The following is a 1117618-nucleotide window of genomic DNA, read 5'->3' on the forward strand; positions in this document are numbered from 1 at the left end:
AAATGTTAAACCATTTATGACATTTATTACTCATGATGTTATACATATTTTTTATTATTATTTATGAGATTGCGTGTAGTATCTATATATTTGCTTTTCTATTTTTCGAGACGCTTATCAACCCAAAACTATTTTAACGAATTTTATTTTTTGATATGGAGGCGTATTTTGATTATTGACCGATTGTTATTCTCTGCAGGTTGCGTTTCTCAACCTATTCTCGTGAAAATGTGTGAATCAATTCGGTAGTAAAATAGTTTCTTTTGTTTTTTTTTGTTTTTGGAAAAAAATCATAATGGCGGAAATTGGCATAAAGGACTTAAGCACCAGTCTATGGAACATTAGACTATTGTGAGTTCGCTGTGATAATGACTCAACGAAGTGAGTATTTTTAATTTTTTAAGCTTAACGCGAGTTCTCCATTTCACAGAGCCACTAGTAATAACAGGTTACTAATTTGATCTGGAACTCCACAAAATTATCTTTAATTGTACATCTCTACAAAGTTGCGCTGACACAGTGTACTATTCGTGTAGTCAAGGTACTGACAATTATATTCAACGTCGGCGAGAGTGAAAGGAAGAAATGACTCGTCGTCCCTGTCTCGCGCTTTCGTCCCGCCATCGCGACGCCGCGCGAGAGCGAGTTAGTTTTCAGTGACTTCGCGGCAGCGGCGCTCTCTGCCGGCGACCTCCGGTACCCGGAACAGTGACATTTCCTTAGTGTTAGTGTTGTGCTGACTCAGCGCCTTCTGGACCGCGCTGACGTCACGTGGATTTGCGCTCAGGTGAATAAGCCCAAAAGAACTCGGTGCTAGAACGTCGCGTGACCCACGGCCGCCATCGACAGCCAGTCATCCTTGTCCTCGATTATGCACTTTATAGTTCTTGAATTAAACATTTTTCCAGGTACAAATTATTATGACGATAAAACGTGCGATTTGTTGCGGTAACGACAGTTTGCTATGAGCAACGCGTTGAACTCTTATACTCGTATATGGTAATTTTAATAGGATTTTATTTAAAATCAAGCTTTATTTTTTGCTGATAGGTACTTCGATACTTCGCGGTTATTATTTTAATGACTAGAAGTATGTTCAATAAATAGTTATATAACATAAGAAAACAAATAAGCAACTGATTTTATACTATTTAATTATCACGATTTTACAATTATCTCATGTAAAAATTTACTTAAAGTTTATTGAAAATTAACATTTGGCCCGTTAAGTTCGCGGGAAGTTTGTTAGAAATATCAGTAATTTCATCGAGTTAAGAAACTTTGTTCCGTGACTAATCAATTGATAATTATATTAAACAGTGCCCACCTGGCAGTGTCACAAGAGCCTTGTGACAAGACAATCAAATCTATTATGATCAACCAAATCCACTGCAATCGGGCTGAAAACGATTTAACAAAACTTTTGCAATCGAAATTATTGCAAATCGATAAACACCGCAAAGTATTTGGTAAGATTAGATAGGCTGGGTGGTATCTCATTCTCTCGTAACTGCCTCTCAAAAAGTACTCTATCTCTCGACTACTGTTACCTACTACATAACACAATAAGTATGTTATGTATGTTGAACAACGCACCAAGTAGACACTGTGTGTTTAACGTCATATGTATCGCTATAGTTCTTTCTATTTCATAAAAAATGCTAGAAGGCGCGGTTATCGCACTCATGCGAATTCCGCATGCGGCGCCACTATAACGTAATTTTTCTTTACAAGTTTCTTGACTTACAAGGTTATAAAGGTTACAATAAAAACATTAAGTGTATAACATATTAGTTTATATTGTCAATGTCAAATAGGTAGATATGATTGCGTACGTGTACATACAATGTACAACAAACGTTATGTAGCTCGGTCGTCGGTTAATATTGATTTTAGAATAAAATCAAAGCACTGACATGTCTGTGACGAATCGGTTGTCATTGTATTCTCAGAAAATCACGCACGTTTAATAAATTGCCTAGGTATGTTAATGTGAAGTGCCCAACATAGGTATATTTAAATAGCGTATCTGATATCCGATTTCAATTTAATACTAAGTTACTAGGTATATAGGTACCTAAACGATCTTATTTAAGGATGACTCACGTTAGAACGGCTCGGGTCCTGGCCGAGGCAACCGACACTTCATTTTCTAATGTCAAGTCACTGGTAATCACGTGATGTTCTCTATAGAAAATGAAATTTGTTATTCTCAGGTTACAAGTAATATTTTTCAAGCATTAACGACACTTATTAAAACTATAAATATAGAACTCATTGAGTGCCTGTTACATATATTTAACCGCATATCTTAAAGACAGAATTACTTAACCACCCTCAGGCACCACGCCACCAGCCTATACGGGCGATCACGTGAATTTGAATGATCGGTATCACGCTAGATAACTGGTTCGGGCTAACGCAAGATTAAAGACACTACCGACACGGTGCTGAGTGCATAGCCAACATTCCTATCGTTTATGCTCCATGGCCAACGAAACTCAACTGGCACTGTCGCACTAATATGGAAGAGTGAGAGACACAAAGCATTTCGTTGCCGTAGCGCAAGCGATTATCACCTTGGCTAGGCACCCTGGTCCGTTTCAAATAAATCCATAATTCTTATTGTTAAATAATAACCCGATTGCTATACTTGATACGACGCAGCGCGCGTAATCAGTCATCTGCATTAAAACATGTCATATTGGACTCAATTAATCTTGCCTCTTATCTAAACTTGCTTTCGTTTCGATTTCAACTTAACAAGAACTGTATAAAGCATATTTTTGTATATCAATCCTTAACAGAATTTGACCTTCTCAAGTAATGCAGAGCCTACCTGCCAACATTTATAAACTGGTATATTGCTAGTAGGCACAAAAATCGAAGCTGCATTGCCTATCTTAGAATATTTAAATTAAATGTCATGGTTATGCAAGCACTTACCATTCGGCATTTGTTTCTCGGATTACAATATTGACAGCCTAAGCATCTTTAGTAAGTAGCTTTTCTTTGATTGCTATAAAGTTGGCATTTAAACAGAGCTAAATGCCATTGTTTTCTTTATCACAATTACTCAAATGTATGTAAGTAAATAAATATTACTTATTGTGCACCATATAGTTAAAAATACACTGGAAATGAAATACAGTTGAAAGCTAGGTAACAACAGGCGGTCGTAACGCTAATGTTTGTGTATCATGGTGTTATAGTAAATATTTTTGAAGGTTACCGTTGATTGAAAAAAATGAGTAATAGCCTAAAAAAATCATTAAAAATATAACTGTTGCTCATTATTTTACACGGAACATGCACTTGAATTTTTTTTGTCACTGTTTACAAACCAAACATTTTCAAATTTTAAAGTAGTATTACATACCTATTTTTAAATTACGAAGTGACTTTACTTCAACACTTTTTTAGGGTCCCGTGCCCAAAGGATAAAACGGGACCCTATTACTAGGATTCCGCTGTCCGTCCGTCCGTCTGTCACCAGGCTGTATCTCATGAACCGTGATAGTGAGACAGTTGAAATTTTCACAGATGATGTATTTCTGTTGCCGCTATAACAACAAATACTAAAATACACAATAAAATAAATATTTAAGGGACCTCTCATACAACAAACGTATTTTTTTGCCGTTTTTATAGATGGTACGGAACCCTTCGTGCGCGAGTCCGACTCGCACTTGGCCGGTTTCTTTTTCATAAATATTTATGTATTTGTTTATTCAATAATTTATTCTAATCCATTTACATAAAAAATGCAGTTTTATGTAAATACATGAAACAGTAGTAGTGTCAAACAAAGTATCCATTCCTATTTTCTTATGTCGTTATCTGGGGGCTAGCCAAGATGACAATCGTACGTCGATAAACACCAACATAAAAGAGCAAATGTTTCGGGATGAGAAATCCTACGAAATGTCACGTGATTATTTATTATTATAGATCGTGTTATTCACGACGACGCGTACACCATGGTAGTAAAGGTTAGATTTGACAAATCTGCGCGTTATCGTGGATGACACGAACTATAATTAAGTTTCTATTGGCGTACTCTGTCGACGATTATCTTCTTGACTAGGCCCCTGATCAGTCAGAAGTGAACAACAATAAAAACATAAATTACGTAGGTACCCAAAGAAGCATATTACAGATGTAGTGCATAATCATTTCCCATAGTATTTTCACGGAAACGTACGAAGTGTCTTGCTATTTCAGTCAGTCTCGGTACACAAAGTACTGACGTTGGTTTGTATGACAAATACGAACGTTTCCGAGAAAATTTTTAAGAAAAAAAAACCGACTTCATTGAGGGAGACCGGTGAAAGAACGATTATTGTTGATTTGAGATTTCATACAATGAAATTAAAAAGACAGCGTCCTACGCCTAATTATGTAGAAAAGGAGGTAACATGTATTTTTTTTGCCACTGCACTCACCTTGACACATTTCAGATTTGCCCTATGGTTGACTGGTAAGATACCTACCCGCAATAGGGTATTCGACTGTATTTAAGATAAATTATTTCAAACTATGCACCAAATAATTATTTAAAAAAACTAAATAAGATAGAAATATAAAAATGTGCCTTGAAAACCTAACTGCTTGGCAAAGAGAACAAATTGCCAAACGTGAACTATGCATCATTGAAGAGTTCCGTTCTGTTCATCATCAGCAATTCCACTTCATCAAATGTCACTTCTACAAATGTTAATACTTGATTTGTTAATGAAAATACTAATCACTATATATATGCCTTTAACATTTGAGAAGTTCCCTCGAGTCCTCATGGACCCCGTCGTCAGAACTCGAACTTGACAAAAATTTGTCTTGAAAATCTAATTTGCTTAACAAACACAGCGAAGAGGACAAATCGCCAAACATGTACCATGAGTCGTTGAAGAGTACCATTCTGATCATCATCAGCAGTTCCACTTCATCAAATGTCACTTTTTAAAATGTAAATGCTTGATTTGTTAAAGAAAATACAAAAATCACTATATGCATGCCTTTCATATTTGAAGAGTTCACTCGATTCCTCATGGACCCCATCGTCAGGACTCGAACCTGACAAAATTTGTCTTAAAAATCTTATTTACTTAACAAACACAGCGAAGAGGAAAAATCGCCAAACGTGTACTATGCGTCGTTGAAGAGTTCCATTCTGATCATCATCAGCAGTTCCACTTCATCAAATGTCACTTTTTTAAATGTAAATGCTTGATTTGTCAAAGAAAATACAAAAATCACTATATGTATGCCTTTCATATTTGAAGAGTTCCCTCGATTCCTCATGGACCCCATCGTCAGAACTCAAACCAGACAAAAAATTGTTTTGAAAATTTAATTTACTTAACAAACACAGCGAAGAGGAGAAATTGCCAAACGTGTACTATGCGTCGTTGAAGAGTTCCATTCTGATCATCATCAGCAGTTCCACTTCATCAAATGTCACTTTTTTAAATGTAAATGCTTGATTTGTTACAGAAAATACAAAAATCACTATATGTATGCCTTTCACATTTGAAGAGTTCCCTCGATTCCTCATGGATCCCATCATCAGAACTGAGTTTTGACAAAAACGGGACCAATCTGTATATATATACATTCAAACAAAAATATAATTTTCAAAATCGGTTCAGAAATGACGGAGTTATGGAGTAACAAACATTAAAAAAAAAACATACAACCGAATTGATAACCTCCTCTTTTGAAATCTTAGAAGAGCATTCAATGACATGATATATCATGTTAAACGATTTATACCTATTACAATGTAGTAAACTCGGCCAGCTGATCGCTGATCTCTTGGTAGCCGTTTTATATAAGACACAGATCATCCAATGGTTATAAAATAAATTAAAATTGCTAAGTAGTACACTACGGTTGTTTACATTGTTTGAGTGGTCGTTAGTCGCGAATATGAATTATTTCCGCGACAGGCCAGACTTGTCGCCTGGCTTGCAACACGGCTGCAGGTGCGGCGATCTTGACATTTCGATAGTCTCCAACCTGACATCCTTATCTGTGATCTTAATAGCGGCGGTAATGCTTGAAGCCGAGTAAAACACTAGTTACAAACACAACCAGTGCCGGATTAACCATTAAGCAAAATAAGCACTTGCTTAGGGCACCACGTCTAGGGGGGCACCAAAATCGTTGGCATAAAAAAACGCGTGGTTTATACATGAACTTTTGTGCGTCGTGTACAGGGCACGTAAGCGCGTCTCCAACGCAGGCCTTTGCCCCTACGAGGAGGCCCATTCCATCAGGCTTGCAATAGGGTAAAGGCACCAGTAGTCAGCCTTATAACGCATTTTTAAAGTTTGTACTCTCGACGTTTCTACAGGATAAGTCGGATAAATAAACGCATAACATGGTTAGATCAATTGTTTATTATAGTTTTAAAACAAAGTATGTCAAAAAATAACAATCCTCTTTATAATATCTATAATTAAGATTAAACAAAAAATGGCACTTTTCTCCAGTAGTCAGCCTGTAAAATCCAGTAAGCAGCCTTTGTGTACCCAGTACTCAGCCTTTATAAACTATTAATAACAATGAAATAAAAAACACTATTATTTGTATTAAAGTTAATGATATTATAATATTTATCATTCCTAGGTAGGAAGCTAGAGTATAGGTAGGTACATATACTCTTATAAGTACAATTCTCATGCCACGAAATTTGTAGGCCATAGGTGCTTAAAATTATTCTTGCAAACGAATAAACACTGTATTTATCTTCTTGTTTTTTATTAATGAATCTGTTTATTTAATAGAATTCATTATTTTTAAAATCGGTTTAAATGCTGGTGAAACCCGTGCAGGGGCCCGTTAGATATTGGAATATTTCTCAACAAAAGTATGTATACACTTTTGAACCTTATTTAAATGAGAATAAAGTTCATAATATTTGGCAGCGACGTACCAAGGAAGATAATGGCTGAGTACTGGATCCGTGAAACCCAGTGATCAGCCGCATTAAAACGTTGTTTCAAATGCGGCTGACTACTGGGTTTTACTTTAAATTGACTGAGACATGCCTAACTAAATTTGAAAATGTAAATGTAACGGTCCTAACGGTCGTATTGGATCGAAAATAAAAGAAATAACTAATAACCCAAAGGTCAGCCGCGGGAGGCTGGGCACTGGATTTTTTGTAAAAAAGTGGTATCCAGTGGTCAACCTCCTCAATTTATAAGTTAAATATTGATATTTCTATTTAAATATAACGCAATTTAATAGATAAACTAACCAATAAACCCATCATTAACAAAAAACAGTAACTTTTTATATTAAAACATTTTTTCTCACGCGTTAAAAGAACACCACGTGCAGTAAAAAATATGGCGGACATGACATTCTAGCTCTCGTCAACAAACATCACCTTTATGAACGAGTATATTTCTTCTCCCCGATACCTCACCGCACCTGCCGCGTTACGTATTAACGAATAAGGAATCAGAGCTCCTATTTGACTACTCGCGATTTGTTTAATCGAATATACCAGATATTTATGACCAATAAACGACTTAAAAGGCTGACTACTGGTCCCTGGCTGGCCACTGGTGCTGTTACCCTATATGCTGATTTTTTCCTCATACTTTACCCATTGGTTAGTGGCTGATTTTTGATCTCCAGCATTCTGCAAGTCTGTCAGCCTTTGGGCCAAAGGGCCTTACACCCAACGTAGAGCTCAGTTTTAGAAAGCTATTTGTCTTCAACCTTACGTGGAGCTTGTTCTTCGGCCTTCTCGGGGTGTCGAATTTAAAAGTAGATCTGCACTTTTGCCTTATTTTATAATTATGTCGTGTCCTAATTTCGCTCTCTTACACCTCGGCCTTCGGTTTCGCACCAAAGTCTTAACAGGTTTTCAAGGATCGGAATTTGTCACTCATGCTGCCCGAGCTCTTGGACACCAGATTGGTTTGCGACGTATTGCACACGGCCAAGCTGCAGAGCCGCGATCGTGCGAACTTATTGTCAAAGTATTATCATAAAAAAACTGATGACGGAATCACAGGCTAAAGTGCAGGTTCGGGGCCCCACGAAGGTCGAAAACCAAAAGCATACGGTTTTTTTTAAATCAAAGGTTTCCTTTAGCAAAATTAATCTTTGTTTTCTTAAGATGTAATTAAGAAGTGATGCCACCCAGATTTTTGATTCAGGTTTATTTCAGCTTCGGCGAAGTCGGTCAGTCGGAGGTCAATAACTGTTTAAGTTTAGGTTCTAAGTTACGTTTGGTATCATTTTCGACAAAATCTAAAATGTAGATCATACCAAATTTCATTCAAAGATGCAGCGGTTATTGATTCCCCACATAAACTTCCACCCTCCTTTACACATCCTTAGCGATGATTTTTTAGATGAAAACTATCCTGTGTCCTTTCTCGGGACTAAACTAATTATCTCTTTACCGAATTTCAACTAAATTGGTTCAGCGGTTGAAGCGTGAAGGAGTATTAAAAAAAAAAAGAATATTTTACATGTTTCCACTTCGGAATGGTGTCAATGTGATACCATACTCGTAAATGAGTTCGGCATTCCCGATTTATACGAAAACGATACCAAACATAGCCTACTAGCTTAACTGATGTAGATATCAAGATAAAGTTGAGAGCCCACCCCCCTCCTCTAAAAATGTACACTACAAAACTTGGTGGCTCCACTTCTTAACTATATAAATCAACCCTTGGGTCCTAACTCCTAGGGGCCAATCCTGCCAAAGGAACTCTTCGGTTCGAAACGCCTATTTCATCGGCTGCAACTAACTCTAATCAAGTGCCCTTTTGAGCGAGGCCAAATGCCGAGCAGCAGGAGAGCCATGATCACATTGGTTCGATTTCGTTAGGTCTTATTCATACTCGGCTTTTTACTTTATGCAAAAGTTGGCCTTAAGCCTCACATAAACTTGGCCATCTGTCCAAATCCAGGCTTTCATCTCTCGCGGCTGGGCATTATGCCTTGTTTACAATTCGCCATTGGTTTTTTTTATAGCGCGCCGCCATCAGACTCTCCGGGCGTCTAACCTTATGAGGACCTCAGCCTTCGGCCTCTTTCACACAATTTGTCAATTTCAAGTTCTGCTTTCTTGCAGCGTGGCCTTTGGCCTCATACGTAAAAGCGCCGATCGGACCGCGCTTTCAGCCTTATGAAGAGCTCAGCTTTCGACTTACTTTTTAAAACACTTGGCCTCAGCTCTGGCAAGAATCTATCTTGCCAGAGCTTGGCCCTGCTAAAGCTCGACCTTTGGCCTCACATGAATGCGCTTCTCAGAAAAGCTCTCTTTTCAACCTTGTGTGGAGCTCGGCCTTAGTCCTCGCTTACACTGGGTATTTTTTTCAGTCAGTTACAAAACCCAGCTCTCTCTCACTCAACTCCGCCTTTAGGTCTTGCTCGAAAGCGCCAAGTGGGCACTCCGGATCTTCAACCTTATGAAGAGCATGGCCGTTGGATTCGTTTTTTGACTATTGCCACCATTGGTTCAATTCCAAACACTGCTATCCTGCAGTTCGGCCTTCGGCCTCGCACGACAGTCCGCCACGGTAGAAACAACTGAGGGTCCACCGCGAACCACGTTCGACGTGTTGTCTCCCTGTCGCACGTACGAATTTACAATTGCCTCTGGGCCTCAGTCCTTATGTAACTTTCGGGTAACGCAAACGCGTACGTCACGTTTCGAAATTGAATTTATTTACACTAGGGGTACTGATTACCTGATGCTATGAGATTACCGCTGCCCATGGACATCAGCCAGCCAGAGGGGTTGTAAGTGCGATTCCGGCATTTAAGATGGAAGTACGCTCTTTTCTTGAAAGTTTGAAGGTCGTATCGGTCCTAAAATATCGCAGGTGACAGTTCAATGCAATTTTAGATGAATTATTTTGATACAACTAAATTTTGAATGAAAATAGCGGACGCCGCGCCGGTTGTACATTTTAATTATCCATTTTTTTCTGCTTACGACATTCATCGTGGAAATGATAAATCCATTCAACAACCAAATAATGAAAAAAGTTGAAGTAAAATATTGTATTATATAACATTTTATTTATATAATAACAAGTGAATGTTTACTTCATAATATATTATGCAATAATATTTTTGTAGGGAATAAATATCTAATTTCGAAATAAAAATATAAAGTTTTTTAACATCCAAACTTTTTCGTGTGAACGTATGCATTACGTTCAGTAATAAAAAAAAGTTTGAAAAAACAACTATTTCGAACGCTAAACAGCTACGTAAAGTAGAACTTTTTGAGCGGCTGTTTTAAAGTAGTACCTATATTACGATATAAATGTGAAAAGTAGTGTTTTAAATCGTCACGAGTTCCGAATTACCTATTCGCACGTGTATCGTACAACGTTTTACAGTACATATGGACTTGAAATGTTCAACATAGGCACGTAAAGTGCTAATTACCGCACTAATGACATAAAGTAACACTGTATGTACTGCCTAAAATATCTTCAGTTATTTAGTCTAATAGTCGCGTTTCTACACTACCTACATATAAAGGCTTCCTCTGAACCAAAGGTTTCCTTTGGCAGACTTAATCTTTTGTTCCTAAGATGTATATAAGAATTGGAGGTTCACTCAGGTTTTTAATCAAGGTGGGAGGATGGGGGGTGTCTGCATTCAGCTTCTGTGACGCTTGAGGGTAATAACTATTTTAGTTTTAGGTCCTAAGTCAAGTTTGGTATCGTTTCATCAAATTAGGTTTAGTGGTTATTGATTCCCTCCCACACCCTTAAGGGATGAATTTTGAGAAAAAGGAACTATCATATGTCCTTTCCCGGGACTTAAACTATCTCTATACAAAATTTGAACTTAATCGGTTCAGCGGTTTAAGCGTGAAGAGGATATGAAAAAAAAAACATATTTTTATTTATATTTTACGTTTTTAATCCGGAATGGTATCAATGAATTCGGCATCCCCGATTTATACGAATACGATATCAAACTTGGCCTAGTATCCGATTTAGTTATCAAAATAAAGTCCCTATATCAATTTCCAGACATCTAGCATCTAAATTTGCGGAAGTCTCAAACTTGAGTTGAGCGGTAAATATTCCAAGTATTCGTATTACAATTTTTTCATTGTTTGCGTACTAATACTAGCTTACATATCTCAGCTTTCCAGGACTTTAGTAAGTCCCCTAAGAATTTTGATGATCATCAGTGAGTCAGTGCCGAAATCGGGGTTTTTTAGATATTAATAAAATCTAAAGTATAAGAGATATGCAATCGAAACTTTATATGTTTGATAAGTGTACTATTAACATCACATCCCGAGAATTTTATTTATCTGGTATATTCCAAACCCAAGTGAGGGATCAAAAAACGACGAAGCGCTTCACTAAGCTTGTCTTGGCGGGAACAATACCGTTCCCCCAGACATTAGTCTTTCAATATGGTCAGAAAACTCAGAAATACACTGTTAGAATCTTTCGGGTTCGTCATGAGCACGTTGTATATACCTAAATGTGTACCTACAGATACCTATTTACAGGCTCAACAAACAAACGACGATACTCAGTGGTTTATATTTATAATCTATAATGCAATGAGATCTTCGCAACAAATGCTACTTCAAGTGTATCTTCATAAATACGCTACGCTCCTCCCGTACCTTGAGCTGAACGGTGGTGAATGTTATTAAATTTTCAAATGTTGATTTTCTTTGTTCTAGCATTGTGTTTAGGCGTGAGTAGTTCGCTAATTCTATTATGCCAAAGACTCCCACAGCATGGGTTCCTTCATAAATACAATGAATTGTATGTGTTACACTTTCTCACGTACAGCTTAGTGAAACCACTATAACAACGTGCAAGCCTTCAACGATAATGGACTTTATGTGAATGTCATTTAGCCGAAAAATGCAGCGTATTCGTGAGATTTAGGTTGACCCAACTTCTGAGGGGATCATGTGAGGGGGATTAACATACTATGGCGTAAATCCTATTGTTGTTAACCACCGATGTGACACGTGACGTCACTAATTTTGTCAGTTTTAGATACGTGATCTCATAGTGGCTCCAAAATTCCATTATATGCATGTCACACAGCGTCGCTTGGTACCTATCAAACATATCTTTTGTTGCAATACAATAACTAATCATACTCTTTCGTCATTTGCCTGATGTATATATGACAAAGGGTCATGAAATTTTATCTATTATTTATACAGATACTTGAAGGTATATTGACGCGATACATGAATAGCGCGTGACATTTTCTTGTTGGCTATGTTAGATTTCGTTTTGTGAGCACAATTCATTTACTCAACACAACAACACAGACACACAGACAGACGGTTACAGTTTACGGTTCAAATTTTAACGGTTTTTTTTTTCAATATTTTCAATTCTAATTAACGTTCGGCCAACACTGCTTTTAAAGTACTTACCTACATAAAAACTAATTTTCCAAACCATGAAATTTAATTACCTAGAAAACAGTAATTACTATTTAAAATTTGAAAGAAGAAAGAACACATACGGAGTAATCAATAAAAAGTTGAAGCGATAAACTATGTACAACTTAATATGGACCTATGAATCAAATTTACTTTCTAGATAGATACTCATACAAGCATTCATAATCAGATATAATTCGATTTAAGTCCTGATTGAATCGTTGTTGCCAAATGCAGGCAATGCCCACAGAACACTCATAATAAACAGACAAAATGTATCAGTTGAGGGTAACGTAGTGGTCAGCGAAGAATTTCGGGCAAGGCCAGCCGTGCCCGGTGTTTGCGCTTGCGCAAATTGCGCGCCTACTGCACTGACATCTGTGACCGCCGGACTGTTTGCATTTTTCCGATCCTAGTATTTACTCTTTTAAACTATGCTAAAACCACCGTCCTTCTGCCAGCCTAATACCTTGGCTATATGGTGTCGAAATAACCACGAGGCACTTATTCAAATAATCTGTTAATATTTAAACAAACATAAGATGAATATAAGTTGTCCAAAGAAGGTTCTACGTATCTTTATGTAAGTGTTGGTAAAGGTTTTTCCTTCAATGTGCAATCGTCTGTTATTAACATGACTATTATTATATGTTTTACATGATTAGTGAATACTAAACTTTGGTGTTAAGAACATGCTAATGATTGCCTAGAATTATTAACCATGTTTAAATGTTATTGAGATTATTTTTATCGTTGATTTTAACGAAGCCAAACTCGAGGAGATTGCGTTATTATAATAGCTATTACAATAATATGAACAACTGTGTAGCGTGTATGTCATAAAGGTGCCCGAGATCTCCAGTTGATATACATATAATCGTAATTATTATTTTTGAATCGTGACAAAGGCCATAACGCACAGCCGTGATCGCAGATCCATTAGACTAATGAGTAATTATTGATGCCTTGAATCAAGTGCCCGCTCTAATGCCTGCGCTGGGCACAACCAACAACAGACAGATGAGTCAAAAAATTATATTCCTACTACCTACCAAAACTAGTTTAATAATTTTCTGTAGGAGCATTGGAGCTTGGAAAAACGTATCTGGAGCCCAATTCTGATTTGATTTTCTTGTTGTGAACTTATGTCACTGTTACCAGCTGACAGATTAAAGCCAAAACAGTTACAGAACAACAAATTAAAACCAGAATATTTTTAAAAGCTGTCAGGCACTGGAAAGACCACTTATTTAGGCAATCCCTTACTTTACAGTCCGCCACAATAATGCACCATTAATGCTACTTGCTACGAACAAGGTTTTTGCTTTTATTTTTTTATAACATTGGAATTTCAATCGGGACGAGGGTTTGGGCATCTCATCCACATGGAATCCAGTCATTAGTATATGTAAGCGAGAACGAATATCGACAGTCGAAAAATCGAATATCGTTAGTGTTGTGTGTCGACAGAGTAACATCCCTAGTGAGCAGAATGTTCAAGTCAATAAACAAGATCAAGTGCGGGTAGTTCGAAAAACTCGCGCGGCTAGAAGATGTTGATGTCAACTTTAGCCAGTCTTCTCCGAGACCACGGGGACAACGCCGTCCTCGAAACGTCGGAGGTAAATTTAAAAATTAATACGCGATTAAGTCCCGTTTGTGTTAGTTAATAATGTGTAAAAATCGTGAAAGTTTAAATACTTAAGTAGTTTATTTCTTAAAACTTTGTAACAGTACTCAAAAAGGTAACACCGTTCGCGTAAAGGCGCAGACCCACAATAGCATGCAGGAGCAATCACCCTCAGCACGAACCAAACCACCGGCTGCCACACTTCGTAAAAAGTTTCCGTGCAACTCTTATATAGTACGCAGAAAACTTCGAACTTATCAAAGAAATATGTAAAAACAAAACTTAGAACTTAACTCTTCTATGGAAGACAACGCTTGCGCGTTCTATCTCGAGGCCACCGCCATCTAGCGAACGTTTTGCATATTAATACATGCCATGAAACTGTGAAAGACTAACGCTTGTGCGATCTAACTCGACGCTAGCGCCATCTAGCCATCAGATAGGTAAACTTTCCGTAAGGGAAGTGGTGTTATGTTACATGACTTTATTGTTAGACATTAGATATGGTCCAAATATTTTTTAGGGTTCCGTAGCCAAATGGCATAAAACGGAACCCTTATAGTTTCGCCATGTCCGTCTGTCTGGCTGTCCGAGGCTTTGCTCCATGGTCGTTAGTGCTAGAAAGCTGAAATTTGGCATGGATATATAAATCAATAAAGCCGACAAAGTCGTACAATAAAATCTAAAAATTTTTTTTTTTTAGGGTACCTCCCCTACACGTAAAGTGGGGGTGAAAATTTTTTATCGCTTCAACCCTAGAGTGTGGGGTATCGTTGGAAAGGTCTTTCAGAACTAATACGGGTTTTCAAGAAACATTTTTTGATAAAGTGAATATATTCGGAGATAATCGCTCCGAAAGAAAAAAAAAATGTGTCCCCCCCCCTCTAACTTTTGAACCATAGGTCCAAAAAATATGAAAAAAATCGTGGAAGTAGAGCTTAAGAAAGACATTAAATGAAAACTATAGCAGACATGATCAGTTTAGCTGTTTTTGAGTTATCGCAAAAAGTTTTCCCTTCATAGTAAAAAGACTTACTTTAATTAGGTACTGATTATGCAAATTTGCCTATTTGTTTAACTCGGGTGAAAGGTACCGTTTCATCCCTTGGTTAACAATTTACTATACTTTAAGCTCCAGTTTAGCTTATTGTGACGGAAGAGTAACTACGGATCCCTACACTGAGCGTGGCCCGACATGCTCTTGGCCGGTTTTTTTTATTTTAAGTAGGTATGACTCTTAAATGGATGCACAAAAATATGTTTCAATATTTTTCTTTTGTTTCTTTTTGGTTCTATAATATTTTACTCTTTACCGAAATATATTACATCTGCAGAAGTAGCGGGGTTGTATGAAAGTAAAATTACTGTTTTCTAAGGATTCTTGGGAATACGTCAAATATTAGCAATTATATATTAAAACTATAGTGATGACTATCTTGAAAAAACGAATATCTTATCTGTACACAAAAATACAAAGTAAATAATATACATAGTAAACCAAAAACAAATTTATTTAGGCTTCGTATCGTCTATGAAAAATCTGCAATTTATATTCTGTTGACACGCGACGCTCCCAGCCGGGGATGAAGGTCGCCTGGTGCAATTGAATTAGGTATCGACTACCATTTAATGGCTTAGTCATTAATGATTTAAAGCCAAATTAATAGACGAAGATAGATGGTATTTAATTGAAAACAGTAAATGAAACTAAAACAATAACTAGATATACTTCTTTCAATATTACGGCGTTTCTCGCGACCATCAACTCCGCTTTCTGGCAATGCATTTGTCTATCCCTCTTCACCGAACCGGGTCCTTGGAAGGGACTTCATTTATCATCGAAAATGCGCCAAATACTCGCTTTCAAAAAATCTTTACGCTGCTTTCTTTGCTATAGGAGAATGAAAGATGCTTAGTTCATTTAAAAGCTTCATATCTTTCGTCTTTATTTATTTATATATACTTATATATAATATATGTGTATAGTATATTTGTATATACTTATATGCGTTATTATACGTATTTTTATTAGATTTGCTTTTGCTGTTATAATTGTAGTACCGCCCACAATCCCTCTGCTTAGCCTTAAGGTTGACTGTTAGAGAAAGCCTTATGTCATTAAGTCCGCTTTACATATCAGATACATGAAACATTTGCTAAAGATACGATATGGATTAGATACGTCAGTGTCAAAGGTAAGTCTCGTCGTCGTCGTTCGTCTGCGTGGAATGATGATTATTTAGACCAATAGTGGGACCGGATTTTTGCCCTATAAGTTTCGATAATTATAAAGAGTGAAAAGTGATGTGTATCTGGTATGGGACATATTTTTAAGCATATTTGTAATATATGAAGAAAATTTAGAACGAGCGTTAGATATAAATAAGGTATTTATGTATTTTTATTGATGAATTTTGAATATTGAATTAAAGTACAAAATTTAAGCATCGTCTTTTATAATATGTATGAGGCTTTATGCTATAAAATTTTTAGAAAAAAAATCAACGTGCTACTTTGTCAAACTCAAATTAGCATATTATTTTGTCAATATTGAATTAAAGTTTGAAAAATCCACAATATCATATCTAAATTCTTAAGTTAATAGGCAAGGCAAAAAATTAGAAGAATAGGATATGTGCTTTACAATTAATATGCGTTTTTTGTCCTGTGAGATCTAATATTGAATTAAAGTCCGTAGAGATAAGTCTATTACTATAAAATAATATATGCAGCCATTTTATGGAAAGGTAGAAATATCTGTGTGTAGCTTGCATTGTAATAGTAAAATCAACTTAAAAAGGCGCGAAATTCATAACCACGCCGCGCTGGTCCGTCAACATGTCGGCTCGGCGCGCGGGAGCCTATCGTAGCCGACCTAGTGAGCGACAGATACCTCGCCCCGCCCGCGCCCCCCGCTCAGCTTCGCAAGCGCTGTTTGTCTTTTCTTTCAAATCATTCATTTGTTTGTTTATCGTGCACATAAATTAGATGCGGACATTACATGAATTTAATTGTTAGAATAAAAGTTATTATGACTTCAAAATGAGTGAAAAATGTTTGATATGTGTACTGTACTGACTTAGTAACAGAGAAAAAACGAGGAATTGAGCAGCTAATAACTGCGAGCAAATAATCTTTCTTGGTGATGGGAAAGTTAAATATTTCTACGGGAAGGAGGAACTACGTTTCCATAAAAAGTGTAGATTATACATTGAGTCGAAGGCTATACCGGCGTACAAAAGACTAATGGAGGTGGCATCAGAGGGCTTACCGCGAACCACGTTCGACGTGTTGCCTCCCTGTCATACTTACGTACGAATTTACAAGTGCGACAGAGAGGTAACACGTCGAACGTGGTTCGCGATAGGCCCTCAAATGTACAGCCAAGTGACGATGATGAAAATTACATTTTCAAAACTACTTTTGTCTTTTGTTACCATTGTGTCAGCCGCCTATACTTACTTTCAACATATATTAGTAGTTTATGTTACTGCTACATAATAAAAGGCATTAAAATACACGAGTGTGGGCTTAGGAAACGAACGAAGTGAGTTTCTTAAAAAGATCACACGAGTGTTTTAATGCCTAATTATCTTATACCTTTAAACGAGCAATTCTTGTATATATATATTTCCGGGATCTCGGAAACGGCTCTAACGATTTTGCTGAAATTTGGTATATGGGGGTTTTTGGGGGTAAACAATCGATCTAGATTAGTCTTATGTTTGGGAAAACGCGTGTTTTCGAGTTTTCATGCGTTTTTCTTTCGTCGCAGAATATGGTCGCTAATTTCGTGTTGCCGGCCACTGTCCGTCTGGTCCAGCGGGTTAAGACGCGGACTGCTAAACGAGTGTTACGGGTTCGAATCTCGCCTGGTGACTAACTTTTGTTTTTTTATATGTTCAATTTTATATATAATTTTTTAATTTTTATTGTTTTAAACAAGTTTAATTTAGTAAAAAAAATGACCTATGTAATAAGAGAAATCGACAATAGATGGCGTTACTCTGCGACAAGTGCTGTAAGGTTAAAATCGATTGTAAATAATAATAATTGTCAGTTCACATTTTACTTTTTAAGTTTATGTAGATTATCACCACCATATTACAATAAATAGTTATAACCGAGCAAAGCTCGGTCGCCCAGGTACTATATTACTAACTGTACTAGGTTGCCTTTTTAACAAGTTGGTCCAGTCCATGGTTGCCTACATTTTATATAAAAATCGGTTAATCTAGGCGACCATTAACTGGACCAACTTTTTTAATACGGCAACTTTCAAATAAGCTTTCATTTGATATATCATACGATGAAATAACAAACAAAAAAACTATCCGTACGCAATCTTACAAGGCAACCTACTTGAAATGTATCACTGTGAATTTTGTCTTACATTTATTTCTTATCAGAAATAAATAACATGAGGGTGCATATACCTTATAACGTATCTCTATATAACTATCGGTTATCAATATTAGCATTAGCGGTTAAAAACAACATTCCCCTTAAAACAAATAACTATCGCGAGGAAAATTACCAAGTCCAAACATCTGAAAAAAATCGGGAAAGAAAAGCTGCAACTGGCTTTTAAAATGGTACAAGGAAGGGTGGTCATCTGTATGAGAATGTGTTTTTTTGTCTCTATTTGACCCAATGGTTGACTGGTAGAGAATGCCTTTTGGCATTAAGTCCGCCATTTGTGTTTTTTTTTTGTTTGTGCAATAAAGTTTAAATAAATAAATAATATTCATGTAACGCGATAACGAATTCTACGTGAACGAAACCGCGGGCAATACCTATTATACTAACAACAAAATAACAATTTTCTATTGCTATTAATTTAAAACACGCTTTAGGAATTTTTTTGATGGACCGTAGACGCAGTCAAGGGCACCCCGCTCCCCACTACCGTTGTTCGCTGCCTCCTGCCACAGCGCGCGGCGCGCGCAAACTTGCCGCGCGTTTGAAACGTAACGTATTTATATAAGCAAGGAATGCATACATATCAGTAATGAGTGTCGCCGTGATTTTATATTTCTAAATTTTTGTTTAGTAACTGAGATCATTGTTGATGATCGATTATTATTAACTCTACAAACTTTAATTCAATATCAGCTATACTGCTTAACCTGAAATCAATATCTAGACAAGCACATTGTCTACATGTCTAACTTTTTACTAGAATACTAAGTTGATCGATAATATCGTAATTTTGCAATATCAGCAACTCTAATTCTATATTTACAAAATAACTCGTGTTTATACGTTTACCAGAAAGCAGCTGTTCCAGATTTCTAAAAACTGAAAATTGTACATAAATTGAAGTGTTATTCGATATGCTAAAGTTTTCTGTAACTTTAATTCTATATTTACTTAGTTATTAGCAAAAATTAAAATATTTAAATATAACCGAAAGCTCAACCTTAAAATTTCTAACTTTTTACCAAAGTATTATTTAACATACTCCCAATGACATATCAAAAAAGAAAAAACTTTAATATTATCGAAACCCATTTTTGTTCAACCGCTGGTCTATATTGATAAAAACTACCACATTTCTTTCCTCGGGCCACAAACTATTTACATACCAAATTTCATCTAAATCGTTTTAAGCGTGAAGAGGTAATAGAGTTACTTTCACATTTATAATAACATAATATTATTAGTAAGTAAAACTTGAGCAGTTCCTTGTGTTTCCATCAATAGGTAACTGATTCAATTAAACTTCCAAGACCTTTACATTTGTGTCACGCCGCTTAATGAGCGGTTGCAAAAGTTGCCAGTGCCGAGTTGACGTCATTAAATCAGCGGCACTGAGTTAATTTCTCACGATCCACTCTCAAGACAGCAGACCCGTGTCACGTTGTAAAAACTACCTATCTAGGCATGATGGCGACGGGACGGTATCGACACAGTATCGACATGCAAGCAATAGGCGGTTGTATTATAGCGACATCCAGCTCGCACATCGGGGCGACGTGCGAATCGCATCGAGTGTGATAACCACCATACATATTGAGGCCGTAAATTCCTCAATGTTTGTGGTACATCTTCGAGTCATTTGGCAAACTCAGCGAATAGATGAAAAATAAAATTGCTCATTGCAGTGTATACTTTATTTCAAGCATTGTGGTGTCATAATTTAAGATGTATTTCAAATGTTTATACCCAAGCATTTTGACTATAAACATCAAAAACGATATCAAGATCAGAGAAGAAGATAAAATAATGGATATACCTAGTCAAGTATTTTTTTATAAGACGGTTGGAACCAGAACCTCAGGTTTTTGGGCAGAGTTTTTATCTAATCCTTAGAGGATGTATAATGCCTAACTGAAAGTCAACAATGAACGAAGAGATTGGGTAGGTATATTTTATTAGTGCTATTATTTAGTTTGTGCCTCAAAACCCCAATAGCCTCAAAATTGTTTCTATTATATCAGAAATTGATGCATTATACCTATACAAGCATTGACATTTTAAGTGCATTGTGAAATGGTCATGTAGTAGTTTACATAGCTTTGCAATCGCCAACGATAAGTTCCTACTTATAAAGTACCGTCGTGAATGTCACATCGTGATCCAGAATAGATGAAAAGTGCTTTATGTGAATTATGAGAATGACTTTAAAGTAATAAATATGGATTAGAAGGTTATTGTGTAATATAGCCTTTGTCGGAGCAATAGGTACACCTACTTTAAGCTAAAGTGTTAACTTCATACGTTTACTTCCTATAATTATAACTACTAATAACTAGTAGCTCTGTGAGCTGTAGACCTCGCGAGCATAGCTCCTCTACACGATGGCCCAGCGTAGGCAAGTCCTAGGGGCGCATTTATGCGTTAGAGCAGCGGTTCCTAACATGGGGGTGATTACCCCCGTAGTGGTAAATCTGGTATTTTACGGAGGTAATAAGCTCAATTAAATTTAACAGAAATTAGACCTGTAAGAAAGAATATTGATTCCCTAGTTAGTCATAGGGGTGGCAGAACTGACAAGGTTAGGAACCACTGCGTTAGAGGGAGCAAGTGATATTGCTATCTCATTTCACCGCATAGCTGCGTCCCTTAGATTGGCCTACGCTGGGCCATCGTGTAGAGGAGCCCTTAAAACTGAATAAATGTACCTATGGCTCCGCTGTTTAGAAGAATTTATAAAAACTAAATTGACAAAAAACATAATTATCGAATAGGATGGTCCAACTATGTATGTAGAAAAAAGTTGAAAGGATTTTATCTTCACATGGCTCCCTTTATAGAACAGTAATCTATGTGCCTTTGAACTCATTTGCGAATGATTAGGTGGTCGCTATGATTTTGTGATTTGCAATATCCTCATACAAATAAAAAAATGCCAAGTTACCTAAAACAAAAAAAATAACGATCGCCATCTTTTTAAGCATACTTATAAATAATAAATAAAATGAATAAAGAGCCCTTAAAGACATTTCCAAAGCAGATTTATTGATGGGTCAATTTATTTTCAGCGACCTCTAAATAATGTTAATTGCTTTTAATTTTTTATAGATACTTTTTCGTATATCAGAATTTAAAAAGCCCGCAGGGAAAAGGAATTTTCATTAATTATTAAATAAGAAAACTTTGTAGACACTTAAATTTACTGCCATCTTTGGACACATGATTAAAACTTTTGGAACGTTATGGTGCCATCGCTCGAAACGATGCTGTCAATTATTTGGCCTTTTATCTATTAGATGGCGCCACTTTTAGGTCTTTAACAATTTTAACATATATTAGTAAACGAATAAGGATCAAAAAGATCATCAAGGAAAGGAAAGTCAAATGGCGTTCTACAAGTTTTTATCATGTGTCGAAAGATATAGCAGCAATTTTACTGTAGTAACAAAATTTTGTTTGACAATCCACCTCCATTTCAAATTCTCTTTGCCAACGCCTACAAAATGGGAAGGAAAGAGAAAATACTCCCTTTCCCGTTTCCAAACGCCCACAGTTAGTCGGTCATCCCCTGAATGGTAAAAGTAGAACGACCTCCATCTTCGTCGGCAGAAGAAGGGCCATCAGAGCTTCACTCTGTAGTGTTTTATCTCTATAGGATTTGGCAATTTAATCCGCTAAAACATCATTTTGCTACATCGAATACCTTGACTAAAATATCAACAGAAGATATGTAATAAATCTTCGGAACATTGTGTTCCTGCAAATTTGTGGTCTGAATTTTTGTAGACAAGATTATAGCAAGCATCGCTGGCTCTTAGTAATCTATATGCACCAAAATTTTCTAAAAGAATGCCACGAACCGTACCGAAACTTTCTGCGGCGACTGCACGCAGAAAATATGTTAGAAAACCGTTTCCCTCTTTTAGCTATGATATATATTTTTTATTTATTAAAGCAATATAACATACATTTACGTTTAAACTTCTATTCCTAATATAATATCAATATTCCAATCTACAACTACGTCTCTATAGCAAAGCCAAAGTTGATAAATTAATCTAAATGCAAAAACTGCTCAGATTTTTTTAAACATGAACCCGTTTTCGCCTGCGCAACTGTCCGTATCCTTGAACTTTAACAGCTGTAAAAAAGTTCAGACACTAAAACTGAAACGAATACGCTTTGCTCGCGCTTCGTTCTCGCTTGATCAACATTACGAAATTTAAATACAAAAAAAATACAAAATGTTACTATTCAGGGAATAGATCCAGGGTCCTCTTCTCTCTCCCTGTTACAAAGTTTAGTCAATAAAAAAGCGGCCAAGTGCGAGTCGGACTCGCCCATGAAGGGTTCCGTACCATTTATGACGTATTAAAAAAACTACTTACTAGATCTGGTTCAAACCAATTTTCGTTGGAAGTTTGCATGGTAATGTATATCATATATTTTTTTTAGATTTTTCATTCCGTTATTTTAGAAGTTACAGGGGGGGGGGGACACACTTTTTTTCACTTTGGAAGTGTCTCTCGCGCAAACTATTCAGTTTAGAAAAAAATGATATTAGAAACCTAAATATCATTTTTGAAGACCTATCCTTAGATACCCCACACGTATGGGTTTGATGAAAAAAAATTTTTTTTTTAATTTTTATGACGTATTAAAAAAAAACTACTTACTAGATCTCGTTCGAACCAATTTTCGGTGGAAGTTTGCATGGCAATGTATATCATATATTTTTTTTAGATTTTTCATTCTGTTATTTTAGAAGTTACGGGGGGGGGGGGGACACACTTTTTACCACTTTGGAAGTGTCTCTCGCGCAAACTATTCAGTTTAGAAAAAAATGATATTAGAAACCTCAATATCATTTTTAAAGACCTATCCATAGATACCTCACACGTATGGGTTTGATGAAAAAAGATTTTTTGAGTTTCAGTTCTAAGTATGGGGAACCCCCAAAATTTATTGTTTTTTTTCTATTTTTGTGTAAACATCATAATGCGGTTCATAGAATACATCTACTTACCAAGTTTGAACAGTATAGCTTTTATAGTTTCGGAAAAAAATGGCTGTGACAGAATCGGACAGACAGACGGACATGACGAATCTATAAGGGTTCCGTTTTTGCCATTTGGCTACGGAACCCTAAAAATAGGAAATTAAAGTGCAAAAAAAACAAAAAAGATTACATTGTTTGGGATTTGAGCCCGGAACCTCATGATTGTAAAGCTAGTGTATTCCAATTGAGCCACGAATGGATATATGTGACACGGTGAAATTAGGCTACTTATTCTCGAGTAAAACCTAAATATCTAAATACCCCCTAAACCAGCGTTCTAAAATATCTGAATTTTTCGCAAATCAGTCTGTAACCATGTCTCACAAGGAGGAAACTCTTATGATATCGATACGGCTATTTGTTTAGGCGTGACGTACCATGACTCCGCCATTTTGAAAAAAATCCAAAAACTGGATCGACAAAAAAATTCTACTTGGTCATAGAATATGGTCGCAAAATTTCAATCAATCAATCAATCAAAATATTCTTTATTCAAATAGGCCTAGCAACAAGCACTTTTAAATCGTCAAATTTTACAAATATCATCTTAATCTAAATATCAGAGCAATTTATTGATGCAGTTATTATTGTTCTAAAAAAAACATTGAACTATTATAGATATGGTAAACTTAATAATAAGAATTTCATAAAAAGATCGTCATACATCAAAATTGTATAAAAATACTAGTCTAGAACCTTTCTAGAATAAAATCTAAATGTCAAAAAATACGGTATATATATACATTGAATTATCAATTTCATCATTAATAACATAACAATAAATAATTCATTCTTTACAATCACACTTAATCCCACGGTGTTTCATCATTCATGTAGTCTTGTGTGCTATAATAGGCTTTAGAGATAAGCTTACGTTTTACGTAATTTTTAAATTTACTAACAGACAATTCAGTTATAATATTAGGAAGTTTATTGTAAAATCTTACACAATTACCCATGAATGATTTCTTAATTTTATGGAGCCTAGTGAAGGGCACTGCGAGCTTATGCTTATTTCTAGTATTAATATTATGTATTTCACAGTTTTTCTTAAAACTGGCAATGTTTTTATGTACATACAGAATATTCTCATAAATATATTGACAGTGTACTGTCATTATGTTAATGTCCTTAAACTTATCTCTAAGTGTGTCTCTATGGTACATTTTATATATTGCACGAATAGCCCTCTTCTGCAGAACAAAAATGGTATTTATCTCTGAAGCACTACCCCATAGTAAAATACCATATGACATAATGCTATGAAAGTAACTAAAGTAAACTAATCGAGCTGTTTTCACGTCTGTTAACTGACGGATCTTGCTCACTGCAAAAGCTGCAGAACTCAGTCTATTCGAGAGATTAGCAATATGGGGACCCCATTGTAGTTTAGAATCTAAAGTTATACCAAGAAAAACTGTGCTATCTACTAGTTCCAATTCCTCATCCTTGACAATGACACCTGTTTGCTCATTCCTTATGTGACTTGTAACAAACTTAATACACTTAGTCTTTTTCTCATTTAACAATAAATTATTAACATTAAACCAATTTACTACTTTAGAAATAGCATTGTTTACATCACTGCAAGCTTGTTGCTGTCGTTTGACTTTGAAAATAAGTGAAGTATCGTCTGCAAACAATACTATGTCATGGTGGGTCTTTACTAGGTAAGGCAGGTCATTAATGTAGATAAGGAACAGGAACGGCCCCAATATTGATCCCTGCGGTACACCCATAGAGACCAATGACCCCGGTGATCGCTGTCCACTCACATCAACCCTTTGTATTCTACCGTGTAAGTAAGACTTTATTAAATTCAGTGCCGAGCCTCTTACTCCATAATAGTGCAGTTTCCTGATCAATGTTTCATGACAGACGCAATCGAAGGCCTTAGATAAGTCACAGAAGATACCTAAAGCATCCTGTGACTCCTCCCAGGCATCGAAGATCTGTTTAATTAGCTCAACACCAGCGTCGGTTGTTGAGCGACCCCGTGTAAAACCAAATTGTTTGTTGTGCATTAGATTATTAATGTTAAAATGTTTCAATAACTGACTCAAAACTATTTTTTCAAAAATTTTGCTGAATGTTGGTAACACTGATATCGGTCTAAAGTTAGTGGGGTCGGATGTGCTACCTGATTTAAATAAAGGAGTGACTTTACTATGTTTCATTAGATCAGGAAACTCACCGCAGTCAACACTGTTATTAAATATAACTACCAGGTCAGGCGCTACAACTTCTATTAAGGATTTGACAGTATGAACGGAGACTCCCCAAAGGTCACTAGTTTTTTTTACATTAATTGATTTAAACGCCTTTAATATATCTGAGGCACTCACATGTTCAAAATTAAGGTTTCTAGTACATTCTGGGACATTCTCTTCTAACAGTGTAACGGCAGACGAGGGTGATGAATTTAAGTTCTTAGTTGTGGAAGCTGGTACCTCGGTGAAGAATTTTTCAAATTCTGTTGCTACATCTAAACTGGAATCTACGATTTTGTTGTGTTTCACGCGAATCGGTTGAGAATTGCGACCTGTAGAGGAGAACATCCGGACATACGAAAGCAGATTGCGCGAGTCAAAACGTAGACCTACGCTACGCTTCGGTCAATTATACATCATTTCAATAATGTGAATAATTTTCAATGTAAAAACAAATTTCCATTACAAATGTTTTTTGATTTAATACTATTCTACGGTCAAGGCAGAACATGCTTTTTTTATAATTTATATGTACAAATAATGTACTGCGAGATTAGAGAGCCCACCTTCAACATCAAAAATCGATAATCGTTATCTGCCTCTATATCGCTCTTGCATATTAGTGACAGAGAGGCAAGTAACATTTTTAGATTTTTCGATGTTGGTGGCACAACGCTTTGGTTCTCGTACCAAACCAAAAAAAAAACCAGACCAAAAAATGTTGGTGGTCGTGTAACCGGAACTGTATTCAGTAAGCGCTCGGTAATCCGACGCTCGTCAATCCGGCAGTTAGCGTCTTCGATGGCTGGCTCTATAATCCGGCAAATAATACAACCGAACGCCGGATTACAGGGCGGTTGCATTGTAGTAGGTAGTGACACGTATATTTTCGTGCTTTAACTTTTCATACTAATCTGCCACTAATCGGGCAGTTCCAATAATTCGGCTAAGGGGAGCAAAGTGGTACCGGATTACCAAGCGCCTACTGTATTATAAAAATAGTTTTGACATTTATTAGTAATAAAATATATTCAATTTAATTCGATGTAACTATTTGATCAAAAACATATTATTATATTATTAAAACTTAAAATTTACACAAACAAACCGCTCCCCACCGTCCCGGGTGCAAAGGCGCCCATGATACTCGCAGCATTTCCACGCTGAATTACCATGGACAGCCTTTGCACTAGGTACGACTCGGAGCGGGGACCCTCCCCCTTTTGCCTGAGACGACGGCCTAGTTCGCGTGTAAAACGTTTTGCGTCCGCTCCCCAGCAACCCGCCGTTTCTACAGCGAAAGGAACGAATATGTACCCTGGGCAAATAGGGGCATATTTTTGCCTTTTTAAAGACGCTTGCATTTCGGCTGCCGCTCCGGCCGTGCGCGAGGTACGGCTGATGTGGGAGGCGGCGAAGGTGCTGACACACGTAGCGTCCCACACCAAGCAACGCCCCCGTTCCCATGGTATTAGGGTCAGGCCATCGGGTCGTTTGCCATCGGTGCGGCTAAGACCAGGGGGCTCAAGCACCGATGGGACACCAGCCGACCTAAGGGCCCTCTGGACAGTATCGTTGAGGGCATGGTGACGCGGGTGCCTACCTGCGCAACGACGACAACTCAGTGCGTGGTGGCCGTCAGCACCCACCATGGAACCGCAGATGCAAATGTTTATTAGTTATGCTTGTCTGTATGTAACATGTCACTGCAAAACTGGAAAAACTGGAAAATGATGTAATAAAATTTGACATTTTGAATGTAATACAAGCTTAAGTATACATAGTACTACTCTAATCTTGAAAACTCAACACTTTCTTTCTTAATAATCTTATTATGCAGACCGAATGTCAAACGGTTGAAGTCATGCCTTTTGGATTAATTGTCTCTCACTAACCATAAGTAAGTATTGTTTTGTATTGTATTTATTTATTACCTACCTACCTACCTATTACACCTACCTACTTATTACATAAATCTCGTCAGTCGTCAGTAACCAAAGGCCATTATTTACGGCTCCCTTGTAGGTTCATTTGTTAAAAACGACTCCATCTTATGTTACTTACGTGAAGATCTTTTATTTGATTCGAGATGTATAAAAATTATTGGTCGAACATTACAAGGTTAAGTAACCACGGAGGGCATTATAATCACTAATGGCACGGTCTTGAGTTGCTCAGGCTTTTATATTACCGCAAGAGGTTCATAGTGTGGAGAACAACAAATTTCATTGTTGTTGTTCAAGTTCATCCTATCGTAGATTAAAGATAAAGCCACTGAGAATACAATGATAAAAGCACAAAGATAAAATTATTATGCTTTACACAGTGCGCAAGAATCGAGCCCTGTCTAGAGGCCCTAATACCTTTATAACTACTTTACTCTTTGGGCCCTGCCGCGAACACCGAAGTTCGCAAATTGCGGGCATATTTTTCTGTCAATTTAATTACGCCTTAATTAGACCCTATTTACTTAGCACGCAAACATTTGAAACATTCAACCAGTCAGAAACAATATTAACATTTCGAATTTGCTGTTGTTTTTTGTAGTGACCTTCAAGTTTGTTTGTTTATAAGATTTTGCACATTAACAGCAACATGAGAACATGCTACTACGAATATTCTCATATTAATTAATACTAGTTAAATTTGAATAATGCCTTGAGCTTGACGCTTACGCTAGAGGAAATGAATACTACCAATATAGTGCGAATTATATAAGTATCGAATATTCTATTATAAATTAGTGTTCTTTTTAGTTTTTGAAGTAGCTTCCTAATAAATAAATAAATAAATAAATAAATTGTCTAGTCACACCAAAATAAGTTAGCAGCGATTTTGATAGCCCAGACGGTGCAAGTGTCAAGTAAACGTCATTATTTCATAGAAATTTGACGTTTAAAATAACCCTGAATAAATCTGGGCTATCAAAATCGCTACCTACTTATCTTGGTTTGACTCTAGTCAACTATTTAAGTAATGTGTTTTTTTTTTGTTACAGATGAAACTGCAAGCATCGTCATGAGCCCAGCATCTCGCGTGTATCTTTTAAAAATAGTGTCATAAGTGATTCAAGTGAAATGAACAGTGAAACACGAGACTCTGTTTAACACGTGGAAATGAAAAGAGAAAAGTATAAGTTCTCCGTCTCGGAACTTGGGTAAGCAAATTTTATACACATACCTATTTTAGTTATGAGATTCATTAGGGGTGAAATGGTTGCGTCTCTGTCTAATGAATTTGAAATACGACGTCATATTACGACGTCACGTACGTGTCATCTGCTTGAGTTACTTTTATTGAGACCAGTAGTCCTTTAGGGTTTAAAAACATTTATACCTAGTACCTCATTTTTTATACCTGAAAGTCAGGTTAATGACAGAATTGAGGTTTCGTTAACCTCAATTACAAACTCTATAAAACTTCCATTTATAATTCAGAAACAAATTACACTTCTTCATATTTACCTATCTTGATTTCTAGATTCCTATGATTAATTTGAACCATCAGAGTTGCTGATGAATTGATAAAATCACCGCTTATCTTACGTTTTTTGAGTAGGTAGAATATTGTTTTATTTATATAAGCAGTTATACATTGAGCGCTTTTCTTTAGGAAGTACTCATTGCTAGTTTTACTACTATTTTCTTCTTAAGGGGGTCCCCAACGCCAATGACCTTCGATCAGTCCCTGAGTTTTCTAATGTTTTTGTTGCTTATCATATTAACAGCAACGGCTGTAAGCAGTATAATGCCACATATTTACTTCAAAGTTCACTGTCTTTGAGATATTTGGCATCAAAGTTGAACAATTTTAGGCCAAAAAACTGGTTTACTGGCCATAACTTTTGTGTTACTTAGTTTAAAATTAAAATCTCTGACCCGTTTTTAGAGACGTCGAAGACGAACCTAAATGTGTAGATTTCGTACATGTAAAATCCTTAACACCAATCGAGTAACGATAAAAGTGTTTTTTTAGATAATGTTTTAAAAAAATATAAAAATATAAGTGTTCATTTCTTTCGAAATCGGGCAGACCAGAATGGAGATAAAAAATGAAAGAACCGATAGCCGTTTGTTTTATAATTCTCTCTATAGTGCAAATGTAGGAGTAACAACTCAAAACTAGTCAAAAATCGAGCCCCTTAAGTAAATGTTCTTAAGTAAGTTATTAATTGAAGTGGCGTGACGACTTAGACACCTTCATCTCAGTAACTAGCCAGAAATAACACAACAACGGGAGCTGTGAGATCACGGGGAGAGGCTTTCGCCCAGCAGTGGACTAAAAAGCTATCTAAAAAAATGTATGATCTATACAAAAGAGGCACTATCTGAATAGATCTCCAGTCAGAAGTAATGTTTCTATCAACATAAAATTAATTCCATAGAACAAAATAAAAAGAATCCGCAAGATGAATATAAATCTATCAGTGACTTATAAATCAATATTGGACGATTCTATTTATATATTTTTTCTCAGAACCTCATTAATTCAAATTTGGTTCCGATGATTTTTCTATGGATATCGAAATAATTACCCTGTTAACATTGAGAAACCCATTAATGATTATTAATTCACGAAACAAAACGTCAAAGCGTAGCAGTTTTCTTTTAACTCAGACAGTACGTCTTCCATCAACGGACTGTATTACCATCACTTAACTAGCCAAAGACTCTTACAAAAGTTACAAACCAGTGTGCGTGTGAGCTAAAGACTGCTTAAACTGCCGTAGGGACTGAGAGCGGAGTTTAAAAAAATATCGTACCGCTTTTTAGATTACAATACGGTTTCCAAAATTATCACTAGCAATCTTGAGGATTTTCTCTAGAGACTTCAGCGATTCGAAATCTGATTTTTTGACTTTTGCTCATAAAAAAAATCAACAACATAGGTCTAAAACGCACTTTAAAAATGTGTAGCAATTTATACACATAAGCAAAAATATGAAAAATGCTTCTAAAAATGCCCATTTTATAGGGTTCCGTAGTCAACTAGGAACCCTTATAGTTTCGCCATGTCCGTCTGTCTGTCTGTCCGAGGCTTTGTGCTAGAAAGCTGAAATTTGGCATGGATATATAAATTAATAAAGCCGACAAAGTCGTACACTAAAATCTAAAAATTTTTTTTTTTAGGGTACCTCCCCTGCACGTAAAGTGGGGGTGAACATTTTTTTTTTTTGCTTCAACCCTACAGTGTGGGATATCGTTGGAAAGGTGTTTTAAAACTAATAGGGGGGGGGGGGAAAGAAAAAAAAATGTGTCCCCCCCCCTCTAACTTTTGAACCATAGGTCCAAAAAATATGAAAATAATCTTGAAGTAGAGCTTAAGAAAGATATTAAATGAAAACTATAGCGGATATGATCAGTTTAGCTGTTTTTGAGTTATCGCAAAAAGTTTCCCTTTCATAGTAAAAAGACGTACACCCACAGTCCATCCCTTGGTTAACAATCTACCGTGCTTTAAGCTCCAGTTTAGATTATTGTGACGGAAGAGTAACTACGGAACCCTACTCTGAGCATGGCCCGACATGATATCCGCGATCCGTTCATCTCGCTCACGCATACGCTCAGTGAGAGTGAGAGAAGAACACGAACCTACGGGCGTATTAAGGCGTACAATGTCCTGAAAAGTTTTTTTAGACCAATGAAATCTGCAAAGCAAAAATGTCTCTCTAGTGATAATTTAGTAAAATATTAAGAGGCAAGACCCGTGGTCACTTCTCCATATTAACGTACTCACTGTTTCCTCCGTGGTTGTTGCCCAAGAACAATTATTTTATCGACACAATTTTATCAACATCTGTGTCGAAGGGTTTTCCTTTTTTTATATTCTTGTTATTTTAAGCGCTAGAGCACTTGAAATATCGCAAAACGGCCAAAAGAAAAGCATGGTATTCAAAACTGATACGAGTACCAGAATAACTGAACGCTGATAATTGTTACCTGAGCCCAATAAGCAACAGTCCGACACAGATAATTTCATTACTATAAAATTTAGATGTCAAAATTTAGTTATTAATTGGTTAAGTTTTGAAGGAGGAAACAGTAGTGTACGAAACTTCGATTTTTGAGATTTTTACGCAGGATTTTTCGCCTAAACTGCACTTCTTGAGCTGCTCAACTCTAAGAAGAGGCTCAGCTGGCCTTTCTACTTAAATAATATGCATTAAAAAAAACTTAGACCATTACCGTGTTAAACTTTGTGAAACCTCTGGGAGAAATATTTGTAAGTAAATTTAATTTTTTTGGCTTTTTTTATTTTATGTAAACAAATTTCACAAAAAATACTGATTTAACCAAATAAGTTCATTGGCATACCAATGTTTAAGTGGTCAGAGTTCACACGAACGCGTTCGACCACAAAGGAACGCTCGTCTGCTTTCGGAAAGCGATTGCAATAACGAGCCAGCTGATTTCGTGATGATATAATTGCGCTGGCGGCTGACGTAAATTCTGGTAAGGCTCGCGGTGAAAGTGTCAACAGACAAGCTCAGAGCCCTGACACCGCCATGGCTCACGCTGCTAAGCTAGGTTAACATTAACTCGAATGTAGCCTCTAAAGCAAGTACGTAAGGTCTTAATCTGTAAATACCCTGTATGTAGTGTGTATCACAGGGTTAAACAGCACCAGGACTGCTGCAATGCTCTGTTGATATATTCAAGTATACAAAATCTCCTTTAAAATCGGCAAATTGCGAGCGTGAGAAAACGTATAAATATATACGAATTTGACTTTTAACTAAACCAATACCTAGTGAATCTGGAAAGCGGAAAGAGCAATCAGAATATTGCTACAGATGGATCAAATACACTGTAGGTATTAGGTATACACCGACTGTTTAAAATTGCTAATATTGAAAGCTATCTTACGTCATATAGCCGTGGCTTTGACTATGTAACTAACCGCAATCTCCTGGCATAATCATTAAGTTCAGCAAAAAGCATTTTCCCTTATTAGACGCAGGTTTATAATGTATGAAGTTTATGTTGGAGTCGCGCTACCGCCACAAGTTCCCCATCTGGCACTTTTAGAAAGTCAAAATCACAAGTCATATCTCTGACTCTGACCCTCAAATTAGTACCGAATAAAGTCCTTTACCCGGTTATTTTGCATGCTGAAGAAAGCCGGCTTTCTACCTCGAGTTGCACAACTGCGGGCGCACCAAGGTCGCCGTTGTTGACACGCTTTGTTTTATTTTTACGGCAATTTTAAGCGCGATGGGCTCAGCGCCGGGGTCACAAGTGTCACAACTGAAAAACTTAAGACGGAAGAATAGTTTTGCGATCCTAACTAAATAACGATACTTTTTCTATGAAATTCCCATTTCAGGAGAAAACGGTTTTTAACTAAATCTTAACAAATAACTTTGATTTTGATGTCGATCGTTTTAGCATAATGTGAACTCTTAATCTGTGACTACCATGTGTATAGGGTATACGTATTATATTCTAGGTTTCAATTTAAAAAAAAATTGAAAAAGGAAAACTTATAAACCTAGTTTTTCATTGTGTCAATAGCATACAAAAAATTATGGAGAATGGAAAATATTTAGAAGGGGGAAAACATGTTCTCTTATTGTATGGACGAGTACGTGGTATACTTCCCTCTTAACGATGGACTTTCAAGACGCTCAAGTCTCACATTTTCCAACCCTTACTTTGACTGCATCTGAAAGTTACCAAAATTTTGAGAGCAAAGCTAAAGTATACGTTACATTACTGAGACCAGAAAACTTGTAAACCGTACAACGGAGAAAACATAGTAAATTGAGGCAGAGTTGTGGTTTAACCCTTCGTACTAAAATTGATATCCAAGCAAGCCAAAGATTAAACCACGAACGTAGCGAATGATTCAAAAGTGGACTCTTGAGCGTTGCGAGGCTTTCAAGGCACGAGGGTTAAAATATTCTTTGCTCCCGAGTGTAACAAAAGTAATTACCACATCAATGCGACCTTAGAGGTTAAAATCAAACATGCAAGTACATTCTGCATATTTAATCTATGTTTAATGTTAGATTGTCGATTCGCATCAGTCATGACCGTTTTAAGCGTGCTGCGGAACACGACGCAATCTCTCAATGCCGTTTTGGCAAATCTACGTTTTTATTATTACGGATCCTCTTCTTAGCATCCCAATTATTTGCAACAGCAATCAGTGAACTTGAACTAAATTTGTTTTAAAGAAAAAACGATCAGTTTCATTCACAACTTTCAATAGGCTTTATTATTCGTATTATGTAAAATTGCCCCTTGATGCCCGCATCTCACTTGACTATGGCTGTTGTATTTGCGCAAATACTTATAGCTGCATCACTTATGGAAAGAGATGCAACACGAATATTTGAGGAACTACAGCCATGTGTGTATTACTCAATAATAATAAGCTTATCAGGATATAAGCCGTACCTAAATTGTTTATTTGGCGTATGCCGTAGTTTATTTACCTATACCTACTGTTTTTTACCTTCGTAGGAAGGTAACAAAGTACGGTTCTATTACAGATCTGAAGACCAGGGTAGGCGAATATATAGAGTAAAATCTAAGAAGAACAAAAATACATACTTACAGGGTGTTTATTGAGTCACCTGCAATATTTTATGGAATGAATATGTATATAGGTCATGTCATACTAAGCAACTTTTACTATGGGACCAACTTCGAAATCCCGAAAAAAAATGGAGGTTTCATACATTCAAGCTGTTTGACCTTGACATTTTCTATGAGAGAGTAACATTTTTTTTCGCGATTTCTGGATTGGTCCCTTAATAAAAGTTACTCAATATAACCTATATATTCAGCCCGTAAATGATTGCGGGTGACTAACACAACACACACACACACTGTACAAGGTGACAAACACAAGCACTAGAAGGATATTGATTATGTTGGACAAATAGTTATGAATAAAGTATCAATTATTAAGGACAGGTCATGCACGGGCGCTGCCGGCCTTGAGTCGCTCACCTCGATGAGCACTGAGCAGCCAACAACCACATCTCGCGCAGGAAACAATCACGGATAATAATCGGACCTCTTCCTTGCACTTAGAAGCACGAGCACGGACGGAAGCGCAATAAATATATACAATTATTATAACTGATCAGACCTCATGGACGGGATGGGATGATATTTGATTTTACGATTAGATAGTTACAATATTTGTCCTCAAAACATTATTATATTAGGAATATTTGCCATAATCATAATACCTTATTGCGACCATGGTAATATAGATGTTACACAATATTATAAACAGTTTCAAATGGACCCTGTTAGGGCAAAGCAAGGATGTATGTAGGTACCTACATACATATTCACACTAGCATATTATAAAATTACACAAAAATATTTTTTTTTATATAATTCGTTTCAAATCGTAAAAATTGTACCTATACTCATTTGAAACAAAAACATCCGTAAAATTCATCAATTAAAAATTAAAATTCAACTAATCAATTTCATAATTAATTTTTATATAATCTACAAATAACAAAACTAGAAGAATTTCCAGAATCTACATAAGTAATTTTATATATTATTACCGATTGTGCAGTTTTTAAAGTTACATTATATAATTTTTAATAATCAGAATATCCGGTGGAATGTTGTTTGATATTTCATTAAGTAATCGATTGGTTTGGATTGTTACCTTGATGAAATTATCTTGGAACATAGGTAACTTTGACTTATTTATTCAAAAACCTTGACTAATGATATAAGTATCGTGATATATTACGTATTAATGAAAATAATATATTATATCATCACATCATTACATTTGAGTCAATAACTTAAGTCGTTTTAGTCTGATAATAAAATTTCGTAGGTAATATTATTTCAAAGGTGTTAGACGCCTTGCCTGCCAAGATTTGGCTAGAACCGTGATTATAATCGGAATATACATTTCTTATACCAATTTACCAATCGCGAATAAGTTAACAGCCACTAAGTAGGTACCTGCTCTGTTTATAAAAACGATCACGTCAATTGAAATTCAAACAACAGTATCTTTCACAACGCTTACAGAGTACGCTCCTTCAAAGAATGCAGAGTAATATCTAATATTTGATACCGCATAGTTGTTATCGATCGGGAGGTCAAGTTATAAAAGTGACAAAAATGCAGTACAGACAAAGGTTTTTGTGAATGAAGTAAGCGCACGACACACGGTATTTCCCATAGTGACACGAACACGAAGCCTGGGTGGTATAAGTAAGCATCATTATGTAAGAAGGCAATGAGGTCACTTGCGAAGAAAGCGCCCCTGTGCCAGCACCAGCAACCAGCATGTCCCCGCTACACTGTAGCTAGGAACTGCATAACAAACGCCATTTTCGTAATTTGAAGAAATAATGACGCAATCATACAAAAATGATTGAATACAAATAAGATTGAATAACGTAAAAAGTGACGGAAAATAAGAGAGGCAGCATTACCTCGAATGTAAAGTCCCACGCAGCTTAAGCTTACTGTCAGCCCCGAAATTCACCCAAAAATAATTATAATAATAAATGACTATATTAAGTATTATTACACTGACTACATACTACACCGACGACATCAATAGAGGTTATGATAGTTAAATAGCTGCTCAGCAGTGGAAATATTAAAAAGTTATTTTTATTATACATTAAAGATATAAAAGTAATATCGCTCTATCCCTAATTGGTAACAATCTAATGATGCACGGATTAGCAGGTATTCAATAGCGCATTATGTAACGGTTTGATAGGTACTTATGAGATATATTAAATATTGAATAACATGCTTTTTATATAAATTTATTCTCTTTGATATGCAATGTTAGCTCAAAAATAATAATAAAAAATAAAAATAATATTAGGACCAACCTCGAGGCGGGGTTGTGCTGAGGGTGTAGGGGAGTGGAAGGTACCTTTCTTCAGATTTTTGCTCATATCTTTAGGTAAAGGGGAGCCAAAAAAAAACATCCTGTATCTATAGACGAGTACAAGGATGATATTACACTTGACTATTTCGTAGAAAGGTCAGACGGAAGTCGTTCTCGATAGCTTATTCATAATCGGTTATGCAGATATTATTGACTTGCATTAAGTTTGACTTATTAACAAGAGTATGATTGAATAGCAATGTTAACTCCAAATAAATAGGTAAGTAATTTTCGCTTTCTCCGTCCAACAAAAAAAAACAATATACTATATCCCAGAAACCAACTTTAGAAACATGTTGAGCAACGTCTTTTCGTATTTCTTATGTCCTAATTCGTTAAATCCTCCTCATTGCATTGAGGAAGTGAATAGGACAATCGTTTCTATTAGTATGCTATATTCAATAATAAAATTGAAAGTTTAGTATTTTATTACACATAGTTTAGCAGCAATTTGGTTGCGTTTCGTCTTCAATAGTCGTAACGGGAGAAACTACATGTCAACTTGCGTTGCACAATACCCGTTTCGCACACGTCATTGGTAAGTGCACTTTGTTCCGTGACTTGCTAAATAAAACATTTAGCACCCGTACACTTCCTAATAAAACTAATATTATATCTATGTATGTACCTATTTATTTTTATACTTAGCCAGGACCGATAGAAAGTTTATAATAGCTCTGGGGATAGTGAGCATCCCCCTATCCACTAAAGTAAAGATGCTAAGCACGAAGAATTTCGTACATCGATCCGCCTGTTCCTATCTCTATCGCACGTGCATAATTATATTGCTGTCCCACTCAAAGGTATGACTATTGTCAATAGTCACTATTGACCGCCGACGCATAAGATAGAGATACAACAGGAACATGCGCACGGGCAGGCGGTTCAATGTACGAATACGATTCCTTCGGGCAGATCGTCCTGGCTATACCTGGGGACGCGTTCCTTAGAGAATTAGACCAGCCCGCGAATGCTTCCCAATTTATCTATATCCATGACTAAGAAAATATACATTAATAGTTATTTACGATACAAGTGCGAAAATTTGGAAATTCGTAACGAGTGGCGATAAATTAAAACACGACCGAGGGGAGTGTTTTAAATTGACACGAGATGCGAATTACCTATTCGCACATGTATCGTACAACGTTTTACAGTACATATAATAATAAATAATAATAAATAAATATTATAAGACATTATTACACAAATTGGCTAAGTCCCACAGTAAGCTCAATAAGGCTTGTGATGAGGGTACTTAGACAACGATATATATAATATATAAATATTTATAAATACTTAAATACATAGAAAACATCCATGACTCAGGAACAAATATCCATGCTCATCACACGAATAAATGCCCTTACCAGGATTTGAACCCGGGACCATCAGCTTCGTAGGCAGGGTCACTACCCACTAGGCCAAACCGGTCGTCAATACATATGACCCTTTAAATTTTCGACATAGTTACATAATGTGCTAATTTACGCACTAGTGCGGAAAAGTAGCATCATATGTACTGTAAAAATACATATAAGACTGTTTCAAATAATTATAATATAAATTTGTTACATTTTCAGGTACTAAAATATTTATATTTCCCTTTCATATAGCAATTACCTATGAATACAATACTTAAAATAATGAACCATGTTTCGTGTCCTCAGCTCGAACCTTCTAACGGAAATGTTTGCAAATTATATTGTTATTAACATATTTCAATTATGGTCACGTTCCTCCACCAACACTAATATCCGGTCATCCAAGTTAGTCAGTCATTACGGTGAGTGACCGTGCCTGGGGTTTTGCTCGCAGTTGGTACGTTTAACCCTTTATTCGCAATCACACTTGGCCTTAATTACGGTTATTAGCGCTTTGACTTTTGAACGAGGTGTCACTTTTCCCACTCTTATGAAAATCAGCTTTTTACCTGTACATACTACTGCAACGGCGAATATCAGCACCTTTTTGTGCTAATAATATGGTCGTTTGTTAACCAAGGAATGAAAAGTACCCATTTCTGTCGAGGTAATTTAATAGTCCTAGACTGAAATGGTGCCTTTTACCTGAGTTAAATACTCTACTTTTCATTTCGAATATTACGAGGATTTTTTTTATCGGGTGTAGGTTATTTTCAAAATTTTATTGTCAGTATCATTATTTAATTGTTGTTGGAGTTTATTACGGTTTCGGATACAACGCAGGATCGCGGGAGTGATCCAGGGCTTAATTAAACGATTTTTGCTAGGTATAGAAGTAGTAATAGAGTTTTTTTCTACTGTTTCATTTAATATGTGTATTAATCGATTGTTTAAATCGTCCGAGTTCCTTAACAATGGCGATGACCATGAGCAAATTACATACCTACCTACATTATTCGATTGAATAAAAACTATAAACAATTTACTCATACATAAGAGATAATCTTTAATCATACTGTAAGCTATGGCCACCTGTAAGTGGCTAAGCATCTGTCCATATTCTGTATTTACGTTCACTTTACATCCTAATGTAATAGTGTATATGTATTATCCGTTTGTAATCCTTAAATAAATTAAATAAATAGTATATATCAGCCAAATAAATATTCGTATTCATTTCTATATAATAATATTCAAATACCACGAACTTAATTTTCTTGACATATTTTTTATTTGTTTTTAATAAGCTATGATACAACCATTACACATTACATGTTTATGTACTTAAGGGATAATATATAGATTTGCTGACATAACCCAGTCACTGTTGACCACCAAATGTCAATATCATGCATACGTTAATAAATGGTTCTGTTTTGTATTGCTTAATACACCATGAGCATTCGATGATAAACTGTTGATATTAGGAAATCGTTTATAGACATCAATGTCGCATGCGCTCTATCATTTACTCAACTAAAAACTTAAACCTATTGAACACACGCCTACACTTATCTACAACATGATGTTATTTTGCAACAGATAGAATTTCGCAAGTATTATATTGCTAATTGTTATAACGATGAATGTTGATTGAAGACGACACAAATGAATAGCGATGCCAACTGTTTAATCAAGCTGTTTTGTCAATTTTCCAATCTACTGACCAAGATGACAGTCGTACATCGACGAACGTCAAACGAGATAAATGTACCGGGATGACAGATGTTACAAAAAGTCACGTGACTTATTTATGTTTCGATTGGCGTTATCTATCAACAATTGTCATCTTGGCTAAGCTCTCTGTTAATAAGCTGTAAATCTTCTCCCTTGGTAGATCTTCACCGTCTTCTAAGGCCACAAAAATGCTTTAACAAGACAAAAGTAATCTACTTTTACGGTAGTCTAGTAAGGTACGGTACGGTAGGGTAGTAAGTAGGAAGAAACTCAAAAATCATCTCAATTCAAACCGATGTTAATTTTGAATCACGTTCATGATTCCCTGTATGATGAAATTGATGAAACAAAACGTAAATGATATAAAAAAGAATTGACATTACTCAAGGTTTACCTTATAAAGGTAGCAAAGTCACCATGAACCGTGAGTCATAGGAAAAGCGAAACTTTACCTGAGCTTTGCGTCAGAACTCTCAAATTTGAAATCGATATACTTAAATATCTTCAATACAAAATCGACTGTAATATCAAGCTATATTAGTTAATAGACACAGATGACACTTTGGTACCTTGGTACCTATTTCGTGCTAGTAACATTCCATTGGTTGAAAACGTAAACTGTGTCAATTCTACAAAATGGCAATGTGATAAAAAATCACCGACTTTTTACGTTCGTCGTCCATTTGGTCTTGATATGTAGGTAAATAGCAAATTCCCATGCAGCAAGCCCAAAGTCAACGGTCACATCCTACAATATGTAATGTAATATACGGTGGTTCAACGTAAGTGCGGAAGTGAGCGCTTTCCTTGTCCGCACATTGTGATCCGATAAGGTCAACCAGAGGTCGGCTCAAGGTGAACTATCGTTACTAATGCTCGACCCATTCTTTACCTATTATCTTAATTGGTTACAAACACCCGGACGACGAGGAATCGCCATGAATACAGATTTATCCAACAAGTACCTAGAATGTGGAGAGGCGCGATTACATGTTGTTTTTGTACATGTGGTTTTTGGCAAAAAAATACTTCATGTTGATATTGAGGCGCTACCGCCATTAAAACTTTAATTCACAATTGTAAATCGATAACATAGTACGTACTGTTTACTCAAAAACTTTGAAATTTTTCACAATTTTGCAAAATGTGTTCATATCGGGTAGGGACTCTACATAAAAACAAGTCCATTATGAAATTAAATTAAAATATATAGAAATAAAAATTGCAAATATATAAGTACGTACGTTTATAAGGGGTCGCATATAAGAATGTGTGTATCTACCCATCTGATATTCCCTAAATTTTGACGGTTCGCTGGTGAAATAAGAACTTTAATGGCGGCTATTTTATGAGAAGTAGGTTCCTATAAAATAAAATTGTACTTACCTCTACAATATAAAACTATAACTATAAGATCCAATATAAGGCCTACCCTCTATGCAACATTCACAACACACAAGGTTCACATCTTATATGTATAGCAGTCTTCTTATAATGACGATACAAGAGAGAAAAACAAATTAATGTAGATAGATAGATAGTAACAATATACAAGAAAAATAAACAATTGATTAAATTTAGAGGCAGACAACAAGCGGTCTTATCGCTAAAAAGCGATCTCTTCCAGACAACCTTACGTACGTGTATGTAATGTACGTGTTCAATACAAGTTAAATGTTAAGAAGGTACTTCTAAAACGTTAAGTCATTTTTCATTGTAACCAAATGAACGTTATTACTCACTTGAGCATTATTGGGTTTTCCAAAAGGTTTCTTTGACACAAAAAGTCCGGCACGATTAATTTTTGGGTCATTCAGTAGCTACACATACTACATACCTACGTAGGTATGTGTAGGTACTAAATTGCATATATAACAACTGAAAGATTAAGTTGGAGGGTGAAATTTTCTGAATTTTAAACAATTTTTTTAAATAAGTATCTACTTTAACTATCATATATTCAGAAACACAATATAATATTAAATTAAAATATTTTTTTAAGTTTAAATGTCTATGATTATGTTCTAGTATAGCTTTATAAGTTTTCTCATAACATATTTGCTAGACAGATATCCTCATGATGTCACAGTGCAATATTTGCATTAGGAATGTCGAAATTTGTTTTGGTTATTGCGTGTTGTGTCACTATCGCTTCTTTCCTAGATACCATAGCAAATGTGCATGTAACTGTGTGTAAGTAAAACAAATGAAGTCGATAAGATATCAATTTCATTTAATTGGCAGAGTTGCATTTTTTATGACACCCATAAAATGAATGATAAGTTTTCCTAGTTTCGTTTAAAACTTTATTATGTCTAAACCAAGTCACATTGTGGTAGCGTATAGATAAGAAAGTCGTCCATTTTATCACATTACGTACAATTTTAAACAACCGATCTTTTTAATGGCATAATATTGCGTGAATAAACATTAGATACCTACTTACTACTACTTAGGTAATTTGGTTCAGCCAAATAACTGCAGTAGGTACGCGATAAATTATATCGTTACCCAATAATTAGTACATTTTTTGCAGTTACCGTGTAAACAGAAGCAACATAATTTCGAAATGATTAAGAGTCCTTATTCCTACAGACGAGCGTATTTTGTAAAATGCTTCCTTTTTCATTCAAGATTACGACGTAACTATTAGTATTTATTCAAAAACTGATAACGTACTTAAATAATCGTTTCCTAAACTAAGGGCTCCAACAGTTCAAATTTTCATTTTCTCTTTTAAACCTCTTTTTTAATGAGGTTTTTTGGGAGTCTTTTCCAAATTTTGCAGTGAGATGTGGCGTTTCGGTTCTCAATTTTGCTATAAACAAGAATCATTTGGTACATGAATGACTACAATTTGATTCAACATATCTCGTACGAGGGGCTAGAATGATTAACAATCGAAGATTCATTTGAAAAAACTGATAAAATACCTTCCGAGTTTTCTTCATTTTTTTGGCGAAAACAGGGTTTTATTATATTTTATTTCCGCAAATTGTACGCATATTTTGCTTTAAAAATAATATTATAGCAAACTGTAACTTTATGTTAACCTATAAAAAAAAAATCGTAACTATGGGACCTACATTGCCGTAAATTTATATTTTTTTAAAACACGTATAAATCACGCAGCAGCGACGCCCCGCTCTCAGTCCGCGCGGAGCGCGCTTAGAGGACGGACCTGTGCTCGATTGTCAGGCATTCGTTGCGATCGTAATCAGCTACGGAGTTCCGAGAAGTGCTATATGCTGCGATTAGAAAATCTTAATAAAAGTTCATTTTTTACAGTATGCCTAACAGACTCGCTTATTGATGGATTTTCAGTGTTACTTTTTTTTTAATACTAAGTCGGTGGCAAACAAGCATACGGCCCGCATATGTACGCCTGCAACTCCAGAGGAGTTACATGCGCGTTGCCGACCCTAACCCCCTCCCACCCCTCGTTGAGCTCTGGCAACCTTACTCACCGGCAGGAACACCAACACTATGAGTAAGGTCTAGTGTTATTTGGCTGCGATTTTCTGAAAAACGCATTTTCACTTGAAATTACGTTAGGGTTTGCATTATTATTTTTGACCCGGATGAAGTCCAAGTTCTCATGATGGAGTCAGGAGTTGGTCATCAGAATCTACTAATTATAATCCCATCGTGTTTGGGCTCAAAAGATTTGCCCTGACGAACACCATCGATCTAGATGAGGTTCAGGGTCTCATGATGGAGTCAGGAGTTGGTCACTAGAACTCCTAATCTACTCATTATAATTCCATCGTGTTTGGGCTCAACAGAGTTGCCCTGATGAGCACCTTCAATCTAGATGAGGTCCAGGGTCTCATGATGGAGTCAGGAGCTGGTCACCAGAACTCCTAATCTACTCATCATAACTCCATCGTGTTTGGGTTCAATAGAGTTGCCCTGACGAGCACCATCAGTCTAGATGAGGTCCAGGGTCTCATGATGGAGTCAGGAGCTGGTCACCAGAACTCCTAATCTACTCATCATAACTCCATCGTGTTTGGGCTCAATAGATTTGCCCTGATGAACACCATCGATCTAGATGAGGCCCAGGGTCTCATGATGGAGTCAGGAGTTGGTCACCAGAACTCCTAAACTACTCATCATAACCTCATCGTGTTCGGGCTCAAAAGATTTGCCCTGATGAGCACCATCGATCTAGATGAGGTCCAGGGTCTCATGATGGAGTCAGGAGTTGGTCACCAGAACTCCTACTCTACTCATCATAACTCCATCGTGTTTGGGCTCAATAGAGTTGCCCTGACGAGCACCTTCAATCTAGATGAGGTCCAGGGTCTCATGATGGAGTCAGGAGCTGGTCACCAGAACTCCTAATCTACTCATCATAACTCCATCGTGTTTGGGTTCAATAGAGTTGCCCTGATGAACACCATCGATCTAGATGAGGCCCAGGGTCTCATGATGGAGTCAGGAGTTGGTCACCAGAACTCCTAATCTACTCATCATAACCTCATCGTGTTCGGGCTCAATAGATTTGCCCTGACGAGCACCATCAATCTAGATAATGTTCAGGGTCTCATGATGGAGTCAGGAGTTGGTCACTAGAACTCCTAATCTACTCATTATAATTCAAACGTGTTTGGGCTAAAAAAAATTGCCCTGATGAGCACCATCAATCTAGATGATGTTCAGGGTCTCATGATGGAGTCAGGAGTTGATCACCAGAACTCCTAGTCTATTCATCATAACTCCATCGTGTTTGGGCTCAAAAGATTTGCCCTGACGAGTACCATCGATCTAGATTAAGTCTGAGAATATTGACAGGTATCATTACTGGTCACAATACTCTCAACAGACATCTCAAGGTAATAAAAATAAATAGAGACTCCTCCTGTCCACACTGTGGTAAGGAGGAAACTAGCTTCCACCTACTAGCAGAATGTATCATGTACGCGGCACTGCGATATAATACATTCGGTAGAGACTCACTAATAGAAAACGAACTAAAGGACGTCGAACTTAAAGATGTCCTTCTGTTCTGCAGGAAAACAAGAAGATTTGAGGAGATTGGTATGGGAATGCCGCCGGGACAGTAACCTGCAGCTCCAACTTCAGGGAATTGGGCTGAATGAACGCAACACGCGATCGACAGCCCGCCTGCTTCCGGCCGGGCGTCCCTACACTACATCTACATCTACAGATTAAGTCGAGGGTCTCATGATGGACTCAGTAGTTGGTCACCAGAACTCCTAATCTATTGATCATAATGGTAATTTGATGGTGCTTGTCGGAGTAAATATATTGAGCCCAAACACGATGGAGTTATGATAAATAGATTACGAGTTCTGGTGACCAACTCCTGACTCCATCATGAGACCCTGGACTTCATCTAGATCGATGGTACTCGTCAGTATCAATTAGGAGTTCTAGTGACCAACTCCTGACTCCATCATGAGACCCTGAACATCATCTAGATTGATGGTGCTCGTGAGGGCAAATCTATTGAGCCCAAACACGATGGAGTTATGATGAGTAGATTAGGAATTATGGTGACCAACTCCTGACTCCATCATGAGACCCTGGACTTCATCTAGATCGATGGTACTCGTCAGGGCAAATCTTTTGAGCCCAAACACGATGGAATTATATTGAGTAGATTAGGAGTTCTGGTGACCAACTCCTGACTCCATCATGAGACCCTGGACTTCATCTAGATCGATGGTACTCGTCAGGGCAAATCTTTTGAGCCCAAACACGATGGAATTATAATGAGTAGATTAGGAGTTCTAGTGACCAACTCCTGACTCCATCATGAGACCCTGAACATTATCTAGATTGATGGTGCTCGTGAGGGCAAATCTATTGAGCCCAAACACGATGGAGTTATGATGAGTAGATTAGGAATTATGGTGACCAACTCCTGACTCCATCATGAGACCCTGGACTTCATCTAGATCGATGGTACTCGTCAGGGCAAATCTTTTGAGCCCAAACACGATGGAATTATATTGAGTAGATTAGGAGTTCTGGTGACCAACTCCTGACTCCATCATGAGACCCTGGACTTCATCTAGATCGATGGTACTCGTCAGGGCAAATCTTTTGAGCCCAAACACGATGGAATTATAATGAGTAGATTAGGAGTTCTAGTGACCAACTCCTGACTCCATCATGAGACCCTGAACATTATCTAGATTGATGGTGCTCGTGAGGGCAAATCTATTGAGCCCAAACACGATGGAGTTATGATGAGTAGATTAGGAATTATGGCGACCAACTCCTGACTCCATCATGAGACCCTGGACTTCATCTAGATCGATGGTACTCGTCAGGGCAAATCTTTTGAGCCCAAACACGATGGAATTATAATGAGTAGATTAGGAGTTCTGGTGACCAACTCCTGACTCCATCATGAGACCCTGGACTTCATTTAGATCGATGGTACTCGTCAGGGCAAATCTATTGAGCTCGAATACGATGGAATTATAATGAGTAGATTAGGAGTTCTAGTGACCTACTCCTGACTCCATCATGAGACCCTGGACTTCATCTAGATTGATGGTGCTCATCAGGGTAAATCTATTGAGCCCAAACTCGATGGAGTTATGATGAGTAGATAAGGAGTTCTGGGGAGTTCTGGTGACCAACTCCTGACTCCGTCATGAGACCCTGGACCTCATCTAGATCGATGGTGTTCGTCATGGCAAATCTTTTGAGCCCAAGCACGATGGAATTATAATGAGTAGATTAGGAGTTCTGGTGACCAACTCCTGACTCCATCATAAGAACCTGGATGGACTTCATTCGGGTCAAAAATAATAATACAAACCCTAACGTGATTTCAAATAACACTGAAACTCTATAGCACTAATGTGCGCAAACGATTGGCATCTTGACTACGCAGCATGGGTGCGTAGCCACCATGCCAATCGATACGACAACGAAACACTATCTGTCTCTCTCTCGTACTAATATGCACAAACGATTGGCATCTTGGCTGGGCAGCATGGGTGCGTAGCCAACATGCCAAACGTTTACGATACGACAAGGAAACACTATCTGTCTCTCTATCGCACTAATATGCGCAATCGATTGGCTTCTTGGCTAGGTATCATGGGTGCGTAGCCAACATGCCAATCGTTTACGATACGACAACGAAACACTACTCTCTCTCTATCGCACTAATATACGCAAACGATTGGTATTTTGGCTAGGCACTAAGCAAGTGTGTGGCCAACATGCCAATCGTTTACGATACGACAACGAAACACTATCTGTCTCTCTATCGCACTAATATACTTTATTTATACCTGCAGTCATTTAGTAACTTCTTCATTTTCCATTGGTGTGAAAGAGACAGAATAAAGAGCAAGGGTTATAGTACACTCTGTAGTCTGTACACTTAGTAGTAGTGTACATAAAAAAAAAAAACTACTGTGCATATACAATAAAATAAAGAGTGCCCATATGATATCATATGACACTAAAATTAATGTTGCTTGAAATTATATTGAAAACTATCAAGATTATTCTAGTCTGCATTGAAACGCGCGTCGCGTTGCCGGCGCTCGCGTACCGAGCGCCAACGCCAACTATCGAGCGTTATTTCGTGAAATCGGAGAACGCTCCAAGGATTAAGGGCTCTTAAGGAGAGAGAACAGTTGCATTACACACTAACAATATCAGTATAGTATTTCAAAAGTACGAATCTTAATTTTAAGAACCTTACAAGAGTTTTGGGACAAAGGTTTAGTTACATTGTCGGATATTTAAATGTATATTTCACAAGCCCAACCTCGGCCGGCGAGGGAGCGAGGCGTGACTCAGTTAGAGTCGGATAACATGCTGGATTAACTTTATACTGTTGTAAAGCTAACGTTAAAATAACAAATCCTTTGGCTTTACTTTACTTGCAACGGTGAAAGGAAGCAACAGGATGTTTATTGAACTCTTAAGAGCAATTCCTAGCTGAGCAACTTTTCAAATCTCGAATTTTTGAAGCTATGTTTCTGTCGCGCTGCGGTGGGCGGGAGCCGGAGCTATCTAAGTGTGAGTGCGCGCACACAGACGCGAGACTCGTGCGCTCGCTCATTGCGCGCCGTTCCGTCGACATCGCCCGCGAGCCAGACGGAATTTATTCTGCGCTGCCCGACGCAAGTTGTTTTTGTTGTTACCACGTAATATTGTTTACAGTACATATGGGGCTACTTTATAGCACTAGTGCGAGAAGTAGCATATTACGTTACTGTGTCGAACATTTAAAGGGCCATATGTACTGTAAAACGTTGTACGATACATGTGCGAATAGGTAATTCGCAACTCGTGTCGATTTAAAACACTCCCTTCGGTCGTGTTTTAATTTATCGCCACTCGTTTCGAATTTCCTATTTTTCGCACTTGTATCGTAATGTACTATTTTCATTTTTATATTATACTGTATCTATTACACCCTAATACCAAACACCCTATCACCTGTACTAAATGTATTTTATACCTATGATGACGAAATAATAAATGATTGATTGATTGATTGATATTAATTACCATATAGGTAAAAACTGCAAAAAAGAATGATGTCTCAGCTTCGGTTGTCGTCGTACAGTCAAGTGCAAAAATATGTATCGAAAGAATCGTCTCATAAATATGGTACTACGCTCTTATTACACTGGAATAAGATGCTATGGGACATATTTTTGAGTAAGATGTGTACACCCATATTTTTACACTTGACTGTACCTATCCGTATCAGTAAGTTGGGAGTGATCATGGTGTGTTGTGAAATTTTGTAAGTAGGTATAAATATACCTATGGTTAAACTACAATCTATTTAACTTGTAGTACGATGGGGCTAAACTTGGGCCGCCTTATTGAAGAACGTATCGCAATGAAAATCTGGGTAAAGTATGTTGGGATAATGCCGGACAATTTTGGGACCAATTGAGAGAACTCGTGAAAAAATGTTTTTTCGAGATCTCAACACGTGACAGATTCTTGAAGTACGTAGCGAATCGTTAAATAATAACCATAGATTCGGCCTGAATTTTGGTAATCTTCAATATAGAACGGTTTTAGTTTTGTACCTGTGTAAAGATGAGACATACTTTTTTTTAGGGTAACGAGTGTTTTGTCATCAAGGGAGAACATTGGGTGGTGAAAAAAAGTTGCTTCTAATGGAAAGAGAATAAGGTATCACAAAGAAATAGGTCCGGTGTCTACCCTTTTGTATCCGATCTTAACCCTGGTACAAAAATTGGTAAAATTGTGGCTCTCAAACTTTGATACCTATGTCATAAGGCAATTTGATAAGTAAACAATGTGCTAAGAAACCTCTTATTGTAAGGTTTACCCGAAGTAATAAAAAAAAACCACTAAAATAATAGATACTTTGCGAAGTTTTGACAATTTAAGATTTCGTGAACTGTACAGGTTTAGGGAAAGTGTAAATGTATTGTTTATTGAATGGAATGTACTGAAAGATATTAAGTACTTAAGTAGGAGGGACAAAAATCAAAATAAAAAATAATCGTGACCAGTCATTTTTAATGAAGGTCGCCAAAAAAATAAGAATCAAACTTAGAAATCAAAAAGACTAAGTAGTTCTTTAAAAAAGTCAAGGTCACTGAGAGCCCATCTTGAAGTATGGAAAATAATTAAAATTGCGATTTTGTTGGTTTAATTTTGCAATTTATATGTATATATATATATATATATATATAGTTGATATACAATCTTTTTTTTAATATATAAGAAAAGAGAGCAGCATTCTAAGGAAACATCTTGAAGCATTTTAAGGAAACTAATTTCGAAGCCCTATCTCTATTTTGTATCCGAAACTAGCAATGTATGTATGCGTGCACATCTACATATGCATCCGTATGTGTAGGTACTTTATTGCAAAAAATTGCTCATTTGCTATCTATCAGGGATCGGAAACCGGTATTTTTTGTATGGGAACGAAAACGGTATTTTTTCGTTCTTTATTAATTACTTCATTTCTAATTAGGCAATCTAATAATACGAACTCGTTATCTGAAAACACAACTGAGTCCTACATTTAGAGTATAAAATAAACCGAAATATATGGTTATTTCGATGTTTTTGCAAAGTTAGGGGGAAATGAATGTCCTACGTTCTTCACCCGCATCCGGTATTTACCCAACATACCTTAATCGTTGAACCGCCGCATTTCAAAATGGCCCTTATTTTGATATCGGCTAGCCGTAATGTAATACGGCGGATTTATACAATACGACTGCGATACTTATATATAAATCCCCTCGTCAATGTAATTCCATTAAATTTGCTATCTAGTGGCAAACATCAAAGTAGTTATCTTTTACTTGTGACGCACAAGTGTGAGCAATGTAAAATACTATATTTCTAAAAAAATTGCCTACTACGTAATAAAAGAAAATGTGTTTATTAAATTATAATACGAAAGGTGGTCAAATCGCAAAATGCTGTCGTTTTATTTAAAATAATGAAATAATTAGACCAGTTCCGAAAGTACCGGGAAATCCCGGTTCTTTAAAACAGTACCGGTTCTGCAATCCCTAATAAGGATGTTATGCCCATCACTATTCCTTCTGTGTACGTATATTTAGAAACTGTCTCCGCCTCCAATTCGTGCGATAAGGACAACTGCAGCTCGGACCGAAATTCACTCGCATAAAACTCAAAAATCGAGGTTTCGCTCTCGACTGTTTCCTCCTCCAAAACGCAACTAATCATTATGAAATTTTGGAAATTGCAAGAGGTAGAAATAATCTATGCCGCTATGTTTTGATTTTTTGGATATTTTTTGTCATATTTGTATACTGTGCCTTTTTTTACAGCCAATTCAATTTAGCCGTTTTTGCGATTTTCGAGGCGCTGTATCTTTCTTCAAAACAAAATAATCCAAAAAAGCAAAACATAGCGGCACAGATATTGATGATATTGATCTTATTTGAAAAAATCACTGCTCTAGGTTAAAAATCCAGGGAGGAATCAGTCGAGAGCGTTTGTATGGAAAAATCGCAACTAGGAATTCCTCTTAATAGAGGTTACATTAAGAGATAGTAAATCTTAGTTAAAGCACATAACATTTTAGATACCTTGGAATGGAGTTACTTTGATAAAAACTTCATGATTAAATTTATTCGTTGGTCAACGCATCATTTATTTATTTTTACGATTGGCTGTATCGAACGTCCATGTCAGTGTGAGGCGGTAGTGGGTTTAAGTACGTCGATCAATAGGAAAACTTTGAAAATATGTAAGTAGGGTCATTGCGCTAGTTTTCGTCCACTCTAGTTTTCGTTCACTTGACGGAGTAGCACGTTAGCAAATAATATATATATTTTATTTTTGCAAAATACCATTTTTAAGTAGATAGATCTATTGTTTAGACTTTAAAGAGTGCAATAAGTCCAAATTTGTGCGCCTAGGGAGGTAGGCTTACATTCAAAATCCGTCAAGGGGACGAAAACTAGAGCTGGAACGAAACTAGCGCAATGACCCTATTAATCTTATAAACTTTAAATACCTAAGTTGTTTAACTTCTCAGGTACAATTTACTGTATAATAAATACATAGGTATATTTTATATTATAGTATTTACTAAATCATGCATGTATCGACCTATAAAATCAATTCTTGTTGCAAATCTTAATCTTGGCGGATGTTTGTTTATTAGGGTATTTGTAGCATGGAAAGTCTTTGACCCGAAAGGGTTTACTTTGATCAAAATTCAAAGTTAAATATTATTTAGGCAAGTAAAATTAATGTTAACTTTCATTGAAAGTAAAAAAGCTAACCTCAGTTTTTTTTTTAATATTCGTGTCGTTCTTTGTATAACCCCAAAGATGTATAACCCTTTTTTTCTCTTTATTATTGTTTTTTTTTTAATAAAGGATTATGTAGCCCCATAAAAACAGACTTAATTAACAAAGTTAAAAGAATGTAAACAACTAAATCTAGTTAAAGTATATCACACATTTCTGTTCCATAAACCATTATAATCCTAAACGTGCAACGGATTTTTTAATCATAAGTATTGGCAGTTTATTCTTACAAGGAAACATATCCATACGATTCCATGCATTTTGTATTATAATGATGTTGAGGGTAATAATCGGTAGAGAATCATTGATAACACTGTTCTTGAAAACAAGAACAACACGTATTCACCGAATATCTCTTATAAGCTTCTACCTATGATATAATAATTATTATGATGACCTTAGTTAGGTACTCAACTCATTAACATTGCGTGCATGAATAGATATGTTTATTTCTGGTTGTATAAATATGGAATCCATTATTTATGGTAATTTACGCTCCACAATATATTAGGTTTTGAAATATATGTGTGACCTTCTTTATTATGAACTCAACTGTTAAACAGCAATACAAATTTGCTTTATGGAATAGTTACGTGGGATTAATAATAAATAGACAATAATACTACATCTAGTTCAATTAATGAATTCTAATATCATGTTATGTATCAGTTTTATGTTGTGCTTTAGGCAGTAATAATGTTAATGATAAGGGCCAAAGTTAAATATATTTAATAAAAATATAGTATTTGGATTTATTGAGATTACGTTTATTTTCCGATGCGTTTATTTTTATATTTCTGCTAATTCACTTGAGATGAACATATTTAAAACCAAAACTTACAGCTCATGCTTAACTTTTCGGTAAATATAGAAATTATTCTTGTAGTTAGAAATTATTTGTGTGAACCTAACAGTATCACCTCATTGGCTTTTAACGCGTGATATAGAGGCTAAAGAATTTGAATGCAATAGCCACTGACTTATGGTTAGATCACAGATAATAACCACAAAGTTAAAAATATGTGTGTGATAGCAGTAGTATAGCTGGGCTGTTTGTTCACATACTTTGGAATTAAGCCCCGCCCGAATGACATTTCAAAGATAAAGAGCCCGCCTGCTGCGAGCGAAACCAGGACACCAAACTGAATTCGCCACGCTTTGCCAACGTCTCGAAAGCCGATATGTCACCGAGAACGTGTCCGACACGTACTTATCAATACAAAAGAGAAACGTAAAATATTATCTCGGATAGCAAAGATACAATATTCCCTCCTCTTCTTTATCTGGAAGTCTGTCTAACAAAGGACTTTATCATGAACTGTAATAAGTAAATATTTAACAGTGATTTTTTTTCTATATATTCCCGCTATAACAAGTAATATAAGAAAAAATTACACGATCTTGTCGGGCGAAAATTTGCGGAAATAGACGGCTGTATAATTTTATAAAAGATGTGTATATGATTATTATATTGCAACTTCCACGAGAAAAAATCAAAATAAAATAGAATCGAAAAGGTGGGCCCCATACACTAAACGTGTTTTATTTATTTATTGTAAGTATATATTTCCGAGGTTAAACACATCAACCTCAATTCGGTGTATAAAATATAGTGCAATATACTAAAACATTACTCGGCTTCAGCATATCTAATCATAGAACTTTTCCAAATATATTTACAGTCTAATTTAACATACAGAACCATCAGAATGAAGAAATTGAAGCGTTGTTTGATCTACTACTTTTGATGCTGACAGTATAACCGATTAAATCCTTTGTGGTTACCCGTATCACGTCATTTGGTGCGCCTAACTATTAGGCTATTACTATTAACCACCTTTTTGCTTAAATTAAAGGGTGGCGTAAGCGTAGTAATTACGCACGATAAAAAATAAACAACTTACCTACTAATATAAAATTAGTTTTTTTGTTAAACACAGGAAGCAATTATCTTAATACAATATAACGTAGCTTTACCAACGTAATATATTTGTGTATAAATACAGATACCATCAGCTCGCATATAGTTGGTCAAGCAAATCTTGTCAGTAGAAAAACGCGGCAAATTTGAAAAATCGCGGGCTAGCAACACTGTGTTCGAATAATTCCAAAATCGCGTGTAATCTGTGTTTTATCTGTAGAATGTGGATCGTCCATCTTGTTTGTTTACATTCCGAGTCGGTGCTAATTCAAGAGAAATTTCTGCTCCCAGCATTAAAATAAATACCAATATATTAAATAATATTGTGCATGACCATAAGCAAAGTCAAGATGCCTACAATGTAAGTAAAATCATGCTCGTTGATCTTAACCATTAGAAAATTTTGAGGTTATGATAATTACTGCAAGATCCCGGAGAATTTTTAAGATAATGAGCAGTTTTTTCTGTTTCAGGGTTAAAAGGCTTAAATAAAGATAAAACGTATGCCTAAATATATCCAATAAGACCACGAATTGTGCCCTCGAAACCGCAACTGATTCGATTGTTCCCAATATCAACAGACGAATTCCTCAAATATTTTCAAAGGTAACTTTTTTAAACAATCTTAAGACGTTTAAGAACCTTGATTATACCTAATTTCTTTCGCAACATCTACCTAATACTTCCATATGTTTGTTGCAGGATTAAAACTCGCCCAATATAAGGCGTTCGTAAAAGTTTCTCTTCATACAAAACTTACCTACGGCGCTTTACGTACATACGTGTACAACGCAAACAAGACGAAAAATAAACTTGTTAATTAAAAAAACTAAAAAAATTGGGACAATAGTTTAGATTACATATTATTGTAAAAGTTGTCCGTTTGTTAATCATCACGAAAATATATTATTTAGGCTGATTTGTTTCATGCACTCAGCTATTGCACATGTATACCTATGGAAAATCCTAGTTTATACTTTGTGAAGTCGGTATGTACCTATTAAAGAGAAGTTTTAAGTCGCTTTACTCAGTGTGCATTACATTTATTCAGTGTGCATAATTTTAGAAAAATATTTTAACATTAAAATCATACCTTCTTTTATCCAGAAACAATATAACTCCATATTACTCACATGAGTGGAAGTTGTTAAGTTTCCATTGTCAAGGTATCTTTTATTAATATTTTGAGTACCTGAAATTGTGTCAGTTCCTGACAAGTCTTGAATAGACTAATGTGAAAGTTAATAAAATTTCTTAACAGCATTCTCCTGATATCTAAATGACTTTTTTAAATATCTACATATAAAATATGATCTAGCCGATACATGTAAATATCTAACATTTTTAGCCTGTATAAAAACAGTAGTGAGCAAAACCTTACCTGAGTGGTCTCAGAGATATTGGAATATCTCTGTACTATAAATTAGGCAAATTGCTTTAGACTAAGTTTTATGTGTAACTACTACTATAAGAATAAATTTTGAAACTTGGAGTGGAAACTTTAAACTTGAAATTACAAATTTTCAAACAGATCTGTTTTATGCTTAAGATGCAATAAGTGACTAGGTACAAAGTATTCTGATGCTTGGTTGGAGTGGACCAGTAACATTGGTAACTTAATGATATTTTTTCAATGAATGGCCTGAATTAAGTGTAAATAAGCTAAAGTGACCTGTATCTTAATTGCCTTGAAATTAAATGAACACCAAAATATCTGCAGTTGTGTTTTATTAATTTTTAATCTGTATATTTATATAAGTATATTGTAAAACCATTTCAAAATTACACTGGTATGTGAATGTGACATTGTTCAAGAGAAATACACTAATTTACAATTAACAAGTGGCATAATTATTTTCTTTGGGCTTCTTCAGTTTCTGAACTGATGTTAAAAACAGCTTTCTACCGTGGTGCTCATGTTCTCTTTGCTCCCTATTTGTCTTCTAAGTTTGCTAAAACAGAATAAAACCATATCAAAATGATGTAAATAGTCCAGATATTTGATATTTAATAAGCCCTGCAATTGTGACAAGAATAGTTACAGTGATACCCTACCAGGGCTACCGCTGCCAGTGATGGCTCAGGGGTTACTTACCTAGGTTTTAATATTTACCTAAATAAAACAATGGATTGTTTTATTCTAGTTAAATTCAGTAGTATAGGTACCTACTAACAGCTCGTTTGTTAAAAAGTACTCAAGTGCAAATGCCTTAACCTTTACATTTATTTAGCTATGACATCTTCATGTTTAAGTTGAATATATATGTAGCAGATCTGCTCCTAAGCATACCAAAGGTTAGGAATGCGAGCGCTCGCCTTTTGCGTCCACCTTTTACTAAGCATACAAACCTTTATTTTAATTCAATCTATTGATATATTTTTCGATTGTACCTACCTAAATATGTCTAATTAGCTTTTGAAGGTTGCATAAAGGAGCATTTGTATTGCATTTTATCGTGATATATCTTTAATATTGAATTCCAACCGAGAAATCTGATAATATATTAAAATCCAGCTACCTGCGGAAGCAATGATTTGATTCAAACATTATTTTCTCCAGCATAGTCCGTTTGCAAATAGGTATTTTTTGATCTCGTTTATCATATTGATTGACATCGTTTTTACTCCAGTTTAAATTGTCCCTCTCATAATAATAACAATTTCCAAATGCTTCAATAAACCGCGAGCGGCAATTTTAGTTGACGTACGAAGAGCGCGCTCAGCGGAAAAAATATGTTTCGGTTCGATGTACATTGCTGCTTTTCTTAGCGCAATACTGCTCTGTGAGTGTTGCCATACTTCAGTTTGCTTTACATTGCTACTGACAGACTTTGCTTGACAGACTATATATATTTTTTTATCTTTTTTTTATTGGGAAAAGTTAAGCATTTGACCACAATCTCACCTGATGGTAAGTGCCGATGCAGCCTAGGATGGACATGCTTACCTAAAAGATGTCTATTCATTCTCGATTTAAAAAGATCCAAGTTATAACAAATAGTATCTCTCTAAAAATGGCGTTTACTCAAAAAACATAGTAGTAGGCATTAGCTTTTCAGTAATCTAAAATTAATATTAATTAAAACAATCAAATTGTGATTAAATTACAGGATGGTCCATAAATAAATCAATATTTGAATCGGCCGTTAATATCTGTTCCAGTGGGAATAGAAACACGCACGGTATGTCAAAAGAAAGAATAGGCAACGGGGACTTTGTGACATGATTAGTGATAGGCAGCTTGTAAGTTTCCAAAGTGACACTTACACTTAAATTTCATGTAAGTTTCAAATGGAAAATTTCGCTTATATTTCTTTTAATTTTTCTTAGTTTTTGAGTTTTTAGCGAACAGACAGATACCGTGAAATACGCCAACTTTGCCCACTTTTTTGGGAATAACTAAAAAAATTCTAGTTTTTTGTATGAAACCTCGGAAATATTTATGTATCTGTGGTAACACCGAGATCATGCGCATTTAAATTTAACTGCAAATTTAACTTTAGTCAACGTTTTCTCCATCATATGACCGATTTTGAGGTCGGGTAAAGTTATCTGGACTTTTAGCCAACATTGCCCACCGTGATTTTTAGCGCAACTATAGACCTTATTTGGTTGCCATAAAAACCAATGAAAGTATTTTGGCAATGAAGGCGATCGGTTCAAAAATTTACTCGACATAATAATACATGCTCGAAATACTTTCCTATTAAAATGAGTGGGCAATGTTAGCCTGTACATTTTTTCTTCTTCATACAAACGGCGTGTAGCGATTTAAAAGTGCTAGGGTTGTCAAAATTGAGAAGATAATAAAAACTGAACATTAATTTGCACAAAGTTGGTAGGGTAGGTAAGAAACAAAAAATATTAATAAGGCGCAAAGTTGTTTATTTCAATAACGTTATATAAAAATCTAATAGCAGAATCTAATAGCTTTTTTTCGCTGACTGTGCTTTTTGTTGACTGTACTTGTATTGTCAACTGAGATCTATATATGTACCAACCAAATTTCAATTGGTTACCTTAAGTTTTCTGAAGTGGCCATTACTATTTTTTTTTTTTAATAGACACATAATGGAGTTCAGAACTCTAGCTACTTTTTTAATTACTTGTGGTTTTGTAAAAATATTTTTTTGAATATTTATTTTGACATAACACACGTTTGAACGCATTTATAGCTTAGATGCCTTAGTCTGTCGTAAAAAAGTAAAAATGTCGAGTTGACAGCTGCCAGTTGCCAAATGTCACACACTGACACACACAGCTGAACCGCGTACAAACAAAGTCGTAGTTGTAACCAATGAGGAAGCAATATTTGACAACTGGCAGCTGTCAACTCTACGTTTTTCACTTTTTTGCGGAAGACTAAGGCATCTAAGCTATAAATGCGTTCAAACGTGTGGTATGTCAAAATAGTTATTCAATTTTTTTTCTGAAAAACGGCCAGTAATCAAAAATGAAACTATAGTTTTCGACTCCATTATATATTAACCATAGAAAAAAAAAAAGAATTCCTCATGCGGAGACGATCCCGGTTGAACCAGAATGTCACTACCAGATTGTATTGTCACTGGTAGTAGAAGTAGAAGTAGTATGCTATAATCTCAGCTCAATCGGATACCAAAAAGTGGTCGAAAAATGGCTTGCAAGATTTGATCCGAACATATGTACGTACATACAAATATTGCAAGATTTGCACATTATAAAAAAAAAAGTTTGTAAAAAAAAGTGTCAACCCTAAGCATTTTTTTACTACGGGCAATGTTGACACTCATACGACGGTACATTACTGGGTAATTTTGCCCATCAGCATAACTTTTGTAATATACTAGTTACAGTAAAGAACCTAGCATCAAAATACTCAGCTCATGGTTTTACATTACATACAATCGATTCAACATACCTGTGTATTCGCCATGATGTACAATTCCCTTCCAAAATTTCTCAGTAATTGGCCCGCAAAAATACACTCCGTACTCGACAAGTCCCGACTGGTTACTGAATGAAGTCAGGAGTGCACGCGCTATTCTGTGTTGCCACAGGTATAGTTTACTTTCTACCAATGTCATCAATGTTGCCATAATTTTGTAACTTTTTTAGATATTAGTAGATTGCCTTAGAAATTGTGTTTTGGGCAATGTTCCCCCTGGTGGCAAAGTTGGCGTATTTAACGGTATGTAATTTTCAACAGTTGAAACATGTCACCGTTAAGGAAATATGTGAAATGTTTCAGAAATTGACCATCGCTAGACATGATCTCATGTCCCGGAGAATAATTAGCATATTGTGCACACGAATATTACATAAACCATGATTTTTTAGCCCAGGCAGGAATACAATTTTGTAACGTTTAAAATATACGCAAAGACGCATAATGTACCTGGCCTGATAATAATAATTTAATTAATTTTTATTAGTTTTTATTTATTTTATTTTAAATTTAACTTGTATGTTTTGTGAATATGGATAGTTGTGTCTGAAATAAACATATTGAATTGAATTGAACAATTTACGGAGTGACGTAATAAAATTGGCTGTTTCATACATTTCGGCTGTCTGACCTTGACATTTTCTACGGGAGATTAAATTTTTTTCGCGATTACGTGGTTGATCCCATAGTAAAAGTTGCTCAGTATATATTCAACCCGTAAATTATTGCAGGTGACTAAATAAACATCCTATATAATTCGAATCAAGGTTTTTGAATGAAATCCTACATACATTTGTTTTTTGGATATCTACACTAGGAAACTTAATTTTCAGTACCAACTGAATGTGGGTTTTTAATGTGAAAGTAATTAACTTTAATATCTATGAAACAGGTTGCCAAAAACATGCTCCAAAAGCGATCGAGATGATCGTCTTGAACCTTGAACTCCCGCTGCCGACAATGCAGTCCGAGCTTCGTATTAAAATTAAGCAGTTAACGATACAACCATACAGAGGAACTAATTATGTTAGACTTCGAAATAACCTTGTGCGAGCAGGAAATGAATACTTATTGTATATATTTACGTCTCAACTATTCAGCATGGCCAAGTTAAGTCAAATAACTTCCGACATGCTCATTGCTCACTCGACTGAATTTTATCTGATATAATGTCAATATGATAATGATCTGAGGGATCTATAGAAACATTTATTACATTTATTTGAGTTGTTTAATTTAATAAGGCTGGGCTAGGGACTAAGATTAACTATTTAAACTTTACTATTTTTAAATTATTGCATTAAATAACTAAGAGAAATTATCAATGTCGGTATCCTGACCTCTGCTAAACAAGTAGTAGGTACAGTGTCAAGCTAGTCAACGTGGCAGGCAAGCTGTCGGCACCCCGACATCGTGATATCACCGCGCGATCCGAATTCGTAGCATGCGCAGGCGCAGCTACGCACGTGGAAACAATCACGCGCTCAGACACGCCTCGCCTGAGGGCCTACCGCAAAAATCACAATATGATTTCGAGTAATGGAGAGGCACATACCGAAATATATTTCATAGCAATTAGTAATTCTTAAATATCGGCCCAATTCGAAAAATGATTACGACACGTTTAAAAAAGATCTTTAAAAGATCGATAACTAAACGACATGTCAAAATTGACGTTTATTTCGATTCCGCTGTGATCCCAATAAGATCTATCTACGATATTTCTAACGTCAAAGTGACATTGGTTGCCCAAATCGAGCTGTTTCTGTTAATTATTACACCTATGTTAGTGACATTAATGGTACTAAAAGCTGGCTGGATCACTGTGTAGTATCAGGGGGCCTACCGCGAAAACCGAAATTCGCAAATTGCGGGGATCTTTCTCTTTTACTCTCATTAAAACGTAATTAGAGTGACAGAGAAAAATGCCCGCAATTGACGAATTTTGATTTTCCCGGTAGCCGCCCTGAAGTGGCACGGAGACTTATACGGAGTATAAAAATACATTATGACGTGTACTGGTCGGACCATCATCCGTTAGAATTAGTTTGTAATTCAAATTTAATCAGAAATAATAATATGACAAGTAATATAGTATGTAATTATACGACATACAAACGATATCTAAATAAGAACCTATTTAAAACAGAACTTATCTTTGCTCGAAAGAGTGAAGCGTATAGCTAACTCGGCACCCTTTTGTTGTTGCTGCAATGCACACATTGTAACTATACTATTCCACTATTCCTGTTATGTTTATATACTATAAACATTATAAGATTCTGTATTTTGTTTTAATTGATTGTGTATTTTGTTAATTGGGTATTCCTCTGTTTGCCTATGTGTTTCTAAAGTGTGTGTATTTGCAGCAAACAAATAAACGCTTTATCTATCTATCTTATCGTTATCGTATTTCATTCTTCGAATCGGGCCGTGGCTTCAGAAGCGAATATTTTGTCGTCTTCTTTCCGTCTGTTTTCCGTAAGTGGTTCGCATTCGCATCCCGTTAAGTATGAGTTGCCCTGTAATTTCTTTTCTTTTAGGAATTTGTCAACCTGATAATTTTCAATTAAGCTTGACTGTATTAGCACATTTACATAAACAAGTAATTATCTCTATCAAATACCATCTTCTACTATCAAATATCATATTCTACTATATACAGGATGTAAATATAGACATCTGCAATAATTTATGGCGTAAATATATAGGTCGAATATGAGCAGCTTTTATTAAGGAACCAACCCCGAAATCGCGAAAAAAAAATTGATTCCCCCATAGAAAATGTCAACGTCAGACCATCCAAAATGTAGGAAAAAGACCTTTTTTTTCATGTTTTTCGGGGTCAGTACCATAGGAAAAGTTGTTCAGTATGACCTATATATTCACATCACACATTATTGCAGGTGACTTAATTTACAGCCTGTATATATAAATCTAAAAGTCCTGACCAGGGCCCGTACATTTCATGCCGTTGACGGAAAAATGACGTCACGCTACATAGATTGATTCCATGATTCCAATTAGTATTTTCGTAATAATTAATCATTTGTCAACCTTTAATAGATTATTAAACAATACATATTTTTGATGTTTAACAGTTTTACGTAAGTATTTTTTTACGCGTCAAGTTATCTAAATTTGTAGTGTTGTAAGAAAACTCCCTGTATGTTAAACTACGTCATTTTTGCGTCATCGGCATGAAATGTAGGGGCCCTGGTCATGATCATGACTGACTAACGACTTAATTCAACGGCCAGGACAAAACCGTTTGACCTTGAAAGATGTTTTTTGTCTAGTTACATGAAAGTTCGTAAAAAGTCATTTAATTTAAATACAAGAAGAATATTTCCAGTCTTTGAAATTTCATCCTCTAAGAGAGTGATTAACAAGGGGTTGAAATGTTGTATCTTTTGTTTTATAAGGGATTTGAAGCTTCGTAGAAAGACAATATTAGAAAACAAAAAAAAACATATCAGATTAAATTTAAAAAAACGTTTTTCGACAAAAATTTGGAAAATAATCTAAGAGAAAGGAGATTGAATTGTATCAGGAATGATTGATTTAGTGAGGAACTTCAAACTTCTTAAAATTGTATTTTATTAAAATACAAGAAAACATATTTCAGCGATTTTGAAAATATATCGTCTAAGGTGGTGAAAAAGGGGTTAAAAGTTTATAACCGGGCCCGAATATTTTATTTTGGGGATTTGGACTTTCGTCGTTTGTTCGAAAATTACTACCTACCAAATTGTGTATAAAAGTGTATAAAAGTAACTGGCCGAAATATTTCCGGCTGATTATGTTGTATGAAAGACAGGGACAGCTAAGGTTCTGCGGTACGGGTGCGTATCCAATATGCCAATCATTAACGCTCCTTAGCGACCGAAACGCTACTGTCGCTGTCGCAATAATATGGAAGAGTGATAGAGGGAGATGACTACGCTATGCTACGGAGCGTTAACGATTGGCATGTTGGCTAAAGCGCCTGGATTCGAAGCGACTCATATACGTTTCGATAAGGTAACCGTACTGGCGTAGGAACAACTCATAAATCAGGCTTTTTAAATTAGTCGTCATTAGAACGTAACCGTGACTGTGGTTGGTCAGTGCCTCCGGGGCTGGAAAACTGTTTTGTGTACGTTGTCAGTGGTCAGTGTGGCTTATGTACTGTGTCGGTGACAAGCCTATACTCGACATAGTGAGTGTTGTAGGCAACCCCGTATTTGATACTACTTAATGGCGAAAACGAGGGTAGTTTCTCGCCTCCCCTGCTGCCGCCGTCGCCCGCCCCGAGAAATCGGTCGCCCGCAGTCGGCATCGGTCAAAAACGCGTGCTCCTGTCGAAGCTCCTCGTTATGGAGCGAAATATGTCGAACAATTTACGACTTAAAATACGTGAATAATTATTATTAAAGTCTCTTACGAAAGTATTGTTATTTAAGTTTTAGAAAATTAGAATAATAGGTTAGCAAAGGGGTTGAAATTAAAAGTTTAATATTGAGTTGGGTAAAAATATTTGTTTGAGTTAGTTTGAAACTCTTAGAAAGACATAGGTAATATTACTCGTAGAAAAAAAGAAAAGCGATATCTACTTTTTTGAAAATTTATCCCCTAAGGGAGCTAAAATGGAGCTGAATATATTGATTCACATTACCTGCGTAAATAATATGCATGATATTGAAAGTTCTTCCTCTAAGGGATGAAAGGATGATGAAGGTTTGTATCGTGAACAGATATTTCTTGGAGTGAGGGAGTTGAAATTTCGTGAAAAGATATTGTGCCAGACAAATGTCACGTGTGGTCAAATTGTTAATTCAACTGCTGTTTTTGCTACAATATAGACTTACAACATCTAACAAAAGAAGCCACGCGTACGGAGTCGCGGGTAACAGGTAGTATTTTATAATTCTCACGTTAATGTCCTGTCTGATTGAACTCTAAGTAAATTAAGAACACATTGCATAGCCCTGTTATCTTCTATCTGAGTTTTATACAATTTTTTTAAAAATTGACCTAAAGTGTAAAGATTTTAGGCACGACAAACTTCGTCTACTTACTCAGCAGGCTGTCATCTTTTACGCAAACTGAGTAAATGAAATGAATCGATGAATGTGTGTCTGGGTCATGCCTTCAGACAACACAAAATCTACTCAATTATATATCTACAAACAATATCTACGCCACACATATGTACAGCAGTTCCTAGTATCTATGGCCTATATCTGTGACACATGTACGAGTACCATATTTGTACCATCTGCAAAGAGAGTTTAACTTTCAAACCTTATGAAGAGTAGCAATCACGACAAAATAGTCATAACGTGATTTCCTAGGCGCACACGTAATGAGATGAGATGAACGCGAACGGTTGACTCGTGAACGACAAAGCCGCTGCGAGATAAGCCTCGGTACGTGAGCCTCCGCGGCCGCCGGAACCTTGAATACAACCGCGCTCCTTACCGCGATATAATAATAAACCGCTCAGTCTGGCCTGAGCCTTTACCGACACAACACGACCGACTGTTCTCATTTTCTGACCCGAATCCTTGTGATACGCGACACACGGGTATACCGAAATGTGCCCGTGCGCACCCCCGGAGTGACTGTGACGTGAGCCCCAGTGTTCCGATATGCAGTGACACAACACTTGTATACAGATAGTGTATATTGTGATGTTTTGTGCCAAAACTCCTTGTGCCATATCCGTAGGAGATACGTTTATTAATTTTTATTATACGCCAGGTGGGTACTTATCACAATCAATTAAAATTAATTGCTATCAGTTAAATACAGAGATGTTATAAACTTATACTATTATGAATAATTATTATTAGCTGACACATAAACTTTACCTATTAATAATAGTGTACAACCTACAAGTTGGTAAATTGCGTAAGATAAGTACCGGTATATAGATTTTAAACATGTTCGCGAGTAATAGGCATGCATAATCAATTGAATTCGACTTAGCCATCTCGACAAAAAGCGATACAATACAATGTAAGTAATTTAGAAAATAACAAAGACATTTTGTCTAAGTAATCGTAATACATAAGGCCGGTCGCCGTTGTGTATAAAAAAAACTGGCAATCTAACAATTGAGTGTATCTAGTGCAGGGAAAACACGGCCCGTCCATCTATCAACACCCGCTCAATGCAAACAGGATGTGCCGGCGACCTTTCGAACAGTGTTCGCAGCCGACAAAAAAGAGGAATTGTTTTATTTTTATGAATATAGGCAGCAGTTGCACATGATGTTAATTATAGTGATATTGAGCCAGGGTCATAATGATCAAAAGCAAAATCCCCGAATTTATAATTCTAATCTGGATATTTACTTATGTGCATCTGTCTTCGGGACAGTTACGAGTGAGTCAATACGTTTGAATCATTTGCAATATTTGTTATCTTTCCGTAATAAATTACATTATGTTACGTAATTCTGTCTTTCTATAATCATAAACTGTACCTCTATCTTCCGTTCCTATATTATGAATTTACGAGTTGTACTGTAACCTATATACGTATATAATTAATTAACAATGACATTTATTTATTATGCAACCAAAAGAATCAGATAACGTTTTACAGTAAATAAACGTTAGTCCCATCACGGAACCATGATGGTGTTTCGAACCTTTGGGAGGCGTGCGCGGAACTGAAGCCAACACCTAGAGGCCCGTTTGACACAAATCTAAGGGGTACACCGAGCGGATGCTGCCCATGCCCGTACCATGGGACGCACGTAAAAGCAGCACCCGCCAGAGCGTAAGGACTAATAAGACTTGATAGAATCTAAAACGATCTAGGTTTTTGAGTGAAAGCGATTAACTAGGTACTGAGCTATGGTATAAAAAACCAGACGCCTGCCTAATAAAACAGTATGCAATTTTATATCCGACAGACGGTGACTCGCCCTCACAATATGGGCCTCACAAAAAGCGACATCTAGGATGGCTCAAGAGTAACACCGGTGTAGGTACTGAGCTATGGGATAAAAAACCAGACGCCTGCCTAATAAAACGGTATGCAATTTAATATCCGGCAGTCAGTGACTCGCCCTCACAATATGGGCATCAAAAAAAGCGACATCTAGGATGGCTCAAGAGTAACACCGGTGTAAGCGGCTCAGGGGTGTCGAGAGGTGTGCGCCGCTTCCTACCCAGTGGCTGTTAACAGCCACTTTGCCAACACGCGTCATATGCATCTTTCACTTCCACCGCTGGAGCTTATAGCTCTAACGACTTCACTCTGGCCGGTCGGCCAAGGCAAGCCAGAGGCAGAGAATCCTGTCCCACCCATCCACTTTCGGGTGACAGAACTCCCCAGGAAGTCAGGAACACTCGAGTACACTTCAGCCCTATAAAAAAAAACTCTTACTATTTTATAAAAAGAAATGTCCTTATATAAACCTATAATTTAGGTAGTATACAGGTGAATTTTCTTTGAATCCACATGTCATAGTTTCAAAATTTGCATATTTAACTAGTTAACACACTTTTCAATCGTTTATCACTTTATCAGATGAACTTATCACTTCAAACGTACTGTAAAATGTGCCTACTTTGCTCCGCACTGGATAATTCTACTCCAACCGTTTTTGTATATTAAAACTATTTCACAACCTTATTTAAATGTTAAAACATGGTAGTAATGATGATCCACTTTAACCCCCTCATTCATAAAACTTTACAAGTCTTAATTAAATAACATATGTTTTATCGCTTTTTACCAATACATAAGCCATAATGACAGACAAAGATAACAAAATTTGGTGCAAAGTACATTTTACGGTAACTAATCAATTTTAAATCGGCTCCAACTAAGTTGTGCTGGGCGCGCCGGCTAGAACAGCAGATTTAGTCAGCAGAGCAGCTGCAGTGACTTAATTCCCATAGCTTTCTAAATATAGGCCTCATAATTTAGTAGCTCTTGCCAAATGGAGAATTCAAAAATCTCAATCGTATCTAATTTAATACACAAGGAAAGAAAGTAAGAAACTGAACTTGTCTAATAGTCGGAGTAACATAATAATTGAATTTAGACAGATATTAATTGACCCTTATGTATAATTGTATATGAAGCTGAGGCCGAGCGTTCATCTGATAGCCTTTGCTTCATATAAATAAGGGTCAATTCATAACTATCAAAAATCAATTATAGTTAGCTTATTCCGATTATACTGTAAATACACGGTGTAACATGAGGAAACCGAAAGATATTAACCACGCACTTCTGAGGCCAAAAGAAGGAAAAAATGTTATATGACTAAGTAAATTTCGCCAAAAAAAAACACATTTTGTCATATTTTTTAATTAAAGAGGTAATTTTATGGTAAAACTGGCATTAATTTTTTTTTTTTGTAAAACCTAGTTTTAGCAAAGGTTACTTGTCACTTTTAGACATCTGTCAATAAGGATATTTAGACTACGCCCTATAATGGCATAATCTCCATCAAAAAGGCGTTTTGCACTAAGTTACAATAAGTTTTTTTTTATTGGTTTTAGTTGGCTCTGAAACTAGGCGAAGTCCAGAAAAGTTTATATGACATTTTAGTCTCTAAATGTGATGAGGAATACACTGTTAAAATCTTTCGGTTTCCTCATGTTACACCGTGTATATTCCACATAAAACAAAATCCGAAAGCTCATCGTGTACTTATGTGCTAGCAATGCTTATCTTGTATGTATCATCTCGAGATCCTTAAACACAATATAAAGTTACCACACCATCGCATTTTCTAGCTCTTCATAAGCAAAATACGGCTCTGAGTATCTTTTGTTTTTAGGGTTCCGTACCCAAAGGGTAAAATGGAACCCTATTACTAAGACTCCGCTGTCCGTCCGTCTGTCCGTCTGTCACCAGGCTGTATCTCATGAACCGTGATAGTGATGTGTTGTGAGTTGTGATAGTGAAATTTTAATAGATGATGTATTTCTGTTGCCGCTATAACAACAAATACTAAAAAGTACGGAACCCTCGGTGGGCGAGTCCGACTCGCACTTGTCCGTTTTTTTCTACGATATTAAAAAGATCCTACTTACACAAATATTTGTGCCAATACGGCAAAGTAAAATGCCGATAGAAATAGCAGCATAGGCACAATCCGCCGCTAGATAATTACGATTGTTAGCCATTCCGCACGACAGCCCAATCACCATGCAAGGCTTTTGTCTAAAACATACATCAGTTATATAAATGCCACTCCACAGTAATCTGTTGTGTCATACAACACATAATAAATATTAGTATCTCTAACGGCTGATATTTATCTGTTTACTATTACCTCATACTATCAATTTATCAATTAACTTATCCGGCTACAAAAACTCGGGTCGAATATTACATTCAACAGTGATGTTGAACATGGACGTAGTATTTTAGAAATTATTTATTTCGTAATTACATAAAACCGCAAATGTTGTCTTTTGTCCCACAGTAATTGAGCGGACAACAGACGCAGACCTATGAAATATCGTATACAAAAAACTAATAAAGAAAAACAATTCCATATATTACATATGAAATATTTGAAACCCTTATTTATGGTAATCTAACTGTATATAGGTATAGTGATTCTACCACATACATACAATTCCTTCTACTATATTTCATAAGGTATCTAAATACCACCTATGTAAGTACTTTCTTTCATAAACACCTATTCATGATTTTTAGGGTTCCGTAGCCAAATGGCATAAAACGGAACCCTTATAGTTTCGCCATGTCCGTCTGTCTGTCTGTCTGTCTGTCTGTCTGTCTGTCTGTCTGTCTGTCTGTCTGTCCGAGGCTTGGCTCCGTGGTCGTTAGTGCTAGAAAGCTGAAATTTGGCATGGATATATAAATCAATAAAGCCGACAAAGTCGTACAATAAAATCTAAAAATTTAATTTTTTTTAGGGTACCTCCCCTACACGTAAAGTGGGGGTGAATTTTTTTTTTCGCTTCAACCCTAGAGTGTGGGGTATCGTTGGAAAGGTCTTTCAAAACTAATAGGGGTTTTCAAGAAACATTTTTTGATAAAGTGAATATATTCGGAGATAATCTCTCCGAAAGAAAAAAAAAATGTGTCCCCCCCCCTCTAACTTTTGAACCATAGGTCCAAAAAATATGAAAAAAATCGTGGAAGTAGAGCTTAAGAAATACATTAAATGAAAACTATAGCGGACATGATCAGTTTAGCTGTTTTTGAGTTATCGCAAAAAGTTGTCCCTTCATAGTAAAAAGACTTACTTTAATTAGGTACTGATTATGCAAATTTGCCTATTTGTTTAACTCGGGTGAAAGGTACCATTTACTACACTTTAAGCTCCAGTTTAGCTTATTGTGACGGAAGAGTAACTACGGAACCCTACACTGAGCGTGGCCCGACATGCTCTTGGCCGGTTATTAAAAGTTCCTATTGAACGTTCTCAGCCACCGCTCGATGCTTCTTCGCTCGGCTTGCTATTACCCATTCCCAACCATTGTTTAGCGTTGCGTCAACTCTTCCTATTGTACCATTGCTAGATATCCCTTCGGTTTACTCCATCTCAGCTGTTTCTCTTTACCCGCACGACCGTTTGCATAAGACTGCCAAATTACTTAAAAATAAATTATATTGCATACAATCGTGAGTATAAAGACTATATTAAATAATGTAAAATTAAATTATGCCATGATTGAAATAAAAATCAGTGAACCATTACATTAGTTAGTTGCATTTCTGACAGGCGGATGCTTCGCTGACAGATGACGCAAATATATCACTCCGATTGTAGGTCTAGTAGCAACACGGTTTATATTGTTCGCGAAGACTGCCAGTCGTTAGCTGATGGTACGCAATGAGCCGAGCTATTCACTAATCATGCTGCTCCTATTGTGAGTTCATCACGAATACAACTTCAAGATCCGTACCGACTGCGTAATTAGTGATCACACATTAAACTGGTTTTCAGAGGCGATGCGTTCGGTAAACGTTTTGAATAAATGCACAACACATGATAAATATACGTTTTTCCCTTAGTGAATATAAAGGTCTTTGTACTACCGGGATTTTACACTACATAATGATTATCTTACACAATGTAATCGTAAGATTAAATTTATAAGGCCCGCAACAGGGCATTTGAATGAATCATGTCTTAATACACGATTAGTGATTTCACTCAATGTTTTTTACCTCCCTTACGTACTAAATTTTAACTCATACGCCGGTACTTGGAAACCTTCCGGACTAGACGTGTTAACCACGATTCAGGCTGCTATTTTTTTCTATAGTACGTCTGTGGCCAACATGTATACGGCCCGCCTGATGGTAAGCAGTCTCCATAGCCTATGTACGCCTGCAACTCCAGAGGAGTTACAAGCGCGTTGCCGACCCTAACACTCCGCACCCTCGTTGAGCTCTGGCAACCATACTCACTGGCAGGACACAACACTATGAGCAGTGTTTAAAGTATTATTCGTCTTAACGTCGGAGATGTTATAAATCAAAATAATCATGTAATTCAAAGCGCCTACGCCAGAGACGGATGGTACACATGTACGATAACATTGATCCTTGTCACGTAACACATCAATTAAAGCAAATAGGAATGCTACTTAACCAGTAATTTACGAGTAAGTGAATACAGGAGAGTGGTTGCGCTTGTCGTGAACGAGCTGTGGCCTTTAAGCGACCTCGCGCGTGCGTCACGGCACAGCATCTAATACACAAACAACCAGAAGCTAAGGAAATATAAAAGGAAGTCGAGTAACTCTCGATGTTTACACAGGGAATAACAATGTACTAACTAGATCCGCCTTTGGTGGTTGCTGTTTGTTCAATGTGGGTGTAAAATGACGAAACGTGCTTCGGCTAAAAGCGGCTGTGTTAGCGCTTGATAAGCGCTGGTGGCCTACCGGTAAGAGCGTGCGACTTGCAATCCGGAGGTCGCGGCTTCAAACACCGGCTCTTACCAATGAGTTTTTCGGAACTTATGTACGAAATTCCATTTGATATTTACCAGTCGCTTTTCGGTGAAGGAAAACATCGTGAGGAAACCGGACTAATCCCACCAAGGCCTAGTTTACTCTCTGGGTTGGAAGGTTAGATGGCAGTTGCTTTTGTAAAATCTAGTGCCTACGCCAACCAAATCTTGGGATTACTTGTCAAGTGCACCCCAGGCTCCTATGAGCCGTGGCAAAATGCCGGGACAACGCGAGGAAGGAGAAGCTAAAAGCGGCTGTGTTGAAATTGCTCCTCCTCCTCTTTTCAACTCTCAATAATTCAATCTGGTGGACAAAATCAAACATATTTCGCACATAAGTTTGAGAATAGTTTAGTTTCTTAATTAATTTAAATAAGATATTTCTAGTTATTAACTGTCTCGAGCATGAAAGGAGATGTGCCCAGCAACAAGGGCGGATCCACCGTTGTGGGCACGATGGGCATGCCCACAACCCTAATAGGGTGCCCTAATGATTCTTCGAGTAAAATTAAAATTTAATTTAAATTTTGTTTCCCAGATGCTATGGCAGAGGAATCTTTGTAAAAATTTCATTACACAGAGTAGTTAGTTGGTTGGCATAACATTGATACGCGGATTTACTTTTCGTAAATTGATAGTTTGATAACTGTCACGCTTACCCAAGTTGAAAACAGATCATCGGTTAGAAATTCTCGCCACCACGAGTCCTAATTATTTGTAAAAAATAAAGAAAGATTATTTACTAACAAGGGCAATTACTTTTAGCTTATATAGTCTTAGAAATCTTCAACATTCACAAATATTAGTACAATATTTAAAAATATTGCCAGCTTTTAATTTACAGCTGTAGGAGTTTTTTAGCGTAGTTAGCGTAGCGTATGTATAAAAAGTGCTCCATAGACTGCAATAAATCGTTTTCGATATATTGCCGACCCGAATGTTGTAAGTACCTACCGCAATTGCTAAATTACTAATTTAACTGTCAGTTAAAGTTTAATTAAATTGTCACTTTATTCGAAAATAACTTTAGTCTAGTCAGCAAGTTGAAAAATTTAGATATTGCTCCTAAAAATACATGTGGTACCTCATTAGATTCGGAATAAGTAATGTATAGAAAAATGTATTCGAAGCGTATATTTAAATAGCATTAGCACATAAACAATTGCAAAAGTTAAAAATAAATATTCATGAAAAAATATGGTATTTAGTTTTTAGCCGAATCTCATAAACTATAATACATTTAAGAAATGAAAATAAAATATTCCTAAAGAAGTGGAAATTTCCAATAAAAAAATCCCAAGTACTATAACTCTATTCATTGAAGTTTTCATTTACCGCTGAAAATAGCCCTAAGTTAAGGAATTATTATTTGTTATGTTTAGTTCTTACGTCATTATCGTAAATGTAAACAAAAAAAATGTTCAAATAATTGGCGTAAAATTATTTCGGTTATCGGTGCTCTTCTTATATACATACTAAGCAATATCACGCTATAAAAAAAAGCAATACTTTGGTTATAATATTGTTTTATATTTAACAATTTTACCCTGATTTTTAATTTTTTTGTCATTTTTCACTACTATTCTGAAATTTTACACAAAATATTAATTTTATTAATTTTTTTGTGACGCGATCTTGGTGTATAAATAAGATGGGCTCCACGAAGCGAAATATTTTTACGCCAAAAAACTTAAATTTACAATGAAGACGAAAGTTCGAAAAAAAAGTGTTAATTAATAATTGCCTATCTTGTTGAAAAATCTTCCTGTAAAATAATATATAATGTTACGTACTTACTCGCGTTTTCACGCCGCGCGCGCATCCCAAAAATGAGGCGCGAAGGGCTATTATAACGTTAAATTAAAACTATAACGAATAGAGTTTAGAGTACCTAGAGTTGGATTTTTTATTGGAAAATTTTCTCTTCTTTATAGTATTTTTCAAACGGAAAGGGTACGCTGATAGATATCATCTCCATACAATTTATATCCTAAACGCTTCACATCTCGCAAAATTGTATTGAGATGACATACTTACAATTTTGAGAAAATGAGAATCTATCAGCATACCCTTCCTGTTTGAAAAATACTATGGGAATCTTTTGTTTTCATTTGTTAAATGTTAATAGTTTATGAGATATTGACAAAAAACAAAATACCATATTTTTTATAACTTTTGCTATTTTTTGTGCTAATAAACGATTCGAATTCGAATACCTTTTTCTAGACATTGTTTCAATTTCAATGAGGTATTTTTCAAGTATTTTTATTCCTATTTTTGACCATTTTGAACTTGTCGACTAGACTACTCAAATAAATATTTAAATAATGTATAAAATATTTAAAAAAAAAAGTTACTCTACTAATAGTTCCTTAAACGAAAAGACTACTCTACCAAACGAAATTCATACAATAATTGTTCTGCCAGTGTTCTGTTAATTAACACAAAAGAAAAGCGAATTGAACGGTATGTGAACCAAGACTAGCAAATGTCGACTAAAAGTTAGATCTACCAATAAATCCCTCTATGAAACGTTGACCTGCGAAACGTTGTCTGAAAATCGGGTATCTGCGAAAAATTGATAAGATAGCCCCCTAATAACCTTGTGACGTCACACTTTCAGTCTATTGAAATCGGTAGAGAGTCATGATTGTTCATGAACGAGTTCGGACTCCGACTCGCACTTGGCCGATTTTCGGGTGGCTGTGCTGTGACCACAACCTTTTTTGAGGGCTGGATCCGCGCCTGCCCAGCAATGGAAAGTATATAGGCTGAATTGAACTCACGGCCTCTGGATCGATACTTCAGCGCTCTGCCATCATCATCATATATTATATATATCCAAAAATTTTATAAAAATAGCCTTGATCATATGTTTTAGGCAACTCTATTGAAATATGCTCAGGAACATATTTTATTTCATAAAATATAAGTTTTATCTGGTATGCAGATCGGTGAATGTCAGCCTTACGTAGAATCTTAAACTCGTCAACATAATTGACGAACTCTACACCATGCAATTAACTAACAGACAATAAAGAATTACCTACTCACACTGATATCTCTCGTATCAATGACCACCTTGAATTATGTAAAGACATTCTCACGATAAATTCATAAAATTTCGTAATGTATTGTTATAGATAAGACTTATGTTCCCTCAAAATAATCATATTTTGAAAGACACTGGTCCACCCGTTGGAATGTTGGAGTATTAAGAAACGTTTGTACATCACTAGAGTAATGAGCACGACATCTATAAACAAGGAACTTGACATAAATAAGCATGCATTATTGCATAAAGTAGAACCAATCATAAAATATATTTACTCGTAATAGATAAACTCCGTCGAAACTTATAACTGTCTGAATATAAATAAAAGATTGTTAGCCCACACACAGCCCACACCGCATTTTACCTTAGTAATGAGGGAGGAATAATTACTGCAGTACATAGATATTATTTATAAAAACGATATTCTCTTAATTCTGCTAATGCAGCTATCTAACTCATATATCTCATTACAGGACCTTGGCTCGGATACAGGCTGCCTGTTGTTTTATACCGGCTGTCATTTGAGAAGGTTGTTTTTACCGGAGCATTCAATGCGAACATGTTACAAAAGCAGAGTTGAAGGCACGCGACCGGCGCCAGCTAAGTGAGAAATGATCACTGAAGATCCATTTCTGACAGCCGGAATGATTTATTAAATCTGTCCAAATAAATGATCTCTCATACAGTTTTTATCATTGAAATTATACTTAATCGTATATTTGGTCTTATGAACCAAAGTCGCAAAATATTTTCTAATAGCACGTAAATGTTTACGTAAAATAAACTTAACCACCATGTCTAAACTAGTAATATGGTAGTGTTTTTTACGTGTGTGGTACCTAAATACCAAAACTCACACGCAAAAGTTACGCGATTACGAATAGTGACATAAGTATATCAAACACATAATAATAATATTTTCAACCTATTAAACTTTGCCACTCAGTCTGACTGAGTCAGTACTTAGGAATAGATTACAAAATTACAAGGAAGAAATATGATAATCTTCATAAACCAATAGCATAGCATCGCTTATTCAAGCTGGTATTTAAGGAAAACGGATGCGGACAATATCTAATGAGTTACCTACGTGCCGCCTACAGTCTACTGTTTGATATTCATAATGGCCGCAAAACCTTATGCAGAAGATCCTATATTATTACGTGTTTGTTGACCCTGAATTAGGGATCGGCATTCAACCGTAGGTCGTCATTAGGGTCTGCGTGATCATTGATAGTCACGATCGCCAGAAACATTAAAGAAAATATCACGGATTGATCATAGTAAATACGTTACACAAAATAACTACTTTTTGAATAAATTCTAAAAAAACATCCAAAGCCGAATCTCATCTAATAAAAGTTAGAGATTATAGGGAAGCATACCTCTGCTGCTCGGGAAGCAACAAAAAATATGATTTGATATTAAATGATTTCTAAATCGATTTTGGAAATTACCTCTAAACATCACTATTAAGAAAGAACTTTCTGTTTCTGTTCATCGCTTTTCTCTACTCGTCGAATTTAATGGTTGAATTAAGACTTCGTATAATATCAAACTGCAATCGCATAGCTGCATCTTTATCGAATCGCACCAAAATCATGATATGCCTCTAAATTTGGCTTGGCACCGACTTCAAACATATCAGTCGGTAACGCATATATTTAAAAAAGGATAATATTTAATTTTATCCTTTTTGAAGTCGGTTTACTTTTTTTGTAAAAAGTTTTTATTTTTCGATTTTTAGTTTTAAGGCTTTTTTAAGAGCTTATGAGTGACGCGTGACGTAAGAATGAAAAACACAATCATGTTTAACACTAAATTCGTTAACTATAATAAATAATCAGGATTTTCCTCGAGTCCGCCAGGGAAATCATTCCTGCCACTACTCTAAATCTAGCCTCCGCCCCGCCACTGACCCAATCTCTCAACCCTCCGATCACTCAATCTCACAGAACATCAACCCCTGATCACTGAAACCCTTGACCCTGAACCACCAAACCTTCAACCGCCTTCCCCTACCCCTCAACCCCAGACCATTTCCCTCAACTCCTAATCCTAACCCCCAATACCTCAACTTCCAACCCCCGACCACTCATCTCCTACCCCCCGACCCGTCAACTCCCCGCCCCTTCAACCCCCTAACCTCTCAAACCCCGACTCATCAAATCCCTACCCTTCAACCCTCAACCTCAAATCCCCATCTACCTTCACCACCACCGTCTACCTCACACACCTACCCCTCACCTCTTATTTCCAACACCAACTACATCAAAAATACACCCAATTATACGAGGTAAGTTCCACATATCGCCCGTGGTCCACATAACACTGACATATTGGCTAGCGTAACTTACTTTCTATCCATCTCGCTCGTACTGGCATCCTATGAGTGCGAGCGAGAAGTATAGAAAGTAAGTCACGAACACGTCAGCGTAGAGTCAAACTCATGGTAAGACTACAGTTGCACTACATCAAATTGGTAGTTCGAGAGGAAATGCTTGAGTTTCTTAAGAATACAGTCAAATCACCATACATCTGCCTTTAAAAATTGAGGAGTTCCCTCAGTTCCTCATGGATTCCATCATTAGATCAGAACCAAAAATATTATGGAACCACCTTGGAGGTAACTCCTTTCAACCAAAACAAAGAATTACTCAAATCGGACCACGGGTGTCGGAGTAATTGGTAAAGATACTACATTTAAAAAAAGCGGCCAAGTGCGAGTCGGACTCGCCCATGAAGGGTTCCGTACCATTTATGTATTTATGTATTAAAAAAAAACTACTTACTAGATCTCGTTTAAACCAATTTTCGGTGGAAGTAGTTAATGTATATAGGTATGTATGTAGGTGGTGGATTTTTTTTAGATTTTTCATCCTGTTATTTTAGGAGTGACAGGGGGGGGACACATGTTTTCACTTTGGAAATGTCTCTCGCGCAAACTATTCAGTTTAGAAAAAAATTATATTAGGAACCTAAATATCATTTTTAAAGACCTATCCAAAGATACCCCACACGTATGGGTTTGATGAAAAAAGATTTTTTGAGTTTCAGTTCTAAGTATGGGGAACCCACAAAATTTATTGTTTTTTTTTCTATTTTTGTGTAAAAATCTTAATGCGGTTCATATACATCTACTTACCAAGTTTGAACAGTATAGCTCTTATAGTTTCGGAAAAAAGTGGCTGTAACATAATCGGACAGACAGACGGACATGACGAATCTATAAGGGTTCCGTTTTTTGCCATTTGGCTACGGAACCCTAAAAACCATCATCATCATCAAATCCACTTCATCAAATTGATGGTTTATTTAGAGAAAATGCTCGAATTGCTTAATAAAACACCCAAATCACCATACACGTGTCTTTAAAAAATGAGGAGTTCCCTCAATTCCTCATGGATCCCATCATCGGATCCAAATTAAAATGGGACCCACTTGGAGATAACTCCTTTCAAACAAAAAAAGAATTACTCAAATCTGACCACGGGTGTCGGAGTAATCGGTGAACGTACGCCTACATAAAAAATAGACAACCAAATACAGAACCTCCTCCTTCTATGAAATTGAAGTCGGTTAAAAATATTTTACTTCCTAATTATTTGGTAAATACAGTCATTAACACGGCTCCCATAAGTTGGCATTCGATATTTACGTTAGCGATTGCGCTGAATTTATTACCTAAATAGTGCTTTTATGTACGAGTGTACATAAAGATAGAGGTTAAGTATACGATCAGTCACAGAGTATGGACAGAGGTGTCAAGTTCGCGCAAGCGCGTTGTCGGCCACTGCAGGTTGCAAGCTGATCCGATTTAACATGTTTGCATTATTTCTAGCGAATGTTTACAGAATAAACCTTAGTATTTTGTAATTTTTAATTTATTGAGCGTCGTGTTATAGGTATTAGTTTTAATAACATAATAATAAACGTTAACTTTGGTTATGTAGATCATATTGCATAAAAGGAAAATTTAATGAGGCCACGATGCCTTGTTACTCTTATGAACTCGTTGTACGAAATATCAAATTAAATGACGGTGTAATTAAAACATTACAAACTGTTAAGTCAAATGCTGTACTGTAACATTAATTGTATAATGTAACTTTGTCTAAAATAAGTTCCAGGTATAAGCTGCTAAAAATTAGTTTCCTATATTTTTACATCCGCGTGTTAAACATCTTGTTTGTTATATGCACATGATAATAATTGTGAGATGAAATTATAATTTATTTGGTTCGGTAAATGGAACTGGAAAAATATATGAAAAGTTGTCTTAATTTCTACGAGTATTTAATGTAAAGAAAAATCTCTTTAAATATCAGTTGCTAATTTGTTAGCACCTTATACATATGACATAAATATATATTTGTAGGTAAATAAAGCCAAAAACTTTGCAGATTCATATTTTCAACTGATTTTACGACCGGATAAAACTGGTTTAGAATCGAATATCTATAGCTAATAGGTAAGTAGGTACTTAAAAAACTTTTTTGATAACTTTTATGTTTCAACTATACGTTATCAATTTCCATATGAACATCGAACACACTGTGTACTTAATTAAGCGAGATGACTGATGCAAAAACAGACTAATAAAATGTGTTAATTTCACGCGGCTAACGAACTCCATAGGCGGATGTCGACACAAAAGCGCTTACAGCATATTGAACTTAATAATGTTTTTTTTTGTCTTAGTCGGGTGATCTATCTAGTCAATCCATCACGGTCTCTCGGTCCAGCCCCGATCGTATCAGTAAAGTCGTAAACTTTAGTATGTAACGTTGAGTCATGCACCTACCTATAGGAGGCAAGGTGCCCCGGACGTCCTCTGGTACATTAACCTCTACACTTAATGACCATGAAAATCCATATAACCCATGAAAAAAGATACCAGTTGTTAAAGATTAATCTAAATGCTTAATCTGGATCGATTTGAAATACGTATATGTATGTACGGTAAGCTGCATATAACTGCCCCCCTTCGCCCTTTTTCAAACATGTTTTCTTACTGTACATAATAAACTAAATAACTTATTATTATTTGACATTTATTACACATTTCATAATATATTAGAACATGATGATAATTAGGAGTTACTCGTACTTAGTTATTCACGCACTTTGTTTTGACATGAATGATAAAATTGTTGACATAAGATTGACTATTTTTAAGACATTTTTTGAATTGTGTCCATTAATTTATTAAATAATATTACGTAAATATTAATGACATTCATAATATGAATTCATGTAGATTAATTTAGCATAATTGTTGGTGTAATAATAATAGAAGCTTGCAATGCTATAACAAGACGACAAGTGAAACACGAAAATATACTAATACTGTTAACAGATTTTTTTTTTTGAAAATTAACTATGCCATTTAATTTTCTTAAACGTAAGTTACCCACACCCCGGAGTTAACGGAATTCAATAAAAACACGGTGTATATATACTCAACGGCAGTCTCACCTCCCAGTAAATAAATCACGTCTAGTCATAAAATAGCGTCATAAAAACATTCAATGATCTTAATCAACACGTAACGAATACAAGGATATCTTTTTGCTCAGATATATTTAAGTAGTTACTCATTAAATATCGTAAAAAAACAAAAATGGCGGTCAGCTCCTCTTTATAAAATTTTGCTAAACTCGTTTTACTCGAAACCTAAAATTGGTTGCTACATGGTATGATCACGAATACGTGAATTTAAATATTTTAATTAATATACAAGTCGGTAACATAATCTATGCTACCTAATCAATTTTTTTTTAATACGACCTTCAAACCTTCGAGAGCGCATTCCCATTCGTCTGCTCGTTTGCCTCCTATATCATAAAAGAAAGTTATTTTATCTGTAGAACCTATGTACATATTATTAATAATTTGCATTTAGAATTATAGTTAATTCTAAATTCTATAAGAAAGCTATAAGCATTCGATTTAGGGAATAAAAACGTGAGAAAAAAACATGTTATTAATTATGTTTTCAAAGTGATTGATGCGGAGTTGGTAGGTTACCTAAACCGCTCGCAAACTCCGAGGAATCAGAGCAGAATGTGTTTTTTTTTTTATTTACTCTCATACAGCGTCTAGGGGTTTGTGCAAATATCACGCGAGGTTTTTTCGGCTACTTTTTGACCCTATCGAAAAACATCATGAAGCCATTAAAAAGCGGTAAAGGTAAAAACATTGTACCTACCTGTCGCAGGTCATAGGGGAATATAAACCCTTGCCCTTGTGTGATGGCCATAGGCGAGTGTGCAAGGTCGCTAACGCTCGAGTCTCGACCTCCAGGGCTCAATGACCGCGCCTTCCGGGTACCGGCTACGATTCTAGTGTATATAATGAACCTTGTATCGATAACAGTAAGGAACTATACTTTATTTTTGTACATACCACCATTTAATGACTACATCATTAACATTTAAATTTATGAAATAATTGTTTATTTCTGAAACTGTTATCGAAACCCTGCTGCGAAATAAATGAGCAACACTCCTTATTTGTAACGGAATCATAAGATGCTACATTTAATGACGTGGATTTAATTAAAATAAATGTTGAGTCAATGTATCGGTATTCAGAGCACTATGTCAGTAGTAATAGCAATTAATCGATCACAAAGATAGTAACTGCACGACCTAATCCATATCCATGTGCATAGACACTGTGACTAGATATAGAAAGTACACTACGAGTACGTATTGTATTTACCTATAATTTCCACGAGTATATGTATGCTACGTGATGTATCAGTTCGACATCACATTATGTCAACGCGCGAACTGATAGGTTCCATTCAATACACATAAGATCCAAAAGAAAAATATACAGGAGCACTTAAATCTGTGGAAATAACCAATTGATAAGCATTACTTACACATAGGTACATACCGTAAGGTATTATTATAGTCCAAGTTCGCAATGGCGTAATACTTAGTAGAGGGCTAACGGCAAATTTTAGTTTTTGTATTGAATTGTAAGACGTTTTTACAAAAGGCAAATGGGAGGAAAAAATCGCAAGGAAAGTAGATTATATTTTCAAGGGCAGACTACAACCTTAAGCAAAATCTTACTATGTTATAAAGTTGACTTGATAGAAAAAAAATCCAACACGTCTTTTCATTTATTTTCTATTCTATACCCTACATACCACAAAAGTATAATTTTAATATAAAATAGTTAGTGATATAGCCGAGGAACATGACGAGCAAAATTTTAAACCAAAGTATATTTGGAGATATTGAAGTAAAAGGTTAGAAACCGCACGGTGGCGATATCTACCATCGCAAGATATCGTACATACATACATACTCACATACATACACACATAACCTCACATAAACACTTTCACTTACATACAACTTACTGAGACCTTTTTAACTGTCTTTGTACTTAGTTTGATAGTTAGTCATACAATAAAAAAATCTTATATTTAATTTAGCTTTAACAATAATGTATTCTGTTAAAATAAGACCCGCACCATTTCGATACTTCTCTGAGATTCCCACGTTACAGGCTGAGCCTAGTGTGAGGATCAATTTACTGCTACTCTTGTAATGTCAAATTCTTGAAATAAATATATTATTCTCTTTATTCATTCAATATCTTAGGTTAGGATTTTTTATTATATGGATATAAAAGTAAAATATAAAAACACTTACAAAACAATACAAAAGATATAAACACATTATAAAAAACCTAACCTATATTATTCTTATTCTTAAGATTCGCGCGGCGCGCCGCATGTTTTGTTTCTTTCTAATTATTTGGCTTTACGCCCCCCCTTTATTACACGAGTTGTAATGTAAAGGTTAGATTTAAAACAGGAAGTTAATTTAAAGTTACGCTTTTTTGTAAGCACTCTTGATCTTTAAAAATATCATGCTTAATGCCAATGTTACAATCGTAGTAATTAAGTAAATGCCAACATGATGAATATGTATTGTTATTACTGGGTCTTATTAAATTCGCGGAATAATCATAATTACCTACATATAATTATTATAATCAAGCTTGTTTAGTTGTTTCCCAGCGGACTCCTCAAGTTCTCAGAGGATTCATCACATATTTTCAATTGCTACGATCCTGTTATTTTTGCTAACATTAAAACTCAATTTAACAAGCTATCAACAACCCTTATTTAAACCATAAACATAATAATAATAATAATAAAATACTTTATTGTGCACTACAAAGAAACATACATGTTACAAACAAAAAAAAAAGGACATAAGTAAGTAGGTAACAACAGGCGGACTTATCGCTAAAAAGCGATCTCTTCCAGACAACCTTCAGATCGCGATTCAGTGGCTAGAAATAAAGTTATTGGGCAGTGCAAAACCACATAAGTGTAAAGTTTATAAAATAAGTAAATAGAAACTACAAACAATGAGAAATAAACTACATAAACTACATATATTATATAGGCAACAATAATACACTACATATACCTACACAAAATACATAAATACATAATGAGTAATCAAGCAAGAGAAAAATAACGACCAGGCAAGAAAAAGATATGAGTGTAAGGAGCATGACTAAGAGAGAGATAAATAGCTATGTACGATAAATAAGCTTTTAAAAAAGCTCTTGTATGTCCTCCCAATAAATGTAGTCAAATACCTACGCCTGCTCTGCATTGAAAAAATTATCTCAATCACGACATCATCAAGTCAGCAACCTCTTTCATAAACTTATCGAGCAATAATAGGTTTTTGTGTATACGCATGTAAGAACTTTGCCATTATTAAAAATAATTGTAGGTACTATTGATATTCGTGAGATGTTAATTAGTTGATGTCAGCTAAAAGACTAGTTAAAAAAGACAATAGAAAAACTATTAATTAGATGTGTTAGAGTACGCCTACATATCCACCAAATGATTGATTAAGTTTTAAACTAATTACCTAAATATATTAAATTAAGCATACTAAAAACTAAGGTAATATTTACATAAAGTTTGAAACGATTTAATAGTACCTAAATGCATACATAATTTATAAAAACATGTCATAATATAGGTATTTTAGTGCCTTATTTAGCCTTACGGCCCGATTCCAAGAATGATTAAAACACGTTTAAGATCTTAGAAAGATCGATAACTAAACGACATGTCAAAATTGGCGTTTATTTCGATTCCGCTGTGATCCCAATAAGATCTATCTACGATATTTCTAACGTCAAAGTGACATTGGTTGCCCAAATCAAGCTGCTTCTGTCAATTATACAACATACAAACGATATCTAAATGAGAACTTATCTAAACCAGAACTTATCGTTATCGTAACTCATTCTTCGAATCGGGCCGTTAGCCTACTAGGCGTCTTTAGGTACACATAAACTAAATTTATATTTAAGGGTTCCGTACCAAAAAGGTACAAAAATAACCCTTATGGTGCGACTCTGTCCGTCCGTCCGTCCGTCTGTCTGTCTGTCTGACACATCACTAAATATCACGAGAACCACTTAAGCTTTCGATTTGAAATTTGGAATAGTTATGAACAACGCTAACCCAGACACATTGTAACAATTTTTTTATTAACTATGGAAAATGCCCAATATGAAGAGTGGGCAAAATTTCGAAGTCTAAAGGATAAGAAAAAATGGATGAATGGATGGATGGATGTATTGATTTCCGCAAAGTAACGCCTGATTCTATCGTTATTTCTAAATGATAAGGTCAAGTGAGATATCATTTGAAAGAGCTCAAAATGTACATTCCAAAATAATTTAATCTCGCTTTGTGTGGTAGGGCACAGCACAGCGGATGTCATTCCAGATCTAGAGCAGAGCCCAACTGGGGAAGTACCTCCACCTTACAGAAAACCAAAGCCAGCCAAATAACACTAGACCCTACTCAGTGTTGTGTTCCTGCCGGTGAGTAAGGTTACCAGAGCTCAACGAGGGGCGGGAGGGGGTTAGGGTCGGCAACGCGCATGTAACTCCTCTGGAGTTGCAGGCGTACATAGGCTACGGATACTGCTTACCAAAGTAGTATAGTATAGAAGTATTAAAAAAAAAATTTTTTTTTGAAGTAAAAATATCCAATTTCTATTATTTTTAGCTATTTTTAGCTTATATTAACAATGTGTATGAACTGGATCTAAATGGCCACATCACTCTTTACGCAGATGACACTTGTCTATTCTACTTTGGTTCATCTATAGATGATATCATTGCTAGAGCTCAACACGATCTAGATATTCTTTACGAATGGTTGAAATGTAATTTGTTGACTATTAATGTTTCCAAAACTAGCTACGTAATCTTTAAAGCCAAAAACAAACTCATTCCTGCACACGCGCCTCTAACAATAAAGGATATCTCCTTAAAACAAAAAACTCATGAAAAACATCTCGGCCTTTACATGGATACACACCTAACCTGGAACATTCATATGGATCACATAAAAAAGAAACTGGTAACCCTGCGAGGTTCTCTTCATAACACTATTAAGTATATACCCAAAAACCAAAAAGTTACTATTTACAATGCTCTTGTAAAACCACACCTGCTATACCTTATTGAAATTCGGGGCAGTGCTGCAAAAACAAGATTAGCTGAACTGCAAATTTTACAGAACAAAATAATTAAAATGATATCACTACCTAGCACCTACAAAAAATTTTTTCGCTGAAACAGAATTAATGAGTATCAAACAACTATATATCTACAACAGTTGCATTTTTATACGTAAAACTTTAAATAAAAAATACACACAATCTTGTCGTTTAAAAATAGAAAAAATGTTCCGAACCCCTGTACTCAAAATTAATGTAAACAAAATTAATGAGTATTAAACAACTATATATCTACAACATTTGCATTTTATACGTAAAACTTTAAATAAAAAAATACACACAAACTTGTCGTTTAAAAATAGGAAAAATTTTCCGAACGCCTGTACTCGACAGCCGCCGCGCTAGTTTTCTTATCATACCGAAGATTCGTACTAACTACGGCAAATCAATTACTTTTGAGGGTGCGCGCATATAAAACAACCTACCCGCACATATTTAACATCTCGACGCGTTTAACTCGTTTAAAAAGCACCTTGCTAAACACTTCATTTCAGAAATACCTATAATATAACAATGCAAAACGAGTTGAACGTGTATGTATATAATTGATTTAATTAATTCGTTTTTATTTTTTATTTTTCTAATGTTGCGAGGACAAAAATAGATGTAAATATGTCTTTAAACCTTAATTTCATTCCATTAATTCCAAAAAAAATGATTTATGAAGGAAAATGTCTATACAAACACATTTTTACGTAGAATGTCAAACAGTCAAAACTTTTTAAGGTTAACTATAACCTGTAGTGCACAATTATGCTTAAGTACGTACAATTGTTCTTACAATACCTTCAATTTACAAATGTATTCACATTCTTAAGCATTACCGTTCTACGCACAGCAAAGGGCCTTACCTTAAACGCAACCAGTTTACCTCTGAGAAGGTTAATCGTTGCACTTAATACCCGTTCTTCATACCAATGTGATATAAGCAACCTCGGTTATATATAAGTTTATTCTTCCGGTAACTGATAGTCGATTGGCAATGCACTTCCGACACGGCTCTTGATAGATCTATGTCAATGACTGTGCCGCGCCACTTGAATGTAAAGGTCAATATATCGTTTTATCGGGCCTCAAGTTTAACATCAAAATGTTTTTCTGCCACTGCAAACTGCCATCTTAGCGAGGCTACTGTGGCAATGACAACTTTAATGATAGAAATGAAAACTTCACTTACACATAAAGTTGAATTTCGCATATCGACTTGTGTTTTGGGGTGCATTACATTTTATATAATTACTTTTTATATAGTTAAGTTTGACATACTGTTATTTTGTAATTTGGAATAATGTCATAAATGGCATATTTTTATATTAACTAATCAACGACATACATAATGTTATTCTTGATATAATGGTCATAGGATAGATAAGTATATTATATTTCCATTTCGTCTAATACACACTGCTATAATAATTACATACTACTTACTTTGCTCATAAGTTCTGTCACAAAGGTTTTGACTGATAAAATGTAATACCTACAAACCTTTTAATAAAAAAAGTTTGCCATGAATTGAAAGCTTGTTTTATACTGATCAAAACTTAATATAATTAGTTGAAAATATAGATCGCGTCTTAATATACTACTTGTTTACTTTGGGATTGACGTTAGACGCCAATACGCAGCTGGATTGTGAAAAATTATACTTGACCAAAGGAAGTAAAAATCAGTGTCACATTAATAAAATAGGTACAATTGATTATTTGTATAAACCTCTTTTATTAGAACGTTATTTTATTACCTGTAATTAGTTTTCTGATAAGTCTGTACTTCAAACTTAGGGCATTTTTCAGTGATACGCATATTTTTAACTGCCATCCTACGAGTATGTTTGGTAAAACACGTACATTTGCAGGTTGGCAATACCAATACACATGAATTATATATTTTAAGGAAGATAAAAGATCCAGCTTTTATTTTATGTAAGGTTCGACCATGTAATCAAGAAAAATAAATAACTAGGGATCAAAATCACCTTGAACAGGTCGCGTATTTTTTGCATGATTTAAAAAAAAAACTGAATATTACACAAAACTGTGCAAAACTGAGACAGCAAAGTAAGTTTAATTATAATGTTAGTAATTCAGCATTAAATAAATAAATATTATAGGACATTATTACACAAATTGACTTAGTCCCACGCACTAAGTTACTTAGACAACGATATATATAATATATCAATATTTATAAATACTTAAATACATAGAAAACACCCATGACTCAGGAACAAATATTCATGCTCATCACACGAATAAATGCCCTTACTGGGATTTGAACCCGGGACCATCAGATTCGTAGGCAGGGTCACTACCCACTAGGCCAAACCGGTCGTCAAAAGTCGTAAGCTTTCAACACATGTATATGAATAATAAGGGATCTAATCCTATAGCTTTTTATCAGTCAAAACCTTTTTGACAGAACTTATGACCTGACTAAGTATAAAACAAATTTGTTACAACTAGTGATATGATAGAATTATACATATATATATGCACATTTAACCAAGTTGCCAATCGAACTGATGTATTTTATTGTTCTGAGAATGATTTTGCAAAAGTTACATGGTTTGTGTTGTGTTATTCTTAGTTATAGTTATAGCATAGGTATACCTAGTTATAGTAGTAGTATAAGTTATAGTATTTTTATGTAAAGTACCTGCCTACGATATCGCATCAGGAAACTATAAAGATAACTGTAAGATTTATTATATACACAAATGTGTCTAGTCCCCCAGAAACGTAGGTTAGGTTAGGTTGAAACTGCGACCCCCGCAGAATCTAATATTTCACAAAAAGTAGGCTAGGTTATGTTAAAACTGTGACTACGCAGAATCGAATATCTAACAAACATTAGGTTAGGTAGGTTAGATTAAAACTGCGACCTCCACTGAATTGAATAGGTATCTAACAAAAAGTAGGTTAGGTTAGGTTAAAACTACGACCCCGCAGAATCGAATATCTAACAAAAAGTAGGGTAGGGTAGGTTAGAATTGCGACCCTCGTAAAATTATTAATTTGGTTTTGAAAAGGGTTTGCTTTCGTAAATGGAGTCATTCATTTTGCAATTTTTTAAACCCAGAGTCCAAAATTTAACTGATACTCATTAAATAATTTGGGGTACCGCGGTTCACTTCGAAGGGTCCTAACTCTTAACTAGAGAGGGTTTGTTTATCATAGGCACTATTAGTTCTTAAGGGCCCTTTGTAACTCCTTACAGTACAACTTATTTTAGGTATTTACTCGTAACTTGTGTTTGACACTGCAAATGCTGCAGTAAGTACTCAACCATAAAGATGTATTTTGACCGTGAAATATTTAAGTTGTTGTATTCAATATACAACGTTAAGTGTTTGTTATATATTTACATTACTTGTTTACTTCAAAAATATTTTTATCTTTTATTTTATGACTTGTTTTATATTTTTAAGTCCAGTGCGAGTTATTGCGCTAATAAATAATGCTTGTCGTTACAAACAAATGGTGTTATTAAATAAAAATGCTGTAATTATAGTGGCCACGTGCGCTAAAGGCGTAGGTAACGAGCCACATCCGTTTCCCGAAGACAGTGTTGCAACTGCACATTGCATTCCATTGCAGGGTGGGGAGTTCACCTCATTCTCACATTGATCACTTGATCTCAATCGATGGGAAAGCGAATTTTAGTAGTATTAAATCCACAATCACGTGTCGTTTGTGATAAAATTTAGCTAGTTAGCTTTTTGCAATAAATACTAAAATATTATAGGACATTATTACAAAAATTAAATAAGTTCCACAGTAAGCTCAATAAGGCTCGTATTGTGGGTACTTAAACAAAAATATATATAATATATAAATACTTAAATACATAGAAAACACCCATGACTCAGAAACAAATATTCGTGATCACACAAATAAATGCCCTTACCAGTATTTGAACCTACTATTACCCACTAGGCCAGACAGGTCGTTGTTTTGTAGGTACTCTGCTTTGCTTACCGAACTCAATTGATATAGGTCAATACTTTTAAAGAAAAGATACTTACAGTATTGACATTAATGGTTTAACATCTTTTATCTAAAAGAATATAATAAATCTCAGAATTTTCCGGTTTCAATTACAAACATGTTGTACTAGGTCCAGGCTAAGCTAATGTTAGAGGTTAACCTATTATATAATATTTAATGTTGATAGCTATAGTAAACATTATATCGCCGATGCAACCAACATTTGGACGGAAAATATAAACGCAATAGATATTCTATCGACTATCAGTCCCGATTGAAACTATCAAGATTATGCACATTTATTTAAAAAAATAATAATGTTAACCCAAAAATCATACTCGGGCTAAGCACTTACTAATATTTTATTCTATTAAACGACCAATATTGTATGAGTTGTAAACTGTATACGTACCTATTTGCACATATAATAACACAGTTAAACTATTCAATGTAAAAACGCGATCATACAATTCTGCGGTCGGTCGTAAACCAGACAATAGTATGAAGATGCAATCCAGGTCAAGTCCATGTGTGACATATAAGTAATTAACATTTGTTTTTAAGATAACAGATAATAGGTACGATAGAAAATGATCTTGCTTACTCTTGCTCTACTAAATAAGCCATTAGATCTTAGATAAAACTCGACACTGTACAGACTTACGCAAATAAGGCCTTCTAGACAGGCCTCAGGGTTGCTAATACCTAGTGTAATAATGAAGCAATCCAGTAACTGCACTAGTTTATTATGTCTCACGATGACGTGTCGCTTGTACCTTGTAAACAGTTATTATAAACAAATTTAAGTCCTTATTCTTATACATATTTTACACTAAACACAGCAATTTTATAAGCTTTCATTTATTTTCAACTTTCTCTAACGCTCGTACAAACATACCTAACTTCGATGATATGGAATGTTATGCGTTATGATATCATCAAACTCAGAATTCTCATATTCATCCCGTATTTTCAGCTGTAATATACATTATTATAAATACTCGTAATCACTACGAACCTTAATGAAACCTTAAAATGACTTTTGATAGATGAACCTAAAGTGGAGTTCAATTACAATTGCGATAATATAAACACACCAATTTACCTTCATTACTTCGCTACCTCACATTTTGATAGGACAACATGTTATCATCAACAGTTAATACAATTAAATATTTTTTTATATACATTATTAGTTATAGGAGTAATATGTATGTTAATTATTAATATTTCAGTGAAAATAATATTTGTAAATATGTTACATTATATGAGAAATCATGTCATCATATGTTATCAACATCATCTTCCTCCCGTTATATCGACATTTTTGCCACGGCTCATGGGAGCCTGGGGTCGGCTTGGTAACTAATCCCAAGAATTGGCGTAGGCACTAGTTTTTACGAAAACGACTGCCATCTGACCCTCCAAGCCTGAGGGTAAACTAGGCCTTATTCAATCAATCAATCATATTCTTTATTTCAGACCAGGTCCATAATTATTCATTTAAAACATAACATTCATAACATTTAACTTTAACATTAATACATTACATTATTGTTATATTATTATTGGAATTAGTCCGGTTTCCTTACGATGTTTTCCTTCACCGAAAAGCGACTGGTGAAAATCAAATGATATTTCGTGCATAAGTTCCGAAAAACTCATTGGTACGAGCCGATAATAAAATCTGTAATATTTGTTTACATTTAACTCCACTATAGGTACCTGAACTACGATTGGAAATTACATAAGACGTTCACTGCAGCATGGGGTCGAAAACCCCCTGTATTAGCAACACTAATTTGCCGCACTGAAGATGTTAATTCAAGAAATTCTTGCATATTTGTATCTGCTGCATATATTCCACTGTTATTTTGTACTTGTCAGTGGCCGTAAGACCAGTCATCTTTCACTCCTTTCATGAACTAATCCGGCTCAAAGTATTTTTCTATTATTTGCAGGCTGGGTGAGCGATGAAGGGGTGGTTTGACGCGTTCCGCGAGGAAGGCGGGCCGACCCTGTACGCGTACCACAACCGGACGGCGGTGGCGGCTGATGTGCCAGCGCTGGCGCTGGTCATCGCTGCACTCACGCTCTACATCGCTTTCCTCGCTGTTTTTCCCGGCATCAGGAAAGAGGTAACTTTTTAAACATGGAGCTGTTTCATTGTCGTTTAAGAATAGAATTGCAGACCAACGCTGCCTAGCATAACTGACGGATCGCGTAGAGGGTACGTGATGGCAGCTGACACACTTAAATCACGCAATTTTTGAATTGATAATAATCCGGCTATATAGTATAGACGGGCGAATCAACTTTTTTTGTGTTGTTATGCTGTCCCGTTATCCTAGGGACAATACTGGCACAGTTGACCCAGTGGATGGCCTGTTATAGAAATGGCATAAAACTACCACAAAAATGCAAGTTTAATACATTAAAATACTAAAACATCAGGATTATAAGTGGTTGTCTAAGGGATAAAAAAAAATGTAACCATGGCAATGAGAGACTAAAAATTGATCCACCCAGACAATGGTAAAGTAACACTATAAATACCACATATGATAATGACACGGCTGAGAATGACAAGTAATTATTTTACTAAAAGAGTAGACCGAGACGGATTAAATTTAAATCAGAAATACACACCACTCACTCTGCTCACTCTTCAATTGAATGATTCCGGACCCAGATAATTTGAAAAAACCTGGTCTACACAGATTTGTCTTCTTGATTTCGTCTTCTTGTTTTCCACTTTCATTTTTCACTTTTCACTCTTTAAACTCTCATTGACACACTTTAAATATTATTATAAATTAGAAAAAACCAAAATTACACATCCCGTTTCAAGAAATATTTTTTTGACACTGACGAGCCAGATGTATGACAGAAACTATATAATATCACATTCAGCCAGGTGTAAAGCTGCAATTAGACTATCATAGAAATTAGCATCTAAATGGGATCCTATTTTAAAGCGTTCCTACAATTATTTTATATGTATAATTTGTTTAAATAGGGAGTAGGTATTATTGCAATGTTCTGCCGCCAGAGTGCAGCACTAACAAAAAATTCAAAATACAAAAAAATATTCTGTAAGTAGGTCTCAAGGGCTCTTTTACAAGTCAATACAACATTTATAGTAACATCCTTGGACTAAAAATACTGCGGACGGAGTATCGGTAAAACACAACTAGGATTCCATCATCCACCAATTTTCTAGTACTTACGCGTGACACACAGACATTGACAGTTTATCTCTATGCCCTCATCCACCAATTTGCCGTCAGTCGGATCGACATGTCATTTGAGTAAATTGGTGGAAAAACTATGCCGACATGCGTGGTCAAGTGTTATAAGAATTATACAGATCAGACGAAAAAAAGAGATGGGATAACTTTTCATAGGTCAGTTTATCAATTATTATGTTATCGTACGTAAAATCACGATATTTTAATTTCAATTTCTGGGGAACAGGAGTATGACCAGTATGTTGAATAGGGTAATTTCCCGAAAGTAGGGTAATTGATGCCCTTCTTATTAAATCGTTATGTACTTATAAGAGATTATTTAGGTAATTTATCCCCCAGATTTACGAAATTCAGCCAGTCATAAAAAAATTAATGCATTGTTCCTTAGGACTTTAGGTAAATGGATAAATTATTGATTGCGTATTTCAAAATAAGTCCGTATGGTAATTTCCCGAAAATAATGAGATTAAAGACACTTTTATGACTAATATTTGATAGTAAACCTTTGTTTGTTGTGTATATTATATTTTTGTTCAAAATCAAATATCTCTAATGTCTTTTAACAATTGGATCCATCTAATGTTAAATATTATGATTTTATAAGTGTTTGCACGCGGTGTATGTAATTTGAGTCCGTAGATATGGTGCCCATGTGTTAAGACTTATAAAAGCATATACCTACGTAGATATTTGTAATTTAGTGTATATTTGATAAAAAAAATATTTCAGGATTATTTACACTTTTATAAATTTATAAATAATCGATATTTATAAATTTTCGATCACAATTTATCATACATTAGTATAAACATATATTAGTTTAAAAGTTATGGTTTGAAGATATGTTTCAAGTATATATTAAAATTAACTGATATCATCCCGATGCTAAATATTATTATGTTTGCACAAAGTAACATTACGCATTTTCAAGACCTATTAAATCAGGTACATATTTATTGTCAAACATAAAACAGTGCATTTTTTTTATTTGAAAAATAATTATTACATCAGGGAGAATATGTTTTACATGGTATCACTCGTCTACACGCACACTACGGAAGGTGGAGATAAGGAACGAAATCTCCATGTACCAAAAAGTGTCATTAAAAAACTTTATATAGGTGGCGCTACAATACCTAGAGTACTTGAACAAAAAAATCAAATCATAGACAGCGCAATATTTCACTCCGTCAATAACGCCTAGGCTCTTAGCTACTCTAGCGCTACTCTGGAGAGATTTGGAACTATTATTTATAGCTGACAGCTGGACACTTTTGCAACATTTCTATCATAAGAGATGCCACTCCTCTTAATTCCACACTCCATAACGCACACTTTAAAACCATCCGCCATTCCAGTGTCACAGTTTGTCATAAGTCAAATTACCTCTGATAATATCTTTACTCTATGGTAACATCATATAGTGACATGAAAAATACATAACAACATTTATAAATACAACAGCCAATACCTGGGTTAACATTACATTATAATAATCTTAAAATAAATAATTACTACAATACAATAGAGATGTATAGTCTCTATGGTTAAAAATACATTAAATCTGGAGATGTAAAAGGTCCCCAATGTCAGAGTACTGATACTAAAGTGATTTGGAGGTGTAAAGTCTCTCCAAGATTCGAAATAAAATAAAAGCACCTTTTTTTAAAATTTATTTGGAGCATTGGCAACACGGCCATCAGCTCAAACATAAATACATGAATACAAACATTTCCTTAACTACTTACAAATACATAAACAAGTTAAAACTATGCATAACACAAATCAAAAGAGTCAGTCATCTATAAGAGGCCGAAAGTATGTTTAACAAAATCAAAAATTAAAAGCACCTTTCGTAAACCATAGAGTAACTTATACATACTGTGCATTAAACTGTTTTTGGCAGGTTTTCATAGATAATAAAATATGACATTGATGCATCAAGGTGGTTTGTTTACAAAGGGCCTACCGGAAAACGCAAAAATCGAAATTTTGTTATCTGCCTCTTCATCGCTAGAGTATGTAATCTCTTCGTCCTCTTTGAATACGCAAGAGTGATAGAGAGGTTAGATAACGAAATTTATGCCTTATGGTTTCGTCTTGGCAACATTTTACATGAAAATGTTTTTGTTGGGATCATTATTGTTGTCTATATTAGCATTAATTTCTTTTTCTATTCAATTTTTAAATCATTTGAAATCTATTTATTTATTTACAATATAATGTCATTTCGCGAATAAATTTTATGCTGTTAAATCATCTTCAGTTTGTGTTATTATACACTAAAAGCTAGGTATCTAAGACCCTCTTATTTAATAAGTAATACTACTAACCCCCCGTAAAAATGTGATATGTTGTATTCTGTACGATCCATATTTTTGCAAGCTTTATCTAATGATCCGTAGTAGGTAGACGTATAAAATCGGTGAGATATCAAAAGCGACTCACCTGAGCAAAAAAAGCATAGTAAAATACCTACGAAACATTTGTGGCATGAGTCCGACTCGCACTTGGACAAATTATCTTTTACTTCAGGTCATTTTATTCACTTTTTTTTCGAATTGATAATCTTAGAATTCACTTTTTTGTTTCAGAGATTTTCCACGTTCACCATCGTCACCCTTAGTCTCTTCGTTGGAACTGTTATACTAGGTGAGTCCAAAGTTTATACTAGATTGTTCTATGGCAGAATATAGGAATGCGATTTTGTCCTACTAAACTAGTTGGGTGTGCCATTGCGGAATATAAAGTCTGCACAGAGGCAAACATTTACCCCGATCAAGTTTATAATAAGAGTCTTATAATAATTATTACTTTGTGAATGGTTTTTCATAATACCCTTTTTATAAAAAGCGGCCAAGTGCGAGTCGGACTCGCCCATGAAGGGTTCCGTACCATTTATGACGTATTTAAAAAAGCGGCCAAGTGCGAGTCGGACTCGCCCATGAAGGGTTTCGTACCATTTATGACGTATTAAAAAAAACTACTTACTAGATCTCATTCAAACCAATTTTCGGTTGAAGTTTGTATGGTAATGTATATCATATATTTTTTTTAGTTTTATCATTCTGTTATTTTACAAGTTACAGGGGGGGGGGGTCACACATTTTACCACTTAAGGAGTGTCTCTCGCGCAAACTGTTCAGTTTAGAAAAAAATGATATTAGAAACCTCAATATCATTTTTGAAGACCTATCCATAGATACCCCACACGTATGGGTTTGATGAAAAAAGATTTTTTGAGTTTCAGTTCTAAGTATGGGGAACCCTCAAAATTTATTATTTCATTTCTATTTTGTGTGAAAATCTTAATGCGGTTCATAGAATACATCTACTTGCCAAGTTTGAACAGTATAGTTCTTTTTGTTTCGGAGAAAAGTGGCTATGACATACGGACGGACAGACAGACAGACATGACGAATCCATAAGGATTCCGTTTTTTGCCATTTGGCTACGGAACCCTAAAAATGTACCTAAATTAATTGTTTGTCACCTTTTACCTGACTACAGCAAAGAACGCTTAACCCTTGCGGGTTATGGATATAAGCTGTCAATCGATTCAATTTTATGATCAATGTAAATAAACTATTATTTAAAATAATTTAGTTTTTAAACTTTTTACTCGTTAATAACAATCATAACTTTCAAACTAAATGCTTGAACGCCAAATGCCTTAGAGGGTTTAATAACTCCAAACCGAATGCCCAGAAAGTTTAAGTGCCAGTTGCACCAATCTCAGTTAACAGACTGTTCAACGTCACGCAGATCTATTAAACTTCCCATACAATAAAATTTAGCGAACGTTTTAACTGTGCCATCAGTTTGGTGCAACCGACCCTTAGAACATTAAATAAGGTTCGAATAAATTAAAAACCTCCTCTCTCCTTTTTTGAGTCGTTAAAAACATTGTTTTCAATTTCAAGTAATTTTATAAACCGGTTGTCGATTGGTACCAATACGTACCTTCTAAGCGGCCCTCGTGGAAGTAATCATACCAGTCCCCAAACACAGTCATTACGTAAAAGGATTTGTAAATATGAATCACGTGCTGAGAGGCGAGGCGGATATACCTTGAATATTGGCATTTCGGAACTATAAATAGCTTGGCAGTAGGTACATGCCAGCTCTTAGACCATTTCTAATCTATATTAAGTAAGTAAGTAACCATTATTTAAAGATTACGGACGTGGACAATGTCCGTATTTTAGATATAATTTATATTTAAAACGTCTTAAGAATAATCTCATGCCACGCCAGACGATCGGTCTGGCCTAGTGGGTAAATAAGCCGATGGTCCCGGGATTGAATCCCGGTAAGAGCATTTATTAGTGTAATGAACACAGATATTTGATCGTGAATCATGGGTGTTTTCTATGTATATAAGTATGTATTTATCTATATATATACCAATAGTACAAGGTACAAGCTTTGCTTAGTTTAGGGCTAGGTCAATGTGTGTAAGGTTGTCCCCAAATATTAAAACCGGCTAAGTGCAAGTCAGACTCGCCCATAAAGGGTTCCGTATCATTTATGACGTAATAACTAGACGTACTTACTAGATCGCGTTCAAACCAATTTTCGGTCGAAGTTTGGATGATAATGTACATCATATATTTTTTTAGTTTTATCATTGTGTTATTTTAGAAGTTACAGGAGGGGGGAGGGGCACACATTTTACCACTTTGGAAGTATCTCTACTCATAGATACCCCACAAGTATGGGTTTGATGAAAAAAAAATTTTTTTTTTAATTTTATAACGTATAAAAAAAAACTACTTACTAGATCTCGTTCCAACCAATTTTCGGTGGAAGTTTGCATGGTAAAAACGAGTATGGAGAGTAACTATATATAATTGAAAATTAACATTAGACATGTTTACGTGATCTTATAAAATTTCAGTTATACTTTTAAAATAATGGTAATTATAAATAATTACAAAAATACGTTTTTTAGTGTTTTTTACTTTTTTTTGTTTGAAAGTACTTTAATTTATCCGAAAATGATATATCACATGCTTTAATATGTATAGTTTTACAGAAATGAGGCTTCAATTAAAGCGCGGCAGCGTCGAACTTTCCTCCCCTCCGCGTCACTAAATGCGCGGTGGCTCTCGATGGCTCCCGGTCTGAATCTACACAACTTGTACTTGCACTTTGTGACAGCGCATGGTCACAAACAACGGCGTGCACTATCAAACAACAAATACTGAATCATATTAAAGTTAAAACAATAGACTATAAAATATATCTTAGCCTTAATTAAATAGCAATTCATCACACTTACATCCATCTGACACTGCGCAAAAACAACCGGCTTATAATTGAGTCCTTGGATAAGGACCCCGATAATTAAGGATACTACTAGGTACTTTACTAGGATTCTAATTGTGACTTATTATTATAATATAGTTTGACCAAGAGGACAACGCAAATTAAAATGAGCACGGATGTGTTGTAAACGGATATCCTGTGTCTGGAGGTTAAAGTAAACTTTAACAGCACATGCAGATACGAGTATTGCTGCTTAAAATTGGGGTTGATTTTTTGCTGATAAAATTATGAAATACCTACTTAATTATTTTCCAGTGTGCAAACACGGGTCGTCGTGGCACGTGGGGGGCGCCCGGGTGGCGCGCGCTGCGTACCGCGCCTACTCCGCTGAACGCCTGGACTGCTGGCTAGCTGGCCATGTAGGGCTCGGACACGTCAACGTCACGCTTACTGGCGAGTAATTCTGGCATATATTTTACTATTACAACCAGACGTCTCGGCACTTGGAGCAGCCGGGAAAGCGCGACAACTTCGTCATTCGCAGTCAGTGGACTGCTGGATGACTGGCCATTTAGAGCTCGGACACGTCAACATCATTCGTACTGGCAAGTAATTTTGGTGTATATGTTACTGGCAGCAAAAATATGTCACGCGCTCTTATTGCGCTACAAATAAGATCATGTCAGATATTTTTGCGGCCTTCGTCTAGGAATAGTCTTTATTGAAGACTGTACAAACAGCTGTCTTGAATTCATATCGGACAGCTCGATCACTCCACCAAACACCTGAGCTGCTGGATAGCTGGATGGCATATATATACTATCCAGCATAGTTATTATCTACATATACAGTATATAGTTATAGTAAAGATACGATATATCTTACTATACCAATAGCCCTCTTTGCGCCTGGAGAGTGCAACATATATTTACTACATTGCTAACCGCTGAGACCGCTGGCGGGGGCTGGCCTACGACAATATCACTACACACAGAAGCATTGGTAGCTCAGCGGTAAGAGAGTGCGACTATCAATCCGGAGGTCGTGAGTTTAAATCCCCGGCTCGTATCAATGAGTTTTTTTGGAACGTGTGTACGATATACCATTTGTTATTTAACAGTCGCTTTTCGGTGAAGGAAAACATCGTGAGGAAACCGGACTAATCCAAATAAGGCCCGATTTCCCCTATGGGTTCGAAAGTTTGATGACGATCCTTTCGGAAAACTAGTGCTTACGCCAATTAATTCGTGGAAAAAAGCCGGGAAACGCTAGAAAAAAAACTCGAATGTGGTAAAACTTATCTCCTTAAGTTTAATAAATAGAATAGAACATAACTAGATATATTGATGAACAGTAATTTCAGCAAATATAGCCATCTTGTACTACTTTACTTGCAACTCCTTATAATTATTTTAATCACCAATGAGCGTATATAAAATGCGAAATTTGTAATATACCTATCAGTTCAGTTTACATCATCCCTTATTTTAACTATTCCTATCTCATAAAAGGCTACATTATTCCTATCTCATATAAGGTTACATTACAGCGCTATCCTGGGGTAACACCTCCGTTGGAGACCCTGGAGTGGATTACAATGAGCAGTTCCGATGGGAGGACACGGGCGGCGTTCAGGAGTGGTACAGAGAGGGCCTGGAGCGGGGTTTGCCGTACCCTGTGCTGAGTGTGGCTGAACATTTCGCGGTGCAACACGAGGGCTTTGAATGGGGAGCCAAGTACCGCGCAGCGGGCTATACCACCTCGACCTTGCTATGGTATGTATAATGAAGGGTTAATTTGGTTAAGATTCAATTGATCTTCTACATTATGTACGCATCATAAGCATGATGCATTTAAATTCATCAATGTATTAATTCCTGCCCCTGATTAAAAAATATCCAAAGTTCTTTACGTAGCATTTACTGTCCTTTAATCCCCGCGCTCTTGCGCTTTTATCGCTACAAAGTTGCCAAAGCTACCACCGCATGTGTAGATATCTAGTTATTTTTAAATATACGAACTTCTAAAATATGCCTGAAGATCCCCAAGTCCTTGTGTAAAACGACATAACATGGCGCAGTCGGTAGGATATGAACCTACGCTCCCAAATGAAATTTGATAACACATATATTGTTAATTTCAGGGCAGCACTAGCACTATGGCTACTAATGAACCTGCTGCTCGTGGTGGTACCTCGCTACGGCGCATACGCAATGGCAACGCTGGGTGTGACGTTGTGTGCGGCGGCCGGCGGCTACTGGGCGTCGCTGCCTCATGTACCTTTAGTGGTGCGACTAGACGGAGCCACGTTGCTGTTCTCGCTGGGGTGGTGCTTCTGGCTGGTGCTCATCTCAGGTAAACAGACTTCAATTGGTAGCGAACTAAAGTAACATCATGGCACGATACCGAACAGCTATTTCTTACAGACAAGGATTTGAAATTTTCGCTGAACTGAGTCGTCGACCTACGGATTTCCTTTATTGACCGCTTCTGTTTCATACTTTAGCGCCATAATCTTCTTACAAGGCAATAAAGTGGGCGAGTACTCGCACAGTTAATGATGATACCCGCAGACACGAAAAAAAGCCTTTCTTTCTTGTAACGCCAGAATCTTTTATGTGTCTAATAGTATCACATCATGTCTCCATCAAATAATTATTCGTCGTCTGATTTGTACTTTAATTTGAAAAATATTTATGCTATCTTATTTCAGGGTGCATCTGCCTCGTGGTGGGCTTACTAATCGCAGCAGTGGACCTGGTGTGGCCGCATCGGTTCTCCACAGTATTAGAAGTAGACTACGACACGCCGTATGACAGACACGTGCTCATCGTCGATAGCCGACAGCGAGCTCGGCCTCAAACACAGCAATCCTTGCCGTCTAGAATACTAAGGTACGTTAGGCTTTCTATAGATTTTAATAGCCAAATACAAAAACATTTACTATTTCAGAATTTTCAAATGTCTCATGCATTTTTCGTACTAGCCCTTTCCATTACCAGCATTTCTGGGCCTCTTTTTAGGGTTCCGGATTTCTATTAGGACTGACATAGTAATATAAATAATATAGGGAAAATTTCAGGACCTAAAAAGTTTGGAGTAGGTTTTAGATTTAGAACAGCTGGAAGAATTAAGAAGTTTAACATTTTTTTTCTAATAATAACAATAAATCATTTTGCCTTTTCTCTAAATTTACAGGAGATTATCATCGAAAACTAGAGAAACAGAGGTTCAAGTCTCTATGGCGGTTGTGAACGAGAATGGTCGGGACAACCCCGCCTTTCAGCACGAGCATCGCAAACCAAATTCGCCCTGGAGGTATCCTCTGTTTAGGAGGCAGATCGACAGGTGAATATTGATTGTCAAAAATAAAAATATGTAAATCACATCCATCCAATACATAAAACGATCTAAGAAACAAAAGACACCTCGAATTTTTCCTTGTAGTTCTTGTAAACTCCGTTTTATCGGCCGTGATATACAGAATTTCAATTTCAATTCTTTATTCGTTCATCACAGGTACATAAATAGGTGGTAACTGCATGTAAGTAATATTATTTTCTGCGTGATTTCAGAGCGGACAGTGCATCTAGTATAGGATCCAGTATTAATGGCCACAGCACGGCAATCAAAATGTCTCCACTAGCGGGGAGTCCTCCAAATCCACCTTTAGCTATCCCAGCACACAGGTAAGGATTATACACAATTTCAAATTACTCAGAAAGTTTGAGCAACATAATGGTTGACACTTTTATTAACAGTATTAGTCTATTACATCAGCGGTAATCGGCGGTAATCGCTTACCATCAGGTGATCCGTCTGCTCGTTTGCCTCCTCTATTATAAAAAAAAACGGGATGGTTCATGCATGACTGTGTATACAAAGTGAGCTTAATATGTAGGTTTATAACTAGTTTAAGAATTACAACACGGGGACTCCAAAGTCCAAATCAGCCTTTATATATGAATAATTAGCTACACGTTACTTTTGCTTCTAAGCATATTTTAATTTTTACAGGTTCCGACCTCAAATACCTGCTACGGAACGAGTTAAAGATATGTGGTGAAATGGTGCAGTGACCTGAAACTGTGGCATTTGTTAGTGAATATTATAATGAACTATGTAAGAAATTGACCAAGTAGTGTGAATTCAAGTTACCGATCTCCAAAATGGACGACAGTAATCATAAATAAGGAGACTGTTTATCGAAATATTTAATGGCATTGCCTCATAACATAAGCGAGGCAGTCTCCTGCGTGTAAATATGTACATTATACTAATTATCTAAATTATTTTTAAGCACCTGTCCAGTGTCATAAATTGTAATAATGTAAAAATAGGTATTCTAAGTTAAATGATTTTGTTTACCTCGTTTATAAATTATGGTTGTATAGCAGAGGTGCTCAGGTGTATTAATCATCGGCACAAGTGAATACTGTGTGCCATGTACTCACTCCACGATACAAATCAGTTCACTAACTCGCACCCTAATAAAGCATCATAATTTTGCTTTATTTATACATTTCATTGTTGTCCATAAGGAGTAATGTAAAACTAGTCTAGTTAGCTAAAGTTGAATCGAGCCAAGTTTAAATACGCCAAACACTAAGTCATATTTCTACATTTTGACTACAGTGGGTACCTTATTACTCAAAGCAGTATTTTTAGCCCGTTATTTAGGGCCCGGTGCCGTTTGCAAGGGAAAGGGTCCCTGTAGTCTATTATGTTGTGTAATGGCACTGTTCGTTTCACTCTGATGAGATCAACTTTATTAGCGAGATTTAATTTAAAATGGAAAAAAATTGGCATAAAAAATATGTACCTGACTAAAATGTTTAATTTTAAACTGACGTATTTGAATCGTATACCGTAATTTCCTAATTTATCAAGATAATCCAACAGTTGGCAAGTTAAACACACGCCTGTTCATAACATCACTAGGAAAGTCATTAAGATTTACTGTAAGTTATTTATTTCATATGATAGTGGCATTGATAGTACGCGTGATATAAAATTCCAAACAAAAAGTAAGTATCTCCTTATAGGTATTCATTTTCTAATAATATTGATTCTAAATGTTGACAGTATATGTAATATTATTATTTAAAACGCTGATCATTTTCAATGTTGTGAAAATATGTTTGCAACAGTGAATATGTATAAGTATGTGACATTGCGTAGGTAAATGTTAACAGTATAAAAGTGAGAATGTAGATAACTATAGATAATAGGAAGAATGGCTTAGAAGATTGTATTTATTCTCTACGAAAAAATAAATGAATTCAAATCGAAACTAGAACCTGTATTTTTAATTAGAAACCCGTTTAGATACAAGTATCTATACATAATTCAAATAACATGATTAAATTAATGAATCCCCCAAAAAGGTTGTTTCCAAACCAGGGCTGGATTTCATAATAAAATACAAGCTAATATTGTACTGGTAACCATGGGAACTCCAGGTTTACCCGGTTAACCCCGGGTTAGTGGGATGGTGCAAGGAGCGCTTAGTGATTTTACATACAAAATCACTTATAGTATTAGCTTGTATCATATTATGCAATAGGCCCCAGTTCGGCACTATGACTTTGTGTCACGAATTTACAATACAATTAATGATTTGTTACAAATGAACAATTTTTAAAGTGCGCATCTCTTCGCATACCACAGCACACATCTTAATTATTCTTACAGACGCAATACAGCCAAACATTGTGCGTTTATAATGTGCGCGTAGGTGGTAATTTTAATTATTAAATGTTTTCAACGCACTTGCTCAAAACGACGTTATTCCAACGATTCTTTACTCATAATCCTAAATATTAAACACGCGTGCTTTTTCAGTATATTATAAAACTCGTGCTTTTTCATTATATTTTCCGACTGAGTTACGAAGGTAACTGATTGCTAATAATATGCATGGAAACGGAGCCTTCTTAATTTGATCGAGTAATGCATTTTTTTTAACCAACTATCTGGTTTCAAATGTTAGTTCAAAGAGGTTTTATCACAGCAAACATAAAATTTATAGATTCAATTATCTCGTAAATTACATAAATGAAAAAACATTTCATTATATCGATTAGATCTCCATCCGTCGAATAGAAAAACGAAAATATTAGCTTTTTTAAAATTTTTAAATTGGCTGTTTGTTGATTTCGATCGCGCCTTTGCTTTGCGCGCGCATTGGAATCGTGCGTTAAAAAAAATAACGCGCCAGCCCTTTTCCGTATTTGTCATAAAATTGGAATAGTTTTGCTTGTTTTTAGTTTATATATTGACCAAAATGTCATTTGAAGCATTGAAAATGAAGAACACATAAAATTGACGCTGTCAGTAATATTAGGTAATTACCTATGTAATTGGCGTTTTGTATGGAGAACTTTAACGAAATTCAATTTTTCATACAATGAATTTTGCGGATTATTTTGTGATCGCATTTTCAAACCAAACAAATTTTTGCCAGTAATCGTAGACATTTTTAAGGCACATTTTCTATCTCATATTTTTTTTTAATCTGTCCCGTCAGAAAAATATAAGTGATTTAAATACTCGAGCCAGCAGCACATGAAAAAAGCTGTTTTCAAAAAAAATTCTTATTTTTCGCACTTGTATCATAATGTACTATTATATAACAGCGTGGCGTTTGGCAATTTTCAAGTAATCGTTTATGAACACTCGGGGTGTGTGCAGCACTCGTAGTGGATGCAGTGCGGTATAACACGAAACATTTTAAGGCTGAGGATCTCTAACAAGATGCTCGAGATTCAGTTGGCAGAGGAAGGCGCTCCAGTTAACGTAGCCCTCCTTAATCATGGTGTCCACGTCTGCCCACTGTTTGCACTGCAAATAAAAGATAATACTTGGATATTTGAAAAATATCTGACATATAAAATTCGAAAATCGTTTTCAAAGACCGGTATTTCTTAGCCGTCTTAAATCAATTTAATTTTGGACGGTTATTTCCGAAAATATCATGGCAGCCGTAGATATGGACCACTTTAGATCTTCTTGAAACGGAGGTATAAAAAAATCTCAAACATACCTCTGTAAATTTAACAGGGGGCGCATGTCGCACAACTTTCTGGTAGTCTCCCTCCGCGAGGTTGTAGACAGGGCGAGTTTGGAAGTCCAAAAACGACATCAGGTCGTCGTAGCGAATATTGCAGTCGTCATCTTTGTCCAATCTGCGCACAACACATTACACATATTGCATTGCTTTATTAATTAAGAGGTGATTAAGAGCAAGACCTTACATTCGAACTATAGCTGCTTTCAAGGGAACACACCACGTTACAATGACTATAAATTAATATCATATGTAACATACACTCCTAGCATGCAGTCCATGAGGTCAGTGTTGATGGGCAGGCGATGCGCACGCAATAATTGCCGTAAGCGTGGAACGGACAATGCTCCCAATTTGGCCTCGTCGGCGTGTAACAGGCCTTCCTGCAGTCGCGCACGATCGTCCCATAGGCCTCGCGTCAGTTCCGAGAACACCAAAGACCTTCAATCAGATAATCCCTTATAACAATCCTATAACAGTATAACAATAGCATGATTAGTTATACTGTTTAAGGTAGGTGGACTAGATCCGAGAAACCTATAATTAAAGAATTATTCGTAAGTAATAGAATTCGTAGAATATGATGGACTTATCTTACCTGATCATTTCCCTTCTGGGGCTCGGCTCTTGTCCGGGATCACCACGGAAATATCGGATCAATGTTATAAACTCATGTTCTGTCATTTTTTCACACATTATTTCTTTCAGTGCTTGTCTGAAAATTGAGACATAAAAGTAGTTACCGACGTAATATGGAGTCATTCGTCGTATAATAAATTATAACCACCAAATTTACTAAAACCTGTGTAGATACTTAACACGTTCACTGCGTTACGGGGACTTACGAACCCCGTACGATGTCATCACTCAGAGCGGGGTATAAAAATCGCGTTTACTCGCCGGGTATCTTTGTTATTTTTATACGTACGATAAATAAATGTGTATTTAAAACGTGCATTTCATCAATTTCAGTGATTGTACACTTTTGTTTGTGTTTGTCATTCATTCACCGCTACTTCTGTTTTACTCATTTCCTCAAAGGTTAACTGGAAGAGATCCCATACAGGGATAAGTTCGCCTTTGTTGTATTTAATTTACTCTGTAACTGTGTTTTTCGTGTTTTTATTTCTATGTAAGTACAATAAAGTATATATATACATACATACATACATACATACATATACATTTGTATTTCTCATTAGAAGTATTATCATGTGTTATTTTAAACATATACGGGGTCCCAAGAACCGCGTACCGAACAGGGAACAAAAATTGCTCTCTAGTGCGATACGGAATCCTGTGAACCCGTGTGGGTTATGACCACAGTATCGCTAGTGCAGTCACCTTTGCTGGACTTGTTATCGGTAATTTCAAAATGAAGCGCTCGCCAAGAGCAAAAACAAGGATGAAGCTACCCCTTCAATGTCAAGATCACCGAGGGGACAGTCGACACCCTCATCTTTGTTTCGCAAGATTTTTCAGCGACAATCGGCTAATAATGTAAGACATGTAACATGTTTTAATAATAAAAATGAAATCTCAACCTCAAAATAGACTAATAGGCGAGCAGTAATACGTGTCTTAAAAATGTAATGTCGGTGGTGGTTTATATTCTTTACCATTTTTGTTACTTAATGATATCAACGGGATTTGTAAAACTCGACAATTTAAAGTGTTACATTTTTGTTACTTGTTTATTTATTTTTTTCAAATTAATAAAGTACGTACTAAAATATCGTCTGTTTTATTTCCCATCACTATTCATTTATCGACATGAGTAAGGTAAGTGCATTACGGGGTTGACTGAGCTCCGTAGTTTTTCAATTTTAGTGCGATACGGGGATAAGAAAACCCCGTCCTTTCTTTTCTATATAATTTCATGAGCTTTTATCGTGTCTAGGTGCGAAGGGAATAAGACGTAGGAAATGTCGTACTCTTTACAATTGTCACAAAAAAATATAGAAGATGTAATATTTCAGGACTTTATAGCAGTTTTAACAGACTTCGTTTTACGGGGCACTTTTATACCCGTAACGCACCACGGTGTAAACCAACACGGGGCGGATTAGGCCTCGTAACGCACTACATTTTAGGTACAGGTTTTGGCTTGCCGCAGTGAACGTGTTAAGTAGATAGATAGGAACTGCATCCTTACTTGAAACAACGCGTCGTCATTAAATCTTTATTATTTGGCATGACAGCGTCCATGTACTTTGCAACAAAGTTCTTGTAGCCGTTTTCCTTAGCTGCCAAAGTACGTCGAATCTTGTCCATAATCAGTGGTACGTTAGCCATTGGATACTACAAGCATGATTTATATTTAGGCTGGAGGTTTGTTCCAAAACTTCAAATTGAAAAACAATATAATTTCATAGTCACCACGCTCAATGTACCTACACCCAGACGTTAATTTGCAAAGCGCTGTAGATGAGCACGAGGACGTCTGCATTCAATGTGTTTGACAACATAAGTATGACAAATTGGATAAGAAACGCAATGTCGAATTCCCCTCGTAGGTCCAAACGCTTGACAAGGCAGCGACATCTACATCAAGCTTTCATCGGCTTCCTTCTCGACCTTTACCACCCCAGACATCAACGCAAAGCCTCAATTGGTATTACTCACAGGGGTAACGGATTACGGTTCGATCTCGCGGAGAAGGATCCGCTCGTCGCGGCGGTGTGCAACATAGCTATAAAATGTTCATAGCGCTGTCTCGCTCACACAGCAGATCCGCGTCCATGTGGCTAAAGCAAGATACCATACTAAAGCTTGTAATTTCTGACCTCTTTAGTGTGTAGCTCCATATACCGCAAGGCGTACTCATCGGCGGCAACGAGTCTAAAGCGATGCTTGCGGATCACAAGTTCATTGCCGATCCACATATCCTGGTCGGTGTACGAGGGTGGCTCTTTCGGCACAAAGAAGTCCACGTCCGGATGATACATCTTGTCGCGTCGGAAGAATTTACCACCCTAGGAAGAAAAACGAGGAGTAGATACTTAATGGCACTATACACCTCTTATTAAAAAGCATATGGTTCTAAGTAATAAACACATTATTTCACAAAACCAGCAGGTAGGTACTTATTAAGTTACCTTATTCGGTACAAAGCAGAGATACATTAAACAGATATGGGATGAGACTTTCTTTACTGAAAGGGTTTTTTTTGTACCGTCAGTTAAGGTAAGAGGAATACAGGGACAACACTTTGCACTTGTACAAAATGTTCAGATTCTTCTTCTTTTCCGTAAATATTATAATGTTCTTCCTAACCCGCCTAATCTCAGATGAATAAAATCCTTCCGACATTATGCGAAAAATTATAACTTACTGACCTTAAATCCGGAATTCCTTTCGCCTAGTTCGAATATGCCTATGGTGTCATCACTTAAGAAGTATTTGACAATGAAATATCGCTCTCCGTCTTCAGGATTGTCAGTAATAAGCCGTGCAGCGAAGCGAAGAACATGCGAATCGAAGCCAACCCTAAAATTAGGTAAGTCTTACTTTATTAGATTAGATCAGTGGAAGGTTTCATCCGGCCCGCTGCCGGTCCTTCGAAATAATTAGTATATGGCTGGTTTCAAATCAAAATACATTTATTCTGCAGTTCTGGCCCTCCTCGGATTTTTTTTTAAGTTTCTGGTCCCCCTTGAAAAAAAATTGCCCACCACTGATTTCGATGGACATGTCGCTTGCAAATGTATAAAATACCCACAGAGCATGGCACACTGCACACGAGATGTCGCTATAAAACGGGCATAGCTTTATCTCGCTCTAACTTTGGAGCAACGTGCGAATCGGATGCAGTGTGCCATGCGCCTAAGTACTCTTCGGCACCTAATACATACTTTAAGACACGCATTAATTGGAATTAAACAACTTACTTATCCTTGTGAAGAAACTTCATGAAATCCCCATGCACAGGCTTAGGTTCGACAGTACGACAATTCTCAGCAGAGTCGTCATACGAGCCGTAGCCATTCCATGGTGGGAGTTCACGATCCGCCACACTGGTGCTCACACAGTGCGATTCCGCGCCCGGTGTCGCCAGCGGCACAAATGTATCTGGACAATCAACATATCGTTATAACGTTCACCGCTCACCGTCTGCCTCCCTCAGACATAGAAAGTACATGATCGTTTCAATAAATGTCCTAAAGGAACAACTCATATCGAGTGTGGATTCGAGTGAGTATCAGCGCAGCTCCCTACTAAGTTTTCAAGCGGGACTACATATAGGTATGAGGTGTCAAAAATTAAAGGGCGTGTAACGCTGTATAGTATTATTATTTTAATGAGCACCCATATATGATTTAGCGGGATATGTACCTATAAAATTATTGCAGAGTCGTATAACTATTATTACCTATAAATACATATACATATTACAAACATATTATGGGACAATCTTACACAAATCGATCTAGCCCCAAAGTAAACTCAATAAGGCTTGTGCTGTGGATACTACACGACGATATGTATAAAAGTTAAATACATAGGAAACATCCATAACTGAGGAACAGATATTTGTGATGACAAACAAATAAACCCCAGGATTTGAACCCGGGACCTCCTGCTACATAGGTAGGGTAACTACCGACTTGGCTAGGAGGCCGCATATTTATGTAAAACCATAAGCAAAATCACACGTACCGAATCCATATGTAACACGATAGTATTCCTTAGTAAAAGGATCACAATCCGTTAATACGACATTCCGTCCAAACACATTCATGACTGCTCCGATGCTTAAATCTGCTGGGCTGTACGATGACGGCAGTGGACCACCCGTCATTTCCACGTGATCTGGCAGTTTCTGATAACATGAAATTAAAAGGTTCACATCTTTCGTGCCTCGTAGTACTCTACTAAATACGTAAGGTAGAATAATATGGTTAATATGCTCGAGTAACATTCAGTATTGTCACTCTTGAAGTTCCAGACAATTCGAACTTACAAATTGATGTTTTGTAATGGCGGTGCATCTCGCTCATATTTATTTATTGGTGCGGGAGAGATGCGCTACGAATAATAACATAATAACAGCTTTAAAGTCCAAATGCTAAACAATAAAATGGTCAGTGTAACTTCCCCTACCTACACCCCGATCTACCCCATCTATTAAACCCCAAACCTAATAAAATACTGAACCTAATCATTAACAATCCCACCTTTAAAATTACCCCTAAAATTTACCCCAACAATAATTTTACCTTAACGATTATTTGGCCAAGTGATCGTCTAGTTAAAGGTTAGGACCCCTCGAAGTGAACCGCGGTACCCTAGATTCTTTAATGAGTAACAACTAAATCTTGGACTCTGATTCTACCTGATTATGGATTACCTAGATGTTAAGACTCGGAAATTTACTGTTCTGAATAATTTATTATGTTGATAGCAAATAATTTATAGGATATTATGTTAAGATTCAACCTCCAGCAAAATACCATAAGACTAAGTTATTCCAAACCCTTTTCTATATTAAATATGACACCTTATAAGTAGAATGAAAATATATAACAATCGACAAGGTATGAGCAGTGTCATGGTAAGGATATAGGCTCCGCCCACATGCACAAGGTCGTAGACGACGGGTGTAGCCTTAAGTTACAGAAGCTCAATGATTTTTGATGTAATGTAAGATACATTTTTATTAATTTATTAGAAAGATATTTAGTTATTGCGGCATATATGATTATATAAATATAAAAATATTTTTGGTAAAATCCTGCTACTCCTATTAAGTCTTCGGGGTAACATTGAAGCAGCACTCCTGGGTTAAGCCCATTTACACACTTATATTAAGATTAAATATTATTACCTATCAATCCTATCATCTTCTAAACGAGGTGTGAATGGATCACACGTGCTGCCTCTAATGCTAGATTCAGGTCTGAAGACTCTTACTCCGATTAGCAATATCAATCGGGCCACCTACTCCTATCTTATTAGCCAGACGGGCTATGACCAACGCTTCGCAACCCTATGCAAACCTAGGGGCTGACGAAGAGAAGCGATAAGTATTCGTCAGACACCATTTACTTATCTTTTTATATCCAAAAGCTAAGGCTACTAAGCCATTATCCCAGTCCCCATAGCTAAAAGTAGGCTGAATTCCTAGGCCTTTTAAATGTATAAACGAAGTACAAGTTTAACTCATCAGTACTTTATGAGATCGAACTATCAAGGTGAGTATTATTCCACTCAAAGATTCCAATGGACTGCGCTCGCCTGCCAAAGGGTCTCTAAAACAAACCATTATTTAATCCCAGAATAGTCTGTGTTCCTAAACCCAACTTGATATTTAAGGATTGGATATATAAATACCTTAGGACCTGATCGTAATACTCAGTACTTCGTCTCTACACCAAAAACCTAGAAATGAAAATAAATAGATATAAGATGTTACAGATAACCCTCAACTTTCCACTCAGAGTAACAGTCTGGAAGATTTAGGTAATTAAAACCCATTACCAGTATTTCACTAATATTATCATTAGTACACGTTATAAAACCATAGCTTCACGTCATTAGAACCTTTTGAAAGATATATATATACACCAACCAATCGAATTTCTAGATCAAACCTAAGAGAGACCCTATAACAGTGTGTGTGACTCTACCCTATTCCTACCCTTAGACCCTAATCTAGTATGTCCAGAACACAGATCGTACTTACCATTGATCTAGTGATTTGGAACATACACAAGTGTATCCCTAAGTCTAAGCTGTAAGCATTCGGCCGACAAAACCGAGGTATAGCAAACCCTAGTGTCTGTGTGATTGGCCCCCTCCTCATCGCCACGCGGGCACGGTGGATGAGAATAGACCGCCCTAGCATGTCTATAGGTAATCAGCGCACTAGCACACACACCCGTACCAGTCACATGGGATACCCTGCCATGACTAAAACTTTATCTGTGATTGTTACCAATCATGTCAGAAGCTCTCCCGTGACCAGCACTAGCATGAGCCAGAGCACCGAAATATATAAATATATTTAATACGAGACCTAGCCTCAATTACTGCAGACTTCAGTGAGCAGAGATTACTCTCAATGGCACGCACGTGATGCCCTCACATTCATCTAACAGCTGGACCTTGAGACTAAGGAGAGTATGCTCGCCTCTTATGTTGGTAAAGAAGAGACGCCAAGTCCTCTCAACTTGGAGCAAAAGACTTCTAAACAGCTGCAATTTTCCACCGTTAGGGAGAAGCTGCTTAGATGGACAAACTGTTAGTCCAAACAGTGATCTGGCTTTATAAAATAACAAACTAACCTCATAGAAAGGTAGTAAAATAACAAAGTTAGATTTTACTAACAAAAAACTCACAATATAGTAACACAGATAAGGAAGTAAAGAATCTCCACCATAGCCCAAGCTTAGCATTACGACAACATTGTCCCCGCAATGCCAAACATAGACACAATTTACAAGTTTAAATTTACCAGGATAATTCCCAGCAAACACAAACAAATAGAAGGAATAGTAGAGAAACTTTACTTACCCAAAGCCAGAGATACCGCCAGTCCGATGGTCAAAGAATGAATAAACTCCTCCGCACTTTACGACCCTTTTATATACTTTAGTAGCGACATAACGGCGAAATCAAAATACATTTATTCTGCAGTTCTGGCTACTAGCGACATAATAGCGACATAACAGCGACATATTGGCGACTAGCGACATAACGGCGACATAATAGCGACACAACGGCGACATAATAGCGACACAACGGCGACATAGTAGCGACACAACGGCGACATAGTAGCGACACAACGGCGACATAGTAGCGACACAACGGCGACATAGTAGCGACACAACGGCGACATAGTAGCGACACAACGGCGACATAGTAGCGACACAACGGCGACATAGTAGCGACACAACGGCGACATAGTAGCGACATATTGACGACATAATAGCGACACAATGTTTTTTACGCACACAACGACAGGATTCGCTTGGTAGTCAGTTTAAGTAGACCAAAAAAATGATAAAATGAAACGTTTCAAAACCTATCAAGCATGAATATGCTAACATTATTATTTAACTTCAGGTATTAGTTTTGTTTTCTGAAAATAACGTCCGTATTGTAATATTTTACGTTTATTATTAAGTTAGTAAGTCAATGTTCTTTATTACACCAATAATTATGCATTTATTCTAGGTTAACTTCAATTGATTATTATCATTCTTCGCAGCATTTTAAGATAAATAAATAAATGAAAATTCACTGAGTGTTATGTATTTAATCGAAATCACAAGTGGTAAAATACGGAAACGTGTCCTTCAAGTTGTAATTGTTAGAATACGGAGTGAAATCATGACTGAAAGATGCAAACGAAGAGTACTGTAGTTTTTCATTATTTTCTATGTGTTTTAATATAAAACCAAGGCCAATATTACGAAATAGGCATATGGCTAGTCACATCAGGTACACAATCAGCTCGCTCGATAAAATGTAGACCTCGTCTTAGGCTCTGTTTCGCTGCGTTGCGAGGGATGTGTTTTGTTAAAAACGAATAGATTCACTTCATTTTTTTTCCTCGCTCAACGTGCAGTGATTCTATTGGTTCTTAAAAACACATCCCTCGCTTCGCATCCTCACTAATTGTATAAATAAATAAAACATCTCCTGCAACTAAATTTTTGGGGCTGGAGCTGTTTACCCTAAAGTACAGGTTATACCTATTTAGGAAGCAGAGTTTCTAATTTAAGGAAATCTATGTAATTTGATGTTTACGAAATAAATTCAAATTCATTCATTCATTCACTAATCCCTGGTGGAAACTCAGCCTTACACTTCTTGGTATTTTATTTATTAGAAAGGCATATAAGCAAAAATAATTGTAAATTCTGCTTGATTTTCTTATTTTACTTGCAATTCATTTTATTTGTGTTGGTAAATGAATATATTTTCACCACACCAACTGGTAAAGGCCCTCTTAATAGTTAAAAAACTAATGAGAAAGTAGCATTTTATCCACGTGGGGCAAAGTAATTAGATGCAAATTTTGAGTTGTTTCTGTATGTTAGCCAGTAGAATTCACTTTTAAGTGATGATTTGTATTACGTTAATTTGGATTTGATTTAATTTGATTTTATTGGTATTCTATAGTTAGTAGTTTTTTCGCGTTGGTGTGGTGAAAATGTTTGTGTTTCACTCGGAGACAGTGTTTGTTTAACCCTCGTGCCTTGAAACCCTCGCAATGCTCATGATTCCCCTACTCGAATTTTGCAGTCTTCCGCTTGCTCAGGTATCAATATTAGCACGAGCGGTTAAACAACAACTTTGCCCCCTTGTAAAAAAAAACTATTTTTATTTATAAGCAGTTGGTACTTTTGACACGTACTCTGGGCAGTCGCATTCTCTTCAGGAACATTGGTCCTGCTTCAGTTCCAGAGTTTGGTGGAAGAGTTTCTTTAATCTCGATAGTGTCGTCACCCAAGAAGTAATGTATCTCGAGTGTATGAATGGTACCAAATTCTGACCCGCGGTCGTCCCAATAACCGTAAAATCTGCAAAAAAAATATAATTTCAATTTTCACAAATCAACCCAGTCCCACAGCAAGCTCATATTGGCTTGCGCTGTGGGTAATTGAAGAGTGTATCACCTACTAGCCATTTTAATCAATAAAAAAAGTGGCAATATAAAAAAAATGTAGGCACGAATGGTTATAGTCCCATAGAAAATTTGAATTTCACGCCTTTTTCTTCTGAAAAACTTGTTTGACCGGCTATATCATATATCTTTAATGTAGTCTAAACCTCTTTAATAAATGATTCTGCTACCTGCTTAAATATAAATCTATACTAAGCAAATTGAAAGAAACTAAAAATAGCTTGCACTGAGTCATACCTTAACACTTGTCTGTCAAAATCCAGGAATTGGCGAAACGGTCTATGTTTGGGCGGTTTTTCTTTTGGTAGAGTTCTCTAAAATGTGGTTACGAAAATAAAATTATGATTAGACATAGATTATAATTTCAGCCGCCTGACACAAACACTAAAACCTGCAAAAAAGTAACACTACAGAAACCTTAACTAAGAATTCATGGAACTTACTTCAACAGCATCTGGCCAGTTTAATGGATCTGGTACATTGATTCCAAGGCGATTTAAGAACACTCTAGTGAAATTGTCGCAATTCACAATCTAAAAATAAGATTTTCTTGTTAGAAAAACAATGAGACTCATTGCCACCAGCTATCGAGTATGATGATGGCTGAAACACCATCGACATAAGAAAGCCAAGAAGCATTATTCAATCTTTCGTTGGAAGTAACCCGCTCAAGATTAATCCACTTTAAATATTACTATACGGCATGAGAAATTCAATTGGGGAAGATACAGAAGTAAGTCTAAGGAGGAGAGACTTTGCCTCCTTGTGTGTTCTACCGCTTGTGCAATGGGCTGTGCTCTGAGGAATTGTTTGGCATGATGGCAACGTCCACTTGCTATCACAACACCGCTCGCCGTCGGCAGGTTGTTCATTCCCACACCCTAGAACCTAACTGGTCACGCAATGTGCGGTTTAAGGAGAATTTCCTCCCGAGGACGCTCGGGCTGTGAAATGAGCTCCCTGCCGAAGTTTTCCCTAGCGACTACCTACAGTATGGGGTTCTCAAAAAAGGTGTGTACAAGTGTTTAAAGGGTCGGCAACGCGCAAGTAACAACCCTGTAGTTGCAGGCGTCCATAGGCTACGGTAGCTGCTTACCATCAGGCGGGCCGTATGCTTGTTTGCCACCGAGGTGATATAAACAGTACCTACCCTTCCATTTTAACGAGAATAGGCGGTAAGTCACTTACTTTAAAAACTTTTCCGTGAAAAGTGACCTCTCTTCCAATATTCAAATCGAGTACATCGTAATACATATCGTAGCTGTGCGGAAGTCTGATTCGTTGTCTACATATCATTGTTCCTAAAATGTAAGAAAACGCATAGGTACGACAATTAATCCTACGAAAATTCTGAGATTCAGCACGGGGGAAAAAAAGTGCCAAGAATCGTATTCGCTTTAAATACCAGCATAATCGTCAAGGCAATCCGTGCGTGAGTTTATATAGGATGGGCAAATAACAGTGATACACTTTTTAATTTTCATTATATTAAGTGCAAAATTTATTTAAAAAAAATCATAAATATATTATTCAGGGTTGGCATTGTATAATGTATACTGAAGATAATTTCTACCAAAGTTCAACCTCTAGCAGCAAGCAATTTTTTCTCAATGTTTGTGTTGTTTAAAATACGTTGTTTGCTCGATTATTTTCGAGAAACAGTGACAGTGATTGCCACCTTAATTCCCCATTTTTTTCATTTTCTGACTTATTTATGTGGGGCTATCTAAAATTACTTGTATATACTAACAAGTAGATGAATTTTAACCGTTAAAATAAACTATCCGACACAAATTTACTAATATAACGTCGAAAATGTGTAAAAATATGCTAAAAACTGCGATGAGTAAGGGCTCACATTTTCCTGCTGTGGTGGACATACCTATGTCAGATATTATGTTCCGCATGTACTTGCCAACCGTGAATAATACATTTTTAAAACAATACTTAATAATCTTTGAACTTAATATAGTTAAAATTTAAAAACTTTATGTATAATTCTTATTTGCCCACCCTGTATAAAAATCGTACATAATAATCCAACAATAGCTCTTTAAAAGTTTAGGAGTTCGGTCGATGCTCTTAGTTATCAGTTAAGAATACAGAAATAGGACTCTCTCAGAAAGTAAATAGAACCATTTTATTCAACAAGTACTCCCTTCCTTAAGTGTTCCTCGGTAGTAAAACCATAGTACTAACCTTGCGACATACCGCTGTTATCCGTCCGTGGTTCCATAACCTTGATCGTACCATCTTCAAGGAAGAAGAATATATTCACTTTGCGAAGCAAGCTGGACGCAGATCGCAACTCATGCAGCGTTTGTTGGAAATACGCTTCGAATCGTAGTATCTGATAAAAATAAAAAGTCCCAAATCAAAAAAAGGAAAAGGTAAAATGTTCAACAAATATTTAAGGTAGGTATAGTAAATATGGACATACGTTCTTATCGTACATGAGCCAGGTAGGTAACTCAGGAGCTTGCTTTCGAGAGTACAGCGAGGGCACGATGTTTTCTTCAGTTGCTTTGTCGACTAACATGTTAACTTTGTCGATCGATGTGAAAACTGGACGAACTCCAAATTTGGTTCTCCCAATCTGTAATAAATGACTTAATAAAATTGGAGAAGGAGGTACCCCATATACTCACGAACGACATCACGAGACCATCGTTCGCAATGTAGTATAGTATGTTGTGCGGCTTGTGTATTGGGCACTAAAGATTCGACACACGACCATAGTACGGCATAGTATGTTTCTGTATAACCACATAAACATACGCAGGTAAACCGTGTGCCGCAGTGGCCCCAGGATTACTCACTAGAATTCTACAATAATTATTTACAATACAAGTGCGGAAAGTAGGAATTACCTATTCGCACGGGTATCGAACAACGTTTTACAGTACATATGGCCCTTTCAATTTTCGACACGGAAAGTGCTCATTCCCGCACTAGTGCAGGAAAGTAGCACCATCAAGCCAACATTTTACAGAAGCATAAGGAAAGATATATGACAGTGTCAGAATACAACCGAAAACGGGGAGGAGCAGTAGGTACCTAAGTATACCTAATGAATATGTTGGTAACTTGTCTACACAAATTAAATAGATTTCAGTACTAGCTTATTAAACCAGATAATATGGATGGAGTCTGAATTTAGTAGGTTTTAGCATTTTAGTGTAATCTTCTGATGAAACTGAAAGTAAAATAAGTAAATAATATTCTTTAAGTTTCAAAAGTACTCGCCAAGGGGTTGGCGCCGTAACCGGGTAACATCGGTAGTCTTGGATTTCTCATGGCCATGATTTATTATTTAGTTAAAATTGGTAAATATTCAATAAGAATTGTTATAAAAATATTGTACGGCGTTACAAACTTCATAAAATCAACAATCTTGCAAATTCGTTACCATGGTAACATTTAAGGGGCATTATACACTTGTCTACACTCCATTCGAACTGAACTTTGAACTGAACCATAACTGAACTATCCAGTTGCAACATACCACAACATACCTACTTACACCTACTAAGCAAAATATGGGTATAATATGGGTACATCACTTTCGTTTCACATAAAAGAAAAGGATACAACACAAATATATTTAATGGTAAATACAAGTTTAGTGTATTAGGCAGTGGACGTTCAATCGTCTTTTCTTTTAAGTGAAACTTCTTTAGGAAAAAAAATAGTCTAACCAATTTGTCAGTAAATAAGAACAACAAAACTATCATCCCATTCTTTTGGGTTCTAGTACCAGCATAAGACAAAGACAGTATGACTCTCTTTATTTGTGTTTGAAATGAGACAGCCCCTGATTAAACTATAAAATACATAAAATATTCGATTAAATTAAATAATCCATATATCATAAAGCATCAGTTCTTTTTTTAGAACTTATAATTTATACAATGTTATCGTCTCTGAATATACGTCAAGTCTCGTTCACAACTGCCAAATTCCTGTCAACTTGACAATTACAGTTGTTATGTTATTTCAACTCAATACTACCTTGTGTTTGTGTGGTGTAGTTGTATGCCAAACCAAATACAATATTATTTATTTTTAATAAAATTGTCATTTTACATGATTTCACGTAGTTACCAAGTGCAACGTGCATATTCGTTTTCAGTTTTATAGTGAAGTGGCAGTATTCAGCGCGAGCAGAGAGAAAACTACCAAAATGATAGATGTGAAAACGAAAATTCACTCCTTCTTCATATTTAATTCGAGCTTCGGGCCTAAGGAAGGAGAAGTACGTTCACTAATTTATTATTCAATGAATGATGACCAGTTTTAATAGAAACTATAGCTGTTTTATTGTAATTTGGACAGGAACTGAAAAGAGTGTTGTTCTTCCATCCCAGTCAGGTGAGTGGAGATGGGCGCAAGCTGCAGGTCGGACTATGTGAAGCAGTTGTCCAATTTATGTCGTGAGTATCTTATTACTGACTATAGCTCGTGTCATCCACGATGACGCGCAGATTTGTCAAATCTAACCTTTAATAACCTGACATTACGAGTCAAGGCACGCGTCTTCGTCAATGACTCGATCTATACTTACAACAAAAACTTTTCTGAATCTTAAAGTAGGAGAGATGGGGACAGCGCAAGATGTGCATTTATCAAAGAATTATATTCATTCCATATAAAGTAATGTTGTTTGAGGGAAGAGATAAGGAGATTACTTGAGTAACAAAAACTCTCTTACATTTAAAGTGCTTTACTTTTTTAAATGTCCATAAACAATGTTTTTGTTCCAGTACATTTTCTTCTGAACCTTGTGAAGCACTACAAACACAGACCAAAAGACACATTTTCTATCAACCAGAAAAAGGCTACTGGATGGTTCTGGTAAGATATAATACTTAATTGACTTAATCATACTACTCATAAGAGTTCTCTACTTTAACCTTCCAGATCCCAGTTTTATTTTTAAATTTTGAACCATGTCTTGTTTAGCGAAAGTTAAAAATAATGTTTGGAATTTGTGTTTTGTAAAGGCCTCTGGGACTCAGAGGAGGCTATACTAAACCTATATTTCAATGTTTTTATGAAATTGAATAAAGCAGTAGATGTGTGCCAGCCTGACATCCTCAAATCTTACTTAATTACAGGTTGTTCGAATACCTTACACAACAAAAGCACTTTCTGCTATTGGAGAAAGTAGAGGAGATGTGGTAAGTTAAATTTATATCAATCTCTTAAAATAATGTGCAATTAATCTATTCCAATATCAACCTTACTTGTCATGCAAAAATATTCAAATAGAGATATATTTTAATAATTTAGAGTACAGCTCCATTTATGTAAATTTGTAGTGACTAATGTTTTTGTTCCAGATTGAGCCATCTGTTATGTTTGATCTGTTGAAAGCAGCCTACAAAATGTTCAAAATGTTTGTAGGGCCTTTCCAAAATATTCCACCGGATGAAATTTATACCACTTGTGAAAAGTTCTTTGGACCGGTAAATTGTTTGCCTTAACTACCTTGAACCTCTAACAGTACTTAATTCATTTGTACATAAACTCAATAAAATTGTTGGTTTTAAATACATACATGTGTATACAAATAAAGTGAATCCAGTCAACATCCAATTCAATTATAGGGTAAAGATAGCCACCACCAAATTTATTTAGATATATTTCGAACTCACTCAGTAATAAAACCATTTCACACTCTTATCCCGTATAACTAAATGGTAATATACTCAAATACAAATGCTTTTGTTGCAGTATATAACATCTAAAAATCTCACAAATGATATCAGTGATATAATTCAAGGAATAAGTTATCTGCCGCTGGACAAAAACTCCTTCTTCAAAGTTTTGTGCTTTATTGATCTGGTTGAAGTCACATATCCTGACTTTAAATGCATCTCATTTCTTTACAATGAGCAGTTGATTTGGTGAGTAAGATAAATACAAACAGGATAATTCCAAGAGAGGGTGACATTTGCGTCAGTAATAAATAAACACAATTAAATCGTGGCATTAATTATTCACCTTACTTTTTCGTGGAATTACCCAGTAAAGTAAATATGTGCAATTTTCATGGAAAGTAAGCCTTAAATACTTTGCTTTTTCCCTCAGCAGATTTGTACAGTTAACGTCAAAGATATGATCACACTTATGCACCTTGCTCTATGGAAATAAGTCGAAAACTGTAAGGCTAGGTTCAACTGAGTTAATTTTTCCCGTATAATAGTGACAGCCGAATTTGTACGGCAACTTACAAAATCGTTCACACGGCGTCTATGCGTCCGTCCGTCTAGCCATGTGAACGATTTTATAAATTTTGCTCTCACTACGGTATTCGATAAAATCCCGTATACCTACGAACCTAGCCTAAACATGTCTTTGACGTTTACTATAAACTATAGGTACAGTTAAGTATTTCTTTAATACAACGTCGGTGGCAAATAATCATATGGTCCGCCTGATAAGAAGATTACATGCTCGTTGAGCTCTGGCAACCTTACTCACACATAACACTATAAGTAAGGTCAAGTGTTATTTGGCTGCGGTTTTCTGTAAGGTTGTAAGATTAAAAATATAAGTGCACACCACAGAACTATAGTGCACGCATCTTCCTCATAAATATGTCTCATAGTCATAGCTGTTACGTTACGTCCACGAATTAAAGGCTTTAGTGCTCGACTGTACTAGTTATAAGCAAGACACCGCACGACTCGGTGAAAATATCAACTCTCGTGGGACGACCACACCTCGGGCGGCACCATAGTCCACAGGCATGCCCATTGCACAAAGCGTATAATAACAATTAAAAAATCTTCCAGGAACGCACTTTCAACAGACGACATGCTTACACTTTACCAGTACTTAGTACAAAAGCTCCTACCTGAGCAAATTGAAAAGGAACTCCAAGGCGGGGCCGTGGCCGCGGCACAAAGGCACGGCCGCTTCATCATGCCACGGGACGGCATCAGAACACGGGAGGACTTACAGCGGCTGACTAAAGTTCATTTCATGCTTGAAGATGAGCCGGAAGAAAAGGAATATTATCTCATTATTTATAGGACATTGAGCGCCACAGTTTGTTTTACAGTTGATGGTTAGTATTAAAGACAAGTATATAATTAAGACTCTACATATACAAAGTTGGTTACAAAGGTATATTACATATACCTACAAAGATTCCTCCTAAATAAAGTTTCACAAGATGACCCCACTTTCCCCTTTTTGGCGATAGGGTAAAGCTGAAGCCCGATTTAGATGACGTATGTTTTCACTACATTGCAGTTTAGGTACAGACCTAGAATTAATTCAACCAATCGATCAATGTACTCGAAGTCACATGCAATCCCTCGCATTAAAATAGGAAATTTCAACCATGCCGAGAGTTTTGAGGTCTTAACGACAAAACCAAATAAAACATAACGGAAATTATCGAGCTTAAGTAGACAAGACAAGACAAAGCATTTATTGCAATCATATTAGTGGGATATTATTTCGATATAAACATTAATGTCAACATGTTTTCAGTATCTGATTATGTGATCAGAAGATAGATAGTAGGACTACTAAGCTCCTCGAGATGGGGCTTATATGATTAATTTAACGATTCCAGTCCTTGTGTTTTAAATAAATAAAATTCTTCGGAATAAATCATACCGTATTGTACAACCAGACATGTTAAATTCTGTCTGTAATATAAAATTGTAAAGGCTATCATTTCTGTTATTTCAGTCAACACCAACCTCAAGCTAGATACATTCAAGTCCCTGGACGCATTCATCGGGCCCCAGCTATCATCCATTGCTTCGGCCATCAGCGAACAGAGCGCCCTTCAGGCACTCCAAACTGCCCAGATATCAAGCAATGATAACAAGTTTGTTTATTTCAACAGACTTAATCTTGCTTTTAAAACATCTGTAAGTACCTACTTTCATCGCAGTATTAATAATAGTTCTTACTTGTACCAACAACAACATTGACCACAATTATCATTTTAATTCTTATTGTAATGACAAGGTCTAATTATAATTATCAGTTAAGTGTAAAGCTTTATTACCTAAGTTTTCTTAACATTCAAAAATAAGTCACAGCAAATATGTAACAATTATATAGCACATATGGTCATTTACATTATTTTGGTTTCATAAGTGATACTCATAGTTACTATTTTTTTAAGCGTTTTTCAATAAAAAGTCAATGATCGTGTAGTCTTTTCTAATGCTAAAAAAACGAGGTATAGTGAATAAGTAATATTTCTGTAAGAATTGTATCTTGGATCTAACAAGTGAATTATTAAGACTGCTAATGTCCATACTGAAACAAATTGGGTCACAAAATGCAGTAATTTTACTTGCTCTTTTAATACGGTGATGAAGTGGGATATTATTTCAATATAAACATTAATGTCAACATGTTTTCAGCCTCCAGTTAACAAGTTGGTACCTTCAACCACTATCAAACCAGAAGTTTTAAGTATAATAGCTAGCATACATGCAGACAAGCAAAGGTAAAGGTTTTTAATTACATACATATTTTCTATCTAATTCCAAAGTTATTGATTGTAGAGGTGTAGTCTTAGAAAAAAATCGTTTTCTAATTAGACAGCTGACATAGATGGCGCTGTAAGGCTCCATACATTATGCAGTAACTGATGAATGGCGCCATACAGCCCCATCTACTAATTGCTATCAAACAAGGGAGCCACTTCCACCACAAATAACTCTTCTGAGCTATTACACTTATTTTAGTAATTTAGCATTTGTTCAAAAATGGACTTTAATAGCTTTGCAATAAGAAAGAGACTGATGGCGTTATTCATTAACGCGTTACTGGCATGATTAGCTATGAATAATTTGTCTTTATCTGTCATTTTGACTTATGTATTTGTAAGAAAGGGATAAAACATAATTTAACTAAATGAGGCCCGTAAAATTTTATGAATAAAGGGATGACTATAAATTGTTGTGGCATATAAAAAATATGCTCCTTTTGAGTTATTTAACGTATTGTGTTTTATTGTTTCAGTTTGGGCAACTATGGCGAAGTAATTATCAAGACACCAGATGAATATTGGATTACTGCCAAGTCATCAAATGAGAGAGAATTTTATGTTATAATTCAAGAAAAGAATGCAAATCTCAAAGAAATTGCAGGTAAAACGGATTAAATGATTACTCTGGTCATTTTTAGTGGACAATAATTTGTTTTTATCATAGTGGGCAAAGTGATCTTCACTTTCACCACAATATATATTATAATATAGTCAGATATTAACCCATTCAGGGCCAGCGACTCAGCTTATGGGTCATGCTCAAACAGTTCCGCAGGGCCAGTGACTCACATGTGAGTCATGAATAAATACATACACGAAACGTAATTTGACTTAATAACGTACGTATCCCCTAAATTAACAACCATTTCTAAAAGATATATTACGATAAAATGTATAAACGCCTTTTATTTAATGAAAATAGAGCCTAGAATATTCAATTTTGGTTTACTATCAGTACAATAAAGTAAATATACTGAAATTGTAGATACATACGCATTGCAAGCAAACAGATAAATCCATATTTCAAAGATACCAAAAATATGTATATTTTAGAAGTCATTGAGGTGGCGTGGGTGGACAGGGTATGGGTCACCGTGGCCTGGCGCTACTTGTAAAAACTACAAATGTTTCCGTAGCAGGCTAAAATAAACTTTATTGACTGGTTTTAAAGCTTCTTTGATATTGTACCATTTTACACCCGATTACTATTAGGATGATGGCAAGCAACATTTACCAAACCGTAGTATAATAATATTTTGTTTTGCGTGAGGGGTAAGGCAACGAGGATTTTCTCCCACTGTACTTTTATGTCATAATATTTGGTGATCGTTGTATTGTATCTTAGACAATTATCTACTAACAATGATGTCAATATTCATTCTTTATTTTTCGTTTCAATATTAACAAGGCAGTTGAAACAGTCACCACTAACTAATATTGTACTCGTATTATCATAATAGTGTGTGACAAATATTTACAAGCTTTATAAAATATTTTGTTTTGTGTGAGGGGTAAGGCAAGGGAAATGGGTCAAATTCAACTTCCGAGATTTGACCCATAAAACAACAACAAGCACAGCCAGTTTAATATGTAAAAAATAAAAATGTTCATTCCTACAAACTGCATATTTTTTCTTAATAGGCACAGAAAAAAGGTGGTTAGTAAAAACGAGATTTGACCCATAAAACAACAACAAGCACAGCAAGTTAAATATGTAAAAAATAAAAATGTTCATTCCTACAAACTGCATATTTTTTCTTGATAGGCACAGAAAAAAGGTGGTTAGTAAAAATGTTGCATAACGTTGTTCAACTGGCCGGCTTCATAAGCGGCGATTTATTTACCGTGCTCGCCAGGCCAGAGACCCACAAGCTGAGTCAAACGTTTTAGCTAAAAACGGTTTGTAAGGTGGCCCGGCGTATTGTGTACGCTCGACGGGTCTTGGCCATGAATGGGTTAAATGCATCAGTATATACCTAACCTACTATGTACTATTCTTTTTTTACAGATGAGGTAAAACGAATATGCGAAGTTCAAATGAAAGGTATATTTTTCTACCCTATATAAATATTAACATTCGTGAACTAAGAAAAATACAAATATCATGGAATATAATTGTTATTTACGTAATATAAATGTTAAATATATTTTAAATATATACTGATATTTATTCAATCATAAACTAACTTTTATTTTACAACCTTTTTATGCAACATTCAAATTAAACCAAGTTTTAATGTGAATAAAACATGTCTTTATTTGATAAATACAATAAAACTCTAGTCTGTTACATTCTAAATGAACTTAACATTCTTATGCTAGTCAACTGATATTTTCTCTTTAGTCTCCTCTGCCTGAAAGACTTTTTTGTACATTTTAATAACAAGCTGTCTATTTTCATAAACCCAGGCCAGCAGGACTAGGGCAAAACACACTGCACCAATAACTATGTGCAGTATGATAGACACATGTATCAACTTGTTTTCTGAGATTTTGCAAATACACCCTGCTATAAACAACACCAATAGGAAGACTTTTCCAACATTCAGTCCATCTAAAGGCTTATAACCAGTATTTTTATATTTGTTACTTATAAAATGAATACTATGCATGATTCTGGCAAACATATTGATACAATTAGAAATTATAAAACCTACTGGTCCAAATGTATAAGTCAAAATGTAGGATAAAAACAAAAAACTTATGGAAAAGAATACCATTAAATAATTATAGCTGTTCAATTGTGCACTTGTCATTGTAGCAAATGTGTAGCATTCAGTGACACCATTGATAGCTAGCAGGACTATTGCCAGACAGTGGCTACGGAGTAATTGCACTGGCAAACCACTTGCAACAAATGCTTCTCCTCCGTACATCCACAATAATGTGTGAGCATAGCTCTGACCAAACACTAACACTATTAACCCAATGGAACTGACAGTCTTGCAGACTTGAGACAACACAACACAGGATTCCTGTATCTTGTGCTGGTCTTGCTTGTGAAGTGGCAAATCTCTGCTCACCATTTGAGTAAAATAGAAGTAGCTACTGTCTTCAATGGGTCTAAATATGAACCTGGCTGCCAGACTGCCTAAATTGTTAACCACATCATAAGTTGCCTGCTCTGAAAAGCTCATAACAGGGCTTACAGACATCACATACTTCTCACCTTCTGTCAACAACTGTTTGACAACACCCTGTTTAGCAAAACTTACAGTCAAAGAACTTAATTTCTTATTAAATGATGAATTCACAGATCCCAACCATTTAGGTAAGAAATCTCTAAGAGATGTAAAATGAAAGTCATCCACATTCTCATATAATTTTTGCAAAATATTATCTGGCACATAACTGCTCTTAAGAGCGCCTTTGGCATATAATGGTTTGTTTTTAATGTACCAATAGAAAAACAAATAATAGAATATAGCAACAGCTGCAATGCTGCCCACTTGTGCTAATGAAAATGCAATCAAGGCTAAAGACCTATCATAGATAATTATGGATAAAAATAAGACTGTTCTTGTGAAAATATGCAAAGTATCTAATGCTACTCTTAATTTAACAAAACAGAACAGTTGTGCAAGTAATGCCATGTTGGCTGAACACAACTCTATGACACAAGAAAGTGCAACACTCCAGCAGCCAAATGCATACTGAAAAGCATATTCTGGATTGCCTAGAGGTAATATGTGTAGCCAGATGTAAACAAACACTAATGACAGAACACAGCTAAGAGGAACAGAAAGCCACATTTGGTTAATTATTTGATGCCAGCTGAATTCTTCTTTTTGTCCAAGGCATGCCCGGTTGAATGGCTCCCTGCTGAGGAACAAGATTGTGCTCTCTAGCAGCAGAAGGCGCACATTCATGATGCCTAATACCTCATGACCAACATTCCTAATTACCCATGCATTGATAATGAATGTTACACAACGGAATATTATTTGGAAGATTATATTAAATGATGCATTTTCAAGACTACTCATCAGTAAGTTTCGTCCCATAGTGACTTAGTTTCGAATTGGTCAAACAACAACTGAATTAGGTTCACTTGCAGGAAGAGATATGTTCCTTTTGACCACATATATCTTCTTATTGGACATGCAAATTAAGAACCAGTGGTCGTCGTACGTTATGGATATTTTCTTGAACTGTTCACTGGGAGAAAAAGCCACAGGATCAACCCTGAAACATGATAATAATATTGCATGAGTCATAGTGCTATCATAATGCTCACTCAGTACGAGGAGGCTGACATGTTTGCCGGAAAATTTGCCCAATTATGTTGTATTGCCAAACAGTTCCTAAATAATTTGAATGAATCATGATTTGTTTTATTAGTATTTTTTTTTTTTTTTATCTTTATTTAGTATTATTATTATTATTTTTTGTGAATGTATTTAGTATTGGTATTATTTCTCTCACTGACATATTTTCTCTTTATGTATAATTAATAATTTAGCGTGTAAGTGCTTTGGTGTAATGACATACTGTAAACTTGCATTGTATTTAAGTGAATAAATATAAAAATAGTAAATTACTGGGCCCCTTTGGTTTGGATACCAATAGAGAGTTGTTTTAAGGGATGATAAATAATTTTACGAACTTGTTTGATAAGCTGATAAGGTCCGTTACTATCGTGGCTACTCGCTCGTCATTCTCCAGCTCCCCTCCAGACTCGAGGACAGCCCCGTCCTCTGTAAGCACCAGGTAACCGATTTGGTCTGGAATTTTGTCCATTATAGCTGGAACATTACACAAATTACTTATTCGATCACATTAATTGATGTGGTAGGACGCCGTTTTTGGAAATTACGATTTAATTTTAAAACTCACTTTTTACAAATTTTTGACAGTGGATTGGACAGGAAGACACTTTTTTTCCTTTAGGGAACGTTCCAATTCTACAATAATACTTTAAAGTCATTTAACCATACCAAAAAAACCTACATAAAAAATACTTTGAAACTTATGTATGACAAATAGTAGTTAAATTTATGACCCTGTATGTTGTGTTTTCAGTGGAATGTAATCGTTATAACATGTTTATAAACTGCTTGGTTACTTCCATAGATGGTAGGATCGTACATAATATTGTACCTCTATGTCTCATTATCTCAACTTGTCTACTATATTTGTTTTGGAACGTAACGTTAGTCTATTCGAGATGTATAATTTACTGCTCCTATACACAAACATTTACAATAAATAAGTGCACTAGGAAACTCTCCTTTGTCCATTGCTAGAGATTTAAAAACAAAACTTTGACATTTTTCATAGTATGACGTTATTCAATTTCGATTCAATACGCGATACTTACGCGAAATTATAGAGAAATTTTCTGGAAATAGGAAATAGTGTTTTTATTTATTGCCTTGGACATATTAAGAAAATTACCATTTATTAATACAGGTGAGGATAAATATATATTTCATTCTAACACTCCGTCTATCGCTTATTTTATTTGTTTCACTTTTATTATGATGCGTGCGCTTAATTGATAATCAGCAGAAAACTAAAGTTACATTTGTTTGTTCTATTTCAAGGATTTAAATTACCATTAGTTAGTAGCATAAATGAAGACATATGTCTCGTAACTAATAGACCTTCAAACGTTCCTTAGGTAGGTTTCATAATATAAACATATTGTGCCATTGGTAATATCGACGTTATTGCACAACAACAGCAGGTTTATCATATGATAACATTTTACATTGTCATGATAAAAGCATTTGTTTTTGATTTGTTTGAAAATAGCTGATTCTTAATCATTTCTATTTTCTGTATATGTGTAGTATTAATGTTACTCTGTTACCAAATTGTTAAGTACCTATGTATTCTCTGAATTCAGCACTAATTACCTGTATCTGTGTTAGTTCATGTTTTAAGTAGTGTAAAAATGAAGATATATTTTAATTTTGAAACATTGTCATATAATACTTAGTGGACTTCCTAGCGGTTAGGCAGTAAAAATGTTAAATACTTTAAATTAATAGTTACCATGGACAAATGATAGACTTTGTAACAGAAAGTCTGATTAGATATGGTAGTTCTTCAGTCATCAGCAGAGGCTGGATTTTTTGTGCCATTTTTTAACTATCAGAGTGAGTTCTCATTTTCCAACTTCAGATACACATGTATTGTTACAATATAGAACAAATAAAAGTTTAGGTAAATAGATCGAGAAGGTAAAAAATAGAGAGGTAAAGTATAAGAAAAACACATGCCCCTTAATTTGATATCCAAAACAGATGGAGCTGTTTTGCGGTCATTGAATTGTACACTTACAACAAAAGTCAACTTTTGACAGTCAGAGTTACCGCAAAATGTATGGAGCTGTACAGCGCCACCTTGTTTACCTGTCAAATTCGAAGCACGAAATTGTCTTAGATTTTACACATCTTACTCAATCAATGTATCTTTGGTAATACACAAGTAATGAAATAGGTGTACGTAGAAAAATACTGAGAAGTATTCATGTCAAATCGAAAATTGAAATTGTTCTACACATATATCCGGCTTATACAGATTCAGATGTTTTATAGATAAAAGGCAAATTTTACAAGTCAATAAATAAATGATATATAGAACACAACTTATTAAATAAGATTAAAAGTAGCAGGTGGCCTTATCACTATCTATTCCAGGTAACTTTAGAAAAATTTAAAGTGTGAAATAGGATGTGCAATGAAAGCAATAAAAAATTAATAGTTAACAATATCACATTCAATCACTTCAGTTTTTTTCAGTCATATATCCATTTGTATGTGGAAAAAAACACTATGTTGGCATATATATATATATATATATATATATATATATATAATTTAGGTGGATTTGATCAATAACACCACATATATTCTGTTTTATCAGTCTATTATAAATAAATAAATATTTATTTGGTGTCTCCTTTTTATCACAAAATATTGTGCAGGTTCAAAATGTTGAGGTTTCGGCCAAAGTTGGGAAGTGAGCGCAACAGTGAGTGGCGCTGCTGTTTCTGCCTCCATGTCCGCACAGGAACCATTCTTCTTGGAACATGGCACTTGGTAAGTTTTAATATATAGATGGTACACTATAAACAACAATGGGAGGATGGTTAATATAATTAATATACAGGGGGTTGATTATTATAATTAATATACAGGAAAATATTACATATTATAATAATATGCACATAAAGCAATTAATAATTCCTAAATCCCACTATGAAACCTTTTTTTCTTATTGTCGCAATCTATCTGTGTCTGCAATGTGATTAATTGATGGGTCTAATTGGGGTTTTCAGATTGTACAAGTAAATTGGGTCTTTAAAGGACTCTTGAAAGCTATTTTGGCTTGTTTTCCACTCCTTTTCACCATCACCATCCCAGTATTCTCATAGCTTGCTATAGAGAAACCTGTAGCCCACTCGGCAACGTGATCCCAAAAATTGTACCACAACAAAGTTTTTACAAAATAACTGCCGTCTTACCTTCCCACCCTAGAGGCTACTAGGCCTTCATGTGAGGCAAATTACCTCACAACTTTGTTTACTTAAATTCCACCATAACAGTGTTGTGGTTCCCACACACCACCCTGAAATGCGAGCGATTTTGTTCAGATGCTGCACCTAGTCGCGCTTGGTTTCTTGGCGGCCGTGGTGCGCGACCCGCGGCTGCTGGACGAGCTGGAGAGTGACTCCAACCCTATGCCCACGCCGCTGTCCAATGTCGACAACCGCCCTGGCACCTACATGCAGTCCCGGGATCACAATCACAGCATTATTTACCGTGAGTGTGGTTTTTAACATTTCATGTAATATATGACCAGGACAGATATGCCACTCTAAAAAAGATAAAAAAAATTTGACTCGTGAGCAAGGATGCTCTTATCTTAGCGTTTATACCGGCTGCATGTTTATATTGCTACTGCTTGAGCCCAGGCCAAAAATTAGAAAGTGGTTTACGACTTTTTCTCCTCCACTTATTTGTACCACTATTTTATTTGTAATAATTTCTGGATTACTCATTTTCTGTTTATTTATCATTGCCACTATTGTATATTTTGTTAGAACAGCTGAATGTGTTCTTGCGTCTCTTATATTGAATCGTCATTCAATTATTATATTCAATAATATCAGCTAGCACTGTTTATACTCAACAAACCAGGTGAAATGTTTTGCGTAAAAACGACTGAACTATTAATGCAAAATGAAAAAATATACCTTGTATTTTAAGTTTTGTATGCATGCTTTTACTAAACAATAATTTGAACTGAATTATTTAGTCAGCTCTCCTAATTATATGCATAACTTAACACTATGGTAAGCTCATTGGATTGGGCAAATTAAAGGGGTAGCAACTAGCCCATATTGAGGGATTAATTAAGCAATGTGAAATGTGCCTACTACACTAACCTTTAGTTTTAAGTTTGTTTGTGTTATTTTCACATAATACTAACAACTATGAAGCCTGATCTTCGAAATAAAGATATTTTATTATTTATTTATTATTTATAATTAATTTTTTTGATAATTTTGTTCCAACGTATTCTAAATAAATTATCTTGAAGGACACAGTTTAATCGTTATTTTTTTATATGTTTTTTTTTAATACTACGTCGGTGGCAAACAAGCATACGGCCTGCCTGATGGTAAGCAGTCTCCGTAGCCTATGTACACCTGCAACTCCAGAGGAGTTACATGCGCGTTGCCGACCCTAACGGGTTTTTTTTTTTCTTCACAGACGAAAAAAGAACTACACATATTCTAAAGATGTAATATAAATATAATGGAGCATGTCTATATCATTAAACTGTGTCATGTCTAGTTGTTTTTGTAGTAGCCATTAGATAATAAGATAAGATTGTAATTTGACCAAAATACAATATATTATCGTCTGTATATCATGGTCAAAACGTAATGTATTTATACAACGTGGCTTTTTGTTGAAAGGGGCATAATAGGATACAGTGCGAAAAATAGGAAATCCGAAACGAGTGGCGATAAATTAAAACACGACCGAAGGGAGTGTTTTAAATCGACACGAGTTGCGAATTACCTATTCGCACATGTATCGTACAACGTTTTACAGTACATATGGCCCTTTAAATGTTCGACACAGTAACGTAATATGCTAATTTTCGCACTAGTGCTATAAAGTAGCACCATATGTACTGTAAAATATCATTTGTTGTGCTTTCGTTGCGCGGCTCTGGTTTAACTAGTAATTGTGCACTAGAATTCACTGGAGGATATAGATATCGGTGAACTGGTTACAATGGACATGGTTATCGTTTAACCAGTTACGTACTTGTGCACTACGTACTACGTAATGTGAACATCGGTGCATGACACTTTATTATCAAATTGATTTCATGTTACAGAAAATTTAACTTTAAATTTTGGTTTGCCTAAACTTTTCATACATTTGATGTAGAAAGCATACCAGAACTTTATATGAATGAAATTAATAAATAATGTACGTAAACATAACACAACTGGTTAAGTTCGTTGTTTAACCAGTGACTTGTTCAATAGATGATCTGGATGTCGGTGCACTGGTTACAGTGTGCACGCTCGCCATTACGCTCATGCTGATCTACGGAGCGTCGCGCGGCAAGCCGGCCCACCTACTGCCTTTCTTCTGCCTGCAGATATTCGACTTCGCCATCACTGTGTAAGTCCCTTGGTCACTAAATGTGGATGTCGGGCACTTGTTGTATTGTGAGCTTGCTCCATCTTAGCTATCAATGAGTATATCATGTTTTCATGTTGAAATAGTGGCAGATGAGAATCATCTGATAGTAAGCAGTTATCGGTCAGCATAGTCTATGCGTTTTCAGAGGTATGATATGCGCATTCCGAAGGCATTTACATGTAATGATCTTTTCACTTCACTTGCTCGTAAAATTGACATTTAAGTCGCCTGTAAGCGACATAAAGTTGCTTATTATGCTGTAGAGCATAAAGTAAAATCATCCCTTATTAGCCGCGTTCACACTGAGCGAGCATACGCGGTATTTTACGTGAGGAAATTTATTTCAATAGCAGATTTATTTAAAACATGTTTAAAAAAGAACTGATATGAAGAATTTTTTGTTTAATAGTACATTACGATACAAGTGCGAAAAATAGGAAATTCGAAACGAGTGGCGATAAATTAAAACACGACCGAAGGGAGTGTTTTAAATCGACACGAGTTGCGAATTACCTATTCGCACATGTATCGTACAACGTTTTACAGTACATATGGCCCTTTAAATGTTCGACACAGTAACATAATATGCTACTTCTCGCACTAGTGCTATAAAGTAGCCCCATATGTACTGTAAAATATTATTCGATATTTACCTGTCATGGCAAGCAGGAAAATTGTGTTTATTAACTAAGCGCATAGAATTATATTTAAATTTGGAATTATAGCTAAATTACGACTCGAAGTCAATCATTGTCGAATCAATTAGGAATTATGAAGTCACATAATGTAGACGCATTATTAGCTTGGTTGTTAATTACCTACTTAAAGACATACAAATGATCGATTGAAATGACGTTGGCGTATTATAATCCCTGTATAAATATGCAAGTATATATATATATATATATACACACACACATAATATATATATATTATGTGTAATTTATTTTTTTCACTTCAATGGCCCACGCCGAAAAGTTCACCGAGTGTTAGCTCTACTATAAATCAAATCAAATCAAAATACCTTTATTGCCAAAACATGATGATACAAAGAAAAGCAATACAAACAATACATAAAGTCTAGGTTAGGTATGTACTAACTTATTGTCTAATCTAATTGGTAATCAAAATTAACAAGACATGTTGGCTGTGGGTACCAAGCTCAGCATATGCTAGACTGGCGTCCAGCGCTAATTACCTAGATACCTAACTATTTTTACAAATAGGCATTTTCATTTATTAACTAGCAACTTGTAGGTACCATATAGTTGAAGTAGTACGTAATATTAGGACTACATGTACTAGGTAACTAGGTGGTCTAATATTTTTGAGCATCAAGAATAGTAACGATTTGATGACGATTGTATCTCTTCGAGAACATATTCAGTCTTCATTTTGCTCCTTCGTCTAAATATAAATGACCTTGGTGGTCCGATTGTTTACCCTTAATTGCTGCTATTGCGTTGAGTAATTACTGACACGGGAACGAATATATCATCGTTAAACCCGTACTTTGTACGTACCAATATACTTGCTGATAAATTTAAGTTAACTGGTGCAGTCAAAATCATAAACGTGTATAGTTCTGGCAGCTGTCCGACCAACAACGATAAAGCGGGAAACGATAGACTATTTTATCGTGCAAGAAACGTAGATAAGTGTTGATGAATATTCTGCGTGAAAAATAAAGATCCACATCTTGCCTAATCCTTTGTTGCCGACTGTTTACACTTGCGTACTTTTACTAGGAGAAAACAATCGCCCGCGAAGAAAAAAATACGATCATCCCCATTCAATTCCCGCTGATCGCCGCCGATCGAGCATCTATCAATAGTACCTACTCATGTAAACTCGCAAAATCCTACAAGATCATAGCATGTCTTTCGACTACGACTATATTCCATAAAAACAATCCTTTAACAACGTTTAACCATGAACATCGCATAAGGCATTGACTCCACACTTGTATGACTTCTTTATGCGTTTGCGTGGTAGGTATTTAATCTGCGATAAATATTTTCCCACTGCAACAACCTTCACCTTGCAATAAAAAGGAAACAGCTTATTAGGTAAACTACTTAATGACATGAAGCATGATGACCTCTCAAAAGATGCCGCATTGTGAAGCGTGCGTACCTATATGGCGACAACGACCTATGGTCTCCGCTCACCACTATACATAATGTTACGTATACAAACTAAGTTCGTTAAGTATGTTTATTTTTAATAGGAATCTCAACCACAAACCAGACAAGAAATTGTTAAAAGCTATCCTACCACCTATTTCATTTTTACCAGGTATCACCTTAACGCTCAAGATACGATTCATAAATTTCTTAACGAACCCTGAGACCACTACGCCCTACGCAAACCCGATTTTGAAGGAACAAAAATGAGCTCATGTACATTTTTTGCGGTTAGTGAATTGCTTTGACCTAAATGCTGATAATTCAAAAGCGCACCTGCGAGCATTGAGTGCGAGTTATTTTATAAATAAAATCTATTATTTATTTTATTTAAAAATTTGATTCAAGCAACAAGGCCCATATTACAAATACCTTATAGACTAACATACATACTTACCTATACATTTTATAAAATTACAACTAAAAACTATTTAGGCCTAAATAAAATATATGCCTGCACCTCATCTTTTAGGAGGTAATCTATGTGAGAAACGTACGTATAGTGGCAAGGTCACCACGACATGCTAGAACGTTTTTTTTTTTCGTCGAATTCACTAGAACATCGCGTGAGCCATTATGAAAACAATATAACGTGCATTTTGGATTTCACGCTTTTTCTATTAATTCGTGATACTTACCCGAACATTTTCTCCGCCGCTTGAGAAATCTTACAGAATCGATTAAGCTTTTATAATATTAACCAAGTTTCTCAAATCAAATACAGTTTTATGTTTCAAAGTTAATAAGCTGATTCCTAATTTGTGATAGTTTTCCAGCAATCATGAAATCATCAAATTTACAGTATAAGTAGGTAGGAAAAGGGGCCGAGCTAAATGCGAACACAGGTAAAAAGGAGGCGTCATAGTTCTACACAATCCTGTATCGAAAAAACGAATCGGAGTTGCAATCGCTCACTGGCCAAGTGGCCACAGTAACACTAATATCTAAGGCAGATTGTACACTTGTTTACCACGTGTACAACCTGCCTCCGACGTTGTTTTACAGTACAAATATATTTACATTGAAGTCGGTTATTATGCATTTATTATATAATAGTTATGCCAGTTATAGTCAATTGGGTGAGTATGGTCGTAGTAATTGCGGAATATCATTAGGCAAACTCAATACAGCGAGTATACCGTCATGTAAAACAAGTAGGAGGATAATATTTTTTTTTTTTTTATAAATATTATAGGACATTATTACACAAATTGACTAAGTCCCACAGTAAGCTCAATAAGGCTTGCGTTGAGGGTACTTACAAGGAAGGGAACCCAACTGTCCGACTCCGATTTGATTCATTTTGATATATGTTATAGAGTAGTCTATAATAACGGACACGTATTTTTTTTTAGCTGCCCAAACTCAACCTATTGGGAGAAATTGTCCTCCAAAGTACTAAAAAGTTACTAAATCTTCTAACTCCTATAGAAAGTGATGCTCAAGCAACTTGCTAGTTAATGGCTTGTTTGAGTATATGTTTGAGAGCAGGAAAAAATAATGTACACGTGTTTTGTTATATCTGCTTAAACTCAAGTTTTCCTTAATGTCGATTTTTTTAGGAAAAAATGAGTTTTAGCCGATATAACAAAACACGTGCTCATTATTATTTGCTGCTTTCAAACATATGAAATGAAATGAAATCGTTTATTTCGGACATAATTATCCATAGTTTTGCTTAAATATAATGAATAATTTATAATCTAATAATTTACTTAATATAAATAAAATCTACATTAAAATAATTAATTAAATAACTTAAATTAAATCAAATTAAATTAAATTAAATTAAATTAAAGTAAATCAAATCAAATTAAATCAAATTAAATTAAATTAAATTAAATTAAATTAAAATTATTATTTGGTCTCACATGCATGGACATCCAGTGGGTGATCATAGGACTGTCCATCTTCTCGGCGACCACCTTTAATAGAGTGTTAGGGCTGCCCTGCACGCGCGCCCACAGGGACGCCACGCGCATGCGCAGCACGGCGTGGAAGCCGTCCGTGCCGCTGTCGGCGAACATGCCCGACGCGCTGCAGCGCCAGGGCAGCCCCAGCAGTCCTCGAAAGGCATTGTTGTATTGGACCCGCAGAGCACTAAACGTCCTATTGGTGTAATCACTCCATAGGCTACACGTGTACAGCGTCTGACAGTAAGATTTAAACAAAGTTACCTTAACTTCGCGTGTACAGCGTGCAAACCTGCGTGAGAGCATATTACCCCTGACCGATAGTGCTCTGCGTTCCCTTTCTAGGTCGACGTCGTCTTTTAGGGTATCCGTGACCCAGTGACCCAAATATTTAAAACTTGTAACTTGTTTAAGAGGAAAACCGCCGAGAGTTATAGGCGGAATGGGGTAAGTTTTTGTACCGGATTTGAAAATCAATATTTCACTCTTTTTTACGTTATATTTGAGTCCATGAGTCACGGCGAACCTTTCACAGATGGACAACATTGTCTGGAGTGCATCGATTGAGGGGCTCAGCAGTACCATGTCGTCGGCATAGCTGATACTATTGACGCAACAGCCGTCCACCGAGCAACCCACACCGGCACTGCTGAGCTCCTCAATCAGCCCATTTACATAAGCATTGAATAGCGTGGGTGATGTGAGCCCCCCCTGCCTCACTCCACACTTCATCTTGTAAACCTGCGAATAGTCCCCTGCCCATCGCACCACGTTAGTTTGGTTATCGTACCAATATTTAAAGGTCTCTATTATTTCAGCCGGCAGACTTGTGTCGTTGCTCAGCTTCTTCCAGAGCACATTGTATGACACCAGGTCAAATGCCTTCGACAAGTCCAAAAAGACCGCGTACACTGGCGTATTCCTGTCGGTATAGTACCGCACGGTGTGCTTAAGGCATAGTATTGCTGTTTCAGTTGACAGCCCAGGTCGAAAACCGAACTGTGCGTCATGCAAAAGTATGTGTTTGCTTAAGTACGTATTAAGCACACCATCCAGCACCTTCGCCAGTATAGTAGCCAGAGAGATTGGCCTGTAGTTGGACTTGTCGGAAGCATCGCCGGTTTTATTTTTAATAATGGGTACAACTATCGTTTTCATGAGATCGTGCGGTAGGCAGTTGTGACGAATACAAAAAGTGAACAGCATTGCAAGAACCCTGGGGAGATGAACACCCGCGTGTTGCAGATGCTCGATGCTAAGGCCGTCGTGTCCGGGTGATTTTCCTCTTTTCATATTACGAATTACCTTTGAAACTTCTGCTGGTGTTATTTTGACTGGATCACCACGCACACGACACCCAGCTCCGAACACCGGCTCACTCCCATCTGCCGCCAGAGGGTCCACTTTAAAGTGGTTCATGAAGAGGTTGGCAATATCACTGGGTTGACTAACCCCCTCCACACTCGCCGGTAAACTCACCCTTGGACTGATCTTATTAGTCGCCTTCCAGAACTGGGCGAAGTTTTTAGATTTGTGATGAGAGGCAATCATGTCCATCCTTAATTGGTCTTTATTGTTTTGACAGTATTTAAGTTTGAGTTTGAATTCTTTCTTAGAGTGGTACATTTCATCATACAATCGACCTGATCTGGGTTTACCATACCGGCACCATTCTAGAAAACAAGATCTTGCCCTCCGGTGAGCCTCCCTCACATGTTTGTTCCAGCCAGTTACATTGCCAATCCTTCTGGGCTGTTTTCTTTCACAACTAGCAATAGAAGCATCCCGAAGTACTGTAATAACAGAATAATACAGGTTTTCAATAGTTTTCCTGTGATCAGAATTACTACATAAATTATCACAACATAATACTAAATCACTCGGAAAATCAATATCCTTTAATTTACAATTACAAATATCTAAATATTCTTTTATTTGGGATTGCTCACGCTCACCCCATATTATGCCTTTTAGCAAGTTCTCATTTAAATTGTTACTGTTAAGAGTTATATTTTTAGGTACACTTTTACTTACGTTACATATAATTTCTATAGGAAAGTGATCAGACCAGTATACGTCATAATGTATTTTAGCACCAACAATAGTTTGTCTAGCCGCTGTTGTGGTCACACAGTGGTCAAGCCATACATATACTCAAACCAGCCATTAACTAGCAAGTTGCTTGAGCATCACTTTCTATAGGAGTTAGAAGATTTAGTAACTTTTTAGTACTTTGGAGGACAATTTCTCCCAATAGGTTGAGTTTGGGCAGCTAAAAAAATACTTGTCCGTTATTTTAGACTACTCTATAACATATATCAAAATGAATCAAATCGGAGTCGGACAGTTGGGTACCCTTCCTTGTTAGACAACGATATATATAATATATAAATATTTATAAATACTTAAATACATAGAAAACACCCATGACTCAGGAACAAATATCCATGCTCATCACATGAATAAATGCCCTTACCAGGATTTGAACCCGGGACCATCGGCTTCGTAGGCAGGGTCACTACCCACTTAGCCAGACCGGTCGTCAAAATATAGGGTTATTGAACGGTAGTGGTAGTTAAAGCGACTGATTCAGATTCAGCCTGATTTATGGGGAAAACGAGAGACAAGTCAAGAAATATTTTAAATAAATAATTGAGTACTTGACACATGTTGAATATTGTAACAAAATTTAGCTAAAATGAGCCATCTATTATAAAATATCGAGATTATCTAATAATACAAGGCTCCAAAGTCTCAACAATTTATTTTAGGTTTTAAAAAGAAAATGGTAACATTTGATTCCTTACATTTTATTAAAAAATAAATTGTTTGACAACTATATACATACCTAGACGCAATATTTCCGGGTCAAAGTATCAATTTCTTAATCTTCCATACATTTAGGACTGACCAATGTAATGTGATGTCACATTACAATATCATTTTGTTAGAGGCGTTTCAATCGTCAAGTGCGAGCTTCAAACTATAACTCTCATTGCTGACCTTTGTGTTGCTTAAATGCCATGAGTCCTACATAGGCATTTGATCCTCAGGAAATTCAAGATCGATTGACATTATTCACAAAAAACTGTCAAATCAATTGCAGCCAAACCTAGTTAATGTAATGATCGTTCATGTTAAACAAACACTAATATCATAGATAATTCCAAATCGTCTCATTATCAGAAGATCAGAAGTCAGGTATACGATACTTCTAAAGAGCCTGCTGCATTATAAATTTTATCATGCGTTTTAAATGGACCTACACCACATCTCTTGCGTGAAATTTCACATGCCCAAAGACGCTGGAAAACAACACAACAACGTGGAGCGAGTCGAAAACGCTCGACATGTTTCACTCCGTACCGATGAGTGTCGTCAGGAGCTTGCATTGACGGACCAGCGCAGATTGCGGGCCTCCTCGGTACGGAGTGAAACATGTCGAGCGTTTTCGACTTAAAATACTTGAGTGACCCGTTTTAACATATTTATTATGTCTGTGTCTCACGGAAGTTTTGTTATTAGAGCGTGGAGCGATTTGATAGATACCTATAGCTGTTGCAAACGTCTTCCGGTTGACATAATGATAATTATATTAAATATATATTTTTTGATGATCTGATGGTATGCTTGGCGTGTGTTACTGTACACAGGTTGACGGCGACCGGGTACCTGTACTACCTGCGCTCGATCCACCGGCTGGTCGCGGAGACGAAGCGCGTGCCGTGGCGCGAGCAGCTCCTCGCGCTGCCGGCGCCCGCGCTCGCGCTGGTGGTGCTGTCCGTGTTCCTGCTGGCCGTGCTGCTGAAGGTATATTAAAATAAAAAATCTTTATTGACACACAACAAAATTTACAATTTATGTGAAAATAGCTAAAAAAATACAAAATAACTTAAACTAATTAACTTAAATTAACACAATAATTATAACTTAAATCTATAATGTGGCAAAGGGTCCCAATCTCAGCATGTGCAGTGCTAGAGGGCTATGCGCTGATTTTCAGACTGGTCCCGGCAGAGATTGGGGTCGGTCACTACTAGCATAATGTAACTTTTATAGGTACAGCTCTATATTGAAATCTTTATGTGTATTTGTGTGTGCCTGTACTATAGTTTATTAATGTGCGTATATGGGTATGTGGGGCTGGTATGTAGAAGTAGTGTAGGTAAGAATGTACTTTGTATTGTGTGTATTATGTTTTGTCCTTACATACAGATAAAAGAAAAAAAGAAGAATACATTAAATAAATATAAAAATAATAAAATGAAAATAATTTATCAAAGCCAAAAAAAATTAATTATATATATAAATATAATATTTGGAGCTACAACTTATTTTGCATATTTAATAGATGTGTACGGACTAAACGCTTATATTTTAAGAACGTCAAAGGTTCTCGCAAGGGGGGAGGTAGGTCATTCCAGACTTTACTAGCGGCAAATTTGAAACTCCCCCTGAAGGACGCAGTTTTATGCGGTGGGATTATCAGTTTCGTGCATTTTCTCAGCGTCCTTGAGCGCGTATCCTTTACCCATTTTATTTTATCAAACAGATAGCGGGGTTTTTCAAAATCTAACACCTTCCGAACAGCGCAAGCCAAATGCAGTCGTCTTCGATTTTCCATATATACCATAGTCACCACCACTACCACATAACCCACCATCACACAGCTATCACCGTTTGAAAGCCTTATTGTAACGCGATAAATAGTGTAGGAAATAAAGGTAGTGGACCCCGCAGTAACTCCTCTGCCAGAAAAAACTTTACAGTATGATAAAGTATCAATAAATAAAAAGTATTGTCTTAATTTCCAAAGAATAAAAATAATAGGATTTAAGTAAATACCTAAAGTATTAAATCGTTAATATCTTTTTACGGAAAAATGCTCCGTTCAAACTTTCTTCACCAGACATATTCATGTAACGTATTACAACAATATATGAAATATCCAAAAAAATATCCCAGCAGAAATACCAATATTAATAAAATATAATTTTTGGACGTGTCTTGGACCGGAAAATTACTCCGTCTAATTTTTTCACTGGAATGCCATTTTATTGCCGTTTTATAGCTACAAAATGAAGATCTAAAAAAAATCCATGTAACTATACTATTTTCAGAAATTGCCTTTTTACTCGCTGTGAAAAATTTCTCTATCCATTTTATTTATTGAATTAAGATCACAGTTTTATTTCCATCCAACTATAAAAACATCCAAAAAATAACGAGCGTATTAAAAACTTAACATATCGGGAGCAGTGTGTAGGGAGCGGGGTGTACAAGCGGGGTGCGGGAGCGGTACCGGCCGCCGCCAGCGCGCGCGCCGCGCCTGCCCGACGGTGGCAGCTTGCTACTTCTCTATTCATTCGCGTATCGCCTAGGTGCATAGGTTACTGTTTTAAAAATATTTCTACTTGTTTCTTTTTTGACCTGCCTAATGCCTGCCTGTCTGTGTAGTACCTACCGTAAGTATAGTCTCTATCGTACCTACAAATGATGTAGGTAGGTTATGCGATGTGTCTAATTTAAATATTTATATTCTTAAATTCAATTTATTCAATTCGAGTCGTACGTATTAGGCCACCAAACGAAGGAAAAAACGGGGAAATAATTCGTGTATAAGCGAATTTTGGCATAGTTGTAGATAAAGGTACCTTACATAACATACTGAAAGTACTGATAGATGGGGGTGGCGCTACTGTGTACGGGGGAGGGAGGGTTTAAATGTCCCTTTTTTAGTTTATCTTAAATAACTCGTGAACGGTGGCCCATTTAAAAAAATGATCTATCACGCAAATCATCTATATAACATTTCCTACAAGAAAAATTCAGTACACTTTTTACTAGGATCAATATTTAAAAAGATATTAAAGCGGGAAAATTGATTAAAATCTATTTTCTGGTCCATTTCTCTATATTTTCGCAAACGGTGGCAATAAGCAAAAAACGCTGTAAAATGTAAATAATCTACACAAACCTTCTACAAAAAAGATTCAGTACACTTTGTGAAAGGATCAATATTTAAAAAGATATTAAAAAGGGAAAGTTAATAAAACCAATTCTAAGGTTCATTTTCTTTAGTTTTCGTAAATAATTTGTAAAGTATGACCCATAGCAAAAAAAGTCTTATACATAAATAAGTAACATAAAATTTTCTATAAGAAATATCTAGCACACTTTTCGCTAGGATGAATATTTAAAAAGATACTAAAGCGGGAATGTTAATAATAATCAATTTTAAAAACCCTTTTAGTTTTCGTAAGTAACTCGTAAACGGTAGCCCGTAGCAAAACACGTTCTTACACATAAAGAATGCACATAATATTTCCTACAAAAAATAATCCGATCACTTTTCTCTAGGATCAATATCTAAGAAGATATTATAGGGGGTAGGGTAAATCAATTCATATGTACTTTTTTTAGTTGTTCGTAAATAACTCTTAAACGGTGCTCCAGTGCAATAAGAATGTTAAACATAAATACTTAACATAACATTTTCTGGAAAAAAGATTTCTTAAACTTTTTCTTTAGGATCAATATTATTGAGATATTAAACGGCGAAAGTTAATTTTAATCAATTCTGCACATTATTTGTGTTTCTCGCTTTAAAAGCTTAATAAATATTGATCTTAGGGAAAAGTGTTCCGCATGTCTTTTGTAAAAAAAATTATTATAATTGTTTATATACACATATATATTTTTTGCTATAGGTCATACTTTACAAATTATTTACGTAAAACTAAAAAAAAAAGACCTGAGGATTCATTGTAAGTAACTTTGCTCCTCTTTGACTAAAAAACCGGACAAGTGCGAGTCGGAGTCGCCCACCGAGGGTTCCGTACTTTTTAGTATTTGTTGTTATAGCGGCAACAGAAATACATATAAATATTTCTGTCATAGCATGCCAAACTATAATTCTAAACGTAACCAGCGACAATGATATCGCTTGGAGCGCACGTGAGACAATTGCATCGACGCGGCTGCTAGCTTTAAATGGCCCTTTTTTAGTTTATCTTAAATAACTCGTAAACGGTGGCCCATATCAAAAAATGTTCTTTCACGCAAATCATCTAAATAAAATTTCGTACAAGAAAAAATCAGTCCACTTTTTCACTAGGATCAATATTTAAAAATATATTAAAGCGGGAAAGTTAATTAAAATCAATTTTATGGTCCATTTTTCTATATTTTCGTAAACGGTGGCAATTAGCAAAAAACGCTGTAAAATATAAATGATCTACACAAAACTTTCTACAAAAAAGATTCAGTACCCTTTGTGAAAGGATCAATATTTAAAAAGATATTAAAGAGGGAAAGTTAATAAAACCAATTCTAAGGTTCCTTTTCTTTAGTTTTCGTAAATAATTTCTAAAGTATGACCCATAGCAAAAAAATGTCTCATACATAAATAAGTAACATAAAATTTTCTATAAGAAATATGTAGCACTCTTTTCGCTAGGATGAATATTTAAAAAGATACTAAAGCGGGAATGTTAATAATAATCAATTTTAAAAACCCTTTTTAGTTTTCGTAAGTAACTCGTAAACGGTAGCCCGTAGCAAAACACGTTCAAACTACTTCAAACATTATTTATGTTTTACATAAAATTTTCTAGAAAAAAGATTTCTATTCTTTTTCTTTAGGATCAATATTATTGAAATATTAAACCGCGAAAGTTAATTTTAATCAATTCTGCACATTATTTGTGTTTCTCGCTTTAAAACCTTAATAAATATTGATCTTAGGGAAAAATGCTCCGCATGTCTTTTGTAGAAATTTTTATTATAATTGTTTATATATATATATATATTTTGCTATAGGTCATAATACTTTACAAATTATTTACGAAAAACTAAAAAAGAGACCTGAGGATTCATTGTAAGTAACTTTGCCCCTCTGACTAAAAAAAAACCAACAAGTGCGAGTCGGACTCGCCCACCGAGGGTTCCGTACTTTGTAGTATTTGTTGTTATAGCGGCAACAGAAATACATCATCTGTGAAAATTTCAACTGTATATCACGGTTCATGAGATACAGCCTGGTGACAGACGGACGGACGGACAGCGGAGTTTTACCCTTTGGGTACGGAACCCTAAAAAGGACCTGGAAACTGATTATAATTAATTTTAATATCTCATTAAATATTGATCCTAGCGAAAAAATTTACGGAACTTTTGTTGTACAAAATTACATTTCTATTATTACTGTATAAAGAACTTTTTGCATTGGGCCACTGTTTACGAGTTATTTACGAAAAACAAAAAAATTAGGGACTTGTAAATTGTTTGTGATTTACTTTCCCCCTTTAATATTGTTTTAAATATTGATCCTGGAGAAAAGTGTTCTGTATGTTTTTTGTAGGAAATATTATGTTAATTATTTATGTATAAGAACCTGTTTTGTTATGAGCTGCCGTTTAAGAGTTATTTACGAAAAACTAAGAAGTGACTTTAAAATTGATTAGTATTAATATTCCCGCTTTGGTATCTTTTTAAATGTTAATCCTAGCGAAAAGTTTCATATATCTTTCTTGTAAAAAAATTATGGTTAATATTTATGTATGAGAGATTTTTTGCTATGGATCATACTTTACAAATTATTTACGAAAAACGAAAGAAAAGGAACCTTAGAATTGATTTTAATTGACTTTCCCCCTTTAATATCTTTTTAAATATTGATCCTTTCAAAAAGTTTACTGAATCTTTTTTGTAAAAAAAATGTGTAAATTATTTACGTTTAACAAGGTTTTTGCTATTTACGGGTTATTCACGAAAATATAGTAAAATGGACCATAAAATTGATTTATTAATTAACTTTCCCGCTTTAATATTTTTTAAATGTTGATCCTAGCGAAAAAGTGCACTGAATCTTTCGATTAGGCAATTTTATATATATTATTTACGTTAAAGAACATTTTTTGCTATGGGCCACCGTTTATGAGATATTTAAGATAAACTGAAAAAGGGGACCTTTAAATAAATGTCAGTCTATGTGGGCGTCTAAAGAAGGTAGCTGGCAGGGACTGGATGCAGAAAACGGGAAAACGTGCTTTGTGGCGCATCTGGGGGAGGCCTATGTCCAGCAGTGGACTGCAACAGGCTGACGATAATGATGAGTACAAGTTTCATCAAAACTGGTTCAGTAGTTTTAAAGATCTCGACGGTTAAGTTTTAAGATATCGCAATTTATTAACGATAAGCATACAATAAGTAGGTAATCTTTATTACGTGGCAAATATTCTAGAACCTAGTTGTTTTTGACGTCGGTTGTTATTAACGTCTTTAGCGTGATATTATTCTAATCAATGTTATATAAAACTGCGTAAGTATATATTATTCGGTACAAAGAAAACGCAAAAATCACTAAATGTAGTGTAAAGACTCACACATCAGTGACAACGACAACTCCCTTCTTAAGTGTGGACTGCGGGTCACGCGGTCGGGTCGTACTAGTAGCACAAGGACACTAATCTGCACTTAACTGCTAAAGGAAGACGGTACATTATTGCGTAACCGCGGGATGGATTTATCTTCGCTTCAAAAATTTCGGTGTTCTGGATGATATTTCTTTTGGATATTTTCAATTTAAGTGTATACGTGACTACTTAGTATATATTTAAAAAGAATACAGGCTGAGAAATTTTCCACTCTCAGTTTTTAATAGTTGTAAAATACATAAATTTGGGTATGTATTTTTTTTGGATATTCTTACCCACTACGCCAAATTATATTCTAAGATCATATAAGAAGAAAAAAATGACAGAGCAATTTTCCGATGAAAATGAGCGTCAAAAAAAGGAATTATCATTAAAAAAAAATCACATGTTTGACAAAATTTTTAGATTTTTTTCTAGTATTACATACTGATACAAATAACTTATTTGGTAAAATAATTTTGGACAGGGGAATTACTCGGTTAAAAATATAAACAGATTTATGTTTTTACGTATAAATACCTAACTTAGAAGTGTTTTTTTTTTTGGATATTTATATGTTAGTTTCGACTCATACTATACAATAACCAAGCAAAATTTCATCGACTGAGAAATTAATGCATGGGTCTCCATACAACAACTTGCTTCATTTCCTACACTAAAAGTCTGGCGTGGTTAATTGTGTTGCTTTTAGTACTACTTATTAGCCATTAATTTTGTATTATCTGTATTTAACAAAATATAAACTATTAACCAAAACAAATATTAAAAGCGCTGGTGGCCTAGCGGTAAGAGCGTGCGACTTGCAATCCGGAGGTCGCGGGTTCAAACTCCGACTCCTTACCAATGAGTTAATCGGAACTTACCTATGTACGAAATATCATTTGATATTTACCAGTCGCTTTTCGGTGAAGGAAAACATCGTGAGGAAACCGGACTGATCCCAATAAAGCCTAGTTTACTCTCTGGGTTGGAAGGTCAGATGGCAGTCGCTTTCATAAAAACTAGTGCCTACACCAATTTTTGGGATTACTTGTCATGCGGACCCCAGGCTTCCATGAGCCGTGGCAAAATGCCGGGACAGCGCGAGGAAGATGATGATAACCAGCTTAACCATAGACGATGCTCAGTAATACGAATTTGTAAACCTTTTTCCAACATAGGAAGGAGACAATCTTGCGTGTTCATGTTTGTACTAATATAAATGTTTTTTTTTCGGCAGGGTTACTGCATCAGCATGGTGTGGCGTTGCTACAAGTACCTCACGATGCGCGCTCACGCGCTCCACAGCCTCACCCCCTTCGTGATCTCAGGGGAAACCCTCGCAGCCCCGCCGTACACCGCGCCCCCGCCGCAGCCTGACTACTCCAGCCTGCTGCCCGATTACGAGGAGGCGGTGAAACAGACCCCGCCGCCTTCATACCGCGCCGCTACGCTTATGGCCCACGCTGATCCCGCTGTAACCACGGTTAGTTCATGTTACTGTCTCACTACGTGATCTTAGGCGACACTAGCCGCTCCTCCATACACCGCGCCTTTCCAGCAGCCTGACTACTTTAGCCTGCTGCTTAACTACGAGGAGGCGGTGTAACAGACCCCGCCGCCTTCATACCGCGCCGCTACGCTCATAGCCCACGCTGATCCCGCTGTAACCACGGTTGGTTCATGTTCACTGCGTGATCTTAGGAGAGAGTAGCCGCTCCTCCATACACCGCGCCCCCGCCGCAGCCTGACTACTCCAGCCTGCTGCCTGACTACGAGGAGACGGTGAAACAGACTCCGCTGCCTTTATACCGCGCCGCTACGCTCATGGCCCACGCTGACCCCGCTTTAACTACGGTTAGTTCATGTCGCGTGATCTCCGGCGATTCTCGCCGCTCCACCGTACGGTCATCTGCCTGATTATGAAGAGACTGTTAAACAAACCCCAACTCCCACGCTGACCTCTTTGTAATTACTGCCTCACTCTCTTCGTGATCTTAGAGGAAAATGTCGCCACCCTGCTATACTCCGCGCCCCATCTCAAGCGTTACTATTCTAGCTTACTGGTGCATCGATACCTCAAATATATTAATTGTGGCGTCTACAACTATAAAACACATTTACTTCGATTTTTAACAGTATGGATTAATAATAGTTATCTTTTAAAATGAGAGATCTTGGTATTGTTACCATCCCAAGAGACACATATCACAACCTCATATTAATTATTACAATATTCATGAAACTATTAAAACTTGTCAGCCTCTTACAATCCTCGGTTAAATTTTGTCTCTTTCTAACAAACAGAAATCTCAAAATGACGGTTAGAAACAAACGATTATAAAGGGTTTATTAGATTTGAAAATCATTTATAAATAACGCCATTATGTTCAGTCTTTTCTTATCGAACTAAACAGCAGTTATCCCCGCAGCCGCCGCCGCCGCCGCCGCCGGGGGGCTCGGGGGGCTCGGGGGGCTCGGGGGGCGCGGGGGGCGCGGCCGACTCGGTGGTGATGCTGCCGCAGCAGGGCGCACAGGCCCGCGTTTGAATCTCACCGTCGCCGCTCTTGAGACTCGAGGCTCCTATATACTTTTAGTACATGCTCGTTTTCCAGGTACCTTTTTTCTGTAGCCCTAAATTAACGTTTTTAGTTTTTGTTTATTCGAATATGTCGTATCTCAAACATGTATTTATCCTAAGGCATCGTTTTAAAAATGCTCTTCAAACATATGCTTAAATCAATATTAATTCGGAATTGTATGAGATTAAAGTCAGTCTAAGCTAACTGCACCGACGTGAACAGACTAAGCGAGGCAGTAAACGTTATTTTTCATATGAATTGATATTAATGATGACATTTTGACACGTTTTCATTGACCTGGGTCAAAATTCTTTATGTTGTCTTGTTTCGGACCACTCTATCACGTTTGTATTGGTGGCTTCTTAGGTCGAGTGCTATTGCATATCTTTATAGCTGAAGATTATATTTTACTTGAGATAAATTAAAAACTAAAAATCACCTATATTAAAAGCTACACTCCGTCACATTATTTGGTGACAAAAAACAAGACAACGAAAATAATTTTGACCCACCTATGCCATATGCCATGCAGAGTCCGGTAGCTGTGGCAACTTTAGAGGTTTTCTGCAGAATATTAATTTACGATATTAATATATATATATATATAAAGCTGAACCAGTAATATATGATCATGCGCCATATTGCGGAATTTCCTTGGAACTAAATTTTTCATCCTAAACTGAACTGTCAGACTGTCACCCTATACATGAGAATAACAGCGCCCTCAATGATCATATATTTCTGGTTGGGCTTTAATTAACTATTAAACAACTGTAATTAACAATTTATACTATCTATTTACCAATAAAAAAATATCAGGGGACATTGGAATAGAACAAGTAAAAACTACCAAAGTGAAGTCTCAAGAGCTGATTCAATACAGTATACTATAAAGTATTTACCCAATCGGGCTACAAGGGAAAACAAGTGCTTGTTTTATTTATGTGACTATTGTATACCTTATGACGGGCACATAAGGTGCAGTATTGTGTGTACAATTTAATTAATAACTGTCTATTTTCCCTTCATGCTTATATGAGCCATCGCACACGATTCCTTTTTGACGCGGTACAGCTGCGATACCATAGCGCTACAACCAAAACCAATATCTTCTACTCTCTCTCTCTCTCTCTCTCTCTCTCTCTCTCTCTCTCTCTCTCTCTCTCTCTCGCTCACGCACGATGCTGTATCGGTACAAAGAATGACGTATACAATGGCTCTAAATTATGTTTTATTTCATAAGCTGACTTCATCGATGGTACGCGATAACTGCACTTAAAATATCACTAATGTGATAATATAAAATTACTAAAAAGCACCTTGGTGCGTAGCCAACATACCAATCGATCCGTAGCGAACGAAACGCAACTGTCAGTGTCGCACTAATATGGAAGTGTGATAGAGAGAGATGGCTACGCTACGGAGCGTTAACGATTGGCATGTTGGCTAAGCACCCTGGTCACAGGCGCTAACTCGCCATAAAATAATCCTAACGAAATGTTAAATAAAAATGGTTTTTCAATTAATTCAAAACGCTAAAGGACAAAATTGTACTAAAACAGACTTATTAAAAAAATATGATTGGTCGTCACTAAATACACGATGAATTTTAATCGGTGATCAGGAATCAGTTTTTTTAATTAACTATCGAAAAAAAAATTTACTCTCAGAATATATCAACATCGGACCAGCCGAAATATATGAGACAACCAATTGTTTTGTGATTTCGGAGTTGGTATCATAGTTAAATAGGATCGCCATCGATATCGATGACCGAATTAGAAAAATTGGTTCCTGATCGCCGGTTAAATTTCATGATGTATATTTCTTAATGGACAGGTAGGAATAGCTACTAAACTTTTTTTCGATGTTCTCAGTTTATAAGTCTGCTTTTCCTTCTTAACTTATATTTTAAACTAATATAAACTATTATGATATAAATAAAATATCTAGAATCTGGGGTTGAAAGTTTTATTTTTATTGTGGATTTACAAAATGCTTAATTTATCTTATTATCAAATATTTGGTTGCTCCACGGAAAGCATTGTGATTCTCGTGTCTATGTGTATAAAGGCTTCATTTCTTTGCAACGAATAGTCATAAAATCTATAAATATATAGGTTGGGCAAATAAGAAGTATACATTTTGTTTTTAAATTTTAACTATATTAAGTTAAAAGATTATTAAGTATTGCTTTAAAAATATATTATTCAGGGTTGGCAAATACATGCGTAACATAAATGTCTGACATATGTTCACCCACCAACAGCAGGCCCTTTTTATCGCAATTCAGCGTTATTTTGGTAAATTTGTGTCAGGTAGTCGGTTTTAACTGTTAAAATTTATTAGCTTGTTAGCATAGTCTCATAATTTTAAATAGCCTTACAGAAATAAGTCAGGAGCTGCAAAATTTGGGAAATTCGGGTGCCAATCACAGTCACTTTCTCTAAATTAATCGAGCAAACAACGTTTTTTAAACAACACAAACATTGAGAAAAAAATGCTTGCTGCTAGAGGTAGACATTTGGCAGAAATTATCTTCAGTACTTATACAATTGCCAACTCTGAACAATATATGAATGAAAAAATATGTTATAAATTTTGCATTTAATATAATTAAAATTTAAAAACAAAGAGTATCACTGTTATAGTCCACCCTGTATATAATGATATGCTTACCTAACTGCGCGAAAGTTCTTTATTATATTCTCTCTTAACTTGGCATAATAAATCCTAATAAAATAATACAAATACTTTTTGGCATTTGTCGAAATTGCACTGTCGAGAAATATATATTTCAAATTAAACTAGTGCCATTCCATTGTGTTTTAAAATTTTATTTTTGTATTGAACCTCATTTTAGATGTATATTCACTTAGATGTCATGTCTAAATAATATAATAATAAAAACGTAGTTTAAGCTAAAAAACTAAAAAAATGACTTACAATATTGTTATAATGGCTAGAATTTCTGAGTCAGTGCAAGAAAGCCACGATAGCTCTCCGAACGCATTTCCTCTCTCACATTCCTCTATTGTCATATGTATTGGCGTTAAAGGACAGGTAATTGTTGTCAATTACTACCTACGGCCATCGATATATAATAAGCTCGAGAATGTGGCTAATATTGAAACAGTACATTAAGTACTTTATTATCTGATGCCGAGAAAGCAGACCTAGTAGTACTAACTGAATGACTATGCAGCGCCAGAATTAGACGATTGTAAATGTTATGTCCAGTAAATTCCAATCCCATACTTAAGTAGTTGCCGAAACATAAGGCAATTTGGACAATATTTTTGGAGTTGCACTTCTTGACTTATTATACATTTATGCCAACGGCAAAACACCGTCCATATTCATTATCACTGTTGCAATGGGCTCCAACTATAACAGCCAAATATAAATGTAATTTAAATGTATAGATGTGCTATGTCGATGTTCCTAAGTAGGTTCATAGACTCGGTAGCGCTCATGTAGTTGTGGTAAAATTAATAGTAATAAACTGTAAGGGTTATTCCCAGTTGCCACTGCCATATTCGTACGTCAAATTTTTACTGACCTACTCAACCTACTGGATAGCATTTCTGGATAAGTTTCACTTTTGTGTTCGTAGTTAAGTTTTGTCTCTGACCGGGGCCCGTTGCACTAAAGCGTGTAACTTAAAAAAAGCGAAATTATAATTTTAATTGTATTCGTTAGAAAGGGATTCCCGCTTGTTTTACAAGTCACAAGCTTGTGTGAAACGGGACCCTTGTTATTAAAGATAATTAAATATTAATGCGTGAGGTTTAAAACTGGCAGAGGGTGGTAACTACTGAGAATAACCCAACTGTCTTAGTCATTACCTAACTATTTACCAAGTCCCAGTGTCGTGCCTTATGTCGTTGTTACAAATAGCTTGGCACCGACCTATTGTGTTATCATTTGTAGGTAAAATGAGTTCTATGGAGAAGGTGCCGCACACGGGGCAGAGCTTCTGGCCTATCATGCAGGTAAAGGTAAGTAAAACTACCCCGTAAATAAGTCAAGGGTAATGGTAAAGGCATTTGGACCATGGTTAAGCTTTTCTTAGCAGACTAGGTGAGAAAGTGTACCAGGCGCCGAACCTGCCCCGTGGGGGGCACTTGCCCCGGCCGACCATACTATTACTATCCTTGCTGTAATTGTCATATAAGGAGTAGATACTGGGCAATTTTGATTGCTTTGAAACACTGGTTTGCTGATTTACGTAGACTACCTATGGTAAGGTATCGTAAGTAGTTTCGCAATGGCCTAAAGTGTACAAAAGAACGAAATCCTATTAAGTATTATTCTTTGCCGTGTGTACTTATTTTTATATTTTCCTAGGACCATCAACTATTTAAAAATATTACTAACCCTAATAAGATATGAATTTCAAATGTGTCGCAAGGAATTTATTTTTTTGTAGGTCTAAAAATTAAAAAAAAAACCTTATGGCTTGTAAATTATTTAGTTTGTGATGAAGTATGTATAACATAAAGACTATGTACCTATCTTAAAACTTCTAAAATGTGTAAAGTTACTAAGTAAATTGGTGTGCGATGCTATGTACTAAATTATTCATGGTATGTAACTGTAAAATATGTAAGTCTTAAATAAATACACGTAAAATGCCATTTTTGTTTTTTTATTTAATTAAAATACTTTGGTACTCCCTAACCAATTGGTATCTCGTATTGTACAATATCACTTTCAGTTGTTTAATTTTACACAACGGTCAAAAGCCATAATTTAATTTTCAGCACACCAAGTGGTAATTGCCCTCTTGATTGTTCAAAAACTAATGAGAAAGTTGCATTTTATCCACATGTGGGGCAAATGCTTTTATGTTCGCTAGTAGGATTGACTTTTAAATGATGATTTTGAATGAAAAATGTTTAATAATAATGACGTTCATTTAGATTTGATTTGATTTTTTATGATTTTTACAGGATTTTCCTGTCGTTGGTGTGGTGAAAATGTTTGTGTTTCACTCGGTGGCAAAATTTGTTTAACCCTCGTGCCTTGAAACCCTCACAGAGTTCAAGATTGCACGTTTCGAACCACTCGCTACGCTCGTGGTTCAATTATAGAATATTTCGCTTACTCTGGTATCAATATTAGCACAAGGGGTTAAATAACAACTTTGCCTCCTTGTAAAACAAATAACTACTATGCCATAATGGCCATTATATACGATAGAAAGCAAACATATATTTATAGAAAATAATCTTAGGTTCAACAGGATCCCCACTTAGCATGATGAGATGCCGCAATAGGCCATAATGCTAGTTTTCATTAGGACGTAACGGACGTAACTATAAATAATTGTCATATGCTGCAATTTTAAATGCAATAATGCAACTTAAGTACCATAACTTTCAATAGCCTGAACAAATCCTTATTTTTATTCCCATAAAATATTACATACCACAAAGATGTGTTGAGATATAACATAAGTATTTGGTTTGGCCACTTAAGCCTTCACTATTTATTTCATGCTGACAAGACTAAATCATAATTAGATTTTTCTATAATTGCTAGAGTCCTAAGGTGACTTATTAGGTTTAATCACCACTTAGGTTCAACCGCTATTTTTGCCTGGGTAAGTTCGTTAGACAAATAGGTAGACACTTTATGTCTCTTAAAGTGGAAAATTGCTTCATCGACATCTTAGACTATTAAAAAATATGCTTAGGTTTCTGATTTAATGGAGTTAAAAAACAGTACTAAAATAAGTGTATCTGTTACATTTAATTTATAAGTAGTCATCTATCAGTATCATAAAAAAAATTTTAATAGATATTAAATGCGCGCGGGTCACAGTGATATGTATCATATGTAGTGACATGCCCTTTAACAGAAAATAACCCATTTATGATTATGACCTAATTGACCTACTTAAACTTAATCGCATGTGAGGTGTCTATTTAATTCGTCCCGGCGCGGTAAAGGTTAAACTGACACCTTTATATTGTAAACTTATCATCGTTGAAAGGTCGAGATAATGAACATTTACAAACATTGTTCGCACATGCGCGTGGCGACACCGCGGAGGGTCTAGATTCGCCCGTGCATCGTCCAGAGTGCACCGCGGCTCGGCCAGGCGGGGACGCGGCACCGCGTACCGTCTCTATTTATATATTGACGCGCCCCGCGCCCCCCGCGCACGCGCAATGCGCACCTGAAGACGTCGAAAGTGAAAATTGCACATTATGGTACCGCACGGTGCACTGCATCGCTCACAGGACTAGACAAAACTACACACGAGAAACTCGCGGAGAACCCGGCACCGGCGGCTTCTAGCGGGCCGCTAGGATGGCCGATGAGCGCACGCCGACACCCGGCACTGCGGCAGTTCTGCGTCACACATCAGCTGTACCGGCGCGCTCGTGACGTCTCGTGTTCAAGCCGGCGCGATGGCGTCCACGATGCAGCTGGAGTTCACCCAGGCGATGACGGATTTTAAGACGATGTTCCCGGACATGGACGACGACGTGATCGAGGCGGTGCTGCGCGCGAACCAGGGCGCCGTGGATGCCACCATCGATCAGCTGCTGGCGATGAGTACCGACAACCAAAACGAGAGGTTGCGACTGGAGATGGAGCGGGTGGAAGGCGCGAGCCCGCGCAAGCCGCGCCGCACACCGCGCCAGCAGCGCAACGGCGAAGACAACGACACCACGGCACTCGTGTAAGTTACAACAACAAACCCTCGCCATAAGTACAGTCAACTGCAATATCAAATTCAATAAGCAATATTTCTCAAAACAGTTTTGAATGATTCACAGTTAGTTCCATTAGACTAGACACATGTAACTGCGTCGAAATATCGAGAGCTCGAAAACAATAAAAAAGGTAATCCTTATCCCGGTCGATATAAGTCTTAATATTCCTGTTACCCAAAAAATACTTAAGTAATATATAATATTGAGGATGGGTAAATGCGCACTGGTAAGATCAAACTAAGCTTTTTCATTTTCGCTAGCATTTTTCTGTTCGTTAGGTATACTCGTACCTAATTAAAAAAAGGTAATGATGACTATCGTACACTTGTACAGTAGGTGGGCAGTTAGTTAGTTAGTATTCGATTAACTAGAGACAGAAACCATATTGCACAGTTAAAATTTAATATACAGTTACATAAGACGTAGATACTTAATGCCATAATGCATTCTCTATCAGTCAACATGTTTAATAATACATGTACCTACCCTGTCTACCTACAAGTAAGCTAGTAGAAGCTACCTACGTATAAGAGACGTCGGTCAAAATAATCTTGTTATTTGCCTTCAAAAAATGTGAGAGTGGAGCTTTTTGTATAGGTTGAAATTTAATTTTAATTTTTCTTAATAGAATAATAATCTACAGTTAGAAGACATGCAATAGCAACCAACTTTTATTTATTTATTTGATTAAAGACAAAAACAGAAGCGTGTCAGAGTGGTCAGAAACAAGACAACGAAAAGAATTTTGACCCACTTATCTATTAGATTTTTGCGAAGAGTTTAAATCTCCGTAATAGCAGTCAAATATTGAGAAATAGTCTTGTTAGTAGTAGTGCAACAGGTTAGCATGACAAGCGGAATCTTTCATTCAAAGAGTTCAAAGTTCATATTCTTATTTACGTTAGAATCTTTAGGTACACGTAGCCGGGACTGACTCGATAGGGCGGTTAGCGCGTGGTTAGCACATAGCGATTCGCTTAAGTTTCTATGAGCTCTATGCTAAAATAATTAAGAAGATATGTTACGCAGTGCTAATTTACACAAAATTAGCACTGCGCTTTTAAGTTCATAGTATACAATATATTCGTGTATTAGGCCTCATTTTCTTTTAATAATGATTTTAGTTTGAAATGCACCACCTACCTACAATATTTTCTGCTTTGTCCTAAGGTTGATTAGTAGAAAAGGCCTCATGGCATTAATTTCGCATTTTATAGATTACGTTTTTCTTTTGTGCAATAAAAGAATAGCTTTTTTTTACAATTCATAACTCCCGGGGGAACAATACATGCCTTTATCCTTCAGTATACCTGCATGAAATAAGATCTTTTTCGAGCAAGTGTGATGAAAACAACTACCTAATCTAAATTTTAATTAAGATATTGTTCTCGATATTTCTTGCTCAACACAATGTACCCTACGTAGCTGCGAAACTTTCAGACGTTAAATACCAAAATAGTACCTAAATTAGAATTGCAATTTATACAGCACCTAAATCAAGTACCTAATCGCCAATCGCACTAAACTGATCGCAAAACAAAACACTAAATCATTAACTCGTTACCGACTTACAGAAAGTTATCGCCCGACATCAAGACAATGTTTCAGATATCTAACAATCACTTGTAGGATATAAACAGAAACTAGAAACATAACAAAGCGCTATGCGAATTGTTGGCAAGCCGAACTGGGGAGTCATACTCTGAGTCAGTCCGACATGATGTAGTACACACCCACAGTGGATTGTGTACTAAGGACTTTTAATTAAACAATCGTATCTCGAATTGCGTTCTTTATCGTTTCATTACCATATTTATTCGACGTGCGGACTGCCTGCGCTTACTGGTAGACTTGACCTCTCTACTCTCTTTAGCTATATTTATAACGACTACCTATTAATAGGTAGGTAGATATACTGTAAGTGTAGATTACCTATCACTCAAATTTGGTGGTATCTCTAACGCGAGACGTGACCATAGAATGCGATTCTTACTGGCCTTTTCGTTTGGTGCATTTAAGCTCCATGCATATAGGTACTACCGGTCTCCAAAAAAAAAACTATTTAGGTAAGTACCTAAAGCATTGAAAACAGATTCGGATTCTCAACGAATACTTAAGGTTCGTTTGCGTTAGGCCATCGCCATAGTACCTATAGTCCTATGAACAATGAACACCCCAGGTCCAATATACCTGGATATGATACAAAATCCTAACGGAAAACATCGGTATTGGTTTTTCTGTCGACGGAACATTTAATTTTTGAACAAATTGACGTAGGTGTATTAACTCTATAATACAAGTAGATCGGACAGTTTGAAATTAAATAATAATCTGGATCAACAATAGTGTTATAGAATCTACTCTCGATTATAAAACATTAGTCTTAGGTTCTTCTAGCGTGTCACACATCTCAGCTTAAGAAATTTCTACAATTTGGCTTCATCTCCAAATTCAATTTCAGAGACATCGACGACGACTCAGTACCGCTAGCCGTACGAAGGAAATGGGTACCGCGAATGCTTGGACCTTTACCGCCCATGTTTCTGCGCATACCACCTGGCACTGACGCGCGAATAGACCTGAGTTTAGACATGGACGACGACCGAATCGCCACGTTTCTGCAGAATGAGGAGTTCATGGCGGAACTTCGCTGGAACCAGGAGTTCATGGCGGCGTTGGATAGTGAGCAGGGGAAGACGAAGGGTGATGACGAAGCAGATTTTAAGGAGCGGCTTAAAAATATGGGGAAATGTGAGTGTGCTTAATTATCTTAGTGCCGATTTTACTTTCGGGATAAATATTGGCATCTCTATCAAAATATGTAGCTGGTTGAATTGAAACAAAAATATTGCAGAGAACACAATTATTTAGAGGTTTGTCTGGATAACATATATTACACATATTAATATTATGCATAGAGTAGCCATGTACCTAATCGCACAAAGGCAGATTATATATTATGCATGGCGAAGCGCAATAAAATACTTCTTTTAGGTACCTATAGCGGTATCCAATTAGATACCTACGAGTAAGAATTTGTATACTCTTCATCGTGCATAGTATTAGTGTACCTATCTTAAAAGACAACACAATTATAAATATTTAACATTTGTGGATCAACCAATAAATGATAGTTTATAGTCATCTCAATTTTCACAGTATCGCGCAAGAAGTTCGCACAACTATCGCGCATGTTCTCACGCGGCGCGGGTGCGTCGCGGCGCTCAGGCGGTGCGCGCGCGCCTCCGCGTGGTCCGCCCGACAGTCTGCTGCTGCAGGAGGAACACAGCGACGATGAAGACCATCATCGGCCACACAAGGTTTAACTGCACAATACGAAAACTACTTATACAACTATAACGGGTAGAGTTTTAGGGCCTATTTAGTTGCCTATCCGGTCAGCTTTGATAACATATGTATTTAATGGAAGCTGCTGCTGCGTCTACGCAGCAATCGACAGATACCCTGAGAAACGCGCGCTGAACCTCATGTATTTCCTTACTATTTTGTGAAACGAATAGTTAATAATATGGGACGGGTGTTCGTGGATGGCACTAAATTGAAATAGTCATCGTTCGTTCGCTTGATGTGTAATCAGCAGCAGTTCGACCTTTAGGAATGTAACTAAAACGGTCTTAAAACGTTATGGGTGTTCATGAATCTGGTATAAATGATGTCCCTGTCTGTTTGAGGCTTTGGGAACGACTGGACTTGAAAGGCGTATTTAATTTTTTTTTTTGAATAGGGAATCTTACGCGAATCTGCTTAGGGGGCGCCACTACCACAATCCATCACAATCTGAGAGTCTACCGCGAAACCTGAAAATCTAAATTTCGTTATATAACCTCCCTATCACTCTTGCATATTCGAGCGATAAAGAGGTAGATAACTAAATATTGATTTTCGCGTTTCCCGGTAAGGCCCTTTGTAAACAAACCGCCTTGATGCATCAATGTCATGATAGGTGCTAGTGCTGCAATCTGGCGACAGAACATTGCAGTAATACTCCGTATTACTTTTATTCTACTATACCTTCAATTTACTGTAAATATGTACTACTAAAGTAGAAACGCTTTCCGTATAGATTTTCGTACATTGAACCGCCTGTTGCTATATAGCTGACACACACAGTGACATTGACAACCAGCATTACACTCGGGACAGCAATATAATTATGCGCGTGCAATAGAGATACCAACAGGTGCGTCAGTGTACGAAAATCTATATGGAAAACGTCTCTGCTTTATAGTTAGGTACTGTAAACGTCAGTTATTCGTAACTGCTACAGGAACCTTTCTAGCAGTAAAAACTGTCACAGATGAAAAAGGTATGTAGATATAAACTGCTACTACTTAACTGCACAGCAGAATTCACGCATTGTAGATATATGTATTGTTTTTATAACATAATCCTCCAGGAATTGTAAACGCTCATCAAGCTCTAGTCTAGCAGATAGTAGCGCTACGTATTGCTAGGGGTAAATACAAGACTACTCTGTTATATAGAGGTGGATACGATTGTTATATGTAAACGGTAAATGACACTAAAGACGATACGGGGAATGACTGTAAAGGGGTCAAAATTTATTTCGTTGTCTTGTTTTTTGTCCCCAAAAAATATGCCGGAGTGGAGCTTTTTTTATGGGAAGCAGTTTTTCATTTTTCATATGTTAATTTAGGCCAGGCAAATTAGTTTTTTTCCAGGAATTAATTCCCAGCAAGCTGGCAATCGGCTTAATACATTCATTTGGTTCTAAATTACTGTAATCCGAGTTTGCTCCATTGCCAAATTGTTGCTCTTTTTTTTTCAGTTTTTGGCTTGTAACTCGAAAACGGTACGTCCGATTGAAATGTCATTCATTTAAATATTAAGAGGATTGAATTCTGCGTCGAATGAGTATCTCAAACTTCAAATTAGGTTCAGTGGTAGAGCCGTAATCAAAAGTTAGAAACTGGGAAAATTGGCATGACATGATAAAATGAGAACAAAAACATAAACCAAAATAATATTTTAGTAATAGTGGTGTTAAAAAATTTAATATGTTCTAAAAAAATATGTTATAGAAATCAAAGTCTTCACAAATTTTTTTAGATGTCGATGGTCTCACCTCTCTTCGTCGAGATCATCTTCCTAGGGACTGTACTGATCTGTCTACGGCGATCGGCAGTAGACCCGCAGAATATGTTGGGCGGCGGCTGCATTTGTTGAGGGCAGTGAGCCAGATTGAAAGTTGGCTTTATGAGAGATTTTGAAAATGTCTCGTGGCGGATTTTGTCCAAGGAAGTCTCATTACATAATGGGAAACCTTGACTGCCTCTGTAAAGCCGTGTTCTCAAGGAGCTTGATAAACTTCAACTTCCCTTGGCGATAGAATGCAGAGATTGCAGAGTTGGTATCACACCCACTGATTGCATGTAGGAACAGAAGGTTCTGTTTGACAGCAGAAGAGAAGTTAAAGTCCCAGGGAGAGTAAAACGGGTTTTGTGAAGTCCCCTTTCCAGGTACCATGATGTAAATGTTTGAGGAATCTGGTACTTTGGCAGTTAATAAGATAAATAGATCGGTGTCCTCTGCGATTATTATGACCGTCTCAAAATCTTCTGCCACTTGAATGGCGGTGTTGACGATGAAGGTGTCAGCATCCTCAACATCAGCTTGCCTCATTTCAAACCCTATAGAACTTTTTCCCGCAGCATGGAGATAAGCCGTTCATTGTTGCTGTCATTGGACATAAATTGTTTTTTCGGGATAGTTGCAGGCATCGTTTCAGTTAACACCACGTTTGCAGAAGAGTACTTGCTCTAACAGTAAAGACGGTCAGCTTCTTTAGTACATACTCTTTAGTGATGCATCATTAGGATAACCAAGATTGATCAATAACGAAGATTGTACTGGCAGGGTCATAGTATTGCTTAACGTAGTCGACATATTTGGAGAAAATTGTTGGAAATTACTTATTTACCGGATTTATAGCATACAACCGGTGTCATGTTTTGGCGACCGGTCTGGCCTAGGGGGTAGTGACGTACCCTTCATAGGCATGAAGCCGATGGTCCTGGGCTCGAATCCCGGTAAGAGCATTTATTTGTGTGATGAGCACTGATATTTGTTCCTGAGTCGTGGATGTTTTCTATGTATCTCAGTATTTGTATATTATATATATCGTTGTCTGAGTACCCACAACACAAGTCTTCCTGAGCTTACCGTTGGACTTAGTCAATTTGTGTAAGAATTTCATCCTCTTTAATATTGAAATGTATGACATTGCAATCGGATTTACCGTTTTCGAGCTACAAGCAAAAAACTGGAAAAAGAGCGAAAATCCACAACTCCTGGGATGGTGCAAACTCGGAATACACTAATTTAGCACCAAATGAAAGTATTAAGACGATTTCCAGCTTGCTGGGAATTATTTCCTGGAAACGGTTTTATTTGATCTTATTTGACTGGCCTAATTATAATCTACAGCTAGAAAAATATGCAATAGCACTAGACTTTTTGTTATTTATTTGATTAAAGACAAAAATACAAGCGTGACAGAGTGGTCAGAAACAAGACAACGAAAAGAACTTTGACCCAAAGCACTCTCCAAAGAAAGGCTGATAAGGAAAATTTTGTATAAAATTTATTCACATTATAGTTAGATAATGTAAATAACTGTTGTAATAGTCGACTCGATAAGTAGATTGCTCTATCTTTACGTCTTCAAATTTCGATGCCGTTAGCGGATTCTTGTTAGGATCAATTTCTAGTTGCCTATCTTGGTGATCACCCGGTTAGCCTAAGGCACAGTACATACGGAGGGTTATGGTACCGCACTTCGCAGCGTTGAATCAAATAAATAAACTGCTAACTTTTTGTACCCGCGTGTAAAATTCCATAACCAGGTAGTGGAATTATAAAATTTTGGAAATATGAATGACGTCTGATTTGCAATCCCTTTGCTTTTGATTGGTTTAAAACACCATGGGCACGTAACACGCAGAGCTCTCAGACTAGCTACTTAGCAGAAAATAAATCTATGTATCTAGGTTTTATTTTCGTCATAAAATTCGCGCTCCACCTCGCAGCAAGCACGGCACCCACACCAAACCACTTCGTGCATTCTGCGCCTAAGTAACTACAAATTGCAACGTCGAAATATGCATCGACTATTATCCCTGCTTGGGCTCGTTCGGGTCGCCGCAAGAGTATAGGGTTTCCTTCCTAATCCACTAATGACTTCTTCCAGAATATTAGTTATTCCATACGAGTAGCAGCGTAGAAAATAACGAGTCCGCAAATGAATATGTGGCTCCTGATCTTGATTCAAATCGAAATCACTTTAGTACGGTAGTATTTTGAACACTTGTTTTTATAAAGTAGTTGTGTATTTCTAGTCTCCGTTCCAAAGTTAGATTTATGTTTTTAGATTTTAAGTTATGTGACTAAGCATACTACTGTCAGTAGTAACTAAGTAGAAACGTTATCCTTTCACAGCAATAACATTTACGGCAGTTGACCAACGGTAAAAGCGTCCCAGAAAGCCGCAATAACTACATTGTATAGTTACTAAAATTTTATAAGAAGCTTCTTCATAGCCTGTCCTGCTTCAGGAAATTATGCTATAAGCGTGTGACGGAAGAGCAGCCATCCGTGGCTTTTTCGCTTACCACATACTTGCCTTGGCGAACCAGCACACCGGATACCCAAGACGAGATCTGTAATAATAACAACAACTATGTAGGGTACTGGTGACTACAATTATACTGGTTTGACTAAGGCGATTACTCGGTAAGCCATAAGAACAGAAGCCGAGGCCTTTGGCCCTGGCCGACACTGAGCTAGGGAAGTTAAAATGTTACGCAATTGAAATAAAAAGTTATTTCTATAATTAATTGTTATTATTTATTTGTGCCACGCCTTCCACGCCCATTCAATTTTGTTTATATATAAACTTTATTTATACTAAACGGGACTTAGCATGTAGAGGAAAGTGGGGGAATTGGGAACACCTAACTTCAAACGCTCCAATAAGATATAAAACTATCACAAACCGAATAAATTTTTACGCTAACCGTTAGTTTGGCTATCTGCCTAATTTTAATAAAGTAATAATTTCAAATAAATGTTATCATACAAAATTTGGACGAAATCAAAACCATTGCCATTTCTTTTTACCCGAAACCGTACGGGGTACTTAATTGGAAAGTCCGCGGGAGAAATGGAAATACTAAAGATTTTATATCTAGTATCACTTTTTTTTACCGCAAGGGACTTTCAATCAGTATGTAGTAGGAATTAAGCAAGTTCGGTTCTCCATGCATACGTAAGTTACGCTCTCATTTTAAAACGACCAGCTAGATTGCGCTAAAACTTTGTACTTACAATAGGATAGGATATCTTTTATCCTGTAAGGCTGTAATTAGTTCAAGTAGCCCAGATACGATAGTTAATAAAAAAAACATACAGCGATTTTAAGATTTTCATACAAAACTTATTTTTGTTCTACTTCGTTTGTTTTATAAAGTCGAGCAATATAAACTAATTACAGGCCTAGATATAGGCTCATGTCATTGTATGTGCAAAGTGTCATTACAACCAAATACGTAGTTTTAAAATGAGACCGAAACTCCGTTTGTGTGGGAACGCTCATTTAAAGCTCCCTCTAGACTATGCGCGTGAATCGTGGCGCGACTTCACGGAGCGAACATACCCCGACGTTGACGTAGACTCCACACTCGCACAACTTCACGGCGATTTCGCAGTTTGGTTCGCGGCAAGATGGCGCCAAAGCGTCAGCTGATCGGATTTAGTTTGCGGCAAGGCACTGATTCAAACTGGGAACGATCAAATTGATTTTTGGTTGATCAAGTTCGCACCCAATATAACCAAGTAGCCGCCATAGAAGGACAGATTAACCGACTCGTGAGCGAATCGCGGCGTGAAGCGGTTGCAAGTGTGGAGTCTTGCAAGTTCGCGCTTCGCGTCTCCTTTGACGCGGGCCAAATACCGACAAAAAACGGAGAAAAAGACGCGAAGGCGTGAACAATCTGCGAAATCGACGCGAGGACCATCCACACTCGCGGCTCGATTCGCGCACGAGTAGACTAATAAAACCAGAATAACTTATATTATATCTACCTAGCAATAGTCCAATACCTACATCAAAATGGCGTACCTTGCATTGTTTATAAACAGAAAATTAATTTTCCAATATAAAACGATTACACAGTTGAGTGAATGAGGTTACACATGAGAGTAATAGCGAACGAAGAGAGCTCGTCAATGGGCGCGACGGTGCGGAACGGGAAAGTCGAATGCGATGTGAGCGATATGAAGATATGAAGCTACATATATCAAGTACAAGACAACATGATTAACACCTCGCCGGGTATTATATGCAATGGTAACGCACTTGTTCCCATGATATTTTGATGCGATTCATAAATTTCATAATCGTATAAGAGTGGAGATATACCGGAGCTCGTAGATTTCATAAGAGTTCACGTGTAAAATCCCAATCCAGAAAATACAAAGCGCTCGATGTTTGAGACCCAAAATCTTAAATTCATAAATATAGTCGTCGACTATAAGTAATCCTGCCCAAAAACACTATTACCTACTTATTTAAACAAAGGTTACATAAAGTACGTAAATGGGAGCAGTACAACTACTTTTTTTTTTTTTTTTTTTTTTTAATTCCAGTTAAAATCAGACTCAACTGTAAAATTAACATAAGGAAGGAATTAACTTGTAGTTCGGAATTAAAGATGCACAAAGTAACAAGTCTATTGGATAATTGCTACCTCGATAAAATTAGATTGAAGATAGTTAAGACTGTTTGGTTATTGATGGATTACAACTCGTTTATGTTAATTAATTTAGCCAGCGTGTCTACGACTATATTCCTTCTAAGTATGTCCCTTAATAGCTGGAGAAGAGAGGAAATCAAAAAATATAAGGTACGTTTCAGCAAAACTTCATCACCGCCAATGACAAGATTGGCGATGTCTTAACATGACAAGAAAAAATCGAATAGCGCTCTTGTGGATACCTACTCCCTTATTCATAAACGTGTACTAAAGTTACGATGCTGCTAATAATCGTTTGTCCCTTTCCGAAGTATTGGTACGATGGAAAGGGACAAACGATTATTAGCGGCATCGTAACTTTAGTACAAGTTTATGAATAAGGGGGCTAATGCACAATGTGACCACATGACTTTGGTCATGCATATTCTCAAATTTAAAAACGTTTTTTTGGGTTCCGTAGTTAGAAAGAACCCTTATAGTTTCGCCATGTCCGTCTGTCTATCCATCCGCGGCTTTGCTCCATCATCGTTGGAGCTAGAAAGCTGCAATTTGGCATGGATACATATATCAATCATGGCGACAAAGTGGTAAAATAAAAACTATGTTTTTTGTGCACCTCTCCTACAAAGTAAAGTGGGGATGAAATTGATTTTTTGCTTTAACACTATGGTGTGGGGTGTCGTTGGATAGGTATATCAAAACGAAAAGGGGTCTCCAACATCCTTTTTAGGGTTCCGTAGCCAAATGGCATAAAACGGAACCCTTATAGTTTCGCCATGTCCGTCTGTCTGTCTGTCTGTCTGTCTGTCTGTCCGAGGCTTTGCTCCGTGGTCGTTAGTGCTATAAAGCTGAAATTTGGCATGGATATATAAATCAATAAAGCCGACAAAGTCGTACAATAAAATCTAAAAATTTAATTTTTTTTAGGGTACCTCCCCTACACGTAAAGTGGGGGTGAAATTTTTTTTTCGCTTCAACCCTAGAGTGTGGGGTATCGTTGGAAAGGTCTTTCAAAACTAATAGGGGTTTTTAAGAAACATTTTTTGATAAAATGATTATATTCGGAGATAATCGCTCCGAAAGAAAAAAAAATGTGTCCCCCCCTCTAACTTTTGAACCATAGGTCCAAAAAATATGAAAAAAAATCGTGGAAGTAGAGCTTAAGAAAGACATTAAATGAAAACTATAGCGAACATGATCAGTTTAGCTGTTTTTGAGTTATCGCAAAAAGTTTTCCCTTCATAGTAAAAAGACTTACTTTAATTAGGTACTGATTATGCAAATTTGCCTATTTGTTTAACTCGGGTGAAAGATACCGTTTCATCCCTTGGTTAACAATTTACTATACTTTAAGCTCCAGTTTAGCTTATTGTGACGGAAGAGTAACATCGGAACCCTACACTGAGCGTGGCCCGACATGCTCTTGGCCGGTTTTTTGGATATAATCGCTTCAAAGGAAAAAAAATGTGTGCCACCCACCTCGAACTTTTGAATCATGGGGGTCCAAAAATATGAAGAAAAAAAAGTAAATAAAAGGAAAACTTTAATAAACACTTTCAATGAAAACTATAGCGAACATGATCGGATAAGCCGTTTTTGAGTTATCGCAAAAAGTCTTCCCTTCTTAGTAAATAAAAAGACGAAGATAAGCGATATACTTGATACTTACTAATAGCCCCTTTTCAAGGCAGCCTATTTTCAAATCAAATATCAAACGTTTATTCAGCAAATAGGCAACAGGGGCACTTTTCCTTGTCAAATTTTTACAAACAATATTTTGAGAAAATGGTAGGTAACTTAGGAACCCTACACCGAGCTCTACACTGCCCTCTTGGCTGGTTTTTTTAGAACTTTGCATAGGTGCCTATTTATTACGTTATTTTACATGAACATCGTCACAAACTTCGTTAAGTACTTTCAATATTTTTCTGAATTATTCGTTGTCTTGGAAAAGAAAACTTAGGTGTAAGTTGCACAAAAGCGTTCCAGTCATGGAATTTAGTTGATTGTATCAATGGAATGTAATAAGAATAATTAAATAGGTAATGTATTCCCATCACTAAGTCGTGACAGCTCGTGGTTGTATCACCATGTCGTGGCAGATATTTCAATTAAGAAGACTGATAATAACTACTAACTATCGTAATCAGCCCTATTTAGTAACAAAAGTGTTAATATGATTATGACATTAGATCCCATTATTATAGCAAATCACATTGACATAACTATTATAATAAGCAAATAAATTAATAGTTTAAAAAACACTAGAAAAACACGCTTTTATAAATGCACGTACGTGCATTTATAATAGCGTGTTTATCAGGATATATTTGAAATAACTGAAAAACTTCCAAGTCAATATATAATAGGTTTGTTATAACCTTGAAACCTGATCGTGTTCAAAGTCCATAACGTGACCTTTCTCACAAGTGCAAACACGACTATGATACGATATTCCATCATGGAATGCCAGTGCCTATCTTCCGGCTTCATCATCAGACCTTGAAACCTAATCGTGGTCAAAGTTCATTACTAGACTTTTCTAACAAATCCAAACACAGCTATGATACGATGTTCTATCATGAAGTTCCAGTTCATATCTGCCGGCTCCATCATCAGATCAATTCGACAGTACCATATTATTGTATTATCATTAGAACTACATACAGCTGCCAATTTCCATAACGCTACGATCCTTGGAAGATGGTTAAATTAGTTACCTTAGATTCCATTACATAGTTAATAGTTACATACAGGTCGACATAATAAAAGCGTGTTAAAAAGGAACACTTATGGGATTATTTGGTTTGCCTCTCGTCAGTTCTTTTACGTTACAGGCGTCGTTCGATAAAAAAAAGTGTAACCCTCCCTCAGCCAACTGCGAGGTAATATATAGGAACTGTGATAAAACTGTACGACTAAAACAAACTTCTACATTCACAGTTCATGTAACAACAATATTATTAACAACTTGACAGTTTATAAGTTCCTATTGTGGCAATTTTTATTCAACAGCCTCTTAAAATATCTCCAAAATATAACATAAAGATATCTATCTAAAGTGTTTTATGGAGAAATTTTCGGAAAGTCCTCTATATGGGCACCGCGCCACGATAAAAATGAATATCTAATGAGTTTCTGTTAAACATTATCATGCGTTCGTTCCAGTAGGTACAGCTAGCGTATAAAACATACTCGCGAAAGTGAACTTTAAATATGGGTGTCAACGGTGATGAATCAGGAACTTGAGTTGTTTACCGTACACATTGGCGGTGAAGGCTGGAACGGGTGGGGGACTTCCTATGCATTCATCCATTTGCATACACCGCCGCACCGCACGAAAGATGCGATCACGTATCAGTTTCATATAACAAGAACCGGTCAAGAGCGCGAACACTATTGTTAAGATCCGTATCTTGCAGTAGGTATTTAACTCACTTTCGCAAATTCGCATTAAAAAAACTATGAATTGTTTACACGTGACTGAAATTCTGCTAAAAGCGATTCTAGTAATAACATTCTATATTTAACTTACCTACGTAAGCAAGATGAAAATCCAGATTTTTTTTACAACTAAGACCAGTTTTACAACAAACGTGAACGATAACATTTTAATTAATTAAGTACCAATTTAAAATCCGACGCATATTGTATAATCTCGTGTGAAATATAATATTGTACATAATTAGGAGAGACTGGTTTATCCGGCTCGAAGGACCATTCCTGTTTAGTAAATATGCAATGTAAACAGATAAATAAATTATTTTTAATGCAAATAGTCGTATCATAAATATTTTACATTACATGCTTAAAGGTTAGCTGGAAGAGATCCCTTAAAGGGATAAGTTCGCCTTTGTACACATTTATTGTATTCTCTATTTGTTATGTACTTGTTTTGTGCAATAAAGTGTTTTACTACAACTACATAACTTTTGACCAGTATAGTCATAATCATAAGTCAAAACTCCCTTAAATTTATGACCATATGAAATTAGAATTCCAGGTCGAAATAAAAACTGAGCAAAAAATGTTTGCAATGTAAATGATACTTACAACTGTTTCTTTAGGTCCATTAAATAAACGAGTTAAATATTTACATTATAACATTTATTTTATAACTGCATTTTACATTACTCTTAAATTAGATGCAAACCATCATTTATTCGTTATTTCATGACTTTCAAATGTAGCGGTTTAAAAAATCTAGGCTACGTAGGTAGGTGACTAGGTGTTTCCTTCTTTGAAAGCCTATATCTTAGATCTTGTGAATTAAACCTCAATAATGATGCAACGCTACAGCTAATCTGTAACAAATCTACGCCAGAAGAGTAGAGTGGGTGCGCGGTACGGCGACGACGACGCCGCCGTCGTAGGCGCAGCTTGCAGTACGCGCCGGTATAGCGCACGTGCGCGAGCGTCACACATCACGGACACCCAGAAATTCGCTTAGTTAGTTCCCAGACTCCGTGCCACTCGCACGCATGGAGCTCTAGCATTTCCCGCGCACGGTAGTGATAACTGACAACCGGTGATGCCCGCAAATCGGATCTAGTGCTTATCAAACTCCTTCGACTACCACAAGTGCCAACCTTTATATATGTAAGTTTTTTTTTTCATTATCAGGACCCGCGCATCCCTTCTCCGGGCTAAATAAGTTAAACGATCGACGCTGAACCTGTTGTTCACCTTGGACGATGAACTTTTTTGCCAAGAGGACCTTTTTACAAATTTGTAAACCTATCTACACGTAAGTATAGCGTAGTTAAGCTCTAATTTGCTCAAAAGGCGCTACAAATCAAGTCTAACAAATTTTGATTGAATTATCAAAACAAATCGTTCCAGACCGCATACTTTAAACTTACCTACAAATCTCAATTTGACGTGATGGTTCCTAATGAGTAAGTAAGCACGATCTTTTATTAAACTATACAACTCCCGCTTCTCTTTAAATAAGTATAGTTGGCGATTTAGCCATTAATGCTCAACCATTTATGGATGCAATGGGCACTATCCAGGACCGGTAGCCAGCTTGTCCAAGCACGGAGCTAGTGGCTGAACAACTTTACTTTCATTTACATAATGCGCCCGTATTTTATATTGCTCGTTTAGTGTCTTCAGGGAATAAGTATCGAAGTAATGAAGACTCGCATCACATTATTATTTATTTATTTAAACTCTGCACAAAAGAAAATCTTAATATACAAAAGGCGAACTTAATGTCGGACCGAACCAGACAAGTGCGAGTCGGCCTCGCCCACCGAGGGTTCCGTAATTTTTAGTATTTGTTGTTATAGCGGCAACAGAAATACATCATCTGTGAAAATTTCAACTGTCTAGCTATCACGGTTCATTCTAGATACAGCCAGGTGACAGACGAACAGACAGCGGAGTCTTAGTAATAGGGTCCCGTTTTACCCTTTGGGTACGGAACCCTAACAAACAGTAAAATTAAAACTACCTTAATATACTTACATCACAGGACCATAATCATCTATTAGTCAAAAAACAATAGGTAACTATTTGCCATCGGCTGATGCAATATAATGATTGTAATGCAATTCATAATTGAATTTATTCTCAACCTCATTCGAATAAAAAATATCTACCAAAAAACATTATATGTAAAAATATGTATAGTTGCCATTAGACATATTAGAGCGGCCAAGGTAGGTCACAAATATCTGTACACGGCTCTAGGCGTATTGTCAAGTTAAAATGCACCTTGGCAGCTCCAATATATGAAATATATCTGATGGCGACTGTACCTACTTAAGGATTTTGTTCCCGGAATCGCCGAATTATAATAATACATTTGTAAAATTCTTCGTCCGGAACGTGAATGAGTGATGTTAAATAAAAACACATATGTATATCATCAGCATTAGTACTTCAAGGTATTCCGACAAATACCTGCTGAATATAACAAAACGCGCAGTACATCTACACCTTCAGCAAATCAACTGGAACATACTGAAGAGGTCTGTCTCTGAGTAAGCTGAGATAAACATGAATTTTCAGATTCAGAAGTAGGAGTACCTACTTCTAAGGTATAATTACGTATGAATTAATTCATTCATTATTTCGCAGCAAGCAGATAATTTAGCATCTCATCTGAAAACCTGTAAATATCTCATCGAGTTCTGAGTTCGAAGCAAACCCCATAGCCGATGGTGCCTAGTGCCTACTTAACCCTTTAACCAAGCAACGGATAAAAAAATACACGATTCAAGCCTCTTACACCTCTTTAAAGCACCAAAAATTCTGCTTAAGAAAAATCCAAAAAGATGATGTTATAAACTGGTCATTTTTGCCGTACAATATTTACTCGTATCTAAGGGTTAAACCAGTATGATATGAGAAACGAATATAGGTACCTAACCTTACTTCTTATATCTATGTACCTAACCAAAATTTTAACTACGTCTGTACATTACATTTTAACAATGCTATTGCATAAGTGCATACAAGTGTTTTAATCAATCCTACATTTCTTCGTCATTTATTCGATCGAGATATTTTTAAAAGCGTTAATAACCTCAATACTTTTCAGATTTTTGCCCTAAATAGCCTTATACATATTGCAAAATTAAACCAACAAAATCGCAATTTTAATTATTTTCCATACTTCAAGATGGGCTCTCAGTGACCTTGACCTTTTTAAAGAACTACTTAGTCTTTTTGATTTCTAAGTTTGATTCTTATTTTTTGGCGACCTTCATTAAAAATGACTGGGCACGATTATTTTTTATTTTGATTTTTGTCCCTCCTACTTAAGTACTTAATATCTTCCAGTACATTCCATTCAATAAACAATACATTTACACTTTCCCTAAACCTGTACAGTTCACGAAATCTTAAATTGTCAAAACTGCGCAACGTATCTATTATTTTAGTGGTTTTTTCTATTACTTCGGGTAAACCTTACAATAAGTAGTTTCTTAGCACATTGTTTACTTATCAAATTGCCTTATGACATAGGTATCAAAGTTTGAGAGCCACAATTTTACCAATTTTTGTATCAGGGTTAAGATCGGATACAAAAGGGTAGACACCGGACCTATTTCTTTGTGATACCTTATTCTCTTTCCATTAGAAGCATCCGGTCCGGCCGGATCCGGCCAAATCAGGGCCAAAATCCGGCCGGATCCGGCCGGATTGAAAATCGATCCGGTTTGCAATCCCTACTTTCGATACATATTTTTGCACTTGACTGTACAACGACAACCGAAGCTGAGACATCATTATTTTTTGCAGTTTTTACCTATATGGTAATTAATATCAATCAATCAATCAATCATTTATTATTTCGTCATCATAGGTGTAAAATACATTTAGTACAGGTGATAGGGTGTTTGGTATTAGGGTGTAATAGATACAGTATAATATAAAAATGAAAAACAATATTACGTGGTAACAACAAAAACAACTTGCGTCGGGCAGCGCAGAATAAATTCCGTCTGGCTCGCGGGCGATGTCGACGGAACGGCGCGCAATGAGCGAGCGCACGAGTCTCGCGTCTGTGTGCGCGCACTCACACTTAGATAGCTCCGGCTCCCGCCCACCGCAGCGCGACAGAAACATAGCTTCAAAAATTTGAGATTTGAAAAGTTGCTCAGCTAGGAATTGCTCCTTTGCCATGAGGCATTATCTATCAGTCAACCTTCATAAACATTTCATAAAAGCAAATACCTACAGAGTTAATGTTTAAATTTTCATCAATGCTCTGCACGCTAACATTAAAAACCGCTAAGAGTACCACTTGATTTTTTACTAAGAAATTTAAAAATCTGTAAAAATAACTAATGGTCAAAAATAAAAAAAACAGTTGAACCGATAAAATTGCCTAAAAGTCTCGCCTTTTAATATGTACGTTGTACACTTTATCGAAAACCACCCTGTATAGGTTTTGGCGAACAGTGAGTTCTCAGTTCGGGGCGAACTACTAGTAGTGAGTGATACAGTTGAGTCTGTATTTCTGTGTTTTGTGCGCTAAAATTTAAACAAGCTCGATACTCTCGATAGCTAATAATTTGCCAGCTAACATACGCAGTTAAATTTAAGTGAACAAGTAAGGTAAAAAATGTGTTATGACTATTCAAACATAAAGTAGAGTTAAGATATACCATTTCATTCCTTTTATTAACATTCAGACTTCTGTTCGACGGGACTCACAAGTCGTAAACCCTTTAATTTACCGTAAGGTTGCGGGCTCCAGGCTAATATAGTTTTGAAATATGCCCACGATCAAAGGAAAAATAACCTGTCTTAAGATAGATTTAGGACCCCTGCATTTCGCAATGAGTAGCTATTACTTTAAAGCTTTATTAGTTTTGCGAGAGCTCCGCGTAGGAGGTACAGTCAGCATCCAATACAGTACAGTGACCAAAAATATATGCTTTCCTATGGTAATATAATCAGGTGCGTTGCAATATACACCTTAAGCACTACCGATGTATGTTCATTAAAAATTAAAGGATAAATCGGACCTTCGGTTGACCCATACACCCATACTGAATACGAAACCCTGTATATACAATCTTTTTTTTTGATAAAATGTAAGGATCGTATGTAAAGAGTAAAGTAAATAATTAAATATATAGGAAAAGAGAGCCCTCTTGAAGCATTTTAAGGAAACTAATTTCGAAGCCCTATCTCTATTTTGTATCCGAAACTAGCAATGTATGTATGCGTGCACATCTACATATGCATTCGTATGTGTAGGTACTTTATTGCGAAAAATTGCTCATTTGCTATCTATTTTACTCGATTTTGTTATAAATTTCAACATGTATCATCATCCCTATACAATATAAATACTCTTTATTGCACACCTCAATAAAAGAAAACAATACAAAAGAAAACATACACATAAGCACAGGTAAACAACATGCGGTCTTATCGCTAAAAGGCAACCTTTGGGTTGCGGAAATTAAAAAAATTACATTGTCAGTAACCGTCGCGCTGGTAGTGGTACTGGATAAAAATAATGGTACGAAAGTGTGATCAAGAAAACAATAAATGTGATAATTAAGGTCAGTAGGTAAATTGAAGAAAATTTAAAGTTTGATAATCACTTGCTGTTTTTTAAATAGGTAAAGATCTGATTGTTTCTGGTCCGATCTTTACTGGAATGGTCAAGATCGGATATCAGTCTACAGCAGTGCTAGGTCTGTTAACACAATTACAAAAACAAACACAGTTTCATCACAATACGCAAAATAAATTACAGAGCGAAGATCGGATAGAAGGAAGAATTCGCGAAATTTACCTTGCTCTCTGTGATTGCACATAGCACAAGCCCGACTCCCTGAGCGACGCGGGGACACTGACAGTCGAGGCGCAATAAAATGGCGTCTTACACAATGTTGTCAACATTAAAAAATAAAGCCAAATTAGTGGGAAATGAATGTCCTACGTTCTTCACCCGCATCCGGTATTTACCCAACATACCTTAATCGTTGAACCGCCGCATTTCAAAATGTCCCTTATTTTGATATCGGCTAGCCGTAATGTAATACGGCGGATTATACAATACGACTGCGATACTTATATATAAATCCCCTCGTCAATGTAATTTCATTAAATTTGCTATCTAGTGGCAAACATCAAAGTAGTTATCTTTTACTTGTGACGCACAAGTGTGAGCAATGTAAAATACTATATTTCTAAAAAAAAATGCCTACTACGTAATAGAAGAAAATGTGATTATTAAATTATAATACGAAAGGTGGTCAAATCGCAAAATGCTGTCGTTTTATTTAAAATAATGAAATAATTAGACCAGTTCCGAAAGTACCGGGAAATCCCGGTTCTTTAAAACAGTACCGGTTCTGCAATCCCTAATAAGGATGTTATGCCCATCACTATTCCTTCTGTGTACGTATATTTAGAAACTGTCTCCGCCTCCAATTCGTGCGATAAGGACAACTGCAGCTCGGACCGAAATTCACTCGCAAAAAACTCAAAAATCGAGGTTTCGCTCTCGACTGTTTCCTCCTTCAAAACGCAACTAATCATTATGAAATTTTGGAAATTGCAAGAGGAAGAAATAATCTATGCCGCTATGTTTTGATTTTTTGTCATATTTGTATACTGTGCCTTTTTTTACAGCCAATTCAATTTAGCCGTTTTTGCGATTTTCGAGGCGCTGTATCTTTCTTCAAAATAAAATAATCCAAAAAAGCAAAACATAGCGGCACAGATATTGATGATATTGATCTTATTTGAAAAAATCACTGCTCTAGGTTAAAAATCCAGGGAGGAATCAGTCGAGAGCGTTTGTATGGAAAAATCGCAACTAGGAATTCCTCTTAAGATTTTCTCTTGCGCAATAAAGTTAAAATAAATAAATAAAATTTTAAATATTTACTTTATTTGTTTTGGCAAGTTTTGATTCCTGGGGCCCATTTCTCGAAGGTATTAGTCTAATATAATTAGTGTGTTGCCATGGTAACCTATAAAACTTGACAGTTCGTGGACTAATAATGTTGGACTAATACCGTTCGAGAAATGGGCCCCAGGAATCAAAACTTGCCAAAACAAATAAAGTAAATAGAGATTTAAAATATGTACAATGGAATGTAAGGCCTTATTTTTATAGGCCTCTGTGCGACTAGAAGTTAATATTAAATTTAAATCGGAAAATAATTACTAATTACTTATATATATTTTCTCTTGCGTGTTTGGATGGTTAAAGTTATATTAATTCACGCAACAATGCATTTATAACGAAAGCTTTATCTAGAAATATTGAATACGTCTAATTTTTGCGCTTGACTCGTTTTTATAAATGTGGACAAATCATAGGAGAATGATAAAATCTAGTCAATTAAAATAAATGAATTTCTGCAAAATATCATTAGTTTTTGTAATATGAGAAAATAGCTTTTGAAATACAACGATAATAATAAACCGATTTCTCGTTCCTTTTCTTATTTTTTTATAATATTTGAATACACACAACTGGCTAGGGGCACGTCTCAGCATTTCGATGTTTTTAAACTGAACTATCAGAGGGTAGTTTGTTACGCAATAACTTACGTAAATTTGTTCAAATGAAATTAGGTAAACGTGTAGTTGAGGGCAGTTTACCTACTTTATTCATTAAATTATGAGCAGGCTCGATAAAGGGGTTATAGAGCTAGAAGAGCCTTGAAGGCCCAAAAGCTATTCGTGAGGGGTCTTGCTATACTGGTCATCTCCATTGCAAGAAAGTATAAGTGGCCATAGTGTAGGGTAGGTGGTCTTTTGTCTGGTCAATTGGGGCGGGTACGCGGGAAACTGGGTGTTTTAGGAGACATATATGAGAGCGTTTAAGGAAGTAAGTGTTCATCTCTATATTGTTTGTATCTAACAATGTAACCTATTATCCTGTCGCATACTTCTGTTGTTTCTCCAATAAAAAGAAAAAAAAAAAATATAAATTGTGTAGTAGATATCACTGGTCTGATTGAGTTGGAAATCGAGACCCGAGGGTGTGGGGGTGTGCGCAAGGACTTTTAATACAAAACGGGGGTCAATAATGGACAAAGTTCGCCGCTTTGTTTTGTCGTAGAGGTATAGTACTATAGAGATTAAAAGTAAGTAAGTAGAGCCGGGAGATAACCGAACGAGACGCACTTATGGAACTTACAGTAGAAGTAGCAAAGAAAACGCTATTATTGTTTGTCCTTGTCACAGTCCTTTTTACGTAGTTTAGTACTTACGTTTGTCCTTGTTACGTAGGTTGTGGTATATTGTCAAGAAAGTTAAAACGTGTTTTTAATTTTGTCGATTTTTTTTTATTAATTTTTTTTTATCCCTCACGGGCGCACGCGTATAGCTTAATCTATAGAATCCTACCAGCTATGGATTTTGTCTTTTTTTTTTAATTCATTGGTCTGATTATGTAAAAAATTATAACTGATGATCTGATGATCTGAAAGGTTGAATATGAATCTGTAGCCAAAATTAGAACAAACGACCGACATCTTGAATTTCTAAATTTTTGCTCTAATCATTGAACATTGATATCTGAATATTCGAAAGGCTCTTTAACAGGAAACTGAAATCAAAATTGTAAAAAACAGCCGCCATCTTGAATTGCTTAATTTTTGATCTAATCATGATGAAAATTGATATCTGAGGATTCGAAACTTTCGAAAGGCGAATAGGAATTTGAAGTCAAAATTGTAAAAAACGGCCGCCATATTGAATTTCCCTATTTTTGCTCTTATCATTATGAAAATTGATATGAGGATTCGAAAGGATACGAATCAGAATAAAAATTGTAAAAAACGACCGCCAACTTGAATGTGATTTCACCGATTATAATAAAAATCGATGTATGAATTGAAAAAAAATCTTATTGTAGATATTTTCTTCAGTTTGGTTTTTAATTGTTATCGATATTCATCCCCTATCCATGGTTTTTACACTGCACTTTTTTATTTTTTGTTTAACCCCCGACACAAAAAGAGAGGGCTGTTATAAGTTTAACGTATCTGTGTATCTATCTGTGGTATCGTAGCTCCCAAACGGATAAACCGATTTTCGTTTAGTTTTTTTTGTGTAATTAGAATCTAATTGCACAAAAAATCTAATTATTAGATCAAAAGTTATACCGCTAAGAGTACCACTTAATTTTTTACTAGGAAATTTAAAAATCTGTAAAAAATAACTAATGGTCAAAAATAAAAAACAGTTGAACCGATAAAATTGCCTAAAAGTCTCCCCTTTTAATATGGACATTCTACACTTTATCGAAAACCTCCCTGTATAGGTTTTGGCGACCATCAGTGGCCCCTGGGGCCTATTTCTAGGACGATATTAGACTAATACTATTAGGAGTGTTGGCCAAAACGATAATGCAATTGACCATTAACTATTACAAATTGAACCGTAAACTGTAACCGTCCGTTATGGTTTACGGTTTAATTTGTAATGGTTAATTGCAATTAACGTTCGGCCAACACTGATTATTAGTGTGTTGCCATGGTAACCCATACGATTTCACAGTTCGTGGACTAATAATATTAGTCTAATACCGTTCGAGAAATGAGCCCCTGGTCGGAGTGGTCTGTTATTATATATATTGGGAAAAAATTGGCCGACTACTGGGTGGATTATTCGTCAGCTATAGGTCCATGGTTAGATTAGTAGGACAGGTTTGGTATAATCAAAACTTCAACGTAACATGACATCAAAACGTAACAGACGGACAGCCGGAGGACACCGGAGTCTTAGTAATAGAGTCCCATTTTACCCTTTGGGTACGGAACCCTAAAAACCAGACAAGTGCGAGTCAGACTGCGTACAAATTTAACTTATAGTTATTGATTTTTTTATAGTTTTCTGATTTCTTCTGTACTTACTTTTAGTATAAGAAGACCATATTACTTGCCAAATTTCATAGTCCTAGGTCAACGGAAATTACCCTAAAATTTTGATTCCCTTGAGAGTGTCCCTTGAGAATATAAGTTTTTTGCGACATGAACGGTCGTATCTTTTTTTTACGTTAACTGAGAAGTTTGATTTTTTCACAGCTCCGAGGAATTGTGTAGACAGGTCAGTATGTACAAAGAGAATTTGTAATAGAGGTAGATTGTCAAAGAAAACTTCGTAGCCACAGTAAATTTACTGCCATCTTTCGACTCATGATTAAAACTTTTCGAACGCCATTTGACTTTGATCCTTATTCTTTCACTGATCTGTGTTTTTGTTAAATATCAAAAAATGGCGCCATCTAATAGATCAAAGACCAAAGATATGGCGTGGCGGCATCTTTTTAAGCGATGGCGCCACAACCTTTAGCCAATTCCCGGGGGGATGGCGTCACTTTTTGATATTTAACACACATATAGCCTTGTTCTTGACTATTCCAAATTTATAGAAATAGCTTAAGTAAATAATTTTCGAGATATTTAGCGATTTGACAGACGGACACGGACAGAGTCGAGGCTCTCAAGGGTTCCTTTTTATTTTTGGTACAGAACCCTAAAAATTGACAGAAAAATTTGAATCAATTATAAAATAAAAATAGCATTTGTTTTATTTAAAATTTAACGAAATAAAACAAAGGCAACTCTTTTTATTTTAATAATGATGTAATTTTAATTATGTATTTAAATTTAATTGAAGGGAACCAATTCGGACTAGTATTATGACCGTGGGAGGCTAGAGGCTACAGATGGAGTCTGGTAGAGCTGCCTACATAAAAAATTACGTAAATATAATAAGGATTCCTTTTTATTGCTTTTGGTACGTAACCCTAAAAACAGTCAAATTAGAATCAATGATATTAAAGATAAGAATTGCATTTGTTATGTTATAAAATCGAACAAAAGCAAATCCCTTCCATTAATTTAAAGGTAATAAAGGACCGTGGTAGAGCTGCCTACATTAAAATTACGAATTAACATAAATTACTAAAACACTAAGCTTTCTATTTGCCCTTTGGATACAGAATATTGATTGACACTAAAACCTGTTTCCATATTTATAACCACTCGCTACTCCGGGGGTTCAACCTTAGAATCTTTCGCATACTCAGGTCTGGTTTCAATATAAACACGAGAGGTAAAAAAAAACTTTCCTCACAAAAAATTGTTGTTAAAACTTTTCAGGCCAAAAATATGAAATATTGTCAAATGGAAAAATAACTACTTATTAGTTAATTGCGGTCATGATTCATACTAACTGCATAACTTCACGTAACAAGGAATTAACACTGACTGCTCAATAATTACTAGCAAGTATTTCAAGTCAATGCCAAATTGCCGGTAGGTAACTAGCTAATCAAGATGTGCAAATAACGCCCACTTGAGCCGTATTCGACTTCGTTTTTAGGGTTCCGTAGCCAAATGGCAAAAACAGAACCCTTATAGATTCGTCATGTCCGTCTGTCTGTCCGTTTATGTCACAGCCACTTTTTTCCGAAACTATAAGAGCTATACTGTTCAAACTTGGTAAGTACATGTATTCTATGAACCGCATTAAGATTTTCCCACCAAAAAAAAAAATTTGGGGGTTCCCCATACTTAGAACTGAAACTCAAAAAATCTTTTTTCATCAAACCCATACGTGTGGGGTATCTATGGATAGGTCTTCAAAAATGATATTGAGGTTTATAATATCATCTTTTTCTAAACTGAATAGTTTGCGCGAGAGTCACTTCCAAAGTGGTAAAATGTGTCCCCCCCCCCCCCCCCTGTAACTTCTAAAATAAGAGAATGATAAACCTAAAAAAATATATGATGTACATTACCATGCAAACTTCCACCGAAAATTGGTTTGAACGAGATCTAGTAAGTAGTTTTTTTTAATACGTCATAAAATTAAAAAAATAAATTCAAACCCATACGTGTGGGGTATCTATAAAAAGTGTAGAAATAGATTATAATTGTAATTGTAGGGTATTCACTTGCGTTATTAAAGACAAAAAAAAATTTTTTCTTTTCAGTGCGTTGTTGGTCGATTCGTTTCATGTTAGTGCCGGTTTTTTTATTGCCTTTTAGTTTTTATCGGCGGTTATTTTTTTTTCTTAAAAAGTTTTTATTTTATAAATTTCTGTCGCTATAATTTACACAAATTATTGCATGCTTAATTTTTTATTACTTTTTAAATAGCTACCTACCTTGCTTTAGCTATTAACCTTACAATCGATGAGTGAAAAATCAAACATCCCCTATTTTCCTACCCTTAAGGTTGCATTTTTTTCCAAATTTATATGGGACCAACTTCGGGGTATACCCTTTCCAATAAAAAATAATTATCAAAATCGAACTACCCTGTGAAAAGTTATGCGTGGTCATACATAAAAAATATATATATATACGCGTCGACTTGAGAACCTCCTCCGTTTTTTTCGTCGGTTAAAAACACACATTATGGCTACGATGCACTTCGCAACCTCGCTGTCAGGGAGCCGGCCGCAGAACCGCCGGAACTTGACACCATTCGGCTAAAACTCCTCCTATATGCTATAATATATGATTGGGTCACCAAACATGTGCAAAGTGCTCCCGTAGTTCCCGTACTAATTCAATATGGACGCCGACAGTTTGTTTATGACGAAATCATGTTAATTAATAATAGAAAAAGTTTCAAAACTATTTTTTTATATACTAAGCCGGTGGCAAACAAGCATACGGCCTGTCTGATGGTAAGCAGTATTTACATGCGGGTTGGCTTCAAAGGAGTTACAATGTTGGAATAGTTCTCGAAAATTTGAGAGGTTTCCGAAAAGTTTCATGTGTAAATTTCGCAATTCCGACGACACATCAATGTTTGTTTGAGTATATCCTAAATATAAGCTACCATAGTACAAAATAGTGTAAGATTCAACTCAGTACTTCTCGCGGCATAGCCTTTTACAAGTGAAATGACACCTGTATGTGACAACCTCATAAATTTAGAAATAATTGTATACGTGTAACGTGTTGTCTGTGGGTCACTAAAATTTTAAAGTTCGGCTATTTTCACAAGTGTCCAAATACGCCATGTCACGAGTAGTTATTAAAATAAGTCGAAAACGTGGCTTGTACATTTTTTACTTACCATATATGGCAAAAGTGATATATGTAGCAAGTGTTAAACGATTGTTTTTACGCAAGCAGCCAGTTAACTACCTGCCAAATAATCTCACTGTACACATACAAAACGTGAACAATGAGATACAGTATACTCTCATTGTGTAATTATGATTGCTCTAAATAGGTGCATGTTACATCATATATCGGTCATCTAGAACATTTTAGCTGGAGCTACTTGAATGCGTAGGTATTTGTCACGTCGTTTATTAGGGTTCCGTAGCCAAATGGCAAAAAACAGAACCCTTATAGATTCGTCATGTCCGTCTGTCTGTCCGTTTATGTCACAGCCACTTTTTTCCGAAAGTATAAGAGCTATACTGTTCAAACTTGGTAAGTAGATGTATTCTATAAACCGCATTAAGATTTTCACACAAAAATGGAAAAAAAACTATAAATTTTGGGGGTTCCCCATACTTAGAACTTAAACTCTAAAAATCTTTTTTCATCAAACCCATACATGTGGGATATCTATGGATAGGTCTTCATAAATGATATTGAGGTTTCTAATGTAATTTTTTTCTAAACTGAATAGTTTGCGCGAGAGACACTTCCAAAGTGGTAAAATGTGTCCCCCCCCCCCCTGTAACTTCTAAAATAACAGAATGATAAAACTAAAAAAAATATATGATATACATTACCATGCAAACTTCCACCGAAAATTGGTTTAAACGAGATCTCGTAAGTAGTTTTTTTTTTATACGTCATAAATGGTACGGAACCCTTCATGGGCGAGTCCGACTCGCACTTGGCCGCTTTTTAGGGTTCCGTAGCCAAATGGCATAAAACGGAACCCTTATAGTTTCGCCATGTCCGTCTGTCTGTCTGTCTGTCTGTCTGTCTGTCTGTCCGAGGCTTTGCTCCGTGGTCGTTAGTGCTAGAAAGCTGAAATTTAGCATGGATATATAAATCAATAAAGCCGACAAAGTCGTACAATAAAATCTAAAAATTTAATTTTTTTTAGGGTACCTCCCCTACACGTAAAGTGGGGGTGAATTATTTTTTTCGCTTCAACCCTAGAGTGTGGGGTATCGTTGGAAAGGTCTTTCAAAACTAATAGGGGTTTTCAAGAAACATTTTTTGATAAGGTGAATATATTCGGAGATAATCGCTCCGAAAGAATAAAAAAATGTGTCCCCCCCCTCTAACTTTTGAACCATAGGTCCAAAAAATATGAAAAAAATCGTGGAAGTAGAGCTTAAGAAAGACATTAAATGAAAACTATAGCGGACATGATCAGTTTAGCTGTTTTTGAGTTATCGCAAAAAGTTTTCCCTTCATAGTAAAAAGACTTACTTTAATTAGGTACTGATTATGCAAATTTGCCTATTTGTTTAACTCGGGTGAAAGGTACCGTTTCATCCCTTGGTTAACAATTTACTATACTTTAAGCTCCAGTTTAGCTTAATGTGACGGAAGAGTAACTACGGAACCCTACACTGAGCGTGGCCCGACATGCTCTTGGCCGGTTATTGTTATTATTTACAAATAAGTCTAAATTAAATGAACTAAAAATAGGCTGAAGCTTCCTACGTTACTAAGAAAACTATTACATATGTAGTTTAGTTATGTACTACAAAGTAAAGTAACAAAACATACTAAACTATGAAAAATATGACTGGAACCAATTGATCAGTATCTAGAAAACAAAATTTGCCGAACTTTTTTCTTGAACACGGACAAACTAGGAACAAAAATATCTATATCTTTAAAAGATCATTCAAATTACAAGTATGCCTAAAGAAATAATTTTAGGCATACTGTGTGCCACAGGAGGAAATAGAAAATGTAGGTTGAGAACGTGAGTGGAACCGAGAAATTTTGGCTAACGCTATCTAACAATAGGTTAGAATCTATGTGATTTCTAATAATTTTAAATAAAAATAAAACATCTAGACATGCTCTTCTTTTCTCCAACGGAAGGAGACTGTTTAGCTGCTGAGGAAAAATAAGCGGCCGGTTCTATAATCAAGGGCTTTACAAAAAAAATCTGAATCCTTTCAAGTCGAGACTTATGAATGCCAAAATAGGGGCTCCAAACAACACTGCTAAACTCCAAAATACTACTGACGAAAGAGTAATACAACATTTTTAACGTGAATGTACTTTTAAATGGTTTAGATACTTAAACGTAAAATCATTCCTATTTTTAGGGTTCCGTAGTCAACTAGGAACCCTTATAGTTTCGCCATGTCCGTCTGTCTGTCTGTCTGTCCGAGGCTTTGCTCCGTGGTCGTTAGTGCTATGAAGCTGAAATTCGGCATGGATATATAAATCAATAAAGCCGACTAAGTTGTACAATAAAATCTAAAAATTAAATTTTTTTGAGGGTACCTCCCCTACACGTAAAGTGGGGGTGAATTTTTTTTTTTGCTTCAACCCTACAGTGTGGGGTATCGTTGGGAAGGTCTTTCAAAACGAATAGGGGTCTTCAACAAACATTTTTTGATAAAGTGAATATATTCGGAGACAATCGCACCGAAAGAAAAAAAATTGTGTCCCCCCCCCCCCCTCTAACTTTTGAACCATAGGTCCTAAAATTATGAAAAAAATCGTGGAAGTAGAGCTTAAGAAAGACATTAAATGAAAACTATAGCGGACATGATCAGTTTAGCTGTTTTTGAGTTATCACAAAAAGTTCCCCCTTCATAGTAAAAAGACTTACTTTACCTAATTAGGTACTGATTATGCAAATTTGCCTATTTGTTTAACTCGCGTGAAAGGTACCGTTTCATCCCTTGGTTAACAATTTACTATACTTTAAGCTCCAGTTTAGCTTATTGTGACGGAAGAGTAACTACGGAACCCTTCACTGAGCGTGGCCCGACATGCTCTTGGCCGGTTTTATTGTTAGTGAGTTATACCAAAGACAATTTCGTGCTCCGAATTTGACAGGTAAACGAGATGCCGCTGTAACTCTACAGTTGACGTTTGACAATTCAGTGACCGCAAATGTGGATGTCAAACTAAGGGGCACGTTTTTAGGACTCTGTACCTCAAAAGAAAAAAACGGAACTCTTATAGGATCACTCTGTTGTCTGTCGGTCCCTCCGTCTGACCGTCTGTCTGTCTGTCAAGAGTGTCAAGACCTTTTATCTCGGGAACGCGACGAGAAATCGAGTTAAAATTAAAACCATATATACTGAGGTCTATACCAGGGGTGGCCAACAGGTCGATCGCGATCGAGGTCGATCGCGACTGTTAGTCCAGTCGATCGTGGCAATATATTTTTTATATAAATACGTAGACCAGTTTCATTTAAGGTTTCAAGAAGTATGTAGATCGCACAGGGTTTCGTTAGTAAACAAGGAGGTCTTGAGTCTAATCAAGTTGGCCACCCCTGGTCTATACAGTCCCTTGAAACTGAAACAATCAAACTTCTAAGTAACCGTTATAAGACTTATAAAAATACAGCCTATGGAAGGTAGAGGCAAGGAACAGAAACTCCTTAGGCAGAATGTTGCAAAAGTGTCCAGCTGTCAGCTATAAATAATAGTTCCAAATCTCTCCAGAGTCGCGCTAGGGTAGCTAAGAACTTAGGCGTTATTGATTGAGTGAAGTGCCCTGTCTATGATTAGATTTTTTACTCATGTATTCTAGGTATTGTAGCGCCATCTATTTTCGTTTTATTTTTATGTCGGACAGTTTTTGGTATATGGAGATTTTGTTCCTAGCCTCTACCTTCCATAATACAACCGTTTACAGTGTGTTTGACGTTGCTTGTGACGGTTTAATATGTAGGGTAGAGGTAAGGAGAACAATCTCTTATGCCATGAACTTAGACGTTATTGACGGAGTGAAGTACGCTGTCAGTGATTTGATTTTTTTTATGAAAGTAAAAAAAAATTTCGCAGTGTATTGTGGCATCACCTATTTAAGGTTTTTTGATGAACAGATTTCATACACATAGATTGTTCTCCTTACTTCTACCCTCCATAGCTTTAAACATAACGAAATTCGCTATATATTGCGTCTTAGAATACTCGTACCTACCTATAAAGTGTACCTAATAAGTAGCTGGACAAATGTTGGTCAGTTTGAGGAGTACAGCCTACAAATCAATTTATTGCTCCTGTTACAGGCCACACCTGGTATATTTTAGTTCCTTAGGCTCTCCGTGCCAGTCTACATTTAAATGGTGTATATTAAAACAGGCCAGCAGCTCAAGAGGCTTTCCTAGTTGGTTGTAAAATTTTATGTCATTACTTTATAAAAAGGAAGTCATTATCGTAATCGCTATTTTGATATTGATTATCGCCTTAATCGAATAAGTGAGGTTTTGTTACACATCTACAGGATGTTTCCATCATGTTCATGTTTTTGTTGTATTTCATGTTTCCGACAAAATTATGAGCACTAGCTGTAGGCACTAGAGAGATATTTACTCCAGGCCGGTATAAACGATTTAAAGCCATCTTCAACGTCTTCTATCAATATAAATAGATCTTATCGATGTCGGTAAGCACGCTGATCAGGTGCTCAGGCTATATTTATGTTTAGTCAGATCACGATTTAGTATGCCTATAACAATGGATGCTGTTCAAATGAGTTGATAGAACATCAACCTGATCTCTAAATAAATGCTCGCAGATAAATTTTAACCATCGTCATTTAAATGCCCGTCCTAAATTTTTCCTACTCTCGTAAGATCGTAAGAGTTAATCAATGAGGTAGAAAGTAGCTTTAGCTAAACCCCCAATCGGTAGCAAAACCTAGCAGCCTAGGCTCAACGAAATCGCATTTTATTATAGATCTTAGACTCTTAGCTAATATTACATTATGATACAAGTGTGCTAAGTTGGTCACCATTACACATGAGGCGATATTGTGCGCGCGAGCTGTAAGCGAGCGCGCAATAAGAAAGCCGATGTGGGTAATGACCAATGCACACGCGTTTCATACAACGTTTTTCAACACACTTGCGAGGAATAAACAAAACTTATAAATTAGTTTTTTTTGTCAAAACAGTAAAAGTACAATTTTCAAAATGGTGGCTTACAGTTTTAACATCGAATAATTCCAGCAAAGCATGCTGAGCTTGTAGGCACTTATTCGCCAGTTTATTAAAGTAAGTTACCAACACGTTCTCCAAGAAAGACTCGGCGTTTTTGCTGATTTTCCATTTTCATATGCCTCCAATAATTTTTCACCCGATTTTGATGGTAAAAGGCTATCGTTCTCGGCTATTGCCTCTATTAGTATTACTACTGGCAGCGTCAATTTTATGTGTTCTTCAATGCTTGAAAACTTGTACGAGTAACTTGAAAATGACTTTTTCGTCAATATATAAACTAAAAACATGCAAAACTATTCCAATTTTATGACAAATACGGAAAATGGCGCGTTATTTTTTTTACGTACGATTCCAATGCGCGCGCAAGGCAAAGGCGCGAACGAAATCGACAAACAGCCAATTTAAAAAATGAAAAAAAGATAATATTTTCGTATTTCTATTCGACGGATGGAGATCAAATCGATAAAAGTTATGCTTATTCATTATAGTACATTGTGCAACGAGGAGGTAAGTGAAATTTTGGATACGAGGGTGGTAATTCCCGACAGCTGCAGGCTGGAAGGAAATTAAAGACCCGAGTTTGCAATATTCTTTACCCCGGAGTTACACACAATGTTTTTCATCACAATTGTGAAGAAAAAACTAAATATTAAGCGAAATAATTCTTAAATACGGTGACATATCAAACATTCGTCCGCCATTTTGTATTTTCTTGATAGGTTAGGTATCGAAGGCACCGACGTATTCGGCATTCAGCCACGATTGAAAATTATGTAAAATATTTTAAACGGCTGTTAACATAATCAAATTAAATAATTTTAAACATAAACAAAAACATTAAATTATAAACGTCATTAATTTAAAAGTATACTTACATCGTTCGTATGAATTAGTGACAGAATTAAAAGAAAAAGCTGTTACTCCATAGGGAGTAATAGCTTTTTTTTCACAATCCAAGCCTTTGTCCTTTTGTACACCTGCATGAAATAAGATCTTTTTCGAGCAAGTGTGATGAAAATGTAATTTACGAGATAATTTAATCCATAAATTATGTTTGGTGTGATAAAAACTCTTTGTAAAAATAGTTGGTTAAAAAAAATGTATTACTCGACCAAATTAAGAAGGCTCCGTTTTCATGCATATTATTAGCAATCAATTACCTTCTTAACTCAGTCGGATAATATAAAGAAAAAGCACGAGTGTTATAATATACTGAAAAAGCACGCGTGTTTAATATCTAGGATTGTGAGCCAAAAATCAGTGGAATAAAAACGTCGTTTTGAGCAAGTGTGTTGAAATTATTTACAACTTTATTTATTTACAACATTACGATACAAGTGCGAAAAATAGGAAATTCAAAACGAGGGACGAGCTCCACGACCGAAGGGAGTGTTTTAAATCGACACGAGTTGCGTTGCGAATTACCTATTCGCACATGTATTGTACAACGTCTTACATAACATATGGCCCTTTAAATGTTCGACACAGGAACGTAATATGCTAATTTTCGCACTAGTGCAGGAAGGTAGCACCATATGTACTGTAAAACAAATAAATATTTGGGGACAATCTTACACACATCGACCTAGCCCCAAACTAATTAAGCAAAGCTTGTAGTACTATAGGTAACTACTAGGTGACGCTATACATACTTATATAGGTACAAAAATTCATACACAAAGACAAAATACATAACTTAGGGACAAACATTCGTGATAAACACAAAAATAAATGCCCGTACCGAGATTCGGCTTAGATTCGATTCATTGTATTGTATTGTATTGTATTGTCAATATTATATTTAATATTTTCTAATGTAACTCTTCTGTACTGTAATGACTGTTTGTGCCAAAATAAAGAAAAAAAATCCCTCCTGCTTCGTAGGCAGATCACTACACCGACTATGCTAGAAGGCCGTTAAACCTACCTAATTACTTCACATTTCTACCAATTCTACACACAAGTGCATAATACTTGTGAACGCGTAGTTATGCCAAATCCCAGATATTAGCCTGAATGACTGATGCAAGTGAAGTTCTATTGAATAATTGTCCGCAACGTAAGAATGTGACGTGGTATCAACTCGCACTGGGCAGAACACTCTCAGCGCAATCAGTTCAGCCGAGTTTCACCCGGAGTATTCGTGCTGTTACTTTTACAACGCGCGGGCGAACACGAACAACGCTCTGTTTCCCTAAGTCTCATTGTCTCTGTATCATGCCGAGGAAAACTTTGACTTTCCACTCATAGATGACACCTTAGCGCGCGTAAACTATGCATTTAACTCAAGAAAGTTGGCGCGTCATGGGGCGTAGAGTTTATGCATACGTAGCGATTCGAATATAGATCAAGTGCCGATATTGTGCCGGCCTACTTTTCGTGAAGTAGATGTGAAATTATTCATTGTATACAAGGTGTAACAAATATAGTGGGGATCCGTTTAAGGGCATATTTATTTAGAAACAATTATCACTTTTAAAATCTGATCATATTTAGTATTTTATTACCACTTCATCCACAGTTTTACATCACACTCACCACGTGATCTGGGTTTCGACAGAATACCAGTGCTTTGCTCGAATGAGTGAAGCCCTATAGCTGAGTCGGCACCCTTTTGTTGTTGGTGCAATGCACACAGACTACTACTATTCCATTATTCCTGTTATGTTCTGACGACTGGTCTGGCCCAGTGGGTAGTAACCCTGCCTATGAAGCCGATGGTCCCGGGTTCAAATCCTGGTAAGGGCATTTTATCGTGTGATGAGCATGCATATTTGTTCCTCAGTTATGGGTGTTTTCTATGTATTTAAGTTTTTATACATATTTATATATTATATATATCGTTGTCTAAGTACCCTCAACACAAGCCTTATTGGGCTTACTGTGGGACTTAGTCAATTTGTGTAATAATGTCCTATAATATTTATTTATTTATGTTTATAATATTTATAAGATTTTGTATTTTGTTTTAAATGATTGTGTACTTTGTTAATTGTGTATTCCTCTGTTTGCCTATGTGTTTCTAAATTGTGTGTATTTGCAGCAAACAAATAAACCCTTTATCTATCTATCTATCTATCATATTCAGTGTCGTGTTCTGCATGACCAGGAAGTAGAAGAAAAAAATTATTAATGCAAAAAAAAAAAAAAACTATGGGGCAGGTCGCCCAAGTCGGATAACCCTCCATAAAAAGACCAAAAATTTTTATCGTCAAAAAATGTTTACTTCTATTTTTTCCTAATCAGAACACGATACCGAAAATGGCTTTAAACAGAACCCCACAATTTTTTTACATCCTGTACAGTTTACGTTAAAAAAAAGAAAAACACTCGAAAGTAAGTCTGCGTCAAAAGTGCTGCACTACACATGTCACTATTTTTTCAATTTTGCGTAACAATACGATGGACGGCAGAATGCATTCAGCAGCGAATTATTTAAAGTGCCAAAGTAGAGGTACTAAAATAAAACTGCCAGACGCTTTAAAGGCTTACCATATTTACATACATCAGGTTTAGTGTTCTTCGAACATATCCAAGAGGACGTTAACTTTACTTTGTTTTCTTATTTACAACAGCCTGAAATCTTGCAGGTGTATGTACTTACCTATACATATGTAACACAGGTACTCTTAATATACTATGTAGTTCAACGCAGCAACACGTCAGAAACAACATTAAATTTGTTTTGGCATATCTAGGACATCAGACAAAACAAAACAAATTTGCAACAGACTGTAAAACAGTCGCTGCACGCGAAGATTTGGAAGTGATTTAAGATAACATTACGCTGTACCGTTGCGAGATCGTTTGCCTGTGCGATGCCGGCTCCTCACCGTTACTTTAGCGCCAAATCAGCCCACAATGCGATCTGTATACTTTGATTCGGATAATAAGTTTAGAGTCACGATCCGGTTCCGTGAACCTGTCTACGTAATCTCTCGCCTGGATTAGAGGCTTCCTTATACGGGACGAGATGCATATTATTTTGCATCAGACGTATCGTTAAGACAGAGTGTGGATATGAATTATACGTATTAAAGCTTCCAAGTTCGCGGCTAATATACTCCTGTATTCTATAGATTTTAGAAACGGTTCCCAGTATGTAAACATCTATCTATAGACGGGTTAGGATAATAAACTGCCAACTTCCTTATGGCTTCTCTCATTTAAGACAAGAATACAATGCAGTGACCGCTCATAAATTAGCTGGATATATGGTCAATAAATTGAGGTAATTTTACTATTATGCTGCTATTACCATCAATGTCAGGATAGGGATGGGTTATCTATCGCGAGAGGTGAGGGTTGATTTTTATATACGCTAGGTACTCCTTCAATCCTATTTTACCTAACATAAAATGAGGTAGTTCTGTTTTTTATTGTTTTTTTATATGTTGGTAGTAATGAAATGGTAATTACAAATCCAAATTTTCCACATCGAAAGCCTTTCGGATCATTGTAACGTACTTCTTCTTCCTCGCGTTGTCCCGACATTTTGCACGGCTCATGGAAGCCTTGGCAACTAATCCCGAGAATTGGCGTTGCAAGTTTTTACGAAAGCGACTGCCATCTGACCTTCCAACCGAGAGGGTAAACTAGGCCTTATTGGGATTAGTCCGGTTTCCTCACGATGTTTTCCTTCACCGAAAAGCGACTGGTAAATATCAGATGACTCGACCTCTGGATTGCAAGTCGCACGTTCTTACCGCTAGGCCACCAGCTTGGTCCATCGAAGGTATACGAGTTATAACAATTTCCTTCGCTGGACCGTATATTATATATACAATGTTCCGAAGGGCTTTCGAGGTGAAAAACTTGGATTCGATATATCTATTTCATCACTACAAATATATATGTATATATAAAAAACAAAAAAAAAACAGAATTACCTCATTCGATGTAAGGCAACACCTCGTTTTTGGTAAGATTTCCATGTATTAGTAGGTACTTAATGTGGCAGTATAATGTGAAAAAAATACCATAAAGGGTGAAAGCGCCCAACACCCAATTCTCCTTCTATTTTATAGAATTATCACGATTAACAGGTGCAATTGACCACTTTCAACATTTGGTTAACAATCTACTATTGTATATGAATAGGACAGGACATTTGAGTCAATATCTGTCAGTTTTTCTTAAAGTAGAGTAAAGATATTGGAAGGCAAATAGAGTCTGACCACGCTAAGTTTCATGCCAAGTGCTACGTCAAGTATGGAGCTTATTGCATTCTTACTGCCAAATTTGTGCAAAGTTACCTTGGTCAGTCTATGTCAACTCGCCCATGATTGTCTGTCTAGCTTTTATAGGTTCTCATACAACTATTCACTCCTCAGAGTGTAAGTTGCAGTCGTTTGCTTTGAACATTACAGTTTAATATAACTTTATATACTCGTATGTATCGTAAAAGGGTGTGTAATGCTTAATATATTTAAAAAAAACTTCCATACATTTGTTATAATGCCACTTGATATAATACTATATGTTATAATGTGATTTTTATTACACGTTTCTTTTGTCATATTGTGATTTCATCTAAACTGTCATTGATATAATGCCTATTGTAATATAATTTTTAAGTAGTATATAGACATCTTTTATAAATTATAATTACTTTTGTTATATTATATTTTTGGACAATGTTATGTTTTATAGAAATATATTTATTTGCCATTAAATGTGGCATACAAAGGTGTTATATTATTTGTTTTAGAGCCATACACATTTAGACTTTAAAAAGCCATGCAAATTGTTTTATACAAAATTCAAGATTAATTGACATAATTATTTTAAACAATACATGCATAATTAACTTGCTATAAAGCCGTTAACTCATAAACGTGGACTGTTACTGATACAAACAAATTATAAAATTTACAGTCTATTATCGAAAAATTCCTTCAAACTGTAGTAACACTTGTCAACAAGAAAAGAGTAAGTACAGTTTGTTTTTAAATTTATTGAGTGGTAATTGTTTAAGCTCATCAGGCAGTCTGTTAAATATTTTAACGCACATTGCGTAACCCCTTTTGTTTTTCAAAAATTCAAAATTATTTATATTTAACAAATGTTTTACAGTCATAGGTGCCGAATCCTCCTTTTAAGTTAAAAACTTGTGTTAGGAGGTATTCGCTCTTTCATACAAAGTTATAATCAGCGCTAAAAATAAAAAAAAACCTGTAATATAATGTTAGTATGCTATTCTTCTATTCTTAACTAATTATATGTAAGCAACTAGCTAATTTACAATGTTAATTAGTTATTAAACTTTCTTATTTTTAAATATATATATATAAGTTATTTTTACTACATAAGTAATTATGGCAAGTTACTTATTTTACAAAGTTTTTCATGACTGTATACATTTTAGGGAGTACTAGCTTGTCAGGATATCTAGTATTAAAATTGGTTATATCTTTTTTCAAGACGAACATATCGGGGTGTAATTTAACAAATACACAGACTTCGTATATATAAATCGAGTGAACCGTTAACAATTTCACTTTAATAAAAGAACTTACACAAGATGTCTTCTAGGCATGTGGCATATTGCTCTAACTAATGCATTGTTTTTGTGCTACAAGGGCATGATTTTCATATGATGAATTTCCCCAGATCAATATACCGTACCTTAAATTGGATAGAACAAAAGCATGATACGCCATTATAGTGGTTTTCATATCAGTTATGCGTGTCAATCGCCATAATCCATAAAACATATACAAATCTTATCAAGTATATAGCATTTTATCAAGTATAAATACATATAATGTATAACATATTTTGTCATATTTAATTTAATGATAACGTAAGGTTTTACATAATTTTTTATGACAAGTAGCGCATGGCGTATAACTAAGTACAGATTATCATCCCACCTAACCCAACCTAACCTATTTTTTCAAGGTTTTTGATTATGCGGGGGTCGCAGTACAAACCTAACCTAAACCACATTTTTTTGCTTGGTATTTTATTCTACGGGGGGTCGAAGTTCTAACCTAACCTAACCCTGCTTTTGCTAGGTAGTTGGGTTTATTTCGTTGTCTTGTTTCTGACCACTCTGTCACGCTTGTATCTATGTCTTCTATCAAATAAATAAAAAAGTTGAGTCCTATTGTATGTCTTTCTATCTATAGATTATATTTTACATGAAAAATTATAAAAATTAAATTTCATCTCATACAAAAAGCTCCAATCCATCACCTTTTTTGGGTACAAAAAACAAGACAACGAAAAGAATTTTGACCCAGTTATTCGTTTGTGCGGAGTCGCAGTTCCAACCTAACCTAACCCATTTATGGCATTCATTACTGATTATGCCACACAAATAATCATGTAATACCACTTGTTAGAAATAATATGCTTTAGATAGAGTATGTACTAACTATGGCAATGTATATTAGACGAAGTGTAAATTCCCCTTATGACCATTATACCAATAATAACATTATGTTTGCCGTTAATTAGGTATTACGGTAGTGTGCCATTTATTACGTTATTCAAAATAACGATATATCAAACTATAATAAATGAAACGTAATTATAAAAAATGTAGTGCACCAATCGTAAAAACTTATATTGCTATTTCGTTTTTTGTGGGGAGGTCCTGCGTAGTTGGTTCGGCTGGGACTAGGATTCCCAACCGTACTATATTATATAGTATTGTACTATATTTTGGCTCTCTGTACTATATACTGTTGAAAAAATATATAGTACGCTAAAATACTATATGTCCGACATCCTTCTAATTTGTTCAAGATCGATTATCAATTTAATTCTAATCAAATAAAATTATTTCAAGTATGAAGACAAAATGGAGTAAGGAATGCAACAGGGCTGACATAAATTTAATAAAAAGTGAGCTATTAAATTGTCATAAATATTCAGTATGAATGTAGGTACTGAATCGTTGTCTCATTTTATTAGAAATTAGACATTACTAAAAACTGCACAAAGCTCAATAAAAAATATAAATTTAAAGTTTAAATAAATATTGTTATTAAAAAGTTTTTTTTTACTCTTTATTATTACTGGGCGTATGAGATGACGAGTGAGTAGTTTTACATATATGACTAACTGATGGCATGATAGCTGGAGTCTAGGATTGGGATGATTTTGACAACAGAGACTGGTCTACACAAAAGGAATAGTTAAGAGGCCGTTATCGATTTTAGTCGCAACAATGTCATATTCATAGATTTAGTCTATGAAATTGTACAACTTCTGTTAACTATTAGAAATAACAAGTACTGGTTTCTATTAGCGCGTCTTATTATCTTACATTTTTTTTTAAATAGACTCATTGAATTGGTAATGATTGTTTTTCTGATGGACGTTTACGTAAACGCGCGTAAATCCCTTCTCGTCACATATTACCGGGGACGCACGCTTGCGACCTCATTATTAAAAGGCAAGATGAGAAGACGTGCTAATAGAAACCAATACTTGTTATTTAGATATTACGTAACAAAAGGAGTACAATTTCAACGACTAAATCTATCAATTTTACATTTTTACTCTAAAATCGTTACCATAACTAATCTTAACAGAGTGCTAGTAAGTATGATTAAACGTATATTACACTTATGTTAAGCATTTTATCTAAAAGTACTATATTTTTTGAAATGTACTATATTTTTAATGTCTTATTCTGGAAAATACTATATTCCACCAAAAAATAGCTGGCAACCCTAGCTGGGACACAACCATTAGCTGTACTCAGTATAATTCCGCAATAAGTAGATAAGTAACTAACAAGAATACCTACTTAATACCTTTTGTGAATGTCTAAAACCAAATGTCACTTAACGCCTGAATAATTACTCGAGACCGAGAGCGAGGCTCTAACGTCGATTAATTTTAATCCTAGGACCTACAGGCAGGCGGAAATTTCATACTCGTGTTTCATAGGAGTGATGGCGAGTGTCAATCACATGTCGAGGATAAAGCGGCGCTAGCACGGGGCAGGTAGGCACGTAAGTATCGGCTTGTGCCTTGGGGATGCGAATTAATACGTTCGTTGCCCCGTCGGACGTCGCGCCGAGCCCTGACCGGATTCCCATAGCTATGTTCGACTAATGAAAACTAGTATTACTGTGACATTAACATTCGTAACAACTAAGCGTAAAGGTGGCATTCACTTATACTGGTTTACCTCAAACAAACGCTCGCCTGCGGTTGGTAGCTGGGAAGAACAAACCTGCGCCACGCTGTGTTTATATCCTGAGTATCCACACACGTATTCAATTGCACACCTATTATAATGTCTAATCTTATGACCGTCTCGTTAGATGCCCGTAAAGATGATTACACCATTTTGCTTATACTAAGTAATTTATAATGGTAATTATAGCAAGCTGACAAGAGTTATTTAAATGCAAACTAGCTTATATAAATAAAGTTAGAGGGATTGTAACAAGGGTACCTACCCAATAGCAACGAGTAGCAAATTTGCGTAGGTAGCATTTTGAAAGTCCTAATTCAGACTATGCATGAGACCTTGAATACATTGTATTCAATTTGACCTCTTAACTAAATGCTAATATGTTGACAAGTAGGTAGGTGGCTTATAGCTTGCAATTTCATTTCAACACTTGCAACAACTTTCTGTGGCATTTAACACGACCACCTACTAATTACAATAACGACTTAAATATGTAGTATGCTGTTGCACTCTCATAAATTAATCATCAGTTCAAGACATATAAAATTATCCCTATCTTCCTGTCTGACCTTTAGCGACAAAGGACATTCAGTGAATACGTGACTCCGACTGCAGGCACGCCTCAGCTATGCCGTCCTTTGTTATGTAAAATAAAAATAACAAAGAATACGAAATCGGCAATGTTAGGATCCCTAGGAGGTGTGCCTGGCGACCGGCGAACCGGTTTGACCGGGAGATTCTTTGTTTGGTTATCGCGGAGTCGAGACGTCGCGACTCGACCTGACATCGCACCGAGGCGTGACTAACGCGCACGTTTATCGTTTTCAGAGGGAGCCACGCCGATGTGTTCGCTGGGAGAGTCGGGCCGCTGAGGCCCGCGCGGGCTGATGGCGGCCCCGGGTGTGCTCGCGCTGCTGGCGGCCGCCGCGCTGGCCGCACTGGCCGCGCTGGCCCAGCCGGCGCTCGCCGCGCGCTTCGGGGACCGACTCGCGCCGCGCGTGCCCACCTACACGCCGCGCCACGCGCTCCACGACCGTCACGTCTCAAGTGCCGACTATGAGGAGTACGACCAGGAGTATGAAGAACAAGCCTCCTTTGAAGATCGTGAGGCTACTTCGGAAACGGAGCCTCCACCTCGACGACCAGCCCGTACCGAGGCTCACCGTCTTGAAATGAGCACTGAATACTTTGTAGTACCCCAAAGAACTTCATCAACGCCGCCGCCTCCCACTCCTTCGCGACCTTTCGTATCTACAACCACACACCGTCCATTAAATACGACAGTGCTTGTACAAACGGCGCGTATATCGATGGGAGCTCTACGGCAGGAATCTTGGGCGGTCCCAATTTTGGCTCTGGCCTGCGTGTGTATGGCAATGATTGCTGGTTTCGAAGCATTTGTCGTGTGGGGCGCGAGCCGCACGGCGCCCAGCCGCCGTCACCTACTCCTGGGTCAAACGCTGCTATTCGGTTTGTTCACCTGCGCCGCTTCAGCCGCACTGTACGTCGCCACTCCCACTGTGTTCACTTGCGGTGCCGTGCGTTTCGGAACTGGAGTCGCATACGTAATCGTATTCGCGTCTTTACTGGTGAAGTGTGTATTTTTGCTCAGCTTGAACGGTGGTGTGTATCTGCCGGCCGCTTACCAAGGACTTTTGTTATTTTTCGCGGTAATGATTCAAGTGGCCATCGGCGCCCAGTGGCTAGGCGGATCGCCACCGCGAGTGATGACCGGCGCGGGCAGATGTGACACGCAGTTATCGGACTTGTTGATGTCGTTGTGCTACGCGGCGTTCCTGATCGCCGTGGTGTGCGGCGTGGCGTTACGGTCGCGCGGCATCCGCGACAACTACCGCGAGGCGACGCACATCGCGGCCGCAGGCGGCGCGACAGCCGCGGTGTGGGTGTGCTGGGTGGCGGCGGCGCTGGGCGCGCCCGAGCGGCACCGCGACGCGTGCGTGGCGGCGGGGCTGCTGGCGACGTGCGCGGTGGTGTTCGCGCTGATGTTCGCGCCGAAGGGTCGTCGGCTAGCGGCACTGGGCCGAGAGGGCCGCTGGGACGCGGACCGCGACGAGGGCCTAAGCTCGCTGGGCGCCGGCGGCTCGGGGTACTCGCCTTCCTTCTTCCACTTTAAGCCCGTGAAGTACGGCATGGTGTCGGCCGCGGCGCCGCTGCCCGTGCCGCCGCCCGTGCTAGATCGCAAGGAGCCGCCCGCTCAGCCAGCCGGTTAGTTAAGTATCTAAAATGCGCTAATAGTAAGGACTAGCGCTTCCACGCACCGATATGTGATCGCAATATGCCGCATTCTGTTCGCAGATCTGTACGGAGCGATGTTCGCGAACTCGCCGCACATGCATGCGCGCCCTCTGTGCCCCCCACCGCACTACCCCCTGCACCCTCTAATGCACTACCACTACCCGCCTTATCACTACATGTTGCCACCAGGTAGGTATAACTCCACTGCCCTACTACATATTTGCATTTGATTTGTAAAGTATCTTTTACACTTTGTTGGTATACTTAAATTATGTTCCCACTTAAGTACCACTCCTCACGCTAAGAATTTACTGTTATCATCCTATACCTACCTACAGTTATAATCACATACTTAATCCTAATGCACAATTTGCACTGTGTAAATACATAACAACTAGAACAGTAGTTATTGCAGTTTAGTTAACGAAACTAAATGGATTGGGATCCAAACACCCTTGTGCAAAGCTAGATTTAAATAGCTTGACGGGTTTAACGTACCTATTACCTACTTATGATGTGTTATTTGTTCGTCTTAGTTGTGGGACTGGCATTAAGCCGACCCGTCTCAATAAACCGCGACTCATTACTTTTTCAAAGCTCAATTTCGGATCTTCTTATGACGCAAGAAATAGCGAAAACAAAATGGCAAACAAATTTATGTATGTTCCTAACAATTATGAATAATTTAAATCAAATAAAGTCAAACGAAGGGGCATAGCTATACGTATGGTTCATAGTGTTATTTTTTTATTTCGGGGATCTCGGAAACGGCTCTAACGATTTCGCTCAAATTTACTATATGGGGTTTTCGGGGGCGAAAAATCGATCTAGCTAGGTCTTATCTCGGGGAAAACGCGCATTTTTGAGTTTTTAAATGTTTTCGAGCAAATATCGGTCTCCCAAGTACTATTGGGTAAATACTGTGTAAAAAATCTATATTAATATCCAGAGAGCACTTGGGGACTACGTTTGCATGGAGATGCGGTCGTCCACTTCCCTCTTAAAACTGACTCACGCTTCATTACACCTTTTGTGGTTTATATACAAGTATTTAATGGTTATTGATAGCAAACAGAACTTGAAATAGAGGTGGATTGTCAAAGAAAATTTTGTAGTAGGTAAATTTACTGCCAACTTTTGACATATGATTTAAACTTTTAGAATGCCATTTGACTTTCATCCTTATTATTTCACTGATGACTGTGTAAAAATGGCTAAATATCAAAAAGTGGCGTCACCTAACCGGGCATCGGCTAACGATTGTGGCGCCATCGTGCGAAACGATGCCGCCTTACCTTTGGCCTTCGATATATTCGATGGCGCCACGTTTTGATATTTAACAAATTTAACACATATCAGTGAAATAATAAGGATCAAACTCAATTGGCGTTCTAAAATTTTTAATCATGTCAATTTACTGTGGCTAAAAAATTGTCTTTGACAATCCACCTGTATTTTAAATTATCTTTGTAGATAGTAGTTAGATAAAGACTATATGGCGTTATTCTTAAACGTATGTCAAATATAATACATCGTTTGTCCCTATCCGTCATTTTGACATTTCTGCTTGTCGAAAGTGACAAAATTAACAGAAGATGAGATGTAAGATAATTGTTACAAAGAAATCAAATTTCGTGTAATGGGAATGCCCCCTTTAATCTGTTTACCTTTTGCCTAGGCACTGTTTACTTCTATGAGATACAGCCTGCTAACAGGCAGGAGGCAGGTCTAAAAAACACCAATAAATTACGTTTGCCTACTTAAATAGGTACATGCACTGAAAGTGCTTATGGATGGGGTGTTTCATTAGTGTAGATAATACCGGTTCACGCCGCTGATACGAGTACATAACATAAGGGACCTCTCTAGAGTTTTAAAGTTTACTAGCCGCGCTGTTTTTTTACCCGACTGCCAAAGGGAGGAGGGTAATGTTTTGCGAGTGTATGTATGTATGTATGTAGGTCTGTTTCTTTGTGGCCTCCTGTAGCCTAAACGGCTTGATGGATTTTGCTGTATGAGGTATCGTTAGATTCGTCTTGATCACGGGAGTGTCATAGGATGTTTTTGGGGGGTAACTAAAAAGTTATAAATAAATTATTATAAAATAAAATAAAATTATATAAAAAAAAACCCGTCTGCACACTAAAACGAGGAAAACAAGTCCCACAAGAATATTGTTGTTGATGGTAAGTATCGCAGGCGGTATGCAACAACCAAAATGACTATAAGTAAACCTCTGTTGGTCCCCGCCTGCGATACTTACCATCACAATTTATTGTATCACAAAACTTTACATACGATACTCGTACATATCTTTTCCGGAAAACGTACAAATTTGTAGCTGTCAATTATTTTGTGCTACATTAAATTGTAGTAATATTTATACATATATGTAGAATTGTACCTACAAGTTAACAATTCTCTAAACGTGTGTTTAGAGAATTGCTACTACGATCACGTGTCGTTTGATTCGCGCCGTATGTGTACAAATAGTGGACAAATTACTGAGAAGTGAAGTAAGATGGCCAACAAATGGAAACTTAATTTCTCAAGATTTTATTGCAGCATCACATGTACATTTTTAGGGTCAGCAACGCGCATGTAATTTCTCTGGCGTTGCAGGCGTACATAGGCTACGGAGACTGCTTATCATCAGGCGGGCCGTATGCTTGTTTGCCATCGACGTAGTATAAAAAAAAACCCGGGTCGCAGGTATTATAGATGGATCATTATTAATACCGATAGATGCTCCAAATAAAAATGAAGCTGGTTTTGTTGATCGACACGGAGATCATTCTATAAATGTTATGGTAGTTTGTGGACCGAATCTAGATTTTTTTATGTGAATGCATGATGGCCTGGCTCCGTACATGATTCGCGGGTTTTAAGGTGCTCATCGTTATCTCAGCAATGGGATGACGGATGGAGACTTTTCCCCAATGTCGTAGGTAATGTTGGGAGACAGTGGATAATAAATAAATAAATAATAAATCAATATTATAGGACATTATTACACAAATTGACTAAGTCCCACAGTAAGCTCAATAAGGCTTGTGTTGAGGGTACTTAGACAACGATATATATAATATATAAATAATTATAAATACTTAAATACATAGAAAACACCCATGACTCAGTAACAAATATCAATGCTCATCACACGAATAAATGCCCTTACCAGGATTTGAACCCGGGACCAACAGCTTCGTAGGCAGGGTCACTACCCACTAAGCCAAACAATAATTCCAAATATACTGTATACGTTACTAGTTTGCACTGTTTTGTTTACAATTTAACACTTGTGGAATTGTACACTTGTAAAGTTTTGTGGGATAGGCCACTGGCCGCATAGCCAACGTTACAATCGTTAACGTTCCGTAGCTTATCGTAGTCATCTCTCTCTATCACTCTTCTTTATTAGTGCGACTGTGACTGGCGCGTTGGCTACGCGGGCTGAGATCTAAAGTGACGGCGAGGCGCGCGACTTTAATACAGATACATAGATTTTTAAGTAGCAGCTCCCTTATCCCGTGCTGTTTTTTTCCTAAAGACCCGATTTGGCGTAGCATCACGGGATCAGGTAATTGCCCTCACCTCAGTGTCCCATTTATAAATTCCATTCGGTATAGATATAAACAGTCTTTATTTCTTAATTGTCTCCGTCAAGACATAGATGATGATAGTGGAGTATTCTGCAGGCATGATGGTGCGCGAGGAGGGCAACGTGTACACGACCGTGGAGCCCACCTTCAGCAGCAACCCCAACGTATTCTTCCAGCGCACGGAGCCGTTGCATGCCGGCATGATGTACTGAGCATCTGACAAACCAACGTTCCGCCGCGAACATGGATTTGACAGCACCGCCTAGCGACCAGCCTCGTTTTACTACCACGTCTATTTAAGGACAAGATATTATGTTTTGAGATTAATCTGCCCGAAGTGTGTTAAGATAGCGAATAGTAGACTGTTACTCGTTGTATTTCTCCGAAATAAGAGTTTCATGAGATCTTAATTAGGTATAAGCGAGGTCTCAGTAATGTAACGCCATCTGGTGAAACTCTTATAAAGGTTGCAAATCTTACGAGCAACGTGGAAGTTATGTATGGCGCCGAACTGGAACCACTATAACCTATTTAAAATGGGGACTGAATCTTACCAAGAAATTGTATGTCTTGTAATTTTGTCCAAAATATGCCTGTGGAGCAATTCTACATAAACTGAATTTTTATAATGATAAAATATCCGAAAAACGATGCTGGAAGACTGCTGTTACTGTATAAAGTTGGATAAAAAATCCCTAATTTTTAAATAGCTAGGAATCATAAGCAGGCAGGACATTTAACTTTACTTGCGACCAATTAATGAAATCAAGACTATATACGTCACGTTGTCAAGTGTTTGAGGATTGATGTTTTTATCAAAACATTTAATTTGAACTTTCATTCTTTCGGTGTAAATGCGTTTTTTGTTTTGCCCTTTCGGCGATGTTCCTGCTAAAGAATTAACGTTAAGATGAAGTGTCCACAAGAGTTAACATGATGTTGAGGGTGTGAAGGCTTATGTAATCGTCGTAATTCTTTACATACATATATACCTACTTTATGCAGTAGTAAGCAGTATAACTAATATCCGAATTTTATAAATATAAGTCGAATTTGAAAAGATAGTGAAAACGAGGTTTGTGATTTTACGTGTACTTAACCCACCCTGGAAAACTGAATCAGCTGATTTCTGAATAGGTTAAATATTATAAGATACTATTAGGTTTACTAATGTAAGCTCTCTTTTATAGTAATGTGTAAATAAAACTTCTGAAGACTGTTTAGATTGTTTTATTATTAAATTATGAACAACTTGTCTTAAATATTAATTCTAAAGTGAGTACACTCCCGGTGTCGAGATAGCGCTCAGCTTTCATCACAAACACACAACACTTAGTGTTCAATTCACTTGGTTCCCGTGGAGAGGAGGGCCAGGAGTCCAGATGCCGATGTCAGGGATACAATGTAATTGCTGTAAATTTATGTATTAAGGAAAAAACTTGCTGCCATCAAGATAAAATAAACAATCAAATTATGCTAATATAGAAAGCTAACTAGAGTATTCATTGATATAGACCTAAAATGCACAATGATCTACTTATATACTTAAAATACACTAAACTAAATACTTAATAAACCAAGAAAAAGACTTACATCATTTGTTTATTTCATTTGGTATTGGACTTAAATCCATATATACTTAGTCTCTTCAAATGTCAAGTTTTCACACCAAGCACATATGATTTATAATGGAATCTTAACTCTTTACAGACAAAGTCACAGGCAGAAAGTAATTTTTTTTTACACTATGTTGGTGGAAAACAAGCATACAGCCCGCATGATGTTAAGCGGTCACTGTAGCCTATGGATGCCTGCAACTCCACAGTAGTGTTATTTGGCTATGGTTGAATGTATAAAAAGGATACACAGTGGGTGTGAAGGAGCGCAGCAGGTAGAAGCTGCTCAGGATCACGATGGCCAGAAACAGGGCATTGTTGTAGAAGATGGAGAAGGTGGTGGCCTCATAGTCAGCTACCTCATTCTTCTTCCACAGAATCCTGAAATTAACAACAAATCCTCTTTATTGCAAAACCTCAGAATAAATGTGCAAAGGAACACAAATACAGAGGTAAACAAAAGCTTGCCTTATGTCTAAAAGGTAATCTCTTCTAAACAACCTTTAGGTAGTGGAAAAAAACCAGCCAAGTGCGAGGCGGACTCACACAGGAAGAGTTCCGTACCATTATCTATAAAAACAGTCACCCATCCAAGTACTGACCCTGCCTGACGTTGCTTAACTTCGGTGATTGGATGAGAACCTCGAGATTGGAAAGAAATATTTATTTTATTCTGTTTTTAGTATAGCAGCAACAGAAATACATAATCTGTAGAAATTTCAACTGGCTAACTATCACAGTTCATGAGATACAGCCTGGTGACAGACAGACAGCGGAGTCTCAGTAATAGGGTCCCGTTTGACCCTTTGGGTATGGAACCATAAACAATGAAACTCCTAATTAGTAGGTGCAGAAAACTAAAATGAATACTAAATAGCAGTTAAGAAAGTAACTTTAAAAATTATATGATTAAGAGGAAAATTATTAAATAAAACCTAAGTAGAAAAAGAGAAAGTCTATAGTATCTCTATCATTAGCTAACTATCAATTAAATTTTATTTACCTATAATCCACTAATGAGAACTCAATTTATGTGACTTAATGAAGTAAGTATGTAATGCAAAGCATTACTGTGTACTTTTATTATGTACCTATGTTTAAACTTTTTGAATAAACATGTTTATTATTATTATTAATGAAATAGAAATAAATATAGTCAAAATATAGAATTGTAATCAGCTTTATATTTAATATAAACTTATGAAAATATTTATTTATTTAAACTTTATTGCACAATACATGAAGAGTACAAATGGCGGACTTAATGCCAGAAGGCATTCTCTACCAGTCAACCATGAAATCTAAGCAAGCCTAAGAAAAATATCTAAGCAAGCCTTTCAAATAATAATAATGTTAGATCTAGGTATTTATTTCATTATGAATTATGTAATAATAGGGAAACTGTAGGACAAATATCAACCTTACATTTTATTATTGTGATTTGTGTGAAAGACTTTCACCAAATAGCTTATGTAGAAACAAGTTTTGAATCTCCACTGAATCAAAAATGAAAAATTATGCACACCACATGGATAATTATCAAATTAAGTTTTATAATGAAAACTCAACAAGAAACAAAAAATATTTACAAAAAATTGTATAACTATACAAGGATTCTTATTAGGTTAATTGGGTCCAAATTCTTTTCGTTCTCTTATTTTGGACCATTCTGTCACACTTGTATTTCTGTATTTTATCAAATAAATAAAAGAAGACAAGTGCTATTGCGTTAGCTGTAGATTAAATTTCCCATGAAAAAATCAAATTTAAATTTCATCTCATACAAAAAGCTGTTAAATTTTTTGGGTACAAATAGAAAACACAATGAAAAGAATTTTGACCCAATTAGAACTTTTGAATTGCCAACATATGGAAAGCAAAATAAATAAGTATGATTTATTAGCCACCTTTCGTCCTTCTCCTTCCTGCTCATTTTCTTGTCGTCAGCGAGCTTGCGCGACATCTCGCGCGCCACGGCGTCCTCGCGCTTCACTGCCACACGGTGCTTCAACTGGAACTTGGTGTTGCGGTACGCCAGCGCCAGGAACCAGGTGCAAGCCGCCGTCACCACGCCGAACCACGCCAGGGAGGAGCTCACTTCAAGAGCGTGCACCCTCCAGAATAACCCTACACGAAAACACCCGGTCACTTTCACATAACTAACGGTACATAAGTTTTATCAATGAAAAGATCGTCAATTACGCTTTGTTACGCTTGGGAAAGACATATTAATAGGAAATAAACACTTACATATAGGAATAGCAGATACGATAAAGGCATTCCCGTAGAATAGAGCCGACGACTTTGTAGAGACATTTCGACTGAAATCCTGCAGCAGCAGCTCTTCCTCTTTCGTGAAAGCCTTGTTCGTCTTTCCGGACATCTTGTTATGAATGAACTGTAATTTTTAATAAATAATTGTTATCACACACCCTTATGTTTCTTATAAGAATTAGCACAAGCTTTACAAAATAAGCAATGAACCGTACTTCGTGGCTGGCGATTGTTGAAAAAAGACGAAACGTCGGCTGACATGTCGGCGACGTGTCAAATATGTTGCCCTACGGGAATATGTGGTAAGGGATTATAGTAAATAACTTATTTGTTATTAGTATCTTATTCATATATTGCATACAATAAAAGTCTGGGGCTATAACAACATTATTTTAATATACATTGTTGAGTTTATTTTCCGGTTATAATTTTTATGTTGATTTTTATTTACTTAATGGCAACACTAACAAGTTTTTTTTTTTATGAGCAATTTATGTATGGGATTAAACTGATTTTGGTTTAATTTAAGCCCATTTTTTTTTTAGTTATTCGGATTTATAAAATAAATGAAAAATTAATTTATCATAAAATACATTTAAACGGAAAAAATGACCTTCTCTTCATTTTACATATTTTATTTCTGAGTGAAAGTTCTAAACGAAAACGTCAAATGTTTAAATTTCGAATAAATTCCGTTTGAACTTTGTTGTTTACATCGCGGCACAGAATTAGTAATAGTACTTTCGCGGTTAGTTGTTATAGTTCTTTTTATTTAGCATTAGAAAGAAGGTAAGCGATCTTGACGTGTCTTGTTTTTGAAAAACAAGTCATAGCAAATATCTAACATTTATATTTTATATAGTAGATTGTTATCCAATGGATGAAATGATGCCTTTCACCCGAGTTAAACACTCTCTTTTCATTTCGAATACGAGGAAAGTAAAATACATGTGTTTTTTTGCCTACGTATAAGTTTTTACAGCATTTCTTGAAGGTACTTTCAATTAAACATTTAGGTAAAAGTATCGGTACCTATTTATGGAATGGGGAGTTTTATCAGAATGGAAATTATATAACAAAACCATTTAAACCCAAATTTCAATTGCTTATCGTAATTTTTTTTTTTAAATCATTGTGTAAAATGCTCTAGTGCAGAAACATACCTATCACTTTCTGCACACTTTTTAGAACAACTATGACTGTCTATCAAAAGAAAAATCATATACCTACGAATATTTATATTCTTTTGCTTTCGTAAATAATATAAACTAACATTAAAACGCGTTTTTCAAACATTTTCAATAAAAAGACTTGTCAAGATTGTTTACCTTTTTTCTAATGCAAAAAATTAACTATTCTAGAAAGTGTACAGTGGATTTTAATTGTAAATATTATAATATTAAACTTCATAGTGAAATACAATAAGTTCTTAAATACATTCTATCTTAATAAAGTGAGTAGGAAACTTTAGATCGAGCTTACTCTTAAGAGTTAAACACTAGCAGTTGTCTTCAAAATGAGCCACTTTGAATTTGCAATACCTGTGCAAAAGGATGAGTTGTTGGAGTCTCATGTTGGACAATATCATGTTGAAGATGTGGTGCAGATAAGAGTGCTTTTGTCCAAACTGCAAGGTATGTTCTTATATGCTTATCATGTTTTCAGTATTGAGTAATCCGTATTTGTATAACATAGGCACTACATTATAATTGTCTTACAGATGCGGCAAGAGCATATAATTCTGAAGGTGTTGAATACATACTGGAGCATTTTGATACATATTTTTCTATTATTGTCCATGGTAACAAGCTTGAATGGAACATCATCAATAAAGGTATATATCGAATAAATCTGACTTTCCCTTACCTGTATAAAAGTTTGTATGCAAGAATACTCAGACTCAGATCTTATTTTACAGATCTTATGAGGTCTTATCTATTATGTGTTTTCTTTTTTAAGGATTTGACCACCTTGTGAGAACTGCTAAGGCCTTGTGCAGTCATATTGAACTGATTATGCAGGATCAAGAGTTAGATGCAGATCTTAGAGTGAAGAACCTAAATATAGTGAAAATGGTCATGTACTTGTATACACAAATAATGAAAACTAAAGATGTTAAGTTAGCAGCCGATGTAAGTGTTTTTGCCATAACTATATTTTGTAATGTAGTTTTACAACAGCTTTTCAAAATTGTGGCATTCTGTCATGGTGGCTGTACACACTCATCGAGAGACCCCGAGACAGGCCAAGAATGAGTGTGTACATACTGTTCTCTTCTCGTCTTGCTCCTACTCATCTCATGTACAGCCGGTATCAGAAAAAACTACTTTATTCGCCATATTCTCCTTATTCATTTTTTTCCACACCTTATCCCTATGTCTAATAATATGTTTTTATTTTTAAATGAAATAGTTCTCTGTGCCTAGCCTGGGATATTAAACCTCTTATCCCTCCAATATTTTCCCCCAAACCCTTCCAACATTCTGAGACCCCCCAACTTCTCTGCTACCCTTGTCATTCATATTAAATATTCATATTTAGAGTTGAGAGTCTTTGTCTTTACATATCTCTGGGCTCTTGGGTGCCACATAAGATGAGAATATGGTGCGTCTAGTCCATTCTCTATGTTTATACAAGTTAGGATGATTGTAATAAATACCATACCTTCCATTTTTCCATGTTCTAGAACTCCACCAAACTGACTTTGGGTAAAAAGGGGAAGAAGGCAACAGAAGATGAAGAGTTTTGTGGCTGGACGGAATCTGATAAACAAGCTGCTCTTGTGACTTTGCATTTATTGCTTCAACAACCTTTGAATCGCCTGTGGGACCCTCCACTGGCTGAAGACAACTTTGTAACGTAAGATTTACTACATATTCAAAACTAGAGAAGGGCCGAATATGTATATTCCGAATAAGCTAAATTATATGGTTCATCTACTTAGATAATTTATAAATGTGCTTGCCTGAAATAAAATCAATTTATTTTATTTATTTATTTTATTTTATAAACTATTCGAAAACACTTTAATAACAACTTGGTGTAAAAGCAAGGGACTCACCAAATAAATAAATAACACACAAGACTCAGGAAGCCCTTACTGAACCTAGGAGCATCGGCTTCATTGGCAGGGTCGCTACCGACTAGGCCAGACGGTCGTTAAGTAATGAAAACTATTCAACATGTGTCACTATATGTTTAAATGACAATGGGAAGACGTAAGGGGTGCTAAGCAGATTGTTGAGTTTCCACAGTGCCTATATATAGTGAAATGCATTGACGTATAATATACTACATCAATGGTGAAATGTATAAGATTTTTTTTTACTTTTAGGATGGTTTCTGAGCCTTGCTACAAAGCGTTAGAAGAACAAATAATAAAAAACAAAGCAGTGAGAGAGACTGTTTTCCAAGTACTTGGAGTACTAATTAAAAAATATAACCATGGGACTTCCTGCCTCATCAAGCTTGTGCAGGTGAGGATAGATTTCTTTCCGCTAGTCCAGTCAACTATAAAGCATAAGTACCTCAGAAGAGCTTTGTGGTAAATGCAACATCAATTGCAAAAGATCCTTAGAGGCTGGTACAACTAAATCCTGTGCATGTAGAAATATTTTACTGTTTTATGTGCCATTGTAGTTTGTTAAGTTTATATGCATGCACGTTATTCATCCTCAGGTTCTTCAAATGGCGGAACACTCCGTGTCTCCAATTTGTGCTGGAGTTGTGCAGCTTACTAAGGATTTCGAAATAGGAACATTTGGACCTCAGATGGTAACTTCAAATATTGGTTAAGGAGTACTATACCTACTGTGCTAAACTTAAAGGGTTGTTTATATAATTGTTCATACAGATGTGAATTCCTTTAAATTAAATTAAATTAAATAAACATTTATTTCAGAATTAGCTTCCATATTATATTATATTGGTAAGCCCGAAAACAAATTTTTGGCATTACAAAGTATTTGTTGTTGTATTTGTATAATCATATGACGCCTTAAAAAAGCCGTGGGTTCCTCATTGAAGACTAAATGATCAACTACAAAACTTTTTCGTTTGTATAGGTTCGTGAAATAGCAGAAGCCCTAGCGACGAGTGAGGAGGACAACGCGGGTGTGGCCACGGAACAGGGCGCGGCCAGAAACTGCGGCGCCTTCCTACTCGAACTCACCAAGGAACTACCTAAGGAAATGACCTCTGCTATTACCACATTGCAGTCATATCTGGAAAGTGATGAGGTAACCAGAAGCTACCTAGTTAAGGCCCCGTAGATTCGTGTCCTTCTCACACTCACTGAGCGTAAGCGAGATGGATGTGCGTGCTCGGGACCGCGAATATCATATTTTAATCACATGCAAAAAAATGGTTATGGATGCTCTGACATCGAACATACAGGAGGAAGCACCCTGGTGTATGCTGTTTGCTGACGACATTGTTCTTGTCGGAGAAAATGCACTTGAGGTCCAGAGCAGACTGGGAAAATGGCAAGAAAAGCTGGAAAGTGTGGGACTGAAAATAAGCAGAACTAAAACGGAGCATATGTTCTGCGATTTCGGTGGTCTATCCAGTTTTTCCCATATTGCCTTAGACGGTGTATCCCTACCAGTCTGCTCCGATTTCCGGTACCTTGGGTCATTGATTCAAAGTGACGGCAACATCGACCGTGACGTGAAAAATATAATAAATGCGGGATGGATGAAATGGCGACACGTCTCTGGAACAACTTGCGATCCACGAATGCCCCTTAAACTTAAGGGGAAAATCTACAGGACGATCGTGAGACCTGTTGTAATGTATGGATCAGAATGCTGGGCGACGAAAGTGACGGATGAAAGAAGAGTGCACGCAGCGGAAATGAGAATGTTGAGATGGATGTGTGGAGTGACGAGAAAGGATCGAATTAAGAATGAGTATATAAGGGGAAGTTTGAAAGTAGCACCGGTAGCGGAGAAGATAAGGAGTGGTAGGTTAGCGTGGTATGGGCATTTAATGAGGAGGGATGAATGCCATATAGGAAAAAGAATGTTAGGAATGAATGTTGATGGACGGAGAGCGGATGGTAGACCCAAAAAACGATGGATGGATTGTGTGAAAGAGGATATGAGAAAGAAAGGAGTGAGTGCTGAGGTTACGAAAGATAGAGGAGAATGGAAGAGAAGAACATGTTGTGCCGACCCCACATAACGTGGGATAAGGGCAGGAGGAAGAAGAAGAGACATGCAAAAAAAAAAATTCTTTAGGTATTAAAGTGTTATGACCGTATTCTATTTATATTGATAAGATTAATGCACAAATGTCTGATGTTGCAGTCATACACACTGCGTATCAGCGTGCTCGGCATGATGTGCGAGGCGCTCAGCGTAGAGCTGCGCGGCGAGGGCCTGTCCGACGAGCAGCGCGCCCAGCGCGACGACTTCCTCGACGACCTGTACGAGCACATGCACGACCTGTCCGCCTACGTGCGCCACAAGGTACGTGTGAGCGCTCAGCGCGGAGCTGCGCGGCGAGGGCCTGTCCGACGAGCAGCGCGACGACTTCCTCTATGACATGTACGAGGACATGCACGACCTGTCCGCCTACGTGCGCCACAAGGTACGTGTGAGCGCTCAGCGCGGAGCTGCGCGGCGCGGGTCTGTCCGACGAGCAGCGCGACGACTTCCTCGATGACATGTACGAGGACATGCACGATCTGTCCGCCTACGTGCGCCACAAGGTACAGACGTGTGAGCGCCGAATGTGCTAAAGTGCAGGATAAATATCAGCCCAGTTACGACTACTAACTAAATAATGCTGGCCAGCTACACACACGTGCGCTATGACATTATCTAGAAGCGCGCTCGGTAAAGTTTTAGACGATGTACCTATTACAATAAGCATCAGTTCTGCGTCACCCTTAAGTTAATTACAATTTTCTATTAATAACGATACGCGAAGAAAACTAAAAAAACAGGGTTATTAACGCCCGAGGGTATTTATGAATTTCCATGATACCTTTCGGTTTTAGGAATGCGCCCGACACCGAATTAAGCGTTCTAAGTTCTGCTCTCGAGTAAACTTAAGTATGCAAGTTTGTTCTGTAATGTGAGTATTATCCTAAAGCTTTCGAAATGTTTACGAAAATAAATTGTACAGAATCCTTCCTTAAAACGATTTTTAAAAGTACTGATGGTGTTGTTGGTTAAAAGGTACTACATTACATACATTACAATACATCTCTGTGATGCAATATAAGTAGTCAATGTTAGGTACTCCATAATTGTTGTATATATCAGTATTTATTACGTTTTAAAATGTTTTAGTGTAAGTTATAATATATATGATATGGATGTCCTTTAATAATAAATAAATCTCTGTTGTCACACAGGTGTTGCAGTTCTGGTGCCGCCTGCAGCGCGACAACAGCGTGCCAGTGACCAGGCAGAGAGTTGTGCTGGAGCGCGCCATTGGCCGCTTGAGGGACAAGGCTGCCATTGTTAGGAAGGCAGCTATACAGTTACTGAAGGTACACTGAACCCATTATGTCCTGTGACTTAAGCTCAAGATCTTTTATACATGTTATGCCAGTATTTATTTTCCAGTTGTCAAAGCTAAATAAATTTTAAAAGGGTCTCATGCAGTCCAAGATACAAGCTCACCAAGTTTGGAAACCTATTCTGTACAAATGCAATTTAGCCTCAATATATCTTTTTAAAACGCTTGTTTGTTTGGTCTCAAACCACCTTAATGCAGTATCTTCTAGTAATGGTTAGTACTATTTATTCTATTTATTGTAGGTATTCCTGGAATGCAACCCCTTTTCCGCCCAACTGAAGCTAGAAATATTAGAAGAACAACTAGAAACCGAGCAGAAGATATTAGACGATCTGCAGAAAAAATTGAATCCAGGGCCAGATCCAAAGTTAGTAGATAAGTGGGATAAAATTAAAGATGATGTTGTAGCCGCTATTCACGAAGGAATGAACACTTTGACGCAAGACGAACCTGACCTATCACAGGCTTCTCTAGATAACTTGTATGATTCAATTAGAAAGCATTTGCGAGAGAAGAACTACTTCAAGGCATATTTGATTGTAAAACATACAGAGAGGCAATATCCTGAAGCGAGGTATTTGAGGTGCAGCATGGAAAAAAGTGACCAAGTAAGTAAAACATTAACACATTAACAGTAACCTGCAGCTCCAACTACAGGGAACTGGGCTGAATTAACGCAACACGCGATCGACAGCCCGCCTGCTTCCGGCCGGGCGTCCCTACACTACATCTACATCTCTACAAGTAAAACATTAATATGTCGCCTAGTCTCCCATAATCGTAATTATAGTTTGTAAAACTGTAACGTTCACAAGACAGTTCACCTTTGTTTTTTTTATATAAACTTTTTTAGAGGTTTGCTATATTATTCTCTCCCTGGCAAAGGTAAACGTAAATAGCGAAATGCATAGTTACAGATAATGAAGTTATTATACATTTTTAATATTTTAAAAATGATTTTTGTTTCAGGTGGAATATTTTGTGGCTCTCCTTAAGAACATTTTTGTGATACCAGACAGACGTCAATCTATAACACTGAGCCAGCAATGTGAAAACGAATTGGCCCTATACAAAAAGTTGGAAGAAAAGGAAGCCATAGTTGCTTTCTTGCAAGAGTCGGTGCATTTCAGCAGAATGGTTTCCGAGGCGGTGCCGTTGATTAATACTTTGCTGATGTCGAAGCAAGCAGGCGATGTTAATGAGGCTATAGAGTTCTTCACCGCAGCACACCACTTTAATATTGAATCTGCCAAGACTGGTGTAGCTAACATGCTGTTGCTTGTATGGTCGCCTGATCAGGTCAGTACACTCTCATTACTCTCATACACTCATACAGTGAACGGAATTATGTAATAGTATTTCAGGTGCACCAGTTTTACTTCATTTGTTTCATGTCATACTGGTACTAAGATTAAGATGATAATGAACACCGTGCCGTACCGTGCGCTAATTCTAAGAAAAAATATTCTGCTGCCACAAAATACATTTCAATAGTTGGGATTGCTATGCACAATGATGGTGCCAATGTCACCGAAGCAATAGTTAAAATTCGTTCTTTGACTTTAAATGCCTATTGCTTCAGTCGTCCAACTAATAACACATTTGTATCCGTGTACAGGAGAAACGGCAAGCCGTAGAGCGCGCCTACCGCGACATGTACTTAGAATGCGATAGCAAGCCGGAGCGCGCGCGTGCGGTCAATATCGCACGCAAACTGGTCTCTCTAGTGGCCACCATTGACCGCAGCAGCGCGCTCGCGCTCGACCACCTCGTCGACCAGTGGGTCGACAAGGGGGACATCACTCCATCCATTATCCAGGTAAGCTATAGTTTGATTATCGGTAGGAGATATTTCTATTGTGTCTCACGTGTTGCGGTGTCCCTCTTGGCAGTTACTAAATACAGGTGAAGGCGTGTGTTTGTAGTTTAGCATAGCACTGCTGATACTAAAGGGTTACCACCAAGTTGTTACCAGTGGTAACTACTGGGAATTTTTTCCCACCTTTTACCACTGGTAACTACTGGGAAAAAAATCCCACTAGTTACCACCAACTTAGTTTGGGGGTAACTACTGGGATTTTTTTTCCCAGTAGTTACCACCAAAATTAGGTTAGCGTTCAATACTAATAAAAATAGTATAAATATAGAGTGCTTTAATCAATAATTCGTTATTCGTTTAATTATAAATCGATTACTGTTTCAGTAAACTGCCTTAAGTGATTAAAAAATCGGTCTTTGACTGATTGATTTGTTTGTTCGTTCGTATAATTGTGACGTTATTTATTGAAAGGGACTTTATTGTCGATGGCACTTACGCCATTATCAACGATGCTCCTAGTGATTATGTGCTCTTTGGATGCTCCTATAAAGCGTATTTGGATGCTCCGTAAGCGCCCTTGACAAAAGATCCAGTTTTCATAGATAACGTCACAATTAATAGAATTTACAATTAATTTTTTCGTTTGTACTGGTTTTAATATTTTTGATTACTTTTAAGGCAGTATACTGAAACACTAATCGACTTATAAATATTTATTGAAGCACTCTATATTTATACTGTACTACTTCTATTGTTTTATTAGTATTGAACTCTAACAACATTTTGGTGGTCACTACTGGGAAAAAAATCCCAGTAGTTACCACCAAACCAAGTTAGTTGTAAAAGGTGGGAAAAAATCCCAGTAGTTGCCACTGGTAAGAACTTGGTGGTAACTAGTGGGAATAACCCATACTAAACAATAGTCAGATAAAATCGTGCTGCCATTTTCTTACTCTAGTCTAGTTGCTAGTATTATTACACAAAAATTAAATATAATATGGAATAAGTATAGTTGTTTCATTCTATTGTTACTGCCGCATTTGGAGACCCAGACTATATTTATTAGTGTTATTACATTGTGGAAAAAAAACATCATGTAACTTTATTGTTTCTGATGAAAATAATTAAAGCAAAATTGTTGATCCTACCGGCTGCGCCAATAAATAATTTACTGTTTCAGTCTTGAAAAGTGTATACGTAAACGTGTAACAAACGTTTTACTCTTGTTTAGGTGTTCTGGGAGATGTTTATGAAGAAAATTGACGGTACGACAGACATGGACAGCTACGCAGCGCTAGCGCTCCTCGTAATGGTTTCCAAAGCAAAACCCTCCGTAGCACTCGCTAACCTTGAAGTCATACAAACCCACGGCTTGACCGGCGACTACAATTCCAGGAACTTGAGCGCTCAACTATTATTATCATTGAGCAAAAAGAATAAAAGATATCCGGCTGATCACCAGATATTTACTTCCATCTACGATAGCTTGTTAGAAACGTTTTCGAAACTTAACAAGTTCACATCGTTCGCGGCGTATTCCATAGATACGATTTACGCAATCTGCGATACGCCTGAGATTGTCTGCGCTAAGATATTAGCGGAAATGCATAAAAGGGTACAGCAGGCGATGGTGAAACAGAGCGATAATGAAGAAGAGGTTTCTCTGCCGGTTGAACTGCTCACTCGCTTCGTGTTCACGCTGGGACATGTGGCCTTCCAGCAGCTCATCTACCTGGATGTGTCAGTGTACAGTGAGCTGAGGAGAAGAAATCAGGTTAGCCAAGCTTTTATGCCCCTTTCTGTAAAATAGCTGTAGCTTTAGATGTAAATTTATCTTGAATGAAATAAACACAATAGGAACTTGTTGAAGCGACTTTGTAAAGAAATTAAAAATGGGACTTTATCGCGTATAATTAAGTTCCTAAATTACCTGCGACATTTTGAAGACGCCATTGCACAGAAGTCACGGTAGAAGAATAAATTGATGATCTACTTTGACTGTCTTTTTTAGCAAGGAGGGCACTTTATACTAGGTAGTTTTAGAAAACAAAAGATTTAGCATGCGTCTGAACAAAAATCTTTGCTAATAGCTGTCAAAGTTATCATACCGCATGGCACTCGAACGCGTTATCGAAAAGCGGAACATTTACTGGTTGCTTAAAATTTGATTATTTACATGTTTTGTTTAGTGTTAGCCATAATTATTTAAATAGAGGTTCACAATAGTACATTGTGCAACGAGGGGGGTAAGTCAAATTTTGGATAACTCGAGTTTGCAATATTCTTCCCCGGAGCAGTGTTGGGCATTCAAGAATAAAATCATGCTTGGAATAAGAATTTGTAAGAATAAAATCACAATTTCGATTTGAAAGATATTTCGAAGCTTTTAGTTTAGAAACCCTTCGAGTCCCGTGATGATTCATACGTCATTTTGTATCCTAAAGTGTGCTTTATCGTGTACAAGTGATACTTCTACCGAAGATTGCTGAAGGTCTTGGTGGTAGCCTTTTTATGTCATTGAAGTTCTAGGACCAAAATATGTAATGATCTTTTTCTTTGTTTAGGGCAAGAAATCAATTGCTCATTTTCACGTAAGCTTGTATTTGATCTTTGGCTTGAATCAGCTAAAGCTTCGAATGCTAAAAAAATCAGATACGTCTTTCAGCAACTGTCTAAGTCTTTCTTAGATGATGAGGGTATTAACACCGAAAATTTAGAGAGAAAAACTCACTATTTGTGTACATTTGCTATTTTTCAAAAAGGAACTTTGACTACACTGGTTCAAACCCAGTGTAGTCAAAAATTGGGTCTTATTGTTGACAAATTCCTCGAATAACGGCAACACTACGAGAAAATTTTCTTCTGAGTATCCTGAAATATCCACGGAAATCACGGGGCTAGACAACTTGATACTCAGATGCTCTGTTATTTTAAAAACCTTAACTTCAGGCTACAGTATTCACATAAAGAAGTACGAAGAACGTAACGCTTTAGAAACAGCAAAACTGCTTGTCATATCCTTGGTATTACCTTCTTGCCTCTGTGCATAAGGTACTGATTCACGGTTCTGAGTTCATAGAATATTCTGTTTTGCCTGTAGGTGAGAATGGTGAGATTGCTCAATAGACTTTTGATGACATCCGATCCCTACATCACTGGTTTGCGAGATTTACCTTGAAAAAAGAATGGTTGATTACCCAAAGACTGTATTTTACTAAGGTCTGTTTGTTACATTTTTAGTGCGACTTTTAAATTTCGACCGCTGTTCAATGAACGTGTGACCACTGTGCATTGCCCCCGTGGTCTCAGAGAAGATTGGCCAGAGTTGACATTAACATTTTCTAGCTGTGCGATTTTTCGAACTACCCACACTTGGTCTTAAGGGATGTCACTCGGTAACCTCACAACACTCACGATGTTTGTTTTTTTAACCGGAGATATTCGTTTTCCATGTGTATAAGATCCTAAAGCCATCGTCCCGAATGAAATTGCTATGAGTTTTTATTTATTTCAATAGCTTTCAACTTTGGCAACTTTTCTACTATATAACCGACGATCCGTAGAAGTCCGTTTGGTCCTGATTCGAGTAATAATAATGTGTGAAAATTTAGAAAGTTTGAATCAATGTTTATTAAAATAATCTATTTCAAGCCTTTTTAGGGTTCCGTAGTCAACTAGGAACCCTTATAGTTTCGCCATGTCCGTCTGTCTGTCTGTCCGAGGCTTTGCTCCGTGGTCGTTAATGCTAGAAAGCTGAAATTTGGCATGGATAAATAAATCAATAAAGCCGACAAACTCGTACAATAAAATCTAAAAATTTTTTTTTTAGGGTTACCTCCCCTACACGTAAAGTGGGGGTGAACATTTTTTTTTGCTTCAACCCTACAGTGTGGGATATCGTTGGAAAGGTCTTACAAAACTAATAGGGGTCTTCAACAAACACTTCTTGATAAAGTGAATATATTCGGAGATAATTGCTCCGAAAGAAAAAAAAAATGTGTCCCCCTCCCCTCTAACTTTTGAACCATAGGTCCAAAAAATATGAAAAAAATCTTATGAAAACTATAGCGGATATGATCAGTTTAGCTGTTTTTGAGTTATCGCAAAAAGTTTCCCCGTCATAGTAAAAAGACGTACACCCACAGTTCATTCCTTGGTTAACAATCTACCATACTTTAAGCTCCAGTTTAGCTTATTGTGACGGAAGAGTAACTACGGAACCCTATTCTGAGCATGGCCCGACATGCTCTTGGCCGGTTTTCTATTAATCTGTTATCGATCGCCTACTAATTTTATTTTAGAGGTTATTGTATTTAACATTTTTAACAACAATTCCCGTTTTAGGTCCGCGAAGACCGCAAATTAGAGGAAAAGCGGAAGAAGAAAGCCGGTGCCTTCGCCACTCCAGCTCGGAAGGGGCGAGTGGACGACCTGCGCCGCCAGACGCTCATGAACGCGTCCGGAGCGAGCGCGTCGAGTCGCGGCCAGCGCTCCGCCAGCGTCACCAAGGGGCCATCTGTGAGTAAACACCTACTTATTGTAACATTCATTGGTTACTGTTGTTACCTGTAGATGTGGCTACAAAAACTGCCTCTTTTCAAAAGGTCGAGTCAAGTTTGGGCTTGTTTTACAGATTTTTATAAATATTTTTTTTTTTGCCCAGACAAACACTACAATGACGGAAGACGAAACAGGGCTAGAAGGCGCGGTGGCGGACGACGCGGACGCAGAGTATGTGCGTGGTGTGTGCGAGCGAGAGGTTTGTGCTCTTTATTGTATGTAGTTATTTCTATAGTTTTGTAAGGAGATTCCTTCCAGTGGGGTGGACAGAGAGAATCATACTGTATTTTTCAGTGAGTATTACAACCCCAAGGGATGATTATAGTTTTATTTATTCTAGTATTTGAATACTCTGCGATCAGTGCGATCTTAACATCAAATCTGATTATTGAATCATTTCCAGATTGTGGGCGAGGGCACGGCGCTGGCTCGCTACGTGCCTCTCCTGCGTCACATCCTCGCGAACCCGGCGCGTGCGCCGCCCGCGCTGCAGGCCGCCGTGGCTCTAACCTTCACTAGGTAACACTACTGCCCACATTAAGACTCCATAGTTCGATCCGTCACATAACAACCCTTCTTCTTCTTCACGTGCCATCTCCGTACAGGAGGTTGGCGACCATATGTCTATATGTCTCTCTATGTTCAGTCATGCGAATTAGTCCATCTATGCTCTTCACTTTTAACCAGTCTCTTATATTTTTAGTCCATGATGTGCGCCTTCTACCATGACCAACCCACTCACTTGCTTTTGGTAACTCTATTTACCAGATGTGACTCTTAATTTAGCTAGTCAAAAGAGTTCAATGCAAACAATCAAGTGAGTGAATATATCGATTCATAACCATCACTTCATGTAAATCCAGCTGCAAAAGTGCATGGCCACTTTAAGAATTAATTACATTCATAATGTGTCCATGTAATGTTGTAGTGCTTTTTTCAATACATCACTATATCACTACACCAGAACATTGAGCTACCTTTGTTTACCTAGTTACTCGGTAACAATTTTGAATGATTCACAGTTAGTTTCACTAGACTTAAATCAACCGGGATATGGACCGTGATTACCATTGATATTGTTTCTGAGCTCCCGATATTTCGACGCAGTTAGATGCATCTTGTTCACGGGTAACTGGAGATAGCGGGTGGGTGTCAAATGTGTGGAATCTTGTGATTTGTTTGTGTAAAAACCATTGATATCCGAATCAAACATGCGTAGTGACACTGTGAATGTGCTTGGATAGGCCAACAAGTGTGGACGCGACCAGTGGACGCGCACGAATGAGGGTAGGCCGAGCGCGGTCTACACAACTTTGACTATCTCCAGTTACCCGTGAACAAGATGCATGAAACTGCGTCGAAATAGTGGGAGCTAAAAACAGTATCAAAGGTAATCACGGTCCATATCCCGGTCGATTGAAGTCTAGTCACTCAGTATTTAAGAACCCTACACGAACCTTAACGAACATACATTACATATGATGAACTGTGTTGATTTGATTAATACAGTTGATTTTTGCAGATTCATGCTGGTATCGAGCACGGTTTGCGACGAGGGTCTGCAGCTGATGGTGACGGTGCTGACGCGCTCCCGAAATGTGGCACTTCGGACCAATCTCACCATCGCATTCGCTGATCTTACGCTGCGTTTCCCTAATCTCACTCAACCTTGGACCCGTCATATATACCAGATGTAAGTATTTATGTTAATAATGACGGTGCTGACGCGCCCCCGAAATGTGGCATTGTGGATCAATCCCACCATCGCGTTTGCAGATCTCACGTTGCGTTTCCCTAATCTCAATCAACCTTGGAGCCGCCATGTATACCAGATTTAAGTGCTGACGCGCTCCTGAAATGTGGCATTGTGGATCAATCCCACCATCGCATTCGCAGATCTCACGTTGCATTTCCCTAATCTCACTCAACCTTGGACCCGCCATATATACCAGATGTAAGTGTTTATGTTAATAATGACGGTGCTCACGCGCTCCCGAAATGTGGCATTGTGGATCAATCCCACCATCGCGTTTGCAGATCTCACGTTGCGTTTCCCTAATCTGACTAATCAACCTTGGAGCCGCCATGTATACCAGATTTAAGTGCTGACGCGCTCCTAAAATGTGGCATTGTGGATCAATCCCACCACAGCGTTCGCAGATCTCACGTTGCATTTCCCTAATCTCACTCAACCTTGGAGCCGCCATGTATACCAGATGTAAGTGCTGACGCGCTCCCGAAATGTACCACTTCGGACCAATCTCACCATCGCATTCGCTGATCTCACGCTGCATTTCCCTAATCTCAGTCAACCTTGGACCCGGGATATATACCAAATGTAAGTGTTTATGCTGATGGTGACGTTACTGACATGCTCCCGGAATGTGATATACTGCCGACCAATCTCACTATCGCGTTTACGTATCTTACGCTGCGTTTCCCTAATCTCACTCAACTTTTTTGTACTTATTTTCCTGTATATTAACTCGGCCGCAATGCTTACATACGTGCAATATACTAATCCGTGTCCTGTTTGTAGCTTAAGTGACGAGGAGTTAGAAGTGCGTCAGTGTGCAGTGAAAATGCTCTCGTTCCTCGTGCTGCATGAGATGGTGCGAGTGAAGGTACCGTGTGTTTACTTGTTTAAGACTTCTGTAGACGATTTTTTTCCTTTTTACAAGCTTTTATTTAACTTGCCCTATTTATCAGTATGTATGTTAGTGTGTGGCTCAAATTTTGGCAGCTAAATTTGACCCACTTCCCGATTTTCGTTTGAGCTGAGATTTTGCATAGGTACATATGTAAATCGGATAACAATGCAATATGATGATCCTACTTATTTTTGGTCGTTTATGAAGTCAAAATTCCCTAGTAACTGCGTACCCGACCAAATGTCTTACCTTGGTGAATTTTCTAAAGATGGTAACACAATTAGTAATTTTTTTAATAGATATTTTAACTCTGTGTTTGTTACTGATTCTTCTGTCTTACCAGATTATTTGTATGTAGCTAATAACTCCCTGATTGATCTTAATTCCGTTGAAATCTCCGAGGATTGCGTCTTTAAGTTTTTAGAAAGAGTAGACATTAAGAAGGGTAGTGGTGCTGATTTGATTCACTCCCTTTTCATTAAAATGTGCGCCCGTGAATTGGCAGTGCCTTTAGCTCAAATTTTTATTAAGTCCTTAGCTCATGGTCACTTTCCCTCCTCTTGGAAAAAAGCCTTGATAACACCAATTTACAAAAGTGGCGATGCGCACCTGGTAACTAATTACAGGCCCATTAGTAAATTAAAACATATTTGCGAAAATCTTTGAAAAAATCGTTTACAACAAAATTACTTCTGCCTTCTCTCAGCACATTGCGCCTAACCAACATGGTTTTTGTCAAGGTCGTAGCGTTGATACAAATCTCCTGACCTTTACCGATTTTATTATCAATGGGATATCTTCTGGCTGTCAGGTGGACGTCGTGTATACTGACTTTTCGAAATGTTTTGACAAAATTAACCACAATAACTTAATAAAGAAACTCTTTGAGCTCGGTATACACGGCGACCTTCTTAGATGGATAAAGTCTTACCTGTCCAATCGCAGTCAGGCGGTTGCCTTGAAGGGTTATACTTCTTGCTTTCTTCCTATACCTTCCGGAGTACCCCAAGGATCACATCTTGGTCCTTTACTGTTTATTTTATATGTCAATGACATGGCAAACTGTTTTAGGAACTCTGAGCACCTCGTCTATGCAGATGACACAAAAATATACAAAGCTGTGTCCTCAGAAGCAGATTGCCATGCATTACAGCATGATTTAGATAACTTTTTCCTCTACTGTTCAGATAATCATCTTTTGTTAAATACTGATAAATGTCTCGTAATCAGCTTTAATCGTAAAAATGATCCGTTAGTTTTCAATTACACCTTAGCTGGAAAAAATATAGCCCGGGTATCGTCCGTTAGAGACTTAGGTGTTACTTTAGACTCAGAATTAAATTTTAATTTACATATTGATAATATATGTAAGCGAGCTTATAAGAAGTTAGGGATGATTCTCAGGATCGGACAGCCCTTCAGGCGCCCCAATACTTATAAACTATTATTCTATTCCTTTGTTAGGAGTATACTTGAATTTGGTTCTGTTGTTTGGACGCCTCAATACCAAGTCCATATTGATCGTCTGGAAAGGATCCAAAATATTTTTTTAAAATCACTCTGTTACAGAACGGGTAATTATTTTGAACGTACTTCGTTAGCAGCGAAGCATTTTTGTGTTCCTTCCCTTGATAACCGAAGACTCTATTTAGATATAATGTTCTTGTTTAAAATTCTTAAAGGAGCGATTAAATGTCCGAATCTTTTAGAATTAGTCACTTTCAGTTGTCCGCACCACTACGTCCTAGATCTCTATTTTATATCAGCTTTGCCCGCAAGAATTACTCTCGGCACACTTTTTTCAGACGAGTCCCTAGTTATTATAATAAGTACCTACTTGATATTGATCCTTTTCACACTTCATTGTCTAGTCTCAAAATGATACTTCGACGTAAATTGTTTTAGTTCAAGTACATATTTCATATAATTAAATATAATACAATGTACACAATGTATAAATGTAACTTTCCGGTTGTCCCAATACCTACCAAATATTAGTAAAAAAAAAAAAAAAAAAATACAACATATCCGATAATTAATGAAACAGACAGTAATGTCAAACCTGTTTATTGTATTTTTTTCTCCTCTGAAGACTAGTAAATAGAATTTAAGTATGGCTCATGATTTCATGATTTCATTTTCTTTAGGCTGTTGGTATGTATGTTAACATTATGTACTTAATAATGAACCTCCAGGTCTATGATTCTTAAGTATGTTAAGTACTCTACATTGTACTTCAAATCCATTTGTATATGTGACTGTTTGTGTTCTAAATAAATGAAAAAAAAAAAAAAAATGATGACATGGAGCTAATCTGATGATGGAGACAGGAGGTGGCCATGGAAACTCTGTGATAAAACAACTTAAAGTAATTGTGTTTGGGGTTGTTAGAATTGTCTCAATGAATATTAGTTGCCTGTGTAAAGTACAGTCAGCGATAAAAGCTTGTACCAAAAAAAGTAATTTTTGACAAAAACTTATTACTATTGACGTTTATATTATTATACAATACCTAAAACCCTAAAAAAATGTTTAGTCGTTAATGTTCGCCTACAAAGAATATAATACTGTAATTTACTTTCTAGGGCCAGATCGCAGATATGGCGTTATGCTGCGCCGACAAAGACGCAAAGATCGCGTCGATGACGCGTCTGTTCTTCAAGCAGCTCTCGCAGAAAGGCAACGCGCTGTACAACGTCATGCCGGACATCATCTCGCGGCTCAGCGACCCGGAGCTCAACGTGCCGGAGGAACAATATAGAGTTATTATGAAGTAAGTAAAAGACAGAGAGGGCGTTAAGCGTCGCTACCTTCTGATTCCGCTCAATATGAAACACGAAACCTTCGGCACTAGAAGAAGAATTAAAAGACTAGTCAAACTTTCTTGCTCCATGAGGGGACCCCGTTTTTCCGCAGTGGGTCGAATATGTACTGGTTATAAGAATTAAGGAAATGACTTTTTCACGGCACTGTTTGGAAATGTGGCAATAGGGACCGTGCGCGTTGGAGGGTCTGCCATCTTCTGACGGCTCCTGTGCTGCCTCCTACAGTCCATGCACGCTCCCTATAGATGGTCTAAAACCAAACTGGAAAGTAGACAATAGCTGTAGCACCTGAACCACCACTACTACAATGTTTCAATGTTATCATCATCTGTCATTGGTGATCATTGCTATCATCCTCTGTCATTGGTGATGGTAAAAGGACTTTTTTTGTCGCAACTTTTTCCTTCAAAAATAAAGTTATGTTATTTATAGGACCAATTACTTGTTTAAAAAAAAAACGTCAAACTATTCAGTTCACACTTAAGGCGTTTTTACTTTTGTAGCTGTTTGTGCTTTTTTAGCAAAAACGCTTCTAAATTTAGAGTCAGTTTGAAGCAAACATCAGAAAAAACGCCTCTTAAAGTGATATAAAAAGTAAAAAATCGGGCGGGATCGGAAAATACTTACTGAATTGGATAGTGTAAATTGTATTTGACTAAAAAATATAAGAAACACGTATCTACGCTTTAAAAATGAATTCTTCTAGTGAAGAAAATATAAATGTTCCTGGCAAAAATACATCGCTTTCTTTCAACAATTGTCCTCGCGCCAATACAAATATTATTTTCTATTAAAGTACTTATAGTTATGCAAATGTTTTCTTATTTCCTCGCAGTAGTCGTGAAAAGCACTATGTAAAGGCTTGGCCGGAAACGCTAAATATGGACTCGTATTATTTTTGAGCTCTCCACTCACACATGGACGACCATCTTTAAGCGGTTTTCCGGCCTCTCCTACAATGTACTATCGTCTAGTTATTATTTATTTATTTTACTAATCTTAATCTTGTCACACGCTTCAAGCGCACCTTTCGATTTTATAATTTTATGTTTTCTGTGATTCGACTCCGTCACAGTATGTCAGTTGATACATAAACGGTTCATTTAACGAACGCTGTCCTTTTTTCAGATATATCACATCGCTTATACAAAAGGACCGCCAGACTGAGGCTCTGGTAGAGAAACTGTGCCAACGATTCAAAATGTCGACAGAAGAACGGCAGTGGCGCGACCTCGCCTTCTGTCTGTCCTTGTTCAACTACAACGAACGGACGCTCAAGAAGCTGATCGAGAACCTGGACTGTTACAAGGACAAACTGCACTGCAATGGCGTCATGCAATCATTCCATACTATCATGGCTAATGCATCGAAAATGGCTAAGAATGAAGTAAAGGTGGGTAATGTACAACAATCGTTGCCCTTATGAGATCCTAAGTCTGTCATGGGAAAGTCAAAAGTTAAGTTATAGATAGCAAAGGCCATGCCTGGATAAGCTAAGTGAACCTGCCCCCAGCGAGTTTTGGCACGTAATTTTTTTTTGATGATGTGGCTGTATATTAGAAGCAAGTATGCAAAATATGAGCCCCCAAATGTTATATATAGACTTTGGTAAAAACAAATAAAAAATGATCTTCAATATTTTTTTTCTAGCGAGCCGATTTTGACGTGCGTCACATATATTTTGCATATAGTAAAGGCAATTATAGGACATAAGGACACATTGCGATACGAAATAATAAAATAAAATAAATAAATAAAAAGAAAATGTACAGTGATGTATTCAATAATTCATTTTGTAGCTTATTAAAGAGGCTAGCTTTGGTGAAAAACTTGGAGGTGTCGCTGACGTAAAAATAATTTAAAAAATAAAAAGAGTTTTAATTTTTTTTTACATCACACTTGCTCGAAAAAGATCTTATTTCATGCAAGTGATCTGAAGGACAAAGGCCTATTTTGTTCCCGCGAGAGTTATGGATTGTGAAAAATAAGCTATGACTCCCTAGAAAGTTATAGCTTTTTTCTTTAATTATGTCACTTATTCATACAAATCAAGTAGCATAAATGAGTTTTACTTTTAAAATACTGACGTTTATAATTTAATATTTTTGTTTCTGTTTAAAATGATTTAATTTGATTAATTTAACAGCCGTTTAAAATATTTTTACATACTTTTCAATCGTGGCTGAATGCCGAATAGGTCTGTGCCTTCGATGCCTCACCTGCCATATAATTACAAAATGGCGGACGAATGTTTGATATGTCACCGCATTTAAGTATTATTTCGCTTAAAATTTCGTTTTTTCTTCGCAAGTGTGATGAAAAACATTGTATGTAACAACTGTTACATAATAAAAGGCATTAAATTACACGAGTTCATGTGAGTTTCTTACCCCTTTCATGGCCAAGACCCGTCGAGCGTACACAATACGCAGGGCCACCATACAAACCGTTTTTAGCTAAAACGTATGACTCAGCTTATGGGTCTCTGGCCTGGCGCGCACGGTAAATAAATCGACGCTTATGAAGCCGGCCAGTTGAACAACATTATGTAACTTTTTACTAACCAACTTTTTTCTGTGCCTATCAAAAAAAAGATGTAGGAATGAACATTTTTATTTTTTACATATTTAACTTGCTGTGTTTGTTGTTGTTTTATGGGTCAAACCTCGGAAGTTCAATTTGACCCATTTCCCTTGCCTTACCCCTCACACAACAAATTATTTTTTTTAAACTTGTAAATATTTGTCACACACTTATGATAATACAATATTAGTTAGTGGTGACTGTTTCAACTGCCTTGTTATTATTGAAACGAAAAAAAAAAAGAATGAATATTAACATCATTGTTAGTAGATAATTGCCTAAGATATAATACAACGGTCACCAAAATATTATGACATAAAAGTACAGTGGGAGAAATTCCTCATTCCCTTACCCCTCACACAAAACAAAATATTATTATACTACGGGTTGGTAAATGTTGCAAGCCATCATCCAAACAGTAATCGGTTGTAAAATTGTACAATATCAAACAGCTTCAACACGAAATAAGCTTTAAAACCAGCCAATAAAGTTTATTTTAGCTTGCTACGGAAACATTTCTAGTTTTTACTAGTAGCGCCAAGCCACGATGACCCATACCCTGAGTCATGTCAATAACCTTTAAAATATACATATTTTTGGTATCTTTGAAATATGGATTTTTCTGTTTGCTTGCAGCGCGTATTTATCTAGAATTTCAGTATATTTACTATATTTCATTCATAGTAAACTAAAATTGAATATTCTAGGCTCTAATTTCATTAAAAAAAACGCATTTATAATATTTTATCGCAATATATCTAAAATTAGAAATGGTTGTTAACTTAGTGGATACGTACCTACTTTATTGCGTCAAATTACGTTTCGTTTATGTTTAAATCAGAATTCATTCATGACTCACATGTGAGTCACTGGCCCTGCGGAAGTGTTTGAGCATGACCCATATGCTGAGTCGCTGGCCCTGAATGGGTTAATAGGATCACACGAGTGTTTTAATGCCTAATTATGTACAGTTACATACACTATTTTATCTACACACATATTATAAACTTTCTATGTTTTATTCACTAACCAAAATTACAGGGCATCGTTGCTCTCTTGGCAGAACTCGCCGATATGTGGTGGCGTCACCGAAATATTTTTATCGCTCATTTTACACGAAATATTTGCTATAGTTACTTTAAAAACAATAAAACATTCATTTTATACTTAAAACTAATTAAAAGATAAACTGTAGGTCAAATGGCGGCAAATGAAATCTTTTTTCACGCATGTCACGCATTCGTAGTTTTTTTTTTAATTCAGATACAAATTAGAGTCGGGGGCCTATTTCCGTATCATTCTATACAAACTAATGTGTGTAATGTCAAAATTGTATGCAATTGACATTTCATTTCGAACAAAAAGGCATCTCGACTAATATTAGAATAGAGGTCAAATGGAATTGCTTTTTTTTCAGAGGTGTTCCAAATTTGAAGTCATAACCAAATCGATTTTGATGTAGTTATAAAGCAATAGCAACATCATCAAAGATAAGAAATTTGTTGTAACAAAACAGTTTATCGTAATATTAGCCATTATTTACGGATTTTGAAGGCATCACTTCGTTCGTTTCTTAAACCCACACATGTGTATTTTAATGCGTTTTATTATGTAGCAGTCCCATAAACTAGTATTGTGTGACAGGCACTAGTAACGGAGCTAGCAGACAAGATAGAGGAATGTTTCGCGGTGCGCGACGCCGAGGACCGGGCGGACGGCGAGGCGCGCGCGCCGGCCACGCCCGCCGCCGCGGCGCCGCGCCGCAAGCCCGCGCGCCGCCAGCGCCGCCGCTCCTCCTCCAGCCCGGACGAGGTGACCTATTTTGAATTTGACACTAAATAAGACATCAAGGTGAGACAAAGTTTAACGCTGAGGCCGAGACCGCAACGGCTCCAATGGGGGCCATCGACGTTTCTTAGTCACATAATCCAGTTGCGCACCTGACAAATTTCAATTTCAATTTCAAAGCCTTTTATTATCGAACATACAGTTAGTAATATTTAATACAATACTTATTTATTTATGTGTTTGCAACAACAGTCAGTTCGACGTGTCCTTTTGAAACAAAGGCTTCCTCCAATACCTTCCACGCCTCTCTGTCTCTGGCTAGTCTAGGGATTGCAAACCGGATTGGTTTTTAATCCGGCCGGATTTTGGACATAACCCGGCCGGATCCGGCCGAACCGGACGCGGTTTGGTATAGGGATATTAAAGTTAATTAAATGACATATTTTTCTAGTTTTTTTACGTAATTAGTATTCTTAAATCTATGATTTGAAGTAAATATATAACTTCTTAACAATAAAATAGAACGTAGTAGTAAAAAGTATGACACTGTCAAAATCACTTTAAAAACAAAATATGAAATCGGTCATTTATTATATTTAACCATTCACAAGTGCTCAAATATTCGTTTACAATTATAAATTTGATTAGTTCCAAAGCCCGGTAATGGCATGTGAGGTGGGAATTGAAACTCCTTGAAATAACCAGTTTTCGTGACTGTTCTTTGATTGAATTCTTTGTAACGTTGACATCCATTCTAATAATAAAATAAGATATTTTACTATTAACCAAAATGATATAAAATTTGCCCTCATTTTTTGCCCCAGAAAGTAGTAGACTGTATGTTTAAAAAATTTGAACTTAATATTGGACGAAATTGTAAATACAAAAGATACTCTCTTAAATTTAAATAGAAAATAATCAATATTTTTTCATATATATATATAAACGGAATAAACTAAAGATTATCAATGTTATCATGTATTCATTCACACATATAACACATATTGAATAGCCCAACTCTAGTTTGTTGAGTACCGCCGACTTAATCCTGCTCATTTGTTTACTTTTAATCTCCTATCACAACATTATGACACAACATTAACCTTCTCTTTAGCATACATTACAAATGCCTTCCATGGCTTCTCCATCCTTTAATTTTTCCTTCTATTACAGTTTTCATGTAATCGTCAACATGAAAGGCAACTTCTGTTCCCAGTCATCGTCATAATAAATATATTTTTGTTTAACTAAATTTAAACTTTTTCATTCGTTTTATGCTCTGTTCAACTTCATACCTCTCATGCGTCGCCTTTTCCTCATCTAAAACGCACAGTGCGTGCTGTATTTAGGCGTTTTTTTTATTTTAGCTCCTGAAAAGTGCCGGATCCAGCCGGATTACCGGATCCGCCGGACCGGATTGCAATCCCTAGGCTAGTCGTATCCATAGTGGACCAGCAGTTTTCTTTAAGTCATCTGACCATCTTTTGTATTGTCTGCCTCTTTTTCTTTTTGTGTTGTAGCGTGGGGTCCACTCAGTCAGTATGTTTGACCACTTCTGCTTTTCCCTGAGCATGTGGCCCGCCCACTTCCATTTTAGAGTTTTTGATATTTAGAGTGACATCTTCTAATTTTGTGACCTCTCTTATTTCCGTCGCCCGTTTTCTGTATCTTTTTGTGTACCCTAAAATGCTTCTCTCCATTCCCCTCTGGCACGTTATTAGTTTCTGTGACATTTTTTCTGTTGCGGCCCAGGTTTGGCATCCATATGCCAAACCTACACAAATAGGCAATATACCGTTTGTTAGTCGTATACCTCGAAATCAAAAAATCCTTGTAGCTTTTCACCTATTCGCGTTTCACCATGATAGCGTATTTTGCTGTAGCGTGTAATATCGATGGTATATTTTGTTACTCGCATATATTTTTAATAGATTATTACAACAGTAGCAAATTTTAATGTAGAATGTATTTTCAATAGCCTATTTAGTTAGCCGCATATATTTTCAATAGATGTTTACAACAGTAGCTAATTTTAATGTAGCATGTATAATCAATAGCCTGTTTAGTTAGCCGCAATAATTTTTAGTTGCATTTTAGTTGGGTCGCATATTGCTGTAGTGTATTGTATTAATCGTAACAAAAATTGGCTATATCACTGGGATATAATAAAAAAAACGGTCGCTAATTGACCTCATTGTTACAGCTATACATTAACTAGCTTTGGAGAATTTGCATATATCACACTCAAAACCAGGAGATAAACTACAAGTGCGAAATGCATTTACAAAACAAAACTAGAGGTATAGTGCTTAAAGGAAATGTCGCGATATGTAATAACGCATTATAAACAAATATCTATCGAGTTGGAAAGCGACTACAGTGAAGAAAGGCAGGGAAGTAAATATACTATGAATTTTATACACCATTGTAATTGGCGATCAGAAATCATACTACTACGCGATACTACGCGAATAGGTGAAAAGCTACAAGGAAGTTTTTGATTTCGAGGTATATGACTAACAAACGCAATATACACATATTGAAAACTTTTCTTTTTATTGAGATGCGGTAATCTTTATTTTTCATAATAGTTTTTAGAGACCAGAACCTGTTCCATGCATTTGTGACTCTTCTGTTCATTTCTTGTTGCATTTGATCAGATATAGAGATGAGTTGGCCTAAGTAAATGTATGATTAGTACCTGACAAAATTAGTACCTACTAAATCTAGGTCGCAAATCAGTCATGAGTTTGTACTTGATTATTTGTAATATATTATTTGTGCCTGTCTGTTCAAGTCATAGAAACATATTTTTTAAATAAAATTATATAGTTCGCCTCATTCACGATAACGCGCAGAATTGTCAAATTTAATCTTTAATAATATGACAATACGAGTCAAGGCACACGTCTTCGTGAATGACACGATCTATACATGTGTAGTAAAATGTATATTATTTTCAGAATGATCCGCCCACTAACACTGAAGGTACACCTCAGTCAGTCAGAAAATCTAGCAGAAAAGCCAGACCGAGAGTCATCAAGGCGATTACGAATGATTCGGACGAGTCAGGTATTCAAACTACTTGTATATATTGTATTTTAAACAGTTTGACTACATAATATTTACACAGTTTTATTTTATTATTTCATCTAATCCCTCTTTGCTAAGGTCATCTGGCCAAGCCAAAAATAATGTACTTACTCTTAGTTGTAGTAATATGAAATAAAACTATGTTTATAGATGATGAGGAGCAACAAAAAGAAGATGATGAACTATTTAAGAAGCCCACTGCTAGAAAACCAACACGAAGAAGGAAGAATTGAACTGTTACTGTAAAAGACATGTATATTTAAGTTGATTTAAGTAATAAACAGCTGAATGCATAAGTCTGATTTCACTATGATTTTAACCATGAAGTAAACATTAACCCTTAGAAAATAGAGGTATGTAAACTACTAGTTATTTTTATTAGTCTGCTGTTACCTTTATATACTTCAATCATGGTTTATTCTATCTAAAGTACATTGACCCGGCGCGATCAATTCATACTTTCTTCAGCCACTAAGTTAAGTCTTAAAATATACATAAGACTACACCAGCTCGTAAAGACTATCTTCATTCTTCAAAAAGGGATGAGGATGAGGAAGTTGCACCTTTTTTTTGGTACCACGTCGGTGGCAAACAAGCATACGGCCCGCCTGACGGTGAGCAGCCACCGTAGCCTATGGACGCCTGCCACTCCAGAGGTGTTACATGCGCGTTGCCGACCCTATTCCTTGCGTTGGTGTGGTGAACATTTTTGTGTTTCACTCGGTAGCAAAGTTTGTTTAACCATCGCCCGCTCAAGATTCCACTTTTCGAACTATTTGCTGTGCTGTTGGTTCAATTTTAGTGTTTCGCTTGCTCGGATATCAATATGTATGTGGAGGTAAACAGCTTTGCCCCCTTGTAAAACAAAAAACTATTCGCGAAAAACGAAAATCGAAATTTCTTAATCTGTCTCTCTATAGCTCGAATATGCAAAAGCGATAGCGAGGCAATTAACGAAATTTTGATTTTCGTTTTTAGGAGTAGGACCTCTGTTTATTGTTGCTTGCACACGGTGCACACATCTTACCTAAGCAGTCTGCTCATGTTTTAGCTTTATACTGGTGCATCAGTTGTTCAAACCTTATTAACGGCACAAATTTCTCTTTCCATCTTTGTTTTTATTTTTGTTAGGATGTACTAGCATTATTTGTAACTTCGATTTGGCAACTTAGAATTTCAGGTTTAGTTTAGTAATTATACGTATTTAGGTTATATGGTTTTCATACTATATTTAAGGAAACTGTAGGTCTATAAGTCTATTACCCTATATTGTAACAATTTATCAATATAAGAGACTGTTTGTTTCTAAATAAAGAAAAAAAAAATATATTCGTGGTTGTGTACCTATGCCGGTGAGTAAGATGCGGAGTGTTAGGGTCGGCAAAGCGCATGTAACACTTCTGGAGTTGCAGGCGTTCATAGACTACGGAGACTGTTTACCATCAGGCGGGCCATATGCTTGTTTGCCACCGGCGTATTATAAAAAAAATGCATATAACCAACGTAAGATACTCATCAAGATGCGTGTGTAAGCAAATAAAGAAACAATCGATAATATTCACACTGGGCCCTTGGCTCAGTAGAAACTGTATTCGTGTAAACAATGGTTTAATGGTTTGACCGCCACTGTCGGCTGTGGGGTGCAGTGCGAAATAAACCGTAATATAATCTGATAAGTTTTGCTTGTCATATAAGTCCCGGTGGTCAATAAGTAGTAGTGTGTGTGCCTGTGGGGATCCAGTAACTAGAACACCAACGCAAGTCCAATCCATTTGATCATTGCGGTTACTGGAGCAAGTCTAGATTAGATGCTATTGATGAACTATTGACTTGGAGGATTTAACTATTGGAATTGCCTTTAAGAGCTTTCGAAAATCTCGGCCAATGGTCATATGTACTGTATGGACTATGTTTTTCTGACATGGCTATTTGAACGTTACGTACAAATAGCCACACATTTGACGTGCCCCTCCTCCGCAAAAATCGGCAGACTGTTTTGTACACAAAATTACAGAATGACTATTGATGCGGGCCAATACAAAGAGCGAGCTTATGCTGATGTAGCATACAAACTTGATACAAACACACGCGAGGAACCAGTGCAAGTATCTCTAGCATATAGCCGCGCCTCAACTTGCCCGGGTTACATGCGCCATGTGCAAGAGTTAGTTTTTTAAAACTTATTGGGTGGCCAGGGCCGGATTGCATAATAAAATACAAGCTAAATAATACTATTAGTGATTTTGTATGTAAAATCACTAAAAGTATAAGCTTGTATTTAATAAGCACCCAGCTTAGGTGGCAGCAGCTAAAAATACTAGCATTCAAAGCATTCAGATCTCACGCGTCAATGTCATTGTCTCATGTCTCATTGTCATCACTCATCAGTCATGACAGTCAAATCATCGTCAGCTGCTATTGTATTATGGTTGTATTATTTGAAGTTGTTTTATTATTATTTTAACTGTGACTAATAACGTGAGCGTCGGTAAAGTGTCATAAAGTATTACCTGAGTATCACGTAAACCAATCTGCATTCATGAATATAATTTTAGTTGGCCTTCTTTTGATGATTCGACCGGCGCTCAGTATGATGATAACACACTTTAAATGCCGCGGCGGAGTTTACCCGCGGTCGTCTGTTGAAAGGTTCCCGGTACCTGATGACAAAGTGAGCTGGGCCGTTGACTACAAAGAATATAGACCACGCAATCATACCGCACAATCTATTCATGGGAAACCTTGGGCTGATCCAGAGATAGGTAAAGATTTGACTCATTATAGAGCCATAACACTCATTAACAGACTTAACGGATATTTGTATCGTAAGGCGAATACTTAATATAGCATTCAAAATAATGATAATTCATTTAATTTACTGGAAAACTTACACTTAGAAATTTTTACAGGTGATCTTGAATTCAACCCAAAATGGAATAATTTAGACAATAATGTTGATAGACAGAGTTACACAGGTCAATACAAAATAGTAGATAGCTATCCTCTTAATCCTATTGGGAGAACAGGCATCAGTGGTAGAGGAGTGCTAGGCCGCTGGGGACCCAATCACGCTGCCGATCCAGTGGTCACAAGATGGAGAAGACTGCAGTCGGGAGAAGTGGAGATAGACAAGAATAGCAATAAGTATGCTTAGTGAATCATATATATTTTTTAATTTAAGGACATAGCATTCAATATTTTTTTTGTACCTTATTTTATTACAAAGTTATTATAATTTGACTAAGTGATCTCAGTCAATGATGAAATTATAAAATAAAAAAAGTGCCTCCACATGCCAGGAAACAATATAAATCAAATCAAATAGTGGCCAAAGTTTTGCTGAAAGTGCAATGTTGGGAGTTATCTTTTAACTAATAAGTTAGAGAGGAGACAGCTGCCCACGTCATTCTTGAATGCCCAGGGTTGGCAGAGTAGCGGGCACAATACCTCGGTTCACTGGGGTCTCTCCCAGAAGTCGTTGGCAAAATCAAGGGTCTACTAGACTTCTTGGTAGAGTTGGGTTGGCAAGAGTAGTGCCGAAAACTCACCACGCAAAATAGGCGTGATAATATGACGTCGAGTTGCGGAAACCAAGCCCGCGAATACCTATAACCTAACTAATAAGTTAAATTACTTTGGCAAAAAATATCTTTGGTGCATTTTATTTATAATTTTTTTAAATAATGTATGTTGTGGCCCATTATCCCCTAGTTCTATCAATGATTTACCTTCTTGTACCATGTATTTGTTATTTCTAGACCAATACTTCAGTTTGTAGCCATAAAACGAGGAGACACTGGTGAATGGGCCTTGCCAGGCGGTATGGTAGATCCTGGTGAGAAGGTGACAACAACAGCTGTCAGAGAGTTCCGTGAAGAAGCCATTAACTCCCTTGTTATGTCACAAGGTAAGGTTAATATTTAATAAGTAGTAAGTACTGTACTGGCCGAACAAAAAGCCCGTATATTTAACCAATGTATCCTGCCAGTTCTCACTTATGGAGCTGAAACCTGGGTCTTCACCAAGGACATACTACATAAGTTAAGCGTTGTCCAACGGGCGCTAGAGAGAAAACTAGTTGGGATCACATTGAGAGACCGTAAAACGGATGAGTGGCTGAGACAGAAGAGCAAGGTCACCGATGTTGTAAAACGCGTAGCCAGACTGAAGTGGGAATGGGCTGGTCACGAAAAACCGATTCGTGGAGCAAACGTCTACTGGAGTGGCGACCATGGTCCATGGGGGAGGAACGTCCTCAAAGTAGACCCCCAGATGCGTTGGGACGACGACATCAAAAGGACTGCGGGGAAGAAGTGGCTCCAGGTCGCACAGAACCGTGACGAGTGGCATAAAATGAAGGAGGCCTACACCCGGAGGGTAGAGAAGGGCTAAAGAAGAAGAAGAAGAAGTACTGTTCAGCTTTTGCCCAAAAATAGAAACTATCGTTTCAAACAGGAAAAAGTCTCCGAAAAAATTTACACATACATTTTGTATGGACCATCACAAGACTGTCACTCAATATTTGTATGAAAAACTTGGCACAATTTTTGTCTCTGTTTTAATTTAAGTGATTCTGAGTCGAAAAAACTAAAAAGTTGTTAGTTTTTACGAAAAAAGTAAATAGCCGGGTCCACACAGAGCGAGCATACGCGCAAGGCAATTTTCTCACGCACAAACCGGCCAGTGTAGACTGGCCTCGGCCGAGGCGGCGCATGCGTTTTCCTCGCCCGAGTGCGCCGCCTCGGCCGAGGCACGTCTACACTGGCCGGTTTGTGCGTGAGGATATTGCATCACGCGTATGCTCGCTCTGTGTGGACCCGGCTAATGGTACACCTTTTTTTTTAAACTCCCATCCTATTATATAATAAGTGTTAAATGTATGTAATATTTTGTGAGAAATAAAGGTTTTATTAAAAGTATTATTCAAACCCTATTTACAAGCGCTGATACTCGTATTGATCTTGCAGTTTAGAGTAGTTGATATTTTTCCTTTTTTTGTGTCCCAGAGACCCTTATATAGTACGAATTTCAACAATTATTTTTAACTTTTATTAAACAAGACAAGATGTAAATTCTAAAACAAAACAAAAATATCTGGGATCCAAGAGGCTATCTCTGGGTACCAGTCTGGGTACTGAGAGCTACATACAATAGGAACTAATATTGGTCTGATAGGATAGACAGATAAACCATTTATTATGATGAATCATTGATGAATCTTATGTTTTAGATATAATATCAAACCAAGGAAAACTTGCGTTATACCTTCTTTCATGAAATTATCTTTCTGTTTTAGGTGAACTAAAAGCCTGGGAAGCCAAATTTGAATCCTTCTTCAGCGACGGCGAAGAAGTCTACAAAGGCTATGTAGACGACCCCCGCAACACCGACAACGCCTGGATGGAAACAGCCGCGTACAACTTCCACGACGACAGCGGGCACGTGGTCGGCGCGCTGACCCTGCACGCCGGCGACGACGCCGTCGGCGTTACGTGGGTCGACGCGACCCCAGACCTGAAGCTCTATGCTAGCCATAGTAGTATTGTCAATGAAGTGCAAAAGCGAAGGCTTAATGCTTTTTCTTAAGTGGAAGTGTGACAACGAGGTAGTAATCTCTCAGCTGCTTTGTTGTTAACATGGATTGCCATCCTTAGTACATGATATTATCTTATTTAAGTAAACTTTCTCACATTTTTACAAACAAGTTACAAAATAATTGAATATTGAATTACCTATTACAAAGTCGCATTATTACTTAAAGCCTATGTTAAATTTGACACTCGTAAATAAAGTCATAACAAAAAAGTGTAGGTATAGTCGGCGCCATGTGCCAAACTCTCGTCTGTGTATGGTAACTTGAATCATCCTGACTGAATTTTTGCATTTTTTTCGAAAACGAAAGAGTAGACCCTTTAGTTAACCTCGTACACCTTTTCGTAAGTAGACGCAACCACTGATCTAAAACTCTATGTCAGCCATAGTATAGGTGCAAGTAAGCGACTCCCACATTAAAGTCCTTTTTTCTTGGGTCTACTTTAACACATTTAAGCTTTAATCTAGCAAAAGAAAAATCAAAATTATTATACTCACACTTACTTTATTATTTGTATAACTATAATAGAACCTTACGTCTAATAACATTAAAAATAATTCAAATTTTGTAAACCCTTCGTCACCTTGATTAAAAGTTGTCACATAAATCAAATCGTATTATTTTGCTAGTATAATATTGCACCCACAGAATAGGAAAAATGCACTAACAAAATGCAAACATTGAAATGAAAGTGTCATCCTAAAAAAACGATTTCATGTACATATATAACAAAGTAAATATTGTGTTTTTGTTTACCTATCGTTATTTTTTTTTAAATGGTCACATATGCAATATGCAGAAATATGCCTACTACAAAGGTGCACGAAAGTCGTTTTCGTATCTTTTTGCAAAGTGCACTGTTCACTTTTCTCGTGAAAGAAAGAAGGAAGGAAACAATATGTATAACGGTACAGTCATACGCAAATAACAAATCAAGCACCTGGTCCTAATATCCCAAATTTTTCGTTTAGAACCAAAATGAGCAAACACCTAAAAAAATTTGCGAAACAATAGACACATGTAGAGGATCAATTTCCAAGAGTTGACTAGGAATCCCATTTATCATTTTTCGTAAGCGTCAGTATGGCGGGTGGACCTCAGCAAACTTGAACGAAATATTTATAAACATATTGTACAGTCAGCGTCAAATACTTCGTAGCAGTCAAAGTGGCCAAATAGGTGGTGACCATACTAAATATATGGTGTACCGAACTATTTGGCTACTTTGGTTGCTACAAAGTATTTGACGCTGACTGTACCTTCAGTGTACAGTCAGCATCAATAGTAGCGGATGAAACAACGCGCCAAAAGTATCTGACATCCCAGATAACTTTTCCAAATATAGATACATTTCTAAAATTCACATTCAAAAGTTTATATTTTTCAGTCTTAATTGCTTTATATTAAAGACATAACTTTTTATTAAGCTGTTACATAATGGTAGATATACTTATGAAACGTTATTTGATCCCCTACTTTTGATGCTGACTGTACCTCAGTGTACCTTTAATACAATCCAGTGTACCTCTCCCTGAAACGAAATATTTAACAAAAAAGGTCCACCCGCCATTCTGACGTCAGGATGGCGGGTGGACCTATGAAATCTTGCATTATACTGCACTGTATGCAGTTATATTGTACTTTCAGTGTACCTCTGTAAACCTTTAATAGAAATCAGTTTACTTATCCCTAAAACGAGCTATGATCAAACTAAGGTCCACCCGCCAATCTGACGTCAGGTTGGCGGGTGGACCTATGAAATCAGGATGCCAGGTTGTCATTTTAGGGTTATTTAGGAATCTAGGTTTGGCCTATTTGGCCTTTTCTGTTCCTGAATATGAAGGCCTTAAACATTTTGCGATTTCGGGGTTAATATAACCAAGCGGTAGGAGAGAGTGAGGCAAGATGGAGTACCTATTACTATTTTTAATGATTACTATTTTTTCGTAAGTGTAAGAGTGATCGGTGATGGTAAGTAAGTAGTAATTGTTTGATATTGACAACCCTTTACAACCCAAACCGCCATAATTTACTATTGGCGCTAACTACTCACTTTCGCACATGCAATCATAGTTACAGGTGAGATGAAAACTGGAACGAAAGTGAGTAGTTAGCGCCAATAGTAAATTATGGCGGTTTGGGTTGTAAAGGGTTGTCAATATCAAACAATTACTACTTACTTACCATCACCGATCACTCTTACACTTACGAAAAAATAGTAATCATTAAAAATAGTAATAGGTACTCCATCTTGCCTCACTCTCTCCCACCGCTTGGTTATATTAACCCCGAAATCGCAAAATGTTTAAGGCCTTCATATTCAGGAACAGAAAAGGCCAAATAGAACCTAGGTTTCTACATAACCCAAAAATTATTAACCTAGCGTCAGGATCTTGCTTTATTTCAAGTAAAATGTATGTGGTTATACTGTACCTCCAGTGTACTCCGTTGTACTTTTAATAAACATAGCGGTACATCTCCTAAAACTAAGTTACGTCTAATAATAAGTCCGTCTTGGTGGACCATATTTTTTTAAATATCTCGTTTTAGGGAGAGGTACACAGCATTATTTTGAAGGTACACCGAGGTACACTGAAGGTACAATATAATTACATATATTTTGCTTGAATTAATGCAAGATTTAATAGGTCCACCCGCCATCCTGACTTCAGGTTGGCGGGTGGATCTTTTTTGTTAAATATCTTGTTTCAAGGATAGGTACACTGATTTATATTCATAGTTTACAGAGGTACACTGAAGGTACAATACAAATACATCCATTTTGCGTGAAATAATGCTACATTTCATAGGTCCACCCGCCATCCTGACGTCAGGTTGGCGGGTGGACCTTAGTTTGATCATAGCTCGTTTTAGGGATAAGTAAACTGATTTCTATTAATGGTTTACAGAGGTACACTGAAGTTACAATATAACTGCATATTTTTAGTGCAGTATAATGCAAGATTTCATAGGTCCACCCGCCAACCTGACGTCAGAATGGCGGTTGGACCTTTTTTGTTAAATATTTCGTTTTAGGGAGAGGTACACTAGATTGTATTAAAGGTACACTGAGGTACACCGAAGGTACAATATGTTTATAAATATTTCGTTCAATTTTGCTGAGGTCCACCCGCCATCCTGACGCTCACTAATTTTTCTCGTTTTTGTTGTTGGTATTCGCAGCCAGCTCTTGTGAATAAACCTTTACTTTATCTGACGTAACCTTAATAGGACATCACATTAGTATTGAGTAGTTCCATAAATAACATATTTCTTAAATGATCAGCGCGAGCATAATGCTCATTTCTTTTCACCCATTTTATACAAGCCCTCTTTAAATATATATCATAAACATACATACGTATTAACAAATGATAGATTACCAACCTGTACAAATATCACACTTAAAAAAATGACAGTCCAATAAGTACAGCCAACCCTTATACGTTTATTTATTTTATTTATTAGTTCACCAAGGAACCATTTATTACTTTTTTTTTTATGACAGATCCAAATGTTTTATCTTTTTAAATGCCATAGAATTGTAATGTAAATAAGGAACTTTTAAAACCTGTACAAAAGAGGGATCATAATTATTTTTACAATTATTTCTAACAATTACGGAGCCAAATTATAAAGATCATTAAAATAAACAAAGTCTAAACCTTTATGACTAGTAACTATAAAATGATACCAAAAAATCATAAATTTTTTATAGTTTTTATACTCGGATAGGATTCATGGTATTAAGTTTATTATAAAATATTTTACATATAGGAAACTATAGGTCTATATCATAAGAAATTCTAGCTGTAGCTTATTTACTTATATGTTTTATAAGACTGTTTGTTTCTAAATAATAATAAAAAAAAATTACACATAAATGCAATATGAATTTTACTGTCGGGGTTTGCCGAAATATGCATTACGCAACCGCAGACTGCATTCACATCAGACAAGCATGCATGAGACTTGTGACTTAAATTACTTTATTATTGGCAGTACTAGAAGCTATTAACTACCCTGTTGTTTCATATAAAATATTTGCTGATAACGTTGGCACTTTCTCATAGGAAATTCCGACGGTTATCAGACTAATATTTTATATGAAACAACCCAGACAGACGATTTATTTATTTTGTACAAACGCAAAAAACATTATATGGGTACCCAATTCCTGCCTTAATGCAACCATGTTGGGGGCGGAGACTGACACATTCATGCAGTGACTAGTGGTTTAGTTTAAACACGCGACTGATTTAGCCCTTTGGCCGCCAAAGCCGTCAACTGACGCGCGCGGCTTCAGCCCAATATCAACCTTCGTGCATTCTGACAAGGTTCAGGATGACGCACCACACACGATAGCCGTGTCGTTCAAATGGTAAAATGACGTCCGTTTTTATTCAAAAAAAATCTTCCGCTATAGCGGCAATAGCGTTCATGACAAAGTGAAATTCAATATTCAACTTTTCCGAACTTTACAATATTCCGATTTCTTTTAAATACTTTTTGGCTATACCCCTGACCGATTCTCGCCCAGTTCCGCCAGATCGTCATCGGTCGTGGACCTATTGCATAATATAATACAAGCTAATTTTATTGGTGAATTTGTATGTAAAATCACTTTGCATGTAATAGCTTGTATTTTCTTATGCAATAGGCCCCAGGTAAGGTCAGCTAGGACAGCATGTTGCGTCGTACGCGACTCGCAGATGTTTGGAAAGTTTTCTAGGCAATACCCCTGTCCGGACTGTCCGGCGCCACGGCAACCGTGACACACAGTAGCTGAATGTTTTCGACGATTTTCTGCAGATCGGTGACGTCGGGCGCGCGCTAGGACAGCATAGCACTGGGCGCGCCGGACAACGCGTTGTACGCGCGGTAGCAGTTGACGTCGTTCATCAGCCGTTGGATGTTTTGGGTGAACGTTGGTAGGTCCTGAAGGTAGAGTGATAATAATTAGTTTTGGTTCGAAAAGGTATTGGAAACTAAGCGCGGTAACAACGTCTACAAGTAAGGTATTTAATTTAGAAAAATATACGCTATTATTTAATTTTAGCTTGAACGTAAGTAAGCATAAGGAGTGCTAGCCTACTAAAGCTATGCGAAAGACAACTGAAGGCGAAGCAAGCGGCAACCGTGGCCGTGAGCGTCTTGGGTGACTCGGTTACATCATCAGGAACACTGACCGTGTCCGGCGGGAACTGCGCGAGCTGCGCCTGGTGGTCGGGCGCCAGGCCGGGCAGCGCGCGCAGGAAGTGCGGCAGGAAGGCCAGGCGGAAGGCGTTGAAGTCGACGCAGGCCATGGCGTGCGCGGCCGCGAGCGCCTCGTCGCGGAGCAGCGCGCGCGCGCCGCCCTCGCCCAGCCCGGCCAGCAGCACGGACAGGAACTCGCCGAGGAACTCCGAACGGAAGATCGGCTGTAAAGACAACGCCGTCATATCATAACACTTCTATTACTATTGACCCTAGCGTCTATAGCAGACGATTTTTGGTATAATACTAATACGAAAGCAACATGTTCTACAGCATAGATTTAAGAAGTAAGGAGATTTATAACCGGGCATAATTTCAATGAGTCTCGCTGTGTCCAAATTTCCCCCACCACTTTACTGAGGCTATGGCCAGACGCGCTGTGATTGGCCAAACCGCGCGGCGTCGCGACGCTAGATAGAGGACAAGTCGAAAAAGTTACAGCTATCGATATTTTGTGTACTGAATACTCTGAGTAAATACAAAAACTACTGCATTGAGTAGTACAGTCAAGATCAAATATAGGGCGTCTGGTAATTAATGGATAACCTACTAACCACCGACAGCACCTTAGGCTGATTTAGAAAATGAACTTATAGGTCTAGTAAAAGTATTGTGGTGTTCGAGATAATAGAACTTTCCTTTGTCTTTTTAACCGGCACCATACTTCACTTTAATGAGCATCTAAGCCATATCTAAAGATGTAAAAGCATGTGTTATTATGTGTGTATATGTAATGTTCGTGTATTCGATAAACTATTTTTTAGAAAGTTCATCAAACTGGTCTCCATACATTTTTTATTCACCGTAGGCGACAAAGAACCAGCCAAGAGCATGTCGGGCCATGCTGTGTAGGGAATACCTCCCTGATATTTTTTTTTTATTCTACGACTATGTTCTTATTGATCCATCTCGGACAGACAGACAGAAATGGCGAAACTATAACGGTTCCTAGTTGACTACGGCACCCTAAATAAAAAAAAACTACATTTACTTGGCTCTTTTTTTCACTTTGATGACCGACTATGGGCCACTTTTTTGCTCAATATTAATTATATGGTCGTGTATGAGCTTCATGGTGGCCTTCATGGTGGCCAGACTGTTTCAATTGAGAAACCTGAAAGTGACCCCGTTGCTAAGTATTTCCTTGTGAAAAAAATGTGCACTAAAGATATGCACATTTATTTAGCGGGAAAATTGGGGGACTCTACCAGTGGCGGGGCGTCACAAATATTCGTAGGGAACCCGGCGCTAATTTTGCTTTCCTTTTCTCCATGAACTGATCGTGAAAGTACTCAACGGGCTGATATTAGACAAGCCGGTGGGAATCGAGTTCTTTGAACGATCCGCCACTGGACTCTACTTCTCCGTATTCTACAATTACCCGCTGGTGCAAGTAGTTTAACATAAGGAGAACATCAACTAAATACGAACACCACGAAAACCGCCGATCTATCGTCCTTACTGAAGAAAACGTCAAAAAAATCATGATCTCGTGTTAGCAGATAGAAGGATATCAGGCATCTAGTTGAGCTCACGAGGACCTCGTGAGTCCAAAAAGTATTCAAAAAATCTTAACACATGAAGTACACATGAAAAATGTCTGGTCATTGGTGTATGGTCAAATTTCACATACAATGTATGCCCCTCTGCGGCGTCTGCCCCCCCTAGCTATTGAAGTGTGCAAGGCTGATATCCTTAATATGATCAGAAATAAATAGCATTTAAAACGACATGAACAGGGAACGTACTTTTGACGTGTTTTTTTACGGCATTTTTCCGATTGCTATAAGGAATTCTGGAAACCAGAACAACCATATTTATTAGGTTGTATCGTAAGCTTATCACTTATAAATAAGCTTTACAACTGTATACATTAATAATTAAAAATCGCTATCTATTTCCTTTAAATCCGTGAATAACACGGGTAACGGAACTACAAATAAAAAAAATACGGCGTAGATGGTGATTTGTGCTATTAAAACACTTGGATTTTTCAGGAAACTGAAAGATTGCAATGATTTTTTTAAGGAAAATGTTTTTGCAAACTTGAATGTATTTGATTATATTGCAGTTTAGTTAGTTATTGCTAAGGTGAGAACCTGATTAAAATGCACTTTTAAGTATAAACTATAATGTAATAAATAAAACTTAAAACAGATTTTTCATTAGGCCTCTTTAAAAGAACAGTATATTCTTTTCTAAAATAACGGTTAAAAATTACAGCATCCTGATAATAGGTACCTGTGATTTAAGTATTTTCTCAGTTCTCTCTATATAAATATATTTTATAAACATTTACGCTTTTGTTATGTACGCTATAAGTTTACACTATTATTATTTTTTCAATTGTACATCGAAATTTAAAATTAGGAAACTATAGGTCTATAATGAAATCAATGCATAGCTATTAGCTAAGTTGCACATATGTTTATATTAAGACTGTTTGTTTCTCAATAAATTAAAAAAAAAAAAAACACCAATTATGCGCGGGCGACGTATTAAGAAACCTTCTATGATCTAAGTTCTACAACAAGTGAGGCGAGAGATGGTACTGAATTAACTTGACGTCGTCTTTGTCAAATATGAGCTAGTGTTACGATGTAAATCTGATGGCAAAACTTACGACCCTTCGCTACGCGTTTGCATTTGTAAAAAGCTCAGCACCGACAGTCTCTCCTCCTCCCGGCTCACGCATTATGTGGGGAAGAAATAGCACCAGCGATGAATAAGCAAACTGAAATTCAAGTTCATGACACATCTATTTTCGACTCACTTTGTGGTATAGCTTCCATTTGGTATTAAGTGTCTCCAGCGCATTAATGTTAATCCTGAGCAGCTCTATGTCGGGTTGCAGTAGAGCGCGGCCCAGCGCCGACAGCGCGCCCCGGAACTGTTGCAGTCTCTCCTCCTCCTCGCCCACGCACTTTGTGGGGAAGAAGTAGCGCCAGCGGTGAATGAGCAAACTGAAAAAAAAGGTCATAATAAGTATGGTGTTTGTCCAAGTCAACCGACGATATGGTTCAGTTTTGGAGATGCTAAAAGCCACGCACACTATAGGGATAGGGTTAGTTTTCCAAAGCTACTTATACTATAAAATTATTAAGGGGGAATCATCTATTATTAAAATAACTCAAAACATAAGTAGACAACGGATTAGCGATAGCACAAAACATGACCAATAAAAGAATACCGCCTGTTTACAATATTGTTGTGATTTATGTCATTTCAAAGCAAAATCCGTGTTTATTAACTACAAGACTTTCTTAACAGTAACACAATTGTCATTAATATTTCTTCTTGTAAGTCAAGTATTGTATTATTTACACTTCATAGTCTGTATGAGGCCGAACACTGCCGTCTGAAATTAAAGAATTGAGTTTATATTCTGACAGCTCAAGTATGTTTAGTCCATTGGGTGTGCAGTGGTAGTGCATACTACAGTCCACTAGACGCTAGTACACTGTACCTGGCCAGCAGGCGGTGCGCGGTTGGCGCGTGGTGCGTGGCGCGCGGCAGCGCGTGCTGGTGCAGCAGCGCCAGCACGGCGGGCTCGCGTACGCCGCCGCCGCACCCGCCGCCGCCCGCCTCCACTAGACGCTAGTACACCGTACCTGGCCAGCAGGCGGTGCGCGGCGCGCGCGAGGCCGGGCGCGTGGTGCGTGGCGCGCGGCAGCGCGTGCTGGTGCAGCAGCGCCAGCACGGCGGGCTCGCGCACGCCGCCGCCGCACCCGCCGCCGCCCGCCTCCACTAGACGCTAGTACACCGTACCTGGCCAGCAGGCGGTGCGCGGCGCGCGCGAGGCCGGGCGCGTGGTGCGTGGCGCGCGGCAGCGCGTGCTGGTGCAGCAGCGCCAGCACGGCGGGCTCGCGCACGCCGCCGCCGCACCCGCCGCCGCCCGCCTCCACTAGACGCTAGTACACCGTACCTGGCCAGCAGGCGGTGCGCGGCGCGCGCGAGGCCGGGCGCGTGGTGCGTGGCGCGCGGCAGCGCGTGCTGGTGCAGCAGCGCCAGCACGGCGGGCTCGCGCACGCCGCCGCCGCACCCGCCGCCGCCCGCCTCCACTAGACGCTAGTACACCGTACCTGGCCAGCAGGCGGTGCGCGGCGCGCGCGAGGCCGGGCGCGTGGTGCGTGGCGCGCGGCAGCGCGTGCTGGTGCAGCAGCGCCAGCACGGCGGGCTCGCGCACGCCGCCGCCGCACCCGCCGCCGCCCGCCTCCACTAGACGCTAGTACACCGTACCTGGCCAGCAGGCGGTGCGCGGCGCGCGCGAGGCCGGGCGCGTGGTGCGTGGCGCGCGGCAGCGCGTGCTGGTGCAGCAGCGCCAGCACGGCGGGCTCGCGCACGCCGCCGCCGCACCCGCCGCCGCCCGCCTCCACTAGACGCTAGTACACCGTACCTGGCCAGCAGGCGGTGCGCGGCGCGCGCGAGGCCGGGCGCGTGGTGCGTGGCGCGCGGCAGCGCGTGCTGGTGCAGCAGCGCCAGCACGGCGGGCTCGCGCACGCCGCCGCCGCACCCGCCGCCGCCCGCCTCCACTAGACGCTAGTACACCGTACCTGGCCAGCAGGCGGTGCGCGGCGCGCGCGAGGCCGGGCGCGTGGTGCGTGGCGCGCGGCAGCGCGTGCTGGTGCAGCAGCGCCAGCACGGCGGGCTCGCGCACGCCGCCGCCGCACCCGCCGCCGCCCGCCTCCACTAGACGCTAGTACACCGTACCTGGCCAGCAGGCGGTGCGCGGCGCGCGCGAGGCCGGGCGCGTGGTGCGTGGCGCGCGGCAGCGCGTGCTGGTGCAGCAGCGCCAGCACGGCGGACTCGCGCACGCCGCCGCCGCACCCGCCGCCGCCGCCCGCCTCCACGCCCAGCCGCACGCACTCCACTAACCGCTCCAGCCCGCTCTCGCCGCCGCCCCTGCGAACAAAAACTCGCGTTTATATTACAGAATTTTAACTTCATGCCACTATCTTTGCCCCGGTTAGTTTTTTACGAGTCTAGCTAGAGTAATTACTTGAGTGAGCGAGTCGTATGTGTTGGCATATTATTGTATCGATTAACGTATTAAGATTACTAATAAGTTTTGGTTTCTTTGTTCAGTATATAATATAATAAGTATTATTATTTAAAAATATTAGTGGTAACACGTTGTAAAAAAAAAAAAAAATCTAGTGCTAACCACCAATTATCTGTTAACCTGTTGCTACCGTTGGGAACCTATAATTGGCTCTTTGTTATCTATATATATAACTATTGTACAATCTATAGCTGTTGGTTCTCCGAACAATAAATAATAATAATAAATAATTTCTTTTGTACTGTTTTTTGCGGAATTATCTTGACTGTAATGCGACACTTCGCTTAAGGATACGCGACCGCAAAAATGTACATATTGTACAAAACTATTAGCCGTCGAACAATGGTCGAATGACAGAAAAAAAGGGAAAATGATAACAAGAAGTAAAACGCGTTCACAAGCGTCTACCACAACCAACGCACGCCCACCACCCTCGCCCGCCTCGTCCGTCTCCTTGCCATCGTCGTCGGGCGATGAATTCGCCACCGCGCCCGACACCAGCGAGTTGAGCGACGAGCGCGGGTCGCCGCCGCCGCCGCCACGACCACCTGCGCGACGGGGACGGCCACCGCAGCCGGCACGCTTGGGGCCTGCGGGACATCCTGCCCCGCCCATGGCTCCCGCTGCCGGTGGTGTAGTGCGTCGCATGCGATGGTCTCAATCCATGAATGAGAACGTCATGCGCGCCTACTATGGGGCTACAGAGGGGGGAACTAAACTATCCGCGTATCGTGTCCGAATTCTGCCTCTGTTTCAGGCTCTTGAACCGACCATCGAAGTGACTGCGCAACGACTATCGGATCAGGTGCGAGTCATCCAGCGGCTAAAGCGGTTGGATGACTCGACACTTGAACGGCTCCGCCTGGAGGCTCTTTCTGCTCGCTCAACCTCCACCTTGGCGCGGGACCCGCCCGCCACGTCGCCGGATCCGGTGCCGGCACCCGACCAGGCACCGGGGGCGCCGCGGATGGATCTCAGTGCCGACGAGGAGGAGGAGTTCGCGCAGAGTGTGAGTAGTACAGCCAATGAGCAACTGAGGAGGACTCTGGAACAGGTGATTATGCAGTATCGGTCCACACCCAACACTAGGCCACGATTACCACGTTTGCCTATGAATAGACGCAATCTAGCGCTAATGGCAGCCCTAAACGCTTTACTAGAGCCATATCTGCGGGCTAGTAAAGATTTAGATGATACGCACGCGATCATGTATTGCGGAGCCATCGCGGCGTGCCGTGTTGCACGAGTCAAGTTCCCGGACGCTGAACGTGCACCTAGGACCGCCGGAGGTGCCCCCGCATGGCAAATACGGATCGAGCGACGTATCAACTCGTTTAGGACTCTCATTGCAAAGCTGATCTGCTTCAGGGGGGGCAACCACCGCCCCCGAGTAATGCGCTTTGTGAATCAGGCGTTCGCGGGGACGGGTATTGAGCCCCGCGACTATATTGCCAATCTCACGGAGCGCATCGACTTTCTTAAGCAGAAAGTGTATGCATGGGCAAACCGTATTCGCCGCTACAGAAAGCGTGTGGATCGATTCCAGCAGAATCGTCTTTTTCAGAGTGATCAAAGGAAGGTATACCGAAAGTGGGAGGAAACCAACCTTCGTGCGTCCGACACGCGATCGCCAGAAGCTACTGCCATGACTGATTTCTGGCGTAGCATCTGGTCAGTGCCTGTCGAACACACCGAGGAGGATTGGATGAGTGTTGTCGAGCGTGAGTGCGAGTCCATCGAACCTATGGGGGCAATCACCATCAGCCCCGATGACGTAAGTTGTGCCATTCGCACGGCCCAGAACTGGAAAAGCCCTGGGCCGGATGGATTGCACAACTTCTGGCTAAAATGGTTCCGATGCTCGCACTCACGTTTGGCAGCACAATTTCAACAAGCCCTCGAGCTTGGTTCTCTCCCACCTTCCTTAACAACTGGTGTCACCTTCCTGCTCTATAAGTCCGGTAGTACCACGGAAGCGAAGAACTACAGACCCATCACGTGCTTGCCTACACTCTACAAGCTCCTTACATCCATTTTGAGATCGAAAATAAACGCGCACATTGTCGCTAACAACATTTTGGCCTCCGCTCAAAATGGATGTAGGGTTGGGTCCCGTGGTACTAAAGAGCTCCTCCTCATAGACATGACCATTTGCCAACAAATCCGGCGGACTAAGGGGGCCCTCTCTGCCGCTTGGATTGACTACAAGAAGGCCTATGATTCGGTGCCTCACTCATGGCTGGGGAGGGTCTTAGAGCTGTATAAAGTTGATACAGCTTTAAGAGCCTTCTTAAGCGCGTGTATGAGGCAGTGGACCACAGTCCTTCGTCAACCAGGTGGCGGGGATGACCGCCCTGGCCCGCAGGATTTTATAAGAATTGAGCGAGGAATATTCCAGGGTGATAGTCTGAGTCCCCTGTGGTTCTGCCTAGCTCTGAATCCCCTCAGCACTCTGCTGAAGGATACGGGACTAGGTTGCCGGCTTCGGAGAGAGGGTGAAGTCATTTCTCACCTTCTGTACATGGATGACCTCAAATTATTTGCACCAAATAGCCAAGACTTGTTGGAGCTACTGAAAACCACCGAAGTCTTCAGTAGTGCCATCAACATGGAATTTGGTGTCGATAAATGTGCGGTTATGCATGTACAGCGGGGGAAGGTTGTAAATTCAACAAATTTACAACTATCTGAGACAATGTCTTTCAGATCTATCTCTGAATCAGAAACCTACAAATACCTTGGTATGACACAGTCGTTGGGTATTGAGGACGAGGGTATTAGACAGTCGGTGAAGGAGCGCTTTTTCAGTCGGCTCACAAAAGTCCTTAACAGTCTTTTGTCAGGAGGCAACAAAGTGCGCGCCTTCAACGCCTCGGTAATGCCCCTACTCACATACTCCTTTGGCATACTAAGGTGGACTCAGACCGAGCTGGACGCCCTGGATCGGAGGGTCCGACTACTGCTCACCACACACCGTATGCTACACCCACGCTCGTCAGTTATGAGATTGTACATCTCACGGAAGTGTGGAGGTCGCGGCTTCCTAAACGCCAAAGATCTCCACAACCGCGAGGTGTGCAATCTCAGGAATTATTTCCTTAACAACGAGTGTGGGATGCATCGTGATGTGGTGGCAGTAGACAGGAACCTCACGCCGCTCTCCTTGGCAAACGAGAACTGGCGCAAACCTGTGGTACTAAGTACTGCGGATCGCAAGGCGGCATGGGAGAGTAAGGTGCTACACGGGCGGTTCTACAAGGCCCTCACGGGACCCGACGTGGACCTGCTCGCGTCGGTGAACTGGTTACGATTCGGGGACCTCTTCGGAGAAACCGAGGGTTTTGCCTGTGCAATTGCGGACGAAGTTATGATGACGAACAACTATCGGAAATATATCCTGAAGGACGGTACGGTCGACATTTGTCGGGCATGCCGCCGTCCCGGAGAGTCACTCAGGCATATAATTTCCGGTTGTTCTCATCTTGCTAACGGCGAGTACTTGCACAGACATAATCTCGTAGCCAGGATTATTCACCAGCAACTTGCTCTTCTATACGGCCTTGTGGGCCGCGAAGTACCGTACTACAAGTACTCACCTGCGCCAGTTCTCGAAAATGGTCGTGCCACGCTCTATTGGGATCGATCTATTATCACTGACAGGACTATTGTAGCCAATAAGCCTGACATCGTGATAATAGATCGATTGCAACGCCGGGCCGTGCTCGTCGACATCACCATCCCCCATGATGAGAATCTCATGAAAGCCGAGAAGGACAAGTCCAGTAAGTACCTAGACTTGGCTCACGAGATAACCGCCATGTGGGATGTTGATTCGACGATCATTGTCCCGATAGTCGTTTCAGCGAATGGTCTCATAGCGAAGAGTCTCGACCAACACCTTGAGAGACTCTCGCTAGGTGGTTGGATCAAGGGTCAGATGCAGAAGGCGGTGATCTTGGACACGGCGCGGATAGTCCGCCGGTTCCTCTCTCTGCGGCCCTGACCACCGGCAGCTTGGGCCCTGCCCCGCTGCTGGCGGCACCCTAGGTTAGGTTTTTTATAATGTGTTTATATATATTTTGTATTGTTTTGTAAGTGTTTTTATATTTTACTTTTATATTCATATTATAAATAACCTAGCCTAAGACCAAAAATAAATAAAGGAAATAAATAATAATAATAATTATTGATTGTATGGAATTTGTACTTCAAGAAGCCGGAATCGGCAGGCTTACGAGCCGTAGTTTGGAGACCGCTGCACTGACTTACGAAAGTAGCGCGGTGAACAGCGTGAGGAGCACGTTGTCTCGCTCGTACATAATGTCTGTCTCACCTCTGCGCCACGTCGAGGAACACGTCGATGGCGGTGTAGGCGAAGGCGCCGAGCTGCGGCAGGAGCGCGGTGAACAGCGCGAGGAAGAACTCCGTGATCTCGGGCTCGGCGCTCGCGCACGATGGCTCGCATAGCATGCGCAGCGCAGTCTCCGCCGCGCCGCCCATGCCCTCTGCTATCACCTGTTCAAGAACAAAGTTCGGCAAATTTTGTTTTCTAGAAATTGATCAATTTGGTTCCAGTCATATTTTTCATACTTTTGTATGTTTTCTTAACTTACTTGCATGTAGCACACAACTAAACCGGTAATTTATAATTGCGTAATTTACATTTCCATGTAATAGTTTTCTTAGTAATGTAGGAAACTTTAGGCCTATTTTTAGTTCATTTACTTTAGACATATTTGTAAAAGGCTGTTTGTTTTCTAAATAAATTTAAAAAAAAAAAAAAAAACCTTGACTGTACCAACCTGCGAGCTTATGTCTTTCTGAGATGAGTCGTTCTTTCAACTGAGCTACCGTAGCGTGTCTTTCATTTACGCGGTTATCACGCATCCAATGTGAAGATGTGTATGTTATTTTAAATAGGAGATTTTCAATCACCTTCTTGGCCTGCGTGTTGGCGTGCGCGTTGGCGTGCAGCAGCGCGGTGAGCGGCGGCAGCGCGGCGGCGGGGCCGGCGTGCGGCAGCGGCGCCGTCCACGCCGCCAGCAGCGCGCGCGCCGCCTCCGCGCCCGCGCCCGGCCCGCCCGGCCCCAGCCGCGACAGGCACAGCCACAGCAGCGCCTCGCGGACTACGCCTGCAGTCTACAATACGACTATTACTTTTACCTTTGATAAATACACACAAGACACGCGCAATAAAAATACACGCACGCGCAGTACGCGCACTAATCCATATTTTAGTAGAAATATGTATTAGTACATTACGATACAAGTGCAAGAAATAGGAAATTCGAAACGAGTGTTTTAAATCGACACGAGTTGCGAATTACCTATTCGCACATGTATCGTACAACGTTTTACAGTACATATGGCCCTTTAAATGTTCGACACAGTAATATGCAAATTTTCGCACTAGTGCGGTAAAATAGCACCATATGTACCTACTGTAAAATTGTATAGTAATACAATAAATATCTAGAGTCAGACCAAGATACGTAGGTAGTGATTTTGATAGCCCAGAAGGTGCAAGTGTTAAGTAAACATGATAATTTCACAGAAGTATGAGGTTTAATATAACACGTGCACCGTCTGGGCTATCAAAATCGCTGCCAACTTAACTTGGTCTAACTTAAACATTGTGACCTTGTGTAATGCCTGCCCTGCCATAGGCAACGAATTGACGCTGGAGATACAGGGAAACCTAGCGTAAAGGATAATATATTTACATATACTTATTATTATTATTTTTGAGAAACAAACAGTCTTAAAATATAGGATACGCACCTATCTTATTCTAACGCCACGATGAAGACTTACCTTTGGTTCGAGATAATGCAGCGAGCGCTGCGCGTGCTGGAAGAGATCGCCGGCCTGCGCCACCGGGTCGCCCGTGAACTTCACGTTCTTGGACAGGCTCAGCAGCAAGTGCGCTGCCGCGTGACAGAGCAGCGGCGGCTCCTAAAACAGTAACACAGTCTTTGTCCCGTCGTCAATTACCTCTCATTTCAACAAATCTTGTGTCTTATCGTAAACGTCACCTTGATCACGTCACTATTCGACAAAACGAGGCGAATGCTCTAGACTCCGTCTTTATTGCACCGATTTGAGTCTACGCAGCATTGTAAACTATATATATTTGTATGTCTATAACTACTTTGCCGGCAACCCTTTTTGTCCCGACCGCTGTAGTAATTAAATATTGAACTCACGGGCAGTTCGTGAGGCAACAGGAAAGGCACGGCGGCGGCCAGCAACCCTTCCACGGTGTGCTGCGGCACGCCACATGCCGCGGCGTGGACGCACCACGCGCCCATGCAGGCGAACATCTCCGCGTGTCTATAACATAATTAATAAAATTAATTATATACATTTTTAAGGGGGCACTAGCGACAGCGACATGATTCCATGCTGCCACGCCAAAAGGGCATTAAGAGACTTTTAATTAAGTAAGAAAAAATGATGATTGATTCTGTCTTTAAAAAATAAGATAGATAGATTGATATCTTGATGCAATAAAACTCTAGTCAACTTGCGAAATTTCTGCGCCGACTTTGACATGACATAGTGAGAAATGATCTAATAATAAGTTTAAAAAAATTGCAGACTGCCTCAAGAACATTTATTTGTGCAAAGAAGGAGTGAGTCAAAAATGAAGAACTTAACTACCTAAATACCATCTCTCCTACTACTAAGTTTATATCTACTCACACTTGTACGTGGGCGTGTGCGTGCGCATGCGCGGCGCGGTGCGGGCGCGTGAGCGCGGCGCCGCCCAGCGCGGCCGCCACGCGCTCCACCAGCGCCGCGCCCGCCGCCGCCCGCGCCGCCGCGCCGTCCGCGCCGTGCGCCGTGCGGCACGGCTCCGCATCTGCGAATCGCACACTATTTATGCATTTTTAAATAAATACTAGTTAATGTGTCACTAGCATTTTGGGTGGATAAAATATGCGAGTTTCCGAGCCTGTGATTTTAGTGCGCCTCAAGAATCTTTTAGTTCCACCCGCCGCAAGCCTGATCGCGATATTTATTTATTAATTATTCGGAGAACCAACAGCTATCAATTACACAATAGTATGTAAATAACAGAGAGCTAACAGCAGAGATACTGTGTACACGGTGACCCCGCCATGTCAACGTACCTGCGAGCAGCGCGGGCGTCAGGCGGCCGGCGACGCGCGTGAGCGTGGCCAGGTCCAGCAGCGCGCACAGCAGGCGCTCGCCGTCGGCGCCACCCGCGCCCGCCCGCCAGACCCCGCCATATCAACGTACCTGCGAGCAGCGCGGGCGCCAGGCGGCCGGCGACGCGCGTGAGCGTGGCCAGGTCCAGCAGCGCGCACAGCAGGCGCTCGCCGTCGGCGCCGCCCGCGCCCGCCCGCCAGACCCCGCCATATCAACGTACCTGCGAGCAGCGCGGGCGCCAGGCGGCCGGCGACGCGCGTGAGCGTGGCCAGGTCCAGCAGCGCGCACAGCAGGCGCTCGCCGTCGGCGCCACCCGCGCCCGCCCGCCAGACCCCGCCATATCAACGTACCTGCGAGCAGCGCGGGCGCAGGCGGCCTGCGACGCGCGTGAGCGTGGCCAGGTCCAGCAGCGCGCACAGCAGGCGCTCGCCGTCGGCGCCGCCCGCGCCCGCCCGCCAGACCCCGCCATATCAACGTACCTGCGAGCAGCGCGGGCGCCAGGCGGCCGGCGACGCGCGTGAGCGTGGCCAGGTCCAGCAGCGCGCACAGCAGGCGCTCGCCGTCGGCGCCGCCCGCGCCCGCCCGCCAGACCCCGCCATATCAACGTACCTGCGAGCAGCGCGGGCGCCAGGCGGCCGGCGACGCGCGTGAGCGTGGCCAGGTCCAGCAGCGCGCACAGCAGGCGCTCGCCGTCGGCGCCACCCGCGCCCGCCCGCCAGACCCCGCCATATCAACGTACCTGCGAGCAGCGCGGGCGCAGGCGGCCTGCGACGCGCGTGAGCGTGGCCAGGTCCAGCAGCGCGCACAGCAGGCGCTCGCCGTCGGCGCCGCCCGCGCCCGCCCGCCAGACCCCGCCATATCAACGTACCTGCGAGCAGCGCGGGCGCCAGGCGGCCGGCGACGCGCGTGAGCGTGGCCAGGTCCAGCAGCGCGCACAGCAGGCGCTCGCCGTCGGCGCCGCCCGCGCCCGCCCGCCAGACCCCGTCATATCAACGTACCTGCAAGCAGCGCGGGCGCCAGGCGGCCTGCGACGCGCGTGAGCGTGGCCAGGTCCAGCAGCGCGCACAGCAGGCGCTCGCCGTCGGCGCCGCCCGCGCCCGCCCGCCAGACCCCGCCATATCAACGTACCTGCGAGCAGCGCGGGCGCCAGGCGGCCGGCGACGCGCGTGAGCGTGGCCAGGTCCAGCAGCGCGCACAGCAGGCGCTCGCCGTCGGCGCCGCCCGCGCCCGCCCGCCAGACCCCGCCATATCAACGTACCTGCGAGCAGCGCGGGCGCCAGGCGGCCGGCGACGCGCGTGAGCGTGGCCAGGTCCAGCAGCGCGCACAGCAGGCGCTCGCCGTCGGCGCCGCCCGCGCCCGCCCGCCAGACCCCGCCATATCAACGTACCTGCGAGCAGCGCGGGCGCCAGGCGGCCGGCGACGCGCGTGAGCGTGGCCAGGTCCAGCAGCGCGCACAGCAGGCGCTCGCCGTCGGCGCCGCCCGCGCCCGCCCGCCAGACCCCGCCATATCAACGTACCTGCGAGCAGCGCGGGCGCCAGGCGGCCGGCGACGCGCGTGAGCGTGGCCAGGTCCAGCAGCGCGCACAGCAGGCGCTCGCCGTCGGCGCCGCCCGCGCCCGCCGCGGCTCCCGCGCCGCCGCCGCGCCCCGCCGCGCGCGCGTGCACGCCCGCCAGGCCCTGCCAGCGCTCCAGCTGCAAAAATTTTTTTTTTTAATATATTTAGAACACAAACACATATACAAATGGATGGAGTACAATGTAGAGAACTTAACATACTTAAGAATCATAGACCTGGAGGTTCATTATTAAGTACATAATGTTAACATACATACTAACAGCATAAAGAAAATGAAATCATGAGCCATACCTAACTTCGATTTACTAGTCTTCAGAGGAAAAAAAATACAATAAGTAGTAATAGGTTGTATTTTTTTTTATTACTAATATCTGGTAGGTATTAGAACAACCGGAAAGTTACATTTATACATTGTATTATATTTAATTATTTGAAATAGGTACTTGAACTAAAACAATTTACGTTTAAGTATCATTTTGAGACTAGACAATGAAGTGTGAAAAGTATCAATATCAAGTAGGTACTTATTATAATAACTAGGGACTCGTCTGAAAAAAGTGTGCCGAGAGTAATTCTTGCGGGAAAAGCTGATATAAAACAGAGATCTAGGACGTAGGGGGTGGTGCGGACAACTGAAAGTGACTAATTCTAAAAGATTCGGACATTTTATCGCTCCTTTAAGATTTTTTTTTTTTTGGAGATCCAACAGCTGTGACATTAACATAGAAAAATATAGTAGATACAGGAAGCCAATTATAGGAACTCACAGGTAGTGACATAATACTAAACTAAGATAACGCACTATTGCAACCACATATGTGAACAAAGCGAATACAAATGATACTTAATAAGGATAATGTGGGAGTTAAAAATACTAATTAACTTAGTAACATAATGAGGTCTAAGGTAAAAGTATAAATAGTAAATACGTAATTATAGGTATTCAAGAAGGCGAGAATATTATATCTAAATAGTGTCTTCGGTTATCAAGGGAAGGAACACAAAAATTCTGTAACAGAGTGATTTTAGAAAAATATTTTGGATCCTTTCCAGACGATCAATATGGACTTGGTACTGAGGCGTCCAAACAACAGAAACAAATTCAAGTATACTCCTAACAAAGGAATAGAATAATAAGGGCTGTCCGATCCTGAGAATCATCCCCACCTTCTTATAAGCTCGCTTACATATATTATCAATATGTAAATTAAAATTTAATTCTGAGTCTAAAGTAACACCCAAGTCTCTAATGGAAGATACTCGGGCTATATTTTTTCCAGCTAAGGTGTAATTGAAAACTAACGGATCATTTTTACGATTAAAGCTGATTACGAGACATTTATCAGTATTTGACAAAAGATTATTATCTGAACAGTAGAGGAAAAAGTTATCTAAATCAATCTGCTTCTGAGGACACAGCTTTGTATATTTTTGTGTTATCTGCATAGACGAGGTGCTCAGAGTTCCGAAAACAGTTTGCCAAACATGCCATCATATGTAACAGGAGACACCTAGAACCCCTTCTTGGTGTCTCTATTCTCAATTCTTCCCAAGTTCTCGGAGACGGCTGAACAGATTTGGAATTCTGTTTTGTTTTAAAGAGTATAAACTTATTGGATTCTGGAGAAAACAAGGGAACTTCGAATATTTATAAGCCTACAGGTTGTGATTTGAGTATGTTTAAATATAGTAACTGCTTTCTTTGTTCTCGGAAGGCACCATACAAAGTATATAACTGTACATAACTGCTGATGAAGACCATGAAAGGATGGCATGGTCGAAAGAAAGTTATATTACTTAATTTTGCCACTCTTTTCGCTATCGTTCATTCATTTACTCAAGTTTATCCTACCCCTCTCTCTCTCTGTCTCTCTTTTAACCCGTAAAACTCACCACACAAGTAAAAACGTCGAGGGGCGCCAACTCCGCCACTCGAGCGATGCATTCGATACAATGTTTCAGGAATGTCTGCCATTCAGTCTCACCCTGCATTGAAATAATGTACGTTATGAATATTGTGTGTTGGTCAACCCTAACGAAACTGAATATGCCAGGGTCAAAATTGTCAAGCCCAAATTCGGTTAGCTTAAAAACCTTCGCAGCTAGCTTTCCCCGGTCGTTCGTTTTGCCCTCTTTAGAATCGTGAAAGCAAATAAATAATGAGAACGCAATGAAGTCCAGTTGTGTTTTATAGCACATTGTGCAACGAAGGGGGTAAGTGAAATTTCGGAAGCGAGTTACACACAATGTTTTTAATCACACTTGCGAAGAAAAAACTAAATTTTAATCGAAATATTTCTTAAATACGGTGACATTTCAAACATTCGTCCGCCATATTGTCATTCTTTGACAGCCACGATTGAAAATTATGTAAAAATATTTTTAACTGCTATACAATTAACCAAATTAAATATTTTTAAACATAAACAAACGTATTAAATTATTAACGGCAGTATTTTTAAAGTATAACTCATTTACACTAAGTGGTTTCTATGAATTCGTGACATAAAAAAAAAGTTATATCTCCCTAATAGCGTTTTTTTCAATCCATAACTCCCGCGGGAATAATATAGGCCTTTGTCCTTCAGTACACCTGCTTGAAATAAGATCTTTTTCAAGCAAGTGTAATGAAAAGTATATTAAAAATAAATATGATATGATTAAACCGCCGCTACTGGAAACCATCGTGAGCAAGGATTCTGGCCGATGTGTGTGATATCGGCGGTTCCGAGGGAATCTGCCGAATCCTACACCAGAATAAGTGGCACAGCAAAAGACTTGTGTCGCTAATTATTTTTAGTTTTTAAGAATTACGAGAACGGCTTTCAACCAAATCCGAGGTGCGATAAGAACTTAAAGTTGTCTTTCAGTACTTACGTCGTCGTCATAAACTTCATTATCTAAGTGTTGAAGCTGAGCTTTGTTGTGTTGGAATTGAATTTTATTAAGTATACCCTCCACTAGGCCGCGGAGCGCTTCCCAATATCTAGAAGAATTAGAATACACAAAATTAATTTAAACCGACGGGATTTTGTGAACGTGCCAGAGAGTGATAAATAATGTTATGACTTATAAAAACACGAGTTCCACTAGTTATTTTTTGCATGTAAGTAATAAACGAATTAACGAACTCGTGAGGAAACAACACCCTTTTTTTAGAGAACTGATTTTTGATCCCAGCACCTCCACCATGTTACAGCTATTTTAACCAATCTTCAAGGATCTCCAGACAATGCAATTTAATTTGACCTTAAATCGGAATGCTAAAGTTGAAATTGTAATGGCGCGTATGAGGTCGATAAATCGTACTATGCCTGGAAAAGAGTTAAAAATAAATACTAAATTTAATAAACTTTAGTTGTAAACCATTTGAAAATTTATGTAACTAGGCATAAAGCAAGTTAGAAGATGAAAAATACTTACTTAACTGTATCCTCAGGCTTCAAAATATCAATAAATTGGATCCATATATCTAGACAATTTACAAATATTGTGCATACAGGCACCTGCAAAGAGAAACATTTTATTCATTTTTTACCCCTTTATTCATAAACGTCTACTAAAGTTGACAAGCCGCTAATAATCGATTGTCCCTTTCCATCATACCAATACGTCGGAAAGGGACAAACAATTATTAGCGGCTTGTCAACTTTAGTAGACGTTTACGAATAAAGGGGTAAGTCGTTATAGGTAATGGGACTTCATGACAGGCGCTTGCTTCAATACAAATGCGAGAGTTTAAAAATAAAAGGTAGGTAAAATTGTCTAGCACATTACTGTCACTTTTTCCGTACCAACGCATGTATTACATTAGCTAAAACGGTACCAATTATATTTCAAATAATTGTTAAATAAGTACCTGGAATGTGAACTGGAACAGATACGACAAGAATTGTATTGCATCGAATTCGGGCTCGGCTTCTAGTCTCTTGAAATGTAGCGATATAAACAACTTCAAAAACTCCGCCAGCTTGTTAAGGTAACTGTAAAAAGAATAAGAAAAAATCTTTAGTTTACTTTTACCAAATCAGTTCTGAACATAAACTAATCGGACCATGACCGTATAAAACCAAAAGGTCGTCATGTCTATCATCGCGAAATATATAAATCCGATATCAAAAATGAGTAAAATGTAATGTAATGCAACTTGCGCTCCAGATCATATAATCTATAAACGGCAGTTTGATTTCCCCAATAGCCAAACTATACTGCCATCTTTTGAACAAAATTGGTACAAAACATAAGGATTGAGTAGTAATTTGGGATGTTTTGGGATTACTATTTGGGATGTAAAAACAACTTAGTGATACTGTTGTCTTTAATGCGGTGATGCTACTATTGCTACTACTCTGTAGTATACGAGCCCCGCTATAGTTCGTTTTTTTAGCATTACAAAAAGGGTAAAAAATCTTGAGTAGTCTTTTTATTGAATAAAGCTTTAAAAAAATCAAAATAATATAAATGATCATATATGATTTAAAATGGTTTACATATTTGCCGTGACTTAGTATTCAAAAGAGTTTTTCAATAAAATAGTACATTACGATACAAGTGCGAAAAATAGGAAATTCGAAACGAGTGGCGATAAATTAAAACACGACCGAAGGGAGTGTTTTAAATCGACACGAGTTGCGAATTACCTATTCGCACATGTATCGTACAACGTTTTACAGTACATATGGCCCTTTAAATGTTCGACACAGTAACGTAATATGCTACTTCTCGCACTAGTGCTATAAAGTAGCCCCATATGTACTGTAAAGATACGTTAAAATGCCTAACTTGTTTGAAATGCTATACATATACATAGTACTGACTCGTGCGGCGTGAGCACGGGCGGGTGCGTGAGGTGGCGCAGCAGGCGCAGCGCGCAGTGGTGCAGGCGCAGCGCCGTGGCGCCCGCGGACGGCGGCGCGTAGCGGCGGTACAGCAGCTCGCACACGCCGCCCAGGCCCGCCAGCGCCGCCTCCTTGCTCTACACAACACCAGATTGTACTTTGGTAACTATTTCTGTCCCTAAAAAAGTTGCAATATTCTATTCTACAGATGAACAAACGGGTCCACGCAGAAAGAATTGCTTCGCCAAGAAATTGCCGCGTTAATTATAACATGTAATGTTTTGAAAAGATGTGTCCCGCCGAGTTTCTTGCCGGTCCATATTGAGATACCCTCCTCCGATTGAGGGGGGATTTAAATCTTCTCGGGTCAGAGGTGTAAGGTTAGAGCCGGTGTAGCTTTATTTGACAGTCATAAGCGCATTGCAATATTTTATTTATTTATTTATTTTCTTTATTTAGAAACAAACAGTCTCTTATATTGATAAATTTTTACAATATAGGGTAATAGACTTATAGACCTACAGTTTCCTTAAATATAGTATGAAAACCATATAACCTAAATATATATAATTACTAAACTAAACCTGAAATTCTAAGTTGCCAAATTGAAGTTACAAATAATGCTCGTACATCCTAACAAAAATAAAAGCAAAGATGAAGTACATTGCAATAACACTAATAACAAACAATAATTGTAATTAAAGTTAACTATCTAATTTAAGTCCATTAATACATTTCAATGTAAGTTGTTTGAAACTACCGAACTTTTCACTGAAAATATCTACATTTTGAAACTTATCATCATACATCCTGCATGCTGATAATAATAAACTATCTTTAGCGAATGTTTACATACCTGTGTCTGAGTAGCAATGCTACCCCAGTAGAACACGGTTGTGACTAGAGTCGGGGGCACGTGTGACGACAGCGGCAACCACGAGAACAAGTGCTGGAGCGTCGTCAGACATTTTACAATTATCTCCATGTCCAGAGCCCTGAAATAACAAAAGGTTTATAAAGACAATTCAAGTTGAACTTATTTTAATGTATTGCTTGTTGAGTATGTCACTTTATTACACGTTGTACAATGCAAGCATCGCACATTTCTCGCGTCAGCGTTAAAATTAAATGTAATGACTTTATAATAATTGCTGTATTTGCGATTACGCCATACATCGATTTATGAATTAGTTTACGTTTATACGTGCTCCTAGCTAGTACTCATGTACCTTGGTTATCAATAAATACATATACCAAAATCAGTGTTTCCATCAAGGCTACAATCAACCATCAAGAATCATATCAGCTCAGATGTACGACCCGTACACACGTCTATAGATAAGTTTACACACAAAAAAAAAACTGTAAACACAGAACCTGAGAATAACCTAATGGGTCGTACAATTTTTATTGTTGTTTGAAAGTCAGTACTTGAGACTAAAATAAGAAAGCATATTTGTTCCCGGGTCATTAACTTTAATGCTAATATCAATAAAAAAGGCCTTGAACTGAAATACATGTCAAAGAAAATTTCTAATAAATAATAATAGACCCCAATAGTCTTACTTATCAGCGGTATGAACATCGTGTGCGTTGACTAGTAGGTCTGGCAGCGCCGACGTCTGAGGAATGCCGCTGGTGGGCGACGGCGGCGGGTTCGAGTGGCCCTCGTTTTGAGCATTGTTCTCTAATATCGCTGTAATCATAAAAATAATATACAGAAATATAAAAAATACATATCAAATAAATACATATAAAATGTCACAAAGAAAATTAAAAACACTAATACGTCTAACAGAACAATTCATAAACTCCGTACAAAGCATCTGTACGGTCCGTACAAAGATTAACATTTCTCTCATCAGCACTTTCCGTCAGTCAGCATTTATTTTACCTATATGAGACATTACATGTCCGACCGCCGCGGAGTGTATTCAATAATTGTATCATTTTTATCATGTCATCAATAAATCTTTATATCGGTGGAAACTGCAGTTTTATCAATTATCATTATCAACTATATCATCTTAAGACTGTGCGGGAAGCAGCCCGTACATCTTTATGGTCCTTCGAACCCATCAGTGACTATGACAGTGATTTCATCCCATCGGCCTCCCACAAGCGGGTCCCACCGTGCGGATTGAACAGGCGCAGTGAGTCATCCAGAGCCTGACTATATTCATTGTCATAGGGAACAGCATCAGTTCATCATCGAAGATATCAAGATTATCAAGAGACGTCTACATATCAAGATTATCAAGAGACGTCTACTATCAAGCCAAGTTAGAGGAATCTCGAACTTGAAAGATCATCATTGCTACAGCAAATATCAGGGACTCATATCATTATCAAATATCAAATATCAGTGACCTATGGATCGCGCCACGTGTCGACGCAACGTGACCAGGAGCTGTGACACCATAGCCGTGTGAATATTAAATCCAATCGTGTCAGTATCAAAGTTAAATATCAGGATCAATCAAGATTATCAAGATCAAGTTTTTAGCAAGTTTGTGTTGTAGTGGACTTTGTGTGATAGCGAATCGGTTCGGCGGCTTCCCACAAGCGGGTCTCACCGTCTGATTGAGAAGGCGCAGATACTCACGAAGGACACTTAAACACAATTTTGCGACTATCATCATTATCATCAGTTACTATCATATCAACTAATTGGCAAAACGACCACGATGGAGAGTTTACTAAATAAACAAGGTCAACTTGCCATGGCAATTGAGAAACTTCTTATCAATTTTAAAAAGGACGGCGCTGAACGTAAGACTACTCAAAATATTCAAAACCGTTCAGAAACTCTAGAGAAATATTGGAAAGAGTTTCAAACAAATCATATTGCACTTTGCGAGTTTGAAAATCAAGACTACATTTACTTTACGGAAAATCATCACGATCGAGTATTAAACATTTATCATGAAACTCGCAACCTTTTGCAACTGTCTCTAGCTAAAGAGGCAAAGTCTATTATCAGGCCTGCTACTCCCCAGTTTAACTTGAAAATGGACTGGAATCAGCCACCGGAAGAGCAGGCCGGCGCCTCAATTTCGCAACCTTCGGTACCGCAATCAAAGGCTGAATTTTTAGAAGCCAAATTTACGGCACTCGAATCATCTCGCCGAAAACAAGAACAAACAAAACCAGCCCAACATACTAATAACTACGAGAAAAGGTTTAGCGGCAAACCTTCGTCTTATCAAAATTATCAAGGCTCTCGCTCCGAAGGATATGTCAAGGAAAACCGAAATTATCATTATTCATCAAACAAGAACTATCAAGGAAATCAAGCAAACAATTATCAAGCATTATCAAGCAACAATTTCAAGTGTCCTTGTTGCACTTATAATCATGAGTTATTTCGCTACTCGAAGTTTCTAGGCATGATACCTGAGACGAAACTTGCAACAATAACTACAAAGGAAATATGTCCAAACTGCTTATACAAACATTGCGGCAACCCATGTTTGTCGGAAAAACGTTGCAAGCAATGCAACGGCAGACGTAATACGATACTACACGAGGCATTTATCAGCAAGAAAAAAGGGGCCACAAATGAACAAAGTACGTCAAAAAATGTGTTACACGTGTTTCAAGATGAAGATATTGACACGTTTTTATCAACTGCCCAAATCAAGGTTCAGACAACGGATGGCTCTTATATCAAGATTAGAGCATTAATCGACCCAGGAAACCAATTAAATCTCATATCAGAAAACGCTGCCCAGTTGCTAGGCTTGCCACGTCAAAATTACAGTGGTACTGTCTTTAGAATCGGAAAAAAGGAAAGCAACTGCAAGGGATACACAATTATCCAAGCTCAGTCAGTTCATACGGATTATACACTTATCACAAAAGCCTACATAATGAACCATTTTACTATAGACCTACCAAACGAATCATTTTTGCCTTTATGGCCGCATATTGAAGGTTTACAGCTGGCAGATCCCAAGTTCAATATCAGCCATCCGATTGTCATTTTATTGGGCGCAGGCATTTTTGCAAGGATCATTTTGGGGTCTATCATTAGAGTAGATGACGTTACTCCTATAGCACTGGACTCTCATCTTGGGTGGCTTCTCTGCGGAGACATGAAGTCATATCATTGCAACATGGTAATAAACAACATTGAAGATATCAGCAGATTTTGGGCAATAGAAGACATTGCCGAATCATCGGACACTTTATCATCAGAAGATCAGTACTGTATCAATCAATATAAGTCGGAAACCACGCGCCAAAGCGACGGACGCTATGTGGTACGACTACCCCTGAAACCCGACATAGAAGAAAAATTAGGGGAATCAAGAAACAAGGCTGTGGCACAATTTTATCAACTTGAGAGAAAACTCATAAAAAACGAAAAGTTATCAGAAGATTACAACAACATTACACTACTTTCCAAATTATCAAAAAAAATCATGGAAAGTTTATCAAAAAACAATATCAAGCTATTTTGTTGGACGGATTCGACCGCCGTTTTAGGGTGGTTACAAGGTGATATCAACCGTTGGCAGCCGTTTGTATCAAACAGAGTACGAGCTATCAAAGAAATTACACCTTCAGATGGCTGGCGTTACGTCAAATCAGCCGAAAATTCGGCAGACTGCGCAAGCCGCGGGATCAGCGCTACGCAGCTAAATAAACACCCCTTGTGGTGGCAGGGACCCTCCTGGTTATCAACATTTGAAGAAAAAGAACAAGAAATAAAATACACAACCGATGAAAATATCAAAGTATCAAAACAAACAAACGTCACGAGTGTCACGACACTACAAGGCAACAACGTCGTAAGTGACTTAATTATCAAGCACAGCAATATCAATCGTATAACGCGAGTATTAGCGTGGGTACTACGCGCCGTATCAAAATGCAAACCTACAGTGCCATACCTCACGGTGGCGGAACTACGAAAAGCAAGAAACATGATTATCAAACAAGTGCAACAAGAATCATTTGGAGAAGATATCAACAACTTGTCTGGACATGGGCAAGTAAAATCAAGCAGTAACATTTTATCACTACACCCCTTTTTGGACGGCAATGGCCTGCTCAGAGTACGAGGAAGAATAGGAAAAGCTAATATTGACCCAAACATGAAGTATCCCCTTATCATCCCTCACAGAGGCCACATCACCAATCTTCTCATGGAAAATGCGCACAAGTTGACCCTTCACGGTGGAGCTCGAGTGACCTTAAGGCAACTGCGATATCAATTTTGGATCATAGGAGGGAATCGAGCAGTAAAAAATTATATCAATAAGTGCGTCACTTGTATACGTCATAGAGCTATGAGGCAAGAACAAATCATGGGAGACTTACCGGCGGCGCGGTGTAACCCGACGCGCCCGTTCTATCACACAGGTGTTGATTATACCGGCTTTATTGATGTCAAATCAAATAAGGGCCGGGGCATAAAGACAACAAAGGGCTATGTAGCAGTATTTGTGTGTATGGTGACGAAGGCTATACACCTCGAACTTGTATCAGACCTCAGCAGCTCAGCATTTTTATCAGCTCTTCGTCGAATGGCAGCACGGCGAGGAACTCCACGTCACATTTATAGTGACCAGGGGACTCGACAAGGCTACGTCACCCATCGTAGGAGGACGATTCGCCGCGAGTGAATGATTTTATGTTGTGTTTACTTTTTTAATTTTATCAATGTATATCTTATATTTTTATAAGTCTTATCTTTTTTCATCTCGCGCCCGGGAGCATGTACGGTCCGTACAAGGATTAACATTTCGCTCATCAGCACTTTCCGTCAGTCAGCATTTATTTTACCTATATGAGACAGTACATGTCCGACCGCCGCGGAGTGTATTCAATAATTGTATCATTTTTATCATGTCATCAATAAATCATTATATCGGTGGAAACTGCAGTTTTATCAATTATCATTATCAACTATATCATCTTAAGACTGTGCGGGAAGCAGCCCGTACAGCATCGTCTTAGTCTAAGTTACCCTAAGGTTAAGCTGCTGTCTTAATCTGGTGAAGCTGCTCGCATACATTGCGTAGTATAATTTGCTCTGCCTTTAGAACAAAAGTGATTCGTGAATCTCTGATCTTTATCACGTGTTAAACTCACGAGCCGCGCCGAGTCCCTCATTGGTCACCTAACGCAATCTAGATGATAATATACTGACCACTCAGCGGCACCAGCATCTGCAGCACGCCCTTAAGCATGAGCGGCTCGAGCTGGTAGCGGCGCGCCGAAAGCAGCAGCACGCCGGTGTAGCGCTGGACCAGCCCCAGCAGCGTAAATAATAAGATACTGACCGCTCAACGCTGCCAGCATCTGCGGCACGCCCTTTAGCATGAGCCGCTCGAGCTGGCAACGCCGCGCCGAGGGCAACAGCACGCCGGTATCGCGCGCCGCGCCGAGCTCTTCGCTGGCTGCTTGCGCCAGTACCAGCCCCAGCAGACAGCGCCGCCCCGAACAGCGTAGAAGCTGTCATGAAATAATATTGATATAGTTTGAAGAATTATTTATACAATAACATTAAAATATTATTAAAATGTATAATGAGGAAAGTCTCAGAACAGGAAAGAATCGCGTTTTATGTCTTACATTTACAATACTAATAGATATTATATCACATTTATTGTAATTATTATTTTATTTATTTAGAAACAAACAGTATTACAATATAGGGTAATCAGACTTATACCACGTGTCACTACTCTCTGGACATTGACCGAGATCCCGAGTAGAGTTTCTTAGGATTTTTTTAATATGGTAAATTATTTGATTAGATAAATAGAAAAGTTAAATTAATACAAATAAATCATCATTAAACAGGAGGATATTCGCAATGAAGATAAGATTAAAGTGGCACTAGTGATGACTAGTGACATGACATGCTCTTTAATTACCGCGTATCTACATACAGGCTGTTCCGATGTATTAAATCGTAAATCAGTAATTTCTCCATTAATACTGAGTCTCTTTACATAGGTTAGAAATACAAAATAATAATGGACATTTTAATATTATGCCAATTGTATATTATATACAACAAGTGATTATACCCTTTGAAATTATATCAAATGTTGTTATATCGAAAGAAAATACAATATTTATTTTTATACCAATCATTACACACCCCTTTTCTACACACTACTCATCTCAAAAAATAGATTTAAGAGTTAATCTCTAACTTACTGAGCTTGTTGTTTATTATACATACCTCAACAATGTTACTAAAGAAGTCTGGGTACAGATGAGGCCAGTCATAGCGCGCTATGGATACCATGAGTGCTGCAAGTTTGTTCCTGATGAAGTACTGCATAACCTCATGCTTGGCCATCAGCTCATTCCAGAGTGTCAGTCTTATTTCAGTCTTCTCTTCATCTAACATCAAACTAACCCATTGTCTGTTTATTATGTTCTGGAATTTAATGCAGAGTGTAAATTAATACTGGAAAAAAATTCTGATATTAACCTTGTAAAACCCAGGGCAATTTTAGTGCTTTTGAATGTGGAATTTGCTTTTATTTCTATTAAGCCCCATCTAGACAGTTCAAGAACTTGTATGTGATTTTCAATTTTCATTACATTGCGTTGTGCAGCATTGTATTGAGTATTGCATACAAATTCTTGAACGTTTAAATGGGGCTTAACAGTTCGAAACTTGAATTGAATGTGTATTTGTACAATTATGTGGGGACTTACAAGATTAAATGGACATTTGTTTTTCAGGGCTATCAAATTAGCATATCATATTCTTAAACTAGCATATTTCCATCTTGTTTTGAATGAAAAAGCTGTCATATCAGTCAAAGCTCTACATTATTTACAAAAGATTAGCAACAATTTGACAAGACGTTACACTTTTTTAAATATTAAGGTAGACTTTTACATAGTCATATAACATGAACACAACCAAAGTGTTAAAAATATTTATTAGGTATAGTACATTTCGTGATTGAGAATAAAGTTTCAATAAATTACTAATTCTATTCAATTTCTCGAACCTCCAGTGTTGTCAGTGTGAACATCAAGACATATTGATTTTGTGATTTTTGTAGAAACAGTAAACAGTGCCTCCAGGAATCTCTGTGTTTGGAGAAGTTCTCCAACATGGTCTCAATCTCGCGCTTCCTCAAATTGTTTGTTGTTGGTGCAAAAAATTCTGACATCAAGGCCTCAAGAGAGACCAGAGCCTCATTGACCTCCATGTCACTCTGTGAAAGCAAAATTTTTAGGTAAAAGTTAGATTCTTCTTAGTAGCCAATTAATGTTAGGTTGCATCTTAACACTTTCACAACCCCAGAAACCGACAGTACTCGCTAGTCAAGCAACGAAAATGCAAGGCTTGCCCGCCTGTCGGGTACTTTGGCGTCGCGTGTAGGTTTATAGCTCGTGCCCGACTACGGGGTACGTCGGCATCTGAGTAAAGTTTACGAGTGCTCGAGTGTCGGGTACGCGGTGTCGAAAGTGTTAAAAGTGGTACATATCACATAATCTGACCAGCCCTTCACATAGCTACAAAAATGCAATTTGTCTTGTGACATAATGGCCAAACTATATTAAAATGTTTATAAGCATACATTATATCCATTACATATTTAGCTTAGTTAATATAATCAATATTCTTGGAAATGAACCAATTAGCCAGTATACCTTTGATTTCGATATTTTTTTAATTTAAATAAGCTACTACTGTATACTGAATTTTATTAAAGCACGTATGTAATTTAAAAAAATGTAATAAAGCTCAGGGCTCACCATTTTTAAAGTAATTCAGTTATAGCCTAGGACTTCTTGTGCAGCTAAATCATAATCTTAACGAGTCCCGATAGTTGGGATACGTTACTAAAAATGGAAAAGAACAGTAATCTCGAAGTATATAAATATGTGTCCTGAAAAAACATACAAATAAAAGCTAAAAGTGTTATTTATGCCATATTTATAATTTTCTAATGATTTTTACATCCTGCCGTTCGCATTGCACTACACGATTCTTTGACATGACATTGACATTATTGACAGACCAGAATGATTTTTTCTTTTTTTATGCAAGTATTTTTAGCTATACCTCAAATAGTGTAAAAATGAATGAAAGGTTTCAGATTTCCAGTATGTGTGATTATCTATCTGTACTGTAGGCAAGCGTGCTTGTGGGGAATGTAGAAATGCGCGCGTTTTCACGATTGTCAGTGTCAAGTCAAGATAATCCTATCGTTTTAATTTCTAGCTTTGGATTTGTAAATAAATATGCAATCAATACAAAATTAACTATCTTTAACCTACTTTTCAATCTATTATTGTACTATAGTCGCTGTGTTATCTCTTAAACCACAGGTAACAAAGTAAAATCAGTGGTACATAAATGAGTCGCGCCTTGTTTGTTTTTCTAACAATAATTTTGTTTGCAGTGAATTTGTGTAAACTTAATACCGGTCTTCCCTTAAGAAAAAAGCATCATTCAAAAATGAGTAACTCCGCAATAGATAATACTTGGACTAAAGATTTAAGAGAAATCCTCAATGGTAAGCTACAGTGTCCTTACAAACGTTAATATTATCACTGTTATTATTTAATAAAGTTGCTCTTTCTCTTTTATAATCAGACAAACGCAAAGCGACGAAAGGAAGAATAAAGTCACAGTCGGACAGCAGCAGAGAAAATTCAAACAGTAGGAAAAGGGCAAAACCCAATGAGAAAGCAGGCACTGAAACAAGAGCACGGCAAGTACTTTCATTTTCTTTAAATTTGAAAGCTGCTTATGTTATCTAATATACAAAATTTTTACATTTTGCTAAAATGTGTAAATTATTATTTCAGTAAACCAAAGAAGCCTGTTGAACTAGAGACTGACCCATTAATGTTGCAAAGAAGACAGAAACAAATTGACTATGGGAAAAACACAACTGGCTACCATAACTATTTGCAGCATGTACCTATGTAAGTTCTTTCTTCAGTTTTCTTCTAAAAAGTAAAGTTGTAGGTAAAGTTAATATTTGTTGCATGTTTTGTTTATTTATTGTGAAATCCATGTTCAAGAAACAAAGGATTTTGCATATTTTTGCCCAACCAATAAAGGAAATTGAATAAATTTTTATTCTTTTTCTAGAAATATCTAGAGAATTTGTATACATAAGAAAATATCTAATTTTATGTATCATTTCAGAGACAAGCGCACTAAGGATGACCCAAAGACCCCAGATAAATATTCAAAATACAGTCGCAGGTCATGGGACACATTGATCAAGATGTGGAGGTTAAAGTTACATGAGTATGACACTGATGGAGCCAAGTCAAACACCGGATCTAACTCTGGCTCTGTTGCTGGTTCCACTACTTATTCTGATGAGGATGAGGGTGATAATGTTGAGCAATAGATATTTTAGTTGTAATTAGGCATAGGAGTTCTTACAATACCGTACAATATCTTTAAGACATGCTGTTGATGTTAAGAGTGTATTCCCATTTGTCCCTGCTGAACACAGATGGGAATAGGTGTATTCATATGAACCACTCCCATCTGTCCCTGGCTCATGTATGGCAGTGATCATGTGGTGTGGTGACAAATATGAATACTCCAAAGTCAGGTGCATCCAGATCTGGCTCTTGCACTGCACATAGCATGTGGTACTGCTACATGCATAAGGGCAGTTTGTGAATTTTGCACTAGTAGCATTTCACCAGATCTGGTTGCACCTTCAAGATTAAAAATGCATCTAAATGTCTCAAAGCCATTATTGTCATATCTAAGGATCAGACACAGGTAGTAAGTTTAGGATTTAGCATAAAAATAGATGTGACAATTTACTTTTTGTGTTTAATTTATACATGAAATATGAATGCATTTATAGTTGTCAGCCGGGACCACACAGAGCGAGCATATGCACGAGGCAATTTCCTCACGCACAATACGGCTTGTGTAGACGTGCCTCGGCCGAGGCGGCGTGCGCGTTTTCCTCGCCCGAGCTCACCGCCTCGTCCGAGGCACGTTTACACTGGCCGGTTTGTGCGTGAGGAAATTGCCTCGCGCGTAAGTGCTCGCTTGCTCGCTCTGTGTGGACCCGCCTATCGAAGTTGCAATTTTTTTTTTATATAATTCCATATATTTTCTATTCTAGATAAAATATCTATTGAAAGATAAATAACCGTTCAGGTCAATTTACACAAAAATTTTACTTTTTCAAAATAACAATTTTTTACATTACCTTTTGACCTTGTATTTGAGGTTTTATTATAAGTTATTTAGCAGCATTGGTATTGTTTATTTCTTAACAACATAGGCTAAAGTGACATAAATTGCTACCTGTCGCTGATCACTGGTTATATCATATCATTGTTTGATCGCTTTTCTTTTCATCCTGTTACCCCCTGCTGGAGTGTAGGGCTTGAACCATTTTCCGCCGGGCATCTTCCAGGTCAGGACCTCTTTGGATAGGTGAGTCAGGCTTCTCTGGTTATTCTTCTGGTGCTTCTGGGTGCTTGTCTGGTTATTCTGCATAAATGTTTGTGATCCAGTTTGATTGCTATAGGTATTCATAACTTTGTTATGTTTAGTCATAACTATCTAGAGGTTATTATGCAAAGACAAACATAAAACACTGCCCTGTGACCTGTTTCTACACACAATATCGTACTGATTATATGTGACTTTCCACAGAGAAGGATCCTTATGCTTCATCTGGAAATTCTGCATAAGAATGTTTCTATGAGAATGTATGTTCGAGTTTCAGATGGAAACCTCCTTTATGTACATGAAGCATAAGGAAAAGCCACTTATTACTAGATAAACAAGACTTTATTGTTGGTATGTGCTGTTACCATAAATTAACTGTACACCTCTTACAAAAGCAAGCAAGAGTGAACGGAACATGACTTTACTATTACATTTTAACCTTTCATGTCGAACGTGGATCGTGGATGCAGTAATTATTAAATTCGACTTTTTTTTATTCAGCCACTAGTAAACTATTTGGAAGAACCTATTTAGTTAATAGGTTTTCCAAATATATTTTTAAAATAATGGGCTCTTATTGTCGTCTCCTTTATTATTTACGTTATCAATATTATTGACCAATTTTTTGTAACAATTAGGTGCATTTAGACAACTTCATATCTTGCGAATGTTGCACAGAAACATGATAACTCAATCCTTTAGATATGGGGGTAGGGCAAATTACTTGGTTATAGGCCCTAAGACCAAAATATAGTTTCTTCTAGCGTCCGACCGAAACCAGATTGTTGCCGAAAAATAAGGGTTCGGATTGCTCTTTTTTTGAAACCAAAACTGAGGTTGGACATTAGTTTTTCTACCATGTTTGACAGATTTTCACAAATATACCAATCATTATAAGTGCCTACAAATGGCTATAATGTTAGCCCTAGTAGTAAGCAATATGTATTTGATATGACTGATATGTATGTTTCATAAGATTTAGTTATTAAATAAAAAAAATGTAAATAATATTGATTAATAAAAATGCTTGTCATATTGTCAATGTATAGAAAATTGTGTTTTACTTTACTTGGTGGCACAACTTGTTTGCTTCTCATGCCTTGAAGCCCTCGCAGCATGGTTCGATTCTGGAATATTTTGCTTGCTAGTCTCAATTTAAGCATGAGGAGTAAACAACCATTTTGCTTCCTTCCATAATGATAAACTTTACCATGGATATGTGGTAACAAATTGGAAGAACCACTTGAATAATGACCATGTTGATATATATATATATATATATATATATATGTATATGCTAACTGTGCTACAAAATGATGATTTTTGTATTGTCATATTTGGGTATAATCATGCCCAGAATAATGCACATATTAAAATTGGTATATACTGATGTTAAACTATATTGTAATAAAACAAATTACGCACTTAATTTCATTTTAATAAAATACTGATAATGAAGATACTAATGTATGGGTAGTTCCACTTTATTAAGAATATCTCTGGCTTGCTTTACGGCCGCCTGGTTTTTGGTCTCCCTGGCCAGGGTGTGTAGCTTATCCATGTACTCCTCAATGTTATTTTCGGTTGCACCCGTTGGGCCACCTGAAAAAGAATTTGTAAAAATTGTAAGTTCAAAGAGTTAAATATTGTAAAACCACCCAACAATGGGGCATAGCACACTGTCCGATTCGCAATTCGTTTCGTCGTACGAGCGAGATTTCGCTATAATACGCGCATAGCATTGTCTCGCTCAAACTTCGGAGCGACGTGCGAATTGGATGCAGTGTGCCATGCCCCTTAGTAACATAACGAACATAACTACAAAGCGCTGCGAAGGTGCTCCCTTTTGCTTGTAATATACATAATACTTACTAATATCCCCTGTTCAGCCTACAGTGATAGAATGGTAATTACGGGACCCTACACCTACACTGAGCATGGCATGCTCTTGGCCGGTTTTTATTTTCTATAGCAGGTTCAAGTTGAACCACATATTCCATTGCATGCCTTAACAGGCGCGTATTTTAACCGATATGTTTATTTTCCAAAACATCGAATCTTGACAATCGCAGCGTTTAAGCTGAAGTAGATCGACATCTACCTTAGCTGTCAAATTCGGGGCACGAATTTCTTTGTTCTAGAATAAATAGGTCTCTGCGCAAAGCGGGCCGTCGCTGCGCTCACGTCCGCGTGCCTTTGTAGGATGATTGAACTATGTGACGTCACCTGGTATGGCGACGGCGTGCAGCGCGTGCACCAGGGCAGCGACGAGCGCGCGCCGGTGCGCGAGCAGCGCGGCGGTGCGCTCACGTCCGCGTGCCTTTGTAGGATGATTGAACTATGTGACGTCACCTGGTATGGCGACGGCGTGCAGTGCGTGCACCAGGGCAGCGACGAGCGCGCGCCGGTGCGCTCACGTCCGCGTGCCTTTGTAGGATGATTGAACTATGTGACGTCACCTGGTATGGCGACGGCGTGCAGTGCGTGCACCAGGGCAGCGACGAGCGCGCGCCGGTGCGCTCACGTCCGCGTGCCTTTGTAGGATGATTGAACTATGTGACGTCACCTGGTATGGCGACGGCGTGCAGCGCGTGCACCAGGGCAACGACGAGCGCGCGCCGGTGCGCTCACGTCCGCGTGCCTTTGTAGGATGATTGAACTATGTGACGTCACCTGGTATGGCGACGGCGTGCAGTGCGTGCACCCGGGCAGCGACGAGCGCGCGCCGGTGCGCTCACGTCCGCGTGCCTTTGTAGGATGATTGAACTATGTGACGTCACCTGGTATGGCGACGGCGTGCAGTGCGTGCACCAGGGCAGCGACGAGCGCGCGCCGGTGCGCTCACGTCCGCGTGCCTTTGTAGGATGATTGAACTATGTGACGTCACCTGGTATGGCGACGGCGTGCAGCGCGTGCACCAGGGCAGCGACGAGCGCGCGCCGGTGCGCGAGCAGCGCGGCGGTGCGCTCACGTCCGCGTGCCTTTGTAGGATGATTGAACTATGTGACGTCACCTGGTATGGCCACGGCGTCCAGCGCGTGCACCAGGGCAGCGACGAGCGCGCGCCGGTGCGCGAGCAGCGCGGCGGTGCGCTCACGTCCGCGTGCCTTTGTAGGATGATTGAACTATGTGACGTCACCTGGTATGGCCACGGCGTGCAGCGCGTGCACCAGGGCAGCGACGAGCGCGCGCCGGTGCGCGAGCAGCGCGGCGGTGCGCTCACGTCCGCGTGCCTTTGTAGGATGATTGAACTAAGTGACGTCACCTGGTATGGCGACGGCGTGCAGCGCGTGCACCAGGGCAGCGACGAGCGCGCGCCGGTGCGCGAGCAGCGCTGCGGTGCGCTCGGCGGCCGCGGCCGTCTCGGCGCGCAGCCGGGCTGTCGCTGCGCTCACCTCCTCCGCATGTCTTTGCAGGATAGCGTTCTAAACGTACACAAACATTGGTCACACCTTCGGTCGGCAGTAGCCTGCGATAATCGCCATAATCGTTTGTTCTTAGGCTTAGAACATTTAACAACCGGAGTCACCTTTAAGAGGTTACACCTCTGTCTAAAACCTCGCCCAATGGTCATACTTATTATATGGACTGACGTTTATCTGAAATACATATTTATGACGTGCCCCTCCCCCGCAGAAATCAGCAGACTGATTTGTACAGAAAATTACAGCAAGGCATCTCTAGTTGTTAAATGCTCTAAGTCCTTAAATATGTGTATTTTGACATTTGTGTTTGTCACAAATGGTTACAAAGGGATAACATTTATCAAAAGTTTGCTAAGAATCAAAGATAAGGAAGAGATAATTCTTTACGAAATAGGGTTCAATTTGGAGCTGAATGAGAAGTGACGTCCCCTGGGTCCCATACCCCTGAGAGTCGGTCAGGCCCCTCTCTCCGGCTTGCCTTCATTGGCCGGCTAGAGTGAACACTGAGCAGGGGCCGCAGGACTCTTACCTCTGGCTTGCCTTTACCGGCCGTCCAGAGTGGGGTGTCAGAGCTCGCAAGGTGGAAGTGAAATATGCATAAGACGCGAGTTGGTACAGTGACTGTAAAGCTTACAGCTTTCTACCCAGTGGGTAGAAAGCGGCGCACACCTCTCCACGCCCTGAGCCGCTCACATAATGTTGTCCCCTTGTCGCTCCGTGCGAGCGGCCGTTTTCGGGGATCCATATTGTCACAATATCACAGTGAGGCCCCACCCTGCCCACTTTTTTCATGTTTTTTAACATATGATTAGGGTAGGTGCAATAGCCTTCTTCGTAGTCCCGGTTACCTGTCCACTAGTATTTAAACCCAATAGCCCTGTCCTTATAGCTATAGCAATAGCTTTTGTCCTTTTTTAGGGTTCCGTAGTCAACTAGGAACCCTTATAGTTTCGCCATGTCCGTCTGTCTGTCTGTCTGTCCGAGGCTTTGCTCCGTGGGCGTTAGTGCTAGAAAGCTGAAATTTGGCATGGATATATAAATCAATAAAGCCGACAAAGTCGTACAATAAAATCAAAAAATTAAATTTTTTTTAGGGTACCTCCCCTACACGTAAAGTGGGGGTGAACATTTTTTTTGCTTCAACCCTACAGTGTGGGATATAGTAGGAAAGGTCTTTCAAAACGAATAGGGGTCTTCAACAAACATTTCTTGATAAAGTGAATATATTCGGAGATAATTGCTCCGAAAGAAAAAAAAGTGTGTGTGTCCCCCCTCTAACTTTTGAACCATAGGTCCAAAACATATGAAAAAAATCTTGGAAGTAGAGCTTAAGAAAGACATTAAATGAAAACTATAGCGGATATGATCAGTTTCGCTGTTTTTGAGTTATCGCAAAATGTTTCCCCTTCATAGTAAAAAGACGTACACCCACAGTTCATCCCTTGGTTAACAATCTACCATACTTTAAGCTCCAGTTTAGCTTATTGTGACGGAAGAGTAACTACGGAACCCTACTCTGAGCATGGCCCGACATGCTCTTGGCCGGTTTTTATTTACAATAGTCCTACACTAACCGGAGCTTGTCCTTGGGTGCACTACTATTAGTGTAGGAAATGAAGCAAGTTGTTGTATGGAGACCCATGCATTAATTTCTCAGTCGATGAAATTTTGCTTGGTTATTGCATAGTATGAGTCGTAACTAACATATAAATATCCAAAAAAAAAAACACTTCTAAGTTAGGTATTTATACGTAAAAATATAAATCTGTTTATATTTTTAACCGAGTAATTCCTCTGTACAAAATTATTTTACCAAATAAGTTATTTGTATCAGTATGTAATACTAGAAAAAAATCTAAAATTTTTGTCAAACATGTGATTTTTTTTAATGATAATTCCTTTTTTTGACGCTCATTTTCATCGGAAAATTGCTCTGTCATTTTTTTCTTCTTATATGATCTTAGAATATAATTTGGCTTAGTGGGTAAGAATATCCAAAAAAAATACATACCCAAATGTATGTATTTTACACATTTTAAAAACTGAGAGTGGAAAATTTCTCAGCCTGTATTCTTTTTAAATATATACTAAGTAGTCACGTATACACTTAAATTCAAAATATCCAAAAGAAATATCATCCAGAACACCGAAATTTTTGAAGCGAAGATGAATCCATCCCGCGGTTACGCAATAATGTACCGTCTTCCTTTAGCAGTTAAGTGCAGATTAGTGTCCTTGTGCTACTAGTACGACCCGACCGCGTGACCCGCAGTCCACACTTAAGAAGGGAGTTGTCGTTGCCACTGATGTGCGAGTCTTTACACTACATTTAGTGATTTTTGCGTTTTCTTTGTACCGAATAATATATACTTACGCAGTTTTATATAACATTGATTAGAATAATATCAAGGGGTTTAAAGGTCCCTTTTTTCAGTTTTTCTTAAATAACTCGTAAACGGTGGCCCATAGCATAAAATGTTCTTTTTTACAAAAAAGATTCAGTAAACTTTTTGAAAGTATCAATATTTAAAAAGATATTAAAGGGGGAAAGTCAATTAAAATGAATTCTAAGGTTCCTTTTCTTTCGTTTTTCGTAAATAATTTGTAAAGTATGATCCATAGCAAAAAATCTCTCATACATAAATATTAACCATAATTTTTACTACAAGAAAGATATATGAAACTTTTCCCTAGTATCATCATTTAAAAAGATACTAAAGCGGGAATATTAATACTAATCAATTTTAAAGTCACTTCTTAGTTTTTCGTAAATAACTCTTAAACGGCAGCTCATAACAAAACAGGTTCTTATACATAAATAATTAACATAATATTTCCTACAAAAAACATACGGAACACTTTTCTCCAGGATCAATATTTAAAACAATATTAAAGGGGGAAAGTAAATCACAAACAATTTACAAGTCCCTAATTTTTTTGTTTTTCGTAAATAACTCGTAAGCAGTGGCCCAATGAAAAAAGTTCTTTATACATTAATAATAGAAATGTAATTTTGACAACAAAATTTCCGTAATTTTTTTCGCTAGGATCAATATTTAATGAGATATTAAAATTCATTATAATCAGTTTCCAGGTCCTTTTTAGGGTTCCGTACCCAAAGGGTAAAACGGGACCCTATTAATAAGACTCCGCTGTCCGTCCGTCCGTCTGTCACCAGGCTGTATCTCATGAACCGTGATATATAGTTGAAATTTTCACAGATGATGTATTTCTGTTGCCGCTATAACAACAAATACTAACAAGTACGGAACCCTCGGTGGGCGAGACCGACTAGCACTTGTTGGGTTTTTTTTAGTCAGAGGGGCAAAGTTACTTACAATGAATCCTCAGGTCTCTTTTTTAGTTTTTTGTAAATAATTTGTAAAGTATTATGACCTATAGCAAAATATACATATATAAACAATTATAATAAAATTTTCTACAAAAGACATGCGGAACATTTTTCCCTAAGATCAATATTTATTAAGGTTTAAAAGCGAGAAACACAAATAATGTGCAGAATTGATTAAAATTAACTTTCGCGGTTTAATATCTCAATAATATTGATCCTAAAGAAAAAGAATAGAAATCTTTTTTCTAGAAAATTTTATGTTAAGTATTTATGTTTGAACGTGTTTTGCTACGGGCTACCGTTTACGATTTACTTACGAAAACTAAAAAGGGTTTTTAAAATTGATTATTATTAACATTCCCGCTTTAGTATCTTTTTAAATATTCATCCTAGCGAAAAGTGTGCTACATATTTCTTATAGAAAATTTTACGTTACTTATTTATGTATGAGACATTTTTTTGCTATGGGTCATACTTTAGAAATTATTTACGAAAACTAAAGAAAAGGAACCTTAGAATTGGTTTTATTAACTTTCCCTCTTTAATATCTTTTTAAATATTGATCCTTTCACAAAGGGTACTGAATCTTTTTTGTAGAAAGTTTTGTGTAGATCATTTACATTTTACAGCGTTTTTTTGCTAATTGCCACCGTTTACGAAAATATAGAAAAATGGACCATAAAATTGATTTTAATTAACTTTCCCGCTTTAATATATTTTTAAATATTGATCCTAGTGGAAAAGTGGACTGAATTTTTCTTGTACGAAATTTTATTTACATGATTTGCGTGAAAGAACATTTTTTGATATGGGCCACCGTTTACGAGTTATTTAAGATAAACTAAAAAAGGGCCATTTAAAGCTAGCAGCCGCGTCGATGCAATTGTCTCACGTGCGCTCCGAGCGATATCATTGTCGCTGGTTACGTTTAGAATTATAGTTTGGCATGCTATGACAGAAATATTTATATTTATATGTATTTCTGTTGCCGCTATAACAAGAAATACTAAAAAGTACGGAACCCTCGGTGTGCGAGTCCGACTCGCACTTGTTCGGTTTTTTAGTCAAAGAGGAGCAAAGTTACTTACAATGAATCCTCAGGTCTCTTTTTTTAGTTTTTCGTAAATAATTTGTAAAGTATGACCTATAGCAAAAAATATATATGTGTATATAAACAATTATAATAAAATTTTCTACAAGACATGCGGAACACTTTTCCCTAAGATCAATATTTATTAAGCTTTTAAAGCGAGAAACACAAATAATGTGCAGAATTGATTAAAATTAACTTTCGCCGTTTAATATCTCAATAATTTTGATCCTAAAGAAAAAGTGTAAGAAATCTTTTTTCCAGAAATTTTTATCTTAAGTATTTATGTTTAACATTCTTATTGCACTGGAGCACCGTTTAAGAGTTATTTACGAACAACTAAAAAAAGTACCTATGAATTGATTAACCCCTATAAATATTGATCCTAGAGAAAAGTGATCGAATTATTTTTTGTAGGAAATATTATGTGCATTCTTTATGTATAAGAACGTGTTTTTCTACGGGCTACAGTTTACGAGTTACTTATGAAAACTAAAAAGGGTTTTTAAAATTGATTATTATTAACATTCCCGCTTTAGTATCTTTTTAAATATTCATCCTAGCGAAAAGTGTCTAGATACAGCGATTGATAATAAACATAGATGTCGAACTAGCTCTGCAAAATGACCCCACACACATTGTGCCGAAGCGGGCGGGGCGTCAATTTTGTGCCGCGGAGCTATTTAGTTCGCAAATGTCGGCCCGTTGTGACAGTCATAGTAAGAAGTATTCAAATTATATCTTTAACGAAAGAATTATGCCTTATTGTGCGGATAAATGATGTGCTAGTCGTTCCAACAAACACTGGAAAAAATATGGGATTACTTTTCACGTATAGTTTAGCTAGGATCATATTAATTTGATTTCTCTTGATCACAACAGGCTTTATATGGGGATGATGTTATGCATTTTAAACAACCATTGATATTAAGAAACTTTCATTTTTAATTTGTTCAGGTTGTTATTTTAATAATTTAAATTTGTGATAGTAAATACGAGTCGCCGTTGTAGGTGGAGGTTTTTTATGTGTACTTACTAAGCCCCGGTATCTGGCTGCTATTTACAACTTTTCGTTAAGTTGGCGGACGGCTGGACCGATTTGGCTAATTTTGGTATTGGAATATTTCTAGGTCCAGGGAAGGTTTGAACGGTGAAAAATTATGGAAAGAATGCGAGGAAAATAGTAAAAACAATAATGCTATTTTTCTCAAACTTTTAATGAAATGTTGACATGACTTACTTCAAATTAGGCCCGGAAATACTACATATCAGGTGCGATGAGTGAAGATGATATGTAAAGGAATTTCATATTGCCTTACACACCTAGGCCTGTAAGGCAACCTTCTTTTGTTTTTGAACGTCAAATTATGGCACGTCTTGGCATTCAACCAAACTTCAACCAAAAATAAAACCTATAAGCAAAATTCTGCCATTATGTTTTTTTTTTTCTTTTTTGTGTTTTTTTTCTTTTTTGTGTTTGTTAAACATTATTTTGAGGTTTCAATGGGGAACAGAAATTTCATTATTTTTGCGCTACGACGTACGGTTTAGGAGATACAGCCCCATAAAGTTTTTTTTTTCAGTCATGCAGAAATCTTTATAGGGCTGTATCTCCTAAGCCGTGCGTCGTAGCGTAAAAATAATCAAATTTTCGTTCCCCTTTTAATAACCCGAAAGTAATAATAACAATCATCATCATCGATCATCATCATCATCCTATTTTTTTAATTATTTCATTGCAAGTTTGAGAAAAGCACTATACAAATCTCGGCGAGAAACGGGGGGGTTGCGGGCCGCGTATCCCTATCAGACCTCGCTACGCTCGGCCGTCTATATCTACTTGGCCTGCAACCCTTCGTTTCCCGTTCTCTATAGTAATGTACTATTCCCATACAAACTTCCTAAGACGACGTGTTCAATACGAATTTCTGCATGTTTGCTCTGATCAAGATGAAAATCGATATCTGAGGATCCTGGAGGACCTTTATAATGAATATGAGGTCAAAATTAAACAAACGCCCGCCAACTTGGATTTCGCGGCATTTTTTATTTTTAATTTTGATCTCAAATTTGTAAATAAAAGGCCTCTCGGATCCTCAGATATCGGTTTTCATCTTGATCAGAGTAAAATCCAAAATTCCAAATGCCAGCTGTATTTTTCCAATTTTGACCTACCAAATTTACATTCATTTACATCTGACATTTCTGTGCCACCTAACTAAACGTCGCAGGTGCCCTATAAGATGAACGACACAATGTAATAATTGGTTCGAAGGCTTAATTGCCTTTAAACACGTGCAATAAACGAACAAATATTAAGCCTTTAAAATAAAATAATAAATTATCATACAAAAATATTGCATTTAAAACTAGTCTATATTGCATGAAACTGTCTACCTAGAGCTGCGCTACAGCCAATCACAGCGCCTCATTTTATAATAGACCAATCGTAGTTCGGGTGTTTTAAATTGGCCAATCATGGTCAAATGAAGTTTCGTCGAAGAAAACGAGACCTGAACTTTGACGAGTTGCAATTGGTCCGTTATTAGTATTGCGTGTTTTAATAGTGGGGCCACTTTTACGCTGATATTTTGTTTGACGTTAGTCTTCTATGTTTTTTTCGTTCGCTGGCTAGATATTTTTTATAGAAAATTTTATGTTACTTATTTATGTATAAGACATTTTTTTTTGCTATGGGTCATACTTTACAAATTATTTACGAAAACTAAAGAAAATGAACCTTAGAATTGGTTTTATTAACTTTCCCTTTTTAATATCTTTTTAAATATTGATCCTCTCACAAAGTGTACTGAATCTTTTTTGTAGAAGTTTTGTGTAGATTATTTACATTTTACAGCGTTTTTTGCTAATTGCCACCGTTTACGAAAATATAGAAAAATGAACCAGAAAATTGATTTTAATTAATTTTCCCGCTTTAATATCGTTTTAAATATTGATCCTAGTAAAAAGTGTACTGAATTTTTCTTGTAGGAAATGTTATATAGATGATTTGCGTGATAGATCATTTTTTGATATGGGCCACCGTTCACGAGTTATTTAAGATAAACTAAAAAAGGGACATTTAAACCCTCCCTCCCCCGTACACAATAGCGCCACCCCCATCTATCAGTACTTTCAGTATGTTATGTAAGGTACCTTTATCTACAACTATGCCAAAATTCGCTTATACACGAATTATTTCCCCGTTTTTTCCTTCGTTTGGTGGCCTAATACGTACGACTCGAATTGAATAAATTGAATTTAAGAATATAAATATTTAAATTAGACACATCGCATAACCTACCTATACTTCATTTGTAGGTACGGTAGAGACTATACTTACGGTAGGTTAGGTACTACACAGACAGGCAGGCATACGGCAGGTCAAAAAAGAAACGAGTCGAAATATTTTTTAAAACAGTAACCTGCACCTAGGCGATACGCGAATGAATAGAGAAGTAGCAAACTGCCACCGCCGGGCAGGCGCGGCGCGCGCGCTGGTGGCGGCCGGTACCGCTCCCGCACCCCGCTTGTACACCCCGCTCCCTACACACTGCTCCCGATATGTTAAGTTTTTAATACGCTCGTTATTTTTTTGGATGTTTTTATAGTTGGATGGAAATAAAACTGTGATCTTAATTCAATAAATAAAATGGATAGAGAAATTTTTCACAGCGAGTAAAAAGGCAATTTCTGAAAATAGTATAGTTACATGGATTTTTTTTTAGATTTTCATTTTGTAGCTATAAATCGGCAATAAAATGGCATTCCAGTGAAAAAATTAGATGGAGTAGTTTTCCGGTCCAAGACACGTCCAAAAATTATATTTTATTAATATTGGTATTTCTGCTGGGATATTTTTTTGGATATTTCATATATTGTTGTAATACGTTACATGAATATGTCTGGTGAAGAAAGTTTGAACGGAGCATTTTTCCGTAAAAAGATATTAACGATTTCATACTTTAGGTATTTACTTAAATCCTATTATTATTATTCTTTGGAAATTAAGACAATACTTTTTATTTATTGATACTTTATCATACTGTAAAGTTTTTTCTGGCAGAGGAGTTACTGCGGGGTCCACTACCTTTATTTCCTACACTATATAGTGTAAACTGGGATAATCGTTGGTTGGTTTCACATTATGACATTACATTTAGAGTAAATTGTCTTATTACAAGGGGCCTCTACGTGTTGGCTTCGGCCACACGCACGCCTTCCAAATGCCCGGGACCCTATGGTCCCGAGAATTTGTAAGAGACACAAATAATAATAAATATTATAGGACATTATTACAAAAATTAAACATAAACATAATTTATTTCAAAACAAGTATTCCATGGTTAGTTTCATATAAAACACAGCCTTAAAACTAATTATTGTTTACATGTGCCTGAACTAGGATTTCCTGTGTTTGACTAAGTCCCACGGTAAGCTCATTAAGGCTTGTATTGAGGGTACTTAGAAAACGATATATATAATATATAACTATTTATAAATACTTAAATACATAGGAAACACCCATAACTCAGGAACAAATATACTCAAAGCTCAATTTTATTTCACATATAGATCTTATTACTGCAAAAGCTTATAAGCAGTTGGGTTTGATACTTCGGCTCTCTAAACCCTTTAAAGACCCTAATACTCTAAAGATATTATATTCCTCTTACGTCCGTAGTGTTTTAGAATTCGGTTGCATCGTTTGGACTCCCCAATATACAGTTCATAAAACGCGAATTGAAAGAATTCAAAATAAATTATTAAAGTCACTTAACTTCCGCCATGGTTTGAATCTGTCTGAAAGTACCAGCATACGGCACGGTCTCACGCCATTAGTCGGACGCCGCGTATATATAGACCAAATGTTCTTATATAAGCTTTTAAATAACTATATTGACTCTCCTGATCTTCTTGAAAAAAATATTTTTAAATTGCCTCGTCGTATTCCCACTCGCCACCCCCAAACATTCCATATTAGCTTTTGTGGCTCTAATTTTGCCAAGCATATTTTTTTTAGACGAGCATGTCATGATTACAATGATAAATTTTCAAATTTAGATATTTTTTCATTATCATTTTGTAAATACAGTAGCATTCTGCGAAGTTCAATCTTTTCTTTATAAATATTGTATGTTTTCTTTTAAGTACCTATAGTAACTATTTATTATTTGCACGCATAACAACTATAGCGGTACATATATTTTAAATTACTTTGTTTACCATTTTAAATTCTGTACTATGTCATGCATTTATTAATTACCTACCGATGTTTTGAAGTCCCTGTACGCGTGACAGACAAGAAGATACCTAACACCTTCCCTGTTTCGATCTGTAATTTACTATATATTATTTTATTTTCAATGGAACTAAAGGTCTGGTTGTTATCACTTAAGCTTATATATATATTAATATGTGACTGTTTGTTTCCTAAATAAAATAAAATAAAAAAACCGTGCTCATCACACGAATAAATGCCCTTACCAGGATTTGAACCCGGGACCATCTGCTTCATAGGCAGGGTCACTACCCACTAGGCCAGACCGGTCGGTATTTATTTATTTAATCTTTATTGCACAAAAGAAAAAAAATCTTACAGTACAAAAGGCGGACTTAATGCCACGAGACATTCTCTACCAGTCAACCTTAAGGCTAAGCACAAACAGAGAGATTGTGAGTGGTGCTACAATTACAACAGCAAAAGCAACTCAAACAAAACTAACTAACGAGAGGATAACAATGCATAAGTATCTATACAGCTATAGGTAAGTATAGTAAAAAGACGGAAATAGAACACAGACAACTTAAAATAGTACAATACGATACAAGTGCGGAAAGTAGAAACAAAAACGAACCAAAGGGAGTTTTTTAAATAGACACGAGTTGTAATTACCTATTCGCACGTGTATGAGACGTTTTACAGTACATATAGCCCTTTGAATTTTCGACATAGGCACGTAAAGTGCTAATTACCTTACTAGTGCGGTAAAGTAACACCTAATGTACTGCTACTGTATTAGTACAGCATGATACAAAAGCGAAAAATAGGAAATCCGCAACAAGTGAGGATAAATTACAACACAACCAAAGGGATTGTTTTAAATCGACACGAGTTTCGAATTGCCTATTCACACATGTACCTCATTTTACGTAGGTACATAATGGCCCTTTAAATTTTCGACATGGTTACGTAATGTGCTAATTATCGGACTAGTGTGGTAAAGCAGCACCATAATTAATATAATTATGTACTGTAAAATAATATTATGCCTAAGCCATTGATAATTATGAAGTAAAATTACTTTAAAAGTTTAAAATCCAAATTACATTATATGTACTTTTTATTATATAAATCACATTCCAATTTTTATAAGGAGTGAGAATTTTTAATTTGAATCATTAAATTAATTTACAAACTACTACTATTGACTGAGTTTTAATCGCAATAAACGTATAATATATAAAATCTGTCATTCTAAATACGCCTTAGAATTGTGATCAGGGCCGGCAAAACGTCCCGCTTTGTCGGTAGACATAAGGACGAAATTTGCTTGTATCTTTAAATGAATAACCTGTGAAGTCGTTCTCATGGCAACTATGGCAAGCAACAAAGTGGGACGAATTGCCAGCCGCGGTCAGAATTAGTCGAAAATAAATATGCCCGAAATTCCCGTCCAGGAGTCAAGGCGACACGATGCACATTCTCTTGTTCCTGCGGACCATTAATGTCAAAAAAGGATACCTAATACTTAGGTTAGGGTGGTATGTATTGCAACCTTATGACTCTTGTGAGGTACAGAACATTATGATCCCAAGAATATGGAATTTCATGGATTCAGGCATTAGTAATGATTTAATGAACTTTAAAAGGCTGCCACAATCGATCACTGCTTGCTTGTGGCACTCAAAGGCCGATTAAAACTACAATAATAAATAATAATAAGCTGTCCGAGATTGCGAACTTCGAGTGTTTGTGGTAGTTGATGAAAAAGTTTTCGTTTTCATGTGAAGGTTTACCTGCTGCTCATAATCAGAGTTAGCCTTCCTTAGCTGCCTCAGCTCTGACTCCCTCAGTTTGTTGTGCTGCAGGAACTGGTCAGTGAATATGGGAATGTCTGTGTCCCCACCACCAAAGTCTTCACCCTATGAATAAATAAGTAACAAATTAGGACAAGTCAGAGGATATGTGAAAGACAGTGCTGAGGTGATGAAAGATAGATGAGAATGGACCTGACCCCACATAACGTGGGATAAGAGCAGGAAGAAGAGGAGGAGAAATTAAGACAAGTCAAAGACTGAAATCATCAATGATGATTAGAACTGTAATAGCTTGATGTAGTTAAAGAGGTAGTGAGAATAGATTTAAAAAAGTTTTGAAAAACTGTTATTTCTTACCAAGTAAGTAATGCCAATTTAAGATTCAGAAACTATGTGATGAGTAGAACTAGGATAAAGTATAAAACCATAATTTTACAGTTATTACATACTTCAATAGAAATCTTTCTATAAAGATTATAGTCATATGGTAGGGACAAATCTTGCAGAGTGCTTGTATGTGTTTAGAGATGATAGTGTTAATTACTTACAGATGCTGGAGTAATGCAGGGTCTGGGCCTAGGTGGTGTTTGTTGCCGTGGCACTGCAGCTACACTGGGTCCATTAGCTGTAACAGTGTTTGGTTCTGTGCTAGTTTGAGGGGCTGCTGCAAAAAATAAGGCAAAGAAAGTCAGTGATGCTTGTATAATTAACACATTCACTGCCAGGAACCCACCTGGTGGGCGCTCGTGAACTTTGTTCAAATGCCGGACAACCCGCTGGGCGGGTTGTTTTTTTTGTACGCTGCTATAAACCACCGGTTTCTGGGGTAGTGCGCCGTTTTTTGTCTGGCAGTGAATGTGTTAAAACAAATTAATTTGTCATCATAATTATTATTATTTAGGGTCGGCCATGCGCATGTATCTCCTCTGGAGTTGCTACGGTGACTACTTACAAGTGGGCGGGTATGCTTGTTTGCCACCAATGTAATATAAATTTTTTTTATATATTTCATACTGATAGATAGCAGACAAGTCGTCCATTAGTCAATGTGTGTAGATTAAGACTTCGCCTGACTCTAACTTTTGAGAACCTTTCTAGGTAACAGTTTTAAATTATTTACATAGTATTTCTTGACTATCATTTTCATCTCGGAACCAAGTTTAAGGTAATAAAGGTACTCACTAATTTATGTGTTTAATGTAAATCCTTTTATGCTTACCAGTACTGGCACCCTCACTGGCTTGGTTGTGATTGTGCTTCATCTTCTTAGCTGCACCACCAGAATGTTTTTGCTCCATTTGTTGTCTTCTAAATTCCTTATAAGCATCAGTTTTCTTATATTCATCCCACTCTTTATTGTACCTTTGTAAAAATAGCAAATCATAATGTTAAAACCAAGCAAGAAAATAAAGATGTAGCAGAAACTGCTATTGTACATAAATTAATATGTGTAGCCCTAAGCCACATAATATAATTTCATTTTGCTTACTCTAATAAATTTGTGTAGAAAAAAGGAATATACATATAACTGACCACAATTTAAATATGATCACAAGATGACCAGAGGATAATACATAATCTGGAGTGCCCAAATGAATTAGTTACTTACTTTTCTTTGTCCTGATCAGCCGCATCCAAATATTGTTGTTTTTCTTCCACTGGCAACTTGCTCCACTCGCTGGCGAGCTGGCGCGTCAACTCCGCAAACCCAAGCTCGGGGTGCTCGGCGCGTAGTTGGTCGCGTCGCTCATTCAAATACCGCACATATCCTAGATAACAAGTAAATATAATAATACAACTAATGCCCTAAATGATCCACTATAGACTAGTCGAGTGATCTGAGATAAGTGGGGCTTGAAGTCGATTTATATAATTTTCCAATTTATTAGTCTTATAACAAACAAATAGTCTTTGCAAACTATTTTACCCGTTAGTGGCTGGCGTGGCGCAGTGACGTCCCGGGGGACTTTAGGCTTCCGTTTTTTGGGCTTCTTCGGTGATGGTTTTTGAGGATCCTTTGAAGTATCAGAAGCTACGATACCATTAGTTGAGGGTGGCACATTACTTTCCAGCTCTGTACTCGAGGACATAATTTCCTCATTTGCATTTTCTGCAGAAGGTTGTTGACGAGTTTTCGATGAACCATCCATTCTTATATTTTTTAGAACAATATTTATTCCTATAAAAGTGTAATATAGCGCTAATAATGCCAAAAACGATAAACAATCGCCTACAAACACAACATCTACCCATTGACTAATGAGTTTTTTTTTTATCGATCACATTCGTATTATTCGAGGCACTAGTAAAGACGACAAAAAAGTTAACGTCCAAAAACCGCAATTACATTGGTTGTTGCAATCAGGGGTGCGCATATTCGCTCTAAATTGGTTGCACACGGTAAGTAATAGGCAAGTAGCTTGCGCGTGTTGGCACTTGCGCAGAATCGCAGATTAAAGTGACTATTACATCCACACTTATTCGATTTAACGGCCAACACTCAACGTCGAAAATCCAACAACACGCGATGAAAAAGCGATACCGCCATCGTCTGAACACATACATAGTTAATTGGTTATCCATTTGCGTAATTCAAACGCTTTTTAGGGATCCGTAGCCAAATGGCAAAAAACGGAACCCTTATGGTTTCGTCATGTCCGTCATTTGTCCGTTTATGTCACAGCCACTTTTTTCCGAAACTATACTGTTGAAACTTGGTAAGTAGATGTATTCTGTGAACCGCATTAAGATTTTCACATAAAAATAGAAAAAAAAACAATAGATTTTGGGGGTTTCCCATATTTAGAACTAAAACTAAAAAAAAAATTTTCATCAAACCCATGTGTGTGGTATTTATGGATAGGTCTTCAAAAATGACATTAAGGTTTCTAATATCATTTTTTTTCTAAACTGAATAGTTTGCGCGAGAGACACTTCCAAATTGGTAAAATGTGTCCCCCCCCCCCCCTGTAACTTCTAAAATAACAGAATGATAAAACTAAAAAAAAAATATGATGTACATTACCATGCAAACTTCTACCGAAAATTGGTTAGAACTGAAACTTTAATACGTCATAAATGGTACGGAACCCTTCATGGGCAAGTCCGACTCGCACTTGGCCGCTTTTTAACGCTGACAAAGCGCTCGTGCGAATGCAGCCTAAGGGTTGAATAATTCATGCACCGAGGTTTATGCGTTCAGGGGGCCTACCGCGAAAACCGAAATTCGCAAATTGCGGGGATCTTTCTCTTTTACTCTCACTAAAACGTAACGAATTTCGATTTTCCCGGTAGCCGCCCTGAGATACTTACTTTACTCTTTAGTTCCGAGATGCAAACTTACACCAAAACTATGGAGTGTAATTCAAAACTTAAAATGAAAAAAATATGTTCTTAAAATAGCCCATCCTGCCAAAATATTTACAATAGACAAATCAGGAATAAAATAAAGAAACACCAAGTTATTTCCAGTTGTTTTTAATGAATTGTATTATCTGATGTAAGCCTTCTTTCCCACTGGTACCATCAAGAAATTCGGTTTCAAGGAATATGTGGCTGTCTTTAATGAAAAGTTTTAAAAATGCATGTACTAACTGTTGTTCTTCTAAGTCTGCTCCAGGGTTTTCTAGGAATTGTGGTGGTTTGACATCATCACAAGAATCAAGATTACTTGAACAAGCACTTTCAGGCACAGTAGGTTTTTTTTCTAAATTATTGTTCTCCAGAACAGATGTCTCTGCCTCTTGTGAAAACTCTTGTTTTATTTTTTTTGCGTCATTTGCTTCTTTTCTTTCAAGCATTCTCCTTTTTCGTCTTTGATTACTCCATGTATTTTCAGTAGCAGTTATCTGCAGAAATATACAATTTCCTTTTTTATTAAGGACTTTATTTGATATTTTTAAGCCCACCAAGAGGGATTTAAGTTTATTGAAAGCAAGATCAACATTACTTATACTCTCTGATAATTCCGGTAACTGATGTACTGTGTTAGCAATCTTCTTCCGGGGCTTATCCCTTGGTGGAGCTGAAAACAGAAGCAGAAATGTGTGGCTAACTATTCCCATTATTAATAAATGATGGGTGGCAGATGAACACATATTATCTTATAATAATAGCAGTTTGACCTTGCTGTAAGGTAATTTGCATTCTTCATCCACCTATAATACAAGCAGCAAACTCAAATGAATATTCCACATTCTATGCCAATTTAGGTTAAAATAAATGAATACCTAATTTGTAAACATCATAGTCTTGATATGTCCATGCTAAACCCCATCTTGTCACTCGGCCTTGGCAGAATTCTGTGCTAGTATATTTAATACCATCTGCTTTCAAATCTTCAGATAATTCATTTAAAGTAAATTTATGTCCTATCATTGTAGTGAATAATCTGAAAAAAAAAAAACTAACTGAGCTAAGATTTTTAAAATTGGGTGATTTGGGTGTAAATGGATAAAACAATTGATACTTACATGACTTTATTTTTGTGGTTCTTGCTTTCTTGTATCATTTTTCTACAAAATTCTAATTCTCCTCCCTCTGTTATCAACTCATGTGGGGATCCAGTAAATCCATTCTTAGGGGGTGGCCTTAAACAGACAGGAATAAATGTACATACATTTATAAAGGTTTTGTCAAATTTATCAACAGATATACATATTTAACAAACCTGGCCGTACTGCGAGATTCCAGAAGTTCTTGAATGTTGCTGTAGAAAGGAGGGTTGCACATACTGAAGTCAAACTCTGATCCACTTTCTTGAGTAAATAGGTAGTCTAATATTGATGAAGTCTTATTTAGTTTTACTAAAAAAATAAAGGTTTACTTTGAAGTATACTGTAACTCATTTGGACCACTATCAATATCGGTTTGAATGGGTTATAGTATAATGCTATGCACACTTACATTGAATAAAATCCTGCAAATTATTTCTTTGAATGTTCTCTAAAGCCTTAGTAAGGCTTTCCTCATCATTTTCTGTTCCTAACATGCTCCATTTATTCTTCGCCGTTGCCAAAAGTGGATAAATAGCACAGGCTCCAGTACCTAAATAAAAAATAAAAAAAGTAATTGAGTATATGGTCAATATTAAAAAGAAAAAAAAAAACATAGATTAACCTTACCTATGTCCAAGCCTTTCACATGTTCAGTCCTTTTGATAGCCTTCATTAGATCCTCTATCCACAACAGATAATTGAGTCGTAAGGGCAATGTGGGCACTAATCTGTCTTCAGGTATTTTAACATCTAGTTTGAAATCAGATTTCAGTAGACACCTTGTCAATACTCTTAAGGAATGTGGATCTTTAAAATCGATTGTTACTTTTCCTGATACATCCTAAAAAGCAAAGGGAATCACTTAATGACCTAATACAAATAATATGTATAGAGCAAGAACTTAATTTATATACCTTTTTACAAATGTTGGAAAATTCTGAGAAATCTTTTGACAGCTTAGCGAAATCCGGAGGGTTTTTATAAATATTTCGTGGATGCATGTATTTATTCATAGCCATTATTATATTGCATAAAACAACTTTTAGTTGAGAAATTCTCCGTTGCTTTTATAATATAAAACCAAAACAAAAATTTTTTTTTTTTTTTTTTTTTTTTTTTTTTTTTTTTTTGTTCTGGCTTTTGTTACATTAGCCAATGTCAAGTTGTAATGGGATTAAAAGTTAGGGAAACTAGGAATTAGGAAGTACGGATATGACGAAAATTTGGAAAGGGAAGGATTGGATTTACTGTAATATATATAATTATAATTATTATATGCTATATTTTAATATCATTCTTTTCTAAAAATACAGATAAGATTTTATAAATATCATACGAGTTACTAAATAACAAGCAAATTATGGATGTAGGAAATGGGATGCGTAATGATTCAAGGCTGGAAAGAAAATCAGACCGATCATGAAGAGAGCATGCAAAAAAAATATGGTTCAGGTCCCCATAGTCACCACAAGAACAAAGAGGATCCGGCTTTTTATTTATTATGTGTAAATGCGCCGGAGAACAAACATGCCCCAGACGCATTCTACACAGAATAGAAGTTACAGTTTTCGAAAAAAATATTTTGCTAAACCATGGTTTCCGTGGAATTGACGGCTGAATATGCCTATAATGTACACCTTTTGCGGTTTCCTTATTCCAAATCTCATTCCAATCCACATACAAATACACTTTTGACAAATTTATTAAGTCATGACAATAATTATGGTATGGCACAATGTCTCCCACGTGAATAGCCTCATTTGCCAATTGGTCCGCTCTTTCATTCCCAGGAATGCCCACATGGCTTGGTATCCAAGCCAGCACGACAGCACAACTCTTCTGTGAACATTTATATAAAAGATTCCTAATATTAAAGACAACTGGAGATTGTTTATGAGTCTTAAATGGGAACCTCGTTATGGCTTCTAAAGCACTGCGAGAGTCTGAAAAAATTATGGTTTTAGGTATCTTCAGCATAAGTATATATTCTATAGCTTTAAGTAGACCATAACATTCACCAGTGTAGACGGAAGTTTCAGGTGGCAGTTTGATAAGTTGTAATCCTTTGTATTGTGAATGGAAAATTCCAACACCAACACAACTCCTATCGCCATGTTTGGAGGCATCTGTGTATAAACAGTGCCAATTAGCCCATTCAATGTTAAGAAGGTTAATAAATTCTATTTTTGGATTAATATCGCTTTTAGATAAGCCTATGTTAAATCTAATATCTGGATCTATAATGAGACTGTTGTAGTCGTGTTGATATAAAGGAAGTGTCGCGCTTCTGTAAGTGGGTGCTTCTAAACTTTGATATTTTTTATAGCTCTTAACAAGACAAGGAGAATCCTTAAGGGCCCAATAATTACAGGTTCCAACCAGTTCTGCTAATTGTTTTACTTTTGAAAGTAGTGGATGAGAATCTAATTGCAGAGTACGAAAAAAGAATTTATCACAGAGGAACTGTCTTCTAAACGCAAGGGGTGGATCACAGCATTCTACTTGTAAGCAACTTATTGGACTTGATTTCATTGCACCTGTGACCAATCTTAAAGCCTTAGACTGAATAGAATCAATTTTTTTGATTGCTTTAACATTTCCAGGGTGTAGAAGGAAAGTGCCATAATCTAAAACACTTCTAATCAAAGCGTTATACAGCAATCTCATAGTAAAAGGATGAGCCCCCCACCAGACTCCGGTCAGACATCTTAAAATGTTCAGATTCCGTTCACATCTTAATACAATATTTTCAAAATGAGGAAGTCCAGTAAGTTTACAGTCTAATATAACTCCCAAAAATTTTACACTATCTTTAATTACCAATGGAATACCATTATAATGCACGTTAATAGGTGGAATATTTTTCATTCGTGAAAAAACTACAACAGAACTTTTAGACGGCGAAAGATCTAATCCATTATTATTCAACCAATTATTTAAGGCACTCAAAGATGATGATAATATATTACTAATGTTTTCTAAAGATCGCCCAGAAACATATAATAGCAAATCATCGGCGTATTGAAGAACATTAACCTGCCCTTCAACAGAAAGTTCCAAATCATAAGTATAAATGTTGTATAGTAAAGGACTCAAGACAGATCCTTGTGGCAGACCCTTCCAAACTGTTCTTTTAATGACTTCATTTCCAGACTGGTCTAATGGATACTTTATATACCTTTCATGTAACATATTTATTATAAAATTAATCAAAAAGTTAGGAACATCTAGTTGAATTAATTTATTTTTTAAAACTGAAATATTGACGTTGTCGTACGCAGCATTTATATCTAAAAAAGCAGCAACTAAAGAGTCATTTTTAGAGAAACTTATTCTGATATCTGTGGTAAAAATGCTTAAACTGTCAAGAGTACATTTACCTTTCCTGAAACCAAATTGATTACATGATAAAAGTTTATTATGTTCTATAAACCATTCCAATCGAATTTTTACTAAGTGTTCGGCAACTTTGGCTAGTACAGTTGATAAAGCTATGGGCCTATACGATGTGGGATCTGAATTGGGTTTATTTGGCTTCTGTATTAAAATCAATGTTTGAGTCCTCCACTCTTTAGGAACAAAACCTGTTATCATAACATTATTAATTAAAGAAAGAAAGTAGCAAAGACTGTTATCATCAAGTTTTGACAAGAAAGAGTAAGGAATCCCGTCTTCACCGGGTGCAGAATCTTTAGTTGATGAAAGTACTCCTTTCAGTTCAAAAAGTGAAAAGGGGGAATTTAAAACATCTTCAGCATTATTATTACCTAGCAAAAGTGGCCTTAGAATCATAGGGTGTTCTGGGACATAAGGAGGACCCAAACGATCCATGACTTGTTCTGCTAAAAGTGGAGATATTTTACTCACTGTGACTTTAAATGCCGATCTAAACCTTCTAATGTTTTGCCAAACTATTGATGGTGAAACATTAGGACTTAATGATTTGCAAAACCTATGCCATCCTTCAAACTTTTTGGTTCTAAGTAACTCTTTAGTGGATTTAGCAACTTCTAAGTAATTATCAAAGTTATTATCAGTCATTTCATGACAATACTTCCTCTCTGCCTCCTTTCTTTGCTTAATTGCAAGAGTGCAATCTGAATCCCACCAAGGTGGGGATGGTATGGATTCTGGACCGCTGCTTTTTAATGGAAAGGTTTCATTAGCAGCTTCAATCAAAGCTGTGGCAAATGCTTGTGAACTGTCTAATATATTTAAATTGCTTATTTCAGATAAATTATTAATTTTTTGCTCAACAACCTCTCTATACTGATTCCATCTATCATCATTCAGCTTATGTTTTATACGGGGATGTCTGACATGTCTTTGAGGTTTCTTGAAAAAAGGAAAGGTAATGAGAATAGGAAAATGGTCACTACCATACGTGGAAACTGCAGTTGACCAAGATAGAGATGAAGCAAGATCGGGAGTACAAATGGACAGATCAATTGCACTAGGATTTCGTGCAAGCCTAGTTGGAGATCCAGTGTTTAATATGAATAAATTACGTGAGCTAATTAGTTCCAGCAATTTTTCTCCATAGTATAAAGTTTGAGCAGAGCCCCAGAACTCATGGTGAGCATTAAAATCTCCTAAGCATACAAATGGTTTAGGCAGGAACTTAAAAAGTTGTTCAATTTCTTTAAAAATATTGTTATTAGGTTTTTTATAATACAATGATACAAAACAAATGCTATTTACAACTACTGCTATAACAGATAGTTCATCACTATGTACAGGTAGTGTGATATAATCATATGTTAATGAGTTTTTGACAAGTATGGCCACACCACCATACCCATCAGGCCTGTCCTCTCTTAGACAGACATATCCTGGTATTTTAAACAATGAATCCCTTTTCAACCATGTCTCTTGAAGACAAAGTAGAAAGGGATCATATTTATTAATAACATGTATTAAATCTTGTTTCCTATTGATTAGGCTGCGAACGTTCCACTGAACCACTAGAGCTCTCTGATCCATTATTATTGTTTCTGAGTTGGTATAAAGCATTAATAACTGCTGCAACGTTGGACGGTGATACTGTGTTAGATTGGGACATTAAATTCATAAGAGCTTTTACTATATCATCAATACTAGGCTTCTCTTCTTTGTTACTATTAAACACAGGTTTTTCCCTATGGATAACTGGTTGTCTTATTATTTCTGAATGTGCATTTCTATCATACCCTTTGCCTAACTTTACAGGAGCTCTGGGTTTAAGATAAACAGTTTTTTTATAAGATTGGTTATTTAACATTGGTATTATATCCTGGTTACTCTGCAAATCATGTTGTGTTTGTGAGGAAGATGACAATGGTGTTGCAAGCAAGGCCTCAGCATATGACACCTTAGACACAGGTGGGTGAATTTTGGAAGCTTCCATGTAAGAGATGCAACTTTTGCTCATAGTTTCTTTAATAGCTCTTTGTCTGTTAAATTCTAAACATTTTTTACTAGTGGCTTGATGTGAACCTTTACACAAGCAACACTGATAGTCATCCTCATCTACATGACAAGATTCACCGGAGTGACCTTGTCCACACTTGAAGCACCTTGGATTTGAACGGCACTGATTTTTAACATGTCCAAACCGACAACAAAGGAAGCACTGAACCGTAGGATATATATAGAGTTCTACTGGCAAGGCCATGTAGCACATGTACACCCGGGTAGGTAATACTTGCCCATCAAAAGTAAGTATAACTGTACCTGTATTCACAAATTGAGTAATGTTATTGACAACAATTTTCCTTTTTATTCTTCTTATTTTAATAATTGGCCCACAGCCAATTGGCAGGTTAATAGAAGTCTGTACTTCATCATCAGTCAAGTCAAGTGGTACACCTTTAATCACTCCCATGCGTGTGACATTGAATGTTGGGATGAAAGCATTGTATTTGTTTTTTCCTAAGTTTTCATTACATAGAAAATTGTTAGCATCAGTGAATGTAGCAAATGCAATGCTGACACGATTTCTCCCTATTCGTTTAAGACTGCCGTTCACAACGCCTTGCACGTTATTTTGTCGCATAAAGCGACCAAAAGTTATTGGATGTAAAGTTGTGCCATCAGTGTTGGCTTCTTTTTGAACATGTACAACGTAAGGTGCAACATCGGACTGTTGGTAGCGGTCACGACCAATGGGCACATGAGTAGGTGTGGAGTTATTAAGTGTATTTGTATTTTCAGAATTCGAATTTACAATGGGATTCAGCTTTTCAGTTTGTTGTGGATGGCTGGCATTATCTTTCAATTTTGATTGGTTTACACAAACACAATCTGTATCTTTTATCTTGTTTGAACCAGATTTGCGTTTTCTTTTATTACAATTGGTACACATTCGTGAAAGTATTTTCCTTTTTAAAGTTACGTCCGTAGTATTTGATACATCAGTATCCATCGATGACTCTATCGCAGAAATTAAAATATCCATTGGTGTTTTTGACCCTGAGGGAATCGTTCCCCCAGGGTCAGGGGGCTGGCCATCCCCCATAAGAAATTACATATAATTATCACTTACCGATTACTATATACACCTAACTACTAAAAATAATTAATAAGTGAATCTAAATCTACAAATATATACACTAAATACAGACTCCAATCCTTTAAAATACAATTTCAAAAACTAGTTACGAAAAACCGCGTCCACCGCGCCTGAAGTTTCCCGCCCTTTTAAAACAAAAAATTTGGTGTCAATGTCATTGCCAAATTTAGGTTGTGCTATTTGAGTACTGGTTTTAAACGCAGAAAAGGTGAATATAACAGGAACCTTCTACCTCTTCTAACCATAGACAATGAAGATTACGCGAATATTACAATGTTGCCAGGTTTCTATCAAATTGATGACGTTTCATTCTTTTCATTCATTCATATCCTTTTAATTAGGAATTTCATTCATTCTTACTTCCTCTCATTTGGCGTCGAGTTGAGTGACTAGTCGAAGACGCGGTTAATATTTTGACTAAGAATTATTGCAATTTTTATTTCGTTAAAACTATTATTGAATCTTTCACGAAATATTAAAAATGGTGGACAGGATTGATATGGCTTTGGACGATATCATAAAAGCAAGTAAAGGAGGAAGTAGAAGAGGCGGCGGTGGCGCAGGCCGAAAGTTTGATACTAACAAAAGACCTGGCCGTGGAGGCGGCGGAGCTGGTGGTGGATTCCGCAATGGTCGCTCCGGTGGCGTATTGCGTGGAAGAAATCGTGGCGGTGTTTCCAAACCAACAAATTATACAAGGGTAAATCGAATAACCTAAGATTGTTAAATTTCAAAATGGCCGATCGTCATGACGCATTTTGATGACGGTGAATGAAGTGAAATTGTAGAACTGCAAAATGTAGCTATGCCATATTGATACCAAATGTTTCCTTGTTCGAGGATAAGTGATATTACTAATGTTTTCCAATAATTATAATCCTATTATTGTCCATATAGTTCTTGGGATCATCCTAGGAACATGGAAAGTAATTGTCGTTTATTGCCACCTTTTGTTGTTCATCGATGGTTGAGCCGTATGGTCCAACTGTTAAGGACTGAAGGATTTGGTTGATGCTGTCCCTGTACTACATTCATGTAATTTTACTTGAACGATTTCGCAATTCTCTGGAGATGCAAGGAATGGTCGCAAAATAAGGAGGTGTGGAGATGTTGCTGTGTTATTTGCATTCTCCGTGGCACAACCTGTGGGCGCTGGATATGGAAGAAGGCAATTAATATCGAGTGAAAACTCGATTTAATTCTACTTATCTGCAATGTGAAGTTGCCTCAGACTCCCCATGGACATTATGAAGCAGACAAGTGCTGTGTATCAGTGATTAAAACATCTTTCAGAGACTTTATTCTCAAAATTGATGTATACTTTCACTGTTTATATCAGTCATTAAATTACATGTATTTTTGAATTGTAAAAATCATCATTTAAATTTAATTTTGATAGTCCATTATGCCATCAACTGTAAATGTTTTTTTGGTTGCCATGTATTTTGAGTGTGCACATACTCAAAGACGCATTGAGTGGCCTGTTGGCATGCTCTATAAGGACGACATTTCAGGGTGATGTTAACAGCACATGGAAACACGATATGTTTTCGGACTTTGGCGAGAGGAAGATGCAAAGAAGCGGACCCATCACTATGGGCCCTACCAAGCTCATGGTGTCCAATTTGGACTTTGGAGTTTCTGATTCAGATATTCAAGAGTTATTTTCTGAATTTGGCATTTTGAAAAGTGCCGCTGTACATTATGACAGATCAGGAAGGTCCTTAGGTAAGGATAATTCATTTTAAAATTACATTTATAATATTGTTATGTGTGTTTAACCCTTTTTAGAAATATGAAGTCTCCATTTATACCCCCATCATGTGAAATTTTAGATGTTTATTTGTATAAAGAAACAAGGTTTATTTTACATTTATCTTTGTAAAGCTATTGTTTTTTACTAATAAAAGACCTGTTTGTTTTAGGGACTGCTGATGTTGTGTTTGAAAGGAGAGCTGATGCTTTAAAAGCTATGAAACAATATAATGGGGTACCTCTAGATGGCCGCGCAATGAATATCCAGTTAGCAACTTCAGAAATAAGCACCTTTAGAACTGAAGAAAGAGGGGGAAGTCGCCTTGGTGGTGGTGGTGGTGGCGGTGGTGGAGGACCCATCAGAAGAAATTCTAACAGAGGTATACTTTGATTATGCAACACTATCATGACTGGGCATCGGAGTTTTTATCACATGGGAAGACTAATAGCGAGCTATGGAGTCGAATTAGCAATAAAATTCAACTCATACTCATCATTCATCTATTTAATTAAAAATAAAATAAAACAGTCTTTATTTACAGAACAAAGAACAGTAGCACATTATCTCTCTATTATCTCCCATCTTTTGTATTCTTTGTCTGCTTGCCCTTTGGCAAAGGCCTCCTTGAACCTTGTCCACTCTCTCCGATCTATTGCCACTCTGCTCCAGGTATGGCCAGCTACCTGCGCGATGTCATCATCCCACCTCATTAGAGATCTCTTTGCTCCTCTCTCTCCCTCTCTTGGGTACCATTGGGTGACTCACTTGCTCCATTTATCTGTGCTTCGGATGATATGGCCAGCCCATATCCATTTAAGTCTTCTAATTTTTGTGGCAGTGCACCCTCAGTGAATTCTTTTAAAAACAGACTCGACAAACATTTTATAAATGGACAAAACACAAGTGCAGGACATTGATGTGCACATATCAGCTATAAGCTGCCTGTGCATTCATAAATAATAATAATGTCTTGGACTTTCGTCCTATCCTTAATTAGGGTGTTTCGTAGCCGGTCAGTCTTCGGTACACCTATCATGCTCCTTTCCATGGTGCGCTGGCAGCATGCTAGATGGGATGTAGTAGCTATTGTCAGGGCCCAGGTCTGGCTACCATACATTAGGACGGGAAGAACACATGTTTTAAATAGTTTACCCTTTGTCTTAGAGTGGAGTTGTTTATCTTTGAAGACTTTTTTCAGGGACCAGTACCTTTTCCACCTGTGCACTATTCTTCTCTCTATTTCTTTCTCTATTGTTTCATCAGGTGATATAATCTGACCGAGGTAAATGTATTCGTCCACATATTCCACTGTCATTTCTCTTATTTTAATGATGTTCTTCTCGCCATTTGTCATCACATTTGTTTTTTCCAGATTCATCTATTTAATTACTGATTTTAATTTTATAATCATGGACAAGAATGTTGACGAGTTTGTAAAGGATTCTTTAATTTTATCTTTGAATATATAAATATGACAAATAAGAATAATGATCATTTTTGTATTACATTAAGAAATTTCATAAAAAAACTAATTTGTATATTAAAAGAGGCAAAAATAATATAAATATAAATTAATCAATACAAAAAAATGGTCATTATTCTTATTTGTTAAATCTGTGTCCTGAAAGACAAAATTAAAGGATCGTTTACAAACTTGTTAACTCTCTTGTCCTTGACTATAGTCTATTTTTTTATCCCGTAGACTAAAATGACATTTCATGTGTTGCTGGTTTTTACGTCTTATAAATAGTGATGTGCTACAACCGGTACTAACCGAAAATAAACTATAGGGAGTTACTTATATAGGCATGTAACACCATTTTGAGGCATTTAAGGTCTGTTTTTTTATTCCGTAGACTAAAATGACGTTTCATATGTAAGACATGACATTTCTTAGTACCACATGAAATGTCATTTTAGTCTACGGAATAAAAAAACAGAATATAGAAAGTTTGTATCCAGGTCTAAACACAATATTTCTAATATTTAAAAGCGATTTTATTGTAAGATTAACAGTCACCTCGAAGCTCATAATGCAATTTTTAAATGTTTGAGTGGATTAGTAGTGATAGTGAGTAGATTTTATTTATTGTTTACTTCCTATCATGTAGTAGTGAGTAGATTTCATTAATTGTTTATGTTGAATCTAAAATTATTTTAATATTTATCTGTTATTCACAAATCGAAATCAAAGATCAGCACTATTTGTTTTTTAAGCTGGTCACATTATTTCTACGTTTGACATTTGTGGTTGTCATTTTAGTCTACGGAATAAAAGAACAGGCTATACAAAACTAAAATCAGTAATTAAATAGATGAATGAGCATGAATATGAGTTGAATTTTATTGCTAATGTCGACTCCATAGCTCTCTATTAGTCTTACCATGCGATAAAATCTCCGATGCCTAATTATGAGCAATATACTTCGTGCCATGAAGTATATGTATTAAGACGAAGCATTCGTAAAAATATTGTAATGTATAAGAATTTGAATATGGAGTACATTACGTATCTTATATCTTCCAATGAGAAAGTCTTGTATATATATATATATATATTTTCGGGTTTCTCGGAAAAGGCTCCATGGATTTTTCGATGAAAGGGTCTAGCCGCAATCCTATAGTGAAACTGCCCCTGGCTGAAATGTATACCTTTCTTAGAAGCCTTAATTGGTCTTATTATATTATAATAATTATAAGATATCATTTTACAATATTTCAAGCCTGGAATCCCCTTGGTTTGGATAAAAAAAAAAAAAATATTTATATATATATAAAATCTTTTTTAATTTTTCTAAGCTAAACTAATGGTTAGATTTCTTTGAATTTCGGATTATACATGGCACTAATAGCAATACATTTTCAAAAAAAATCAAGGTTCTAACTTATTTACAAAGGCCTAAAAAATATTTTTTTTTTGTTTATAATTTTTTTTTTATTATTTCCAAGAGGGCGACAGCCTCAATTTTTAGGTATTTAATGCACAATACAATATTGTATGAAATTTTTTCATAAACATCCATCTGTGGGAACAAGGTAAAAATGTCTTACTAATGCAGGCCATTCGACTTAGGCGTCTGTAGGTTACACATTGGGCCAACGTACTTGGCTCATTGTGTACTTCCGCCTTTACAACCATTTAGTAGGTATTAACGAGCAGCAGCTAGTCGAGCAGAAAAATTGTTTACACTAAGTATATATTTTTTAATGCAGTATTGCGTATTTCATAATAGGAATGTTTACGTAGTAGTTGTTTACGTACAGCAATGGTAGATTACATACCGAGGCCAATAAAATAAGAAATGTCTCAGAACACATGTAATTATCGGCCGAAGCGAAGCAGAGGTCTATTATGACATACGCAATACTGCCTTAAAAAAATATTACGTGTCAAAAGAAACTAAAAAAGTAAAGCACATTTTATTAAAATCCTACAATTTACACCTTAACATAACACATAATTACTCATCCTCGTCACTGTCTGTATTAATATTAACATTTATACCTTCGGTCTTGAACAGTGCACAGAGTTTATGGCTAGGCCGCGGAATTCTGGATAAAAATCTGCCATACGACAAGTAATATATAATTGCCGCTACATGTGAACAACAACCTACTGTTCTTAACCCATTCGCACATTCACAACAATATTGATCGATTGCTTCTACTCCCCTCTTTTCGCCATCATACTTTATGAAGCATCTATATACCTTCTTACAAGGAAGGGTACCCACCTGTCCGACTCCGATTTGATTCATTTTGATATATGTTATAGAGTAGTCTAAAATAACGGACACGTATTTTTTTTTAGCTGCCCAAACTCAACCTGTTAGGAGAAAATGGCCTTCAAAGTACTAAAAAGTTACTAAATCTAACTCCTATAGAAAGTGATGCTCAAGCATTTTGCTAGTTAATGGCTGGTTTGAGTATATGTTAGAAAACAGCAAAAAATAATGAGCACGTGTTTTGTTATATCTGCTTAAACTCAAGTTTTCCTAAAAAAATACCCGTCTTTATGTGTAACTTTAGCGATAAGATATTATAAAACTTCGAATGTCGATTTTTTTAGGAATAAATGAGTTTGAGCTGTAGAATATATATTCATACACTGACATGTATCAAACTTGACAACATCTAAAAAAACTTAGTAAAGATACCAAGAGCTCAGACTAATCGTTCATTATTTTGTTTCAAGTGGGAGGTGCTGGCAGAAATCAGGGTGGCGGCGGAGGCGCGCCCCGAGGCGCTGCCCGACGTGGCCGTGGTGCCGGCGCTGGCCGGGGCCGCCGCCCTGTCCCCACGGCAGAACAACTTGACGCCGAATTAGATGCCTATGTCAAAGAAATTAAGTAAATTACGATTAGCATAATAGTGCAGTGAAATGGACACTTTTGTACATTAAGGAAGATTAGCACTGACAGTGTTGAATTTATTGATGAAATGAGATGAAAAAAATGTTTAGGTTATAATATTACTAAACTAGTTAGTGTAGAGTATAATATTTTTGATGACATCAGTTGAAATTGTGGTTTAGGCTTTGAGACAGTTTTCCAGCAAAAATAAATTTTCAATAAAAGAATTTTGATAATTGGTTGCCTAGTATTCTTCAATCATGTTTCTGATTAAACCTAGTAATTTTCTTTTTGACACCTAACTACTGTGTAGACCTCTACCACTCTTTGCTGCGTTTCAACCAAAGCTGTGCGAGGTAGTCGAGTGGTGAGAGGATGTGGAACGATGTGGATGTTTCCACCAGAGAAGTGCGAGGACGCGTAGTGTGTAGCGGGCTCTTTTCAAATTAGTAAGCGGGTGCAGTGAGGCGAGAGCGGAGTTTTTTAATGTGACGTTCGGATTCTGACTGCAGCTCCACTATTGCGGCGCGACATTACTGCCGACTACATTACTGCCGAAAATGTCTAAAAATCCTGTTTCTCGCTCGCGTCCGTTTTTCGCAAAACATTCCTCGCAACGATACGACCTTGAAGAAAAGAGCGTACTCCCATCTTAAATCTCGGCAACGCACTTAAAACCCCTCTTGTGTTGCGGGTGTCCATGGGCGGCGGTAATCGCTTACAATCAGGTGATCCGTCTGCTCGTTTGCCGCCTATATATAAATCATCCCTCGCAACAAATCCTCGCTCACACATCCTTCACTTATTTTGAATGTACAAAAACCTGGCACCGCAGAGTTGTTTTCCTTCCACTAGAGCTGCGCTGAGCGAGGATAGGCAAATGAAGGGTTGCTATTGGTTCATGTCAAACACATCCTCTCACAGCTTTGGTGGAAACCCACCCTGACCCTTTTCCAGACCGCACCAGTTCTACAAGGTTTTCACAAAAAATCCAAATATATTAGATAAATCCAGCTTTGATTAATTTGAAGAAGAGTCACATTTCCCGAAAGTGCAATGTAATTAGAACCTGAATATTTACATTGAAATTCTATTGGTGCGTATGCGGTCGTTGGTGGTGCAATGTATGTAGACCGCGAGCCAGGAACAGATTTCCATGACCAATCGCCTCCCGGGCGAAAACTCTTATAGTGGTTAACGGCTATGTATGATGAACCCTCGTGGATGTCAGCTGTCGCTCCGTTGGTAGGTTGAAGAATGGCAACCACTGAAACACGTAAAAAAATTTAGTCTTCGCCTTATGGAATTTAAAAAAAATCGTCAGGCGGTTGTATAGCGGTGGTAAGAACGTCAGCTGCTGCTGGTCGCATGAACATGTAAAAAATAAGCGCTTTACCTTTTTATAATAGTAATAACATAATCATGAAACTTTGCATGAAAAATTACATCAGGCGTTTCAAATTAACAGATTTCGCATACTTTGCGGACATAAATTGGTAAGGCGCGTATTTTGTAAGTGTTCATGTTAAACTTTTGAACGCCACGCCTATCGTACGCGGCGCGTAATCGTGAACCTTGTCAGTACGCATGAAGGTTGATATTGGGCTGTAGCCGCGCGCGTTATATGACGTCTTTGGCGGTCAAAAGGTCAGCTAACGGTTATGGAGTGCGTATTTGAAACGAGTGAATTCTCTTATGGTAGAACTGTTGCAAAAGTGTCCAGCTGTCAGCTATAAATAATAATTCTAATTCTCTCCAGAGTAGTGCTAGAGTATCTAAGAACCTAGGCTATCTGACGGTCTTTCCACCGCCATACAACCGGCTGACTTGTTTTTTTATTTTATTTAAAAGAGCATCTAAACTATCATCTGGGCGGCTACCGGGAAAATCGAAATTCGTCAATTGCGGGCACTTTTCTCTGTCACTCTTATTACGTTTTAATGAGAGTTAAAGAGAGAGATCCCCGCAATTTGCGAATTTCGGTTTTCGCGGTAGGCCCCCTGACGCTATAGCCCCCTCCAGACTATGCGCGTGAATCGCGGCGCGACTTCGCGGAGTCAACATACCGCGACGTTGACGTAGACTCCACACTCGCACAACTTCACAGCAATTTCGCAGTTTGGTTTGCGGCAAGATGGCGCCGAAGCGTCAGCTGATCGGATTTAGTTTGCGGTAAGGCACTGATTCAAACTGGGAACTGTCAAATTGATTTTTTGGTGATCAAGTTCGCACCCAATATAGTAGTAAGTAGCCGCCATAGAAGGTTATGACAGTTCAGATTAACCGACTGGTGAGCGAATCGCGGCGCGAAGCGATCGCGAGTGTGGAGTCTTGCAAGTTCGCGCTTCGCGTCTCCTTTGACGCGAGCCAAAAACCGGGGAACAAGGCACGAAGGCGTGAACAATCTGCGAAATCGACGCGAGGGCCCTCCACACTCGCGTTCGCGGCTTCGCGCCTCGATTCGCGCACGAGTGTGGAGGGCCCTTTTCTATCGGGCGATGAAAAAATATTTTTTTTTTACATATTCATGTCATCAACTGACGGTCTTTCCACCGCGATACAACCCTATATACAATGTGTTTGTCCACGTATAGTGGAGCAGTTAACCACGTATAGTACGATGAATTTTATCGACAAATCACTCCCCATACCTGTTTTTTTACAACCATTTTAAAACTGCACCTTTTCAAAGTTTTATGGTGCCATACACGACTGCATTTGGTTAATATACCATTATCTGCCCATTTACCTATCGCACATCTAAAAAATAACCACGACCACACGACCGAATTATCTATTCGCACGTGTATCGTACAACGTTTCACAGTACATATTACTCTTTAAAGTTTCAACATACGCACGGAGAGTGCTCATTCCCGCACGCGTGCGGGAAAGTAGTATAAGTACCATATGTACTGTAAACGATCATCTGACTAAGTATCAGCCGTGAGGCGATGACTGACGATATATGCTCCTGGCCCGTGGTCTAATGCCTCTAATGGGTTCGTTCAAAACTTGGCGGGCTATTTTTCGTGGTTGGAGTCTAGTCACCTTTTGTACCTGAAGCCATTTACACTCGTGGCTCGTTTCACGTCGATCAGCACATCCTAAACAATATTTGAAATGTAAGTAGTACATTATGTTATGATACATGTGTGCTAAGTTAGTCAAATGGTCATGACACACGAGGCGATATTGTACGCGCGAGCTGTAAGCGAGCGCGCAATAAGAAAGCCGATGTGGGTAATGACCACAATGCACACGCGTTTCTTACGACGTTTTTCAACACACTTGCGAGAATAGAACAAGAAACTTGTACTTTTTTTTTTTGCCAAAAGTGTAAGTACAATTTTCAGAATGGGTGGCTTACAGTTTTAACATCGTATAATTGCACCAAAGCGTGCTGGGTTTTTAGGCACTTATTCGCCAGTTCATTGAAGTAAGCTACCAACACGTTTTCCAAGAAAGACTTACTGATTTTCCATTGAATTAAAGTTTCAGCCGCCAATTATTTTTCACCCGATTTTGAAGGTAAAAGGCTATCGTTCTCGGCTCTTGCTCTATTAGTATTACTGGCAGCGTCAATTTTATATGTTCTTCATTTTCAATACTTGAAAATGACATTTTCGTCAATATATAAACTAAAAACATGCGAAACTATTCCAATTTTATGACAAATATGGAAATAGGCTGTAAAACGTAGTGGTTATATGCTCTTTGATAGGCTGGCGTGTTATTTTTTTTACGCACGACACCAATGCGCGCGCAAGGAAAAGGCGCGAACGAAATCGACGAACAGCCAATTCAAAAAATGTAAAAAAGGTAAGGTAGGTAAGGCGACGGTTGGAGATCAAATCGATAAATGTGATTTATGAATAAACATATTATTCATAAATGCAATTTACGAGATAATTTAATCTGTTAATTATGTTTGGTGTGATAAAACCTCTTTGAACTAACATTTGAAACCTGAAGGGCCCTCCGCCCTCTACACTCGCAATTGCTTCGCGCCGCGATTCGCTCACGAGTCGGTTAATCTGTTAAATTGTCATAACCTTCTATGGTGGCTACTGGGTTATATTGGGTGCGAACTTGATCAACTAAAAATCAATAGGGTCGTTTCCAATTTTTTGAAACGCTTGTATAAAATATATTAAATAAAAGTTGCCCTAAAATTCTACTTTTATACTAAAAACGGCTTTAAATATGTTAAATTAACAAAATATATTTTGACAGATGCTTTCGCGCCACTGACATTAGTCATTTGTTGTTTATCGTCTAACTGTCAACAGTGTCAATCTGAGAGTTGTGACGTCATCAGAATCTTCAATGACGTTTCTAGTTTGGTCACGTGACGTGTGCCAAAAGATATTTTAAATTCAATATTTACAAAAATATGGTCATTACACGTCCCCTAAAAGTAGTTTAACCAGTTTAACATCTATATTAATAATTCCGTCGAGGTTTACGGTAGACCCGAATGAAATTATACTCAAATGAAAGAGCGTTAAAAAATAAGAGTTTTGAATCGACTACATATATTGGCAAAATTCGGATTATCGCGTATTTTGCATTTAACACATTCACTGCCGGGAACCCACCTGTTGGGCGCTCGTGAACTTTGTTCAGATGCCGGACAACCAGCTGGGCGGGTTGTTTTGTACGCAGATATAGACCACCGGTTTCCGGGGTAGTTCGCCGTTTTTTGTCTGGCAGTGAACGTGTTAAAAGTGTTAATTTAATGACAAAAACATTACGAAAGGTAGGCCATATTAAATTTGGCAAATGACAGTGACGGGTGCGTTTGGAAATTGTGAATACCTGTGCGACGGCATGTTGGTTGGCACCCAGTGTGTAGATGCACAAACTTTTTTTAAAGAATGACTATGTATGTCACTGTTTGTAAATGATGTATAAAGTAAGGCGCGGTAAATAAAATTTTCTATGGGAGGACAACCCTTCACGCCTACATTTTATAGCCGCATTTTTCTACTGACTAACTGAGTGTGCCAGAGTTATTATTTTACCCGAGCAAAGCCGGGTTTTCGTCTAGTGTTCTTATAATCCAAAAGAATTTATTGGGACACAATTCTGCCCTAAGATTTGTAGATGGAAACAACCCTATTGGTCAGTTCCCAGTTTTAATCAGTGCCTTCTTTTTTTTTTAAATGGCTATCGCCACGAAGGCATTTGCCAGCATCACGTCAATATAGTTCCCCATAAAACGGGATTGCGAATTTAGCACGAAAGTGTTGGTCAGATTAAGGAGCAGGGAATAGTTATAATTTTAAATTGTTAATTTTGATAAAATTTTAAAGGATTCGAAATACAGAGGGATTAGGAATTAAAAGAGAGGGCATATGCGGCGGAAGAGGAATTTTTTGAAAAATGAGACCAGAGTACAAATGAGAATGATTAAGACGGGGGCAATTCAGGAAAATATGGTTCAGGGTTCCATCATCCAGGCAGCATCCAGGCCACACTCACATAAGGATGTGTCCCGATAATGCATCTTAGATAGGTGAACTAGGGAGAGGCAGTGATTTAATCTCATTCGGATAATAGTTGAAGTCGCCCTTTTGCTCAAGAAAAGCTTATAAAATCAGTGCCTTGTGCCTTGACTGCCTTGCCGCGAACTAAATCCGATCAGCTGACGCTTTGGCGCCATCTTGCCGCGAACCAAACTGCGAAATCGCCATGAAGTTTAAATATGTTAAATTAACAAAATATATTTTGACAGATGCTTTCGCGCCCGCTCTCTCCGATCTCTCCGCGCGCAATTAGTACCGGAATTGTACATCCGAGTAGTCACTGACATGTACACTGACGTCCATACGCAAGTGAGAAATCCAGCGGGAGTAAGCGACGACTTTCAAGTAGGAGTAGGTGTTCACCAAGGTTCGGCTTTGAGCCCATTGCTATTCAACCTAGTAATGGATCATCAAGAAGACGCCGCCCTGGGACCTATTGTATGCGGACGACGTCGTTCTTATCAGAGATAACCTCAGTGACCTGGAAGAATCCCTTGAAGTATGGAGAGCCGCTATTGAGTCAGGCGGACTAAAAATAAGTCGACAGAAGACGGAGTAGCGGAGTACATGCGCTGCTGCTACTCGGATTCCAACCAGCAGTGCAATCCGGTGAAACTGCAAAACCATCAGCTACGGGAAGTCAGCCAATTTAAATTCCTGGATCGGTTGTAGCCAATGACGGTTCCATTGACGCGGACATAGTTCACCGCATCAGCACGGGGTGGATAAAGTGGCGGGAACTATCGGGTGTGCTATGCGACAGCAGAATGCCGGTGCGTGTGAAGGGGAAGGTGTACAAATCCGCAATCCGACCGGCTCTCACTTACGGCGCTGAATGTTGGCCTTTGAAGAAGGTCCATACCACAAAATTGCACACAACAGAAATGAAGATGTTGAGGTGGGCAGGAGGTGTCACTCTACTTGATAGGGTTAGAAACGAGCACATCCGCGGCAGTTTTAAGATCCGGCCCATAGAAGATAAGCTTTCCGAATCTCGCTTAAAGTGGTATGGCCATGTCATGAGGAGGCCAGAAGATCACATGACTAGACAAGTCCTGAGCATCAACGTTGGCTCCAAAAGATCGGGCAGAGGTAGACCCCTTACGACCTGGATGTCCGTCATAAACAACGACCTTAAGAAAGCTCAAACAAATGTCTCGACGACCCAGAACAGATACGCCTGGCGAAGAATGACGAGGAGAGCCGACCCCAAATGACATGGTAAAAGGCTAGTCAAAGAAGAAGATGCTTTCGCGCCCAAAACGCTCTTTTAAAATTGTGTGACGTCACAGTTTACGGTTTGACACATAACTACATACACACGTAGAAGATACGAACTGTCAACTGACATTTGTCATTTGTTGTTTATCGCCTAACTGTCAACAGTGTCAATCCGAGAGTTGTGACGTTATCAGAATCTTCAAAGACGTTTCGAGTTTGGTCACGTGACGTGTGCCACCAGATGTTTTAAATTCAATATTTACAAAAATATGGTCATTACAGGTCCCCTAAAAGTAGTTTAACATGTTCTTATAATCCAAAAGAATTTATTAGGATACAATTCTGCCCGAAGATTTGTAGATGGAAACAACCCTATTGTATCCCAATAAATTCTTTTGGATTATATAGCGCCCAACAGGTGGGTTCCCGGCAGTGAATGTGTTAAATGCAAAATACGCGATTATCCGAATTTTGCCAATATATGTAGTCCATTCAAAACTCTTATTTTTTAACGCTCTTTCATTTGAGTATAATTTCATTCGGGTCTACCGTAAACCTCGACGGAATTATTAATATAGATGTTAAACTGGTTAAACTACTTTTAGGGGACGTGTAATGACCATATTTTTGTAAATATTGAATTTAAAATATCTTTTGGCACACGTCACGTGACCAAACTCGAAACGTCTTTGAAGATTCTGATGACGTCACAACTCTCGGATTAACACTGTTGACAGTTAGGCGATAAACAACAAATGACAAATGTCAGTTGACAGTTCGTATCTTCTACGTGTGTATGTAGTTATGTGTCAAACCGTAAACTGTGACGTCACACAATTTTCAATGAGCGTTTTGGGCGCGAAAGCATCTGTCAAAACATATTTTGTTAATTTAACATATTTAAAGCCGTTTTTAGTATAAAAGTTGAATTTTAGGACAACTTTTAGTTAATATAGAACGTAATACAAGCGTTTCAAAAAATTGGAAACAACCCTATTGCGGACATTTTGTGAAAGTCAGAATGGCGGGTGTACCTAAATAAAAATAATTGAAAAGTATACCATATTTTTGTACCTAATTTGTACTACTTATTACCTCCATTAAAAAAAATTGTACCTCACGGTACGTAAAGTTATCATCAAAAACAGTTATTTGAACTTAACAGATTAAACATTAAAGGTACTAAATCCTGGCGTAATAAAAATAATTGTACCTTAGCGTTTTTTCTTAAAAATGAAATCGATAACTTGAAAAATTATAACGCCTGCAAAATTGTAATAGCAAGCAAAATATAAAATGATTAAAACTTGGAAACCACAAATAATATGACTCGTATTATAATTGAATATGAAGGTACAAAAATTTGGCTTTTATAGAATTTATCAATAACCACGGGAACATAGCGTAATAAAGTACACCCGCCATTCTGACTGTCAGGATGGCGGATGTACTGTTTTTTGGTGATAACTTTAAGTACCGTGAGGTACAATTTTTTTTAAAGGAGGTACTAAATAGTACAAATTAGGTACAAAAATATGGTATGATTTTCATTTAATTTTATTTAGGTACACCCGCCATTCTGACTCTCACGGCATTTTTATCTGTCACTCCTTATTACGACTTAGTGAGAGTAAGAAAAGAAAGATCCCCACAATTTTGTGAATTTCGGTTTTACGCGGTAGGACCTCGAGACTGATTTTGGGCCAGATATCGGGAAGTGTGTATGTAATAGCGCTTAATTGGCACTTATGTAAAGGGCCCTCCACACTAGTGCGCGAATCGAAGCGCGAAGCCGCGAACGCGAGTGTGGAGGGCCCTCGCGTCGATTTCGCAGATTGTTCACGCCTTCGCGCCTTATTCCCCATTTTTTGTCGGTATTTGGCCCGCGTCAAAGGAGACGCGAAGCGCGAACTTGCAAGACTCCACACTCGCAATCGCTTCGCGCCACGATTTGCTCACGAGTCGGTTAAAATGTCATAACCTTCTTTGGCGGCTACTTGGTGCGAACTTGATCAACCAAAAATCAATTTGACAGTTCCCAGTTTGAATCAGTGCCTTGCCGCAAACTAAATCCGATCAGCTGACGCTTCGGCGCCATCTTGCCGCGAACCAAACTGCGGAATCGCCGTGATGTTGTGCGAGTGTGGAGTCTAAGTCAACATCGCGGTATGTTCGCGCCGCGATTCACACGCATAGTCTAGAGGGAGCTTTATGCCCAGAGACATGTCAAACCGCCAACACAAGGAAACACAAGACCGCGTATACACACCCAACCCAACTTGTCAGTAGAAAGAGGCACGAATATCAAATAAAAAAAAAAATTAAAGGTACTATAAGCGCTAATAGGGTCTAATAGTGGTAATAATACTCATACCTATAACATTTTTTTAATAAAAAAAACATTTGAAAAAGTAGTCAATAAACCAGTTAAACATCGATAGATTATTAATATGTTGTAACATTTTACGCACACACTTGCATTTCCTTTTTGGTTGCACTTTTGAAGTTTGACAGTCCTTCTATTACGGAAGGTAGAGATATTTATTCCACACTCCATACCTTCTATACTATCCTATTTCTATGGTCAAAAATAAAACTTAGGTTGCGTTTTGAAACCAAAACTTTTTAGTATATAGTTGGTCAAACCAATTTGTCAGTAAATAAGAACAAAACAAACTATACTCATCCTTTTCTTTTGGATGCTAGTACTAGTGTAAGACAAAGATAGTATGACTCCCTCTGTCTATGTTTGAAATGAGATAGCCCTTTGACAAACTATAATTTCAGAAATTGTGCGAAAGAATATAATCCAAGTGAAACTTAATTGATTTAGTATAAAGTCTTAAATTTTAATCATATTTATATGAGACTTATCCGACTTCATTATTTGGTATTTTCATTTGATTTATTTATAATTATATAAAATAGCGTAATATAGGTAGAGATATTTATTCCACACTCCATACCTTCTATACTATCCTATTTCTATGGTCAAAAATAAAACTTAGGTTGCGTTTTGAAACCAAAACTTTTTAGTATAATTTCAGAAATTGTGCGAAAGAATATAATCCAAGTGAAACTTAATTGATTTAGTATAAAGTCTTTAATTTTAATCATTTTTATATGAGACCTCTTCGACTTCATTATTTGGTATTTTCATTTGATTTATTTATAATTATATAAAATAGCGTAATCTACATGAAGTTACTGAACACTTCGTATATTTGACATTCGTTTTCGTTCGGTTAATCGGTTATTCCCATCCTGAAATAAATGTTCGTGTTATTTTATTGTGTACGCCGCTATACCTAAAATTTTTGTGATAGTATTATCCCGAGCGAAGTTTAAATCGGAATTTTTTGTCCCTTCGTATCTGTGTGGTGCAGCGGTATAGGCGGTAACGTTTTCAACAAATTACGTTGTAGTTGTAACCAATCACTTGGTATAACATGAGTCTGTCAGGTAAACATATTTAGTTGTTATTTTATAAAATTATAGTACAATTTACTGTGGTGCAAATTGTATAAGAAATGACTATTATACTAGATCCATCAGACGATGAGTCCAGCAGCGATGAGAGCTCCGTTCCGGCAAAACGCCCTAGAACGGATACGTACGGCGCATCTTCTACAACTTCTCAGGGATCAGGTTAGTAATTATTATATTACATACTGAACATAATATATCCTAATATAACCCTTTATCCCATCCTAGTCCCGTCCGGTCCATACATGTTAGTAGAAAAAGTAGATTATTCTAAAACTATTAACCTGTTATCCGTAGTATTGTAAATGACTGTGAAGTTAATTGTGTTGTCTGATATATAGAAGTATAACCTTGTACCTTTATGTATGTGGTAAATAGTTCAACTTAAAAATGTGAATAAATAGGAAGATAACATAAGTAGAATTGCATATCTTTAATTTATTCCCATATTCTCCCAGTCCTTCAAGAATCAGATGGTGAGCCAGATGATGAGCCACGCACAGCCCTTGGGACAACCAAACCCAACAGTTCAAATAAGAGTTTGAGTTATATAGAACAAACTCCTCACAATGACATTAGGCTGAGCCGCAGCAGTCTTAGTGAGAACTGTTCTTCTCCAAGTGACCACTATGATGATTACCGAACCAGTTTTGATGAGGAGCCTGAGGATGGCTCAGGCCGAGCCAGTTTCCAAGACAATGACAATGTTGGTAAAAACTCTAACTCGTCTAATGCATCCCATAATTCTAAGGGAGGGTTTTCTGATAAAATCAAACACATGATGAGTAACATGGGATATAAAGCAGGAAAGGGTTTGGGTAAGTTTGAGCATGGACGCACAGAACCTGTGGAAGCATCCACCCAGAAAGGCAGGAGAGGCTTGGGTCTAAAGTCATCTACTGTGGGCACTGTCCCACGAGATTTTCAATGGTCACCAGATGATACAAAACCTGAAGCAAAAGAAAAAGTGGTAAGTTAACTTGTAAGTCCTTTTCAATCACATTTTTTATAGTGAAATAAAAAAATATTAGAATTGCTTGAAGCTAGTGCACTTAATTAAATTAATTCATTATTTTTTAAGCTATGGATGCCTCTAGGAGCAGAACCATTATCTGGTGATTTATTGGAAGAATGGCTTCGGAAAGGTCCTAAAAAACTGACTATTGAAGATGAAACTGAATTTGTAGATCCCCAAATATTAGCTGGTGTCCTGAATGCAAAGGTATGTATAATATATAATTAATGGTAACACTATTTTATGTTAATACTATATTTTGTGATAACCTTATCAAATAAAATTAAAATTCCACAGACAATTTTTGATACCTTGGATGATGAAGACCTCAGAAATGCAAGGTTTCGCAGCAATCCTTACGAAACAATAGGTTCAGTTATATTTTTGAATAGAGCTGCTGTAAAAATGGCAAACATAGATGCTCTCTTTGACTTCATGTTTACTGAACCTAAGACCCAAACTGGAAAACCAGCTCTTGAAAAGGAGTTGTTATATTTTGCTGATGTCTGTGCTGGCCCTGGAGGTTTCTCTGAATATGTTTTGTATAGAAAAGGATGGAAAGCTAAAGGTTAGATGAAATCATTGTTGTTTCTCTCACTGGCCTGTCAGAGTCTCGTTTGGTTATTTTTATTTATTTATAGATTCATTATAAATTTTTTTTGCAGGATTTGGTTTCACTTTAAAAGGTGGTAATGATTTCAAACTGTCAGATTTTCATGCTGGTACACCTGAAACTTTTAATCCATATTATGGTGTGGAAAATGATGGCAATATTTTCAATCCTGAAAATTTAACAGCACTGAAAGACTATGTTTTGAAACAAACAGATGACAAAGGAGTCCACTTTCTTATGGCTGATGGTGTAAGTCAAATACACCGTGTTTTTGTTAAATCTGACCATACTCTCAAGATGAGGGGTGAATATGTAAGTCAGACTGAACAACTTTTACTATGGGGCAAACCTCGAAAACGCAAAAAAGAATTCTGCTGTTTCATACATTTCGGAAAATCATGTTAATGGTTTCTATGGAACCGCAGATCTTTTTTTTTTCGCGATTCCAGGGTTGGCACCATAATAAAAGTTGTTCAGTATGAGTAGACCTGCATATTCGCCCCTCAGGGTATAGTCAGACATAATAAAAACCCCTTGTATACTTTTTTGCATTATGGGTATTATTTATTTCGGAAAATATTTTGTTAATATTAGAAATATTAAAATAAAGCCTGCAAGTAACAAACATCTCTTTTTGATCCAGTGGTTGACTGGTAGAGAATGCCTTGAGGCATTGAGGGAAAGGGAGAGACAGGTCATAGGTTATAACTTAAACTAATTATTGAATGTCTACCTACTAGTACCTACTTAATCAAACAAGAATACAATGGCTAAGACCTTGTCCATTTTAGGTGTAGGGATGGTAAGCTAACAATCACTGAGCTAAACCGCGGGACATGCACGTGGATTGGGCGAAATGATAAGGTTTCAGTTAACTATGTGCACTTAAAAATGGATACAATTTATACTAAGCACTGACCATGATACTAGGCTTGCCTACATAATTATAATCCTGTATTGTGTGTAACTGTTACAGGGATTTTCAGTGGAAGGTCAAGAGAACATTCAAGAAATCTTATCCAAGCAGCTATATCTATGTCAGTGTCTTGCAGCATTGATGCTAGTAAGAACTGGCGGCCATTTTGTTGTTAAATTATTTGATGTGTTTACACCATTCAGTGTGGGGTTGATTTACATCATGTACAGATGTTTCGATAAAGGTTTGTATTGTCATATTAATCGTATTTTTTGTGGTAGACATAGTTCTTCTAGCTAGTAGAATTTATACAAAAAGTAGGTACCTAACCAATATTGTCTTATGAGGTTACTTAAAACCAGGCAGTAGGCCTAGTTACTAATATTATTATTTTGGTTTGGGGGTTATGCCGGAGGATCATGTTGGTGTCCCATATACCTACTCATGATTTAAAATGAAAGAGTGAGTCAGAAGACATCATCAGAGCAAGATATAAGAAAAGAATAATAAGCCAATGAGATTTTTCGAAATATTTCAGGAATTTAAACAATCTAGTTCATGTTTTAGTGTGCATTCATAAGCCAGTAACGTCTCGACCGGCGAATTCTGAAAGATATTTAATTTGTCTATGGAAGCGCCTGGGCACGGAATCTGCGGAGCACCACCTGTATTCTGTTAACTCCATCTTGTGGGAGGGACGAGATCGCGGTGACGACGTCGCGGAGCTCGTGCCCCTCAGTACCCTGCAGGAGGACACTGGCTTCTATGAGTACATGTTTAAAAGTAATTGCCTGTAAGTATTATCTGTTCGACTTTGCACAGTAAGGTCAAAAATCTAGTGCCCACATTAGGTTTATGATATGATAGAGTAGAGGCACTATCCGTTCGCTTCAAGTTGGCCGTCAGCAACCATTACATGATAACGTCACAGGTACAATTACTAGTACTAACGAAATAATGTCGTACTTGCTTCCTTATTTGTAATCGTATTAAATGTAACTAATAAAAGTAGTTTTAAAGCTGTGGTAGCCGAGTGAATAAGGCGTCAGAGGGGGTGTTACGGGGAAGTAGGCCGGGGGGTAACGGCCAACTTGAAGCCAACGGGTAGTATGTACTGGCTCCAAAAGGTGCATTTTCTGTAACTGTATCCGCAGGTAATGGACTAATTGCAACACTCCATCCTCCCACTGGTCCGTTACTCGTCTGAGTTCTGAAAAGATTGTTTGCTACTTTTGATCTTATTAACATAAAGTTATTCCTATATATATATATATATATATATAATGTGTATATACACTATACCATGTATAATGCCTTCTTCTTTGTCTATAGCATTGGCGAAAAGCAAATTAAAAACTTGCTAAAAATAGCAGAGTTTAGTAAGCACAAAGAACTGAAGGAAACTTCGCAAGCTGAAATTAGAGAGGACTGTTTAAGATTATGGAAAGTAAGTAAGTTAAAATTTGTGCTCATATATTGTATTTGTATCTGTTGTACTTGACAAGATAATTTACAGTACAATACATAATTTATAATAATTAATCTAATATAGAACAACTTAAATATTAGAATTCCAATGATAATTAATTTTGGTTTATACTAGACGATTACTTTTGCTTTTATTACTTAATGGTGTGTAGAGATGACGTGTTTATAATTAGAATAATTTTATCAACATTATTAAGTTCAATATTATTACAGCACCAAATTTAAAAAATTATATTACTTAAAAGCTATTTACACACTAGGTACTTTAAAGTTACACTAAAATTAGCTATAATAGCCTATTAAAATGACATTCAATACACAAAAAGAGAATAAAATAAAAATAAAACACTAAGTCAAAAATCCCACCCCGCGTCATCCCAGGCGCAAAGATGCCCAACACGCTCGCCGCGTTACCGCGTTGAATCGCGATCTGTACAAAGGGGATCAAGTCCTCTATTGAATAAACGGTTCCTAACCTCCTTAAAAATGTATATTTATAAGTATAAGGATGCCGTAAAAAGTGTTCTAACTGTAGATAAGCCATGACTACTTAATAAAAAATAAATAAAGAAGCTCTTTGATAATGATAACATAATTGCAACTCAGTAGACCGACTGAGTTCACCAAGCCAACCATCGACAACAGCCAACAAATTTCCATAAGGCTATTTGTATACCTTATTGTAACGAAATAAGATTCACCAATGATCAGTTGGGACTTGAGTATGCTGCGATAAGCACAAAGCAACACTCATATTGGACCCTGCCCACCCGTTTATTATCACTGACGCTGAATACCAAACTACTGATAATGTTTCATAATTGTAATTTAGAACAAGTTTCAAACAATGTCAGTGGGAAATTTGCGTGAACTTGATAAAGCATAGTTCATATAGAATTGGTACGCACTAGAAGATTGTTATTTTTTAAATTGATAAAATAAGCTTTCAAATATGTATAAATTAAAAAAAACTCTGTTATGTAAATAATTACGAACCATTTTCTTAATGGACCCCCGTCATTTTCTGCACAACACTTTTGTGGACATTTTTGGCGTGTTGATTTCTTGTAGATCACAATGAATTGACACCCTGGACAATTTGACTAGTCTTATTTAATTTTTTTTCATGATTGACCAGTAGTTTTTGATAGATTGAAATTGGGGACAATTCAAAGGATTCATCTCGCGAGGCATGTAATTGGCCTGATTATTAGCATACCATGCCAAAAACTTTTTTTGAGTAGTGGCAGCTGGATAAATCTGGCCAACATTTCACACGACCGTTATGGGTTCTAATAAATGCCAATACTCATTTCTCTAAGCACTCTTTAATATAAAGGTCCGACTTCATTGTTGACTATGTTATAAAACTTTTCGTTACAGCCGCAATTATAAATTCCTTGCCATATCATATGTTTTTTTGCGAACTTGTCAAGTTTCACGAACTTATATTTTTCGGGCAAATTACCTCTATTATTGGCCATATAAAACTTCGAACCAAGCAGTTGATTAAAATCGAGTTTTACATACGTCTTGTCGTCCAACAACAAGCAACCTTCCAATTTTGTCAATACTGGGTCGTACAATAGTCGAGCTAGTGTTTTAGCTTGTCGGATCTGTTTAACAGTCCGATTTGGCTGTTTTATTGCTCGATAGCTCTTATAGCCACCTCTGAGGTGAATCATCTTTATCTTTCTAGAAGTTTCTTTGAATTTTTGGGATAAATCTTAATTAGACCGTCCTGAATTTTGTTTGAGTGACCTTGGGACATTTTTCCCAAAATCTTGTTATTTGTCCCAGACCTCCGATTAGTTTGTGTTTTCCTGTCGGCTGATAGTGTCTCCTTGTAACGATTAATGACCCTACAAACTTTCCGGTGCATGCGACACTAAACTCAAAATACACCAATCCTCAATTACTACCAATATTATAACAAACTATTCTCATAACGAATGAAACTCAAATAAACTTGTTACCAAAATGAACCGTTCTCGATTTGCACTTTCCTCAATATGGGCCAATTCCAAATGGACTGAAGCTCATAAAAACCGATACACAGAAGGCTCTTTTCCCAAAATACTCTAAATTTCAATCACAGAACACCCGTTTCCCATAATGATTGATTCACAAAACGGCCTTTTCCCAAAATACACTAAATTCTTGATTGTCATATTTTAGGAAAGGAATCGATGTCATCATTTATTGTTTCTTGAGATTCGCCATGGCCAAGAGGAGTTCCAGCATCGAAATTATTTTTATTGAGAACCAAAACGGGCGCCCGCTCTCCTTTATGACGGGCACAGGTACAATTTTAGTCACGAGAACAAAAATTCTAATAATTGGAAATGTGCGAATCGCACTATAGGTTGCTTCGCATCCGCGACATCATTTGAACCTACACAATTGGATTGAAGCGAAAAAAAATGTAATTCCCACTTAACGTGTATGTGGCCAAAGATATTAATTTGTATATCTATGTCAATTTTAAGCTTAATAGCACTAACCATCACGGAGCAAAGCTGTGGACGGACAGACAGACAGACGGAAATGGCGAAATGATAAGGGCTCATAGTTGACTACGGAACCCTAAAAATAGTAAGGATAGGGAGGTTACAAAGAAAGTTTTTTGATTCAGTGTATATGTTTGGAGGAAATCGCCTTCCTCGAAAAATTTTGAGCAGTAGTAGTCATCCGCATTGCCCTATAAAGTTCTATAAGGCAATACTGACATCTTAGAAAACTACTACTATACCGAGCTTACCAAAAATATGAAAAATCAAGGGAATAGTGCATTACAATTACTTTTAACAAAAATAGTTTTTGCTGAAAATTTCTCTTCCCTAAACATAAGTGGCGTGAATTTGATACGAATTAAAGAGCCCGGAAACGTTTTTTTTCTAATTTCACTCAATTTATCGATACTATTTTGCAGCAAATTGTAATAAGTATGTATACATATTTCATATGGAACCCTAAAAAGCAACATACCCGTATAAAGTATGACAATCGTGAATTTGGTGTATTTTGGGAACATGACGTTTTGTGAATCAATCATTATGAAAATCGGGTGTTCTGATACTTTCCCGTATTTCAAATTTAGGGTATTTTGGGAAAAGAGCCTTTTGTGTACCGGTTTTTATGAGCTTCAGTTAATTTGGAATTGGCCCATATTGAGGAAAGTGCAAATCGAGAACGGTTCATTTTGGTAACAAGTTTATTTGAGTTTCATTCGTTATGAGAATAGTTTTTTATAATATTGGTAGTAATTGAGCAGTGGTGTATTTTGAGTTTAGTGTCGCATGCACCGGAAAGCCTACAAATACTAGCTTTTAGCATCTTAAGCGACTTAGCTGTCTTTGTCCGGGATCGATAAGAATTTTCGAAGTATTTGTGCACGATCAATCTCCTGTTCTAAATTTTCATGGTCGAAAACTTTAAAATGCATAAAGCTAGGAAAATAATATTTTCACCATTAATACTTTGAAGGTTGGTGATTGAACTGTAATTGTCAATTTTTTTCCCGCCATGGAATTATTATTTTTTAAACATTGCTAATTATGTGCCAATTCTATATGAACTATGCTTTATGAATAGTGGCAATTGGACTGCGTATTACGAGTGAGTGGAAATATACTTCGTTGCAAACAAGGTGGAAATATGAGGCAACGACTAAATTTACCCTCGCCGAGGCGGTGAAACTAGCGTACGCTTTGGAGGCGGCCGAACGCAATGCCAGCGAGGTAGACCAAAACCCGAGCACCGCCATGAACAAAATAAACATGTTTAAATGCATGGCTTGTGGTGATCATTGAGGTATTATGTAGTACTAGAGAAGACCACTGGAAGAAAATGCTTCCACACCTCAATGAAGTGCCGGCACTTCACTGCATTTAGTACGTCTCCGACTACTGGCGAGATGCCACGCATGTGTTACAAATAAAAAAAAAACAATAAAAAAAATACCATTGTGCGTTATGAAAATGTATTCTAATAATATCAAGAAACATAATAAAAGCAATATATTAACAATCCACTGCGAAAAAACTCTTGTTTTAAGCTCATTTAGAGTATTTTGAAATGTCACTTTAAACACTCGCGGTGGTACGCCATTTTCTTTGGCGCATAGATTAAATTTCGCAGACGTAACACGTAAGTCCTAATGATTATCTACCTTATTGTTTGCAGAATATATACATAATAATGATATATTACTCTTTATCTCGTAATTTTTTTTTAGTATTTTTCTCATATTGAAAGAGTGTATATTATGCTATAAGCGCCATTTGATAATAATTGCTACGAGTACGAAAGTCATTTGAGAAAGAGTATCATGACTATTTTTATAAATTTTAATGTCATCCGTGTCACATATATTGTAAAACAAGTAAGGAAATAAATACATTTTATCTAGATTCTTCATAGTGTGTATGTAGACAGAAACTGAACAGTTGTCATAACAGTTTCGCCTCTGGCTAGCTATACAGCTATGCTTGTTCTTTACCTTAGTGACAGACGTCAAGCGCCGAAAATGGCGGACACAATTTGTTCTCGATAGCTTGTCTAGTATATTTATGTCAGTAGTGGTGAAATTCAACATTAAACGGAAAGCTGTAAATTCCAGAACTACGTTTGTTGTTTTTGTAAAAGGGTCGGTTACCTGATGAGAATGTGTCCTGAAAATCATGTTTCGGGTCAAGAGCCGAATTTGAGACTGCGGAATGAAATGGGGGAGGATCCCATTCGCGCGTCTCACAGGGCGAGCGTGAGCGACGGCAAGCGGCGGGGCGGGCGGCACAGGCGAGCTTGCACAAGGTTCCTGGGAGCTTACCGCGAAAACCGAAATTCGCAAATTGCGGGGATCTTTCTGTTTTACTCCGATTAAACGTAATTGGAGGGACAGAGAAAAATACCCGCAATTGATGAACTTCGATTTTCGCGGTTATAGTCGGAGGGGGGGGGGGGGGGGGGGGGCTACCGCGAAAACCGAAAATCGCATATTGCGGGGATCTTTCTCTTACTAAGACGTAATTGGAGTGACAGAGAAAAATGCCCGCAATTGACGAACTTCGATTTTCGCGGTTATAGCCCTGGTGCCTACTGGATGCAGAAGCCCGTCGACGAGACGACCACTTCGGGGCAGTCGGGCGTGACTGTTGCTGATAGTAATGATGGTGATTACGACGATGAAGAATATATGTGCGAGATGTCATTGGCAAACTATAAACGGGGGTGTATATCACATAGTACAAAATATGATCTTTCAAATGGAGGTTGATACGCGATCAGCTCTGTCTTGTATTAATTGCGATATTTGCGATATGTGTAGGCGTTGTTTTAAGGTGCTGTAGGTTCAGAAAACGGAGTTAAAAAAAAGTATAATATAGTTGTAGCGCTTTTTTGGATATTAAATACACTTTAAAAAAATTGTAACAAATTATGCACAACAGTTAAAAATATGAAAAATGCTTTTATTAATCGGCAATATCATGTTTGAGGGAACGTGTCAATCACTTTTTATTTTGTTTAAACGTACCAATAATTTAAATTAAAAAACAACATGATATCCCCGCTCCCGGGCACGCACTTCCATATCGAACTTACTGGGCCTTGATTTACCTTTGAAACCTTGTCGCTTAAACGTCAAGTTTTACGACAAGCAAAGTTTGAAAGTTTGTCTTAATGATATTTAGGTATCCGTGCCTTCCGCTTGGACCACTTATGCGATAACACCCTGTTGTAACTCAGCCCTAATCGAGTGAATTTCTCAACTAGCAGCGCCATCTATCGAGCTACTCAAGTACCAATGTCGCCCGGTTGCCAGCGCTCGGCTGCTTTCTCCTTAGTACGCTTTTGTAACTCAGCCGAGCAACACGTCTACAAAACAAGTTTAAAAAGATCGAGACATTACAAATCGTGAAGATTATTTTCGTAACATTCCACTCAGTGCCCATGGCCCAGCGACGAGACGCAGTGACCTCCTATAGGCACCGTCATAAAGCGTACACGAGTGCAAATGCCACATGGCGTCGTCCTTTAAGATGACATGCCGTCGTCTCGTGAGACGACATGGTGTCGTCTTATGGGACGATAAGCTTTGTCTCGTGAGAAGACTTGGTGACATTTCGCTCGGTGCCCATGGCCCAGCGACGAGACGTATTGAGCTCATATAGTCATCGTCATAAAAAGGAACACGGGTACAATTTTCACAAGCGACCTCGACCTCAAACTTCGTGACTTTCCGCTCGCTGCCCATGGCCCAGCGACGAGACGCAGTGACCTCCTATAGGCACCATCATAAAACGTACATGGGTACAAACGCCACATGGCGTCGTCCCATTAGATGACAACCGTCGTCCCGTGAGACGACATGGTGTCGCCCCGTGATACAAAATCGGACAAGTGCGAATCGGACTCGCCCACCGAGGGTTCCGTACTTTTTAATATTTCTTGTTATAGCGGCAACAGAAATCTATCTTAAAACTATCACGGTTCATGAGATACAGCCTGGTGACAAACGGACGGACGGACGGACAGCGGAGTCTTATCCGTTTTACCCTTTGGGTACGGAACCCTAAAAAAAACTAGATCTGTATGTATTGGACTGAAAATCTGACCGTGCCCCCACCAAGACGAGCTAAGAAGCGCAAGGGCACTACCTGCCTTTTCTCGAAGTGCTTCGTCGTTTCTTAAGCCCTCATAATTTCGGTTTGGATTATACCAGATTAACAAAAATCTCGGGATATGATGACTTATTAAACATATCTAGTTTCAATTGCATAGCTCTTATATGTAAAATTTATAAAAGTCCGATTTCGTCACTGACTCACTCACTCACAGATGATCATCGAAATTCTTAAGGTACTTCGTAGAAAGCTGAAATTTGGTATGTTAGTATTAGTACACAAACAACAACAAAAATTCTAGAGTTAGACTCAGTTACCTCCCTGATTGCAAATAAGTCCTTAAGGAGAAAAACTTAGCCGTAGGTCTATTCCTTTAATTACTGATTTTACATATTTGCCTTGTTTTGTTTGGTTTCCTCGCATTCGATATGAAAGGTAGAGTGTTTTACTCGGAAAGGCACCGTAGATAGCACTCACTATTTCTATGTGCTGACTCTACACGCTTTAATTCTACAAGCCCTAATTTCCAGATTCTATACCTTAATCACAATATGTGGCAATTCATAAAGGTGTCATTCTCTCCCCCCAGTTGCCTGACAAATTGCGGACACAGACCGAGAGGCTGGGCCCTGAAGAAACTCTCACAAGTATTCTAGCCTTGATGAAGAAGCGACCGAAAGAAGCACACAGTTCGCATGCGTTCAAGAGTGCAGTTCTAAATAAACCACCACATTTGTTGGAGGAGTCATCTGATCTGGATACTTTTAAGAATGTCTATGACTGGCATTTTTACTTTTTAAGCAATGGAAAAAATAGCCCGGACCTGAAGTTTTTTATAGGTAAGACATGGAAGACTAGTTATTTCTTTTAGGTACTCATAGACTAAGTGTATCCCAACCTAAAAATATATAAAGCAATTAATACAAGCGAATAGAGGTATTTAAATTTTTGGTACCAACTTTGATATCCTCCTCCAGGTTCGGAAGCTTCGGAACGGAATCGCTTTTCTATATAAGGGCACGAACTACTGCCCGCGGAAAGGATGCGAGAGAACGGTCTGCGAAACCCGAATGTGTGTAGTCGTCAAACTCTAATTTAGCAAAACCCTTCAATTTAGATGGAAGACAAATGTGTATGGGGCTTGTTAGAATTGAATCGCCAAATACTGCTTTAAATAAAATCGGCATATTTCATTTATAGGCTGTGGTGGTAAACAAGTGCACCAACTAGAAGGAACGGGATGGAGGAGCGTGGTTGACTTACATCTCACTTTACCTGCTAAAACATTGCTTTATGGAGAGGTGAGTTCACAGGGATCTAACAAATGCAACGCCATTACTATAACTACATATTTGGTAACCAAAGAGATGCGTTGTTTGACTTAGATGCAATGCATGTATTGCCTTATTGTGTATGTTGGCTGTGTTCGTTGTGCCAACAAGTGTTTGTGTACGACAGAGGTATGTATGATGTAGACTTGTAGAGGTAGGCATGTACACTTTGATCGTAAGTCCCACTGTTCTACTATGCTCCATAATACTAATTATTTCATTGTACCTAAATTAAATCACTTTCAAATGAAACAGAGTTGAAAGAAAATTAAGCATATTCCCTACAGTTTCTACGCTATTAAAATCTATTCCAATGTTTATTAGGTATTCTTGTAGGAGGCTATAAAGCCTGACAACAGTTTAAATTTACCCTCGCCATTTCGCGGATTTTCAATGGTAAAATTTTACATGTTGCCAGTATGCAACAGTGCTGACTGTGTAAGTATATATCTAGTTGTTACGTGTCCTAAGACTAACTTCGTATTGTTTAGATTGTGAAAGAGTATCGTGGACTGGGCAACAACCAGATGTTCAGCAAAGCTCTTCACGTGATCGACGCCTTGATGCTTGGAGGAACTGACATCTCTCATTTACCTCTCTCTGAAAGGTAAGTTTCTTTGTTCTTGTTTTTATTTACTTCTATCTAAGGATAGATGTAATACGTAACATAGCCTATGCATATACTTTGTTTTCTTGTTATTTGTGTTTCTCACCTAAGTTTCATGTTTCATGGTGCTATTGTACCAATTTGTTTTTATGGCCCGTGAGAAAAAGAAGTTCTACAAGTTAACCTTTACCTACAAACATTTATGTTCCGCCATTAAACGGTTGATATAGCACTAGCACCGCACCGCATATACAGTTGCGAACATACCTGTAGTTTGTGATTGACAGATGCTTACCTTTGATTGTCTACCTTAACGCCAACAGAAGAAAGACGATATTTAAAACACGCTGTCTTATAGTAGGCTGCTAGTATAGACTTGATGATTGTTACAATACGGTTCAAAAATCAACTGTACAATAACTATGTCAATCGTTCGTAAAAATACACGTTTTAGGATCCATCAGTGCGGCCTATTTTGCGCGGCGCTCGACAAGCCCTACGACAAAAGCAACGCACTACCAATCAAGTGCAAGCGGCTCTTCAACATGGAAGACTTTCCGTCAGTCGTGAACAACCTGGAGTGCCGAGCTATGAAAAGAGTCAGGAGAGCCCTTACGATGGATATACCAGACAGGATTACTAATATGGAAATGTTTCATGTCGTTGGATCTGTACTCTTTGTTAAAGAGATGAGAGGTTGGTATTCTTTCATGATATCTTTTAGATGATTTTTAGGTGAATTTTAGCACAGGCAGGACAATGAGGAGGCGCACTGAAAGGTTAGGACAGATGTTGCCACTTCAACCGTTCTTTGTTTACGATTCGTGTCAAGGGTATCGTTGCGATTTTTTTTGTAATATTTGCGATTATTAAAGTAAAATGTACGAGAACTGCAAACCGAGTGTCGAAGGTGAAATGCTACAGTTGGTGGAAAAAAGGCTTATTTTATACAAAGGTAATCACTTAATATATTTGAGGTTATCTTGTGTGTTTTACCGTTTACTTAAAATTTTTGAAGGCTCACGTGCAGTTTTTCCTCTTATATTACGAGTGTTTGATAAAAAGCAAAGCCTGTACAAAGTATACCTGGTTATACAAGAAGGCGTTTCATATACGCCCGCCCTACGACACTATCAGATAGGTACACAAAGTCGTGATGCGTACAGAGTACAGCATGTGTGGCCAAGCCATGCCCTATATTATGTATTACTTCATCAAACCTTAGCTTACCTTTGTATTTACTCTTTCCAAAACATTTATCTTCCTTAAAATGTAGCCTATAAAATAGGTCTTTGTCAATTGCCTTAGTTTTTGATACTCAAAGCTTTTTCTCACGGATTCATGCATATGGGGTCCTTGGGAAAAAAGTGAGGTCCTATATTTCTACAATTTGTCGCACAACATTGAAGTATTTTGGAGAAAAGGGAGAATGAAGTCAATCACATGTATGTACTTCACTTTATTATTATTCTTCCTTTATTGCACCATGGTAATTACAAGATGGTACTTTTCATACCTACACTCGGCGGTCGCTCTAGGGTTGTCAATTATGGCTTATGCACTAAAAACTATCTTGATAGTGGCCCTCGTATCTAGTTATTTAATTTGTTTTTGAGAATGAAACTGGAAGAATGGAAATATAAATTAATAATAACTAAAATATTTTAATTTTAATGTCATTGTTATATTACAAATTTGTCACAAAAAATATTTTGCGATGATTTCGACATTGGGGAAATGCACGATTATTCTATTTTAAAGTGTAATAAATTCGCATTCTCATGTACAATTATCCTACAAAAAAAAACTTGACTACAATTACAATACAAAAAGCTTACAGAACAGAAACAAACAAAATTTTACGTTTGTCAGTTTTCACTATCGAAAATCCCTAATAACTTCTAAACGGATTACCCCAGTTACACAATTTCCATTGCCCTATCCGTTTTAGACCCAAACCTATCAAATGGCACTAAAAACCACACAATATCTACACAAACAAAAAAAACATGTTTCCGAACTTACACGTAAGGTGGCATGAATTTACAAACGATTATGTAAAACGATCTAAGATATATTCTTCGGGGACGGGACCGGGTCGGGGCGCTTACCTACCTACCTAACTGTTCTGTGTAACGTTAAAACGAACCATCGAAATACAAGCAGTTACCTACTTACCTCTCTAAAAACCACTGGTAGCTTAAAAACGATAATTTACCGTTTAATTTAAACAACCGTCCACTGAACAGTTATAATAACTTTTTTGTTGCTCCACTATTGCATAAAAAAGTTCACAGACGCGTGTCTCAAGCGTATGGCACTCGCGCTCGCACTAGTCCCAACCAGTCCGAGATATCGTGTCCGTGAGCAGTGTCTATGTGTGCGTTGCTCGAGCGCACTTTGTATGTAGATTGATTTCTGTACCTATCTGTTTTGTGCCCCGGTGTAACGTGGCCGTGAGATTCGTAACAGCCTATGCGTAATCGGAGAGCTTATACCGGTTTCTTTAGCCCCTGACTCACGTATGATATTAAAAGGTAATTAATTACAGCTCATTTCGTGTGGAGTAGCTGAATTACAGAGGCCCTACCGTGAACCACGTTCAACGTGTTGCCTCTCTGTCGCAGTCGTAAATTCATACGTAAGTGTGACAGGGAGGCAACGCGTCGAACGTGGTTCGCGGTAGGCCATCAGTAGCGCTGGGCGAGCTTTTGTAAATTAAATTATTAAAGAAGATATTTATTAAGATTATAAACGCGATTATAAACCCTAAATCGAATAATTATCAGATAATGCCTACAATCCGAAAAAAGTTTCACTTGCATCGTGGTTTCATAAAACCACACAATCAACTTTTTTTCATACACTTTCAAATTTCAGAACCATGGCAGGCGCACATTTCCAAAAAATGCGGTCGGAAATACTATTTCGGAATCGGCAAGGACAAAAAACCTTTGAGCTTGTTCCATATCATAGAGGAGGCAGGCCTCGACCTAGTCGAAGCTTACACGCAGCGCGTCATGTGGAACTGGGAGGAAGCAGCATGCGCCATTTTTGAGGGACTGCCGCATAGAGGCCTTACTCGGGCGCAGTTGGAGGGCTTCATAGAACATAAGACTAAAAGATGATTTAATAAAATTAAATATGACGTTTCTTTAAAAAGCTTGTTTAACTTGATACCCCTATGGATAGTAGTGGTACAGTCAGTGTCAAATACTTTGTAGCAGTCAAAGTGGCAAAATAGTTCGGTATAGTTGTTCGTTTTGTAGCTGGCCCCGAAGCTAATCCTATTGTCTGTTGTAAGTGTAAACCGCATGTGCTACTTACCTGCATAAAAAAAAGTTTCGTTCGTTTTAACCGGTTACTGAATTAGGACTCTATATGAATTACAATAAGATTTAAAATTAACTAATGGAAAAAACCCCCGATAATGCGTGTGGCCCCTACGGTTACTGAGTGCCGGCGAGTCGAACGCTACAGAAGCAGTTTAAAATGTGTCATCGAGATGCGAAACAAAGGCGCGTTATACCTACACTGGTTTTTTGAGCGTTGGACTTGCCCGCGCTCAGGTGCCATTTAAAATTATGCAAAAACCAGGTAAAGACAGGGATGGATTGCGATTAAAACATTTGGATGGATTTATGATAAGTGTCATAAAATGACTTAAATATTTTTTTAAGCAAAAAATAATCAACATTTTTTTAAATAAGCAGTTAAATATAATAACATTGGGTATATAACAGTAGGTAATAATCCGTTTTACAAATAATCAACTAATAAAACATTACTCCCTAGTGTTATACACTAAAAACTAAAACTATGTTTGACACAACCTTTTGGCCGCCGGACCCTGTCCGCCAAGACGCTCACTCACACGCCAGAGCAAATTTTAAGAAAACAACTAATAAAAAGTTTAGGGATTGCAAATAGTGATATCGATATTAATAATTAATGGTGGAATTCTTCTCAATTTGGCTTATTTATTTCCAAACTTTGATTTCTCTCAAAAATTCTAAACTAAACAGATTTACTTTACAAGCAAATGTTGAAAATAAAGGACTTTATCATGAAAAACAACCGCTAAACATTATCGATTCATGAAGTAATATCCCCGCACTAGTCTGTACATTTAGCGGTTGATCCATTTTCCGCTCTTAAAAAATGTTTCCATACTTCACTCGAGCTTTTATACTCTTTATAAACTAAATTGACACTCATTTTTAATAATAAATTGTATTTTTTCACTCGTAACGTGCTCTTAGCACTTTGATAACTTGATAATAAAAAATAATAGTCCTGTCGTACGTTACGTAACCTTTTCACATCACAAGTAAGACGCAAATGACGCAATAACATTCTTTGACACTTGACCGCGCGCAAAAGTAAATCCCCGTGCGCCGTAGGGGAATCCCCAGTCATAGAGTACTGGAACTGACATTGATTACGTCCCGTTCCGTCCGATAATAGTTCCGATCAGGCTGACGCAACTAGGAACAAAATAAGTTTTGTATGGAACTTGTTTCGCAAATCTTTGCCAACGAAGAAAAATAAAACGTCAGTGCTATTTATTCTGTCAAGTTTACATCAAGTCAACTGTCAGCCTAATTGTTTTGTGTGTTATGAAGGCTTCAATGTTTTGTTCGGGTATTTCGTGCAATTTCTTTATTATTTTATTTATTATTTAGTGAAAATATCGAAAATAGTGAACCGTGATCAGAGTAAAGAACGAGTTTGTTACAATGCCACCGAGAAAACGGTTTACTAAGTGTGAAATATGTGGCAAGCAAGCCACTCGATAAAATCACGAAAAAAGGGATTTTATGGCGAAATTTCCCTTGGATAAAGACCGGTACGTATTGCTTTAAATATTTTTGACCTTATTTTGGTGCAGCACGCTTTAAACACATCGAAAATTTGATATTTTATATTATTTTTAGTTGTGAACTAGTGATGTACTAAAACTATCGATAATTGTATGTTTATTTGTATATCAGTCTAAGTAATTAAATAAAATATGTGAAATTTCCTGAGAACTTGCTTGCAATATGACACAAAATTAATTCGTCGAAGATTTTCAGTGGAAAATTATCTATCATCTATGCATTAATGGTCATTATTTAACATATTTTTTTTAATCTAGTAATTATTTAATATATTAATCTGAAATGTAAGTAAATTAATCTCTCTTTTTGTGATCAATAAAAACTATTATACGACATTATTGCACAAATTGACTTAATCCCATAGGAAGCTCAATAAGACATGTGTTGTGGGTACTTAGACAACGATATATACATATAAATACATAGAAAACACACATGACTCAGGAACAAATACGCATGGTCATCATATAAATAAATGCCCGTACCAGGATTTGAACCTGGGACCATCAGCTTTATAGGCAGCGTTACTGCTTAGTAGGCAAGACCGGTTCTCATGATTAACAGACATATAAATACATAAAAAGTTAGAGCATTGATAAAGGGTTGTTGATAATTGGATGCCAAAAAAACATGATTTATAGTTGCATATTAGCGCTAAATAATCAGTTGACCATCTTATTAGCAAACACTTGGAATATAAACTGTACATAACCAAGGCTGTATGTTTTCAGATGCAGGCAGTGGGTCAAATTTGTTGGGAACGAAGACCTGATACATCTTCCCATGGAAAAGTTACATTTATTGAAACATGTATCTGCAGATCATTTTAAAAATAGTGCTTTTAATAAAAAAAATTAAGAAAAAAATAGTGAAGGATTTTGTAATTACATTCTGAGTGTAACGAGGTATTCTAAAATAGAATCCTAGCGTAGTGAGGGATTCAAGTGTTAACGCCTAAGGGTGTTATTCCACCTATACAATTTTTTTGTCCAATGTGTATTGCGTCTCACATTTTGCTTAATAGCAGAGTGAGACGCAATGACATTGGACTAAGAAATTGGATAGGTGGAATAACACCCTAAGGCGTTAACACTTGAATCCCAAATTATTATGGTACAAATAAAAAATAAATAAATTAAATAAATTTAATTAATGGTAATTAAATTAAATAGTTTAACCTAAGAAGTATGCAAAAAGAGGAAAAAAAAGTGATCCCTCCTAGTAGGGAAGAAAAGTGCTACTTTGATCCTTCCTAGTGGTGAAGAACAACAAGGTGTTCTAAAAAAAATCGGGTCCACATTAAGCTCGACCACGTATTAGTACACTCATAGAACTATCCACTATATAACATACAACTTAAATGTGGACTCGATCCTAACGTGATTTCGAGTACAAAATTTGTAGAGAAGAGTCTATATTTCAACCCTCCCCATTTTATCGATATCGATAAGAAACGCAAGCGTGTAGCGTACTACACTATTTAAATTGCTTATGTTGGTACTATGGTTCTTTGACAGTTCTTTGTCGTACATTTTGGTAATGATTTGCGAAACAAAGGGATTCCACTCGCTAGTATGGAAGTCCCGTCTCTTAAAACGTAGTGATTATATGCTCTTTGGTTCCGATCATCGTCTGAGCCTATTTTTCTTACTTTTTTTCAATCCCGCGAACGTGCGGGATCCCGCATGAGTAATCCCGCAAAAAAGGTGCGGGATCCCACATTAGCGGGATCCCGCGTTTGCGGGATTGGATTCCCTAGTACAGTTCTTATAGCTTCGGAAAAAAGTGACTGACATAAATGGACAGACAGACGGACATGACGAATCCATAAGGGTTCCGTTTTTTGCCATTTGGCTACGGAACCCTAAAAATGAGAATGATTTTCTGTAATATTTATAAGTCATAAACAAAACTGTCTACATAAACAAAAAATGCTGTTAATAAAGTTGTTGCTAGTTCTTTTGAGATTTTTGAATTTCATATTTTTTATTTCTTCAAACATTTGTTTTTGTTAGACTGGAGTCAAAACAAGAAACTCTGCGAAAACGTGTTGTACATTTTAAAAATTCTAACTTAAACATGGGAAAAGGGACACACAGTGGGTCATTTTAGTACGTACAGAAAATGTACCAGTTAAACCAGTTTCTACTATATATACAATTCTTGCATCCTTGACTATAAATCGCAAAAGTGGTAGTGGCTGGCCAACGAAGATAATAACCAAGGCAAGCCTGAATTTACTCCAAAGCACTTTGAATTCCATGAGCCATCGAGATGTCGCCAAATTTTTTAAGTGTTACCAACACTGACATAAATATACTAGACAGGCTATCGAGAACAAATTGTGTCCGCCATTTTCAGCGTTTGACGTCTGTCACTAAGCTAAAGAACAAGCATAGCTGTATAGCTAGCCAGAGGCGAAACTGTTATGACAACTGTTCAATTTCTGCCTACATACACACTGTGAAGAATCTAGATAAAATGTATTTATTTCCTTACAAGTGTATTGAAATTGTTTTACAATATATGTGACACGGATGACATTAAAATTTATAAAAATAGTCACGAAACTCTTTCTAAAATGACTTTCGTACTCGTAGCAATTTTTATCAAATGGCGCTTATAGCATAATATACTCTTTAAATATGAGAAAAACACTAAAAAAAATAATTATCATTATTATGTATATATTCTGCAAACAATAAGGTAGATAATCATTAGTAGATAAGTTACTGCTATTTTTAGGGCTCCTCTACACGATGGCCCAGCGTAGGCCAGTCCAAGGGACGCAGCTATGCGGTGAAATGAGATAGCAATATCACTTGCTCCCTCTAACGCGCAATTATGCCTAGGACTGGCCTACGCTGGGCCATAATGTAGAGGAGCCAATATACAACAACACATTTATTAGTATAGCAACACTACTAACAGCTTGCCAAATGCTAATGTCATGTCAAGTATCAAAACGTCAGATGAATGTTTTGCAATTTGAGCGCGATTCTACGTTTATAGTTTTTCGTGTTGTTATATTCTCCCTTAATGTAATTTTTATACCAATCTTAAGTGAATCAACATAGTGATCAAATATAGCAACATCTTGGATTCGTTCATAATGACTCAAGGCGACTCTTCGAAAAACTTGCCTTGGTAAGAAGACCTTTCAATAACCGGTACTACTTAAACAATTTTAATAATAACCGTTAATATCATCTGTATTTTCTATACAGGGTTGAAAAATATCGTCCGTCTAAACTAGAAGACTTAGTATCTCACGATGATATTATCAAAACAAGTAAGTATATTCAACTTCGTTTTGTTAGGTTATCAAGTTTGGATTAGAGTAAATGACGGTATTCTTGTTTTTTTCCAGTTAACCAGTTTATGCAGGAGAACCAGTTACCACATTTGCTTTTCTACGGCCCCCCTGGAACTGGCAAGACATCTACAATTCTAGCATGTGCCAAACAAATGTATACTCCTCAGCAATTCAATTCTATGGTAAATATGTGACATTTGGTGTATATACACAGTCATAGTGTAACCTGTGTAACCCTATATGCAATATAAAATACACAAGTTCATATTTTTTCCTTAAATACATATACTTAACTTACCCTGCTGTTTTTAGAATTTTTTTCTTTTACCCTTTAAAAATCCAAAAAAAGATTAATTCTTAAATAATACATATAAATTATATCTGTGAGTAATTAGCTCTGTAATACTATTGAAAAAGACCAATGTACTGACTATAGAACTCTGAATTCCTTGAGATAATAATAAATAAATAAATGAATTATCTGGGGAACCCAAAACTAGCTGAGGTTGTTTTGGGACCCTTGGGTCCTTTAATTATTGAATAGGTTCTTTATTGGTAACAGTTATCTCAATCTAAGAAAATTATGTATATTCATTTCAAAAGATTAAAATAACTCTGAATTAAAGGTAAACATGTTTATTACATTGTGATGATCAATGAGCGGAATTCTTCATAGCAAAAATCAAACTGTCAGAGGGATTGACCTAACTGTTTTATCGACTTATCAATAAATATTTGTCACTTAACGAAACAAAGTTAAAGTAATGAAATTAGGCTTTGGGATATACATACAAACAAATTAACGGTGTCCCTAATTAGCTGACCGCTACTGTATTTTGGTATAATAGTAAAGAATAAAACAGAAAATACTTTTATGATGTAAATGAACGTAACATTTAGAGCAATATATTGTGGAAAAATCTTTTTTGAAACTGAAATAAGAATCTTTCTGTATCCATTTTTTTATTGTTTTCTTTTAGGATTAACCATTTTAGTAACACGGCACGGAAATCACTTATGAAAATTCAAGTGACATAAATGACATATGTGACGCTGACATGATTTACTTTAATACGGAGATGCAAGTTGCTTATCAAAGAGGTCAAATGTTACAGAATAATCTTTTAAGTTGATTATGGATACCTAATGCGATATTATTCCGTAACATCGATAAGTCGATAAAATAGTTAGGTCAATCCCTCTGACAGTTTGATTTTTGCTATGAAGAATTCCGCTCATTGGTGATGATTATTAATCCTTAACTGCTGACATGTTTTTGCTGACAGTATCAGATTATGAATGATAATAAAATGTCATAATGACTGACAAATTGCCACACTCATATGTCAGTGGTTAAAGGTTAAATGCACTGAGTAAATGATAATATTCACAGGTGTTAGAGTTGAATGCGTCAGATGACAGAGGCATAGGTATTGTGCGAGGACAGATACTGAGTTTTGCCTCCACTAGAACTATTTTCAAAGCTGGGCCAAAATTGATAATCCTGGATGAAGCCGATGCCATGACCAATGATGCACAGAATGCACTTCGCAGAAGTAAGTAGATTTTATTTTTTTGTATGAAAGAGTAAACCTTATTCCTCAGGGCCCTCGGGCTCTTCTTGTCGCAGGCTTATATTGATTTTAGTGAAGTGGCTTTTGCCAATATTGCAGTGTAAATATTTTACAAATGTGTTCGGTATACATTTTTTTGGATGGACCTAAAGTAAATTCAAAGTCTTATATAAATCTCTAAAAGCCCTTTATTTTGTAGTATATCAATCTACTCCGTCCGACCGACTTTCAATCCGGAGGTCGCGGGTTCAAATCCTGGCTCGTACCAATGAGTTTTTCGGAACTTATGTACGAAATATCATTTGGTATTTACCACTAGCTTTTCGGTGAAGGAAAACATCGTTAGGAAACCTGCAATACATCTGCGAAGAAATTCAAAGGTGTATGTGAAGTCCCCAATCCGCATCGGGCTAGCGTGGGGACTATAGCCCGAGCCCTCTCGCACATGAGAGGAGGCCTGTGCCCAGCAGTGGGACGTATATAGGCTGAATTATTATCTCTTTATTGATCTTGTGTCTTAGATTAGGCATTTTATAATATGAATATAAAAGTAAAATACAACAAATCATACAAAAATAATACAAAATACATATAAACACATTATAAAAAACCTAACCTAGGGTGCCGCCAGCAGCGGGGCAGGGCCCAAGCTGCCGGTGGTCAGGGCCGCAGAGAGAGGAACCGGCGGACTATCCGCGCCGTGTCCAAGATCACCGCCTTCTGCATCTGACCCTTGATCCAACCACCTAGCGAGAGTCTCTCAAGGTGTTGGTCGAGACTCTTCGCTATGAGACCATTCGCTGAAACGACTATCGGGACAATGATCGTCGAATCAACATCCCACATGGCGGTTATCTCGTGAGCCAAGTCTAGGTACTTACTGGACTTGTCCTTCTCGGCTTTCACGAGATTTTCATCATGGGGGATGGTGATGTCGACGAGCACGGCCCGGCGTTGCGATCGATCTATTATCACGATGTCAGGCTTATTGGCTACAATAGTCCTGTCAGTGATAATAGATCGATCCCAATAGAGCGTGGCACGACCATTTTCGAGAACTGGCGCAGGTGAGTACTTGTAGTACGGTACTTCGCGGTCCACAAGGCCGTATAGAAGAGCAAGTTGCTGGTGAATAATCCTGGCTACGAGATTATGTCTGTGCAAGTACTCGCCGTTAGCAAGATGAGAACAACCGGAAATTATATGCCTGAGTGACTCTCCGGGACGGCGGCATGCCCGACAAATGTCGACCGTACCGTCCTTCAGGATATATTTCCGATAGTTGTTCGTCATCATCACTTCGTCCGCAATTGCACAGGCAAAACCCTCGGTTTCTCCGAAGAGGTCCCCGAATCGTAACCAGTTCACCGACGCGAGCAGGTCCACGTCGGGTCCCGTGAGGGCCTTGTAGAACCGCCCGTGTAGCACCTTACTCTCCCATGCCGCCTTGCGATCCGCAGTACTTAGTACCACAGGTTTGCGCCAGTTCTCGTTTGCCAAGGAGAGCGGCGTGAGGTTCCTGTCTACTGCCACCACATCACGATGCATCCCACACTCGTTGTTAAGGAAATAATTCCTGAGATTGCACACCTCGCGGTTGTGGAGATCTTTGGCGTTTAGGAAGCCTCGACCTCCACACTTCCGTGGGATGTACAATCTCATAACTGACGAGCGTGGGTGTAGCATACGGTGTGTGGTTAGCAGTAGCCGGGCCCTCCGATCCAGGGCGTCCAGCTCGGTCTGAGTCCACCTTAGTATGCCAAAGGAGTATGTGAGCAGGGGCATTACCCAGGCGTTGAAGGCGCGCACTTTGTTGCCTCCTGACAAAAGACTGTTAAGGACTTTTGTGAGCCGACTGAAAAAGCGTTCCTTCACCGACTGTCTAATACCCTCATCCTCAACACCCAACGACTGTGACATACCAAGGTATTTGTAGGTTTCTGATTCAGAGATAGATCTGAAAGCCATTGCCTCAGATAGTTGTAAATTTGTTGAATTTACAACCTTCCCCCGCTGTACATGCATAACTGCACATTTATCGACACCAAACTCCATGTTGATGGCACTACTGAAGACTTCGGTGGTTTTCAGTAGATCCAACAAGTCTTGGCTATTTGGTGCAAATAATTTGAGGTCATCCATGTACAGAAGGTGAGAAACGACTTCACCCTCTCTCCGAAGCCGGCAACCTAGTCCCGAATCCTTCAGCAGGGTGCTGAGGGGATTCAGAGCTAGGCAGAACCACAGGGGACTCAGACTATCACCCTGGAATATTCCTCGCTCAATCCTTATAAAATCCTGCGGGCCAGGACGGTCATCCCCGCCTCCTGGTTGACGAAGGACTGTGGTCCACTGCCTCATACACGCGCTTAGGAAGGCTCTTAAAGCTGTATCAACTTTATACAGCTCTAAGACCCTCCCCAGCCATGAGTGAGGCACCGAATCATAGGCCTTCTTGTAGTCAATCCAAGCGGCTGAGAGGGCCCTCTTGTTCCGCCGGATTTGTTGGCAAATGGTCATGTCTATGAGGAGGAGCTCTTTAGTACCACGGGACCCAACCCTACATCCATTTTGAGCAGTGGCCAAAATGTTATTAGCGACAATATGCGCGTTAATTTTTGCTCTCAAAATGGATGTAAGGAGCTTGTAAAGTGTAGGCAAGCACGTGATGGGTCTGTAGTTCTTCGCTTCCGTGGTACTACCGGACTTGTAGAGCAGGAAGGTTACTCCAGTTGTTAGGGAAGGAGGGAGGGAACCAAGCTCGAGGGCTTGTTGGAACTGCGTTGCCAACCGTGAGTGCGAGCACCGAAACCATTTTAGCCAGAAGTTGTGCAATCCGTCTGGTCCAGGACTTTTCCAGTTCTGGACCGTACGGATGGCACAACTTACGTCATCGGGGCTGATGGTGGTAGCCCCCATAGGTTCGATATTCTCGCACTCACGTTCGACAACGTTTATCCACTCGCCCTCCGTGTGTTCAACGGGCACTGACCAGATGCTACGCCAGAAATCAGTCATGGCAGTAGCATCCGGCAGCCGCACGTCGGACACATGAGGGTCGGTTTCCTCCCACCTTCTGTATACCTTCCTTTGGTCACTTTGAAAAAGACGATTCTGCTGGAATCGGTCCACACGCTCTCTGTAGCGGCGAATACGGTTTGCCCATGCATAGACTTTCTGCTTTAGAAAGTCGATGCGCTCTGTGACATTGGCCATGTAGTCGCGGGGCCTGATATCCGTCCCCGCGAATGCCTGGTACACAAAGCGCATTACTCGGGGGCGGTTGTTGCCCCCCCTGAAGCAGGTCAGCTTTGCAATGAGAGTCCTAAACGAGGTGATACGTCGCTCGATCCGCGCTTGCCATGCAGGCACACCTCCGACGGTCCTAGGTGCACGTTCAGCGTCCGGAAACTTGACTCGAGCAACACGGCACGCCGCGATGGCTCCGCAGTACATGATCGAGTGCGTATCATCTAAATCTTTACTAGTCCGTATGTGTGGCTCTAGTAAAGCGTTCAGGGCTCCCACTAGCGCTAGGTTGCGTCTATTCATAGGCAGACGTGGTAATCGTGGCCTAGAGTGAGTTGTGGAGCGATACTGCTTAATTGCCTCATCCAAAGTCCTCCTCAGTTGCTCATTAGCAGGGGTGCTCATGCTCTGACTCGCAAAGTCCCCCTCGTCGGTACTGAAATCGACCCGCGGCGCCCCCGGTGCCAGGTCGGGTGCGGGCACCGGATCCGGCGTCGTGGCGGGCAGATCCCGCACAGAGGTGGAGGCCGCGCGAGCAGAGAGAGCCTCCAGGCGAAGCCGGTCAAGTGTCGCGTCGTCCAACCGCTTTAACCGTTGAATGACGCGCACCTGATCCGATAGTCGTTGCTCCGACACGGTGATGGTAGGTTCAAGAGCCTGAAACAGAGGCAGTATTCTTGAACGATACGCGGATAATTGTGTTCCCCCCTCTGTAGCCCCATAATAGGCGCGCATGACATTCTCATTAATGGATTGAGACCATCTCATGCGTCGCACTATACCACCGGCAGCGGGAGCCGTGGGCGGGGCAGGATGTCCCGCAGGCCCCAAGCGTGCCGGCAGCGGTGGCCGCCCTCGTCGCGCAGGTGGTCGTGGCGGCGGCGGTGGCGGCCCGCTCTCGTCACTGGACCCGTCTGTGTCAGGCGCTGTCGCGAACTCGTCGCCTGACGACGATGTGGACGGGGAGCTGGACGAGGCGGGCGGGGGTGATGGTCGAGGCTGTTATATAATGCCTTTTTACTTCGCATATTGGTACTATATTGCCTGGAGCCCATATGACAAATAGTATGGACTTCTCATTGAAAAGATCAAGAAATCATTTGTTAGGTACTTGTACTGGAAACAACATGGTTACTAACCCTAGATGTACCTTACTCACTTTGCGCTAGGAATGGTTGGTCATCAAAGTCTTGAGGTAAGGAGGCAGCTAGCTGTCACAAAATACTTTTTTAGATTAACACCCGGCTCAATGAAATAATCTGTGGTTACTGTATTATGTAACTTTTAAAGTACCCGCGCGATCTGTGAGAACTCTTCTTTGACCTAGCCCGTCACTTTTTCTGTAATTCCGACCACCAGCACAGTAACTTTAGTCACTAGCCCTATGTATGTATCACATACATTATATTCTTCTATTTGACTCCCAGACAGACATATTCTCACAGTAGGAATCTAGATTCCTAGCCACTGCAACTTGGTATCTGGAGTCAATCTCCGCACCCACTACACTAGAGTACTAGAATTTTTAGTAAGTAATAGTAATGAATTTAATTGATTAGTTCTAGTTTTGTTAAACTTAGTTTAATCTAGACATTATTCATTCATTGATGTAACCTATAACTAACATGTTTGGTGTATCTGTTCTTGTAAGTTGTAAGAAATATAACCTAAAACAAACAGTTGTATGGACACCACAGACAAAAATATGATCTTAAATATTATTAAAGAGGAAAGAAGAACTCAACCATAGTTTTAAAACGAATACGGGACTTAATCGCGTAAACTTACGTTTATTATATGGCCTGACATTTCGAACGTGACGTTACGCTCGTGGTCAAATTAGATATTGGGCAGTTCTGTTAGCCAGTTCTGCAGGTTATATGTATGATAAATAATATTTATGACTAGCTAGTAATAAAAGTATGTTTCCGTTTATGTGCCAAATACATAATAAAATATTAAAATCACTACTCCATGACCTTTATAACCATTTGTTATTGAAACAGCAATCACTTAATGCCCCACATATACAGGTTGGGCAAATAAGAAGTATACATTTTGTTTTTAAATTTTAACTGTATTAAGTTCAAAAATTATTAAGTATTGTTTTAAAAATATATTCTTCAGGGTTGGCAAATTCATGCGAAACATAATGTCTGACATATGTCCACCTCTAACAGCAGGCAAATGTAAGCTCTTATCATCCCAATGTTCAGTAACTATTCGCACATTTTGGGCATTATCTTAGTACATTTGTGTCGAATAGTCGGTTTGAACTGTTTAAATTTCATCAGCTCGTTAGCATAGAAACGTAATTTTAGATAGCCCCACAAAAATAAGTCAAGAGCTGCAAAGTTGGGGAATTTGGGTGCCTATCACTGTCACTTTTTTTCAAAATTAATCGAGCAAACAACGTGTTTTAAACAACAGAAACATTTGAGATAAAATTGCTTGCTGCTAGTGGTAGACATTTGGCAGAAATTATCTTCCGTATACAATTGCCAACCCTGAATAATATATTTATGAAAAAATATTTAGTAAAATTTCCACTTAATGTAATTAAAATTTAAAAACAAAGTGTATCATTCTTATTTGTCCACCCTGTATTATGTATGACATGACATTTACTTGTTTAGGTTGTATGATTTGTTCTGTTGCCATGGTGATTTGCTTGTACAAACATTACAAAAGTTTTCTAAGAAATATGAAGGTCTTGTCACTGAAATTCCATTTGTTGACTATTACAATTAAATTAAAAAGAAATATTTATAAAAGGAACATTATAAAGTAAATTGTAATATATTAACTACAAATAATAGTAACAGTAATAACTTTAAGTACTTTATAACAACTTCTCAAACTAGTTTTTTTTTAAATGGTATTTATACAATATAATTATACAATTCAAAATAAAATGTCGGACAGTGAAGAAGATGAACTACAGAATAAAACAGTTAAAATTACAGTTGTTGGTGAACCATCTACTGGCAAAGTAAGTAACTTATAATTATAACCTTACTAATATTTTAATTGCTTTGCCTCTTTGCTTAATCAGTTTCCTTTAAATAGGAATAATATTATTAAATGATTAAACTTTCAACTTTTTTACATTAATTTTGTATCAAGGCTGCACCAATCTATAAGATTTTACTGAAAACAAGATACCTATTGAAATTCACTTCAAGTAAAATTGATTTTTTTTTCCAAAGTGCAATCTATTTTAAACCTTAAATCAGAGTGGTAAGGTTGAAATAATATTGATACTACGCTCAGGCTGTAAAAGGGTTAATAAGATGAAATACCTAACCCTAAATCGGCTAAAAGCTAGTAATAAAAGTGAAATTCTAAATTTTATATGGGTATGTGTTTTTTTTTAGAGCAGCCTATGCGCGCGCTATTTGGGCGGCACCGCGGCCGGCGGCGGCACGCAGGGCGCCGAGGTGATGGCGGGTCAGTGTCTCGGGCTGCGGCCCGCCGTGCCGCTGCAGCTGTGCGACGTGGCCGGCAACGCGCTCGCCACGCGCATGCTGGAGAACTACCTCTACGCTACTGATGTGAGCACGTAATGTAGCGTAGATGAATATACTACCTATATGAGCAGCAAGCGGGGCACGCGGGGCGACGAGGTGAAGGGTCAGTGTCTCGGGCTAGCACGTAGTGTATAGTTGTAAGCTTTGTAGCTGGCCCGCAACGGGTTATCCTTAGTCTATTGTTAACTAAAACCGCGCGTGCCACTACCTGCAAAAAAAGGGTCGTATAATTATAATTGGCACCTGTGCGCGGGCTAGTCCAACGCTCAAAAAACCAGTGTAGGTGCGCTCTCCGATAACGCGCCTTTGTTCCGCATATCGAGGACACATTTTAGACTGGTTCGGTAGCGTTCGACTCAGTAACCGTATAGGGACCACACAAGAAATCACAAATTATTTTTCCATTTGTTCATTTTGAATCTTATTTCAGTTACCATAGGAGTTCTAATTAAATAACTGCTTAAAGTTACCCGGCCCTTTTTTTGCAGGTAAGTGGCACGCGCGGTTTTAGTTAACAATAGACAAAGGATAAGCCGTTGCGGGCCAGCTACAAAACTAACAACTATAGCACGTAGTACTGATGTTAGCACGTAGTGTAGTGAAGTGTAGGTGAATATGCTATCTGAGATTTGTGAAGCATAAGGGGGCACGCAAGGCGACGAGTTATGGCGGGCCGGTGCTTCGTACTGCTGACGACGTGCCAGCCTAATTAACATTTGCTGGCCAATTTTATGTCAATGCTCAATAGCTCATAGAAAACTGCATTTCACACCTTTCTATAGCCTTGTACTTTAAAGTAAAAAAGTAAAGTAAAAATTATTTATTGTACACAAGATAACTTTCACAGAAATTGAAATTATTCAGTCTTAAAACTAAGAAGCAGTATATGTACATTTAAGAATTTTCAGTAGGTTTCACTGGCTCCTACACTAGGCGACTTACTTGGGTACTTTGTGGGTTATCTTATACCTTTAAACGAGCAATTCTTGTATGTATATATATATTTCTGTGATCTCGGAAACGGCTCTAACGATTTCGCTGAAATTTGGTATAAGGGGGTTTTTGGGGGTATACAATCTATCTAGATTAGTCTTATGTTTGGGAAAACGCGTGTTTTCGAGTTTTCATGCGTTTTTCTTTCGACGCAGAATATGGTCGCATATTTCGTGTTGCCGGCCACTGTTGGTCTGGTCCAGCGGGTTAAGACGCGGATTGCTAAACGAGTGATACGGGTTCGAATCTCGCTCGGTGACTAACTTTTTTTTTTTTTTTTTATATGTTCAAGTTTATATATAATTTGTTTAATTTTTATTGTTTTAGACAAGTTTAATTTAGTAAAAAAATGTAGTTAAGATTATCACCTATACACCACCATATTACAATAAATAGTTATAACCGAGCAAAGCTCGGTCGCCCAGGTATGTTTTATAATTCAGGCAAGAACTAAGTATTTTCGATGTACGAGTGTAATTATCTGACAGGAAACTTGTCTCATGTCTGTTCATTACAACAGATCCGAAATAATGGCGTGCTTGTTTCGGTAATTAATAATTATTTGAAAACCATGTTTTCAGTTAATGAGCTTTGTTAATATTGACGGATGTTTTTTTTTCCTTTCAGGTAGTATTATTTGTTTATGACCTAACGAATTTACAAAGTTTCGAGAATCTAAACACTTGGATCACAACTGTAAAGAACATATTTGAAGCGGAAGTGAAGAAGCCTCTACTGGCCGTGTTTGGTAACAAGTCTGACTTGGAGCATCAGAGGGCTGTGCGGCTGTCGTGCGTACAGAAGTTTGCTTCCGAACATTTATTAGAGAATTACAAAGGATCAGCGCGGACAGGAGAAATGGTGGGTGAATTTGGTGGGTAAGCTAAAAAGCAGTGCCCTAAAAAAGTTTTAACCGTTTCGCTTAATGTGACAATGACAACTGACTTGGTTTAAACTCGCCCCAACATCAACAAACCATATTAAAAAGACCATATTATAAAATTAGGGTTATCGAACTTATCGATATGCCTAAAACATCTTAGTAGTTTTGTGAAGGTGCACAGTATAGTATAGCTATTACTACTTATTACGGACAGTAGATCAATATCCGAACATTTACAAATTCACATTCGTCGGTTGAATAAATCTGGGCCCGTCCCTACGTCACCTTACGAGAACATACATTATTCTTTTTATTTTCACCACACCAGCTCGTAAAAGCTCTTTTTATTCTAAAACTGATGAGATGCATTTTATCCACGAGAGGGGCAAAGTATTTCCATGCAAATTTTGAGTTGTTTTCTCATGTTGGCTGGTGGAATTCGCTTTTAAGTGATTGATTATTTTGAATGATAAGTATGTATTTAATAGCGTATTTGATTTGTAATGTTTTATTTAGTATTTTCGTCGCATTGGTGTGGTGAAAAGTGTTTCACTCGGTAGCGAAGATTGGTTCGAAACGTTCGTAACGCTCAAGATTCCACTTTTCGAACCACGTACATTACACAGCGAGGAATGTTTTACTTGCTTGGGTTGATATGTTCGCACGAGGAGTTAAACAACCATATTTCCCAACGAATAAATAACTATTTTATTATTTTATTTTTTATTGTGCACAATAAAGAATATTATTATTCTTATTATTTATACGGGTTCTTTAAATATCTCAGTACACAGAGTACTGGCGTAATGAAGTACACGGGCCAAGGCCAAGTGCATTTCATATTAGAAAAAATATAATGTAGTTTCTGGTCTAGGTCTGTGTGGCTATATCATTCTGTAAAAATTTTCGGGTGATTCGGCAAGTATTCAGAATTACAGCTTTCTGCATAACAATGTAAGACGATGGAGGTAATGACAGAGATTTTAAGGAGGTGTGTAATTGTGGCGGGATGACACCTGTGGTAGACAAAACAATGGGTACTATGGTAACGTTGTTTAGCTTCCATATCCGGGCTATTTCTTCCTTTAAGTCGGTGTATTTGGATAATTTTTCAGCTATTGTACTTTGGATGTTATGGATGTTAGGGATGGCTATGTCTATCAAAAGGGCTGTTTTCTTTGTTTTGTCTACCACAGTTATATCTGGTCTATTATAATGTGTCGTATTATTATTTTGCAACTACACTTAGGCGCCGTGAATTCAGGTCTTTCTCCGAACGCAACTGGCTAAGCACTGAGTGGAGGCCGCGTGTGCTCGGGATTCTCGGGACTCGCAGATATCATTGTTTACGAATTGTTATTTTAGTTATAACACAAAAAGTAATCAACTAATTCGATCAAAAATATTCATTTTAGAAGCAATTTTCACTTGAATAGTAATAACAGTAAAAGAGCTAAGATTTTTCAAAAACTCTGCTCGCTGAACTCACTGCAGCATAAGTAAATGACATTTTAATTTCCAGTCGAGATAGTACAGCAACTTATGCTTTGTTTAAAGGTTGACTGGTTGAGAATGTCTTATGGCATTAAGTTCGCCTTTTGTACAGTATCTTTTCCTATGTGCCATAAAGATTAAATAAATAAATACAGTAATGTAATATTTGCAGGTAAACACGGCGTTCACGAACCTAGTGGCTGGCGTGATAGGCGTGAAGGTGCGCGCGGCGCCGCCGGCGGCGAGCAACGGGCGCGCGCGGCCGCCCGAGCCACCGCCCGCCGCCGCCGAGCCGCGGCAGTCGCTCATCATGAACAGGAAGGCGCTCAGGCGCGTGCAGCGGGCTTCAAGCTCCGTCTGCGTTTTACAATAAAGTCGATGATTTGATATGTCGTTGTTTCATTGTATGAGTAAACCGGGAAACGGTTTCTCTCAAAGGGCGGGGAAAGAGATTGATGCCGTGATGCCTATTGGTAGGTGACTGAATTCAATATTGCAAGTGACCAATTCAAGGTGATATAATTTGCTAACTTTGCACAACATTAACATTAGATTACAACAACATCAAAGGCTTGGCCAAACACACGGCGCGACGCGGCGCTGCGGCGCGATGCCTGTTCAAACGGCGCGCGCGGATCGCGCCGGCCTCGTGCTCTCAACACGCCCCTATCGCGCGCGCGAACGCGGCGTGAGCGCGGCGCGATGCAGGCGTGGCTCGCGCCCGGAGTCAGCATGCGCGCGGGGAGGGTCGCTCCGCTCATTCCTTTCGAAGCCACAGATCAGAGCGTTTTTTTGTTGTTCGAAGCGACGCTACTATACGAGAATGAATCGGACGACTCTGACATTGAGGACACTCTTTTGTTTATGGCGGCCGCTTCTAGAAAGCGTACAAGAAAGTGAGTTCATTCAATTAATACTAAAAGATTGGAATATGGAGAATATAACAGATTGTGCCGGGAGTTACAATCGGATGAAGAAAAGTTCTTTTCATAGTTCCGCATGTCCAAAGGCAGCTTTGAAGAGCTTCATAATATTTTGCAACCATTCATAACGAAACAAGACACTCATTTTCTATATCCGTAATCACAATCACAAAATAACTAATATATTGGTACGCACCGCGCGCTGCCTAACGTCCGACTGATGTGACCAAGCGCGGCGCAGCGTGCCGCCGCGTCCGCGCCGCGCAGCGCTGCGCCCGCGCCGCGTGGACGCAAGGGGCCGCGTGGCGCGGGGCGCGACAGAAGCGGGACGCGATGCCGGCGGGACGCAGTCTGTTTGACGTCGCTAACCTGTTAGCATGTACTTAACGCTGCGTCGCGCCGTGTGTTTGGCCAAGCCTTAAGAGGCTGTCAATATCTAAAGCGCGCACACTGTCTATTTGTATCGGAGTAAATGAGATAGCACTGTCGCATGTTACTGGGCCTGGGCAAGGGAATAATAAGAAAAATATTTAAATAAAAAAAAGCGGCCAAGTGCGAGTCGGACTCGCACATGAAGGGTTCCGTACCATTTATGACGTATTAAAAAAAACTACGAAGTTTGCATGGTAATGTATATCATATATTTTTTTTAGATTTTTCATTCTGTTATTTTAGAAGTTACAGGGGGGGGGACACATTTTTTCACTTTGGAAGTGTCTCTCGCGCAAACTATTCAGTTTAGAAAAAAAATGATATTAGGAACCTAAATATCATTTTTGAAGACCTATCCATAGATACCCCACACGTATGGGTTTGATGAAAAAGTAAGGGGAGCCCCCAAAATTTATTGTTTTTTTTTCTATTTTTGTGTAAAAATCCTAATGCGGTTCATAGAATACATCTACTTACCAAGTTTGAACAGTATAGCTCTTATAGTTTCGGAAAAAAGTGGCGGTGACATAATCGGACAGACAGACGGACATGACGAATCTATAAGGGTTCCGTTTTTTGCCATTTGGCTACGGAACCCTAAAAAGTGGATAATTAGTGTAATATTTTACTCAACCACGGTTTAGATATAAATGTTTTGAAATTGTGATTTTAATTGCAGACCCATAAGTCAAAACAATAAAGACATAAAACCGTTTAATTGTGATTTTAAGACCAACCTTTGCAATTATTTTCTATCGAGCCGATTTCGTTCAATCGTGTATCAAGCACAACCACGGTCTTTGAAATATAATTAATATGAACATATATTTTTCTTACTTGACTAAAACAAATAGTCTTTCTTAAAAAACTGTTTAAGTAACATCAATTTCAAGGACATTGGGTGTTGACAGCCTCTTAACATTACATTTTTTTTTAACATTACAGGGTTACATTGCTCATTGATTTTTGAGGGTTAGGGAGTTGATATTTCAACACGAGCTTAAGAATTTTATGTTGGCACCTTAGCAGAAATACATGATCAATGCGTTTAGAAACGAATTACTTATAGTTAAAAAATCGATGTTCAATGTAAGCGGTGGTAGCCGAGTGGATATGACGTCTAACTATCAATCCGGAGGTCGCGGGTTCAAATCCTGGCTCGTACCAATGAGTTTTTCGGAACTTATGTACGAAATGTCATTTGATATTTACCACTAGCTTAATATTATAGGACATTATTACACAAATTGACTAAGTCCCACAGTAAGCTCAATAAGGCTTGTGTTGAGGGTACTTAGACAACGACATATATAATATATAAATATTTATAAATACTTAAATACATAGAAAACACCCATGACTCAGGAACAAATATCCATGCTCATCACACGAATAAATGCCCTTACCAGGATTTGAACCCGGGACCATCGGCTTCATAGGCAGGGTCACTACCCACAAGGCCAGACCGGTCGTCAAAATGTTACCCTACGAATCAAAGTAACCCCAGTTTACGATACTTAAGAAGCTTAAAAACATACTGGAGAGTTGCAATGAGTTTCAACTGCCGATGGGCATCTCCGCATCAGTCTCTTTCCTCTTTCCCCACCCCTTGGTAGAAACCACCTTAACCTATACGAGTATACCTTTGAAGCTATTCAACTAATGCTAAAGCTTTCGAGGGTTGAATGGTTTGTTAGTATTATTTTGAATAAGTACATAAGTATAAACTGAAATAAATGTCATATACTAAGAATAAGTGACCAAAAAAATTGGAAAAAAAGCTATTGGGAAAATTTGACTTATGCCGCCCCCTAAAATATTTTCTGAAAATAATTTAATTTGTTCTAATATTTTTAATAAGTCCATAAGTACTTTAGGATTACCAAAAACTAGTATAGTTTGGTATAGGTAGAGAAAAGAGGCTTTTATAACCAAACATCGGGCCGTAACAGATAAAACTTTTGTCTTGTTTAATTGAGAACCCTGTAGGTTACTAGCAAGTCAACTGGTGATAATTTAACCTGTGAGAGTTAAGGTATTCCGTTTGACCGATTTCGTCTATCATTCGTTACATTTGCCTATTCAACAGCGAAAAATACTAATAGGTACCTAACCCACTCACTCCTATGTGAAGTATATAACGTTTTAGGAACTAAAAAGCGGTTTAGGAACGTTATAGGAATAATTTTAATGCTGTCGATACTTATTCCTAAAATTTGCATGCCAAATGGCTGAATATTGTTACTCACTATTTATAAGGACACCTTTGTACATACATATTCTTGCGAATAAATTATTCTATTCTATTCTATAAAGTAGAGACGCCAATGTGAACATTCCTTTGTTTCCAGTAATCGAGAAGTATACGGAGAACGTGCGTTTCTGCATAATCTGCAACTACCTCGGCAAGATCATCCCGGCGCTGCAGTCGCGTTGCACGCGGTTTCGCTTCGCGCCGCTGCACGCCGCGCAGGTCGTGCCGCGCCTACGCGAAGTCGCAGCTGCTGAGGGGTTAGTCTTTACTTATTGTTATTTTAATTTATCTTATACCTTTAAACGAGCAATTCTTGTATATATATATTTCCGGGATCTCGGAAAGGCTCTAACGATTTTGCTGAAATTTGGTATATGGGGGTTTTTGGGGGTAAATAATCGATCTAGATTAGTCTTATGTTTGGGAAAACGCGTGTTTTCGAGTTTTCATGCGTTTTTCTTTCGACGCAGAATATGGTCGCTAATTTCTTGTTGCCGGCCACTGTCCGTCTGGTCCAGTGGGTTAAGACGCGGACTGCTAAACGAGTGTTACGGGTTCGAATCTCGCCCGGAGACTAACTTTTGTTTTTTTTTTATATATGTTTAAGTTTATATATAATTTTTTAATGTTTATTGTTTTAGACAAGTTTAATTTAGTAAAAAAATGTAGTTAAGATTATCACCTATACACCACCATATTACAATAAATAGTTATAACCGAGCAAAGCTCGGTCGCCCAGGTACTATTTATTTACACGGGAAGTACACGGAAAACACGTGTATTCGTCTTATAATTCGTCAGGTTAGTAGTACGCTCGTTGCAAAGCCTGGGGCCCAGTAGAAAACGACCGAAATTGCAAAATATTTGAGTTTTTCCTTGATTTATACACTAAACACTAAATGTATTCTAAATATGAAGCTTCTATGTCTCCTAGAAGTGCCTTAGAGTTTTGATGATCGGTCAGTCAGTCAGTCAGTGACAACATTTATAAACTTTGACTAATTATAATTCTTAAACTACTGGTTCAAATTGAATGAAATTTGAAATATAGTGGGTTAAAACAATGCCTGCTTGGTAACTGAAAATTCAGGCTTCTAGTTTTATCCACAACTAAATTATAGGGGGGTCGAAAATGGCCTGAACTGCTTCGAGAAAAGGAACGGCGCGGCGGTGCCGCTTTTTAGCTCGACTTTCGTCAGATAACATTTTTATAAATAATTAATATCAACATTTAAAAAACTTCCTTTATGATATTTGCCAAAAAAAAGCCATTTTTCGTATTTGTCATAATATTGGAATAGTTTTGCATGTTTTTAGTTTATATATTGACGAAAATGCCATTATCGAGCATTAAAAATGAAGAACACATAAAATAGACTCTGCCAGTAATACTAATAGAGGCAAGAGCCGAAAAAGATAGCCTTTTTCTATCAAAATCGGGTGAAAAATAATTGGCGGCATATGAAACTTTTATTCAGTGGAAAATCAGCAAAAACGCCCAGTCTTTCTTGGAAAACGTGTATGTAGCTTAACTTCACTGAACTGGCGAATAAGTGCCTACAAGCCCAGCACGCTTTGGTGCAATTATTCGATGTTAAAACTGTAATCCACCATTTAGAAAATTTTACTTTTACTGTTTTGACAAAATGTTTTGTTTTTTCCTCGCAAGTGTGTTGAAAAACGTCGTATGTAACGCGTGTGCATTGGTCATTACCCACATCGGCTTTCTTATTGCGCACTCGCTTACAACTCGCGCGCAAAATATCGCCTCGTGTGTAATAACCAACTTAGCACACTCGTATCATAATGTACTATTAAACCCATAATATGTTTAATGCTTGTTTTCTGCATTTATACCTCTCGCGCCGAATTCTGGTATTGATGGCAGTTCCTTCAAGTTATTTGTTGAGTATAATAAAAAAAAATGTTTATAGCGTATTTTACTTAAATGTAAGATTTCTAAATAAAATAAACTTCCATAAAGAATCTACAAACATTTTACGTGATACGCCATATAAAAATGATATGTCATAGGAACTGTCATTCGACGCAAGTGGTATTGTCTGCCAATGTACAGCCAGCTGCAGAGAAGAGGTACCTAGAAGTTTTGTATACAGGGGAGTACTTTTTTCTCTGCAGCTGACTGTACCATCAGGTTCAAATTTGCATGGACAATTAATGAATGATTTCATTCATAACTTGTCCATGCACTTTTGAACCCTACTGTACCTTATAGTCTATTTTTTGTGCACATGGCACGAGTAATTGAAAATAAACAACACTTGTTCCCGACATGCCCGATCCCCGCACCAGGTACCCCACCCCTTTTTCTTTCTTCAGCCCCGAATTCTCCGATACCCTACGCGAACTGTATGTACGAATTGTACAATAAAATAGTGCATTTTGTGTATTGTTCATATTCTCCAGTAAACACTTTGCACTGCCGTTTTTTCATGCTAATTTGTTTTGTATTTTATGCAATATTGCGAATTCAAATAAATATGCGCTGTAGCTGCTGATACACCCTTTTTACACGTTTGTCAGCAACATTATAAGCTGGTCATCCCGGCATACATATTTTTATTTGTATGCTGGAGTGCTAGGCTAATAACTTTGCTGACCGTATATATTTATAGATAAATGGTTAAATACATAGGTGAATTCTTTTAAATGTTGTGTGTAGGTACTTTTTTGTTGCATTGAACTGTCCTGTAGATAGGACCAACACTCCCAGTGCGATGTAAGTAGTTACATTTAACACAGACATAATATAATCATTATAGATAAACTTTACATATTGGCAATGATACCGATAGTCAAATAGATAACATTAATGGTTCATTTATCCTTAGTTACCAAAACGGAACTCATCGCGCATAGTGAATACTTGATCTTGATATTGAATATGAAACGTAATTGTTTGACCGCACAGATTATTTTGCTTACACGCGTGGCATTGATAATTTGTATTAGTGTATCTATATTCCACGCTATTCTAGATAAGTTAAGTAATTTGTAGTTTTGCTGATTAATTCGCTATGATTATATTGTAAGTGTTTAGGTATTTCTGCCGTCAAAGTATATAGAGTACTATGTCTAATTCGTACAAGTATCTGTGCTATTATGTTTTACGTTACTTTACGTAAGATAACCTACATGTAAATGCTCAATATTATTTACAAGATTTTATTCTAAAGAGTAGCATAGGGTGACAACTATTGACTGTGTATGGCTCGCGACGATGGGCTTACTGCCTTTACTATGGATTTACGTACGGCAGGCAAAACGTGCCTAAATGAAGGAAACGAAATCTATGATTCCCACTTGCTATTATTGAGAATTAGCGACGTGCTTGTCAGAGGAACTAAAAGCGATGACACACATCGACAATCGACATCGCTATGGTTAACATGTGATTTTTATTTGGGGCCAGTTTCATTCTTATAGGTATAAGTAGGTATTTCACATTCGACGTCTGTCAAGTTGACAGTGTCAACTAAGTAGTGCACTAACCCCCTTATTCATAAACGCGCTACAAGCTTCAATTATCTAATAATCGTTTATCTTAATCTGTAATTTTGACTTAGGTATATATTTGTAATAGAGTTGTGCCGTTCTCGACAACGTTCTACGTTCTAATATTCTCGGGTGAGAACGTTCTTCGTCCTAATATTCTCGAGCGAGAACGTTTCCCATGCAAAACGGAGAACGTTCTCGAGAACGGCAGAACTCTAATTTGTAAGAAAGGGATAAAACATGTATTAATTAATTGAGACTTTGTAGTGTGTTTATGAATAATTTCGTTAGCATGCAACTCGTAGCTGCTAAGTGCCACTACATCCTTGGTTTATGAATTACTATTCTTTATGGATATGGGTATATGTTTAAGTTTAAGAGAGTAAATTAATCTGACTGCTCAATCATTTCTTAGACTGTTTGTGTTAATAAATTTATTCTTTGTTCATCAGTGTGGATATATCAGAAGATGGCCTAAAGGCGCTGCTCACACTCTCCGGCGGCGACATGCGTAAAGTCCTTAACACGCTTCAAAGCACGTGGCTCGCGTACCGCCGAGTTACAGAAGACACTGTGTACACTTGTGTTGGACACCCGCTGCGGTCTGACATCAACGCGATTCTCAACTGGTTGCTCAATGAGAATGACTTCGCTGCGTGCTTTAAGAGTATCCTTTTTTTTGAATTTTAAATTACCACTCATTGCGAGGGAGTTGTTTAACTAGTAATTGCACATGTACTTACGTACATTTGCCTTGTCAGTTTACTACTAATTCTCTGGCGTCGGATTATCTGAATACTAGTCGATCTAGGTAATATTCAGACTCGAAAATTTATTCTGCGAATCTAGGGCTCTTGTACAAGTTAATCACTAGTCTAGTTATATTACTAACATACGGATGTACGTGTTTACAATTTTTTTATCCGTATTAAGAAGTGGAGTAGACTTATGGTCCTTCGAACCAGATGTCTTTTTCAACCAATATCAGATCCATGGTACAGTTGATAATGTTGATATGTAATTGTTAAGATTTCGCCGGACACTATTGAATCTCGTGCCAATACTTTCTGAACTTTAATACAGATATACAGGATCTCAAGATAGCAAAAGGCTTGGCTCTAAGTGATATATTGACAGAAGTTCATACGGTTATACAAAGAAGTAAGTTAACTTCGTTTACTTCCAACTTCTAACATTACAGACCGGTTGCACTAAACAGTCTGTAATCGTAATCGCGAACATTTTGTTGTATGGATTATTTGAACATTTATTATAAAAGTACCTGGGCGACCGAGCTTTGCTCGGTTATAACTATTTATTGTAATATGGCGGTGTATAGGTGATAATCTTAACTACACTTTTTTACTAAATTAAACTTGTCTAAAACAATAAAAATTATATATAAACTTGAACATATATAAAAAAAAAATTTAGCCACCGGGAAACATTCGAACCCGTAACACTCGTTTCTAACCGTCCGCGTCTTAACCCGCTGGACCAGACGGACAGTGGCCGGCAACACGAAATTAGCGACCATATTCTGCGTCGAAAGAAAACCGCATGAAAACTCGAAAACACGCGTTTTCCTAAACATAAGACTAATCTAGATCGATTGTATACCCCCAAAAACCCCCATATACCAAATTTCAGCGAAATCGTTAGAACCGTTTCCAAAATCACAGAAATATATATATATATATATATATATACAAGAATTGCTCGTTTAAAGGTATAAGATAATGTATATACAAACTAAATTTAAGTTACAAGAATTATAACTATTTATAAAATAAACTAATATAACTAAACCTAACTAAAAAAATAAAATAACTAAAATATACCCTCCAAACCTTTGGCCTCTTGGCAGAGTGCCCATCACGCAGGCAGCATTCCCGCGCTGTATCGCAATAGCGAGTCTTTGCGCGAAAAAGCTGCCCGCGCGAGGGTCTCCTGTTGCCTCCCTTATTTTATGCTTCTCTGCTGTGTTACGTCAATCCGTCGATTGTAGTTGATGCAACCGGATGTAACGGTCCTAAAGATACAACAGCACTTATTGGTGCTATGCAGCCTTTAAAGGAAAGTCGATTTACTAAAACTCATGGCAATAAGTCGAATGACTGAACAAATGGATTTACATATGTAGGTGACATGACAAGGACGTCACTTATCAACAGAATACTATAATAATTAGTGATCGGATTTTCCGGGGCAACACCGTGGGATACCAAGTAGAAAACGTAATATGGATATGACCAAGATTCCCGGATTTCGTTTGAAAAAAATTATATCGATATGGTAGGTAGGAATATACTCGTAAACTAAATCTTTATCAATGCATTAAATATTCTTTACTTTAATTTAATGTAAACATGTATAGTCTTTTTAATAGATATCCATAAAAAACAAAACTTCTATTTTTAATGAATTTAATGATGAACTATGATTTTTTTATTTATGTACCTAAATTTTGTATTTAATAACCAAAGGCTATTTGATACTTTGGTCAGTATTAAACAGACTTTTACAACCTATCTTTTGTAATTGTTGAAAGTACATATATCGATAAATATATATATATTTGAGTTGTTGTCGCTGTGCGGGAAGGTTTCCGCGTCACCATGCACTCAATGATATCGTTCGGAGGGCCTTAATTTCCGCCAATATCCCTTGTGTGCTTGAACCGCCGGGTCTCTGTCGAAGGGATGGAAAAAGGCCCGACGGCTTAACTTTGGTCCCTTGGGAGAAGGGCAAGTGCCTGTTGTGGGACGCCACGTGCGTCAGCACTTTTGCCGCCTCGCACCTCAGCCGTACGGTGCATACAGCGGGGGCCGCTGCGGAATGTGCTGCAGCGAGAAAGCATGACAAATATTCGGCCCTACTTAATAATTATTACTTTATCCCCTTGGCTTGTGAGACGACAGGGTGCTGGGGGGTGGAAGCTATGGATTTTATAAGGGAGATAGGGCGGCGAGCTAGGGAGAGGGGGGCGTGATGCCCGCGTGGGTTCTTTCCTGGCGCAAAGGCTATCCATCGCAATTCAACGCGGTAACGCAGCGAGTGTGATGGGCACCTTTGCGCCGGGAACAACTCGCGGGGGCCTCTTTGAGTAGTTTGTTAGTTTTAGTTTAGCTTAAGCTTAATTTGTACTGTATGACATCATTATCTATTGACGTAATACGAGTGTATTTGAATTAAATTGTAAATTCTATGAATCAATTATATAATATTATTAATAAATAATTATTAATTTATGCGTAAATGTTTGGTACTATATATATATATATATATATGTATATATATCGATATATTGCATAATAATAAACGCTCTGGCGGCATCCTAGGTTAGGTATTTTATAATGTGTTTGTTTGCATTTTTTATGTTTTGGTATTTTATTATTATACAACGTGTCCCAAAACTCAACGATAAGCCGGCACCAGAGGATGGAGCTGCTTATGATTAGTCGAGAAAAAATAAGGAAAAAAATATATCTCAATTATTTTAGAAATTACAGAAAAAAAATGAAATTCATTGAAAATCGACATACCTAATGGTATTTTTAACGACCATGTCTACAAATATTCAAATATTACTGTTTTTTATTTTGTTTTTGGAAACTTCAGTAGCCCTGCTATCTAACACAGTTCTTAAAAATACCAAAATACATGTAGTTTTTACACAAAAAATAATCAAAATTCATTTTGTCCCTACAATTTTGAAAGATTGTTTCTTACAGTCCACTTTCAATCATCATGGTGTAAAAAAATAGTATCGACACCACTATGGCAATTATTTTCAAAAGTTGACGCAACTAACCAAGATTCCAAAATGGTATAATACTTTGGGAAACCTAGTCACAACAAAAAACAACGAATTTTTAAACAAGAACCGACATTTTTAAATGTTGATATTAATCACTTTTGAAAAGGGTTGTTGTTGCAAGTTTTAAAATTTCAATGGAAAATGTGGGTAGTTAATACAATTTTCAAGTCAGTACACTCTGATCCTTTGTTCGCTGTGCACCGTTCCGTATTAATTGATGTGGCTCTCATACTAACAACTCTTGGCTTTGCTTTTTGGACTGGTGATCTGCAAACTGTACTGACCTGGCATTATTTTGGACTGTGATTGTGTTTTGTGTATTGGACTTTTTCCGTATTCTGGATTGTTTAGCGTTTATCATGCCGCTACCGTACACACCGTTGGAATACGCTAATATGCATCTCATTTATGGAGAATGCCGATGCAATGCTAACGCTGCTAGCAGATTGTATCGAGAAAGGTACCCAAATGTTCAAAGACATCCGGATTATCGAGTGTTTATTAATGTACATCAAGCCTTTGCGGAAGGTCGTTTACCATTTGACAGGAGACACACTGGAAGACCTAGATTGGAACGCGATGAAGAAGTTCTCAATGAAATAGAAAACGATTCAACTACCTCGGTACGTGCCATAGAACTAGCTACGGGAATACCAAAAAGTTCTGCACATCGAATTCTAAAACGTCACAGACTTCACCCATATCACTACAGGCGTGTGCAGACGTTACTACCGCGGGACTATCCACATCGGGTCGCATTTTGCCGTGCGATGCTGCAAAAGCACAGGGAAGATCCCCAATTCTTAGACAAAGTTCTATGGTCGGATGAATCAACCTGCAAGAAAGATGGCTATTCAAATCTACACAACTCTTGATGAGAGAAGACAAATCTCAGTATCAATTCAAGGTTAACTTATGGACGGGCATCTTAAATGGAAATGTAATTGGACCCTTTGAGTTACAAGGAAACCTTAATGGTGATGGCTATTTGACCTTTTTACAAAACGACTTGCCTGAATTATTAGAAGACGTGCCTTTACGTGATTTACAAAACATGTGGTTTCAAAATGATGGTTGCCCAGCTCACTATGCCCGTGCAGTGCGAGAATACTTAAACCAAGAGTATCCAGGGCGTTGGATCGGGCGACTTGGTCCTATCTTGTGGCCACCCCGTTCGCCCGACCTGAACCCCCTGGACTTCTTCTACTGGGGCTGTCTTAAAGACAAAATCTACTCAAAACCCATAGCAACATTGGACGAGCTTCGCCAAAAAATCACACAAGCTGCGGATCATATCAATGGTAGAAGGATAAAACGATCATTTCTAAGGCGATGTCATGTCTGTATTAATGCCGGTGGCAGGCAATTTGAACATTTACTGTAGTATTAATAATGTAGTAAATGAATTTAAAAAAAAGGAAAAAAAATTGTACCATTTCTTTGCATTTATTCAACATTTTTCAACAACAAAAATCCTTTTTTGGGTACAGTAAAAGTAATTACCGCCAACATTAAATAATGTCGATTCTTGTTTAAAAATTCGTTGTTTTTTTTTTGTGACTAGGTTTCCTAAAGTATTATACCATTTTAGAATCTTGGTTAGTTGCGTCAACTTTTGAAAATAATTGCCATAGTGGTGTCGATACTATTTTTTTACACCATGATGATTGAAAGTGGACTGTAAGAAAAAATCTTTCAAAATTGTAGGGACAAAATGAATTTTGATTATTTTTTGTGTAAAAACTACATGTATTATGGTATTTTTAAGAACTGTGTTAGATAGCAGGGCTACTTAAGTTTCCAAAAACAAAAAAAAAACAGTAATATTTGAATATTTGTGACATGGTCGTTAAAAATACCATTAGGGATGTCGATTTTCGATGAATTTCATTTTTTTTCTGTAATTTCTAAAATAATTGAGATTTATTTTTTTCCTTATTTTTTCTCGACTAATCATAAGCAGCTCCATCCTCTGGTGCCGGCTTATCGTTGAGTTTTGGGACACGTTGTATAAAAAGCCTATACCTAAGAGTTAAGATGAATAAAGAAAATACTACCGCTTACTATATACACAATGCACATACAGTTGTGTGGAACATAATAGCAGTCAATAAGAAAGGGAAAATCAGGGTAAAACTATTACTTTAGATCTCTTTATATAATTCTTCTGCATTACTTGACATTGTTTCAAAATGAACTGTTACCTTTTTATATAATTCTTCTGCACTACTAAGTCGGTCAAAAATCAACAACAAAGTCCGAATGATGGACCACTTGTACACTCTGCGACGAAGGTCGTCTTATAGAAAAGTTTTTTTTTCTGGATGACATGGGTTTAGTTAGATGTAAAGCTTTGATTTGAAATAATAGGCAAGATAATAAATTACAATTATAGTACACAATTGTATTTTTTTCGTAGGGTTTTACGTTTTTATAAGAATTTCCGCAAGTTAGTAAAAAAGCCAATTTTCATGATGTAATTTTTTTACTTCCAATATTATTCAAGTAAAGGTTACAGTTAACTTTGAATCAGTGTCAAGTAATGCAGAAGAATTATATAAAAAAATCTAAAGTTATAGTTTAACCATAATTTTAATTTTCTTATTGACTGCTATTATATTGCACACAACTGTACACTTATTTTCCGAAAATATATATTTTACGCGACAAAATGTTCCTAAAATTTACTGAATGTAATAAAGCCAGTAACTTATTCAACAATATAAGTTGTGGAATCCGGGGGTATATCCATAATATTAGTATAATGTTTGAGGTCATTCACCCCGTGTTGCACCGGGAAATCCGATCTCTGATAATAATCCTTCGAGTAAGGAAAACATTATGAGGATATGTACTTAACTTATATGACGTGTTCTAAAGTAAGACATTTTCTTATGCATTGTGCGAATTCACGGGATTATGTTCTCAAAAGCGGACCTAGGGCTCCTTGCAACCGAGAAAGCGCCAGGACTAGGAGCTTCAAAGAGTTTTTTGTTCTCCAGTGAAGTTGCCACCGGAGGTGCTCGTATCCCTCCTGATCAAGATGTCGGACGCGGAGGCGCGCCTCGCCAGCGGCTGCAGCGAGCGCATCGAGCTCGCCGCGCTCATCGCCGCCTTCCAGGTAGCCCGGGATCAAGTCAAACTCGACCAAGTGCAGGCTGAACAATAGGTACTGTGAATCTTGTATTTTTATTAAATAAATTTTATAAAAAAACATGACAGGATTTTATTCTCATTTAGCGCCACATTAGCGGAACTAGGTCGACTGGGATCAAGTAATCTGAACGAAGTGCTGTCATATTAACAGATAATGTGACAAAACTACATACATAAGATGATTAAGATGTTAATGTCACTTAACAGTCGCTTCAGCCTAGTCTTGATCGCTTAGGGTTAGTTAATTCCGACCGATCTCCAATTCTACAGTCGTAATGAATACCCGGTAATGTGGCCATTTAAACTTAATTGCAATAACTGAAGTTTACTACTAATTCTAATTTAGCTGTGATGTCTTTCATGATCGGTTCTCTTTTGTCTTACGGCATAAATATTATACATTTTATTCTCTATTAATCGTGACATGAAGCGCTATTGGGCGAACGGAAGTTAACCGTACCCAGTAGATATATTTTTCCGGTAGCCCAGCGGGAGATAGTGAAAGTCATGAAAGTGGATTTTCGTGTTAAACTAAACGAATACCTAGGTACCCTTTGATTGATCGATAAGAATACCTAGTTAACTGTTATTTTACGTTACGTCTTGAAGTAAAACTCTTTGTTTGCTTTATAATTTTATTTTGTCATGTAAATAATAAAATAAATTAAACTTAACACTTTAACTAAATTTATATGATAAATTAACCTATATTTACACAGTATAATGCTACGCTGTTTTAAAAAACTTTGAATTATCTCTTTGAAATCTGAACTCTTCTTAAAGAAGCATTTAGTATTATGAGACCATCTTTATTCAGATTTTAATAAAATAATCTAAAAACTAGTCGGTAGGCTACTACAAAGTTCTTATAAATAAACAAAGTTTGCTAATGAGTAACAAACTTAATAACCAAATAATACGAAGAAAATAGAATAGATCGAACTACCTATTATAGAGATTCATTCACCGACATTCGTTGACCGACGGTGTAACATAAATTAAAATAATGTTCTTTGAATGAAGCCTACGACTCATTTCAAAATACTGTCAAGTCAAATTACAGGCTTTATTAACAACTAGATAGGCAAATGTCTATAACTGGGTTAGGTTGTTAACACATAGCACCGCATATCTGCGTGTACATGTTTCGTTTCTTGGCTCAGCCAAAGATATTGGACACGAAGCTGTTGAAAGAATTAGATAGCGATGCGAAGATGCCCGGAGGCGACGGCGGCGCGTGCGGCCGAGTCGGCACCAGCGGCCGGTAGTACGGCCCGCCGTCGATGCGCTGCAGAAACAAACACTCGTCAAAAGGAGACCTTAATTGCATTCTATGATTTTCGAAAAACGGAGAACTGCTAAACTACTTACGAAAACTTTGAAGATGGATACATTTATAGATTAATTCAATTGGGAAATATAGCGTCTCTCACAGTAATCTCACAGGCAAGGGGAATCATCGCAACCTATATATGTCGTGGATCATGCAATCTGCTTCCACCTAACGAGGTTTGTGTTATTGGTGCGATTCACTGTTCATAGTGCATGCAACGAATACTATGTCTAAATAGTCTAATCCCACTCACCTGAACTCCTCAAAAGGACATATTTACAGCAGGTAAAAAAAGGCGTTATTATTAGTGTACAACTGTACATTTTAAAATTAACAAAAAGCGTCAACAAGTATCTCAAAGATATGATTTGTACTAGGTACCTACTTAAACGGTAAAACATTGTGGAGTAGATAATATGGTCGTTAATTAAAATACTAAACAGGTCGCAGGTCTGATATTAAGTACATCATAATTTGTTCTAAGTATCGTGCTATGTAAGCCGTGTAAGCAATTTATTGGAAGTGTAAGTATTTGTGGACCCAGAGATATATAAGACCAGAATTTCCCAAACTTTTGCGTCCTACTCGAAGAATGAGTTTTAAGCCCCCTTTACTTAATTCTGTTCGTGCTGTACGTACGCAGTACGCACTTCTTATCTTCTAATTACCGGGGGCCCTTGCGGATACACTTCGACCCATAGGAATCTTTTGTGTAGTTGCCCCCTAAGGAAAGACCCATTAGCTACTCAAGAGCCTTTTTGACGCAGTACGCACTAATAATTAGAAACCGCCACACTGATTAACTTTTAACTTAGATCCAATGGGATCGAAGTTTCGAAATAACAATTAAAATCCTTTTGGTTCCTACCTAAACACGGTCTGTTACCGTCTAACTTCTTGACTTTAAATAAATGCTTTCTATTTCTAACAATGGCCCAAACTTTATTTGCAGTCGAAATTAAGACCGAGAAGCTAAGCTATTAGTTGTTAGGTTTGATAAAGGAAATGCAGCGGTGTATGTACAGTGGTTTAATCTTCAGGGAATTTCCATGCTCCGTCGGCACCGACAGGGGCTGCAGTAGTAGTAGTAGTGGTGGTGGTGGTGGTGGTGGCCCTCCTGCTGGAGCCGCGGCTCGGCTTTCTGGCGGGCAGGCTCGGCACGTACCCCTATAGAACCAACATCCACCACCCGTAGAGATTACAATGCCTCATGCTCATAGTAAAAATATGTATGTACAACTTTAATTGACACATGCCCGGTAATACAAAATCAGATGGTCACCTATTTACTCTAGAAATACTAATAAAGTAGGATTAGTAAAGGCTGACGGAACCTTGTATAGATCGTGTCATTCACGAAGACGCGTGCCATGACTCGTATTGTCATGTTATTGAAGGTTAGATTTGACAAACCCAGGGCCGGATTTAGGGGAGGGCAAACGGGGCTACTGCCCCGGGCCTCCACAAAAGGGGGGCCCCCACAATAGAGAATTCGGTAAATTTACTATTTTATTTGGAAAAAATTTGGGGCCAGGGGGCCTCCACTCCTTTATTGCCCGAGGCCTCCAGACCTCTAAATCCGGCATTGGACAAACCTGCGCATCATCGTATCATCGTGGATGACACGAACTATATCTTTGCACACTGAAGCCTTATATTATTTGTTAGTACATTATTTTAGTGCTGAATTGAAATTTCCTTTAACTGTTGTAGAGGGATAACATTAGGATATATTTACAGATTTCATAAAGTTAGTGGCTTAGTTACTGTTGGATTACCTTAGCGGAATGTAAAGTGACGTTAAGTAGAGTTGGGTGGCTATCGATTACGATGAATTCTACTTCTTGTGGCAAGTAGCCTTCGGCAGTAACCTGCAATATAAACATGTAAGTATGTAAGCACAACTTAGATGGTGTAAGGTATACCCGGATAATATCGGATGGAGGCTAAGATCGTATGGTACAATTGCTACCAAAATAGCAGTTATTTTACATCACTAGCAATACGTGTGACGCCATTTCATCCCGCCCTTCTTGCCATATTGTAGTAACCGCTCAGTCATGTGCATTGGCGGGGCAAGACCAAAGTGTGATGTTATGTGGGCAAGATATATTTAGCGAGGCTGATTTTGGTGGCGTAAAAAATAACGAACATTTTTACGTTGTGTCAGAGTTGTGTGAGGCGCAAAGCGCGAGGCCCATGGGACCGCGAGGCCGTAGGTGATAGCCCAAGTCGCCCACGCCTAACGCCGCCTCTGCATGTGGATGTAATTTTGAGGCGCGAGGCCGTACCCGGTGGCCCACGTCGCCCACGCCTAGCGCCGCCTCTGGTCGTGTGTTACGAACGTTTAAACAAAAAGACCTGGTTTTTCAACGTTTGCAACTTAGTCTCCATGTTTCAGAGTTTGAATTAGCAAATAGTCCGATATTAGTCCAAGAAGATTTATCCGTTTGGTGTTTAGGAAATAATGTAATTCAAACTCAAAAATTCAAATTCAGAAATAAATACCTAATAAAATTTTTTGTAACGCCCTTCCAACTCACCGAAATATAGTCCGGTCTTTTATCCGGGTATACCTACCTTACTTAATTTTTATAATGGGATGTTAGTGTCTAGGAAGTAACTCGTAATACATATACATTACGATACAAGTGCGAAAAAGAAAATTCGCAACGAGCTCCAACGCTCGAGCCAAAAAAGAGGAGGTCCAATTTTGTCGACAGGCTATGGCTATGTTTTAAATTAACACAGTTGCAAATTACCTATTCGCACACGTATTTTAAATCGACACGAGTTGCGAATTACCTATTCGCACATGTATCATACAACGTTTTACAGGACATATGGGCTTTTAAATGTTAGACATAGTAACGTGATATGCTCATTTTCGCACTAGTGCGGTAAAGTAGCACCATATGTACTGTAATAGTACATTATTATGATACAAGTGTGCTAAGTTGGTCATTACACACGAGGCGATATTGTGCGCGCGAGCTGCAAGCGCGCAATAAGAAAACCGATGTTTGTAATGACCATAGCACAGGCGTCTCATACGACGTTTTTCAACACACTCGCGAGGAAAAAACAAAACTTATAAATTAGATTTATTTTGTCAAAACAATAAAAGTACCTACAATTTTCAAAATGGTGGCTTACAGTTTTAACATCGAATAATTACACCAAAGCGAGCTGGGCTTGTAGGCACGTATTCACCAGTTCATTGGAGTAAGCTACCAACACGTTTTCCAAGAAAGACTGGGCGTTTTTGTTGATTTTCCATTGAACAAAAGTTTCATATGCCGCCAATTATTTTTTACCCGATTTTGATGGTAAAAAGCTATCGTTCTCGGCTCTTGTCTTTATTAGGATTACTGGCAGCGTCAATTTTATGTGTTCTTCATTTTCAATGTTTGAAAATGACATTCTCGTCAATATCTAAACTAAAAACATGCAAAGGTATTCAAATTTTATGACAAATACGGAAAATGGCTGGAGCGTTATTTTTTTTACGTACGATTCCAATGCGCGCGCAAGGCAAAGGCCCGAACGAAATAGACAAACAGCCAATTAAAAAAATGTAAAAAAGCTAATATTTTCGTATTTCTATTCGACGGATGGAGATCAAATCGATAAAATGTTATGTTTATTCATTAATGAAATTTACGAGATAATTTAATCTATAAATTATATTTGGTGTGATGAAACCTCTTTGAACTAACATTTGAAACACCTAATAGTTGGGTAAAAATAAATAAATGTATGTATTACTCGACCAAATTATGTATATTATTAGCAATCAGTTAGCATCTTAACTCAGTCGGATAATATAATGAAAAAAGCACGAGTGTTATAATATACTGAAAAAGCACGCGTGCTTAATATCTAGGATTATGAGCCAAAAATCGGTGGAATAAAAACGTCGTTTTGAGCAAGTGTGTTGAAAATTACTTTTGACTATAATTTCCCCTAGTACCTCGAGGTGGTAGGTGCCCGGGCAGCAGAATGCGCCAGAACTTGTAGTCCGTAGCGCGTGGCATTGTAGGTAGGTGACGGCGTGACTTAAAGCGCAGGGACGCGCTCCGCCGGGTTGTAGTCATGTTATGGCTCCTCTACATGATGGCCCAGCGTAGGCCAGTCCTAGGGACGCATTTATGCGTTAGAGGGAGCAAGTGATATTGCTATCTCATTTCACCGCATAGCTGCGTCCCTTGGACTGGCCTACGCTGGGCCATCGTGTAGAGGAGCCCTTAGTGTGTGTACCTCGAGTCGAGACTGTAGGTGTTGCGGGCAGCAGGATTCGCCAGTACTCATCGTAGCGTGTGGTGTGGTAGATGATGTCGCGTGACTTGACGTGCACGGACGCGCTCCGCCTGGTTGTAGTTACGTTAGTGTGTGTACCTCGAGGCGGTAGGTGCCGGGCAGCAGGATGCGCCAGAATTCGCCGTAGCGCGTAGTGTGGTAAGCGACGTCGCGTGACTTGACGCGCACGGACGCGCGCTCCACCGGGTTGCCGTTCTCGTCCATCACGAACCCGTGCGCGCCGCGATGCGCCTCGGCCAGGTACTTGATCATTGACTGCAAAAAAATGTTTTCATTTATAATAGACCGGATCCCTTTGTTTGACATAATTATTGAAAGTCATAATGTAATGATAGTCATATTATCATTAGTCATAACTCTGAAACCGTTAACTTTTCAGGAATTTCCTTAGATTATCCTATAGATAGGTTAGGTTAGGTTAGGTTTGTTTTATGGCAATCCTGAAAAGTTACGCGTTTCTGAGAAAAACCAAATTATGACTAACGAAAATGCGGACAAACAATACATTATGACTTAAAACTTTATGGGAAACAATAGAGACCCATAATAGACATATGTAGGGTACCATTGTATAAAAATGCACGTCGGACTTTAGAGAATATCATCATTGATCAAGATAAAATGTAATCTAATAATATATGGAACCCTTAATATCGCCTAATTGTGAAAGGGCATTCATTTTCCTCGTGATCTTCAGATTTGATATCTTAGTGATAAAGTATCGATACTATATTTGTTATCACCACTCAATGCTCAAAGCACATTGATGTCGTATTCAAGAATGCGACAGTATCAGTCGTATTCTTCAACCAAAATGTTGTCACGCTCAGGTTTATATCTGACTTTAATTACTTTGTTGGCAACTGGAATACGTTGTGAAAGGGTAGCTATAGCTCATTTGGTCGCTAACGAGATATCCGGGAGCATAACGTTCACGGAGACCGATGACGGTCTCCGAGTCACGGGCAGCATCACAGGACTGCCGGCGGGCGAGTATGGATTTCACATTCACGAGCTGGGCGATGTAACGACATGCCTAACTACTGGAGCACACTTCAACCCTGACGAAGTAACTCACGGTGGAAGAGACCATGACGTGAGACACGTCGGAGACTTCGGCAACGTGCAGTTTGTGGAAGCAAATAGAAACGGTTTAGCGACGGTTGATTTCACGGACCACATGGCTACGTTGCGGGGTCGCAATAACATCCTCGGACGCGCTTTAGTGCTGCACGAGGGAACTGACGATCTAGGATTGGGCGGGCACGAGGACTCGCTGACGACGGGCAACGCTGGCGGGCGTGTGGCCTGCGGCGTCATCGGCGTTGTGTCCCCTAGTGAACCTTGGGACAATTCCGCTGTGACTACTGCGCCCTCGCTGCTATGGATGCTTGTGGCATTCATGTACTTTTTCATCAAGTTCTAAAGAGTTTAAATAATTTAAACAGACAGATCTTATCGTAGCTCGTACGAAATTAACCTATTACTCAATATATATTTTTGTGAATTCATTTTAATAGTTTTTTATATATATATATATACTTCAGTTATATTCGCCGGACGACATGCTAAGCCAAATCTTGCAATATCTTATCACTAAAACTATTATCAAGTTACGTGCATCAAATCATGAGTGGAATTGATAACGTATTCAATAGCCCTGTGTTATAAGATCGTGAATTGTATTATTCTAGATAAGTCTATTAGGTACTCTACATAGATAAATAATTTTAAAAAAACACACACACACCTCTTTGTTATCCTGCCAATACTTGGGTAACTCGTGCGCCGGGGGATACTTGCAGCAGGAGATTTCCAATGTGATTTCCATGCATCCGTGCCACAAATAGTTGTAGTCCTGCATTCCACCTTGAAAAGAAACAGAATTGCCTAAGGAACAGAAAGTAACAACACTAATTAGGTAATTCATAAACATGATATAAGTACATATTAGCAATTAATCGGATGTCTTATTCTCTAATTTTGGTTTAAAGGTCCCTTTTTAGGGTTCCGTAGCCAAATGGCAAAAAACGGAACCCTTATAGATTCGTCATGTCCGTCTGTCTGTCCGATTATGTCACCGCCACTTTTTTTCCAAAACTATAAGAGCTATACTGTTCAAACTTGGTAAGTAGATGTATTCTATGAACCGCATTAGGATGTTTACACAAAAATAGAAAAAAAACAATAAATTTTGGGGGTTCCCCATACTTAGAACTGAAAGTCAAAAAATCTTTTTTCATCAAACCCATACGTGTGGGGTATCTATGGATAGGTGTATAAAAATGATATTGAGGTTTCTAATATCATTTTTTTCTAAGCTGAATAGTTTGCGCGAGAGAAACTTCAAAAGTGGTAAAATGTGTGTCCAAAGTGGTAAAATGTTGAACAAGATCTAGTAAGTAGATTTTTTTTAATACGTCATAAATGGTACGGAACCCTTCATGCGCGAATCCGACTCGCACTTGGCCGCTTTTTTTAGTTTTTCGTAAATTGCAATCCTGTCGCTTCGGCGTTATTAAGTGTGACTCGGCAACTATGTGAACGCGTCATATATAATAAATTATCTTTCAACCAAAACTTCGCAAATATTTAGAGCTAAGAGTATCTGTATACCTGTAAGGGGGTACCATGCGGCACCGTTAGTGATCCCGTGCTCGAAGCGCGGCGATCCCGACTTGCAGGAGACTCCTCGAGACATCTTGGCGTGATTGTTGGAGTACACCAGCGATAGGTGGCGGAACACGTCGTCGTCCGGGGCGATCGACGGCGAGTGCGCGTAGCTTTGGAACACTGCGTTCAAGGGACATGTTGGACGAAAAAATATCGTTAATTACCTACATTATATCCAAGATATCTGTTGCTTAGGTATGTGCGTGCTTACAATAAGACACTGTTAGAAGAAGGGATCACCTGAGCACAGGACTGAAGATCGGCATAGTCCTTTAATATGGGCAGCGTGAAAATACAAGTTTAAATTAGAAAAAACTATCGCTCTTATACTTACTCTACCATATATCTAAACAGGTGTTGGTATTAGTCGTGTGATGTCAAGATATGATGGCACATTGTGGTTATTAGTTAGGTAAACTTACAATATCTGGGCTAGACATACTTTATTTCCGTGCAGTACTTATACCTTACCTGTGTCTTGTTGTAAACTGATTGGATCTTAGAGATTCTCTGTTTGACCGCCTCCGTGTCGGGCTACGGCTGCTATGTGGGCTGGTGACCTGGCTTAATGTCATGTTACCTACTGGCACTGGGCGTGTTGTCGAACGGGTAAGAGGCAACGAGAGCGCCGCCATGCAGCGATCCCGACAGCGTGAACTGGATCTTGGAGATCCATTCCTTGACCGCCTCCGTCTCGGGTTGCGGCTGCTTCGTGTTAGCCTTGAAGTAATCTGGGAAGTTGCGGTTCAGGTCGTACCGACGGGCGTTGTGTCTGTTATAGAAATGGCTATTAAATAATTTGAACGGTATGACATAATAAGAATTCATAGTTCCCGCGAGATTTATTGGATAGAAGGTCGAGTTAATTAGTGTGAAACAAAGCAGTAACAACTGTACAGTACAGACTATAGACGTATACCTACTTGATTCATCATTCACCGTGGTCAAGGTCTGACAAAAGGAATATTATGTACCTTCTGTCAAAAAGACAGACGGGACAATCTAAGAGTAGGTACTTATATAATCATTAATTCATTGTTACGCAATGAAAAACATTCAATAACGATCATGTAACGATTGTAAAAAGGAAATTAGAGTGATTTAAAAATATGTAAATGGAAATGAATGACAAAATGGTGTAACATATTGTTCTGTGATGCAACTTTTGCTTTACACTCAATGCGTTTACACAATAGTACAATGTTATGTATGGTTGATGTGTGCATAATGTAATCGATCAAAAATTTTTTCAGAAAAATTTACCTGCCGTGAATGGTGTCGCATTGTCCCTCTTTAGAGATGGCGAAACCATCGGGGTTCATGGAGGGCATCAGGTGAATCCTGGTGTTGTCTAACAACCATTTGATGTAGGGGTCGCTGTCGTAGGAGGTGACCAAGTGCTGCAAGTAAATTTTTAACAACTTTGAGAAAGAAACAAAGTGGTGGTATTAACAGCTTCAGCAACACACTTAACGGTCCCATAGACCATTGATGATCCTTACTGCGTCGTAATTAGGTTTACGAATGGTGAGTTAACTGTGCCAACGAGGGCAGATTATTACAAAATGTCATGATAGTAGATATCGTATATTGTCTAACTTATTATAGAAGTCTCTTCGGGCTCGCTTTCGTACTAGTTCGTCCTACAGCGACACCACACTACGCTATGAGCGAAAATTATGGAAGAATCAATTGAATAGAACGACGCAGCTCGTATTCTTGCGTATCGTGCGCGGCACTGCTTCTTTTTGAAAAAGGATTTCGGTGCTCGTTTTCGCTCTTGAGTATAAATTTAGGGTATGGTAAGTAGATACCTGAATGAGGTGTAGTAGCAGTTCCCGACCGACGGCTTCGTTGCCGTGGATGTTGGCCACGTACTTGACGTCGGGCTTGCCCAGCATGTGCTCGTACGGTGACGCTGATACCACCATCACCCATAGATCGCGCCCTACGAAACCATACTACTTAGAAGATATCCATTACATTAATAAGAAGTCGTTTTTTTTTATCAACATATTTAAAAGTGCCTTTATCAATGAGACATGTCGGCTCCGTTGGGCCTCTACATTACAGTTTCAATGTGTTACGAGTTGTCAAAAAAACTGTACACGAATTTCGCAGTTTTAGACAGGGGTTCCGCCAATATCGAGTGAAAAACCCCAATATCAGTTACTGCATAACCCCTAGCTTCAAATAGTTGCGCCCTCTTGTCTCGAGTCCGAACACATTCCATTAGGAAGTCGAAGTCGATTTCAAATACATACTTATAACTTATTACATTACGTATATGGAGTGTGGAATTAAGAGGAGTGACATCTCTTATGGTAGAACTGTTGCTGTCAGCTATAAATAATAGTTCCAAATCTCTCCAGAGTAGCGCTAGAGTAGCTAAGAACCTAGGCGCTATTAACGGTGTGAAGTGCTCTGTCTATAATTTGATTTTTTTGTTCAAGTATTCTAGGTATTGTAGCGCCACCTATTTAAGGTTTTTTGATGACACTTTTTGGTACATGGAGATTTATGTCCTTACCTCCACCTTCCGTAATTACGTATCTATACCCAAAACTCATTAGGCCATAGTGCCATAGACCTCATAAAATTGAAAAAGATTGATTGTTGTGCGTTTTGCCCCCTTAGAAATTGATAGTTAAATTTACACGGAACTACTCTAAAGACACATTTTTTGTAGTCAGTAACGACTCAAAAACTGTGTTTTTCATCATAACGTTAATCCCATCATTTAAGTTCGTGTGTTTTTTTTATCGAAGCGCAGATCAAAGAAAAGAACCTCTTGTGTAAATAGTTAACTAATCGCGTCGTTTGAGGCTTATTAGATCCTACGACTCCTACGAGTATAAGTAGAGGTCTAGTAGAGGTACTGACCTAAATGCTAAAGCCTAACTTATATGTAAACGTTTGGAAGGTAAGCTAACTATTAACCTTTTATTTAATACTACGTCGGTGGCAAAGAAGCATACGGCCCGCCTGATGGTAAGCAGTCTCCGTAGCCTATGTAGTCGAGTTGCAGGCTTACATGAAGTGATGAAAACTACCCTAGTATGTCCTTTCTCGGGCATCAAACTATTTCCATACCAAATTTTATGTAAATTGGTTCAGCGGTTTGAGCGTGAAGAGGTAACAGACAAGCAGACAGAGTTACTTCCGCATTTATAATATTAGTAAGGATTTTTATTTAAAAAAATATAGACATATAGAACCCTCTAAAGCGTGAAACCCTCTATATTTATTGTTTTATTTATTAGTAAAATGAATGGGATAGTAATTAAGTGACAATTCTTACCTAAGTTTAAACGTGATTTTATTTAGCTAAGTTAGGTTCATAACTGTGCCAAGGAATCTGCAGCTAATTACTATTCCATCTCTGTAGATTGTGCAGTGTTTCGAAATCGATAGGTTCTCGGCTAATTACCAAACTGTAAAATTTTCCTCACGTTATTTTATTATAAATTACGTAATCAAGAGAAGTAGCTTATCGTGTGAGCTGCCCATAATGATCTGAACACTAGTGCGTATAGACATTTTGAACGCGTCATCCACTTGCTTAGCAACTTTGCTGATGCGGACGAAGACGAAGTACGTAATCGGCGAACTGTCAAACTGTGCTACCTATTAAGTACCTACCTATCATAGTATATTTTTGATACCTATATACTTTACATATTCATATATACCTAAATCTCTGAAAAAACTGAACAGTTGATGATAAAAGTTAAAGATGTAAAAATAATTTATTTGCTTTAAACATTACTATATAGGTACAAGTTGTTAAGAATTACTTGTAGTGGTAGGTTTACATGCTTAACCTCAATTAGTTAACGTTAACAAAAGCAATAACTTTCACCCCTACGTAAGTACGTATTTTTTGAATAATAAATAGGTGTAGGCCAACTTCAATTTGTTACTTATTCGAATTAAAATTCTTGCAGCCAAGAAAAATGGAAATCTCGTCGTTTTGCATTAAAGAGTGTCGACTGGTGCCAGTTAGGTACCTTGTACGGACTTGCCAATGGAATGGAGAGCCGTGAGGGCGGGGTAGCGCACCGACACCGCGCGCAAGTAGCGCGTGAGCTGGTCGTGGTATCGGGATCGGGACTCCAGGTCAATGCCGCCGTCGCCTCCACCTACCTTGTACGGGCTTGCCGATGGAGTAGAGAGCCGTCAAGGCGAGTCATAGGTAGCGCGTGAGCTGCTCGTGGTCGTGGTACCGAACTCCAGGTCAGTGCCTTCGTCGCCTCCACCTGCCTTGTACGGACTTCCCAAATGGAGTAGAGAGCCGTGAGGGCGGGGTAGCGCGCCGCCATCACGTGCAGGTAGAGGGTGAGCTGCTCGTGGTCATGGTACCGGAACTCCATGTCAGTGCCTCGGTCGCCTCCACCTACCTTGTACGGACTTGCCAATGGAGTAAAGCGCCGTGAGGGCGGGGTAGCGCGCCGACACCGCGCGCAAGTAGCGCGTGAGCTGATCGTGGTCGTGGTACCGGAATTCCAAGTCAGTGCCTGCGTCGCGGGCCTCCACCTCGCCTAGGACCGTCGGCGATACCTCTTCCGCTAAAAAGGTATAACAAGTGTTGTGAATGTTTTTTTTTGCAATGTTTTTACTGATTAAGATTTAGAAGATACTGACATCCAAGCCCACTGCAGATAACAATTTAAATGTAGTTTTCTAACTTACATGGCGTGAATCCAGGGTCAGAAGCTGACTGTGAGGCCGCGGCTGCCACGAAGGCAACCAGCAGAAGGGAACGCAGCATTTTGCGGCCTCTCCCGTCGCTCGTCTGCTACTGAGCAAGTGAGTAAAAACACTCTTAGTAGTCTTAGTCAGAAATCTGTGAGTTTATGTGTGATTTTCCTTGTAGGTATATCTTGTTTCCGTACATGTGAATATTCATTTTCATTAGGTACCTAAACATTGCAGCCGTGGTTTCGAACTTTGAATAACAATCAATGCTATTTTAGTTGAATGCCGTACCACCCGGGGACAAAAAAAATCGACTAATGTATTGTTGCTGTTGTTGATACAAAAGTCCCATTAAATTTCACTATACATAATAATTTGAATAGGTATCCACCTTGTTGTCACGTCGCGTCACAACAATTCAACTACGTCTTTACCATTACCCGTTTTATGCCTAGTGTATATTCGTCTTTAGTATAACTTGATCCCGTAACAACTTATTTATTTATTTATTTACATGGAGAACCAACAGCTATAACTATGCTAATAACAACATAAATAATGACACAGAGCCAATTATAGGATCTCACATATAGCAACATCTTAATATAATTAATATTTAACATTAAGTTAAATAACACGCACTATTTTACATAGGCACATGCAATAATATGTTAACAACGTTATGTATAGGGATGGTCACTGTATTTAAAATAAGTAATTTAATTTCACACCATGCTTGAAATGAAATAAAGCACCAGAATATTACTAGAAAAACGTAGACAGTAGTTATTTTCAGACACAATTTCTATTTTATAAATTGTATAGTAAATTAGTAAATTAATACCTAACAATCTATTTTATACATATTGAGTAGCAAACAGCAACTGCAGTTATTATGATCAATGAAATATCTTATAAAAAGTATATTAATAAATAAATAAATAAATATTGGACATTATTACACAAATTGACTAAGTCCCACAGTAAGCTCAATAAGGCTTGTGTTGAGGGTACTTAGACAACGATATATATAATATATAAATATTTATAAATACTTAAATACATAGAAAACACCCATGACTCAGGAACAAATATCCATGCTCATCACACGAATAAATGCCCTTACCAGGATTTGAACCCGGGACCATCAGCTTCGTAGGCAGGGTCACTAGGTCACTACCCACTAGGCCAAACCGGTCGTCAAGATACTTGGACATATTGGACTTAAAAATTAGTAATTTAGAAACTATACCAACTTCGGGCATGGGCATACATACCAACTACAGTAGCGGAAAAAAATCTATCATATTGTGATTTTTCTGAAAATATTTCAAATTAGATGAAACCAAGAACTGAATTTGTTGATAACTAATCAAAAAAGGTTATATTGATTTATTCTCAACCAATTATACGCTAACAGCCCGGTACATATTTCGGAATCTGAATTCATTTTTCTACATAATCGACTTTGTGTACTTAATCGAAAATATCGCACTTTTACTGGTTTATCTGAGCCGTTACTGTCGTCAAGCGTCATGAATAACCTCCATTGAAGATCTTACTCACGGCCACGGTCGGTTGGGCGTTAGGCTTTCTTTTTAATGTTATATAAATACGTATAACGCCGCTAGGTCGGCGCTCCAGTTGCTTATGCCCATTGCCCAGGCGCAACCGGTCGCGCGTTGAAGGTCAATGGGTCAGTGGACCGGCCGCACCGCCCTGCGCGACTCCATAACAAAACCCACTGTCAAAATAGTAGGCACTTTGACAGTAATGTAGTAGACACTAGACAGTAATGTCCATTTAATGCCATACCAAATTAAATTTGGAAATCATTAACTTTTGAATTCACTGGGTATAGTAGAAACGTCTGGTCTTTTGGAGGAAGTAACTATGTCACTTGTCTCACTAAACTGACGTTGACCAAATTCGTGATATGGTAGCTGAAATTATATACGAATAGGTATCACAAAATTTTCACGGATTTGCAATACGTACTACTGATACGTACTGCAATACGTAAACTAATGGCGTTATTGCAATACGTACCTTCATATGACAATGTGTGAAGGTAATATCTAGTCCTCTTGATAATTTATTCTCATGGTCTTTATCAAGGAAGTTATTCACATGGACTTAGAAAAAAAAACAAGAGTAATAAAAAAAAATTGAACCTACTGGCTCAGGCAGTTAATGAAAGGATCCTTGCTAGCATGGGGTCATAAGTGAAGAAGAATTTACTGTCACTGCTTTGTTTAGTAATTAGCTTGTGTGTTGTTTTAAGACGCTGCTGACATTTGAAATAGCGCAAATTCCTTGGAGCGTGTAGTGAAATGTTTGTCCAGACATCTCGCGCGTACATTCCATTTGTAAATTAAAACTCTAGAGAAGTAGGTATATCTATAGAAAAATAGGTATCTGGTTACATCACTGTGTATAGTGTACCAAGTAATTTAAAAACAACTAGTTGGTAATAAGTCCTGTGACTGTGACTTTTGACCAGCCCGCTCGAGGGTAATAGACGAACGTGGGAAAAAGTCAGTTTTTCTTATGCCTACTTGCATACTGGCTATTCCTAACACTTTCCTTTATTTCGTTTGATAATGAAAACTAAAGAACAGACTTAGAAATATCTGGTTTTCGTCAACTTTCCTTCCGCCCGCACTGGCATGTTGACCTTATTAGCACCGCCCCGCTAACGTTTGCAACTTTCATTTTCAAATGGTCGAAATAGTCTCTATGAGTTTTAATTAACCGGCTGACTGACTTGATTAGTTACGACACTAGCAAATAAATTATTATTATACCTGTATATTAATAATCAATCAAACTCGATCAATTAATCAATCTCTTGCTGTATTCAAAAAACTACTTAAAGAACATTAATATATCTCCATTAGTGTTTGAAATAGTTAACTTAAAATTTACTCTGTGGTGGATATGTTGCTGTCATATGTTGTATATTTTGGTTTGTGGCTTATACATTCATTATGTATATATATTTGTATTATCTTATATGTGTATGTTTATTTACCTAAATTGTGTGTATGACAGTTAGGCTTGATTTTTTTTTTGCAACACCAACTCTTTATGATTAATTGTTTTGTTTCTGCTACCCAAAAGTTGTCTGGAAGAGATCACTCTTTAGGGATAAGACCGCCTGTTATCTGCCTCTATCATTAATCAACTATTTTTCTTTAAGCTGTATCTTTTACTAAGGTGTGCCAATAAAGAGTATTCTATCTATATAGCTATATTATACGATGAATACGGAGTGAGTTGTTCGACGTGTGCTGCGTATTAGTTATTCTCTGATAATAATCACATTTCTAAAACGCACGCTAAAGCAGCATTTTACTCGACGCCCGGAAGAAGCTACTCTCGGCTTATTGAACACAAGTTAACCAAAAACAAATTGATAAATACAAGTGTTAATGTTTACTTGTGAATGACACAAAGAATACAAAAGGATTGTTAGTCATCTATAAATAAATAGTATAAGGTCAAACACAGTGACTTAACTAAAGCCGTAAATCTGGATTAGGCGAGGGTGGAGCAAGAGATAATTGTAGAGGTAGAGTGCTATAATGCTCTTCAATTGTTAGGTAGCTGAATCTAAATTCCCCACTATCCTATAATAGCTCCCGATATCGCAAATCTTGTGACGTCATCACCATATCACGGAATTTACTATAGCATCCCAAACAAATGAAAAATCCAAAATTTGCCAATGAAATTTGAACCTATGGTGCAGAGAAAACATTTGACTTTATTTTGTATGAAAAAAATACACGACATTATTACACACATTGACTAAGTCCCACGGTAAGCTCAATAAGGCTTGTGTTGTGGGTGCTTAGACAACGATATACATAATATATACATATTTATTAATACTTAAATACATATAAAACAACCATGACTCAGGAACAAATATCCATGTTCATCACACGAATAATGCCCTTACCAGGATTTAAACCCGAGACCATCGGCTTCATACGCAGGGTCACTACCCACTAAGACAGACCAGTTGTCAAAATTGAACGAATTAAATTTCATTGAACTGAATAAGACCTTATAGGTAGGACCTTGGGCCTTACGAGGATAGTATTTTTAAACATGATGGGTACGGTGACATGTGTTACTATATTCTCAATAGAATTTATAATCTTAAAACGCAAATTCTCGTGAAATGGAGATGATATGTACCCATCGTGTTTCAAGAATACTTATTTAGTACAATGAATTTTATATGATTTGATGAAGTAACTATTGGCAATATGAGTATGTATACCGGAGTCCACTTTTCAAAAAAGAGGCCATATTGCAAGCAGTTAACGAAAGAAGTCGAATTAGCTTCCTCCCTGTATTTGTGCGGATCTGGTGCAGATAGCTTATCAAGATGTTCTCACGTAGAGAATCGTGCAGTAAAGTACGTGTCATTAGGTATTCCCATTGAAAAATTTAATTTGCAACAGTTGCATCGCACGTACTCATTCAAAAACAATGCAGTACCTACACTTTACGTTCCGTGAAAGTTGAAAATGTGTGGTTTGAATAAAGTAGGGTAAGTAGGCGCGTAGCCGCGTAATGCCTGTTGATAAGTCACACCGACGACGTTAGATACTAAACAATATACCTTACTATTCTATGAACTTGTATACGTAATATACAAATAATATAAGATAGAAAGCAATGTTAATAAAATTAAACAAAACTAAAATTCGGGAAACATTTAACTGGAGTTTTTTTTATGTTTGTTCACACTCGGTCATAATTATATAGTTCTTGTCCAATCACAAAATGGGCATTAGATACTATTGTAATAATTATTATTTTGAAACTTCATATTTAACATTAGCTTTGACATATAGTTCCTTATACTCAAAACTGTAACTTTGATCTTATACTGAACAAACTTCTTAACTAAAAACTTACCTGAAACCGGAAAGATCTTGCGTTAAATAATAGTTAAACTTTGTGATGTCATTTATGATCACCTTTGGCACAACAATTTGATATCGCGAAGATGTTATCGTAAGGGAAAACGGCGAGGCAGAGTCCTCGCGTGCGGGCGGACTCCACTCGACTGGCACCTCGCGGCGACTGAGCTGAGCGAGCCTCAGCCTCAGTTCATCTGCGTCATACAACCCGCCATACAACCGGAAAGTGCTTTCTCTCAACCCGCACGAACCCGGGAAACTATGCTTTATACCCACACAGTATGGTTTCATTCAACTTAACTCCAAACTCTATAATTTCATAAATATTCGATTTTCTATTCTATGCAGAAAGCTTGTTGGTTCAGTTTTGATTACAGGACCCGGAAGGTCCCAGTCATGACGTAGGAGTGCTCCCGCCTATCACAGATTTTCTCACTTTTCCCGCGTATAGAGTTTCTTCGTCAACTACCCGATATTTAATATCTCTCTCATCTATCAAGCATAAGTAGTGAAAACTCTGAAGTGAAACCTAGTAATAATATTGAATAACTAAATGTAAGATTAAGATGTTTGTGGAACGTAACTGAATAAGTAGGAAGTAATATTATTGTAAGGGAAAGACCTACCGGGTCACTTACACATAAATATTGTAATTGCAATATACAAGGGATTAATGAGTGTAACTTGCTGAGAATTAAGTAGCTAGATTTACTTAAATATACTTTAATTAATATAAAATAAAGTTTTAATTCCAAGCAATTTTATTTTTAGTCGGTTCTCAATCTCAACAGAGTTTAACAATTATTAAATTTCCAATTATCTTCTAAAATAAAAAAATACCGGCCATGAATATGTTGGGCCATACTCAGTGTAGGGTTCCATAGTTGGCCGTCCCTTTCAGACAGGTTTAAAATATACTTTTTGTAGATACTTTCAACATAATAAGTACGAGTATATAAAGGGATTATCTTCAAAGTCACGTCATTTTGCTAAGAAAAAAGACTTTTTGCCAAAACTCAAAAATCTTGATGCTCGAAATCGGTTTCTCTCAAAACTCTTTATTAATCTTTGGTTGCATGCTGCTCTTTATATTGTTGTGTTTTGTTCTGTTGTTTCCATATTTTGGAACTTACAGTTTTTTTTTTAATTTCGGAGATATTCATTCTGACCTTACGTACCTTCCCTAAAATACCTAGATTTTATTTTACCACTTTGTCGGCGTGACGTGTATAGCCAGCCAGATTGCAGTTTTCTAGTACTAACGATAACTAACTGACAGCCAGACGGACGGGTTCCTGGTTGACTACATGACTACGGTAGGGAACCCTAAAAACGACTTGGTAGCACTTCAGTAACTTAGTAGTACTTGTAATTGTTAGTGGTAGTTTAGTAGTGGTTTTGCGAGCCTAATACGTGCTCATCAGAGAAAATTGTAAAGGTCGCCGTTGTCGCATACGACATGGAGGATAGGTATATATTAATATTATAGTACTTTAGTGAGTCAGTTTATTTATTTATTTAAACTATGTCACAATATAACAAATAAAGTACAAATGGCGAACTTAATGCCTAAAGGCATTCTCTACCAGTCAACCACCATATATTCGATAACCATTAGGAAAGAACAACATCAAAACATGTATAAAAAGTTATGTCTAACCTCTCTAATGCAATGGTGTCTCCAATTTTAGCCGTGTACCTACATACGTTGCAGGCGTCTATAGGCTATGGTGACTGTTTACCATCAGGTGCTTGTTTGCCACCGACGTGGTATATAAAAATGTTTTTATCATGACAGCCAAAAATTCTTTTTTAATATTATCTAGATTCGCATGACATATTACCCGTTACTAAATTATTTATATGGATATTCGGTTATAAATTTTGTCGAAATATTCGAATCTGCTGTTGGGGATCGACATTGACGACAATCTATAAATAGCCGTCTTGATTTCCCAGAGGCATTGACTATTGTAAATCTGTACTCTGGTACGCAGTGGAGTTCCTTGGATTGTATTTTTAGACATATTTCTTTATTTAAAAATACTGATTAATAAATAAAACCAGAGAGTTAAAATTATCTAAACTGATTTTTTTTCTCAAAAATAAAACAGACTTCATAAAGTATAAAATGAAAATTATCCCTTTTAAATACGCTAGAAACTGATATGTTTGAAGTCGGTGTCAAGTTGTAATCAGTTACTAATAGTTTAGTGTAAAATAAAAATAATAAAAATAAAATAAATAAATATTTATAGGACATTATTACAACGTTACGTTACGTATTATTCAGTATAACAACGTTTTCAGGGCCCTGTTGAGGCTTCCGCGATACTGTAGTGCTTCTGGCATGTTTGCGGACGCACATGTAGATGATTTTTATGCTATTATGCGAAAAAAGAATGCATCAGTGGTACACCGTATACGCGGGAGCACCAACGGGATCCTGAAAATGATAGCCGAGCGGTTAGATTCCGGTATTTTGGGACGATTTATCGAATTGCATGTTCACAAACGTGCAGTTCGGTAAATCGGCCAAGATAACCAGCAATCTAAAGTTACCTAATTTAATTTCTGTAAATTATTGTGCGGAAGGTAACATAACATAGGTTGTAATGTAAGTTGATACTAACAAATATGGACTGTATTAATTGTCTGAGAATAAATAATTTTTATTTTTATTTTTTATTTTATTTTTATTACACAAATTGACTAAGTCCCACAGTAAGCGCAATAAGGCTTGTGTTGAGGGTACTTAGACAACGATATATATAATATATAAATATTTATAAATACTTAAATACATAGAAAACACCCATGACTCAGGAACAAATATCCATGCTCATCACACGAACAAATGCCCTTACCAGGATTTGAACCCGGGACCATCAGCTTCGTAGGCAGGGTCACTACCCACTAGGCCAAACCGGTCGTCCAAAGTGTAACTTCTTTCTTATAATGTGTCAAAATAAAGGTTTGATTTAAATCTTCCACAACGCCCAACAGATATAGAACCGTAATAGTAGGTACAATGACAGCACGTTTTTGAGCGTCGAACTCATAGATTTTTTTTTTTATGGATACCCGATGTTACTACCCGAGCAAGCGAAAGATGCCAAAATTGGACTATGAGCGTAGCGAGTGGTTGGAAAAATGTAATCTTAAGCGTTGCGAAGGTTTAACTAACTGTCGTATACTTAAAAGTACAATTAAAACATTAAAATCAATGTATAAGTAGGTATATTCAGTTTTACTCAATGGCGCCATCTAGTATTAACATTTTTAAACCTTTTCTAAAGGATCAAAATAGACGTGCGCGCCGCTGCCATAAGGAACCAGCAGTAACGCCCACAACATTACACAGATCTTCAGGGTAGATCTCAGATCATAGAAGGTATTCTTATTATTCTTATATCTATAGGGTAGATAGATCAACATTACGTGGATTTTTATATTGGTTGTTGTAATTCTACATTAACTACGTGTAGCTAAAAAAAAAGCAGTTGAAAACACGTGACTTTTGTGTCACAATCACGTCTTCCAAAGTTTCAACTCCCTCAATCAAAAATAAGTTTTATCGGTGACTACTTTTTTTTCCACAGCCAACTAATACTCATCTGGATAATTCTGAAAACCCCAAACACAATTAGGTAGCATTCTTCATCACGGAATTCCTATGGCATTCCTATCCATCTTCAGAGGGGCGTGTTCAGATATTTGTGAGCATCTTAGCCGCTGTGATATATTTGATGGCGACTGTATATTGTAAGTTAAATAAAAGCTTGTAAATACAATACAATACTCATTTCATCTGTATAAATTAATAATGTATATTAAAAAAACTATTATGTAACTTTATTTTCCTGTGTACTTGTATGTGGCAATAAACGATTTTTAATCTTATTCTTAAAAATATTTGCCCCCGATACAAACTGTCAATCTCGTCTCAACGCCCTTACGGGAATTTTTGCGAAGGCTTACTCAATAGTTATTTGTTTTACAAGGGGGCAAAGTTGTTTTTTAACCGCTCGTGCTAATATTGATACCCGAGCAAGTGAAAGATTCCAAAATTGAATCACGAGCGTAGCGAGTGGTTCGAGAAATGGAATCTTGAGCGTTGCGAGGGTATTAAGGCACGACGGTTAAACTAACTTTGCGTCCAAGTGAAACACAATTTTTTTTACCAAACAAATCAAACCAAATGAACGTAATATAAAATGTAACATTAAAAATCATTATTTAAAAGTAAATTCCACCAGCTACAGGGGCGGATTAAGAAGGCGCGGGGACCTTAGTACAATAACTCGCGGGGCCCCAAGGTTTGAAGAAAAAAGATTTAGTGCGAGTCGGACTCGCACCCCGAGGATTCAGTACCATCACAACATTTTTATGATGTCTTAATTTTTTTTTACTAGTTCTCGATTAGTTTATAACATGTAATACATCACCGATTTTTCCCTAGTATGCGAATTTTTAGATTTCGGCTCGCCTGCTGCTCGGCCTTAGTTCTTGCTCGAAAGTACGACTTGCTGGGATACTTTGGATATCGGGCCCTATGCAGGGCTTTACATCCGGCCTACGCGAATGCAAAGCCCTGCATAGGGGCCCCGCTGTTTTCTTTTTATAACGGCTTTGCAGCGACTTGGCATATTTCGTGCGCCCGGCCAGCCGTAGAGGAGCACGTCCTTTGGCCTACTACGGGTTCAAAGCTGATCATCATTAGGCATTAGCTGTAAGGTGCAATTTGGTATTTGTAATAATAAATAAATAAATCATCCTTCCTTGCTTTTTACTAATATGTTTTTTTTAACACAGTATCTTCTTTTGTTCGTTTCCGAGCTCTGCTGTTTCCTGCAGCTTAGCCATGCACAAAAGTTTTGAGACACTCTGCACCTTCGGTTGTATGCTAAACTCTGCTCTTGGTCTTTGCGTAAGCCTAAAAATTATTTAAAATTGGTATCGTCATAAAGAAAAATTTACAGGATAATAACAAATAATAATAATTAATCAATATTGTTAGTGACTTACGAAACAAATACATTATACTTGAACTTGGCCGATTCCACGTGCCGAAATCGCATGGTCAGGGTCGGAGCGCGGGGCCCCCCTTAGGCGCGGGGCCCTTAGCATATGCTTTTTCTGCTGTTCGGTTAATCCGCCACTGACCAGCTAACATAATGAAACAACTCAAAATTTGCATCTGATTACTTTGCCCCACATGTGGATAAAATGCAACTTTCTCATTCGTTTTTGAACAATCAAGAGGGCATTTAGGCCTTTACCAGTTGGTGTGGTAAAAATAATATTTTCGTTCTCGATATAAAGCTTCAACGCCTTTTAAACCCCTTGGAGATGAATTTTCAAATACACTGAATATATCCTCTTGTTTTCTAATGATGTGACTTTCTCTGAAGTTTCAAGTCCTTCAAAAAAATGTTTGTATCTTTCCTGATACAACTTTTAACCATATTAAGGGATGAATTTTCAAAAGCACTGAAGTTACTTCTCTTGCTTTCTAATATTGTGTCTTCCTACGTATTTCAAGTCCTTTGCCTCCTCAAATCGTTCCCGTTACAAACTTTCAATCTCCTTTTATTCCTCTTTATAGGGGAAGAAAATTTTAACACTGAAATTACTTTTCATATACAGGTGTTTATTTAGTCACCTGCTATAATTTACGTGGTCAATAATATATAGTTCATTCTTATTATTAAGCAACTTTTACTATGGGACCAACCTTGAAATCCGAAAAAATTGGCAGTTTCATATATTTTGGCTGTCTGACCATGACATTTTCTATGGGAGAGTAAAATTTTTTCGCGATCGGGGTTGGTGCCATAGTAAAAGTTTCTCAGTATGATCTATATATTCAGCCCGTAAATCATTGCAGGTGACAAAATAAAAAACGTGTATATCTTGACTGGTAGAGAATGCCTCATGGCATTAAGTCCGCCTTGTGTGTATAAGGTTTTCTTTTGTGCAATAAAGTTTAAATAAATAAATAATTATAGTTCCGTTATGAGGCGTAACACAAAAAATATTCATGTCCATCGAGCTCTTTTACAGTTTTGGTCACCTCCTATGATTATGATGTCAGCCTATTGATTATGCCAGTGCGGCTTTTGGGATAGATATAAAAATAAATATATGAATCCATTCAAATATACGTTAGTAATAAAAACCTCAATCAAATTCCTTATAGGTACTTTTACATAAGCTCAAATTAATTAATTATTTTTAGGTTATATAGTAGAAACAATTGCTTCATAAGTATAAACGCACATGTGACACCCTTATTATAGCAACATCCATAGACTAAAATCACTTACCATTGCTTGTTAGTTTCCTTAGGCTACGGTGGCCAAAATTGAGAAAAAAAAATGTCTAAAAATTTAATTTAGCATGGAGCAAGTACCAGGGCCTCATGAGTTACGAGATGTCGTTGTCCACCCCGCCGGATCGGCCGGGGCGCGTAGGATTATGAAGGTATCGCAGCGGCGCGCTCGCGTTTCTTAAATTGTTTTACAGTACATATGGGGCTACTTTTTAGCACTAGTGCGAGAAGTAGCATATTACGTTACTGTGTCGAACATTTAAAGGGCCATATGTACTGTAAAACGTTGTACGATACATGTGCGAATAGGTAATTCGCAACTCGTGTCGATTTAAAACACTCCCTTCGGTCGTGTTTTAATTTATCGCCACTCGTTTCGAATTTCCTATTTTTCGCACTTGTATCGTAATGTACTATTTTATAACTAGTATGCTATCATTATATATGTCGATATCACAATTTATAGAACTATGCCTGCCCTGCATATGAAACAGTTTTTTTCTATACTTAGTAGTAGCTTGCTAATTACTAATGGGACGAAAGTGCCTTAGCCTCCTTGACGGAATGTTAAAAGAGATCCTATTAAGCAAATTTGGACAATCTATGGGTACATTAGCTTTAATAATATTTACTACGTACACTGTCTGCAATGTCACGGCGCTTAACAAGTGGGATCAAATGATGTTTCTTACACAGCTTGAGGCAGTCGATAGAACTATAGTTGACTCGCATTTTATAACAGAGAAATTTGATGAATTTGAACTGTAATATCTCAACCCTATCATCATAATTTTTTTATTGCATTTCATTCCTTGACTCTTATCAATTGTGGGCGGTTCTTAACGGTTGCCGATTCAGATTATTAAGCTGAAGATAAGTATAGTTGATTACTATTATGTCAATGATACTCGTGATACTTCGATAGTAGGTATCGTATCCAGGAAATAAATATGAGTAAAGTATGTATTTAATATGGCTAATTAAAATAAGTACGATTGGTACGTTTGATATTCCAACACCGGAAAATGTGATAAAGTCACCTACATGAGTATAATAAAACTACAATGATCGGCCATGGAACGACCTTGAATCTTACTGGGGCGCGGCGTACCTACTACAATGCATGTAGGGCAAGGAAAAATGCACATAGAAACATCACAGTATAACATTTACAGCAAGAAGGGAAAGAGGTACGCGCAGGCGTACGAGGGTGTCTCGAGGATATCGATTCCAGAGCTGCGTGCGCCGTCCTCGGAACATTCGTAACGCTTTACCACCAGCGGACTTGTATAAAGCAGAGCGTCGGCTATGCATAGTTGTAATGACTCCTAGGCTCATTTTACGCTGGGCTCTGAGTTGGACTAGAATAAAATGTTTTGCGAAGGGTGCAGATTTCCCGCGCGCGCGCGGGGAGCAAAGCGAGGGCCCGCGCCCGGATCGGGACCCTCACATTACGTAACGCAACACGCACAGCACGGCGCACAAACAATGTGATTTTATTTTCTTGAATTTTTATACTGTTTTTGATTATACACATTTTAGGATTAGTATCGTGATATTTAGTTAAGTGTCGCGCGACTTTTAATTTCGCTATCATTTTAGATTTGTAGTGTAGAATAATGTTTGATACTACTTGCAACTGCAGTTTTGTTTTGGTGAAAATCTATCGTGAATTGCGCAATTTATAATAACCATGGACGAAGAGATTGAAAGTCGTCGACGAGTGGATTTTGAACTTGGGATCTCGGAGACAAGGCAGGGACTTGTGTGAAATCGATCGATCGGTTTTAAAAACTTTCTAAAATTTTTGTAAATCAATAACGCAGAATCAAAACAGAAGCAACACGTAAAAAAATGAAGACGCACTTTTTGAGGAAACTGAAATATAAATTATGAAAGTTAATTAAACTTTTCATAGTGTACCCTTAGTACCTTCAGCAGTTCTTCCTCATTACACAACATGACGATGGGTGAGTGTTGTTAGTTAATTTCAAAATTTTCAGCGGGTAATTCCGAGTAGTTCTATATTAGAACTCTCTATTTTTTTAATTGAGCTCTATGAAGGATTTCTTATTTCCTTAGACTGAAAGGAATGGGAAGTGCCCTTTTCAGCGTCACTCATTACTGCCTCTTCCGCCCAGATCTTTTCTTCGGCGAAATAAGTTTCCATAGTAGAAGCTTACAGTTTGGCTATCTTTGGTTCCTGATTTCCGAGAGGCCTTTGCCTAATACCTACAGGCATTTAACAATTACGCAACCTAGAAACTCATATTACCTACAGTTTGTATTTCGTATTATCAAACAAACTTTTTCATTATTCTACAAGGTGCCCGTGAGCATTGCGGGACATTTTAACTAAGATTTCCTAGTAATATTTAGAAACTAAAATGTCATATAAAATTTTCTGGATTAGGCCTATTTCAGAGACAATTCAATGTTTTTCAAAATCATTCTTTCGCCATAAGTCGGTACAAAACACATTTTTGACTGCGGTATTGCCACTTTGAGGTCTAGTCTGGACATACCTATTGATTGACATCGAAATATAAAAAAAATGTATTCGAGAGGCCAGGCAAACCCCCAAATAAAAAAAAAAACTTTTTAGTTTATCAATAAAAATCAAGGGCAAAAAAAAAACAAAAAAAAATTTTCGAATTTCATAAAAAGTCATAACATTTTTTGCTTCTGTTGCCATCAGGAATGCACCGTTAACATCTCTCGCAATGCTCACGGGCACCTTGTATTGGTCTGATCGTTTGGTTTTTAGGTACTTATTGGTAAGTACATATAACAAATTTATGACTGTTTAAATTAGGAATACCAAAATCGTTTTATTTTTGTAATATATCCTAATTATTTAAAGAAACCAACCGATAATTAACCAAAAGTTAAATATTTTATGGATTAGGTTCGGGATTATTTTGGTATAAACTTAATCTTAAAGGTCAAATACATAAATATATTTAGTTGCTTAAGTATAGGTATCAATAGTTATTTGTTTTACAACGGGTCAAAGTTATTGTTTAACCGCTAGTATTTCGTGAGGGAGGGCGCTGAATTTTTTTTGATACTTTAATGGCGGTGGCCTAAAAAAGTTTGGGAACCTAACTTCTATAGCCACCTGTCGTGCTAATAAAAGATTCCAAATATGAACCACGAGCGTAGTGATTGGTTCGAATAATGGAATCTTGAGCGTTGCGAGGGTTTTGCAAAACAAACTTTGCTCCCGAGTGAAACACAAACATTTTTACCACACCAACGCGAGAAAAATACTAACTGTAAAACATTACAAATCAAATTCAAATGAACGTTATAAATGTTTATCATTCAAGGCATCACTTATAAGTCAATTCTATTAAACAACATGAGCAAACAACTCAAAATTTGTATCAGATTACTTTGCCACGCGTGTGGATAAAATGCAACTTTCTTATCGGTTTTTTGAATTACAAAGAGAGCCTTTACCAGCTAGTGTGATGAAAAAGTTATTTAAAATCATCATTTGCTTGTACTAAATGTCTACGGGTTAGGGTCAAGAGATAAACTAAATGAGCGTAGGCGTTGAACTATAACACAGAAATGAAACCACTAGACCTGTTATTGCCGAGAATGTAACTAAATTGGTACTTAATACAATGGGATCTTTTATACTGTCTTGTCTTAGGCACAAGGGCGTTTTTTAAAAGTTTCGATGTACTGTTTGCTGTCTGAGAGCAGGGTTGCGTCACCGCCACCGGAAGATGGTAAGATGCTTCAACATGAGCATGTTGCAATTGAACAAAATGAGAGCTTGGGAAGACCCTTTAACCTATGATATGCTACAAACTGCCTATGTCATTAGTTTCTTTTACTGTTGCAACAAGTGGTGAGGTAACTCCTTGTCGATTGTCAATTTAATACGAGTAAGTAGCTCGAGCTCTACCTTTTTAATCGTGCACACTTGTGCGAAGTTAGAAGAACAGTACCCCTAGTGTAAATATTTTCGACAGCGAAACGTGACGTACGCGTTTGCGTTAAGTGTCATTTTGTATGAGATTTTTGACTTTCCAAAACGTCCCGCTTGGCGCGCTGTTCAAAAATCCATACAAAATGAGACTAAACGCAAACGCGTACGTCACGTTTCAAAATCGAATTTATTTACACTAGGGGTACAGAGCGATGCTGAATTATGAAATAAAGTTTACATACGTACTTTTTATTACCATCATGAAGTTAATTTTATGCGGTGCCCTAATAAAAAGCGACTTCCTGGAATGTTGCATTATTTCTAAACATAGTGCCATGTAAAGAGTAAAATCCTCTAAAGACTTTGCAAATTTATTGGAGATTATGTATATAGGTATATTATTATATACCTATCTAATCTCCAGTATATAGATAGTTATAATACTATATAAGTATAGGTATAGGTAATGGGTTAACGGTAAATTTCTAATCTTAGGTATTTGTACAATGTAAACAAAAATTAAAACACCGAACACCGCCAACTCGCTCCTAATCTCTATTTTTGCTTAAATTCCACCTGTTTAACGTCCTACATGTTTTCCGCTTTCAGTAGTATTTTGGGTAAAATTAAGCAGTTATTAAATTTGTTAACTAATGAGTGACGCAAGCGCCGGTCGATGAAGCTCGGGCGGCGTGCGTACGCGTACAGTCCGTGCGCGCGCGTTGCACCGACACCGCGTCGACCGAGCGCCGCCCGCGCCGTGCGTTTCCCGCCCTCGCATTTACGCGACAATTACGAACCCCGCGCACCCAATTACTACAGAGTACAGACTATCTACTCCCCCTTTACCGACTACTTATTCAACCGAGCGCAACGTGTTCCCGCGTTTTTTTACGATAGATTATCGTATCTGAGTTGTGATATCATTTGGATAAGCTACAAAAATGATTAATACCAACCTCACATAAGTAAATAAAAAATAAAATCCGGTGAACTGCTTGATTATAGATACTATTGGAGAAACCAGAAACAGTTAACACAATGGAAAACAGCGATTCATTTGCTATTTATGATATTAATATAAGCGATAAAGACAAAAAAGAACTAAAAACGGAAAAAGTAAGCGGTGGAGAGAAAAATCATGAAACCCAGATCTCGACTTTAATAAAAATTCGTAAGTAACGGCAGCAATACCATATCAAATCGCCTATTGGCTATCCTTTGCTTTTTGTTTTTACCTTGGAATTATTGAAATCATCTGGTTTATAATAGAATAGAATAAAAATAGTTACCACTACACAAGCCTTATTGAGCTTACTGTCGAACTAGGTCGATTTGTGTAAGATTGTCCAATATTTATTCATTTGTTCCTTCGACTTCCATTTAGTAAATCATAAAGATTTGTTCTGTAGGTACCTCCTAATATTTATTTGCTAGTATTTAATTATAATTTTCCACGTAGGTAAAAGCACGTAGTGGGCTAGTGGGCCAGTCGCTTAGAAACCTGCTCATTTACTTTGTGTAAACAAGTCATAACGATTCGTAACTACTAGCAACTTAATATAATTTTTTTTTTTTTTTTTTTTTTTTTTTTTTTTTTTTTTTTTTTTTTTTTTTATTCAAACAGATTACACAGTATTACAGTGAGACACTAAGGCACTGTGGAATGCATACAATATAATTACTATCCAAAAACATGTTGTGTTATACAATAACAAATAAACTTAAATACTAACCGAAGACGCGTGATCATCCATCGCCTCACATAACCTCTTACATTCGTCACATAGAATCTTCCAACTACTGGCAAAAACATCACAGTCAGGAGCTGATTTGACAAGTGCGTTTAGGTATTGTAAGGCGCGAACCAATGGTGAGTTCCTGTACGCCACAGTGCGCGCTTTAGGAACTGCCAGTAAGTCGCGCTTACGTGGCCTAAAATTCGTCTTTGATTGAAACAGAGGGGGCACTAGAAGGCGTAAAAGTTGCGAGACCAGCTGTGGACAGTCCGAATCCCCACGTATTATTCGGCACGCCGCGGTCACGAGAGCATAATTACGCCTCACTTCCAAGGAGTTAAAGCCCAGGGTGCCAAGCAGAAATTTTGTTGGGTAAAGGAAGGGATAGTACCCATAGGTTTTTTTATATAAAAATCGCAAAAACGCCTTTTGAATTTTCTCTAGAAGCAGGGCATAAGTGACCTCGTGGGGGTTCCACACTATAGACGCTGCCTCCAGTTTGCTCCTAACTAGGGCGGTGTAAACAAGCTTAATGACAAAGGGGTTATCAAATTCACGAGCATTGCGGATTACGAATCCCAACCTCCGATAGCAGTCGGTAGCAAGGGTTCTTATGTGGCCATGAAAATTAAGATTTGAGTCAAATGTGACACCCAGGTCTTTCATAGTGTCAACGCGTTTTATTGATTTAGTTCCAAGCCGGTAATTGACAGATAAAGGACTACGAGCACGGCTAAAGGACATCACGGAACACTTCTCAGGGTGAAAAAGCAGCTTATTCGTGACACTCCATTCATAGATTCGGTTAATATCATCTTGGAGCGATTCAGAGTCAGACAATTGCTGCAGGCCATAAACAAGCTTTAGGTCATCAGCATAAAGGAGACATCGGGCATATCTAGAGAGAGACGCCAAGTCATTAATCATTACGCCGAAGAGAAAAGGGCCTAGAATTGAACCCTGGCTTACTCCGGAGCGAGTGTGGTAGGAATTGGAAACGAAGCATCCGTGCTGCACATACTGCTGCCTATCGCGTAGATAACTAGCAAAAAATTTAAGCAGTTTTGGAGAGAAACCGATGATACATAACTTCCTTAGTAGTATGTCGTTATCCACGCGATCAAAGGCTTTTCTAAAATCAAAGTACAACACGTCCACCTGTATTCCTTTATCCAAATGCTCAGAAACAGAGTCTACCAGGGTTAAAAGGTTTGTCTCTACTGATCGCCTTGGCCTAAAACCATGTTGGGAGTCACAGAGATAGGGCTGTATTTGGGAGGCTACATGCTTCTTTACTATTGATTCAAATAACTTCGCAATCGAGGAGAGAATCGCTATGGGACGATAATTTTCAACCTTAGTTGTATCGCCCGACTTAGGAATCGGTCGCACGCGGGTTACCTTCCACTGATTCGGGTACTCCCCAGTGCGTAGAGCTAGGTTGAAAATATGAGCTAAAGGCAGTACTATCCAGTCTTTGCAGCCCTTTAGTATATACGCTGGAAAGGCATCCGGACCCATAGAGCTTTGAGGCTTTAGCTCAGCTATGCCTGATTCGACATCCTGAGGAGATATCGAACCAATATTAATTAAATTGGCACTTTTTGTCCCATCCTGCTCATTTGTTTTAGCGTGGTCAAGTAAAGGTACGCCAGGAAGGAAGACGCTTGAGAAATAATTCGCGAAAGCCTGAGCACCCTCTACACCCTCATGAGGCTTCCCATCGTATAACAACCGATTCTCAAACCCACCTTTGGATTTTAGGTTGTTCATATGTTGCCAAAAAGCTCGAGGATTGCCTGTGATGTTAGTCTGGACTCTGTTAATATAATTATCATAAGCTCTAGACGTTTTTGATTTTATATCGCCCCTAAGCTTAGAAAAGTTGGCGTATACTTCTCTGTCTCCAGTACGTTTCCACCTACGGTGAAGGGAGGCTTTCCGTTTAATGTCCTTAATAAGATCCGCTGTAAACCAAATTGGATACTGTCTACTGGGCTTGCTGGACCTTGTCTTTCTGGGTATACACGTATCAAAAATGCCGTACATCAAATTATAAAAGCGTTCTACGGCGATATTGACATCCTGGGCTTCAAAGACGCCTATCCAAGACGCTTCGGCGATCAGTTGACAAAGAAGCACGTAATTGCCCTTAGAAAAATTCCAATCACGGCTCGTATCAATATTACTAGGGTCGATCTTTACGGGAATACTTACAGTTTTTCTAAGCGGGATAGAAATTTCAAGCGGTGGATGATAAGAATCGGCATATGGAACCAGGCCATCATCCGGGGCCTCACAAACCAAAACACCATGGACGCGCTCTCGCACCAGCACTACATCTAGCACTCCTCCATGCGCATTTAATACCTCATTCATCTCAATAAAATCACAGACTGTAGTAAAATAACAATAGTAACTAAGGACATTAGATGAGACATACTTAGGATTAAGGTTTAGATCACCAACAATTACGACCGCACCGATAGAGTCAATAAATGATTCTATTTTTTGAAAAAACTGCATATACACATTATCGGAAGAGTTAGGTGGAATGTATACAGCACACAAATGAAAAAGCGTTTCTCCTATCACGAAAGAAGTCCACAGGTCCTCCCCATCGGCAGTTTCAAACTCAGGTCGCCGTCGCAGACTAATACCTGGCCTCGCGGCAACCAGTACTCCTCCACCATGTTTACCGGGAGCGCGATCTCGGCGTAAGATATTCCAAGCATCTCCCACCAGCTCGGGGTCCCCGACCGATGCCGACAACCATGATTCCGTGGCGACGACAATATCACTTTCGTGAGCAAGAATACAATGTCTAAAAAACTTCAACTTAGTGTTAAGACCTCTGACATTTTGATAAGTAATGGAGATAGTGGGGCCATCAATTGGAGTTTGAGGTTCTTTTTGATTCCCTGGTTTGCTTTCGAAAAAACCACATCTTTACCCTTGCATTATAAGGCCATACTTCCGCTGATAAACACTTATCATAATAAGCAACAGGAACTCCCAGCTTGTAGGACTTATATTCGCCTTTGGACTGCAGCTCCTCGACGGTACACGTGCCCTGCTCACAAAGCCGCTGCAGGTACTCCCGGACTTCTTCCGCACTGGACACCATGTTCCATAGGTGGATGTGTTTCCGGACCTCGACGGCTTTGAGGGTAGTGACATTTGGGCCACCGGTGCAGCGTATGGATGTTGGTAGTCTCTGCTTCTTTTTTGCTGTAACTTCTCTCCATTCCTTGGTCATAGAAGCTACCTTATCGCCCGAAGACGAATTCTCGGCTATGGCATTACTCTGCTGGGAGCATTCGGGGCTAATGTAGTTCAGAAGTGGATCCGCAGGCGGGATTTCAGTTGCTGTCATCACTGCTGAGGTGCTGGGTACTGTCATGGGGTCCATATCCTTTCTGCTCTTTTTGCTCTTTTTTGTACGGTTGCGTTTCGGACGACGAGTTTTTTCTAACTTACTGTTTACATCAATCTCGTCACTACTGTCGGAAGAAATGGGTAATACTGTTGGTGAGGTCGCAGCACAGCGAGACTCGAGGGCACGTTCCAATGCATCGAGTTTGCCGCTCATTGTCTGGACCTGATTAGTGCATGTAGTAAAAGCGGCTTGAAACCGCCTGATGACAGAGACTGCATCCGCCAGCTGTTCCGTTAAAACAGTTATTTGCTCCCGAAGCAATGTAGTATCCAAGGTCGTAGGCATAGACATAGATCCATCAGCTTCTGGCGACTGCCGAGGGGACCGTCGAGGGGCAGAGTGCGGTGTGACAGAAGGCTCATCAGAGGGTGGCTTTCTGAGCGCCACATTTTTTATATTTACAGGGGTACCAACCGGCGTATCACAATTTCGGCCCCCTTTTCGGGCTGCACAGGCACATTCGGGACAAACCCAAATTGTTTTTTCGGCCTCTGAGAGGGTTTTGTTGTTGCAATCGTAATGATATAATTTCCCACATGTCTCCACCATACATTGCAAATACTCTGCGCCCACAGCTAAGTCCAATTGGCATCCACTGCATATCATACTATCGTCCAGTGCAGACTCCATCTTACTCTCTCGGTCGATGCGGTAAAAGTCAAAAGTACCAGGGCTCTAAGGATGAACGGAGCTCACACAGATGAGCCGCGTAGCATATGACGCGAGATAATGACGCGCTCACACTCACACCATATCAGCGCAGTACCAGGAGCGCATACGTGCACAACAGGTCACAGTACTTAGGCGCTGCGTAGCAGAGGCAGGATGACGTCGTAGCAGCGTAGCACTCACCCAGTCAGCAGCGTAGGCGTGACGTATATGCTACGGTGGTGGGATGTTACACGCTTCGAACTTATGCGCTCCTAATTTCTCACTTGATTTTAATGGTATAAAATGTTTATTTAATCAATTTGAAATAAAACCGCGCTGGGACTTAGACACGTCTACACCTTGCGGGGGTCCGAGGGAAGAGGAGAAGGAGAAGAGAATATGTCTTATCTTGCGATTCGAAGCCCAAATCAGGAAAATCTAATTTACATAGAATGTATGTTTAAAGTAAACATGAAACTTGTCAATATTAAGTAGATTTACTAGCCATTTTTATCTATAAGTAAAGTAGTAGCTTAAGCGGTGTAAATAAAAAAAACTTGAGGGCCGACTGATTTCCCTCAACACGTAAATGATTTGTCATTGTTCAGAAATCTTCCACAAACAATGGATCTTTCTTTTTCAATACAAATACAATAGTGCTTGACTTTTTTCGTCAGAGTGCGCTAGATAGCTTGAGTAGAATGAAAATACATGACATGTATAAAGATGAAAAGCTATTGTCTTACTCAACTCAGGCCGTGGGAGTCTCACGTAACAACTCAGATTATTTCAACGAGCTTATTATCACGGGGTTATACTTTTTACTGATCTTCATGTATTAGAAAATCAGAGATTTCCGGAGGCTTTCATTAATCTAAAAACATCAAGCCTACGTGACCTACAGTATCTCTACTTGTAGAGCTTAATAGAGTTAGTCTTTGTAGCGCTATGTTTTGTATACCGGCTATTCTTGTCTATTATATTAATTTACGTGAATGACAATGACACATAGATTCAGAATTAGAATTTATTTGTTCATCATATTTCTTAGCACATCAAAAAATCGCAAACCTAAGGAAAATATGATTTGATTTGTGTGTTTGAACGCATAACTAGCAATTATATTGCAAAAAAACTGTCAAAAATCCCAAATCTCTTCGTCAAACAATAGTCAAAGGTGACTTGCTGCAAGCACGCTGCCAGTGACCTTAATTTCACTGGGCACTTAGCATTATATTGAATTAGCCGCGCAGCTGATTGACGGGCACGTTTGTCGCTTCCGCTAGTTGTGCTCGATACTGGCACGCGCGTCCCTGGACGATGGGCTAGGCCGGCTAGGGGAACCTGTCGTGTTCCACTCCGCCGCGGCCGGCCAGTTGGCCCACTTGTCTACGACTAGTACCTTAACGAATGGGCAGGGCCCTTATGCGCAATGCTCGAAGAGCCACCATAATCAACCTGTGTAAGTGAAATCTCCGATTATGCAGATTATATCAGGTTACATTTCTTGGTGCGCCAAATCGACCGTCCTTTCCTTCCGTCCTTTTTCACACCACCGATTAGATGGACCAATATAAGTTTGACCTAAGGCGACATTAGCCACTTTTCAAAACTCGAAGTCAAGTTATACGAAGGATCCTAGACATGCTTTGTGAACTAGATATCATGTTTCCTGTCTCTTTGTTTTTGAGAATGGGACGAGATGCGACGGGCTATGTTGCATACTAGAAATTTATGCGCTAGGTCAGTAAACTTTAACCCTTTAATGGGCATAAGCCGGGTTTGTATGTGTGGAAATAAAATAAATAAATAAAAATAAAAAAGAGTATCAGAAGTGACGGAAAATTTAACCCTGTCACTATAACTCATGATGGTCATTTTTGCCATATAAAATCAAAGTTTGCCCGTTAAAGGGTAGAACAAGGAGAAAATCATTACTTATTGAAAAACATATCCATTTCCTTGCAATATCTCGTAAATGCTTGGATTCTGTTATATACACATGAATTATTAGGTACAATAACGTCGGTATTGCTCCATTGACTGAAAGTGTTGATTTGTGGATATTACACACGGAATTGCCGTAATTATAATGCTAATACTCAGCAAGCCACGGACCTGTTTATATTGTATTTCTACATATGAAACTATAGGTCTATTTTTTGTCTATAAGTTTTGATCAAAAATTGTGTATGACTGTTTGTTTCTAAATAAATAGAACAAAAAAAAAATACTAAATGTTAGGTGAAGCTGTTTTTATGAAAAAATAATGCAGTGTATCCAGCCAATCATATTTTCAATGTAGCGTATCTTATCTATAAGGGGTAATGATGATAGTGTCTGTATGACTATGGCTGAGATACCTATTTTTATAAAGATTTAAATAGCTAGGTATAATTTATCTGGAAATTGTATCTAATGCGTACGCTGATAAAATACTTGACGCTTGTTTATTTTCGTGGCCTAAATATATCACCGAGACAATTGTATTGATGTGTTCTTAATTGAGAAAACTATCGATAACGATGTGTTAAAGTTGTTTAACTATTCCAATTAATGATCTTATGTATGTACAAGACTTTTATTTAAATAACAACCTTTCTGAGTAGTTATTGAGGTTTTTTTACACGACTATCTGCATTTTACGTCGCTGGATTCATACAGGGTACCGACTGGGCCTATAGTTTAATAAGTTGTTTAGTGGACAAAGCCTTAAAAATCTTTAAATGAAGGATGTCTTACAAAGATTTTGTATTAATTTCAACGAAAATTTCTATTTGTTTGTTGTGAGCCGTGCTTAATTGTGAACAATGTAGAGCCGGAAATACAATTCGACTGATGAAGGGCGCGTATCTTGCTCTACAATTGAAAACAACATATTTCCGAGAACAACCATCACTAATTGCAACGACGTCCTTGCTTACTAATTTTATACTTTTAATTGTTTTTAAATTTTGCTGTTGTCAACAGAACGTGAGCGCGGGGAGCGCGACTACATCGGATTCGCGACACTGCCGGAGCAGGTGCACCGCAAGTCGGTGAAGCGAGGCTTCGACTTCACGCTCATGGTGGTCGGCGAATCAGGGCTCGGCAAGTCCACGCTGATCAACAGCCTCTTCCTAGGAGACCTTTACAAGGGTCGGAAAATACCAGACGTCCAAGGTTAGTTCATATTAAGAAGTGTTTTTAATTCGTTGCCGGAGCAGGTGTACCACGAGTCGGTGAAGAGAGACTTCGACTTCACACTCATAGCGGTTGACGATAGGGTTCGGCAAGTCCAAGCTGATCAACAGCCTCTTCCTAGGAGACACCTGCACGGAAAATACCAGATGTCCAAGGTTAGTTCACATTAATGCCGGAGCAGGTGTTGCAAGTTGGTGAAGCGAGGCTTCGACTTTACGCTTCATGGTGCTCGGTCAATTAAGGCTTCGCAAATAAACACTCATCAACAGCCTCTCAGGAGACCTGCAAATAGTCGCAAATAATTATATGTTGCAAAACATACCACTAGACAGACACGGTATGATATTGAAATGTTATTTTTGGTTAAATTGGCAGGCAGCAAACTTAAATTACAATTGCTGTTTTAGTTTGTCGATTAAATTAAATTAAATTCGAAGTAGAACGTGTAAAAAAACACTCACTTTGCTTTCTATGCAAATATTTTAAAACCGCAAACGAACGTCTAATCATCTATTATCTATTAAATTAAAATTATGCAATGTTGTTACAGATAGGATAGAGAAAACCACAACTATAGAAAAGAAAACGATGGAAATAGAAGAGCGAGGAGTCAAGTTACGTCTGACTGTAGTTGACACGCCAGGATTCGGAGACGCTATTAATTGCGAAGACTCCTGGAGAACTTGCTCGGGCTACATTGACGAGCAGTTTCGGCAATACTTCACCGATGAGAGCGGGCTCAACCGCCGACACATGCAGGACAATAGAGTGCATTGTTGCTTATACTTCGTCCCACCATGGGCTCACAGGTAATTTATAGTAATAATATTTATTTTTAACTAATATAGAGTAAGTGGGATGTACATAAATGATAAGATGGGCTGCAGTCTTTCTGCAAAGCGAAGAACCTCCCTCATTAGGCTGCCCTACTTCTCAGATTAATAAAAGCTTTAAATAGTCCCTTTTTTCCCGAGGTGCAGTATGATTACAATCTCTTGCCAAATATGGGAATCGATTTCTTTAGACGGAGCGAGGCGTCATTGATGCGAGCCTTTGTTGCAAGCCCCATTACACTGTTACGTGAACGAGGAAACGAAAAACAACCATGCATTCAGTATTGTGTGTAATGAGGCAAGTGATTCGAAAGAGTAATTTGAGCAAGCGCTTTTACCGGCCGGGCCATTTGCTCCATTAAACCCTTTCACTGTCATTATCCTTGAATCAGACTCGATACGCTTTCTCTCTAGGAATATTGTTATTCATTATCTCAGTATGAATTTATTAATATATGTATATGTACTCCCATAGATACCTAGATATAGCGGATCATATAACCGAATCAATTCTTAAGGATGTTAGGATTTGTCTTTTTCTTATAAATCTAGGTATTCCAACTTCCAACCATAGATTAGTATATATTTTATTACACTCCAACTAGCTTCTCACTTGATTCATCAAAACTAACTCGCCATTTTGAACAAAAAACCAATAGGTTTAGGTAATAAATACTTCTGCTCCAGCCGGTTGTACATTTTCAGGATTCAGTTCCAAAAAAATACCTGCCTACTTTCCCTTTGTTCTATAAGGCGGCAAGTTAGGTGCAGTCAAGTGCAAAAATATGTATCGAAAGAATCGTCTCATAAATATGGTACTACGCTCTTATTACACTGGAATAAGATGCTATGGGACCTATTTTTGAGTAAGATGTGTACACCCATATTTTTACACTTGACTGTGCACTCGGTACGTCTTATTCTTCTTTTCATCCTTTATCCTCTGTTGGAGTGTAGGACTCGAATATGTACTCAACGCGGGTATATACAATCAGTATAATGGTTTTAATTCGATACTTAGACTATCCAACAAAAGAGCCTATCTTCTGGTTTATTAGGTCATGGACATAGCGATAGCAAGACGCATTGCGGAAGCATACGTGCTCCTTATGTGGTAACGGTAGTATATCACTTGTGTGACATGACTGACATATAACATGGTTCGATAACTATACATATTTTTAAACAAACTAAGCGGGCGACACCTTTTTAGTAAACATCATTCAATAATAATATATTAGCTCATTAAATTGCAAATAAACAGGGTGCGGTTATGTCAGTTATATCATTTGAATACCTGCCTATGTATTTCTAATTTGATATAAATCAGGAACGCAAACTACTGCGATGCGTTCTACTAAGAGGAATGAGATGACAAGAGGATCTGAGATCCCTTACCGATAATAAAGAAAAGAGTTTTGAGATTGCGCTAAGGGGTCTCAACGTAAAAATGGTTGCGACCTTCTAGTATAGATTATGTTTGCTTGCAGCGTAAGGCAGGTGGATCTGGAGATGATGAGACGACTACACAGAAAAGTGAACATCGTGGTGGTGATAGCGAAAGCCGATTCGTTGACGGCGGCAGAAGTCAAACGGCTTAAAACGAGAATACTGGCTGACCTCGAGGATCATCAGATACAGGTTTGCTTTTTTTTAAATCATTCAAGAAATACATTAATTTGATGAGTCAGCTGACTTATTAGAATATCAAACCCTTAAAAAAATACCTCATAGTAACTCCATGGAATTAGCCAAAGCGCATAATCGGCATAAATGCTTTATAGGCTATTTTAATAAAAAAAAAATTCTAATATATTTATTTATGATCGTATAGCTTCGATAACCAACTGCTATTTTTATTTCATGCAAAATAACACCGCTGCATGCAAAGAAAAATTGATTCAAAATTTAAACGATAAATGTTTGCGCCAAAAAGGCAGTCGCCATTCTTGTAATCTTGTGACGTCATAGTAGCAATGAAACCTAACAAAGAAACGTCAAATGTGAAGTGCTTATTATTATTTTTCTTATGTTTGAACTTTTGTCTATGTACTAGCGAACATGGACGCAATGGCAGATAGAGAGCATTTGTATGGACACTGGCCCTGTAACCAATAAGAATAAGATTTTTTTAAATATATATACTTCAATGTATAGTTTTCCGTGCATCCGTCTGTCTGTCACATTGCAAAATATCTCGAGAATTCCTTAAGCTTTCGATTTGAAATTTGGAATAGGTAGCTATTTTGTATAACGAGACTTGTCAAATGACTCTTTAAAAAAAGCGGCCAAGTGCAAGTTCGTTTACCTCGCGCACCGAGGGTTCCATACAAACATTCAATTTTCTCATGTAATAGACCGCGGGCCAGGAGCATATTTCGTCAGTTATCGCCTCCCAGCTGAATCTGCCGATGTCAGACTTTGTCAGATGATAGTTTAGATGTTGTTTTAAACTTAAAAACCGTCAGCCGGTTCTATCGCAGTGGAATGACCGTCAGTTGTAAAATGAACATGTAAAAAATATGCGCCTACCACTTTATGTACGGCAAAGTATGCGTAATGTGTAAATTGCGTAATCCGTTGATGGCTTTTTAGGCGATTACGCCTGATGAAATGCTACATGCAACGTTTCATGATTTGTTTTTGCTATCATAAAAGGTATAGCGCTTATTTTTTACATGTTCATGCGACCAGCTGATGTTCTTACCACCGCGCTATAACCAGCTGACGATTTTTTAAATTAACAACAGCACCTGAACTATCATTTGACAAAGTATCAAACGGGAGGCGATGACATTTTTTTTATTTTACGTGTTTCGGGGCTGCCATCCCTCAATCCGCTAACGGAGCGGCAGCTGACGTACACGAGGGTTCATCATACCTAGCTGTTACCCACAACACGAGTTTTCAGCCGGGAGGCGATTGGTCATAGAGATTGTTCCATACTCGCGGTCTATAACTATAATCACGAAAGACTTGACCAGAAGCATATTTACGTACAGCGCCATCTATGGGCAAATTGGCTAATTAATTTGCGCGACCTGTATGTATGTTTGTTTTTCAGGCGTAATCTTTATCATGTGAACCGATTTCCATAATTTTTGTTTTATTCGAAAGAAAGTGTTTCGAGGATTAGGAATTTCAAGTATAAATAAACACCCGCAAGCGGGATTAAATTAAATTTATAAATATGAAAAAGTATTTTTTTTTGGTAAACTTCAGATATAAGGGGGGGGGGTATTTTTTTTTCACTGAAAATAAATTGTTTTGTATTATATATGGCATTTTCCATAATTAATAATAATAAAAAATACACTTTTAATGCGTCTGGCTTAGTGCTGTTCTGTTCATTACTATTCCAAATTTCAAGTCGATAGCTTTAGTACTTCTCGACTTTAAAACCAGTGGCGGTAGCATGGTAACGTTTTTATCGCATGTAATGCATGTTTGACTTTCGCACTTACATACTTGCTAACGTGACTGGCATGGTGACAGGCGTTAAAAATGCCACCATTCTACCGCCGCAGGTCTTCTTTGGCGCAGGTACTCTATAATTTAACCCCCTTATTCATTAACGTGTACTAAAGTTACGATGCCGCTAATAATCGTTTATCCCTTTCCTTCATACCAATACGTCGGAAAGGGACAAACGATTATTAGCGGCATCGTAACTTTAGTACACGTTTATGAATAAGGGGGTACGTTATTTAATCGTATCTATGCATCTACATAATGTAAGCTACATTCATAACTAAACTAGCATTGTAATCCTACGCAATTCAAAGCTATTCTAAATATATATGATACGTACTATTATACGTAGGCAACAAAGTTCTACAATCGTAGATGATTGACTCACTCCCACATTATTGATGTAGCATCAATAGCATCAATCGCGTGGGTGGAATAGCTTGAATGCAATGCAACGCAATATTGAGAACCTGTAATGTACTTCGTTGTGGTGTAACTGTATATATGTACTTATAACGCAGAACACAATAACTAATAACAAACGAATAGTAATCGTATTATGATACTTTAAAAATATTTCATACCTTGGATTTCTACTAGACTAACTTGTCCTAAGACTCAATAAAAGGGATTACCTAATGGTGGTTCCTTCTCCAATATCGCCATACTTAAAAATAATATTCAAATCTAGTTGTACCTAATCTAGTTGTAAATAGGTCATTCTTGACAGTGCCATATTTGCAAGAAGTAATAATATTCCTCAAGTTTAATAAGGCCTACCCGAAGACCCCAGCATACACCTTTTAAAATAAAGAGCTTAATTAAAGCACCTCTAAATCACTAAAAATATCTTGGGCCGTGCGAAATTGAGGTACCTACAACACAACATTAGCTCTATTCTTAATTTTTATACTGTGGTTTTGATAATGCATCCAGGTAAACATGAATGATTGTGCAGGTGTACCAGTTCCCGGAGTGTGATAGCGACGAGGACGAGGAGTTCAAGCAGCAAGACCGCGAACTGAAGGCTGCGGCGCCATTCGCGGTCGTAGCAGCCGACACCGTGTTGGAGGTGGGCGGCAAGCGCGTGCGCGGCCGCCAGTACCCCTGGGGCATCGTTGACGGTATGAAATTATTTGTTTAAGTAATAGCTTTCTTCTCAAGTGGTAATAGAGTCCAATATTGTTGGCGCTTCTGAAAAGTGAAGGCTTCAAAGAAGAACCACGAGCTGAAAGCGGCGCCACTCGCGGTAGGCACTGACACTGTGTTTGAGGTGGGCGGCAAGCGCGTGCGCTGGGGCATTGTCGAGGATAGGTATTAATTGCTTGTTTTTGTAATAGCTATCTTCATGCACAGTAATTACGCCCAACTTTACTTGCAATGATAAAAAGTGAAGGCCTTTAAGAAGGATCGCAAGCTAAAGGACTGCAAGTGACACCACTTGTAGTGGCAGCAGGTAGCAGTGGTAGCAGCCGACACCGTGTTGAAGGTGGGTGGCAAACGATATTTCTTGCTTTACTAATCGTTTTCTTGTCGCGTGGCAATACTGTTCAAAGTAGCTTGCACCACCTAAAAGGGATTAGGGTGAAATTAAATTCGCAAAATCTGACAATCGCGAATAACTGACAGGCCGATACTGTCCGGCTAGCTGGTAATTACTGGGCCCCTTAAGGGCCACTTTGGTTGCGCGTTCCAAGGTTAGCCAACTTAACTCGGAGTTAACAGTACAGTTTAACCTTGTCTTTCATACTTTTTCCTCCCGCTATCCCGGCTTTTTGCCACGGCTCATGGGAGCCTGCGGCCCGTTAGGCAACTAATCTCTGAATTGGCGGAGGCACTAGTTTTTACGAAAGCGACTGCCATCTGACCTTCCAATCAAGAGAGGAAACTAGGCCTTTTTGGGATTAGTCAGGTTTCCTCACGATGTTTTCCTTTACCCGTTTTGTTTTGTTTTTTGTTTTGAACCCGCGACCTCTCAATTGAAAGTCGCACGCTCTTAGCGCTCCGGCGCTTGGTAAGTAAGGTTAAACAGTACAGTTAAACCCTGTATAAACGGTTAACGCCGACTCCGAGTTAGTTGACTAACCCTGGAACGTGCAAGTGGCCCTATTTTTTTTTAATACACTAAGGCTACTAAGAAAAAGGTAAAATGTAGCTATCGGCGGCCGTGTAATTTTTTGAGGGTAGTCACATTTAACCAATATTTAAGCAGGATAAGTTCGTTGAATTGCTTGGTGCGAGACAATGATTTTCACAGTATGCCTAGTAATTTTATGATCTGCATGATTTTACGATCGGCCGTCGGCATATCGATGCCAATAATAACCGTTGTTTGTAAAGATCTGAAACAACAACAATCCATAACAATTGTCAAACATTTAAGAAGTTGTAGGATATATTTAAACTGACATTTCACTCGACCTCCTTTTGAAATTAGATGCAGGAAACAGTTAATTACGTCTGACGAAGAGCATTAGAGAATTTCAACATACAGGCAAAGGTACACAAAATACCTTAAGATAATAATTGAATACGAACCAAAATCTTTAAATAGCGTATCTACAATTCTAGATGAATACCTCGTATTTTTAGAGATAAAAATGATAATCATGAGTGGTAGTCAGAGGTCCAATAAAATAGGTTATTTCCACTAGTTACCACCAAGTAGGGATTGCAATCCGGTCCGGCGGATCCGGTAATCCGGCCGGATCCGGCACTTTTCAATAGCTACCGGATCCGGACCGGATCCGGTAAAATAAAAAAACGCCTAAATACAGCACGCACTGTGCGTTTTAGATAAGGAAAAGGCGACGGACGAGAGGTATGAAGTTGAACAGAGCGTAAAACGAATGAAAAAGTTTAAATTTTGTTAAATAAAAATGGCAAATTGGCATGTTGGTGGCACGATATGACGATTGCATAAATACTGTTATAGAAGGAAAAATAAAAGAATGGAGATGCTATGGAAGGCATTTGTAATTTATTCTAAAGAGAAGGTTAATGTTGTGATAGGAGATTAAAAGTAAACAAATGAGCAGGATTAAGTCGGCGGTACGCAACCGACTAGAGTTGGGCTAATCAATATGTGTTATATGTGTGAATGAATAAATGATAACATTGATAATCTTTAGTTTGCTCAGATTTTTTTTTTTCAGATATTTTGCTCGGATATTTTTACGTATATATATAAAATATTGGTTATTTTCTATTCAAATTTACGAGAGAATCTATTGTATTTATAATTTCATCCAATCTTATGCAATTTCCTTCATCTCCTGGTACATGCTACTCTACGTCTAGCCAATTCTTTATTTGATCCATGTAACTATTATTAGTGTCTCTTTCCGCGATGGATTTAAATCCTACACTCTATTAATTTTCGCATGAGATCGTCGTGTCGTGCTCCATTCCCTATAATTTGAACAATATAGTTTTCTGTTTCATAAGCGCATTGTAATATGCCTACTTGAATAATAAACTATCTTTATCTGTAAATTAAGAAAAAGTTAATTTTTTTTAAATAATACAGTCTCGGAAAAAAAATGAGGGCAAATTTAATATAATTTTGGTTAATAGTAAAATATCTTATTTTCTTACTGGAATGGATGTCAACGTAACAAAGAATTCAATCAAACAACAGTTACGAAAACTTGTCCTTTCAAGGAGTTCCAATTCCCACCCCACATCCCATTACCGGGCTTTGGAAACTAATCAAATTTACAATTGGAAACGAAAATTTGAGCACTTGTGAATGGTTAAATATAATAAATGACCGATTTCATATTTTGTTTTTAAAGTGATATTGACAGTGTCACACTTTTTACTACTAAGTTCTATTTTATTGTTAAGAAGTTATTTACTTACTTAAATTATAGATTTAGGAATACGTATTATGCAAAAAACTAGAAAAATATGCCATTTAATTAACTTTAATATCCCTATAGCAAACCGGATCCGGTCCGGCCGGATCCGGCCGGGTTATGGCCAAAATCCGGCAGGATCCGGCCGGATTGAAAATCAATCCGGTTTGCAATCCCTACCACCAAGTTGTTACCAGTGGTAACTACCTACTAGGGCTCCTGATATCCGTGATACACGCCGATCCGTAGCTACGGGTTCTTAAGCCCGGCGGTACTAAGATCACGAATTTCACGAACACGGCAAGGTACGTACCTCGTACCTGCGTTCGCGACCGGATTCACGTGACACGCCGTGACACGCCATGATACGTAGCCCGTACCTGCGTTCGTGTGCGGAGCTTCGGGCTCGGTTCCGTTGGATAGGTACTTATCGCACGTCTCGTAGGTTCGACACGCCCGGGAGAATAATAATAAGGACTAGATATTATTGAATTGAGTTACCACTTAGTATATTGAATACGGGACGTTCGTCGGACAAACATTTACGTGTGAATTAAACTTAAATTGTGTTTTTTGCATCGATTTGAATATAATGGTTATATTTAAATAATTTATGGGGTTATACTGTTTTTTGTATAACCAGCTAATGATTAATAGTCAAAACTAGCGACCTGCTCGTTACATAGCACTAATATAAATATAAGGTGTAAAACTCCCTAGTAAGTATCATTATAATTATGAACTTAAGCAACGCTGTCCTACTGGTTGTCATTATTAAATCAAGAGAAGACATTTTTTTCTGTTAAGTATTAATGAAATGAATGAAACATACTTTTAAAAGCTTGCTACTATCAAAGAATATAACGTAGCCTAACTATAAACAAGGCAATCCTAATCCAAAGAAACAAAAGGGTAAATTTCTGCAAATCTTCGGTAGGTATGATAAAGGTAATACAGGTAAACAAATTCAACAAAAACACATGTACGGGGCCACGGAAAAAAAAGTACGCAGCTGCAGTTCTTATCAGTTTCGGACTTTCGGCACATTAAAGAGTACTGTTTATTTCTAGATTGAAGGTAATAATGACATATTATTGTTAGAGCGTTTTATTGTATGACTAACAAGCTAAGCCAACATACCGGGTTTTTTTTTTTGTAGATAAGAAGTGCAGTTGCACGTGCAGACAAAGATTATAAGATTTGCGAGCGACTTATTAAAATGAAACAAACAATATACATAAGTAGCTGTGGGCTTTACCTTTTATTCGTGAAGTTGAAAGAAGTGACCGCGATGTTTTGTTTTACAAATTCGTGGTATTTTTTATTTAATCTGGAGGGGGCAGTTTAGAATTTTGAACTCACATTCATTGTCATTAGTTACTCCTGACATCACAGTTGGCCTCCTGACACACAGTGTTGTTGTATTATTTTAGCAACTCGTTTATTAAAGTAGCTTTATATTTAAAAGGCTTTACTATTGGAAATAAATTTTTTTGAATTGTAAGTATTGAAAAGTAATGAAACGGAATTAGAGCTATGAATAAAAAAAATCATGATAAATATTTTATTCGTAGCTCTTAGAGACCGCATCGTATCTTCACTCAACGTCGCGGGCGGACCGAACCGGCGTGTTCTTAAGATACGTGAAGCCGTGATCACGCCTACACGGATCTACACGGATTCACGTACCCTAATTTCACGTAGCCGAATGTCACGTGCGGAACGGACCAGAAAACCGTTGCCGTGAATCACGAAACCGGGTGCACGGCTACGGGTTCACGAATCACGGACACGACCGCGAGCCCTACTACCTACTGGGAATTTTTTTCCCACCTTTTACCACCGAGTTGGTGTGAGTGGAAGAGGAAACTGGATATTTTGATTCTAAATATATTTGTGTTAACGGGAAAAAGCAAAGCAAGTTAGTACAAAACGACACCTGTGGCGGATTTTTTGGCTTAAAATATAGAACTCTTTATTTTGATTATTGTTATTGTACTTCTTTTTGTACACACCCGTACTGAAAAAACCGGGCAAGTGCGTGTCGGACCACGGATAATGGAAGGTTCCGTACCTTCACACAATACAAAAAAGCCGTACAAGCAAAAGAGCGTATGTTAGTGACACTCGTCGTTTTAATAAGATCAGTTTTTTTTATAACTCTTAAATAGCTTAACCTACCATATTCAAAATACGCTTTATTATTTAGATATTTTTAAATGGTTTTGCTCTCCCGGTTCAAAAGTTAGAGGGGATCAAACTATTTTTTTTGGAAGCGATTATTTCCAAAAGTATTTACTTAGGTTTACTTATAAAAAAAACCTTTCTGTAGTTTTAAAGACTTATCGAATGATGAGCCACATGATTTTTTTTTTTTACTTTTAGTTACATTTATATGGAGTAGGTATATATTTGAAAATATATTTTACGTTTTTTTTGCTAAACTAAAAAGCGACTTACATAATACATCCACACCTACGTTCCAAATTTGGTTATAAAATATATCGTATAGTTTATGAGTAAAATGGCTGTGACAAATGCACCGGCAGACATAAGGACATTAAGGACATGATGAAATTATAAGGGTTCAATTTTTGCCATTTTGGCTACGGAACCCTAAAAATACTATTGAATAGCGTTATGAATAAATTATTACCTTTTTTCTTATAAATCGTCGAATTTCGATTATAAAAACATTTTTAGTGCAAACTTTTTTTTTTCTATTTTATAAAACTCGGTCTCGGCTTAGACAAAAAAAGCGTTCTCGGTCGGACCTTAATAACAACAAATACTAAAAACAGAATAAAATAAATATTTCATTCCAATCTCGAGGTTCTCATCCAATCACCGAAGTTAAGCAACGTCGGGCGGGGTCAGTACTTGGATGGGTGACCGTTTTTAGGGTTCCGTAGTCAACTAGGAACCCTTATAGTTTCGCCATGTCCGTCTGTCTGTCTGTCTGTCTGTCTGCCCGAGGCTTTGCTCCGTGGTCGTTAGTGCTAGAAAGCTGAAATTTGGCATGGATATATAAATCATTAAAGCCGACAAAGTCGTACAATAAAATCTAATTTTTTTTTTTTTTAGGGTACCTCTCCTACACGTAAAGTGGGGGTGAAATTTTTTTTTCGCTTCAACCCTAGAATGTGGGGTGGCGTTGGAAAGGTCTTTGAAAACTAATAGGGGTTTTCAAAAAAACATTTTTTGATAAAGTGAATATATTCGGAGATAATCGCTCCGAAAGAAAAAAAAATGTGTCCCCCCCTCTAACTTTTGAGCCATAGGTCCAAAAAATATGAAAAAAATCGTGGAAGTAGAGCTTAGGAAAGACATTAAATGAAAACTGTAGCGGACATGATCAGTTTAGCTGTTTTTGAGTTATCGCAAAAAGTTTTCCCTTCATAGTAAAAAGACTTACTTTAATTAGGTACTGATTTTGCAAATTTGCCTATTTGTTTAACTCGGATGAAAGGTACCGTTTCATCCCTTGGTTAACAATTTACTATACTTTAAGCTCCAGTTTAGCTTATTGTGACGGAAGAGTAACTACGGAACCCTACACTGAGCGTGGCCCGACATGCTCTTGGCCGGTTATTATAGATAATGGTACGGAACCCTTCCTGTGCGAGTCCGACTCGCACTTGGCTGGTTTTTTTTCCAGTAGTTACCACTGGTAAAAGGTGGGAAATTTTTGATTAAAAATATATACTTATATATTAATATAATGTAATAATTCCAAAAAAACAAAATAAAATATTTATTATACGTAAAAATAAATAAATAAATAATTTTTATAATCGGCGCGTAGCGATTAAAAGTTAACACGTAATATAATTCCTTGTATCGGTCACGTTACGCTGGTCTGTGCGACAGATCGGTCCGCTCGCGCTCGCGCGATGACAATTTCACTGTACTGTACTTGACTTACCAGTTGCCTATTCACACAGTACGTACCCACTTTTTTCTTATAGAAATAAATAAGTTGTTTTATTTTAGAATATATTTTATGCTCTTCGTACACTATGTAAATAATGTATATTATGATTGCTTGTATTTCTCTATGTAAGTGAACTGTAATATTCTTTTGGAGAAATAAATTCTAATTTAAATTATAATTTTATCCAAACGTTAATTTTTCTCTAAATCTCTTTTTGTTTTTTTTTGCACTTGCACCGGTTTTAATATTTTTGATCACTTTTAAGGCAGTTTACTGAAACACTAATCGACTTATAATTAAACTAATAATGAATTAACTTATAATTAATTGGACTTTTAATTTATTATTAATTAAAGCACTCTCTATTTATACTGTTTTTATTACTATTGAACGCTAACCAAATTTTGGGGGTAAGTACTTAAGTAAGTTTAGTAAGGTTTACCAGTGGTAACCAGTGGGATTTTTTTTTCCCAGTAGTTACCACTGGTAACAACTTGGTGGTACCCAGCAAACATTCTAAGTGCTTTTTCCCAGGCTCTAGAATATATTACTAATTTAGGTAAAAATTACATCATACGCACCACATAAATTCACATATCGTACATTTATACTTCTGGGTAAAAATATAGAGCCATTAAAACGTAAATTTCCCTTAATCAAAACACCATAAGGTCAGAAACTTAAAGGTTGAGAATGAGCAAAATATAAGGTAAAATTAACTTCGAAACTCGACAAATAGTTAATTATTACTTCTAGGTGCATATTAGGTGTATATGCGATGTAATTTTTTCTTATACTGGGGACCTGTAGGTCGATGATTTAAGTAGCTTTTGCTACCAATTTCGTAATAAATATTACCTTCCATAGATACCAAATTGAGACTATAAAGTTATAAACACTTGTAAGGTACTAAAAATACCATAAGGTTTCATTAAGATAACCTAATAGTCGAATTAACCCTAAAAAATAACTAATAAGTTGAAGTTTGCGAGGCGACTTCAGGTCAAGTTTGTTTTAGTCACAAATAAGTCATTTCTCGGTGAAATAGGACGCGTTTACCCAATAGTTATTTCGTTTTTAAATCAAAAGTAGTGTTGGATTTACAATGGCCAAAGACAAAAAAAAATATAGACATTCCAGCAGTTACTATAGTAAGTGTAAGGCTAATATGAAAATTCAAAGTGAAATATTAAAAGAAGAACAAAAGTGTGAATTACCTTCTTAATCCAGTTTTGATGGATATCCAACTTTGTGTCAATCTACTGATACTGATACCGTTTCAATAACACACACAGGCAAAGATCTTGATAATATGCATTCGTATTATAATGAATTAGGAAATAAAATATCTGATAATATAGATGAGATGACAAATGGAAGTGAAATCGGTGCAAACAAAGAATCGGAAAATTAAGACTCTGGAGATGAGTTCATTAGAAATGAAGACTGCTCTCACCTGCAGATACCAAGTCATCTCTAAACGACTTGTTAGTTTTACTAACTGAACACGGATTTAAATTGCCAAAAGATGGATGAGCACTTCTGAAAACTGACGATGTCTTTTTATAGAGCCTATGGGCCAAGGCAAGTTTTGGTATCAAGGTAAGATAAGCTATTGTTTACAAAAAACTTTGTTAGACATGGATTTAAGTACTAAGGTACCTGGGTCGAATATGGCCACGTTAAGGTTTGACAATATATATATCGCACTGTATAACAGTAGAAGTTACAAGTCCTAATTTATTTGATAGTGTATTTATTTATGTACTTTATCGCAGGCACGAAAAAACCTAGGCACGGATAGGTTAGAATTTAAGTAATTTTTTTTAAAGTTGTGAAAATGGTCATATTTCCGACAGTGTATGTGAATATGGCCAGGTGATGGCCGTATTAACGGTATGAACTGGATACGGAGGGAATTTCTATTTGTAAGGGAATTTAGTGCTATAAATAAAATGAATTTATTCAAACAAGTTCTTTTATATCAAATAAAGAAACAAAAAAAAATAACTCCGGACAAAAAAAACTTGTAACAACCCTTTTCATCTATGTTATAAATTCTTTCTGGTTTATGCACTAGCTCGTCATCTTCCAGCAGGTTTTTCAATTTCGTAAAATAGTCTGAAACCACAGTTTTGTTAAGTTTTTGAGCTCTAGCTGGATTCAAGTTTTAGGTTTTTCTTTTACGGATTCTCTTGTGTAGTATGTACTTGTATGTGTGTGCTGATTCAAAAAACCCCTCAGCCAATCTCTGCAAAATAAGACGTCTTGTCTAGCCTGTACCATATTTTTCCCCTGATAATACTTCTGGACGCACATACGAAGCACACGTGATGTCAATGCATAACCAACATCGCTCAGCCGTACGATACGAAATTACAGCTCCTTTCCTTCATGATTATTAAGAAGTGATATTCTTCCCTTCTACCTTCCTTGGATTTATTTTACTTTTTCTCTATAAGATATCGTCCAAGTGCTCGCCGCAGATAAAACCACTTTTAACAGCTGCTACTGCTGATATCACATCAGACTCTGCCCAATTTCCTCGGATCTGTTTTGAAACCTATCGTGGAGCCATATTCTGAAAGGAAAAAGATCTACGGTTAATATGGCCAGCAAATGCCGAAAGTCAAAAACGCATAAGGTTAATACGGCCTGTAAGTGCCGAAAATATGGCCACTAGGTGGCCATATTTTCGGTCATTCTTGTATTTTACTTAAAAAATCAACACGAAAAATATACGAAAGTAAGCATACAAATAAACATGCTCATATAATATACGATTACTAATGACTTAAATATAATAAACATTTTAAAGTAAAAGTCAATAAAAGCAAAAAAATCATAGAAACTTACGAGTGAATATTTGTATCCGTGACACGTGGTTTCACTTCGACTATCATTGCGGGACTTGCGGGGTTGCGGGGAAGATGGCGGCGACACCTAAGCATTACTCACACATGGACGTTTTAACGCGTATAAACAAAGTTGTAGATGACGCCATAGTTTTGGACGTGTAGGGGTGTGGCCATATTTTTCGGCTGGCCATATTCGACCCAGGTACCTTATATCAAGTATTGAGTTGATTTTCAACGTAGACGGTATGTCTCTTTTTTTAACGCCGTTCTCCTCCCACGCTTAAGGGCAAAGCGTTATTTCCATTCCCTTTCAGTAATGGGTGGCCACTATCTTATATATAATTTTTGCAACAATAAATACCTAAAACCAAATCAGAGTCAATTAGAAATAAATGTTTTGGTAACTATATTGCGTAGATGCGTTAAGTACGCAGATATGTTTTAAACTAAGCATACAATCAGTTAAAATAATTATCACTAATGACTCGTAAAAGTTTCAAAATCTTAATTTTCACATATAGCTTTCCAATTGGGGAACCTGTGTGCGTAATATTTACCCTTGGCACTTCTGATCGTAAGCCATAGATCTAAAAAAGTAAAGATAAGACCATGCAAACAATTCCGACCGAAAAGACTCGTTAAGCAAAACACAGCGTCATCTGTTGTATACTCAGTAAACTACGTGGCCGATGGTCACAGCAAAGATACAATAGGCCATAGACATACGCGAAAGTAGACTGCACTCTCGACTCCAAAAAACGTGTCTAGAAAAATGGCTCGAGGGAGTCGAGGGAGACCTTAAGTGCCAATTATATCCACACTTTATCAATTTCCGGGAGGAGAAAGAATATTTTTCCATTTCACCAAATATCAGCACATCGTTTACAATATTTGAAATGTAAAAAAATGGTTCCTGTGCAAGAATATCAAACATTGAACATTTTAAACAGTTAGAGACAAAGTATTGTTTACATTTCAAATATCGTTAACGATGTGCTAATATTCCGTGAAACAGAAAACGATTATCAGGCCCGAAATCGGGACTGATTTCGGGCCCGTTATCGGGAAGTGTGGATGTAATTGGTGCTTTAGTCCCTTTTTCTTTAGGGCGACGATGAAGTGACAACTGAATAAATGTTCGTTGCCACCCACAGCTAAACAAGCCATGCTGCTATTTTTATTAATATAAATGTTATTATTATAGATTTTACCGTGCTAGTTTATTACGACCTTCTAAGGGCGTTGGCGGAGCGGCTCGACTCTCCTCTCATTCGCTTCTGGGTTGAAGAGGTAATTAGCAGGGACAAGTCTCTACTTCAGAGATAGTTTGCCTTGCTTGCCCCTGTCAATTGATATCATATTATTATATCGTGTAATATATTTAGTTTAATTTTTTTCTATTATTTTATTTTTGTTTTTTGTATTGTTCAACTAACATAGATAGTTAAGTATTACGATACTCTGTAACTAACAAGCTATGGATCAACTTGGTCTGAAATAAATTATTAATTTATTAACTTCACTTAAGAATATTGAGTAGGGATAAGTGGAAATTAAAACATATTAAAATGTGATTGATAAATACATTATGTTTTAATTATATACAAAATACTTCATAACCAAAGAAGCTTGATTTTCACTAAATGTCAACATTTAGAAGGACTATTTGTGAGTCAATAAACTAGCCTAACCTACCTAACCAATAAAAATGACATTTATTTTAATAAATATGGTAATAGTAGAAGTCTCCCTCGAACTATCTCGCTAGGCTCGTTTTTTGGAAGCGAGAGTGCAGTCTACTTTAATATGTGTCTGTGTACCGCCGCCTCGCGTCTCGCGCCGCGCAAGGTCAATATGAAACAAATTTTGATATGATTTATCTGTTATAGTTTTTACAGAATTTCACAAGACAATTAGGCATTTTTTAAATTGGGAATGGCTATACGTGACGCGTTTCCACTGCGCAATTCGCCAGACGACTGAGTGCAGGGGTGTAACTAAATGCGATTTTGACACCTATGTATTAGCCCCATTCGTAGTGCTCGTAAGGCCAGTCTTTACGAAGTAATATAAGTCTATGTCGTAAGCAGTGCTTATAAGCACACCGCCTACGCCCGCGATGTCAAACAAATACTGAATAACGATTGCGCTCGCCTCGCGGTACGCGGTCAAAGCGACGTTGTGATGGCGGTCGCTTCGACCTTAAACGGTAACTCTGCACTATTAGGTCGAAGAATTGAGTATATATTACGTAAAATTTCCTTAAATACCAGTACGTCGTATTTTTAGGTAAACTTAACTTTTTAGTCGAGCCGACATTTTGTTTTGTTATAATTAGGTCTTGTTATTGCAAATTGCAAAATTTTGGGATGTTGTAATACTTAGAACAATAAAATCTAACAGCACTTTTAATTCATTTATACGAAAAAAATATATAGAGTCAATTTAATATATTTACAAACTCCGAACACAAATTTACGATCCACAATTACAAGCAATACATACTACTTATGAGCTTAAAAAAAATTAATACTTAAGTATTTCGAAAGCCCATCAGTAGTTTTGAATAAAAACCTAACATACTGCACGAGAAAATTATCAGCGCACAAGATTTCATCGTAAAATTCCTGCGTAATCGACCTAGATAATTATTTTACGCCAAGTAAAATGTTTTGTTGTAAAAGTAAAGTGATTTTTCGTTAGACATTTTGATTGTGAGCGGAAAGAAAATACTCTCGTAATATATTTGTCTCTTTCTCTTCATGCTATCTCATAAAAAAATAACCTTTCTTGGTAATTAAATGGTAAAAAACACGTTGAAATCATGTTGAAAAATAGTAAGTCTTACTAATTTTGTACATTGCAACCACATTACACGTCGTGGCGACGTCCAATCCACGTCGCAAACATTACCTATGTAGTAACCATTAGGTCACAATTACTAAAATTACGTGGAATCGACGTAGCCGGCACGTGCTTTTTTTCCCCACTTTGGTGAAATCCAGGTGGATTCCACGTCGATTCGAGGTAACTCATTTTGGTCACTGTCAGATTTGCGACCTATAATAGGTGATTTTTTCGTTATTTTCACCAAAAATGTTTGCTGGGTAACTAGTGGGAATAACCCGATAAAATGACTTACGATTTTACCGGATTACAGTTACATACATAGATGTTAAGTTCACCATACCTTTGTTAATCCCTCTATCTAAAGTAGGAAGGCGTATCCAAATCTTGAAAACTGTTTCCATTGTTACAGTGGAGAACCCGCGGCACTCGGACTTCACGAAGCTCCGCACGATGCTGATCTCCACGCACATGCAGGACCTCAAGGACGTCACCCAAGACGTGCACTACGAGAACTTCCGCGCGCAGTGCATCTCGCAGATATCGCAGCACGCTATGCGGGAGCGCGGGTCACTATCTTTTATATACTGATTTAAACTTTCAAGGTTTTTGGACCAAACGGCGGGAAAATTATTTTGAGCGTAACATTGCACTCATGCGATCATAGTCAGTCTTTCTACCTTAGTCAACCTTTCTGAGCGGTTCTTGGATGGGTATCTTCCAATCTCCAACCCAGGGTTATAACCGCGAAAATCGAAGGTCGCAAATTACGCCTTACATAATTGAGGTAAAAGAGAGAAATCCCTGCAATTTGCGAATTTCGGGTTTCGCGGTATGCCCTCAGTCAGACAATAAATTAGGTCAGTACCTATTAGGTTATATGAGTTAAGAGGCTGTCAATACCTAAAGCGCGCACACTGTCTATTTGTATCGGAGTAAATGAGATAGCACTGTCGCATGTTACTGGGCCTGGGCAAGGGAATAATAAGAAAATTATAAAAATAAAAAAAAGTGGATTATTAGTGTAATATTTTACTCGTTAGCGGTTTAGATATAAATGTTTTGAAATTGTGATTGTAATTGCAGACCCATAAGTCAAAACAATAAAGACATAGAACCGTTTAATTGTGATTTTAAGACCAATCTGCAATTATTTTCTATCGAGCCGATTTCGTTCAATCATGTATCGAGTACAACCACGGTCTTTGAAATACAATTAATATGAACATATATTTTTCTTACTTGACTAAAACAAATAGTCTATCTTAAAAAACTGTTTAAGTAACATCAATTTCATGGACATTGGGTGTTGACAGCCCCTTAATGATGATAAAATTTATTTACAGGAAACTGAAGAGAGATTCAATGGGCAACAATAGCGAAGTAGTAATTACGGACACCGATAGACTGCTACTGCAGAAGGATGAAGAGGTGATACATTATTTAAAAACCCTCTACAATACAAAAAATAGTTAAAAGTATATATTATACTTAAAGAAAATACTTATGTGTTTATTTTAGCGAGCTATTTTAGAGAGTTCATATTTTTACAAATAAATTAATATATGTTACAGATTAGGCGAATGCAAGACATGCTCACTCAGATGCAAGAGAAACTGAAAGCTTCCGACAAGAAACACGACAGTATTATAGATGTATAAATTATAGACTGCAAATGTACCTCTAGCGTAGTGTTACAATTTATCTATTTCATTTATGTTCTAATAAAAATATTGAGAACCTCTTTAGAAAAATTTGATGAATTTAGATTTTTGAACATATTTTTTGGTTTGTTGTTAATATCAGGAATTACTGCCTATTTATCTAAAATGTACAGTTAGTGCAATTTTTTCTACACAAGCTCACCGCAATCAATATGAGCAAAGAGAATTGATTGTAATAGAAAAGTAAAGTCTAAGAAAAAATGTGCCACTTAGTTTGACATTCAAACCAGATGGCGCTGTACTTCGCCATATGTTATGCGGTCACTGAATTGTCAAACGTCAACTTTTAACAATCAGAGTAACGTACAGCGCCATCTCGTTTACCTTTCAAATTCGAAGCACGAAATTGTTTTAGATTTAACGCATCTTACATCAATGTATTTTTGGTATGAGTTTACCTTTACATTACCAATTTATTTACGTTATATGTTGCGCTCCTTTTTGAGAATCTCGTAATACATTTCTGAAAGACATTCATAACTCATCTCTGGAACGTATGGTTATGTTTTTTTGCAAGTAGCATTATAGCAAGCAACCACACAATACCTACTCGGGATAGTCGGGATATTTACCTTGTAGAGCCAGATTATTAGTTCAAATTATCGTTCAGAACAAAAGCACTTTTCGTTCTTTATCCATTGTGCGTCACATCAACATGGCTTTTACTACGATGCCTAGTGATGCTTAATAAGCTAAAATTAAAATTTAAACCAAAGTTAATGTATATGATAAGATCGGGAGAGCACTTTGTGCACAAGTAGTAGTTCAGTAGTACCTAAATGCTAAAGTATCAAAGACTAATGTTAAGTTGAAAATTTTATCTGTTACAGAATTACTCATAAAGCTTTTTAAATAAATGCCTACTAACGTTTGTTTCGTCAAGTTTACTAAGATTTTAAATTTTGTATCGATGTAATTGTATTGACACTAACAGTAAATTGATACTTTACTTAAAGGAATTTTATTTTCCTAATGTATAATTAATAAATATTAAGCATAGTTAACGATCTTTAATTAGTCTTAAGTTAATTGATTCCATTCATATACACTAACACACTTTCATGCATATAGCTTAAATAGAAACGGCTTAATTTTCATTGCACAGTGAAATCGATTACTTCTGACTAATTACAGGTCCTTAATATAGGTTTAAAAAAATAGAATTTACCCATACTAGACAATTAGACATTATATGGAGGTTCTCGCCTTAAAAGTAGGTAAGTAACTCGTACAGAAATAATTAAAGAGCCCATCAAGGTGCTCACTAGCGCCACTGGAAAATAATTGTGATTGTTTAAATTTAACGATAGATATTTAAAAAAGAAGGCCACTACGCACTGTATTTTGTATTTAAGTACCTTCTGAATACATCAAACTAGTTTCTATGTTGCTGGATTCGTCGATCTATGAACTCAAAACAAAAACGGACGTTTTGACTTTGGACGCCTAGATTGACGAATCCAGCAACGTAAAAACTATTATAATGTATTCAAAAGGTACTTAAATACAAAATACAGTACGTAGAGGCCCCCTTTTTAGGGTTCCGTAGTCCACTAGGAACCCTTATAGTTTCGCCATGTCCGTCTGTCTGTCTGTCTGTCTGTCTGTCCGAGGCTTTGCTCCGTGGTCGTTAGTGCTAGAAAGCTGAAATTTGGCATGGATATATAAATCAATAAAGCCGACAAAGTCGTACAATAAAATCTTTCCCCTCTAACTTTTGAACCATAGGTCCAAAAAATATGAAAAAAATCGTGGAAGTAGAGCTTAAGAAAGACATTAAATGAAAACTATAGCGGACATGATCAGTTTAGCTGTTTTTGAGTTATCGCAAAAAGTTTCGCCTTCATAGTAAAAAGACTTACTTTAATCTTATACCTTTAAACGAGCAATTCTTGTATATATATTTATATATATATTTCTGTGATCTCGGAAACGGCTCTAACGATTTCGCTGAAATTTGGTATATGGGGGTTTTTGGGGGTATACAATCTATCTAGATTAGTCTTATATTTGGGAAAACGCGTGTTTTCGAGTATACATGCGACGCACAATATGGTCGCTAATTTCGTGTTGCCCGCCACTGTCCGTCTGGTCCAGCGGGTTAAGAACCGGACTGCTAAACGAGTGTTACGGGTTCGAATCTCGCCCGGTGACTAACTTTTGTTTTTTTTTATATGTTCAAGTTTATATATTTTTTTTTTTAATTTTTATTGTTTTAGACAAGTTTAATTTAGTAAAAAAATGTAGTTAAGATTATCACCTATACACCACTATATTACAATAAATAGTTATAACCGAGCAAATCTCGGTCGCCCAGGTACTTAGGTACTGATTATGCAAATTTGCCTATTTGTTTAACTCGCGTGAAAGGTACCGTTTCATCCCTTGGTTAACAATTTACTATACTTTAAGCTCCAGTTTAGCTTATTGTGACGGAAGAGTAACTACGGAACCCTACACTGAGCGTGGCCCGACATGCTCTTGGCCGGTTTTTTTATTTAAATAACTATCGTTAAATTTAAATAATCACAATTATTTAGCAGTGGCGCTAGTGAGCACGTTGATGGGCTGTTAAGATAGGGTATTCTTGACATCTGAGATGTGTTAAAACTTTTGAACGTTACTCCAAGATAAGTGATTTTGAAAGAAGTTACTGATACTAATAGAAAGATAGATATACTTAATAAATTAAATAAATGTCATGTCATTCGTACACAAATTGACTAAGGCCTTAACCTAATTGGTTAATGCCCAGTGTCAAACCGTGAGTTGTGACGTCATTAGAATCTTTCTATTTCGTTTCGACTTGGGTTACGTGACATGTGTTAAAAGATATTTTAAATTCAATATTTACAAAAATATACTCATTGTTGGTCCACTAAAGGTAGTTTAACATGTTCTTATAATTCTTAAGAATTTATTGGGATACTATTCTGCCCTAAACCCCCCTCCAGACTATGCGCGTGAATCGCGGCGCGACTTCGCGGAGCGAACATACCACAATTGATGTAGACTCCACACTCGCACAAGTCGCACAACTTCACGGCGATTTCGCAGTTTGGTTCGCGGCAAGATGGCGCCGAAGCGTCAGCTGATCGGATTTAGTTTGCGGCAAGGCACTGATTCCCAGTTTGAATCAGTTAATTTTTGGTTAATCAACTTTAATTAATTTATTTTTGGTTAATTTTTGGTGGTTTGGTTAGGTTGACTGGTAGAGAATGCCTCGTGGCATTAAGTCCGCCTTTTGTACTATAAGATTGTTTTCTTTTGTGCAATAAAGATTAAATAAATAAATAAATCAAGTTCGCACCCAATATATTGACCAAGTAGCCGCCATAGAAGGTTATGACAGTTCAGATTAACAGACTCGTGAGCGAATCGCGGCGAGAAGCAATCGCGAGTATGGAGTCTTGCAAGTTCGCGCTTCGCGTCTCTTTTGACGCGGGCCAAATACCGACAAAAAACGGGGAATAAGGCGCGAAGGCGTGAACAATCTGCGAAATCGACGCGAGGGCCCTCCACACTCGCGTTCGCGGATTCGCGACTCGATTCGTGCACGAGTGTGGAGGGCTCTTAAGATTTGTAGATGGAAACAACCCTAACGTCATTGCTCCCTGGCAGAACATCATCATCCTCCTAGCGTTTGTCCCGTACTGTGACGGGGTCCGCTTTCTTAATTTTCTCCTTCCACTTCGCTCTATCCTGGACGTCGTTTTCCGATAACCCACAGGCGTTTAAATCTTTGGCGATGATGTTGCGCCAACGCTGCCTTGGTTTGCCCCTCCTGTTTGGGCCTGGTAAGGCAAAACTAAGGGCTTTGTTGCCTACGTATTCTGGCGGCCTTCTTTTGACATGCCCAAACCACCTCAGCCGACTTTCTTGGAGCTTATCGGCGACGTCTCTCACCCCGAGGCTACCACGGATGTGTTCGTTCCCTGTTTGTTGCTCCCTGGCAGAACCACCTCTTTAATAAACATACGTTGCAAAGTGTTTCTGTTACAGTACAGAGCATGCACCTAGCAGAACCACCCTGCTATGCAACAAGGTTTGCAAGGCAACATATAAATATAGGCATATATATTTTTTTTTCAAATGGTCGTAGAATTTTATTGCAGATTAAATTAGTTTTAGTTATATTTTATTTTCACTAGCTTTCATTTTATACCCATATTGCTATGGGAAGAACCCCCCGTTTTACAAGCTTTTTATTAACTTTCAATGTAAATACAGTAGCGGAAAATAATCTATCATATTTGTGTTTTTTTTAAAGTATTTTTTTATGAGAACGACTAAGGCTGCCTAAACGATTATCATGTGAAAGTCCTTTAGATGGAGAGTAAAATCATATACTACATTTGTATGACACCATATAAGAAACTCGTTTTGTACGAGTTGACTTCGCAAGGAAAGAACTTGGAATGCGTTCCCACTCTTCCTTTAATTGTTCAAATCTTTCGTTGACATTTCTTGCACTCACACGATGACCTAGCTCCTTCCATAGGTTTTCTATAGGATTCAAATCCGGACTTTGGCTGGGCCATTCCAAAACCCTCACTCTACTTTTTTTGAACCATTGTTTAACAAGATTAGACGAATGTTTCGGGTCATTATCTAGCTGAAACATAAACGCTCTGCCGAAATTTTGGCGTGCCCAGGGAAGAAACGTCTTGTAATATTCCATCATAAACTTCCTTCGTCATAATACCGTTTATTCGATGTAAAGGACCAACTCCACTTGCACTGAAACAGCCCCACACCATAAGGTAGCCGCCGCCGTGTTTGACTGTAGGGAGCTGATACTGGGGGGCATGCGAGTACGTAGGTAATTCCATCTGTTCTGAACAGTAAAAACTTGGATTCATCGCTCCAGATTACCTTTTCACACATTTCCGCAGTCCAAGAAAGATGTTCTTTCGCATATTTTTTTCTAGCTGCTCGATTTTTCTTGGAAATCAGTGGTTTCTTTGCAGGACGACGAGCACGAAGTCCACCATCCATCAGGCGATTTCTTACAGTACGTACGGACACAGAAACTAAATTTCCACACGATATTTCCCGCATAATGTCGCTCGCCGTGAGTCGTGGATTTTGTCTTGTTATTCGCAAAATGTTGCGGTCTAACAAACTTGATGTGCAGCGTGGGCGACCAGGTCTGTTGGGCCTTTTGACACCTCCGTGAGCTTTTTCCCGTTTCAAAACCTTCGATATAGTAGACTGATGAACTTGAAATTGCTTAGCCAGCGTCGAATGTGTGAAGCCATTCTATAGCTATACAAGAAGCAATTATGCTTCTTGTATAGCTACTGTTTAGTTTTTATTTCCACGAGGTCTCCCCATGACGGAACTGATATTTCTTACAAATATTATTATGAATTAGCACGATATTCCGTTTTTTATCGACTTAAATACTACTAGTGACGGACGCTAAATTCCAGAAAAATGAATTCAATTTGAATTTCGAAATATGCCTAGGCCTGTTATCGTATAATACCTGCCTACGAAGCCGATGGTCCCGGGTTCAAATCCTGGTAAGGGCATTTATTCGTGTGATGAGCATGGATATTTGTTCCTGAGTCATGGGTGTTTTCTATGTATTTAAGTATTTATAAATACTTATTTATATATTATATATATCGTTGTCTAAGTACCCTCAACACAAGCCTTATTGAGCTTACTGTGGGACTTAGTTAATTTGTGTAATAATGTCCTATAATATTTATTTATTTATTTTATAATTGGTTGAGAATAAATCAATATAACCTTTTTTGATTAGTTATCAACAAATTAAGTTCTTGGTTTCATCTAATTTGAAATATTTTACAGAAAAATCACAATAAATGATAGTTTTTTTTCCGCTACTGAATATATGTATATATGTACACGGGTCAAATTTTGCAAGTTAAATTTGACCTACTTCCCGGTTTCCGATGAAGCTGAAAATTTGCATACATATGTAAGCCCGGTGACAATGCAATATTATGGTACCATCGAGCTGATCTGATAATGGAGACAGGAGGTGGTCATAGGAACTCTGTGATAAAACAACGAAACCTAATTGTGTTTGGGGTTTTTAGAATTGGCTCGATAAGTATTAGTTGCCTGTGGAAAGAAAAGTATAGTCAGCGATGAAAGCTTGTACCAAAAATGGAATTTTTGCCAAAAACTTATTTCATTTGCGGGCGCCATTTTCAAAATTCATATAGCCTATGTCACACCACAAATCTGACGAATTCAACGACACCTCATATGTCGAAAACCGTCCAGCCCTATGGTCCAGCCATTTGGGCTGTAGGGCGTGCTGAAGAATTGGACATACCCTCCATCTTCTAAAAATTATTCACATTACAGGAAATTACCGTAATTACTCCCAGAGTAATCAATTATTTTAACCTTACAGAGCATCGTTTAATCCGACCTTACTTCTTTCCAGTAGAAAACCGATGTTCGAAATTACAGGTGTTTTTCCATTTTACTCCCCTGATTAGAGTGACAGAGAAAGATGTAGTGGTGTAGCGTGCCTAGGCGGGGCCCCGTATAAAATTTTGTTTGGGGGCCCTTAGGAAGGGTAAAGATTTCTCACAAAAACGCACGTTGGGGGCCCCCGTGGCCCGAGGGCCCCGTATAATTGATACGGCAGATAAGGCGGTAGCTACGCCCCTGGAAAGATGCCCGCAATTTGCGATCTTTGGTATTTGCGGTAGGCCCTCAGAGGAGATGTTTTTTGGCGTACAGTGCAGCCGAAGCAAGTTAATAAATAAAAATCGACCAAGAGCATGTCGGGTCATGCTCAGTGTAGGATTCTGTAGTTACCAATCTGTCAGTATATGCTATACGGGGCTGTTCTAGCACTAACGATCACCGAACCGACGGCGACGGACAGACGGACATGGCGAATCTGTAAAACTTTCTAATTGACTACAGAACCCTAAAAAGGGATGAGCTAGCTGCAAGTTATGTGCAAGTGTTACGAGTAGAGTGACAAAGAAAAATGCTCGCAATTGACAAACTTTGATGTGACGTAATCTGCTCCGCATTACAAAAAGGTTTTATTTATGGTTTAGTTTTCTTGTATTACGAGGGTTGCTACTTATATATCCAGAAACAAAAAACAAACAAACGTACACGGCTGAAAATGGTTTTATTGTTTTTCAAAGTATTCCCCGTGATGATCTATGCACTTTTGCATTCGTGTGAACCAATTTTCGAAGCACTTCTGCCACTCCGCCTGAGGTACCTCCATAACGTGTTGTTTGAATGCGTCGACAGCATCTTCAGCGGTCGAAAATCGTTGACCGCGTAATTTATTTTTTATATTGGGAAATAAATAAAAATCAATCGCGTGACGTATGACAGCTGGCATTGTCATGATGAAGAATGATTATTCGTCACTGGTTAGTTTTACGAATTTGTTCCAATACTTCCGGTAAGCAAATGGTCGTGTACCAATCTGAATTAACCGTTTTACGGTTTTCTAGTGGCACTGTAGCTACATGGCCATTAATACCGAAGAAGCAGGCCACCATTTGTTTCAATGTACTTTTTGCACGAGTAACTTTCGTAGGGTTCGGCTCATTTTGAAACACCCATACCGTTGATTGTTGCTTCGTTTCTGGATCTTATGCATAGATCCAGGATTCGTCACCTGTATAGATGTTATAAACGGCCTTTGAGTCACCACGGTTATATTTTTTTAACATTTTATTGCACCATTCGACGCGAGCATCTTTTTGCTCCTTAGTTAAGTTGTGCGGTATCCAACGCGAACAAATTTCTTTTACAGCTATATGATCATGTAATATGCTATTAATGCTAGTCATAGAAATACCCAGAGTCGCCTCTATCTTGCGGTACGTAACATGTCGCTCGTCCATTATAAGTTTTAGCACAGCCTCAATATTTTGTGGTACAACGACCGATTTCGGGCGACCTGCCTTAACTTCGTCCGTAAGCATACTACGTCCACGATTGAACTCACTAAACCAGTGACACACAGTAGTTTTAGATGGAGCTTCATCACCAAAAGTTGAAGTTAGTTGATCTATGCACTGTTGTTGCTTTAAACCACGCCGAAAATCATAATAAATCATAGCACGAATATTTTCACGAGTGAGTTCCATTCTTGCAGCAAGATGACATTTAAAACCCGTCAAAAACAAAACACTAGCGTTAATAAGAAAGAAAAAATATACCGGCCAGTACTTTAAAAAGTTCAAATTTTACCATGAAGGTCAAATTTAATATACTATTTAAGAAGATTGTAATCCCGGTTTCCGGATATATAAATAGCAGCCCTCGTATTTTCTATTTTGTTTTAGAGCCATGTCACAGTAAAATAGAATAATTTGAAATTTATGTAACCATGGCAGTCTCAAAATATCGTCGTAACAGCAATGACCCATTAATTGTAATTCTTTAAATATATTTTTGTATTCAGTTTATCCAAGTGTTTCGATAAATAATGCGAGTTCATCACATTCGATATTCATGGTTATATAACCCAGACTCTAAATATGTGTAAGCGTTTCAACCTACACAAACTCATAGCGCCGCGTGTAAATATTTACATTAATTTTATTACTTATTTTGAAACGACTCCCTCCCTTTGCTAAAGCCCCTCCAGACTATGTGCGTGAATCGCGGCGCGACTTCGCGGAGCGAACATACCGCGACGTACGTCAACGTCACTCGCACAACTTCACGGCTTGCAGATCGGATACTCCACCGAACACTGTCTATGACCGTAATAAGATTCATATACTAGCCGTGTCTTATCCAACCTCGACATTGGCAGAATCATCAACACCTTGATGGAGCCATAACACGAAAAATTGATTGATTTCGCAGTTTGGTTCATAGAAATAGGATAGCGTATGACAAGTCTCTGGTTTGGTTCGCGGCAAGATGGCGCCGAAGCGTCAGCTGATCGGATTTAGTCATAGAAATAGGATAGTATGATAGTATTCAAGCGAAGCGTATGACAAATCTCTGGATTTAGTTTGCGGCAAGACACTGATTCAAACTGGGAGCTGTCAAATTGATTTTTGGTTGATCAAGTTCGCACCCAATAACCAAGTAGGCGCCATCAGCGAACGAAAAAAACATAGAAGACTAACGTCAAACAAAATATCAGCGTAAAAGTGGCCCCACTATTAAACACGCAATACTAATAACGGACCAATTGCATTGCAACTCGTCAAAGTTCAGGAGGCCTACCGCGAAAATCGAAGTTCGTCAATTGCGGGCATTTTTCTCAGTCACTCTAATTACCTACGTCTTAGTGAAAGTAAAAGAGAAAGATCCCCGCAATTTGCGAATTTAGATTTTCCCGGTAGGCCCCCTGGTCTTGTTTTCTTCGACGAAACTTCATATGACCATGATTAGCCAATTTAACCCACCTGAACTACGATTGGTCTATTATAAAATGAAGCGCTGTGATTGGCTGTACCGTTGTCACTTGAAAATACATGTCATTGGGAACCGGCTCTAGGTAGACGGTTTCATGCAATATAGCCTCCTAAGGCCCAGCCATAGAAATGAAAAATCCTAAATTTGCCACTAGAATTTGAACCTATAGTGCAGGGAATACAATTGATTTTATTTTGTTTGAAAATTGAATGAAACAAACCAAATGCAACTCTGTTCCAATTGAATATGATTTAAATTTCATCGAACTGAATAAGTCCTATTGGTAGGACCTTGGGCCTTACGAGGATAGACTAATTTTAAATGAAAAATACAGCTGGCATTTGGAATTTTGGATTTTACTTGATCAAGATGAAAACCGATATCTGAGGATCCGAGAGGCTTTTTATTTACGAATTTGAGATCAAAATTTAAAAAAATGCCGCGGGTTAAATTTTAGAATTTTTCATCCGATCAAGGTGAAAATCCATATCTGAGGATCCGAGCGGCCCTTCATTATGATTCTGAAGTCATGTTTGGTAAAAGCGCCCTCCATTTTGAATGGAACGCCCGACATCTTGAATATCTCCATTTTTGCTCTTATCATGATCATCATTCATCATATAAAAGCAAACACGGAGAAATTTAAGATGTCAGGCGTTTTTGCCAAATTTGACCTCAGAATCATAATGAAGGGTCGCTCGGATCCTTAGATATCGATTTTCATCTCGATCAGAGCTAAAATGCAGAAATCCAAAATGGCGGGCGTTTGTTTAATTTTGACCTCATATTCATTATAAAGGTCCTCTAGGATCTTCAGATATCGATTTTCATCTTGATCAAAGCAAACATGCAGAAATTCGTATTGAACACGTCGTCATAGGAAAAGTTTGTATGGGAATAGGACATTAGTATAGAGGACGGAAAACGAAGGATTGCAGGCCAAATAGATATAGATGGCCGAGCGTAGCGAGAACGGATAGGGATACGCGGCCGGCAACCCCGTTTCTCGCCGAGATTTGTATGGTGCTTTTCTCAAACTTGCAATGAAATAATTAAAAAAAAGGATGATGATGATGATGATGGATGTTTGGGTTAATAAAATGGGAACGAAACTTTGATTATTTTTACGCTACAACGCACGGTTTAGGAGATACAGCCCTATAAAGATTTCTGCATGACTGAAAAAAAAAACTTTATGGGGCTGTATCTCCTAAACCGTGCATCGTAGTGCAAGAAAAATGAAATTTTTGTTCCCCTTTGAAGCCCTGAAATATTATTTAACAAACACAAAAAAGAAAAAAAAAACACAAAAAAATAAAACAAACATAATGGCAGAATTTTGCTTATAGGTTTTTTTATGGTTGAATGCCAAGACGTGCCATAATTTGACGTTTAAAAACGAAAGAAGGTTGCCTTACAGGCCTAGGTGTGTAAGGCTGTATGAAATTCCTTTACATATCATCTTCCCTCATCGCACCTAATATGTAGTATTTCCGGACCTAATTTGAAGTAAGTCATGTCAACATTTCATTACAAGTTTGAGAAAATAGCATTATTGTTTTTACTATTTTCCTCTCATTCTTTCCATAATTTTTCACCGTTCAAACCTTCCCTGGACCTAGAAATATTCCAATACCAAAATTAGCCAAATCGGTCCAGCCGTCCGCGAAATTAACGAAAAGTTATAAATAGCAGCGAGATACCGGGACTTAGTAAGAAAGTACACATAAAAAACCTCCACCTACAATGGCTTGATGGCAATGGCAATCATAAATTTAAATTATTGAAATAACAACCTGAACAAATTAAAAATGAGTCTCTTAATATCAATGGTTGTTTAAAATGCATAGCATCATCCCCATATAAAGCCTGTTGTGATCAAGAGAAATCAAAATAATATGATCCTAGCTAAACTATACGTGAAAAGTAATCCCATATTTTTTCCAGTGTTTGTTGGAACGACTAGTGTCGACTAGTACATCATTTATCCGCACAATAAGGCATATTTCTTTCGTTAAAGATATAATTTGAATACTTCTACTATGACTGTCACAACGGGCCGCCATTTGCGAACTAAATAGCTCCGCGGCACAAAGTTGACGCCCCGCTCGCTTCGGCACAATGTGTGTGGGGTCATTTTGCAGTGCTAGTTCGACATCTATGTTTATTATCAATCGCTGGGCGCCATAGAAGGTTATGACAGTTTTCAGATTAACCGACTCGTGAGCGAATCGCGACGCGAAGCGATTGCGAGTGTGGAGTCTTGCAAGTTCGCGCTTCGCGTCTCCTTTGACGCGGGCCAAATACCGACAAAAAACGGGGAACAAGGCGCGAAGTCGTGAACAATCTGCGAAATCGACGCGAGGGCCCTACACACTCGCGTTCGCGGCTTCGCGCCTCGATTCGCGCACGAGTGTGGAGGGCCCTTGAGGGTCTACTGCGAACACCGAAGTTCGCTAGTTCCGGCATTTACTCTTACCTATACACTTACTGTACACTTACTTTACTCTGATTTACTCCAACAAAGCGTTATATTGTATGTCTATGAACAGTGACAGAGAATGGTGCCCTCAATTTGCAACTTCGTTGTTCGCGGTCGCGAAAACCGAAATTCGCGAATTCTGGGGATCTTTCTCTTTTACTCTTAGTAAGATATAATTAGAGTGACAGAGAAAAATGCCCGCAATTGACGAACTTCGATTTTCGCGGTTATAGCCCTGAGGGCCTACCGCGAACCACGTTCGACGTGCTGCCTCCCTACCATACTTACCTACGAATTTATAAGTGCGACAGCGAGGCAACACGTCGAACGTGGTTCGCGGTAGGCCCTCTGCTGTCATGAATGTCAGTGGGCTGTCAAAGATCTGTCAATGGAAGTGGGCAAGTAATGGTTCCTTTTACCGACCGACTGACCGACCGACAAAAATTACTAGTGTTTGCTATGTTAATATGTTAAATATTGTTGTATCTGATAACTGAAACAAAAATCTCGTAATTATGGCGGATAGAGATCTTTCTATGGGACCCCGTGAAGGAGTAACATACCCTGTTAGGGTGCAGTACTGTGGAAATTGTTCGATGCCGATAGAATACTGCGAGTACTACCCTGAATATGATAAATGCAAGCAATGGTTGGAAAAAAACTTGCCGACCGAGTTTGAAAAAGTAAAGATTGGTAAGTTTCGCACAAGATATTACTTAAGTAAGGTTATGAATTCCTATTGTAATATGCCCTCTTCGTGTTTCATGTCGTTTACGTCAGAAATATTTTCGCCTGAGCAATTTTCGTTAAATATTCCAGATGAAGAAGAGAATGCTGGCGGTGAAGAGGAGAAAAAAAGGCAGAAGCGTGGTGGCAAGGGCATGCTTAAGTCCAAGAAGAAGGAGGATGTGCCCAAGCTTGTGCAAGTCTCCCGCGCGCCGCGCGGCAAGAAGAAATCAGTCACTGTTGTATCTGGCTTGAGCACCTTTGGTATGTGATTTGATTTATTTGATCTGGCAGATCGTTTTTATGTTTGCATAATTTGTTCTATTTCTTTTGTTGACAACAACAAAAACGCAATAACAAATTGATTAGATTTTAAATGGTTAACAGTGGTTTTAAAAAAACTGGGTTTTCTCAGTAGAATCCTTAACAAAATTAGTATCCATCATTTTCACTACTTGTCTATTGATTAAAGCTTTACAATTTATTTTTTGTCTATTTTCCGGAAATCCAGTGTATGTAGGTCATATTTTAATTTATGTGTGTTTCCTAATTTACAGACATTGACTTGAAAGTGGCGGCTAAATTCTTTGGCACCAAGTTTGCCTGTGGATCATCAGTGACAGGAGATGATGAGATAGTGATACAGGGAGATGTTAAAGATGATCTCTTTGATATTATACCAGAGAAGTGGCCTGAAGTAAGCTATTTATTCACTTATTTAATAATTATAGCACCAGGCAAACTTACAGATAATCAGTTTAACTAACTACATATAAGTAGTGTGTTAGTATATGTGGCTGTCCCTTAGAGAAGGGTATTTATGCTTCAAGTGCATAAGAACCCTTCTCTGATGGTAAGCTACATATATGCACTTCCTAGTGAAAAAAAAAATGGATGCCAGGCGAAATTAAATATGTCAATATGTATAAAAGTTATTAATAAGAGTAAGGTAACAGTATCTAAATACAAATAACTAAAATGTAAAAATAACATTTAGTGCCATCTACAACAATAATGATTCTCGCAGCATTGAGTGTATTTTTATATTTCTATTTTATTTCTAACCTCTGTTATGTCATTAAATCATTCATTTTTTTTAAATTATAGATACAGTCCATTGAGACTATTTTGACAGTATCCAAAGTATTAGGAACTTTAAATACAACTAAAATTTTATGATTAGTACAAGACAGTGTATGGGGGTTTTATTAGCTCTTATAAAGCGATAGCTGGACTTTACATGCATGCATGCATGTGGACTACCGGCCGTTGACTCGAAATTGGTGGTTAAACGTGTTTCTAGATTAATTCTCCATTCATTGCACACAACCACATTAGTGTGCTGTATAATAAGCTATCAATATTACACTTAAAATAATATTAATGAGCAAAAAACAAAGGAATTAATCACGAGGCAAACTAACATGATGGTGTTAGAACCAGAAGTCATCCTCTGTTATGTCATAGCACTGAATTTAGTAGTATGAATGTTAATATCATGGTTTTCTTTTTTCAGATTGATGAGGATAGTATTGAAGATTTAGGTGACCAGAAGAGATAGTCACAATTTTAGTATAACAAGAATGGGAGATCTTTATTCCTCTGTCTGCATGAAACATTTGTGATAACATTTTGTATCTATGATGTTTGTTATGTTACCTCTACTTGGAAATTGTGAGATCAGGGTCATGTATGGTCAATTTTACAAGTTAGCATTTTACCCCTTCTTCTTTCTTTTTAAGGTAATAAAGAAGCACAAAGTGAATTTGCCACCAATAAAATGCTACCGTCGTTTCAATGCTTTTAGAGTGAGTTTTAAGTTATAAATGTCACTGATTGACACAAAATGTATTGATTTAACAGTTTTCAAAAGTGGATTTTACACAACGGCAACAATACAGATGTTCCGTCATTTTGGCACAGGAATAAAGTGCTTTGATTCATATCTTCTTTATTTATGAGCTACTGCCAATAAAATTAAAGAATAAATGTTTTGTATATTTCATTTCTATCCTTAGGTGCGAAATAGTCTGATGTTTTGAAATGTCCCAACAGATTGGTTCTGCTCTTTCAATCAAGTCTGGATTGTACACTTAATTAGGAAAGTAGACTTGCCTCATCACATTGGTCTGATGAAATTATTGAAATTAGGCCTCGACATGGTAGTTGGTATTAGCGAAATTGGTTATAAATTCTAAAATCGCGAAGTTGAAACTATTCAAAGACCACGATACGACAGCATCTATCTGAAATCAGAAATCGTTTATTGCGAATCGTACCATGTATTATGGTACATAGTTGTTACGATTAAAATATAGAAAAACATGCCATCCTGAAAAGGGTACTGCAACTATTATCTATCTTCTAGCAAGCATGTACTCCTTTCAGTTTATAAGATAGTGTAATAATCATATTTATTTTGAGTGCGAAGAGATTTCATCATGCAAAAAACCGGCCAAGAGCATGTCGGGCCACGCTCAGTGTAGGGTTCCATAGTTACTCTTCCGTCACAATAAACTAAACTGGAGCTTAAATTATAGTAAATTAATAACCAAGGGATGAAACGGTACCTTTCACGCGAGTTAAACAAATAGGCAAATTTGCTTAATCAGTACCTAATTAAAGTAAGTCTTTTTACTATGAAGGGGAAACTTTGCGATAACTCAAAAACAGCTAAACTGATCATGTCCGCTATAGTTTTCATTTAATGTCTTTCTTAAGCTCTACTTCCACGATTTTTTTCATATTTTTTGGACTTATGGTTCAAATGTTCAAGAGGGGGGGGGGGGACACATTTTTTTTTCTTTCGGAGCGACTATCTCCGAATAGATTCACTTTATCAAAAAATGTTTGTTGAAGACCCCTATTAGTTTTGAAAGACCTTTCCAACGATACCCCACATTGTAGGGTTGGAGCAAAAAAAAAATCACCCCCACTTTACGTGTACAGGAGGTACCGTAAAAAAAAAAAAATTTTTAGATTTTATTGTACGACTTTGTCGGCTTTATTGATTTATATATTCATGCCGAATTTCAGCTTTCTAGCACTAACGTCCACGGAGCAAAGCCTCGGACAGACAGACAGACAGATGGACATGGCGAAACTATAAGGGTTCCTAGTTGACTACGGAACCCTAAAAAAGGCCTAACAAAAAAAAAACGTAATTAGCTCCATCTAGTCTAAATTTAAGACAACTATTTTCTTACGTGACTTGACAGGGGACGATGGCAACACTAACTTATATTTCAATTAAAACTTTAACAAATACTTTATTAATTGTAATATGCATAAACAACTAAATTTGAGGTAAAGATTAATATAAATAATCCATTGGAAATATTCAATCATGCTCTAAAGTGTGTCATTGATGATATTTAATTTTCCTAAGTTGGCAATTCTTGAGCTCTTATTTTCATACAGCAACATTTTACACTACATCGCAAAATCAACACAAAATAAAATCACTTCTAAACATTTTGCGGGTTTGCGTTCATTGTGTGTTGTGTATTGCTACAGAAACAATGATGCGTAAGCGTGAGTGTATATAAAGTGTAATAAAGGATTCATCTAAACAATAGGAAGTGATTAGGAGAGCATTTTAATGCGTTGATCAGAATGTAGCACCTAATCAAGTTCCACAGTGTGAACCTAATTATTAAAAAATATAGTATTGATCTTTTTTGTACAGGACTAAATAAATATAAACTGTTTAAAAATGTCTGTGGTTAAAGGAAAGTTAGTGAAAATGGAAGTAATTCAAGTAGGTGAATACGAATTCACCAAACAAGATATAATAGGACACGGAGCCTTCGCGATGGTTTACAAAGGAAGGAAGAGAAAGGTGTGTATGATCACTCATGTTCCTCCACAGCGCTCACGGTGCCTCAAAATATCTTTGTGTTCATTTGCCACACACATTAAATAGTTGTATACGTTGTTGAAACGTTAAAGGTGCTTTAATGCGTTACCTTTCGCAATATTGATTAGTTGTGAACCGTGGGTGGAAACAAACGTCATGTTAGTAATTTGGCTCGGTTTTGGTTTTAAACGAATATCATGATGTCACGTCTAGTTTGCAGTAAAAAAGTCAAATTTTATAAGATTATTCCATTAGCTGATCCTTATCTTGCTTGTTGTGAATATGTATACTGATTATGGTGTTGGATCAGCTGTTTGTAAATATTGACGTTTGTTTATGAAAGAAGTGATACTTTAGAACATCTCTATTTATATTTTTTCTCTAAATATTATATGTTATAATTGTTTATTGATTTATTCGTTAAAAATACCTTTTATATTAATTACTTAATTAAGTATTTTGTAGGTTATATTTTAAATACCCTGTTATAATATTATTAAAAATAAATATTTAAAAATCATAATATGTCTATAATACATTTTATTTTTAGGGCTTAGTATGCCATAGGCTAGTTATTTCCTTGTAATGCTGAAACAGGAATGATTTATAGCAGTTGGCAGTAATATATTTGGCAGTCATATTTCTGGAAGCACTAGTTTTTCACGAGTTTTATTTATGTTTTTTTTTATTGCTCAATATTTATGACAAGAGATAAAAGAATTCTATAACGTAAAGTTGGAGGAATTCCTATAATATATGCATTTACAAAGACATTACAGCTGATAATTGGCTTATGTAATATTGGCAATGGCTTGCTTGGAAGGTAAATAATCTTTTTGTTACAATAAGTTTGTGTGACATCATCATAACATTATTTTGAACATTTACACTACATCTTCTCTTTCTTTCATCTTTTCTGTGCGATGGTGATATTGACCGTGATGTGAAAAACCGGATTACCACAGGATGGATGAAATGGCGACAGGTCACGGGCACAATTTGTGACGCCTGGATGCCCCTCCGACTGAAGGGTAAAATTTATAAAGCCATCATAAGACCTGTCGTCATGTAGATGTAGATGTAGATGTAGATGTAGTGTAGGGACGCCCGGCCGGAAGCAGGCGGGCTGTCGATCGCGTGTTGCGTTCATTCAGCCCAATTCCCTGAAGTTGGAGCTGCAGGTTACTGTCCCGGCGGCATTCCCATACCAATCTCCTCAAATCTTCTTGTTTTCCTGCAGAACAGAAGGACATCTTTAAGTTCGACGTCCTTTAGTTCGTTTTCTATTAGTGAGTCTCTACCGAATGTATTATATCGCAGTGCCGCGTACATGATACATTCTGCTAGTAGGTGGAAGCTAGTTTCCTCCTTACCACAGTGTGGACAGGAGGAGTCTCTATTTATTTTCATTACCTTGAGATGTCTGTTGAGAGTATTGTGACCAGTAATGATACCTGTCAATATTCTCAGACTGCTCTTACCTAGTTTCAGAAGATACCTGGTTCTTTTGTGATCAATGCCCTTGACCATCATCTTAGACTGTCTGCAGCTAGTCTCTTCTTCCCATTCTCTCTGTGCTTCCAATTCTTTTACCTTTTCTATGACTCCCTTCGTGACATCCGCTGACATAGGCAGAGCCGGTTCCGGACCCATGTATTCCGTCTCCGCCCCTATCCTCGCCAACTCGTCTGCTCTCTCGTTACCTGTTACTCCTTGGTGCCCCGGCACCCATGCTACCGTGACACTTCTTTGTTTGCCTATCGAGTTTAGCTCTTCTCTACATTCTCTCACGAGAGCGGAGGTGACTGATATTTTCTTCAGTGCCTTCAGTGCTGCCTGGCTGTCGGTATATATTACAACAGCGCCCTCTTGCTTCACACTCTCTTTGATTATACGTGCACAGTGCGCTATTGCACATACCTCAGCTTGGAACACGCTAGCATATCTACCCAGTGATATTGATACTGTTTCTCCCAGTTTAGGGATCACGATGCCCGCTCCTGCTAGTTTCGTTGAGCTTCTTCTCGAGCCATCCGTGAAGCAGATTGTCGTTGGGTGTCTGACTTCCACTTTCCAGTTGTCTCTCTCTCCTATATGTACTTCTTGTCGAATATCTCCTGCCTTTTTATAAGGTCGTTGTTGGCCATCAACATCTCAAATCTTGATAGTGCCTCTCTTTGTATCAGCGCGTGTCTCTTGTCCACGCAGCTTCCTCTCCATTCTTTACATGCTTTCATTCTGTACCACTGTTCTGTGGCTCTTTTCTCTACCTCAATCCAGAGTGGCTTCAAACCTAACATTACCTCCATTGCGTGTGTCGGGGTCGTTCTCATGGCCCCCGTCATCATTAGGCACGCTAATCTCTGTACTTTGGTTAGGTCTCTTTGGTATTCTTTGATATGGGCCCTGTGCCACCATACCACTGGCCGAATTTTTCAATGACATCTTTAACACCAGCACTCTACCATCAATCTTCATGAAGTCAAAAGTGATCGCAATTCTTAAGCCGGGAAAATCCCCAGACGACGCGGCAAACTATAGGCCGATATCTTTATTGTGTGTCACATACAAATTGCTTGAACGCTTGCTGTACAATCGCCTTAAGGACACTGTTGATAAAGAAATCCCTATCGAACAGGCGGGTTTCCGCACTGGGCGCAACTGCACGGATCAAGTTCTCGCGGTCACTACCCACATAGAAGCTGGCTTTCAACGAGGAGAGAAGACTATGGCTGCGTTTGTGGATCTCCGAGCAGCGTACGACACTGTATGGATAGGAGGCCTCTTGTACAAGGCCAGCCAAATAATAAAATCATCCAAAATCCTACGTCTTCTGAAAAGGATGCTTGGACCACGCGAAATTAAAGTTCATCTCGGTGAAATGGAAAGTCGCTATAAACTATTAAAAAATGGACTTCCTCAGGGCTCGGTCTTGGCTCCTCTGCTTTTTAACATCTACACTCGTGATATGCCACCGACGCAATGCGATAAATTTGTTTATGCTGATGACCTTGCCCTCACCACCCAGACCAGGGACTTCGAAACTGGCCAAGCGACGCTCACGCGAGATCTTCAAGTCCTAAATGAGTACTACGTGAAATGGAGACTCTGCCCAAATCCCACTAAAACGGAGGTAGCCGCATTTCATTTATCCAACAGTTTGGCAAGTAAGGAAATTAATGTTACTTTTTGTGGTAAGAAGCTTCAGCATAACTTTACCCCGAAATACCTGGGAATTACTCTGGACCGGTCACTTACCTACAAGCCCCACCTAGATAGCTTAAGCCAGAAAGTGAAAAGTAGGGTAAACCTAATAAACAAACTCGCGGGAACGTCATGGGGTGCACGAGGAGGTGTACTGCGTACTTCCAGCTTGGCCCTCGTCTATTCTGCAGCGGAGTACGGTGCTCCGGTGTGGTACAAAAGCGCACATACGAGCAAAATCGACGTACATCTCAATAGAGCTATGCGTACAATAACTGGTAACTTAATGCCCACACCTTCTCAATGGCTGCCAGTATTGTCCCACATTGCGCCACCAGAATTAAGAAGAACTTACGCCGCCTCTAGAGAGTGGGTGAAAGCACAAAAACCGTCGCTCCCCATAAGGAGAACGTTAGACAATCTCCCTAATATGAGGCTGCCATCTCGCAGACCATTCTGGTCTAACCGCAAGTTTCAGGGTCCCGAAACGTACAGTATTTCCACAGAATGGAAAGTCCAATGGGATGCACAGAACTTAGGCAACGCTGTCCTGGATCCAACTAAAGAGCCACCAGGATTCAATGAGCAACGGAAGATCTTTGTGTCTCTCAACCGCATCAGGGCGGGAGTTGGCCGATGCAATCATACTCTGCACAGGTGGGGCTACAAGACCTCGCCTGGTTGCGACTGCGGTGCGCCGGACCAAACGATTGCGCATATAGTAGAAGAGTGTCCTCGGAGACGGTATGCTGGAAGAGTTGAAGAACTCTATGAGCTTACAGCGGGTGCCAGGGATTGGCTATTAAACTTAGATATAGATTTATGATATAAAAACTATAATGTAAAATACTTATAAAGGATAAAGCCATACGATAATAATAATACGGCCCCATATAGCACCCTGGGTAGTATGACCGCCTTGTAGATCCAGTAGATCATTCCCGGCTTCAACCCCCAATTCTTCCCCACTGCCCTTTTACATTGATACAGTGTTCTTATGGCTTTTGCCGACTGCTCTTTGATGTGAGTTCTGTATCTGAGCGTTCTATCCAGAGTAACGCCCAGATATTTTATCTCATCCACCATGTCTAGTTCTTTATCTTGTATCTTTATAGGTGTTATCTCTTTTATCTTTCTGTTCGTGAACAGCACAAGCTTTGTCTTCGACGGATTGAGATCCAGTCCTCTATCTCTGCACCATCCCAGTACCTGTCTGAGACTTCTTATCATTATTTCTCTTAGGACATTCAGAACCGTCCCTCTCACTAATAGCACTCCATCATCAGAGTAAGCTTGCATATACATGCCCCCTCTATTGACCTTCTTCACCATCGAATCTAGCAGTAGGCACCACATCAGGGGGGACAGACATCCTCCTTGTGGGAACCCTCTTTTTGGACTAATCGTCTTTGCTACTCCGCCCAGCTCCGCCGTTATGGATCTTCCTTTGAGCATTCTTTTTATCCATAGTGCTATTGTCGGTCGGATACCTTCTCTTTTCAGGCTTTCCTCTACGGCCTCGAAGGTTGCCTTATCAAAGGCTCCCTCAACGTCGAAGAAGCAGCCTAATGCGTATTGTTTCATATCTAATGCTCTTTCCACCCTTACCGTTAGATTGTGTAGGGCTGTCTCCGTTGACTTTCCTGCCATGTATGCATGCTGATTCGCATGTAGCGGATCTCCGCTGCATTCCACTTTATCTCTTATATGCTTGTCTATCACTTTCTCTAAAGCCTTTAGTACAAAAGACGACAGACTTATGCTTCTGAATGACTTTGCTTCTTGGTACGATTTCTTACCCGGTTTTGGCAGGAAGACCGCCCTCACCTCTCTCCATACCCTTGGAATGTAGCTTAGTGCTATACTTGCCCTGTATAGCTCCACTAGGTCCTCTTTTATGTATCTATAGCCTTTCTGCAACAGTGCGGGCAGGACTCCGTCAGGGCCCGCGGCCTTGAAGGGCGCGAAGGAGCTAATCGCCCATTCTACCTTCTCCCCCTCCACCACCTCCAGTGCCGCCCCCCAGTCGGACTCCCCCCCCCCCTTCCTGTCTCTCTGTTTCTGTCACCTCCTCACAGTCCGGAAAGTGTGATTTCAGCATGACACTTAGTATCTCTTCCGGATCCGTGACTAAGTCTCCGTTCACTCTCAGACTACCCAGTTGACACGCTCGGTCTCCCGCAAGCAGTTTTACCACTCGCGCCCCCTCTGAGTAACTGTTGATGTCTCCTGTGAACCTTCTCCATCCCTCTAGGCTAGCTTTTTCTCTCAGTCTGGTGTATTTGTTCCTGACCTCTCTGTACGCGTCCCAGCTCTGAGAGTCATCCCTTTTCGTTGCTACTCTCATTGCCCTACGTACCTTCTTTCTTACCTTCTGCAGTTCTCTGTTCCACCATGGCTGTCCTTTTCCTGTTTGTATCAGTTTTTCCGGGCATGCCTTGTGGTATGCTCCTATTATAATCTCTTTCAGTCTGAGTGCCCCATTTTCTAGGTCATTCGCATTCTCATACCTGAGTCCCGAGACAGCCGATTTCCTTAGCTCCTCTTCGTACTTCGTCCAGTCTGTTTTTCGTGGATTTCTTACCTTCATCTTTTCTACGCGACATTCAATGCTGTAGAGTATTCTGCGGTGGTCAGACATGCTGTCCCCCTCATCCACCCTCCAGTTCATTACCTTGTCGCATATCCCTTTCGTTGCTATAGTAATGTCAAGCACCTCTCTCCTTGCCCTCGTTATAAACGTTGGTGTGTTACCTGTGTTCATAATTTCTAGGTCATTGCTAATAATAAATTCTATTAGTGATTCTCCCCTTTCATTGGTGTCGGTGCTACCCCACACCTCGTGATGTGCGTTAGCATCGCAGCCAACAAGTAGGGGAATTCCCTTACCTCTGTACCTAAGTACCGCTTCTTCTAGTTCTATCGTCGGTGCTGCTCCGTCTCCCGGCAAGTAGCAGGACGCCAGCGCCACCTTGTAACTCCTTCCTTTGTCACTCATGAAGTGGGCCTCCACAACAACAAGGTCTCTGTAACATAAGGTCATGACACAACCCATGTTTCTTATATTATTGCTCACGTATATGCATGCTCTAGGAGGTAGCTCACCGTTCCTTTCGTAGTAGAGAGCTCCCCCCAGATGTCCCAGGCCTGCCACCTGATTCTTCCATGCATAGGGTTCTTGCAGCAGAGCTATATCAACTTTGGCCCTCCTAACATATTGTCCTAACTCGGACATTGCATCTTTGCAATGCTGGAGGTTTACTTGGCATATATTCGTGTGTGTGTTGATGTATGTGTGTTTGTGTAGTGTTCTTTGTGTGTCAGCCTTCCTGTTCATCTATGTGTAGTGTCATTGTCCCCGAGCTGTTACTCGGAGGGTTCATCGCCGGCGACATCCATACACTCCTCTCCTCCTGTATGGACATCGACGGGTTTCGCCCCCTCCTGCATCAGCTCGGGTGCTCCTTCTATCTCCTCTTGTTTAGATTCTGAGGGTTGTGGATTTGGATTCGCCCTCAGAATCCGGACTCGGACGCTAGTGGCCGAGAAGTCCAACACTTTGGTCTTCTCCTCGCCCCAGCTCTCCTCGACACCTTCAGGAACCATATAGGTCAGTCGGGTTCCTAGTTCCAGTGCCTCTCTGCCTACTGCTTTCCATTGCAGAATTTTGAGTTCCGGTCGATCCGGATTCTGAGCGTACAGGAACTCCTTTACGTACTCAGTGTCGGTATCGCCCGGAACCCAAACCTGCACCCTAGTCTGCTCCAGCTTCCGCACGATGATTTTGTGGCCGCCCAGCTCTCCGAAGTCCTGACTTAGCAGCCATTCCCTCGACTCCGTCGTTTTTGGTGTCACAAGGAAGAATCCTTCCGACACCAACCCCGACGTAGCGAATCTTGGCGCTACCAAGCCTGGCTCCCCCCTTACTACCTTCAAGACGACCACTTCAATCATCTGCGTAAGCTTCTTTCTGATGAGTTTCGCCAGAGCCTCATCCACCGAAACGCCATCCTCCCGGCATACAGCCACAGCGAGACCTCGATTCGCCTTAGCGACGTTCCGTGGTCCTTCTGCGGCCGCCTTGCCTTGATTATGGCGCTTCGCCGGAGGACGCTCCGAGCGACCCTCATCAGTACTCTGTCTCTTCATCTTTAGACCGCGGTTGCTCGGGCCGGGTTTGGCCTCCCCCTTGGTAAATGCCACGGGAATGCCACTCCCTTCCCCAGCAATCGCAGCCCTCCTCCTAAGCAGTTTCGCTTTCTTCTTTTGAGCCTTTGACTCGTACTTATGGAATTGCTCCTTCCCCACCGGTGTAGCCTCCCTAACGGTTTCCCCCCTCGATGGTGATTGTAGCAGCGCCTCTTCTTCATGCAGTGTCAGGCCCTCCAGTTGCAGGACATCCGGGGTACCCTTTCTGCTCCTCTCCTGACCTCCATGCTCCGATTCGCCAGAGCTCGAGGTTCCGCCTGCTGTAATGGTCGGGGGTCCATCGACTGGCTTCCCACCCTCCCTTTCTTCTGCCCTTGCGGGCTCCTTCTCCGCTTGCGCGGTGATTTTATTTTTGTTCATTTTATTTGTTTCTACTTTATCCATACACTCTAAATTCTGTGGGAAGAAATAAACTTAGAGTGGTGGCAGTGCTCCCTTGCCGTCCACCCAGCAACATTTACACCTACGCAGTGGCGCCACCCCCCTGCGCATAGTCGTACACGACAGCGATTGTGCCGAGTAGGCTCGCAAGCATGGAAGGACAGCTCCTGCGTTGCTTGTCTGTGATGAGACTGTGCACGTCGGTTTACCCCAAGGAAGTCGCTCGTGACCTCCCGGGACTAACACTTGTACACGTATGCCCACCACTCCAGCTTCCAGTTTGGAATAGAGGCGCTTCACCCCAAGGGCATCTCTCCACGACACCCCGGGGTTCCCCCGCCTCCACCCCACCCCGTCCGCCAGACACAACACAGGCCCTGTCCCCCCTCCCCTCCTCCGCTTGCGAGCCCAATCGGCACCAACCCCCCGCTGCCCACAGCCGGCTGTGAGGGCCCTCGGCACGTCCTCCCACCTTGACCCTGGGGGTTTTGGGGCGTGTTGCCATGACGGGGTTGCCCCCAAGATGACAACACGACCTGTGCACTCCTCATTTATCCGGGCTTGTGACCGGCTCCTTTTGGACCACGTATGATCCGCAAGGAGGCTGAGTTTGTCGTCATGTATGGATCAGAGTGTTGGGCTCTAAAACTGATGGATGAAAAGAGATTACACGTAGCGGAAATGAGAATGTTAAGATGGATGTGTGGTGTGACAAGAATTGATAGGATAAGGAATGAGTATATAAGAGGAAGCCTGAAAGTTGCACCCATAATAGATAAAGTAAGAGTGAATCGCCTAGCGTGGTATGGGCATGTGATGCGGAAGGATGAAAGTCATGTGACGAGAAAGGTATTACAAATAAATGTGGAGGGATGGCATGGGAGAGGAAAACCTAGGAAAAGGTAGATGGATAGTGTGAGAGATGACATGAAACAAATGCGAGTGAATGATGAGATGACGGTTGACAGAAAGATATGGAAGAAAAAGAGAAGCTGCGCCGACCCCAAATGAATGGGATAAGGGCAAGCGAACGATGAATGATGACAATAGATTTTCTCTGTGTGATGTATAAAATCCCAGCCATCAGTGTGTGATGGAACACTAAGCATGCAGAGAAGATTCACACAGTAGAAAAAACACAGGAAAAATTAAATAGCTTGTCATGGGAACTTTTATTTCTTATTTAATTTGATTTTTATTAGTTGTTGCTATAGCATTTATATAATTTACAATTTGTGAACTAGAGAATTTGCAACCATAGTGTAAACTCTATAATGTAGAGATACTCAAGGGACCGGATTTTTTTGATCAATATAGATTTTTCCTTATATCGAGAGACATTGATATTAAAGTAAAGCAACTATAGCCAACAAATGTCCACATTATAGGGAGTAAATTGTGATATTGAGTGAGGTAATATGGAGTTTACACTGTATACTGTTTATATGATACAGCTTGTACATATAGAAAACACCAAGAAATTGACATTCTTGAAATATACAATACTGTTAACTATACAGAAAGACAAACAGTGAAGACTTAAACAGATTTTAATACAAATAAATAAATAAATATAATACCACATACATACACACAGCCTGAGTCCTCATTTAAAAAGGTCACATGTAAGTCAGGATGATCTATCTTTGCCCTTAATAATGTAAAGGAGAGAAGTGACAAAAGTTGCCATTATGGCCAGCTGCTCCCATTCCAGTTGTGTGAGCAGCTGTCTCTGCCAATTCTGTACATGTTGAACTGTGCCTTTAATTACCTACTATTTGTTAACATGTAGCTACTGGTTAATAAGTAATATTGAATAACCTGCTATCGTTTAAAAATATATTTCAAACCGATTTCCAAAGGGGAATCAAGACTTACGCCAAATAGTATATAATATATTTAATTATAGTATTTTGTAACAAATTCGTATGTCCTGATATTTCAATCAATTGTGCAATTAGTTTTGTGTACAAAAAAGTATTTAGGTTCCACTAAACAAAGAAAATGACTTGAAAGTTGCAGCCATGAGAACCCAAACAAAGATTATAATTGTTATTCAGACAGTAATCTATCTGATTCTCACATGGTACATTGTTATCCAAACAGTAGAGATACATTGCTAGGGTTATCTTTATTTATATTTGCTATATGTTTCTCCGTGTGGTAATTACTTTTTACCACATCATTTAATTTGTTCATTGACTCATTGTTTGTTTAGTATGGTAATCAATGTAGGTATACTTTTTATACACAAATTTAAATTACTTTTTATCTATAAATAGTGCGATGTGACTACATACCTAACTTCTATACTTAAATACTTAGTAGTTTTAATAATAACACCTTTGCAGGTAGTTTCCCTGTTGTGTATTTTCCGTATTGGTTTCGTTTATTGGGGTGTGCAATAATGAGTATTATTTCTATTGTATTGCTGTTTGATATAAAACAGGCCTACTTATGGTTAGTAGCAGGGCCTGCATAATCGAAAAATAACGATACCTTTAAATAACGGTATGACCTCATACCCAGGGACTCATTTCGGATACGGTATAACGGTATGGTAGCGGTATAAAATTAAGATACCGATACTTTATACCCGTTAGGCCGCGCGGCTCCGATATTTTTTCCGGTTTATACCTTAACCGTTATTATAGCCAAACTGATAGTATCAAATAAAATCAAAAGGGCTACACTTACATAGACAGCTTCATTCAATAGGAACCAAGTTGGCGCAAGGCTCGAGCGGCTTGGCAACGACGCCTAAGCTGACAGGGTGCCTTTATGAAAGCGGTTAAGGTATCCGAAAAAATAACGGTACCGTTATTTACCGCGAGCGAAATACATTTATTCGGCTACCTAAATGGCTATGTAAGTGTAAGCCCGTAAGCCCTTTTTCGGTAGCGATACCTTTATATCGGAACCGCGCGGCCTACCGGTATAATGTATCGGTATCGTAATTTTATACCGCTACCATACCGTCACACCGTAACCTAAATCAGTCCCTGGTTAGTAGTTACAGTATCAAGTAATTAATAGTCGTTGGTACACACTATTTTGAATCTTAATGTCATACAATTAAGTACAGTTTACAGCAAGCTCAGACCCAGCAAAATAGTAGAGTATGGGATAGTCGGGCTGTTGAGCGTGGTCAGTGGGCTGGATGTCGGGCTCGGGTGTAGCTTTGTGCGGGCCCACAAAGCCGGACAATGGTGCGACACGCACGACGGCCCAAGGGCGAGCGGCACGTGCCGATGCCGACCCAAGCACATCCTTATCTTATCGGCAGGTTTTGTACGATACCTAATACATCCACAACTTGAAAATATAAAGTACAAGTATCTATACCTATAAGGTACCTATAAAGAAATTCCTCCAAAAAATTGAATACCAACCACTTTATATTCCAATCCGTTTTACAACTGCTACGTCTAGAATTTGCCATCATCATACTGTTTTTACATTAATTTAGAGTGGAGTAAAACGGATGACGATGCTAAAAAACTGGGGTCATTGTTAAGTGCCTACTTACTAGGTTCATTATCCGCATGGAGCAAATAGCACTTTGCTAAATTAGCGGTCAAGTAGTACCTATGACGTCTGCCGAGACGTCAACCGTACCTCCATGCCATAATCGCTGAATTGGCAAACGTTTACGTTGGCGAGCGCAGAGAATAAATGCTGAACACGGCACGCTGACCGTGACCGTGCAGACGGCCCCCGCGCTCCGCTGTTCTATAAAAGAAACTTATTTACTAATAAAATAACTGCTGTTTTAAAACGGCTGAAGTTGCCACAAAATAGCGTTTGCGACCTATATCTTACAATACACCTTTGTTAGTAAATAGGAGGTAGTTATCTTTTCTTTCGGCCTAGAACCAATCCTGCTTCACGGGGACGGGGAGTGTCGAAATCGGGTCAAGCCGTAATCGCTGCACGAGCCTGCGGAATGTAGGGCGGGCTAATGTTAGCCGGCATGCGCGCACCACCGGCCCCTTCTGGATAACTGCGAGCCGATCCGAGTTAAATGATTCACCGAATCAGTCTCCAGATCAATTCAAAGTGCTAGACAGAAACAAATACTTTTTATTGCAGTTCTCACAATATATAACAAATCTCAAAAGTGGGTAAAAAGACAAATGTCTTTTTACTATTAAGCAATCTCTTGCAAAAAAGCTTTGGTTGGCGAGTAAGTATTCATTAATTCATTCAATTAATCAACAGTGCTAGACGGGCCTAAACGAACGAAGATGAGCTACTAAACGGTTTAATTTTAATGAATTACAAACGGCTCAATTACACAGCTAATAAAAACTCCACACAGCACACACATTTCTGTTTTCTTCGTCAAATGAGCTAATAGTATTTTTACCGCTTATGTGTAGGTACGCTTTAGCAGAAAATTGTTTTCATCTAAATTGTCCCGTGATGTCCATGTGCCATCCCCAACTCTTGACTTAAGTATAGAATGCTCAAAATGTCACGAGAAAGCCAAAGTGCAGCTTGTCTCATCAATTCGGTAATCATAATATTTTGGTGAGGATCTAAATACCACAGGCTTGGTTGCATAAAGCATATGATAATAACTATTCACATAACATATGAATTTCGGACACAGAATGTGCTTTCGCAGTAGTACCACGATTTGCATTAGGTACAACGTTCTACGAGTACGCACTAAAGAAACAAGCTGTACCCCTAGTGTAACTTTGATCGACATCATAACGTGACGAACGCGTTTGCGTTAAGTCTCATTTTGTATAGGATTTTGAGGTTCCAAAACGTCCCGCTTGGCGCGCTCTTCCTAAATCCAATACAAAATGAGACTAAACGCAAACGCGTACGTCAAGTTTCAAAATCGAATTTAGTTACACTAGGGGTACTGAACGTCATTTCGCTACACTTCACGAGTACTTTCTATTCCCATTAGTTCTGTAAGAGGAATACTTTTTGTCCGAATTTAAACTAAATTGTTTAAGAAGTTACAGTTCTAAAGAACAAATGGGACCGCCTGTTGTTACCTGGTTCTATTTTCCTTTAAAATTCATTTGTAGTTTTACATGTATGTAAAATGTATAATTGTTGGTGCAATAAAGAATATTTACTTACTTACCCCAGCACTTCGCCGGTCTATCTCGAGAGCGCGGCAAGACAAAGGAAATGACGAATAGTATAGTCATCACCTACCTATATTTCAGCAAACAAAGTTCTGGAAGTTAAATACAGTTAATTACTGTATATATTTTGAGTTTCTATTGCACAACAGCATTTTTCTGATAGAGGTGTGTGGACAGATGCCGTTTATTTCTTGATCACAAGATTTGTCTTAATTTGACGATGTTTTATATGATCAAACGAGCTTCGCAAGCGATATCTATCGCTTCATTGGAATCTTCTTCGTGATGGCAACGTCGTTTTTTGATTTATTCCGATTAGATTTGGCACATTGTAAAAATAAACAAGGGCTCGTAATTTTTTTGCATGGTATGGAAGATACAAGATACGAGGGTGGATTGAAAAATTCGCGGCCTGGCCAATTAAAAAAAAAACTTTTTTCTTTTTTCTGCCGCCATTTTGAACTGTCATTATTCAACTGTCTTCCCGCGAAATTTCAATTGGCGTCTATATTTAAAAGCAATTTTACGGCATGTTTAAAGTTACGTGTTGGTAGATATCGTGAAAATGGAGAAATTAGAGCAGCGTGCTGTGATTAAATACCTGCATAAAAAAGGATTGACACCGAAGCAAATTTATGATATGCAAAGTACATTAGGGCAATCCTGTCCATCATATACGATGGTGAAAAAATGGCCAGCTGAATTCAAGCGTGGACGAGATAGTATCGCAGATGACCCTCGTCCCGGGAGGCCAACATTGGTGACTAACACGGACAATGTGGCAATTATATGCGAAATGATAATGAAAGACCGGCGATTAAAGGTGCGGGAAATAGCTGACATCGTAGGCATCTCTTATGAAAGAACTCAAAATATTATAGTCAACGAATTAGGTTTTTCCAAGGTGTCGGCGAGATGGGTCCCGAGGCTTCATTCAGTGGAACAAAAAATCGGTCGCTGTACTAATTCACGTGAATGTCTAGACCTGTATGAAGCCGATACTCAAGACTTTTTGGACTTTAATTTGAATTATTGCCCCACCCACCCTATTCACCCGATTTAGCACCATCGGACTTTCATCTGTTCCCCAATCTAAAAAAACATATGGGTGGTATGAAATTTTCAAGCAACGCCGAGGTCCAAGCTGAGGTGGATGCCTATTTTGAAGATCTCGAGGAAAGCTTCTTCAAAAGTGGTGTAATGGCTCTGGAATCCCGATGGAACAAGTGCATTCAACTCGACGGGGACTATGTAGAAAAATAAAAATAAATTAAAAAACCTCTGTTTTGTTTTTAATATTCGGCCGCGAAGTTTTCAATCTACCCTCGTACTTTCGGGCCCAATCCCAAGAGTTACGCAAAAAAGTCATTGCCATTTTAACGAATTTGACGTCAAAAGTTAGCCAGATGTATAATTTTGTGTCTCGGACGCCTGTTTTGACAGCGACATGGATTTGTACGTCGCTGCTTCGCATCTAGCGTCTAAAATAATTTTTGCTGACATCAAGATACGTAACTTGTGCGAATTCAATCAGTTAGACCGATGACAAACAGCTTTTAGTTACACCTGTTTCAATTTAAAACCTGATTGGTTGCGGAGTTAATTATGTTATGATTACTAAGTGCATCCATCAGATGCACATTTATGACGAGCCGAAGATGCAGACCTTGGGCCGCACACGCTAGCCGCCCACCTGAGACGACCTTATGCAACGCTCGGTGCACTCGTATTATCACTTTACAAAGAACGTGCCTATTGCTACAATAGAGTGTAGGTATCCTACGAACTTCTAATCTTACCCTTTATGCAAAGCTGTTTTCCCTCAATGCAGCGACAACGGGTATTAGACAGATACATGAGTTTTGTCCTCTTTCGTGTAGGGAAAACAAACAGAAACATTCAATTTTGCACCTTATATTCAGCGTACCTACTTTTTTTTGCAAACAATACATGCTGAGGTCGAGAGAGAGAGCTACTCTCACTCACCCGCGAAACACCAAGGAAACTTGATTAGGTACTTTACATAGTCTTTACGAATAAGGTTTTCTATTCAAAACTTGTTTTGTTCAGGTTCACCAAGTAGAAATTGATGATATTTTACAAGCTTTTATTTAGTTTCACCTGTCCCGTTGTATGTGTTATGTGTCTGTCTGTATTGTACATATGTAATCAAAACATGCAAGTTAAATTTGACCCACTTCTCGGTTTCCGGACCCACATATGTAAGTCAGGTGACAATGCTATATTATGATACCACCGAGCTGATCTGATGATGGAGACAGGAGTTGGTGTAGGGTGGATGGTGTGATAAAAACAATGCAACCGAATTGTGTTTGGGGTTTTAGAATTGTCTCGATGAGTATTAGGTGCCTATGGAAAGAAAAGTACGGTCAGCGGTAAAAGTTTGTACAAAAATGGAGATTTAGCCAAAAACTTATTATGTTTGTTTCAGAACCCATCGCAATCCGTGGCCGTAAAAGTGGTAACGAAGAAAGGAATTCAAAAGGCTTCAGAGATTCTCGTGAAAGAGATCAAAATCCTACGAGAGCTCACAGCACTGCATCACACAAACCTCGTGGCCATGCACGATTGCATGGACAGCCCCGCTTACGTGTATGTCGTCATGGAGGTAAGTCATAGTCCGGTAATGTAAGTTTTATCAATTGTTGTTCTTTAAAAAAAACCGTCAATCTAAACGCTAATTAATTACCTACATTTTTAATATAGACATTGACGTAAATCTTATATAATAGGAAAATAGGAGCTGCATTGACCAAAGCAACCGTTAAATGCAGTGACTGCAAACCGTACAACTTTAATCAATAATTTCGCTGTTGCTGATAATGGTATTAAAGCAGTATTCGGACTTACAACGTTAATCAAAACGAAAAACCGTACCCGTGAACCTATAACTATAAATTGTAGTGAATTAGTGATATATGGAAAACAGGCCTAGTTTTTAATAAGTCTGTATGTTCTCTTTGTTATCGATTACTTCAAGTAAAGATTTGTAGTGACTTCCGTGCAGGTGTCCCGTTGATAGTGTTTACAACGAACTACCATAGTTTGTAAACTATACCCTGGGAAAGTGACTGTAAACAGGATCTTAAAAATAACTTCCGTTCTGACGAAGTCGAACCGTGGTTTATTCAAACATTACAATCTCAGAATATCAGCAAACGCTTGTGCAATATTATTAAACGTTTAATATGTTTCACTTCTAAACTTGGCTTCCTCAAAATTGATTTTGTAAGTAAACTGAGTATCTAAGGTTCAGAACGTTTACGATCAGAACCATATTTTTTTAATTTTTACAGATTTCCTAAGTAGGTAATATATAGTACTTTAATAGCCTAGTCTAAATATCAGTGTGTTGCAATGTCTGTGTAGGTGCAATGCGGACGTACAATAGAAACGTACAGATACTAAATTACCGTGCTACCCATAAATCAGCGATACAAACTTAGGCGAGGATCGGTGATTGTTGCATAACCCTGTAGAACATTGATTAAGTGCGGCCAGGCGCGCTGCACCAACATGCATAACGCACCAGTAAATATAATAGTAAGAAACTAAGTATGCTCTTTAATTATATCTCTGTATACTTCGACCCTGCACGCTGTTGTCTAGTGGCCGTTAAATCAGGACTGTTGTGAATAACTGCCACTATTATCGTGTATCATTTATTGTTATTGTTTACACTTGAATTTAACTAACAAACAGTGGCCCAGTTTCCCAAATGAACTATGTCAGTTTATTATCTAATTAAATAATAATTAATTAACTTTACGCTTTGAACCTAATAATGCACTTGGAAAATGGGTGGCGCTCGATTACATAAATTTACAATTTCATATGGCTCTGAATACAAGCATGGTCAGATTTTTTTGTTTATATCGCCAGTGTGCAATTACCAAGAAACTGTGGCTATCCATAGGCATTAGGCGTCCGTGACCTGATGGCCTTGCCCTTAATCCATCCTCGATAACAGTAACGACACCGCATTTCCTTATGACCATTCATTATTGTTTTACTTATGATACGGTTAAGAAGAAGTAGCCTACAAAGGCTACAAATTCACAGCTACCTTAAGCCGCTCTGACTAATGTTTGGCATGAGTTGCGTTAGGGCAAATGAGATTTATGATTTTGACTATTATGAAAAACAAGGTTTTTTTTAATACCACGACGGTGGCAAACAAGCATACGTCCCGCCTGATGGTAAGCAGTCACCGCAGCCTATGGACGTGCAACTCCAGAGGTGCAGTGTTGTGGCGAACAAAACATAAACGACCCTGTTTAGAGATAGGTACTTCATATCAATACAAAAATTCTATGCGAGCCGCTATTCCAACAACCAAAAAGTTACTATAACAAAATAAACAAATCCATCATTATTTACATAGCTAGTCTTACAAATGGTACACTGCCAACTACCAAGTATCACAAGTATATGTAACATAAAAATGTAAAACGTCTATTCAACATTTGTAAACATTCGACTAAATTTTATTGAGTTTTGGAACAAAAACAGACTATACCTACGATCATAATTGGCAAATTACGTCGCGGTCATATTTGTATAATATTAAGCACAGAGCTCTCATTTTATCATCACCGCGACGTAATAATAGTCTTCCGCGTGTTCGCAGCGCGTGTGGCGTATGCGGATCCGCAGCAAGGTCGCACGCCGCCGGTGCGTGTGCGCTGGTGCGGTGGCCCATCGCGTGGACACTCCTTTATCGCTAATCGCAGATTTACTTACTAAATGTAATATATCTACCAGACAGACGGGAAGCTTCCATGCGAACTGTGAGTGCTTCTACTGCGCAGTTACAATGTTTAATGCCTGCCTAATAGGTCAAGGGGACGACGACCGCACCAATAAACTTAAACGTGGCTCCATTTCGCGCGTTGTATACTTCAAAATCTATACAATTATTCATTTAACCTAATGCATATTGAAATAGTTTGCATACTATTTTAATTTCTTTGATTTGAATCATCGCTTTTATAGGCATTATTGTGGATATTTTGGATTGGATAGTGCTAATTATATCAAGGTAAAATTTTGTCTAACGATAAGAGAGCAGACTGCCTTTATCTCATTGACGGAACTACATAGTGTAGACATATACATATAACGATATCACATGATTATTGTATTGAAATCGTGGAGAATCTAGTCATACAACGTGGCCTATTAACCTCTTTATCATTTATTACTCCAAAACTTTCGGCTCCTATCAAGTTAGCACTTACCTACAGTTTTTGTCATCATTATTATGGCTGCAAAATACAAAATAGCAAAATGTTTGTTTGAATCTTGTTACTAGCTGGACAATCTTGTCACTGGTCAGTCCCATATAGTCCCTCCCAATCTACTTACTACTTAGTCCCAATTTAGTTCTATCTTATTGCATTGTTTTGTAGTCTGCTTCATGTAAGATATTGCTTGGAAGTTGGAAATCTAACAATAGGTAATATTTAATGTTAGGTCACTTGGATCATAAACATTTACATTATCAGCTTTTCCGAGGCTTTTCCTATTGACACTTGACAACTTAGGCCTCGGTGACGACGACTGCTGATTGTCCTAGGAGCGAAACGTTTCATTTCTTAGTCTATTCTTTATGAAACCCGAGTAAATTTATATAGCGTACCTGAACCTGTTTTTAAACAAAGATGTTGCAAAAACAAGTGATAGCTATCAGGGCAGGGGCACGGCACCTGCCTAGCCTCGATATTTAAATGTTAAAAGTGCATTTCTAAATTCTACATGCTTGAAGATAAGTTATATCAGGGGTCACCTATTTTAAGCGGACCTTAAGTAAACAGTAACTTGTATTACTGAGTACGTCATTTAATGCATCCCGCGCTTTGCCTTTGCTCGTCAATTCGACAACGGACGAGCGAAGTAACGTGCGAGAGAGAGATGCAATGCAACAAGGAGTATGAATTCGCTTATTAAACTCGATAAAAACGGACCGCGATGGTCATTTTGTTTTAAAACTGGTGGTCCCTGGGTTATATTACGAGTATTAAATAACTTGACTCTATATTATGTACGAATCCTACATCGGTGGAGCAAATAGGTCGCGTCGCGGTGTCTGGTGCGCACCGCGCGCCGCGACTCCACGTGGCTATAATAATAATAATAATATCTGCATGCGCAACTACTAAGTAATAATATAATGTTTATGCTAGGTAATTGCGCAACGACACCTACAGGCGGCGACTAAATTAAAGTTTTGCGTCAATCTCTTACGTGCTTTCAAAACAAAAACAAGTCATTTTGTTTATTTGCTTTCCAATATCTACGAAACAACTGCTTCCTGATAATCAGTCCTTATCTTCTGACCTATTTGTTTTCAATGTTACTCTCCAAGTATATAATAATAATTCAGCCTATAGGTATACGTCCCACTGCTGGGCACAGGCCTCCTCTCATGTGTAAGAGGGCTCGGGCTTTAGTCCCCACGCTAGCCCAATACGGATTGGGGACTTCACATACACCTTTGAATTTCCTCGCAGATGTGTGCAGGTTTCCTCACGATGTTTTCCTTCACCGAAAAGCTAGTGGTAAATATCAAATAACATTTCGTACATAAGTTCCGAAAAACTCATTGGTACGAGCCGGGATTTGAACCCACGACCTCCGGATTGAAAGTCGGACGTCATATCCACTCGGCTACCACCGCTTCCAAGCCAAGTATATAAAAAAAAAAATTATGCTATGTCAAATTCAATGATTAAAATTTTTAAGAACATCAAAGATCTCTCATGCTTGAATATATAGACGCCTTCCTTCATACAGCTTTCCGTGCGAGACACACACAAATCTCAGTTATATTTGGCTTTACTTTACCCGTCGTGGGCGAATTAAATTATTTTTATTTACCATTTGCTCAGGTCTGACGAGGTAGCACAACAACGAATTATATTAATAGCTCTCGTCAAGGGCAAGCACATGAAGCCAAATTGTGCGACTGGTGCTAATGACGTTTTAAGAAGTACGTAATAATAATGAGAATGTTTAGTTTTTGTACCGCGAGAGAGAAGAGGCATAGCCAAATGTATTCCGTGGCCAGGCCGGTGCCTCGCAAGTCGCAAGTCGCAATAGGTACGGAGCACAAAGCCAACAAAGTTCATTGGCACGAGTTGCTTTCGGGCGAGTAACGCGGACAGTCGTCATGGCTTCTGTCGATCATGACTTTTTTGTTAATGCTGTCAGGTTCCTCATGACCCTGTATAGCTCGTCAGATCTCGTCTAAATTGTTTTTAATTAAGACAAACATCAGAACCTACACAACACAGTTTTTACGCTCTACATCCAAATGTTCATGGAAGATTTGTTCAAAAGTTATTAAACAAAGTATCTTGGACTCAAGCCCACGCGTTTCTATTTATGTTTACATTTAAACCGCAAAAGTTGATGACAAAGCTCTTCGATAGTCAGTCAACGATGAGGCGTGGTCGGATGATGCAAGCCCGAGCGCGACTGTCTCATACAGTCTCACGGTTTGGTTGCTAGCACGTGTGCCAGCCAATTACTGCGCTCAACTTTGACATTATGTCCCTCTGATCAACGGAACGTACTACACTTTAAGGTATATTAACTGCCCTAGTGGGAGTAGTCTGACCTAGATTGGGTAGTGACCCTGCTTATGAAGTCGATGGTCCCGGGTTCGAATTCCGCTAAGGGCATTTATTTTTGTGATGAACACAGATATTTATTCCTGAGTCATGGGTGTTTTCTATGTATATAAGTATGTATTTATCTATATACGTAATGGCACTATGCGTAGACAGTATGTATATCGTCGCCTAGTTTGGGGCTAGGTCGATTTGTGTAAGATTGTCTCCAAAAATATTTATAACTAAATTTCAGAGGACAATTTTATACTTACATTGGTAACGACCTAGTTTTTACAGCTACAGTTTTGTCCTTCTAAAAAAAGAATCTAAAGGCCAGTCCAGACGGGAACAACATTTCGCCCATCTGATTAATTTGCCTGATTTGCCTTGGGGACGCAAACGCCAATTTTGTTCGCATATTTTGACCGATAAAATGGAGGTGAGGACGCAGAAATACCAATTTGTGACCATAGAGTACGTAAAGATATTATCAGAGGTAATTTGACTTATGACAAACTGTGACACTGGAATGGCGGATGGTTTGAAAGTGTGCGCGTAGACGAGTGATACCATGTAAAACATATTCTCCCTGATGTAATAATTATGTTTAAAATAAAAAAAATGCATTGTTTTATGTTTGACAATAAATATGTACCTGATCTTCTGAGGTCTTGAAAATGCGTAATATTGCATAATTACTTTGTGCAAACATTATTTAAAATAATAATATTTAGCATCGGAATGATATCAGTTCGTTTTTTTTAATTTATATATTTAACTTGAAACATATCTTTAAATCATAAGTTTTAAACAAAAAAATATGTTCCAGATCGGAAATTATGATAAATTATGATCGAAAATTGATAAATATCGATTATTTATAAATTTATAAATAATCCTGAAATACTTTTTAAACAAATATAGACTAAATTACAAATATCTACGTAGGTATATGCTTTTATAAGTCTTAACACATGCGCACCATATCTACGGACTCAAATTACATGCACCGCGTGCAAACACTATAAAATCATAATATTTAATATTAGATGAAATCAATTGTTAAAAGACATTAGAGACATCTGATTTTGAACAAAAATATAATATACATAACAAACAAATGTTTACTATCAAATATTAGTCATAAAAGTGTCTATAAACTCATTATTTTCGGGAAATTACCATACCGACTTATTTTGAAATTCGCAAGCAATAATTTATCCATTTACCTAAATAATCTCTTATACAGAGTACATAACGATTTAATAAGAAGGGCATCAATTACCCTACTTTCGGGAAATTACTCTATTCAACCTACTGGTCATACTCCTGTTCCGCAGATATTGAAATTGAAATATCTTGATTTTACGTACGATAACATGATAATTGATAAACTTACCTATGAAACGTTATCCCATCTCTTTTTTTTCGTCTGATCTATATAATTCTTATAACACTTGACCTCTCATGTCGGCATATTTTATATTTTTCTTCCACCATTTACTCAAATGACATGTCGATCCGACTGACGGCAAATTGGTGGATGAGGGCATAGAGATAAATGTCAATATCTGTGTGTCACGCGTAAATACTAGGAAATTGGTGGATGATGGAATCCTAGTTGTGTTTTACCGATACTCCGTCCGCAGTATTATTAGTCCAAGTTTGTGACCTGCTTGTGACGCTATTCTTCACATTAGGAGGCAGTTTTTAAATTTAGAGCGAATAAATCTAAAATTCGTGATTGATGCCAATTTATTTTCTGATCAAACCGGTAGATTTGATCATCCCGTCTAGACTGACCTTTAAAGTCGTAGTCCAGTCGCGAGCTAGGTAATCTTAATCTTATTCATAAAAAATATATAATTCAAAGTAATCACAAATACAAATTGATATCAATACAAGAAAATATTTCGGCTATTTAAATGTAAATTATCAGTACGCGAAAACACCCAACTCATATTAAACAAATCGAGTTAGAAAAAGTGGACATTACCGGGTTGTCATCTTCGTTCTAGTTACTATACGTCCTCGTCACCGGGACATGTCCCCGTTTGAAGCTTGGTGTCCCGGTGTCCCCGTTATTAAGCAAATTCCCCCGTCAATGTTCAAAATTTAGCAAGAGTTGCCATACGTCCCCGTTTAAAGATTAGCGTCCCGGTGATACCCACAGGAGTAAAACTTGCGTTATGGCAACCTGTACTAGTTAGATTCATTTGCCAATGTTCTTTTGAGTTTGCTTCATTATATTGATGTTCTATGAAAAGTAACTGATTTGGCCCGTAAGCAAACTTGGATACAATACATGCAATGAAAAGGGGTATGGAAATTATTACCACCCAACCTGTCTTCCTTCCCAGAGTCACTCCAATATTCGTGTGTGATACTGATATGGTATATATACTACATTTCCAACACCCACATGTTAGCAAACAAATGAATATATTAGTAATGAAATTATTCGGGCGGTGTGTCGTCCGGCACCATCACCACACCATAACACACAGCAGTCAGGTAGTGACCTCGTGGTCGTATTAATATAAAGCGCGCTGTCGAGTCGAGCGGTACATCTCGCACGTGGCTGGGCCTTGGGGTCGCATCAGGTTCATATACATACATATATATTATGGCATCTGCTCCGATGTAGTGTTGCAGCCATTTGAATATAAAAGTAGGAAAAATCCTTTCTTAGACTCACAGGCGTATTCTAATTTTAATAAAAGGTTATGAATTAGATCTGGATTAGTTATAGATCTGATCTGTCAGTGTCAAAAGTGATATTTCTTCAACCAAAAACTTCTAAAATCTAACTTGTTATTAAAATCAGAATACGCCTGTGAGTCTAAGAAGGGATTTTTCAAATGTACAGTTGAGGATGTTTCTAAATTCTTTATCTCTACATGCCATTATATTCAAGTAGTTTTGTTCAAAATAGAATCTGACTATGTATTCCGCTATTTTATCCTACGCCCATGTCCCTATCAAACTCATCTTTTCAATTTTAGTGATTTTTATGATTTAAGTAGTGTTGTCACTTAACGATATGCTAAAGTTGCAAGGGGGGCAATGAGGCGGCTTTTCGCCTAGACACAAAACAAAACATTCAAATTTCCACTCCATCACTTCATTCCATGATTATGTGAATTGAAAACGGTGCAGTACCTACTTATGCATGAAACAGTAGCGTGTCGGTTATCAGAATATTTAATCTCACTTTTCTTTTAATGAAGTGCGTTGAGTATCTCTACTCGTAATACTTTAGTAGTCAGTAGGTATACTTGATATCATAAACCTAATTAGTTATGCATATTGCATGTCAGGTTGTAGCTATTTTGCATGCTGAGACTGAGACTTGAAACATAGTAATACTATTAAATTGTAAGATCAGTGCGTATTTTTGATATACAATAATTTGAGCTAGAATAGTTTGAACCTACGACCACATTTCACATCTACGTACTGTAAGTGTAATTAAAGTACCCACGTCACCATACTTACTATTTAGTTGTATAAAATAGTTGATACTTACTTGTGTTAAGTCTGTGTATGTGTACGCCTTTTTGTTCCATGGGATAGGTCCCATGATATTGCACTGCCCGGTAGACAAATGGTTGCAAGATTGCATAAAGTTTCTCTACACCAGGCGGCTTGATAGCACGACTGGTTGAAAGTGATGCAGGTACATACCCACCGGAAACCGCGGCTTTCTACCCATCTAATCCAGCCAATGATCTCATCATTTCAAATTACTAGCTCGTGCATGAACTTGTCGATTTACTTTGTTTTCTCTATGAACATTATGTGGAAAAATGCAGCGATACTATAATCTAAACGTTTTTGTTAGCCTTGTGTTTGTACCTGATATCTTGTCTAACTTGTAAGTGTCCTGATAACTTGTTAAAATATCTATATATCAAATCCTAGCTTAACAAACATGGAAGCGCTAAATGCTACCCGGAACACATCGACTCGACTGGAAAGGAATGAATCACATCGTCTAAGAAACTAATTGAATTCAAGTTGCAACTCGATTACTGTATTCTCTTTGTTTACTGCCTATAAAAACTTGCTGTTAGACAACTTGACGCTATCTGCCCCAGTATTAATAACAGTATCGACTAGTTCACATTATTATTTATTAAGTCAGCACATTCTGCCTCTGCAATTCTGTTGAGGTATCGATATCGATCGGAATGTAATATTTATTTTCTATATATGGTACAAACGTATTTATTGTGCATATAAATGACACATAATTAAGATTATTTCATCGTATTTCGAAATAGTTTTGATCCGCTGTAAGTATAAGACAGCGTATCTCACCAATAAGATCAAGATTGGTACCGAATATTCGCAACCCTGCACAGATAAAAAAGATATCTTAATTCAAAACGCAAAACTATCTTGCGCACGGTTGTTTAAATAAAATCATAAATTGCTTAGTCCAATAAATATGTCTTGAGTTAAAAACAACATATTTTTTTAAAGGAGAATAAAAATGATTTAGTTTTATCTTTACACATTTTTAAAGCGAATGGTAGTGATTTGAGTTCAGATATTAATTATTCGCCGCAAGAAAAAAACGTCTTAGCAAGAGATATAGCACGCTCTTAAAAAACGGTTTTATCTTGAGTAACTCTTCCTCAAACCAAAAATATTACCAAATTCCAAAGAAGAAGCACCAACATTTTCCTTTGAGACTTTTAAGTTTTTAGACAAGAGCGATTAATTCTTGGTTTGATGTTTTCAATATACAGTCAAGAGCTAAAGCTATTTGAAAAAAGAAGCACCAAAACTTTGGTTTAAGACTTTTAAGTTTTTATACAAGAGCCATTAATTCTTGGTTTGATGTTTTCAACCTACAGTCAAGAGCCAAAGCTATTTCAAAGAAGAAGCACCAAAATTTTCCTTTGAGACTTTAAAGTTTTTAGACAAGAGCGATAAATTCTTGGTTTGATGTTTTCAACCTACAGTCAAGAGCCAAAGCTATTTCAAAGAAGAAGCACTAAAATGTTGCTTTGAGACTTAAGTTTTTACGCAAGAGCGATTAATTCTTGGTTTGATGTTGTCAATATACAGTCAAGAGCCAAAGCTATTTGAAAGAAAAAGCACCAAAACTTTGGTTTGAGACTTTTACATAAAATAGTATCAATAAATTTGATGAAGAGCACAAAAGCGCTGGTGGCCAGCGTATGACTTGCAATCCGGAGGTCGCGGGTTCAAACCCCGGCTCGTACCAATGAGTTTTTCGGAACTTATGTACGAACATTTGATATTCACCAGTCGTTTTTCGGTGAAGAAAAACATCGTGAGGTAACCGGGCTAATCCCAATAATGCCTCTAGTTTAACCCTCTGGGTTGAAAGGTCAGATGACAGTCGCTTTCGCAAAAACTAGTGCCTACGCCAATTCTTGGGATTAGTTTCCAAGCGGACCCCAGGCTCCCATGAGCCGTGGCAAAATGCCGGGACAACGCGAGGAAGAAGAAGAAGATGAAGAGGATTACTACAAAGATTTCAACGAATGACGAAAATCATGTTCGTTTAAGAAAATTAATTCTTTATTCAAGACATACTAAACTTGGCGCTAAGAGATTTCAGCTCTAGATATAAATAATATCATATTTCACATTGAGTAACGTACTCTTGAACCAATGCTTTTTCTTGTTTTTATGGAGAAAATATAATTCTCAATTCAATTATGAGTATCTAACCCCAAGAAACAAAGTTTCTTGGCACAATTTCTTTAAGTATTGCACTAAGACAGTTAAGTTCAATTTAAAAAATACAATACTTAAAACAAAACGTAAACGCTCTTGGTGAGAATAATGAGCTTTTTAAAAGAAACTTTTTATAGCTCGGATAGAGAATTTAATTTTTTAGCTTAAATAATAAACTGAAATATTTTATATCTTGACGCAAGAATTTTATTGTTTCCTTATATAGGAAACACAAAATGTCTTGACACAAGAGTATTTACTTGGCTGGAGAACTATTTTTTTTCTGTGTGTGTCCCAAATGTAACTGGCCAGCGTGGTCATATATCTATCTTTATGTAGCGTAGCGTTCCAAAAGCGGCACGTACATTGTATGTACGAAACGAGAGCAGTGCACTTGAGCACCGTGTCGTTGATCAAAAGGCGGCGGACGCGTAGGTACACTGAACTATACTGTATGCAGTGATGTGCATTGAAATTGCGCAGTTTTTAGTACACGGGTCTCCCTCTGCTGGGGTCAACGACCCGCCGTTTATATTCAACGTAAAATGAAAAGACTCATGAGATAAGAAAGAAACACTGACAATGGGAATCGCCTGTAACGTTTGTTGTGAAATGGAGGTTATCGCGCAGAACCGGGTAACGGCAACTCGTGGGTTAGTGCTTGTAGGTCAGGTGAGCGCTGAGGTGCATATCCGCCCGTAGGCCCGTAGCGGACACCGGTACAACTTATACTCTGACATCCATGACTTTGTTTCGCTTTAGTACAGTGACAGTTTTCATTCAAAAGATACGCGAATGTAGCATAAGTATACAATTTTGGAATAACATGTTTGTTTATTTTGTTGATATACCTATTCGTTTCGTAGTAAAGCAACAACAAATGCGCATTAACCGCAGTATATGGGAAACATGTTTACTTTACAGTGTGAATAGTTGAGTCATAAGAGATATAATTTTTGTGACTATATTACATGATAATAATACATCTAGTTTTATGGGAATTTACGTTTATGATAGTGTCCACTGCCCTACGCTATCAGCTATTACTTGTAGTGTGTGGTTAGGGATCTTTATTTCGTTAAGATGAAGTTGATTATTTTATTGTAGTTTTTATGAGTATTTTTTCTCTTTTAGCTCTACCAATTTGTCCAAACATTATCAGGATGCAATTATAATGTCGAGTCAGTTTATTGGGTATATTTAGTACAAATGAAACAAAACTGCAAAGTATAGGTTGTAAAAACTGCATACATATATTATAAAACACATTTTGTCATAACATAATACATAGAAATACAATGAAACAATAATATCTTTATGTACATAAAAAACGTATCCCTAACAACACTTAATCTATTTGCGCTCTTATTAACATTTCTTGAATAAATAATGTTCTACAACATTCAGATCGAAACCGTTCATATCAAATAACAAAACAGTACAAATATGCAATGGGCATTTTTATTAAATATACCTTTACTAGCCGATGAGCCGTCGTCACAAAACCGAAAGTTTATGTCAAATGCCATTCGTTTCGACACAAATTTAAGAAAGGCTTTAAAGTAAAGGTACAATGGAAATGCCTGTGTCCATATAAATAGACTCAGACAGGCGACTTGTTGTCCTGCAGTGGGACTTCTTCGGGCGCCGTTCCATTTCCATTTGCGACTCTTTCGTTTGCTGGCCTCGGAGACGAGCTAAACCTTTTCTTGATTGAACTCCAGTTCTTCTTAATGGTTACTCCTGCTACTACTACCACCATGGCAGCTACGATAATGCCGATGACGCTTTTGTCAACTCCCCCAGTTTTAGTGTCAGATGTGGTTGCTCCAACTTTTACGTTGGCGTCAGCCGCAGTAGAATCTTGATGAGTCTCGCCTACGGGTTTATCTGAAGAAACAATTTCGCCTTCTGACGGTATATTGTCTGCAGCTACACGCAAGGAAAAGTTGTTAACAGGCGATCCGCTTTCACTATTTTCTTTATCGGTGGATGACTGCACTTCCGTTGGAGTTTCCTCAGTACCTAAATCGACATCAGTGTCATGGGTTTCCTTAGGTATTTCGGGATCTATCAGAGTTCCAGGTAATTTAGCTTCCGATTCCAAAAGCAATTCGTCCTCGTTATTTATAGGTTTATCTGTGTCACATTCGTACATGTCCGCTCCGCATGAACCGGTGCATATCGTTACTAAAGAGATTTTTAACTTGTTGCAAATATCTTCCTTCAGTTCTACAGTACTGGTGGCAAGGGTCAATGTACGAAGCAATTCGAAGTTGGAAAACGTGTCTGCGTCAAGCACCTGAAAAAAAAGGAAGATATCTTTATAAGTATTTAAAAAAATAATTTGGATACTCTGGAATAAGTTGACCCGCCCATAATGCGTTGCGAATGAAGCTATGTTATATCATTTCTGTATACCTATCTGAGTATTAGTTTAGTATTTGTCCGTTATAAAGCTGTTTTTTTTAAAGAGTTTTCAAAATTTTAAGTCGAGAAATTTTGCGTGCTAGAATTTTATAACACTTTCAATGTCCCTCAATCGACAAAAAGTTTATACCAGGCTTCGAATATAATCTTATAATGAAGCTTAGTTCTCGTGTGACTATTTGTGGTCGATTTTATAAATTAGATAAAATTATAACTAAACTCTCTAAACTAAAATCTCAACTGTGTGCTGAGTAATAATAATAAAAAAAAAACGCTTTTCAACAGAGTCAGACAATCATGAATCTTAATAGATACCCCACAAACCCCATACAGAATCACGGAGGACCCAAATATTCATACAAAAAGTGCCTGAGGAAAAATGGCTGTGAATTTTCAGTCCTATCGTAAATAAAATTTATACGCATTGTCAGAAAGAGTTAAGGGATTATAAAATAAAATGTTACATATCTACTACAGTTTTTAAGATTATATGAACTTTCAGTATGACCTAAGCATAAGTGCCATACGAGTAACAGGGGCACAATAATTATATCTTTGACTTTTAACATATGATTGAAGTTAGGTACTTAAGTATAATCTGTATTTCATGTTTTTCGTTTATAATGTTTTTCCTTCACCATCGTCTGAAAAATTGATCAGTACCCCTAGTGTAACTGTGATCGACATCATAACGTGACGAACGCGTTTGCGTTAAGTGTCATTTTGTATAGGATTTTGAGTTTCCAAAACGTCCCGCTTGGCGCGCTCTTTCGAAATTCAATACAAAATGAGACTAAACGCAAACGCGTACGTCACGTTTGGAAATCGAATTTATTTACACTAGGGGTACTGCTTTATAAAGTTTGGTAAAGCATAATTAGGTCTGGCAAATTTTAAATATGTTGGCGCGAAGGTTTATCGTCCCACAGAAAATTTGAATTTCGCGCCATTTTCTACCGACATAGTTATTTGACAGACTATTACCGACATAGTTATACTATACTATTTAAAAGTGCGATATTCTTGATGGGGGAGTAAAACCGATTATAGGTGGAACAAATACTTAAATGAATGCAGCTAGGTCTGCTAGGTACTTGAAACTAGACGCCCCGAAAGCAATATAATAAAATACCCTAGACGTCTAGAGTAAGTAAGTGCATCCACATGATGCACATTTACTTATTAATTTTGTAATAAAATATGCAAATAAATTAAACATTGCCTCAACCACACCGCTCTCCTTAAAGGATTTAAAAAATAAAATATTACCGTTCTCATGTCGTTGCCACCCAAATCTAACTCCTCTAATTTGTTGAGTAGCAAACTGTTCCTTAGGTCGCTCGGATATTCTATCAAACGATTGTTTGCTAGTTTCAGAACTGTTAAATTAGGGAGCTCGCTTATTGACTGAAAACAGATGAAAATCGAGTTAATTGTAATATTTAACTATCACAAATTCAAGTTCAATTTTAATACTTTCTTAGGTAATACTCACTCCAGATTTAAGTTCCATGATAGAGTTGTTATCTGCATCAAGTACTTTTAAATTCTTCAATGAGGAGATACTTTGAGGGATTTCAGTTAATTTATTGTTGCGTAGTTTTAACACGGTAGTGTTTTCGTCTATAGGGGAAGGAAATTCTGTTAAATCAAATCCAGCACAATCCACTATGAATGCGTCTCCTTCTGTCATGCACGAACAGCGTTTCGGGCAAGGTATTTCGATGTCCGGGGTTATGCTTGCTTCCTCGACTAACTGATTTGTAGGTTGTATGGCTTCAAGGACAGGGCTGCTGTCTGTGGTAGTCTCGATAGTACCATCACCGCTGCCCTCCACGACCTCGTCCCCCTCAACGTGATTCTCTGGCGGGAACTGGTTATCATTCTCTAAAGGATTTGGTAATTCATCTTCATTTTGAGCCACCACAGCGCCGAACCTGAAATGTAAGGAAATGTCGGTTAACATGTGACCGTTAAATGTACTTTTATCGCATTCAGCTCCGGTGAAACTGTTATGACAGATAAACATCGCGATAACTACAAGGGCTTAACTGGAACACTGATCTCGAAGATATATATTATAAATTACTATAAAGATAAACTACTATAAATTACCTTGTGTTTCATGGTAAAACACCCTGCAACAGCTGAATCCTGCATTAGATTGACTTTTTTTATCAGGGTGGTTGTGGCCTATCTCGCGTTAGACCGTTAAGTACATATAGATAGGAACTTTCTGCCTCGCACAGCTAAACTGTGGAATGAACTGTCGTCTGCGGTATTTCCGGACCGATGCGACCTTCTAGAAAAGAGCGTACTCCCATCTTTAAGGCAACGCACTAACAACCCCTCTGGTGTTGCAGGTGTCCATGGGCGGCAGTAATCGCTTACCATCAGGTAATCCGTCTGCTCGTTTGCCTCCTCTATCATAAAGAAAATAAATTAATAAATGCGACGCGAAACACTAAACCTATTTTGCCTGAAGTATTTCCATTTACTTGTAACCTAGTTTTCGAAGCAATAAGGAACTTCATACCTCAAATCAATATACCTTCATCGCTTAATAATCAATTGATAACTACGTGTAAGGGATAAGATAACTCTGACGTTTACATACCTATATTATGGCATTATGCAGCCTATTAAGTTTTACGGCCCCGGTCATCAATTTGGTTCGCAGATACTCTAATATAATAAGGTACTGCATTTATACTTAATCTTTATTGTACAAGAGAAAATACAATCGTACAATCATAGGTAGAAACATTTCGTATTTGTTCCATTAAAGATCAAGAAAATAAATCAATATCAAATTGTAGAATATTTTCTTTGATACCTTTATCCTGTATGATTGCTCACATTTGTATTCTTAACTAAATAAAATAAATACTTTAACTATTAGTTTTTCTCATTTAATGTAATCTATGCTTCGTTTTTGATCAACGAAATCGCCTTCTCTTTACAGTGGGCAAATTGTGTTTTTTGATAAACAAAATTAATACCTACCTATTTTAATTAAGTATCTTGCTTAACACATTATTACAATAATAACTATAGGATCGACAAACGTAAGACGAAACAGTAGAGTACTTACGAAACAAGAACAACGATCAAAAGGTGAATACATTTCGGTTTCATGGTCACTTGGAACAATCACTTCGAGCCGTCGCTGAATTTTGATTTTTTTCACCACCAGTACTGTACCTCCGGGAACAGCGCATAACTCACTGACACTTATAACTGTTATCACTGTGATAAGAGCACCACTGCCATCGCGGAGCTTATCGCGAATCAAGTGTGATAACGTCGCGCCTGCGTAAACACCAAAAACTAAGACTATAAATTTTCAATAACGCGATCACGTTTTGTCGTATTAAGTCGGTCACGCCCTTCGCATAAACGACTGACTCTTGATACGCAGGTACCGCCGCAAAACGTCAGTTACAGGCTCCTGAATAGCGACTACTTTCCTTATCCTGATTTTCTTCTCACGCGCACACCGGCCCGATGTAGTTTACGCCGTTCTATTTATGTATGTTTATCACCTACACGCAAGAAATTACGAGAAGTATAACAAAGCGAATTTTGCAGCGGAACTGATAGCGATTCTGAATCAAAAATTGGTCACAATTATCAGAAACATTTATCTTCACACCACTTTTTGAAGACACTGTGTCGAACACACATGTAAATAATGTACAATGTCTGAATGCCACGCATAGAATGATCACACTTTGCTTATTTAGTTGGCAAGTTTACGCGTAATGACTTTTGAGTTATTTGTAAATTAAGTAGGTATTATTATTCTAGTCGCATCGTTGTAATGGATCATAAAGTTGACCACATTTTATTACATCAAGAACTGATTGTAAGTCATAAGTTATGCACAGCTCGTGATTTGAACAGTTTTATATTTCAATTCAACCGAAACGGGCAGAAATGCGATCCATGGGATTGTATATCAAAGATGTTCATTGCTAGCCTTACCCGACACATCAGGACTACCTACGTTGATTTTTAGTGTTACGTACTTCGGTACCTCAAAAGGAAACAACGAAACCCTTATACGATCACTTTGTTGTCAATCGGTATATCTGTACCCCTAGTGTAAATATTTTCGACAACGAAACGTGACGTACGCGTTTGCGTTAAGTGTCATTTTGTATGAGATTTTTGACTTTCCAAAACGTCCCGCTTGGCGCGCTGTTCAAAATCCGCGAATAAACGCGAAAGTTACGTTACGCTATCGAATGGAAGTTACACTAGAGGTACTGTCAAGACCCTTTATCTCTGGAACGCGTGGAGGTATCGAGTTAAAATTACTTACCTAAAAACCATATAGCCTCTTGAAGCTGTGAAAAAATCAAAATTCTAATATAACGCAAAACAAAGATATTTTTTTGACTAATTTTTATGTTTGAACATAAAAATTAGTCAAAGTGGTTGAGTCTCGTATGTTAAAAAAACAGTAAGTATCGTTATTGTGGGATTAAGCGTCATTGTTAAGGATATTACCAACCAACAATGCGTTTTCATCGTGAAATGAAAGTTAAGGGTACCTGTGCCCAAGCAGTATTTTTGACACTAAGGAAATTGTCGTGCGATGAAATCTAATAGTTTGCCCGTAGGGTCGTTATATAAGCATTAAAAGAAACAATGTCTTTTGACTAACCTATTAAAGCTTAGCCGAAAAAAACACCTTTGATAATTTCAACTAAAACCATTCAAGACGACTCCTTATTTGCAACGGCGTATGCTTAATAGAAATACGTTTAAAGATATTAAAGACATATATTGTGTGTTTATTTTATAGTTTAGATCACTAAACACTCTAAACAGTGTAAAAATCTCAAGGTTGTATTTCAATACAAGCCAAAGATACAAGAGAAGATAAGAACCTTAGATATAATAATACTAATAATATTTCAGCGAACGGTCTCATAGCGAAGAGTCTCGACCAACACCTTGAGAGACTCTCGCTAGGTGGTTGGATCAAGGGTCAGATGCAGAAGGCGGTGATCTTGGACACGGCGCGGATAGTCCGCCGGTTCCTCTCTCTGCGGCCCTAACCACCGGCAGCTTGGGCCTTGCCCCGCTGCTGGCGGCACCCTAGGTTAGGTTTTTTATAATGTGTTTATATCTTTTGTATTGTTTTCTAAGTGTTTTTATATTTTACTTTTATATACATATTGTAAAAAACCTAACGTAAGAGAAAAAATGAAATAATAATAATATTTAATTCATTATTGCACACTACATAAAAAAACAGATACAGAAATTGATAAAATATACACATTGGTAGGTAACAACAGGCGGACTTATCGCTAAACAGCGATCTCTTCCAGACAACCTTCAGATAGTGAGATGGCGAACGAAGCAAAGTTAACGGGTGGTGCAAAATAAAGAAAAAAGTAGTAAAAATCCAATATAAATAATACATATACTACACATATAAAGTTAAGATATACTACATTTATTACTATATACAAAAAATATATACATATATATATAAATGACAAAGGAAGCCATAACAACGACATCGAGTTTAAAAGAATACGAGTATAGGACCTTCATGAAATAGACAAATAATGTTCTTTTAATAGGTTTTTAAAAATGGGTAGTGATTTAGCACGTCTAATATCAATGGGTAGTTTATTCCACAGCCGGACAGCATGGAAACTGAAAGAGTTGTTGTAGAATTTTGAAGAGGAAGGAGGGGGAACAATTAGCAGATTTTAGTAGCATCTAAGAGATGAAAGAAATTTAAACCGGGCTTTAAGATAACACGGAGTATTGGGGTGGAACAGAGTGGCATACAAGAGGGAAAGAATATGCGTGTTGCGACGGAATCGGATGGGTAATCTTAACCATTTGATATACGCAGTATATGCACTGCAATCTATTGTAACTGTACAGTATTTTAGTTATTTGCATGTCATAACTAGATCTAACCTACGTATTTTTTGCAGTATTGCAACGGTGGCGACCTGGCAGATTACCTGCAGGCCAACCGGCTGCTGAGCGAGGGCACCATCCGGCTGTTCCTGCGGCAGCTGGCCGAGGCCATGCGCGCCATCCACGCCAAGGGCATCGTGCACCGTGATCTCAAGCCTCAAAATATACTTCTCACACACAACGTTGCGCCGCCCCGCACACCGCATCCCTCCGAAATTACTCTTAAAATTGGTAAGTTTCCAGGGCACCTAGTAAACTCAGTTGCTTCGGCAGCTCCTCACATCCATGCGCTATCTAAGCCGAGCTCCTCCTGCACCGCTACCTGAAGCCACAACATATTATCGCCCCAACAATACGAGGATGTGAACAATTATAGACATATTTTTACTTGAGCTATTCTTAGCTAAGCTATCAATATTATTTAAATTCACAGCACAGTCTAAGCTTATCAATTTTAGGGACGGTCCGATTTAAACTGCGTCATAATTGTATGCAATAAATTACTCCATTCAGTGACAATGACACCTTTAATTATTAATGAGTTGACACCTGTTAAGAATTATTTAATACGTAATCAGCTTAACAAACGAATTAAGTGAAATATGTTCAATTGTTAATACTTAAAACTCTTCAAATATTAGAAGTTATGAAGATTCCAACATAATAATAAGAAATCTTTTCATACGAAGTAGTCTACCACTGTCTAAATTTACTTCAATTTTGTGTGTCGCAGCCCAGTTATCAAAAAACTAAAAGCACTGCACTGCTAACAAAAACCTAACTATTAAAACTAAGTAAAGAATACGTGAACAGTTATCTCGTCATATGTGTTTCGTAACTTATGTAAATGCATCGCATTTTAAGCGTACCTAATGTAATAATTTGTTATTATAATTCTTATTCCTTTTTTATTAGTCTGTGTTTAGTTAGTTAAGCATACATTTATAATTAAAATCTGTGACAAGAATTTAAACACTTAGTAAATAAATAAATAAAACATTCAATAAAAAATAGACTTCAGCTGCTGTGAAAACAGAGCCGGCAATACGCATAAGATAAGAGGTATCATATGCGTATTGCCGGCTCTGCACTTGCAAGGTACTATTAGCTATAATTCTCGTCAACCATCAGGAGAGTCGTACGCTTGTTTGCTATCATAGTGCAATCATATTTATGATAAAATAAACATAATTCGTTCTGCATTTCATGCGAAACAACTTTGTCTGCAAACGATCCACAAACCTTTTAAAACTATTTTACCAAGTTTATCAATATTACCATTCAGTTCATATAATTAAACGCGATCTTCACGATACTTGAGATATGTTATCTAATTATCTACTTGAACGTAGCATAATCAGTATCGTCAGCAGTCACATGTTTTTTATAATTGCCAATCTCTTTCAGTGCTTGACTTTCATCGTCAACTAATTCTAGAATTGGCCTTAGGTAACTTATTGTAGGTTGGAGTTTTATCTCAATACAATCTCCGTTCACAAATGTAAGTTTTTTACAGCCGACTTCGGGTTCGCGAGGTTCTTAGAGGAAGGCAACATGGCGGTCACGCTCTGCGGGTCACCGATGTACATGGTAATTCAAATGATTTTACTACCTACCTCGGCGTGTATTTTAAATATCATTTTGGGGTTTACCAGTAACTCTGCGATGAAGGTAGACATCGTGAGAAAACTTGCGTAATACATTTACGAATAAAATCCAGTAGTGCGTGTTAAGTCCAATACGCATTGGGCTAGCGTGGGAAATAATGCCCAGTCATTTGTTTTTATAATAATAGGAGGCATTTGGAGGCCAGTGGGAAGTACACATATCACTCAAAGCAGTCAGGAAAAGTACCTGAGCTAAGGCCTAGTTGCGCCAACCACATTTGACAGACTGATTAACATCACTCAGCAGAGAACTATGCAAATAGTCATACGATAAAATTAAGCGATGACTGGCGGTTTGGTGCAACCGACCTTCAGAGCGCGATAATAATGTAGAAGCATATTCCACAGGCGCCAGAAGTAATCATGTCGCTGAAATACGACGCTAAAGCAGACCTGTGGAGCCTGGGCACCATCGTGTACCAGTGCCTCACGGGCAAGGCGCCCTTCCAGGCGACCACGCCGCACGAACTCAAGGCCTTCTACGAGAACAGCATGGATCTGCAACCCAAGTAAGAACAGATTTAAAATTTTCACGCACAGGGCCACCCCAACTAGCGTCTTTTGAGCGTCAGCACCATGGAAAATTTGCGCCAGCGTTGCGTCAAGGAGCAGCCATGAAGTTGACTACGCACTTAAAGATGCCGACGCTCTCTCTAAATTATGGATTCAAACTCACTGAAGTAAACCAAGTTAAGAGAGTGGCGGATTGCAATCGAATTGATATATACGGCTTGTTAAAAGACAATACTCACAATAATTTAAAAAAATATTCGATCAGTAAGATTTTTACCTAACAGTTTTTTAGTACTTTTTTTTTATTACGAAAAGGTAAGCATTTGACCACAATCTGACCTGATGGTAAGTGCCGATGTAGTCTAGGATGGAACATGCTTACTTAAAAGATGTCTATTCACTCTCGATTTAAAAAGGTCCAAGTTATAGTGGACTGGGAATAGATTTGCAGGAAGTGAATTCCACTCCTTAGCCGTTCGCATGATAAAGCTGGATGCGTAGCGTTTAGTGCGAACCAGTGGTAAAGTAACGACGTAAGGGTGAAACGCAAGTCCGCGTCTAGTCCCACGGTGGCAGAACGGAGATGGGGGGATAAGATTATGTAATCCCATCGCACACTCCCCGAAATGTATCCTGTAGAATACCGATAAACAGGCTACCTTTCTACGGTGTTCTAGGCTCTGCAGTCTAGCCTCTACCAATCTCGCATCCCCAATAAGCTTCCTATACTTTCGTTTAAAAGTAAATTACATACATTGTATATTTGTACATACAAGGAAAGGGTCAGAGGGAATTATTCGGCGTGGCGAGCCTTACAGTTGGAAGAGTTCATCATAAGATAGTGTTTAAGTTTAAATATTTTTTTATTGCTGAAGGCGATTTATTTCTACGCAATTGAACCACAAAAAATAGCGTAGGATCCTGAGTTATACCTATAGCATTTTTTGTAAACTTTTTTAACAATATCGACCCGTTGTCAGCAAGGTCATGCCCGAATCGTATGAATTTAAATTGATACCTATGCTATGTCGATATTGTAAAGAAAAACCAAGGTTGCTGAAATCTACCTATGAATATTTATTTTGGATACAAAATTCTACATAACATTTACCTTCTTCTAAATGCACATTTGCGATCAGACGCTGCTGGCGTTAAGGTTCAAACCGAAAACGTTCTTATTGATAACCGTACAAGGAACAACATTGACGCCATATTCTTTATAGGATGCCCGCGGGCACTAGTCCAGAACTCTGCAACCTGCTGATCGGTCTGCTGCGGCGAAGCCCGCGCGAGCGCATGCCGTTTGAAGCTTTCTTCAACCACCCCTTCCACCAACGGCCGAGGACCACCTCCTATACGAGTAAGTATCTCAAGCAATTCAAGCTAACGCATTGATAGCGGTAGCGGTGGCAAGTTTTATAATATTAGAACTGGTATAAAGGGGAAAAAAGCGCTGGTGGCCTAGCGGTAAGAGCGTACGACTTGCAATCCGGAGGTCGCGGGTTCGAACCCCGGCTCGTACCAATGAGTTTTTCGGAACTTATGTACGAAATATCATTTGATATTTGCCAGTCGCTTTTCGGTGAAGGAAAACATCGTGAGGAAACCGGACTAATCCCAACAAGGCCTAGTTTACCCTCTGGGTTGGAGGGTCAGATGGCAGTCGCTTTCGTAAAAACTAGTGCCTACGCCAAATCTTGGGATTAGTTGTCAAGCGGACCCCAGGCTCCCATGAACCGTGGCAAAATGCCGGGATAACGCGAGGAAGAAGGAGAGAACTGGTATAAAGGGGGACACTTGACATGACCGATTTTAACGCCAAACAAAAATTAAAAGGGGACTTTTTTAATCTGAAATATATTTTCGTTTTCGACATTCAACCAAACAATAATTTAGTTCTTGCATTGAAAAGATTCATTCACACTTATTATTTTGTCGCTTAAACCGTCTTGTTTCTTGCTGTTTTGGATACAAGTTCGAACATTTACTGACGTTACCACTACTGCTATCGATGTATGTGCATTTGTAGCTTTAGACGATCGGCTTTACTCCGCCGGATAAGTCGCATATGAGGAAACCGTACATAAAGCCGGCCGATGACTAATCCTCGTTCTATTGTTTTGTTGGTATGCTTTCGAAATTTGTCGCACACACAAACGTGCAACACGTACCTACTCCATTCATGTGACCAATAGCAGCTTATAAATATTTATTTGCCTTCTTATTATGTTCATTTATCTTCGCCCAATTTTATTTTATTATGTTTTGTGTGGCTTGGTGAAGTTGGTGAAGACTTAAATCAAATATAGCATCTTCTAAATCAAATATAGTAAATATGTAATTATCACATTACATGCAATTTATGATAACTAGCGGATACGCGGGCCTAATTCGCCTATATCACGAAACATTTCTAAAATAAACTTGTTATAGCAGTAGAGTGACGTGCTATATATTGTTCAGGTTTGGATTCGGACCTGCCTGACATTATGGAGAGCGAGTTAGAGGCCCCGGCAGGGGGCGAGTGTTGCCTAGAGGAGTCATTGGACTGCCAGGGTACTTGTCTGCCAATACACTCTGATTATTAATACCAGAGACTAAAGTTACAATCCACCTTGACGTATTCGGGCGTACGCTAGCTGGCGCGGTTGCACGGAGCGGGGGAGCGGGTTAACGAAAAATAGTATGAGCAATGCGAACTGGCGTGGACGCGTGCGACGGATTTTACCTACAATGGCACCCGAGTGCGTGCGCCCGCTCTGTGCACCCGCGCCAACTAGCGAACGACCTTCATTTTAGAGGTGATGCCCATTACAAGTTTTTGTCATTGCAGCGCTTGTAAGTCGTTCTTAAAAAAATTGCTTGCGTCTAGTGTAAGCTAAGAAATACCTAGACAGTCAGCATCACATCAAACTGGTTTATTGATGATGACTCGTGGATATAAACTCCTAAACTACTTACATATTTACATTATATATTTATCATGTTTGGAGTTGTTAGAATCGTCTCTATTAGAGTTAGGATATGCAAAGAAATGGCAATAAAGCTAAATGATGTTTATCAGAACTATTTAAGCTATATTGTAGTCTCTGGGATTAAAGATCTGACGTGAATCAGCTTTGTGTCTGTGTGCACGGGGTGCGGGTTTGGCGTGTTTCCGTGAGCGATCGACCTATCTTATCACTGCCACGTCATTGTACTTATACATCTAACTGATGATATCATACTATACCGCAGCCAAACTTTCATTGTGTTATGTATTTACTCGTTAATTATCTACAACCGCCCAACTTTGTTTTGGAGGGTAAATGGCCTATTCTTCCATATCCTTAATAAGGTCAAAAAGGGACTGTTCAAACTGTCGCGAGTCATAATATCTGTTAAGGGATATCGTGAAACCTACTACCCTCCAGGGCAAAAACGAACGGTTTTGGGGAAGTTTTATCTTCATATTGTTTTTTTAAGCATGAACGCGCTTCTGAAATTCGTCCACATTTATGACCCATAGTTTTTGCTTCCGTGTTTGACAGTCGTGGCATTTTTAGTTTTTTTTTTTGCCAGTCACGTCGTTACGTGTACAATGAACTGTCGCTGTTCGAGTTCACAGAGAATATTCATAAAAAAAATGAAGTAGCTAATAAAAACTATTCGTTGAATGTCCAAAATATACAAACTTGTAACTAAGTAGGTATTATGTACCCTTATATTATATTAGTATATACTTATATACCTATAAGTTACTCTATGGTTTACGGTTTGAGCTAGTGCTGCCTCTGGCGACAGAACATTGCAATATTACTCTCTATTGGAAAATCTTTTAATTTTACAGCTAGTTGATTTATTTATTAGTAAAGTGCATTGTGAATGTTAGCACATCGACGTTAAAGGAATCCAATGCATTTGCTGCTTGAAAAATTATAGCTAACTATTCAGGCTCATTTACACGCTCTATTAATTTTCTCCACTGATGTTTCATCCCTACTTAAGATATATCCAATGGAGTGGTAGGCCGTCGACTCCCGGCCGATTACGTCATTTAAATTTGATTAATTGAAATATAATCAAAATTCCAACCACTCAAAAATGCTGTATGCCTCTTGAAGAGATATACAGAAATCTAGACACACTGCAGTGTGTTTAGCCAAGTTCAAAGAAAAAAACTGAGCTGCACTGCAGTGTTTATAATATTTACATCGATATTATTTAGCATTATTGATAGTGAACTTCTATGCTGAATAAATCTATGACGCAAATTAGTAGATACTGATAAAGATAATTATTAGATAGGATTGCATCTGTGGCGTCATAATATAGCTTACTTTCTTTGTCCTATAGTCTAGCGTAGTCTAATAATAGCTCAAATAAAGACAACGTCGAATGTGTCTGTAACAAAGATTCATAGATGTCTAAAGTTTAAGACAAATTCGTGCTTCGAATTTAATAGCTAATGTTGGCGACGATGTATGGCTCCGTATATTACGCGGTACCTTCGGTTGTTAGCAGTTCCCACAAAACATACTGCGCCGTACAGCGTTATCTAGTTTAGCTGTACGAACACGATTGTAACCAAGTTGACGTTCCACCTTCAAGATTTTAACGTATTCCATTCATTCCATATTCAAGAAAACCGCATATCTTATGCATAACTTAGGGCTCATTTAGACGGTGCGACAATTCGCATGCGAGTTTCGTTACATTGCGGTATTTGATTGGTCGGCTGAATTGGATGTAACCTCAATAGTCCGCAATGTAACTAAAATTTCATGCGGGTTCTTGCGCCGTCTAAATGAGCCCTATAGTTTATATTCTGTAGTATCAGAGATCCTCACGGCTGCTGTGTTTCAGCCGCAGCGGGCGCCGCGGCGCGCACGCCGCCCGCGCCGCGCGCGCAGCAGCCGCCGCCGCAACTGCTAACACTCGCTGCGAATAATACTAAGAAGCCGACGTCCTCCGGTAAGTGATCGACTCTTATTTTACTGTGTATACTTGCTTTCTCTTATTGTACTAGTATTTAGCGGAGTTTTTGTATATGCGGTATCCTTTAGAACCAGAAAATGTTTCTATACACTACAAATTGAATCACAAAAACTGAATCTCTAAAGTACAAATCTCGCAGCTCTCGTAAGTCGACTTAGTGTATGTATGTAGTTCATACATTACAAATACTTGCGTATGTATGTATAGTGTGTAGCTATTGTAGCTAAACGGTGGACGAGGTCAAACCTGTGCTACGATAAATGTCAACGTGTCTACTAAAACTAGGTGGCGTAGCGAGAGCTCGCATTCATAGCATCCATCATTAGAGCTTATATGCTTTATAACGTTTCCAATGGAACCAACGCTTCGTCGAACTCATATTCACCAGACTTAATGTGATTAACTGATTAATATCATGAATATCATCTACACTTATCCTTAGTTACACAAGTTACTAGATCTCTGTTGGATATTAAGCAACCTCCCTCGGATTGCTAAATAATGAGATTTTCCCTTGAAAGAATAACTAACAGCTGTTAGATTTCCTGACGTGGACGAAAGAAACTTGTAAACAAACAGTGCCTCCTATTCATATAGTTGTCCGGACAAAAGGATTTCCTGCAATGTCATACATGTCATGACTTTATTTATGATCTTCCAGACTATTAGGTACAAAGTTCATGCTCTACCTTCAAGTTGTTTTCTAGCATCATATGTATTTAGCATCATATTTTCAACAAAAGTGAGAATCGACTCTTAAGTGTTAAAAATGGTCCTGATCCTGATATAATAATATTTGAAAGGGATAACGACAAAAAACGATTGAAGTTCGAACAACTTATTCAGATAACCCTAGCCTGCCCTAAGGAGCGGTATCAACATTATTATTGTTACTTATTGTTTCTGGCATGATTACCAACTAATGGACCATTCTCCGGTCGCTGGGCTGTGACTGTTTCATTTATTTCTGGATAAAACATTTTATTTAAATTAATGCTATCTTAATTGTATTCATTATTATCCATTTATTATAATTAACATTTTCTTTAACTAAGTAACAAAACATAAGTTTGACGCATAATTTATACAAACCACAGAGCTAAGCACTAGTCACTTTTAATAATTACCAAGTCATATCAAGTAACAAAGTTATCAAATCAAGTAACAAAATAGTCATAAATTATATTAATTGTATCTTGAAACTAGATTTATATGAATATTGTAGATAATAATGCAGATTAGTTCACCTCACCCATTACACAGACGAGTCAAATCATTGAGATGAGAGTTATAATTTTAATAGAATACATGATTTGTTGATTCATGAAAAATTACATTGTAATTAACCATAATATGTATATTGTAATATACCTAGTAACCTTACGTCCAAGTTGACCCTATGCGACGGATGTGAGGTTACTAGAATATGAACCTAGATCTCGGGCCGTACAGGCTAATCACTTAATTAACTAAATTATGCTATAACATAAACTCAACACTTTACCGATCGTGTCATTCTCGACGAAGCGTGCCTTGACTCGTATTGTCATGTTATTAAAGGTTAGATTTGAAAAATCTGCGCGGCATCGTGGATGACAGTAACTATAGTTGCAGACAACCCGCTAGGCTCGTTTACGGTGCTTTGCACAGAAAGTAAAACGCATGAACTAGATCTATTCAACATCAAAGTGACACTCTTAATTACGTCAGCCGTAAAACGATTAATCAATGTTAATTTTACATGAAACCACGAGTTCTTAATTCATTCATTTTGTGGTGTGTCAGTGGTCGGCATTGGCGCTGTTAGATTGCGAGCTTCATTACCATACAGTGGTGTCGTAGTCGTAGGACACGGTACTAGGGCAGGCTCCTCACAGAACTCACAGATTACTTCACTCGTTTGTTTGGCGCTCGGTCAATTGTTAGAAGGTGACCTGTGCGTTCAGCGCGCACGTTCGTACTCGATTGAAGTCCTACGTGAATACACGTTTAAAAAGTCTGCATATTTATGCATGAATAGTCCGCCTTTCTACGCAATATTTATGTTTTATACAATGTAATTATATGCATGTGTGTCGGTGGCTATGGCTAGCGGCGTATTTTAAGATCATTAGATGGTTTTACTGTTAGTCGCCATTAGATAAAATGAAGAGACCAATATGCTTAAGGCTCTCAGAATATGCCAACTGTCTAATAGCAATCTGTGGTATAATCAATATTGAATCCACTGTACCGTCATCGACAATGTTAGCTGCCTGTATAATGGCACAAAAAACGATATTGTACCGGTCACACACGTGATTCATGCCTTAGTAAAAAGTTGTACATGCATTATTAATTTATTCTCCTTGTCTGTAGCGAGGTTCAATTTTAAATGTTTTGGGACATTCATTTATAATATTTTTAAGTACCAAACATCAGCCATCGATGGGAAATACAATGTGTGAAATGACAAAAATGTCCTGGGCACTAGTATTGACGTGACATATGCTTGCAGCCGAGTCGTCCGACACGACCTGGGCGGGCGAGGACGACTTCGTGCTGGTGGAGGCGGACAGCGGGTCGGGCGAGTGCTCCGCGTCGTCGGGCTCGGAGGCCGCGCCGCGCCCGCGCACGCTCACGCTGCCCGCGCCGCCGCAGCAGGACCCGCCGCAACCGGCTAAGGTACCTACCATCATACAGACACGACTCGTGCTGGTGGAGGCGGACAGCGGGTCGGGCGAGTGCTCCGCGTCGTCGGGCTCGGAGGCCGCGCCGCGCCCGCGCACGCTCACGCTGCCCGCGCCGCCGCAGCAGGACCCGCCGCAACCGGCTAAGGTACCTACCATCATACAGACACGACTCGTGCTGGTGGAGGCGGACAGCGGGTCGGGCGAGTGCTCCGCGTCGTCGGGCTCGGAGGCCGCGCCGCGCCCGCGCACGCTCACGCTGCCCGCGCCGCCGCAGCAGGACCCGCCGCAACCGGCTAAGGTACCTACCATCATACAGACACGACTCGTGCTGGTGGAGGCGGACAGCGGGTCGGGCGAGTGCTCCGCGTCGTCGGGCTCGGAGGCCGCGCCGCGCCCGCGCACGCTCACGCTGCCCGCGCCGCCGCAGCAGGACCCGCCGCAACCGGCTAAGGTACCTACCATCATACAGACACGACTCGTGCTGGTGGAGGCGGACAGCGGGTCGGGCGAGTGCTCCGCGTCGTCGGGCTCGGAGGCCGCGCCGCGCCCGCGCACGCTCACGCTGCCCGCGCCGCCGCAGCAGGACCCGCCGCAACCGGCTAAGGTACCTACCATCATACAGACACGACTCGTGCTGGTGGAGGCGGACAGCGGGTCGGGCGAGTGCTCCGCGTCGTCGGGCTCGGAGGCCGCGCCGCGCCCGCGCACGCTCACGCTGCCCGCGCCGCCGCAGCAGGACCCGCCGCAACCGGCTAAGGTACCTACCATCATACAGACACGACTCGTGCTGGTGGAGGCGGACAGCGGGTCGGGCGAGTGCTCCGCGTCGTCGGGCTCGGAGGCCGCGCCGCGCCCGCGCACGCTCACGCTGCCCGCGCCGCCGCAGCAGGACCCGCCGCAACCGGCTAAGGTACCTACCATCATACAGACACGACTCGTGCTGGTGGAGGCGGACAGCGGGTCGGGCGAGTGCTCCGCGTCGTCGGGCTCGGAGGCCGCGCCGCGCCCGCGCACGCTCACGCTGCCCGCGCCGCCGCAGCAGGACCCGCCGCAACCGGCTAAGGTACCTACCATCATACAGACACGACTCGTGCTGGTGGAGGCGGACAGCGGGTCGGGCGAGTGCTCCGCGTCGTCGGGCTCGGAGGCCGCGCCGCGCCCGCGCACGCTCACGCTGCCCGCGCCGCCGCAGCAGGACCCGCCGCAACCGGCTAAGGTACCTACCATCATACAGACACGACTCGTGCTGGTGGAGGCGGACAGCGGGTCGGGCGAGTGCTCCGCGTCGTCGGGCTCGGAGGCCGCGCCGCGCCCGCGCACGCTCACGCTGCCCGCGCCGCCGCAGCAGGACCCGCCGCAACCGGCTAAGGTACCTACCATCATACAGTTAGACATCAGAGATCGACAACCAACACTCGCGAGTTTTTATATTCAGATTGGTATTGAAACTCCTGGAATCGATGATTTCTAATTTAGAGCCGTTTGCTCACCCCCTGATATAGTTCTCTTAGCCAAGGGCTGAAAGTGTACGTACATACATACATTCATAAGAAAAATTTAATTTCATGCGTGAAATTATTTTATTCTTAACTTCCATTTATATATGCTCAGGAATATAATATAATATACTGTAGGTATTTGCAGTGTTTTTTTTTTTTAATTACCTGCCTACTTTAAAGGAAAGAGTAATAATAAGAATGATGAAATGTATTCGAAATTTCGCAACATACAGATAAATGTTACTCATGTTACCCTTTACACTAATCATTTCTAGGTCACAAACCTTTCTCTTGTCGTTACCCTTGCTGTTCGAAAACATGTCAACCGGTCACTTATCTTTGTCATTATCGCGGAGAAAACAAACTACGTAACCGTTTCCACAACGAATGTTAACAGTAATTGAACAGATGTCCTCTTGAAAATGTAATTTTTTAAATGTTGCGAATTGTAGCGTTTGTTGCCAATTTGTATCAATTGCGGATTATAGCAAGCGAAACGCTAATTGACCAAGCGGCAGAGAAACCAACCGTAGCAGTATACAAATGAACAAAGTTTTTTTATGCATTCATACGTAATTAAAGTGAGCTACTGTGTAACGATAAAATAGCTACAAAGGAATATACAGACTTTTTTTGCACACAAATTCAGGCTGTTTATTTAGTCACCTGCAATAATTTACTGGGTTAATATGTAGGTCATACAGATCAACTTTTACTATGGGACCAACTCCGAAATCGCGAATAAAAAATTGGCTGTTTCATACATTTTGGCTGTCTGACCTTGAGATTTTCTACGGGAGAGTAAATTATTTTTCGCGATTTCGGGGTTGGTTCCATAGTAAAAATGGCTCAGTATGACCTATATATTCACCCCGTAAATTATTGCAGGTGACTAAATAAACACCTGTATAGTATATTGGCGGTTATAGCTCACGAGTTTCAAAGTCATAAGAAACGTGTTGTCTTATATTATGAATTTAAATACGCTTTTTAGTACCTTTTGAACAACACGTGGTTTGAGGAAATTCCAGTGTTTTCATAAATAACAAAGATCCTGTATGCATAGTATAGCCTAACGTAATGTATGTTTCAGCACCCGACGCCGTCCACCGCGAGCATCCAGCGCTCGCAGCCGATCACCATGCTGCGCTCCAACCACTCCCGGAACCCCACCAACCCCATCGGATCCCTCTCCCCGCCCACTGTGAGTACCCTACTTTTGTTTATTACTTATATCAAAGATACATTGATTGAATAACATGCATAAAATCTATGACAATTTCGTGCTTCGAAACAGGTAAACGAGATGGCGCTGTACAGCTCCATACGTTTTGCGGTGACTCTGATTGTCAAAAGTTGACGTTTGACAATTCAGTGACCACAAAACATATGGGGCAGTACAGCGCAATCTGTTTTGAATGTCAAACTAAGGGGCACGTTTTTTTCATAGAGTTTATCTCTCTATTTCAATCAATTCTCTTTGGTTATATTAACGTCGATTTAGAAGATTTTTATTGTCGTCTCGTCGGCGGAATGACTATTTCGAGTCCCGCTTATTAAGCAACACTTTGATGATACGACGGTTATCATACGCGTATAGAGTTCCCTCTATAGCACTCTTTTTGTTAGAAGAGGAACTAAGTAACGTGACCGGCTTGTCAACTTTAGTAGACGTTTATGAATAAGGGGGCTAGTAATTATGTCACATGGTAGTCTTGATTTGTTAAAGAAGAAATAGTGATTTTTCTATTAACCGTTATCTCACAAGATGTAGCTAAGAGCGCTTCTTTTCTTGCTAATAACAGTTCTTGGTATAAAGTTAATTTCCGTTTGACAGTATCTATGGTATTACGCAACGCCACGTGTGTGACTCATTATAATTACCGAGAACTACGCAACTTTACAGTCGATTTGCATTTTCTATGTTTATTTCGCGATAATGTTATATTTCCCACGCGGCTGACCGGTAGGTTACTTTCCATTCCTAGATAATAATGCGACAGAATTTCCCCTGCGTTATTTACAATATAACATAATCGGTGCCGTTGAGGATAATCGATAACGTATGTACATACATGCAATATGACCCGTGGATTGTCCATAATATATACCTACTTGTTGTACCTATGTAGCAGTCATGAAATCAGTTTTGCGCACTTTCACGGAAAAAAAGCTTAATTTATGTGTTATGATATTTAATCGGCATAAACTCACAATAAAGAGGTGTCGCCATCAGAATATATTGTGACGTCAGGTTATCTGCCAGGAAATTACAATTTATAAATACTATTAAATAATACAAACACGGAAATAATAAGAAGTACATACTTAGTATCTGAATAGCTCAGTTGCCTCAGTTGGTAAGAGCGAAAGTATAGTTAGACGGAAGTTGTGGGTTCACATCCGACGTCAGGTGACGTTTATGTACTGTTTCATTGTATTTATAAATTGTAATTTGCTATCAGACAGTTCTACGATAACCCAATAATTAAAAGCTGTACAGGAAAAACCAATAGAAACAGTATCTCTGACTACTGAATTTATTGGATATTAAATGTATCATATAATATATAATATAATCTAGCGAGAAATACTCAAGGGAACACTATACGGGCGTATTAGTAAGTACTAGACTTCCACGTTTTGCGTATTATGGTACAAAAGCGACAAATTGATAAAACCTAATTTTTTTGAAGTCTGTTAAAAATCTTGGGTATAACTGAAACAAAACTACCTAGTCATCAGTTATCATGTTTATTATATATTTGAAAAAATAATAACTAAATCTATTGCAACTTGGTAATCTGTTTTTCCAATAACGCAGCTTCTTTGGCAGCTCCTTCGAGAATTTTTCCCTTTTTGCTTCTAGTTCTCTGACCATTTCCGCAGTTTTTCTTTTTTTTGCTCTGATTTTTGCCTCTGAACTTAAATTTTCCTGTGTGAGCTTTATGAGCCACGTGGATAATTTTTATTTTCAATATTTATTTTGTCTTTACCGCCGTGGTAGGATATAGCGTCAAAAACGCGTCTTTGCGCAATTATATACTATTACGAAAGATTTTGCACTAATATTTCCTTATCATTGACATAAAATCTAAGGACGGGCATTACGGGCACTCAGAATGGTGCTAGTTCAGCGATGTCATTCACGAATTCGACAGACTTGACGAAAACGCAAGATATCGATATCTTTGATATCGCAGCTAATTCGAAGAGCATTCATTACAGCGAAGCCTAAGTCGATTTCTTTCACGTTTATCAGATTAGACTCCTTTTTCAAGTCAATCGACGTGATATTAGTGGCAGAATCCATTACGTCCGCTTAACATCTCTTTGCATGTTTTTTTTTCGGTGTGGGCAAAAGTGATTAGTACGTGGAACAAGGGGTGCGTCGGATTGAACTAATGTTAAAAATGGCTCCATTTGCACCGCCACCGATTGAAAAAAGGCCAATTTAGCGTTTGATAATTTGTCTTCCAATGCAGCATTTACAAAAATATTATGATTATGATTACATATGTTATTTTTATAAAGCTTGCGCTGTCAGGTGCTTTATTTTCGTTTTTAATTCCCTGCACATATTATTGAATGTTGGGTATAATTTTAGTGGCGTGATCAACAACGCTAAAGTTCTTGAGCCAACATACTGCACAAAATGTTAGTGGGAATGTACTCGAGCCTGAAAACCTTGTATCGTCTTCACGTCGCGCGGGGCTATAGCAGAATAGGTAGTATAGAGAACATAAAAACGCTACAACCTTTGACATCCCCGCCGGCGGCGATTTCCGAGTAATAACTGTGGCCGCGCGGTCGCATTTACCTATTATTAACCTATTATAGTAAATATATTTATAATGTTTGGAGATGGTAAAATTAATAATTAGTTTTTTTTAATTATGTACAGAGACAATTTTTATTCCCTGACCTCCATTAAATTTCCCTGACTTTTCCATGACTATCGAAATTCCCTGACTTTTCCCGGTTTTCCAGAAAGTGGGCACCCTGCTTTATTTAATAATAGAACCATAAAACAAAACATAGAATTGGTTTAGAATTCCGATTTGGAATAGCCACACAAAATCCACAATTTATAAAATCTTACACAATTAGATATAAGTATTCTTTATTACACCAACAATTATACATTTTACATATATCAAATTCAAATGGCATTCTAAAAGTTTTAATTGTGTCGAAAGATGGCAGTAAATTTTCGCCACTACAAAGTTTTCTTAGACAATACACCTCTATTCCAAATTCTCTTTGATATATGTAAAACTACAAATAATTTAGAACCAGGTGACAACAGGCGGTCTTATCGCTAAAAAGTGATCTCTTTCAGACAACCTTTAGGTAGCAGGAAATGTAGAACTCATACAAAATATACTAAACTAAAATGGAAAAGATACAAGTACACAAGGAAAACATCACAGAATGCGTTTATACTTCTGCATCATGAATTCCGCGAACTTGACGCCGACGCAACTAGTGCGGGAGCAGAGCCAATATCATTGAAATGCATTGTCGAAAAGAAACATTATACAGGTCATGGAAAATTGAGTTATATTTCAATGTGTTAAATTCCATATCGTGTTGCAGTTCACGATGGGCACGCCACTGTCGACGCGGCGGCGCAGCGCGTCGGGCAGCTCGCCGCCGCCGTCGCTGTGGCAGGTGTCGCCCACCAACAACAGCCCGCTGCGCAGATCCGGTAACTACCATACGATCCTTATTTTTTAACTGCAGGATCGCTCCGTGCCTGGTGTTATGCCTGTACCATAATTTACTAACAACAAAGGTGGTCACACGTCCGAGTTTTTAGTCCACGGTCTTGGCAAGTGTTCGAATTTTGTACATACGGGTGTTGGGTTAGGAGTGGGGAAGGGAAGGGTAAATACACTGTTCAGCGTCTTACTATGTGTTACAGATACACAAAAAAATTCAAAAGGGAAATTTCCTGATTTTGGTGTGACGAAGATTGATCCTCGGTAAAAACCTCGAATTAGTATTAGACGTTATTTGGGCGATGGCAAGTAATGGTAACCGGTATGTGCGCAGGCTCGTCTCCGCCGGTGCCGCTGGCGCTGAAGGGCTCGGGCTGTGGGTCGCCGAAGCGCGCGGCCACGCTGCCCGACGCGCTGCTGCGCGGCCTCAAGATGCACAGCGCGCACGACCCGCCCGTCTACATACCCAACCTGCAGGAGGAGACCATCCTGGCCGTGAGTACTGTACTCTACTCTACTCGCCGCCGGCGCTGAAGACCGCCGAAGCACGCTAGACCGTTTGCATCTTAATAAAAGAAAAAAAAAAATCGTCACATCACATGACATAGACCATAAAAATTTCGAATATGACGCTCTCAAATGACCAAAGGGGGTTGTTTTGATTCTTACCATAGCAATAATTAAAAGACCATTTCAAGAATATATGTAAGCAGTCGGGTTTTTTGTTTTTATAATAATATAATTCGTTTAATTTCGTTTATGTTATGTGAATCAATTCCATGTTGTGAATTTATATGTTGTGTCGCAGGAGGAGCACAGCAAAGTGTTCTCGCAGCTGAACTTCGTGCTGATGCTGGGCGAGCTGCTCGCCGACCTCGCCGTCTCCTGCGGCGCGCCGCTCGCCGCGCTCATGGACGCCTCCGACGGTCAGTACCAAATCAACCCATACCCTGCTTATACCAAACTACTACTAACAACTAGTTCTAATCTAAGTCTTTCACTTATTCACGGCAAATTTGCAAATGGACGCGGTGCCCCGCTGACGGACAAATAGTTCGTGAAGAAATTGTCGTTTCTAGTATCAGTAGAGTAGGCTTAGCACAAGAGCGTCTTGACAGTAACTCGGATCTTGTCGAAACGGACGGATAGTCTATCTCACGCGCCCAAGAGAGAAAGAGACTGTCGCGACGCTCTCCTGCTAAGCCTACAGTGCAGTGTGTGGCGAGTTGGCGACATCGGAACTGGCCCCCTCGCTTGAATGGCGGGCATTGTCGTGTAAATAAGAATGAGCACCGTGAATAACAAATGCGTGTGTAATGTTACAGAGCGCTCCAACGAGAGCGTGCGACTGGGGCTGCTGGTGCAGGCCATGCAGGCGCTGGCGGCGGGGCTGCGCCTGGCCGCCGCGCACTACCGCGAGCGCACGCTGCAGCCCACGCCGCAAGTGCGCAACGGTGGGTACTGTCGTTACAGAGCGGCGACTGGGGCTGCTGGTGCAGGCCATGCAGGCGCTGGCGGCGGGGCTGCGCCTGGCCGCCGCGCACTACCGCGAGCGCACGCTGCAGCCCACGCCGCAAGTGCGCAACGGTGGGTACTGTCGTTACAGAGCGGCGACTGGGGCTGCTGGTGCAGGCCATGCAGGCGCTGGCGGCGGGGCTGCGCCTGGCCGCCGCGCACTACCGCGAGCGCACGCTGCAGCCCACGCCGCAAGTGCGCAACGGTGGGTACTGTCGTTACAGAGCGGCGACTGGGGCTGCTGGTGCAGGCCATGCAGGCGCTGGCGGCGGGGCTGCGCCTGGCCGCCGCGCACTACCGCGAGCGCACGCTGCAGCCCACGCCGCAAGTGCGCAACGGTGGGTACTGTCGTTACAGAGCGGCGACTGGGGCTGCTGGTGCAGGCCATGCAGGCGCTGGCGGCGGGGCTGCGCCTGGCCGCCGCGCACTACCGCGAGCGCACGCTGCAGCCCACGCCGCAAGTGCGCAACGGTGGGTACTGTCGTTACAGAGCGGCGACTGGGGCTGCTGGTGCAGGCCATGCAGGCGCTGGCGGCGGGGCTGCGCCTGGCCGCCGCGCACTACCGCGAGCGCACGCTGCAGCCCACGCCGCAAGTGCGCAACGGTGGGTACTGTCGTTACAGAGCGGCGACTGGGGCTGCTGGTGCAGGCCATGCAGGCGCTGGCGGCGGGGCTGCGCCTGGCCGCCGCGCACTACCGCGAGCGCACGCTGCAGCCCACGCCGCAAGTGCGCAACGGTGGGTACTGTCGTTACAGAGCGGCGACTGGGGCTGCTGGTGCAGGCCATGCAGGCGCTGGCGGCGGGGCTGCGCCTGGCCGCCGCGCACTACCGCGAGCGCACGCTGCAGCCCACGCCGCAAGTGCGCAACGGTGGGTACTGTCGTTACAGAGCGGCGACTGGGGCTGCTGGTGCAGGAAGTTTCATTTCTTTACGGCATAGTACTATTTATTCTGTGGTTGCTCGGCGAAGGCGCCTCGTCAGTCACCTTAACCGCATGACACTCGAAAAATATGCCGAACACCTGCCTCGCGAGACATCAGGCGGTGGTTGATGGATTTTACGCTATACCAGTATTTAACAAACTCTACTACTCCTGGTTAAAAATAAATAAAAATCATCTGGTTACAACTAAAATGAAGATTTTTAGCCCTGTAAAATACGAAAATCAGATGATTTACAATGCGTCCAGTCTTTTTAAAACTTTGCTGACCCGCTCTTTATATATTTAAGCTGCTAAGAAATCTTGAACAAACCCTAGCTAAGCCAAAATTTTATTAAAATATATGTGTTTCGTTTCAGTGGTCTCCCTGATGAACGGAAAGTACAAATGGATCGTGAACGAGTCGCGACGACTCCACGAGGCGGGCGTCACCCCCGCGGTCTGTGATAAAATACTCTACGAGCACGCCATCGAGCTAGTAAGTTGTGTCAGTTATATCTTCAGGTATTTACCTTTGCTCTAGTTATATTGAGTTTATTTCGCCTGTAGGAGCCTTACGCTAAACAAAATCAGAAAAGGTCGCTTCACCTGCCACAGTCAGTAATAACCGACAACGAGTACAATTGCAACTGAACTTTTACGTATTCCAATATGGTATACTGTTGCGTGTTCTATAATTGTTGCGGTTAGAAGGCTAAGGCGGTCTTAACATTGGATACAGATCCGCACGCTGCTTCAGGGTGCAAGCGTGACAGCGCTGTCCTGCTGACATACCGGACGGAGTGTGAATACACATAAACGTAAAAAATTAAAGAACATGCGAAATGAATTTGTAAATCAATATCAGAAAGCAACATGTAGAAAGTTCTCTCAGTTTCCTGTATGTTGTTTGCAGTGTCAGATGGCTGCCATCGAGGAGCTGTTCGGCGACATGAAGGAGTGCGAGCGGCGCTACATGTCCGCGCAGGTGCTGCTGCACTCGCTCGTGCAGCGCCACCCGCTCCACCCGCACCATCGCACCACGCTCTCCAAGTGTATGTATATTGTATATAGGCGTCGTAGCACAACTAAAGCTCGGCACCACCGTGAACCGTCCCGCTCAAGATTGTTTGTAGAAAACTACATCCTGTAACGGACAATTTATCGGCATCGCCTCGTGTCGGTACATGCGGTACGTTGCCAGCTCGCAGTGACCGCGCTTGCGTCTCCCGGCGCCGCCCTGGTCTGGTTGCCGGCGAACGGATCAATTGTAGCGGCGCCGATCCGGTGCCGAGCTTTTTGATGTGCTCCAACCTTATCGATTATATCGATGATATCGACACCGATACCTATACCAAAAAGAATTTGAAATAGAGGTGGATTGTCAAAGAAAACTTTCCAAGCGCCATCTAATAGATTAACAGTGAAAGAATAAGGACCACAGTCAAATGACGTTTTAAAAGTTTTAATAATGTGTCGAAAGATGGCAGTAAATTTACTGTGGCTACAAAGTTTTTTTTTTGATAATCCACCTCTATTTGAAATTCTCTTTGCCTATGCTTCAAAGTCACGAGTTTAGAGTTGCATCCGACAATAACGTGTGACGTACGTGTTGCAGACCGGGACGCGGTGCAGCGGCGGCTGAACTGCCTCAAGGGGCCGCGCAAGATCATGGACGTGAAGCTGGAGGCCGGGATCTCATAATGCAATACGCGACCAGCGACCTATGTACTATCCTAATCGTAAGCGTAAGCGACGCAAAAAGAGAAGTGATTTTATTTTGTTGTCGACAGACTCGCAGTGAGAAAATTATTAATATAAAACAAAGTATAAAAGGAATAAGTGAATAAATATCAATTAACGATCGATGTATACAGTCGTTTTAGTGATGAAGATTACCAGAGATTGCAATAGTGAATTATATTTTTTTATATGCAGTAAGTACATTTCTGAGCCGTAGTATTACCGTAGAGGCGGCGAACATCTCGACGTTGGACTGTTCTAGTGATCGCTTGAAGTGATAGTTGTAGATTAGACGTGTGTTGGATCCCTTATGTCATAAATGGTTGTATCTTTTCATAGTTTGTAATGTTAGTACAAGTTTCATCAGAGTAAACCTTCCTTCCGCTTCTTCAATTCTGAGGAGCCACGCAAATTACTTTAGAAAATTGTGCATGTATTTCTTTCGGTTATCACCATTTTAGGGTAAATACAAATAAATAAAAAACAAAAAAACATAAATTAGAAAACGTAGCATTGTTTCTTAACTCACGTATCTTGTATGACATTTTTATTATTACGGACTTTTAGCGTATCGTGTAAAGTGACTTCGTGAAGTAATATCTCGATATAGATGCAATGCTATAGAGATCTCATTATCGACCAATAACAATATGGCATTTTTAGGTTAAGATAGAAATTATGTTTGAAGGTTTCTCGAAAATATTATATGAAAGGATTTCTGTGTATTCTCTCAAACCATTATTTTATTTTTAATTTGCCAAAATTGTGATTATGTATTTCCTCAAAAATAATATTAATTGCTTTATGATAATAAGAATAAAGACTGTTGTATTATAAATGTTTTGTTTTGATTTAATAAACACTTATTTTTATCAGCATAATTTTGGCATATTATTTTTTGACTGGTTAATTGACAATATTACAGCTTCCTGCCATTTGTTACCTTTCCTGTTTCCTCCAAAACATATCCTGATATCACATATACACGAGAAAAATAACAAATACAAGTACGATTGAATATGGCATTTTAAATAAGACTAGTAAGCAATATAGTATTTTATGCAACAGTTGTATAAGAAGGCGTAGGCGAACATTGTAAAGGAATACGCCACGAGAATTTTTTGACCTACTGATACAACGTTGCATACAATATTTTTCCTACGAGTCAACAAAAATAAATCTTAATTTAGGTAAACAAATCACAGCAAAAGTATATAGCCAAGACGCGCGAGCATACCTTGTTACGCGCCCGGCCCGCCCCGGGCCGCGGCCGGCCGGTCAGCGACACCTCGTAACTCATGAGGCCCTGGTACTTGCTACTTGCTAAATTAATATTTTGGACAGTTTTTTCTCAATTTTGGCCACCGTAGGCTACGGAGACTAACAACCAACGCTAAGCGGTCTTCGTAGTCTATGGGTGTTGCTATATTACGGGTGTCACATGCGTGTTTCTGACTTATGAAGTAATTATTTTTACTATGCAACCAAATGAATATTTTGTAAGTTGGCAGCAATGCACTTAGTTTAAAACTGTATTCGTTTTGGTTTTGTTAGGTTGGTAGCCATTAATCGCAGTAACGTTATAGCGTATAAAAGCACAAGAGCTTTTATGAGGAATAGACAATATAGACTTTTCTTGAAACCTTTTATGTATGTTCTTATATTCGTGTTAATGAATGCATAAATGACAGATAACAGTAGAGGAGTAGGAAAATAATTTTACGAATGCTATACGAACGAAGATTGTGGTACATTGACCCGTCTGTTCCTATCTCTATCACACGCGGGACAGCAGTTTAACACATTCACTGCCGGGAACCCACATGGTGGGCGCTCGTGAACTTTGTTCAGATGCCGGACAACCCGCTGGGCGGGTTGTTTTGTATGCAGCTATAGACCACCGGTTTCTGGGGTAGTGCGCCGTTTTTTGTCTGGCAGTGAATGTGATAAGCGTGCGTACTTTATCCAACTTTCCAAATGGAAAACTAAGTCTTATTGGAATATGTCCCAACTCCTCGCGATGTTTTCCTTTACCTACCGAAAAGCGAACAGAGTTAGACCAAGCCAAGTTGGCAACGATTTTGATAGCCCAGCCTGTGCAACTGTTAGTAAACGTCATCATTTCATAGAAGTTTGTCGTTTAAAATAATACTTGCACTGTCTGGGCTGTCCAAATCGCTGCCACCTTATCTTGGTTTGACTCTATGATATTTCTCGTACATTTTTAAAAACTCATTAGTATGAGCCAACTTTTAAACCGCGAGCTTTGTTCCAAAAGGCGCACGCCATGCCACTAGCCCACTAGGCCAATGCTGTAGGTACAAATAATATAATGGCTTGCACATGGCTCACCCACTATCGAAAGTTCCCGAGAGTGCCCGAGGCTCTGAATGCGCTTCTCACGCAATTGACGCGACGAGTTACGAATGCGAGGTTTTTAAATAAAAAAATCGAGTATTAATGCAATTTTTATTGAGGTTGTCAAACTTAATTTATCAAAGACAAAGTTATCCTTAATTATTTAAGGTAAACTGGGTTTGAGTAAGTTATTACAAATTCTTAATCAATCAATATTGTATGAATATACCATTTCCTTGCTTTATGAATTTGTATGGCTTTGCCCTGTTCCTGCCTCGCACAGGTTGGAACATAACTTTATCAGGTGGAAACTCTGATGTTCCTGTAGTTTCCAATAGTATGTCAAGACAAGTCAACAACTTTGTCATTTGTGTGGTCAGGCTGGGTTTATCCTCAGAGCTCCAGTCACTGTTGATAATACGCTCAATATCTCTAATGTCGTCATCAATGCCTGCATGATGTGTCCCATTCCAGAATAATGTTAATGAGAAAATAGGAGCTGATTTAGGATAATCACTCTTTAGCACAACTAAAGCTATCAACTTTGCGGACTGCCTAGTAATAATGGCCCTGTATAACATATCGTTGCTGTTCACTAGACCTTCAGATATTAAAAATGCTGTAGATGGTGCTTGACTATATTCAGGCCAGCCTACAGATTGCCACTGTGTGAGAGAACCTGATAACCTCACTGGGCTTCCTTTAGCTGGAACTATCTTTCCAGACTCCAATTCCTGCAACTCTTTCATAAGTGCTACTCTTGATTTCAACCGTTTCTTCAAGGTGAGTATAAAATGTTCAACAGTAGACACACTGAGGCTTGGACAAGGTTGAATAACTTTGCTTGTTTTTTTCTCATCATCAACAACTAAAGCCATGAAATCTAAGCCACACATCCTCTGGGCCCAGATGTATGGTCGACCTACTTCTGAAATGAAATGGTGAAAATCTTCAGTCACTCCAGCAGCCTTTAGCAAGAATGATGTAGCAGGGTGAGGTGAATCCTGTCCGGCATCTCCAGGATACAACTCATTGAGTATACAGTGACCGTTCAGCACGTCAGCAGCAGACACTCCTGATACAGGTTTTGGCAAAGAAACTGTAAACTTAACAACCACAATTTTTAAGTGTAGAAGATAAGAAAACACTAACTGCAAAGCTGTACTATCCTGCACTTTGACAGACACTTGCACATGTAAAGGATGTTTTTTCATGACTTCTTTCTTTTTGGCTTCAGTTTTCTCTTCTTTGGAAACTTTGGCTGTTCTGTGATGGCGTTTCTTTTTTTCTCTCTGTTCTTCATCATTATTTTCTTGATCAGAATCAGAGTCATTTGATAGAACTAAGTTATTATCAGCATTTTTCTCCTGGTCTAACCTTCTGGCCTCATCCTCATCGCCAGAAATTCCTGTAAGAAAAAAAATACATTTTATGTTCCACTTTCACTAATCAATATATAATATATAGTTCAATGTTTTCATTCGTACTCACCAACAGTTACAGTCTTCACTCCAAGTGCCTCAGAATAAGCACTAGCATTGGCATAGAGCAAAAACAAAGGTGGGGGAAGAAGAGCTGCTGCTCGAGATTCATCTCTCTTCTCATCAAGACGAAGGGCCATGCACTCTTGGAGAGGTTTTGTAGCTTTCAAGACATCATTAAGGTGAGGACCCAGGGCATCCAAGCGGGATCGGGCAGCTGCTATGGCTGCCCCAACACGCTCCTTTGATGCCACCAGCTCATTGCATGCCCCAGCTAACTCTCTGCGCTGTCGCAGCTCCCACTCCAGTCTAGCCAGTTGTAATTGATGCTCATCTTTTTTAGTGACATCCTGCAACATAAACACCACTATATTTATATTTGTTAAAATACACTTCACACTTCTAACAAATTGTTGACATCATTATTTTGCTTGGTCTCTCAAACAACCACATATTTCCAGCCCGACCTAAGGGTTGTGGAGTAGTGACACCCTTATCCTTTTTCAAAGTAAAAAAAAGACTACATGAGACTTCCTTCGGGTGACTCTAGATGTAGTGTAGAGACACCCGCCTGGAAACAGGTGAGCTGTCTATCAAATGTTGCGTTCATTCAGCCCTTTGGGTGACCCTAGGGCTGGGTAGGCCAAAAAATAAGCATTACCATCCATAGGGAATGTGGCCAACCTCATGGGCATTGCAGGGGACAGACCTGCGGGACTTCATAGGTGGGTATTTTTACCTTATTTTGTTAGATTATGTTATTTAGTTTATGTTTAATCCTAATTTTATGACTAAATCAAACACACATGTGATATTAAGTTATTTTGTTTCTGCCAAACAGACTTCTTTACTTTCAGCTTTAAAATAAAGATATATATATATTTTTTAATATAATGGACTTTATTACACAAATAGACTAAGTCTTACATAAGGCTTGTGTTGTTAGTACTTAGACAATGATATATATAATATATAAATATTTATAATTAATTACTTAAATACATAGAAAACACCCATGAGCAGGAACAAACATTGTGCTCATCATACAAATAAATGCCCTTACCAGGACTTGAACCTGGGATCATTGGCTTCATAGGAGGGTCACTACCCACTAGACTAAACAGGTTGTCAAATAGTTAAGGGAATGCCAATGATGAACCTATCATTGTAAGTAAACTATTGATTTACATATGTGCCACATGATACAAAGAAATAATCTTTATATATTATTTTATCAACCTAAGTAAGGTCATGCCTGAATTTATAAGCTACACATTCACAAGTCTAAACACCTGTTAAAATTTTAACTTTGTGTCAGGTGTTCTTTATTATGATACTAAATACTTACAGGTCTAGAAACCTCAGATGGTGCCTCCTTGTAGAAATCATCAATAGGCACAAGTTCAATCTCTTCATCTTTTGATTTAAACTGCAAACATTTTGTTACTTCTTTGTTGAGATGGTCAGCTTCATAGAGCAAGTTCTGTAACTGTAAGTGTGTAGAGTCCACCTGTTGCTTCACTTTGTGGAGGGAGTCACGACCAGCTCTAGTACGCACTTTCTCCAATCTGTTCAGTTTCTTCAGTGCTACCAGCATTAGTGATGCCTCCACCCTTTTTGAGTTAATTTTTTCCTTAGCCTATAAGAATTAAAATGAACACATTATTAAACTATGCAGAATCTATTGACCAGAATTAATCAAACATCCAAACACGTACCTCGTCAGAGTTTTTTTCTTTCAGTTCTGCTATATCAGAAAAAAGCTGTCGAATATCTTGGCATATTTTTTTAAATAGATTGGCGTCCTTATCAGCTGGGCGTGTAAGAGCCTCAGCTTCTTCGAAATCTACAACACGCTGCAAGAAGTATGAAATCATTTTTTGAAGCACTACCATATTTCACTCGTATAATATCTATTTCGAAATCAACTAACCTTATACACATCACCTGGCGATTGTTTGGAGCTATCGTTTGAAACAGAGGTGTTCATTTTCCGTCGTTTTTTAACAGAAACTTCATCTTTCCCCATTTTATAAAACAAGGAATAGCCAAATTAAATAAATAAGATAAACAGTTATTTAGAGCGCTAATACCGATCGCACTTTTACAAATAAGTAAAAGTAAAGAAAAGCAAAGCCAAGGACTTTATATAAAGTCCTTGAGCAAAGCCCAGAGCAAGCCACCGTATTCTGTCATTAGTGTCAATGTCAGAGACAAACGGATTCCTGTTTTTATTTTTCCCCTTGCATCCACAGACATGTTATTCCTTGCACTTGCACTTGGTGCAAATACCCTTAACTGTATAAAGAAGCCGGCGGATTCGTAATAGTTAACGATGTGCTGATAATCCGTGAAATTGGGACTGATTTCGGGTCCGATATCGGGAAGTGTGGATGTAATGTGAGAGAATGGCGGGTGTACCTAAATAAAAAGAATTGAAAAGCATATCATATTTTTGTACCTAATTTGTACCATTTAGTACCTCCGTTAAAAAAAATTGTATCTCACGGTACATAAAGTTATCATCAAAAAACAGTACACCCGCCAACCTGACAGTCAGAATTTGGTCGGCGGGAACGCTGTTTCCGTGGTTAATGATAAATTCTATAAAAGCCAAATTTTTGTACCTTCATATTCAATTATAATATGAGTCATTTTATTTGTGGTTTCCAAGTTTTACTCATTTTATATTTTGCTTGCTATTATAATTTTGCAGGCGTTATAATTTTTTAGCAATAATTAATTAATTTTTTGGCTTAGTTTTTTTTTTTTTTGGATGTCCTCCTAAACTTTTGTCACTGATCAGGTCCTTCCATGATGGCATGAACGCCTCAGTTATATTTGATGGTGAAAAGTCGGCGCCTTTTTGTGTAAACCGTGGAGTCAGACAAGGCTGTGTGCTAGCACCTACACTGTTTAATATATTCTTCTCTGCTCTGCTTCTGACTGCTTTTGAAGGGTGCGACGTCGGAGTACACCTGCATACTAGAAAGGATGGAAAACTGTACAATATTAGTCTTCTCAAGTCGAAAAACAAGCGTCTAGACTTGATTGCTAGAGAACTTCTGTATGCGGATGATGCTGCACTAGTTGCAAACTCTGAAAATGAACTTCAGGAGTTAGTGACGCGATTTGGTCGAGCCTGTCGACTGTTCTCAATGAGCATAAACACCAGGAAAACTGTCATCATGGTGCAAGGCGTAAACCAGTCTCCGGAAATCATGCTCGACGGTGCTGTACTCGATGTCGTCGACCATTTCTGCTATCTTGGTTCTACCACCACCCAGTCACAATCTCTAGACAAGGAAATAGATACTCGGATAGGCAGAGCATCAACTGTTTTTGGGAGGCTTTTCGCGCGCGTATGGAGAAACCGTATGCTCACTACATATACCAAAGTCCTTGTATACCAGACCTGCGTCCTAAGTATATTGCTGTACGCATCAGAAACATGGACAACATACGCGAAACAAGAACGCAAACTCAACGCTTTCCATATGCGCTGCCTGAGGACTATACTTGGAGTTACTTGGCAAGACAAAGTTAGTAACGAGGTAGTACTCTCAGGAACACATTGCTGCAGCTTAACTGCAATGTTAAAGCAGAGAAGACTTCGCTGGCTCGGTCACGTTCATCGCATGGACCCTGAGAGATTACCACGCCAAGTAATGCTGGGTCAGATAGCGGACGTAAAAAGACCTGTTGGGCGTCCAACTCTACGTTTTAAGGACTCCTGCAAGCGGGACATGGACAGTTTTGCCATTCGGACCGACGGTTGGGAGAAACGCGCCGAAATGAGACCGGAATGGCGTCGCGACATTAAAGTCGGAATATCAAAGCACGACGATGACTGGCTGGAGCACCTTAAGCAGAAAAGTCTTCGTCGTGCTCTACCACCTCCTGCGAACTCACGATTTGTATGCGATCGATGTGGAAAGAAATGTCGCGCTGCTATAGGACTTTATAGCCACCAACGGCGATGCCCAGCCACTTAAACCCACAAGCGCCGCAACAAGCATCTACAACAGATGGCGTGGCCAATGATGATAATTTTTCAAGTTCTCGATTTAATTTTTAAGAAAAACCGCTAAGGTACAATTATTTTTATTACGCCATGATTTACCTTTAATGTTTAATCTGTTAAGTTCAAATAACTCAGAAAATCATGTCTAAAAAATGATTTTTCTAAGGAAGATTTCTTTGAATTGGCACCTAGCCTTTTTTAAGACATGATTTACTGAGTTATTTAATCTTAACATATTAAACATTAAAGGTACTAATTCCTGACATAATAAAAAGAATTGTACCTTAGCGTTTTTTCTTAAAAATGAGATCGATAACTTGAAAAATTATAACGCCTGCAAAAGTGTAATAGCAAGCAAAATATAAATATAAAAATGAGTAAAACTTGGAAACCACAAATAAATAAAAAAGCTCATATTATAATTGAATATGAAGGTACAAAACTTTGGCTTTTATAGAATGTATCAATAACCACGGGAATATAGCGAAATAAAGTACACCCGCCATTCTGACGATGGCGGGTGTACTGTTTTTTGGTAATAACTTTAAGTAATTTTTTTTAAAGGAGGTACTAAATAGTACAAATTAGGTACAAAAGTATGGTATGGTTTTCATTTAATTTTATGTAGGTACACCCGCCATTCTGACTCTCACGATGTAATCGGCGCTGAAGGCAGGATAAATGTAATAAGCCCTAAAGACGCCGTGCGTGGTGCGCGTCAACAGAGGGTCTGCCACTTTGTGGCATAAATAATCGTAAATTTAAATTTATTCCCTGTGCTCTTGCACATTAGAGCGATAAAGAAATTTCATTTTTTTATTTTTCGCGGGAAAGCCTAAGGCCATGCACACACTCCTGTTGCGTTGAAGGGGCTGCCATCTAGTGGACTAGTGCAAAAACTTAAAACTGAAGGTTTAGTAAGAGTAAGTGGGTGGTGTTATAGGCGGTGGTACGTTGGTAGGTATCAAAGAGCATATAATCACTACGTAGGTATTAGGCATGGGTTGGTAACTTGACAGGTTAATAGTAGTAGTAAGAGTTGGAGCGACTTTTCAGTTTTTCAGTATTTGTTTAGTTTTATATTTTTTGACGATCGGTCTGACCTAGTGGGTAGTGACCCTGCCTGTAAAGCCGACGATGGTACTGGGTTCGAATCCCGGTAGGGGTATTTATTTGCTTGATGAGCACCGATATTTGTTCATAGAGTCATGGATGTTTTCTGTGTATTCATTCAAGTATTTGTATATTATATATACCACTGACCTATCACACATAGACAGTTAGTCCTTGGTTAGTCCTCTTAAGGCCGCCTTTACACCTGTAAGTTTTACTTACGTAAGTAAGGACAAAGCTATTTGTTAGAATGAGATAATGATATTCATCTCTCACTCTATAGTATAGCTGTGTCCCTACTTACGTAAGTAAAACTTACAGGTGTAAAGGCGGCCTAAGGCTAATCTGCCAAAAGTGAAGCCGAAACACGATTGATGTGTGCGTGTGACGCTCGTGTTTTACGCTCAGCGACACGCACATATACAAAAATGGGTTACCAGTGTTCATTTATTCCCCTCAAAGTAGAGGAATTTTAACCACATCCTTATACTTGGCTATCAATCATTTGGAAGTGTGTATGTAGATATTAAATTTGTAGCAAAAGCTTTCAAGGTGTCCCTTAGGGACTTTGCATTTCTGTACTTTGTGAAATAAGGTTTAAATCATTGACATTTAAATCTAAGGACGGGCCTTACGGACACTAAGAATGGGGCAAGTACAGCAGTGTCACGCATTCGAGCCAATCGTGCAGTCTAACGCCGCAACGCGATTGGTTGATGAGTTCGCATCACGCGCGCGATTGGTTGCAACTAGTTGCGTTAGACTGCACGATTGACTCGAATTCGAGAGTGACACCACTGAACTAGCGCCATTCTTAGTACCCGTAAGGTCCGTCGTTACATATATATGTCAATGGTTTAAATATAGTCTGTCAAAGGGCTATCTCATTTCAAACATAGACAGAGGGAGTCATACTATCTTTGTCTTACACTAGTACTAGCATCCAAAAGAAAAGGATGAGTATAGTTTTTATTGTTCTTATTTACTGACAAATTGGTTTGACCAACTATAAATAAATGTTTTTTTTACAAATGTGCACAAAATAATAACAATTGGCACCGTGCGGAGTGCATGGTGGGGGTAAGTAAAGCGATCCCAGCGCATAAGGTGTTAAAAATTTGAACTAACTGCGGATATCGTCTTTAACATTTCGTACAATTATATGGCTCGAAATGAAACTTTGATTTACGATTACTCCTGAAATATTCATTTAAATTGTATGGTGTAAGGGACCATTGTAAGCTGTATGAAATGCTTAATATAACTAACGTATTTATTTTGATAATTGTTAATAATGTATCCATCTAAATAGCTTTGCAAATGCCACATATTACGTGATCTTTTTCTAGACGTTACGAATATGTATAGTAAGTTATCCTTAAAAGATAGACATCAAACTCAATCGCGGACTTTTTTGTAGACCTATGAATGAGAAACAACCCCACCATACATTGTGTTGTTATAGCTCAAACGGATTAGGCAGCGTTTTCGATTAAAGCTCCTAGCCAGCGTGATTTTTTCCGACAACATCGTTATATTTCAAACAATTTAAACAAAACCTTAACAAGTTATATACTTAAGCCTTCCTCAAGAATCACTCTATTGATAGATGAAAGTCGTATGAAAATCCGTTCAGTAGTTTTTAGTTTTGGAGTAGTTTTATAAGATGTAGTGAATTGACGTTTTCCCCTAGACTTGCGGACACTAGGTTGCGTGACAGTCGTGCACGTTCCCAATTGACAAAGAGTGACGTTAAAATTCTGTTAGCAACATATCAATAGCCCTGAAACTGTAGCTGAACTAACGTCCATCTCGCAGATAGAAGCGGATCAGTCGGAAATCTAAAACGAATATTACACAAAATAAAAATATGAATTTAAACTGTAATTTTATAAAAGACAAAACATAATTTGAAATAAAATAATGAAAAACTAAAAAAGACTATAATTTTCTATAGTCATACAAGTAACATAAAGTAAGCATATTAATTTTATCAATGTAATCGTCATGCCTCATTTCGAGGAAAAAAGATTCATATCACCTGGCAACATTTATAAGTAATGGCGGCTGACGAAAATTTGGATTTTTGTATTTACAATTACGTAAAAATATCCCATTAAACTCGATAGGTACTTACGCGTGAAATGTTATATCAGGCTGTTTGTTTTTATTCACTGATGTCTTGTGACACTCATTCACCGCACAAACAACCATCTTTCTTGTATTTTTAATTTATAACCGGGACTGACTGGAAATGTCAGGGGGGTATGAGGGGCCGCTACCGCCAAAGAGCATATAATCACTACGTTGCTACCGCCTCTCGGCTGCGGCGGCTGTCGCGGGTCGCTTACCCACCGACCGATGGGGTGGTCAAATGGCCGTCATTTGGGGGACGGTGTGTGTCTATGCTAATTATAAATCTATGCCTTTAGTAATAAAATTCAATTGATCGTTTATTTACTCATGACAACAGGTCATAGCAGTGTCAATATCTCAATCTCAATTAAGTAGTTTACGTAATACGTATGAAGGTCAGTTACACTTGTCCCGTAGCTAACTTACCTGTACTGACCTCACATTTTATTAATATTTGCGTTTTTCTTAATTGGATAAGTTTGTATCATTTAAAAACCGGCCAAGTGCGAGTGGGCCTCGCGCACGAAGGGTTCCGTAAGTTCCGTACCATTATCTATAAAAACGGCAAAAAAAAAATCGTTTGTTCTATGGGAGGCCCCTTAAACATTTATTTTATTCTGTTTTTTAGTATTTGTTGTTATAGCGGCAACAGAAATACATCATCTGTGAAAATTTCAACTGTCTAATTATCACGGTTCATGAGATACAGCCTGGTGACAGACAGACGGACGGACGGACAGCGGAGTCTTAGTAATAGGGTCCCGTTTTACCCTTTGGGTACGGAACGGAACCCTGAAAATCATCAATAAATAGCACTTTTTAATTAACAGGTCTTTAAGTTTTCGTTTGAACAATTCATCTTTGGTTTCATATTTTATTACTCCTAGTATTTAATTTGATTTTACTTATTAGTATGAATCGGTAATACGGACCATTTCTGAACATTGCTAATTCTAGCTGGTACTTATTCGGGACTCAAAATCAGCACTCTCAGCAAAAACTAACTTTGCTCGCTGTTTTTGCACATACTTATTCTCATTTTTTACTAAGCCGCATTATTCGTAACTAGCTCGGTACAGACGATGCCAGCATTACCGCGTCACGCATCGACAGCGTGCAGCGTGACGTCACACACAAGTTCACTGTATACAATACAAACCGGGCCGCCCGTGCCTACAGCGTGGTACGTTTATCGATGTGCTCCGCGATGCCGATAATAAGAACAAACTCACATTCATTTTGCTTCAATAAACAAACCAAACTGCCCATAAATAGCTTTGTTTGCAGTCAGTCCGACTAGTAGCGTTAAATTATTCCGATAAACTACTCAAGCCAAAATGTCTGAGTCCGAGAAGAAAGAACTTCGTATAGTGACTTATATGTGCCCCACGCACCCGGTGCAACTTTACGAGTTGATTTTGGAGTTGCTGGAGAAGGCGTTGAACTGCTACACAACGTTGCAGTATGAAAGCCGGAGTCCCGGGCCTTTCCCAGACCGCCCGGATCCTTTCAGCGCCAATAAAGTGGATTTAGGTGAGTGTTATTTAAGATAGTAATCAAGTAACTTACCCTCATTTGACTTCATGCGTTGTATATATGTGCATGTATTATTTAAAAAAGTATACAGAAGAAAATAAACAGGCAGATTGTAAATTCCGACATGAGAAAACTGAAATGAGAGCCTGAAAACGATAAGGATTTCTTTTCCTAACTTCATAAGGATTTCTTTTCTTAATGTTGGCGTGCATAGCGGAATTTACAAGTGCAACAATGAATCTGACTCTTTGGCGTCGACATTAAGGTTCAAAATTGATAAACCTTTCTTACGATTGTTTTTATAGAAATAAAAACCTGTCAGTTTCCGTTCAATATTTACTTCGCAAACAATACAACATACTTAGGTACGTGTATACCTAGATATTCCAAAATGAATTACAGCAACTCCGTGCCGTATTTGCCCAAACATAGAAGCGAGTAAAAGAGCTCGGGGTGCGATGTGCGATTTGGCAACCTAACTTCATGATTTTTTCCGAAAGCGATTGTCATCTGACGTCCATAACAGAAGGGTAAATATTAGGCCTTATTGGGATTAGTTAGTCCAAACAAGAGACTCACTGGATCCAACCTCCGATTTGAAATGTGCACGTCTTATCGGTAGGCTACCTTATGCAGCCGTACGACGCGGTTAAACCAATATATCTCTGACCTCTGACGTTTACTACGCATAGGTAGATAACTGTTGCGACTTGACTAGTGTACCTATCTAACATGAATGACTCGTGAGTTCTTATGGCTCCTCTACATGATGGCCCAGCGTAGGCCAGTCCTAGGGACGCATTTATGCGTTAGAGGGAGCAAGTGATATTGCTATCTCACTTCACCGCATAGCTGCGTCCCTTGGACTGGCCTACGCTGGGCCATCGTGTAGAGGAGCCCTTAGAAATTGTTCGAAATCGGAGGTCTATGATTTTAGGACGCTTCAAGTAAGTACCTAATTAAAAAGAAAAAAAAGCGGCCAAGTGCGAGTCGGACTCGCGCATGAAGGGTTCCGTACAATTTAAGATGTATTAAAAAAAAAATCTTCTTATTAGATCTTGTTCAACATTTTCCCACTTTGGACACACATTTTACCACTTTGGAAGTGTCTCTCGCGCAAACTATTCAGTTTAGAAAAAAATGATATTAGGAACCTAAATATCATTTTTGAAGACCTATTCATAGATACCCCACACGTATATGTTTAATGAAAAAAAATTTTTTTAAATTTTATGACGTATTAAAAAAAAACTACTTACTAGATCTCGTTCAAACCAATTTTCGGTGGAAGTTTGCATGGTAATGTATATTATATATTTTTTTTAGATTTTTCATTCTGTTATTTTAGAAGTTACAGGGGGGGGGGACACACTTTTTTTCACTTTGGAAGGTTCTCTCGCGCAAACTATTCAGTTTAGAAAAAAATGATATTAGAAACCTTAATATCATTTTTGAAGACCTATCCATAGATACCCCACACGTATGGGTATGATGAAATATTTTTTTTTTTTAATTTCATGACGTATTAAAAAAAAACTACTTACTAGATCTCGTTCAAACCAATTTTCGGTGAAAGTTTACATGGCAATGTATATCATATATTTTTTTTAGATTTTTCATTCTGTTATTTTAGAAGTTACAGGGGGGGGGACACACTTTTTTTCACTTTGGAAGGTTCTCTCGCGCAAACTATTTAGTTTAGAAAAAAATGATATTAGAAACCTTAATATCATTTTTGAAGACCTATCCATAGATACCCCACACGTATGGGTATGATGAAAAAAATTTTTTTTTTTAATTTCATGACGTATTAAAAAAAAACTACTTACTAGATCTCGTTCAAACCAATTTTCGGTGGAAGTTTACATGGCAATGTATATCATATATTTTTTTTAGATTTTTCATTCTGTTATTTTAGAAGTTACGGGGGGGGGGGGGGGGACACACATTTTACCACTTTGGAAGTGTCTCTCGCGCAAACTATTCATTTTAGAAAAAAATGATATTAGAAACCTCAATATCATTTTTGAAGACCTATCCATAGATACCCCACACGTATGGGTTTGATGAAAAAAGATTTTTTGAGTTTCAGTTCTAAGTATGGGGAACCCCCAAAATTTATTGTTTTTTTTCTATTTTTGTGTGAAAATCTTAATGCGGTTCGTAGAATACATCCACTTACTAAGTTTGAACAGTACAGCTCTTATAGTTTCGGAAAAAAGTGGCTGTGACAGAATCGGACAGACAGACGGACATGACGAATCTATAAGGGTTCCGTTTTTTGCCATTTGGCTACGGAACCCTAACAATCTGTGGTACAGTCGTCAAATGACCTAACCAATCCAGACAACACGTCAAAAGCATAGCATCTTCCATTGTCTAACAGCTTAACAAAAAGAGATATGTCTCTAGGTGTTAACAATTATAGTTCGTGTCATCCACGTTTGTCAAATGTAACCTTTAATAACACGACAATACGAGTCAAGGCACGCGTCTTCGTGAATGACAGGATCTATAGATTTTAACAGATACTTCTGAGTGCGAACTATAAGGATTTATCTCTATCTGATAAAGTATTCCAGGGTGGCAGATACTTTTGGAGCGTTGTTTCATCCGCTACTATTGATACTGGCTGCGCCAAATCTGGGGATCAAGTATACCGGTACTTACTTATATAAATAGACGCATATGTGAAATGAGACCCGACTAAATTAACACGATTGATTTCATGTTCTAAGAACATACTTATCCTATATAGTATTCGTAGGTACTTATATTGTTTTCTATAACGAGACAAATTCATTAAGGCGATATAAAAGCGATCGTCCTACCGATTAACCAATGGAGGCCGTGCATGGCCGTGTACTTTCGCTGGCGGGCAGTCCAGTTTTGTAGCGATTAATGTAGTATAAGCTCGAAATCCATAAGAATATCTGCATAAGTAGAATGTATAGAATCATATAGTGTCATAATTTTACAATTAAGTCTCCCGTGCCCGATAAGCATCGCTTCTATTAGTATAATTCATCTTTAAGCAACTAATGACATTGTAGACGCATGTATTACTTACTGCGCCAGTCCCACATCAATTTATGAGTCCGACCCTAGCTGACGCGTGTGATGTGTGATTGATCATAGCGTTCATGACGGCGGCAGCGTACATGCGGCTCCGGGAGACGGACGCGTCGGCGGTGCAGCTCCTGCCCGTTACGCCCGTGTTCGCGCACCAGATGAACGTCGAGAATAAGCCCGGCTACTTCTCCGACGTCATTATACACCGAGACAAAAAGTAAGTAACTGACAAAACGGCGACTATTGGTATTACGCCCCTGTTCGCGTATCATATGGATGTCGAGAACAAGTCTAGCAACATCTGCGACACTATCATTAATGCATACCCCACGACGAAAAGTAAGTCACTACTCAGTATACCAATATACTGTCCCTCGGTGTTCCTTTTTCACGTAGCTACCAGATAAACCTTCAACGCTACATCAAAGTAAGTTACGTAAAGGCTGATTGATCATACTTGTAGGACCTACCTAACGATAAAAACTGCATCCATGAAGAATGATCAGCCGCACAGAAGAGGCACTTTCATATAAACTTGTATGCAAAGTACAACTTATTTGCTGACTCTATCGACGTACAATTACTTTTAATTATTATTATTATTTTGTTGTTTTTCTTTGTGCCACCTACCGTATATTCTAATTTTATTGTCTCCGATACCCAAAGGTTGTCTGGAAGAGATCGCTCTTAAGTGATGAGACCGTCTGTTGTTACCTCTATCAAATTGTCTTTGTTTGCTTCTGTACATTCAATAAAGAGTATTGTATTGTATTGTCTTTATTTCATAGGTATGCGCATACTCAGCTTCAGGGCTTCAGTTCTTAGTAAAGCATAATAATTATATACGAGGGTCATGCCAAAAGAAGTTAGATACTCTATGGTCATTTGATCGATACTGGCCAGTTATACACCATTGTAAAGGTAGGTTATTTGCTAATAAATTCAAATATGGAACACTCGGAAAATGTTAGGATTCCTTTTTTAATTATTTTTTTTCTGGGTAATTTTGGAGGGAAATTTTCGCAACAATGGAGCTCACTCGACGTGATTTTCGTGTTATGATTTATTATGATTTTAAAAAAGGTTTAAAACCTCAAGAGTGTTTTGAACTTTTAGTTTCAACTTTTGGCGAGTCTGCTTGTTCACGTGCAACTGTTTTTAATTGGTTTGCTGAATTTAAAAGGGGACGAGAGACCTTTGAAGATGAGGCGAAGACCGGACGGCCGCCAACCGCAGTCACTCAAGAAAACGTACAGGCTGTGGAAAAAAATGTTCGTGCGAACCGACGAATTACATATGCAGAGCTCGAGCGTGAGCTGGGTATTGGATCAGCAGCATTGCAAACTATAATTCATTATCATCTGGCCCTTCATAAGCGTTGTTCAAGATGGGTGCCGCACAAACTCACCGATTTGCAAAAAGACCGCCGCGTAGATTGGTGCAAATTTATGATAGATAAATTCGACGCTGGCGAGAAAAAAAATGTATATGATATACTTACAGGTGACGAAACATGGCTATATAACTACGACCCCGAAACAAAGCGGCAGTCCACAGTATGGTGTTTTGAAGATGAGCCGACGCCAACAAAATGTCGCCGAACCCGAAGTACACAAAAACAAATGATTGCCTCATTTTTCTGCAAGACGGGACATATTGCTACGATAGTGCTAGAAGATCAAAGGACAGTCAACTCTGAATGGTATGTGACAGTTTGTGCCCCCAGAGTACTGTCAGCTTGGTGTGACAAGCGGCCGAAATCGGGAACTCAGCACCTGCTCTGGCACCATGACAACGCTGCCCCTCACACTTCTGCTAGAACACTTGACTATTTCAGCTCAAAAAACGTGACTATCTTGCCCCACCCGCCATATTCCCCCGACCTAGCCCCTTGCGATTTTTACTTATTTCCCAAAATTAAAGAAAAATTAAAAGGAAGGCGATTTGAGAACAAAGAAGATGCCCTGGCTGCGTATAATTATGAAATTTCTGAGGTATCTAAAGAAGAGTGGTCATCGGTATTTTCTAAGTGGTTTAGACGGATGGAAAAGTGTATACGTGTTCACGGTGACTACTTCGAAAAAATAGATAGCTGTAATAAAGAATAAAGTCGGTAACTTTTGAGTATCTAATTTCTTTTGGCATGACCCTCGTATATAGTAGAGTATATGTACGACTGGGCTACTGGAACCACGTACGGTCACGATCTTTAATTGTTAAACGCTAAATGGCTCAACAATTAAAGACCGTGACTGTACCTTTAACTTAAATTACCTAATTACTAAATCTAGTTTATATGTGAGTTAGTAATCTTACACTCTCACAATAACTACAAAATAGAAAAAAAAGACAGTAAGAACAATAGCGCTGTTCATTCAATGATCTTAGTATAAGTAGTACTTAACACTGATAAAGATAAATAGGTGTGTTTTGTCATCAATTCCTTCATCATTAACTAATGAATCACACAAATGATTGATCTTCGACGGATTGTCGCTTTCATATTAGCTCGCTTTAGTACTTGTTACATAAGAGGGATATTATGACCTTATATCCGCTCCAGGCGCTAACAATTCAGAGGGGCCGCAACGCCCGTGCTCTTGTGACTGCGACTACCTCTTTAGGCACTCTACATCGACACTATTTAAAGCTAAATAGCAAAGACTACTTAAAGCAAAATTCCTTTACACAATGGCGTGTAATCAATTTACTCATAAGTTATTTCATAAGATCGACAACAGCATCTAGTGATTAATTTTCCTACGACTAAGTGGTTACTTCAGTCGCAGTATGTAACTCATGCGCGGAAGTTTATAAAGTAGAAGGTACACCAATACCATAAATAGTTATGAGAGCATATACTTGTTACCCACATTATTTAGATTCAAGGATTATAAATAGATTTAGCCTTGACTGACATTATCACATTCCTAGCAAGGTCGCCATTGCATGATGTACCGACACAGGGGGCGTTGTACGGTAGAATCTTTATAACAGCGGACATCTTTAATGTAGGTAGGTATTCCAACCACTCATCTCCAGTTTCATATTTCATTAGTTAATTACTGGAATCAACATCATGAATTAACTCATTGCAATCTTCCGGGCATTGTCGACACCAAAAACAAATAGATAAGTTAAATGTTATCAGCCCGTGTCATTGGCTCCTGATAAAGATTGCTTCTATTATTCCACAATTCACTCGTCGACTACCTAATACAGTGTTATCACACCCCGCGCTAGCGTCGCTAGTGATTTTGTGGTTATTTACAGAGCGCACAACGTAAATACGCTGCTGGACCTGCGCGGGTGCACCTTCGCGTACAGCGACGAGGACTCACTCAGCGGCAGCAAACTCGTGCTTAAGACTCTTAAGGGAAAAGGAGAGAATGCCTCTTTTTTCGGATCACTACTAAGTATTACCTACTAATTCATAATAAATAGTTATAAACTTTCCAAATAATCCATGTAAAAGAAACTAATGTAATACTCATTTCAGGATCTGGGTCACATTTGGCATCAGCCCAAATGGTGTTAACGAAGCAAGCTGAATGGGCCGCCGTTGATTCAACGACTCTGCTCTACTCCAAAAAGTTTATGCATGATGGTGGGAAAGACATCATAACTCTGGAGACCTTGGGACGCCTGCCGCCCTACCCCATAGTGGTCAGTGCGCAACTACCAGGTATGCCACTAATTAATAATTACTATTTTATACCGCGCTCGGTCTACCCTCATTCGTACGCGTCGGCTGCACACACAACCCAACACCCAGCCGCCGCCTTCTACACAACTTTGACACCCACCCGCTATCTCCAGTTACCCGTGAACAAGATGCATGTAACTGCTTCGAAATATCGGGAGCTCAAAAACAATATAAAAGGTAATTACGGTTTATATCCCGGTCGATTTAAGTCTAGTGAAACTAACCGTGAACCACTCAAAACTCAGGGGGGGGGGGGGGGGGCATGGCCCCGGGCGGCAAACACGGCATTAAAAAATATAAAATTAAGAAATCAAAATTTTTCAAATCGCGTCACGATCACGAACGCGCCAAAATGCACCGCGGGAGCCAACGGCGCGAGGCGAGGCGGCGATGCAGGGGGCCTACCGTGAAAACCCAAATTCGTGAATTGCGTGGATCTTTTTCTTTTACTCTCACTATGACGTAATTAGAGTGACAGAGAAAAATGCCCGCAATTGACGAACTTCGATTTCAGCAGTTATAGCCCAGGGGCGGTCCATCGCTGCCGGAGTGCGGCGTTCAGAGCCACCGCCGAGCTTACACGGTTGTCCGCTGGTTATATGTTAAATGACGTCACATTGAACACAGCGCCCTTTGCCGAGTGCCGTCGGCGCCTTCATACTAAAAAAAGTCGACATAGCCCGATGAACTTGGCGTGCTGCACGCGATCGAATCATGATCACAGAATAAGTAATAGTATTTGTCACAATTATGTTAAAAACAGCCTGACATCGGTATTGGGCGCTTTGCGTGTGCTGCTGTACTAAAGGGCGCCTTTCGTACAAAAAAATAATGTACTTAAAATGAATTTAAATAATGAATAACAAAATGATAATCCAAAAATGAATTAAATAAAAAATGAGTTCAAAAACGAAAACCAGACTACTGAAAATCGCGCTCTAAACGTATGAAACAAGAAAAAATCTTATCTGAAATAATCATTTACTTTTACCTTAAAGCATCGGTTCCTAACCTCGGGATAACACTTTCATTGCCAGGCCAAAATCCGAGTCCATCGCTGAACGCCGGCGTAAATACAAACATCTATATACTCGTAAGACTCCCCCGTGGAGTCCAAACGCGAACTCGACGAATAAACAACGCTGCACGCCAAGAACTCCGCTGGGGAGTTCATTTATTTCTATGCCGTATGCCGTCGACTCCTCTAGGGAGTCCAGGGCTGTCACAATGGCCAAAATTGCCAACGCCATGCATATTCTAGACAAAAATACCATGAAAGCGAAATTTCTTTGTTTGTTTCTCGTTATTTTATTTGCTACATTTATAATATACCGCCAAACATGTGGTTGTTATTTTTGAACTCTGGCTATTAAAAGCGACTACAAATGGTTTTCAAAGAATGTTTTATTACCTAATTAGGTACTAAAACATCTGTTATTTCAGTAATCTCTAGAAAATATTAAAATAAGATTTAAGATTCCTTTGTTCACGTTATGGTGAAGAAAATAAGAGGCAAATATGCCAGCTTTCAAATTGTATTCCTAAAAATCGCACGACGACAATCCCACGATTTTTCTCATCCTAAAAAAACCAGGTATAGTGACAACCCTGAAAAATCGTAAGTTTCGTAAGAACTCGCTAGAGGAGTCGGATGGCATGGCCTTTAGTCATCTATAATTGTATAGTACGAACTCCCCTCGGGAGTCGTGTGGCATGTAACAAAGTTATTGAGAACTCCCTAGTGGCGTTCTTGGCATTGAAAGTGATAATTACCCTCGTAGGGGTAAAACTGGTATTTTACGGGGTCAATAAGCTTAATTAAATATAACAAAAATTAGACCTATGTAAGAAAGAATATTGATAATTATTGGGAGGAGGGGTAAAATCGGGTTCGCTAGTTAGTCATAGGCGTGGCAGAACTGAAAAGGTTAAGAACTACTGCTTTAAAGCTTATTACCGTAGCATACGACCACGGCTGTCCTTTAAATATGTTTGTGAATATTAAATATACCTACACCGTGGGAACGAGCAAACTTACAGATTTTATCGGTATTCTTGACCGCATTTAGCGTAGCATTTAGAGAATCTCATACAGTTTTCTAAAATCGGTCTTGTTATGCATACAGTACTTCTTATGCTTATTTAGATAATGGCAATTCTTCTGAAAATCTGGGGGCACGGGAGTGCCCCCGCCAAGACAAGAAAACCGAAACGTCAGGGCACTACATACCTTTTCTCGAAGCGCTTCGTCGTTTTTTGAACCCTCATAACTTGGGTTTGAATTATACCAGATCAACGAAAATTTCGGGATATAATGTCAATAGTGGACTTATTAAGCATAAAAAAAAAATTAATTACATAGCTCTCATACTTTAGATTTTATTAATATTTTGGGGTTATCTAAATGGGGCTGCTCCGTAGCCCCTCGACTCAATCAATATACAGTCACGTCTGAAAATATCGATACAAAAATGGTGCCAAAAATATGTATACACTACCATATTGCCCATAAATTAAGTTAAAGAGTATACATGTTTTTGGCACTTTGTCTGTATCGATATTTTCAGACGTGACCGTACCTGCGACACAGCAACGCAAACCAAGGCACATCTACTAGCGTGCCCCGCATGCCCGCATCGCTGCTCGGAGCTGGATCTGAGGGACGCGACAGCTAGGGCTGTCAACACCGCTGCCTACTGGGCGTCCATCGTATAAAAAAAGGAATCTCGACACGAAAAGAAGAAGATTCATATCTAAAAAATCCAGATTTCGTCACTTACTCACTCACTGATGATCATTAAAACCCTTAGGGTACTTCCTAGTCTTAGGAAGCTGTAATTTGGTATGTAGGATAGTATTAGTACACAAACAAAACAAAAAATCAAACACTTGAAATTTTTTGCCACTAAGGAAGAGAAAGGGGGGCGGAATTTTGTACGGGGAATCAATAACCGCTGAACCGATTTAATTGAAATTTGGTATGTAGATAGTTTTTAACCGGAAAATGACCCCGTAAGGGTGAAAAGGGGGAGGAAAAGGTCGTTAGGGAGAAAAAAAGGTTGAAGTTTGTATGTGGAATCATTCATCAGTAAATCACCCCCGACCCTTTAAATTAAAAACCCATACCGACACTTTTTTGCCAAATTTGACCAAAAGTCAAGCAACATTTTTTGCTCTTTATGACCTCAGGAATGCGAGGTTAAAATCTGTCGGGTTACTTGTTCCCACATTGTATACAAAATTTATTAGGTAAATTATGTTTTGTTATATTTCTTTATCTAAAAGATGATATATATTAAGTATTTTCTGTGTGATTATTTCAGATGAGATTTTTTTCTTTTTTCATAATTTTTGAGCCCGATTTTCAGTAGTCGAAGTTTAGTTTTTGAACTTATTTGTTGTATTTTACCATTTTTACTCAACTTTTTCTTATCTATTAATTAATGTTGATCATAAACGGGGCGGCAAATTTCTGACGGGCCCCGGGCGGCAAACACACACGCTACGCCGCTGTCAAAACTGTTTTTTATAATTATGTTCCTGGCCTGAATAGCATTGCGGATGGTTGTGCCAATAATTAAACTTTATTTATCTATATCTGATCTTACATAACAAAATACAACTTATTGTATAGGTAGCGTTATTAGAAATGTGACCTAAATTGATTTGTAAACAAACATAGTCTGTAAGTATTTCCGGCATTTGCTGCAGTCTAAAAGCTGCAGCCCACAGCGGCGCAGAGCACTAAATGCCCGTTACTTTAAATTCGATTTCTATTAAGATCTTTCTCCTCACAGTGGACACGCACCAGATATGCACGTTTAAAAACACTTAGGTTTATCTAACGTTGTTTTCATTCGAATGAAGCGTCGCAGCAGTGGGCTTTTGAATGCTAACAAGAAAACTTTATTGGTCATGACCATGTCATGCCGTAAGATTACGCCGTAATACTAATTTAAATTCCAGATCATATCAAAAATGCAATAACCGACGCTTTGCTGACTTTGCCACAAACAGTTCCGTGGAAAGACAGATTCGCCAAGTTTGGCGTCATAAAGTTCGAGGCGAACAGCGATGGCGCCTACGATGGGGCGGCTGCACAGGTGCGGGCCATCCCGAGCGAAAAACTCAACGTTCGGTATTATTAGAGTAATCCTAGTCATTTCTTTAATTTACGTTCTTTATATTCTCTATGTGGATTACACACCTAAACAGTCATAGGTGCTTAATCAAAAATGCCATTCTCAGTAATAAATACTATTTTATATTTTTTCAATAAAATGATTATGTTCAACTTGAATTATTTCTTTTTCCTTTGCTTTCCAATAGTTACACTTAGGGACACTAGTTTTTTTTTCTTGCCTGACTGAACCAGGACACCGCGAGGTATTTTAATAGTTGCCAATGGTAAAGGTCCTTCCTTTTTCGGTTTCAAATAAAGTTTTGCGCGCTCTTTCTCTTTCTGAAATAATTGAGGTATTTTAAACTAGTTATGCCACATACAGGTCCAATGCACCACAGCTGGGGTGAATTATTAGAATGAGAGAATAAAGTATGTGTATGACCAAATGTTTATATGTACTTATGTACAGTCACCTATGACGATGCCCACGAAAATAGCTTACTTTCTAATTTGCAGAGATATAAGTATGTAATTGTGTAGGTACATGATATATTTTTGTGCTTGAATTGTGTATGGTTAAAACAAGATAGATCCATAAGAGGTACCCCACTCTGCTTAAATGAGTATTATATAAAAAGGAGCTAGGCAGTGCTTCATGGATAGTAGTATTTATATTGTTACAGGTGTTGCAGGTGACTGTACTAATTGTACTTACACAATTATAGATGTCATTTGTTTAGCTCACTTTTTCCCCGCCAGCTTTGGTGGATCAGCCTGTAACATTTAGCTTGAATATTAAACTAATAAAACAACAACAGTACATAATAATTTAACACTAATACAATTAGTCTAATTACCTCTTGACTATCAATTTACACAAAAAAGTTGCAAGTAAAATGCAATGAGTATAAGTTTTACTTTTTTTGGAATCACAACACATGATAAACTAAACTAATGGTAGTACTTAAGGACAAATTAAACTACAAGTAACAAATAAATACTGTCAATCATTATTGACAAATAATCTACATTCTACAACAATAATTATATTGTGAACTAAACAATGCCTCCTCCGTTTATCTGGTCAATCTCTTCCTGAGAGAGGGGTTTTCTTCTGTAGCGTGCCGGAAGGTCAATGTCAGGAATAGCACTTGTACTCATTTGTGGTGCTCCTGCCGGCCTGAAGGCGCAAGACTGTAACAAAAGTGTAATATTAATTTGAATAGTTCATGCACCAGACTTTTTTTATAAAGTGACATGTAATTTACTAGAATTTACTATAAACATTGCCAAACAGTGATAATGATATCAGTGATAAACAGGCTTCGGACTTTTCATGGTAAGACTAAAGTGAGCTATGGAGTCTATATTAACATTAAAATGAAATTTATACTCATCCGGGAAAATTCTGGAAGCCAGTAAGTATCTGAAGCCACCACTGTACACTAACAATTTTGAGGTTCTTAGATAAATAAACAAATAATTATACATCATACAGGCAAAATAGGTTATTGTAAGTGTACCTTTAACAGTTAAAGAAAACAAGAGGTTCATACATACAAGGTTCATATTATGCAAAATTGTTTTAAAGTATACATCCATCCGTTTACACACTGTTATCAAGCATGTATTTTATATTATTTAGGTCAAAATGAAAGTCAAATTAGTCAAAGGAAACGTTTGAAAATATTATATGCCAAAAATAAACTTATCGGAAGTAAAGATAGATTAACATAGGCTAGGTATAGTTTTTAAAGTTCAGATGACACGAATAATGTATGATAACTTAGAAAGTAGGTAGCAGTTAATATAATGAACGTACTGCAGAAGGTGCAGGAGCTGCCGCAGGCGCTGCGGCCGCCGCGGGTGCAGCACGCGATCCCGAGTGTCCTAAACCACCCTTACGGAACTTTATTACCGGCACACGCAAGAGAGCTGGAGACAACCGCACCATATTGATTTTAAAGTAGTCTTGGATTAGGAGAGTAGATTAAACTCGTGATAGTAATTTGTAGTGTTATGTTACCCAATGAAATTTGACGTTTGATTTTAGGAATGACATTGACAGTTGTTGTTTTTGACAGTTAGAAGAACGTTCAAAAAGTTAGATTAATTGCTGTGCTGCTACATACACCTTTGTTACTCAACGTTCCTAATAATGCGGTGGTTCCCAACCTTTTCATATTGTTACCCCAATAACTGGGAAGACCAATTTTACCCCAAATTCAAAATGATCTTAATAAGCAATCCATAGAAGCAAAAAAATATAATTTTATATACTAATTCTATGTAATATTACCTCTGTGGAATAGAAAAAGGAAGTGGATCCGATCCATTAATCACTAGACCATTAGAGTTAGATCAGTTAGACCAAGATAAATCTGCAACGATTTTGATAGCGCATACACAGTGCAAGTGTATTTATACGTCATAATTTCATAGAAGTTAGACGTATAAAATAACACTTGCACTGCGTCTGCTATCAAGATCGTTGCAGACTTATCATGGTCTAACTCTACAGGCTTAAGTCTGCTAAATCAACTATAGTCTGTTAAGTCATTTCCGTCAGTAGAACAAAGCAGCAAAAATAATGTGGGCGCAAAGGGTTATCATCCCGTAGAAAATTTGAATTGGCGCCTTTTTTTACTGATAAAGTTATATTAGCATTGGCAAAATTTGTTTTGCATGCTGAGTAACGTAACCAAAACGTAACTCAGTCAGTCTATTGTCATGCAACCAGCTCTTAGGCGTGAGATACACTTGTAAGTTTAACTTACGTAAGTAGGGACAAAGCTATTTGTTAGAATGAGGTAATGATATACATCTCTCATAGCCGAGTCCCTACTTCCGTAAGTACAACTTACAAGTGTATTTTATTAGCCCTTGTTGTTTTATTTTTCTACTGGAGAGTTGCGTTTGATTTAATCGTTTTACCCCTGCCTAATAATCAATTTAATAATACAATGAGCCTAATTTCGAGGACTTGGGACAGTGTTCTTTGAATAAAACTAAATATTTACCACGTATATAGTGTATTTATGAGTGTTTCGATGCTATAACATTCATTTCACATTTTTACTTACAGTAAATTCTTAAATTTCAAATAAATAGATTCATACATTCAAAAAGTGACAACTACTGCCTTCAAAACATCGTAATTTCATAAAAGCAATCATATTGTTGACTACTGTGCTTTAACAACACTACACCATTGACATTACAGGCAGATAAGATGCTTTAATCACGACATACATTACAGTATGGAGCGTACGGGCATATCCTGATGTTCACAATCACAAGATGAGAGAGAAACATACAGTACAACACTCTATCAGAACACGCCCTATAAATGAACAAGTTTAGACGGGTCTGCGGAAGTTGTTGCCGGCGTACTTGGCGGCGGCCCCGAGCTCCTCCTCGATGCGCAGGATCTGGTTGTACTTGGCAAGGCGCTCGGAGCGGCACGGCGCACCCGTCTTGATCTGGCCGGTGGACAGGCCCACCACCAGGTCGGCAATGAAGGTGTCTTCGGTTTCACCAGACCTATAAAAAAATTAAAATGTAATTTTTTCTATTCTTCGACTGTAATGGATGAATTATGATTTCGTATACCAAACTGTAATTGCGTACTTTTCATGTATGGGCGTTGGAACTCAACTATAATATTTATAAGCAAACGCTGTAGTCAACTACAATGAAATTGACTAATAGGCGGGTCCCACAGAGCGAGCATACGCGTGAGGCAATTTCCTCGCTGTGCGCGCTCAGGCGAGAAAAACGCGCACGTCGCCTCGGCTGAGGCACGTCTGCACTGGCCGGTTTGTGCACGAGGAAATTGCCTCGTGCGTATACTCGCTCTGTGTGGACCCGCCTAATCACGTGGCGCCGCGGTCCAGTGAAGAAGACACCAACGTGCGACTATTTCATGAGTAATATTCATATATTATGCTCACTTTGATGTTTTTTGTACTTCTGAGATACTTGCCTAATTTTCTTTAATTATTAGGCGGGTCCACACGCAGCGACAAACGCTTGGTCTTGCGCGGCCGCGTGCTCGTGTAAATTTTGCCTCAACACGTTTGCGTCACCCGAGCCAATTTGCTCGGCAAGATGGCGTCACTAGTCAAGTCTACACTAGCCGTTTTGTGCGCGAGGAAATTGCCTCGCACGTATGCTCGCTCTATGTGGACCCGCCTATTCAGGTTTTAGAGATGAAAAAGTATTATTTTAGATGACTCGTAGAAACAATATTGTACGGAACTCGACTGAAAAGCTCTCTATTATTGGCTACGTGCGAAGTGCATGGTGGGGGTATAGTAGAGCAATCGCAGCGTAATAATTATCACTAACAGATGTGAGCGTCCTTAACATTTCGTCCAAATTAAATGTACGAAATGGAATTTTTAATTTACGATATCTCCTGAGATATTCATTTAAATTGTATGGTGTAAGGTAGCATTGTAATCTGTATGAAATACTTAATACAACTTTGCAAATACCACATATTAGGTAATATATTTCTAGATGTTAAAATGGGTATAGTAAATTTTCCTTAAAAGATAGACATGGACCAATGAAAGAGGGACAACCCTACAATACATTGTGTTGTTATAGCTCAAACGGATTAGGCAGAGTTGTCGATTAAACTCCTAGACAGCGTGATTTTTTCCGACATCGTTAGCAAACATCGTCATACTATGCAGTGTTGCTGCTATGCAGTTTGGCAGATAAGTGATCATAGCCGATGTAACTTCTCTTTTATAAATAATAAAAAAAAAAAAAAATATATATATATATATATATATATATATATATATATTGTCCTCCCAAATATATATATATATATATTTCAACCAATTTTACAAAAGATCTTAACAAATTCCTGAGAATATACCGATAAGTAAAAACCGTATGAAAATCTGATTAGTAGTTTTTTGAGTTTGGGGGACGTTTTTGACATTTACCGCTAGATTTTAACCTGTGGAGTGTCCACCCTACAAAATATTTATTGAGTTAGTATAGTATGGCAGGGCGCTCCACGGGTTAAATTTAAAGCGGATCTGATAAGGGAAAGGTAATATAAATACATATAATAATTAATCATAAGTAATTAACGAAAATGAATGACCATATAATGAATGATATTTAAACAACAGAGATATCAAAATCAAAGTCCATACTGTCCAGTTTATATCACTATCAGTTTGCTCTCTGGAATAATAGACTAGGTCAGTGAAGGATAGCAAAGGTCATACTTTGGAGTTCGAGAGTCAAAACAGTTACAATTCACTAAAAGCAGCTTGTTTTAAGATTAAACTTGGTATCCATTGTAAGTAACTATACACTTATAGCGCCTAAATTTCACTTTCTTATGAAAGTTATGAATGAAGCTCTAATCTAACAGCTATGTTCCATGTAACTTTGACCGGTTGTAAGGTCCGTTTCATTGTCAAGGTCATAATCTAGACACAGAGATTAGAAGATCGCAATGACCCCGTGAACCACATTTAACGGGCATATGGTCAGAAATTACGCAAATTTGAACCCTATAACCCTATCACTTTACAATAAAGTTAGATATCATTATGGGTGATAAAGGTTGACTGGTAGAGAATGCCTCGTGGCATTAAGTCCGCCTTTTGTACTATAAGATTGTTTTCTTTTGTGCAATAAAGATTAAATAAATAAATAAATGAAATAAAAGCTAATAAAGGAAAGAAAAGAATGAAGGGGGTATGTGTTGCGTACCTGTGGGAGACCATGGTGCCCCAGCCGTTCTTCTTGGCGAGCAGGTGCGCGTCGATGGACTCGGTGACGGAGCCGATCTGGTTCACCTTCAGCAGCAGGCAGTTGCAGGCCTTCTTCTCCACTGCTGTGGCGATGCGCTTGGGGTTTGTCACCTGACCAAATATGTTAATGTTACAAATATTGTGAACGTCATCTTTAGGCAGACCACACTTATTGTGTTTTAGACTCGAATGTATGGTTTTGCACAGCAATACGGGTCAGTACAAAGCACTCTCAGTAATTTCAAGAAAGATCCATGAAAATTAAGGAGGATGCTTATTTATGTGTTTTTCTAATAGCACTCGTCAATAAAGTCGTTTGTACATTTCAGTTTAGACTGCCTAGATTATAGACTCCAGAATCTGAAATTAAGCACATTTTATCGACACGCACCAAAAGCGTGAAGAATAATTATCAATACTGATGATGCCCACAAAGGCAAATTTATATCATTAGTTTTTAATTCAAGTGTTTTACTATGTTTTAATCTACTTGTATTTCGTATATCAATAAACTTCTACCCATAGACTACTATGAAGATACTATGCATAACAGAAATTAGAAAATACGTAAAATACGGTAATTTTGGTACAAAGAGCCTTGTTGACAACAAAAAATACATGCCCCATCTATCATCATTATAATTACTAATACTAACAGTCAAGTCATCTCCAACAATCTGGATGGAGGTGCGGGAGGTGAGGTCGCTCCACGCCGCCCAGTCGTCCTGGTCGAAGGGGTCCTCGATGGACACCATGGGGAAGTCCTTGATGAACTCCAAGTACAGGTCCGCGAGCTTGCCGGACGGCAAGTAGTCGTCGGGGTTGGAGTTCGGATTCTTGAAGTCGAGGTCGTACTTGTTGTTCTTGAAGAATTCTGACGCGGCAACGTCCATGCCGATCTCAATCTGGAAAAAGAAATTTATCATTAGGCGGGTCCACACAGAGCGAGCATACGCGCGAGGCAATTTCCTCGCGCACAAAACGGCCAGTGTAGACGTGCCTCGGTCGAAACGGCGCGCGCTTTTTCTCGCCCGAGCACGCCGTAAGAAGCCCAAGAGAGAAGTTCAGTTTATAAGGAGACCAATTTTGCGCACTTATGCAACCACGTGCGATGTTCAGAACACCCAATTTTCTATAAGTGATTACGGCCGAAAGTGATTTAAACTGGATACCTAATCCTTATATATGCCGCATGCCATATCCAACTAGAGTTAGGGCAATTTGAGAGGCAAAAAGTTAGTAATGAATCAGCTGCTGACTGACAACTGCAAACTATTCTTAGGGTTCTGTACCAAAAAGGTACAAAAGGAACCCTTATTTAACACAGCCTGCCAGCACCAGCATGTAACCCTGCCTAAATGCCTGCATTCCAAAGTGGTTTCAAAGATATAAACACCTTCAACTACTAACCTTGCCAGTGTATCCAGCCTGCTGGATAGCATCCTGGATGAGGAAGAGAGCATCCTTGTTGTTGAGGATGTTGGGCGCGAAGCCACCCTCGTCGCCGACGGCGGTAGAGTCCAGGCCGAACTTCTCTTTGATGATCTTCTTCAGGAAGTGGTAAACCTCGGAGCCCATGCGCATGGCCTCGGTGAATGAGGTAGCACCTGTAATAAAATATTATATTACATATTTAGATTCACAATTTATTACATATTTAAGATTCACAATGATTCTAACATAATTATCCACTTGAAACACTATCAGAGAATAGTCAGACTCATAAAGGCCAATAGCAATAAAACTTTTACTGCACATTAATAAGTTAGCTTATTTATTATAGTACATAACTGTGTGTGTGTGATTATTAAATCAATGATCTTTTAAATACCAGCTCTAGAGTATAATTTCGATTTTACAAGTATATAATTACAACAGATATCAGAGTGGTTATTTTCAAGTCTTCGAGATTTTTTTTTACCAGTGGGAAGAATCATGAATTCCTGCATGGCAAGCTTGTTGCCAGCGTGAGAGCCTCCATTGATAACATTGAAGGCTGGTACTGGCAGAACAATGTCAGCGTTTCCGGCCAAGTCAGCCAAGTGTTTGTAGAGGGGCACTCCCTTCTTGGCTGCGCCCGCCTTAGCGACTGCAAGGGAAACGCCGAGAATGGCGTTAGCACCAAGTTTGGACTTGTTCTCAGTGCCATCCAAGTTCAGCATGAATTGGTCAATCTGAAAAAAAAGGAATAAATTAATTCATTAGTCCCAATTTTTTGGGATGAGCCTTTCCAAGTTCCAATAAAATATATAAAAAAGCTTAAATTGTTACAACTGCAAACCCATTACTCATTAAAAAAATTACAATAGAAGCATGTCTTCAACTCTACAAGCATAGTAAATAGATTATTTAGAATTTCAAAGTAGGCAATGATGGTCCAATGTGCTTAATGATCACAAAAAACTGGAACATGCCTGTTTACTGTGATACCACTTGCTTCTAACCTGTTTCTGTTCAGTGACTTCAATGTTTTGCTTCAGCAGCTCAGGGGCGATGATGTCATTGATGTTGCTGACGGCCGTCTTCACGCCCTTGCCTAGGTATTCACCCTTAACATTGTCTCTGAGCTCCAGAGCCTCATGGACACCAGTGGAGGCACCAGAGGGCACGGCCGCACGGAACAGACCCAGTTCAGTCACCTTACAAATAAATTATTCAATTAAATGTATAATTATAAGAAAACCTGTGGTATACTAGCAGGTTCCACTTAGTAAGCATAACTAAAATATTCTTAGTTCTTAAAGATGTTTAAATGTTCCAATGAAACTAAACAATTAAATATTTATTAACGATGAAAATTTTCATACCACTTTGGTACACAAGTAACTACTTACCCCCTTATTTATAAACATCTACTAAAGTTAACAAGCCCCTAATAATCGTTTGTCCCTTTCCGACGTATTGGTATGATGGAAAGGGACAAATGATAAATAGCAGCTTAATAAATTTAGTAGATGTTTATGAATAAGGGGGTTAGTATTTATAACTTACAGTCTATTGTACATTCAGCGTCAAATACTTTGTAGCAACCAAAGTAGCCAAATAGTTCGGTACACCATATATCTAGTATGGTGTACCGAACTATTTGGCCACTTTGACTGCTACAAAGTATTTGATGCTAACTGTATAATATTTAAGGATTATTTTAATTTTATTTCACACTAAGGAAATGATAATAATTTTGTCAGTACTATTTACCCAACTCAATTTGCTGCATTTAATTCCATATAATAAAAACAAAAAGCCCGCATATTTGACCAATGTATTCTGCCAGTTCTCACTTATGGAGCCGAAACCTGGGTCTTCACCAAGGACATACTACATAAGTTAAGCGTTGTCCAACGGGCGCTAGAGAGAAAACTAGTTGGGATCACATTGAGAGACCGTAAAACGAATGAGTGGCTGAGACAGAAGAGCAAGGTCACCGATGTTGTAAAACGCGTAGCCAGACTGAAGTGGGAATGGGCCGGTCATATAGCACGAAAAACCGATTCGTGGAGCAAATGTCTACTGGAGTGGCGACCATGGGGGGAGGAACGTCCTCAAAGTAGACCCCAGATGCGTTGGGACGACGACATCAAAAGGACTGCGGGGAAGAAGTGGCTCCAGGTGGCACAGAACCATGACGAGTGGCATAAAATGAAGGAGGCCTACACCCAAAGGGTAGAGAAGGGCTAAAGAAGAAGAGAAGAGAAGAAGAATAAAAACTAATTTCTTTTATGTAATTTATTGTATGGTAACATAACATAGGTTGTAAGTTGATACTAATAAATATGGACTGTATTAATTGTCTGAGAATAAATAATTTTTATTTATATTTATATAATACATAACATATACACTGGTAAAATAACTTTTGTGCAATTGTGTCTACTTTACTTGCAAAAATATTCGAATTGGCCACATTCTGTTACAAATGAAATACAGAGATTAACGACTGATTAGATACTTAAGAAAATATGCAATGATGGTCCTTACCAGGTCAACTTCTACTGTTGGGTTGCCACGAGAGTCAAAGATCTGGCGAGCTTTAATAGACTTGATTGGCATTTTGGAGAGTTGTGAAAGTATCCTATGGATGAAAATATAGGTTAGTCATAAAACTTTCAAGGTGCACTGGTGGTATCTTATTACTAATAAGATACTAATAAGTTTGCGAACCAGGTAAGCAATTATTACAATTCCACTACTTTTATGCAAGCTTTAATAATGATGATTTAATAGAAACAAATTATAAACACAGTTTGTCAATATCTATTTGAACGCCTCGCCTTAGGCGTTCAAAAAGATATTTCTAACAAAATAAATAACATTGATAAGGTCGACAAGGTCAAATATAGGTTATGTGTGATTTGAATACCTACACAAAAGCGAAATAATTTCAATACGATTTCATAAGGTAAACCTGCGATAGCTAAGCTACAATTCACTGTGTATGTTTCGTAAATTAACATTAATTAAAACAATTGACGATTACTAACAGGGTACAAAAATTACGTTATGTAAAAGATTGGTATTTACAAGAAAGTAATGCAATAATTATCGAATAAAACAATGTTAAGTATTCTTTCAAACAAGTTTTTTAAATAATAAAATTTAAACTTACCGTCTGGTGTAAGAAATGAAGAAATTAAGAGGAATCCTCAAGGAATTTGATTCATTCACCGGATTCGCCGGATTGATGTGGTGATAGCTTTGACCTCTAGAAGGTGAAACTAGTGCGACTCTAAATCGATATGAATCAGGATTACCCTAGAAATGCAAGCTCTTAAAACCGATTTTTGTCGCCTGGCAACACAAGCATTTGCAGTTGTCAACAAACGTAGTGATTATATGCTCTTTGTTGTCAACGTCATAGGCAAGATGTCAAGTCGATCTTGAAGCTTGATTCAGAACGAACGAACGTAGAACGTAGTGATTATATGCTCTTTGGCTTGATTGATGTGATAATTGTGATCAAAGAGTCACTACGTTCTATTGTGATTTTATCACGGCATCGCCTTGTTTATAAACCACATATACAGATTAAATTCTCAACTGTAGTGTGACAAATAGGGCCCGGCCGTATGTTACGAATTTATCGTTTCAACGTAACTTTCATACTATAGAACTTTTAGATTAGTTCGTGTAAGTAGCTAAAATCTGTGATAGTGATTCTATAAACTTGGATTCAAGCAGCATACTTATTGAGTAAAATGGATGATAAAGAAGCGAAAAAGGAGGAAAAGAAACCTATTGTAGTAAAAAATGCTACCGACCTGCAGAGGCTGAAGTTGGAAAAACTCATGAAGAACCCTGTAAGTTTATAGATTCTAATTATATTCTCTTTATTAATCTTGTGTCTAAGATTAGGCGTTTTATAATATGAATATAATTATATTTATTGTTATTGAAAGGCAGTTGTTACCTATATCAAATAAACCAGCTGAAAGTTAAAACTATAAATCAGCAAATTTCATATTGTTGTTATTCTTTAAGGAGAAACCAGTAGTCATACCAGAACCACCAAAGCAGAAGACCCTAGCAGCACCTCCAGACTTTGTCCGCAATGTGATGGGCTCCAGTGCAGGTGCGGGTTCAGGAGAGTTCCATGTTTACCGCCACTTGAGAAGGAAAGAATATGCAAGACAAAAGTTTATTCAGGAAAAAAGTGAAAAAGTAAACTTTGGTATAATTTAAGTAATGATTCCTTTTGTAATGTCAGCAGATTAATGTTTGTTGAAACACTATTCAACAAACATTGATCATGATCATTAACATTTTTATTTGTTCTAATTTGTTATTATCTGTTGAGATTAGATTCAGATAACCATACATTTATTTTTAAATTTTTTACAGGAAAAACTAGATGAGGAGTATCATAAGAAGATAGAAGAAAACAGGAAAGCAGCTGAGCAAAAAACTGCCAAAAAAAGAGCCAAAAGGTTGAAACAAAAAATGAAGGCAAAACTTAAGGGTAAAAAGCCTAAAACAAATAATACTGGTAATAATTCCTCCCAATCTGATAGTGATAGCAACAGTGAGGATGAAGCAAATGAAAATGAGGAGGGCGAAAATAAAGACTCAAGTGAAAACAAAAAAGAAGAAACTGTGAAGCAATAAATAAATAAATATTATGCTACATTAATTACACAAATTGACTAAGCCCCACAGTAAGATCAAGAAGGCTTGTGTTGAGGGTACTTAGACAACGATATATATAATATGTAAATATTTATAAATAGTTAAATACATAGAAAACACCCATGACTCAGGAACAAATATCCATGCTCATCACACAAATAAATGCCCTTACCAGGATTTGAACCCGGGACCATCAGCTTCGTAGGCAGGGTCACTACCCACTAGGCCAAACTGGTCGTCAAATAGTGTGTGTCCACATACATTAAAATAATTGTAATATTAAGTACAAACCCACTAAAAATAAAAAAAATGATTGAATTAATTTGTTACATCCTTAAACTTAGAATTTTACAACTGGAGTCGCCTTTAAGAGCTTACCCCTCTGTCAAAAACCTTGGCCAATGGTATGTTACATACAAATAGCCATACATTGGACATGTCCCTCACATGCAAAAATTGGCAGTCTGTACAGACAAGGCGACTCCGGCTGTTAAATTCTGTAAGTCCTTACATTCAAAATAGTATATAATATATAATAGAATGAATCCAGAAAAAGTTTATTAACCATTTAAATTACAAATTTAATAATTCATTTACTTCTTATTCTGACGGCTGCCATGAATACAATCTTCTTACACTTGAAAATAGATGCAAGTTGGCAGACATGAACCTCCTTTTTGATATCGTTCGAAAACCATCTTGATTGCCCTGAGCTACTGTGTGGCATATTATTTCGGGTTCCTAAACATCGCACCAGGTATACCACCCTCTTTCAAGTCTCACTACACTCCACTAACTACGGCGCAAATGCCGTACTATCTCGCATTCACCATCTTTACAATCAGGGATTTGAGTCAACGAATCCTTTTAATATGGCCCTAAAAATAAGTTTAAAAATGACGTATTAGATATATTACTTAACAAAAAAGTTGAATATAATAATTTTTTAGTGTTTTAATAGGTTTACTGTAGGAGTACTGCATCATTGGCATCTTGGCTTAAAACATATTTTGGTATTTGATGCAAGGGATGGTCCCTAACCAAGCACATTACATAAAATGTAGTAAGTATTACAGTTAAGATCTTTGGGTAAAAGCGTGATCACTTAAATTATTTACAAGTGCAATATGTATAAATTAAAACAACTATTAACGTTAATACACACCTAATACTTTAATGTGTCCATACCTCTAACATCAATTTTCATGTTGATTGTTACTGTGGGCTTGCACAGTTTCACTTTAAATATTACTTACTTTGTTTTACTAATAATATATCTGTATATTATCTTGCAACCAACGGATAACTGTTATTGGCCTTGTACAGTCTCATTACTGTACATGCTTACGTTGCGATAAACTATAGCGTAAGCCCTACGTGATGCATACGTCATGTGACATTAAGAAAATAGAAAATAGATTAATTAACGCACAATAGAAATGTCAAGGGTATGAATCATCTAAGAAATTATAATTATATTTAATATTGTTAAATGTCACCTAAATGCCATGCACGTAGACAGCCACTATATAAACCCTGGTTTTCCTCAATAAATCGTTCAGTAACCATCCAACCTTCAGTGTATTATTCTACCTCCGCCACCAGCGCTACCAGTCGCATCAAGCAAGTGTAAGGGCTAACGGCCCCTACATTTTATGGTCCTTCGAACCTCTCCGGGTCCTTCGCTGCTCACAAAAGGTATTTAGTGTTTTGTTGCTTATTACGATAGTGAATCGGTTTACTGGCCTCCCACAAGCGGGTCTCACCAGTAAATTGAGAAGGCACATATATCGTGCTAAAAGCACTGATTGCCTGTGAGCTGTGAGCACGGACATCGGGCTGAACCAGAGGTAATACTCCACCCACGCTGCGCTCCGGAACCTACAACTACAACAGACGGGGTGCAAGCTCAATCACATCGATCAAACTCGTCAGCTCACTCATACTCGGTAAACTACTGAGAACATCAGCTTAACAATTGGCTATCCTATCGCCTGTCACGGTAACAAGAAACCCGGCGGTGATTGGACATACCAACTAACTTCAAGCGACAGCTTAGCCTTCAACTCATCATGAGCAAACTCCTGCAGCAACAAGCCTGCTTTGAAAGCATCAAGTCCCTGTGCGCCAACTACAAGAAAGACTCAGCGGACAGGAAAACTTGCGACTATTTAAACAAACGGCTGGCCAATCTCGACGCCTTATGGGATAAGTTCGAGAGCCAACATGGGGTCCTCGAAACAGAAATCGAGGACAAAAACATCACCTACTTTCAGGAAGACATCCACACAAAAACAAAAAACATGTACGACGTTACTAAGGCGGATATGCTAAACTTGATTCACAAGCTAACTGAAGCGAACAGTTCAGTACAATTCGACCTTACAGAGCGTCTGGAAGGAACGGAAACCGGAACCAGTGACGTCATTCAACTGTTAAGCAAACAAGAATGCAACTTCAAGGCAATCGACCGAGCGATGTCAAAAATTGCCATTGCACCTAACAATGAAAAATGGGAATTAGAAGATAATCTTAATATCCTAAAATCAAAATGGACGGACATAGACAAACAACACTGGGAGATAGATGGCTTACTCAAAGGCGCTCATGAAACTTACTACAATATATTCACCGACATAGAAAACAGGTACGATTCCATGCGAAAGGATCTCAACAGCAAGATATGGACAACGTCACATTATCAAAAATCGGCACCTCGCATTTCGATACCCGAATTCTCGGGAAACCACAACCAATGGATTTCGTTCAAAGATCTTTTCGTAGAAACCGTCCACAACAATCCAACAATCAACAAGGCACAGAAGATGCAGCATCTCAAAACTAAACTTCGTGGAGAAGCAGAAAGATTGGTCCAGCATCTCACAATTAACGCAGACAACTACAACTCATGCTGGGACATTTTAAATCAGCGTTATGACAATCGGCGTCTTCAATTTACTTCCTTTATGAACACCATGCTGAATTTGCCTACCATTCAACAACCAGATGCCTACAACCTGAAGAAAATGCATGACGTCATAACCGAATGCTTAAGTGGACTAACAAATATTGGCTTAGATACCACAACGTGGGATCCTATTATCGTTCATTTGATGACTTTGAAATTGGACGCATCCAACGATGGATGTTTGGTTTTTTATGAGTTGGAGTAAGTAGTTTTCATTGGTATGTATTGCTTCTATGTCGGTTTCGTATTTTTCAGCAAATCGTTGATCCAAGATTCCGAATAGACTGTTAGTTTAGTAGGTTATTGTTATTGGTTTCATATTGCATTCTGGGTGGTCTTTATATTTTCATTATTATTTTAATGGCAGATTAACCACAGTACGGTTTTTGGCATCATGGAGTCCGTAGCAACCCTTGTGCATGTTCGCTCGCACAGTGTCGCGTTTGCCGAGCGCCACGGGTTGCAGTTCCTTTACTCGCGGGTGCGCTATGACCATCCTCGTTATGGGATGGTATATCAATCTTGTATGATAACTCCCGAGGGCCATCCCTTTATCACTCTCCAAACTCCTGCATTGGAGCTTGGGGAGAGATTTTTTGGAGAACTGTCCTTCACGGCCCCGGATGGTGTACTTTACGGTGCGGAGTTTGAATTGTCGCCCAGCCAGTTGTTCTGGTTCGTCATTTGGGCCCCGCTTGACTTTGACTGGCTGTGGGGCTTTTTGGACGTTTTTGGCTTTTCACACACACACACACACACACACACACACACACACACACACACACTAGAATTGGCAAGAATTTGAATTAACCGCCCCCAAGTTCACGCACGTCCAAAAAGCCCCACAGCCAGTCAAAGTCAAGCGGGGCCCAAATGACGAACCAGAACAACTGGCTGGGCGACAATTCAAACTCCGCACCGTAAAGTACACCATCCGGGGCCGTGAAGGACAGTTCTCCAAAAAATCTCTCCCCAAGCTCCAATGCAGGAGTTTGGAGAGTGATAAAGGGATGGCCCTCGGGAGTTATCATACAAGATTGATATACCATCCCATAACGAGGATGGTCATAGCGCACCCGCGAGTAAAGGAACTGCAACCCGTGGCGCTCGGCAAACGCGACACTGCGCGAGCGAACATGCACAAGGGTTGCTACGGACTCCATGATGCCAAAAACCGTACTGTGGTTAATCTGCCATTAAAATAATAATGAAAATATAAAGACCACCCAGAATGCAATATGAAACCAATAACAATAACCTACTAAACTAACAGAATCCCAAAAAAGGGGGATCTCCATCATCCTTACTAAGTGATAGTGATATAATAGCTGACAAGCATCATTAACTAAAAGAAACATTGTCAAATCTCACACCTACCTGTAGAATATAAGATTAAAACTCGAATGCACATTACATATTAACAAAGCACTTTGTAATTATAAGTAGGAAATCTAAGATTATAAATATGTAACTTTAGCTATGTGACCTTTAGGTTAGGTTAATGTAGCACTATCCAGATTGTTTAATGTAATATTATCCATGTAGCCTTTAATTGGTTAAGCCATTGTAACTTAGATCCTATCTCGGGTATCCTTAACTTCCTTTTGGGGTTGCCAGTATGTACAGTCTCATTACTGTACATGCTTACGTTGCGATAAACTATAGCGTAAGCCCTACGTGATGCATACGTCATGTGACATTAAGAAAATAGAAAATAGATTAATTAACGCACAATAGAAATGTCAAGGGTATGAATCATCTAAGAAATTATAATTATATTTAATATTGTTAAATGTCACCTAAATGCCATGCACGTAGACAGCCACTATATAAACCCTGGTTTTCCTCAATAAATCGTTCAGTAACCATCCAACCTTCAGTGTATTATTCTACCTCCGCCACCAGCGCTACCAGTCGCATCAAGCAAGTGTAAGGGCTAACGGCCCCTACAGGCCTAATACTATGTAAATTATATATGGCTACGGCTGTTGTTGTCCTGAATACCAATAAAAAAAAAATTTTTTTTTAATGTGAAATTAACTCTGTGTATTACTTCTTCATGCTTAAACTGCTGAACTGATTAAGATGAAATTTGGTATGATGACAGTTTGAAGCCTGGGCAAGGACATATCATCATCATTCCATGCAGACAAAGTTGTGGGCAAAAGCCAGTATTGAATATCTAGACCTCTAACAGACCATACAATGTTTGCTATAGATAGACCACTAACTGTTCTAATAAAATCCTAACCATTATAACAATGCCATCTAGCAAATTAAAATCTATTTTACAGTACATATGGGGCTACTTTATAGCACTAGTGCGAGAAGTAGCATATTACGTTACTGTGTCGAACATTTAAAGGGCCATATGTACTGTAAAACGTTGTACGATACATGTGCGAATAGGTAATTCGCAACTCGTGTCGATTTAAAACACTCCCTTCGGTCGTGTTTTAATTTATCGCCACTCGTTTCGAATTTCCTATTTTTCGCACTTGTATCGTAATGTACTATTAAACCATCGCAACAGACAAAAGTATGATTTAAGCAACACTCGAAGCAATTTGTCCCTTTGGGAGCTATGATACCACAATCAGACACAGATAAACTTATACCACCCCATTTTTAGGGTTCCGTAGCCAAATGGCAAAAAACGGAACCTTCATAGATTCGTCATGTTCGTCTGTCTGTCCGTTTATGTCACAGCAACTTTTTTCCGAAACTATAAGAACTATACTGTTCAAACTTGGTAAGTAGATGTATTCTATGAACCGCATTAAGATTTTCACACAAAAATAGAAACAAAAAAACAATAAATTTTTGGGGTTCCCCATATTTAGAACTGAAACTAAATTTTTTTTTATCAATCCCGTACGTGTGGGGTATCTAATAGGGATAGGTCTTCAAAAATGATATTGAGGTTTCTTATATCATTTTTTTCTACTGAATACTTTGCGCGAGACACTTCCAAAGTGGTAAAATGTGTCCCTCCCCCCCCCCCCCCCCGTAACTTCTAAAATAAGAGAAGTAGGTATACATTACCATGCAAACTTCCACCGAAAATTGGTTTGATCGAGTTCTAGTAAGTAGTTTTTTTTTTATATGTCATAAATGGTACGGAACCGTTCATGGGCGAGTCCGACTCGCACTTGGCCGCTTTTTTTGAATTTTAGGGGTCAAAATAGGAACATGACTCAATTTTTAAGACACATTTTTTATTGAAAAATTAAATTAGATAATACAGTTATTCGCGACTATAATCAATATTGGTAGATTAATAAGTCTACTGGACGCTCGCCATGACGCTGTCCTCGTTCTTCTTGAGTATGACGAAGCCCTCCATGACGGGCGACAGCGGCACGTACTCGTCGGTGGCGAGCTCTGCGCGCTCGCCGAACGACAGCAGCACGGGCGTCGTGTGCGTGTGCGAGCCCGCGATGGTCTTCGGGGTGCCCGCCTTGCCGATTACATCTACGGCCTGCGACCAATATTAGCAAAGTTTGAAAATGCAATTCGTCTTTGCGCAGTTACAATACATGTGCATTATCCACAGTAGAAATGTATCTCTTAATTATTGTTATGGCTTGAACAGTTTCGCAGTTACTTCTACTACTACTATTTATAATGAACAACACTACATTTGGAAAGTATTGTCTATTTCACGACACGCGCACTGGCGATGGCGGTATGCGCATCTGATTAACCACACACATAAATATAATCTTTATTCCGCCAACATCAACAGTAGTTTACACTTACAGGATAAAAGAAATCGGCACATCAAGGACTTCTGAACTTGTTTAGCTAGTGATACAGCCATCGTCGTTTCTCTTACTATTTGTACAATCACCTACGCAGTTTCTATTTTGGAAACACGTCCTAGTAAATACACAAATTTAGAAGAGCTAATGCGACCCCTTTCCGAAACAAGCTTGTTATGTGTACATACCTGTCCGACGCGGACGGTGACGTTGAGGGGCTGTAGGTTTTCGTCGAGCGTGACCAGCCAGCGCGGTTGCATTGCCGTCGCCAGCACGTACAGCAGGTAATGCGACTTGCCAAGGATTACTGGAATGTAACAATAAATTAATTAGGTAAATTAATTCCTAGCAGATGAAATGACACAGATCTCTTAACGTGTATTGTTCGCTGCTATAGAAAGTTTTAGTGTAATAAAAATAAGATAGTGTCAGTCCAATTGTTCTGTATGCGGCGCCTAGCAACAGGTCAATTAACCTGTCCCTAGGCAATGGAAACCTTGAGAAATTAAAACGCCTCTAAAATGCACAGCTCTCCAAGACGTCTGGCCGAGGAGACCGTCTGGTCTGAACGTGGAGAGGCTATGCCAAAGAGTAAAGTAAGTATGTAAGGTAAGCTATTATATTATAGTATGGAAAGTACAGTCGGCTGCAAAAATATGTATCGAGAGAATCGTCTCATAAATATGGTACTACGCTCTTATTACACTGGAATAAGATGCTATGGGACATATTTTTGAGTAAGATGTGTACACCCATATTTTTACACTTGACTGTACAAATAAACCGCCGTCACTATAAACGTCACATTCCTACAAAAAATATGACTATCACTTTTCATCTCCACACTTTCTTAAAGCTAAAATGGTGGTGGTGGTTGTGGCTTATTAGACGGACTCCCAGCGATACAAAGTTTTTCCTATTACAAGTCAAAAGTGACAAAACTACAGTTTACGTGTGAATTCCGATAATTTTCGAGCTATTTAAGGTGTGCCACACGCAGGGGCTCGTCAAGATTACTTTGGAGGTTAATAAAAAGTAAGCAAAAATTGGTCCTATCATACATAAACACTAAAATAGAAACGATATTTGTGTTGTTCATTTTAAAGTACGTGTTCATCTATTATCAATTTATCATGCATCAACACTAAACCTTTTTATAGATTTAAAATCACGTACGAACTAAGTGGTATTTAATTTCACCACCACTTCATATGACGAGGTGGCCGAGTGGTTAAGGCGTTGGACTGCTAATCCAATGTGCTCTGCACGCGTGGGTTCGAATCCCATCCTCGTCGAAAAATTTTAGTTTTATAAAAAAGCACTTTATAAAATATCGTGCATAACTCTTTATTTTCGAGATTGAAATTAAATTCTTATTTGTATAATTTGCCTAAATTAAAATCCTAACAGTATTTATTCTTCTTAGAGGAATTCTAAAATCTTTACTTTTTATTTATCACGTGATATGATGATTCCTTACATTATCTACAATTTAAATTTGAACCAAATAGTTTTTATTCGGATAATTGTTATCGTTATAGGATGTTAAAAATGCATTTCCGGTAGAAACTTATCATTTAATTGCTTAAAATAATAAATAAAAAGTACAAAAATTGCGCTCGAAATGCTAATGAGCGAAACACAATGCCATTGGTCGAAAGGTCACGTGACGTCACTGTTTGAATAAGTTGCTACGTTACCAATCATTTATTTTGAAATGTGACAGTTTCTTATATAGATTCTATGATAAACTAGCATTACCTAGTTTGCGTCTGGAACAGCGCCATCTACCAGGAAATTGGGACAACAAACTAAACATACTCCCGCCTTAAATGACGTGACCTCATTAGAAAATAATAAAATGAATCAATGTTCCAACCTGAACATAATTAAACAAAATAACAACTTATTACGGACGCAAACTACTTTTCTACATCACATAATAAAGGACATAATTTGGTTATTGAACGTTGCAATACTCCTGACGAGGTTCGTAGGTCATAAGTTCTGGTAAGTTGGTCTTTTCCCGGGTATTTTTTCATAATTCTTCCCATAGGCCAACGTCCAGGAGGAAGCCTCTGGTCTTTTATTAGCACTAAATCTCCTTCTTGGAATTCTCGAGTAGGCTGTCTCCATTTAGGCCTCTGTTGCATCCTACTTAAATACTCGGATTGCCATCTTCGCCAAAAATCTTGTACCATTCTGGTTGTTAATTGCCATTGATCGAGTCTATTTATCTTCACATCTATTAGATCTTCAGATGGTATGACATTAGTTGGTTCTCCGATAAGAAAATGACCAGGTGTTAAGGGGTTCAAATCGTCCGGATGATCGCTGATGGGCGAAATGGGTCTAGAATTTAGACATGCTTCAATTTCTGCCAGGACCGTGCTTAGTTGTTCAAATGTTAGCGTAGTATCTCCAACTATTCGTTTCAGGTGGTATTTGGTCGACTTGACACCTGCCTCCCATAATCCGCCAAAATTGGGAGCGCCTGGAGGAATATATTTCCATTTCGTCCCTTCTCTATCTAGCATGGAAATAAACTCATCTGGAACACTGGATTTTCCTTGACTCCACATTTCCAATAACTCTTTCTCAGCGCCAATGAATGAAGTTCCGTGATCACTCCACATTTCTACCACATGGCCTCGTCTTGACACAAATCTTTTAAATGCCGCTAGAAAGGCTTGTGTTGTCATGTCACTTACAACTTCAATATGTAGTGCCTTTGTGCACATACAAACGAACAAACATATGTAGGCCTTGTAAGACTTGGCACCTCTGCCTTTGCTCATTTTGACATTTATTGGACCCGCAAAATCCGTTCCGGTGATTAGGAATGGTCTGCATCGTCTGACTCTGGAATCGGGTAAATCTCCCATTTTTTGCTCTTTGTTCTTCGCATTCTGTCTTATACATGTAACACACTCCCGTACAAAACGTTAAACGCTATTTGCTGCGTTTATCAGCCAATATTTGCCTCGTAAGTATGTAATCATCATTTGCGGAGGACCGTGTAGTGTTTTGGCATGAGCTTCTCTCAATATTAACGGAAGTAATACATTGTTTTTTGAAATAATTATCGGGTGTTTTCGTATGAATTCCATATCGGCGTGCTTCAATCTACCGCCGACTCTTAGGATGCTCTTATCGTCAAGAAAAGGTGATAAAGCTAGGAGGTTGCTTTTAGATTTTAAGTTTCTGTCTCTTTTCAGGTCTTCTATCTCTTCCGAAAATTCTACTTCTTGTGACATCCTAATACATATAGTAAGTGCATCGTTTCTTTCTTCGTATGTCAGGTAAGAAGGTAAGTTACTTTTCTCTTTGTCTATAATTCTTAGCCAGCGTCTACAGTATGCAATAACACGTGTAAGTTTCTCCAGTGACGAAAACTTCTTCAATAAGGTAAGTTGTTCTTCATTCTCATTGGTTACTACCATAGTTACTATATTCTTTCTCTTTTCTATTGCTGTATCTAGTGGAGTTCCTTTTTCTAATCTTATTTCTTTCTCTTTCAGCATTGCAGATCCGTTCCACCATATCTCTGTGGACATTAGTTTGGAAGGCATCACTCCTCTTGAAGCAGGATCAGCAGGATTTTGCTTAGTGTTTACATAGAACCAGTGATTAGCATCGAGTATCTGCGTGATTTCTATGACTCTATTCTTTACAAAAGGCTTCCATTTCATTGGATCTCCGTGTATCCAAGCCAAAGTCACTTGACTATCTGAATAAGCGTATACGTTGTCAAGTTGCACATCTAGTGACTCAGCTACTTGTTTCAAAAGATTACTCAATAATGTAGCAGCCAGTAATTCCAAACGGGGTAAGGAAACTTTTCTAATCGGCGAGATTTTTGTTTTTGCTGTCACGAGGGATACTTTAATTTCTCCTTCTTCGTCTATAACTCTCGAGTATATAACTGCCGCATAAGCTAATGCTGAAGCGTCTGCATATCCATGCAGTTCAAGAGTTGATTTACTCGTAGTGTGCATCCATCGATCTAAGCTGACACCTTTCAAAGCTGGCAGTTCTCTCTTATACTGTGACCACTCTTTTTGTAGTTCTGCCGGAAGTTCTTCATCCCACGAAATGCTTTTCTTCCACAAAACTTGCATAAATATCTTTGCTAGTATGACACTTGGAGCGATCCATCCCATTGGGTCGAATATTGATGCTATCTCAGATAAAACGCTTCTTTTAGTCATAGGTGTGTCATGGGAATCTTTGATATGATTAGGTATGAACAACTTATCTTCCTTAACCTCCCATATTATACCTAATGTTTTCACGCTCTCTTTGCGTTTTATTTCAACTGTCTGCGTTTCTTCTCTCTTTTCTTGCTTGTCTAATGCTGTCATAAACTCTTCGCTATTCGAACACCACTTCTTTAGTGTGAATCCTCCAGAAATTAAAATTTGTGTAACTTGTTTTTGAATTTCTATAGCCTCTTTTTCTTCGTCTGTACCTGAGAGCAAATCATCCATATAGAAATCTCGTAATATCATCTTTTGAGCTTCTGGATAGTCCGATCCTTCATCCTTTGCTGTTTGCCTTAAAGTTTTTATTGCCAGATAAGGCGCACAGGATGTTCCGAATGTAACAGTTAAGAGTTTGAAGTCTTCAATGGGTCCCTTTGGATCTGGTCTCCATACAATTCTCTGGTAATTTGTGTGTTCATCTTTTACTCGTATCTGTCTATACATCTTCTCCACGTCGGCAACAAATGCTATCTTGTATGTTCTCCATCTAATGAGAATGACTCGTAGATCTTCTAACAATGGGGGTCCGATTAATAACTCGTCATTTAAGGATACCCCGTTGCTTCCCTTGCATGAAGCATCATAGACTACCCTTAATTTGCTCGTTTCTCGCTCCAATTTAATCACAGCGTGATGGGGGAGCCACACGCCATTTTCTTTTTCATCTTTGGTTTCTATTTTCTTCATGTGGTTTAGCGTCATGTACTCTTCTAGAACTTTGTTGTATTCCTCTAATAGATGAGGTTTACTCTTAAGTCTGTTCTCTGTAGACTTCCAGCGTTTCAGTGCAATCTCTCGGCTGTTAGATGGTAGAACTGGTGGCTCGTGTTTCATTGGCAGATCTACTATGTAACGTCCGTCTTCGTCTCTAGTGGTAGTTTTCTCATATATTTCTTCTACTTTGATCTCTTCTGCAGTTAGCTTGTGTTTCTCTTCATCCATTGTCTCTAGCTCCCAGAATCTCTTTAGCATATAATTTAACTCGACATTTAAATGCATACTAATGAATGGTTTTTCTTCTCGCTCTCGTTCTATTCCGACTGTGACTTTTCCTGATATTATCCACCCCAAATGGGTTTGTAAAGCTATGGGAGAGCCTGGAACGCCTTTGATCAGACCAGGCTGTATCATCTCGTTGTAAACTTCTACTCCCAATAGAATATCTATAGAACTTGGTTGGTGGTAAGTCGGATCGGCTAGTTGTAAATCTCTTAGATGAACCCAGTTATCGATAGTAAGTTTCTCTGAAGGCATGATGTTTGTAACTCGCTTTACTATGTAAGTTGTTATACTCATTTTCTTTTCAGGATTAAGACGTGATGAAATCTCGATATCAGCAGCAAATCGGATGGGTGTGCTCATCTGATCAAGACCCGATACGTTTCCGTTCACGCGCTTTCTCTTAAGGCCCATAGTTTGAGCTGCAGACTCGTTCAGGAAAGACTCTTGAGAACATGGGTCTAACAAGGCTCTTAATACGAATTCTCTTCCTTGGTGGTTCGTCACGTTAATTTGGGCTGTAGATAACAATCCTGTCATGCTTCCTGTTGTTAGATGGGCAACTATCTCTCTCTTATTTTTCGTGTCTTGCTTGGGTTCTTGTTTAGAGTCTTTCTCTCGATTGCATTCTTTGTTTTCTCTCTCTTGTTTTGTTTCTTCTTTGTGCTCTTTCTCTTTGGATTGGTACGTATTGTTGTGCAACAGTGTGTGATGTCTTTTTCCGCACTTTTGACATGAGAACTTGCTTTTACAGAATCGGACAGCATGACCATGGATGAGGCAGTTAAAGCAGAGTTGCTGGTTTTGAATGAACTCTGTTTTCTTTTCAAGTGTAAGCTCTTGGAACTCTTTGCATTGATTTAAGTAATGGTTCTGCTTACAAAATCCACACTTGATGGCTGGTGACACGTGAAATGACTTAGACTCGACAGTGAAGTTATTTTCTCTCTGGGTGCTTCGGTAGGTACTCTTCATGTTCATGTTCGTTGTTTGGCTAGGTTGCATCATCTCTAAAACTCGGAATCTCTTTTCTAAGAACTTTTGGAACATGACCATGTTAGGTAACTCTGTGAGGTTCAGATTACTTGCTTCTTCTTCCCACTCTTTATGTGTTTCAGCGTCTAACTTCTCAACAATGATGTATATAATAAGTGTATCCCATGAACTTGTATTAATGTTTTGTACTTTCAACTTGTTAAGACACTCCATAGTTGTATCTAATATCTCTCGAATCGCTTTAGCAGTGCCCGCGTGGATTTTCTTTTGATTCATCAACTTGCTTAAGATTGAATTAATAATGACTCTCTTGTTGTTATACCTGTTCTGTAGCGTGAGCCATGCCAATTCGTAGTTTGTGTCAGTGACAGCTAGATGATCCAACAGTTGGGCAGGTTCTCCAGACAAGTAGCTTTTTAAATAATGCAACTTTTGAACACTGCTCAAGTTCTGTTTGTTGTGAATGAGTGACGTAAACATATCGTAAAACGAAGTCCAATCTTGGTAGTTACCGGTAAACTTCGCTATATCTATTTTCGGTAGCTTCACGTCATCACTGTTGGTGCTTGGTGTTGAATTAGTGCTGCTCGTGCACGGCGTAGTACCCTCTAGCATGTCCGTCATCTCTGCTTTCAAATCAATGAACATTTCCTCGCACGCTGAATACACATCTTCTTTGAAATATTCGTATTTCGCTTTGTCTGAAGGTGTTGATATTTTTATCAAGGCTCGATTGTTTGCTACGAACTGACTAAAATAATTTTCTATGGATTCTTTTCGTGTCTTGATGTACCCTCTTGTTAATCTCGCTTTTGGTGTTTTCTTGAAGTTCGCTTGCGCTTTGAGAATTAATTCACAAATATTTTCTTGCTCAGCTATTAATCCCGGTAATTCTTGAGACATTTTGAGATATTATTCTTGAAAATTAGTAAAATTCACAGCGAAATCTTGATTGTTTTGTTTGACGTGAAAATTTTTTCACGTGATTCTATTTCCGAAATCTTATTTTTCCAAATCCATAAAATCCAATCTAGTAAATATAGCTGATTTAAAGCGGCGATTTTTCTGCGTTGACTCGTAGGCTTGTAAATATAACTTATTTATTTTATCTTCTCGAAATCTTGAATTTTAATTTTGTAATTTTGTTGACAATTTTGACGTTTGGTTTCTGAAATTACTTCTAGATGCTGTATATCACTGACCCTTTAGTTTGATTTTAGACTCTACAATACTGTACTTTAAGATCACTTTCGAATGCACTGTCTTTGTCACTTAAGTCACTTCGCTTCTACAGTTCGAAGGACCACTTTGTTTGAATAAGTTGCTACGTTACCAATCATTTATTTTGAAATGTGACAGTTTCTTATATAGATTCTATGATAAACTAGCATTACCTAGTTTGCGTCTGGAACAGCGCCATCTACCAGGAAATTGGGACAACAAAGTCACTCATTCACAACAAACAGAACTTGAGCAGTGTTCAAAAGTTGCATTATTTAAAAAGCTACTTGTCTGGAGAACCTGCCCAACTATTGGATCATCTAGCTGTCACTGAAACAAACTACGAATTGGCATGGCTCACGCTACAGAACAGGTATAACAACAAGAGAGTCATTATTAATTCAATCTTAAAATCAAAAGAAAATTCACGCGGGCACTGCTAAAGCGATTCGAGAGATATTAGATACAACTATGGAGTGTCTTAACAAGTTGAAAGTACAAAACATTAATACAAGTTCATGGGATACACTTATTATATACATCATTGTTGAGAAGTTAGACGCTGAAACACATAAAGAGTGGGAAGAAGAAGCAAGTAATCTGAACCTCACAGAGTTACCTAACATGGTCATGTTCCAAAAGTTCTTAGAAAAGAGATTCCGAGTTTTAGAGATGATGCAACCTAGCCAAACAACGAACATGAACATGAAGAGTACCTATCGAAGCACCCAGAGAGAAAATAACTTCACTGTCGAGTCTAAGTCATTTCACGTGTCACCAGCCATCAAGTGTGGATTTTGTAAGCAGAACCATTACTTGAATCAATGCAAAGAGTTCCAAGAGCTTACACTTGAAAAGAAAACAGAGTTCATTCAAAACCAGCAACTTTGCTTTAACTGCCTAATCCCTGGTCATGCTGTCCGATTCTGTAAAAGCAAGTTCTCATGTCAAAAGTGCGGAAGAAGACATCACACACTGTTGCACAACAATACTTACCAATCCAAAGAGAAAGAGCACAAAGAAGAAACAAAACAAGAGAGAGAAAACAAAGAATGCAATCGAGAGAAAGACTCTAAACAAGAACCCAAGCAAGACACGAGAAATAAGAGAGAGATAGTTGCCCATCTAACAACAGGAAGCATGACAGGATTGTTATCTACAGCCCAAATTAACGTGACGAACCACCAAGGAAGAGAATTCGTATTAAGAGCTTTGTTAGACCCATGTTCTCAAGAGTCTTTCCTGAACGAGTCTGCAGCTCAAACTATGGGCCTTAAGAGAAAGCGCGTGAACGGAAACGTATCGGGTCTTGATGAGATGAGCACACCCATCCGATTTGCTGCTGATATCGAGATTTCATCACGTCTTAATCCTGAAAAGAAAATGAGTATAACAACTTACATAGTAAAGCGAGTTACAAACATCATGCCTTCAGAGAAACTTACTATCGATAACTGGGTTCATCTAAGAGATTTACAACTAGCCGATCCGACTTACCACCAACCAAGTTCTATAGATATTCTATTGGGAGTAGAAGTTTACAACGAGATGATCCAGCCTGGTCTGATCAAAGGCGTTCCAGGCTCTCCCATAGCTTTACAAACCCATTTGGGGTGGATAATATCAGGAAAAGTCACAGTCGGAATAGAACGAGAGCGAGAAGAGAAACCATTCATTAGTATGCATTTAAATGTCGAGTTAAATTATATGCTAAAGAGATTCTGGGAGCTAGAGACAATGGATGAAGAGAAACACAAGCTAACTGCAGAAGAGATCAAAGTAGAAGAAATATATGAGAAAACTACCACTAGAGACGAAGACGGACGTTACATAGTAGATCTGCCAATGAAACACGAGCCACCAGTTCTACCATCTAACAGCCGAGAGATTGCACTGAAACGCTGGAAGTCTACAGAGAACAGACTTAAGAGTAAACCTCATCTATTAGAGGAATACAACAAAGTTCTAGAAGAGTACATGACGCTAAACCACATGAAGAAAATAGAAACCAAAGATGAAAAAGAAAATGGCGTGTGGCTCCCCCATCACGCTGTGATTAAATTGGAGCGAGAAACGAGCAAATTAAGGGTAGTCTATGATGCTTCATGCAAGGGAAGCAACGGGGTATCCTTGAATGACGAGTTATTAATCGGACCCCCATTGTTAGAAGATCTACGAGTCATTCTCATTAGATGGAGAACATACAAGATAGCATTTGTTGCCGACGTGGAGAAGATGTATAGACAGATACGAGTAAAAGATGAACACACAAATTACCAGAGAATTGTATGGAGACCAGATCCAAAGGGACCCATTGAAGACTTCAAACTCTTAACTGTTACATTCGGAACATCCTGTGCGCCTTACCTGGCAATAAAAACTTTAAGGCAAACAGCAAAGGATGAAGGATCGGACTATCCAGAAGCTCAAAAGATGATATTACGAGATTTCTATATGGATGATTTGCTCTCAGGTACAGACGAAGAAAAATAGGCTATAGAAATTCAAAAACAAGTTACACAAATTTTAATTTCTGGAGGATTCGCACTAAAGAAGTGGTGTTCGAATAGCGAAGAGTTTATGACAGCATTAGACAAGCAAGAAAAGAGAGAAGAAACGCAGACAGTCGAAATAAAACGCAAAGAGAGCGTGAAAACATTAGGTATAATATGGGAAGTTAAGGAAGATAAGTTGTTCATACCTAATCATATCAAAGATTCCCATGACACACCTATGACTAAAAGAAGCGTTTTATCTGAGATAGCATCAATATTCGACCCAATGGGATGGATCGCTCCAAGTGTCATACTAGCAAAGATATTTATGCAAGTTTTGTGGAAAAAAGGCATTTCGTGGGATGAAGAACTTCCGGCAGAACTACAAAAAGAGTGGTCACAGTATAAGAGAGAACTGCCAGCTTTGAAAGGTGTCAGCTTAGATCGATGGATGCACACTACGAGTAAATCAACTCTTGAACTGCATGGATATGCAGACGCTTCAGCATTAGCTTATGCGGCAGTTATATACTCGAGAGTTATAGACGAAGAAGGAGAAATTAAAGTATCCCTCGTGACAGCAAAAACAAAAATCTCGCCGATTAGAAAAGTTTCCTTACCCCGTTTGGAATTACTGGCTGCTACATTATTGAGTAATCTTTTGAAACAAGTAGCTGAGTCACTAGATGTGCAACTTGACAACGTATACGCTTATTCAGATAGTCAAGTGACTTTGGCTTGGATACACGGAGATCCAATGAAATGGAAGCCTTTTGTAAAGAATAGAGTCATAGAAATCACGCAGATACTCGATGCTAATCACTGGTTCTATGTAAACACTAAGCAAAATCCTGCTGATCCTGCTTCAAGAGGAGTGATGCCTTCCAAACTAATGTCCACAGAGATATGGTGGAACGGATCTGCAATGCTGAAAGAGAAAGAAATAAGATTAAAAAAAGGATACTAGATACAGCAATAGAAAAGAGAAAGAATATAGTAACTATGGGAGTAACCAATGAGAATGAAGAACAACTTACCTTATTGAAGAAGTTTTCGTCACTGGAGAAACTTACACGTGTTATTGCATACTGTAGACGCTGGCTAAGAATTATAGAGAGAAAAGTAAGTTACCTTCTTACCTGACATACGAAGAAAGAAACGATGCACTTACTATATGTATTAGGATGTCACAAGAAGTAGAATTTTCGGAAGAGATAGAAGACCTGAAAAGAGACAGAAACTTAAAATCTAAAAGCAACCTCCTAGCTTTATTACCTTTTCTTGACGATAAGAGCATCCTAAGAGTCGGCGGTAGATTGAAGCACGCCGATATGGAATTCATACGAAAACACCCGATAATTATTTCAAAAAACAATGTATTACTTCCGTTAATATTGAGAGAAGCTCATGCCAAAACACTACACGGTCCTCCGCAAATGATGATTACATACTTACGAGGCAAATATTGGCTGATAAACGCAGCAAATAGCGTTAAACGTTTTGTACGGGAGTGTGTTACATGTATAAGACAGAATGCGAAGAACAAAAAGCAAAAAATGGGAGATTTACCCGATTCCAGAGTAAGACGATGCAGACCATTCCTAATCACCGGAACGGATTTTGCGGGTCCAATAAATGTCAAAATGAGCAAAGGCAGAGGTGCCAAGTCTTACAAGGCCTACATATGTTTGTTCGTTTGTATGTGCACAAAGGCACTACATATTGAAGTTGTAAGTGACATGACAACACAAGCCTTTCTAGCGGCATTTAAAAGATTTGTGTCAAGACGAGGCCATGTGGTAGAAATGTGGAGTGATCACGGAACTTCATTCATTGGCGCTGAGAAAGAGTTATTGGAAATGTGGAGTCAAGGAAAATCCAGTGTTCCAGATGAGTTTATTTCCATGCTAGATAGAGAAGGGACGAAATGGAAATATATTCCTCCAGGCGCTCCCAATTTTGGCGGATTATGGGAGGCAGGTGTCAAGTCGACCAAATACCACCTGAAACGAATAGTTGGAGATACTACGCTAACATTTGAACAACTAAGCACGGTCCTGGCAGAAATTGAAGCATGTCTAAATTCTAGACCCATTTCGCCCATCAGCGATCATCCGGACGATTTGAACCCCTTAACACCTGGTCATTTTCTTATCGGAGAACCAACTAATGTCATACCATCTGAAGATCTAATAGATGTGAAGATAAATAGACTCGATCAATGGCAATTAACAACCAGAATGGTACAAGATTTTTGGCGAAGATGGCAATCCGAGTATTTAAGTAGGATGCAACAGAGGCCTAAATGGAGACAGCCTACTCGAGAATTCCAAGAAGGAGATTTAGTGCTAATAAAAGACCAGAGGCTTCCTCCTGGACGTTGGCCTATGGGAAGAATTATAAAAAAATACCCTGGAAAAGACCAACTTACCAGAACTTATGATCTACGAACCTCGTCAGGAGTATTGCAACGTTCAATAACCAAATTATGTCCTTTATTATGTGATGTAGAAAATTAGTTTGCGTCCGTAATAAGTTGTTATTTTGTTTAATTATGTTCAAGTTGGAACATTGATTCATTTTATTATTTTCTAATGACGTCACGTCATTTAAGGCGGGAGTATGTTTAGTTTGTTGTCCCAATTTCCTGGTAGATGGCGCTGTTCCAGACGCAAACTAAGTAATGCTAGTTTATCATAGAATCTATATAAGAAACTGTCACATTTCAAAATAAATGATTGGTAACGTAGCAACTTATTCAAACAAAGTGGTCCTTCGAGCCGGATATGATATGATGATTCCTTACATTATCTACAATTTAAATTTGAACCAAATAGTTTTTATTCGGATAATTGTTATCGTTATAGGATGTTAAAAATGCATTTCCGGTAGAAACTTATCATTTAATTGCTTAAAATAATAAATAAAAAGTACAAAAATTGCGCTCGAAATGCTAATGAGCGAAACACAATGCCATTGGTCGAAAGGTCACGTGACGTCACAGTTCAGACAAATTTGTTGTTTTGTTCTACGTCGCACTGATTTTGAAACAAATCTGCTTTAAAAATGGTTATATCTCAAACATCGGTTATTGTCGACTACTTCTAGATAAACACTTGGTTGAGTTTCAATACTGTTATTTATTATTTAAACTTGCACGTACTTACATACAACACATCGATCAAAAGTTTTATCGCCAGCTACACACTAGTTTGCAACTAGTTAGTAACACGAAATTACGGATGTTTTTGCATTATTATAGGTTTGTCGATGCATTATTGTAGATGTCCATCACAAGTATAACTTCAGTTAACTTATTCTCAATAATTACAATTCCGAAACAATACATCCAAGTATTTTCCTCTCATATATCATACGCTTCGCTTTTTTTTAATTTTCGCATTCCCGCCAATAGGCAAAGCCTCGCCAACAATGCCAAACTTCAGAGCTAATCAGCCAAATAAATTGTAATTTTAAAAGATTTTTTAAATTAAAATTAAACATTGAAAATATATTGAATCACACCCAACTTGTTAGTAGAAAAATGCAAGAAATTCAAATTTTCTATGTGAAGTTGTTTTGTTATATTTACTTAGGAATTAAATATACTTAATGTAATAAAACTAAAATTGTAATTGTAAATAGAATCAAATTGTCGCTCACGGGCGCAAATTAACATAGAATTAATTAATGCATGTATGTATCTCATTATGTGAAATGTATATTTCTTTTGAGATCAATAAAAAATCTTCAACCACGCGTACAATTTTTAAATTTCATTGTGCCAGAGTACCATATTGATTTCGACATTTAGGTCTCCGACAACGCATTCATAGGTATGGGTGTTTGGGGACATTTTTTTTAAATTTGATCGCTTGAATGTTATAGTTATCTAAAATTGGTGATTAAAATTGTGTATTGTGAACGCTAATAGATGAGATTGATGCCAATAAATTTCCTTATCAAATTGGTCAATTTGATAATCCCGTCTGGACGAGCTATAAGAACTGGTAAATTGTCTATGCTATACAATTTAAAAAGTTTTGAGCAAAGGTTTGACTAAAGAATATGCAAGTCAATATTGTGTATAAATACGTAAATACTTAGTTCAATCAAAAACTTTACATTCAATTAATGAATATTCGTGACTTCATACCTACTACTTACTTCTCTCGAAGCTTATGGTCTAGCCCAAAAGGTACGAAATATTTTGTTACCAGATATCTATAAACAAAATTAGTTTACTCTTGTATACTTCGATTTATACTTGGCTATCAATCATTTGGGAGTGTTTATGTAGATATTAAATTTATAGCAAAAGCTTTCAAGGTTTCTTTTAAGGACTTTGCATTTCTGTACTTTGTGAAATAACGTTTAAATGAAAAACGTTTATTTTTTTATTTTACAAATGTGCACAGATAATAGCTGTTAGAATTGACTTTGGAATAATGATTTTAAATGATAAATATTTAATGACGATCATTTGGATTCGACTTGATTTGATTTTATTTGTTATCTTACATTTAATATTTTCTTCGGGTTGGTGTGGTGAAAAGTTATGTGTTTCACTTGGGGCAAAATTTGTTTAACTCTCGTAACTTGAAACCCTCGCAACGCTAAAGATTCAATTTTTAGAAATTTTGGGATCTTTATCTAGCTCGATAATATTGCTAATTAGCACGAGCGGTTAAACAACAACTTTCCCTCTTGTAAAACAAATAACTATTTATCGTCAGTACTAGTAATTGTACCTGCCGGCCTAGCCAAGGTTGCAATCGCTATTGCTTCGACAACGAAACGCTTTGTGTCTCTCTATCAGTCTTTCATATAAGTGCGACAGTGACAGTTGCGTTTCGTTTTTACAGAGCTTAACTGTAACACCTGTGTTCCACAAATACAATTTACTTTACTTGCTCATCAAAATGGCGAGAGCATATTCGACTATGTTTAGTCGGTTTCCATATTGCATCGTTCCTATTTAATCTAATTTTTTCCGTCCATCTCGCAGACAGAAGCGGATCAGTCGGAAATCTAAAACGAATATCACACAAAATAAAAATATGAATTTAAACTGTAATTTTATAAAAGACAAAACATAATTTGAAATAAAAGAATGAAAAACTAAAAAAGAATATTTTCTATAGTCATACATACAAGGAACGTAAAGTAAGCATATTAATTTTATTTTATCAATGTAATCGTCATGCCTCATTTGGAGGAAAAAAGATTCATATCACCTGGCAACATTTATAAGTAATGGCGGCTGACGAAAATTTGGATTTTTGTATTTACAATTACGTAAAAATATCACATTAAACTGGATACTTACGCGTGAAATGTTATATCAGGCGGTTTGTTTTTATTCACTGATGTGTTGTGACAACCATTCACCGCACAAACAACCATCTTTCTTGTATTTTTTAATTTATAACCGGGAGGTGTACACAAACCAACTCGACCTTGAGTACTGCGAGGGCCTTTCGGATACGATGACACGAGGGCGACATAATGTCGTACTCGAAATGGCTTCACTAGGGATGTACAGACTAGGCATCTAGGCTAATTATAAATCTATGATGATGCCTATAGCCAGTTTTCAGGTTCATCCATGGTATTTAAAAATAATAAAACGTGATAACGTGAAGATTTATAAAAGTATTTTTATTTTTTTCGGTGTTAAACCGATATAAATAATGAAATAAAAAATATTCATGCATGAAGCTAATTGCAATGTAAAGCCTGACCATTAATATATGATCACGCGCCATATTGCGGAATTTCATTGAAACTAAATTTTTCATACTAAACTGAATTGTCACCCTATACTATACTCGACAGTAACAGCGCCCTCTTGGCAATGATCGTATATTTCTGGTTGGGCTTGAATATTTTATCTGCACAGTCTGGCAGTGTTGGCCGATTATTGGCCATTAACCGTTATAAACTGTACCGTGAACGGTAACCGTCCCTTACTGTTTACCGTTGAATTTATAATAGTTAATGGTTAATTGCAATTAACGTTCTGCCAATACTGCAGCCAGGTTTGCTGTTTTCGGGGCACATTTCTTTGTGTGGCGTAGAATAATAGAACAAGCTGAATTTGAATCATAGAGATCGGTCTTGGCGCTCGCTGTCGACCATGGTTTCATAGGAGCATCACCCAGAGGCATAGACTGACACCAGTGTTGCCAGGCATACGATAATTGTCGTACACGTACGATAATTTGGGCTCCGGTACGATGTACGTTCCAAAGAGCATTATCGTAGCAAATGTACGATAATTTCAGCCCTTAGATGATTCCCCTAAAAAAGTTTAGTTTTGGAAGCAAAATATGATACTTTCCTTGAGAAATAGGCTACAATTAGCACCTTTTGGGTGTTCGGCTCCTTGGTTTACGTCAAAAATGTCGAAATTTCCTGTAAACCGTTTGAATCTATCACCAAAATACACAAATATAAATCTAATGTTTGGGCAATTTAGACGAAAATTGTTTTTTTGTTTGATTATAAATTGGACATGTAGGCTTATTTTGCAATAAATTTTGGGAGTAGTGCATTTTTGACAGGCGTACGATAATTGTTTCATCGGTACGATAATTTTGACACTAAAGTACGATAATTTTCTTCCGCTCACCTGGCAACACTGACTGACACTACCTATCCAATCTTACTTGGGATACCGTGTATATCAGTTGTCTTGAACTTCGAAAACATCTATACTTACTTATTACTTACTTGTGGCTGGCGGGTTGACCCAAAACCAATTTGGCCTCTAACACAAGAGCACGCCACTTTGCTTGGTCCAGAGCGGATTCACGCCAGTCCCTGCGCCAGCCGCACCATGAGCAGGTGTGTAGTGTGCTAGTATAGTATACGCACTGTTCTTGCAGTCGAGGAAGGCGGTGAGCACGACGAGCAGGCCGGCGAGCGCGGGCTGGTTGACGAGGCGGCGGTCGGCGTGCGCGGGGCACAGCGTCACCGTGCCCTTGCCGGCGTGGCACAGCCCCTGCGCCAGCCGCACCATGAGCAGGTGTGTAGTGTGCTAGTATAGTATACGCACTGTTCTTGCAGTCGAGGAAGGCGGTGAGCACGACGAGCAGGCCGGCGAGCGCGGGCTGGTTGACGAGGCGGCGGTCGGCGTGCGCGGGGCACAGCGTCACCGTGCCCTTGCCGGCGTGGCACAGCCCCTGCGCCAGCCGCACCATGAGCAGGTGTGTAGTGTGCTAGTATAGTATACGCACTGTTCTTGCAGTCGAGGAAGGCGGTGAGCACGACGAGCAGGCCGGCGAGCGCGGGCTGGTTGACGAGGCGGCGGTCGGCGTGCGCGGGGCACAGCGTCACCGTGCCCTTGCCGGCGTGGCACAGCCCCTGCGCCAGCCGCACCATGAGCAGGTGTGTAGTGTGCTAGTATAGTATACGCACTGTTCTTGCAGTCGAGGAAGGCGGTGAGCACGACGAGCAGGCCGGCGAGCGCGGGCTGGTTGACGAGGCGGCGGTCGGCGTGCGCGGGGCACAGCGTCACCGTGCCCTTGCCGGCGTGGCACAGCCCCTGCGCCAGCCGCACCATGAGCAGGTGTGTAGTGTGCTAGTATAGTATACGCACTGTTCTTGCAGTCGAGGAAGGCGGTGAGCACGACGAGCAGGCCGGCGAGCGCGGGCTGGTTGACGAGGCGGCGGTCGGCGTGCGCGGGGCACAGCGTCACCGTGCCCTTGCCGGCGTGGCACAGCCCCTGCGCCAGCCGCACCATGAGCAGGTGTGTAGTGTGCTAGTATAGTATACGCACTGTTCTTGCAGTCGAGGAAGGCGGTGAGCACGACGAGCAGGCCGGCGAGCGCGGGCTGGTTGACGAGGCGGCGGTCGGCGTGCGCGGGGCACAGCGTCACCGTGCCCTTGCCGGCGTGGCACAGCCCCTGCGCCAGCCGCACCATGAGCAGGTGTGTAGTGTGCTAGTATAGTATACGCACTGTTCTTGCAGTCGAGGAAGGCGGTGAGCACGACGAGCAGGCCGGCGAGCGCGGGCTGGTTGACGAGGCGGCGGTCGGCGTGCGCGGGGCACAGCGTCACCGTGCCCTTGCCGGCGTGGCACAGCCCCTGCGCCAGCCGCACCATGAGCAGGTGTGTAGTGTGCTAGTATAGTATACGCACTGTTCTTGCAGTCGAGGAAGGCGGTGAGCACGACGAGCAGGCCGGCGAGCGCGGGCTGGTTGACGAGGCGGCGGTCGGCGTGCGCGGGGCACAGCGTCACCGTGCCCTTGCCGGCGTGGCACAGCCCCTGCGCCAGCCGCACCATGAGCAGGTGTGTAGTGTGCTAGTATAGTATACGCACTGTTCTTGCAGTCGAGGAAGGCGGTGAGCACGACGAGCAGGCCGGCGAGCGCGGGCTGGTTGACGAGGCGGCGGTCGGCGTGCGCGGGGCACAGCGTCACCGTGCCCTTGCCGGCGTGGCACAGCCCCTGCGCCAGCCGCACCATGAGCAGGTGTGTAGTGTGCTAGTATAGTATACGCACTGTTCTTGCAGTCGAGGAAGGCGGTGAGCACGACGAGCAGGCCGGCGAGCGCGGGCTGGTTGACGAGGCGGCGGTCGGCGTGCGCGGGGCACAGCGTCACCGTGCCCTTGCCGGCGTGGCACAGCCCCTGCGCCAGCCGCACCATGAACAGGTGCACCGGCGACTTGCCGTGGTACAGCGCCAGCGCGCGCAGCATCGTCGCCAACCTGTACACGACACGATTATAACATTATGTTCATAGCTGTAAAAAACAACAACCACTTTACATTGGGCTGAATTTGTGGTGGGGCAAGTTTTCATTTAGCGCGCTTGAAGTTCGGTTTGCAATATGACATGGCTCAACAGAACATATCAAAAGTATGTGTTTCTTCAATGCTTAACAATAATTAATCATGACCTTGAAGCTCTCAAACAAGAGAATATAAAGAACATTAATGATGCGCATTAAAAAACAACAGAGAAACAAATATCTGCTAGAACGAAAATTCCAATTGAAATGATTCCAAAGTCCACTAAACAAATGGCATTCAGGCATCAAAAAATACATGTAACAAAAAAATGTATTTCGCAAAAATAATCACCATTTGTATGAAATTGTATCGTGAGACTGTAGGAACTCTCACCTAGCGTTATTAGTGCCGGCGCCCACGAGACCCATAGCGAAGATGGCGTTGTAGGCGACGTCGTTGTCGGAGTCGTGCGAGTACTTGTTGAGCACGTCGATGACGGCCAGCTGCGGGTTGGAGACGGAGCACAGCGCGATGGCCAGCGGCACCGCGCGCCGTACTGCCGGCTCGCCGTAACGACCCTACAGGTAAAAAAAGAGTGAGACATACATTACAATATAAGAGAATTTTGTTTCGTCACTAGATCAGTAGTATGAAAAAAAAAATCGACGGACGTCGACAATGTGGTAGCTGATGGTAGTTTTTTTTTATACTACGTCGGTGGCAAACAAGCATACGGCCTGCCTGATGGTAAGCAGTCTCCGTAGCCTATGTGCACCTGCAACTCCAGAGGAGTTACATGCGCGTTGCCGACCCTAACCCCACCCCCCTCGATGAGCTCTGGCAACCTTACTCACCGGCAGGAACACAACACTATGAGTAGGGTCAAGTGTTATTTGGCTGCGGTTTTCTATAAGGTGGAGGTACTTCCCCAGTTGGGCTCTGCTCTAGATCTGGAATGACATCTGCTGTGCTGTGCCCTACCACACAAGGCGAGATGACATTCACATTGCCCATACCTCTCTTTTGGACGAGATTGGAGTGGAAGGATAGTGTGAGAATGCTGCAAGGATAGCTGCTTGAACTCAAGGGAGTTGGACTGTTTCTGGCTGGGGGTCCTTACTTTTTTTTTTTAAACACCCTTTTCATATGTCACGGCCTGTACGGCGAGCTCCTTGTTCCAGGGCTATACAACGATAGCTTTTCATATGTCACGGCCTGTACGGCGAGCTCCTTGTTCCAGGGCTATACAACGATAGATGTAGACGTGAATATGTACCAGCCGTCCGAAGATGCGCGTGCACATCTCGGCGCCGGTCTCCTCGGCGAGCACGATGACGGCCACCCCGAGCGTGGCGACGGCCTGCACGGCGAGCTCCTTGTTCCAGGGCTATACAACGATAGATGTAGACGTGAATATGTACCAGCCGTCCGAAGATGCGCGTGCACATCTCGGCGCCGGTCTCCTCGGCGAGCACGATGACGGCCACCCCGAGCGTGGCGACGGCCTGCACGGCGAGCTCCTTGTTCCAGGGCTATACAACGATAGATGTAGACGTGAATATGTACCAGCTGTCCGAAGATGCGCGTGCACATCTCGGCGCCGGTCTCCTCGGCGAGCACGATGACGGCCACCCCGAGCGTGGCGACGGCCTGCACGGCGAGCTCCTTGTTCCAGGGCTATACAACGATAGATGTAGACGTGAATATGTACCAGCCGTCCGAAGATGCGCGTGCACATCTCGGCGCCGGTCTCCTCGGCGAGCACGATGACGGCCACCCCGAGCGTGGCGACGGCCTGCACGGCGAGCTCCTTGTTCCAGGGCTATACAACGATAGATGTAGACGTGAATATGTACCAGCCGTCCGAAGATGCGCGTGCACATCTCGGCGCCGGTCTCCTCGGCGAGCACGATGACGGCCACCCCGAGCGTGGCGACGGCCTGCACGGCGAGCTCCTTGTTCCAGGGCTATACAACGATAGATGTAGACGTGAATATGTACCAGCTGTCCGAAGATGCGCGTGCACATCTCGGCGCCGGTCTCCTCGGCGAGCACGATGACGGCCACCCCGAGCGTGGCGACGGCCTGCACGGCGAGCTCCTTGTTCCAGGGCTATACAACGATAGATGTAGACGTGAATATGTACCAGCTGTCCGAAGATGCGCGTGCACATCTCGGCGCCGGTCTCCTCGGCGAGCGCGATGACGGCCACCCCGAGCGTGGCGACGGCCTGCACGGCCGCCAGCTCCTTGTTGGCCTCCTTTTCCTTGTCCTTCTCTTTGCTCTTGCTGTCCTTTGACTTGCCTAAAACATTACAAGTTCAGTGTACAAGCCTATTCGAAAGTGTCAATTAAGTATATAGGACTATTGGGAGTAACTAAAATCCCTTTAGATATCACTATCATTTTTGAAGTCAGGTACCTAATGAATCCCATTTTCTGATCAATATGTGAAGATACTCTTTTATCGTCCTAGCTGGCTTCTTATACTAAGAAACTTAACTTTATAATAAGATCCCAACGAGTATAAAAAACGCTCGCACCAACTTAAGATTTATATTAAAACTGAAGTCGTTTCTAATCCGGAAGGCTTATGATTCCGTGGCTAAATTCTTGGATGAATAGTCTATTAATCTATTATTATTAAATTTTCTTTTTAATGACATCTTTGAATTTTTATTGTTGTATTTTCCTTTGTATTAATGTAATTATGTTTGACATCCATCTTGCATACCTATGTACCTAATAAAAATGTAACACCGACAATGTATGATAATTACAAGTAAACGAATATGAATATATTATAAATAAATAAATATTATGGCTCAATGTTACACAAACCGACCTAGTTCCACTGTAAGCTTAGTAATTATTGTAGACCTTATCGCATTATAATACGGCTTACTAAAGTTAATGTAGAAACTTACTTTTGTTTTTGTCCTCCTTCGAGCTGCCGGCGCCCGAGGAGCTGGAGCCGGAGCTGCTGGACTCTTTAGTCTCCTTCTTGTCAGTCTTCTTGAACGCGGTGTCCTCGGCGGATGACTGTTCATTCTGTGATAAAACGTGAAATATGTCAGTTTAGATCATAGACCCTGGAAGATTAGCTCTTGTCAGCTGAAGTAAAGTCAGTCAGTGTAAGTCTTGGCAGCTCATAGTGTTGTGTTCCTGCCGGTGAGTAAGGTTGCTAGATCTCAACGACGGTGCGGAGTGTTAGGGTCGGCAACGCGCATATAACTCCTCGCAGGTGTACATAGACTACGGAGACTGCTTACCATCAGGCGGGCCGTATGCTTGTTTGCCACCGACGTAGTATTAAAAAAAGTAGATAGCGCTAAACGGCACCGTAAAATATGTGGAAACTATGTCGGAAAATATTAGAGAATCCAATTATCAACGTATAGCGCCGTACAGAGACACAAATCTATGTAAATCTATGTATTATTGTGTCTACATGGTTTACATTAAAATAGCATAGTCCACGACGAACCTTTGCACATTTTAAGCTTTATTTATTTTTGTTGCAGGGACCTATGAAAAAACTGACGGTCACTTTCTAGGGTTCCGTAGACAAAATGGCAAAATCGGAATTCACAGCACAGAAATGTTTGTATTCTCACATCAGTGTCGTAGTGCTTGGAGCAGATGTGCAGCATCTGCTGCACGACGAGCACGTCGCCGGTGCCCGCGTACGCGCACATGGACAGCGTCGTCTGGCAGAGCGACTGCTGCGGCTCGGGGAGTACTTCCAGCGCCGCCATTGTTGCTTCCGTGCGCTCCTTGCAGCCTGGACCAATGTTTCGTTAATGGAGACATATTCGAGACAGTTCCTACGGACACCTTGAGTCTCCCTCGTCATCATCAGATCAAATCAACAGTATCATAATAATAATATTAAGGTATTATGTCACGGGACTGATATCGGGATACCAACTAGTGGTTGAAAAAGTTGATGCAAATTTTGAAGAGACATACAAAGGCAAAAGACACAACCACTCGACTTTCACTGACCAATACTTTACAATCTTGGAGTTCTTCTTTAATTTGGAAGTGAAGTTGGAGAACTTCTTTAATTTAAAATTTGAAAGACTGGTGGTCATAATGAACTAATGCAAAATCTGTTTTAAATTATCTCTATTTAGAGTTATTAAGTGACACATCGCAGGTACCTACTGACCTAAGAAACATAATCCGAGACCCAAATGTAAAAATCTGGCATAGGTAGAACTGTGAAGGTCTTTCGTGTCATCAATGAGACGTTGGATGATGGCACACGTCACCTGGGAACAGAATTTTAAATTTAGCAAAATACTTTCGTCTACTCCTATAATAAAGGCGAGAATCAAGACAGATCAAACAAAAACCATTAACTTAATAGATTCCCGTAAAGTTGAATCGGTATACGAGTACCATAAACCTACATACTTTCTTCTCAACACGAATATCCTATTACTGAAATGGGATAAGCGGAAATTAGAAAGATAAATGGAAAGGCATAGGGCTCACAGTAACCCATACAAACACTTTTTCAGCAATCGAGTGGTGAGGGCTTGGAACAGGCTCCCAGAAGTAGTGGTTTCAGCACCAAATGTGAACCAGTTTAAAAATAAATTAGACAAGCACATGATATCTACTACTCGTTCATGATAACTATCTTTATGAATATTGGATACAGGTCATATCAGTTGTCAAACTGCCTGCCTGGTTATTAAATAATAAATAAATAAATAAATGAACTGAATTAGCTAAACCAATCACTATTTTTATTTTTTACTTTTATTTTTATTTAACAAACTGTTAATCATTAGCATATAAACTACTTTGTCTGAAATTTAGTTGTCATTCTGGTAATCGCACGTCATCCCCATGTGATTGGTTAATTCTGTCGCAGGATTTCTGTGGGTCTGTGTCACACTTGTCTCCATCTCGACCGAGAGACAGTCTATTGGTATTCTTTTTGTCCTATTATACTTTTCTATAGATCTTAAGTTTATCACGAATACAATAAATGATTTCTGATTATCTATTAAACAGTTAATGTGTTTTCATGAATAGGCGGGCGGGTCCACACAGAGCGAGCAGCCTCGCGAGGAAATTTCCTCGCGCGGCAAACGACGGGCCTCGCGCGGCCGCGTGCTCGTGTAACTTTTGCCTCAGTACGTTTGCCTCTGCCGAGCCAATTTGCTCGGCAAGATGGCGTCCCTCAGTCAGCTGTTCAAAATGGTGCTGCATATATTCACTGCCGTGGCTCGTGTGTGTTTTATTTTGCTTTTTATAGCAATCCAAAAGAAAAAACGAAAACGAACAAGTTGCAGAAGATTTTGGGTACAACAAATCTATAAATATCACACGATACGGAAATCGGCTCTTTTGAGGTTAAAAAAGCGGCCAAGTGCGAGTCGGACTCGCCCATGAAGGGTTCCGTACCATTTATGACGTATTAAAAAAAACTACTTACTAGATCTGGTTCAAACCAATTTTCGGTGGAAGTTTGCATGGTAATATATATCATATATTTTTTTTAGATTTTTCATTCTGTTAATTTAGAAGTTACAGGGGGGGGGGGGGGGGGGGACACACATTTTTTCACTTTGGAAGTGTCTCTCGCGCAAACTATTCAGTTTAGAAAAAAATGATATTAGAAACCTAAATATCATTTTTGAAGACCTATCCCTAGATACACCACACGTATGGGTTTGATGAAAAAAATTTTTTTTTTTTAATTTATATGACGTATTAAAAAAAAAACTACTTACTAGATCTCGTTCGAACCAATTTTCGGAGGAAGTTTGCATGGCAATGTATATCATATATTTTTTTTAGATTTTTCATTCTGTTATTTTAGAAGTTACGGGGGGGGGACGACGACACTTTTTACCACTTTGGAAGTGTCTCTCGCGCAAACTATTCAGTTTAGAAAAAAATGATATTAGAAACCTCAATATCATTTTTAAAGACCTATCCATAGATACCCCACACGTATGGGTTTGATGAAAAAAGATTTTTTGAGTTTCAGTTCTAAGTATGGGGAACCCCCAAAATTTATTGTTTTTTTTCTATTTTTATGTAAACATCATAATGCGGTTCATAGAATACATCTACTTACCAAGTTTGAACAGTATAGCTTTTATAGTTTCGGAAAAAAGTGGCTGTGACAGAATCGGACAGACAGACGGACATGACGAATCTATAAGGGTTCCGTTTCTTGCCATTTGGCTACGGAACCCTAAAAATGGAGTCAAGACGAATTTTAAGCGCATTAAAAAAAACCAGTCAAGTGCGAGTCGGACTCGCACAGGAAGGATTCCGTACCATCATCTATAAAAACGGTCACCCATCCAAGTACTGACCCCGCCCGACGTTGCTTAACTTCGGTGATTCGATGAGAACCTCGAGATTGGAAAGAAATATTTATTTTATTCTGTTTTTAGTATTTGTTGTTATAGCGGCAACAGAAATAATCTGTAGAAATTTCAACTGGCTAACTAACACGGTTCATGAGATACAGTCTGGTGACAGACGGACGGACGGACGGACGGACAGCGGAGTCTCAGTAAAAGGGTCCCGTTTGACCCTTTAGGTACGGAACCCTAAAAAAAGGAGTGTTTCGACAATTACACGTAAAAATTAAATGGCAAGAACAAATTGAAGAAAAGTATCACTTTCAGGGAGATTGTGCTTCCCACGCAGCGATATTTAGCGATGAAAAAATCGGACACCAATATCCGTCTCTTTATTAAATTTACAATTAAATTAAACATCAATCCTATCTAATTCGTATAGTTGGAATCTCAATCATGTATTTGATACGTAAAAGGATATTCATGTACAACATTGGTCTTTATTAAATTTTCCAATATGATGTACGGAACAAAATAACACTGCGCACCAAAAAAACACATCCCGACCGGGGCGCGGCATACGACTGAGGCGCCTTTGAGCATGTCGAAAAACCGAGCGGCTCGGCCAAGGTCGCGCTCACCCGAGGAAAACGTGCGCTCTGTCTCGGCCAAGGCACGTCTACATTGGCCGTTTTGTGCGCGAGGAAATAGCCTCACGCGTATGCTCGCTGTGTGGACCCGGCTATTCATGATACTAACGTCTCCGTTGCAGGAGCCGACGGCGATGAGCCCGCAGGAGATGGCGGCCAGCGCGCAGATCTCGGCGGGCGCGGCCGTGTCGCTCAGCACGGGCAGCAGGTGCTCCAGCACTTCCTTGCGCTGGGTGCCGGCGTATGCGATGCCCAGACCTACAAAGGGATATAATCAGAATTTCAAAAATAGTTATCATAATTTTGACCACCCAATATTCATACTTAAACCTGCCATTACAAATCTCTCTCACTCACGCCCAATTTGCAGGACACAATTGAATGTAAACTGTCCTGTATAAATCTCACTACCCAATCCAAAAAAGGTAATGCTTTTTTACATGTTTCTACCCAATATTCAACTCTCCGGTCTACACAATAATATATCCTTACTCACTTTGCCTGTACTACAAAAATATACACCACACCATAATAGACCTTTACAGTACATATGGGGCTACTTTATAGCACTAGTGCGAGAAGTAGCATATTACGTTACTGTGTCGAACATTTAAAGGGCCATATGTACTGTAAAACGTTGTACGATACATGTGCGAATAGGTAATTCGCAACTCGTGTCGATTTAAAACACTCCCTTCGGTCGTGTTTTAATTTATCGCCACTCGTTTCGAATTTCCTATTTTCCGCACTTGTATCGTAATGTACTATTTTAGTAACTTTTTACCTGCCCTATTTAATAGCCCTCACCTAACACCTAATCTCGATATTGCATGGAATGGAATGCAGCACATCACACTCGTACTAGATGTATTTCTGATATGCGGTTGCGGTTATATAGCTAATTTCTCACCTAACACGCTCCCGATCCTGAGGTTGGAGCTAGAATGCAGCACATAGTCCGACAGCAGTGCAAGCGCGGGATCACACTCGTTGCGGACTCCGCAGTTCACCAACCCAAGCGCTAGCAAAGCACCGGCCTTGATGTGTTCGTCGGCCGTGTAGAGGTACTTGTCGATGGGCGTGAGACCGCCATCCACGTCCCATAAGTGGATCATGCCGAGGGAGGCCGCCGCAGACAACATGCCTGACAAATAACAAAAAAAAAAAATTAAAGCCACAAAGAATTGCAAAATTTTGTGTTTCAGTAAATTCAAGACCCAACCCTTCCCCCCTAAAACAAATTGCTATGACGCTCTGAAAATAAATATATTGTGACTGTAGTAGGTATTTTCAAATTATGTAAATGTACGAGTTACCAACATAATCAATTTTTTTCGAACTCACCATGATCCTTATTCTTATACATCCACTTGTTGCCATCCTCTGTTGTGACTAACTTATCCCGCCCAAATCCGGCGTTGACAAAGGCATTAACAAATGTAGCTGAGAGATTCTGTCTAGCAGAGTCCACTGGATGCTCCGCAAGAAGAGAAGGGCGCAGAGCCGAACCGGCTGACTCCAGCCAAGTTTTATATACTTCTTCTGGGGTTTTGGGCTCCATAATGTCGAGCTAAAAATAAAGATAATAATTCATCATCTCATTTTTATGTTCAATAAATAAATAAAGTAGACAAAAAGAGGTGCCTTTACAAAATTGGCACTGTCATTGCGCCATATTTATGAGAATTGATGTAACATAGCTAAATTATTACCCTAATACCTACAATAAAATGAAAAATATACATTTGACTTACCTCTCTGCCCAAACTCAGGAAGTGGTCATTAATATGGGCGTTAAGAAGGATTGTACGCAGATCTTCATCCTCAATATCCAATGGAATGTACTGACGCGCCAGCATGTAGCAAAGTTGCTTCTTTATTAACCTACAAAAAATATTTCGCTTAGTATACATAATAAAGGTCAACATAGCTGATTGTAATTCTTTAGTTTGTTACCAAAGGCGTCGCCCACCCCTAAAGAATAAAATTAGACGACCCCCCCCCCCCCCCCCCCCCCCCCCGCTTAAGAATATGGCTGGATTAGGTCTATTGTTACAGATTGCAGGTATAGTGATTGCTATAATATACTGCTTTGTCTCTACAACAATCTATATATATAATTATGTGTGTCTCTACATGTTAGTTAATCGTGTATTAGTTAATATATAAATAAAACTTACGGATCATTGCAAGCATTAAACACTTGCTCACACTTTGTCTTATCATGAAGTTGCATGGCCACGAGAAGCGCCCGCGGGTACTCTCCAAAACGCAGGTATGTGTCCAGCACACCCTGTAGTATTTGAGTTGATTCGGGCTCAACTACATAACTTGCACAACTGGAATGTGAGTAAACAATTGATGTTATTTTCTTTATCTATGCACATATGAGACATACGAGTACTTCCGAGTGCACACTTTTATATTAGTCCATATAAAATTGATGAGTAACACGAAGATAAATTATGTCTTTAAAACCGCAAGTTAAAATTCACAATCTAAAGAAAACAGTATCATCTGGTATAGGAGCATTCCAACAGTTTTGCTCAACTAATGTTACTTTTAATATTTCTGAATATGCCAAGAAACTAGATCTTTGATCTGACCACAACTTGACTTATAAATTTTAAAAACGCAGACTAAAAACTTGATGCACACGACACTGGTAATTATAGACATATTCTCCTACAATCTTATGTCTCTATGTTGGCCAGTGTAGACGTTGCCTCGGCCGATGCGGCACGCTCAGGCGAGGCAAACGCACACGCCGCCTCGACCGAGGGACGTCTACACTGGCCGTTTTGTGCGTGAGGAAATTGCCTCGCGCGTATGCTCGCTCTGTGTGGACCCGCCTATTGTAACAAATACTAATGTAAAATGTCATAATTAAAGAAAACAAATTTGAACAACATTGTAACTAAAATAGGTTTCACTGTTTTTGACAAAAAATATTTTTGTTTTTGTAAATCAAATTTTTCCGATAAATGTTGGTAGATTTGCTGTCCAAAAGGTAGTTAGATAATCAGAAAGAGTGGAAGAAATTCTGTCCCAAAATAAAATCCTTGTAATATTAACACTAGAGAAATATAACTAACCCAATAAGGTAGAGACAGACTCTTGGGTAGTTGCTCTGGTCCATATGCTGTGTGATCAGATCTAGCCGATCAATCTCCATGAGCAGATCACAGGCCTGGATCTCCGCAGAGTGCTTCATGTCAAATGACACCACATCCCTCACCAGTGGCAGAAGCGTGTCCATGTTGTCTACATTCCACTCTTCAGCGATTTCACCCTCCAATTGTCTAAAAATAGATAAATAGCTGAGACTGTTATCAGGGTGACTACAACCAACATTCCCTGTTTTTTTTTTTTAATTTATTGAGAAACAAACAGTCTTAAAATAAACATATGAGAAACTTAGCTAATAGCTATGGATTGATTTCGTTATAGACTTATAGTTTCCTAATTTTAAATTTTTCGATGTACAATTGAAAAAATAATAATAGTGTAAACTTATAGCGAACATAACAAAAGCGTAGATGTATATAATATAAATATATATATATATATATATATATATATGTAGAATTTTCTCGTTTTTCCAGGAGTTTTTTTTTCAAGTTTTTCCCTGACCATAATCATAACCCTTTAACCATTTGACATTCCTTTCTAGTCATTCGATTTCGAACCGTAATGCTTATAGTAGAGATGCGTTTTTGTTTTAAGTATGATGGCAAGTTGTATGTTGCCGCTACGGACTAAAGGGTTAAATGTAATAAATATAAAATATATAATTGGGGTACATTTTTGAATTTTTGCAGAATTATCTGCTAGCAAATTACAATTTATAAATACAATGAAATAAAATAATACAAAAACGGAAATAATAAGAAGTAGAGTCTGTTCGGAAAGAGAAGAGTCATGGAATGTATTGGACCCCATACATTCCACGACTCTTCTCTTTCCACACAGACTATAGTATCCGAATAGCTCAGTTGGTAAGAGCGAAAGCATAGTTAGACGGAAGTTTTGGGTTCACACCCGACGTCAGGTGACGTTTTGTTCAGTTTCATTGTATTTATAAATTGTAATTTGCTATCAGACAGTTCTACAATTACCCAATAATTCATTTAATTTTTGACTATTTTTGGTAAAAGCTGTACAGGAAAAAACCTCTGACTACTGAATTTATTGGATATTAAATGTATCATATAATATAAATAATATAATCCAGAAATAGTGACTATAGTGAGTGAGCATTACGAGCCGCGTGGATAGTTTTTAGGGTTCCGTACCCAAAGGGTCAAACGGGACCGTCGGGACCCTATTACTGAGACTTCGCTGTCCGTCCATCCGTCCGTCTGTCACCAGACTGTATCTCATGAACCGTGATAGCTAGACAGTTGAAATTTTCACAGATGATGTATTTCTGTTGCCGCTATAACAACAAATACCAAAAACAGAATAAAATGAATATTTAAGGGGGGCTCCCATACAACAAACACATTTTATTTGCCGTTTTTATAAATAATGGTACGGAACCCTTCGTGCGCTAGTCCGACTCGCACTTGCCCGGTTTTTTTTTTTTCAATATTTATTTTGTCTATACCGCCGTGGTAGGATATAGCGTCATTTTTTTTTTTTTTTAGTTATACCTGCGATCAGTCAGACTATAAGCAGATTGGTTGAATGCTTAATAACGTGACGAGCGAGTCCTCCAGTGAGGGCTTCTACTCTTTTTTTTTTTCCCTCTTTCTATGTATGAGGGAAGATGTCTTTTCTTTTTAACCTTTTTTCATATCCCTTGTCTGTGAGTTTTGCTGCCAGGTCATTTGGGTGGTGGCTTAATCTACGTTGATATGCTTTAGTTGCATGAAGGATTTCTTCCTTCACAGTATTGATTTGCAGGTATTTATGTATTTCCGAGTTGGTTGTGAACCACGGAGCGTTACATATGGACCGCAGTATGTTGTTTTGCATTCTTTGTATTATTGAGATGTTAGAGTTACTGGCACTGGCCCATAGTTGTATGCCGTACATCCATGCTGGCTTAAGGATAGATTTGTAAATTAGGAGTTTGTTGTCTGTGGAGAGTTTACTGTTTCTTCCTAGTAACCAGTAGTAATCACGAAATCTAAATCTTAGTTCTTCTCTTTTTGTTTTGATGTGTTGTTGCCATGTAAGCCGTCGGTCTAGATGTAAGCCGAGGTATCGGACACTGTCCTGGTGGGGCAGTGTGGAGTTTTCCAGAGTAACTGAGGGGCAGTTTCCTTTCCTTAGCGTGAATGTAACTTGTACAGATTTTGATGCACTTGCTCTTATCCTCCATTTTTGTAACCATTTTGTTATATCCTCCAGTGCGTTTTGTAACATAAGCGTGGCGATACTGGGGTCCCTGTTGCTTGTAAGTATGGCAGTATCATCAGCAAAAGTGGCTGTGGTGATACCATCCGCTTGTGGAAGGTCAGCCGTGTAGATCGTGTAGAGCATCGGTCCCAACACTGAGCCCTGGGGGACTCCAGCCTTTATTTCTAAGAGCTTAGAGGTCTCATCCTCCTCCTTAACTTGAAATAGGCGATCTGATAGATAGGAGTGAAACAAGTTAAAGTAGCTATGGGGCAGGTATGTGCGTATCTTGTAAAGAAGCCCTTTGTGCCACACTCTGTCGAATGCCTGTTGAATGTCTAGAAAAGCTGAAGAACAGTATTCTTTTTCTTCCAGTGACTTTCTAATTCGCTCTACGACTCTATGAACTTGTTCGATCGTGGAGTGGTTTTGTCTAAAGCCAAACTGGTGCGTTGGTGTGACTTTTGTCTCTTCTAGTATCGGAAGGATTCTTCTTAGAAGCAGTTTTTCACAGACTTTCGATAGGGTCGGTAATAGGCTAATTGGCCTATATGACGTAACTTCGTTAGCAGGTTTCCCTGGTTTGTGTATCATGAGTATCTGAGAGACTTTCCACAAACTGGGATAATATTGTACTCTTAGGATTCCATTATATAGTGTCGTCAGGAATACTACTGCTTTTCTCGGTAGATGCTTTAGGACTTCTTTTGAAATGAGGTCGAATCCTGGTACTTTTTTATCTTTCAGATCATTAATTACTCTCCAGACTTCCCCTACAGTTACTGGAGTTGGTGGGAGTGACATTTGGAAGGGCTGACTTAGTGTTTTGTCTACTTCTATTTCAGACTCTGCGTCGTTCGCGGCATTTGGGTAGAAAACATTTCGTAAGTGTTCTGCGAAAGTTTCTGCTTTTTGTCGTGGGGTTCGCGCCCAACCTGTGCTACTTCGCAGTGGTGCTTTAGCTAGTTGCGGCTGGTCAAAATTTTTCGTAAATTTCCACAACGAGTAGTTTGTTGCTGCAGTTCCTGTTAGTGATTCTAGTTGCGTCTCTAAGGTGATGTTATGCCAGTTTTTTAGCATTTCTCTTAATTTCCTAGCTTCATTCTCAAACGCAGTTTTATCTACATCCAATCTAGTTTGGTGCCAAACCCGCCTCAAGCGTCTTTTGCTTCGAAGAATGCTTTTAATGGATAATGGATAATTATCACGTTGCTTGCGGTTGTGGCTTTCTGGAGTGGTTAACCAGCAGGCCTTTTGAATAAGAACAGTGATATACTTAGTTGCGGTTTCTATATCATGAGGAGTCTTAAGCGCAACTTTTAGATTAACCGATACCTCTAAGTAGTTCTTGAAAGCCTCCCAATCTGTTTGTTTATTATATAAAGCTTCTGGCTCTTTTTTGTCAATCAGCATAGTGCTTATAGTTAGTAAGACAGGCGTGTGGTCTGAGGAGCTGTCATAGCAGGGTTCTTGTTTGAGATAGTGCCTAGTCAGACCTCTTAGCGTCATAACGCGTCTTTGCGCAATTATAGACTCTTGCGAAAGATTTTCCACTAATATCTCCTTATTGATGGAAAAGCCACGTTTACTATAAGCGTTTCCGTGGGACAACACCATGACCATTTTTATTAAAGTTTGCAAGTCTTTATTTTCCTTTTTTATCAAACCGAACCAAAAAATCACCCAGTCGGTGACCATCCTTAATGGAAAATTGTTTCATTGATTTTTCAAATTCAGGTGATTTACAAATATCATTCAAGGCACTTTTGGCGTTATCTGCTTCATATCCTGAAAGCCGGTTATTTTTGACAAATATGTCCAACACTATCGAGCCTCTCTCGTCCGACATTGACTGCGATTGCGGGATCGAAACAAGATATTCCCTTAGTCAAAGCATACGAAAGTGGGGATGTTTGGCACAATGATACGCAAAATTCTATCAGACTCTTTCGACAGTCTTTACGAAAACGCAAGATATCGATCTTTGATATCGCGAAGAGCATTCTTTACAGTGAAGCCCAAGTCGATTTCTTTCGCGTTTATCATATTAGACTCTTTTTTCCAGTCCATTGACGTGATATTAGTGGCAGAATCCAATACATCCGCTTTAACAACACTTTGCATGAGTTTTTTTCAGTATGGATAAAGGGATTCGTATAAAAGTGGAGCAAGTGGTGCGTCGGATTAAAATAATGTTAAAAATGGCTCCACTTGCATCGCCACCGATTGAAAAAGGCCAGTTTAGCCTTTAATAATTTGTCTTTCAATGCAGCATTTACTACTGTAAAGCTTGGCTATCAGGTGCTTTGTTTTCGTTTTTAATTCCCTGCACATATTTTTCAACGTTGGGTATAATTAGTGGCGCGATCAACAACGCTAAAGTTCTCGCTCCAACGTACTGAACCAAAATTTTTGTGGGAATGTACTCGAGCCTGAAAACCTTGTATAGTCTTCACGTCGCGCGGGGCTATAGCTAGCAGAATATGGAGATGGTAAAATTAATAATTTGTTTTTATTATGCACTTAAATTATGTACATACAGAGACAATTTTTATTCCTTGACCTCCATTAAATTTCCCTGACAATTCCCTGACTTTTCCCGGTTTTCCAGAAAGTGGCCACCCTGGTTATGCTTAGTCAGGTATTCATGCAACATCCACTGAAGTATTCAAATTCAAAGTAAAAAACCGGCCAAGAGCATGTCGGGCCATGCTCAGAGTAGGGTTCCTTAGTTACTTTTCCATCACAATAAGCTAAAATGGAGCTTAAAGTATAGTAGATTGTTAACCAAAGTATGAACTGTGGATATACGTTTTTTTACTATGAATATATATGAACTTTTTGTAATAACTCAAAAACAGCTAAACAGATCATGTCGGCTATAGTTTTCGTATAATGTCTTTCTTAAGCTCTACTTCCACGATTTTTTTATATTTTTTGGACCTATGGTTCAAAAGTTAGAGGGGGGGGGCACATTTTTTTTCTTTCGGAGCGATTATCTCCGAACATATTCATTTTATAAAAAATGTTTGTTGAAGACCCCTATTAGTTTTGAAAGACCTTTTCAATGATACTCCACACTGTAATGCTGAAGCAAAAAAAATGTCACCCCCACTTTACGTAAAGGGGAGGTACCCTAAAAAAAAATATTTTTTTAGACTTTGTTGTACGACTTGTCGGCTTTATTGATGTATATATCCATGCCAAATTTCAGCTTTCTAGCACTAACGACCACTGAGCAATGCCTCGGACAGACAGACGGACATGGCAAAACTATAAGGGTTAGTTGAGTACGGAACCCTAAAAAGGGGCTTCTTAGAAAGATGTTTTGTGATTATAGCGAGTTTTTTGATATTCCACTTGTGATTTAATAAAGATTTCCATTATCATTTAACACAAATTGTTTGGCTGCCGGTTAACCAGGGAGCTTCCAATAAAACACTGAGTAGCACCCTACTATTTATAAAGACAAACCTCGTCTATTTAGTTTTAGATGTTACTTAAATGTGCATATTAGCAAAGAGAATTGTTTGTAATAGAGAGGTAAAGATTAAGAAAAAAACATGCTCCTTATTTTGTCATTCAAAACAGATGGCGCTGTACTACACCATATGTTTTCCATCATATTGTCAAACATCAACTTTTGACACTCAGAGTTACCGCAATGTATGGAGTTGTCATATTCAAAGCACAAAGTTGTCTTAAACTCAATCAATGTATCTTTGATATTAGTATAAATTCATTGTTTAGGGGTAACAGGAATAGCAATTATAATTTCAATCATATTGAGACTTATTAAAATACTTTTTTATATTTACCTGACATATTCATGTCCCCAATCTCCGACATTGGACATAGTACCCAGTAAACAATACTTTAAGCATTCTCGTTTTTCGGCCGCATCCTAAAACATAAATAGTTTTATTTCCTGCCTTGCAAACAAAATGAACAAAATTAAAAATAAATCCTGAACATTTTTGCCTTAAAGTCATTGAAAACATATCTTAATTATTGCATAAACAACACAAACTGTGTGAGCTTAGTCTTAATAAGTCTTATTATGTATAAATAATAGAAGCAGTCACCATTTTTAGCATTATGATTCCTAAGGTTTTGTAAATATACACAAATCATTCGGAATCATAATGCTTAACAGATAGGAATATTACTCACGGCAGAACCACTAACTCCCATAGCCAGCACCGAAACCACATCAGCACAGAACTTTTTAGTTTTGGCATCTTTGATCTTTTCATACACTTCTTTCAATGCAGGGTAGTGCTCTCTCAAAAACTTCAGAGGCTTAGGGACTGATGTCATTGAAGTTGTGGATGTTCTTATAAGATTGCTCAACATTTGCAAAGCAGGGAAATACAAATCTACTTCTTTACCCTGCAAACAATAAAAAAAGAATTAGGTTATGATTATTTATTCGTAGTTTAGTATATATATAACCTAAAACACGTACCATAAGCTTTTCCACAAGCATATTAAGTTCCTCTTGAAGGCGTTTGTCTTCCTCAGACTGAAAATACAAGATATATTAGATTAAATGCAACTGCACGATCACTTAGAGAATGACGATACACTAATCTGTTTCTCACCAAATCCTCATTTTGAGCTGCAACTGGCTCTGTTTTTTCTTTCGCTGGTTCCTCAGCTTTATTTTTGACCGTCATTTTTGGTACTTATCTTTTAGTGATACGTAAAATATTATTTGTTTCGCTTGGTGACTCTAGAATGAATGATTTGAGAAATTTTGACAAGTCACTACTCCAAGAAGACGACGGAGTTGCCAGTGTAAATAAAAAAAGGAAATATATATCATTCATGTCAACATAAGTTTTTCTTGTGGCCAACATAATAGGAATTTATAAAGTTACGAGTACTTACGAGTACATTTTTGTTGTAGAATTTAGAGAAAGGTCGTAATCCCTAAATTGGAATTTTTATTTTTTATTTTTTTTATTTAAACTTTATTGCACACATAAAGAAAAATGTACAAATGGCGAACTTAATGCCAAAAGGCATTCTCTACCAGTCAACCATTTAATATTTTTTTATGAAAAACTGACGATACACAACACCTTGTTACGGCACCTTCATTTTCATGCAATTTATAAAGAATTATATAACCCATAAAACTTAAAATCTAAATTTAAAAGTAAATAAAACGATTTTTTTTTTTATACTACGTCGGTGGCAAACAAGCATACGGCCTGCCTGATGGTAAGCAGTCTCCGTAGCCTATATACACCTGCAACTCCAGAGGAGTTACATGCGCGTTGCCGACCTTAACCCCACCCCCCTCGTTGAGCTCTGGCAACCTTACTCACCAAACATTATTATTTTAATATATATAGTTTTTAATTATTTATTATTTATATAATAAATAATTAAAAACTATCCCCTTGCGGCACCGTACCGCACCATATCAGCTACGCCGGTGCCGTAGATGCTGGCAGCATTTCCTCGTTGTATCGCAATATTTATTCTTTGTGCGAACATGCTGCCAGCTCTACGATCACCGCACCGGTGGCGTCTACTATTTTTTTAACTAATTCCTTAAATAGTGTAGACGCGTTCGGACCCCACGGGCCAAGGGTTTCGACGCCAAAAGGTACGAATTCGTATTCGGGGCCAAGACCCCTATATTTGTTATTTTTTAATTTTTCGGCCGCCTCTGCCGCCGTGCCGGCTTTTGCAGTTGTGCCGTGGAGATGAGACGGTGTCTACACTGTCTACAGATGTGGCGTCCCACACCAGCACCCGTCCCATCTTCCACGGAATTAATGACATTCCGTCCAATCTCTTACCGTCGTCTCTAACAATACCAGCAGGCTCGAGAAGAACTGGCACGTTGACGCTGGACCGGCGGAGAATATCGTATAAGCGCGGCGTGTCTAGAGAAGCGGCCGGCGCTCCTTTGGCAGGAGAGACCGTGGTGTCCGAGGACGTCGACATCAGTGCCGCAGGGGCGCCTATGTGGAGCACAGACCCGGACGCCGAGTCGCAGGCAGGTCAGAACGCGCAGAGTGTGCGGTTCCAAAAATGTGTCTGTGTGTACTGAAGGGAAGGCGTGTAGCCAAGCGCCGGATTCCCTGGTACCCGCCGCTAAGAGTCTGGCGCGTGCTGCGACTTAAGAGAGTCATATATAATTTTACAATGGATGTCATCCCAGGTCCTTTGGGAATTTCGGTTTTCGGGAAAATCCTTACCCGGGTAGGCGATGGACCAGGTGTTTTTAGCCTCGGTTAAGCCAGCAATCTCAATTTTTAATTAATTTTATTTTTTGATTGTACTTAATTTATATTTAAAACGTAATGTATGCCTCTAATTTCTCCTAAAGACTATTATATTCTTTGGTATACTTGTAGTGCACGGTAACAGCATATATAGCGGTAACGGTAACCTTACGTACGGTAAATTATACGCGACAACATACTATTTAATATTTTCATACAACAAGCAACATAATATACTTACTTTCACAGACATAATACACCGAGACCGATAGTCGCCATGCGGCTATTCAGCCAAAAGTGAAGCCGAAACACGATTGACGTGTGCGTGCGACGCTCGTACGCTCAGAAACGCACACAAGTATACAAAAACGAGTTGCCAGTATTTATTTATTCTCGTCAGAGTAGGGGTATTTTAACAAAATTCTTATACTTGGTTATTAATAATTTGGAAGTGTGTAGATTTTTAATTTTGTAACAAAAAGCTTTTAAGGGTTTCATTATTACATTGAATTGAACCCTCAAAAATTGAGTGTGACTGCCATATTGCTGCGGTCGACCGCATTACTGCAGGAAATGCCAAATACATAGGTCATTTACTTAATACGAAATCTATCAAATTAGTCTATAAAACCGGACAAGTGCGAGTCGGACTTGCCCACCGAGGATTCCGTACTTTTTAGTATTTGTCGTTATAGCAGCAACAGTAATACATCATCTGTGAAAATTTCAAATTTCAACTGTCTATCTATCACGGTTCATGAGATACAGACGGACGGACGAACGGACGGACAGCGGAGTCTTAATAATAGGGTCCCGTTTTACCCTTTGGGTACGGAACCCTAATAAAAATGTATCAATAATTATCCGTTTTGTAGCGGTGCGCGGCAACCACTGCTAGACACCAAAATTGGTCCGGACGTGGACCGCATGTACTTGTAAGATTCAAAGATTTTAGTTGTACAACATAGGTAGATTACAAGATGTTACATAAATATTTTGGTATCACTATGTCGTGCCTATTGGCATACAAATTCAATAAAAATAGCAACGCGAAGAAATCGCTGGGAGAGCCACGCCTGTTTTTTGGCAATAAGGTTTTAATTAATAAGCTTTTACTATTTTATTTTGATTTTACAAATATGAAAAAAATACTATATTTGAATACATTTTACAAGTGTACAAACAATGAGGTACCTCACAAGCTGACTCTGTTCAGGGGGCCTACCGCGAAAACCGAAATTCGCAAATTGCGGGGATCTTTCTCTTTTACTCTTACTTACTTACTTCGTTGGCTCAGCGACCCAAAATGAGACTTGGCCTCCGACACAAGACAGCGCCACTTTTCTCGGTCCTGTGCGACCTCTCGCCAATTGTCGACTCGAAGCTCGCGCAGATCCGCCTCCACCATGTCGCTCCAGCGATACCTAGGGCGTCCGATAGGAGGTTTTACTCTTAGTAAGACGTAATCATATATAGCTGGGCCAAATAGTATCCTTCCAGGCGCGGCAAGATAAAGAAGTTGCAAGACGGACCGAGAATGCCTGGAGGAGCTTTTGGTCCATAAAAGAGCACATGAAGGGAAACCTCCCTATATCACTAAAAAGAAAACTCATGGACATGTGCATTCTCCCCATCCTCACCTACGGAACACAGACTTGGTCTTTGACAAAAGTTCAAAAAACCAAACTCAAGGTTTGTCAGCGTGCTATGGAGCGTAGTATTCTGAGCGTGAAGTTAACCGATCGCATTAAAAATACAATACTACGCTCCAAAACTGGAATAACTGATGTAGCTGAAACTGCCGCCAAGCTCAAATGGGACTGGGCAGGGCACGTCTGCCGTATGCCGGATGACCTGTGGGCCAAAACAGCCACCTGTTGGGTCCCACAGGTTGTAAGGCGTCACGGTAGACCTCGTCGGAGATGGCGGGACGAACTTGATGCCTTCGACAGAGACTGGTGGGAGACTTCCGAGGATAGGGACACGTGGAAGAATAAGAGGGAGGCCTTTGCCCAGCAGTGGGACAGTATGGGCTCATAATAATAATAATAAAGACGTAATCAGAGTGACAGAAAAATGCCGCAATTGACGAATTTCGATTTTCCCGGTAGCCGCCCAGTATTGGCGCTATAGTGTCGGATTTCTAAATAGATCATTACATGAAATAAAAATTAAACTGAAATATTATTAAACAAGCGGTGGTGGCCGAGTGGATATGACGTCCGACTTTCAATCCGGAGGTCGCGGGTTCAAATCCTGGCTCGTACCAATGAGTTTTTCGGAACTTATGTACGAAATATCATTTGATATTTACCACTAGCTTTTCGGTGAAGGAAAACATCGTGAGGAAACCTGCATACATCTGCGAAGAAATTCAAAGGTGTATGTGAAGTCCCCAATCCGCATTGGGCTAGCGTGGGGACTATAGCCCGAGCCCTCTCGCACATGAGAGGAGGCCTGTGCCCAGCAGTGGGACGTATATAGGCTGAATTATTATTATTATTATTATTATTATTAAAAAAAGATATTTTGAAATAAAATAACGAAAAACATATTTTCCTTTAATAATACAAGGAACTTAAAGTAAGCGTACTTATTTTAGAATGTCAACGTCATGCCTCATGTGGAGGAAAAATGATTCATTTAACTGGCAACATTTATAAGCAATGGCGGCTGACGAAGATTTGGATTTTAGTATTCACAATTACGTAAGAATATCATATTAAACTCGATGCTTACGCGTGGAATGTAATATCAGGTGATTTGTTTTTATTTAGTGATGAATCGTGACACCCATTCAACGCACAAACAGCCATCATTCCTGTATTTTTTAATTTACAACCGGGAGGTGCACACAAACCGACTCGACCTTGAGTACTACGAGGGCCGTTCGAACGAGTGCGACATAATGTCGCCCCAGGAGGCCTACCGCGAACCACGTTCGACGTGTTGCCTCTCTATAGCAATTGTAACTTCGTAGCTAAGTGTGACAGGGAGGCAGCACGTCGAACGTGGTTCGCGGTAGGCCCTCTGGTGGCTTACCGCAAAAATCGAAGTTCGTCAATTGCGGGCATTTTTCTCTGTCACTCTAATTACGTCTTAATGAGAGTAAAAGAGAAAGATCCCCGCAATTTGCGAATTTCGATTTTCCCGGTAGGCCCCCTGAAGTGGCTTCACTAAGGATGTGCGGACTACTCATCTATGCTTTTTAAATCTATGCTTACTTTAGTCTTTGCAAGCAACTGACAATTTTATTCTATAGCATTATCAAATTTCATACAAAAAAGTACTATCTACGAGAGCGCCATCTACTTTCAGGTTTATTTACCGGCGTTCTCCATTACGACTGCTGTTTTATCGTGGCGGGAGAACTTGACAAGGAAAAAGAAACGTGAACGATTTCAGATTGGCGTAAGATTCAGATCACCAATGTAAGTTGGCATTGGTAACGATTTTGATAGCACAAACTGTGCACAAAGTGTTATATTAAACGTCAAACTTCTATGAAATTATAAAGTTTAAAATAACACATGCATAGTCTGTGATATCAAAATCGCTTAATATAATTATAAATAACCGGCCAAGAGCATGTCGGGCCACGCTCAGTGTAGGGTTCCGTAGTTACTCTTCCGTCACAATAAGCTAAACTGGAGCTTAAAGTATAGTAAATTGTTAACCAAGGGATGAAACGGTACCTTTCACCTGAGTTAAACAAATAGGCAAATTTGCATAATCAGTACCTAATTAAAATAAGTATTTTTACTATGAAGGGAAAACTTTTTGCGATAACTCAAAAACAGCTAAACTCATCATGTCCGCTATAGTTTTCATTTAATGTCTTTCTTAAGCTCTACTTCCACGATTTTTTTCATATTTTTTGGACCTATGGTTCAAAAGTTAGAGGGGGGGGACACATTTGTTTTTTCTTTCGGAGCGATTATCTCCGAATATATTCACTTTCTCAAAAAATGTTTTTTGAAAACCCCTATTAGTTTTTAAAGACCTTTCCAACGATACCCCACACTTTAGGGTTGAAGCGAAAAAAAAAAATTCACCCCCACTTTACGTGTAGGGGAGGTATCCTAAAAAATTACATTTTTAGATTTTATTGTACGACTTTGTCGGCTTTATTGATTTATATATCCATGCCAAATTTCAGCTTTCTAGCACTAACGACCACGGAGCAAAGCCTCGGACAGACAGACAGACAGACAGACGGACATGGCGAAACTATAAGGGTTCCGTTTTATGCCATTTGGCTACGGAACCCTAAAAAACTATCATACTTTGTTGTAATGCCATTTGATATAATATTATATGTTATAATGTAATTTTTATTATACGTTTCTTTTGTTATATTGTGATTTCATCTAAACTGTCATTGATATAATGCCTATTGTAATATAATATTTAAGTACTATATAGACATCTTTTATAATGACTTTTGGTATATAATTTTTTTGTATAACGTAATATTTTATATAATCTTATCAAATATAAATACATATATTGCATAAAATATTTTGTCATATTTCATTTAATTATAACGTAAAGTTTTACATAATTTTCATAACAAGTAGTACGCAGGCCGTATAACTAAGTACAGATTATCATCCCACCTAACCCAACCTAACCTATTCTTTCAAGGTTTTTAATTATGCGGGGGCCGCAGTTCAAACCTAACCTAAACCACATTTTTGCGAGGTTTATTATTCTATGGGGGGGTCGAAATTTTAACCTAATCTAACCCTCCTATTGCTAGGTAGTTGGGTCCAAATTCATTTCGTTGTCTTGTTTCTGAATACTCTGTCACGTTTGTATCTGGGGGCACGGAAGTGCCCCCACCAAGTCGAGCAAAAAAGCACGGCCGTACCATCCTTTTCTCGAAGCAATTCAGACCATTTTCGACCCCCTGTAACTTCGTTGTGGATAAAACTAGAAGACTGAATTTTCAGTAACCATGCAGGCATTGTAAAGACACGGTATATTTCAAATTTCATTCAATTTGAACCAGTATTTTAAGAATTATAACGGGTCAAATTTCTTAATTTTGTCACTCACTGACTCACCGATCATCAAAATTCTAAGGCACTTCTAGCAGACCTAGAAGCTTCAAATTTGGAATATAAGTAGTGTTTGGTGTATGAATCAAGGAAAAACTAAAAAATCTAGAAAAGACCGCAAAGAAAATTAAGCCCATACAGCCAAGTCTTCAGTTAAATTTTTCAATATTGGCTTTATTCGTAACGATGTTTTATGTTTTATTTATACATATATACAATAAGTAGAAGGTACCGAAAAGGAAAAAAGTAGAACTGTCTACAAAATACAAAAAGAAATGAGATCCCATCAAAAACAATACTTGTCAAAAAAAACCCAACTCAGTTGTTCTGCGGTAAAAAGTTGTGAGATCCATGTAATACCAAGTCGGTTATTAATTTATTCAGTCTCTACTTAAGCGACTTTCTGTCTTAATACGTCCAGTCTCTAAGACCACGATCGTGGTCCATAACAATTGAAAATCAATTGTGTCTGGAATCTCCGTACTCGAAGCATTAAGTTGTTACGTAATAATTAACAGCATCTTATAGTGACGCATATCAATATTAAAATTCTTTAATGTTTTATATAAATATATTGAGAATATACACTTGCTTTAGGGCCCATTTACATATTTATTAGTGTTTAATACGAGTACTACGAGTTCATACATTTGCTACTAAACGTAAGTAGGTACTATCACGGACGATCGATGTTCGAAATGACATTGATATGTCACAATTTGGTTGAATTTAATGTAATGTCCGTGTTACAACAACGCTATATGCAACATTTAATTACTTATTATAAATAAATATACATATATATTTTTTGAAAATGAACTATGCCGTTTTAGTTTCCTTAAACATACGTACCCATACCCCAGAGTTAACGGAATTCAATAAAAACATGGTGTGGTGTGGTAGTGGTGTTTTACATGAAAAATTATAAAATTTAAATTTCATTTCATACTAAAAGCTGCATTCCGTCACCTTTCTTGGAGACAATAAACAAGACAAAGAAAATAATTTTGACCCGATTATTCGATTGTGCGGAGTCGCAGTTCCAACCTAACCTAACCCATTTATGTCATGCACTCATTATGCCACACAAATAATTATGTATGTAATGTCACTTGTTAGAACAAATAATATGCTTTAAAGTATGTAATAATTATGGCAAAGTATATTACACGAAGTGTAAATATACCTTATGACCATTGTACCAATAATAACATTGTTTGCCGTTAATTTGGTATTACGGTTAGTATGCCATTTATTACGTTATTCAATAACAATATATCAAACTATAATATATAAAAAGTAATTATAAAAATGTAGTGCACCCCTGGTGAAGTGCGCTTACTATTTCACCATACAATTTATAAACGGAAATAGATGTCGTTTACTAAAGAAATAGTGATCATTGTGATCAAGCCCTACTCCAGTCCAGTAGTCGAAGCCGGAATAGAACCGGCGTCTTTAGCTTACGCAGCTAACGCCCTGGGGGCCTACCGGGAAAAGCAAAATTCGCAACTTGCGGGTATCTGTCTCTTTTACTCTCACTAAGACGTAATTAGAGTGATAGAGAAAAATGCCAGCAATTGACGAATTTCAATTTTCGCGGTTATAGCCCTGACTTCTAGGCCATCCGGTCACGGCGGTACCCGTCCCAAATTCTAGAGTCTATGCCTTCTATATGCACACGTGTGCATTAAAAAACAGAATTCAAAATATTTATTTTTCACAAACTTGCAATGAAATGTTGATTTAGGTCCGGAAATATGTACGCAACCGGTGCGATGAGTGAAGATGATATGTAGAGGAATTTCATACAGCCTTACACACCTATGCTTGTAATGCAACTTTCTTTTGTTTTTAAACGTCAAATTGTGACACAACGTCTTGGCATGCAACCATCAAATAGTAGTAGTTTCATAATTTGTCTTTAGCTATAAGTTATAACCATGTTATAACCTATGAATGAAACAATTTTTTTTTATTGCAAGTTTGAGAAAAGCACTATACAAATCTCGGCGAGAAACGGGGTTGACGGCCGTGTATCCCTTTCTGAGGGCCTACCACGAACCACGTTCGACGTGTTGCCTCTCTGTCACACTTACGTACGAATTTACAAGTGCGACAGAGAGGCAACACGTCGAACGTGGTTCGCGGTAGGCCCTCTGTCCTCGCTACGTTCGGCCGTCTATATCTACTTGGCCTGCAACCCTCCATTTCCTGGCCTCTATAGTAATAATTCATTTGAAAAATAATTTGATTTATGTCGTAGCTGTATTTCACCACAGATGATCTAACTAATACTTTGAGCTTTTTAAAATCTTTCCAAGGTTTTCAAAAGCTTAACAACGCGCATATTACAGTGTTGGACAAAAAGTAGTTGGATTAACGATTATGATTACAAAATGTAGTTTTAACTACAAATTACAATTACTAGGAAAAAGTAGTTGAGCCTTTGATGAATTATTACTAACTACATTTTAACTTTTCATTTAATTTTACAAGATTTTGTACAAAGGGACTTATTAAAAAATATGAACATAAAAAGGGCAAAAGCTAGTTTTTGTCATGTGGTCAGTTCCATGAAGCAACACCCGAGCATTTTTTAAATTTATATGGCATGAGGCTAAGTAAATGTATGAAAAACAATATAGAAAAATATTATTGCTTTTGTTTACTGAGAGAGTACTAAAGTACTAAATTTGCTCATCTTTGCCTATCAAGAAGTAATTGAGTAATTTTGATTATAAATTAATGTAATTTCGATTACAAAAATTAATCTTAATTACAAGTAGTTGTAGCTACATGTAATCAACTACAAATAATTCAACTACATGAAATCTAATTTGTAGTTAAAATTACACAAGTAATTTATTACGCCCAACGCCCAACACTGGCGTGTGACAACATTCAGTGTTACAAGTTAGTAAGTTTACATAGACCCAAGTGGTCACTGCGGGTCCATATTGGGTTGCATAAAAGTTTAAGTCATATCTTTGATATGCATAACAACTTGTGTCATAATCATCATTGCGCATACAAATGAAAAGTCATATTATATTGTGTCATACATTTATAGCCATATTATTTGATGACATACATAGCAGTTGTCATATACATATTTTTTGTGCATACCTAATAATTACCTAACGAACCTAACCTAAAATTTTATGCGAATTAAATTTATGACTGTAAAAATTATGACATAACTCATTTATGACAAAACCCCAGTTATACTCAGGAATAATAAAATTCTGACTTAAGATTTTATGCATAAAGTGTTGACAACTTGACAACATGAAAAATAAGACAAAAGTTGTTATGCGACCAGAGGGAGTCCCATATAGAACCCTAAAACAATACAAAAAACCGGACAGGTGCGAGTCGGACTCGCCCACCGAGGGTTCCGTACAGATTTAACATTTATTTTTTACAAATTTAATAGTTTTTATATTTTTCCCTGAACTTGTAGTACATATAATATTAGACGATATTACTTGCCATATTTCATAGGTCTAGGTCAACCGAAAGTATCGTATAATTTAATTATGATTCCCTTGAGAGTGTCGAAATATTTGTTTTCACTTCTCATGCTCGTAAAATTGACATTTAAGTCGGGTGTAATGAAAGGGACATAAAATTACTAATTATGCTCTAGAGCATAAAGCAAAAATCATCTATTATTACCACTTTATTAACTCGGCAATAAAGTTCGAAATCTGCCAGCCCTGCCGGCGCGCCCCCGACCGGCCCGAGTACGATTTTCTTTGGTCTTGAGCAAATATTATAAATTTTCCTCGCAATCGAAGTGAAAAGCATAGTGTATAACTCAGGCATAAATGTCCGACTATATTGGCCCTCGCTGCGCTCGGAGCAATAAATTGCTTCGGATAAAAATGGATCGCTTTTTGCCCTTGTTGTACAGTCTACTATTTTTGCGGCGTAAACGGCCGTAACTTTTTTTTTACGTTAACTTAGGAGTTTAATTTTTTCACAGCTTAAAGGGGCTGTAAACCGGAGTATATGGCTTTAATTTAAACTCAATACCTCCATGCGTTCCCGAGATAAAGGATCTTGCCAGACGGGTGGCCGGACGGACGGACGGAAGGACGGACTGACAACAAATAAGTGATCCGTTTTTTTCCTTTTGAAATACGGAACGCTAAAAACGCTTAAAATGCACTGCCGCTTGACGTCATATTTAAATATCGCTGATCTCAGTGTTTCGATATACTTACGAAAAAACTAAAAGGTTCGCATTACCATGCAGTAGTCAGCAATACATAATTCACTGAATTATTATCATTTTAATATGACCGTTCTTCGAGATACGCTTACATACTCGTGCACGACTGTGAGTGTGGAGTTTTGTTTCAGTTAAGGATTAGCAGTTGCCGACTCGTGTTGATTATTACTATATGCGACCACGAATAGTGTAATTTGGTGTTATTGTACTTTATAAATTATTGTCTAAGCACTCTAAGCTGAATTATAACACCCCTCTCTTTTTGCCCCGGGGGTTAATAAAAGGTAAGTACCTAAAATTATTTTTTATTTTATTTTAGACGTATTTATATTTAGTTTGAGACCTTTTTGGTACATTTACCTACATTCAAAAACACCAGTTGTATTTTTTCACCTCAGCAGCTCGAACAAGCATACTTTCGTCACTCCAGGAATGAGGAACGTGCGACTTTCACCACTCCAGGGAGTGAGGAAAGTGCGACTTTCGTCAGTCCAGGGAGTGAGACAAAGTAGCTTTATAATTTAGTGATGGCCATGAATACAGGAATATTTTTAGAAGCTTTCGTCATAATGATGATTCCTTTCATTCATGAATGTAAATAAATGTGGTTAACTTTACTTGATGTTTTTTAACCTTTAATATGTTCTCACTACTGAGGTGAAAAGTTGTATGTGTCACACGAGAGCAAAGTTATTTTACATCTCGTGTGTTTGAGTCCCTCGCTACGCTCAAGATTCTAACTAAGAGTCACTCGCTTCGTTCGTGATTCAATTATAGAATCTTTCGCTTATTCGGGACTCAAAATCAACACTCGCAAGAAAAACCAACTTTCCTCTCTTGTTGCACAAATAACTAATCTTACATACCTTGTAGTAACATAACAATTTAACTATTATTATAAAGCTTTTTTTTAAGAATCTATTTTAACGTAACCTCTATCCGCTCGGTTTTCCCCTTAAATTCTATTAAATTATAGAACTGGTGAACGAATTATTTCAAGTTGTAAACCTACTCACATAACAGAAGACCGGATTACTAGGGTGAACGACATCATGTTACAAGTCAGCGACTTTTGAAGGCAGATAACTCGCTGCTTTGCTTTGGACCGGGATTTATTTAAACGCTTGCTGATCATTTTTCAGCAAAGGTCTAATATACATTTGATCTCCTGTTACGCGTAAGTGTAGCAAGTTATGGATACAAATTAAAATAGAAATTAGCTCAGAGGAAGTTCAGGCAGTACAAAAATAGTTGGCATCGATTTTGACAGCCCAGACCGTGCAAGGGTCATTTCAATCTTCTATGAAATGATGACGTTTACTTAACACTTGCACATGCTGGGCTATCAAAATCATTGCCAACTTAGCCTGGTCTGACTCTTTTTTTTTGACTCCCTCCCCCTACCCTCTACTTTGATTTAGCTGGGAGCTGGGACTTACCCAAGTCTCTCGCAAAAAAAAACAATAAAGTATAGAAGTATTATGTCTAATTATTGAGTGGCTGAGACAGCAAAGCAAGGTCACCGATGTTGTAAAACGCGTAGCCAGATTGAAGTGGGAATGGACTGGTCATATACGTAGCACGAAAAACCGATTCGTGGAGTAAACGACTACTCGAGTGGCGACCATGGGGGGGAGGAACGTCCTCAAAGTAGACCCCAGATGCGTTGGAACGACGAGAAGTGGCTCCAGGTCGCACAGAACCGTGACGAGTGTCATAAAATGAAGGAGGCCTACACCCGAAGGGTAAAGAAGAGCTAAAGAGAGAGAGAGAGAGAGATGTCTAATTAAGTAAAACTACCGTAACTCATCCCTGGTTTAATTAGGCCCATAGATTATAATAATAACTTAACTATAATCGAAAGTGGTTATGGCGAGGTGATCGGAAAGTTTTCTGAAAAACAGCTATGCCTGACCTCAAAATTATTAAATATCTTTGCATCATAGCTCTCGTCTTTTAAAACGTATGTTACGTTTGCTTACTGTATTATCATAATGTCAATTGTAATTGTTATTGGTATTCATTCTGATAGGATAACTTTGATTTTACCTCAATCGTCGAATGAACAAATATTGACATTGAATCTCTGTTGTAGATATCCGAGTCACCATGTACTCTTTAATTGGTAGATCTATTTCCCGAGTCAACCCAAAATATAACACCCGGAGTTGTGTTATGGCCATCAGACAGACTGTACATGATAAAACTATTGACGATATGGCGCACCCAAAATGTTTACCTTTGCTCGGAACTAAATTGGATTTAATGCTAGCAGGCGGTGGAACAATGTAAGATATAAATACTTTTCTTATACTAAGATTAATAATTACTGAGCTAAACATTCATCTATTTTTAATAAGCAGTTATTACAACTTACAGGTTGCACAAATATATTGACAAGAGGCACAAAGAACTAGGACCCATTTTTTACGAAAAATTAGGATGTAACACGAAACTAGTTTTCATTAGCGATCCGCTTATGATAAAGACAGTGTTTCTAAGCCTTGAAGGAAAATATCCTAAACATATATTACCGGAACCGTGGGTTTTGTATGAAAAACTTTATGGCTCCAAGAGAGGTCTTTTCTTCATGAACAGTGAAGAATGGTTAATAAATCGGCGAATAATGAACAAACATTTACTCCGAGAGGGGTCTATAGAATGGTTAGAAGATCCCATTAAATCTTCAGTTAAAAAGTTTGTCCGCGCTTGGACACGAAGAGCCGAAAAAGGAAGTACAAGAGTAAATTTAGAATCTGACTTGTACAGACTGTCGACAGAAGGTACAATGTTTCTTCTTTAGCATCAAATAATCAAATGAACTAGATGGAATCATTCTTATGACCTATATTTATTTCCAGTTATATTAGCCATACTTGCTGGTGCGAACGGATCACCAAATGGCGTCATGCATTCTGAAGCAATGCTTTCCGAATTCTCAGAGACCGTAAAACAGATATTTCAAACAACAACGAAATTGTATGGTTTGCCATTACATATCTGTCAACGTTTAAATTTAAAAGTATGGAGAAATTTCAAGGAATCGGTGGATGCGTCGCTTCATTTCGGTAAGTAAGTATACGTAGGATAATTAAAATGTATTCTCCTCAATCTCCTTTATTAATGATCAGGGCTGTGCTTCGGGAGCAACTTTATTTGATTACCACATTATCAATTTATCATTTAAAGTTTGAACTTTTTACGAATGAAATGAAAGATACTTTTATTTATGCGGCTAAATTATAATTATGTACAGTTGGTACAAGGGGCTGGTATCCCGGAGTCGCGAGTTCGAGTCTCACCGAGACAATGTTTCCATTTTTCCTTTGTTACCAGAGTGTTACCATTACCACAGATATAATAGATTATATCTGTGTTACTGACGTATTGTGGTATCGTTTGTAGAAGTTTGTAATATAAATTTTAGCTATTAATTAACCATCTGTTTATAAATGGCAGATCAGACATAGTTTGTAATGTTTGTTGTAAGTACTTAATATTTTCTAATGTCCATTTTATTTCATGCTGCTTTTTTAGCGCAGGGTTTGGTATCAGAAATGATAATCAAAAGAGACCAAGGCGACGGTCTCATACAAAAACTTCTCGAAGATGGCTTAAACAAAGAAACAATAGTACGGTTAGTTGCAGATTTCATATTAGCGGCTGGCGATACGGTAAGAATACATACTACACTTGTTTTTTTAGCACTATAAAGAACTTCACAGAGGTAAGCTCGTGGTTTCAAATCGGTGAATTCGGGTACTTATTGCGGTAAATTTTAGAAGTAGATTATAAGTATTGATAATGCTACATAACATAATGATAATTTAGGTCTTGCAACGAACCGGTATAAATGGAAATACTTGAAACGCAATTTTAAACTTTGTAACTTTGTTTGGACTAGTTAGGAGGTGAACATATCCAAAGTGCCCGGATGTAGACATTGCGCTGGGAGGAGAGGGGCGTTTGAAAGTCCCGTTTTTCCAGTTTTTAGCTTACTTTAAAAATGGAACCTACAAGCTCCGGCTCGAGGGCGACGGCCGGAATATTGTGTTCCAAGCAATTCCCTCTATTTTTTGCATTCGTTGCCTGGCCTAATTATTATGAACAATTAAAGAGCCTAATAATAATGCACGCTTACTTTTGTGGAGTTATTATTAATGCAAAAAAACAGCGCGTAATAAAATGGCCGCGTTTAAAATTTATCGTGTCGTCCACAGTAACGAGATAACGACATGGTTTTATCGTCAAGACACTGTCGGGAACGTAAAAGTATGGGATTGTATGCAGAGGCTTTAAAATTTTATACTATCGTGGATGGTAACGGTAAAATATAAAAGGGACCATTCACTATCGAGAGACCTTATAATAAATGCTGATATTTTGTTTTTTACAGACTGCTTATACCTCAATTTGGAGCCTATATCTAATTTCACAAGACGATGGTGTTAAACACGAAATACGCACTAGAGATGTAGGATACGTGAAAAATGTACTGAAAGAGGCTATGCGACTTTATCCAGTAGCCCCATTTTTGACAAGAATTTTGCCAAAAGATTGTATCCTTGGCGAATACAATCTAAATTTGCATGTAAGTTTACTGTACCGAATAGAAGGGTTTACGGATTTTAAATTATTACAGTTTTTGGAAGTTTACCTCTTACTGCACTTCTACAAAGGGGCTATAACCGCGAAAATCGAAGTTCGTGAATTGCGCGCATTTTTCTCTGTCACTCTAATTACGTCATTATAAGACTAAGAAAGAAAGATTCCCGGAATTTGCGAATTGGCTCCCAGGGGGCCTACTGCGAAAACCGAAATTCGCACTTTACTTTTACTCTCACTAAGACGTTATTAGAGTAAAAGAGAAAAATGCCCGCAATTGACGAACTTCGATTTTCTCGGTTATAGTGAGAGTAAAAGAGAAAGATCCCCGCAATTGGCAATTTTCGCGGTAGGCCCCTGTTACTTTTAAAGCATTACTCCTCTTAATAAAAATTTGTAAAGACGCGCGATTTTATCACTACCTCAAACCAATTTATGCCAATGTCAAATTTGACATTTAAAGTAAGGTTAAGTTTATTGTGTAGGGAAGAGGGAACATAAATAGAAGAAATAATATTAAAAATTAACATGATTGCCTGTAAAATTTTACAAAGCCTTAACATAAAATCACATGTTCTTGGTTATCGATCGATTAGTGGCTTATGCAATAGTGGAATATTGAAACATTGCGGATTATCAGTTCCAATGAACAACAAGTCGCAGCAGTGGAAGAATTTGATTCCCAATAGAGAAATAAAGAGAAACTTTTCAGTAGAAGGCTTCGTACAATGGCAAGGACAAGTGTACTCGAGTATATCAAACAGCTATCTAGTTCACACAATGCAAGATGGACTATTACACTTTCATGATGCCACTGGTTTGCCATGGTGGTCTACCATAGTTTGTTCCACAGTTTTATTGAGGGCTCTCATGACTTTACCTCTAACAATATATTCAAATAGGATTCTTGCCAAAGTAGAAAACATCAGTTTAGAATTAAAAGACATGGTAGAAGAACTAAAAAAGGAAACAGCAATGGCAAAAATAATGTATAAATTAACAGATAAGCAAGCTGTTATATTATATAAGAGATCACTGAAAAAACAATGGCAGAATCTAATTGTTAGAGATAACTGTCATCCATTCAAGGCTAGTTTAGTGATATGGGTGCAAATCCCAATATGGGTATGCATGTCCTTTGCACTAAGAAATCTTGTGTATAGCCAATCTGGGGACCCAGCTGCTATAGTGACACTGATGGAGCTCACAGCTGGAGGGATTGGCTGGTTCCCAAACTTAGCCGAGCCAGACCACTCATACATCATGCCAGTTGCATTTGGATTGACTAATTTAGCTGTTATAGAAATACAGAGAATGTCAAAGCTTCGGCAACCATCCAGAATATACAATATTTTCACAAACATGTTTAGAGTATTTTCAATAGTCATGATACCTGTAGCAGCAAGTGTACCATCCTGTATGTGTTTGTACTGGCTTACATCAAGCAGCTTTGGCCTTGTCCAGAATCTGTGTCTTCTGTCACCATCATTGAGAAGAAAACTTCTCATTCCAGAAGCACCCAGCGAACTGGAGGAACCCTATTCACATATGAAAGAAGAAGTTAGATTAATGTTACAAAAAATATCACCTAAAAAGTTTCAATAAAAAGTATGCTTGTATAATATCTCTTATTTAATACTGGATAAACTTTTCGAACTTTATTATGTTTTGCGCTCAGATCAGTGTTGAAAAAATATAATATTCTTTCAGACCCCAATAATCGCATCAATTTACACCTCTGGACGAGATGAAAAGTATTTTACTAAAGCAAATATGTTTTTACCTTTCCGCTGGGATAAAAATGATCCAAGAAGGAAGAATCTTGCCAACCACAACCCTTCAGCAACATTGCCCTTTGCACTTGGCGCCAGGTCGTGTATAGGCAAGAAGTTGGCAATGATGCAACTAACAGAGTTCCTGAGTCAGGTGAGGCATGCTGAATGAATGTATTTATAATTTGAATAGTCCAAAAAGCGAGGGCTCTATTCAATTCTACTCAGAACTTAAAATGCCTATAAGAATATTCTTCTCATCTTTGCAATTAACTATTTTTAGGGATTACAAAATTACAAATGTCATTTGTAGCGCCCATTGGCAGGGATGCTTATATAGGTAATGTATGCCACCTTGTGGCAAAAATCGAAAAGTGGAACTTGACATTAATACTTCTCGCCAAAAAGCAGGTGCAACCATAAATAAAGAGTTAGAATCGCCCTTCCATCGTGACAGTAATTATCAGGGCATGGTTGAGTTGATGATGGTTAAAAAATTTAAAAGAATATTATCTTACTCGTAATTTCTGCTGTTTCGCGTATAAACAAAGAAAACGTTAGTGAAGTAAATTCTTCTTTTACTTTGAAGATTTTTTTTTGCAGATTGTAAACAACTTTGATTTCAAGTGTACAAATAGTGGAAAAGTGTTCCCAGTCACATCACAGGTTCTTGTGCCCAGTGAACCTATTCAACTGAAATTATCACATAGGAATATTTGAAGAAAATTGATAGGTAAAAAGTTTTTTAAACTTATATTTTTCAATTATTATAATGAAATGAAAACAATTGATAAACCTTTTTAGGTATCTAAGTTAATACATTAATGTGTAAAATATTATTTTCTGAAGGTTGAATACATGAGATGCAATTATACATATATGAATAATTATTTCATAAACCAGCTGCAACAATTCTTGTGTCTTTCTTAAGAGAAAGGGATCTTAGTGTGAGGCAGGTACTTAAAATATTACTAAGTTTTTCGTTTTCTAAGATGCCGTATCGCGCAGAATGACACATGTTACAGATATTTCAAAGCACGTGATACTACTCGGTAGAGCTGTCTATTTTCTAAAGGTATTTCTAGACCTTTATAAAATAAGTCTATATTTGTAAAACTTATAGAGTGTGGCAAATACTTTTGGCGCTTTGTTTTTCTTGACCATTGTCCTTTGACCACCACAGCTGGCCATGGCTGACAAAGGTTACAGTATAAAAAAAAAGTCATTATGGTCAAAAAATTGAAGGCATGTTTACAAAAACAACATCACTACACTAGACATGATTTTACAGGAAACGAAAAAAACTAAATGTTTTCTTATATACTCGTTAGTAGAGATAAATATTTTATTGGTGATTTTAGTAAGTGGCCAATAGTTCAGAAATATACGATTTCAAAAAATTTAAAAATAGGTTCGTCACTTATGCTGTTTTTGTAAAATTTTGTTAGTTATGTTCTTTTTGTAAGAAAATAAAACAACATTGTATAGAAATTATCTTCTTATTCTATGAGAGAGGTACAGGCTAATTTTACTTAACTATGTGGATTTATTATAATCCTCACATCCGCTGCTGTTGTCATCGCTATCTACCTCCAGAGACGACGATTCTCGACACGTTGGATACAAAATGGATTGGTAGAATTGATGGCTCGATGGTTTGACCAGAAACTGCCTCAATTTCCTCAATTCGCGTACTTTGTGAGGATTTAGGGGAAGAAGTGAAGATTCATAAGCACGTTTTAAATTCAAGTTATATTTAAAATTAAGTTTTTTTACGTGAACCCATACAGTGTATATTTTTTGGGACTGATTTTGGACAATGGGGTCATTTTTAGGGTTCCGTAGTCAACTAGGAACCCTTATAGTTTCGCCATGTCTGTCTGTCTGTCCGAGGCTTTGCTCCGTGGTCGTTAGTGCTAGAAAGCTGAAATTTGGCATGGATATATAAATCAATAAAGCCGACAAAGTCGTACAATAAAATCTAAAAATTTAAATTTTTTTAGGGTACCTCCCCTACACGTAAATTGGGGGTGATTTTTTTTTTGCTTGAACTCTTCAGTGTGGGGTATCGTTGGAAAGGTCTTTCAAAACTAATAGGGGTCTTCAACAAACATTTTTGATAAAGTGAATATATTCGGAGATATACGCTCCGAAAGAAAAAAATGTGTAGTACTAACTTTAAGAAAAACATTAAATGAAAACTATAGCGGGCATGATCAGTTTATCTGTTTTTGAGTTATCGCAAGAAGTTTCCCCTTCATAGTAAAAAGACTTACTTACTTTAATTAGGTACTGATTATGCAAATTTGCCTATTTGTTTAACTCGGGTCAAAAGGTACCGTTTCATGCCTTGGTTTACAATTTACTATACTTTAAGCTCCAGTTTAGCTTATTGTGACGGAAGAGTAACTACGGAACCCTACACTGAGCGTGGCCCGACATGCTCTTGGCCGGTTTTTATTAGATACTATCTTTTATTCTACTTGCGGATCCTGCTTAGACGAACGCTATGATACCAATAACTCAAATCCGTTAAAAATGTAGATATGTTCAAAATTCAAAATTCAAAACATACCTACAAACAAACATGCCTTCAATTAATCAGATACTTTTGCAGCTGAACTAATTCTATAAGATGTTATTTTAGTGGTCTATAAGGTGTAACAAAAATAGTGGGGTCACAAGAAACATCAGATCCTGCGTCTTTTTTAAACGAATACAGTATTTTGAGGATACTCCCATTATAAAGTTCAGGTGGCCTAGCCGGGCGATATCACTCTTATCGGCTACTGAGAGCGTCCATTGCCTACATAGTGAGTTCATTGCAAACGAGTATGTGATATAATAAATGTTATGGCGTTTTAGTGGTTTTATGCATAGGAATGTATAAAATAATATTCCATTTACAGTCCATCTACGTCAAGCCATAGTCATAGTCAGTGCAGGCTTGACATAGATGAACTCTATTTGATTTATCTGAACATGTTTTTTTTTAAATGCTTTTTGTGATTATGTTGGTCCTGTATATATCCATAATTAAATAATCAGTAATTGTAAAATATACATTGTAAAATAAAGTTATGGCCCACTTAATAACTGAAATAAGCTTCTCAACATGTAAACATAAATTCATTTGACGAGTTGTCTCACAATCATAGTCTTAATGTCGTCCAACCACTGTTCCTTATATTCTAAGTCTAGTATAGCGCTGAAGGACTGCGCGCGTTGCGCCTCGCACATTTTGCCTGTCAGTAAGTACGCAACGGATTCAACGCAAAGAAAACCCATGCCTTCACTCAACGACCACACGTAGATCTTATCAGCAGTCTCCGGCGTTAGCTGGAATTGTAATATGGCACTACTTAGCAAGCCTTTCAGTTTGTCAAAAAGGAACCTGTCGGCTAGCAACAGTACTTCTAAGTTAGTTTCTAATTTGTCCGCTAGAGGGAACACTTGCACGTCGCATTTTGGGTTATTTAAGCCGAAATGCAATAGAGTAAATAAGTACTCGAGCGCTGGTTTTGTTACGTTTTGCAGTCTGACGCATTTTTCTGCCGATTCCTTGAAGCATCCCATAAGCATGGCACTGAATACTTCAGAGTTCTGACATAGGAATATCTTATTTGCGTTAACTTGTGACTTATCGTCTAACTCGAATGTCACTATGTCGGATACTGCCAAGTTGTCTAATATAGGATCGTAGCTGACACAGATCTGGTCGTTGAACCTGTTCTCCAAAGATTTAGGGTCTTTGATGTGTACGTTTGTGGCAAGCTTCGATAGGGCGGTTACGCACACTTTCATGTCTTCTTTGGATTCCGTTATTATGTTGAACAGGATGTTTAAGGCGTTGCAATCTATAAAATATTTCTTCAACGGTTTTTCAGTTCTGAAAAATATACCAAGATTTTTACGTGACTGGTGACGTATATATTTGGAAAAAAGGTCATAAGTTATTTGCTTTGTGTAAATAACTAGAATATTCAAATATGTCCTATTTTTAAATAGCAAACATCGTTGGAGCAGAGAAAAACAAGAATTTGAGTTTAAATTTATTTAAGAACTTTTTATCACTACATATTGTAAAACAAACTCCCCCACCGTGTCTGTCTGTCTGTATGTTCGCGATAAACTCAAAAACTACTGTGTAGAATTTGTTAACATTTTATGTGACCCGTTCGAAGCCGAGGCGGGTCGCTAGTATCCTTTAAAAAAAATCAGGATTGACTACAGAACTCTGCACCTGTTAAGTTCTCAAGTCTTTTGTCGAGGGAGTTGTTGTTATAATTTTAATGGATGAGTTTTTACGAGAGCTACAGTAGACTTACCTTACTATGTATGGCAGTGTGATGGAGAGTGTTTGTTGCATGGCGGGGGAGCCCTTTAGGAGCTGGTAACTAATTTCGCCGATACCGTAACTGGACTCTGCCAGGATTGTTAACTGAGCCAACAGTTTTGAGCTCAATCTCAAGATCTGAAAAAAAAGCATAGGTTATAAAGTACTCCTCACACATAAAAGGACCGACCTTTACACCAAACCGTCTATCATGGTTAAAGAATTTGCAAATCTTTATTGTGGGAAGTTTCATAGTTCACTCCCGAGTATCGTTGATCAGTTCTGTAAATGTGGTTGGGGCAACTAGCCAAAGTTTTCATTAGTAGTCGAGCCCATAGCGCCAACACAAGAACACCTATATATATTTTATGGCGTACGTTGTTAAAGTAACCTTCACACATTGAAATAAGGTTTATATGGCCTCGCAAGCGACTCTAATTATGGCGTGCGAGTTACGTTTTTGGATATTACATGTGGCTTTCGAAGGGTCAACTTAATAGGATCAATCCCGTAAGTTCCGTTTTGTTTTGAGGTATAGAAAAACATTATATAACGAAAATAGTGGTCACACCTGCTTGCACTGCTGGCATTTAGTAGGCGGATGCTTGGAGACGACCGACATTTTGTGTAGTCTAAGAGCTATTCTATGCTTGAGTATACTCATGAGGCACAGGGCATTGCTGGAAAGAAAAGATCAAATGATTTAATTTAATGAATCACTTCACCTCTAAATGTTATTGCATACATAAGTTCTAAGAAACCAATTGGTACTACGAGATGCGATTATAACACAAATAAATAACATATATCAACTCTATTTTTACAATCGTAAGATATCAAATTAAGTAACTCTTGCAAGTGTTCTTGCCGCCCTGCCCAAAGGCCGTATACTGTCCTCTACATAATCCAATAACGCATCGTGGGCACCCTCTCCTCGTGAGTAGGTACTTCCAAGGAGTAAATAGATACGGGTTCTCGGATAGCCCCGATACTTTTACGCGTCAGTTGTTATTACTAATATCAAGTCTATCTTAACTTGAAACTCGAGCAAGCCCGCCCTGCTGCTGCTTGCACATCTCAACATAATCCAGCAACGCATTGTGGCGCTCTCGTCCCGTGAATAGTTCCAATGTATGATTATTGTTTAGATACTGGTTCTTCTCGTATGACCCCGAGATTACTCGCCAGTTGATATACTAATATTAACTCTATTTTTATAATTGTAAGGTATACAATTGAGCGTACCTTAACACTCGAGCAAGTATCCTAGCCGCCCTGCCCAAAGGCCGCTTGCACTTCTCAACATAATCCAGCAACGCATTAAGACATTCTCTACCCGTCAGCAGTTCCAACGTATGATTAGACACTGGTTCTTCTCGTATGGCCCCGAGGCTATTGCATGCGCCGTGGGACACTCGGAACAGGAGTACGAGAACGCACGCTATGCGGGAGGTCTTCGAGTTCTCTAGCTTGCCGGAGCTCTCTAAAAATTAATTTGTGGTTAAAATAGTTGTTTTTATATTTGTTGCGTTTAAATTTGCTGGTTATATAGTTATATTATATATATAATGAGACTTCTGCATGTCATAAATGTTAGTATCGCCTGACACCTGGTCTGTCTGTCCGACATAAGGCAGTCTCGCTCACCGGCTGCGGGCGCGTCGTCGAGGCTCTCGTCGTCGTCCATGATGAGCTCGTCGAGCCCGTGCGCCACCTGCGCCGCGGCCAGCTCGGCGCGCGCCGCGGCGCCGTCCGCCTCGCCCTCCGCCTCGCACAGCACTGGGGAGTACCGCCCCGATATCTCAGAATCGGAACTCTCTGTACACAAAAAAGCTTAAATGTGACTTTGAAATGTTAAATACTCGTACGACTAAAACATTAAGACTAAGGGTGCAAACATAGTGGGATCGTAATGTTTTTTTAAGTTATTTGATACGATTCGACGAACGGCTCAGAATCTAAATTAGGTCGCTGAGACTTAAAACTAGAATAAACTGAAAAGACAAAACGAAAGAACTCGTATAATACGTTATACGTGTGTCTGACGGTTACGTAAAAGTTTTCACGGTTATTATTTTACTTACCTTCATTAATGCTCAGAGGCGAAGTAGGGCTTTCACTGCCCGAGCTCCATTGAAAGTCCTTCCAACATGACGAGCCCATACTGCTGCCCTCGCCCGTGCTCACGCCCGACTCGGGGCTCCAGTCCAGCCGCGCGCGCTTGCTGGCGGGGAACTGGGAGCCAGCCGGGAACCCGGGCTGGCCTAACCCGGCCTCGTAGTAAGGTGATAGGGGGCTTTGCGGTCGGTCGGGGCTCATGGCGCTTCGGGAGCTGGAAGGCCATTCGGGGCTTTTCGGCTCCCAATATACTCCAGCTGACCAGTCTTTGCTGGCCATTTTGATTAATTGTGATTTCTGAAATAAATAAACAGTGTGAGTTCTCAGAGAATGTGGGCATGAAAATTATAAATTGCACAATTTTTTCGACATCACAATAGGCATGATATTTTACTATGCAATCTGCCACAAATTGGCCTAGCTTTTTAATTCATTTTAATTACAGACAGATATACTGACTATATAGGCATAGTATAGTATGAATCGCAAAAAAAAAATAGAATAAAATATACATTTTGTATGGAGGGTCAAAATTTTCAAAGTGGTAGCCGACCCCTAAAAGAATTTAAAAATTCTGAAAATATATTACATTGGTTTTTTTAGTGTTAAATTTTACATTAAGCGAGTGCTCCGTAGAAAAATATTACTTCGAGAAAATCATGACCCTTTGATCTAATCTAAAAAGGGATTGTTTGTTTCTTTTATGTAGCGGTTACAAATGCTACTGCTACTGACTGAACGGGAACAAACTCGTTTAAAAAGCAATTGTGCCGTCCTAATTATATGGTATAAATTCATGTAACAGCTCATCTGTTACCTGACAAACTCTTATGACCGTTATCTCAGAATGACATGTTACATAAATTTTAACCTTAAGACCATGGCGATAGTTGCTTTATAAACGACATTTACAGTACATATGGGGCTACTTTATAGCACTAGTGCGACAAGTAGCATATTACGTTACTGTGTCGAACATTTAAAGGGCCATATGTACTGTAAAACGTTGTACGATACATGTGCGAATAGGTAATTCGCAACTCGTGTCGATTTAAAACACTCCCTTCGGTCGTGTTTTAATTTATCGCCACTCGTTTCGAATTTCCTATTTTTCGCACTTGTATCGTAATGTACTATTTTGCTATGGCACGCGCCGAAGACAGTTCTGCAGAAAAGAAACAAAGGCAGTTGTTTAACAGATTAGGGCCCCAGCCGAAAAATTCATCTCAGAAAATTTGTACTATAATAGAGGCCCCCCATTAGGATTTTTCTTACAGCCTTGTGTCCAAAATGTACACGTCCAGAATAACCTCAGTACTCCACTATATTTTAAAATGATTTATTCCAGATAATTTATAATTACTACATGCCTTTTTTAAAGTCATAGGGCTCCTTGACCGCGCCCTTTTCAGGTGCTTCCGCCGCGGCGTCTCTTCGTCACTCTGACTGTCCTCCGAGGCATCACTGTCCACCGCATCCACAAACCCCACTATCATATTATCCCTCTCAATCACCACCTTTAGCTCATCTTCATTCTTCGAACAAAAAGGGCCTCGACGTCTTACGAATAACGACTTTCCATCGTCATTATTTAACTTTGCTTCGGTTTTTGGGGCCTCGGTCTCTTCTGTTTTAAATGCGGTTACGATTTCGTTTGACTCTGCGTTTTCCAAGTTGTTGTGTTCAAAGTCCATGGTTGCTACGAAGGTAGTTAGTTCGTCAGTCAGCAGGCTGATGAGCCCTTTGCTGACTAGGATTTGGAATGCTGGAAGGTAATATCATGCATCAAATATGTCATGAAGTCTTGCTATTAATACTATAATGAAACATAACGCATTGTTATCAAGATAACAAGACAATATAAGGGCTCTTCTACAATTGCCAGGAAGGCAGCTTCTATGCTTACTGCACATGTTAAGTACACAATAAGTATATTGTATAAAATGCGTCACTTACAAGTATCATCGAACACATATTGCAGCAACGCCCGCATAGCATCTGGGCTGACCCGAGCCGCGGCAAGTAGAAGTGGCAGTCCGCCGCAGTGTCGCAGCCGCGAGCGGTTCACTGACTCACCACTCAGCTGCGCGAGGGCGCGGGCCGCCGATTCTGTCTTTTGCCAGTATGAATCCTCTGGAAAATCATAAGTATTCATTATGTATCAAATGTAATATATTTATTTCCTCAACTCAATTAATTTTGAAATCTAGAGAGCAAACTACTAATGAAATAATAACTTTGGAAATAAGGATGGAAAATATCGTAGTCACGGGCGAGACCAGAGCTTGCGACTACAAGATATCAGTACGCCACTGTACCAACTGAGCTACTGAGAATAGGCGGGTCCACATAGAGCGAGCATACGCGCGAGGCAATTTCCTCACGCACAAAACGGCTAGTGTAGATTTGCCACGGCCGAGGTGGCTCGCTCAAGCGAGGAAAACGCACGCGCCGCCTCCCCCTTCTCCCTCTACACTGGCTGTATTGTGCGCGAGGACATTGCCTCGCGCGTGTGCTCGCTCTTACTATTTCGTATTGGAGTTCAGTCTCACCTGTGGCAGTAAAGAAATATTTCACTATTTTCCTCAATGGATTAAATCAGCTATGTAAAAAATAGGTGAGGCATAGGTATTATGGATACAAACACACATTTATGATATAAACATCTTTAAGTATTGCATGAAAAAATGATCTTGCTAATTGAAAAATAATGAAATCTGAGAGTAGTGAGTTTACAAGGGTCAATGTAAATAAAAAGTAACATTGTAATTTTACCTGAATTCTTAAGTAAAATTCTAACAAGGCACTCCACAAGTCCAGCAGTGCCAAGAAGTGGCCGGCATGAAGAGAGGTAGCATAAGTTCATAAGACATTTCAATGCCACTGATTCATATGTTTTAGTCAATGCCACCAAGCACTGGTATCCTCTGCCATCACCTTGTATCTAAAATGTAAATATTTTTATGTTCCATAACAAAATTGGCATCAGTATTACTTTTGCAAAATACTTCAAGTAGCAACTTTTAAATAGGTGTAATAAAAAAGGTCATGCAGTCCAAGGTTTCAGTATGGAAATTAGACAGCATTGGTTGTAGAAACCTGTCTTTATTATCAAACCAAAATTATATACTTAGGTCATGATTTTTATTCTTGAAAAGGAACCATTAAACCATTTTCTATGTAGTATTGTATTTTAAGCAAAATAAATTTATTCATATTTAGGCGGGTCCACACAGAGGGAGCATACGCGCGAGGTAAATTCCTCACGCACAAAGCGGCCAGTGTATACATGCTTCGGCCGAAGCGGCGCGCTCAGGCGAGCGAAACGCGCGCGACGCCTCGGCCGAAGCACATCTACACTGGCCGCTTTGTGTGTGAGGAAATTTCCTCGCGTGTATGCTCGCTCTGTGTGGCCCCGCCTTCTCACTCATTATATTGTTTGAGACTATATTTCCTATTAGGGTTTTCTATCAACAACAGCTATGCTTTAATTGCACATTGACTTATTTGGATTGCTCTACCCGTAAATAAAAAAATTAAATTACCTGTTCTGCACATAATGCAGAGGCATGGGTTGTGAAGTAACCCAAGCACTTTAAAATACCACATATTAGTTCCTCTTGGCTCTTCCTCAAGCCTTCACCTTCTTTACTTGGATTGCAAGTAGATTTGATTACACCAGCAGACTCACACTCAGTTGTTAGAAGAATAGCTATGCAGCGAACTGCATTTAAACTAAGCATTTCCTCTCTTTTTTCTGGGACCATCCATAATTGTCTAGAAATGAGGAAAACATTGTAAGAAGATGTGTACTTAGAATTCTCAGGAAATAAACATTAATCAATTCATAAGTATTTTATCCTCTAGCAACATCAATTGTTTTCCATCTGTAACAACTCTTCATTGGTTTCAACTGGCTATCTCACTCTCTGTTTTGTTGATTAGTAGAGTCATACCATAGACAGTGCAAGTGTCATTTTAAACATCAAACTTCTATGAAATGATGACGTTTACTTAACACTTGCACAGGCTGGGCTATCAAACTCGTTGCCAACTTATCTTGGTCTGACTCTATTTAGAATTATAATTACAGTTTTATGGCAGCAGTGCCACATTGACAAACAACAAAGTGGTTCCTTTTGCTTGATACCAAACTTATAGTTAAGATATGAAAAGTATGTTTGTGTCGGTAAAAATAACATATAAATTTTTTACATTGATAGAGGAATGTGTTGTACAATACTTTAACGGTTCACTTCCCAGTCAAAAATGTATAAAAAGGTTTTTACCTTACAGCTCTAACAGCCATCGTTAATGTAGGATATGAAGTATTTTTATCCCGGCTTTCTATCAGTGTGATGAGTGCAGTGACCACCCCATGGTTGTGCAAGTTCTCTGCATTGCTGGTCTTCTGGGCCATATTGCCGATGACACGACAGGCCCTACCTACAATACTGTCTCGGCAGACTGTCTTCAAAATAGACACGAGAGGTCCATAGTAGTTCAACTTTCCAACCTAATTTAAAATAATACAAGAAATTAATTAGGAAAAAAAAATATATCTAAAAAATCATATTGAATTTGTGTAAAACTTCAGGGGTCAGTAAAATAATACTATGTCCTTCAGAGTTTGTAATTAACACAGCGAAACAATGTGACCCAAATAGTTAAAGTAATACTCACAGCTAAACTACTTTCATCTTCTAGACAACAATTCCCCAATATACTTAACGTTAAATCTAGAATTCTTTCATTGGGTTTGCGTAAATGTGGCAGTAAACACTCCAACCCTCCACAATCTCGAAAAAGTTGAATTCCACTATCATTTGTTATTACTTTACTTCGTATTTTCAATAGGGTATCCTGGACACGGCTTGATGATGTTGATTTCAATCCTTCTATAGTAGATTTAACATAATTTTTGTCCATTTTAAAAACAAATTTATGAAATTTATTTATTTCATTATTTAATTCAGCCCCATTTTGACAATTATGTCTTTGTTGATAGATATTTCCACGTTATGAAGACATTTAAGTAGCTTCTATTCTAAAATATGAAATAAATAATATAATTAGACCGTTCTTATAACTTCAAAAATAGCATACCAAATTGAAAGACAAAGTTAAATACAACATATTTACTAAATTCTGTCCTACTTGTACTGTTTACTTCAATAAGAAATCATAAATGTACTAATTTTTCTCAATTTCCTAATTAGTGCTGCGTAGCTTGAAACATTTGCCTAATTTGGAACGTAAGAATAGATAGGTGACAGTTCGTCTATAGTTTATGGTGAAAATAATCTTTAAAACTATTCAAGTAATAAGTAAAAGCGCTCAATATTTATTCAATTCATGAAATGATTAATGTTTTGACATCGAGAGGAACAAAGACAAGATAGAGCAAAATTAGTAATGAAGACTATGTGACAGAAACATAATTGTGATAATTTTTTATACTGAGTGAACCAGTTAAATACAATTTTTGGTGATTAATTTGTAACATAAAATTGACATGAAATCGTTTTGTGAGAGATGAGTGTCTTCGGGGATTTTCAACGTGTGTGGGTGCAAAGATTTCCAGAGAGTGCTTTACCAGCCGCTTGGGAGGAAGATGTCAGGGCCAATTTGGCTAAACACAAACAGAAAGTGGCTATACTTAGGGAGGAGTTAGAGAAGGAAGAATTCTACGTGGAGTATCTGGAGACCCTGTTGTCTGATGTGGAGAAACATAAGACAGCGTCGCTGGGGAAAGGGGTGCCGCCCTCGGGAGCTGACGTGAGCGAGGCTGAAGATAACGCGGCTGATACCAAGCAGGTAATCTTCTATGCTGCTGAGTGATTACATGATTATAAAACCATGTTCGTATATTTGTTTTGGTTAACTTTAAAAGTCTCTTTGTGTTCTGTCTGTATGCATTTACAATAACACACTTATTATCCTTATCTAAGATGATTGTGTCATATCAATTCCATAACAAGGCGTATTGTAGTCATTTCATATTGAGTTCTTAGATATTGGATCATTAATAATTCATGAATAATTATAAAAAGAAAAATTATGAATTAGCATTTAATTGCTTTAATTGAAGGTGAATAATTTAATTTTCATTGAACAATCATATAAAAGTTTAAAAAAATCTCATAACTAACTTGCCACTGAACATAACTGTCTCAGGTGGTCATAGAATCAGTTTTTATTTAATGCTAATAAGAATGTACACCTCTGCTACAGTAAGCTGATAAATATTGATCATTAACAACTGCTCATTGATTCATGAAGCATGCAATTACAGTTATCTTAGTTACTTCACACTTGGACTATTAAGGGGGCAGTTATCTCAGTTTAACTATTGTTTTTCAAGGAATTGTCCCATTAGATCTGTATAAATTCTGATAGAACATGATACATAGCAGGTTTTATAATAACATAATTAAATATCAGGAGACCATCAGTGTAAATTACACTAAAAATGGCCAAAGCACATTAATATTTGCTTTTACAAATATTTAAACATTTACTATGAAGAGCCCCATGAAGTCAGCTTTAACCTTTTAAAGGGCAAGACTGAAAAAAATCTCAATTCAAGCCTCAACATCATCCTATAGTCCAAAAAATTCTGTACATCAAAAAAATACAAACAGATAATGTTACAGGGTGGTCTTTTTTGAGACTGTTGCCCTATAAAGGGATAAATATAATATTCATTCATTGTTAACATGAATGGATGAATTGAACAGGAAATTGTATTTATATTCTATTAAATATGTTAATGAATGTAGTAAAAATCATTCACTTACTATTTTTTCTTTCAAGCAAATTGATTGACTCAAAATCAAATCAGAAACTCAATCTTGTTTTGTGAGTCATAAAGTTCTGGTCTCAATGTACTGTGTAAGAAAGATATGCTCTTGAAATAATGAACAACTGATATTAACTGCATAAGTATTCAACATGTTACGACAAGCGGAACTTAAGTAGATGAGTCACTATATCACCTCATATTTACTATTGGTTTAAAATTCTCTTGCATATCTTGCTTGGGTAAAAAAGATTTTATTAAATGTATAATATACAACTGTATTTCCTATACTGGTAAATTCACATTTCTATGACAATTTTTATTGTATAGTGGGTGTTAGAACATAAATTTCGAATAAGATTATGGTAATAGCTGGTTGGATCTTGTAGCACATACTATTTTTATAAAACATGACATTCCAAACATTACTGTAATGTAAAACATACTTTGCATATATACCTAAAGGTTGTCTGGAATAAATTGCTTTTTAGCAATAAGACCGCCTGTTGTTTACCTCTACTTCTGTTGCTGTTTTCTCTCTGTATTTTTTTTATTGAGGTGTGCAATAAAGAGTATTTGTATTGTATTGTATAATTGGTTCCATAAATATAATTTTTTGGACCAAATTTGGAGTAAAAAACACTTTTTAATACTTACATTTCATACTCATGCTATGGCAAATACACATTAATACATAATATATAAATCATTTTATTCAGTGAAAGATGGTTACTCATTTATGACCACTACTACTAATGCCAAGCTAATAAAACTGTAACCATGAAAAGGTACTCAGTTAACTTGTTTAAATAATGGCTTGGTTAATAATGCTTGTTACCATTTAATCAGTCAAATGACCACTAATGGATGACACCTCACCCAAATTAATAACATGAGTGCCCATATTTTTGCCAATGGCCCATTCCTTCAATTGCACTGACACTAATCAGTTTTAATTGGAGGACTTTCTATTTTTACTGCTTTCCTCTTACACATAGATCTTGAATACTTAATAATTTAGGCTATAGCTGGGCGGAATATGGAGTTTATAATATTTAAAATGGAAAAACGTAACCCAATGCAAGAGAAATTTTCTGGAGGAGCTTAGTTGTTGGCATTTAACTGAATAATTTGGCTGAATAAAATGTTGGCAGATATGCCGAATACTCAGCCTACTTTCATTTGGACTATTTTTGTATATTTTTATAGTGTGAATTGGGTCTGTTGTGTATGATTCACACACCAATATTGTTTTTTTATTTATTTTCTAATGGACTAGCACAATTTTGATCTAATTGGTTAATGCACCAATCACAACCAAGAAAATGATTAGGAAATTATCTACACTTCATAAATAGGTAAAAAAAAAAATCTAGACCACACTAATAAAATCCTCTGGTGGGTCGTAACATAATTTGGGTATAATATTAACTCATCATCATCTATGATTTAGGTTTCCAACACAGACTCATTGTCTAAGAAGAGCATAACAAGTCTAACAAGTAGTAAAAGCGATGAGTCTGCCCCTGAGACAGCTGAGGCTGAACCAGTGCAGTTGAGGAGTAAGCCAACTAAGCCCCTGCATGTGGAGAGGAGCTCCGTCAACCAGTGCATCAATGAGCTCTCTTCTAACTTGGTGGCCGAGGCGGCTCGGAGAAGATGCAACAGTGAAGTAGTGCAGCGAACTGAAAATAATCAGGATACAAATGGTAGGTATTCAGTACTTAAGGCACATTGGCTTGACTTTGAAAGTGGGATAATTTGAAAATGGGAAATATCTACTAAAACAGTAAGCTTGATAAAAGTTGCAGCAGCGTGTGCAGCTAAAGTATGAAGTGCTTCTGGTTATATAGATATTTTGATTTGACCTTTTTAAATTTATCGCACTTTCGAAGTTAACCAAATACCCAATCTCACACTTAAAATGTTGGCATTTCACCTTTTTTGTACTCTGTCTTGCAAAAAACCTTTAACGAACTTTATGTTAATGATAAAACTAATTAAAACTTTGAGCACCGTCTTTCATTGCATCTTACACAGAAGCAATTAATTATAAATTCGAGGGTGACCGAAAAATTCTGAAGTTAAAGCGATTTTTTAGACAATCCCTCCCTACTATTATAATATTTATATTAACAGAATAGAACGTATACAGAAAAAGTTTGTAAAATACCTCTGCTTTAAAATGAAAACTCCTTATAATTCATCCAATTATGACAATATTTGTAAAAAACATCACCTTATCCCACTACATAAACGTCGACAGATTGCAGATATTACTTATATACTTAATATTTTAAATGGTAACATTGATTGTCCTGAATTGCTCGCTAAGCTCTCATTCAATACTCCATCTAGGTCTAAAAGATACTTCCCTCCCCTCTCAATTCCTTTTTCATCACGTAATTACAGAAATAACAGCTTTCTACTACGAGCTGGTAAAAGTCTAAATGAACTAACGAAGGAGCGGGATATAGACGTTTTTAATAGCAATGTCACAACTATAAGACGGATTCTAACAGACAAATTACTTGAGTGAGCGAGTCGTATGTGTTGGCATATTATTGTATCTGTATCGATTAACGTTTTTAGTTTACTAATAAGTTTTGGTTTCTTTGTTCAGTATATAATATAATAAGTATTAATATTTAAAAATATTAGTGGTAACACGTTGTAAAAAAAAAAAATCTAGTGCTAACCACCAATTATCTGTTAACCTGTTGCTACCGGTGGGAACCTATAATTGGCTCTTTGTTATCTATATATATAACTATTGTACAATGTATAGCTGTTGGTTCTCCGAACAATAAATAAATAAATACTATGCTACCATAACAATTAATATCCAACTTAAACCAGCTCCACTCATCATTCCTTGCTAAATTTAAATCTGAAATTCATCAGAAATAGATGATTCACTCATCACAACACCCGGTTAAGTCTTTAGTTGGCTACTTTAGCAAAGTATATTACTGACACGAACATATACAGCGATTGTGCTTTAGACCAAAAAGTAAAAACTGTGACTGAAAAATAATTCAAACTGCAGTATCTCATCTCCTTTTGATTACGGGAGTTACGACTTCTTAAGAGCCCTTAATCCTTGGAGCGTTCTCCGATTTCACGAAATAACGCTCGATAGATGGCGTTGGCGCTCGGTACGCGAGCGCCGGCAACGCGACGCGCGTTTCAATGCAGACTAGAATAATCTTGATAGTTTTCAATATAATTTCAAGCAACATTAATTTTAGTGTCATATGATATCATATGGGCACTCTTTATTTTATTGTATATGCACAGTAGTTTTTTTTTTATGTACACTACTACTAAGTGTACAGACTACAGAGTGTACTATAACCCTTGCTCTTTATTCTGTCTCTTTCACACCAATGGAAAATGAAGAAGTTAGTAAATGACTGCAGGTATAAATAAAGTATATTAGTGCGATAGAGAGACAGATAGTGTTTCGTTGTCGTATCGTAAACGATTGGCATGTTGGCCACACACTTGCTTAGTGCCTAGCCAAAATACCAATCGTTTGCGTATATTAGTGCAATAGAGAGAGAGTAGTGTTTCGTTGTCGTATCGTAAACGATTGGCATGTTGGCTACGCACCCATGATACCTAGCCAAGAAGCCAATCGATTGCGCATATTAGTGCGATAGAGAGACAGATAGTGTTTCCTTGTCGTATCGTAAACGTTTCGCATGTTGGCTACGCACCCAAGATGCCAATCGTTTGTGCATATTAGTACGAGAGAGGGACAGATAGTGTTTCGTTGTCGTATCGATTGGCATGGTGGCTACGCACCCATGCTGCCTAATCAAGATGCTAATGAGATATAGAGTTTCAGTGTTATTTGAAATCACGTTAGGGTTTGTATTATTATTTTTGACCCGAATGAAGTCCATCCAGGTTCTTATGATGGAGTCAGGAGTTGGTCACCAGAACTCCTAATCTACTCATTATAATTCCATCGTGCTTGGGCTCAAAAGATTTGCCCTGACGAACACCATCGATCTAGATGAGGTCCAGGGTCTCATGACGGAGTCAGGAGTTGGTCACCAGAACTCCCCAGAACTCCTAATCTACTCATCATAACTCCATCGAGTTTGGGCTCAATAGATTTACCCTGATGAGCACCATCAATCTAGATGAAGTCCAGGGTCTCATGATGGAGTCAGGAGTAGGTCACTAGAACTCCTAATCTACTCATTATAATTCCATCGTATTTGAGCTCAATAGATTTGCCCTGACGAGTACCATCGATCTAAATGAAGTCCAGGGTCTCATGATGGAGTCAGGAGTTGGTCACCAGAACTCCTAATCTACTCATTATAATTCCATCGTGTTTGAGCTCAAAAGATTTGCCCTGATGAGTACCATCGATCTAGATGAAGTCCAGGGTCTCATGATGGAGTCAGGAGTTGGTCACCATAATTCCTAATCTACTCATCATAACTCCATCGTGTTTGGGCTCAATAGATTTGCCCTCACGAGCACCATCAATCTAGATGATGTTCAGGGTCTCATGATGGAGTCAGGAGTTGGTCACTAGAACTACTAATCTACTCATTATAATTCCATCGTGTTTGGGCTCAAAAGATTTGCCATGACGAGTACCATCGATCTAGATGAAGTCCAGGGTCTCATGATGGAGTCAGGAGTTGGTCACCAGAACTCGTAATCTATTTGCAAGTGTAACGTTAGAGTTAGAGCTGAAAAGGTAAAATATCTGGGTTTATTGATAGACGGCAATCTTTCATTTAAACACCACATTTCAGCACTAAGTGGAAGAGCAAGGAAATGTATATATATCATGAAAAAGCTTCGCTGTTGCACCTCAGAGCAAGTGCTACGGCTTGTCTACTATGCCCTCTGCCAATCAATAATCCAGTATGGCATCGCAGTCTGGGGCAGTGCCGCAAAAACCACACTTATAACGCTGGAGAGGGCTCAGCGTGCTGTCATCAAGGTCATGCTGCGCAAACCTCTTTTTTACCCAACGAATTCCCTTTACCGGGACTCGAAACTCCTAAGCGTGAGACGGTTATATGTGTCTAAAGCAGTAGCTCAAGCTCATGTAATTATTGGCAAATTCCTAACATTACACAGCTGCTGACCAAACGGAAATTTCGAGTGGAGTGGAGTTGGAGTGGGGACTCCAAAATATAGATCAGCCCTTGCAAAGCGGTCGCCACATTTTATGCACCTACGTGTATATAACAATGTTTGTAAGGTACACGAAATTCAAAATTGGACTTTAAGTAAGACCAAGGCAACGGTAAAAAAGTGGCTTGTGTCGTTAACATATCACGAAACGGAGGCTCTTCTTGTACCAAGTTAACGCACGCGCACACGCACACGCACACACACACACACACACACACACACACACACACACACACACACACACACACACACACACACACACACACACACACACACACACACACATTTGTATAGTAGTATCCACCGTTTTGTAATGTATTTTAGTGTTGTTATATTTTAGTTTTTTAATCTTCTCTTTCTGATTTGTAACGTCTGTACCTATTTGTAACGTCTTTATACTTATTGCCAATGTATTGCACTCAAGGGTCCCGAGATACAGGCTCAGCCTAGTTTGGGATCCGCCAGTATACCAATTATGTTTTTCTGTGTTCTGTATAGAAATAAATAATTTTAATTTTTTTTTTTTTTTTATCATAACTCCATTATGTTTGGGCTCAATAGATTTACTCCGTCAAGCACCATCAAATTTCCATTATGATGAATAGATTAGGAGTTCTGGTGACCAACTACTGAGTCCATCATGAGACCCTCGACTTAATCTAGATCGATGGTACTCGTCAGGGCAAATCTTTTGAGCCCAAACACGATGGAGTTATGATGAATAGACTAGGAGTTCTGGTGATCAACTCCTGAGTCCATCATGAGACCCTGGACCTGATCTAGATTGATGGTGCTCGTCAGGGCAACTCTATTGAGCCCAAACACGATGAAGTTATGATGAGTAGATTAGGAGTTCTGGTGACCAACTCCTGACTCCATCATGAGACCCTGGACCTCATCTAGATCGATGGTGCTCGTCAGGGCAAATCTTTTGAGCCCAAACACGTTGGAATTATAATGAGTAGATTAGGAGTTCTAGTGACCAACTCCTGACTCCATCATGAGACCCTGGACTTTATCTAGATTGATGATGCTCGTCAGGGCAAATCTATTGAGCCCAAACACGATGAGGTTATGATGAGTAGTTTAGGAGTTCTGGTGACCAACTCCTGACTCCATCATGAGACCCTGGACCTCATCTAGATCGATGGTGTTCATCAGGGCAAATCTATTGAGCTCAAACACGATGGAGTTATGATGAGTAGATTAGGAGTTCTGGTGACCAACTCCTGACTCCATCATGAGACCCTGGACCTCATCTAGATCGATGATGCTCATCAGGGCAAATCTTTTGAGCCCAAACACGTTGGAATTATAATGAGTAGATTAGGAGTTCTAGTGACCAACTCCTGACTCCATCATGAGACCCTGGACTTTATCTAGATTGATGATGCTCGTCAGGGCAAATCTATTGAGCCCGAACACGATGAGGTTATGATGAGTAGATTAGGAGTTCTGGTGACCAACTCCTGACTCCATCATGAGACCCTGGGCCTCATCTAGATCGATGGTGTTCATCAGGGCAAATCTATTGAGCCCAAACACGATGGAGTTATGATGAGTAGATTAGGAGTTCTGGTGACCAACTCCTGACTCCATCATGAGACCCTGGACCTCATCTAGATCGATGATGCTCATCAGGGCAAATCTTTTGAGCCCAAACACGTTGGAATTATAATGAGTAGATTAGGAGTTCTAGTGACCAACTCCTGACTCCATCATGAGACCCTGGACTTTATCTAGATTGATGATGCTCGTCAGGGCAAATCTATTGAGCCCGAACACGATGAGGTTATGATGAGTAGATTAGGAGTTCTGGTGACCAGCTCCTGACTCCATCATGAGACCCTGGACCTCATCTAGATTGATGGTGCTCATCAGGGCAACTCTATTGAGCCCAAACACGATGGAGTTATGATGAGTAGATTAGGAGTTCTGGTGACCAGCTCCTGACTCCATCATGAGACCCTGGACCTCATCTAGATTGAAGGTGCTCGTCAGGGCAACTCTATTGAGCCCAAACACGATGGAGTTATGATGAGTAGAGTAGGAGTTCTAGTGACCAACTTCTGACTCCATCATGAGACCCTGGACTTTATCTAGATTGATGATGCTCGTCAGGGCAAATCTATTGAGCCCGAACACGATGAGGTTATGATGAGTAGTTTAGGAGTTCTGGTGACCAACTCCTGACTCCATCATGAGACCCTGGGCCTCATCTAGATTGATGGTGCTCGTCAGGGCAACTCTATTGAACCCAAACACGATGGAGTTATGATGAGTAGATTAGGAGTTCTGGTGACCAGCTCCTGACTCCATTATGAGACCCTGGACCTCATCTAGATTGAAGGTGCTCGTCAGGGCAACTCTGTTGAGCCCAAACACGATGGAATTATAATGAGTAGATTAGGAGTTCTAGTAACCAACTCCTGACTCCATCATGAGACCCTGGACCTCATCTAGATCGATGGTGTTCGTCAGGGCAAATCTTTTGAGCCCAAACACGATGGGATTATAATTAGTAGATTAGGAGTTCTGGTGACCAACTCCTGATTCCATCATGAGAACTTGGACTTCATCCGGGTCAAAAATAATAATGCAAACCCTAACGTAATTTCAAGTGAAAATGCGTTTTTTCAGAAAATCGCAGCCAAATAACACTAGACCTTACTCATAGTGTTGTGTTCCTGCCGGTGAGTAAGGTTGCCAGAGCTCAACGAGGGGCGGGAGGGGGTTAGGGTCGGCAACGCGCATGTAACTCCTCTGGAGTTGCAGGCGTACATATGCGGGCCGTGTGCTTGTTTGCCACCGACTTAGTATTAAAAAAAAGTAACACTGAAAATCCATCAATAAGCGAGTCTGTTAGGCATACTGTAAAAAATGAACTTTTATTAAGATTTTCTAATCGCAGTATATAGCACTTCTCGGAACTCCGTAGCTGATTACGATCGCAACGAATGCCTAACAATCGAGCACAGGTCCGTCCTCTAAGCGCGCTCCGCGCGGACTGAGAGCGGGGCGTCGCTGCTGCGTGATTTATACGTGTTTTAAAAAAATATAAATTTACGGCAATGTAGGTCCCATAGTTACGATTTTTTTTTTATAGGTTAACATAAAGTTACAGTTTGCTATAATATTATTTTTAAAGCAAAATATGCGTACAATTTGCGGAAATAAAATATAATAAAACCCTGTTTTCGCCATAAAAATGAAGAAAACTCGGAAGGTATTTTATCAGTTTTTTCAAATGAATCTTCGATTGTTAATCATTCCAGCCCCTCATACGAGATATGTTGAATCAAATTGTAGTCATTCATGTACCAAATGATTCTTGTTTATAGCAAAATTGAGAACCGAAACGCCACATCTCACTGCAAAATTTGGAAAAGACTCCCAAAAAACCTCATTAAAAAAGAGGTTTAAAAGAGAAAATGAAAATTTGAACTGTTGGAGCCCCTAGTTTAGGAAACGATTATTTAAGTACGTTATCAGTTTTTGAATAAATACTAATAGTTACGTCGTAATCTTGAATGAAAAAGGAAGCATTTTACAAAATACGCTCGTCTGTAGGAATAAGGCCTCTTAAGGTGACATGTGTAAGTGAGGCATACTTCTTGGGTTTGATGGTCTCTTTAGAACGATATTGTCTAGTCTCATATGATCGACTAATCGTCTATCTTGCTAGGTGATATGGTGCAATTTTGATTAGCATAAAGTAAGTGTACTATCCTCGTTATGTATAGATCCGTGGTTACTGATTATTCTAATTATTCAATCGTTAACGTTTTTTTGTTAGCTTTAGAAGAAACAAGTCCGAGTCCAGCTAAAAACCGTCCAGCGTCACAAGCGGGTGATTTTGTAACAGTCATCGAAGTCAATGGTTTGAAGGCAGCCGAGAATGCGTCCAAGAAAGTCCAGGAATCGCCGCCGTCTTCTGAAAGCAGCCCCTTCGACCCCACGGCGGCTGCTAAGAAAAAAGTACCACCTAAGTAAGATATTCTTATATAAACTATTGTGAGTCATAATGATAATAAACTACGGTTCTGCTCAGGGATACCTGAGTGAATAAACTAGTAATGACTATTCACTCCAGGCGACATAATTCTGACAATGTAGATAAGTATATCTTATATCTACCTACTATTTGTACCGTTACAAATGTTCATTGGTGGTGATACTTGGCAGCCAAAGTATTTGTATACTTACGGGTAAAACGCATCACATTGTATGGAATTCATTGGTCTTGAGTGTACAAAATTCTAAGTTCATGACTATAAACTTCTTGCGTTGTTTTTGTTTTCATTTTAACGCAGCTAACTAGTTTACCCATGAGTTGCGCCTCATTCTCATTGTAATTTCCGGATGACTCAATCGGCAAAGATCAACTCTCTATGTAACGACGATTATTCGAGTGTGTAAATATTAAATATAACGGAAGTAGTAACGTATCATAATAATGTTTTTGTGAATATTAGTACGTCGTATATTTCTTACATCACAGAAATGACGTCACACACTTCTGAGAATGTGTGCCGTGTGCTGTACATGTGCCCTGCGCTGCGTAAGTCATGCATGCGTACCCAATATTTCTACTAAGAATGACACTTAATTTTAATGACGATTGTAAATCACATTATTATTGAAACGGTGTCCAAAAATAGTAAGTAAAATGATTTCGCTGGTATTGCAATATTTGCTTCCCTTAAACGCGACTTAAGCATCATTTCGTCCAACGTTCGTAGTTTTATTTTTAACTTGGAACCATCAGGACCGAGAAGTATTATTAAATGTATTAAATAATATTTTTTGCAAAGTACGTGTATAATTACGTAAGCGTTATGTTTGGTTACCTAATAAACTTCGTCATAAGGGCCCGTGAGGCTAACATTTCACGGGCCCGAATATTTAAGGAACGACCTTTTTATATCACCCTGGGGCATTTTTAACTTGACCTATAAATAGTCTTGGCTCAACTAGGATAAGGTAATGTAATATGTTTGGAGTATGGAATACTAAACGAGTTTTGGTATTGGATTTTAATAATTCATAATTTATTGGTTGCAATCATGGTGTTACAGATATTTTTAAAATTGAGTAATAACAATCACAGACCCTACTAGGGCATAGCAACATATTTATACCTACATTTTATACAGAAGTAAGTTCCTTTCTTTTTCTAAAGACCCCCACCGAAAACGTTTGGCAAACGTGGCGCCTCGCTGCCCGAGTCGGACCTCCCCGGAGATAGTCCACCATCGTCGCTGGGGCGGAGACTCCGCGGCGCGGAGTCACGGGAGTCCATCGGCAGCAGAGCCTCCACGCCCTCCATCAGTGAACGAGTTAGTATACGACATACAAACGTGATAACAATTGACTTAAGACTTACCAAAATTTTACTTAAGTATTAAAACTTACTTAAAATTTTAATTGTGGTTGTGTGTGACAAATAAAATTTCCTGTTTGTATGAGTGATTATAGCGAATAACATCAAAATAAGGAAACGAAATTAATTATGACTGATTTAGCGAATAACATAAAATAAGGAAACGAAATTAATTTCTTTGTAATAAATTATGACGACCGATCTGGTCTAATGGGTAGTGTACCCTGCCTATGAAGCCGATGGTCCCGGGTTCAAATCCTGGTAAGGGCATTTATTCGTGGGATGAGCATGGATATTTGTTCCTGTATTTAAGTATTTATAAAAAAAAAAAAAATTATATGACGGATCAATATCTTCAGACATTGGGCGTTGCTGGGTAATTCGAGTATTGAGACAATGATGGAAATCAAATGGTTCTTTATTTATTGGATACACAATTATCGAGCACTAAGTAACACAATGTAGCGAGGACAGTTCCGTGGTAGGACCAAGGTGTTCACTCTAGCGCAGTCAGTCGGAGAATGAATCACGTCTTGGCCTGCCCGACTCCATCCTAGCGCACGAAGTGGGGCTAGCTGGTTCGATGTGACGTCAGCTACCCGATCGACCAATCATAGCTGTTCGCGCGCTGCGCTACAATTGAGCGTCCGTACTAATAGCCGATCTGTCTCCGACACGGCCATCCTGTGCCGACACACGGCCCCGTGTGTCTATTCTGTAACAATAAAACAACAGCAAAGTACACCGTTCGGTCACTCCTGACGTCATCTAAAAAAAAACTCCGATATTGACATCCACCTTTTTAATAAAAATCAATAATAAAGGTAAACAAGCTTACATTTAATAGGATTAGCTTAAAGGACCCTAATCATCGCAGATCATTTTATTTTAACTGACTTAAGAAATGCAAGAACAGCCATGTACCATTGTTTAGCTGGCTTCATAGCCACACACTATACAAAACATTAAATCAACAAAAAAAGGCATCTCATTCCCGGCCTAACGGGTATCACATACCCAAACATACTACGTGCATCCCTGCGGGATCACCGAGCCAACCCTATGACTCTACGGTCTCCACGAGACCCGGCCTCCGCCAGAGCTCACCGCGCACCGCGTACCCACGGACTACTCAAAGCAGACACCGACTTCTAACGGGCTACGGCTACGGTGAAGCCTCTGGTACGGCCTGAGCCGCTGAACTGAGATCCTCATCCTCACTTGCATACTCGCTTTCATCTACTTCAATTGGTACCTGGCTTTCTGGCATTTTTCTCAACCTATCGTGCGCGTATTTATAGGTGCGTTTCGAATTTAACCCTGTCAAAACGTATCTATCACCATCTAATACTTCTGTTATCCTAAACGGGCCTCTAAATTTAGCGTCTAACTTGGTCTGATTACGCTCTTCGTTCTCTATCAGTACGTACTCTCCTACAGAGAATTTTTTTAACTGCGCTTTTGTGCTATCAAACCGTGTCTTGTCATACTGAGCTGATTTTTCGATTTGTTGCGCGGCGCGTTCCCTGACTTCTAAAATATCTACTTCAGGGACATCATCACCAGTCATTAGTTCTAAAGGGCGCGATACCTTGCCAATCAATAGTTCAAGCGGACTTGCCTGCGTTACTCTATTAACGGTACAGTTCAAAGCAAGCTGCACGTCATCTAACGCGTCTTGCCATGACCTATCGTCACTCGTCTCTACTGCTGTCAGCATAGACTTAAGGGTGCTCATAACCCTTTCAACCTGTCCGTTCGCTCGCGATGAACCGGTAGCTATCAAATGTAAATCAATTTGTTTACTATCGCAAAACTCCCTAAACTCGCGACCCGCAAAACAACGACCCTGGTCCGCGATGAGTCTTACTGGAGCACCGAAAAGAGATACACACTTTCTAACCGCTCTAATGCTACTCTTGGTGTCGATGTTTTTTGTGTGACAAAGACAAACAAATTTTGTAAAAGCATCAATCAGGACGAAAACATACTCTTTCTTATCGCTTTTCCCGCTAAGCTTTCCTGTCGCGTCAATGTGCACCGTATGCCAAGGAATGGTCACTTTTGGTATAGGGTGTAGCTCCGCTTGTATTTTACCTGAATGACTTTTTGCGACTTTGCATGTTACACAGTTGTCTACTAGTTTACGAACATAGCGAGCCATTCCCTCGAACCAATAGTGATCATAAAGCTTCTCTAAGGTTTTTTTCCAACCCAAATGAACAATTGTGTCATGCACGTTGGTAACGACAGAAAACCTCAGGGCCCTAGGTACTATAGGTAAGCACTTAGTACGACCGTTGCGCTGAATTTTACGGTAAAGAACGCCCTTACGAACCTCGTATGTTTTTGCAATATCGTCTGACATTAGACCGTCGTTAAATGCCGTCTTAAGTTTTTGAATGTCCTCGTCTCGCTGCTGTTCTGCTAGCAGCCAATTTCCAGAGAGTTCCGTCAAGTTAACATGTTTATCAGCTACTTTTGAAATCTGTTGTTTTGTTACTCTAGGCAAAGGGTTGCGCGAAAGAAAATCAACGTGACCCATATGTTTCCCGGCTCTATAAACGACATCGAAATCAAAAGATTGTAAATATGACCGAAAATGCTTTACTCCGTTTACTACGGCTAGGGTCTCCAGCTCGTACGAATGGTACCTTGTCTCTGCCGGGGAGGTGCGTTTACTGTAATAACCCACCACGCGTCTCTTACCATCGATATTTTGCAACAAAATCGCACCATACCCGTCCGCGCTAGCGTCAGTATGAAGCTCCGCCGGATAGCGGGGGTCGAAAATAGTTAAAACCGGCTCGTTAGTTAAAATCGATATTATCTGCTGACGTGTCTGTTCGTGATTTTCTTTCCAGATGAAAGGGCACTTACCCGACGTAAGCCTGTGTAACGGAGCCATAATACGTGAAAAATTGGGCACAAATTGGCGAAAATACGAGGCCAGGCCAATAAACTGTCTAAGTTGGGTAACTGATGGAATCCACTTGCACAATCTAGCTTTGAAAAGAATTTAGCACCATACAAGCGAGAAATTTGGTCTGAAATTAACGGTAGCGGGTATCTATCCGGGACAGTGTTTTTATTTAAGTCGCGATAATCTACGCACATACGTTTACTACCATCTGGTTTTTCAACTAAAAGCGCGGGACTGGCGAATGGAGATTGACTAGGCTTTATTATGTTTGCTGCTAACAGTTCATTCACACGTTCACGCATTAATTCACTCTCAGCAGGCGAACATCTGTACGGTCGTTTTTGCACCGTGCGATTTGGGTCTATCAAACGTATTTCGCATTTACCAGTTGTTACGCGGGTAGTTGGAAACCCATGAGTAAAATGATCACAGTAATCATTCAATAACTCCACAAGAGCGGGCCTACTTTCGGAAGAACAGTCCGTATCTACCTGCTCAAAACTAATTACTTGTTTGTTTTCATTTGTTTTCTCGCAAGTATTTACTTCACATTTCTTCGATAGCGAAAACAAATTTTCTCCTATCGTTACGATAAAACCTTTACCTAAGATTTCGCGGCCTACTAACATATCGCTGCTCAAGTACGCATCAGGTAGAACATGAAATAATATTTCCATTGGAAAGTCACAAACCTCAGCTAGGCAAGCAATTTGCTCGGTGCTATTTACTTTGTTGTTACCAATACCGATTAAAGACACTAATTTTTCGTCACGTTTGCCAGCCATTTTACTAGCAAGGCTCTCTTTAACTAAGGAACACTCAGAGCCTGTATCAAAGTGAAATGTAAACTGCTTACCGAGTTGAGACAGTGATCCAGTTGGCGGTGCAATGGCACACACGTTGACGCGTCGCTCGGTCGCCGCTTGGCTCGTTGAGCTGGTGGCGCTGGTGCAGCGACTCGCGATGTGGCCTTGAGTTCCGCACTTGAAGCATACGACGGATGTACTGGTAGACTGCTTGGGTGTTGCGTGAGATGCGACCGCTTTCTTTGTTTTCATTCGACATTCGGCTTGTTTGTGACCTATTTTACCACAACCGAAGCATTTGAGTTGTGTAGTAGACAGTCTCGGGCGTTTGATGTTGTCATCCTTACTTTTATCTTCATGATTTGGTGCTTTTCTCTTCAAATAAGAAAAAGCCTGTAATTCCTTTTGTAATTCATCTCGCGAAGTAATCTCAGTAGTAAAAGCCAGGCGTTGAAGTCTCGTATCCATATGTGCTAAGTGTGCAAGCACGATTGACAGCATTACACGTTCGGTGTCGACGTTTTTTAAAACGATTCATGAGGGACGACATAACACGGCTTGCGTATGCACCATACGTTTCCTTTTCCCCGGGTTTATCAGTAGCAAGGTTAATTAGTGTGGCTGCTAAAGTTTCGCTTGGGGCAAACCTTGCAATGAATAGTTCCTTGAACTTTTGCCACGTAATACCAGGGTAAATGATCCGTGACAGCCACGTCGACGCTGCTCCTTTCAATGCCTTGCTGATGGCAACAACAAGCTGACCGCCTTCTAATGGAGTATCGGTCATACACACGTCGGCAGTAGTAGCCCAAGACAGTGCATCGTTGTCTTGCTTATCGGGATCGAAGTCTGGAAAAACCACACGCGAAGTGTTGGTTATCGCTGCTGGGTTTCGCAGCGCTTCGATAAGCGCGCGCATTTGCTGGTTTTGAGCCTCGAGGATTTGCTGCCATGGTACGTCACCTCCGGTGCCACTAATACGTGTCTCATTTGCTCGATTAGATCCCACTTCTGATGACGGATCAATATCTTCAGACATTGGGCGTTGCTGGGTAATTCGAGTATTGAGACAATGATGGAAATCAAATGGTTCTTTATTTATTGGATACACAATTATCGAGCACTAAGTAACACAATGTAGCGAGGACAGTTCCGTGGTAGGACCAAGGTGTTCACTCTAGCGCAGTCAGTCGGAGAATGAATCACGTCTTGGCCTGCCCGACTCCATCCTAGCGCACGAAGTGGGGCTAGCTGGTTCGATGTGACGTCAGCTACCCGATCGACCAATCATAGCTGTTCGCGCGCTGCGCTACAATTGAGCGTCCGTACTAATAGCCGATCTGTCTCCGACATATATATTATATATATCGTTGTCTAAGTACCCGCAACACAAGCCTTATTGAGCTTACTGTGGGACTTAGTCAATTTGTGTGATAATGTCCTATAATATTTATTATTATTATTATTATTTATTTGTGCATAGTTATGCTATGCATAACTCACAATGTTGACCGCAGTCGTGTGGCGTAACAAAAATTACCGAATGAGGAAACTGTATTTAACTCACACTGGAAATAGCATTCTTTGTCCTAAATTTAGGGTCGAATTATCTAAATCGCTTATTGTTGAGACTGTTGTAGTGTAAAAAAAAGAAAAAAAATTAACGCCTTGTTTAGTTTATTTTTAGTTTTAGTTTAGTTATCCGAAAATGGCACACACACTAGCAAATATAAACGTTACTTGAAAACAGTCTTCAGCAATCTGATTTCCTCAAGTCTTAAGATTTTGCTGAAGCCTAACCGGTGTTGCACCAGTTAAAAGCATTATCTTTGCGAGCAAGCTTAATTGTTCTTACATAGATCAAGAATATCTCTATTATACATACGTCGTATTATTTATTTTATCGTCTGTGTGTTCTGACCAATCTTTCTTTTTTAGGTGAAAAGCTACGAATCCATAAACTCTCTATCATCCGAGCGCAAACGCTCCGGCGGGGCGGCGACGCCGCTCTCTATCGACGAGGAGGCGTCCACGCCCGACACGCCCGGCGAGACGGGTGGGGAGCCCGCCTCGCTGGAGAGCATCCCCGCCGGGCCCGAGGACGAGCCCTACTACGACCAAGTGCCGCAGGACATTAACGATGGCGAATATGTTTATATACAAGCAGGTGCGTTGCTGTTACAGTCTATTGTTTCTTGTGTAGACATCACAAATAAAGAGATAAGCAGGTGCTTTGTCTGGCAGGGACCGTCAATCTCCGAAGTTCCTTTTGAGACCTATGGATTTTCTAGGAAATCTTCCTACTTATTCTGCCTACTCTTATTTATTTATTTATTTATTTATTTATTGTTCGGAGAACCAACAGCTATAAATTGTACAATAGTTATATATATAGATAACAAAGAGCCAATTATAGGTTCCCACCACCCAGGACTCTTGTTGACTTAATGATAATGCGATCTCTGGTTTGTAACAGGCGGTACGGGATCCAGTGCGGATGACGCATCGAGCGGCGCCAGCACGCTGGCGCTGTCCGCGCCGGCCGCGGCGCAGGCGCCCACCGCGCCGCGCGCGCCCGACTCGCCGCCCGTCGCCACCGCGCCCAACTACGTCAACATACACTACTTCATACAGTAAGTGTTCCCAGCACGCTGGCGCTGTCCGCGCCGGCCGCGGCGCAGGCGCCCACCGCGCCGCGCGCGCCCGACTCGCCGCCCGTCGCCACCGCGCCCAACTACGTCAACATACACTACTTCATACAGTAAGTGTTCCCAGCACGCTGGCGCTGTCCGCGCCGACCGCGCCGCGCGCGCCCGACTCGCCGCCCGTCGCCACCGCGCCCAACTACGTCAACATACACTACTTCATACAGTAAGTGTTCCCAGCACGCTGGCGCTGTCCGCGCCGGCCGCGGCGCAGGCGCCCACCGCGCCGCGCGCGCCCGACTCGCCGCCCGTCGCCACCGCGCCCAACTACGTCAACATACACTACTTCATACAGTAAGTGTTCCCAGCACGCTGGCGCTGTCCGCGCCGGCCGCGGCGCAGGCGCCCACCGCGCCGCGCGCGCCCGACTCGCCGCCCGTCGCCACCGCGCCCAACTACGTCAACATACACTACTTCATACAGTAAGTGTTCCCAGCACGCTGGCGCTGTCCGCGCCGGCCGCGGCGCAGGCGCCCACCGCGCCGCGCGCGCTCGACTCGCCGCCCGTCGCCACCGCGCCCAACTACGTCAACATACACTACTTCATACAGTAAGTGTTCCCAACACGCTGGCGCTGTCCGCGCCGGCCGCGGCGCAGGCGCCCACCGCGCCGCGCGCGCCCGACTCGCCGCCCGTCGCCACCGCGCCCAACTACGTCAACATACACTACTTCATACAGTAAGTGTTCCCAGCACGCTGGCGCTGTCCGCGCCGGCCGCGGCGCAGGCGCCCACCGCGCCCAACTACGTCAACATACACTACTTCATACAGTAAGTGTTCCCAACACGCTGGCGCTGTCCGCGCCGGCCGCGGCGCAGGCGCCCACCGCGCCGCGCGCGCCCGACTCGCCGCCCGTCGCCACCGCGCCTAACTACGTCAACATACACTACTTCATACAGTAAGTGTTCCCAGCACGCTGGCGCTGTCCGCGCCGGCCGCGGCGCAGGCGCCCACCGCGCCCAACTACGTCAACATACACTACTTCATACAGTAAGTGTTCCCAGCACGCTGGCGCTGTCCGCGCCGGCCGCGGCGCAGGCGCCCACCGCGCCGCGCGCGCCCGACTCGCCGCCCGTCGCCACCGCGCCCAACTACGTCAACATACACTACTTCATACAGTAAGTGTTCCCAGCACGCTGGCGCTGTCCGCGCCGGCCGCGGCGCAGGCGCCCACCGCGCCGCGCGCGCCCGACTCGCCGCCCGTCGCCACCGCGCCCAACTACGTCAACATACACTACTTCATACAGTAAGTGTTCCCAACACGCTGGCGCTGTCCGCGCCGGCCGCGGCGCAGGCGCCCACCGCGCCGCGCGCGCCCGACTCGCCGCCCGTCGCCACCGCGCCTAACTACGTCAACATACACTACTTCATACAGTAAGTGTTCCCAGCACGCTGGCGCTGTCCGCGCCGGCCGCGGCGCAGGCGCCCACCGCGCCGCGCGCGCCCGACTCGCCGCCCGTCGCCACCGCGCCCAACTACGTCAACATACACTACTTCATACAGTAAGTGTTCCCAGCACGCTGGCGCTGTCCGCGCCGGCCGCGGCGCAGGCGCCCACCGCGCCGCGCGCGCTCGACTCGCCGCCCGTCGCCACCGCGCCCAACTACGTCAACATACACTACTTCATACAGTAAGTGTTCCCAACACGCTGGCGCTGTCCGCGCCGGCCGCGGCGCAGGCGCCCACCGCGCCGCGCGCGCCCGACTCGCCGCCCGTCGCCACCGCGCCCAACTACGTCAACATACACTACTTCATACAGTAAGTGTTCCCAGCACGCTGGCGCTGTCCGCGCCGGCCGCGGCGCAGGCGCCCACCGCGCCGCGCGCGCCCGACTCGCCGCCCGTCGCCACCGCGCCTAACTACGTCAACATACAGTAAGTGTTCCCAGCACGCTGGCGCTGTCCGCGCCGGCCGCGGCGCAGGCGCCCACCGCGCCGCGCGCGCCCGACTCGCCGCCCGTCGCCACCGCGCCCAACTACGTCAACATACACTACTTCATACAGTAAGTGTTCCCAGCACGCTGGCGCTGTCCGCGCCGGCCGCGGCGCAGGCGCCCACCGCGCCGCGCGCGCCCGACTCGCCGCCCGTCGCCACCGCGCCCAACTACGTCAACATACACTACTTCATACAGTAAGTGTTCCCAGCACGCTGGCGCTGTCCGCGCCGGCCGCGGCGCAGGCGCCCACCGCGCCGCGCGCGCTCGACTCGCCGCCCGTCGCCACCGCGCCCAACTACGTCAACATACACTACTTCATACAGTAAGTGTTCCCAACACGCTGGCGCTGTCCGCGCCGGCCGCGGCGCAGGCGCCCACCGCGCCGCGCGCGCCCGACTCGCCGCCCGTCGCCACCGCGCCCAACTACGTCAACATACACTACTTCATACAGTAAGTGTTCCCAGCACGCTGGCGCTGTCCGCGCCGGCCGCGGCGCAGGCGCCCACCGCGCCCAACTACGTCAACATACACTACTTCATACAGTAAGTGTTCCCAGCACGCTGGCGCTGTCCGCGCCGGCCGCGGCGCAGGCGCCCACCGCGCCGCGCGCGCCCGACTCGCCGCCCGTCGCCACCGCGCCCAACTACGTCAACATACACTACTTCATACAGTAAGTGTTCCCAGCACGCTGGCGCTGTCCGCGCCGGCCGCGGCGCAGGCGCCCACCGCGCCCAACTACGTCAACATACACTACTTCATACAGTAAGTGTTCCCAACACGCTGGCGCTGTCCGCGCCGGCCGCGGCGCAGGCGCCCACCGCGCCGCGCGCGCCCGACTCGCCGCCCGTCGCCACCGCGTCTAACTACGTCAACATACACTACTTCATACAGTAAGTGTTCCCAGCACGCTGGCGCTGTCCGCGCCGGCCGCGGCGCAGGCGCCCACCGCGCCCAACTACGTCAACATACACTACTTCATACAGTAAGTGTTCCCAGCACGCTGGCGCTGTCCGCGCCGGCCGCGGCGCAGGCGCCCACCGCGCCGCGCGCGCCCGACTCGCCGCCCGTCGCCACCGCGCCCAACTACGTCAACATACACTACTTCATACAGTAAGTGTTCCCAGCACGCTGGCGCTGTCCGCGCCGGCCGCGGCGCAGGCGCCCACCGCGCCGCGCGCGCCCGACTCGCCGCCCGTCGCCACCGCGCCCAACTACGTCAACATACACTACTTCATACAGTAAGTGTTCCCAACACGCTGGCGCTGTCCGCGCCGGCCGCGGCGCAGGCGCCCACCGCGCCGCGCGCGCCCGACTCGCCGCCCGTCGCCACCGCGCCTAACTACGTCAACATACAGTAAGTGTTCCCAGCACGCTGGCGCTGTCCGCGCCGGCCGCGGCGCAGGCGCCCACCGCGCCCAACTACGTCAACATACACTACTTCATACAGTAAGTGTTCCCAGCACGCTGGCGCTGTCCGCGCCGGCCGCGGCGCAGGCGCCCACCGCGCCGCGCGCGCCCGACTCGCCGCCCGTCGCCACCGCGCCCAACTACGTCAACATACACTACTTCATACAGTAAGTGTTCCCAGCACGCTGGCGCTGTCCGCGCCGGCCGCGGCGCAGGCGCCCACCGCGCCGCGCGCGCTCGACTCGCCGCCCGTCGCCACCGCGCCCAACTACGTCAACATACACTACTTCATACAGTAAGTGTTCCCAACACGCTGGCGCTGTCCGCGCCGGCCGCGGCGCAGGCGCCCACCGCGCCGCGCGCGCCCGACTCGCCGCCCGTCGCCACCGCGCCCAACTACGTCAACATACACTACTTCATACAGTAAGTGTTCCCAGCACGCTGGCGCTGTCCGCGCCGGCCGCGGCGCAGGCGCCCACCGCGCCCAACTACGTCAACATACACTACTTCATACAGTAAGTGTTCCCAACACGCTGGCGCTGTCCGCGCCGGCCGCGGCGCAGGCGCCCACCGCGCCGCGCGCGCCCGACTCGCCGCCCGTCGCCACCGCGCCTAACTACGTCAACATACACTACTTCATACAGTAAGTGTTCCCAGCACGCTGGCGCTGTCCGCGCCGGCCGCGGCGCAGGCGCCCACCGCGCCCAACTACGTCAACATACACTACTTCATACAGTAAGTGTTCCCAGCACGCTGGCGCTGTCCGCGCCGGCCGCGGCGCAGGCGCCCACCGCGCCGCGCGCGCCCGACTCGCCGCCCGTCGCCACCGCGCCTAACTACGTCAACATACACTATTTCATACAGTAAGTGTTCCCAGCACGCTGGCGCTGTCCGCGCCGGCCGCGGCGCAGGCGCCCACCGCGCCCAACTACGTCAACATACACTACTTCATACAGTAAGTGCTCCCCGACGGTACACCGACATGCTGTCTAACCCAGCGATGGAATATATTTAGAAGCTCACAATACATTTTTGACTTAGGAAAACGGTCCATATGACTGACACTTAGCTGACACATATCAGACAGTTATCCTTTCTCCATAAATATACCTCGCCCGCTTTAAATATTACCCAATACATAATTCCCCGGTATTGAAAAAAAGCGGCATTGACGTTGTCAAACAGCGCGCTGTGAGTAGCTCGCGGTACAATACATATTTGAGCTCTACCTCTCACGTCAATGATGGTATGACAATTCATTTTTGTATTGAGTAGCTGTCAAGCAAAATTTTTGTAGATACTTGGAAAGTTTAGCATGTTAATTTATTTAGAAATGTAAATAATTAAATAATAATTATAGTTGGTCCATCTCACACCACCAATAAGTTCTCAGTCCCGATAGTAAATTGTTATAGTAAAAAAAATTGTTGAAATGAAAATGGTATGTTTACCACAAACAGTGCCGTCTATAACGTTTGTTTATTAGTAAAGTAAAACCTAGTTTCCGTTTATTTGTTATAAACATTTGATGAAACAGCAACATATAAATTGTCTAGCTCTATTTCGATCCAAACAGTCGTGGGCGTCCGTTTGAAAATGCCGCATTGTAGAACAAATTTGAATTTTATTTATCTTCGGCTGGTTAAGCCCCGAAACAAAACAAAAAGAAAAGTTTTTTACTTGTGAGTTTTATGCCTGTTTCAGTGTGTGGCAAGGATGGTGGTTACACGGAGCGGATTTGTTTAAAAAAATAGTTGGCCTAGTTATTGAATAAAAAATAAATATCATGCAATCTAAACTTGAAAACAATCCACACTAAATCTCTATTCAAATTTTTACTTCATGTTCATGTTCAAAATTTTTTCGAGGAGTTGGTTTGCAGAACTACGTCCAATTGTTAAGAATGACTAGCGCCGGAGATTTCGGATACCCAAGTCTTTTAACATCGGAATTGTCAAACCGAAGATTATTGGCTCTTTTTTTTAAATTGCAGTGACAAAAGGTGCCACAAGATATTTTTTTAAATTAAAGAGTATTTGAAAATTTTACAGACAAGCGGGTGAAGGCGCGGAGGCGAACGAAGCCAACACAGAGCTAGTGGATTCCAGCGACACGCCGCTATTGCTAAGGACGATATCGTCCGACACAGAGGCGAGCGCCACACCGCCTGCCTTGAGGAAGCTACAGCACCAGGTATGATCCGACATAGTTCTAGAAAAAAGAAAAACAAGCGGGTGAAGGCGTAGAGGCGAACGAAGTCAATACAGACTTAGCGGATTTCAGCAACATTTCTCTCTTACTGAGGACGATATTGTCCGACACAGAGGCGAGCGCCACACCGCCTGCCTTGAGGAAGCTACAGCACCAGGTATGACCCGACATAGTTCTAGAAAAAAGAAAAACAAGCGGGTGAAGGCGTAGAGGCGAACAAAGTCAATACAGGCTTAGCGGATTCCAGCAACATTCCTCTCTTACTGAGGACGATATTGTCCGACACAGAGGCGAGCGCCACACCGCCTGCCTTGAGGAAGCTACAGCACCAGGTATGACCTGACATAGTTCTAGAAAGAAGAAAAACAAGCGGCTGAAGGCGTAGATGCGAACAAAGTCAATACAGACTTAGCGGATTCCAGCAACATTCCTCTCTTACTGAGGACGATATCGTCCGACACAGAGGCGAGCGCCACACCGCCTGCCTTGAGGAAGCTACAGCACCAGGTATGACCTAACATAGTTCTAGAAAGAAGAAAAACAAGCGGCTGAAGGCGTAGAGGCGAACAATTCAATACAGACTTAACGGATTCCAGCAACATTCCTCTCTTGCTGAGGACGATTTCGTGTGACACAGAAGCGAGCGCCACGCCGCCTGCCTTGAGGAAGCTACAGCACCAGGTATGGCCTGACATAGTTCTATAACATACAACAACGACATAGTTGTATGAATCTGTTTTGGACGACATCGGCAGCGGTGGCGGTCTCCGTTTCCCGCGCCGCCGGCCGCGTGCGTCCGACGCGGCTCGACAATCCTGACATGAAGTTACTGCCAATGCCAAGCTCTTGTTTTCCCTAACCTTTTTTTCATGTACTGGTTTTGAAAGATTCTTTATAATTCTTTATATAAAGGTTGCGGAATTTTATGTCTTTGTTATAATTTTAAGTTATTAATGAGCAAACGTCGGACTATAGGGGGCAGTTTGAGGGCAAGGTAAGGTTTACAAAAAAATCTTAACTTACGAGTATTATAATGTACCTAGTATTTGTAACATAGTTAATTAAATTAGTTACCCGTTATCATTTATTCATCTTTAATGTGTAAATACTCTTTGAAGTGATGACTGATAGCCCACTGAAGTGGCCACAAAAACACTCTTCAGCATTTTGAGCAATGCAAATACTTGCCAATAACTTCAGTCGATGTTGAAAGATCGTTCTCCCATTTAAAATGGATATTTACAAGCCGACGAAGAACCTTGACTGCCAAGAAATTTGGAAAAAAATATTAATAATATATTCTCATAATATACCTACAAATGTACCATGAATGTAAATTAAATCAAATATAACACAGACTATTCAATCTTATTTTTATTTAAAATTTAAAGGATATAAAAAAATAAACACCTAACTAACGTACAGCCTTAGAGCTGTGTTCATAGAACTTGACATGCCCAGTTAACTCATTTGTGTTTTGTTCCTTTCTCACAACTGCAATTATCTGAGTGACAGTGATAAAGCCAAACGAACTTTTTCGCCATTTTGACTTATGTGTAGTCCAAGTACGTTTAAAAATAACGCAGTTAGTTGCTATGATATTTGGAATTTCACATTATAAATACTAGGTACCAAATACTAAGTACAAATACTCGAAAGTGAATTGATTAATTTGCGAACCTTACCTATCATTCTGACATGCCACGAAAATGCCCGCTGGAGTCCGACGTATGTTAATGAGCCAGAAGTGGCCCTAAATGATGCGTGTTAAACACACGGCTAGTGCTTGACTAGTTACATTTCCTTGAACTTGGCTTGACACGCTACCCCATGCCTAGATTAAAGACTGTAAACACTGCTTGTAAAAGGAATAAAACATTTTTTATTTCATCACCAAAAGGATCTACTCTATTTACGTACGCTGGCCCGTAACTTTTATATTTAGAACGTTAAATTAACCCGTAAAAGGTCCAAGGTTAACTGTAATGTTTACTTGATAATGTTGTTGTGGTTTATTCTTAGCAGAATTGTTTAAACGAGTGCGCACGGATGTCGAACGAAGCCTCTTTCACCTCAGGTCGCATTCCTCAACATTCTATGAACATGGATTTTATTTGTAGAATAGAATAGAATAACATTTATTTGTATAACACAGGTGATACAAAGGGTCTTAATATACAAATATAAACTGTGTGTTTTGCCTATGGGCGTACAAATTTGTTCCTTAACTAACTTAAAACTAATTAAATTTAGTTATAAAAGATTATTAAATTATTACTAAATTGGACGAAAAAATTAAATTAATAAATACAATTCATTCAATTAAAATAAGAGAAAATCTAAATATCAATTCTAGAAACAACATATAATTTAACTCAATTCAAATAATGTAGATTCAGTTTTTGAAAAAAACTGGTGAGTTTGGACTCGCGAGTCAGTTCACAGAGCCACTTATTTCATTATAAACAAAGCAACAATTTTTTAAACCAACAGTATGACAGCAATATTTATTTATTTATTTATTTATTTTATTTACATGGAGAACCAACAGCTATAACTATGCTAATAACAACATAAATAGTGACACAGAGCCAATTATAGGATCTCACATATAGCAACATCTTAATATTTAACATTAAGTTAAATAACACGCACTATTTTACATAGGCACATGCAGTAATATGTTAACAACGTTATGTATAGGGATGTTCACTGTATTTAAAATAAGTTACACCATGCTTGAAATGAAATAAAGCACCAGAATATTACTAGAAAAACGTAGACAGAAGTTATTTTCAGACACAATTTCTATTTTGTAAATTGTATAGTAAATTAGTAAATTAATACCTAACAATCTATTTTATACATATTGAGTAGCAAACAGAAACTGCAGTTATTATGATCAATGAAATATCTTATAATAAATATATTGGACTTAAAAATTAGAAATCTGGAAGCTATACCTACTTCGGGCACGGGCATACATACCAACTACCTGACAGTATTTTCAATTGAAGCAGCTTGACGCCAATTTACGCCTCGCAGAAGGAATGGAACAATTGAATATGTCAATATCTAGCTCTCTTGTCACATTATTTAAGCGACGACTGGCTCGAATCAAAAAACTATTTTGCCTATATTTGGATGAAACACATTTAACTGAAAGAGGGGGAAAATGACGTTTAGACCGAGTAGGCGTATTAAATGAAAGTTTGTGAAGCAGTTCGGGGCAATCGAGATTACCACTTGTGATATTGAGAATGAAGGTGATGTCAGCTATCTCACGACGTTTATATAACGGTATCAAATGGTGTTTTTTGCACATACTGTAGTAGTAAGTTGAGTCATAAGGGCATTTGAGTTTAAAGTTAAGAAATTTTAGAAACTTTTTTTGAACGCGTTCAATTCTATCAATGTAGGTTCTATAGCAGGGGTTCCAGATTTGGGAAGCGTATTCCAGTTTACTCCTAACTAAAGAGCAATAGAGAACTTTCAGCGTCTTAGCTTGAGTAAAATGACCAGAGTTACGCATTAGAAAACCCAATGATTTTAAGGCATTACTTACAATATTATCTATATGCATATCGAAAAGAAGTTTTGAATCATGTATTACACCTAAATCTCTCATGAAATTAACCTTATTCAATACTTGATCTCTGAGCGTGTAGGTAGTAGGGATCTGATTACGCTGTCGTGAAAAAGTTAATGAGAAGCATTTAGATGGATTTAAGTCAAGCTTATTGGCTTTACAATACTCATCAAGTCGCACCAGATCTGACTGGACTAGTAGAGAATCATGATTTGATTTTATTTTGCTGAAAATTTTCATGTCATCTGCAAAGCATAGGAGCTTAGAGTGAATAAAGCAGTCGCTGATGTCGTTAATAAATATATTGAACAGCAAAGGTCCAAGCAGCGACCCCTGAGGGACTCCGCTCGGCACCGTTACCCATCCAGACATATAATTGTTAACGACAACAGCCTGTGATCTGTTATCTATATAAGATGAGAACCATCTTAGTAAGTCCCCATGAATCCCTATGTCGCACAACTTCGATAATAATATGGAATGGTCTATTCTATCAAAACACTTACAGTAATCGGTATAAATTACATCTACTTGGAAGCCACTATCCATCGCTTCAGTGACATAATCATTTAAAATAATTAGATTGGACACAGTGGACCTACGCCGAAGGAACCCATGTTGATCAAGGTTAAAATAGTTCTTTAGAGTTTCATATACCTGATTATAAACAACCTTTTCTAATACCTTAGACAATATGCATAGTTTAGAAATGGGCCTATAGTTAATTATGTCGGTTTTAGCCCCCTTTTTGTGGACTGGAGTAATGTAGGCTGACTTCCATAATAAAGGAACAGTGCATTCTGAAAATGAACGTTTAAAAAGTAACACAATAGGGACAACAACAGTTTTAGCACAATTGATTAAAAATTGTGCTGATAGGTCGTCAGGGCCAGCGGACTTAGAAGGGTCTAATTTTAATAGAATATTAATAAGTATTTCTGGATTAACTTCAATGTGAGACAGGGTGGCTGTGGAGTTAACTCTAGGGTTAGTCCTTGGATCGCGGTTGCTATCATTTCTATCACTTGGTGACGAGAACGTGGTTAGGAAATAGTCAGAAAATGCTTTGCATATCTCGGCACCAGTGTTAACAACTTTGCTGTTATATTTTAAGCTACTGGGGATCCCATGGGAGCCGGAGCGCGATCTAATAAATGACCAGAACTGCTTGGGATTTTTCACTATGTTCTCCTCCACCCGACTCATATACGCATCAAAACAATCCTGTTCAAGTTTTCGAACTCTGTCTCTTAAGACGTTATAGGAAAGTAGGTCAGATTTATTTTTATATATCTTGTATTTTTTTAAATATTTGTACTTTTCTCTTATTGCCTTTTTGAGTGGAAGTGAAAACCAGTCGGGGTATGAGCCCGAGTGTATTTTTTTACTAGGAATGAACTTACTTCTTAGCCTTTCATAGGTCTCGTAGAAGAAATCAATACATTCGACAAAACTGCGTTTGGAGAACTCACACTCCCAATTAATGGATGCCAATTCTGCGTTTATTGAAGCGTAATCGCCCTTATTATAATAATATTTTTTTCGCGGAGCAGGCGGCAAGGATTCAATTACTATGTACTTAATGTATATAACTAATGCTTTATGATACGGGTCGATAGGTACAAGGGGTTCGGAACATTCACATACGCTAACAAGGTCGTTGGATAACACCAGATCCAACAACTTGCCATATTGATTAAAAATTCCATTATATTGGCATAGATTGTGCAGATTAATGTCATCTATAAAAGTACACTCATCACCACTTCCGTAAATAGACGGAACCATTGAAGTACCGTGCGCTGTCCACAATATACTACTCATATTAAAGTCTCCAATTAATAAAAATTTATCGTTAAAATTATTTAAAACGGCATAATTTAACTTATCTAAGTAATACCTTAGTTGTTGCGAGAATGTGTTACCCTGGTTTTGATTACATAGATATAAAACACATAAATGAACTGTGACCGACCTTTTACTGGTGTCCTTAAGCGTCCAATATCGTAGCTCTTGTACCGCAAGAGGGTTAACGTATAAATATCAAATAACCCTACGCTATTTACAAAACTGGAGCGATTCTATGTGAAAAGTGAAAATTAATTATCAATAAGGTTAATGAGGCGATAAACATTACATTACATCAGAATAAGGTTTTGGCAAAATTTAATTTTTGGTACATGCTTTTATCGCTGACTGTACTTTTCTTTCCATAGACCACTAATACTCACCGAGACGATTCTAACAACCCTAAACACAATTAGTTTGTGTTTGAGTTATTACAGAGTTCCCATGTCCACCTTCTGTCTCCATCATCAGATCAGCTCCATGTCATCATAATATTGCATTGTAATCCAATTTACATATGTATGCAAAATTTCGGCTCAACCGGAAATTGTAAAGTGGGTCAAATTTAGCTTCCAAGATTTGACCAGCACTAATAAAATTACATATATATACTCGTATATATAGTACTAACAGGTTAAACAAAAGCTTGTAAAAATTGACAGCGGTCCCCAAACTAGGCCGAGCCTGTATCTTGGGAAAATTCTGTTATAGTTTTGTTATTGATATGATAGATCACTCGTGCTTGTTCATGCACAAATGCGCGAAATGCAATACAAGTCGATCTCTAACCTTTTTATATTGTTACTCCTATAGCTTACTAGGAAGACTGGTTTTATTTACCCTTATTTCAAGTAATCAATTCGGGAAATAGAAAAAAACTCGAAATGTCTAATACAATTTAATCACTCTTAACACATTGAATACTTAATTTACATTATCATTCTTAATAATTCAAGTTTTCGTTTTTAACAAATGCGTTATCTAAAATGCTTAAGATAAGTGAACAATTAATCATGCACTTGCCTGAGTGTACTTGCTACTTTATTGTGTTTAAATTGAGGAAGTTAACATTTTTGTCACTGCATAGTCAAATAAAATACAAGCCTATACACACTAACAATTTCGTAGACATTAGCTCAAAATTCTATCAAACAAACTGATACTATTATCCTCGTCATTATCACCAATAATTTTATTATCGCTGGCATATTCCAAAGCGGGCGCCGTGCTCGGCGTCGGCGGGCCGAATGGTTTGCTAGAGCAAGTTTTGGCTCCGGTTACTAAATGATACTGGCAGTGCTGCACTTGACAATTGTCATGTTCACATAAAGCGTAGTAACACGTTCCATCTACACACTGCGAGTTGATGTTTAACCGAGTCATCAGGCTGTCTGCGAGAGCCGTTGCGTAGCGCTCTATCACGAAATGAGCGTAGCTGCTGAACAAGTCTTTTACTGCTAGAATCAAAGTTGATGATGCTTCGGAATCTTCTGTTGTGGTTGAGTTTAGATCTGAAACAAGATAATGGGAAATAAGTTAGAATTTGTGTAGCTTGTAAATGACTTGTGAAATAAACTGAGAATGTGTTGAATAAAACTGATGCTATCTACGAAATATCCCATTTATATACCTTTTTTATTACTTCTACACAAACATTATATAATAGAAAACCTTTAAACAGAAAACTTAAATGAATCTATATTCAAAATAAGGAGTTCTGTAGATTAATAAAAAAACCGGCCAAGTGCAAGTCGGACTCGCACAGGAAGGGTTCCGTACCATTATCTATAAAAACGGTCACCCATCCAAGTACTGACCCCGCCCGACGTTGCTTCACTTCGGTGATTGGATAACCTCGAGATTGGAAAGAAATATTTATTTAATTCTGTTTTTAGTATTTGTTGTTATAGTGACAACAGAAATACATAATATGTAGAAATTTCAAGTGGCTAACTATCACGGTTCATGAGATACAGCTTGGTGACAGACGGACGGCCGGACAGACGGACGGAGAGCTGAGTCTCAGTAATAGGGTCCCGTTTGACCCTTGGGTGCGGAACCCTAAAAATAATAATAGTACTACTGACGTTATTCACAAACACGCTAGAAGCCTCAATTAGCTATTAAGCGTTTGTCTTAATCTCTGTCATGTTGAAGTATGTATTTGTAAGAATAGGATGAAATATAAGTGAACTAAGGGGGATTAGGTATCGCTTAAACTCGTCACTGTAGGATGTAAAGTTTCGGCGGGAATGTAAAGGGACAAAACGATTGATTTTAAGTTGTATGGGGTTTTTGGTTACTTGATGACTATTATCAACCTATACATATCCCATGCACAGACAAGACAAGATGGTTAGATAAGAAATAAAAAACCCCATGGTTAATCTTTTAATTAAACAAAATGCTTATGAAATTGCAAAGCCACAAAGCCCAAAGGGTATGTTAAAGGCCTCACCTTATTTTGAGGACTAGATTGGCCCTCTTTCTCTTTCGGAGGCGGTACGTCAGGGTTCCCCTTGGTGACTGTGGAAGATAGTACAGCTTCCAGCTCTAACGGGTGTTCCGCTGGTTCTTCGGTTTGGATTGCCATTATGGGCGCGGTTGACGACTCTGGAACCGCGGCAACCGCTAGAGAGGTCGAAGTAGGGGCGGGTTCGGTGGGTAGCGATGGCTTCGGCTCCTCTGGCTTCAAGCCCATGTTGTACTCTCGACATTGCCCCGTGACATATGTATCATAAATGTTACACGTAACATTCACACATGCCGTTTTGTCGCATTTCATAGTAGTGCAGGTGTGGTCGTTGCACCAAATCGTGAGGTTTCGAGACGCGATCTCGATGTTGTCGTACGGGCCGATGGTGGTCGAGCCGTTGAGGAGATCGGCTTGGGGCGGAGCCTCGGTGTCTGAAGAGCCCCACCATCCCGTGAAGGGATACGTGATCCATCCCCAAATCGTTGAACCAACCCCGCGGCCCTCGGTTAGCTCATCTGCAAGCGATGATGTTAGTTACCTTTATAATTAATGCGGTTACAATATACGACACTGCAGACACATATCCAAGTAGATGTCAGCTATACCTACATTCTTATTAAACGGGCCTATTTTTGAACACATTGTTAAAGTATTTTAGGACTTATTAACAAGATTTGGAAATATTATATATATATATTTATAATATTTGGTGTTTCTTATTGGTTCAGTTTAATATAAATTCATCAGACCTGCCCTAATCTCGGCCAGTCCCCTTATATTGACGATGAAGTGACCGATAGGGTACCCTGTATAATCAAATCTGATATTTCCACGACAACTCTATATTCAATAAGCTTAATATTTCTCATGATCATGCATTCCATAACGGACGTATGAAAATGTGCTCAGTAGCTAAGTACAGATGTAATGAATAATCCTTTCCCATCGTATTTTCTCGGAAACGTTTGTATATGTCATGCTATTTCAGCCAGACCCAGTATTTTTTGATACATACGTTTCCGAGAAAATACGATTAGAAATGATTTTTTACTACATATTATTATTACACTAACTACATAAATGATTATTTGCCACGCGCAATTGGATGATCTACACAGATATAAGTCAGTACTCGTAAAATGATGATTTAGAAAAAAAAAACTTACTACTTGTTGGTTTGCAATAAACTCCTTGCACCAAACACACAATTAGAAATGGGAGAACACATTTAATCGCAAGCATGGTGACAGGTAAGGCTGCTGCGTCAGTAAATGTTTGAACAATCCCAGTCGTCCTTTAAATAGGTGCCGTGCCGGTATGTCGAGCCTATCTCCGAGATAAGGGCCCGGGAATGTTTACCTAATGAGCGACTAAGGGCCATTCTTACAAACCTTTTAATTTACGTGATGGCTGACGGTTTTACCTTTGGAGATTAAAAACATTCTTGTCGCTTTACGCTCTTTAATTTGTCATAATTTAGTAATGTTTGGAATGCGCAGTTATTATAATATTTTTGTTTGTTTAAATTTTTAATCATCATTATCTTCCTAGTACATGAAGAAGGAAACAAATATTTACCTAAACATAATCAAAGAGAATTGATTGTATTGTAATAGAGAGGTGCTATGCTGAATAATGTAAAAAAGCGGTCAAGTGCGAGTCGGACTCGCGCATGAAGGGTTCCGTACCATTTATGACGTATTAAAAAAAAATCTACTTACTAGATCTTGTTCAAAATTTTACCACTTTGGAAGTGTCTCTCGCGCAAACTATTCAGTTTAGAAAAAAATGATATTACAAACCTCAATATCATTTTTGAAGACCTATCCATAGATACCCCACACGTATGGGTGTGATGAAAATTTTTTTTTTTTTAATTTTATGACGTATTAAAAAAAACTACTTACTAGATCTCGTTCAAACCAATTTTCGGTGGAAGTTTGCATGACAATGTATATTATATATATTTTTTAGTTTTTTCATTCTGTTATTTTAGAAGTTACGGGGGGGGGGGGGGGGGGGGTGGGGGGGGGGAATCATATACAAAATATATGATCTTCGGCACTAAAAATCAGTTGAGCAAAATTGGACCTGCCAGAGATGTGATATTATCGGGTGAACCCATTGAAAAAGTGTATAAGGCTAGAAAATTAGGTTTAATTATGGATAGTGAACTTAGATTTGACAATCATGTTGCTGAAACTGTGAGAAACTGTTTCTACAGGCTCAAGCTACTGTACAACATTCGACCGTTCATTAATGAAACCTTGCGCACTCGGTTGATTGAAACACTTGTTCTGTCTAAATTGAACTATATGGATTTAGTCTATGGTCCACGTCTTCTGGCAAAAACAAGGCGACTTATTTAGCGGGTACAAAATGCTTGTGCTCGTTTTTGCTTTAACATTTCTCCAAGAGCCCATGTGACTCCATTTCTAAATAAGCACAGTATTCTCAAAATGCTACACCGTCGCAAGCTTCTTCGGGCATTTCTCTTATTTGGCGTAGTAAAACACAAATCCCCATCATATCTTTTCGAGAAGTTATCATGGATGTCCACCCGTAGGTCACTTAAATAAATAAATGAATATTATAGGACATTATTACACAAATGCCCTAACCAGGATTTGAACCCGGGACCATCGGCTTCATAGGCAGGGTCACTACCCACTAGGCCAGACCGGTCGTCAAAACTCCACGAATAAATGCTATGATTTCTGATTTCTGATAATAATACAACGAACTTAAAGTAAGCGTACTTATTTTAGAATGTAAAGGTCATGCCTCATTTGGCAACTGGCAACATTTATAAGCAATGGCGGCTAACGAAGGTTTGGATTTTTGTATTCACAATTACGTAAAAATATCATATTAAACTCGATGCTTACGCGTGGAATGTAATATCAGGAGATTTGTTTTTATTAAGTGATGAATTGTGACATCCATTCACAGCACAAACAGCCATCTTTCCTGTATTTTTTAATTTACAACCGGGAGGTGTACACAAACCGACTCGACCTTGAGTACTGCGAGGGCCGTACGAACGACTGCGACATTATGTCGCAGCTGAAGTGGCTTCACTAAGGATGTGCGGACTAGTAATCTATGATTTTTAAATCTATGTGACAGGCCTGAAAAAAACGAAAGTAATTGCGAATTGTTGTCTCATTCACTCATAGACAAAAAGTAATAGCGTGTTGTGAATAAGATACCTTTTACCAAGCTCTTATTTTTGCTCGGCTTCTTTGCTTGTCTTTTTTCTATGTTATGGATGGAAGTTGATTTTTCTGAGAGATAAACTTCTTAATGTTAAATAATTGTAATATGAGTGTTACATTTTTAATGTAATATAAATTGTCATGTTTGTGTACGATAGCGCAATAAATGAATATTGTATTTTACCACATAAATGATAGTACGTTTATACTGATAATTAAATAAATAAATAAAGCAATTCGTGCAAAATTATTCCCTAACCATTCCAAAATATCAAAAATACACAACGTCAATATTCAAGTTTTCACTTCTGCCGGCACTCCCGGAGTGCAACCCGTTGGTTTTTTTTTGTATGGCCAAAGGAGTGGCTGTAAAATCAGGAACAACTAACACAATTTTTGAAGTTGTTGTGGGCGCAAATTCGGTATCAATCTAATATTTTTTTTTACAACTTTCTACCAAAATTATTAATTTTAATGTTGCCGCACCTCCACCATGTAAAAGGGATACGGTCAAGCTGAGGTGGGGAATGTAAACGCTCCAGGTAGATCTAATAACAGAAATATCGACTACCGTTGCTGCTTGCCACTTTCAGAATGAAATCGCCTGCAGATCTTTATTCCTTCAGCAGGGCGATAGTTCTGAATTCAAATAATCGTTGCCAGTTATCTATCTCAAGACTGTGAAGGGTTTCCAACCTTCACATAACCGTATAGTTATGACATATTTTGAAAATAATATTTGTCTCTTTACTTCTGGGCAACCCCAATAAGCTTACGAAAAAACCCACTAGAAAACATCAATATACAGGCGCGGATACAAGGGGGGGGCCATAGGGGCAATGCCCCCCCCCTAAAACCCTGGCTCTCACATTACTAAATTGAGTAAATTTTATTTTTTACCAAAAATATATGATTTTCTCAAAATGGCCCCCCCCCCTAAGCCAAATCTTGTATCCGCGCCTGTCAATATAAACTTATATTCTTTAATATAAACACTATTCAAATTTTTCGTAATATTTATTATTATTTTTTGACAATATTACATGATTCATTGATTATTTTCATATCGCGTCCTACTACCATCTTATTTTTATTTTATTTTATTTTATTGGTATTCAGGACAACAACAGCCGTAGATATACAATTTACATAGGTATTTTTACATAGTATTAGGCCAATAACAGTTATCCGTTGGGTGCAAAATAATATACAAATATAATTAGTTAAACAAAGTAATAATCAAAGTGAAACTGTGCAAGCCCACAGTAACAGTAACAGTAACAGTAGGTGATAATCAACATGAACATTGAAGTTAGAGGTAGGTACACATGCTTGCATAAAGTTGATAGGTGTGCATTAACGTTAATAGTTGATTTAATTTATTTATATTGCTCTTGTAAATAATTTAAGTGATCACGCTTTTACCCAAAGATCACTATTTAGCGCTCCTGTAAAGTAACTGTTTTACTTACTACATGGGACGATCCCTTGCATAAGATACCAAAATTTGTATTATGCCAAGACGCCAATGATGAGTACTCCTACAGTATAATATAGGATTAACATTTACAACAGTATTTGGTTAATCTTTAGAACCTATTAAAACCCAAAATAATTATTATATTCATCTTTTTTTGTTAAGTAATATATCTAATACGTCATTTTTAAACTTATTTTTAGGGCCATTAAAAGGATCCGTTGAGTCAAATTCTTGATTGTAAAGATGGGGAATGCGAGATAGTACGGCATTTGCGCCGTAGTTAGTGGAGTGTAGTGGGACTTGAAAGAGGGTGGTATACCTGGTGCGACGTTTAGGAACCCGAAATAATATGCAAGAAAGTAGCTCTTCCATCACATCCAAAGTCTTCCAAGTAACTCTCTAGTTGGCACATCTTTGCAAGTCGTAGACTTGAACAAAGGCAACTTCATATTACTTTCACAAAGTCTGCAGAATTGCTTTATGTCTGTACATATCAAAAATTTACAAGATTTACGATTCGCGCAGTTGAAAAACACTTTTTTTGGTTTCGTTTTTCCATATAGAATTCTTTCAAATATTTCTGTATCTTCTCTTGTAGGGACTCTGTGTTTATGCTTCTCTTCTGGATAGTCGTTGGTTTTTACGTTTTGAACTTTCTTTTCAATTAAGTTTCCTTCGACGTCAAAGTCAATCACTTTCAAATGCGACACTAGTCCTCGGTATGGTCTCCAAAATGACTCATTAAATTTTGGTTTCTGAAAACGAACGAATTAGGAAGTAATCAACTAAAATGACATAATAATGCCATTTAAATGACTTATAGGGACCGTGCGCGTTGGAGGGTCTGCCATCTTGTGGTCTGAATCGGAACCATAAACATGCACATTTACACGTCAAGTGTTTTCTTGTGCATAGTAGGTTCTGCCATCTTGTGGGCTACATCGGAACAATAAACCTCACATTTACGCTTCGCGCCATAAATCTGACAGCTCCTGTGCTGCCTCCTACAGTTCATGCACGCTCCCTATAGGTTTCAACGTCAAAGATTGATTCAGTTTTAATATCAAGTCGATAATGTCGCACTGCACTGTAGTCGTAAAAGTTTATCATATGAATGAAGGTAGATCATATATGATTATTGTCGGATTTAATGCCTATATGTAGAACTGAGTTATTCAATAAAAAGTCGTGTCAATTTAATAATTTCAATTTACAATAATACAATTTTTAAAAAACTTACTTCGTCCGTTGAGGGCGTGGTATTTTCTGATGTTGTCCTCGTTAATGTGATATAAATTAAGATTATGATGCACTGAATGCTTTTACAAAACAACGTACGAGTCATTGCAGCCAGGGTACGTGATGAAGTCAACTTATTGGCGCTAGGACAAGTTCTCTTACTAGTCGATTAGTGCTTCGCTTAATTTTTTTTATTGGGTAGAGCAGAAAGCAACAAGCGTTGAAATATAACTTGTGCAAAGCTTTTTACTCCAGTATGGAGGGTTTACAAACAAACACACTAATGTTTCTTCAACTCGATTTATTTTGAAAACATAGATACGAATTGTTATGCAATTTTCGTGATTTTAGAAATTGAGCAATGGCCGGTCGCGTCTAGTTCCTTTGGTGTACACTTTACCTTCGTAAAGCTTTTCCTGGACGCCGTGAATGTAACACATTTTGAACCTATACTTATAGTGGCTTTACCAAATAATTTTCCTAGCATTTTTTGCTGTAATATGTCCACTGTTTCTAGCGCAATGTTTGACGGTAAATCCATGATTGATTCCATCGATGCCACGCTATCTGCAAAATTAAAATTTCACCATTTAATAACAGGATATATCTAGAGGTTTTTGGTGTAAAATACAAGGTGGAATTCTACCGGTGTTAGCGCTCTGTGCGCGCACACACTCGAATATGTGAAATCGTAGATTGATTGTAATGTTCGGAATTTTAGCACGCAGTACACACATTTTAGAAAATGGGCATCATACTTCTCGTTATGAATCTCACAAGAAGCACATTTGAATTATTAACAAATCATGGTGTGGTCAAATGATATTTCAGAAAAATAACATTTAAGGCAAACAAATGTTACGGGCGGAAAGATAGTATAGTGAATAGGTTATTGTATTATGTCTCACCTGTAGTGTTGGATCCAGCGCAGTGACCCCTGTTGTTAGTTCTGTCCGTCGGCTTGCAAGTTCTGTGAACACACATCATCTCTGCGCATTTCATGGAATGACAGATACTATCTGAACAGAAGGACAACGCTCCTCTAATATACTTTCCCATGAATGACATAAACGCCGGTGCTACTGTGCCTACGTCGTTCCAATCTACTTTTCCGAATATAGCTTCTTCTAGAGCCTTAGAACGATTGTGACGTATGGTTTCTGCGCTCAGATTCAACTTTTCCTTATTACTTTCTCTATCTAGTATTAAACTTGTTATGTTCTTTGAGTTTACAAGGGCCAGTCCTTTTGAATTGTTTGGCCAGTATAAAAGTTCGTCGTCATCAGGCAATGATTTATCTGTTTTTTTAATTGTTTCATTCAAATTAATACTTATTTTTTGTGCTTGGGAAATTTTTTTGCGGTCTGAAATCTCAATAGCTGAACTGTTTTGTTTAGTCACTTCTCGTTTTTTTCTCAAGGATGGTTCTTCTGTAGACGCGTTTGAATTCCCCCTCGTGAAGTCTGTTTCAATGCTGTTTTCATTCTTGTGAACATCTTCGGTAGTATTGTCAAAAGAATTAGATATGTTAACCATAAAGTAAATATTATCATCAGTTTTTGTATTATTCATGATTGGCAACTTCGTTGTTTTATCAATAAAAATGTCCGTATACATTGTATTTGCTTGCTCTACAATTTGCGTGTTATTCCAATCATTTGCTTGATTCATTTTAATATTACTTTCTATCTTTTGTCCAGAATCACTTGTTTTGTAGCTTTCATCAACATTTGGTGACGTTGAATGTTCTTGTTCCAATTTTAAGTCGTGGTATGTTATAACTTTTTTCCTGTGTCTTTTGCCATTGCTACCGGCCTTCGATTTCTTTTTCCTATGAATAGTTATTTTGTGAATGGGTGCCGTATTCTTGTTCGTTTTCTGAAGGTCGTACATTTCTAGAGGAAAAGGAAAGCCAAAGAACGGAAATGGTAGGTTTATGTTAGATTCCTTTGAAATACTTCCACGCTCTATGGTTTTTTCATTAGTTTTATTCATTAATATTTCACCTAATCCTTGTTGTACTTGTGGGAATTGTACGTCAACTTTTATTTTTATGTTTATCGTGTTATCGCTCATGGGCCGCACGTCTTTGTTCGAGCTAGCTTCAGTGGCGGTCGCTTTGCTTTTTTCTTCTACGATTTGCTTTCTCCGCGGACTGGGTTCTAATGCTATTAAACATTGCTTACAGCCGCATTCACATGGGAATGTGTCAGCCTCACAGTAGCAAGACGATGGTATTTTCTCTCTTATCAAGGAGGGCATAACGGGCGGAAGGTTTAACATTTTTACGTCTGAACTTACTTGATCTGTGGGAAATTGTTTGGCTGGATCAACCTGCTGCTTGATGGGTTCGCCGTAATATGGACTCGATCTCATCATATTGATCGGTATCAAAAAATCTAATGGCGCATTGAATTGAGTTTTAGGGAACGGTATCGTGTTTGGGTTGTAGTAAAAGTCATCGTGTTTATTAGTCTTGGCGGCGAGGCTCTTAGAATACCTGTCGCGTTGTAAAAGCGGGACTTTGTTTTTAGTTTTGGATTTGTCTACGTAATTTCTTCTCTGTTTGTGAGCTTTTTCTAAATAATGTTGATACTCGGATAGCAAATCCTCGATGTTTTCGTCACTTTCGCTATCATCATCCTTATTGGTTAAAGTTTCTATTGGCGGATTCTAGAACAAAAGTGCCTTGTGGTTATATATACGGGTAGGATCGCGGGGCTTATATTTGTTTAAGAAAAGTGGTTTAGTAACTCTTGTTTTTATTTAGTTTTAAAATTATAAACCAAAATAGATTTCATATACTAAATAATAAAGTGACAGCCCCATGAAAATAGCATCTCATTAAAATATATCCTATAAAAACTCTCCAAGCGTAGTCAGGCTTTCTATAAAAATAATGTTGCCTGTTCGCTTGCCAACATTCTTGCTTCTTAGAAAATTTTAGTTTTGTATTGTAGGACTATACAAGCATATGGCTGAGCAAACCTGGCTCCGCAAAATTATTGTACCACAAGGGCGCTTCCTTTGTCGCCCTGTATATTTCGCAACTTACCGCGTTGTTTTCATAGTCTTTAATTATATCTGCGATGTCACTATAGATGATTGTCTCGTATAGAGGTGTGAATTCTATTCGATTTAATTCGGAGGAACCTGAAAAACGTAAACGACTTTTTTCACACGTTATTGATATCCATATATTTATAATCCATACATGTTCTTCCATCATACCATCTTTTTTAGAAATATATAAATATTGTTTAATGGGCGTGGTTAATTTAAAGTACGAAACACTTACCTGACTCGTAACATAAAGTATTTATAACACAAAAACTCAGAATAATGAACACCGCCATTTGTGAATGCGATTGATTGGTAATAGACCACGGGTATGCCTTTAAGGCTTTATCGGCGTGTTTACAAATTTATGGCGTTTATGGCCCAAACAAAGAGCTGTAACGACGATTGTTCCTACTTACGAAACGATTACATAACATAATGATTACCAAAGAGAATTTGAGAAAGAGGATTGTCAAAGAAAATTTCGTAGCCACCGTAAATTTACTGCCATCTTTTAGAACGCCATTTGACTTTGATCCTTATTCTTGCACTGATATGTGTTAAATATCAAAAAGTGGCGCCATCTTACAGGGAATCGGCAAAAGGTTGTGGCGCCATCGCTCGAAACGATGCCGCCATACCTTTGGCCTTTGATCTAATAGATGATAATATGTTTTTGAACTTATTCTTAAACTCGGCATCTGGAAGTGTCTTAATAATAGATACGGGAATATTATTGAAAATTCTTTTACACATATTAGTATGCACTTTTCTTTCTCATTTTTAACTTGCATGGAGGTAGTGTCAGTCATTTAATATTTCCTGACTGATCTATTCGTTAAATTATTGAGGCAGGACATTTTGTGGAGCTTCTAGATAGGCGGAGTTGGACCTGTGGGCCCTTGTTGCTCTAGAGAGTTGGCCCTGATTTGTTTAATCGGATTTGTAGACGGGCAATGATAGTTTTGCTTTGAGCTTAAATGAATGTTTTATTTATTATAGGAATCAAACAATAGCAGTAATGCGGAGGCCGAGCGCCTGACCATGCATCGGTGCATTGTCACGAGCATCATCGAGAGCGAAACCGTCTACGTCGAATGCCTATACGTTATGGAAAAGGTAAGAAATTCAGAAGTCAGAAAATGCTACACCTGGACTACGTACGGTCTGACCGTTTAGCATGACTTGCATTGTCGCGCGCGACTATAATACTTAAAGTCTTGCTTGACATATGGAGTCGCGCGACAACGCAAGTCTTGCTAACTGCTAAGGTGTCTGAGCCACAGTGTCAGTAAGAGAAGATTAAAAGAAAATCTATTAAATATCTAATCTAAATACATAAAAAATAAAGACGTTTTCGTGAACATATTGTACCAAAGTATTGTCTACCAAAGTTTTGTACAAATGTTTTAGTCAGCTACATCTTATATCGTAATTAAATAGTGCCACGCGCACTGGATACTTGTTTACTAACGCTGTAATTGGTATCGACACTCGCTAGATCAAATTTGTATACAAATTGTGATACACGCCACGCCCACAATTGACGCCATAGTCAAATATATGTACAAATTCTTATTTAAAATATGAAAGGCTAATTGAGTGTATGTTTTCAGTACATGAACGCCATAAAAGCGACGCTGTCGACGTCCCAGCCTGTGATAACGGAGGAAGAGTTCAACACGATATTTTACAAAATATCCGAACTACATGAATTACACAAGAATTTCCTCGAGGGACTGAAGGCCGCCGTCGCTAGTTGGGAAGAGCCTCTATCTGTGGGAAGCCACTTTAAAAAAATGGTACGGACTCTTTTTATAAAAATAATTGTAATTTAACCTACGACTGTAACTGATCAAACATTTATTTTTAAATCAAAGGTCAACATTTAAACAATTTTATGATGGATCGGGGAGGCGGGCCATAGGAACTTTAAAAACAATAAAAAATATCAGTATAGTCGGCAACGAAGATGATTTAACATCTAATGTACGAACGTTCTGTCTGTAGGCGGAGAACATAAACGTATACGGCGCGTTCCTGCACAACTACGGTCGAGCCACGGACGCCGTGCGACGCCGCTGCGCGAGCTCGCAACGCTTCGCCGACCTCACGCGCCAGATCGCCTGCCGCGGCCAGCCCATGTCGCTCGACGACCTGCTGCACAAGCCCGTCGCTAGAGTCCAGAAGAACGCTCTTGTCTTGCATGTTAGTACATCATATTACAGCTCGCTCCGTCGACCCCACGACACGACCCACATTGCCGCGGCCAGCCCATGTCGCTCGACGACCTGCTGCACAAGCCCGTCGCTAGAGTCCAGAAGAACGCTCTTGTCTTGCATGTTAGTACATCATATTACAGCTCGCTCCGTCGACCCCACGACACGACCCACATTGCCGCGGCCAGCCCATGTCGCTCGACGACCTGCTGCACAAGCCCGTCGCTAGAGTCCAGAAGAACGCTCTTGTCTTGCATGTTAGTACATCATATTACAGCTCGCTCCGTCGACCTACGACCCACATTGCCGCGGCCAGCCCATGTCGCTCGACGACCTGCTGCACAAGCCCGTCGCTAGAGTCCAGAAGAACGCTCTTGTCTTGCATGTTAGTACATCATATTACAGCTCGCTCCGTCGACCTACGACCCACATTGCCGCGGCCAGCCCATGTCGCTCGACGACCTGCTGCACAAGCCCGTCGCTAGAGTCCAGAAGAACGCTCTTGTCTTGCATGTTAGTACATCATATTACAGCTCGCTCCGTCGACCCCACGACACGACCCACATTGCCGCGGCCAGCCCATGTCGCTCGACGACCTGCTGCACAAGCCCGTCGCTAGAGTCCAGAAGAACGCTCTTGTCTTGCATGTTAGTACATCATATTACAGCTCGCTCCGTCGACCTACGACCCACATTGCCGCGGCCAGCCCATGTCGCTCGACGACCTGCTGCACAAGCCCGTCGCTAGAGTCCAGAAGAACGCTCTTGTCTTGCATGTTAGTACATCATATTACAGCTCGCTCCGTCGACCTACGACCCACATTGCCGCGGCCAGCCCATGTCGCTCGACGACCTGCTGCACAAGCCCGTCGCTAGAGTCCAGAAGAACGCTCTTGTCTTGCATGTTAGTACATCATATTACAGCTCGCTCCGTCGACCTACGACCCACATTGCCGCGGCCAGCCCATGTCGCTCGACGACCTGCTGCACAAGCCCGTCGCTAGAGTCCAGAAGAACGCTCTTGTCTTGCATGTTAGTACATCATATTACAGCTCGCTCCGTCGACCCCACGACACGACCCACATTGCCGCGGCCAGCCCATGTCGCTCGACGACCTGCTGCACAAGCCCGTCGCTAGAGTCCAGAAGAACGCTCTTGTCTTGCATGTTAGTACATCATATTACAGCTCGCTCCGTCGACCCACGACCCACATTGCCGCGGCCAGCCCATGTCGCTCGACGACCTGCTGCACAAGCCCGTCGCTAGAGTCCAGAAGAACGCTCTTGTCTTGCATGTTAGTACATCATATTACAGCTCGCTCCGTCGACCTACGACCCACATTGCCGCGGCCAGCCCATGTCGCTCGACGACCTGCTGCACAAGCCCGTCGCTAGAGTCCAGAAGAACGCTCTTGTCTTGCATGTTAGTACATCATATTACAGCTCGCTCCGTCGACCCACGACCCACATTGCCGCGGCCAGCCCATGTCGCTCGACGACCTGCTGCACAACCCCGTCGCTAGAGTCCAGAAGAACGCTCTTGTCTTGCATGTTAGTACATCATATTACAGCTCGCTCCGTCGACCCACGACCCACATTGCCGCGGCCAGCCCATGTCGCTCGACGACCTGCTGCACAAGCCCGTCGCTAGAGTCCAGAAGAACGCTCTTGTCTTGCATGTTAGTACATCATATTACAGCTCGCTCCGTCGACCCACGACCCACATTGCCGCGGCCAGCCCATGTCGCTCGACGACCTGCTGCACAAGCCCGTCGCTAGAGTCCAGAAGAACGCTCTTGTCTTGCATGTTAGTACATCATATTACAGCTCGCTCCGTCGACCCACGACCCACATTGCCGCGGCCAGCCCATGTCGCTCGACGACCTGTTGCACAAGCCCGTCGCTAGAGTCCAGAAGAACGCTCTTGTCTTGCATGTTAGTACATCATATTACAGCTCGCTCCGTCGACCCACGACCCACATTGCCGCGGCCAGCCCATGTCGCTCGACGACCTGCTGCACAAGCCCGTCGCTAGAGTCCAGAAGAACGCTCTTGTCTTGCATGTTAGTACATCATATTACAGCTCGCTCCGTCGAACTCACGACCCACATTGCCGCGGCCAGCCCGTCGCTAGAGTCCAGAAGAACGCTCTTGTCTTGCATGTTAGTACATCATATTACAGCTCGCTCCGTCGACCCACGACCCACATTGCCGCGGCCAGCCCATGTCGCTCGACGACCTGCTGCACAAGCTCGTCGCTAGAGTCCAGAAGAACGCTCTTGTCTTGCATGTTAGTACATCATATTACAGCTCGCTCCGTCGACCTCACGACCCACGATGCACGACAATTGCCGCACAAGGCCGTTGCTATTAAAGTAGAAGAATGCCAAGCATAGCAGGGCAGCATGTCGGTCGACGATAAACTGCCCAAATCTTTCGCTACTGTCGCTGTCGCTAAGTACGTAATTTAGCACAAAACCAGTCGTTTATAGTCACATCGGTCTTTAGAAAGAGAACATGGGAGACAACGAGAGAGAAAGAGACAACGCTCTACCAAGTCGAAAATCCGATGTGCAATATTTATCACCGGGTACTGTACAGTACCTCTACCAATATTCCAGAGCAGTACACCTTGTGTTGAAGATGGCCTAACTGAAATGGTCACCGAAGTAACCATGTAAAGTACGCTAAACGAGAATAGTTCCACCACGCGGTGAAAAATACTCACGCGTGTTGTAGAATAAGCCCTGTACCTATTACAGAGTTTGCTAATCGCGAATATTTGTTACAGGATCTCATAAAATACACCCCTGCAAGCCATCCGGACCACGCGATGCTCACCGATGCACTCAACATGACACAACATTTCCTCGACGAATTTAATATTATACAAACTAAATCTATGTTCCCTGTAAGTATTTCAAATAAATACCTGTATTATATGAACACGAACAGTACATACAAAGATAATTGTTTTAATGTATGTTTTTTTATTTTTTAGAACGCAGACCGCGCCCAAAGAAGACTCGTCAAGAATTCGTTTATTGTAGAACTTTCGGATGGACATAGAAAATTGAGGCATTTATTCCTTTTCAACGATGTCATAGCTTGTGCCAAATACAAGGTAACTGAATCATAAAAGAGTAACACGCAAGTTTCGTAATTAACATTAATTTTTTTTTCCCATATGCCCAACAATGATATAGTAAACCGTAGATTCAAAATCGATACATAGTGTGGCAGTCAGCAAAATATTATCACCGCGTGTCGATAGCGTGGTAGAGATTATCGCACGCGCTGATCTACTTAAGATAATGTTTGTATGGCGTAGATTAAGGATGTAAAATGACAATCACTCAACTGTATATAAACACTTAGCCAATACGGAATAAACCAGTCTAAGTTTACCCGTCAACGGTTCCCTTTACTCGCCCAACCACGTTCCTCTAAAGTGGTGACCCCGAGTGGGGTCCCACGGGGACCGACGTAAGGAACACGCATCTATTGCCTATACGAAGAAGTCCAGTGAAGAAGCCTCGAAAGTAAGTGACTGCGACACTCAATTGCTGGTCGAGAAGTACTGCCAAAGTGATCTCGCCACAATTTGATTTCGCCACTTTTTCGGCATCTCTTAGCATCACAAACGCTACCTGGAACATCGTGGGGAACCAGCGGCAAGGATACAACGGGTAAGACTATCACAACACATCAGGATATATTCAAGGAAATTCACGCCATGTTGAAAATAATTGAACGGAGTCATGTCAAAAGTGTTATAAACTGACAAAGTAATTGTTTACATACATCAAGCGCAATCAGCAGAAGTAACGTGAGAAAATTATTGTGAACGCAGCACGCATTCACGGATTTAAGGATTCACGGTCGCGAAGCCTTGAATGAAGTTACAGGCATCATGGAAATATAAGAAAGTAAGAGGAGAAGCCAGCCTCCAGCGCGCGTACCTACAAGAGGAGTATCGTAGCATAGTTCCAGCCAATGGTCACTGCTTCGGGTCCTGTTCAGGACAACTCTGGCACAGGACCTGGTCGTCAACCGTACCGGTTGACTAAGGGGGGAGTCCTGTGGCGGTCAGCAAAATATTATCAGCGCGTGTCGATAGCGTGGTAGAGATTATCGCACGCGCTGATCTAATTAAGATAATGTTTGTACCGTGTAGATTAAGGATGTAAAATGACGATCACTCAACTGTATATAAACACTTAGCCAATACGGAATAAATCAGTCTAAGTTTACCCGTCAACGGTATCTTTTACTCATCCAACCGCGTTCCTCTAAACATAGATACATAACAGAATCCGCTAATTACTATTGTGTTTAGGTAATTTTTTTTTTTTTTTTGACAAAAGCTATACTCTGGCTTATACCCGATGAATCGAGCGAGTGTATCGTGACTCGATCCGCCAAGATTGTTTTATTTGGTTACTTTCCTACATTGAAATCTAAAACCCAGTTTAAATTTTGTTATAGGCTTCAGGCCGCGATAAGTTCACGTTCGAGTTAAAGTGGTTCATCCAACTCCCGGACATCGTGGTGGTAGAGGAGGAGATCGGCGCAGCGGACGCGCGGGAAACATCTCCCGCCAACATCGTGGCCCTCAAGTCGCAGGCGTCCACCGTGCGTGACCAGATACTGGCTGAAGAACGAGCCGCGCAGGATGACAAGGTAAAACGATAAGTTCATGTTCGAGTTGAAGTGGTTCATCCAACTGCCGGACATCGTGGTGGTATAGGAGCGGCGCAGCGGACGCGCGGGAAACGTCGCCTGCTAATATCATAGCCCTCAAGTCGCAAGCGGCTATTGTACGCGGCCAGATACTCGAAGGTAAAACAATCTAACCTGTAACCTAATTTTTTAGCATATTTGTGCCGCTACTAGGCAAAGACCTTGATCTCTACGACTCGCGGTTTAGTCATATCCGGTTTTTCTATTTGTTATTTCAAGTTTTTCTTTAAAAACTGCATCATCCTCATACTTCTGCGTTTGAGTCTGGAGTTTCCGCGCCCCCGCCCATCCACCGGCACATACCTCCAGCACTCGGCACCTGTCGGAATGCATGCGAGTGAAGTGAGATTATTTTGAAAACTTACGCTTATTCTGGCTTACACATAAGTTCGAAATGTCTATATTTGTCTCATTTGTCTATGTCAATTACATATTGTTCTCTCTTACAGAAAATCAGAATAGGCAGTCGCGGCACGGCAGAAAAGCAGCGCAAGAAGCTTGCAGAGCTAGAGGGGCAGCTAGTACTGGCATCGCCTAACCTGGTTCTACGGATCGGAGCGCGCGCACCCGGCGCTTCCGCGTTGCAACGGCACCACATCTTCTTCCTGAGTTCCGAGTATGAACGCACGCAGTGGATCGACTCTATACATGCGCTGCAGGTACATTTCATACACGACTGTAATAATGGCCGAGTCGTATGCAGATGCTTTGTTCGGGTAGCAGCGCGTGCACCCGCTTACGTGCTGCAACCGCACCACGTCTTCTTTCTTAGGTCCGAGTATAAACGCGCGCTCGCACGCAGTGGATCGATTCTCTTCAGGGACGTTCCACATATGACTGTAATGATTTAGTCGTAAGGTTGTGATTTATACGCACGATACGACAGGTGTGCTGGCGTCGCCCAATCAGATACTACGCGCGTATCTCTGCCCTTTGTAGAAACTGAGGCAGCAAAAATAAATAGCGAGTGTACCCAATTGGTTGTATCGACCAATGAGAGGGGGGAAACAACATCGATGAATATGAAAAAAGAAATGAAAATAATTTATTTGAAACAACACACAACAATCTAAAATTAACATTTAACATTAGTAATTTGTTGTCCCATAGAGGATACCACTCGGCGGGAGTCGGAGCACATAGTGCAACGACGCTGAATTTCAGTGGACCCTTAATCTTAAAACCTAAATGTTAAGATAGAAATAAAACACGTTACAACATAAGAATAGTAAAAACAATACGGAGCAGGTAGTCTTATAAATAATAACCAGCAAGAACAGAATAAGAATTACTTAAAAACAGATACAATGTGAACAAGAGATTACAAGAGAGAGTGGGGAATTTAACCCTTCGTGTGTCGAAGCACTTATCAGTGCACCCCCTGTTGTCTGTCGAAGCACTGATCAGTGCCAGAATTACACGAGCATCATTTTATTGAATTTTGAGATTAATTATGAAACATAAGCTTTAAAACGTAATACGTAACGTAATAGACACAGGCGACTAGGAGGGAGAAGTTTGATGTGTGAGAAGATGGAGTTCTGTTACAGGCATCATCAGCGCCGCCAGGCGGCTCAGCGGCTGTGTCGATGCTGGAGCTGCAGGCCTGGGTGACGGCGTGCCGCAGCTACCTGCAGACGGACATGGGCTCGTACCTGCTGCGCAGCGGCCGCGACGACTCGCTGCTGCTGGGCGACCTGCAGCTGCACATCACCGGCATGACCGCGCCGCTCGACTCCTCCGCCGGTGAGACTCTTATATTACTTATACACCGTGGGCTGATACAACCCAACATATTTTAAGGGTGTATTCTTGATCGCATTTAGAGACTTAAATTTTATAAAAAGTTTGCTGAAATCGGTCTTGTTTTAGAGATAATTACAATTCTTGTGAAAAATTGTTTCCGTAATAACTTAGTGAAAAACTAAAGAGACTTGGTTGAGACATACCTACTGACAGTCATTAGAGTTTTAAAGGAAACTTGCAATTTTTTATTATCTGTAAATAAAACCAACTGGCTCATACCAATGAGTTTTCGGAACTTATGTACTAAATGTCATTTGATATTTACCACCAGCTGTTCGGTGAAGGAAAACATCGTGAGGAAACCTTGCATACATCTGCGAAGAAATTCAAAGGTTTATGTGAAGTCCCCATTCCGCATTGGGCTAGCGTGGGGACTATAGCCCGAGCCCTCTCGCGCATGAGAGGAGGCCTGTGCCCAGTAGTCGGACGTATATAGGCTGAATTATTATATATAATTTTATTGTATAAATAAAAAAATCTTTACTTATTCGTTGTAATGTTTCGCCATGATGTTAAAATAAATAACGTATCATATGCAGAAAACTCAATTTTTTTTTATTTGAGTAAATTCATATAACATTTGTACCTCCTTATGATCTCAGAAATGTGTGGTTAAAATCTATCGGGGTTTACCAGTCCACGATGTATATTATTATTGGTGTACTTTCCTAAATTCTACACCCGGCCGCTGATAAACCACACGGTCTTGGCAAAAAAAATGTATACGTTCCACATGTTGCCATGTTTTTCAATTTTGATGCGGGTGCAAAATACTCGTAGTAAACAAATGAATTCGTTTCAGATTACTATATAGTGGTGGAGGTCGATTCATACGGGCACTACTTCCGCAAGGCGAAGTCGAAGCTGGTGTGCCGGACGGCCCAGCCGCGATGGAACGAGACCTTCACGCTGGAGCTGGAGGGCTCGCAGAACCTGCGCCTGCTGCTGTACGAGGACGCGGCGCGGCCCGTGCTGCGCGGGAAGTGCACTGTCAAGGTGTGTGATCTTTGGTTTTTTCGTTTTTTTCCTGTTTTATTCAGAAAAATTAAATACACAATGCCACTGATGAGTGATGACGGTGTCAAATATATAAAATGCCAGAAACTAACACATTAGACCTGAAGCCTTAACCTTACTGTTTAAATTCCCAATTAAATTCATATGAAAAAACACTGAAGTTTAAAAAAAACTTGTATTTTTCGTCTTTTTTTTTTGGAAGGAACTGAAATTTGGAACTTTACGAGCCTGATTGCGTTAATTATGTTTTATCCCTTTTTTACAAATACATAAGTCAAAATGACAGATAACGACAAACTATTCATAGGTAATTTAGGCTTGGTACGATAGTTTAAATTAGAGGATAATAGTGATCGATTAATAATGTAGAAAAGTCTCTAATAGATAAAAAAATATGCGTTCGTACAAGACACACCTGTGGAATGATTGTCCACATGTGGTTCGGTCAGATTTTATGAATGAAGTTAATATGTGTGTGTGGGCAGCTGTCGCGGTCGTGGGCGGCGGAGGCGGCGGGCGGCGGCGCGGCGCGCACGGTGGCGCTGGGCGGCGGCGCGCTGCCGCTGCGGCTGCGGCTGCTGCCGCCCGAGCACTCCGCGCGCCGCGTGCCCACCACCAAGCCCGGCGCGCTCTTCGGCGCCAAGATCGCGAGCGTCGCCAAGTACGTATATGTGTGTGTGTGGGCAGTCGTCGCGGTCGTGGGCGGCGGAGGCGGCGGGCGGCGGCGCGGCGCGCACGGTGGCGCTGGGCGGCGGCGCGCTGCCGCTGCGGCTGCGGCTGCTGCCGCCCGAGCACTCCGCGCGCCGCGTGCCCACCACCAAGCCCGGCGCGCTCTTCGGCGCCAAGATCGCGAGCGTCGCCAAGTACGTATATGTGTGTGTGTGGGCAGTCGTCGCGGTCGTGGGCGGCGGAGGCGGCGGGCGGCGGCGCGGCGCGCACGGTGGCGCTGGGCGGCGGCGCGCTGCCGCTGCGGCTGCGGCTGCTGCCGCCCGAGCACTCCGCGCGCCGCGTGCCCACCACCAAGCCCGGCGCGCTCTTCGGCGCCAAGATCGCGAGCGTCGCCAAGTACGTATATGTGTGTGTGTGGGCAGTCGTCGCGGTCGTGGGCGGCGGAGGCGGCGGGCGGCGGCGCGGCGCGCACGGTGGCGCTGGGCGGCGGCGCGCTGCCGCTGCGGCTGCGGCTGCTGCCGCCCGAGCACTCCGCGCGCCGCGTGCCCACCACCAAGCCCGGCGCGCTCTTCGGCGCCAAGATCGCGAGCGTCGCCAAGTACGTATATGTGTGTGTGTGGGCAGTCGTCGCGGTCGTGGGCGGCGGAGGCGGCGGGCGGCGGCGCGGCGCGCACGGTGGCGCTGGGCGGCGGCGCGCTGCCGCTGCGGCTGCGGCTGCTGCCGCCCGAGCACTCCGCGCGCCGCGTGCCCACCACCAAGCCCGGCGCGCTCTTCGGCGCCAAGATCGCGAGCGTCGCCAAGTACGTATATGTGTGTGTGTGGGCAGTCGTCGCGGTCGTGGGCGGCGGAGGCGGCGGGCGGCGGCGCGGCGCGCACGGTGGCGCTGGGCGGCGGCGCGCTGCCGCTGCGGCTGCGGCTGCTGCCGCCCGAGCACTCCGCGCGCCGCGTGCCCACCACCAAGCCCGGCGCGCTCTTCGGCGCCAAGATCGCGAGCGTCGCCAAGTACGTATATGTGTGTGTGTGGGCAGTCGTCGCGGTCGTGGGCGGCGGAGGCGGCGGGCGGCGGCGCGGCGCGCACGGTGGCGCTGGGCGGCGGCGCGCTGCCGCTGCGGCTGCGGCTGCTGCCGCCCGAGCACTCCGCGCGCCGCGTGCCCACCACCAAGCCCGGCGCGCTCTTCGGCGCCAAGATCGCGAGCGTCGCCAAGTACGTATATGCCGACTACTGTGACGCCGTGTCAAACACAAAAGCTGTCACTCGGACGCCAAGTCACCTTCGTATCAAAGCTGACCTACGGTACGGATATATCCGTCATTGGCGTCGAAGAGGTTAGATGTATGAAATACCTTATTCTAAATATAAAATGGCCGAGACGGTTCCTTGTATGAAAGGTAGAGGTAAGGATCAATGTGTATGAAAAGTGTCCATCAAAAAAACTTAAAAAGGTGGCGCCACAATACATAGCAAAAAAATTTTTGACTTTGATAAAAAAAATCAAATCACTGACAGCGCACTTCCCTCCGTCAATAACGTCCAAAGAGTAAAGTAAGTATATATAACGTCTAAGTTCATGTCATGTGTTTGTAATACCCTATAGAGCCACCACTTAGCGTAGCCTAGAGCCTAGCACCACCGGAGATATTTCGAAATATTGTTTACAGCTGCCAGCTGGACACTAGCAACAGTTTTCCCATAAAAATATGTTCTCTTTACCTCTATCCTCCATAGTTCCTTGTTTTAAACGTGACATCTCGTTATGTCCGTGGCCTTAATGGCTTTATCTTTATCTCGTGTCTATACTTCCTTTCCGTTGACAACCAAATAAGAAATGGTTCCATTGTTCGTACGTAAAAACTTGATAGCAAATTACTTGGCTCTTTATTTACCGTTGTTGCTGCAAATAGGGTTATCGTTATTATAAATACAAGATTTAACGTGCTTTTACTCTCCAAATTATTTTTACATCAACGTCATGTCAATGACAAAATGTATTCTTATAAAAACTTTCAAATTTAATTGTCACAATATCGTTTTAAGGTTTCATATATAGTAGCTGAGTTGATAGTAACTGATGAATTCACTAGCATATTCTAGATGACAAAAACTAATATAATTTTATTGAATGAACATTATTTTTGTATTAAGTATGATTGTGTCCGTTGGGCAGGCGCGAGAAGCGCAACATCCCGTTCATCATCAGCGCGTGCGTGCGCGAGGTGGAGCGGCGCGGCATCCTGGAGGTGGGCGTGTACCGCGTGTCCGGCAGCGCCTCCGACCTCGCGCGCCTGCGCAAGAGCTTCGAGACCAGTCAGTATTCTAACCACTATACCCCTACTTCTCGTCTTCCTACCACTGATGCTTTCCGCTGTCTAATTTAAACGCAATTAAACAGGTAAGCTTAAAGTTACAAACGGCGGCCACCTTTCAAGTTCCGTCCGTGCACAGAATGCGTATTACAGGTTTAATTGTAGACTTTGATTCCGCTTACTTTGCACAAACTTGGCATTAGAAATGCATACATATCCCTATACGATTTTGGACCCGGGTATGTCCTTAAACTACGTCCAAAAGAGAGGTATGGGCATTGTGAATGTCATCTCGCCTTGTGTGGTAGGGCACAGCACAGCAGATGTCATTCCAGATCTAGAGCAGAGCCCAACTGGGGAAGTACCTCCACCTTACAGAAAACCGCAGCCAAATAACACTTGACCCTACTCATAGTGTTGTGTTCCTGCCGGTGAGTAAGGTTGCCAGAGCTCAACGAGGGGGGTGGGGTTAGGGTCGGCAACGCGCATGTAACGCCTTTGGAGTTGCAGGTGTACATAGGCTACGGAGACTGCTTACTATCCGGCAGGCCGTATGCTTGTTTGCCACCGACGTAGTATAAAAAAAAAAAAAAAAGCTCCATACTCGTGATCTGACTAGCCCTCACTTTAAGAGGGAAGTATACCATAGAAAAAGAACGTTTTTTTCCATTCTCCTTGAATTTTTAGTATGTTATTGACACAATGAAAAACTAGGTTTAAAGGTTTTCCTTTTTTTCAAAATTTGCAAAACAAAAAAAAAAATTTTTAAGCGAAATCTATAAATCTAGAATGTATTATGCTCAAGCGATCGACATCAAAATCAAAGTGAGTTGTTAAGATTTAGTCCGTGAAAATTACCGTTATTTCGTTAGATTCGAAAAGCTATTCTTCCCTCTTAATTATTGTAAATGTGTTATAGTCGACCAAAATACTCAGCGTTTCTGCAACGTCACACGCAACGCTTTTATATTTAAGGCTACAGTAATGATTATTACGTCAAATTTCCTAGTAAAGAGTGATAGGTAGTAAATTTCTCTAAAGCTAGTAACGGATTTTTGTAATCATGTCTTACGAAAACGATTCTAATTTAAGATTGATGATTTTGTTCCTATCTCCTTTATAGCACAATGGTTTGCCTTAAACGCCTGTTTTTGCATTATAATATGATATAATGAATTTGCAGACGCTTACGAAGCAGAACAACTGCTGAAAGAAGTTGACATCCACTCTGTGACCGGCGTGTTAAAGCTGTACCTACGAGAGCTTCCTGAAGCGCTGTTTACGGATGCGCTGTACCCAGACTTTTTGAAAGCTTGGAGTGCAACACAGGTGCGACTTTATTCCATTGAGATTATGTCCAGAATAGAATAACCACCTCGAAAATGTAATCACAAAGTAATTCGAAATAAAGTAATATAAACTTTTATTGGCCCACCCACTATCATCCACATATTATCAGAGATGATTTATAACATGTTATTGTGGATGAAGGTGAAGGGTCTGCTGTACAACTGGTTTTGAATAAACGAAATACTTACTCGTAAAGTCCATTTTGTCCGAAACTAAGATCAGTAAGATACTAGAGAAATGAACAACCACGACACACAAACTGTGAATTTCATAGTAGGGTTTGGACACTTTTCGTGTCCAGAGGTCAATAATAGCATGTATATTGTTCTTCTATTGCAGGGCGTAGGCACTTCAGTTGACTCCGGTCCGGCGCATACGCGACGGCATGCTCTTATGAAATGTTTCGCGCAGCTGCCCGACCTCAATAAGAACTGCATCGATTTTCTGCTCAATCATTTTGTCAAGTGAGTGTCTATATCAATACAAAACATTCTTGAACCCCTCAACTCACAGAGAACTAAATTTGCCAGCCAAAAACCGGTAAATTTTGATCCTATTCGATTCTGAAACGGAGGGGTCAATTTATATCGGCATGCCTGGCGCCGGGGGCAGCGGTTAGGCACGCGGTTTCGATAATATATTGTTATGAATGGTGTTTCAGAGTGAACCAGCACGAGGCGGACAACAAGATGTCGCTGCACAACCTGGCGACGGTGTTCGGGCCCACGCTGCTGCGGCCGGGCGGCGCGACGGCGGGCGCCAAGCTGCGCGCCGACCAGCTGGCGGCCGGCACCGTGGACGCCATGGCGCAGGCCGGCATCCTCTACTGCCTGCTGCAGCAGCGCCAGCTCGCCGCGCAGCTCTCCTCCCACTCGCACCTCCGCGCCAACTGACCGGCCTGACCTGTGTCTCCGGAACCTTACGCCACTAGAGTCGGGCCCACGCTGCTGCGGCCGGGCGGCGCGGCGGCGGGCGCCAAGCTGCGCGCCGACCAGCTGGCGGCCGGCACCGTGGACGCCATGGCGCAGGCCGGCATCCTCTACTGCCTGCTGCAGCAGCGCCAGCTCGCCGCGCAGCTCTCCTCCCACTCGCACCTCCGCGCCAACTGACCGGCCTGACCTGTGTCTCCGGAACCTTACGCCACTAGAGTCGGGCCCACGCTGCTGCGGCCGGGCGGCGCGGCGGCGGGCGCCAAGCTGCGCGCCGACCAGCTGGCGGCCGGCACCGTGGACGCCATGGCGCAGGCCGGCATCCTCTACTGCCTGCTGCAGCAGCGCCAGCTCGCCGCGCAGCTCTCCTCCCACTCGCACCTCCGCGCCAACTGACCGGCCTGACCTGTGTCTCCGGAACCTTACGCCACTAGAGTCGGGCCCACGCTGCTGCGGCCGGGCGGCGCGGCGGCGGGCGCCAAGCTGCGCGCCGACCAGCTGGCGGCCGGCACCGTGGACGCCATGGCGCAGGCCGGCATCCTCTACTGCCTGCTGCAGCAGCGCCAGCTCGCCGCGCAGCTCTCCTCCCACTCGCACCTCCGCGCCAACTGACCGGCCTGACCTGTGTCTCCGGAACCTTACACCACTAGAGTCGGGCCGCCGCTGCTGCGACTGACTTTTTAATCCTTGCCGATTTAAGAAAAGGGGGTATGACCGATGTTGGTGCGTTAAGATTTTCACAATTTTTTTTATTTGGTTGGATTGGTGTGAATATGTATATTGTTCTTAACACAACTATCTATTCTGTACTTTTCAAAACTTCATACCTAACTTTTTTTAAATGTCCGTAAGTGGGCAGTGATTTATGGGATGTTGATGATTTTTTAGAAGCTAGAAAGTTCTAGTTTCAAAATCTTGAGAAATGACAGGACGGCGCTCGATTTCTATGCGTAGTATTTATAGTTATAGTGTGCGTTAGTCGGTTAAATTATTGACAGTGACAGAAAAATGGTAGTATGCGAAAAAAGCTCCCTTGCGCGAATAATGTATTAAATACACTTATATCGATAACCGGTATAAGAATTATAAGTGCTTTCGTTTGAAGTTTACATCTGACACTGAGTTGTTTAGGCTTATATAAATTATATAAAACATGCTTAATTTGAAACGACGTTATATTGAGAGCTAACATTGTTTCTTATTGATACAATCCCAACAAATTAACTTGTACGTGTAGTAAAATTCAAATGCAGCAACTAGAATTAATTTCGCATACATTTAAAAATGTATACATACTTCTTTTTATGTTTAACTTTGGCGTTTTGGTGTCGGCGTGAGGGAAACGACTTCTGAAATAGTCCTAGAAAAATAAATGACTTCTACGTCCTTCCGCGCGAACGCTTGTCACTTTTAAAATCTTTCCTATTAACGAATAGAAGTTAAGTTAGATAGTCAACTCTAACGAGCCAAAATATATACAAAAGACCGGTTACAATCATAAATACATATGTTAAAAATGCCTTAGCGTTCGTGCAAATTAGAGGTAAGTGTAAACGTAAGGTTTTTTCAAATTAAAATTTTTCTGAGTATTCATTTTTTGGTCACAAAAAGGTGGCCCAACCAAGTATCGTAGCAAATTGTATTGGAGCCACCGGCTTCCGCTCACACTAGTTTTCTATTTTTAACTCTATTGTTTAAGCGGACATAGGTAGATTTTTATAAGGAAGGCTTGGATTGGATGATATTTACAAGTATGTGTGAAAGTCAGTCAGTGGGCTCACAACACAAATGTGTGCTATTCTTGAGACTAAGTGACATTATGTACTTAGAACAGTACATATTAGAGTTAGGCTGCGTTTCCACCAGAGATGTGAGAGGGCTGAGTTTGTTAAAAACCAAGAGCATCACTTCAACTACCTATCCTCTCTCAGCGCAGCGCTAGTAGTCAATATTTTATTGGTTCTTAACAAACACATCCCTCGCTTATCTCTGGTGGAAACGCAGTCTTAGACAGTTAGTTTGATAATGCAGTTGTCCATTATAAGTTATTTATTTTATTTACATTTGGAGTAAAACAGATACCGGCCAAATAATCGCCAAGTTTATACAAGTTAGCCTGTAATTATGACCAGCAGATAAAAGTAAATTAATAACAATTACATTAAAATTCATGAATGAATACATTTAGGTTTTCATATATAATTTAAATACACTGCCAGATAGAAGTGCAATTACGGTTTATAAATAAGAATCCATAATTGGAATAAAGTGTATTATTTCTAACCAATATTTGTAATTATATTCAAAAACAGATCATGTAAGTAACAAAAGTGTTATGCGACATTCCATGAAATTAAACAGACTGAGTGTAGAACTACACATAATATCATTTACAGAAAATTTAGCTTATTAACAATTTTGAACTTTAAATACTGGGTCGAAAAGAAATTTAAGATTCAGTGAGTATTAGGAAGTGGGACCCAATTAATAATAATGATTGTAATAAATGATTAGTATATAAATTGCAGCGGACTGATATGAATAAATTGTTTACTTTTTTTCTACCTTCGACAAAACACCTTTGATCAAAGTAAGTTGTAAGTTTTGTATGACTGCGCTTTGTGGAAGATTAAATTATTTGAAAGTGTTTTTTTATTTAACTATGGATCTGTCTGGGGTTATTAGTGCAGGAGACAAATAGGGGTATTATATAGGGGTGATGTTTCGGTTGTCACGTAGCATTGTAATGCTAGTCGTCTTGATTTAATATGTTCAATTATTGTATTGTTGTCAGTTCGGGGTTGCAGCTGCCTCGCTGCAGCAACGTAATGCACTTGCACTAGGTGAGGTTCGCTCGCGAGCTTAGACATAGTATTAGGTGTTTATTTCACAAGTAGACTAGAGTGTACTTAAAGTAAATATTATTACCAAAAATTGATAAAAGCTTAGAAGGTTATATGCAATTTAAATTTGTGTTATATTTTTGTTTAATCCCATTGACATTTATGATTTATGTTGATATAATTAATATATTAGTAAATTAAGTGACCAAACTGTACCTTTTTCTTTTTACAATCTTATTTTCTTCACCAAAGACAATATTACTTGGGTTTCTGCCATGATTTCATATTAAGGAATATTTAATGGTATTCCAACAAATTTTGCCAGTCTGCCAATTAATACATCTTTTTGAAAGCCATATTATTTTCTGCTTGGTTTAATGCTTAAAAGTGTTGATATATCTAATGTTGTTTATACATCAGTTCCACTTTACAATTCCAGAGTTGATAGTTGAACTTTTACCTTTCGCTGAACTACGCTTGGAGGATGTCTTTGTGGAAGTTTTCTTAGTTACATTTGGCACAGCAATATTTTGACACTGTTTGAAATTACTATTAGTCATCATACATAGAAGCATTTAGAACATAATTCTTTGTCAGACTGAGGGCAGTAAGCTCACAAACTTACTGATGCCAAATGAATTTTATTTAACCAGTCTTGTACACAGTTGTATTATGAATGTTACCTTATAGTCTGCTATTATTATTTCAATATAAGATTCTCTATTTAATAAGTTGTGCTAGTAATAATCCTGCTGTATTATAGGTATTTACACAACCAGGTTTACTCCCACACTGTATTGAATTTTTGTATATATGACACTGAAATGTAGTAATGTAACATTTGCAATAAAATGTATTTTTATTACCACCTTTAAATTCTCTTTCATTTCATCACTCTCAACCCCTACAGGCAACTCAAATCAAAGAGTAGAGTAAGTACCATACATACCATTAGACATGTGTGTCAAATGGTAGATATCCCCAGAATATAACCGGTACAGAATCCCTAGGGGCCAGTGGAGTATGAGTAAAACACAATATCTTTACATCAATTGATTTATTAAAAAATGATTGATTCTACTTAAAATTAAACACAGCCACATTTACTAAACACTTTGTGAATTGGTTAAATATAGTCTAAAAAATAAATCTATTAAAGTTATTCTTGAAATGCCTTCAGAATAATAAATGTAGATTGCAATAATTATCACAACCAGAGATGCTAGCTTCCTTGATTTTCTATATGTAAAATATGTTATAATAAGAAGCCCACAGTACAGGGCTAACCTTTTAAGAGCATTTTGTAAAAGATCACTTCTTTGTTGATCATCAACACACATGCCATCCCATAAGACACTACTTGATTCACAGGAAGTGCATTGAGAGGGGCCAGCATCTGCACATGTCTTGCATGAGTTATGGCACTTTTTACAACTGTAGGATCCTTCTCGGTTCACACAGTATTGGTTAGCCTTACAATTGCTTGAGGTCAAGCACTCATTCACATCTACACACGTTCCTGATTGCATCTCCCAGCCTTTCTTGCATGCAGTGCAAGCTGCCGGTCCATCCCCTGAGCAACCCGCACAAGCACTATGACACTGTTGACAGGAATCCTCGCTTGCTTTGTAGTAATTGTTAGCACAATCATCACAAAAAGTACCTGCAAATTCTTTGTCACAAATACATGTGCCATTGCCTTTACGTGTGCCTTCCCCCACGCATTTTCCTCGACCACCACATATTTTATTCTTGTGTAATGGACATGGAGTGCATGATTCGCCAAAATGATTTTCGGGGCAGCAGTGTTGAAGAGTTTCAATGCACAACCATGTGTATAGATCAACAGACTCTGGGTCCTCATGGAACCACCACTTTTCTAAAGGTTGCTCAGCTTCCTCTGCCAGAGCGTAGCACTGATCTTGATGTTTTTTTACTTCGGAGCAAAGACCTTCCTGTATTTCCACAAGTCTCATCTCACTCCGCGCGTACGACTTTAGCTTGGCTTCTTCCCAGGCAGCGTCCCCTCCTTCGTATTTCCCCCGAGATGTTTTTGTAAGCCATTGGCTGAAGGAATCTGTTAATATCCTACATTTTTGGCAATCATCGACTCTACCAACAGAATGTAAATCAATATCAGGAAAAGATATTTTTTTACAAATAATTTTATCAATGAAAAGCAACTGTAACAATAGTGATATAATTTTTACACCGAAAACCTTCATATTTATCGGTTTTAACAGGACAACTTTAAACCTCTGAACTTATTGTTTCAAAGTTTGTCTTATTTTAATTGTCTGAAAGTCAATCTTGTCTCCTGCCCGGTATATTTCACTTGACACTGACGTGTAATTTCAGGATTCGGTTTGACCGAGACATGAGATAATAATTTCATTATCGACTGTCAATTACAAATGTATTTTACGATACCGACCGCAGTTTTTATAGTAAGTCAAACAGCTTAGTTGTCTATGGACGATTTAGTGCATAAAAAAAAATCAAATCATTCCATTGAGTTGTCTTTTCTCTCGAAGAAAAGAAAGAGCATGAAGGGCAAAAATAATAATATCGAATTTATTCATCATCGAAGTCATTAATTACAAGTAACAGTGGTTTTCAGTAAAGCTAGTAATCAGTGTACATAATTGCAGCTGAGATAAAAAGGTTATGGTTGCTTGTTACGACAGATTTCAAAACTTAACCTAGGTCCACATGCAATTTGAAGTTTAATGAATTAAATCCAGTTCCCAGTCACGATGGCTGATAAAATAAGGTAATCCTTGGTTCATTTGCTACCTGGCTATTATTCAGCTTATATGTAACGCAGTCACTGTAATTTCATGTTATGTTGTTTTAGAATTGATTCAAAATTCGACATGAAGGGCAACTATGAGCCCTCTGATTCGGAAGATGAGTACTCTGAAGAAGAAAAAGAACTTCTGGAAAAGGTGCGTAAAAGGAAACATCAAAACTCTGACAGTGAGGAAGAGATGTATGCATTCTCAGAGTCTGATGAGGACTCTGATGGTAAAAAAGATGATTTAGGCATTGCAGATAGTGATGTAGAAGGTCAGGAAAAGTCAGACGATGATTTGCCTGACTCAAAAGCTTGGGGAAAAAACAAAAGGTCTTACTATGCTACTGACTATGTTGATGAAGACTATGGTGGGTTTGGAAATGATGAAAGAGCAGCCCTTGATGAAGAAGAAGAGGCAAAAAATATTCAAAAAAGGCTTTTAGAACAACTTGGTGAAGAAGATTTTACAGAGGACTATATCAATAAACTTGCCGCCAAAGCTAAAGATGCTGAGTCAGTTGTAAAAAGTGATTTAAGTCAGATGTCCAAAAGACAAAAACTACAATTACTAGAAAAGGAGAGCCCAGAGTTTGCTGGTCTGATTGACGATTTTAAATCTAAACTGACAGTGGCTAAAGATGATTTACATCCAGTTTTAAGGCTTGTCAATGATGGAAAACTTCCAAAATGTCCAGCTTCAAAATTTGTAAAGACTAATTTTGATCTTATCCTAAATTACTGCACTAATATTAGTTTCTATTTATTACTTAAAAGTCAAAGAATAAACATACAGAATCATCCAGTTATCAAAAAACTGTATCAGTACAGACAGATGTTAAATAAGATGGAGCCTATCTACCTTGAAGTGGTGAAGCCCCAAATAGACAATATATTACATGCTGTTAGCAACAACTTAGAATTACAGGTTACAGAGCAAAAGGAGGTAAGCAACAAACGCAAATCAGAGAATGTACCTGCTGCACCAACATCAAAGAAACTGAAACTTATTTCTGCTTTGGAAAAAGATGAAGGGGAAGACACAGGTGTATCGGACAATGAAGATGAATATGAAGACAATCAATCTGATGTTGATCATGTTGCTAAGAATAATGATGAATCTGAAGAAAGTGGATTTTCAGATAATGATGCCCTCCTACCTCAAGAGAAGGATGATAGTAAACCTTCCACATCACAAGATATTGTACCTGTTGATGGAGATAAGCGAGAAATCACTTATCAGATAGCCAAGAACAAGGGTCTAACTCCACATAGAAAGAGAGAGCAGAGAAATCCTAGAGTCAAACATAAACTCAAGTACAGGAAGGCTAAGATCAGGAGGAAGGGAGCGGTTCGTACTCCTCGTACTGAGGTAACTAGGTATGGTGGTGAAGCCTCAGGTATTAAGGCTAATGTGAAAAAGAGCATTAAAATTAAGTAATACATGCTTATGTATTTTATTATTATATTTTGTACAATAAAGTTATGTACTGCATTGTTCTGCTTTTGTTTTTTAATGTTGCCATCTGAAACAAAAAGAGATTACATAATATAGATACACATTTTAATTTTTATGTCCTGTTATGCTACCAGTCTGATTGACTGCCATAGTGTGCAATAGTCAAATAGTTTATTTGGGTTAATCCTCCCTTGTAAGTTGCTGTTAAATTGTCGATTTAATTCAAAATCGTATTTCCTTTCTTCAAATTTTGTGCTATGTCATAATAAAACACTGGAGGTTTTATAGTGTTATTGGTAGGTCAAAGAATTATTCATACTTAATTCAAGTTTACACTTGTATAATAATTGATAAAGCATCACAGGCAGCTATAGGGAGCGTGCATGAACTGTAGGAGGCAGCACAGGAGCCGTCAGATTTTTGGCGTGAGGCGTAAATGTGATGTTTTTTGTTCCGATGTAGCCCACAAGATGGCAGAACCTACTATGCACAAGAAAACACGTGACGTGTACATGTGCATGTTTATGGTTCCGATTCAGGCCACAAGATGGCAGACCCTCCAACGCGCACGGTCCCTATAGTAAACACTGAAAATAGAGAATTTGCATTCCTGACACTCGAATATTTAACCAGAGCTATAGCGACAGATATAGGGTAAGTTGCACCAAACCGGCTGTCACCGTTAAACTGTTCGCAAAATGTTATTGTATGGGAATTCATAGTTAACAGCCGAGTGGCGTTGATCAGTCCCCTAATTTGGCTGGTGCAACTGGCCCATAGAATTTCGCGATAGCTGCCTAGGGCACGAACTTACAATTTCAAGACCTTGTCCTTCCCGCCGGAGGCCACGTAGCCACCGTCCGGCGCCCAGTCCGCGACGTACACCTCGTCCGCGTGGCCCGGCAGCTCCAACTCCAGCTTCTTGGTCTTCATGCTCCATACTAAAACGTATCGTTAGTTTGAATTAAGTTATACATTATAACTGGCAGGAACGGCATGGTATTGACGACATAGCTAGTTTTTATCTGTATATTTTTCGTTTTTTTTTTTACAGATTTCAAGAAAATATATTAAATTCAATCATATTCAATTTTTCATGCTAATAATAAATAAAAATTGAGATCGGCTAAAATAATGTTTTATTTGGTCTTTTGATAATGCAAAACCAGTCCAAAATACTCGTATTTGTACAGAGTTTCTTGGTAAAAAGCTTACGGAACTGCACTATTCTTATTTCTATCTAACTTATTACTATTCTGATTTAACTGTGATGATTTGTATCGTTTTTGTTGATTAAATACGTATTATTGTAAAATATATTGTATTTTGACTAGGGTATAATTCCCAATAACTATGAGAAAATTCCCAGGAAGAATGGGAATTTACTTCGGCAGATAAGAACGATATTAATATTTAAAAAAAAAATTCAAGAGGTCAAGTATTGACTGAATTTCTGATAGTAAAATTGTCAATTGTTGTTGTTGTGTTGTGTTCCTGCCGATGAGTAAGTTTGCCAGAGCTCAATGAGGGTGCGGAGTGTTAGGGTCGGCAACGCGCATATAACTCCTCTTGAGTTGCAGGCGTACATAGGCCGCGGTGACTGTTTACCATCAGGCGGGCCGTATGCTTGTTTGCCACCGACGTAGTATTATAAAATAGTGTATCTATGCACAATTTCAAAATTCCCTACATTTCCATCATGGGGGTATATTCTGAGAACGTTTCCGGGAAAAATCCCAGCTAGGGAATTTTCCCGGGAACGGCAAATAATAAATAAATATTATAGGGACATTCTTACACAAATTGACTTAGTGCCACGGTAAGCTCAAGAAGCCTTGTGTTGTGGGTACTCAGACAACGATATATTCATACTCATAACATCTTTATTGCTCATATAAAATAAAATAAAAATATTTCTATACAGAATACAGAAAAACATAATTGGTATACTGGCGGACCCCAAACTAGGCTGAGCCTGTATCTCGGGACCCTTGAGTGCAATACATTGGCAATAAGTATAAAAACGTTACAAATAGGTACAGACGTTACAAATCAAAAAGAGAAGATTAAGAAACTAAAATATAACAACACACAAAAATACATTACAAAACGGCGGATACTACTATACAAATATGTGTGTGTGTGTGTTTGTGTGTGTGCGTGTGCGCGTGCGTTAACTTGGTACAAGAAGAGCTTCCGTTTCGTGATATATTAACGACACAAGCCACATTTTTACCGTTGCCTTGGTCTTACTTAAAGTCCAATTTTGAATATTACAATGAATACAGACCCTGTAAGGGCACAGCAATTTATTCTTATACAATAATATTAATTACGTTGCACAGCTATTCTATTTTTTCGGAAAGGTATCTTCAAAAAACTCCTGCAAAGAATGATAACTTTTGTCTAATAAATCATTATTTAAGGCGGTTTCAAATGATTTAGGTTTTGCTATTGATTTTATATATTATACTACGAGTATACGATATAGATTATATATATACAAGAGTATACAAATACTAATGGCGAATTTGCCATGGTCAAAACGAGCGATTAATATAAAGGGAAAAGTTTTAAGTAACTTAAGGTTCGCTGATGACATTATACTTTTTGCGGAAAGCCCATTACAATTAAGTCCCTCTGCCTACCAAAAAAATTGTGATGGATTCGGAAATACTACCATGCCTCACCTATGGTTGTCAAACTTGGACGTTCGATTACACAACCAGGCAATAAATACAAATAACGCAGAAGCGAATGGAGAGAAGGCTACTAGGCTTAAAATTAAAGGATAGAGTAAGGAATGATGATATCCGAAGAAAAACTAAAATTACAGACGCCTTAACATTCTCACTCGAGAGAAAGTGGAAATGGGCAGGACACGTTGCCAGATATACCTAGACGGCAGATGGACGGCGAGAGAGCCCAAGATAGAGAGAAGTGGAATAGCTTGGGGGAGGCTTTTACTCGAAAGGGGCTCACATATTTTTTAAGTTAAATTATTTTATTTTAATTTCTATATTTATTTTGTTTAAATTATGTGTGGAAGAAATAGAGCTCTTTATTATTATATTATTATTATTTATACAAATACTTGAATCACACTTGAATACATAGAAAACATACATGACTAAGGAACAAATATCTGTGTTCATCACACAAATAATAGCCCTTACCGGGATTCGAACCCGGGACCATCGGGTTCATAGGCAGGGTCACTATTAGGACAAACCGGTCGTCATATTACATACATATTGATATAATATCTCGTAACGCAACTACCAACATATTTTTCGGCCAGTCAGAGAATGTTATACATTTTAATAGAAAGCCTTAGCGCATTGACATAAGCATCTCCACGTGTTACCTTTGAGCGTGGAGTCCGCGCTGGAGCTGAGCAGCAGCCGCGAGTCGGCGGCCCAGGCGAGCGAGTACACGGCCTGCACGTGCCCGCGGAGCGTCGCTATGAATTTTCCCGTCGCTGCTTCCCACAGCTTTACTGACTTGTCGAACGATGCTGACGCTATCAATCTGTACAAATTTAGATTAAAAATTAATTGTATAACGTGACTTTTCTTCTATGTGGAGTTCTCACAAATGTTAAAAACGAACTATAAATATGAAGAACCTATCTAAGTCGCCGGTTTTTTTTACCTGCTTAGGCGAAGTCCTTAAGGCTGCAAGACGGCCTTACTAATTTAGTAATATGTAATATTCTTACATATATATATAATATTACTTTACCGCACTAGTGCGATAATTAGCACATTATGTGACTATGTCGAATATTTAAAGGGCTTATGTACTGTAAAACGTTGTACGATACATGTGCGAATAGGCATTTCCCTATTTTTCGCACTTGTAGCGTAATGTACTAATATATGTATATATCGATTATAATCTAAGAGTAGACATATAACTTTAGCTATATAGCGTTTTGATTAGTGTCCGACCGAAACATGTTTTTTTGCCGAAACCGATGGTTCGGTTTTGGTTCTAGTTTCGGCCGAAACAGAAACTCTTGTTGGAACATTACCCATGAAAAAGTAAATAAATACCTATAATTCGCATAGGTGTTACAAAATAAAACAAGTTTAGTAAAAAAAACGTAAAATTACAGTCAGATGCAGAGAGACGTGACCCCCTCTGCATACAATCAGTCTATGCAGGGCGGGTCACCTCTCTCTGCAGCTGACTGTACCAATTCTAAGTTTTAATTTTTAAAGGTCACAATCAACCAAGCTCCAATAAGGTCTGTTCAATTTATTGACTGGACACTCATACACCTCTTTTAAACTACAATTCGTGTACAGCTCGCAACAAGCTCTTATTCAATTAGCCGGGTCCACACAGAGCGAGCATACGCGCGAGGCAATTTCCTCACGCACAAACCGGCTAGTGTAGACGTGCCTCGGCCGAGGCGGCGCGCGCGTTTTCCTCGCCTCGCCGGTTTATGCGTGAGGAAATTGCTACATATTTGTTCCCCAACAGTCAAATATTTTCCCCAATGCATCGATTTAATGTAGAACATGTAAGTTAGCTGTGCAATCATGGTGCACAGGCAAATTCACTGCTAAACTCTAAGTCAAACGCAAATCAATTATTTATAATATTTGGAGAGCATCATATATAGAATTGAAGATTTTACAAAATCACAGCCCAGAAGTTAATTAAAATCTAAAAATATCTTATCGGTTCGCGAAATTCCAGAAAGCAGACGTTAGCGTAGGGACAGTTCAAAATATCAGAAAAATATACAATAAAGGTTCCTATAAAAATGATAAAACCCCCTTAAGCCTTTTGTACTATACGATTTTTTTTTTGTGCAATAAAGATTAAATAAATAAATAAATAAAATGGCCAAAAGAATTGCAGAGCAGCAATCGCGGCTACCTGCACAGGATTTTACTAATAGTAGATTGTTAACGAAGGGATGAAAGGCACTCATTTCCGTCGAGGTAGTTTGACGCTCGAATAGTCCGAGGCTAAAATGATGCTTTTCACCCGAGTTAAAGACTACTTTTCATTAAAAAAAAAGCGATAAGTATAAACTTTTATATAGTATTTCTAGAGGGTACTTTCAATTAACAATTTAGGAAAAATTATCGTTGTTTATGGAATGAGGAGTTAAATATTAGAATGAAAATTATATAACAAATCCATTTAAAACAAAACTTAAATTGCTTATCAAAAAAAACATACAATGAAACTAAAATGCTCTAGTAGTGATACAGAAAATACGTTTATGCACACTTCATAAAACGACAATGACCTTCTTTTAGAGCATGATAAGTGAAACAGATTAATCTCGTTGCATTTTAATGGACGATTAAATGTTCAGAAAATATGAATAAAGTAATTTAACAAGGCCCCAACATTATTACACTGCTGTCATAGAAGTACCGATGGGGAGAAATCCATAAAAACAGATAAATTCGGGAAGAAAGTTCTTGCCTGACAGCCAGTTTATTCCAATGGCCTAAAAAGTGTTAAAAAGTTATTAAAAGTTAAGTTAGTAATTTACAGAAAAAAATGAAACGAAAAACGATTAATAGTTACCATACATCAGAAGAATACTATAATCCCTGCTTTGTTTTGGCCTGATTTTATAGAATACTCCCTGCTTTGTTTTGGCTTGATTTGGCAAGTGCCGCACTGTGCTGGTCAGACAGTGGAGCTAATCAATTCGAAAAGGGGTGGTAAGTGAAGTAGGTACTGGGGCATTATAAGTTCACCTTTACAATACCCCAAGATAAGAAATGATAGGCGAGAAGCTAAAACATAAGAATAATTTAAACGAATGTGATTTGTAGATTCTCGAAATATATTTCGAAAATTTTACCAATTTATTTACATTCTTTTCTCTCTTCTATAGCGTTGAGTTCCTGTTTATTACGTTTATAAAAATAAAACGTTTGTAGATCAACTAATTGATTTATATATCAATTTTCGGTGTCCGATTAGTAAACTGAACAGTCTTTACACTAAACAATAAAAACTAGATACGAAAGTACAAGGTCATAAGTTTCGGTGCGACCGAAAGGTTCGGCAGTTTTTGCGCCGAAACCGACCCTTCGGCCTCAACACTAGTTTTATGCCGAAACCTGCCGAAACCGAAACTTCGGTCGGAGACTAGTTTTGATACATGTTACTTCTAGTTTGTTTGTTTTTTTATAGGTGTATAAAAAAACAAACAAACATATCATATCTACACTCGATTTTATTTAAAACACGCCGCCCTATAATACAATTATTGTATAAATACTTATAGACTATTATTATGAAGATGAGGTAGAAATTCAAGTGTATCTACGTAGAGCAAATAAATTTTCCATGTAGGAAACAATATAGAATCAGTTTGCGCTAAGATTTACCTCGAGTCTGGCGAGAATTTGACGTCGTTGATGAGCTGCTGGTGGCCCGTCATGCGCGCCAGGGGGCGCTTCTCCTTCTCGGGGAGCCACAGGAAAAGCGTGAAGTCGTCCGAACCTGACACTAGGCGTTCCTGGCCGCTCGGACATACAGCTTGGTACCGCTCGAGGGCTCTTTGCTGTAGAACTTTTTCTGTAAAATAAGGAGAATAAATTAATAGCCACAATGGTCGTGTAGAACAATACTTGCCGCAAAACGAACTAGCGGCTGAGATCATAATCCTTTACCCTTGTTAAGACCAATCAAGAGTGAAAGAGATGGCAATATGACCTGACTCGCCACTGAGTTTTGCGGCAAGTATCAATACAGTGTGTTTTAGTGACAAATATGGTCCTCATTGTGCCAGGTCATTATGGACGATTCTCCAATGGATCAAACGAATGTGATGCTCGCGAATTGTACCTCTTATAGCATGCACCGCCACGCCACTGAAAGCTTGCAACTCTACGGTGTCACATGCGCGTCGCCGAAACTTTATGAACTTGTACAGTCCTTTTTTTCAGTAACCATAATGTAATATCTTGACAAAACCTCAGCAGGGGGTAATTTAATCCCTCATAGTAAATATAAACCAACACTCACTGTCAGAGATGAATCCCTGCTGGTCCAGGATAGGATGGAAGGGTCCAGTTCGTAGAACGTAGTCTGTGCTCAGTGCTAGTGTGTTCACCCAATGTGCGTGCCCTTCTAAAGTTCGGCACAAAATGCCGTCATCTGCTCTCCATACCTGTAACATTTTCACGGTTACAACTCAGTTGCATACATATTTTAATAGTTTAAGTTACTTGGAATCTGATCTTTTTTTTTATTATTTTTTTTTATTCAGAAACAATACAAATATTGTGTTTGAAATAAATTAAAATTAAAATTACTTATATACATTTTTTGCTTAAACTAATATACTATTAAATTACTATAATTTTTACAATACATTTAACCTATTACATGTCAAGTCTTTAATTCTTATAACTAACTAATTGTATCACACACAAAGATATCGTCAATACTATAGAAGCATCCTCTCAATAAAAAGGCTTTCAATTTTCTATTAAATACCTTATAATTTGTGATACATTTTCAACACATGATGTCACGATCCTCAGTATTGAGGGACCGACTGAAGAAGAAGACATACTTTTAATTAATGCTATATGTATAAAAAAATGTATACAATACAGACAAATGCTATATGTTGCTGTTAAATTAGCCAAGGCAATGTTTTTCTAATTTAATGGGTATATGTAGTAGGAAAAACACCTTCAAAGAAGAATACTTATTTAAGAATACAACTTAAGGAGAATGGTAAGGTCAGATTTGACAAAAAATATTTGGATGCCAAGAGCGCAAAAAAAATCTAAATACTATGTCATCATATGCTATTAATAGTATCAATAACATCAAGGTTATATTGACAGTCGCATTGACATGTGAGTGATTTTCTATTACGACATATATATATACATGCTACAGCATTCAATGGGTTAAGTACCTTAATTGTTCTATCCTGAGAAGAAGTGTAGATTAGACCAGTGCCACCCCATTTCACACATGTAACTGCCTTAGTGTGCCCTGTGAGACTGAGTACTGTGATACCAGACACAGTGTCCCATATTCTGACATCGCCATCTTTTGAGGAAGAAGCTACCTTCCGACATGCAGAGTTTCTGAAAAGTTATTTTAGTTTTTTAGGTTTTTATCTTTCAAAATAAATTTCAATCCTATTTTTACTATTTAATTTTGTAGGTATGAGTGAATGCCACTCAGACACTGCATGTTTAGCGATATTTATGTCTATGTTTTGAAATGGATTAACAGTAAAATTTCAAATAAATATTCAGTAATTTTTACATACTTGTGGTATGGTTCCCATGCCAGTGCTGTAATCCACTGTTTGTGTCCTTGCATGGTTTTTCCAATTTGATTGCCAGTCACAGGATCCCAAAGTATTAGTTTGCCATGTTTGCATGCTGATGCCAATTTTGAGCCATCTGGAGACCAACTAATGCACAACACCCAGTTTGCATGACCTAAATATAAGATTTTTTAAAAGTTTTATATGTATTTTAGTTTCAAATGTATAAAAACAGTTTGTGTAATTTACATATAATTGGATAATGTCTTCTCAAACCAGTATCTAAATCATTTTGATAAGTCTACTATTTAAGATAAAAAGTATTAATTGCATAAATTATACCTTTACAAACATGTAATGGTGTCTGTGTGTTGAGGTCCCAAAACCGAACAGTAGTGTCACCAGATCCACTTGCTAGCTGCTTTCCTGAAGGACTGAAGCTTGTTGATATTACAGCTTCTGCATGTCCAGGTATGGAACTAAAATGGATTATTGGAAGTACTATTATTTCAAAGAACGGTTTTATTTGTACCATACAACCACTCAACTATTTTTTTTATTTGTTTAAATTACATTTGCAATTTACAGCGAACAACATAGTATCAAACCTCAGTTACTATCTACTTATTACCACATTCACTAATCTCAAACATTCTCTTACATTCATTAATCAAGCCTGCCATCCCTTAAGTGAACAAATCCCATTACGGGGCCAAACTAAGCATAGAGTTTAGCATGAAGAGCTTGTGCCGCAACGCTGAGTGTCAATTGGTACAGGATATAGTCCAAAAGCTCCCTATTATGGTCCCAAACTAACTTGAATACCTTTGTTCTGTTGTGGATATTAATTGAATGTCTCAGTCAGTTCTGTGACAAGATATTTTTATAAAAGGAACAAGATTGGTATTGATACCTAATTAGAAGTTGAACTTGTGAACCATAGTTGTAGTACTGGACTATAGTTGCGGGCTTTACAGTATTTATTTGTCAATTTACATTGAAAATAATGAATATAACAAGACAGCAGTAACTAGTTTATTCAGTATTTCTTTTTTACCTTGTGCATCTGGTTACAGGCCTGACTCTAAACACTGCCTGTTGTTGGTATATTATTTCTATGACTTCTTCTGAATTTAGACTTTTTAAATCCAGCGATTCCTTAAGCGTAGATGTTATTTCAACATCTTTGACAAAAAACAAGAATGGTTTGTCTTCCTGAAAAGAAAAATACAAAACAAAGTTTATTTTCAATTTAAATATACAAGTTACAGGTGACATGTTTACTTGGAAATCTTGAAATCTCTTAGAAAGTATAGAATTCCCTGTGACAGGAGAGTCCGAGAAGTAATTCAAAATTACCTCTTTTAAGAGTGCATTGCAAATAAGTTGAAGTTGATCCTTTGTAACGTTTAACGGCAAATCTAAGGGACTTCCAGTTTCTTCTCCTGTATCTGATTTAAATTTTGCTTGGACAGTATTTGGTAAATCACTGTCGATATCCATTTTTATAGTATACTTAATTTTTTCACTTGAAAACTAGTATCAACATAACCTCATCTTGTCAAAGCGAACTGTCAGTGTCACCTCCACATGTTCTCACTCCGAATGTTTCAGACAATTGGAAACGCGCTGTTTAAAAATGTTTTACAAAATAAGGAAGTTCCTTAAACGCATCTTTTGTCTATGATTTTGATTATGACGACATTTCTGTGTGTGGTTCGCTGGCAACATTTGCACATGTCCGATTTCGGCATTTCACTTACGTGTTTTGTTTATTTTACTTTTAAAAATTATCTGGATTAGTGATATTATTTATACAATGAAAATCCTGTATGTACTATTTATTTCATTGACTATAGTAAATTGTGATGAACATACACATACCTACAAGGATGGCGAGCAAGTGGTGCTATGGATGAACACTGTGGGCCCATACCACAATCGCCAGGAGACGTATGCGTATTTTTCGCTACCGTTTTGTGTCGGAACCAAAGTAACAATCGGGCACTACCATGAAACTTTATCGGAAGCGCTTCAAGGTGTGGAGCTTGAATTTAGTGGACTTGACATTACCTACAAGGACAAAGTTCCTGCACAACAGTTTTGCGCTATAGAACTTACTGAGCAGTCGTATAAAGCCCTCGTGTATGCAGTGAAGAACCACTACTGGTACCAAATGTACATTGATGACCTGCCTATTTGGGGAATCGTTGGCGAAGTTGATGGTGACAGCTACTATATCTGGACTCACAAAAAGTTTGATATTGGCTACAATGGGAACAGAATAGTTGAAGTAAACCTTACTGCGGAAAATAAGGAGCGCCTTACACCGGATGCAAAAATTCCGTTCACATATGAAGTCAATTGGAAGCAAAGCAATATTAAGTTTGAAGACAGGTTTGATAAGTACTTGGATCCCAACTTTTTCCAGCACAGGATCCACTGGTTCAGCATCTTCAACAGCTTCATGATGGTGATATTTTTGGTGGGGCTGGTGTCTATGATTCTTATGAGGACTCTCCGTAAAGACTATGCCAGATACTCTAAGGATGATGACCTGGATGATTTAGAGAAAGACTTGGGAGATGAGTATGGTTGGAAACAAGTACATGGTGATGTGTTCCGTCCTGTTCCTCACTTGGGGTTATTCTCTGCTTTAGTAGGAGCTGGCTATCAGCTTACCACTGTGACCTTGGCTGTCATTATATTCACTATATTTGGTGAACTTTATACTGAGAGGGGTTCATTATTGTCTACTGCTATTTTCATTTATGCTGCAACTTCTCCAGTGAATGGGTATTTTGGGGGCTCTTTGTATGCCAGGATGGGTGGTAAGCTATGGATCAAGCAGATGCTCCTCTCTGCTTTCTTACTCCCTGTACTAGTCTGTGGTACTGCATTCTTTATTAATTTTATTGCTATGTATTATCATGCTTCAAGAGCTATTCCATTTGGCAGCATGGTGGCTGTGATGTCCATTTGCACTTTTGTTATTCTGCCGCTGACTTTAGTAGGCACTGTTCTGGGCCGTAACTTAGCTGGTCAACCAGACTATCCTTGCCGTATCAATGCTGTCCCTCGGCCCATACCAGAAAAGAAGTGGTTTATGGAACCATTCATAATTATCATCATGGGTGGTATTTTACCTTTTGGTTCAATATTTATTGAGATGTACTTCATATTCACATCTTTCTGGGCTTACAAAATTTACTATGTGTACGGATTTATGTTGCTTGTGTTTGTGATCCTTATGATAGTGACAGTGTGTGTAACCATTGTTTGCACATACTTTTTGTTGAATGCCGAGGACTACCGCTGGCAGTGGACTAGCTTCCTCTCCGCCGGAAGTACAGCTCTCTATGTATACTTGTATTCCTTCTATTACTTCCTGTTCAAAACGAAAATGTATGGTCTATTTCAAACCACTTTTTACTTTGGCTACATGGCTCTCTTCAGTTTAGCTCTTGGAATAATTTGCGGGACTGTAGGCTACATTGGCACAAGTATTTTTGTTAGGAAAATTTATTCGACTGTAAAGATCGATTGAACACAAATTACTAGGTTGTCAATTTTAATTTGATATGGCACTGTTATTCCAATTGGAATAGTGTTCTAAATGTTTTATTTGTTGATTTGGTTTATCTATTAAGAATTGGTTACAAAAAACGTGAGAGTTACTACAGATGTGCAAGATGCGGAAAGTTTCCAAAAAGTTGGAAAAAATCTCGGAAATTTCCGGAAAATTACACAGGCAATAAAGGAAACTTTCCTTTTGGAAATGGGAAATTTAAATTTTCCGATGGCACACCAGTAAGAGGAACTGTGAATAATGAAAATAATTAATTAGGCTTGTCCTATTGTGTTAATGAGTTTTGGCTCAACATTCCTAAATATCTAGCTGCTAAAATTAAGTAATTTCTCGAGTTATAATTTACACACACAAGAAACCCATTGATTTGTATTCATTTGTCAAACTTTTATTACATAATTATCACAGTTTTGCTTTAAAAATCGCAACTTTAAAGAGTTCATAGCAATATATTTTTACCTAAAATAGAGTGCAGTCATTGAATCATTGTTGGTGGGTTATTTCTATGTATTAAATTATAAAAACATGTGGTTAAGAGTCACACACTGCCATGTTTGGTTTTGCCGGAATGAGTTGCTGACCATTAAGTTCAATGACTATTATATTTAGAGAACTCACTCTAATTACATTTAAGACTTAAATACCTATACTATGTAAAATAAAGTATCTAGTTTTATTGTCTAAGTGATGGCCTCCTATGGGGCAAGGAATGTGGAATGTGTAAGGCATCGTGTCAGGCCAAGCGGTGCTAATATTAAACTATGTCTAAGTTACTTCTATGTCCCTTAGAAATTGTAAATATTGTCTTATCCTCTACTTAGATACATTAACTTCTCAACTTTATCGTGCATTGATATTGATATATTCACCTATCATGAGATTATGGTATTTAATATTCATAACTTTGCAGCTCTTCTGTGCTGTAATATTTCCCAAATATAATTTGTATGTATTATATTGTAAAACTAAGATTTTGTTGGTTTTTCAAAGTAGTCAAAAGATTTGTTTTTGTAATTACTATGCCATAACTGTACTGATGTACTTGGTCATGTAAAACAATACAATGTCATTTTAAGAAGAATAGCAATTTTATTTATTATTCTAATAAAGTAATTTACCCATCTGATATGAAACGATGACTGAAAATAAATTAATAATTAAAACTGACAATAAAAATAGTAGCAATTTCTTCATAAACAAGAATGTAGCTTTTATGGGTGAACTATGTTATTGTGAAAAAATATTCTCGTTTATGCCGCTGCAGGACATAATATAATAGTTTGAACTAGTCAAGTTATCTACATAGTCGCGTGTAATCTATAATGACTTTGCCCGAATATATGTATTGAATTTTCCCCATTATACAATGCAACAACTCGTCATGTTGAGGCCATCCCACATAATGGAAATAGAACATTTTATTATCAAAATACCCTTGCATCGCTAAGGCAAAAATAACTCTAAAATTTAATTACTGTCTGAATGTATGTTATTCCTGTATTAACCAATGTTGGTGTTTAGGTACTTATACATACCTACTGATAAGGACATAGGTATCTGGCGCTTGATTCATACAAGGAATTGGACGGGGTCATTATAAAAACACTAGATAATATGTGTGGATTAAATTTATACATTATTCACCATCAACAAATGTTTCTACATCGACGGTTCCTTTCCTTGATTTCTTGCCGCCCGCCGACTTGGCGTTGTACGCCTGTGCGGTCCTTTTCCTTAACGCGTTTACATCTTCATTCTCGTCTGTCTGATCGGCCCACTCTAGTACCAACCTCCTTCCGTAAAGATGGGTTGAGTGGCAGAGGGCCTCAAAAGCAGCCTGAAACAAAAGGACAGATCACTAATGGGCTAGGCTAGGGTTAGGTTTCCAAACATAAATGACAATAGAATTTCAACCTTAGCTCTCATACTTAAGGTTCAAATTTAATTAACCCTCGCAAAGATTAAACAGTAATTTAATGACCAAAACGTACAGTGGTGTGCAATAAATTTAAGTGAATTAAATTTTTAAAATTTCTTTATTAAAGACAACATATGGTCCATAAATATGTTAGTTATAGCTGATCAGTTATGTTAGTAGCAACCGTAACCTAATAAATAAAACTTTTTTATAATTTATAAACAATAGCGACTTTGTCCGTTGACCCATTGCCCACAACAGAGGACAATCTAGCTTATTAGCTATCATGTTTAGAATGCTGTTGCTACTCCCGCGAACTCTGTCAAGCAGTGAGGTCGTTTTCTTGCGCCATACGGCATAAAAACCGTCTGTGCGCGCCTCGGCGAACATGGACGATGCGCTGCAGAAACGCCGAAGTCTCAACAGCATCCTAAAAGCATTATTGTATTGAATGCGCAAAGCATTGTAAGTTCGCTGAGTATATCTAACCCACAGACTTGACGTATACAATGAATACAATGATGTACAGTAAGCCTTAAAGAGAGTGATTTTGACTTCATCTGTACACCGAGCAAATCTGCGGGATAGCATGTTCGCTCTAACTGACAAGAACAAAAACACTCTAAAGCTCTAATCAAAGGGTTCAACAGCAAAGGGAGCTTCTAGGGCTCAAAAAACACAAAGCCTGTGCGGTGACCAGAATTTTGACTGGACACTAAGTTGAACAAACCCTTTTGTTCGGGTCTGCCTAAAACGTAGTCTGACTAATTCGCGTTATGACAAAACTTCATTTGAAATTCGCTATTCGTCCAAATCGCTATTGACCCATTACTTATATTACCTATTTCGCAATATGTCCCAAACGCAGTAAGCCTAAGTAGCTGTTGGTCCATTTCGCGATACGCCTAATTACATAGTCGCCCCCCAAAGTGTAATGTTTTCAGGGAAGTCACAATTAGTCAGGTTAATAGTTAGGTAGGGTAGGTTAGCTTCAGATGCCCGGAGGGCAAACTACCCAGAAATAGGAGCCTCGCATTTGCGGGGCTCCGTCTAGTTACGTTTAAGAGGAAATGTTTTTGGAAAATAAATTATTAGAAAAAATCTATATTATAGGAGAAGTAACACTAGATTCGCTTTTGGATACAAACTTAATACATAAGTGTAAGTCTTCTTGTGCCAGGTTTGCCATTAACAATTATCTGAAAGTGCCCAAATGATAAGGCTTTCTTTTAGGTCCTGTTTCCTATTGACTATGGATTTAACTACTAGCTTTGGCTCTTAATTGTACCTATAGCTAATATTAAATCGGATTTTTAGTATATAACAAAATACTCTCGTCTCAGAGTGGAAAAATAGGGTGGGGAGGGGCCTTTGCCTAACAGTGGGACATAATAGGCTCATTATAAATAATTTTAGTATACCTTAGCGTCGGCCTTGGAATGGTAGTCCACGAATGCGAAGCCCCGATGTTGATCTGATCCAGGGGATAGTTTTTTCGGCAACCTCAATGTTTTTATTTCACCAAAAGCCCTATAAAAACAATACCTCAGTTAAAAAAGGCGTATCTGCAATTTGCAACATACATTTGATAGCAATCAAGAGTTCAGATAACAGTCTGATTACACTTTGTTTAGTTAGGTATGGTTGGGTACTTGTATTCGTAACTGTTATCTGGAAATTAATTACCTGAATATTTCTTGTAACTCATTTCTGTTGGCTTGGAATGGAACATTACGAACAAGTATCTTGGTGCCATTTTGAGCAGTATGTTTGGTGTCCTTTTTATTTGTCTTAACTTCAGTTCTGAAACAAAAAAATAGTACCTAATCATAATAATGTACTCAATTATTTACACTTGATATTAGAATTTGTAAAACAAGATATTGTAAAGGCAGAAAAATGTAGAAATGTATTACACGGATGTAGAATAGTAATGCACATTGTATAATAATGTACAACCCTATGTCAATAATTACACTCTTTTATAACGATCTCATTATCTTCAAAACAAAACTATGAAACTACTTAACTAGTAAGATACTAAAATATAACAGGTTAGACTGGACCATTGCTGTTCAGTAGTTAGGTACCTAATAATAATAAAAATAAAGGAGATAAAAATAATAATTGATACTAACGTGTTTCCCCGCTCCGATCTCTTTAATTCCAATGTTTTGCCGTCTAAAGTGGAACTCTGTAGCTCTTTCAAAGCTTCATTGGCATGGGCTTTCTTGTAGAACTGGACGAAACCGTAACCCATAGATAAGAAATGACCAGGATTTTTCGGATCCTTTTTTTTTGCTATAGTTACACTGTGTAACTTCCCGCAACCTTGGAAATGCTGTGAAAATAAATTATACATTGTTTATCAAGTACTGCACAAGATTTTCGGTAAAAAATATACCACCTAAATATTAGTAGTTTCTACCTGTTTTAGGCTATCCTCAGTTGTTTTGAAATTAAGGTTCTTAACAAATAGCACGGTATCGTTTTCGGGATCTCCCATTTCCGCCACTTCTTCCTCTACTTTTTCAGGTTTAGTTTCTATCTCTTCTGTTTCTATTATTTCACTCTGATTCGTTTTCGGCTTCTCACGTTTCCTCTTTTCACTTGTTTTCGGTTCATCTTCGATAACAGGCTGCTTATGATCCGCTTCTGATTTCTCTGTCGTTTTAACAAACACATTCTCGGGTGCCCACTCCAAATACAATGGCGCGTTTTTGAATTGTGAGTAAGCTAATTTAGTAAAGGCCTTTTTGGCTTCGAACGGTTCGATGAAATCGACTAGAGCAGATATGCCGTGTTTCGGCATGAGGAATCTGGCTATGTGGCCGTGTTTTGCAAACAATGCTTTGAGTTCTCCGTTATCGGTGTTTGCTGGTAAATTCTTGACGAGTATACATGTTTTCGATCTCTTTTTAGATACCTACAAAAGCGAAATATTATTATGATTATTTTCAAGTATATGTATCATACGTTGTATATGTACTTATATGTAAGTCTTCATTTTGATGTTTATGTCTTTGATAAAAAAAAATATATTTAATGAGACGTGGGAGAAAGAAAGAAATAATTAGTTTTTTTATGGTTAGTAAAAAAAGTGGTATCTACTGGTAAATAGATAGATATGTGTCATAAGCTAGAATTACCGCTCACTATTATACATAGACAGCCCTTATGTTTATTTCACATCATGGTCATAAAAAGGTATACTTACTGTATTGAAGGCGTCTAAATATACTCCATTGTTTTCCAAGAAATGCCTAGTTTCAGAGACCAACTGGGTCTCGCCAAGCGCCAGTCTTACAGCGGCACTTGTAGCTAAAATAACAATATTGTTTAAATTAAAAATACCAAATTTGCAGTCGGCAAAATTAATGAAAGTATATCGACATCAATTACCAGTTACTATTGTCTAAATAAATTAATTTGTAATCAAAACATTACCCAGCAATTAATAACATACTATTATGTCATTGATAATCGGAACAAACAATCTATCATCAGACGACCGGTTTGGCCTAGTGGGTAGTGACCCTGCCTACGAAGCTGATGGTCCCGGGTTTAAATCCTGGTAAGGGCATGTATTCGTGTGATGAGCATGGATATTTGTTCCTGAGTCATGGGTGTTTTCTATGTGTTTAAGTATTTATAAATATTTATATATTATATATATCGTTGTCTAAGTACCCTCAACACAAGCCTTATTGAGCTTACTGTGGGACTTAGTCAATTTGTGTAATAATGTCCTATAATATTTATTTATAATCAATTAATCATCATTTCACTTATGGTGATAACTAGGCTTGGGACTTATGTCCGCAATTTTATAATAATGTGTTAACCATGTAACAACATAAATTCGATATAATTCTTCATAAGTTTTATTCTCAGACTTTGACTTATAAATTTCATTTTAATATATGACGACTTCGTGGTTCTAGAATCCACCCAAAAGGTAAGCACCCAAAAACCCAAGCCTAGTGAATAACACTCTGACATGAGAAAATAGTCGCAAGTGTATCTTTAGAGTTGCATAATGCTGTTCGCATTCCGCTGTTTGACGGCCCCTGGGCTCAATTACATATAAACTTTATAGTGCTTTACTATATACTTAATCTATACCTATAGAGGAGGTTCCTAAACCTACAGAGGTCAGGCCTCCTCTTAAGACTATTAGAACATCGGGATTGGGCTTCAGCAGAGCTCAACGCGCTATATGAAATATATGAAACTGATATTTCTTTAATGTGACGTCACTAATCAAGACCAACACAACTGTCGATTACCATTTACTATTTACACGAGTATTCAACAGTGCTTGTTGTTACTTGAATATCTAAAGAATATTTTGAATCTTGAGTCTGAATCTGCTAACAGCTGAAGCTCTCAGGGTAAAAATGGCGTAGCACGTATAGCAAGCAAGCACACTCACACAAGCACAGTCACTTTATCCGCAAGCGATTAAATAAATGATTTGATTTCTTTGACCTACCTTAAAGAAACGTACGCTGTAGGTTTACGTTATTAATTTCTAAGTCATGCAATCATCTAGATCAGTGGGCCTACCGCGAAAACCGAATTTCGCAAATTGCGGGGATCTTTCTCTTTTACTCTCACTAAGACGTAATTAGAGTGACAGAGAAAAATGCCCGCAATTGACGAACTTTGATTTTCGCAGTTGTAGCCCAGAGGATCCCACAATTTTTTCGCTTATCCTCACCAGCAAGCAAATATTTTTAAGCTTTCGTAAACCATGTGGAAACTTCAGATTTAGTTAGCTAAAACGTAAACTTACTTTTATTATCGTCGCTGAGGAGTTGTTCCTTGGTGGTGTTGTAGTTAGCCGCCACCACGTCCGCGACGGCGTTGGCGCCCAAGAACAGAGAGTTCCAGTTGTGGGAGGATTTCGCTTCCTTCCGTAATTTCTTTGCCTTTTTCTCTTTGAATGTGAGGCCCTCTAAAAATGTGAATATAATTCGGTCGAATATTTTCATTGTCATAATTATGGTCGCTATCATAGATACATACCGGAATAAATATAAAATGTCTCAGCACGACTTTATTGTTAAGGCGTTAAAGCTCATGTTAAAGCGCAGTTGTTTTGCGCGGTAAGCGCATTGTCATTTTCCCCACATTCCGTGATCGTATGCTTTCAACGCTGCGTCTATTATATATTATATTATATACGACGTGTTTTTATTGAATTCCGTTAACTCCGGGGTATGGGTAAGTACGTTTAATGAAACTAAATAGCATAAATAATTAAACATATATATATATAATGTTTTATTTATTTTTTATTTGTATAAAAAGTATTTTATGTTGCATATAGCGTTGTTGTAACGCGGGCATTACATTTAATTCAACCAAACAATTGAAAACGATGACATATCAATGTCATTTCGAACAGCAATCGTCCGAGATAGTATTTACGTTTAGTAGCAAATGTAAACACTCGTACTAAAATCAATATGTAAACAGGCCCTAAGGCTAGTGTATACGCACGTGGGGGCCTGATAAGATAAAAATAAATTATTGATTATCTCCGAAATGGAGTTAATTAGAATACCGGTGTCTTTGAGAAAGTTACTTAATTTAAACTCAAGAATGCACCCTTGAAATTAACAGAAATAAAAAAAAAACACGGTGTACGTGCGATACGTGCACATCAATGTCCACTTGTGTTTGGTCCTTTTTTGAAAGTGTTCATCGAGTTTATTTTTAAAGGAGTTTACTGAGAGTGCATTGATCACTGATTCGGGCAAACTGTTTCGCACTTTACTGCGCCGTAAAGTGCCAATTACATCCACACTTTATCAGGCCTTAGGACCTACCGCGAAAACCGAAATTCGCAAATTGCGGGAATCTCTCACTATAAACGAAATTAGAGTGATAGAGAAAAATACCCGCGATTGACGAACTTCGATTTTCGCGTTTATAGCCCTGATGTCAGGCCCGACGTCGGTCCGGAGCAAGAGTATTTTTCCGTTTCACCAAATATCAGCACATCGTTTAAAATATTGAAATGTAAAAAATGGTGCATATGCAAGAAAAATGATGCGGGATTGTTTTCGGGCCTGACTATCGGGAAGTCTGGATGTAATTGGCGCTTTAGATAGGAAGTGTCGTCTAGTGTTGCTACTACTCTACTAACTAGCTTCTATCGGCACAATAGCATAAAACAACCGCGCGCTTTTGATGGTTTTGATGGCAATTGTACAGATATTGGCTAACGTAAAATATAAGTTATTGTGTTATATTATATAACACAATAAACGAGAGAAAAATTCAATAATAAAACTCCGGATGGTTTAACGGGTATTATTGCTTGTAAGATATTTTTAAGTAAAACACATGCCGAAAACAAATGTGTTCTGTTTTCGAAAGATAATAATCTGTAATCGCTTTTTGTTTTTTTTTTTTTAACTAACCGTCATCGCTATCCTCGGCCTTCTCTGTCTTCGCGGGCAGTAGATGCAGCATGCGGCCGCAGAAAGCGGTGCCATCTAGCGCGGTATACGCGGCAACTGCGTGCTCGGGCATCATGAACGTGACTGTGGCGAAGCCTTTCGGTTGCCGCGTTACCGCGTCTATAGGCAGGTTCGTCTCTGCTAGGGGACCTAGAGAGAGATGAAGGAATATGGTTATACCATTCCTAAGTATAATTATAATGTATTTTTACGAAAACTTAGTCACATACTTAGAACTATTAAAGTTTAAAGCACATTTATTGCCAGCGACCCGCTAGGCGGGGTCTCTGTTCGTAAGCGTTTTTCGTTACATACGGTTTTTTTTGTGTTATAGGATACGTTCGTACAGTAGCGTGTAGTTTTCGCGGGACCCCCAAAATGCGAGGGCCCCATTCGCCCGGCACGCCTAGCTACGCCATTGCGTATTAGCGTTTCACCTAGGTGTAATGCTTTATAAATAAATGGAATTAGTAAATGTAATTTTACTCCTTACCAAATTTTTCAAAAAGACTGGTAAGTTCTTCTTCAGACACGATGTATGGAAGGTTCCGTATAAATATACTGCCGCTTTCGCCGATAGATTCTTCATTACCTTGGGCCTAAACAATTCCAAAATTAACAAGTAAATTTTGCATACAAAATAGCTATATGTAAAGTTTTCAGACGAAGAAAACCACTTCGGTGGATAACAATAAAGATAAATTCTAATTGAGTCCATCTGAATAGATTGAGTCCAATTTTGGCAATTAGTTGAAAAACTAGTTGACTTCATCAACTAGGTTTTTGCTTTCACTGAAGAGAAAAAGGCATTCGCGTCAATGGAATCTAGTCAGTTGAATTGTCGATCAACGAAAGTATCTTCTAAGGTCCGACCGAGAACGCTTTTTTTGTCTCGGCCGAGACCGAGATTCAATGGGATTCTCGGTCGAGACCGAGAACTTAGGTATAAAATAGAAAAAAAAAATACGAATTTTGCACTAAAAATGTTTTTATAATCGAAATTCGACTCATAGGTAATCAATTCGTAGCGCTATTAAATAGTATTTTTAGGGTTCCGTAGCCAAAATGGCAAAAATGGAACCCTTATAGTTTAGTCATGTCCTTATGTCTGTCGGTCTGTGCGTATGTCACAACCATTTTACTCATAAAGTATACAATATATTTTATAAACAAATTTGGAACGTAAGAAGCGCTGGTGGCCTAGCGGTAAGAGCGCGCGACTTGCAATCCGGAGGTCGCGTGTTCAAACCCCGGCTCGTACCAATGAGTTTTTCGGAACTTATGTACGAAATATCATTTGATATTTACCAGTCGCTTTTCGGTGAAGGAAAACATCGTGAAGTAACCGGACTTATCCTAACAAGGCATAGTTTACCCTTTGGGTTGGAAGGTCAGATGGCAGTCGCTTTCATAAAAACTAGTGCCTACGCCAAATCTTGGGATTAGTTATCAAGCTGACCCCAGGCTCCCATGAGCCGTGGAAAAATGCCGGGACAACGCGAGGAAGAAGAAACAAATTTAGAACGTAGGTGTAAATGTATTATGTAAGTTGATTCTTAGTTAAGAAAAAAAAATGTAAAATTTATTTTCAAATATAGGTACTTCATACAAATGTAACTAAAAGTTAGAAATGATTCATGTGGCTCATCATTAGATAGGTCTTTAAAAATACATAAAGATTGCTAAAAATGTTTTTTTTTATTAAGTCAATATTTTTGGAAATAATTGCTCCAAAAAAAAAATAGTGTGATCTCCTCTAACTTTTGGACCGCGAGGGCAAAACCATTTTCAAAATATCTAAATAATAAAGCTTCATTAGCAAATAATTTTTCAGGAAAATTATTTAGAATATGGTCGGTTAAGCCATTTAAGAATTATAAAAAAACTGATCTTATTAAAACGACGAAAGTGCCACTAACATACGCTCTTTTGCTTGTAGTTGTACGGCTTTTTTGTATTGTGTGAAGGTACGGAACCTTCTATTATGCGTGGTCCGACACGCACTTGGGTGGTTTTTTTCAGTATGGATGTGCACTTAGATGGTTTTTTCAGTATGGATGTGCACAAAAAGAGGTACACCAATAATAATCAAAATAAAGAGTTATATATTGTAACCCAAAAAATTCGCTACAGGTGTCGTTTTGACTTACCTACTGCTTAGTTTTTTCCCGTTAACACAAATATATTTTGTATCAAAATATCATCATTATAATCATTATAATCATTCTTTATTGCAACCATGGTACAGTATAGATGTTATACAATATGATATACAATGTCTCACATGGACCCTGCAAGGGCACAGCATATAATATTTTATTATTCATAACTCATAACATATTATCATATTATCAAAATTATCTACTTATTTAAGAAAGTCATGAAGCAATTCTTATATTACACATGAGATCACTAATAAATGTCAAACAAATAAATTAATTAATGTACAATATTCATAATACAGATTTAGTTTTTGGTTATAAATTTAGGTAAGTTTGTAAATAAATGTCATTGTTTTCATTAAGTATAGTTAATTATAATTGCTTAGAAGGTGTCTGTAACATCATCATCAAAAAATCCATCCAGTGTCATCTTCCACTCACAAAAAGTTAATCTAAGTTACATCCCGAGCACAATATACACTCATTTATTTATCAATAACAACAACCACAAACGAAAGGACCCAAATGAAATGAACAAGTCTTTAATTGCAACCGCGCCTATCCGATCCCAACACTTAGTGTTTGGTAAGTAATTGGCTTAAAATGTGGGTAAGAAACCAATCAAAATCACAAAAAAGTGGCTGTGACATAATCGGACAGACAGACAGACGGATATGACGAATTTATAAGGGTTCCGTTTTTTGCCATTTGGCTACGGAACCCTAAAAACGTCACACCAATCGGGCGATGCAACCAACGGGTGGCTTGGCTTAACGGGTGCTTCAAATTCACCAATGATAACTCATTGCCTAGTCTCGGTCGGACCTTAGTATCTTCCAATCAACGTCGACTAACACCATCTCGTTTTCGACTCTTTGCTGTTGCGTCGCGCTCGCACTGGCGTCAAAGGAATCGGGTTGAGTTGAATCAATGAATGAAAGGAATGTTGATCTCAACTATACTGCCTGCCATTAGCTTAGCGTTCCATTTCCATTACGTTTGTACGTTAAAGTCGTCAACTAGTTGAGCCTGTTACACAAAACGTTTCGTTCGTTGACGAACGAAGAACGTTTTATCAACTAGTTCGTTGAATCAACGACCACCATTAGTTAGGTTCATGGATAAGATATTGATAAGTTACCTCTTGTTTTTTTCGTTTTACATCATTCTCCTCTTCTTCTGCCGCTTTCTTGGCCTTGTCTTCATATTTACTGACATGAACGCGATTATTTCCTGAATAACATATACATACGTAAATATAAATTGCTTTTTTGTCATTGCATTCATATCAAGTGATCAATAGTAGAAGAGGTGTAGCAGGCGCGGATCCAGCCCTCAAAAAAGGTTGTGGTCACAGCACAGCCACCCGAAAATCGGCCAAGTGCGAGTCGGAGTCCGAACTCGTTCATGAACAATCATGACTCTCTACCGATTTCAATAGACTGAAAGTGTGACATCACAAGGCTATTAGGGGGCTATCTTATAAATTTTTCGCAGATACCCGATTCTCAGACAACGTTTCGCAGGTCAACGTTTCATAGAGGGATTTATTGGTAGATCTAACTTTTAGTCAACATTTGCTAGTCTTGGTTCACATACCGTTCAATTCGCTTTTGTGTTAATTAGCAGAACACTGGCAGAACAATTATTGTATGAATTTCGTTTGGCAGAGTAATCTTTTCGTTTAAGGAACTATTAGTAGAGTAAATTTTTTTTAAATATTTATTTGAGTAGGCTAGTCGACAAGTTCAAAATGGTCAAAAATAGGAATAAAAATACTTGAAAAATACCTCATTGGAATTGAAACAATGTCTAGGAAAAAGGTATTCGAATTCGAATCGTATTTTGTTTTTTGTCAATATCTCATAAACTATTAACATTTAACAAATGAAAACAAAAGATTCCCATAGTATTTTTCAAACAGGAAGGGTATGCTGATAGATTCTCATTTGCGCAAAATTGTAAGTATGTCATCTCAATACAATTTTGCGAGATGTGAAGCTTTTAGGATATAAATTGTATGGAGATGATATCTATCAGCGTACCCTTCCCGTTTGAAAAATTATAATGAAGAGAAAATATTCCAATAAAAAATCCAACTCTAGGTACTCTAAACTCTATTCGTTATAGTTTTAATTTAACGTTAAAATAGCCCTTCGCGCCTCATTTTTGGGATGCGCGCGCGGCGTGAAAAAGCGAGTAAGTACGTAACATTAAATATTATTTTAAAGGTAGATTTTTCAACATGATAGGCAATTATTAATTAACACTTTTTTTTCGAACTTTCGTCTTCATTGTAATTTTTTTTAAATGTTATAGTAATTGGCGTAAAAATATTTCGCTTCGTGGAGCCCATCTTATTTATACACCAAGATCGCGTCACAAAAAATTTAATAAAATTAATATTTTGTGTAAAATTTCAGAATAGTAGTGAAAAATGACAAGAAAATTAAAAATCAGGGTAAAATTGTTAAATATAAAACAATATTATAACCAAAGTATCGTTTTTTTTTTATAGCGTGATATTGCTTAGTATGTATATAAGAAGAGCACCGATAACCGAAATATTTTTACGCCAATTATTTGAACATTTTTTTTGTTTGCATTTACGATAATGACGTAAGAACGAGATCTTTTTAAAATTAATTATTCCCTAACTTAGGGCTATTTTTAGCGGTAAATGAAAACTACAATGAATAGAGTTATAGTACTTGGGATTTTTTTATTGGAAATTTCCACTTCTTTAGGAATATTTTATTTTCATTTCTTAAATGTATTATAGTTTATGAGATTCGGCTAAAAACGAAATACCATATTTTTTCATGTATATTTATTTTTAACTTTTGCAATTGTTTATGTGCTAATGCTAAATATACGCTTCGAATACATTTTTCTAGACATTACTTATTCCGAATCTAATGAGGTACAGTCAGCGTCAAATACTTCGTAGCAGTCAAAGTAGCCAAATAGTTCGGTACACCATATATTTAGTATGGTATATGGGTACCACATGTATTTTTAGGAGCAGTATCTAAATTTTTCAACTTGCTGACTAGACTAAAGTTATTTTCGAATAAAGTGACAATTTAATTAAACTTTAACTGACAGTTAAATTAGTAATTTAGCAATTGCGGTAGGTATATCGAAAATGATTTATTGCACTTTTTATACATACGCTACGCTAACTACGCTAAAAAACTCCTACAGCTGTAAATTAAAAGCTGGCAATATTTTTAAATATTGTACTAATATTTGTGAATGTTGAAGATTTCTAAGACTCCATAAACTAAAAGTAATTGCCCTTGTTAGTAAATAATCTTTCTTTATTTTTTACAAATAATTAGGACTCGTGGTGGCGAGAATTTCTAATCGATGATCTGTTTTCGACTTGGGTAAGCGTGACAGTTATCAAACTATCAATTTAAGAAAAGTAAATCCGCGTATCAATGTTATGCCAACCAACTGACTACTCTGTGTAATGCAATTTTTACCAAGATTCCTCTGCCATAGCATCTGGGAAACAAAAATCGACATAATTTTACTCGAAGAATCATTAGGGCAGCCTATTAGGGTTGTGGGCATGCCCATCGTGCCCACAACGGTGGATCCGCCCTTGAGGTGTAGTCTTATAGAAATTTGTCCCTCGAACTTGTCAGCTAAAGTAATCATTAGCGGGTCCACATAGAGCGAGAATATGCGCGAGGCAATTTCCTCACGCACGTGGCCAGTGTAAACGTGCCTCGGCCGAGGAGGCGCGCGCGTTTTCCTCGCCCGAGCGCGCGAAGTCAGTGTATGGCCCAATAAATTATGTAGTAACTGTAGTTGTCACAAGTTGATGTTTAACACTTGAGTTACTACAAAACATATGGCATCACACAGCGCTATCTAGTTCAGCTGTTAATCCCTCTCCTTCATTCAATGACTTTTTGGTTGATATTATAATGTTTTAACCTTTTGACCGCCAAAGACGTCATATGACGCGCGCGGCTACAGCCCAATATCAACCTTCATGCGTACCGACAAGGTTCACGATTACGCGCCGCGTGCGATAGGCGTAGCGTTCAAAAGGTTAAATGATAAACTAGGTTGCATGCCAGCATACATACCTAAAAACAATTTGTCCTTAGCAAGTGCCTTTTTGAACTCTTTCTCAGTTCTAAATCCGACAAAACAGAATCCTGACATTTTTTTTTGTTTAAGCCCGGGTAGTCTGATGGAATAGGGCACCAGGGGCCTAAAGAACTCTTTGATATCCTTCTTCTTGCATGTAAAAGGTAAACCTGTAATCTGTCAGAAATCAGATTAATAATAAAGTTCATAAAAGTGTTTTGTAATTAATTTTGCCTTTTAGTTTCAGTGATTATTGATTGGCAACAAGAACTAAATAAGCGGAGTGTTAATATAAGCCCTACACTGGCAGAGTGTTCTAGGATTTAAAGATATTAAATAAATAAATAAATAAATATTATAGGACATTATTACACAAATTGACTAAGTCCCACAGTAAGCTCAATAAGGCTTGTGTTGAGGGTACTTAGACAACGATATATATAATATATAAATATTTATAAATACTTAAATACATAGAAAACACCCATGACTCAGGAACAAATATCCATGCTCATCACACGAATAAATGCCCTTACCAGGATTTGAACCCGGGACCATCAGCTTCGTAGGCAGGGTCACTACATACTAGGCCAAACCGGTCGTCGATATTAGTTTATCTAACAGTCTTCTAAGTGGTATTAAAAATTGTTGGTACTTACTTTTATGTGGAAGAGAGGCCTATTTCTCACTTTCTTTGGCTTATCTTCTTCAACTAAAGTAGGCTTCTCAGGAGCCTTCTCAGTATAACCATCTACCCTTTTCATCAGCAGTTTCATATACTAAGACAAGAATTTGGACTATTAAATGCAAATTTAATTTTTATAACATGGACATAAAGTTGCTTACCGGGTAAAATTTACAAAAGCAGTCATATTGTCCAAATTAAAGAAATATAAATCAATAATGATTTACCAATTTAATTTATACCTACACATATTTACATTGAGTTACCTCTAAATCACTGATTTGCTTATTGGCTACTTTATCTTGATTGTTTTGGGCACTCTTGGGCTCAGGTGCCTCAGAAGCTTTCTCCTCCGATGCTTTGGGAGCACTCTCATCTTCCATGCCACTGTCATGCTCGTCACTCTTTGCTGCCTCATCTAGGGCTTCTTTGATCCAATTGGTTTTATCATTCATGTGGGCTTCCATGAATTCCATGAATAAGGGGTCATCTTTATGCTACAAAAAATTAAAAAATGGCTAATTTTGTCAATATAATTTGATGTGGGTGGTATCTTGTTGGTAAAATATCTCTCTTCTTCCTCGCGTTGATCGGCATTTTGCCACGGCTCATGGGAGCTTGGGGTCCACTTGACAACTAATCCCAAGATTTGGCATAGGCACTAGTTTTTACGAAAGCGACTGCCATCTGACCTTCCAACCCAGAGGGTAAACTAGGCCTTGTTGGGATTAGTCCGGTTTCCTCACGATGTTTTCCTTCACCGAAAAGCGACTGGTAAATATCGAATGTCTTGTTGGTAAAATATGAAGTCAAGAAAGTCAAGTTCAGTTTGTAATTTTATGTTAAACATTGCTTATTGATGAAGTAAAATATAGGAAGAAGCAACACATTGTGACTTAAGACATATTTTATAAACAGACAATTTATAGTAAGTTTTAATATTGTACCTTTTTAAGCAACTCCAGTATTTTTATTTTATTTCTCTCTTTTTTGTTGAGTTTCTTTTTTTCTTTCTTTTCATCAGGAATATCATTTTTGTGCAGTTTTTTGTAGGCTGTGCTGTCTGGGGCGTACTTGCTCCATGCTCTGGGTTTCTTTTCATCACCTAGGTTAGCACAGATTTCAACTTGAATCTTCATAGAACGCACACATGTTCCATCAAAGTGTTCTCTTGCGGCGGAAGCCTGCTCCTCTGATCGGTATCCCACGAAACCGAAGTTCCTGAACTTGCCATCCTTAGTGTACTTTAGTTGTACATCTGTTACTTCGCCTTTTTGCCCAAAAAGTTCTTTTAAAGAATCAACTGTTACCTATAAAAATCGACGTAATAAGTACATTGTTTAATTGTAAAAGTATGATAATATATATATATATAGCACAGACCTTATTAGGTAGGTTTTTCACAATTAAACGAGACATTTTAAAATATCTTATGATGCCAATTTGTAATTTTATTTAGTTAATTTCAGCACGTGCATTGTGTTTTCGTTCGTACTGTCATTTGTCAAACGACAAGTGTCAAAGTCAAGTCATTTTTTTTTACTTTTATGGCCTGGATGCGAGTCCTTTAAGCCAAAAGTCAAGTTATGTCATGTAGACGATGCGTTCAGTAGTTCAGTTTCATGCATTTATTGAACAATATGACTTTAGATCAAAGAGTAAAGTAATATAGGAACTTTAGATTAAGAAATTAATAATGATTTGGATTCAACAGTAGAACTAATCGTTTTAATATATTTTGTCGATTTTGCTTTTGTCTTGTTGTTTCAGTATCGGTTTCACTGATTTTTGATAGCCGTCGAAATTTTTGTATATTTTTTGCTATCTGAATGTAGCTTTGCGAGCACGTACGTACAATAAGTTGCAGAACTCGCACAGCATTATAAAGCATGTGAGCATAACTCGACTTGCTTGTCTGTAAAAAAGTTCATTCTGTCACTGTCAGTTCAGTATCATTCTCATCTCATCGATGACAATGACATCGATCAGCTGCAGCTGTACAATATATTAGTTCGTTTGTTATCGCTTAAAATTATATGAATTTTTGACCGAATCGTATTCATCCGGCTTCCTCAGCAGTAATTAATTATTAGAACACCATGTCGACTGCTATGACATTTGGCCAAAAACAGTTTATACCAACGCCACCTGATAAGGGAAGTTTTCCTCTGGATCACGAAGGAGCCTGCAAGAAAACTATGGTGAAGTACATGAGGTGTTTGTATAACAACAACAGCAACAACACCCTGTGTCGTGACGAGGCGAAAGAGTATCTTGCGTGCAGAATGGACAACGGATTGATGGCAAAAGAAGACTGGTCAAAATTGGGCTTTAAGGATGAGACTGCACAAATCAAAGAAAAAGCGTAATAACTCCAAAGACTGGTTGTAAAGTAAGATATTTGCCATGTTTATAATAAATGAATTAGTTTGTTAAAAATCTCTATGAGTTCTCATTTAAACAGTCATCAATAGTCGAAAATAATAATAGACATAATTTCTAGGGATTCCTCTCAGAGAATTTAAGTTTTAAGTTAGTTTTGCTCCTCCCTTTAGGATAAATTATCTGGGTTATACACAAATTTAGTTTCACATTTGTGTTTTCTGCACCTAAAATTAGAACATGTTCAAATAAATGTTCACAATTTTGGTACAACCTAAAACTATGATGGGGTCAGTTTCAGGCGAAACAGAAGATTTTTTAAATTTTATGTTAGTATGATCTCTTGACACAAAGCCTATTATGGTTTACATTGCTACAATCATTCTATTCATAAGGTGGGTCCACACCGAGCGAGCATACACGCGAGTTCATCAAGCACATAACGGCCAGTGTAAATGTGCCTCGGCTGAGGGGGCGCGTTCGGGCGAGGAAAACGCGCGCATGGCGCAACGGGCGTTTAGTGTGTGAGGAAATTGGCTTGCGCGTATGCTCGCTCAGTGTGGACTTGGCTATAGACTAGTATCTTATTTTGTTTGGTAAAGGGGTTGTTGCAGTCAGTATTTGATTTGGAAAAGCTTTTACTCATAAACTAAGTAAATAGGGCTAGCCATAAATATTTTAGCTGGTATTTTAACTATGCTATCTACCAGCAGAACTAGGTCAACTCATAGGCAGGTAGTATGACAGGCTGTGATCCATATTGTATAAAAGAAAAGATGCTTATTTGCTGTAGGTATAGCAAAGTGTGTTCAGTGATAAGTGCAAATTAGAATGGGGCTTTAGATTCAACCTAAAATTTAATTTTACTTCATTAGTGGACATCAGATTCTTTCGGCCATAATTAATTGACATTGTTTCTATGTGAACAAATTAAATTATCAATATTTTTCCCTAATACTACTGATCGCTCCAGGTTTAGTTTCTTAAAATATAACTTTATTGAAAGTATTAACATGAAACTTACAAATTAAGCTGGAGGCAATCACGGTGTTAGGGCAAAGTATGGATCATTTAATTCATCAATGTAGGAACTCCCCACCTGTCAATAAATTATGCCCGCTACAATCAGAGGTCTCTTTATTAGAGTTAGAATTTTTTTGTAACAAGGCCTAGGTGAAGGTTTACTTTAAAAGTATAATCAGTAGATAGTACTATAAAGTGTGTTGATGTTAATAGGCAAAGGGGGACAAAAATAATTCCACAAAAAAAAAAACCAAATACATCCATAAAAAGTTCTTTATTCTTAATACAATATTGTATTATTTATATTAACTGAAATGACTTACATAAAGATATAAAATTATGTACTATAATAATATAGGTTATTTAATAGAAGATTATAAAAGTTTGATTTATTTCACCAATCAATTGTGGCATTTTTTAAGTAAATATCACAGTTATTATTAAATTACTTGTGACCAAAATAGGTATTAAAACACTTTTCTTCTGCTTAATATAAAAGAACAAAAAGGAATTTTTAGGTGATAAACACAAGTCTACACAAATAGATTGAAAGTATTATCTAATCAGGAAATAGTGTTTATATTTTAAAGTTCTTAACTGCTGATTGCACAAGATGTAATATTAATTTAAATGCAAACATTGTGGAAAAATATCCTATTCAGTTGCTTTATGATGGCAACATTACATTAATGCTAAGTTTAATATGACACAATGATACACTTATCAAAATATCTAAAGAGAATTTATTCTGTACAAAAACTAACTATAATAAGCACCATAATCATTCCACAAAGTTCCAAAAGCATTCCCATATTGGCAACTCAGCTCAGGGGTTATTTGACTGGTCAAAATGACAGATCGTGACATGGCCATCTTATGTCTAATTTTTGTGATCACCTCACGCGATCTATTACTTTGTCGAGTTGAACAGGCCCCCTGTTCCATCATATTTCGCTCATTCCACAATAGCATTTATCTGTTTATTTTCACAGTTCCATAAGGCCATAATCTTCCACACACCACTTCAGTATATAATTTTAACTGCTACATTATCACCTACGTTAATGAATATTGGTACATAACTCTAGATAATGTATTTTACAGATTACAGAATATGTGTACCTCTTTTAACCAGCATATGATATTTAATCAATAAAGTATTAATTACGAACATTTGTTACGAGACTGAAGTAATAGTGAGAAGTAGATAATAAATACTTTATACAATATAGACTTAAAATTGCATTACATCTAATTAAGGCAGTTCTGTAGATATTATTTGAGTAGGTAGATAGACAAATATTAGGTATGTACGACAAAGGTGAAACCGATACACTTATTAATAGGTATAATATGTAGATTGATAATTACATAAAAATAATATATGTTCACATCGAAGGACACAAACTGTACAGAAGCTAAACGAATGGTGTTATATACCTTACATGTCATCAAACCGAACTCGATCGTTACTGAGATCAAAATGTACATACAACATTTTTAAGAAATAATAAATTGCATCAATAGGTACTAGAATTATACTAATAGGTTTAGTGATTATCGTAAATAGTCATAGTCATAATACTCATAATACTAAAACGGGCAGTGCATAATTTTGCGCAATAGTAATTCTTAATTCTAAGATTCAGTTCCGACATCGTTTCGATATGTTGTTGTCGATATATGAAAACCAAATCACACCCCAACCAGAGCATGATCCCGGTACCAATTTATGAAAGAAACAATTTCCTGTTTAATACGAAATCAGTGCCGAGAGTGAGCCCTTACCAAAGACATCCTATATTTATCTAATCAAATATCGTAACCGTTACTCAGTATGCGAAGGGTATATATTTGCCATAGAGTAGAAGAAGAGTAGAGAGTAAAGGTGCGAGAGAGTGCAGACGCGAGCACCGATGGGCCGCGCCGGGCGCGGGCGCGGGCGCGGGGCGGGGCGCGGGCGAGCGCAGCGTGGACTCGGGCGCCGGCAGCGCGCGGAACGGCGCGCGGCGCCCCACGCGCTCCTCGGGGCAGCCCATCCAGAACGACGCCGAAGCGTACTGACGCTCGTGCTCTACTCGCATCTGCAGGTCGTTGAACTTCCAGAAACCCTTGCCTTTGAAGAAGTAGGTCTTCCCTGTTGACAAAAATATGCGTTAACTATTTTATTTATTAATCGGAGAACGCGCCTCTTATAGACATTTAAGAAGTGTCTTTTTGGCACATATCACCGACTTTTGTTTTCTACTAGGTATAAATTAGGTGTTGCAATTTACCGTTGGCCGAGCGTTCGCGAAGGTCTTCGTTTCAGCTTGAGCAAAAATGCTTTTTCGTATGTCCGGATGTTGCAAGTCGCATTTCTTAACCGATTCCCGTAAAATTTTGTGAGCAGGTTCGATAGTTAAATAGTTTTTTTTGTCGTTTCGTTTTTTGGAAAATGTTTAAAATCGTGGCAATTGGCATAAAAGACTTCAGTGCCAGTAGGGTACCTATGTGGCATTTAAGACCATTGTGAGTTCGCTGTAATGACTCGGTGAAATAAGTATATTTTTGAATTATTTTTTTAAGCTAATCAAAATTATGAAGCTTATCGCGAGTTCTACAGCTCACAGAACCACTAATTATGAAGTAATTACCATCTCTCCACTGGAAGACGCTGTCTATATTGTAGCCGACGCCCTTCCACATTGACATATCCCGCGGGTAGTCTGGTTCCACGCGCCCGTCATTTTCGTCGTACCTTAAATAGTTACAACCACTTTAGTAATAGTAGATACATTACGAATAGCCACTTATCTAACACAAAAAATCTAATATTCATATCATGAAAGGGCTTCTAATATTTTGTACTTACTTCCAATACATGGTGCCGCTGTAGAAGTATGTCTTGCCGTTGTGGCCCCAAACCATCGCAGCATCTAATTTCTCTAAACTCTCGGGCAGACCGAGATCCGTTAGAGGTTTGGGGTAGCCACGGACCAAACTCACTTCATCAAACAAGTAAAGTTCTTTACCTGAAAACATACGTTTTATTAATAAAGTAGCCGACGTCCATAGGAATCTTTTCATTACAAAGACATTATACCACTTTAAATGAAACAAAAACAGTTTTAAGAATAAAAACATTTAAATTAAATTAAATTCTGTGGACAGTATTAGCTACTTACCGATAAAGAAGGCAATTTTCTTGTCTGGTCTCTCGTAGACTGCATCGACATGAGTTAGATCTCTCGGTAATGCTGTCCACATTCTTGAAATTTCAATGGGATATTCTTTGTATCGGCCATGAGCTCCTATCCTCCAATGATACTAAAATAAAACAAAATAAATTATTACATTATTGATTAATAATATTACCTACGAGTATATTGTTCATGAATTTATATATTTTTTAAATTAATTGTGATTGAATAAAGCTAGTACTTACTCTATTCTTGAATATGAACAGTTCTCCACGTATAAGTGCCACGGCGTCATAGCTGGTGTCGCATGTATCTGGTTTGTCGGAAGGCGTCGGCTTAACCGTAGGTTTCTCGGGATGATACGCTGGTTTATTCGGATACGGTCGGGTAGGGTTCTGTCTCGGATAGGTAGGGTACTCGGGTCGAGTGGTCGGGTAGCGGGGTCGGTAGGTGGTCGGGCGGGTAGTCGGGGGTGGAGGGCGCGGACGTGGGTGCGGACGCTGCGGGTACTCCTCGCTAGAATTCCGATGAGGCCGCTCGGGTATGTAAGGTCGCTGTGGTTTCTCGGGGTAGTAAGTAGGGTATGTAGGATTTTGGGGATGGTAGTGAGGCCAATTAGGATTGTGGTGGGGGTGATGATGATGTGGCCGTCTAGTTGTAGTAGTGGTAGTTGTTGTAGTCGTTGGAGGCGTTCTCCTAGGTGGCGTCCAGTTAGGTATTTTGCCCCATACTCTCTTTTCTTTTGGGCCTGAAGAAAGACAAAACAAGATAAAATTTTAACAACCTTGACGTTAACTCTATGTACGTTAATAGTAAATAGGAATGGGTGTTTAAAGTTTATTGTAGCTGTCTAGCATATATGACTTGCAATTAGGTGCTTAATCCATTTGAGTCCTTGGAGTATATCGCGTAGCACGTCGTAGCACGTAGCAGCATTTTCTACTGTTGTAGCAATATGTGTCAGTAGCGGCGGCATTTGAAGTCATACAAAGCTATTTTTTATACGACGTTTATAATATTGTTTAAAGTACTCGCACACTAATATTATTTAAAGCATAACCAATAAAACAGATATGCATAGGGCGGAGCTAGAAGGTCCGAGTTACTTTAAAATCAAAATTCCATTTGGGATTGACAAATTGATTTTATTTGGCTTTTACTCACCATACATTTGTTGAATGCCATTCCGGTCGTCGGCCGGGAGCACGAAGTTGGGCTGGATGCCCTGGTACCACGGGAACATGAGCGCGCCCTTCACGGCGCTGTGGCTGAGCCCCAGCGAGTGCCCGAACTCGTGCGCGGCCACCGCAAACAGCGATGTCCCTGGAAATAATGTTTTTACTTAAGAAAAACAGGTACCTATACATATCTGTATTTTTTTTAATTTTAGTTTGTCTATCTTTATAATCATAATAATTAGGTAGATGTGTTTAATGGTATCTAACATAACTGAATACATTATTAATGCATTATATCCTCACTCGTATATTCAAGAACTACACACACATACAACATACATACAACACACATACATTACACACACATACATTAATAAATAATAAATAAATAAATATTATAGAACATAATTACACAAATTGACTAAGTCCCACAGTAAGCTCAATAAGGCTTGTGTTGAGGGTACTTAGACAACGATATATATAATATATACATATTTATAAATACTTAAATACATATAAAACACCCATGACTCAGGAACAAATATCCATGCTCATCACACGAATAAATGCCCTTACCAGGATTTGAACCCGGGACCATCGGCTTCATAGGCAGGGTCACTATCCACTAGGCCAGGCCGGTCGTCAAACATTAACATACATACATACATTTTAAACAGATTCCAAAGCGATATCAAAAAACGTATTCGCTTGATAGTGTTTAAGTTAGGGTAGGCGTCAATGATACTCGAGTTGGACTTCAAGACTGTTTATTAATAATCTAGGGTGGGTGCACAATTCTCAACTACCGACATCTTCCTTCTTAAAATCAAAAATAAGAAAACAACATACTTAAAAGAAGCATGCATTATCTTAATTTTATTAACCTAGTACTTTAAACAAACCTATGCTTTTCCATAGATTGTAAAGAACCTATACAATATTATTAGTTATTTGGATAACATTTGTATATTATATAATTTTTAGTTTTTACTAAATACATTATTCTACTTTTACAATTTTACTAATAAAATAAGTATTTATTGAATTTCGATATACAATTTTAATAGTGAACATTATTTAGGTACCTACTTACTTGTTTTTATGAAGTACATATCTTATCATTATATTTCATTGTTCATACTTTTTTAACTTTCTAACATTTTATTTTATTTATACAATATTAAATGTTTGTTTATTATTAGGTACTATCTTTTTTTTTTTTACATAATGCATGCATACCTAAATAAACATCAAATATAATATTTTACTTAAATTTATCGAAATTGACAAATTAATCTACTAAACGATTATCTTAGTATATTTGAGTATTCACTTTTACTTATTTTAACAACCTATTAGGCAGGCAGGTCTCCAACAGGCAGGTATACTTGAATTCCAGTTATGTACTCCAATTGCCCCATCTATTGGGAGGTATCACTGTCCTGCCGGAACGAGTTACATAAGAATCAGTTTGGTTTGTGTTTACATTAATAATATTTGAATTGGGAACCGAAGTTGATGTGAATTGCATTTGCGGCGGAAGAATGTGGTCGTAATCGAACCCATACTCCGGATCGGTTTCCGGACGGTGCGGGGAGTCCGGTATGATGTGACGTCTATTCCGTATTATTTTATTACCGTTTCCCATTAATATTTGATATGACCGATCTCTTAAAATTTTACTAACCGTACCGCTTATCCAAATGCTGTTATTGTCATGCCTTACCTTTACTTTTTGCCCTACTTTTAAGGGAGATAAGTTTTTTGCGTTCATGTCGTAATACATTTTATATTTATTTTGACGGTCAATTAATCTGTTCCTAACGCTGTGATTAACTGTCGCATCTAGGACTGTTTCGCGTAGTGGTAGAATGCTACGTAATTTTCTATTTTGAAGTAATTCTGCCGGAGAGGGTAAGTATTCGCTAATTGGTGTATTAAGATATTCTAGCAAGGCTAGGCGAAAATCGGTCGACGTATAGGTGCATTTTTTTATAATATTTTTTATTACCTGAATGCTGCGTTCTGATTGTCCATTGGACTGGGCATAGTGAGGAGAAGAGCGTACGTGATTAAATTGCCATTCATTTGCAAAATTACTAAATTCACGTGAAACAAATTGAGGTCCTCCGTCAGACATAATTATCTCGGGTATTCCGTGACTACTAAATATACATTTTAACTCATCTATTATCGCGTGAGAGAGTGTGCTACGCATTTCGCGTACCTCCACGTATTTGGTATAATAATCGACAATCAGTAAGTAATTTTTTCGATTGATATGAAACATGTCAATACCTATTTTAGACCATGGTCTCTTTGGTACTTCGTGTGGAATTAGTTTTTCTTTTGTGTTGTTTTTTCTAAATGTTAAACACGCTTGGCAATTTGATATAAAGTTTTTTAATTGATTGTTTATTTCGGGCCAAAACAATAACTCTCGCGCTCTTAACAAACACTTTTCAAGGCCAAAATGCGCATAATGTATCTTTTGAAGCATGTCACCGCGTAACTTTTTAGGTATTATTATTCGACATCCTTTCCATAATAATCCATTTCCTTCTGTTAAATCCTCTCTGTATTGCCAATACGGCTTCACAACATCTTCTACGTCTTTTTTTTTCTTCTGGCCATCCTTTTCTAATATACTTTCTTAACAGCTGCATCTCACTATCACTATCTGTTTCTTTTTGTAGTATTAAATAGTGCGTATCAGTTAGCTCATTGTATGCACACACTGTGTGCACCGCCTCTGTAAGTTCGTCTTGCAGGTCATGATGATCACTGGAAGAGGCCGCGGGCGGCTCGTAGGCGCGCGATAACGCGTCCGCGATATGCAACTGCTTGCCTGGTTTGTAAACCAGCTGAAACGAATATGGTTGGAGCCTTAATAGCATGCGCTGTAACCTGGGTGGGGCATCCACAATCGGTTTTTTTTATTATACTCAACAGGGGCTTATGATCAGTTTCAATCGTTATATCTGAGCGCCCATAAATATAACCATAAAACTTCTCACATGCGTATACGCATGCATATAACTCTTTCTCTATTTGTGCGTATCTCTGCTCAGTTTTTGTAAGTGCCTTTGAGGCATAACACACGGGCAGACCATCTTGTAAAAGTACACATCCCAGGCCACTCTTACTCGCATCTACTGAAAGTTTTATGGGCTTAGACATACTGTAATATTGCAGCACTGGTTTTTCGGACAAACATTTTTTTATGATATTCCATGTGTTTTCATGTCTCTCATTCCAATTTCGGTGGTGGTTCGGTTTTATTAGAAAGATTAGGTATGAAGTTACCCACGTACGTTGTTAGTCCTAACAAACGTTCAACGTCCTTACTGTTCTGTGGCCTAGGCATATTAATAATAGCCGAGATATGACTATCATCTGGGTATAGACCTTTCCTCGTAATTTTATGTCCTAAGTATTTAATTTCCTCAAGACCAAATTTACACTTAGCAAAATTTAATTTTAGATTAATTTTACGACATCTCTCTAATACCTGTCTCAACCTCTCATCATGCTCAGATTTCGTTTTTGCAAAGACTAAAATGTCATCTACATACATACAAACTCCTTCGATATCGTCAAAATTCTCATATATTTTGCGATGGAAAACCTCACACGCAGACGATATTCCATAGGGCATACGTAGAAACTTATATCTCCCAAACGGTGTATTAAAAGTGCAAAGATCACTATTTTCTATTTTTACTTGCCAAAAACCATTAGTAGCATCTAATGTGCTAAAATACTGAGCCCCTGACAAATTCGAAACTATTTCGTCTAACGTAGGCAACCTAAAGTGTTCTCGTTTTATAGCTTGATTCAATTCTTTCGGGTCTAAACATATCCTAAGATCTCCATTTGGTTTTTTTACTATAGTCATGCTGTTGACCCAATCAGTAGGGCCCTCAACCTTTGCTATGATATCTTGTCGCTCCATATCTTCTAACTTTGCCTTTAGTTTTTCTCGCAATGGTATTGGTACCTTTCTTGGAGCGTGCACCACAGGCTTGCATTCGCGATTCACTCTAATTTTATAACTACCAGGCAAACAACCTATACCCTGAAATACATCTTTATATTCCGTAACAAAAGCCGGAGAGTTCAATTGCTCCATTTCACTCACTGCAAATACTCTTTTCACCAAATTCATTACCTTGCAATCATATTTACCTAATACAGGAGAGGACGGCACATCCACCACTTTAAATTCCAAAAAATATACATTATCTTTATATACCACTTTCAAAAAACATTTGCCTAGAACATCCAAGTTCTTTCCAGAATAACCGTGAAGCCGCGACGTGGTAACCATTAAATTTTCTTTGCTTAAACCAACTTGAGATAAGTAGCGTAATGGCAAAACATTAACTTCGGCTCCCGTATCAAGTTTAAACCTTAAATTATGGCTATTAATATTTAAAACAATCGACCATTCATCTATCTCATTATTAAGACAATATATTACCTGTTGGTCCGACTCCTCAATTTGATATACGCCACACATACGCGAAAAGTGATTCATGCGCGAACACCGTAAACAACGTTTCCCATACGCTGGGCACGCATAGTTTCCGTGCGTTGTACCACATTTGTTACAACAACGAGTACTGTTATTATACACGTTATGCGCCGCACTACGAGCACCAGCGGCGCTCCCGCCCGCGCCAGCCGCCGCTCGCGCCGACACGGTCGAGTCCTGCGCGCGCCAACCGCTCCTGCTCCAAGCTCCCGCGCCGCGCCCAGCGGCGGCGCCGCGGCCGCCTCGCGACCCCGCGAACCGTCCACGGCCACGACCGTAACCTCCTCTTTGTGATATTTGCCATACATTATTATCTTGCAATGAATTGTTGTTGTCACCCGTCGTTATGTTATGTACCGATTTCTCTCGCGAGTCTTCAACAATTTTTTCCGAATACACTTTAGATACTATAGCCGCTCGACAAATCTCCATAGCTTGTTCTAAAGTCAAGTCGGCTTCACGTAATAATCTCTCCCGAATAGCTTTGCTCGCGATGCCACATATCAACCTATCCTTAATTAAGGAATCACATAAAGTTCCAAACTCACATGAAGTTGATAATTTCTTTAAATCAAACACATATTGTTCAATTGTTTCACTTTCTGCCTGATTTCGCGTAAAAAATCGATGCCTCTCAACCGTTAAGTTTTTCTTTTGATCAAAATATTTTTTAAATTCGTCCAAAACCTGTTCTACCGTAGTACACTTCACATTTAGTTGTTCATACAATTCCCTGCACTGTTCACCCACTATATGAAGCAATATATTTATTTGTATGGCCGATGTTTTTTTAGAAAGTTCACACGCGTCGAAATATATTGTAAATCCCTTACTCCATTTTTTCCAACTATCACTTAAACTGCCCGTAGTAATGTTCAATAAACTTTGATCATAAGTAAACGGTAACGGAGGCGTAAGCACTGTTTCCATATTAGTATATAAACAACTGAGTCCTGTTAATTAAATATTTTAACTTTTTATACTATTTTATCTTTGTTTGAACCATTTAAATAATTTCCGGCTGCGCCATGTCAGGGTAGGCGTCAATGATACTCGAGTTGGACTTCAAGACTGTTTATTAATAATCTAGGGTGGGTGCACAATTCTCAACTACCGACATGTGACTTCGAAGAACAAATATATAAAATATAAGTAAGTATTTTTCTCGTAGGTGTTGAGCGAAAATTGATAAAAGCTTTAGCGTTCAAAGGGTTAAATCGAATGCAAAAAATGCATTACACCGTTGAAATTTTAACGAATCGACGCGGGCTACCTGTCTGGCTAAAATGTCAAGTTCAGCAAACGCGAGCCAGAGGTGGATATTTCCACATGGGTGGGCGGACACAATCCGGCGCTGGCCGTTGTTCAGTACGCACATGGTAATCGCAGAACGCATGTTTGCGCGGCTGCGCCGCCTGCTGGGTGGTGTTTGCAGTGTCCAGTGAATTAACATTCTATTGTAATCTACCTATCTAAAATAGGCGTGGCGTTCAAATTTCGACATTTATATTTAGACGTTGAAACGGCGCTCTGCGACAAAGCGTGATCAAAAACGGTAATAGTAGGAAACCAGTAGGAAACTCGCTCGGACTATTATACGTTGCTACAATATTTGATCGCTCTGAGGTTCGGAGTAAATTAGTATGACGTGTTAAGGGTCGTATAGATGAGAAAACTAGTAAATAGAGTATCGATTTATGCTAAGGTATTCCCTGTGGCAGAAACTTGTTCACTGCTGTCGGAGTAACATGTATTAAAATATTTCAGTAATAACATGGCAACAGTGGACGAGTTGAAACTGGAACTAATTTTATACTCCATAGCATTACACTTAGTATCAGATTTTCACAATAGCTTAATCATTGGTGGAACTAGATTTTGAACTGTGTGGTTTCAAGTATATATTTCTGGTAAACCCACGACGTAAGTAGGTAGGTAGCTATCTCCAGCGTTTAGATATGTATATTGTTGCATTTATTTAGGGTAGGCTCCATAGTACGTATTGTGTAAACGCGAAGGTGCGAACTAGCGCTCGCCAACTCGCCCCGCCATTTGCATGTCAAACATCGCTGACCGCGACATTCTCATTTCCGAACGTTACAATGTGTTAACTTTTCATGGAACTACTGGCGCAATTCTAATTAAGTGAAACTTTCGTGGCTGCTTGCTGTGCCTACTTTTTTATGTAAGTAATGATTAAATTCTGTTTAAGAGCCTGTCAATACCTAAAGCGCGCACACTGTCTATTTGTATCGGAGTAAATGAGATAGCACTGTCGCATGTTACTGGGCCTGGGCAAGGGAATAATAAGAAAAATATTTAAATAAAAAAAGTGGATTATTAGTGTAATATTTTACTCAACCACGGTTTAGATATAAATGTTTTGAAATTGTGATTTTAATTGCAGACCCATAAGTCAAAACAATAAAGACATAAAACCGTTTAATTGTGATTTTAAGACCAATCTTTGCAATTATTTTCTATCGAGCCGATTTCGTTCAATCATGTATCGAGTACAACCACGGTCTTTGAAATATAATTAATATGAACATATATTTTTCTTACTTGACTAAAACAAATAGCCTTTCTTAAAAAACTGTTTAAGTAACATCAATTTCAAGGACATTGGGTGTTGACAGCCTCTTAAGGGCGGGTTGTTGCGCCTGAAGCAGTTGTTAATAGTCGCGAGCCAGCGGAATTACTAAACATTGCTATGTAAAAATGTGTTTGACGCTATAATATGATTTTGTGGATTTTGCATGCATATATCACTTATGAGGTATTTGTATGGGTAGACCTAAGTATACTCAAATGAGCCGATGATTCGGTACCTTCCGGCCGGAAGTTCGCTGGGATAGTGCGGCTAAGGACTAGGTATACTCGTAAGTAAAATAATTCAGACATTTACTGGAAAATGTTCAGCTTGAGATTATCTATTGCTGTTACATACATTCTATTTAGTCTTTAGAGCTTTGTGTCTTAATCAAGAGAGAAGAGAATTGATTTTAATAGAGGTAAAGTCTAAGAAAAAAAGCGGCCAAGTGCGAGTCGGACTCGCGCATGCAGGGTTCCGTACCATTTATGACGTATTAAAAAAAATCTACTTACTAGATCTCGTTCAACATTTTACCACTTTGGACACACATTTTACCACTTTGGAAGTGTCTCTCGCGCAAACTATTCAGTTTAGAAAAAAAATGATATTAGAAGCCTCAATATCATTTTTGAAGACCTATCCGTAGATACCCCACACGTATGGGTTTGATGAAAAAAAAAATATATTTTTATGTTATGACTTATTAAAAAAACTACTAACTAGATCTCGTTCAAACCAATTTTCGGTGGAAGTTTGCATAGTAATGTATATCATATATATTTTTTTAGATTTTTCATTCTGTAATTTTAGAAGTTACAGGGGGGGGGGGGGACACACACATTTTTTCACTTTGGAAGTGTCTCTCGCGCAAACTATTCAGTTTAGAAAAAAATGATATTAGGAACCTAAATATCATTTTTGAAGACCTATCCATAGATACCCCACACGTAAGGGTTTGATGAAAAAAACATATTTTTTAAAATTTTATGACGTATTAAAAAAAAACTACTCACTAGATCTCGTTCAAACCAATTTTCGGTGGAAGTTTGCATGGTAATGTATATCATATATTTTTTTTAGATTTTTCATTCTGTTATTTTAGAAGTTACAGGGGGGGAGGGGGGAGATTTTTTCACTTCGGAAGTGTCTCTCGCGCAAACTATTCAGTTTAGAAAAAAATAATATTAGAAACCTCAATATCATTTTTAAGGACCTATCCATAGATACCCCACACGTATGGGTTTGATGACCAAAAATTTTTTTTAAAATTTTATGACGTATTAAAAAAACTACTTACTAGATCTCGTTCAAACCAATTTTCGGTGGAAGTTTGCATGACAATGTATATCATATATTTTTTTTTGTTTTTTCATTCTGTTATTTTAGAAGTTAAGGGGGGGGGGGGGGGGACACACATTTTACTACTTTGGGAGTGTCTCTCGCGCAAACTATTCATTTTAGAAAAAAATTATATTAGAAACCTCAATATCATTTTTGAAGACCTATCCATAGATACCCCACACGTATGGGTTTGACGAAAAAAGATTTTTTGAAGTATGGGGAACCCCCAAAATTTATTGTTTTTTTTTCTATTTTTGTGTGAACATCTTAATGCGGCTCCTAGAATACATCCACTTACTAAGTTTGAACAGTATAGCTCTTACAGTTTCGGAAAAAAGTGGCTGTGACATAATCGGACAGACAGACGGACATGACGAATCTATAAGGGTTCCGTTTTTTGCCATTTGGCTACGGAACCCTAAAAACGTGCTCCTTATTTTGACATCCCGTCCCATCCAGACATCCAATCCAGAAGGCACAGTACTGCGTCATATGTTTCTCGGTCACTGAATTGTCAAACGTCAACTTTTGACAATCAGACTTACGCAAAATTATGGAAGGTAGAGTTAAGGAACGCAATCTCCATAGGCAGAACTTATGCAAAAGTGTCCAGTGGTCAGCTATAAATAATAGTTCCTAATCTCTCCAGAGTAGCGCTAGAGTAGCTAAGAACCTAGGCGTTATTTACGGAGTGAAGTGCGCTGTCTATGATTTGGTTTTTTTCAAGTATTCTAGGTATTGTAGCGCCACCTATTTAAGGTTTTTTGATAACTCTTTTTGGTATATGGAGATTCCATTCCTTACCTTCCTTCCGTACGCAAAATTTATGCAGCCATCTCGTTTACCTGTCAAATTCGAAGCCCGAAATTGTCTTAGATTTCACGCATCTTACTCAATCCATGTATCTTTGGTCTTAATACAACTACGAGTAGGTATTTATTTTGTACAACTACCTTCTTCATCCTCGTTCTTGGGCTGCAGCAGCCACAGCTCGTCGTCGTCGAAGTGCGCGTCGCCGCCGTGGCCGCTGCCCGGGAAGAACGCGTGCGCCAGGATAGAGCCGCGCCCGTCAAACGCGTACGCATCGCCATGCTGGCCTCTGAAAATAAAAACACCCGGGTCACATAGAATTAAATTTCCAGCTACCTCTTGCAAAGATTTTGGAATTGTAAAAAAGGTCTAATTACCATTTCTATCCGACACTTTGGTCAAATATTTACTGTCTTCTGAACAACATCGATCAAATAAGTAATCGTACTTTTATGTTGGTATATACACGATGTTTCACAAGAAACTCGAAAGATTTTAATAGTGTTATTCTGATCATATTTAAAGACTCAAAATTCATTTCAAGTGACAAGTTTATTAATAACATTTGTTTTTATATTAAAAAAAAATCAAACGAAAAAAAAAATTGGCCTAAATAATTTTTTTTTTCCTTCTTTTGGCCTCAGAATTGCGTGGTTAAAATCTTTCGGGTTTCTCGTGATACACCGTGTATAGCATTTACATATAGTGATGTTTTGCATAAGATGAAGAGAAGAAGAGCGTACGAAGGGAAACAGATATGATTAACTGACGATATAGGTACCTAAATCTTGGTTAGGTAACCAAGATTAGATAAAGTGATGAACATAAAAAAGTTAAGAAAAAGGTAATTTAGGTCCCGTACCGACCGATCAAACTAAGAATCTAATTTAGCGGAAACTTCTCGAGTTTAACGGCTCATTTAGACAGTGCGAAAACTCGCATACGAGTTTCATTGGATCACGGTATTTTATCGGTTGGATGAATTGAATGAATCTCTATATATCTAAACTACTTGCATGCGAGTTCGCGCGCCGTCTACATAAAGGTGACAGTCCATTTCTGACCGCAGCTGCACTACTGCTCCGACATTACTGCAGCGGCCTGAACGCGTCGGTGTTATTGTCAATTTCCATAGTAAAATCAATGACGGTACCGACTGCACGTAATATGGTAATTTTAACGTATTTCCGACCGCAGCTGCACTACTGCTCCGACATTACTGCAGCGGCCTGAATGCGTCAGTGTTATTGTCAAATTCCATAGTAAAATGATGACAAGACCGACTGCACGTAGCATGGTGATTTTTAGTGTTTGGTGTACATACGACCGCAACTGCGAACCGCACGTCAAATCTTTACAGAAATGTCTTTGGTCACAGATATTAGTAGCTCTAAGCAAAGAGGATATAACAACTACAATATAAGGAGTTTATTACACCCGCGGATAAACAACCCCGATAGTTTCTGTGTTTCGCGATAGTTCCTCTGTATCTTGGCGTTGCTCTTATTGTTTTTTTTAATGTTTCCTGATAAATTCATTAAATAAACAGTTCTTTCCTTTTTTCGTAGTTTTCCGAGAACAGCTATAAGCTTGAAAGGGCAAGAACGATAGAGAGGCAAATATACGATTTTCAAATTAAGATTTTCATGGTAGGCAATAAGTAGATAGTAGCTATGTATGTATGTATATATAAATTATTTACAAACTAATAATAGTGAAAAAACTGGAAAACTAGTTCGCCTTTGTATTAATGATGAGTGTTTTTTTTCCTGTTTTGTGTTCATTTTTGTACAATAAAAAGTTTTACTACTACTACTACTAAATTACAGGACGCACTTATGTGTTAGAATAAGATCGATGTAGGTATACTAACCATTATCGTACAATCATGTACACATAGCATAAAAATGTGCCAACATAATATTTCTATGATGATTCTAAGACTGAACGGAGTGGTCGTATGCAATTTCCTCTCTCTTTCCTCTTTCTCTCTTTTTCCAGATTTTGACTGAGAAAATGTTTCGAATGAAATAGCTTACTCTGTATCCTCTATATTTGTGTTAGGATACTACGAAACCATAGTAGATTACATTTTTTAGTGGCAACAATGGTCGCGCACTGTGCGGCTTAAGAGGAATTTCCTCCCGCGGGCGCTCCGGCTTTAGTATGAGCTCCCTGCCGAGGTTTTTCTGAAGGTCTACAGTAGGGGTTCTTGAAAAAAGAAGTGTACAGGTTTTTAAAGGGTCGGCAACGCGCATGTATCACTTCTGAAGTTGGAGGCGTGCTTAGGAGTTTCAGTGATGCTTATATTTAACAGGATTAATTACTGAATTCTCGCTGACAGTACCGCGGCACAGTGAATTTGGCGTGATAAAATGTGAAAGTGTCGTAATATCATATAATATACACCGTGGGTTGGTAAAATCCGACAGATCTTAACCACGCATTCCTGAGGGTCAAAAAATGTTTAGTAAAATTCGGAAAAAAAATTTTGTTTTTTCTTTTAGCCGATTTAAAAGACATTTTCTGCACACAGCACGTTATTTCTTTCTACATCTTGGCGAAAAAAAAAACATTACAACGAAGAAGTAAAGTTTTCTTAATTCATCTATAGATCAAAATTGCGAGTGTTCTTTTTAGTTGAGTAATGTTTGTCAGAAGGTATGACTAAACCAAGTCACATAGAGGCAGCGCCGCAGCGAAAAAGGCGTTTTTCACAAAGTTATTGCAGAAACAAATTTTCGCAAGAATTGCCATTATCTCTGAAAGAAGACCGATTACAGAAAATTTGTATGATATTTTAGCCTCTAAATGCGATTAAGAATACAACTTTAAATCTATCAGGTTTTACCAGCCCACGGTGTATAATATCGTGACACTTTCTCACTTTGTCATTTCAAATTTCTGAGATAAAAGAAGCAATAATTCAGTTGTATTACCTAGAAATACAAAAGGCAAAGTTGTTGTTTAACACCTCATGGTAGCTACACACACATGGTAGGTACTCAAACGTAAGAAAAATTACAAAATTGAACCACAAGAGAAGCGACAGCGGTTTTAAAATAAAATTGTATTGACAGTTGCGGGGACTTCAAGGCATGAGGGTTAAACAAACTTTGCTACAGAGCGCAACACGAATTTATTTTATCACACCATCACGAGGAAAATATTTATTATTCCAATTAATTTATTAAATATTCTTTCTATCAGCCCCTTGGCTAACGTAAATAGCTTTCTTCATAAAGGATTTCTTGTCTCGCCCATCAAGTTTTATATGGTCTAGTCATAAACTGTATCTGCCACGACCACGAGTGCCGTCGCCCATGGACACCTGCAGGCTGCAACACAAGAGCGATTATAAGATTTAAATTTGTGCTTTAGTTTGAAATAGGAAACTGGACAATATTAAGTGTAAATTGCGTAATTATAGCTCTTACAAATCAATTTATTCGTTTATTCTTTACTTTTAGGTAACTAATGAAAGATTGGTTTAATATGAAAACTCAGAAAGATAAATCTGTAATATTTTGCTAACACTGAACGACTGCATTGGAGAATTTATTTTGTCGCATCGCCATCTCCGAAACCCACGAATCCCTTTGCAAAAATAAAGTAAACCCGGGATAAAAGAGCCTACCTAGCTTTTTGAGGGGACGTTTATCGCAGACTTCTACATTCAGGCGGTACTAGGCCACCAAAAACGTGCAGACCACCGGCTGGATTTGGCTGGATCACGTGATGCAAGTGGATCAAGTGCGCATACCGTATCCATCACGAGCAACATGAGTCCCGCTCTCGTCGGGTTGCTGTGTGCGGTGGTCACGCATTTAGTCAAGAGGATAGGGAAGATAATTTCAAAATGTTAACTTACCTTAAGTGAAGAAATATTTCTCCTCTGCATTCATTTAATTCGAGTAATTTGGTTGTATTTCTTCAATTTGAAGTTAAATTGTTATTCATTTAATCGGCAAACAAACGATCACCAACAATATCTGTTTTTTTAATAATATTGCGTAGCTGCCTTCGACTGAATGTGACTTTTGTAGAAAGGCAAACTGTTTTTCGTTTTCGTGTACCATGTAGCATTATCGTCACTTACTTCTTCTCGTAAAAAATACAAATAAGTAAATTAGTAATTTTATTTATACGTCTGACAGTGACATTATTCATTGACTTTGACAGTCAACTGACGAACGCTGCCGCGACTGCACGCCGCAAGCAGCAGCAGTCGGCCGCTGCAGTAATAGTTAGGGAGGTGGCGAGCATTTCGGTATATGATTTGCACACGTTTCACATCGAGGTAGATTGCAGTTTACGTCAGTACGAATCGATTTGGTCCCGTCAATAATGGTCCTACGTCGCTGCGTTTTCGCGTTACAGCCGATTAAAGTTGTTAAAAAAAAAGGGGTATCAAATTATTTGCACACGTCTGCCTCTGGGGTTCATGGTCACAAATATCTTGGAAACGAAGAAAATCGAGGAGGCAGACATTCAGGGCTCTGCATTATCATGGGACGGAGTTGTAAAAGTGTTTGAAAAAAAAACTCTACTAAGTCATTTGCACACGGTTCTCATTGCCCCCATTCGATTCATTACGACTCCGTGGATACGAAAAAACATTTGGCAGACACTTTGCTCACTGATATTTAACTTTATAACGGTTTGAAATGGACGTAATCAAGGGGAAGCGGGTATTGCATGTTATTATTGTGATTCTTTATAGGTTTATTATTATTATTTTGTTTATACTACACCAAAACAAACTATTACTACCGGCCTCTAGAATAAAAAAGCATTCCAACAGCACTTATGTCATGGCCATAAAAATATATAATAAACTGCCTGATGCCATAAAAAATTTAGAAAGTGATAAAACATTTATTAAAATCATAAAGTCTGTTTTATTAAAAAAATGTTATTACTCATTGAATGAATATTTAAATGATAACTTAGAGGATGAAATAATATCGATTAGTTAATATTTAAACAATACATTTTAGGCCATCTAATGTTTAAGTAAATACACATTGTCGTAGTTGTTAATTTAGTACATAAGAAAATTGCTGTGCCCTAACAGGGTATCATGTACTGACTGTAGTTTATATAACATCTGTATACAATGAACATGATTGCAATAAATAAATTGAATTGAATTGAATTGAATAAACTAACCAAATTCTTACTGTACAGGAGCAGCTGCGAGGGATTCTCCCTATTAAAACGGGCGATGGTAGAGGCGCTTTGTACGTTATTTGAAATCTTTAGGCAGAGTACACATAGCGCACTTCAAATCGCACATTTTCCTAAAACGCGCTCCGATTTTTTCAATTATTATGTGTATCAAGCGCTTACACACTAAAATTACTCGAGAAACTTCAAAGACTCCAAATACTCCAATTACTCGAAATACTCCAAAACTGTTGATGAGCGTCTCGGAGAACCTGCTCTGCAACCTCTGCTGTGTACAAAGCCTTACGCTTTCGAGACGTCCTTGTGGAAGTGCCTGGGAGCGCGAGAGAGAGGGAAAGCGTGCAAAATAAGAGGGAAGGCTGTCTCCTGTTTCTTTCTATTTACTTCTATACTACCACATGTATCTATAGATGTAGGTATACGCTATATACATTTAGGTACGCAATACGGAAAAGGTCGGAACTGGGTTATACCGTTCTCACTCATATTCCCAGATAAAAGAGAGACACTACGAAAGGAACTATGGAGATGTTTTATACCTGCGGAGCCGCAGTTAACAGGCAGAAGCCAAATAGTAATCGCAACGGTAGTGCAGCTGCAGTTGGAAATGGACTGTCACCTTAAGCCTTAAACGAATTAAAAATGATGGAATAGGATTGTGTTTTATTAAAGTGACTACACTAAGTTTCATCGGCAGAAAACAAATGGTGGAGTAGTAATATATTCATTTCCCTACAAACAACAGTTAGCCGATGGCGCTGGAGCAATCAAACTTGCGTCCCGGGGGCGCGGCGCGACACTCCACTACCCATCTAATCATTTTTAGCGACGCAAAACAACGAAAAGACCAGTCTGTGTATAATTCACGTCATGTTAACCAAGCCAGAGTATCGAGTTTTGTGCGGAAGTTGTGCTATCAGGTGTATACGATGGGGTGAATAATGTTGCACTCAGGCGTTCCGAGCATGAAACGCCTGTATAGACGTTCGATTCTCTTCAAGAATGATAATATGTACCTTATTGATAGAATTTCAAGACTAGCGGCCTTTGGGGTTAATTCAGGCGTAGCTATAAGAAATTTAGCTCGTCTACAAATACCTACCCAAGGCAAAAAATATTTTCTTTTTTATTATTTAAAGTTATTTAAATATGTAGCTTCCATCGATAAAATAAGCACATTGCACCCTTTAATCAATGAGAAGCTAAGGAACTGATCAGATGCATCCATCTTAGAAAGTTTTTGTTTGATCCTAATGGTGAGTGCTAGAAATCATCTTGGGGTAATAATAATAAGACCTCCTTTCACACAAGAACTCCGTGCACACTAAAAGAGTCAGTTAGAAACCTAAAAACATTCATTGCTAGGCTTCGTGGAGGAGCTGGGGTGGTAAGAGTAGCGCTCGCTACCTCGTTTCACGCAAAATAGGCACAATGGTTGTCGACTTGCGGAAAATGCCCAGAAGCACTAACTAACACTAACCAACACCTATCTTCCGTAAATATTTGTGTGTATGTAAAGTTTAGATACTAACACACATAATTTACACTGTGTCAATTATAGTAGGTACTTAAGAGGATAATGGAGGACAGCTTATTCTCCTTTACAAACGTAGTTCCCATTATGGAAGAGGGAACGACATAGGTATGGTTAACTTATTAATATACACCAAATTGGGTAAAAGTATTTTCCATTAGAGAGGAAAACGGGGTCTACTTTTGTATGTACTAGTACTGCACATATACAGTCGCGCGTTGATTTATTGCCATTATTGCTATAGTCTCGGTGAGTACTCGCTATAGCAGTAATTGCACTTACATCACCAGCGAGTTGGAGAACGCAGTTAAGTTGTACGTATCCTTTATTACTTGGGTAATATTACAGTTTATGAGACCAATAAATCTCCTAGACGCATATAATGGTCATGCGCTGTGTCGGCGCGATCCGCGGCCGATGCAGTGATGATGGACTGCTGTATGGATGTTATGCGGCCGAAATTGATATAGCACCTTGTTAAAGAATTATGTTACATCAATCAATGTTCTTTTAGTTCGATTAAATGCAGTTCGTGTGAAATGATTTTTTGTTCACAATTGAAAACTAATCAACCTTTACAATTGAACCCTGTATTATTAACAAATAAAACATTTTCAAAACATTTTCATTTTCATATGTCAACAGGCCCAAAAGGCAAGCGCACACGCTCGTAGTGGCCTTATCAGATAATAATAAATCATTAATTATCTCCAAAATGGAGTTAATGAGAATATCAGTTTTTTTGAGAAATTACTTAATTTAAGGTAAAAAAACGCAGCCTTGAATATATTTTTTAATTTAAAATAAAAAGGGGACTTTTAAAAAACACCGTGTGTAAGTGAAGTAACCTATGAAAACTATATTTAATACATAAATAATTTTGCTACCATTATTTGGTAATAAAAAAAGAAAAATAGCAGTTTTAGTTTGTACACTTGTGTACATTCAAAGTAATAAAATTATGATCGATATTTAGACAATCTGTAAACCGATACTTTTTTATATTTTTTTTAAGTAGTACATAAATAATTTAATTTATTTGAATTATGTGTACCAAATTCTACCATGTTTTATTGTAGGTAGGTTCAGCATCAATAGTAGCGGATGAAACAACGCTCCAAAAGTATCTGATATTCCGGATAACTTTTCCAAATATTGATAAATCCATAAAATTTACGTTCAAAAGTATATCTTTTAACGTCTTCATTGTTCTACATATAGAACCACCACATTTTGTTAAGCTGTTACAGAATGGTAGATACTTTTGAGACCTTGTTTGATTCGCTACTTTTGATGCTGACTGTACATGAATCTAAAACGCACACAGGTATGTATCGAGCGCAGCAGGGTACATATCTGAGTAGCTATTGGAAGCTCCTGAATATCGCACGCGGAAGTTTTATAGTGTGTAGTATAAGTTAACGGCTGAGTAAAATCCATGGCAGGTAAAGAGTCGCATTTACGCGTCGCGTCAATAATGTATGGAGGCGATAATCCACGTGTCCGCGGTTATCAATCCTTTTAACAATATTGTAGAAACACCTTAATTTTTGTAGAATCGGTTTATGAAGCAGTCGCGTTGGCATACTCGATGGACTAATATAAACGCCCAAATTATGGGTATAACAATAACAATTATTAGAAGTATACAACACTGACGACATATCGCACAGTCCAGTTATCGACTAAAAACTGTATATGATATGACTTAGTTTTTGTTAAATTACGAGAAATGTAAATTAGAGGCTTTAAGTGGAAATTTCTAAAATAAACTACCCCTTTATATAGTGTCCCGAGTCAAAATGGAAAATACCGGAATCCTTACAGTTTGGTTTTGTCCGTCCATCTGTTTAATTCAGTGAATAATTTTAGAAATATTCGCTCTGAAAGCGAAAAAAATATGCTTTATAAAAACTTTCCACTAAAACTATTTTGGCGTTTGGTATTGTATGAAGGTTCGGAACCTTCTATTATGCGTGGTCTGACACGCACTTAGCCGATTTTTCGTCACTCTCGAGTGAAGTACTGTCAATTATTATGTTTTATTGTGCTGTGATTGTACGAGCATCAGTGAGAGTTGCTACGAGGGCTACGTGTGGCGTAGCACCTGCGGCCCGTGCGTAGCGGCGTTACTACGCTTTCCGAGGCCGTGGAGAATGCCAATTAACATTTGGAAAGAGAGTTTAACTGAGGAAAGTATCCCCTGCCTAAAGTTATTTGTATAGTTTTATTTCGTTTTTATATTCGACTGTATTGTGAGTATATATCTGTTTAGCTACGTTTAAACTTTAAAGGGTGAATTTGATTAAGAGCGGTTCACTAAAGTCGGTTCTAAGGTGGCTAACTAATAATTATAAACTTAGCACGTGACCACAACTTATCAAGAGCTTCACGTTTTCGATACAGTAGAAAAAAAGGAAAAATATGCAAGACCACAGTGAAGTTAGCGCTGCAAGTTTTGAAGCTGGCCGCAATATGGCGGTCGCAATATGTCCGCGCGGTGCTTTTTGTCGCTCGACTTTCTCATATCGTCGTCTACGGCGATTTAATAAGCGAAACTTTGGCCGTCGCTCATTCGATATGCGACCGCTGTCGGGGACGCTCCGTCATTTGTCAGGGCTTAGAGCGCGGGCGAACTCTAATCGCGCGCTCTCATTATCGCTTTAGTATACTTAGATCGATATTTTTTTTTCATTACACTTGCTCGAAAAAGGTATAAGACCTTCATGCAGGTGTACTGAAGGACAAAGGCCTATATTGTTCCCGCGGGAGATATGGATTGTGAAAAAATAACCTATAATTCTCTAGGGATTTATAACTTTTTTTTTAAAATATGTCACTAATTTATACAAACTAAGTAACGCAAATGAGTTTTACTTTAAAATTACTGCCGTTAATAATTTAATGTATTTGTGTATGTTTAAAAATATTTAATTTTATTCATTTAATAGCCGTTCAAAATATTTATACATAATTTTTAATCGTGGCTGAATGCCGAATAAGTCCGTGCCTTCGATGTTTGATTTGACGAATGTTTGATATGTCACCGTATTTAAGAAAAAATCCGTTTAATATTTAGTTTTTTCTTCACAAGTGTGATGAAAAACATTGTGTGTAACTCCGGGGGTAAGAATATTGCAAACTTGGGTCTTTAATTCCCTCGCTTCCAAAATTTCACTTACACCCCTCGTTGCACAATGTACACATGATATACAAAAAAATTAATATTTTTTTACACAAAAGTAGACTTATATACTTATTTGAAAAGCAAAGTTATGGAAAAATAATACATTAAAATTTACTTTTAAGTCTCAGCAAATTAAGCTTTTGTTTATTAAAGATTTTTGTTAAAATTATAAATAGACTTAAAAATTATAGACTGATATGTCAAATTTCAACTATCGATCGAAAAAGAAAAGCCTCAAAACATTCCTTAAAAAAAGCTACGTGCCGTAATTTTAACACTGTTTCATTTGTTGTATAAATGTAACCTTGTTTTAATTATTATTTACACGTGCACGTTTTTCCAATAGATAAGACCGAAAGCGGATTTTGCGAGTCACGTACATTTCAACGAAACTGAATAGAGTGCCGAGCGAAACATCCCACGCACTGAATTGAAAATGATGCGTCACCGTCCAAATTTTAACAGGAGCTCCATCTGGTGTCGGGGCCCGGCATAATCTGCCTCTTAAGCCTTGGACGCGAGGTGTATCCAATTACGGATGCCATTGACACATCTTTAGCCTAATCCTTTCAGCACGACACCGGTAACAATCGGCAAGTGTCACTATCCGTTTAGGATTAGATTGCTTTTGATAGGTTGTTGTTGTTTTGTAATAGATTTTTGGTTATGGGTAATAAAAATAAAACAATTTTATGACGTAAGTATGAGACATATATTTATTATACAAAATATTGCTATTTTTAATTTCTCATGTTCTGAAAGTGGGTCGTTGTTGTTCTATAAAGTGTGCAGAAACATGATACGTTGTTGGTATAGAGTATTTTACTTTCCGAGTATGTTCTTTTATTTTTTTTACGATAAGTAATTAAAATTAGGTTTTATATGGACTTGTTGTCCAACTTGTTGTATAACTCCTCATTCCATAAATCACGATACTTTTACCTAAATTGTTAATTGAAAGTACCCTCAAGAAATATTATAAAAGTACTTACTTTAAGCCATATTTTTTAAACACATGTATTTTACTTTCCTCGTATTCGAAATGAAAATTAGAGTGTTTAATTCGGAAATAATAACGGCATGAAAAATATTTCTACATATAATAAGCACGACACGCTCTTTGCTTTATTTATTTTAGCATGTGTTATTTATAATAAAATATACTGTACGGATACATTAATTTGTGCTAGATTACCTCATAATATCACCACACCACATAGTACAGGCTCTCTTGATTATTCTAAAACTGACGAGAACGTTGCATTTTATCCACATGTCGGGCAAAGTAATCTGATACGAATTTTAATTTGTTCCCTTATGTTGGTGGGTAGAATTGACATTTAACTGATGATTTTGAATGATAAATATTTAATAACGCCATTTGGATTTGATTTGGTTTGATTTTATTTGATATTTTACGTATACTTAGTATTTTCCTCGCGTTGGTGTGGTGAAATTATTTGTCTCAGTAGCAAAAATTGTTTAACCCTCTTGCCTTCAAACCCTTGAAACGCTCAACATTTCGAATCACTTGCTACGCTCGTGGTTTAATTTTGATATTTGTCGTTTGCTCGGGTATCAATATAAGCATGAGCGGTTGAACAACAACTTTGCCCCCTTGTAAAACAAATAACTATTATTCATTTTCTATGCGAATCATTTGAACTATAGTACTGTAGGGGTATGGTTCAGCACAGATCCACTGCGGTTTATTAGATATGCAGTGCACTATCGCATCGGCCAGTCGGAGCGGCCGACCACTTTCTGCTCGCTCTGATCTGTAATTTAATCATGGTCACTCTACCGCATTAAATGACGTATTACGAACGTTAATTGAACCCAGGAAGTGTTATTGTTAAATTAAAACGTTTAAGTGCAGTCTCTGTTGGATAGCTCAAAATATTATCAACAGACGAAATATATTAATAACACATATTAAAAGATGGATAATTGCAGGTTAATTAGTTAGGTTAAGTAGATGGTGTGGATTTCATGCTAGATTGCTCTAATTTTGGTCAAATACTTCGGAAAAAAAGTTTGAAAATGTTTTTTTTTGCAATAAGAGATCCGAAATAGTTCCTGATAAGTGTTACTTTTTTAAGAGTGGTTGTTATGTGTCTTTTATTCCTGATTTTCATTACGTTACGGTGAGAGTTGAGACGTGAATATTTTATTTACAAAATATGTCGCAGGTACCTATACTTTGATTTAGATTAGTATTAATCGCTGCGAATATATAGAACACTTACCTAGCAAAGGACACGACAATGTCAGCGTCGTCCGAGTTGATTTCCGTGAAGGTGAGTCGTGAGGCCTGCTCCCACACGTCGAGGGCGCGCGCCAGGACGCTGCGCGTGCCATACGCGCTCAGCGCGGCAGGGCGACGTGTCGACGACAGGCTGGAGACAAGAGAAAAACATTTGTTAATTTTAAGTTTACAGCTGATAATCACTGAAAAACTTTAACGGATTCCGTTAGAAAAGTCTGTAGGTACAACTCCTAGAAAAATTATTGACACTAATTTGGATTTTTAAGGCGCCTCGACCTATCGGTAAGCATCATCTCCAGATTGGACTTATGGAAGTCGGTTGCCATGGGTATATTTTTATTTTAGCCGGCAGTTCTTTTCTTTATATGTTATTAAAGTAATTTATTAAAGCGACGACCGTCTGCCGTTATTTTTTAATATCTATTAATTAAATATTTGAGGCTAGGCACGCGAGCCTTAAAATCTGATAAATTCTCTAGAATATCAAAATACAATGTATCTCTCGAGAAATGGGTGCTTCCCCTCGTCATAAAATGCAAATGCCAGTGGAAAAAATATCAGCTTACACAATTATGTTGTGTTATAGCGTCAAATGAAGATTTGTAAAATAGGGTGAGCTTGGAAACTTGTAGTTGCGGGAACCTTTTCAGTTCCAGACGGTGTTTTATATCCTTATAATCCTATTGCAAAAGTAGGCAAGCACTTCCAATTTCATTGGATACTTACTCAAGTCACGTTTTAATTAATGTTTACCGCAATATGAAGTTTTTAGAGAGTTAATGCTTCTCCAATTGTAATTAAACATAGGTATGAATACATACATACATTACATATACGTTGAAAAAGATGTAATTTGTTCAAGAAATTATGAAAAAGTGGCTTAGGGCACTCTAGGTCTTCGTTACTTTTTCTAGCGTAGGTAAATGTCACCTAATTTAGTTCAAAATTAAGGTATTATGTCCTCTATTAACTAATGATGAAAATATTTTTTTTTCTTAAAGTATTTTCATTTGTTCCATGATTCTATGGATACCCATTATTTTGTATTGACAGTATTGTCGTTAGGGCAATTCTCATCATCATATTCCATGGGATCCGCTAGGCAACTTAATCCCAAATCCCAAGAATTGCACAAACATTCGTTTTTACGAAAGCGATTGCCACCTGAGCTGCTAAATTAGAGGGGAACTAGGCTAGATAATTTCAAAAATATCTAATTACTGAACTCTCTCTTTACCAGATTCCCAATATACAGGTAAGTACCCACTAGATTACCATTACATCCAACTAAAAAAGTGAAAGATATCTATACTAAGAATAATACAGAATTATTTCGAAGACTAAATAATACATAAGCTAAGCGCCGTACATTGAATAACAATGTTTACAAAGCTCATCGGTTTACGTGGAGCCAGTCTCACTAATCAGAGGTCATTAGTTGCGCTCTACACGGCGTAGATGTTTGTCAGAGCTTCGGTGAAGCACGGCGCACGTGGCCCGCACTGCGAGCTGCGGTCGCCCGGCTTCGTAGTACGAGTAATGGAATAATCGCATTGTGGACAATTTGAGTGACTCGGCCCTATTTAACGCTGGCTGCGTTTATTACACGGGATTTATGCGTTGTCATGTACACAGAGCGAGCTCATTAGTTCTGCACGCAGTTTTAATTTCTACGAAACTAGTACAGATGAATAGACTATTAAGCCAAGATAACTTGCCATTATTTCTTTTGTCTATGTATTGTATTGTAGTTTATATTTCTCTTTTTTCGATCAATGCAATTAAATTATGATAAACGAAATATTAAATTGAATTTAATAGTTTCTACTTTTGTTACCCGGAACTGTTGTGAAAACATCAAGAGTTATAAATATAGTATTGGTGGATAAAGCCAACTAGCCGCCAACAGATATCGGATTGTCGGCGACGCTGGTATTGCATTTAATCCGTTTCATTGTTTCATGATATAACGCAGAGTAAAAATATCGCACACACATGTGTTTACTGCTATGCACAATTGCACATACCTATTTATGTTTAAAAATCGACAAAAAATGTATCTAGTCTGAGTTCATTAATATTTTATATGGTTGTTTCATTATACCACCATGGGTTTCGCGGCACAATTAACACTTGATAAAACGATAAAGGGAATATACTCGTAATTCAGCGTTTTTAATAGGCTGGGCCCCAGGACATCCCGCTGGCGGATGAAACCGCTCCAAATTTATTATTGCCATATTAACATGGTTCGCCGTCCGCGGCACTATATCAGCGCACTGTTAATTGCAAGCCTTGGATGAAATTTGCAACCGCATTTCAATGTTGTTTTGTCAATGTTAAATAATGACTACCGGGAGTCGATAAACAGGCTTTTTATAGTAAGTATTACAGCGTTGTAGCGAACGTTAATGCTTTTTGTTAAAATGTATTGCAGTGTATGGTGCAGGGTTTAAATATGACAGGAGATGTCCGCACAATAGGGCATTGTCAGTCGACCGCCCACTTGGTCGACAACGTCCTTCAAGCGCAGCCCCGATGTATGCCTACATTACACCCCATTACACTGATTGTCTGATAATCATGTCCACGCATGCTGTCCGCATCGCATGCTTGATAATGATATTCATATCCACCGACGGCCTGTCATATAAATGATAATAAACGTAAGTGCGTTTAACAACGTTATTTAAATATGAACTACCCATTAATTCAAAATAAAGTGCCTTTAGAAGTACTTGCGAAGCCTGAAAAATACTAACTAAATTTTCTAAGGAAACAAGGTTATATAGCAACGTTATAATTTCCCTTTAAGTAACTGTAAGTATTCTCGATTCACGTGCCGGTGGTTTCTACTGAAGTTTATGAAGTTTTTGGTTGGATTTCCAGGCACTTTGTCAAGATGGTTTGAACGAGTTTCTTGGCAAATGAAAGCATATAAAGCGAATTGTGGGTCGAAGTTGGGGGTTGTTGGTCAACGTGAGCGCCGCGCCCTGCGCCCGCCGGCCACGTGAGCACGTGACCCGCTGTAGGCGTATTGTAATGGCGCTGGGTTAAGTCTCCTAGGCGACCACTTGCTATCGATATAACGAGAAAAAATAAACACGCGTACCTTCCTACATAGCTGTGCGTCGTGCATGAATTCGAAATCTGACAATACTTACGCCCCTTTCTCCTAGCTTTGATATAAGTTACACGAGAGCGTACGGCGGCGCGGTGACGCCCGCCCGCATGATATAATGAGTATCTTTATTCCCAATAAATAAGTTTCGTCATAGTCGGCCGTAAACCATCACGATGCGAGTCCGATACATTAAAACGTTTCTGCATAATTTAGCAACGGGCCGGGGCGGATGGGCATTGCGTTTATAGCGCGAAATAATAAAACATGCGATGTCACGACATCACGGGATGTCTTCACAACGAAACGGACATAATCTCGTTACGATGTCGTAACAAAGAGATTTGTAAGCACGAGCTTTATGGTCTGTGTCCAACGAGCTAAAATTTAATTTTCTGAAATAATCTGTCAGCGAACCATTAAAATAACGTCCGTACGCTACATTACATCTTAGATTTTATATGCACCAAGAAAATGCAAGAATCATTGTCGAATTATATCTAGAGAGCTTAGTTAAGTATACTTAGTGTTTACGTTTGGATAGTTTATTTAATTTAGTTATCGGAAAAAACTTAGTCAACAATTTGAGTTTGTCGGTTATAAGGGTATTTCCAGAAAAAAGTATACCTATATGGTTTTAAAAAACCATCAACTTTTGGGTTTACTCACAATTATAAAGACTATCCGTTTTAGACAGGAAAAAGGGTCCGAATATTGTCATTTTTGTGATGCATTTTCACATAAGTAGTATCACTGAGCCGTGACCCTTTTGTCCTCATGCAATGCACACAGTATGTAGGTACATTTATTTTTTATTAATTATTCTATTTTGTATGTGTGCTTATTTCGCTTTATTTCTATTTTGCTGTCTCGATTTGTTTTGTGCCATTTTTATTGTAATTTAATAAAAAAAAAAAATTGTGTTTTTGTTATGATAATTGTCTTTTTGCAGATGTCAAATAAATTATTTTTCTATCCATCTATCTCTAAGTAGGTAAGTACATTTTGTATGAACCGTCACAAAACTGATACCCAAAGTTTGTATGAAAAAATTAAATAGTTACTTCGACTCGTGATTCCGAGTCGAAACTAAACTATTAGTTTTTCGAAAAAATTTAAATGGTACTTTTTTTATGAAAACCACCATAAATGCCTAGTTGAACGTACATATGCCAAAAAAAAGGATATGGCTGTTTTGTCTTAATGTAGTGTTAAGATTGGGTGTGTAATGTTTTTAATAACAACTTTTTGCGAATATTCATTTAGCATAATTTGAATTGCATAATTTTGAATTGCAGAAATGATGATTCGGTATAAAAATAAGTGAAATAAAAACAAATTGCATAATGTCGAAAGTAATAATAATTAACTAGCATAATAATGCATTTTCATAACAGGCAACCAGCATAATGTTTATTTTTTATACAATTTATTATTCAGAAGGGTTTACATGCATCAAAACTAATATCATAATATTGAAGGTTTATAACCTTCAATATAATAACGTAAAGGTAAGGTAAGGTTAAATGTTGTTTTCTTCTATATCTTTCTGATTTATTTTGTTACCTCTTAAAAAGGAAAGCTAATAGGTATTTAAAAAAATTGGTTCTGTCCATATGGTCACAGTTCTACCTAACACTCCTCCTCGCTTCGCTCGTCGTCGTACCTAACCAGCCTTAAAGTTCAATGAGTAGATTTTGTATAATTTAATATGTCATAGAAAATTATGCCACCTGATAATTCATTAAAATTTAGTTCTACATTTTAATCATAATATGAAATGAATGTTATTAGAAGTAAAATTATTCCTGAGGATTGTTATGAAGAATGTTTTTATGGCTATACAGTATTCTGTAATTTAATTAGTATGACAAACAACATTCTGTGGTTTGTTTTTATACATAATGTTTATTATGAGTTTCCATAGTAGTTAAATGAAATTATGCTAAAAGTTTGTATTAAAATTGAACGGCACCCGTTAAGATTACGAATCGTTTGTTCTACTTATCGTAAACACTGTATTGACGATATAATATATTTCAGTGACCCGTATGACAATTCCACTCCAGCTGATTGACCTTTATCACGTCTCCTGCAATAATGCACTGCTTTGAGCCCCCGCGCCCGCATCACGCCTCAGACGCCTTTTACTGCGCCTATCCACGCCTCACAACCCATAAGACGAATGTCTAATACTTTCATCTCATACTTCCGTCGAATGAAATCTACGGGGTCGTAGTTAAACGGGCAATACCCGTTGATGCTCGGTTCGCCCGGCATTTCAACGGCAGTCTGCTTCGGTTCTGTAAAAGGATTTAAAACTTATCGTGAATTTGAGGACGGCAAGTCTATTACGACGCGTCAGTCAAGAAAGTTTTCGTGTGATAGAGGGGTTCAAGAGGTTAAAGTTAGTTTCTGATAGATGTTGTATGCCCAGCTCAAATGATAGTTATTTATTCATCAAGTCACTGTCGAGGTTTTGGTGCGGATATACGAAATTGGTACAACCATTTCATTATTCTAATAGTACCGACTCTATCTTCATTTTTGTACTATATGAGTGAATCACAAAAAAATGTTCATAGGTCAGGTCTCAATTGAGTTTTAGTACACATTTAATTGGTCTACATCTAGACTGAATTGTATTATAGTAATTTCATACACATATTGTAAGTTTACAGTTTAGGTCAACACAGTTACATGCTTGTAACGGAACTTATTTATGAAACGGACTTAATGGAATCAATTAAATTAAGACTTTTATTTACATTTAAGTTAAAATTAATTTAGATATTACTTTCATTTATTATGCGCAAGGCTTGTTTTCGTTTAACTACTATGCAGTTTTTACTATACCTAGTTAATCTAGGTTATAAATTAATAACAAGTCGAAATGATTAACAAACACGAACAGTATAAGACAGTTGACGAGCCGCCATGGTCCGCCAAGACATACCTACGCTGAATCCTAATTGACCTTTATCGCTGCTCCTTCGATAATAGCTCCTTTGAATGTCGGCTGTCGGCCGGCGGATCTCACGTGCTCTATTGTGAGGAAGCATTGATGCTCCTCGGGGATTTGAGAGGATTTCCAGACAACGCTTCTATCGCCTTGTGTACATACATACGGATCAAACGCTGTTCACTTAGGCATGTTTATGGAGTTTGTGATGATTGCACTTGCAGCCCCGGCTGATTAAGAGCACCGAGATAATTAGGAAATTCAGAACCAAATATATAGACTGGTATTAGAGTCGTTTATTCATGCGATGTTTAAATAGGTGTGGATTGTAAGATCGAGTTCTGGCACATATCAAAACTTTTCTCAGAACTTACGTAATATTGTGAAAAAACCTAGACATTAATGAAGTACTAGTCTAACTCGCATCCACCCAACTTAGGCCATTTCTTATAGTTACGAGGATGGTTCCAAAAATATCCGAACTCGCTTATAGATAGTAGTACTGCCTGAAAAAAAAAACAAATTTTCGAATCTTACGGTGTGTTAGTTAAAAAAACCAGACAAGTGCGAGTCGGACTCGCGCACGAAGGGTTCCGTACCATTATTTATAAAAAAAGGCAAAAAAATATGTTCGTTGTATGGGAGCCCCCTTAAATATTTATTTTATTCTGATTTTAGTATTTGTTGTTATAGCGGCAACAGAAATACATCATCTATGAAAATTTCAACTGTCTAGCTGTCACGGTTCTTTAGATACAGCCTGGTGACAGGCGGACGGACGGACAGCGAAGTCTCAGTAATAGGGTCCCGTTTGACTCTTTGGGAACGGAACCCTAAAAAAGAAGATGCTTTTTGTTTCACAACCATTAATAGATATTGCTCTGACTGATTTTGCAAACATGGACAAAATTGGTTTTCGATATGTGATACAATACATTCATTTGAAAGGTGTAAGTCCAATTGATATTAAAGTCGAGCTAGATTCCACTCTGGGAGAGTCTGCTCCTTCATTTAGGTACAACTGTAAAATATTGGGTTACTGAGTTAAAAAGTGGTCACACGAGCTGTAAAGATGAATATCGCAGCATTCGCAGCGGTCGATCAAATGAAGAGACTACGCCAGAAATGGTGAAAAAAATGCACAAATTAGTACTGGAACACCGTAGACGAAAAGTGCGCAAGTTAGTAGACGTGGTACGCATTTCTAAAAATATTATATATATATCGCATATTGACTGAAAAGGAAATGAGAAAGTTTAGTGCAAGTGGGGGCCACGATTGCTGATTGAACATAATCAGCGTCGTGAGGAAGTTCCAATCCAGTGTTTGGAGAAATTTCAATGCAATAAAGCAGAGTTTTTACGACGATTCATCACGATGGACGAAACATGGGTTCACCACTTTACCCCTGAGACGAAAGAACAGTCAAAACAATAGCTTAAAAAAGGAGAACCGGTTCTTAAGAAGGCGAAGTTAGTTCCATCTGGTAGCATGGTTATGTCGTCAGTATTTTAGGATGCGCATGGGATAATTTTTATTGCTTGTCTTGAAAAAGGCAAAACCATCAACGGCGAGTAGGTAGTACCATAGAGAAATAAGTAAACATAGAGTGCTCACTCCATACATCAGTTTTCTTACCAATACGCTTCTTATTTTTGTAAATTTCGTAGTCGACATCTAGCGTCAAGTAGCGGATTTAATACTGCTAGTTGATAATAGATGTCGTGACGAACGAAAAGTCTAATGCTTAACATTTTTTAGCAAATATCATAACAGGATTAACCGGAACTCTATTTTTAACTCCTTCTGTTTATAATATTATGTAGTTATAAATTATTGAGCAATAGGGAGCGTGCGCGTTGGAGGGTCTGCCATCTTGTGGTCTGAATCAGAACCATAAACATGCACGTTTACACGTCAAGTGTTTTCTTGTGCATAGTAGGTTCTGCCATCTTCTGGGCTACATCGGAACAATAAACATCACATTTACGCTTCGCGCCAAAAATCTGACAGCTCCTGTGCTGCCTCCTACAGTTCATGCACGCTCCCTATACGCTTTCCGTCAGTCGCGGCACTCGTGACATCTAAGTGTCAAGTAACGGTACTGATTAATCCGTTACTTGACGCTAGATGGCGACTACGAAAAAATAAGCGTTTTGGGGAGAAAACTGATGTATGGAGTGAGCACTCTATGCTTAACAGTTTTTAATGATTCACGATTAGTTTCACTAGACTTAAATCGACCGGGATATAAACCGTGATTACCTTTTATATTGTTTTTATTGACCTCCCGATATCTATATGGGTAACTGGAAATAGCGGGTGGGTGTCAAACTCTATGCTTATTTATTTTTCTATAGTAGGTACTACGCAAAACAGTACACAGCGTACAGCGTTTGAGTGATGAAATTAAGAAAAGCGGCTGTATTTAGCGAAAAAGAAAGTGTTGTTTCATCAGGACGATGCACTAGTTCACACGTCTATTATTGCAAGGGTTATAATTAATGAGTTGAAGTCCGAATTGCTTCCACTAGCACCTTATTCGCCAGATCTAGCTCCCTCGTATTATTTTCTGTTTACTTACTTGAAAAAGTGGCTCGGCGGTAAAAGATTTGCCAATAATTAAGAGGGAGAGTCTGCCGTTGATGGTCAGGTTGAGTGTCAAGCTCCTCAATATAGAGGAGCTTGACACTGATCACTATAAACAGGGTATCGAAGCTACTGAACATCGCTGGGAAAAGTGTACTGCGTTAAAAGGAGACTATATTGAGATATAAATGAGTTTCTTTTCCAATTACTTTGTGTTATCTTTGTAAGGCCGGCTACTTCTGGGACCACCCTCGTAGTCCATCCAGAAGTGAGACGTGATAGGTTGAAAATTGGAAACAAAAGTTTCTTATGATCGATTAAATCTTTGATCGAGGCAGTATTCGCATAATCGCATTGAGCAGAGGAATGAGCAAATCTAGCCGGTAGCCGCCGCAGCGGCGTTCGAGCACTGGAGGCGGAATTAAGTCGAGAGTAACGTTGTTATGACGATAAAGGCATTCTCGATACGTGCGGGCATTTTCCGCACGAGCTCAGCTACCAAATTGAAACGATTTTTCAGTGGCATGATTGCATCGGCGATCAGCGTTAGCACTAGGCTATTCATACCTGTGTTGTATGGGAAACGGGTTGGCCGGATATCGAGATTTTTACCCTGATAACTCGATATGGCTGAAAAATCCGCCCCGAAAATGTTGTTGTCGTTTATTAAATGCTCCGCACCCGGGTGACACGAGGCTCGGGTAGCAACGCGCTGTCACATGGCGGGAATATAAAACAAAACTATCCATAAGGAGTATTCAATCAAGTTAACACACTTTAACAAACGAACTAGACGCCTAAGTAATCTGATTTTAACAGAAACGATTGTGTTATATGGCTTTAACGCATATAAACTAAACGTGACTAAGGATAAGGCTATAGGTTAATACAAATATACCTAATCTTATATTATTAAGGACATTTCAGACATCCAAGATTTTGTCCTACCTAACTTAAAAAAAATGGTACTACATTCACGTCTAGTTATGGCAAGCACTTGTCCCTGTTCCAATTCTCTAATCAATCTAATTGTTCAAATCTATTAGTTACAATTTAACTTAAAAGCTATGTTAGTTACAATAAGTATCTATTAAGTTGTTTATTATATTAGGTCGGATTAAATGTATACACGGTGTTTAATTTGAATTCACTTTACTTTGGGTTATGGCTAAGTATATTTCAGGAAACTGAATGGCATAGTTTTTTTTTTTGTAAAAAGTAATTATCGCGTTGTTGTATAACGGACATTATATTTAAATCCGCCAAACAATTGAAATTATGATATATCAATGACATTTCGAATACCGATCGTCCGAGATAGTACTTGCGTTTAGTAGCAAGTGTATAAATTCATACTAAACACTGATCAATATGTAAACAGGCCATAAGGCAAGTGTACACGCTAGTAGGGGTTTTTATAGAAAAAAAAAATTATCTCGACGACCGGTCTGGCCTAGTGGGCAGTGACTCTGACTATGAAGCCGATGGTCCTGGGTTCGAATTTCGAATCCCGGTAAGGGCATTTATTTGTGTGATGAGCACAGATATTTGTTCCTGAGTCATGGATGATTTTTTATGTATATACTTAAATAAGTATTTGTATATTATATTATATTGTTGTCTAATTACCCACAACACAAGCCTTCTTGGCTTACCGTGTGCTTAGACAATTTATGAAAGAATGTCTCTATTATATTTATTTATTTATATCTCCAAAAAGGAGTTAATTAGAATACCGGTTTCTTTGAGAAAGTTACTTAATTTAAGCTCAGAAATACACCGTTGAAATTAACGGACTTAAAAAAAAACGGTGTATGTTCGATAAACTTACACAAATTATACCTATACTTACGCATTATATATCTATATAATATAATATTTAGACGTAGATTAGGTTAAATTCACTTACAAAAATATTAAACGTTCTAGGTATGAAGTCTTTATAGCCATGAAAGTTTCAAATTACAAGAGCCCTGCAGGGTGCATTGAAGAAGTACTTAGATACACGCGGGGAACTTTTATATTAGTTGGCTAAACTGAAAGACATGTAATTGGAAACTAGAAACTGCTGCTGCCGCGGCTGCATACATACAGTTACATGGCTACTTTCATTAGAGTATTTAAGATTTTTAATCAAAAGCATTTAATAGATACCGGTACGTCAAGAAATAAATCAAAATAATTAACAATCTAACGTATTCATGACTAGCTTAATGACAACAGCAATGCAAAAATAATTTAGAGCATTTAAAATTAGCCTCACCTTCTTTTATATAAGTGATAGTGCAACCATAAAATAAGCTTCTTAACACAAGTTGGAGCATTTCCAACTAATTTCTTTCCTTCTATCGCGCCCTCCATTCCATAAACGATTGCATCATAAAATATCGACCACATTTGGTCCAATGACTTGCAGCTGCCAAACCGTTGTTTAAATTCGTTTTTATTCATATTTATCACCCCACTTTGTCGATATATTCAGCGAGCTAGTTGTGGTTGGGAAAGAAATGTCAATAGGTATTCCTATATTAACAGATTAGAGTGTGGTCAATTTGTCATTTGCTGTACATAAAAAAATACTTTTTCTTTAGGTACCTATAGGGTACGATCGAATAGAATGAGTAACGAAATTAATCGAAGCAAGCGGAGTTTACGAAGTATTTTTAACTCTCAAAAATTTTCTAATAAATTAAAAAAATAAAAATAAAAACAAATATAAATCACAAGAACTTAAATAAGGTTCACCATCATGTATATGTACCTAATTATATGTATTAGTCTATCTTTTATACATTATATAAGTAGTAGTATTTAACTATTTATATATTTTTTATATTATTTGACTTCACGTTTAATTTGTTCCTTATTATTTTTTCCTGCACCAACATACACAAATGTCTCTGTTTGACCCAATGGTTGACTGGTAGAGAATGCCTTTTGGCATTAAGTTCGCCATTTGTACATTTTTTTATGTGTGCAATAAAGTTTAAATAAAATAATAATAAATAAATAAATAAAAATAGTAAATTAATTAAAGTAAATTTCCTAAAATAAACTTGAAAATGCGCAATCGATACTCGATTGAAAATCGTTGTAGGAAAAGAAGGTACCAGACAGTATTTTGAAAGCGCCGCAATATGTTTTGTTGAAACTCCTTTAAAAATGTTGGAAGGCTTGCGATTTTATTTATCCTTTAGATATCAAGGCGGCGTTTGGGACGAGACGAGGTCTGTTATGACTTATAACCATATCATAAGAGTGTATAGTGAGCAGGCAAACCAGAATTAGTGTTATCTCCGGTTGCGCTAGTTTTATAAGGAAGTCGAGGTCACACTTATACTGGTTTATCTGGCACGGCCTGTTTAATACGCAATGGGAACGACAGTGACGCGTTCGTTGCGCGCGATAACTGCCGGAAGCGATGTTAGGCTTTATGAATATTCGCGCAGGTTTTCCGTTTCACGTCGATTAGGGGGCGCTCCGATGCCCGAATTTTTCAACTTATAAAATACTATAAAAGGTTTTTAAATATGGAACATTATGCCTGAATTATTTAAGTAGTACGAATATCTCAAGACTTGGATATTTATGTTTCCTTAATAAAAACATACATAAATTATAGCTCCTTCCCCTTGTATTTACCTGTGCTTATCTTAGGGTTAAAGAATATGTTAAAGCACTTAAGGACTATCCCAAATCATCTTGTTGAATGAGAGGCTTGGGACTTGTGTAGACTGATAATGATTTCAATTATTAAATCGTTTTTGCAATCGAATTGATATATAACTTAGCGATAGTCGGCCCGATTCGAAGAATGATTAAGACACGTTTAAGATTTTGGAAAGATCTTTAAAATATCATTAACTAAACGACACGTCAAAATTGAAGTTTATTTTGATTCCTCTGTGATCCCAGTAAGATCTAGGTATCTACGATATTTCTAACGTCAAAGTGACATTGGTTGCCCGAATCGAGCTGCTTCTGTCAATTATACGACATATAAACGATATCTAAATGAGAACTTATCTAAACCAGAACTTATCGTTATCGTATCTCATTTTTCGAATCGGGCAGAGTGTTAAATAGCGTTCGTACTGGCAGCTAAGTAAATTCTTTCAGTTTATCCATCCAATAACCCTTACGCTGTGACAGCGGGTCTATTTGACCCGCACTCCTGCAACTCAAGTCAAGTTATTTTTACAGCCCGTAGTCGGTCGCTAAAAGCGTTTGTCTTGAATTAAAGTGCCATGCCAGCCAATGGAAGTTTTACACTCTAAGGGGGTCCCGTCTTAAATGGTACTATAATTTATTGGTAAGGTAAAACTTGGTATAAAAGGTGTGTTATAGATTTAAAACTACAAAATATAAACTCTTTATTATTTTGTAAAACAAAGAGTAAGAAGGATCATTGTTGTTTCATAGGCCAATGCCAAATAATAAATACATTATTAATTGACTAAGCCCCACAGCAAGCTCAAGAAGGCTTGTGTTGTATATAAATACTTAAATACATAGAAAAAACCGAAGACAAATATTAAATTTAAGGGACAAATATGACGCAAGTCGTCCTAGCTCCATAGTAAGCTCGATAAGGCTTGTCTTGTGGGCACTAGACGACGATAATAAATAAAATAAAAAGATGTAGATCTTCAGGCACCAATGAGACTGTTAATTGCATATTATAGGTATTTTCTACTATTGAAAGTAATGAAGTAAACAAAGACGAACACCACGTGTTCTCAGCGACGCCACATTAATCGATAGCGGAAATAACTAGTGGATTAGTGGCAGGCCTTCCGTCAGATATATCCTGCGGAACCAAGCGGGATTACATCCCGCAGCAGTCCTCTTGCGGGGCAACCTATCAGCGCACCCAGCGATATCAGGAAGATGATACCGCAACACATATCATTGGTACACGAGAAGAACTGCGCTTATCAGTCTAACTATGCACATACTGTAAACAAGCCTTTCTCGCACCTAACATGTGTCGCGTATGCGGTGTCTTTGGGCTGAATAAGTGCAAAGTGTAAGTTATTAAGGTAGTTACTCAGGAACAAATATACAATACTTATGTGATAAACATGCAATAACGACCTAATTGCCCTTATCGGGTTTGGAACCTGGGACCTCCTGCTTCGTATGCAGGTCACTACCAACTAGGCGAGGAGGCTGTTAAAGTGGGTTCATCTAGGAAATTCTTACTTTTCCCTTGCCTCGATCATAATAGGGGTTAGGTAATGTAATGCCCACAGTGCAAGTGGACAGAACCTAAATTCGCACGGTTCATTACGATTCCCCAGCATTCCCAGCGTTCATTAGAAATACCCGGGCGGGAATGCCCCCGGACGTAAATAAGTGATTAACGCAGTTGGGATTGTTTTCGGACGCTGCGCTCCGCCATCCGCCGCCGCCGCCGGCCGCTGCGACTAGTCGGACTTAACTTTCAGTACATCTGGAATGAACTGCCGCGTCGAGTGTCAACTTGATCCTTTAATGTTCTATTAGATTAGAAACTATTCTTCACTTTATCTTCTTCCAACAAAGGAAATGCTTTGAGGAAATCCAAACGCTTCTTCCTCCTACTTAAAAGCCATGGAAGCTTTTATCATTTCTCAAAAAATATTTAACATGAATGGCAGCATTTTTAACGCGAATTTCTATAAAAGCGTCTGCGTTCAAGTTCTTTTGCACTTAAGCTGAATTTTATTACATCGTTGCGAAAGAAGGTAAACGCAATCCAAGGTATTAATCTGGATCACACGAGTTCTATTGAGGCTTTGAACTTGCCGGCAGTTCATCAACTACCTTTTGAGCGATAATCCTAGATCAACTCACTAAAGCGTTACTATGAAACTTTTCTTCAGTTATAATTTTATGTTCGGGTTTTACTCCGAAGGGAAATCATCCTTTCCTTTGTAATATTATATTTGATATTTCGGAGAAGTTTATTCACCAATACTTTAATGTAAATCGCCCTTATATGACATGCCTGTAATATTTCCCTCTGCATGCAGATTATTTCTTTTAATAATAAAACTAAATTTTAGAGAATATTAAGCTTTACCTAGTTTAAATTATTTAAACGATGTCCGTATTTAAAATGACCAATATTGTAGTTATCGATCTATGCAAGTAGACAAGAGTTCACTGCTGTTGAAAGTTGTGCGAGTGGGTAAAGGGATTAGGCAGCCATCGTAGCGGTCGCAGCCTGCTGGCCCAGGGTTCCCGCTTACCGAACACTTAGCTTCAAACTAGTGACTTCAGATCTCTGAATACGCATAAATATAACGGATCTCGAGTTTACATTTATACTGGACTCGTTGAGATTATTTATATGTAATCAATGGCAAGAACATGCAGCTTTGGCGTAGCCCGTGATAACGTTATCACAGAATCTTTGTTAGTTATTGGCGGTAGGAAGTTGCCGGTTGGTTTAGGGACTAAATGGACCCGCACGTCCGGACAAACATCGTGCAAATTCGCAACTCAAACAAGTTTAAGCAAATTTATAACTTCCGGATTGGAAGCGGCTGGTGCCGCAGGCTCGGGCGGCGTCACACGTCGGCCTGCAGCCTGACGGGTTCATTATAATATTATACCTCCACGATATGCATTAGCTTTAGCTCATTTCAATGAAATTTGTACACTGTAACATTCCGTCGAATTAAAAAAATCATTAAACTATGTTTTCACAACCTAACAGTGCCGGATTAACCATTAAGCAAAATAAGCACTTGCTTAGGGCACCACGTCTAGGGGGGCACCAAAATCGTAGGAAAAAAACGCGCAGGCTTTTTGTCGACTTTGACGTGTGCAAGTACCCATCTAATAACGAAGGGTCGTAAATGAGTGAGGACACGTAAGCACATCTCCAACCCTTCGCGGAGGCCCTCAAAGCTCATAGCCAAAATATTTTACCGTCGGGCTTGTGGCCAACCGATTTTGTCGACGTAGATTACCGATTTGGTAGCGAATTTTGCTCTCTTGCACGCCAGATGTGTCGGCCTGGCCGAGTTGCTGCAGAACCATGATCCTGCGACCTAATTGTCAAACTTATATGGGGCCCCGCAAAGGCACAAAACCAAAAGCAACTTATTAAGTTTCGGTTTCCACTTAAGCCAAAGGCCGAGCAGTAGGAGAACCGTGATTACAGGTTCGATTTCAAGCCACTCTTTTGCAGTTCGGCGTTAGGTCTTATACGACGCTAGGCCTTCTACTTTGTGCAAACTGCCTTACTTTCACTTAACATGGATCCAAATCTAAGCTGTCCTCTCTCGAAGCTGGGCCTTCTGCCTTGCTCACACCTCGCCATCAGTTGTATTGTATGATAACCCACCGCGATCGGACGCTCCGGACGTTCAGCCATTCATACCTCGCCAGTGGTCAAATTCAAATGCTTTCTTCCAGCTCGACCTTTGGCCTCATCCATGCCTCATCCGTAAGCGCCGATCGAACGCTCCACGCGTTCAGCCTTATTATGAAAAGCTCAGCCTTAGACTTTGCCTTTAAAAACATTGATTTAAACTTTCACGATTTAGGCCAATCAAATTAGATCCAAAAATAGCGTTTTGAGGAATTAATTCCCAGCAAGCTGGAAAATGTTTTAATACTTTCATTTCATTCTAAATGCGTGTAATCCAAGTTTGCTCCATCTCAGGGGGTATGCATACATTTTGGGATCCTTAGGAGATATTTTTTCTTTTCGAAACCACTTGATTTTGAAGGACATAGGACAGTTCGTGGATTAGACACTAGTAAGAAGGCGTTTTTGGATTTTTAACATGATTTTACCAAAAATAAAAAATGTCGACCCTTTTATACAATTTAGACTAGGAATACATATTAGGGTACCTTCAATAAATCAATATGTTTTATTGCAAGAACATAATTAAATTACATTTCGGATCCTCAGATATCATAATTTTAATCATAATTAGAACAAATTTTCCGCCGGACGTACCGTTTTCGATTTTCAAGCAAAAAAAAACTGAAAATGAGGAAACATTTATGCACACCTCCTGGAATGGAGCAAACTGGGATTACACGCATTTTTAGGACCAAATTCGAAAAAATCTAATTTTATTGGCCTAATTGTCACACATTATTATTTAAGAAAACGGGACTTAATCGCGTTTGATTAAGTTCTAAATTACTTCCAACGTCAAGATAATGATGTCGACTTTACCCAGTCATCTCCGAGACCATGGGGACAACGCCGTTTTTGAAACGTCGGGTCAGAGGTAATTTTAAAACTTACCCTATTAAGTCCCGTTTTCGTAAACAATAATTTGCTATTTAAGACACTTGCGGCCAATGGATAAGCTCCTACTGAAGCTCTGCCTTTGCTCTCACATGAATGAGCTTCGCAGGAAAGCTCTAGAGGTTGCAAAACCCTGTGCGGAGTACGGCTTATGTCTTCTCACACTTGGACATTGGTTGACTCGCTTCCGGCCTTATGCGAAGCACGATCTTCAATTTGCCTTACATACTGTTGGAACATTACTGCTGCAGTACTGTCAATTTCAGTGATAAAATGATGTGACGGATTGAAAATTCTATTCTCAGCAGTAATGCGGCAATAAACGTCACTCAATTTACCAAGAAAATTCAATGTAATCTTGATGAGGGGGCACCATGGTGTAGAAATGCTTAGGGCATCAAAATGTCTTAATTCGGCACTGCAACCTAATGAAAGACAGACTCATATTTATTTCTGACTCATACAAAATTCATTCTTATTTACTATATTAAGCCCCTGGTCCAAACCTAAGGCCGGCGAACATTTCAAAAGAGCCAGCTGAAGCATATATCATTAGTTTTAAGAAATTCAAAGATCCACGCTGCGTAGTAAGTAGTATGATACTGATAGAATTTTTATTCTAATAAAGCTCTTAAACAATCTATATTGACTAACTAAACTAAAATATAATATTACAAAAATAAAACTAAAATTAAACCTAGAAATAAAATAAAATCATCTACTATAAAATATACTTACCTACAAAAAAAAGAACCAATACTTGCAATATCGAGAACATACACTGACATCAGAATGATATCTGAATGATGTTATTTAGATATCGTGCGTCTCCTTCGCACCAATATATGTACGGACAAGTAGGAGTAAAATGAACGATAGCTAAATGACATCGTTCAGATATTATTCTGATGTAAGTGTACGCGCGAATTGGCCTGTGTGTTTATAAGTAGGAATACATACCATATGTCAACGCAAACCAAACGTTGAATTCTCTTGCTATAAATTGAATTATCGTTATATAGTGGTAAATCATGCAAAATATACACGTACCTATTTTGTTCATAAAACTAAAAATCCATACACGGTAATCGTATTTGAATATCAAAAGCATTTCAAAAGGCAACTGTAATTTGAAAGCGGAAACTCTTCTAATGACAAAGTGTCGCAGTGATATTGAAGGGGAAATGATATGAAAATAGTTTCCTTATAACATTGGAAGCGTGATGGGCAAACTAAAGATGTAGGTAGCGTCGACCTCTCGCGGGGCGGTTTGCTGACTTAATATTGATAGTTGTAGCAGTGCATCTGGTACAAAATTATTAAATTACACACCGACAACATTTTCATGTAAAATGTTGCCAAGACGAGACCATACGGCGCGCACTGTCGAAAAGTTATCAGATCTCATCTAGAGCCAAACTCTAACTTATAAGCCCTAAGTTCACAAACATTACACCTTTAATTTGCAAAAAATGTCCATTACCAACGTCTCACTTTTTAGGCGCAGAATGTGGAAACTGATTAGTTGCCTAACGAAGAACAGAATAATACGTCAAAATAAAATCTATTAAAATATGATAACAGTGCGTTGTGTTCCCACTTATGGACAGGGCGCATATAGGGCTATAAGTTGATTGTTGTTCATAATTGCTTCTTTGAAGGTAATTTTGACAATCATTACATTATGACTATCTCCACCTTCCGTAACTATGACTTTCAATAATTATGTCAAACAATGGGATCCGAGTTTTATACCTCTTGCGTCGAATGATGGCTTCTATGACAGTTCAGTTTTATATGTAGTAGCTGTCACGTAAAATGTTTTGGATGATTAGCATATTAGTTTATTTTGTGATGTGGTATTTAATTTAATACGGTAAAAACATATTTCCTATTTTTTATTTATTTAAACCAACTAAAAGAGGCATCCAGAAACTGTCATAGGGAATAGGGACCATTATTTGGCTGCGGGAGGTAATAATAAATAAATTCATAATGCCAATACAAGCTCTGAACTAAGTTTAAAGATATTTACTAGTTCATAACATTCAAATTTGTTAAATTTTATTGCCAATGATACTATTTCGAAGAGTTTCCCCGAACTCTAAAACCTCGAGCGTGTTACGTAAAGGAATATTATCTCAAGTCGCGTCGGCAAATAGAGTGATACGAAAGGGTACTTCGCTTCCAGTACAAGGGTGCAAGGCCCCAGAGGGCGAAGCCCGAGGTGCTTGCCCGCGCTAGCACTCTTTGTCTTTACCCCTCTCCACCCTGGCGACTAGTGTCTTTAAATTATGTTAGTAAGCCAACAGATACGGAAAGAGCGCATTTTTGCAGATTTGTTGCTTTCTATGTTCGGAACGTAGTATTTAGGTAATTGTGATTTAGGAAGACAGCAATTTAGTTTATTTACTATCGAGTCATGAGACATTTTGAATATCTAGTCTTTGTACACGGACTGAATAATACAATTTTACAATAATAAATACTTGTGGTTTACCTACCTGTAGTTGCGCTAGAGATATATTTTTAATGTATTCTTATATTAAATGCATATGTATTCTTTACACTACCACGAGATACCGGAATCATGCATGTTTACGTGCAAAAATATTCGGTCAGAAACTTATGGGTAGCTTTTTATATACTCAACTTCCAACTTTATTAATTTGCTGTGTGGAAGCATCTCAAAAGAATCACGAGTACACTCGTCAACATGACCAATCAATCTTTTGCTTACTAACTAAAGTTATGCGATATTGAAGATTTTGAATTTGGAAAATTATCGTTATTTTTACGAGTCTGACACAATCTGCGGTGCACGTTTGGCACTGCACCGGCGACAGAGAGTTGCATAATAACAAACTGAGATGGCGTTGACCGCGAGGTGAACGTACAGCGGTTCAACAGCACAGCAAGGGTCGACTGGAAGGTCGTCAGTACCCCCTTTGTTACATAACGTTACAGCATACCTATTATACTGAATAACAACTTATATTAGTCTGATATGAACGAGCTGTGTTTGTTAGGTAACAGCTTGTAACTAGGTACTACAATAACGCCCAATTCGGGTTTCATAGTGTATAATACAAAGAAAATATAGGATTATGGGAATAGAATAACCTAGATTGTATTTGTTATAGAGGGCCCTCGACTTTATCTTCTTAATTAAGGAGACTCGTATTGTTTAAGCAAAATAAAAAAAACTTTATATTCTGAATGCTTCAATTTGGAACAACTTTGTAACAGAAAACTGCCAATGGTTTGGGCTGGAATTAAATATCTAAATAAATGCTGATGAATTAACTGAAGACGATCATCTCTTGATATAAAAGTATAGTCCAGTGCCGGTTTATGTTAGTCAAGTAAAACCCATCACTCAACACAATTTAACAATAATGTTTTTGATTTCACTTTCCGTAAATATGCTGATTCCATTATACTTATTACAGCAATTATCTCAGAACTCTATTGGGATCCTTTAATAAATAAGCCAAAAATTAAGATGTTGTATAATATGTGCAGGTGACCCGTGTTGCACTGTGAAGTGTACCGCGCTCGGGTTGAACCCGCCATATAAAGGTATTCAACTTATCATATTTCTCCAGCGTTACTGTTTGCAGATACCCAGTTTTAAAAATGGTTGGTCCGTATTTTTCGTACAGTACCAGTATTAAAGGGCAATGTAAATTATCACTGTAAAGTATCTGCGGGTATTTTACAGCGATAATAGTTCTTCTAACTATAGTGATATAAGTGATAGTTCGGTGTGGTAGGATGGTTTCACTGATTTATTCAGTGATAGGGTGTTTTATACATGCTTGGTATGTTATACATACTTATATATAAGACTACAATGTAATATATTTAGGTTCTTGTTTTAAGCAAACATCGATCAATGCATTGACGACAGTGCAAATATTTTTTCTTCCACGTTAGAATTGAAAGCAAAAAAAAGAATATTACAATTCTTTTTTGTCTCGAGGCGGGCGCGGCGCACAAAGCCTACCTGTTTTGTATTCGCTTCCTCACTCACCTGGAAAGGAAAGAAAAGAACATGTTAATTAAGAACCACTGAAACAAAATTGATATCGTCGGGAATGGCGCTTCTGCTGGTATTGTTAACGGATACCAGACTCTGTTTGCTATAGTTAGAAAAACGTTCCCTGCCCCGGATGCTTAAATGGATATTTACTTTCTTGCCGCAGTCGTTTTAAATCGTACAGCTTCAATGGTAGGTTTAGATTATTGCGTAACAAACAAAATGAACTAACGGTGCGATATTTAAGTAATGAGTTGGAGGCATTGCCGCAGATCAGCCGGGCGGGCGGCGGGGAACCCGTGCGATGCCAAACAAGGCTGAAATGTAGTAGATCTCATTAACCCGTAGCGGCGGTGATATTTAGGGAGCGGTGGGTGCTGCGAGCGCGGTGAGCCGCGAACTAGCATTTGGCAGCGCGCGCGCTCGTACACAGCCGGCTCGGTAAACTAAACAACTCGTAAAAGTGTAAAAGTCGTAACGATAGCGGCGGTAGAACCGCCTAATATGACCGGCGGCTGGAGCCGAGCCAGTCGTGCTCATTATCAGATGGGACGTTTCGGGCGCAACCCTTTCGTTTTACGATTGGCCTCTAATTACAGCGGCGCTCAAGGCGGCACGCTTTTTCAGTTGATACGAGCACTAAGCGGGCGCACTTTGCCAAATAGACATATTTACTGCCACTAGCCAAATCGTTTACGCGGTTCGACGGCTGCGTTCCGTGTGGCGGTTTGTACTATCAGCTACAATTTTGCGATATGAAAAAAGTCTGGAAAAATGTCGTAGTGGAGCCGCAATAACAGAGAGCTCCGGTTTACGAGAGGCGGCTGATAAAGCCGGCGTGGCTCGCAGTGTGCGGGTCGCCTTAACGACGTGTTGCCAATTTATGCCGCGCGATAAGCAGAGTTTGTTTAGCCTACGGCTGCGGGAGTTACGAGCCGAATTGCACAGCCTTACAACTTCACTACCTACAGAAGCTTATGCATATTATTGATATGCATTTGAGGGTATACCTTAGTAGGTAGTAATCGGTGCTATTACAAAATGTATAACCAGCTATTTTATTCAGGATTCCTCTTAGGTACTACTCGGTATTGCCTACTGTAACATATTCAAGATGCTGGTTGCACAATCGGCGCCGAAATACCGACTGGAATTACATGGAATCGCTCGCAGAGAATATTAGTATGCCACTGCGGAACGCCGTTGGAATGAGTCGACGTGATGCCGACAGCGGCGTCACCACTACGTCAAATTGTACTAGCGCACTTACATAAGTAACGTCGGCTAGCACTGCTACTGCTGGGTACATGTAATCCGCTTAATTTACTGACTTATTGACGAATAGCTACCGGCAAAATCAAAGATATTGTATTTGTGTTTGATTTATTAGCAGTGGTTAAGGATGAAATGGGCATATCATCTCAAATATATTTAAACTAATGATTTTATTACTTAATACAACTACCTAGTATTTGTTGCAAGTATTGATAAAAACATAGAGAACACCAATAAAAGTAGAAGAACTAAGCATCGGCGGTCGTTTTGTTAAATTTGCGTAGATTTTCGTATATAGGTAAGTAATATTGATCTACCCTGTCAAAATGAGCCTCGTAATTTTTCCCCGTAATAGGCGGATTTAAATTGCGATGACATATAATGATTGAGTAATATTCCGCGGATATCATAAACCTTTTTGGAAGGAAATCGTCCGATGAAAGATGAGCCCTTTTGTCGGTGACTGCAAACATAGCACGTGACAGGCATGGGATATATGGTAGTGAATTCGGCTGGTAATCCAGCTATATCAAGGACATGACAGGCATCGATGACTTGTATTATGTGTAATACGGGTGAAATGTCGCCCATGCGTGGTCATTGTGTGGGTCGCGCCTCCGCCTTCAGGCTTTCAGCTCGCGTTGAGTTTTCGTGACGAAACTCATTATAAAGCTGAAAGTGAGGAATTTTACTCCGAATATATTACCTACTTATGATTCATAGTTTAATTCGAGTCTTATTAAATTTTGAGTTGCTGTAATGAATATTTTACACCATAACTAGTTTTCATAAAAATGGAGTTTTAGCCAACTGACGATGGGAAAAAATGTGACAGTAAAGAAATGTGTCAGATCAAACGACATCACACAATTCTACAGGTAACGTAAGTTGTTACTAAATGAGCCAAAGGCGTTAGACCAATATGTAATACAATCAGTTTGGTCTGTTTTTTTTTATATCTCGTGACAAGTGTTAATTCACGATGAATGAATCTAATGCCACTGCAGCAAGCTTTTCCAGCATTGAAAAACGAAGGTTACATTTTTATTACTATAAAGATTTAAACTAAAGAAGTGCATAGCATAGCCACATACGGTTATTTAGGTAGGAAATAATTCATAGAAACCAAGATTTAGAACCATAAGCGAGTAATTCGGAGATGGTAACCCCCGGGGCTCGCCGGCGACGCGCTGGCCGCACCGTGGGGGCTGTCAACTCAATCTTGCCCCATTACGTGCGACAAATTGGAAAAATATTCAATTACACCTCGCTAAATATTGAATTATATCAAGGCAAATTACAATTTTGCATTGGGGATGTAACAAAGTTCGTGCTTTGTTGTTGTTAAGTAAAAATCTAATCGGTTTTAAGCAACTATGACATCTAAAACTAATTTTACTACAAAACAGAGCATTAGTTGTAGCGCTTCCTACAACGTATTTTAATACATGCGATTATTGTTCTTTAAATAAATAAATTCATATAACGAGACTTATCAGGGTCAAGGTGTTATAGAGTAGGTATGTGGAATAACGTTCAACATGGTTTTGCTTTACGAACGAGCTTCGGTACTATTGGGTACTAGATAAGTAAGTAGAGGTCTCGGATATTCTCCGAGCACATAGCGGTATGATCGGTTTATTTACACGATTGAAAAATAATATGCGAGCTTAAACGCGGCGACAAGTGGGCGCGGGAATTGCTCGCCAGTTGGAGTAATTGGCAATTAATCACCAGCCGTTTTCTATTTCAGCCGGCGACAACCGACGACCGTCCCGCGCCACCTACCGCTAACGAGATTGAGACTGCACCATATATGACTCTAATAACATTCTGTTATATCAACTCCCATCTCTCGACACTCCACGTAACTAATTACCAAAAAGTATAATAGATAACGACCGTTGCACCCAATAAAACGGCCCACGGGAGATAACTGCGGCCCTTATACAACATTCAAGTTTAAGCCGCGACGAGATCGCTAACGTCTGTCGCGGGCCCTCGCCTTTCGGCGAACCCACTTCATTCAGATCAGTATCTTTATAACATAATTAAGTAAATTTCAAAGTCGTCGCGCTCCGTCTACGAAATAATAAGACTAAGAGCTTAGATAACCCGCGATTTAAAGTAATTTTCCGTCATTTCCCCATCTCTTGTAATTAGGAATTTCGGCGCGAGTAACCGAATTATTCGACGTATCATATCTCCCGAGAGAGCGTTTTGATTCGGCCTCCTTTGTCGATATAATTCGACAGCGCCCATAACTTGCCGGATTCTATGAAAGCCGGATTCCAATGGGACAATTGATTGGTTCTCAACTTTATTTGTACTTATTTGGAAAGTTGTAATAATCTTTTATTGATTTTAGCAGCTTAATCGGAAATACATTAAAATTAACTTCTTCTGTTTGAATTGTAGAGTTCGGATTATGAGGTCATTTAAAATTGCATCCAACCGTAGAAATATATACTTCTCTTGTTTATAAAGTAGTATGCCAATTATACTTCCGTTATTATACCACTCGCTGCACTATACAGTAAAGACAATCTAACTAGTTCTCTCTTTAAACGAAATGCATTAAGCACTGTGTTAACGGTCTAACAACAATGTTTTAATTCAAGTATCGACTGGCCTCCACGATCGTGCTGTGATCGTGACCTGAGTGACCTAGGGATTACTTTCTTTGGGAATACCTATGTGAAGTCACACATCTACGCAGATAAACCACAGACGTCGGACCACTTTGAAGCCAACATTCGCTGCATTATAGCCGATATACGTCCCCAGTTGTTCAAAAATTGGACTTCCCGATTACGCTTCATTCGAGTCAGTCGTAGCGCCTACATGCCCGAAATCATTTTAAAGCACTATTGGCTTTTTTAACTAAATTCATAGATCAAAATCATTTTAAGTTTATGTACCTCTAAACAACAACCTTTATATTATAGTAGTAGGGATCAATGGTCGTCACTAAGTAATAACGTCCAGTTAGGCAAGCAGTTCGAGCTTTCTTGGTGTGATTTGTATGTAGTAGTAGTTTGCGGCGAGCTATTTGTATCGGTAGTGGTCGCAGAGTGGATTGCGCCGCGACACCTTTCAAATAAATTGTCTTGAGACCGACCGAGACGGTAAACAACTCACCCCTATGCAGATGTTCGAGCTAAACCAAACACCTTCAATGCGCTCCAGGAGTATTTCGGACTCTTAAATTGCTCTCAAGTGACTATTCTTTAAGTTCCATAGCTTTATAAGTATATTTCTTGTTTTCCTCACGTATTTTTATTGTAATGCAAGATAAGTTGTTTTTAACTTAAAACAAGATTGAACACACATACTCATACTCGTTTATTGGTAAAATTTAAGAAGTTTACATGTCAGCAATTAAAATGGTCAGATGAAATTAAATATACAATTAACAATTATTTAGTTGATCTACATTACATTAAAAAAGACCGACCAAGAGCATGTCGGGCCATGCTCAGAGTAGGGTCCCGTAGTTACTTTTCCGTCACAATAAGCTAAAATGGAGCTTAAAGTATAGTAGATTGTTAACCAAGGGATGAACTGTGGATGTACGTTTTTTTACTATGAAGGGTAAACTTTTTGTAATAACTCAAAAACAGCTAAACAGATCATGTCCGCTATAGTTTTCGTATAATGTCTTTCTTAAGCTCTACTTCCACGATTTTTTTCATATTTTCTGGACCTATGGATTAAAAGTTCGAGGGGGACACACACACGCACACGGAGCGATTATCTCCGAACTTATTCATTTTATAAAAAAAATTTTGTTGAAGACCCCTATTAGTTTTGAAAGACCTTTCCAACGATACCTCACACTGTAATGCTGAAGCAAAAAAAAATCACCCCCACTTTACGTAAAGGGGAGGTACCCTAAAAAAATATATTTTTTTAGATTTTATTGTACGACTTTGTCGGCTTTATTGATGTATATATCCATGCCAAATTTCAGTTTTCTAGCACTAACGACCACTGAGCAATGCCTCGGACAGACAGACAGACAGACGGACATAGCGTAACTATAAGGGTTCCTAGTTGACTACGGAACCCTAAAAAGGATACAAATACAAATAAAAATGTTCAGTTAAAATTATAGGGTAATTCGGATAAAATTAAAATCATACATTCATATTATTAAAGCTACATTATCTAAAATTGTTACATTTGACAGTTAAGAAATTCGTTTATGTCATAAAAAGCTTGGGCAGTTAACCATAGTGCAAATAGCAGTGTTTAAATTTATTTATAATTAGTAGCAAGTAATTAATTGGATTTCCAAAGGATAAGTTGGAAATAAATACGACGAGGTATAACGAACGCCGGCAAAGTTTAATAATTAGAAGGCACCTTTCACTCGTGTTTCGTCCAGCGATACACCTCAATCGTAACTAAACAACCGGACACCGGAGTCGCGTAACAAAGTTCGATAGTCTACTGCAAAACTAGACGGAGTGACGGCCAAATTAAACGGCAAGGTGCAATGTGTGTTGGCGAGGCGGGGCACACGACACTAGGCACTCCAATACAGCCACGCAGGCACCGCGAAGCGGTTACCTTACCTAATAGAACCGCTGACGAAAAGGAAAGACCGTCAGCCGAGCTTGGTGAGCGGTGTATGCCCTTTGGAAATGATATTTGAATATTTGTATGTGAAACAAAATACGCGCGATCAACATAGTAACTCTAGCTGTATCCTAGTCTAGTAAAAGTAAAATAATGTATATGCAACATGGGCCATGAAGCTATAGAGAATTCTTCGTACGATGAAATGCAAAGTTTATCCAATATTATATTATATCAAGTGCTTATCCAATTGTGAAGTACATACAACAAATAGGTCAGCGCAGTTGATACGACATTATTGCTGTCACAATGGAGGCAACGATAGCACTGCCAAATAGTCGCCTCGCGTGCACGGCCGATGTACAATTACTATAGTTTATACTGTTGCTACATAAAAAGGAAATATTCGAGACGCATACCATTAAACACACATTTATGCCTGGAGAAAAGTTGTTTACTTATATATAAAACAAAAGTCACTGCTTAGCCATGCTACGAGCCAGTGGCGTAGCGTGAACTAATCTTAGCCGTGAGGCCTTTCAATGTGTATTCCCAAGGTAATAAAAAGGTTAGCTTTGAGGCCGTGGGCGAGGGCCTCATTCGTCCACGCCTAGCTACGCCACTGCTACGAGGGCTATGCCGTAGCCTTATTCTCTGGGTATTAGGGTTAAAATCACAGAATAATTAAACGCTATTGATGGGAAAAATAATTAAAAGTAGAGGCGGCAGGAGTGTAGTGAAGAAGGAAAATGCTATAATATACCGTACATACTTAAATTATGAGAGCGACAGCGAGAACGTAATAAACCTTTTACAATGGTAGGAGTAATAGAGGCATATATAGCATATAATTCCATTAATTATATTATGTTTACATGCAGCCATAAATAATTAAATTAGCGGTAGGGCCTACGGCGTAGCAGCGACACAGGCTTTGCTCGTATAGGCTTTGGCAGCGGCTACGAATGTGGGAGTTGCCAGCGCCTAAGCCAGCAGTTAGACAAGACGCGTGTAACGTCTTAAGGATTTAGTCTAGCCGACTAAAATACTATTGTAGAAAACACATAACTTGGCAATAAAGGGCAATTACAACTAGAGAGAGAAACAGATATTATGACATTGCGGCCGTGTAAGAATTCATCATTTATGTGGAAAGTGGTAATGAAGAAAACAAATCATTCAAGTGAATAGAATAGACTTAGACAGTAAAACTGAATTCACGTTCTCATCAGATACACAAGAAATAATACGCGGGGTACTACAGGGTAGCATTTTAGTTCCTTTACTGTTCAACGTATATATTAATGACCTTCCACTAGCCGTTGAATATCCTATGATACTCTTTGCTGATGACAGCACAGTAATTATCTCCAGAGGGCTCAGATCTAGAAACATACCAATTAAACATTAATAGAACGCTTGAGCGCATAATTGAATAGATGAACAGAAACAATTTAAAAATTAATTTATCTAAAACAAAAATAAACAATTGATTTAAATATTAATTATAAGAATACACAGATTGACGAAACTGAAATGACACGCTTTTTAAGATTACATCTCGACAATAAATTGACATAGAAAAATCAAATGGATACAGTGACTACAGATGTAGTAAACTAGACCAATATTCCTACGCTTTATATAACTTAAGGAAAGTAGTTAATCAGTGCACTGTGCTAACAGCGTATCGCCGCGCCTGTGAAACGTCCACTTTACGGTATGGAGTTATATTCTGGGGAAACTCCACAAATAGAGGAAGAGAGTTTAGAAGACAAAAGAAATATCTTACAACAGCATGTTATGAACAAAAAATTCAGAGTACACAAAACATCAAATATTAACATTGCCTTACCTTTTCATCTATTAAGTAGCTATATATACGTAAAACTATAGCATAGGTCAATATACTAAACTTAATAGCATTAGACAACAAGGAGAAATATGCAAAACCATTTATATTATATTATTCCAAAATCCATCTTAGACTGTAATAATATACAACATAACATCATGTACAACATTTTAAGAACACCGCATGACTTTTTGTCAAAAAAGCCTACTACTCCATTCAAGAAGTAACCCTGTATGTCCATGTGAGTCCTGTGACACATTTTAACATTATCGCGTAATATTAAATTTGAAACCGATTTTGTTAACTTATTATTGTGAACGTATTATAATTTGCATGACTTATGTATTAATTAGTTATAAGTTTGACTGTTTGTACGCCTTATGACATGACCATGGTGATTCTATTATTATGTTCCATCATTGTATTTACAGTGAATAAATGAATTATTATCATGTATAATATAGTTCAGGGGAAATCGACACAGATCTATTTTAAACCATTAAAAAATAATTGTTTTAGATTTAAACTTTTTAATTAAAAAAGGGATTGAGTTAAAATAACAAATAAGAAAAAAAAATTGATCATTCATCATTGATAAAAAGGAGTTATTAGATATTCCATCAATGTACTCGAAGTCATATTACTTCTTCCACTGTATTTCCTGTAATTACTTAACAACAAGAACTATCTGACCCTTTATAATTGCAAGCTAGCATTGCAATAATGTCATACTCCACATTGTTATACCGTAAACAGCAGCAGTCGCAGACAATCACTGTCTGCACTGAAACATTGCATGCCTAATCGAGTGCGTAGTAAATGCATATCAATTCGGCCAGGTGTAACAAGGAGATAATGGCGGGTTAACTATTGTGCAAGGTTCGATGACGCATTGTATATTAACTAGCTGCTAGTGATCCGTCTGCAGCACAGAATAAGCAGCTAATTTGTTAGGACATTCGATACAAGATTGGACTCACGGATTCAGACCCTACGTATACTTTGCTAGGGCAGGACATGATTATTAAAAAATAAAGCCGGGCAAGAGCATATCTGGCTATGCTCAGTGTAGGGTTCCGTAGTTACTGTTCTGTCACAATAGGCTGAGAGGGGGCTATTAGTAAGTTTAAGTATCATATTATAGATACATTACAAGAAAAAGAGGATACCTTCGCAACGCTTTGTATGTCTTTTTACTAAGAAGGGAAGACTTTTTGCGACTTAACCGATCTTGTTCGCTAACATGTTAATTGAAGGTACGCTTTTTTTAACGCTTTACTTTTATGTTTTTTAAATATTTCATGGTTCAAAATTTAGAGGGGAGGACGCAAGTTTTTTTTCTTTTGGAGCGTTTATTTTCAAAAATTGTTTGTAAACTTCTATTTGCTTTGAAAGACCTATCCAACGATAGACCACACCATGGGGTTGAAGCGAAAAAAATAAATAATCCCTTCTTTTCGTGTAGGGGGAGGGTACCCCAAAAAATGTTTTTTCTTGTTTTTATTTCTCGCCCTTCGTCGGCATAAGTGATTTATATGTTAATGCTAAATTGAAGCTTTCTAGCACTGACGATTATGGAGTAAAGCCGACTGACTGACAGACCGACAGACATACAGACTACGGAACCCTAAAAAACGCTAGGTAATGCCTCGCCCTCAACTGTGTATCAATATTTTTAGTAAAAAAAAATATTATTCCCAATTTCGATTATAAATGTGATTAAAGTAGGTATCTAAAGCCAGAGTGAATACGAGTCGATTGTACCGAACCAGTGAGTTTCATCTTAGGTCGTGTCGTCTAAAAAAAATATTCAGAGATCGGTTGTACTGACCATAATCAATCAATCAAAATCAATCAAATTTAGTATATTAGCAGGAAACTATGAAACTTCCCAATTGACAAAAAAAAATTGAAGTCGAATTCTATCTGTCATAATATAAACATTCCTACTTCCAAAATGGATTGTCAGACAGCCTAACGGCCTATCGAGCAATGGTTCACAGTGGCCGTCGTAAACCACGCTGTGGCCAGTGTTGCCAGGTTGCCAGTAACGAATAACGAATAAATCACCCGATACATGCTTCTGTTTTGTGTACGTTCGAGGCTATTTCGGCGAAACTGCCGACCAGTTCACGCAGACGGATTTTTCCCTATCAATATGGCTAAGCAATGAGTTAAACTATAAATATCGAGGTTTTAAGGTACCGATACGTATTCTATTAGTACTCGTACACAACACATTAGACAAACATAGCAGTTCCTAATAATTACTTATATAACGTCCGCAAATAACTTACGAATTACTATGTAGTAGCATGATTCATAAAAAAATCTTTGCTAAGTAATAGAATGCGATCGTTAATTACATTTCCACATTTATTTGCTTTAATGTACTTAACTAGGTGGAATAATAAATACATATGAAGTTAAATTCTGTTGAACGGCAGTAAAGCAATTAGAAGCGTCATCATTTTCTATTTTGGGTTCAGTGTTTACTATTCTTGGAGTAATTAATTACATTTCATCGCAGAAATTAATGAAATTAATTGCAACATTCGTGTGATAAAGTGACTTGTACGATAACTAGTATTTGATGTTACTAAAATATAATAGCGAGGTTAAAAAATATAAATATAATTCAAATATGTATAGCTATAGGTATATCGACGCTGATGTCATGATGCCAATCAGTCTTGTTCCAGTGTGTCTTCATCGCTGGGGCCCCGCCCACGGTCGCTCACTCAAGGAGGTTGTGATGGGCCGAGCAACGAGTGCACACATCACACCCAGGTTGAGTGAGTAGCCGTAGGCGGGATCTTCTAGGTTTCCTGACTTCTGTCTTCAAACTTCTTTCCTGGATCTATGGAAGTAACTGGGAACAATTGATATTACGGGACACTTTATCCTCCTCTAGTATATAATTTACTAATTTAAATTTTGTAATAATTCAAGGTACTTACCTTGAAATATTACAAAATTTAGATTAGTAAATTACTAAGAAGCATTAAGGTTATATAAAATATAGCAATGTTATCATACTATGCAAACAAATTCAGACCAGTATAGGTAGTTATTCTTACAAATAGAATTGTTATCATACATTTCTTACATTTTTTTATATACAGAAGGGACAAAAGGTTAAAAAGCTTGTGTGTGTATGAATGAATATAAATTAAATCTATACTAGATATTGGATATAAATCTTAAGCTGAACAAAAACAGTAATTATGCAAAAACCTACTCGAGATTTCAAGATAATAAGGTGTTCTTAATTGGAATGTTACATTAACAATAGGCATCAAGCCGAAATAAATCAAAGATATTCACGTGAATAAAATAAACAATCTCAGTAAAAGTGGCAGCAAAAGCGATTTCATTTCTGGTTGTAAATCTCATACCGGTATTCGAATGAGGCCCAAATCATTGCATAAATCCATAAGAGCGTTATCGGGAGCTTGTTTGATGGAGCGATGAAAATAGACCGCTGTAAACCGATCGAACGTCTTATTCCAGTTATTTCGGAATCAGGAGTGGAAGCGATGTAGCTACAATAAACAGACTTATTGCTTTCACTTTCGCGGCATGACCCCCTTTCCTGAAGAAGTTTATCAAAAAGCGACAAAGTTTAGAATGCACGACGTATAATAATTTTCCGACGTGAGTTCTAAAAAGCTGGCTGGCGTGGGGAACGCTGCATTATTAATTTTCTAACTCCGATAAAAAGAAGAAAGTAATCGAGATTCCATAATATACATAAGCGAGGAAGGGGTGAGAATGAACGGCAGTGCCATCTATTATTTACAGTGCGAATAACGAACTGCGTTCGCCCTCGTTTACATCTCAATTAATTTAATTTGCTTTTTCACAGGCTTCTTCCATTTCCTTATTGTGATGTAGAGTTTAAGGACTGAGGGCGTAAATTTTCTCGTGATTTGGTAACGGAGGCGGTAATTAGAGCAATTGTGAGGTTTCTCCATTTGTTGTTAACGGTTTATTACGGCGCGCGCTTGTTTTGTTTGCAGAATTAACGTCTGCTTCATACTGCCATCAAGATAATGTTAATGTTTAAGGTGGTTCTGATGTGAATGTAATTTGTCATGAGTATGCCATAAAAAAGCAGTGGTGGCCGAGTGGATATGACGTTCGACTTTCAATCCGGAGGTCGCGGGTTCAAATCCTGGCTCGTAGCAATGAGGTTTTCGGAACTTACCTATGTGCGAAATGTCATTTGACACGTATTTACCACCAGCTTTTCGGTGAAGGAAAACATCGTGAGGAAACCTGTATATATCTGCGAAGAAATTCAAATCCGCATTGGGCTAGCGTGGGGACTATAGCCCGAGCCCTCTCGCGCATGAGAGGAGGCCTGTGCCCAGCAGTGGGACGTATATAGGCTGAATTATTATTATTTATTATTATTATGTCATTGATAACTATGTCAAAAATTTGTTTGTAATTCTGTGTTTACTTATTATTGAACTTACGGGGCAATATTGTTGCGAACTTATAACCAGATTTAATACTGTTTTTTCGTGTTTTTTTTTTATTTCCGTTAATTTCAAAGGTGCATTCCTGCGTTTAAATTAAGTAACTTTCTCAAAGACACCGGTATTCTGATTAACTCCGGTTCGGAGATAATCAATATTTTATTTTAATCTGATAAGGCTCATACGAACGTGTACACTTGCCTTAGGGCCTGTTTACATATTGATCAGTGTTTAGTACGAGGTTATACATTTGCTACTAACGTAAGTATTATCTCGGACGATCGATGTTCAAAATGACTTTGATATGTCACGGTTTTCAATTGTTTGGTTGACTTCAATGTAACAACGCTATATGCAACATTTAATGAAATGACTTAAAAAAAATGAAAAACATTTTTTTAGTAACTATCCTAACATCGAAAGCAAGCCCTAGAAAACAGCTAAATCATTAAGTATATTATTATTATTTACTACGTCGACTCAACTGAACTTACTAAGTAGTAAGTTCCAGCTCTTAACAAACTTATTGAAGCGGTAATATACAAATAAACGGACAGACAGACGGACATGACGAATCTATAAGGGTTCCGTTTTCTGCCATTTGGCTACGGAACCCTAAAAACGAACTTGAAGGTTAAATAACTCAACACACAGCTGGGTACATAATCCTTAAATGTAAAGTTTAAGCTTTTAGGCGGATATGGTTGTGCGGTAAGAGGACACACTGGTAACGTGACACCGTATCGTGCGCCGGCGTCGCGGAAGCCACCCCGCCTGCGCTTCCGCGCCCGCCGATAAGGCTTCCCGGTTATTAGTAAAAAGCTTTGACTCGCTATCAGTTTCGGGTTAGTTAACTAGTAATTGATAACGAAATTGTATTTTACGTAAAAAATGTTGAAATTGCAGTTGTCATTGTCTGTCTCAACGAAAGTTTATTTTGTTTGAATACATTTTTGAGCCATTTTTTATTTCGTGTCTAATGGCAAGGTAAAAAGAATTTCCTTATTCTCAGAATGAACTGCTAATTAGTTACAGTAAGTTAAATAGCTTTGTTTTGTCGCGAATACCTAGTTGGTAACTAAATTGTATTTTAAATTAATAATTGTCTGTTTCAACGGAAGTTTGCGTTTACTCATGCTAATGCAATGCAATTTTATTTAATTTCCAGTATGTCGTTATGGATGACTTCAGCCGAGACGGCCGTGATGGTTTAACGGTACTATTTACTATTAGTAAAATTAGAGTGCCTGTTCCGACGGTGATGGGAAGATAATATTTATGTACTGATATTAGTACCAAGCTGCATTCCGCTATCAGTGTCGGTTGACTTACTAGTATTTTTTGATAATGGAAATTTTACGTTATTAAATATATTTTCTTATTAACCATATGATGTGATCGCAATAATTTCCGCCTATCAATACCTATCAAATTTGTTCCCAAAATGCGTGCTTAATATTGGTAATTGTATAGATAATTTGTAAAAAAGTTATCAAGGGCAGATTTATTGTAATTTGTAATATAAGATTCTATATTCAATTATTCACCGTTTTCGAAAGGCATACGTCGCCAATCAGTTTTTGACAAATGGAGTATTTGTAGGACTTGAATTGTTGAAAGATAATCCGTTTACGACTTAGTTTCATATTCCATCAACATTATCATATAATAATATGAAAAACAGCAGTTTTTGTTATTCTAAGAGTCTTCTGTAATATTCAAAGTAGTTGACATTTTCGAAAGATTAGCATCGAACCGGGCTCCTAGATGCAGCGTGAAGTTGTAAATCTTAGTCCGCGGCGGGGAGAGTTTAAGCACGCGCGTCGCCGCCTTCAATCTAAGTTTGAGGCGACCGCTGCCCGCCCCGCGTTCTGCATAATGACACCCGCCTAGCATTCGCGGCGCCTCTTCACACAATATAATTACTTCTAGGAACCATGAGGTCTAATGTCAATATTTAACACTGATAAATAAATTAGAAAACAAAACAGGCTGCAGCTGCCAACATACATCAGAATCGTTGCGACTTTTGAGCGCCAAGGAGGCGTGAACTACTTTACCTTTATTGTGTCGAAATAAAGGTTGAGATAGAAATGAGTTTGGGCGCATACGACTTTGGGAACCTTTTGGAAAGTAAAGAAAGCGAATTAACGTAATATTTTTCTAGTATGATCTTCTATTTATTATGGGTATGCAAATATACTGTTACAGTCTGTCCTTCGGGACCTCCTGGCCACGGGTCCCGGGTGCTCGTATGGTAAAGACGGTATTAAATTTTTGTCAAAATGTTGTCTTCTAAAATTATTTCTTGTTGTTTATTGTTGATTTTTTGCATAGCCTGATAAAAACGAAACAAAAAATGAAATTGGACCTAAACTACGATAAGGTTCTAATGTCTCTTTTAAACTAGAATAACGTGTTAAATCAATGATATAATGATATGTATTGTATTATAAAATACAAAGCAACGTTAGAATAAGTATATCAATTCAGCCAAACGCCGGTATATTGGTTTATCTTGAAAGTTTGACAACTAAAAACCAAACACAGCGCAGCGAAATAAAAGCATGTAAAAGCTAACAGAACGCAAATAAAACTATGATAATATATTTTACAGTACATATGGGGCTACTTTATAGCACTAGTGCGAGAAGTAGCATATTACGTTACTGTGTCGAACATTTAAAGGGCCATATGTACTGTAAAACGTTGTACGATACATGTGCGAATAGGTAATTCGCAACTCGTGTCGATTTAAAACACTCCCTTCGGTCGTGTTTTAATTTATCGCCACTCGTTTCGAATTTCCTATTTTTCGCACTTGTATCGTAATGTACTATTTTACTGTTGTGACAAGTAATAAATACTTTGCATATATTCAATGTGTACATATTTAACCTCTTTCTCGCCCGTTGCCCTTATCTAATGCGTAAAAACATTTATCTAGGGGTATGTGTCACTTGAAGCTGCTCGTGTAACGGGCGACCTTATTTTTTGTTGAAAGGCCCGAGCTATCAGTCGCGCGACACAATATTACCCCGCGACATATCGCGTTCGGATCGAGCCATCGTTCACTGCGGGGCGTGGCTAAACGACGCACGGGGGGTAATGCCCATGATACGAGTAACACGTGCAGATTTTTAATAGCTAAATTGTTTTAAACTTTCGTTTTATCTTGTGTAAATTGTATCAGGTATAGTAAACACCCCTATAATGGATCAGGCACCAGTAATGGAATGGTATAGACAAATCCTGTAAAACAAGTATTTTCCATCAGTTTTTACTTGCTGGCAACATTTTAACATTAACAAGAGCCAAAGAGCTGCTTAAGTTTAATTTTTCATTGATATTTGTTAGTTTGAAAATGAATGGCGCCATACATCCCATGACTGGAGCAAAAAAACACAGTTTTAATTGGTTAATAATATTGAAACCAATTGCAGTAGCTTTCATTAAATACATAGAAAACATAAAGGACGAATTAGACATTCAACTTTTAAAGCGTAAAGCGGTAGAAATTTTACAGGTGTCGGTGAAATATCAAAAATATTCCAAATTTTCTCTTAAATGTCCCATGATTGGTGCCGTTAACTTATATTAGCTAAATTAAGAGTATTAGTTGAAGTAGAACAAAATATAATGTTATTTTCGTTAGACATGAAGTTGACTTTGTATTTTGCATACCTAGTGAAGATAGGTAGAAGATATGTGTAGTGTCGATTCATATCAAAATAACTTAAATCCAAACCTTGCGTCAAGAGACACCAAACATAAGCTTGTAGATACGAAAGAAGTACACCCAGTGATCGAAATTAAGAAGAGTAATTCTAACGGGCACGAATACGTCGTAAGGTAGAGAAACTAATCACGAAATATATTTGTACTCAATGATGTACATATTACAAAGCCTTCATTGACTGGACGCACGAAATTGTAAACTAATTGCCTGTGCAGCCCGAATGCGACTTACTAGCACTAACTAAGCACGTCCTTGCGAGGCTCCAACGTACTATTATTAAACTACATTTGCAAGCGGGTGTTATGAATTTCGAGTGTGATGGATGGTCACTGCCCACTGTCCACGCCAGGCGACAACGCCGTTGCAAATTTAATTCGGATGGTGGGTTTTCGTTTGTTTTGGTTCGCTTGAAAGGGTGCAAAACTGGTGTAAATATATCTACATAGAAAGAAAACCTTTAAAAAGAGAGGGAAAATTAAACGCCAATTATAACACCATCATCCAAATATAGATAAAGCCCGACCAGAAATATATGATCATTGTTAAGAGGGCGCTGTTATTCTTATGTATTGGGTGACAGTTCAGTTTAGTATGAAAAATGTAGTTCAAATGAAATTCCGCAATATGGCGCGTGATCATATATTACTGGTCAGACTTTACTTATTATAATCATATATAGCAACAATTACCTATACACGCAAATAATGATAAGGTCATGAGAAGATTTTTTTTTATAAACGGGGTTCACATGTGTCAAACAAAATAGTTTTAACTTGCGCCGTGGACCATACTCATATTGTACTATCACCGATTTTGCATTAAATTATGACTATCACCATAATTCTATTTTGCCTGACATTTTTAATTACATCTACTTTGAAATAAAATTAGCCGTATCCAGCAGCCACATTTAAAAACTTTTAATAATATGTATTAGGATTTTACGTTTTTACGTTTTCGAACACGCCATTAGATATTTCAATAGTAGAAGGTACACATAACACATATTCATATGAATGTATGGAAACGAAAGTAGGTAGGTATAGATATCAAGTGAGGCAACGCCACGACAGAGCACTTAGCAGAGCGTTCGAGGTGGGGTCGCATCAATCACAACACAATTTTATATCAAATGTCGCTCTCAATCAATTTGTGCCGGGATCGCGTTCCGCACTACACTCCGACTAGAAACACCGCGTTACTATTTTTCGAAAGACATGTAGTATTGTATATCTAGATTAAAAGTTTTTACCTATATACACCGTGTTTTTTTTCCGTTTATTTCAAGGGTGCATTCTTGAGCTTACATGAAGTAACTTTCTCAAAGACACCGGTATTCTACTTAACTCCATTTCGGAGGTAATCAATAATTTATTTTTATCTTAAAGGCCCTCACGAGCGTATATACTTGCCTTAGGGCCTGTTTTCTTGTTGATTAGTGTTTAGTACGAGTGTTTGCTACTAAACGTAAATACTATCTCGGACGATTGACGTTCGAAATGACATTGATATGTCATAGTTTTCAATTGTTTGGTTGAATTAAATGTAATTTATTTTTTATTGGTATATAATTATCTATGCCATTTAGTTTCCTTAAACGTACATAATACTCCATACATTCCATACTCCGGAGTTAACGGAATTCAATTAAAACACGGTTGTAACTATGTATGTAACTTTATACCTAAGTCATGTCCCATGAGTCATGTGTGTTTTCCCGTGTATTTATTCATTAATACGTAACTATTTAATTACAAATACTAAAAGGCACTTGGCATTTGATTGCGTGCATTTTTATTTTAAGCATTGAAATTATTGTTCAAATTTGAAATATCCTCCCGATACTGAAATATCGTTATATAGGTTCGGTTATATAGGTAACATATACCGTAACTAGTTAATCTAACACGCCTCTATTACATCTCCCGAAGTGTAAACAAAACCCATAAAACGTGTAAACTAAGAATGACGTGTTCTCCATTCCTTTGTTTTGATTTTCCTCCGCACGGCTGAGTGTTGGTTTGATGACTAATATCAGGTGACGCGCGTGGCACGATGTTATCGAAGGTAACTTTTCTAATGGATACGGGACTCGAGAAAACACTATGGATAGTTAGAGAGTTGGCTGTTCCGCTGTTCTTAATTGAAGTGGACGTTGTTGCTCCTAGCATTAGCTGTACTGTATGGTTTGGGATATTGATGAATGATCCAATGAAACTTCCTCTAGCATTCCGGTTGCTAATTCATTAACACAAAACGATTTTATATGTATATATACTATTATAAAGTATTTGTTGTGTAATGAAGTATTGTAAAGGTTTAAAAAAATAAGAGTTTTTTACTAATTCCTAAGAGTATATTTAAAAAGTTACTTTAGTTTTGGTATTTACTACTAAATATAACTAGTATGTACAAAATATAAGTACAAAATATTTTAATTTCTCTTCATACCTAAATAATTAGCTCCTTTAACTTATAGTTTTTTTCCTGTAGCAGTAAATTATTTTTTGATGGAGGAACTTTAAATTAAATTATAACTGAAACGGGCAGGACCCAATTAACATAGCTCTCGCCTCATAGATGTGTGCCTACTCGAATGGAGTAAGTTACGATTAGGTACGACCGACCACAAAGGCGTTGTTTATAAAACAAAACAGCCCGTTCCTCGGTCTCGCAACTCATAGTCATGAGTATATCGAGGTCTATGAAAATAATGGTGTATTAAACAGATGCCTCGTGCCTTGTACCTATTGTCGTTCTTAGTCAACGCCCGTGCCTTTATTTATTATTTATTTATTTAATCTTTATTGCACAATACATGAAGGTACAAATTGCGGACTTAATGCCTTAAGGCATTCTCTACCAGTCAAACAATGGGTTAAACCAGAAAGATTAAGTAGGTGCAGTGTCTTTTAAAGTAAATGAATTTGTAACCGAGACTATATATGAATATAAACTATATATTGATAAACTTACACATATACTTAATACAAATAAACATACATATATTAATACATACATAATTATACCAAGTGTGAATCATTAAGTTGATGAAGATGAAAGTTTGTCAAGGAAATACTTGCGCAACACGCGCTTGGATGTGAATTTGGTCTGCGCTTGTCTGATAGAGATATTATATCTTTATATCTATGATAAAACGCAGCCTGTAACAATACCGACTTGTGCTCTATCGGTTGGGGTTGTGAATGGATAAATATGAGCATGTTAAATATATGTCATTAATGCGTTTTAAATCGACCGATCTCAATTACCTATTGCACTTGAGATTATGGCGAGGGTCATGCATTGAACTTAAATATAACGAACTACTTTTTTGGAACGGGCTTAGTTTTAATATCATAGCCTCAGAACAATATTTGTTCTGTCAAGACATTTGAATTAATATTTACCGTTTAGATGTGTGTAAACTTTGTGCTATTTACACGTAATTTATCTAACGTTTTGCAATTAATGCAAGTTGGTACAAACATTACAGGCTATTTCTTTGCAAATGTCTAAAGGCGTTTATGCAAAGTCCATCAGGGCTTGTATCCGACGTCTTCATTAAGCCGTTTTTTGCCGTGACGGTGACAGCGGGCGGGGGCGGAGATAAACTATCTTATCACCCGCTATCTCTTCGAGGGAAGCTGCTGATCGATACTACGACATGCCCGAAATGATGCCTAGCTTTCCTACTTCAAATTGAACCCCAGTTGACCGAGCCGGTTATAAAACTTATAGTAAAAACATCACTTCAACAACCAGCTGTAAAACAGAAAACAATCATTTTGAAAATGGACCACATAGGCACATTTACATATCCGATTCCAGATTGAGAAATTTTGATAGAAGTACGAAGTATGTAAGAAGTAGTGCAGTTACCTAATCTGTAATTAACTATTACTACTCTACTAGCTCCTAGCCGAGTTGGTAGTGACCCTGCCTAAGAAGGAAGTGGTCCAAATCCTGGTACAGCTATTTATTTGTGTGTTCCTGCCTTATTGAGCTTACTGTGGGGCTAGGTCAATTTGTGTAAGATTGCTCCATAATATTTATTTATATGTTAATAAGAATACTAATAAAAAAACAACAGTGATATGATGTAGGTATACGATCATTATACAGGCTACACAGCTCGATATTCTAATCATTATTAGAATTGACAATATTATCGATTTGGGTACATGATGGGCAAGTTTTTTATTAGACGTCTCCATCGTAACGAGTTTAAATGGTCTAATAGAGCTACTCTTGATTGCTTTACAATGCCAGTGGCCCATCAATGTAGCTCAAGAGGTTTATTTTCAATCAAAATCTTTACAATCGTCTGTTATATCCAACAGCAGCGTGGAGAAGCGGTACATTACGAGAAGATAATTTACAAACTCCAAAAACAGTAATTAAAAAAATAAGTATTTAAACTTACCATTTGAGAACAGCAGGACTGCATATTTACGCACGAAACATTCAACTTAAAAATGAATTTAGAAAGTATTACAGTTCGCGCTGCTCGAATGCAATTGCATTAGGAGCTTGAAATAAAAACGAGAATAAAACAAACGCAATAAAACTGCGCGTTTTTATTGCCGCAGGACGCAGATACAATTAATGGAATGTTTGAGTTTTTGAATGATTGTTTAGATTAGGGCCGGAGCGACCGCGGCAGGCGGAGGCCGAGCGTGGAGTGCTGCTTGCTCGCGCGCGGGCTGCGGAGTTCCAATGCGGCGCGAGCGCCACAGGACTCGTGTGACGTGTTCGCACAGATCTTTGGGCGGCTGGTACGATAACAACCAATCATATCGCGTTACACCCATTAAAAGCTTCAATTAGTATTACAAATTATCATTTCATAATCATGTTTTCATGAATCTAAACGGCATTTTAAAAGTATCTGTAACATGTCAACCTAATTGCATTACTATCGCTATCGCTCGGTACGGAAAGCAGTGTCTTGCTGTAGTGAATAATAATCCTATAATAGGGCGATTTGGGTGAGTCAGGATATCGACTGAGGGTACTAAATAAGGCTTCGCACTTGTAAGTTGCGTGCGCCGAATTGTGGCTTCTGGAACATATGATCCGTTCAAAGGGTCAACCACCCGGGATAAAGAAAACAATAGGGGTACATATGTAACAAATTTTTCATAACGTTCATTTATAAGGAAACTTTCGTTAGGCGGTTATCTTTCGCACATTTAAAATGGGGTTTGGAGACCACAGTCAGTGAAGACAAATTCAGGTATCATACAATTTGTTTTATGCGCAAAGAATTGTATGAAATGAGGTATTGTATTTGTTTATACATGCATAGAAAGTATTTTCATAAGTATCTTCCTGAAATGTCAAATCGATACTCGAGTGACGTCGCTACAACACAATAGAGTTCACTATATAGTAAATATTGTTATTTAAACGATTTTTCAAGTAGGTATTCCTTTGGCGACGATTCGATGATTGTTGGTTGATGAGACTTGGGAATATATTTTTAGATATACCTATTTAGTGACATGAGAGACAAGAAAGAACAACCTCGATAGTTAAGTTCAAGTAGTTTTGAGAATTTAGGTAACTGTTTTAGTAAGTTTGTCATAGGCACGCGATAAGCATTTCATTAGCCACGGCAGGTATGTATACGTTGTACGTAAACGCAATATAAATAGGCGTCGCTTAAATTGTAATTTCACGGCTCGACGGCAATTTTCATTGGCGATTAATTCCTCTGCTTGTAATTTACCAGCCTATGACGCGTCGAGAACCTCAGCCGTTTGTTTATACGAACTAGCGACGAAAATTTTGGTTCAAGAATACAAGCCAAAGAATGATAATATCTTCATGACCGTCATCGAAAAAAAGAGGCTATCCAGGATGAATAATTTACTGTCTTGTTGAATCACTCTTTTAGGAGTAATAGAGGAGAAAAGTAATAGGAGTAATAGGTACTAAAGAGGAATATCAATAAGGACAATATGCATTGATTTAATAATTTTAGATTTTTAGCAGTTTTTCTTTAGCTGCATTGCTGGACTTAGGTTGATCTGTTGATATTTTTTAAATGTTTACCAATGTATTTTTTATTTTATTTTTTATACCACGTCGGTGGAAAACAAGCATACGATGCGCTTGATGGAAAGCAGTCACCGTAGCCTATGTACGCATGCAACTTCACAGGTGTTACATGCGCGTTGCCGACCCTAAGCACTGCACCCTGGTTGAGCTCTGGCAATCTTACTCACTGGCAGGAACACAACACTATGAATAGAGTCTAGTGTTTTTTCTGCGGTTTTCTGTAATGTGCTTATTTGTTGTAAATAAATTAGACAAATTCGGAATTTAAACAAATTAATTTAATACTAAATTTTAAACAAAGCCTGAAAAACTAAAGCTGGTTATTTCCTAGTAGAGGCAGAAGATAGGTAAGCAGTTAAAAACTAAAGCTGGTTATTTCCTAGTAGAGGCAGAAGATAGGTAAGCAGTTAAAAACTAAAGCTGGTTATTTCCTAGTAGAGGCAGAAGATAGGTAAGCAGTTAAAAAAATACCTACCTTTGTGTTCGCCAGATTGTATATAATTTTAAAAAACCTATTCATATCCGAGCTATGTTATCGGCGTAGTAACTGCTGCAGCAAACTTTATTTTATTGCTGTAAATTTTGAAAAAACAACAGAAAAATGTTAAATACGGAATATTATAAGTGTATTATTTCATTCGAAGTTTACGTTCAGTTAAGTAGATAAGTAAGTTTTATTTTGACGACCTCTCTGGCCTAGTGGATAATGATCCTGCCTATGAAGCCGATGGTCCCGGGTTCAAATCATGGTAAGGGCATTTATTAGTGTGATGAACGCGGATATTTGTTCATGAGTCATGGATGTTTTCTATGTATTTAAGTATTTACAAATATTTATATATTATATATATCGTTGTCTAAGTACCCACAATACAAGCCTTATTTTAACGATTTAAAAGAGGCGTATACAAAATAAGGATTCAACATCCTTTCACAAACAGGCAGGTCTATAAAGCCGGAAAGCGTATTCCGATACTCCACATTAAGTGGTAGTCAGGCTTGTAAAGATTACAGGGAAACTAATAGCGGAGGTCAGATTTTTATAGGCTATGGGTGCGAAGGGCAGTCGAATCCCGGAGGGCGCAATTCCTCTTTTTGTTAAATGGCTACCGCATTATCTCTTCGGCTCAGTCGGCCGGCCTCTAAATATGAAATGAGAGCGTGTCTGCTATCGGTTTATACATGCACTCGGTTTTCGTAAAAAAAGGTTTCCGTCAATTATCTTTTTTTTTTATTGTAGCAACTGCGACAACTCTAAATATACGCCGTGTTTTTATTGAATTCCGTTAATTTCGAGGTATGAGTAGGTACGGCCCACTTGCACCATTCCACTAACCCGGGGTTAACCAGTTAAACCTGGAGTTACCATGGTTACCTGTACAATTTTACTCTAGGTTAGAGGTTTAACCGCTTAACCTCGGATTAGTGGAATGGTGCAAGTGGGCCTAAGGAAATTTAATGGCAAAGTTAATTTATAAAATGTAATTGTAAGGCTTTTGGTGGTCGGAGCCCGGGAAGCCGGCTACTGGCTAACATGCCCATCCTTCACCTAATACTGGTACTTTCTTGGATCCGACCTCCCTAAGACTGGCGACTGGTTTGCGACTCGGGGTTTCGATATGTACGCCACATATATGCTCTTGTGGCACGGACGTGGACCGACTGGGACACCATGGATTATCTTGTCAAAAAAGTGCAGGTCGTTTTTCAAGACATGCGTCGCTTACTGACATAATCCGTCGATCTCTTGCCACCATCAATGTGCCTGCTCTTCTTGAGCCGACTGGCATTATCAGGGCTGATGGCAAGAGGCCTGATGGGGTGTCCTTAGTTCCTTGGATGCTACCTGCGTAGACACACTGGCATCGTCCCACCTCCAACGGACTTATGTAAAAGCGGGCGCAGCGACGGAAAGCGCCGAAATTTTAAATCGTAATAAATATAAGAGCCTCGATAGAGAGTACCATTTTGTACCATTTGGCGTTGAAACTCTAGGTCCATGTGGTCCCAGCGCGCACAGGTTTTTTGGAGAAATTGCGAAACGTCTGGTTGACATAACTGGTGACCGAAGAGCTGGCGGCTTCCTCGCACAACGTATCAGTATTGCGATACAACGAGGAAATGCCGCCAGCATCCTTGGTACAATGCCCCAAGGGCCTATTTTAGATATAAGCTAGTTATAGTAATCATATGTACATATATATCCATTATACTGATTATTATTTCTGTAAATTGAATGTTCCATCGTTGTTGTAACACGGGCATTACATTGAACTCAACCAAGGAATTGACAACTGTAACATATCATTGTTACTCGTATTTCGAATATCGATAGTACTTACGTTTTGTAGCAAATGTATAAACTACTAAACGTTTTAAACACTAATCAATATGTAAACAGGCCCTAAGGCAAGTGTACAAGCTCGTAAGAGCCTTATCAAATAAAAATATGTATATTATTGATTATCTCCGAAATGGAGTTATTTAGAATACACAGGTATTTGAAAAAGTTACTTAATTTAAGCTCAGGAATGCACTCTTAAAATTAACGATAAATAAACACGGTGCAGATTAAATGACAACGCTTTTTAATAATATGTACTAAACAATAATAATATTACCAATTGTTAACTGCGTGATAATAAATGTAGTGATTCCTGAAGAGATATTTTCTCTTGTTTTTATCAGAAAACTAGATCGCTTAGTTTTTATAAATTTTATTTATAAATATTAAAATTTCTGTCGGCCAAGTAAATGTAGATACGAGTAGGTATTGATAATTAAATAGCCAACGTAATTAAATAAATTCCCTTCAGTGAGTGGTAAATTTAGATGTAAAATCAGTAGTACCGATATAATCAAATAAACCCACTCCGATGAGACAGTTTAGACCACATATGTGTCGATTTGCATATTCATTGGGAGTTGTAAGGCACTCTTGAGAATATACGTAACATTCTTAGATGATTTTATGCTTAAGTATTTGTGAAAAGTTCAATGTATTCCATGAAAAACACTTAAAATTTTGAAATTATTAGGAATTATAAGTGATGTCACTGCTGACTTCGGTTACCTAATTTTGAATGAATATATATATAGGATATAAGATATCTAGAGATTTCACACTTTTCGTGGTAATTAAATCCCATCAAAAACAATACTTGTCAAAAAAACCAAGTCTCGCAACTCAGTTGTTCTGCGGTAAAAAGTTGTGAGATCCATGTAATACCAAGTCGGTTATTAATTTATTCAGTCTCTACTTAAGCGACTTTCTGTCTTAATACGTCCAGTCTCTAAGACCACGATCGTGGTCCATAACAATTGAAAATCAATTGTGTCTGGAATCTCCGTACTCGAAGCATTAAGTTGTTACGTAATAATTAACAGCATCTTATAGTGACGCATATTAATATTAAAATTCTTTAATGTTTTATATAAATATATTGAGACTTGGCCATCGCACTAAATAATTGAATTTACATGTGTTTTCAGGCGATTGAATTTACACGTATTTTCAGGCGATGGCCAAGTCTCAATATATTTATATAAAACATTAAAGAATTTTAATATTGATATGCGGCACTATAAGATGCTGTTAATTATTATGTAACAACTTAATGCTTCGAGTACGGAGATTCCAGACACAATTGATTTTCAATTGTTATGGACCACGATCGTGGTCTTAGACACTGGACGTATTAAGACAGAAAGTCGCTTAAGTAGAGACTGAATAAATTAAGAACCGACTTGGTATTACATGGATCTCACAACTTTTTACCGCAGAACAACTGAGTTGCGAGACTTGGTTTTTTTGACAAGTATTGTTTTTGATGGGATCTCATTTCTTTTTGTATTTTGTAGACAGTTCTACTTTTTTCCTTTTCGGTACCTTCTACTTATTGTATATATGTATAAATAAAACATAAAACATCGTTACGAATAAAGCCAATATTGAAAAATTTAATTGAAGACTTGGCTGTATGGGCTTAATTTTCTTTGCGGTCTTTTCTAGATTTTTTAGTTTTTCCTTGATTCATACACCAAACACCACTTATATTCCAAATTTGAAGCTTCTAGGTCTGCTAGAAGTGCCTTAGAATTTTGATGATCGGAGTCAGTGAGTGACAAAATTAAGAAATTTGACCCGTTATAATTCTTAAAATACTGGTTCAGATTGAATAAAATTTGAAATATACCGTGTCTTTACAATGCCTGCATGGTTACTGAAAATTTCAGTCTTCTAGTTTTATCCACAACGAAGTTACAGGGGGTCGAAAATGGTCTGAATTGCTTCGAGAAAAGGATGGTACGGCCGTGCTTTTTTGCTCGACTTGGTGGGGGCACTGCCGTGCCCCCAGATTAGCTACTTACGACATTCCGGTCGACAAGTAACTTACGGGAACGCAAAAAAACACCCGTCCGTGCGAATGGGTGTAGTGTGGCTATACCCACCGCAGTCAAAAAACAAAGAGCCCTCAACTTCCGCCAGCACCGCAAATTGTGACAAATTGTGTTATTGAAATTTATGTCCGGCAGTTTTGAGACATAATTGGATGCGGAGAGAGCGGCCATGTTCCCGGCGTGACGTCACGTGCTCTAATGACATTTATTACGGACAGTTCATCGGCGCCGCCCGTCTCCGCAAAACGCAATACTATATCCGCATTTGGAAATTAATTTGCACGGGAATTTCAATTCCGCGCCACGATCGCTAATGTACTGCGATGGTTTTAGTGCTGGTTGGTATGTTTGGTCTACATTTGGCGGCTGTAGTATTTTCAAGTACTTAATTATTGTAATTCGACTTAACTCAATCCCGTGCTTATCAGTGGCAGCGTTAGGGCGAAACTATTGGATATGTACCTGGAACAAAAATTACAGTTTATTAGAAACAAAATTTAAATTAATACTTACGAGCTCAATAAATAAATAAAGGCGAATTATGCCCAGGACGAATCGTGGTATTTATATTTGATTTTTCTAAAGTACTTTTTGAAAAACCTGATTCTAAAGCTAATTTAGTACCGTCAGCACCATACTAACCACGTTGCTAATAAACATTAAAATATATTGTCACCATTTCTATGTCCTGAAAACATTATAGCTGACCTTTGAGGAAAAGAAGGTGATTGAAACCTAGTGGTACAAATAAATTAAAAACATTTATTTCGAGTAACTATGGACTCGTACAAATTAGTTAGAAGACTTACTTTCCTAATGTTAGTACCTAATTAATTATTCTATATCTATTTATAAATTATCATAATGTGTATACACTGCTGGAAATATGCCTTTCGAAGCAGTGTCTCATATACGGGCAGTCAGGTCTGTCCGCTACCAGACACAGGATAGGGTTAGGGCTGGCCCGCACTCAGCTCGCCAGGGATGTGCATCGTTTGCCCACAGTCGCATAGAAGCAGTCCACGCGCAATAATATTTACTTACTACTTAACTAAACTAAACAATAACAGTTTTTAATGTTTCTCGTTTAGTTTCACTAGATTTAAATCGACCGGGGTATGGACCGTGATTACCTTTTGTATTGTTTTCGAGGCCTGATACGGGTTACCCGTGAACAAGATGCATGTAATTGCGTCGAAATATTGGGAGCTCGAAAACAATACAAGAGTTAATGGCGGTCCATATCCCGGTCAATTAAGTCTAGAAAACTACACAAAATAAAACTAGGATGACTAATGACGAGTAACTTAGGATGTCATGTAAGTACTGTACGTCGAGGAAGAAAAGACGTCCACGTCAATGTAAATCCCGACTCAATAAAAGTCAAGGTATAAATCGTGAGGTGCCGTTACACAGGTGGCAATTTTTTCACGGTAGCTTTAGGAAGATTGCCACTATAAATAACTTGTAGGACAAGGTGGACGTCCGCACCGCACCGCTGGCGTGCTGACTAATGGCTTGCCTGGTGACATGTAAACGCCAATAGATGGCGTTGATTGACTAATTAATCACGGCCACCACAATATACGTATGTTCTTCGGTTACATTATTGTTTAAACGTAAATAGTACTAAATTTTAGCTAGATACTTTACAGCAGATTTAATTCAATTGGTAAATAATTAGAAAGTAGGAATAGGCATTAATTGGCCCTTTATGTACAATAACTACATCCTGGTTTTAGTTATATGTTAAATGAAGTAAATACCAATCTGAAAGACCAAAGTGTTGATTGTGAAATTGTTTACAGCTAAAGGTCTTTCCACAAAACCAACTGAAAAGTTGATAAAAATACAGATGGCCGCTAGTCATTATCAGATGTCATGTTACGCTGCCCGAGAGGCATCTGGCGTGCTTGCGGTGCTTGTGTGAGATTACAATAGCCACCCGGTCTCAGAAAAATAGTTATGTGTCTTCTCATGACAAGTGGTCCGCTCTCTCTGTATTTTATATTATTCTACCTTAAAGGTTCGTTGGTTCGTTTGGATTTTACGGAAAAATTGAACGTCAAGTTTTACAGACCCGACATTCATTAAATACCTACACCTACTGCTCCAAAATTGAATTCTTACGACACAAATATTATCACATATTACATAGAAAGTGCAAATATCACGTGAAAAACATTGGTGGAAAGAAATCGCTATCAAACCTGTCAAATGTGACAGGAAAAAGGGCGGGAAAGCGTCAGTATAATGGATATGTCACCGACAACGCGGCAGAATGCGGCCCGGCGCGGCCCGGTCCACTCCCAGTGGATTAAGAGCCGCCAGATTTCGATGAAATTTGAATACGAGGTGGACATCACGCTCGATGGACATCCCAAAACTAGTATCTATTTAACTGGAAACCCGCCATTGAGCAGGAGCTGTTCGTAATTAGAATAATGAAAGCGATCACTCGATGCGATACTCGGTAAATACGGCTCGGAAAACATGTCCGAAATGATGGATGATGAAAGCGCAGATATGATGAAAGATGTAATCGACATACATATCTGTAAATAGTCTTGTAGACCATCAATGTTAATTGATTCAACTATATTTTAACACATTCGCCGCTGAGCTACGGTCGTAGCGCTACCTCGTAGCCGTAACATGGGCTTCCCGGTATGTAGAGGAAATGCTTCGTAGAGGCAAACCGACGTGTCGTGATTAGCACTGAATGGGTTAATGTGATTTTGTAATAGTTTAATTAGGAAATTATATCTATTATGTCATTAATAATTAGCGGTAGAATTTGATGAAGTTAATATCTGTAGTTATCAGTTCCCGCCCCCAGATCGTGTCACTTGTAACCCGAGAGGGGGCGATGCCGGGCGGCGAGGCTACTCACCTGCTATAGCTACCCCGGCCCCTTTTTATTACTGACCCGCTAGTAAACAGATCATTCGGGTTTGTGGTGTTATAAAAACGAAATTAACTCTGCCCGGCAAATGGTATGTCCAGCCAGATATCCTTAGTACTCAATGGCTCAACATTAACTGAAACTTGACGGTGCGCTTTCGGGAATAGTAGTTTTCCAATTTTCGAGTCGCCAAATTAAAGCAAATACATATATAGATACCTACATAAGAAAAAATCCAGTTGAGCAGATATATATGGTAGAGATTTAAGTATTGGATAAAAAAACCATTTTAAATCATCCGTCTTATAGCGTTTATAAGTAGGCGAATTATGTACTTTATGATTGTTTTGTCTACTTACCTAAGATCATTTTCTATTCGAAAGCATGTGATTTATGTCACCTACTTACATATAGTATAGAATTTCCTTCTAGGATGTTTTAGTGACTTATCTTTAAAGAAAAACATGAAATATCTAGGCTCTATTCTAGGAAATTAAATTTTTTATAGAGAAATATTTGTCCACGAAATGCAAGTGCAACCGTTTAAGAGATAAACAGTATTCTAAATAAAACCGTCAAGCTAGCAATTATTGAGGAGTGAATAGAAGTGCGAATGCGTTTATTATTAAACGTAATACCACTAATGTAGTGTCCAGTGATCGCGACTGGAGCTATTGTGCAGAATATCGTGTTAATTGATTAATCCAATCAAAATATTAACTCCGCAACCGGCCCGCGCGTATTTACATTTCAATCGGCTGAATTAATGGTAAATTATTCTCGACTCAGATGTTGTATATGTATAACATCAACGATATATGAAATGTACCTGATTATTAATTGAACTCTTAAAATTAGCATTAAATAAGTACCTATATATTAAAAACAACACGGGTACGAATCAATCATCATCAGCATCGTCATAATGACATCGTATGTATCGTTTTCATTCAAACAAATATGTTCACAATCAAATATTTTTCACATAGAAACAAAAAACACTTTAATGAAAACGATACGAAATATTTGGCGGTCTTAATACATATTAATTTAAAGTATATGTTGCAAATTGCAATATCTATCAAGTCGGTATCATATATCATTTAGCAATAGAAAATACAATACTTACCCAAATTATTATACATACACACCCTGTTAGGGCACTGCAACATTCTTAAAGTCTACATTTGTACATTTCTAGTACTTGTCATTATAATTAAAAGTTAATATGTGTATACTTATAATCAATTAGATAAATACAATGTAGAATCAACATGTCAATAGAATGGCATATAATTGAATTATCAGTGAAAAGTAACAAATAAAATTATGTAACAATAACATTCATAAATAAAATAGACCCATTTAAATAATCGTTGTTTATATATTAAACAGTTAAATACACATTACGAAATAATCTTTTACAAATGGTCCGATTCGAAGAATGAGATACGATAATGATAAGTTCTCATTTAGATATCGTTTGTATGTTGTATAATTGACAGGAGCAACTCGATTCGGGCAAGATCTTAAACGTGTCTTAATCATTCTTGGAATCGGACCGCTAGTCCCTAGTGGATACTAGGCGACAGTATATACAGCGTGTATTTTTGATATTAACACATAATTAAAGGGTAGTTAGTTTAGGCTGTAATGAACACACTTTCATAGGTTTTATAAAAAATGGACGACTTTTATTTTTTCATACAAAATAATTCAGCAAGCAATGTACCACTATTTTGTTTTAACTCAAAACGTCTCATTAATGACGCGGCGGCGTCACAACTGTCAAAAGTGATCATGATGTACGACATACAATGCCGCTCGAAAAATTTTCAAAAATTAATTGTGCTCTGGTAGTGAAGACTAAACTAAAAAAATCTTTCAGAATTGTTTTATAGCACTAAAACCTACGTCTAGTTTAAGTTTGAGGTTATATCAAAAATACACACTGTATACATCAAAAGTATGGTAACAAGTTTATATGACAATAGAAAAATGTGATTTATTATGCGATGGATTTTATACTACTCATTGTCGATTTGAAACCAAAATGGTAAAAATAATAATAGAACATTTAAAAAGTAAATTACTCAAATATTGGCTATGATTCCGAACAAAATTTTGTAAGGCAATTAAAGGGGTATAAATATTAATATTTTTTCCTAATTTCATCTTTTTATCCATTTGACAATATTTTACGATATTTTGATATTAAGCGTGTATTTCTAATATTTTGGAGTTGCCTAATGTAATTTTTAGGTTACAATTATACAACAAAGATAGAAACATGTAAAAAATAAAGAATCCGGAATCTATAAAATAACGTAAATATATCATTTATTAATAAAATTCCATGTAGCTAGGTTACATATCTGCGGATAAAGTAATTTAATGGTGGCAAAGATATCTATTTCATCGCATTGCAACTCGAGACAGTAACCAGATCCTCTCCATGGACCGGCTTAGCTGGGGTCGTGTGAAATCGGTGCAATATTTTTAGTTCCACGTTATTTAATCCTCGGAAATCATTAAACTACGTACTTATGTAAAATTCATTCGTCCCTTTGCTATTTCTTTTATTGCATTGTCATCGAATCTGCATATTTTTACCAACGAAGCAATCTGGACACACTAAAAGTACTTAGTCAAAATTTTAATGAAAAGCCAACTAAGATGGAGTGGCCGCGTCTGTCGCATGGATGACTGTAGACTCCCTAAGTCTGTTTTCTATTCGGAACTGAAGGATGGGAAGCGTAGCCACGGGGGACAGTTTCTGCGATATAAAGACGTTCTGAAGCGTCATCTCAAAGCTTGCGACATTCCATTAGAGCGTTGGGAGGAGCTTGCGGTTCAGAGATCAGAATGGCGCAATAAGGTAAGAAGCTCGACTTGAACACCTGGACCAAAAGCGCCTTCAACGGAAGTCTCGACCTAAGCCGTCCTACGCATACACATATAACGACCAAGGGCAACTTTATTGTGCACAGTGCGACCGGGCATTTAAGACTAAGTTCGATTTCGCGAGCCATATACGTGCTCATCAGAGGAAATTGTAAAGGTTGCCGTTGTCGGATACGACATGGAGGACTATATACTTAGTCAAAAAGCGACTTGCATGAAAACATGTAGATACATCTTTTACAAGTTATTTTGTTTGTAAATCTGGGACTACCCGTAACGGATTCCAAATAAAACTGTATAAAAGCTTTACTCTTTCCAAAGAGGCTTTAAGTAATAGCAATATAGGTCGAGTAATGCTCACATACCTAACCGTATGATTGGTAGAGTTTCTAAATATGAACGCAAATTGCAAATTATCCGGCGCAGGCAATGCTGCTGCGGCGCGTGCCCTCCCCAATCCGCTCGGGATTAGAGTCCGAGTTGTGCGTTTGCTGTTATTCCAGTATCCGTATATCCCTTTATTGTTTCTACTGGGAAAACCTTTGGACATTTCATATCAAAGCGAAAAAACAAAAAAAAACGGTATTGTTTTTTCAAATATCACGTTTGGCGATATCTTGGTATTTAAACAATAGTTTTTGTTTTACACGGGGCCAAAGTTGTTGTTTAACCTCTCGTGCTAATATTGGCACCCGAGCAAGAGAAAGATTTTGTTAAATTGAACCACGAGCCTAATTAATGGTTCGAAAACTGGAATCTTGATCGTTCCGAGGGAATCGAGGCATACGCATTTTACTCGGTGAAAACACATTTTGTTTATTAGGTACACCATCGCGACGAAAATACGTATACTAGTTTAGTAAGTGTAAAACATTACAAATCAAATCCAAATGAACGCTGTTGAATAATTATCATTAAATATTATCATTCGTCACTTAAGTCAATTTTCTTAGCCAACTTGAGGAAACATAGGATAAAATGCAAGTTTATCATCAGTTTTCGGCGAATAAAGAGAACCCTTACGAGCTAGTGTGGTGAAAAATAATGAATTGTGTACACTAAACTAAAGAACGGATTTTTTATGGTAGGTACAAATACTATTAAAATGAGGAAAATTGAAATACAATTACATTGATGGCTTGATCTTTAGTCAGTGTCATAAAAAATAAGTCTTAAATTGCTGAAAATTCATTATTCAACATAATGTCTGCTTTGTATATTAGCTGATTAAATAAACAACAGCTCATGTCTAAAATGTACAGTGCCAGCTTTTGCTATTACATGTTTTAGCGCATCTTCGTTGAAAAAGTTGTTGAGGACTTAGTGATCCATCGTGGAGTCCGCGAGACAATTGAGTCCATATGGCACGGCGATAGTGAGGTTTAGCAGGGATGAAATGAGTTGGGGGTCGTCGCTCGCCGGACCTAATATTTGTGCTGCAATACAACCTTTATTGCGAAGATCAACATGCTTGCGTCAAATATAAACCCTCGCGTGACTGTGCTGCTTGTTATCTTACACAAATTCGTTTGCTGAATTTTATAGCATGTTTCCGTATTAGATATAACATTATATCATACTTGTCTGTATTTATTCTGTTTTTAATCATATGTTACTAATTTACTAATGATAAAGCACTTTTCTTCTTTCTTTCTTTCCTTTTTTCTTTCTTTGTTTCTTTTTTTTTTAAGCTCATTAGAAGGTCGAACATGTGGGCAAGTTAAATCTATGTTAAAGAAACACATGCTTAAAATGCGAAAATAATGGAAATTTATATAAAGATGAAGTGTGCTGTATAATTAATTCTACACGCCTAGACTCCTTAACTCAAAAAATCTTTTTAATTTAAGATTAGTAGTTAAGCTAGAAAAATGCATGTTTTTTTGTTATGAAATAAACAGATTAAAATAAAATTAAAATTAAATTATTTAAATTGTATTATTAATGGGTGGTTAGTGGCCGTCGCAATATTCGATTTTGTTACAAAACGAAATTATAATAATTATCTCGTAATCGAGTTTATTTGTTTTATATTAACTAAGTGTGCAACAAATACAAAGAATTACTTATAATAAAAATGTCCATATGTTAGTACCTATGTACGTGTTTAATATATATTTTTATTGAGCAAGTTGTTGTATCAGTTGCATGACGACGTTTTCTCATGCCATTGGGACGTCGCGTGGGTCTGGTTGATATTACTCGTGACGAAGACGAGCGTGTACCGGGGCACTTCGCAACTGCAGCGACGACAGCTGGCCCGCTTTATTTGATTTTCAACTGTACGGAGGAGCGTTCCAAGTTTTATGCTAGCGTCACGACAGATTCGAGCAAAATTTAGAAAGAAATCTGATAAAGTTAGAGATTTATCGTTAATATTTGTAAAAATTCTAAACATTTTGTGGTACCCAGCAAGTAACGAGTTAAGCGAAATCTTTAAACGTCATTTACGGACAGCCGACTCGTAGACGGCATAAATTGAAACATGGTGGTGTATGCGACCGTACATGACGAGCATTTTGCAACTAGGCGGACGAACACGGACATGCGATTATGTATCCTACGACCATTAGACAATGACAAACCAAGTATTTGATAATGTCGCTTTAACGGTGTCCCGTCCCACTGTCGTGGATGTCGCTATAATTACGGCAAAGGTTTATGGCCTCGTCTCATAACGGTTACCATTAATATTTCCCAAGGTTTGTTTCCTATCTTCACATAAAAAAGTTGAGAGAAATAAACGGTTTTGAAAACAAAAATCCATTTTGCTGAAATAAAATTTCAGCAAAGGTAAATCGCATTAAACTTTTAGGGATATTGATGTGCAAAGGTTGCGAAAAGTCTCATCGCGTCACCCTCATTGCTTAGTTAGAACAAAGCGTTTCAAATAACTGTTCAAACTGCGAGTGATGTTTGGATGATTCCCGGAAACGTTACGAAAGGCCATCAAGTAAACCGCATTCATCCTAATAGTCGTGTATGCAACAGAGCTTGTTAACAGCGTATTCCGTCAGATCGCTAACGATTGTTCTCAGCAATTGGTCAGAGATACGTACGTACAAACAGCCGTTGTATGAACGTGGGCCTGGAATGATGTGCGTGAGCAATATCGTTTGGGGCAGATGGCATAGGGCGGGTCTGTTTGCGTCTGTGCTTCGCACGGTCAACAGCGGCGGCAAACATGCGTGCGAACGCTCACGTGACGCTCGCTGTGTGTTCTACTTCTCGTTTGTAGCTATTTTGTATCAATAAAAGTCTCGACGCATTCAATTAGGGCTCTTTGTGAAGTAAATCATGAAAGCGTGGCTTTGAGGTGGTTTCGTGGCACATGTGCTGCTGTTGACAAAATTCATTATCATTCCGCGCTGCGGCGAGCGGTGTAATGAAACTTTTCTTCTGACTTACTTCACAAAAACAAGTAACTAATGTATGATACTCGTGCTGTGTTTTTAGACATTATTACTCGTTCATTAGCTGCTTTTAATCGGAGTTCTAAGTTAATCATAAGGAAAAAAAATCTGCAACATCATTAATTGACCATAAAAACAATTACAAAATGTTAATTTCTAGTAAAAAATAGGACTTATAGACATTTCACACTAGCCATCTGTGACAAATACACTTCTCAAACATGCAATGAAATATTGTCGTTGGCTTGGAAGTAGCCCGTTTAGGGCGCAGTACCTCGAAAGGACCGTAATGGGATTTTCAAACGAAATTGAGGTCTAAGCAACCGTCTTTTGTTTCAATGTACAACGATATTCATTTTGATTTTTTTGATGGTTAATCGACTAAAATAACTATTTACAATAAGTAAGATCCCATTATAGACGAGCTGAAATTAAGTACTTATAAGGTTAGGGATTCAAAACCACAATCCAAATAACCATGACATATGTGTGTGATGGTTATTTTGTTTGAAAATAAATAAAATAAAACGACAAACATTGTTTTCCGGCCGATAAGATCACACAGGCATCCGTTGCCGGCTTTTTATCGACGGGTTCAAAGTTACAATAGGCTAGTGTCCTAACGGGTCAAATCACTTTTTTCCCGACTGAGGAAGGGAGGCTAATGTTTTCTCAGTACATTTGTAGTGTTTGTACTATGTTTACAGAATTCTCCGTGTATTTTCATAAATTCAACTTAAAATTGCTTTAAAATAATTTAATTAAAAATCTTAAAAACAGTAATTAGAGAATGCAATTTTTTGGTATGTGTCTTGAGAGTTATAATAGAATTTGAGAAAATTATTTAAAATAACGAATTACAAAAATAATTTAGCCAATTGCAGCAAAAATTGTTACAAAAAACTTAATTATAAATCCCAAGTTGAGCTTTAGAAAACACTCGGGGGATATGTAGAGCTTTAAAAGAAAAGATATACAAGAAAATTATACCATTTGAAAGCGTACAAAACTTTGAGTATGGGGTGAAGTGGTCCCTCTTGTCCGTGCGCCGGTATTTTAATAATTAACGGTTAGCTTGGCTTTCAAAAGTCTAATTTTAATGTTAAACATTTATGAAACGATTTTAATCTTTATATACCAATATTATGAGTGTGTGTATTAAAATTTAATGCTTTTGCCAACATATGTTGTTAAGTGCAGCTGGTAAAACTACTATCCATGATCCGTAAGGCTTATAATTTGTAAAAAGTGAGTAAATTCTGTCTTAAGATTATTAAATTTATGGTTTATTTCTTAATAAACTGAAAAAGTTTATACTTTTAAACCACAAACTCTAAACAAGGAAAATTCTTCAATAATAATATTTTTTTTAAAAGCAATACTGTAAAAATATACGGACTACATACTCATATTAATAAGAAATAAAATAGTTTTACAGTTGTTAAATATAAATTGCATCAGTACAACGTGGCAAAAGCAACGAGTTATTTTTTCTGCGGCGTGAAATTGCAGCGCCGCGCGGGCTCTGATGGAGATTCATTGAACGCTAGCATCGTTTATCAACCCAACCTTTCTTTGCGTTCTTAGGCGGTTTTATATTCTACATTTTATTTATACAGCGAAAATGAAACGTGATTAAAAAGAATAAAAACTTGCATCAATCTCAGTTGCTGTTTGTTGGCGTATTGTTAGTGAAGTTTATGTGTGTCCTTAAAAGTATCTTATGTTATAAATATAATGTGAAAATTTCGTAAAATTATTACAATAACACAAAATTAGTATTCTATTACAATTTAGATTTGTGAAAGGTTAACGTAACTAGCCGTACCTACCTATAATACCTAAAATTAACAAATGGGCAAATAACAGGTAAAGCGACATCGGTAAGTAGGTAAAATGATTGGGAAGTTGTTTATGTATATTTTAGTGGTAATATTTATTGATTCTGTTTTCTATCTTTATTTTTGCAGTATCAAATACTTACATTAAAAAATACAAATAATGTTTCTTGTCCCTTGACTGCGTGGTATAAAAATATTTACCCCACATCAATATTTCGGTTCGACAAAATATGAGCCTTCCTTCGACAGTGGTGTTGCAAAATCAATACAATAGTGGAGCGTTGATGACAGTTGTTTTGTTTTATCTCCAAGCTTGCTTGCTCCCGAGAAAAAAGTTTACGAATATACCGCCATGTTGAGCAAATTGACTTTTGGAGTGACTAGTGACAGTTGCCAAAGGAGTTTGTGCATCAGGCGTACAGGCGGGTGTTGGTCATAGAATACTGTATTGGTTTTGAAGGCTAGATACACATATACACAAAAAATAGAGATAAAATAAAAATAGTCAACGATTTGCACACAAGCATTATTGAGCTTACTGTGGGAATTAGTCAATTTGTGTAAAAGAAGAACGACCTTTAATATTTCTTTATTTATTTGCCATATAATTCCTATGTATTTTTTTCTGAAAGGGTTACAATTATTTAATTAGACTGAGTTAAAGCGTTCGGTCTTCAGGGGAGATACCCTTCGGAACGGAACACTTTTCAAATACTAACTAAAGGTTGTTTAGGTACAGTAATAGGTATTTACTTATTAATTTTATGATCGCATCGCATCTTCGACCTTAAGATTTATCGTCGAAATCTAACTTTTGAGTTTGGGTAATGGGTCCGAAAAACCCTTATTTAGCTTTCGTGAAAGTTATATGTTACAGTAAGACCAATGCTTTATGTAATTATATTTCCGCATGATTTTATTTCATGTTCATTTGTTACAAATCTAACTAGTAAAGTTAAAATATAGCGTAAACTTAAATTATTTTACGTTATTTCAACTTGCAACTTCGATCCTGAGTTTTATCGAATTCCGAACAAAATAACAAACAAAATAAATCGTGTATTGAAATTTACAAGGCATAAACATCAGTCCGTGGATACGGTCCCAAACTTTTTTGTTTAAATCTATGAGTGGGACACGAAGAAGTTGCGCGCAGCCGCAGGCTACGGTACCAACTTCACCAACCAACTGTTACGAGTACGTCGCTGTCGGCCATGTTCAACTTTCAGCTACTTAGTTTTATTTCACACCCAATTTATTCACAAGTAGCGAGTCTAAAACCGATAAACGTTTCCTTTTGCTCCGTGCGCGGTTATTGCGCGCGGTGGGGTGGAATTCATGGCGTATTTTTCATAAACTTCAATAAGAGCATTTGAGTACTTACAAACATAGATTTCTATTGGCTGCTTTAGGAATTTGATATATATTCTCAACTTGATAACTTAACAGTATGTAATTCAAAACTGTCGTATTATTATGAAGTTTGTCCTATACTTTCCTCGTGAAAAAAATATATGATTTTTGTGCGAGATGTACGACGATTAAATCAAGACTAGATTTTAATTAGAGTTTAAATGTTGTTTCTTATAAGTTATAATATACCTGTATGTAGGTATTTAAGTATTTTCAGCGACGTGTATCATAATGAAAAGAAAAAATGAACCTTTCAATTTTATTTAAGCGCATTATCAGCAAGATCACCCACATCTTAGAGGATTACAAGCAGTGGACATTTTCATACTACGGCTATAAAATCTTTATAGAAAAAAATATAAAAGCTCAATACGGGTCGTAGGCCGCCGTGTCCGTAAAAACCGCAGTTGATGTTCAAAAAGCCTTTAAAACTAGTATCAATCCCATTTCCCTATTGGGGTTGAGAGTATCAACGCATAAAATAAAAATACCTATGTAATAGCCACCCTCCCTTAGCCAGGAAGGCAGAGGGTGGCCGTAATAAAAATTCGTTAATAGCTTTATTTACTGTCTAAAGGACGGCTGTTAGCTAAAACAGTTTCACTTATGACGTCACACCCGTCAAATTGCAATGACTCAATTACTGTTAATCAATATTTACGATTGCTTCATAAATTCACTTTTAGATAAAATATAACATAGTTGCGAAAACTGATGCAAGAACTTTGAAATTGAGCTTGTGGTTTTTTTCAACTGCACTCATTCTTGTAAATCTTGTGCCCCAAAGCCGAAGTTTTCGAATATTTAAAAGAAGTGACAATAATAGATTGTTAACCAAGGGATGAAAGGCACCCATTTCTGTCGAGTTTAGTAGAAATGGTGCCTTTTACCCGAGTTAAACACTCTACTTTTAATTTCGAATACGTGGAAAGTAAAATACATGTATATTAAAAAACATGACTAAGTATAAACTTACATAGTACTTCTTAAGGGTACTTTCAATTAATAATTTAGGTAAAAGAATCGTTATTTATCGAATGGGGAGTTAAATATCAGAATAAAAACTGTCCAACAAATCCATTTAAACACAAATTTTAATTGCTTATCGTAAAAAAAAAGTACTTTGGAATGTAAAATGCTCTTGTGCAGAAACGTATGACTACTACTTTATAGAAATAATGACCTATTTGCAGAACATGAGAAATGAAAAATAATTAAGTATAATTACTCTAATGATCTACAAAATTTCTTCAGGTTTTAACATTTAACATGAAAGCAAGTTTATCAATTGCCGTGATGCGAAAGAGAAAATTAGCAGGCATGTAAATGAATTTAATAAAGTTTGTTTACACCACGAATAGCAGACGGGCTCCTTTAAGGATTACGGGTTTGGCAAACAATACCGGCGATTATCTTCGTGAATGGTTGTCAGCGGCATCAGGCGTCTTAACAGCAGTTATTATTATATGTAAACGAGCACGCCCAGAGAAAATATCTAGATTTAATTGTACTTGTCAATCTCAAAGAAAGTAAACGCGTGCTGAACAGCGTCGAGAGTTACATAAGCAAATTGTTCTATGCGATAAGTTTTTGTATGATCAATTGCATAGTTTTGAGTTCCAAATGAAATAAATGAAAATATATGTATTGTATTTACTTATTATGCGAGATAAAGAATCTTAGACTTTGCCAAGTAAGATATTTGAGTTTGTTACGTGAGCGCAACACAGGTGTTTGGCCAGGAGTCTCCAACCTGGCTAGCAATACTGAGTCAGCTGCATGTCAGATGCCAAAGCTACGTTTTGTTATAACTTTCCTTACGATAGCTTTGAGATGGGTTTTTTTAAACAGGCCGCTTAATACTACTCCTAATCAAAAATTTATCACACTACATAACAGCTGTCACAGTCATTGAAAATTTGGAGTTAGTTGCGCGAGAACATAGCAGACAATTGTATGAGTTGCACAGCTTGTTAGCAAAATTTAATATCATTAATTAAATGTCATTTTACCTTTTGTAATAACAATGCATATCGTGTGTTTAAGGAAGGAAATTACGAGTAAGATTTTTGTCACAGTCCTGGCTGGTTTTAACGGATTTTTAACGAATTAGTAGAAATAAGTGTGACTCATAACGATATCACCAAGGAATTTGTCAATAGCATACTCTAGTTCTTGCAATTTGGTAACAGAAGCAGTAAATTATTTATAGTGATATAAAACTGATATAATGGCTTGAACTTGACCGGATGATCGTCGTATCTCCTGCAAATTTTAATGCGTTAAAATTTAATTTTATTCCCGGTCTGCGGTGAGGCCTCCACCTGCAGGCGGCAAGCAATTCGACTCTAAAATGAAGTAATTCGACTCGTTGCGGCACGTCCCTGGCATTACTTACCATCTAGCAACAATTTGTTTTTCCCGCCCTCCAGAAAAACTCGAGCAAGCGCGCCCTGCTTTTTAGTCCCAATTTATTCTTCCAATAAAATTTGCCGCTTTGCTTTTGTGCGAGAAATGCCTCTAAAATATTTAAACAATTTATGTTTCGCTAACGCAGTTTTCTTGTTACACGCCGCAACACATTGGCCTTACAATTTCGTAAGCACGTTTAATATGCCTCGCAGACTTTGACTTCGATTTAGCATAAATTTGGGTATAATATTAATAGGGGGTTTTGAACTAATTTGCTTTATGTAGCTTAGCTTTTAGTATAATGAAGCATTTGAGAAATATACGCAACCGTGCCTTTTTAAAGAGTAAAGACGCCAAAGACGATCCGCGACGATCACTTGAGGAACGAGGAGCGAAGGGCGGCGCGGCGAGTGGCTTGCGACTCTAACGGCGCGTGACAATGGCTTCCATGCTAAATGTCATGGTGGCCATTGTTCTGCCTCCCCACCCCCCCCACGCCACCCTCGCCCTGCGCACACACCGATGCAACATTGGCATTTAGTGACACAGCCTTAGAGTACATACCTGAAACTGAGTCTATACAATGTAAAACTGACAGAAACAAGACATTCGAAAACACCTTCTGATGTGAATTTTGTACTTGTTATAGGTTTCGATTCAGGCACCTTGACGCATACGAATTTGTAGACTCAATTGTCCTACTTTATAAAACCTACATTACCAACTTAAGTCAATTACTTATGACAACGGAATAGTGATTTTAGCAAGTTGTGGAGCAAAGTGAAGGGAAGGGGAAGACGCTAACTTAATATGGCGGGGCATCAGGCAATTTGTTCAAGACGAACCTCCATAGTCGCCAGGGCTGCTCGCAACTTTATTATTACCAACCACTGTTTTGAAATACTGTTATTGTTTATGCTTGAAGATATCGCAAAATTGAGGGAAAATTTGAGATCAATATTTTTAGCATAATGCCGAAATTAACATTGACTTAAAACAAACTGTCCAGTTACAGTTTGTTTTAAGATAAATACGAAATCTGGATTTAGTAATCATTAACTGTCAAATAATATAGCATAATATGTTTATTTTACATCGTAAGAAAAGAGTTTATAGTAGCAAAACACAAATTCGCTTAGTACTTTGGACACATTAAGCTTTAGTACGGAGGCGGAATTTAGGTTGCTTTTGTGTAACTGTGAGAAATTGAGATACGTATGTCGTCCATTTAGTAGGTACCATTCTATTGATTTAACACTAAACACTATTACATACACACACATTGCACCACCACATACATTGCACCATTACATCAGCCACCACCCACCACCACCACCAGCCACCAGTCCTATAATATTTATTTATTTATTTATTTATTATTTATTTATTTATTATTTATTTATTACATACATTGCATTGTCTTCACGATCTTCTCTCAATTTTCGTCATAGAGTATTATGTATTTCCGAAGGAAGAGTCAATAGGCTATCTTATCTACGTTCTATCAGGCAAGCCGTAATACGATTCTTTACAACAAACTTAGTATAGAAATATCATCATGCAAAAAACCAGCGTTAAATGTCACATAACACAACTTTTCTTCGCATAAAGATAAGATGAAGGGCAACCCTAGCTCATAAACGCTTCCAGAGAAAATCGAGCGAGGTGATTATGGATGGTAAGACCTTTAGCTTAAAATCTGTATACACCCCAATATGGCGCACTTTATGCATCGCCACCTACTTGCTAAAGTGGCTTGCCTACAACACAGGGTGAACATACATTTTGCACGGCGTTAAGAGACTAAAAAAAAAACCGGTTTAGCTGCTTAATCAGCCAGAAAAAAGTCTTCGTGAACCCGGTAGAAACAAATAGTAGAATTGGGGCAAGTATTATAAATATTATAATAATGAATAATTTATTCAAATATTGTTAATGATCACTGATAATAATATTGTTAATGATTTTAAATTTAGACGTGAGAACAGGTATCAAAATATCACAAGTGTTATGATATTATGTTTAAAATGTACGACATATTGTAAACGGAATACTGGATTACTCACTGACTGAAAAAAAAAGTTATTGAGTCAGTTGTAGCACTCGTGAATTGTTTCGTTTGAAGAAAAACTAAAAGAAGATTAATTTCTATGAGAAATATCCACTCTGTATATTACACACGTGCTCGCAAGTTCATTAGGAAGCCATAAGTCGAAGGCGCGACAAGGCATATTAGGCATATCGCTCCACAAACTCCGAGTGCCGTTTGCTCTTTGGCGAGTTACGTAAGTGCCAGGAAATTATGTCGCGCGTTAAAGGGATAAAAAACTAGGTTTGAAGAAGAATTTCACTTGTAAATTAAAAATGCACAGGGTGTCCCCGAATGGTCCGATTTTGTAGTGATTTAACTCCATTAACTATTGTATGAAACGCGAGATTTATATGAGTGCAGTTACCAGTTTAATTTAAACGTTATTAAAATTCATGAATAATTTGCATTTCACAAGCGGTAGCTTTCTTCTAACTAATGGTAAAGTTAGGTATTCTTTATCAGTATCGCATACCTACTTGAATTTTAATATTGATAAATGGAATATTTCCAAGTACCGAGCATTCATTATTTCGCATTTTATGCCAGTACGTTGGGACTTGGAACGTCCATAAAAATCATAAAACGTAGTAAGGGCGGTCCCCATTCGTTCCGCTATTTGCATGCTCTACAAACGTCTAGCGAAGACAACGGTATCCTCTACAAAGATCGTTGGCCGCTGACAATAAAAGTGTATTTGCGAAGAAATTTAATAAAGCGGAAGTGGACGTCTATTATGGTGCGCCCCTGCGACCTCGAGCAGTTTCGTCCAGCGGCGGCCGTCACGTGGACAGGGCTCCCAAGATTTGTTGTTCCAATCCCTGGGCGACTGAGACTGGGACTGTGAGATAGTGGCCTAACATATGTATTTTTAACTTAGACGGCATAAAAACAGTTGTAAAAACAAAACTATAATATTTAAACATACCATACCACTCTATGTAGAAGTTATTTTCAGGGTAGCATTATAACTATTACGTGCACTGCTAATTGCGTATAATTCAACTCTGAGTATAGGCAATCCGTTTGTCTACGCCTCAGCGTTGGCTTTGAGTGGTATAAGTTTATAAACTGATTTCATGTTGGAATTATTTTGTAACGTTCAAATTACAATCCTTGCCACGTTGAGCAATGGAAACACGGTCAGGCTTCGGCAGCCATCCGACCGGCGGCACGAAAAGAAATATCCCTTAAGAATATTAGAGACGATTACTCGTAGTTGGCTGTTTATACTGACGCTTGTACTTTTTAAAAGAAAACACTCTCCTCGCTGATTGCCGTCGGTCGGACACCGGCCTTCACCGCCCATACTTGTACCACCCGAACTCGTTATGCCAAGCTCGGCCCTACGGAAGTTCGCATTACATATTTATCCAGCGCGTGAAGCGATCGATTGTGGAGTGTGCCACCGCTGGTGAATTCCATTGACTTTTGCCTCATACAGTAATAAGTACCTTTGGCTCTTCTTATATGCCAAGTGCAATCGGCACAAGCCAATATAGAATTAGGGCTCGGACTTTTTAATGAACTTTTTTACAAATATAAAATTAAGACAATTTATGTTGTAATAATAATAGTTATTATTCGGCTGCCTATATCCGTGTCATAGAAAAGATAGCCTACTTCCTGAAGTCTTAGAAGGTTGAAATTTGGCATGTAGAGACGGGTCTGTATTCTAACACATATGGTCGAGAAAAATCTGCAACTTTCACCCTGCAACTCCTTAAAATGGGGATACCTACAAACCTGAAAACATTGGTTCCTGAAGTCCTAGAATCGTGAAATTTTGTATGGTAGCAGCGAATGGAATGATAATAAAAAAACAACAATAAAAAAATACAAAAAAATTAAAGTGCTGATTTGAACCGGGTTCACGATAAGCAGCCAAGTAGCGCCCTCTATAGTATTGCGACTGTTTCTTGTCGTAAACTTTCTCAACCTTACAACTCAATCAATGTATCTTTACTTACAACCAAAGAGAATTTGAAATAGAGGTGTATTGTCAAAGAAAACTTTGCAGCGACGTTAATTTTACGAACGTTTTAGAAAGTGAATACTTTTTGGAGTAATTGCTTCGAATGTACTTACAAAATTACACGAAAATCGGGTTTAGTAATGCGACCTAAAATAATATTTAATAATATAACATTTTTGTTCAAGGTGAAACGGAGACGCTTAGCTCGTGCAGTCGCTTGGTCAGTCAAAAAAAAATGAATTTTATGTAAAACAAAATACCAAAAAACATTCTCACACAGATTCAAAATTCAAAATTCAAAAATTTAATCTGCAAGCAGGCCTCAAGGGCTCTTTTACAAGTCAATACAACATTTATAGTAACATCATATAGTGACATGAAAAATACATAACAACATTTATAAATACAACAGCCAATACCTGGGTAAACATTACATTATAATAATCTTAAAATAAATAATTACTACAATACAATAGAGATGTATAGTCTCTATGGCTAAGATGTCCGAGATTCGAATTGGCGACGCCGCGCTAAGATAGGGAGGGTTTCGCGACTGCGCCACAATAACAGATAAACTAGTGGGTGTTTGGCTTCTTAACACAAGCAACTAATGAGTTTCCAAACCATACGTTTTATTTCAAAATTGCAAAAATGGAATGTCTATTCTAATAGTATTACTGCAATGTTCTGTCACCAGAGTGCAGCTCTAGCGCGAAGTTTTTGAAAAGTTTTCACAGATAATTTGATGCGAACTTGCGAATAAAATATGACATTGATGCATCAAGGCGGTTTGTTTAAAGGGACCTACCGCGAAAAGCAAAAAAATACATTTTGTTATCTGCTTCTCTAGCGTTCGAATACCTATGCAAGAGTGATAGAGAGGCAAATAAAGAAATTTCGATTTTCGTATTTGGCAGTAGACCCTCTGAATGTGTTAGTGGCTACCCCTCCGCAGAGTTTTGCGTAATATTTATTTAAACTTTATTGCACAGTAAAAAAAAGTAGCAAGTAACCAGTAAAATTAATATTTCCTATTCGATCACTTCACTCACACATGCAAGACGTTTTTTACCTAAGTACTTATATAATTTATCGTAACACCAAGATTTTTCTTACTTCCGTGAACTTTGAACGTATACTTACGTCTCAAAATATTGACTTAGTGCTTGATAATTCTGCGTGGTCAAAATTTTTTAATCTCGGTAATAAATACAACATTAGCTAATTTAGAAGTTTGTATAAGTAGATAGTTTCATTGCAAGCGGGGGTCGGACCCCATCGTGTGATTTCAATGTCGGCGGACTGTTTCTGTTTTTTCTATTCCTTGACATTTCTTAATAAATTAATTTCGAGGTGGCATTTAAAGTTGTATGGTATATATGTATGGTATGTTTGTTGTTCATGTTGGGGAACATTGGGACTTACGTGGCTCTTTCAAGGGTCACTAATTTGGTTGGAGTCCACCTAATTAATATTGATTTTGGCTGTATTAAAGCACAATGGTCCGCTGTAGTGGAAAGGTGCGACCAGACCGCAGCTTAAAAACGGTCACGATACGGAATCGCAGTGACGCGTCGTATGCGTACCGTTTTTGACGCATGCTCCCCACACCGCTGCTTAAAAAACGGTGACGGTACGGAATCGCAGTGACGTGCTTCACACGAATCTTTTTTGTTTACAAAACAGTTGCGTCTGTTACGTCACCGGTGTGGTGTCTGCCATAAGATCTCCGTGTAATATTTTTTGCGATTTTTACGCAGATCAATTTACGGTGCGTCAGCGTATTTTAAGCAGCGGTGTGGGGAGCATGCGTCAAAAACGGTACGCATACGACGCGTCACTGCGATTCCGTATCGTAACCGTTTTTTAAGCTGCGGTCTAGTCGCACCTTTATCCTTTATTGAAAATATAAAAAGAAACAGCCAATGAAAAGAAAGACTGAAAGAGAATGGGCTTTAAAACAGAAATAGCCGAAGCGCAAATTATCCAACCCGAAAAAGAGAATGAAATCCCACCAAAAACATTTCATGTAAAGTGTTGCCAAGACTAGCACGTGCCTATAGTTTCCACACTAAAAAGTCATCAGATCTCTTAATATAACAACAAATACTAAAAAGTACGGAACCCTCAATGGGCGAGTCCAACTCGCACTTGTCCGGTTTTTGTAGTGTAAAAGTTAAGTAAAACAGGTGCCTATTTTTTTTTGGCAATTATTGCGTAGAAATAAATAAGATTAAATTGAATTTAAATCCAAATTTAAAGTCTTAACCTTAGAAACTTCTTAAATAAATCGAGTAATCTTCATGTCAGTCAAACAAATAATCTATAAAATATTTCATAAACACTTTTTATGTTATAATAAATAAAAACATTAAGCGATTGACCAATCCTCCAACTATATATCGCACCATTTGTTGACATTGACAAACAAATTTGTCACCGGAGTTTATCAATGGTTTATGTAGTATTTCCAAGCTGCAGCGTGCCCGTTTTTTGACACACCCCCAAATAGGTCATGTAGCTACAGGGTGTGTATTTTTCGCGCACGCATGGCGTTAATCGCCGCTGGATATTAGAGGCGTTCATCGGTATCGACCGGTCGCCCTACTTGTTGCGCCACCTACACTCTACTATTTACACTCCAACTAAACAATATTCACACCCCCATCACTTGTAAACAACTTCAAAATATAACTTTGTAAAGTTTCGTATATCGTGGATTTTAACAAATCCAACCAAATAAGACACATAATGAGCTTTATTACCTACTTATTAACAAATTCATATTATTATACTAAGTAAAGTTAATAATAAGTATGCTCTTAATGACTTCACTTAGGTACTTGTAACTTCGTATTTAAGACAAAGGGTCTAGCAAGCTAAGCTAAGAAGATTGGTCCCCGCAAGGGATTTGGTTGTAATTTGAGGTGCAGTATTGGCATGTCCTAAGAACACTGTATGAGTAATATCAGCCTTCGATCTTCTTTTGTTTCAGACTTATCCACGAAAATGTCAAAAAATCAAGGTAATTTTTAAACTGTTATTGCAGCTAAACCAAGCAAACGAGAGCAACCAAATAAATTCAGAATTAAGGAGCATAAAATGGGGTTCATAATGCATATTTTTACAGACATTCATTTCCTTGAACTTGGATGAAAAAAATAATGTAATTTTTTTCTGCTCCATTTTTTTGCCACTTTTCGCGGAAACACAACTATCAAAAAAATTACGTGATAAGCCACATTTGTTAACTACGTATCCATTAAAAACATTTTGAAAAATCATGGTGCGTCATATTAAAAAAAAAAACAATTACGAACATAAGTTTACTACATCATATTATATCAATAGAGTAGTACCTACTACCTAGTGGCAAATGAGTCTGTAGTATAACATCCTCTTTCGTTCATTATGAAATAATTAATTGTCATTGATCAATGACGTACATATGTCATACATTTACAACTACACATTTTCTTAAGAACAGCTTGGCAAACTCTTAAGATAAAATATCAATAAAATTATACTTTAATTTCTCTAGTTATGTTGATGATGTCTTTTTTGGAGATTCATAAATCATACTTCCATATGTACCTACAATATAATAGGTATTTGTTTTACAAAATTTGTTGTTAATCCGCTCGTGCTAATATTGATACCCGAGCAAGCGAAAAATTCCAACATTTAACCACGAGCGTAAAAATCTAAAACCATAGCGAATCCGATCTTAATTAATTGGGACGTGTCTGAAACGGCCTTAATGTATACGCGCCTTAAAAAAGTGAAACGAATGAATGAATGTAATGTAATGATAATATTTTGAATATTCATCGTCATTTCATACATTTAAATATTAAATAGAAGTACATAGTATATTTTTTTAATAATGCAATGCAGTTGACATTATTGCGATAATACTTGGTCTGAAAATGCGGAAGCTGATATGAGAGCTTTTAACTGAATAATATGGCATATATGGCTGTTAGGCTTCGAGCAACGGTCGAAGTACAAAATGTACAAATAAAAAAAATACTTTCCACCCTATCTATCGGCATTTGAAAGGTAATCTTTCCGAATAGGAGAGATGAAAAAGATTTTTTTATGAAGTTAGGACGAAAATAAGAAACTGAGGCGACTAACATAAAAACTGTATTCTTAAAATTCAAGCAAAAGATAAAAGTCTCTTTATATTTTTATTTTATAATATAGTAAAAAAACACGTCGGGTCACAAGGGGTGCTTGACGTCTAAAGTGTGCTCGAATCACTCACTCCAAGTGACTTCGTCGAATACAGGAATTGTATGGCGATGATTCATCCCCACACATGGTTAGGGGTTGGATTGTCGGGCGATTGTAATTTGCGCCTCGACTCATCTCATCACGGCCAGATTGAAATTCCTCGCCCGCCGCCGCCAGGCCGGCGCCGACTTACTTGTTGCGCGCTATCAAACGTCATAACTACCCCTACGTGACGGTATTATCACTGGTCTGTTTACGACTTTTGTAAAACGCAATTATGGCTAACACTATCGCTTGTTGCAAACAGTTTAGGCAGTTGGAATCTAATATTTAAAGGACATCTCAATTAGGTATATACTTTTTATTAAGCTTTGGGAAAGAGGTGTACTTAAAGTTTAGATTTTTGGCACTAACGTTCAAAGTGAGTTAAAATAATAATATAAAAAACTTTTTGTACACAAACCTTAAAAGTGAAAATGTTTATGTGTAGTATTAAGTACCTATTAATATAATATTTTCAAGTTTACAACCCCATTATAACTTTATATCAACGTTTAGATTGAAATATGATGCGTGAGCTTGATTCGTAGTTCAACAACGTATATCAGGAACTATAGCTCCTAATGAACAAAGTTGATATCGCAAGCTTCATGCATGCCTCCAATATTACCCGAGTTAACAAGTAGCAGTAAATAAGCATGTTCATACGAATGTGAGGCTGTAATTTAAGCGGAAACTTGGGTACATTTGCCGGCAACATGAAGGGAATCCTGTCGAATGACGTTTCTGATGCGTCGTGTTTGGTGTAAACTTGGCTTTTCAGCGGACACCAATCATTTTCGTTTTATTATGTAAATGACTATAATTTTGTAGGTAGGTACATAATGTATCAACAATAACACATATATGACAGGCACCACCGCTAAAAAGAGAATTGAGCACTTTTGTCTAATGCAGCAAACACACACGTATTTTAAGTACCGTTTTTAAAAAGTATTTATATAAAAAGAATGTATGAAACGTCCATTGTCGTCGTAGAAACTTGTGTTAAATTTTGTGTCACTGTAACAAACAGAAATGTCAAAATGACGGATGAAGACCCAATCATCAAGTACAGTTTGTTAGATTAAACAAACATTTATGTATAACGGCATTACGTTTTAACCCTTTTGTCTTCACTTTGTTCTATAAGTTGTACGCGAGGAGACACGTAGCGTATGCTACGTGTCGTAGCTGTAGCGCTGCCGTAGTGACATCACGACCACTAGTGTATGAAATACGATAACGATAAGTTCTGGTTTAGATAAGTTCTCATTTAGATATCGTTTGTATGTGGTATAATTAACAGAAGCAGCTCGATTCGGGCAACCAATGTCACTTTGACGTTAGAAGTATCGTAGATAGATCTTATTGGGATCACAGCGGAATAGAAATAGACGTCAATTTTGACATGTCGTTTAGTTATCGATCTTTCCAAGATCTTAAACGTGTCTTAATCATTCTTCGAATCGGGCCGTAACACCAAATACGGAGCATCTACAGGTTATATTTTTTACTATATATTAGTTAATACATCCCCCTCTTATAGCATGCTTCTTAGACTTTACAAATCTCAAATTAATATGGGTTTGCCTGCGAATATGTATGATCCACCTCACTGCACTTAAGTCGGAGTCTATATGCCTATCAATTAAAATAGTATGTATCAAATACGCGAGTTCTTCCCTTGTTGTACCTCATGTCGTAACAGCGGTATAATAATCAAACGGCGCGCTATCGATACAAGCCCACGCTTCACACCCGCTTGTTCTATGTTGCGATACGCTGCGCTTCGTGCAGCCAATGCATAACTTTGGCGTGATAAAGAACTCCCGGTTCTAAATGTACATTTTACCGCTTTTCAAATTACATATCAATATTTAAATTAGGTAACGAAGAAAACATGGCCCTAGAGGTGTATTCTGATTGTAATAGCAGATTATAAATTTTAACAGAATTTGTTATGGATATTTATGATCTGTAAGTATCAAAAGTGACATTTATTCAAACAAAAACGTCACTTTTGACACTGACAGATCATATCCATAACAGATCCAGATCAAGTTCGTTACCTGTTATTACAATCAGTATGCGCCTCCTAAGGTATATATTTGAGTCTCTGTTGTAAATATTTGTTGTATGACACAGACAGATGTATACATACATGCCAACTTGTCATAGTTTCAGTTATTATACCATTTAACACATCATACGTTATTTCTTATATTCCAGTTAATCGCACGTCTGCATACATTAAATGCAAGCTTTTGCTTAATTAATTAAATGTGAATATCGTTAATTTCTCAAAAGTCACAACGGACGAAGGTTTGTTAATTATGCTCAAGTTATATATTAATTAGTCGGGGGCAAATTAATAGCGTAAGGGTTGCAGTTGACGTCGCTGCAGCCGAGACGCCGGCGCCGGCACACATGCGTGGCTTCACGCTGATTGCGTTTGCGTCACCCACCAGAATTAATTGACGAAGACTTAGATATGTGCCACGTTACTTCCACACGCTCGTGGTCAAATTATACCGCCATGTGCTGATTAGTATGCGGCGCGTGGAAGCCTACCTTAATGTAATAAAACTGATAAAGCTATTCAATATAATTTTATTGGATTATTGAGTAGCGCGACGTTAGTAGTCTGATTTTAAAGCCATTTTCTATAGATAAACCAATTAGCGAGTAATTACGTAAATGAAAAAGAAAAAAAATGTTTGGCGCTGTCGTAATCCAAATCGACCGAATTTAGTCACGCCGGTGGGCGACATAAAACTGAATGACATGGAGAGCAAATTTTTTATGTCGTTAAGATGGAAATCTGAGAACACATAAGAAAAACATAGAAAGATATCTTCGGGCAGCCCCGAGCGGGCACTTAGCGTCGGCTATTAAGGACGGCGTGACCGCCGGCGCGACGAAACGACGAAACTATAAAACCGTTAAAGTAACGTTTCAGCAGCCGTAAAGAGCGTCGCAAGATCTGTTGACAATGTCGCCCCGACCCGCCATAAACTGTATGCACCCGGCGAGGTAGGTAGTAAAACTTAACGGCACTCTGATTAAACTTATCTCTAAGCCAGCTCGCAAATCACGACCTCTCTAATAACTCTGCTTCATTCACAAAACTCGCGTATTTTCATTGGCTGCATGCTCTCTTAAAACGCTGTAATCCCGATGTGCTCCATACAGAGAACACTACGAAAAGAGTCACTTCTTGGCGCACCGCCCGTGTAGACATTATTCTGTTGTCCTATTATTGCGTTTACTTCCATATTCGGGAGTAAATCCCACTAGTTCTATAAAAAATAGTAACAGTACAGTAGGTAAATTAACTAATTACTTATACCTTTTGTCTGAATTGAGGTCTAGATTTTTTTAAATTAAATATAGGGTCTACTATTAATAGTCCTTAAGGACATCTTCTCACTAGTTTTTTGGGTTGCTTGTTGCTCTTCCCCGATTCTAGGGCCGTTAGTCGGTTCGCCATCCAGCGGACCCGCACAAGGTTACCGATAGTAAACATTGAAATAATTTTACTATTACCAACACTAAATAAGTATTTCGTTAGTACTAGATCAATCGCAATATCGAATCTGAAGGTTATTTATCAGTAATGTGTAGGAACATAAAACGGCAAAGACTCTCAAAACGCTTTACAAGTGCTGGAAGGATGTTATAAAGGTTTTACGGTCGCGTTCCGTCAGAGCGCTGCAACTCGTAATGGACGGGCTAAGTGCAAAGGGACATTCATGACAGTGGTAAAACCGTAAAGAAAGTTGGCAATGCAAATGGTAATACCATTGACGCTTCATTAAGGGAAATTAGCTCGGGGCGGTTGTCGGGCAGTTGTTCTTTGACGCGGTTACAGTTACGACTGCAATAAAAAGCCTGTCCTGTAAAAGTTCTTCTTTGTGAGTTCCACACCGATAAAATAACTAATTTATATCAACGTTAATAACCCATGATTCTACTTTGAAAATCCACTCAAGCTTTTTAGCTGAACATTTAAAAAGAGTACAATCGAATAAGTTGGTCCGTGTCGGGTTTCCAACGTTCTTGGATGATTTATCACATCGGAATACATGAAAGGCAGATTTGGTTCAAAAGTCGACAAATACCAAATCGATTAGTAATTGGAAACGGTTCGAGTGAGCCTTATTCTCTACTCGTTTATTGTTTGTTCGAGCAGGGTAATTAAGGGTGACATATTAAATTCACGGGAAATATTTCGAATACGGGCACATTTACGTTTGTTTATTCAAGAACGATATCATGCACTTTGTTTATGATACGTTGTGACACTTGTGACATTGCTAACATGGCGATTCCACTTTTATATGGTATGGTATGAGTTACCTTCTACTTTTATTAAAAATGGTGGCATGGTAGACATGGCACTAGCTCTGATTTAAACTTTCACGATTTTTACACATTATTAACTAACACAAACGGGTCTTAATCGCGTCTTCTCCGAGACCACGGGGATAACGCCGTCCTCGAAACGTCGGAGGTAAATTTAAAACTTAATACGCGATTAAGTCCCGTTTGTGTTAGTTAATAATGGCACTAGCTGTCTTTAAAACTGTCGATCACCGCTCCAGAGGGTTTGTATGCTGTTGTGTCGAAGAGGGCACTCAATCATATTCCGAGTACATTTAAAGTGCCCTTTCAAATCCCATTGCATAAAGTCGGCGGTTTTTTCAGTTTCTAATAACATTTTCCGGAATCGTTTTACTAGGTCATTGTACCAGGAACACAGACGGCCGCAGGTGGTAGGCTGTATATAGAGGCTCAGGGCTAGGCGCGCGACTAGACAGACGTCGGCATCGCGCCTGTTTTAGCTGCTGATCGATACCCCGGCCCACTGCGCCCTACTTCCCTGCTGGTGGCCACTTTATTATTTCCCCACTGCCACCACTGCCTTTATAGTTGTTTCAATACAGTCATGAATTTAACACAAATGCTGACGACTCTTTATCAGAAACGAAACCGCACAAGTGCCAATCGCACTCTCGCTTCGATATATCCGTAGAATACATATGTGTATGCCGTCTCAAACTTGACCGGTTTTTATTATTTAATATTATGCAACATACTTTTGTGTAAAATCAATTCAATGAGTACGGAACGCTAAAATAACGTAAATGAGGCAGTACATACATACATTAACTTTTTGTACATTTTGCTAACATTAAATTCGACTTAGACTGATCCACGCGCTCACATACAGTTAGCATCATAAACATCGTTTCGGTACTTTACTTATTGCTTAGTGACAAAGTCCTAAAGTGTACAAACTTTTTCCAATGATGACTGTAATCGTCTGCAAGTACCCGTGTCTAACGAGCATGAGTCTCGCAGAGTATAGAGATAACATATGATCCGTCGCAATAAAAAGCTACAAACAAATTTTAAAGTATGTGAATCAATGGGGCCTTGACAAGTGTTCTTTGCGAAGCCCCAGCGATGTGGTGTTAAACATGGACAGCATATAAATTAGCTATCTAAAAAATCTGTTTTGTTCTCCCTTACTTCAGAATTACAAGTATGCAAGTCCAAAGCCAAATAAACAAAACAGGCACAGTGTAAATAAAATGAATGTAGGTCTGTAAACATTTATTTGAAGAGGAAAATAACTTTTGATCAATTTAGTTGGACAGTAACATATAAATAATCAGGTATGTTTTTTCGTGGATGATGTTAATTAAAAATCCTAGGAAAAATATAGTAAGGAATTTTAATTGGTTAAGCATTGTAGTTTATTTAATTACTATTGCTTACCTATATTCTTTGTTTATTAATAGGGAAATAAACAGCAAATGTTACAGATAAAAGCAAATTATTACGTAAATTATTCATCCAACACAGTTTCCACTTATAGATCATAATAATTCACATTTATTTAAACTTTCACGATTTTTACACATAATTAAATCCCTAGTGCGCAAAACGTTCAAGTTGATTTGCTCAGAATAGTACATTTAGATGCTAGTGCGGAAAGTATGTCATTACTTCACGAGTACCGAGATATCTTGCCCCGAGCCGTAGGTGAGTGGCAAGACTCGTGACGAGTGAAGAATGACATTTCCGCACGTGTATCGAACGACGATATTTAATACAGTTAAAAAAAATAAAAAATAAACAATACATTATATATTAAATATACATATATTTTGAAACATGGAACTATAAAGTACCTATACTTAACTAATATAATATATTATAGTAGACCAGCCGTTCATTAAAAGTATTAAGCCACAGGTTGGGCAACTTGTTGTGTGTGCGAGGTCACAGGGTGGCGGACTTTTTAAAGGTTCGCATTTTACGAGAAAAACTTTTATAATTAAAGGACATCAAAGACCGCTGCGATGGGGTTACACTTTAGATCGTTATTCAAAGCGGTTACAGAGATACGAGATCTTTTAGCGCCTTCCGTGAAAGATTACTTATGAACTTTGACAAGTAGGGGTTAGTAAAGTTTACTTTGTTAAATGCTATGATGACGTAGGTATTTCGTTACGGTTGCAGTCCAGATAAAGGTGACGTTCGGATGGCAACTGTCATTACTGCTGCGACCTCGATGAGGATGCTGTATCTGTCAATTTGCTTGATAAAATGAGTGACCTTTGCAACCGCATTATTGCCGCAATTTATATGTAAACGTTCAATTATTATTATTATAAATTCTGTGTTTCAGATAAATCTTATTATTTTACAGAATTGTTAGTTTGGCTAAAGGGGCCGACTGATTACCAGTTCGCCGGACGATATCGGCCTGTCAGTTATTCACAAAAGCTGACAATCGCGAATAACTGACAGGCCGATATCATTAGGCGAACTCTGGTTCAATCCGTCACGAATTTTATCAAGAAAAATGATAGTGACAACGCCCGTGTCAAGGTCGCATCAGTTATGCCGCAACAGTAATGCAGCTTCAATTGCTATTCGAATGTCACCCTAATTCAAAAGGGCAGTTGTGTGGCATGGCGATCATCACAATCACTATACCTTATGAAACAAAGTCCCCCGCCGCGTATGTCTGTGTGTATGTATGGTTGCGATAAACTCAAAAACTATTGATTAGATTTTCATGCAGTTTTCACCTATAGATAGAGTGATTCTTGAAAAAAGTTTAAGTGTATAATTTGTTAAACCGTGCAAAGCTGGGGCGAGTCACTAGTTATTGATATAAAAAGGACTTATTAAGGAGTTATTGATATTAAGGTTTGGTAGGGTAAACCGTTTTTGTTATGTTTAAGTTACTCGTACACGCGAGTATTAGGCATTAGGTATGGCTGATTTAATGACAGTTGCTAAGTAAGAAGATGCGATGTCACGAGAATGAAACAGGGTGAAGAAGGTAGTGTCAGAAGAGTAAGTGAGAAGTTGGGAGTGATGGTCGCGGACGGGTGTGCCTGGTGCGCGTCGTTAAGCCCACATCAACGGAACAGTAATCAACCCCCGCTGGCAACTCCCTAATTGATTGGTCTCAGACGCAGACAACAAAAGATAACGTCGCGTCCCGTGGTAAATGGATTTGTCAACTGCGCTAGTAATTAAATAAATTTACCCGTTTCTTGTGACCAACTTCATCTCGTTGCGGCGGCGTGCTGATGAGTTTTATCGCGGTCTTAAACATCCTCTCTCATCTTCGCCCTCGTTCACTGGGGAGTCGACGGCGACTTTAATCCGAGTTTTTTAATCTTTGAACTGACGTTTTACAATAGCGACGGGAACGTTATTTAAATGTAATAAAGCCAGGATATGTCTTCAGTTTACATATGTAAAACAGCTTCCGATATTCTGCACATGAGCAGAATACGATATTAATGTGCCTCCGCGGCATAGCGGGGAAGGGAGCATCAATCACTTCGACACGTTTCTCACTGGAAATACTAATACTTGATTCTGTAGATGCAATTACAGATTATTTTTACATGATTACAAAATAAAATATTGATAAAAAAATTAATGGTGCATATATTCCTATTTAACGTCGCTAGTATCTACGAGTAGAATAAAGATAGAGTTGCTACCTAACTATTGAGAATGACGTCGACAAAATAAAGCACTTAAGTATACACTTTCGTAGCAGGCAGACTAGGCGCGTCCCAAGACGCTGAAATGAGAGAAGTCTAACTCAGACAATTCTAACCAGTTGCAGCACTCCGGCTCGCCACTCGATTACCTTTATGCGTTTTTGTCCCTTTAACTTTTTAAATCCTTCTATTCTGTCTTCCGCGCGGCAAACAATTTAGCAGCCTAACTTCGTGGAATAGACTTTTGGGAGGAGATTTGTTATTCACTCAAAACTTTTAAGTGGCTGTGAAACATCGTTGTCAAAGAATTAAATAACCAGTTGTTTCGCGCGAAATGGTACCTTATGACCAAAGCGTAGTGATCTTAATCGACCGCGCGGCAAGCTTCGCGTGAACAGTTGTTAGTCGACACGTCGATCTGGGAAGTTTCTCCGTCAGGTTGCGGTAAATCGGCAGTAGGTAATTTACTTCGTAGAATGTAAATGCCAGCATGTTTTAGTTGGGCTAAGTTTTGCACATGTCTTTTCAAGCTTTCTAACTAAATGTGGGATAAGTAAACGGAGATGCGTTGCTTTGGGGAAGGGTAGTAGAGGAAGGCTAAATCCTTCGTTATTAAGGAAGTCTTAGGTTTCGTTCGATAAGAGCAGCGTCTGTAATAGCCGGGGGCTCGGCGGGTAGCGGCGTCCATTAGGCGCGCGTGTACGACGGAACCCCGCGACGCGCCGCGTGAACTCCACCACCCCGCCGTTAACCTTCTATCACCTATATCATTTATTTAAAAGACAATTGTGGCAAATTAACTTTAGTCCCTCACTCGCTGATTAATGTTGTCAAACAAAATGTCGTAAAACACCCCAACACACAAAACATTGCAGTTGTACCGATTGATGTTTGGTGATATTGATAAGAATATTGTCCGCGAAAAGGCAGAAGTGTTAAAAGATGTTTACAGGTAGAAAACATACGTATTTCAGTTTTGAATGTTAAATATCTAAAAGCTTTGACCGTGACATCTTTATAGGTATGTACTTAATAGAGGTCCTGAATAAAGTATGTAGGTTTGTATACCTGCACGTGATTATTTCCCTTTTGGAGGATTAAAACGTTTGCCTAGGTAGTCACGAGGCAGCTCGTTAGTTCCCCGAACATAAGATAATTGTGATAACCGTATTTATCCATGTCCGTGCAACTCTTGAATGTAAAACTTAATTGAGTTATTCGTCCCGCAGCCAGCGCACGCCGCTTGGATAACTGTAGGTATCTTGGGATACGTTTTAGCTATTTTAACTAATTGCATTGGTGCCATAAATTCTTAGTTAAGCTTTCTAAATCTGCAACGAATACTTTTGATAAATGTTGGGAGTATTTAGTAGAGTGCGGCACGAATCCACCCTGTCTCTAATTACAAACGTGGCATAGAACTTTTTGTTCAACTAGATTGTCGCGCTACCCGAGTAATTCACTTTAAATTGAATATTAAATTTCCATCGCAATGCGAAGAATTTCAATTCGTGAATTGCTATGTTCTTTCTTTTAGTAAAAGCTTCTACGTTTGTTTTCTCTGCTTACACAGTGGAAACAAAATAGATTGTAGTCATGTAGAATTCATTTAAAAGCTTTCTTTGCGTCTACATCGTAGTGCCCGTATACTACAATACTATTTCAGTTTGTTGATGGATTGTAACGTGACGGTTGAATGGTTATGTGTACCAATCGCTTCGTACCTAAATATATTACTTATAGCTATTATGTACATTTTACAATTCGTCCAAACAGAAATAGGATTTCAGGATTAGTCCATAAAATTCGTATTATATCAGATTAAGGGTCTATTCATCTAGTAGGTACATCATAGCAAAATGTTCGATAAAAATGGTGTGTAGAATAATCAGGTTTAATTCTAGTTACAAGTAAGTCGGTAGGTGATATTGCTTATTATGCGCTACATTGTATAATATTTTTTGTATAGGTCGGGTCGGTCGCTTGCTTGTAATGTCAGCTATTCGTGGGCTTCGTCAGCTTGCGCTCGGCGGCGACGTCGCTCGACAGTCGACAGGCACTCGAGCTCGAGCTCGGGACTCGAGCCACCTCGAGCCGGCCTGAGAGTGCTGGCGCGGCGGAAGCCCGCCCTTACGTGCTTGTCGTCACGACGCGCCGCCTTTGTCCACCCACTAGGCTTATTTGCTGAACAATGAAAAATGAAACCTACCGCCGTATTTCTGCATTAACATCCCACAAAGAAGTAAATTTATCGTTCAAGTCTATAATCAATACAGATGTCATTTTCAGTGTTGAATTCCATAGTATTGATTGATGAAAAGCCTATTATTAAATTTCGTCAGAATTTGCGAATTTTTGAAATTTGAGAAAGCTCATAAATCGATTGGAGTCCCAATTTATCACGAGCTCTAAATATTTAGCCAAAGCGGGTCGAGTCTGTGAAATGGAGAGGAACATCGAACGGTGAAAATGATTTTAGCATTCAGAGCACAGGAGCTCACCGCACCAGGACGTCCTAGAGACGTCGTCAATTAAATTCGCCAGCGTGCCAGTTTTCTCTCGCTAGGTAAATGTTATTTAGAAAGGCCGTATGAACTTATCTATAATTATGTTGGAAGCAATTTACAGGAAATGAAGACCCCCAGATAAGAGTTTTTTTGTGCGCTGACGCGTTTCAATTTCTCAGTTCAGTCGGTTCGTCAGAGCGTGTGAGCGATGCGCATGTCGAACCAGCGTGACAGCCCGAGCTCCCCTCCGCTCGCTTAGCTTTACGTACATTGCTTACTATCTTTACTCAATATACCATTACACGTTATTAGGGTGTTGTTTTATCACCGCACTGGTATATATTGGATTACGAGATTTTATAAATATCGTAGACTAAATTTTACGCAAATATAGAGCCCGGCTAGACTATGCGCAGCTATTTAGATCTCAATAAAAAAAGACTATGATAAAGTTTCTGCAAGTGGAAATACTTTAGACTGCCACGATTTTTCTTAAATTTAGTTCCATGGGAGGTAGGGCTGATGCTAAGCTAAAAATATTCTATTACTAGGCGAAGATACAACTGCTAACAACTGACACTACTCCAAGTTTTTGCATGGCAGAGCACTTGCGGCGTACTTCTTGACCCGTTTTAAACTTTGCATCCCAAAATTTCATTCGTCATAATAGCAACAATTTTCTATGGTACACTACCTATAGGTATGTATACTCGCCGATCAATCATATTGTTTACTTCAACGTTTGTACTGTGCTATTTAATTATATTATTCATGAGAAATAAATAGTACATTTTATTGTAGGTGTGCAAAATATGTTATGTACTCGTACCCGAGATGTCTTATATGACCCACTTAACAAGACGAAACCGGGCAGGTTCGACACTTGCACACGTACAATAAACGGCGTCTTTAATACATGTGAGAAAATTTACAATAAAACTTAATATTCGTTAAATAAATAAGTTTTAACCTTAAGGTTACGAACTTTCGTTGAACTTAAATTATATTGTCAATTCAGCACTATATATCACAATAACTTATTTTATTCAAAAACATTGTGTGCTGCGGTTTTTTTCGGGTTACGACAGCCAACGTGATAATGATAATCCCATTCCGCTAAATAATAAAATACTTTTTCATTGAAATACACTGTTATGAACTGTATAATTACTACACCTTATAAAACAAAGTCTCCGCCGCGTCTGTCTCTCTGTATGTTCGCGATAAACTCAAAAACTACTGAACGGATTTTCATGCGGCTTTCACCTATCAATAGAGTGATTCTTGAGGAAGGTTTATATAATTGTGTATAATTTGTTAAGGTATTGTGTAACCCGTGCGAAGCCGGAGCGGGTCGCTAGTAACGAATATACATTTAGTTTATACCGTGTTATTATGTTTTTTTTTCCTGCTTCTTTGGCAAAGATGTATGGATTATGGTCAGAAATAGCAATAAAAATGGAAAAGTAAAAAAACTAGTTCGCAAAAATAAACTTTGTGAGCGCTAAATAGGTACGTAAAGTACGACTTTTTGAGCAACTGTTTTAAATAAAAGGGTAGTAGTCGTAGAGGTATCGAATATATAGCGGATTTAGGAACCAAGACACTAGAAATGATAAGTATGTAATCTAATATAATTATACAGATAGGGAGTGGGTTGGATTGTAATTATGTATGATTTAAAATACGTTACTATAATAAATATATACCTATCGTTTGTTCGCGAGAAAATCAAAAACGACTTCAAGACATCCATATATTCGAGACCTTCGGCAAGTTTTAAAGGGGATTGTCGATTGTAGCACCAGACTTTGTTATCGGTATTTAAAAATCATGTCAAATCAAGCGATTTTAGTATGAAGGATCACTAGGAGGGCCCTCAAAGCTCGCCGAGGGTCCCGAGTGCTCTTCTGCAGAGCCGTCACATTATTCGATCTACTTAGCGGTGGCAATAGACGGGAAGAGCCCGAGGTGTCGCTCGAAGCCGCCTACTTGATATTGTCGTGCTTATCAACGCCGACTCGCAATTTTTGTGGCTGGTAAAGGAATTTGTATAGATATAACCTGATATGATAGCGTACGTTCAATTTAAGAGGGTGGATTTTCGTTAAAAAGTAATGCGGTCCTAGTATTCAATATGTAACATTAAGGCGAGTTATGCTCAAGTCTGATATATATTATTATGTCGTGGTCAGATCATAGAATTCGACCATTTCATTAAATGCTATTTTAAAATTGATAACTTCATGATATGGCAACGTTAGGTTTGACTTCTTCATGATGTGGCCAAATGAACATTTCACGAAATAATCAACTCTAACAATAAAATACTACTAGGCTTGGAGGATTTAACAGGTGAAGACGCCTTGTCTGTATTTTCTGTACAAAACAATCTGCCGCTTTTTGCGGGGAAAGGGCACGTCAAATGTATACTCAGACGTCAGGCCATATTCATATTCATATTTATTATTAATAATGTACACATACATTACATGTCAAAATTACAATTAGTGAAATGAAGTTAAGCGGATTTTAGTTAATACCAACATCTAGATAATAATATGATATAGCGGCAATTTGTTCAGGAATGGCATTATAGATTTTTGGGCCCATAGCATACATATGACATTGGCCGAGGTTTTCGACAGAAGGGTAAGCCTTAAAGCCTACTCCAGTTGTTAAATCGTCCAAGCTACCAGGTCACACGATTAAGTACAAAAAAATTGCTTGATGGATTACCGGATGGAACCCAATAAAACCACTAACCAATCATGGCTTAAGGCGAAATTTAACAACTTTAATAGTAAATGTGATCTTTTATTAGAAATGTAGGTATCTATAGTTATATTTAGAAAAATGAAAAAAAAGCAAATATCGTTATATCACGCGGTATCAAAAACCAATGTGGTATAACAATGGGGTGTATAATGACGTGTTTGCAGTAAAATTGGTCAAGCATCGGCGATATGCCGCGGTTCAATATCTCGGCGAGTGACAGGCGCCGCCATATTGGTGGCATAAATCAAGTCGGCGAAGTGTCACGCCGCCGTAAGCGATCGGGTGTCAGCCCGTCTAGAAATAAAAGCAAGAAAATTTTTCACTAGTTGAGTGGTTTGCTCTGTAAGGCATGCCATGAAATTTGTCTCGTTCGCCACTCTCGCTCCTTTATCTTTTTCTCATTTTATATAAGACTTTATTTACAAGATATGTTCTGGCGGCGGGAGTTCTTTAAAATAGCGCGCAAGGAGGTTTATTTAAACGGTGAGGCTGCGCTATGAGATTGTGATGATCATTTATACAAACACGGTGTTTCTTTTATTTTCTGGTGCGTCATTGTCACTTTAAAATAATAAACTATAATATAAGTATGCCTTAAGGCATTAAGTCCGCCATTTATACTTATTTTTATTGTGCAACAAAGTAGAAATAAAATAATAAATAAATAACAGTTCATTAAATAAACGATACTAGTTAATCTTGAATGCCTCTTCTGTTCAGGTAAAATATGCGTAAACGTAAAGAAAGTACCGGATGAAGCAATCTCTAGCTATATAATATCTGACTACTACGAATCTAATGAAAAAAAAAAATACAATCTCTAGCTATTTTGAAAAAGTGAACACGGGTTTATCTTCAACAGTTTAAGAGCGAGCAAATAATTTATATTATATAAATATAATTAAGATATCAATATAGTTTTCTGCCCTCCGGACGGAAAGCGTCAACTTTGCTCCCGCTGCGCTAAACGAAGTTGCCGCTACCGCTTTCCGCCCCCGTCGAATAGAAATTGTATGCGCACTACAGAAGGACTTTTCCTCCATAGGGACACAAATAACTATTAAATGATTCCCTTTGCTAGTGAGCTTTTTTTATAGTTTAGTTATTGACTATTAACTTAAACTAACGGACTAAGGTGCACAATTCAGCGGCATTACATGTATGGGAAGCGACATCGACACCTCGGGCCGCATCGGATTTCGCGCGGTCGCCAGCCGCAAGCTACATGCCGCTCGTTCCTGTTACAACATTCGCAAGGGAATACGACCTAGAGGTTTTTTGATGAACATCTATACTACAAACAACTTGGCAAGATTGGAAATCTTCAGTATTTAATGCATGTATGTATGTGAATGTAGGCAGCGGTATGAGATACCCAGGAAGTCTGCTCACTTGACAAAACCTAATCCGAACAAAACAGAACTCCCTGAAAGATTGGAAAAACTAAAGGCGTAATTCTTGAGATTAGGTGGTAGAGCGAAGAGCGAAAATAACTTTGAATTGAACTTCCTCTTTCCAGCGCTCTACGCGACATTTCCATCTTCAACACTTGGTTGGCAGTCCTCAACTGTGCGTTTCTCCAGAACTTCCCGCACAGCTAAACTAGGGAATAGTCTGTCGCCTGCGGTATTTCCAGACCGATACGACCTTCAAACCCTTAAGAAAAGACCGTATTCCTATTTTAAAGGACAGCAACTTACAACCTCTCTGGTGTTGCACCTGCATGGGCTGCGGTAATCGCTTATCATCAGGCGATTTGTCTGCTCGTTTGCCTAACCTAACCTAATCATAAAAAAAAAAACAATAGTTTCAATGGAAATAATTTAATATTCTCTGACAAAGGCACCCTTTTACCTATTCAAAACAAATTTCATTTGGGATAAGAATCAAAATAAACTCGACGTGTCTCTTGTACATAGTTGGAAGGATCAAGCCAAAATTTTCCGTAAACTTTGAAATAAAAACAGCTCCATCGTACTTGATATCCAATATTTCAATAAAGCTCCAACTTTTGGGCAAAGAAAATGGAGAGGCGAAAAATTACATTACGAAGGCCCTAAAGAAATTGAGGTTTTCTATTCAATGGTGAACATACATATAAATGTAAGAAGATATCTATCGGTCATGTATTGATATCGTCGCGGGCTTAGTTTCCATGGATGCGCATCTACATAACTTGAGTATAAACGCTTTCTGTTCCCTGGTTACTTTAAGTAAGAACATGAATACTAACTAATGCAGATCGCAAGAAGCCTTCAGAGGACCTCTATTAATTGAACTGTCTTTGCTTTGGTGCAACAAACCTAATTGCAGGGATTTCAAACGCAGCATGAACGTTTGACTACTTGATATCCATTCCGGTTGGTTTTAATCGTTCTCAATTTTGTCGTTCGATTTAAATTACTCCTGAAATGGTTGGTGTAACCAGCAGGGAGATAGGTTACACACTGATTTACCAATGCTAGAAAAAATAAATTGAGCGAATAAAATTATCTTTGTTTGTACGTCAACTTCGACACAAAATGATAGATTTTAAGAATATTCTTTAGCAAGACTCTTTTGCCTATTAACTTATAGAATACCGTAAAAGCCCGCGCGTAATTTGTAAGATATTCCACGCGCAGCGCCCTAAACGTTTAATATTGGATAAAATACACCCTAACGTTCCACGTATTCCCCCGTTGTTCATATCGGCATGTTATTCAGATTATATACGAAAATTTCAATGCTTTCTACTAAATTACAGCTCATGGAACTTTTACTTAACGTCGCAAACCATGCCACGGCGTAGGTATCTAGTGGAGCGTGCGGCATCGACCTTAGCAAGTTAGTATCGCGGTTAGGACGGAAATAACATTATAATTTCGTTAAATCATTGAATTTATCGAAATTATAATAAATAGCTTAATTTTGTGATTTCTAGTATTTCTTTTGATAATGAGAGATTAGTGAAAAACTAAATTAACTCTAAAAAACTTTAAATACACCGGTTTCAACTTAAAATATCGTTTTTTTTCGGAAACTCTAAAAACATTATTAACCACATTAACAGTACACTAAATACACTATAATATATCTACATACATGAAAATTACAACGCATTAGCGATCTCCATCTTAAATTGTTATAGAATGGATTTCCCTAAGCAAATACGCTCGTCTCATTATTCTAAACAACGAATAAATTTACCAGGGGAAAACAAAACAATTGTATTCATTTTGAGCGACTGCGGTTGCTGCATTACTTGATCATATTTATTCCCATTCCCTTTTATGTTGTTTCTGTAAAATAATAACAAAATACGATTGTGAAATACACTAAACGAACACGAGCGTTGGAATCGATTGCGAGTTGGAAAAAGCGTCAAATAACAACATTCAGCATTTTGGACGGTGTCCTTTAATTAGATTCGGAGCGGGCATAACCGGCTTATTCCGGCTTAGGCCGCCGTGCCACTGCAAAAATGACCAACTAATTGGCTTAGAACATTGTATGTAAACCATTTCAATATCCAATATCCAGTTAACTGGTGTTTCGTTAAAGATAAAGAGGCGCGCCAGCTCTCAGTTATCTGTTGCCGTAACCGGGCCGTTTTGCCCGCACATGTTTCAATTTAATCTTTTTTTTTCTTTTTCATACTGTTGGCTTTTAACTTTTTAACTGCTTGGCAATTAACAATGTAAATTTGACGCTTCGTGTACATTTGCTAATGGACCAAAAATAGGGTGAGATAATGATAAAGTAACGGGATCCAAAATGCTGCCAAAATAAGAGTGGGTTAATTTTCGATATCGATTATACAAAAAATACAAATACAAAAGTAGGTACTCTATTATTGTAACTTACACGGTAAATATATATATAAGGTAAGGGATTGGAGCCTCCCTGTAAGCAAAAAATAGCTTGTGTTGGGAGAAGATTATATTTAACTATTCATAAATTTGAGACTGTTTATAAAATCGATTGGTAACGCCTTTTCTGTTTTATTTCGTTTACTAGTCAGTTAAGTCGTTGAAAGTAAGTTACCGCTTAATGTAAGCCCAGGAAAACGCAACAAGATTCAAATAATCTCAGCCTTCCGCACTGCATTCGCCACATTGTTGTTCCGCCTAAGTCGTTAGACTAAGTTTAATTTGAATGTGTGTTGGTGTCGAAAGCTAAGTACTCATGGGAGAGTAGGGTAATTGTGGACACTCAACTAAATTGAGCAGTATATTAAATTATAAAACATTTGTTTTGCTTAATTTTCCTAAAAACGTTAAGTCAAACTAGACTACATTTTATCAAATAAAATGTAAATATCTTGTTTCATTACAGAGTTCATATGGCCACCTCCTCCTCTTCCTTCATCAGATCAGCTCAATGGTACCATAACATTGCATTGTCGCCCGACTTATGTATGCAAATTTTCTTGCAAATGGGGATGTGGCCCACATCATGTGGGTCACATTTAGCTTCCAAGATTTGACATTAACAAAATTACTTGTCCTGTTTAGACACAGTTAGTCAGTTTGTTCAATGATGACGTGCGTGAATACTTAACTTAGTTAATAAAGGATTGTAAAGAAATCAGTAGAAAGTATATACGTGACTTCTATACCACCAATGAGGTGGACTAAAAAAGATGAGGAACTATAGACTTTTTGAGGAGAAGGAGGACGAGACCTTGGATTTTAAGCAGACTTGATCTTGGTGATACGAGTACTCTTATTAGGGAATTGCAGTTGGCTCTCGTTTCTTAAGAACAGGCGGATTACCAGGTAATTATCTTAAATATACAACCATGTGGTGGGTAGTATAAACTTTGGGAGCGGCGAGTGGTGGGCGCACAGGGCGCGTGCATGATCTACATCCGGCGAGTCAGTCAGCGAGTCAGTCAGTGAGTCAGTCAGCGAGTCAGTGGAAAGTAGCGCGGGGGTGGGCACTCGTTCTAGTCTAATGATTGGGGACTGAGTCTCAGTTATTTTTTTCGGCCGAGCACTCGGCGATTTGTTTTAGACATTCAGTTGCCAGTTGACTCGCCAGTCTTGCCACTGTACTCGTTAGGTGTGATCCAACATAACCCGAGTTAACCCCGGCGTGTATTACCCGCCGTCCAAGATTACCCGACTCTCCTCTTCGCCGCAAGACGGGGTTCGGGCGGAGTGCTCGCAGCTTCCGAGTCTTCCGACGTGTCCGCTCCGGAAGTGTTCGCAGTTCGTCTAGCGTACTCTTACGTTTTACAGCGGTAAATATGGCCTACCTCACTTTGTGATAAAGTCCAAGTCAACGCATTATTTGTGAATAATTTTTAATTTCGGAGCGGGCAACCATAGGCTGGCTGGTCATCATAAGAGATCACAAAAGAGCACGCCCAGTATTATTTAAAGTTTAGCCGCCCACCAATCAAATCTTACCAAGACAAATGCAATTTTGATTTGTAAAATATATAATTAAATTACAATGGAACAGGAGACCTTTTTATAGCTAGGACGCCTAGAGAATAAAGTGAAGGAGAGTAAGTTTAAAACTTTCCTACTTGTTAAAACTGATTCGGATGGAAAAGTAGTTAAGGTGCAAGCACAAAGTAAGTGCCAAATAATTTTTCAAAGAAATAGTTTTATATTCTTCGTATTCTATGTAACAAATGTATGGAGGCTAAGTGTTTGTAATAAACCTTATACAATCCGAGTTCTTGTGGAGCTTTCATTTAGTTCATAACATTTGGCAAAGCAGATTTTACGAGTCCCGAGACAAATATTTACGTGTCGCGAAACTTTGCAAAATAGAAATACGGTGACTCGGCCGAGGGAGTAAAAAGTTTAGACGCAGGTAACTATGGGAGCATTAAACGCTGAATTTTACTTAGAATTGCATAAATATTACAGCTATATTCTTAGGGTTTGCTATCCGGAAATGTATGAAATTATCCGGATCTGAATCCTTCGTGCAAAATCACATTCATTCATTCATTCGTGCATTCTTAATGCTTTACCGCATACACAGCCAAATATTGAAAGCTATTGAAATTTAAACATATAATTTTGTATGACATGCAGCCTTCCTGCATGCAGTCTTCCTGCTGTCATGGTTAAGAAATATTTAACTACACCACGCAAACAAACACATTGACAAAAAGAGCAAAAAAATACATTTACAAATATACTTATAAAATTTTAACTTATATTACCTATTTGTATAATTGTTGGTGCAATAAAGAATATTTACTTACTTACTTATTTATTCGTCAGTTGGGTAAAATCTTGGCATAAATTCAAACTAATTAGGCGCGCGCTCTCACATTTGGCTAAGTATATTAAATTATAGTAAAGACAAGGACAATATCAAGTAATTTAATATTGTTATACCTATGTGCTACATAGAGCGCGCGCGAGCGACTGGTGTAGTAACTATTGGGCTCAAACACGTTTTATAGGTATAAATTACATCGGAGGCTTATGAAACCCCAAACATAATTAGGTCGCGTTCCCATGGCCACCTCCTGTCTCCATCATCAGATCAGCTCGACGGTACCATAATATTGCATTGTTTACCTCTGACAACTTTGACTTTGAAGACTGAAAAGAATAAGGGCGGTAAGTATTTTTAATTACAATTTCGAATAATTCGAATCTAACAAGTACCGATTACTAATATTAGTGATTTATTTAATTACGAACAAAAATTTGAAGCGAGTTCAAGTACCTAAGGCGAAGGCAAGGGATCGGTCGGACTGTTTCGCAGAGTCACGTCGGGAAAGCATTCGCGTGTTGCCGGCCTATAACAAACTTCCACTCCAGCCTCACCAGTAAACTTGGAAGTTATTGTTACTGACTATATTTTACTGAAACACTTACTAATATGCGTATATGTAAAGGGAATATACAATAACGTTTGGCGCAGAAGTACTGTTGGGGCTAACTATACTGTAGGTGGTTTCGAGTAACAATATTCTTACCCCCGGAGTTACACACAATGTCTTTCATCACACTTGCGAAGAAAAAAACTCAATTTTAAGTGAAATAATTCTTAAATACGGAGACATTTCAAACATTCGTTCGCCATATTGTCATTCTTTGACAGATTAGGCATCGAATGCACAGACCTATCCGACGTTCCGCCACAATTGAAAATTGTGTAAAAATATTTCGAACAGCTATTAATACAATAATTCAAAATATATATACAGTAAGCTCAATAAGGCTTGTGTTGAGGGTACTTAGACATCGATATATATAATATATAAATATTTATAAATACTTAAATACATAAAAAAAACACCCATGACTCAGGAACAAATATCCATGTTCATCACACGAGTAAATGCCCTTACCAGGATTTGAAACCCGGGACCATCGGCTTCATAGGCAGGGTCACTACCCACTAGGCCAGACCGGTTGTCAAAATTCAGCCTATATACTTCCCACTGCTGGGCTCATGCCTCCTCTCATGCGCGAGAGGGCTCGGGCTGTAGTCTCCACGCTAGCCCAATGCGGATTGGGGACTTCACATACACCTTTGAATTTCACAGATGTATGCAGGTTTTCTCATGATGTTTTCCTTCACCGAAAAGCTAGTGGTATTGTACGAAATATCAAATTATATTTCGTACATAAGTTCCGAATAACTCATTGGTACGAGCCAGGATTTAAACCCACGACCTCCGGATTGAAAGTCGGACGTCATATCCACTCGGCCACCACCGCTTCAACAAATTAAATATTTTTAAACAAGAACAAAAATACTAAGTTATAAACGTTAATATTTTAAGAGTAAAACTCATTTATATTACCCAGTTAATTCGTATGACAACAACAAAACAAAAAAGTGAAAACGCTCTAGGTCCAACAGATACGTTAAAATGTAATATGCCTGGTTCTTAAGGCCAAGGGAGGTTATGTCGATTTGCTACCAAAATAGCGTTAATTCGCACGACTTGCAGATTTTCAATTTCTAGTATTTTTATGTTGGTGCAGATAGAAGTCTACATATTATTCAAATATCAAGGAGTCAAGTTCAGAAAACCCATATCGTAGGAGAAAATTGTATGAAATTCGTATGAGAAACAGATAGAGAGAACAGGATTTATATAGCACATTAGTAACCTTAGAAATTGGATATACCTTTGAGTATTTGTAGGTAAAAACCGAAGTAAATTGCGCTATGCGTATGTCGTGGCGTGTTTTACAACGTTACTTTATTTAAGTAATCGATTTAGTGGAGTGGCAGCTAACATGTTAGTCGAGTTTAAAATGCGGTTCAATACGTAAGACAGGGGACATACTTATGTTTCTAGCTATAGACAAACATGTGGGTTTGTATGCGAAGTAATAAATAACTATCAAGTATTATTCGCACATGTGGACGGTAAAATGCTACAAAGGTAAAATTTTAACTACGTATATTTTCTAACATCATGTAAATATTTAAGTATAAAATAATACTTTCTAGCAAAATTTTGTCACGCAACTTCGTTCCCGACTATTATACGAGTAATGCCCTTATATAACAGCCTAAATATGATAACAGTGTTGGGAGATGATGTGATGAAAAAATATTCTATGAGTTAATCTAGGTTTAAAACCAAGCAACTATCCCACACCCCTTAGATTTGTAGAGTCTAAGACAGTCCTTCAAATTTGAGCTAACCTAGATGGTGCTGCACGACTCCGTACATTATGTAGAAACGTTGCTTCAGTGGCAATTCAGTTGCCGCCGATGGCGCCGTACAGCAACACCTTCAGTTGTGAAACTCAGAAGTACGATTTTTTCTTATACTTTACACAACTTCTATAATAAATGAATTTTTGCTTTACATCAAATCCCACCCGCATCCGTTTAGCCATATTTTCTAACAAACGTAGATTCATACTCATACAGCCATCTTCACAAACTTACACACGTTCTATCAACATGAGCTGCATACGAGACTGTTTGATATTTTGGTTAATATCAACATAAAATGCTAAATTAAAATATTTCAATGCTCTTGTATATAAAGTTACGGTTATCGTATAATCTTTAGGCCTTATATTAAGCCTTGGTTACCTACATACAAAACAGCAATGGCTGCCCGCGCAGCCGCGGCGCCACGTTCTAAATCTTTAATTAATGCGCGCCTGTCGGTCTTCAATGACTTGACACAAAAATTATATACTCGATTATACAATACACTCATGATACAACCTTTGTAATGTGTTTAGAAACCGATGACAATAAACAGAATTATGTGACAAAACATTTATATAGATTTTTATCATACGTTGTCGGTACTAACTAGCAACCTCATATCGTTGTTGAGAATGCCAAATCCGGTATGAGCGCGAGTTTACTCAAATTAAATAATACCTTATGTATTTTGTTGCTAGGTAACTTTTTGTTAATAAAAAATCAAGCACATAACGTACATTCTCAATGACGATATTAATGTTTAGTGTAAATATTGACAAGTCAATTTCGTTTTCGTAAGAAGTGTTAGAAGAGAATGTCCCAGAATGTACTAGAAACCTTAACTTTGAACATGTGAGTGCCTCAGATATATTAAAGGCGTTTAAATCAGTTAATGTAAAAAAAACTAGTGACCTTTGGGGAGTCTCCGTTCATACTGTCAAATCCTTAATAGAAGTTGTAGCGCCTGACCTGGTAGTTATATTTAATAACAGTGTTGAGTGCGGTGAGTTTCCTGATCTAATGAAACATAGTAAAGTCACTCCTTTATTTAAATCAGGTAGCACATCCGACCCCACTAACTTTAGACCGATATCAGTGTTACCAACATTCAGCAAAATTTTTGAAAAAATAGTTTTGAGTCAGTTATTGAAACATTTTAACATTAATAATCTAATGCACAACAAACAATTTGGTTTTACACGGGGTCGCTCAACAACCGACGCTGGTGTTGAGCTAATTAAACAGATCTTCGATGCCTGGGAGGAGTCACAGGATGCTTTAGGTATCTTCTGTGACTTATCTAAGGCCTTCGATTGCGTCTGTCATGAAACATTGATCAGGAAACTGCACTATTATGGAGTAAGAGGCTCGGCACTGAATTTAATAAAGTCTTACTTACACGGTAGAATACAAAGGGTTGATGTGAGTGGACAGCGATCACCGGGGTCATTGGTCTCTATGGGTGTACCGCAGGGATCAATATTGGGGCCGTTCCTGTTCCTTATCTACATTAATGACCTGCCTTACCTTGTAAAGACCCACCATGACATAGTATTGTTTGCAGACGATACCTCACTTATTTTCAAAGTCAAACGACAGCAACAAGCTTGCAGTGATGTAAACAATGCTATTTCTAAAGTAGTAAATTGGTTTAATGTTAATAATTTATTGTTAAATGAGAAAAAGACTAAGTGCATTAAGTTTGTTACAAGTCACATAAGGAATGAGCAAACAGGTGTCATTGTCAAGGATGAGGAATTGGAACTAGTAGATAGCACAGTTTTTCTTGGTATAACTTTAGATTCTAAACTACAATGGGGTCCCCATATTGCTAATCTCTCGAATAGACTGAGTTCTGCAGCTTTTGCAGTGAGCAAGATCCGTCAGTTAACAGACGTGAAAACAGCTCGATTAGTTTACTTTACTTACTTTCATAGCATTATGTCATATGGTATTTTACTATGGGGTAGTGCTTCAGAGATAAATACCATTTTTGTTCTGCAGAAGAAGGCTATTCGTGCAATATATAAAATGTACCATAGAGACACACTTAGAGATAAGTTTAAGGACATTAACATAATGACAGTGCACTGTCAATATATTTATGAGAATATTCTGTATGTACATAAAAACATTGCCAGTTTTAAGAAAAACTGTGAAATACATAATATTAATACTAGAAATAAGCATAAGCTCGCAGTGCCCTTCACTAGGCTCCATAAAATTAAGAAATCATTCATGGGTAATTGTGTAAGATTTTACAATAAACTTCCTAATATTATAACTGAATTGTCTGTTAGTAAATTTAAAAATTATGTAAAACGTAAGCTTATCTCTAAAGCCTATTATAGCACACAAGACTACATGAATGATGAAACACCGTGGGATTAAGTGTGATTGTAAAGAATGAATATTTATTGTTATGTTATTAATGATGAAATTGATAATTCAATGTATATATATACCGTATTTTTTGACATATAGATTTTATTCTAGAAAGGTTCTAGACTAGTATTTTTATACAATTTTGATGTTTGACGATCTTTTTGTGAAATTCTTATTATTAAGTTTACCATATCTATAATAGTTCAATGTTTTTTTTAGAACAATAATAACTGCATCAATAAATTGCTCTGATATTTAGATTAAGATGATATTTGTAAAATTTGACGATTTAAAAGTGCTTGTTGCTAGGCCTATTTGAATAAAGAATATTTTGACTTTGACTTTGACTTTGTAACTTTCAATTATCCAATATGTTTGTAAAGAAAATAAATGTATATACATATATGACCTCCATTTTTGTGCCAATCGAAATAAAACTTTATAAAACAACTTAACAAATTGAAGCCGATATTAATCTCTTGTATGCTGATGATCTGAAGCTGGTATACAGGATTGAGCAAAGAACTGATTGCGAGACGTTACAGGAGGACATCGACCTGGTGTTTCGGTGGAGTATGCACAATAAACTTCATTTCAACCCAGTCAAGTGTTGTGTGTGTACATTTAGCCGCTCTCGTTCCGCTATATATGGGCATTATATACTGGGGTCAGAGCCGATAAATCGTGTCTTTTCCGTCAAGGATCTGGGCGTAGTGTTCGATGCACGGCTAACTTTTCACGAGCATATTTTTTCTCTCGCGAAGAGCTCCTTTCAAAGGCTGGGTTTTGTAATCCGAAACCTTCGCGATTTTCATGACCCGGTGGCCATAAAAATGGTGTACAATGGTCTAGTAAGGAGTAAGCTGGAGACTTCGTCGATCATTTGGAACCCCTACGAGTCGACGTATGCTTTACTGCTTGAGAAGGTCCAGAAAGCGTTTTTAAGGTTCCTTTATAAAAAAATATTCGGATTCTATCCGTACCTGTACCCGACAAAGTATCTTCTCGGCTCCCTCGGGTACAATTCCTTGGAGGTCAGGCGGAATTACCAACTCCTTGTCATGGCATGCCGAGCCTTGCGTGGGGAGTCAGACTGTCCCGAAGTTGTTTCTGGTCTCGTGCGCCTGTTTGTTCCGGACGTCCCGAGAATGGCCCTCAGACCACGACAACGCGACCTGTTGGCCGTGCCGCCGGCGCGCACCGTATCGCGCAGGAACTCGCCGCTGCCCCGCGCCCTCTCACTGCTCAATGCGCTCCTGGCATCGACGCCTGAATGCGATCTATTTGCTTGGCGATGGGCGGCAGTGTATAGTGAATGCTTGAGATTCTGTGAGGCGATGGATGCTAGGTGCTCTACTGTCCCAATTTAATCTGTTAATGTGCCATTATTGTTTTATAATTGTTAATACTTATAATTATTAGTTAGTTTAAGTTTCGTGACGCATTGGTTCAACTGTAATGTCATGTAAACATTTTTATCAATAAAATAAAAATAAAAAAATTAAATCTCCGTATAAAAATACTATCAATATCCGTATAAAAATACTAAAACGAACACACAGAGACAGAAACAGAGATAGATTACAGTGAAAAAAAGTCCTTCAAATAATTCAGGCATAACAACGATTGTAGAAGTAGGCAGGTAACTTTTAACTATGTTTTTTATGTCAAAATATTGGATTACAAACAATCCATTCGGGAGTTTTCACACCAGTTTCCATTTTAAAACGATCAGAAGTGTATAAGTGGATTGGTCAATCGCTTGCTTGCTACAAAACATACTGCTCGAGTTTGTCACTAAGCTAATCGGGCTCAAAAACGACGTGGAAGGTCCCTAATTTGAATTTATACTCCAATGGTAATGTTGGACACTGGCCGTCGTGGATCGCTTTACACTGCTCCCGTAATTTACTTACCCGCTAGTCGCGTGCCGCCGCCACTACAAATAATTCATACGACCCGTCTAGTAATGGCCTTTTAGCCGCCCGACTAACTTCTAACCTAGTTAGCCCAATGCGGCTACAAACTAACCTATTAATGTGCCCACTAAAACTTTTAAATCGAGATATTATCTATACCGGTACAAGCGAAGCACGTGCTTGTAATGGTTACTTGTTAATAAAATCGAAAAGATTAGGTATCACTTAGACTTTGCCGTGTAAATTCGTTTCGTAAAATGCCATCGCTGAATTCGTTGAACTAAATTGAATTTTTTTGTTGTTGTAAAATTTACTTAATCTAGGTATTAAAAATTGTATTTTACTAATATGAAATACTATTAAAATACAATTTTTTAAAGATATCTATTCCATATTTGAATTTTGAAGTAAACTCTATATTAATCGAGGGTAATATGTAAACGTCGTAGGTTATCACTTTTTTCACTGCTAGGCGGGTTCTCTGTACCTACGTAAGCGCATTTCGCTACATATGGGTTTTCCCATGTTATCGGTTACGCTCGTAGCGCTTAACTCGCGTTGGCATTGAATGTGAAGGTTTTGCTATATCCACGCCGCTGAAAATGGTAGGCGATTGAGCTCACTCAGAAATTACTACCCCCTTTGTGGACACGGTTCAGGAAAAGCCTAGCAGAGTATTGGAAATACTTATGCTGTATGTTGTAACGAAGAAACTAATGTAACACACGGCCCGATTCGAAGAATGAGATACGATAACGATAAGTTCTGGTTTAGATAAGTTCTCATTTAGATATCGTTTGTGTTTTTTTTTTATGTTAGCATAGTCAGCAAACGAGCAGACGAGCCGCCTGATGGGAAGCGGTCATCGTCGCCCATGGACATAAGCAACAGCATAGGAGCCACTTAAGCGTTGCCGACCCTTGAGAACCCTAAATACCCGCTGTATGTTGTATAATTGACAGAAGCAGCTCGATTCGGGCAACCAATGTCACTTTGACATTAGAAATATCTTAGATATATCTTGTTAGGATCACAGCCGAATCGAAATAAACGTCAATTTCGACATGGCGTTTATCGATATCTGTTAAAGATATTTCCAAGATCTTAAACGTGTCTTGATCATTCTTCGAATCTGGCCGACATTCACTGCCAGTGCGAGCTACGCGCTACGAGCGTAGCCGATAGCACGGGAAAACCGTATGTAGCGAAAAGCGCCCACGCACAGAGAACCCGCCTAAATGAGTCACTGGTAGTGAATGTGTTGGATCACATAGGTACGTATTAGTTCAATTTGAATAAACACGTAGAGCAGCGTTTCTATAGTGTCAATGCGTAGATGATTACTCCCGCAATTTGGCTGAAAAGCCTTCACTATTTTGCTACGACACGTAATTCAGTCCCGAGTCTACCGTCAAGTTCCCTGTTTGGGACATGTTTAACTTCATTAAACATAATACGCGGTACCTACTCACAACATACTCGTTTAAGTCCAATCTAAGTTGCGAGAGGACGAAGTTTACATGTGAATAAATTATATTATTATCATGCAGTCGGCAGAGTTGGGTGTGAAACGTCGTCGACACATAATGAACTCGATGCACGAAATGCCTTTGACTTGGGTTATACGTAGTTAAAGTGTTTTAGTTTAGGATTGAGTGAAACTGAGACACTGAAACGATATATATCCGAGTGTACCAATGTGGCTGTACATTGTAGAGGTTGTCTGTAATATTTTATAAGTTATATTTAATTCGAAAGCACATGTAATTAGAATCCTAGCAGCTCTTAAAAATTAGTTCTACGATTTACATTACCTAGTTTTTAAATATTATATTAATACGAGTTCGTCGGTATTGTATGGCTCTAGGGCCTACCACGAAGGATATTAAATGCATTACTTTGTGTTTAAGTGTGAGTTACATAGTTAACCGTAACGCAAAAGATAGTTACGAAGTAAATTTTGGGAATAAATAACGAAACTGAAGGCAACGCGCCGTCAGGCTGCCGGAGCCGACTTACTAAATAATTAACACGCTAATGGCCGCATCGCAAATAAACTCCAAATTATTGCACTCAAACTTCGCCGGCAGCTACCGAATTATTACTGCTTATGAATGTAAGTATTTTAAATGACTCTAGACTGGTGTACAATGGTGTCCAAGCTCTGAACAAGCTTGGAAGACAAAATAGAGTGCAACTGGTATGGATTCCAGGGCACGAGGGATTCATAGGCAATGAAAATGCAGATGAACTGGCCAGAGCCGGATCCGCAAGTAACCACATAGGTCCGGAACCATTCGTGGGGCTCTCACAGGGAACCATTATAACGGCTATCAAAGACCACACTAGGACCAGACACCAAAAAGAATGGGACAGTCTGACGGGTCTAAAGCACTCAAAGCTCTTCATACAAGAAGTAGACTCCGGTTGGAGCAAAAAGCTATGGAAACTTAGCAGGAGACAACTCCAAATTATAACAGGGGTGTTTACGGGCTATTATGGGGTCAAAGGGGTTTTGGCCAAGATGGGACACTCTGACAACACCGATTGTCGAATGTGTGGTGAAGAGGAAGAGACAGTAACACACCTAATGTGTGAATGTCACGCCCTCGCCAGATAAAGAATGAAGGACTTTGGAGCAGGCTATCTGGAACCAAAGGAATTCAAAAGGCTACCCATAAGCTCCATCATCCGACACATGGAAATGGTCAAAAAGGCTCTTGAGTAGCTAATGGGTCTTTCCTTAGGGGGCAACTACACAAAAGATCCCTATGGGTCGAAGTGTATCCGCAAGGGCCCCCGGTAATAAGAAGATAAGATAAGATAAGATAAGATAAGTATTTTAAATAAATGCATGTTTCTCTTCAGCGTTATTAAACTAAGTTGGAGCCGGCGTTCATGATTAGCGTAGATTAGACAGGGCACATAGAATATTATAGGAGCGTTGCAATGCAGATTCTAACTATTAAATGTTATATTCACGTTAGAAAACTACACAATTTTCTTCGTGTATTTCAAGACACGTTACTTGCTTACAACATCACAATCGATTGCACTTTGAATTAATTAGTCTACCAGAAGCCGCAGGAAATAATTACAATTTCCGCTTGTTCCTAATCCATTGCCGGGCAGCCACTAGTGGGCCCCAACCTTGTATACATACAAGATGCAATCTACGGCCGAATTATTGTCTATTAACTCAAACTCCTGCAGTGAGCGACCGCACAATTCTAATATCATTGCATAATACCGTCAATTGAGATTGTTCCACCGCAGATTTACATAAACGTAGTCGGGAGCACGTGCTGCTAAAATGGCAATCATTTATATTCAGTCTACTATAAAATCGATCTATGACAAATTTCCGTTAAGTTTGACACTGTTTCGTAGTGTGGAAGTTATAGTTAGTTTTCACTGCAATGTTCTACAAAATGTACTGTGAATTTATTTTTATTTATTCAATTATTCGGCTTTATGTAGTAACATGATAAAAAAATTAATAAACCTTTTATTTGTCGCTTGAATTTGAAGAATATATGATAGCCAATAATTAAGTCAATGATTTTATTTAAATGTATAGGTACGCGACATCTGTTGAAAATTTATTTAAATATTAATAGTTTAGGTTTGTTCTTTTATGTAATTTCCAGTGTGTTGATTTGTCTCAAAATGTCAGTACCTATGAAATAATAAAATAATAGTAAACAATATTTCTTGCGACTGGTTTCCATCAACCGATCATTCATTCGAGCGCGGTAGAATCGTGTCCACCGCCGCCACATGGTCAATTACTTGAAATAATTTCATCTCAATGGAAATTGAACGGGCAAAGTTAGTCAAGCATTTCATTCGGTTCACTCACTCATAGTTAGCGTTTGAATACGCTTACAGAAATGAATAACTATGCGATGAATTTTTCATAAACCGTTTACGTTTGACACGTTAAGTGGAAGATGGATGAGTTTTCCTATTGTTTCTGTTTAAATTTTATATGAGACGGTCAAAACAGCGAAAGCATCCGAGAGTAAATCTCCGGCGGCCGGGGCCGTCGGGTAATGGCCCAAGTTGAGCTAAGCCGGGGAAGCCCCGCGAACGTGTGAGGAATGCGCCTCCACCCCGCCTTATTACATACGTGATTCTTATTTATATTATATTCGGAGGCTCCGAGCGAGGCTCTTCGATATCGGAAGTGGGATTATCGCAATGCTGCCTTTTAGTGCTCTCGCCACTCCACAACTACTGAGTGACGCCGCGGGGAGATTAGCGCAACTTGTTACTCGCTTACTTCGAGAACGGTTCTTCCAGAAAGGATCAACATTATGTGCACCTATATTATTAGTTACTAGCGTTTGCCCGCGACTTCTTCTGCGTATAAAAGCTATCCTATAACTTTCCCCAAAATTTAACTCAAATTCTCCCAAAATGTAATCTAATTACGTACAGCGGTTTAAGCGTGAAGAGGTAACAGACAGAAAGGCATAATTACATTCGCGTTTATGATATTGGTATATATATATCATTATGTAGGGGTTTTCAGCTTAAATTTGAGGATTATTTAATTATTAAGGTAATAATTAATTATTGTCGTAGGTATGTTGGAATTTAAAATGGTTTAAAAACAAGGGACCCTGTAGATCAATACCGGATAAAAATGCTTATTTTACAATGGTATCCCGCAGGTCGCGGCCGCCTGGGGCCGGACGCGACGCTTCCGTCCAAAGAATGCCGACAACTACTCACTCAAACGGTTTTCACTAAAGTAAATCAGTATTATTGCATTGCCTTTTCTGATCTATTCGTTTATACTTTACTCAGGAGATTTTTTGGTTGTTTCACCAGTAAAAACTAGGGCTCGCGGTCGTGTCCGTGATTCGTGAACCCGTAGCCGTGCACCCGGTTTCGTGATTCACGGCAACGGTTTTCTGGTCCGTTCCGCACGTGACATTCGGCTACGTGAAATTAGGGTACGTGAATCCGTGTAGATCCGTGTAGGCGTGATCACGGCTTCACGTATCTTAAGAACACGCCGGTTCGGTCCGCCCGCGACGTTGAGTGAAGATACGATGCGGTCTCTAAGAGCTACGAATAAAATATTTATCATGATTTTTTTTATTCATAGCTCTAATTCCGTTTCATTACTTTTCAATTAAAATTTATTTCCAATAGTAAAGCCTTTTAAATATAAAGCTACTTTAATAAACGAGTTGCTAAAATAATACAACAACACTGTGTGTCAGGAGGCCAACTGTGATGTCAGGAGTAACTAATGACAATGAATGTGAGTTCAAAATTCTAAACTGCCCCCTCCAGATTAAATAAAAAATACCACGAATTTGTAAAACAAAACATCGCGGTCACTTCTTTCAACTTCACGAATAAAAGGTAAAGCCCACAGCTACTTATGTATATTGTTTGTTTCATTTTAATAAGTCGCTCGCAAATCTTATAATCTTTGTCTGCACGTGCAACTGCACTTCTTATCTACAAAAAAAAACCCGGTATGTTGGCTTAGCTTGTTAGTCATACAATAAAACGCTCTAACAATAATATGTCATTATTACCTTCAATCTAGAAATAAACAGTACTCTTTAATGTGCCGAAAGTCCGAAACTGATAAGAACTGCAGCTGCGTACTTTTTTTTCCGTGGCCCCGTACATGTGTTTTTGTTGAATTTGTTTACCTGTATTACCTTTATCATACCTACCGAAGATTTGCAGAAATTTGCCCTTTTGTTTCTTTGGATTAGGATTGCCTTGTTTATAGTTAGGCTACGTTATATTCTTTGATAGTAGCAAGCTTTTAAAAGTATGTTTCATTCATTTCATTAATACTTAACAGAAAAAAATGTCTTCTCTTGATTTAATAATGACAACCAGTAGGACAGCGTTGCTTAAGTTCATAATTATAATGATACTTACTAGGGAGTTTTACACCTTATATTTATATTAGTGCTATGTAACGAGCAGGTCGCTAGTTTTGACTATTAATCATTAGCTGGTTATACAAAAAACAGTATAACCCCATAAATTATTTAAATATAACCATTATATTCAAATCGATGCAAAAAACACAATTTAAGTTTAATTCACACGTAAATGTTTGTCCGACGAACGTCCCGTATTCAATATACTAAGTGGTAACTCAATTCAATAATATCTAGTCCTTATTATTATTCTCCCGGGCGTGTCGAACCTACGAGACGTGCGATAAGTACCTATCCAACGGAACCGAGCCCGAAGCTCCGCACACGAACGCAGGTACGGGCTACGTATCATGGCGTGTCACGGCGTGTCACGTGAATCCGGTCGCGAACGCAGGTACGAGGTACGTACCTTGCCGTGTTCGTGAAATTCGTGATCTTAGTACCGCCGGGCTTAAGAACCCGTAGCTACGGATCGGCGTGTATCACGGATATCAGGAGCCCTAGTAAAAACCTATATAAAATCTTGCAATTAGTTAGAAAGTATTTACCTGAGTGATTCCTATGTAAATATAATCATATTAGATACGTACCTGAAAAGATAAAGTTTATTATTAGTAAAGCTACTTACAAATTATTACTGCTATAAAAGCTTACGCTATATCCTGAGCATCAAACATTTTTCGTCGTTAGGTAAACGAAATTCCGAGCCATAAATCAAAGCAATTATGAAACTCCGTACCTATTTATTTTCATATCCATGCATCATAATACCGCTCTAAACCAATTAAGCAAGACGCAGATACATGTGGTCGGAAAAACAAAAACAGCATAAATACAATTAAGGGAGTAATATCTGCGAAAATTATAGCGGCCTGTGCAATTACTCAAAATTAATGGTGAAATTAATACTTTAACCGTTGATGTTAATTATGGACTTATCTACTGCTGAATTATGAACAACTTCATTACGAGTAAAACTGTATTTTACTTTAGCTTTAATAATTGTTGCTTGGTTTTGTTATATACGACAATTAGATTTACATTTCAGTGCTACTTTTTTTTCAATTATTTTACGTAACATTGAAATAGAAAATGTAAGTTATAAAAGTGAGGCACCTACGGTGTCAGTGTAGTTCTGGCGTTGAACAACTGAATAAATGACTAAAGTGTGAATTTAACAGACTTTTGATTCGTTTTCACATTTTTGCGAGGAAGTTCTTTCTGTTAAGAGATGTTTGCCGCTCCGAAGAAGCCTGTGAAAGGAATATCATGGTTCTATTTAAAATTTTCTCAAAGTAGAGTGGTCGCTGATTCGAGCAGGACATGAATGCGCAAGGAGTCGCATTGCATCGCGCGAAATATTCAGGGCGTGTATTACAATTTACATAAACTCCGGCGCCATTCGAGATGTATTAAGGAAATTTTCTTTTGTGCTATATATTCGGTAGAAATACAATTCGGTCAGTGATATTAAAAACCAAAATAGTGTTACTTGCAGCATTCTTATTAATATTTGGCTAGGTACCATTTTAGAAAACAATACATGTAGTCAACCTTGAACGTGAATTTATGCGTAGAAGGAAAACAATAATTCTGTTTATAATAAATGTGATTCGATTATTTTGCAGTGCGTATATAAAATATAGGATTACTATTGACGCGAATCTACCGTCCACGAGAGACATCAAACAAACCGCGGTCTTTGAGTGCCGTAATGCGATAGTTTCTTTGACATGATAACGACCTCCGCCAACTCATATGAACGGAATACATTATATTTTCTCGTCGCTACCGACATCGACAAAACAGGAATATCGATACTTGATTGATTGATTTTTCAGCAAATTGATAGTACGAGTAGATAATTATACTTTGAAAGTATTTTACCTTGAATAAACGTTTTGGTATTGTCACAAATCTGACGAATGTAGGTAATAATATTATTAAAGATAATTGAAAGTTGGCTTCAAAAAAGTTAAATTTGGGAAATAAAATGGTTTGACAAACATTTTAAAATATGGAAAAACTAAAAAAAACGAAGATTTGCGTTACTGATTTACATTTTTTGTAATATATATTAAAGCAAAAATTATACAACATAATTAAATTTGTATCAAAAATTATATTTAAAACAAAAGTGTACGTTAAAATTACAAACGAATGTTTGGCATTCACATTTAAAAGTACGAGACAAACGATCCCGCAGCGCTTACGGAGACTAAGCTATGATAAGAGGAACACAACTTTTAATTGGATTTTTTGTGGATTATATTAATTAAAAAGACAAAACTTGACAGAAGTAAAGCCACAAAATAAGGCTTAATTTAATAACATTGCTTGTTATTTGTCCGCTTCACGTAATTTGCCAAATGTGGTTCAGTGCGGGATAATTCAGTTAGTTCTTATCTAATATATTTATCTTTCAATTATATCCAGAATTCACTGCTTCGATTTTTATTTAATACGGTACTCGTAATCGGCACCAATATATGCATTTAATTTTGTATATTTCACTAGAATTTGGAATATCACACTGATTTAGAATAGTCCGAACTAATAGTATCTTATCTGTCCCTATTTGTAATGGAATAATAAATTATATTGTTTGCTTCAGTTATTTTGTTCTACAGTAATCTTATAGACTCATTATTTAAATTCAAAATTACGGTACGGCGCCAGCGCTATGCTAGCTTACCCGTCTAAAGACGCAACATCAAAGACTCAACTTTGAGATCTTTCGAAATCAACTCGAAAACTGCTTTAACTGCCGTACAATTGCACAAGAAACATGTATTTATTTTATGCTTTTGATAAGCTTTAAGTTTTTAACTTGATGGAAGTTTATTTATCGTAAGGCTTGTTACATATACATGGATACTACATTAAATGCAAAAATAAAAAGAGCTACGTTTACGGCATCCGCGTGACCAATAACACGAGTAACATTTGAAATAGCACTTGTGACTATTTATAGAATCGGGTACCGAAGGCAGTCTAGGGATATAAAGCTTTAATCTTACAAAATCATAAATCCCGGACATAATGGGCGACTTTGTCGTCGCGCGCCGGTGCGTGTCGCGACAATACACAGTACAATACAGTTTATTGAGCAGCCGCCGTCGATCCACTTGTTTGGCATTAAGCTCACACTAAGCCGGTTTATTACGTTAATCGAAAACAGATGCAAGCTCTGCTGCCTCAGAGCGATTACCTCCGCTTATCAGGTACGGACGTGTAAACAATGCTGCTCGACTTTCCACGGGGAAAAGCGGAAAACGAGACGTCAAAATCTAATTTACGACGAGCGGATTCTTAATCCTTAACCAAACATCAGGAAGGGAGATTTTTTAAAAACTGCCGCATTAGCCGCGTCAGTCATCAGCAGAATGAATCATTACTTGAAGAGTGCGCCAGTGGCTCGTGTCAAAGAGCTTGTAGCTCAAAGGTCCTCGTACCTTGCTCCCGCCCCGCAGGCGCACCCCGCTACCCGGGCGCCGCGCCCGCAAGGAGGGGCTGATTGAAGGGCCACTCTAACATCGGCCACCCGCTCGTTCACTCGCTTTCAAGGGTCGAAGCTGGATTATAGGGCGCCAAAGCCTGTGCCTTCATCAGATATGTATTCAAACGCCGAAAATTGTAGTCAGCCTGTAATTTTACGCCATTCAATACTCCCGGCGAAACGAACATTTTTATTTGAGAAAGTTTCTTGTTTTTTATTAGAATAAAAATTGATTCGAGTCAAAGTCGCCGGCGACATATGTAGGTCGGATACCGCAGGTCTCATATGCCGTTTCCGTCGCCCCTAGCGGCTTATTCGAACCTTAAGGCAAAGTTACCGTGTAAGTTATTATAAGAGAGGTGCGCCCAGGGAAATGAATGTCGAGTAGGTTCGCCCGTTGTCATTCATATTAGCTGCGACTGCTTAAATTTGTAATCACACTGCGCCAATTCACGGGCGTCAGGCGATATAATGTGTAATGGAAATGGGAAAAAGAAAACGGTTTGATAAAAGTAACTGCGTTGTAAAAAAACAGATAAAGCTTGATAAAACTGGGGTCGAACGAGAATATAGGAGAGTACACTGTGAGTTACGGCGAGATTCTGTTTATGTTGTTGTTGATATACCTATATATCCTTCATACCCATACGAAAAATTTCCCAAAATTACTTTTTTTGTGGAACGATAATACAGATGATGCCTCAGGACAGTAGAGCTCATGATTTTTGACTTTATCAGATGTGGCTTTAAAATCACGTCGCGCGTAGGGCGGCTGGGACAGGGGCGCCTTAATAACACTCACGGCCGACGGCCGTCGTAACACAAAATGATTACACACATAAAGAACCTTATCTCTTTACACTCTGAACCGGCGTAAACCGGTTACAGTCAGTAACCGTTCCGCAACCGCTCGAATGTTTACGCGAGTTTTACGCGCCAATCTCGCCGCCACCGACGCCCTCGCTAGAAATTGAAAACGGAATTATGATGAAATAAAAATGGCGCACAAAATGTCCCGGAACCAAGCACATGCTTAGAGAGACGATAGCGTCAGTATTGACGACGCACAACGTGTGTTACTTGGAATTAACGCGGCTCAATGAAATCTACGTTTTATCCGTATGGCCCGAAGGATCTGATTGAATCAAATGACAATATTTTAGAACGAAGAACATGATCTAGACGTTAATAGCATTAGGGCAGTCAACGTAACTTCATATTATCTACTAAATTACGTGAGAGTTTTAAAACTTTTAAATTTAACAAAAAGCTGTTTGAAACTTGAATAGGAAAGCTTCTTAAAGTAAAAATAGAAAAATACACGCTAATTAGGAACCTACACAATAATTTCGGGAGTCGGTTAAAAAAATCCTCCTTATTTAAAATTGACATCGATCGTACTGTTTTGATTGAATCAAATCGGAATCCAGTCCTGTTGACGATGTCCGGAGCAATCAGTTGCGCTCGCACTCGTGCAGGCTTTGTCGCCGGACGGTCGCTAGTCAGTCGTCTGTACAAATACTCCCGCTAGCTCGTAGGTTTGCGATTCCACATTCAATGATCGTGGCGATTTCACGATAAGCTTACTTCACAATTCTAGTTGATGTCCTTATTCAAACTTCAAATTTCCACTTCAACAGTAGTCAACAAAGGGCCACAAGGGCACTATTACACGTCAACATGGAATATAATAAGGTACAAGCAAAAGAAACACATCAACATTTATAAAATAGGACTAACTGCAAATACCAATTCAAACTAAAATATTATCTCTTAATTTCGAATATAGTCTCTTAATTTCGAACTACAAAAAACCTACACTTAATAATAATATTTAAGTGGAAGTGAAACATGCATAAGATGCAAGTTGGCACAGTGGCTGTTATCAAGCACTAGGTAAAAAGTGGCGTACACCTCCCGACATCCCTGAGCTGCTCACACCAGTGTTGCTCCTAATAGTCGTCTTCGCGACGGCAGTTTCAGGGGTCCCGCCTCACCGCCTGCCTCGATAACAGTGAAAACGTTGTTATGGCAGGTGTCCGGACGTCTTTGCGATAGCCCAGTCTCATTGTCCACCCAAACTTCAATTCGTAGACCGCTATACTGTTCACTTTTTCTACAATAGTCCCAATACATGCTGCGACCGGTTCATGGGTGTCCATTGTTGCGCCTGTGAACGGGTTTCAGCAGACGTTCTACATGACATTAAAGCTCCCCAAAGGGACCACTACGTGTTAAATCTATATCCCCACGCAAGCCTAACAAAAGACCGGGATTTAGGTATAAGCCCGTGAAATCCAAGGAGATACAAATATTTAAAAAAAAACAGATACAAATAAACTAAAATTATTTAGAGGTGTAAATGTCTCTAAGTGTCAGAACTAAAAGATTATACAGAATTTATAGTTTATCAAATTATCCTTAGAGATGTATAGGGTCTCCAGGAGTCAAAATCCTGTATAATTAAAACATTGATTAAGAGAAAAGAAATATACGAGAACCGAATGAGGAGTCTCGCTGTAATTAAAAATATAAACAAATAAATATAGGACATTCTTACACATATTGACTACCTATGTCACACGGTAAGCTCAAGTAAGCTTGTATTGTGGGTACTCAGACAACGATATATAGGTATCATATACAAATACTTAAATACATAGAAAACACCCACGACTCAGGAACAAATATCGGTGCTATTCACACAAATAAATGCCCTCACCGGGATTCGAACCCAGTAACATCGGCTTCATAGGCAGGGTCATTACCCACTAGGCCAGACCGGTCGGTAATTATACTTAAAAATAATGTTACTAAATATAACTAATTAGTTCCATGATAGTATAGGTATTAGAATTTATACACACATTAAAGGTACAAGTAACATAAGTTAGAAATTTACTTCGCAATTAAAGAAGCGTCTATCTGTAGAAATAAAAACTCAAATTTACTACAAAAAGTGTCTTCTCTTGGTGACATTCAGCGACTGACAAATTATTTCAAATCATGGTAAGCCCGGGCGTAAAAGACCGTGTATTACCCAAAAATAACAAGAACAAATTCTGAAAACGGAATACAACATTGAGACTGTGATTTTGTGGAGTGTTGAGATTACAATGACCTTGCATAATAAGACGCCGGGCCGCCTCGCGGTGCGCGCTGGAAATAACACAAGGAACTTACGCCCACCGCAATCCGGCCGAGCCCACAACAGCCATATTCTTCTATTGCGACCTATACGAGGATCAAATTCTTACATGACTAAATGTCAACTAAATTATGATGTTAAAAAATGTATTTTCTTTCTTTCAAATGATATTATTGATATAAGTTTAATAAGGTTAACTGGAAGAAATCCCTGGGATGGATAAGTTCGCCTTTGTAGAAATTATGTGTGTTTTTTTCCTGTTGTATGTTTCTTTTTGTACATTAAAGCGTTTTAAGTTTGTTGGTAAAACTGATGCACTATACGTTGGTCATCATTTATGTGTCGGTTGAACAAGGATCCTGTCATGTAAGTATTTAACTGGTCAACTTGACTGTAAAAACTGTCAATTAAAGTCGTTTTTTCCTGTCGACGTGGTGTACGTTGTGTACGGGGTCTGTGTAACAGTATAAATTTTCGTTTAAAAGAAAACGCTAGATTGAAAAATAAACCTGATACGAACGCCGGAAACCACAAGAGCATGACGCAAGCGATTTTCTAACTATTTGATGTATCGATTTGCTTATGAAACTGTAAATGGTTCTACACTTGGTTGGCACTTATGGTAAAATAAACTTGGTTAAAATGGTTCAGGCGTTTTCTTAACGCTATTCCAATGCCTAACGATGTAAAATATCAGTTTAACGATTGAACGTGTTTTGGTAGCCGCGGATTTATAACTCGAAGCAGAGTATTTTAAAGCGCTTTAATAGAGTGTTCCGGTCTGCGCAGCGAGCTCATAATCGCTTTTAAAACGGAATCATTATCGCAGAATATAATATTACCACGATTCATCAGGAGTTACCAATTAAGTTAAAAATAAAAAGCTCTCAGAGTGCTGGTCCATATTTAGATGAATTATATACCTGCCTGAGTTCGAAAAACAACCGAGCCGTTTGAAGTAAACAAAAGGCAAATTTTAGCCAGTTGGCGCTGTGAAAGTCCTTATAACAATAGTCCTTAAAACATTCATGATTTCAATGAGAAACTGGACTCAGAAGCCTCGCATCCCCATAGAATATGGGACAAACTGTTAAACGGACCCTCATCCAGACACTCGAAGTGTAAGGCCTGAATGGACGCTCGAAGCGGAGCGTTCGGCGGGGCGTGCAGCGTGGCGTCGGACTCTCAAGTGATTTGAGCAGCATGCACTAAGGCCGCTCCTATACATTTGCATTTGTTTAAAATGCACGTCACACGCTCCGCCCCGCTGCACGCCAAACTCGAGCGTCCACTCAGGCCTTACACTAATAAGCATCGGGACTTTTTAACCCCTTCACAATAATCTGTAGTAAATAAATATACAATTCCCTTAAATTGTAAAAGTATACTGGGTACGCTTTAAATAAGCAGTTATTTGCTTTATCGCAAATTACGGAACAATTAAAAGAGGTACGTACATTTTTGCAGGTAAACATTTACGTCCAATTTGTAGTGGGGTTGCATTTCGCAGAGCCGCTGATTCAGCTGCAGCCGGCGGTAATTAATAAGGAATCCGTCTGCCCTTATTGAAATAAAGGAAACTAAATTAACCAAACTGAGCTGCCATCAATGAATTACGCTTTTTCATACGACTAAACAAATTGAGGGAAAATGGCAATTAGAATGCACTTTTCTTACTGATGCACTTAATTAAGTACGAATTACTAATTGGAAGATAGAGAAAAAATAGTTATTAAGAAACAGACAGCTAAGAGCCAGTTAATAAAAAGTTGTACACTATATACACGTTACTTTTGTGTTTTTTTTTTCCGTTCTATACATATCATATATTTATATGATATGTATTAGGTATAGTTACCGAAGGGACGTTAAAAGAGCGCGTAATTTCAAGTAGAAATAATACATTTTTCATTTTAATAATTTTGTTATTAAAATGAAAAATGTTGTACATTCCGTGAGATACACTTTTTCCAAAAAAGAAATGGTGTCTACCAATTTTAAGTAAATTCTTAATACATTTTGTAATGACAAATAATCAGATACCCACCGCTTTTATTACCCTTGAGTAATAAACTGACCTAAGCAATAACATAAGGTTCTTTGGGTAGAAAGAGCAGAGTTCGTTTTATACATTAGAATTATTAGAGCGAGGTATCATAATCATAAAACAATCGTTTAAATTTCGTAAACATATTATCCTATTATTTTTAATAAAACAAAACTTTCTTTTTATTTCTTATTATTTCTGCAATCAAGGTAGCTAGTGCTTTAAGTATTTAAATCGCAAAAATATAGAACGTAGAAACACATCCTCCGTAAACTTATTGTCCAATATAGGGTTTAAATGAAACAAGACTGCTATTTTGTTCACGATTTCTGTAAGTTCGTAATTCAAAAGGACTTATTTCCACGATACGGTAGGTATAGACGTGTAACGTTGTTAGCGCCATTGGCAGTACGGGCGCTACGGGTCTTCCATACGAAATCAGAGCGCTACGAGTCGCGTAGCGCGCGCTCAATCTCCCGCACTAAGTGCGGAACGATCTACGAGATCTCGGTAAGATTCTAAACTTTGTTGTGCCAACAAAATCATAAAGTTTTGGCTTGGTAGAATTATATTACTAATCGTCAACAAATTATTTTATTTGAAGGTTTAATGTCAAGAATGTAAGTAAAAAACTACAACGTACAGATTTTCAATCAACCTTTTCTTGTAAAAAATAATAACATTAAAGGACATTTTCCTTAAATCTTGAATTAAGTGCGGTCAAAAAGAATCCGGCGCGGTAGCCGGATCATTTTACGTTGTAACATTCCGTAACGCGAATGTTTTCCGGTTTACCTGTCGCCTGTCCGGGCTAATCCAAACAAAATTTCGCTTCGATTGCGAGCTCTTACCAGTCTTACCTAGTTTTACTTGAACTCAAAAACCTTAACAACTATGCGTAGCCGAATGTCAGGCTTATGCTGGATAGTTAGTGATCGGAGACCTATATGAATGCTGCTTGGGCTCCTGCAGACTTGCGTCGGTCTTTTTGTTCCAAACACTGATTTATAGACGAACCGAATTGCCCGTAACAAGAGTTTTGAAACGGCTCCTGTCTTATCCAATTGTCAAATGTGCGACTTGCACGTGAAAAGATTCCTAAGTTTTTAACCTGATTGAAGAATTAAGCTGGCATTTGTCAAGTTTAGTTAGTGTAAGTGAGTTTGTACTTATGTATATCCATTTCTTCGGCAACGATCTAATTAGTGGAGGACGTGTAAGAAGTTATTAAATTTGCCTCAGTCGTACTAATTTGTTTTCTAAAATTCTTTGTTTGTCTTGAGTTTTTGAATTTATCTCCTAGTTTGTTATCAACAAGGGAGTTCTGGTTGTTATTGAATATTGAAGTGATTTTTGCATAATCGAAACTGGTGTCGTCGCAAGCTGCTGTCGCCATCTTTCCTTCATCAATACTGTCTTACTAAATAACGAGAGCCAGCTATCAAAGGAGCGCTATCAAAATAAGCTTTGAAAATTTGGTTAACGCTGACAACGCTGTTTTTTTTTTTACTTTATTGATATGTGACTTTATTTCCTAAAATCTAGCCCCAATATCAAAAATATTGTTAGTGGAGGCCTCCATTAGAACCTTATAGTTTTTATGATATTTGGGATTTAAAATACACCGAAATCATGTGCATGCACTGAAATCAATTTGAGTCAACGAATTCAAGCTTCCAAGGAATCACGTTGCAATTTTAAATCTAAATTATTTTACAATGTATTCATATTTTTCATTCTTATTTGATGATAAGCTATGTAGAATGGCTAATGATCACGCAAGCTTACATAAATTTATTGGCTAGTACTTTTATTTACTCAAAATTTTTAAAATAACCTAGGTACAGCTTATAAAACAACATCTCTAGAAGACATTCGACACTATTTGACTATCCTCATATAATAGGGTGGTATTGGTGGTAGGTAGGGTGGTGGTATTGAAACGAATTTAAGATATGTCGACCACAAATTCGCACCTAACTGACACGAAGTAGATGTTTTTTTTTCACACAATCCGACCGCACGCTCATAAAAAGAAATTTATGTTATCTACATCATACACAAGAAACTTTTGAAATGCACTTATCAAGCAATATAATACAATATGGAATCAAAGTACTTTGAATTCCTAAATGGCAGACTTACAAAGCGTGAACTCCATCAATTTAAAACTACTTAAGGTTCTTGACTTATGCCTAAACATCGAATTATTTATTATTATTTGTATCTCCTTGGATTTCACGGGCCTATAAATCCCAGTCTTTTGATAGGCTTGCGTGGGGATATAGATCCAACACGTAGAGGCCCCTTGGAGAGATTTAATGTCATGTAGAACGCCTGCTGGAACCCGTTCACAGGCGCAACAATAGTTACCCATGAACCGGTCGCAGCATGCATTGGGACTATTGTAGAAAAAGTGAACAGTAAAACGGTCTATAGATTGAAGTTTGGGTGGACAATGAGACTGGGTTATTGCAAAGACGTCCGGACACCTGCCATAACAATGTTTTCACTAGTTATCGAGGCAGGCGGTGACTCGCCGCCCACTAGATGGGCCCCTGAAACTGCCGACGTGAAGACGACCAGAAGCAACACCGGTGTGAGCGGCTCATTGGTGTCGAGATTTGTCTTTTGAGCCCTAGAAGCTCCTTAGCAAGTTTGCTGTTGAACCCTTTGATTAGAGCTTTCGAGTGTTCTTGTCCTTTGACGAACTTCCACCAATCGATTGCTATTGTGTTTTCTAAGTTGCTGAGCAGAGAATATGCATCCCGTTTTGTGATTCCGCAGAACGGTTCTGGGCCGACCGGGGGTGTCTGCGCCCTTTCTAGCAAGTTCGTCCGTTTTTTTGTTTCCGTTAATGTCGGAGTGCCCTGGTACCCATCTAAGTATCACTTTGTTGGAGTTAGAATTACCTATTAATTATAATCTCCTGCACCCTCAAACACTTGAGATAAATATAACTCCGATATTTTGACAGAAGGATACAGAGGATTGTTAAAACAAAATAAAGTTAATGTCGGTTTATACCTTATGTGCTATGTTCAATTTCTGTTCATGGCTACCTATATGCTTTGGAAATATCGATCTGTACTCTCAGTACCTTTGAAGCGATCTCGACATTAGAAGGCCACTTTATTCTTAATCCCTTGTTCTTTGGGTGCACCTTGCATAGCATTTTATACAAAGTACAAGTTACTTTAAAAGAAATGTGGGATCTAATTGACTGTAATTGACGTTTAAAAGTATCGAAGTGTAGGGCCTCAGGTGAAACAGAGGACAATTCACGTATTTAACTTCATGGATTTGAAGAAATATCAAGACGACAGAGAGAAATAAACATTGGGTCTACAATGTTCAACACACGTCTGGTTTATAAACGACTCATTGTAAGAAACTAGTGACTACGACTTAATTTACTCAACATATGAACATAGTTTTATACAATTTACCTTATACTCTTTAGGTGTGATTACATAGTTAAAACATAAAGTACCTACAATAATATATATTTTACAAAGCAGGATTTTAATTTGGTGGTCAAAGAATCCACCGAAACCTAAGAAATCAACACCACCGATATCAAACTTAATCATTTTTTACCAATTATAAAAATAATATGAATCCGCAGGGCAGCTTGTGGCGAGCCGACTAACGACCCCACGGACCCGAGTACTCCCGAGAGTCGGTCAGGGTCTCCATCTCCGGCGTGTCTTCGTCGATCGGAGTGGGCCCCAAGGAGAACCGCAGGACTCCTATCTCTGGCTTCCCTTCATTGGCCGTCCAGAGAGGAGTGGTTAGAGCTAAATGCTCCAGGGGTGGAAGTGAAAACTTGCATAAGACGAGATTTGGCACAGTGGCTATTATCAGCCACTGGGTGGAAAGCGTAGTACATCTCTCGACACCCCTGAGCCGCTCACACCGGTGTTGCTCCTAGTCGTCTTCACAACGGCAGGTTCAGGGGCCCATCTAGTGGGCGGCGAGTCACCGCCTGCCTCGACAACTAGTCAAAACATTGTTATGCCGGGTGTCCGACTTCTTTGCAATAACCCAGTCCTTGTCCACCCAAACTTCAATCCATAGACCGTTATACTGTTCACTTTTTCTACAATAGTCCCAATGCCTGCTGCGATTGGTTCATGGGTGTGTATTATTGTGTCTGTGAACGGGTTCCAGCAGGCGTTCTACATGACATTAAAGCTCTCCAAGGGGCCTCTACATGTTGGATCTATTCGAGTATCCCCACGCAAGCCTATCAAAAGACCGGCATTTATAAAGCCCGTGAAATCCAAGGATATGAATAATACAGAGAAAATGTTATAATGGTGTAGTGTAGTGTAGTGGTGGTTCGAGGATATCTTAATCACTTGCATAACGATAAATGCACTAAAACTGTGGGAGAAAATGGCACGACAGATCTCAACATCCTAGGACCAAACCCACCGAATAATGGAGAAACGTTTAACACCGTTTATATATGTATACTGTGATTTCATATACACTTTATTCAACAGTTAAGGCACAACTAAAGCATACTATGTTTGAGCCACTGAGTCCCTTGTCTACTACTGTAAGAGTGCCGACATGTTTTACAGATTACATCGTATACGTATTAGAATATCGCAAATTTGGTTTTATTCAATAAGTTAAGCAAACACATTATTTTTATATAAAGAATTTTGAGATTTGAGGTTTTTTCTTGTATTATATAACGAATGAAAAAAATAGTGCCCCAGAGAGATTACAAGCTAAATATAACACCTTATTATATTCAGATTTTTACCAATAGTAAATTTTACAATTTTTTCCCCGTACACGTAAAAATGCCCCTCGGGAGAAATGTCCAAATGTATTTACGATAACCAAAGAACCAACCAAGTTAGTCGACTAAAGCAAGTTATTGATCAGCCCTTAACACAACAAATAACAGTGTATGTGAGAGTAGAGAAACAGTGGTACACACTCTTGAAAATTTGTTATGTTATTGTTGATCTCTGTGTTTTCAAGTAGGGTTCAAAAAGTACATATTCATTGTTACAATTCCCTACAAGTTAGTCTTCTGATGGCTTTCCTTAGCAATGGTAACCCAGATAAATCGGCTTTTTTATAAACTATGACATTCGTATAGGTACATGTATAAAATGAAAACTCGCAGTTGAACTCTAAGATGAAAAAAATGTTACTGTTTGACGTCATAAAGCGATTATAAAATCCTATTATGAAAATAAATGATATTTCTAAAAACTACCTATTATTGTCCCCAGGAATGATTTAGACTGGTAAATAATGTTTGACGCCAATGTCTGACTGTCTGTCTGTGGCATCGTAGCTCTCCAACGGATGGACTGATTCTGGTGCGGGTTTCTTACGGTGATTCTTAGCTATTTTTGATAAAAATCGATCGAGCAGTTTGAAATCCAATTGATTTTTGGCTTAAAAATAGTTTTTTTTTTGGCATGTAGCAATCCTTGTTTTGTTTAGTAATTGCTATTTCCTTTGTATCAAACAGAATCATACCTAAATACCTACCAAGTCCAATTCAATAAAATTTTTAAGTGTTTACTTCTAAACGATTCAAAAATTATTAACACATAGCTATCGTAATAAATAATTCAAAATATTACTGTGTGTATTTTGTACCAAAATTGTATAACGATTTTTACTGTTTGGCAATTAAAATATTTGCCTGCACTGCTGATATATCGTGTAATGAATCGATGTGATAAAAAATTAAAGGCTGTTTCTTCAAACAAAATCGTATAGAACTAATATTTGACGTATCTGAAAGTTTGAATCGGGCGGTTACTCAACATATAGTTATTTGTATCGTTATAATATTTTCAGTTACATTACATTCGTTAATATATTTGAAATTAAACTAAAAAATTAATAAAATTCCGACATATATGTAGTCTAATTATGCTGTATTCAAAGTTTGGATTAGGCAGCTATGTATTGCAAGATTTCTAACAGCAACTAATTACCTACAAATTAAATAAAGGAAAAACAAGATGGGAGTCCATTCTTTAATTACGTCGGCTGTTTTCTTTTCGTATCGCACTTTATTACAATGACAATAAGCAACTGCGTCTATTAAATTATTTGTTAAAGTCTCTTGACGGTGCTAAGCTAAAATTACTTGTACAAAAAACATTTCCGCTAAATGGTGTCGCATCATCCTTGTTTACTGTAAGGCGAGGCGGGCGGGTCGCCGCCATAAATCCTAATATTAGCAGCGAATAAGACGTGCTCGGGGGCCTACTGATGAAGCCTTTACATTTTAAAGCTCCCTTAAGTTCTTGCTTAGCTACAATTAACGTCAACAGCCTGATATACGAGAGATAGTTGGAATGATTCAAGGCGGCTATCACTTTGGGCGGTAACTTGTATGATAAATGTACTCCTAAGCCTCCTTAAGCGTACTAGGGACTAAAGCTAAGCCAGAGCCGTCTCCGACACAGATACCAGCTTGATATTAAGCGCGGAGGATTTTATTTCCATTTGATAATCTGCACTGCGCGTTATAATAAAGGGGAGCCATAAGGTCGCTACACGACATTTATATGAATACCATCCATAAAGTAACCGCAGTCGGCACCTGGCATTACGTATGGATAGCGCCCAAACATTCGGGTATATTGTCCTCGGTTACACGCATCTAAAATTCATGCTCTAAACACAGGGCGCGGGCGACTCTCGTGAGCTTTTATTGCAGCCACACAAAACTAATCTTAGACATATTTTTATTTGTTACCTTGTAACAGATGTTACATTGCAAATTTACGTTAGCTCTAAACAATTGTGAATTTAAACTTAAGTTAAGTTAAAATATATTTGAAACTTTCTATCAAGTCAAGTCAAGTTCCTACTCGTAAATAGACCTTTACATTGGGTAATGGAGCTTATAATTATGCTTTGTCAAATAAATCCATCATTTTTGTTAAATATCAGTAGAATAATAACGTCGAGAAATTACTTTTCAAGTCTATCGTTGAAATTAAACGGCAATTCTCGCGATAACGAGCGATCTATAAAAACAAGAAATCGTTCGGAACATACCCAAAGCGTCGTAAAACAAAGCGCATCATTCAAATATCCCATTATCCCGTGCGATTTAGCTCGCAGAAGCGGGCTCGGGTAAATTAAGCAAATTAAGAGGCAGCTCCTGAGACAGTAATTACGGCCGTCTATACTTGGCCAGGCACCAACGGCGGTTATCTGTCAGCTTCCGATTTCGGATTTACCGGATCCGGCGCGATCAGGTACCGCTGACACTTGTTATGTAGTTACGCGGCTTTTTTTTAATCTGCGACAATTTCAAACTGTTATCGGAATAGGTAGACAACCGCTTGTCTCTTTTAGTTGGTAACTTTTAATAGTCGTATATAACTTTGAATATTAGGTACTTACGAGAAGATTAAAACCTCGGATCCGGTTATTTCTAATATAGTTACAAGTACATAAATAAAAATTGCAGTAATTAAATTGCATAAAGATTGCAAGTTAGAGAATAGAACTGTGCGATTCTTAAATTAAATTATACTGTAGATGTACCTAGGTTAGTAGCACGAATCATGCCGCCGAATTAAATTAAACAGGAAGTTGAGACGCGGCACAACATAAAGTGAACATAAAATTCAGCAAAATCAAGTAGAGACACCGGATCCCGTCCAGGAAATAAGCGGATAAGCCAGGAAATAACACGTTATCAAGTAGAACAGCTGTAGTGCAGCGCGTGGGCGGCGCGCGGCCTATCGACTGGCGCCGCGCCTTGCATACTCACCTCAAGGTCACCGCTGCCGCCTTCGCACCGACCGACCGACCCTACTCACAACCCTTACATTTTTTACAATTTCAATTTTGCAAATTTTGAAAGTAACCCTCGTCCGGAAGGACGTCTCGCCGGGCGGGCGAGCGGCGCCCCGGGCGTCCCTGAGGAAACTGACGGACGTCGCCGGTCTTCCACGGGTTATATAGCCGGCAGCGGGGCGGGGCGCCGGCGCGAGTTGCGCCGTCGATTCGCGAACCCGATAAATAAATTAATTAAAAGTGCAAGTGAGTGATCGCCGCGTGCAGCCAACCTGAGCTCGTCTACGGATAGAGCTTCGCCTTAATTGGAATTTCAGACGCACCGGATACTTGCCGGAGGTCCGGATTGTTCCCGAGTTTGAAATTTACGAGCGAGCCTCGACGAGCCAAAACGGCTTTGGCTGCATATTGCAACAGCTGCTGCTACTAACCTACATGTACGACTTTTGTAAAAACTCTAGGGTTACGAACCCCCTACCCCTAAATTGTCAAATACGATTAGGTAAACAAAACAAGGTAAAGTATCTATTTTTTTCAAGTAACTACAATTGGGGATGGGTAAATATAAAAGGCCTACCTACGCAGAAATTTTAAGTGCGTTTATAATAATATTTTATTTGTTTGTCACTGAGCCAAGCAACTAGGTATAAAAATTATGTTGAAATAGGCGCTATACAAACTTTACTTGGGCAGTTTTTTGGGTAGGGCGCCCTTACAAGTTGTCGCTTTCAACAGTCGAGTCGCTTGCCTCATGTTGAAACATGTGACAGTAAAACACGGGGTTGTATCAATTGAAGAAAATGGCCACGTGCAAACGCGTCTTTAGGCAATTTCATTTCTTAACTTACATGGACATGTAAAGAGATGTGATGTAGTGTTAGAATTATTAAAAAATGCAAAACCAGAACCGGCCCGATTAGAACTATTAAATACGTCAAATATTAGGTCTAGATCCGATCCATATCGTATTTAGATTTAAGATTTGACGTATCTTGAATTTCTAATTGGATCGAATCACTGTGCCATCTACAGTCCCACAATCCTAGCGAGTCGGAATGTACGTTAGTATTGAAACAACACTGTTACACTAAATTTGTATAACAGCATTATAGTCCAACTCACAATACTAAAAATCGAAATCGGAGGTGTAATACAAATACCTGCTTGTGCCTATGGAACTAAGATGCATACAGAAAAAGATACAGAAATTACAGGATGCCCTTTCGTGTACTTCCAATAGATTATTGAGCAAGGTTTAGTCGGTCGCTTAGATTAGATAACCAATGCCAGGTCTACTGTTCTACTGAGGCGATTGGTAAGAAAAATTGGTTAGTTAGGACCAGTTCAAGAGGTCAGTTTGCGATCCTAACGAAATAACGGTACATTGCTATAAAATTCCATTTCGGGAGAAAACGGTTTAAACTAAGAAAATCTTAACAAATCACTTTGATTTTGATGTCGATGGCATTAGCATAATATATTCTAGGTTTCGGTGTTTAAAAAAATATTTTTTTTGTCTTTTGCAAATTTTGAAAAAAAAAGAAAACCTATAAACCTAGTTTTTATTGTGTCAATAACATACTAAAAAGTCATGGAGAATGGAATTAATATATAAACTTAGTCCCAAAAATTAGCTGCCTCCTACTAGAAAATCACCACCACCGAACTTCTTTACTACCCGCCTGATATACATAAAGAGGCAGTCCTATGTATATGCATCTTTCTTAAGAATCTCGATGTCGAATTTTACGTTAATTCGATACTTCTATAGCGTAAAGGGACCCACTGATTCCACTGGTCAGTTATTCGCTGGCAATCGCGAATAACTGACAGGCCGATATTGTCCGGCGAACTAGTGGGCCCCTTTAGATTCGCTTGCGATTGGTAATCGTAACAAATATTTAAGACGAAATCGACAAAAAAATATCTGCCTTTTGGATAATTTTTGATGGTGAATGGGTATTCACCAAACAGCCACGATTGGACTTTTTAAATGACCATAAATAATTAAATAAACGAACATCATTAATTAACGTATTAGCGAAAATGTAGCATATTTTTAAGTTAATATAGCTGTCACTGTCCTGCGTTTACGTGTTACTAGTACTACATACTACTGAGAAAGTGTGATGCTGATGAAAATACACTTTGTTCAACGCGACACCCTGTGTAAATAATATATTACCTTTAACAGTACAGATCTGCTGCCACAAAAATGCTTTTATAACCCAGTTACTCTTGTATCGATTGCCTGCATTTTCCAATCTATTTATATCTGGAGGTAGTCGGAGGCAGCGATTTCCGATACAAACGCAATCTTGCTTTCCTATTACACTTATAATTCGAATGATATTTTACAGTACATATGGGGCTACTTTATAGCACTAGTGCGAGAAGTAGCATATTACGTTACTGGGTCGAACATTTAAAGAGCCATATGTACTGTAAAACGTTGTACGATACATGTGCGAATAGGTAATTCGCAACTCGTGTCGATTTAAAACACTCCCTTCGGTCGTGTTTTAATTTATCGCCACTCGTTTCGAATTTCCTATTTTTCGCACTTGTATCGTAATGTACTATTTCAGATATCACCTTCCAACACAACCTAAACAATTCGAAAAGCAACGATTCCTATAGAAATATAAATTAACATATCATGGAAAATTAATAATTTCAGTACCTAGAACAGCGATTCCTATACAAAATAACCTAAGTTCTAATGGCTAATATAAATAAAACTCGTGAGATTTTGGCGCTAAAATGTAATTTAATTACAATTTTAGCGCTTTTTGATCGTCAAAATCAATGTACCTTCGCAAATTCTTTTTTATCAACTAGATTTGGGCAGAGTTGTATCAGCTACGGATAAATTATCGTCACACAAAATAAAATAAAAAATTACTAAACTTCTTTTTATTTGGTAGAAACAAGAAAAACCCTCAATAAGTATTGAAATTGAATTAATTATATTGCCAACAAACATTAAGTTACGCGTAAATGAACAATATAAATTAACAAAATAAACACACATCTAAAAATAAATAAAAAATAATATTCAATAACAAAAATATAATTTGCCGCCCGAACAGGGACTTGAACCCTGGACCCTTGGATTAAAAGTCCAATGCTCTACCGACTGAGCTATCCGGGCTATGTATAATGTGTCGAAAATACGTAATACAAGCCCGTTTACTTGTGATGTTTTGTTTTTGCATGTTTCATTTACCTTGCCGTTATGGATAAGGATGTTTAGAGGTGTACGCATCGTTCTCTTATTTATAAACACAAAATATTGTGTGCTTTGTGACTTTTTTTTGATGTAATGTCAACTTTACGTTATATACTTGCATTGCATTCTTTACACTTTTCTTATTATTATTTTATAAGTTAAAAGTTTATGTATGCTACTCGTAGTTTTAAGGTCTATGGACTACTAGCTGCCTAAAAAAAATAATTTATCATTCCAATTAAAAATTTTTTAGTCTATTCGATTTCGAAGTTTTTTTTTTTTTTATTTCATGTGCGAGATTGGTTGTAATCCTTTATTCATTAAGTATAATTATGGGATACGGTTGTTCCAGTAAGCCAATTTTTTTTAAACCCAATAGTCGTGTGTTGTAATAGTTGTAGCGTCGGTGCACCCTCTACAAATGTTTCACTATCGTTACTCTTTGACCACTGTAAGCACTTTATTAGTTGTTTCAGGCGCTTATCTCGAGCCCCTGTGGCCTAATGGATAAGGCATCGGCCTCCTAAGCCGGGGATTGTGGGTTCGAGTCCCACCAGGGGTATGCAAACTTTTGTTTTATTAAAATCCGATTATTTTTAAAATAATTTCAGTTGACTGATGAATGCTTGAAAGAAATAAACTCACAGCAAACACCAATTGTAACGTGATACGCCGGAAAATTGCTTTTTGTTTGTTTTTCGTGAAAGCGCGGCCGTCACTGGAATTTTCGGCTGTTTATCCGATAATGTGCCCGCTGTCTGTACCCTGCTCCTATTCGACAAATCGTTTACAGCCAGTTATTTCTGCTAGTCCGGAGAATAATTTTAAGGTAGATATATTAGCAAATTGATGCCCGTATCTACTTCAGTCGGTCATATCATGATCTCGGATCTCTTGTTTTAGCATTAAGTATGTACCTTTAAGTTAGTTTTGGTTTATTTCAGAACAGGGATCGGAAACCGGTATTTCTTGTATGGGAACGAAAACGATATTTTTGCGTTCTTTGTTAATTGTTTCATTTTTAATTGGGCAATCTAATAATATGAAGTCGTTATCTAAAAACACAACTGAGTCCTACATTTGGAGTATAAAATACACCGAAATATATAGTTATTTCGAAGTTTTTGCAAAAACTGCTGTTTCAGAATATGTAATAATCTTTACAGTACATATGGTGCTAGTTTACCGCACTAGTGCGAAAATAAGCATATTAGGTTACTGTGTCGAACATTTAAAGGGCAATATGTACTGTAAAACTTTGTACGATACACGTGCGAATAGGAAATTCGCAACTCTTGTTTTAATTTATCGCCACTCATTTAGTACATTACGATACAAGTGCGAAAATTAGGAAATTCGAAACGAGTGGCGATATATTAAAACACGACCGAAGGGAGTGTTTTAAATCGACACGAGTTGCGAATTACCTATTCGCACATGTATCGTACAACGTTTTACAATACATATGGCCCTTTAAATGTTCGACACAGTAACGTAATATGCTAATTTTCGCACTAGTGCTATAAAGTAGCACCATATGTACTGTAATAGTACATTATGATACAAGTGTGCTAAGTTGGTCATTACACACGAGGCGATATTGTGCGCGCGAGCTGTAAGGGAGCGCGCAATAAGAAAGCCGATGTGAGTAATGACCATAGCACACGCGTTTCATACGACGTTTTTGAACACACTTGCGAAGAAAAAACAAAACTTACAAATTAGATTTTTTTTTGTCAAAACAGTAAAAGTACAATTTTAAAAATGTTGGCTTACCTACAGTTTTAACATCGAATAATTGCACCAAAGCGTGCTGGGTTTGTAGGCACTTATTCGCCAGTTCATTGAAGTAAGCTACCAACACGTTTTCCAAGAAAGAGTGGGCGTTTTTGCTGATTTTCCATTGAATAAAAGATTCATATGCCGCCAATTATTTTGATGGTAAAAGGCTATCGTTCTCGGCTCTTGGCTCTGTTAGTATTACTGGCAGCGTCAATTGTATGTGTTCTTCTTTTACAATGCTAGAAAATGACATTTTCGTCAATATATAAACTAAAAACATGCAAAACTATTCCAATTTTATGACAAATACGGAAAATGGCTGGCGCGTTATTTTTTTTACGCACGATTCCAATGCATGGCAAGGCAAAAGCGCGCACGAATTCGAAAAAACAGCCAATTAAAAAAATGTAAAAAAGCTAATATTTTCGTATTTCTATTCGACTGATGGAGATCAAATCGATAAAATGTTATGTTTATTCATTAATGTAATTTACGAGATAATATAATCTATAAATTATGTTTGGTGTGATAAAACCTCTTTGAACTAACATTTGAAACCTAATAGTTAATGGTTAGAAAAAAAATGTATTACTCGACCAAATTAAGAAGGCTCCGTTTCCATGCATATTATTTGCAATCAGTAACCTTCTTAACTCAGTCGGATAATATAATGAAAAAGCCCAAGTGTTATAATATACTGAAAAAGCACGCGTGTTTAATATCTAGGATTATGAGCCAAAAATCGGTGGATTAAAAACGTCGTTTTGAGCAAGTGTGTTGAAAATTATATTATATGACCGCGGCCGGCCAAACGTCCCACTTTGCCATAAGGACGAGATTTGCTTGTATCTTTATACGAAAAACCCGACAAGGCGTCTTTATGGTAAGCGGCAAGTGGGACGCAAAAACCGGCCGCGGTCACATATGGCGGACGGATGTTTGAAATGTCACCGTTGTATTTAAGAATTATTTCGCTTAAAATGTAGTTTTTTCCTCACAAGTGCGATGAAAATGTTGTGTGTGCCACGAGCGGCACAAGAATTGCGAACTCGTGTTAATTATTGTTTACCGTCCTTAATACACCATGTACTATATTATTACAATATTAACAAACTAGAAATTCATCAAATAATTTGGTATAATTAAAAAGGTATTTTTAATCTTAAGTAATTCTATATAAATGTCTAGCTACTGACGCATTCATAAATAACTTCCATACTCGTATAAACTAATTAAGGTAGAAGTACTAATTGCTCGACGCTGCACTAGTCACCGACATCGGCACTTTATTTCATGGAAATATAGGTTAAATTTGAACAACGAAGATTTTTCTGTATTCGAACTTAATCCTTGTCACTTTGAAATAAAGTGCCCATGTCGAGTACTAGTGCAGCGTCGAACACTAGTACTCCTACCTTAAGTGCGTTAACTAACTTATCGAATATTATTTAGTTTTAATGAAAAGTGGTGTACAAAATACAGTAAATGGCGCCGTAGCCCTAAAAGAATGTTTTTCAGTCGTGCTCAGCGAACAAACGTTTCTATACTATTTAAAATTCTAAGTAAACACACTTGGATATAATATAAAGGAGTAGGACACGAGCTCGCATATAATATGCTTTATTACGTCGTACAGTCGCAATAAAGACCAATAGAAATTGTGAAATGCCTTCAATATTGAAAACGGCGACCCAGTTCCTGCGGTCGGGGTGGGAGGGGGGACGGCGAGGGGGGACAATTAATACAAGCTCGTCATCTGTTTTATGAGTGGACCGGCCATACTTGTGTGTGATAGGGGCGAGAAAACTGTTTCACTGCAGCGCTCATCTACTTTTTGGACTTTTGGAGGCATTTTGGGAAATTGTAGGGCGGGTTCGAAACAGCTGCGGTGATAGATATATTTATTTCCAGTACGAAGATTTCACCTACAATAATTATTATATTATTTGTATATTATGTACAAGCGTAAGCGTTATTTGCGCAGTTCTATAAGCATTACGCATAAGTCATTATCATATTTTGTCTCTTTCACTTTTGACCAGAAGCTTACAAAGCATAATAATGTGCAGGGCCATCTATCGGTTAATTGGCTAACTAATTTGCCCAAACCTGTGTGTAGCTATCAAGTAGCCATGGTATTTGGTATATTTTGTATGGCCTAAAATAGTTAAGAAATAGGTCAGATTATGTAGGATTTTTTCCCGATCTTCGTGTCGTTTTAATATATATTCTCTCTTATTTTAATAATTTTTACTACTTTGAATTAATTTTAAAACATTCGATAACGGCTAAATCATAATATTTATTTGGCGCGAGGTACGTGTCCGATCCGATCCTAGTCCATATTGAACTGGGAAATATCGGAGCACCTCAGGAAGAAAATCACAAGTGACAGAAGCCTTAATTCAGACCGATCTCGGCCGGACGGACGCCGGCTGACGGGTAGATTGGGTTGGGTATACACTTCTAGGCTACAGACAGACAGTATTTTATATTTCATAAGGAAGGTAGGTAGATACAATAAACAGAAACGTCGTAAGTATGTGTATACTAAAAAATTGCACGGCATCTGGAACAAGTGTATAAAGTTGAGTACTTATCGACGATGTAATATTCAACACAGTGAAAAAGTATTGAGTATACTGTAAAGATGTAAGCATTTCTTTAGCAATATTGTAAACTATTTATATCAAAATCACGGTTGAAGCGGTAGTGTTTACATCGAATAGTTACTCGTCCAGCAGTTTATGCCACTATTTATTTTCTTTGTCCCACAAGAAATAATAAACTCACGTAAGGTTACGCACTTAGGCAGACTGAACACAAATTTATTTTCTGCTTATCTGGGTGGCGATAGTATATGCACTACAATAACGAATTTCTATTCTGTTTCTGTGTTACTGTCCCTATATCTGTATCTATTTCACAGAGCCTATTATTGTTACAACTCAATTCAAGCCTGTAAGTTATGGTAATTTGGATTTAAAGCGGGCCTAAGACTATGGGGTGTGTAGTGAGTTAAGTTGTTTTAGAATAGGCGATTGAATTCGATATTATTTCCTGCTTAGCGCGGGCATGGCGCCGACAGCACCGCGGGTGTACTGTCACTTGCTTGTCACCGGCAGCGGGGAAACAATGCTGTTTATTTCCATGTAATAACCATCGGTATTGCTATCGGACGTCCGCGGCAGGAGCCGGCTTATTCTACATTTTGATAAGGGAGCCGGCTGCCACACAAATGGGAAGATAATCCTATGAACAAACTCTATGAAAACGCCGACGCTTTATAATCTTGACCTAAAGTAAGGACGCCTCGAGGCGTTAAATTCAGCAATAAGCAACCAGGCAATTTAGCCATCTAGCTCTAGATGTAGGTACTTGTCTATATTTTGCTCAGGAGGATTTCACCACATCTAAGACGTTGGTTACCTACTATAGCGAGGCATATGTTACTAGCTAGTTTTGTTTTGGTAGGTACAATAATGCGAAAAGTTAATTAGTTGGGAACAGCGAGGGCAAAACGAGCACGAGGCGGTCTCCCACAAAGACAGATAACACTTTTCTCTAAATTCTAACAAACCTACAGCTCTGTGAGGTCTGCCTAATTTATTTTAGATACTTACCGTTATAATAGCGACAGTAATTATTAGCACATTGTACGATATAGAAATCGTTTTAGTAGCCGTACTTTGCACATATCCAATAGGTAGGTTTCCTAAAATAAAAATAAAAATAGGTGCTCCGCCGAAAGGAACCTCACACGAATATGATATCTATTACAATGTACGTATGTTTATGAAGTTTCGCGTAGTAACGTAATGGTGAGTTCGCTCGTCGTTAATTTTATGATGGGCTAAAGTTATTGGGGCCAAGCACTTTAGTGTTTAATGCGACATTTGCAGGTTACAGTATCATTTCGACATTAGGTTATCAAAACAAATCGAATAGCATTATATGTATGTCCTTTGAGTTTAAACTGAAAATTACCAACTGTATTTTTTTTGGCTACAACGATGAAAGATACTCTTGGAAACAAAGGGAATTAATTACTTATCAGTACCAGGTATATTTAGAATTATTTAGGTATGTACCCCTAACCGTCAAATAATATTTTTTAACCTACACCTATTGCTGACTTTACTTTCTTTGCACGTATATCAAGTACTTCCCGAGACCTTTCGACTGCATCATCAGCGATCAGCTCCAAGATTACATATTATTGCCTCTGCGTGCGTCCCATGATGTCACGGTCGCGTCCGCTCGGCATAGATCCGTCTTACATTTCATTAAAGTGTCAAAAAGTTATATGTTGCTTCGGCTCCGCGCACGCCTATCCTAAATGTCCGAAACACCATTGTTTCATGATGGGTAAAGACATCCATAAAACTGCGTAAAAATAGGACCTAACACAGGTGTGCCAGTTTCAGTGTGACCCAATGATTTGCTGATGTAGAGACAATAAGTCTGCCTTATAAATATTTATAAGAACGATCAAAGTCTCCGATCTAAGCGTCGGTTTCTTCCAGTATCTAAGTTCTTATACACAATCCAGATCTGCTTTATTATGATTTACTTTCAATAATGAAACATTTATTTGTATCGTGCTTTTAGCTTTTTGGAACGGCTGGCTCGCCAGCGACCGGCGCCGCGCTCTCGTAAACCCGCCACTAGATGGCGCTGCCCGTTTTACGGCCGCGTGCGCAACGAGCTGTAATGGAGCTACAATATTGACAGACCATTAATTCGACAGGAAATTGTGCTGAAGTCGCTAGCTGCAGGTGATTGTGAACTTTTCAAATTACCCGCGAGCACGCGGTTGTTTCCATTTCAAATAGACGTTAGCTCTCGACGCCGAGTTGAACAAACTCGATGGGCTACGGTTACTATTCATCGAATTGGCTTACCAAGCATTCGCTTTAAGCGAATCATCAGTTGCGTGATAAATATAAGTAATCGGAGATCACACTTACACCGGTTCGACTGAGATAAGTTCTCGCGTGCTCGATATGAAACGTGAGGTTGCAGAGTGCTGGCTCACTAAATAAATGCAAAAATAGAGCAAGGCAGAAGAGCTGATATGGTGTTCAACGGCTTGAACCTTAGGCAAAATACTTAATTGTTAATTGTATATGAAGCTCTCATTATTTTACCTACATACCTAGCCTGAAATATGCAAACAATTCCACAAAAACTATCCTTCATGCGTTGACGTGTCCCCGCCAATTTTAAAACAATATGTTCATATACCTATTAGAATCATATTTTGCAATATTCACTAATATCCAGGGCATCCCGTCGCAGTTGTCGTAAAGCAAGATTTACCGGCAAAAGGATATCAGAAATGCGAAGAAAATACCGGTTTGATACTTAGCAGGCAGGATGCAACCGCGATTAACGTTTAGATGGAAAACTAAAGGAGAGGTTATGATCAAGCCAAACATCTGGTTTGTAATTATTAGGTTTTGATAAACATAATACACTTTTGGCAGTACATTTCCCATTTTAAAGCAATTTCGACTTCACTTGTTTCTTCATTATTTGGTTGTCTTTTTGTAAAACGGTATTCTCTGAACCAAAGGTTTCCTTTGGCAGAATTAATTTTTGTGTTCCTAAGATGTATTTAAGAAGTGGAGCCACTTTTTAAAGTAGGTTGTGGGGGCTATTTCATCTCCGGCGAAGTCTGAGATTAATAAGTTTAATAACTGTGTAAGTTTAGGTTCCTTTTTTCAACTAAATCAAAGACGTAGACTATACTAAATTTCATCTTAATCGATTCAGTAGCGGTTATTTATTCCCCACACAAACTTCCACCCCCCTTTTCACACCCTTAAGGGATGATCTTTGGGATAAAAATTATCCTATGTCCTTTCCCGGGACTCAAACTATCTCTATTCTCTACACTACACTAATTTTCAACTAAATCGATTCAACAATTTAAGCGTGAAGAAGAATAAAAAAAAAGAGTAATTTTTTATACTTTATTATTTTACTGCGGAATGGTGTCAATGTGATACCATAAATGAGTTCGGCATCCCCGATTTATACCAAAACGATATAAAAATTACAAATGTATAGTTTTCAGATTTTTCCCTGTACTTGCAGTATAGTATAAGACGATATTACTTGCCAAATGTAATAGTTCTAGGTCAACAGAAAGTACCTTCCCTATAATTATTGATTCCCTTGAGATTCGAAATATACGTTTTTTGCGGCATGAACGGCCATATGGTTTTAATTTCGATACCTTTACGCGTTTCCGACATAAAGGGTCTTGGCAGACAGACATACAGACAGATGAAAAACAAAGTGATCATATAAAAGTTCCATTTTTGCATTTGAAGTACGGAACCCTAAAAAGTGCAAATATTTCGGAGAAACGGAAAGGGTTATAAGGTGACATTCGGATGACAACTGCGTCATCTGCAGCAGAATTACTGTTGCGGCATTACTGGTAGTTAGTGTAAGAAAAAAAATGTTAATTCCTAAGACCGTCTCTTGAATCATCCGCGATAGCCTGAAACAAAAGTCTGCAAGCAGATACCTAATGGCTGGCATATCGGAGTCGGTTAGCATCAAGAAGCTTAGGTATAAAAATCACTAGAGGTTGTCCATAAAACAAGAATTTGAGCATTCAAAAAAGTCACCCAAAGAAAAAGACAATACTTAAATGCATGCCTCTAAATTCAGTGATACGTGCAATCCTTGTATTTATATAAGCGTTTTGGTTAGCAAGAAAACATTGGAACACTGGTATTCGCGAACAGCGCCCCGACCGGCGACAGAGGGACATATTCTTTTAATTAAGCCGCCCGCGTCGTAACTTTTACGAGCCCCGTGATTTAACTATTATTTGTCATCAATCCGATGGCCAGGCAAATAGCGCTGACGGCGGCGTGTAGCGAATAAAACTTAACGTGTCGGCATTTATGTAGGTATTTGAGCGCTTTTATTTGCGAAATAATTTCTTGTTTAATTTAAATAAAATAGTCCTTATTATAATACTCAATACACCTATTAAAACAAAGTCCGCCTCTGACGGCCTGTAAAGCCTGACCAGGAAAATATGATCATGCGCCATGTTGCGGAATTTCATTGGAACTAATTTCTCACACTGGCAATAATTTTAATGATAGGTTGTCGCCATTGTCAGTGTCACTGTGGCGGTTTACTTGAATAATACTTAATTAAATAATAAATGACAAAAATGCCCAAAACTATACATAATCAAGATCGAAACATTATAAATGATGTAAATAATAAACTGCTGGAAAAGAACCTTTCGGGTAATTATACTATTTCGCTACGAAACACTTCCAAATTAACATCAGAACTGACAGGTAAATAAATTAATATGTCATTATAGTCTGGTTATTACGACTTGGTTATTGTAGTATTGTGTTATACAATTGCGGGCAGCCGGACTGAATTGGAGGGACTCGGAGCGCGGGGCACAGGACAGGAGTGGATGGCAACGTCTCACGAAGGCCCTCTGGATCAATGTGGTACCATAGGACGACAACATGTTATACAAGCGAGGAAATACTTACAGGAACAAAAATGATTTTGTGTTTGAAAAATATTTACTAGGCTTTGGATACGATCAATCTTATTCATTGACTACGTACCAGAACCTATGTAAGGTTACGGAATATACCTACTAACATCATGGTGGCCTTTTTGTAAGCTAATCTTGGATGTAGTAAGATGATAGACGAAATAATTTTTCAGCTATAGAGCTGAGCTGAGCTGATGGTGTGGCTAATAGTGGCCACACCATATAGTATGTTACAACTAAATTAAATATAGGTAACTATCTGCAGTAATTATAGTAATTAATAAAATTTCTAGATAAATCAGGGTCATCGATTACGCGGATTACGAGAGAAGTTCGTTCCTCCTAAGATTTTAGGCTGCCAAAGAAAAGCAAACCAAAAATAAAAAAGAAGATACACTTAGACTATTTTGACCTATGTGTGATACGTAAGAAAAATGTAAGAAAAATACATGAATTTTATACGAAAAAAAACATGTAAGTACCGACGATTAAAAAAATGTGGACACCAAATATTTGGATTCTGATTTTGATTACGGTGAATAAAAGTATGTAAGTCAAAATAACGAGTTGCCAATGCACATTGTTCAGACTATACTGAACTGTTGCCATATAAATGAGAAAAATAGCACCCTCTTGACAATCATCATATATTCCTGGTTAGGCTTTATGTTCGTGATAAACTCAAAAACTACTGAACGGATTTTCATGCGGTTTTCATCTATCAATAGTGGTTCTTGAGGAAGGTTTAGGTGTATAATTTGTTAACCCGTGCGAAGCCGGAGCGGGTGCTAGTAAATTGAAAGGAACTATACCAATTGTTTTATACTACATTTGAAGTTAATGCTTTCATTTTTATATGTTTGACCATGACCTGGTAGGTTCAAGAGGATAATACACAGCAGTAGTTTAAATTTGTAAGAGAACACTAAGCCTCACTGAGGCGTTTTTTAAAAGTTCTAAATATCGATTTTTTGAAAGCATGCAAAACATGAAAATATGTAAGTAGAACTATATGACGAAGATTACGTACTACGACGCAGGACCGTATTTGTTTACCTACATAGCAAATATCCTAAAAAAAGACGTTAGCTTTATTGTCTGTCGTCACGTTTTATTGCACGAAGCAACCTTTCTTGTATTATCCTGTTTTTTATTCTAATAATGATATCACTTCTGACCCTTCTTTCCTTTTATTTGAAGTTAAACGACTTGGATAACGAAGTTACTTGAATTTTCAAACTAATTCAAATTAAAAACTTATTTAATTTAGATTGACTTTTAATTACTAGCGCCATCTATGTTAAACTTATATAACAATGTAAATTCCTGCCATCTGTTGCTAAAGTATGCAAGAGTTATTTAGTATTAACTAAGAACGGTAGATGGCGTACAATATATCATAAAGCTACTCGCCAATAGATGGCGTTAAAAACAAAATTTAAAAGGGCATTGCTTCCGTCACATGAAATGCAAACTGTCCCAGTAGGGCTAAGATGGTCAGCTCTCTATCATTTGTCACCATGCCTGTCATGTTCTAATAAGTATGTAAGTGACGGCCATAGTGACAGGCGATAAAAATGGAACCATGCTTCCACCAAAATTATGTTATTGTTGTTTATGTTTATGTTGTTACCTAACCAAGGTAGGAATTGACATGTAAATTTAGCACTATAAGTTTATTTACACTTTGTTACCTCGCCTAGAAATAAATAAATAAAGGATCCACTTAGTGGATTTAAGTCTGGCACAAAAACATACTATCATTATGATTATGACACTGAACTAGACAATGCTGACATTGGGTATTTTTTTTTTAAATTGAATCTGAAGATTTAAGTTATGTATTCGATCATGCTAAAGTCGTACAATTTGAACAGAACAAAGTGAGGGAGTGTCTTATTGTCTGTAAAAAACTTACATTAATGATGACATTGCAGACTTTGTTATTGCAAATCCCATACAAAGTTACCTCCACTTCTAGCACTAGCACTTACCTCCATGTAAGATTGGTGTGTTTCCACGTCGCCCCTTGAAAAGCAAATCGCTTCTTTCTGGTAGAGTTTTCTTCGTAACCTTCTCTGTCGGGCCGTCCACATCGCCTCTTACTCAGGAGCTCTTTCGTGGCTTCGTCGACTTCGCCTGTTACCGGTATGCCGCCAAATTCCTGAAATTTAAAAATTAAGTAAAAAATACAATACCCTAGTAAAGCCCAATGTTCATTACAATGTACAGTCACGTCTGAAAATATGGATACGAAAAAGGTGCCAAAAATATGTATACACTACCTTAATGTTGCCCATACATTAAGGTAGTGTATACATATTTTTGGCACCTTTTTCGTATCCATATCATGTATACATATTTTTGGTACTTTTTTCGTATCGATATTTTCAGACGTGACCGTACACTGCATTTCAATCAAATTAAATCTAATTAAAACCTTTCATAAATCAAATGAGCGGTGGTGGCGGAGTGGATCTGACGTCCGACTTTCAATCCGGAGGTCGCGGGTTCAAATCCTGGCTCATACCAATGCATTTTTCCGAACTTATGTACGTATCATTTGATATTTACCACTAGTTTTTCGGTGAAGGAAAATATCGTGAGGAAACCTGCATACATACGCGAATAAATTCAAACGTGTGTAAGGTGTGTAGTCTCAATAAACATGTCAACAATGAATAAATATATTTAAAAAAGCGGCCAAGTGCGAGTCGGACTCGCGCATGAAGGGTTCCGTACCATTTATGACGTATTAAAAAAAAATCTACTTACTAGATCTTGTTCAACATTTTACCACTTTGGTAGTGTCTCTCGCGCAAACTATTCAGTTTAGAAAAAAATTATATTAGAAACCTCAATATCATTTTTGAAGCACACGTATGGGTTTGATGAAAAAAATAAATATTTTATGACTTATTAAAAAAACTACTTACTAGATCTCGTTCAAACCAATTTTCGGTGGAAGTTTGCATGGTAATGTATATCATATATTTTTTTTAGATTTTTCATTCTGTTATTTTAGAAGTTACAGGGGGGGGGGGACACATTTTTTCACTTTGGAAGTGTCTCTCGCGCAAACTATTCAGTTTAGAAAAAAATTATATTAGGAACCTAAATATCATTTTTGAAGACCTATCCATAGATACCCCACACGTATGGGTTTGATAAAAAAAAAATTTTTTTTTAATTTTATGACGTATTAAAAAAATACTCACTAGATCTCGTTCAAACCAATTTTCGGTGGAAGTTTGCATGGTAATGTATATCATATATTTTTTTTAGATTTTTCATTGTGTTATTTTAGAAGTTACAGGGGGGGGGAGGGGACAAATTTTTTCACTTTAGAAGTGTCTCTCGCGCAAACTATTCAGTTTAGAAAAAAATGATATTAGGAACCTAAATATCATTTTTGAAGACCTATCCATAGATACCCCACACGTGTGGGTTTGATGAAAAAAATTTTTTTTTAAAATTTTATGACGTATTGAAAAAAAACTACTTACTAGATCTCGTTCAAACCAATTTTCGGTGGAAGTTTGCATGACAATGTACTTATATCATATAATTTTTTTTAGTTTTTTCATTCTGTTATTTTAGAAGTTACGGGGGGGGGGGGGGGGGCACACATTTTACTACTTTGGAAGTGTCTCTCGCGCAAACTATTCATTTTAGAAAAAAATGATATTAGAAACCTCAATATCATTTTTGAAGACCTATCCATAGATACCCCACACGTATGGGTTTGATGAAAAAAGATTTTTTGAGTTTCAGTTCTAAGTATGGAGAACCCCCAAAATTTATTGTTTTTTTTTCCATTTTTGTGTGAACATCTTAATGCGGTTCATAGAATACATCCACTTACTAAGTTTGAACAGTATAGCTCTTATAGTTTCGGAAAAAAAAGGAATGTGTTTTTTTTACTGCTTTGTGATCGTATCCGACATCCGTCATTGGATCGGATAATGTGAAAACGCTCTTAGGCTGGCTACTCTCCTAGTTATTTATTGATTTAAACTTTATACACAATAAAATTAAGTACAAATCGCGGACGGCATTAAGTCCGTTAAGAGGAAAGGGGACGGCCGTTTCTGCATACAAACGTAGTCCCAATTTTCCATTTTTTGATTATTATAAAAATTAGGAGCGAAAACCAGATTTCATACGAATTCGAAAAAAAAAAAACAAATGTCCTCTACGTTTATGCGTTGTTGATATACAACAAATTGTGTCAAAATATTTTGAATAATGTTAATATATAACCAGAGAAAAATGAGGACTACGTTTGTATGAACAGGTGATTTCGCACGGGTCCCCCACTCTCTACCAGTCAACCATAGGGCAAAACAGAGATTCTCGAATGTGGGAGCAGTGAGAAAAACGAAGCGTAGTTAGCGAAAACCGAAGCCAAAAAACATACGAGTATTATACCTGCAAGGTTTTGATTGCGATCCTGAAGTCGTCCTCGTAGTACTCGGCGGCGGCGCCGCTCACCAGGTTCTGCACCTCGGGCCGCCCCGTCTGCAGGTACCCGAACTTCTGGAGGTAGTCTGTCTGAAATTAAACAAAGTAAACTATTAATTATGTTTTTACTTTATTATGTAGTAGATGGAACTACATAAGTTACATAACTTATGAAGTTCTGATCCTCTTTTGCTTTTTATACTCAAAATCATTATGCCGATGAGAATTTAAATCAGTTGGTACTTGTCTTGCCAAAGGAGTGTAGTGTAAACGAAACCATAAAATTCTAAACCTCTTTCCTGACTGTACATTTTTAATAACATTTAAGTACCTACTTATAAATATATGGAAAATAAACAATTTTGTTACGTGCGTGATATAGGATTACTGGACTTTATTCGGTACCTAGGCCATCTTTCGCGTAACCAAACTTGTTTATGATAGATAACAAGTTAAAATAGACGGTGAGTAGTTTATTTATACATAAGTTTATTAGCGATTTAGTCAAAGAAGAAATGTAATAAACGTACATACGTACCTACATTTAGCAAGTTCACTGAGACACAAAAAGGTAGGTAGGTATTAAAAACTCCACAGGGTCGTGGCAAAAAATATAATCAAAATATATTTTAATTGAAATCACTCATTAACCTGAATAAACTCCCTCATCAAACATGCCCTTTTCGTTATTCATGGCACGGAGTCTTCCCGCGGCATGTGTACGACGCTCACAATGGAATAAATGAACGTCTTTGTGCCTTTTTGTTTAGATCTTCATTCTTATCAACCCTTATCTGGGCAGGTAAGGGTATTTAAACAAAACGATGCGGTGGGGACAACCCTGGGGATCCTATAAATTTAGAAATACATACTTTGTACTTTAGTTGAATTGTCTTTCTGTTGCCGCTATAACAACAAATACTAAAAAGTACGGAACCCTCGATGGGCGAGTCTGACTCGCACTTGGCCGGTTTTTATTTACCACCTTTTCCATGTACAACAATGACTGAGGTTTTTTTAGTTTCCTACTTTAATATTTATGTCTTTCACAGACAACCATAATGCAGAGCTTGAGGTTTAGGTAAATGCAATATGTAAGAGGAAATACTAGCTGAGCCCCTTCTCAGATTTGAGAATTTTAGGTAATTATCTCCGTCGCGCTGACGGGGGTGGCTCCTGAAATTAGTGCGATAAGGACTGCGATAAGGATTGTAGCTTTGGCGAAAAATCCTGCATAGAAACCTCAGAAATCGAGGCTTCGTTCTCGACATTTTCATCGTTAAGTAATTTTGGGAGCGGAATGAAAAAGAAATTATCTGTGTCTGACCGTTTGATTTTTGTGTTTTTAAAGTTCTTATAAAAACAAGAATATCGAAAAAATCAAAACGTACAAATATGGTACTGGTAATATTGATCTCATATAAAAAAAATATTCATCAAGGGTCAAAATCTAGACAGGAAAATGTCGAGAACGTTTGTATGAAAAAATTACCACCATATTACCTACTTCATAAAATTTACGATTTAAGATTTTTGCCCAAATTTTGCTAACATAATTTAAACAACCAATAAAAATACATAAGAAAAATAGATTTGTACTGAAAGGGATGAGAATCAAAATTTAATTTGAATATTAAAAGAGATGTATTGTCGAGCGAAGTCGAACCGTAGGTGTCATTCCAATCGTTTACGGAGTATGTGCGAGTTTATTGCTCGCGAACCAGTGTTAGTACGTTTTTAGATTACGCATAGTAGTCAGGGCTTGCGAGTTCAAGTTAGATTTGTTGAGCTAAGAACTTGACCCGCTAGCGCTCTATCCATTAATAGGAACATGCGGCCGGGCCCGCAGCCCGCGGCGCGAGTTTTGTTTGCATAGGATGCTCGGCTTCTCAACTAATAATGAAGACTTTGTTTAAGCAATCTGCGGTCTATTATTCACTTCCTTAACTTATCTCAGTCAAATACTTTTGCGGGTTCTGTTTATTTGCATACGCTAGGCCGGTGTACATAACTACCCAAGATGGACAATTTAAGGTAAATTAAGGCAATTTCAGCGTCCTTTTATGGGATGGAGGCGTTTACTTATTTAAATGAAAGGGATTCTCCCGGTAAACAGACGAACATTTGTAGCACTACATAAGTAAAGAGGTAACGTAACGCTTTCAGTTATATCGAGTTTTATGGGCATCATTATGTTTGCGCATCAGTGTCTCAGTTCGCAATTTGTTTTAATTGAATTGAGGCTTGATTACTAAACAAATAAGTTACATAAATTAAGAAGGCAGTTAACGAGTGGCATGTGAAATACGGCGAAACGATTTACGTTTACAGAATGGTACTTACGATGATGGATATCGTTATTCCTCCCCATTACATCGGATTAGGAGAGGCGCAGGTCAGGTCAGCAGGCCTTCAATAAATCTGCCGGACACTACATCCATAAAATATCGCTAATTTTCCAGCAGTTACCAGAAATGGAACCGTGTTAATTGATAGCCATTTTGTGAAAATTTATTGTTAGTCGATCGTCCTGGCTTTTTCATTTATTGGGGAATCTATACGCGTGTCGAACTGTCGGTCCCAAAACTATTTTATACGTTAGTTATTTTGTGCTCTTTTAAAATCAGACAAATAGAGTAATCACACAATTAAATTCAAACAACTAAAAAAGTCATATTCATTGTAAGTAGGTACTCTCAATTAATTCATGTATTCACCTAGATTTTTGGTCCATCTTTTACAATGAATTAAACAATTAGTACCAGATTTAATACATTTTGCTTTAAAGTTATGAATAGTATGAATTGATTTGATAATAAAAAATAATGTACAGTTTTAAAATATAAAAAAATTCAAGGTACTAAGTATGTACAGTCAGCATCAAAAGTAGCGGATCAAACAAGGTTTCAAAAGTATCTACTTATCATTCTGTAACAGCTTAACAAAATGTGGTGGTTCTATATGTCGAACAATTGAGACGTTAAAAGATATACTTTTGAAAGTATATTTTAGAGATTTATCAATATTTGGAAAAGTTATCCGGAATACCAGATACTTTTGGCGCGTTGTTTCATCCGCTACTATTGATGCTGACCCTACATTGGGACACAGTAGGACATTGTATGAAATAAATGGTTATTTTTGTGTTGTAGCTACAATTTCAAGTGTTATTTTACATTCCGGGTATGATTAACAAAATAATTCGTGTTTCATTGACGGGCCATAATTTATCAATTCATTAATATGGAAATCGCAACATTCACAAACAAATCAATCTAAAAGACTATTTATAATAAGTAATTCAGAGTTGAGATATTTTTTATCTTGTGTCTAAAATTAGACAAAATGCTCGTATCTTTATTATTCGCCGTGTTTGGTTAACCTTTTAACCTCAACAAAGGCAGGTAACTGATTGCTTAATTTATGTTTTCTTTTATAATAATCAGTTTTTTTTTTACTTCACACTCAGATAAAAGACAACATGGCGTGAATTTAGTAGGAAGATGCATTAGAAGATAGCTCACTGGATAACCTTGCCGTCAATCTGTCTAGACGCGGTTAGGTACGAATATTTACCGTCCGGTTGTAAAGCTTTTGGGTAACGTATAGCCTGTCACTTTTGTATGTGTTATATTAATAGATAGAAAGATAACGAAGAAAGAGTAACTTATTGATTGAGAAGATTGATTGGCATTTGGTAATAGAGCCTGTGTGTTTTATTTTATTTCATTAGTACATAGTATAGTCATATAAAAGTAAGTATTATGCTATACATAGATAAAAAGTCATTTATAATAGCATTGTGTAAACTTATTTGTACTTAATAAGTATGAAATTTTAATCGAATTTAAAATTTATTATTAATACCTACCTAACACGTTTTACCCAACCTCCCATACAACTTATTATTTATTAAGTAAGGAAACTGATATATTGAGTGAGCACTTTAAGCTTACTTATTTATCTATGATATAGGATGCCTTATCACAATTTCAAATTGTATTAATTTACCAAATATACCGATATTTAATTTAAGTTGTAGGTAATTTAAACTTGTTTATCTTTGGAGACCTATTTAGAGGCTTTTTTATTTCTCCTTATTATTAAGAATCTGATAACAAGTGAAGAAAGCGAGTCGATACTACAAGAAAGTTTAGTACTTAACCACATTAACCGTTACTCCACAAAACTCGATACGCACGACATTATCCTGTCATTAATGGCCGTTTCGCGTGTCCTAATCAATATGGGTCTTAATAGGTGTCTTCGGCCACCGGAGCCCTAAATTGGTGACAAAATGAGCCCCGGGGCAAAGTGGGGCAAAGTGGGGCTTGCACGGCACGGCCTGTAATCGGAGCAGGTTCGTGACGACACCTATTTCGTCCTGTAATTAATTGGCAAATCTCTTTAAGTACCGTGGGCTACTTCGGTTTTATTGTAGGTAATAGCATAAAATTCGGAATAAGATACCTATAAATAAGACGAAGTACCTACCTACATTCGACGAAATTGTGGATTTAGTATTTTTGCTGAATTTCAACTCAGTAAGATTTATTGAAACGTTTCAACAAGGAAGTTATAAGATTTACAAAGGTCAGACTTTAACGCTTTTTATTAGAGTTACCTGCGTTGCCACGAAATCAATACCTCGTTTGCATTTAATTAATATTATTTAAAGCTTACAACACTCCATCAATTTTGATTAAGCGCTTCCCAATAATTGCGTAGTCATTTCCGTGCAAGTACTGAATGTCATTACGGCGCGCAGTAGCCCGGGCGCCGGCCCACATCACACATGGCTTACAGAATACTTGCCTCTAGGTAACTAGTAAAAGTATACCTACATTGAAAACCGTGAAGGGAGATCACCCGTACAATGGTCACAGGCAAGTGTTGATAGGCAAGCAGTGGGAATACGTGTGCAGGGGTAATCAATGGAGGGTGCAGGCGCAGCGATGACATCTGCCGTCACCCGCCACTCCTGCACTCAATATGGAAATAAATGATGCCTCGGTCCAATATAATGTATTTCCAAAAATACAGCCCGTTAATGCAGCTCAACATTCGTAAATTAAAAGATATTACGTTTGATCGATGCGAATAAAGTTTTTATGATCGAAAACATGTCTTAATTTATCTTTAGTGTGAGTTAAACAATAAAGCGATCTGACTCAGAATGTAGGTCAGTCGAGATCAAGATATGATTCGTTTATGGCGGCAGCGGGCCCGCCCAATTTTGGTATAATTTGCAAATCAACGGTTCATTTCCTGGTGCCGGGTCGCCTCCATGTTGGCGCTCTGGCTCCATATAATTAGCCGTTCTGAGAATTGCATTCCCAAACACAATGACACAACAAATAAAACGATTGTACTGCCATTTTAATGTAATTTTGCCACCATAAGAAGTTGAACACACAGAACGATGCTACGGCGCGTTATTGTACGTTTTAAAATATTGAATGAGACTTGTATTTAGAGTGCAACCATTTCACTCCACATATACAAATCTTAGCGAAGAGCGGTGCGCCTGTTAAAAGGTTTCGGAATTTAATAGCAAGTATTTATCACGCATGAGTCGGAGCACTACTTTGAAGAGAGTTTCTGGTCACCCGGGCTATTTGCCATAAAACAGGTACGATCTACCTTGAAAGTTCAGAAACTGACTCGATGCGATGTTGGTATCCAGTTGGGAATCGATACGCTATTTACTAACCCCCGCTCCGTGTGGTCTGCGCCTAACGTAACGTTTATCATGCACCAGACGGCTTCGCACGTGTACCTATCATAATTAAGTCAATGCATAATTAAACATATCCGGTATCGCCGATGCAAAATCAGGACTAATCTCGTTCAAAATTGGGGGACAAAGAATGACATTTGAATTTCAAATCCGCAAGTGACACATGAAATTGCATTAGCGGAAACAATAGGGACGGTCGTTGCGGCCAGCCAATGAGAGTTACTAACTTAACTAATGCAGTTTTCCTGTTCCCGTAATGTGTGACGCTGGTCGGCCCTCTTGGGCGACGGTGATTCGGCGAAAATGACGTCCGGCAACGTTTCCGTGGAGGGCATAGAGGAAAACTTAATGAAAATCAGAGGGCAACCGCAAATTGCGGGGATCTTTCTCTTTTACCCCAATGAAGGCGTAATTAGAGTGACAGAGGAAGATGCCTGCAATTTGCGAACTTCGGTTTTCGCGGTTGTAGCTCAGACATCGTGAGTTGCGACAATGCATGGTGGTAACATTACAAAACGGAAGAAAAAACAAATACCTGCGAGCACCGGTACTAGCAAAGCTAATGGTAATTATGTGAAGAAAGATTTCCAGATGAAAACAAAGCAATAAAAATAAAATGTTAAAGAAGGAAAATATTAATATTGTACTTGTTTATGGAGTTTCCTGCTACCTATATGCGATCAACTGATGCATTTTATGAATTCACGTATGTTGGTATACATTTAAATGTATTGCTTTTTAGCGGTAAGACCTGAGCGGCAAGAGCTGTTATCATACAATATAAGTTTACTTTATAGCTCACAAATATCAAAAGAAACACGACATACAAATTAAGCATATAAATTAAACTAATAGGTACCTATATAATTCAACCATATTTAAACTGCCAAGTTGAACACAAAAGTAAATTTTCCATAATATCCAATTTTGTGGTTGAACACACATCCAAGTAAATCATTTAACTGCTCACCGAACATAACCGTTGCCTCCTACAGAATTAACAGAATCGATTAAGTGTTGTCTAGACACAAATTAAAGTTTTAACTACACTTTTGTAACTTAACTAACAAACCTATTAAATCGTGAATTTTCTTATCCGAATATCTTAACAAATTTAACTCCAGCTTATACTCTTGCTGTTTTATATTCCGAATTTTGAGCCGGCTCGATTGAATAGTTCTTAGATTAGATGGAGTAGGAAAGAAAATAATATGCATGCGTAAAATTATGAACGAAACGAACAAACTATATGAAAACCAGTGCAGGTAGATAGTGTTATGCACATATAGGTATACATTACTTTGGTACACTAGGTTGACTAGGTACAATACCTACTTATTGATAAGTTCATACCATAGGTAAGCATTGGTATTCTTAATTAGAATAAGACGAATAAATAACTAATATGAAGTTGATTCACTTATTGGCATCTTCCCGAGTGTGTGTGAATCGGCGCCGGCCGGGCATAATGCGGGGCAACAGCACCGCATCAGATTACTATCGCCCCGTCGTGTGTTGAACATATTGAGCGTGAAGCGACCCCTGTCGCAACACCATAATAGTATCGCTCTTTCCAGGAGCCAAGAAAAAGAATTAAGATACAAGATATTTATTCATAAACAATGTCAATTATGTTTGAATACATACAGTAAAAGCATAACTTTAAATAAATTCAAGAAATACAATATAAATAAATATTATAGGCACATTTTTACACAAATTGACTAATTCCCACGGTAAGCTCAAGAAGGCTTGTGTTGTGGATACTCAGACAACGATATATACGAGTATAATATACAATTACTTAAATACATAGAAAACATCCATGACTCAGGAAGTCAAGAACAAATATCTGTGCTCATCATACAAATGAATGCCCTTACCGGGATACGAACCCAGGACCATCGGCTTCATAGGCAGGGTCACTCACTACCCACTAGGCAAGACCGGTCATAGAATAAAAAATAAAAAGTCGAGAATAGAATAAAAAATAAAAAGTCTTCATAGTCAAGAGTCCAATTTAAATTAAACTAAAACACAACATAACATTCATAAAAATAAAAGCAACGAATTTGTAGTTTCAAAAACTACCATTACCATTATACCTAATACTAGTAAAATAATTATATTCATTGGTAAAATTATCAAACTTAATTATAATATGCAGAGACAAATACTTAAAAATGTACTTATACTAAAAACCAAACTACAATAATAATATAATTACAATTATATTCTAATTATAAGTATATTTACCAGTCTCTTTAGCTCGATTGACGTTTTGTTGAATAGTCACACGACTTGAGCTCTTATTATCTGGTAGTATGATCGACCACCGCAAGATGGGGTGTAATAATAGGAATTATGTTTTTAATCCTGGATTTTTCTCGTAAAGCCATTTGCTCATCCGATTCGAAGCGATATCTATGTTTGAAACTTGCAACCGTCAACAGGACTAAAATATAAACCGCACAATACAGTTATCAAATAGATAGTGACGGCCAAAGATGCCAAATATATCGGTTCACATCCTTATTTATATAGTAACAAAGATGTCTTACGGTATGTTCGACCACTAGGTCGCCGTCACTATCTATTTCATGCTGACTGTACATGGATGGCGTTGAAGCGTTAGTTACATACCTCACTTATGTTATGCGTATTACGGCTTACCTATCCTATCCCACCACAAAGACAATGAAACAAGGAATTGTCTGTTATATTGTAACTATTATAGTTAACACCCCTATAAGTGAACAGGCACCAGGGGGCCGATTTTTTAATTTCGAGTGCTCGCTTTCGTGTAATTCCCTTCAATTTATCTCCACTATTAGGCATTTAAATTCTACTAATATAATTGAAAACGAGTGGTCAATACCACTAGATGCCCAATTTCTATTGCTCGTATTTCTAAAATATCAATTCGCTGTTTTCCACAGTTTTTCGAGTGACGAATTCGAGCGCTCTAAATTCAAAAATCAGCCCCCAGTAATGGAATGGTATAGACAAATCCTGTAAAACAAGTATTTACCATCAGTTTTTAATCGCTGGTAATATTTTACCATAAACAAGAGCCAAAGAGGTGCTTAAGTTTAATTTTTCATTGATATTTGTTATTTTGAAAATGAATGGCGCCATACATTCCATGACTGGAGCAAAAAACCACAGTTTTAATTGGTTAATAATATTGAAACCATTTGCAGTAGCTTTCATTTTAAATACTTACATACATAGAAAACATAAAGGACGAATTGGACATTCAACTTTTAAAGCGTAATGCGGTAGAAATTTTGCAGGTGTCGGTGAAATATCAAAAACAAAAAAAATCTCTTAAATGTTCCATGATTGGTGTCGTTAATATATGTGATATAGATAAATCATATTACGTGGTCTATTTATATCAAGCACATCAAAGCGATATTCCCACACATATTTTTATGTATGCTTGAGAAAAAATGCAAAACCATGACGATGTAGGTAAGAGCGATACTAAACTAGCGTTTTAGAAATCCTAGCGATAGTCCGCAGCCACTCGGGTGCATAATACTTTATGACTTTTATGAGTCTAGCTCTCAACGTACATTTTTCCTAAAACAGGCAGATACTAACCTATTAATGCGATTCACGCCATAGTGTCAGCCGCTGTCGCGGCAAACGCAGCGTGATTTACACGCGCGTGGGAAAAACCTTATAATATTTTAGGATAATAAACGGCCGGTCGAGACGTCATCCCACGTCTCCTGGTTCACGTGGCAGGTTTATGGTGCGGACAAAGGACGTGACGCCGCGATGCTAAGATAAATGACTAAAATACCTTTATTACTGCGTAGACTACAGAACACAAAGGGTAGTAGATGAGTGCAGAATTTCATTTTATTTATATTTTACTTAAAATAATTAATCGGCTCTAGAAGTATAAATTATCATTTATTTATATAGGCATAAAAAGTAATGAAATGATACTATAAAAAAATACTATCGCAAGAGTCGGTACTTAAGATCGGCATTTTACTTTTCCTGTTAGAATAAAAGCATAATTTCCTTGACTTTGTTAGAAGACCATACTACTTCAGAAACCTACTCACGCCGTACATAGTTAAGTAGATTATTTTAGATATTATAAGCTGCAGAGATAACTGAAACCCCTGTAAACAAGTTTTTATACAGGGGGTCAGTTATCATTCATAGAAAAAAACCGGCTTCGCAAAACAGTTTGAAATTAGCCCCGAGACGTAAAATCCTTCTCGTACAGGTTACTCATAGAACCCATCAACAGAACTCGACTTTAATGTAATGTTGAGGTGTTCAGTTCTGGTCTTCATCAGCAGTTCTACTTCATCAAATATCACTTTTTTATAAATGCTTGATTTGACGATGGAAATACAAAAAACACTATATGTATGGTTTTAAGATTTGAGGAGTTATCTCGATTCCTTATGGAACCCATCATTAGAATTGGGTTTTGACAAAAATGGGACTAATTTGTAATCCGACTTTGGTAATTTGAAGTCGTTTAAAAAATACCTCTATGCTTAATATATTTTTCATTACCATTACCTATAAACATAGTTGTGATTTGCATAAAAGGCATCGGTTGGCAATTTACGTTTACTGTTTTCTCATAGCTTCCCATGAACTATGTCACACGATCAGAAATTATGAATCAACATTAATCAGCTGCATGTTGACTGTTATGGTAGTGATGACTAGACCTTTGTGCACTTGGTACAATATATGCGACATAAGCGCTGAACATATTGGCGTAACAATAAATAGCAGACACTTGGCGTACACAGGTAGGAACTCCTAAAAAAGTAACCTCGGAACCTGCATAGGTAATGTAAAATGCAACTGCCTTTGTAGCTTTTACTTTGTGACGCTAAGTAAATCTAAACAATAGATGCAGAACTAGTCTGAGAAGTCTGAGAACTTGGAGCAAAGGTCTCTATTCTTATAAAATTTTCAGCAACCCCCGTCCGGCTAAATTGCCTCGACTGAAACAAGTCCCAACTCCACTCTAAGGGGCTATTCTGGAGCACTCCGGAGACTGAATATCGCAAAGAGATCTAATAGGGCGGATCGGACCGAGTTATCGACTTTCTAACTCTCAATGGCCTTTCTTGGTAAGTGTTACAATTAACATTTAGTCGATATTAATCTGATCTTGATAGTGTCATTTAAACGTGTTAAAGGCTAGTGTAAAGGTAACAACTTCGTAAATATGTATAAAAACGTTCGTATAATAAGACTTGTAACGGCAATAGCAAATTATTAATGCGTATTACGTAAAGTTAAAAATATTTTATACAAACCGGTAAAATTAGTTAAAGGGGTTTCCTAATTCCGAAGTCCGTAGCAAGCTTATTAAATTTCAATGTATTAAATGTGAATACTGTTTTTTGCTGAGAAGCTGAGACGGAAACGTACGTGTGCAGTGTTTATAATTCGTTTTTGTTGTTTTATTTATACCAATTGTAAAGGTAGTTGTGTACGGACCTATTTATATTAAAAGAAGGCATAACTGTTTAATATGGACCAGCAACTTGTGTATTCAGATATATAACTTCTATGATGTCCAGACAGCCTTTTCAGATTCTGTTGGCACCCTTTGGGCAAATAATTATAAAACAAATCATAATTATTTACGGAGCGTCGGTCACATCCTTTAACCCGTCGGCGCAAGATGCACAGAAGTTATGAAAGTCTAATTTGTATTTTCTCTAAGTAGTATAAGCTGGCAAGTTAGTGGCGAACTGCATCTGTAGACAGTGTCGACCAAACCCCAGAGGATAGCGTTACAAAATCTTGCTAATTCACAAAATACTTTATTCCGACTGTAAGCTCGTGGTGCGCGTGTTTGTAAGCCTAGACCTAATTTACTTGACTTTCTAGATCGGTAACTAGTTTATAAAATTGAGTAGAGATATGGGTGACCTTCAACTTCTTTAAAAAGTATGTTCAATTTAATAATAACTAAGTGTATAATTACACTGAGGAAACTAAGACTTCTATCTCCTGAGAGCCCGATTCGTTATCCAAATCCGTAGAAAAGTTTGCGCCATCCTTGTCATTAAGATTAGTGTACATATAGCTGTAAGCTAAGCTGCAGGTCAATCATGGTCGATTTTATAAATGATATTGTCATGATTTTTTAGTAATTGCACCAAATAGTGTATGCAAATATGAATTTTACTTGGCAACATTCTTAAAATACCTAAGTTTAATATCAGGGTGATGGGTAATGTTTAATGGCTTCCCTGGCAATACTAGAGTTAGCAAGTGGCAGGGGTAAGCGGAAGCTAAAGAGAGTGGGGTACAGACTCGTACACTTGGATTGCGGACGTCAAAGAGACGACATCTTGATGGTAACGGGTTGAGCAAAGTTAAAGAGGCATCTCCATTGTATACTTACCTAGAGCAATTAGATATATTTATAATATTTCAGAAGTGTTAACGTGCCACTAACCCACAATAGGATTTTTAGATTCGATCGGTTGAATAAAAACGTAAGTTATCTTTTTTCAATAATAGTACCTAATTGACAGGTACGTGTTTCGAATGCAGTTTTTGAATCTAAGGAGCTTAAACTTTCGTTACATTGTTGATTTGTAATGATGTTTTAAATTATCAATATAATGCTAAAATAGTATTTTATGCAACAGTTGTATAAGAAGGGTCAAAAAAGGCGAGTGGCGTGAGTTACAATGTGAGCCGGAGCCGAAGGCGTAGGCGAACATTGTAAAGGAATACGCCACGAGAATTTTTTGACCTACTTATACAACGTTGCATACAATATTTTTCCTACGAGTCAACAAAAATAAATCTTAATTTAGGTAAACAAATTACAGCAAAAGTATATAGCCAAGACGCGCGAGCATACCTTGTTACGCGCCCGGCCCGCCCCGGGCCGCGGCCGGCCGGTCGGCGACACCTCCTCGTAACTCATGAGGCCCTGGTACTTGCTACTTGCTAAATTAATTTTTTGGACAGTTTTTTCTCAATTTTGGCCACCGTAGCCTACGGAGACTAACAAGCAACGCTAAGCGGTCTTCGTAGTCTATGGGTGTTGCTATATTACGGGTGTCACATGCGTGTTTCTGACTCATGAAGTAATTATTTTTACTATGCAACCAAATGAATATTTTGTAAGTTGGCATCAATGCACTTAGTTTAAAACTGTATTCGTTTTGGTTTTGTTAGGTTGGTAGCCATTAATCGCAGTAACATTATAGCTCATAAAAGCACAAGAGCGTTTATGAGGAATAGACAATATAGACTTTTCTTGAAACCTTTTATGTATGTTCTTATATTCGTGTTAATGAATGCATAAATGACAGATAACAGTAGAGGAGTAGGAAAAAGAGGTAGTTTCATAATCCATGAAGCTTAAACTTTCGTTACATTGTTGCTTTGTACTGGTGTTTTAAATTATCAATATAATGCAAAAAAAAAGAGGTAGTTATATAATCCATGAGTACTAGTTTTATCATCACTGACGAAGAAAGATTTTACATCAGTTCATTGTAAGAGTGCCTATGGAATTTAGTTTTGTATTGATGAGGGTACTTATGGTTTGCAAACGGCAAAATAGTTATAGTTAATCATATAGATAGAATAATAAGGACTATATACATATATTTAATTGGAGATAAATGTCTGACAGTATTAAGTTGATGTAGCTACATGTTCATTGCGAAAGTATTTGGAATATAAGTATAATTGTCAATGTCATTTGAATGGTACTTACAATTATTTCAGTCGATTATAAACAAGGCTTTACCTACAATGAAAATTTATGTACTATTAAAGCGGGAGATTAAAGATATTGCAATGAGTTGATAGTTTTGTAGCCATCGATTTAATGGCTATTTAGCACAGATTATTGTTTTATATGTACCTCCAAATTGATGAATATTTAAAATGCCTATTATTTTGATATTTTTATGTTTTTATCATTACAGTATGATGTGTGGATTCGTGCTGATGGCCAGTGATCGGAGAGTCTGTACTATTGAATTGTGTCGTATTCATTTCATAAAATGTAAGACATATCTAGCATATCGCGTTAAATTGGGACATAATAAGCCTTGTTCATTGAAGTTGATTAACTATTTAGAGTTTCTGTCCAGAAACTTTTAGTGAGAACGGAACTTTATTGCTCTAATTTAAAAATTACTTTTCATTTTTGTTTTTATGCCATATGCAAAAGTATAAATATGATATTAAATAATCATTACAATTTAAATGAGGAAGTATTGTAGTAGTAATGCTTATGTCCATTCACGAAATAAATGTGACATAGGTATGTTAACAGTAGCATAGGAGCTTCGATACTTTTGCTCGACGTTAATATGAGCTTTTGTCATTTGTGTGACGTGGAGGCGTCATTTGTGTGACATGGATTTGTCATTGGTGTGTCATGTATTTGACACTTGTGTGACATGGATTTGTCATTGGTGTGTCATGGATTTGACATTTGTGTGACATGGATTTGTCATTGGTGTGTCATGGATTTGGCACTAGTGTGACATGGATTTGTCATTTGTGTGTCATGGATTTGACACTTGTGTGACATGGATTTGTCATTTGTGTGTCATGGGTTTGACATTTGTGTGACATGGATTTGTCATTGGTGTGTCATGAATTTGACATTTGTGTGACATGGATTTGTCATTGGTGTGTCATGGATTTGACACTTGTGTGACATGGATTTGTCATTGGTGTGTCATGGATTTGACATTTGTGTGACATGGATTTGTCATTGGTGTGTCATGGATTTGACACTTGTCAGACATGGATTTGTCATTGGTATGTCATGGATTTGACATTGGTGTGTCATGGATTTGACATTGGCGTGTCATGGATTTGACACTTGTGTGACATGGATTTGTCATTTGTGTGTCATGGATTTGACATTTGTATGGCTGTATAAATGATAACATACCTAACATTTTATCCAGTTTTTTTGATTTGACGTCTTTTCCACTTTTGACAGCGAAAGATGTTAAATGATTTACTGCTTCATGGTTGGTGGATAATTTGTCATTTGTCTAAATTTCTAACTTAAACTTAGTTGATAAGTGGATAAGTTAAATGATATAAATGACACTTGTCTAGATTTATACCGTTTTATAGCATTTATACCGTTTTGTCTACTTTTGACAGCGATAGACGGTAAATGGCAACGTTTGTTGAATAATTAGATATATAGTCGAGTTTTGACGGCTAGACTTTGATTATTTTATCACAGTGCTCACTGGGTCACGATAATTGCTCTTGTGCTATATAAATGGGGCAAAATACAAATTTTTGGAGTTAAATATCAGTAAGTATTTGTTTTTTTCATTATATGTACAATTGAAGATGTAGATGTAGTCTCAGTAGATGCAGATATTATATTTAAATTACAAAAGAAATGTATCCGAACTCTATGTGGAGCTGACTTTTTAGCACACTGTAAACCTTTGTTCCAATCCAAACATATACTGCCTCTTCCGTCACTCTATATTTTTGAAATGTGTATTTTTATTAAGAAACATATGTCACTTTTTGAAATTATCACAACGAACTCCAAGAGAGGGACGCATAGAAATAAGTTACTTTTACCTATAACTAAACTAGCGTTATCCAGAAAAAACGTCTACTGTATGGCTATCAAATTATTTAATATCCTTTCTGATGAATTTAAAGAATTGCACCTACATACATTTAAAAGAACATTGTTTGATCATTTAATTGAGAATTGTTACTATTCTGTAGATGAATATATTATCAATTGTAAATTATAATTCAATTTTAATATTTCACTAATGTTATAATTTATAAAAAATGTATTTGAAATTTTGTTATTTTTAGAATTGCATGAATAATTGTAGTGTGTAAGTTTAGCTTTTACATTTTGTACATAGTTAGTTTAGCTAGTTAGTAAGTAGTAATATTTGTACGCCAGTCATGGCAAACAAGAATCGTGCTGTAATTAAACATTAACACCTTGTATATATACGCTTGTTTAACGCAAATAAACGATCATTCATTCATTCATTCATTCATTCATTCATTCATTCATTCATTCATTCATTTGAACTCCATTTATTTACATATAACATTATAAATACATTTTTCAGGGATGGAGGGATATCATTTCTTCGTGGCAGCTGCTGCTATCGAAGAAAAACAAAACAGAAAACTTAAACGCCGGGCTATAAGGGATGCATGCAACCCATTTAATAAGCCCGACGAAGAGTTTCGGCGCATATATAGGGTGCGCAAAGAATTAGCACTCTATTTGTGTGCTGAACTTGACGCCGACCTCAAACCTCAACATGGCGATGGATTGCCGGCACATCTTAAAGTAAAGATATAATGTTGCACTATTCCTCAAATCATTCCCGTTACCTTTACCACCTTGATCACAATCATTATTTAATAATGATATACCTACTTACAAGTCTTTGTTTTAGGCTAAGGCAATTGGAGGCCCTGTACAAGTATAATCTCGTGTTACATGTTTACCAGTTTGCGGTGCAATTCAGTTATCTACTTACCAGCAAATGTAAGCTACCTACTTACGGCTTTTATCCATGTAGAATAAACAGCAATTGTGTGTGATTTGTTATGCTTTGTGAATAACACTGTTTATTGACCTTTCTTACCATGAACCCTCGTACCTGTATGTTTTATTAATTTAAATGGCTATCCTCTTGCGGTGCGAAGTCCGAAACAAATCTCATCATTAATTTATCAAGTTTTATGCAGTGATTGTCTGGTTCTACAAGGATAACTTACCTGCTAAGTATTACTTAGTTTCGTTTAGTCGTATTAGGTTTTCAAAACCGTTTAAAAATTAACCGGCAATACATCAGTACCGCGATACCGATGTACCTATTTATTATTATGTGTTTATTTACTTTGTCTTTGTGTGTGATAATGATAAAAATAAACTTTAATTTAACAATATTAGCATTTCTTAAAACTAGTTACAATCTTTACTATTTAAGATTTTACTAACTAGGTATTGCGAGGGACTTATTTCCTAGTCTTAAATAATATTTATATATATTCATGTATGTTATGATTGAGTACTTATTTCAATATTAATTAATTGTGTATGAAAACATACACGGTGAAAAGGCAGACTTCACGGGGTAGCAAAATATCACTAATAATGCAATTCGGTGTTTTATTAGTTAGGCTTAGAACTTATATATTGTTATGTTGTTGTTATCTCTCTCTATTAGGAAATCTGTTTAGTATTACAATCTATTATGGTTGACGTAACTGGTGACTGAAGAGCTGGCGGCTTCCTCGCACAACGTATCAGTATTGCGATACAACGAGGAAATGCCGCCAGCATCCTTGGTACAATGCCTCAAGGGCCTATTTTAGATATAAGCTAGTTATAGTAATCATCTGTATATATCCATTATGTATATTGTTATTATCTAAACAGATAATTCTATACGTATATACAGGATGATTCAGGAGACGTGAGCAAGATCAAGCCTGCATATTCGGTAAATTATCAGCAACTGTTTCGTACCAGTATTTGTGAGATTAACGTTAATTTAATTTTTACTGTTCAAAAAAAAGAGTTTTATTTTATTTACGATATTTATGGTCACCCTCTTTGTTTTATCCATAATATGTGACAAATTGAATGTCATGGGAGTCTGGTTACTTTTATAAAATCGTATCTCACTCAAGTGTGACATTTTATTTTCTTCATAATCAAAGTGCTGTCATAACGGTTAAAGAGGTTATCTTTGTTAATTAAGTTTTGTAGGGTGTCCATGATTGTAGATAATCAAATTTGTCCTTAAGAAAAAGTTAAATAACAGATAAAAAGCGTGATTGTTTTACTTAAATATGATGGTGAACGATTCATTAACATTTACTGATTGTGTAGGCTTAGTCCAGCTCACGTAAGTACATGATGTACACATGTATAGGTAAGTACAGTCAGCATCAAAAGTAGCGGATCAATCAAGGTTTCAAAAGTATCTACCATGCTGTAACAGCTTAACAAAATGTGGTGGTTCTATATGTAGAACAATTGAGACGTTAAAAGATATAATTTTGACCGTAGATTTTAGAGATTTATCAATATTTGGAAAAGTTATCCGGAATATCAGATACTTTTGGCGCGTTGTTTCATCCGCTACTATTGATGCTGACCCTACCTAAATATTTTCTTATGGAAGTATTATATCGTAAGAAGCATCTCTTAATCTTTAAAAAGCAAAGCATAAGATAATAGGTATAAATTCCAAATAAAAATATAGGTATCTCAGAAAGTACTATACAAGATACATTAAATGTGGTTAAAAACTTCAAAACATGATTCATCCTACTTTCTGCTGTTATCGATGTAAGTATGTAGTTTGCTCGTGTACTCTCATACCTTCTCTCTTTTTAATCCCTAGTCGTGACAATGTAACACACAGTGTTTTGAGAAGAACCGTCTCATTTCTAATCGCGTTGAGTCGAGCATAGCTATAATAAAAAAATGTTATTACCAAAGCTTAACTTAGCTAGCTAGCCTAGCTTATCAGGCACAATGTCGCTGGAAAACTAGTTATACGAGTGTTGTATACACATAGTTACGACGGTTCTAAAGATCAAGCTACACTAGAAACGAACATGGAGTGGAGTCCAGATAACGTTTTGTGAATTCAGTAGCATAAGACAATCGGGACACGTCTGCCGGGTGGACGCAAGTTATATTTTTACCGGTCACGGAGTGCAAGCGAACATTGGACTCATGTGAACCAGTATGACTTGTGATTTGAGATCCATAATAACATAAATATATGGAGACCAAGCTCATGCCGGTTTCCCTAAAGCTATGCATTCGTAAGTAATAGCAATAACAGCCCTGTCTTTATAGGGAATACTCCGAATAAGGACAGTGGGAACAGACCTCACTCCGACATTCCTTTTACGTACAGGTAATGGATTTTATTCACTTTTTCCCGGTGGCGAGCTACTTGAATAGTTTTTAAAGAATAATATCTAGTGCGAGGAGATGAAAACACTGACATTTATTTCTGTCCCAGAACGGAAAATAGAGTGGTGATAATATCATAGAAAGCGGGGGCGATTGACAGATATTCGTTTAAATATAAATTATACACACACAGCAAGGTTATTCGTGGTTAAATAATGATTTCCTATAGAACGTGGTTTGTACTAACAGCAAATTATTGGGTAAATCCCTTTAGATTTGGGCCTATGGTACCAAAAATAAATAATGTCATAGCCTGTCCGATTTTCTAAAACTAAGCTCGACATAGTCTTACTATTTATAGCGCACTTGATCTTCGAAAAGCGGACGCGCTATACTTACATAGGCATCCTAATGTGTCATAAATAGACAGGTATATTAAAAAAGTCGCAAAGCTGACATGCCTAAGTAAGGCAATAACTCACATAAATAAATAAAAAATGTGAAGTTTTATAAATGTTCTAGTGCCAGTAAAATGTGGCTACAAACTACTCAGTTAGTTAACTCGGTGTTAAGGTCGAACATATGGGCAAGTTAGATATATTATCAAGAAAAACATGCTTAAAATGCGAAAATAATGTAATCCTTATCTTTTATCAATATATATATATAATAAAGATGTAGTAGTATTGCATAATTAATTCTACACACCTAGACTCCTTAACTCGAATAATCTTTTTAATTTAAGATTAGTAGTTAAGTTAGAGAAAATGCATGTTTTTTATGAAATAAACAGATTTTTTTTGTTTTAACTATCGATTGTTCGGTTGAATGCAAGCCAGTTGATGGATAGTGTTCTTAGTAATAATCTGTTGGGCGAAGTTCTCAGCTGCGAGCTTCCAAGGGGCACCAAAGTTGTCTGCTGTAAATTGTGAAGCTTAATTTATTTTAGACATAGACATAGAACATTTTTATTCAACATCACATGAAATGGCAGAGTTAACAGACAGTGACATTTAATACAAATGAGCCTTAAATTTAGACTTAAAAACTAAGAAATTTAGTTATATATCTTAGTGTTAAAAAGGAGCTTGCCTCAGCATAATGTTGCAGTGTATTTACTACAACGCGCCTTGATATATTATCCCTTACTTGCTGTTAGTCGGAAACTAAATGGCTTAGAGTTATGTTATTATGTATGAGTGTACACTATATGTATTATAATTTGGACAAAACAAATGCTAGTGTGGTGTGAGCTGAAATGAAAATTAAAGTATATTAACTTATAAGATTGATAAGATAACATATGTAATATATATATGCGAGTAAATATACTTAATAAGTCAGAAACGCGCATGGGACACCCTTAATCTAGCAACATCCATAGACTACGAAGACTGCTAAGCGTTGCTTGTTAGTATCCATAGGCTACTGTGGAAATACTATTACCTAACGCTTTTGTCATCCTTAAAAAGGTAAAAATTAATAAATAAAGACATAAGGTGCATAAATATTATCATTATAAATATGACGGCGTGGCCCTAGTACCAGGAGGTAGCGTGATTTGTAGTGCTATAAGATGTTGTTTAATCCGCAATTTAAAACTACATACTGTATTTAAGTTTTTGAGGGGTGGAGGCCTATTATTCCAGCATTTCGTTGCTGTGTATTTGAAGCTACCTCGAAATGCAGCAGTACGTTGACGTGGTAATACCAATTCGTTACAAACAGATCTGATGCGATACAAGCTCGACCTGCTAGCGCGCCATGTGAACTTATCACAAAAAAGATGACAGGTGTAGTTCTCTACGAAGTGCCATTTTGAGAATACCCGCTGAGTTTAAATAAGGTGTCACATGCTCTCGCGGTGGAATTCCGAAACAATAACGAGCACATGCATTCTACACTCTCTGTACTATATGGTCAGTGCGGGCTAGTAGACGTGGACCATAGACTATGTCTGCATAATCAAACTTAGAAAGTACCAAAGAATTACAAATTTTGATTCGCAGATCGACGCTGAGATAATTCCGGCTTCGATATAGTATTTTGAGTCTATAAAATGCATTTCTTGTAATTTCCGCAATATACCCCTTTCCCCTTTTCCGCAAAACGCAATGACTGATCTATTAGTAATCCCAGATTGCGTGCCTCCAATACATGTTCTACTTCATTTCCCGCGATAATAACTGCTGGTTTATGGTGTTCGATCCTCTTAATTTTGACGACCAGTTTGGCCTAGTGGGTAGTGACCCTGCCTACGAAGCCGATGGTCCCGGGTTCAAATCCTGGTAAAGGCATTTATTCGTGTGATGAGCATGGATATTTGTTCCTGAGTCATGGGTGTTTTCTATGTATTTAAGTATTTACAAATATTTATATATTATATTTATATATATGGTTGTCTAAGTACCCTCAACACAAGCCTTATTGAGCTTACTGTGGGACTTAGTCAATTTGTGTACTTTGTCCTATAATATAATAATATATAATCCTATAATATAATTTGATGTTTAGAGCCAAATACCATAACTTTAGATTTACTTGGATTTAACACCAAGCAGTTGGACTCTGACCAGGCTGTAATAATTTCTAGATCTTCATTTAGTTTGGCAACAGCGTTTCCTGTATCATTTGGATTAAATGAGATGTATATTTGAATGTCATCAGCGTAAAGGTGGAAATTACAATGCTTAATGGAGTTACGGACATCTGCGGTATAGAGAATAAAAAGCAGTGGACCCAAGATAGAGCCCTGTGGTACTCCTCTGGAGACAGCAGATGGCTTTGACTTTACACATGACCCTGAATCATTTTGAAGTTTAACGATCTGAGACCAACCACTAAGATAATTGGCAAACTATGCAAGTGTCTGTGACTCAAAACAGTAGTATTTCATTTTGGACAATAATAATTGAGTGTTAATAGCATCAAAAGCACGAGAAAAGTCAAGGAGAGCCATTATCGTGCCTTGACCCATATTTTTTTATTTTGATATTTAACAAACGAGAATAACTATACATAAATGTTATTAGTTTTATATTATATAGTTTTGTGTCACAATCTTATTCATCTTACTCTAGCTGTACTAGTAATAACTTTATGACCCTGCACCAACTCAATCTTTCAGTTACCACAAGAGATGTTATACGATACATAGTAACGTATGTGATATCTACCAATCATGTTAAATCATAGCTTAGTTGAATCCGTTTCCATCAGCGCTATGCTATGTGAACATGATTGGTGGATATCAACACACCCACAGCAACGTAGCGTAGCACATCTCTGGTGGAAAGGCACCCTTAGCCCATAGTTGACTGTTAGAGAATGCATTCTTGTAATAAGTCCGCCATTTATACTTTGTGTGCCATTCACACACATGGCATACGTTATATGTGCAGTGCAGACTATGTCCCAAATATACGATATACTTTGCTATACGATAATTTAGAAATGCGCTTTTTCACCTAAGCATAAGCTTAATCACGAAAACATAGCACTGACAGGCAAAAATGGGCTAAACTAAATTTCACGCCTCGCACACCCCGAATTTGCTTACTAAATAATGAGTCAACGACCCGACGATCATATGTTGTGAGGTCGCCAAACTAAAATAGACAAGCAAGGTCATTGCGGCGTGCACTCACGCTATAGGAAGAGTCTCGTGAATGACAGTTTCAAACATTTAATTTTATCGTTGCTATTGGTGAAATGACATGTCCGGCTTTCCGCGTGGGAACTTACGTAGACGTGTGTAACGCTTCGGGTAAAAAGGGACGATACACATACACACATTTAGGGCGATTGGTGTTATCATCGCGAAACATAATTTTCTATAGAAGTATCTTTCCATGTACTAGATATCTTTTTGTTCGGAACAATAGATAAATCTAAAATTTATTTTGTGAAATACTTATCGTTATTTTTAGTTAAACCAACGGATAGGAGACCTTAAACATACAGGTATCTAATTAATAATTATGAATTATTAAAATTCCTCAATTTTGACTCACGATCGTGAACCCTAAGAAAATGTTTACATCACATAATTCAATAGACAATAGAGTGTCTTTGATTTTACAATGGCTGAACAAATTGACATATTAAACTTCCTTAGCCCTGGTCAACGAGTATGATTAATCATTGTGGAGCCACGGACAGACAAGCCAATTTGGGTTAACATGAAGTTCACTGACTTTCTGGTCAAAGACATCATAAAGCACCCCTGCAGTGAGTGCACTCACTGGAGATTTAATTACTTCGGAATCGGCATCAGAGGGATCCGATGACAGGAACACAGGGAGACCAATAAACTTGCGTACCTATTTAAAATAATGGGAGGTTAGATCCTACTTAATATGTTTTATCTACAGATTTAACAAATATATAAACATCAAGTCTCGTTATCAGTTTCATACAAAGTAATACAAATTATCTTAGAGGTACCTACACACAGTACCTGCTGTGTCCAATATCATGACATTCGTGAGTTGTCACCATACAAATGCTGTTGAATTTACGCTTCTGCATAAATTTCATTTATAGGAAAAAATATCCTCTAAGCAAAACTTTAAACAACACTAGTAAACCGACGAAAGTGAGAACACCCATCACAAATCACATTACTGAAACCCGTTTGAGTTGACGCATTAGTCAATTCTTGTTTTTTTTGTTGTTACAAAAAACAAAACGTTACACGTAAGTATAACATCAATTTGGGTCACACAAAGGTGTTTTATGGAAAACAGTCTACCATGTTTTATGTTAATTGTTCACAACAAGCGATGCAGCACGAACGCCCATTTTAATACCAACGTGAAATAAAATAAAAATCCCTTTAACATTCAACGTTTCAATTAAAAAACACGTCGTAATAAACAAGGTGAAAACGACGAGCAATCAAAATTGGAACTGCCGACTGCACTTGATTCATTCCTCAGATTTCAAGTGGCTGTTAGCATTCAGTGTTAAAATAAACTAACCGTGTTGAACAGACAATCCGTGCAAATATTAAAAAATTAAAGAGTTACACAATCGCCCTTTATGGAAGGACATAAAGACGACAAAAGTGTGTATGAGAGTAAGCACGTGTGGATGTATTCCCTCGAGCCCGCCCGTGGTGTTGTCAAAACTGCGGCCCACACAGAAACAATAATGTTTTTCAACGTCTTAGATGGATTAAAACGGGGGAGACTGGCGAGGAAAAACAATACGGTGGAAAGACAAATAGTCTCATAGTCCAACTCTGCACACGAATAATGTCACGTACAGGATAGGATGCATGCGTGGGCACACAAGTAGATACGTATGGGTATAAAGTCTCTTCAACAATAGGCTGCCTACTTCCCTTTGATAAGTTACATCTTGAAGTCGGTCTTGATAATAAAAATAATTATTTTCTAATAACTCTTAATTTTCTTACATACGTGTATTATACAGGGCGTTTATTTAGTAATCTACAATAATTTACGGGGTCACACTGAGCAACTTTTACTATGGGACCAACCCCGAAATTGCGAAAAAAATATTTACTCTTCCATAGAAAATGTCAAGGTCAGACAGAAAAAATGAAACAGCCAATTTTTTTCGCGATTTTGGTTTATTTGAGCCGTTCAGAACAATAGCTAACTTGACTTTTACCCTGTCCAATAAGAAACTGGCTCATTCTGCTTGCGCGGCGTATAATATATGTAATCTTGGAAACTAACACATCTAAGCTTTTATTCGATCGAACTTTAACATGTCATAATATTTGTACGTTCAGATAAAGTCATGAGTTCATGACAGACTTACTTTATTGTGAAAGTTATTGAAGTGGGTAGAATTGATAATACCGTGACTTCATGGGTACTGAAAAGGCAGTTGACAATAAAAGTCTTGCTTCACGGAGTATCGCTTTGCTTTATTGAGCTCACCGAGTTTTTTAGATGCCAGAGCAGCCTTCCCTTCCACGTGGCTACGGAATTGGACGTCACTAGCTCACTAGAGAGATATCGAACTTGTGTCTTTGGTGGATTGAACCGGGCTAAATTATCCCGACCCCACACCGAAACTCTGGATAGAGTGCTCTCAATATCCGACACAAGGTTTTCACGGCTCTCCAGCACCTCATAGCGAGGGATGTTGGCGCGGCCTGTGGCCTGTGTGTGTGTGTGTGTGTATACCAACTCTGAAATCGCGATTTTTTTTTGTCTATTTTGGCTGTCTGACCTTGACATTTTATATGGAAAAATACTTTTTTTTTTGCGATTTCGGGATTGGCCCCATAGTAAAAGTTATTCAATATGACCTATATATTCAGACCGTAAATTATTGCAGGTGCCTTATTGTAAGTAAATAAACACCCTGAATAGGCCGTTAGTTTATAGTTTCTTAATATATTACTTATAGGGTTATGATGTAGATGAATTTATAGGTAACCCGTACTTTTTTATTTTGTTGTTTACTTGCATGTAAAAATACCTCCGTAAGTAAACATTAATTGCAGGAAAAAATACGTAACTAAGTTAACTACGGATAACGGGTTAGCATTAGCACCGATTGGCTATATCAGGCAATTATTTCGCGGATTAGCACAGCAGTGTTTTAATAATTCTTGATTAATCGAATTGAGAAATGTCTTGTTGTGATTTATTATTCTCGGTTGAATGATGCCCATTAGCTGAATAAAATTATAATCGCTAGATAAGTAGTCGTAACGTGTTAGATTAATTCCCGCGTGGCCACAACGCAAACGAGGCCGCGTGAGTCAGTTCGGCGCGCCGGCGCCGTGGCGTCCCGTCCCATGTGATCCCGCTTTCACGTGGAAAGGAGAGGAGTATATTTTATTCATTTCTGATAAAATATATAGTACATATGACTACTCAATCTAATAAACCAATGCACAGGTTATGGTAGGTACTGTGCGTGGGTCTCTTTGAAACTAAACGATATTTTTTAGAAGCCTTATGGACCCTTTGCAAACATTCGCATTGGCGATTGAATGTACCTAGTAGTAGTAAAACTCTTTATTCTACAAAAATGAAAACAAAACAGGAAATAAAACACTCATAATTAGTACAAAGGCGAACTTATCTCTTTAAGGGATCTCTTCCAGTTAACCTTTTAGCAATTGAGGGAGAATTGGAGACGGTAGACTTCCGTACTGTAAAAAGTGGCGCAAGAAAAAAAAAGTTAAAATAGAAAAGGTATTTATTTTACTTATAACCTACAATATATACACCAAATATACAACAAATATATTCACATATATGCAACTAAATACATATATATTCTATAATATATATTACATATATACAAAAACCGGCAAAGTGCGAGTCGGACTCGCACAGGAAGGGTTCCGTACCATTATCTATAAAAACGGTCACCCATCCAAGTACTGACTCCGCCCGACGACGTTGCTTAACTTCGGTGATTGGATGAGAACCTTGAGATTGGAAAAAAAATCTTTTATTCTGTTTTTAGTATTTGTTGTTATAGCGGCAACAGAAATACATAATTTGTAGAAATTTCAACTGGCTAACTATCACGGTTCATGAGATACAGCCTGGTGACAGACGGACGGACGGACGGACAACGGAGTCTCAGTAATAGGGTCCCGTTTGACCCTTTGGGTACGGTACCCTAAAAACTACAATACCGCACACATCCTTTAAATTAATGAATGTTCCGGGTAAACAAAATTAAATGCATGTGTCACATCACAAAGCACTTTTGCAGCTGGCTGTACATGAAGTACCTAATGAGTTAATAGTGGCAAAGGTTATAAAAGTGTTAAAACAATAGAAAGTTATTTTTCATATCATCATTTCTTCTTAATGTGTTTTTTTAATGATATAGGATGCAAACGTGCAGACGAATCGCCTGATGGTAAGCGATTACCGTTGCCCATGAACATCTGCAATGCCAGAGGGGTTGTAAGTGCGTTGCTATGCTAGCCTTTAAGATGGGTGTAGGTAAGTATATATACGCTCTTGTCTTGAACGTTTGAAGAAGTTGTTTCATAATTCAATGCGTTATACGATATACATATATGGCCGTCATCTCCGGGTCCCGGAGGTGGCGGGAGATTCTCGCAAATAAGACTTAAGTAATTAATTCGCTGCCAAGTTATGACGCGTGTCGCTGCATTCATTATGGAGATTTGAATGAAACTTTAACAGCGAGGCCGTATTTACGTGCAATTAGGAATTTGAGATAGGGTGAGAATTTTGGGTAGGTATTCATTTGGCTATTTTTGAGCAAGATATATATTTTTAAAGTACCAATTTTTTTATTGTTCCGGACAAGTAGTACTGCTGATGGTGCTGATTATTAAGTATTTTAGGTAAATATGTGCAATTTAATCCAAATGCAACGAAACATTCAATTGTATAATTATAGCATTATGTAGGTATTCTGTCCCTGGCGATGTCACATTAATAATAACATTAAAAAAAGATAACTAATAAAGAAAAAAGATTACTAGAGATGGCTTGCTACACTATTCACGAATTTTTCTACAGGGCGTCATCGATCCACCACACATGCAAAATGTGAAAGTTTAAATTCGCTGTTTTAATGGGATATGAGTTTTATTTTTGATTTATTTTTTATGTGCATTATTATAAAACCTTATTCTTATGGTATTTAACATAATTTGGAATTACACATATCAATGGAATTATATTTTTAATTATGATTATGATTTATGATGATTGACATGACCATTATGGACCATTGTTATCTATTGAAATAAATAAATTGAATTAGTTTTTCCGTTTTGATTTAGGTATGCTTTGATTTGTTTTTAAGTGTAATCGATTGTTTACATTTAGTGAAATTTTATTTTATTTCATGTACTCATGATTTGTAATTAGCTTTAACGATAAAATATGAATATGAATATTTCAGGTAGGTACCTACAAAAGAAAAGTTTATGTAGGTAGGTACTGTGCAGGGCACGCTACTTTTCGTAGCATAAATTTTAATATCATTGCTTCTACAATATTGCATACATTTGCTAAGCGAGTAGGGATAACGTATAACAGAGTCTAATAAAAGTGTTGCATGTAAAATGTTTCGGTAATAAAGTGAGCATATCGTCGGAACATTGTAATTTACTATCGTGCGAGGCGTTTTGTGTAAATTGAGCAGTGTGTGTATATAAATCGCTTGCCGAGATCGGGAGAGCCATTTTCTCAGGTGAATTAATGTATTTTTTTTTTTAAATTAAACTATACACCTAATTTATTATTACCGAATAGTTTTTAGTATGTTGCTCCCTGGCCTGGCCACCAAGCCTGAATGTGATTAAGCTCTGGTTACAGTGATGATATTAATTAATCCATAATAAGTATTTCGTAGTAGTTTGGCAGTTATAAATCACTACATAAAGTTCCTGGTACCTTATGTATATGTTACCTACAACATGAGTAGATTTCATCACTGTATTGTGAGCTCTCGAATAGTCTCGAAGTCACTCTGGTCACTGGTCTTGTCGAAGCAAATTGCTCAATAAACAATGGGAATAACAGCCCAGAGCTGAATAATGAAGAGGTTACTCTCTAAAATTGTTGTTAAATCAGGCGGTAAAATGTTTATGCATTTCGCTTCTGAGTAATGTTTTTTTGATATTTTATGCTTCATTAATACTAAAATACGTATAACACTCGACTGGAGGATCTTAGCTTTATAGGTAGAAGAAGTTGGACTGTAATTGGTATGGCTATGGGGTGGGGAATATCAGATCCTAAGTTATCGAAATCTGTAGCACTTCAAACGATCGGCTAACTCTATGCCGTTGTCAAATATTAGGAAATATGACTCGAAAGTTCCTCATTACCTATGGCATATAACAGAGAAAAGGGCAGGTTAATTAATCTAACAACTATGTACCATCTGGGTGTTTCATTTGAAGGGATCTCCTTCAACAGGATAAACAGGATAAAAACTGCGGCATGCATTTTTGTCGGAAACCGTGATTACGTATTAACTCATTTCACAACCTCAAAACGCGGAGTACTAGTCACAACAATAAATTTAATTTCCACGTCAGAGCCAGTCGCAAATCCTTCACTACAATGCCACCAAACGGTCACTTTAAAATTATTTACAGCGGGCATAATTCTTTTACACTTTTTAGGGTTCCGTAGCCAAATGGCAAAAAACGGAACCCTTATAGATTCGTCATGTCCGTCTGTCTGTCCGATTCTGTCACAGCCACTTTTTTCCGAAACTATAAAAGCTATACTGTTCAAACTTGGTAAGTAGATGTATTCTATGAACCGCATTATGATGTTTACACAAAAATAGAAAAAAAAAAAAACAATAAATTTTGGGGGTTCCCCATACTTAGAACTGAAACTCAAAAAATCTTTTTTCATCAAACCCATACGTGTGGGGTATCTATGGATAGGTCTTTAAAAATGATATTGAGGTTTCTAATTATCATTTTTTTCTAAACTGAATATTTGCGCGAGAGACACTTCCAAAGTGAAAAAAGTGTGTCCCCCCCCCCTGTAACTTCTAAAATAACGAATGAAAAATCTAAAAAAAAATATATGATATACATTACCATGCAAACTTCCAACGAAAATTGGTTTGAACCAGATCTAGTAAGTAGTTTTTTTAATACGTCATAAATGGTACGGAACCCTTCATGGGCGAGTCCGACTCGCACTTGGCCGCTTTTTTGTCATCGGATTGTTTGACTTGCATGGACTAAAATGAAAGAGCAATCAAATTGCATTGCGATATTTGCGTTATTGTTGCAATTTTTGTGCCACTATAAAATATCGATGATGACAAATGCCGTTAGGTGTGGCTATTGGGAGCTTTGGAACTATTTGGAATTTGGTCAATCATTTTACAATCGAGCAGTTAAGTTTTTTTTGACGGTAATGGTGAACAATTTAACAATTACATTTGGTTGGCTGTATCATCGCCTTTACTCGTTCATAATGTTTTATAATGTCTTGATGTTTGTATCTATTACCACAATTTTCATTGCATAAGTAAAATATATCCACCATTTAAAATTCACTTTATCCGACGTAGTCAAAGCAACATATTCATATGCAATTAATTGCAGTGTATTTCCGAAGTTTCTTATGTTTTTTTTTATAGATCTTAAACATACTCCTACCTGGAACTCAGAGGGTCTAATAATATCATTAGTTCCATATCCAATATTAATCCTGATGTGTGGCCTGAACAATGGATGTCCGGCCACGTCACCCCGCTGGCCTGTATTCCAATTGTGCACGAACGCGTGGTCTAGTCGAGTTCACAAATTAACCAATGTAACGAGAATCACCACCTTTCTAACAAAATATAAGAAACCAGTAAGCGCATTTATACTGGTTTATCTGAGGCTCCGACCCTGCAAGCGATTGTACTGCCACTCCAGTCCAACGTCTGGCGTATATCCTTCCAGCTATTAATCGAGAATCTAGCGACCCGTTTAACCCCTACCCCTTTGAGTTAAGGTTGACTTTACTAATGATTTTGCAGTTTCCATATTTGCTATAAGCAAGCATTCGACACGTGCTTCGTTTTCGGTATCTATAATTACCGCCAGCCCGCCTGACACTAATTATGATAGATGTAGGATTCAACAGGTACCTTGCCGGTATTGATCTTCTGAAATTGCAATTAAGTACATACCTACATAAACTAAGTTCATAACAGTTAAATTTGTTGTTTTACTTCTTCTTTGGTCAACCCTCTTCCCAGCTCATTTGGGGTCGGGTTCCTTGCCATTGCACGTTTGCGTCAAAGAACTCTGTTCTGGGTTGTCTGCGTAGTTAGGCTGTCGAGGTTCATCTCCTTTTATATTTTGGTCCACCATAGTCGTCTTCTCGCCTGGAAATGTCTCGGAACCAGCGTAGTCTGCTTTCCTTTATTTTATCACTTACTACTACTTTAAACTCTTTCAAGAATTCGTTTCTTTGTGTTCCATAAAATAATAAATTTTAGGTGCGCTATTTGCTCATGTACACCCAAACGCAAAATTGCATGGCCACTGTATGAATTAATTGAGTCATATTATTTTGAACTCACTGTATGTAGGAATGAATTGATACATATTTAAAAGCCACTAAAGTAATTACATAATACAATCGGAGGTTCCGGTTTAATTCGTACCTCTAAATATCAAAACAGTTACATTTCGATTCGAATGTTGGTCTACCTATTGGTACAGGGCCTTTTTGTTTCATATATGTATTATGATCATGTTATGTTACAATAGTTGCATACGTATTGCCGTCGTTGCACACTAAAGTATTATTTTTAGATTGGTTAATGACATTTACACGTGTAAGTAAATATTATTAAAGTCTTATTAAAATACTGAAGAAAAATCTATATCGGTATTCCGCTTAAGGTATTTTTCTTCAGTATTTTCCTCAAGTGGCTCAGATTCTTTAGCACCATATGAGAACAATGACTGCAAAACAAATGTGAGTGAACGCCCCTTAATTCAGGTACGTGTGAGCAATGGCATACCTTATTCAGGAGCGTTATCCCAAATGCTTACGGAGCAAGGGCCAGAAAGACGACTCCTTTATGAATGCTCCAACAATTGTGAATCGATAGATTTGAATGGTGCATCATTAACACAAGCCTACTTACCGCTTACCGTGGGACTTGGTCAATTTGTGTAACAATGTCCCTATAATATATATCTATTAATGAGACAAACTGTCATACGAAACTCCAAGTATAGATAAGTATGTATAAATTTCCATGTTATATAAAAGGGATACGTTTGTTCTCGATAGTCAGATTGGGCCTCAGTTGAAAGATTAGACAAACTAGTATAAGGGTACTTTCCGACTATCCTATAGGTACTACCCGCAAATTTGTCTGCGAGGAATGATGAACGTGATTGATAAAAACTATCCTATTCCCTGGCCCGGGTCTCAAACTATCTCCATTTAAATTCTTCATTTAAAAAGCCTGTGTTGCGGATAATTTACATACTAAGTGGATTGTTTTTAAAGTGGTAATATATAGTTTTTGATATTTGTGTAATAATTTAAATTTTATCTAAAAAGAAGTAACTGGACTAGGGATTTGTTACAAATGTATATTCCAAGTTATTGTGTTTGACTCGAGATCAAGATTAACTCGCCCGCAGCCGCACATTCAATGAGAATCTGCGGCCAGGAGCTAAGTGACTGTAACTGCTGAGAAGCGAGCTCTTGCACAATCTATATTCATAAATGGCAGAGGCGTCAGAATGTATAACTTAGTGTGACTCCAGTAACTACGGAATAGAATGCAAGTAAATAAGCTTGGATCAATTAACTTTTTGTGGGCCTCATCGAAGCGGTGGTAGCCGAGTGGATCTGTCATTTGACTTTCAATCGTCGTCGCGGGTTTAAATCCTGGTTGGTACCAATGAGTTTTTCGGAACTTATGTACAGAATATCATTTGATATTTGCCACTATTGCTTTTCGGTGAAGAAAAACATCGTGAGAAACCTGCATTCATCCGTGATGAAATTCAAAGATGTATTTTAAATGAAGTACACAACCCGCATTAGGCCAGCTCTCGCGCATGAAAGGAAGCCTGTGCCCAGCAGTGGTATATAGACGGATTTATTATTTTCTTTATTTATTTAACATCTTGGGTTTGGTTAAAAAATAATGCTGTAAAGTTACGCAAGCTACCTTTACAATTTTCGCATGTGTTAAGTGTATGAAAATAATAAGTATGTAAATATATGTTGAATTAACCACCCTACACCTTCGATAGTATTCTGTTGAATTGCATTATTGCGTTGTGAGTCGTCAAATAGAAGATTCTCAATTGCTGTCAATATTTGGGTGATAATTTGAATAATGGCTGAACAAACGTCTTGGTGGCGATGTTTAGACGATTGAAACACTCCAGACAACAATGCAGTTTATTCAAAACCAGCCGTCAACATGTAACGTATATTTTCTTAAAGTAGAAATACAGCAAGAACACTCTGCATTGCGAATAGCATTCCGAATGGAGATAGACTTTCGGTGTGTCAAAATTTTGGTGGTAATCTGCATAATGGTCGAATAAACGTCTCGGTGACGACGTGTAGAAAGACGAATGGAACCAGACGACAATGCTCAGGTGCATGGCGCAGCTGCTTGTTTTGTTTAATACGTTTAAACATGACTAACGGTTTTATTCATGGAAATGCTCACTTTGTCGTACCTATTTTTTTAAATTATGTGTCTGGTCGCCGGGTGGGTTAATGGTCAGGTTTTAGAAGTTACGAGTATCTAAGTATTATTGATCGTTGTGATATCATTTTGATTACATACTGAGGTAAAAGTAATATTTTGTTACTATGTTAAACTTTTTAAACCTGCCAAAGTAGGGGAGAGTAGGAGAAACGCGAACTGCGGGTAATCCCGACCGCGGCAGTTCTACTATGTTAGAAAGAGATTACAATATATTGTCCATTGCCATCTTGAAGTTTTCGTCGCATGCAGTGCCGGTCAACAATACGAGTGAGGCGGACGCGCGCACTTGTCAAGGTATGACCATTGCAATATTTTGTATATCTTTGATGTAGTTTTTGCGTAAATGTAACTTCATGTAGCATTATTTCCATCGACTATCGTAATTTAACATTTACTTGGTGGAATACTCATGTATTAACAATTTTATTGACAATGACGCCAACTGCCACGGTAGAAATAACCTTGGATATTTTTGGGCACTTTTATTATTCTGGTCCTGCGGTCAATGGCGAACAGACCACGTCGGGTAATCTCGAACGAAGCAAATCAAGGTAAAGCTATGCAAAAGAGGAAAAACTAAATGATGACTACAATTGTATTTTTTGTAAGGTTAAATATGTAAGTCCTCTCGATAAAGACTGGATCATGTGCTTCGTATGTTTAATGTTGAATAAATGAAATGAAATGAAAGAATGGGCTCATAAGAAAATGCACAGATGGACAGTCCTCATCGGCGGCATCATGTGATCTCTGTCGTAACTAAGACTGATTATAGACTAAAATTGTTTATTGTGATTAACCTACTCTCGGCAGGTTATAAATGTGATCTTTGTTGTAGTTAAGCTAATTAAGAGTACAAATCTTTATTCGTAATTAACCCATTTGGGGTTCGTAATTACCCGACTAGAGTTGGTTAAACCCGAACACTAAGGGTTTTGTTTTTTGTTCTTAATGTTACATTTTATGAAACTATTTTCATTTTTGATTATTTATTATTTAATTAGTTAGCCAGATAGTTAAACTTAACTTTAAATGAGTAAACGAAATTCTGAGTCTTGATATCTCTGTTTTATTTAAGTTTTCCCTTAGGTGTTCGCGTTTCCCCCACTTTCCCCTATTCTAACCTTACGCTATAATGACAGACTTAGCATGTGATATTTATAGAGTAGAGCACGTAAATTGCATAGTATCCCGTGCTAAATATTGATAAAAGTCGATAACTTTAAAAACTGAACACATGTGTGGTAGCCCGATGTGTGTCTGCCTAGTGTGCATCTAGTAGTCATTAGGAGATTAATGATATATTTAAAGTAAGCACTAACTTAAGTAAAACAAATAAAAAAAACTCATCTTTTATGTTTTAAATTGTATATTCCAAATATTATAATAAATTCCTTATAATGTCTAATGTTTCCTTGCACACAATCAAAATCTTTTATAAATACCCTACGTAGTTAAAGTTTAGTTTAACAATGACAACTAATTAACTAAAGAAGACTAAAAGTCGCTTTATTGCATGCCCGCGAGTGCCACTCAAAGCCGAGGTCAGATCGTATCCAGGCAAAGGATTTGAGTACGAATGCTTCCTTTTTAAAAATAGTTTTTGGCAGTGAGTGAAATGCAGTAAATTATAGCTGACACAGAAGGAATTACTGACTTAAGTAATTAATTAATTAAATATTTATATTTAACAACAACACTCATAACGTTAATTTAAAAAAATAGGCAAAGTTCAATTAGGTATGAAAAGTTGTGATATGAGTACTAAGTAAGTTGTCTTATTAACTGACGTTTTTTTTCCACTGCCTCCTTGTTTGCGATCTTCGCTGACAGGCTACCGTGTGATTACACTGATTACGAGCTACATAGATGTTGCAACAATATTATTTATCTATCAAGTAAGATCAATGTCACCCAATCTATTATTATCCTGTCATCCAATATTAACACTTATTGAAACGACATACGACATAATTTCCTTAATCCAGTTACAGAAAAAGTAAGAGAAGCCTTTCAATGAGAGTGATAGACTGCAGGATGCATTCATTAAGCTAAGGGCAGGTCATTGTTCATTGATATGATATGACTGCAGTTGTGGGCCACAATTTGAGGCTAGAATTACTAAGATAATTGAGCTTGATACGTCACACGTTTACAAGTCCGGTTTATAAGAGCTGGCGTCGAATGTCTATGAAAATATTGAGTATATTGACAGATTATATTGTACAGCTGTACGTAGTGTTGGGTGCGCCATTGAAATTCAAACTCGAGAGATTTATAACTCTGTCTTATTTATACTGTCATTTCGTTACGTATATCAGAAATAATAAATATAATCAGAATTAACACATAGCGGTATTGACTGATATACAACACTCTATAAAACATTTGGCTGTAACCAAAATCCCGGAGGCTTGTAAACAAGTCTGTAAATTACGATCCAAGATTTTTCTCATGTTATTGTTCGATTTGATTTTTTTACAATGTAATCGATACATTTTATCTTCAGACTTTATAAACCTACGTAAATGCATACATGAAATAGCTGGTCTAACCAATTCAGAATTTCACGAGGATTCAATACCAAGTGCCCCGCCTAATTTATTATCAAAGATAAGAGGTTTTCGATTTCGTGATTTAGTAAGTCACAAGACTCACAAGTTTATACTAATTTATTGTTCCCTAGGTTCAAATTATCTTGTCTCCGTTTTCAATTCGTGCGAATTAAAACGGAGCAACTACAAAACGCCGACAATTAACAAATTTATTCCCACACACCCGTGATTCATGTTCGAGCCACGTCGATATAGAGCAATTGTCGCTTTAACAACTAACACACCGTTTGTAGAAAATTGACCTTTATTTTATGAGAAATAACGATGAATATGTGGCGACATTACGTTTTAGATTATTGCAATATGGTGAATCCATACTAGCAGCTAGGCTATGTATCTAATACACTAAACATTTTGTCTCGACTGAGAGATTTATCCCTATTATTACTTGACCTTAAGATCCATAGCAATATGTATAATCAGAGATGAAACTTACACTGGTTTGTTTAAAGCGATGCAACGGATAAGGTGTTAGGAAGAGATCGGGTCTGAGCAGTAAAATACACGTGCTCCCGATCATTGTACGGCGTTAAATGTCTAGTACGGAGCGCTAACATCTCATTTTTATCGACCTATTTTAATAACCTTTCATCATATCGAGGGCGAGAGATGACAATATCTCACACACGACGCGACGTTGTTATGAATTACCCCCATTCGGCCGTTTTTGCAGCACGGCTTACAGTGTGTGCTAAAGATGAGTTTGTTGTTAATGTACATGTAGTTTTTTCTATTATAATAACTCCTAAATGCAGAATTCAGAACCGATAAAAGGTCATAAGTGTATCCAAATTTCTATTAAAGATTTGGACGATACATATGTACAAAAGCAATTGATAATTTTTAAGTGTTGTATATACCTATGTATAGTAGTATTAGTATGTAAAACTAACCAGAAATAGCATATACGTTTATATTAAAATCTTGAATACAAAGCAATGTTTCGCTTCCATTAAAGAAAGCTAGACCTTCATGGAATAATTTTCATAATAGCAGTAGGGTGCATTTCATATAAATATCCAATATGAGTCCGCTGAAAGTTTCAATAGCAAACGTTCAATTTCATTTTAAAATTACATTTTCTTTTTATCCGATCAAATTGAAAGGATAAGAGATCCATATTATATCCAATCACATCTTAAAAAGTTCATTTTGTTTGCTTATAATATTACAGACATCATATTAACTAGAAGGCCTATAACGGTAAGTAACTCTTATCCAGAAAAAAATTTATACAAAGAAAATCATACAGAGAGTCCATAGCCTTTGACCAAAGCCGAAACGTACAAATCAGTTGGGGTATTTCGAATTATTTTACAATGTATCAGAACAATCGGTACAGTAGCTACGAATAAATTAACAAATTACCTACATTAATTGCTTTGGAGCTGCCAGTATTTAATACACCTGAGTTAATATATCCTCATTGAACAGCATGAAACCTCCTTTGTAATGTATGATTTTCTTTTTAATTATGACATTAGTTACATATGGACGTTGACAGAATGTTCCATAATACGAGTATTAGATTAACAAACATTACCAAAATTATTTGATTGATCCAATAAGATTTAATGAGAATGGAATCGTTATTGTGAGAAATTATAATGAGAATTACAAATTCACGCGAAGGATTTAGAGATCGTGTGACGAAAAACGTGGTGTATGCAACAGATGTAGAAATCTGCAATATCGGATAGTGATGGTTCTTCTAAAGTTATGGCGGTTTACTGACTGCGACGCGACGCCACAAGACTGACTGCCTTTAAAGAAAAGGTTATGATTTTTTTGTTGTTGTTCTTAGCTTGTATTCAAAGCCCCTTATGTGCGATTTGTTTCTTTAATCTAAAAAATATGTATTATAGTAAATATTTATGTTTACGTGAAATTGCTTACAAGACCCCTTAACTCACACAAACATATCGCGTCACATTTTACGTATTTGTTATGTCATGTATGACACTAGTGCCATATTGTCAATGCAATTGTACAGGTGTAACTATTTATTGGTTAATATTGGGACTAAGTATTGTGTTTTTTTATTAATTAAAAAAATAATTATGTTAGAGCTCAATCTGATCGATAACCCTACATGAGGTTTCGGGCTTTGTCCAGAGAGACGCGTTATATAGAGTAAAACAACTTATGATTTCCTTTAATTGTTAAACTTATAGTATTTAGTAATTAAACTAATAAATGTTTACCTACAGTTAATTTACCAAGGCATTAATTAATTATATTTACGTTGACAGACCTGAAACTTACAAACTTGGAATATTATTTTTATTTTATGAGCTGCAGTATAAACTACTTCATTGTAGAGGGAGAGCGCTTAATTTTTTCAATCGTCTGCACCACGCTCTGGGGTGCTATTAATAAACAACCACTTAACTTAATACAGTGGTATTATTATTATAATATTAGCACAATAATAACACGCATAGCTTTTATTTTTAAGTTCCATAAACATGAAGTAATCGTAACTAATAGGTACTTTTTTGTAAACATTTAATTGAAACGAAACCTAGAAACGAATCTCTATTAAAGTAACGTTGCAGTGTTTTTCTTAAAGTAACAATTATTAGCAGAAGACTCACGTATTCGAGGTTTAGAAAGCGAAAGAAAGTAAAGTACCCACCTTTTCTCAAAATGTATACAAAGCGCAAGTTATATACCAATTATTCTGTAATATTATGAAATATTCGCCCAAAATAAACTTCATTTAAACTTTAAACAACAACTTTAGTTCATTTCGACATATGTAGTTACCTGTCTAGTAGGTAAGTTGTAATAACGTGGCATTACATTGTAATGCTAATTAAGCATATCAATTAAATAGAATAATTAGCATCTCAGAGGAATGTGTCCATAAAATGTCAATTTTGTTACTTCAGTTATTTAAAAAATGGCTTCGATATTATTTCGGATTATGATTTCTTAGACTTGCTGCTAGTTTTAGATATCATTGAAGACACATCTAAAGGCAACATACGATGGTAATCTCAGGTTGGCGCCGACACGATTAGCGCGCAGCGTGCTCAAGTCCATTGAGTATTTTGATACATAAACTTAATCTTGCACTTTAAGTTGAACAATCTCACTTTTGATACAACTTTTATCGTGGACTATATTATTTTGTAAACAGTTAATTTTCGTAAGATTGCGGTATTGCAGAGTCCTCTCAGACTACATTCGGTCTGCATTGATAGCCGGGTCTAGCTGGCAAGATCGTCCCATGTAATCCATTGTCAACGCTACTTGGAATAACTAAGTTTCAGTGCAATTACATTTAAAAAGTTTGTACTGGCCGCGTGGCCAACGTTACAATCGTTAACGCTCCGTAGCGTATCGTAGTTATCTCTCTCTATCACTCTTCTTTATTAGTGCGACTGTAACAGTTGCGTATCGTTCGCCACGGAGCGTGAACGATAGGCACGTTGGCTACGCGGGCTGTACTATACTATCTCTATTGCTATATGACCTATTGGTAGGCATTACGTATTACCTAACAGGAATATTACTAGGTTCTTACTTTTTTTTCTTTTGCCAAAAATGCGATGAGCTTTGTCTTCTGCAGGCAATCCATCTAAAATCAACATGAGATGGTATCGCAGGTCGGCGCCGGCGCGATGATGACCACGTGCCGTCCAATAAAGCGGCAGTTAACGATTATTGCCATTATACAGTTGCCTCTTCCTGGATCTTGGCTTTGTTTGGCTAACTCACATTCAACACCATTTTGCAATCATCGCTTGCGTTCCTTAATCAATTTTGCGATGCGGATGCAGCACGCCAAAGCAATTTTGCGCCCAGAATATTAACGTAAAAATATCTTGATGATATTTTAAATAAATATAAGGGACTAGCATCTCTGTCTTCTAACAAGAAACCGCTTCCTAGTTACCTAGTTATTTTAGATACTTACCAGACAAACCTTAATCCTTAAACCTTAATCCAGACAAGTAGTCTTTGCCACCAGGGCCTCTCAGCCGTAATGCTGGCCACGCCAATGATGTCCAACGGTTGGGCCAGGGTCGATGGCAAGAGGCCTGTCGAAGGTAGTACCTGGCGTAGATACCCTGCATGGCGCCGTCCCATATTCCAAATACCAAAGTTGACGCTGATGCGGCTGCCTCGGCCAAAAGCCTCTGACGTCGCAAGTACGAGTATGTCACTCTCGGTAGTAGCTACATATTTGGAGTGTTTGGGGTTAAAACACTGGAGCCGTGGAGGCCTAGCGCGTCGCCTCTATAAAGAGCTATCAACGGGCCTTATATAGAGGTTTCAGATGACCAGAGGGCTGGTCAATATTTCGCTCATCATTGCTACCCAGCGCAGCGGGCAATGAGGCCAGCCTTTTGAGCACCCTACCGAGCGATCACGAATTAGGGTAATTATTTTAATTTTAAGTTTATAATTAAAGTGTTTTTATTATGTTTTACCTACATTTCGTTGTATCAATAAATATTTCGTTAATGCCTGATTAATTTTCATATTAATTTTATAACTTGAGTAGGCTGTTAGCTGCTGTAACAGAAGATAAATTGAAATTGAAATTGGATTTCTTATCTTCTGATTTTCTGATTTCTGGAAATTGTACATGAATCATGCTTGTTACTCAAGTGAGTATGTGCCAATTAAAAACACTTTATATCCATTATTTTGAATAGTATAGAAAACACGGCAATGTATAGCAAATAACGACAATACCTAACGTCACGAGCGAATAGATATTGATTGATTGAATCACAGATTGCGCTCGTTATGTCGAGTCAATAAACAAGTCGTTCACCGGTCGCAATGAAAGCTCTAGTTCAGCTCGTTGCCACAGAACAAATGTACAGAATGACCATCCATACATTATTATGCATACCGTGAAATCTTTAATTTTAACATTGGAGGTTTTGGCCCAGTGAAAACATTAAAACTTACCATACGTCACAATTTCATAGTTAATTTAATTTTAGTTTAATAAATAACAACAACAGCATAACCAACCAACATAACAACCCCATTTTGCTCATATTTAAAAATGAGCGGTAATTCGGGAAAAATTGGAAGATTTTTGCACTATCATAATGACAATTTTAATCACTTATCAATTGTAATTTTTGTAAAGTCATATGCAGAGGCCCGAATTCTCGTGGCAGTTTCAATTGTCATTAGGGACTTCTCATTTATCGACTTTCAATATACCTAGGTATATCGATACAATGTATTCTAATACATCATATTTAAAAAAAAAAAATTACAGGTAAACAACTTTTGAGTAGTTGAAAATGTGAAATAGAAATGTGCAATGAAACCGTTTCACAGTTAATAACTTCAGTTCAGAGTTTATTCAATTTCACGTTCAAAGTCTGTTTGCTAACAAATATTCCATTAGTTTTTTATAAAATAAATAACTAGTTATCTTTTTTCTACGTTACCTGCGTAAATTACTTCTTTTACAGTAAAATATCCATTACCTATTATAACTTTAATATTATTTGATATATGTTACAAATCTCAAATTTACGCGTATACTTTATCGCCTGAGGCGATGTAGCTATTTATTATTTAAGCTATAGAAATAACAGCCCACGTATTGTGCAAGCTCAGGGGTGCAATTTCCGAGATTACTATGACGTAGTACACATGTGAATAATATGCTCCTCTCTTACACGAGAAAAATAAATAGAGTATTATCATAATTCGTGCTTCGGCTACGTTGTAAGAATGTGGGTATTTAAATGAGTAAGTAACAATCAAAATTGATCAAGTTGTCGTTACATATCATCACTATTATCAGTACCTTTCAAGGATGGGATTGTTGTGACTTTTTTCATCTATTAGCAATTTGTGTATTCTTTCTTATCTTATAATAATTTGCCGCAGTTGTGGTTAAGTGAACATTCTTATTGCTTTATTTTGTGTTGGTACCTTGTGATTTAGTCGGAGGAGTCATTCCCGTATAAACCAATGACTGTCGACAACAACGATCATAACTAATGATTAATAATCATTTTTATTATTGTTTCATTTATACAACAACCGTACAAACGGCACCCCAGTTATGTAAGGGACAGTTATCATTTATAACCATAAAAAATAACTAAACAATTTTTATAACAACTTCAAAATATTGAATCTCTTCCTATACTACACGAGAGTTCAGTCAGCAATGACAGCATCAAAAGTAGTGGATCCGACTACGCTTCAAAACTATTTACCATTGTCTAGCAGCTTAACAAAAATACATACAGCGTGTTTTTAGGGTTCCGTAGCCAAATGGCAAAAAACGGAACCCTTATAGATTCGTCATGTCCGTCTGTCTGTCCGATTCTGTCACAGCCACTTTTTTCCGAAACTATAAGAGCTGTACTGTTCAAACTTGGTAAGTAGATGTATTCTATGAACCGCATTAGGATGTTTACACAAAAATAGAAAAAAAACAATAAATTTTAGGGGTTCCCCATACTTAGAACTGAAACTCAAAAAATCTTTTTTCATCAAACCCATACGTGTGGGGTATCTATGGATAGGTCTTCAAAAATGATATTGAGGTTTCTTATATCATTTTTCTCTAAAATGAATAGTTTGCGCGAGAGACACTTCCAAAGTGGTAAAATGTGTGTCCCCCCCCCCGTAACTTCTAAAATAACAGAATGAAAAATCTAAAAAAATATATGATATACATTGCCATGTAAACTTCCACCGAAAATTGGTTTGAACGAGATCTAGTAAGTAGTTTTTTTTTAATACGTCATGAAATAATAATAAAAAAAAAAATTTTCATCATACCCATACGTGTGGGGTATCTATGGATAGGTCTTCAAAAATGATATTAATGTTTCTAATATCATTTTTTTCTAAACTGAATAGTTTGCGCGAGAGAACCTTCCAAAGTGAAAAAAAGTGTGTCCCCCCCCCCCTGTAACTTCTAAAATAACAGAATGAAAAATGTAAAAAAAATATATGATATACATTGCCATGTAAAATTCCACCGAAAATTGGTTTGAACGAGATCTAGTAAGTAGTTTTTTTTTAATACGTCATGAAATAAAAATAAAAAAAATTTTTTCATCATACCCATACGTGTGGGGTATCTATGGATAGGTCTTCAAAAATGATATTAATGTTTCTAATATCATTTTTTTCTAAACTGAATAGTTTGCGCGAGAGAACCTTCCAAAGTGAAAAAAAGTGTGTCCCCCCCCCCTGTAACTTCTAAAATAAAAGAATGAAAAATCTAAAAAAAATATATGATATACATTACCATGCAAACTTCTACCGAAAATTGTTTTGAACGAGATCTAGTGAGTAATTTTTTTTAATACGTCATAAAATTTAAAAAAATTTTTTTTCATCAAACATATACGTGTAAGGTATCTATGGATAGGTCTTCAAAAATGATAGTTAGGTTTCTAATATCATTTTTTTCTAAACTGAATAGTTTGCGCGAGAGACACTTCCAAAGTGGTAAAATGTGTGTCCAAAGTGGTAAAATGTTGAACAAGATCTAGTAAGAAGATTTTTTTTTAATACGTCTTAAATTGTACGGAACCCTTCATGCGCGAGTCCGACTCGCACTTGGCCGCTTTTTTGAACTCTTTTAACTTCGGATATGCCTTAGTACAGTGGCCATCAGATATATAGGAGCGGCCGAGGTGCTCAATAACATCTGAACACGCCTTGACAATAGAGGCATTTTCAGATATTTAAGAGCGCCATGTCAGCTCCGATATATCTACATACGATTGCGCTTGATGGCAGTACATATAAGTTAACTAAATGGCATAGTTAATATTATACATTAAATAAATAAATAATAGCTATTTTTTTTTGTTTTTTCATAAAAAAGTAATTAAATGCTGCATATAGCGTTGTTGTACCATAGGTATTATAATTAACTCAACCAAACAATTGAAAACTGTAACATATCAATATATACTTTATACATATGACATATAAACATCCAAGATAGTACTTAAGTTTAGTAACAAATGAATTAATTAATACACCGACCACCGGTTGACGACTGGTCTGGCCTAGTGGATAGTTACCCTGCCTATGAAGCCGATGGTCCTGGGTTCGAATCCCGGTAAGGGCATTTATTTGTGTGATGTGCACAGATATTTGTTCCTGAGTCATGGATCTTTTCAATGTATTTAAGTCTTTTTATATTATATATATCGTTGTCTGAGTACCCAAATACAAGCCTTGGCTTACTGTTGGGACTTAATCAATTTGTGTAAAAATGTCCCGATAATATTTATTTAATACTAAACACTAAATCATATCGAAACAAGCCCTAAAAGTGTACACGTCGGTAGGGACCGTGACTGTATAAAAAAAAATTGTTAATTATCTCCAAAATGGAATTAATTAGAATATCGGTGTATTCGGCAAAGGTATTCAATTTAAGCCCAGGAATGCATCCTTGAAATTATAGGAGTAAAAAAACACGTCGTATGTCTTTGTACGCAGAACCAGAATCAATAGACTGTAACAGATACTTTCGAACACGAACTGTAGAGATAATTATATTTGGAAAAGTATTGAAGCGTTGCAGATATTTTTAGTGCGTTGTTTCATCCGCTGCTTTAGATGCGGACTGTACCTACCAATAAAGGAGGATGAGCAGAATTGTATGGACACTGGCCCATGAACCAATAAGAATAAGCGACATAGCATTGGAAAGGTTGTTTTATATACTCCATTATTTGTATGGCGAGACACACACATCTCACTGTTAAAAAAAAATTGTGATACAAAAAAACATAAGAAAACGAATAAAAAACTAAAATATCGTCACACAAAATCATCAACAATAACAAAACCTTCATGATCTGCAATTCAGGAACTTAGTATAAAAAAACTATATTAGTCACATTTCAACTGAGTAGCACTACTTTTTGCGGCGATAACGTTTTTCAAACAAAGATGTGGGACTACCATCTATAGTAAAAGTTTTACAACTTAGAATAACCTATCCGGTAAATCGCTTGTGCCAATTAATCCACCCTCCTTTATCATCACAAATAAGAATAGGTACAGTCAAGTGTAAAAATATGGGTGTACACATCTTACTCAGAAATATGTCCCATAGCATCTTATTCCAGTGTAATAAGAGCGTAGTACCATATTTATGAGACGATTCTTTCGATACATATTTTTGCACTTGACTGTACCTACATATTACTTTTAGAAAATGTCATAATCTGGATCTCATTTCTCATTCAGAGAGCGGCCGTCGTCTATATTAAGTCTCGTACATGGAAATCATTAGTGACCTTTAACATTATTTTGGTCTGTGCCTAAGAAAGAACCCTTTCCTAACTAAGTACAAGTAAAATCACAAATAAAATAACTAACTTGGGAATACACAAATCACATAACACTCATTACAGAAGAAATATCAAAACGGCGATCTTAATTTAAGTAGAGTTTGTTATTGTCAAAAAGAGAAGTAATTAGCTCTTTCCTTGTTTGGTGGCCGTGTGCCAAGCGTAGCATTTCTTTCAACTCGTCGAGTTCAGTGCTGTCCAACTGTATTAGGCACTAAAGGAAGTAAATTCTCAAAAATCTCTATCCAGTTACAACGTTAAGAAAATTAAAATTAAATATAAAAAAATCACATCCTTCGGTCGCTGTCAACAGTACAAAAGACTTCAATCGTTTACGCGCGTTTAGCTACACACTTGTCTTTCGTTCCGTAAAAAAAATATATAAATTGTGTTCCCAATTGTGCAATAAATATTAGTTACAAATATTTGTTCTCAAAAGAGTCGCCAAATGTGGATGTGTACGTTCAAAGCCAAGAATTTCCAATACCTGCGCTAATAATAGTAATTATACGCTAAATATACTAAAATCGTGGCCGGTCTCCGAATAAAGTGAGAATCTCACCTATGTTAACATTGCGTTTCGACTATGTAAGACGGAAGAGATCCATCTTGAACACGATCAATCTTCCCTTCAAAAACATGTTCGATAACTGTATTGTACAAAAAAAAACTGTTATACTCGTAATGTAAATAGAAGTTTTGCAGTTACATATTTACTTTCAGTTTACTACACCTGTCATGTGTGACTCAGGCTTTCCACGGAACAATCGGCGCCATCACTATCACTCATTGATTCGTTTGTAAAGAAAACAGACGGACCGCCTATAATAAGGAACCACAAAAACAGTGACGGAACACTCGAACAAGAGTAAATACGATGCATTGAATTTGTTTTGTTTGTAAACGAAGTCAACGATAAAATGATGTGCTTGCCATCAAACTTTTTATTTACGATGGCAGCGTTTTTATGCGTCTAATGAACTTACTCATTTAAAACTGACTGAGTACTGATCACAGACGTATTAAAGTAGATCACGCAAATGCACCAAATGCATTGCATGTTTAACTTAAAAAATAGGCTTATGGTACATTTCGGCAGGTCCGATGTCGATGTTTTATTTCTAGGATGTCTTATTTATCTCAAAACAACCAGAAAAGTTTCTTTTTATATTGGGTCTTCATAATTAAGATTTTATTATAGTATTTTAACATTAAAACTGATAAACATCGTTTCACCGTTCATATGTCTTTTGCTACACGCTAAAATAGAGTTGTAATATCGCTAAGAATTATCACGCTAAATTTGTAGACAAATCACGGCACACGTAACATCTATCTAAACACACGTCTGTGGTGCTGATCCTTTTCTAATTTTTGTACAGTGTTGTGTGACCATACGAGTATGTTCGATCAGCTGTGTCGAAAGCAAAGGTCAGTTCCCGTGTCATCGACCTCGCATCGATTGCGCTTCCCGCCTGCTGTATTGTGTCGACCTCCAATGAAAATAGGTATACAAATTCTTGGTTCACCCACGTTTTGCATATTTTTACCCGGCTGCGGGCAATGGATGCTGTTGACAAGTATCTTCCTATGGGATATTCGTTATCATATTTTTATAAGCTAGATTTGTTCAATTGAAACAAAAACGACACTCATCGATTATAAAAAGCAAGAAAAACGTCGTCATATAGTTTTTTTTATTCCAATACGTAGTTTCTTTAACCATTTTGTAAATAATCAATATAAAATGAAGAGTCAAGAGAATAAGAGAGTCTGTTGTTGTTACTGTGTTCTATTTTTATAGTGCAATCCCCAATACTAGTTAAGTACAGGTAAGTTATAAATGCAGAAAAACAATGTGAAAAAATAAATCGCCGATAATACTCTACACATTCGATAAAAAATATTGCGAAATGTAGGGAACCCAAATTTCATATCTCAGCGCGCGAATAGCTCTACTACGCGGCACGTGCATGGGGTTTTAGTACATTGTGAATGAATGGTGAATAAATGTTAGAAAAGCTTGCTTAATAGCCGGTGTACCTGTTATTGTGGGTAGTTGTGTTTGTGGGCGTTATTGCATAGTACTTAGCAGGGGCAAGTCATTTCTGCTATTACTTGATTTTAGTAAGAAGGTAAATTGTATGCAGGCGTTTAGTGAGTCTGTCTGTATGATGATGAGCTATGGCATGTTTAAAACTTGTACTGTTACCGCGGTTTGGCATATTGCCATTAGCATGTTTAATGTACCTGTTTAATATGATTTACGAAGTATATGTTTTTATTAAAATGGAATGTATAACATTAAATTAATTGATTATTCCAGTATTAGTCACGCTACGTTATTTAATCGATTTAACAAGACAGTACGATTAATACGTTGTTAACATCATTCCTCATTACCTACACATTTTTTTTATTAGTATACATACTTACATAACATTATGTATTAAAAGTATACAGACAATCTTATATAGGTATTTCGGCATTGTTTCGGCCCTAACTTTGTTTATATCTGATAGTTTTTATTTTAATCCCGAATTTTCTGACCGGTATAGAAATTAGTGCTTTATTCCATACCGAGTAAAATATTTAATTCCATAACGCGTCACTAGTTTTAGGCTAGTAGTAATATGTTGAAATATTGGGAGGGCGTCTTCCTGCATTTTACAACCCCTGTTGCGCCCGCTATTTATACGCGGGGGTGCGCGCTGCGCGTCGACCTTTCCGAATATTTCCCTACGATAGGGCACCATTGAGCTCCCTGCCGATACTCACTACATTATACAGCCCGCATGAGTTTGGTTTTTTTTTTATAATTATTTGTCCATGGGGTCCCAGCGCGCACAAGTTTTTTGGAGAAATCGCGAAACGTCTGGTTGACGTAACTGGCGACCGAAGAGCTGGCGGCTTTCTCGCACAACGTATCAGTATTGCGATACAACGAGGAAATGCCGCCAGCATCCTTGGTACAATGCCTCAAGGGCCTATTTTAGATATAAGCTAGTTATAGTAATCATCTGTATATATCCATTCTGTATATTGTTATTGTAAATAAAGAGATTGTTATATTATTTGTTCAGTATAACCTAGGACAATAATTATGATCGGTGTTCAACTGTATATCGTATCTTTTTAACCATTTAGTGCCTATAAGTTATATACCTATAATTTCAAATCTTTAATTTTGTATTCCGAATTTTGTTATTTTGAAGAACTTATTAGGTGTCTTATTGTTTCGCACGTGCCGTTAAGTTCCCGTTTTCCAAATGCTACCTCCTAAAAGACAAAATACAAAAGGTTTGTCACATTAGCAGTTTTAAGTGCGCTCATTGTGAAAAATCCTTTTAAAAACCGGACAAGTGCGAGTCGGACTCGCCCACCGAGGGTTCCATACTTTTTCAGTGTTTGTTGTTATAGCGGCAACAGAAATAGATCATCTGTGAAAATATCGACTGTCTAACTATCACGGTTCATGAGATACAGCCTTATGATAGACGGACAGACAGACGGACGGACAGCGGAGTCTTAGTAATAGGGCCCCGTTTTACCCTTCGGGTACGAAACCCTAAAACTTCGCACACCCTAAAGTTTCGAATCCCATTTTGTTCCGAAAAGATAAGACGATAAGTATTTTTTATATGTGATCAAGCCCTCTTTAGATATAGTTAGAGCGTATTTATCCTGTGATTAAGTGAGGGACAAAGATTGAGACAAATATCTTTATCTTATCTTTATCGAGTAATGAACGCAACCACGCGCTTATAAAAATGCATGGCCAATATTATTCATCTAATTGTAAGTAAACTTTACCGAACATTTGTGATGATGTTAATATTTGTTTCCCTTATTAGTCACCATAAACTCGTGCATGCCACGGATTACATGTCGGCTGCATATGTTACAATTACTAATGCGATATTGTCAGAAAATGATGATCAGCATATCAAGCATTTTTTTGTATAAAGATATTTATATACACACACAACACACAAAGCAAAAAGCACGATGTAGCAAACCATTACTAAAAGGCCGATTCGAAGTTACAAATGGATGTCAATTTGTTCTGATTTTGACATCACTCACTTACGTAATTTGCGCCTACATTTACAGTATACATAAATGATAGCGAGTTGCACTGCGATTAATAAAATACCTATCAATAACCCATCCACAACAGACACTGAAAGTTCGCATACCACATTTCGAATTCATCAATCATGGAGGCACCTTTCTCTGGCATAAGTGTTTCATGTCTCACCTTGTCCAATGTACGAATGACATACGCACGTGATTCGAATACCTATGCTATACATTGACAATATGTAACTAGCATAGAACCTTTTAAGAAGATCTTTAGTTGTTAAGATGATATAAGATACATAGGCAATATGTTTCTTTAACATTTAATAAATTTACACATTTTCAATTATACATATACATACACCGATTATTTAGGAACCCTTAACAACCGGAAACAATAAAACCAAATTAGCATTTAAGTGTCCTGTTTAACTCGGCAGCTATTCAACCCAAACTCATTCTCATACCATCAGCTGATCCCTTGGTTCACTTGTCGGGTCATGCCCGCCGCCCTCCCGTGCCGCAGTGAAAGTGGCCCGTTACATTTATAGTTCGTCGCAAGCGCATACCCCTCCCTCTCCCCTCTACCCTTGACTAAACTTAGAATAGATATATGGCACGCGCCGACTGCAGCGCCGTCCCAATCTATTATATCAACTATTATTGAGTTGAATTTGTAACTTACCTATTTCGGGGTGGCTGTCAACTACTAATCCTTAATCAGGTAAAAAAGGACGATTTCTTAATAAATAGTCTCTACGTGACTTTGCTAAAGAGGAGGTGACTATGGAATGGATTGGAATGCTTGGCGAGAGTTTAGGCGATCTCTCGTGATACGTTCTTAGCATTTTTGCGCCAGGACAATAGGTACGGACTTAGCCTTTCATATAAACACACATTTATCGAAATTTGTACAGACTCTATGTCGTTACTTCGAAAAGTGGTCTAAGACATGAAGATGGCGAGTTAATAAAATGCAAGTTAGATCCTCTTGTGTTAAATCATGAACACAACCTTATGAAACATCAATAATGGTACTGTAGAATAATATAATACATTTTATTTGTGTATCTATTTTCTGGTAGGTCTGTCTACAACTACATAAAATGAGAATCAGTACATTTTATAATTACGGATAATACTAGTTTAAAAGAAAAACGCGAGATAATGTTGATTAAAACAAGCAGTGACATAAAAACAGCATTTTTATTATGACCGTCCACGAGCAATGTGACATATCAGGTCTGCGCTGTTATTTTTAACCCAGCGCAGACAGTACATGCTAACCAGTCTAAGTGTAACCTCGGGTTCCGCAATAGTCATGCGTTATCGAAGAACACACAAATACTGGTAGCTTGGCGAAAGTTCTGTTATCGTTGTTAATAACCACCCCGAGTTAACTTGACCATATTGCAGAGCGGTTTGCACTTTTAAGGTTGCACGGCGAGTAACCAGAGTTGCAATGAGAAGCCTAACGAGGTGTGCCCATATGAATATAATTTAAGGACAATGCCATTAACATTCAAAGGGAACGAACACAAAGACCTAGGATTTCCGCGAATGTCATTTATAGCACAAGTGATGCAAATCTGTCAGGATTATGACGTACTTACTAAGCTTGGACCTTACGCGTTTCTTATTTAGTAGTGATTCTCATACAATATGTTATATTGAATTCAATATTAAGATCTATTTATTTTTATTTTCAGCGGAAATTAAATACAAAGCTAAAAAAATAATACCTATATGAAAAGTGAAACATGTAAAGATAAATCATTCAAATTTTATGAGTCGAATGAACTATGTTAGCACTTAACGAATGTTACTTAGAAATACATTTTAACTATAAAAACCAGATGTATTTTTAAAACAGGAGTCTAATGTAAAATACCCAAGTAAGTAAGTATTTTTTTTCTTGAAAACGTTTACTAATTAAGGTAGATATTAATAAAATCTAGCTGTCTAGAACAGTGTCTCCACGAGTAGTTACAGACGCAGAAAATTAAAACATTTGTCATCGTTGTTATCACGAGCTTCTCTCTAATTGAAGTTATATATGAACTGCAACTTGTTAATTTAAGTTTTAACACGGCATGGACTTGTTGGAATAATTAAATTTGACTTGTTTCATAAAGATATGTATTTGGTAGACTTTGACAGTATTACGAACTGAAAAAAATGCCACTGAGATAACACTGAGTTTTGATACGCTCCGTTCGTTTTATCCTCGTAAGGCCCAAGGTTCTACCTATAGGACTTATTCAGTTCGATGAAATTTAAATCATATTCAATTAGGACAGAGTTGCATTTGTTTTGTTTCGTGCAATTTTCAAACAAAATAAAATCTACTGTATTCCGTGCACTATAGGTTCAAATTCCAGTGGCAAATTTTGGATTTTTAATTTCTATGGCTGGGCCTTAAGAGGTTAAGTTTGGGTCACGTTTTGCATACGTAAGCGTAAGTACGTGACTGCTACACTATCTTCAGTTGTGATCATTGAACTTGGCAGATGTTCGATAAAATACAATCCTTTCGCCCAGAAATATAGGTCATCGTTACATCGGACGTCGTAAAGATCCCAAAAGAAGACTCTAAAAATATAACAGCAGACATATTTAGAATGACAATGGAAAGCGGTAATGACATGCGGTGCGGACATTCAATTTCGTATGTTGTAGTCTAGGGGGTTTTTATTACAATGGCATAAGGACTGAAATACTGTGGCTTAGTGGAAAGTAAGGAGCGGATACAACATCTGACTCACGGGAACAGTACGCCGAATATTGTCCGGACCTCACGATCTCAACGTAACGTGTGAAGAATACTAAATTCTTGGTTCCGCTTGCAATTGCATCTTGTAAACTAGTCATTATTAAACGAATTACAACTCTTAATTAGAATCTTCGTTTACTTTGAATACAAATAAATAGGTAAGTAACTCAATTTTAGTCAGAAGATTTTCCTCGAGGATCGAGTCGGACAAAGAGGACAAGTCTATTGATTATTTAATTTAGGTACCTGCTGCAGTTTCTTGAATACCGAGAACCAGTTACTTACATATTTCATGGCCTTTAAAGCATTATAGGTTTGGTCTGTATTTTTCTAAATAGAGATTTATCATGTGAATAGTTTAAATATAGGTATGTCCTGTATGTTGTCAAATAAAGAGAGGCGATGTTAGAGCAATATACTTTTATTAATTTGTTACATTCCAAAATACAGACATGACATGGCACAAAAGGAACAATAATACATGAGGTTTAAGTAACACACGATGTTAATTAAAAGTATTAAGCCCTTCTTTGATACAAGTCAAGATTCGCAAAGCAAAATTGAGCCTAAATTACAGAAGTATATTTGTCTCATTTCAGCCAATTTGTCACAGAGGGACATAACTATGGTCATCCTTTTCTGCAGTTCTATATTTATCCCGCAAGTCGATATTTCCGGTGCGAGTATTCCGTCTTTAGCGGCTTTAGTTTATATGCATATTCAGTACAATGCAAACCATGTAACCGGAACAGTAGTAAGTAAGAAAACCTGAATCAAAATATTCCCTTTTAAAATGTGTGCAGCCATTAAAGAAACAACTAAAGGAAAAATTTAATAAGATTTTCTAAACATTAGGAAAGTATCAGGAAAATAATAATAATAAGTATCTTCATCAGTATAAATAAAGAAGGTATTTATTTATCTCTTAAAAAGAAAAATGTTAAATAATCTCTTATTACCTAAGTTAGCTAGAAGGCGATGTTAATAAAGAACATGTTAATGAACCCCCGACACTGATTACGGAATGCACAATGCAAACAGCGACCTAAGAAACCATTGTCAGTTGACTCAATGTGCAAATTTCATAAGTTCTCCTAAAACCGTAAAAAGACCCAAATAAAGTGATTCAGTCAGACTACAAAGGTGCCCTACAAGAGCTAAATTCATGAAACCAATATGCATGTTATCATCGTCTGAGATCTAGACGGCAAACCATTTGTTGAAGTCATGTTTTCCAGGTCATGTTTTCCAGGGAAATGTAGCATTATAAAATGGTAAAAAATTAGATTTCGGAACTTACAATATCTATTATGATTCACGTAGCGTGTTTAGGTAAATCTAGCAAAATGTGAAGTGATTATCGGTGCTTATCGTCTTATAAAAAGAAGTATCAATAGACGCGTGCCAAAGAAGAAAGCGAAGTGGCTTCTTAAAGGCTTACATTAACATCTTCTAAGTATTATCGATGTGAACATGCAGAGGATAATTGCCACGCACCAAAAGTTAATACAAGTTTACAAGTCTCTTGTTTTTAGTGTTCCGTAGCCAAATGGCAAAAAACGGAACCCTTATGGATTCGTCATGTCCGTCTGTCTGTCCGTTTATGTCACAGCCACTTTTTTCCGAAACTATAAGAGCTATACTGTTCAAACCTGATAAGTAGATGTACTCTATGAACCGCATTAAGATTTTTACACAAAAATAGAAAAAAAAAAAACAATAAATTTTGGGGGTTCCCCATACTTAGAACTGAAACTCAAAAAATCTTTTTTCATCAAACCCATACGTCAGGGGTATCTAAGGATAGGTCTTTAAAAATGATATTGAGGTTTCTTATATCATTTTTTTCTAAACTGAATAGTTTGGGCGAGAGACACTTCCAAAGTGAAAAAAATGTGTCCCCCCCCCCCTGTAACTTCTAAAATAACAGAATGAAAAATCTAAAAAAAATATATGATATACATTACCATGCAAACTTCCACCGAAAATTGGTTTGAATGAGATCTAGTAAGTAGTTTTTTTAATACGTCATAAAATAAAATAAAAATTTTTTTTTCATCAAACCCGTACGTATCTATCACCTATCTATGGATAGGTCTTCAAAAATGATATTTAGGTTTCTAGTATCATTTTCTTCTAAACTGAATAGTTTGCGCGAGATATACTTCCAAAGTGAAAAAAATGTGTGCCCCCCCCCCCCCTGTAACTTCTAAAATAACAGATAAAGAATTTATTATTATTATATTCAAAATTTAACCGACAGCAGGGGGCCGATTTTTGAATTTCGAGTACTCGATTTCGTGTAATTCCCTTCAATTTATCTCCACGACTAGGCATTTAAATTCTACTAATTGAAAACGAGTGGTCAATACCACTAGATTCCCAATGTCTATTGCTCGTATTTCTAAAATATCAATTCGCCGTTTTCCACAGATTTTCAAGTGACGAATTCAAGCGCTCGAAATTAAAAAATCAGTCCCCAGATCTCGTGAATAAACAATAGTTTCGCTTCGTATCACATAAATTAGAATTAACATAATTGCGATATCATTCATTATGTACCTGTATTTGGATGCAAACACGGCGACCGGTATAAGCTTAAAATCACGGATTACCGAAGGACATCCGGTGCTGTAATAGCTACACATTAGCTACTGATATTATCTGTTTGAAACAAAGCTAGTATAGGTACTCAATTTCTTATGAAAATTATAAATTACAGCAACCAATATCTACATACATAAATATGAAATGTTGTTACAACATATGAAATGTTATTACAACATACTTAATACAAGCTGTATATGAACAGCATGAAGAAAATTGGCATCTTTTTCTCGTTCTGCTGTTTATTGTTTTATTTAAAGTTAAGATAAGTTGCTTGAAGCCGAGTTGTATTTCGGCAACCTACCTGTAGGTAGTATTGGGCTAATTGGATGAATCATATCTAGTCACTAATCAAGAAGAGTAATAAAAAAAACGCTTACTCATTTTCATATATCATATAAACAAGGGTTGGTATCTTTTGGATGTTTAAGCTATTTGGTATATTAAATAAGAACTTGGACATCTTACAAAGCACGCAATCCTTGATAGAATTGATGTCATGTCATGCTGTCATCAAATTCCAATTTTAGAAGTATATTCTGTACAGATTGAGAGCGGCAGGATGTTGGCCATTAGTGGGCTAGTAGTCAGATAGGCTAATCATGAAAATGGGTCAATGACGGGGACCTCTGCCGCCGGCCGTACATCAAATCGACATTCATTCTCAAGAAGACATGTGCTTTATCAATTAATCGAGTACAGCCACCTGCAATATACTATTGCAATGCACTGCAAGGGACTGTGTTGAGTGTGAAAAAAACCTGACACACGGTGGGGATCATAGACAAATTTTAAAAACAAATTTCGACTAATTATAAACAGTTGTTTATCCCTTAAACGTTTTAGCAGTTAATGCATTCACTGAACATATTGAAAAATCTTTATTTCTGACGTATTCAATACATCTTCCGCAATCTGTTTCAACATGTACAAATAAAATCAAGGCAAGTTTATAGTATTTTAATGCAGGGCAGGGTATATATATATATATATATATATATATATATATATATATATATATATACTGTTGATATTAGTAAACTAAATTTCCCCCGGACTACTAAACTGGTGTTGTACCTCAGCTACAAGTGCACCGACACAATGCATATCTCTTGCAGTTTACACAGCGCGTAAAACAAGCGTAGCTCCCTAGCTAACGATCCAGACGCTTTGTTCCGCGCTATAGTGAATACCCTGTGCCAACAGAGCTGGCAGAAAAGCTTTTTTGTCCGGATACCTACTAGGGTACTCTACTATACTATTTTTATGGTTAGACGGAATCGGCTGTGAAACGCAGGTTCTATGTAACGTCTACTTTCGTGATTGAATTTTTTGCAAAAATAATAGTCTCTATTGGCTTACAATTTCGAGATTGTTTCTGGAAAACAAAAAAAACGAGCAGCACTAAGTATTGATAAACCGAGCGCAGCGAATTCCGTTTCAGCTTGGGAAAAAATATTTTTCTTGTTACTTATACTCTTCTGGACAGTCTGTATTATTTATTTATTTCTCAACAGATTTTTGTCGATTCAGTTGTGTAGATCAAATTTTTCTAAGTGGCGGAGTCATGACTTCTCGAGGTCAGCAACTCAACACCAGCGTTTATAATAAATAGACTCAACGACTCATGAAAAAGTTGAGCTTTTTAGCTATGATAATCATGGCCAAGCCAACTTTTATGTTTATAAAGAATTTAGGGTTAGCTAAAGAGCTCTATATATTTATCTGATGTGGCATATCTTCTAACGTTGCATGGATACTAACGAAAAACGGGTGTATGTATGTAGGGTGTACGGGTGTAAGACCGTACTGAGCCTGCCGCGAAAATGGAAAATATAAATATTGTTAATTGCCTTTCTATCGTTCGTATATGCAATAACTAGTGATAGAAAGGCAGATAACGTAATTTAAATTTTTGAAGTAAGCCCTTTGAACAGAGGGCATACAGCCAAGACGCCAATCGTTTGCGCTACGATAACGAAACGCTTTCTGTCCCTCTATCATTCTTACAAATTAGTGCGATAGTGAGACAGATTTTTTAAGTACCACATCGGCGGCAAACAAGCATACAGCCTGCCCGATGGCAAGCTGTTACATGCGCATTGCCGACCTTTTAGAAACCTGTACACACCTTTATTGAAGAGCCCCTCGGAAAAACCTTGGCAAGGAGTTTATTCCACAGCCGGAGCGTCCGCGGGAGGAAATACCTCTTAAAGGATGAACACCCTGCAGACGGTCCACGGTGCGGTGATAGAAAATGTCTGTTGGCATCATGTCAAACAATTCGTTGTCGTAACGCAAACGATTTGGCATCTTAACTACAGGGAGCCTTTCGTTCGTTAGTTGCGTTCATCGCCTGCTTTCGTGAATTTAGCAGAACTCATCAGGGATCGGCAACCGGTATTTTTTGTATGGGAACGAAAACGGTATTTTTTCGTTCTTTGTTAATTATTTCCTTTCTAATTGGGCAATCTAATAATACAAAGTCGTTATCTAAAAACACATCCGAGTCCTATATTTGGAGTATATAGGACTTTTTTTTTATTTCAAAGTTTTTCCAAAAAACCGGTTCCGATCCCTGGAACTCATATTCGAAGGACGCTCCTTACGAATAAGAATAACGTCGTAAATATAAGTTCACAACCTTATCAAGATAGCTCCCACAATGCTACCTGTACACATGTTTCAAGTATACAAGCAGGGTATTTTGATTCTAATTGCATAAACAAATTGTCCACACAAATACGATCATGAATTCGCCTCACGATTCTACAGAATTGGTATCTGAATATCGCCATTCCGTTTTATTGAGGTAATTAATTACTATTAGTACCTGCATTTTAAAAGCAGTATTTAAGATGCTGTAAAGCAAAGCCTACCTATTAAAATACTGGTTATTTCCATTTTTAAGGGGGCACAGGACATTTGAGTCACTATATTGCATACCGTACGCAATCAAATCATGTGTCTAAAGAAATTAATCGTGCTTGCAGAATGACAAATAATCAACAGCTTAAAGTTAAAGAAGCCTCCATAACTGAAATGAGTAAGTCTTTTAGGTAGGGTTTTTCAAAGAAATATTCATACAACTCTCTCTTGCTTCATGGAACATTTCATATGATTTAATTTGTGTTCACCGAATCTATAATTTAAGTGATTTAACTGGTGTACCTAAGTAATAAGGTTAATAATTAAGTAACATGATCTTTTTAGATTTACTGACAATTAGACCACAGAAGAAGTAGTCTTATATTATTTCTGGGATTAGTTTAAAAATATGATATTTAATCTTACTTTATTTTCCAGTTTGAGAAGTAACAAAATATTTTTGCTTCGAGCAGAACTCATATCTGCATCTAAGAGAAGTAAATTTCTGATATAATTTGTCTATTTCGACATATTATCTATTGTTCATAAGGTCAAGAAACCAATCGCATAGATTGTAGCCCCACCGTGGGCCAGTTATCACTTACATAAGCTCGGTGCAGTGCGTCTGTTATAAGCAAATAACTTGAATCGCATCCCACCTAACTAGAATAATGTGATCTCCAATCGCGTATAACTGGTTTGAATTTCGAGTTTAACCTATACTAGTCATTTACTCGTAGTTGAGACGAAGTGTTTGTAAATTAAATCAGGCGGCCTAGTTGCGCGAGCGCATTGCATTGTTCCCATCGATTACCGAGCAATCACCAGTTTAATCTTGCCTTCGAGATACGTCCAAATTGTACGGAAGCGAGATCCATGTTTGCACTGGTTTATCGGAAGCAAGTGGTCAATAAGAGAAGACAAGAACAGCACAGGAAGCCGCTAAATGCTGCGGCCGCGCCGTGTTTAACTTGTAATTAAAATGAGTTCAACTCGGATTTGACTCATCTCTGATCATTACAAAACCTTTGCTTTCGGAGTTTGTACTTTGTATTTGATAGAAGTATGTATTGAATGTAGCAGTGCATATGGCGTTATTAACAATTAGATGTAGATTGATACGAAAGATGTAACATAAAACATAATTCCCAGTTTAACTGATTACGTTATTAGAGTCAGACCAAGCTAAGTTGGCAGCAATTTTGATAGCCCCAGCCTGTGCAAGTATTAAGTAAACGTCATAATTTCATCTGAAGTTTGACGTTTAAAATAAGACTTGCACTGTCTGGGCTGTCAAAATCTCTGCCAACTTATCTTTGTGTGACTTTACCTACAGCAATATTATTAAATACGTAATTAAAAAGTATTTAATATGATATACAACATTAAAGTATAAACTATAATTACAAACTAATCTAAAATTTAAATAAGGATAAATAAATCTAAAATAAAACTAATAAATCTAAAAAAGGCATAGTACCGCTGGCAGCATTTCCTCGCTGGATTGTTAAACTAATACGCTGAGCGAGGAAGCTGCCAGCTCTTCGGTCTCCTATGGCGTCTTTGAGTCTCTTTGACAGGTCATTGAAGAGACTTAAGGCGCCAGGGCCCCACGGACCAAGGGTCTCGATGCCGAGTGGAATAAAATTATATTCGGCGCCGAGACCGCTGTATTTGCGAGGGAATATTTTTTTCAATTAGTCGAAAACAACGCACCACTGGGAAGATTAGTGTAGAACCTTCATTCAATATTACCATTGCCTAAGAGAGCCGAAATAAACTTTCATTCAATCAAGTCGCGTTATGTTTATATGTAGTTATTAGCAGAGCTAAAAAGTAGCGATTATATTAAATGTTTTCTATCTTGTCTCCGGTATTTTTTCAATTGGTATGACGTAGCATAAAAATGTGTAAATATACCATACGCAATAAGCCTACATGACATTTAAATTAATGTTGATACACAATACACCAGCAGATATTATTTATTCAATAAATCGTCGTTATTTTATTAGAACTTCCCTAACAGTTAAGTAATCCAATTGCAAGCAACTTTACAACCAGCTAACTTCACGCCCCTCTAATAACAAATACCTACCATTCTTAACTCGGTCCCTCTGACAATTTGTCGGATTTTTCACAATTTGAAGCGGTCCACGAAATAAATGAGAGTGATGTCTTCCCAGGCCGCGGACCCGGGTTGTTCACAAAGTTTATTGTGAGCGTCTGAGCAAACCAGTGGGATTCCCGATTTACGTAAGGTGATTTTATTGGATTTAAATTTACTAAGCATTTTTAATTATAGGTTTATTCCTGTACTATACATATACACGTTCGTCTTAAAACTTACTTTAACGAACTGCTAATCTCCTGGCTTGCCTGATAAAATGTGATGACTAATGCAAGTAGCTAACAAGTTGGGTAAAAGCCTATTCACATTGAAAAGTCCTGGTATTAACTATTAAGGAAAACATAATATAACGTAAAGTATAACTTAAGAATTTTATCGTTTCCTGCGCCACTTATTACCTGCCTATAGATTTTTGAGATCAAGTTAAACCAGTGAAACCCTTGAAACCAAACCTTTTGTGAATTCAAGGAGCCAGAGGAAAGTATTATCTTTGCTCACCGACCGCTGGCGAGCGTTCGCTTCAGCCCACCAGTATAGGTGTGATATCCGGCAACTAATTGTTGTTGTGACTATTTACACTGGTCTGGTAGGAACGCTCCTCTGAGCTCGGTCGGTGCAAGATCGGAACAAAGCCAGGACGTCGTCCCACTCGTCACTTGGCACATTAATCTCGCGCAACGGCCCGTCCGTCTGTCACTGCCAGTAATCTAATACGACACGCCGGTTTTTTGTCCCCATATTACTTGCACTTAGTGGATATACGCCTTAAAACGTTCCTTAATCAGTCTCCAGATGATGCTGTCTTCAAGAATCAAACGTGCGGGAGTTACAACGAAATTGTTCATTTTGAGATGTCAGAATTATAGTGTTTATGTAAATCAACTTATATTTGCTATGTACTTGTGAGGGGTGTGTAATGCTTAACATAATTATAAAAAATCTATCATATATTTGTTATAATGCCATTTGATATAATATTATATGTTAAAATGTAATTATTATTATACGTTTCCTCTGTTATATTGTGATTTCATCTAAACTGTCATTAATATAATGCCTATTGTAATAGAGTTTTTAAGTAGTATATAGACATCTTTTATAATGACTCTTGTTATATTTTTGTATAACGTAATAATTTATATATTTTTATCAAGTATAAATACATATATTTTATAACATATTTTGTCATATTTAATTTAATGATCTTTATCTTTAATTAATCTTTACGCTAAGATTTACATAATTTTTATAACAAGTAGTACGCAGGCCGTATAACTAAGTACAGATTATCATCCCACCCAGTGGCGTCGCGAGCCTTGGCGGGGCCCCGTATAAAAATTTGTTTGGGGGCCCTTAGGAAGGGTAAAGATTTCTCACAAAAACGCACGTTGGGGGCCCCCGTGGCCCGGGGGCCCCGTATAATTGATACGGCAGATACGGCGGTAGCTACGCCCCTGATCCCACCTAACCTAACCTAACCTATTCTTTCAAGGTTTTTGATTATGCGGGGGCCGCAGTACAAACCTAACCTAAACCACATTTTTGCGAGGTTTTTTATTCTACGGTAGGTCGAAGTTCTAACCTAACCTAACCCTCGTTTTGCTAGGTAGTTGGGTCCTAATTCATTTCGTTGTCTTGTTTCTGAATATTCTGTCACGCTTGTATCTATGTCTTCTATCAAATAAATAAAAAAGTTGAGTCCTATTTGTGTCTTTTTAGCTATACATTATACTTTATATGAAAAATAATAAAAACTAAATGCCATCTCATACTAAAAGCTGCATTCCGTGACTAGTGATGAGCCGTGGGAAATTTCTCGGGAACAGGAATATTCGCTTATGGAATATACCCGGGAAATTTCCCTCGCTCCCGGGAATATTCCCAAAACAGGGGAATATTGCTATTGTAATTGGGCGAATTAGAATTTAGTTATAAAAATAGTTTCGACAAAAAAAGTTTTTTTTTTTATGCAAGGTATAAATTATTTGGATATGTTTAAACTTTTATGCAATAATTTTATGTTATTTTTCCTGGATGCATTGTATGTGTATATTTTTTTAATGTTTTTGTAGCGTTCATATTTCTATCTCTTTCTTTCAATATACAGAGTGTTCATTTAGTCACCTGCAATAATTTACGGAGTGAATATATGTCATACTAAGCAACTTTTACTATGGGAGTATGGGACCAATACGGAAATCCTGAAAAAAAAAATCTCCCATAGAAAATTTCAAGGTCAGACCGCTAAAATGTATGAAGAAACCAGCAAATTATTTCGCTATTCCGGGGTTGATCCTATAGTAAAAGTTGCTCAGTATGACCTATAGAGACACCCCATAAATTATTGCAGGTGACTAAATAAACACCCTGTATAGGCCATCTCACTTCTCCTCAAAAGATACAATATCGTGTCCCACGTTCAGTCTTCTTACGTATTAGGTATAATGAGCATGTGCTTACTCATAAATCATGAGGCAGAAGAGTAGTGTTAGAACATTTCACCATTCACACTGTCAATAATACTTAAAGAGACGTATTCTTCCAATTACTGCAGCACTGTTGTATTTGTTTAAGAATGTGACAAAGTTTGCTTGGCATTTAGGTAAATGCCCTAAAGTACCAAGTGACGTACAGTGTTATTTTAAAGAACGCGGAAGAAATAAGAGCAGCAGTGAATCGAATAGTGAACCTAATTATTCGTCATCATAGCCGAATGTAGCCGAAATGTCGATCATTATGAGCACTGAAGAAAAAGTAAGTTTACAATAGAATCTATATTAGTAATGAAATAAACCTACTTTAGACGGCCGGTCTGGCCTAGTGGGTAGTAACCTTGCCTATGAAGCCGATGGTTCTGGGTTTGAATCCCGGTAAGGGCACTTATTCGTGTGATGAGTCCAGATATTTGTTCCTGAGTCATGGGTGTTTTCTATGATTTAAGTATTTATATATTATATTTATCGTTGTCTGAGTTCCTACAACACGAGCCTGCTTGAGTTTACTGTGGAGCTTAGTCAATTTGTGTAAGAATGTCCAATATTTATAAAAAAAGCTGTTTATACTCATTTTAATCTTAAATTTTTATGAGCGTTCGATGTACAAATTAAACTGTGGAGATTGTAATTTTTAATGTTGATTAAAGAAGTGCTATTGTAAAAAAATTGTACACTACTGTTTAAATTAGTCGTAATCTTTGATTTGTATGTACATTCTATATGCCAATTAGACTATCATATGATTTTTATTTTTTTTGATGATTAAAAAAGTACTATTGTGAAAATTGTTTTATTTTTTTATTTTATTAGGGAATTATTCCCGGAAACTGTGGAAAATTTCCAAGGAATTTTCTTCATTGGATGAGTTTCAATGTTTAATGGCATTGTGAAAAGATTTAGGGCCCAGGTTTTGACGGAATTTCTAATAATACAAGATGTATACATACTAAAATTTCAAAATTCCCCTAATTTTCCTTCCCATGGGAAAATTCCTGGGAACTGCACATCACTAATTCCGTCACCTTTTTTGGGGACAAAAAATAAGACAACGAAAACAATTTTGACCCAGTTATTCGTTTATGCGGAGTCGCAGTTCCAACCTAACCTAACCCATTCATGTCATGCACTCCTTATGCCACACTAATAATTATGTGATGTCACTTGTTAGAACAAATAATATGCTTTAGAGTATGTAATAATTATGGCAAATTATATTAGACGAAGTTTAAATATACCTTATGGCCACTATACCAATAATAACATTATGTTTGTCGTTAATTAGGTATTACGGCAGTATGCCATTTATTACGTTATTCAAAATAACGATATATCAAACTATAATATATGAAAATTAATTATAAAAAATGTAGTGCACCCCCTTGTGAGTATTGTATTCTTTGGTACTTACTACCTTCACAATTTGACGCGACTGAAACGATTTAACATGAGGGGAATCGGCTCGGTCGATAAATAAAGTCAAACTTTATTGCAATTGAGTTCCATTTTATATAATGATGCTTAACGATATTTAAATATATATTTTTATTACATAATAATATCCATTTTGGTGGTTTGTGTCTATTATACTGAGATATTCTAAGCTACGAAGATATGTATTTTTTGTCCTATTGGGATTAAAGTTATTTTTGTTAGAAAAGGATTGGTCTGAAACGTCAATGGCGTGCAATAAAATAAAAAAAACAATTGTCACCCTTCTTCGCGTTTGAAAAACTACTATAGGTATATGATTTCCAAGGCAACTCGTGTTTCTTTAGGGCGTGTGCTATTATGTATGCGCTGTTACATTTGAGGAAGATGCAAGTCGAACACTGGTGTGATAATAGTTTTTTATATCCTTTTAGCCGCTAATTTTAGTGCGTAATTTAGAATTTCACTTACCACAAATTTGTCGTTGGAAGCGCTCCTGGCAGGCCTTGCACGTGCTGGCGCGGCAGCGCCGGCAGTCGCCAGTGCAAGCAGCATCGCCATCACGGAGATAGCGCGCGCACGCACCCTCATTGTGTTCCAAACTTTCGTCCACTCTAGTGAACATTTCCATTTCAAATTAGCGGCCCACACTGTATTACCATATAAGCCGCTTACCCTTTTAACAGATATCGACTCTCTGTGTACGTCTTCATTTTTAAGCATATCGTATAGATTCGTTTCTGTACATGACTCTCGCCTTAAGTTATTTTGGCATTTGCATTTAGGCGTTATACATCTATCTAAATCAATTAGTTCGTTTTCTAAATTATCAAAGGAATGATTTTCGTTTTTACTTTCTATGCTAGTATCCATGGCATTGTTGGAAGGCTTTGATGTAACAGGCTCCATATTTGGTGAGACGGGATCAAGGGTTTCGGGCGTGCGTTTGGAATTTAGATGAGTGAGACATCGGCCTTGCGCGGCGGGCGACATGGCGGGAGCGGCTGTCAGCTGAGCGTGCTGGCGAACATGCTCGCAAACAAGCGCGATGCGCCGGAGCACGTTATCTGCATGCAGGAAGCATACCGTGTGCTAGATTAATTTCTCTGTACGGGATGCAGACGTTATCGGGCTACGTGGGTGGCGCGGCACTGTTTGTACGCGTTGTGTATTCTTGTATGCACAAGATATCAGTGATTTCTGCAACAAATCAAACACATTGATTCATTCTACCTGATGAGTTAAGAAAATATATTCATATTTTTTGTTATATACTGCTTGCCTCAAGCCAAAGATACTTTGCAAAGGAGATATATCGATATAACAAGCGTGTTATTGTTATATATGTTTATAACGTGCGTGTTTTTGCTTTCGTAAATGGACTTTACATTCTTGTAAACAATAGTAGAGCATTTTATTCCGACATATAAGGATAAATTAAATAATTTAAACCCAGTGAAACGTACGTAAACAAACCATATTCCAGATGACAAGGAAAATTATACACGCATTTAATCCATTTAAATGGGTAGTTAGTCACACTAGTTCGGAGATTTCCCGCTCCGCATCCCGCTAGACCAATAAACTAGAGTTCAACTCCCGGGGAAAGTATTTGTGAAGTTTCACACTAAAAATAAAGAGTATCTGGAATGTGGCTGGAATACCAACTTTTTATCGGGAGTTATTTAGGTTCCGAGTTCGATTCCCTTTCGTTGCTAGTTTGAGATAACCAAGAAAGTCCAATTCAAAAACAAATGGTCCATATACATATTTTTGTAAATGTTATCTTTTCAGGGACTTTAAAACTTCATCATTTTTGGCGTTAGAGCAAATTACTTACTTATATAACTTTAATCTTAAATGACGGGAATGGTTTTAAAGGCAAACAATAGATAAGTTGGTCTTAAATTTTGTTTCTCTAGACTTAATTTCATATTTTAACTTTGATACAAACATTTTTTAACTTTGGTTTGGTAGTTTTGCCTGAAATTGTGAATAATTATTTCCTAGCTTTGATAACAATATGCAATAACATGATAGGTAGTTAACAACAGAGCTGATCTTATAAACTCCTCTGTGTTAACAGGCACCATATGAAGTCTTGGATTCATTTAAAATGTCTTAAGGATAAATGTATAAGTAAACACTTGTAAAAAAATGTTTCTTATGTGTTCAATTATGCAAATTCATAAAAAAAAACAATGAACGGGACCATGCGTTACGATAACGAAATAAGATAGATAACATATATTTTACAATATACCTAAGTACGTTATTTAGGCATACTCATATTTATCCCTAACATTACAGCGTGTAGAAGCAAAGCTTGTTGAATAATTTTTTTGTTTTCCTAAATATCATTAATTATCAATTCATCAATTCAATTAAAAAAAAAACTAAGCACCTCTATTATTAATTGAACCAAATTCTAACTAAATGTGTGTCTTTCATGTATTTATAAGTTTAGATAAACAACATTCACATAAAACAAAATTGTTTTTAACGTAAGCAATCCGACATTAGTGTTTCAAATAAACCTTAACGTATTATCTTTATGTTTTTAATGGACTCTCACCCTACGGAATAGTTTGAAAAATACTGGAATGCAATAATAAAAACTCCCACTTGAATTACACCATGTTCTTAAGCGGTTTAAAAACAAGTACTTATGTTCAAGAGAGAGATAAAGTGTCCGTCCTTAAAGAGCAACGCCTACAAAAGGATCCATAACTTACAACTTTGTCCATAGTTCGTGACATATCTTATATTAACAATGAAAACAGGACATCAGTTGACAAGAAAAAAGCTCAGGCGATGGCAATGGCAAAATATTACTTCGCAGACTGTTCGCGCCCTTTTTCATTCATTATCATTCATATTCATCCATCTCGCTCGCTTTTCTTTCATACTATCTACTCTATTCAACCTCATTTTTATTCTCATATCACCCGCCTTTTTGCCGACCTACTTAAACGCAAAACAAAGAAGCTAAAAATTAAAATACATGTCAATGGTTGGACAACGTCAATGAAGTGAAAAATCAATATACTTTTTTCCTGATAATATGAATAAATAATACGATGAAATAATTATTATAAACGAGAGTGATAAACGTGAGTGTGAAGGAGTAAGGAGAGAGAAGAACGAACCAAAAATTAAATACGGCGGCCGCCGTTAACAAATCGGAATCTATACCCAGGTACGGTCGGCCTCATAATTAACATCTTTTTAATTTTATTCTCATTTTTAGTTTTCTCATAGCCATAGTCCCTCTGTATTTCTTGGACTGCGCTTTTCCTCTGGTCCTTCGGCATTCCTCGCGTTAACATTTCTGGTCTTCGAACCGGATTCTCTTTTCTTTTCCTTCTCTCCTCATACATTCATTGCTAATCGTTCTCCTCCCGCACCGCACCGCCCTTATAAATATTACCTAAATTATTCTATATTAATCGCTCCCGCAGTTTAGGTATTTATTTATATGAGTATTACTATTCGCCGCGCCGCCCTTATAAATTAATTACCTAAATATAATTTCTTAATCGCACCCGCAATTTAGGTATACGTTTATAAGAGTTAATCCTTATTCATGGGAACATAAATTGTTTTACCGCATAAATAAAATTAAACTACTTAACCCGTCTCCTGCATTATGGCGAAAGATACAAGAAATATCGAAAGCGTCGACAGCGCGTATTATGAAGACGAGCTGTCGATGCTTGAAGCAAAACGCAATATCTTCTTTGAACTCGTCCAGGGTATTTACAAAAAATCGCTAATTGTCGATACCGATTTAGCCAGTCGCGAGAGTTTCCTTGATGCTGCTGACACTATCGACGAACTCCGATCAGAGTTCAAAGAGGTGGTTAATGAGTATAATCGTACGTTGCTAAGAGCTAGGGCGGCTGCTGTCCCTAATTATCAGCCGATTATAGCCTTCGAAGATTTGTACTGCCGCATCAGGAGAGTGGTTAAGCGGCTGCAACCAGCCGCACCGCCGGCCTCTTCGCTGCCTTCTATAGTGGAGAGAGCCAGACCTTCTTTGCCAACGATGGAACTGGTAGCGTTCGATGGAGATATACGTAACTGGCCGCTTTTCTACGCTAGTTTTAAATCCAGAGTGCACGAAAATCTGTCGCTTACTGATGAAGAGAAGCTGTTCTATCTTATTGGGAAATTGTCACCAAAAGCTCAAGCCGTCATCGCGGGTATAACTCCGAGCGCTGAAAACTATCAGCTTATCATCGATAGTCTAATTGACAGATTTCAAGACAAGCGCACTCTTGCCTCGACCTACATGGATCAAATGCTCAATTTAAAGATTAATGGTCCCGCTTCCTCGTCTAATTTTCAAACATTCATCGATAAGTTTGTCACAGCTGCGAATGCGCTTAAGTCGCTTAAGCTCGATGATTTATCCGATTTCATGCTCCTTCATATGGCATTAAAGAAGCTAGACCAGGACACTCTTCGAGCATTTGAAATGTTACACCGAGATACGAAATTGCCTACCTTCTGCAATTTGACAGATTTTGTGAAGAGTCAGTTTAGGATTTATCAAAATGTGCAACCAAGCACCGTCGTCGTCTCCGCCGCAGCAAATCCATCGCGCGAAAAAGGTGTTAAGTCGTCTCAACCGCGTAGTGCCGCACCAAAACTACAAAGTTATGTTGCTTGCGCGAGCACTACTAAATGTATTTGTGACAATATTGTTCATGAACATTTATTTAAATGTCCGTCCCTCAACAGTTTAACGCCTTCTGAACGCTTCAAACGCGCTAAAGAGCTTAAGGCATGTGTTAACTGCCTAAGTATCAAACACCGCACCCGCGAGTGCAATTCCGAGGTGAAATGTCGAGTTTGTCATCAAAAGCATCATACTCTGTTGCATTTTGACAAAGACAAGGATGAAAGAGCTACGACGTCTGATGTGTCAAGTGCATCTGCGAGCGCCGTAGCTAAGTCGTCTTCACCGCCGCCGGAAAGCACATCTTGTAACACGTCTATCGTGACTCAAGCATTAGCGGCCTCTAACAATAAGATGTCAAAACAAAACTCAACATCTTCGTGTGATACGGTTTTGCTGTCCACCGCAAAGGTTATCGTCCGCGATAATAAGGGTGGCACGCAAGTCGTCAAATGTTTACTTGACACCGCGTCACAAAGTAACTTCATTACTGAGGAGTGTTGTAAGCGCTTAGGTTTGAATTTTGATAAAAAGCCAAGCGCTGTATTTGGCATTGGAAAAACTAAAAAAATTGTTAAGGGTAACGCAGATATTAAAATATTTTCGCGATTCGACGAAAACGTCAACTTTGACGTTTCGAGTTTTGTGGTCGATCGCATCACCGACGATCTGCCATCAGTGCCGGTGGACATGTCAACCCTCACACATGTTCATGGCCTCCCTTTGGCTGACGACACGTTGGATACGCCCGTCGCAATTGATGTACTGGTGGGTGCAACTATATTTCCACATTTGTTACTGCCGCACATTGTTAAAAGCGATGTGGACTATCTGCCACCGGCTATTCAGACAGTATTGGGGTATATTTTAATGGGTTCGGTCCCTGCTTTACAGTCACCGCGTAAATATACTTCGGCATGTTGTACTTCTGTTCAAGACTCCACAGATAACCTTCTCAAAAGGTTTTGGGAACTTGAGGAAATATCCGCTCCGCCCGCTCAAAGTCAAGATGACCTTGAATGCGAGGATTATTTTCGCGCCACCACTACGCGCGACGCTAGTGGTAGATATACTGTCGCATTGCCTTTCCGAGATGACGTGTTCAAGCTCGGAGAGTCGCATTCTGCTGCTAAGAGGCGCTTTCTTTGCCTTGAAAGAAAGCTAGAGTCATCGAGTGTGTTACGTGCCGCCTATGACGATATCATTCGTGAATACGTCAGTAAGGGTTACATATCGGAGGTAACTATCTCCATGAAGGCCTCTCCAGCTGTCGCATACATAATTCCTCACCATGCTGTCATACGCGAGGACAAATCAACGACTAAAGTGCGCATGGTCCTGGATTCGAGTAGCAAGACAAGCACAGGTCTGTCGCTGAATGACGTTTTGCACTCGGGGCCCAATCTTCAAGGGGATTTGTTTTCAATCCTTCTGAACTTTCGCTTATTCAAAATAGCGCTTTCGGCCGATTGTCGCCAAATGTTTTTACAGATTGGTGTTCGCGAAGCGGAACGCAAGTTTCAACGAATCTTATATAGATTCCGCCCGGCAGATCCCATTACCACATACGAATTTAATCGCGTGTGTTTTGGTATGAAGTCGAGTCCCTATCACGCGCTCCGCGTCGTCCGTCAGCTAATTGCAGACGATGGGCATAAGTACCCAACGGCAGCGGCGATCGCGTCCTCTTGTACATACATGGATGACGTATGCTTTAGCATTATGTCAGATGACTCGCAGCAGCAGGATGAGTCTGTTGCTATCGCCGCGGCTAGGGAGCTGATTGATTTATTCAAATGCGGTCAATTTGATCTTGTGAAATGGACCTGCAATTCAGATGCCGTGCTACGCGAAATACCTGCTTCGCATCGGGCTTCCGTAGACATTGAAATCGACCCAGGGGTCTCCCAAAAGGTCCTTGGCTTATGTTGGAATAAATCTGGTGATTACTTTCATTTCAAGGTGACAGAGCCAGACTCAACGTGCACTAAAAGGACGATCTTGTCCGCAGTGGCACGTCTATGGGATAACGTGGGCTTAGTAGCTCCAGTTGTCTTATACGCAAAACTCCTCATCCAGGAGCTTTGGTTGATCAAATGCGACTGGGATGAGACTCCCCCACCCCATATTGTGGATGTATGGGAACGATTCTGTTCGGAGTTGCCAAAGCTCAATGGAATCCAAATACCGCGCCATCTTGGAGTAGCACAGGGTTGTACTATAAACCTTTTAGGCTTCGGTGATGCATCCGAGCGTGCATATGGAGGCGTCGTATACCTTCAGGTTCTAAAGGGAGACGAAGTGGCAGTTCGGCTGGTGTGTTCCAAGTCGAAGGTCTGTCCCCTTAAAACAGTCTCCGTCGCGAGATTGGAACTGTGTGCTGCGGTCCTCCTGGCAAAGCTCATGCGGAAGGTGCAAGATAACTTCGAACCTCGTTATAACATTAACGAGGTCTACGCGTTTACAGACTCGAAAGTTGCTCTCTGCTGGATTCAGTCATCCCCCCACCGCTGGCAAACGTTTGTTGCCAACCGGGTAGTTAAGATTATCGAAGCTATTCCGGCCAACTGCTTCCATCATGTGGCGGGCTTAGAAAATCCCGCGGATTGCTTGTCCCGTGGCCTGACGCCTTCTAAGCTCGTGGACCATCCTTTGTGGTTCACGGGACCGGCTTGGGCTTCCAAGCATCCATCGGAATGGCCTTTAAGGGAGCTCGATCGAGAGTCCATCGGTGAAGTGCCGGAGCTTAAGCCTCTTGCACACGCTGCAACTACGGATGTGTCAGAGTCACCACTTTATTCACTCGCTCAGCGAATATCGTCGTGGTCTCGATTATTGCGCATCGTGGTATACGTGTACCGCATTCTTAAACCGAAACCGCGCTTCTCAGCACTTTCCCGAAATGACCTAGAGTTCGCTGAGGGTAAAATTATTTCATCGTTGCAAAGTGAACACTTTAGCGACGACATTGATAAAATAAAGAGCAAAAGGTATTGCTCACCTGCCTTGCAAAAGCTTAAACCATTCTTAGATAAAGACGGGCTGATTCGTGTTGGAGGCAGGCTGTCAAATGCTGACATGAAATATTCGCAGAAACACCCAATTGTGCTTCCACGACGTGATCATGTAGTCAATATGATCGTCGACTATTTCCACAGAAAGCATTTGCACGCTGGTCCTGAGTCATTAATGACTATACTTAGGCTTCAGTATTGGATACTGTCGGCTCGTCGTGTCATTCGCGACCGCGTTGCCAAATGCAACACGTGTTTCAGAGCGAATCCACAATCGTCTCTCCCGCTTATGGCAGACCTACCGAGCTGTCGCGTGAATCAAGTGAATAAACCGTTTACACATACGGGGTGTGATTATGCAGGGCCCTTGCAGTACACTCCTACTCGAGGCAGAGGAGTCAAGAGTCGCAAGGCTTGGTTATGCATTTTCACTTGCCTCACGACGCGCTGCCTTCATATCGAGATAGCGACGGAATTGAGTACCGCCAATTTTTTGGCTGCTTTAAAGCGCTTTTTGGCGCGGCGTGGCCCCGTACAATGCATATATTCGGACAATGGGACTAATTTTACCGGTGCCAACTCTTACATGCGTGACCTCTACAAGTTTTTAGACGGTCATCGTCCACATTTGGAGATGGAGCTCGCGGAGAACCGCATTGATTGGAAGTTCATTCCTCCCGCTTCTCCACACTTCGGAGGCGCATGGGAAAGCATGGTGAAAATAGTAAAAAATCACCTTTTCAAGGTAATCGGTACGCAAATACTGTCATATGAGGAGCTTCTGACTACGCTTGCGCAGATAGAGGCCCTTGTAAATTCGCGACCACTGACAGCTCTGAGTAGTGATCCCGCTGAGCCTTCAGCTCTCACCCCGGCTCATTTCCTCAACACTGCTCCGCTGTTGTCCTTACCTGCTCCATTGGTCGAGTCAGGTAATTTGCGTGACCGACATGCACTTCTGGATAAGATAGTGCAGTCCTTCTGGCAACGTTGGCGTGCAGAATATCTGCATCAGTTGCAGTCTCGAGCTAAATGGACCACGCCATCAGTTCCTATCGTAACTGGTACAGTGGTTGTCATAAAAGTAGATAATGCGCCGCCATTTTCATGGCCGTTAGGCGTCGTAGAGGCAGTACATCCTTCGAAGGACGGCTCAACCCGCGTTGTCACTGTCAGGACAAATAAAGGAAGTTTCGTCCGTCCTGTCGTGCGATTATGCCCTCTGCCTAACCAATAATTAATAGGAGTATACTTCGTTAGAATAATACTTTTTCTTTAGTTCATTATTTCGCTATATTATTGTGAATGTTCGTTTAATTTGATGATAAGGGTTATTATTTATTATATTTAGTTTTTCTTTCCTTTAAAGGAACCCTTTAAGGTCGGGGGGAAATGTTCGCGCCCTTTTTCATTCATTATCATTCATATTCATCCATCTCGCTCGCTTTTCTTTCATACTATCTACTCTATTCAACCTCATTTTTATTCTCATATCACCCGCCTTTTTGCCGACCTACTTAAACGCAAAACAAAGAAGCTAAAAATTAAAATACATGTCAATGGTTGGACAACGTCAATGAAGTGAAAAATCAATATACTTTTTTCCTGATAATATGAATAAATAATACGATGAAATAATTATTATAAACGAGAGTGATAAACGTGAGTGTGAAGGAGTAAGGAGAGAGAAGAACGAACCAAAAATTAAATACGGCGGCCGCCGTTAACAAATCGGAATCTATACCCAGGTACGGTCGGCCTCATAATTAACATCTTTTTAATTTTATTCTCATTTTTAGTTTTCTCATAGCCATAGTCCCTCTGTATTTCTTGGACTGCGCTTTTCCTCTGGTCCTTCGGCATTCCTCGCGTTAACACAGACAAACAGTGCGCAGATAACAGCATAATATTGTAAATACTAACTTATGGTCACTGATAACGCAAAGTAGGTACACATTAATCTTACTTTATAATAATTTATCATGCTCATCTATTTTCATCCCAGAGCAAGCACATATTAATATATATTTAGGTACACGTAGGTAAGTTATATTTTCTTGTTATACCGAAAAAAGAAGCCTATTAGAGCTCTTAAGGTAAGATAAGTTCGTGTTCTTCTCTCACTCCCACTGACCGTAAGCGTGAACGAGATGTATTTTTTAATTTTAATTTTTTGTTTTTTAAAAATAAAAAAAAGTATCTAATCGCTGAGATCCCTCAGCATTTAAAAAAATAATATTCAATGTTTAGCTTTTGTGCAAAATACTAGACATAATTTTAGACCCATGTTCGTGATTTTTGTTCTATCGAGCGAAAGTCGAAAATTCAGGATTCGAATCGCTAGAGAAACGCCTCAAGATTGCTATTTATGACAGCCGTATTTTGATTCAAAAATGCGCAACGATTTTTTTTAAGCCGATTTCTGAACCTTTTTTGGATTCTTTCATTCAAATCAATACTTAAAAAATCCAAGATTTCAAACCATTTGGTAAATATACAATGAGGAAAAAATTAATGGGCCCTGGAGGGAATATGCCTTAAAACCTTAAGTTACCTCATTTTACTTAAAGGTTTTTTAATTTTAATAAGATAACTGGTGGTAAACTGTATGTATGAGTGTCTTATATTTATAGTGTTGTGTTCCTGCCGGTGAGTAAGGTTGCCAGAGCTCAACGAGGGGCGGGAGGGGATTAGGGTCGGCAACGCGCATGTAACTCCTCTGGAGTTGCAGGCTTACATAGGCTACGGATACTGCTTACTATCAGGCGGGCCGTATGCTTGTTTGCCACTGACGTAGTATAAAAAAAATTGTGTGTGTGTATGTTTGTATTTATATAATATCTATATGTAGTTTATAAATATATTAGTTTGCTTTTCTTTTTAATTAATTATTTTTGTTTTCTCTGCAACAATTGTGTCTCTATTTGGCCCTATAGTTGACTGGTAGAGAATGCCATTTGGCATTAAGTCCGCCATTTGTACAGTATTGTACATATTTTTTGTGCAAGTCTAAGCATGTGTCGCCCGGGAATCGGACCGGCTAAAAATTCAAAACCTACGAAATATTCCATTTTAAGGATATTTTGTACGACAGACGAGTGTAATGTAAGACCTATAATGTTTCTTGCAGAAATTTTAATGGATTAAAATAACGAGTGTTTTTTTCCACTTTTTGTGAAACAAACGAAATAATCTTTTAATGCAGTTTTATTTCTATTTAAAAATAAGATAATGTTTCCTTTTAGTAAAATGGACCTTTCCCTCAAGGACCCATTAATTTTCCACAGTGCATATCAAATTGTGTAAAATTATTTTCTATGTGAATATCCAGAGAGGAAAATAGGAACTAGGTTTCGTGCGATCTTCCACTTTCTTCATAATTTAACGAAAACTTGGCATTTCGTCGGTGTCATTACCACTTATTACAAAAGTCAATACGGATATCCGACTATGCGGCCGCTTTTAGTGTCACGTGCTGTCAGAAAACAAAGTCGAATAGAGTTAGATCAAGCTAAGTCGACAGCCATTTTGATAGCCATGACTGTGCAATTGTTATTTAAACGTCATAACTTCATAGAAGTTTGATAACCTTTAGTAATTTTCAGTCTCACGGAAACGAAACCTCCCAAGTGATAAGTGGAGCTTATCTAGGTTACTGTCCATTTCATTGTGGGAAGCAGATGCAGGCTCTACAAATAGCGCTCATTTTGTTACATATTTGTATTCTGATTTAAAGAACATGTTATGAATTAGATCTGGATTAGTTATTGATCTGATCTGTCAGTGTCAAAAGTGACATTTATTCAACCAAAAACGTCACTTTTGACATTGACAGATCACATCCATAACTTATCCAGATCGAATTCATAATCTGTTGTTAAAATCAGAATACGCCTGAAATATCGAATCTGAAAACCAGAGACAAAATAAATAGAAGAGACTGTTAATGCATATCCTTGTAAAGACCTTTGGCCAAGTCGAGATAAATATACTCGAGATAATATATATTTGACATTTTCAGACAAAAGACATCGTACATTGTCGGTTTTGTTGTAAAATAAAGTCGATTACTTATTATGGCAGTAGCACTTTACGAACCGAAATTTCTTTGAAAACGCACATATATCTTACAGCCTCCGCGTCAGAATTTTACATAATAGAAACACCAGCCATGTACTATTTTGGCTAATATTGTGGTACTTAGATACTAAAACAATGGAGAAGACGGCAACGTTACTATCAGTCTTTATAATTTACTAAGTCTCTGACCGTCTTAAGACCAAATTCGCCGCTTTGAGTTGAGCATTTACAAGTGTTCTTTATTCTTTATTCATTCATAACAATAAAATATTGTGTTGAACATAACTTAAAATTAAAAATAAAACATTACATTATATTAAAGAAATTAAAGCTTAATTAGTGATCCCAAGATGACGATATTAATTAAAAGTATTGAAGAATATATGCATAATATTAACTGAAATTTGTATCATGTCAATAAGATTTAAATATCAACCAAGCAAATAAAATATCAATAAAAATAAAAATAAAAAATGTTAGAAATTTAAAATTTAATAACTAAGATATGTCAACAATAAATAATAATATCGTCACTTTGGTATCCTACTAGAATAATACACTAATATGTACATAGTAAAAACGTAAACTCAGCAAAAATTCAAATAAACTATAATAAAATTAAGTACAGCTATCGTCTATAAAGTCGGTTATACAATAGTACGACTTTTTTAAAAGATAACTCTTGAGTCTTGCATTGAAAATTTTACTGTTAGTAATTGTTTTAAATTCAGTGGGTAACTTATTGAAAAGGAAGACGGCCTGGTAACTTGCGGCGTGCTTCATAATGTTAAGCCTAGGGACTACAGCATTTTTTATGTCTTTCCGCCTTGTAGACAGCCTGCTTTCTCTCTCGGTCGCGCTCTCATACTTGTGTAGGTGCTTTACTAAGTCCGTTAAAAGTACAAGTATGTAAAGACACGGTACGGTAAGGATTTTGAGTTTGATAAAATGCTCTCTGCAAGATGCCATTTGCGGTATACGTACAATCGTTCTAATTGCCCTTTTTTGCAGTACAAAGGCAGCATTTACATTATAGCTATAGCTGTTGCCCCATAATTTGATGCTATAACGCAGCTTTGCTGCTATAAGAGCGTGGTATACCATTTTTAGTTGCGTGGTATCTATAGCATCTCGTAGACAGCGTAAGGCATAACAAGAGGAACTAATAGTATTGCTCAGTGCCTGCATTTCGTGCTTCCAGTTAAGTTGTGCATCAATGTAGTGTGTAGTGGTCTAAATAGAACGTGGTATTAATGAACACGAGCCTGTGTAATTATAATTAGAGCCACCATATGACCGGCGGAGTCCGCAAATAAATCATAATTCACTTATGAATAAAGAAATGGGGCAGTTAGGAAACTAGTAGAAACATACTTGTAGAGAATAAAATAAGTGCAAAAATATTTTAGTCACTTTCCTTTGCGATATTAAGAGGAAAGGGGACGGCCGCTTTTCCATACAAACGTAGTCCCCATTTTCCTCACTGGACATTGACATTATTAAAAATATTTTTACATAATTTGATGTATATTCACCATAGCTATGCTTCTACGTTTGACTTTTTTGATTTTTTGATTATTGTAAAAGTAAGGAGCGAAAAACAGATTTCATTCAAATTTTTAAATGATGAATCAAACATAGAGGCATAGCTGTGGTTGATATACAACAAACGGTGTCAAAATATTTTCAATAAGGAAAGGAAAATGTGGACTACGTTTATATGAAAAGGTGATTTCAATGGGACTTTCGTCTTAACTTAGTTTACGATTTACGCTATGCTCTATCAGGGCATAATTTTGACTATTGATTAGTTTTAATATAATATACTTAATAGAGTCAAATTTTAACTGTCATTGTGCAATATGTAATTCAAAATACGCTATTCAAAATATAATACGCTACTCAAAAAATAAATTGTTAGCAACTTTATTATCATTTAAATAATCAGAGCTAAGGTATTTTTAGGTTAGGATTATTGCAAAAATTAGGTGCTCCTAACGCTCATAATAATTAAAATTTTGAAAATTAACATCTAACGTAGTGGCATAGCTGTGGTTTATATATTACAAAGTGTCAAATTATTTTCAAAATAATTTGACACTCAGCTGACTCTACATTTTTTCATAATGAAGTTTAAAAGTAAATAAAACTTCATCCAACTATTGAATTGTAATTGAACAAGTTAACATTCAGTGTAGGGTAATCAACTTCAACAAACCTTTTTACTTTAAGGGCATTCCAACAGTAAAGCATCGCAGACAAGCGTAAATTACACCAACAAGAACTGGCTGCATACTTACACTATCTTAATTCTCAATCCGCTACGAATTCGCACCAAAGAAAATTATGAAAACAAAACAAGTCTCCCTTCAGAGCTTCCTGCGACAGAGTGGGACAACACGAAACTGAAAGCACTGCTCTACAAACAACTTTTCAGAATTCACACAGTGTCCTAACTTCAACTGAAATGTTCTTAGCGGCTAATTCGGTTCCGAACTACGAAAGAAATAACAGTACAATTGGAGATAACACTGGCACTTAAGAAGTTGAGTTTATGTTAAGAAAAAAAAATGTTTCAAGTGGGAGTTTCGTGAATGAAAATAAACAGATGAGCGTCGCCCGCCCGACAGACGCGCGTTCGGCAAACGCGCTCTAACTACTAAACTTCGGGTGAACGGAACGTAGGAACAGTGGACTTTTAGTGCATGCGCCGGCTGGGTGCGTGTGCGTGCGTCTGTGTGTAGCCGGTGCGGTGGTGTGCGTGGTGCTTGGCGCTTTGTGGGTTATTATTGTCCACGCACAATGAAGTGTGTATACAAGGATGTTGTACAAGAAACAATTTCTTTTGATTAAGGTTAGGGTGAAAGCAAATAAATAAAAACAAAACAATCTTGCGATGCAACATATATAATTTGCGTAACAATTAGTATTATGTATATTTGTTACACCAATTGAGTCGCTTAAGTTCAAGCTCGGATAGTCTGTCAGATTTTGAGTTTCTGGTATTAAGAAAAGGTAATAGGGTACATATTTCCTAAGAGGGTAGAGTGGATTTATCCGAGTTTGAAGTTAAGCGTCCCAATTATAGGGTAGGTACCTACATATCTATCCAGTATGTAATTATTAGTAATATGAAATTTATAATATAGGTTGGTTTAACACCTTATAAGCTTTAGAATATACATGTGAACATTCATTATTGTGAAAATGATAACACAGGTAGCGGCCGCCGCTTAGCCTACTGGCTGCCAATGAAGCTGACAGTGCTGGGTTCGAATCCCGGTAATTCCATATGTATATAATTTCAATTACCTAACACCGACATTTTCCTTTTGCCAACAAAAATGTTAATTAAGTTAAATGTATCTTTTACTGTTGGAATCCCTTGTATAAATAAATAAATATACTCTTCAGTTTCTTTTACTATATTAGAAAAGAGATTCTGAATAAATATGAATACGCCCATCTGTGTTGCTGGCATTACATTCAGCAAAATATTTTCCTAGTCATATTTAAATCCTTAACAACTGCTTCAGTTAGGTACCCTGTAAAAAGCCATATTTCGCGTACATTAACTGCAACAATGACAATCAGGCGTCATTCGGATTGTAATAACTAGATTTAAGCAGTAAACAAGTCTTTGATAACCAAACGAACGAAGCTTAATATTAACCGGTAAAGTACATCCGCATCAAAGCGCCGGCCTACCTATATAGTTCCCGTCCAGAGTTTGCAGGGGGCATTGTTCGAGATGAATTAGTAGGGAGCTCATTAATGAGTGTATTGAACGCTCAAATGCATACAATTAAGTCTCCGGAAAGAAACAAAAGGCTCAGCCCCTTCACATTGAGTACCGATTTCTTTGATAAATCACTACCTACTAGTTTGTGGACAATAGGCGCTGAAACGGTAAGAGTATGTGTATAATTACTGTCAGATATCAATCGGAGGAATATTAAAATTGTATTACATAAATTACAAGTCAATAATCGAACGAGCGAGTGAAGCGAAGTAAAGTTCTTATATTCTGGAACACACGTCTGGCTAAGGGCACATCCCGGCATTTCGATGTTTTTAAGCTGAGCTATCAGAGGATAGTTTAATGGACAATAACTTAAGTAAACTAGTTCTAAATGAAAGTGGGTAAACGTGTAGTTCAGGGCATTGTATATTAGTCATTAAATTACGATCAGTCTTGATGGGGGGCATGGAGCTAGAAGAACTTAGAAGCTCAATAAGCTATTTGTGAGGGGTCTTGCTATTCTGGTCATATTCTTTGCAAGAAAGTATGGTCGAGTTTGGTACCAAATGAAAGTTGCTCGGTTTACACTTTTATCTATTTTTTTTTTAATTTACGATTTAAAATAATTATTATATAGGTATTTGACAAGAAAGATTACAGCTTACCACAGGGCCTATCCCGAAAACCAAAATTCGCAAATTGCGGAGATCTTTCTTTTTACTCTTACTAATATTAATTAGAGTGACAGAGAAAATTGTCCACAAATGACGAACTTCGATTTTCGCGGTTATAGCCCAGTTTATTTTAATCTCTATGGTGTCTTAAAGATTTAACTCTCCATGCGATGCGGTGGCGATGAGCGGCCGGACAATCCCCTCGTTCAGAGGTGTTGGGATGTCGACGACGACGCATTTGTGCATTGTGGGATCATGGTTGAAGAAGGCAGTCACCATGGCCTTAGCTGCTGATGTCATGCCGTTCCACATTAAGCTATGGAGGACAAGAAATTCGTGACGGCAACGCTGCCAGCCTGATGGAAGCATTTGAGCCAAGTAGGATTCGTGATGGTTATTTTATTTAACTCAAATTATTATTTAGAAAAGACAAAGTGAAGCCTGTTATCATGATTGGTTTGTTTGGGATGAAGCATGTTACTGAGTTACATTTGTCGGTTATCTTTCATATAAACTGAGTTATTTTTAAGGTTTTGTTTCGGTCACTCAATAAAATAACATATTTTATTATAAAAATACACTAAAGGCACCTATTTCTAAAAATGCCAAATAAATTTTTACACGTCAATCTTTCCTTCTACAAGGTACAAGCAATAAAATACGAAAACGAGTGTTGTCTGCCTTCCTCAATTCTCTGGCTACATAAAGAAGCCGAAATCCCTCGGAGCCGTTCGTCTAGACTGGCAGTGCTAACTACACTCGCCGCCTAAACCTAATCTCGTGATCTGACGTTTTTGGCTGTGAAATATTGTTTCAGCATCCCCTGTCAACAAGCTTCTTTTATACAAATTTATTACTTAATTTGCTATCTTGTTTCAAAATTTGCAAGCACTAAAAGTTCATCAACCCCTAACTTTATATCAAATTAAGTTGAGCAATCAGGTACCATTTAGCGTGCCTCGATGGAGCAGGAACCCGTATGGCAACTTCGAAAGGGATGAATTCCGAGATATGAAGTATCAATGAAATCTGTTGTGCCGATTTTGCGCCATGGATGTAAATCCAAATAGCTAAACACTTTGTTACATTTTCTAATATTAGTATATTTCATTTCCTGGCATATGATAATAAAGGCAGGAAAAATCAATAATCTTCCAATACTGTATCGTAACTTATAATTTAATCGCATAAACACGTTTATCAAATATATGTCATAATTTCATGAATACCGGAAAATAACTCATTTGCGATTCTGTGTATTTGATGACGGAGCGATAAAATAAGTCGTCCGTGAAATGAAGTTACTGTCAAATAAATAAAAAATTATTCAAGACATTCTCAAAATGTTTGTAATGAAATTTATTTTTGGTGATCTCAACATTTTGCGTAATTTTTCATCGCGTTATATATTATGATTCACTGTTTACGTTGTCTTAAAATTCGCAAGTAAGTATGATAGTAGCGGTATAAGTTAGGCATTGCATATATACGTAGGTACCTAATTGTAATTAAATGATTAACTATTACATACTTGGAATGGAAATGCAACTAATTGTAAGACAGCAAATAAGATTAATTGTGCAAGCAGTACGAAAAATGGAAAATACTCTTTCTAATAAGTATTGACGTTCATGTAACGTGTACGAACCGATCGTGCCGAGATGGGTTACTGCTTTGACCTATTAGGCGGTTATATCATACTGTTGCCGGATTTCGTTGCGGCGTGCGGAGCGAGGAATTCGCGGGCGGCGACGACGTATCGCACCGGTTTGTTCCTTATCTCCGTCCGAAATTGCGGTGCACGTCGAACTTGCCTTTATGCCCAAAAATTCGTACGGTACTACGGAGCCCAGTGTGGCATACCCTGCGGTCCGCATCATATCTCTGTCCGAAAGTGCGGACCGTCGTGCAATTTGTACCTTCGTACGGAGAGGCGGAGCCAGTGTGTCATACATACAGTACGTTAGAAAAACGCAGCACCGCCGGACGCCGCTCCGAAGTGCGGAGCAGTGTGATAACCGCCTTACTGTGCTTACTGTGCTGTGTAATTGCATACTATAATTTTCCTATTAATGTCCATACTGGCGATTTAGCATGTCTATAAAGCGCATTGTATTATTCACGATTGCATGACACACTATAATCTGAAATAAATGTTATATACTAAATAAAAAGTGACCAAACCCTCCAGTGGCTGAGTGGCCTAAGTTACATGACACACGATGAAAAAGTGTGCTACAGTGTGATGCAATTTTTTTTTTTTAAATTGTTCTTTTATTTGAAAAAAGGTGTCTTTAATGTTATCCCATAGAAATTTCAAGTGTAATAAACTCACGTAAAATTGGTTAAATTGCATACTGAATTCGTAAATGTTTTTTGTTACTAAAAAAAAGCTACTACGATAGAGGTCTGATTATATTTTTCCTGTAAAATTTATAGTAATGTTAATATTATGTAAGTAGGGACCTACCTTGTTATAATTATAATGTTCACTCTTCTCGATGAACGAAAACATCATGAGGAAACTGACTACTCGTACATACATATTGTTCACTTGCTAACAAGGAAACGCTCAAAAAATTACCCATTAATGAGTAATTTACATAAATAACATCGTAAAAAATGATGAAATTGCATAATACAACATACACGCAAGCAGTCGTGGGTCAAAGTCACGGCCCGGCCAGCACGGCGCAGGCACCTCGGGCAACCGCGGGAGCACGTACAACGCCATATTCGAAGTCTCGTAGACAATCCTTCATCCGTTTTCCTACTGCTAACTAAATACACTGTGTTTACATATAAGAGTTTCCAAGCGCATCCTCTTAGCCAAACTAGTATAAGTGTGAGCTCAGGCTAAGTTAGGTGGTTAATGAATCTCTGTACCTATACCTAGATCAAGTTACACTATAGGAACGATCTTACAGTCTATAATAGAGTTTAGTGAATTAAAACTGTGTCTCACTTATTAGATAGTCAATAGTCTGAATCAGAGATGCATGAAGCACTATCGTTGATGTATGCAAATATGCGATGCATTATTGTTATTTGGGAATTAAAAGCAGCTTACTTTCTGCCATTTCCGGTATTTTAATAGCAAAATACAAAGTGCCACGATAATAACAAGTCAATTCGAATGTGCACTGACATCAAAACGATATTGGAATCATATCAGCTATCATATCGCGCGATTTCGCTCAGACTTGTCCGCACAAGTACCTATTAGTGCGAGTGAGACGCCCGGCCTGTAAGTAACGTCTGAGACCTCTCAGTACTACTGACTGAAGGTGTAGCAGCGATTCTTTTTTATCAAAATGAAAAAGAACTTTATTGGCTGCCTAGGTCATATAATTTAAACCTATGTATTTCACCATACTTTTAATCAACATATTTATGTTCCCCATAATCAACATAAATTACCATAAATAAATACGACTCGCCATGTAAGTGTCTAAAATAGTAAAGCCCTATTATATTATAATGTATTTTTAGCAATATTTTATTTTATTTCTAGGTTTAACTTTAGTTTTCATTTTGTAATAGGTATTATCATTTAATTTAGTTAGTTCATATAAATGCCTCATTTGTACCATAATGTTTAAATAAATAAGGAGTTTAATAAAATAGTAAAGGCTGCGGTGGCTGCTAAACTTTAGGCGGGCCGCACGCTTGTTTGTTAGTATTTCGAGGACAATTCTTCTATCATGTGAACTGATTTCAAAAATTGTTCTTTTATTTGAAAAAAGGTGTCTTTAATGTTATCCCATAGAAATTTCAAGTGTAATAAACTCACTCAAAGTTGGTTAAATTGCATACTGAATTCGTAAATGTTTTTTGTTAGTTAAAAAAAGTTACCACGATAGAGTTCTGATTATATTTTTCCTGTAAAATTTATAGTAATGTTAATATTATGTAAAAAATGTATAATTTTTCTTCGGTAAACTTAATTTATTAAGGGGGGGGGGGGGGGTGGAATTGTACTTTTTACATTTTCATTCATATTTTTTTTTCACTATGAAAAAGAAATACTTAAAAAAACGTTTTGGAATGTACAATTTAAGATCTTTCAAATGATACCAACGAACTTTGAAATTTTGCTCTCTCTTTATATAAGGTATTTTTCATAGTTAAAATAATAAAATTATAAAATAATACTTTCAATGTGTCCGGGTTAGCGTCGTTCTTGACTATTTCAATTTTCAAATCGGTAGCTTAAGTGCTTCTCGAGATATTTAGGAATGTGACAGACAGACGGACGGACGGACAGAATCGCACCGTAAGGGTACGGAAAAGAAAAAACTTAATTAAAAGTAAAAAAGACAAACCACAATATGTACGTTGGTTGTCAAAGTCTAACTCGTCCATAAATGTGACTCTACAGTAGCAGTTTGCAGCGCGTAGGTATAAACGTCGGTAAGACAGAAGTGTAGAGCGGCATTCTCAAAGCTACCGCACAAATGTATTGTTGAATTTGTTATTCTAGAGTAAGCCTTATAAGTGACAATTATAGCACTCTCGGCTGTCCGTCACTGCTATGTAGCTCTACCTGTTTATCCAACAAAGGAAATAACCACTCCGTATTTCGCATTGCATCTTACGATGTTGCTAAATATAAATAGTACATGTTCAATGCAAAAGTGTTTAATTGCATTAGACAGATTGAGCTCAGATATATATAAGAAGATACGGAAATTGGTCCTTAGAAGTACCGGAGCCGGTTTAATTATATTTAAGTATAAGTTTATGTGAATGCCGCTCGCATTCACATAAACAATAGTTATTCAGGCACATTGATAAAAGCTCGTTCGTGAACTAAAAAAAAATTAGTACGGAGAAATTTAATACCGTTTCCAAAATCCAGATTTTCCTTAATTGAACTAGCTACTAGAACTAGACTCAAGAACATAATATGTAAACGGAAAAACTCCACGTGACCCTTTTGCTGTTGCGCTCTCGTGTATGTACCTTATCCCCTGTCTTATTTGTTGGGTAATGTATGGCACCACCTGATCGTTCTCCAACCTCCTCGCTATTGTTTACTCACACAGTCTACTATTTATTTACCGTCTCAAAACCAGTTGTCAATTTGTGACCGATGAGTATGTTGCTAATTTCCGAGTACTTGACCTACATGTGACTACCGTTAGCGCATGAGTCAGGGGGTCAGCACTTTTACAGCTGGCAGGCAAACTGATTGATTAATAGGTTGATTTGTTGGTTACGTAATTATTAACAGAGTTTCGATTTTGGAAGGACACCAGTACCCCTAGTGTAAATATTTTCGACAGCGAAACGTGACGTACGCGTTTGCGTTAAGTGTCATTTTGTATGAGATTTTTGACTTTCCAAAACGTCCCGCTTGGCGCGCTGTTCAAAAACCCATACAAAATGAGACTTAACGCAAACGCGTACGTCACGTTTCGCTATCGACTAAATTTACACTAGGGGTACCGGTTTACGATACCTAGTCGTTCGGTGACATATTTAAAACTGCACACAGTAAGGTAAACTAACCAATAATGGCACCTTTAAAGTACAGTTATTGGTCTCCGGTTTTATAAGAAAGTATCTACTTAGTTCATTATAATAATAAATGATTAGAATTACACACAAACAGATATTAAAATTATGGAGATGAAAATTCTAAATTTAGATTGCCGCTGACAGGTTTATGTCTACAAGCCAACGTAATGATGTGTGCGCGAGCGTGGCCTCCTTCGTTGGAATACCTCTACCAACTACAATTAATAAAACAAAGGTTTACTTCCTCACTCTTATGAATAGACCGATTGAAAAGCCTCAACAGCAACATATCTCACAATCATGGCACATCACGTGTCATTCAATAATTGAATGCTCTATCAATTTACACAAAACAACACTCACTTTCAAAGTTAATAAAAAGAAGTGATATCAATCGTCGATTCATAGTAACTAGGACTGTAACAGATGTGGGGCAACACTACACCGAAGATGCGATGACATGACCCGGCAACGAGTTTTTATATAGACTACAAAAAAGCCATTATACATTTGAACTACACTTTGAGTACTACAATACATTTATACGATTTAGAGATCCGCTATAATATGTATTTGTGAAGTAGAAAAAATTGCCGAACTTTACGAGTACGACACCATGACATATATTGAAAGTAATATATTATATCCATTTACAAAAAATGAAATAATTCAGTTCTTATTTAATTTTTGCCTGCCGAAATCCTATGATAAATCCTACATTAATTCTCGTATATTGGTTCGTTTCATTTATAAAATATTGTAAGTGGCTTATTTCAGGACTGTTAGCATGCCAAGTGTACATGTTGGCTATGAACCTGGAAATAACATAAGTGCTATAAAATTTACATTTAATCGCATCATTTTTTTTTTATCGCAACATCGTAAGAACCGCACATTAGCATTTATTTGACATCCATACCAGTGACTTGTCGAATTCTATTTAGGACATAATTTGCATTATGTTCCGAACTGACTTTGTACCGTTATGGGCACCAAGATAAAGAGTTCGCGCCTCTTTCATTTGTAATGCGGAAATCGAAAATTCCTGTTGAATTATATCAATACTTGTGTTGGTATTGTAAATACTCCTTTAATTGTTTTAATTGAGGTACTCAAACCACATATATACTAGCTGCCCGCGATTTCTTTTGCGAAACGTTGGTATTTATGTATGCAAAATGTTGGTCTCTATTATTTTCAGCTTCGGCGAAGTCTGAGGTTAATAACTGTTAAAATGTATGGTCAAAGTCACGTTTGGTATCCTGTTCGAATAAATCAAAGATATAGATTACACCAAATTTCATTTAAATCGGTTCAGCGGTTATTCATTGCCCATACAAACTTCCACCCACCTTTTCACACCCTTAAGGGATGATTTTTGAGATAACAATGATCCCATGTCTCTTCCTTAGAAACAAACTATCTCTTTACGGTTTAACCGTAATGTGGAATTATATATAAATAGCACTGGTCAACTGTAGTTTTTATTGCCTTTGATATAAGATTGATTTCCGATGTATTTATGCTCACAATTTATGAAACTATCAATGATTTTGGAAGATTTGCTCTATTTTTTTGTCTTTATTTTCATTTTACTTTAAAAAATCAAAATATATGATATAAAATACAAGAGTAGAGTACATTCAATACTATTATGAATATTTTCGTAAATATAGAAATTCGCAGAGATACCCAGGGCAACAAAAAGAGCTGTGTAATTTTTTACTTCGGAATGGTATCAATGTGTTACAATAAATGAATTCAACATCCCCGATTTATACGAAAAAGATTCCAAACTTCGCCTAATAGCTTAAATGAGTATAGATATGAAGATAAAGTTGAGTCCTCCAAAGAAAAAGAAGAAGCATTTACATTCAAAACAATGACATGTGATGAAGTGGAAATTATGATGAAAACCGGAACGGAACACCTTAACGACACGTACTTCGCGTTTGTGATATGTCTTCTTCGTTAAATTTGTTCAGCAAGTTAGGTTGTCAAGGTTGAGTTTTGATGATGTATGCTATTAGAAATTGAGGGCACTCCTCAAATCTTAAAAGCATACTTATAGCGATTTATCTACAATTTATTTAAAACCCAAGGATTTTGCATTGTATTGCAAAACCATGCTATTTGGTGAAATGAATCCATGAACACCTGTATCCCTAGTGTAAATAAATTCGATTTCCAAACGTGACGTACGCGTTTGCGTTTAGTCTCATTTTGTATTGGATTTCGAAAGAGCGCGCCAAGCGGGACGTTTTGGAAACTCAAAATCCTATACAAAAATGATGTCGATCAAAGTTACACTAGGGGTACTGAATGGAACTCGTCCGCGATAAGTATTTTACGTCTTGAGGCTAATTGTAATTGTTATGAGATGCATTATGAGTGAAAATAATTTTAATGACATTTCAAACTGTGAGGTCGATTTTCTTTTAAAGGTTATGTATTTATAAATGTACACTTGCGAAGTAGCAAATACAACTAAAGTTTCCCCGACACAGAGGTAAACATCGTAAATTCATTATTTAAAAGGCAGTAAGTATAAACCACACAGTTGACGAAATTTCGACGACGCTAGTTGATAGGTGCAATTGCCCAATAAAAATATTGCCCACCATAAGGCTGTCAATTGTCCAACCATTGCATCGTAAGATATATGCTGGTCTCCTCCGTAGCAATAAATTGCGACTTTATAGCTTCAATTTCGTAAAAGATTTTGCTGTCAAACTGTGTAGATATTTATTATGATCCAAATATTTATTGTGATTATAATTTTGACATACCACCGGAACAGGAGCTACCACACAATGCTACATTTATGCGGGTCATCCTTATAATGAGACAATGTTTCGAAATTTAAATATAATGGGTCCATATCAAGATTTTCATGTTTTTACAGACTGTTTATAAAAAAATGGAACGAAGAGCCGGACTTAAACAGATAACATGTTTGGTTACATTACATTACATAGCATGTTAATTTCATGTCATAGTAACAGTCGCATTTATAAAGGTTTACTTTGGCAATAAACACACTTGAGCTAGAGCAAGCCGCTCGTCGCAGCTCGAAATTATGGGTCCAGTCCATGTTCCCGAGTTTCTGTTCCAAGAGTCCGTACAATCAATGTACGCTATTTTACTAGCAGTTCAAACTTGAAAGTCTTTATTTCGTATGTTTGCACTTGAACTTGTTGAGCTTGAATAACTTACAGGTCAATTCGAACGTACCTACACTGACATTAGCATGATATTTGAATAATTTGAATTATGTTATTTAGTTATTTGCGTCTCGCCCAATACAAGTACGAGCGAAATGCCCGATATTTGAATAACATCAGTTAGATGTCATTCTGATATCAATCCTACTTACGTTCGAATTGGGCTACTAACTTAGTTTCTTTCGATGTCATATAATAATTACATATAAAGCAGATGAAACACGTGTACGTTACATCTGTATCATGTACCTACACTATCTGACATCCCCGTCAATACTAAATAATTGTTTCTCTTCTAAAAAAGTACCGTCGAGTTTCGTATCTTCGCCTGGATTTTGACACTTTTCCCAAAAAATCTTTCAAATTTGAAAGCATTTTAGTGCGTTATGGCAAAAAAACGTTTTTTAGTACTCCTGACTATCTGTATATACCACTAAAGCTTTGAATTTAATTGGTTAACTTGGTAATAAATGGCCCCGAAGGCAATAGGCGAAGTATGGGTATTTTCCCCAATCTTCGCCTATAGCATGTTTTACCGCTAATAATAAACTTTTCTGTGGCTTATGCATGTTAAGTCTTATCTCCTTGGAATGTGTTAATATACTATGAACCTTAACTCCACCAGACTAGGCATATTTTTTAAAAACGGTGTGGTAGGCGAAGTTTGGTACCAGACTGAAGTTGTTTACATACATTTTCTATAATGAAGCTAGGGCTGCCAAAAATTAACCAACATGCCAAATAAAGGGGAGTAATGGTTTATATGTAAAAATATATATTTTTAATAAAATTGTTTAATATTTAAACAAAAAACTTATCTCTTTTCGCTTATCTTTCTTGATAGTAATTAAGATCAAATCAACCTTATTATTCAAAGTTAGACGTATAAAAATATCTACTCAACATCGGCAAGAGTAGAGATAAACATTCGCATATACTCATATAGCGTAAACAAAAATATTTAACTTCTTAATTTAAATACTCTTTTTATTGCGTTTGCACTACGAATAACAATAATAGTACCGACTTTGGCTTACACGTAAAATAAGTAATAACATATCAATTTTGCGACAGCTATACAGAATATGGCCATTTTGTTGGCATTAAATAGTATTCAACAAAATCTGTCAGTCTAAAATCATGTTAAGTACTAAGGTCTTCAACAGGAACTGTATAAAGGCATTTGGGTTACATTCTTTAATAAATTTCCACTTGCATAATAATTAAGTCTTAAATCTCAGTCAGCTTTTCTTAAACTTTATATCAACACTTAAATAATAATTAAGTCTCAACTTTCAATCAACTTGTAATAGACATAAAAACCAGTAGGTAGGTAGGTACTTTTATTTGGAAACTACTGTAAATTGTATTTACTCAAATTGATATTAGTGAATACAATTTGTCCCCGTCGAGAATTTTTTGGTTCGGGCAATATTAAAAGAATGTCATCTAAATGCTTCATAGTACAGATGTCATCAACTCTTGGGTAGAAAAATACGAATCCTGTATTAAATTTCGATTCTTTTACTTTCCTCACGAATTTGATTTCTTTTTCCTACAAAATGCTTTACACTCTTTTTGGTTACGAACTTTGCCAAAACCCAGGAGCCTGTATTTAATTTCTTATCGTCCTTTATGAGATATCCAATATCAGAAATTCCGAAAGGTATCGGCGGTTCTAAATTTTCTTCTTCTTTTTGTAAATACGCCGCGATATAATCGTCCATTGTCCCATATTCGGAATCATTCGTAATCTAATCTACTTATTGACTTTCCTCCAAATTGTTAAAGCCATTTCCGAAAAACCAAACATAAGAAAATATTTAAATTTGGAAACAAGTAATGTCATCCACCTATTAATGTGGTACAACAAATTTGACAACCCTAGGTGTAGGCGAAATTTGGCAACAAGATGGACGCAAAGTACCCTCACCAATGTTTTATCAACTTGTGACTTCTAAACGTAAGCTAGCCATTAAATAATAGTTTCATTTGAAAAACAAATAGTTATAGGATATAATCATGTAAAAAGTTTAACATTACCTGGTCCGTATCACTGTTTAAAACTTAAGTTAAAACACTGGCTTAAAAAAACGTCTGGTCGGTGTCGCGAAAAAACCTCACTGAACGTCAACTGTGTGAAGTTAGCCGCAGATTGTTTGAAGAATGTTGACACCCATAAAAAATACTTTGTATTTAGCAGTTTTATGTAAGGCTTCCATTAGAAACATTTTGTTAATGGCAACTTATGTCAAACTAGGCGAAAATAGGTAGCACAGGCGAAGATAAGAAACTCGACGGTAGCAATATTTGTAAAATAACTTTTTATTTAAACTGAACCTTACGTTACGTACTCTTATATTGAAGCCAACATTTTGGTATATTGTTGGTATAGTTTGAGTATTATGTTAAAATTTGGTGTTTTGTAGTCATATGTATTGGTTTTACGTCACAGATACGTAAGTATTAAAAGGTTGGACGATAACCACATAACAAAGTTTTAAATGTAATAAATTTGCCACGCCGCAATGCATTGACCCGCCGACCAACATCCTGCGATACCATGTGCCGATCGAACTTGTTACTAGTGCACTATATGTAATTCTGCGCAATATACACATACCTACGACTTCGAGGCATGAGACAAATTATTTGAATCAAAGTACACTGATTAATTTATTTCTCTTGACGTTTATAACTTGACGTTAGGCTCTTGATCCCGTCTAGACTAACGGAACAACTTCTAGCTAGGTTTTTCGATCTACCAGCAATCTATTATGATATTTTTAATCTATTAGGGTTATCATTGTCACTCTGCCTAAATAGGCACCATTTTTCAGGATATAATATTAAAATGTGTAATTCAAGTACTGACGGAAGCGTAACTTTTTCCATATTTTCCTTAAATATAAAATTTATGTCATGTGTTTACTCATGCTTCTGCAAGCTCCTCCAAATTTTGTACGAATACAAAATACAAATACGTTTATTTCATTACTTTTTATAGCATCAGTTCATAGGTATAAGTTAGGTAAGTAAGTAAGGCCATCTTAGGAACATATTTTGTGGGGAAGTTAATATGTGTCTCGCCATTATGGTAAGGGTCTTCAATAGACTGACACATTTTTTGTAACAACTCATATAAATAGACGATCTTTTTTTCAATTCCTATGTGGTTTGGAAATTCCCAAGCGGTTAAAAATGACTAAGTAACAGGGTGAAGTATCTGCGACCCGTGCGTAAACAAACATATACCTAGCTATGTATACCTACACGGAGCGGAGTACTTGTCTTGTATTGTATCCTCGATAACAACAATCTCGGGTATTATTTTCGTGTTGTGGTTATAATTCTGGTATATAATTTTGCTTCTTTGCCAGTATTCCTAGTACGAGTATATATTGTCTGACAAACATTAAAATTTCAATTAAACAATTGACTAGCTAATGGCTGGATCCCATTCCAATTAATAACTTGCGGAGCCGATCTGCAGAGACATAGTATTTTTTTGTCCCTGCAGATCGGCGCCGAACGTTAGTTGTGTAAATTTAATGTCTCAAACTGAAACTAACCACAGTTGGCAGATGTAATCCCGCAGTAATCATAAACGAATAAAAACAAATAGACTTAGTAGGTCGTCTTATTACTCATTCATTTTATGTCACGCAACACAACATGAGTTGCCTCTAAAAAGTGTGGTCTAACTCCGAGAAGTCGACTTGCGTCTACAACGTAAAGTTTTAGAGTAGGTACCGTAACCACCAATTAATTGTTTTACGGTTATAGTCTGGCGTGTGAAGTGCTAGTGTAAATGAGTCAGCCTCGGGGAAGGACCAAACACAGAACGAAACTTAATTCACTATAAATTGTAAGTGTCCGCTAACCGTGTTATGGTTTACAGTTCTTATAACATTAATCGACCTAGTTTTGCAGAGACGTCATTTAAATTGAATATTGATTAAACTGGAAAGCTCTGGTGGTTACAAATTGACAACTAAACATAAATTAGCCCTAAGGGACAGCTTTGCATTATCAACGCATGATCAAGAGGCCATTAATATTTTGGTCATAAAACTGAAGTAACGCAATACCGATACTAAAGGGTACATTCAGAAACGTAAAATATATTATTATATAAGTACAACGTATTACTCGCGGTAACCGATACGTGAAAATTATATTTTTTATATAACGATGCTCATATTGAAATCAAACTGGAATCATATTCGATCATTCGGATTATGCTCTTAGGTACATAAATCAGGATTATGTAAGTTTGACAGCTTTAGTAGCAATAACCAGTAAGAAATGTGGGATTATCCAGGAAACTTAAATCTCAGCTTGTTGGCTCACTTCACTCATAATTCAGGCAGAGGTCATAATACCTAACAATGCCGGTACGTAGTTAATTAATTGGAGAACACCAGGACATACTGAATTCACTAGTTTGATGTATGTATTTTAATACAAATAGCAAACTTAATGCCTCAAGACCCTATTCTCCTATAGCTGCCCGCTATATGTAATTCGCGCCTAAGGATTGAAACAGATAGAGATAGTTAGAATACATATATATCATCCTCTAATATAATCGCTGTAAATTGAGAATACTGAGAATGAGCTAGACTAGATGTATCTAGAATCTAAAAAAAACAAACAATACATTTAATTTCTGGCCATAGCAAAAATTCACCATTATGGTGAATCTGATCACACAGCACAAGGCATAGCAGGGTAGGGTTGACATGATATCAAATTGGCGCAATCTCTTCACAGATTTTGAACCTCTCAAAAAAGTTATTTATCAAAATGTAGTGGAAAACATGAAAAAGAGTGTTGTACCAATAACCAGAAAGAATAGCAAGGCTATCCAGGAAACTTAAATTTCTCCGGGTTGACTCGAAATCGTACCTATTTTATTAGATAGAGGTTAAAATAATAATAATTACAATGCACATATGTAATCAATTAATTAGAGAGCGTGCTCAATTCACTCATTACAGAGGCTATAAAGACGCCGCGCAATTCTCGTAAACACAGGGTGAATGCTTCGATATGTCCCCATATTGTCATCGGCAACGATATTGTAATTTGTACCGAATGCGTAGCAAGTTCACTTTTCATAATGTTAAGTGACAGCTCAAACACGATACAATAACTGTAGAACTGTACAATAACAGACGAAACTGCTGCTCCCATCTATACATACTTCCACACCAGTGCATAGATATGCAAATAGGACAACCTTCAGACTGTACCATTAGCAAAAGATATAAATAGGTAGGTACTTATATTATCCGATACGGCCAATTTGTTTTAGCATTTGATTGAACATGTTATAATAAAATTAAGAAATAACTTGCGCAAGAAAATGTAAAGAAAGCGTAGGGTGCATTTCAATAACGCGAATCATGGAAGGTAGGGATATGATATTGTATATAGTATATTCCGATATTGTATATAGTATATTCCCAATGTTAGGTACTTACATCATCCATGAACAACTCTGCTCTGAGTAATACCATAGAGAAATAAATAAGCTTACTTATTAAAAGTACCTAATTAGTTATGTGCTAACCATTATTTACGTAAGTAGCGGTTTACACGGTAACATTATTTCTTATGGCGAGCACTATTTTACCTGAACAATTCAATTATTAAAAAAACTAGGTACCTATCAAACATAAGGCAAATCGCAGGAAATTTGGCTCGACAGATGTCTCCTTTCAAAACCATGCAAAATGAGTGCTAAATTCACTTAACTCCTTTGGGTGATCCGCTATTAAAACTAAATTGTGTCATGCTTGACCCTTATTCTCGGATTAATATACATGATATCAAAAATAGGTAGGTATCTAGTAAAATCTATTGATTGTGTGTGAAAGCTTTATGTAGAACTATATGAACTATGTCACAGAGTGACGCCATACAACGTACAGTGTGCAATTGTAAGGGAAGATTTCTATAGATCGTGACGATCTAACGAGGTATAGGCTGAGTGCTGTACTAACCATAGACCAGTACCCCTAGTGTAACTTTGATCGACATCATAACGTGACGGACGAACGGGTTTGCGTTAAGTCTCATTTTGTATAGGATTTTGAGTTTCCAAAACGTCCCGCTTGGCGCGCTCTTTCGAAATCCAATACAAAATGAGACTAAACGCAAACGCGTACGTCACGTTTGGAAATCGAATTTATTTACACTAGGGGTACAGAACCTGATTGAACTAATAGAATTGGTATTGGAAGGTATTACAAAAAAAATTGAACAAATTACCAACAGTTGTTTTAAACGGGGCCTATACAGCAGTGAAGTCAATCAATTTATGTAAGAATGTCCAATATAAAAAAGTGGCGATTTAGCAAGGTGATTCGCAACAAGCAATATGACAGGCCTATATCCATAAAAGCGCTGTAACTTGTAGATAGTATTCACTTGTTCAATGTTTCAGTTCAACGACATCTCCAATTAGTGGTGACCTAAATGTTCACATAGGAAAAGATATACGATATACAATTAATATGATTCTGGAAAGACACGAAACGAGCAAAGTCCACTAGAACTAGTAACGTTATTAAGCCGTTTACGGATACTACGCCAATCAGAAAAAAACAATATACGGTAGCCAGGTGAGTTACAGTATAATCAAAAAGATTGGTTATGTTTTTTGGAACTAACCGAAATTTTCTTGAGTAATAATCGTCTACCTAAGTGTAATTAGCAGTTTTGATAGCTAAAGTTTAGATCTGGCTAATTTTAACACCCCTGGAATTGCAAGCATCGCTAGACAATGGTAGCCGCTAACCATAATACAGGCTGCTTGCTTGCCACCGACATAGGGTTTATGAAAATAAGTTCAATTACAGTTTCCACACCCGTATTCGCATTACAAATCGAATAAGCGCAGTGAGTCACAGACACAGGGTAGGTTGGGTTTTCCCACACAAAACGCAGTCACTGGACTGGGCTCCCGCAAGCGGCCAGGTGACCGCTGCTCTACTAATTGTTCGCACGTAACTCTCGATGACTCTGCGAAGATCTTCTGGTGTGTCATCACGAATATCCGCAATCGTGTATCGTGTATGGTGGAAACAATAAATATTTATGTCGATGTCGGGTTTTTAATTTGCTTTTATTACAGTAGTTATTTAATTGATTATCAGTTCATCGAGGCATGATGATTTTGAAAAGAAAGTTACCAATGTGTTGCTTGATATCGCTACTTTTATTTTATTCCAAAAAGTATAGGACATATTGTTTTATATTAATTTATTATAAGTGTTTATACTTATTTATATTTAACAAATATAATTCATACATACAAGCAATATAAACTCGTATTGCAAATCAATACCATACCAGTAAAGGTAATTGGGCTTTAAGAATATGTACTCGCATGGGACGGAAGTTTATGCGAGGTGGATATTATACATGTTTAATGGGTCATTTCATCATTTGCGACTGCGACTTATATTGTATGACTGGCCCTTTAAACCTATTAAAAATACCTAATTTCCTTACTGTCTTCTTTTTTTTTAAATAACCAAATAAATAAAAACTACTGACAAATTGAGAACTTCTTCCTTTTTGCGGTCGGTTAAAAAAAGGAATGGAGACAACCTTCCTTTCTCCAAAGCTGAGGAGGTTTAGGTCAGGACAATAACAAATGAGCTAACTGAGGCCGTGGTAAACTTACGGTTTTCATACAGCGTCATTTTTATCTTGCGATAACAACAAAAGACATGTGGGAGGGTTCCGGCCCCTGACCGAGTAGCCGCGAGTGCATTTGACAACCCCCTTTGCTTAAATGGGTTTTCACTCGTACGCCAATGATGGTATTTTGCATACAAAAATAAACTGATAGGTCATAAAACTACCCCAATATAAATACGTGTGTGTGTACCTATAAATTATGTCGTCTGTACTATTAGGAGTATGGACGCTTGCAACTTCTGGAAGCTTAAGTAAGGTAGGTGTGTCACATACGAGTTGCAGATTTTTTACAACTTAGTGTAACCTTACTGTCTTAGCTTGAGAAAACCTAGGTAAACTTTAAAACAGCAGTTGGTTTTTATACGTTTTTGTCACAACAAATGTTTTAAGTACCTAACTTGATTAGCTAATAAGTACTTAGTCTATCTCGTCTTGTTATTTAGCTATCTTTAGAGCCTTTAAAAGACAATGCCCTGGACAAAATATATTTAAATTTCGCTGAATTATTTTATTTACGTTTTCTGCAGTTCGTTAAACTTATTTTTGATGAAAATTGAGAGAAACAGAATGGGTACCTACTTAACATGCAGTACACTTTTTACTTAATCAAAGTTTCGCCGGCCCGGCGCACTTTCATGTTTTAAATCTTCTTTAAGTAATTGACTGTCTATTATACGTACTTTGAAGCCGTAACTATATTCACATTTAAATAACTTACACAGTTCTTCATGCCAATAATACCTTCTAAATGAAAGAAAGATAATTTTACATCTATTTTACCTTTGGTAGTTGAGCATATCTTTCACTTGACAGGTCCCTTAAACATGCAATGTAAGTAATTAGCAATGGATGCAAATGGGTCTCGACTCGCGTGATCGAGAAGCCAGGATAACTGTCCAGCTGAGTCATTCTAATCGCTCAGCGAGTCCAAAGGTCCTATATGGATTACTCATAACAGTCATAACTGATTTCAGATGAAGGATCTCAAGATCAAGATACACTGGTTCTCCCGAGTTGAGTCGTTTGCGCCTACGCCTACACAACCAATGTGAATACATGTCTAGAGCGCCACATCCTGCGCGCGCTGCCTTCGGCATACTGATAATACTGATTCAGTGGCTAATGCCGAAGAGCAGAAAGTTGTAACCGTGTATGTGTTGGTACAATGTTACTGTCTTTTGTATCTGCAGTGTAACCTTTCTGATGCCGCGTGGCGCCTGCTCTATGTCGACTAAGTGTCACGAATAGATATCTGGATTTCCACACTTATGTAACAACACAGCAGTCATAAGTATTTATTTACTAATTATTGGTAACAACATTTTAGATTTGGAACTCTTCTCCTAGGTAAGTCCCTTTCTAAATCCTACCTTTTTTGTATTATCAAATACGTACCAAATAAAATTCCAAGGTTCATATGTGAGTAAGTTTTTTTATTAGGAGTAACGCAGCATTCTACAGGACTCGTTCCTGTCTGGCCAAACAGCTATGTCACTAAAAAGTTTCGCGCTTCGTTTAGGGTACGTTACAAGTTTCAAGGTCTAAATCTGAATCAAGATTAAAGGAACTAATTAAATTTTTCACGGAACCCAACATCAGAACTGGACCTTGACAAATATGTACCTACAAAAACCTTACTTGCTTAACAAACTTAACGAAGAAAACAAATCGCCAACGTGAAACGTATAAGTATAATACGGGTCGTTGAAAAGTTCCGTTCTGGTTTTCATCAGCAGTTCCACTACATCAAATGACTTTGTTTTAAATGCAATTGCTTGGTTTGTTGGTGTAAATACAAAAATCACAATATTTAAGCCTATAATATGATTAGAGGAGCTCCCTCAATTCCCCATGGATCCCATAACCAGAACTGCAGTTTGTCAAAACTGGGACCAATATGGAACTATATCACGATACGGTCACCACGATACAGGCCTAGCCTAGTGTGGGACCACTGAGCTAGTTATGTAATTTTATCTTCTTTCTTTTAATAAATGATTTTTTTTGTACTATATAATTTTCCAGTTCGGTTTGTAAGGTGCCGTAGGTTCAGGGGCAGGTTCAGTTTTTGATAAACCGAACCGTTTTTTTAGATAACAGTAAGGTTGCCAAAAATTTAATTAGTAATCTTGAGGATTTTCTCTAGGAACTTTAGCGATTCGAATTCTGATTGTTTTGACTTACGCTTGATAGAATAAATACGAACATAGGTCTAAAACACACTAAAAATATTTGTAACAATTTATGCCCAAAAGCTAAAAACATAATAACTTCTTTAAAAAATATAATTCACACTCAGTGATTACTTTTTCTTTTTTAAACTTACAACAAATTAAAATTCAAAAACAGTCGCGAGCACGCACATCCATCTCGCTTACTTCTCTCACTCGCTTAAGCTCAGTGAGAGAAGAACACGAACCTACGAGGCTTTCAATGACGGAGTTCTGAGGTATCATATTATTAAAAAAACTATCGAATTGATTAACTTCTTTTTTTATGTCTTTTAAAGAAGAAAAATAAGTCTTGGTCAAGTCTATTTGCGGCCGGTACAGTTATTTATTGGAAGTCTTACACGGGCATAATAAAATATTACAGTTAGGTATCTACTTAAGTATTGCTATGAGGTTGGAACCTAATACATAAATGTTGCGTTGTATCGATAGGATAGTTATATGGATTTATTTTCGAACAAGCTCGTTAAATAAATTAATACCATATTGCAATACTTATGTTAATATTCGTAAAGCGTAGACATTTATACTTAAAACAAGTTAAAAGCACTTTTATGTAAGTACTAGAACGTTATATCATACATTACCACCCAGGAGGCTGATTTTTAGGGTTCCGTAGCCAAATGGCAAAAAACGGAACCCTTATAGATTCGTCATGTCCGTCTGTCTGCCCGATTCTGTCACAACCACTTTTTTAATTTCGAGCGCTCGAATTCGTCACTAGAAAATCTGTGGAAAACGGCGAATTGATATTTTAAAAATTGGGCATCAATCGAGCAAGAGAAATTGGTAATCTAGTGGTATTGACCACTCGTTTTCAATTATATTAGTAGAATTTAAATGCCAAAAATTAGCCCCAGGTCTTACAAAGTTACAAAATAAGAAACATAATGAGATAAATCTTGATGTAAAACGTCCATTAAAGCACATTAATGTATTGATTTAAGATGTAATTTAGTTTAACTGAATCACTAAATTAACATTGACTCTAATAAAAGTAATAAATATCTACTATCGTTAAATTAGAACCAACCGAAGATGCGAAGATAATGTTATTAAGACTAGATCCCTTATTTCGACCTGGAATCTAACAGCCCGGCTAGCTCAGTCGGTAGAGCATGAGACTCTTAATCTCAGGGTCGTGGGTTCGAGCCCCACGTTGGGCGTTTGTTTTTAATTTTAATTTTTACGCAATTTATGTTATAACTCATTATTTCATATCCTTTTATGTCGATTATAATTGTAACAATCAATCAATTGTCGCTGCGTGTGTCACGGCTGAGTCACACACATGCCGACTGCAATTTCGTATCTATTTCGATAAGGAAATAACACAGACAGTGGTGGCGTAACTCATTGTTGCTTACCAATCGCTAACAATCATTCCATTCGTTATAATACATATAAGGTATCCTTTTTTACGTCTTTTTATTAAAAATATTTGGACTTTTTACTCACTATTCAGAATAACGAATAAGATTTTGGCACAGAAAACATTTTTGGTACAAGCTTTTATCACTGACTGTACTTTTCTTTCCACAGGCAACTAATAGGTACTCATGGAGACAATCCTAAACACGAGTAGTTTGCGTTGATTTATCAGTTTTATCACGCAGTTCCCATGGCCACCTCCTGTCTCCATCATCAGAGCAGCATTTTGTCATTATAATATTGCATTGTCCTCGGATTTACTTATGTTTGCAAAATTTCAGCTCAATCGGAAGTCAGGAAAAGGGTCAAATTTAACTTCCAAGATTTGACCCTCACTAACTAACATACATACATACTAACAGGGTAAGTTAAATAAAAGCTTGTAAAAATACACTGTCGCCATTAAAAATCACAATAAATCTCCAAAATGCAGCCGAGATGCAAATTGAATCAGGTTCAATAAAGTATGCAAATATAATTAAGTCGCGCGTAAATCCCGTGATTTTTCACCTCCGATCATCGCCCGGGGTGAACGCGTAAGCTGGCTGTTGTTCCAGCTTGAGCGAGCTCACGGGAGTTTTTGTCCCACATCAACCAGTATAAACGGACCTCGAGCTTCAAAATTGTTAGAGAGGTATTCTAAGAAAAAAACTTGCCCCTTAGTTTGACATCCAAAACAAACGGCGCTGTACTGCGCCGTATGTTTTGCGGTCACTCAATTGTTAAACGTCAACTTTTGACAGTAGAGTTACCGAAAAATGTATGCAACTGTACAGGTGCGACCAGAAAAACGGTCACGATACGGAATCGCAGTGACGCGTCGTATGCGTACCGTTTTTGACGCATGCTCCCCACACCGCTGCTTAAAAACGGTGACGGTACGGAATCGCAGTGACGTGCTTCACGCGAATCTTTTTTGTTCGCAAAACAGTTGCGTCTTTTACGTCACCGGTGTGGTCTCTGCCATAAGATCTCCGTGTAATAAGTATTTTTTGCGATTTTTACGCAGATCAATTTACGGTGCGACAGCATCTCGATCATGAAATTGTTTTAGATTTTACGCATCTTACTCAATCACATTGATCATTGGTATTAGGAATTTTTTATGCAAGTAACTAATTGTCTATTAATGTTGGAATTCTCTACACAAAATGGAATTAAGCGCGAAAATCTTTAACGAGTGATTTCACGTTTTCTAGTCGCAGATACATTTTTTATTTATTTATTTAGGATCACCAACGGACAATACATCATGAAAAAATAATCTGTAGATTACATAACATTAAGGGTAGATGTTTGTCCAATTATAGGCACAGCTCATTTCAGTATCTTAGGACAATCCCCGACCGTAGCTCACGCAGTATAATCTTCAGTTGCATACAAAAGTGCAAAAGAAAGGGCGCTTTGCTAGCTCGTCACCATAGATGTATAATTCTCGTCACAATAAATGAGGTAAAGGTAGGTCACATAAATTGAATTTGAAAGATATTCCTATCCTAGGTTTTGGTCAAGTGTCCAGATAAGTTCCCTATTCGGCGAAGAACAAGTCAAACAACGGCGAAACACTTCAATATTTCGGCCTTTTTACCTTATTATTAATGAAATTTATCACTTTGTTCAAAATCGATCGAAAGCTTTATCAGGTGTTCCCACTTAAACTGGTTGCGCCTTTCGAAAATGGTCACTAAGGTACGTGAATGCATGGCTTTATTTAAAACACGCCTAACACAACTTACACCACCCTTTATTAAAACAAACGAACTCTTTGTTATGGCGCTGGGTCCAATTATTCTGTAATCCACACCAACGGGGTACCCTCTCATTTCGGGAATCGGATTTGTCGGTAATGCCCGACTGTTGCATACAATCGGATTTGAGCTTACCTACGTATAACAGTGCTACCCGTCCTTACTTATCATTACTGCAACAAGTCTTGAGTCGCAGGCAGGATATGTTTATATGAATAGAAGTATAACGTAACTAACTTTGACTTGTGTGATGAGCACGGAAATATGTCTAGACATATTACATACAGTACAAGTATATTCAAGGTAAATATGAATACTTAGAATTGTCAGATAATTCCGAAAGTAGACTCTAACTTGATGAAATTAAGGATGATTTTCAGATATTCCCGAAATTCTGAGGTAAGTCCCTGGGGAGTTATAGATTTCTTTTTCACAATCCATACTCCCACGGGAACAATAGAGGCCTTTTTCATCAAATTGCTCGTAAACGGTGTTATTGTATGCCAACTGCCAGCATACTGAGATAGAATGAGCTATATATGTGTCCATGTGTTACATGTAATAAAAATATTCATTCATTCATTCTATATTATGCCAACGAGCGTAATAGATTTTTTATTATGCCTGTCGGCATTTTTTTTTTTCAACTGCGTATTAATGAGTTTTACTTTCATATTTCTTTTCTAACGTTTATATATATGTATATTTACTATTTGTGTAAAATATTTAATTTGATTAATTTAATAGCAGTTTTAAAATATATTTACACAATTTTCAATCGTGGCTGAATGTTCGTCTGTGCCTCCGATGCCTAACCTTCCAAAAATAGCGGACTAATGATTGAAATGTCACCGTATATAAGAATTATTTCGATTAAAATTTAGTTTTTTCGGCTTCGGGCTTAATTAACACTTATTCTATTATTATTAGTACTATTTCGAGCAAGTCTGATGAAAGAATATTTCAGTTATTTAAATTTTATATGCACACCACCTAGCGGCGAGTAGCGGTATTACTTAAACATTAGTTTGTAAGCTTTACGTGGTACCCAGGTATAGTGTTAGATGGCAGCAGATGTTAAATATAATGATACGTCTTCAACCGCAAGTTTACGTCAACTAGTATATTATTAATGATAAAATAAACATTCCTGTTAATTTTATTACAATAAACTTAAATAGCAAATTAATAACGCAAAATCAAACATTTACAATTTATAAAAAACTATTTCACCTTTTGCTTGCAAGCCGAAATAGCTCAGTTGGGAGAGCGTTAGACTGAAGATCTAAAGGTCCCCGGTTCAATCCCGGGTTTCGGCAAACCGTTTCTTTTTATTCAGGGGTTCTTCGTTCTTTGACATAACTATCCGCATGTCACTTTTTTCGTTAAAATGTAACTTTATTTAACGTTAAAAAGTACTATGGCGTGATTTTTAGGAGGCAGGTTCTTATTTTTTGAGTAAAGTTGCATTTATTATGCAAAACTATTACGAAAATAGTACTTATATTTGCTTAAATCTCTAAAATGTCTCTTTGCATATTTTGTATTATTTATTCATATTATGTTATGCTTTAGTAAATATTGCCTGTTTTGCACAATATTTGCACGCCTGCATGCATGCTGGATGATGAATGAAAATAAAAGTCATACTAAACCTTATTTGTAAAACAAAAATAGAAATCTGCAGCAAAAAACACTTGCATCGGCCGGGAATCGAACCCGGGCCGCCCGCGTGGCAGGCGAGCATTCTACCACTGAACCACCGATGCTCATAGCTGTAATGTGAAATTACGTTTCTGTTAATAAAACAATTATTACCACGAATTTCCTGTTTATTGATATTGATGATTTTTAGGGTTCCGTAGCCAAATGGCAAAAAACGGAACCCTTATAGATTCGTCATGTCCGTCTGTCTGTCCGATTCTGTCACAGCCACTTTTTATTATTACAAGCTTTTGTTTAACTTGCCCTGTTAGTAGGTATGTATGTATATTTGTTAGTGTTGGTCAAATCTTGGAAGCTAAATGTGACCCGCTTCGCGACTTCGTTTGAGCTGAAATTTTGCATACAGATTACATATGTAAATGGGATGACAATGCAATATTTTGATGAGATGGAGCTGATCTAATAATTGAGATAGGAGGTGGCCATGGGAACCCTGTGATAAAATAACGCAAACTGATTGTGTTTGGAGTTGTTAGAATTGTCTCGATGAGTATTAGTTGCTTGTGAAAAGTACATTACAGTAATACTATTCATATATATTACTTGTGAGATACCTACATTGTTTTTATGAATGCGATGGCCAAGTCATTCTGTTTATATAAAACATAAAATATTTTTAATATTGATATGGTCACTATGAGATATTGTTAGGTTAGCTAATTACGTAATAACTTAAGATAGAAGGTCCCTTAAGTAGGGGCTGAATAAATTAACCGACTTGGAATTACCTACTTGGATCTCACAACTTTTTACGGTAGAAGAACTGCGTTGCGAGACTTGGTTTTTTTAGAAGTTATGTTTCGTTGGTGAATGGTACCTTCTACTTCTTGAATTCCATTATTATGTGATTAATTCACTGGAAATGTAACTTTGTAATCCTATACATTTATATGGGATTACAAAGTTATTAATGCAGTTGGTGTATCTAGAAAACTGAAATATTTAAGAAAATATTTGAGTGTTTCCTTGATTTATACACTAATCACTAATTGTATTCTAAATTTGAAGCTTCTACGTCTGCTAGAAGGCGTAGAAGTGCCTTGGTTTTGATGATTGGTCAGTCAGTGAGTGACAAAATTAAGAAACTGACTAGTTATAATTCTTAAACTACTGGTTTAAATTGGCACTTCCAAACTATACTATGTTATGACCCTTATTTTGTAATCGACTGACATAAAAATGATAGTCGTCAGAAGGACCTAACGGTTGCGCATAGGTAGGTACGACACTACAAATCTAAAGATACCACACCGTGTCAAGGCTGCTCATGGCGAGTAAACTGCTTCTTCCGTGAAACCCTCCAATAACTGTCCCATAAAAATATTCCGGGTTCGAACGCTGACAATAGTGACAATAAACGCTTTATGACGTTTTACCGTTATGTACTGTATGCACGTTTTATTATTTCGTATTGATGACATGATGACCGATAGACTCCAGTTATTTTAACACGCGGCACTGAGCCCTAAGACCTGATACAAAAACGATCAATTACGAGTTACATTAATTGTTGCAGCGCAGCGAACGTGTTGAAGTGTTTACAACTAAGGTGATAATCAAAATTAGAAAGACCTACCTCTTTAATCAGACATTTGCGGGCGTGTAACAATTCTGCTTTTCTCAAAAATGTTGCAAGAAAACAACCGTAGCCGAATATCAATTATATTAAAAATAAACATTTTCCCGAAATTTATTAAAATTTAAATGTCACGTTACAATACAATACTCTTTTCATTTCTCATGCTCAGAAAGTGGGTCGGTGTTGTTCTAAAAAATTTGCAGATAATGATATTTTTATGCACTATATTTTCTAAGTACATTTTTTTACGATAAGCAATTCAAATTTTGGTTTTAAATGGATTTGTTGTTCAATTTCCGTACTGATAACTAACTCCCCGTAAATTGGTAATTGAATTGAAATTACCCTCAAGAAATACTACTGAAGTGTATATTGAAGTGAAGTTTATAGGTGTCCCCAATAGTCCGAGATTGAATCCTTCATACCTTGTGGTTTACAATCTACTATTACAGTATATTCATGGTGGCACTTTCCCCCACTAGTGATGATTGATGATACTTAAAACTATCCTATTTCCTTCCTCGGGCCTTAAATATCTCCATACCAAATGATATCTATATGCAGCGGTTTAAAGTGAAGACGGAACATAGAGAGCCACTTTCGACTTTATAATATTAGTAGGTATAGTAGGTATTCTTTTTACAATACTTCCCGAAATATTGTCATCAATCATCATTCATCAATCTTGTATTAGTTTCCTTAGAGATAACAATATATATATATATATATATATATATATATATATATATATATATATATATATTATATAGATATTTTAGAGATGCTTTAAGATCGTGTCCAAAACATTAATTATTGCGCGGTGTACGGAACCCTTGGAACGCAAGTCCGATGCGACACGCACTTGTCCGGTTTTTTTTTAAATGTATACAGGCACATAAGTTTTATCCAAAACGGTGCCTTAAAGCGTTTAATTAAAATTAGCTATATAATACGATAGCTTTCTTATATAAGACAGGTTTCTTACATAAGTAGGCTTCTATTTCATTTTTCAATGAGACCATGTGCTCGATTAGTCGTGAAAATAATAGCTCAGTGGCTCAGTCAATGAACTCTTCGATAAATATAAACGCAAATCTTTACACTTAGCTTTCATTAACTTGTTCGATAAAACATGGCACTACTAATGCAAAAGCATTTCTTGATCAGTTGTTATTAAACATTAATCAGTGTTGATTCAGCAATGGCAATATTAACTTAATTCGTGTCGATAATGACATTCGTATCAGTTAGTTAAGATCACTGCCCTCTAATTCAATTAATCAGCGATGATTATATGTGTAAATAAAATAAATTTATCGAGTCAAGTTAGGTAAAGTAAAGAAATAGTACATTTCGATGCTAGTTAAGCGAGTGGCAAGACTCGGGCCGAGTGAAGAATGACATTTCCGCACGTGTATCGAACGACGTTTTTTAATACAGTTGCGAAAAAATAAGAAAAACAACAAGTACTTTTTTTGTGCATGTTCTATAAGACAGAAACAATTGTAAATATAAAATATTATACTATTATTACCTAAGTATTTACGATTATTGGTATATCGTATATTTAAATGGTATGAAAACAATATCGAATGTTGCCTTTGGAAACTTAAAACATTCTTGCAGTAAGAAAAAACGCCTCTGCTTTGACAGGCGTTTCGGCAGCTATTCCCTTCCATTCAGACAACTTATTAAGAACGGTTTTTCAATATTCAATATTAAAAAATAAACATGTTATAATGATGAAGAGTATTGAAGAGGTAAGTAATAAAATATGAAATTTATGCTTATAATTATTATTTTTACATTAACAATAGGTTTTTATGTTAAATTACGACTTTTAAAGGAAACTAACATTAACACTCATCAATAAATAGTCATGAATTGGAACAAGTAAAAAGCACTAGTTCGCGAAATCCAACTTTCCGCACGCTAAACAGCTACGTAAAGTAGCACTTTTTGAGCAACTGTATTTAAAAAGTTAGTATAAAATGTATTTAAGGAAAACTATAGTCCGTTTTTTTTAGGATCAGAAAGAAGGTAAGCGATTTCAACGTGTCTTTTTTATTGAAAAACACATTTGAAAAATAAGTCGGCAAAAATGTAACATACGATAATTTACATTCTTTTGCTTTCATAAGTAATAATTTCTGATTTTTAAAGTGTTTTTCAATAAAAAGACATGTTGCGATTGTTTTCCTTTTTTCTAATGCAGAAAAAAAACTAACTATAAAGGTCAAATGCATTCCCAATGATTGCAGCGCCATATCCCGTGGTTTCCTGCCTCACATGCATGTGGTCGCCAGTATTGCTAATTATGAACATTTCTCATTTGTAATGTGATATTTTAGAGACACATCGAATCGAGCATAGCACTCTCCATTCCTCTTTAAGATCATTATGAGCATCCACGTCTCTTTGCCGTATCGTCACTTCACTTACCTAGTAACACAATAAAATAAATAAACTATAGGCTCTGCGAGCTGTAAACATCCTCAAAAAGACGAAACGTAAAAAAAGCTATGTAGCTACTGAACCTGCTCACAAAATTTCACGAGAATCGGTTGAGAATTGCGACCTGTATTAGAGGAGAACAACCGGACATACGAAAGTAGACTGCCCGAGTCGAAATGGAGACCTTCGCTAACGCTTTTGTCAATAATTATAATATTACAGGACAAGTTTACATGAAAAACACAATTTGCTAGAAAACATTCATCTGAACATTTACTGGTAGAAACAAAAATAATCTACGGTCCACCTTTTAAATTGCGATAATAGGCGTTAAGTCACTGGCCTCCCAGCAGGGCATGGTGTTTTGCTAGTTTACATTAGATTAATAGAATCAATGGCTTTAGAAAAAAGAATGGAATATATTTCATTTATAAATGAACGAAACATAATTAAAGCAATTCTGTTCCATTTAATAATAATTTAAATTTCATTGGAGGTAATTTGTACTACAGTATTAGGACCGTGGGACGCTAGAAAGTTATAGAGTGAGACCAAGCTAAGTTGACAGCGATTTTAATAGCCCGGACTGTGCTAGGGTTATATAAACAACATAATTTCATAGGGGCCATCAAAATCGCTGCCAACCTAGCTTGGTCTCACTTTAGTATCGTTGAACTAAAAAATGGTAATGCTGCGAAAAAACATACCTAGGTATTTCAAAGACTAACCGGTAACCGGAGACTATTAATAACACTCACATTAATTATTTCTAGTTCAATGAACTTACTGTGAATAACCAGGGGATTGGCTTATTTCGTGACTACGTTTTTTTTACAAAAATAATTTATTTCCTTTTTAATTTTCGATTATGAGAGATTAAGTCGAGTTTTCCGCTTCGGTCGTTGTTAATGTCGTGAATCAGCAATTAAGGAGGTACACAGGTATACATATTACGTAGGTATATACATTATACTCGTAACAGTTTGTGATTAGTACAAATATGTCTCTAAGATATAGTTCGTGTCATCCCCGATGACGCTCAGATTTGTCAAATCTAATCTTTAATAACATGATAATACGAGTCAAAGCACGCGTCGTCGTGAATGACACGATCTTAAAGCATCTCTAAAATATCTATATAATATATATATATATATATAAATCTAAAATATCTATATAATATATATATATATAAATCTAAAATATCTATATAATATATATATATATATATATATTATATAGATATTTTAGAGATGCTTTAAGATCGTGTCATTCACGACGACGCGTGCTTTGACTCGTATTATCATGTTATTAAAGATTAGATTTGACAAATCTGAGCGTCATCGTGGATGACACGAACTATATCTTAGAGACATATTTGTACTAATCACAAACTGTTACGAGTATAATGTATATACCTACGTAATATGTATACCTGTGTACCTCCTTAATTGCTGATTCACGACATTAACAACGACCGAAGCGGAAAACTCGACTTAATCTCTCATAATCGAAAATTAAAAAGGAAATAAATTATTTTTGTAAAAAAACGTAGTCACGAAATAAGCCAATCCCCTGGTTATTCACAGTAAGTTCATTGAACTAGAAATAATTAATGTGAGTGTTATTAATAGTCTCCGGTTACCGGTTAGTCTTTGAAATACCTAGGTATGTTTTTTCGCAGCATTACCATTTTTTAGTTCAACGATACTAAAGTGAGACCAAGCTAGGTTGGCAGCGATTTTGATGGCCCCTATGAAATTATGTTGTTTATATAACCCTAGCACAGTCCGGGCTATTAAAATCGCTGTCAACTTAGCTTGGTCTCACTCTATAACTTTCTAGCGTCCCACGGTCCTAATACTGTAGTACAAATTACCTCCAATGAAATTTAAATTATTATTAAATGGAACAGAATTGCTTTAATTATGTTTCGTTCATTTATAAATGAAATATATTCCATTCTTTTTTCTAAAGCCATTGATTCTATTAATCTAATGTAAACTAGCAAAACACCATGCCCTGCTGGGAGGCCAGTGACTTAACGCCTATTATCGCAATTTAAAAGGTGGACCGTAGATTATTTTTGTTTCTACCAGTAAATGTTCAGATGAATGTTTTCTAGCAAATTGTGTTTTTCATGTAAACTTGTCCTGTAATATTATAATTATTGACAAAAGCGTTAGCGAAGGTCTCCATTTCGACTCGGGCAGTCTACTTTCGTATGTCCGGTTGTTCTCCTCTAATACAGGTCGCAATTCTCAACCGATTCTCGTGAAATTTTGTGAGCAGGTTCAGTAGCTACATAGCTTTTTTTACGTTTCGTCTTTTTGAGGATGTTTACAGCTCGCAGAGCCTATAGTTTATTTATTTTATTGTGTTACTAGGTAAGTGAAGTGACGATACGGCAAAGAGACGTGGATGCTCATAATGATCTTAAAGAGGAATGGAGAGTGCTATGCTCGATTCGATGTGTCTCTAAAATATCACATTACAAATGAGAAATGTTCATAATTAGCAATACTGGCGACCACATGCATGTGAGGCAGGAAACCACGGGATATGGCGCTGCAATCATTGGGAATGCATTTGACCTTTATAGTTAGTTTTTTTTCTGCATTAGAAAAAAGGAAAACAATCGCAACATGTCTTTTTATTGAAAAACACTTTAAAAATCAGAAATTATTACTTATGAAAGCAAAAGAATGTAAATTATCGTATGTTACATTTTTGCCGACTTATTTTTCAAATGTGTTTTTCAATAAAAAAGACACGTTGAAATCGCTTACCTTCTTTCTGATCCTAAAAAAAACGGACTATAGTTTTCCTTAAATACATTTTATACTAACTTTTTAAATACAGTTGCTCAAAAAGTGCTACTTTACGTAGCTGTTTAGCGTGCGGAAAGTTGGATTTCGCGAACTAGTGCTTTTTACTTGTTCCAATTCATGACTATTTATTGATGAGTGTTAATGTTAGTTTCCTTTAAAAGTCGTAATTTAACATAAAAACCTATTGTTAATGTAAAAATAATAATTATAAGCATAAATTTCATATTTTATTACTTACCTCTTCAATACTCTTCATCATTATAACATGTTTATTTTTTAATATTGAATATTGAAAAACCGTTCTTAATAAGTTGTCTGAATGGAAGGGAATAGCTGCCGAAACGCCTGTCAAAGCAGAGGCGTTTTTTCTTACTGCAAGAATGTTTTAAGTTTCCAAAGGCAACATTCGATATTGTTTTCATACCATTTAAATATACGATATACCAATAATCGTAAATACTTAGGTAATAATAGTATAATATTTTATATTTACAATTGTTTCTGTCTTATAGAACATGCACAAAAAAAGTACTTGTTGTTTTTCTTATTTTTTCGCAACTGTATTAAAAAACGTCGTTCGATACACGTGCGGAAATGTCATTCTTCACTCGGCCCGAGTCTTGCCACTCGCTTAACTAGCATCGAAATGTACTATTTCTTTACTTTACCTAACTTGACTCGATAAATTTATTTTATTTACACATATAATCATCGCTGATTAATTGAATTAGAGGGCAGTGATCTTAACTAACTGATACGAATGTCATTATCGACACGAATTAAGTTAATATTGCCATTGCTGAATCAACACTGATTAATGTTTAATAACAACTGATCAAGAAATGCTTTTGCATTAGTAGTGCCATGTTTTATCGAAGAAGTTAATGAAAGCTAAGTGTAAAGATTTGCGTTTATATTTATCGAAGAGTTCATTGACTGAGCCACTGAGCTATTATTTTCACGACTAATCGAGCACATGGTCTCATTGAAAAATGAAATAGAAGCCTACTTATGTAAGAAACCTGTCTTATATAAGAAAGCTATCGTATTATATAGCTAATTTTAATTAAACGCTTTAAGGCACCGTTTTGGATAAAACTTATGTGCCTGTATACATTAAAAAAAAAACCGGACAAGTGCGTGTCGCATCGGACTTGCGTTCCAAGGGTTCCGTACACCGCGCAATAATTAATGTTTTGGATATGAATAATATGATTGAATGGAATTTAATGTAATTTAATTCATGATAGTTTTTTTTATTTTATTATATAGGCACTAACTACTAAATGTAAGAACTTGTAATACTAACAATTGTATGGACCTAGAGTCTGAAATAAATACATTGAATTGAATTGAAAACCTGAAAGTCGGAGTCTGATCAAAAACCAGATGTAACAGAAAGTGTTATGACGCGGTGGCTTATATCTTTACAACTACACTAACTACAGATTTTCTGGCACATGACTCGTCTAATTTTTTTGAGGTGTAGGTGATGTCATTTCCTTCCTTTCCATCCATGGAACCATGGTTCTAGGAGCCACGGTTCTGGAGATACGATTTTTTAAATGTTTTACCTAAATTACCCAAAATCTGATATTCGAAGCCCCATAATTTATTTTTGTGTATGGTTTTAAATGCATAATTTGTTTCATCGTCCTACGTTATGTCTGCATTCGGGACTTAGATAAAATAAACCTTATGCGCGGTGACTGCTTAGTGATTGCATCAGTCCGTGAACGTATTAAAAAAAAAGTGGTGTAATTGTATAGATTACTTAATTACTACAACAACAATATAAGTCGGATTGTACAAAAGCTGTAAAAAGTTATTATATGATATTTTGCTCTTGTTTGAGACTACTGCGTGCTAAAATTAATGTACAAAATTGATGCAAAGTAGGATCAAATAATACAAGTAAAGCCTAAAAGCGAAGGCCGAAAACAGAGCTGCATGAATGTGGTGCTCGAGCACGGAACAAGAGTACAAGTACCTAATCAATCAGTAGTACAAGTATCATTGCGGTGGTGTGCCAAATAAAACCTAGCTGCATTTTTTTTTCTTAAGTCCAACTTACGCTTGAACACTAAAGGCAAGCCTCTCTCGGACGCTTTGGGACTTTGGCCCTGCGTTCACAAGTTCAAGTATATGCATATGGCCACTCGTTCTGTGTACTTGTACAAACACAGTTAGGGCTCAAGCACTAACGACTCCTCAGCTCGGCCTTCAGTCTCGCGTGTAGCCATTCCTCTTCGGCACGTTTCGGGCCTTCGTCTCTAAGCGAATCTCGGCCTTCGACCTTCGCAATAGCTGACCTTACCACGTTTCACATAAACCATTGCGGCTGTGTCTCTAAAACAGCCTAACAGCATTTTTGTTCTTAAGTCCGACTCACGCTTGACTGTAGATTTCTAATAGGTTTTCCTATTATGTTTAGGTAACGAACTATGTTGTATAGTTGTATGTTGTATAGTTTCGGAGATAAAGGGGAAGAATGGTAATTTTTTGCCTAATGTCTTGAATAACTTCTAAATTACATATTTAAGTATTTAAAAATTATAAAAAAATATGTTTGTGATCTTCACAGTGAGCCCGTTTAATTTAATATGTAACTCAATTTATTTTGCATAGCTTTGTTTTTTAATTTGCTTATTGTGTATAAAAGTGCCCTCTATGTTTAAAATTCATTTGTTTACGTTACATGTTCGTCTTTGGGGCACAGACTTACATAAGTCAGCAAATCGGCTGTGACAGACGGAAAGACAGACAGACGCACAAGTGATGTTATACAAATAAGGTTTTCGGTTTTTTTCCTTTTGAGGTACGGAACCCTAAAAAAACCTTAACATAGCATAATAGCATATCATTGTATAGCATTTAATGTTGCTTTATAAGTGAAATTTTGTAATTTCTTTACACAATAAATACTCTTCAAACTAAAGTGTTCAAGAGATGAACATAACTTGCGTCTATTAGATCTAAGATTACGTTATCCGGAACACCTACCGCGAACGGCCTACTGCGAAAACCGAAATTCGCAAATTGCGGGCATCTTTCTCTTTTACTCTCATTAAGTCCTGATTAGAGTGACAGAGAAAAATACCAGCAATTGACGAACTTCGATTTTCGCGGTTATAGCCCTGAATCGCAGGGGAGCTCCCAGACTGCACGTTCAAGTTCGGTTTAAAGAATCTTTATTGTCTAAGAAATTGCAGAAATTTCACTTTAAGGCAACTTTTAAATAGCTAACTTAAAAAAACAATACAAGTTATGCAAAAAAAATCCAAGTCCAGATACCCAGCGCCAAACTAATCTCACAATAGAAAGTGTCGGGAGAGCGTTTTATCACATTGTCCGATCCGATATCGGATGTATGATAGATATCGTATCAGACAATGTGACAACGCTATAACGGATCTTGGATTTCAATGTATAGTAGAAATAATGTAACGGAGATTAGAATTCTAATTAAGAAGAAGAAAAAGTTAAAAACTTAAACAACTCTTCACCGTAAATACCTACCTTCCTTTGTTACATGACTGTCATCCGTTCATGGAATACTGGTTCGTTCCACTCAATTTTGATTTAATTTATCCGCAATGATTTTTTCTACTTTACGTACTACGATAAAAATCTTGCTGGTAGTATTCTATAAAACAGTTAAAAACAACTATCGATGCAACTCAATTATTCATTTTAAATAATAAATTATAGTCGCACGTCAGTCATGTAGCTACCTACATTATTGCGTCGCTTTGTTCACTTAGCGTCAAAGTTATAACAGGATGAATGACCTTGCGGTGTCCTTTACGCGAATTGTGTCTAGATGCCGATATAACCAAATCTAATTCGATAATACTTGGTCTGTTAGCGAAGACTGACGGGGACCCATTCATTACAAGTGTCACACTTTTGTATTATATGACCGCAATGGAGCGCAACGCGGTACCACTGACACGCGTTACAGACTCGTTAGATTCTCACTTTACCTTCATTCGATTTTTTTTTTAAGAAAAATTGTAAGAAAGAAAGAATTATCATTTAAAATTTATTGGTTGCGTCCGTCATACATATGGTACTAGTTCTCCTGCGACAGGCCAAAAGTGCAGGAAAGCGGACCTGTAGGGCTGTGATGGTCGGCTCTTTATCATTTGTCACCATGCCTGTCAACAACAAGCACGTAAGCGCGAAAGTGACGGGCATAATGACAAATGATAAACCGTGCTGCTACCGCTGATTGTGTTACTTGAACTATTTCTCTCCTCCACTCTGCGGCGACTGAACCTAATAATCAAAGCGCAGTGTACCTACTTATCGCTATCAGGCATGCTACACTGACAATTAATTGGCATATTGCATGTTGGACAAAGTATGTGTGGAAGAAGTATGTGTGCAGTTACGATGAGAATACTGAGTTATATAAACAGAAATGCGAGTAAATAAAGAATAATAATGATATGCTATGCGAGTAATAATTATATGCAGAACAGTAATTTGCTAATATACATATAGAAATAATGTTTGTAATAAGACTAAAATAGTAACGTAAACTTTTTCTTTATTATAAGTAGGAAAGTATGTATGTAATATGTATCACTTCGAAAAAAGGTTTATCTATTGTATACTAAGTTGGCAAGATATGTCGGATCAAGTTCATATTTTTAAGCCAGAACCTTCAGAAAATAAACTTAATCTAGACGATTATAATATGTTAGTGGTTAAATCAAAACAATGACAAATTTAAGAATTTCAAAAGTGTCAACTCCGTCAATAAATTACTTAATCGTAATAGGTGGAAAAATTAGGGTTTATTCCCATAACAGGCATGATTATGTTTTGGGTTAAGGAGTCGACATGACTTGTAGATCATTAGTAAAGTCGCAAGGTCATTCGGCCAGTGCGACGAGGTCACCCATCCCAATCCTGATTGTCCCGACAAAATGCCGAATGACACGTGGAGACGGGTCATCGACGTACTTACAATCTGACCTGTCAATTGTCAACGCTTACCAACCGTGGGCGCTTGAGATGAACCAACTTATGTATCAAAGGTGCCAGTAAAACTGGTTCGCCAGAGTCGAACGCTACGCAACAGAATAAATAACAGTGCTAATACCATACAGAAATTACACTTCTTACAAAACCGAAATTTGGCAGCGATTCAGGGACGAATGATGTTGTCCCTTTCTAATGTATGGCACTATCCCTTTCGGCTATGTAGGGTTGTCAAAATTCAAGTCATTTTATGATTGTGCATGAAAAGGAACGCCAACCCCATGTAATAATTGCTCCTAGCAATGCTGAGACGAGAGCGGCCGAATGATCCAGTGTCACCCCACTCGCTACGCCATGTAGGTAAGCGGTAGCAATGCACAATCTCAACAAGTGATTTTTAAGCCGGATCTGATATAATGCGCTTCATCAAGGATTTAATGCAATGCCTTCGGAACGTCTTGATCAATCATGCTCTTGCAGGCACCAGTTAAATATTTTATGTGTACCTATATACTGATATATATTTCGTATTTATTAAGTTATAAGTTTTGAGACATTTAAGGCTCAGACAATAAATATAATTTAAATATATAATGTTATATATTTAGTTGACATACAAGTATTATGTCTTATATAACTTATATTTTATTAAATAGCATTGCAGTGTTGCTCAAAAGATTCGTATCTACGTGTTAATTACATTACGCTGGTTCTCGTCCAATTATAAGAGTTGCCATAGGTAATTGTAATGCGAAAAAAATATTTTAAAGTACCCTTCCTTAAATGTACCTATAGTATTTGTTATTATTCCTAATATGTCTATTTAAGGTTAATACTATGTGAGCATAAATCATAAATTCTGGGGCCAATTGCATAATTAAATACAACCTTGTTTTATAAAAAAAAATATTTTGCAAAATTTGTATTTTTTTAGTTCTCGTCCACAAAAAAAATGTTTCTGTCCACGTATGAGCTGGGTGCATTATTAAGTTGAAAATAATTTATTTCGATTAACATTACTATACAATTTGTAGAATACAAATTTGTTGAAAATTAATTGCAAAATCTTTTTTTTATGTTGGTAGACTAGGTAGTTTATTGTTTAGACATAATGGGGGTTGTTACCACATTAGGTAGTCATGGTAAGATTAATCGCTCCGATCAATCTGACGAAAATCGTGAAGATCAGTTGCGTAGACCACAAACCAGTGCAATGAATTAGGGTATTAAGTTCTAATGAAGTAACTTGAAATCTGTCATATATCATTTAGCAAAGTATACTTTTCTATATTTACTACCTACATTGTATTTCGATACTTATGAAACTATACTTAAATTGGGTTCGGCTTCCATTAATCAATAGGCAGGTAGAAGAAACGAAGAAATATTCGAAGTCTTTGCAATCACCAGTTTAAAATAAAAATAATTGCTAGAACTAAATAGTAAGTTATATTAAATATTGCGATAAATTCAGAACAAGCAAACACAAAATCGGGACGAATGGGAAAAGAGGTGAGAGGCTTCTGCCCAACAGCAGGACGTTATTCTTATTATTTATATTTTCAAACACATGTCCGGCTCACAGCGGAGGCCAAACGCCAGAATATGGAAAAAACATGTCAAAACATATACACAAAATCACATTTTACAAATACTCAAGTAAAAAGTAACAAAAAAATAACAATTCATAATAATTCAACATAATAATGACAACATAGTTAAGTATATTTAATTCCTACCAAATAAAAAAATAAATTGATTACAACTTATACGATAATAATATCCTCAACACAAGCCTTATTGAGCTTACTGTGGGACTTAGTCAATTTCTGTAATGATGTCCTATAATATTTATTTCATTTATTTATTTTTTAATTATCTTCTACTCACCATCAAATAATTTCTACATATATTTTTTTAATTTCTGCCCTATTACATTAAACGTAAGAGTTCATGTGATATGTGATATATGTAGATACTGATGTTGCTCTGAAGACTGGTAAATAGAATTTAAGTATGGCTCATGATTTCCTTTTACTTTCTACTGTTAGTGTGTATGTTAACATTATGTCCTTAATGATGAACCTCCAGGGGGCTGATTTTTGAATTTCGAATCGCTCGCTCGAATTCGTCACTCGAAAATCTGTGGAAAACTGCGAATTGATATTTTAGAAATACGAGCAATAGAAACTGGGAATCTAGTGGTGTTCATTGACTACTCGTTTTCAATTATATTAGTAGAATTTAAATGCCTAGTAGTGGAGATAAATTGAAGGGAATTACACAAAATCGAGCACTCGAAATTCAAAAATCGGCCCCCAGGGTCTATGATTCTTAGGTATGTTAAGTACACTACCTATTCCATTCATTCAAATCCATTTGTATACGCGACTGTTTGTGTTCTAAATTAAATAAATAAGAAATTAATTAATACCTACACAAATTCAGAACTATCACTGCAGGTTACGATACGTTCGAAAAGCATGATAACATTGATAACCAGACCACAATCAAGCATCATCTAACAAAAAATTAACCCCTTACCCCTCAAAAATGAACTGGGTTTTAATTATTATGAGAGGAAAGATTAGTGGTAAATTTTTCATATAAAAGTTCTCGACATTTTCCTCTCTGGATTTTGACCCAACACAAAATTGGCAACAAGAAACGCAAAAAGCAACGCAAACGGTCAGTTCTCATTCCGTTCCCAGATGAGGAAAATCTCGAGAACGAAACTTTTATTTCTGAGATTTGTGCGCAGTGTTTTTCGCCTAAGTTACAGTAACTGCATGTTGTCCTTATTGCACTAATTTTAGGGGCCAGCCCCGTCAGCGCGACGGAGTTATTTACCTAAAATTCTCAAATCTGAGAAGGGGCTCCGCTGGTATTTCATGAAATTATTACTATTATATACGACTTTACGTGGTAACTGCGGTTTATCGCATACTGGACTCCGGCTGGAGCAATACTGACAGTCACGCCTTCTGGCTAGAAAGTGAATTACTTACAGCCATGTGGCCGCTCGGAGTCGTATCGCTATTACTAATATTGCTAAAAAGAGGTGTTTGTTCCATTAGGTTGGATAAAGCCAGTGCGTTCCGATATCTGCGACCGCTGATTTTACCTCTAACTGGCCAGTCCGCCGACTCACGTGAGGCGGGAAGCACGCTCGTATGTTCGAATTTCGAAAAGCGCGCCAGAATAAATACCGGCTAACTTTTATTGATTGTTCGTGAATTCAAAGATGTAACAAGAATCATTGAAGATAATGATAATTTAGAAAAAATATACGTTCGGATGTATAATTTAACTAGATCCAAATACAGTATCAATTACAACTCTTGAATTTTCGCGAGTGATTAAACCGTAGTTCTTTCACATTTTGAAGAAAGTTCGTTTCTACGCCAAATGTAAGTACTTTACGTAATTTCATAAGTTCGATTTTCTTCTTCAACTTCAACTTCAATATCTTATAGTTTTCCACAAGTTAGAATTACCTAATAAATAGGTAAACAGATTATGTCTTATCAGCGTTGGGTAAATAAAACAAGCCGGTGGGCATTTCAAAATTCAGTTAGGTAGGTTCAAAGTTATTCTTATTAAAGGAGACATGTGAATTTACCTTAGAAAATGTATAGGTACTGTACTATAATAGTACATTTCGATGCTAGTGCGGAAAGTATGTCATTACTAAATTAAACTAAGCTAAACAGCTAAGTAAAATAGCACTTTTTGAGTAATGTATTAAAAAAGTATATTTTTAGCTTCAATAAATAATGTGTATGTACGAATAATAAACAGTGGTAAACAAAACAAACACACGACCCGCCTGAGGTATTAACACATTCACCGCTAAGCTGCGGTCGTAGCGCTGCGTCGTAACCGAAAACATGGATTTCCCGGTATGTAGCGAAAATAAAAATTTCGTAGAGGCAAAACGACAACGTCGTGATTAACGTTGAATGGGTTAAGCAGTTATTATGTTCATATCTTAAGTACCGTAGTAAATAACTTCGGTCTTTAGATAGTATATGTATGAGGTAATTTCAAAGTAAATTAGGTTTGCGGTATGCCACAATAGCAAGTAATAGAACGAATTGCTATTATAGTATTCCTATCTTAGTTATGTTATTGTTACATAACATGAGCAAATAAGACGTAAAATATAGTTGACGATGAATATTTACTTAGGTACTTATGCAAATACGAAACATTTCAAACATTTTTATAAAAATAAGCCCAACGTTGTTTTTAAGTATATATATGTTTATAAATTAAATGTGCATGCAAAAGATTTTTCTTAAGTAGGTCTTTAATTTAGTAGGTTTTTTTTATGAATTTCCCTATTTAAAACAAACGCTAAAATTAAAAAAATAAACCAGTCAAGTGCGAGTTCATTTTACTGGCGCATCGAGGGTTCCTTGTAAACTTTGAATAATCTCGTGTAAAGGCAAAGGCGAAAGACTTTTGATCAGAAGTACATACTAAGTATATATATGCGTACAGCGCCATCTATCGGCAAACTGTCTAACTAATTTGCGCGATGTAATTGCACTTAATATGTTGGTTTTTCGAGGATAATGCTCCATCATGGGAAATTGGGAACCGATTTTAAATTGTTTTTAATTGAAAAAAGTTGTTATTAATATAATCTTATAGAAATTTCAGTAAACTTAATTCGTAAATTATTTTTGTTACTTAATTTAAAAAAAAAGTTATCCAGATTTATAGTAATGTTAATATAATGTAAAAAATTCATAATTTTTCTTCGGTAAACTTCGGAGATAAGGAAGGGAGTGGTATTTTTTTCACGTTTTTCTTTATAAATATTTTTTTTCACTATGAAAAAAAAATGTGTTGGAATGTAGAATGAGCTCTTTTAAATGATACCTTACTTGACCTAGTTAGTAGACTGTTAGTAGTTAGTAGACTAGACTTCGAAATTTTCCCCTCTCTTCATATTGGGCACATAGTTAATAAAAAATAGTAATAATAATACTTTCAATAGCAAAGAAAAGAAAAGAAAAGAATAGGAAAGAGCGTACTCCCATCTTAAAGGCCAGCAGCGCACTTACAAACCCTCTGGTGTTGCAGGTGTCTATGGGCGGCGGTAATCGCTTACCATCAGGTGATCCGTCTGCTCGTTTGCCTCCTCTACCATAAAAAAAGAACATACAATACAAACATAGCAATATGTCTATTTATATGTAGTAATATCATATGTGTAACATTGTAAATAATGTTATTAATGTCCAAAATTGTAAATAGTTATTCCATATTGCTTATTGTTGTCATCTTGTCTGAATTATTTTTCTCACTGCACTAACATTCAAGAATTTCTGTTTTGCCCTATGGTTGACAGGTAGAGAATGCCTTGAGGCATTATGTCCACCATTTGTACTTATTTTTATTGTGCAACAAAGTTTAAATAAATAAATAAGCAATCCTCGAAATCTCTGGAACAGTCCTGAAATTTGGTATGTATGTAAATTAAAGGCCCATTTTTCATGAACACACCATTTAACGTTTAAGGACCTGGAGGAATCGCAGCCAGCTTGGAATCGTGGATAAATTCGCATTTTACTCTAAACCTACGTTATCTAGGAAAATATAGTGTAAGGCAACATTAAAACGTATTAAATTCTACCCGAAAAAGTCCTAGATATCGTCCAGGGGACATTCTCTTAATAGGAAACTCGGAGAAATATGAATTCCACTTTTGTCTATACATTTGTAGGTATATGATCTACCCCAATATCAAAAATTTTCTCGACTGCGACTTCACCAGAAAGTAGGATTATGGCTTTAAGTACTGATGATTCAGAACAACCTGTAGCTTAGAATACGGGCCGGATTTTTTTAAATGACATATCCCAACTTAAGTACTTAAACCCATAACCCAACTTTCTGGTTAAGACGCAGTCAAGTATAATGTAGATATCGGGGTAGATCATATACAAATGTATAGATAAAAGTGGAATTCATATTCCTCCGAGTTATGTATTAAGAGAATGTCCCCTGGAGGTGTATAAGCGCTAAATCTAGATTTAGCAAGTATTTTCTATAAGAAGATGTATTTTATCCGCAAAGATATCAAGGGCTTTTTTTATCTAGAAATTAATAAGCTTGTTGTCTTACAGTTACATGTAGATTTCTCCACACACGTTTTCCAAGATGGCTGCGATTCCTCGAGGTCCCCAAATGTCAAATGATATGGAGAAATTTACATACATACCAAATTTCAGGACTTCGAGATTTGTTCTATTCCAATTGTGCTACAATGTATCTGGGTTAGCGTTGTTCATAACTATTCCGAATTTCATATCGATAGCCTAAGTGGCTCTCGAGATATTTAGCGATGTGACAGACAGACAGACAGACAGACAGACGGACGGACAGAGTCGCACCATAAGGGTTACATTTGTACCTTTTTGAAAAAAAAATAGTTAAACCCTATTCGATTCAACTACCTCCTCTATACCGATAATTGCTAATGATTTATTTACTCGTGTATATATGTGTAGTTATCTATACATATAATTCTCGTCTAGAACGGCAATATTTGACCACACGCGTATTACAAACATTAAACAACAAATAACATTTTTTTTTTTTTTTTTTTTATATTATAGGACATTATTACACAAATTGACCAAGTCCCACAGTAAGCTCAATAAGGCTTGTATTGAGGGTACTTAGACAACGATATATATAATATATAAATACATAAAAAACACCCATGACTCAGGAACAAATATCCATGCTCATCACACGAATAAATGCCCTTACCAGGATTTGAACCCGGGACCATCAGGCAGGGTCACTACCCACTAGGCCAAACCGGTCGTCAAAATTGTAATAAATACCTACAGTTATGTGCAATATAATAGCAGTACATAAGAAAATGTTAATTAAGGGAAAACTATAACTTTAGATCAATAATATTGTATCTTTTTATATTAGGGTAAAGGCACCTATTACCGTGGTAGTTAAGGAACTTTCAAAAGAGATCCAAAAATTAAGGGTATCAATGCTGTCTAACAGCCAGGAATATTTTTTTTTCATCAGAGCATTTAATGAACTTTCCGTTTCACACGTTTTTGGATTCATTTTGGGTTATTATATGTATTAAAATATTTTTTGAAGCCAAAATGACCAAATCTTCTATTACCGTGGCAAGGGACAGGCTGTGATTCTATTATCGCGAATTGAGCTTTCATTACCGAGGGTACAATTGGCATGATTTTTCTGCACTCGTTAACAGAAACCAAACTCAAAATTCGAAACCTAATACCGAGGGTTAAAACAATAATAAATAACGACGTGGGTTCTGTATATTATTTTTGTGTCATTAAGTTTAATAATGACACAAAAATAAAACTATAGGAGTATGTTTAAAAATAAGAGATATATTCGAAGAGATTATAATTACACTTTGGCACAATCAAATACTATTAAATAGTTAACTTATCAAGTACCCACGAGTACTTACCTGTATAACAAGTTATAAGTTGAATGTTTTACATGTAAAACAACAAAAATTATTGTTAGTAAAGTTTACTAAGGACGTATATGACAAATAGGCCTGCCTGTTATTAAATAAAGTAATTTTTAAATGCTATAAAGATTGATAAGAGTTTGTCTTACTGACATAATTAGCTGCACAAAAAAAACAAGTAAGTAACATTTTCTCATAAGGCACAGCGTAAATTATAGTCGAAATTTTATAAGCTGGACGTTTACCACCTGAGTGAAAGTTTACCACATATTATGTGTTATAATTTACCCGTTTATAACTAACAAATCACAGTACTTTTCTTATTGCTGATTCTTATAGCTAAAAAAAATCATATCTGAGATTTTGGACTACTGTATAAATAAAATTATATAAAAAAAAACGAATCGGAATTGTCCGGCAGTTGGGTACCCTTCCTTGTCTGTCAGAGTAATAACTGAATCAGAAAACAGAAGAATTTAAATCTGATAATGATAACTGAAGTCTAAATTTTATCAACGAAATCTGTACTTGCGGTACCCTAAATGCGATATTTCAATACAATACCAAATAGTCACTCGGTAATAGATAACTCTTTAAGAGTCTATTACCGACCCATTCGATATTTCTCTGGGTCAGTAATAGATTTCTATACATTCTATTACCGAGGGTAATATGATCATACCATCGGTAATAGGCTTAATTTGGAGTTTAATTAAACCTAATTCCGACCCATAAAAAGAATAAAACACAGATGTTTTTTCAAATCAAATCAAACACGTATATTACAAGCTTCTTGTAAAGACAAAATCACATAACTGGCAAGTAAATTTTAGGTTTTAACTCAAAATAAAAAAAAGTTGACAGATTAAGGGTTCCCATAGAAACAAGGAAATCGGTGCTGAAGTTTTTGTTAAAAATTAAGGGTTAGTTGAATACTTTCCATACCACGGAAATAGCTCTTTAATAGCGTGAATAGATCAAGATTGGAATAAATAAAAGAAATTTTAAAATTTATAATTTGTACCAAAACTAAAGAGTAAATAACAAAACTACCACTTTTTCTATTACCGTGGCATACCACGGAATAACTTACCACAGAAGTAATTGGCGCCTATCACCGCTGTATTTTATTTTCAATTTTAAACGTATTTTCCGGTCAAAAACTAAGTTAAAAGTAATTCAAAATCGTGTAGAAACCAATACACAACCTCTTAAAAGGCATTGCACTACTTTATTTGCCATAACTATTACGTAAAACACTAAGTAAGATTGGAGTGCACTTACCTGTGGTGTCACGCGTCTGTATGGAACAACCGGTTCTTGCGCCGCCGTCGCACAAACTGACGAATCGCGAGTTTTTTGTTACACTCACACAAATGCACACTAATGGGCACGATAGACCAATGAATGAGCTTGTTTTGTGTATGCTTTATTTCTTAGAGAATAGATCTGTTTGCTTGCAAAATGCGTATTTGTAAACACCGCGGTGTTAGACGTCGATTTTGATACCCGCGTTAATAGCCGCCGTTACCCTATTATTCTGCATTACTTGTTTCAAAATTAACAGTAACCTTTACTTAAATGATATTGGAAGTAAAAAAAAAAATCATTAAAACTAGTACTATAATTGTAATTTAGAATCTTTCCTATTATTTCCAATCAAAGCTTTACATCTAAACCCAAGTCGTCCAGTAAAAAATAAACTTTTCTATAAGACGATCTCCGTCGCAGAGTGTACTGCTATTATATTGCACACAACTGTACATATCAAATCTTTAAGTAGTTCAACTTAGATTAATTTTAATATTACCGACAATTAATATAATATATTTTTACAGACCGCCAGATACATAAATAAATATTATAGGACATTACACAAATTGACTAAATCCCACAGTAAGCTTAATAAGGCTTGTGTTGAGGGTACTTAGACAACGATATATATAATATATAAATATTTATAAATACTTAAATACATAGAAAAAACCCATGACTCAGGAACCAATATCCATGCTCATCACACGAATAAATGCCCTTACCAGGATTTGAACCCGGGACTATCGGCTTCGTAGGCAGGGTCACTACCCACTAGGCCAGACCGGTCGTCAAATACATTTTACAATTATTTGAGACATTTGCAGCTAATTTTGTAATTATTAAGTAAACGTGGCAATTATTGTAATATTACATGTTAAACAGATATTCCAATATTGATATACCTACCTACCTGTTTATCCATCATGACTACTCGTGTAGCACGACTCTTACAAATCGGCAATTGTATCCTGTTAGGCACAGTGTTATTTATGGAAAACCTAACCTTGTACCTATACTCGTACAAATTCCTGTAATTAACTATTGTTTACAACAAATAATAGCAATATACAATTTGGTCCATTATTATCCTTGTTATAAATTAAACGTATTTCTACACAATTTGATGTATAAAGCTCAGCTGTGTGCTAGGAACTTTAAAAAAAAAGTATGGAATTTGCTTTCTGCTCTAAAACTTTAATATATATAATAAAAACGAAAAAAGTCAAACGAACGGGCAAGCATAGCTATGGTTATTACACATCAAATTGTGTAAAAATATTTCCCATCTAAAGTCGATTTCCAGAGAGGAAATGGGGACTAGGTTTGTATAGGGAATCAGTCATCCACTATCCTCTTTAAGCTAATTATCAGAGCCATTTTATCATATTAACAGTTTTTTTTTTATCTAATATGAACCTTTTGGATAAGTGAGTCCCAATTGAAAGAAAAAAGATTGAAATTTTCCGCAGAATTACGTAAATATCATACATTTGTTAACGCAGGGGAAGATTGTATATTACATATGGTGACATTGCGTGTATATTGTAAAGAATAAGGAACACTATTTATCTATCTAATTTTATCAAAAGGTGACGAAAAAAAATCGAATAAGTACAAAAAATGGCCCAATTGCTACTTTACTACGCCCCCAAAGTATTGATTCGGGAAAACCAATCATACGAGCCTAGGGTTTTCAAAACAAAACACCTTCTGGCTCCACCAGCTCAATGGTGCCAAATTATTGTAAGATTTTTCCATTTACATTTCATCTGTACAAGATATTCCCAAAGTATATTTTTTATTTACATTTAAGTTTGTAGCATACGCTAACATATGTACTCGTAACTTACGTTTGAATTACATTTACGCACTCGGGTTACATTTAATTTTAATCATCATGTACGAGTAAGATATTATTGCATTGTTTGCTAGTCAGTCATTTGTACAGCACGTATTTTTGATACGACCACATACTCAAAGCGCAGTTAGTTTATGCTGTAATTAACACATTTTCGTAGGTTTTATAAAAAATGGACGACTTTTATTTTTTCATAGGAAATAGTTCAACAAGCAATGTAACCTATCACTACTTTCTTTTAACTCAAAACATCTCATTAATGACGCGACGTCACATCACAACTGTCACAAGTGATTATGATGTACGAAATACATTGCCGCTCGAAAAAAATGCAAAAAGGCAGTGAATACTAAACTAAAAAATATTTCACAATTGTTTTATAGCACTAAAACCTAAACCTTTTGCAACCAGCATCAGATAGATTCGAGTTCAGAGGCGACGTGTATTTCCCACAATAAAGAGTATAATGTAGGTAGGTACTTGATACAAACCGAACGAAATAGTGTAACGTAAGTATCTATTTCTTGCGGACCAGGGGGAAGTGCCAAGATGCCAACCGTTTGCGCTACGACAACAAATCGCTTTCTGTGTTTCTATCACTCTCACATTTTAGTGCGATAAAGAGACATTGCCGTAGCGTTGCTTAGGCACCCAGATACTCGTACTATCAGTAAGAATAAATAAATAACTATTTAACATTATTACACACATTGACTAAGTCCCACATTCTTAATTCATTCTCAATAAGGCTTGTGTTGTGGGTACGGGTAAGGCTCGTATAGTACAGTGGAGCCGTCAACCAAAACACATAAGTTAACGAACCCGAAAAGTAAAATACAAGTTTTTCAGTACTCGGAGATAATTACTTACACGTGCCGTTCAAATATTAATAATAACCAATTAAATACGTTAGTTATATAAAGTATTTCATACAGATTACAATGGTCCCTCATACACCATACAATTCAAATGAATATTTCTGGAGTAATCGTAAATTAAATTTCCATTGCGAGCCTTAAAACTTGTACGGAATGTTAAATACGCTATCCGCAGTTAGTTCTAATTTTACTACCTCATGCGCTGGGAATTTGGGATCGCTTTACTTACCCCCACCATGCACTTCGAACGGTCCCAATACATTGCTACTATCTCGGACGATCGATATTCGAAATGTCATGGTTTTCAATTGTTTGGTATTACTTAATCACTTTTTAAGGAAAAAAAAAACTATGCCATTCAGTTTCCTTAAAATGTACTTAGCCATGCCATAGCCCGAAATTAACGGATTTAAAAAAAAAAGCGGCCAAGTGCGATTCGGACTCGCCCATGAAGGGTTCCGTACCATTTATGACGTATTAAAAAAAACTACTCACTAGATCTTGTTTAAACCAATTTTCGGTGGAAGTTTGCATGGTAATGTATCATATATTTTTTTTAGTTTTATCATTCTGTTATTTTAGAAGTTACGGGTGGGACACATTTTACCACTTTGGAAGTGTCTCTCGCGCAAATTATTCAGTTTAGAAAAAAATGATATTAGAAACCTCTGAAGACCTATCCATAGATACCCCATACGTATGGGTTTGATAAAAAAAAATGAGTTTCAGTTCTAAGTATTATATACCCCTAACATTTATTGTTTTTTTTTTCTAATTTTGTGTGAAAATCTTAATGCGGTTCATAGAATAGTTTAGTTTAGTTTATTTATTAACCATAATGTAACATGATCATTACATGGTAAGTCAGTATTTCACAATATTACACTATGAATTTACTATACGAAGTAAATACGCTTAATAATCTTAAAAATCTATTTACAATTTGCTTCAATTAAAATATTTTGTAATGATAAATATTCAGTAATAATAGAATAGAAGGCATGGTTTTGGAAAAAAGTCTTTACCGTGTTTTTGAATACATTATAAGGTAAATCTGTGACATTTGTGGGCAGTTTATTAAATAGCTGTATTTTTATGAAAATTCCCTGTTTTTGACACTTTTTAAATCTAAGTGATACGTCTGCTTACCAAGTTTGAACAGTTCTTATAGTTTCGGAAAAAAGTGGCTGTGACATAAACGGACAGACAGACGGACATGACGAATCCATAAGGGTTCCGTTTTTTGCCATTTGGCTACGGAACCCTAAAAACACCGTTTGTTTCCTTGCATGTGAATGTATCCTTGCGTAGAAAGTAGGTCACTCTTATTTCCTCGTGCCAAAGCGCGAGTAAGGCCATGGTCTAAAATAATAAAGCGCAAACATGCGTGACAATGGGGTTAAAAATAGAGTTCAAACGTCACCCAAAATAAACCGTTACCCTTGGTTTTATTTACCAAATTTTGATAAGAATATAAATAGTTTTATTTAAGTATACTTCATAATATAACTAACACAATTTCACCTATCACCTGTACCTACCTGGTCTATTTAATAAAAACAAAAAAAAAAGGAAACCCGACATCAAAAAGGATACAATATAATATTATCCCTTTTATAATGAGCTAGCAATCGATTATGTCATCTCGATTTGTGTGGTACTGGTAGGAGTGATAGGGCACAGATCCAGAGCAGAGACCAATTGGGAAAGTACCTTACAGAAAACCGCAGCCAGATAACAACATAGTGTTGTGTTCCTTCCTGCCGATGAGTAAGGTTGCCAGAGTTCAACGAGGAGTGCGGAGTGTTAGGGTCGGTAACGCGCATGTAACTCCTCCTGAGTTTCAGGCCTACATAGGCGGGCCGTATGCTTGTTTGTTTGCTTGTATGACACCGACGTAGTATAAAAAAAAATCTTTATCACAAGCTTCTGCCCGAAACTTCGACTGCGTGGATGATGATGAATGATTAATAAAAACTATCATATGTAGAGTTCAGCCGTTCTAAGTAACCGTATAATATATAGTAAGAGCAAGAATAACATATAGACAATAAATATCTCACCAAACTCATAAGGCTCGCACTGTCAAAAACTTATCAGGTCTCATGTAGTAGACCTAAGCTTCTAACTCTAGATACCCTAGCTTCACAAACTATTACGCCCATGTGACGGTAGAGAAACGGGCAAGCCTCATTTTTTTTGTTCACGGAGAGGGCGAATGCATCTACGCACCATCCCCCCGGCCACGGGAAGACCATGATGGGGGGGTGTGTGGGACTCGCCGCTCCTGTCCCCTCTCTCCTGGCGAGAGGGGAGGGAGAACTTGACCCTACCTACTAAACCCACTCCGGCGTTTCGCCCTCTTTGCCGTTTGCGAGAGCGCCATGAGATCGAGTACACTCCACCATAGCGCCCCCCGGCAGCCATGGCTTGGTTTGGCACATTAGAGGGGGATCAGAAACGCTTGATCCCCCACGGCGACGTATGTGGAGCCGTGCAATGCGGGTCCCGTACCCGCTGGCCCCATTAGGGATCGAGGTGAGCATGCGCTCTTCGCCTTCGACCCCGCCACCCGCGTCGGAGAGGCAGCGCATCCGGATCAGCCTCACGCTCCCTCTTCGCTTCCTCCTTCTGCGACATGATTTGTTCGCAGAAGGAGGCTACAGCTTCCCAATTCCTCTCGCTGCCTAACATCACCGCTATGATGCTGTGCAGCGAGAGGTCCACCGCCCCTGTTGCAACCCTGAGGGCAGCTCTTTCCACGGCTCAGCGATTGCACTCTTCCAGAGTGTGCTGGTCCGTGTCGTCTACCGCGCCACATCTGGCACTGAGGCCCCGGCTCCCTCTTAATTTTATGCAGATAGTGTTCGAAATAGCCATGTCCAAACACCACCAGCGTTACCCTGAAGGTCAGGATCCTATCCTTCTGTCCACCCACTCATTCATTACCGGGAAGATAGCCCCTATGGTTCGGGTTCCATAGTGGCTATATCCTCCGAGGTATCCCTCCATCGCTCTCGTAGGCGCTTTGCGGGTGCCTGCGCTACCCTCTTTCTTGTCTGGGGGCTCACCACGTCTCCTGGCCTCCGCCCTCAGCCCGTGCCTCTCTACTAACACCTCCGCGTCCAGCTCCCAAGGTGGGGTGCCAGCGAAGAGGCACACCGCCCTCCGTGAGAGTCCTCCGCGAGTCTTCCTGTCCAGATTGGCGCTCCGTAGAGCGCCATACTCAGGACGACCCCAGCATACAGCCGCCTGCATTGGGCATTCGGCTCCCCCAAATTGGGCAGTAGGCGACCCAGAGCCGAGGCAGCACCCACGAGACGAGGAGCCATTCTCGTGAAGTGCTCTTCAAAGGTCCACCTTTTGTCCAGGACAAGATATATATCAATAAAATCGAAAGTAGGCGTAGACAACAGACAGAATAGATACTTAGAGACTTAGTTATAGGATTCAGACGCCGACGCATAGGAAATCGTAAAAACTATTTTACCACATCCTTAACCTAATTCAATTAGTTTTACAATTATAATGACATGAGCATTCTTCTTCTATTGTTTACAATACTTGTTAAGTGTTTTGTTATTTTTTTATTAATTTTTACTACTTATAACGGAATGGGAGTGGTAAAATAATTAAGCTCATTACCTTAATGAGCCTCTTGAAATAGGTCACCCGGTCAGAAAAGTAGATTTCGTGTGAGAACACTGAGAACCAGCGTAATGTGAGCTAGAGGTCCATAACAACTGAGCCTAATAATAAATTACGTGCTAACTAAACAATAGGAATGACAAGCCTGCAATTGCTAATGCATGCAATGCACTGTCACCTAATTCACAAATCTATTGCCACGACATAACTTGATCTCTATCATCGTAACAATTAGGTACATTTTCGGAAATCAACATCACACTTACACTGGTTATACTGAGGTGGAGCTCTCGGTGTTTTTTTAATAACAGGTCTGGACAAGGCTCACAATGGTTTTTGACTAATTGCAGAGGTCTTTAGCGACTCTTTGGCAGTCCTAAATGATGCTTGAACGGTGTTTCAATAAGCGATGTGGTATTAAGCTCGTAGCGTTAATGACATGCAACTTTGACTTAATTTGTTAGTTAATGTGTAGTGGCATCTTTTTGAATCGTTTTAAAAACAGTAGGTAATTAGACTAATTACTTATTAGCATATCTTTGTTGCAAGGGACAAAGTAGAATAACTTTGAAGATTATGTGGCTATATGGGAGAGGAGAGTAAAATTGATCTTCCCTAACATTATTCGATATCTATTTTCTGCCAAAGTAAAACTTTGGCGGTAAATCCAATATGCCAATCAGTTTTTATTTTAGTAAAGTACTAAATATTTACGATTATGATTATAAGATTGAATTGCTTTATAAGAATGCTTTAATCAAGGCGAGATGAACATTATTTTTGGACTTATAAGTAGTTACAAGTTTATTGAGTGGTGCTTGTTTAAAGGATACGACTTCGTGATTACAAATACTTTACCACCAAGTACATGCAGGTACTTGTAACTTATACTGGAAATCGGTAGCTCACGGCACGTTTCGCGTGCTGATGTCATCAAAACAAGGAAAGCTCAAGTTGCATTTAATGGAAAAAGTGTAGGTAGTTGAGAGACACGGGAGTCCAATCAGGTGGACAGAACAAATTCGCTCAGCCTTTGATGCAACGCTCCACGGTGCCCTGCATTCGGCGACATACAGACAAAGGTGGCGGCAAATTATCAAAGAGAAGCTGTTCCCTAAAAGTGGCCATAACCCTCAGTGATGAGCTGATGAGGAAACCGATGCATGGAGAATTAAGGACTCGTAATACTTAGTTCATTCTTATTTCCTATCATGAAGTTTGTAGCTCAGCGTGTCACACATCTGCCATATTATATTATGTACGGATTGCAAACTTAGTTGTACTTAAACGTAGTAAAATCGTCTAAAACAATATTATTGCCTTTAATAGCGAGTGCCTTAACTGTGTTTAACAAGTTGCCAGAGTCAATCATCTCGGCTCCTTCTCTAGCTTGTTTTAAGAGTAAATTAGAAATTTGGCTTATCGAGCACACATTTTATAGCATCGACGAATTTTTGAAGGCTTAAATTTTTAATTATATACCTAGAGTATATTATAATTGATTATATTTTTGATACCTATTTTATTTTTAATTCGATTTTAAATTTCTAATGTTTAAATTTTCTAGTACTTTTTGTAAATAATTACTATTATGTAATAAATGATTATGATTAATATTTCTACGCATTTTTTCCGAAAACTTACGAATAAATGGATTTATCTCTAAAAGATCTATAGTATATATTTTTTTAATTTACGATACAGGATTTATATTTACGATACTTTATAACATCATACGTCTTTTTTTACTGTTTTCATCCACTAAAAGTATTTAATTATCATTACTTTTGAATCACCCCTCGTAGCATTTAGTCACAACGGTCACAAGTGCATATATCCATCAATGCATTCAAATTACTAGATGAAAAGCCAGCAAAACGCTTATACATATGCGTTGTTCTCAAATTCATTCAATACAAATTAATTCACAACAATAGCTTATTGTTCAATAAAACCTTTTTATCGAAAGGACTTGAAAGGAGCATTCCTGGGTCTATTCGTGAGCCCAAACTAACAGTTTAGTTGGCGAGCGCACTCAATAAGATCGTGATAATGCATTCCTTGGGGCACAATGCGTCTATTCAGCTAGGATATAAGATGTTCATCACATCGTTAAACAGGCTAATGGCCTGAGAAAACCAGTATACGTGGGATCTCTGAATGTCACTGATCTTGTAATCACACTTAAACTGGTCGGTTTGGCGATGAGCGATATGCCAAGGAAATAACAGGGAAGGGTAGAGAATTTTAATGGACTGGATGCATAGAAATGTGTTCCACAGATGCTTCTCAACTCAACAATCTCGTATTCTAAGACGTATCCGGATCACGATCGTTGACTTTGTTTGTTTTGAATTCTCAGAGACTAATATCATGGAAAAACAAGACTGAGTACAGGTAAAGTAGACGTTTTTGTATCTACTCATCACTGTCCCAGTACATGTCATCTTTAAACTAGTCATTGTCCTTATTGACAATAATAAAGTGACAACAGGGTGTCATCTCTTGGGCATTAATTAACATGTTGAGCACGTTCGCACGTTTACGAAATATTATTGATTTATTAAATAGGCTGCAGTCGTAGGTATAATATATTGATATTGACAATTCCCCAATAACACGATATTTTCCGTACCCCCATCTAAGCTAAATTTCCATAGACGAAATATTTTCATAGGTACCTATTTAACATTTATTTATTTATTTTAAACTTAATTGCACAAATACAACTAAAAAGTACAATAGGCATTCTCTACCATTTTCTTATTTGTGTTTGCAAAGTTGTTGTCTTAACACGATGATACACGATGTTTATTTAACTTCTTTAATTTTAAGGGTGCATTCCTGAGCTTAAATTAAGTTACTTTCTCAAAGACACCGGTATTCAAATTAACTCCATTTCGGAGATAATCAAAAATTTATTTTTATTTAATAAAGACCCTAGCCCCTATGAACGTGTACACTCGCCTTAGGGCTTGTTTACATATTGATTAGAATTTAGTATGAGGATATGCATTTGCTACTATCTCGGACGATCGATGTTCGAAATGATATTGATATGTCAAAGTTTTCAATTCTTTGGTTAAGTTAAATAGCATGCTCAGGTTGCAGCATTTAATAACTTTTTAGGAAAATAAAGTAAAAAAAATCAATCAAATGTATTAGTTACTTATTATAATATTTGCACCTAATTTTAACGACTGCAGGCTTAATTAGACCGTGACAGTAAATTATGAATTCATTAAATGGCCATTTTAATTTCGCGGATCACTACGATCCTTTGCGTAATCGTAGGTACAAAGATAGCAACAGTTTAGGGTTACGTCATTTGGAGCCGATGGCCTCTTAATGGCAATTTCGATGTTTTTCTATCGCTTAGCTCTCTCATAATTAAGGTATCGGGTGCTTGTCTTGCCTCACGTGTGGGGGACTTTTTTGTGTGAACTTTTCGCAATTAATTTAAACGGTGTGTTTAACAGTATTATGATGATTCAATTTATTCTTATAGCGCAAAACTGTTTAATTTATCTAGGCTTGAGTTTTAAAGACGTGACATTTCACACTATATAAAAAATCTACAGGTAAATCAACTATTTACATACGTTGATGTTATATTGATAGATGAGCTATCGGTCGGTCGGTATCGATAATATATAAAAAATGGGAAACTCTACTTTTACTGTTTAAAGTTAATCTAGCATGCCTAAATTCATTGTTTCACTGCTAAAACTAAGTATGTACTTAGCTTGATGATACCACAGATATGAATGTCGTGGAATCTCACTTACTTCATTAAAACTTACAATATTAACTGAGCACTGCAAACTGTGAACTATGCAAAGTTTACTTTTGTTATGTATTTGTGTTTTGTAGATAACGAACCCATGTCTTATCCGAGCAAATGTCATACAAAGTGCTGTTTACTATTGATTAAACCGGCGTTAGCCCTACTTACTAACGGTCAATCACGTTTCGTTTGTTCCGCAATCAAAATAGCGCAATAAACATAGGAAATGTACGCCCGTAATCTTGTGCTCTACATACAAACACAAACATAGTCCTGCCCACCTAATTCATAAAACATTATATCTGTACTCTCGACCCTACTATAACTTGACTCCCTGATTCGTAATAACTATGTGTAGACGAAGACCCTTCATTCATAAAGCATTATATCTATTGTAGCTAGGCTCTCTGATTCATTCCAACTATGCTTAGCTAGAGATCAGTATACGGGGTCGCCTAAGGTGATACACTTACATTGTAAATAATAGTCCTGATTGATTTCTCGTCAGTTTCTCACAGCTCATTTGTTATGTAACCGGATATCAGACTTAATTTGCTGTGAGATAGGGAAGCTAATAAACTGGTATAAAGGTATAAACAATACCGAAGTTAGTGAATAGATACTTAACTAAACTTATTCTGAGCCCCTAGTGTAAATTTATTTTGAGTTTCCAAAACGTCCCGCTTGGCGCGCTGTTTCTAAATTCCGTACAAAATGAGACTTAACGCAAACGCGTACCACACGTTTCGCTGTCGAATAAATTTACACTAGGGGTACTGACTTACAATTGTATCGGATAATATATAGTACGTAAGTATCTATTTACATATGATTTACGAACTTTGATGGAGTGGATATAGGACCATTTACTAAGTAAACCACCGATTTATCCTAGTGAAATATTCTGCTCATTTTTTTCCAGAACAGGCTAACTAAATATTTCGCTTCGATCTCAGATAAAATTTCGTTTATTATTATCGTGACCATTTATGGAGTATCTAAGTTTGAAACAAGGCCTAAGACCGGTAGAATTGAACTACAACTACTACAAGTCAAGAAAACTTAGCCTACCACACCAGAATTTGATGTAGAATGCACATAGTTCATGGGATCTGTTTTTATTTTTACCATAAACGCGTCTCTATCCCTAGGAACGGCAATTACAACTACACATTAAGCCAGCTTTCGAAAAGCGCACTGTAACTTACATGAGACCTGATGTCAACAGGTGTGTGACGTGTGACAGTTGCAGATGAGATCTCTGCATGCTAATACAGCATGACAATGAGGAATGAGTACCATGAATGGGTAATTAAATTGTAGTGTGTCACTTTCCCAGCGTAATGACAGGGCATCCATGTATTAGGACACTTCTTTAATGTGTCAGATACACAACGATTAATACAGGGTGTTTTTTTTATACGACCAAAGCGTTTTCACATTGTTCGCAACTTTTATTTGTATACCAATCCATCTAGCTCTATAATTATAATATTTGTACAAGTGTAAGTTACGTATCAGAATAATTTGCATAAAATGTCATATTATTTGAACCGATACCTACATAATTGATTAATGGTTATTATGCAGTCGTTAAAATTCATATGTATATAGGTAATTAAATAGAGAGCTGTTAATTGTTAAACAATCTTTTTTTATCAGCTTTAACAGAGAAAAGTAAATAATAAGAGTAGGCTACCGACATCGGCACGTTATCTGATAGAGTACTTTCGTAAGAATAGCTGGCATCGCATTAGCGAAAGGCCATTTTTGGAAATGAATATTCAAAACCAAAATTTTACTGGCAGTTTTCTTAAAATATACTGAGCTTGACAATAAAATCTCAGTCAGTCTGTATTTGTTAGGCGCTAAAACCTTTCGTAGCAGCTTTGTTTGAAGACGAGCAGTCGGTTATTTGACTTGTCCCTGCCATATTAAGCTTGCCACTCGCATGGTGGTGGATGGCATCCGCAGAATTCTGATCAGCTCGCATTGTTTATGCGCATGCACTAGAAAGCCGCGGGTGTTGCAATCGTTACATTACTGCATTGTATTTACACTTTTACATAATATAGAGCGCATGGCCATTTTTCCTGCATTGTATCATTGGCTGTAGAGTGACAAACCTACATAGGAGCTATTAGAGCGAAACTCCTGACCGTTAGTATTATTTGACTTGTTATAAATATCTTACCAATTTGTATTCAGTAGTGCAAATAATAGTGGCGTATTCCTAGATAGGTAGGTAAGTATACCTATGCTTATTTTCCGACATGAAAAAAACTGGAGCATACGCAGAGTAGGCAACTTCGTAACTAAATATACGTCGTTTGTAACTATTATTAAATTCTTGTATTTTATTTTGCCAACTGTCTAAAAACCGGCGTGCCGGTGAGTAAGGTTGCCAGAGCTCAACGAGGGGCGGGAGGGGGTTAGGGTCAGCAGCACGCATGTAACTCCTCTGGAGTTGCAGGCGTACATAGACTACGGATACTGCTTACCATCAGGCGGACCGTATGCTTGTTTGCCACCGACGTAGTATTAAAAAAAAAACTCCGTCGAAATCTCGCTCAGACACAGCATACACGCTGCAACGCTTGCACTAACGAAATGCACGCGAACAGGTAAGAATCTCCGCGAATATATTCGAACAGTTCGCGACGCGAATGAAGGCTAAGCTGTGCATTCGGCAGTCTGAACGTCTGAAAATATTGATACGGACAAAGTGCCAAAAACATGTATACACTAGCTTAATATATAGGCAATAAGGTAGTGTATACTTATTTTTGGCACTTTTTTCGTACTGATATTTTCAGACGTGACTGTACCTATAGCTAAATGCCACTGCCACTAGCTAACTCATCCTCACGTCTTGGCATATTTATTTACCACCGCGCCGGCTCGTCTCGCATGATACATCAACTTTCAACTGATTTAATGCATAATTTCAAGGTTAATAACATTAACCGCTTCGAAACATCAATTACGAGGGCTGCTCCTAATGTATTTGGAAAGCAAAAAAATTACATACATCTAAATAAATATAATTATTAATTTATTTAGATGTATGTTATTTTGCTTGCTCGCTTGTGTTGTGGGTACTTAGACAACGATATACATAATATATATCGCAGTTCGGTCAGCGCACCCGCGGCGTACGCATCGAGCGATCCCTGCGCGCGAGCAATAATTATAATCGGAGTGAAAAATCTACACCGGCTTTTTGTTTAACATGGTTAAATGTTCGAACTCTAAATGAGGAAAGAATGTCACGAAGAAATCACCTGGACTGCAGTGTGGGAAGTGTGGAAAGTGGTTGCATGCCTCTTGTATTCCAATAACCACCGAACAGCTCAACGCATTATGCGGAACGGAGGCGGTAGAATGGAAATGCAAAGCTTGCAACCCGCAGTACAGAAACAAACGGATATCTGCCATCCTTCCCGATCCAGAGGATGACGACAACACGGACACCGAGCAAGTCATCATGGTCAATGATAAATGTAGTCAGGAATTCCTGAGGCAGCTCCGAAACGACATTCGCGACGCGATCAAAGAAGAAATGGAGCGTACCCTCAAATATTATTCTGACAAAATCGATGATTACCAACAAAAACTCGATGACTATGAAATAAAGATGAAAAGTATAGAAAACCAAAACAAGGACCTGCAAAACAAATACACAAATATTCAACTTAAATACAATTCTATGGAGCAGAAATTAAATCATATTGAGCAAAACCAGCTAGATAGCAAAATTGAAATTTGCGGAGTAGAGAAGAAGGAAAACGAAAATACCACAGAAATTGCAAAAAAAGTAGCACGAGCAATCGAAATAAATTGTGATGACGTCATAAGTGCATTCAGAAAGGAACGTCGAGCTCCGGCTGCACAACAACGAGTCGCTTCGTCCATCGTCGTAACCTTGAAGCCGGGCCAGCGTGACAACTGGATCACAGCCGCGAAGGGCAAAACCATCACGGGCCAGGACATAGGGCATCCAGAGGACACGAGAATCTTCTTGCGCGAGGCACTTACTCCAGCTACGGCATTTCTATTATGGAAAGCAAAAAGCGAGCTAAAAAAGGACGAACTTTTTAAATATGTGTGGTGTAAGGGAGGCAATGTACTGGTAAGAAAGAACGACCAAGCCAGGATTCAGACCATAAAATCAGAGCAAGACATCGAAAAACTGCTTAAGGTGAAAAGATGAAACAATTATGGTATGTCTTTTTTACGTGTTTTTCCTTAACGGTAGAGGTCATCAAATATATATATATTATTTTCTTTTTATTTATTTTAGTTGGAATAAATAACAATACAACACCTATTGATGTCTGATGAACTACTTATTAACGAAAGTAACTACAATACCTGGAACGAGTACATTGACTCACTTACACCTCATCAAACCTTGCTCATTTTTCTCCACGTTAACATACGGTCTTTAATTTTAAACTTCGCACACCTTGAATATATAACTAGTAACAGTAAACGTAGTATTGATGTTATAGTATTAACAGAAGTGAATATTCGTGAAGACTGTCTTTCCTTATATAACATTCCAAATTACACTATGTATTCCAAATTAAGATGTAAAAGAAGGGGCGGGGGTGTAATCTTGTATGTGCATAACAAATATCATTTCGAACAACAAAAAACACAGACGCATTTCTTTGAAGCAATAGTTGGTTGCCTACATACGAACCCTGACCATAAAATAAATATATGTGCAGTATACAGACCGCCGGACACTGATAAGACTTGTTTTGTGCGGGAGTTACATACCTTGTTGAACGGTTTCAATCAAAAAACTGACTTGCTATATACAGGTGACATTAACATTAACTTAAAATTGAATAATAATATATGTAACTACTACTTAAACACAATGAGTAAACTAGGCTTGGTGTGTGGTATAACGCAATATACACGGGTTGAAAAGAAAGGTAATTATATATGTAGCTCATGCATAGATCACCTGTTTGTGCGTAGCGTATATGGGAACCAGGCACAAACCTGCGTGATAAATACTGCACCAGCTGATCATTACATAATAGGATGCGCGTGTGTGTGTGCACCGCCTGGCACCTCATCGCGGCGGGAGCGGCGCACGCACACCATTATAGACAATAGGCGCGTGTTATCACTTATCAAATCAGTTAACTGGAATGCGGGTCTCGCTTATGAGTGCCCCGAAAAGGTGGTAGATTTTATTATTAGCCAATTTCAACGTATTTATAAAGACTGCGAAATAGTTATCAAATCAAAGCGCGGTTATTTAAGAAAATCGTGTGAGTGGGCAAATAGTAAAATTAAATTTATGAGCAAGAGGCGAAACGATCTTTTTGAAATCTGGAAATCGGACCCGGAAAATTTAAATAACAGAATAATATATAATAAATACCGAAATATTACTAATAAATATATAAATAAGGTTAAAAACAGATTTTATCTAAATAAAATAAAAGATAATTTTACAAACACTAGAGTAGTATGGGGAATAGTCAACGAGTTATGTGGGAATATTAGTAAATCAATAGAGGACACGGTCTTACGTGCATTTAAGTGCGAAGAAAAAACTCTGGCGTGTAACTTTGCTAAAGAATTTCAGCGTAATCTAGATTCAATCACACAAATGTGCAACACACCAATTCTAACCGAATCCACATACTGCAACAAACCGGATGTAGTCATGAGATTAGGAAAAATAACAAATGACATGACTAATAAAATTATAAAGAAACTTAATAAAAATAAAAGCCCGGGCTACGACGGAGTTCGTGCCATAGATCTTAAGTATATTGCAAATGAAATCACGCCTTTAATTACACACTTAATTAATACATCCTTAACTTCAGGAACTTATCCAGATATATTAAAAATAGGTACCATCCGGCCGGTACATAAAAAGGGTTCAAAAACGGATTACAATAATTATAGGCCCATCACAATACTTTCGTGCATAGACAAAATAGTCGAACGTTACGTAAGTGATAAAATTAATTTATTTTTACAACAAAATAACATAATTAACAATAAACAATTTGGCTTTCAAAGAAACAAAAGCACTGCACAACTTTTAGGTCAATTTTGTGATGCAATAAACGGGCATTTGAATAACCAAAGACATATATTAGTAATTTTTATTGATTTTAGTAAAGCTTTTGAAACTTTGTTGTACAATACCTTATATAAAAAACTTGAACAAAACGGAATTCAGGGCCCCCTCTTAGAATGGTTTAAAAGCTACCACAGAAACAGATTTACCACAGTTAGGCTAGGAAACTCGTATAGCGACATGATAAAAACATCAAAAGGAACGGCACAGGGATCAATAATTGGCCCGACCGAATATATTTTATATGCGAATGACATGTGTAATACGGTCGGAGAACAGTATGTGTACCAGTTTGCCGATGACACTTGCATAGTTGTTGCGGATAGGGATCTTAAGACTGCCTTACAAAAAATTCAAAATATATTCGACACCATTTGTAAATGGTCACACGATGTTGGCCTAATCCTCAATGCGGACAAAACGAAGGCCATGCACATACGTTCTTCACATAACAAACTTTCCTACGCTCCAGTAATTAAGGCACACGCACACAGTTGCCTACACATACAACAAATAAACTGCGACTGCCCTACTATAGATTTTGTGAAGGAACATATGTACATTGGCTTATTAATTGACTATAGGTTCAATTGGAAACCGCATACTGAATACGTATGCAATAAACTAAGATCTGTCATAGGAAGGCTAACAATTTTAAGACATAAGATACCATACAACACCCTACGAATGTTATACCTGTCTCTGGCTGAATCGGTAATACGATATGGGCTGAATAGCTACGGAAGGTCATACAAAACTAATATTGCTAAAATATACAATCTACAGAAAACACTGTTGAAAACCATTGTGCCCAAAAACATACAAATAAATAATAGTGATGGCTATCCCCACCTTTTTCAATTTTGTAATGTGCTTCCCGTACAAAACTTAGTCAAGTTAACAATGCTTAAAGAAGATTGCAAGGATGTATCCGATCTAAAGGAATACCATCGTAACAATAGGCTAAGAGGTTTACCTAACTCACATCGATTTATATTACCAACAGTAAAAAATGTGTACGGTATGAGAACCAACTATTACTTGCTTCCAAAAACACTAAACAGCCTTCCGAAACATTTACAAGATTTATACCTAACCAATCCTGAATCAACTAAAGATATAAAAAAATACTTGTTATCATCTAATAACCATGAACATATTTTATAAAGGATAACATTAGAATAATATTAATGTAACATGTGTACAATATTATAACATAACTAAATTCTTAGTGCATTAGTCCGAACTCTGGCTGTAAACAAGCCATCTTTGGCTTAGCAGTTAAGAAATAAGAAACTCTGCGATTAATTTAATGTTTAGAACTTTAATAAATAATAAAAAAAAAAAAAAAAAATATAAATACTCATAACTACTTAAATACATAGAAATCATCCATGACTCAGGAACAAATATCTGCTCATCACACAAATAAATGCCCTTACCAGAATTTGGACTCAGGACCATAGGCAGGGTCACCCACTAGGCCAGACAAGTCGCCAAACATACATCACACACACATGTCACATATATTTGTTTGCCAAGATGAATGATGCACTTTTGCATACCTACGTTGAAACCACTTTTCATAGCACTTTTTCCATTCTGATTTGGTATACAAAACTTGCATTTACTACGCACACTTTTTTTTACATCCAAATTTTCATGTATTATCTTACAAATGCGCATCATTAACTCATTATATTGCCCAGAGACGCATATCTCGCGATGTGTACTATGACGACCGGTTTGGCCTAGTGGGTAGTGAAGCTGCCTACGAAGCTGGTGGTCCCGGGTTCAAATCCTGGTAAGGGCATTTATTCGTGTGATGAGCATGGATATTTGTTCCTGAGTCATGGGTGTTTTCTATGTATTTAAGTATCTATAAATATTTATAAATTATATATATCGTTGTCTCAGTACCCTCAACACAAGCCTTATTGAGCTTAGTGTGGGACTTAGTCAATTTGTGTAATAATGTCCTATAATATTAATTATTTATTTATTTATGACGATCTTGCATTATGAGTTCACGCACAGCATTTATGTTTTGTGGGATAACAGCCGATTAGGAGCGACCTGTTTTGAAATTCGTCCGTAAGCAGCATACGACGACCACGATTAAACTCATTAAGAGTCCTTATTCCTACAGACGAGCGTATTTTGTAAAATGCTTCCTTTTTCATTCAAGATTACAACGTAACTATTAGTATTTATTCAAAAACTGGTAACGTACTTAAATAATCGTTTCCTAAACTAGCGGCTCCAACAGTTCAAATTTTCATTTTCTCTTTTAAACCTCTTTTTTAATGAGTTTTTTTGGGAGTCTTTTCCAAATTTTGCAGTGAGATGTGGCGTTTCGGTTCTCAATTTTGCTGTAAACAAGAATCATTTGGTACATGAATGACTACAATTTGATTCAACATATCTCGTACGAGGGGCTGGAATGATTAACAATCGAAGATTCATTTGAAAAAACTGATAAAATACCTTCCGAGTTTTCTTCATTTTTTTGGCGAAAACAGGGTTTTATTATATTTTTTTTACGCAAATTGTACGCATATTTTGCTTTAAAAATAATATTATAGCAAACTGTAACTTCATGTTAATCTATAAAAAAAAAAACATAACTATGGGACCTACATTGCCGTAAATTTATATTTTTTTTAAACACGTATAAATCACGCAGCACGGACGCCACGCTCTCAGTCCGCGCGGAGCGCGCTTAGAGGATGGACCTGTGCTCGATTGTAAGGCATTCGTTGCGTTCGTAATCAGCTACGGAGTTCCGAGAAGTGCTATATACTGCGATTAGAAAATCTTAATAAAAGTTCATTTTTTACACTATGCTTAACAACAGACTCTCGCTTATTGATGGATTTTCAGTGGTCCTTTTTTTTATACTACGTCGGTGGCAAACAAGCTTACGGACCGCCTGATGGTAAGCAGTATCCGTAGCCTATGTACGCCTGCAACTCCAGAGGAGTTACATGCGCGTTGCCGACTCTAACCCCCTCCCTCCCCTTGTTGAGCTCTGGCAACCTTACTCACCGCATTTTTACTTGAAATTACGTTAGGGTTTGCATTATTATTTTTGACCCGGATGAAGTCCAAGTTCTCATGATGGAGTCAGGAGTTGGTCACTAGAACTCCTAATCTACTTATTATAATTCCATCGTGTTTGGGCTCAAAAGATTTGCCCTGACGAGCACCATAGATCTAGATGAGGTCCAGGGTCTCATGATGGAGTCAGGAGTTGGTCACCAGAACTCCTAATCTACTCATCATAACTCCATCGTGTTTGGGCTCAATAGATTTGCCCTGACGAGCACCATCGATCTAAATGAGGTTCAGGGTCTCATGATGGAGTCAGGAGTTGGTCACCAGAACTCCTAATCTACTCATCATAACTCCATCGTGTTTGGGCTCAATAGATTTGCCCTGATGAACACCATCGATCTAGATGAGGTCCAGGGTCTCATGATGGAGTCAGGAGTTGGTCACCAGAACTTCTAAACTACTCATCATAACCTCATCGTGTTTGGGCTCAATAGAGTTGCCCTGACGAGCACCATCAATCTAGATGAGGTCCAGGGTCTCATGATTGAGTCAGGAGTTGGTCATTAGAACTCCTAATCTACTCATCATAACTCCATCGTGTTTGGGCTCAATAGATTTGCCCTGACGAACACCATCGATCTAGATGAGGTCCAGGGTCTCATGATGGAGTCAGGAGTTGGTCACCAGAACTCCTAAACTACTCATCATAACCTCATCGTGTTTGGGCTCAATAGATTTGCCCTGACGAGCACGATCAATCTAGATAAAGTCCAGGGTCTCATGATGGAGTCAGGAGTTGGTCACTAGAACTCCTAATCTACTCATTATAATTCCATCGTGTTTGGGCTCAAAAGATTTGCCCTGACGAGCACCATCGATCTAGATGAGGTCCGGGGTCTCATGCTGGAGTCAGGAGTTGGTCACCAGAACTCCTAATCTACTCATCATAACTCGATCGTGTTTGGGCTCAAAAGATTTGCCCTGACGAACACCATCGACCTAGATGAGGTCCAGGGTCTCATGATGGAGTCAGGAGTTGGTCACCAGAACTCCTAATCTACTCATTATAATTACATCGTGTTTGGGCTCAAAAGATTTCGATAGATCGAAGATAGGTCGATGGTGCTCGTCAGGGCAAATCTATGGAGCCCAAACACGATGGAATTATAATGAGTAGATTAGGAGTTCTAGTGACCGACTCCTGACTCCATCATGAGACCGCGGACTTCAACTAGATTGATGGTGCTTGTCGGGGTAAATCTATTGAGCCCAAACACGATGGATCTATAATGAGTAGATTAGGAGTTCTAGCACCAACTCCTGACTCCATCATGAGACCCTGGACCTCATCTAGATTTATGGTGCTCGTCAGGGCAACTCTATTGAGCCCAAACACGATGAAGTTATGATGAGTAGATTAGGAATTATGGTGACCAACTCCTGACTCCATCATAAGACCCTGAACCTCATTTAGATCGATGGTACTCGTCAGGGCAAATCTATTGAGCCCAAACACGATGGAATTATAATGAGTACATTAGGAGTTCTGGTGACCAACTCCTGACTCCATCATGAGACCCTGGACTTCATTTAGATCGATGGTACTCGTCAGGGTAAATCTATTGAGCCCAAACACGATGGAATTATAATTAGTAGATTAGGAGTTCTAGTGACCAACTCCTGACTCCATCATGAGACCCTGAACTTCATCTAGATTGATGGTGCTCATCAGGGCAAATCTATTGAGCCCAAACATGATGGAGTTATGATGAGTGGATTGGAAGTTCTGGGGAGTTCTGGTGACCAACTCCTGACTCCGTCATGAGACCCTGGACCTCATCTAGATCGAGGGTGTTCGTCAGGGCAAATCTTTTGAGCCCAAACACGATGGAATTATAATGAATAGATTAGGAGTTCAGAGGGCCTACCGCGAACCACGTTCGACGAGTTACCTCCCTATCACACTTACGTACGAATTTACAAGTGCGACAGAGAGTCAACACGTCGAACGTGGTTCGCGGTAGGCCTCCTGGTTACCAACTCCTGACTCCATCATGAGAACCTGGATGGACTTCATTCGGGTCAAAAATAATAATACAAACCCTAACGTGATTTCAAATAAAACTGAAACTCTATAGCACTAATGTGCGCAAACGATTGGCATCTTGACTGCAGCATGGGTGCGTAGCCACCATGCCAAACGTTTACGATACGACAAGGAAACACTATCTGTCTCTCTATCGCACTAATATGTGCAATCGATTGGCTTCTTGGCTAGGTATCATGGGTGCGTAGCCAACATGCCAATCGTTTACGATACGACAACGAAACACTACTGTCTCTCTATCGCACTAATATGTGCAATCGATTGGCTTCTTGGCTAGGCGCCATGGGTGCATAGCCAACATGACAATCTTTTACGTCACGACAACGAAACACTATCTGTCTCTCTATCGCACTAATATACTTTATTTATACCTGCAGTCATTTACTAACTTTTTCATTTTCCATTGGTGTGAAAGAGACAGAATAAAGAGCAAGGGTTGTAGTACACTCTGTAGTCTGTACACTTAGTAGTAGTGTACATAAAAAAAAAAACTACTGTGCATATAAAATAAAATAAAGAGTGCCCATATGATATCATATAACACTAAAATTAATGTTGCTTGAAATTATATTGAAAACTATCAAGATTATTCTAGTCTGCATTGAAACGCGCGTCGCGTTGCCGGCGCTCGCGTACCGAGCGCCAACGCCATCTATCGAGCGTTATTTCGTGAAATCGGAGAATGCTCCAAGGAATAAGGGCTCTTAAACCATTGACACACATTGGGCTACGATGAAATTTCTTCCCCAAAAGTAGGAAAAACGTAAAAAAAATCATGGTACAAAAATTTTCACAAGTAAATCAATGTTGAAGATGAAACAAGGACTTTATAAAATGACACTACGTTATATAGGTATATATATCTATATTTTAAATATTGTTCCAATAAGTGGCCCATTCCGGATACTTACATAAATACGAATAGCAGCCCTCGTATCACCGCAGACTGACAGCCAGAGCGGCTGCGTGTAAGAAATAAATATATTTTCTAACTAAGAATAAGCGGCGAACACTCTAATTTATTAGATAGAGATAAGTACTTGTTTAAATACACAAGGCGCTTAACAAGTACGAGTACAACACATTTTTAAGAGGCTGTTATCGATTTTAGTCGCAAAAATGTCAAATTGATAGATTTAGTCGATAAAATTGTAGACCTTTTGTTAATTATTAGAAATAACAAGTACTGGTTTCTATTAGCACGTCTTGTTATCTTTCATTTTAATAAATCAATTTTTTGAAAACAGACTATTAATTAGTACCGATTTTTTTTTTCTGATGATCGGTTCGGTATATGCAAGTAAAGCACTGATTATGTCGATCTTATTTGTAAAATTCGTAATGTTTGCACTACAAAAATGGTAATTTTAACTAATTTTGTATGACACATACTTATCCTGTACTTCAACTTTAATTAACTATATTGTTGTTATTATAAATTTGAAGTTATGTAAATGAAAGTTAGACAAAATCGATTTTCTCCAGAAATTACATCAAAACAAGTGACAATTTCTCTGAAAATCGACTTAATTTCAACGTAATTTTGATAGTTAAAGAATCTATAACATTTGCTGAAACTGTTCTTATATACCATTTTGTATAATTTACCACCATAATTTTTTGATGAAGTTTTAAAAACTGTCCCTTCTCGTCACATATTTCCAGGGACGCACGCTTGCGACCTCATTATTAAAAGGCAAGATAAGACGTGCTAATAAAAACCAATACTTGTTATTTAAATATTACGTAACAAAAGATGTACAATTTCAACGACTAAATCTATCAATTTTACATTTTTTTCTCTAAAATCGTTACCGGGCTCTTAAACTGGCTGGCTTTTACATCAAAATTACGAAAACACTGAAGATATTATGAACATAATTACTTAACTATCTTTTGAACATTTCTGCATATTCATTTTCTCTTTTTGCATACACACACAAACACACACATACACACACACACACATACACATGTTTAGATTTATAAGTTAAATTTCTCAGTATTAATGATACTAAAGTTTTTCAATTTTTATCTAAAATTTATATAAATAAAACATCTCCTGCAACTAAATTTTTGGGGAGGAGCCCTGTTTACCCTAAAGTACAGGTTATACCTATTTAGGAAGCAGAGTTTCTAATTTAAGGAAATTTATGTAATTTGATGTTTATGAAATTTATGAAATAAATTCAAAATTCAATAAAAAAAACTCACTTCAAAAGGGAAAGAGGAGCTCCTCTTTCTCTTCTAATTTTGTAATATATGTAGTTGTGTAGATGATAATGCTTTAAATGGATAAACAGTTAATACTGCACATGCTCTTGCTCTCAACTACTTAAATACAATTGTGGGTGGTGGGTATTGCCTGCGCAGTTTTGCCTGTACAGTTCAACTGCACAGGTGAAGCTGCATAGGAAACTACATAATCAAACGCCACACAAGCTCCGCTTTACCTGTGCAGTTGATAAAACTGTATGGCCAGCTTTATTTGGTCACTTGGCCCGCACGTTTGATGGTATAGGTATTAAAAACTATACGAGTGATTGCTATTCCGATAGCAGTGGTATGGTAGTTACTAGTTAGGCGTACTAGGGGGTCACATTAAATGCAGTTCGTTTCAGTAGGATTTTTTCAGTAATTTTATTCTAGTATAAAAATCGAAGTTTTTCCAACTCCGTCCATCTCAGACTTTTGTTTGACCAATTATAAATTTTATGAATGATTTGCAGATTTTTTCAACATTTCTCTTCCAACCCGATTCCACGATATTCTACACTTTAGCGTTCCCCTTTGACGTTTCGTACTCTTGATTTCATCTAAATCAGTATTTATTTGTTAGTAACAAACACATAACTGCTGTTTCAGATGTTATTCAAGCAAGCAAGACTGCAATTATTGTTCCTGGCGCTACTGGCGTCCGCGACAGCCGTGGTACCAGGGTCGTCAAGTGCGAACGAGATCAACCACTTGCAGAAACCTCGAGCACCGGCCCAGGGGGGCTCTTTGTACCCACAAGCTACGGAGACCAGAGACTTGAGGAATTTAGATGGCATATGGAACTTTCGGAAGTCGCCTGTAGATCCAGAGCATGGATATCGGCATAGGTGGTTCGCACAAGATCTCGAAAAGGTACGCTAAATTTATGTACATATTTAGGAAAACACTACAATATGCTCGTAGGTAATTTTAATAGATGACCGAAAGAATGTCTGGTTTTTTTCATGACAGGTGTGCCTTCATTCCTCTCTCAACTTTGTTTTAAAATTGTAAATTTGCTACAGGTTATAGAGCGCGATTGAAATACTGGAGTCACTAACTTCTGTTTGTTGTTTATTCTTACAGACAGGTCCAGTGATCCACATGCCAGTGCCGTCGTCATACAACGACATAGGCACGGATGCGTCCCTCCGCGACCATGTGGGCCTCGTGTGGTACGACCGGCGGTTCCACGTCCCAGCCGGCTGGGCACGGGCCGAGCAGCGGGTCTGGCTGCGTTTTAGCAGCGTTCACTATGCGGCACAAGTTGTAAGTAGAACACGACTACGTAGGGCTGGCTCAGTTGGTGCCATTTCTCGTATAAGTCTGGCAAGGAATACATATATATTGACTCCTTGTCAATTTAGATAAAACACATCTAAACACTCCTCATTTACTCCTACATTTGCATCTAAATACATTTAGAGCTGGCCGCGTAAAACCAACATGCAAATTGCTTACGCTCCGTAGCGATCGAAATGCAACTGTCACTGTCCCACTAATGGGGAAGAATGATAGAGAGACAAAGCGTTTCGTTGTAGTAGCGAGTCGCCATCAGATATATCGGAGCGACTAAGATGCTCACAAATATTTGCAGCCACTTCGGCAGCTCCCATATATCTGATGGCAACAGTACATACCTTGTATGACTGGCGGTTATGGGCTCGAGTGGTACACCTTCTCGTACTGGCGGGTTGGGCGCCCGCTTCATTTTAACAGCGAGACGTGCTGACTGCTAAAATATCATACATTTAGTTAAAAGTGTTTTTAATCCGAATCTAGTCCTTGGATGTATACTTTCGAATCTAATTCATGCGGGAAACAATCGGAATACCAAAACATGAGAATAATGTCAGCATGGCGGAACCTTGATTTAATTCATTATCATATATATTATATATATGTACTATGGTTACATCACCTCGAGATTGTATATCCTTGAGAAGAAAAATAGACATCTGCATAACAACACTCCTGCATTTGTCTGTAGACTTGTGTTATGGTAATATACTAGTAGATTACCTACTCGTATACATCGAGATACGACGACATTATGATACTAATGAAAGAGAACATATAATGCGATTTTTATATTTTGAGAACCAATCCGAGGATATAATGAGATATTTTTGCAATAATCACAACCATGAACTGCGTAAGTGTATGGCCACTGTATGAATGAATTCTATGTAAGTGTAACGTCTCCATGCAATATTGCAGCTAACTATACATTTTTTGCTTGTTAAACTTACTGATAGAAACCAAGGAAAGGGCGCCAATCCCGCTACGACTAGACAGTAAACGCCTATTCAAGTTTCACATCGGTCGCTGGGCGATTCCTTGACTGTAATTGAGCAATTGTCAAGCGAGATCGGTCTTTTTATACGCTTTCAATGAACTCCGAGATTTAAGGTGTTCTGAAACCTGGAAGTACCTACCTATATATATTGCAATTTAATTATTTTTTTGACCTGCTCAACCACCAGCCAAATTTATGCCAAGTCTTCGTTCAAAACTGTGTTTGCCATTATAACTTCAATATAAAAATATGTCTCATCAAAGACGCAAAACCACTTATACTTATTCTTCCTATTAGTAAGAAAATTTTAAATATCAGTTTCATTTAAGCATTATGTCTGGGACCCATTACATTAAACCAATACTAATATCAGAAATGAGAGTCAAAGTTTAATAACCGTATCTACTCTAAGCACGATACACAATTGAGTTGAAGCTGTCTTGAAGGATTGAAAACAAGAAAATTGCCATTTTCACGTAAAAATATTACGTTATGTATTCAGGGTTGGGCAGAATACTGGCTTTAACGTATTTGATATACAAAATACAAATTACAGTGTACAAAATAATGTATGTATTTCAAATAATGAAATATTTTTCAAAATATATTTTAAACTTATTTAATTTTTTTACGAATCTCCTTTCCTAAAAACGTATATATCTGGCTTTTACCGGATAAGTTCCGCTCTGAAGTTAAACTAATATATCCAGCCAATGAAAATTGTATCTCGGCTTTAGGGGGGCGCGGGCGGCACAAGCTGGTATGTTATGAACGTCCTATTATCAATCCAAATCCTAATAGCGCTCAAGGACGCTTAGTGTTTTTCCCTTATCATAAAAATTATTATTAATCTTATATATGATTATTATTCTTATTCTTATTATATTTGGATTTGATTTGATTTTCATGTACTTACTAACCCCTAGCTATAACGATGGTACTAACAATTTAAAAAAAAAAAAACTGAAATTTTAATTCCATCATATATAGAATCAACAGTGACGATTAAGACATTTTCATCATTGTTGTTCGATTCTTGGGGGTTATAAATTGTGCTCTAACGTAATCGTAATCTAAACTATAGTAACTTCTTCCAGTCCCCGTTGTAGCAGGATTCTGGTAGCCATCGCATAGTATATGCCCTAGTCCACTTAAAAAAAACTGTTTTAGGATTATATTTAATAAAATGTATTCTGGGGAAATGTATGTTGAAGCTTGAAGTATTTGAAATACAAGAACTAAATACATCTGAGTGCAGTATTTAGTATCGAATTGTATCATTTTTGTGAAATACAAATACGTATTTTGTATTACAATTCGATTCTTTACATTTAATAAAAATTTACAACAACATACAGGGTTGGGCAGTATTTCCAGTACAAAATACTGCCCAACCCTGTATGTTGTTGATATATAAAGAATCGAATTGTATAATTTTTTCATCTTGAAAGTTAAAGTTAAGTTAGTGGTCATTATATTTTTTATATTAAGTATTTTCATTTTCTTAGTGTCCAATTTATTGTAATAAATTGCAAATTTTCTAACTGTTTAACTAGATCTTGTTATACAATTTAACATGTGTCATCAATGTCATCATCCCTATACTGGAGTAGAAATAATACAACGCGTGTCGAGTCGCGAGATGGGTGTGCTTCATGTATGGGCGCATGGACATATGGGCACATTTTATGTTTTTTTATAGACACACTACTAATCTAGGACATTTTTGATACTAAGTATAAATATGTTTGATAAAAATAGCAGTTTTGTGTATCCCAGCCGCCACTTAACAGGTACACGGGCCGACCCAGTTACATTGTCACACATTACGTACGAATTGGCCGTAGTCGGGTGACTCGGCTGTCGTTTACGGCAAATTGCCCTAGAGGGCAAGAAGCACTGACCTCGCTTAACCGACGACGTTACTCAATCAACTTCCTACATCACTCACACGGCGTTCAGACTACAACTGTTTACACTCCTTGGTCTATACGAGCGTGACGAACTCGAACCATTCGAGCCGTCACGAGAATAAATAAGTTGAAGCACTCGAAGAGTGACTCTTCTTTCGACTAAAGACTAAGTAACATTAACTCGAGCAAGGTGTTACCGTTGACATTTAGTAACGTTGCGTTGATAAAATAATAAAAGGCATGCTCTTCAAAATCTTAGCAGTGTACTTGATTTCAACGTCTAGGAATTTATGAAAACGCGCCCGAGGAGACAAACTGCATCTTGCAACCGAAGTTCGCATTTTAAATGGTACGGAACCCTTCATGGGCCAGTCCGATTCGCACTTGGCTTTTAATCCGCACATGACTCTTACTCTTCAAGAACTTTAAAATAATATTGCTGAGCCATGTTTCATTTATGTAAATAGACTATTATTAGATAAACATACTTTCAATTAATCCGTTGAATCAACCATGTTAAAACGACTTTTAAATAATAAGTTAAAAAGTGACTAATAAGCTCAGCATTTCAGACGGCATTTTAAATCTGACTGGGTAAATGCTAGCTGACTCGACTAAGGCCAAGTTTACATATCGTTAGGTGTCACTGTCAAGCAAAATTCACTAATTAAGTACTAAAAAAATATTAAACAAAAATCGAACTTAATTTTAGCTGTGTGATGGTAATTAGTGAGTTTTGCTTGTTACCTGACGATATTATCATGTGATAAAAATAAGCGTGCAGTTTTGTTACCTCTGACCACTACCAGCATAGTCACGCAGACCATACAGCGGGTGTATGATGGCCGATGAACGCTGGGTTATCGACGTGAGCATGGGAAGCAATTGTCACTTTTTTCACCGTTTGGTAGAAATTGATAGACGCTGTCATTATCACGCTATCGCGTGGATTACTGCGACCCCTATATCCAGGGCAAAGAGAAGCCTGTCAAATGTACGAAAATAGATACTTGACTTTCCCATTACTGAGGCGTGCTTAATACTGCCTTCTACACGGGAGCTACGCGTGTTGTAATATATGACACCGCCATGGGTCTCCAATTACGCCCTCGTACCATTCGGCAGTCCGTGCAAAATATACGTACCCTAGTTCTAAGTTTTTGCATTTAACGTAAAGTCGTCTTTAATATTAAATACTAATAATAAAAGTTTATACCTAGTAAAAGAAACAAAGATAAATGGACTAGAGAACTTGTCGAGTGGTGCCCAAGATATAACACCAGAAAAAGCGGGCCACAACAGTACAGATGTTCCAACGACCTAAAAAAGACTGGAGGAAAAGCTTGGATGAGTGTTGCAAGAAATAGACCAGAATGGAAGACTTTGGAAGAGGCCTTCGTCAAGGGACGAGTTGGAGTTGCCGATGGAAATGATAAATAATAAATATACTTACAAATGTAAAATCTTCAATAATAAAGGCTAAAGGCATAGTTCTTACGTAAGATTTTTTAAAATTTCTATGAAATTATGACGTTTAAAATAATACTTCTACACTATGCTATCAAACATGGTGCAAAGTTAGACAACTTTAAGCACACATTTATGAAAAATTAAGCACGACAACATTAATCTGCATTTGGCAAATATACCTACTTATCACAATACAACCGGATCACCTTCTAAGTTACTTCTACCTACTCACAGGACATTTTTTAATCTATTTTACGTTCAACATTCTGCGACGATTGGTCACGTTTTTACCCGACAACGCGACGCAAAGGAGAGTAAAATGTGTTTATCAGTCTATGTATGTATGTATGTTCCTTTTTGGCACTCTAAGAGACCAAACGGGTCGGCGAATTTTTAATGATTCTTACATCAATCGATGTGTCTTAATTGCCCGAGTAAAGACAATAATAATTAAATAATATGGCGCCAATTAGGCAAGATTTCGACATTCGTTTGTTTTTGTTTGTATGTTTTCAAAAGTCACATTGAATTGATATTAACTTAAGTCTAAGACTATTATTTTATCATTGTCATTTAGGTCATTACAAAATAACAATGCAACAAAGACAAAGGACAAGGGTCAAACAAAACTGTGTTCACGTCTTTCCTGTAGACATACCCAAAAGTTCAGGGCTTTCACCTGAAAATTCTCTCTCAGCAGCTCGAACAAGGGTAATATGCTGCTTAAAAACAGTGAACAAAATCGCATTTTAACGATCTCTACTATAGTTGACAAATAGTAGTATCCGCAATTCGGACCGTATCTTACAAAGTTTTTTTTTTACAAAAGAAAGTTGTCGATTGAACTGTCAATTGATGTTCGTTATTAGTTTGTATTCTTTTGTTGTAATTTCTTTAATTATGTTTTATTGCGGTAATTAAACTTAATTGTTAGAATACCTTAAGAAAACATGAGTGAATTAGTGACACAGACCAACCAAGGCGGTTTTCTGTGATTAGTGATGAAGAAGGAGTACATTTTTCAGAATATATTGATTTAAACCAACACGATTTCCTACAATTCCTCGCCAGTCTGCCTGTGACCACGAACGTAACGTCACGTTCGAAACGTCAGGCCATATAATAAACGTAAGTTTACGCGATTAAGTCCCGTATTAGTTTTTCAGGTTGTATTTTTACCTTCCAAATATGTTTTCACTGCTGATGTGAAAAGTTTTGTGTACTACACGATATCAAAGTTATTTACATCACGTACGCTTTTGAGTCCCTTACTGTGCTCAAGATTCTAAATTAGATTCTTCTCTATATATAATCTATTATAAACTCTTTCACTTGCACGGGACTCAGAATAAGCACTCGAAGAATTATCAAACTTTACTCTCTTGTTGTACAAATAACTATTTATAGCCCTTAACTTATGGGTATGTCTACAGGAAAGACGGGAAAACAGTTTTGTGTTTGACCCACAAAGTAATTTATATTGCTTGCTGATTCCGTTATGGTATGTTCCATAACATACCTAAACTCAATAATGCCACTCCTTTTAACATGTGTAGCTTGAGTGTAAATGTTAATTTAAGGAATAAATAAAATAAACTAAATTTCTTTTCTGATCAAATCGGTCGATATAAAAATATACCTACGAGTAGTGAAATAGGTTACTTTACTGCTGCAAATACATTGAAATAATATGGAAATAGCCTTCATTAGTCAATTCAGTTGACACCGTACAACATAGATACGAATAAGAGCCAAGCTAAATTACGAGTTAAAATTTACTTTCGTACTAAAACGGCATGTCTCGATAAACTTTACAACCGTCGCTATCCTTATCGATTTAGTTCATTACCTAAAACTGTTGTAATACCTACGATCAACTCGCCTATTTTAGACATATGAACACCTTGTCTTAAAAACTGTAACCAATAAATACAATTTTTTTGTGAATCTCAGGTTTTCGGAAGATATATTATAATATTAGATTTAATGCTATTTGTATGTATGTATGTATGTATGTATGTATGTATAAACTCTTTATTGTACAAAACACAAAACATAAATATGGCACAGGATAAGAAGTACAAAGGCGAACTTATACCTTTTTGATCCCTTTTTATTTGATTTGTGATTTCCAATCTATGCCTTGTCTAGACCTTTTATCACTCGTATTAAGTATATTATTAAGTGTACTAAAAGGATCTTTTTTTTTTGCAATATGTATGCTTGATTAGGTCTTAGGTATTTCAACTACCAGCTTGGTTTCTGATCACATAACTAATACAAGCAAACTTAGGCAAACACAAGCAAACTTATTAGGTATTAAGTATTTCAGACATATACTATGTTTTCATTTAAGGAAAATTCAATTTTGTGATGTTAATATCTATCCGGTCAATTCATATTTGACCTAACTATTTCACATTTGGCTACGCATTTTTAGAGTTATACGTGTCGTTCTCGGTATAAATATATACTTAGTCAGGTCATAAGTTCTGTCACAAAGGTCTTGACTTCAGTGATAAAATTTAATTCAAAGCATTTAATAAAAAAGTAAGCCATGATTTTAAAGCTTGTTTTATACTGATTAAAACGTAATATAATTGTTTTAAAATTTAGACCCCGACTTTATTTACGACTTATTTACTTTATGATTGTCGTTAAACGCGAATGCGGCTGGACTGTGAACAACTAATATAATTGGTACAATTGTTTATTTGTGAGAAACTACTTTATTAGAACGTTATTTTATCACCCGCATTTAGTATTCTATCCTTCAAATTTAGCTTATGGTACTTTTCAGTAACACGCTTATTTTTTATTGAATTGATAGGATGGCAATCCAATGAGTAGGTTTGGTAAAACATGTACAGTTGCAATTTTAGTAGTTCAATACACATAAATTATATTTCGAAAGAAAGATAAAAGATCTTTTGTTTTATGTAATATTCAACCAAGTACAAAATATTTTTTAAGAAAAAAAAAAACGACTTCTATCGCCCTCATTGAAGTCGGTTTTTTTTTCTCCCTCGCCTGTCTCCCTAGACCGGTGAATGAACGATTATGGATTATTGATTTTGGATTTCATACAATGAAATTAAAAAGACAGCGTCCTGCGCCTAATTATATAGAAAAGGAGGTAACATGTATTTTTTTTTCACTGCACCTACCTTGACACATTTTAGATTTGCCCTATGGTTGACTGGTAAGATATATATATGTATATATATGTATATATATATATATAATAGGGTATTCGACTGTATTTAAAATAAATTCTTTCACACCATGCATTAAATAAAGCACCAGATAATTATTACAAAAACTAAATAGGATAGAAATATAAAAATGTGCCTTGAAAACCTAACTGCTTGACAAACATGCAAAGAAAACAAATTGCCAAACGTGAACTATGCATCATTGAAGAGTTCCGTTCTGTTCATCATCAGCAGTTCCACTTCATCAAATGTCACTTCTACAAATGTTAATACTTGATTTGTTGATGAAAATTCTAAAATCTAATTAGCTTAACAAACACAGCGAAGAGGACAAATCGCCAAACGTGTACTATGCGTCGTTGAATAGTTCCATTCTGTTCATTATCAGCAGTTCCACATCATCAAATGTCACTTTTTTAAATGTAAATGCTTGATTTGTTAAAGAAAATATAAAAATCACTAAATGTACGCCTTTCATACTTGAAGAGTTCCCTCGATTCCTCATGGACCCCATCGTCAGAACTAGAACTTGACAAAAAATTGTCTTGAAAATCTAATTAGCTTAACAAACACAGCGAAGAGGACAAATCGCCAAATGTGTACCATGCGTCGTTGAAGAGTTCCATTCTCATCATCATCAGCAGTTCCACTTTATCAAATGTGACGTTAAATTATATTGCAAGTATTTTAGCATTAAATAAGCTTTCAATAATAGGAGATCTGGACCAATTTCTTTTTTATCATTAAAAATCTTTGTGACAAAACTTATAGGGGTCAATTTTCTTTTTCAGTGGATAAACGGCATCTCGCTAGCATACCACGAGATTGGGCACTTACCTTTTGAAGTGGAGATCACCGACTACGTCCGGTACAACGGCAGCAACCTCCTCACCGTGGTGGTGGACAACACGCTGCTGAATGACACCGTCCCGCAGGGCGCCATCACTGAATTACAGACGTTAGTCATATTACTCATATTCTCTCATAGATAGATCAGCGGCTTCCATTTCTTAAATGCGACCCTCTTTAAACTGGAAGGGTTCGTCCACACATGGAATACTGTTCTCATCTATGGGCAGGGGCATGGGGCACCCCAGTACCAGCTTCTCCCTCTGGACCGCAACCAATGAAGAGTGACTCGCATTGTCGAATGCCAGCATATTTCGGATCAGCCTGACTCTTTAGCGCTGCGTACAGATGAGGCTTCGCTCTGCATTTTCTATCGTATGTATAACGGGGAGTGCTCCGAGCAATTGTTCGGATTAATCCCTGCCCTGCCGCTTCTAGGTTTGAAAGACCTTTGCAACGATACCCCGCACTGTAGGGTTGAAGCACTTTACGTGTAGGGGAGGTACCCTAAAAAAATTAAATGTTTTTAGGGTACTTTGTCAGCTTTATTGATTTATATGTCCATGCCAAATTTCATCTTTCTAGCACTAACGACCACGAAGCAAAGCCTCGGACAGACAGACAGACAGACGGACATGGCGAAACTATAAGGGTTCCTATTCCTAGTTGACTACGGAACCCTTAAAAGGGATATTACCAAGGAAAACAACACGGCTCTGTTAATGTACGGACAAGTAAAAACTTTCAACAATAAAAGTCTCATGCACTTTTATTATATGATAAAAATAAACTAGATTAAACATTACTATTCTGGTTCCCATTACTGACTCATTTGGTCTACATGTGTAAAAATTATAAGTATAACTCCACTGCACCGGGGCTCGTACCTTTTCTATTTTACAGCAGATAGACGGTATCTTATTAATACATGACCTCTGACGACGTTATCGTTATACGCCTTAGACGCTTGAAAATTGAAGATAATTCATAATTCAAATGCAGATTACAACGGCCTTGGCATACAAACTGATAATTCGGACATGGCAAACAAAAGTCAAATTACTCATTTTGACTTTTCATTGTTAACGAAAGTGTTTGACATTCTTAATATTTAAGTAGGTAGTTGATTTTAATTTCAAATGCAGGTAACTACAATAGACTTGACCTTCAAAGTCTTCAAACAGATGTTTTCGTTTAGCTAAATAACTCGAAAACTTTCTATTGTATAGCGAAGTGCCCAAAGAGCAATTAAAGTAATATGTGTTTTCGAAAATGGTTACTCAGGTACCGCCAATGTGAATTCGGTGGGTGCAGACTATTCATAAGAACTGGTTGTGTGTACCTGTACCTAAATATCAAGGGCCCATATCCTGATAAATATATTGTTTAATATGGTATCCAGAAACCAGACGTTCCGGCTCAAGCAGTCATACACTTTCGACTTCTTCAACTACGCCGGCATCCACCGCTCTGTGTTCCTGTACAGCACGCCGCAGGCCTACATCGATGACGTCATCGTCAACACCGATATACAGGGGCTCACTGGTAGTTATAGTATTATTATTTAGTTGAAGTTTATAATCATCATTTATTTTATGCTCGGCTTCCTATTTTTAGTACTTTGTATCATGAAAACTTATGTTGCCCAACAATTTCATCTATTCAGGTTTTGTGGTATACAACATCACGTTCAAAGGATCCGACGCAAGCAACATTATATGTCTCGTCCAACTGTTTGACAAGAACGACACGCAAGTGGTGGCAGCGCAGGATTGTGCCGGGCTGCTGGAAGTCGGCAACGCCAACTTCTGGTGGCCTTACTTGATGGATCCTAATCCTGGGTACTTGTACACTATGAAGGTACGCTCTTCTCTTTATTTTTGTGACTGAAATAATATATAGGTGTAAATACAGTGTAAATATCTCTAAATGTCAGAACTAAATGACTTATATCAAATTATCCTTAGAGATGTATAGAGTCTCTAAGAGTCAAAATTACGGAAATCGGAAGCGCAAAGTTCATTATGCATATTTATACATTTAATACCTATCTACTTTCTTCACTTCGCACTTATTGAAACGTTCACTTACCTTCTCCTGAGTAATCGTTTGTAGATTTATGCAATTGTCTTGCTATCGTTATATCCTGATCATGTTTATGACCAACATACCTATATGGTCATACAATTCATTCATAATTTATCTATGCAATTTTGCATCTCCCTATACCTTCCAAATGGATAAGTTGTTGGTTACAGGCCACATTGATAGGGCCTCGAGGCGAAGTAGTAGACACCTACTACCAGAAAATTGGCATCAGGACCGTGACGTGGACCAACACCAGTGTTTTCATCAACGACAAGCCTTTATATCTACGAGGCTTCGGAATGCATGAGGATTCTGATGTAAGTTTTACCCTGCTACCTACTACTTAGAAAAGTTAAACTTGGCATAGCTTATAAACTGGATATACATAAGATACTGCGGGCTTGTAGTAACGAAAGCCTCAAGGAGCAAAGTACATTTCCCTCAATGAATTTTCTACTGCAGCTGTATTTTTATAAAGCTGTTTTTGAAATCATTTGTCTGCTATTAATAAAATAAATGTCATTTCTAGTTACGGGGGAAAGGCTGGGACCCAGTGTTGTGGATCAAAAACTTTAATCTCATCCGATGGGTGGGCGCCAACGCGTTCCGCACCTCGCACTACCCGTATGCCGAGGAGATCTACCAACTCGCCGACGAGCAGGGCATTATGATCATCGATGAGTGCCCTAGCGTGGACACCAAGTAAATATGGAGTTCTTTCTTCCATATCCTTAATTATTGAAGATCGTTATTGTTGTATATAGTTGTATTCTGCATATCAGTTCCTGATCAGATCTGTGTCTATTTCCAAATAAAACAAATTTTATTTATAATAGTGTTTGAAGTAAGTAGTCTGAAATACGGGATTAGAAATAATGTTTTGTAAGACAAGTTGGGCGCTAAAAGATACGCTTTATAATACAGTTACTTCGCGGACTCGCTGCTCGCCAAGCACAAGCAGTCACTGAAGGAACTGATCCACCGTGACAAGAACCACCCCAGCGTGATCATGTGGTCTATCTCGAACGAGCCGAGATCGCAGATGAAGGGCGCTGATTATTACTTCGGGTTGGTACGCTTGTTTATCCTTTTCTGTATGTTGATTTCGTTCCGATTACAACTTCCGTTCAAATATAATATAAAAAACTGGTCAAGTGCGAGTTCGTTTTACTCGCGCACCTAGGTAAAAGACTTTTGAACAGATTTACCTATACTAAGTATAATTGTGTACATCGCCACCTATCGGCAAATTGTCTCCCTAATTTGCGCGATGTAATCAGGCTGACGCAACTAGGAACAAAGTTTTGTATGGAGTTTGTTTCGCAAATCTTTGCCAACGAAGAGAAAGAAAACGTCAGTGCTATTTATTCTGTCAATCAGTACATCAGGCTTCAATGTTTTGCTCGGGTATTTCGTGCAATTTCTTTTTTATTTAGTTATAAAATTTAAAATAGTGAACCGTGATCAGAGTAAAGAGCGAGTTTGTTAGAATGCCACCGAGAAAACGGTTTACTAAGTGTGAAATATGTAGCAAGCGAGCCACTCGACAAAATCAAAAGGGATTTTATGGCGAAATTTCCCTTGGATGAAGACCGGTAAGTATTGCTTTAGATACTTTTGACCTTATTTTGGTGCAGCAGGCTTTAAACACATCCGAAAATATGATATTTTATATTCTTTTTAGTTGTGAACTAGGGATGTACTAAAACTATCGATAACTGTATTTGTATATCAGTGTAAATAATTAAATAAAATATGTGAAGTTTCCTGAGAACTTGCATGCAATAATAATATGACACATAATTAATTCGTTGAATATTTTCAATGGAAAATTATCTATCATCTATGCATTAAAGGTCATTATTTAAAAAAAATCTAGTAATTATTTAATATATTAACCTGAAATGTTAGTAAATTAATCTCTGTTTTTATGATAAATAAAAAAATAATATGGGACATTATTACTCAAATTGACTTAGTCCCATAGTAAGCTCAATAAGGCATGTGTTGTGGGTACTTAAACAACGATATATACATGTAAATACATAGAAAACACCCATAGTTCAGGAACAAATATTTATGCTCATCACACAAATAAATGCCTGTACCAAGATTTGGAACCTGGGGCCATCGGCTTCATAGGCAGGGTTACTGCCCACTAGGCCAGACCGGTTTTCATAATTAACAGACATACTTATAAATATATAAAAAGTTAGAGCATTGATATATTGATAGGGTTGTTGATAACTGGATGCCAAAAAACATGATTTATAGATGCATATTAGCGCTAAATAATCAGATGATCATGTCATCAATTAAGTTGATTAGTTGTCAAGCGGACCCCAGGCTCCCATGAGCCGTGGCAAAATGCCGGGATAACGCGAGGAAGAAGAAGATGTCATTAGCAAACACTTGGAATATAAGCTGTATATAAAGTCATGTTTCCAAGGCTGTATGTTTTCAGATGCAGGCAGTGGGTCAAATTTGTTGGGAACGAAGACCTGATACATTTTCCCATAAAAAACGGAACCCTTATAGATTCGTCATGTCCGTCTGTCTGTCCGATTATGTCACCGCCACTTTTTTCCGAAACTATAAGAGCCATACTGTTCAAACTTGGTAAGTAGGTGTATTCTATGAACCGCATTAGGATTTTTACATAAACATAGAAAAAAACAATAAATTTTGGGGGTTCCCCATACTTAGAGCTGAAACTCAAAAAATCTTTTTTCATCAAACCCATACGTGTGGGGTATCTATGGATAGGTCTTTAAAAATGATATGGAGGTTTCTAATATCATTTTTTTCTAAACTGAATAGTTTGCGCGAGAGACACTTCCAAAGTGGTAAAATGTCCCCCCCCCCCCCCCCCCGTAACTTCTAAAATAACAGAATGAAAAATCTAAAAAAAATATATGATATACATTGCCATGCAAACTTCCACCGAAAATTGGTTTGAACGAGATCTAGTAAGTAGTTTTTTTTAATACGTCATAAAATTAAAAAAAAAAATATTTCATCAAACCCATACGTGTGGCGTATCTATGGATACGTCTTCAAAAATGATATTTAGGTTTCTAATGTAATTTTTTTCTAAACTGAATAGTTTGCGCCGGAGACACTTCCAAAGTGAAAAAAATTATGTCCCCCCCCCCTCTAACTTCTGAAATAACAGAATAAAATTTAAAAAAAAAATATATGATATACATTACCATGCAAACTTCCACCGAAAATTGGTTTGAATGAGATCTAGTAAGTAGTTTTTTTTAATACGTCATAAAATAAAAAAGCCCCCCCCCCCTGTAACTTCTAAAATAACAGAATGAAAAATCTAAAAAAAATATATGATATACATTACCATGCAAACTTCCACCGAAAATTGGTTTGAACGAGATCTAGTAAGTAGTTTCTTTAATATGGTACGGAACCCTTTATCGAGTCCGACTCGCACTTGGCCGCTTTTTTGTTAATTTAAAAAAGTTACCAAGATAGAGGTCTGATTATATTTTTCCTGTCAAATTTATAGTAATGTTAATATTATGTAAAAAGTTCATAATTTTTCGTCGGTAAACTTCGGAGATAAGGGGGGAGGGCGGTATTTTTTTCACATTTTCCTTCATATTTTATTCTCTATGAAAAAAAAAGAAAAACTGTTTTCGAATGTACATTTTGAAATTTTGCTCCCTCTTCATATTGGACATTTTCCATAGTTAATAAAAAAAAATACTTTCAATGTGTCTGGGTTAGCGTTGTTCATAACTATTCCAAATTTCAAATCGATGGCTTAAGTGGTTCTCGAGATATTTAGCGATGTGACAGACAGACAGACGGATGGACAGAGTCGCACCATAATGGTTCCTCTTGTACCTTTTTGGTACGGAACCCTAAAAATGTTCACTCTTGGGGAAAAGTAAGCCAAATTTGAACCTTTAAAGTAAAGCTACACCTACACTTACTCGTATCAGGGCGCGGTGCTGGGCTGTTTCCAAGAATTTGCATAGGCTAGGCCAGGGGTTCCCAAAGTGTGCGCCGCGGCGCCCTGGTGCGCCGTAGAAAGTAAAGAGGGGCGCCGTGAGTTCTATCATTATCCGAAACCACAAATATTCGCGGGTACCTATTTGAGCGCTCGCATCGGTAAATAATATAGCGTCGTGTCACTCTTTTTCGACCGTGATTTTAAATTTACAAGGGCGCCGTTGCAAAATACTAAACTTGTAACTGCGCCGCATGTTGAAAAAGATTGGGAACCCCTGGGCTAGGCTCATAACTTTTCGTCCAGAGTAAATTAAACCTCTCTGGAATTAGGGTATGCACAATTTCCTATCACTGTGATCTACGTGTAATATTTCGTTTTTTCAGAGAAGTCGTGAGACACGTGAAATCCATGGATCTTTCGAGGCCAGTCACCATAGCTATTGCACAGAGTTATATATACGATAAATCTGTAAGTCTTTTCAATTATGATACTTGTTTCATTGTTTTTTTTATTATTTATTTATATAATATTTCTGTAGAATACCAACTCCGAGACTGCGAGATAACACATGATATCATCGGTATCAATCCTCTACCAGAATGTTACAAAAAATAACCCCGTGTTCTGTAAAGGACGTTTGAACTATATCTTGATCATGACACCAAACAGACTATGATAAAAACGAATAAGTAGGTTTGAAACGGTCGATTACGCACCGCTGCGAAGCGCGGCCATGATCAACAATGTTATAGTTCGTGTCATCCACGATGACGCGCAAATTTGTCAAATCTAACCTTTAATAACATGTCAATACGAATCAAGGCCAGCGTCGTCGTGAATGACACGATCTGTAGTATTTATTATAATTTGTTCAGAAACTGGGTACTCTCATGGTACTCTCTGTATTCAGCTGTAGTCAGCTATTTGGTGTTGATGTTATGCTTCATGAGTATTTTATTTGCAGGCGCAGTATCTCGACGTGATAAGCTTCAACCGATACAACGCGTGGTACCATGACCCGGGCACATTGGAGATCATTGCGGGCAACGTCATCGAAGAAGCAACCGCTTGGCACCGCAAGCATAACAAGCCCGTGCTTATGTCCGAATACGGGGCTGACTCCCTCGCTGGACTACACTTCGTGAGTGCCAATTATTGGGTCATTTGCGACACTGGGGAAAAGGCTCTGTCTTAGCAACTAACTCAACTGTTGATCTATTATGAGTGGTGAAATCCTGCAATAGACCAAAAACTTTACTGGATCATCAGTCTCATAGCTTTCTTTCCGGGGCCGCCGAATGTTGACTATGCTCCTCAATTAAACCAATTTATTCTCCTTCGATGCTTTGGGCCTGAAGTCCGACTTTGGCCGTATTTTGGTTCAGGGGTTTATGGGCAATTTGATTTGGTCGATTCCTGATCCTGACTGATTACCAATGAGCGGAATTCTTCATAGCAAAAATCAAACTGTCAGAGGGAATGACCTAACTGTTTTATCGACTTATCGATGTTACGGAATAATATCGCATTAGGTATCCATAATCAACTTAAAAGATTATTCTGTAACATTTGACCTCTTTGATAAGCAACTTGCATCTCCGTATTAAAGTAAATCATGTCAGCGTCACATATGTCATTTATGTCACTTGAGTTTTCATGAGTGATTTCCGTGCCGTGTTACTAAAATGGTTAATCTTAAAAGAAAACAATAAAAAAATGGATACAGAAAGATTCTTATTTCAGTTTCAAAGAAGATTCTTCCACAATATATTGCTCTAAATGTTACGTTCATTTACATCATAAAAGTATTTTGTTTTATTCTTTACTATTATACCAAAATACAGTGGCGGTCAGCTAACTAGGGACACCTGTGTTTCGTTAAGTGACAAATATTTATCGATAAGTCGATAAAACAGTTAGGTCAATCCCTCTGACAGTTTGATTTTTGCTATGAAGAATTCCGCTCATTGCTGATTATCATTATATCATGCATATGTATAATGCCTATACCTACACTTTTACTAATTGCAGTTACCGGAATACATCTGGTCAGAAGAGTACCAAGTGGGCGTAATGTCAGAGCACTTTAAGGCGTTTGACCAGCTGCGTCAAGCAGGTTTCTTCGTAGGAGAGTTTATTTGGAACTTTGCAGACTTCAAGACTGCACAGAGTGAGTCATTTTTACTATTTCGGCCGCAACTTTTGTTTGTGTTTGTGCACATTAAGTACTTAATACATTTTTAAAGGGCGCTCAAAAAATGACTTCCATGTGGAAACTTTTTAGGACCAATAACGACACAGTTACGTTTACTGCGTAGGTTTCATACATAAGTCACAACAGACATTCAAACCACCTTGGTCATTTTACCATACTGACTTAGCTTATGCGATGAATAGCGCACCGGTCGATCCCGAGATTATTCCTACATTCGTCCTTTTCCAGCATATACCCGCGTCGGCGGCAATTGCAAAGGCATCTTCACGCGCGCCCGGCAGCCCAAGATGTCCGCGCACCACCTGCGCCGCCGCTACCACGCGCTCGCCGCCGCCGACGACGGCGCGCCGGCACTGCCGCAGCCCTACTACGTCAGCGACCTGACGAGGGCGAGGCATGACGAGCTCTAGGAGCCATCACCTCGTTGAAACCATACTAACACAACTCGCCTTAAGATACTTAGCTATATACGAGTGTTGCATACCTACTTTTAGCTCCAGACGCCGTGCGATGTGTACTACGAGGCTCTGAAGCTGGCATCCCGTAGAATAGAAAACCGGCAAAGATTTTCCTTCTCCGCGTTCAATTCGCCCCCTGGCACTGATGGGCGGCCGACAGAAAACAACTGTTGCGAGAAAAACAATAAATTATTTTGTTTCATCATAACTTAGTGAGAGCTGTGAGATGAGAGCTCTATAGCTGTTGTTGATGATGTTGATGTTGCTGCCTCATGGATACGCCCAGACAGACATTTTTTCCTTTCCAAACTTGTTAAAGTAAACCAAGATATTTTTTAAGACGCCGTTACAAACGTGTAGCACGAAATAATTCAGATGGCCAGTTGTGTTAGCTCCAGTGGTAGTCATTACAGTCCCTACTGCAATAGATAATCGTGTACCTACTTACATACATATGTAGCACTTCATAAGGTTATTAAAGAAAAGGTTGGGTAAAGCCGACTTTGCGGACGCTTTAAAAAAATAGTTGGAATTATTAAACTGTCAATAATTTATTCACCTAATAGGTATTAAGTGTCGAGGCACTAAGAGAGAGAAAAGACCTCGGTGCTGGCACCTTATATAATAACATCATCTTTATCCGACTAGAACGACATTATATGTAAGAAAGTATTTTTTTTCTGTTAACTTATTTGTTAACCTACTCTCTCTCTCTCTCATAAGACTTTTTTATCAAACCAAATAAAAATTGTCTATAATTTTATAAGAGCAGAGATCTATATCATCTTATTGAGGTACATTAAGCATTTCTGCCATTTAAATCTTACCAAAATAATAATTATAAGTAGATAGTTAATGCAATTTTTAGCATAAGTGAATACTGAATAGAAAACCTCACAAATGTTAGAACGATATGCGGTTTTATTTAAATAGCCATTATTCATATCCTCATGTGCATGTCAATTAAAAGCCCATATATGTACATCACTTGCAGAAGGCCCGTCCAGATCCAGACCGGATGATCAAATCGACCGATTTGATTAGAAAATCATTGGCATCAATCTCATCTAGCTAACTTTTAGATTTATGGTGACATTCAAGCGCTCTAAATTAATAAAAATGCCCCCTCAACGCACATACTAGCGTTCTTTTGGTATTCTTGTCATATTAAATTTTTGACGACCGGTTTGGCCTAGTGGTTAGTGACCCTGCCTACGAAGCTGATGGTCCCGGGTTCAAATCCTGGTAAGGGCATTTATTCGTGTGATGAGCATGGATATTTGTTCCTGAGTCATGGGTGTTTTCTATGTATTTAAGTATTTATAAATATTTATATTTTATATATATCATTGTCTAAGTACCCTCAACACAAGCCTTATTGAGCTTACTGTGGGACTTAGTCAATCTGATGTGTAATAATGTCCTATAATATTTATTTATTATTTATTTATTTATTATTATTAAATTTTACAATCGAATCAAATGGGATCGGTGACCAATGACATTTTTGCGTCCACGCCACCTGATTTGATAGGAGAATTTAATTATATTGAGCAAATAATTGTCCCATCTGGACTGGCCTTGTCACCTCTCATAGCGGACCTTTTTTCTCGGCAACTAATCGCGTTGATGGTGGACAAACTAAATGTATGTCGAAAATAATAAAAACTTTTGTGGGTCATATTTTCAATCTGTTTAAGTACCTATTTTGTTTTAAACAACATCTAATTAATTCAAATCAGACGCAGGCAGCCAAGCCTTGAACTAATACGTACAGATGTAGTGAATAATCCTTTTTCATCGTATTTTCACGAAAACGTACGAACGTGTCATGCTATTTCAGTCTGTCTCAGTACAAAGAGTACTGAGGTTGACAGCATGATAAATACGAACATTTCTAGGAAAACACGAAGGGAAAGGATTATTCACTTCATCTGTAGTGTGAATGTATATTATTCCTACCTACCAATCGTCTCAGCTAAGCTAAATTATATATGCATGAATTTATAAGTACTTTAGTATATAAGTAGGTAATTATAGGTACCTCATAAGTACTAACATTATGCGCGCTACCCGGGTGGGTGTCATGTACTGACTACATCCAACTAACATCTTCTGTAATGCACATGACTTTTAATGTTGAATAAATTAAATGAAATGAAATAAGTACCTAGAATTATTTGACAGACTTCAAAATGAAGTTTAGAGTCAGACCATGCTAAGTTGGCAGCGATTTTAATAGCCTAGCCTGTGCAAGTATTAAGTAAACGTCTTAATTTCATAGATGTTTGAAGTTTAAAATAACACTTGCACTGGTTGTGCTGTCCAAATCGCTGCCAACTTATCTTGGTCTGACTTTACAATTTACAATTACCGCTACATCAAATAGTCACATCATCGGTATATTATTTCCTCCACCACGCACTTCCCACAAAGTTATTTGCAAGATGTTGGTAATGGCAGTCAATGGTAGTTTTTCCATGAGTACATTGTTTTTCATGCGTATCGTGAGAACTTGAATGATCGTTGTATTACTCCAAAAAAAATGTTGTTGATAAGTACCTAATTAAAGACATTAAATTAATGTGTTCATTTTATATATCCATTTAATGTTGTAAATATTACTTCTATAGTGAATAGGTAATATAGTTTGGCAAGCATTTCCGTCAGTAGAAAAAGCCGGCAAATTAAAAAAAAATGGTGCGGAGAGCTCTCCTCCCACGCAAAATTTGAATTTCATACCTTTTTCTACTGATAAAGTTGTCAGTGTGTAATTACATAGTCCTCTTCAATTAAAGATAGGTCTTTCTGTATTTTATTGAGTGCCACGAATTTAATATTTACCTAAATTGTTGTTTAAAATATCGAATTAGAGTTAAATATGTGCAAGCGTTACTTTGTAAATTAATCACTGTATTAAGTTCAAAATACTAATTAAATAATAATACAATGTAACATAAATTATGTTACACTTTACACACTTAAAATAAGCATTTTGAACTTAGTTTAGCAATAATATTATATTATTACCACTCAACAAGTTTTAATAGAGGTATACATTGACTATACCCAAATAAAGTACAAAAATATATTTCGAGTATTTGTTATCATTGCTACCTTTATTTTCATGATTGTTTTCATTTGGGACCTTGGTTCAAAAGTTGCAGCAGAATTATTGTTTTTTTTTTCTTTCCAAGCGATTAAATCCGAAAAAAAGACCCATAGTCGTTTTAAAAGACGTATTCAACGGTACCCCACATTAATACCTATAGGGTAGAAGCCAAATATTTCTTTGTTTTACAAGGGGGCAAAGTTGTTGTTTAACCGCTCGTGCTAATATTGATACCCGAGCAAGCGAAAGATTCCAAAATTGAACCACAGCGTAGCGAGTGGTTCGAGAAGTGGAATCCAGAGCGTTGCGAGGGTTTCAAGGCACGAGGGTTTAACAAACTTTGCCTCCGAGTGAAACAACATTTTTTACCAAACCAACGCGAGGAAAATACTAACTATGAAATACCAAAAAAAAAAAAAACAATACAAATCCAAATGAACTTAATTAAAAATGTATCATCCAAAATCATCATTTAAAAGTCAATTCTACCAGCTAACATAAGGAAACTACTCAAAATTTGCATCTGATTACTTTGCCCCACATGTGGGTAAACTTTCTCATTAGTTTTTGAACAATCAAGAGGGTCTTTACCAGTTGGTGTGGTGAAAAAAAAATCCCCACTTTTCGTGTAGGATAGCTACCCAAAAAAATGCAGGCGCGAAGATTTAACTTCCCATATAAATTTTGAATTTCGCGCCTTTTTTCCCACTGAAAAAGTGGGTGTGTCTGAGTAATAGGGTTGTTTCCAATTTTTGGAAACGCTTATAATACGTTCTATATTAACTAAACGTTGCCCTAAAATTCAACTTTTACCTTAAAAACGGCTTTAAATATGTTAAATTAACAAAATATATTTTGACACATGCTTTCGCGCCCAAAACGCTCTTTGAAAATTGTGTGACGTCACAGTTTACGGTTTGACACATAACTATGTACACACCAGTACCCCTAGTGTAACTTTGATCGACATCATAACGTGACGAACGCGTTTGCGTTAAGTCTCATTTTGTATAGGATTTTGAGGTTCCAAAACGTCCCGCTTGGCGCGCTCTTTCGAAATCCAATACAAAATGAGACTAAACGCAAACGCGTACGTCACGTTTGGAAATCGAATTTATTTACACAAGGGGTACAGGGGGGGCGACTATGGAGTGTGGAATAAATTCCACACTTCATAGGGGCGAAACTTAGAAATGTAGTTAACATTAGTAAAGATGGCGGCGATTTATATTAATTTGATATGAACTTATAATTTGTCTATTAATTTTAAAGTGCAGAGCAGAGTAAAATCGGAGCAAACACGAGTCAAATTCAAATAGGGAAATTAGAATCCCAATAGTTCCAAAGTTGGAGGTTTAAAATTGTAACAGTATTCAAGGCAATGCCGGGAGGTTTCGATATGTTCGAAGGTAAGACGAAAATACCATCCTCCTAAGCGCTCATGCAGCGATGAAAACAAGCGATGATTATTTTAATTTACGACAAACATGTCCGATGACACTGCCAAGATTTGTGCAACTTGATTCCGCTAAGTTAGACGAGATAGAGTCCATCTATGGAGGTACATGCGTAGACAAGACATACGTCCTATGCTTGAAATTCAGTAGTACACGAAAGACCCGAACCACGACATCATTACTCATGTGTTTATTTTAAAGAATATCTGGAGCGAATTATTTACGGAGCTAGAGAGCGAGACGAAATTACCAGGAATTCTCCTAATGTGCACTTTACCAGTCCTTACTTCACCCCCGGAATATCTTGAATTCAAGTCCAGTTGGATGTTAAAGTCAAAGAAGAAACGCTCAGTTCAGAACTAGGCAAGTCAGTTATGTGCACATGAAAGAGTTCAAAGTCAGACTGAGACACAAGTCACAGAAGACGAAGCTAATGCAGCATTGTACACAAAGATGAACAAATGTAAAAAGAAGAACAATTCCAAACAGACTCAGAAGCTGCAAGTACTTAAAACACCTAGTCTATTACTATCTTGTATACCAAATTGAAAGCAATAAAATATATACTTGCATTACTATAAAGTATTTATTTTTTTGATTCCATACTTTTAAAACTTTACTACACAATATTAGGTCTACTTGAGCGGCTTACAAGTTAGTATTTTGTTTGATATCTTGTAAACAAAAAAACTATGAAAGTTACAAGAAATCGAACAAAAAACAAGTGCGAGTCGGACTCGCCCATGAAGGGTTCCGTAGGTACCATTTATGACGTATTAAAAAAAACTACTTACTAGATCTCGTTCAAAACTTCAAACCAATTTTCGGTGGAAGTTTGCATGGTAATGTACATCATATATTTGTTTTAGGTTTATCATTCTCTTATTTTAGAAGTTACAGGGGGGGGGGGGGGGGGGGGGGGGGGGGCACACATTTTACCACTTTGGAAGTGTCTCTCGCGCAAACTATTCAGTTTAGAAAAAAAAAATATTAGAAACCTAAATATCATTTTTGAAGACCTATCCATAGATACCCCACACGTATGGGTTTGATGAAAAAACTTTTTTTTTGAGTTTCAGTTCTAAGTATGGGGAACCCCCAAAATTTATTGTTTTTTTTTTCTATTTCTGTGTAAAAATCTTAATGCGGTTCATAGAATACATCTACTTACCAAGTTTGAACAGTTTTTTGCCATTTGGCTACGGAACCCTAAAAATTAACTTGTAAACCGCCCAAGTAGACCTAATATTATGTAGTACGAAAGTACCTACACATACAAATGCATATGTAGATGTGCACGCACACATACATAACTAGTTTCGGATACAAAATAGAGATAGCGCTTCGAAATTAGTTTCCTTAAAATGCTAAGTTTCCTTAAAGTGGGCTCTCTTTTTCTATATACTCACTTTACTATTTGGTACACATGTACACACCAAGGCTCCCCGTTGTCTGTTCTCAGCAAGTTCTCAGTACAAAATTTGATACTCAAGCCGTAGCCATTTAGGTGGTGGGCAAGTTGTGTATGCTGTGTAGCTGTTTTTAACCAACTAATAAAATATGTTTTCTGCAATAATTGAGTTATTTTATTATATCATAAAAGTATTCATGACTTAGCATTTCTATGATATACATTTTTAGTGAAGATGTCGAAGCTTCAATTAATTGCCAACCACCAAAATGTCTACGTCATGTCTAATTTTGTACTGAGAACATTATTATTTTATTATTTATTTATTCATAATACAATATTTACATTGTGTTTGAATTATAATTATAATAAAATTACTTAAAACTACATGTAACATGAACAAAAAAAAGGCATTCTCTACCAGTCAACCATTGGGTCAAACAGAGACATTGGTGTATGTTGGTGCAGGAAAAAATAATAACAAATAATAAGGAAAAAATTAAACGTGAAGTCAAATAATATTAAAAATATATAAATACATAGTTAAATACTACTACTTATATAATGTATAAAAGATATAAGACTAATACATATAATTATGTACATTATACATGATGGTGAACCTTAATTAAGTTCTTCTGACAATAGATGCTTGCGAAGTAGTCGTTTGAAAACGGGTTTGCTTGGGGCTTGTCGAATAAAGAGAGGGAGGGTATTCCAGAGACGGATTGCCTCAACGGCGAAAGAGTTAGACATAAAACTTAAACATGCATAGATATAATAATAAAGCCATTTATTCCGAACTATATACATTTATTTATTTTTTGTTTTGTTTATTTATAGTATTTATATCCCTCAGTTAGGGATGCCGTAAGCTCTAGGCCTCCAACTGTCTCCATTGGGTTCTGTCTGCAGCGAGCCCTGTTGCATTCCTCACGCCATTTTGTCTTCATACTTGAAATAATTTTATTTGATTAGAATTTAATTGATAATCGATCCTGAACAAATTAGAAGGATGTCGGAAATATAGTATTTTAGCGTACTAGATATTTGTTCAACAGTATATAGTACAGAGAGCCAAAATATAGTACAATACTATATAATATTAATATAGTACGGTTGGGAACCCTAGTGGTAACATGTGCTCTTGACATTTGATGACATTGACACTGACAGATGTTTTCATGTTTTTACTCGACTCCATGCGTATCGTATTAAAATCAGCGATTGATATTAAAATCAATTCGCTTTACTTTGTTTATTGCAACTGCAAACAAATGTGGCAGAATTACATCTAGTCCCTATTCCGTCAAAGTTAAGTTTCAGAATGAGTTGTGTACAATGTGGAGAACAATCGAAATACAAATGTCCAAAGTGCAGACAACCTTAGTAAGTTTCCGATTATGTATTGAATCTATTGTATGTCTGATGTTTTCCGTTTATGTCACTGGTCGTAATAATCAACAAAAAGTTTTTTATTTAGTATTTCCTTGTCCTACCTAATTGCTTTACAAATTTCTAGTCACCTACTACCGACTACTTGACTACTGAGTCAAACAGCAAGATTTTCCAGTCGCTTTTTTGTTTTATAAAGAGTTATTAATCTGATCGAGTATATATTGTGTTATTTTATTTGTTTTTTAATTTGTTATAGCTGCTCAGTAGCATGCTGCCAAAAACATAGGGAAACTCCATGCGAAGCTCCACCGAAACCAGATGCTACAGAATCAGAAGTGGTTAAAAAAGAATATGAGTTTCCTACTGAAGATACTGTGCCTCAGGAAAAGTTAAAATTATTGGGTAGCATTTTGTCAATATATTTTTTAGATTTATAAACCCTTGTGTTGATAGTTGTAATTTTTAAAACAGTGACAGTTTCTTAAATAAACTCTTGAATTACATTCAAAATATTTTTAGCCTTTGAATGCTTCCTGTCATCATACATCATCATCACACAAACATCACTTAAACACCAAGATTCTGGACGCAAGAAAGCTAATGTAAACCTCACTCGAAAGTGTGAAGGTTACTTTGACAGCATCCGCCATAACACCTATAGTTGTCCTTAGCAATGTTGGCATGACAAGTAACAACGCTTTTAGGTGTTCTTGGCGTACAAAAGGTTAATGGCATATAGTTCTTAAATTATGAATTAGTGAATTTAAACACCATAAAGAAAAGAAAGAAATGGTTTCATAGACTGGACCAAGGCAATGAGTTACAAGATAGATAATGATAGATAGATTTATTGCCACAACAAGGTTAATTTACTATTATTTTACAAGAAATAGTTAATCACTTTTGCATATAACAAGTCTAATTGTTTATTATCTTAATTTCAGAGGAATCAGCAGATTTAAAGCAGTGCTTAGCAAATCCACATGTGCGTGAACTATTGAAGGTTTTAGATAGCTCACCCTACCCCGATACATTATTTCAAGAATACATGCAAGAGCCCATCTTTACAGAATTTGTTGATGCATGCTTAAAAGTTGTACAACCCCCTGAAGAGGATGACCAAAGATGACTGTTTTAAATTTGAGGCAACCCAGGCAAATATTTGAGAAACTCATCTCTAACTCACATTCTTTCTACCATTACTATAAATAATAAAAACTATGAACTACTTATATCAAAGATTTTGTTATTTCTCAAAATGAACCATTCTAATAACCACCAAGGGACAAAATCACAAGACAATATTTTTTTTACTATTTTTAAATCGGAACCTTGTTGTTTTAGTAAATTGGGATGAATTTCGTTTGTTTGAGAAAGCCAGGAGACAAAAGAAATGCTACTTTATTTGGTTTATGAATGGTTCTATTTTTATTGAAACAGTGTACATATTAATGCACATTGGGCTTTACAAGGCTATAGTTGTTTGTAGGATTTCTTAAGCATCTGTTAGGGTCCTACATCACTGATTTTGGTTGGTTGATAAAAATAGGAAATATAAACTACACCATACAAAATCAAATTCATGTAATCAATTTTTCATAATAACTTACGTCAAATAACTACAACATCATATTACAATATACAACATTGATGCTATGCATCTAACAAAGCGTGTCTTAGTAACTTCTCCAGATCCATAGACCTTTTTCTTTCTTCTTCAATTTGTTCCTCTAGTTTGTCAACTTCGTATTTACAATCTGTGTATTTCGTGATATTCTCGTCAACTTCCCTGATACTCTCTTCTACAATAGTACTGTCTTTATCTTCAATCATGAGATACTCTACTGAATCCAAAGCAAGTTTACGGCGCTTCACATTTATAAATTCGTCTATGTCATCTACATATTCTATCGCTTTGTGTTTTAATCTACAAATAATATCCAAATCAAATAACCACTGGGCATTGCGGAACTCAACTAATTTTGATTTCTCATATATAGCAAACCGATTATCAAAGTCTTTCAGACTGTAAATTCTTTCATATACTATTAGATTCAGGAAACTTGCCAAATCAAATTGTTCAAAGTACACTTTGAAATTTTCATGGGGCATTCTCAATATGTCTGATAGTTGAAATAAGGTGATTTCACGTGTGCTCTTTTCTGGGTGTTGAAACCATCCAATTTGGGTGCAGTATTTATATATCTGCTCTTGCATATTGTCGACACTAACTGTCTGATACTCTCCTGTCGGAGTAGGCAATTTTAAGTGTTTCATCATATTTTTTATAGAAACTATATTTTCGGAAGTAGCAGAATTGCTTGTAATGAATTCATAAGGTTTTGGGTATAATGTTTCAGTGTTCAAATACTTTTTCAGCTCTAATGGGAATAGTGGGTAGTTGAAAAGATCTTCTTCAGTAATAACTTGAGTCAATTTTTCCACACTTATATTATAACATTGGACTAGTTTAGGCAAGTTCTTCATAACTGTATCTAAACGAGTGTCTTTTATTCTTCTTAACTGAAACCATATTTCATTTCCGAGATATCTCTCACATATAGATTTTACATTATCAATTTCAAGTGGGGGCACATGCGGATGGTTTCGAGCCAACCACTTCAATGCACTTTTTGAGGTCATTTTCAGTGAATCATATAAATTATTTGGATCTACAACAAATATTTTATAAACAGAGATTATTTTGTTTTTAATGCATTGTGATAGAAACGGTTCTAATTCATGATTAGGTTTTTCGGGCATTATCAATGCGACTGGAATAACTTGGTACAGATATTTAGTCTTTAAAATATCTTCAATAGTGGATATTATGTCAACATCTTTTTCAGTGATGTAAAAAATAAGACCGTTGCTACCCTCTATGGCTTCATTACAGCTGTTTTTACTCTTTTCAGTCAAACTTACAGATATTGCAATATCCAATAACTTATTCCAGGTTTCTTTCCCTACATATATTAGACTGCTTGATACTTCATGTTCTTTTTTATCGCTAAAGGAGTTTAGTATCCAATCTTCAACATGGATTTTTCGGCACATAAATGGAGTACTAGGAGATACTAAAGTAACTTTCCAAAATAATCCTTTGTCGTACGAATAATTTATCTGTTTCATTCGCTTGAGAATGGGAGATCTGATTAATTCCATCAGATTGAGAGTTTCGGGTGTTGGAAGTTGTGGTAATTTTCCACTAAATTTGTAACCTTTGTGGATGGCATTCATATTCTTTAGAGCAGCATTTTCAACCATACGTTTAAGACAAGATGCCTCTTGAATTGGCGTCCTATTTGTAAGCCAAACTGGTGTATCTTCTAATAAACTTCTCCTTTTTATGTTTCTAATGTAATTTTTACGCCAAATGTGAAACCATTTCTTCATCAATTTATTCGTCCATATATTTTCTGCAAGCATTTCGCCATTACAAATCTCTGAACACAATTCAGTAACAATCTGTTCATTCACAACGCCCGCAAATTTCATTAATTCATCTAGTTTTCTAAATTCATCTTTCATCATATCTATAACAGTTTCTTTGTTGATTTCATCAGCAAGTTCTTCTGTTATTTCAGTAGAATCTTTATCAACTCTTAGTATAAATAATCGTTCTTCTTCTGCCTTTCGTTTTAATTTAGCTATTCTAGCTTCTTCCGCCCTTTTTCTTTCTTCTTCTTCTAAGCGTCTCTTTAGTTCTTCCTGTTTTCTTTTCTCCTCTTCTTTACGCTCTTTTTCTTTCCGTTCTTCTTCAATTCGCCGTAACTCATCTTGTTGTCTTTTAAGTTCTTCTTGGCGCCTCTTCTCTTCTTGTCTTTTCAATTCTTGTCTTAATTCTTCTTCCTTTCGTATTTGTTCTAACCTTGTCATATCCTCTTCTTTCATTTTAAGTTCATGGAGCCTTTGTTCTTCGAGCTGTTTTTGAGCATCATCGTTGAAATCAAATACTTCGCCGTTGTGTTTATTAGCTGAACTAAAAAGGTTTGTAGCTACTGAATTGAATTTATTTTTACTTTGGAATATTGAGTATGCTTTTTCTTCTGTGTTCTGTTCAGTTTTCACTGCGCTTTTAAATAGACTTCCAGGTGATATCGCATGCGACTCTCCATTAGCAGTAAATAACGATTTCGTGTTATTAACATTTTTCTCCGAAAATAATTTATCTGTATTTAGTGCCCCAAATACACTTGCTGGTGTTTGAGTCGAAGGTTTACCAAATATACTTCCTGTAACAGTTTGCCCAGCAGTATCAGGCTTGCCAAAAAGATTATCCTTGGCACTTGCAAATATATGTTTACTTCCTAACACATTCTGGTTACCAAATACAGCACTTGGTTCATCTTTCTTTGAAAATAAGTTGCCACTTACAGACCCATCAAACAACTTTTTGCTGTCTTGTTTATTTTCGTTGACTAATTGACCAAAAACAGAAGGTTTGACATCTGGCTTTTGAAATAGAGTTCCAGTGGGTTTTGACTCCATAAATGCATTTTGGCCACTCTTATTTTGATTATTAGTGTCATTAGTAGCTTTTCCAAAAATATTCTTATTTCCACTAGATCCCGCGAGCATGCCGAACAAAGTGCTATTATCTTCTTGGGGTTTAGAAAATATAAAACCGGGACTTTTCTCAGGCGAGTTATTAATAATATCCGCTGGAGCTACCGGTATAGCCGGTTTAAACGAAAATAATGCTTTACCACTTCCGCTAGTGTTGTTGATTTGAGGACTGCCGAAATTTAAAGGTTTTCCGGGACTTAGCGATTTTACTTCAGGCTTAGCAAAAACATTTGACTTAATTTCTAAACTTCTATCCGTGATTGCGTTACTTATGCCACCTTGTGCTTGGCGCTGAATTTCTGCTCTTAGAGATTGGACATCTTTATTACTGTCGTTGTTGGTGTTATATCCTTGATCTTGGGCAGTTAAGGCTTCCTCTTTTAGAGTACCGTCTTTGTTAAAACTTGAATAGGGAAGATTTCTTCCAAAGTCTACAACAGGTACTTGTCCTCCGGCAATAACTGCGCCCACTTTACATTGTCTCTTTGATTCAATGAGGTGTGGGGCACGCGCGACTGGGAAGGGGTCACTGTCTTCTATAAATTGATTTCTGTCGAGTATAACTGTCAACTCCTCGTCATTTTTAGCAAACCGTAAACCGTAATGATTAACAAAAGCTTTCATTCTGTCAACTGATTCAAACGCGAGGGCATTCATTAACTCTTCAGCCGGATAGCGCGAACCACCCCTCGGGGCGAACGCCTTGACAATTCTTGCTAAAGCTCTAGCGCGAACGTCGTTGAAGTACCTTAGAAGAATACAGGCCTGGAGGTATGACGCTTCTTCTTTGACAAGGCGGAAAAACCGGACGTAGTTGTTATTATCCAACGCATTAAATACTTTTATGGCAAATGTGATGGCTTCCGATTTTTGTATATCCACTGGCAGGTGTTTTATCTGAAAAAGGATTTTAAAAACCTTTAAATAACAATTAATTAAAATTGATCAATTTTAACTGAATTTAGTATAGTTTCATGGTGAGTTTATTGATCTAATTACATGTAATTTTGTAAACAAATCAGCATCAGTATTGTAGAGTAAACTGCGAAGGAATCTGGATCACCTCCTCATAGTAGTTTCTAAGCAAAGGGGGTAAGGTATCGCTGCAGATAACCATACATCAACTTACAACCAAATACATTTCAATCATAAATATGATCTAACCTCCCACCAAAAATTGGCATCACCCAAGTTGAGCAACGCTATGTAGCCGCGGAACTCCGCCTCCCTCGGCTTGTCCTCCGGGCCCACGTCTCCGTACATGTGCTTGAGCGTCTGCAGGCACTTGGTGAGGTTGTCGGTGTTGAGCTTCTGGTCGAACTGCGTGTGCTCCAGGTCGGCCAGCCGCGCCGCGCAGTGCGCGTGGAAGCGCGCGCACATCTCCACCAAGCGGATGGACTCTGTGGGAAAAGTTTGCATCCTATTCAAACTACTGTTGGCCAGAAAAAAATGCTTCATGATTAGTTCAGCTGTTCCTTTATTGGTATATTTGATAAGAGTTTCCTGAGGAACACACTCACCCGCACAACAAAGAGCCTGCTGCGTTATATCTTTCCGTATTCCACGAAAACGGTCCCACATGAAGTGGAACCAATCTGCGAGAGTAACCTTAAACAATCATACAACATACTTTAAGAATTAAAAAAATATATCTAAGTCTTTTGAATCATTGATATAATCCAATCATTGCATAGGATCTTTAATATATGGGATAGGATTGTTTTTAAACTTGATGGTTTATAGAAACTCTAATATTAGTGGGGCACTCACTTGTCTTGTAGTGTCAGCGATCTCAGACAGCATATAAGCGCAGGTCCGCTCGAGCACGACGGCCGGCCTGAGCTCGTAGCACATGGGGATCTCCTGGTCGGCGGAGCTCCGGCTGTACTGCTTGACGGCTCGCCATGTCTCTAGTTTGTAGTCGCAGTCTGCAGTGGTTTCGAGTGACATTACCTAAAATTTAGATTTCAATATTTTAAGCCGTGTTGTCAAACTCAATCTAACGTGTCCAATTAACACAAATGATTAAAAACTAAAATATTTATAGTACAATCAAAGGTCTCAGATTGATCTATGTGACTTGGATTTTGAAAGGATGCAGACGTCTCTGCTTGTAAAGTAAGAACGCTAAGCACGAAGAATTTCGTACATTAACCCGCCTGTTACTATGTCTATCGTACGGCGTAATTGAGAGAGAGAGAGAGAGAGAGATAGCTGTCAATGACACCGTGCGATTTTCGAAATTCCTATAACTACTTATATAATGAAATGGCGGATCAATGTACGAAATTCTTCGTGCTTAACGTCAATACTTTATGTATATTTTTAAAAATGTTACCTGATGCTCTGCTTGTCTATGCAGGCGTTCTTTTTCAGGGCACATATCAGGGCATGTGCCTATAGTGGCTCCACCTACTTTTATTCGACCTCCTGCGCCACCCCATGCTCTCAAAATTCTATAAATTTACAATAATGTTATTATTTTAAACACAATATCTTAATCTTAGTAAATAATACAACCCTTTTTCTAACATTTGGCCATATTTCATAAGATTAATGTGGAAGGTACTTATACATATCATACTACAGACACAACAGGAATTATCAAACTGAAAAAATTCTATTTTGGGACCATTATCGAAATCACGAAAATAAGCGCCGTACCATTTAAAGCACCAGCATACAATATTAAGTATTATTTTTACGTATTGTTCGTAACTATGTAATCTGAACATGACTAACATAACCATTTATGATAACCTCAGAGGTTTCTCTACTCGAAAAAGATAATATTAAGTAATAAAGTTATGGCACGTGGCATTATAAATTGGTTGTAGACAGTAAAACTATGATTTATCCAGTGCTAAATGTGCCTACCTGTCTCGAGCATCCAGTATCCGCCACTGCTCATCCGGGGTCGAAGAAACCTTGTACCGCAATTGGTGCAGTTCAGCAGCAGCTTCTGTTGTGCTAAGTGTCGTCTGGGTTGTAGATAAAATCACTGGGGACTCTATGCCACTTTTTGGTTGGCTGAAATATAACGGTATAAATGGAATTAAACTTAATTGTAACCATTGATAAAACATTTAAGCCCAAAATAAAGTAAATAAAATTAAACTAGCTTATAGCTAGAATTCTTGATCTTGATGCTGTGATTTGTCCCCTCTGACATAAATTTACTTTTTTGCGTAAAAATTATATTGTGATGGCAGCTGCCACATCACATAAAAATATAAAGTAAGTATGCAATACAAAACAAGTAAACCTCACATTGTCACTGGTTTTTCACGGACAGGTACTTTCTTCCTCATAGGTGAATTACCCTTTCTTATTGGTGACTCAGCTTTCCTTACGGGTGAATCTCCCTTACTTGAAGGTGAATGTGTGATTACCCTTGAGAGTATAGTGGGCTTGCTTGCCTCTTGAGAGACATCCATGCCTAAAAAAAATAACAATGAGTTTAAGAGCAGGCAGGGCAGGCAGGGGGGCTTACCTCTCCCAAATTATTTTAATCTTTATATAAATTACTTAATATGTGAGCTCAGCAACACGCATGTCAAAAGTGAGTGTATGTGCCTCCCATTCTCCCGAATGGTCAGAGACTAAAGAGGGTGACGACCTTCAAGTACCTAGGGCATTTGGTAACCGAAGATCTGCGCGACGACGCGGACATCGATACGAGCGCAGAGCATTGGCGATGAGAGCCAATATGATAGCCCGCAGGTTTCATCGATGTAAAGCCCAAGTAAAAATAACTCTGTTCAGAGCGTACTGTACGTCGCTGTATACCTGCAGCTTATGGACCAGATATACCCAGCGATCGCTAAATGCTCTGCGGGTCCAATACAACGACGCCTTCAGGGTGCTGTTGCGGCTGCCGCGATATTGCAGCGCGTCTGGAATGTTTGCTGACGCGAACGTGGACGGTTTTCAAGCCACGCTCCGCAAGCGTTGCGCCGCGATGCTTGGCAGGGTGCGTGACAGCCGCCACAGCCTCCTGGCTAGCGTGGCTAACAGGTGGGACAGTGGCCTTTTGAAGCACTGGTCCTCCATGCATGTTAGCCTTAATAATAAATTCAATTTAATGTAATATAATTGAAGGTAATATTTTTTTTTATTTAATGTAATTTATATGATCAATTTATCATTTTAAAATTTTAATGGCTGTAATTTAATTTAATTATTTTAATTCATTTTATTTTAAACTGTTGTACATTTGATTTAATTTTAAAATTTTAATTTTAATTAATGTAATTTAGTTATAAGTTGTATAGGTATATATGGATTCCTTATTGTCTGAAATAAATGTTTTTTTTTTCAGTACTAAAATTTTTGGTGCATAATGAAGGAGTAGGAAAGATCAATAAAACAAGAAATAAGTTATTAGCAAAAAGAATGATGTGGCCCGCCAAGCTGGCAGTACGACTCTATTTGCAAGGGTTACAGAATGAATTTATCTTTTTAGGTCTCCCGTTATTCATACTACCAGTCGCAGGGTCCACTATCACTATACATTATTCCCCCCAAAAGCAAAGTCCCCCGCCGCGTCTGTCTGTATGCAGGTATAAACTCTAAAACTTCTGAACGAATTTTCATGCAGTTTTCACCTATAGTATACCGGCCTTTTACCCAAGTGTTCTAGAAATGGATCTTGGCACAAGTAATCTCGGATATTAATATATTTCGTTTCAGTGTATTCAGTATGATGTTTAGAACACAAATATATATGATGCCAATCGCGAAAATGGTAGTAACTGTGACGTCATAAAATCGGGAATACAAAGAAAACATTTTTATCTTGTGAATATACCCACACAATGCAGAGTTGACTTTGAACAAACAACTTAATAACCGCGTACACACAGAGCGAGCATACGCGCGAGGCAATTTCACGCACAAACCGGCCAGTGTAGACGTGCCTCGGCCGAGGTGGCGCGCTCGGGCGAGGAAAACGCACGTGCCGCTCGGCCGAGGCACGTCTACACTGGCCGGTTTGTGCGTGAGGAAATTGCCTCGCACGTTACGTGCTCGCTCGCTCGCTCTGTGTGGACCCGCCTAATGGATAATTCCTGAATATATACCAAGTGTCTCAATATCCTGTATATAATGTTCAAAAATAGTCGGGTCCACACAGAGCAAGCTTACGCGCAAGGCAACTTCCTCATGCACAATACGGCCAGTGTAGACGTGCCTCGGCCGAGGCGGCGCACTCGGGCGAGGAAAACGTGTACATGTGTGTGCATAATCGTAAATAACGATACTTAGATAATAATAGTACAATGTTTCATATTTACAATGGTTTCTGTCTTATAGAACATGTATAAAAAATTACTTGTTTTTCTTATTTTTTCGCAACTGTATTAAAAAACGTCGTTCGATACACGTGCCGAAATGTCATTCTTCACTCGTCCCGAGTCTTGCCACGAGCCGTAGGGGAGAGATATCTCGGTACTCGTGAAGTAATGACACACTTTCCGCACTAGCATCGAAATGTACTTTTTTTTTTACTGAAAACATACCATGTGCAGTATCAAATGAAAGCGCTTTGTGAGTAGACTACAAATATATAACTACTTGGTCTAACAATGTTATCAATTATAATTTTTTTGGGCGTTTTCTAATAATTTGTTGCACCAAGTGTTGAAAATGTTATAATGTATATTTGTTATCTACTTACAAGCCTTTTTATTCGATACCCTAAAATGGTATGTTTAAAAGAAAAAAACCTTTGTACCACCGAATTTATGACGTCACAGTTACTACCTCTACCATTTTCGAGGTTGGCATCTCATATGTATTTGTATTCAGGACATCACATTGAATCCTTTGATACCATATACATATATACGAGGGTGGATTGAAAAATTCGCGGCCTGAATATTAAAAACAAAACAGAGGTTTTTTAATTTCTTTTTATTTTTCTACATAGTCCCCGTCGAGTTGAATGCACTTGTCCCATCTGTATTCCAGAGCCATACCTTCAAAATAGGCATCCACCTCAGCTTGGATCTCGGCGTTGCTTGAAAATTTCATACCACCCATATGTTTTTACATTGGGGAACAGATGAAATTCCGATGGTACTAAATCGGGTGAATAGGGTGGGTGGGGCAATAATCAGTCAAAAATAGACCAAATATGATCACATGATTTCTGGACGACCCCTTATAGGACACACAGATGTAAATTAATGTACATTTGATAGTTCAAAATTGGAAAAATGCAGCTGGCATTTGGGATTTTGCTCTGATTCAGATAAAAACCGATATCTGAGGCCTTTTATTATGCCGCGGATTGAATTTTAAAATTTTTCACCCGCTCAAGGTGAAAATCGATATCTGAGGATCCGAGCGGCTCTTCATTATGATTCTGAAGTCATATTTGGTAAAAGCGCCCTCCATCTTAATGAAACGCCCGACATCTTAAATATATCCATTTTTGCTCTTATCATCATTCATCATATAAAAGCAAACACGGGGAAATTTAAGACGTCGGGCTTTTTTGCCAAATTTGACCTCATATTCATTATAAAGTTCCTCTAGGATCCTAAGATATCGATTTTCATCTTGATCAGAGCAAACATGCAGAAATTTGTATTGAACACGTCGTCATAGGAACAGTTTGTATGGGAAAATATCATTATTGTATTTACTATTTTCCTCGCATTCTTTCCATATTTTTTCACCGTTCAAACCGTCCCTGGACCTAAAAATATTCTAATAGCAAAATTAGCCCAATCGGTCCAGCCGTCCGCGAATTTAACGAAAAGTTTTAAATAGCAGCGAGATACAGGGACTTTGTAAGAAAGTACACATAAAAAACCTCCACCTACACCGGCGATTCGTATTTACTATCACAAATTTAAATTATTAAATCAACAACCTGAACAAATTAAAAATGAAAGCTTCTTAATATCAATGGTTGTTTAAAATGCATAACATCATCCCCATATAAAGTCTGTTGTGATCAAGAGAAATCAAAATAATATGATCCTAGCTAAAGTTTACGTGAAAAGTAATCCCATATTTTTTCCAGTGTTTGTTGGAACGACTAGCACATCATTTATCCGCACAATAAGGCCTATTTCTTTTGTTAAAGATATAATTTGAATACTTCTTACTATGACTGTGACAACGCGCCATTTGCGAACTAAATAGCTCCGCGGCACAATGTTGACGCCCCGCCCGCTTCGGCACAATGTGTGTGGGGTCATTTTTCAGAGCTAGTTCGTCATCTATGTTTATTATCAATCGCTGGTATATGTAAATAGTTACAAGATTCTTTGTAAATTTTTGATATACTTTCATACTTTGTGTGACTTGGCTATGCCTGCTAAACCCACACTTAATAATCTACAATATCTAGATACAAGATACATACGGCTTTGCCTTGTTACATAGGTGGGAGCGCCTCCCATGGCTGAGAGTTCTTCTTCTACATCTGAATCAGGCACCCAATCTGGATCATCCTCCCGTCTGCTCTTTCTTCTTCTGAAAACAATATTGATATTTGGATGTGAAACTCACTCTTTTCCTTGTGTAAAAATTTTTAGCAACTAAAACAAAATGTACTATATTTACCAAATATTTCCAGGAACAAAACAGAACTAAATTACCTATAGATGTATAACTAATATATATACTGATAATGTAAAGCAGAAAATTAACACATTGAGTGCCGGGAACCCGCTTGGCGGGCGCTCTGTTCGTAGTCGCTTTCCTCTACAAAGCGGGAAAACGCTAGAATCGCTACGCGTGTAGCGCTACGAAAACGTTGGCAGTGAATGCGTCAAAGCAATATTATAGCTTATTTCAATCACTTCTTAAAAGAATGTAAATAAAAAAAAACCTACATACCCATACAAAGTGGCCCTGACCTGGAAGATGCCCGGAAATCGGAAACATGGTCGCCCTACATCAACTTGGCGCCATTCCGTCGAGTAAGAATTGGGTGTATTGGGGATGGGGTGGGAGAACGTTACCTAAGCTGCCCAAGACCAGAGTCAGTGGAAGAAAATGGTTCGAGCCCTACACCCCAGCAGGGAGTAACAGGATAAAAAGACGAAGAGGATGAAATTATGTTGTGAGAGTTAGAAACATTAAAACTATGATTTTTGAATCACCCTAATCTCCTTATGTAACAAATATGGGGCACAAAATACTGGATGGCGATCTTCAGCTGTGGTAGATAGAGGATACATTGATTCTCAAAATGTTGACTAATGTAGTTGGCTTTTATTTGACGGGTAATATCCATTCTGGGTAGAAGACAGGTTAATTAAATGTTAATAAGTAATTAACAGATATTTAGAAGCGCTGGTGTCCTAGTGGTAGGGGCGTGCGACTTGCAATCAGGAGGTTGCGGGTTAAAATCCTGGCTCGTAGCAATGAGTTTTTCGGAACTTATGTACGAAATATCATTTGATATTTACCAGACGCTTTTCGGTGAAGGAAAACATCGTGAGGAAACCGGACTCATCCCAATAAGGCGTAGTTTATCCTCTGGGTTAGAAGGTCAGATGGCATACTCTCCGACAGTAGAGTAGTCGTAATGGCTCTAAAAAGCCATATAATCACATCCAAACTTATACACGAATGCCACGAACGACTAACGGAGATATGTCATAATAATAATAAGATCACTTTACAACGGATCAAGGGACACAGTGGATCCCGGGGTAACGATGCTGCGGACGAGCTCGCCAGGCAAGGATCGAGTGCGTTGGCGATTGGCCCAGAACTGATTCTCCTGGCACCGTTTAGCAAGGTACGCTCAATGCTGCTGGCACGCACAGGGAAACCACACACAGGACACTGGAGAAACCAGACTGGATGCAGACAGGCCAAACCAGCCATGCCTGGCATCAACGAAAAACTCACAAGGGCGCTCCTTCAACTAGGGAAGGTCCGACTGAGTATGGTAACCAGTGTCAAAACAGGTCATGGACTATTTTACAAACATCTTTTCATAACAGGTGTCACAGACTGTCCCTTATGCCAAGGATGCATGGAGACAGAAGAAACAGCCCCTCACGTGGTGCTGGAATGCAGTGGAGTGGCCCCATACAGGGCAAAACATCTCGGATCCCCGAGAGACCTCCCTGAGGGCCTACTAAACTCCTACAAAGGTTTGACAGGATTCCTCCCCCCCGCTGCCACGCAAAATAGGCGCCAGTCGTAGAGTTGCGGAAAATCGCCCGTACTACAATACAAGGTCAGATGGTAGTCGCTTTCGTAAAAACTAGTGCCTACGTGCTCCTAATGCTCCTTTCACATCATTCATAATAATCATCAATCAGGATTTTACAATAGGGTTTATTACACAAAACTCTATCTAGGGGTGCCTATTCCACATACTGAGGGCCCACCGCGAAACACGAATAACATAAAATATTTATCTATCACTCTTGCATATTCAAGCGTCATAAAGAGGCCAGATAATAAAAAGATTTTTTTGTGTTTTGCGGAAGGCCTCTGTAAACAAACTGCCTTGATGCGTCAATGCCATAGTGAAATCTTCTCAAAAAACTGTTAAAGGCATAGTATGTATAAGTTACTCTATGGTTTATGTGATGTGATCAGTGCCGGATTAACCATTAAGCAAAATAAGCACTTGCTTAGGGCACCACGTCTAGGGGGGCACCAAAATCGTGGGAAAAAAACGGGTAGTTTGTACATGAAACTTTGTGCGTCATGTATAGGGCACGTAAGTGCGTCTCCAACGCAGGCCTTTGCCCCTACGAGGGCCCATTCTATCAGGCTTGCAATATGCTGATTTTTTCATCATACTTTACCTATTGGTTCGTGGTTGATTTTTGATTTCCAGCATTCTGCAAATCTGTCAGCCTTTGGGCCAAAGGGCCTTACACCCAACGTAGAGCTCAGTTTTAGAAATCTACTTGTCTTCAATCCTACGTGGAGCTTTTTCTTCAGCCTTTTCGGAGTGTCGAATTTAATAGTAGATCTACAGTTTTGTCTTAATTTATAATTATGTCGTGTCCGAATTTCGCTCTCTTGCAACTCGGCCTTCGGCTTCGCACCGAAGTCTTAACAGATTTTCGAGGATCGGAATTTGTCGCTCATGCTGCCCGAGCTCTTGCACACCAGATTGGTTTGCGACGTATTGCACACGGCCAAGCTCGTGCGAACTAATTGTCAGTTTTATTATAAAAAAACTGATGACGGAATCAAAGGCTAAAGTGCAGGTTCGGGGCTTCGTTCCCCACGAAGGTCGAAAACCAAAAGTTTTATTTGAACCAAAGGTTTCCTTTAGCAGAATTAATCTTTGGTTTCCTAAGATGTAATTAAAAAGTGATGCCACCCAGATTTTTGATTCAGGTTTATTTTAGCTTCGGCGAAGTCGGTCAGTCGGAGGTCAATAACTGTTTAAGTTTAGGTTCTAAGTTACGTTTGTTCTCATTTTCGACAAAATCTAAAATGTAGATCATACCACATTTCATTGAAATAGGTGCAGCGGTTATTGATTCCCCACATAAACTTCCACCCTTCTTTACACATCCTTATTTTTTAGATTAAAACTATCCTGTCCTTTCTTGGGACTAAACTGTGAACTGTTGATTATATTTTTGGGTCTAAACTAATTATCTCTATACCAAATTTCAACTAAATTGTTTCAGAGGTTGAAGCGTGAAGAGGAATATAAAAAAAATGAAAATTTTACATGTTTCCACTTCGGAACGGTGTCAATGTGATACCATACTCGTAAATGAGTTCGGCATTCCCGATTTATACGAAAACGATACCAAACATAGCCTACTAGCTTAACTGATGTAGATATCAAGGTAAAGTTGAGAGCCCACCCCCTCCTCTAAAAATTTACACTACAAAACTTGGTGGCTCCACTTTTTAACTAAATCAACCCTTGGGTCCTAACTCTTAGGGGCCAATCCTGCCAAAGGAAATCTTCGGTTCGAAACGCCTCTTTCATCGGCTGCAACTAACTCTAATCAAGTGACCTTTTGAGCGAGGCCAAATGCCGATCAGCAGGAGAGCCATGATCAAATTGGTCCGAATTCGTTAGGTCTTATTCATACTCGGCTTACTTTATGCAAAAGTTAGCCTTAAGCCTCACATAAATTTGGCCATGTGTCCAAATCCAGGCTTTCGTCTCTCGCGGCTGGGCATTATGCCTTATTTACAATTCGCCATTGGTTTTTTTTTATAGCGCGCCGCCATCAGACTCCCCGGGCGTCTAACCTTATGAGGACCTCAGCCTTCGGCCTCATTCACACAATTTGTCAATTCCAAGTTCTGCTTTCTTGCAGCGTGGCCTTTGGCCTCATACGTAAAAGCGCCGATCGGACCGCGCTTTCCGCCTTATGAAGAGCTCAGCTTTCGACTTAGTTTTTTAAGACACTTGGCCATAGATTCTTGCCAGAGTTCGGCCCTGCTGAAGCTCGACCTTTGGCCTCACATGAATGCGCTTCTCAGAAAAGCTCTCTTTTCAACCCTGTGTGGAGCTCGACCTTAGTCCTCGCTTACACTGGGTATTTTTTCAGTCACAAAACCCAGCTCTCTCGCGACTCCGCCTTTGGGTCTTGCTCGGAAGCGCCAAGTGGCCACTCCGGATCTTCAACCTTATGAGTATGGCCGTTGGATTCGTTTTTTGACTATTTCCACCATTGGTTCAATTCCAAGCACTGCTATCCTGCAGTTCGGCCTTCGGCCTCGCACGATTGCCCGCCACGGTAGAAACAACTGAGTGTCAACCGTGAACCACGTTCGACGTGTTGTCTCCCTGTCGCACATACGAATTTACAATTGCCTCTGGGCCTCAATCCTTATGTAACTTTCGGGTTACTTTTGGGCATGTTACTTCTGGGGTTTATTTGTGAAGTGAACCAAAGCAGGTTTTAATCACATAGTTAGCCGGAAAGGCAAGTACACAGTCATACATATAGGTAATTTCACGCATGCTTTGATAAAGGTGACATTAGGATGGCGACTGCACCAGAATTACTGTTGCAACGTTACTGCTGCAGCACTGTCAATTTCCTTGATAAAATAAGTAATGGATTGAAAATACAAATTGCAGCAGTAATGCGACCAAGAACGTCACTTAGTTTACCAAAAAAAATCAATGTTGTCAATGTAATCTGGATGAGCCTAGGCAGAGGGGGCACCAAGATCTAGAAGTGCTTAGGGCATCAAAATTTCTTAATCCGGCACTGGATGTGATAGTGGTGCTCCATGGCGGCAGAACATTGCAGTAATACTCCCTATTCATGAAGAAGCATTAGTAATGTCATACTTAATAGTGTTTTCTAAATTAAGGTTGTGTATTGTATTTAACAGTTATGGGCTAATACTTACACTCGAGGTTTGAACCGAGTGACATCAAACATAAAGCCATCATATGCCCCAGCATTAAGCACCGCTCGTTCCATAGAAGAGGGTTGGTCATATTCAACAATGCACATTTGCTTCTTGGTGACCAGGCGTATTCTCTGCACTTTACCAAACTTGCTGAAGTGCTTCTTAGCTGCAGCTGGTTCAAGAAGACTTTCAGGGACATCAGAACATCTATGGAGACATTTAAATTATTAGCAAGACATTTATTGCGATCCTCACACATTAAAGCACAAATTTAAACAATGTGTCCTCACAGTCTTGACAAAAACATAGTGTGATAGATAAAATGTTTGTTTATACTAAGTTAGTAACCTTCAGTTAGTAAGTATATTAAAGAACTACATCTTACGAGATAGAGGTCTTCGGGTTAAATCCAGTTCCAGGAGATGTTTTCAAAATTGGACTTTTTAACTTCTTGGGGGTTGTTGACTCCATGTTATAAGCTTGTTTTGAAATGAATTGCTGGACATTTGCTATTCGAACAGGTTATTTTGAAATCCTTCAAACATTTAACACAACCACGAACACAACATGTTCATGTATTTTGAATCATAATAACAAGTGAAGCGTGTTATACGTCCGGCATCTAATTTTAAATCAACAAGTTTATTACGCGTGTTACATTTATAGCACAGCAGTTGCGTTTTATAAATTTCTTTGGAGCATATTTTAGCTGTCAACTACTTTATGGATGTCCTTCAAACTGCATGACGCCGTAATAATATAATTATACTAATGACGCCATGAATGAAAGACAAAATTTAAAAGCGTGTCCGTCAACAGCGCATCAGCTGGAGTGTATTGAGAATAACAAAAAGTCTAATAAAAATACAAATTTATTTCTGATAATATTATTTATCTTTGGGAAAAAAGAAAACGTTGCGAAAATTAAAGCGGGAAAGAAGAAAGTTAACAAACTACAAAAACGCCTTTTAATGACAAATTGATAGTGTTGCCTAACAAAAAAATAGGGCTGTTTCAGTCATTAACAAAATCGCTCTGAAATTACCTAACCATGGCCAGCTTTTGCGGTTCCAAGACTATCCAATAGATGGCAAGAAGGTTTAAATAAAGTTATCTAAGTCCGTGATAGATGGCAGTAAGAGTGAAAAAAAAAGTGAAAATAAGGAAAATGAAGATAATCGGGCTAACCGCGACTTTTAAAACTTATAGAAAAATGGCAGAGTTCTAAGTGTTGATCAATTATTCAGGTATGGAATATTACTATAAATTAATCAATTCATTTCGTGGTTTGTTATCGGATCGTGCCATTTACATAAGATTTCCTCAATATATCTAACAAAAGTGGCTTGGAAGTGACGCAGCGCCGCAACGCAATAACAATTACAAACCACTATAATTAATTTTACTTAATAAAGTTTACTTAATTCACTCACTATATTTATTTTTTACTTTATTATCAAACACTAGTATAGTACCAAATGAGACAAATAGGTAGTCGGCCTGGCACACTTGACAAGATTGCATCTACATCTTCTTAGTTCTTATCAGTAGGTAGGTAATAGTACATTACGATACAAGTGCGAAAAATAGGAAATTCGAAACGAGTGGCGATAAATTAAAACACGACCGAAGGGAGTGTTTTAAATCGACACGAGTTGCGAATTACCTATTCGCACATGTATCGTACAACGTTTTACAGTACATATGGCCCTTTAAATGTTCGACACAGTAACATAATATGCTACTTCTCGCACTAGTGCTATAAAGTAGCCCCATATGTACTGTAATACATATTTTAGAATGATTGCACTAAACATGTACTTACCTATTCAATTGTAAAATGTGTAAGTCTAGGTCTACCACTTATCTCAGGCGGTTGGTAAAGAATTTTCATCCGTTATTTTCTATTAATTCGTACCTATTCCATTCATCTTTGTCATACTGGTTGACACTCGATACTCAGCTTGTCTCTTTCTCTTTCGGTGTGCTCATTAGCACGTGCACATTTCTCGCTTGCCTAGACGCGACTAAAGGCAACTTGTACAAAATATGTACGAGATAAGCGCTTAAATTTTTGAACAATCTTGAGTTATAATTGTAATATCATTTGGCTCTTGCAAACGAACCTGCACCCAGTTCGTACCTGGCCATAATACCTTTTCCAGTACATCTGGTGTTACTTTACCGCACTAGTGCGATAATTAGCACATTACGTAACTATTTCGAAAATTTAAACGGCCATATGTACTGCAAAACGTTGTACGATACATGTGCGAATAGGTAATTAGCAACTCGTGTTGATTTAAAACATTGAGGATGTGATTGTAAACCACGTATGAAATTGTTTATAGTTTAAGCTCATTGTAAGTGAACTTTTGTTCTTTATGAGTAATAAAAAATCTTTAAACCCATATATCTATTTTTCGCACTTGTATCATAATGTACTATTTAACAATAGCCTCGGTGAAACGGTAGACATATAACTACAATAGGTACCTATGCCTGAAGAGAGTGGAGATGGAGACTACTCCTGCTCGTTGTCAGTGCTTTTGAGATTGAGACATATCCGGCCATAAAATATAAGTATAATGTAGAAAAAATAAGAAACCACTACAACATTATTCCATCGAGCACAAGTCTAATATTGAATGAATATAATTTTATGGGGCAATTTTTAAGAACGCTCCAACTTACATAGTTGGGAAGTTAGGATTAGCAGCATGACAGCATCGCTTCGATGACATAAGAGCATTCCGTCGCGCAAGACAGAGCGTTCCGGTATATCCGGATGTAGGCACCTCTCACTTTCTAACGTCGAACATTGGCAATTTATTTATGCCACCCTGGTCATACGTTTACGGGATGTTAGACTTTGTGGCAGTAAAATTGTAGTAATGCGCATTTTTAATTTGTGGCAAGCTCTACTGTAATCCGACTATTCAATTCGAGGGAATTTCTATGTATGATTCATTGTCAGTCGACGATAAAACAAGCAATCACCAAATCACCCATCTTTTTGGTTAAGTACTTATAAAAAATTTTGGAGAGGTTATCCAGACTTAAACAGCATTCATTTCAATCTATATCAATCTGATTATCAATACCTACTACCCGTCATCAGCACGTCATCAGTATCCCTACATGTTATAAAACAAAGTCCGGGTTAGACGCGGCGGTCTAACTGTCTGTATGTTCGCGATAAATTACTGAACGGATTTTCATGCATTACATCGCAGTTGTACAGTTAATAAGAAAACACTGACAAAAAATTGTATATCAGCAGTTTCTGATCTGACATCCCTAGCTCCCGTATTCACATGACATTGCTAAAAGAATTCTTGCGTAAATATTTATGTGTAAAAAAAACTTAATCCCGATGGGTACCTCGTGAATTTTATACAAAACCTCAGAGGATCTAAAATCGCCATACAAAAAATAGCACAATCGGATTAGGACCTTTAATTTATTTGCATACCAAATATCAGGACTATCCCAGAGATTTCGAGGTTGAGCCTATTGCGATTGTGCTAAAAGGTATTGGAAGAATGAGCTGTGTGCGCTTCAGGCTAATCTTATCGTAATGAAAATTTATACGCGTGATCAGAAAATGTTAAAGCACGCATTAAAATAAAGAGTGACGGTCTAACTAGTTCAGCTATTTCTATTGCCCCTCTTTCAGTTTGCCCCTCGAATGGTATGATAGTATGATTAGGGTTTGACTTGTTGACACAGTTAATCCCCGCTAGGTAAAGTTGAATTTATTGTTTTGTTGTAGTTATAGGATTAATTACCGATCATTTAATAATAGTTTATATTATTATACGGATTGCTCCAAACAGTCCAAACATCTGTCAACTTTAGGTAGATAATTCTGTAATCTTTGCCGGTGTTTTCTTTCTAACAAATCTTTGTAAGATATAGACAAGGACAGGGATTACAGGTTACAGGCTTTTCAATTACGAGTTGCCAGTGCGAACCATCTTCAAAGCAGATTAGATGTTTGGCGCGATACAAATACGCCCTCACCTTGATCGTAACTTTAACTCATGTTATATTGCCTTAAGCGACTGATTGGAACTATATGTGGCTATACAAAAAAGCCACCGGGAATTGGGCAGGCTAATCGGCTCGGTGAATCACCTCTGACGTCACCGGCATAAATTCGGGTGTCGCATTCCGGCCGGTTATATAAAAGAAAGTAGCGCGGCCGCCGCGCGACCTTGCTGGTGAAAGGCGGGGCAAGTGGCGCAGCCGGAACTCGCTCTTCCCACGGACGCGATCGTGTGTTCCCGTCGCGAGCGAGACGAACGCTCAGACGATCTAGTGTAATCTGTTGCCTAGAGAGTTGTAATTATGAATAATTATGAAGCCCTTGATGAGCATAAGAACTGACTCTACAATGCCACGGTATGTGGAGACAATCTTACACAGATCAACCTGTCGAGCCCCAAACAAAGCAAAACTTGTACAATGGGTAGTAGGCGTCGATATGGATATGGGTAGTCGGAGTAGTTTTATGTACATCAATATTTTGATAACAAATATAACAAATTTCAAACACATGTCAAACACATTACACGCCTACAAAAATGTTTGCGCTTGTCATCCATTTTTGAATTTAAATTTGATATGACGTTTTTTTAAATGTAAATCCATGACCACCCTATAGGCAACCCCTATGCCGAACCATATGGGTGGACCATATGATTAACCCCATGTCTACCGTATGGCCAATCCCATGAGCACTCCATGGCCAATACCACGACCACCACATCACCAACCCACGACCACCCCCATGACTTTCTATACTACCACTGAGAAGGTAAGTAGAGTCAGACCAAGCTAAATCGGCAGCGATTTTGATAATAGACTGCTGGAAGTCTTATTTCTATTTCTTTGAAAATATGACGTTTAAAATAACAGTTGCACAGTCTGTGGTAGAAAAATCGCTGCCGAGTCTGACTCTAGGAGGCTATGGCTCTCTTCAATGCTATTTAACTATTCGCACTACATAATAAGGCATCTAAATTGTACTAATGGCCACTTGCACCAATCACTGACCCGAGGTTAACCGGTTAAACCTGGGGTTATGTGAGCCATGTACCATGGTTACCAGTACAATTTGACACTGGGTTAACGGTTTAACCGGTCAACCCTGGGTTAGTCTTAGAATAGCACCACCCCATCTCATCCCGTGGGTGTCGTATAAGGCGACTAAGGGAAACCGATGTATGGGCAGCAGCGTTCGTCGAGTAGTGTTATCAACATCTACTGCGGTCCCAATTCGCACAACCAACCTAAAATATCAAAACTTTAAATATTTCGCAACACAAAAAAACAAATCTCAACCACCAACTCCAGGGCCCATGCGGGGACCATGGGTCCATCAAAGCTCAATCACTAAAACAACGCCGGGTCTCTAAACTGAGCATCACCATTGCTTCTTGACTGATGGTGATGCCGGACCCGGCATCGCATAAATCAAAAACAGCCTTTCGAAATGTCACCGCGGACACAGGGTCGCCCGTATCATTAGCGAGGGCTCGGTGTCTTCAATCGACACTGTAAAATCTTAAAAAAAAATCCCTGGGTTAGTGAGATGGTGCCAGTGACCCTAATAGAATGAATACGAGTGGTCAATTCCATTCGATTCTCAATTTCTATCGCTCGTATTTCAAAAATAGCATTTCGTCGTTTTTATCAAAATTTCGTGTGATGAAATCGAGCCTTTGAAATCCAAAAGCCGACCCCGTGGCCGAAACATATTTATCTAAGTTCAGTTATACGTAGTATAAGTTACAGGAAAAGCTGCAGTTTTATGAGATAGCATGGTCACTGTTTCTTTAGTAGCTGTGTACTTATGTAATATATATTTCAGTTTATAACGTCCTATATATTACATAAGTACACAGCTACTAGTTCATATTGTATGTCTACTAGTCCTCTTACTAGTTCGTATTGTATGTATGAGATTTGAGCTGCCTGGTCGCGATGGGAACAACTCCGCCGCCGTCGCCGGCCGCCGCGCCTGCCGTTATCCGCTCGCGACTTTCGGTAGGGAACCGGTTCGCTGGCTCGTGAATTTGCACTGTTGAAGCAAGTAGTACACGTACACCACCAAATAATTAGACATTCGAATGACAATGATCCAACTGCTGGGGCAAGTTACTAAATTCTAAATGACAAAAAAATTGTTTCAGGTTAAAAACGCCTCAACGACTTGTAACGACAACACGTGTTCGCAACAGCCAGAATCCAAGAATTTAAGATAGGTAAGGGCATCAAAATTTTATCTACGTACGGTACGTAAATGCATAAGTCGATAAATTCCAAATTTGACAAGTAGGAAAATTATCATTACTTTTGTAAAGCTTACCTCGATTTTATTGTGAACGTTTCGAGATAAAGCTGGCGTCTTACACCCACGTTTTATTTTAGAATTTTGAGATTATGATAGGTAGGTATCAAAATAATTTTAAAGAAACATCTGTTCAATGAAGTCACAATAAACATAAGCATATTACATGTCTGACTGAAGAATACTAATTCAGAAATTGACCATAACAGGAAAAAATAAATTGCTTCTTCTTTTTATCGTGTGAAGGGATCATGACTAAATAATATTTTGCCAATATCTTGCCACCTCTAACCCCCGGGGGGTAGCTTTTATGAGGTCTTCTACAGTGCACGTAGTTGGCCACAGGGAACACTCCATCATATGTTGCGTAGTTTGTAGGTCGCCACATTCGCATAGTACATCACTTTGTCCCGAGTTGATTCCTCATTTCAGAAGGTTTATCTTATTTGAAACAATAGGTAAACCTTAGACGAAACAAGGATAGCTATTGGATGTTTGGCCAATAAAAATGTTTTTTTCGCATACTCCGCAAATTGATAGGTACTTTCTGTGCCTATGCTGACGCAGAAAAAGTGCCACTTCCTGAGCTTATTCAATATTCATTGTAGGTAAACAAAACTTCCTATGCGGTCTACACGCGAAACGAGTGGGACGCGGACCGAGCGCACAGAGCCGCGATGGTCGTGTTGGCCTAGAATTTAGACAATTTCCGATTGCCATGGCCGCGGCCGTAGCGCGGCCTAGCAACAGGCTGTGTATTCCCATTGCCATACTAGCGTTAAAGAGTAGAACGCTCAATCGATCTAGTTTAACTCAGACCTCTAGATTAGACAACAATCTATATCTAATGGGAGAGCGGGCATACTGGTTCATCTGAGCCTTCGACTGTATTAGGAGATGGACATGACACCCCAGAACCAGAGCTGTTGTTCACACATTTTACAGTGCTTTATTAAAGCATCGCTTCGTTCAGGCGTACCAATATAAAAGTAATCTGCAGTTACATGTACTTCTTGGAGAACTGTAGGCCATTTTATACTAGAGAAAGGATTCACATTCGGGACGAAAGGCCTGTGATTCGGCATTGGCCGGTTCGCGCCATTCTACATTGTACACGCTTCTGTAAAAAAAACTAAACTGTGGTTTAAAACGATTTGGATTTTCTCTGCTATTGAATTATTATTCCCGATATTATTGTGACTGTCGTCAAATTTATTATTTCAACATATGTTCACATCCCACTATTTCAAGAAGAGGAAATACATAGGTTGTATAGGACAAAAAACCTCGAAAATTTAAGTAAATAATACTTATTAACTTTTTCGTATTTCGGACATCGTAACTCAAGTCCTTCCATCTAAATTTCCATGTGACTAGAATATTTAAAATAACCGGCCAAGAGCATGTCGGGCCACGCTCAGTGTAGGGTTCCGTAGTTACTCTTACGTCACAATAAGCTAAACTGGAGCTTAATGTATTATTAGCCAAGGGATGAAACGGTACCTTTCACCCGAGTTAAACAAATAGGCAAATTTGCAAAATCAGTACCTAATTAAAGTAAGTCTTTTTACTATGAAGGGAAAACTTTTTGCGATAACTCAAAAACAGCTAAACTGATCATGCCCGCTATAGTTTTCATTTAATGTCTTTCTTAAGCTCTAATTCCACGATTTTTTTCATATTTTTTGGACCTATGGTTCAAAAGTTAGAGGGGGGGGACACATTTTTTTTTCTTTCCGAGCGATTATCTCCGAATATATTCACTTTATCAAAAAATGTTTCTTCAAAACCCCTATTAGTTTTGAAAGACCTTTCCAACGATACCCCACATTCTAGGGTTGAAGCGAAAAAAAAATTTCACCCCCACTTTACGTGTAGGGGAGGTACCCTAAAAAAAAATTTTTTAGATTTTATTGTACGACTTTGTCGGCTTTATTGATTTATATATCCATGCCAAATTTTCAGCTTTCTAGCACCAACGACCACGGAGCAAAGCCTGGACAGACAGACAGACAGACGGACATGGCGAAACTATAAGGGTTCCTAGTTGACTACGGAAGCCTAAAAACCTAGAATTAAGCATTTAATTAATTGTTGAGTCATAAATTACTCGTACTCTACACTTGGCACTTTTTATAAGAAGCAATTATTACGTAGTCAATTTTAATTAACCGGTTTTTTTTAATTACACTTAGTAATAAATAACTTAAGTAGTAATCAATTTCAAGTCTATTTATATTTCTACACATGTATAATATTAACCAAAAGTAGTGAGCACCTTGTTACTGCGCACCACAGTTAACACTAAACATTATGTGGATTTTAAAAATTAAAGAACTATAGGTAACTACGCATACTTAAGTACCGAACACTTACTTGGGTCATAAGTTCTGTCATAAATGTGTTTTGACTGATAAAAAAGCTATAGGTTAAGATGTCTTATTATTCATATATATGGGTTGAAAGCTTATTTAATGCTAAATTACGTACATTATAATTAAACTTAATTTGCTGTCTTAGTTTTGCACAATTCTATGTAATATTCAGAAATTTTTTATAAAAAAACATGCAAAAAATACGCGACCTACTAGGTGATTTTGATCCTTAGTTATTTATTTTTCTTGTTTACAAGGTCGAATCTTAATAACATTGAAGCTGAAGCTTTTATCTTTCTTAAAATATATAATTCATGTATATTGGTATTCTTCTTCTTCTTCTTCTTCTTCTTTAGCCCTTCTCTACCCTTTGGGTGTAGGCCTCCTTCATTTTATGCCACTCGTCACGGTTCTGTGCGACCTGGAGCCACTTCTTCCCCGCAGTCCTTTTGATGTCGTCGTCCCAACGCATCTGGGGTCTACTTTGAGGACGTATTGGTATTACCAACCTGCAACTGTACGTGTTTTACCAAACGTACTCGTAGGATGGCAGTCAAAAATTTGCGTATCACTGAAAAATACACTAAGTTTGAAGGGTATTACACAATTAAGAATGAAGGGTAATACAATTGTTACATTAAGCTGAAGTACAGACTTGTCGGAAAACTAATTGCAGGTAATAAAATAACGTTCTAATAAAGTAGGTTAAATGTTCATATAAATAAACGATTGTACCTATTTTATTAATGTGACACTGATTTTTACTCCCTTTGGTAAAGTATAATTTTTCACAATCCAGCCGCGTATTTGCGTTTAACGTCAATCCTAAAGTAAACAAGTAGTAAATTAAGACGCGATCTAAATTTTAAACTAATTATATTACGTTTTGATCAGTATAAAACAAGTTTTCAATTCATGGCAAACTTTTTTTTATTACAAGCTTTGCATAATATATTATCAGTCAAAACCTTTGTGACAGAACTTATGACCCAACTAAGTATATGATTTAAGGTATAGTCCAAAAACTAAAATTATAAATATCCTCTGAACTCTATTATAATTATTTAATGTGTTTTTGTACCACAGATTTCGTAAGAACAGCATAACAAGGGTTGGCAAATTGAAAATGGCCAAATGCAGTTAAAATCATCAGTTTTCTCTAATTGGTTTAGATACAATTGAAGTTTTTTACTCCATTTGGCTCTTTTTTTCTTTAGAAAAATAAATGTTCGCAATTATAACTTGATAGAGCCTCATGTTTTTTATAATCTCGAAGGCTCACTCTTGCACTGGTCCACTGCTGGACTGAAGATTGTATTTTTTGATTTTGCAAATCTTTCCCATTCCTATACTTATGTTACCTAATTGCGACTGGACATATTAAATTGAACTCCTGGTCTCTCTGTACTAAAACTCGTTATCTAATATTCGATATAGAAACGTTATATTGCAGCTTTGCATTCCGAATTTGGCTGCAGCGCGTGCGGCCGCGAACCCGGATACAGCGTGACGTAACGACGCAGCCTTCGCCTCTCCCTTGCGCTTGAGCCTTCCCCTCCCCGTCCTCCGCCCTCCCTCCCACTCCCCGTAAACACTTCGACTCTCATTCAGAACGATTGCCGACCACTTTACCCGAGTGAACCAGTATTAAGCCACATTGATTGTGCAAGACTTAAAGACCTCTCGGAGTCACGTTGCACTGGAGGCTAGTTGTGAAACGATTAGAAACTTTAGACTAGAGGTTTGTGAATGGTATAGCGGCACGTCTGGGTGACCGTCTGTGCCGCTTTGATCTCGATGCTATTGCCAGAGCCCGTGGTTAATTAGAACCCTACATGGCGTTCGGAGTGGACGTGGAGATGGATTTCAAATGCCGCGACTAGGTCTTTGCCGTTAATAGTGATAAAGATGATGAAATAACTGAAGTTTACTGTAGTCTGTTCTTTTTTAAAATTAAAAAGTACTGCTCATAGGAAATAGTATGGAACGCTCATTTGGTTTTGAACTAATATATGGCGAAGTACTTTATAGTTAAATAAAATAGACTAAATACAAAATACAATATCTAACTTGCCTTCTCTTAGACGTTATATAGGCATAACAGGCGAAGCATGGTCACAACTTGAGGATAGCGATAAAACATCAGCTCGTGGGTAATGTCTATCATTTCAAAGTTAGTCTGTTAAAAATTACACTTCAGGGTAATAAAGTATTACTAAACCTAGGCCAGTCTGTAATACTAAACCCAAAATGCCCGTGTAGTGGGAAAGATATCCTGGTCTGGCCGGTACGTACTAGACCTGCCTTAGCCTTTGTAGTTTGTACCTTAAGTACCTTTAATTACATTTTGTACAACAAAGTCATCTCTATAACTACCTTTATTAAATGTCATTCTAATGATGTTAATACATTAACAAAAAGAATATAATAAAAATAACCATACCTAAAGTAGCGGCAAAAAATCTGCTATTTTTAGCAGTAAGGGTATGATAGATTTTCATTCGAAACTTACGCGCGAGTGCGGTGAGGAAGAGCAGACAACTGAACATATCATCCGGCGCTGCCCCCTTCACTCTTATTCTGGACCAGCTGAAGATTTGGTCTCCGTCACTCCTGACCTGATTACCTGGCTTGACAACCTCAAGGCCATACTTTGATTGTCCTTCAACTGTGCATGCCATATGATTAATAATATTCGAAACTTATTCCCACTGCACGTGGCAAGGTAGGCAGCCACGTTAGCACAATGCGGATTGGGGACTTCACACACACCCAGCAATTAAAGCATGTTATAAATAATCAATTTCTCTCAACAGGCTTCCGCTAAAACTCGGCCAAACTAAATATTTTATAAATAAATCCTACTTTACAATATTGTAAATTTCATCAAAATCGTTAGAGCTATTTTTGGGAAATTTAAAAAAAGGCATGCAAATGTATCCGATAAAATATGATAGATTATTTGCCGCTACTGTAAGTACCTCGAATTGAATTCGCCGCTTATACTAAATCTTTAGAAGATTATAATTATTCATATCTTTGTTAGCAACGGAGATCGTTAAACGGATCGGATGCACTGGCTGTATCGCCTTACTCAAATAAGGGGTACAATTATTTTCATTTTTAATTAGCTTACATGCTTGGAATAAAATAATTATTTTTACGCCACTTATCCGTCACGGTGAGCGCCCGCGCCTGGGGACGTTGACGCTGCTTATACCACGTTTTAAATGCTTACTCTACTTATTTTCGTCGAAAAAAATTATGGATTTTGAACATTAATAACACTTAGGTACTGCACCTAACTGCGACTTGAAGTACTAGTAATTGCAAAGTTAAGGATTGTAATATCATACCATCTTAAAATATCTCGGTTGACGCAGAATGATTGACAAGAAATGGTAAAGCTGCAAAAATATGATTAATTTATTAAATAAGGCTGACTGCAAAGAAAATAAGACAAAACAGAATACCGATATAAAAAATGGATTTGCGGTTCCCTGAAAGATATCAAGCTTAGTCAAGAACCTTTGCTATAGGTAAATTATTGCATTGAACTATTTCCTAGTTTTACTACGACTCGGACGTTTGACTGAAAGCTCAATATTTAGTTTTAGTGCACCGTTTGCAGAGTGAATCCAAATAAAAACAGCCTTGTATACAAATCAGAGTGAAATTAGCACATCAAGCAACGACGGGTGAATCACCACCGGCTCTCACAAAGAGGTGAGTCAAACTCCGGGAATTGCATCATTATCTCCTACCTGATTCACAAAACATCTAGTGTTGACGGTGACCTCAGCTCTAGTATAAGTTGCTAAAAAAACCTAGCAAAGTAATAAAACCGGGATATTGAAAGGATATTGAGGAACTCAGTTAATATAGCTCCAAATGCGCCTTATTTTATGCGATAAAGAAAAGGCTTTAACTTAGCATGTATTTAATGTGTGTAGCATGAATTCTGGCATCGCACTACTAGTTGTTTGAGAGACTGACAAGGGCAATGAAAAAGCGCTTTTCTGATAAGTTCTGTGATAATGTATGTATTAATTTAAATGACGCCTATTCGGAGATCACACTTCACTGGTATCCCTAAGGCAAGTACGTGGCATTCTGAACAATAACCCTGATGGTCACAACGAACTCTCCCTCCGGTAAACAAAGCGAGTCGCGATCAATCCGGCTTCAATGAAGTCATACGATCACGTTGTTGTGTCCGACGGCATGACCAATCGCAGTTAACACTCAAAAGTGATGTCGCGTTAAATTGCTCACTTGAATTGTATCTCGATCGAGCCAAATGTTAAGAGCCACAAAAAATAATATCTATTGACATAGTATTCAGGAAACATTTGTTTATATCCATCACTTAATGTCAGATCTGGATTTGGTTGAGGGGGTCTTAAACGGCAAGTTGTTTGAATTCGATTTTGAGCCCAAAGTGCCATTTAAACTTTATTATACCTGAACTTGATTGGATATTATTTTAGAACTTAGATTATTAAAGTTTCTTAACTAGTGCACACATAGTCGAGCTAGATGGACCGTGATACGATCTTATCGCGCTGACGTATTCCCTACTTCTATTTATTCCGATGTCGTTCTGCCTGAGGCTTTCCTTAAAACAAACTGTTCTTGTTTTCATGATTATGTTTATGTTAAGATATAACTAAAACATAATTATAAGGAAAGTTTGTTAATATGCCTACACTATTCTATCTATATATATTGTTAAGTGCTTATTCATGACTCTTGGGTTTATGACATTAAGAATGATTAAGTAGGGTTTTAAGTGATAGCTGTAAGAATGCTATAAGCATGCAATCGGCGGTGAAACGTATAATAATAACGTAAGGAATATTGGGTATATATTTGATGATGAAGTCAGGTTTCGACTGAATATTGGCAGTCTTCGTGCAACCCGTTGTCCGTGGCAACGGAAGCAGAGACTATAAACTGGCTATGTATTCACATTACTCACCAAGCTCCAGCAAGCATTCGACCGGGTCGACTCAGTATAACTGTTAGCTCGAGGCCAGCAACACCATCTCGTCTTCATAGTAGCAGTTAAATTGTTGCAGGCCTTTCCATATGATCACTATAATTCTCTATCCAATACCATATTCATCCAGGACAACTGTAACCAAAAGTTCGGCCCTCTTGTGGGAAGCCTGTCTACGTTGTGGTTAGGTACTTGATTGCCATTTTAGAATTTTTCGTATATTTTTATAATATACTTAGTTACCTACCTAGACGATCTCACTGGTTTGTCTGACGCTCGCATGCAGTAGGTAAGTATGATAGGAATAGTTCCGAGGGCGAGCCCTGAATGCCGTCCGACTAGTTTCTCCTTTGCTCGGAGAATGTCACCTACGTGGACGTTATACACGCGCCGTGGGGATTTATTAGCTCTTACGGGCAGAACTATCGCAATTACTTTTACATCGTTATTTGATGCTAACTATGACTTATATTTTTCGAAATCTTTGAATGTACTCATATCTATAAGTTGTACGTTTAAATTTTAAATTGTACAGAATAATAAAACATATTATATACCTATGGATTACAAAATTTGAAAGTACATTTTGTGAATACATTCTAAGAATAGAGAAGATACCCAATTTCTTATAATCATGTAAGGCTGAAATTTGGCATACCTACCCAAGTACGAAACTTTGGTAAAAATGCGAAAATTTCTTGAAAGACTTGGAGCTGGTCTGAAAATGGGATATTGCAAGAGGCTATCTGTAATTAAATTAAAACAACGGATTTTGCCTCGCTAATCTTACCTGAGAAGGTAGTAGTAGTAAGTACTTACTATAAGTTACCAAAGATAGTGAGAATGACGGCACGTAATATATATATTGCAATCTGCACAAAGGAACTGGAAAAATCTATGGAGCTGTGAATATCTTCAGGACAATGTTAAGAAAAAAGTATAAGTAGAGGGTAGTGCCAGTGATCCAAAATGTGAACTTGTTTTAATTTAAATACGTAAAACATTTTTCACCTGATATACACAAGTGTTCAACTACGAGTATAAGCAGTTTAAAAAAGTTAAGTGATACTTGTTTAAAAGTCGATTCATGTCTCGATTCATTTATGAATAACAAAAAACAAGTGAAAAACAGATGCCATTCGAAATCACGCGGAGGCGAGCAAGGGACAGCTGGAGACTGGCGAACGCCCCGCTGTTGCTAAGCCATAGTCCTTTTTTTTACGGTGCTTACCGACTGCAATGAGTACCTTTTAGAATTTATGTAAGCAACAATATCTTTACTCTAGCACTTCATTTCGTGGATTGTTATCTAGTTGCGCTATATTTTTACATCTATTTTCTCAAACTTGCAATGAAATATTGACATGACTTACTTCAAATTATTTAGGTCTGAAAATACTACGTATCCTTTGCGATGGGTGAATATGATATGTAAAGGATTTTCATAGAGCCTTACACATCTAGACCTGTAAGACCTTCTTTTGTTTTGAAACATCAAATTGTGACACAACGTCAACGGCATTCAACCATCAAATAGTAGTAGATTATGAATTTGTTTTTAGCTGTGTAAATTGACTACATTTTTTTTTATTTCATTGCAAATTTCAGAAAAGCACTATACAAATCTCGGCGAGAAACGGGGTTGCCGGCTGCGTATCCCTATCCTACTTGGTCTATATCTACTTGGCGACGAACGAAATCTAACGAAAATGTTTGGAAGTCTAACGTCCTTACGATGTCTAGGCATTTCCATTGATTACACGCTGCACGGGTTATGTAATGTCGCCCGTGGTCGGTAATAAATGGATTGTCGACCAGTCTGGTTACCCACAAACTATAACGGATAGTTAATAAACTATATCTATTTTTCCAAATTCGTAACTATTAGGACTTCGGGTTCCTCTGGAAGCAGGAATGGAGGTAAAGGTATATAAGTAGTATACTTATCAAAGTTGTATTAGTTAATCTGTGTTGTATGATACACTAAACACAGATGAAGTACACCCAATTGAATGAACTCAATGAACAACACACATCAATGTTTTAAACAGTCATAGTTTTGCAATGGGTACCGTCACATATTGGGATACCGGGCAACGAGGCGGCAGACCGACTCGCTAAAGAGGCGTCCACGGACGGACTTGTAACTAGGTGGTTACCATGCCATAGTGATCTTTTGTATGCAGTAAAACAGAAGTGCTGTGATATGTGGAAACAATATTTTAATGAAAGATCACTAAGCAAAGGTATCTGGTATAGGACTATACAACCCAATCTGCTACGGATTCCTTGGTTTGCAGGGTTAAATATGGCCAGATCAGATGTTGTTACTGCTCTCAGGCTGCGTTCCGGACACATTCCACTTAATAGTTTCGGATTTATAATGGGTAAGAACCAGTCACCAAACTGTACCGAATGTGAAGTGAAAGAAGATGTGTTCCATATCTTGGTGGAATGTGTTCGAAACGAGGCTGAGAGGATAAACTTCATGCAAAAATTCAATTGTAATTTATATAATATAGGTGAAGTTAATTTAATTTTAGCCTACCCGCAATCAAAACAGGCGAAGAAGCTATATGAGATTGTTAACCTAGGTATTAAGCGTAGATAATTATTAATAAGAGTTGATTTGTTTTGCTATGTCACAATAAGGGTGACATTTTCAATTGTGAAAAAACCCTTTTTTCAATAAAGATAAAAAAAAAAAAAACACTTATAAATTAGGCATCTCGGGGCTCTAACCAAACGGTATTATGTAACCGAGCAATGGTTCGTAGGCCTGGTTTTAATTGACGACCAGACCACGACTGAGCCCACCGAATAGTCGATTTGACGCGGTGTCTGATAAAGTAACTGTATTCATTAAAATCATTACATCATTACTGTTCGGCAACGGCTATCTCAACCTTATAATTTACCTGGATTTCTTAACCCGGAGGGCTACTGTAGAGAACTGAACTCTTTATTTGGCGGTAAACATAACTTTGCCAGGAACAACAAGGCTATGCTTGATACCTATCTGGTACTTTCTACTTGTATCGAGTACCTATGGCATAAAACATGAACATGAGAACTATAAACTAGAAACTGTACACGAGACGATGCCGGTTTAGCGAAGAAGACATAATGCGCGCGTTCCGTGACGGTTCCAACATGGCGGGAACCGCGCGGTTTGGCGGTCGTTCACCCCGCCCGGAGTCTGCAGATAGCATGCAGAGTGGCAGATTCAACTTATGTTAACAACAACGTGATGTGATGATTAGTTTTTGTAAGACTGATGGGATGTAATGTAACATAAGCGGTATGCGCCTGCCTTTTCGCTCATAATTTACTATATCATTTAACTAACTAACCGAGTTATCTTAAAAAATGACTTCAACATTACATGCTTTGATGCATTTCTAATAGTAAAATATTACAAAAACGTTACAAGAAAAGTTGAATGCCCATAATGAATGCCCATATGGCAATTTCCGTGTGATATAGCTGCATACCCTCCCGAGACCAAGAAGCAATTGTTTTGTTTTTGAATATGGGACTCTCATTTCCTTTATAAAAGTTTAAAATAGATTGTGGAATATGTACAAAAAATTGTAAGCTGTCATACAAAATATGTTGTGATAAACTACAAAACAAACCATTGATTTTTGTAAGCTATTCCGGCAACTCGACACCGCTATCTATAATGAGTTGGTAAAGTGTTTGCTTACGTAATCTGGGTTGGAGCGTTTTGGCACGAACAGTTGGTAAACTTAGCACCTGTTGAATAAATAAAACTACCAAATAAGACAAGGATTCCCAGAATATAACAGTCATTTTTCAACTTCCTATAAAATTTATTGTTGCACCAATATGGAAAAATACATTGAATGGGCTGATGGAACGAACCTGAAGAAATACGTATGCTAAACTAAAACATTTATGCCCCTTCGTACCAATAGTACACACCCCTATAATGGAACAGGCACCAGTAATGGGATAGTATAGACAAATCCTGTAAAACAAGTATTTACCATCAGTTTTTAATCACTGGCAACATTTGACCATAAACAAGAGCCAAAGAGCTGCTTAAGTTTAATTTTTCATTGATATTTGTTACTTTGAAAATTAATTGCGCCATACATCCCATGACTGGAGCAAAAAACCATAGTTTTAATTGGTTAATAATATTGAAACCAATTGAAGTAGCTTTCATTAAATACATAGAAATTATAGAAAACATAAAGGACGAATTGGAAATTCAACTTTTAAAGCTTATGCTTAGCGGTAGAGATTTTTTTTACCATGATGGCTTTGTTCCAGTCTCTGCAAAGAGAACGAACGGCTGAATCTATTACCTATGGCCGTGTTATGGTGTTTAAACTAATAAGTACCTACAGTTGTAACTTATAGGTGATTGCGTATGATTTAGCGTATAACTGATGATGTTGCTGGCGCCTTTCAACACTTTTTCACCAACATAGCCACAGATGCTACACGGAACTTGAACTCCTCTGTAGCAAAGGCTGGTGTTTACTTGGATACAAACAATGTCAAGAAATGCAGCATGGAATTATACTTCCAATATACTGACCCCCATGAAATCATTAAAACGTTCAAGTCCTTGAAATTAAAGAATACTGAGGACCTTTGGGGGATCTCTGTGAAAGTCATGCAATCTGTAATCGACGTAGTGGCACCGTATTTGGCCGATATATTTAATGCTTGTGTTAGAGAATGTGTATTTCCCGATCTGATGAAGTACAGTAAGGTCATTCCTCTATTTAAAGCGGGCAGCAAAGATGACCTTGGAAATTTTAGACCTATTTCAATACTTCCTGTTCTCAGTAAAGTGTTTGAAAAAATTGTATTAAACCAATTGCTTCGACATTTCAACTCGAATGAACTACTTCAAGATCAGCAATTTGGTTTTAAAAGAGGTCGTTCGACGACTGATGCCGCCTCTGTACTAATCAAGCACATATACGACGCCTGGGAACACTCGCTAGATGCTATAGGTGTCTTCTGCGATCTGTCCAAAGCATTTGATTGCGTGGAGCATGACACACTTCTACACAAGCTGAAGCACTACGGTCTGTCAACGGAAGCTCTAAGCCTTGTTAAGTCTTACTTAAACCAAAGAACCCAGAAAGTGGTTGTAAATGGAACGGAGTCTACTGGAATGACTGTAAAGCTCGGAGTTCCACAGGGTTCAATTTTGGGTCCTTTTCTCTTCCTTGTATATATAAATGATCTGCCGAACCTTGTAAAACATAAATGTGAGATAGTCTTATTTGCTGATGACACCTCACTAATTTTCAAAGTTGACAGGAAACTGAGCGATTATAGCCAAGTCAATGAAACTTTGGAAAAGGTACTAGAATGGTTCACAGCAAATAACTTACTTCTTAATGCGAAAAAGACGAAATGTGTCAAATTTTCGCTGCCGAATATAAGAAAATCTGAAACTATCATCACATTAAATGGCGAAACGCTGGACCTTGTCGAGAATACGGTTTTTCTGGGCCTTACTTTAGATAGTAAACTGCAATGGGCCCCTCACATATCTGCCCTGGCGAAAAGGTTGAGCTCTGCCGCGTATGCAGTAAGAAGAATCAGGCAGTTTACTGACGTGGAGACAGCTCGCCTAGTTTACTTCAGTTACTTTCACAGTATTATGTCTTATGGCATACTGGCGTGGGGCAAAGCAGCTGACATAGAAACCATCTTCGTTCTTCAGAAGAGGGCAATCAGATCCATTTATAACATGGCTTCTCGTGACTCACTGAGAGAACGATTCAAGGAAATAGATATTCTCACAGTAGCTTCACAATACATACTAGATGTGATAATGTATACGCATAAGAATATAAAGTCCTTTAAGAAACTGTCTGATATCCATAGTTATAATACGCGAAATAAACATAAGTTAGTAGTCTCCAAGTTTCGTCTACAGAAAGTTAAAAAATCGTTCATGGGAAACTGTGTAACATTTTATAACAAAGTACCCTTAGAGGCATGGAACCTGCCCTATACTTCATTCAAGCAATACGTCAAAAATGCACTTCTCAAAAAGGGATACTATAAAATAGATGACTACTTGGGAGACACGGAATCATGGCCAAGTATCCAGTCTCAAAAGCTGTAATAGTTTTGCGTGCAGTGTCCCGGAGAGGCATATGGCTGTTGTTTCTAGCTGTTCAACCTTATGTATTAATGTTTGTTATGTTTTAGTTATTTTGATGATGACATTGACATATTAAATACATAGTAGTTATGTATTCTGTAGAACTAGTTTTAAGATTGTTAGCTTAACAGTCTCTTGACGTGAAATATGTATTTCATACAATTTTTTATTTTTTTTATTCTTTGACATTTGGAGAACCTTTACACCTCCAAATGTTATTATTGTGTATTATTATTTTTCTCAGACCGTGGGGACCTTATACATCTCCAAACTTAATGTATTAACCGTGGAGACTATACGTCTCTGTCATATTGTATAATATACTTGACTTGGTACATACTAGTTATGTACAGAATGTAGCATTAGTTTATGAGACTGCTAGTTTAACAGTCCAGACGCGGTTTATTTATTTAGTATAAATTTTATTTTGACACTTGGAGAGACTTTTCACCTCCAAATTTTATTAGTATTAGTACTCTGACATTGGGGACCTTTTACATCTCCAGATTTAATGTGTTTTTAACCATAGAGACTATACATCTCTATTGTATTGTAGTAATTATTTATTTTAAGATTATTATAATGTAATGTTTACCCAGGTATTGGCTGTTGTATTTATAAAATGTTGTTATGTATTTTTCATGTCACTATATGATGTTACTATAAATGTTGTATTGACTTGTAAAAGAGCCCTTGAGGCCTACTTGCAGAATAAATTTTTGAATTTTGAATTTTGAATTTTGAATTTTGGATTAGTTCGTGTCATCCACGATGACGCGCAGATTTGTCAAATCTAACCTTTTATAACATGACATTACGAGTCACGCGTCTTCGTGAATGACACGATTTATAAAATGCAGTAAGGGTGGGGTGAATAAGACTCACACGGCCCGATTCGAACTTTAAGATACGTCAAAAATTTGGTCTAGATATGACATGGATCGGATATGTCAGTGTCAAAAGTGACGTTTTTTTTTTTAAACGTCACTAAGAACCTGCCTTTTTAAGGCTTTTATTGGTGGTGGATTTTTGAAAAGCTAGAAGCGGTTTTAGTGCATCTCGCAGAGACTGTAAGACTAATAAGCTGGCAAGCATTTCCCAAACTATGGGTCGCGAACGCTACCCATTGGTCGCGAGCGAGCGAATATTGAGTAGGCCCTGAAACATAAGATGACATTCCGACCGATCGGGCTATCTGAGCTTTACCAACAATATTTTATGCCCCCTTTTTAAGACGTCTAAGAGATGGGTCCCGAATTTGGCAGTTTTTGTTAGATGAGTCGATGAGTCGGAGTCCAGTCAATTTTGGAAACCACTGAGCTGGAGTATAACTTAACTGAATCCTGGCTGATCAATATCGATTAGCTAAACAGGGAAAACAAACAAAAAGGACGAACTGAATTCGTAGAAAGAATGTGGCGGGCGTCGGGCGTCGGCATACGGTGCGAGACCGAGAGCTCGGCGGCGGCTTCGACCTGACGTCACGCCCTGTCCAGAGTGACTCACCACAGTGCACTGGGCTGTTTCAAACCATTACTTCGACTCGACTCTGGTGAAAACAGTAGAATGTAATCCCTGTGGACAAGCAGGAAGTTTAAAAAAATTACAGATGAATTCCCAATGGATTTAAATTATAATTTATTGGTTCGCTTAGTATAGTAGTTTAGTCAAGTGACAAACTTTCGGTAAAAAGGTCTATCAGGATTTAAAATGCTTCACCGCGCCTGAAACCTCGAAAATCTATCGATGACAGTAATGAAAATTCCATAATATTTTAATTACTTAGTTCAATAATTACCGAAATCCGACGTATCGTAATTTAGATTCAGGAAAGAAGTGGAAGCGTTTACTTTTGACTTAAGTACAAATGTTGACTGAATACTTATTAGGTATGTTAATGTTGTGAATATAGTAAATAAGGTCTGCCTATTGTTCGATTTTTTTCTTTAGTGCAATAAAGATGAAATAAATAATTAATGTAAATAAAAATAACATTGTGCTTAGTTCATTAAAACAACTAGATAAGCTTACCTAAGTAGGTACCTGGTACAGTCAGCATCAATAGTAGCGGATGAAACAACGCGCCAAAAGTATGTGATATTCCGGATTTTTTTTAACACGCTTTTATTAGGTTGACCTGTATGTAACTATGTAATGGAATCTAAGGTAACTAATTTAAACTTCGTCCAAGGATCGTAGCGTCATGAAAATAGGCATCTGTATGTAGTTCTGATGACAATACAATAATATGGTACTGTCGAACTGATCTGATGATGGAGTCGGAAGATATGAACTGGAACTTCATGATGGAACATCGTATTTGGATTTGTTTGGCTGTGTTTGGATTTGTTAGAAAAGTCTTGTAATGAACTTTGACCACGATTAGGTTTCAAGGTCTGATGATGAAGCCGGAAGATAGGCACTGGCATTCCATGACAGAATATGGTAACGTAGTTGTTTTTGCACTTGTGAGAAATGTCACGTAATGGACTTTGAACACGATCAGAAGTTTTTACGTGCATTTATAAAAGCGTGTTTTTCTAGTATTTTTTAAACTATTAATTTATTTCTTATTATAGATAAATATCTAAAATTTACGTTTAAAAGTTTATTTTATACAGTCTTAGTTGTTCTGCATATAGAACCATCACTTTTTGTTAAGCTGTTGCAGAATGTTTTAAAACTATCTATTACTTTATAACGTTGTTTGATCCGCTACTTTTGATGCTGACTATACCAATATGAAATAAGTACATATTATGCTCTACGCAAACAAGACAGAGGTATCATGTTTTCACCTTAGCAACCAAAAGGGGAACTACCAACCAACTGTTTACTTCAACGGAGAAAAGCTCAGGTACAACAATTGCCCCAAACACCTAGGAGTCACCCTTGACAGATCCCTCACGTATAGGGAGCATCTCACCAAGCTATCACTTAAGCTTGCTTCGCGGAATAACATGATACACAGACTGTGTGGCACATCTTGGGGAGCATCCGCTGAATGCCTACGCACGACTGGCATCGCCTTAGTCTACTCAGCTGCAGAGTACTGTGCTCCCGTGTGGTTGGAAAGCGCACACGTAGCTAAGGTGGATACTAAACTCAATGACACTATGCGATACATCACTGGAACCATCAAGTCTACCCCCACATACTGGCTGCCAACTCTGTGCCACATAGCCCCCCCACATCTGCGTATGAAGCATGCATTGAGGAGGGAAACAGAGAAGATCATCTCAACTGGCTCCTTACCCATTCATAGAGATTTTTGTAACCCACCTCACCAGCGTCTGAATTCCAGAAAACCCGCATATACCCAGAACCTAACAAGTTTTAACATTTCAGAGGCTTGGGGAAAATGAATGGGCCGCCGGCAATGCAAACTCAAGAATTGCAAACCCTACACGTCGACTCCCAGGGTTTGACCTCCCGAGAAAACAATGGTGTCGGCTCAATAGACTAAGAACGGGACATGGCCGATGCAACTACTTTTTGCACAAGTGGGGGTGGAAGGACTCAGCTCTGTGTGATTGCGGCGAGGAGAACCAGACCATGGAACACATTATCCAGCGCTGCCCCCTGTATTCCTACCAGGGGCCACCAGAGGATCTGCTGCATCTCACACCCGACGCAGCTGCTTGGATCGGCATCCTGAACGTTGACGTTTAAATTACTAACGAATAATTTTAATGTAAATAATTGCCTATTTTTATATTTATGCCATACGATTAAATAAATTATGCTCTATAAATATTTTAAAGAATACTTGCAGAACAATTAATACCGAAGAAGAAATAACCTATTAACGCATATAGAGTTAAATATTTTTTATTGTTTTAATGTCGCCTAACTAAAGCCCTCCTGAAACTTTAATACGTGCTTATGAAAGAGTTCAACGTTCTCGTAGACCGTAGACCTTTAGGGAGAAGTTCGAATCGCCCTTCTCATGATACCAGCGTATTCGAATTTTAGTTATTTGAACTGTTTCTAGGCAATTAACTAATGTTTAGAACTTTACCTTAAATATTCAGTCACTCACCGACATATATCTCTGAATACTATGGTTTAATTTTATATACTACTTACTCACTTAAAAGTCACCATAAAATAAATGATTTTTTAAGTATAATTTTCTCACTGGACTCTTACAACATGTTTAAACCTAATATTTCTTAAAACGTGTATATGAAAATGTATCTGAGTAAAATGTATCCAAAAATAAGTTCTTATGATATTATGCTGTCCACAGGAAAAAAGACAGTTTTTCTGAACGTTTTTACCATTTTAGTATAAGTCAAGCGTTTGTTCTTTTAAACTACGCCACGGCTGGTTAATTGAAACCAGAATTTCTATGTAACGGGACAGACATATTCTTATGTAGGTACATATAACACGGAACTATACGCTACATGACAACAAACTAGAGTAATCTGCACTTTTAACAGCTCTATACATCGCTGACAACTATTCGTAGCGCTATCGTAGTTCCATTCCTTTCACTTTTACTGTGAGACGTCACAGTGATCGTTTAGCAATGCATTACAGCGTTAGTCAAGTCAGCGCCAATCTGACTCACGTTCACGTCCCATATGGTGCAGTCTTCGGTCCATATGAAATATAAATCTATACAGCACACGTAGAAATCTCGACAATTACGTTGTAATTATCAAGTTCGTTCACACCAGCAGCTCGTGGCGTCGCGCGGCTTTGCGCGGGCGCCGGTGAGTCAGGGGGCGGTGCGCCCGCCCCGCCCCCGGCACGCCCCCGCCCCGCCCTGCCAGCCATCATTTTGCCGCGCTTTTTTTTTCAATCACAGCAAAGTCGCGTCATTCTTATATGTTGCCAAACAGTCAATGACTAACTCGTTAATAATAAAAGTAAGCGATTATACTGTGCAGGCTTCTTGGTGTATTGATCATTTCAAACGTGTTTCACTGAATAGACCGAATTTTCACAATAGGAAATGGATGATTATTCATCGAACACATGTTACAGTACTAATATTTTATTAAGATGTATTCAAATTAAAAAAAATATATTTATTTATTGATAGTCATCATTGTTTACTAACCATTGTTCTACATGTGTAACTACTAACAAAAATATGGATTTGAAAAAGTCTGAAATAAAATAAATTCATTCTTTCAGTAGGTACCCACTTTCCACTTACTACTACATCATTTATTCTGTACACCCTCAATAATGGAAGCTCCAAGAATTTAAAACTGTATTGTATTTAACAGAAGTTTAATCTTCCGGAAAATTTTAAATATATTATTCGTTTTGAACTGTTTTCAAAAGCATATATGCATTTACTATGTAATGGAGTCATTTGAAAACCTGGTACAACAATTTGTATTTCCCATTAAACAATTCCCACCATATATATGACCTGAATTAATGCAAAATAACTTCCTTGCCTGGCTGGTATTCCAATATGTGAATATTATAATTATTTTTATGGGTCAGAGTACCCGTCAGTTGTCAGTTAAGGAAAAACGCTGCAATGTTTGAATTTATTATTTCATACTTGAGTTTTTTTTTAAATTCCCACCATATATATGACCTGAATTAATGCAAAATAATTTCCTTGCCTGCTGGTATTCCAATATGTGAATATTAGTTAATATTATAATTATTTTTATGGGTCAGAGTACCCGTCAGTTGTCAGTTAAGGAAAAACGCTGCAATGTTTGTATTGATTATTTCATACTTGAGTTTTTTTTAAGGCCCTGTGGGTTCAGATACCTCTCTCACACACTGAGCGTAAGCGTGAGCGAAATGGCTGTGCATGCCCAGTAGGGCTAAGATGGTAGGCTCTTTATCATTTGTCACTATGCCTGTCACGTTTTAAGTATGTACCGCGAAAGTGACGGGCATAGTGACAAGTGATAAAAATGGAACCATGCTGCCACTGCAGGATTGTGGATATCATGTTTTGAATTTAATTTAGTTTGTAGTTATAACAAAAAAAAAAGTACCTAATCGAGCGCATTTTTAGAAGCCGTTTTCATATTATTGGCTTTTGTGCTAAAATTGTTACAAATTTTTAAGGTGCGTTTGAGATTGTTAGTGATTTTTTTTCTACCAAGCTAAAGTCAAAAAATCAGGTTTCGAATCAACGAAGTTACTATAAAAAGGCCTCAAGATTGCTAAGTAGATTTTTAGCAACAAAGTATTGTGATCTAAAAAAGCGTCACAATTTTTCAATAACTCTGCTGAACCTGTTATTTTGTTTCAATCGTCATTTATTTTATTATTCGTCTATGTTCCACGATTAAGAAGTTATGATTTTACTCATTTTATTGATTCATACTTTTTCATTGATTTGTATAAAGCTTTTTTTTTCTATCAAAGTTTGTTCTTTTACCTAAGTAAATAATACGTACTAAAATAGGCAGTTACCATAACATACACGTACGTAAGTATAGTACTAATAAAAAACATTTTTATAGCTCCTTAATTTGATAGCAGGATTAAAAATTAACTAATGTTTAGAACTTTACCTTACATATTCAGTTACTCACCGACATATATCTCTTAATACTATGGTTTAGTTTAATTTTATATACTACTTACCAGGGATCGGAACCGGTTTTTTGGAAAAACTTTGAAATAAACATATATTTCGGTTTATTTTATACTCCAAATATAGGATTCGGTTGTGTTTTTAGATAACGACTTCGTATTATGAGATTGCCCAATTAGAAATGAAATAATTAACAAAGAACGAAAAAATACCGTTTTCGTTCCCATACAAAAAATACCGGTTTCCGATCCCTGCTACTTACTCACTTAAAAGTCATCATAAGCATAATGAATACATGTTTACAATACTTTCATAGAAGGTACTATTCTTCTGCAAAAATATTGTGTTTTTTCGAGATCCGTCCTGTGAGTCAGAATTAGGTTAAATTCATACTCGTATAAAATGTCCTTTAGCTTTTTTCTTAGATATTACTTACATAGAACAGGTATGGCTGTGAATCGTGATACTTGAATTTATTGATAGAGGTATTATATATTACACTATAAAATAAAACTCATCTAATGACAAAACGACGTAAATAAAATTGGTGACTGGCTCAAGTTCTACTAATTATGTAATTTTATTTTCATTTTTTAAATATTTAAAATTGAGTAGAGTGGTGCTTTTCTGTTATTTTCGCTTAATTAAAATTTTATTCAACCAGTCAATCATGAGTCGGTCTTTAAGATAAAAATACTTTATTTTTTTTCGAAGTCGGTTTCTTAATTCCTCATAAATCCCATAATCAGAACTGAATTTTGACAAAAACGGGACCAGAATGGAACTAAGTAAAGTAGGTATGTAATTTTAAACAAAAAATATTTTTTCAAATCTTTTCAGTAATGGTCGGATTACCAATTTCCTTTTTTTAAGTCGATTAAAAACGGGTCCGAACTCTGACTCGTAATTAGACATTTTTTCTTGAAAGTCACACTTCTGCTCAAGGTTATGTTTTTCCAAAATGTATTGAAAATTCGGAAAAAAAAGTTTCTAATGAAGTACTTATTTGATTTTACATTCTACCTGTATTTTTTAAAGTTACGCACGAGGTGCAACGTCTCAAACACTTTCCTTAATACCAATCGATACCTATCTCAAATATTAGTAGTCGAAAAGTAAAAGGTAGAGACGAACGGAATGCAGTTCGACCGGAACCAGCCGACAACGAATGTGACGATATTCACTTACATATCATAAATCATAAGATTCATAGGTGTTTCTTTACCGGTTTGTTATCAAGGAAACCCGTTGAATTTCTTACTTCCTAATCCGTGATAATATCCATTGTTTCGTTGGAATTCACTGTTGCATAATATTCTCTTTTTTTTCATTAATGTAGAGGTACTGATTTCACGACCATAATATGCTTAGTCAGGTCATAAGTTCTGTCACAATGTTGTTGATTAAAAAAATTAATAGTTTAAAAAACACTAGAAAAACACGCTTTTATAAATGCACATAAAAACCAAAAATTAAATTAAGCGGTGCGTTTGGGCAATATGTACTCGTATTTCGCGGCCAAGCTGTTCTTTTTGCTCAGGATATATTTGAGATAACTGAAAAACTTCCAAGTCAATACATAATAGATTTGTTATACCTACCCTTGAAACCTGATCGTGTTCAAAGTCCATTATGTGACCTTTCTCACAAGTGCAAACACGACTATGACACGATATTCCATCATGGAATGCCAGTGCCTATCTTCCGGCTTCATCATCAGACCTTGAAACCTAATCGTGATCAAAGTTCATTACAAGACTTTTCTAACAAATCCAAACACAGCTATGATACGATGTTCCATCATGAAGTTCCAGTTCATATCTTACGGCTCCATCATCAGATCAGTTCGACAGTACCATATTATTGTACTGTCATCAAAACTACATACAGCTGTCAATTTTCATGACGCTACATACATACAGGTCGACCTAATAATAAATAAATAAAAATTTTATAATAAAAAGTAAAATGAAATTAAAAAAATCGTGTTTAAAAGTTAGATACAGATTCCTTCTTATTTATGCATATCGTTTAAAAACGTATCTCATGGTGATTAATTTACATTATTATTTAACGTATTTTGCTGCCGCAGTGTTGCATAATTCTAGGTATTATTAAACCGCGATTAGAATACGATGTATTTTTAGAATGTATACATGAAATGGTACTGTCAATGGTAAAGTGTGCAGATAATTGAAAATACTTATTTCAGCTTTAAAGCTAGGAAAAAAACATCAAATTCATTATGTTTTTGTTATTCTGATAATATTTTCATATTTTATACAGTGTGTATTTTTGATATAACCGCAAACATAAACCAGATGTAGGATTTTAGTGCCATAAAATGATTCTAAAAATTGTATTTGATAATTACCACAGCATAATAATTTTTCGAGCGGCAATGTATTTCGTACACCATGGTCACTTGTGCCGTCGCGTGATTAATGCGACGTTTTGAGTCAAAACAAAGTGGTGATACGTAGCTTGCGAAATTATTTTTTAGGGAAAAAAAATCGTCAATTTTTTATAAAACCTATGACAGAGTGTTAATTAAAGCCTAAACTAACTATCCTTTGATTATGCGGTCATATCAAAAATACACTCTATAGAAAGATAATTAGCGACGTGACAGGCAGACAGAGTCGCACCATAAGGGTTTTTTGTACGGAACCACCTATTTATCAAAAATAGGGCTGAAATATGTGTGTAGACGCGACTGTTCATTGTCATTGCCATTATCTACTAGAGCCTCTGCGACCCCAGTTGCTCACGCCATTTTGAAAAAAAAGTGTAAAAACTATAGTATTTGTCTAACTTGATGGGTACGCTGACGGGTGTCATTTCAGTACATTTTGCGAAATTTAGCGTTATAGGTATATAAATTATATGTAGATGACACGTCACCCTAGAGTTACCTATATTGATAAAAAAATCAAAAAATTAATATAACTCGATGGGTAGTTCATTTTATTAACAAATCTAAGTATATGAATTATCAAAGCTGCTCAAAAATTTCATGAGAATAGATTGAGAAATACAAACTGCCGAGCAGCCGGATAAACGGCGTACATACGAAAGCAATAAGCATATTTGGCCAAGCTGAAACTTCGACGCTTCGCACACTCAGTCAAGTCTGGCCTTGCGGCATGAAGGTATGTTATCATAGACTGAGTTATGATTATAATTATTAATTATAAATAGTGTTTTGCTAACGATACTTTCGAATCGTATTCTGATTTTGATTGAGTAACAATATTTGAAAAACGTCATAAAAAACACATCAAAATATACGCTAAATACTTGTTTAAGGCGATTTGATTACTATTTATTTATTGTTCTCTTTAAACGCAAAAGCGGGGTCTTTTGCGTTACGCAAGTATTTTGTATTATCTGTATTTTTTTATATATATTGATCAAGAAATATGTATATTGATTGTTTTGATTGGTCAAGAAAAAGTTGAACAAGTGAAAGAGTTTGTGTATTTGGGAACAATTAGAACTTGTTAAATAACAGTTATTCTCTACTAAATATTAGTTTTCTAATACATATACCTAATTTTTAATAATGTGAGAATGGCGACCATTTTGAGGAATTTGTTTTATAGGAAAATTACTGTTTTTCTTAAGGCGTATTTTGTTTGTTAGGCAAAGTTGAGACCTCAAGCCATCCCAGCATATTTTATAAAATATTAATTAAAAATTAACACATTTATTCTCATGAGAATTAACCCTTAGTGGAAACTAGATTGACACATAGTGCAATTAAAAATGGGTAAACTGAGACAACATTCTACGACTTTTTTGGTTTTTAGACTTTGTTCTACCTATATAATATGAAGTTTAAAGTTAAAAAGTTATCTATCAAATAAAGCATCAACCGCATTCAATGCTTCTTTTGTGTCGAAAACTAGAGCACCTTTTGTAGGTCCAACTAAGATTTTGATACAAAGTTTCACTGGGCATTGCACGGATACAATACCATATTTATTTAATTTTTGCAATAATTCAAATCTTCTCGTTATATAACTCTTAACAGCGCAGCCAAACTTGTTTTTTATTTAAAAAAAAAAATTAAAACCATGCAATTTAAACCTCATTCGAGATTATGTTAATAATAAAAACCGGCCAAGAGCATGTCGGGCCATGCTCAGTGTAGGGTTCCGTAGTTACCATTCCGTCACAATAAGCTAAACTGGAGCTATTAGTATAGCCAAGGGATGAAATGGTACCTTTCATCCGCGTTAAACAAATAGGCAAATTTGCATAATCAGTACCTGATGAATATAAGAGACGTATGGTCATATTTTTTTTCTTAGGATTTACTTGCAATCGGAGACTTAGGATGTCGAAAGATAAATATCCCATAGCGAAAAACATTTAAATTTCTATACACATAGATGAAAATATATTTTAGCAAACTGCAGTAAATTTAAAATGATTTTGTTCATTAAAGCATGAAAAGTAAAGTATAGCAATAAGTGCAATAAACGAATATGAATATACAATTTGCGGATTAGTCTTGAAACTGTTTCAGAGAAATTAAATAAAAATAGAATGAGTAAAATAAGCAACTTTTATCTTAAATTTTAGCTTATTTACATGAGTAATGTGCCAAATAAATTTAACAACCCATTTAATGTCGTAATAATGTACGCTGTGGATGTACCTACGTCTTTTTACTATGAAGAGGACCGAGGCTGTTGCGATAATTAAAAAACAGGTAAATTGATCATGCCCGCCATTGTTTTCATTTAATGTCTTTCTTAAGCTCTACTTTCATGATTTTTTTTCATATTTTTGGACCTATGTTTAAAAAGTTAGAGGGAGAGACACATTTTTTTTCTTTCGGAGCGATTATCTCCGAATATATTCACTTTATCAAAAAATATTCGAACAAGACCAATATTAGTTTTAAAAGACGTTTCCAACCATACCCCACACTGTAGGGTTGAAGCACAAAAAAAATCACGCCTTCTTTTCGTGTAGGGGCGGGACCTTAATTTTTTTTCAGATTTTATTGTACTATTTTGTCGGCTTTATTGATTTATATATCCATGCCAAATTGCAGCTTTCTAGCACTAATGACCACTGAGCGAAACCTCGGACAGACAGACAGACAGACAGACGGGCATGGCGAAACTATAAGGGTTCCTAGTTGGCTACGGAACCCTAAAAGGTTCATATATTACAAGAATATCTCCTAGCCTGAACTTTTATTTAGTCAAAATTGATTGCTGTTGCTGTGCCAGTCTTCTAATAATAAACATAGAAATTTCATGAGTGTGTACGGACGTCAACACGTATCTTCAACTCAACAGTTACGCATACACTATTAGCTTGTCTCTATGCCTTATGAGTAACTGAACTTTCATCAGCAGTTAATTTTACTTGGTCTTCTTTATAATATTTATTTATAAATATTTATTTAATCGTATGGCATAACATAATACAGAAGCATATACAATCGAACAATTATTAAATGTCAACACAACAATTTATATATATGTTTAATAATACATATTTCCGAACAAGAATTTTCCATTAGAAACACACACACTTACCTCTTGTATCAACATAATACATATTATTATGTCAGTATTTTTATTAGTATCATAAATAGCAAGTGTTAGTGAATTGAATAGCTATTGATCTTTCACTTATCCTACCATAATAATAGCTACAATTAGCATATATTTTTACAATTCCATCTTCATTCTCAAAGATGGCTTTTTAAATTTAACGCAAGGTTTGAGTGCTAGCGTGCCTTTCAATTAGTTACTTGTTCCGTTTGTTCTACTCGTAATATCTAACAACATAGAGAATTTTGTGTTATAAAATGAGAGTCTCTGTATATAGTGTACAGTGAAGCTATTACTCGAACCCGTTAACGTTTAGATCATACTGAGCAACTTTTACTATGCGACCACCCCAGAAATCGCGAAAAAAAATTTGGCTGTTTCTTACATTTTGCTGGTCTGTCTAAAAACATTGGTGGGTTTAAGTAACGTAAAGCAATTGCTTGTAAAGATATTGTATTGTATCCTGAGATGTTCTATAGTTCAATCTATACCAGAAACATGCTATATATAAGTATCGAGGCGAAAATGTGAATTGTATGAATTACTTAGAATAGAACCGCGGTCGTTACCCACTAAGTACGCATACCAACAAGGTTCAACACTCACTTGTGGGAACTTTCTCGAGCTCGTGGCAGACTTGTCGGCGCCGAATTATCAATGAGAATAGAACATTCTTCTGAGAATTTGTAGCCCCACCATAGCCTATGGGCATGAATGAATGAACTACAGAGCTTAAAAGAAACTTTGACAATTTTGAGATGTAATTTTTAACCCCCGACGCAAAAAGAGAGGTGTTATATGTTTGACGCCAATGTTTGTCTGTCAGTCTTTGTCTGTCAATGTTTCCTAAATATGTAAGGCATTTTTAGCATAAAATGGTTTTTTTATGCATAATGCGTAGGGTTCAGGGCGATTTTGTCCATAGTTCTATTCCGTCACTTTTTTAAGTAATCCTCATTGCATATGGTCCAGTACTCTTTCGTCGACATTTCTACGTGGTCACCTTCTTAGCTCGTCCACATTCCTATAACAGCCAGCGCTAACTCGTCACCATTCCTACATCGACCACAGTGTTGTCACTATTCTTATATCGCTTAAATCGCCTTAGCCGCTCAGGACGACTTCGACATTTTTCTAAACTTGGCACTTTCCTATGTTGTCTCTTTTTTAATTTGCTATTTTCTTACCTGGTCTCTTTCCCAAACTTGTCTCTATTTTAACTGGTCTGGGCGAATGTTTGATATGTCACCGTATTTAAGAATTATTTTGTTTAAAATTTAATATATAATTTTAGGCAGGAGGGTTAAACAAACTTGGCCACTGAAGTGCCAAATTTGCTGTTGGTGTGGTGAAAATATTATTGTAAGGCTAAAACAGCAAAGTTATAAATGAGGTAAGTTAGGAATGAAACAAGCTTAAAAGAGATACGAGTTAGGAAAGGGACAAGTTTAAGAAAGAGACCAAGTAAGAAAATGGCAAATCAAAAAAGAGACCAGTTAGGAAAGGGACAAGTTTAAGAAAAACACCAAGCAAGTAAATGGCAAAGTAAAAAGAGACGAGTTAGGATAGTGACAAGTTTGGGAAAGGGACCAGGTAAGAAAATGGCAAGTTAAGAAAAAGACAAGATGGGAAAGTGCCAAGTTTAGGAAAATGTCGAAGTCATCCTGAGCGGCCTTAGCGAGTGCTACAAAATATATTAGTTAGCACTGGCCCATACATGGACAAGATAAGAAATTGATGATATAACAATGTGGACAAGTTAGGATGGTGACGATTTTGGAATTGTATGCTGACGACATTGCATTGTGGATGATTTAAAAAGGTGACGAAATAGCCCTGAATAGAATTCGCTCTGAGTCTGGTTTAGGCAACGAAGAAAAAATAGAATAGAATAGATATTGCAGTTATATCAGACTGATCTAGATAAATACTATACTTGAGTAAACAGCACCTCACCTACTAATAGTTAGGGAGGCGAATAGGGGAATTTTCGGTAATACTCGAGCGTGGCAGTTTAAGATATGAGAGATACCTTAGACCTAATAGAACAACCTTGTAAAGTATTTAGCTCTATATGTAGTGACGCGCGCCTAGGATATACGATCAGATTAGTAAAAAAAAATCGATAGTCTGAAATACTCGAGCGCGTCAGATTAAGATATTGGGGGTTGATTTTAGTGTTTTAAGACTAAATTTAACTAATCTGACGATAAGTCCTTGACGCCGCCGAGTTATAGGGTCGCGAACTTGTAAAAAGAAAACGTCAATCCGGCATTCTCGAGCGCGATTTTTATTTTTTTTATTTTGAAAAATATAATCTAAAACTTACTAAAAATACAAAATCTGCCGGTTTCCGCATGACCGGAAGTGTGGAGGAGCCATTTCGTCTTCCGAAAAACACGTTGCGGCATATAAGTCGCGAACGATACATTTTACAAAAAAAAAGTTTAAATAAACAAAAAAGGTAATTTTATTTTACACAAAAAAGGTCTCTTTACATTTTTGTCCAAAGTTAAAACTTTTTGACTTGATGCATCATAAAAACTCAAACTCCCGGTTTTTTTATCTCGAAAACTGAGGGTGTTTAAAAAAAATTGATATGAAATAACGATGATTAAATTATGTGACTTTTACTATATCTCAAAATTTTTTTTTTCTAAAGCTTCTCGACAATTTTCGTGGACTCGGAAAAAGTTACGCGTATCTGTATACAAAAGTATTATTAACATGTACAGTTTCATGTATGTATATTATTCAATAGCCTGTTGATCCTCAAATTGTTTTTTGGACGTACCGTAAGCAAAACGAAGTGAAGAATTGAAGCAAAAAAGAGGAATTTGCCATAAACATGTAATACAGACTGAGCGCTTCGCGGAAATATATTTTTATATCATTTCATTTTTAGGGTTCCGTAGCCAAATGGCAAAAAACGGAACCCTTATAGATTCGTCATGTCCGTCTGTCTGTCCGATTCTGTCACAGCCACTTTTTTCCGAAACTATAAAAGCTATACTGTTCAAACTTGGTAAGTAGGTATTCTATGAACCGCATTATGATGTTTACACAAAAATAGAAAAAAAAAACAATAAATTTTGGGGGTTCCCCATACTTAGAACTGAAACTCAAAAAATCTTTTTTCATCAAACCCATACGTGTGGGGTATCTATGGGTAGGTCTTTAAAAATGATATTGAGGTTTCTAATATCATTTTTTTCTAAACTGAATAGTTTGCGCGAGAGACACTTCTAAAGTGGTAAAAAGTGTGTCCCCCCCCCCGTAACTTCTAAAATAACAATAAATAATACAATTCGTACTACATTTCATCTACATTTACGTTGGTTGCATCTATCGCTTTATTGTCATTCTTAAAATCCCCGTTTTATCAAGGAGAAAGAAAGGAAAAAAAAGAAACCAAAAAACCTTTTTCGGTCAGATTAAGAGAACCCACCAACATTTTTGTCAGATTAAGAAAATATGCTTTCAGGATACCGAGATAAAGCTCCCATATGAAAATCTGACGCGCTCGAGTATTTCAAAAAAACTTTTTTTATTTGCATTTTCAAAAATTCATCGTAACTTATCGTCACGCCGAAATCGTCAGTTTTTTTAAAGGGAGCTTCCTTGGGGCCTCCTTAACACCCCTTCCGAAAATCTGACGCGCTCGAGTAAATTTTTTTTTTTTGCATTTTTGACTACTTTATATTCCTACCCCCACCACGCAAACCGGCAGATTAGTATACCGTTGTTATCAGAGGCACTTGGGGCATACGTAGTATGAATATCTGACGCGCTCGAGAATGCCCAAGTAACTGTTTTTTTTAACATTTTTGAAAAACCGTAGGTACACGCTAAACCTACCGCTAAAATGGTTTTTACCATACGAGCTTTTCTTTTCGAAATTATTTTATCTTTCGATTTTGATAGGTCTCGACGGCGCCGTTGAATTACGCCATTTAGCTACCTCGCCTTCCTAACTATAATAACATGGTGACGTGATACTTATCCGTAAGGTATTGTTAATAGTAATACCACTACATTAATGATAACATTTGTCGTATTCAATACGCAGGTGGCAATGTACTGAATCCTGTACTGAAGCTGTAAAGGCCGGGGTTCGTACCTACATGTTAGAATCAGGCATTGCGGTATGCCAGCACTTCATTGCGTTTAGTGCATCTCCGACTACTGACGAAAATAATTAAAGAAAAACCGACTTCAATGAGGGAGACCAGTGAAAGAACGGTTATTGTTGATTTTGGATTTAGTACAATGAAATTAAACAGACAGATTTTTTTGTCACTGCACCCACCTTGACACATTTCAGATTTACCCTATGATTGACTGGTAAGATACCCGCAATAGGGTATTCGACTGTATTTAAAATAAATTATTCCACACCATGCATGATATAAAGCACCTGATAATTATTTAAAAAAACTAAATAGGATAGAAATATAAAAATGTGCCTTGAAAACCTAACTGCTAGACAAACATGCAAAGAGAACAAATTGCCAAACGAGCAAACTATGCATCGTTGAAGAGTTCCGTTCTGTTCATCATCAGCAGTTCCACTTCATCAAATGTCACTCTCTACTCTAGTACATTTATGTCAGTCGAATCAGGTCCCAGAAATCTAGCAAAAGCGACCTGAGGAACTGTAACCAACATGTTTATTACACACGAGCATCGAGTGTAAGGATACTGTTTAGTTTATATAGATATTTTGTCATTATAATACATTTTTCTAGATTAAATAAGCTAACTATACTATTAAAAGTATTTGTAACGATCGATCACGTGAAGAGTCACGTGATCGATCCCTCCATCTTAAATATTGAACGAGCATTCGGGAGGTGACATTCGAACGATGACAGTCGAACGATGACAGTCGATGCAAATTACAAGTGGTTACGTTGATTGTATTATTAGCAGGTCAGTACGTTTTGTTTTGTTAGAACTCGATACAATATAATTGCTTGTCTAAGCGACAAGCGTACTACTGTCGTGTGGTTAGTTAGATTGGAAGAGGTTATATTCATTGTGCCAAATAAATGTATTTTGATCACACCTACCGTTCTTTTAATATTATATTATGGTTAGACCCCTTATATCTCAGAAGTGAGGATAGGCGAGTATTTTAACAAATCACTCGTTTATCCCGCCTGCAAAAGTTAATTAATCGGCCCTGGCACAATGAATACAATTACTGACGCATAACGACTGATGATATTGTTTGTCTATGTTTGACCACTTATTTTGACTAATATTTTTTTTATGTGAGGTTAGTGCTCACACTTAAATAATGTTAGCTTATAAGACAACTAAATAAATAAAAATAGTAAACGAAATAATAAAATATTGTAATGTAATAACATCATAAAACTGAATTAGCTTACGTGAGTAATATTAAACGAGTACATACGTTAAAACGTATGCTTGTCAGGACAAGGTCAGGACAGGTCCTGAGTTGTTAGGACAAAAATAACAGTTACATATTTTACACTAGATAATTATAATTTCTTCCTCCTACTTGCATCGGTTTCCTCATCACTGAAGGTAGTTGCCACTTCGAGGGAACAGTTTCTCTTTGACAATTTACCGCCACCTCCATCTGTCGCCAAATGTAGGGCACCGTGGAGCCCGGATTGGTGGCGTGGAGCGTGGATTAATTTCCAATAAATCCAATAAGTAAAATATAAATCCTAAGGTTGATTGTTGCATTTTAATTAGAATATTTTCATTTTTACTTCATTATACAATTAATTTCAATTACAACGGTCTGATTTAATAATGTTTTGATTGGTTCGCAATCAGCGACGGAATATATATATATATATATATATATATATATATATATATATAGACAACGCTCTCCATAGAAAATACCAGCTATACTGACACTGACAGCTACCCCTTCACCGTGAATATATTCTTGCAGCTTCGAATTATATTCAATAAACTAATTCCTGCTATTAAACAAAAAGTTGTGATTGATCAATAAAAGTTTTGATTGCCTATAATAAAATTCTATGCGTCGAACCGTTGTTGCGTTACAATATTTTGGCGTTGTCAAATCTTACAATAATTATACTAAGATGGAACCAATTCATATATATTATTGTTTGACGCGTATTTATTGTCAAGATTAGGCATGTTTATACTTTATAAGTGTATGTCGGTACATATGTATTATGTATTTTGGAACAATGAAAGTACATACAAAATTCTATAAAATGCCAGTGTTGAATGTTGCCCAAGTTTAATATACGTTTTTAGTTATGTATCAATAAAATGTAAATAATACAAAACAACAACGCAATATGGAAAGAAACCTGAAGTTAAAATATTATAAGTGAGACGACGTTTTATTTTAATATTTTGAAATTTAATAAAGTATTTATCATACGACCTTTTGTTGGAATGTTACTAGATTCAATTGAACTCTCCGAGATATTTTCAGTACGTTCCATCTGAAATATTATTCTTAACTGAATATATTGTTTTGTTTTAAATATAATACATATGAAATAACCAAAAATATAAGTAAGAGTAAGAACAACCTTATCTTCAAGTCCCACTTATCCATTTTCTCACTGATAGTAATAAATTTCTTTGAAATGTACGCTACAAATTCGCGTGTTTGGGCTAGGGAACCAAGTGAATCAACCTGGTGCCTGCCTGTTTAAAGTAACAGCATTTTTGTCCAAAGAATTTTCTGTTCCGGTCAGGGATTGTGCAACCGGTTTTACTTAATACCTGTAAATAAATTCTCAAACTAATACCGCTATAAAAAGAATAGCTATATTTCTATTAGAGGTATTGTTTTTGTTTTACCGCTATATATAGACTATTTACAATATTAAATACCTTTATTCAATACCGCTATTCATTGTACTTGAAAGGTAAGATGTCAATCAGACACTACTACTAAATCACGACAAATAGGTCTAATACTGTAACGTCACGTGATAATATTTTGCATAGCTGGCTGAAGTGTAGTAGTAGTACCTAGATTAATATTATTTGCTGCTGAAAGTAAATTATTTAAGTAACGATGTCCTTCATTTTTATTCGCAAAGGAAAAGCCTTGCCAAAGTACTAAGTCTGAAATATTCTGACAATTTAGCAATACGCAAAGCGCAACATCTTCGAAGTCACAAATAAAGGAGTGTATTGACATTGACATGTATAACCGGTAATGGTTTTTAAGGGTAAAATGTCAAATACAGATATTGTTGTCTAATGGCAAAATCACTAATAGACATGAGTACGGTTATTGATTATACCGGTAATCAAAGCTTTAGTGATAAAAATTGCGAAATACAACTATAACCGGTTATACCTAATTTAAAACCGGTAGTCAGAATACCGGTAACGATCCTTGGTTCCGGTCCTTTGTGAAACTTGAATAAATAAAACAGGAAGTTTATCGGCAAGAAATTTGCACCGTACTTGATATTTTACATAAGAACAAGTAATTGGAGTTCCTTTAAAGTAAAATATTGCATAACGCCATCTCATTCTGTCACCCCGTATCAAAGTATGCCCAAAAGGGCATGAGTTATTATGAAACTGATACATATAGTTACGACATTTGGTTTAGCGTATTAGTCTACAACAGTCTGTTAATTTAAATAATTATTTATCATGTTTAGGAATTAAACTTACACAAACCAATTAATCCCATTCTTCTTCTTGTGTTGTATTGAATTGTTGGTACCAATAAACGCACAATAAGGCATTTGATATAGGTTTCTGAATTAATAATTTTGTATGGGCTGACATGTTATGCCACAGAAGGCTGCTGTCGTACTAAAGCTGTCTAATTCCGCCTAGTACAGTCAATTCACTGATTTAAACCTTCACGATTTTTACACATCTTTAACTTATACAAATGGGACTTAATCGCTTAAGTTTTAAATTTACCTCCGACGTTTCAAGGACGGTGTTGTCGGAGAAGACTGGCTAAAGTTGACATCAACATTTACATTAGAAAATCGCGCGAGTTTTTCGAACTACCCGCACAGTCGATTCGTTTTCGGCACAGTAGCCGAGGGGTCATTTTTGAGCCCAAGTCAGTCTTTTATAGTTATTCTAGTTCGATGTTCGCAATAAAATGGTTTTTTTATTATTGTACTTTTATTGAAAATATATATTTTTACGTTATGCTTAAAGCTAGATGCGTGATGGTGTGGCAATGATGCAAACTTGCCTATTCTTTTTATTAGTTTTTATTGTTCGAATTCCCTAGGTGAGCTTGAGTTTGCTCGTCTTACATTTATATGAACAAATTGAATAGTTGTTTATTCAAATAGTGATCAAATTATTGGTATAAAGAAAATAAACGATATGATAAATAAATCAATAATTAATCTATATAATAGATTCATATACATAAATACCTTGTGATGTTAGGATAATTTTAATGTAACATGACGAGGGGAATTAAGATGATTTTTATAAGAAAAATAATGAAACCGTTTTGATGCGGCCTGAGACGTTATTTCAGGCTGCGAAAAACACTAATAATTGATGCAAATTTAGAGTTTTGATATAGTGTATCAAATATATCAAATATCAAACATTTATTCAGCAAATAGGCCACAGGGGCACTTTTACATGTCCATTTTTACAAACAATAAATTAAAAAAAAACAATTACAAATATCGAATCTATGAAATAATAAATACTTTATTAGAGATGTATACTGTCTCTAAATGTCAAATTACACAAAAAAAACTATGATAAAAAAATAAAACCATAAAATACTAAAATTCTTTAGAGATGTATAAGTCTCTAAGTGTCAGAGATAAAATATAAAAATATATATTAAATTATCTTTAGAGATGTAGAGGGTCGCCAAGGCTTGAATTCTTATATAAATAATTAAAAGACAAAAAAAAAAAAACAGACGAGAACCGAATGAAGTGGCTCACGTTAATGTCACTCAAAAGTAAAGTTACATACTTTAACATAACCTGTACCCCGTGTAAGCTTAAACAGACCGGTCTCCACAAACAGTAGTTATTTCATGCTGCTGAAAATAACTAAAACTTGTTAAAATTTTAAATCTCATATATTGTGTAGAGATTCATTCATAACGGCCTGAAACGATATTTAAGGCTGCTGATGGCGACTGAAACTCGTGATAATTTCCAATGTTTTGACATTGCGTAAGGTATCATTAGAAATGGCTTGAAACGATATTTCAGGCTACTAAAAACGACTAAAACTTGATTTAAAATTAATATATTTTTATATAGTGTAGAGTTTTATCAGAAAGGACCTGACATGTCGCTTCCTGAAAACTCTCAGGACTTGATGAAATTTAATAAATTGGCAGGGGTGATATTTCGGGCTGTTACAGCTTGTTGGAAATGCTAATATTATAGTTTTAATGGTATTAAAAATTAATAATAAAACTTAACTGAAATCAAGGTATCCTGTCGGCTGATAGAGCTCTTTTAAAAGAACAACGTGTTTTCTACCTAATCATATTTTAAGCATATGTTGCAAAATGCCGCAACGATACTCGTAATGTTTTTGTAAGGACGATTAATATTTTGAATGAACAATGATATTATCCGTACAAATCTAAGTTTCAGTGATGGACGCAAATGACGATAAGGTCAGCAATAATGGGCGCAGAGAGAAGCGCAGCTCCGATCATAATGTCGCGGAAGTAGACGTTAACGAATGTGAGATTCGGGAACGTCCAACGCCTAAAACATCTGCCATGCCAAGTGAGGGAGCGGAAGGGAGCCTGAAAGGTAGGCAAAGCCGCAAACACTTGCTGCATGATGAAGAGTATGATTGCGAGTTACGGTGTGAGAGAGTGCCACGTTCACGAACACCAAATTTGGGTCCAGACATGTTCCGTGCAGTTGAAGCATGTCGCCATAGACGCACGGGCGCGCAAGAAATTGCGGATGGTCGTGGAGTTCCTCTTATGAAGACATCTAGCATAATTATAAGCATCCGCGACATCATGTAAGTCCAATACGGTATGGACGCATGGAGAGAAAGAGGCACTATGTTTGTAGTAGTAGTTCTGATGACGACTATCAGATTAAGAGATTAAGAGATTAAGATATTTATTAATAAAATTATATATAATTTTACATGTCACACAGTAGTATATACATAAGTATCACAACATATTATTATTACTAGCTGTTATTATCGTGTAACCTCTAAACATAAAAGGTTGTACTCTCACTCTCCATGCGTCGATCGTGTCGTAGATAGTAAGTAGACTACCTGAATGAATCTGGTGAAAATACTATAAGTAAATTTCTAATCATCATAAAGATATTGAAGAGATGAAGATTCTCGAGTTCGATCCAATATCGAAAGATCAAACCATTCCTACATGGCTTACAAAAGTAGAGGAGTGGGCTGAGACTTACGGGTGGGCAGAGAAAGAGATTATACATTTCACGCTTCTGAAACTTACAGGTCTTGCTAAATGTTGGTACCAGGGTCTCAGCACTAACCTATACACGTGGTCAGAGTGGAAAAGGAAGCTTGTAGAATTATTTCCAAGTCGTGATGATTACACGGAAGTTTTAATAACTATGCTGTCCAAGAAAGCTCGATATGGAGATTCACTTGAGCACTATTACTATGATAAACTTAATTAATTATTATTTTATTATTATCTTTATTTGTCTTGGGTGTTAAGTTAGTAAAAGAAAAAAAAAAAAAAAAAAAAACATACGATGATATTGGGACGACGACATTGAAAGTCCAAATGGAATGGGTCTGAGTAATCATCATGGCTAGTTAGCATGGCTAATAGTCTAGGATATAGGTAATTTAGATTAATTGATATTTTTTTGTGAATATTGCACTATTGTTATAAAATAAATGCTTTCGATTAGGCTTTGTAGACGTTAATAAATTAAATTATAATTCAAATTAAGTTATGTGTGCTGTATACTTTATGAAACTGCTAGCTTAACAGTCTAGGCGTGATTTATTTATTTAGTATAGATTTCATGTTGACACTTGGAGAGACTGTACATCTCCAAATCTTATTAGTATTAGTACTCTGATATTGGGGACCTTTTACATCTCCAGATTTAATGTATTATTTACCATAGAGACAATATGTCTCTGTTTTACTGTAGTCATTATTTATTTTAAGATAATTATAATGTAATGTTTACCTAGGTATTGGCCGTTGTATTTGTAAATGTTGTTATATTTTTTTCATGTCACTACATGATGTTACTATAAATGTTGTATTGACTTGTAAAAGAGTCCTTGAGGTCTACTTGCAGATTTACTTTTAGAATTTTGAAATTCGTATTGCTTAGTTAAAATACTTTATTTTGTAATATACTGATATGAAACGAGTAAATCTAAAATGTAACCTAATGGTAAATGTAGGTGAGCAAAGGGACTTGCTCTAGCAGGATGGCCGAGCTGTAAGGATACTGTTTAGTTTATATAGATATTTTGTCATTATAATACATTTTTCTAGATTAAATAAGCTAACTATACTATTAAAAGTATTTGTAACGATCGATCACGTGAAGAGTCACGTGATCGATCCCTCCATCTTAAATATTGAACGAGCATTCGGGAGGTGACATTCGAACGATGACAGTCGAACGATGACAGTCGATGCAAATTACAAGTGGTTACGTTGATTGTATTATTAGCAGGTCAGTACGTTTTGTTTTGTTAGAACTCGATACAATATAATTGCTTGTCTAAGCGACAAGCGTACTACTGTCGTGTGGTTAGTTAGATTGGAAGAGGTTATATTCATTGTGCCAAATAAATGTATTTTGATCACACCTACCGTTCTTTTAATATTATGGTTAGACCCCTTATACGAGTAACTTAAAATCTGAAACATAATATATATGACAAGATATTTGCTACAACTGGGAAATGTTCAACTTAAGGGGTTATTTAGAAACGTAACATTTAATATCAATATAATACCAACTTGATTATGAGCTCTAGAGCGAGCGATTTGGATAAATTAATTAAATGAAGGTACAACTTTTAAGTAACACAAGTGCAGTAATTTGAGTATTAAGACTCTACGGAACACTTAAAGTGCCAGAACTGTAAAATGGAGCGCGCCACGCGTACAGCGTCCACCAAAATCTGTAACGAGCGCATTGGTGCAAGACGCGAGGGAAAAACGCCTGCGGCCGATGAAAAATATTTGCGAGACGCTAATAAATTTTCAGAGGCGAACGTCTGTCCGCCCCACCATACCGCTTGACAGTGACCCAAATGCAGCGTCGGCGCAGTCAGTTCCGTGAGCGCGCGCCCGTCAGACCGACGCGCGCGCCGTCGTTCAGTGCCATTACTGTCGGATATTACTGTGCACAATGCTGTGAGTGACCACTGGACCCACCCGCTTAATGGACCTCGCATGTCACGTGCGATTAAATCCACCAGGTAAGAACACCCAAAAACTTGTGCAAAAATTTAATGCGGAATTTGTGACAAAAAGCGAATTACATAGTGTTCATTATAAGTGTTTGTTACTAAGCGAAGTGCGACGACGTCAGTTGACGCGGTATGAGTCAGCTCTATCTCGAAATTTCTTTGTACGAATATTATGGTCGCAAGAGGGAGCCGGTGGTCAGCTGGAGCGGCGAGGGCGGCTGCGTGCGCCAGCGCCGACTCCGGAGCGCTGGGCTGACAAGACGCTGCAAGCTAACGGAAACCGACTCCTCGCGGCCGAAATTCCGCCGCGGCCGTTCACGCCGCGACCGACTGAAATAAATCGCTCGTTAACACAAATAGCACGACATTGTCGCCGCATTGACAGACGGACGAGCATTTCCGCTTCTCTTTTTATCGCTTCTCTCCCGGGGGTAGGCCGGTAAAAGAAGCGCTTCCTCTGACGATGACGTAAACGAATCCGTCACACACTTCCAACGGCCGCCTGTTAATGGCACCGGCCGTTCATCGATGAGCGTAATTTGACTCGCATTCATCTACGCCGCGCGCCACCACACGGAACGTGTAAAGTAATTTGACTCCCATATTAGACAGAAAGACCGCATTACCAAACATGCTGAATGAATGAACGTAATGCTGATAAATTAAACATGCGCCACCGTCATTCTCTTTATTGACGCACGGAGCAAGCATTCTGAATTTATATAGTAAAGAAATATCATGGCATTGCCGTCTGTTGACCTTAGTGATCAATAGCTTGAATCTTTAACACCTGTATCCAAAGAAAGGAAGCATGGGGACATGATTTTAGGTTTATGTACTCTACTCTATTATAATTTGCATGCAGAAGGTATGTACTTATAATTAAGTACGTGTCTCGGTATATCAATCTGTATCTTTCTTTGTGCCATCACCGCAAAGGTCAAGATACATAGGTTATCTTATCACCAGCAATAAATTATTATTGTACTTGTACACCACTGGCTGCATCAGATACGAGTACCTATGTAGACGAGAATGTAAAAATATCAAGCGTTATTTTGATATTTGCTTAGCCAAGAGAAATCTTTCCATTTGTTAGCAGAAATTTACGATAAAACACCTATCATAGTGACGTCAGCAGAGCGCCGCGCGGCCTCGTTGAACTCGAAGGCTTTGTCACTGATAAAACTGGATTTGGCTTTAGGTACTAATTCCAACTAAAAAAATATATAGAGAACATATGTTATCTATGCTTATTATTCCTCCTTGTTTCTATCATATATGTCTATAGGTGGGTTAATTACTATTTCTTAGTTCAAAATGTTTATTGTTTCTCTTACTTAAGTAGGTAGAGTCTATGTATATGTATGTACTATTTTATTTAAACATGTACGTACTACGTACTTATGTACTTCTTTATGCCATTCGAGACATGCCTTCAGCAAGGACCACATTTAAATTAAATTAATTTAAGTATAACAATACTAGTAACGCTTTAATGTTGAGGGCGTAACAGGGCTAATACGATCAATCCACTTCCTATTGTAATATTATCTTATCGATAGCGAATTGCGAACACAAGAATTTGATACAGGTACAGAGGGCCTACCGCGAAAAACGAAAATCTAAATTTCGTTATCTGCCTCTATCACTCTTCCATAGCCGTGTGAGAGGAGAACGTAATTACGATTTTCCTTTTTCGCGGTACGCCTTCAGACTCCAATACGAACTTTATTCCGGGCGATAGGTCTCTCCTGACTGCCCTCCCCGGTGAGGGCGTGCCGCGCGCAAGTCTCGACTTGTCGGGGACGGGGTCACAAACAGGCCCAAGCGCGGGTGACTCAGGCGGTGTTATGTAGGGTTACCAGACAATATTTTTACTGTTTGAATTATAGCAGGAATGCTGAAAACTCTATGATAAAAATAGGTAGTTAACATATAGAGCTAGTCAAGCGAGGAAATTTTCAGGGATGTTCAAGTAAATTAGTTTTCATATGTACCAGACAATATCAGATATTGCGCATCAGAACGGGGGCAATATGACATGTAATATGGCTACGTATGGTTGTAATGTGCTCCAGTATTAGTTGGTTTACTTCTATTTTTTTATATTAGTTACAATCTTTATCATTTACCTTATTTTCCAGTTTACGGATTTCTATTGCTGATACCATTGTTACCAATTCAAGTGCTCTCACCTAGGAGGAATCGCTGACTCCTGAGTCACAGGCTTTGACCTAGTTCGGGAGGCAGAGGCTCAACCCCACTACCTAAATGTGTTACAAATCTAATACACCTGGCTTACTCATAAATTTTATAATATGAAATGTAACGTAAGGTTTAAAGCAATAAAGATTTATTTATTTATTTAAAAATATATATATTATTAGTTATACCCGTAAAATGTAATATTTCCAAGTCGAATAGGCTCCAGGGTAACATTCACATTCACGCTTTAGCAGATCAGATGTTTCATTTCGGACGGCTTACAGTACTGACCAATTTTAAAAACTTCTTGAACCCCATTATTACTTCAGAAACACAACTTAATTTGCGGTCTTAGTTTTGCACAATTCTATGTAATATTCAGAAATATAAAAAAATATGCAAAAAATACGCCACCTGTTCTAGGTGATTTTGATCCTTAGTTATTAATTTTTCTTGTTTACAAGGTCGAATCTTAATAACATTGAAGCTGGATCTTTTATCTTTCTTAAAATATATAATCATGTGTATTGGTATTGCCAACCTGCAACTGTACGTGTTTTACCAAACGTACTCGTAGGATGGCAGTCAAAAATTTGCGTATCACTGAAAATACACTAAGTTTGAAGGGTATTAGCTGAAGTACAGACTTATCGGAAAACTAATTGCAGGTAATAAAATAACGTTCTAATAAAGTAGGTTCATATAAATAAACGATAGTACCTATTTTATTAATGTGACACTGATTTTTACTCCCTTTGGTAAAGTATAATTTTTCACGATCCAGCCGCGTATTTGCGTTTAACGTCAATCCTAAAGTAAACAAGTAGTAAAGTAAGACGCGATCTAAATTTTAAACTAATCATATTACGTTTTGATCAGTATAAAACAAGTTTTCAATTCATGGCAAACTTTTTTTATTACAAGCTTTGCATAATATTTTATCAGTCAAAACCTTTATGACAGAACTTATGACCCAACTAAGTAGTCTACTCGACAAGTTCAAAACGGTGAAAAATAGAGATAACTACTTCTAAAAATACGTGTGATACCTAATTGGAATTTGAATGATGTAAGTATATAAGTAGAAAAATGTATTCAAAGTGTTTAAACGCACACAAAAAAACTTCAAAAGTTATAGACAAGACAAGGCGGAAAAAAGAAGACATTTGCTTTTTCCTCTGTATCTCAAAAAGTATTAATATGTAAGAAATCTGAATAGAATATTAAAAATCTTCACTTGCAATACTGTATCTCCATTATTTATACTTCTTATTCAATTCTGATAGGTCTCCGAATATGGCCTTAAACGCGTCCCCACTATTTTTGTTACGTCCTGTATCCTCCTGAGGCCCGGTTACGTCATCGTTTTCAAACAATTTTTTTTAGGAGGGTATATCTTGTAGTCAATTGTTACCTAATGTGTTCTTTTACAAAAAATAATAAAAACGTGAATTACAATGTTAATTAAATGTTAATGTTTGTTAAATTAACATGCCTACCAAACAAGTTATAAAAGTGTATAAAAATCTATTAAATTAAAAGAAATAAAAAAGTATTTATAATTTTAAACAAATAATACTATAGTCACTAAGCTTATGTTTTATCTTTATTTAGAAACTATGATGTGTTGTTCAGGTCATAACTTTCTTTAGTTGTTCTCTAATTCCAAGGCAACAGTTTCCTTAAATGCAATACAAATAAATAAAATAATATGCTCTTTTTCGTGTTCACGAAAGCTGGCACGAATTGAATGAACGACACTTTGTATGAGTGATACAGATAAGGTATGTTGAGATAATACTGGATGCCCGAGAAGACAGTAGGAAATTCATCTCCGTATAAATATAGTTAGGTTATTTATGCGGAAATTAATTTCCTTCTTAATTTTGACAAAAATGTGATAGGCGCCATTTCATTGCCCCTTGACCCTTGCCTAAGGAACGCAAGGTAATTTTGGTAATTTTTCTGTCCATCCGGGGGTCGCGACTGACTGACTTACGGATTTCACTTGATATAAAAGTAACATGACTAATTGACTTGCACATGTTGTCTTTCTTCAAGTACTACAACTTTTATAGTATTTTTGTAAAGCTGTTAACTGCGAGACTGCGAGTATGTGCAGTTTTTATTTTACGTAAGATTCGATCATATAAACAAGATCAATAAATAACTAGGGATCAAAATCACCTCGAACAGGTCGCGTATTTTTTGCATGTTTTTTATAACATTTTTCAACAACCCGAAAGGGCACGTGTGCACTTCGAGGCATGACTTAAAACATTCCTTTTTTATAAACAAATTGGTTTTTGGTCTACTTATACTTATAGCTACAATATAATCCCCAAAATGCATGATCCTCGATCGCATCCATGCAATGCAATGCATATTGGGCTAATGTAGTTGTTGGCCGATTTAAGGGACGGCAGCCATGCGTTTCTCTTTCGCTTAGTTTTTGAGTAATTGAAGTTTTTGTGATTTTAGTTAAGAACTGTTTTTTACTTTTGGTCCTAAAACAAACATTAACCCTTTTCCAGGCCGCACCAATCTACTAATTAATCCAGCTTTGATGATTCATTTGAAGACAAGTAACATTTCCTGAAAGTGTAATCTAATTTGAACCTTAAATCGGAATTCTAAAATTGAAATTCTAATGGCGCGTATGTAGTCGATAAATCGTACTATGCCTGGAAAAGGGTTAAGGGCGTCCATGTGATGTATTTACAATAAAATGTGCCATAGTGTCATCTAATAACTATATGCAAAAGAAAAAAACGTGTAGGTGCTATACCTAAGAAGTAATTTAGTTGTTTATGTTTTTTAGAAAAACAGTTTTTTCTACTTTGTGTTTATGTTGGAGCAATGTATTTTTTATTTTAGGTAGATGCACACTATGGTGATTAACAATCCAAAAAAAATCACATGCTCAAATAGCAGGACTTCGGAGATACTGCATTTCTAAGGATTTACTAAATTTATATGGAAATAGGATTGTCACATCAGAGTTAAACATTATAGCAAGATTTTAGATATTTTTATCCTGTGATATTAGTGTCTTTCAATTGTACCTTTATAATGATAAATATTAACCAACTGAACAAAGAGGATGGTTCATATTTTAAACGTAATTCGTGTATACTAAATTTGACGGCCGGTTAGTTGGTAAGTGCATAACACAACAGTCATGATGTATTAAAGTATGTATTTATGTATATGTATGTATAAGCCTAACTAGCTGTTGCCCGCGACTTCGTACGCGTGGATTTGTATGGTGGTGGTTATATGCATGAGCATAGAACATTATGCAGCAAAAGGTAGCAATAGGGACGGTTAATCACTTGTTTTGTTTGTTCGGTTAGTCACAGATTTGTCTAACACAACCTACGAAGTTTCAAGCCCCTAAGTGAAAAAAATTGTTCTCGATATAATCCCGACCTCCAAATTTACTCTCCATGCGTAATTAACAATCTACCTAAGAGTATCGGCTCCATAAATCGGGACTTGGAACACATTTCCAGTTGGAGCAAACGCTATGGGCTGAAAGTTAATCCGTGTAAGTCGCAAGCTAATATAATTTTAGGCAGCTCTCAACTCATTTCTCGGATTGACTTTCTTAACTTACCTTTCATAGTGTTTGATGGTGTCCCGGTTCCATTATCGAGCCAGGTAAAAAATCTTGAAGTTATATTTGATCGCACACTGTCTTGGGTACCACAGATAAGTGAGATCAGTAGGAAGATGTTTGCTTCTCTGGGGTCACTTCGCAGGCTTCGTAGCTTCTTGCCGCTCGCTACCAGAATTGCGCTTGCTCAATCTCTTCTTCTCCCTATATTGGATTATGCCGATATTTGCTATCTTGATCTAACAGAGGACCAGCTAAATAAACTTGAGCGCCTTCAAAACGTCTGTATAAGATTCATATTTGGATTACGCAAATATGACCACGTCTCTGAATTTCGTACCCAGCTCAAGTGGCTCCCTATTCGTCATCGCCGTAACTCTCATATTCTTGTACTTCTTTATAACATTCTTTTCAACCCCTCCACCCCTCTATATCTTAAAAAGCGTTTCAACTATCTTTCCTCGGTCCGCTGTGCGGAGATGCATCTCCTTGCTCCACCACCTTCATCATCAAAATTTTATAGCAACTCTTTTTCTTTTCGTGCTGTTCGGTTGTGGAATGCTTTGCCATTAGACATTAGACGTGCTAAATCCCTTCCCGTTTTCAAAAATCTTTTGAAGACTCATTACCTTTTGCTGCCTTAACTTGCCTTTATTTATGATTGTATAATATATAATGTATGTATGTATATATGTATTTATTTTATTAGTATGTAGGTATGTATTATATTGTTTGCGTCTTCATTTTGTTGAATTATATGTATATCGGCACTACCCGTTCAATGTTGTAAGTTCATAGTTTCCTGCTACCCAAAGGTTGTCTGGAAGAGATCGCTTCTTAGCGATAAGACCGCCTGTTGTTACCTAACTTTTACGTGTTTTTTCATTTCCTGTCTATTTTTAAATGTATGGTGCACAATAAAGAATATTTACTTACTTACTTACTAATCCCTCTCAATCCCTTAAGGAGATTTTCAAGTCCACTATTCCAATCGAATACAAACTTTAAACCCTTTTTCACCAATACGAATTAATACAAACTTTTAATGAACGCCATTTTAACTCCCTTGGGGAATTTATATTCTAAAAACGCTGAAATCACTTTTCTTGTTTCCTATTATTGTGTATTCCTTTTTATGACATTTCAAGATCACTACTTACAAAAATTTTCGTTCCCGATTTAAACTTACAACCCTTTTTTCACTAACTTAGGGAATTAATTTTCAAAAAAGGTGATACATATGTATCAGTTTTCGTCTAAGTACTTGAATATAGAGGTAATGCCCGTTTACCAAGTTTCAAGTTCCTAGCTTAAAAACTCGTACTACATATAAACTTTTATCACTTTTTTAACCCCCTTAGGGGTTGAATTATCAAGAAGGTTAAAATAACTTTTTTTAATCTTACATTATGTTTATCTATGAGGTTTTATAGCATTTGTAATGGATTCAAACTTTCAACCCCTATTTAATTCTTTTAAGAGAAGATTTTTTTTAAACGCTGGAATGTTTTTTGTTTTATTCTAATAATATGCCCATATACAAAGTTTCCAGTCCCGCTTTTCTTACATTTAGAATCATTTATTTATATATTGTGCATTACAGGTAATGAATACAGATGTTATAAACAATTTTTGTTCTCTGTAACATGTCTTGTGACGTACAATAATTATAACTGCCTAGCGCATGCAATATTATTAAAAATATTTTACATTTACACTACCTATATTTTATAATATTCTATAAGTTTTAATTGTAATAATATGCCGTGAAACAACGATTCAAGTCCCGCACTCACAAAAATGTTTGATCTCCATAGAAACTTGGGGGGGGTTGAAGGTACCTTCAGATTTTTGCTCATATCTCGAATATCTTCACGCAAAAATAGGCGATTTAAGAAAACGTCATTTTTTCGTAACTGTTCAAAACAATTCAAATTTTTAGTTTAGAATATGTTAGCTCAGTCATCTGAAGAAAAACTGGCCAAGAGCATGTCGGGCCATGCTCAGTGTAGGGTTCCGTAGTTACCCATCCGTCAAGGTAGGCTTTTTGCCAAAACTCAGAAACGGCTAGGCCTATCAAGTTCGCTATAGTTTTCCTTGAAAGTCTTAACTAAATTTTACTTCCACAATTTTTTTTCATATTTTTTAGACCCATAGTTCAGAAGTTAGAGGTAATAGAGGAGGAAATACATTTTTTTTCTTTCAGAGTGATGATTCCGTAAATATAACGATTATCAAAAAATGATTTTTGAAGACCCTTATTAGTTTTAAAAGACCTATTTAACGACATCCATCCCACACTTTATTTTCTACTTTTTATTTTACGACTTTGACGGCGTAATTGATTTATATATTCATGCCAAATTTCAGCTTTCTAGCACTAACGATCACGGAGCTAAGTTGCGGACAGACAGACGGACAGACAGACAGACAGATGGACAAGGCTAAAGTATAAAGATTCCTAGGTGACTACGGAACCCTAAAAACCCCATGTCAATCCATTGACAGTTGAAAAGATTCGGCTTAATTTGACGTGGCCAACTTTTTTTTTGTATAAAATAAAAGGGAGGCAAAGCAAATCTTTTCCACATGAAGTTTTAGGGTTTTGTAGTCAATTAGCAACCCTTATAGTTTCGCCATATCTGTCTGTCTGTTAGCGGCTTAGCTCCGTGATCGTTAATGCTAGAGAGCTAAAATTTGGCACGAATATATAAATCAGTTACCCCGACAAAGTCGTAAAATAAAAACGAGAAGGAAAAAAATTAACCGCACCGCTCGCAGCCGGCGAGGTGTTCGTCCTCACTGCATATAATTAAATAATACAACTTTAGGGAAGAAACTGTATTTCTATTTGGCTTAGTAGGTAATGAAGTTAATAAGAATCAATGAAAATCTCTATGGAAACCAAGGAACCTCGATATTTATTTATTTAATCTATATTGCACAAAAGAAAACCTTATAGTACAAAAGGCGGACTTAATGCCATGAGGCATACTCTACCAGTCACGACTGCTTTCTACCACCGCACCGCTCGCAGCCGGCGAGGTGTTCGTCCTCACTGCTTGGAAATAGTAAAAAAAAGACTAAATAAAACACAAGCGCTCGCCGGACTGTGACATGAACTAAATGTCAGTCGAGGTTTTCTCGAAGAAATACAGTGTAAGATTCTTCGAAAAATGAGTGTACAGGTTTTTAAAGGGTTGGCAACGTGCTAGTGACATCGCTGGAGCTGCAAGCCTATATAGGATGCGGTAATGCCTTACTATCAGTCAGATTATATTCTTGTTTATCACTAACGTGATATCAAACAAAAATATAGTTGTTAGAAGAGGCTGCTGGCTGCGTTTAGTGAGCGGTGGGTACCACAGGGCCCGATCACTGGCTGCGCGTGATTCAGTGGGCGCTGACGTGGGTGCGCCGGCGTCAGCGCGCGTCACTCCCGTCCCGTCACCCGTATATTTAGCTGCGAAAAATGCCACACTAGCCCCTCACGCCTGCACCTATCATTTCCGGATAAAATTGGCAACAACGCAAGAATTTACGGTATAACTTTTACGGTGATTGATGGCATCAGCTACTTTTAAGCCCGTGTTTGTGATATCTTCCGGATTACAATTTTAGATCTTAGAAATTATTTTTATACGTCTATTTTTTCATGGGTTTTATTTTAACCTCCCTTAATTCTGTTTTGTATTATGGAGATAGTTATGTTTGCAGCACAAGTCATAACTTATGTCTAGTCATAGTCACAATAATAGTATTATGACCTTTTGCGAAGGCTTTTAAACCGTCCATCCCGCACTTCTCTTTGTTATACTTAGGTGTGTGTACAATATGCTTTCGTATAACAGTATCAGTTAGTGGCTTAACTTACTGTGTATTAACAAATCAATTACGTATAAGTAATACAGGTATTTTGAATCATATGTTAGAATCATTTTTGAGGATAAAATTTCTAACTTTTTGGTGTTTGTGTTATTTGGTGATTTGGCGTTGAGTCAAATGAATTTATTTATGTTTATTAAATCGTCATTTCAATGCTAAAAAAATATTGTTTAGTATTTGTATATTATACAAATTTGACCTAATCGCACTTTTTGGGTCGACTCATTTTGCCCTAACTGTAAATTATATTAAATGGTGTTATAACAAAAATATGTAATTCGTTAACTAGACTTATTCCTATACAAAACAAAACCACCAACAAACCAGAAGGTACATATGTATGGCACCTTTTGTTATCTTCTTCTTCCTAGCGTTTGTCCCGGGTTATTAGTGTTATTACCACGGCTCATGGGGGCCTGGGGTCCACTTGGTAACTTATCCCGACAATTGGCGCAGGCACTAGGTTTTTACGAAAGCGACTGCCATCTGACCTTTCAACCCAGAGGGAAAACTAGGCCTTAAGGTGACAGTCCATTTCCAACTGCAGCTGCACTACCGTTGCGACATTACTGGTGCGACATTACTGCAGCGGCCGACTGCTGCTGCTTGCAGCGTGCAGTCGCGGGAGCGTTCGTCAGTTGATTGTCAAAGTCAATGAATAATGTCACTGTCAGACGTATAAATAAAATTACTAATTTACTTATTTGTATTTTTTACGAGAAGAAGTAAGTGACGATTATGCTACATGGTACACGAAAACGAAAAACAGTTTGCCTTTCTACAAAAGTCACAGTCAGTCGAAGGCAGCTACGCAATATTATTAAAAAACCAGATATTGTTGGTGATCGTTTGTTTGCCGATTAAAAATTAATAACAATTTAACTTCAAATTGAAGAAATACAACCAAATTACTCGAATTAAATGAATGCAGAGGAGAAATATTTCTTCACTTAAGGTAAGTTAACATTTTGAAATTATCTTCCCCATCCTCTTGACTAAATGCGTGACCACCGCACACAGCAACCCGACGAGAGCGGGACTCATGTTGCTCGTGATGGATACGGTATGCGCACTTGATCCACTTGCATCACGTGATCCAGCCAAATCCAGCCGGTGGTGTCTGCACGTTTTTGGTGGCCTAGTACCGCCTGGATGTAGAAGTCTGCGATAAACGTCCCCTCAAAAAGCTAGGTAGGCTCTTTTATCTCGGGTTTACTTTATTTTTGCAAAGGGATTCGTGGGTTTCGGAAATGGCGATGGGACAAAATATATTCTCCAATGTAGTCGTTCAGTGTTAGCAAAATATTACAGATTTATCTTTCTGAGTTTTCATATTAAACCAATCTTTCATTAGTTACCTAAAAGTAAAGAATAAACGAATAAATTGATTTGTAAGAGCAATAATTACTAGACATGTGTAAGTAATGCGCGTAACATCACAAATGAGATATCACTCAAACGCGTAATGTTGCATTACGCATCACTCCGAGAAACCAAGCATTACTTCAACTTCAAACATCACTCGAGCATATGACTGGCCGAAGCGCGCGTAAACTCGTAAAGCATCAATATAGATTGACGCGCCGGTAGTCGGTACGAAAGGTCCGTTCAAGTAGAATCCGCGTAATGTATAATGAGCAATGAGACGTGATGGTGTGATGTGTGATGTTTGGTTGCCATGCTATCATTACTTTGCTATCCCGCTCGCACCCGCACTCACTGCTCGCTCGCTCTCATTCCGCAATGCTTTCGGAACACTTCGGATCGGTCCGCTCGGCCGGTCGGTAGCAGTCGCATTTGAGTTATTGCAAATTTCATTAAATTGATACGATAACGGATTTTTGCACCTGCAATCGATTTAAAACTGTAATGCGTTAACATAGAGCTTACAATGTTTTTAGTATTTTACCTATAAGGATGCGGCAAAATGATAATTCGCTTGCGAGTTTGAATTTGACGAACAAAAACGTATTTACTGTTTATTATTGTTGTGAAATGTTTGGTTTGGTTGACTTTCGCGGCAAACTAAATTAAGCACGAGTGAAGTTACTTATTTATCTTTAATTTAATAGTGAGCTAGTGTTTACAGTACATTCTCGTATCAGTATCATATCATAATTTTATTGATATACCCAAATAAAAATACTACTACGTGACTCTCGATGGCGTTATCTCATTAATTAACAGATATTTTCTTTTCTTTTTTATCTATGAAGCATATTTTACGACTATAAAAATAAAAACATTAACAAAAACGATCTATCACATGGCGGTGACAAAACGCAATGCCTAATAGATCGACGCGCCGATATGATACGCCCTAGAGTCCTAACACTCGCTGCGTAATGTAGTTAGTACTGTGATGACTGTGATGAGTGTGATGTTGCCATCACGCGCGCGCCCGCGCGCTGTATTCGTTCGGGTAAATGTTTCGTTTCGAGTGATAAGTGATGTGATATCTCAGTGTAACATTACGTTTTCGAAAAAGTGATGTGATATAGCATTACTTTTTGAAGCACTGTTTCGCGCATGTCTAGTAAGTACCGTAGTATTATTCTAAAGTTTAAGTATAATGATCAGCATAAAAAGATATATTTTTAAACTTCATACAGTTATTCATTGTTTCATACTTTAAAAAAAGAAAGTTGCTATTAAATTGCCGAAATCCATAAACCACGCGGCATGATATCAAGTTATCAGTCGTATAATAAAGGCATGACGATATCGTCTTTCTCATAAAGCGATGGGTGGTAATACATTATACATAGTTTAATGTCCTAATTAAGGAATTCTCGGCGTTCGTCCGTCACAGTTCGTTAACTGATTAGATTGTGCACACGCCGCCACACAGTATTTTTCCTCATTCACTATTTTGATACAAAGTAACTCTTTAAAATCACACGGCTCTTGTTCCACGGCTGGAGCTGTTGGTCGATAGGTTGTGGAAGTCACAAAGGGAACCGCAATATTAATTAGTGTTCAGGTAATTATTCATAATTGATCCAGCATTGCACGTTGATTTATAAAGATTAATTAGCTTTTTTATTAACATTGACTTCGTTTTACAAATTTTGCTAAAAATAAAACATAATATAACGAAAGGTAAAAAGCCTAGCGGTTAGATCGTGCGACTTTCAATCCGGAGGTCGCGGGGCAAACAAATGAGTTTTTCGGAACTTATGTACGATATATCATTTGAGTATCAGTCGCTTTTCGGCGAAGGAAAACATCGTGAGGAAACCGGACTAATCCCAATAAAGGTGACAGTCCATTTCTGACCGCAGCTGCACTACTGCTCCGACATTACTGCAGCGGCCTGAACGCGTCGGTGTTATTGTCAATTTCCATAGTAAAATTAATGACAATACCGACTGCACGTAATATGGTAATTTTAACGTATTTCCGACCGCAGCTGCACTACTGCTCCGACATTACTGCAGCGGCCTGAATGCGTCAGTGTTATTGTCAAATTCCATAGTAAAATTATGACAAGACCGACTGCACGTAGCATGGTGATTTTTAGTGTTTGGTGTACATACGACCGCAACTGCAAACCGCACGTCAAATCTTTACAGAAATGTCTTTGGTCACAGATATTAGTAGCTCTAAGCAAAGAGGATATAACCATTACAATATAAGGAGTTTATTACACCCGCGGATAAACAACCCCGATAGTTTCTGTGTTTCGCGGTAGTTCCTCTGTATCTTGGCGTTGCTCTTATTGTTTTTTTAAATGTTTCCTGATAAATTCATTAAATAAACAGTTCTTTCCTTTTTTCTAGTTTTCCGAGAATAGCTATAAGCTCGAAAGGGCAAGAACGATAGAGAGGCAAATATACATAATATAATTTCAAATTAAGATTTTCATGGTAGGCAATAAGTAGATAGTAGCTATGTATGTATGTATATATAAATTATTTACAAACTAATAATAGTGAAAAAACTGGAAAACTAGTTCGCCTTTGTATTAATGATGAGTGTTTTTTTCCTGTTTTGTGTTCATTTTTGTACAATAAAAAGTTTTACTACTACTACTACTAAATTACAGGACGCACTTATGTGTTAGAATAAGACCGATGTAGGTATGCTAACCATTATCGTACAATCATGTACGCATAGTATAAAAATGTGACAACATAATATTTCTATGATGATTCTAATACTGAACGGAGTGGTCGTATGCAATTTCCTCTCTCTTTCCTCTTTCTCTCTTTTTCCAAATTTTGACTGAGAAAATGTTTCGAATGAATTAGCTTACTCTGTATCCTCTGTATTTGTGTTAGGATATTACGAAACCACAGTAAATTACATTTTTTTAGTGGCAACAATGGTCGCGCACTGTGCGGCTTAAGAGGAATTTCCTCCCGCGGGCGCTCCGGCTTTAGTATGAGCTCCCTGCCGAGGTTTTTCTGAAGGTCTACAGTATGGGTTCTGGAAAAAAGAAGTGTACAGGTTTTTAAAGGGTCGGCAACGCGCATGTATCACTTCTGGAGTTGGAGGCGTGCTTAGGAGTTTCAGTGATGCTTATATTTAACAGGATTAATTACTGAATTCTCGCTGACAGTACCGTGGCGTCCGTGGCACAGTGAATTTGGCGTGATAAAATGTGAAAGTTTCGTAATATCATATTATATACACCGTGGGTTGGTAAAATCCGACAGATCTTAACCACGCATTCCTGAGGATCAAAAAATGTTTAGTAAAATTCGGAAAAAAATGTCCTGTTTTTTCTTTTAGCCGATTTAAAAACCATTTTCTGCACACAGCACGTTATTTCTTTCTACATCTTGGCGAAGAAAAAAACGTTACAACGAAGAAGAAAAGTTTTCTTAATTCATCTATAGATCAAAATTGCGAGTGTTCTTTTTAGTTGAGTAATGTTTGTCAGAAGGTATGACTAAACCAAGTCACATAGAGGCAGCGCCGCAACGAAAAAGGCGTTTTTCACAAAGTTATTGCAGAAACAAATTTTCGCAAGAATTGCCATTATCTCTGAAAGAAGACCGATTACAGAAAATTTGTATAATATTTTAGCCTCTAAATGCGATTAAGAATACAACTTTAAATCTATCAGGTTTTACCAGCCCACGGTGTATAATATCGTGACACTTTCTCACTTTGTCATTTCAAAGCCATTTCTGAGATAAAAGAAGCAATAATTCAGTTGTACAGTCAGCATCAAAAGTAGCGGATGAAACAACGCGCCAAAAGTATCTGATATTCCGGATAACTTTACCAAATATAGATAAATTTCTAAAATTCACGCTCAAAAGTAAATCTTTTACAGTCTTAGTTGTTCTATATTAAAGTCATCACTTTTTGTTAAGCCGTTACAGAATGGTATATGATATACTTATGATACAATACTTATGAAACGTTATTTGATCCGCTACTTTTGATGCTGACTGTATTACCTAGAAATACAAAAGGCAAAGTTGTTGTTTAACACCTCATGGTAGCATATGGATACTCAAACGTAAGAAAAATTACAAAATTGAACCACAAGAGAAGCGACAGCGGTTTTAAAATAAAATTGTATTGACAGTTGCGGGGACTTCAAGGCATGAGGGTTAAACAAACTTTGCTACAGAGCGCAACACGAATTTATTTTATCACACCATCACGAGGAAAATATTTATTATTCCAATTAATTTATTAAATATTCTTTCTATCAGCCCCTTGGCTAACGTAAATAGCTTTCTTCATAAAGGATTTCTTGTCTCGCCCATCAAGTTTTATATGGTCTAGTCATAAACTGTATCTGCCACGACCACGAGTGCCGTCGCCCATGGACACCTGCAATACAAGAGCGATTATAAGATTTAAATTTGTGCATTAGTTTGAAATAGGAAACTGGACAATATTAAGTGTAAATTGCGTAATTAATTTAGACATGCGCGAAACAGTGCTTCAAAAAGTAATGCTATATCACATCACTTTTTCGAAAACGTAATGTTACACTGAGATATCACATCACTTATCACTCGAAACGAAACATTTACCCGAACGAATACAGCGCGCGGGCGCGCGCGTGATGGCAACATCACACTCATCACAGTCATCACAGTACTAACTACATTACGCAGCGAGTGTTAGGACTCTAGGGCGTATCATATCGGCGCGTCGATCTATTAGGCATTGCGTTTTGTCACCGCCATGTGATAGATCGTTTTTGTTAATGTTTTTATTTTTATAGTCGTAAAATATGCTTCATAGATAAAAAAGAAAAGAAAATATCTGTTAATTAATGAGATAACGCCATCGAGAGTCACGTAGTAGTATTTTTATTTGGGTATATCAATAAAATTATGATATGATACTGATACGAGAATGTACTGTAAACACTAGCTCACTATTAAATTAAAGATAAATAAGTAACTTCACTCGTGCTTAATTTAGTTTGCCGCGAAAGTCAACCAAACCAAACATTTCACAACAATAATAAACAGTAAATACGTTTTTGTTCGTCAAATTCAAACTCGCAAGCGAATTATCATTTTGCCGCATCCTTATAGGTAAAATACTAAAAACATTGTAAGCTCTATGTTAACGCATTACAGTTTTAAATCGATTGCAGGTGCAAAAATCCGTTATCGTATCAATTTAATGAAATTTGCAATAACTCAAATGCGACTGCTACCGACCGGCCGAGCGGACCGATCCGAAGTGTTCCGAAAGCATTGCGGAATGAGAGCGAGCGAGCAGTGAGTGCGGGTGCGAGCGGGATAGCAAAGTAATGATAGCATGGCAACCAAACATCACACATCACACCATCACGTCTCATTGCTCATTATACATTACGCGGATTCTACTTGAACGGACCTTTCGTACCGACTACCGGCGCGTCAATCTATATTGATGCTTTACGAGTTTACGCGCGCTTCGGCCAGTCATATGCTCGAGTGATGTTTGAAGTTGAAGTAATGCTTGGTTTCTCGGAGTGATGCGTAATGCAACATTACGCGTTTGAGTGATATCTCATTTGTGATGTTACGCGCATTACTTACACATGTCTAACGGATACGTGTCGGCGGTGGAAATATTCCATTTCATGCATGCCGTCCCTCACCGAGCAAAACTTTAATTTCGAGGTTCCGTTCTCTTTTGTTGTCCATATATAATTGAACATTATTATATTATAAAATACTGGATAAGTTTTATGTTGAACTCACAGATGATGAGTGATCTATAGGAAATAGTACTAAAGCCACGTGTTTATACCTATTGACCTACTGTCTTTTAGGTATTTAATTTACATATACTTTACTTTAGCTATATAACATTAATCTACATATAAATGTAATAAATTTCTATAACAGCAAAGATGGATGAAGTAAAATTAAATTTATCTTTTACTGATATGGAGAAAAATCCCGACAGATATATTAAAACCTACTTTTCCCCATGTTGTTAAGGAAAAGTAATAATACAATTAAGTATCCAATCTATTATTTGTGCATGTAACATTTAGCTATAATTATGAAGATATGTTTAGAAATAACATTTTCTCATTATGATAGAAAACTTTATAACCTATATATTTATAGTTTTGGTTCCCTGTACTATGCTACGGCGTAGCCGGGGCGTAGCAGCGCTACGGAGGTCGTAGGAATGCCCTTTAGATCGGCCCTACGAATGCCGTCCCAATCTCCCAATAGCCATCTCGGTATCGCTATTCTTTCTAGTTTTCTATACCTGTCCCCATTTTACTCCTTTATCTGTTTAGCCCTTTTCACGTCAGTTTATAATATTAATATAATATATAGGTATCGATTATGTACTTTTGTTATTCCAAATAAAATGTATATATATGGACGTATAAATATAAGTATAACTATGTGCGAATAAGATCGACCTATGGTTGAAACAATCTGTAATATTTTTCAAATTGCGCGCAGTACATTAAATAACATTAAGTAAATATATTTATGTTTATCGAACTAATTCTTTTGATACGCGCGTGGGAGTTTGATTAGCAAATGTTTTTAGACAGGACTGCATTGGCCACTCAACCCACACGCGTAATGTTTTAAATATTACGATTAAAGGACATTTAAGACTGTTTATACACTTAAAGTTAGATATATTTTTATTCCTACTAATAGTGTTGTATATTGATATAGACGTCGCAAGTTGAATTGATATAGAAGTCAGGTGACAAGCAGAACTTACTAATTGCATAAAATAAATTAAACAAAAATCAATTTTGTTTTGTTACTGGTACGGTTAACTATGGCTCTGAATTTCTGGTAGTAATTCAGTACTGAGTTTTGGTTGTCATCAGACAATATAAAATAAAATAAAATATTATAAGTATTACAAAATAAAATAAGTACCTACAATTGAATGGAAACTTACATACCTACTGCTGTGGTGCAGCCACCCGAAGTGGATCTTACAGATATTCAATTTAAATCAAATATATCACAATAAAGAAATGAAGTTAATATAATTCTATATAAATAATCTACCTTCAAAATGCAGCTCTATTTCTTGCACGACATGTTCTGTAGCATAAATGAAACGACTTTGACTAAAAATTATTTTCAAATATTAAATGGAGTACGTTCAATTCAAACTCCTTAGCAACCGCAATAAAATGTTGAAGCGTTGTTTATTTTCCCTAAGGTTTGAAGGTGATTCAATCGTCGGTACTCGGTTCCACGAACCTGCAGCGATGACGCTTGCATCCGCCATTTTGGTAATAAAATGGATAATTACTAACACTCACGCGCCCAATTTTTCGCGCTCGAGGTAAAATTGCTCGGTTGGGTAGCTAGGTGAATAAAACGTACATTACTCAGCAGCCATATTTAGGTATATTTCACAAAAAAAATATGATGTATACCTAGTATTTTATATACTGTCACCGTACCCAAGCTATGTGAAAATATAAACGATGTTCACATCACTATGGTTACTAAGTTATGGACACATTCATGGTATTTTTTTTACATGGAAAATGCCATCTGTAGTCAATAATAGACGATTATTATCGAATTACATATGTAGGTATATCTACCCTAAAACTTCTTACTTACGGATTAAATAACTTGACTTTCGCAAGCCTATAACAGTTTGGTTTGCATCACGTCGATAATAGGCAATTATTGGTCGGCGGGAAACTACATAACACATCGTTTTTTACTGCCTCGACTATTCTTGGCTGCTCACGTGAGTGCCACTCGCTCAACCGTGGTATCTCCCAGCAAAACATGCACCAGACAATATCTTGTTACCATAGTTAATTGAGTAATTAGAATGGGCGTTTTACTTCATTAATAGTTATATTATGGTCAATTTCTCTGACTCTGTCTACGACATGATAGATGTTGTCACTAAACAACTTAATTTACTGGAATTTATTACTAACTAAAATATATGCACCTATATTAGTAATATAACCCTGTTTCCTTATTACTAATGTAGTTGTTGTGTCGGTATTTTGCCTCAATCACAAGCAGACAACGCTCTGAATGAAAGGTCGTCACGCTGAAATCGCGCCGCTAGAGACGGCGACGCGAGCGCCATGCGGGCAATGCTCAGACGAGTGGTTCCCGCCAAAACGGGCGCAGGCTGTGGCGCGAAGGCTCGCTATTGGTCGACGGCGCGGCGGCGGCGCGCGAGCAAGGCCGCCGGTTTTCCCGCGAACAATGCCAAATGGTGCATTTGTCAAGGTGAGTTCGTTCACCGCCGACGCGCGCGGGCGCCGCTGCCGACTATCGCTCACTCGTTCGCGTCGCGCCGATCGAAGGTCGACAGAAGGCAGCGGGCTCTTATCTCACCCGTTTTGCACTGAAGATACATTCATTAGCATCCACTCTTCATTACAGGTGAAGCATTAAATTATTGAAGCGTAATATAAATAGTTATTTAATTTGGTTCAGTGTAGTGTGATTTTAAATTATTAGTGAAGTGTTATTTTTGCCACAGGAACACAGGTGTTAATTAAGTAGGTTCTGATTATTAATGGCATTGCTATTTGTGTAATTAATTATTATAATAATATTGAATTTGATTCCTGCAAAATTACTATTTTCTCTGTCAATTCAACCAAATAAGAGTTCATACCACGTCGAAACAACTTTTTTTAAGTCACTTGGATATTTTTTTATTTATCTCAGTGCGTAGTACTACTATAGTAGGTTTTTATATAACATACTCAATTGCTCATTGCTTAGCTTAGTTCTTGTAACCAACTCATTTCTTTATTTTGCTTAATATTATATCAAGCCACATGTGACGTCAACCTCATTGGGTAAGGATTGTACAAAGAAGTAATGAGGAAGTCAAGGGATTTATTTACCTTGTCTGAAAGATCGTGTTAATCGAAGTCGATTATGTGTGTCAAATTTTCTCAACGGTCCATCAAGAGATTTATAATACCTACAGCTAAGCTCAGGGTTCGCAGTTGTTTAAAATAAAAAGATGAATAATGAAAAAATATATTACGATAGCTACATTTACGACCAGATTCTGGACAAAGAAGAAAGAAGAATAATACCTACGCAAGGATTGAACAAAGAAAAAAGAAGACCAGTATCAAGTGCTACGCCCGGACGAACTTCCCAGTTCGGCCGATGAACGGGTCGGTGGGATCTTCGTCCGTTTGTATCGCTTATACGTGTTTACTTCGTCACACTGTACCTGACAACTGTTTAACGAAAAGATATTAAAGCATCAAGGGATTTATAAAGGAGACAGTTACTTAAAACGATAAGTTCTTGTAGACAATCGCTATAAGTAAGCTCGTCTCCTGATTCGTCGACCGCACACGTAGAAAACAACACAGAAGACAACCGTATTTATGTTGGTAATAAGACATACACCTATCAACTAAGTAAGAGTTTTGTACCCAGATATACCTATCCGTTAATCTACACAGTTTATTGCAGTTTTCTGGATAGAACTCCATAATTAAATAGTAGTGCAATGCATCTAATTAGTTTATGTGTAGCCACCGAGCAATGTGGAACGTACCTATAAAGTACTGTGTAATTTTATGTTTTTGTTATGTTTGAATGTAACTGTAATGTAATCATCAAACCTCAGAATTTTCATCGCTTGGTAAGATGGAAGAAAAAATGGAGTCGATATTAAAACTAAAAGGGTCAATCAACTTTTCCTTGTCTTTTGCGCTTAATAATGCAGGAATGAATGCAAATTTTTGTTTGCAAAATTTCAACATGCTTTGTCTTTAAATAATATTCATGGATTAGGCACACAAATTATACAATAACGCATAATTTCTTTACTTTTATTTAGATTAAACCTATGAAATTATTGACGGAGTCTTTATTCGGAGGTTCGAGTCCTTTTGAATTCTCTAAAAAAGACTCAATAAATGACTCGCCTCGGGACTTAAAAGACTCTGAAGTCTTTTAAGCGCCGAGTCTCGAAAAACGAGTCGAGTTCTTCAAATTCAGACTAAAAAGACTCGAGTTCCTACCAACACTAACTCTAACGTCCGTTGATGTAGAACGATCTTTTTAAATCATAAGTGGAAAAAGTAATTTAAATAATTATAAATAGTAAATATTTTGACGACCGGTCTGGCCTAGTGGGTAGTGACCCTACCTATGAAGCCGATGGTCCCGGGTTCAAATCCTAGTAAGGGCATTTATTCGTGTGATGAGCACTGATATTTGTTCCTGAGTCATGGGTGTTTTATATGTATTTAAGTATTTATATATTATATGTATCGTTGTCTAAGTACCCACAACACAAGCCTTATTGAGCTTACTGTGGTACTTAGTCAATTTGTGTAATAATGTCATATAATATTTATTTATTATAGGACATTATTACACAAATTGACTAAGCCCCACACTAAGCTCAAGAAGGCTTGTGTTGTGGGTACTCAAACAAAAATATATATAAATACATAGAAAACACCCAAGACTCAGGAACAAATATCTGTGCTCATCACAGAAATAAATGCCCTTACCGGGATTTGAACCCAGAACCATCGGCTTCATACACATAGGGTCACTACTTACTAGGCCAGAATGGTCATCAAATCATAAAGTTAATATCCATTTAAATAGTTTCATTTAATGTGTACGTACCTATGTGCTTTTAATGTAGGTATTAAATATTTGGATTGATTGATTATTTCAAATGATGCCCGGTGTTAGTGGTGTTCCTACATATCACATGAGTATTTTTAAAGGAGCTAAGTAACTACGATAAAAATGTTTCTTTACCTATAGGATATCTAGTTTCGCAAGCACCTTATAGAAGTCTCAAAACTGAAACTAAAACTTGTAGTAATTAGTAAACTTGTAGTAGCAGGTATTAAAGTGTAGTGTATTTGTATTAGATGTCTATTATTTGTATGTATTCGTAGATATATAGATTCGTATGTATTTAATTATTTGTGAATTTATGTATATTTAAGTATATTGTACAACGATGTATTTTAACTTTTTATTGTCTTGGCCTAATGGATGAGTGGTAGAGGATACCTTCTGGCATTAAATCCGCCTTTTGTTTTATAGGTACTTTATTTTTTGTGCAATAAATATTAAATTAATAAAATCTAAAACTCGAAAACATCTATAAGAACTCTAACAGTTCACCTCTTGCATCTTGCAGTAAAACGTAGCCGACGGGCGCAGAGTGCCGACGGGTAAATTAATGTTTCAACTGCTTCGTTCTCTGGTGTGGTGGTGTGCTATATACACTCATTAATTCGTGACCTCAAGTGATCAACTTCGGTTTTGTTAGACAGTAAAAAGTATATCTATACTTTATATTTAAAGTAATTTTAACTACAGGTACTCCTCTGTATTATCAATATTGTTATAATAATATGACTTCGTCTTACGTCCGTCGCTCGAATACTCTAATAGGCCTACAGTATGGTATATCGTAATTCCCTGGAAATTAGTGTTCCAAGTTCCGTGAAACGCGAAACGACCAAATCATGCTTTTTGCCTACAGAGCTATAGAGAAATTTGTATTTTTTTCTTTTTTTAATTTGTAACATAAAAGTTTAAAAAATAGTGACATATTTTAGTATGCATTGACATATTTTTAATCCGTAACAACGATGAAACACCTAAGGATGCAGCATGCATACGTAGGATGTAGGCTACAAAACCTGAAAAAAAAAAACAAATATACCTACACTTCATAATAATAATAATAATAAAATTCTTTATTGCACACTACATAAAAAACAGATACAGAAATTGATTACATATACACATTGGTAGGTAACAACAGGTAACAACTTCATAATACATTAATATTGATTTACTTGGTTAGTGGTTACTTCTTGTGTGCCGGAAAAAATACTTCTTTACAGAAATAAATGGAGAATATTTGTTAGGTATTTTTGAAAGTTTGGGTTCAGTAGTTAGGTATTGGGTGTCGGTCCGCTATTTTTTTTTTCGCTTCAACCATATGTTGTGGGGTGAGTTAGATAGATCTAACCAAGTTATACTCTATTTTGCCTGTTATAGATCTACATAGTATGTATTTATAAGCAGAAAATACTTTTACCCAGAATTATACTAAGCATAATTGTGTACAGCGCCATTCTATCGGCAAATTACCAACTAATTTGCGCGACCTGCATGTATGTTGGTTTTTCAAGAATCATTTTTAGGGTTCCGTAACAAAAAGGTACAAAAGGAACCCTTATGGTGCGACTCTGTCCGTCCGTCCGTCTGTATGTCTGTCTGTCTGTCACATCGCTAAATATCTCGAGAACCACTTAAGCTATCAATTTGAAATTTGGAATAGTTATGAAGAGGGGGCAAAATTTCAAAGTCTAGTGACTAGGTCAAGTGGGGTATCATTTGAAAGAGCTCAAATTGTACTTTCCAAAACATTTCTTTATTTTTTTTTCGTAGAGAAAAAAAATCGATGTATGTAGGAAAATGTGAAAAAAATACCGCCCCCCCCCCCCCCTTCCTTTATCTACGAAGTTTACCAACGAAAAATTATGAACTTTTTACATAATATTAATATTACTATAATTTTTACAGGAAAAATAACACAGACCTCTATCTTGGTAACTTTTTTTATTAACAAAAAACCTTTCCGATTTCAGTTTGAAATTTAACCAACTTTACGTATGTTTAATATACCTGAAATTTCTATGAGATTATATAAATACACGTTTTTTTTCAAATATTAAGTATAAGATCAATTTTTGAAATCGGTTCACATGATAGAGAATTATCCTCGAAAAACCAACTTACGTGCATTACATCTCGCAAATTAGTTAGCAATAGCATTTTGCCGATAGATGGCGCTTGTAAACAATTATACTTACTATATGAACTTCTGTTGAAGTTTTTCGCCTATTTATAGTTACACGAGATAATTCAAAGTTTGTACGGAACCCTCGGTGCGCGAGTAAAACGAACTCGCTCTTGACCGGTTTTTTTATTTATCAAGTGAACCGATTTCAAAAAAAATTTGATTTATTAGTAAGAAGGTGTTTTTAGTGTAATCTCATAGAAATGTCAAGTATATTAAACACCCACAAAGGAGTTAAATTGCAAATGAATTAGGAAAGTGATTTTTCATAATTAAAAAAATGTTATCAAGGTGGTGTGATATTTTCCGTATAATATTAATATTATTATTTGTATGTCTTTCCCATCACGGAACAATGGTGCTCCGGACCTTTGGGAGGCGTGCGCGGAGCCGAAGCCAAAACGTAGAGGCCCTTTTGACACTTTAATGAAATGTAAGGGGTACACCTAGCGGATGCTGCCCTTGCCCGTGTCATGGGACGCACGCAATGGCAGCACCCGCCAGGGTGTAAGGACTATTTGAGGGTTGATGGAATCTAAAATGAACTGGGCTATTGGGTGAAAGCGATGGACTAAATACTGGGCTATGGGATAAAAAACCGGACGCCTGCCTAATAAAACGGTATTCAATTTTATTTCCGGCAGACGGTGACTCGCCCCCACAAGATGGGCCCCCATAAAAAGCGACATCTAGGATGGCTCAAGGGCAACACCGGTGTGAGGGCTCAGGGGTGTCGAGAGGTGTACGCCGCTTTCTACCCAGTGGCTGCGAGCAGCCACTGTGCCAACTCGCGTCTTATGCAATTTTTCACTTCCACCCCTGGAGCTTATAGCTCTAACGACTCCACTCTGGCCGGCCGGCTAAGGCAAGCCAGAGGCAGAGAATCCTGTCCCACCCGCCCTCCTTGCGGCTAACAGAACTCCCCAGGAGCACTCGGGTACGTGAGGTCGCTACTCCCCAACAGCTCGCCACAAGCTGCCCTGCGTTGACTGATTGCACTGGTAAAACCAGCGGGCGATGGGGTCGTCACATCCCTACGCCTATATTAATATTATTATTTCCTTTATTCATTTCTTTTCTCAGGCTAGGATTTTTATAATATGGATATAAAAGTAAAATATAAAAACACTTACAAAACAATACAAAAGATATAAACACATATTATTATTTAAACTTTATTGCACAAGTACAAGTATGACGTACAATAGGCGGACTTAATGCCTTGAGGCATTCTCTACCAGTCAACCACTGGGCCAAACAGAAATTTGCTAAGGTGGGTGCAGTGTGAAAAAAATATTCCAAAATTAAATACTAAGTCTAATACTACTAAGCCAGTATACAAACTAATAGGTAATATATATAATATTTTTATAAACTACACAAATTATCATTATAAATACATATATAAATTAATTACATAATATACTATACAATATACATAAATATACTTCTGCATGTATTATGTAAAAAAAATCAAAATTCTTCGTTGGTAAACTTCCGAGATAAGGGATGGGAATGGTATTTTTATCACATTTTCTTTCATATTTTTTTTTTCACTATGAAAAATAAAATAAGAAATTGTTTTGGAATGTTCAATTTGAGCTCTTTCAAATGACTAGCATCTGCTTAGACGTTGAAATTTTGCTCCCTTTTAGGTAATATTCGTCATAATTTCGATGTGTTTGGGTTAGCGTTGTTCATGACTATTCCAAATTTCAAATCGATAGCTCAAGTAGATGTCGACATATTTAGCGGACATGGACAGACGGATGCATAGACGGAAAGAGTCGCGCCATTAGCTCCTTTTGTAACTTTTTGGTACGGAACCTATCAACTAGTTATGCACTTCCGGCATTTTGTAAGTATAAGCAATATCAAACTTTCTTTAGAATAGGCCAAAAATATGAGCCGGTGTTAGGGTTTTTGGAGATCCTTATTTGTTTGGAAAGACCTATCAACCTACCAACGATACCCCACACTATTGGGTCAAAGCAAAAAAATTACAAAAAAAATTGTATGCGAGGTACCCCAAAAATTGTTTTTCTACTTTTTATTGTACAATTTTTTTGCCAAACATGATTTATGTATTCATGCCAAATTGCAGCTTTCTAGCACTAACGACCACGGAGCAAAGCTGCGGACGGAAGGACATACGGACATGGCGAAACTACTTATATGGGTTTCTAGGTGACTACGAAAATACAAATACTTAAATACATAGAAGACATCAATGCCTCAGGAACAAATATCTGTGCTGCTGTACTGTAAATATCAATATTTTCATCACACAAATAAATGCCTTTACCGGGATTCGAACCCAGGACCATCGGCTTCATAGGCAGAGTCACTACCCACTAGGCCAGCCAGACCGGTCGCCCTGCCTATAACAGTAAATATAACTTAATAAATTTAAAAAAATCTAGCGGTGGTGACCGAGTGGACCTGATGTCCGACATCTAATCCGGAGATTGCGGGTTCAAAGTTCAAATCCGCTAGGACATCAATTACACCGAACTTGTTTGTCATCGACGTGGTAAAAAAAAACTTAAACACTGGACCGATTCGCACGTGCGGGCAGGAGGTCGCTATAATACGCGCATAACGTTGTATCACTCAAACATCGGAGCGACGTGCGAATAGGATCCTGGATTCTGGATAAGTGTATGTGAAGTCCCCAACCCGCATTGGGCCAGCGTAGGAACTATATCCCAAGCCCTTTCGCGCATGAGAGGATGACAGAGGGCCTACCGCCAATATCGAAAAAGTTATCTGCCTCTCCTCTGTCGCTCTTACCTATTTTTAATTGAAAGATAGAGTCAGACCAAGATATTTTGCCAGCGATTTTGATAGCCCAGCCTGTGCAAGTGTTAAGTAAACATTAGCATTTCATGGGTGACAATAATTCTGGCGCAGATCATGGCTCGGTGCATTATTGAATATGTACTTACAGAATTTAACTACTTTTTTTATTTTTTTATTTGTTTTTGTAAAAATGGATCATATATATAGATCTGTTCTTATGCTGTAGGAACTTGTATGTGTAAATTAAGTTGGGCAAAAACTTTTTATAATTTATTAAATTTCTACAAGTGAGAACCTGTAATTCCATTGTAAGTTCTAGATATATTTAGCGCTGTTGGTTTTCCATATACTAAAAAAATAGACCTTTGACGTTTAAAATAACACTTGCACTGTCGAGGCTGTTAAAATCGCTGCCTACTTATCTTGGTATGACTATGACTCTATTACGAGAGACGCAGGCAAATACCTGTCAATTTTCGTTTTTGTAGTACATACCTGCAAATATTCAGAAAATTCGCGTCTGTAAGGGAACACGGAAAACAATTTCATGGAATGCTCCTAATGCGGGCGCCACTGGACGGACGATGCCCTCTTAATTAGCTACCAAGTATGATTTGACTTAATGTACAGAACAGCGGGGAACATGCAGAGTGCCCCGTGCCACCTAGATGCCTACTTCAGGAATGTATGGTATACGTATGCTGCATCCTCCGTGACCTCCGTTGATGTACCTACCCAATAATATTGATTAAATAATGGGTGTAGTACAGGTTTTTCTTTCCTGTAATGTACAGTCAAGGTCTATATTTTCGATACGGAGAAAGCACAAAAAATGTGTACATGACCTTGTTTTCTAGCTAGTGCACAGTGCACAGATATTTTAATTGTACAACAAGAGAGCAAAGTTTGATATTCCTTCGAGTTCTTATTTGGAATCCCTTGCAAGCGAAAGATTCTGTAATAGAAATAGAATATAATAATTATCTAATTTAGAAAGCGCACGAGATGTAAATAATGTCGTGTAGTATACAAAATTTTTCACATCAGCAGTGCGAACATATTTGGTAGGTAAAAATACAACCTGAAAAAAAAAATCTTCTTCATCACTATTTCACTCATATTATCTTAAGCTATTCTAACAATTAAGTTAAATTACTACAATAAAACTGAATGAAAAAAATTACAATCAAATAATACAGAAATAACGAACATCAATTGACAGTTTAATCTACAACATTTTTGTAAAATAAACATTGTGTATTTGTACGGTCTGAATTGCGGATACTACTATTTGTGAACTATAGTAGAATTATTAAAAGTAGAATTACTTATTTTGCGTAATAATCTTTGTATTTTTTAAGTACATTGTTTGTTTGTACAATAAAGTACTTAAAATATGGAATTATCAAATTTTAAACTTTTTTTTTGACGACCGGTTGGGCCTAGTGAGTAGTGTAGTGACCCTGCTTATGAAGCCGATGGTCCCGGGTTCAAATCCTGGTAGGAGCATTTATTCGTGTGGTGAGCACAGATATTTGTTCCTGAGTCATGGCGGTTTTCTATGTATTTAAGTATTTATGAAATATCTATGTATTATATATATCGTTGTCTAAGTACCCTCAACTTGAGCTTACTGTGGAACTTAGTTAATTTGTGTAATAATGTCCTATTTTTTTTTTTCATTAATTGATTGATTGTTTGACGAATGGAAACTCGTAGGGTGATTTGGAACGATGCGGTCTGACTTATTTCGGGGGTCTATAATAAACCGTCAATATACCGTTGAATTACGTTTGAACTTTTTTGTCTCTTTCTTCGTGAAAGGGACAGAGAGAATAGAATCCAAATATTTCGAACTTGTATTAGGCCCCGCACGTAGAAATTACATTCGCCTAAAAGGTCACTTAAATGTCTTTTTGTCTCACAAAGTGAGCAAAATGCGATTTTGCTTAAAGCAGCAAATTACCCTTGTTCGAGCTGCTGAGGTGAAAAATTACTTTGAAACAGACTTGATAGCAATTTACTATGCAACAAGAAAGCAAAGTTAGTTTTTCAGAGTCCCGAGGAAGAGAAGGATAGGATTGTAATTAAGAATTATGAGCGAATGAAGGTACTGAAGGCACAAGGTGCAAAAAACGTCTTTTGTGGTACAACTGTTCACCTTAGCAGAGAGAACATATTAGAAGAAAAAAATACAATTGAATCTGTGTTCGGAATTTCGGAAGTAGGTTCTTTTTTTGTTAAGTATCACTGTAATAATAATGGCGGACGGCTTCAATATACTTACTTTAGGTTAGGTTTAGAGATTCTTTATTTACTCATAAGAACAACACAGTTCACTAAAAATGAGCTTAAATATTTGATTATCTTAAAAATAAACATAAATAGCAAGATCGATAGAGGTTTATATTACATTAGTATGTTTTATTATGTATGTGTATTTTTGAAGTAAAAACTTCTTTAGCGGCACTGTGCACTTTTTGTGATGGGGAAAAAATGTTAAACTCGCGACAGGTCACGTGACAGACAGATTCGTCAGATTGAAAATTCGTAAGACGGACACATGAACTGATCGAATAACTCCATGATGGTTCTAGTAATGATGATGCTGTAAGAGTCGTTGAAATTATGGATGTAAGTTGATTTTTCTGAGAGATAAATTTTTTAATGTTAAATAATTGTAATAGTTCTGAAGTGGTAAATTTTTAATGTAATATAAATTGTCATGTTTGTGTACGATAGGGCAATAAATGAATATTGTATTTTTACCACATAAATGATAGTACTTTTATACTGATAATTAAAGCAATTCGTGCAAAATTATTCCCTAACCATTACAAAATATCAAAAATGCACAACGTTAATATTCAAGTTTACAGTTCTGCCGGCACTCCCGGAGTGCAACCCGTTGTTTTTTTTTAAATTTGGTTTTAAATGCACTAAGAGAGTCACAATCTTTCTCATTATTCGGTAGTTCATTAGGTATACATCCGTGCTCCCTCATACATTACGCTACTTTTGCCATAACCCGTTCTATTTTTTCGAAGTAGTAACTTGTTTGTATTTCTTAAACAGTGTTTAAATTTTCTATGTGTAAAAGAAATGTCTGAGTGTATTTTACTTGTTAGGATCTTTCTTACAAAAATTCATGTTGAGTAGGTGTAGGTATAGTTGTCTTAAGTTGCACAGTTGGACTTTCTTGTATAGCTTTACTCTTTGGTTTCAATGTTGCGTGTCACGAATGTAGGTACACCTAGGGTCTAGGCGGATTGAGTACATTTTCTCTAGTTTGTTACGAACAGCTTTCCAGGTCTGTGATAAGGTTCAATTTAGTATGCTAAAAAAGTGAGAGCGCCCTCCAGTTTAGGTAAAACTTCATGGATTAATATCGTATTTTACGAACGATATAGTTCGTGTCATCCACGATGACGCACAGATTTGTCAAATCTAACCTTTAATAACATGACAATACGAGTCAAGGCGCACGTCTTCGGGAATCACACGATCTATAACGTAATAATTGATTAACTATCTATAAAAAAACCGGTCCCGTGCGAGTTCGTTTTACTCGCGCACTGAGGGTTCCGTAAAAACTTTGAATTATCTCGTGCAACTATAAAGACGAAACACTTTTGAACAGAAGTACTTATATAAGTATAATTTTGTACAGTGCCATCTATCGGCAAATTGTCTAACTAATTTGCGCTATGTAATGCACGTATGTTGGTTTTTCGATGATAATTCTCTATCTTGTGAACCGATTTCAAAAATTGATCTTTTATTTTAAAAAAGGTCTCATAGAAATTTCAGTTGTAATAAACACACGTAAAGTTGGTTAAAGTGCAAACTGAATTCGGAAAGGTTTTTATTTAATTAAAAAAAAATGTTACCAAGATAGAGGTCCGATTATATTTTTCCTGTATTTATAGTAATGTTAATATTATATAAAAATTTCATAACTTCGGAGATAAGGGGGAGGGGACGGTATTTTTTTTTCACATTTTTCCTTTATATAAATATATATAAATATATTTTTTTCTCTGTTGAAAAAAAATGTTTTGGCATGTACAATTTGAGCTCTTTCAAATGATACCCCACTTGACCTAGTCACTAGACTTTAAAATTTTGACTCCGTTTCATATTGGGCATTTTCCATAGTTAATAAATATGTATATATATATATATATATATATATATATATATATATATATATATATATATACTTTCAATGTGTCTGGGTTAGCGTTGTTCATAACTATTCTAAATTTCAAACCGATAGCTTAAGTGGTTCTCAAGATATTTAGCGTTGTGACAGACAGACAGACGGACGGACAGAGTCGCACCATAAGGGTACCTTTTTGGTACGAAACCCTAAAAATATTCGGTAGCCAAATGGAAAAAAACGGAACCCTTATAGATTCGTCATGTCCGTCTGTCTGTCCGTTTATGTCACAGCCACTTTTTTAACTATAAGAGCTATACTGTTCAAACTTGGTAAGTAGATGTATTCTATGAACCGCATTAAGACTTTTACACAAAAATAGAAAAAAAAAACAATAAATTTTTGGGGTTCCCCATACTTAGAACTGAAACTCATCTTATTTCATCAAACCCATACGTGTGGGGTATCTATGGATAGGTCTTCAAAAATGATATTTAGGTTTCTAATATCATTTTTTTCTAAACTGAATAGTTTGCGCGAGACACTTCCAAAGTGGAAAAATGTGTCCCCCCCCCCTGTAACTTCTAAAATAACAGAATGAAAAATCAAAAAAAAATATATGATATACATCACCATGCAAACTTCCACCGAAAATTGGTTTTAACGAGATTTAGTAAGTAGTTTTTTTTAATACGTCATAAATGGTACGGAACCCTTCATGGGCGAGTCCGACTCGCACTTGGCCGCTTTTTTTATTTCGATCGGTATAATTTTTGCAACATTCGACCACCCATGCCGTATTAAATGTTTTTCTTCGAACAATTTACTGCACTGACGTTTCAATACGATTGACGGCACATTGGTGGATGAGGCCAGGGTC

The 1117618-nt window shown here is 37.8% G+C and overlaps 49 protein-coding genes, 4 long non-coding RNA genes and 6 other non-coding genes across 85 annotated transcripts; 35 read left to right on the plus strand and 24 right to left on the minus strand.

Annotated features, from left to right (window-relative positions):
• Positions 1–641: 641 nt before the first annotated feature.
• On the plus strand, positions 642–101816 carry LOC133524286 (dual oxidase maturation factor 2). 3 transcript variants are annotated; one of them, XM_061860203.1, is made up of 11 exons: positions 642–787; positions 28747–28905; positions 89957–90133; positions 93841–93898; positions 96833–96970; positions 98067–98292; positions 98661–98872; positions 99231–99411; positions 99716–99865; positions 100093–100206; positions 100535–101816. In XM_061860203.1, the coding sequence occupies exons 3-11, from the start codon at positions 89969–89971 to the stop codon at positions 100581–100583; spliced, it is 1293 nt and encodes a 430-aa protein (XP_061716187.1). In that variant the 5' UTR covers positions 642–787; positions 28747–28905; positions 89957–89968; the 3' UTR covers positions 100584–101816. The 3 variants fall into 3 exon arrangements, with proteins under 3 accessions (XP_061716187.1, XP_061716183.1, XP_061716186.1); XM_061860199.1 differs by having other exon boundaries at positions 656–908; XM_061860202.1 differs by lacking the exons at positions 642–787; positions 28747–28905 and adding an exon at positions 63747–64145.
• LOC133524283 (uncharacterized) lies at positions 53737–54186 on the plus strand. The gene is made up of 2 exons (XR_009800362.1): positions 53737–53834; positions 53947–54186. It is a non-coding gene; the product is annotated as an uncharacterized LOC133524283 (long non-coding RNA).
• On the minus strand, positions 101799–116668 carry LOC133524285 (EF-hand domain-containing family member C2-like). Its single transcript, XM_061860198.1, has 16 exons — positions 116467–116668; positions 115661–115816; positions 115420–115570; positions 114409–114521; positions 113664–113753; positions 113458–113534; positions 112951–113116; positions 108246–108408; positions 107477–107657; positions 106925–107075; positions 106373–106561; positions 105742–105887; positions 104185–104301; positions 103848–104027; positions 103563–103704; positions 101799–103360 (listed from the first exon to the last, which is right to left on the minus strand). The coding sequence occupies exons 1-16, from the start codon at positions 116521–116523 to the stop codon at positions 103250–103252; spliced, it is 2190 nt and encodes a 729-aa protein (XP_061716182.1). The 5' UTR covers positions 116524–116668; the 3' UTR covers positions 101799–103249.
• A 547-nt stretch (positions 116669–117215) lies between these two features.
• On the plus strand, positions 117216–123932 carry LOC133524288 (vacuolar fusion protein CCZ1 homolog). Of its 4 annotated transcripts, none has more exons than XM_061860205.1 (11): positions 117216–117475; positions 117556–117653; positions 117984–118074; positions 118338–118400; positions 118563–118688; positions 118957–119129; positions 120021–120295; positions 120931–121115; positions 121620–121705; positions 122224–122351; positions 123759–123932. In XM_061860205.1, the coding sequence occupies exons 1-11, from the start codon at positions 117404–117406 to the stop codon at positions 123815–123817; spliced, it is 1356 nt and encodes a 451-aa protein (XP_061716189.1). In that variant the 5' UTR covers positions 117216–117403; the 3' UTR covers positions 123818–123932. The 4 variants fall into 4 exon arrangements, with proteins under 4 accessions (XP_061716189.1, XP_061716191.1, XP_061716190.1 ...); XM_061860207.1 differs by having other exon boundaries at positions 117556–117591; XM_061860206.1 differs by having other exon boundaries at positions 117588–117653.
• A 49-nt stretch (positions 123933–123981) lies between these two features.
• On the minus strand, positions 123982–125754 carry LOC133524287 (protein RFT1 homolog). The gene has a single exon (XM_061860204.1). The coding sequence runs from the start codon at positions 125752–125754 to the stop codon at positions 124069–124071; it is 1686 nt and encodes a 561-aa protein (XP_061716188.1). The 3' UTR covers positions 123982–124068.
• Positions 125689–126736, minus strand: LOC133524292 (ragulator complex protein LAMTOR4 homolog). The gene is made up of 3 exons (XM_061860213.1): positions 126587–126736; positions 126357–126495; positions 125689–125935 (listed from the first exon to the last, which is right to left on the minus strand). Exons 1-3 carry the CDS (start codon positions 126675–126677, stop codon positions 125776–125778), a joined length of 390 nt encoding a protein of 129 aa, XP_061716197.1. The 5' UTR covers positions 126678–126736; the 3' UTR covers positions 125689–125775.
• A 264-nt stretch (positions 126737–127000) lies between these two features.
• LOC133524289 (lysosomal-associated transmembrane protein 4A) lies at positions 127001–152167 on the plus strand. 3 transcript variants are annotated; one of them, XM_061860209.1, is made up of 8 exons: positions 127001–127162; positions 128685–128799; positions 129354–129522; positions 131271–131409; positions 139183–139339; positions 146186–146431; positions 146650–146802; positions 147378–152167. In XM_061860209.1, the coding sequence occupies exons 2-8, from the start codon at positions 128692–128694 to the stop codon at positions 147492–147494; spliced, it is 1089 nt and encodes a 362-aa protein (XP_061716193.1). In that variant the 5' UTR covers positions 127001–127162; positions 128685–128691; the 3' UTR covers positions 147495–152167. The 3 variants fall into 3 exon arrangements, with proteins under 3 accessions (XP_061716193.1, XP_061716194.1, XP_061716195.1); XM_061860210.1 differs by having other exon boundaries at positions 131301–131409; XM_061860211.1 differs by lacking the exon at positions 146650–146802.
• A 1427-nt stretch (positions 152168–153594) lies between these two features.
• LOC133524291 (CUE domain-containing protein 1) lies at positions 153595–162131 on the plus strand. Its single transcript, XM_061860212.1, has 3 exons — positions 153595–154224; positions 156720–157009; positions 157418–162131. Exons 1-3 carry the CDS (start codon positions 153950–153952, stop codon positions 157582–157584), a joined length of 732 nt encoding a protein of 243 aa, XP_061716196.1. The 5' UTR covers positions 153595–153949; the 3' UTR covers positions 157585–162131.
• Positions 162132–168327: 6196 nt separating this feature from the next.
• Positions 168328–201871, plus strand: LOC133524294 (uncharacterized). 2 transcript variants are annotated; one of them, XM_061860216.1, is made up of 4 exons: positions 168346–168651; positions 195623–197020; positions 197111–197239; positions 200749–201871. In XM_061860216.1, the coding sequence occupies exons 2-4, from the start codon at positions 195682–195684 to the stop codon at positions 200862–200864; spliced, it is 1584 nt and encodes a 527-aa protein (XP_061716200.1). In that variant the 5' UTR covers positions 168346–168651; positions 195623–195681; the 3' UTR covers positions 200865–201871. The 2 variants fall into 2 exon arrangements, with proteins under 2 accessions (XP_061716201.1, XP_061716200.1); XM_061860217.1 differs by lacking the exon at positions 197111–197239 and having other exon boundaries at positions 168328–168651.
• On the minus strand, positions 201867–207236 carry LOC133524295 (translocon-associated protein subunit gamma). The gene is made up of 6 exons (XM_061860218.1): positions 207207–207236; positions 204758–204829; positions 204519–204666; positions 204176–204395; positions 202518–202649; positions 201867–202063 (listed from the first exon to the last, which is right to left on the minus strand). The coding sequence occupies exons 1-6, from the start codon at positions 207219–207221 to the stop codon at positions 201997–201999; spliced, it is 654 nt and encodes a 217-aa protein (XP_061716202.1). The 5' UTR covers positions 207222–207236; the 3' UTR covers positions 201867–201996.
• Positions 204969–230688, plus strand: LOC133524293 (condensin complex subunit 1). The gene is made up of 24 exons (XM_061860215.1): positions 204969–205331; positions 205904–206176; positions 206263–206376; positions 206502–206674; positions 207229–207401; positions 207877–208018; positions 208221–208316; positions 208607–208780; positions 209852–210013; positions 210907–211044; positions 211316–211681; positions 212043–212372; positions 212692–212892; positions 214124–214666; positions 217237–217410; positions 217556–217651; positions 217856–217971; positions 218975–219145; positions 219992–220076; positions 222689–222876; positions 224057–224321; positions 227156–227323; positions 230263–230371; positions 230543–230688. The coding sequence occupies exons 2-24, from the start codon at positions 206059–206061 to the stop codon at positions 230623–230625; spliced, it is 4185 nt and encodes a 1394-aa protein (XP_061716199.1). The 5' UTR covers positions 204969–205331; positions 205904–206058; the 3' UTR covers positions 230626–230688.
• Positions 230689–232748: 2060 nt separating this feature from the next.
• Positions 232749–236309, plus strand: LOC133524303 (ADP-ribose pyrophosphatase, mitochondrial). Of its 2 annotated transcripts, XM_061860238.1 has the most exons (5): positions 232749–232870; positions 232948–233154; positions 233302–233536; positions 234151–234299; positions 235689–236309. In XM_061860238.1, the coding sequence occupies exons 2-5, from the start codon at positions 232962–232964 to the stop codon at positions 235976–235978; spliced, it is 867 nt and encodes a 288-aa protein (XP_061716222.1). In that variant the 5' UTR covers positions 232749–232870; positions 232948–232961; the 3' UTR covers positions 235979–236309. The 2 variants fall into 2 exon arrangements, with proteins under 2 accessions (XP_061716222.1, XP_061716221.1); XM_061860237.1 differs by having other exon boundaries at positions 232787–233154.
• A 4182-nt stretch (positions 236310–240491) lies between these two features.
• Positions 240492–268940, minus strand: LOC133524309 (exportin-6). The gene is made up of 21 exons (XM_061860244.1): positions 268640–268940; positions 267886–268095; positions 267099–267299; positions 266188–266359; positions 261461–261590; positions 260751–260889; positions 259874–260031; positions 258916–259039; positions 258480–258562; positions 257934–258042; positions 256950–257042; positions 254998–255172; positions 253009–253168; positions 252510–252636; positions 252118–252258; positions 251239–251442; positions 250637–250818; positions 245952–246143; positions 244015–244204; positions 241175–241405; positions 240492–240923 (listed from the first exon to the last, which is right to left on the minus strand). The coding sequence occupies exons 1-21, from the start codon at positions 268640–268642 to the stop codon at positions 240819–240821; spliced, it is 3129 nt and encodes a 1042-aa protein (XP_061716228.1). The 5' UTR covers positions 268643–268940; the 3' UTR covers positions 240492–240818.
• Positions 268941–268963: 23 nt separating this feature from the next.
• LOC133524307 (histone RNA hairpin-binding protein) lies at positions 268964–272384 on the plus strand. The gene is made up of 5 exons (XM_061860243.1): positions 268964–269215; positions 269290–269403; positions 269484–269601; positions 269699–269818; positions 270045–272384. The coding sequence occupies exons 2-5, from the start codon at positions 269346–269348 to the stop codon at positions 270253–270255; spliced, it is 507 nt and encodes a 168-aa protein (XP_061716227.1). The 5' UTR covers positions 268964–269215; positions 269290–269345; the 3' UTR covers positions 270256–272384.
• A 364-nt stretch (positions 272385–272748) lies between these two features.
• On the minus strand, positions 272749–288507 carry LOC133524301 (high mobility group protein 20A). 2 transcript variants are annotated; one of them, XM_061860234.1, is made up of 7 exons: positions 288167–288507; positions 287849–288008; positions 287459–287601; positions 286788–286900; positions 286219–286344; positions 274597–274756; positions 272749–272933 (listed from the first exon to the last, which is right to left on the minus strand). In XM_061860234.1, exons 1-7 carry the CDS (start codon positions 288387–288389, stop codon positions 272794–272796), a joined length of 1065 nt encoding a protein of 354 aa, XP_061716218.1. In that variant the 5' UTR covers positions 288390–288507; the 3' UTR covers positions 272749–272793. The 2 variants fall into 2 exon arrangements, with proteins under 2 accessions (XP_061716218.1, XP_061716217.1); XM_061860233.1 differs by having other exon boundaries at positions 286788–286903; positions 288167–288500.
• A 692-nt stretch (positions 288508–289199) lies between these two features.
• Positions 289200–291840, minus strand: LOC133524299 (RNA N6-adenosine-methyltransferase METTL16). Of its 2 annotated transcripts, XM_061860229.1 has the most exons (8): positions 291650–291840; positions 291363–291576; positions 291145–291285; positions 290909–291044; positions 290712–290828; positions 290469–290629; positions 290189–290263; positions 289931–290087 (listed from the first exon to the last, which is right to left on the minus strand). In XM_061860229.1, the coding sequence occupies exons 1-8, from the start codon at positions 291752–291754 to the stop codon at positions 290074–290076; spliced, it is 963 nt and encodes a 320-aa protein (XP_061716213.1). In that variant the 5' UTR covers positions 291755–291840; the 3' UTR covers positions 289931–290073. The 2 variants fall into 2 exon arrangements, with proteins under 2 accessions (XP_061716212.1, XP_061716213.1); XM_061860228.1 differs by having other exon boundaries at positions 289200–290263.
• A 5695-nt stretch (positions 291841–297535) lies between these two features.
• LOC133524304 (THO complex subunit 4) lies at positions 297536–303632 on the plus strand. Its single transcript, XM_061860239.1, has 4 exons — positions 297536–297985; positions 298800–299013; positions 299211–299420; positions 303237–303632. The coding sequence occupies exons 1-4, from the start codon at positions 297767–297769 to the stop codon at positions 303392–303394; spliced, it is 801 nt and encodes a 266-aa protein (XP_061716223.1). The 5' UTR covers positions 297536–297766; the 3' UTR covers positions 303395–303632.
• A 9762-nt stretch (positions 303633–313394) lies between these two features.
• LOC133524296 (cap-specific mRNA (nucleoside-2'-O-)-methyltransferase 1) lies at positions 313395–329386 on the plus strand. Its single transcript, XM_061860219.1, has 14 exons — positions 313395–313607; positions 313692–313793; positions 314090–314601; positions 314713–314853; positions 314944–315214; positions 315312–315508; positions 316236–316419; positions 316743–316968; positions 317508–317622; positions 324876–325125; positions 325487–325587; positions 326109–326224; positions 326679–326920; positions 329105–329386. The coding sequence occupies exons 1-14, from the start codon at positions 313595–313597 to the stop codon at positions 329350–329352; spliced, it is 2718 nt and encodes a 905-aa protein (XP_061716203.1). The 5' UTR covers positions 313395–313594; the 3' UTR covers positions 329353–329386.
• A 4566-nt stretch (positions 329387–333952) lies between these two features.
• On the plus strand, positions 333953–360310 carry LOC133524302 (replication factor C subunit 5). Its single transcript, XM_061860235.1, has 8 exons — positions 333953–334254; positions 334335–334399; positions 334478–334605; positions 335817–335979; positions 349853–350012; positions 353724–353938; positions 354355–354432; positions 360094–360310. The coding sequence occupies exons 1-8, from the start codon at positions 334220–334222 to the stop codon at positions 360258–360260; spliced, it is 1011 nt and encodes a 336-aa protein (XP_061716219.1). The 5' UTR covers positions 333953–334219; the 3' UTR covers positions 360261–360310.
• Positions 341030–346600, plus strand: LOC133524305 (ras-related protein Rab-28-like). 2 transcript variants are annotated; one of them, XM_061860240.1, is made up of 5 exons: positions 341030–342040; positions 342111–342238; positions 342624–342800; positions 344397–344630; positions 346319–346600. In XM_061860240.1, the coding sequence occupies exons 2-5, from the start codon at positions 342122–342124 to the stop codon at positions 346517–346519; spliced, it is 729 nt and encodes a 242-aa protein (XP_061716224.1). In that variant the 5' UTR covers positions 341030–342040; positions 342111–342121; the 3' UTR covers positions 346520–346600. The 2 variants fall into 2 exon arrangements, with proteins under 2 accessions (XP_061716224.1, XP_061716225.1); XM_061860241.1 differs by lacking the exon at positions 341030–342040 and having other exon boundaries at positions 342051–342238.
• Positions 360311–360864: 554 nt separating the features above from the next.
• On the minus strand, positions 360865–378379 carry LOC133524297 (carboxypeptidase M). Of its 7 annotated transcripts, XM_061860221.1 has the most exons (13): positions 378210–378379; positions 373266–373374; positions 372974–373141; positions 370388–370521; positions 369837–369973; positions 369158–369345; positions 368814–368843; positions 368517–368693; positions 367651–367769; positions 365979–366155; positions 363359–363451; positions 362604–362747; positions 360865–361535 (listed from the first exon to the last, which is right to left on the minus strand). In XM_061860221.1, the coding sequence occupies exons 2-12, from the start codon at positions 373342–373344 to the stop codon at positions 362610–362612; spliced, it is 1440 nt and encodes a 479-aa protein (XP_061716205.1). In that variant the 5' UTR covers positions 373345–373374; positions 378210–378379; the 3' UTR covers positions 360865–361535; positions 362604–362609. The 7 variants fall into 7 exon arrangements, with proteins under 7 accessions (XP_061716205.1, XP_061716206.1, XP_061716204.1 ...); XM_061860222.1 differs by lacking the exon at positions 360865–361535 and having other exon boundaries at positions 362595–362747; positions 373266–373371; XM_061860220.1 differs by lacking the exon at positions 360865–361535 and having other exon boundaries at positions 362595–362747.
• LOC133524306 (uncharacterized) lies at positions 366654–367411 on the plus strand. Its single transcript, XM_061860242.1, has one exon. It carries the CDS (start codon positions 366667–366669, stop codon positions 367324–367326), a length of 660 nt encoding a protein of 219 aa, XP_061716226.1. The 5' UTR covers positions 366654–366666; the 3' UTR covers positions 367327–367411.
• Positions 375325–382604, plus strand: LOC133524310 (uncharacterized). Its single transcript, XR_009800363.1, has 2 exons — positions 375325–376490; positions 381514–382604. It is a non-coding gene; the product is annotated as an uncharacterized LOC133524310 (long non-coding RNA).
• A 3390-nt stretch (positions 382605–385994) lies between these two features.
• LOC133524300 (septin-2) lies at positions 385995–417988 on the plus strand. 3 transcript variants are annotated; one of them, XM_061860231.1, is made up of 8 exons: positions 385995–386518; positions 397294–397485; positions 398057–398315; positions 399830–399980; positions 402769–402934; positions 415722–415878; positions 416656–416740; positions 416884–417988. In XM_061860231.1, the coding sequence occupies exons 1-8, from the start codon at positions 386509–386511 to the stop codon at positions 416968–416970; spliced, it is 1107 nt and encodes a 368-aa protein (XP_061716215.1). In that variant the 5' UTR covers positions 385995–386508; the 3' UTR covers positions 416971–417988. The 3 variants fall into 3 exon arrangements, with proteins under 3 accessions (XP_061716215.1, XP_061716214.1, XP_061716216.1); XM_061860230.1 differs by lacking the exon at positions 385995–386518 and adding an exon at positions 389125–389668; XM_061860232.1 differs by lacking the exon at positions 385995–386518 and adding an exon at positions 395763–395785.
• An 11310-nt stretch (positions 417989–429298) lies between these two features.
• On the plus strand, positions 429299–431635 carry LOC133524311 (density-regulated protein homolog). Its single transcript, XM_061860245.1, has 4 exons — positions 429299–429613; positions 429740–429910; positions 430204–430343; positions 431163–431635. Exons 1-4 carry the CDS (start codon positions 429436–429438, stop codon positions 431205–431207), a joined length of 534 nt encoding a protein of 177 aa, XP_061716229.1. The 5' UTR covers positions 429299–429435; the 3' UTR covers positions 431208–431635.
• Positions 431636–433070: 1435 nt separating this feature from the next.
• On the plus strand, positions 433071–487695 carry LOC133524312 (serine/threonine-protein kinase ULK1). 2 transcript variants are annotated; one of them, XM_061860246.1, is made up of 16 exons: positions 433071–433487; positions 448866–449042; positions 468168–468384; positions 469670–469743; positions 470169–470329; positions 471557–471693; positions 472797–472889; positions 475179–475286; positions 477808–479351; positions 480575–480685; positions 484081–484192; positions 484540–484700; positions 485014–485131; positions 485531–486590; positions 487021–487139; positions 487557–487695. In XM_061860246.1, exons 1-15 carry the CDS (start codon positions 433362–433364, stop codon positions 487106–487108), a joined length of 4287 nt encoding a protein of 1428 aa, XP_061716230.1. In that variant the 5' UTR covers positions 433071–433361; the 3' UTR covers positions 487109–487139; positions 487557–487695. The 2 variants fall into 2 exon arrangements, with proteins under 2 accessions (XP_061716230.1, XP_061716232.1); XM_061860248.1 differs by lacking the exon at positions 472797–472889.
• Positions 460999–466287, minus strand: LOC133524313 (uncharacterized). The gene is made up of 4 exons (XM_061860249.1): positions 465293–466287; positions 463694–464135; positions 463468–463605; positions 460999–462070 (listed from the first exon to the last, which is right to left on the minus strand). The coding sequence occupies exons 1-4, from the start codon at positions 465334–465336 to the stop codon at positions 461372–461374; spliced, it is 1323 nt and encodes a 440-aa protein (XP_061716233.1). The 5' UTR covers positions 465337–466287; the 3' UTR covers positions 460999–461371.
• A 3143-nt stretch (positions 487696–490838) lies between the features above and the next one.
• Positions 490839–494357, minus strand: LOC133524314 (THO complex subunit 5 homolog). The gene is made up of 5 exons (XM_061860250.1): positions 494156–494357; positions 493941–494078; positions 493571–493861; positions 492233–492572; positions 490839–492149 (listed from the first exon to the last, which is right to left on the minus strand). Exons 1-5 carry the CDS (start codon positions 494249–494251, stop codon positions 490951–490953), a joined length of 2064 nt encoding a protein of 687 aa, XP_061716234.1. The 5' UTR covers positions 494252–494357; the 3' UTR covers positions 490839–490950.
• A 687-nt stretch (positions 494358–495044) lies between these two features.
• Positions 495045–496217, plus strand: LOC133524570 (uncharacterized). The gene has a single exon (XM_061860654.1). The coding sequence runs from the start codon at positions 495045–495047 to the stop codon at positions 496215–496217; it is 1173 nt and encodes a 390-aa protein (XP_061716638.1).
• Positions 496218–500570: 4353 nt separating this feature from the next.
• On the plus strand, positions 500571–512109 carry LOC133524315 (uncharacterized). Its single transcript, XM_061860251.1, has 5 exons — positions 500571–501028; positions 504170–504320; positions 507377–507519; positions 507603–507788; positions 511776–512109. Exons 1-5 carry the CDS (start codon positions 500833–500835, stop codon positions 511955–511957), a joined length of 858 nt encoding a protein of 285 aa, XP_061716235.1. The 5' UTR covers positions 500571–500832; the 3' UTR covers positions 511958–512109.
• LOC133524316 (uncharacterized) lies at positions 512051–513986 on the minus strand. Of its 2 annotated transcripts, none has more exons than XM_061860252.1 (3): positions 513755–513986; positions 512995–513126; positions 512051–512271 (listed from the first exon to the last, which is right to left on the minus strand). In XM_061860252.1, the coding sequence occupies exons 1-3, from the start codon at positions 513884–513886 to the stop codon at positions 512110–512112; spliced, it is 426 nt and encodes a 141-aa protein (XP_061716236.1). In that variant the 5' UTR covers positions 513887–513986; the 3' UTR covers positions 512051–512109. The 2 variants fall into 2 exon arrangements, with proteins under 2 accessions (XP_061716236.1, XP_061716237.1); XM_061860253.1 differs by having other exon boundaries at positions 512051–512706; positions 513755–513983.
• A 961-nt stretch (positions 513987–514947) lies between these two features.
• On the minus strand, positions 514948–522484 carry LOC133524317 (enolase). The gene is made up of 8 exons (XM_061860254.1): positions 522328–522484; positions 521700–521793; positions 520166–520360; positions 519643–519895; positions 519132–519328; positions 518378–518626; positions 517681–517832; positions 514948–515475 (listed from the first exon to the last, which is right to left on the minus strand). The coding sequence occupies exons 2-8, from the start codon at positions 521769–521771 to the stop codon at positions 515292–515294; spliced, it is 1302 nt and encodes a 433-aa protein (XP_061716238.1). The 5' UTR covers positions 521772–521793; positions 522328–522484; the 3' UTR covers positions 514948–515291.
• A 186-nt stretch (positions 522485–522670) lies between these two features.
• On the plus strand, positions 522671–525417 carry LOC133524318 (PRKR-interacting protein 1 homolog). The gene is made up of 3 exons (XM_061860256.1): positions 522671–523018; positions 523200–523379; positions 523560–525417. Exons 1-3 carry the CDS (start codon positions 522917–522919, stop codon positions 523821–523823), a joined length of 546 nt encoding a protein of 181 aa, XP_061716240.1. The 5' UTR covers positions 522671–522916; the 3' UTR covers positions 523824–525417.
• Positions 525418–530009: 4592 nt separating this feature from the next.
• Positions 530010–566406, minus strand: LOC133524375 (26S proteasome non-ATPase regulatory subunit 2). Its single transcript, XM_061860357.1, has 18 exons — positions 566228–566406; positions 566092–566148; positions 565797–566015; positions 565442–565527; positions 559373–559579; positions 558458–558616; positions 558032–558161; positions 557622–557847; positions 557188–557421; positions 556387–556535; positions 553464–553566; positions 552907–553073; positions 552217–552340; positions 551437–551594; positions 549684–549868; positions 549061–549266; positions 530765–530883; positions 530010–530293 (listed from the first exon to the last, which is right to left on the minus strand). The coding sequence occupies exons 1-18, from the start codon at positions 566300–566302 to the stop codon at positions 530099–530101; spliced, it is 2799 nt and encodes a 932-aa protein (XP_061716341.1). The 5' UTR covers positions 566303–566406; the 3' UTR covers positions 530010–530098.
• On the plus strand, positions 531790–531871 carry Trnas-gcu (transfer RNA serine (anticodon GCU)). The gene has a single exon. It is a non-coding gene; the product is annotated as a tRNA-Ser (tRNA).
• A 4030-nt stretch (positions 566407–570436) lies between the features above and the next one.
• LOC133524366 (cytochrome P450 315a1, mitochondrial) lies at positions 570437–584422 on the plus strand. Of its 4 annotated transcripts, XM_061860346.1 has the most exons (10): positions 570437–570626; positions 571187–571299; positions 577303–577455; positions 579267–579459; positions 579551–579954; positions 580033–580239; positions 580709–580845; positions 581568–581762; positions 583487–583702; positions 584152–584422. In XM_061860346.1, the coding sequence occupies exons 4-10, from the start codon at positions 579281–579283 to the stop codon at positions 584266–584268; spliced, it is 1455 nt and encodes a 484-aa protein (XP_061716330.1). In that variant the 5' UTR covers positions 570437–570626; positions 571187–571299; positions 577303–577455; positions 579267–579280; the 3' UTR covers positions 584269–584422. The 4 variants fall into 4 exon arrangements, with proteins under 4 accessions (XP_061716330.1, XP_061716332.1, XP_061716331.1 ...); XM_061860348.1 differs by lacking the exon at positions 577303–577455; XM_061860347.1 differs by lacking the exon at positions 571187–571299.
• On the minus strand, positions 584283–598262 carry LOC133524359 (armadillo repeat-containing protein 5). Its single transcript, XM_061860337.1, has 13 exons — positions 596803–598262; positions 594686–595049; positions 594292–594518; positions 593548–593779; positions 592778–592946; positions 591959–592135; positions 591373–591767; positions 589969–590299; positions 589532–589702; positions 589130–589367; positions 588456–588564; positions 587877–588022; positions 584283–587437 (listed from the first exon to the last, which is right to left on the minus strand). The coding sequence occupies exons 2-13, from the start codon at positions 594929–594931 to the stop codon at positions 586678–586680; spliced, it is 3201 nt and encodes a 1066-aa protein (XP_061716321.1). The 5' UTR covers positions 594932–595049; positions 596803–598262; the 3' UTR covers positions 584283–586677.
• On the plus strand, positions 595231–651493 carry LOC133524374 (breakpoint cluster region protein). The gene is made up of 21 exons (XM_061860356.1): positions 595231–595819; positions 598258–598513; positions 605773–605965; positions 607159–607315; positions 613027–613255; positions 613565–613721; positions 619188–619329; positions 637260–637376; positions 637874–638059; positions 638268–638465; positions 641266–641385; positions 641476–641598; positions 642963–643157; positions 643667–643876; positions 644768–644963; positions 645826–646019; positions 646526–647913; positions 648875–649014; positions 650197–650342; positions 650703–650827; positions 651025–651493. Exons 1-21 carry the CDS (start codon positions 595538–595540, stop codon positions 651254–651256), a joined length of 4986 nt encoding a protein of 1661 aa, XP_061716340.1. The 5' UTR covers positions 595231–595537; the 3' UTR covers positions 651257–651493.
• On the minus strand, positions 625667–629239 carry LOC133524371 (uncharacterized). Its single transcript, XM_061860352.1, has 3 exons — positions 628427–629239; positions 627243–627775; positions 625667–626295 (listed from the first exon to the last, which is right to left on the minus strand). The coding sequence occupies exons 1-3, from the start codon at positions 628500–628502 to the stop codon at positions 626290–626292; spliced, it is 615 nt and encodes a 204-aa protein (XP_061716336.1). The 5' UTR covers positions 628503–629239; the 3' UTR covers positions 625667–626289.
• On the minus strand, positions 633482–636880 carry LOC133524363 (uncharacterized). The gene is made up of 4 exons (XM_061860341.1): positions 636496–636880; positions 636253–636350; positions 634106–635870; positions 633482–633764 (listed from the first exon to the last, which is right to left on the minus strand). The coding sequence occupies exons 1-4, from the start codon at positions 636551–636553 to the stop codon at positions 633526–633528; spliced, it is 2160 nt and encodes a 719-aa protein (XP_061716325.1). The 5' UTR covers positions 636554–636880; the 3' UTR covers positions 633482–633525.
• A 3682-nt stretch (positions 651494–655175) lies between the features above and the next one.
• On the minus strand, positions 655176–656481 carry LOC133524370 (cysteine-rich with EGF-like domain protein 2). The gene has a single exon (XM_061860351.1). The coding sequence runs from the start codon at positions 656358–656360 to the stop codon at positions 655242–655244; it is 1119 nt and encodes a 372-aa protein (XP_061716335.1). The 5' UTR covers positions 656361–656481; the 3' UTR covers positions 655176–655241.
• Positions 656482–656641: 160 nt separating this feature from the next.
• On the plus strand, positions 656642–658424 carry LOC133524368 (something about silencing protein 10). Its single transcript, XM_061860350.1, has 2 exons — positions 656642–656908; positions 656993–658424. The coding sequence occupies exons 1-2, from the start codon at positions 656892–656894 to the stop codon at positions 658368–658370; spliced, it is 1395 nt and encodes a 464-aa protein (XP_061716334.1). The 5' UTR covers positions 656642–656891; the 3' UTR covers positions 658371–658424.
• On the minus strand, positions 658371–668270 carry LOC133524367 (notchless protein homolog 1). Its single transcript, XM_061860349.1, has 10 exons — positions 668032–668270; positions 667730–667887; positions 667015–667151; positions 666673–666847; positions 666310–666484; positions 665403–665547; positions 664763–664952; positions 661756–661919; positions 659203–659329; positions 658371–658455 (listed from the first exon to the last, which is right to left on the minus strand). The coding sequence occupies exons 1-10, from the start codon at positions 668173–668175 to the stop codon at positions 658443–658445; spliced, it is 1428 nt and encodes a 475-aa protein (XP_061716333.1). The 5' UTR covers positions 668176–668270; the 3' UTR covers positions 658371–658442.
• A 120-nt stretch (positions 668271–668390) lies between these two features.
• On the plus strand, positions 668391–671342 carry LOC133524365 (transmembrane 9 superfamily member 3). Its single transcript, XM_061860344.1, has one exon. The coding sequence runs from the start codon at positions 668492–668494 to the stop codon at positions 670217–670219; it is 1728 nt and encodes a 575-aa protein (XP_061716328.1). The 5' UTR covers positions 668391–668491; the 3' UTR covers positions 670220–671342.
• A 532-nt stretch (positions 671343–671874) lies between these two features.
• On the minus strand, positions 671875–687332 carry LOC133524360 (probable RNA-binding protein 19). Its single transcript, XM_061860338.1, has 15 exons — positions 686993–687332; positions 686557–686919; positions 685876–686106; positions 685584–685703; positions 684921–685101; positions 681956–682047; positions 679146–679251; positions 678614–678802; positions 676978–677139; positions 675397–675500; positions 674608–675105; positions 674318–674520; positions 673866–673982; positions 673601–673709; positions 671875–672098 (listed from the first exon to the last, which is right to left on the minus strand). Exons 1-15 carry the CDS (start codon positions 687026–687028, stop codon positions 671898–671900), a joined length of 2712 nt encoding a protein of 903 aa, XP_061716322.1. The 5' UTR covers positions 687029–687332; the 3' UTR covers positions 671875–671897.
• Positions 687333–687553: 221 nt separating this feature from the next.
• Positions 687554–688050, plus strand: LOC133524373 (cytochrome c oxidase assembly protein COX19). Its single transcript, XM_061860355.1, has one exon. The coding sequence runs from the start codon at positions 687709–687711 to the stop codon at positions 687976–687978; it is 270 nt and encodes an 89-aa protein (XP_061716339.1). The 5' UTR covers positions 687554–687708; the 3' UTR covers positions 687979–688050.
• A 1223-nt stretch (positions 688051–689273) lies between these two features.
• LOC133524362 (matrix metalloproteinase-2) lies at positions 689274–928859 on the minus strand. 2 transcript variants are annotated; one of them, XM_061860339.1, is made up of 12 exons: positions 928500–928859; positions 914893–915621; positions 851160–851282; positions 848723–848892; positions 714819–714968; positions 702802–702947; positions 693361–693519; positions 692442–692944; positions 692182–692323; positions 691869–692028; positions 691651–691754; positions 689274–691151 (listed from the first exon to the last, which is right to left on the minus strand). In XM_061860339.1, exons 2-12 carry the CDS (start codon positions 915412–915414, stop codon positions 690847–690849), a joined length of 2484 nt encoding a protein of 827 aa, XP_061716323.1. In that variant the 5' UTR covers positions 915415–915621; positions 928500–928859; the 3' UTR covers positions 689274–690846. The 2 variants fall into 2 exon arrangements, with proteins under 2 accessions (XP_061716323.1, XP_061716324.1); XM_061860340.1 differs by having other exon boundaries at positions 928418–928859.
• LOC133524376 (uncharacterized) lies at positions 705828–706832 on the minus strand. The gene is made up of 2 exons (XR_009800365.1): positions 706530–706832; positions 705828–705989 (listed from the first exon to the last, which is right to left on the minus strand). It is a non-coding gene; the product is annotated as an uncharacterized LOC133524376 (long non-coding RNA).
• On the minus strand, positions 837241–837313 carry Trnak-uuu (transfer RNA lysine (anticodon UUU)). Its single transcript has one exon. It is a non-coding gene; the product is annotated as a tRNA-Lys (tRNA).
• Trnar-ccu (transfer RNA arginine (anticodon CCU)) lies at positions 837881–837953 on the plus strand. Its single transcript has one exon. It is a non-coding gene; the product is annotated as a tRNA-Arg (tRNA).
• Positions 901958–903282, plus strand: LOC133524319 (uncharacterized). The gene is made up of 2 exons (XR_009800364.1): positions 901958–902014; positions 902661–903282. It is a non-coding gene; the product is annotated as an uncharacterized LOC133524319 (long non-coding RNA).
• On the plus strand, positions 918071–923356 carry LOC133524571 (uncharacterized). The gene is made up of 2 exons (XM_061860655.1): positions 918071–919607; positions 919695–923356. The coding sequence occupies exons 1-2, from the start codon at positions 918071–918073 to the stop codon at positions 923354–923356; spliced, it is 5199 nt and encodes a 1732-aa protein (XP_061716639.1).
• A 21543-nt stretch (positions 928860–950402) lies between the features above and the next one.
• Trnak-cuu (transfer RNA lysine (anticodon CUU)) lies at positions 950403–950475 on the plus strand. The gene has a single exon. It is a non-coding gene; the product is annotated as a tRNA-Lys (tRNA).
• A 3259-nt stretch (positions 950476–953734) lies between these two features.
• On the plus strand, positions 953735–953807 carry Trnaf-gaa (transfer RNA phenylalanine (anticodon GAA)). The gene has a single exon. It is a non-coding gene; the product is annotated as a tRNA-Phe (tRNA).
• Positions 953808–954186: 379 nt separating this feature from the next.
• Positions 954187–954257, minus strand: Trnag-gcc (transfer RNA glycine (anticodon GCC)). Its single transcript has one exon. It is a non-coding gene; the product is annotated as a tRNA-Gly (tRNA).
• Positions 954258–968781: 14524 nt separating this feature from the next.
• On the plus strand, positions 968782–1020176 carry LOC133524364 (beta-glucuronidase). Its single transcript, XM_061860343.1, has 13 exons — positions 968782–969479; positions 999206–999469; positions 999683–999865; positions 1008285–1008451; positions 1009745–1009887; positions 1010009–1010202; positions 1010601–1010747; positions 1010960–1011132; positions 1011355–1011498; positions 1014790–1014874; positions 1015371–1015547; positions 1016438–1016576; positions 1016850–1020176. Exons 2-13 carry the CDS (start codon positions 999206–999208, stop codon positions 1017029–1017031), a joined length of 1998 nt encoding a protein of 665 aa, XP_061716327.1. The 5' UTR covers positions 968782–969479; the 3' UTR covers positions 1017032–1020176.
• Positions 986340–989268, plus strand: LOC133524573 (uncharacterized). Its single transcript, XM_061860656.1, has 2 exons — positions 986340–986363; positions 988408–989268. Exons 1-2 carry the CDS (start codon positions 986340–986342, stop codon positions 989266–989268), a joined length of 885 nt encoding a protein of 294 aa, XP_061716640.1.
• A 4057-nt stretch (positions 1020177–1024233) lies between the features above and the next one.
• Positions 1024234–1025696, plus strand: LOC133524372 (zinc finger HIT domain-containing protein 3). The gene is made up of 3 exons (XM_061860353.1): positions 1024234–1024448; positions 1024714–1024859; positions 1025402–1025696. The coding sequence occupies exons 1-3, from the start codon at positions 1024387–1024389 to the stop codon at positions 1025584–1025586; spliced, it is 393 nt and encodes a 130-aa protein (XP_061716337.1). The 5' UTR covers positions 1024234–1024386; the 3' UTR covers positions 1025587–1025696.
• A 328-nt stretch (positions 1025697–1026024) lies between these two features.
• On the minus strand, positions 1026025–1042129 carry LOC133524358 (uncharacterized). Its single transcript, XM_061860336.1, has 10 exons — positions 1041745–1042129; positions 1041357–1041566; positions 1036405–1036514; positions 1032297–1032465; positions 1031904–1032056; positions 1031365–1031482; positions 1030797–1030979; positions 1030547–1030634; positions 1030191–1030426; positions 1026025–1029923 (listed from the first exon to the last, which is right to left on the minus strand). The coding sequence occupies exons 1-10, from the start codon at positions 1041828–1041830 to the stop codon at positions 1026111–1026113; spliced, it is 5166 nt and encodes a 1721-aa protein (XP_061716320.1). The 5' UTR covers positions 1041831–1042129; the 3' UTR covers positions 1026025–1026110.
• Between the last annotated feature and the right edge of the window lie 75489 nt (positions 1042130–1117618).

Source organism: Cydia pomonella, chromosome 13 (assembly GCF_033807575.1).
Source record: "Cydia pomonella isolate Wapato2018A chromosome 13, ilCydPomo1, whole genome shotgun sequence".
Classification (NCBI taxonomy): Eukaryota; Metazoa; Arthropoda; class Insecta; order Lepidoptera; family Tortricidae; genus Cydia; species Cydia pomonella.

Coding starts and splice junctions, on each gene's coding strand:
- LOC133524286 (XM_061860203.1), top strand. CDS start 89,969: ATGAAGGGGTGGTTTGACGCGTTCCGCGAGGAAGGCGGGCCGACCCTG. Junction 93,899..96,832: donor CGTTGGAACTGTTATACTAG/GTGAGTCCAAAG, acceptor ATTATTTTCCAG/TGTGCAAACACGGGTCGTCG. Junction 100,207..100,534: donor TTAGCTATCCCAGCACACAG/GTAAGGATTATA, acceptor TAATTTTTACAG/GTTCCGACCTCAAATACCTG.
- LOC133524285 (XM_061860198.1), bottom strand. CDS start 116,523: ATGGCCATGAGAAATCCAAGACTACCGATGTTACCCGGTTACGGCGCC. Junction 103,705..103,847: donor ATGGACTGCATGCTAGGAGT/GTATGTTACATA, acceptor TGTTGTGCGCAG/ATTGGACAAAGATGACGACT. Junction 103,361..103,562: donor CCCCTGTTAAATTTACAGAG/GTATGTTTGAGA, acceptor TTTTATTTGCAG/TGCAAACAGTGGGCAGACGT.
- LOC133524288 (XM_061860205.1), top strand. CDS start 117,404: ATGATAGATGTGAAAACGAAAATTCACTCCTTCTTCATATTTAATTCG. Junction 117,654..117,983: donor GCAGTTGTCCAATTTATGTC/GTGAGTATCTTA, acceptor TTTTTGTTCCAG/TACATTTTCTTCTGAACCTT. Junction 119,130..120,020: donor TACAATGAGCAGTTGATTTG/GTGAGTAAGATA, acceptor AAAATCTTCCAG/GAACGCACTTTCAACAGACG.
- LOC133524287 (XM_061860204.1), bottom strand. CDS start 125,754: ATGGGACGAAACTTACTGATGAGTAGTCTTGAAAATGCATCATTTAAT.
- LOC133524292 (XM_061860213.1), bottom strand. CDS start 126,677: ATGACTTTAAAGTATTATTGTAGAATTGGAACGTTCCCTAAAGGAAAA. Junction 126,496..126,586: donor CTGTCAAAAATTTGTAAAAA/GTGAGTTTTAAA, acceptor GTAATGTTCCAG/CTATAATGGACAAAATTCCA. Junction 125,936..126,356: donor CTTATCAGCTTATCAAACAA/GTTCGTAAAATT, acceptor ATCATGTTTCAG/GGTTGATCCTGTGGCTTTTT.
- LOC133524289 (XM_061860209.1), top strand. CDS start 128,692: ATGTTGAGGTTTCGGCCAAAGTTGGGAAGTGAGCGCAACAGTGAGTGG. Junction 139,340..146,185: donor TGCTGGCCGTGCTGCTGAAG/GTATATTAAAAT, acceptor TTTTTTCGGCAG/GGTTACTGCATCAGCATGGT. Junction 146,803..147,377: donor CTGACCCCGCTTTAACTACG/GTTAGTTCATGT, acceptor TTATCCCCGCAG/CCGCCGCCGCCGCCGCCGCC.
- LOC133524291 (XM_061860212.1), top strand. CDS start 153,950: ATGGCGTCCACGATGCAGCTGGAGTTCACCCAGGCGATGACGGATTTT. Junction 154,225..156,719: donor AACGACACCACGGCACTCGT/GTAAGTTACAAC, acceptor ATTCAATTTCAG/AGACATCGACGACGACTCAG. Junction 157,010..157,417: donor GCTTAAAAATATGGGGAAAT/GTGAGTGTGCTT, acceptor CAATTTTCACAG/TATCGCGCAAGAAGTTCGCA.
- LOC133524294 (XM_061860216.1), top strand. CDS start 195,682: ATGGCGGCCCCGGGTGTGCTCGCGCTGCTGGCGGCCGCCGCGCTGGCC. Junction 197,021..197,110: donor GCCGCCCGCTCAGCCAGCCG/GTTAGTTAAGTA, acceptor TTCTGTTCGCAG/ATCTGTACGGAGCGATGTTC. Junction 197,240..200,748: donor TCACTACATGTTGCCACCAG/GTAGGTATAACT, acceptor AGTATTCTGCAG/GCATGATGGTGCGCGAGGAG.
- LOC133524293 (XM_061860215.1), top strand. CDS start 206,059: ATGAGCCACTTTGAATTTGCAATACCTGTGCAAAAGGATGAGTTGTTG. Junction 208,317..208,606: donor GAACATTTGGACCTCAGATG/GTAACTTCAAAT, acceptor TCGTTTGTATAG/GTTCGTGAAATAGCAGAAGC. Junction 211,045..211,315: donor CAGCTATACAGTTACTGAAG/GTACACTGAACC, acceptor TATTTATTGTAG/GTATTCCTGGAATGCAACCC.
- LOC133524295 (XM_061860218.1), bottom strand. Junction 204,396..204,518: donor CGTATCTGCTATTCCTATAT/GTAAGTGTTTAT, acceptor GTTTTCGTGTAG/GGTTATTCTGGAGGGTGCAC. Junction 202,064..202,517: donor CGCTCCTTCACACCCACTGT/GTATCCTTTTTA, acceptor ATAAATTTACAG/CAATTACATTGTATCCCTGA.
- LOC133524303 (XM_061860237.1), top strand. CDS start 232,932: ATGAATATAATTTTAGTTGGCCTTCTTTTGATGATTCGACCGGCGCTC. Junction 233,155..233,301: donor TTGGGCTGATCCAGAGATAG/GTAAAGATTTGA, acceptor AAATTTTTACAG/GTGATCTTGAATTCAACCCA. Junction 234,300..235,688: donor CTCCCTTGTTATGTCACAAG/GTAAGGTTAATA, acceptor TTTCTGTTTTAG/GTGAACTAAAAGCCTGGGAA.
- LOC133524309 (XM_061860244.1), bottom strand. Junction 246,144..250,636: donor TTCCTCGACGTGGCGCAGAG/GTGAGACAGACA, acceptor TTTTGTTCGCAG/GGGCGGCGGCGAGAGCGGGC. Junction 241,406..244,014: donor AATGGAAGCTATACCACAAA/GTGAGTCGAAAA, acceptor TTGTCTTTACAG/CCGATCTTCCGTTCGGAGTT.
- LOC133524307 (XM_061860243.1), top strand. CDS start 269,346: ATGAGTAACTCCGCAATAGATAATACTTGGACTAAAGATTTAAGAGAA. Junction 269,602..269,698: donor GGCACTGAAACAAGAGCACG/GCAAGTACTTTC, acceptor TTATTATTTCAG/TAAACCAAAGAAGCCTGTTG. Junction 269,819..270,044: donor TATTTGCAGCATGTACCTAT/GTAAGTTCTTTC, acceptor GTATCATTTCAG/AGACAAGCGCACTAAGGATG.
- LOC133524301 (XM_061860233.1), bottom strand. CDS start 288,389: ATGGATGGTTCATCGAAAACTCGTCAACAACCTTCTGCAGAAAATGCA. Junction 286,345..286,787: donor CCTGCATTACTCCAGCATCT/GTAAGTAATTAA, acceptor ATTTATTCATAG/GGTGAAGACTTTGGTGGTGG. Junction 272,934..274,596: donor GCACGCCGTCGCCATACCAG/GTGACGTCACTT, acceptor ATTCTTTTTCAG/GTGGCCCAACGGGTGCAACC.
- LOC133524299 (XM_061860228.1), bottom strand. CDS start 291,754: ATGGCTATGAATAAATACATGCATCCACGAAATATTTATAAAAACCCT. Junction 291,045..291,144: donor TTTGCAGGATTTTATTCAAT/GTAAGTGTGCAT, acceptor TTATTTTTTTAG/TAAAACTAAATAAGACTTCA. Junction 290,630..290,711: donor AACCACAAAAATAAAGTCAT/GTAAGTATCAAT, acceptor TTTTTTTTTCAG/ATTATTCACTACAATGATAG.
- LOC133524304 (XM_061860239.1), top strand. CDS start 297,767: ATGGTGGACAGGATTGATATGGCTTTGGACGATATCATAAAAGCAAGT. Junction 299,014..299,210: donor CAGATCAGGAAGGTCCTTAG/GTAAGGATAATT, acceptor TGTTTGTTTTAG/GGACTGCTGATGTTGTGTTT. Junction 299,421..303,236: donor CAGAAGAAATTCTAACAGAG/GTATACTTTGAT, acceptor TTTTGTTTCAAG/TGGGAGGTGCTGGCAGAAAT.
- LOC133524296 (XM_061860219.1), top strand. Junction 315,509..316,235: donor ACTTTCTTATGGCTGATGGT/GTAAGTCAAATA, acceptor TAACTGTTACAG/GGATTTTCAGTGGAAGGTCA. Junction 316,969..317,507: donor ATGTTTAAAAGTAATTGCCT/GTAAGTATTATC, acceptor CTTTGTCTATAG/CATTGGCGAAAAGCAAATTA.
- LOC133524302 (XM_061860235.1), top strand. CDS start 334,220: ATGACTCAAGGCGACTCTTCGAAAAACTTGCCTTG. Junction 350,013..353,723: donor GAAGTCGCAGCTGCTGAGGG/GTTAGTCTTTAC, acceptor TTTGTTCATCAG/TGTGGATATATCAGAAGATG. Junction 353,939..354,354: donor CTTCGCTGCGTGCTTTAAGA/GTATCCTTTTTT, acceptor ACTTTAATACAG/ATATACAGGATCTCAAGATA.
- LOC133524305 (XM_061860240.1), top strand. CDS start 342,122: ATGGTATTTATACAATATAATTATACAATTCAAAATAAAATGTCGGAC. Junction 342,801..344,396: donor ACTACCTCTACGCTACTGAT/GTGAGCACGTAA, acceptor TTTTCCTTTCAG/GTAGTATTATTTGTTTATGA. Junction 344,631..346,318: donor CAGCGCGGACAGGAGAAATG/GTGGGTGAATTT, acceptor TAATATTTGCAG/GTAAACACGGCGTTCACGAA.
- LOC133524306 (XM_061860242.1), top strand. CDS start 366,667: ATGTCGTATTCAAGAATGCGACAGTATCAGTCGTATTCTTCAACCAAA.
- LOC133524297 (XM_061860221.1), bottom strand. CDS start 373,344: ATGCTGCGTTCCCTTCTGCTGGTTGCCTTCGTGGCAGCCGCGGCCTCA. Junction 369,974..370,387: donor TGCTACTACACCTCATTCAG/GTATCTACTTAC, acceptor ATTTACTTGCAG/CACTTGGTCACCTCCTACGA. Junction 362,748..363,358: donor TCACTTTACATTCCGCTAAG/GTAATCCAACAG, acceptor TTGGTTCTATAG/GGGTACGTGCCGAGCCTGCC.
- LOC133524300 (XM_061860230.1), top strand. CDS start 389,536: ATGGAAAACAGCGATTCATTTGCTATTTATGATATTAATATAAGCGAT. Junction 399,981..402,768: donor TCGAGGATCATCAGATACAG/GTTTGCTTTTTT, acceptor ATGATTGTGCAG/GTGTACCAGTTCCCGGAGTG. Junction 402,935..415,721: donor CCCCTGGGGCATCGTTGACG/GTATGAAATTAT, acceptor CCATTGTTACAG/TGGAGAACCCGCGGCACTCG.
- LOC133524311 (XM_061860245.1), top strand. CDS start 429,436: ATGGCGGATAGAGATCTTTCTATGGGACCCCGTGAAGGAGTAACATAC. Junction 429,614..429,739: donor GTTTGAAAAAGTAAAGATTG/GTAAGTTTCGCA, acceptor TAAATATTCCAG/ATGAAGAAGAGAATGCTGGC. Junction 430,344..431,162: donor TACCAGAGAAGTGGCCTGAA/GTAAGCTATTTA, acceptor TTCTTTTTTCAG/ATTGATGAGGATAGTATTGA.
- LOC133524312 (XM_061860246.1), top strand. CDS start 433,362: ATGTCTGTGGTTAAAGGAAAGTTAGTGAAAATGGAAGTAATTCAAGTA. Junction 480,686..484,080: donor GATCCCTCTCCCCGCCCACT/GTGAGTACCCTA, acceptor ATCGTGTTGCAG/TTCACGATGGGCACGCCACT. Junction 485,132..485,530: donor GCTCATGGACGCCTCCGACG/GTCAGTACCAAA, acceptor GTAATGTTACAG/AGCGCTCCAACGAGAGCGTG.
- LOC133524313 (XM_061860249.1), bottom strand. CDS start 465,336: ATGAAACCGAAATGTATTCACCTTTTGATCGTTGTTCTTGTTTC. Junction 464,136..465,292: donor TTGATCGTTGTTCTTGTTTC/GTAAGTACTCTA, acceptor CTTACATTTCAG/GTTCGGCGCTGTGGTGGCTC. Junction 462,071..463,467: donor GTGGCAACGACATGAGAACG/GTAATATTTTAT, acceptor CTTTTTTTTCAG/GTGCTTGACGCAGACACGTT.
- LOC133524314 (XM_061860250.1), bottom strand. CDS start 494,251: ATGGGGAAAGATGAAGTTTCTGTTAAAAAACGACGGAAAATGAACACC. Junction 494,079..494,155: donor CGCCAGGTGATGTGTATAAG/GTTAGTTGATTT, acceptor TACTTCTTGCAG/CGTGTTGTAGATTTCGAAGA. Junction 493,862..493,940: donor AAGAAAAAAACTCTGACGAG/GTACGTGTTTGG, acceptor TAATTCTTATAG/GCTAAGGAAAAAATTAACTC.
- LOC133524570 (XM_061860654.1), top strand. CDS start 495,045: ATGAACGCCTCAGTTATATTTGATGGTGAAAAGTCGGCGCCTTTTTGT.
- LOC133524315 (XM_061860251.1), top strand. CDS start 500,833: ATGTCTGAGTCCGAGAAGAAAGAACTTCGTATAGTGACTTATATGTGC. Junction 504,321..507,376: donor ATTATACACCGAGACAAAAA/GTAAGTAACTGA, acceptor GGTTATTTACAG/AGCGCACAACGTAAATACGC. Junction 507,520..507,602: donor TTTTTTCGGATCACTACTAA/GTATTACCTACT, acceptor TACTCATTTCAG/GATCTGGGTCACATTTGGCA.
- LOC133524316 (XM_061860252.1), bottom strand. CDS start 513,886: ATGGTGCGGTTGTCTCCAGCTCTCTTGCGTGTGCCGGTAATAAAGTTC. Junction 513,127..513,754: donor CAGCTCCTGCACCTTCTGCA/GTACGTTCATTA, acceptor CTTTTGTTACAG/TCTTGCGCCTTCAGGCCGGC. Junction 512,272..512,994: donor AGATAAACGGAGGAGGCATT/GTTTAGTTCACA, acceptor CAATTATTTCAG/AAAGAGAAAGAGCGCGCAAA.
- LOC133524317 (XM_061860254.1), bottom strand. CDS start 521,771: ATGCCAATCAAGTCTATTAAAGCTCGCCAGATCTTTGACTCTCGTGGC. Junction 520,361..521,699: donor CAACAGTAGAAGTTGACCTG/GTAAGGACCATC, acceptor TTTATTTGTAAG/GTGACTGAACTGGGTCTGTT. Junction 515,476..517,680: donor GGCACCATGGTCTCCCACAG/GTACGCAACACA, acceptor ATTTTTTTATAG/GTCTGGTGAAACCGAAGACA.
- LOC133524318 (XM_061860256.1), top strand. CDS start 522,917: ATGGATGATAAAGAAGCGAAAAAGGAGGAAAAGAAACCTATTGTAGTA. Junction 523,019..523,199: donor AAAAACTCATGAAGAACCCT/GTAAGTTTATAG, acceptor TTATTCTTTAAG/GAGAAACCAGTAGTCATACC. Junction 523,380..523,559: donor TTCAGGAAAAAAGTGAAAAA/GTAAACTTTGGT, acceptor AATTTTTTACAG/GAAAAACTAGATGAGGAGTA.
- LOC133524375 (XM_061860357.1), bottom strand. CDS start 566,302: ATGACGGTCAAAAATAAAGCTGAGGAACCAGCGAAAGAAAAAACAGAG. Junction 566,149..566,227: donor CAGCTCAAAATGAGGATTTG/GTGAGAAACAGA, acceptor TTGTATTTTCAG/TCTGAGGAAGACAAACGCCT. Junction 552,341..552,906: donor CCAAGCACTACGACACTGAT/GTGAGAATACAA, acceptor GTTTTATCACAG/AATGAACAGTCATCCGCCGA.
- LOC133524366 (XM_061860346.1), top strand. CDS start 579,281: ATGTACTCTTTAATTGGTAGATCTATTTCCCGAGTCAACCCAAAATAT. Junction 579,955..580,032: donor GTACAGACTGTCGACAGAAG/GTACAATGTTTC, acceptor ATTTATTTCCAG/TTATATTAGCCATACTTGCT. Junction 580,240..580,708: donor GGATGCGTCGCTTCATTTCG/GTAAGTAAGTAT, acceptor CTGCTTTTTTAG/CGCAGGGTTTGGTATCAGAA.
- LOC133524359 (XM_061860337.1), bottom strand. CDS start 594,931: ATGGACAAAAATTATGTTAAATCTACTATAGAAGGATTGAAATCAACA. Junction 592,136..592,777: donor AATTTTACTTAAGAATTCAG/GTAAAATTACAA, acceptor ATGATTTTCCAG/AGGATTCATACTGGCAAAAG. Junction 591,768..591,958: donor ATATGTGTTCGATGATACTT/GTAAGTGACGCA, acceptor ATTACCTTCCAG/CATTCCAAATCCTAGTCAGC.
- LOC133524374 (XM_061860356.1), top strand. CDS start 595,538: ATGAGTGTCTTCGGGGATTTTCAACGTGTGTGGGTGCAAAGATTTCCA. Junction 638,466..641,265: donor AGAACGCTCTTGTCTTGCAT/GTTAGTACATCA, acceptor TATTTGTTACAG/GATCTCATAAAATACACCCC. Junction 641,599..642,962: donor TAGCTTGTGCCAAATACAAG/GTAACTGAATCA, acceptor ATTTTGTTATAG/GCTTCAGGCCGCGATAAGTT.
- LOC133524371 (XM_061860352.1), bottom strand. CDS start 628,502: ATGCTTGCGATTAAATGTGTTCTCCCATTTCTAATTGTGTGTTTGGTG. Junction 627,776..628,426: donor TTATTGCAAACCAACAAGTA/GTAAGTTTTTTT, acceptor CATCGCTTGCAG/ATGAGCTAACCGAGGGCCGC.
- LOC133524363 (XM_061860341.1), bottom strand. CDS start 636,553: ATGGCGGTGTTCATTATTCTGAGTTTTTGTGTTATAAATACTTTATGT. Junction 636,351..636,495: donor TACTTTATGTTACGAGTCAG/GTAAGTGTTTCG, acceptor TACGTTTTTCAG/GTTCCTCCGAATTAAATCGA. Junction 633,765..634,105: donor CGCTGGATCCAACACTACAG/GTGAGACATAAT, acceptor TTAATTTTGCAG/ATAGCGTGGCATCGATGGAA.
- LOC133524370 (XM_061860351.1), bottom strand. CDS start 656,360: ATGAAGGTTTTCGGTGTAAAAATTATATCACTATTGTTACAGTTGCTT.
- LOC133524367 (XM_061860349.1), bottom strand. CDS start 668,175: ATGGATATCGACAGTGATTTACCAAATACTGTCCAAGCAAAATTTAAA. Junction 664,953..665,402: donor GCAGGGATTCATCTCTGACA/GTGAGTGTTGGT, acceptor CTTATTTTACAG/AAAAAGTTCTACAGCAAAGA. Junction 659,330..661,755: donor CGCGGACTCCACGCTCAAAG/GTAACACGTGGA, acceptor GATACGTTTTAG/TATGGAGCATGAAGACCAAG.
- LOC133524365 (XM_061860344.1), top strand. CDS start 668,492: ATGAAAATCCTGTATGTACTATTTATTTCATTGACTATAGTAAATTGT.
- LOC133524360 (XM_061860338.1), bottom strand. CDS start 687,028: ATGTCTCGTTTAATTGTGAAAAACCTACCTAATAAG. Junction 682,048..684,920: donor TAAGGACAAATTGTTTTTAG/GTATGTATGCTG, acceptor TATGTTATTCAG/GAAATAATCGCGTTCATGTC. Junction 675,106..675,396: donor ATTTAGACGCCTTCAATACA/GTAAGTATACCT, acceptor TCGCTTTTGTAG/GTATCTAAAAAGAGATCGAA.
- LOC133524373 (XM_061860355.1), top strand. CDS start 687,709: ATGTCGACTGCTATGACATTTGGCCAAAAACAGTTTATACCAACGCCA.
- LOC133524362 (XM_061860339.1), bottom strand. CDS start 915,414: ATGTCGCCCGCCGCGCAAGGCCGATGTCTCACTCATCTAAATTCCAAA. Junction 714,969..848,722: donor CACACCAATCTTACATGGAG/GTAAGTGCTAGT, acceptor TCTTGTCTCCAG/CCTGTCGTCGACACGTCGCC. Junction 691,755..691,868: donor AGCGGCACCATGTATTGGAA/GTAAGTACAAAA, acceptor TAACTATTTAAG/GTACGACGAAAATGACGGGC.
- LOC133524571 (XM_061860655.1), top strand. CDS start 918,071: ATGGCGAAAGATACAAGAAATATCGAAAGCGTCGACAGCGCGTATTAT. Junction 919,608..919,694: donor CTTCATTACTGAGGAGTGTT/GTAAGCGCTTAG, acceptor AGGGTAACGCAG/ATATTAAAATATTTTCGCGA.
- LOC133524573 (XM_061860656.1), top strand. CDS start 986,340: ATGAGGAATGAGTACCATGAATGG. Junction 986,364..988,407: donor GGAATGAGTACCATGAATGG/GTAATTAAATTG, acceptor ACCACCGAACAG/CTCAACGCATTATGCGGAAC.
- LOC133524364 (XM_061860343.1), top strand. CDS start 999,206: ATGTTATTCAAGCAAGCAAGACTGCAATTATTGTTCCTGGCGCTACTG. Junction 999,470..999,682: donor TCGCACAAGATCTCGAAAAG/GTACGCTAAATT, acceptor TTATTCTTACAG/ACAGGTCCAGTGATCCACAT. Junction 1,008,452..1,009,744: donor GCCATCACTGAATTACAGAC/GTTAGTCATATT, acceptor TATGGTATCCAG/AAACCAGACGTTCCGGCTCA.
- LOC133524372 (XM_061860353.1), top strand. CDS start 1,024,387: ATGAGTTGTGTACAATGTGGAGAACAATCGAAATACAAATGTCCAAAG. Junction 1,024,449..1,024,713: donor CCAAAGTGCAGACAACCTTA/GTAAGTTTCCGA, acceptor AATTTGTTATAG/CTGCTCAGTAGCATGCTGCC. Junction 1,024,860..1,025,401: donor GGAAAAGTTAAAATTATTGG/GTAGCATTTTGT, acceptor TCTTAATTTCAG/AGGAATCAGCAGATTTAAAG.
- LOC133524358 (XM_061860336.1), bottom strand. CDS start 1,041,830: ATGGAGTCAACAACCCCCAAGAAGTTAAAAAGTCCAATTTTGAAAACA. Junction 1,036,515..1,041,356: donor ACTCGGTTCAAACCTCGAGT/GTAAGTATTAGC, acceptor TATTGTTTTCAG/AAGAAGAAAGAGCAGACGGG. Junction 1,030,635..1,030,796: donor TCGCTGACACTACAAGACAA/GTGAGTGCCCCA, acceptor TGATTGTTTAAG/GTTACTCTCGCAGATTGGTT.